This window comes from Tympanuchus pallidicinctus, unplaced genomic scaffold (assembly GCF_026119805.1).
Source record: "Tympanuchus pallidicinctus isolate F22 unplaced genomic scaffold, pur_lepc_1.0 scaffold14, whole genome shotgun sequence".
Taxonomy (NCBI): domain Eukaryota; kingdom Metazoa; phylum Chordata; class Aves; order Galliformes; family Phasianidae; genus Tympanuchus; species Tympanuchus pallidicinctus.
This window is the reverse complement of record NW_026294659.1, coordinates 5,009,066-6,095,000: the sequence shown is the minus strand read 5'-3', so window position 1 is coordinate 6,095,000 and position 1,085,935 is coordinate 5,009,066. Positions and strand designations below refer to the sequence as shown.

Here is a 1,085,935-nt window from a genome sequence, read left to right as displayed (position 1 = left end):
ATGCCCCAGCACATCCCTGGTCACCCCAGCCCTGCACATGTTAACAGCAGCATCACCAGCCCAACAGTGCTTTCCTTTCCCCAAAGAGCTTACCTGGCTCCTGGGGTCACTGCACACTGCACAGCCTCTGCAACCTGCAGCAGCTTCTCTGTCATCGCAGACTCTGCAAGAGATGCACAGAAGCATGCATGGAGGCACAACCTAGGTGGCAAAAGGGATCTCTGGAAGTCCCGACTCATGGTACTGACCATCAGAGCGTGCCAGAGCACCAAGCAGATCCAGGGCTGCCATGCATCCAGCCTCCCACTCATCGCCTATCTGTGATTGCAGAAACAGGACTGTTTGCTCTGGGCAGATTTGGACTGCAGGAAGGAAATCCTGCGTTGTATTAGTGAGCAACTAGTGCCCATTTGTGAGGTTAGAGAGTGATGCTTTGGGCATGGCACCAGCAAGCATCGCCCTATCTCCTCTCCTTACTCAGCAGCAGGATGCAGTGGGTCAGCTCTGCATTTTCAGTCTCGCTGTGCTGCTTGGTGTCATCAGAGAGCTGTGGGAACAAAGTCCATTTGAGAAAATCACATCAGCATTGAGGATGGAAAAGACACTGTGCTGCCATCTCCTGTCTCCCTTGGTACTCTCGGGAAGAAGAGATGTAGACAAAACCCAGCCTGCCCCACAGCATCCTGTGGGGCAGCCACGGGCATGCAGGAGCTGAGACTGAGCAGCCATCATAGGCTCAGAGCTTTGCAGTCCTCCTGAGACTTAGCCAAGAGGGAAACTGCTGTGCACACAAGGATAGGCTCCCCTTACTTGATAGAACACAGCACTGGGGATGGCCAGAAACTTGTCCTCTGGGATAACAGACTGAACTCCCTCTAAGGCCTCCAGGAAGATATTGAGGCTCTGCAAGAGACCGGGAGAGGAAGAAAGTACTGAAGCCACATCTAGCCGCTTGGGAGAGGAGAAACTGATTCCCAGTGTTTTTTCTGCTGGGAGAAGGTCCTGCACAGGTGTTCTTCTTTGTTATCCCCACCCCCCAGCAGCACCAAGAGAGTCTCTCTGCTCTCAGCTGAGCCCTGGGGCTTGGGCATCATTTGCAGGCATTTCCCACCCAGCAGCCCTCTTCTTCCCCATCAGATGCAAGAGCCCCATGGTGGTGGTGGTGAAGCCTCCCATCCCCAGGAGATGGGCACCAGTGACTCTTGGCTCCCTCTTGGCTCCTGTCCAGGCTGTTCCTTCATTCACTGAAGAGCTCAGGAAGCCTCAGACCTCCCTTGAACACCTGTTCCTTCTTTCTCCAAGAACTGCCCACCTCCTCTCTGCGTCCCCCTGACCCCTCGCGGCACTTGCATGGGCCCCACGTCCACACCAAGCCTTGCGCAACACCTCACCTTGTCCACTCTGCAGGTGTCTTGGATCTCTTGACATGGATGCATGAGCCAGAGGACCTGTTCCCAGACGGGTCCTTGGGGCAGCTCCTCTTGTAGGAGAACAGTCAATATGGCAGCCACAGCACCAGAGACGACCTGTTTGTCCTGGAGAGGGATGGCAGAAGCCCAGCTGCCATCCTGGGCTGGGAATGCAACCGTGCTCACCTCTTCCTCCTTGCAGTGCTGCCAGTTGCTCATCACAAAGAAGAGCTCATCAAGATTCTCATAGATTTGTTGTGAAAGTGGCTGTTATGTTATATCGTGTATGAGGCTGTTATGGAACAAGTGATACTGAGAGGACTCCCTGGGTTGTATTTTGGCTCACTGGAGAAACATTGCTGGTGAGCCAGGGGGAATATGAATAAGAAACCAGGAATATAAATAGAGTAATGAGACCAGTACCCTAATCATAAGATCAAGTGCTGGGTGTTTGTGGAAGTTGAAGAACTGTATTGATTTGAAGATTTTGAAGGGAGTGGGAGAAACTGTCTTGATGGTGTATGGAAGTGCAATTGATGGTACAAATAGTGGAATTGTGGAAAAACAAGCAAACAATAATAAACAGCAACAACAACAATAACAACAACAAAAAATGGCAAAAAGGTTAAGGAAAACAGTGAGTTAGGGATATTAGAGTTTGGGTTGGCACGAGAACACATTTCCCGCACTACCCCCTCCCCCCCACCGTGGTTCGTAAGAACAACTCGGAGTGAGAGAAAGAGCTGGGGGCCAGAGCCCATAGATGATTTTGTGATAGTTGTAGGAGCTACTGGCAAGAGAAGTTTACCTTTGGGGATCAATTAAATACAGGCTAGGAGAACGAGTAGGAATACATACTTTCTTGTACATGCCAGTTTCTCCAAAACCATTACTTGGGCATGAGGTATTAGAACAGTTGAATGTAGAGATTAAATTCAGTAAGGAAAATTGGAGCTAAGTGTCAAGCAAGACCAATTGACTGAAAATTTTATGTTTGGCTTTAACACAATCTGGGAAAAAGCAATGTTGTACCCCCAGAAGTTACATAAATCCTAAATCCTGCACAGGATTGCAGGCATTAGGAATGCCTGGGAGCCAAAAATGCAGCCCAATAAAAGTTAAGTTAAGGATAGGAGCCAGCCCAGCCAGGGTAAAGCAACGCACTTTGAGGATATGAGATTGAGGAGGATAAAAGAAATAATAAATAACATTTTGGATTATTAATTGGATAGAAATCCAAATACAACACCCCAGTCTTGCAAATGAAAAATTAGGAGGCAAGAGATATAGTTTGGTAAAAGATTTGAGGGCAATTAGTAGAAATGTTGAAGATATACAACCCATGGTGGTAAATCCGTGCACTTTATTAACCAAGTTAAGGAATAAGTAGGTGGTCTTGCCTTTCTGGATTTGAAGGACACCTTTTTCTGCCTGGTTTTGCCAAAAGGAAGTCTAAAATTATTTGCCTCTGAATAGGAAAACTCCAATACAGGGAGAGGGAAAAAAAATGATAATTAAAAATAAAATAAAACAAAAAAATTCAGTTAACCTGGACAGTGTTACCCAGGGTTGTGAGAACAGCCCAATTTTTGAGAACAGGTCAGCTCTTGAGCCTGAGATTTGGGTTCCTCCATCCCACAGTGGAACTTTACTGCAGTACGTGGATGCCACAGTAGCAAAGGAGGACTGTGTTCAAAGGACTGTGAATTTGCTGAATTTCTTGATTTAAATGGCTATCAAGTTTCTCCACAGAAAACACAACTGATCCAAGAGAAGGAAGCAATTTGCTGAACACCCTGAACACCACTGATTGATCACCTGAGGCAAGGACTGATTCAGCCATGGAAGCATAGGTGAACGCAATTCACCTGTGTGACCGGTAGGGGTGGAGACTGGCTGCACCTCTCCTAGACCCAATTATGGGCTGACTATCACTGGGGAAGGATCTCTTTCTGGAGATCCTTCCTTTTGGAGTTTTCTACTGTGAGCCTAGGACATGGTTGAGCATTTCATTTTTTATTATCTCTTTCCAATACAATAATCTAACCACACCATTCTTCTAACTGTACATTTGTTAATTGTACAGTGTGGCATCTTCTGAAAGTCAACAACCAGCATCAGAACATATTTCCAGCTGCAGTTCTAAATATTCTGCATAGATATAAATTGCATTTTGGTAAACGAGAACACTTTTCTAACCTCAAGTTTATACTATTTGATGTTAAATGCATATACATTTGAAATACCTCTTTGATTTTCTTTTTTAAAGGTAATCTTGACTTCTGTGGAACTTAAAACCTAGCGTGGTCAAAACACTTAGAGATGTCCTAGAGGGACTGTTCTTAAACTGTCAGTGTGGGTGGGTAAGCTCTGTGGATGGGTAATTTTCAGTGCCTAATTGCCTCAAGTCTATGAAATGCAGTGAATCACATCAGTTCATTACAGTATCAGCATGTGCTATTGTCTCAATGACCATTATTATGTTTTCCTGAGAGGAACAGGTTTCACTTAATGGTGGATTTTAATTCACTTCTTTAAACTGTCTTAAAAATGGAAAAGAAAGAAAAGGAGAAAAAGACCTGTGTGCTTGCATAACATAGCAGTTTTAGTGGAATTAGTATGCAGAGAATATGAAAGGAGAACAGCTAATCTCTTGTTTGCAACATGTCCAAAGAAGAATGTTTTTTATCAGAAGGAAAACACTATCATTACTGTATAGGTTTCACTTTACAAATAACACAGTTTTATACATCAGAGATTATGCCACAGAAGAGGAGAAAATAAAGTAAAATGATATAAAAAAAGGCAGGAAGATTTAAAGCAGCATATGATGACTTTTACTGAGCCTGGCAAAATCTGCAACACAGCAGGTCTGTGTCTGCTATGCCATACTCTGTCAATAGCAGCACCTAAATGTGGTGAAGGAAACATTAACATTTCTAATCCTGGAAACGTGCAATGGTGCCATCTCAGTTTCATCAAAAATCTGTAATAACGAGCACCCAGTACACTCTATCCCATGAGAGCTCAGTAAAACACAGATGTTGCAGTTTCATATTTTCCCTGAGACCATCAATGATTCCATTCACAGAGAGCCAGGTCTTCCCATCACTGCCTCTAGCAGCAGCCCAACATTTCCATCAGCATTTTACTCTGCAGAATCACTGGCGTCGTGCTTTTCTGCACACTAAACTGGTTAAAAATAAGGCAACAGTAAAATATCATTGCTATGGCTGGGGAAGAAAGCAGATACTGTTCATTTGTATCCTAAGCAGCAAGAAGAAAAAAAAAACCAAACTGTTGAAGCCTGTTTCAGAACTTCCTCACAGAAATGTAAAACAGCAGAACCCAGAAGTCAAGGGAATTACACTAATCAATATTCACCTTATGCCCATGAAAGAGGGACTGGGATCCATGCTGACATTATCAAAAGCTTTCTTTCCTTCTCCTGTACTTATCAATAGCAGGCTTATTTCTCCTCTCCCTTGAGACTGGAATAGCCAATTAAGGTTTTTAAAGGTTTATGGATTTTTCCAGTAATCTGCACAATGAATATTAATAATTTTCTCTGTCTTATAGTGCTGCTACATGGAAGTCAGCATTTTTTAGCTATTAAGTTTTGTGACATCCATCTGTTTTCCTTGAAATACAATTCTTTTTTTTTGTTTAATCTGTTACTGAAGTTTGTTTGTTTGTTTTTTTTTTCATTTAAGTATTTTACTTGGTCAAAATATTTTGCATATGAATGTTTGTATAGCACAGTATTTCCTGTTGAGCAATACTTTCCAGTATTATCCTATGGTCATGCATTCAGACAAAGCAAGTTCTCATTAGTGTACAACTTCACCATTTAGAAAAGCAATCCCTGCTTATACGTGCAATTGAGAATGTTAAACATACAAAGCATTATTTATACCTTGAAGAACTTTCTTCCATTTGTAACTCAACTCTTCCTGACCTGTCATAATCTAACACATAACTGACAGGATAGGATTAATATGCATTGTTGTATTTGAATGGTTTTAATGGGAAATTTAAAATATGCAAATTATGGTAGCCAGCACTGATTGAGGATCTCATGCTAATCAGTGGACTCCTGCGGTAGGCATTGCTTCCAACAGGTGAAATAAACCCGTCCTGTCAAAGTACAGAACTGCATTCAGGAAAGTAATCATCCCTATTGTAAGTTGTTAAAACTGATACTCATCCTATTAGAAGAAAATGCAAGAGCTGCTCCTTAATGAATGCCTCCTATTTTATTACATTGCCCCGCTATGTCAGGCAGATGGTTGTGATATGGCAGTAGGGGGTTGAACTTCCCGCCAATATCCTGACACCCCACCACAGAGCAAAGAACCTTTTACGAGAAAACAGTGGTTTATCATTATAAGACTGTAATGATCAGTGTAGTCAGTAGGTCAAGGGAGTTGATTCTCCCCCTTCACTCCACTGTTGTGAGACCACACCTGGAATACTGTGTTCAGCTCTGGGGGTACCCAGCATAAGAACATGAAACTGCTGGAGCAGATCCAGAGGAGGCCACAGGATGATCAGAGATCTGGTGCAACTCTCCTATGGAAATAGGAAATGAGAATTGGAGTTTTACAACCTAGAGAAGGCTCTGGGGAGACCTTATGGTGGCACTGCAGTGCTTACAGAGTGCTTACAGGAGGGATGAGGAGGGATTCTTCATCAAGGGTTGTAGTGATGGGACAGGCGCTAATGATTTTCAGCTAAAAGAGGATAGGTTTAAGTTAGGTATACAAAGTTGATGAGGTCCTGACATAGGCTACACAGAAAAGCTGTGGATGTCCTATCTCTGGAAGTGCTCAAGGCCAGCTTAGATGTGGCCCTGGTCAACTGGATCTAGTGGAAGGTGTCTGTGCTTATGGCAGCAGGGTGGGAACTAGAAGGTCTTTAAAACTGCATCCAATAAAAACAATTCAATGATTCTGTGATTCTAAATGAGGAGTAGGGCCAGACAAGTGCATTCAGTAGTGCTTGCTTAAATACAAATTAATCATTTTATTTCCTTGTGTCTCTGTTTCCCTCAGTTTTCCTTACCCAAATGACCTAAATCCTTCCTTTTTTTTCTCACCTACACCTGCCCCTAAACATCTTACAGTAAATCCTGTGCAATCCCAGACTGTCCTTCCCTGCATCCCATAATGCGTCCCATGCCAAGGCAGCAACTGTCTGAACTCCGAGTTGTTTCATAGAACTGCTCCCAGTGTCTCACAATGGTGAGTTTCACAACTGGATGCCAGGGCTCTGGATCTGCTGGCACAGCCCTGGGAGGGTCGCAGACAGGATGCCCCTTTCTGTGAGAGTTTGAGTCCCCCTGTCTGGCTTTGATGGGTCTTTGATGGGCTGGTGGCACCTGGGGCATGCATGGGAGTGGTTTGGCAGCGCTTCCCCCTCATTCTCTCTGAGGTTTGTTTGTAGATCTGCAGGCCAGCTTTTGTGTATATCGAGTTTGTCTTGTAACTACACGGAGCTAAAATTTAGTAAGACGGAAAAAAATAGCTCAGCTGCAAGAGAATAGAAAAGCCATCCCATCCTAAATACTTGCCTTCTGAGACAAATTTGATATCTGGTGTGATTTGGTTTTAAGTCTTATAGTAGTCTTAAGTCTTAAGTCTTAAGTATTATAGCTCTGGCTAGTCTATTACAGATATAATTTACATGTTAGGTCACTTCATGTCCTATCTGTCAGAACACACTATCATCACTACACAAAAGATGTTTTTCTGTTTCTTTGAGACAGTGCAGGATGACAACATCTCTTGAATAAATTTTGGTGGATGATAGATAATTTCATCACCAAAATTACATCAGTTATCATCCTGTCTACATTTGTTAGTTTTGGGGGCGAGTTAGAGAGGAAATGTGATGATGTTATGTCAGTGGGTGTAAAAGCAGCTTTCAATTCCTAAGTACTTCATAAAAATAATACTCTACCATGCATCTTCACAGGGTCATTCTTAAGTTCTTCATTATGTTTTGTACGACTCATTTTACCTGCAAATAACGTGAAGTTAAAAAAAAAATAATAAAAAATCAGTCATCCACTGTGTGATTTCAAAATGATGTCAGTAGGGTAGAAAATTTAGGACAACAAGAGACTCTTACTTAATATGCATTTGTGTAGCCCCACTGTTTTTTTCTACAGGCAGAAGTGACTTCAGCAAGCTTTGTCCCGGGGGTGACCAATATTTCACTAAACCATGTTGGCACATCACCTGCCTCCCATCCCCAAAGATACATCAGCATGGCTTATGAGCACCAAGCTCATCTTATAGCTTTTATGCACACTTATACTGTGATAGAAGTCAGCAAAAATCTCCTTTGTAGTTGGAGATCTTAACTGAATTTCTGGTAATGGAAGTAGATCTGAGATCCTTACATTGGATTGCAAAGTACTGTTAAAAGTGATGAGCAACACGTGCTGTCAATACCTGAAAAAACATATTTTCTACTATGTTTCAGAGTGACCCATAGTTGTTCTTGTTCAACATCACGTCTAGTGGATTATCAGCTGCTTTATATAAGAGTGAACTGTAAGTGACCTTATATTTGCCTATGTAATGTGCTAAAAGTATTCCCAGCTGCAGTGCAGCTTGAACTTGCAATTGAGATCTTCAAGTACAATTGAAGTCACAGTTCCAAAAATAAAGCTTGACTTGAACTACAAGACCTGAGAAAATTTGAAGAGATTATAGAGTTTATCCTAACAAGCAATCTCATAAGAGTTTCTCAACAGATAAATGTACATAGGTTGCTCCATAAGCAATGCTTCTTACTTATTTTCATAGAAACTGCAATGGATACAAAGAGCAAAACAACACTGTTTGATAGAGCAAATTCTCAGCTACAAAACAACATTTTTCAAAATAGTCACCACCATTAGCTATGCATTTTTGCCAGTGGTGAACAAGAGCCTGCATGCCATGCCCAGTGCCTCACTGTTTAGTCTCCATAAATGTTCAGCAAGCCGCAAGAACATCAGTGGGTGCAATTGCTTCCATATGGAGAGGCTCAATGACACACTCCTGCTTCATCTGCACTTTCACATCAGACACAATTGTATCAGACTGCCCGCTCCTGCTATCTGTTCTATGGCAACAAAATGGAATGGGATATTCCCAGTAAGGTTCAACTTCTACTGCCATATCACTAACATTTGCCTTTGATGTCATGGGCCAACATAAATTGGGAGGCATTACTTTTGGAGCAGTCTCATAAAATTGAACTTCTGCACTTCATCATTACTGTTTTTAACAGAATAAAGCCCCTTTTTACATAGATCGCCTTGACTAATGCTCTGCAAAAGGCAGTCATAACTGTGGACAGCAGTTTTAATTTGCTCCTTTTGAGAATGAAATGGGGAGAAGTCAACAGAATGTAATGCAACTGCTTGAATTGGGAGCTAGACATTGTATTAAGGTTCATACTGGAGAACTTATAGTAGGATTTTCAACTATTAAGAAGCTTGATCTTATCTCTTATCTTCAAAGGCAATACCTCTAGCAAGTTAGTGTTTCCTGCCATAGTGAAAGGCAAGGTTGTAAAGAGCAGACCTGAGGAAAGGCATGCTGCCTGGTGAGTTACCAACACCTACACACTGCAGCATTTAGATTTTTTTTGGAAGCTTCTCACCCAGATACTATCCATCCCCATCTGTGCTCAGCTTGAAAGCTCTGCTGTTAGCCAGAGCTCAAAGCTGCAGGCCAAATTGGCGATGCATGATCTGATCAAAATTTCCTTTTATCCTACCTCAAGAATAAGTGACTGAAATGAATTTCATCAGCTCTATACATTTGTAGAGGTGTCTCTGGTGCATTCAAGCTGATTGGCTTATTGCTGTAATGGTTTCAGGAATGTAGTGCGGTATAAATGCATGAGTTCTTTGCAGTAGCACATTGCAATCAAAATTCCTACACATCGACACCTGCTATTATTGAAATTGCTTACTGCAACTCCATTGAACATGGCACTTTATTACAATGGATGCTTAGCAAGAAAATCAAATAGGAGGGTCCAAAGGGATAAAATCTCAAGAAAATGAGAGCACGTAATCAAAGAAAAAATATATAACATTTTGGGATCTACACTTTTATCCTCACAATATTAAATCACTCTTTTCTAGTCTAGCAGGGCAGAATCTGAATCAGTCAGGAGCTAAATGCAAGTTTGCATTGCCAAAATAGGCACTAACATGTGAAATCATGACTACGTAAAAATCACCATCAAGCTTCCCAGCAAATTCAGCATGGCCAGGAATTCATTCCAAGTGACTAAAAGTGTCCAAAAATAATTCTTTGAGAGTTAAATACATTTTCTTACTCATAACTTACTCATAACTATTCAAGTCATACTCTGCCTCTAGAGAGGCAGAACACCGAAAAATATGCAATATTTTTTCAGGGCTACACAAAGTAAAATGTGTCTAAAGGGCCCATTCAACAATCCATCTGTATGAAATCTTCAACACAGAACTCTGACTTGAAGGATACCATCATTTTTTTCCTAATATTTAGGCCCTAGTAGCTATCTTTCCTAACATGGAACTCCTCAATCAGAAGAGCTAAATCCTCTGAGGATTTGCAGTTCTATCAGTATTAGAGTTCCAACAATTGTGTGCCTTTCATAGTAATTTTATTTGGAAATAAATGCTTTTGCTTTTCTTTAATACCCTGACATCCTTATCAGTGTCACTGAAACAAAATAAATCAATTTTTGTTTTTAAATTGCTTGTCTTGTTTAGATTTTATATTATAACTTTTATGAGCACCAATATGAAGCAGAAAGAAATAAGTTTGACTCACAGAAAGCCATATTCCCCTCCCCCCTCAATGAGCTGTCTTGCAAATTACATCAGAAAATGCTGGGTTTTGTTTCATTTCAAAATAAAGCCAATTTTGAGTTTCTCCATGAAACAGAATTTCCGTATTTTTCTACAGTTTTACCATTAGATTTCACTTTCACTGATGGCAGGTGGAATGTTTAGAAACATTTGGAATGCATTTCCCATTTGATTTTTCTTGGTTGATGATTTCTCCAGTCAGCCAACAAATTACCTCTCCTTGGCCTCTCTCAGGCATTCTGCTCTTGGAAGAGACTCCTCAAAGAGCCATGGCACAAGAATGTATTTAATTTAAAACTTGAGGTGATAAAGCTTCCAGTGACACATTAACACTTAGATAATAACAGCCATATCTATATGCCTCTTCATAGTCCAACTGACTGCGCTATTTTCCAGTTAATTACCCAGCTGATTTATACAAAAAGTTGTTAGTGACATCTAAATTCACTAAATATCTAATTTCAGCGCTCTCCTTACATGGACTAGCAGAAAGCTGCATGACTGTGTAATAGCCTGCTATTTGCATCTTTGCGTGCTATAATTGTCTCCCTCTTTTAGCAATCTGTGCATATTTTCAGATGCATAGCAGGAACATACCAGTTTCTTGGTATCTTTGTCACTATTACATTTCCATGCCATTTTCATCGCTGTTTTCCTTGAAGAGCTAGGGGCCAAAATCACTTTGCATGTGTATTAGCGTCTATAATTCCTAGGTTGGAGAGATCAGAAAGCTTAAGACTGTGCATATTAAGAAGAACATTCTATTCCTATTTGGATATTAAGAGCAAACAGCAGAATATGTCAGACTCTGTCTCCATTACAGTGTGAAATTCTTCTACAGCCGCAGACAAACTGCTCTCTATCTGAACTCTTTCTCTATAGGCAATCCATACGGTATTATTTTTCATGGCTGAAATTGCTGGCATTTATGTTTCAACTATGTTCAAATAATCACCCTGAAAACTGGAATATTTCTCAGTTTTAATGTAAGTCTCCCTCCAGGAGCTGAAGTTATGCTGAAGTTACATCACACAAGTTTCTCTATTGCCTCTGCTTTAAGTGAAGTCTTCACTGTACTTAGTCCTCCCCTCCCTGCCCCACTTTTATAAAGCACTTGTGGGCAGATCAAATGCTTGACAGCTGAATTGTTTAAGCTTTGCCATGAAAAAAAGGGATATTAGTACTTGAGCAAGTATACTTTGTGAGCAATAAAAGAGGGCTGTAACAGTGAGATCCATGAATTGCTGTATATCATTTGAATTATGCATGCAAACTTTATGGAATAACCTATCAACTGATCATCTCCTTCTTGTCATTTGATGCATATTAATTTTATGCTCTACTGCTTCAGCTGCTATTTCATTAGAATGTTTATTGCTGTTTAAGGTATATTACTTCACAGCAGAAATAAAAGTTGTTATACGCAAATATTCTTTTCCCCTTCAGCGTTGTAACCTGTGTAAAATATATTCTCTTCAAAATTAAATACAACGAGATAATGACTACAGTGTTGTAATTTTTGTGATTATGTAGGCACATCGTTTTCTTTTATTCTAAGTCTTCTTGAATAATTAAAAATCAACAATAGGGAAAAAAAATCCTCTGTCTTAGATTATAAGGTCATATAATCATAGAATGGCTTGGGTTGAAAGGGACCTCAGAGATCATCCAGTTCTGACCCCTCCTGTGGGCACGGTATGTTGTGATTTCTTTTTTTTTTTTCAGAAAGTGGTAGGTAATGGAAAATGCTGGGAACCAATGGAGTTGACTTGAGCTAAGCAGCATGTCAACTTGATGATAATTGGTTTGGTTAATCCTTTCCCAAACCTGTTTGGAAAGGCCACTTTTTTTGTGTACTCATTGGTCAGAGTGATTATTTCCAGCTACCAGCTCTGATTTCAATGCTGTACTAACAAACCTGCATGACCACAGGGAAATACAAAGTCCATATAGTTAGATGATACCTATAGTTCACTGTCACTGTAACTAAAAGAAATAACCAATCAGCTACAGAAAACACATAGGAAATACATGCAATCTGAAGAACAGGTATTTCTGGGGGAAGGAAGTGGAGAGTGTACAGCTGGCAGTAGCTGAGCAGCACTGGCTGTTGGGGCTGCAGGAGAGGTGCCTTGGGAAGCCCTGTTACCAGGGATGTGAGCTGGGCCTGCAGCTCACCTCAGGTTGGCAAATGGCTGAGTCTCAGGGACTATGTGCTGTCTGCTGATAGGCTCCCAGACCAAGGGAAAGTGCGTCGTGCTCTGATGCTAAATATCCTAAGAGAAATAATAAAAAATAATTGTAAAGATTGTTTTGTTCTATAGTTATGCATAAATCCAACACAAGGGGAATTTAACTTTTTATTCAGTTTCCTAATGCAGTATTTCATGACCACTTTTTCTTTTAATTCACTGGAGCACTAATGTTTGTGGAAGTCTGCCTTTTCCTTTCCATTTGAAATATTAGGCATTATGCATCACAGTCTGTTTAAAAAAAAATAAAAAATGAGCAAGAACCAGAGAGTTTTTTTCAGCAAATACTTTTTCTTTTCTAAAAATAAGATTTGTAGTGTTTTTAGTTTCTAAAGAATAAGGTGTCTGAATCTAAAACAAAAATCTTGAAAAATTCCTTTTTATTCCAATAATGCTAATGCAAATACGAAACAGAAAGACGTGGTGAATCAAACAGCATACATCAATTAGGAATACCTCAGTTTAAACTCTGTATCTTATAAAATTGCCCAAATGATCAAGCCTGATGAGAAAGAGTTCTTCTGCTATGGCTGCTTTTAAAATGGGGCAGGGAAGGTTTAGGTTGGATATTAGGAGATTGGTGTTACACTGGAACAGGTTGCCCAAGGAGGTTGTGGATGCCCCATCCCTGCAGGCATTCAAGACCAGGCTGGATGTGGCTCTAGGCAGCTTGGTCTGGTTGTTGGTGACCCTGCACATGGCAGGGGGGTTGATGATTCTATGATTCTATGAATACTCACTTTGTTAACTCAGTCTCCTACAGAGTATTGTTTATTACAGTGTATAGAAAGCACAGCTCTGGAATTTCAGTCAATTATTTCAAGATGAGCATTTATGTTTGGATATTTATTTTTAGAAATGCATGTATGTAATGCATTTGTATGAATATAACCATATTAATATGCATTTATATAAAGCTGTGTGTTTGCATATATTAAAATTTACATGGTGCTGTTGCAATTAGTTTTATTCCTGACTTGCTTTTGGTCTCTAATACTGTATCAGCAGTGACTATCAAAAGTAGTTAAGATAGCTGATCATCTTGTTCTGGCCTTTGCACCCTGGCCTAGTGCTGTGGCTGTGACCAGAAGGTCTGGCCACCCAGAGGGTGCAGCTGCTGCCTGCATCTTCATGCTCCTTCACACCTCTGCCAATTGCTGAGAATCCTCCAAATCTGTCCAGTCACTCTCTTTAAGGCCTCAGATGTCTGTTTCAACTGCCATGTCCCTGAGCACTTGCTTTGCAAGTGAAATGAGAAGATGGCTTATTTTAGGCTTTGGGAAATTGAAGCCACAGATTTTGTGCATCCATACCTGAAAATTTGATTCATGCCTTCTCCTGACTAAGGAGCTACCTTACACACCCAGCTGTATCCCACAAAAATATAGAAATGAGCTAACTGTGCACAGGTGTTTGCTGCTTAAATTTACCTGCACAGAGGAATAAACAAGGATTTTTAGCACAATCTTACCCTGTAATTCCAGTCAGGATCTGTTGAATCGCACCTCCCTGCAGACAAGCTGCCAAAGAGCAGAGCACCTGAGTGTGCGTGTGCGGGAAGGAGTTAGAAAAGGTGATTTGAAGATGTCTTTGAAATCTATGTCTAACTTGTCTGAGGACTCCTTCCTGTTCAGCATCCATTTATCATCATTATCAAAGTCTCCTTGACTGTGAGACACTGCACTCCTAAGACCCAGATTTAAATTCCATTGTTGTGCCCTCTTGCCAGACTGCAGGCACTAAAATACCACTAAGACTCTTTCAAGACACTAGTTTTCTTGTAAGCGCCCTGTTGCCTACTGACAATGTACAATGATCTTTGCTGCATTTGTAGTAAAGAAAATAAAAATGCATTAAGGTTGTGTCAGTGAAGTGAACAGATAACTGCTTTTGGGAAGCACAATTAAACAGCTTTCCTTCTTGTCTGCTTTGACACAGCAGATGTGAAATATGAAACTGACAAAATACAGTTTTTGTACTTTAGGCTGTGTTTTGAAGCCCTGGCAGGTGAAAGAGACAATAGAACACTGCTTGAATATTGAAATAGGAGGAAAAATGTGAGAGAATATCTGATATCAGCTTATGACTGCATGTGAAGGCATTGTGAAAGTTTCAACTGCTCATGAGTTGAGGTCAGAAAGAGAAAAATTAAAAAAGCAAAGGCTATGTGGAAACTTAGAGAAAATTATTTTCTGCTATCCACTAGTTAAAGTGAGAAGCAGAGCCTCAATGAGCACAGCAGTTGTTCACAAGGACAGATGTTTTCACAAGAACTCCCCCTTCTCTTTCCCCTTCCCCAGACTTTATTGCTGAGAGTGATGTGATATAGAATGGAGCATCCCTTTAGTCAGTTTAGGTCAGCTGCCCTGGTGATGTTCCCTTTCCACTTGTTGCCCACCTGCCAAACTGGGGGGACTCAGAGAGAATTTTGATGCTGAGCCAACACTTCTCAGCACTAGCAAAGCATTGGTATGATATTCGTGCAAGCATCTCTGTGTGTGCTGCTGCAGAGGAAGTGAATTCCATCACAGCCAAACATGCATAAGTACAAATTTGTGATCACAGAATCACACAGAATCACAGAATCACAGAATGACCCAGGTTGGAGGGGACCTCAAGGGTCATGAAGCTCCAACCCCCCTGCCACATGCAGGGCCACCAACCTCCCCATTTAATACTAGACCAGGCTGCCCAGGGCCCCATCCAATCTGGCCTTCCATACCTCCAGGGATGGGGCATCCACAACCTCTCTGGGCAGCCTGTTCCAGCACCTCACCACTCTCTCTGTAAAGAACTTCCCCCTGACATCCAACCTAAATCGTCCCTCCCTCAACAAAGCCATTTCCCCTTGTCCTGCAGTTATCTACCCTTTCAAAGAGTTGATTCCCTTCCTGTTCGTAGGCTCCCTTTAGGTACTGCAAGGCTGCAATCTTCTTTTTTCCAGGCTGAACAAGCCCAGCTTCCTCAGTCTGTCTTTGTAGGGGAGGTGCTCCAGCCCTCTGATCATCTTCATGGCTCTCCTCTGGACCCTCTCCAACAGCTCCCTGTCTTTCTTGTACTGCTCCAGACCTGGACACAGTACTTGAGATGGGGCCTCACACGAGCAGAGTAGATGGGGACAATCACCTCCCTGTCCCTGCTGGCCACCTCTCTTCTGACGGAGTCCAGGATACCATTTGCTTTCTGAGCTGCAAGATCACACTGCTGGCTCATGTTTAGTTTTTCATCCATCAGGACCCTCAGGTCCTTCTCTGCAGGGCTGCTCTCAAGGACTGCTCCTTCCAGTCTGTATAGATAATAAAGCATCAAGCAAACAAATATATCCTGAAATAAAGTTTATGGGGGACTGACAGGAAGTGGTCATTAGGATGTGCAAGTGATAATTTTGCAGATGTTGTAGCTGAAGTAAACAGTGTTATTCAAATATATATTTTATCCATCATCTGTCCTCCTCTATACCTTTTTCAGTGCTTTTTGCTTAGTAGAACAAAACTTCTATGCTCAGAAGGTTAAAAAACATCTCTTTGACTTCCTAGTCTTGAGACTTTAGGATATTATTTAGTATATACAAGATTATTCAAGTGCTATTATTTGTCAAGCATCAGTAAAATATTTCACGCGTCACAGGTAACTCTCAAGCATTTTTGCTCAGTAGTGGCTTTGATCTTTTAATCTTTTTTTTTTTTTTTTTTTTTCCCTAGGATAGATAGAACAATTTTTGCACTATATTAGCTTGCTAAATCCTCTCTCTTATTTATCTATCTATCTATCTATCTATCTATCTATCTATCTATCTACCTATCTATTTATCCATCTATTTATTTATTTATTTATTATAATTTCCTCTTAATTGGTCACACTCCTATTTTCTTTCCAGAGTTGTCTAAGAAATGGTAACTACAAATTATTATATTACCTTTTTTTTTTTTTTTTTTTTTTTTTTTTCCTTCCATATAATTTTATTAGGCTAGCTGATTTCTTTGATTATTTATCTTGGAGCCATTTTTTTTATACTAATGATCTCCCTCTGAGATAATATTTTTTCCATATCTACTATCTAAGCTTGTCATTTTATTTTTATATTAGCATCATGTGAACATAGAATCATTTAAGTTGGAAAAGATGTCCAAGCCCAACCTGACCTGCCAAGTCCCATTACTAAAAACTGTCCCTTAGTGCCACGTCCACATGTCTCTTAATTATCTCCAGGGGTGGTGATTCCATCACTTACCTGGGCAGTCTTTTCAAATGCTTGACCACCCTCTTCATAATAAAATTCTTCCTGATATCCAGTCTAAAACTCCCTTGGTGCAACTTGAGGCCATTGCCTTGTATGCTATCACTTGCCACCTGAGAAAAGATTGACCTCTCCTTGCTTCAACCTTCTTTCAGATAATTTAGAGAGTGATGAGGTCTTCCCTCAGCCTCCTTGTCTTCAGACTGAAAACACCAGTTCCTTTAGTTATGTTTAGTTACACTTGTTTTCTAGTCCCTTCACCAGCTTTGTTGATCTCTGTGTACTCTCAAGCAACTCCTTACCCTTCTTGTACGGCCCCAAACTGATTTCAGGTTGTAGTCTTACCAGTGTACAGCACATACAAGGGGACATTCACTTCCCTAGTTCTGCTGGCCATGCTTTTTTGCTGATGCAAGGCAGGGTGGATATTCTTGGCCTGTTGGCTCAAGTTCAACCAGTTGTTGACCAGCACTTCCAGGTCCTCTTCTGCCAGGCAACTTCCCAGCCCAATGACCCAGCTTACCTGCATATTTCTGCAGAGCCTTCTTTCAAGCAGATCAGTTATCCTGCCTAACTTAGTATTGCCTGTGAAATACAGAGAATGCACAGAATGCTCACATCCAGGTAACTGATAAAAATGCTAAACAAAACTGGCCCCAGTACTGAATCTTGGGGAATGTCAGTGGTGACCAGCTGCCGATTTCATTGAAGCCCGTTCACTGTAGCTCTCTGAGTCTGGACATCCAGTCAGTTCTTCACCCAGAGAACTGTGCACATGTGCAAGCCATGAGCAGCCAGTTTCTTCAGGAGAGTACTGTGTGAAACAGAATCAAATTCTTCAATAAAATCTAAGTAAACAACACCTGCAGACTTTTTTTTTTTTTTTTTTTTTTTTAATACAGGGAACAGAATTTGCACATACCAGGAACATTTTCACAATGCAGTAAGCATGCACTGCAGAGCAGTGAAGTAAAATGTCAAAATGTAATAGGAACTTAAAAATAGCTAACCATTTAGAAAGAAAGAGAAGCAGACCAACCTACAGCAATCACACAGGGCAATCACCTTGCTGACTGCCAGAGTTAAAAGGCACCAATAAGAAAAGCACGCTGGGAAAATCCCTGTCAGAATACAAAGCCATACTGAAATGCTCAGTGATACCTGCAGGGAGAACTAATAAAAGAGCTGCTACTGGGGCAGAGACAATCTAACTTTGACAAATTGAAAAAACTGAGATAATTAGGTCACTCTGCTTCTAGATGCAATTATGATTGTGTTATGATAAAATACAGATCATTTTTTAAAAGTTCTTGGTACTTAAAATTTAGTAGCACAATAATTCTCTTGCTTTAGCATATGAAGCTATAATTCAAACAAAACTGAACAAATCAACGTTCTTTCCTATTCCACAATATGCTCAAATATACTATGAAAGTACCTACTTTTATACTGCATTTATTCAAATACTCTATAAAATTTGGACTTGTCATTTCTCAAGAAAAGACATTTTTAATCCTTAGTTCTAAATAATTATAATCATGATTAAAACTATATATATATGCATACATTAATTTACTGTAATTAAGCAACTTAAAAAGCTATTTTCATCAACTGCAGCCATGATTCTGAGGTTCTATGCAGATGAGCCTAAAAATTTGGTAGCATATTTAAAAAAATATTGTGATGAACAAAGGAGACATATAAAAATGAATCTTGTCATAGCAAACTTATATTTTTCCCAGTATGAACAGAACTGTAAAGGAAATGATGGATTTCTTACACCATCTAAACTTTTAACTTATGTTCCTAACTATTTTACTACTTGCTCTCTTTATGGTAATTGGTTAGTTATGATCGTATTTTTTATGGACTATAGTATACAAATGTTTTTCAGTACCAATTAGTGCATATATTTAATTAGTTTCCATCTTTGGGGAACTGTAGAACCTCTGGATTTTCAGCTTTATAGAGCCAATATACTTTGGCAAATTACTGTCAAATATTTAATCTTCTGGAGAAAAACATAAATCTCTGCACTGTACGTGTTCTTACCACATCAAGGCTTCTATTTGACATGCTACCTGCTATGCAGGCTTAGAAGACTTGTTGGTAAATCTTTTGGATGTAGTAACTAAAAAAAAAAAAAGATACTGCCAACATATATTTATTGCAGACTGAGAAAGATGATAAACTTCAGCCAACTAAGCCATCCAGACCATCCAGAAAGGTTTCTGTGTAGGGATATGTAATTTAACAATAAAAATTTGACATAATAAAAATACATAGTATTAAAGGGAACTGCTACCTTTACAGTCTGTCCATTTTTACTTTTGTCTTCATTCAACTTTTTGCATACACCCCCTTGGTACATTCAAAAACTCACCACGACTGACAAAGGTTCATATTGCTGTCTGAGCTATAGTGGCCCAGCTTATAGCCCACGAACCACAATCATCCTATGAAACCACTGTGTTTAACCTTTCAGAGGCTCCAGCTTTTGAGAGGAATATTACTTTTGGCTCAGGGGGGCACCTAAAAACTGCTTTTGGAATAGCTTCCTTTGCTGAATTCTGTTAGTACAGGGCTGGGCTATGTGAGGCACAGCTGCATCCACATGAGAAGGATGTTCATCATATGATTGAAGACACATTCCCAAAATTGTCACCTAGTTCTTTCTAGGTGTAAATAAATGCTAATGAATAACACCAACTCTGGTATAACCCAGAATGCATAGTATGCTTCACAAAATTCATTCTTTCATATTTTCACATTTCCAGTTCAGAGGGTGAAATTCTGATGATGTTGAAGCTGAATATATGTATTTTACTTTTGCTTCAGGAGGTATTATTCTCCCTATTTTCCTTAGGAATAGAGCTACCTTCCTATCTGGAACCAAAGTGCAGACTTTCAGTTTAAGATAACATTTTAGATAGAACATGCATTCACCCACACACTCACAAACACCCACACAAAACTAGTGTATATTAAGCATGATTGCGGTGTCATTTATTTCTGGATAATAAAGAAGATTTTAAAGAGGGAGGTTTTCTGCTGTAAAAATGGAATTATAATAATGACAGGGGAATAGAAGTAAAAATTGATGACTAGTCGGGAACATGTTTGGGTGTGGTGAAAAAGATTTGACTGCCATTTATATCCAGGTTAAACTATTAAACGTTCGAATATGACTGCAAGTGACTCAACAGCATTATAGATGGATAGAAGCTATGCAATTAGAATATATTATATACCTACTGAGGCAGTCCATGAAGAATGATGCTAATAAACACGCCCAGATTAAGAGAAGGGACAGACTGACTAAAAATAAAGATTTATTACTATGTCAAACAGCATTTTTCTAAATACTTTATTAAGAAAAGCCATATTGGTTCTCCCAGCATAAAAGATTATATAAAATTCATGGCTTTAAGCTTCTATTCCTTGTTCTGACAAAGCACCTGACTCAATTACAGCAGCTAGCAAGGACAGAAATCAGGCCTCAAAAGCCTGATTTTAAATTGTCCTGCAGCACTCAATGTGATACTTCTCACACTCTTCCCCCACTCTTCCACTTGTTCTCAGGAAGGTTCAGAAGAAGGTTGTTTGAGGCTTCTTCAGCTGATTGTAGGCAGCTGCTGAGCACTCAGGTATGGCTTCCCTAAATGAAACCTGGTGCTGCCAAGGCTCAAAAGGGGCAGAATTGACTTCTACAGTTTCTTTCTTCAGAAAGCAGACTCAGTAGTGGTATCTGTAGTCTGAAAGAGAGTATAAAAAGAAAATATTTAGAAATAGATTAATTTGACTGGTCTTATCTTGTTGGAAAAGTGCAGCAGAAGAAATGTAGACTGAATATTTTCTGTTGATGTTTTTTTTCGTGAATTTTCCCTTCCCTTGCAGCCTATCATCTTGTATTTCAAGAGTACTAATTTTACGTAGAACAAAATAGTATTACATTTAATTTGGTGCAACAGGAAAGTCCCTTTCAAGTGAAGTATTCTTCTCAGAAAGTTTTCTCCTTGGAAAGTAGCATTATTTTATGAATACCAGAAACATACATTGAAGAATGAACAGTAAGTATGTATGCAGCAGACAACGCAATGCATCAGCTTAATTTATTACCACTTCCAGACCAGATATATAAATTTCACAATAGAAAGTATACCTTGCATTAAATTTCCATTTGTCTTAAAGTCCCTTGCAGGGACTAAATAGTAAGAGGAAAGGTTTACTGTGCTCTTTGCACTTGTCAGCTATAAAACTGCTACTTTGAATGACTACTTCTATGTGATCAATGATAATATTGAAGCAAACATGAACATTATCAGTAATGATGATAATGGGGAAGGGAAACAGGGTGGTATCTTACAAACAGTGTAAAACTACATTTCTACAACAGAAGAAGAATATTGGCATAACCCTTGTCCCAAAGTAGTAATCAGTTCTGCTAATGTCAAACTGAGATAAGGCAGTAAAATTAACATTCTTTTGATTAGGAGAACTCAGATTAACATTGGAAGCCCTCTTTGATTATATCTGAGAAGAGGGGAAGTAATATGAGAACTCTAGAGGGAACGTGACAGCCTTTAAATGAACGCATTTTAGATGGAAGCTAACGGGTCTCTCATTCCTTTGAAGGCAGAAAAAAAGAAGAGCGCCAGACTGGCACTGCGTGAATATCACGCAGCTTCTCTGATGCTCACTGTGCACTTCAGGACTGCTGCCATTCTAAAGGCCATAGCACAGTGCAGTGGTAAAATACGAAAAACACTGGAAATCCCTGATGGTGGGCAACATACCCATCTCTGTTCAGTATATGGAAAAATCCTGAACTGAATAAGAGGAAAATATACAGTCACTTACATGCTTATTTGTGATGATGTATTTTAGTGACACTGAGACTTTGTTTTAGTCCTCTGAATACAAGAATCCTCCCCACAGCTTTTAATGAGAGGGTCTATATTTCTGTCTCTTTAGTGATTAAGTCAATTACCAAAAACACACACAACCTTAAATAGTATTGCTAAATGTAGAAAGCCTTCTGTTTGGATTCTCAAAAAGAGGACAATACATTCATTAATGTAGTGTTCCTTTTGTCACTGTGCCTATATGCCCGTATTGTGTTTTTTGGTGGGTTGCTGTTTGTTTGTTTTTGTTTGTTTTTTTTTTTTTTTGTTTGTTTGTTTTAAGAGATGAGGGAACATGTAGTAAAATAAACTGGTTCTATTTCCACTGTAACAAGTGGAGAAAATCCCATCCTGTTATACTGCTTAATATTTGTTACGGCTTACTAGACCTATATTGGCTTTTTTGTTTTTGTTTCATAGGAAATTGTAATACACTATGATAAATGATTCCTGTAAGCATGTATGGTTGGTTTTTTCCTAGAAACATGTGTAATGGATCCATTAAGTCAAGAGAAAGCCCATTGCACTGATAGCATTCCCAGAGGAAATAAATGCAGATGTCAAGGGAATGAATGAATGGAAGAAGCAGTACATGAGATCTTGCAAAGGAGCTCAGAAATTTAGGGATTTCCTGCAAAAAGAAATCACATCCAGAGTATTCTTTCTAATAGCAACATCCATGCAGTGATTTACATCTTATCTGAGCCCACAGAACACAAACTCCACTGTAACCTCTGTCAGTAAGTTCCACAAATCAGCTGTATTTTTTGTTTTTTTTTTCATTATTTTTCATAATCACTGCTTTGGTGCCTTCTGGGAGCATTTTTTCTCCAGGTAGGAAATCATAGACAGTGTTACTGATTTTACATCTCACAACTGCAGATTTTTAAGGTGTTTTTTTTTCTTTCTTTTTTTTTTTTTTTAATTTATCTTTGTTGTGGAAATAATTGTTTTCCTTTCACCACTGAAGACTGTTGCTCTTAGAGCACTGTGTTGTCTTCAAAGATTCTGATCCAGAAATGCAAAATAAAATGCTGCTCCTCCTTCAGACAAACCCTGAGCTTGTAGGCATGCTAGAGACTGATTATACACAGAAGGAAAAGGGCAAAATGTAAAATGTGTTCAAAGCATCTGGAACGGGCGCTCCGATATATACTACAGAGTGGTTAGAGACACTATTTTAGTTACACATGACGGTTCATGGAGGGGTTGACCACGGCAACACGTTCAAGAAATGCAGGAACACGTCCTGCAGATGGCACTGCTCCCTCACTATTACACTTCTCAATCGAGCCGTGACGCACGATTTGTAGTAAAGATATTATTTTTTCTCCTAGGGACGTGTTTGGTTAGTCCATCCCGAGCTGCAAACAGGAAAATGAGCTCTCCTTCAATGTGATATTAGAAATGAAAATCCCGTTAAAGCTTTAAAGATCGGTTTGGGCCATGTTTCTCTTACCTTTTTCAACAGAATGCTCATACAGCTTTAATAAAATGTCTGTTCTTGGTTCAATGGACTAAAGATCTTTCTGTCTGTCCAATTTAGTGTGGAACTCCTTTGTTTCTGAAAAAAAAAAAAAAAAAAAAGAAAGAAAAAAGAAGGGTTGCAGGAGTTCACTTTACAAGCTTACAAACATCCACAAACATGAAGACTTCTGTGTTTCTTTAAGAAAAGTAAAATAACCCTCCAAGTGACGAGAAAATAGGTTAATTAACGAAGGAATAAATTTATACACACCCCAAAAAGACAGGTAGAGAAACATGCCCTACTTCAAGCAGCAACTCACGTTTGATCAGACTTTCACTGGAGACACAAGGCTAGCGAGTACACAGTAAGCTGGATGAGGAAAAGTTTTCTTCTCTATTATCTGTGTTGTGCTATCTCGGTAAAAGTGCTGGGTAAAATTTAGCATGAGATGGAGGCAAGGGAAACAGCACAGACAAAGCTAGACTTTGCTGGCAGCCTGTGCTCATTTTATTTACCATAAGTAGAGATAGCAGTAATGCTTGCAGTTAATGTTTCATAATGTGTGCAAGACTAAATTGAAATGAAGAGTTTGCCTGAGTCACAGCATCTCCCATTCTTCCTCTGAAGATCCCTACTGGCTTTGTTTTCCTTACAGTAGATTTCAATTCTAGCACAGGACTCGTCTTGAGGAGTGGCCATTACTTCTGCTTGATTAATTACACTGATTTGGCCAGCTATAGAGTCTTTCAAAAGCCATGTTCTTACATGCTTAGCAGAACTCTTTACAGACTTGTAAAAACCTTGCAGTATTCAATTTTCACTAGGTACACACTCAGCTGTACAGCAAACTCTACAAGTTATCTATCTCCATTTTACAAAGAGACATAACTAGAAAGGTGCCTACACTATTTGTGGCTGATGTGGGTAGTGCTCAGTGGTAAGGTTACAGCCACTGCACCATGCTGCTTTTTAATATGAGTTTGCTAAGTTCAGCCAAATCTGTTACTGTTTTTACTACTTCAGGCATCCAGAAGGTGAAATCACAGAATCACAGGATGACCCAGGTTGGAGGGGACCTCATGAAGCTCCAACCCCCCTGCCACATGCAGGGCCACCAACCTCCCCATTTAATACTAGACCAGGCTGCTCAGGGCCCCATCCAATCTGGCCTTGAGCACCTCCAGGGACGGGGCATCGACAGCCTCTCTGGGCAGCCTGTTCCAGCACCTCACCACTCTCTCTGTAAAGAACTTCCCCCTGACATCCAACCTAAATCGTCCCTCCCTCAACAAAGCCATTTCCCCTTGTCCTGCAGTTATCTACCCTTTCAAAGAGTTGATTCCCCTCCTGTTCGTAGGCTTCCTTAGGTACTGCAAGGCTGCAATCTTCTTTTTTCCGGGCTGAACAAGCCCAGCTTCCTCAGTCTGTCTTTGTATGGAAGGTGTTCCAGCCCTCTGATCATCTTCATGGCTCTCCTCTGGACCCTCTCCAACAGCTCCCTGTCTTTCTTGTACTGCTCCAGACCTGGACACAGTACTTGAGATGGGGCCTCACACGAGCAGAGTAGATGGGGACAATCATCTCCCTGTCCCTGCTGGCCACTCCTTTTCTGATGGAGCCCCAGGATACCATTTGCTTTCTGAGCTGCAAGAGCACACTGCTGGCTTCTGTTGAGTTTTTCATCCATCAGGACCCCCAGGTCCTTCTCTGCTGCTCTCAAGGACCGCTCCTTCCAGCCTGTATGGGTGCCTGGGATTCCTCTGGCCCAAGTGCAAAACCTTGCACTTTGCTGTGTTGAACCTCATCAGGCTCACTTGGTCCCACCTTTCAAGTTTGTCATCCCTTCCTTCCACCGTGTCGACCACACCACTCAGCTTGGTGTCATCAGCAAACTTGCTGAGAGTGCACTCGATTTCCTCATTGATGTCATTGATAAAGATGTTAAAGAGCACCGTTCCCAAGACAGACCCCTGGGGGACACAGCTTGTTACTGGGCTCCACCTGGACATAAAGCCATTGATAATCACCCTCTGTCTGCGGCCTTTCAACCAATTTCTTGTCCACCAAGTTGTCCACCCATCAAATCCACATCCCTCCAATTAGGATGTGGTGGGAGACCATATGGAAGGCCTTGCTCAAGTCCAGGTAAATGATATCGGTTGCCTTTCCCTTGTCCACCAATGCCGTCACTCCATCATAGAAGGCCACCAGATTGGTTAAACATGACCTTCCCCTGGTAAAGCCATGCTAGCTGTCTCAGGTCACATGCTCATTCCTCATGTGATCAAGGATGTCATCCAGGAGGATCTGTTCCATGATTTTCCCAGGCACAGAAGTGAGACCGGCCTGTAGTTCCCCGGGTCCTCCTTGCTCCCTTTCTTGTAAATGGGAGTGACATGACCCTTCCTCCAGTCATCTGGAACCTCATCTGACAGCCACAAGTTTTCAAATATGATGGAGAGCGGCTCGGCAACCACCTCAGCCAGCTCCTTCAGAACCCTGGGATGCACGCTGTCTGTCCCCATAGACTTGTACACATTCAGTCTCATGAGGTGGTCTCAGACTTGCTCTGCCCTTACTGTGGGGGGGAATTTACCACCCCAGTCCCCACCTAGAGGTTTAGGGATGCAGGGCTCAGGGGTGTGAGAAATACTGGAATCCTGGCCACAAGTGAAGACTGAGGCAAAGATCTCATTCAGTACATCAGCCTTCTCTTCATCCGTTGAAGCCAGTTCTCCTTTTATATTTACCAAAGGAGGTACACTTAGTGTGGCCCGTCTCTTGTACCTGTAGAATGTCTTCCTATTGCTTTTCATGTCCCTCACCAAGTTCAGTTCTGCTTGCGCCTTGGCTTTCCTGATCCCACATCTGCAGGTCTGGACAGCATCTCTGTATTCTTCCCAGGTAACATGCCCTTGTTTCCAGAAATGCAATCCCTGACTCCTGATTCCTCACATTTCTTTCATGTCCAGCAAATTGGAAACCACTGGCAAAATGGGAGATGTATCTCCTGTTATGGAGACACAGACACTGTAATGCTCACGTTGTCCAGACCCCTAGCTAACCAAGCCATCGCTGAAGTTAATTAGCAGGAAAAAAAAAAAAAAAACAAGAAACAAAAAAACTAAAAGAGTTTACTTATTTAAGATACTCTTACTGAATCTAAGACCTGAGGAGTGGCTGGATAATTCCATTCTTTGTCTTTTCTCCTCACACTCCTGCCACTCTTTTTCTTCCCCCTCCTTACTTTCCTTCCTCTTTGTGTTGCTTAATGATGACTGTCATTTCTCCTGTTCCTGCTCCTTATCACATGCAAACAAGCTTACAATTTGCTTTAATACTCCTGTTTGAATTTTTTTCGTGTAAATTCACCAGGAAGGTAGAAGTGTGTTATCTACCCCAGATGTGAGTCTTGCTGATTTCAATGTTCTAAAATGAATTTTAGATGATTCTTCTTTGTTCTATTGTCTCTACTGAATTCACTTTACTATCTTTGTTACCTTTGAAAGAAAAAAGATTAATATTCTGTGCATGAAATACTCTTGGAAAAACACAGCATCTCATGCATATCACAGGGAGATACTAATCCAAATGAAAATATGTCTATTAGACATAGGAAGACATTCTACACATTCCTCTTCGAAGAGCTTGTCCTGGTCTCCCCAGCCCACATTGTTTCCCTCTGGCTCATTTTAATCTGACTCTCTAAAGTTTCCTTGACTGTCCCTTACTACTCTCGGCTTTTCCATTTCATGCCTTTATATACAGCAGATGAACGCTTTCTTTTGTGCTCTGACAGCTTTTTTTAAAACCAGCCACTCCTGTGGTTTTTAACAGTGTTTATCTCTGGGCAAAATGACTTTTAACTGGATTATTTAAAAACAGAAAAACAATACAATTGCTGTTATGTTCCAGACTGAGCTTTTTAAGCAGGAAGCAAAAGGCAAACATTTAGCAGAGCTGAATGGTAAGCACTTCAGGTAACGAAATCTGATTGACAATCAGATTTTGTCAGTTGTGTATATAGGGTTGGCTTTAAGCATGAAGAAAATGGGCAGTAGAGTGGGCCAACATACTGAAAGTAGGAAAAAAGGAATGGCAAAATGGCCATGCCCCACTGGTTTCTCTGCCTTGGTCAAAATTCTGCAAGTCTGGAGGATATAAGATGTTTGATGTGGCCATGAAGAAGTAAAAGTCCTCTTGGAAGTATCAATTATTTCCATCTCTCCTTCTTCTGGTTGCAGAAGGATCCAGTTCTCCAGCACCCATTCAAATGTGACACTACCAGAAAAGAAGTTTTACTTCAGTCCTCCTCTGAGGCTGTCCTCAGGGCTCTGCCTGTTCTTCCTTCTTCTTTTGTTCCCCTGCCAAAACATCCCAGGCTTGGCTCTATCACCATCCAGACTCATAGCACTAATTTGGCTTGATTCAGGACCGAAATCTTTGCAACTGCTGTGAAAGCATTACACACTACATAGAAATAGATTTTCAAAACTAGCAAGAGAAGGGCTGTCTAATGACAAAGAGAAAATTAATGGCAATTGTTTGGACTTGAATCTTTCTGTTAGAAGCTCAGAGCTGTCTGCAGAACTAGTTTTGTTTCTCTCTCATCTCAGCTGCCACTGTGGTGATGTGAACACAGTAACTGCCTGGCATTGAAATATTACAGCACGGATAGCTACAGAGAACCAAGAGAGAAAATTAATAACACTTTTTTTTTTTTTTTTTCTCTCTGAGCAGGGTTTTATTAACATGCAGTAAATAAGGCACAAACCAATGTTAATCTGTGAAGATAAATATTTATCTTCATTTATCTTTAAGTACATACAAATAGGCACACAACACACCTAAATACATATATGTCTATAAAATAGATCAGTTACAGGATCAGCTACAAACCTTCAGAGTTCCTCTGCAGCTAGCAAGGTTGGGTTTCTGTGGGAAAAAAATAATAGCATGTGACATGTAAAAAAAAAAAGCAAAAAAAAGCATATCTGCAATATCCACAACCAGCAGAAACTAAAATCATACAGGGTACCCGGTTCTTACATCCCCCACTCTTAACAATCATTGCTTTTAGATTTCTGAGTTGAAATTGCTGTCTTAAAAAAAAAGAAAAAAAGAAAAATTATCATCTGACTGTTGCAGTCTGTATCTCTGCTCCAGGGACTGAGGCACTCTGAGCTGACAGAATTTTGGATACAGAAAAGCTATCTGCTCCTCAGCAGAGAAACACTCAGCTAGGGGCAAGATGAGTTGCAGCGGGTTTCACAGTTACCAGCTGATAGGAGAGAAATGCTAAAACAGGAGTCCCTGCTTTTTGTTCTGAGCTCTTGGCATATGTTTTGCTGGGTATCTACTGCTCTGCTTATTTTTGTCTAGCATAATCCCCTCTCCGGTGTCTTTTTAAAAATTTCCCTGCCCTGTACTGTCCCCTTCTTCATTGCTGGTGTTCCATTCTGGGGACAGCCTTTGCAGCTCCAGTTCCTGGACCCTAGGATACCTATTCCTGTCACCTCTTCCTTCACTGTTATGAATTAGCTCTTCCTCTTGCATTTTCTCTATCTTTTTTAGCCTTTTTTTCTTCTCAGACTGCCACTTTTTCCTTGCCCTTGCAGCAAGGAGACCTAATGGCTGGCATTAGATCTCTGACATCTCTTCAGCACCCGTCCTTAACTCTTGCCCTCCTGTGATGCATCCTTCTGCAAGCAGTGCTCACCTTCTCCCTGCTGCTTTGGGCTCCCTATTGTCCCACATATGGATGATCCCTCTGTGGTCCAGCATGAGATTGCTCCCTCCTTCCTATGTTAGACTATGTTACACTTGACTCTGACTTAATACTTCTCAGAAAACGAAAGGTTTAGGAAAAAAAAGCACATATTTTGGAATGGCATGTTTTAAATAAATATGATAAACAGAGAGAAGAGGATACATTTTCCACATGTATCCTCATTACCTGAGTTTTCCTTCTGTTACCTGAGTTTTATTGTCCACCGCTTTTTGTTCTCACAGTAGCAGAGAAATTCTAGGCTAAGCTTAGACTGAACCCTACTGGAAAATAAATAATAAATAACTTGCAAATGGAAATGAGTCTTTTGATGTGTGCCTGTGTAAAGACTTCATAAAAGTGAAAATGTATGTTTTTCCCACAAGAATATGTATGTCTTCAAAACGCTGTCATGGTTTTATATATTCTGCATTTAGTTATGTCCTCAATGTCTTAGGTCTTTCAGTCTTCTCTTTCAAAACATCATACCTTCCTGCATTAAATTATAGTATCAAAGCTAACTGTGTGGAATACCACCTAAGAGAATAATATTGCAAAATCATTGCAAATCAAATTGAAATCTGACGTTCATAGGATTTAACCCATCTGATTTCTGTATTTATCTACCTCTTCTTGAGCATGTCATACAAGTTAATATCTGAGTTCCAAGAAAAGCAGAGCATTTCTATAGTCTATTCAGTCACTTATACAATGTCCAATATTGAGATAAACATTTACTGCATTTCTGCATTGTCTGCAAATTACTTTCTTTGTTTTATCTCTAATAATACTATTACAGATAATGATACATAATATTTCTCTGAGAGAGGCTGAGACTGAGAATTATGTAGAGCATTATAAATTAGCCAAGTGAAAGGAACCACCCAGCTGACAAAAGTAATCATTGGTCCAAATGACCTTTGGTGTCTCAGTGCTTTTGACTGGAGAATTTGACAACAGCATGGGGTGGAATGCTAACATAATCTACGACTAATGCACATATTAAGATTCTGTAGGTAGACTATTTTTCACTGTAGAGACAATGTGTTTTAGAAGTCACTTAGTTGATATAAAGCCTGTTGGATTTAGTATGCTAGTAAAAGAAAGACGAATCAGTACTTCAGGTTTTTTTTAAATATATATTCTCCATTTCTACAGTAAAAATGTATTGCCAAGATTTTTTAGTATAGTTAAATATATTTTTGAGATCTGGCACAATGTTAAGCTTGTGTGATGGTAAATCCAAGCATGTGGTATCCAACTACAAAAGTGATACTTTGTAATAATGATAAATCAATTTTCATTAAAGTGAAATATCACATAGTTCCCGAAACAAAAATGGTGATGGCAGGAGCCGGCAGGAGCTTATAAGATGTACTCAGTCAAGATCATATGTGCATAGATGAAAGTGTATATGGATGATGTATGTAGGGGCTTCATAATGCTCAGAGATTTCCTTTTGATGAAATTTAATAATGATATAGGCAGTCTCTGGTTAAACAAGTGAAGAGATATAAAGTCAATTCTTAGTAAAATTGCACACCTACCCTAACAGGAAAGCTCCAGATAATATTATCATTACATTATACTGCAAGGACACTATCCATTTCACCTAACCGTGATCATTTACCTCTGTTTTTAATCAAAGGAATATGTGTTTCTGAAGCATGAATCAATGTTCTCTTCTTAGATGCACATTTGAGGCTGCACTGAACAGATTTCTAGTGGTTCATCTTTCAGTTTCCACTGCTCTAGAGACTAGATAAATTACCGAGATTAGCTACCTCACTTGGCATAAGTCTGATGAGTTGAATTCATTCACAAGTACATTGGTTCATGCATGTATATATGTGTATATACATGTGTTATACTTCATTGTTTGGACACAAGGCTGTGAACAATAGAGTTGACTCATCTCTTGTTTTCACTATGATGCATACAAACAGGTAGTATGTAGGAGTGCTAATTTTGCCAAAATGTCCTGAAAGAGTTTACAGGAATAGTACTGGGAAAGTGCTGGGGTATCCCTGTGGCTTCTATTACCACCAAAGCCATCTCAAACCACTATTAGGTGCTTCTCACTGGAGTTCAGTTTTGGATGGACAGCGTGCTTCTAAGATTAATCTTGTGACCTCCTACTATCTTTTTTTTCTTCTTTTTTTTTTTTTCTTTTTATATGTACTCTCAAAGAAGACTCATCACATGAACTGTATTCCTTTGGGAGGGAACTAAATGTGAAAATAAGCTCTGGGAATGCTCCTAATGTGCTCCAGCCATTACAGGGGAATTATTATACAAGACTGGAGCAGAGCTAGCCTGAAGTAGCACAGCAAAGCATGTGTGGTGGATGTCAGCCTTAGCACCAGCTGGTTTTGCTTTTGCTCTTATGAAGCTATTTCTGTGGGGCTGAGCCATGTGATAATGTTGGCATAGCCATTGTATACTGTAGATCATGCTTGTACAGGCTTGCCCATCCACAAAGTTCTACTCAGCACTGCACATGTCACTCAAGATTGTTTTATTGGAGGAAATGTGAGTAAGGAGGTTAGAGATCCAAAAAAAGCCAGTTAGTACTGCTGAAGCAGTCGCTTGCATGCATGATCCAGATTGCCTATAGGAACACACTTGATTGTTTCAATTTAATCCTGACATGTTCAGTGCTAGATTTTCATCTCACATATTTGTCATGTATTTCCTAATATTTCACCCAGTCGTCATTTGTTTAGCACTATGTTAAAATAGCATCATATAATTAGTCCTGTATATGCCATACCACTCTGAATGACACTCTTGGTTGTTCTCTGGTGTGGACTGGGTTGTTCTGTTTGGACTCTACTATTTCCATGGCTGAAAAAAGGTGTCCTTATGGGACAAGCATAGACTCAGTGGTTTGCTTCGGTCAATGCGTCCCATACTCTTTCACTCATCTGCAAGCTATTAACCACATATGAAACTTAAACATTTTGCAGCAGATGCGTAAATCTCAGTGCCTTGCTGCCAGTTTTATGTTAAATCACAACTGAGAGAGTAAAGTGACCTGGACTGCTGTAAATCTGCATATCTCACCTACTGTATTAAATAAGTGTCTTGGCTTATATGTTGCTACTGGCCTTTGTCTTCTAGACTGCATGATGAAATGCAGTGACATTGTAATCTGTAAGCATTGAAACATGAGAAAATGGTAATGTTTGTGTCAAGTGAGATAAAAAGTGCATCTAGCTTTGGTTTGGGCTGTGAGAAATAGGTTGCTGCAGTTCATATTCCAGCACCACCTCCTGTATAAAAGTAGTCTAGGAGTGAATGTACCTAAGTGTACATATAACTATATATACAGAATGTAACAGACTTAACCTCACATTTTTTAGGAATGCCTGACTGAAGAAATGCAGCTGAGCCTCATCCTTCCCTGACACAGCTTAGAAAACTTTCTGCTAAAATATAATTTGTTTTGAGGGAAGGGTGTATTTTTACTTTAAAGACTGTAGCAAACAATAACTTAAATCTTTGCATAGCATACTGATGGAATATATCATTGGAACATATCTCCAGAGGAAAACCTACTGCCACAGTTATATACTTTGTGTTGTCTGTGTTTTATTTTCCTCACGGATGTAGATATCATCTCAAGGCCAGCAGATTGAGAAGATATGCAATGCATGAAATATTGCCTACTAGTTTACAGCAAAAAGCAAGAATTCTTTTACTCTCTTTGCTACAGAAAGTCTTTAAGATTGGAAATGTAAATATTGTAATAGAGATTTCCTGATAAACAAGACATAGACTGTTTCTAAGGTCCTGACTATACCTCTAAATATAGAAGTGAGATGGTGTGTTGCAGATGTTTTCATAAATCATGGCTTGAGAAATTCTGATGTGTTTTAGAAATCAGAGAAACTGAAAATGCAGTGTACCCACTGTTGCTGCCCAACACTGTTATCTCCAATCCTCAGGAAATTGACCTATTTTGTAAGACTTATGCACTCATTTGCTACCAGGGATGACTCAGTGATCAAGAAATCTAAATGCCTGCTAGGTATTTAGATAATGGCAAAACATTTCAGTTTGTGTGAAGATGGTCTATTCAAAACTGTAACAGTTTCATTGATAGCACTGAATCCTGTGGCATAGCTGAGATAGATCAATGCTGTTAATCTAAGAAAGCTGTTTTTCTCTCCCAGCTCATACTGTCCAAGAGTTGTGGCCCTTTTTGTTGCCCAGCTAGCCTTACTCCTTTTTTCCCTTTTAGAAAAATCTTGAAATACTTTAAATTCATAGAGTTAGAAAAAGTCCCCTATTTCACTTACTGTAATTGCATTTCTGAATTCTGATTATTAGTTCCTTCTGTAACAAACAGATCCTCTTGAATCCACTGTTCAGATTTCTTTCAGAAATCGTGAGAAGGTTCTGCAGAACACTTGATTTTTTTTGCTGGTTAACCAAAGAAATATCTGGAATATTCTTCCTATTAAGAAAAGGATTGGAAAAGACTCCTAAGATCGTTAGTCCAGCAGTCCACCTACCACCAATACTGCCAACTAACCACGTCCCTCAGTGACACATCTGCATGTTTCCGGTACATCTCCAGGGTTGGTGACTCCACCACCTCCCTAAGCAGCCTCTTCCAATACTTCACCACTCCTCCTGTGAAGAAATTTTTGCCTAATTTCCAACTTCTCATTCAGAAGCACTCAAGTACACACCCTTTCTTTACCAAACAGGATTAACAAGAAAATGTCTGTTTTAGCACATGATTCTGGAAGATATGTTATCATCAAGTAAGGAATGAGTGCTGCATGCATTCAAAGTATCTACCTTGTGAAACAAGTGAAAGAACAGAAGGATAATTAGAATCTAAAGAAACTCACTATGCCTGTGTTATTTCAAACAGCAATATCTAATGAATGAGAACACAAAGGAATGCTGCAGTTGCCAGCTGAATACATGCCACAGTGCACAGCAGCCCTATAAATGCTTCTGAAAGATTTATGGACTTCTGTTTCTATCCTGGTATTCTGCGAGAGTATTTTATTTGGAGGATAATGCAGGGGGAGATAAGATAAAACTGAAAGAAAATGAGATCCCAAATTAGATCACAGATTAAGATGAGGAGTAAGGCTTCTCATGAATTATCATGGGCTTATAATGGAGTTACTGTATATCTCACACCCCTGAAAAACACTTAATGTGTTCCACTCAGTGACAGGATGCTTTTGGCTTAAAAATTAGATGGAATTCCAGCTTGGCTTAGCTAAATGACACATTCAGTAATTAATGCATATGGCTTTGTTACACTTGTGAAGATGTGCTGTTATTCTGGAAGCTCATGTACTAGGATCTACAAACATGATGCAGTACGCTCTCTCAAACACTGGAACAGGTGTCTGTGCAAGAAGCCTTATCTCTAGCATGATTAAGACATAACTATGACTGGAGTATATGGATCTGAAAGATGTATTTGCTTCTTCTGAATTTTGTTTCTTCTTATTTCTGTCTGGCATTCACTGTTGGGTTTCCATGCTTAGCTTTGTTAGTCTTGATTTCCCTACTAAGGCTTGCTGGGTGGAATTCAGCTTTAGAAATCATCCTTCAAAACTCGCTTATATCAGAGCTCAAGTTAGCTATGTGCATTTGCACTTTTTTTTTTTTTTTTTTATGGCACTGAAATAATAGCCTAGAAAAGGATGTCAGGATTTATCTAGTTTGCCACTCTGTACTAAAGCAGGATTTCATCTCCATATTAAATCTGTACATATTTTATCTAGTCTACTCTGGAGTGTTCCCAGTGATGTTTCCCCAATTACCCCTCTTGGCAAATTGTGTCATTGTCTAATTGTCCTTGTTTTTGGCACTTTTATTCCTTACTTCTAACCTAAATTAATTTTCCTTCTTCATGTTTCAGCCAATTACTCCTTATGATATTACTCTTAATGATATTAAGTAATTCCTCCCCATCTTTTTGTGTTACTTCTCCTGAAGTATTTAAATGTAGTTATTGTAAGCATTCTTTGCTATTTTCCTCTCAGCTGTACGTGTTAAATTCCTTTCCTGTCCCTTCAAAAATCATACCTACTAAATTATTAATCATTTTTTGCTACCCTTCCTTCCATTTTCTCTTATTTATTCACATATTTTTATATTTAGGAAAGCCTGAGTACAAAGGTAAATGGAACCTGTTAAACAAAGGAAAAGTGAATCTGAAATCTCTTTTTTTCCACAGCAATTCTAAGAAATTGTTTTGAAAGTTCATCAGGGTATTGCTTACTTAATTAGTTGGTTTTATGAGTACTGAATCACCATATTCTGTGGCAGCATAATTAACTTGCATTAATGAATCTAATAAGTAATCTGAATAATCAACGTTCTTAAAGTACATCCATCACTTCATATCACCTTTTAGTTCGGTGTCATTCAGAAACTAATTTAATCCCACAGATGTTACTAGTATTGTAATTACATTGAGTTATACAGATCTTAATGGAAAGAACAAGAAACTTCTGATGGAGAAGGCTATAGGTGACATTTAACAGGAAGTGAGCAAACTCATAGGTGACAAAAGTCAGCTGGTGGCAGTAAATGTAACTACACCTACAGCACTGAGGAAGCAGCCCTCATCACATGAGTGTCTTTCAACTTGAGAAAGAGTCATATGCCAGAAGTCTTGGTTCAAAAATAAATGCTATGTAAAAGTACAACTTCGATAATCTTATTTTATATAACCATATTTTGTCCTCAGGTAAGCAGTTTGAGAAATCATTCTTTTGTTCCAAAAATGGTGGTTGTGCTTTAGAACTGGACTAGAACTCTAGTCAACAAGATTTCTGATCTACATCAGTCTAGACAGAGAAGAATGGTTCTAGAAATGAGGTGTTTTTTACCAGTTTATTATACTCTTGAGTGCACTTGGGAAGGTTTGATCAAGAATGTGGCAGCTGTTAGAAACCCTTTTGTGTTGGTACTGAATGCTAACATCAAGGTACTCTCTTCACCATAGAGATTATAGTCCAAGACATTAAACAACACTCAGAGGAAGCAAATGAAGAAACTACTAGGTATTTTGCTTTCTTGCATTTCAGTATACACCATACTATGTCTCTGTGTTAGTGGAGAAAAGATAAGTGGATGCACATCTCTTCCTTACCTTTTAATCTTGGTTTCTACTTTCAGAGAGGAGTACTCATTGTTTTCTGGTGCTGGATCATAATGGAGCTCAGCCAGGACAGGTGGTTTGGCTGCCATCTGAAATGCCACTGTGCCATTTCCAAGAACACTTGCTAATTCTTCTCTTGATGGAAATCACAGTGAAGTTTGTAAAAGATACTTCAGGGATTTCCTTTTCTTGTATTTCAATAGCAAAAATGACAGGAAGAAGGAACCACAGCTTTATACCATACTTTGACGAATCTGTTGGCTGCAGATTTGTTCTTTGATCAGAAAGAAGGATTGCATTTTATACTTTACAGAAACAAAACGAGTGAGAAATAATAATCAGACCAAGTTTAATGAGTTTGAACATTTATAGAATATTTTGATAAAAACCATCATAATGAAGTTGTGTGTTGTTTCTTTTTTTTTTTTTGAGGGAGAGAAAGAGAGGGAGAGAACTAATGCAGATGGAGACTCTCACATTGTCTTTCCTTCAGTGGGACAATAGCATTTTCTAAAAGGCACCTTCAACAGGGTGGGACATCACATGTGCAGTCACTGAAGCATAAAATCACCAACATCGGAAAAGACTTCCAAGATCATCCATTCCGACCATCTGCCTACCAACATCATTTCCCCACTAAACCGTGTCCCTTTGTACATCTAAACATTTCTTGAACACCTCTGGTGATGATAATTCAATCACCTCCCTGGGCAGCCCAGTACCTCACTACTCTTTTGAAGAAGAAATTTTTTCTCATATCCAACCTGAACCTTCTAGTGCAACTTGAGGCCTTTCCCTCTTAATCTATTGCTAGTTACCTTGGAGAAGAGGCCACCTCCACCTTGCCACAGTATCAGTAGGGAGCTATAAGTCCTCCCCTGAGCCTTCTCTTCTCTAAACTGAACAATTCCCACAGCTGCTCCCCATAAGACTCGTGCTGCAGACACTTCACCAGCTTTGTTGCCCCACTCTGGACACATTCCAGGGCCTCAACATCTTTCCTGTATTGAAGGGCTCAAAACTGAGCACAGCACTCAAATGCGGCCTCACCAGAGCTGAGTACAGGAGGAATGATCACCTCCTTGCTCCTGCTTGCAACACTATTTCTGATATAAGCCAGGATGCCATTGGCCTTCTTGGCCACCTGAGTCTTGCAGTGCAAAGGGTTTGTATGACCTCATTAGAAAGTAAATTGCAGCTTTAATCTCAAGATCATTTAATATTACTTAAGTTACACTGCCCCACACTAGGAAGATGCTGACTGTATGTGATGCTATGTGATTCCTTGTCTGAAACTCAAACTGTCGTATTTGCAAATGCTGTGTATGACATTATAGCACACCAATCATTTCACTCTGACTGAAGCAATTCTTTTGGGGAACATGTGCCTGTCTGGCTGCTTACTGGAGTTGGCCTGCCCCAAAGCATATATTGTGTGGAGAAGGGAAGCAGGATGAGAATATGTGGGTGGGACACCAGACCAATTTTTTTTTCTCAGATTCTGGTTCTTCACAAAAACAGAGAGACCATTTCATCTAATCTAACGGCAATGTACCGTTCTGACAGTTTGCACTCATTTCAGAAAACACAGTTGTGAGAAATGAAAAATAAACAGATATTATTGTCCATTTGAAAGCAACTATAATTCTAACAGGGCTCAGCAAATGGATTGTTGTTATTTGGAATCTGGGGAGTGACTGTTTGCAGTGCAGAGCTGAGCTATACAGGCTGTTATTCCACAATAGTTGCTGCATTTTGCACCTGGCCATATCCAGATTCATATTAAAGAGTAATTCCATGTAAAATCACCAGTCTGATGCTTCTTGTACATATGCCATTAAGAAAAGCTTTTCATCATACTGGAAAACCTCCTGACACAACTCTCAGTAATGTCCCTGTTACACTTCTTACAGAGCAACAAGAATACTGATATTCAGCAAATAGCGTAACTGGAATTTTAATTCAGACTGAAGTCAAGCTTTATAGGGCTTCTGAAATTGAAGTTATGGCTACAACAAAATCTCTGTCATTACACTGTTTTGAACTGCTTCTGGATTCAAATCTGAGATAGCACAGAACACAGAGGAATCTGAAGGAAAAATCCATGGTGGAGAGGATGTGAACTTGGCATAAAATTCTGTTTAATTTTATTTACTCATTTTTTTTTCTTTTCTATGAAAATAACTTTGAATATTTTACATGAAAACAATGAAGATTTTTCAGGACATAATAAATAATAAATAAAATAATAAAATAATAAATCTTAGTAATATTTCATATGAAATAAGACAATATAAATTCACTTAGTTACTGAGAACAACCTGCTGAGGAGTTTTTTTTCCTGTGCTCTCACTCAAGAATACAGATAGGGTAAAAAAGAAACAATTTGAATGCTTCCTGACTTTGTTGATATTTCCACAATAAATGCTAAAATGTTCATTAGACTCAGAGTGAAATATCTCTTGTTTTCTTTTTCATGTTCCACAAACTTAAAAGCAACAATAAACAAAATCATATTTAGATATTAAGCTCTTTCTGAATCATGGTTATGATTTTGCTCTCATTTATGCTGCTATCAAGGCAAATTTATAAATGCAGATTTTACAGTATGCATTATTTCCAGCTTACATTACAGAGGAAAAATTATTATGATCATTTACAGTTTTTCTTTTCCAATGACATTACGTGGAATCCTTAATGATCTATTCTGCAGTAGCAACTGGAAGTCACAGTTCAACAGAGCAGTGTTGTGTTAGGTCCTCTACAAACATGGCTGGAAAAAGTCCAACTCTGAAAGATCTTTCACTCTTTGAAATGCTTGAGGAAGGAAAAAATAATGATTCACTTTTTTAGGTGCAGAAATGCATCACTGAAAGGTGATGTGATTTGCCCAGGGATGTACATGAAACCTCTGGCAAAGTTGGGATTTACACTTTCATCTCACTGCTGAGTGCCTTAATCAGAAAACCTTCATTCCTCTTACAGTCTGAAAGTGACCCAGCTCAACTGCAAAATATTTCTAATTCCTAAGAAATAGATTGTCTGGCCATTCTGAGTTCTAGTGTACCTTATGATCAGTTAGTACAAATTCTCAGTCTCAAAATACCCCTAGATGAATTGGGCAGAATTCAAATTTGAGGGTCAGTTTGTGGGATTCAGAACACACGTTACCGGGGAGTGAGATGCTTTAGCACAACAGTTTGAGTGTATTTTCAGCTGCCAATACATACAATAGCTGTAGGCACAGTCTGAGATCTCTCAATAAATTAGAAAAAGGAGCTGAGATTTTCAAAAGCATTTTTTTTTCTCCTTTTTTTTTTTTTTCCAATGTATTATATGGCTCTTACTCTATGTTCTTGGCAAGCTACCCTGTTCCTTTGTAATTAATAAGTTCGTATTATGCTGAATATAACAGCTGGATGGTGCTCTTGTTATTACAGTATTTCCATTGATTACCAGCCATCACTGTACAGTGGGGTTTGCTATCATAGTGGAGGTATTGGATTTCTCTTAGGTTGATGTGCTAGCAGCAAGGTGTGTAAGGGCAGATTTTTAAAACAGTGAGCAAAATGATTAACATGAGACTGAAGGGCAAAGTAATAAAACTTTAAAACCACTAACTAAGCCTGGAGGCCATGTAAGAACATTGTAGTAGAGACACGGATGGTGTGCATACAGATGAGCTGGAAGACTTAAAAGAGAGAGCAAAACTGTATGGCTAACTGGAGAATTATGTAACTTCACTGGGGCAAGAGAAGAATTATTTTCCAAAGCAAAAACCCACTATAGACAGCAAAGAGAAACACGTACAGAAAGCTACGGTAGGCTCACTGCCAAGAGAAAATTGAGGACTGAGGCCGTGGAAAGAACAAATAGCAAAATATGGAAAATAGTGAAACAGCAAAGGGTGATTTGGAGGCACGGAAAAGAGATATGCTCCCAGTTAGCACTATTGGGAGTCTCTGCCTATGATTTCAGAATCTCTGACTTCGGCTCTCAAGGCGTCTATACATGTTCACTTTGCCTGATTGTCTTGGCTGAATGCTGAACTTCTGTACACATCAGTCCAAGACCTCCTTTATTTTTATCTACTGAAGCTAGTGAGATTCCTGCTGTCTACCTTTGGCTCTGTACTATGCTTGCTGATCAAACTAATGGCACACACACTAATCACTTTGGAGATAAATTTCTAAAAGAGTCCTTCATTTTCTGCCCAAGTAAAGAAAGGATGACTCAATCCATGTAACCTTATAATAGTAACAAAATGTTCTTCTCTCCTATCTTCTATTAGTGAGTTCTTCTCTATTTTTTAAGGTGATAGCTCTTGCCACCTACAAAGCTAATGCAGTAGATAAAGATATAATTTTTCTGTCATTCCCCTGGAATACCTTACACTGAGTCTGAATTTTCGTTCTAAATTTCATGGATACCTGCAATGTTTGCTGCTGCTCTACTCACAGGTGATTTATTCTGAACCCATGCTGACAGAAAGTCCTGAGACTGAAAACGCGGCACCCTTTTCTACTTGGAAAGCTAAGGTCTGGGTAAGAACACCCCTCTGGAACTGTCAGCTGGATGTGGGAAGCAGAGCAAGAGAGAATCTCAAGCAGTCACAAAGGTTGCTGATTAAGCATTCTGCTTTTTTTTTTTTTTTTAAACACCTTCTGAAGCACCTTAAAAACCTTGACTAATCATTTAAACTAAATGATTACTGTCTCCAAAGAAAACCATCAAGAGATTCTAATTACTACTCTTGGGTTGCTACTACTTTATCTAAGCTGTCAATTGCACCACTTCACAGCAGTAAAAAATGATTTTCCTTAGAAAATGAGAAAGGATTCTCTGTCCTTCTGCACAACACCTTAGGTGAACTGTGTCTTGCTTTCCAATCATTCTTGGAGCTATCCTAGTCTGGGCACCAGGTGTGTTCAGATTCTCAAAGTCTGATCCCAACTTTCTTTCATTTTTCAGCTTATTGCTATTCTGCCAAAATGTAATCAATTCTTTTATCCTCATCTTTGCTGTTCAGTGCCTATGAATGTGGAGCTCTTTGTGCATCTTCAGTTTAGAAAATAATAAGCTTTAGCAATATCACCTCCTGTTCTCAACCTGACAGCTTCAGTACTCCTTGACCCTTGAGATCATCCTGAGTTTCACTGCTTTGCATCTGAACTCAGCATGAAAAAACTCTGAGCACCACGGGAAAAGGAAAGAAAGACAAAAATAATTCCATTTCATATTTGTCTAAATATTATACTGATAGTAATTAACCCATGCCCTTGCAGATGATGCACTTGGGATCTGCAATTGGCTTATTATCTAATAAAGATGACTCCTGTTTCATTATCCCTTAACTGTCTGTGTTTGCAAAACAATTGTCTAAATGTATGTGTGTAATAAACAGTACTGCTGAAAAGATGAAAAAACTTTAGAGATGTCATCACTGTTTGTTTTAATGGATATGTTTTCAGAAGAATTTTATTTGTATGTGTAACTTCAGATTTCACTGCATTTTAGAACGGATTAACAATGTTAGAAACATGGATGGAATATATTTAACAAGGCTATTTTGTGCCAAAACTAAATCTTTGATTCAGTGGCTGTAAGTTCTGCATTCCTTCTGTATTTTAGACAGGAAGAATAAAACACTGTACTATAATGAGGCTAGTGACATTTATTGAACTTTCTGCTATTTTGAAGCAATGTGATCTAAGTATAACCCCCGATCCCTGTGTTGTCAAAGTCCAGCTATCTGTAACCCTTTCTCTACCTTCTGTACATACTGACACAGTACACTGCATGGAGGAACAATACATTGCTGGATGTTGCTGGAGGTTGACAGCAAAACCAGGTACTCAGAACTACTGAAAGTCTCTTTCTTGCTGCTCTATTTCTTCCTTTGCAATGTATTCTTTCTGTCTGATCAGTCCATGATCAATCATGCTGATTCCTGAGGTGCTTTTGAGAAATCCTGAGTTGAACTGATTCCTGTATCCATTGCTGCACAGGAGTAGCTCTGGGTGGGTCCTGTTACCATCTCTGGCCCAGCTCCGCTCCTGATGGTGGGCCAAGGCTGCCTGCTCCAGCCCTGCTGTGTCCTGACTGGGGGCTTCTCACGGGTTGCAAATGGGATTCCAGAACTGATGCTGTTAGCTTGCAGTTTCTCACAGACCATGAGGCTTCTTTAACAGTGGAACAGAGTACTTTGTGAGACTGCCCGATAAACTTGCTTCATCTTATCCTCCCCTTCAGAATTTGTTCTTATGCTGACAATAATAGAAGCAGGCTAACAATCATAAGTGCCACAAAAGTACAGAGGGAATAGGTGCTAGTGGATACTAAGGATAAAGAAACTGCATTTTAGATTGGATTTTTTGCTTGATACATCAAGCTTATTCTTTTGTTTCCCTGCATCTTTCCCAAGAGCAGCTCAAAACTATCTGCAGCCCTGACAAACCTCTCTGCTGGCAGTGGCATCTCATTCTCTGCCTTTTATATTTCCTGGGGGCCTCATGATTGCTCTTGATCATATGACATACCGAGAGAGGTAGTCATAAAAGCAAGAGAAATAAAGAGCATTTAGTAAAATAAAAACTTGGAAGGAGCTGCTTTTGCCATTGCCAAAGCAATTATTCTGAGTCTTCCTGCTTTTCGTCTCTAAGTAGTTCCCAGAAGAGAGGGAAGATTGTAGCAGATCACATGAATTGCTCTGATGGCTGCAGTTCTTTTTCGGTTGTTCTCTTCTCTGGTACATCTCAGATGTAGGTGGGGATTAATAGCACTGTGAGTAGACTTTCATGCTGGTTATCTCTGGAACCTTATAATGGGTCCCTGCATACGAAGTTCTCCATGGAAATTGGTTGGTGCTTCTTTCAGGTGAAAATTGAGCACCATTTGCCTCTAGCAGTCCTAAAAACCAACTCCTGTTTGGATCACATCCCAAAGATACAGCCCAAGTTCAGCATTTTCTTAATTTGGGAGGGGTCTGCTAACTACATCCTGATGAACTTTTTAGCTGAAGAGGAACTGAAACCTACAATAATTATCTTCCATAAAGTTGCTTTTATTGCTTAACTTTTTTCTAAATAATTCTTGTTTCTTTTGAAATAATGTAGTAAATTCCCACTAATTTGCATTATTTTACTTTTATTGGTAAGTGGTGTAACCGTCACTTGGCTTTCATAAGTCCTTACTTGTTAGTATAAATGCTACTCAACATACTTAAATTAAGTGTAATTCAATAAAAGTGGTACCTTCCCAGTGTGTCTGTATCCACGCATCTTCTTATCTTGAAGTCAGATGTCTATTTGAATATTCCAAGATATTTCATAGTGATCTCATATTCCCTTTTTAAAGAGAAATTAATGAGCCAAATAATAATCATTCTAAAAACAGAAAGCATTGCAACTCAATAAAGGAATTTTTATGACTAGAGCTTTGCAAATAAAACTTCAACTGAAAAATGTTTGTGGATCAGAAAAAAAGGCATAAGGAATCATGTAGATTCTGAACTGAAGTGTGTTCACTTTTTGATTGGTCCAAATTATTTATGAGCTAACAAAACATAACAGGCCTGAAAATTCTAAATATTTGGCATTAGATAATATTATATTCTGCTGGACACAATTACCATTTTCAGCTGGTTCATGCCAAAACTACATAAATGTTCAATTTCTCATACCTTCATTTCTTCTCTAGCTGATCTTTTACTACAGTGAATAAATAGAGCTAATATTTCAAATATTTTATGGGCTAAATAAACAAATTATCATTGCTTATTTAATGCCTGCATACCTACATGTAAAGCTGTAAATGTTGGAAAAAAATGTGAGTAGTGGTGACAGGTGGTACAATTTGGAAAGCGCTTGACTTAAATTTCATAGGCAGTATTAATGAATTGCTTACCGAATGTTTCAATTGCCTGAATAGTCTGCAGCTGTAGAACAGAGTGAGGCCTGAGCCTCTGCAGTTTCTTGTGTTCCTTTGAACAGTAAATCCCAATTTAAAAGCTAAGATTTAGAGAAGGCAGAATAAAGTATTTGGTATAAAACATCTTGAAAAACATTGTTTTATTATAGCAACATTAAAAATCCCAATATTAAAGCAGATAGTTTCATCTCTTCATAATGAATTTATAGGTGAAAATAACCTTTTCATTTATGCTTTCAGTTCTGTCAATAAAAATCCAGTTTGTACTTCTTTTTTTTTTGTTTTTCTCCTGTGCATAATTTGTGTATATCTGTTGTTACAGGATACACACTGTATATCCAAATATTTGAAGACCTATTTTCATGTTTTATCTTCAACATTATTATCCTTATATTTATTTTCAATGCTTACCTGTCACTCTTTTTTTATTTTAAACTTTGGGGAATTCATAAACAAGGTTTGCTTTTCCCATACATTTATAAACATTACTGTTAATTTCATTAATGCAGTTCATAAAATCTTTAGCTTTTCACATAAAAGCGACTTTTTAAAATTAGTTCGGACAAATTCATAGTAGAATAATTTTCTTTGAATATTGTTGCAGAAATTCAAGCTCTGTTTCTAAGATGTTAATTATTGTTGTCTGAAATCTTTCATTATCTCTATATTTAAATCTTATAATTAGAAAAGACAAACCTGTCTCTCATTTCATAAACCAAAATATTACAATCTTCTATGCTTGTGATTATTTTGAAAAACATATCCACTTGTAAAAGATAAAGATAAAATAAAGCCACCTCAGGATTGTTGAAAAAATCAAAAAACTTGGAAACCTGTCAGTGGCAAAAATATCTCTTTTGTTAAGATGCATATCGTCTCTTAGCTGCAGAGAATCATCCCTTATATGAAGGTAATGGCTCTGTGGATTTTGGAGAAGGAGTGCTCCTGGGAGCAGCCCAGGGGCTGACTCAAAGCTGCCCCATCTGCGTGTACTGCTCTGCTCACAGCCTCCCAACCATGGATGAGTTCGGTGGGAGGTTAGAAACCCAGCCCAAAGCTGACCTGTTAGTGGGGAAGGTTTTCCCACAGCCATTTGAAGATGGAAAACTGTGCGATATAGTGGGTTACAGAATTAATAGGCTGGTATAGTTTCTGCTGATGCTTCCATTTGGGAATTGGGACTGTCACAGTGACGTAGCACACACACAGTTATTCGAGATGGTCTGCTACATGCAAGAATTTGTCAGGACTCCACCTGCCAGCTTCTGTGGCAGGAGCATGGCTGTCTAAGTGGGTGTATCAGGAAGAGTCATCAATTGGTAGTCATGACAAATTCATGTAGGAGGATCTGGTCTTTGTCTCCTTCAAAAGCGTGGGCCTCTTCAGGAAAGACTGTCTCTAGGGAATTATTTTGAGCAGATTTCCATAGGTCGAAGTCACAGCTTCTAGCACAGACCATTTACTTATCAATGAAAGATCTGGATAATGGTGGACACTTCTGATTAAGGATTTCAAATGCAAACAGACACTGACTGCAAAATAATGCCTTGTGTGGGTCTTATGATATCCTAAAGATGTGAATCTAGCCAGAACTATTTCTCTCCTGAGAAAGTTCATCTGCGCTCCAGGGTGAATCAGCTGCTGCTGTTTTTTCCTGTTCTTTTGTGGAACCAAAAGCAAATAAAATAACAGACTCTGTCCATCTTAATCACATTTTTTCAGAATAAATTTAATCACATGGCAACTGCTGATTTTATTTATGTTGCTTTATATCCAAAGTGGCTGTCCTATTAAAAACAAAAGTATACTCCACACTCTTTTTCATTTAAGCCTTGAATTACCAAAACAGAAGTTCAGCAATTAAGATTTCAGTGAATTATCACTGGGGTTTATCTGTGTTGTACTGAAAAAGTGATAATGAACTGACAAACATATATATACAGAAATACAAGCAAGGCCTGCTCCCTCAAAACCACTTACAAAGAACTGCAGAAGTAAGAGCAAATGAAACAAAGCAAAACCGTCATTATAACACTTCCAGTCTGAATACAAGCATAAAACCCAATCATCCTGCTTTTTAAATCTGTAGATTTTGGTACCCTGCCAAGATAATCAAGATAATTGCCAGCTCATTTTTTTCAAACATTAAAATAAAATTGTTCAGCAAGCTTCTTCAGAGTAATTAGGAACACCTCACATCTGCATTGTGAAAAGGACAATTTAAAAATATTTAGCTTAAAGCCACATGGCAAGAAAAATGGCATTCCATGCTTCACTCATCAAAAAAACAAGACATTTAACTGAAAAAAATGAGATCATCATATCAAGTAGGACAGCTGGCCATCTTACTCTAACATTTAAATTACCGATCTGCTTCTTATCTTCAATGTTAACAGGTAAAGATCATGAAAGTCTTCTTTTTATTTAGTTTTGGAAATGAGAACGCTTTGTCCCGACTTATGGGAGAAAATATTTCTTGATATTCTCTCTAGTGACTGCTTCAGGACACCATTTGCTTGTGAAAGGGTGAAGGCAGGGGCTGATTGATTTAACTGAAAGACCAAGAGTAAGCTTGTAAGATGAGAGCACCACCTCCAACTCAGGAGGAACCATACCCAGCTGAGAAGAAATTGGTAACTTTCTCCCAGCCTAAGGGGCATTACTTAGTGCTATCAGACATTGCCCCAGTTCTGTTTCTGAGATTGGAGAGGGATGCCTGGAATCTTGTGCTAATCCAAATCCCCTGACACTGAGGGATGCATGAAAGAACCTCCACTACAGAAAGGCTGTAGTGTCCCTTTGGTAGTTCTCCATGCTGTTCAAATGCTTAATTATTTCTTAGGTTTGTGAGGAATTCTCAACTAAACTACTCACTCCATATTCTGATAAACAAAATAACCTTTGTATGTGGAAGATCTGAGTTCAAATTTTTATTCCAGACCAAAAAGGGGGAGTCAGTCCTAGCCCCATTGTTTTACATGAATGAGTGAGAGATAATCATCAGACATGCTAGAGCTGCCTGAAGGCTTTTTAAACAAGTATCACATTTGTCAGTTTCTCTTAGGAAGTTATGGTTAATAGACATTTTTATGTCTAAAGGACTACCAGGGCTCAGTATACTCAGAGTGGGCAGTGGCAGGGCGATGGGACAGCAGAGCAGTGAAACATGGGCCTCCTAAGTGGCCTCATCCTACCATACCCAAAGGTGGTAAGAAGAGCTGAGCTGGGGATGGTGAGCGGGGCCCCAGTAGATCAGATAGGGGCAGGTGATGGATGGGGCTCGCAGTGACATGGCTCTTTACAGGACCTGGGGGCTTAGAGGTTGATGGGGTGAAGGTACATGACAGAGGCCAGAGGTAAAACTGGACAGAGCCATCAAGACCAATTTATGTATTCGGGTCCCTGCCAGTAAGCTTGGCTTAGAAATACTCATTAAAATCAGCACTAAACTAAACACTCATCTTATGTGAAAGAGTGAAGGTGGTAGGCAAAGGAGGACTGAAACCACAAATGCAATTTGGAATATGTACAAAAAGAAAGATGCACATTAATAAAACATGTCCTACTGAGATAATTCAGCATATTATCTCAGATCACCTATAGGAGAATGCAACTCTCAAACTGTCTTTTTCATTTTCATGTAAAATAAACAAATTAAAGTCTTTTCAGACCACTATGTAAATCAAAACCTAAACAAAATCATGCAATTGCTGACCATCTGCTTGCAGAGAATGTTTTTGACAGTCATAAGCTGTTTAATGATGTTGCCAATGTTAACAATGCCTATAAATTAGAGGAGTCATGTGCCTTGAAACCATTTGCTCTCACATGTATTTTTCTGAATACCTTTATTGCCATCTTTAGACCTTGCCACTGGAATTAATCCAAAGTAGAGTGCAATTAAAGCCGGCTGACAGCTCAGCTCTCAGAGTAGAATGTTGAGCATGGTCAAATGAATGCTGTTTCAAGTTCTGCCAATGACCAACTGATGTTTCAGAAAAAGGCAACATTTAAAGTAATATAAAGTACCTGGTCATATTTTGCAATGTTGACCATGGCTTAAAAACCTTTCTTTGAACCCATTATGATTTGTCTTCTGCCACATTGACTGTAATTATTGAGCTGATCATGTGTAACTGCAAAATTTGCTCATAAAATTATCTGCTTCTTCTTAAACTCAGCTGTGGGACATGAAGTCTTGAGCTCTTCCAGCAATGAGTAATGGAAAGATTATTTAACATTCGTGTTGTATTGACCTAAATATTAACACTTTTTGTTAAATGTTTAGCATGACTTAAATGATTAGAAAATATTTTGAGTTTTCTTTTTGAGACACATCATGAAATAAGGTGATATTTGTGTGAACTCATGCCAGCTGTTGAAGTGAGTCCTAGGCTCGGGGACCTAACTCCCTGAGAAAAAGAGGAATGTTGATTCCCAGCTTACGAACTTGTAGATAGTACATCCGATGAAATTGTCCAGATTTATCTCAAATCATCCCTGGATATTAAATTTGAATCTGCAAAAGTCAGATTAATGGGTTTTATGAAAAGGCTGGCTTCTTTACAATGTTGCTAACAAATAAGAAACAAAACAAAAATGAAGGATCCAGCAAAACTCTTCTCTAAAAGGTTTCCAACATTAACACCATCTCAAAGGTGCTATAGTGAAGTCCTGGTGTTAATTACTTACTTGGATTGCAGTAGAGTTGAACAAAATGTTCCCAGTAATACTCCAAATTATTTGAAATGTGCTTTTTTCTTAGGTTTCATTGCAAATGAAAACATGACAATAGTTTTGTTGAGATTCACAAAAACTTTTCAAATGAAAGTGAGTCTTTGTTGAGGAAAGAAGAATCAATTCTTATAGTAAAAGCACTGAAAAAAATCTACTCTTTGCCATTTGGATTTGAGAGACGGTAAAACTTGCTTGAGCTTTATTTTATATCCTCTGACAGTGAAGATGAAAATCAAGAGCTATAAACATAGGTGGAAAAATGAATTACAAGACTCTAAATAATAACTTATCACATTTCACCTTGCCATATTCCTACTTCTTGTAGCTAAATTAGTAAGAGAAGAGAATTAACTAATTAAAGGGGTAGAGATGATGCCTTCTAGAACTTGAAAAATCTCATTACTTGCATACAAGATAGCGTGGGCCTAATTTGCATTTATGGAAATCCAATGGAAGAAATGCAATTATACTAGCATAACTTAATGTGAAGATGAATCAAACTTTATGTCTTTCTTTATAGCTGTGGTGAAAAGTTTTGGTAAAAGCTGGGTTTCAAAAAAGGCCCTTTCAGGTGAAATATAGGGTCTATAATTGGTGGATTATTTCAAAATTTCTACCTTAGGAGAACACTTAAAAAAAAAAAAAAATTCCCCCTCTTCCCCCCCCCTTTTTTTTTCTTGGTAGTGAAGTATAGAATTTACTGAGAGTTAACTCCAGGTTGTGTGCATGTTACTATTTCATATCTTATATCTGAGCTATGTGGCCATGAAAGCTCAAGTTTTTTCGGCTACCAGGCAGATTCTGCTCTTCGCAGCTGGTTAAATCAGTCCCTCTAGGAAGGACTCAAAAATTCTTGCCCACCTGATATCCACCACATGGCATCAATCACCTCAAAGTCTGATCAGAGTCTGTACAGCACTGAAACCCATTCTCACAGCAGGGAACACAACAAAAGCTCTCCTCAGAAATTTTCTTTAGTTTAACTGAACAAAACATCACCTCTGAAGGGAAATAACCAGGACTTCATCCCACTTTTGGGCTGTAGGAATGCAGCCTTCTGTAGGGATGATACTGCCTGGAAGACAAAATGGTGTAATTCCTGCACAGGGATCCTGGAGCCTAAGTTTCCGGCTTGCACTCTGGGTGTTGCAGAGACTTTTCCTATGTTGTCCCATATCCTCCAGCAGATCATAAAAGCGAAGTAGGCAAGGCTTTTGGGAATTTGGAGAGACAGAAAGGAGGAGTAGATAGAAAGGGATTAGTGGATAGGTGCATATAGTTGCCTCACGCTGTCCCCATTTAAAGACTTGTGTGCTAGGATTAGGCAAAGATGGGTATATACTCAAATGCCGTTGATCCACCCCCAGCACTGCCTCGCTCCTTAAAGTCCTGTTTCTGCCCTTGTTCAGAACATCTCTGCTGAACTCTTTGAGCATCCTCCCTAAGCTCTTCACATTCTGCCCACTTGATGGTTGCTTTTCCTACCCTTCCCTGTTCACAGGAGTTGCTAGTGCTCTCATGGCCTGTTTCAGCGACTCACCCACGTTATACATCATCTCACAAGACAGGCCCTTCTATCCTGAGGGATATTTTAAAAGTCAGAACATGAGTATTTATGCAAATTCTTCACAAATAAGACAAAAAAAGAAAAAAAGTGCAGGATTCTCTCACCACTACTAGTGATTTTATCAGTGTGCAGGTGGATGATTTTTTGCACTAATAAGGATACTATAATGTATATGCTTAAAATAAAATAGTTAGAGCACAGTAATATTTGGATATGTCTCTTTCTTCCACAAATTGCCACTGCCAGGAACTAAGCCCAGAAAACTTTGGTCCCTGTATTCTGTTCTGAATTTTATAGAGGACTTATTTATTAAAAGAACTGTTCTTCAAGACTTTCATTGCTATTTTTTGCTTCCTGGATATTTTTCCAAGGCTGTTTTTACTTACAGTTCTATTGTTTTCTGAGGAATTTTTGATTTGAAGACAGAATCAGAAGACATATCACTCACTGAAGTGACACTTCAGAATCAGCAAAGAAGTGGTTATCTGGAGTTACATTACTTTCTGCATTTCAGACCAGATTTCTAAATCTTCATTTTGCAGAGCAACTATGTTATCACTCTATGTTAGAAGCAAATAATTCAGTAAGTAGGTTTAGCAGTAGAGTATTCTAGAAATAAGGGTCAGGAAAATGGTGCATTGTATATAAAAAACGTGTAGTACCTGGTTGCCTTTCATACAAATATAAAGAAATATTAAAATTTCTGTTTGGGTAATATATGTGTGTACATATATATTTACACACACTTAAGTATATACACACATCTATCAACGAAGATAAGATGGTGTGTGAAAACAGAATTAGTGTAGTCAGCTTTGTATTAATTTGTCCTGCAAACAAGACACAATCTAGACATAAGATACGGAGCATGAAGTTTGATTTCCTTAAGCTATGTGCTTCTGAAGATAAATTATTTGTATCACTTAGCTGTGTTTATGGCTAAACTGTCCCTTGGTGAGGGTGCAGTGTAGAGAGGTTCACTTGATTCAATGTATTAACCTATGAAATAGAAAACCCTATGGGTTTTCTTCCCAGTTAGCACAACACTGCAAAGACATCCTTGAAAGTACAGGAGAATCCAATTGGAGATTTCTAAATCAGACTGATTTTTAGCAAGAGAATTTTAGCATGCCATCAGTCAACGGATGGTGTACATTATGTTCATGATGTCAAAGCCATAATAATGTTTCTAAGCATAAGTAGAATAGTCATGTAATTTGTTGAATCTGAGAATTAAATGTGAATTAAGTTAAGAGATAGTACAAAAATCAACAAAAGAAGCGTGAAAAAGCGTGATCATAAATCACTTTTACTCCATTAACTTTCCACATTATCCATACTTTGAACATATATTAAATAACATATTTAATCAGTTACTCTAGATAAAAACTTTTGTCACCTTTGTATATCCTCTTAAATTCATTTACCACTCCAATATAGCAAACGTCTTTATTAAATTCTCACAGAAACTTTCTTGTACTGACTTAAACAAGGAAATAGTCTGTCTCTCCATTTTGACTTGTGAAATATGAAAATGCAATGTGGAAATCACTGTGGGAGAATAAATATAATATCCTGCAATATCATTTTTACTGCTACTTTTTATTACTGAGATTTAAAGATCCCCTGGTTTAGATTTGTGACAGAAAGACTGTTTTAAAAACAAAATTTCTTTCCTAAAGAAATTATTGGTTTCAGGCAATTTGCCTCTTGCTACCTTGCTGTCTGTACATGCATAATAACATGTGAATAAGGTAACCTGGGAAACCAGTATTAACAGATGTAAAGGTCTATCGCTTTCCACCTTTTCCCATTTTCTAATCTCTGGACCATTGATACGCACATAATGCCCTTCTTGCTGTTGAACCAACAGATGCAATGTTGTTAGAATACTCAGAGTAGAGGGGCAAAAAGGTTTCTTCTCTGTGGGTAAAGAGAAGATATTAAATAAATGGGCGGCTCAGAACACATGAATCTATGCAGTCATCTCAAGAATGAATAGAGGTGCTTTTGGAGTAGCTATAGCTTACCCTCAGCTATAGCTTACCCTCAGCAAGTTTGCTGATGATACGAAGTTGGGAGGATTGGCTGACATGCCTGAAGGCTGTGCTGCCATTCAGTGAGACCTGGATAGGCTGGAGAGCTGGGCAGTAAGAAACCGGATGAGGTTCAACAAAAGCAAGTGTAGAGTCTTGCATCTGGGGAGGAATAAAAGCATGCACCAATACAGGCTGGGGGATGAGCTGCTGGGGAGGAGCTCTGCAGAGAGAGACCTAGGTGTCCTGGTGGACGACAGGTTGGCCATGAGCCAGCAGTGTGCCCTTGTGGCCAAGAGGGCCAATGGCATCCTGGGGTGCATTAAAAAGAGCGTGGCCAGCAGGTCGAGGGAGGTGATCCTCCCCCTCTACTCTGCCCTGGTAGGACCTCATCTGGAGTACTGTGTCCAGTTCTGGGCTCCCCAGTACAAAAAAGACAGGGATCTCTTGGAAAGAGTCCAGCGGAGGGCCACGAAGATGGTGAAGGGCCTGGAGCATCTCTCCTATGAGGAAAGGCTGAGTGATCTGGGTCTGTTCAGCCTTGAGAAAAGGAGACTGAGAGGGGACCTGATTCAGGTTTATAAATATCTGAGGTGTGGGGGCCAAAGTGGTGAGGCCAGTCTCTTTTCAGTGGTACATGGAGACAGGACAAGGGGAAACGGACATAAGCTGCAGCATAGGAAGTTCCGCACGAATGTGCGTAAGAACTTCTTCATGGTGAGGGTGATGGAGCACTGGAACAGGCTGCCCAGGGAGGTGGTGGAGTCTCCTTCTCTGGAGATGTTCAAGACCTGCCTGGATGCCTGCCTGTGCGACCTGCTGTAGGGAACCTGCTTTGGCAGGGGGGTTGGACTCGATGATCTCTGGAGGTCCCTTCCAACCCCTACAATTCTATGATTCTGTGATTCTGTGATAGACAGTTTTTCAGCTACCACCAAAATGTTGGGAAATGAAATAGAAAAGAATTTAGTGTAGCTATACTACAATAAACTTGGGACAGTCTGATTAGGTTTACCGCTGCACATTAAAATTGCTCATGGATGAAAATATCTCCCTGTTGATGAAAAGACGAGGCTGGTGCCTAAGTTAAAAGCCGGATAGAACACTGTTTCAAAGACCAGTGCTCTCAAATAACTAATAAACTGCTGTGGTCCAAGGAACAACTTGGAGGTTTGATTGGGTGACCTCTTGCTTTTAAGGGGAGGTAGAAGGAAGTTAACAAATTTATTGTTTGATCCCTCACTCTTGGCAAAGGGAAGCTGGCAAATTTACTGTTTCCCCACTCCTAGCACAGTGAATTATTCATGAGTAGAATAGAGAGCTACCAGTTTCCTGATCTGTCCTCTTAGTGACAACATGTGCTTAGAAGATTTCACGTCCCACAGCGAGATTGATTGATTGATTGAAATGGCTACAGCCCCACAGCTATGTGCTGTCCAGTATCCTTGTGCTTCTGCTCACAGTAATAATTACCGTATAACCAAACATTGACAACTTAGAGCTCCATCACAAAAGCACTCTGGCCACTTTCTTTTGCAAACAGATATTGTTAATGGAATTGCTGTTCGTTTGTTTTTCTTTTCCTCTTAAGCAGCCTGTTCAGTCTTTGTTTTGAATGAGAGATAAGGGTGGCACATTAACTCGCATATTAATAAGCAGTAGATATTGGATCCAGCACTGCAACCAAATCTTAACACAAGTTAATTATAATAATGAAGGAAAGAAAATGGCATTGTTTGTAAGTAAATATTATTTTCAACGAATATCTGATGTCTATGGCATTGTTACAGCTTTCCCCTTCGTTGTTTGTTGTAGATTTGATTTCTCTTGAGTGAGTGTGCAAGAATTATATAGAACGTTATTGAATTATCCATTGTGACTGAAACATAGTTCTTGCTATACATTATTTCCTGGTGAAAAGAGTATATATTATTTACTGTCAAGGGAATAGGAAAAGATTCAGGTAGTCACCCTGTGACCAAAATTCTTTAGTAGATTTGATCTCTATGGAGTTTTTACAGGTTACAATCCCTACAGCCCTATCAACACCTTAGAGTCAAGCACTACTGAGGCCTAAACAAGTGCATTCCAGTGGAAGCTGCAGTCAGAGATCCCTTTTGCAACAAATAGGGTACAAACAAAATTTGAAACTGTTCAGGAAAGAGGTGAAATGAATACTGAATGGAGTTTTAGCTGCATGGTTACATGCTGAGTTTGAGGGATTTCTTTTCCATACTCTTTTAGGTATGTGCTTTTTTCACTGGTAGTAATTCACAGGGTTCTGCCATTAGCCCAGGTATGTGACTTTCCTAAATAAGTGTCAATTATGCATATTTATTCAATTTTATTAACCTCCATCCCTCAGTAACCTATTGTGCAGATGATTGAAAGACCTCTTATCTTTTCCATTTCTCCTAAAACCACATAATCTCATTTTTTTCTCCCTGCTACAACTTCAGCGTTCTCAGAAGGATGAAGCAAACATACCTGATGAAAACAAGGGAAAAATGGAGATGAAAAACACTAATTTGGTATAATTCATTGTCAACTTCAGTTATTTAGAAACTCATCAGTGGACAGCATATTGCTTAGGCAAAATTTAGCATAATTTTCAAACTGCATTAGCACAGCTAAGCCTCCTGAGTTATTCTTAATACCTCTAGCACCAGGAAGGACCCAGAAAATCTGAAGAATCTCCAGGTGGAGATCCTGTCTTAGTATTGACTGTACACTGAAATGTGAAACTTCATAAATTTTGGGTCCACTCTTAAGCCTGAAAACTGAGATGAAGGAAACCCACCAGAATACTGTTTGTCTCCTAGCAAAGATCTGAACTTTCCTTGCATCATACCAGGAAGCTTTACTCCAAAAGAAATGTATTTTTCTTTGTCTTAGGAGAATATGCTAGTCAAATACAGAGGGAAAACTGAGTTCATATAGCAGTAAAATAAAAAGTACTTTTGTCTTCAGTTTAAGAGTCGGAAACAAATATCTGCACTATATCTTTGGACTTTATAACAGAGATTTGTTTGATGAATTATAGATAGCATAAGCAGAAAAATACAGCACTCTTAGTACTCACTTCACAGGGAGAACATGTAGCATGTATTGGGGTATGTTGTTGCTGAGGAGTCTAAAATCCCGTTTGTTTATTTAAACTCCTCCATAAATACAGAAATCAAATACAGTACACTCATGGTCTGCAGAGTAGTGGAGAGTTTCTTTCCTTCTTTCCTTTTTGTTAAGTTAGGAACCAAGACATTAGATGCTGTTTGTGAATTTTACTGGATAATGTGAAAATAAATGCAGGAAAACCTAGGGAAATTGGGAAAACTTGTAATACAGTGCGGAAGAAAAGCAGGAACTAGCTTTGGACACCATTTAACAAACAAACAAACAAAAAAAACAATCTCTCCCCCCATTTCCATCCCCGCACAGAATCCCAACCACAGCACAATAAGAGGAGGCTGTGAGAGGAAAGAAAGATGTGGCTCATGAAAGAAATAAAAAGTAATTCATAAAGAACAGACTTCATATGTCACAGTAAAGATACCTCATATATCTTTGAGTAGCTCATTATAGAAGGGTGTAAAACGGATAATCCTTTTTTATCTGCTCTATACCACTGATTTATTAAACCAAATGACATTAAAACAGAAAGCTGAGAGGACAGTTGCTCTTCATGCAATTTGTGTTGTTAGGGTGTTGTTCTAAGCAGAAGTGGAACAGAAAGATAAAGGAAGAGAAAAAGAAGGGACCCGTAAAGGGTAAGGAATAGAAGGATGAAATGAAATAATGAGTTTGGATATAATAATAGAAGTGTATACAGGAAATGAATAGGGAGATTACATTACTGCCACCATCCTTTCACATACACACTTATATTCCAAAATAGGCCTTCTCTTTCCATATCCACTTTTACTTCTGGTTAAAAAAATACCTCAGGTTAAAGATACGCAACAAAGGATGTGGTATAGCACAATATGTCAATATATAAGCATTAAGTGTAACATTAGCCTGACATTTAAAGAGAAATGGCACTAATTTCTATCTGTATCTATCAAGCCCCTGTTATATGATCTGCAATTCTGTAGCAAATCAGAGATGAGCACTTTAGGTACCGTAAATGTTCTGGCTGCAGCATACGGTATGCATGCATTACACTTCCCAGTTCTCCTATCACAGAGATGACCTGATAGATACTTAGGAATATGCATGCTTTGTACTACTTTATATTCCTTTGCAATGCCAAGAGAATACAAAAAAAGCAAATAGGTTTTAGAGACCATGGCATCATGAATTTAAGCAAGTTCAGCAGCTTTTGGAAAAAGAAACAAACACAGAATAGAATGAAAAACACAAGCAGCTGCCTTTGAACCTTCTCATCTACTCCCAGTGCAAATGAAATATGAGGGCATTATAATAATATGGTCTGTGCTTCTACATGTTAGCTAAGCCATACAGTAGTTGTCATGATTTGGGTCCTAAATAGTAGATATTTATTCCTCTGGTTCTTTCTTGGGCACACAAGGGTTTGGACTCTTAATAACTTGGCCTGATTAGCTCTTGCACAGGGGAAAAATGCATGAGTGCCTTCTTCCAAGAAAAGAATGACCCACTCATGAGTAGATACAGGACTTCTCCCAATACTCTTGCTGTATGGTAGTCACTCCTGTCTTCATTTGCAATCACAGTAGCTGACACTATGAATAATGAATAAAAAATATATAAAAAAGGGAAAATTTGTGAAAAGAAAAGTCTAGAGCAAGGAAGAATGAGATATTGTACAGTTACATGACAATGTAACCATCGTGCACCGGACAAAGATGCATGATACAATGCCAATCTATCCCTATTATGAATATTATTAGCTAAATTACAAAGCTGACATGTTCCTGAAAGGGAGCATAGAACTTGCCTCTCATTTGAGGTGCGCATTTTGACATAATGCTGAGACTATTAAGGTGAGAGCCTCAGATACTGACTTCTGGAGAACCTCTCCTGTTTTTCAGCATCTCTGTCCCTATGCCTTTCTATGCATTCACCCTTGTAAAGGGAAAATCACTGGTCAGTTATTGAGAGAATAAGCAGCATATGAAGCAAGTGGTATCTTATGAACATAAAGCACTCATATTTGTAGTGCAGAGATTTGCTGTGCAGTTCATGTTAAACCACGTAGATCTCGGAGTGTCCTACAGTCTAACACTTCTAACTGCATTTGCTCTGCACTGATTCCTAGAATCTGAGAATAAGTAGTTGCTGAGAAATGGTGAATTCTATGTTATCCATGTGTAAATAACTGAAAGGATGTGACACAAATGAGAACAGGATCTCACAGCCAGCAATCTGGATTTGTGAGTCCTTTGAATCTCTACACACTGTGCATCTGCAGACTTAAGACAGACTTAGCAACGCCTAGATCTTAGCTTCCATTTTATTTTGACATTTCCCTTTCAACACTCCCTATTATCATTAGAGAATTTACTCAGTGACAGAAAGGCTCAAAAGAAACAAAATCACCCTAACATAAAAAAAAATAATAAAGTTCACACAATATGTAAACTTCTAATTTGCCCTGTATGTGTAGAGAAATAGTTTAAAATCAACCCCAACTGTGAATTCAAAGTGTTGCAGTTAAAAACAACATGGAAACTATTTTCAGAGTTGAAACATCATCAATTGGATTTACGCTAATTTATAGAATTTGAGATTACTGTATTTTGAATACTGAAGTTGGAAGTTATTGTATCTTAGAAGTCCTATCTTTATTCATTGAGATTATTCTTTTTTTTTTTTTTTCTAGTACTGCCTGAGTAACTACAGAATTTTTATTCAGTCCTTGCATAAGCAGTTTTATTTAACTTTTAACTAAATGAGTTACACGTGCTTCATGACTCTCAAGAGGAAAGAAGCTCTTCAGAAAGGAAAACATAATCTGTAGAGTTGCCTATGAATATGCCTTTTTGCTCCCTTCTATTTCTCCGTTCTTGTATCCATCAGAAAATGCAGACAAATTGACTCTTCCAGTTTATCCCATCTCTGGGGACTAGTGTTTAACAGGTGCATCCCATTCATCTTATTACAGACATAACTATGAACCTTTCTTATATACAACACTCTGTAAATTATTGTCTTCTGTTCTGACAGCTATTGACTTGATAAACATAGATATATTTATTGCTACAGCCGACAGGCAGGATCCAACTCTGCTGCAGCCCGAAGTGATGCGAGCCTGCTCCTTTCCCGTATCCCACCACATGAGTTAGGGCATGGCCCAGTAACTACACTTCTGAACAGAGCTAACTTGCATTCTTTTCATTTGGAGTGCTCTTTAAACTATCTTGAAACTGAATGCACATGCTTTTGGGGAAGGAGCTGCTTATGCGTCAGTGGCTCTTACTCATATGCGTGGCCTCCTGTCAGACAGATTATAGACTGCAGAGAGAAAGCTGAAGAGATCAAAGAGGCCACTGTGCTCAATTCTTCCCTGTCTCAGACTCTATGACAGTATCACTTTTACCTGAAAAAAAAAAGTAAAAAAAAAAAGTAGAAAGGAAGAAAAAAGTAGATCTGCTAGTCCAAAAAAGCTCAGATGCTTTGAGACATTCAGAAGAAAAAGAAAAAAGTATGCATTGGTATATCAATTTCTAAAAGAGTTCTTCTTTAAAATGTGCATTTCCTGTGGAAATGCTAGGAATTTTTAATGACTTTTGAAACCAAGGCACATAGTTATCCTATTAAAAACCTATGACATTCAGAAAAGTAATATGGAAAATGTGAGATAAATACCAAGGGCTTGATCCTGCCCTTTGCAACAATGGTTGAGCATCACTTCCAGTTGTTTAAAATCAGCTTCTGACAGCATATGCCCTCAAAATGTGGGAGGCAAAACAGATAGAACTCTTTTGGCTATGCATATCTCAGCACAAAAGGTGATGGCATCTATTTGGGAATTGCTGCAAGTGATTTTACCTTCCTTTGTTATGTGGAAATGTGATGTCCAATTTTATACACAGCAATAAAGCCATTAAAGCAAAAAGGTAAGAGAACAAGTGTTGTAAAGAAAACAAAACCAGCCAGCCAAGTGAAAAATAGCTACACAATAAAGTACCTCTCAAAACCACTGGAACTGTACTTATTTTCTCCCCTGCATTTTTTTTTTTTTTTTTCCAGAGATGTTGGTTTGGCTTCAGATTTCTCTTTTTCTTTTCTTCCTTTTTCAAACAGTGCTCATTTCTGACACTGAGTTTCACAGAGGTCCATATTTGCAGAAGAATATTTAAAAAATAGTTCATAAGCACAGTGTATATGTGACTTTTTCATATGACTGAAGCTTTCTTCTGTGTCTGGTTCTTTTCACCCAAAAAACCTCCAAAAAATTGTGTTTTTCCTACATGCAACCAGGAATCGATAATATCTATCTACTGCAAGAGAAGAAATATAGACAGAGGCAAGAGGAATGAATAAGAGAAGTGAAACAAGACAGTTTAAGACAGATTCAGGCAAATGTTACTGAAAAATAATTAAAGAAAACAAAGAGGAGATATATGAACATAATGTAAAGCAGAACAAATAATGTACTGAAACAAACTAAGCAATGGAGTTGAGAATCTGTTGAGGGAACAAGGATTACTGAAATAAATGCAAACAAACAAACAAAAAGAACAGCCAATAATTATTTTTAAAAACCCCAGAAGAGAAGCAGAAATTCAAGGGCCTCTTTCCTCTTGAGTAATACTGGCAGTACTTTTCCACTGTTTTTGAATAGGATGAGGCCCTTAAGTAAAAATAGAGAAATACAGTTTTATAGAAAATAAAAGTAAGATGAAAATTCTCCTGAAAACTAAAATGAACTCAGCATTTTGAAGATGAAGTGTACTCTAGACCAGACACATATTATTGTTGGGATTTGTAAAACTTACTGAAATTGGGAAACATAATGAAACACTTTGTTGTAACGATGTACAGCAGTGTCTCTTTCTGCCATAGGAAAAGGGCTCTCAGGAAGCTCTGGAGTCAAAGAACCACAACTTGTGGTTCTGTCTCTTAGAAAGTTTTTGCTTTTTGTCTCTTGTTTTTTTTGTATGTGTGTGATAAGAACCGCTTAAAATGGGTATCACTCTGAGGAATTTCAACATGGTATGGGGCTTCTTAATGTTTTAAAGTATGCTTAGAGGGTATGGGAGAAATACTTGCCAGTTAAAGATACTTCTCTGTATCAAATTTGGAAAAGAAGATTAGACCATGATACAACTCCTAGGCTGAAAATATTATTTTTATATTGCTTTTACTCTCCCTACCAGAGTGTGGCATGTAAATGTTATGAGGGAGAGGCACTTTGTTGATGCCAAGAATAGGCTGTGATGTTGTACTACTGCTTCAAGTCTTGATGATCCAAAGAGAAGAGTGAGTGAAAGATCAGAGAGGGAAACAGAAGAAACTGGAGAAGTTAAAGGATATACATAATTCAGTGCTGCAATGCAAAGCACACACTAGCTCAACTCTTCCACTGACTCATGAATGTCTTTTGTAATTGTATGATTGTATTTTTAAGTTTTATGTATTTATACTTGTATGATCTTATATGAAACTTTATGTTTCCCCTTCGCATTTATCTTCCTTCTCCATAATCTCAGTTTCCTGAAACTCATCCTCTGAGAAGATTTGCAGGATTGTCCTGGGAAGGGAGGAAAGCAATGGCCTCAGCTCAAAGGGCAGAACTGCAGAGGTGGTTGTGCATAAGCTGCGAGAAGAGATGGAGAAGACAAAGAGGAGTTTGGACCAAATCCTTTTGCTACGAGGAATGAATATGAGCCAAGTTTAATGACAACAGTATTAAGTATAGGAGCACATGTTTTGCTCTCAGGGGCAGAGAGAAATGACTGCATTTCTCAGGTATATAAGAAAGAGCAGGAGGATTTAATAGCAGTACTGAAGGGAAAAGAAATGAACAGAGAAGTTTAAAAAAAGCACTGACTTTGTGGTGCTAATAACTACAGGAGATGAGAGAGCTGCCACTGGTGACAAAAAAAAGGAGAGGATTTATATGAAAAAATGAGTAAGTCAACCTCCAGCAAAATGTGAAGTACCAGCAAAGACTGGGAAATAAAGTCTCTATTGGATGATTTATCTTTCTGAGAATCATCTAAATGTTGTCATAATTAACTTCAGAACTCCTCAGCTTCAAAACATCCTACATTCTTGTGTTTTACCTTTTCCCTGGTTAACCAACAAAACTGTAACTTGACTAATTTTGATTATGCCTGTGTGACTTTCTTGGATTTGAGCGAATTGATGAAAAGACAAAGACAGTATCACGTAAGATAGAAATTGAAAAAGTTCTGTGTAGTAGTAAAAGCAATAACTTTTTGATAACTCCCATTGTTTTCAGTGCATTTTAATCTAACTTTTCCCTAAAAGTCAGCCTCTAGTTAGTGATTCATTTTTTGCTGGGTTTCAAATGCTTCTTGTTGGCATCCAGCTTCCATTATTCCTGTATGAGCTGCTGTCTCATGATAGGAACGGAAAGTAATTATCCAGGAAAGGCTTAAAATGGCATCCACAAGAGAGAATTTTGCTAGTATTGGGTAGCTGGACTCTCATGTAACAGAGACCATGGATGTGATTGATGCTTTGGCTCTGGTACATTTCATAGCTTGCAGTGCTGGAGAGGTATGAAAGTGATCCGAAGTCCTTCCTGTAGAAGATTCCCTAGAGCAGAAAATGCAAAAATAGTCAGCTGCTCTGTGGAATCAGTTTTAATTGACTCCTTCTGCCTCAGATCACCATTTGAAAAAAATGAATGCTAATCATAGAATCATACAATGACCTGGGTTGAAAAGGGCCTCAAAGATCATCTAGTTTCAACCCCTCTGCCACAGGTAGGGTTGTCAGCCACTAGACCAGGCTGCCCAGAGAATTCACCAACACTTCAGAGATTCTATGGAAGGTGAATTATTTTGAGTTTGCAAACATGTTTTCTTTGCACTTTCTAAACAGTGCTATTTAGCTGGAATGAGAGCTTTAGTAAGCAACTGCAACCATGTGTTTACATTCATAATTGAAAGACATCTTTTGTTTAATAAATTCAACCTGAGAACATTTCTGTCAACTTTACTGTTTTTAAGTACCTTAATGAAGGCTCCAATCCAAAGATGCACCTTCATCACAGGGAAAGACCTTTCTCTCCTCATTGTTGGTCTCTTGTCTACACTGTAACTATAGTACTAGTAATACTACTAATAATAATAGTAGAGATAGTAATAATAATAAAGAAAAACGCTGGTTTTAATCCTCCCATTGATTTCTCTAGATGTTGTATCTAAGATTGAATCATCTAGATGTAAGTTCCTTAATTGGGTCACTGTATAAAACTTTGTGTAAAACTGTTGATGTCACTTGTAACAAGAATTCATACAGTACAGGTTTTGAAGTCTAATGACCTCCAAAGGTACCAAAAGCCATAGAGTCAATTGAGATACTAATTTTGTGGCACGCTGTGGTCTCCCCCAAGCCATCTCCTGATAACTCAGTGTTACTTGTTTAGTTACAGTTACTTATTTATTTCTCTTTTTGTCCCACAGGAGCTGATGACCTTATCATCCCTTTGTTTCCTCACAACCCCTTTTCCTGACTAATGTCATCCACACTTTTCTCTCAGATTGTCTAATTGAGTATCATAATTAAATTAAACTCAGAGCTGCTATGTCCAGACTAGAAAGGCTTTGAAAAATCTGCTGTTTTTTCAGATCTAAAAAATACCAGTTTTCCTTTTTTTTTTTTTCTTTTTTCTTTTTTCTTTTTTTTTTTCTACAGGTTTAATATGTGATATTTCAAAAGCTGTTTCCATCTTTCCTAAAAATCTCAAGTCACTGTCACCCTAAATTTATAAAGGAAGAAATAAAAAGGAGGGACAGAAGTAATATGTTTCCATATTTTAGACTGTGTTCTGAGTTTTGAAATATATTCTATATTTCCAGTTGTAGTCTGAGCCATATTATTCCACAGAAAACTGGGAAGATTCTGCTCTGTAAGTATTTAGAATTTATGTAAAGCTGACAAAAAAAAAAAAAAAAAAGGAAATGACTGGAGGTTGCCAAATCACTGCATCAGTTTAGGATGAAACCTTCCAAATTTTATATCTAAGTAGTGATTTTTTTTTTTTTTTCCTATAGAACAGTACATTTGTAGAATGAAGGAAATATTTAACATTTATCTAACACAAAAATGTAATCTCATTTTTAATCTTAATTAGCTCTTCTGATGGAAGTTTACATGCATAAAAGTGTCACCTTATTATGCTGTATTACTTTACACATTATGACCTGAATTTAACATCTGTGAAACCATGTACTCTGTCTCAGGGACTTTACCAAAAATGAGATCTGTTTTGTAAAGGAAGGTCGTATTTTATACTAAACAATTTACTTGTCTACTTTTCCTCCAAGTCACATGGCACTACATTTTTTCCTTTCTTTTTTTTTTTTTTTTTTTTTGTCATATATCAAGTTAAGTAAGTAAGTAAGTGATCTGTTTTTCAAGCTATGACCTTTACATTGTTTTTCTACTTTGTTTCCAGGTAATGTTCTTTCCATATTGTTTCTCAGGGAAGCTAAAGAGCACGAAACAAGAAACTGCTGTTACTCCAGAGCACAACCCCGCAGGCAGCGGAGAGAATTTAGCTTGAAGGAAACCAGTGAGAGCAGTCAGATGCCAGGGAAGGAATTGCCTAGGCAATACTTCTGCTCCATGGCTCGGTCATAGTTCACAGCAGCTTGGCAGTGCTGCCAACAAGGCAGTTCCTGCTGTCAGCAGATCTCTCAAGATCAAAATACAGCGCTGCGATTACTCTCATTATATCTATTATACTGGATCCGACCAGCTACACACAGGAATAGAAAAAAATGATGCTAATTGCTTCCTACATATGGCTGTTTTGGGATAGCAAATTCTTTCTATAAGAAGCCATAACACCAATGATGTTGAAAGTTTAAAAGAATATAAATAAAGCGCTGACTTCCCTAGCCAAAATTGTCTCATTCAGCTTTTTAAAAAGAAGATTTAGCAACAGCAGAGAATCTGCCGTATGTCTCTGCACGGCAACTTGATGTTTACGTTTTTCTAGCAACTGAATACCTACAATACCTACTAGCCCTGCTTCTCAAATATTGTTATTATTATTATTATTTTTATTTTGGGATAAGTCTGTAGACCAAAGACCTAATAATCATTTGTTCAGTGTACCATAATTGACGAGTATTGTATTGATAAGGCAGCAGGTAATTCAGATGCTGGTAAGCCCATGTGTGGCAGCTAGATTCCTTCCTTCGTTTCACTTTTGTTACTTTAGCATAAGAAAAAACTGTAGTGTAGAGGCATTAGCATGGGCAAAACATGATGTGGTGTACGAATTATTAATCTATAATAGTTGCCCTGGGCAACTCCTCTCTCATAATGCATTTGTAGATAGCAAAGGCTGTTCTTACTCAAAGGCAAGCAACTTAATGTGAATTTGTATTTACCAATAATTGTGCAAATTATCTGATCCTTTGTAAATTCACTCTTTAGCTGGCTTTGTTCATAATTTCATATAACTGACCACACAGTGGTCACATCCTCTTGTCCCTTACCAGTGCAAGAGGCTACTTGTGTTAATATGAGAAAGTGGGGAAGTCACATCATTATCAGTGACATTGACAATGGAATCAAGTGCACTCTCAGCAAGTTTGCTGATGACACCAAGTTGACATGGTGGAAGGAAGGGATGCCATTCATTCAGAAGGACCTCAACAGACTTGTAAGGTGGGCCCAGGTGAGCCTGATGAGGTTCAACACAGCAAAGTGCAAGGTTTTACAGTTGGGCCAGAGGAATCCCAGGCATCCATACAGACTGGAAGGAGCAGTCCTTGAGAGTAGCCCTGCAGAAAAGGACCTGGGGGTCCTGATGGATGAAAAACTCAACAGAAGCCAGCAGTGTGCTCTTGCAGCTCAGAAAGCAAATGGTATCCTGGGCTCCATCAGAAGAGAGGTGGCCAGCAGGGACAAGGAGGTGATTGTCCCTCTCTGCTCGTGTGAGGCCCCATCTCAAGTACTGTGTCCAGGTCTGGAGCCCCCAGTACAAGAAAGACAGGGAGCTGTTGGAGAGGGTCCAGAGGAGAGCCATGAAGATGATCAGGGGGCCGGAGCACCTCCCCTACACAGACAGGCTGAGGGAGATAGGCTTGTTCAGCCTGGAGAAAAGAAGGCTGCGTGGTAACAATTAGGTATTGCAAGAGCCCTGCAATACCTAAAGGGAGCCTACAAACAGGAGGGGAATCAACTCTTTGAAAGGGTAGATAACTGCAGGACAAGGGGAAATGGTTTTGTTGAGGGAAGGATGATTTAGGTTGGATGTCAGGGGAAAGCTCTTTACAAAGAGAGTGGTGAGGTGCTGGAACAGGCTGCCCAGAGAGGCTGTGGATGCCCCGTCCCTGGAGGTGCTCAAGGCCAGATTGGATGGGGCCCTGGGCAGCCTAGTCTAGTATTAAATGGGGAGGTTGGTGGCCCTGCATGTGGCAGGGGGGTTGGAGCTTCATGATCCTTGAGGTCCTTCTAACTCTGGCCATTCTGTGATTCTGTGATAGAAGTACTGGTACACTGGTATAACTATATTTGCACTCGAACTGTAGAATGAATATTACTAGTTCCTTTGTTGTTGCAAACATAGACGAATGCAAAGCCTGTACATAGACAAGATCTAATATATATGGTTTTGTATAATAGAAAGCTGTTCCTACTCTGCTTAATAAAATTGAATAGAATGCACACAGACAATCTCTCTAAGCAGAAAATCCATGTTTGGCTTTTGAGTGGCCTCGTGATTGTTGGAACAAAGATGCATTAGAGATGATTCACACTTTGTCATCTTTACAGAATTGACTTCCATTTTTCATGTGTTAATTTTTTTGTAGGTTGAAATACCAGCTAATTTCCTAGAAATTGATCCACATTATACTACAGTAAATGAACAAACAACAACTAATGAGCAAGTCATTTTTCCTCACTGAAAAGCAAACAAATAAAATATAAATTATTTTCTTTATTATTTGAAGGCTGACTAATGAACCACATTATTTGAAATGCAGTTTTTACACAATATGCTCCAAGAATCAGCAAGTTAATGGTAGCCACAGTCCTGTTTTCAGCTGTATTGTTTAGTCAGTATAGCAAAATGTTCTGAAATGAAGAATTATGACATTTTTGAGCATCGTGAAAAAATACGAGGAGCTGCAAAATGTTAGATAAAGTAACGTTTTTTCTATCTGCCTAACACCTTCTTATATAAAGAACAGTAGATGCTGCTATCATTGCTAGCTACAAATATTTATATAAAGGTAAATCAAGGATACTGTGAAGTGCTTTGAGTCGCTGCCTTTGGTATAGTTTCCACAGATCAGAGGAACAAGCAGTTACATCCACACTAAATAACTGCAGAGTTCTCAGTTATCTGCCCCGAGGAAGCTAATCTCCAGCCAACCCAGAGATCAGTCCAGAAGGAACTGCACTTCTGAGAAGCCTGAGTTGCTCTGGTATATCCAGTGTGTTCTGACACTCAAAAAAGCCAGGAGTGCATAGGAGAACACTGTTGATGGTAGTGGCAGGTACTAAGTTCCCTGGGCAATCAGTCCAGAAGACATTGAGCTTCTCTTATTCTTCTTAAAGGTGGATCATGTTAGACAGAGACAGAGACCTTTAATAGCTCAAAGCTCTTAGACGAACAGTTGTATTTTCTCACTGTTTCAATTCTATACTCACTCTTACTTTGCATTTCTGAGATATTTTCTAACTAAAACAGCAAAATAGCCAATCTTTCTTTCTAGGTGGTCTGTGTAATTTAATTGAAAGCTTTATTTCAGCTTTTATTGCCTTGCTTGTGCTTATTGGTAGCAGTTTCAGAAAAGAATAATTATTTTATCTTCAATCCTAGCATTCATATCCAGGTCAACAGCAAAAGTATGGGCCATTGGAGGAACAAGGAAAACTGAGATTACTTTCCAGCTCCAGTCGCTTGTATTTTGTCTTTAAATTGAGCCAAAATTATGTAAAAAGCTTCAGTATTTTGTGGTATATATTTAGATTTAGTGACAGAATCAAGTACATTAAAAATGATTTATTTACTTTTTTTTTTTTTTTTTTTTTACTGTGCTAGAAATTAAACCAATAATAGATGAATTAAGCAATACTTTTTGTTTTGTAATCAATTCAATGTCATCTAGATTTAGTCCTGGGCATCCTGCTCTTGGTGTCCCTGCTCGAGCAGAGAGTTTTCACAAGATGACCTCCAGGGTCCATTCCAACCTGAACCATTCTGTGACTTTGGAATTTTTAATGATTTAAAGGCAGCAGATGAAATGAAGATAACTTCTCAGCAATTCACATGGGCCTCTGCTGAACCTGCAGATGTCAGGAAGGAAATGGGGAAGGACAGTGGCAGCGCCACTGGCCTCGATGCGTTGTTCCCAGGGAAGTCCATGTGGGGACACTCTGATTCTATGAACACACAGATACTGATGATAAGCAGTAACAAACAAAGGCTGGTAATAACAATTATGATCTTATTCTGAACAATTTTGCTCAGGTGAAGTTGCTTTTCACTTCAGAAAACAATTACAAATTACTGTATTTAATTATGCAATTAAGAAAGAAATGAAAGACCCATTGCATGACATAAAGCCATGTTCTCTCTTCTGAGTGCTGCCTGCAATCACACAACAGCTCATTCTGAAACAAATCATAATGAGGAATCACTCCCACAACATCAGATATTTCTTACAGTGTTTGAAGAGACAGAAATGACTTCAGACATTGAAAAAACTGTTTTATTCCCTCCCTTTGCAGTATAATTTGCAGTATAATTTGTTATTCTCAGCATGTGATCAATCTAAAGGCTTGTTTGAATGCAAAAAGTTATGCCATTGCTCTGCATCAGGAAAGATTTCTTACTCTAGTATATTCCCCTTGCTACACCTCTCCCTGAAGGAAGAAGTGAATGGAGCAGCCTTCTTGCTTCTTCTTTCTCCTTCTCTTACCAATAATTTCCCATAAACCTGGCAGAAAAAATGTTCCGTCCTTCATTTGTTTTTGCTCTGGACTGTACTTAGTACCTGAATTATACAGGTACAAAGGATGGGGGACAAAACACATCCTATGCAATGGGGCTGCTTTGTACAGTGTCCTGGATCTACTCTCATCAGAGTGCAGAGCCTTTGCACAACATGTACTCCAAAAGGAAATTTGCTTCAGAAGTGGGAAACCATGTGAAAATGGTCCTTCACTAGAGCTAGTAAGCTCTACTGAACAAGGCAGTTTTTGTTATCTCATGGATATGCACTTTCTTTGGCAGTAAATGCTGACTGTGCTTGAGTATCGGCAAGGCTGTCTCTACAGGGGGTTTCCAGTGTAATCTGTGTTGGTACACAAATGTCTTTAGTGACCTAAATACACATGCAGCATGTGTATAAAATCACACACATCTGTAAGTACACTTACAAAAACATATATATGTATAAATCCACACATAATCGTACAGTGTGTGGATACAGTATCATATAGTGTATCATCATAAACTACCAGTCAGCTGTAGTGACACAAACAAATCCTCTTTTATGATCAGTGAGGCAGTGTTGTGGTTTAACCCAGCAGCAGTTCAGTACCACAGTTATTTGCTCAATCACTGCAATGGTGGAATCAGAAAAAAAAAAAAAAAAAAAAAAAAAAAAGAACTCATTAGTTGTGATAAAAACTATTTACTAAGACATAAGAGGAAGATATACATATATATATTTATATATATACACATACATGTGCAAAACAATTGCTGACCACCCCTCCACCAATGCCCAACCAGTCCCCCCTCAGTTTTGTAGATTTTTTTCACATGATGTCATATGGCATGGAATATTCCTTTGGTCAGTTTAGGTCAACTGTCCCAATTCTGTCCCATCTCAATTCCTTGTGCCATCTCAGCTCCCCTCACTGGCAGTCCAGCACAAGGATCTGAGAAACTGAAATGTCGTTGGCTGTGTGCAGCACTGCTCAGCAATGACAAAAACACTGGTATGTTACCAATATTGTTTTCCTTCATACAACAACATAGTATCATATTCCAACATAGCACTATACCAGGCACTATGAAGGCAATCAGCTTGGTCCCAGCTGAAACCAGGATAGACAGATTAAACACATATAAGCAGTGACATTTATCCCCTATCAAATGAAAACAAGAACAAAGGCAAATGTGCTGATTCAAGGAGACCATCTTGCTGCGCCTAGTGTATTAGGCATTTTGTTCCACCAACTCTTCTATAATACAGCTGAGTCTCTGATCGATTTGTACTTGGAAATGTCAGAGTTCATTTAAATAATTGTATAGAAGAGGGGAAAACTTTTCAGAGAGAGGATTTAAAAGATTTTATGGGATTGAATCAAAGATGATAGTGGGGAGAATCAGCTGCAAGGGAAAGTAATTTCGGTTCAAACAATACCTGCCATAATTGTGAAAGAGGATCATTTTACAGAGGGAAAGCATTTCTGCAGCCCAAAAAATGACTTTTAAAATTGAATCTAAGAAGTTAAGTGTTCCGGTCTGGGAAAGTTACATGCTAAAGTTTGAGATGTTTCCCTGACCTTTACTTGACAAAGGCGAAGTTTAGCTGGAATGAGCACCAATTGTGCAGGTATGCATCACCATACATTAGGAAATAAAAGCTTTCTTTCATGCTTTTATTTGTGTTTGTGAATTAAACATTTATGAAAAAGTATACCACTTGAACTCAGGTGTGATTTGTGCTTTGTTTCATGAAAGAGACTGCAGCTCGATTCATCCTCCATAAAGCTGCCAGATTTGTTAATAGAATCTGCAAATATAAGACCCTGGTACATACCAGTATATATTTTCTACAGTGCCACAGGAATTTCAGTGATAAATCCAAAATAAATCTTCCTGTCCTGTAGACTGAGTAGATATTACAAACAAGCTGCTTACATGTAAAGAGCTGTTTCTCCCAGGGGAACTGTCTCCAATCCCCATTGCTTGGTTCATTCTAGACATGATCAAAAAAACACTGTAAAAGTTTGCAAGATAGGAAACAAGTTGGCATGAAGCAGGGAACAGAATGCTGGACTGGATAAGCATTTCCAAATCTTAGATGAGTTGCCATGAAAAAGCTCCAGGAAAAATCACAACGTAATTAGCACTGAAGTATACTTATTCAAAAAGTTTTAGTGAAGAAAGAGGTGATAATGGAGTCATTAAATACTCCTTATTCTCTTAGACTGTGGATAGAAATTCAATGTAACAAATAACTATCTTCCTTAGATAAGAAGTACCTTTGAGAAGCATGGGGAAAACAAAAAGGGGTTTCAGATTCTGTCTTTGATTTGAGATTTCTAACTTGGGTTGCATCTAGTGACTATTGAAATAACAAATAACATTTTCATTCCACAATGTTTAATCATTCTGAAAGCTATACATAAAAGTTTCAATATTTTATACTTCAGGTTGCATATCCTATCACTTGATTTCTTTGGCAGTGACAGGTTTTTCCATTTAGCTTCCCACTGTGTTTCTTCTCCTCAGATTTCCCCTCTAGTTAACACGCTCAGACCAGAGTGGGGATGCTACTTTTGCTGCAGATCAACCTGTGACCCCATGCTGATTCCTCCTCCTGCTTCTGCCTCAGAAACGCATAACCCTATCCATATTAGAACCAGCATACCTTCTCTCAGGGTGCTTTCTGCATGCCCTGAGTGCAGTCACATCCTCATAGCAACAGATCTCTGCTCACACACTATTCTTGTCGCTTTCCCAGATCCCTTGCACCTTTCTGTCCCAAGTTCTTCATCCTCAGCTTGCCTTCTGCAGGTTTTGCCTGCATCATTCTGAAATCATAAAATCATAAAATGGTTTGGGTTGGAATAGACCTTGAAGATCATCCAGTCCCTACCTCCGCCATGGGCAGGGTTTCTCCCCACCAGCTCAGGCTGCCCTGGATCCTATCCAACCTGGCCTTGAGTGCCTTTAGGGATGGGGCACCACAGCTGTGCCAGTGCCTCACTGCTCTCTGAGTAAAGAATTTTCTCTTAATATCTAACCTAAATTTTTCCTCTTTCAGTTTAAAGTCATTGCCTCTTGTCCTGTCACGATCACACCACATAAAAGTGGGTCCCCCACTGTTTTACAAGCTCCCTTCAAACATGGGAAGATCACAGTGATGTCACCCTAGAGCCTTCACTTCTACAGGATGAATAAGCCCAGCTCTGTCAGCCTGCCTTTATAGGAGAGGTGCTCTAGCCCTCTGATCATCTCTCAACTCCCTCCAACAGTTTCTTATCTTTCTTGTGTTTGGGGTCCCAAGCCTGGACACAATACTCCAGGTGATGTCTAAATGCCCCTGAATGAAGCCTTCCAGAGCCCCATTGTTGCTTCAACCCCCCAGGCTCATTTCCATGTCCGGTAGGAGCTTCTGTCCTCTGTGTTTCCTTTGCCAGTCTAACAATCTATCTGGGCAATCTTCTCCACACCTGCCAGCCTGCCACCACAGCTCAGTGTGGCACAGGTGTCTTGTATATTTGATAACATGCATACCTACAGACATATTGGACATTACATATGGGATTAATTGGAGGCTGGAAAAGGGAATAAGACTGGGAAATGTAGTAAATATGCTAGCCCTGCTTTCGCTGATGCTACAGGCTGCAGATCAGACTCTTATTTCAGTATACTCAGCATAGTGGCATTTTATATTCTACTGTGCTTTTGAAAACTTTCATTCTTGAAGAATATTGATATACATTTCCAGATCTTCCTAGAGTGCAGTTAGATGGAAAGGAGGGAGAGGAGGAAAACTGTGAAGCATCAGATGCTCTCAGTCATCAGATAACATCTGACACAGCCCATTGGAGAGGGAAAGATACGTTATATCTCAGTGGACTCTCAGTAAATTTCTATCTACTTCCCAATGAACTGGCACAGTTCTGTACGAGCCCTGAAAAACTTAAATGACCTACTCATAGGAATTTTTCTTCACCATCCAAAGGAATTATCACATAAATTCTACTGTAATATAATAGGGCTGATATCTTTACATAGTAAGATGTTTTTTCATTGTGATTCGCCTGAGTCACTGTAAGTATGTTAAATATTTTATATTAATACTTTTCCCCAAAAAGCAAGCAAGCAAACAAACAAACAAACAAAAAACAAAAAACAAAAAACTTGTGTGAAAATAACTTTGCTTTCCTAAAAAGTATGATCAGAAAAATTTGGTCAAAACATGTAGGTAAGAAGACCTTTATTTATTTATTTATTTATTTATTTATTTATTTATTTGAATTAGCTTTTTCTCTGTTATATCTTTAATCTTTGTACTCCAGTCTTTCAATTATTTTCAAAGAAAAAAGGAAAATAAAGAAAATAAAGGTGGGAAATAAATAAACGTATTTTAAAAGCAGGGAATAATGAGTATTAAAAGTTCAAATTAAGTAGTGCTGAAATCTTCATTTGCTTCATTTAATAAGCTGACATAAAATCTTTGTGTTTGTTACAGTTTATTACAATTGGTAAAATTTTCAGCAAGTTTCAAAATTTATTTTCCAGCAAAAAAATTACTGATGGGAAAACTATGCCCAGTCTTTAACACTTAACTTGAATCACAAAACAAATTTTACATATAAGTGTTAAATAGTCTAGAACAAGGATTTTCTTTCATCAGCTTAGAATCTAAGACTATGCAATTCTGTAAACTGGAATAAAGAAGAGTTGTCCAAATTATTATTTTTTTATTACCCATATACTTTTTTACCTTGTTCATTTCCGTACAGCCAGCAGCCCTGGTATTTACAACCTCTTTTGTGTTTGTTTGTTTGTTTGTTTTGTTTATAAGAAATCTTATTACTTTTTGTTGAACAGTCTCAGTTTCTACAATGTTACATTTAGTTTGGATAACCAGAGCCAACTATCGTATTTAGTGTGCTGTGTTGCGATGTTACAGGAAGAGTTTATAGTTTCGGGATTATTTCTATACTACTTGCAGATTTGCATGTGGATACATGTGTTTTTACCATCACAGTCACAGCTGGACTCGGGTTTATTTTGAATGTAAAATGGTTCTTTACATTCAACTAGAAGTTTAGCTAGCTTAGATCTCACAAAATGCACTGGTGTCTACCCAATTATTGCTTTGCATTTATCAGTGCTAAAGTACAGCTGCCTCTGTGCTCCATAGGAGAGGCAGAGAACAGCTTAAAGTGTCCCTAGCCTAAATATAAGTGTCCCATCTGACTTGTACTATCTCCCTGTCTGGTCTCTTCCTCAGCATTGATACATGTGTTTGAGAATATTCCACCTTTATCCTCTTGCCCTGTTGAAAGCCGACTGCTTTGTTTTCTTTCTCCAGCTCTTCACAAACCCTGATGGTGCTTTGTCTTTCATATCTTGACAACTTACTTTCTTTAATAGCTTGTTGTAATGCACTTGTTCAGAAGCTTATGAGTAATATCTGATGAATCACATATTCAAACTACTGTGAACTTGCAGGCACTGGGAAACAAAAAGAGAGTCAAGAGATGAAAGTAATTTTGAATATGTCTTAAATCCTGAATTTTTTTCTAAAGTCTTTTTTTTCTAAACTTACAGATCTAGAAGTTTGTCTGATGGGCTGTGAAGAGCACATAAACAACATGGAAAACAGAAGGGAGGTTAAAAAAAGTTCCTGCACACTGTAAGGCTTAGCCCTTTAGGTGTAGAATCATAGAATCATTTAGGTTGGAGAAGATCTCTAAGATCATCTAGTCCAACCATTAGCCCATCCCCACCATGCTCACTAACCAAGTTTCTCAGTGCCACATCCACACAGTTCTTGAATACCCTCAGGGATGGTGACACCACCATCTCCCTAGGCAGCCTGTGCTACTGCCTCACCATTCTTTCTGAGAATAAATTTTTCCTCACATCCACATAAATTTCCTACATTTATGTTGCCTGAACCTCTCCTGGCACAACTTGAGGTCATTCCCTCTTGCCCTGTTGCTGTTACCTGGAAGAAGAGGCTAACCCCCACCTCACCACAACCTCCTTTCAGGCAGCTGTTGGATGTGATAATGTCTGCCCTTATCATCCCCTTCTTCAGACTGAACAATTCCAGTTCTCTCAGGTGCTCCTCATAAAACTCGTGCTCCATGTATAAGGAACTAAAACCCTTTGACATGAGAAAATTTGCAAAAAATATTAGGAAATAGAGTTACTGCTAAGGTCTTGCTGTACTTGACTGATCTGTGTAGAACTGCTATTATATACAGTATTGTAGTGCTTGAGGATATTGGTCAGAAGCCAAACCTGTGTTTCACTGTGTGCCTTTGTACTAATACAGAAAATGGGTGTCTGGAGGAACATTTCAACCACCTGAGATTTTGAGACACTTGTCATTTCCTTCATCACCTGGGTACAGAAATGGGAGCTCTGCACACTGTCAGGTTTAGGAGAAAGGTGAGGTCACCAGAGACCAGACTGACAAGTCATGCTGATGAAATGGTTCTTTCCTCCCTCTGTCCTCTTTACTCATGTGTCGGAAAAACTGCACGGCTTTCGTAAATGAACACTGAACAAATCCATGAGGAAGCAAAGTGCATTTTGCCATAAGGTGATATTATCTGAAATCTTTCAAGCCCATCTGTAGCTCATAGACTTGAAAACCGAGGTGTCTCTCCAGGGAGCAGTGAAGAATTAAGCTCTCTTTTTCAAATTCCACTGTAGTTTTCTTACTGTGATGGCCTCTAAACGGTTGCCAGCCCTGGAGTCCTCTGACCTGCATGAGTTCAGGAGCGGGAAATCCAGCCCACCAAGGAGCCCAGGCTTCAGAAAAGAACAGAACAGAAAGCATGTGCACAGCTCAGCAACCTTCCGGATTTAAAAGATGTATGGAATAGTGATAAATGACTGAAAACTTTCTGAATTTCAGCTTCACATAAAAAGGTCTGGACTTCTGAAGGAAAGGTGACTCCTTGAAAAACAGAAAAATATTCTAATAGAACTTCAAGATTTTCACCAAACCTGGGTTTAATGTTTTGTTCTTAACAATTCATTCTGGGAATACATTTGCCTTTCTTTTATTTATCCTTCAGGGCAATTTACAATTTCTTTTAAGCCCCCAAAATAGTATTCGTCTCTCTTCAACTATTCCTTTTATTTTTAATGTTTAATGCTTCAGCTCTCCTCCTACGTTTTTTTCCCCTTGTTTCCCTAGTATTCATCAACACAAACCAATATTTCACTATTATTTATCTACGAAAAACAAGAAAGATGCAGAAATTACTTTCAAAATAATGTGTTTGTATTGCAGAGACCATAGTAGCCGAATATTATGCAGACAGACCCTTAGTATATACAAGACTTGCAAGTTTGGGTGTCAGTAACAGCTGTTCCACTTACTTGGTGAGTTTTATAACCTCTGCAGAAACTTTTGCTGCTGCTGCAGCCTCACCCTTGCCCAGTGCTAAATTCATAGTGAATATTAAATTGGCTGGTGTGACAGCACTTCTAGGAGGTGCAACAGTGCCTTTGACCACGGTGTAGATATAACCGACAGCGAGTAAAGCTGTCTGTAAGTTATGAATACAGAGAGAAACTGTTCTCACCTGCAAATTTCTATTACAAGGATGAGAGCTTTTCTAAAACATAATTTTTTTGAAGGATGAAAAGACTGTGGTTCCCATGGTGATGAGAGGAAGAATGTTGGTATGAAAATATGGAGGTATCTTGAAATAAGCAGCAAACAAATGATTAGTTATGTTGATGAAATGGTGAATAAGCACAGAACTACAAAAATGTATAGTTGAATCAAAATAAAAGCACAAGATATGCACTTCTCTTAGGGGCAGGAGATGCCTCATGTTCTGTGGTAGTTAGGAACAGATGTATCTTCTGTGGAAAAGCTATGCTTGCCATAAAATAAAAAGTATAAACCTAGTTTTATTGCTAGATGTAGCTCTATATTTTTCCTTACAAATAGTTTTATGTTTAACTGTTTTTCTTTTAAAGAAAAGAATAATCTTAATTTTACATGAAAGTGATTTTTACATGGTGTTAACAATCTTTTTTAATAACCTCTCAGTGCTATATTTTCTTGAAAGGGATCTGATATATTGAGTTTGAATTTACGCATATAGGATTTCTGGAGAATATGAGTAGTGAATTACATTTAATATCAATCCTGAGTTCTTGAATCTACAAAGTTTTCAGTATACCACATTCAGGCTTAATGTCTATAAGCAGGAATGTTAGCAGAACATTTCCATAACACTTTTTTCCCCTGGGAGCCAGAGTATGTTAAATTGTATATATTTAGACTTTTTACCTATACAGGTGCAGTATGGTAAAACATAAGTTAGTCTTAAACATTTCAGACTTCTTCAGTCACCAGCTTTGAGGCATGATTAAAGAAAGACAGACGAATCTATGATTTTGCCAGAGAATCTGGCAAATCAAACCAGTTACAGAATAATTTGGTAAAAGAAAATTTGTCTTTATTGTTTTCCTCAGTAGATGGGAAAATAACAGAAAAATACTGAGCAAACCAAGTTCCCATATGTACACGTATAACAGTCAAAAATTTCATTAATGAACTCATTTTTTGACTCTATGAAAGCTGATTACTACAAGACACACATCCCTGTTTTGAGTCCCCAACAACCCTGAGAAAATAGCACAGAAATTTTGTGTAATGTGGCTGCTGTATTTGGCCTTTTAACTGAAGTTGGATCAAATTGCAGCCTCTTTAAAACAAAAGCAACACCCTGGCTTGCCTCATTGTTCTTCTTTTATGAAAAATCCACCCAACTTTGTCTTGGGGGCTGTCAGCTGCTGATGGAATTAGCCAGTGGCCTTATTCATTTTAGTTTGCTTTTCTGTTTTCCAGATTTTAGGATCTCATGCAATTCCTGGGAGAGAGCATTTAGAGTTAAATCTATCAAATGACCTCACACAGGAAATAATCCATTTTATTCTATTTCCTTTACCATGGATTTAGCTTGCAGACTATATACAGAATCCTCATTTTACTGTACTAAACAAGATCAAAGGTGACTCTGACTCTTCCAAATTCCTTTGAAAAGCTAATCTGCATCATTATGCTTCAGAGAGCATCTCTCCTAGGAGGCTTTCTTTAATGAACCATTATTCTATGTAACTCAGGATCTGCTCAACTAAAATGAGCCCTTAGAATTTTACAGCTGTTGCAATTAAAGATACATCATCAGGCCAAATTTTCTTAAGACCACGAGGCAGAGTATGTTTTTGTTAGATGTGTTACGTGCATATATATATATACATATACATATATACAACATATATATATGTTGTACATCTAGTAGGTCAGTTGAGAATGTTTACTGAAATATTTTAAATCAAAATGTTAATGTATGGTGAGTAGGGAATGTAATTCAATATTCATTATGACCAAAAGCCCTTTTGACTTCATTGCTTCATTCAAGTGGAATGCAAGAAATGATCTTTTGAAGTGATAGGGACTGATCCACTAGAATTGAATAAAATTTAAAAGCGAGTTGAAATCTCTAAGCCATTTACTTTTTAGCAGAGGATGTGGTGCTTGGTGGTAGCATTAAGAGAACCTGCTGGTCTTTTTTTTTCCTAAAAATTTATCTCTTTAGTTCACCAAACACGGTAGCTGTAGGTATTTAAACATTCAGAATATTGTCATGTAAATATTCACAAAACTAGTGCTTGAAAAGACAAGAATCCATTTTCTGTTAGAGAGGCGGATTCCATTATCTGATTTCCTTTAAGAAAATATGTGGGTAAGTTTTCATGTTTATTTATAGCTGCAGCTTTCATTATATCTTGCTTTCCTATGTGTCATTTCATGCATTATTCAGGAGAGAAAATGAAACAAGATACAGTGAAAATTTGGCTATAGAACAGCCTGGAATTACTCCAACTTCCATCTAGTGAAGGTGCCTTGTCTTTGGAAAAGGGCATATTTTCTCTGGTAGGTGAGAAAAGTGTGGGGTGAATCCAGCTGGTACCCAAGGCAGGCTAGAGGCAGAGGAGAAGGCCACCAGTGCTTTGGCTCCACAGCAATAGAGAACCATGTGTAATATGGCCATTGTTATGTGCAAAAGTGCAATGGATTTGATTCTCCAAGAGACTTTTAAGTATTACTGCATCTAATCTGATACAGAGAATTGTAGAGAACTGACAGGTATTCTTGGGAATACTGTCAGAATGAAGCCTTTGGTAGGATGCCTTTGGAGAAGAACAGCACTGGATAACAGACAAGAAACACCACACAACACTGACCACTCTTTCGTCCCCTCTAGAAGGTTATGGGCATGCTTTGTTTTTAGTATCTTTTAACGTACATTTTCCCCAACTTTTTTTTCTCTCTGCATTTTTAGAAAGTAATTTTTAGAAGCAAATACATTCACATACCTCATTCGAGTAATGATTTTCAGTGCTTTTTAATTTAGTTAGCCTTCTGCCATACAAAAGACAATGTTATTCTTTTAACATTTGGTTTCCCTGGTTTCCCTGGCCTTCTGCAACTTTTCTCTCAGCTGAGAAAACTCTGTAAGACATTTTATTACAGGTGTTAATATGACATCTAATTAATCCAGCCACCACTATAATTACAAAACCCTCGTTTAAGAAGATAATTACATTTCAATTTCTTTTGATTCAATTGTAATTGTATATTTCACTCGCATTTTAATTTTCCTTCTTAAATGAATAAATTGTGATAAGATGTTTTGATTTCTTTGCAAGTTTGGATATTTTTAAAGATTGCATTTGGTCCTAGCAGTTGGATAACAAACAGAAAAATATATAGCTGTATGTAGATAACTATACTGCTATTGATATTACTATTTCGGTGATTCATTACTTCCAGATTTTGGCCAAAATCCATATGTACAAATATAGAGCCCACCATAACATTAAGGGTGAGTTACTTTCTGCTACATGGAAACATGTGCTTTTGGAAGCAAGAGACAATGTTTGAGGATATGACAACCTTCAGCATAGACTCTGTGAATGGTGTGGGTCTAAGTGTTGATTTGAGCCACTTTCTGTTAAATTCAAGAACATTAGCATTAACATCTTAGCCTAAGCAAAGTGATACAGTTACAGAGAATGATCTACTGTCTCATCTTCAATTTATGTATTCCTGCCATGGTTACCTACATTGGGTAAAATAATAATGTACAAATAGTATATGCACGCACTGGAAATTTGGGCAGAGGCCTTAACATAACCCCCATGAAAAATGCCGTACAAGCATCCTGCACTTAAATCTCTCTCAAGACATTTCTGACCATGGTAAAGCTTTACAAGTCAGGGATCTCATGAGACCTAAATTTTTCTGTAGAATTCACAATATCAAGAATTATTTAAAGTAGCACAATAGCCAGATGATTGATGAAAATCAGGTTGTAAGCATCATCACACGTAAGTTAGATTTCTTTCACTTTCTTTCTTTTTTTTTTTTTTTTTTTTTTTAATTTATTATCTTGAAGCCCTTTCCTTTTTCCTTCTGCCTACACAATCATTTTTGTTAAAATCCTTCCACAGGGTGTTCTTGAAAAATATGAAATTTATGTCTTGGAGACATTATGGTCTCTAAATGTGCTCAGCATTAGAAACACAAGTACAGCACAGAAACAAAAGTACAAATATCAATGCACTGCCCTAGAAATGAAGTGTCAGTCCAACTCTGAAGTTTTATAAATCAAAGAAGTGTGAGATTGCTATCCACCCTGAGTTTGTCTCTCCAGGGTACCCAGAAGCATGCCAATTAGTGCCAGTTGTGCTGACAGCTATTCATTAAGTCTATCAAAAAACTGCTCTGAGACTTAGGGGTTTCGTTAATTCCTGTAAAAGCATCAGAGCTGGTGCTTTATCCATAGTGGGAAATCCAAATGCTCTCTTTTAGAATAGCTCATGTATGCTTCAATGTGGTCAACGATAATTTTGGTGAGGGTCAGAAATGAATGAATACACTCTTTGCTTTGCTCTGCACTTTCTTGCTGAAGCAAAGCAATGAGCACTTACTGGCACTCCTGACCCTGAAGGAGTGTTCTCTTTTTTTCTGCGCATCATAGCAGAACTTTGCTGTACCCATAATGCTCTCTAGAACAGTGTACCATCTGCAGTTTTCATGGATAAGCTCAGATCATGTGGGCAAGCAATCAAACGACACGAAGGAAATTTTCACTCTCAAGAGATATTTTATATATCAGAGAGAAGAAGCTGAGAATTTGAGACTTAAAAGGTCTCCTGGGTTTTTGAAACTTAAAAGATCTGCTAGGATTTCATGGTATTGATAAGAGTCAAGACCATTTGAATGAAGTTCCTTCTATTTCTACTTGAATGTACATCAGCATTATCAAAGATCAGGAGAACACATCTGAAATGAACCTCCCAATTGCTCACACTTCATGTATTCCCACTTGAATCATGGACTCACTGTGGAATGCTCTAGAAAGGCTGCTTTTTGAAGAATCACAGAACTGTAGAGATTGAAAGGGACCTCTGGAGATCAACTAGGCCAACACTCCTGCTAAAGCAATTTCCCTACAATAGATGGCATAGGAAAGCATCCAGGTGAGTTTTGAATATCTCCAGAGAAGGAGACTCCACAACCTCTCTGGGCAGCCTGTTCCAGTACTGTGGTGGACTCAAAGTAAAACAGGTTTTTCCTCGTGTTCAGATGGAATCTCCTGTGTTTCAGTTCGTGCCTGCTGCCTCGTGTCCCCTTGCTGGGTACCTCCCAGCCAGAGTGTGACCCCATCCTCTCAACACTTGCCCTGTAGGTATTTCTAAGCATTGATGAGATCCCCTCTCAGCCTTCTCTTCTCCAGGCTGAACTGTCCTGGTTCTCTCAGACTGTCATAAGAGAAAAGCTCCAGGCCTCTCATTGTCTCTGTGGCTCCTCTTTCTACAAGATCCCTGTCTGTCTTGAACTGAGGAATCCAGAATGAGACACAGCACTTCAGATGTGGCCTCACCAGGGTAGATTAGAGGGGGAGGATCACCTCCTTCGAGCTGCTGGCCATGCTCTTTTTAATGTGGCCCAGGATACTTTTGGCCTTCTTGGCTACAAGGGCACACTGCTGGCTCATGGCTAACCTACTGTCCACCTGGGACAACCAGGTCCGTCTCTGCAAAGCACCTTCCAGTAGGTCAGACCCTAACCTGTACTGAAGCATGCAGTTATTATTCCCCTTCAGGTGTAGGACTTTACACTTGCTCTTGTTGAACATAATCAGTTTCCTCCATGCCCAACTCTTCATTATGCCCAGGACTCGCTGAATGGTAGCTCAGCCTTCTGGCATATCAGCTGTTCCCCTCAGCTTTGTATAATCAACAAACTGAAGGTGCCCTCTATCCTCTTCATCCAGGTCATTGATGAAGATTTTAAACAAGATCAGGCCCAGTACCAAGCCCTGGTAAACATGGCTAGATGCAGGTCTCTGAGTAGAATCTTGGCACTGCTTGGTGTGAAAGGGAGCTGGAAGGTGTGCTCTAGGAACAGACAGAATGTCAAGCAGCTTCTCAGATGACCTGACTGAACCCACAACAGTCCTCCCTTACCAATCCCAAATGGTTGCTCTCAGCACAATCTGGGTCACCTTACCAAGCCTCTTCTCTCCTGAAGCACTATTTTCCGATGCTGACCTTGACTATTTTCTGTTCTGGGATTCAGCTGGCTTAACTCTCCCTAGCAACAGAAATTACTGTGGATGATTTTCTTCGTTAGTTTATGTCATGAAGGATGAGAGTTTAACACTTGGTGCTTTTTCCTGACTGACACAGTATGGATGTTATTATTATCCACGTAAAGCTCAAAGTTTTTTGTATGCAAGCTTTTTTGAGCTTTGTGTCCTAACGATAGCATTTTATGTTAGAAAGAAACTCTGAATACAGTATCCAATTTTTACTGAATAACTTGCCATTTTCATTACCACTTATTCTGTTTCGTGAAATATGTACGTTTTTTATGATATCTGCTATTTTATACACCTCTATCATTACATTTGCTTCATGTTTCTCTACTTGTCTCGTAAGCACATTATGCAGGCTTGGCTCTTGAAGTCCTATGTAAACGATTTCATTCTTTAAAAATATATTTTTTCCCTTTCTCTCTCACTACTTTTTTTTCTGTCCTATAACTTGAGGCAGGATGACAAAACTGAAAATAATATTGGTGCTAGAAAAACAACAATAATTGACCTAAGCAACAGATCTCGTCTCTATTTCTTTCAGTCTTTGCATTTACATGACATTAGAGATACGACTTGAGATAGAGAATAGAATTTGCCTCAATGCAAATAAGCTGCATGTAAAATTATTTTTTTCTTATCTAGCTTTTTTTTTTTTTTTTCTTTTTTAAGAGATAGCAAAAACAAATTTAGTTTATTCATTCAATTTAACCAATTTAGTTCTATTCATTCAAATCTTAGGAAGTAGGTATTAAAATTATTCCTTCATTGTGGATCTGAATTATTGTCTTTCACATGTTTCCAAATGGAATCAGTATAGCTATTATTAATAAGCTTAAATTCACAGCCTCCCCAGTTTTTACATTGCTGTGATCTTGCATTTCTGAAATGTGTGTATATATACAAACATGCACATATATGTGAATGCATTACTTGAAGTCAACAACTTAATGAAGGTGTTTCTGTTGTTTTTTTTTCTTCTGACAGCATTAAAATAAGAATGTACTTTGATATCATGGTTTCAAAAGTCGCTGTGTCACTCTTTGGAATGCATCATGAAATTTCTGTTTACACTGATTGGAGCAGAACTGGTTTCATGAACTGAACATTTCTGAAAATATGAAGACTTCATGTGTGCACGTGAAGACTTTAGGGAGTCTAGAAGGGACCCATATCTTCCATTTTTTATAATTTACTACCTGCTAAGTCATGAGATTGTCTTAATTAGGATTTTTTTTTCTCTTTCTTGATAAAAGGACAGATTTTTCATTGGACAGACATCTTTCTTGGACAGATTTTTCTATTACTTTTCCTCTGCTTTGACAAAATAAAAGACTTGAGAAAACTTGTTACTGATCATGAATGTGTAATTGATATTGGTATAACCTGGGTCTGTTCAGCCTGGGGAAAATAAGACTTCTTAGGGGATCTGCCAAACTATACATAGGTACAGCTGCCAAAATGTCTTTTACTTAAATGGAATTGAGCCTACATTTAATGATGGAAGTGCTTATGTGGGACAAAAAGAATTCCATAGTTGCACTGCCTTTCTGATCAACACTTCCCCATTACAAACCAAACTAATCACAAATAAGGAATTTTAACAACTTTGAAGTTATTAGAGAAAATAATATGTACAGCACTGTAAACCTTTAATCTTCTCCTAAAAGAGTTAAAAATTATGTTCAAAATACTAAAAGCTATAGTTTCTTAACTTTAGTTGAGAGTGGACACTTAAACATGACCAGGAAAAAAAAAAAAAAGGAAAAAGAAAAAAAGAGAGAAAAAGAAAGAAAAAGTGAAAGAAAAAGGAAAAGTGAGTCCCCACAGTAATTTGAGTTGTCAATCTTTTATCCACAACCTCGAATTATGTTATGTCCCGACACCCTCTTGTCCCAAATGGCTAAGAATCAAACAAAACTAGGTCTGCTAATAAGAGATTCTGAAAAAGGGGCACCTCATTCTGACTGTGATCCTTCATCTTGATGCAGGTCTGAGGTTATGAGCCTGTGTTGGCTCTGTCTTTTATAGAGGTGCATATCTCTTGAGATGTAAAGAAAGGTGGAGATTGGTAGAGGAATACCGAGTGTAGGCAATCATATCCTTGTGCTGCTTCACAAAACCATAGAATCCTTTAGGTTGGAAAAAAGTCACTAAGATCACCTAGTCCAGCCAACAACCCACCATGCCCACTAACCATGTCCTTTAGTACCACATCTATCTTTTTCTGCAACTCCTCCAGGGATGGTGAATCCACCACCTCCCTGGGCAGCCCATTCCAATGCATCATCACCTTTTTGCACAAGCATGGATCCTCTGCCTGTGTTCCTGTCTATGACTTAACATAACAATACCTGTAGTCTTTGCTCCTTATAGCCTACAGGAGTTTATGCACCGACTTTAATGGAAATGGATTTTTAGTCAGAACTAGGAAATCTTTTATACAAGCGCATGTATTGGATTGCAACATAGTTCCCCATAGGAAGTGTCAAATGCAATAATACTAATTCACTTCAAAAGCTTTTTCCGTTCAGTTTCTGTAATCCTATGAATATTTTTGTTTTCATTTCACTTACACTAATATATTTTTAACTCCAGCTTTGAGACTAAACAAGTACATTTACTACTTGCAGAGAGTTTTCCCTGCTAAATATCATATATGTCATCAGATTAAATTCAGCATCTTTTTGTTTAGTATGAGAATAATAAGAAAATTGGTAGTTTGCATGTTTAAATAAACCACTACTACACTGGAACTACAAGTTCCATTTATCAGTATCTGTCATTCAGATTCTAGGAACACTGGAAATCATTGCTGTTGTATGCTTCCTCTGTGAGTTACCCTACTCGTGGGAGCATGCTCATGAGATCTATAGGAGTACAGAACATTTCAAAGCAAGCTTTTGTCTGGCTTTCAGAATAGCAAAATGCACCTAAAAATATAAGAAATAAAATCAGAAATTTTCAGGACAGACTTGTGAAAGGTGTTATTTGGGTGTTTCATTTGTCCATTTCCTTCCTTGACTGATATGTTCTGGGCTCAGAATGTAGTGGTGGGGCAGCTACTTATGAAAGCCAGAGCACTAGCCCCAGCTGACAAGACAGTGTGGTATAAAGGAATCTAAATTATTGTATGAAGTCATTGTGAAATTTCTGGAGAGGCAATACTAAATGAAGGATTTTAATTTACACCAAAAGAAAAAAAAAAAGCACATTTTTCTGTAGGGGAAATAAAAGGTCCAATTTGACAAGTAGCACTACTTAAGAAAACTTCAGTCATGAAGACCATTAGTTCTGACCTCATTTACCAGCACAGAATTCACTTAAAGCTGATTATTGAAGCAACTTATCTGTCATGCTCTTTTTTAGTACAAAGGACAAGAAAAATTGAATCAGTGTAGTAATTATCCCAAAATTATCTTCATTTCTCATAATTTTCTATATGTTAACAAGAAAGAACAATGTAACCAATGAACTAATTACTTGTTTCTATCTGACTCCTATTTTTTGCAAGAAAAAATAGTCCTGAACTAATTATTCTAAAGCTTTTATTTTACTCTTCCTTATATTTTGCATCTTGGAGAGCAAAAATTGATGAACTAGTAAAATAATTAACCTAAATGCTCCCCTTTTTCTGAATATATTCATTTACTTGGCATCAAACAAATGAAACAAAAGCAAGTTGATGAATTTGCAACTGTAGAAAATGGAATCTTTCTATTCTTTCCCTCTTGGATGACATATGCAGACTGAAAGGAAATATGATTTGATGCCGTTTCCACAATGTTTTTAGAAGAGTTGCAGCTGAGCCTCTTTAGCAAGGCTTTGTATTCTGCTCCCTTCCTTCCTCCTGTGAGCTGGTGCTCTCTGAGCAGAGCAATACACTGCAGGGCTTAGACACTGATGTGGGGATCCGTGAATATACTGCTCAAGGCAAGTGCCCCTCTGAGCTCTCTGAGCTGGAGTGAACACAATTTTACAGGCTGTCACTAGTTTAAGCTAAGGCTAAAGGCAATGTTGCATTAGAAAAAAGGAGAGAAACCTGTCTCAGGAGAATGTGATATTCAAAGTAGAATGGAAGGTGCTGCTTGTGTTCACTGATTGTGGAACTGTGTTGTTCTGTTCTGCAGTGAACAGAAGTCTAGCTACAGCTAAAAGTGGCACCTTTTTAACTACATCTTCATATGTATATGCATGTCAGTATACAGCAATATAAGTCTGAACTGTAAACCATAATCTCCTATCCTTACAAATTTAGGAGGATAATGAAGAAATTGAAGCTCCTGAAATGCAAGCCAAATCTGGATGCCAAATACCATCCTTTGTTTACCTGTATCTCAGGAATACTTTCTGGCTCACAAATGCCCTTCAAACTGCGTGCCACACCAATACAGCTCAGCTTAAATTTGCAAGTCTTCTACCTTTGATCAAGAAGGAAGAACTTTTCCTCTCTGCCTTTAGATCAGAGATCATTATATTTCTTTTTACTAAATGTAAGCCTTTTTCTGACTGGAGCAATAATCCTAGGCATTCTGTCTTTTCTACCCTGAACCTTAAATTGAAGCTGAGCCATACTCCCTATCCGGAAATTGCTAGATATGCTTTAAGATTATTTGTAGTTTCCATCACTTCAGCCATAAGCATATAAGGTACTTTAAGCAGTTAATCTGTTTTACAGACATTACTACAAATCCCAACCCATATGCTTTGATGACAAGTGGTCTGTTCCTGGTCCAGAGACTAAATAAACTACTTATTCTTCTCAGCCAGAGACTTTGCCTCAGCCTTGTATAATTCAGTTTATTAACGTTTTTTATTTTGTCTGGATTTTATTCAAACCAGAAACCCCATTTAAATATTAACATAACCTAGTGACCTAAACACTCTGAAAATTTAAACCTAGCCTAATCCCAGAATCCCAGCCCAGAAGCAACTGCATATCTTAAACCAGCAAATGTCTTTCACTTCTATGAATGTTCTTTTCTATTTTGACAAGCAGGTGAGCATATTGTGAGAAAAGACAAGGTCTTATTGCTGAGATGGGCAAGGTTTGAATTAGAAGCAGAATATGCTTTACCGTTTATGATGGTGGGGATTGAGGGGGTCTGAACTTTAATGTATGAAGGTCCTAACTCTCAAGCTAACTAGTTTATGTGGCTATCAGCCAGCGATGGTTCAAATTGGCAAATTGCATAGGGGTGTATTTTTTATTGTGTGTCAAATAGAAAAATGATAAGTTTTTTTTTTCTTTTTCTTCTTCAGCTTTGTGACTATATTGCTGAGTTTATAGCTATATATATAAAAATATTATATATATATTTATATAATATATATATTTATATATATATAAATATTCAGCCAATGATATAAGTAAGGGGAAAACTAAAAACAAAAAAGTTTGAATAATTTACTAACTAGCTGTGCCTGAGTCTTGCTAAGGAGTAAGAATTTGTTAAACTTCTGCAAGAAAGAAAACCAGAGCAACCAAGGAGGAGCTGGTATTTAACTGGAGTTCTGAGATCATTTGGTAGACTGTGAGTTGACAGTCTAGAAAGTACTCTCTATTCATTAAATAAATATCTCTATTAAATAAAATTGGGCTTGATGAGCAGCATGTATCTCTCTTCAGAAACTGAAAAGATGAAAGTACATTTTGGATTCTAGTAAAATGTTTAATTACATAGTGCTAGTATGACCGTGTCCTGGCTAGCTGACAGCTGTGGCCAACATGAAGCCAGTAGAGTGCCCAACATGAAGATAGTTAGATAACTGGAGATGGTATTATTATGCTAGACTTTCATCAGGCTGATCTTGTGTTAAAGTTAATGATTAAAAATGATGCTCACAACTGTGGGGACAGGGATTATTTTTACCCTGTAAACTGCATCAACTAAGGAACTAGGCTAAGGAGTGGTCCTGTGGGAGTATAATACTACTGGGTAGCTTCAGGTATCTGCATAGGGAAGATGGCTTTTGATTATTTCACAGAATCACAGAATGTTAGGGATTGGAAGGGACTGTGAAAGGCAGATATTTGTGGAAGTGAGCTTCTGGCTATCTGGTGCCACTCTAGAGATTATGTTTACTTCAGAGATAAACCATTCAACATTTCAACTTGGTTAAGAAAAGGTTCTGTTCAATATTAATGGTTTCAGAACAGAAAGTTTTGCCACCTTCTGGCTCTTTTCGGTCCAGCAGTTATTCTGGTCCTTTCACCTCTTCTGAGAGGTCAGAGTTCCAGCCAGGCTCCTACTTAATCCCAACCACCCCAAAACTCTTTAACTACACAGAGCTAATTGAAAGGGTTATCCTTTCCTTATCTTAGACTTGGGCATACTTAGAGAGTTCAACAATAATTTTAAAAGTCTATCACTTGCTATTGTGTAGGTGTCCTTTAACTCCTAACCTGACTCTAGTTCAGCATCACAGGCAAAAGACAATTACTAGATCCAAAACTAGCCAAAACACCTTTGCCCTTGCTATGCTCAAAACTATAACTGCAGTTTACAAAATTTTGACTATTTTAATGTTAACTTGAATTCTAACTTGAAATCTAGCCTTCAAGTAAGAAAACATGAATTTGTTGAAGGACAACTAATAGGCCATCACTCTTCTTTCTATAACTGCTCCACAGATCTCCAGGGCTATGTACTGTGTTCAGAAACAAGGGATCTTCAAACTAAGTTCTGTTCTATATTGTAACCCAGTTCCTACTCTTAACTGTGGGTTAAATGCCAGTACCCATGTATCTTGGACTGTTCTTGAATCAGCTATAACTCCTCACATTAGTCCTTGTCTCCTAGTCTTTCACAATCCCTTGTAAAATTATATGGAAAACCCACGCTGTTCCATGGGTTTCAAGGCCTAATTTTAACTTCGCTCCCATATTTCATATCAAATCCAAAATGTCTCAGGTTGAGTAGGAAACCTGATCCCACAGGAACTGTTTCTCAAATTCAGAAGCTTAGTGAGCATGGTGGTGATGGGCTGGAGGTTGGACTAGAAAATCTTAGAGGCCTTTTCCAACCTTAATGATTCTATAATTCTATGGTTAAAATGTTTATCTCAGAATTAATATTAAGCCATTCATATTTCCTGGAAAATATAATTATATTCTGACTCTGTGAGCCTGGAATGTTAAGGAAGCACTTGTTTCTTCTAATCCTTCTACTTCTAGTCTTAACTCTAATGAAGTTATAGCACCATCACCTTTCAAATGCTAATAGTGTCTTAAAGCATAAATCCATGAAGAAGTCCTGTCCTAACCTTACAAGACAAGGCAACATATGTCCCAGTGCCTTGCTGCATCCCTGTTCCATAACTCTAGTCTTAATCTATCCACGACAGCATACAGCAGAATCTGTCACTAGTTCAAGAATTAACATTAAGCCACCCATTTTAGTACTGCGGCTGGCTGCTCTGAAATGGTCTGAGCAATTTTGTCAGGCAGGGAGCTAGCAGATGATACTTGCTAGTGTTAATGTTGCTGTAAGATTTAAAACAGCATAGCCAGCTGTATTTTTTGGTCCTGTCAAGATCAATAACAATTGTAGCTGACATGGGCAAATAGCTTAGGCTGTATTTGGAAGGAGGATGAATTACAATGTTTTTCATCATGTCTGGAGTCAGGTTTGTAACAATCCTGTGCTTTTGCCTGTAAATACTGCATGTCTAACTAAGGTGAGTGATCCCAAGGCAGAGATGAGAGAGAAAGAGCCCTGGAGAGTTTGGGATTCCTAGATCATCCCTGGAAGGGGAAAAAAGCCTGGCCTTTATCCTGTAGGGCACAGTGAGTTTTTATTTTAATATTTTTAACTCAGGGTTAGAACTAAAGACAGCAGAAGCAAAGGAATGAGATAAACTCCTGGATTATTACTACCAGACTCACCTGAGAGCACACAGATTATAATTGATTCTGAGACTATAAGTTGTGAGTTATTTACTGTAGTAAGGCTATATTTAGACTTGCAATCATGGTTTGGGACAGCTGATGTAGAAGAATTAATGTTAAGTGTGAATTATGTATAGCATACAGAGCTGGTCCTTATATTTTGTGATTAGGTATAGGTTAAATGGAGCTGGTACCCTATTAAGTTAAGTGATGCTTTGGCATTTGACATGATCAAGAGGAAAAAAAAGACAACTAAAATCATTGTCTTATTATCTTGCCAGTTTACTCTACCAAGACAGATGAATTGTTATTTTTGCCAAAAAGGAGGGTTGCTGGTTGAGTTAGTTTAAGGCAGGATTACATATGAGTCATAATTAATGCCAGTAATTTAGAAACCAGGGGTTGAATTTAATCGGGGGTTAGTATAATTGCTCGTCTGTATGAGAATAAGCTAACGTCAGGTAAAACACACGTTGTCTTAGTGTGACTGGAAATACTGAACAATGGTGAGGAATAGGTTCACAATTACTGGTGGAGTTAGTCAAGGACATTTTGGAGTATTATGTTTTTGTAGTAATGCCTGTAGTTTAGGATTAGCATCAGGTCTGGCTATGGTGGTTCATTGATGGCTCCTGTTAGGCCTGCAGAGCTAAGATGAAAGTCAGTATCAGCAGTGGCACTGGGCATTTTGTAGGTACTGGGACTGAGGAAGCTTACTACACATTTGTGTTAGGGCAAATATTTGAAACAGCAGAGCTGGGTTGATCAAATTCACAAGATTATCAGGACTGGGATGATGTTTTAAATAGGTCGTAATTACTTCAGAAACTAATAGGAGTTGTTGCTCTACTGTGTCAGGTATGTGTTTAGAAATTGTTTTGTCAAGGAATGAAGAGCTGAGGTCAGAAGACTGAAGAAAAAAGTTAGGCTTGTTAATTTCAAATGTGATATTTGGACATTGGGATACTTGAATAAGATAAATATGTAGATGTGACTGCATTTTTAAAATAATAATGGTGTTGGGATTGTACAGATGGTGGAAAAATTCAGATCACTTTTCATAGCATACCTTGACATTGGTTGCATAACATTATTTCTAGTCTATTGTACTTTATTAAGTTCAGGCTACCCTTAAACCCCTTTGCTTTAGTGCTGGGAATTCTGCCTAGCTCAAATGGAACGTAGCAAAACAGATTTATCCTGCTCAGGAGCAGCACTGAACACTGGCTAGCATTCTTTCCAAAAATCAGAGTATTGGACAGCTGTGGATGGCCATAGGCTGGCTCTGCACCCGAGGCAAATCAAGATCTATTATTTCAGACTTAGCTGAGATTGTCCTCAAATATTCATCTCTTGTTAAACAAAAGCTTCTGGTGAGCTCTAGTCAGGTTTCAGAGAAGAGAAATACCTACATGATACAAAATTTGGAAATTCATTTGCAAATTATTAATTAAAATACAAAAGCATTATTAAAAGAGTACACAGAGATGACTTCTATGTGTATGCATGCGTTTGAAAATAATAAAAAGAGGAATAAGTGATATTCAACATATTTTTACTGGAAATTTGACTTTTTATAAATAAAACAAATATTGCTGGTTACAAAGACAGCAGTGGCCACCTTCCTTTTAACATTAATAGTAGTACCCATAATACTGCAAGGAAATCAGTACAGAAGTGTAGGTCACTACTATGCACCACAAAATTACACTACAATAAAAGACACTGCTACTTGATAACTCACAAGTACAGAACATGTTCTTTTTTCACTGACTCTGGTCTCGTATGAGCATCAGAGAGCTCTGTGGAAGTGAGCATTTCCAAATGGCTCAGTCACAGTAAAACAGCACCAATAATGATATTTGGTTACTAAGACTTGATTTCACTCTAGTGGTAAATGATGAGAATGAAGAAAAGCCAATAGCTAATGACAAATAGTATTGAACGGAGCACAGAATTCTGACCAAATGTCCATTCACGTCTATGTGGGGATATTATATAAATTTATTCCTAATAAATGAAAAGAGATGAGAGAATTAGGTCTTGAAAAGAGAATATAGTACTGACAAAAAAAAATTATGATAATTTTATTATCTGACAAAAAACATAGTAGACATTGAGAATTGGAATTTTCTCATTGAACAGTAGTCTAGAATCTTAGGGTTATAAAGTGCTTTTGATTGGAAAGGATCTTAAAGTGATCTTTACACACAGAATCATAAAATCTTAGGGGTTGTGAGAGATCTCTGGAGATCATCTAGTACAACCCCCTTGTAAAAGCAGGTTCCCTAGAAAAGATTGCACAGGAAGCTATTCAGCTGAGTTCTCTGGAGAAGGAGACTCTACAATTTCTCTCAATTGGAAACAGGCAGCCTGTTCCAATGTTCTGTCACCTTTGCAATAAATATGCTTTTCTTCATGTTCAGACGGACCTGCCTGTGCTCCTTTTCGTGCCCATTGCCATTGATAAGAGCAGAGACACTTTCCATTAGAACAGGTTGCTTAAAGATTCATCCAACCTGGCCTTAAACATCTCCAGAAATTGGACATCCATAGCTTCTCTGGGAAACCTATGGCATGCCTCACCATTCTTGCAGTGAAGAATTTATTTGAATGTAATTTATATCTCCACTCTTTTAGTTTAAAGGTTGCTATAAAGTCTCCCTTGAGCCTTCTCTTCTCCAGGCTAAACAACAGTGGTTATCTATTTGGCACATACTGCAAATTATTCATCCTGTTCACCTAGAAAAGAGAGGCATTAAAAACAGTGATTAATTCTTCCTGCTTTAGCTATTGCCTTTATTTGTGATGAATTATCCTCTGAAGATACTTTAGCTTTCCAAGTTTGTTTAAAGTATTAACAGAATAGGGAAGGCAGTGTAAATGCTTTCACCTGGAATTACATTTGATTTTTGGAACTGAACCACAATGTTTCAGTTACAATTACTCCAATATTAGCATGACAACAAGTTTGAAGAACTTGCCTTAGTCCAACCACTCACCTCCAAAATATAAAAAAAATTTCCTTGCAACAGGAGATTGTTTTTATTCTGCACATAGAGTACCAGCTAAGTCTTCTTCAGAACACTTCATACCTCTTTCCCATAATTAGTGCGTTCATCATCTTGCAAGAGCATGCAAGTACTTTTAAGAATGTACTATGAGAGCTGATGGTGTCTACTCTGACTATGAAACCATTTTCTCTGACATTTAACAACACCTGCAACAAAAGTGGTCCCATGAGACTGTACTCGTTTAAATTAGGTCTGCATGTTTCTGTTGCTTTACAGTAAACCTACTTTTTTTTTTTTTTTTTTCCAGTTAGGAAATGCTTTTCTAAAAAAAGTAAATTGTTGGATAATCTTAACTGGTATAGTGCAACCTGTAGAAGTGGTAGCAATGGCTCTTCTCCAAATACATTTGTCTGATCTTATTCACTTAAGTGAAAAGTAACAAATGTATGTATCAGATAAAATCCTGATTTTTAAAAAATAATAGTTCCAACAGATGTTAGGACAACATGCAGCCTTGCTAATTTTATGGACACACATTTTCATTTAATTCCATTTACATTAGTGTAGAATGATTGACACCGATGTTTTCCAGAGTTCATGCTAGAACAGAGTATTTTACATCCATTAAAAAAAAAAAAAAAAAGCCACTTCGTAAATACAAAGAAGGCAAAGGAGAGTTACCACTATGTTCCCCTGTCAAGTATATCATTGTGAGCAGGCCTAGGGAGTAAAGCACCAGATGCAGAGTGCTCCTTGCTCCACATTACACACATTTTAGGCAAGAAGACCAAGTGGCTTTGGTCTAACTCTTGCCTGTGGTCTTACCTTCCACTTACTTCACTCATTTCAATTCAGTTGTGTTGAAAAAGAATCTAGATTCAGTACTCTAAGCCACCTTTGTGATGTGAACCAAAGGGTAACAAAAAGAGAACGTTGGAGGAACACTTTGAAAGAGTATTCCTGATCTGACTAAAACACTAATGCAGACACACAATGAGAATAGGCACAGAGTGAAAATCAGGAAACTCCTAATGGCAATAAAACAAACATTGTTTTCACCGACTTTCAATATTGGAGACATAAGTGTCAATTTACCGCTCACCGTCACCAGCTGGAAAGTGAGATGAAACAAATAAATTCCTTTCCTATTTACCTATAAACAACAAATTCTCTTAATTGTCTTCTTAAATTCTGCTCGCTTGTATTATCATGGGAGATTTTGAGACTTAGACTAACACATTTAGGCATCATCAGGCACGATGCCAAAACAAATCTAGACCTGGAAATACAGTCCTTGTTAGGTAAACAGCTGTAGAAATACTCATCTTCTTCTTGAACAGACTGCTGATGCAGAGAATCAGGCGATTCAAAGAAGATATCAACAGGAAAAGGGCTAAGAGTAGCATGGAACTTTTGGAAAAAACTGTTAGGCACTTACAGAAAGATTTTTTCTCTTGCGAACTGTTGAGAAACTAATGTCACTTATTCGGTTCTCACAAATCTTTGGCAATCTGATGGCAACTGAGGAAATACGCGATATAAAAGCATTTGAATATCATTTGAATTGGGTACATAACATCTATTCTGTGTGGGGGGTGGGGGGGGGAAGAGGAAATTAATTAATAATTTGAATGTGTGTTCAGCAAGAAACTTGTTTTTAATATTGTGTCATTGCATTTTCTTAAAGGTAAAATATCTTCAATTAACCACATACACCTGAACACACAAATGGATTTTGAAATGCTGCCATTCAGCAGGCCGGCCAATTAGTTTAAGTGCTCTCATTTATTTAATAGTGAGATGTTATAATTTAATCAATGCACAAAAGTAATTGTTACTATTTGTGATAGTTAATATTGCTTAATTCTGAGAACAAGTGACTTGGATAAAATGAAGAGTAAAAGGAGAATTCTAGCTTGTGAATAAGTCAAGTATCAGTTTCATGAAACTGCAAACTGTTCAGACAATAAAAGGCAGATGAAAATGTTACTTCAATCACTACAAATGCATCATTTCAAATGACAAGTATTTTTAAAGTATTGCAACAAGAACAAAGAATAATTAGAATAAAATCTGTGTTAGCCAGAGCAAAAACTGGGTTTTCATCAAAGTATAACAGTCTTCCAGAAGCTATGGGAATGTGCTTTAAAATGTGCAGATGATGTAATGAAATTTTCTGTTCTCCAAGACATTTATTTTAAAGGATTTCATGTGACTCACAAGTCAGACAGCCAGAAATTGCCCATCAAGAAGTTGGAAATATTAGCACTGATGTCAGTTAAAATTGTTGATAGAGCTGTGGGTTTTATCATAACCGTATGAATTTTTGTGTATTCTACTTTTGTGCCTCTTGAAGACATGCTGAATGAACTCTAGCCTCCAATAGAAAAGCAAATAACAATAATATTTTTATAGCTATTAAATCATACCTCGTATTCTTCCATGTCAACTTTTATTTTCTCTTCCACAGCCTATTGCATTTACCTATGCTTTACTATGAGCTCAGTTAGCTAGCAAACTAAATCTAATGTGATAACTTCCTGACTCTAGATTGTCATTGTAAATATCAGTCAGAAGTGTGCTATTTTTAATTTTAAAAGGATAAGACAAAAAAAGACAATTTTATCTTCTATAGGTCCATGAAAATATACAAACCAACCATTTTTTTGGTCTGAAATGCAGAGGAAAAGCATGAGATAAAATTGCGGTTAGTGAACTTCTGATACACATTATGGTTATGTTTTTCAGGAGCTAACAAACATGTACATTTTGCTGTTTTAGGTTCAAACTTTAGAAAAATAAATTCTGAGGAAACATAATCAAACACCAGAATGAACAGAATTCTCGTTTGCTTTCATCTTAATAAAGACATCAATATCTTACAGCAAGTGATCCGATGGAACTTCGCTTCTTGTTATGACAAAAAGATTTGTGGCACGGTACCAGGATTTGTTCTCAGTATCCTTGTTCATTTAGATTTTCTCCATGTCCTTTGTAATGTTAATGGTCAAAAATGTCCAGTTCCATTGGAAGCCATCAACCAGGCGAGATCAACAGCAGAGGAGAACAGATGGCTGTGTGTAACCAGGTCCTTGACTGTCAACCATTCTGAAGCATGTGGGGTTTCCTTCAGGGGTTACTTACCTAACAGGACTGGAAATAAGTACCCATGAAATTCATGTTCCATAAAACTAGGGCAGAATGCTTTCATTCATATCTGCCCTGAAGAATTGTCTATACTAAATCTTGTCATGAGAACATACTTTTTTCAAAGTCTTACATTGCATATCCGTCATCTGTTTGATCCTGTCACAGTTTTATCTCAGGAGGAAAAAGACAAACAATATGTCACAGACAGGGAGGATGTTCATGTTTTAAGTGATAACAACTTAAATTATTTTTAAAGTTGTTGTATGCTTTTACTATTAAACTAATAATCTTGAAATTTTAAGTTATACAAGATATTATGTTCTTAATAAAAGTGATTAAATGATTACATTTTAAGAAATAACATTTTAAACAAACATTAAACATGAAGTTTGCTGTTCTGCTAAAAGGGATTAGTGATAATTACTTAGGTCACATATGAGCTATAATTCGCCAACTGCTGCGAAATTACTTTGAAATACTGAATTAAAGATGTTCCAGAAACACAAAGTTCTCTTCATTCATGTGAACACAGCAGTGATCATAGGAGAAACTTACGTCTGTTTGTATTGCTTGTGAGAGTGCTGACTTAAGTTCTATTTTTTTGGTAGTCTAAGAATTACTCTCCTTCTGCCACCAAAATGGAATTTTTTTAACAGATGAGCATTGGCAGATATGGATTATGAGCAAGGAGATGGCAGACAGATCCATGTTATATAAAAAATAATGCAATTGAGAAAGAACAGGCTTCTCATAATAGTCTCTCCTGAATTACTTGTAAAATCTCATGAAATTTCATTCTGGCCATATTGATTGTCAGAATCCAACGCTCTTGAAAGGTGTATTCATGTTCATAGAATCATAGAATGGCCTGGGTTGAAAAGTACTACAGTGATCACTTAGTTTGAACCCCCCTGCTATGTGCAGGATCACCAAACACTGGACCAGGCTGCCCAGAGCCACATCCAGCCTGGCCTTGAATGCCTCCAGGGATGGGGCATCCACAACGTCCTTGGGCAACCTGTTCAGGTGCATAACCACCATCTGTGTGAAAAACTTCCTCCTAATCTCTAACCTAAACCTCCCCTGTCTCAGTTTAAAACCATTCTCCCTTGTCCTATGCTCATTACAGGTGAAGCAGGAACCATCATACACAGAGTGAATGTGGATGTTGAGACTGTGTACCATGAAAACTACAAAAAAAGTCATTGAAATGTGTGCACGTATATTTTAGAAATAATTTTGCCACTGACTGCAATTAGGTGTCTATACATAATATTACACAGATCAACTTTAGAGCTATTTTTATTATTCAATTATTTACCAAATGGTCACTTAATGTTTAGAGTGCTTTAAGTTGGTGCTGCATTTACTCAAATTAGAGCCTTTTAATTATTTTTTTGGACTTAATCTTTCCTTCTGTGAACATTTTGTATCTTTGCTACAATAAATTATTTCTTTGCAATAAATGGTATATACTCTACAAGCAATAGATTCCTGAAAGCTCTATCTGAAGAATGTTGTGCTTGGGTTATGCATTGGTGAAATCATTCTGCCTTATTCATTCTATGTAACTGTCAGATCTAAGCTTGCTTGATAGCACGGAGCTTAGGCAGAGCATGTTTACAAGGATGTGTGTATAAGATATGCAAAACCATATGCAAGAAACAGAAGTCTGAATTTACTTGATTTTCATTTCTCTACTTGTGAGACAATTACAGTAGTCATCATTAATGTTAACAGAATAGTATCCAAGAGAACAAGAAGCTAAGGATGGTAAAAAAACAAGGATTTTTTCTGAAGACAATTACTAAGTCAGAATCCTATTCTTGAAGTCCATGTGATTGTCTTTTTAATGCCTATGCCATGTGTCAGGATAAGCTTTAATAAGTTATGATTGTTGTGTTTTTCCTGTTATCTTAACCTAATAACAAAGAAAATCACATAAAAATATATATCTGACTCACAGTAAATTACAAATTATTATGTGCTCATCTTTACCCACTTTAATTTATCAATTCTTGCCTTTGTTTGTATGATTACTCCTGTCACAGTTATAAAGTGTTTGTTCTTGGTAGGCATATTTTTTGCCCTTTAACCTTTCAGAAAGTTCAGGAAGGGGAAAAAAAACAGCAATAAAATTAGCCCCCCTAACTTCTCCCCATGAAAAAAAACTACAAAGAGATTTTGAAGTATTAAAGGAAAAAAGGCATATATGTCAAGTGAGAGGAAAGCAGGAAAAGGTGTTTTATTATTGGGTGTGAAACATTCAATTGAGTTTTTACTTTAAAGCCTGAACAACTACATCATTTTTTCTCAACTGTAAGGTTGCAAATTAATAAATTGGTGCATTAGCTAGGACTTTAAGAAAACTCTCTGCTTCATCAAAACATTAAATAAATTAAATGGAGAAAAGCAAAATAAAATAGTTTGAACAAAGACTAGGAACACTAGGGAGAATGTAACCTTTAATATCAGCCGTAAGAAATAATTCCTGTTTAAGACAAATTCTCAGAGGTACTTTTCAAGAGGCAAAAAATCTCACTTTTTTTTCTGGATCCTCACTTCCAACTGAAATCTTTGCATGCTTAAGTGTCTCTTCCTTAGTATTAATCTTACAGTTTATCCTATTCAGACATGCTGCATAGTTGTACAATGAAGTCATGAGGGACTTCTGGAAACAACAGTATTTTGGTGTCAAATCATTAAAGAAATTGTATCTAGTATTCTTAAGCTCTAAACAAAAGCGAAAGTGATCCCCCTTCCTCTATAACAAAAGCAATAAACATGCAAACAAACAAACAAAAAACCCCACAAAGTAAAACATTACCAAAATCCATTTATGTGTATCGTCTTATAGAGCAAAAATTTGCTATTAGCGTTAGGAATTTACTTGCTTTTCAATAGTCCATATTTTCCCATTTAAAAAAAAAAAAAAAAAAAAAAAAAAAAAGAAAGAATACTGCAAAAAAAGTAACCATCTATAAAACAAAAGAAAAGCTAAATTTGCTAAAATTTAGTCATTATGACTGATAAAGTAATATGAATAGTGATTACCACTGACTAAAGCACAGTGCTGGAAGAATAGTATGATAGTCCTCACATAGAAACATCTACAGAGTTCAGGACAATTTGTAGATCTGGTGGTCAAAATCTCATGGAACATAGCAGTAAAATGCACTGTCCACTTCCTAATAGTCCCTTAAAGCATCATAATCTAAAATGCAAGTACTCAACAGCTTATTTTCTCTAAAGAAATTTATGAAATTCTATTATCAAAAATGTAGGTGATAGGGATCAGTTTTCCTCTCTGGCTGAGGCAAAGGAGGCAGATTCAAACCCTGAGCTAATCCTATGGGGCTCTGAATGTAGGGCATGAGATGTTCTGGAATCCAATGCTTTTATCTGTCCGAATGTATCTGTGAAAAAATAATGATTAATTGGCTGGAGAGTGAACCTGCAAAATTTGAGCAAAGTGGGACTCGAATGGGGCATTATCTGGAGAAGGTATATGAATTCAGACATCCTCTTCATAAACAAGCTACACACCCATAGGCTACAAAGTCATTATCTGTACAATCTCTTTGGACTACTGAATATTTAATTACAGTATGTGAAGTGGGACAGCTTTGACAGAAAAGATTTAAGATCCTACCTCAAAAATCCATACCTGACAATGATTAAATCAGTCCCCTTGCCCCAGGCTGGAGAATGATCAGCACAAAGCCTCCACAGCCCTTGAACCAGTCTGTGATGGAGCTTTCACAGTCACTGAACTCAGGGGTTGCACTTCTGTTGGGTACAGACAACCTATGCTGGCCTGCAGGGAAATGTCTAATTCAGAGAGAAAGGTACACTTTATTATATGTGTTTGTTCTCATTGTTTTGTGTCCTCTGGCTCAGATGTTCATTACTCTGTGTACTATTTTCTGTGATTCGCTTTCTTAAATATGAGGTTTTCTCCCTGAGCAGTGCAGAGAACATAAACCCTTAGGAAGAGCAGTGAATGTCACTAGGTAACTGTGTATCTCAAAGATGAGCAGTTTACATGAGAGTAACTTCGCCTAAGCAGTCTCAGATCCATCCATGAGAGTACACTGTACATCTGTGTTTTGGCAGGTGGCAATGAATTTGAGACTGAAGTATCCAGTGATGGACAGAGAGTGCTTACAAAATGGAGCTTTGTTTTTCTCTCTCCATCCAAAATGAGGTATCAGAGTCAGTCCTCTTCTGCCTCATTCTTTGTTATTTGTAGCAAATGTCCTCCAGGTCAGAGCACACCCCTGTGTACATTTTTTGCAACCCTGCCGATATTCCCATTCCCTTGCTTACAGCTGCGTAGTCACATTGCCATCATTTTATGTCAGATGTGACACCTGGGTGACCTGAGGACATTAGTAAATTGAGTCATTGTCTCAGATTGCTTTGGACTGCTGGCAGCCTTACCTTAGCTATTTCGATGGAGAAGACTCCACTTGCACTCAGCTGGAGATGGCTCTGCTGGACTGGTAGCAGCAGATGTGATAAAATCTTACATGTGCTAGCACGTTTACCAGATATTAGTCTGAGTATGTGTCAGGAGTGAGACTGTTTTGTAAGACAAAAGGACATAGGATAATTTTAATTTAAGAATTTGAGAGAGCCTCCTCCTTGCTCTCTGCCAAGCACATATTGAGAATGTGATTTAGGTTGGCAGAAGGTAAGAAGATTTAAAATAATGCCTGACACTTCATCCACAATCCTCACTATGGTGCCTGTTTCTTGTCCTCTTTTTATTTAATTTAATACAGTGACAGGTGGCAAGGACATGTTAGGCACCTTCATTTTAGATTTCCTGATTGTGTTAGACCACTTTGCATGTCATTGGCACACTTAATAAAAAGAAAGAGACTTCTTCAGTGTGGAAAGACAACAAACAGTCATGAAGAACACATAAATTACTTTTAATTTATGGGTATGATATTAAGGTAAGTAGGAAATTACATAATTGAAAGGTGCTTCCATCAGCATACCAAGACAGAGATGAATGATTTTGCAAGTGAAGCAGTGAAGAGTTAAAATTCATTTAAAATTAATTTACTGAATTTATATTTCTTTGGCTGTGATTATTTGGTCAATATAAAACATAAATAACCAGAATAGGAACACTTTATATTTTCCAGAGAACATCAATCATCTTTCAACCTAATGCTGACAAAATTTTAGCCGTTGAGACTCTACAAATTGACATTGTTTTCCTCAGCAGATATGCACAATGACAACTTACAAAAATAAAAAATTAAACCAAAACAGGCAAGCAAAAAAACAGGAAAGCTTCCACACAAATAACAAGATCTGATTTCAGATCACACGAATGAAATTATAAAGAAAACTCAAGATTATAAAGGAATATCTCCATAAGGAAAAGAAGTCTCCATGGCATTATAGATAGAGATACATGAAATAAAAGAATATTCAGAAATTCAGCAAATCCAATTGTAAGTGGAAGCAAATACCTTGACTGGTCTAGCATAAAAACTTGCTTTGAAAACCACTAGTGCTGATAACAGTTGCATGAAATAGAATTTCGGTAGCTTCACTGCAGAGTGAAGTTTTTTTCCTCAGGGAAAAAAACAACAAAGGAATCATTTCATTGTTTGGAAATTCTTTGAGTGTTAATCCAAATCAGGAACCATCTTAAGATATTCAGATTTCAACAGAAATCAAATAATGTGACTAGAGAAAGATTGTATTCTTATACAATGACTACCAGGAAGGGTAAATCACGTCCCAAAGAAGCTTATTGGATAGAACAACAACAGCAAAAAATACATGGACTGTTGTGTCAAAGACAAAGTGCAAGATGTAATAATAGATTTCATCTTAGCTGACCTAGAGAATCCCCTTTTCTGATGTATCACCAGTAATAACGAATCTTTATTTGACTCTGTGACTTGGCACACAATATATCTCATGATTCTTTTTTTGTTTATTTTTGTTTTTGTTTTGTTTTGTTTTGTTTTGAATGTTGTTGATGGCTGTTACAAATCTATGAAATGCACATTGCCAAATATTATTCATGTTGCTCTTTTCTTCCTTCAGTTAATGCATTAGCTTTCATTGTGTGATGTTTCACATAAGAGAATGATGCAGACTTTGAGAAGAACATGTGCTGATTCATGTCCTGCTCTGACAAAAGCTGAAGGTTGCAGTTAAATTAGGTGAGTGGTTGGAGTGAAAATGTAGAAGAAACACCTTACTTATTTCATAGACCTTGATGAATTATACTGATAATAAAATGAGAAGGAAGCAACAGAGTTCAGAATGTCATCTATGGAAAGTTTAGAGTGTAAGCAGCGGGTGATCATTTTTCTTTCTCTAGTGGTAAATTAAAAAAAAACCAAACAAACAACAGAAAAGCCTATTAAGGAAATCCTACTACTGAATTGAAGTATATAGGTAGCTACATTCTATATACTTTTGAATGAACATTAATTTTTCTCCCAGACAAGAAAATGTTCAAATATTAATATAGTATAATTTCAGGTCTTCCAAACAAGGAAAATGTCAAAGATCCTCTAGGCCATTCCAGACTCCTTTATTTGGAGGCAGAATATACAATGGCCTTTGTATTTAACTGTAAATACAAAAGCAGCTTAACTGCCTAAAAACTCATTAAAAAGAGCATGCAAGGTAAGCGCAGCTTAGCAAAGTTGAAGTTGTATGAGATCTGTTAGCCACAAATGATCTACATTTGTGACAGTCTGAAGTCTACAGTCTGAAGTGCTCGAAACTGAAAACCAGGACCCTCTTGTCAAATTCATGACATTTACTATTAAATAGGGAAATATTTCAGGTTTCTAAAACTTTATTTTGTTACTACTTAGTGTTTTCCAAATGATCTTTGAACTGTGAGGATTGGGCATCTTTTTCTAAAAAAGATGTAAAATTATCCAAAAATATTTCTTTATGAATGCTTAACTTTTAAGAATTACTTCCAGATGTGTGAAACTCATTAGAATTAACAACCTTCTGTCCTCTTTTACAGTGAACATGAAGAGCCAGGGAACACAGTGAGTCATCTGTACTAGTTAATTAAACATTGCCAGTGGTTCTCTATTACTCATATCTCATTCTTGCATTGTTAGAAGGATCTTTGGGATGATTTTTACTCCAGGTAACCAAGGGCTCTTCTATTTGGTTTCTGAGCAAGTTTGCATGACTTTTTGTAGTAGATAAATTATATTATACTTTTAGAGTATTGATGAAACTGTTGGCAGTAGGGTCAAAGAATAGATTGAGTAACTGCTGAATTTAATAATTCCAAGACAAACAATGTAAGGAAGACTTGTGAAAACGTAACTGGAAAAACTATTGGGAAGAGTGGCAGGCTCCATGGGTAAATATCTTCTTCAAATATAAGAAAACCAAAAATCTAAGTCTAAGGAACAGGAAAAAGGAAAAAGAAAAGTCACTGCACTCATGCTCCAGCCCTGTTACACAGTAAAGGTGTAGCAAAGGTTAAAGGTGAAATTGTCATGAACCCAAATGGAAGACTAAGCTTAGCCCCTTTTTCTGATGTGATTAATGAAGGTAATTAGCTTACAATCTCAAAAGATAATGGAAAAGACAGTATAAAAATTGAATTAGAAAATCAAGGACTGAAGTAAAAATCAATTTAGAGATTTCTATCCTGGAAGTCTAAAAAGCTACATATAAAATTTGGATTGAGTAGTAAGAACTATTAATACCTTTATCAGATACAGCTAAGGCATCTTTCCTTCTTGTTTAAAGATGCAGATTTCTAGAATCTACACTTTACAAATGGGGAAAAAATGATAATTCTGTACTTACTCTTTTCTCCGACTTTGACAGTATGCAGGTTTCTGTAATATTTTTTAGCAGAGACAACTAAAACTCATGAAGGCATATGAAAAGGGAGCTGAATAGCATGATTATGATCTATGCAACACTGTCCAGGTAAGATCTCCAGTTATCTAGAAATTTGAAGTGAAACATACCTAATTGATCCAGGTGTTAGCATTTAGTCATAAACTTTTAGTATGATGCCATAAGGAAAGCTATTAGTCAATAAATGGATTGCTTTTTAGTTGGATAAAAGATAGGATAAAGAAGTTTATACTGGATTATATAGAAAAGAAAATTTTGTGAATAAGATGGACTAGCAGTGGAGATCTCTTTCAATCAGCCTAGTGAATAATCAGTGCCTTTTCTCTTAGCTGGATTGTCCTAATGAAGAGTTCCAGCCCACAGCTTTGAGATGCACTGTCAGTAAATAAAGCTAAGAACAATACATACAAGCAACAAAAGATCTTAATACTTAACAAAAGGCTGAAAATTGATGGGAGATTATAACAATTGTCTCCAAAAAACAACAGCCAATAAATGATTTAGGTTTGAAAAAAGTGCTACTTTATATACCAACAGGGAAGGCTGGGCTTTACAGCTAGGAGAGTTAGTTTTGTACTTACAGGACAACCTTAATGTCTACTTACTGGCATCTTCTAAAAGCTATCTGAAGCAGACACTAAGTCTCTTTTGGACTTGCCTGAGCTACTTTCATGGTATGTCCTTTTTATACTGAATGGTATAAAAGGAAATCTATTTTTCTACTCCACAATTTCACAATGCATTTTCTACAGTGGCCACAACTCTCAAAGCTTTTTAAGACAGTAAGGATCTCAACAATGAAAATACTTCTCTGGAAATACTTTTCCAACTGAACAAAGGGAGAGAAAACTATTTCACACTCACCATAAATATGTTTATAGCTGTGGGAAGAATGAAGATCTCTTTTCTCCGGTTAAGTCACCTGCAAATAGGAGTGAGGAGGAATAACATATTCTATCATGCTGTTTTTGAGTGGATATCTTATTATAAAGACTAATATAAGGATGAACCATTGTATAAATTCATTATCTTTGAGCAGGATCTTTCAGCAAACATAGCTAGCTAATTGCTTTCTACATTAAAATAAAGCTATATAACACTACCTACCAGTCATGCTCCAGATTCTGCTGTTCCATAAAGCAGATTAGAAAGCAAATCTTACAGAACATCTACTTGAAGTTAATTCAGCTTAAAGCTACAGTACTTTTTGTAAACTGGTCCACATAAGTTTGAAGGCTGGACCTCATTTCTTAACCCCACTGGACAAGTTGTGAAGGGAAACTTCAGTAACTGCCATTTATTTTGTTTTAGCAATAAGAAACAAAAAATGAATAGCTCTCTCATTTTTAAGTCTGATAGCTTTTGTCACTTTCTGAAGCAAATCCTTCATGGTATTTAAATGTTTGTTTTAAATAATTTTCTCTTCTTCCTTTTTAATTAAAAATTATAAAATGTGATATTTACCCAGGAGATTAGATCAGAGCCATTCCACCCCATTTACAACAAAGACAGCCTGTAATAAGTCCTTGAAATCACTTCTAATCTGCAATATAAATATTTATCTTATCAGTTTAAAAATGCTAATTATTTACCAGAGGGAGTAAGGCAAAGCTACTATGGATGCATACATAGCTTTTGAGCTTTCAAAAATCTATAGACATACGTGACGTAGTTGATAGCTTGTAGCAGTTCCTTTACAAGATAGTCATATCTTTTTGGCAAATAAAGATGGAAGTTTATATTTTTTATTGTATTTCATATAACTATAAGAAGGGTTTTTTTCCCCAGGCATCTACTGATTACCTTACTTATTAAATGTCTGCTCAGAAGTGTTCATTCTGTGACTTCAATCACTAAAAAAGCCTGCATCTTTTCATAGGTTCTTACAACTTCAAACTAGATTCCGTTTTCATGACATCATGTTTATATACCCAAATAAACTTACACCCTTCAACTTCACAATAAATTTTCCATTACAAGATTATCCTCCAAGATATGGTAAAAGAGATAAGATTTCAAATACAAGAAGTATCTTCCCAGAAAACAACAAAATTATATGATGTATTGATGAAACATCATGAAATGCTGTGACTCTGTAGAGTGTATTATCAGTAGACACATTCATGAGAGACTTAGAAGACATGTATTGCAATAGGGACTGTAGAGAAGGCTGAGATAGCACTGCATGGAAGAATTCAAATGGTATGACTCAACATTTTCACTCTCATCTGTTTGGTGCCAGATTCTGGTACCCAGAAAGGCCAAGTGGAGGCATATCTTATTGGGATGAGATTTGAACCAACAGAGGAAGAATAGCTCTGTTCTTTCATTCTCTTTTAAGGTAAATTCCTCCCTTAGTGATTTTACACTCTTTCCAGTCAGACTAATACTTACGATGTTCCTACAGCGTGCAGAATTACAAATGCTGGAAACAAAATCTCTCAAACGTCTGTCGTTGTCTGCATACCCAGTGTTGTGGTAAGAGAAGCCATGGTATGTTCCCATGTCAAATATTTGGACTGTTTGCTTCTGACAGCTGTCACCATTGTAGCCAAAAGGGCAGATAATCTGTCCTAGTTTCACTTTGTTTGATGCATAATCTCCTATAATGTTAGTATGGAGAATATACTAAACTGGTTAAGTTCCATCGGTGATTATGACCTAGTAGAAGAGCAATTTGATTTTGTGGTGTGAATATCACTTTATGCTGAATGTAACTGGAATGTAAAGCAGTTCAGAAATCATAGTAGTAGAAAAGGAACGATTCTGCGATTTTGTCAGTCATGATATGTGTAGTCTCAGTTTGCCCCTTTCAGTGATGCAAGTCAGAAGTCTCCAAGCAAGCTTGCCAGAAGAACTCTAAGTATTTTCATTTGGAGCTCATTGTTTCTCTTTTTTCCTTTTCTGTTTGTCTTTTTACTCTGTATTTATTTACATTTTGGAATCAGAACTCGAGTGCCTTTCAAGAAATCTTGTTTACTTACTTTTTCCTTTGGTTGTCTCTCCTCAAGTATGCAGCATTATATGGCTTCCTCATTTACATATGTATAATTTTGGGAAAGAATACTAGAAATTAACATAATTCCTGCATTTGTATTCATCTCATAGTAAGTCCAAGAGCAGTAAGGAATGCAGAATAATGTAGTAAAGAATAGAATCCTCTATTATTTATTTTTTTATTAATGTCTGTTTAATAGCAATATTTTAAAAAATGTAACTAAATATACATAAATATTTTGAATTTACAGTGGATCCCATAGTTCTGTGCACTTGACATGCTGACAGTTGAGCAATTGTAATTCATACGATGTTTAACAGAATGCTAAATACATTTCTTTCCACCGTACCAGGCCAATGAATCACATCGATATTGGTTAAACTATGATTTTTTAACCAGATGGTCTTATTGATATTTCAAATGGCAAATATAAAAATTTCATGAGAAGTAGATGTAACAGGCAGCTTCAAATTACAAAAGGTGACTGTTGGCAGAAACAATATCTTGTAAAATAAGTCAGCTTGACTCCGGGCTCCAGACTCCAGCTGCAAAATAAAATGGTTTCATAAAAATGTGTTTAAATACATGTTGCTGCAGGTAAATTGATCCATTTGTCATGTCTTCAAAGTCTTCTGACACTCATGAACTGAAACCACATCAGCAGATCTATGGTCTGGGCCCCTGAATCAAGAAGAATGCTATCTCTTCTGCAAACTTAAGTTCTAGCTATGGCATATGTTCAGACTCTGTAAGAACTACTGTGATGTGCTGCCTATCCCTTACTGCAATGTTTAAAGTTCTTGAGTCACAGAGTTTCAAATATGGAGAAATCCTCTTGGAATCTGAAGGTTTATACAAATGAAAAAATCAAGTAAAACGTTTCTTACATCTTTCAGAAAGTTGAGGAGAAGAGGGTCTTGATGGAAAAGCTAATAAGACAATGATTCCATGTCAAGTGACTGTAAGATGAATCCTAACCCATTGCACTGGATAGTGATACTCCTGATTTATGCCACTGCAGTCAAGAAAAGAACCATGGACCTTATAGTTTATTAAGAAAATCAAGGATGGAATTTTTCCTGACTCAGGCATTCACCAAATTTAAAAAGGAAAAACAAGAATTCAGGTTTTCAATAATGCTTGTTTGGACATTTTCTTGTTAACTTTCATGTGTACAATGATAACACTGTGGTAATGAGCTGGTTCTATTTCTCTACAGTTCCATTATCACTCAGGCTCTCCCACTCTGTTCACAGCACACCACACAAGCACCAAAAAAACCTACTCACTGCCATATTTGTCTTTTCCTTGGCTACCCTGTGGTTCCAGAGGAGCTACAATGGTGGAAAAATGGAGGAATGCAGATATCCAATACAGACTTGCACTCAGTCTTTCCCTCAGAGAGTCGTGAGACTGTACTACTTGATTTATCATAAGCAAATCCATCACCCTTTGTGTTTTTAAGAAAATTATAGACATAGAATATATGCCTCATACACAGGAAACAAAGCAGTAGAACAAAAGGAAAACAAAAGGAAGGAAAATGTTAATGGAGGGACTTTTACTGTTGTATGTACTCTTACGCAAAAGGTCACGTTTCCTGCTGATGTAAGCCAGAGCAGTTCCACTGCATCTGGTTAAAGCTGTACCAACTTAACCCATGCATATTCTCTAGCCCACTATGTCATGCAAGTCAAACCATAGAACTGGAACCTTCCAAGCCTTTCCTATGATGTTGTTAAATTCATATTGCCATTAGAAAAAAAAAATCCTTTTAAAAAAGTTTGCATACGCAACTTACTCACATTGCTTTATTTTTTTGTTGGTTCACAAAAAAAAAAGAAAAAAAAAAAGTATTTCAAGTTGTCATAACCTTGCATTTAGCCAGTGAAAGAGTAATCTTGAAAGGAGAACATTTTTTTTTACAAACTGGACACATACCCTGTTTATTTTTCTCTAAAAGTTGCACACCATAAAGCAAGTAGGTTATATTTTTTGTTTCTTTTAAAACCTTCTTCAGATATTATAATACAAAAATATTCATATTCAAGTAATAAAGATATTTTTTAAACATCCAACTTTCTTAAACCTAAAGCAAAGTCACACAAAAAGTTTTTTTGTTGTTGTTTCTTTCTTTTTTTTTTAATCTAGACAAAGTACACCTTGTGCTTTAACAAACCTACAGCATCATGTGCTCCTATACTCTTCACAAGGATTCTACTAAGTATGTTCATGTGTCATTATTCATTAAATAATACAAAAAATTATATCTGATACAGAACTTGCCTACTTTTGTGGGTTTTATTTCCCTCAATTACGTTGTGTTTTTGTTTTTTTTCCCCCTACATATGTTAATTGTGTATATATGTGTGGAAAAGTTAAGGCAAGTGCAAAATTACAAAAATCAATATTTCTATTGCTAACATGTGCAGCATTCATATTTAGTGAGTGATATCATTTCTCCTGTAAGAATAAAAATTGAAGAAAATACAAGAAGTTTTAATGTCCTATACTTATTACAATGAGCTGTTTTGCTTTATATACCAGTCTTGTTGAATTTTCTGAAGATTTACTGTAAGATCAAACATGTTTCTTTTTAAAGTAATATACACTGAAACTAGACAACATTTTGATCACACCTTTCTTGCTTCTCAGCAATGTGTACACGATTACTACAAAAATGCAGTTGTTCTTAGCTATGACCCATCTATTTTTTTAAAAAATAAATATAAGTTGATCTCTTTAAGTAAAATATCTTAATATACAATATCCATAAATATAATTATTGATGTGCCCCTACTTTTGTGTTTCTGTTTTAACTTCAATGATTCTGCACAAAGTCTATGAAGTTTCCAGCTTTCCACCATACCTGCAGACTTAAAGAAAAGCTTGATATGTATGCATATGTTAATCTGTGGTTTACATAGCAGCAGTAATGGACATTTGGAAAAGGCAATGATTCCGAACTTGAAAATTAAATTGTGGAATAATCAGAAATCTATGTTTGTCAGCTCTGGGCTGGATTCTGCTCTTCTTCATTCTGATCAGACACTGTGTTAATACTCTTGACTTGTGTAGCATAATTTCTGACTTCTGTCAACCACAGAGCAAATTAAGAATGATCTCAAAGCTCAGGATGGTACTTGCTTTTTTCCATCAATGCAAAACTTTGTAAAGTTGGTGAATATAACTTTATACCTGTAATGTGCATACATGTACTTAGCAGGAGATACAGAGCACTTCATCTACTGTTCCTAGTATGTTGGAAGGCCAACTGAAAGCTTTTGGAATAAAGTGCTTTCCAGCTATTTGCTTCAAATAGTGCACTCTCAGGAAGAGACTGTTACATGAGTTCTGTGTTGCACTGTGCTTATGTAGAATCAGCTCCTCCAGAGCTAAATAAAATTAAGAAAGCTAAATCCACTGAACAAATTGTTTATAGCAAAAAGATGCTGCACTTACGCTATCAAGTATTTCTCTACAGATTTATCTTTCTTTATTTGTATTGCATTTGCAGCTGTTTGTAAAAGTGAAACTGCTGCAATATTTCTTTTACTATTGCAAGTAGGCACTTGTTCTTTCTTGTAAAGTTTTTGGTCATTTTGCTTTCTTATCTTCTGAAGAAAGTGCAGTTACAAGCACTGCTCTGAAGATAATGCCTCCTATTTTATGACTTTGGCTCACGACATTAGAGGTGGATGTTTGTGGTACAGCAGTAGAGGTTGAACTTTCCCACCAAGATCCTGTTATATATTGTTGCCATGAGAGAGATGGCAGCAGAGGGGCAGTCGGACACAATGGTGTCCAACACTGAAGTGAGGTGAAGCAAAGATGTGGCATTCAATTTCTCTATGTGGAAAAAATTGACACTCACCGATGCTTGCTGAATGTTTTTGGAGACAAAACAGTGTATGTCAGCATGGTGAGATGGAGGGGTGAAGAATTTAGGCATGCCATGAAAGACAAATCACATTCTGGACAGCTCTGTACAGCTGTCAGCTGTCATACCACAATATGAAGGTCTCCATCAGCTCATCTGCACTCATTGGTGGATTCCGACCAGGAATCTGTGTATGGAGCTGAATATTGGCTTCAGTGCATTGGAAATGATGGTAGCAGTGTTGGAACATCACAAAGTTCGCACCACGTGGGTCCCAGAAATGTTCACACAGGAACAGAAAGAACACCATATGAAAGCTTGTCAGGACCTACCAAATCACTACAAGGCTAAAGGCGGCAGTTTTCCTGGATCACATCGTTACTGGTAACAAGACATGGTGTCACCACTACAAGACAGAGTCAAAATGGCCATGGACTGATGACATGTGAATTCCCCATCAAAGAAAAAGTTCAAGACATAGCCCTTACTGGGTAAAGGCATGTGCATTGTCTTTTGACATGGAAAAGGGGCAATTCCTAAAGGATTTCCTGAAACCCGGACAAAGCATCAACTGCTACATCACAACGTGACTAAGCGTTGAACTTTCAGAGTCAACACAAAGAAAAAGATACCCTTTCTATTGCAACATGATAACACCAGAACTCCAAAACATCAGTTTGAAGACCATGGAGCACACTGGTACTCTTGGCTGGACTGTCCTACCACAGCAGTGGTACAGTCTGGATTTGGCACCTTCTGACTTTCATCTGTTTGGGCCGGTGAAGGATTGACTCCATGGGCAACACATATCTTAGCAAGAACACTGCCATAGCAGCCGTGAAACAGTGGGTCAGCTCTGCTGGTGCAAAAAATGCATAGCTGTTGGTGGTGACTGTTGAAAAACATTGTTTTGTAGCTGAGAATTTTCTCAGTCTTATAGTGTTATTGTTCTCTTTGAAATATTGTAGTTTCCGTGGAAATAAATAGGAGGCATTACTTTCAGAGTGATCTACATATGTACTATATATTAATAAAATGTTTACCTGTGAGATGGTTCATTTGCTTACATTTATTGTATTATTGTATTATGAATAGTAACATGACACTAGTAGCTGCACAGACTTAATACTGTGCTTTATTTGAAAAATTCATATGTGACTAAACATTGATTTAAGCTACATCTCTGGATTTAAGAAGTAATGTTGGGAGGAATGTTTAATTTTTTTTTTTTTTTTTTTTTTTTTTATGATCTAAGATTAATATTTTGTCTCTTAGTATCTTCAGGTCACTAACTACATTGGTTGTCACAGCACTGCCCAACATTGTGCAGTTGCCTACTTTAATATTATTTGCTTCTGGACAGGAATAAGATAAAAGCATTAATGAGTCAGCAAGTCTTCACAATGAAATCAAGATGTTATATATAATTATGTCTGTGCTTGCTGACTCAGTAAAAAGGCTAAATCAGATCTTCAATGGACATTTAGAATAAGTTATAAATGGTGATTATCTTGGGCACGAGGATAGGAAGGTGCAAATTAGTATTTTCTAGTCAGCTATTCAAAACAACCAGCGATGATACTATAGGTAATCATTTATTAACCTTGAGAGAAAACTGATTTTATCTGATTTTAACTGATTTATAACTGATTTTAGTCTTTGAGTCTGTGGAGAATCTTAGCAAGCCAAAAGATGGCAATCAGAACAAACTGAAAGCAAGAAAGTTCAGGTTTCTCACAGCATCTTAATCAAACTATGAGTGTGTAGCATCAAACTCACTGCGTTCGAGCCCATGCATTTTGGAGAGGAGCACCTGAAAGCACTATTTTCCCATTTGAAAATGTCTTTGTTGAGGTGTCTTTGAGGTGGAGAACTGACTAAAGTGGGAGCAGAGGAAATCCAGCAGCTCTCTGAACCAATTACCTATACACAGGTAGAAGACTTTCAGTTCTCTGGAGCTCACCTGCTTTCTTTTCAAGGTATTTATGCCCTCACTAGTCTAATGTATTGCAATGATACCTCCTCAGTCTTGCTGTCTATCTCCTTATGAAAAACAAACTAAATGAAACAAAAAATAGTATGGAGAGCAACAAGGAGTAAAAACATCTTTGCAAATAATACGTATAGATTGTTCAATCAGTCTGTCCCCAACCCCTTATTTTCTAGGCTGCTCTTTTCCAAGGTCCTAAAGAAGCATATCATGCTTAAGATGAAGGAACAAAGATATTTTCTCCAACATGTCATAAAGATCAAGTTGTCAAGAGTCTTTGCTGATGTTTATCTATCTTAAAAATATCAAACAGTAAAAAAAAAAAAAAAAAAGAAAAAAGAAAAAAGAACAAAAAACAGTAGAAATGCTCCTTCATATATAGCATTGACATGTATAGCATTGAATAGCTCGTCTTGTTTATGAGACGAGAATAGTGAAAATGTAAGTACAGAAAATAGGAGATAAACCCAATCAACACAAATTATTATATACCATGATAGGAACTCTGGCAGATATTCCTGTGATTCAGGTAGATCTTGTCATGTAGAAAGAACATTTTCTACCTCTAGCAAGATTATACAAATGACTTCAGATAGCACTCAAGATAGGAAGGAAGTACCTGAGAAATGTGAGTATTTAGTGTCCTACAGGCAAAGAATGTTTGTAATCACCCATGACAGCAGGACTGGTTGAGAGTTCATCACGTATCACCATGCCATGATCAGCAAAGGTCTGCACTGTGTTCCTCACACCGTCTGTCACCTCCAGCTACCCAACTGTATCACGGTGCTACTTAGCAATGATCTGATTAAAAGCTTGTCTTCATTTTGCAATATATGGAAGATATGGTCCTCCAGACAAACACAGATGTTTGGGGCTTCCTTCAATTTTTATGAAAAGGCTACTTATTTTATTTTGTTGCATTGTTCTATGATTAAACAATTACACATTTAAATACTTATGTGCAGGCAAAGAAAAGCATGAAATCTGTTTTGGGATGTAACAAATATTTGAGTGTGCCTAGTGCAACAATTTTTCCCAAGATGTCTTCATGATTTGCAATGATTCATGTGTTTAGCTGAGGTAGACATAGGTTGGTAATCTCAAAGAAAGAACCTGATGTCACTGAACAATTTGTTGAGATAGATGAAGAGATAGTTGTGTAGCTGTTTCCCTCTCTGCTTTGTATTTACATAATTGTTCCATTTTAAGTTGCCTAGGTTTTAAGAAGACAAATGTCCAACACTCTAATGTGATGCTGGAGTTATACACATAATACTAATTGTTTAAATTGTCTACTGAAATGTCCCTAAGAACTTAATTAGAGTTGCAGTGTTCACCTGAGAATACTAACTGCAGCAAACAATTTCTTCTAAGTCTGTATATTCATTGTCATTTGCATCTTAAACTTACAATGAAGGATGAGGCTTTCTAAAAAAAAAATAAGTATAATCTCCCTGTGATTTATCTGTCATGCAAGTAATGAAAAGAAAATTTAAAACTCTTTCCTACGAAACTGCAAGAAAAAACAGTCTGCTTTGGAAGAAGCAGCCCTGAATAATTGCTTGAAATAGGGCTTAGGAACTGAATTGCTATTTTGCTTTATTTGTTTATTTTTATTTATTTCTTTGAGTGTCTGTTCACACCCTGGAGCTATGTAGCAGAAGTGTGAGAATATTTTGAGCCCAAACTGACCTTCTAAAACCTTCTTTTCACTTCACAGGAAGTGTCAAGATATTACCTCAAACGTGCATTCTGTGGGGATGTAAAAAATGGTTTGTGAACTAAGAGCACATACACACAAATATACATAATGCTTTGCTCCTGCTTTGCTTTGCTCTCTTCACAGGAGAGAAGAAATGTACTTCCTGTGAAGACTTTTCACATGTACTCCAATCTGAGGGCTCACAGCAAACTTTGTACTTCTAATACACCCTACAAGGCAAGTGCAGAGAAAACAATGGGATGGGGTTGGATTGGATGGGAGCTGCTGTGAGGGAGTCCAGATTTGAGGTTATCTGATCCTCACAGCTGTTTCTTCTAACTGTCTTTTACTGGACTGCATCCTAACCAGATAAGACAATCTCTTTCTAGGCTCATCTTTGTTTTCACTCCTACAGCAGGAGAAATGTGGTGATGTATTGAGACTGTAGTTTCATTTATATCCTCCTGACTAAGCATGACAGCCAAATGACCCTGTGTGTGCTTCAGGTCTGCAGAGTTCCTCAACTGTGGTCATGTGCTGCAGCCCCTTCCACCATCTTGCACTTCCTTATCCACCACCAAATGTACTAGGGACTGAGGGCTTAGTAGGCATTTATTTTATCTGAATGACTGGAGAGGACAGAAAAGAGCTAACATTTGATTAAAAACAAAAAAAAAGAAGAAAAAAAAAGAAAAGAGAAAAATAATGTAGTAATGTTAAAAAAATATATCCATTTTATTTCTGGAGTAATTTTTGAGTTCATTCTGTCATGCCTTGGTTGGTAAGAGATACGTCTTAGTAAAATAATATAAAGAATATCCCTATCAAATTCTTGGCTCTGAAATTTAACTTCAGGTTCTTTTCCTAATACCAGAGTGACCAGGCAAAGAGGTGTTTGTACTTACTTTAAGCTCAATAATAGAAGATTACCTACTTCCTATACCACTGAGTTATTACTTAGAGAATCATATTATTCATACTCTATCAAATTATATATTTTTAACAACCGAATGCTTCTGAAATTATTTTATCTAGGGTATTGGTTTTTTAATGTAAGAATGCTCTTGAACTGAAGACAGTTGTAGTAATAAACAGAACACTTGTCTTCAACAGTTCTATAGCTCAGTGTGCTTAATTTTTAGTAATATGATCAGCTGCAGAATTTGTAAGTTTCAAACAAGTTATCAGGCCTGCTTTTGTAATTTATGCTTTGACTACTACATAGCTCAATTGACCTCCCATCTACAATGTTTATTGGTCCAGAGCAAAGATCAGAAATGTCACAAACAATATAAACAAACAAAAAGCATAGGAAAGCTCTTGATAGCAGAAACATTTAAATTAGCTTTACTTCCCAGAGCAACAATTCCTAGTTCTGGACCATCAAACAAAGGCCAGCTAGAGGAATACAAGGCTGCCAACACATTTTCTTTGAGGTTATAGCCAGAGTGAAAAGGAAATAGCCCAGCAAAATGACATCAGAAGTGGCAGTTTGGTACTAAGTCCAATATACAAACCCTGTAATGAATCTCAAATGACAGATCATGTCTCAAATGTCCATCATTCAATCTCCACTCTGTGGGCTATTTAGGATGTGAAGAGCTGCGACTGATAGGAAAAAAAAAGCAATCATTATACAAGCAGATTTATTGCTGTGAAAATGCTTAGATTTTTCTGTTTCTAGCCAAACCGATCTCTTGCTCATCTGAAAAATGGGTTATGAAGTGTTCTAATAACAGCAAATCAGATAGGGGGTGAGTTTGAAGGCATACATTTACAATGGATAATAAACTAAATCTTCCACAGAGATTGTTTTTAGCACTGTCAGGTTTCTGCCATCCTCTCTGTTATGACAATAGTGCATGCAACAGAAACTCTCTGTGCTAGACAACTGACAAGTGCAAATCATTCAGGAGTCTATTAGGCACATGGGGATACATTTGTGTTGCTCATCAATCTGGATGGGCCCCAAAAATACCAATTGCGTTATGTAGGTCAGCCAGAGTACAGCGCATTGCATGACAAAAAAAGCCACAATACAGTCAAGGAACAGGCAGGTACTTTGACCTTTATTCTCCACTGGCCTTTATCCTACTTTTTGGCTTACTTTACTGCTGTTATTTTTTATTTCTTTTCTGAATCTTAATTAAATTCTTCTTAGTCTTGCTAGCTTGACTGTTTTTAAGAATGAAAGAAGTCCATTTACTAGGCCAGTTTTGTACAATCTCACTGATCTATATATAATTTATATGTCATTAATGCACAATATTAAAGTAGATTTTTTTAAATTTTAATCAAAAGGATAAAACAGGCTTTCCAATTATTTTTAAATCGATTATCATTAATCACGTATCATACTTCTGATTTTCACAGCTGTATAACAATAGAAAAATCTTAGTTTGCATCTAAAGATAAGAGTATTTAGCTCTGAACCAGATCACATTGGAAGCTCTTGATGTTTGCAGCCGGGTGAGAACTGGGTCCATACTAAAATTCAGAAGACAATTTGCAACCACGGCTTGTAACAGCCTTCAAATGTGAATTCCTTTTCTTTTTGCCTTTCCAATTTTCTTTTCTCACACAAACTCAAATTATACTCATTCAGCTTTATTAGATCTATTCTCAGATTGTACTGCTGCAACTGAGAACAGAATCAGATGTCACAATGCACTTGGTCTTCAAAATAATTAGCTTCATCTTATACAGCTCTCCATTTATGTCAAGCTGCATGTGCTGCCAGGACTTATAAATTGATTAGGTTTATACGTTGTACATAGGTTATATAGCAGAGTCCTTTAGTTTTACAGCAAGGATTACCCTGATAATACAGAGCCTTATAAAGCGCCACATTTGTGTAAATAATGTGCATAGAATCCACGTATACAGACCCCAAATCCTTGACCAGCCAGAGTAAGTTTCTCCAATCATCACACTGTGCAGTTTTAAAAATAAAGTGCTATTTGTTTATGGCTAAATCTTAAATGTGTCTATTGCATGCACACTTCGGACTGTAGGGTCAAAACTGGAATACCTTCACCAATAAAGGATGGAGCCTAATCCCTAGGGCAGTGAAAGATTATATTTTTCCATTTTATTTTTTGTTCCAATAGAACTTTTGTCAAACACAGAGTATGTTGAACACACAGCAGTTTCCTTCACTGTTTCCCACACAGAGCTGAGCTGTTTATAGAGGAGGAATACCAAGAAGGAATGTTTTTGAAGTGATAGATAGCTTCTACATTTCTTTCTTTCTTCTTTTCTTTCCTTCTCTCTCTCTTTCTTTCCTTCCTTCTTCCTATTTTTTTTTAATATTATAATAAAAGTATTATAAAGAAAATCTCTTTTTTAAAAAAAGTACTGTGAATATCAAATTGTATCCATCAGTCCCTGAATCATGCTATTCAAAGTGCTTAAATTTGCATTAAAATAGAACAGAAAAGTATTCCCTGTGTGGCTAAGGAACAAACTACCTAACACTGCCTAAAAATGACTGTGGTTAGATAGATACATTCTACATTTATTCCACATCCCAGTCTTTTCTACAGGGCATGTAAGAGGGAAGGAAAATGAAGGAAAAAAGAAAAAAAAAAAAATTGTTTTTAGAGGGTACTGGTACATTTGGCATTCAGTTGAATGAAGAAAAATGCCATCAGTGCCTGACAGGTGTCTGTAAGAGTGAATAAATAATAGCTTTCTTACACTATGAAGAAAACAAAAGTGCAAAGCTCCTTTAGAATTTCATCTGGCCTGGCAGCTTCATTTCCATTTTGTGGACATTTGGCACATGTCCAGAGGGAGACACCATGATAGATTGTAGAAAAGGATTTGAGCAAATTGTCAGAGAAATGAACATTTTAAAGCAAGCAAAAATCAGTGCACATCCCAAAGCTCTATTGGCTTGTTATGCACATACTGAGACTTCTTGACTTTCACAACACGATCATAGTTACATCCTCCCACGCTGTCAGTTCTGGATTACTCCCACAAACGTCCCCCAAACTGCAGTTTACCTCTTCTTTACTCATTACTTCTCATTAAGAAGACCAAAATATTATAAGCTGTACTTTTCTCCTTGAGACAATTAAGATGAACAAACCCCACACATCCCTTATATTGGCTAATATCAGTCAGCTACCACAAAAATTCCTAAAGCTAATTAATTGCAGAAACAGACGATCAGGTTTGTCTGCCAGGCTACCAGCTACATTTTTGCCAGAGTCAATCAAACCCACGACTCTATGAGAGTATGCTGCAAGCAGCAATTCTGCCTCTGCTCTTCTGCTTCTGCTAGCAGAGACTGGCAGACAGCTTGGCCTGAATACCGTGTACAGCTACAACAGTGCTCTGTGCTCTTTCTCAAACCATAAAGGACTCTTCCTTTATTTAAAATGTAAGTTGCTTGGTTCATTTGTCTTAAAGATGCCCAGATATAAAGACAGTGGTTTTTTTCTTCCCTGGCAACCATGGTAAAGGCATTATCTGCAATTCCTCAAAGATAGAAACATACATAAAAAATAAAACTAATTTATTTATTCATTAAAGTGAATAAATTGTTTTTAATACTTCAAAGTCTTATTTAAATATTAATTTTGTATAAATAAAGTTTATTCTGAAAACAATTATATTTGTTGGTGTTCATGTTTCTTTTTTTTTCTTTTTTGCCTGAGTTCTTACTGAAATCATGTTAAAATTAAGCTTTACTTATTGTTACAAGCTAAAACCAAATTAAATAGTATTTTTTCATCTTGAATATATCATTTTAAAGCAAATACAATTTTGAACATTAAAATACAAGGGGACTCTGCAATCCACAGCAAAATAATGTTTTGCTCTTCCTTTTTCAGAAAATAACACTTTCTTTAATACATAATGGCAACCATCTAAGATACTGCCTTTTTATTCCCCTTTGGTTTGGAAATCATCACTGTAAATATCAGCAGGACTCACTGTACTTCAGTGCCTATTGCCTGACTTGTCTTGCTTTCCTAAAAATTGGAAATGATCTTATTTGCAGGGTTTTTAAAGGAGGGAAAGAAAAAAGTCAAATGCTTAAAAATAAAATCCACGACCACATTAATACTTTTCCAGGAAGTGTTAAAAATAGGGCTTGCTTTTATATTTATAAAAGGGGTACAATTGACTCATTCTTAAAACAAAAACAAAAAAATAAATCTCCCAAGAAAGCAAAAATCAAACCATCTCTATTTTCTACACATTCTGTAGTGACTACTGTGAAGCAACCGATACAGATTGGGTATAGTCTGTTTAACAAGTTTCTACCAAGTTAAATGTTAGATGATCAGACTGTAGTGTTACCCCAAATGGGGCCATTGTAAGAGCAGGGAGTGATGCACATTACAGGGGAAGAAATGAAACAAAGGCTCTCAGTGAGGGATGGGATCATTCTAAGAACAAATATTACCCAAAACAGGTGAATTGCAGCAGGCATGGCCTTCAGGAATCAGGCTAGGCAGGCCAACAAAATGGATGGCGCATCTGATATCAACATAGCTTTGTCCAAGCATTCCCAAGAGAGGTTAAAAACGAACCAAAAAAAAAGTCTAAAACTATACTAATGAAGCCAAAAAGTTTCCTATCTATACAGCAGTCTCTTCATTAAAAAAATGTAAATATACAAATTCCAATGACATATAAAACAAAGTCGAAAATGTGTATGGGAAGAGAACATGGGTAAAACAGGAAGACCGATGCTACAAAGAAATTGCAAAAAACGTATGTACAAGACCCTGTTTTTCCTCATATATTATCGATTGTAATGCATGTTTAACAGCAGCAGTCGAGGATGTAGTTCCAGGCACCGGACTGCAGACTCAGCTTCTACTCAAGGGGATGGATAGCCCCTTGCATTTCTGTCACCAAATGACACTTGATATACTGGTCTCCCGTGGCAAGAGGGGCAGTATCGCACTGTTTGTGTGAGCCTCTTCTGGATTCTGCTCCCTGTTAGTTTTTGTCTGTGGCCGCTGCCCGTTTATTAGTGTCATAGGGATGTTGCAGTAGGTATGCTGGTTACCTATTGAGGTAAGCGGCAGGGTGCCGGTAGGAGGTACATCATATTCATAGCTTCGATAATAGTGTTTCTGGCGCATCTGTGAATGATATGTGTTATGAAAGGTGGAGCGTAGATCTGGATGAGCAGTGGCAAGAGCAGTAGAGGTGGCAGCAGCCATTGAAATTGCAGAGACTGTCTGCAGTTCCCCAAAGGGCCCCTGCTCACTGACATCTAAAACCTGCTCGTGTGTGATGGGTTCAGTCCTCTTAAAAGGCATTTCGTACTGTAAACGTTTCCAGAATTTGGAATTCAACTTGTTGCATTTTGGTCCATGCCATTTAATGACAGTGAGGAGCTTGATGGTATGTTTCAGGGCCTCAACCTCCTGATAGTTCATAACTCCTCGCAGTTCACTGCATTCAATCAGTATCACTTTAATTTCTCCTGTGACTAACATGTTCCGAAGCCTTGTTTCCAGTTCAAAGATGCTCCAGCCTCTTCTTACCACATAATTTGGGGTCATGACGATGATCAGTCGCTTGCTTTGGTCTACACATCTTGCCACGTCTTCAATGTAGGCTACAAAATAAGACAATTGCTCAAAAATCAAGGCAAGAAAATATTTCATTCCCATAGGCTGGAGAGAAATAACAGAAGCAAACCCCCTTCTCCCAGAAAAGTTCTCTGAATGCTGCAAAAACATCACTTTCAAACATGTAAACTTTGCTTGCCAGGACAAGTTTTTTGGATAACCCGTTCTGGATGACCCTGCTTGAACAAGACAGCTGATGCAGATGACATCCAGAAGTTATTTCCAACCTCAAGCATTCTATGATTCAGTGAAATATTTACTTCCCATTGGGCTACGTTTTGGTAGTGTTTGTAAATGAACTGTCAATTTGTGCCTATATCTTTTCTGGAACAAGCGTGTCCATCATCATTTTATTCATCACCATTTTCTAAAAAGTCACCCAGACAGGCAACAGAGCAGAAGCTGTGTTTTATTGTCAGCCTAAAAAGCAAATGATATTCTAAGGTCTACTGATTCACTAGATTGTTGTTTTCCTTTCATGCATTCACAGAAACAGAGCTGTGTCCTGCAAATTAATGTTTAGGATACTGTAGATTTGAAAATATCCATGTGCTTATGATTAAGGTTGTGTTTTACTTATCCTTTCTTATAAATATGAATTCAATAAAATAGTTTGAACTTAGTAGTTTTATAAATGCCTACAACTGAAGTTACGAACTGCAACTTACAAATATTACTGAGCATAGGTTGGAATACCTCAAATATATATGAAAAAAATCTACTTATTTCAGTTGGAATCAATTCTCAGTTTCAGTCTCTGAAAATGATCCAGTGCCTCCACTACAGTTTATCTACCAGCAGTCTTTTATTTACTCTGCTGCAGATGTTTTCTCTCAGCTCTTGACTTAGACCAAAGACAACTGCTTTCTTCCTGTCTGAATCTCTGTATAGACGGATAGCGATAATTATTTAGTTGTTTTTATATTAGTGTGATGGATATATTTCCAAGGAAACACTTAGGAATAGAAAATAAAAACCTCTTTATTAATTCCTAGGTGTGGAGAATCTCAAATAATCTGTGAATAAATATTAATCTTATTAATTTCCATTACCTATGCATGCCCTGTCTGCACTGTCTCACCTTCAATGAATATAATACACTTAGTAAAATATAATCTTCTTATCTAGGAAATGTACATCAAGCATATTTGGTGACTTATCTTATTCCACAAGATGATAGAGTTAAGATGACATTGGAAAGGGACAAGCATAGAATTAATACTTAAATAATATATGCAACCACAGCATATGTCGTGTAGAAAATACACAAACATAAAGACATACTTACTTCCTGTGGGAATCAAATCTCTGTCTGGTATGAACAACTTGTATCCATAATGCTTTTCAAGCATATCTGGTAAGATCTCAAGAGCAAATCTTTCTTCTTCTCCAGTTTCTTGATTCCACTGATCAGGATCCACTTTGGTATAAGATAGATATGCATCATAGTCCTTGTTGTCTAAAAAAATACAAGGAAAAAAACGAAATTACATTATTTGCTGTTCTTGCATATTGCTTAGATGATTGCTCAGGAATTATTCCTCAAAGAATTTCTCAGGAATGGTAAATTGCTTAGATAAAATAGCAAACTTTTACCCATTCTCCAGTTATGAAGCCATTCATCTTTTATGTTCCACCTAGTGGAGTTAATCCTTAATTACATGGATACAAGACAGAAGGGATCCACACCCATACACTGAACTCAGTTTGTGCATAAATATTTGTGTGAGGCTCTGCATGAAGGAAATCCACTCAGCTGTCTGGTGGCAGCTTGTGAGCACAGAAAAAAAGTCACTGAAAGAATCCAAATTGTTTCCTAGCTTTAAAATAGAAAGGAAAAGCATGGAAATACCCATACAAATGAACAGTTCTTTCTCTTATATATAAAAATATTTATTTTTGTCAAATTTTCACTATAAATGTAAGGCTTAGAATGCTCTAAACATGTGCATACATTTACTTGTAAAATTCATTATTTTCCCAAGTCTGGGATTATTGCCAAACTTAGATCTTTGTAGCATCAGATCCCAATTATGCAGTTTAAATATCCTGAATTCTATGTGCTTAAATATGCTAATTTAATGATACATTAATTTTACATTTTACATAATTTTACATTTTAGTCTTTAACAGTGTATTATTTCATTTCAATTAAGTGAAATATTTGTGTCTGTATCTTAAATGTGCTTGGTGTGCTTACTTGAAAGACTGAATCAAAAAAGTCATCATTACTTTTCATTAAGAGGTCGATAATGCCAAGTGCTCTGGAACTAATTCAGTGGAATAAGAGGTCGCATTTTGAATTTTGTTGTGAAGAATGCAGAAAAAAATCAATGGCAAGATTAATGAAATGTTAACATCCTTCTAACCTTCTTGATGACATTATGCTCAGGCTGTGGAGAATATCAATTGCTTGTAAAAGAGATGTGACTGAATACTCTACCATGTGGTATAAGTGATGCTACACTCTTCAATGCTGACTTCCCTTTTTTTCTCAGCCAATGATTTTGCAATTTTTGTACTTTGGTTGCACTATTTGGAAAAGCCTGCTGAAAGTAGGAAGGGTGCAAAGTGTATGAGTAAAATTAAAGAGCAGGCACTAGTCTTGAGTTGTCTACTCTTCCTTCCAAAGAACCACTCATATTTTGTTCATTAAAATCTGCAGAAGACAAAATTAAAATGGTAAAACTTTTTTCAAAGTTTCAAAACCAATGAAACGACCGTGTGCTTGATTTTCTCTCCTACACAATTTATCTGAAATTATATGTTGAAGTGTTTGTTCTCAAAAAAATAATGAACAGCAAAAACCAATACTACCAACAAACGAGATAAATAATGCCTTCCTTTGATCCATTATTTCATTATTTCAGTACTTGTGAAACCATAATCCTTCAAGATAAAGAAGCACCTAATGCCTCTGATATTGCCACTGAATAGATCAAATGCAAACAAGTGGGAGATTACAGAATAAGTTCTGACACTACAATAGGATAGTCTTAACCCAGCAATAGTGTTAACACATAGAAAGGTCAGGATATATATGGGGAAGTCACCACAACTGACGTGATGATGCGGTCATGCCATTTTCTTTTCTTGCCTTAGTAATGGCCATAATGACATTACAGGCTTTAGAGAAGCATTAATCCATTGGAAACCTTTGAATAAATATGAAAATGTGTCATTTCTCAAAGGAATGAATCATAAAAAATAATGCAGCATTGAAACTGTTTTGAAGGCTTCAAGATATCGTCTGTGAAGACAGTTTGCACGTTCTTCATTTGAGGGAAACTTATTCACACTGTGCCAAAACTTTCTTGAGCACACAATTATGATTCTAATGCTTTTTTTTTTTTAATAAATATAAATTTTCGTAACATGAAGGATCCAGCATTCCTACTGACTATAGTTGTGTTATCTGTGATTGCAGGGAACATTTCTTTCAACCCTAGTTCCCTACTTTTAATAGTATTTGCAAGTGTAGGAGAGCCAAGATTTACAGTACACGTACACAGATGGGTTCAAGCAAACATGAATTTATTTAAACTCCAGTACAGCTAGATGTGTAGTCCAGTCTGGGAAACTGTTAGATGCTTTAGCACAGTGGTTTTCCTGAACTATCATACTCTCCATCTTTCAGTTATTTTTTAACTTTGATGAAAAGTAGAAAGCTCAATTTACAGCAGAATTACTTTATGCAGTAATTTTGTTATCCAATGGGCTGACATACTGGCATAAGCAGACAATTCTAAAAATGTGAGATGTCTGGTATACACAGGGTATGATCACATCACTCCCATCTTCAGGAAAGTATTTTAACACAGAGTAGGTGACCTCTCTGATCGTGGTTTGTGGAACTGATGTCAATATTCTAAATGTCTATGTCTGTATTCTGATCTTCACTCTTTTTTTTTTTTTTTTTTAATGTTCTGTCTCCATGGACTGAGAGAGAGCCAGAAGCCATAGGGCTCTTGTGGCTGAGTCAAAGCCTGGCAGCTGGGGCACATATCTTGCCAGTCTTTTGGCCATGTCATGTGGAAGCAAGAGGCTCTGCAAACCCTTTTCTGTTGGGTTCTATTCTACCTAGGCCTTCTTTTGCATAAAAGCACATCCGGGCGACCTCAGACTCAGAGCAAGTATGCAGTAAATACACCATAGCTTTCTGTTTTCTGAACTTCTCACTGGAACATACATTTTACACTTGAAAATATTTGGTTTCAGAATATCTTCCTTTTCCACAACAACCAACCAAACAAACAGAAACAAAGCAAACAAAATTTAATCAGAAATTTCCTAATCTTCTCCTAATTACAATCAAGTCACAAAGGACTTGATATTACTGTGTAATATGGTAATAACTAAATCCTTCCAGATTTTGGGTACATCATGTTGTCTGGAGCAAATATTTAGTTGTAGAATAGAAAGGCAAAAATCCAAAAGTGAAACAAATCTGGTAGCTTCCCATACTTAATTTTACAAAGAGAATTTCCTCATTTTCCCTTGTCAGCAAACAATGAAGTCTTCTATCCAAGTATTCTCAGAGTGAAAATGTGACTGACTGTTGCTGCACTTTCTTGTTCAAAGATTTATTGTTGTCAGGCTCCTGTGTATTAGCAATAAGCAGGAATATAGTTACACACTGCCTGTTTCCTCCCTCAGGAAGAAAAATACCTGCTAATTATCAAATGCATGGATTTTGATCATTTCATCTGAAACTTTTATTTTTCCTGTGGAGATTCAGAGCAATTTTCTACATACACTTTTGTACCTGAAAGCATTGTTCTTCCCTTCTCTGTTTCAGGATTCTTTTTTAAATAAACATCAGAATAAATTCTTCTAGCTTTATATCCAAGTACTTTGCAGAGCTGTTTCATGCAATAGCTGTCCTTTAATTCAGTAAACACATCTGAGTATGGCATACAGTACCGTACAATGGCAATACTTTTTGCTGTAGATGGGAAGAGGCTTTTTTTTACCTCTTCCCATTCCTTGTGAACAGACAAATAATCCTTTGCGGTTATGAGGTTTATAATTATTTTCTGCTGCTTACTAGGTGTCATACAACTAGGATGGAGCTCTTTATGGATGGAGGCTGGTAACAAGTGGTGTCCCCCAAGGGTCTGTCTTGGGACCGATGCTCTTTAACATCTTTATTAATGACATCGATGAGGGAATTGAGTGCACCCTCAGCAAGTTTGCTGACGACACCAAGCTGAGTGGTGCGGTTGATACGGTGGAAGGAAGGGATGCCATTCAGAGGGACCTCGACAGGCTTGAGGGCAGGGCTCGGGTGAACCTAATGAGGTTCAACACGGCAAAGTGCAAGGTTTTGCATTTGGGCCGGAAGAACCCCAGGCACCCGTACAGGCTGGGAGGAGTGGTCCTTGAGAGCAGCTCGGCAGAGAAGGACCTCGGGGTCCTGATGGACGAGAGACTGAACATGAGCCAGCAGTGCGCTCAGGCAGCTCGAAAGGCAAATGGGATCCTGGGCTCCATCAGGAGAGGGGTGGTCAGCAGGGACAGGGAGGTGATTGTCCCTCTCTACTGGGCTCTTGTGAGGCCCCATCTGGAGTACTGTGTCCAGGTGTGGAGCCCTCAGTACAAGAAAGACATTGAGATTTTGGAAAGGGTCCAGAGGAGGGCGACTAAGATGATCAGGGGGCTGGAGCACCTCCCCTATGAGGACAGGCTGAGGGAGTTGGGCTTGTTCAGCCTGGAGAAGAGAAGGCTGCGGGGTGACCTCATTGCAGCCTATCAATACCTGAAGGGAACCTACACCCAGGAGGGGAGTAAACTCTTCAAAAGGGCTGACAACAGCAGGACTAGGGGAAATGGATCCAAGTTGAAGGAGGGAAGATTTAGGTTGGATGTTAGGGGGAAATTCTTTACAAGGAGAGTGGTTAGGCCCTGGAACGGGCTGCCCAGGGAGGTTGTGGATGCCCCGTCCTTGGACGTGTTTAAGGCCAGGTTGGACAGGGTCCTGGGCAACCTGATCTGAATGTGTATGTTTGGTGGCCCTGCTAGGCAGGGGGGTTGGAACTACATGATCCTTGAGGTCCCTTCCAACCCGGGTGATTCTGTGATTCTGTGATTCTGTGATTCTTTAGCTCAACAGCCTCCATTAATTTAAAAGGCTGAAATGAAACATAAAACAGACATTGCACGGGCAAATTTAATGAAAAATAATAATAATTCATGGGTTCTTGTATGAGAATACATTGAAGCTCTGGATTAGTTTGGTACAGTGAGGTCAGGCATGGCCCATGCTACAGGTACAATGCACGTCAGTCAACCAAAGACCACTTGTACTTCAAGACTCTGGTTAAACAGGCTGGGAAGTACAAACTTTGCTGTGGCATTTTAATTGTTGTATGGAGTTGAAAGTAAAGACACTGACTAGCGGTCTTGGACTCAGCCAAAGGTCAGACAAAATTATTTGGATCAGTCTTAGGGGTGGACATTGAAGGTGAAATGCCAGATACATTAAAAACAAATGGAGACATGATTTCATTCAGTGGCTCAGGATTTTAGCCAAAACACCTGTTGCATCATTGCAACATGCATTCTTTAATGCTATCGATTTATTTCAGTGATCATCCAAATGTAGAAACGGTCATATTCCCTGCAACATTCTAGAGGGTTAATGCTGCAGAAGTGATATAAATTTTTAGAGGATGAAGTTGTAAATGCTGCTTGTTATTCTGAGGATGTGCTCAGCAGCAGTCTTTTAAAGGCTCAATGTAAGCATAAAATGAAACCCAGACTCCATATGCATCTACTTTCCTCTTCTACAGGGACCAGCAGACAGACTCAACTTTGAATTTTTATTATATATCTACATGTTTTCTAACAATTTGCATGTTGCCCTCCAAGGGGACAGTGGTTTGGACCTTTGAGGTTTCATTAACCTTAAGCATTGCAGCTATTTCTGCTAATGGAGTACAGAAAACCATATACAATGAAAAATTAAAAATAGAAAAGTACCTCCATAAAGTTATTTTTTTCTTATCAACCATGTTCAAGCAGATGACAAGTCTGGATTCCCAGCTGGCATGGTATGTTATAGCACAAGACAGATTGACTGATCAAAATAAAGAGAAACATACAACACAGTATTTCATAGCGTCGATAGATCTGAATCTTATTTTAATGAAGCTGTACACCAGTCAGCCCATACCTTTGTGCGTAGAGTCATTAACAGCGACTTCAGAAATAGTCAGTGCTCCAAAGGGAGCTGACAACACATGTGCTGCTCTGCAGCCAGGAGTAGCTGGAGACACTTCTGGCTTTCCCAGATCTTCCCCTTGTGAATCAATGGAAGATTGACAGCTGATGTTCCAGAACATGTGTCAGCACTGTAAAAACTCAGGTATTCATCTAGAAGCAATGCACTGATTTAATCAGGTGTTTCAAGTGGGGTCCATAGAAATGACAGGCAAGTACAGCAGGGAACTGCTGTGAGGCTTTCCTCTTTGAAAACACCGTGTTCAGCAAGAGTGTCAAAGGGGTAAGTTTTCAAAATTTCACACAGAATTCTGTACCTGTTTCATTATTCGTGGGGCCGCATTTAATGCTCACATTGCAATAGTGCTCATTACCCTCAAAACAGTGAAAAAGATAACCCAAATTCTTGGATGATTAAAAATACCAAATCATTATGAGTCTTTCAAAACACTTGTTTTTCCTCAGACTATTTACTGTTGATTGTGATGCTCACCTTATCATTTAATTTTTGTTCTTTAAATGCCAAGCTTTTTTTATTGTTAATAAAAACAAAAAACTGCCAACATCAGCTTTGTCACGGTGAAGTACCTGTTAAATGGAGTATTCCTAATGATAGTCTAGATTCTTGCCTGAAGGGGGAAATGGTGAACTGAAGGGAGATTATAAATGCAACACTGGTAAAAGGGTTAAAGAAGTATAATCAGTTCTAAAAAGGTTCTTGAGTATTCTCAGCACACCATAGACGAGGAAAAATAAGAATGCCTTTTGCCCATAAGTTTATAATGGTATGTAATGGTACTTTATGGTACGTTTATAAAAATACTAAAGCAGCAGGTATGCATTTTTTCCCCTTCCTCTTAATTTGTCAGCCACCTTTAAGGTGTATTTTTCCTTATTATCTATAATTACAACTAAAATTTCTTAACGATAGGTACATAAGATTACTACTTATTTAAACTGAATAACCTGTTATTAAAAGTGATTTTTCCTCATGTACTTACTCTGATTTCTTATTTGTAGCTAAATGAAGAGAAAAGCTTCAATGTTTCTAAGCCATTCTCATTAATATGGAAGTGAGTAACTAAATTAAATACTACTATTGAAGTAATTCTTCTTTTTATATATAAAAAGCTGGTGTAGCATTAATCTCAAAAATTGTTCTCAATGTGAAAATGCAGAAATTTTTATATACAATTATCAGAATGTTAAAATTTATGAAAACTAAAATATGATGATAGAAGGTATTCTCTTGGTTTGTATGAACTATTTGCTGGTCTAAGAAAAAAATTATTAGTGGTAGGTGGTGAAAGACTGAACAGTAACTACCTAGTAAGGAGTCATAGCATAGCACAGCATATGCTTGTGAAAGACAAGATCCTTTTTTTAAAGAGCAGAAAGTCAGCAGTTGTCATGTAGGATCTGAAAAGGAAGGGATATAATTTTTTCTGTACAAAATACGTACCCTAAACTGACAAAGTATAAAGTAGTGACTACTCCTTATTATCCTAATTCAACAAAACAGCTAATTACCTGTATAAAATACATGTTTATTTGCATGCTCCTTAGTCCAACTATCTATGATAGTACTTACATAATTGGGTTTTGTAGTGTGAAAAGTGGAGCTGAGATAGCCTTAGTGTAAGTAAACCAACCAACCAACCAAACAAACAAAACAAAACATCAAGAGAGAAATGGCTTGGAAAAAGGCTTTCAATCTAAAATTCTAGACATTGAATGCCAATGTACTGCATTCATCTTGCTTACCTTGGAAATCTATCCTTTGAAAACAACAATAAAAAAAACAACAACAGCAAATAAAAAGCCATCAACAGCAACAAAACCAGAAAAACAACTTCAAAGCTCAGAGTCGTTTGACAGAGCTGCTGGCTGAAGAACAGGAGGTATCTCAGTCTTCAGATGATAGACTTTTTTTCTAGCTTACTTTTTTTTAAAATGGTTCTATGTGCCATAAAATAGGGAGAGAGTAACATAAGGAAAGAGGAAAAAACATATTTTTTAATTTGAATTAGTAAGTTTCAAGGAAACTAGAAAATCTCATATTTATTGGAGACATAAACTGAGATTTCATTCCTTGAATTGCTTTTCAGATATAAATAAATAACACAAATGAAAAGAGTTAATAGTAAACGTAAGCAATTATCCAAAAATAAATTGTAATTAAATAAGGAAAATCCTTGTTTTGTAACTAGTGTTATTTAGAAAGATGAAGACTGAATTTTTTTCTAAAGGTGATTTTAACAGAAATGGAAATTGATATTCATAGGGTAGGATTTCTTATTGCTACAATTTGCCAGTGGCCATCAAGAATACATATACTGTGCTGAGACTGCTACTACAAACTTATTCCATGAGTCCCCAGAGAAGACTTTGTAATTGCAAAGTCACTAACTTCAGCAGTAATTTCAGTATAGCTGTACCTACATAGTGTGATCATCAACACAAGCAGTTTAGCAGGTGCCTAGGCCACTGAAAAAAGCTATACTTGAAAGTCAGCATCTGAAGCATTAACAATCTCAAAGCATTTTCTTTCTTGGCTTCACAAGAAGTTTACTGGGGTGAAACACAGGAAATCACAGAGAAGTGTGTTTTACCTCATCTTAATTTGTGCAGTGAATAAGGAATTTTTTTAGGCAATCCCATAGGTCCATAAGCCCTGAAAGTCTTTTGCTGCTATATAATGGTAAAGATGAAAATCACAACTACTTAAGGAGTCCCAGATGCAACAGAGATTTCAAGGCAGAAACCATTTTATCAATTTCCTAAATGAGAATTGATTTGCTTCCTCTCAGAAAACAACAAAACTCATTTTTAATAGAGTGCATCACTCTCAGCCCAGAAACAACCACTACAGCTGTCATATACTGAATCCAAGGAAGATTTCTTAAATTTAAAGAGCTTACAAATGACACTTCTCAACAATCTTAGGAACACTTCTAAAAAAAATAAATTAAAATAAAAAAGGAAACAAAAAAAGTGAAATCAGAGAAACTCCAGGGCCTTGATTCCCACGCATCAAGCCTGGCCATTTGTAGTCTGAGACCTCAGTCCCCCTGTTCACCAATGTTTCCTTTGTAAGGAAATTTGAGAATAGCGTGAAAGACATCATAGAGAGAGCCCTGTCCAACACTGTAGGAACTGTTGTGGGAATTAAAGGCACTGAGAGACATTTTGAAGGTTGTTGAATCAACTGTCAGACAAAGGTCTGTCTTTCTAGTTATCAGCTGAATATTTTTATTTTTGTTGTTATTGTTCATCACCCTCAAACTGCGCTTCTAGTCAGACTGATTGTGACAAGAAACATTTATGAATTTTTATTAAAGACCTGTGTTCACAGCACATTTGTTCAATCTTCTTTCTAATTTCTAAACGATTCTGTTCTTGTCAATTTTAATGTCAGCCTCTTCATGCAAAATTTCTTCTTTCTGATGATAGTGCTTATTTATTCCTTCACACAAAAACTTTAATCAGTTTAAGTGGTTACTAATGTATCCCAAAATGGCAGTGTCCAGGGCCTGCAGGCATTTTCTACTCATAAATGTGTTGTGTGCTCTTTTCTCTGAAATTGGAACCTGAAATATAAACACGCATATAAATTCATGATTTTGAGTAATTTTGCCCATCTGACCATGTCAAGTAATTTTCAGCCTAACTTCTTAACCTTCTGGATTTATTCTCATATACCTTAAGGCTAGAATTTGGATGTCTGAACATCCACTGAAAACTCTCATGTCTTGAAATAGCAAGAAAAATTTCAAAATAGAAATTTTGGTGAATTGGAGTCTCCTGGACACTTTAAGGCAGCATCAGAAAGGGTGCTTCTGGTCTGAGCCCCTTTTCTCCCCTTTTCCCCTTGTTGCTTGTCTTGGTGGCTGTCCTGGTTCGAGACTGATCCCTGCATGATTTCATGGGCAGAAACAATCTCTCAAAGGAGGAAGTTGTCCTGGGTAAAACCCTGGGAAAATTTCCATAGATATTAGGAGGCCTGGGTTTCACGTCTCTCGTAAACAAAGAGAGAATTTCTATACAGTGCTATATCTCCTCTGATATCAAAAAGCTTTTAAGATCAGAGAGTGTGAGAAGTTAGGGTGTATCTTGATCCAGAGTCATTACAAATGTTTTCTTGCATTTTTTTTTCTCTTCACTCTTACTTAAAATATAACACTTCGTTTATTAAGTTCATTTGAAACTGAGAAAGGCAGCAAAGTAGATCTATGGGAAAAAAAAATATGAAAATAATAACAGCTAAAACATCAGAGAATGAATATGGTATGAAACTGTAATGTAAGGGCTCTATGTACAATAAAACATAAGAATTCATCACTTCTTGAAGCAGTTTTCAATATAACATGCTAATACTTGAAGTACATTTTACAGACAAGACTTTTTAAAATAAACTTCTAAATTTAGAGTCTTAAACTCAGAAAGGATGCCTGCCTGCCATTTAACAATGACGAGCCCTCAGAAGTTCCCACTGAACACCTATTTCTGAAAATTTTGTTGTTTTCAGAGTATTATTGAACAGGGTATCATGTTCATTATGTATTCTGTCAGATCTTAAATTGATTTGCTGGTCAAACAGGTTTGGGGATTTCAGACTACTTCACTGATAGGGATGAGCTGTCTCTCTGAGAGGCATGGCCATGCCAAGCAACTTCATGTGGGAAAGTTGCTTTGCCATAGGTCAGAGAGCTTTGCCAGTGCTCCATTTTCCAGGGAGATATGTCAGACATTAGTGATGAAGTCCACTAACCAAACTCCAGAACACAGTGTTTATTTGAGTATGTTTTACTTGAGTAGAAAAGGGAGTTAACTGAGGGAAAAAAGAGGGCTTTCCCAGAAGACAAGGCTGAGCTGAAGTGTTTGCTGGAGAGAGAAAAAGAGGAAAACAGAGTCACTGAGATGAGAGAAAATGGGAAATTCCAGGATGCAAGTTAGGGAAATGAGGAATCGGTATCTGAGAATGCTTGTTTACTCTCCATCACTCTCAGAGAAAGTAATAAATTCAGTTTCGATGGTTAAATACTTTGTTTTCAACTATTTCTCAGAATTCCCATGCCTCCCACAGAAATATGCATGAGAAAAACTAGTTTCTAAGGAAAAGAAAGAGGAACTGTGATGAGATTCAACATCCTGAAAGCCTTGTTTAGAAATGAAGCACTGCATTTGATAACAATTTTTAAAGGAAAATTTCAATTGGATTTCACTTCTACAGTGTTTCAAATTCTCTCTGGATACACCACAGTGAACACAAAAAGCCTGTGCCATTTTGATGTTTGCTTATCTACGTGCTATTCTGAAGTATGCCAGCTCATGATGTAAATGATGAATAGCATGTAGGCGCTTGGCTGTGGCGCTGCAGGAGTTCAGGTCAGAAAAAGATTTTACAGTTCAGCATTTTGTGTCTGTCAGTAAGAGGCGAAGCCAAGGGAAAGGACCTGAATTTATGTCTGCAATTTATCTCTACACAATCCGTGGTTTGGCCTCCTTTGGGGCATTTTCTCTCCATCTTCTTAATTCTGCAAGAGCACAGGTGAGAGAGACAGAGCAGAAGTACAGCTGCAGTATCTTCGTTCTCATAGTAGGTTTTATCCATGTAGCTAGTATATATACTATACTGAGTACGGTAGAAGCTGCAGTATTCTGTTATTTGAATCTGCAAGTAGTATTCCTCCTGGTGTGTTACTTCAATTAAGCATTCAAACAATGCATCAGTATTGAGCGTGTAAGGAGAATCTAAGCTTTATCCTGTAAATTAAATTAAATTGGCTCAGTAAAACAAACTGATGTTATTTTTCTTTCTCTTGTATTCCAGAACAGTACCGTTTAAAAACTAAAATTTTGTTACATAAAATGGATGATTAAAGCATTTCCATCCCTAGGGCACTGATGTAAAGGGTAAGAGGAGAGAGAGACAGGTTCGTAACACTTGCTAAGAGTAAGTCTGCAAATTAATTGGAGAGATTTGAAGTAACAATAATTGACAGCTGTAAAAATAAGAATTACTGCAACAGAGAAAAAACATTAAATTGCAACTATTTAAATAATTACTAAACCAGATGTTTCTTCTTTCATCATATGATATGATTATTATTGAATTCATACATGCAAGTAAGCATGCTTCTATGAACCGTGGGTTGCATTTTGAATGAGGAGGATCTTGGCTTCTGAAAAAAAGTAGAGTCTGTCAAAATACTTCATGAATCATAGTCATGGGCCACAGTTTCCTCTTCTGTAAAATAAGTAACCTGTTGTGATTATTTTTTCCCCACTGAGTTGCACTAATATACATCCTTTTCGTCAGTCTAGTAGGATACAAAATGTTCTAATGTTCTGCAGCATTTTGTTGTTCTGAGCATTTTTTATTTTGAATTCTCATGCATTTTTAGATTGGAGGCAAAAATGGGTAATTCCCCATTGATCTTAATATGGAAGGCTTTCCCTTCCACAGAGACCTTTAATTTTGCTGCCACTCTCATCCTGTATCAGTGACAGATCTGGCCAGTGCAGTATCTATTTCTTAAAGTATGTCACATATAGATGCTATCCACAGGCTATTACCTTGAACCGTAATATAACTTTCAGCAGTATTTCAGTAAAAAGGAAGGTTCTGTCATCAAAGATGTAGCGGTAGCACAAAACATCAAGAACTCTGACCCAAGAAACCAAATCTAATTAATCAGAACCTGAAGCTCAACTGGGTTTGCTGTCCAGCAGCAGTTTTATTAGTGTGCAGAGAAAACCTTCTTTGTTTCTTAAAAACAGAAGAAAACACATGTATACATTTGACACAGTCCAGAGCATACACTGCAGACTACTTTTGTTAAAGCTGGCTTTCCTTGAACCACAAAACAGCATTAATGACCATTAGCCAATCTCCAAGTGATTAAGTAAATGAACTCAGGAAAATGGACTGTTGGGTGTGCTCCCAAACACTCAGCACAGTTTATTGAAACTGATCCATTTAAACAAGCAGTATTCTGTTCAACCTCTGCCTATCAGGGAAATACAATTACTGAGGACACTTCCATGCTTAAGAGGAGGTGAAGCTGGCTTTCAGCACTGACAAAAGGGAACAGCCTTGAAAGCCTCAGTGTTGGTAACTTTCATGTGGTGTTGGGAGCATGGAAGCATGGATCTAGAAGACACACGTGTCACCTTGAGAGCCAGAAGGCAGCACAAACACCAGCTGAATAGTCATTGCTGCTAATGTGCTGTATGAGGAATGTGTATTAAAGTCAGTGTCTAATGCAGTGGGAAATAAAAATTGCAGTTGTTAACACATCTTGAACTGAAATTAAATTTGGGTCTTAATGGAGAGAAATAGGCATATTTAGAAGGTAAGAAACATACTGAAAAGCTGCCTTACCTCCATCTAGTTCTTCAGCTCCAAAATGATTCCTGTAGAAGAGCATAATCTCTATCTTGTAACACTTGTAGATAGTCACTAAACAAACAAGCAGCAGCAGAATAGCACCAAGCCCACCAGCAAGCTCAACTGTATACATCAGCTCTGCAAAGAATTACAAAATACAATAATAGCCACATTCCAAAACAGAAAAGATTAACAGCAGACTTCATATTTAAGTTAATTACTAATATAAAATGAGTGATATTTTATTGTATTGTATTGTATTGTATTGTATTGTGTTGTATTGTGTTGTATTGTATTGTATTGTATTGTATTGCATTTTTAAATTTGAAGATCCTGTGGAAAAAAAATACCTAGGAATGTGTTTTCTTTATTAACATAATTTTTCCTTTGGTGCAGTATCTAAACTGCTCTTATGTAAAACAACAGATGCTGGAATATGTATGCAAGTATGCATACATACAAGAGAGATTTGATAACCCTCGTCCATCTCTCTCCCTGCAGATACACTACAATTCATTTTATGAACATAAACATTGACGTGCCATTTACAGTGAAAGCAGAAGTGAATTTCTTTTTTGGAGGGGGAGTGAGCAGGGCACGGCATAATGAAAACATATCCCCTCCCTTACTCCACACATAAATAAGAAAAAGCTCAGGTTTTGGATGAATTTCAGTCTACTGGCTAAGATCAAACTAGGGATTTTTTTTTTTTTTTTCCCAAAAGAAAAACAAGCAAACAAATAAACAGAAAACAAAGAGAAAAACAGCTTGAGGGATGTGAAGATAAATTATCCTAGGAAATCCAAAACCACACATCTCAGATATCTGCTAAAAGCTTTGACACAGTTTCCCAATGGTCTACAACTCATCTTTATTCTCTTCTCTTTCCACAAGCAGGGTTGGTTTACATTTAGTCATTTCAAATCATCCCAATTTGTCAGTTCTGACATCATCATTCAGAATATGGGCACCCCCAGTCCCTTTGCTGCACTCTGGGCTGGAGATTGACATGACTGAGATCATGCCATGTAGCTCTGTTCCTAAGGATGAGGACTCTGGTCAAATGTAGCCACATCTAACAGTAACCTCTTCAGTAGAGTCACTTATCAGGGAATAAGTAATGCATCACCTTCAATTCTTCCCGTCTAAACCATGGCATGCTCAAGGAAACTTAAACAGCTTCATGACATCCATTTTGTTTTTACTTTGGTTATCAATAGGAAACTGACAACTGGCAACAAACAAAAAGTGTGGGAATGTTGTTAGCAATGTTGTAATATGAACTAAGTAATAAATGGCATCTCTTACAACCTTACAATCTTGCAGTATTTTTCCAACACTGCTCAGTGCTATGGAATGCCAAGAAATCAAATCTTGGAAATCCAAGTCATACAGTTTTGCTTCAGCTCAGCTCCATGTTGGTTTCACACCATCCTCTTCCAGTGGGCAGCATCTGTCTGAACAAAGCACTATAGCCCTGATGTAACCAACTAACGGGTTTAATATTTATTTATTTATTTATTTATTTATTTATTTATTTATTTAGTGGTTATGTAGACTTGACACAATATGATTCAATTAGAGAAATAAAAGCTTATAGAAAAATGTGAGAATTCCATTTATTTTGACTACATCTATTGAGAATCACACACTTTTTTATTATTTTGAAGTGACTGTAAGAAGATTTCATTGCTCTCTAGAAGACTCTAAAAGTATAATAAAATAAAATAAAAGAGTATTTATGTCCTGTGTCATTCTTTCCAAAACTGTGCTGGAAACTCCTTTGTGTTAAATAATTTTTAATACTCTTCTGGTCCAGAGAGGGGAATGTTATTAAAAACAGCCAACAAAAAAATTGTTTGCACAGGCAAGTAATACAGTATTTTACAATATCAATGGAAATGGAAATTACTCAGGGCTTACTACAGTCTGTTTATCATTTTGTACTACAGGTGTTGCAGCTGTTCAGTAGGGACCAGGAGAAAGCGTTTTTAATGTGTTGGGTTGCTAGGTACCAAATACTCTCTTTATGTGCCTGCTGTTATGACTCACTGAAAGAGAGGGGAAACTTTACAGCTGGAAAACAGAAGTTTTTGCTAAATTAATGATTTTGAGATTAGATGAAAAAAATAACTGCAAGTAGTTACTCATTCTCTAACCCTGTGCATGAAATCAAATAAATGGACCGCATCCGTTTTGCTATAAGAGAGGCCCTCCCAGGTGCTTTTTTACCCATAAAATAATTCAAGACTATTCTGGTACATTTTCTTTGATAATCTGAACACAGATGAGCCTACCCTAAACCTGCTAGATAAGCAAGCATGAAACAAACTTCTCAATTCACCCTAAAAAGTTTCTAGAAATTTCCTTTTTATCTGCCGCCACCATAGTCATTGATGAGCACAAGAAGGATAAGAAGGGTCTTTCTTAAACAGATTTGTTTGCAAAGTCAGTTTCTTGCTATACTCTTTGTGCACAGAAAGCTGGTATTTTCATCCATGCTAAGCTATGTTTATCAGCACATCCTCACCCTCTGTCTCGAGTGATGTTTATCAGGCCCTGAGGCAGAGACACAGTAATTAGCCCAGCAGTCTGCTGTATTCTCACATCTCACTGTGCCAATGCCTAAGCCAGCCCCTAAAGGCCCAAAGCTGGTACAGCTCCATCTGCATGGCGCTGTGAAGAGCAGCACAGATTAGCCTGGGCACAGTGCTGCATGCAACTGTGTGCTTTCAAGCCTTGAGCTAGTGTTTCCCCCAGGTTGCTAAACTGTACAGGGAAGCTGGCTGTATACGTCAGGATTTTTTTGAAGAGCATCACTGTATGCTACTCGGAATTGAAGGTGTCAGAAGCAGCAGGCTCAGTACAGCCATTAGTGTTGGCCCCTCGGATGGCTGCCATCATTTCACCTTCCTGTGTCTTGGATTTCCTTGTGTGAAGTGGGAAGGAGTACCTGGACTCCTACCTGGGAGAGGTTATTCCTGAATGGTGCCTTGTGACGGTGATGTGCATGAGAGCAAGAGCGTAGTAAACATGTCATAGCAAGGACAGAGTGTGAGGCTGCCTTTGTAATAATATGATTTTTTTTGGTGCTGCCTTATTCTGTCTTTAGCTTTGCAATTTAAGTATGACTGCTACAGCAGGCACTTCACTGCCTTTGATCTGCTTTTCCTGCTTAAACGTAGGTTTCTCGTAGTGGATGGATGCTAAAAAGGTTCAGTTTCTTCTGTGCATCTTCTGTGGCACAATACCACATCAGAGGGGAGAGACAAAAAGAGCAAACCTTTTAAAACCCATTTAACCTCTGTGTTACGTTGCTCAAATTACAGACCTTGCCCTCCTTAAGGAGCCTGAATGTAGAAAGTAGTAGAGGAAAATTACTTGGCCAACTCTTAGGGGGACAAGCATTCTGTTAAACACAACAAACGAGTGAGCGCCAAGGAGCTATGTTCAGAAGCACAGCAATCATTTAGTTACAGGCAATTAACAACAGTCCTCTGGTAGCACGGAAACAGTTCTACTCCAAGGGAAAACACATTGATTACTGCTGCAGTTGTAGATTGGTTTCTGAATAAATAGCTTCAATTTAAAATGAGATTTGTTACAAGCAGTTTGACCAACGGCTACAATTTTTTTTCCTTATCAGGAGTCTTTGGCCTGGAAAGCCAAAGAAAGAAACAGCTAATTAAAATAAAGTACGTCCTCTCTAAACATCTGCATGATGCAATGGAAATAAACGTACTCATTTTATACTGATCCTATCCTAATTATCAAGCATATCTTTGATCTTCACCTGAACTTAATTTTTTATAAGCTTCCCTTCTCTCTGTCACATGTGTAATGCACTTATCTTAGTTTACAAGAAAGTAAATAAAAGGGTGCCTTCAATATTCATATATTGTGACTTATACAATGTGCTTCAGAGACCTTACATTTAATGATCTGTGATAATTTAAAATTAATCTTATTCTATTCATTAGTTTGTATACAGCTGAGCTACTAAGAAAAATAATTATATTTCAAGCATCCTTTTGGGTGATTTATAACTCTTAGAGGATGCGTGATTTATAGCTGTGTATTCAATTTCTGAAGCTTTTTCAAAATCCAATTACAGTCTATCTAAGGTTTCAATTTTGCAGTCACGCAGATTGCTTAACTTCACAGACTATAAGTAATCCTTCTGAAGTCAATGGGACTATTCACAGAGCTTCAGGTTATCCCACACTTAAATCTTTGTAACTTTGTGCCTAGACTCATTTTCCTTCTCTGCTTGTCTTGGACAATTTCACTTATAAAGCTAAATGCTTGCTTAGATTCAATCTTCAATTTATCTAGATATAGGTTCCAAGACTTCAGTTATTAAGTAAACATTGAGATAATGTATATAATTAGGAAGGGGAGCAGTAAAAGATGATGATTTCTAAAACTCTCAGCTATTGTTTTCTATGAGAGAATGGAAAAAAGGCAGATACTGGTAACCTGGAGAGATGCATCATAAGATGTAGTTTTGACTGCAGAAGTGTGTTTCCAATAAAGGAAGGAGAAGGCCAGCTGATTCATCTGAATCTCATTTCACACATCAGCAGTAAACAGTAGACAGATATGACGAAGAAAGAAACCATACTCACAGTTTGAGAATGGAGAAGTATGCTGTTTTTTTCCTTTTTTTAATGTACATATATACATGCATTTGTATTATTATATATATATATATTCAACTCCCAACATTTTGAGATTTTTCTTCATTTGTTTCAAAGTACCAAATAAATCTGTTTGTATTTAAGAAAGATTGCTTTATGGATAATGTTGCAAGTAACCAACTGACAAATGTAGGACAATAAACTTCTGAAGCCCATAGATTTGGAGTAGCAGACATGAAGTGTTCATTAGCTTGATCATGAAACCATCTCTTAACAAAAAGCATACGCTTACTGCCAGCAAAGGGTCACACAGGACAGTAGATGTCTGCAGAGTTCACTTAAGATGTGTAATTTAAGTTACAGGTAGTTTTGTGGTTGTTTTTTTTTTTTTTTTAATGTTTTTCAGTGCAGTAGCTTCATTTTATCTGTTAGAAATACTGAGTTATCTCACCCTATTTACTAGATCAAAATATAATATAAGCACTGGAATAGGCTCCCCAGGGAGGTGGTTGAGTCACCATCCCTGACTGTGTTTAAAAACCGTTTGGACGTGGTGCTCAGGGATGTGATTTAGCAGAGGGTTGTTAGGGTGGTGTGGTTAGGTTGTGGTTGGACTTGATGATCTTTAATGTCTTTTACACCCTGAGCAATTCTGTGATTCTATATACTCCCTATTCATACAGGTATGTATGTATTAGTACCAATCCAAGATTGGAATCGTGTCAACACATTCACTGGTACAACAGGCAGCATATCCAAGCTGCGGTTCCATTGAATTTCTCAGTGCTACCAAAATACAGAAAATCATGTATGATAATGGTTATTATATTCCTAGCGTTGACATTTTTATTCCTTCTGAGAAGTGTGAGATACATGTTCTCAACAGAAGAATAATTACAGTCTTGAGTATGTTATTCTAAGGAAAGACAAGATTGGAAAAGACATAGATGCTGCAATACCATTGAAGTACACTAGATTTATATACAGAACACTGCATTTTAAAGGCAGTTTATACTTCAAACTGAAGGAAAAAAAAATCATTGTGATGCTGAATTGAAATAATGTCTAGTTAGCTTACCAAGTAAGCAAATTGTGTATGACTTAAACATTACTGATTAGGACAGCTTCTATTTGCTTATTGCCATACAGAAATCAAACATCCCACACCATTACTTCTTTTAGATCTGCTGAAAGAAATGAATGTAAGAAACACTTGGAGGTGCTAAAATGTGAAGAAAATAGAGCACCAAGTTCTAAGGATGCAAAATCATAAAACATACTGTTTACATTTCTTCCTAAGGATAGCATTAATGAATAATTTACATCTGCATGGCTTATAAAGCAATCTGTGACATTTTACTTTAAAATATTTTCTTCCTTGTTAATCAAGGTTAGAATTGAAGTTATATATATAGACATTACATAAAAAGAACATATCTCAAAAGTGGAACAAAAGCTGTTTTGAAAAGGAATATCTTAAACAACCAATTTGCTTGACAGTTCTTCAGAGAAGAACTGGATTTAGGCTCATGCTTGGTAATCTGGCTAATCTTTTCACTGGAGAAGTCTTACTTCACAGAATCACAGAATCACACAGTCTTACTTCAGTTTTAAAAGGATGAGAAAAACCTTGCTGATGAAGAGTTTTATGAATACTATCTGTCCAATACCATTCAAGAGCACTTTGCTAATTTACTGATTTTAGATGAGATACTGAGTGTAAAAAGAGCAGTCATTTTTGGTTAGGCTTGAGGAAAGTAGGCAGGATGTTTTACACTTTTGGCCCAGCATCACGAACTTCTTGAGCGACTGTATCTTTGTACTGCTCAGTAGAAGACATCCTGTAGGTTTCTTCAATGGCCATAGGGGAGGAAATCAATTCCCATCAAATCAAATCAAATTTTGCTTTCAATTCTGAAACAGAGAGGAGCTCATAAGAGCTTTTCCTGCTGTGCAGAGTAAAAGCTGAATGCATTATATGCTGAAAGATACATATGTGTGAGGTCTTAACAAACCACGTGGATCTGAGTTTCAGAGTAGTTTTGATTCCACTGAGACTTAAGAGCTGTGCTCTTAAAATTCCTGCTTGATATTTTCAAGTAATTAAAGGCAATTAACAGAAGCTGCAATATGAAACTCCTTTCTCTCATATCTCATGTGATATGAGCCATTCAGAAATTTCAGAAGCACCATGAAGCATTATGGCAAAGGGAGCTGTAACACAAGGTTTCTTCACAGAGGTTGGAAGAGCTGGTTCTTTTAATTGTCACACATGACTACTACTGTGAGAAACTGTATCTAATGACTGAAATGCTCATGAGATCAAAAATTTACATTATTTCAAGATCTTAATTCATAAAACAAATTTACACTACGTTGTGAATGACACAGTAATTTAATGTGCTTTTCAACAATTCCATTACCATTAACAGCTGGAGGAAGAAAAGTCAGAGTTTCCTACTATTCAGAATTTGCTATTAAATTATAAAGGAAACACTAATGCCATGTTTCTATGAGCATAACTTGCTTCCATTTCAAACATGTATTTTCATGGGCAAATTCAAACAGAACAAATCTCTTCCTTGTAACAATTTATTTTGTTTAAATTCTTTGTTTCCACTGAAAAAAAGTAAAAAGCTGCTTCAACCATCCCTGAGTTACTCAACTGCTTAGTGAAAGAACGTCATAGATACTCAATGACAGAGGAAAATAAACCCAAAACAGCACTGAAAATTGCACTGAGAAAAAGAGAAGAAAGATAAGAAGACACTGACAAAATCGCATAAGATATATTACCTGTTCCCAGGTTTGTTAGCTCTTTGTTAGAGAAATTTAAGTATATTATTTAGCTTCTAAAAATATAACTAAAATAAACATTATGATAATATAGAATTTGAGATTATTTTTGCTTCAGAATTTTAGTTGCAAGTATGCAAACAAAATTTTTCAAAAAAGTAATCACAAAATAAAACAATAATCTGGATTTCCAGCTGAATTTATAATTAAATGAGACCAGAAGGGATTTCATCCAGCATAAAAGTCATACTTTGTAAGATATAATACTGTAGAAGAACATTCTTTCTCATTATGCATTACATTTTTATTCGTTACATGAGGGTTTGTCTTCTTGAATTAAAAGCCTGTGAAAAAATAGAATTACAGTGTATCACAGAATCATAGTATCTTTAGAGTTGGAAGGGACCTTTAAAGGTCATCTAGTCCAACTCCCCTGCAATGAACAGGGACGCCACAGCTAGATCATGTTGCCCAGGGACTCATTCAGCTTCACCTTCAAAGTCTCTGGGGACAGGGCATCAACCACGTCTTTGAGCAATTTATTCCAGTGTCTTGCCACCCTCATTATAAAATAATTTTTTCCTTGTATCCAACTTAAATCTCCACTCTTTTAGTTTGAAACAATTTCCCCCTCTCATATCAGGACAGCCTCTGCTAAAGTCTGTCCCCCTTTTTTTTTCTTGCAGCCTCCATTTAGATACTGAAAGGCCACTACCATATCATCTTGGAGCCTTCTCTGCTCTAGGCTGAACAGCCCCAGTTCTCTCAGTCTCATGAGAAGTGCTCCATCCATTGGATTATTTGTGTGATCCCCCTCTGGATGCACTCCAACAGGTCTATGTTTCTCCTGCAGCAATGGTTACACATCTCCACAGTACTCCAGAGGTGGAGTCCTCACTATAGGAGAGACATAGACCTATGATTCAGTCCTTACATCACTTGCACTATGTGGTCTGTCATTAATAAATTTGTACTTAGAAGCTGTCAGTATTATTCTCAAAATTAATTTCTGCTAGTTTTCTCTACCTTGTTGAAGATTGACCTGTAAATGCTCCATGATAGCTATCATCACAAAGTAATAAAATCAGTTTTGGGTCTCAATAAGTGGATTTTTCTGCTCACAAAAAAACAGAAAATAACTTGATTACTTTAAAGTTGATAGAAAGAAATTTGGTCAGCAGTTGCAGAAAGAGAATGAAAGTTAGATCTCATGGGTGTTGGTCCTTCTCTATTGACATTACTACGCTTAAAATGCTCTGCTTCCTCTCCTCCGGCTCTACGTTAAATGCTCCCTATGCACAGAATTTGAAGAAAGTCCAGTGTCTAAAACTGATTAGCCAGCTGCACAAAAACATTGATCATAGGTTTTATCCTGTGGCAGTCAGAATGTAATAGAAGATCAGGAGAAAAGCAGGGTTACACAGCCGGAGATGCAGAGTGCCAGTACCTGGGCTCAGAGAGCCCAGATCTCCTCTGGGGCCAGATTCCTAACCTGGGGTAGATTTTCCTGCACCTCTCTATGAGCTTTCTCTTAGAACATGAGAGGCTCAGAATTTTTATTCCAGGGTTGAATCAGGGAGAAAGTAGAAGCCCCCTCACTTGACTGCATGCTCTGGGTGCTGGTGTGTAAAGGGAACACCATGAGCTTGTGTGTTAGGTAAATGGCTCCCTGTTGGACTGACTGGCATGAATGGTAAGAAGGATTCAAGCAGGATGTTCCCGGGGATTTAGACTTTCAATCACTTGCCCTTTCAGGATGTGTAATTGTAGGCATATCCAAAAGCTCAAGCTGGAATTTCAAGGTTGTACAGAATCACAGAATTGTTTGAGTTGGAAGGGACCCTTAAAAGCCATCCAGTCCAACTTCCCTGCAATGAACAGGAATACCACAGCTAGATCATGTTGCTCAGAGCTATTGCAACAGACTCTGCTCAAGTCTGCCCCCTTCTTTCTTACAGCCCCCCCTTAGATACTGAAAAGCAGCTTCAGGTCTCCTCAGGACCTTCTCATCTCCGGGCTGAACAGCCTCAGCTCTCTCAGCTTGTCCTCATAGGAGAGTTGTTCCATCCCTTTGTTCAATTTGTGGCCACCAAGTCTGTGTCTCTCCTGCACTGAGAACTCTACATCTGGCTGCAGTACTCCAAGTGAGACCTCACCAGTGCAGAGTAGAGGGGCAGGATCACCTCCCTCAACCTAATGGCTGTGCTTCTTTTGATGCAGACCAGGATATGGTTGGCTTTCTGGGCTGTGAGGACAACTTGCTGGCTCATGTTCAGCTTGCCATCCATCATCACCCCCTGGTCCTTTTCTGTAGGGCTGTGCTCTACCTGTACATCTCCCAACATATACTGATGGTACTTGTACAGCCATCACCCAGGTGCAAGACCTTACAGTTGTATTTGTGGCAAAATAAAAGGCAGAAAGGCAGTTGAAAGGCTTAAATTTGGAACCTGAGTACCCACTGCAGAATTTAGCCTTAAATATCTCTTTTCACAAGATCACTCTTTGTTCAGTTACAAAGCTTCCTGCTTTCTTACTCCTATTGATCTGAGTTATAATGTGCCACATATGATATATGAATGACTATAAAATTTTTTCAGGTAAATAGTGAACATTTGAGATTTAGCATTTCTGTTTTCTTACACTGGTTTAATAAAAAAAAAAAAAAAGAAGCAAGATCTATAACTAGAAAACCATGCAAAACTAATAACTTGCTGTTTAGAAAGCCAGTTTGCCTTATTTCAGGCCTCCATTGTTCTATGTGAGTAAATAATCAGAAATTAATAAAAAGCTAACTCATTCCTAGCAGAGACTAAATGTGGATCTAAACAGGAAACCTAAAACAAAGTGTTGTCATGGTGATATGCAGGAGACTAAGCAAGCAGTACAAAGCTCCTCTTCCGAGGAAACCTGAGAGACGAGCTTGCATTTCTGTCTGTGATGGTTAATTTATCATTTCACCAAAACAGTTGTCAACATACAAATTATATTGAAGCCTTATAACAGGTGTCTTTTGTTTTTTATGGGCACAACAGATTTTGATTCTAAATCACAATTTCAGATTTAGCCTTACTTAATCTTTTTGAGGAGCTTTTGCTATTTTTACATTTTGCTATTTAAAAGGGCAATTAAATATTGAGATTACTTCCTCTTCAGTATGTCATTATGAGGCCACATACTGTAATGAGTTTCACATACTGATTTCTCTGAAAAGGGAATGAAGGAAAGTAGGACCCTTGCAAAATTTGTGCATGCACACTTTAGATTTAGATAGATTTAAAAGCTGGCGGTCACATAACAAAAATGGCTTATGTGCCATGTCACTCTTGGTGTTATTGCTTGTATGGAAGGGAAAATAGGAACTAAACATCAACAAATGACTTAATACGTGTCAGTTAGTTAATTATTGGTTTTAAAGTAATTAAAGCCTTAAAATTCTGTCTTCGGCACTTCATGTAATCACTTTGCTATTAAAGAAGTTACAACACATTTGATCTGAGTGGGTTTCTGTTTTATTTATTTTTAGATTTTTGCTCTGAAATAGGTGTCTGTGGCCACCAACTGGTATACTTTAAAGTTCCAATTACTTAAGTTAATTTTCCATTTCAGTCCATCTGAGAAAATATGCCAAATGCCTATCTAAGTGGAACATCTAGTAATTACACCCACATCTCCTGAGAATCATTGAGAAAAGTTCATAAAAATAGCCATGAATTATTTCTTTTCAGTTCACTGGGGGTACAGAAAAGTCCATCTGCTTAAACAAACGAATCACACCATCGTGGGTTTTGGCTTCCTGTTAAACTCTGACAGATTTTGTATGTTGCAGGGTTAGAAGTAAAGACATCATTGCTGTGATATAAATTGAGATGCCATAAGTATTTCAGTACCATAGTATGAACCTAGTGTGCTTACCTGTACAGCCTAAAAAAACCACGGTAATGAAAGCAAAGTATGGACACTCCTTGCTGTCTTAAACCAGTAGGATGAAGTGTGATGCATCAAGCATAGGCATGTGAAGCACCTTATGGGAAGTAAAGTGAAGAAATAGAATCTAGGAACCTTGCTTTGTGAGAGACCCTCCACCTCTCTGTAATTATCGTCATACAAGATCTTTGTGGACATCAGGCTGACATCATGGAATGTGAGCGGTGAGTAAAATTAGGAAGATCTTTAGGTATTTCCGTCTTCATTTCAGAAACACTGGTGCTATGCAAATGTTATAAGGAAAGGATCCACAGTCAGACTACTAGGTACTCTGACAGGCTGGACTGCAGACAGCAAAGTGGATTGAAAACTGACTAGGCACAGGGGTCAGTTGGTGCGAAGTCTAGTGAGAGACCAGTAACTAGTGGCATACCACAGGGGTCAATACTGGGTCCAGTCCTGTTTGACATCTTTTCTGAGGATAAAAGTGAAGGGGACAGAATGTTTCCACAGTAAGTTTGCAGAAGACAAAAAACTAGAAGGAGTGACTGATATGTCAGAAGGTTGTGCTTCTATCCAGAGGGAGCAGGAGAGGCTGGAGAAATGTGTTGACAGCAAACTGGAGGAACAAGTCTGGGGACTGGTACAAGCTGGGGGCCACCTTGTGTAAAAACATCTAAAGAAAAAATAATTTGGAGGTACTGATGGGCACCAGGTTGAACACGATGTAGCAATGCGCCCTTGCAGCAAAGATAGCTAATTGTGTTCTTGACTGTATTACACAAAGTACTGTCAACAGGTGGGGCAAAGTGATCTTTCCTTTCTACTCAGTGAAACTGTTCCAGTTCTAGGATCAAAAGTACAAGAGATATATTGGAGCATCCATTGCAAAGAGCCAGGGAAATGACGAAGGTTCTCTGGAGCATCCCTCCTGTGAGGAAAGACTGGGACTGTTCAGCCTGGAGGACATGAGGCTTAGCGGAACCAGCAATATGTATAAATACCTAATAGGGAAGGTGCAAAGAGGACAGAGCCAGACTCTTCTCAGTGGTGTCCAGAGACAGGACAAGAGGCAATTGGCTCAAAATGGAATGCAGGACACTCTGTCTGAACTTTAGAAAGTTTACTGTGCAGGTAACAGAGCCCTGGCACAGGCTGCCCAGGCAGGCTGTGCTTCCTGGAGATCTTCAGAAGACACTTAGGCATAGCCCTGGGCACTCTGCTTGGGTAGGGGTTGGGTTAGGTTACCTGAGGCCCATTCCAACCTCAACCACACTGGGATTCTATGAGGTGACTACATTGCTATGTATATTATTCCATCATGTGTCTGCATTGATAGAAATAGAATTTATTTGTCGCTGGCTTTTTTTTTTTGTTAATATTGGATTTTATTTCTTAGAGAAAATGATTCTGGTTTTATTAACTTTAACTTCCTACTATTTTTTTTCTCTATTGAGTCTTCATTAGTTTTAAAGTTCATGAATTATTAAATGCATCCGTGAAAGAAATATAATTAAAAGGTGTTATTGTGTTTATGCTAGTGACAGCCTGAATTAACAGCAACCTTTCTGTTTTATTTTGAAAGTTATATGAATGCCTAGGGAAAACAATCATTACCTATTAATATCTCAGGAAAACAAAATTAACATTTTTGTCAAAAGGAAGTTTTACACACACAGTCAAGTTTCCCCTACAATGTATCATTTAATGGGAAGAAGATGTATATTTACCCCTTTTATGTAGGAGAATACTGGCGTGCCGGCGTCCGTTTCCATTCTCAACATAGCATGAGTAATTGCCGAGGTCTCCTTCCTCCACAGAATTGAGAATCAATGAGATAGAAACTTCCTGTTCCCCAAGATGTTCCTTGAGAACCCTAATAAAAAAAAATAATGTCTGCTCTTCTGCTTGTGTCACAGTATAGGAATAGATAACAATGACATAATAGTGCTACTTACAATTCTTAGCTCTCAGGCTTCAAATTTAGCTATGGTTTTATGAAATCCTAATTAAATTATATCATGCCTTTTTCTCATTCACTTCTAATGAAGAGGTTTAGTTTTGTAAATATTAATGAGAGTTTCAGTTAATTGTATTTAAACATGATGATGCACACACTGATAACACATTATTGCACACTCTGATGGAGACCCTGATCAGTAGTTTGTAGAGTTTTGAAATGTTAGAACAGAAAAAGTGAATACAGTTATTTTCAGGTTTAGAGTGATGCTAGTAGTCTTGACCAACACACAGTTTGTATACTGAAAAGTATATTACTTCAATGTATTATAAAATTTAGTATTGTAAGTAAGTCAGTAAAATAAGCTAGAATGCCAGATGCCACTCATTCATACAGACAATAATGAAAAGCAAAGACCAGCATAACTTTCTACTTGTCTTCCTGTTGCTTTCCCCCTTATCAAGCCTAACAGCGGCTTTAGAAACCTGGAAAAGCAAATGAGAAACTTCTACACGCTTCTCCCTTACTTCACACCTGACAAAATATGTGGTAGCCAGTCTGCTGGGTCCTCAGTCCACAAAAGAAAAAAGTGGTAATGAGGTTTTTTGTCTTTTTTTGTTAGCTTTCAAAATGCCACATCTGCTTGAAAGGCTTATAAATATTTTTACATAAGAAATGCAGCTAATTAGTTGTCTTGTGCTATTTAGTGCATTGATCTTGAAATTTATAGAATAAAATTGACGTACACTGATGAAATATATCTCAATATACAAAAACAAAAGACCCTGAACATCTATGTGGCCTTCTTGAATTTGGTAAAGGAAGTTTCTTCCTTTAAACAGAAGTAGTCCAGGCCAAAGCTGAAAAAGAAAGTGATGTTTGTCTTTTCATGAAGTAATAAACTCTCATGTATGAGTTCAGGTAAAAATAAGCTCATAGTTCTATTACAGACAATTTTGGTGAATATAATACACCTGTGATTATTTAACTTCCTTGATAGTACACAATTAGATTTTCCAACATTTCTGTGTTTATCCATGATGTACAAACACAGTCATATGCACACACACAATTATAAATGAAAACAGAATCTCTTTAGATCCAAGTAATTACATTATATTGGAGTTGGGAAGCTATGTCAAGTATGTTATTCACTGTACAAACCCATTTTTTTTCTCAGTATCCAAATGAGATAACACTTTTAGAAACAGGAAAAGTACATGACGTGAATCACCAGATTCTTTCTATAACAAATATTTCAGCAACTATAACCAGCCCACATAACAGGAGGTTTAGATCTCACAGGCCAAATAACATCCCAGGAAACTCAGTTCTTTCTTTGAAGAAGAAAAGTCAAAATATTCAGAAAGAGAATTCAGACTTCAGCATTTATTTAAGAACTTGAATTTTAAAATACTTATTTTGACCTACTTTTCTTGGTATATTTACTTTTCTTTATTTTTTTTTCAGTAACTAATGGTAATGTTTAGTAACTTAGTGCTACTGGTTTTGGTAGTTTTCCACAGTTTGGAAAAATCTTTATGACACTAAATGAGCTTTTGCAGCTCTCTTTGCACCAGGTCTTGCTATATTTTTCCATTCTCTACAAATGAAATTGAAAAAATTTAAGTGAACATTGTAAAAAAGGGAACGAACCCCAAATGTTCCTGAATTAATCTATAGTAATTACTACATTAACTGTCAAAAAAGATATTGACTAAGAGACTATATATATGTATATATATATAAATTTATTTTTTTTACCTGATATCACTTTCCCAGACTCGACTATCATCCAAATCTTCAATAAACTTCTCCCCTTTCATCCAGTAGATTAAAGGACTGACATCTCCACTATATCCAAAGAAAGCTCGGCAGGTTAGATTAGCAGAACCCCCTGTTAAAAAGAAAGAAGGAAAATATGTTATTTCAGAATTTACAAAAAATATTCATATTTGAATCAGTAGCTGTTTTAAACAATGTACATTTGTAAACACCCTCAACTTCCAATCATTGTTGGAAATGTCCAAACATATCTACTTTACTTGCAGATGGTTTTCACTGTATTTCCTGAAAATAAAGACAATAAAATTGAGCTTAAATGTTGCATAAGAACAGGATTCAACTTTATATGCTTTCTCAAATCTCTTAAAATTTTTGAACTTTTTTTTTTTTTTTTAATATGGAAACAAATTCGGGATGCTGTATAACAGGAAGATGAGTAATTATTAAATATGTCTTATCTGAAATGATTTATGATTTTCAATGAAAGAATCTGACTCCTCTAACAGGCTTGAATTCTCATTTCCACGCCATAAACAGTGCAGAATTGCATTAGAAATTGAGCTGCTTTTAATCATTTTAATAAAGCTTACCTACAGTTGATACAACAATATGTCATTTGTCAGCAATGTCTACTAAGGAGACAGGAGTATGCCAGTACTTGAAAATAGGAGAAGGTCTCACTCATAATCAAAAAGTTTGAGCCCGCATCTCTGGTTAAGGAGACAATTTCATGTCATTCAGAGCAAAGAGAAAATAAGCTAAAGATCTTTAAAGAGAGGGCAAAAACTCTTTTAAATATATTTTCTGTGCTCCTTGGAGTAGTGCACAGGACTGTTCTTTGCAAAATCATCTTCTTACAACATCACCTCCTGAATGGTCAGTACACCTTCCTAGAAACCCATCTCCTTGATCACTATACAGGGAGAGCTCAGAAAGTGCCATCTGAAAGATGGATCTCACTGGAGAGATTTTGGCGATTCTGAAGCCATTTGCAGGGAATGAGATGATCATTATGACACCAATTAATGAGAGTCAAGGGCATGAAAAATGGGATGTGATAAACTTCCTGACTGTTCCCAGGACATTTGAGTAGATGCAAACTTGCTTTCTCGGAGCAAATGCACAATATATATAAACTAACTGTAACACACAAATATGTGGAAAGGAAAAAACAAAACCATGAGGGATTATGAATACATTGGCTACAGTCATCCAGGCTAGCATATGTTCAAGGCTGTGAAATGCCTAGTAATCACAGCTCATAGCAAGGTTCTGTGATAAATGGATAACCCCTATGCTGACACCACTGTCAGAAGGAAGAGCGCTAACTCATCACTGCCACTTCTTGGGTTTTTTCTGCAGCTTTCCTACCAAATCAGGGTATGGCTGAAAATTTTTGGCTCTTAGGAGCTGGTAAGATGACAGCTGTTGGAACTGTGGCTTCTGGACAATTTATCCAGCATTCACAGAGATTAGGCACCATGGGTTCTGAACCATCAAATCTCTTTGGGCTCTTGCAGCTAACAGGCACCCACTAAGCTGCTTTATACACTGTGGAGGCCTCTAAGACTAACAGGCAAATACTAACATACATATGTTGCATTTTTTTTTTTTTTTCTTTCTCTTAAAAAGCATATATATATATTGAGGGGAGAAATGTAAAAAAACCAAACCAAACCAAAACAACAAAACAACAAAACAATAAAAACAACAAAACAACCTCTGTAAGATAATAGACTTTCTTAAATTCTTAAAGAACTTTTCCCCCTAAATAAAATATTTGAACACCTTTTTAAACACAAAATCCAAAGTTTCCTTTCAACATGAAATATTTCACCTGAGAAATAGATTGGGAAGGATGTACTGCCTCTTAATAGCACTGTGTAAATTACAGTTGCTGAGAAAAGGCCATTAACGTGCCAGGTGTTCAGGTATAAATTACCTATACAGTCTACCTTGACCAATCTTCACACAAAGCCAGTGGGAAGTTCATTAGTAGGTCATCAAGAAAGATTCAGTGATCATCTAATGACCAGCTGTGACCATTAATGAGGAGGTCTGTACTCTTGAGCTTACAGCTCTTAGCAGAAGGCAGTGGAGCTTACTTGCTGGAGCAGAGATGCTTACAGCTGTGGGTGCATGTATTTAATAGATAAAGATTTCCTGAAGAGCAATATTATATGCAGATCTTGATCCCTACTCCAGGGCCATTCCCACATGAGTGCGAGTATGCTAAGGCTTCATTTCTCAGTAGAAGCACACCTTTGAAGTGAACAGTCAGAAGAAAAACAGTTTAGAATGTAAGTTTGACTGTTCTATATGGGCAGTCTGTTTTGAGAAGTCTGCAGATTTTTAGAAAGTGGTTAAAATTAAAGTAAATAAATACAATAGCTATTTTGTTTTGTGTTTAAGCTAGCGTACAAAACAACCTGTCAGCTGTTTTGTAGGTATCATTTACAATTTACACCAAGCAACTATTTTCCTCTGTGTTTTCCATGCTGAAAAAATCATAGGAATGTGCTGAGAACTGTAAATGCTCATTGAGTGGGTATGACTAAGTGGGTATTGAGTGGGTATGCTTTTTATGCCATTAATTTAAATTTTCCTGTAAATGCTGGATTATTACAGTTTTATAGTTCACCTCTGAAGGGATTTAAATGCAAGTTTTAAATGAACTACTGGGGAAATCCATATCTATCATCTTTGTGGTGAGATGCTGTAAAATCTTAAGAATGTTCTGCTTAATCTGGATCTTTGTTAAGTTTGTTATTATTTATTTAATTTTAACAGACTGAAGTCAAGAGTCATGAGATTGGAGTCGTTAGATGAAACTTAAATTCATTCATTTATTAAAACAGTCAAGAAAGGATAAATAGGAAAAGACACTTTGGAGCTTTTCAGCATAGCTCCATTGCTTTGACCTTGAAAGAGAACCATAAAGACATGTAAAATGACACCTAAAAAGTGAGCTTCAATTAAGTATTTCTCCATCATCCTTATTTCTGAAAATTTGAGTTGATTTTTGTAAAAACTGGAATAAACATCGCTAAATATTACTGCTGTTTCTTGTGATAAATTTGCACTGTCAACTCTAGCTTGATGAGTTCAAATTAAATTAACCCAAAGGTCTTTGCTATTTTAACTAGAAATAGTTTTTGTTGCACAGACTCCTTTTGAGTAGACTGAAGTGTGAGGAAGTACAACATGTACTTTCTTGCAGCAAACAAATGCAGACAGCAGATTAACATGCTGGTTTGTGCCCATTTTTGCTAATAGGCAACATCTGGGACACTTTGTAAACTTCTTTGGGAACCTCTGTCCAGGAGAGGGCACTGCCTAACTTCCAAACTTTTTTTTTTTTTTTTTTTTAATCAAAACAAATTCTTATTGTATAAGCTCTAATTAAAAACACTGGCTTGCTAAGAACCTGCTAGTTGTAATTAGCAAAAAGAGAATATTTTGTGGTTGGTGAAATGTCATCTGGTATGGGCAGTTTGAATTGCTCTCTTACTCATCGAGTTATCATACACTGTGATGACGCCAGTTCCAACTTCAGATTCAACAGATTCTTCATGGGAAATGCAACGATTTTGTGAGAAGCAGTGATAATTATCAGACACCTTCCTCAACCTCTTTCTAAATGAATTCTTAAAGATATGTTAAAAGAGTGAATTCAGAGCCATGAACAACATCTAGAAATGCTGAGGGCTGAGAGAGTGGAAATGTTGTGTGCTTAAATATGGGACTTCTTTTTATTGTACATTGTAAAGCAATTATAACACTTATGCATAGGCGATACCTACACACTTACAAGCATGCCATGTATTTGTAATATTGACTCTTCAAAATGAAATTGTAAATGGCCAAGGCAGATGGAATCAAAATCTCTCACACACAAATAAGATTCTTTTCATTCATTTCAGAGGAAAAAGTACTGATTAAGTATCTTCAGCCTTCCAGGTGGAGGGATGCAAAAATTACTAAATTCCTAGGTCTGATGGAGAAGCGAATACTTCTAACAAAGTCAATGACCCACTTAGATTGCCAGTGTTATCTGCCAAGCCCAGCAGGCAGGTAGGTAGGTAGAATATGTTCGTGTTTTCAAGGAAGTTTCACATCCTAAGGCAGTTTCTCAAAGCCTTGTTATAAACATGACTAAAAAGGAAATAGAAGAAAAATAACTGTACATACAGCTTTCAACCATGATACTTGATCATGTGGGACCTGTAAATCTTCCCTTAGAGCAAGGTGATCTGCAGGGATTCCTCTAGAGTCCTTCCTTGCCTACACAAATAATCACTTGCTGCTATGCTGCCCACTGGTTCACATGACTATTTTTGTATCTTGATAACTTGTACCCTTTTACCAGATTGTAACTGTCTTATTATATCTTTCACATAGTGGGTTAGGCCAAGTTTTAAAATAAAATAAAATATTGTTTTCTGAAATATAACTGCAAACTGGGAACTAGTAAATTCCAATCTTCTCACTGAGTGGTATGTTGTGACGTCTTTGGCAAGTCATCATGTCTTACATCTATACAATTGCAAAGACACAACGTGCAATTTTCCTCTACTTAGAATTCAGTGGATGTAGATTTGGAAAAGGCTGGGTATTATCATTGCACTAAATACTATTATACAAGTGTGATACAAACTGACTGAATGTGATTACAGAGCTATATCTCTTCATTAATAGACTTGTCTCTATTCTGCTATGCCACTAAGCAGAAAGTTGATTGCATGAGACTTACATATTGAATGAGTTCCTCAGGCCACAAATGTGTAAATTCGGAGTACACACAACCAGTCCTCCAAAATAAAATAAAAAATAAAAAGTCTGAAGGTTTGCAGCAAGATCAGAGAGAGACTGTAGCTTTTGAACCTTTTCTGAATTTGTAGATATCACTACTTATTAAAAAGGTTAAAAATTACTTCTAGAATTTCTGATTTTTAGCTTTTTAAAAAAGTTTTTGTCTTGCTCATTAGAGGTTTTTCTGTTTGTTTGTTTGCTTGGTTGCTTTTTTTTACATAGAAACTAGCTCTCATTCAGCAATAGGGCCAGACTAATTTGCCCATGTGCAGTCATTCACTGTCACATGAAAAGCCTTGTACTGCACAGGGCTTCCAGCTGCTGAATTACAGTTCAATAGTACAGAAATCAGTGTAGGTGTCTGTATGTCATTCCTTACATGTTGCCTGCCAGCCTTGAGCTGTTTGAGCCTGTAGTTAATAAGGTGCTATACTGAAATATACATGGTTAGATCTAAGATTAACCTTAAAGTATTAAACTTTTCTGATGGACTGCATCATAGTTTGTGAAGGAAAAGAAATTCAAATCCCTTTTGCTTGGAATGGAATCTTTAGCAGCAGGACTGCTATAGACAGTCAATGAGAATAGTGATTTCTACAGCAGACTGCAGAAAAATAAGTGATCTATGGGACTCTGGACTTAAAATGCACAGGACATTTCTCAGATATGTACATTGTCTCACTAACCTTCATTTCACATGAAGAAACAAAACCCCTGAACCAATAATCTTGATTTTCCTAGCAGCAGGCCTTCCCTTGTGATAGATGGTAACGTCAGACTGATAAATTAGCTGTTCAGTAAGAATTTTTCATAATTTTCTCTTCAGAAGTAGTGTGTGGAGTGGGAGACAACTATCACAAGCATAAAGCAAGAGTCACTAAAGATAAGCAAATTCACCAGAATTGTTTTGCAAGCTTAACTTTTACTCCAGACGCTCTTTCTCTCTTTCTTTCTTTTCTTTTCTTTTTTTTTTTTTTTTCTTTTTTTTTTTTTTAAGACAAATGCATTTCTCTAATTCTTTATTCTTGTGCTCTCTGTCAGATAAAATGACAATTTCTGTTTCAAAAGCTTAGCTGTTTCTAGATATGTCACAAGAAAATATCCTTTATAACAAAATATCTTCAATAAAAATATCAAAGAGGTGGCTTTAAATGTCGAACATCACTTGTTTTTCAGCTCTTACAGTCTTACAACTATTTATGTTTAAATCTGTCTATACTGTGCATAGCTTAGCATTCTTCAGTCTTTTGTTTCTTTATTCTTCATTGACCATATTGCTTTTGACTATAGTGCTATGGCTCTTGCATTTTAATGGTGCTACATGGCAAGAGCAAGCTTAGATGAAGATCCCTTTGCATACAGGAGTCCTATATGGGAAACAATACTCTGAATGGTCTCTACACCTTGTAGAGGTGAAAAGAGGCAGATAGTTCACAGGCCTATGAGTGCCACTGCCCTGCAGCAATTTCTGACTGTCAGGATGGCCTCTTGTGACCTTAGCTTTATTCCATATCAAAAGGGGGTCATGTTTTGGGGGACTCCTTGAACAGCAAAAAGGGTTTCCTATTTATTTTACATTTTAGAAAGATTAGATTAGGCAAAATTTGAAAATAATTTGATGTGCCTCCAGTTAAAAATACTTACTGATGAGAAATACATGAAGAGCTAGAAATTAAGAGTTCAGTATACGGCTTGGAGCTCCCAAGAAACTGTCAAACTGGGAGAATTACTCTACAACTCAAATAAGATATTTTCAAGCCATTACAACACTTGCATTTTCTTCATTCCCATCAAAAATCCAAAGTCAAAACAAGAGAATGAAATTAGACAGCTTCTTTGAGGCAGAACACCAGCATCACTAAACATGTTCTGTTAAGGAGCTACTGGTTCATAATGGGTAAATCTCAGTCCACCCACGAATCCTGAAATCACAATAACTTTGTAATATAATATGCTTGCAATGTTATAGTGTCCCTTCCATTTTGCTTTCTTTAACCCATGCAAACTGTAGAAATAACACTTTTTTTATTTTTATTTTTTTATTTTTTACTTTTTTATTTAATGACTTTTTTAACCTGAAGATTATTAGATTATTGACACAACAGATGAATCCATTTAAATCTCTTACCATGGAGGTTTTGCTATAAATCTTGTTCTTTCTGAACAGAATACACTGGTTTTGCTTTGGTCTCTCGAGGGTGTTAGTCCGTACCAAAAATCACTGAACATCAATCACGGCAGCCAGCTGCAGCACTAGCACCTTCCCTCAGCCTCTTGCTCAGGTGCACCATACAGTGCTTTCCATGTAAGGGAAAGGCAAACTCTGTCCTGGATTCTAGATAATGATAAATTGCTCACTTTTTTTTCCAAAAGAGTTTAACTCTGGGGAGCTGTAGCGAACAACTTACTGTGTCAGAACACACTTAAACAATATCAATAACCTTAAGGAACAGATCTGGCAATTCAGTTTACATACGAATTATCAGCTATTCAATATTGTGTGGCTGTTTTAGCCCTGGACTACACAGCGCTTAGCAAGCAATGACAGAAATGGAGCTTTACTCTGTGGTTTTACAATACCTGTTCCTTCTCTGCTTTGGAAAGAGAGATTGTAGTGTCTGTGTAATCATTAGATACATTAGAGTTCACATAGCAAATGCTCAGCTTTTGAGTCACATATATGTATGTTGCTCCAAAAGTAAAGCCTCTCATTTATTTCCACTGAGACTACAATCAATACAAAGAGCACAATAACACTGTTTGAAGAACAAATTCTTGCTGTGCATTTCTGCCCCACACAACAGCTTTTCCCTCTCGTTCCTTTTCATGGGAGCATCTGCTCCACACTGAAGCCTGCCTAATGCTCTCAGCCCCAGAAACACGCTTTTCCTACTCTTGTTTTCTGGATTGATGAAGGCCTGTGATCCTCAACCAGTGGTGCTATTTTTGCACCACATGTGACAGATGGGGGGAACTAATCTTGTTCTCTTGAATAAAACCTACTCAAGGTCTGGCTTTAGGTTGAATACCTCTCCTTGACAGAAAAATAGCCTAGCTGGATTAGGGACACAAAAGGAAGAAGCAAAGCCAGACATGCCCATCTATGTTTGAAGCAGGTGCAGTGCTGAGCATCATAAAACACTTTTTTTCAAAAATAATTTGCTCAATCAAGAGCAATTAATCATCAGATTGCTTTTGTTTCTTGTATATTTCTCTCAAGAGAGACCTGAATGCTGGAAAATCTGAGCAACTGCAAGACTTCCATAGTTTATCTTCTTGTAGCAGCCATGTGGGCCTGCAGCTCTCCTTCATCCTCCTTTACTTGCAGTTTCTACAGTTACACTGTGTAGGATCCTGCCAACAAAGATCCTGAGAGGTTTAGGGCTCCTGGATACAAAGCCAAATTCCTGAAGTCTGCTAGCAGGACATCAATCCTCATTACCGGCACAGCTGTGAGTTTCCTTATTGGTTTGTATGATGTATCCTTGTCTTGCTGCACGCCAACCAATACTATAATTTTTGTTTTACTTTGTTTACCTTTTGTTTACCCTGAGAAGTATGGGGAAGAAAGTGAAGCAAAATTTGACTTCGCTCCATCAAAGTCCTAGGAATGAAGAACACTGTGACTTTTACAAACAGGAGGGGAATCAACTCTTTGAAAGGGTAGATAACTGCAGGACAAGGAGAAATGGTTTTAAGTTGAAGGAGGAGAGATTTAGGTTGGATGTCAGGGGGAAGTTCTTTACAGAGAGAGTGGTGAGGTGCTGGAACAGGTTGCCCAGAGAGGCTGTGGATGCCCTGTCCCTGGAGGTGTTCAAGGCCAGGTTGTATGGGACCCTAGGCAGCCTGGTTGAATGTGGAGGTTGGTGGCCCTGGCCCTGCATGTGGCAGGGGGGTTGGAGATTCATGATCCTTGAGGTCCCTTCCAACCCTGGCCATTCTGTGATTCTGTGATTCTGTGATTTTAACTATTTTTGCATGCCTCAAAGTGAGGTATGAAAGCACCTATGAGTGTAGTAGTAATGTAAAGTACTGCTCACCCCACTGCTCATCCCATCCATGCCCCACCCACGGCTTCCAGAGTGGACAACTGTCCACGAAGGAGCTGTCAAATCCACTGTTACTTGTGACATGGAGCTGGAGTTTTAATCCAGATCTGCAGAAGAAGAGGCTTTGTTAACTCTTGCACTAGCATAACTCACATCTAAAGTGTACTGTTGCAGTTAAAGGCTTTGCCTTTTATTGCTGCAATAATCTGTGTGTGCTGTTACCTATTGCTGATTAATTAAGCAAAGATGCAATTTTAGAAAGTGTTTAGTATGATGTTTACTTTTAGTCCTTTGCATTCTAAATGTCATCCCTTTTAAAACGTGGTAATTACAGACATACAAAAATGAGTATTATTTATACAACAGACCAAAATGCATGGCCTTAGGCACAAAGTAATGCATAATTGCTTATTCAGCCAATTTCTTAAATGTATGATGTACGCTCTTTGCGGAGTTCGCACTTTGTTCAAAATGAAGTCCTATGGAGTAGCTGAAGTAAGATCAAGAGGAAAAATAAAGCCTTCAAAATTCCTTCCACTTTTGCAGAAAAATATTTTTTAAATTGGGATTCTTAGTCTTCAAATACAAAAAGTGGGAAGGAACAAAGCAGCTAGCCATACAGAACCAAAGCAAAAATCCCCATCCCAGCAGCTGTACCTGACTGTGCTCAATAGCAGAATGCCAACATCTAGATATCAGAACCACAGTCTCTGAAATTCTCTTGCTTTATGATGAAAATGTCAGCAGTCTCGGAACTACAGCAGTGCTAATAATTAGAAGGAGGGTCATATGGCTGACTGCTTTGGCAATTATCTGTCTGTTCTAGCAGGATGTACAGTATTGATTTTAAAATGTTCTGTCTGTATCCTCACATAGTACAATGAGGTGTTTTGGTAAAAGGTATTCCAGTTTTTAATGTTTAAATCAGTGTTGTGTGGGCAGGAGTTTTGTCACTGGGATTAGGATGTGACCTCTCCATGGATACCAGGAATCTGGATGGCAGTAATGAGGTGTCCTCTTAGAGGCAGGATGCTGGCACCTGCCAACCAACACAGCAGTAGCCAAGGAGAAGATTCCAGCAAAAGGTTGAGCTGCGGGGGAGAAGATATTGGTTTTTTTCTTCAAACCAAAAAACCTGAACATGCCTAGTGCTCTGTGTTTCCACTGTCGTCCTTTCACATCCCATGCCCTCCTCTCCATCCTAGAAATCTCCTTGTCTGGAGATGGCTGCAGGATGAACACTCCAGCATCCTGCTCAGGTGAGAGGCAACCTAAACTGTATTAAGACAGAGGTACATCTTACACCTCAATCTTGATATGACGGCTCTGATCTGGTAGGTCTCTTCAAGACCACTTGATATTTTGAAATTACATCATCTAAGGAGTCATGAAGAAAAGAAAGCAAAACACTGTAAAAAAGATGTGTGGGAATTGTCAGACAGCAGCTGCTTTTCTTCATTCTAAAGATGAACCTGATACAGCTTTAGGAGTAACGTTACAAATTAGAGCTAGCTAAGAGAAGCAGTGGCCATCCTGAATAAAATGATTCATTCCTAATATGATTAGTACATGTTACAGATTAGAATGAAACTGAAATTTAAGTTTGAAAAGAGCGTTTGTCAGCAAGGCAGAAGAAAAAGGTTGACGTGACATTTTCTGCATAAATGAACACTTTGAGGAAAAAAATCTGCTTTTAATGTTCATTTTCAAGATATTTCTATTGAGAAGTTATTGGTGACTCAAATGTCACTTAAAAAAAAAAATAATTCTATTGACATGGAAGATATTACAGATGAGCTGTTAGAAGAGCTGCAAGCCGCTAAGACATATAAAGAATGCAGAGCGCTTAGCACTTCCTTTGACTAAGAAGAATATTACTTAAAATTCCTATTGCAAATTATTGCTTATTGGTTAGTCAGAAACATAATATACACTCCTTTGTATCTCTTACAAAGATATAATTTTTACAGATTTATTAATAAACTGATCATAAAATGATCAATTATTGGAGTAGACACACTGAACTAGAATAGGATTAAATTTCTGTAGTTTAGCCAGTGGGATGGAGCAGAGGTGTTCAGGACACAGAATTTCTGATAAAAAATGGACTGCCATTCTGTTTTCCTGGATTTTTTTTGTTGTTGCTTGTTTGTTTGTTGTTGTTCTTTGTTTCTTTAGTTTGAATAGCCTCGTACCTCAGAGCTGTTAGCCCAAAATAGTCTCAAAAGAAGGCTGGGCTGTTAAGACAAGATGCTGGAATCTCTCCCAGGATTTGCACATCAGGAATTCAAGTACTGTAGGAGGAGGCTTGGAAAACCCTGTGCAACCTGGGTTAGTCTATACTTCTGGGAGCTTCAAAATTCTTCATAAGGGAGAGCAAAGTAGTTGAGAATCCCAAGGTTTTATGACTAACAAACTTTAAATTAGTGACCTTGGAAACCTTTTCATGGCTTCCTGATTGGGAAAATGGTCCTCGAAATCCAAGCATGAGTTTTGCAAAAGCACATCTTTCAGTATGATTTACCTCTTCACATCTTAATACCAGAGATTCAGCAAGATCACTGACTGACATACCAGTCATGTTGCACACCAAGGCTGCCTTTGAGATGAAAACTGTAACCCGACAAATTCAGACTTCCATCTTTACTGCAAAAAGTGTAAAGGGACTTGCATGATTGTCCATATGCAAGATGATGGCATTGCAAGCTTGGGGAACTCCACTGACTCCAAAACCAAATATGTCTGATCTACTAAAATTCTGAAAAGCCCACACGATCTGGGTGAAATAGTTTTTCACCAGAAATTTCTGACCTTGAAATTTAGATGCAGTTCCATCTCTGCTACACGTGTTGTGTATAATTTTGGGATAGTTACTAACATTTCCATCCTAATTTATCTGCCACCAGCTCTCAAAGCAATTTTGTCCTCTAGTCCTCTGTTTTGTTTGATTAAACTGCAAGGGCAGCAAGTCAATGAGATTCCACATTAGAGACTCCCCAGCATTAGTTGAATGAATGAGTAGTCTTGGGTACACTGAACAGTGAAACAATGTGCAGGCATAATAGCTAAAGTACAGAAAACAGTATAGCTACAAAAGGCTGTATGAGGTCAGCAGTATTTCTGCAATACCAGAGTTTAGTCATTCTGAACCAAATCACTGATATAACTGTAGGATGTGTTGCATAGTGTATTTCTATCCTTACTATATCTTGTATGCAAACCAACGCAGTGGATCCTCCTTCTGGTGAAAGCCAGTAAATGTCACTGTGATAGCAAGTATTACTAATTACATTTCTGATTGTTATTCCTTCATTCACTATTTCTTTGTATGTTTCTGGAAGAGGTTACTCATTTTGGCAAGCTACAAAATGAAGTGTGAAGAGTAGGGAAGATTTATTAATGCTTTTATGTAAAGGGTGTCAAGTTTAATTCAGTATAAGATGCAGGGCAAACTTACTTGCAACTTATTAGAAAAAGAATAAAAGCTTGAATGGTAACAGAACGTAGAGGTTTCTAAACAAATTGCTAGTGAAACCTTAGTGAAGAGGACCCTTGTTATCACTCCAGTCTAAGCTATGCTTCTGCAATGAGGAAACTGCATAACACTTCGTAAGCTACCAGATGACTCATATGCTCATATTAAGCATTTACATAACTGTTTATAGGCTGGAGGAATTGGATCATAAGCTACACGGGAGAAGAGAATAATTTCTCTCATGCTTATCACACATCTAAAATTTTTTTTTCTGTTTCAGAAATCTTCCTGCTTTTGGTAGAGATATCTTTGAAATTATTTTGTAGTTGTAATTTCCCTGATCTTTCCTTCCCTTTCCCTTTTCCCTTCCCTTCTCTGCTCTTTCTCGACTTGTAGTGACTACAGTGCTTTCTGCATGCTCTTGTAGGAAAAAAAAAAGGCACTTGCAAAATTAGAAAAGCTATTCAGTAAAGATAAAAATTAGGGAAAACATTTTCTAATCACATTCACTGCAATAAGGAAGCTCCAATATGTGGAAGATGCTGATGTGAAGAAATCAAAACATTCATTACAGAATTTGAATAAATATGTCTTCTGTCCATTTCTAATTAAAGTATTTATCACTTCCATGCTCTATGAACACTGTGTGCCCCATACATTCATTCATTTTTTTCAGTAATCTAGTGGGATAGATACATATCCCACTTATACTTTTCTTTTCACAAAATTATTCATTTTACCTCTACTTTCATGGATATTATCTTGTACTTCTGTACTGCCTTCCTCCTGAGCTTTTTACTGTATCCTAAAGTATTGGTACCACCATAGCATACCAACTTTTCAAAAACTACCAATTGGCTTTATTAATGTTCACGGTTGTTAGCATGATGAGAAACCAGTTGCTGAAGTACAATCCAGGTTGACAGAAAAATTCCCATCCTAGTCTGAGATTTCACCCACTATGATTTCACCTACAGTGCTGCCTTCAGAGCACTGTCGCATTTTACACAGTAATATGCCATCTGCTGATGGCTGGCAAAATAAGCCTCATCATTACCACTGCCCAACTCAACAGCTGTAGTAGCATAATGAAATACAAAATTATTTAAGGCTCCTACTGCTGCAAGACAAATGCATGAGGACAGCACATTTTACTCCTCGCATGCAAAGGTGTGTCACCTTGGAATGTTTTATTACATGTGAACAGTAAGCAAATGGAATTTGAATGCTTGTATGGATTAAAAAACAAAGTTTGGCCAATCTTTCATCCATGGATCACTGAACAATGTTCAGTGATCAAAACAATCACTGATGTGCTTCCTGCATTTTGGGCTTGCACCATCAAGAGAACCAACTCTAGTGAACACTGTCTGCCTTCCATCCTCAAATAAGTTTGAGATGACCACATATAAAAGGTGTATGGTAAACAGGAAGAAGTAATCAGAGAGTAATTAACTCCTCTGAGAGCTGAGATGAAAAGGTGAGTCTTAGTCAGCTGGAGAAAGTGACTATGAGAAAAGAAAAAGAAAGCCAACCCACACATTGCAAGAAAAGATTTTATTTCTGGAGTTAAGGGATCACAGAATCGTAGAATGGCCTGGGTTGAAAAGGACCACAGTGATCACCTAGGTACAACCCCCTTGCTATGTGCAGAATTGCCAACCACCAGACCAGGCTGCCCAGATCCACATCCAGCCTGGCCCTGAATGCCTCCAGGGATGGGGCATCCACAACCTCCTTGGGCAACCTGTTCCAGCGTGTCACCACACTCTGTGTGAAAAAACTTCCTCCTAATATCTAACCTAAACCTCAAATGGTTTAAAACCATTCCCCCTCATCCTATCACTGCTCACCCTCATAAAGCCATTCCCCCTCTTGTTTATATGCTCCCTTCAAGTACTGGAAGGCCACAGAGAGGTCTCCTGGAACCTTCTCTTTTCCAAGCTAACAATCCCAGTTCCCTCAACCTTTCCTCATAGGAGAGACGCTCCAGCCCGCTGATCCTCTTGGCCCTCCTCTGCACCTGCTCCAAGACTTCTGCATCTGTCTTGTGCTAGATAATGCAGAATTCTTACTGTTAATACAAAAGGTAGTCATGGAAATGAGGTAACTACAGCAGAGAACTTTCAGACCACTAAGTCAATGTCCTTAGTGTGGGATATAGTTTTCATTCTTCCAACCTACTTAATAGATATTAAACTCTTGTTTTACTGGAGCTCAGTCAGGAGACCAGAAACAAAGTTGCATAATTATGTGAGAGATTTGGATAGATGCCAAGACAAATGTGTTTGGATTAAATACTATATAATTAGTTTTTATTCACTGTAAAGCTTTATAAATCTCTGGAACGCATCCCCGTTATTGGTAGATTGAAATGTACTCCCCCTGGGAGAATTTTGAAGGAAATATTTACCCTCATGAAATAAATGCTTATTCTCATTCTCTTCTGAGCTGCCTGATAAAATAGTTATGGTAATGCTTTCTTTGCCTACTTTGCCAGTAATCTCCCTGGTTTGCTTAGATTCAAGCTGTATCTTCTTGGGGAGGTATGGATAACAATTCAGTTTAAATATTAATTCTTTCGCTCTTCTTCTGAATTCACATAAAGATTCTAAAAGTTACAGTGAGATAAGCCCATTAAAAAGGAAAAAAAAAAAAAAGAATAAATTGAGGACCATCCAGAGCCAATAACATCATGAGATTTGACCTATTTAGTAATACTTCTTTACTAATTCTTATCCTCCTAAGAAAACAATTTAAAGTGAATTAAAAGATTCATGTATATAAATTGCCTGGAATGATTCAAGGACGGGGACGGTGATAAAAATAGGATAAAATTTGGATTCTGTTGGCAGAGAGAGGAAATTCTTTACAGATCAGAGAGAGTAGAGTTAGCAGAAGGAGGAAATACCTACCGGTCATGTAAGATAAAAATACAGGGTCTTCCTGAATCAGAGACAGGCAGGGTCTTTCCAGTGGCTAAGTAGAGGGTATGAGCTCTCACTCAGCACAGTGACAGCACATCTGCATCCCTTCCAATTACTCAGGAAACTGCAAAGGACAAAATTCCCAATTGCCCTGGTCCCAGACTATGCAGACCACCACTATGGCTCCTCAGATTTGCACAGTGTTTTTACACCTTCCTCTTATGGACTCAAGTTGTGCCAGAGGAGATTCAGGTTGGATATTAGGAAAAACTTCTCTCAAAGAGTGGTTAGGCACTGGGACGGGCTGCCCAGGGAGTGGGTGAAGTCACTGCCCCTGGAGGTGTTCAAGAAATGTTTGATGTTTAGTGGGAAATATTGGTGGTAAGTGGACAGTTGGACTGGATGATCTTGGAGGTCGATTCCAACCTTGCTGATTCTATAAATCTATGATTCTTTACCTTGATCAGAGCCATGTTTTTCATGTCTTTTTTTTTTTTTTTTTTTTTTTCAGTGACTATCTAATTAGAAATTAGAGAAAGGCACATTATTTGTGAATTCAAACAGGATTTAGTTGAAAGACTAGAGAAAAGTAGAAAATATCAATACACCTCTTGACATTTTCCAATGAACTTTGTGAATGTTTCTGATTTTGTTTTGAGAACTGACCTATCTGACAAAGGAAATGTTCTTCAAAGGATGTTAAACATACTCAAAAGGAAATGTGACTTATTGCTTTTTGCTGAATGAAAAGAGTTGACTAATCCAAAATGAAATATTTTATTGCATCATTGTTGCACTAAATGTTCCTGAATAGCTTATTTCACTCCAACCCAAATTTTCACTCATTTCTTAACCCTTGACAGATTAAATTACAGTGCCTGAGCTTTGGTCATGAATGTGTGAACAGATTTCTTTACAGTATTAAGCTCCTCTGTAAAAATTTGTACTTTCATCATCCCCTAACATTTCAAACAAGTGACATTTGGTAGAGCAAGAGCGAAAGGGGAGTCTTTCCAGACATTTGAATTGAGTCAAGTGGTGAGAGATAAACACAACCTGTAGAACGCTGTGTGCCTAAAGGCTGTACAGAAACATGGAGAAAATATGCAGAACTTCACTGAAAAGTTTTTTGTTTTTTTTTTTTTCTGCCAGCTTTTTTATAACCAGATATCAGAGAACACAGACATATTACCAAGTGTTTTATTACCTACTACCGGTAATGCTCTCAGAAAACTCCAATCTCACAGTCATTGTGAATTCAGCAGAACAAAGATTTTATTGGTTAAACTATTGTATTTGGTTAAATTTCATTTAAATGTCGTGTGAGTGACTTGTAACAGATTACACGTTTCTGTGGTCACTGTCATTCTGCTGAGATGCAGAGCAGCTTGTGGACATGGAGACACACCAAGTCTAAGAAATCAGAGAAGCCTGTACATATTTTATTCTAAAAGCAAAAAAACTGAATCAAAGGACTTAGCAAGACAATATAGAAAGATGATTTCTGTAGGTTCTGATTTTTTCTGGGCAACATATCTCAAGAAAAGCAAGATTTTGACAATACTATAGGCCAGGAAAAATAACTTACAAAAAAAAAAAAGAAAAAAAAAGAGAAAACAGGTGTATCAAAATTGAAACGGGCTATGGAGTCTTGGAACAGTGTGTTTTAGCCTTGGAACAGTGTATATCATCACAATAGTGTTTTCTGTACAGACTGCAGTATCTTCACTGTCTCAAGCTGAGAATGATTTGATCTTTATTTTAGCACTTCTAACATAAAATCAGGAAGATTACTTGTGAATTTCAGAAGAATAGAGAAGTGTTAAAATCTCCTGAACCATTTTGTGTTCGGACTTTGACTTGCATTTCAGATACAATCTCCATTTTGTCCTATCCCATACACCTTTGTCATTCACAATTAACCTCCCAAGAATGCTATTAACTGGAATGAATAACACCTGCCATGTGGATAACATGTGAATAACACCTTTTTGTTTCCTCATACCCTATGTCCCCACATTGTACAAAAGAAATAGACTGATATTTAAAGTTTTGCTTAGGATTTTTTTCTATTAATATTCAGACTAATTTGGATTGATGTGCAGAATCTGCCTTTGGCACTTAGAAGATAATGCTGGGGATCCAGTGATTAACTAATATTTTTCACCACAAAATCAGGTTACACAGCAGTTATCAGCATAAGTGTAGAACTATTAAAATGCTCACAGAATGACATAATGTAATAATTTGTAAATCCAAATGTGTAGCCGATATTTCCTGATTCTGAGGTGCTAAAAGGATAATCTAGTGTTCTACCAGCTGTAACTGACCATAGGAAGTGCAATTACAAGGGTGTTCTGATGGCAATGTCTCTCATTTAATGATGTTGGCCCATGGCACCAGAAGTGGATGTTGGTGGTGTGTTAGTAGGGGTTCAAGTTTCCACCAATATCCATTCCATTTTGTTGCTGTATGACAGATAGCAGCAGAGGGGCAGTCTGACACAATGGTGTCTGACATGGAAGTGCAGATTAAACAAAAATCCATCACTGAATTCCTCAGTGTGGAAAAAAAATGGCACCCACTGATGTTCATCGATGCTTGCTTAATGTCTGTGGAGACCAGCAGTGGATGTGAGCATAGTGAGGTGGTGGGCAGTGCATTTCACCAATAGTGCCATCATAACGGCTGTGAAACAGTGGGTCACCTTTGCTAGTGCAGACCGTTACATGCTCTCGTTTGTTGTTGGTGAAAATGCATAGCTTGTGGTAGTGACTAGATTGAAAAATTGAAAAAGTGTTTTGTAGATGGGAATTTGCTCTATCAAATAGTCTTACTGTGCTCTTTCTATCTGTTGTAGCTTTCATAGAAATAAATAGGAATCACTACTTTCAGAATGACTGATGTGTATATACGTAGATGTCCAGAATGATTTGCCTCCCATTGACTGACACCTATCTAATAGTACAAATGCCTGCTGACCTATGCCTCATCAGCACTGCAAGGTCTCAGCCAATGCCCAGCAATCCTAGAAGAGCGGCTGCCACCTGCCAACTCCCCTCAGTGTTAAGGAGAAGGTACAGACTAAGCCTTGGCCTAATTCAGGCCAGTTGTCCTGGCTGTGCCCTGCCTCCTGCTGCCACTCCATAGAGACAGTGGCTTTCCCCACCTAGTGACCTGCTACTTCTATCACTCGACAAGAACGGATGCAGCAGCGTGCCATTAACACTGCCTTGGCTGAAACCACAATAATACCTAAGCAAATATGTGGTTCAGTAGCGTACAAAGAACATGCTTTACTTTAAACATCTCAGTTCCACCTATGCTGCATTTACTCAAATCAATTAGGCAACACAATTTTTATAAAGGTAACTGAGTATTAAGGGCTGAATTGAACTGACATCAAATGATCCAAGGGAAAAGATAATTTCAATCATCATGTTTCAGTACTGGTATAACAGACATTGTAGCAACACTGAAGAATTTTCTGAAATATATTTCACATTCCTGCACTTGCTTGTAATAGTTCTTATCACAGGTTTTAAAATCTAGATACAGATTATAGATGTACACAGATATGCATTTGCTTAACTTTAAGTATCCAGTGATCCCTACTGAATTATTCCACTTTTTCAGTTGAAGAAAATATTGTTTACTTGGGCAAGCATCTCACAGGACTGATTTTTGCTGATACAAATCCTCTATGATTAAAACTATACCAGGCCTTTTATTTTAATTGGTCTTAACTTTTGGAAAAAATCCTTCAATCCTTTTCTAAAAGTTTCTAAGAGTGGTCTCACTTTCATTCATGACAATGACCTAGTTAAGACTAATGGACTTAAAATATTAAGACTATTTCCAAAAGGAAATTATACTAGACAAAAATAAAGTATAGACTACTTCCAGCACCATGAGAAGTAAATACTGTTGTTTTTTTAAAAATAATTCTGAGAATTATTTATTCATGAAAATATTAACATTTTTTTCTTGTATTTTGAATTTAAATAGTGAGAACATAGCCGTGGGGAAAAAAATTAAGCATAATTTACCATGTTAGATACGTCTTATATCTGAGTATAGTAAAGCAGCACAATCTTTCAAAGAGGGTAAATATGATATGCTTGGCAAAATTATCATTTTAATGTTCACGCTATCAGAAAATCAAAATACATCAAATTAAGGAAGTAATCTAGTGTAAACCACACTGTTGTTTCATTAATTATATTTAAGTAGTGATTACTATGAAAATATAGATAAGTAGGATTAATATTGTAACTACATTATTGTTATTTACTACAGATTTTTATAGTAGCATGAAATTCCACTTGCCGATCACAGTTCCTCCAAACTACACCTACTAATCCTACTGTCTAGTGACATTCCTTTTCTTGAGTGTAGAGTAATTATTAATAAGAATATAATGTAACACAGTAAGACTGTAATCTTAAAGATTCCAGAGACTGGAACTTAGAAGTAAAAGGTCCAGCTCTGCCCACATTCATCCCTTTGGTTGGAAATAGAAGTTGCACGTAAAGAGAGAAAGACACAGACTGTTTACATGCAAGTTACTCTGAAATTTTTAATCTTTACACTTCTAAATTTCAGGGATTAAAGGCTAAACCTTCAAGTTATTAATATTCAAAGTGTCAATTATTAAAGAGTTATTCAAATGAATGACAAAGATATAAAAATACATTTAATTCTCCTCTATTTTTCCATAACATCCTGAGTCAGTTCAAATAAAATGTGCATATGGCACCATTCCTGAAAAGAGACAACATTAGGGTGGAGGGCCACCAGCATTGATCAAATTCAGAGTGGAATGTGATATGTATATTATAAAATGGAGATTTCAGGTAAGCAAATATGAAAATTTTCCATCACTTTAAAGTTATTGCTTTTGCTGTTGCTTTGTTATGTAATATATTTATTTATTTTAATGTACACAATCAGGAATGTCATTGATTTTAAATTGTTATTAAAACAGAAAGTTCAAAATAGATTGGCATACTACCATAGCTACTACCACGGTTCTGCTAGGACCATGCACTTGCAGGAATGGTTCTTTTGCTATTGTAATATGCCATAATCTGAACACCAGATAGAATTTGGGCAGGCATGATGTTACCTGCCCCTTCTACACAACACTGCAGTTTTTGAGGCCTGATCTGTTGCTTCTGAGCATTTCTGTAAGAGAGTTTCCTGGGAAATAAAGACTGCAAACAGAAGCCCAAAGTGGCAATAGAAATGACTTCATTTCTTTCATCAGACTCTAGATTATGAAATTATAACAGCAAAATAATGTGGTCAGACTGTATACCTCATGAAAATAATAAAAAATCTCATATTATGGAAACCAATTTTATTCAAATTATATACTGCATAGCCATGGCTGCAATTACCTTCATTAGAAGCGTTGCTAGTATGGATGCAGACTGGAGTAACTCTTTTCCACAGAAGTCTATACAACCATGGTCAACTGGAGAGACTCCATAATAATTTGAAATCAATTTACATTACAAGAGACATTGGACTTCACTTCGTCCTCATTTATCGCTGAGTAAAGAGAGCTAATATTCTGCCTTATCAGGTGTGCTACTTCAGTTATTTGAAATAAACTGCAAAACTTTTGCTATCTCTAGATTTTCTCTGATGTATGAGTTAGGAAGAATAGTAATTGTTAATACCCTGAGAAATGATTCTGTAAACACATAGCTCACAGAAACAAAAAATAAAAATTAAAAAAAAAAGCAGATTCCACAGATGATTAGCAGAGTAAAAAGGAAATTATATTAAAGACTTCACAAAAACAAAATAGCTCGACACTTTCAAAGAGTTGGACATTTAGACATATCCACAAAGCGAGAAGTCAAAAAGTAGAAGCACTGGGTAAAAATATGATTTGCTTTCTGTACCCTCTCAAGGGAAAACAAAGCATAAAATGTCCTTTAGCTGATGTCATTTGCTTTCATGTGACTGAAGGAAAGCAATTGTGGATCAGCTTCATCACCTTCTTGTGTCATGAATGCAGAATGTCTAAACCTGGCTATTTTATTTCATGGAAGTTATGACTATTTGTTCTTCCTGACATTTCTCACATCTGAAGATCCACAACACTTCATCTAATTTCTACAGCAGCCTTTTCTCTTACAGTCCTATAAAATGTTCTCACCTACTGACATAAAATCATGACTAGCTAAAGTAAACTTATTTGACTGTCAAAATCCTTTATATATCCACCTACAAGGCCATTCCAAACTCCTTATTCAATTAGTTTTCTAATATTTAAACAACGTGTCCTAAATTGCACCAATAAACAAAGGCCATCACAATCTTTTAATAAAGAAAGCATTAGTCAGGATCTTTTTTTTTTTCTGTTGTGAAAAATCAAAAAATCAGAAAATAAAATTAAAAACTGTCTTGAAAAGTTCTGATTGATTTCATTTAGCTCTTAGAAGCTGCTATGATTTTGATTTGCTATTCCAATTGAAAACTATCAGGAAAAAAAAAAAAAGTATTATAGAACACAAAAACTGCCTCTTAGCCAACTATGGCTTTTTGCATGGATACTGTATTTTAAGTGGATATGTACATTGCTACTTGATAGAAAGTGCTTTTACTACTTCCTTTTCAACTTAATCCTTTCTCTTTTCTACAGGCTTGGGGAGGAAGGGCTGGAAAGCTGCCTGCCGGAAAGGGACCTTATGGACAGTTGGCTGAACATGAGCCAGCAGTGTGCCCAGGTGGCCAAGAGGCTTGTATCAGCCTGGCTTGTATCAGGACTGGTGTGGTGAGCAGGACTAGGGAAGTCATCCTGCCCCTGTACTCGGCATTGATGAGGCCTCACCTCGAGTACTGTGCTCAGTTTTGGGCACCTCAGTACAGATGGAAAATTGAGGTGTTGGAGCAGGTCCAAAGAAGAGTAATAAGGCTTGCGAAGGGCTTGGAAAATATACCCTACATGGAAAAACTGAAGGAACTAGGGCTGTTCAGGTTGGGGAAAAGGAGGCTGAGGGGGGAGACCTTCTTGCTCTCTTCCAATATCTGAAAGGTGCTTACAGTGAGAGCAAGGCTAGTCTCTTCTCACAAGTGACAGGTGACAGGATGAGGGAAAAGGGTTAGGACAGTATGGTTAGGTTGTGGTTGGACTCAGTGATTCCAGCCTGAGTGATTCTATGATTCTATGATTTTATTCACCAAATTAGGACGGTTTACACTGTCAGAATATAAATGATTGATATATTACCATGGTTTCAACTGATACATCATAAAGGCTTAAAAATCTAGTTTGTAGCTTTAACTCCATCCCTCCTGCCTCGTACTATTGGTCTAAATATTTTTAGCAACAAGTAACTTGCATTTCTATTTAGAAACTTTCTCAGAGAGAGTTTAGATGTGATAAAGGTAAAAAAAAGTTCAACTTTTCAGTGAAGCAAAAGCTCTGCTGGAGATTTAGAAAAAAACAATTAGACACATTATTTCTTCTTAGCCTACTACTGAGCTTTAATCTTCATAAGCCAATGGATGACTGGATATAATTTTCTTCCATTTATTTATCTATGCAGGAGAAGTATTTCAGGATATTTTATTATCTTTGAAATTTGTTATGCTTATAAAAAATACTTTAAAATTAAAATAATCCTTTCTGTAAAGGTACGACAGTCAGAACTTATGCCATGAATGCAAAAGAACAGAGAGAAAGGCAACCTATTGCACAGAGCAGAAATGCAAAAGAGTTGCCAGTTTTAGGATTGCTCACTGAAATTCAATGTTCAGCTCCTGCTTGGATTATCCGTACTTTGTAGCTCATTTGCTAATGTCATATGAGGAAACAGATACACGGTCTTTGTTACTTACTGAGAATTTGCAATGGACTGTGGAACCTGACTACCATCAAGAGTTTTTTCAGAGTGTGTGCAGTAACTCAAGAATTAAGATAACATGATTGCACTGGAAATAACCAAGGAAAACCAGCAAAACCCAATTAACTTTGATGAGTTGAAATGCCACTTTTTTTCCAAATGGGATATTGTTAGTTTGCATGCACCTTTCAGTCTTTAGGTCACACTGGACACTTTGAAAATAAAAAAGTCGCTTCTTACCTGAATTCCTAATCTTTCAGACTCACAGAGGGATCCACTACACCATTTTTACATTCTTATTTTTCAAAGTGGAGCAGTGTTTTGAAGGTTTTCTTATGAACTGAACATTTGACATGTCAAGAAAAATTCAGGATAGCCCTCCTGCTGGAACATATTTATCCTTATCGCACAAAGTATTTGACTTCTCAGCATAGATGATATTTTTATATTTTACTTCAGAGAGTAGCTCTATTGGCCCAATATAGAGTTGAACTTACACAGGTATGTCATGCCTAAGAAAAATCTGATTCATTTATAGTAGTTTTAAAACTGCTTTAGTTATTCTGAAATAATGTTTTCTTCATAAAACTCACACAAAGCACATTAGTATTCACCCCCCCATCTTTTTTTTTTTTTTTTTTTTTTTTTGGAACACTGACTTGCAATTTGAATGAGATGCAAACAGCTACATCCTCAGAAAAAGAAGAAAACTAGATTGCCTTTATATTTTACAGCACAGGGTTGAAATTAAATGTGCCATTTTTCACCAAAATATTGTTTCCCATTACTGAAGAGAAGTGATGGGCCTGAGGGCCTCATGCATTACAAATCTCATGTGCTTTAAATTGCTAGTAAATCACTTGCATTTTTGCCTTTAGTAGTTTCTGCCGAGCTCAGCGTTTATTGCTTACAGCTGAATATAGCCACCTAAATCATCCATCAAATTTTTATAACCTACTGTAGCTTTCTATTTCATACACCAAGGAATTGGCATATTTTCAGAATGGAAATGGGTGAACACATTCCAAATACACCAAGTTCTACTATACGTGCATGTTGATGCTGTGATTTTTATAGCACAGGGAAGAACACTGGAGTTTCAGACATCAGGAGCTCAGGAAGTTTGCACTCACCCTTAACCTTAGAGATCCAGTGTTACACTTTCCAGGAGAAGTCTTCCCCACAGTGTTAAACTGTCAGCTTTAGTGCTTGCTAGCATTGCATTGCTTGCCCCGGATACTTAAACACTTTTCTCTCTCTGTGGCACCCCCCAAAAGAAATAAGACAAAGCTTCATCAAACAATGATGGAAACGCTAATGGACACTGCATACCAAACAATCATATTTGCATCTGTTTTGGATTCTGGACCAAGATTTGGCCTCGCTTAAACATTACATTATCTTGTCAATACTCAAACGTGAGCCAAAGTTGCTCACTAGATGTGAAGTTTCTTGTGGCTAGAGATAGCACAATGTCTATTGTTACGGTTTAAAGCCCAGAGAATGTAGCTTCTTTGAGAGAAATGAACAAATACAGAGCTGGATAAAATTCAGTCCTGTGAAAGAGGCTCACTTCTTTTTATTCATCCATGAATATGATCCAAATCATGAACTACATGGGAGTTGGGTGGTTTAGAGACTCTGGATTTCTGGAGCTTGATAGAGTGGTAAATAGCTAAAATTCAGAAATCTCAAAACCTGTGTTTTGCCAGGACCAAATTTGATGTAGTGCTCATAGATCTAATTTAGCTTCATCACTTGCTGTTGAAAGCTCTCTTGCAATATATTTTCTTGGGATCCAGCCAAGTTAACTTAAAACCATCTAGATTATAGGCTTATTACAATAGCATTTGATCCAGATTCCTAAATTTGATTCTTTTCATCCTCAAATTGCACATTACATTGCATAAAAGCAGTTGAGTTCAGAACTGCCTTTTGCCTTATTACTCCAACTCTGACTTTTTCAAAGAGCAAATCAGAGTGTAAATTTTTTCAGGAAACTTTTTTACAAACTCCATTTTAAAGCCTCATCTATTACATTCTTCATGAGTTGTCTTTTCATACTGTGTTAAAATGCTTTTTTTCCTAGGATGGGAAACTAAATGCATAGCTTAATGGAACTTTCCAGATTCTGTTTTAAAGCAGTGATTTTTGCAAGCACATTGCCTCTTTGTGTATATTTCCTTTCTCAACAGCAGAATTGTGTCCTGTTTGCTTTGAATTGATAAAAAAAATTCCAACAGAAATTACAGAGATTTTATATCCCCCAGAGCATTCTTTTTATTACTGTGAGAAGAAACTCAGGTCAAATCCTACTCGTTCAGTACTTGTAAATCACTGTTATGTTTACTGGAATGTCATATATGCAGAATAGAATTTGATTTCTCTTTACTGTAATGGTAGAATTTCAATCATTTTCCAAATGTATATTTCTTTAACATTTCTGCAGTTCTGTATAACATCCTTTAAAATTTAGAAATGCATAAGAAGATGACTCAGCCAGGAAAACCTTAAGTCACATGTTACAGTACATACAAGAAGTTAATACAGTTCTTATTCTATGACTTACATCACCTTCCATAAGTGCAGGACAGCATATTCGGTATTTAGCGAACTCCTGCTTCACTTATCCAAGAAAACAGCAGCCTTGTCAGGGAATGCTATGGTTTTCCATGATTTTTTTCCCCGCTTTTTTACATACCATAAGAGTGAAAAAATGTTTTGATTTCTAATTTACTCAAAGTATTGGTCAGGAAAGGGTTGGAAATCTGATGCTCTGAGTAATGCCATCTTCGAAGTTTCATGCAGTTCTTACTAAAAATATTCAATAATGAGACTCATACAAAGGACGGATACAATTTTACTTCATGTTATTTCATCTACCATACTCTATTCATTCTCTGTGAAAGGCAAAACACTCCTTCTGGACATCAAATATTAAAACAAAACAGAATAAAAAACAATTATCAAAAAATAGAGAAATTCAAAAGTAAAATATATGAACACTTTGGATTAAGGATCACACATTCTAACATTCCCCAGTGGCTTCTAGCCTTTAAAATTGCTTACACCAATCTATATTCCAGTGTAATCAAAGTATTAATGAATCATCATTTAGCAATTAATTGTTTACCCAATTATGAATGCAACTATACATTGACTGCTATTAACCATGTAATAGTTTATAATAAATTATTATTAACTACTTAAAACTAAAAAAGGTCTTTCTTCAGAAAGGAAGAGTTTTCATATTATTCAAAACTTATTTCACATTTATTTTCTTGTTATAATGTTAAGAAGGGAACCTCCACTCTCAATTATATTAGCTCTGATTTTTGGGTGCACAGTCTGGCTCAGTATTTCCCTGTCAAAAAAAAATCTCCTTACTTCTTCCAGACAAACCTCCAATAGACAGTAATACACTGGAAATAACGTACTAACTAACAAATTCTAAAACAAGGCACTAAGTCAGTACTTCAGTGTTTGAGAAAAGCCTTTGGCATACTCAAATAGCTGAGAATCACTTCACAAAATTCCAAGATATCTTCAGTCAAGGCCCTTCAGAATTCTTTTCTGATCTTCTGGCACACACTTTTAGCGTTATGATTCAGAGTATTGAAGAAATATCTACAGAAGTGATAATGGGATACCCAAGAACTAGGATCCCTTTTCGTCATACTGAGAGCTACCATCCAGAGGCAATCTGATGCTTAAATGACATTGCAAATCAGTTTGTGGAAAAGTGGAGAATATCTTTTCTTTCTATCTGTATCTATGTCTTTGCATGTGTATCCTAATGTATAGAAAAGTTATCAGGATGTACTATCTCATTTGCACTGGGCAAGATAAAAAAAAAAAAAATGTTAAGGGGCCACGCTGAGTGTTTGGATTATACCTTGTTTGAGGAAATCTAGGACTCTTCATCGAGAAGACTTGCTAAGGATAAATAGTACTATTTGTATAGGAAAATAAAGCTGAAAGTCATTACCATCTTTTAGTTCAAACTGCTTTTACTCAATAAGCTTATATCAGACAAGATGAAAACAAAAGAAAAATAAGACTTGGAAGTCTGGGACTTCAAAAGCCAACATAGTATTGAAAGTCACGAAATGTACGTCAGTGCCACACATTTGAATATGACTAACACAATTTCTTGTTACTGAAAAAATCTGAGTTAAAAAAACCCACAGAAGTGTAAATGATCTATTGATTTGGGAAACAAAACAAAACAAAATAAACTGACAAACAAGCAGTAAACAATGAGAAAATCACACACAAAAGAACTAAATTTTCTCAAAATAAATTCTCACTTTTAGCTGGTTTCCTACAGATGAAACAAACATTTAAATGATCCTGAACTGAATACGATAGGTAGTTAATGACACATGAAGCAACAGAGATCATCAAATCTCCAGTTAACTAATTTCTATTTTTACTTTGGGTCTTATCTTTTTCTTCAAGTAATAGAAATGCTACAGCTATTCTGGAACAGTTTTAGACTATGTTTCTTCATCTCCTCTTTAGATTATTGTAGCTCTTCTGGCTAAATCTTCATTCAAATACGTGAAAAAAATAGAAAAAAAAGCCCAACACAGAACAAATTAGCATGCCTGGTCCACAGATGGTATAAATCATGGCAGCTTCCTTGTCTTCAGCGGAATGACACCAATTTATAGCAGCTGAGGATTTGGCTCCTGGAGTCAAATTACGAGCCAGATGAGCACAATAGGATGCAAAAAGAAGGCATACTGTGGCCATAAATTTATTCAAAGGCTCTTCACGTTTCAATGATGGTCTCTATGTAGAATTCAATTAGCATTGCTGTTTCTACTCACAAAATATATGTCCTTCCTGAATAATTTTTCTTATTCTTTTACACTAATCCAGAGGCCAAATCTTACAGCTGCTACAGAGACTAAATTTGACTGATTTTACAATATGCCTTCAGTATATTTGGTATAGCATTTGAATATCTCTACTAAACAATGTGAACTTGGAGAACATTTTGGAAAGAATGGAGTGCAGAGTTCCTCAATCTCTTGCCGTAAGTTCAACTTACAGCGATGTCTTACTGCAGTAACCTTATTTTTACATTTTATCAGTTACATTTTATTTCATTTTACGTGCTGTTTTTCTGACGTTACACTAAAATGCACACTTGTGCTTGTCAAAAATATTCTATAAAGCAAGATATAAATAATACAAAGAAGAGTCAAGATCAGGTAGATATTAGCTGTGTCATAATACCGTCAAAAAGTGAAAGAAAGCTACAGAAACAGCTTTTTAAATTATTAGTTGTATAGTATGTAAGAATGTCATTAAAAATAACCAGTTTTTATTAGTATTCCATTTGCAAACATCACTGCGTTATTAAAATTCCAAAATAAAAGTGATGTTCAGAAGTAAGAGGCAAAACCAGCAATAGGTCATTATTTTTTCATGTATTTCTGTGCCGATTTAGTTTGAACCAATTGACTGAGTCAACAGCCTAAGTGACCAAACAATTGTCCCTTCACTGTCCTTGCCAGGCTGAAAAGTCATGGCAAATGCAAAGGTCATTTTGCTTTTCTTCCTAAAAACTACAATTAAATACACTATTTAGATGCTAAATCAAGACTCTGTTTACTGTCAATCATAGTGATATACGTATCCTGAAAATGTCTTTCTTTCTCTAAACTCTTCTATGTAACCAGAAAATATTGCAAAACTATACTGTAGAAAGTAGAGAAAACATCTGTTCCTCCTGCCTCTGAAGTATTCACTTTAGGGTACATTGCATTTTTAGCCTTTTTCCAATTACAGCTCAGTTTTCATCTTTACACTCTGCTTGTGCAATTTTTTTTCCATTCACTTTTTCCACACTGTTCTGAAGGCAATTTGTACCTGGGCTGTCCTCTCTCTTTTCAAGTACATATTCAACAGCCATTCCTAGACATCATCCACAAATTTTAGCCAGATGTAACAAAATTACCTAGAGATTGATATGGATAATATAAGTATTAAATTGGCAGAAGCCTCTGGATATGGACCTTACTTATGGCATTAGAAAGGAAGTTTTAGCAGCATTTTTATGTCAAATGTGTTCAATCACTGTCTATCTACTAAATTTTTAGGTTAGAAGCTGTGTCTGCATTTATGTTCTACAGAATGTGGGCCTGGTTGTGAATGGATAACCACAGTAAGCAATAACCAGTGCTCCAGTTTATAAGTCCTTGGGTTGGGAACATATAAAACTTAAGATTCCAAAAGATTTTTAGGACGTGACTCAAACTCCACAACACAGGTCATTTAACTGTTAAAGAGAGAATAGAGAACAAATGAAAAATATGAACAAAAAAAAATAATTATTAACTATCAAAGTCATAGGAAGCTTTAAGATGAACTCAATAAGTTTCTGTGCTTCATATTAGCTGATCAACAAAATCTACTCAGAAACAATTTAATCAATGAATATAAACTTTTAAAAAAATCTTGCTTTTGTGGTTTTTAATTTTTCATTATGTCTGATTTACATTTTTCATATCCAATCTTATAATCTTGCAGAGACAGCACAACCTTACAAAATTTGCATGCTAATTTATGCTAAACAAACATTCAAAGTGAACCACTGTTTTTGTTCCATGCTATTGACTTTGGAAATGGCCAGCCAACTCAGAATGAATTGCAGCAAGTGCTAGATGTTTTTCCCTGGTCTGAATTTCAATTTGCTTCATTAATCCTGTATCAGAAAAAGTATTTTTGTTCACGTTTCTGACAATAACTTTTACATATATGAGCAAAGAGCTACTTTATCAAACAAATTGGTGGTAAACATGTGTACCATGGACTTCATTTTTCATTGCCTGTGGCCATTTAATTCTGTACAAAATGAGCATGACAAAACTGCTTCATTTTGGCAGAACTTTATCCTGACACTGCTTGGCTGACAGTTTTCAAACAACGGAGATCTAAGCATGTTTTCCTCCCATCTGTTTCTTCATAAAGTGCTCAGGTGTCTTCAACAAATGCAGACATTTGTTCTATTATTTATTTATACATGTTATGTTAAACACTAAGAATAGAGGCTAAATTTTAGTTTCCACTTCTTCATATATCTTTTTTTTTTTTTGTAAATACTTTTTTTTTTTGCTCAAAAAATTGAAGCCAAAAATCCTTTACTTCAACTTACAACAACTAAAGCTTTAATCCCATTCCAACCTCTAAGTGAATTTATTCTACCAGCACTGCTTACAAACCTGGAAAGAAATCACAGGAGAACCTAAGGACTTTCTCTTCACTGGACAAAAAAAGGAAAAAAAAAATCTTTTTCTCTCAACTTGAACTTCCTTAGCAGTAATGTTTACCAGAAGAATGTTCAATGGTCCTATTTGATTTTTTTTTTTATCTGATATTACTAATTGTTATCTAAATTGCCTAAGGAGTTTGGAAAGACTAAAGCTGGAAAATGAATTATTTGCCAAAAACATTCATGACTTAAAGTCAGGGGAAGATCTGAGTTTTCTATTTTGCTGCAGGTTAACAAAAACTGTAAGTAGATCTCTGTTTTTTTTTGTTTTTTTTTTTTTTTTTAAGAATTAAAATAAGCAAGGAAATAAATATTATTTATTATTTATGAGCAGAGCCAAAAATAATATGTCAAATAATATGTAAGTATCACAAAATCAGTTTTCCTTAGGTCTGCTTTTTGATTATGTGGCAACTTTAAAACAAGAATTTTTTTTCACTTTACCAAGTTTCTTCCCATTTACTAAGTTATAAGTACATTGAATTCTGAAATGAAAATAAAGTGATCAGATATGAAGGATTCTGTCACAGAAATGTGGAAATAACCTCATTTCCTTTCCTCAGAAAGCCACTGGAGAAAACTGTCTTCTCTACTAAGCTTAAAAAAAAAAAAAAAAATTAACTTAAAATTTTATGTAACAATATGTAATCAATCATTGTTACATTAGATTTCCGTATTATGACTCATGAGATTTTTGCATTATGGCTTCTGTGGTATACACTGAAATGGATTAAAGATCTTTTAACGAAAGTATGTATAGACTGCTGTGCAGTTATTACAATCTGCCAGATATTAGAAAGAAGTCAACGAAAGCAAGAAATTAAAGCTGCTGAGAAACAGTTTCTGCTTAGTCATTTTTACTTCCTTATTATCAATGTGGCAACTCAGCCTCTCATCTGAAGGTAAAATTTTTGTTTTTCCCAAGATTCCAGCATTTGGAGAAGAATACAGATCTGAAAATGCCTTCTGAAGCTTACTCAAGTCCTTTGATACTCTGCAAGGCTCAGAAACAGGAGAAAATCCCTCTCTGGACATCAGAGCCCTTCCCTGGCAGCAATGAAATTAGAGCACCATGACAAACCCCTCAACAACAGAAAGTCTCTGAGATGTGCAGAGAATCAGTGTCCCCCTTCCCCACTTCTTCACCTGTGAGCCTGTAGAAAAGCTGGTATGTTCAACTCCTTGTCGCTAACTTATCTGTATCTATAGAATAGCTATAATATTATCAGTCTTGGTTACTTTCTGGTTGTTTGAGTGGCATTATTATGGAATACTTGAAAATATGCCTGATTTAATTTCTTCACATAGAAACGCTTTTGGTTAGCGATCTTCATTTTATTTATTTATTTGCTTGTTTGTTTATTTATTTATTTATTTCCAGCAGAAAGACTCTTGTACCTGAGGGATGCATCGTTCTGTATCATGTGAGATATGAAAGGAATATGCTGTAGGTCATGTACGTGCTTAAACACTTGTTAAAGAAGTAAAGAATATTGGCCAGTGCTTTGACTTTTAAACAGCTTACATGTTTCAAAAATGAAAGAGGAATTAAATGATAAATTGGAATATGGGAGTATTTGAGGTTCTTGCATTTTCCATAAGCAATAATTTCATGTAAATACGGATAATAACTAGACTATAGTTGGTTAAACTGCAAGAGACGATATTGGTAAACTACAAATTCTATGAGTTTACTAGTAACTGCTTTATGGAATTTTTCGTAATGTTCTCATATGTTGCGCTTCACGTTCTCATGTTCTCCTTGCATTTTTTTTATATCCAGTTCCACAAATGTTAATGCCAATGAGGCCAGTTAAATCAAGTGTTTAAGGCTTGTTAATATAAGTACTTTCCTTCATCAAATCACTTCACTTATTGCTGAAGTCAAAAAGCAGGAATACGTAATGCAGAAGCTTCTATGTCTGTGATATTTTGTACTTTTGTGTTTTTTCTTCCTCTTTTTTTTTTTTTTTTTTTTTTTTCTGCTGTTAATTGTAGACCTTTTTATGTATTCTGAGATCTGCAGTTGGAAAGATGCAGCTCAGTGACCAGTGACTATATCTTCTTGCCTTACTTTATACTGCAGAATTTTCTGAAGAACAGTAATATCTTTGTAATGTACTTGAAGGTTATCTAATACAATTGTCCTAGGGCACTAACATAACAGAGATACACAAATAAATAAACAACAGATATGCTATTTCAATTCTGTGTTGTTTGATGTGTTTCATATTTTTTTGAAATCTTGTAGATAATTGCAATTAATAATCAAGTTTTGCTTCAAAAATTCAGATAAACATTATTGTGCACTGAATTATTTATATATGTCATTTGTAATTCTTTTTTTTTTTTTTTATTTTTTTTTTCCCATTCTTGCCACTTATGTCATCCTGTCTTTACTGCTCAGAGAACTCATGATGATGAGAACACTTCATCTCGATCTCCACGTGTCACTATAATTATTTCCAGTCAATGAGTGCCACATAAACTGTCATCTTGCTGCACTGGATTCACCAATTCTTCAGCAACCCTGTACTCAAAATCTCTCTCAGAACAGCTGGTTTTGATGCATAGGCAACAGTTTTCAAACAGGCTTCAAATAAACTCTTTTTCATCTTTACCATTATATGACACTTCTAACCATAACTATTTTGTTTACTTAAAATATGCATGATATTCTAGCACTTCTTTTTAGCTACAGAAGTGGCATAAATTAAAAATCCATAGTTTTTTTAATTTTGTTTAATTTAACTTCTTGAAGGTAAAGTAGTAAGATAGAGCTATGATATTTAGGAATAGCCTTAAAGGAAATCAGTAACCTTGGTTTCTTTCATTATGCTGTCAGAATTTTCAGTTTCATGGACATGGATATTTGAAACCACGCTATTCTTGATGTGGAAGTGCTGGATCAATTTGTGTCTGTAATAAGGAAATACATTTTTAAGGAGGTATAGATACGTGATGCAGATTTATCTTTGATAAATGTTTATTACTATCCTACCTAGGGCTATTGATGGATCTTCAAGTAATGAAAGCATTTTAATCTTTACAGGAAGGACCACATGGTGAAGATGTAACAAGCTTTAGCAGGTGAAAATACATCTTTCTGACACATTCTCATTTACACAAGCTCCAATGGCCATGGAAGAAAAAAAAAAAATGTTAACAGGAAAGAAAATGCTGATGTTCAGTGAATAATCCATTTCTAACATTTATAATGTTTTTTTGGGGGGTCACTAGTAGTCCAGAGAAAAAAGACTACAAGTCCATCTAAAATGAGATGTTTCTTCTTGCCTAAAACCTTGCTTAGCTCTTGATAGGAATTCTGAGGTAGTGTATTCAGCATTTTGGAAATGCTTGATCTAAAAATACAAAAATACACCTGTGGGGCTGGAGCTGTGGCCTTTTGTAGGATGACACTGTATTCCTCTTTCTTAAGCAACAAACCTCTGCCCCATCGTTCCTGTGCAGCTGGGGAGCTGCAGTAACCCAACCCGATGTAGATAGGCCCTTTCTTCAGGGAGCGAAAAGAACACACTTGCATTTTACCACAATTTCAGAACTGCTAGTTCTATCTTGGAAGATGTCTACTTCGATCCATAAAATCTCTGGCTTTGGTAACAGAGATTTTAATTTCAGCTTTTATTGTGGAGGATTGGTAAGCAGAACATGAATGCAGAACAGAAGAATTACGGAGAAAAATACTGGAATGTGTAAAAGGTCTGAAGGGATTGACATACAAGAATAGATTAAACTTTTAATATGTGTAGAGTAGCTAAACAAAAGCTAAGAAGGCATTGATAGTCATGCAGGGAGTAAACACAATAAGTTGAGGCAACCGAAGGAAATTAATCAGAAAAAAAATTAGTCAGAGAAATATTAGAAAAAGTAGAATTGATTGATTTCCCAGAACAAAAGGAGAATTCCCAAAACTTCAAGTCTTAAATCCAGTATAGAAAAAAAGCAATAGAATGTTCTCCTGGCATAATTCCTGCATTGCAAATAGATCTTGCTTTCTCACCTACCAGGTGATTTTTATCACTAATTTGCCTGTGTATGTTATTTAATTACCTTTTGGAAGAATTGTGAGGAAAATATAACAGCATATCCATAGAATATTGTCCCTTTATTTTTATGAGTTCAGATCTGTGACATGCTCTGAGAATCTAGCGGTGATGCTGTGATTTTTAAGAAAATTATGGTAGACCACAGGCCAGGACGGAACCTTAATATTCAAATTAAATCATCTTTTTTTCCTTATTCTCCCTAAATTGCCACCTGTACATTGTAATGTCTGTTGCTCAAGGGGTTACCCAGAAATGAGCTTTGGCAATATACTGTCCCACAAGAAATGTAATTAATTACTATTGTTTCCCCCAAAGGATTTTGCTTTCAGATCATTTATTTTCTAGAGTCACTGATGAGCTGACTGGGAAAATGAAGCACTTGAGTTTAATTACCAGCTAAAATTACAGCTTTCTAAGCAGGTACTTCATCTCATATGCTTTTTATAATTGTCTCTTCTTATGCTATAATACACAGCTATATCTTCTGGCTTTCACATTGTTAACAATGCCTTACTATCTCTTTCAAGGCAAAATGAATATATGATGATTATAAGATGATTTAAGTGTGGCTTTAGAGTGCACTAAGCATAGAGCAGTTTAATCTCTCACAGGTGCTTACATATTTTCCCAACACGGGTGCAGAAATGAAGGAAATTAACAAGTAAATTCCCTGAAATGACATATTGACATTAAAAATTTCAGGCCTTTTCAAATTTAGTTTATAAAATCTAATGCAAAGGAGACAAATGAGTGTGAACTGTGTTATTAATTTTAGTGATATACTTAAGTAAGCACCAGCAGTTAAAGCCAGATGTGCAATGGAGAGACCGTACCCTCAGGAACTGAGCTTTGCTTTGCAGTGTGAGCGTCTTCAAGGTACAGATGTTTAAAACAGAACACATAACCCTACCATTAGCTGCAAAAATGATTTAAAATGCCAAGAAGAAATATTTATTCACTATAAGTTTTATAAGACCTGATTTTGTTCCTAAAAAGAGTAGTTTACTTCCTTGCTAGCCTGTTCTAGTATTTACAGAGACGTTATTATTTAAATTCCTTATGCTGGATGATTAAGTGGAGTTGCAGCTGATTAATTAGCTGAAACTCTAATTGATCTTCAGCATTTTGACCTCCATCTTCTTATCTTGCCATTCTGATATTCTCTGGTCATTGTAGCATTAATCCTCCTCCTAGAAAATGGGAGAGGAATTCCAGTGTAGGTGGAACTGTGAAAAAGTGATTTTGGAATGGTCAGCATCAAAAGCCCAGCTTAAAATGTAACATTTTTCTACTCCAAATAAGAAAATATTTACTGTTATGATCTATACTTGATGAATCACTGTAAATTATGATATGTATCTAACAGTACTTCAGGAATCTTAGCCAGTAATTTTATTTTATTTTACATTTACAGTTATGAATTAAAATTATTGAAGCTAAGTGAGCTAATGTGATGACTTATCATAAAGCTAATAACTGCATAAAGAAGATAAAGATTTTCAGGCATGAAAAAAAATATTCCTATTAATTTCACACGTGATTTAATGAGGCAAGTACTATGATTTGAAACCATGTTTTCAGTGGTGTTATGTGCTGCCTGAGGAAACTGATGACTGAGAGAAAGATGTATGACTATACGTAAGTCAATTTTCTGGATGTTGACAAACCATCAAAAAACTTGCAGCTTACTGAGCTCTAACACACACACACATAAATGAGAACTGAAGATCCCCAACACCAACATCAGTCATCTAAATGACTTTGAACAGCATTCATTCAAAATTACTTCCACAAATAAGAAAACTCTATGATACTTACTTGTTTGCTTATGTACCAATGGATACATATTTTATTTCTTTTCTCCATCAGTACTTAGTAGAAAAATTACATCTGTTTGATTCCAGTGTAATTCTTCATTTCTTTCACTCAGTTAAAACAACTGAAATTCACCAATGACAAACGTCTCTCCAACATAATGTCTTTAAATTGATTCACATTTCTTATTATCTTCCTTTTCTGGCTAATACACATGGTCACAGGCCTGCCTCAGCAACCTCTTGAGTTTTACTTTTGTTGGACTAGAGCTAATAGTGCTGGCTCGAAACTAATACAAGTGCTGGAATCAGCCACCCTCAACTCCATCTCCTCCTTTTCTGGATGTTTACTTCTTTAATTTAATGTTATAAAGTCATAATTATTTCTCACAGTTTTGTTTTGTTTTCTTTCTCAGAGAAGATGTTTCTTAAAGTTTTCACACATAATCTTTTCGTTTCATTACTTGTATTTAGTAGATTTGAGACAGCATAGTGGATATTCAAGTGAGCAAACACTAAGAACAGAAGATTTCTCATGGTGAATAAAGGATTTCCTGGGCGATTTTTTTCATAATCCCTCCTCCTGACCACAATATTCCATTAGATTTTTATCACGCTACTTATTTATAGGTTTATAAATGTTTTAAATGGCTTGAGTGCTAATAATTCTGGATAACTTTTTCATTAGCATTTAGTTTCACTTTCACAAGACAGGGTTAGACAACATTATCAAGAAGCTTAGTAAAATGTTAAGAATGCAGAGATCCAAATTAGGATGAGAAGAAGAAGCACATTGCATGTGAATGTATTTAATTGAACAGAACCCTCTGAAACACAAGGTCACAACATATGACCTGTATTATAGAATACCTATATTATAGAATACTGTGGAATAAGTAGGAATTAAAAGACTTGAGAGAAAACTCTACTTAGGTTTAGATCAGGAGTAATTTGTGAACAGAAGAATGAAAAGAAATATTTTAGGTCTCCAAATTTTCCTGTCTTGTGGGCAAATAATCAAATATCGAAAAGGCAAAATGTAACTGCTCTCTACATTGTATGTAACATGCCACTTATCCTACCTGTTTTCTCTGTGATGCATTATGCCAGCAGGCCTTGCATCATGCCTCTCCTCAACTCCTCAACTCTCAATATGTGACCAATTTCTTTGATTATAAAAAGCTAATTAAGTACATACGTTAAGTAGTGTTTTCTTCGTTTAGCAAATTCAGTTTGCCCAGTTTATATTATTATAGTTAAAGATGAGATTGACATGAAAAGCAGCTCTTACTTAACAAGAAACATGGCATTATGAAAAACAGCATGAATTATCACTGAGCAATGCATGATTATAAAATAAGTGCAACCAGAAAGACAGAACAGTTTAATGACAGAACAGTTCATTAATAATTTCATAAATTACACACTGAACTTCAGCAGAAGGAAATAATATCTAAAACCCTGTGGGGTTGGATTAAAAACTCCATTTGAAAATACAGAGTAACTCTGAACTAAGAGGCAGAAAAGAAAGAATTGGAAATGTACTTGCTATCTGTTACCAACTATAATAACAAACATTCTTGTTTCAAGCCTGTCCAAGCCAATATCCAGTGTTAGTTCAAAAACTCTTGATGTGTTTTATTCTTAGTCAGGAAATGTTCTAGATGGGAATCCAGCCAAACATACTATAAATATCTATCTATCTATATCTATATCTGTATCTATATTTATCTATATCTATATCTATATCATCTATATCTATATCTATATCTATCTATATCTATCTCTATCTCTATCTATCTCTATCTATATATATATCTATATCTATGTATGTGTATATATAACGAGAGTGTTCTTATATATATCTTACATACACACACACGTATATATATATATAAAGTATATTTGGCTGGATTCCTGTCTAGAACATGCATTATACATTAAATGATTTATATAATATAGAAAATAAAATACTAATATATATTAATATAAATACGTTGCATATTATTATTAAGTATAGGTATGTTTTTTTCTTGTTTACCCACTATAATGATGAAAACAGGGGGATATTAATTTCATCTTATTAATTTTACCTTGGTAACTATGCTATTTGACTGCCACTTTTTGTCAGTGCATAAAATCAGGACTAGACATATTCACTCTTTTACAATGTCTGCACTGAATGTCTTCTGAATTCAGAAGTTGCTAATTGGCAGTCACAAATCCAACAAGTTTCCCCTTTGAAATCATGGGTATTTCAAATGTTACGTAGGGGATTCTCTGGCAAAGCTTACACCTAACAAATCTTTCTTTTGCCTCCTGTTTTCCAAACACAAGCTTCCACCAGCTGCAATGTCTTTCTGACGTAACTCGTTTCCTACACAGCTCACAGAGGGTTGCATTTTCCTTATCCCAGCCTACCCCATTTGAATGTGCTGTTGGCATGATACTGTATCATCCTCATTAATAATTAATTGACTTGGAATGAGTTAGTGTTTGTTTCTTATTATATTTTCAGCTCGGATCTTGCCCTGCAGAGGCAGCTAGTGAGCCATCAAAGGCAGCAAGATGTTGTGAGACCTGTAAATGCCCCACAACTTTGATATGCAGTTCTCCCTGCCATCTCATTCACACAATAAATATTTTAGAAGGGAAGACAACAGATAAGTGAATAAGTGAATTACTTCATAGATCCTTATTTATGAAACGCTTTTTCCCAGAGTCTCTTAAAAAAAATAGCCTATTAGAGAAATGGAAATTTGCTTTCATGAAATTACCATCAGCCTCTCCCCATCACAGAACTGTTGCTGTGAGCAGCACACAGGCTGGAACACAATCTCTTCTTGAAGAGAGAATACTTTTCCCATGTCAGAGATTGAAAGCCCTCACTAAACTATTCCAGCCTCATCACACTATTTGTGTGAATAGATATATATGCCTCTCATCTAAAAATATTATAAGAAATGCAATTTATTTTATTTATGGCTTATATTCCTTTGTCTTTAATTAATGTGTAGAGGGTCAGAAATCTTGTTTATGCTTCAATCAAAGCTGCTTTACCCCTTTGAGATAGTTGGTCTCTTTCAACATGTTCTCTGAAAAACTTGGTTGCATTGAGAACATCCTCATGTGAAATATCTTTTTTTTTTTTTTCTTTCCCTGTGTCTCTGAGACTTCCCTCAGATGGAAGAATTTAATTCTGCAAAATGTTAAAGTTCTATTACAATTTATGATCTACTATAGAAACTGAATGCATTTCTATTTCTCAAAGTATTTACTAGTCAGACCTAACAAAAGATCCTCAAGAGAATTTGAGACTAACATAGTTTAAACCTTTTTGTGACACAAACTGAGTGGAACAGAATCTCCAAGGGCAGTTATACCCTAAAGCAATGAGTTATGTCTACATTGTGCTTTGTGAGAACATACTGCTGCTTCCAAATGAGAGGGCTTATCTTAATGCAATGGCTGTGCAAGAACACTCCTAGATGTTCCATAAGCATGCCAGTAGTTTGTACATGAAGTCTCCTACCATAAATGCAGCTGCTAATGGTGCCAGCAGATCTCGGTCTGGTTCAGACCTGTTTGTGCAGATGCTGAAACTCATGGTGCAGATTTGCTTAGAGAAATGCCATTCCAATCTGAGGTTATTTGCATTGGTAGCAAGTAGTATTATCGTAACAGACACATCTAAAACATGACAGATTTTTTTCTTGTCCTCCTTTGGCTGTTGTCTGTGCCCCATAACATCCTTCTATCATTTGTCTTATAGAGCCTCTTTTTCACTGACTTTTTTTTCCACCTTCTGTCGTTCTTGGGATACCATATCTCCCTTGCCTCTCACCACCTTCCCTTAATTTGCAATAAATGCGTTCTGCACACAATATGTTCTTTAGTCTTGAGAAACAAGTTTACTGATGGCACTTTCTCCCTTTGAGATCAGTACCTCATCAAAGAACCATGCTCCTTCATTTTCTCTCTCTCTGGCCCAGTACATATTATATTATTTCTTGAAAGTGGTACATAGTTCCTAGGAGCTTGTAACTAACATTCAGAAATCTTCAGGAGACAAAGGCAGATTTATGTCCAACCCAAAACAGAATGCCTGGACTCTAGCCTCACTTCTTCCAATGTGAAACAGAAAAGGAAAAATGGACTGACCAGCTGTCTATAAAAAGAAAGAACTGATCCTTCACTGAAGTGTTTTTTTTTTTGAGAGAGAGAGAGTGGCAAACTGTGGTGGAGCTTAGAGCCACGAGTCCCGGACTGACAGGAATCCCTCTCTGCAGCCCTGAGTTAAGTACCAAAATCTCAGAGAAGAGTAACATTTAAGTTAAAGCCTGCTCTTCAGTATTCATATGAGGTATGTAGCAGCTCTCTTCTGCTATGAAGACTATGGCAAACGCCTCAATTTCTTCAGACAGGGAGATTATGGGACTACATTTTCCACTTTGGATTCTAGTAACTAAAAAATAAGGCATGGTAATGTTTAGCTCTGCTGTTCTGAAGTTGTTTTTGAATTGTTTTTTTGAGTATTCATTACACTCTTTATATTGCAATCAATGTATTCACTGATCGGTGCCACAATGAACTGAAAAATCTCTATACTGAGTCTAACTGCTGCACCTCATTTTTCAAATCAAAATGCATAACAATAATCAGTTTGATTAATACAAATAATTAGCCAAAATAAACATCCACAGATCTCCCATTGACCTACTAATTAGGACCATATATTCTAAAAAGAATGAAAATGGAAGGCTAAGAGATAGATAATAAATTCAACAATTTTTTAGCTGTACTACAATTCATTTTTCTTTTTTTCTATATAAAACTGAAAACAGTAGATTAATTTCCCATTGACCTTTAACATTTTACAGCCACGTTGCTAAGTAGATACAGAAGCATTACTTCTGTGAGCATGAGTTTCAAATTAAAAGATTATATTTTGTGATATTGTGATCACAAGTACACACCACAGTAACTCTAACCCACAGGATACCCTAAGATATCTGACACTATAGTGTCTAGAATATATATAATATTTCTCTATAAACAAATGCACTGTGATCATCTATCCCTTCAATTCAGTGATTCATCTTTTGTAACAAGGTTTCCAAATACAAAAAAAAAAAAAAAAAAAAAAGTGAATGAAGATGCTAAAAGTGAAAAGCTAGCACTTGGGGATGGACATTCCAAAAGTTTGATTCATTTTGCAACTGGCTATTTCACCTGTCCATTGCATTTTATGAAGGAATAGAAGAACTTCTTAGCCTTTGTTCTTCCTTTTCAGTTCCAATTAGTTTCTTATGTGTATGTTGGTAGCACTGATGCTACCAGCTGAATGCTTGTTCATAATAGCCATCACTTCTTGATCAGCCAGCTACTTTTCATACTTCAACTGTAGCCATTTTCCTTCATGGAATACCTTCAGTTGTAACTAGAACACGTAGCTGGAACAGCTTTGGTATTGCACCACTGTTTTGGCTAATGCTGAACTGTGCTGGCTCAGCCTCAAGGCTGTCTTTGCAATATCTCTCCATATCCCAAAGACCAGGGACACAGCCAGGACAGCTGACCCAAAATGACCAAAGGGACATTCTGTACCATATGTCATTGTGCTCAACAATAAAAGCTGGAGGGGAAGGGGGAGAAGGGGGAACTCATTATGAAACTGTCTTTCCAAGGAAGCAATTACTACTCTTACTGAGGCCTTGCTTCTCAAGATGTGGCTGAACATCACTTGGTGTTCGGAAGTGGAGAATAATTGTTTGTTTTTTTTTACTGTTTCCTGATGGTCTTTGCTTTTTTGTTGCATTAAATGGCTCTTATCTAAAACTTGCATTTTTTGTTTTTATCTCCTTCCATCTCAGTTTCTCTCATTTCTGTCTTGTCAAGGAAGGGATTGGTAGAGCAGCTCTGTGGGTGTAGAGAGACAGTGCACTGTGGCACTGTATTTCCTAGTCGCGTGTTCTCTAGCAGTCCCACCTAAGTTATGATTCTCCAAGAGGAAGACACACGGAGATGTCCTACATTTCCCAAGGGCCTCCACATGATCTGTGATCCTGGGTGATGGGGGGAAGCTTCTTCCAGGTTCTGGCAGTGCTACAGGCAATCGCATGGTCGTAGACTTCGTGTCTTTCTCATTTGAGTTATTAACTCTCTTATTATTATCTCACATTCTTTTACCATTTATAGTAAATTTTTTCTCTCCCCTTATTTTAGTTGGGTCATTTTTCTTTTCTTCTCCCTGAAAGGGGAGAAAGAGATCCCCTTGCACTGTCATGCATGAAACCATGTATATCCGTGATCTCTTGGAATAATGCTGGTAAGATTTCTGATATCCTCTTCGTGGTGCTATGAGTCTTTCTTTCATATCCCATGGGATATAAGCTGGCATTATAAACTAAAAATAAAGCAGTCACTTGGATCATCTGGGCTGCAAAATGAAGTAGAAAGTGCTGTGCTCAGGTTGGACACAGATATTTGTTTCAGTGATATGCAAAGCTGGATATTTTAAGAAAGAGCAAATTATTTGTAGCCAGGTAAAATTACTTGACGTGAAAAGCAGTACTTATAGCTACTACAACCTAATAGAGAACGGCATCCACATTTTTGGTCATTTACAATTCCTTTTAACAACATATTGTTTAAGTGCATGTTGGTGAAATTGGATGGACACAATCCTAAGGACGTGGGTAGAAACTGTTGTGCTGTGCTGAATGGGAGCAGAGCAACAGCAAATTTAGCCCTCTTCTTCCTTCACATTTATAAGTTTCCACTTGAAACAGCAATGATAGTATCACAACATTTGCACAAAATTTTTAAGAAGTTCTGTAGTAACAAATTCACAATGCATAGTTACTACTATTGCAAAAAACCTCTACAAACTGGCTGTATTTTTAGTAGAAACTCTGAGTAATTTTAAAATAAATATCTGGAAAACCTTCTGCTTCCTTTTTTCTCTGGTACTACAAAGCAAAAAAAAAAACCCAAAACACCACAAAACAAACGAATCAGTGAGACACTGAGGTAAAAAATATAACCTGAAAGTGTATTACCAGTAATTAATACATCATTGTAAGTTCACTGCAATATTTCATTTGAAGCATTCTCCCATTTTTGAGGGCCAGTAATGACCCACTGTTGAAAAGCTATATGATTTTAGATGCAAAAATCTCACCCCAAACTAAATATAATGTGATTTATTTAGGGATACCAGCACGTATCACCCTATCAGCTTGCAGACTACTGTGCTGAGAAAAATAGGTGCAGCTTTCCATGTAGAGGTCTGCTTTAAGCCTGGTAATTAACAAGATAAAATGATACCTTAAAGAATGTACCTAAATCCTAACTATGAGCTGCTTAGAGCATTGATATTCTGAAGTGCTGAGCACTTGGCAATCTCTTTAAAGTCATATCTTGGTCAGGGTAAGATATATGTCTAGTGGTTTCTGTGTTATCCAGCTTTAGCTGCCTATACAAATAGGTGCTTTTGATATTTAGGCTACATGTATAGCTACTTAAATAACAACATTTCCTCCTTTTCATTAAGGTTGTTCTGCAGAGCTCTGTAGTCTACAAATTTGCTATCTCCAATTTCAATGCTGTCAGCTGGACTGGTCAGCTAAAAAAGCCCTGTTAAAAATGTTTGGATGAGAACTCGAGAAGTTTAATTAAATTGAAAACATGCAATAGATGCACAGTGGCTGCAATTTGTTTCACTTGTTGATCTAATGAGATTTGAGTTTGCTGATATTCACAATGTAAGTAGGTGTTTACATCTGCTTTCCCTAAGCAAGCTATAATATCTGTATAGTCTCCTTGGTGTTTATATAGGAAATTTTACAATCGTGTTGAAAGGCATTTTCTGAAAGAACTTGTAGTGACAGTTAACTCAGAAAACTAGGCAATACATGATGGGAAAAATGACAGCATTTCATGATAACAAGAAATGACTGGCTGAAGGAAGCTTGCCAGTGGCCTCTGAATGCTGGGAAAGAAAACCTGGAATGAGGAGAGTGAGCTAGAGGGAAGAAGAGCATGACAGGAAGTTGAGTCAAGAGAAGACAAAGCAAAGAGAGGAGGGACAGGGGTCACTGAAGGGAATGTGAAGAAGAAAATAGAAATAGAGATATTAATGAGATTACAAAGGCTTGTGCCATCAAAAATGAATAGCATTACCATGATACAATTAGTCAAGAAAGGGATTCAGAAAGGAGAATTAGGTGATCAGAGCAAGATAGATGGCTTTGGCAATGGCACTTACAAAGAGATTAAAATAGAAGAGACTGGTATGCAGTGAGGATAGATAACATACTCTAGAAGGCTCTGCTTGAGAAGAGGAGTTGGATCAGATGAAGTTCAAAGGTGACTTCTAACCTCAACCATGTTGTGATTCTGTGATTCTGAACTTCAGAGAATCAACACCTGCCATATGCATAACACTGATTTCATCAATGTGATGTTACAGAATCAGTGACTTTTAGAGATATTAGAGGCAAAGAAGTCACCTATTCTAAGTTTGTGAATATTTTTGTATTTTAAATATGCATTAAAAACATACCCTCTGTGGGTCTACACTTCAATGGAAGGCACATGTCTATTGTAGTGATAAATTTCTTCCAAGAACCCTGAATCAAGGACATACTACAGTCTGTCATACTGAACTCTACTCCTCGCTATCTTAATGGGTTTAAGTCAGATTGTTAAACACATGTAATACTGTTTGTTGCTCTAATGATATTTTCTTGGTTATAGGAGGAATAAACATGTTTGGCAGCATAGTAACAGTACTACTGACCATGGTAAGCGGATTTGGTGAGTGCTGAGTCTGTTTGACATGAGCCAGAGCAGCACAGCCACCCTATGACAAGTACTGCTCTTCAGCAAAGATGATAATAAGGAAGTTACACTCTGTTCAGTGGCGTGGAACCTCCTGCTAATTCTTTGAGACTGGATTAGGGAAGCTCTGGGAGAGCTGTAGTCTTTATCCACAAGAGGCAATGCTGCTGCTGCTACTGCTTTGTGCTCTTTGTGCTCCTGTGTGCTGAGTGAGCAAGTCCCAAGTAATTGGCCATTGTTCTTTACACCCCAGATGCCAACAGCATTGCATTGCTACTGTGGTGGGATTTACTACAATAAAAGTGGCACCAAGAGAATGAGGTTAATTGGGCATGGAATATAATATTACCAGGGATCGTAACTTCTGTCCCAAACAGTGAAGCAAGTGACATAATGAAAGTCAATGTAATGAGTTAAGTAGGATGGATTTTGACAGAGTGATCATATGAAGCATATAAAATTACCCTCCTTTCTTTTCTAAATATTAAAACAATTTTAACTAACTCTTAGTTTAATGTAAATCTTAGCAAATATAAATAAGTTTTCCCTCTCGTTTTTAATGTGTTTAAAAATCTTCTTCCCTTCACTTAAAAAAAAAGAAAAAAAGAAAAAAAAAAGAAAAAAAAAGAAAAAGCCACATGAAATAATTGAACAATGTTGCATAATAAGGTGTTTGGTTTAGAAAGACATTTTGCCTTTCTGTTCCTAAAGCAAATGAAGTCACTGTGAAGGAGGAATAATAGAATCTAGTGGTAATTCTTAGCTAATGGTACTGACTAGTTTTTGGAGATCAAGGAAAAAAAATGCAACAATACAAAGCACGTCACAAAACAAGTAGCAAAATTAACATTTGAGATTTACCAGTTGTGTTGAAAACAGAAAATAGTGTCAGGTGTATCAGGTAGCACTGGTTTATTTTGTAAGGGACTGAGCCTCAGCTGGATCCATGGAGAAGGAGACACAGTCACAGAAGAGATGTGAACTGAAACTCATACAACATTAAATAGTTCTCTGTCAGTGTGTGCCATCTCATGTAAGGCAAGTTGTTCCATATTTGATACACATCTTTCCTCTCAACGGAATGAGGATATGTCTGCAGGTGAAATGAAGATTGGCTTCTACATGCATCACTTGATAAAAAGCTGGGCTGTTGCTGCAGGGGCACAGTCCTATCACTTGGTGGCATGGACAGTTATATTCTAGTCAGCATTTTATGTTTGGGAAACCTCAGCCACTGAGTGTTGGCTCTTTTAGTACTGCTGATATCTACAGATATCTACTTATTTATGAATCATATTATATTGTATGTAACCTAACAATATGATTTAAATTTGGAGAATCTTTCCACCTCAGAAATGTCTCAGTCGCTTCTATAATTAATATTGTTATTCTAATACTCAGAAAAAGTCAATAAATTCTGTATCTACATTATTATTAATTACATTAAAACAGACTTTCTAATTTTTGAGAGCAACATTATCAAAGCAAAACAGCAAGGTAATATAGCTATCATAACCTGTCTCTCTACTGAAACAAATAAGTGGCCTGACCTTAGCATGAAGCTACAGAGGGAAGAAAGCATTTGGAATATCTGAGATAAAGTCAATTCAGCTACAATAAATGTATAAGACTGAAGTCTTGGGCAAATCTGTCCTTTGAACATTATCTTGGACAATTCAAGAAATCATAAAACTTACTCTGGCAAAGCACTGGTATGACATGACTGCTTCTGTTGTATTCAAACCCAAGTCAGGCTTCAAGGGTAAAACTGTATTTGTGTTTTCAAAGTTTTTTATCATAATTGGAAAGGTTAAATCTATGAATATTATAATATCTAACCTGAAAATTTCAAATTGGTTAAAAGACAATCTATCATAATCTTTAAAATGTGATGTTAACAGCTTTATAGTTAAATTAGGCCATGAAAAATGGCTAATGGTTGCCTATGAAAAAGCTTTCTTTTATGACAAAGATAATTGAACTCATTGAGAGGAAAAGTATAAGCTGAAAATGATTTAGAAAATCCATCATGTGTGTCATTATATTAATTTAGAGAGAAAATCTTTTTTATTATTATTTTTTTATTTACCTATCTGTAATGAATTCATCTTTCTCAGTTCAGGCTGGTTAAGAGAATGTCAAAATGTTAATGATGAACATGTCAAAAGTTAGACTCAACCTAGTCACATTCTGCATAAGCCTGTGCAGTTAAAAACTGTTTCTAACATGCTTGTAATGCAAGATTAGATGATTCTTTGTGAGTCTTTTTTTTTTTTTTTTTTTTAAGGATAAGAAAAAGAGTCTTTGGGAAAAATTGAATTCAATTGATTTGCTAGAATTGCTTTCTTCTTATTCATATCAAGATATTATGCAATGAGTGTTCTAAAAGCACCAAAACTTTAGCTTCAGCGTGCATCTAAAATGAAATCAACTATTCTCAATTAAAAAAAAAAAAAAAGGCACAAAAAACCCCAAAAAAACAGGCTGAAGACAGAACAGAATATGAAATTCTCAGTATTAGTTACAGTGCACATAGAAAAAATTTCCACTCTAACAATGTTCATCAAGTAATTTATAGTCAGTACTGTTAATTGACCCAGGAATACAATCAATGAGTATCCTCTAGAGCAAACTATAATGAAGCAGAACATCCAAAGTTTTAGATGATAACTAAGCTGTGCCAGATTCAGGAAACCATTACTTCTCTTTTAAATGAGTCTTCACATATAATTCAACTTTCCCTTAGATACTTTTCAAAACAAATCTTCATTTCAGTTTTTAATTTCCTTAGTGTTTGAAGACAAAACACCATTTAGTATATTTGTCTAGTTTGTGTATATATAATAACCTATATATATATATAACCTATGTATTTATAGACTGCAGAATTTTGTGAATAATCATAAGGAATAGCTATTTTCTTTTCATGTCACAAGGTTTTCATACAGTGAGTAGTAGCAATATCTCTCTCTATTTCCCCCCATATAACAAAATAGTTTACTGAACTTCTGGTATTCATCACTCATAAAATGACAAAATTATTATTATTTCTATATTACTGAAGTACTGCTTCAGTCAGAAAGCAATTCTCCTCCTGAAAATGTACTTGGTAGAATTCATCCTTGCACTGGTATTGTAAATATTAGTAAAAGAAGCAATATGTGTATCTGAGGGTTCTTAAAGTTGTCTATCTGAATAATTCCATAAGCACTGCAATGTATTAAGATGAACTGCTTATTCATAAGAGAAGAAAACTGGTGCTGTTTATTCTCTCATTTTCATTGGCTTATATTGTTATACACTGCTTAATTCTGCTTAATTGATCTTAGCTTAAACAAGTGTAAATAAATGTAAAAACCCAAGTATCCACCTGGGTTATCTTTTTCCCACTCCTACATGCATTCCTATACATTTCACCGTAACCAAATCACAGCTAAGAACCCATGATACTATATATGGTCAAAAGTTCAGGGTTGTAATGCTGTGTCCCTTCTTCCCACCTCTATTTGGGAATGAAAAGAACAGTCAAAAAACGTGTTCAAAAAATGACAATAGAATAAAATATGTTTTTCTGCCTATCATACTGTGGCAGTAACTGGGTGCAGTGTACAGGAATTACTGCAATGATTCTGTAATGTCTGTATTTCTTCACAGAGAGGAAATCAATAGCTTGACCAAACCAGGTATTAGGATAGCAGAGAACAAGTTACTAGTATTTTACTGGAAAACAAACTGTTGATCAAATTTGGCTCTAGGTGTGCATTGCATCACCTCGGGGGCTGTGTGTGTGTGGTGGGGAAGTGAAGATGTGTATAAAATGATATAGAAATAATAGAATATGTCTTCCATTGTACGGTGAATTTAATTCTATTGTTTCTCATTGGCATACTCAAAAATATAATTTTAAACAAATTATAGTTCATACAGAAAGAAGATATAGAACAGCACAAAAGAAAAACCCTGTAAAATACACTCAATACGAGAATTATTAGCTTGCTTATTTAAAATAGTTCAGTTAAAGACTAATTAATTACCATTTTTCATAGAAGATAAAACTAGCATAAATTGAGGGCCAGATAAGTAAAATATATTATCAAAATTATAATGTGGGAACAACTTTGATTTATTTTCATAACAAAGAGCCATGTAATAAAGATAGAAGATGTGTTGCACCTCATACTTTTAAATGACACTAGTTATAAGGGAGAGCTAGCTGCAGATGCTGAATCAATATTTCATTAGTTTATGAAGCTAAACTGTGAGTTAATACACTCAGAGACATATTTTTCAGTTATGTATATATACACAAGAAAACACACATTTAAAAATATTAATGATATTTATAATTTTCATATAGAAAACACATAGGACTTACAAAGCCAAACTGCATGTGAAGTACTAGTGAAAAAAAGCGTCTCGTCCCCCTAAACTTAAATTCACCCAGCATAGTTTACAGAGCAAGTGGCAAGCTGTCTAGCAGTCTACAGTAATTCTCTTACGTAAGTTGTTCCAGAGACATAGAATTCAGAATAGTTCAATCTGTTTTTAATTGTTTGGCTTTTTAATTAAGAAGTAAATAACCCTATTAGGATATTGTTCTTCAACAGTGCTTATTTGTTTTCTCCAAGAAACATAATCACTAAAGTTACATGAGTTACAGAGATCATTCCATCAATCAAGAAATGAAGGCAAGGTCAGCTTTTATATTTTGCATTAGCTATACTTTGTTAGTGTTGTTAAATTACTTTTCTGTAGATTAAATTCCTGTTAACCACTTGATTTTTGAGCTTCATTAACTCACATCATTATTAATGTCATGATAAGCACTCATAAAACACTGCTTCTTTCACTAATAAACTGTCATGGGGATGCTCTGATAGATCTTTTCATTGGCAATCCTCCTCTGAAGTAAGTCTGAGATGTAGAATAACCAAAACAAGACATGAACAAGCTAAAATAATTGGAACATGTCCCTTACACGTAATACTTCTGTCATCAAGATCAGTACATAAAAGAGCATGAAATCTCTAACTTTCTCTGCTCTTGTTCCTTCCTGGCTACGGTTTGCTGCTGACAGGCAGTGTTATGAAAAGCATTTAACTTGCATAGACAAAATAGCTGATCAACTAAAACTGGTTTTCTAAGTTAAAAAAAAGGCCAATGGTAAAACTAGTTGGTATTACTGTGAAGTTCAAAATGTGATGAAGATTTCTCTGGAGTTCACTGTGTTGTCTATATTTGTAACATAAAGGTTGGCACCTAGCTCACATTAAGACACCCACAGATAGGCATATTAATCTGCAAATTAAATAGTAGTAATCATACTGCAGTATCTGAATGAGTGGGACAACGTGCAGTTATTATAAACTCTGGCAGTACTCAGAAAATATGGTAGTAGGTATAGCCTTAGGACTTGAGCAGAGTAAAGCAGAGCATTTATTTCTCAGTCTATTAAATCCATTTTTTTGTTTGTTTGTTTGTTTGTGATTTTGTTTTGGTGGTTTTTTTTTCAGAAAAATCAAGTAAAGGCAATACATCTGAATACTCCCAACCTCCAGTCTGTTAACTGAACAAACTGAACATGGAATAAATTGTTCAATTTTCCCAGGAAGATAAACAGAGCTTGGGATAGCCCAAAACACTTATGGAAGAAATCACAACCTTTAGCACTTCAAAACTACTTATTTAGAAATACTACATGTTTCTTACAACTTCATTAGTGACAGAAAAGATAACAGCAACTCAGTGTAATAAATGCATATATAATCTATCTCTGTACAACTAACACAAACCTGTCTTTCAGAGAAAGCATTTGGACATATTATGAACAAAGACACCTAAAAACTCCCAGTTTCTTGAAACAGATAAGATTTCAAATTGGTATTTTTATGTTCCTTTATGTTATTATTACTATTATTATTATTATTGTTGTTATTGTTATTATTACTATTATTTGCTTTTTTTCCTTGATTCTTTTTCAGTTCCTCATTAGCCTGACAAGTCACAGGAACACAGGAAAGCTTAGTAATATGTAATACTCTAACTACAGTTATAGAACTTTCTCAAAGCACTTGTTATTCGAACTCTTTCACCGACAACTGAAACCATTGTAATCATAATTTTCTTAAGTGTATTGCTTTTTTTCCTTCTCAGATGTCATGCTGACAGTCTAGATAGCTGATGCACTCTGTAGCACTTATTGAAGCTTTTCTTCTGCTCTTATCTCCTACTGTTCCAAGGACAGCTTTACTACTTTTCCCCAGTAACACAAGTGATAATGCTTTTTCTGGCTTTATTTCAGGCATACAATTTTTTTCCAGACCTAGTAGATCTAATTTACTGTCTGCATTTCAGACCTTTGTGCCTGTCATTCTAATCAAAGAACAGTCACAAAGGTATTTATGCAACAAGTTTTAAAACACAAATCCTGCATCTATTTGGGATAGATTAAGAGGAATTACACTGAAGTACTACTGTGGAACTAGGCCAAAGTATTTTTGTTTTCCACTTGAGGTTTTAAGAACCTAGTTCTCTATATCAGTTTAAAGTAGGTACATCAGCAAAGACCAGGGTGAAGTTGCTCTGAGATGAAAATCAATTCCACAGAACAAGGGATTGAACACAAGTTTCCTTTAAATTGTATATTTCCTGCTCCTGCTAACATTCATGTAAACATCTGGGTAGTTTAATACTTTCTACATGTTATATTTAATCACGCATAACACAACAGACTCGTGTTCTCATCCTCCCTACTCTTTTCTTGCCCTCGCAACAACCCAAAGCTTTTAAAATAGTACAATTCTTTCTTATGAAGCTTGTGGGAAAAAAAATCTTTTCCAAATATTTTTTTTGCAAACTTACATGCTCCAACTAAACATGTTTAAGCAGTATATGCTTTACTGAATGGACAAGCAACATCTTTAGTCAAGTGATAATGACTTTAAGTAAGTGAATGCTCATACAGTTCTCCAAGCCAAAATACAAACTTATTTGGTGCATTTGGCTTGCATTATCTATCATTTTATATATTTAAGACAAAAATACTTAGGCTAAAATTCACATTAACACAAGTTTTTATTGAGAAAGTCTTTCCATTCTTGTGTTCACACAGTTCAGGCTTGCAAAGCATTGAGAGTGTAACATTGTCTGTGATTCTTGAATTACTATCTAAACATCTTCTGTGACTTGTATGACAGTTTGCTCTTTTTTCACATTTGTATTTTACTCATATTTCTACTTTTTAATCAGCACTTGACCTCAGCCTACATGTTTTATGATCACAAAGCAAGTTTAATTGAATAGCAAAGGAGATGAGCATTACACTTTACTGAAAAGAACTCGTACACAGAATTAGCATTCTTTTCAGTGTTGGATCATTTCATTACGGCACAAGGAAGTGACTGTGGATCAATATGGATGCATATGCATCGAGTGCTATTTCAGTTGAACATACTCCAGACACTCTGTGGATGGTGAAGTACTAGGGCCTGAACAATAGGCCTTGAACCAAAGTTGACCACTAAATGAATCCCACAACACAGCGTTATATATCATCAGTATCCGATCATAACTGAAACATTGTATGATCATTAGCAAAATATGTATCTTGGACGAAACATCTCATTAGCAAGAGATGTAGCTCAGATAAAGCTTTATGAGAATGTATCAATTTTTCCTTGTTTAGAAGCATAGTGACAAGGCCTACTAGTACACAAGCTTCATTGGTTCCCCCTTGAGCCCTGGCCAGGTTTGAAGTGGAATCCAAAAGGAGAATGAAACCAGATGTTTCTGCCTAATTGTCATGCAAACTTTTTTTATTGAACAATATAAAAACTGGATTCACTTGGAGCGAAGTTGGGGACCTCACCTACATGTGAATGCACTGCACAGGACCTCCTAATTGCCGAGAAGGGCTCTCCAAATCCTCACTGCAACTGATGCTCCTCAGCAACTGCAGATCTGGATGATGGTTAAAGTATTATGGCAATTGGTGACGTATCTTTCTTAATCACTATAGCTATCCTCATGTAGTAATGGTTAGGTGCATTGCCTTCTTCTGTGTTATTCTAGCTGTACCATTGCACTTATCATATCATCGCTTTAAACTTAAGTAAAGATAAACGTACTTCTTTGTCTTGGTGTCTGTTACCTTTGTGCTGACCCTGTCCTTCGGCAAAACAGATGGGTTGGTGTGACACAAGAGGTTTTGGAGACTTGTGCCCTTGCAGTTGGAGGACAGATGGGTCTGCTTCAAATTTAATAAAGATGACTGAATCTTCCTCTAACTAATTTATAGGATCAATAACCTTCAATTTCTTCTAAGTCAAAGTTATAATTTTAAACTGGTTCTTCCATTTCAACTGAAGTAATATTTTACTATTTTAAAAAATATGACTAGTGTCTAAATCTTCTAATGGAGGCTTTAAAACTCATCACCAAGGAAAAGGTTCTGCACAATAAACTACAGCATATTTTTTATCTTTTTCTTTGTTCATTACTGAGATACACAAACTAGAATATGCTGGAAAAGATACCAAACCACCTTTGGAGCTTTAGTCACCATATAAGCATGATGAAAAAAGAACAACACAGTATACTTGTCTTCCCTGTAAAGGACTATATCATCAGTGGAAAGCACAGGATACAAATTACAGACAGCTCATACTCTTAACAAACTTTGGCACTTCCGATGAATTTCCAGACTTACAAAGAGGCAACACTAGAGAGTTTTTCAGTGGTAACTCTGCTCAGATATAATCATTTTTAAAACAACTCTATAGGTTTTCTTGACTGACTAAGGCTGAGACTGTTCATGCTAGGTCAGGTCAAAGTTCTTTCTAGATGAGTACCCAGTCTCCACTGGGGATAAACAGATGGTATGGAGGTCAAAACCGAAGCAGAGACTGTACTTGTTCTGAGATTAGGAAGATGCTGCAGTGCATGTCAGGGCGTGTAGGTGCTTGGCTGACCCTGTTCCCTACTTAAATTGGTGAAAATCTCTTCCTCCCTTCACATTTAATCTTGGATACTCTGGTTTATCTCTCCCTCTCTTATTTATATTAGGATGAAGAAGTGAAAGATGGACTGTATTAATAAACCATAAATCTATAGCACATTAAAAAATTCTTTCTCAGGGTTTAAACAAGCTGTTCAGAATTGCAGTGCAGTTCAGCAGGTAGTTCTCTGCTTTGTTTTGTCTACTAATTACTGACAAATTTTGCAGAGAAGTCTTGGCGTGAACAAAACTTCTAAAGAGAGCCCGAAGTGTATCAAAATGACTCCATTTGGACACTTCTGAACCACTATGTGAAGAGGCCATGAAGTCTTGGGAAGTGGTCTAAAGTTAATCTGAAGCAAAGCCTGAACTGTAAATACCAGAAATTCAGGTCTCAACACAACCTACCTCAATACACTGGACTGCTGATACTGCGCCACATTGTAGTATGTGCAATATTGCACATTTGCAAAGGTAAACATATTCAGTGCTTCCGAACTTTCAGCTTGTGAGATCCAGTATGAAAGTGAATTCAAGCTTCTAAAATTACAAAAATCCACATGCTGAAATGAAAACATTAGGACTGTATATGTTGTATCTTTCAATTGTCAGTATTATTAAACCGTGCGGGAGCACAAACATACCTTTATACTGCAGACAAAAAAAAAATGCAGAGAAGTGGGACTCTTGATGGCAAGTCATGGCAATAAGAAACAAAAAGATGATTTATAAACTGAAGTCCTTCCCAGATTACTGAATTTGTTCTCCACTTTTTCAGCTTCAATTTAAACACAAAGCACAGTGTAATTGTGCTAGCAAAGTTTTACTGGAACAGATCATTAGGTACACATAAAAACATCTCTAATAGAAATTAGATAACACTAAAATTAATACAGAGTAGACATGGGAGCACTTGAGAGAAGCAAGAAAGCAGTTTAAAAGCCTACATGTGAAGTGATCTAAAATTTTTCAACAATATTTTGTCTGGAATGTGTAATATTCTTCCATGGGAAAGGATGGAAAATATAGTCATGTGAAATTATACCAGATGTCAAATCACTGGAGAAGACGATTATCCCCGCAGGAAAAAAAGCACTGGCAAGAAGACTGGATTACATGAGCTAATTCTTTTTTTCCTCTATTTTCTAATTTCTATAATTCTGTTATCAACGCATTGTTAAGAAAACAGCACTACCAGCTTGCTGAGAGACCTGATATATTTCAGTAAGAGCTATGATGCACTTTCCTTCATTAAATCAATTAAGCCTTCTTAGATCTAAAGTAATTTATTTCAGTAAAAGATGTTTGGTACCTTGTGAAATAAATCCATAGAGATGCTGAAGGAACCACAGTTGTGAACAATTATGTATAGTTTAAAATAAACTATCAATATTCTGTGGAAATTGTCTGACAGCAAGAAGAGGCTCATATTCTCATTGTTTTGGCTGATACTACTTCATGGGGCAACAGCGTGGGACACACTGCAAGAGGATGTTTGTATGCCAGAAGGAAAAAAAAGTCAGTGTAAAAGTGACAGAGCAAAAGGTCACCAAGTATTGACAGTTACAAAATGGCTTTTGAATCTCAAATAACAGCACGAAGGAGAAAAAACAGGCTGTTTTGGACCCTGCTCTCAGATTCCATCAGTAGCTGAGAAACAGGGAAGGCCAGTAAAACTCAAAAATGAACAGTGATTTTCTTGGCACCCATGAAGTTGACTGAAATGATATCGGTGTAAAGGTGTTTCCTTGTTTATTTTGTTTATGGTTTGGAGACGATGTTCAGAAATTCAGTCACATTAGCTCTCAGTTATGAATCATGAAGTATTAATTTCCATCTTTATATAAATGAAGTTTCCATGTATCATAGTTTTATATTTTATATTTTTACATAAAACTCAAAGTTCAATAAATCATAGAATCATATAGTAGATATAGTAAATATCTCTATTGCTATGGTTGGTCAGAAACAGCATTTTACTCTCAGCTCAATTATTTGCTAATTATTTAAGAAGAGAGAGAAGAAATCTGTACCTATCCTATCAAAAAGACAGTAGCACTTAAGATAAGAGGAACTGGCAGTCCATGAAGGAAACTGCTTCATGGTGAAGTGACTGCCAGTGTTTTCAAGGACAAGAAGAATGTTGAAATTAAATAAAAACATAAGTGATTGTATAAATATGCAAGTTAGCATTATCTTATCCAAAAAATATTTTTTAGTGAATGCAAATTGAAGATGTGTGGTTGGCAGGAAGAAGTTCTTGATCATGCAGGGCTAATCTTAGCCTTGAAGAGATTTGATCCTGAAATTACTGATATACTTTCTTTTCTAACCCTTCTTTGTAATGTTGTTGTTGGTGGTGGTGGTAGTGGTAGTGTTTTGTGTTTGTTTTTTTTTAATACTTTTTAACTGATTTGTTTTCCTAATGTCATGTCTTTTAATTGGTACGGTTTCAAGATATATGGGTGACATATACCTATGCAATGTAGTGATAACAATATATCCCAGGCTTTTTCTTTTCTTTTTTTTTTTTTTGGTAAACAGCTGTGCTGTTTACTTCAGAGAATTTACAGAATACCTTTGCAAATGTGAGTTTGAGAGACAGTAGCATGATATCTGAATGGATCAAACGAACTGACAAGTAAGTTTTTCAGCTAGGTAATTTCTCTGTTCTGAAGTAATTGCAGGGTACAATTAGCTTTTGATAGTTCTAATAAGGTTTATAATACAAATGTACAAAATTTAACTAAGAAATTCCATGCAGACATGAGGAAAAACTTTTTGAGAAAGAACTTCTTGTTATTGAGCAGGACACTTTCCTGCTCAATCTCCTATAGGGAACTGCTTTTAGTAGGAGGATTGAACTCAACGATCTCCAGACATCCCTTCCAGCCCCTATGATTCTGTGAACCTGTTATCCTGGTCCTATGACTCTAATTAAGTTTAGATGCTTAAAAATTGTTGAAGAGTCTCTAGCTAAGTCAGAGGAAAGAGAAGCCATACCTCTCAATTTATGCAGTTTCTTCTGTGTCTCCATTCATTGCTGAAATAAATAATAGCTACTCTTCAGTCATATAAATATTGAATTCACAAATGTTTTGTGATGTTTTCCTATGTACTTCAGTATTGTTAAGATGTTGTTAAACCTATAGTTCTGGCCATTTAAAAAAAAAAAAAAAAAAAAAAAAAGGGAAAGACAACAGTTACATTTCTACTGAGACATGCCAGCTAATCCACAGTATAAATCATCCTTCCATGGATAGCTGTGAATTAACTATGCCTCCTTGTTAGCACCACAGTTATCTCACTTTCTTTTATAATTAATATGATTTAAATCTGGGAAAAGAACAGTTTGGCATTGAGAAGATCTAAATTAAGCTGCACTGCTGATCTGTTTATGACTGTCTAATGCATAGAATGAGAGTGGGTTTATAACAGTCACTCAGAAAACGACTAAGAATTAAGTCTCTTCACCTAGGAAACACTGGAAACACTTTATATAGTGTGTCTATAGATGGTTTTAGGCTTCTGATGTTTGGTATATAGTCAAGTACTGAATGTATATGGGATGAGGCAGCAGATTTATTATGGTAAAAATTGATGTTTAAGAATAGTGGATAGTTGAATGCCTAAATATTTGGATATCTAACTTTATTCAGTTTCTCTACAGTGCATCTTGTCAGAACCTTCTGGAAAACAGCACTACCTTTCCATGAATTAGCTTTAGCAGCAATTCCTCAGTGTAAGCACACAACACACAAGTAGCTGATTTTGAATACCCAGGCCATAATCTCTATGAACTCTGAAGCATTAGAGTGATTGGGGATGAAAGCTTTAAAATTACTAAATTAATTCTATGAAACTAAACTTCCTCTTTCTTTTTTTTTTTTTTTCTTCAATTCTGTACTCCCAACCCCTCCTAACAGGGAGACACTAGAAAAAATAATAGGTCATTTTGAATCCTAAGGAAGGAAAGAAAGAAAAAAAAAAAAAGAAAGAAAAAAAAGAAACACATTCAAAATTTAGGGTCTTAAGAGAAAAAAAAAAAGCCTCAATAATTTAAATGTCATCTCATTACTTTGTATTACGTTAAGTCTCAGTAAAATTACCACTAGAAGGTAACACCACAGAATAACAAAATAATCTGAGGACAGAAATTTGGTTTAAGTCCTAGAACAAAGACCACTGTAAGAATCGGTGGCTCAGACAACAGAAATAATAATTACTATCAGCAGCAGGTTTCCCAGCAGCATCAGGTTTTAAAGCAGACAAATTTGGAAAAGAGACAGTAGTAAATGGCCTGCAAAAATGCTAGTGACAGGATGTCTTCCAGGCTGGTGTCCAAATGTTCGATGATGCCACATAAAAATCAGCCTTATGTATCAACTTCTATTTCAGAGATCTCCAACTTTTAAATTGTAATTCAAATTCTGTATATAACTAAATTTTACCCAATCTCATGTACCAGCACTGAGCCCACAATTTCTTGAGCATTTGTCATTGCTTGCCCTTTGTTGCTATATGTAATAAAGATGTGGGAAACATTCCACTTTCTATCCCCACAGCTGAGATCTGAGCCAAGTCCTGCAATGGAGAGCAGTTATCATCACCTCTTGATCCAATGTTTCAGTCTTTTAAAGCATCATTAAAAAGCAGTCTAAAACCATGTTTTATATGGAAAATACTGCTGTGAATCAAATCCATTCCAACCTTATATTTTTTGAGAAATGGTCAATAGGAAATACTGGAACCAGAACTACATTATTGCCTGGGAAGATCATGGAGTGATCTCTGGAAGAGATTATTAAGGAACACGGAAGATGAGATGGTGAGCTGAGTCAACCCACATGGTTTCATCAAGAGCAGATCATATCTGATCAATCTGATGACCCTTTAAGTTGGAATGATGACATCAGTGGACAAAGGAAGAGCAAATGTTGTCATCTGCTTGGACTTGTGCAAGGCCTTCGATATGATTGCACACTACACACTTATCTCTAAATTGGAAAGATATGGATTTGAAGGCTGGACTATTATTAGATAGATGAAGAATTTGTTGGATGGTCACAGCCAAAGGGTTGTTGTCAATGACTCGATGTCTCAGCAGAGGCTGGTCACCAGTACTGTCCCCTGGGTGTCCATCTTGGGATCAGTGGTTGTTAGCTTCTTGATCAGTGACACAGACAGTAATATCGAATATACCCTCAGCAAGTTTGCTGCTGACACCAAGTTGACACAACAGGAAGGATGGACACCATCCTGAGGGACCGAGACATGCCTGAGAAGTAGGCACATGAGAATCTAATGAGATTTAACAAGATCAACCACAGTGTTGCACTTGGATTGAGGCAATCCCTCGATCAAAGATAGAAGTACAGACTGAGAGAAAAACTCATTGAGAGCAGTTCCATGGAAAAAAACTTGAGAGTCCTGATAGATGAAAAGCTGGACATGAGCCAGCAGTGTGCTCTTGCAGTCCAGAGTATCAACAGTATCCCGGGCTGCATCAAAAGAGGAGTCGCCAGTATGGCAAGGGAGGGGATTGTCCCCCTCTACTACACTTTTGTGAGGCCTCATCTAGAGTAAGTGTCTGAGCCAGGGGCTCCAGTACAGAAAGGATGCAGAGCTGTTGTAGTAGGTCCAGAAGGGCCACAAGGATTATCAAAGGGCTGGAGGACTTCTCCTTTGAAGATAGGTTGAGGGAGTTGCAATTGTTTAGATTGGATGGAGCCCTGGGCAGCCTGAGCTGGTGGGGACAGCCCTGCCCACAGTGGGAGAATGGAACTGGGTGATCCTTAAGGTCCTTTCCAACCAAGGCCATTCTATGATTCTATGACTATACGTAGTATCAAGCTTAGTGCAGTGTCTATTCAGACAATAGTATAAATTCAGACATTAAATGTGTGCTATGATTTGTTCCATCCCAGTACCTAAATATCAGATATGTTTGCTTCTTTTATTTATTTATTCTTTTTTTTGAGAAAAAGAAGCTTAGAAGCAATCATAAAAACAGATTTCTCTTGTCTTTAAGAATAAAGACACTATAAAATATTTAGAAGTGAAATGAAATCACAATCAGTTAATTTCCAAAACAATTCTTTAGTTCTTTCGTTAATACATAGTTTGATTTAGCAGGCTGGTTAACTGTCTTTAAAAATCCCCCAGGTACAGGATCCAAAAAGTCTCCTCAGATGTTTACTTGAAAGTCTCCATGTGGGGAAGGAAGGAGGACAGACTCCTGTGTTTTTAAGTCATAATGCTTATGACTACTTTGTGAAAAATATACTCAAGTGGAGTAGGGAATATGGATTTCAATTCCTATAATAGCAAAGGAATAACTGGGATGGGATCTTATCATGGAATCATAGAATGGTTTAAGTTGAAAAGGACCTTTCAGATCATCTAGTTCCAATCCCCTGCTATAGGCAGGGACATCTCCCTATAGACCGGATTGCTCAAAGCCCTGTTGAGCCTGGTCTTGAATGCTTCCAAGGAGGGGTACTCATAACCCTCACAACCCCTCTGGGCAACCTGTTCCAGTGTGTCACCCCCCTCACAGTAAAGAATTTCTTCCTAATATCTAGTCTAAATCTACCCTCTTCCAGCTTAAAACCATTTCCCCTCATACTGTTGCTACATGCCCTTATAAAAGTTTCCTCCCCAGCTTTCTGGTAGGCCCTGTTCAGGTACAGAAAGGCTGGTATAAGGTCCCCCCCATAATCTTAATTTTTAACTATTGCAAAATGCATGTTTGCATTTTGAAGCTAGCTATTAGTGGAATTAAATAAAAAGGTGTAAGATGTTCAGAATCACCTGGTAAGACACCAGTAATAGTAACTCCAAAAGATCAGTAGGTCAAAAGAAAATATCTATGTTACAGATTTCTCTACTTGTTCAGGTGATTTCCTCACCTCTTTTGAAAGACTTGAATTCACTGTATAACAATGACAGTTTGGGGCAGATGAGGAAACAAGGATGTGACTACTAACTAAAACAATTGCTGAAGTATTCCTGGATAAGATATTAATGAACTGACACCTCTAAGACTGCAGTTATTTTTGTATAAAAAGCCCTGTACATCTCAGTGCCTTAATTCTTGAACCTGACTCTTTTGCAGGAAGCAGAACTTTTGTTCATTTGTTTATTAAACCATGTTTTCAGTCTTGGTAGAAGAAATAAACAGTACTAGGGAGAATAACACTTGGTAATGTGTTAACGCAGCTGAAATGTTCAGAATTAATGATTTGGTGCTTTCTCCATCCCAAGTTATATTCTGAGACTGCTTTGCAAACATGTTTTTGCGCTGCTACATCTACTTCTAAAAACCATGTTGCTTAGTTTTAATAGCTGACTGGAAGATCTATAAAAATCATTCAGCAACTGGTGAATTGCCTGTTATTGGGCAAAAAAAAATATCCATTTTTATTGTTTTAATTTTAATATATAATAAAAATTAGAAAATCATTTTTCCCACAGAGATAAGTATACTCTAAAATTGCCACTGCTAGAGTTTGCTGTAGACTGTAAAGAAGGCAGAGATGCCTCATTTGGTTTTAAAATGGATACACTGAATATAGCACATGTAGGGAAGAATTAACTAACTGAAGCAAAATGTTTTTCTCAACTGCTTCTCTCCCCTGGAAATCCCACTATCATACTTAAAAAAACTAAGTTAATGAGAAAGTCTCTTAGCCGGAAAAGCGCTACCTCTAATCATTTCCATCTCCGTTTAATATTCAATTTTATAAAACAGAGCAGCTTTCCTTATCCTAAATTTGTTTTGTTGCAGATTCTTAAAATGCACTGAGACCTACACTGGCATCCGACTGACAGTAAATCAGCTCTTGAAGCACCCAGGAGACAGCAGCCCAGTGAAAAAAATTAGAGGTAAGACATGGAGAATATGCAGAGATGTGAAAACAAGCAATATGTATGCCTGCAAAACATGGAATGCCGGTAACAGACAATGCAGAGATCATGTGGGTGTGCACAATAGCAGGATCTAACAGTTACAGGAAGTGAGAAATACTGCCAACTTCAATAGCAGTCCTATTTAGCCAAGAAAAGTTTCAGCCAGAGTCACACAGTACTCCAGTACTGCAGAAGTAATGGCCTTACCCTTTTACTTACGGCACAGTGTGGTGCTAGGGACAGGTAAAAACAACAGGAATTTCTGAGTATGATATTTTTATATATCATTTAAAAATGGAGTGTCCAGTTAGAAAAACCTAGGTTTCCCCTGTTATCACAAGTAAAAAATATCTGTTTCGCTCCTTCACAGGAACTTACCTTTTCCTAGGTGCACATAATCTACCTTTGGGTTATATCCCCCTACTGCCCAAACATATAAATCAATTTTAGATGTTTAAGATAGTCAAATTCAGGAAACTGAATTTTGTCAAATCTGGTGAGCAGGGAAGTAGAAGAAAGTACAGAGAAGGAATTTTCTCATTAATTTTTGTATACTTCTTCTCTAGTTCCCCATGCTCAACTAAGAAAGATTAATATTCATTTCTGCTAGTAGCACATACAGCACATGAAATAAAAAGTCTTCTTTGAGAAAATTAATAAATTTAAAAAAACCCAAACAACTCCAAACCCTCCAAACATATTGAGAAACATTAATATTCCAAAGTGATGATGAAATGGAGAATTTCTGCATGCCTAAAGAGTGTGGAAGTAGATCTACTTACTGAAAGTAAAAGCTACCAAAATCTGTTTCTGTTCTGCATACTTAGTTCCATGAAGCACAAAAAGGAGAAGGAAATTTCAAAGAGGTAGGTAAGATTTGTCAAGGGAATCCAACGTATTCTGCACCACCATGCTTTCCTGTTGCTCATTCCCAGTCAGATAACATGCCAGATATTGGCTGCTGTATCAGTATATGAAAAAAAAAATTACATGCAAAGGAGATCAACCTGATTATATGACAGGTAAGAAATTGTATGTAAATTGCTTCTAGAGTAAGTGAAGAGCAGACGTCTTGGCCTTCATCAACATGAAGGCATGAAGGATATACTGAAGGATATAGCTTTCCTTGCTTGATAGCTTATTCCTTTTTTTTTCCTTCTTTCCCCCCTCCCTCTCCACTCCCCCCCCCCAACAGTCAGTTTTACACTATATTGGAAGAAACTATATCATTGAATTGAATTATTTCATTATTGTGAAGGCTGGTAAAAATGTACTTTTCTCATAGTCTATATGCTGTTTGATTACCACTTTTGCAGTAGAGAAAGTTTATATACAAACACACTTTATGAAGTGCAATTTCCATTGTGGATGTAGCCAAGCCTTTGATGGATAGATCCTCTTAGGTACTTGTTTGGAGAGAATTAAATATCAGTTTATACAATTTAAAATAATTCTGTAAGAACATCCAGACCTGGGGGAATTACTATTGAATTTCACTCTTTGCACAACTAATGTTTAATAAGACCAGATCTTTATGCAACAATTTGAATATTCACATTTAGAAAATAAAGTAAGAAAACAATAAGTAAAAATAAAATTAAAATAGCGATTTATTTAATGGTAAAAAGATAACCTCTGTACCTATAACTATATTGTATATATATGATTTGAGTTATGCTGGTTTGAATATTACATGCAGCATTATAATGCAAACATAAAGCATATAGAAGCAAGTTAATAACATCTGCGCAATGTATTCTTTTAGGAAAAAGTATACGAGCTATTCCAAAAACACATTGGCAGTTTGCTAGTTATGGCTTCTGGAAATAGTCCCATAAAATGAGTGCAAGCTGCTCTCTAAATTATAATGCAATTTTTTTGTATGTTAGAGGAAGATAAGCATTTGGAATGCCATTTTGTTTATCATAAACGGGGAGCAACACTTTTGTTTGATGGAAAATTTTAAACATCTGTGAATAAAATTTAACCTTTTCTAGGAATTTATTTTAAATATTATACTATAGAATATTCTGATGTTGAATTGATGAAAATCAATTGATAATGAGCCATCCACAGAGCCGTCCTTGCTGCACATGTTAAGTTATGCACCGTATAAGAATCCTTCTAAAATCAACTCCATACACTGGAATTATTTGAGTCAGTGGCGTTCTAGACTACAAATAATAGAATCTTTGCACTAAAAGCATTAAGATTAAATAGATGTCTTGCATCTAGTTTTCCATGTTTTGTCTGGTGAAAGAAACAAGAGTTCTGCCATTTGCCTGGAGCTGGTTGCAACAATTAGAGGATTAAACCTACATGTATCTAAGATATGTTGGACATAATGTACTTGTACAGTATTGAATAATTATTATGAATAATACATAGCTAGTCAATACAAAGTATTTTCCAAGGACTACTTAATGAACATTCAGTGATGACCTTAACAGAGTACAGACAGCTACATATCACCCCGTTTATGCTGGAGAAACTCTGTGTTTTGTGTATGTTTAAACATAAAAACTAGGTTTTATATGTCTCAGCATAAAACCCTACATGTAGGCACTGTACTGTTCATATATGTACTCTAAAAGCAAAATATGGCAATACTATTTACAGAAAGTGAGTCACCATCCCAGTAGAATCATAGAATCATAGAATGGTTAGGGTTGGAAGGGACCTTTTAGATTATCTAGTTCCCATCCCCTGCTATAGGCAGGGACATCTCGTAGACCAGGTTGCTCAGAGCCCCATCCAGCCTGGCTTTGAAAGCCACCAGGGAGGGAGCATCCACAGCTTCTCTGGGCAACCTCTTCCAGTGTCTCACCACTCTCACAGTAAAGAGTTTCTTCCTAATACCTAGTCTAGGTCTACCTTCTTCCAGTTTAAAGCCATTTCCCGTTATCCTGTTGCTACATGCCTCTATAAAAAGTCCCTCCCCAGTTTTTCTGTAGACCCCCTTCAGGTACTGGAAAGCTGCTATAAGGTCACCCTGGAGCCTTCTCCAGGCAGAAGAGCCCAGATTTTGTCAGCCTGTCCCCATAGGGAAGGTGCTCCAGCCCACTGATCATCTTCATGACCCTCTTCCATATTCCAACAGCTCCATATCCTTCTTTATTCAGGGTCCTATAAATTATTCCTCCCTTTCCTGTTCCATTCCAGATTCCCTATATACCTAGTCATCTCAACAGCTTCAATGGAATATTAAAATACATTTTTTAATATATAATTACACCCAGATTATCATCTTTCACAAAACACATGACCATTTTAAGGAACAAAATGATTATGGGCTGTCATTTTACTGTCCATTTTAAGGGGACCACAAAAATTACCACCCTTCAGCTCTTGTAGCACCAAAGTCTGGAGGAAATGAATCTTATTCCTTGTGAAAGGAGTGGCTCCCTGGCTTCAGTGCACTCAGGGTCAATAAGCTCTCAAAGGACTTTCTTCTCAGTGAGCACTGGCCAAACATTATCCTGAAAAAAGGCATGCCAGAGTGTAATTTACATAAGCATATCATGAATTAACACTAAGTACAGTATAATAGATCTGTTGTAATCACAGTAAATGTGAGAACAAATTTTAATGTTATTTGTTTACTAATGCAAAAACACAATGATGCTGGAAAGCAGTATTCTTGCGAGCTAGAATCCGTTACTCATATTGGACATGTAGTGCCTCTGAATTCTAAAGAGAATAATTCCAAGGGAAGATAATCTTCAGGATGAGAAAGAAAAACAGATTAGAAACTTCAGAAATTTAGAGGTCTTTATCCAGAGGGAACCATCCCTGAAAATTTCAACCACTAATTTGTTTACTGAGCCCACAGTTTGAGTGTGTCTTATAAAAAGGCAGCTAATCTTAACTTAAAAGACTTAAATGAAGGAAAGAGCACGAGAAGCCTCTGCAAATTGTTTTGCAGTTTAATTACATTTTACTGTTGAAGATGTCTACCAAATTTTCACTCCTAATTTACTAAGTTTCTAATTGCAGCCACTGGGTCTTCATTCTCCTTATAAATGTAAGATTAAAAAGCCTTCCATTACCAAAAAAAACCTTTCTTCATGTAGGCAGCTGCAGACTACAAACAATTCACCTTTTACCCTTCTTTTTGTTTAGTTAAATGGAATAACTTTTTCGATCTTTCACAGTTAAGACATGTTTTTCAACCTAACATTATTCTTTGAGCTCTTTTGCAAATCATTTCTCAGCTGCTGACAACCCTTTTACACTCTTAAAATTAAAACTGTGCAAAGAATTTCAATAAAATCTTTTTAATATTGTGGATACCATCACCTACCTCACACCTCTCTCATGCTCTCTCATTTTTATAAAAATGAAGATTTTTTTGGCCACAGAATCATGCTGTGACCTCAGGTTCAGATGCCCAATGGCTTCCAACTAGAACAGATGAAGGTACTTTTGAAATTCATTGATATTTTTATTTGGACAGAGATGTTTTTGTGTTTTACTTAAAACTTTCAGAAATTACCATTTAAAAAAAAAAAAATATATATATATATATATATACATACACATATATGTATATCAAAATTTTAAGGCATGGAAAAAATGAATTGTTGTTATGCATGTATTATCAAAAGAAAAAAAAAAAATTCCTTAGCTGAATAGGCAATAATCTTATTGCAATATTTTTATTAATTATCAAAATTTGCTCAAACAATTAGAAAGCTCATCAAATGGTTATAAATAGTTGCTTACTAGACACAATATTTATTTGTGTAATATTAAGGTTAAAACTGGGAGGTTTATCTGAATTTCTTATGTACACAGCTCATAAAATACTCTGTGTTTCCTCAGTTAAGCACTAAGGTTCATTCTGAAGAGTTTTGATGAACAGAGGTGATAAACTACAAATGGTAGTGCAAGAAATCAGCCTATAATTTTAAATATATTTTTGATATCTAGAATATATCCACCTAGACTGAAAGCATTCCTTATTTTCCAAGAGAGTAAACAAACCAAAAGCAAAGCAGATGTTCTCAGATTTTCTCTTATAATATTTTTATTCCCCATATTCTGGTGCCAAAGTAGCAAGAGATACTACTTAGACTATTATTCACAGCAGGGTTAAAGCAGAATTTTGATGACTTATGCTACAAAATGACATGTTAATGGAGAATTAAAGTTTGAGTCATTGCCAGAATTGTTTTTGTTCCAATGACAGTGGTTTTGAAGATGATTTTTACAAATACTAGGATCAGGGGAAAAAATGACCAAAACAATCTAAACAACAGCAACAAACAAACAAACAAACAAACAAAAAGTCCATTGTTCTTCTACTGCAATGATTGTCCGTTTTCCAGAGGGCTAGACTGAATCTTTCCAAAGTATCATTTAGGGGTTTTCTTCCTCTATCATACTTTTCCCTAATTCAAACTTTTCACTCTGCTGTACATGTGTCTTATGGGGATGGACAAAGGCCAGTGGATAAACCTGTTACTGATTTGTGTCCTATAAGTTAGTCTCCCTCTGTTAAACCTTTACCTTTATCAACAACTGGTAAAGAGAGTGACCCACAAATGACCCACAGTATGAGAGCCACCACAATTATTATTCTTTCCTATTTCTACTTTCCTGTTATACAAATCCAGGAAGATCCTATAGGCTAAAGAAGTCAGACTTGCGCTGTTCCATCCCATGTTGTTGTATACTGGTCCTTAGAAACCAACTCTCAGCTGTTCAGCAGCTCATATTGATTCAATGTAATTGCTGGCATCTTGTTATTCTGATATAATCTTTTATTTTAACAAAGATGAGAGAATCTGCATCACATCCAAGGGAACTGTGACATTTGGTAACATTTCTTGTATTCTACTTATAAAGAAATGACTAGAATTTATTTAAATACCACAAAAATTAGCAACATTTTTCTTTCCTTCCCTGTGTATTTTGGCAAACATTTAGAAGTTATCTGCTGCTTCCTCAACAGTTTGTAGAGCTGTGTGAAACTGAATTTCTCACTTGCTGAAAGCGGTGTATTCTGTTTTCATTTGTTTGATTTTCTTCATCAGTGTTCTGCTTGTACCCTAATCTGTGAAGGATACATCATAAAAGACTCTAAACCTCAAACAAGATTGGCAAATTTCACTTTTTTTTTTGCATGTAAGAAATATGGAAAGCCCTGAATAGCTCATAAACATAAACGGAATCTTATTTTTCAGTTCATGGGCTCTGAAGAGGCAAATCTGGTTGAATTCCCAAGGTCTGCACAGCTGTCCAGATACCTGTAGCTTTTGTCAGGTGACAAAATTCAGACTTCTAGGTCTGAATTATGCTAAGAAGTAACCTTTTCAAAACAAATATAACATTTGCAACCCTGTGGAGCTTTAAAGAAACCCTGGTGCACCTATTTTGCAAATACTACATGCAGTCAAAAAAAGTCTTAATTAAAAGCGATGTTCTAATGGAAAAGATTTCTGTTAATAAATATTAAAAACTACTCAAGGAATTCCAAGTACAAATATTTCCATAGATTACTTATCAAAACATCGGGGTATTCTCATCTCTTTGGTATTTCCATAGCAGTATCTGAAACTGAATGCAAATGCTGCACTGCACTGTGTTTGGAAATATCATACTTATCAGGGTCATAATAAGCTTTTGCTAGCTACCTATTTTACATGATAGACTCACCTTATCAGCTGCTTATTATTAAGATGTCTGGAAGAAATTCTAGAAATGACTATATTTTGCTTGATATCTTTATATGATAATTTGTTATTTTGCTGGAAATGTATTTGTTCATGTTTTCCTCAGGTCAACATTTTTAGGCCAAATTTGTAATCTCTGTATTAATAATAAATTTCAATTACAAACAAGTAAGTATAATACATATTATTACTTCTTCGTAGTAATGCTAACGCTGTTATTCTTTCTCTATCCTATTTCACATATCATCAGTGAATACCATTTATGTGAGAATGATTCCGCCTCATGCAGCAAAAATTTAGGTATTAATTATGATGAATAATAAAATTCACTCCTGTAAAAAGCAATAAGATACCTCCAGTCAGCAAAATGCTGTTTATCCTGATGATTTGCGTAGCTGTCTTTTGAACATGAAATGATTTGTTGACATTTCCTGCACAGAATATTCCCCTTCATAGAAGTACCAATATCTTTTTTCAGGAAAAAGAAAAGGAAAGCATTTGTGAGAGTTATCACAATTACCTATTTATAGTTACTATGGAAACAAAGCAGAATTAAATAAGCACCAGAATATGTGTGATTATAGTTTTGTTCATTTGACAGTGTATTCAACCATAGGCCTGCTTTCAATCACATTTTCTTTCAAATATTAATACAATTTATTTTGATGAATATCACATTCAGGAATATCCCATTTAATGATAATAAATGAAGTGGTAGAATGGATTTAATTTTGCTAGATTACAAACACAAACAAAGTACAGTGTAAGAAATTTAACATATCTTACAAACAAAAACAAAACAGAAAAGGTGGTGAAATAGAAAATGGTAGTGTTTTTTTGCAAGATTTCCAAATAAAAATCTTGCTTTTTGACCTCATTGTTCAGAAAAGAAATTAAAAATAAAATTTGGTGGAGTTTTGGGGGCTGCATGGATTAACAATGTTACAAACGTGAAATTGTAATCTTCCCAAACTATGCTGGGTTTAGAATAATATTTTTTATGAATGAAATATCATAATCAGAATGCACTATCATTTCTGATCACATGGCAGACACTCATGAAATTAACTTCTTAGCTGTTAAGTAATAACATTAAAAAGTAGCATTTCTCTTAAGAAATACATATTCTCTAAAAATAGGATATACTAAAATTTACTTTTGGATTTTAAATGATTGTTTTTGCTTTGTCAAAACTTGCATTCTTTGTTTATACTATATTTCCATATAATATCATATATATTATGTCAGATTTAATTCTTTGGTCTGTAATCTGAGTTGACCATATTAAAAAAAAAATCTGGAAATGAAGTAACAGTGTGTGCCTAGGAAATCAATGAAAAGTCATCCAATATGTCACTCTCTCTAATATCACAGTCTGTCTCTGATCCCTCTTATCTCAGTTGACAGGGTGAGTATTTCAGTGATACATTTTTGGTAAATTGTACTTCTAGAATTGTGCAGGATACCCTTGAGATTTGTACACAACAACCTTCACTGCAGACTGCAGCAATTCTCATCTACCAGTGATATTAAGGATTAATAGTTTTAGTTTCTGCATGCAGTATATTCACTTTCAAAATTTTAGTTCTATCATTGTTTATCATGCAAAATTTTCATTCATGAAGAAGCTACCCTAGGTCATTTCAGGTTTGATTCTTGAAAGCTTTTGTGCTACATGACACCATATACTATGTTTGAATTGAAATGTTTTTTTTAATTGAAATATTTTTTGTTGAAATGAAATATTTTGCCCTACAATGTTTTCACAAACTCTTCAAGAAGGAATTTTACCTTCTAATACTTTTTTAATGTTTAGATAAACTATTTTATTCTAATTCCATCAAACTATGTCAAACATAGTCATGAATATCGTAAAAGTTTAATTTTGTTTTGACTATTTCTTCCTGTCTCAACAATGTGTAGATGCTTTATTACAGTGAAAGACTGAGAGTTCATATTTACAAAAAGTTAGAGCTTTTCTGTTGTTCCTTCTCCCCTCTTCTTCCCCAGAACAAAAGAAAACAACAAAAAATCCATATATAACTCTTGGGCAAGTTAAACCCACAGAGAAACAGAAAGCCCGGAATTAAAAAAAAAAAAAAAAAAAAAGCCAAAACCAATCAACCATAAGCAGCTGCTACCTATTGTAAATATTAGCTTAAGTCCTTGAATATGTCATTAACTTGAGATGGAACATGACCTATGTACAAAGAAAGAACATCTTAACATCAGCTTACAAAACAACTGCAGTTTGGACTTCAGTGGACTGAAAACATAATAATTTCTGACTTTTCAATTACAGCTGTTTTTTGCACTCAATAACTTTAATGTCAAAATTGTAAAATTATGTTATAGTTTAAGCTGAACATTGACAAAGGACCTGGGGAGGGAGATGGCAGATGCTTCCAGGGGTACAACTTGGAAAAAAACTAGCTTATGAGCTAATGTAGAACACACAGTAAAAGTATTACCAGTTACTCACAAATCCAGTATTTCTTACACAGTGTTATTCCCTGTCACTGACCAGGTCCACACAATTAGTTAATCTCCTAATTTGACCTGAAAAAGTATGTCCAGTTCTTGCAAAACTGGGACAGTGCCATTCTGTTTCCTTGTGCTCCAAAATAATTCTATTCATTTTGTGCACTATGCTTTTGCCAAATAGAATAAAATAATAATTAAAAAACAGCAATCGAACAAGCAAAACAAAAACAAAAACAAGAACCCACTGCATCAACTCTTTGGAAAAATGTAAATCCTTAAGCTTTGGGGATATGGCATAGCTGAAAGTATAATTTTACATATAGGATTGGTGTACCCAGACCTATGAAATCATTGAAGATGAATAAAGTGGTAGATTAAAAGAAGAGATACTTAGTGGCATATGTGACAACAAAATGATTGAGATGTATGATGAATATTATTTCACGTTGCCCTAAGTGACAGCTAACTTTAAATAAATGATTTGGAAATCATTTAAGTTTAAGGAAATTGAAATATTAAAAATATATTAGAGTAGGCTTACTGCCATTCATAGGCCTGGTACAACAGCATCCCTTACATTTGGCACATTTTCAGATGTAACACACCTATTTACTGTTCTCACTATTGTTGCCATTCATGGGCACTGCTAGGCAGTAACCTCTGGGAATTTCTATCATGAAATAGGACTTCACTGCAGCAGGCAACACCTTGCTTTGTCTCACGTAAATTGTCATCAGTCTGCTTTACTGAACCCTATTCCAGTATCTTAAGCATCTAATAGTATTTCTTCTTTTTAGTTTTTCTTACACTCTCAGAAGAAGTTGGATCTCTTCCCAGCACAGATAGAGAAGCATGAAGCACCAGGTTGCTACATTAGTGCTTCACTGCTTCTTCTTCAAAAGATTGCACTAATAAAAAGACATAGGTGAAATTTTTTAAATACATGCACAAAAGCAACAATGGAAGTCAGAACAGTAGCGTTATGTCAAGAAAAAAACCAAAGCTCTTTGTTCCTAGGGTCCTACTCGTTTCCACATCCAGAAAGATTCTGACTGTAACCTATTCTATGTGCAAATGTGAATGTATTGCAAATTACAGTGACGACAGTGGCATTCTAACTACAAGGTACTTGCATATATTAAGTTGATACTGATACAACTTTGGAAAGTGTCTTGTCTCATTTTCATTAAAAAAGGTGATAAAAAAAAACAGAGCTTAGATTTCTTTCCCTTTAGCACAGCTCCTGGTTCTAGCTCCTCAACTTGGTTTGTGATAAGGTCTGTATTTAAAGCAGTTTTTCTGTTCAGAAGGAAATTACTTCATGGATGACATCCTTGCTCAATTTCAGCAATATTCCTCTCCCACCATTAGAGCCAGAATTTCCTAATACAAGCTCAAATTAATTTAAAAATGATTAAGAAATGCAGCTTCCAGAGGTAGAATTTGTCTTTCCAAATTCTTTCAATGATGCTGCATAATTTTGAAGCACTTTCATGTAAATCTTTGTCCAGAAAAAAAAAAAAAAAAAGAGAATGAAACAGAAAAAAACCTCAATTTCCTATGCTGATAACAAATGAAGGGGAAAAATACGAATTTAAGAATAAAATCAATATAAGCATGTACCACAATCATTACAGCATGATTATCAAGCTGATGTCATCAGTGTGCAATGCTATTTCAGGAAAATGTCATGACTTTGTCTATGATATCTGTACACTCTGCTTTTCCAAATTTCAATATGTTGTCTTCCTTTTGAGTAGAATTGAAAATCCTGAATTTTCTCATGTTAGAATTTTGATACATCCCTGTGTGTACTTAGATAAGTTTCCAATGGGCAAATGCTTCCTGAAACTTATTCAAATTCTTATTTTGATCTGGAAACATATTTGTGTTAATAGTCGGCATCAATCATATCTGCGTGCAAATAAACTCTCCAACATTTTGGTAATATATCTACTTTGGAAATATTGTTAACACTTTAATAAATAAATCCTTTAATATCAGATTGTTAAAGCTTTTTTGTTTTGCTTTGTTTCGCTTTGTTTCCTTTCAGATTGGAGATGAGATGCACATAAAGTTTTGAAGGACTATGATTCAATAAAAAAAACTGCATCACTTAGACTCTCTTCCATGTCTTTTTCACATCTGGTTCACATTTTTTCTGCCATCTTTTGCCTATAATCTCTGACACCATCATGTTTTGGTGAAATTAACTGAGTCAGTAAGAAAGAATGTGTTGCAGACTTCTGTTTATAACTCATCATCTGACTGATTTGTAATATTAGAACCACTCATCAGCTATGCAAGGAAGTTTGTATTTGTTCACTGGATTCTTCATTTAAAACGTTTCTGGTTTTGTTGATAAAAATTATTATTCTTCCAAGTACTGTATCATCAAGGAAAGGAAAGAGAAATGTTTATCATCCTATTACAATTAAAAACAGGCTTTTGCTGCCAACAAATGTACATGTTTGCTTCTAAAGGCACAATCCTTATGAAAGAATTACAATAAATACATTTTGGTTGGTTTAAACAACAGATGGCTGACATGTTTTACACTTTCTTTTTTTTTCCAGTGATATTTTACCACCATCTGAAAATCTTGAATTGAAGCACTGCTTGCATTTTTTTGTTGATTTTGTGTTAGGAACCAATCTGGAAAGGAGTAATGACATCTCTGTGATGGGTAAATATTTTGCAGCAGTCTTCTGCATATAAAGTCTGAGACAGTAAAAGAGAATAGGTAATATGAAGGATTTGGCTTTGGTTCTGAAGCTCAGCTAGGGAGAGACTGAAGCAAAAAAAAACTATGTTGACAAGAGAAAACAGGAAATGTCAGTCTACCTCCATTCTCCTTATTGAAAAAATGCAAGATGTAAATGTCCATTTCTTATTGCTATGTGAAGACCTTTGACTTTAGAAGTAACTGACATTATAAAAGCTCCTTTTTGCCTCTCAGAAATTTAGAAAGCAGAATGTGATGGAAAGTGGAATACAGATAGAAAAACTTGAACAAAACAGGAGTGTTTGGTCTGACCTCAAATTTCTTATACCTGGATTCTCCAGTGAAAACATTCAGATCAGGATTTAGGTTTAGTGGGAGCTATTGAGAATAGGTGAACAGTTGGACTGGATGATCTTTTAGGTCTTTTCCAACCTTGGTGATTCTATGATTCTATGATTCTATTCTAGGATATGTAAAAATCTAAAACCTTTTCCTTATTAGCAAGCATTAGCAATATAAGCTTTCCTGTAAAAGGAAGGAAGTCATGCTACACTTTCATCTCATTTTTCCAGCCAGGTAGCACTGATCCCAAGTGAATTCCTAAGCAAGCAGAGGCGCCACGTGTCACCAGAAAACATGGGCAACAGTGACACACTGGGCTGGGCTGCACATGCAGGCAGAAGGCACACTGCCATCTTCATGTCCTCCTACAACATCTTCCTCTTGACACCTCCCACCTTCTCCTTCCTCTCGACACCACACTCAAAATGCCATACATGCTCCTCCAGGCTTAAAACTATCTCTGCCCCAGGTAATTCAGCCAGATCCTGGAGAAACTTGCATTGAGCAGACCATCAGCAAGAGCAGAATAGATTACTTTATATTGTAGTTAGCTAAATATTCTTGGCAAGCAAAATTTCAGCAAAATCTTGTTTTTCAAAAAGCTGAAAGGCTGCCCAGAGATTTTTCAGCTGATGGAGCATGAACTGTTAAATAAAGAATTGTGAAATGTGAGATAGAGACGGTATAAAATACAGACACCAGTGTACCCACATTCTCGCCCCATATGCTCATTCAGCATAATTCTGAGCCTTGAAAATGCTCAAAGGTTTTGTTTTACCTTGTAACAAGCCATTTCAAAAAGAAAAAAAAGAAAAAAAAGAAAAAAAAGAAAACACTATAAAAGTTGACACAAAACAGAACTGAGACTACTCATCTTTTGGACAACTGTAGTTTAAGGTAGGCATCCGAAAAGAAAAACATCAGACTTTTTTGTTCAGCTTTCAAAAATCCTTTAGTGGTTTGCCTGTAATGATATTAAGAGAAGTATTTGTGCTCAATTATGTCAGCCCTTAAAACTGCAGTTTGAGAGGAGAGCTTAATTATCGTATTTTCTTATGGTAAACAATGAAGACAAAAACATCCAAGAAGTACTTTTCTGCAAATGAAAATTAACAGAAGATTGTGTTAAATTGGAAAAGTGTGTAAGGAGTTAGGGTGAAATAATATTGTTCTTGAACACAGTGACATGTATCTGCTTTCTGTTCTTTTTTCCCTCTTCATTGAGCAGTGTTCCTTATCAAAGATATGTGATGTTATCTGAGCTGAAGAACAAACTGGAAAAGAGCTACATATATATCATACGATGTATGAGTTGTCAGCCTCGGGGGAAGGAAACAAGAAGATCGACGTACTGCAAAGTGCTTCAGTATCAAAAATATCCATATTGATTAAATGAAAAGATATGCTTGTAGTAACTATGGTAAGTAATCTGAATTTACAACTCAGTCAGCACAGGAAGAACTATATTGGATTTGAACTGCTCGTTTTTCCACTGCTCTTAGATGCACAGTGACATTTTGTAATGAAAACCAATTGGTTCTGAGGACACTGGATAAAGGAAAGTATACAGCAGAGCCAATACAGTGCATCAATGTCTGAGAGGCACAATTTTTTTGCAGAAGTGAGGGGAAAAAAAAAAGTCCTCATAAAAGCAGAAGTGAAAGCCTCTTCTTCACTCTTGTTCATTTTGCAGGATTTCTGCAAAGCCTAACTACTACAAGAGCTAGAAACCTGGCAGGAAGCAAGGTCGAGTTTCTACTGCCAGCCATAGCCAGAAGCAGAAAGGAAAAACATCTGTTTCATTCTCCCATCTGCTTCCTTCCCCAGGGTTTTTGAGGAAGAAGTCAGCTGTATATGTAGGAAAGGTAAAGAAAGGAACTGCCCAATGGGACCAAGAGACAAAGGCCTTTTACATAGATTTTAGGAATCAGGGCAAAATCTTGACTGCTCTATGCATGTATGTCATAATGCAGATCTACACTTTTTTTTTTTTTTTTTTTGGTCAGTGAGAATTCATGGTAGTTCCTAATGCTTATATCAGCAGCAAGGACTCATTCTGCATTAGGTTGGGGATTGTGTTAATTTCTGATAAGGATGCTGGCGTGCCTTCTTTCTTGTCAGAAATTAAAAAAATGAAACGGTAATGGATTTGGAAGGCATTTAGAGGTACAGCATGAGTGCGACCTGGAAGAGTGGGAAACCAAGACTGTATACCTAAATGATGACTTCAACTTTGCTTAAAAGGAGTAAAACAAAAAAGTCTGTGTTCTTATCAGATACACTGTACCTGCGTGAAGCAATCATCATAATGATTGAGGAATAAAACTGACTGGGACGCAGCCTCTCACTTTCTATGGATAAGAAACAGTCACCCAGAAGCAGCCCTGTCCTTAAGGACACCAACTGCTTCCCAAAAAAGAGATGGAGTTAGCAAGCCTTCAAAGATAAGTATGTGCCAGGAACTGAGTTTGATAGCTCTGTGCGTATGATGAACTGCATACAAAAACTGGCTTTTAATTAGCTGTTAGATTTGCAACTTATTCCGCTTTCCCAAAGCAAAGCACCCTTTGCCCATATATTTTAGAACAAAATCTTCAGCTTTTCTTTTTCACCCTGACTTTTCCTTAGGTCATATGAAAAGAGGATATAAGAAAAAGCGTGAGGCAGCATTCTGAAGACAGTACTTATTTCATATTTCATAAACTATTAAGTTAAAACATGAGTGCATTAGGTGTACAGTTTTCTTAATACTCAACACAGAGAACATATTTTGCAGACAGCTGAAAGCATGTCTGCTGGTACCTCTCACCTGATATCCTTCTGCTCAACTCTGGGAAAACACATATTGCCTTGCAGAATGTCGCCTTTCAGGTACAGCCCTGAGGTGTATTTGGCCCCACCACCATAAACCCAAACTTCTACCTCTGGTGTCAGCCTGCAGAATTTGTGCATGAAACTGAGACAGAATGTGTCATTTACAAAGCATTTTCCTTTCTTCTCATTCAAGCTCACAACTGTCCCTATTCTGTCCCTCATAAAAAGGCACTGGGTAGAAATTCATAATGCAAATTCATAATGCAAATTCATAATGCAAATGATCTCCACTGAGATAATAACAGGGAAACCTGTTCTTTAGCCATTTATTCATTCTCAGCTGCCATTCTTTTAAGTGTTTGTTTTAAAGTGTGGGAAATAAGGGAAAATTTTTTAAGATTAAGTGGCTGAGATAAAAATGTACAAATTAAAAAGACTTAAAAATTAGATACAATATAACAATAAGTAGCCATAATGGATATCAAGTGAAGGAATATTTTGATTTAGGATTTTACAAATGAACTAAATTTAGTATACAGAAGTTACTGAAATGATTAATAATAGCACACAACTGGTATCATAATTGTTTTAGAAATTATAAGAGGCACTATGCAAAGTTCTTTAATGTGAACGACATCATTTGCATGTGTGCTGTTAATTAATTTGATGCTTTGTGCAGGCAGAATGGTAGCACACCAGAAGAGTATATTTATTGCATTGGTAGTAAGAAATGTCATAAAATATATTCTTCTATATTTGGTGATGCCAGAAGCCTTGGTAACTTTGTTGAACAATGAATGCTGCCATTGCCCTTTCCTGACAACAGAGAAGAGCAATGCATTCTCTGTAGTGACTGACTTTAAATGGTGACAAGAGCCATTTATGTAGTTAGGAGAAAATAACCCACAGCACTTATTGCAAATGACATCAAGCAAACAAATATTAGGAACAGTGAACAGATACAGGCTGTTGAAATTCATACAAATAATATCCTCATGTTCCTCAAGTAACTAAGAATGAAATACAGAAAGTTCAATTACACAAAAAAGGTCCTTAAAGGCCTTTTGTTCTTGGGAAGAATTACATTGCCAGTAGGACGCAGTAGGGTTGGTATATTCAAGACATCCCTGCAGATGTAGGCTATGTACAGAGAACCATTTGAAAACCTCAAGGAGATGCACAAAAGCCTCATGCTGTCATTCAACTCTTTTCAAACTACTTTCAGTTTGGCAGAAAGCATGTTAACATTAAACATACATGCTTACTATTACTTTGAATAAGGAGTTCACTGTTATTGCATTTAATATTTTAATAAATTTCACGCAGTAAATGATGGAAAGAACACTACAGCAAGTTCATTGTTGTTAATTACTCCTGTTATAAATTATGTTAGTGACATTGCTTGGCTGCCTGGCAGCAGGTAATATGCCATTTCTGAATCCACATGTTAATAACTGTGGGTGATAATTTAAAAAAATGTTGATAGCAGAGATCATAATTACTGCTATTAACATTACACTTTAAAAACAACTGAGGACTAAGTTATATCTGTTAAAAGACAAAAAAGACAAAAAAAAAAAGAAATCCAGATGATCCAGATGATTATTACATGCATAATGAATACACAATAAAAACTCATACGGAAGACAAAGCAATGAAGAACAAATAAGAGTATTTCCATTTGTCTCACAATTATGTGGAATGAGGTCTGAGTACTGTAGTAAAGATTTTAATTAGCCCATGCTGCATACAAAATGAGGATGAGAGGCAACTGCCTTTTCCATAAATTCTGCTTTTCTGTTTGATTTGCTAATTCTCTAAGCTCATGAGTAGGCATGAACAAAACTTCTGTAACTGTGAAATATTTTGTTAATTCATCTTCAACAAAAAGAATACTTAGATTATAAAAGTATGTATTTATTTTATAATCAGAATATTAACATGTTTACAGAGCTACATTAATTTTTTTAATTGTTTTGATGTTTTTCCAATCTAGTTTTAAGAAATGCAAACAGAATTTATTAAAATTATCACACTTGAATACAATGATATCATTTCCTGCTTCATTTGATTTAAAAAAAAAAAAAAAAAAAAGCAAAAAAAAAAAAAAAAGCAGCTTTTAACTGTCAGTAAACTTATTACTTAAACTTATTTACATCTTAGAAACCCCAAGTTTTTAATCATGGTCAACTACAGACACAGTCACCTGCACCAGTTGCCAAACAGTAAGGTTTGCTAAAAAGAGTCACCATATATGATGAGAAGTGTTATTTTCCTCATGAATTGGCTGCAAGAAAACTTCCAGCAGTAACAGCAACTGCTTTTGGTTCTAAGACAATTGAATTCTAAGACAATAATTTCCATCGATCAAATAATTCACATGGTAATTAATTCTTGGTCATGGGGTGAATTAATCTTAGGTGCTTGGAAGATTTTATTTTTTCAATAGCTTTTCCTAGCTAAGATGAACTTTTCTATTTTTGTTTGCTGTGTTGTTTGTTTGTTTTTTTTTTCCTGTAGTCCATATAAGATGTACATGCTTTCTACTAGCACCCCAATCCCACTTTGGCTCACCCCCTCACAAAAGAAGCCACCATTCTTTCTGCATCACTCTAACGTCACCTGTATACAGGATTTCCTAATTGATTCTTACTATACCAACTATATTATTTTGACTCACATATTATTTATAATCTAAAGCTTCTGCCCCAACTTGTCTCACATTTTCTCAGTTGTCTCAAGCCACACAATGCACTATACTGCTTCTATTGGTAGGTAGATTCACCCATTCTACATGGACCACTGTAAACAACTACTGCATTTCACTCATCTCAGCAAGTCTTGTTCATACAGGTCTGCAGTTAGCTATGGGTCATAAAGCTATGTCAAGCCACCACATTAGATTCAATCTAAATATTTATGAATACTACTACTAAAGATATTCTGTCTGAAATGTTTTCAGAAATAGGGAGCCTAAGTCAAATTTCTCTGTGTTAAATTTTGTTGTTCTTACAATCTGACATCACATTCTGTTACTGTTAAAAATGTAGAGGAAGAAAATCTGTGCCTAACAGCTCCAAATGGAAGCACTTCAAGTAGAAATATATGAGAGTTGCTGTGAACACTTGCAGTACTGAAAGATCTGGTTATGGACTGATCTATGTGCAAACCAAGCCTGCTGACAGCAATGGCTTGCTTATTTATTTATTTATTTATTTATTTCCTTTTTGGCTGACCACAAAAGCATTATACACATAATTGGTGAGATGAAAGGTGATGCTGTCCTTTTCTAAATACACACCGTGCATGATACGGAACTACATGGTCTAGCAAATGAATGCAAAGTGGGGCATAGCAATGTGCTTATCAGTAAAACTGAACAGTGTGCACCATGGCTTCCACCTGGGAACCAGTGCTACAATCTACTGGATCTGTAGAGACTCAGAGTGGCTGCCTACAGCCCCTGGAAACGGATGAGGGAGTTGTTGAGGGATGCTTATAGCTGTACCTCGATAAGTAAATAATGTCCAACTAAACAGAAATATAAGAATAATAAAATACATATAATATCTCATTTGAGGACACTGATGGTATCTGGTACAGAATGACGATAACCCCCTCAATTTGGGGATTCCAACAATGATAATTTCCTGATGGAAATCATGCAAACTATACTGGGTTTATATGATAAGGTTTTCATAGTGTTGGAGCAGAGCTCAGGAGTGCACCATGTCAGAGGAAGAACTAAAAAGGGACCCACCACTGCCAGAGATGAGCCATGAGCAACGTTGGGTACGCTCTGGGAGAGCAGATTTAAGGGAAAACTGCTGCACTAGAACAGCTGAGAGAGAGAGTGAGAAATAAGAGGAAAGCAGACCTGTAGGCACCATGGTCAGTGCAGGAGGTGGTGCTCCAGGCACACAGCAGCAGCTCCCTACAGCCCAGGAGAGGCTTATGGAGGAGCAGCCCATGGGCACTGTATGGAGCAGATCTCCATGTGCAGCCATGGAAAAGCCCACAGTGCAGCAGTGGATGAGGCCTGAAGGTGGCACAGCCCATGGATACCCCCACAGGAGCAGCCCAGGCCAGAGCTGCACCCCCTGGAGAGCAGCCCACAGTGGGGCAGGAGGGCTGGGGGAGCTGCTGCCTTTGGGGGATCAATGTGGAACAGTGCCCGAAGGGTGGGCCCTGTATTACAGAGCTGTGCTGGGGCAGAGCTGGGAGAGAAGCAGCCTGTGGGAAGTCCATGTGGGATCAGTTCAGTAAGGACAGCACCCACGTGGAGCATGGGCAGAGTGACCATGGAAATGTGGCAGAGATGAAGTGTTAAAGACTGACAGTAGCTCTCACTTTTTTCCCCTGTACTGTTTGGGAAGAGGCAGAAGAGGGTCGGTGAAGAGGAAGGTGTTTTTACTTTGCTCTTATTTCTCTCTGTTCTAGACTATTATTAATATGCAATAAGCTATATTAATTTCCCTGTGCTAAGTTTTCTTTTCTTGTGATCTTAACTGTTGAGTGATCATGTCTTTGTCTCAACCCTTGAGCTCATTTCATAAAATCGCAGAATATCCTGAGAATTGGAAGTGACCTACAAGGATTATTGAGTCCAACTCCTTGCTCCATATAGGACCACCCAAAATTTACCAAATTTCTGAGATCACTGTCCATATGCTTCCATCATATTTTCTCCCCATCTTACTTTAAGGAGGGGGAGTGGTAAAAGGGCTGTAGTGGAATTTAACTATCCATTAGGGTGAATCCAACCTAAATATCAATGGCAGTGGCATAAGTCTTTTATTAGTTTTACCTTACTATTAGCATTACCTGACTTAATGGGCTTCTAAAAGCCATGTTTTTTTGGAAGACTTTATCTTAGCTTTTCCTTTAGATTCTTTCAGTTTGGTAAAATTAAAAACCCTTGGGAGTGGGCAAAAATGGCAAAGCAAATAACTTTTCCTGACTTCATTTCCATTGGTCTCTGCTATCAAATAACAAATAGCACCAAGGCATATGTATCAACAGTATGCTATCAAGCTTCATAGAGGTTTCAAATGAAATGGAAAAGAAAATCAGAGTAAATGCTACTAGTAAACTTTCTGTAACAAACATGATAGAACATCCCAAAAAGTGCTGTTTTCATGTTATCTTCCGCCAAGATTGAAAGGGATCATTAGAATGGAAGTATATATAACCCAGCATGTAAAGGACAGTTAGAAACCTCTGCAAACAGTGCATAATAAATCAGTGAACAAAATCCATGAAGACTCCACTGCTACAATTATTTTTTTTTAAACCCTACCACTACTGTGACAGATGTATCTGGGTGGTCTAGCTTGTAAAAAAAAGAGGAAAAGAAAAAAGAGAAAAGGTTTTTCCCAGCAGCTGAATCTCCTCATTATTTCAGAACTCAGATTTGAGGCTGGAAGAAGCAGCAGTAGGGTTATTATCCTCTCTGAGAGTCAGTCTCCTGTGACAAGTTTTTGACAAACTATAACAGGATAACAAGGTATGCAGGGCTGACACAGGAGGATGATAATACACTTGAGATTGACTTTTGAGTAATTATGTGATCCCAATTAAATTATTCTAGTTAAGAATGTCTTAAAAGGGAGGTCAAAACTTGGCATTCATTGTCCATCTTCCTCTAAGAGTTGAAGTCCTGCTTTGTACACGGCATAACTGCCATGAAAGTTGTGCTTACAGCCTCACTGTCAGCCTTCATTACTGAGCTTCCTTCCCCAAATACGCAGCTTATGTTGCTCCCCAGATTTCTTGCATTCAAATTCATGAAATTATGAAAATAAATGCCAGTTAAGACATGCATTAAGGTACTGTCACTCCGGAGTTAACTTCAATTCTAATTAAGCACTTGAAGTATCTCTAGAAAAAAAAGGTTACTTTTTAAGCTTGATCTTTCAATAATTTATCAATCTGGACTCTAAACAGCCAAATACACCTTCTGATCTTAATTAGAATGAGAATGAGAAAAGATATCCTTTGGTTAAAAAAGGAATTACTTTGCTAACTTCTCCTCAGAAGAGTTTTTACCTAGTATATGAAAGAAATAATCTTTCAAAGATCTTTCCTCTGCAGATGGACAGCTCTAGTGCAGCTACATTACACACTGAAGCAAGGAATCACCTCAGTAGGGAGGCAAATTCCTGCCAGCCAGAGCTGCCTGGTGCCATTGCCTTCTCCATGGCAGCAGTTCTGATGTGGCAGGGGGGAAGCCAGGAGTATCCCTCCCCACTCAGGAGAGCAGCTCACCTATTGGCTGCATTCCAGACAACAAATCTAGCCATGGTCTCCATTTGGAAGAAAGCTCTTGTCAGAAAGAATGGCTATCTAGATGGAGTGCCTGGCCAGAAATGCATCTGTTCAGGTATCTGGCTGCCAGAAGTGCTTAAGCCTGTTGTTGCCCCCACTGGATGGTGGTAGAAAAACCACTTATATGAAGAGGGGGATGATCTGCTGAGCTTGATGGCAGAACTCAAGGAGGAAGTGGAGAGAATCAGGAGCATCAAGGTGTGAGCAAGGGGTAGACTGGTGGAGCAACTCCCTGCCCTACAAGAAAGGCAACAGAGGGATGCACTCTAAACACTGGTGGAACCCCTGCCCTGTGTCCATCAGAGGAAAGGGACCTAAGAGATGGGGAGGAATGGAAACAGGTCCCTGTTCAGCATTGCTGCAAAATCCCATACCTATCTACCTCACCTTCCCAGGTGCCCATAACATAATAGGTTGGAGGCTCTGGAGCTTGAGGAAGAGTTGAAGATGCAGTGTAAGGTCCAACTAGGCAGTTGTCTAAGGCAAGGAGGTCAACCACAAGCCTCAAGACTGCCTCTGCCATAAAGGAAAGAAGGGTAATTGTTGTAGGTGACTCCCTTCTGAGGGGAACTGAGGGCCCCATATATTAGCAAGTCATAGCCTATACGGAAATATACTGCTTCCCTAGGGTCTGGGTCAGGGACATTACTAGGAGATACCATAGTTCACTCCTCTGATTATTATCCCTTACTGATAGCTCAGGCCAGCAGCAGTAAAATTTCTGAGAGAAGCCTGAGCATAATCAAAAAGGACTTCTGGAGACTGGGGAGGTTAGTGAACCAAGTGAGAGTACAGGTGGTGTTATCTTCTGTCCTTTCAGTGGCAGGGAAGAATACTGAGAAAACCAGACTTGATATATACAAGAGTATATACACCAGAGTCATAGGAGGAAAAGAATTATGTCCCAGAAATTGTCTGGGCTCATTGACGGGGATTTAAACTAGGTTTGAAGGGGATGGGGTGACAGTGAGCTTGCCCAGAACAAGGAATGGGATAGTATAGCTAAGTTAGAGGGACAAGGTGCTAGCGGGGGCCCTTGACATGCTGCATATGATGATATTAAAGGGAGACTAAAGGTAAATAGTTCAAAGGAATTAAGGATCTATCCTCCAGGAAGGTTACAAGACCAGATGCCCAGCTGGAGTGCCTCTACACCAATACATGCAGCTTAGGAAACAAACAGGAGGAGTTGGAAGCCACCGTGCTACTGTAAAACCACAATGTAGTTGCCATCATCAAAACCTGGTTGGATCATTCCCATGACTGGAATGCGGCTACTGATGGCCACAAGCTGTTCAGAAGGACAAACAAGGAAGGAGGGAACAAGGCATTGTCCTCTACATCAAGGGAGGAATAGAATTTGAAGAACTGTCCCTGAAGAATGGCCATGAGCAAGTCTAAAGTATATGAGTGAAAGTTAGGGTCTGAGGCAACAAAGGGAGCCTTGTGATTGGGGTCTACTACAGGCCACTTGATCAAGCAAAGCCTGTTGATGAAGACTTCTTCCTCCAGCTAGAGGAGACTGGAGGCTTTTGTCCGGCTGGAGGACTTCAACCACCCTGACATCTGCTGGAAAAGTAGCATGGCAAGTTGCTTGAGATTCAGGAGGCTCCTGGAATGTATCAAGGATAACTTCCTGAGCCAGGTAATAGACAGCCTTATGAGGGGGATGCAGTGCTGGACTTGTGTGCTCACCAACACAAGTGCACTGACTGGCTATATCAAGACTGGCAGCTGCCTGGGATGTAGTGACCATACAGTGATGGAATTCAAGCGGAAGGTCTTGCACCTTGGTCATAGCAACCCCCAACATCAGTACAAGCTGGGGAATGTAAGGTTGAAACATGGCCCTGCCAAAAAGGACCTGGAGGTACTGGTAGATGGCAAGCTGGACATGAGCTAGCAGTGTGCCCTCACAGCTCAGAAATCCAACCATATTCTAGGCTGCATTCAAAGAAGCATGGCCAGCAGGTCAAGGGAGGTGATTCTGCCCCTCTGCTCTGTTCTGATGAAGCCTCACCTGGAGTACTGTGTCCAGATGTGGAATTCTCAGTACAGGAGAGACATGGACCTGTTAGAGTGCATCGGAGGAGGGACACAAAAGTGATCCAAGGGATGGAACACCTTTTCTATAAGGATAGGCTGAAAGAACTGGGGCTGTTTAAACTGGAGAAGAGAAGGTTCTGGGAAGACTATAGCAGCCTTTCAGTATCTAAAAGGGAACTATAAGAAAGAAGGGGACAGACTAATTATCAGGATCTGTTGTAATAACAAGGTGAAATGGCTTCAAACTAAAAGAGAGGTGATTTAGTTTGGGCATAAGGAAGGAGTTTTATACAATAAAAGTGGTGAAGCACTGAGGGTGCCCAGAGATGGTGGATGCCCCATCCCTGGAGACGCTCAAGGTCAGGCTGGATGGGGCTTTGAGCAAGAAGTGATATATAGTGTAGCTGGAGGTGTCCCTGTTCATTGCAGGGGAGTTGGACTAGATGGCTTTTAATGGTCCTTTCCAACTCAAAAGATTCTCTGATTCTATGAAAGAAGCACATTTCATCACATAGGCATTCTTAATTACTTTTCTGCACAAAATACATAGATTATTTGTCCAAAAGGACTGCAAATGAAAGTACACTAGCTGTTTCATTTACTTTAAATGGAAGTATTAGCATTCAAAGTATCAGGGGATCTTTGACTCTCTTTTTACTGAGACAGTAGATCGTTTGAGTATATGAATAGCTGCTATGTGATTATTTTTATCAGTGAAAAGTAACTAATTCAGACCTACAAAAAATATAGGCCAGAGGTGGTCAGTTAATTTTTTTAATAATTAACTGTACTTCCCATGGTTCTATCCTTGTATTTAGCATCAGGTATATATATATAGTTTGTCATTCAAGTAGAAGAAATAGATCTTTTAAACTGCAATGCATTTTCAGATCAGATGTCAGAGAATTGAAATGGCTCCCAGCTATTCACTAGCAGACTGGATTCAACTCCCATTATGCATACATTGTCAAACTGATTAAGGCTCACAATCATTTTTTCATTTAAACAATGTCTTTCAATAATTTGAATTCAATATATCAAAAACTTCAGTATCCTGCCAATATAAATGACTTTGAATAATGTTTAGAGTTAAAAAAAACCTTCAAACCACATCCAGACTAACAGGAGAGAAGAAATATGGAAATATTACCGATAAAAATCTATAAGGGAAAAGCAGGAAGTATTGATTAAAATTTGCATTAAATCAGAACTTCATGAAGCTTGATGTTGATTCCTTCTCAAACACAAAATGTTGCAAAATTTTTTGCATATTACAAAAGCCTACCAGAAAACAATACCTCCTTTATTGGCTGAGATTGCTAATGTTGTCTTCTGGGAAGGAAGGCATGCTGAACCATTTTGTGAGTAATATTGTAAAGTTGACTATTTAAAAATATTACCTTCATATAAAATAGATCTCAACAATATCTTTTGTGTAAACATATGTATACATAGACTTATACAATAAAACATAATTTGGCAATGAGCTCTACTGTTTAAGCAATAGCTATCTATAAAGGATAACACTTTGTAAAAGGCTTTCATAGTCCCAAATATCCCATTAGACCAAGCAAAATAATCACAGCAGTGTTTAAGCAAAAGCTTTTCTGAACACCCATATCCAGAAAAAGGCTGCACAACTGGAAGATTATCTGAGATATAATAATATCTGAGATATAGAGACATAGAGAGAAAGGGCTCCAAGACTCTGAGTATGGCTCATTACCACCCCCGAAAATGAATTACCACTATTAATTTTACAATTTCTGTACAAGTTGAAATCCAGAAATGAAGCCAATGCATCATCTAACTTCAAAGCTGTTAACAGCTGGAACACCAAGTTTGGTAAGCTATTGCTGTTTACTTTAATAATTTTTCAGTTCTATTAAAATAAACACAATGCATCCTTTTGGGAGCATGTGGGCAGCTGGAATTTTGTGATGGAAAATGTATGGTATAACATTTGAGTAGATAGATTGGCCTTTCCCCAAGAGAAAATTATAGATTTTTCAACCAATCACAATGTAACACATAGTTTGCCAGGCTTAAAGTGCTTAGCCATATTCTTGGCAAGGGGTGATATATAATCATCTGTCAATTACACTACTGCTGTGTGAGAGAAAAAGAATTCATTCTGTCTGCATTAAAATCTGAGCTCCTTAATCCAGGCCTTGGTATTTTTGTTCTAGAGGAGTACATTCTTCTGTGCAACATAAAATACAGACTTTAAGCTATCCAGATTATTCCTAAGATGCACTACCTGAAAGAAAAATAAAATGTGAAGGGAATACTATTTCACACCCGGTTACAGTAAAGCAAACTGAGAAGTATACTTTGAATTTTCGGTCAATAGAAAAATACATCATGTTCAACATTTTAGTCTTAGCCTGGCCTAAATAAGGAAATAAAAATGATCCAAAATTTATGGGAATAAGCTGTTGTTCACACTACTGTTAAACACACAACAGAAATTTTTGTGCCACAACAGTAAAACACATTTATGCCAGAAAAGTAGCCTAGATGCTCTTAAAATTAAATAGTCTTTCTTTAATGTACTTTATGTCCCTTGGTAGCTATAGAAAGCATTGCGTTTTTCTGATTTTGTACCTAAATATGGTAAGCATTCTTATGTACTCATCTCTAATAAGCTAAACTTTTTTTTTAATGTACTTTATGCTTAATATTCTAGCAGTTAAAGAGCTTCTAATTCAGGCATATTGGGTGCGTGCTAAACTTCTGATACAACTTTTTGCAATGAAAAGTATGAATGTGTCCTCAATATAATGTCATTAAGGAATTGTGAACTCTCTTGAGCCTCCCTTTTTGAAGATTTAGATTGTCTCTTCTAATATAACATAGCAATCCTTGGAGTTTTAAATTTGGTTTCTTTAAACTTGTTGTCTCTTTTGTGATGTCTTCTCTCTTTTTTTCCTTGAGAATCATAAGCTCTCTGGAGCCCATAGTCTTAGTCAACTAATGTATTTCAATGATGAGAATCAAAGTGAAAAGGGCTTCTTGTCTCTTCTTTCTACCATGAAAGAGCAACAGCTTCAAGAACTGACATAGACTTTGTGCCTTGTTGCATTCTTCATTTGCTGGCTGCCTGAGCTTATCCATTTTCCTCTCACTATCAAATAATCCATTTCTTTAATTACTCGGAACATCATATTATAACAGAATGGTTTGGGCTTTTATGGAGCTTAAAGATCTGCAGGTTTCACTAGATCAGGTTACTCAGAGCCCTGTCTGCCTTGGCCTTGAACACTTCCAGGGATGGGGCATCTGCAGTTCCTCTGAGTAACCTAATCCACTGCCTCACCACCTTCACAGTGAAAGATTTCTTCCTAATATCTAATCCAAATCTACCCTCATTTAGCTTAAAATTGTTACTCATTATTCTAACACTACACTCCCTGATAAAGAACGCCTTCTCATATTTCTTTCAGGCCTCCTGTGATACTAGAAGGACTCTATAATGTCTCTCTGGGGCTGTTTCTTCTCCAATCTGAAAAGCCTCAACTCACTCTGCCTTTCTTGTTGCTCTTGATGTTCCTGGGAAGGTTTAATTTTATCAGGCTTTTTATTTTCTAGAATACTATTCGATATAAGGCTGAGTTCCTCTGATTATTTACATATTGTATGAAGTAGAACCTCTCACTTTAAATGTTTTGTATTTGAATTCCTTTTGGCTTTATTTTACTGAAAAGGGTTAATAGAATTTAGTCTCTTTCATTCATTATTTCATATGTCACATCATGTAAGATTTTGCTTTTCTTCCCACTGCAAATAGGATTAGAATGCATAATCTCAAAAAACAAAAGCTTTTGCTGCTCCTGCCTCCAGATATCTCTTTGCAGCATTTTCTTGCAATTTTCAATGTTGTTTATTTGTGAGATTAATTAAATTCAAACATACTTTTAAGCAAAACTTGTTGTATTTTAACTGTTCATCCTATCAGTTGCACAATATTTCTTAGTGCTATTTTAAGATGTTTGTTGGGGTGGGAGGGATATAAGATAAAAGTTTTGTGACATTTGTTTAACTGACCAGTTTGTAAGTCTAAATCCCATCACAAATTTGGTGAGATTTAAGTATTATTGAAATTGTGGCCTCAGATATTCCTTTCCTTTGTAGAACTCAAAGGAAGAAACAAACACTTTTTATTTGCCTCTTTCTTTAACCTGTTTAAAAGGTCTCTTTCTAATGGCACTTTGGTTTAATCTTTCCAACATAGTGTATCACTGATCCTTTCACCTGAATCTTATTTCTCACTCCCTAGCTCTGAAGAGGGTTCTGTCCCTTTCTTTTCTGTAAGCTTTCTTTTCTGACCTTCTCAAAAAGAGCACCTCATTGAACTCAGCTAAATTCTCACACCATGCAGGACTACTTACCACAGAGGACCTGCAGGATGCTCAGCTGTATTCAGTCACACATATGTGCAATTTCCAGACTCCGTGTATGAAAGTTGTTCTGAAAGTAATGCATTCTGTTTTATGACGCTGGCCTACAAAGTCAGATTTTGTGGATGTTGGTCATATGGCAGTAGAGGTTGAACCTTACCGTTAGTATTCCATTACACGTCATTAATTTGTGACAGTTGGCAGCAGGGGGCAGTCTGACACAATGGCTCTGATACAGAAGGGTGATGCAGCAAAGGTATGTCATAGAATTCCTCCATGCAGAAAAAATTGCACCCATTGACATTCATTGACCCTAGCTGAATATTTATGGAGACCAACCAGTAGATATGAGCACAGTGAGATGGTGGGCAGTGCTTTTCTGCAGCACTGACAGCAACAGTGGGTCACCTTTACTGGTACAGTTTTTTGCAATCGCAGCATGCAGGCCTTTGTTCATTGCTGGTGAAAATGCATAGCTAGTGATGGCAACTATGTTGAAAAAAACAGTGTTTTGCAGCTGCGAATATGCTCTATCAAATGGTGTTATTATCCTCTTTATTGTAGTTTCCATGGAAATAAATAGGAGGCATCATTTTTGGAGCAACTGACATAGTATCTGTGCACAAACAATGCACCAGTGAGACTGGCGCTAGCTCAGTATTCACTGCATCTGGTTCCACTTTTATGTTGGCCATTAAGATTTGGGAGACCTTGCACAGTTCCAGAAAACTGATTCCTACTCTTTATTAATACAATTTAAATCTGTTCTATGTAGCTGCCTACATCCAAAGAATAAATAGTAAATGATATAAAACAGGCAACACTAAAATATCAATAAAAAGAACGTAAGTAATATATTAAACAATCCATCTTTTCACAGACATGAACATAAAAATGCACAATGTACACTAAAAATCTTGGTTTTGTCTACAAGTAAAACCCCCATGAATTCTGCAGCTCAGATTGCTGCATAGTTGTCTGTATGTATTTACCCTATGCACTTTGTTGAAATATAATAAAAGCAATCATTATTTGGCTTTAACTAAGTCCCAAAAGCTGTTTATTGTTTCGTATTCTGTCATCTCTAATTTTATCCTTCAATTAATCCTCTGCCATAGTTATATGAGAAAAATATTTGTATGAAGTCATCTTTGTATAATTCATTTCATTTTCCAAGCTGAAACAGACCATCTGCGTGAACATGCTGAGAAAATGAAAGGAAAACTTCACATATTTAATTTTACAAATCGGAATTATTCATACGATTAAGCTTTTTTGAGTTTAAATAACAAGCTGATTTGACATGCCCCTGATCAATTTGCATAACTGTTATCTGAGTAAAGTAACTGAGATACAGGCTATCTGACCGTACAAGGAATTGAATACAGGAAGACACTCTGTAGGGGCCGAGGGAGAGAGAGGACCCTCCACATTTTCTCATGTCGAAGGATTTTTTTTCCCAAGGTGTGTGGTTGCCAGGAAACAGTAAATACAACTGAAGAAATGAATTCCTTTTGACGTGAATCCCACAAGCGGTGTGAGGGAGCAGAATACCATGCAGTGACTAAGCTGAGGATCAGTTCCAGAAATCCAGATTTGTTCAGGTGATTACTGAGCAAGCTACACATAGCAATTTATTTTCACATCCTTTCCTACCCTGTGTTCATCCCCTGCAAGAAAGGAAGACAAGTACAGAGCCAGCAGCCCCAAGGGGTTTGAGGACAGCTTTGCCAGGGTGCTGCCTGAGACCAAGTAAGCATTTCATCTGCTCTCCATTTGCAGGGAGCCTGGGGAAAAGAAGCTGGTGCCTGGATGTTTCCTGCATCCCCAGCTGCACTTACACTTCTCTCAGTGCTGTCCATCCAACTCTGCTCTTACCTCCTTTCTCCCCTAGAGACACTGAGTTAACATCACATTTGCTTCCAGTTCTGCTTACACAACATTCATTTGCTATGCATGCATTTCATCCCGACTGAAAGCTGTTGGATGCAAAGCCTGTATCCTCCCTGCTATATTTTTTTTGTCTGGTACAATCAAGCACTATTCTTGTTTGTTTCTATGCCTTATTGCTTCAACAAACATAAATATTAACAGTTTGTGCAAATTATCTCTGATTAACTGTTTCTGGTGTGAGATCATCAGTTCTTTTGGGTTTTCCCCTTGCATAAGAGGTCTGTAATCTTATCGCAATATTAAATCATTAAAACGATTCAGAAATGTTAAGGCAGAAAAACTTCAACGAGTGATGCTGAAATCTACAACTTAGAACTGCTCAGACATTTTTATGTAAAGATATTTTTCAAAAAACATCTTAATTGACAAATCTTGTAAACAAAGCTTTCAGATATTCTCCTCTGTTAATTATAAATATAATTACTTTAGAAGTTTTATGAACAACAGAATTAGAGCAATTAATTAAACTATAACTACGGGCATATGTGGAAATGTATAAGACAACATTCAAAAATATCCCACGTCTTAAATTTGTCTAGCTTTGAAGATGACGGTGAGAAATTCTTGTGTAATGATTCATATTTCTGATTTATCTTTGCTGCAACACTGTAATCATAGCATTCTAGAAAAAGACTTCTGAGTTGGGTGAAGTGTTATCTATCTATCTAAGTATCTAAAGATACAACTACTCTTGTTCCCACAGTTACCTCATTTTATTCAAAGACTAACAAAAATTTAGTTAGTAAATTTGACATAAGATAGATCAAATATCTTTTATTCAACAAATATCTTTAATTTCTTCAAGCCTGAGGACAAAGGGATCTTTCTGAGCTTAAAATATTTAATCTGAAAAGTATCAGGGTTTAGGGCAAGTAACAGTGATGATTTTCTCCACTTTAAAAGACAAGCTATATTAATTCTGTAAGAAACCACATTTTCCAGAGAAATTGGAAATTCAAATGTACAAAAATATTTTGCTCTGTGCAAATTTTTAACATCAGTGCCCCCGTTATTGCACATATTTCACAGACTGTGATACTTGGAAAGAAAGATCACATTTTACACAATCCACCAAAGGAAGAAAAAAAGTATAACTTCTGCTTAAGAGGTCTGCATAAGAGCTGGAGGAAGTCTTTGGTGTTTTATGGAGCTGAAAACAACACATTTCCCTGAAGAGGTGTCTGTCTTGCTACAGCAGTCTTGCTACCGAAATCTGGCACATGCTTACCCTGAGAGATGTGGATATCCACCAGAATAAAAAGATATCATAGATGTGTAACTTAAGACAAGTGACTTTCCTTATGCTAATATATATAGAACAACGAACAGAAAGCAAAATTTCCTCAGCTGCTGCTACATGTTCCTCCCCTCAAACTACATTGCCATGTTTACAGTATTTGCATTGAGATTTGCCATAAGGAATTGATATCAAGCCTAACAACTTTGACAGTATTATATCAATATAATTTTTTTTTCAAGTGATCTGGGCAACAGACTGATGTTTTTTACCATGTAAGAACATTTCTGGATCTTATTACAACAATCTTCTTCATTGCTTTACTGAAAACTTGGTAATGAAAGTAGAGCTGCCAGGGAACCATTTCCTGTACAAAAAGCTGGTTTTAGAAAAGTATTGTATTCATGCTATATTTCTGAGATAGGGGTATATATACATACATATGTTCCAATACATACTCAACAGACAAAACTAATTTTTACACAACACAAACAGGAGTGGAAAGAAAAATAAAGTTTCATAATATAGTTATAAATGTAGTTATAATGTGGAATATGATGAATGGATAAGCGTGGAACAGATGAGTGGACAGTGAACTGGCAGAATTCAGAGAGTTGTGATCAGTGGCACAGTGCCTTCTTGGAGGCATCTTCATCAGTGACCTGGATGAAAGGATAGAGTCCACCTTCAGCAGGTTTGTTGGCAGTACAAAGCTGGGAGGAGTGGCTGACACACCAGGAAGCTATGCTGCTATTCAGTGAGACCTAGCTGGGTTGGAGAGTTGAACAAAGAGGACCTGACAGAGTTCAACAAGAGGAAGTATAGAGTCCTGCATTTGGGGTTGATATAACTGCATGCATTTTTATAGGTTAGAGGCTGACCTGCTGGAGAGAAGCTCTGCAGAGGAGCTCGATGTCCTGGTGGACAGCAGTGTGCCCTTGTGGCCAAGAAGGCCAATGGTATCTCGGGGTATATTAAAAAGAACATGGCCAGCAGGGCAAGGGAGGTGATCCTTTGTCATACTTTGCCCTGGTAAGGCCACATCTGGAATACTAGGCTCTTCACTTCAAGGAAGACAACCTCTAGATGCAGGGTCTGGAGCATCTCCTGTACAAGGGAAGGCTGAGAGACCTGGAGTTGTTCAGCCCAGAGAAGAGAAGAACAAGAGCATCACTTGAAAATATCTAAAGAGCAAGTGTCAAGAAGACGGGGCAAGGCTTTTTTCAGTGGTGTCCAGCAACAGGACAAAGGCTAATGGGCACAAAGTGGAACACAGGAAGTTCATCTCTACATAAGGAAGAACTTTACTTTGAGGGTTACAGAGCACTGGGAATGACAGGCTGTGGAATCTCTAGTTCTGGCCACAATTTTCACGCTTTCTGAACTCAGTTTTTATTACTGAGCATGGTGTAATTTGGTGTAGAGTATCACCTTGTCCAGTTTGGGTCAGCTGTCACATATGCCTCCTCCCATGTAGTTATGTAAGTGCAAAAATGCAGTATCAGAAAGAGAAACTGTGATTATTGGTTACTGAAGAACTATTTTTCAACAAGGTTACATCTCCAAAATATAACATTTAGCAAATTCACCAGCAGTACCCAACTTATTAGAGTTTATTTGCTTTTAATGACTCACAAAATGAAAACAACAAAAAACCCAACAAAACATAATCAGGAAAGATACATTAATGTAAAAACAGCAGACACTGGGACTTTTCCAGTGTAGAACAGTTTTTTAAATTTCATTTTCTGTCACCTGAAAGAGATGTTGCAATACGAGCAAAACAAAGCTGAACTGATAAAATGTACAAAACCAAGTGAAAAGTAATTACAGCTAAGCTTATTACCTAAGAAACATCTAAATATTTCCTCTTGCAAAGCAAAGTGTTAACTCATTTTGCTTAGAGTATATAAAGAAACATCAAAAAGTAAAATACTTGTATGACCAATCTTTAACTCCAAAATCTTCAGTACATTTATTACTCCTAATCAGTGTGTTGCTATACTATCAGAACAGTAATTAACTTACACAAGATACAAGGAAATTTTGTAAATAAAATCACTGATTATGACAGTATGCATACTATAATCATTATAGGCAAGCTGCAAAAAAAAAATACAAAAGTTTCTTCAGCTTATGAAATGCATACTCACATGAGCCCAGTAAGGAGACATTCAAGCACATAACTAAGACAGACTATTGTTTAGTTTTGTTTTGTTTTCCTTCAGGCTTAGAAGATATTTTGTTTTCACTGTATTAAACCTTTGTTGTTTTTGTAATTGTATTAAGGATTGTATTAAGTGCTACCAACCAGTTGCAAAAATAATATGAATTATTCTTAATCATCTGGGATATGGCTTGAATTGAAACAGAATGGGAAAACATATGAATATTAACTTAATAACCACTGCTTGAAACCATAGGCAACTAAAAACTGACTCCAGTCTCCTTTCTTAATTTGAGAGTATGGAAATGCTCTCATGAATACACATAGAGCATTCTGACCCTTGCACCTAGGCTAACTTTTGCCATCAGTCTTTACAAGAGGGAGGAGGAGCATGGACCATGATGACTTCCCTTCTAGCCTCCTGTTTTTTCTTTCAGTCTCTATTTTGCTAACCTGAACAGTACAATAAAAAGCAACACATATGAGCAAGGTTTTTTCTACTAGAACAAACAAACAAAACCCAAACATTTTTATATCAGCAATTTTAGAACATTTCTGGATAATTAATTTACATTTATTTTCTGGTAATTTCTTGTTTCTAAAGAAAATGAATAATTCACCTCCACAATTACAGCTACAAAATAACACGAAAGTGAGTGGATCACATTTTTACAAACTGGAGCTAAAAATATTTCCTGAGATAGAGCCAGTGAAGAAATGCTTTACTGCCAGTAAAACATATGAAGTGTAACACCACATAGCTAAGATATTCCTTCTTAAGTAGGAAATTATTCATGGAATTGTGTTTACAATGATCTCATCAGTTTGTTGTTGTTGTTGTTCGTATTATTCTTAGAGCAAAAATATTCATTGGAATGTACAATGAAGAAATTATTGCATTGTGTGTATACACTGCTGTACATACCTAAGTCGGGAAAAATAGTCTGTAGTCACAAAAGCAAGAGAGAGTGGAGGAAATAATAGACAAAAAATAATCTATACTGTTTCTGTAATATTTTCCACAGTTATTCTCAAAGTGTTACATGGTCTGAGAAAACCTGCAAAAGTTGCAGACCAAGTGCAAATAGTCTGGTAAATCCCAAACCTTTCATTTCACAGACTATCAGTTGTCAAAGGTGTGGACTAGACTACCTTCCTACCTTTCTAGAAATCCTGAAAAGATTTTAATGGTTATATATGACAAAATAACTAAGATTAATTGTACTTGATTTTAAAGAGCAGACTTCTGAAAGATGTAATAAATGTTCTTCCATTTCACTTGTGGATAAACTAAATTCATTTTCATTCTACTAGGCTTCCTCCTGAAGTCTTGATGAGAATTAAGAGACAAGATTTAATTTAGAATTGAAAAAACCCACAAAACCAGCAGAGACTGTTCAGAGGCTACTCGTTCTCTTTCAGTGAAAGATGCAGCTCAACCACAGTCAGTTTAGATAAAATATGGAGAGCATGGTCTTCCTTTTTCCTTTTCTTAAAAATGGGAGTGATATTTCCCTTCTTCCAGTCACTGGGGACTTCAGCTGACAACCATGACTTTTCAGATATGATGGAGAGTGGTTTGGCCACCACAACAGCCAGTTCCTTCAGGACCCTGGGAGGCATGTCATTGGACTCCATAGACTTGAACACACTCAATCCCATGAAGCAGTCTCAGGTCGCTCTGCTCTTACACTATGAGGAATTTTGCTCAGTCCAATCTCTGCCCGTAGATTCAAGGACATGACAGACGAGGGAAGCAACTGCCAGTTAACATTGAGGCAAATAATTTGTTGAGTATCTCAGCCTTCTCCATGTCTGTTGAAGCCAATTCTCCCTTTTTATTTATCAAAGACATATGCTAGGACCTTTTCATCAGTACAGACCTTTGTTCTATATTCTGTTTATCTCTCTCACTAAAGCAAAGCAAGACAAAGTGAGCTAACTGATAGAGGCATCATGCGATCACTGTACTAGTTTTATATATTTTCTAAGTAAATAACTAAAAATTCCCTTTAATGGATCATTAAATTTCTGCTTTTGATAGAATTAGTAAAGAGTAAAATGAACTACTGTTTATATCTATAAAAGCATTTTCTCTCCTGTAATGTCATTAGATATTTTCCAAAATGAGAAGATTTTTATTTTTAAACTCAACAAAAACCCCAAATATTCAGCAATAAATTTCTTGTCTAGGTTAAATTTATGTGACATATAAACACCACAAAACAAAACAATTTTCAAAAAACCTCAATATATCAAAATGTTGGAAATTTTATAAAGGAAAGGGAAGCAGAATTGTTCTGACTGATAGGGAAGCATCTACTAAAAAAAGAGAGGAGAACATTTTAAATCTTCATACAGGATTTCCCAGTAGGGAATGAGTGTGCTGGAGTCCTGAATCTGCAAAACATCTGCTTCTCTGAAACTTAGAATACTGTAGAGGAGAAAGACATCTCCATGTCAGGAAGATTCAGATAGTAGCAGAGCATTCAATGATAACTAAGATTGTTAATTTAATTTGCAATAAAGCATTATACTTATCAGACACCTGAAACAGAAGTCACATAAGAGGATACTAAAGTGTTCAGGGGTTCAATTACAAAAACAAGAGTTTAGAATGTTTTGAGAGGCCATTTCAGATGATATAAACTATACTCCACTTCAAAACTTTCACTCAGTGGAAGAATGACAGTGTCTTTGTACTACATTGTCCAAGTCTTTGGAATACATGTGTGAATCCTCCTTTATTCTGTGGGACTCCTAGAAGTCTTCAGTTCTTTTAAAACATTAAGATTCTTAGGTAAGTAGGAAGATACTAGTGTAAAGCACTTCTTCCCTAACTAGGATAATGTGACAAATGTGCTACTCTTTAGAGTATTCTCCCAGTTTCAGCAAACTACAATAGGAGGTGAAAAGACACCCTGTTGTCCAACCTGTACATTTCAGTGATAGGCATCAGCACGATTTATTACAAGAGCTTGAACTGAGCCTTCAGCAAAAGAGCAGCAATTTCTGATCACTGGGGAGGTCTTGGCTGGGCTAACAGCTTCACCAAAGTCAATCACTCTTACACAAAGCGTCTGTCAGGACTCTGCTAGGAGACACTCATAGACTGGGTGGATTGTGACAAGTACACAATGCTCTGTTTCTACTTCTGTTTATTGATGGTTGGTTCTTTTGTTCTGTTTTGTTGTTTGTTTGTTTCCTGGCTGAAGTTAGTAAGTAGATTAATTGTATTCAGAACTCAGAATTGTATTCAGAATTTTTCACCATGTTATTCACCTATTTTAGGTGAATTCAGAATTTCTCACAGCATAGCCAAATTAATTCAAGTTCTCTGTGATTTTGCTTATGTAAAAGAACTAGGCAACAGTCTGCTTGGAATACACATACTGATCTTGTTTAAGGTACATTCACAGAAGTTTTTTTCTGTTGCCATCTCTGCTCAGTAAACTGATTTCAGTTTAACTCCTGAAGCCAAACTTTGCCATGGAGCTGGCTTCACACATCATGGCTGTGTGAGAAACTTAGTATATGGTACCAGTTACTTACTTCTCATTAAAACATATCAGCATTTTTCTCTCATTTGCCAAATCCTATGTGTTCATTCAGATTTTTTTTCTTGTTGTCTTGTTCTCTTAATAACTTCTGAATGTGATAAAATATAATTATACATAATGAGATACAAAGTACAGCACTACCACTTTATGAGGGCTGTCAAAATTGTACTTAGATAACAGTAAGGATGCCTATATGAATATGCTTATATTACTGTCCCAGAGAAATTGGCACTAAATTTTGCTTCTTATGCTTTAATGAAAAAGCAAGAGATCAGATATTGAAATAGAAATTGACATCCAAGTGTTTTTAAATAAAAGATGGGGAGTAGGCCAGAGAATTTCATGCCTATAGTTAAGAAACATGTCATTACACACTTGAAAAGTAGCCACACAAATATAATGAGGTTTAACAAGGCCAAGTGCTAGGTGCTGCACTTAGGTTGGAGTAATCCCAGATAAGAGTACAGTCTGGGAAAAGAACTAATTGAGAACAGCCCTGTGGAGAAGGACTTGGAGATTCTGACAGAGAAAAAGCTGGACATGAGCCAGCAGTGTCTCTTGCATCCCAGAAGACCAACAGTATCCTGGAATACAACAAAAGAGGGGTACAAGCAGGGTGAGGGGAGGGGACTGTCCCCCTCTGCCCTCACCAGACTCCATGTGGGCACTCCACTGGGACTCCTTTGGGACCCCAGTACAGAAAGAATGTGGAGCTGTTGGAGTGGGTCCAGAGGAAGACCACAAAGATAATCAAAGGATTGGAGAGTCTCCCCTATGACGAAAGGGGAATTGAGGGAATTAGGCTTGCTCAGCTTAGAGAAGAAAAGACTACAGAAAGACCTTACTGTGGCCTTTCAGTACTTGAAGGGAGCTTACAAGCAGGAAAGGGATCAACTTTTTATACAATCTGAGAGTGATAGGACAAGGTGGAATGACTTTAAACTAAGAGAAGGGAGATTTAGGTTAGATGTTTGGAAATTTTTCCTCAGAGGGTGGTGAAGCACTGGAACAGTGCTATAAATTGTGCTATACTTTCAGTATTTTACAGATTTCTTATGTTTATTTGAATGAAAAATCATAAGATAAGAATTAACAGGGCAATTCCATAATAATTGCAAATGTGCATATTTTATGATGCAAAGTGTCACATATTTGTCATGCCAAATGAGACATACATACTTTTACAAATTTTGAGTGTCATGATGAATATAATATTCTTGATGCTATAAATCAGTGATTTAAAAATTATTTCACCAACAAAAAGAGATTGCATTTCAAAAAAAAAAAAACATATATTTACCCTAGAATAAGTATTAAGAGGATTAATTTCTGTCATTCTCATACTGAGAAGTAAAAAAAACCAGAAAAACTATGTAAAAAGTGTTTTATATTATTGATGGATTCATGGATTCATAAATTGGTGTAAAAAAACAGATAAGTCTGAATCTGTCTGAATTACAGATTACAGCCCCATAGTTTCTTCAGCGAGGTTCACAGCAACCTTAACTCATTCTGACTATAAAGCAAGGGAAAAGACAACAATTGGTGGTCCTTATGCAACATTTGCCAAACATGAAATGTGCTCCTTGCCAAGAAATGCCTTTTCAGTTTTACCTCAAAATGTCACAATCTCTCTGTTTCCCAAGTTTCCTGATCACCCCTCTTGCCACTGAAGCCTGTTCACAGTAGAAGAATGGAAGGAGGAGATTTAGACTACAGCTAAATGATCCTAAGAATTAATATTCCGATAATGGTTTCAAAAGCTTAAATATTGTCTCGTTTACACCACTGTTTTAGTACCATGTTATGTTCAGCAGTGATCTTTTGGCCATTAAGCATAAAAACACTGAAACTAAAGATACATATATTTGCCAGAAAGTAAGATTGTGGAGTACATCTTAAGAGTAAGTCTTAAGTTTTGCTCAAGAGCTAAATGAAGGTTTAGAGGAATTTGTTCTCTAACTGGCAAAAGCACAAAGTGTGCACTAAAATGTCAAGAACAACATCCTGATGTCAGTTAAAGTATCACATTAGTTCAAGACAATTACCTAATTAACCTTCTTTCAGTGAAGCCCATTTGGCATGAAGTATTCATCCCAAATTAAGACACAGAGGAAAATAAGGATGATAAGCAACAATACTGTTTAAGGGTATGTTTTATTTATTTATTTATTTATTTATTTATTTATTTATTTATTTTCCCTTAGTAATGACACTTCTGGTAAAGCTTTAGTACACAGCTTATGTGGCAGTTAATCTTCCACGCTGACAGACTGAAAAAGTAAGAACTACAAGAGATGTGTTCTTAAGCATGACCCAGAAGTCGTTCTGCATAAGATCTTAATTAGCAATAAATAACAATTGATAGACATGGCAGCTGTTGAAACAGATTTTCTAAGTAATTCAACTTTACCATTATTAAACAGAGATAAAGCGTCGTATTCCTTCTGAAAAACAAATACAAGTCTTGGAATGAAAATAGCAGAATGAAAGTCTGCTATTTTAGAAAGAGTTTGTATGTTTTAAGTGTAACCTGAATGTCAATGCACAGTCATATGTTACCAATTTACGTTTCATATAGATAATTAGTTTTGTGTGATGGAGCCTAAGTCTATTTTTCTCTGTAGTGGAAAAATAAGCTGCAACTGAAAACACAAATTTCAATACATTTACAACATTTATAACAGCTATGAATATCTACTAGCTTTTATTAGACTTGCAATAGAAGAGCTTTCAGTATGTCTCCTTTAAGCTCGAACATGGGTCACCTTACATAGTAACACCTCTACTAAATCTTCTAAACTGATCACTTTTCATGGGGGATATATCATGTATATTTTTCCTAATTGGACATTTGTGGAATGAGCACAATACACCATGTGCCAATATTATTATTAGTGATAATAATTGTACCACCACTAATACGTATTTGTAAATCTGGAAGAACATAGTAAAGTTGTTGGACCACTAATGGAGGCCTGCCCAAATGTCCTAAATAGATAGTCTGTGGTTGTAGAGTGTGTTATTTCATCTAGCTCCCACCTTACCACCTGCGGTGTATGCTGGCTTTATGCTGGTATTGGTGATTACTACATACATAGTTTTTGTAGCAGTAGGGAAACAGCTCAAAGGGACATTTATTGTCTTTTTTTTTTTTTTTTTTACCACAGCTGTTCAATCCTAATACTCATGGATGCCATGTCCCAGTCATAGATTTGCTCTGCAGTCTGTAGGTAAGCATGGAACTTGACCTCTTCGAGCCTCTGTGAGAAGCTGAAATAATTTTTGGCTCAAAGGTTGTTCAGTAGCACCCATCCAAGATAGAACCTACTCAACAAGCTTTTGGAGTTAGTGGTTGTCATGAGCAAAACCGTAAGAGAAACATATGTATCTGCGTGACCAGGAGAAACCATTTTCAGCTACTGCTCCTTTTGGGCATTCAAGCTGACTTATTGGGGTCATCTTGGAGGAGAGGACCACCCTGCAGCAGTGCACATACCTAGCAGCCCACCAATCGAAAACCACATGATCAACTGCGAATTACCCAACAGAAGGTACACGTACTACAGACATGCTGTTGCCTCTGATGAACAAAACACAAGTAGCCCTGACAACTACTGTCACCTCTAACAAACAAAACATAAATGCTCCTGACAACTAAAGCAAGCCCTGGCAAACCAAACAGAAGTGCCCCTGACAACCAATTGCTGCCCCTGGCAACCAAAATGATACTATGAAGAGGATAAAAACCCAAAGAGTTCTGAGGTAGAATCCCGTCCACCAAACTATAGCTGTGTGGGTCAATGAGACATTGCTGACCAACTTGCTGCCTCCCTATAGACATCACATTGCTGGATCCCCAGTGGTTACATCTCTGCTTTATAAATCATTTGTGAGGATTTCTTTCTTTACTAACTTCCCCACTTTACCCGCATTCCTTAGTGCTTAGAATTTGTAATAAATCAATTGGACAGCATTCAGCCTCTTGCTGTTTTCCTCCAGGTATATATATATTTTGAGCCATCTCGTCCAATAATTGGAGCAAGACAGACATGTGCATAAGAACTTGAAGAGTTTATGTGTTGATTTACCGCATCCAGAAATGTGGCACACTGGCATCAGTCTACATGGACTTTGCACGGGTGAATTATCTCCATGAGATCACCCTTCACACTCTTCAATCTGCCTCTGATGCCAAGATAGACTCTTCAGTCCATTAGGAAGCTTTTTTTAGAAGGAAGTCCTTCTAGCTTTTTTTCCTATTAAAAATAATGTTATTGTTAAAAATAATTGTCTTCACAGTGCTGAAGGGGTTTAACTTTCATCATTTCATGCATTATTTTTTCCTTGTCCTTTCCTGCTTGGTAGTTCTTCTAAGTTCTCAGCTGGGTCTCGAAGTCTTCTGTGTATAGACCTCAGGAGGTGGTATCACCTCCAGCCATTAAATAAGCCTTCATTTAAAGCTATTAACAACCTGTCTGCGCTGGTGTACCTATAGCTTACTGCAATATTAACAGCAGGTCTAAATAAGTTAAAGCAAATGTATGCAAATCCAACATATTCCATTCCTTTTAGCTTAAAGACACAAAAAATATGATTGAAGATTAGCCACTTAAACCATGGCTCTTTCTCTGCCTCTGCCTGCAGGCAAAATTCACTTTTAGCCCTCAATCAGAAATAGTGACTTCCGAGCAAGAAAAACTATCGATAGTGATGCTTCATTAACTTTCCAGAGGTTTTCTTCCTCCTAATGAGTTTTGTGGATATATGCTGTTAAAGAAGTTCCTCTCCTTCTTTTGAAAACAGGACATCTGAATATAGAGCTAATCCTGGTCTCCAGGGGAAACTGAGGACCAGTTCTGTCCATGTGGATAGCAGAGAAAACAGAACACTCATATTATGAACAGAAAATCCTTGACTTCACTATCAAAGCACTATGTTACACTATATAGGGCTACAATTTGTAATATCAAATCAAGGATTGCACAATGGGATAGAAACAACAGGAAGATGCTAGACATTGCAAAGAAAGTCATCTGAGAGATGCCCGTGGATCTGACAGATGGCTTGGTCTAATATTAATGACAACTTATTTTCAATTCATTCTGATAAACTTTAAGTAATGGCTAGTAGTTTAAAGGAACAATTTTGTTCTCTGCAGAAGCATGTATTTTATAAATTGATGGGGAAAATGTTATAACAAGTATTTCCCTATTTCTGTTCAGAGTTACTTATTTTTCTTTGATCAGACTACTTATCAAAGTAAAAAATGAAATTTTCCTTCACATTGCATACCAATCAATTCTGAAGAGATTAGGTGCCTGAGGTTAAAAACGTGTACAAACATTCCCCTCTATATTCTAGGAAGCATCTTAAATCCACTTTAAAGAGCTGAGTACTTGGGCTGGGGATGCTGAGGTGGACATTTTACAGACTTCAGACTTTGCTTCCTTTAGGTTATGGATTTAAACTTGGAAACAATATTGAAGAATATGAAATACTTCCTCAAAACATTCCCCTCTATATTCTAGGAAGCATCTTAAATCCACTTTAAAGAGCTGAGTACTTGGGCTGGGGATGCTGAGGTGGACATTTTACAGACTTCAGACTTTGCTTCCTTTAGGTTATGGATTTAAACTTGGAAACAATATTGAAGAATATGAAATACTTCCTCAAAATCCTGCAGGAGAGGGAAAAAGAATGCACGGTCACTTAATTAGGACTCCTCACAATCACTGTCTAGGATATCTCAGCAGCTACTCCATGGCAAAGTTCAAAAGAAACTTTCTCATTCCTCTAGAAGGCAAAAAACAGTGGGAAAATTAGAGGAATTTATGACCTAGAGGAGGTACAACTATTTTCTTGCCTAATTCTGAGGCCATAATCATTTTTCCTCAGAGCAAGCTGTAGTGCTAGAACTTCTCCTAATACTTGTGTTTTGACGAAGCAGTAATGCAAGGACGCTTCTTGTTCTGGATAATGGCTATAAGAGGAATGCATATGCAGATACCATGCTAATTATGAAACTGAGCTTTCCCATGGAAAGAAAAAAGAAGGGTGGAGGTGTTTTATTTACAATTTTGATGTTTCAAAACTACTATTGTTTTCTGAAATAAAAGTACAGAAATTTCTTTGCTGACTATGAAACACTAACTAACTCCAAGTGCTTCAGGGAATGACCATATTATGCCTGTGAGAGATCATCTGCCATATAGCCCATTGTCCTGGTTTCAGCTGAGACAGAGTTAATTTTCTTCCTAGTAGGTGGTATAGTGCTGTTTTGAATTGAGAATAATGCTGATAACACACAGATGTTTTAGTTGTTTCTGAGCAGTGTTTGCACAGAGTCAATGACATCTCAACTTCTCATGCTGCTCTGCCAGAGAGGAGCTGGGTGTGCATGAGGATCTGTGGGTACATAAGGAGCTGGGAGGGACAGCTGACCCAAACTGCCCAAAGGGCTTGCCCAAAGCATATGGCATTATACTAAACTATAAAACTAGGAGGAGCTGGCTGGAGGGGATAGGCAGGAGGGGTAAGCATGACACAGACATTTGCTCACTTTCCTCCTGTTGGATGGGGGAGAGAATCAGTAAAAGGTAAAACTCATGGGTTGATATAATGACAGTTTAATAGGACAGAAAAGGAAGGGATAATAATAATAATAATAATAATAAAAGAATATGCAAAGTAAGTGATGAACAGTACAATTGCTCACTCTCTGACTGATGCCCAGCCAGTCCCTGAGCAGCAACCTCCTTTCTCAGCCACCTCCCCCAATTTTATAGTTAAGTATGACACCATATGGGATGGGAAATTCCTTTGGCCAGCCTGGGTCAGCTGTGCTGGTCCTGTCTCTCCCAGCTCCTTGTGGTCCCCAGCTCCTTTCTGGCAAGGCAGCCTGAGAAGCTGAAAAGTCCTTGGCTCTGCGTAAGCAGTGCTCAGCAACAACTAAAATATCACTATTACTAACATTATTCTCATCCTAAATCCAAAACACAGCACAATACTAGCGACTAGGAAGAAAGTTAACTCTATCTCAGTTGAAATCAGGACCCACACCTATTTATCTATTTTTTAATTGAATGTTTTGATATTAGATGCATAAGATCAACATCTTCATAGAATCATAGAATCACAGAATGGCTTGGGTTGAAAGGGACCTCAAGGGACATCAACCTCCAACCCCCCTGCAGCACACAGGGACACAACCATATCTAACACTAGACCAGGCTGCCTAGGGCCCTGGCCTTGAACATCTCCAAGGATGGGGCACTCACAACCTCTCTGGGCAGCCTGTTCCACCACCTCACCACTCTCTTGGTAAAGAACTTAGGCCTGATATCCCACCTAATCTTCCCTCTGTCAACTTAAAACTATTTCTCCTTGTCCTGCCATTACCTACCCTTGTAAAGAGTTGACTCCCCTCCTGTTTATAGGCTCCCTTTAGATACTGGAAAGTTGCAATGAGGTCACCTTCTCTTCTCCAGGCTCCAGCTTTCCTCAGCCTGTCTTCTTGTCTAAAACACATCTTTTCTAGAATTCATTTAACTATTGCAACTCTGGATATTTTATTTCAAAAACATTTGCTATTGCTTTTCAATTATAAAATGTTATTCTAATGCATACATTTTGATCAAATTAGATTTCAGGTGTTTTTTTTTTTTAATTTTCTCAACGGTTTGAGTTTTTTTTAATGACTTTATTTCACTGGTTTTGGACCTTACCTATTACCTAAATTGATAAATTTATATTTCTTTCACTGAACAGAGTAGCTAATTGATAAGTCATTCTTACACTAACAGATCCATTAAAGATATCTAAGCAGTAACTAAACAGCACATTATTTTTATCTGAAAGTGTGGAAACACCCTCACTGCAGGAAATGTGGCAAGCATCCTGACTGGATGGTGGGTGTAAATGTAAGAGATACCCTGGGGCTGAGAAGAGCACACTCCATGGTGCCATTCAGGGCACTGGCAGATCCAAGGAGCACGTCCAATATGCAGAAAAAGCAGAAATCAGCACTGCTAGGACTTACTTTCAAATGTGTAATTTCATGTGCAAATATATATTTCTAGGAGCTTCTAACATTTTCCTTACAATTTATAATTAAAAGCTAAAAGTTCTAATTTGATTACAGACCATAAGCATTATATTATAGTAAAAAAGAGAAAATGAAACAGACTTTAACCTGAACATTCATATCGATACTCTGTACATAAACATTTAAAATACATTTATATACAAAGCAAAGTTTGCAGATAACAAATATGAATAACATAAACTTAAGTTTATAACTGAACATGTGTTTATATGAGGTTTTTTGCTTGTTGTTTTGTTCTTAGTATTTACTGAAATCTGCTGGGAAGCCTCTAAAAACCTTTCAGATATATGAACAAAACCCAATACTTCTGATTAATTCACTCCTCCCAGGATTTTTTATACATCATTTAGATTTCTGTATAGAAGAACATTGCTGGAAGGTTTTCTGTAGTTCATTTTAAATTGAGAAATTTTCAAAATAAGCTGAAGCATTTCCTGACTGCTGTGCTAAAAAATTTATTGACTCGGGATATTACGCATTATCAATCTAAGTAATCATACAAACTGTAATAAATGAAAACTATTATGTTGTACTTATTAAATTAGGTTAATGTTGAATATTTTAATAAGGTTGAGTATATGTGATCCTGATACTTTCATTCTGAGGCCCTTTAAGTACTTTTCAAACATTAAAGTGTTATCACAACACTGTAACAGAGACAGCAAATTCTTCCTTTTATCATGGATCAAAAACATTAAGAAAACCAGATATGCTCCATTAGGAGACAGAAGCATTGTATTTTTGACTAATGGTTTCTTCAACAACAACAACAAAAATTATTTATTTGTGTGCTTGCTTGTTATTTATTTACCTATTTTTCACTTGGGGGGGTGGCATTCAGGCCAAATAAAACTCTGACACCTCATAGCAGCATGAACAGATTTATCTTGATTCTACTATCCCACTCACCAAGTCTGTTCTAAAGACATTTTATGATGAGTGAATTTTGTGTGTGTATATATATATATATATATATATATATATATATATATACATAAATTTTTTGTCTTTAAACAGAAACAGGAATTGGCCTCCACATCTCACACAAGTCTTGTAAGAATGAGGCATATGTGATGAGACATGATCTTTTCTTGTTACTGTCTTTACTAAAATGTTATAAATGGCATTTCTTTGCAATTGATGAAACATTAAAACATTTTATGAGACAGATTTCTCATTTTATATTTTCCCTTTTCAGCTATAAGTGTAGGGAAAAATTATTTTATCTCAACCCTGATAAATTTAAATCACTATCATTAATATAATGACTAACAATTCTAGTCATGCAGCAGAGCATTATCAAGACAAACATTTTACAACATTCAGCAATGATCTAGATTTGATTATCTTAAATCTATGTTCTGCAACTAATTTGGAAGGCAAGAGATTAATATTGGCAGATGTAAAAATGCAAGAAAAAAAAAGGCAATGGCATTAAAAATAGCAGGTTTGACATACTAGTAAATTATTTTCCTGATTACATTATGGTCTCACAGTAAAAAAGAGTTTTAGGATGAGTCTGAAATAAAATGGTAATAGCTTGTGGAAACTCCTAGTACCAAGACACCAGAAAGAAGGAAAGCAGAAAATGCTATCTGGATAACTTGCATTACGTAAGTGAAGCATTCAGTTGAAGGAAGAAGAAAAAACCTGAAGTTAAAGGAAAATGTAGACTAGCCTATAAGTTTAGATGGTGATAACTAGATGTAGATGAGCTGGAGAATGAGGCTTGCATAAGAAATCACAGTGAAAAGAAAGAAGTAATAGTGAGAATATAAAGAGTAGTACAATAGGATCAGCTTTTGACTGGGGAGAAAGAGGATCTGGTGCTCATCAGATCTGGTGCCCTACTCCGAAATCTGAAAATGAAGACTCCATTCCATCGGTCTTATCATTTCCTATATTTGAATACAGTATTATCAGGGATACTCACGTTGCTCTGCCAGATAAAAACCCAATCTGAATCAAAAGACAAAATATACTAGCTTACCCACTCATTATTCTAATTGCAGCTTCATTTTTGTCTAACTCGGCATTGAGACAGATAATGTAAGCATTCATTTAAATCATAGAGTCACAGAATCATAGAGTGGACTGGGTTGAAAAGGACCATAATGATCATCTAGTTTCAACCTCCCTGCTGTGAGCAGGGTATACTTCTTCTGAAAGGATCACATAAAGTACAAGAGTCCTGATTGTATAATGTCCAGAGTACGTTGCTTGTGGTGCAATTTGGAGCACAACATATATGAGGAAAGCTTACTACCAGTACCCAAACAAAAGAATATCCTTTTTTTGTTTTTTTTTTTTTTTTTTTTTTTCCTCTTCAATAGCACTAATAAATACATTTAATGTAAATATACGTAATGTAAACACTAATTGTACTTAGGGTAAATATGCTAAGTTAGAGGCAGTTTGCTCCCCTCTTTCACCCTTTGGTATTTATTCATTCAGCTACTTAGTTTGGCAATTTGCAGATTATTTTGAGTTCTCAGATATGACTGTGTGGATTGGAAGGACACGAAGGCAACCTTAGAGCATTATCTAGTGAAAGACCCACCATGGATCTCCAAGGAAGCAGGTCATTGTATTACATAAGCAGGTGTTGCCATAGAGCAATTTACAAACAAAAGACAACTTAGATAAATTTGCATATACTCTCAGAGAGAGATGGAGAAGAATACGTGCAGAGTTCTAACAGAATAAATCACATTAGATAACTCACAAGATATTAGCTTGCTTCGAATGCTTCTAGGGTGCTTTTCTTCTAATATAATAGCTTTACTGAGCAAAACAGAATTATACATACACAAGCACAGAGTAAGACACAAAGATAGCCTTTGAGGGTGCAGTGTTGACAGAATTTGTCTGCAGACTATTTATCTATCAGCATGTGCGAGAAGAGAGATACTCTGTCAACAGCACAATGTCCGTGTTTATATATATAACTTTTCTGACACTATGTAATTTGTAGTATGTTACTTAGTAGAAATACTGATCAAATTGGCCTACAGCAGAAAGCCTGAAATAAAGAGTAAAGAAATTTATAATTTATGATTTTCATCTCCAGTGAGATCCTAATTTACATTGGCATTTATATTTGTGATTTGAATTAAAAGAATCTTAATAAGACAAAGAAAATGATATATATATTTAATACTAAGCATACACAATACTGTTAATATTAAAAAGGCCACATTTACTCAAATATTTAACTAACTTCTGGTTTTGTTTGCTCTCCCTGAAAATTTTAATAGATGTTAAAGTACACATATGAATAACCTGTTAATTAACACTATGTACTCTGACTAATTAAGAGAACATTAAAAACGCCTCTGTTTATTGCATGCAGTTCCAATTGCATATCTAATACAGACAGGATTATGATACTCTAATAGGTCACAGATATCAAGAAATGTTTTCTTGATTGTTCTGTATTTAAATTGTTAATTAGAAAATGTTTGCAGAATTGAAGATTTTGATTCATTTGATTTGATTCATTTTGATTTGGTTTATGATTCTATGACTCCAATTTAATAGTTTTATACATAAAGAGTTAGGTTCTGAGTTAAAACATTTTCAGTCTTCAATGGAAGTATTTTGGTTTAGTGCACTTTAAAATCACATTACAGTTCATATAGAAGCTTTAGAGTATCTGGATATTTTGTAGACAGAGTACAAACACAGGTTCTTCTTTAAAATAACAAATTTGATTATTCAGTGCCCAAAGGAATCAAATGATGCCTTGCTGTGCATTGGAATGTCCTGTAAACATTACCTTATGTACTCATATAAATATGAGATTCTTCTTACATTTGAAATTATTAAGCAAGTTAAATACATTATCTTGCATCAGTGATGCCTTTCCAGCATTCAGGAAACGCCTGGAGCATTTCCTCATCTCCCATATGAGGGAGAGAACTGAGAGAACTGAGAAAAGTGAGAGACCTGGGGGTGTTCAGCTTGAAGAAGAGAAGAATGGGAGGGGATTTCATCAATGCTCATAAATATCCAAAGGGTGGGAGTTAAGTGAATGGGACCACTTAGCTCTTTTGAGCAGTTCCCAGTGAAAGAAAAAATTATTTGTTGTGAGAGTGACAGAGCACAGGAACAGATCGCCCAAGGAGGCTATGGGGTCTTCTTCTCTGGAGAGATTCAAAACCCACCAGGATGCTTTCCTGAGCAACCTACTATAAGGAACCTGCTTTTAGCAGGCTGCTGGATGAGATGATCTCCAGAGATCCATTCCAAGCCCTACAGTTCTGTGACTCTGTGAAATATATGAGATATACAGACTGAAGCCTGCAGGTGAAGTTGCAGAAATGATGTAAGAGTTCAAACGCATAATTTATGTGAACAGCTTGTTCTTGATATTTGTCATCCCACAAACTCCTACTAAGAAAGGGGGCTGGCTTTAAGCTTATCTTTTATCAGCAGTGTTCTGTATTCCTACATGCTGGATGTCTTCCATCTCCTTTTCTAGCATTTCAAAGCTGACACCAACCATTCTTGATAAAAGATGCTCTACTGTATTTTTACATATGCCTAATTTTCTACTCTTTTCCACCTTGCTTCTTATCTCCCTCATACAGCATGACACTGGTTTGAGCTCTTTTGTGAATTTTAAGTTAGTCCTTTCTAGAATAAAAGAATGGTAATCTTGCTTTAAGGCTTGTCTATAGACCACTACATTCCACTGTGAGAAAGTGTTAGCTTTTCTACATTGACTGTAGTACTGCTTTATTCATGCACCTCCAGAGCCAAATTTCAGTCCACAGTTTCTTAGTACACTATTTTCTTTCCTATTGCCACCTTGCCTCGTGTTTGCTTCACAACTCCAGTTGAAGAAGCAGATATGGCATCTGTGCAGCCTTTCTAGTGAAATCTGAACTGACCCTGGAGCTCTGTGCAAAGAGTGATGAATTCCCTCCAACAGGTTACTGGAGGAACAAGAGATAAAGAAACAGATATGCCTTCATCTCAGATCCCTGTCTATTTTGTGCAGGGTGGATAAGTAACGTGAGAAGGAGTAAATCTTCAGACTATTAATGTGGGATAAATAAGCTCTGTGATTCATGGATTTGATCTGTAAAGGATATGACATAGGAATATATGATCTATGAAAGATATTTCCAATGTGTGACTTACACTAAGAACTCAAAACGCTCTCAGCAGCTTTTTGAATATGCTTGGCTCTCAAGGGAGATGAGCTGCACAGAGCAGAGAAGTGCAGACATTCAAAATCCTTCTTAACTGAAGAAACAGTGAATAGCACACCCACGAGTGAGAGGAATGGGTGAAAAGATCACAAACCAAGTACTGGATAAAAGAATACCGAGTTTTCCTGACAATAACACCATTCACTACTGACTGAGAATAAACCATACACTTAGCTTCCCTGAGGACATGAATCTATACATTAAAAACAAAAAGTAGATATGCAGCTAGAGCTTGTGAGGTGCTTCATTTTCTGTGCTGATGTTTCTGGCTATTCTTCTGAACTGTGAAAGGAGAGATTGTCCTTCTTGCAGTGTCAGCATGTCTCATTATACTCATTAGCTTATGTTTTGGACATTAAGCTTGTATAAATTTAAATCCTAATCCAGCAGATTGATCTAAGTGCTAAAAAGTCACTTAAAAGAGCAGTTTCAATCACATGTCAATATATTGCATGCTGTCAGCAGTGAAATTATGTTATTTTCTAATCAATGAAATTAAAAAGTATATTTTTTGAGTGATGACAGAAATTTGTAAAGCAAGATCTCATAAAAGTAAGATTCAGATCTTAATTAACAGACAAAATGAAATCCAATATCTTTAATGGTTATATTATCAGAGTAATAAGCAGATATTCTTCTTTTGCAATTCCGTGGTATTGCAGGACAACACATTATTTAGCCTGGAGCTGAGAAGAAGACAACAACAAAGAGGTAAACTGGGTTTTATTGTGAATTCTACTCATCTGTACATCTCTTCTAGCTTCCTTCTTCGTTTACAGACTGCAAGACATTCTTATTCTTTCTCTCTGAGGCTTAAAAATGTAATTTTTTGATGGTATATCAATATACTTCCAAATATTTATGTCAGTCTTGCTGGACTCTGCAAAACTTGAAGGCTGCAGGTTTGTCAGCTCTTTCTAGTCTCTTTGCAGGAGACATAGAAAGGTTGATTGAAACATTTTGTTTCTGTTTTGGTTCTGTCAAAGGGAAAAAATGTCTTTAGCATTCCTAGACAGTACAGACATTCAAGCTGACACCGATCTTATTTTTTTACTATCCAGCTCTGATAACTCTGGATCAATCTAAGTTCCAAAGTGATTTGAACATACACTTTTGTTTATACCTTTCCATGCTGTAGCTTATGCAATAATGTATTCATGTAAGGCTAGAATCTGTCCACTGCAATCAACAGCAGTGTGTGAATCACTATGAAAATGGCCTATACCTAGTCCTGTCACTTAATTTTTGTTAGTTAAGAAGATCATAATCTGCTGAGTGACTCACAGAATAATAGAAACACAGAATCACAGAATAGGTTAGGCTGGAGGGGAACTTGAAAATCATTTAACTCCAGCCTCCTTGTGGTAGGCAGAGTTGGTTGGTAGTGCCAACCACCAGACCAAACTGCTCATGGCCCCATCCAATCTGACCTTGAATGCCTCCATGAATGAGGCATCCATAGTTTCTCTGGGCAGCCTGTGTCAGGGCCTCACCATCCTCTGAGCAAAGAATTTCTTTCTAACATCTAACATAAATCTCCCTCTGTCCTACCACTAGCTGTGTTATATATCAGTCCTTCTCCAGCTTGTAAATTCTCTTCAAGTACTGGAAGGCTGCAATGAGGTCTCCCTGGAGCCTTCCCTTCACAAAGCAAAACAAGCCCAGCTCCCTCAGCCAGTCTTCATAAGAGAGATGCTCCAGTTCTTTGATCATCCTCGTGAACCTCCTCTGGATCCACTCCAAATCTCCAAATCTTTCTTGTGTAGGGGGCCCCAAGACTGGTTGCAGCACTACAGAAGGGGCCTTACAAGGGCAGAGAAGAGGGGGGACAATCACCTCCTTCTCTCCCCTTTTGATGGAGCCGAGGATACTGTTGAACTTCCACTGCTGGCTCATTTCCAGGTTTTTGTCTATCAGGATCCTCAAGTCCTTCTCCAGACGGCTGTTCTCAATGAGTTTTTCTCCCAGTCTGTATGTACACCTGGGATTGCCCCAGCCCAAACTCAGTCTTGTTGAATCTCACTAGATTCCTGCATGCCCATTCCTCAAGCCTGCACTCTGGTCGACATCTCTTCCTTCTATTGTACTGACTGCCCCGCTCAGCTTAATCTGTTCACTGATACTATTATTGCTCAACTCAATACTCAATATTATTGCATGACATCTCCATTGGTACAAATCTCAAATTTGCAATTGGTGAAGTCCTCCCCAAAGGAATCTGCTGATGCTCTTTGCTTTTTAGTTGCCTCAGACTATTTATTTAACTCTAAAAGTATCAATGGGAAGCAACAGGAAGTAACATAACTTTTTGTGATTTTTTTTTTTTTTTAATTTCCCTGCACAAAATGCCATTTGCATCACTCCACATACATGGAGTTGGGTTTCTATTACCTTATCAGTCCCTTTTAACTCACAATATTCTATGATTCTCTGATCTGTTGTCATTTTTCCCCACGTTTAAAATCAAATGCATTGTAGAAAGAATATAGGGCTTGATATTGATTAAATAATTGTGGTTTGTTTTTTTGTTGTTTTTGTTTGTTTGTTTGTTTTTGTTTTTAAAGAAGAAAGAATAATTTAATTTCATTTTTATCTAGAGAGTAGTGAAATGAGCAATAAACCAAATACCAAATATCAAATGATTATATGTATAGTATATTGGTAGTATATATATATATATATATATATATATATAGTATGCAGTATATTGGCTTCATTTATCAGCAAAGCTTGATCTGGTGCTGTAGTTAATTCCCCAACATGTAAGTATGGTGGAAGGAAGTGGAATGTAGGTGATATATTAGCCAGAATTTAATGATGTCTTCTGAGATCATTTTCTATGGAATTTTATTCCAATAAGCACTTTATTTCTTACTTATAAACGGAACAATTTTATGTTTGTGAATGATCCCAATAACAACTTGCTAGCAACCTTGGCAACATCAGCCAGTATTTCAACTGTAAGACCAGTGAATTTAAACATTTATGCACAATGCTATTACTGGTATTACACACATGCTATTACTGGTAACTGAAGGTGGACTATTACAGCACAGGCAAGAGATAGGCATGGAATACAGATAACACTTATTTTAAAATAAGTCCTTTTTTGAATAGCAACAGCAAAAAATAAAAATAAAAAAACCCAAACAACCAAAAATAAAAGACAAACAAACAAACGAACAAAAAAACTCACCAACCCAAAACCAAAAACAAACCCAAAACCTCATATCTGCAAAACATCACCTAAATAAGCTACAATATAAAAATTATAATTTAATTTATACCTCTTTTTAAGAAATGAGTATCAGGTTATAAAAAAGTAGGATGAGGTGTTACATACCCTAAAAGATGCTGAAAATTGAATGTCTTATCATATCTCAGTAGCAAAGCAAACCAAAACAGGAAAATAACAAAGGGACAGACAACTGTGTTTTCAATAATGATTCTCCTATTTCAAGGATTCCCCAATGCTTCTGAAGAAAAAAATCCCATCTGAATTTATTTTGAAGCTCCTGAAATTTAGTATGTGAGCAGGAGATGAGGAATTCTAATCTCATGAGAATTTTCACAACTAAAATGAAGGTTTTTTTAAAACTTGTTTAATAGGGAGATTATTTTATCTGAATGATCAACAACTCAGTGAGGGAATTGTGACCATTTCATTATGGAAGGGAATTTTTAAGTGTGTACTTACATTATTTAAATTTGTACAGTAGTACATGCAAAAATTCACCTAGTAACTTCTCTGCCCATCCAGGACCGCACAGAACTGCAATGTTTTATATAAACACTGTGTCTCTTCATTTGGCTAACTGAGAAGGCTTTTTTTTTTGCCTCCTAGCTCTGATAAATGTATAGTCTTCAGACAGATTTCCCAAGAGGGACTGATGCTTTAAAAGCAGTTTTTCATAAGGTTAAAATCATGCGTCTTCAATCCAGATCAGAATCTGTACATTCACTAGAATGCTACTTTTTGGGATTTCAGTGAGTTGGGGTAAATCACAGGGCTTCCAGCCTTTCCTTGGAAAGGGCTGTTATCAACATTATTTCTTATTGAACTTCTTTCACAGAGGAATAAAGTAGGTCAAGGAAGAAAGGTGCACTCAGGACAAGGCCATGTCTGGCTGATCAGCAACGCCCATAAAGGTCTAAAATGCCACTGGGGTAAATTTATCCTGTACTTATATTGGCAACAGGGGATACCTCCTTCCCCACCCTTTGTTAGGTAATCACATTCTACCCAAACCATCTTCACAACCCAAATCTCGATTTATGTGCAGTACCTTCAGTTCTTTGCTAGTGAGCAGCACTGCTATGTATGGCAGCAAAGGGGAAAAAGCAAATCTTGGCACCTGGTGGGGATGAGAGGATTACTGTTGTAGTTCTAGGAGAAAAAAGAGACATACAGCAAGGCTAGCCTCTGGTATAGAGCATGGGACACAATTTTACTGGGACATAAGCTAGATTTTGTGATGAGAAAGTCTGGTATCCTTCAGGATAATGCAAATTGAAAATCACAATACCACCACATTATTGATTGATTGCTTGTCACCAGTTTAGCAGCTCTTCTAGACAAATCATAAAACAAATCATAAAACAACAAATTCAGAAGCAATAAAGCCAAAGTAATAGGAGAGAAAATAGGAGAAAACAATAAAGAAACTATTCCAGGATGGCGACAAAACACAGTGTGAACGATATATTAGAAGCATCTACACTTCATCTTTACTAAAAAGCTTGTATAAAAGGAACTTGTTGTTACAGCTTACTGTTCAAAGATGTTAGTAACTTTTTTGTTGGCTTATCTGTACCTGGTAGAATGGCACCCCATTCCTACACTTGTTGTTCCTGAATGGCCATGCTAGACTTTCAATCTATTGTAGGGAAAATGCTTTCAGGGTGATTGGTCTTGATGATCCCCAGAAGCTCCTTTCAATCCCTACAATTCTATGATTCTGCGACTTTCCTACCCCAGAACACTCTGACATTTGATGCTGCAGACAGATCCTCTGCCCCTCTGCTGAGTATGTGGATTCAATGGAGTAGATGGAAGCAATTTGCTAGTGTAAGAACACCAGGTTCAATGAGAGTGTCAGCAAGTAGGCTTCCATAGTTGGAGTGGTCAAACAGAATACTTCCACTACTCCAACATGTACAGATGCAGGCAGTAGCATGCTACGTGTGGTGTCTGAAAGTAAGATGTTGCATTAAAGAGGGTTTAAAACTCGTGTTTACCTGTTTGGATGGCAGCCTCAACTAAATGACAGAAACAATCAGAGTAATGTAGATTTATATGACTTTTTCCCCTCATGATTGCCTGCTAGTTTATTCCCTTCCTTAGTCTGGAAGTAGACATAGATCTCAAGAAAATATTTTTATTACAGAGTCTAAAAATATTTATAGATTTAAAGAAAATCCTCATACACAGAACACATGTAATGGATCCTTGAAATCAAAATGCTTTATTTAGGCTCTGCAGAGGAAATTTTACTAAAAGTTATTAGATTTTCAGCTTTTAGCAACCTTTGAAATCAGGAATCCAATATAAAAGAGTTATCTGTTCTAAACGAGTAGGTGAAAAAATGTTTTTAATGTTCCTGATTCAAGACACTGGAATTAGAGAATCCCTAAACTTTTCTTCTGGAAGGAAAATATCTTTATCAGTACATAAAGGGAAGCATCCTGAGGACAGAAGTGAATTGTGATTTGTTTTTCCATGAGGAGGCAGCATGCCCACAGCTTCTCTAATGAGTTTCCATGCTGTTTGCCTGTTTACCCAGCATGACAAGTGAGCTCTCTAACTTCTTCTGACTCAGGTTTTTATTGTGTCTAAAGCAGAATACATTTTTACATACTGCATTATTTAGGTGTGAATCAATAGAGGGAATATTATAGTCTTTTTTTTTCCTTCGAGAACATTTTAATTATTCATTCCTTATCCCCTGGAAATCATGAAAAATCATGAAAATATATCACATGAACAAACTAGCAGTTAGTTATTCTACCTGCACTCATTAACACGTACCCACAAAACCTATGGATTAAAAAACAAAATAATTTATAAGTACTGAATTTAAATTTCTTTTCTAATTGCTTTTCTAAATCAACTTTTTAATAAGGTCATCCTGAGTAAGTATGTACACTAAAATAACTCAGTGCATATGCATTCTACTTTTCTGCTGTTAGTCATTTATCCCCTTTAAAGATATTTTCTTGATAAAACAGTGATTAATGGAAAAGAGCTAGATAGCAAAACATAAAGCTTTTATGTCTTATGTTCACTTGACAGAGATCTGCAACATCCACACAGACTACAAAGGCCATAGAAATCTTGCATTTATAAAATCATTTTCAAAACACTTTAAGCAATTGAAATTGAATAAGCATACTAACAGTAGTATTATGTACAGATAAAAATGTCATTAAAGGCTAGAAATTCATTGTTTATCCACTTATATCTGGAAGACAGAGTGATACCAGCAATTATAATATGCCCAACACTGTCTGCTATAGCTCTTAAAGGTGGGAAAATTCCATTCAATCCAACCCTCGAGGCAGAAGATTAAATGATACATATCCGTGATTTTTGACTGTTCTGTTCTTTCCCACTCTTTCAAATTATATATTTTTATTAAAAAATACGTTTTTAGTGCAGGCACACCAGCATACTTAGGCACAACAGCATCAGCTTTCCTCCTTCTGATGTCTATCTGCTCTTGGGTGTCAGCAACCCACCACCACAGCCACTCTTAGTAATACATAGAATATTTTAATCTCCATTTTTCAAACCAGATTATTATAGACAGACTGAAGCAACTTCTCCCAACTAATGACAGCCCTAACCCTGAAGAAAAAACTATATGCTAGAGATTGAACTGTCATTAGTGATTTTGCAGTGGATCTTTCTATGGGCTCATCTAGGGTGAGACAGACAAGGGGATAGCTCTGAATTCTGAGGCACTTGCCTGGGGTTAGTCACCAGGCTTGCTGTGAAAAGTCTCCACAGCTCTTGATCCTGGCCCATCTCAGTAGGTGAAATTCATTTTCTGTAACTAATCTAAGCCTTTACCTTTCCATAAGCACTCTCAAATTAATGCTGATGGCTTTACTGATAGAGCCCTTGTAATAGCCTTCAGTTATTGCATCCCTGAGTTGGATTCATACCAGGAACTCCTAGGCAAAAATGTTATATGTCTCATCTGTTCCTGTCAGCTGAACCAAGCCTATAATGAAGAATTAGCTCCTGGAAATTCCAGGACTGAGGTTATCAAAGCTTTGCTAAAGTGAGGATTAACGTGACAAATTGCCTGACAAAATACCTCAGTATTTAAATCTGCTTTGGTATATCAGTGGATGAACACCACACATATAAAGAGGCATACTGAAGTACCAGAAACAGACTCTCGACCTGATTATTTTTTCAGAATTAATTCTGTTCTCTAAAGACATTCCTCTCCTGCATGTGATGATTACACAGATTTTGCTAGCAAACACAGATGTAAGTATAAGGAATACAGATAATCCATCAGAAACAATCACAGATGTATACAATACCAAACGCAATTCGCATGCTCAGTGTAGTTCACAGAGGTGCAAAGAAGGCAAGAGTACTCTTGTTAAAGCTAGCGCAGAGTTCTGGATAGCGTTTCCATCATTCTCCATAGATGATTTTAGTCATGAGTGGTCATTTCCACAAATCTTATATGACAGTAATCAGCTTAAAACTGAAAGTGAATAGATAACTTGAAAAGATATGGAAATGCTAGAGCTTCAAACACCAAATGAAGAGTGCCTTATCAACCATTCTTAAAAGACAGAACATTTACTGAGAAACATTTCAACTTTTTTCCATTTCTTTTTAATTTTCAGCCAGTTTTCAGTGCTTCATACTTTCTGATACTAATTAAAATCCAGTTTTATGTATAAATACCAACAGAAGTGCAACTGGATAATTATAACCCAGCATGGCTCAATATAATTAGAAAATAAATTTATTTCTTACAACAGGATTTGTTTACATTTCTTTCAGTTTTCATTTAACAAGCAGAAGGAATCAGTATTAGCCTTAAAGGCTAACATCAACTCAATTAGGATGTTATTAAAGAATCTCTCACTTGATGCCTATTGCAACCCCAACAGCATGAGCACACAGTTTGTTTCCTTATTCTCTTATGTCCATTCCAGACCATCTCAACATATCCACACAAAAGACATCATTCTTCTCTTCTGCATATGAGTGCTTCTTGTAGCACATGAGTTTTCTTCCCTCAGTGAGAGTTTGTGGGTTGCCCTTTCCTCTGTCACATGATGAGGAACACATGTTCAAATCATATTCTTCATAATGGACTGTGACCGTCTTTTACCCCATGATCCTTTTCTACTTTTCTTCTTCCCAATTTTTGCTCATTTACTCTCCAATCCCTGTTAGGATATTTTCCCATGGCAGAGGCTTTGTGTGGTTTCTGCAGTCTTACTATCTGATGCCTGAGCCTTTGGGTTTGAATTGCTATGATTTTTCATTCTGCTCACTGTTTATGCCCATTACACCTGGTCTCACAATCTCCTTGTTTCTTAAACTAATTACCATACACATAATTTCCACTTTCTCAGAGCCAGCTGTTTGGTTAGAGGTCTTTGAAGAGTACCTCAAATACCTTTAAAGTTTTTTTCCAAAGCTTTGGCTTTAATTGTAATTTAAGCACAACACCAGTCACAGTAAGATTTCAATTCCAAATATCATACATGTCAATAAAAACCAACATCTGATTACAGAGACAAAGAATACAAAAAGCACTCACAGTGAAAAAAGCTGCCATAAATATAGAACAGAGCAAAAGGTGCTGCGAGCATGTAAAAAGCTCTTTCATGTTTCATTAAACATTTCTACACAATGGTTCTTTCCATAACTATGTAAACTACTAATGAGGAAGTTTGTGCTTGATATCTCATAAGCTCATGCATGCATAGCTCATTAAGCCACAGAAACTATATTGCTGGTACAATGTGCTCCAACAAAAGGAAAGCAGGTACACTGAATTTGATAGCATGCATTTTAACATTTTGCATCAGGTTAGACCATGGCAGAAGAAAGGTAGTGCTGGAGATGGGAATACATTCTCTGAATTGCTGAAATATGAATAAGCTTTTCCTTCAAACAATGATCATTTGGGATCAGTGAGGTGGACAGTACAAACAAGCATTCTCTTGAAATCTGTAATTATTACACAGTTTTTACTGCATGCATGAATACAAAAAAATTTTCTTTACTTTTTACTTCCCATTAAAAATGGCAGTGAAGATAGATGGTGGATGCTCCCAGAAATATGGTCTGATTTTTTGCAAAGCTGATAAAATAGCAAATGGCAGCTGCACAGTGCAGGATATTTTTGGATCTTAGTGCAAGAACTCCTGACGGAGTTTTCAGTAGCCAGAAATATTAAATGAATGCTAGAAAAAATCACTGATGGATCCTATAATTGTAGAGTCTTTTGAGGTGTCTGGCAGCTGTTAAATGCTTTCAAATCAGAATGATACTGAATAGAATGTGTGGAGACTTTTTATTTATTTTCGGAGATATTTGTACTGTACGGAATACATTTTTCTTCTTTGGCTTTCTTTCTGCTCTTGACTGGGTATAGGGCATTGAAGGAAGAAGAATACAGTGCTGAACCTTTACTGAACTGAGACGTTTATAGGCTCATGGAGAGGTCAGCGTAGTGGAGAAGAAGGGACTGAGGAACAATAACTGAAATATATTTCCAAGGAAAGGGCAAAACAATAATTATTATTGTGATAGCAGCCCCTATGGCTAGGTATCAATAGTCAGGTATTGCTCTAGACATTCTGCATACACTAGAGTACTGTATATAGAATAGTATCTATGACAAAAGCTTGCACTTTTTGTTTCTAACAAAACGTATGGAAAATATATGTTGACTGAAAGTCAAAGAAGCTTTAAAAATTTCAGTTACAGTTTGATCTGACTTACAATCATAGATAAATCTATTCTGAAATAAATATCTGCCTTACCTATTTATGTCATGTGTAAATTGTTCATGAAACATTCAATCTGAGTGAATGTTAGAGGATTTTTTATGCTTCTATGTCAATAACTGCTCTTGTTCAGTGAATCTTCTGTGACTTTTATGAAGGATTCTGTAGTCTTCTACTCGCAGAAGTGTAGGTGAATATCAGGAAAGGAAGCCTTTTTCACTACAGGAACTACTACTTAAGACGGTTTTGCTGTTCCAAGAAAATGCTTTTTTCACATATATCTTTCTTTCTTTACTTCTAATGAGAAGTGTACATCCCAAAGACTAATGAGAAACTGAATACTTGTCCATTACACAGACAACTGAAGACATCTTCATCACTGGTAAGCAGTCTTGCTATGGAAAAGCTTGAATGCTAGAATTTCAGATAACCATTTGCAGAATGGTAGAGTCACTGAGGTCAGAAAAGACCACTAAGATCATCTACTCCAACAGTCAGCCCGTCTCCACCATGACCACTAAGCCATGTCCATGAGTATCACATCTACACATTTCTGGAACACCTCTAGGAACTGTAACTCTATCACCTCCCTGGGCAGTCTGTTCCTATGCATCACCACACTCACTGAGAAAATTTTTTTCCTAATATCCAGCTTGAACCTCTCCTGGTGCAACTTGAGGCCATTACTTCTTGTCCTATCACTGTTACGTGGGAGAAGAGGCCAACCTCCACCTAGCCACAACCTCGTTACAGGCAGTTATAGAGAGCAATGAAGTCTCCCCTGAGCCTCCTTTTCTCCATACTGAACAATCCGTGTTCCCTCAGCTGCTTCTCACAAGACTAGAATATCTCTCAGGAAATAATACTATTAAGACAAGGCAGAACCCCAGACAGAAAATTACCTTCATTGTTCATTACAAAAGAAAAGTATTTGTGATAAGCGTTGATATACATAATTTAAATAGAGGAAAACAGCTGTCTTCAATGAGAAATTTAAGAAACAGAACTGGAAATAGAGGGAAATTTAGCAACTTTGCCCTTTTTTTCTGGAAGGATATGTATGCCGGCAATATTGCTTATAAATGTCTCTATCTCCAGCTGCAGGGAAGATTACTGAAGAGGAAAGTGTACAACCCTCAAGAGGATAAAGCTTGAGAAGTAAACAACGGTCACTTTACATGTAGATATAATAAGAAGTTTAGAGTGCTTTATTTAGCTTTTTAAAGACTCAATTATATTTTATTTCCAATATAGGATTATCTTTTGTCATTAGGCTTCTAAATCATTTAAATACAAAGAAATGCAAAATTTTGAATTTCTATTAAACTTATGTTTATGAAAAGGCTTATGTTATGAAAAGGCTTTACATTGCAAAGATTTCTGAAGTTGATTGGCTAAAGAGAATCAGGGAAAATCTCAGAGAAACTCATAAAATTCTTTCAATGCAACATCTCTGAAATTACTTACATCATGTTAGACTTCCATATCACTGCTCTTTTATTACTCTAAGCAATATGTTACTAAAAAGTAAAGCTTTACAAAACATGTATATAACTTACGAATTTTTAATGAAATTATCTCCTAATTAAATTTCAGATTCTAAATCATGAATTGAGATTTTGCAGTTTCTTTTTCACCTATTACTGGACATCATTAGAAAAAGCTAAGAATACATAAAAAATTTCCTTCATTTACATTTTAAGAATTCTCCTCCAAACCACCTAATTCCAGTTTCTTTTGTCTTATGAAACACTGACTTGACAGTCTTGAATCACGAATCATTGATTTCCTTTCCCTCTCTAACATTCCCTCCCTGCCTTCCTCCCTCCCTTCCTTGGATTAGTGTTCTAAGTAGAACTCAGTAGCACAGGAGCATAATGAAAAATTAATCTTGTTGAAAAACTTTCTTTGATTTCTTTAGCCAGTGTAAGTTCCTATCACAACCTTCAAGTTTAACAGTAATTTATTTACTTTTATTTTTTCTTTTTTTAGCAGAAAACAGTCAATAGATAAAACTCAGCTTCTCCTTGTCTCATAAAACACTTTTTATGGATTCTCCTATTACTATTAAGACAATGATATAGGATGTGAGATTTCATCTGTGAGTAAGACAACATGGAATTTTTCAAGTGTTGATAGATATATATTTTCCTCTCAGCCTGCAATATCTATAATTACTATAAACTGGTTCTGCTTGTGTCTGTAATCTACAGATGCGGTGTGTTCATACCAGAATCAAACTTTCACCATTTAAAAAGCTACATCTAAAGAGAGATTGCTGGCTTTAAAACAATGTGTCATTCTACAAAAATTTTACCAACACAGTTTATTAGGGAATAAAACTGATGATACCTAACAAATAGGTTTTTCATTATTAAAGGTGTATGCTTTAAAATTTCTTCTAACAGAATCATAGAGTGGCCTGGGTTGAAAAAGTTCATAAGGATCATGTAGTTTCAACCCCCCTGCTATGTGCAGGGTCACCAACCACCAGACCAGGCTGCCCAGAGCCACATCCAGCCTGGCCTTGAACGCCTCCAGGGATGGGGCATCTACAACCTCCTTGGGCAACCTGATTCAGTGCCTCACCACCCTCTGTGTGAAAAACTTCCTCCTAATATCTAACCTAAACCTCCCCTGTCTCAGTTTAAAACCATTCCCTTGTCCTGTCATCCATCCTCATAAGCAGCCGTTCCCCCTCCTGTTTATATACTTCCTTCAAGTACTGGAAGTCCACAGTGAGATTTCCCTGGAACCTTCTCTTCTCCAAATAGAACTTCTTCAGAACAAGTTCTTTGTTCAAGAATATCTTGAATTGTAAAATTGTAACAAAAAAAAAAAAAAAAATTGGCTGTAACTCTGTTCAGATTTTGTTACTTTTGTTTTCTGACCTAGCTGAATGTATTGGAGTGCTTCAAAATGTTTTACAAAAACTCCTGGTAATAATTTTAGATGATTATGTTGGCCGGTTATTTTTCAAATTACTTCAAAAGTAAACTCTGAAGTTTATTCGAGTATAGTCTCATGCTTCACTTTCAAAAACAGAGTAAATTTATACATACATATTTACCTCTGTAATACATACTATAATGGGTCAAAATAAATTAAAAATGTTTCATTTATTGAAATGCACTCTTGTAATATGACACATAAATTATCATTCGATATTTGGAGGTCAGAAAAATGCACATAAACGGCCTCCTTTACTGAACATGTCTATTGGATAGAAGAACCTAATGGTATGATCCTGCTTTAAGGAAAACAAAACAAAACAAAACAAAACAAAACAAAACAAACAAACAAAAAAAAAAAAACAAACAAAAAAATAGGAATGGCATTTGCTAGAAATGGAATTGCTATACAACAAATTGGTGTACTGCTAGCAGGTAACAGGCATAAATAAGAAAAATACTTTTAGATTTCAAAGTAGGGTATGACTTTTGATGTACACAGCAGCATGTGTATGTCTGAAATGCAGCATGTGGTAGTGGAAATGTTCCGGTCATTTTTGTCATTAATTTATCACTAATAATCATAAAGGAGCTGCATTACGATACATTCTGAATAGCCAAAATATATATTAGAGACATAATTAAATGCAGATGCAGTAATGTTCTCTACCTCACAAATGTGTTATCAGAGTTTAAGGATTGGCAAAGCATTTGCTGAGTCACCCTGAGTGACGCTGAGTGCGTTGTTATCCACTTGAAAAGTAAATAACATTACATTATCTTAAACTTTAGCAATATTTTCCCTTGTATTTACAATGCACTAAATACACATTTTCATACTTGCTCCTTGTGGTCTATAACAAGGGTTCAGCTGATCCTGACATCCAAATTAAGTGATTTGGGGATAACCACCAATTATAAATATACTACGGTTTCTAACTTCAGTTATGTCTAACCAGTGAAGTCCTTTCAACTATGACTGGCAGCCTTTCTCTGTGTATGTGGGTTAAGGCACTATAGACGTTACATGTAACATATCAGGCCTCTGCTGAAATGGAATCAGTTCCATTCAGAAATTTATCTGCCTTATCTAAATCTACCTGAGACCTAGATTATCAGTCTCACACTAGCTAACTACCACTGCCAGAAATTTAGTTGTCAAGGCCCTTCTGCTTCCCTATTAAATTAGCCTGTAGTCTTTCTCAGCTTTAACCTGCTCTCTGTTCATCTGCCTGAAGCCTCTACTGTCCTGAGGATTTATACAACTCGTTGAAAAACTCAGACATGCTGAACACAGAACCGGAAATAGGCTACCTTAAGTTCTCTTATTTCCAAGAAGAGTTAGACACATTTCAACCCTAAAACACAGCTTTCCATCTTGAGGGTAAAACAACCTCCACATTAATATAGCCTTTATATAAGCCATGCTCTCAATCCAGTGGAGACTCCTCAATTTTGCCACACACAAACTCAGCAGTGAAATATCAGGAGAACCTCCCCGCAACGAGACTATCAAGTGCCTGCATAGATCTCTTCATCCATTAAAGTAATTTTGAAAGCATAGTGAATTTAGGACATAAAACCTGATGAATTGCATTTTATGCCTTGGGATATTATGACAGCTCAGAAAAATTGGTCCACACCCACACTTGTTAACAGATTGCCACAAATCAAAATGGGAGATAAGGCAGAAAGAGTGCATGGTATGTGGTAGATGTATCACTGACACTTTCTTGCAATTATAACACTTCTAAATGACGAGTAAAACTCAAAGGAGAAGGTACACAGCGTCTGGGAGATTGTGACTTCTTCTGATACAGACTTTTCTTTTGATCTACTTCAAGCTGGAACTCTACTTACTATTACATAAAAAAAAGCTTAAGCAAAATAAAGTTGGGAAAAAGGATACCTGAATGCATTTGCAGAGAGAGTGATAATTTAGTAGTTTGGCACATGTAGATGTGGATCACAGTAGTTCACAATAATTAATTACAAAAACAGTTGTCTTTCCATTTCAAAGAAAAGAAGAAAGTGTTTCAAGCATAAACTGATTTTATTTTAAAAATTACTTAGAACCATTTCCACTGATGATTGCTTATTACGTGGAGCCAGGCAACACAAAAATAAGAAATCCCACAATCTTTCGGTTAAACACTATAACTTTTCAGTGCATTTCATTGATAAAGTAAAGTCTACAACTTCACATGCGCAGATTGTATCAAGACTAATATTTTTTTTTTTCTGTAACAAAGCAACATATCAAAGGCGGGAAAAATCCCGATTATTTTTGTCATGTCAGTAAGAGGAAGAACTAAAAAAGTCTGAAAAATATATCTGCCATTACCATTTTAAAAGACTGATAATTTCAATTTAGTGAAAATATCATCTCCTAAAACGACAAGTCTTTGAAGTTTGTTGAGCTCTATGACTACAATCATCCCTTCAAAAATATTTGTTACGTTGTTCTCAGTATCACTATTTATCATGTATACTTCAAATGGAAAACAAGGATTATCAACTATGTTCTTTACTCACACGAATGAGTACAAAAGAGTTGAAGAAAGAAAAGCTAATAAACAAAATTAACTGAAAGTATAATTAAAGAGTTGATATGGCTTTTTGTTTTATCATGGTAAGATGTATTCCTCATTCTCAAGTTTCTATAACAGGATACCAGATAGCCACTTAACAGACTGAATCACACATAACTTTAAAGAACAACAGAACAATGATTAGTGATGGAATTACCTCTTGTATTTGATCATTAAAAACCACTAACACATCTTCAATTATGGAGTTTCATTTTGACTCATTTAACAGTCAAAAATACAAGTACAGTAGAAAATCTGGGCTACACATTTCTATGGCACATTGTATCAATGATATTTCTGGTTATAAAATTAATGATCTTAAATATAAAATGTTTTTGAAAGGCCTGTTTTAAATATTTTTGAAAGCATTCAGTTATGGTACATAGATACCATCAAGGAAGATATTACTCCAACTTCAACTACGCCATTCCAGATGCCTAAGCAAAAAGGCTGAACTAACTACCCAGTCAACAGAGTGAGTTATCAGTGTGCCAAAGTCCAACTAAAAGCCACCTTTACAGGAAGATGCTGGTAGCTGTAGAGCAGTTCTACTCTGACACAGTATGATAACGGTGCCTTTCTCTGTCTAGTGACCCTATATGTATTGCTGCTGTAGGAAGCCTTCTGTACTGACTCAGACTGTGGTTTCACTGATTTGAGGCAAAGAACCTTTTATGCTGCTTACTTGTCACTTCACTCCCTGGCCAGGGAGTATGCCCCTACCATATATTGGCAGAAAATTTTGTTGTATCTACATCACTGGTACTGCAGTGCATCATTTAGCTTAAATTGTTTTCCTTTCTTGGATTATTTCTCAGCCATCTCATGAATCCTTGTAAGCATGAACGGTGAAGCTGGCTTAAAGAAGAGGGGGTCCCAGGAGGCAGATGTCAGAGTTGCACAGATTTACACTGCATTAAAGCAATTGTGAAACATCACATCATTATTGGCTAACCTTTCCAGGTAAAACTGTGTGCCCTTGAGAGTCTCCACAAATTCAAAAACCTATTCAAGTCATATGTCTGTAGCTGAGTAAAGATAACACTCTTTGTAATAAACAGCAGAAAATCAAAGGTACTGAGAGCAACAGAAGTTATACTGCTGGATAATTCTGTGCATCTGGCTCTAAGCATCTTTTATATTTTGGTTATAAAAAACAGCAGAAAAAAATTGCCTCCTCTGTAGACTTCTCTGTCGAAGTAGAAGCTTGCATAGTACTTCCACTCTTAAATTGCTGATGCGCTGGCTCAGACTGCCGTCAGAACCAGCCTTCATTTTCAACCTATCCTATTCTCCTTACTTGAAGGAGGGACTGATATAAGGAACTCCTCAAATAAAATATCTCTGAAAAAAGAATGCAGTATTCATACAACTCAGCTGGCAGGCAGGGAATTGTGACAGGTAGCAATGCGTGCAGAAAAGTCTTTGAAGTAATGTGAGTTATTCTTCATATATGGCCCTCCATAAATACTAAAATAACATCTTAATTCTTAATATTTTGTTTAATTGGACTGTTACTGTTGGTAATGCACTAACAAATATATTCATCATAGTAGGTAAATTTGACAATAGCTTGGATAAACAGAAGATTGTTTGTTCCCCAGTAGTAAATCCAAATAATTTCAGTTTTGGACTTTACCCTTGTAAATGTTATTTCTTTTGGTCCTTCAAAGAAGAAAAGTCCTATGGATTTTAGTACTCACACAGCAAGAAGTACCAGTATGTATAAGCTTTTTTCTTAGAAATACCTGAATTTTACAAAGCAATGAGAAATAAAAAATTGTATCTTGCCTACTGTATTTTAAAAACTTATAAAAATCTGTTTTGACCTTAATTACCACTCAAGAAAGGAAAAAAAAAAAATGTTGCATTTCCACAACACTGGCTGCTCCACTTGTAACTCATCCCTCCTTACATTACAATGGTATCTCTATATTAGATGTTAAAAATGTCTTTCATCAAGAAATACTCTAACTTTTACTGCAGTGAAAGGAATATTCTGGTAAAAAAAAAAAATTAGCAAGAGATTAAAAATATGCATAACAAGACCACAAGTACTCTCTGTTAATATAACAAGCTATAATAAACCTGTAGGTGTTTATAGTACTATAAAAAATTTCATAAAGCCAGTGAGAAGAAGCTAGTTCTCCTGTGTCATTAATTTTGCCTACCCAAGCTTTTAGAAATCATATGAAAAATCAGACTCTGGATTAACTACTCAGAAACACAAGCAATTATTGCACCAAATGACCTGCCTGAAAGAGTTGTTAAAGAAACCAAACACACGGCTCTCTAGCCTTGCATCTCAAATCTGTTCATTACAGTAGTGTCATAAATAGAGGTCATTTTGTAATACTTGCTATAATTTTTTCTTAATACACTTCACTTAACGGAAGTGTTTCTGTAGTGAATACAAATTATGACTTGATGTGTTTAATTTCTTGATAAGTATGGCATTTTTCTAACACTGTTTTTCGTACACATATTTCTCCATTAATAAAAACTAGCTATTTGAAAAGGGCAGAACATTTATAGTATTAGTAACATTTCTCTTTAAATGATTCATCAAACAGCTGAAATGGCTGATAAACTAGAAGGTAACATTTACTGTAGTGCAGTCCAAGGTAGACATTTCCTACATGCCTTATGAATTACCAGATCCAGAGCAGTAAATTTAAATTCTGGATTTACTAAACTTGGATGCTTTCTCTGTTTTAACTTTCTAGCTCCACAGTTCTCAAGAGCTACTTCTGAATTCATTTAAACAATTGTTTCACTTGAGTTTATTTTTAGTCATCTTTGTACATTTTCAGATCAGTACAAAAACTAAGCACTTAATAAATCTTCTGCTTCAGAACATATTTTATATTTTTGTGTGGGAAAAAGAAAAAGGAACTAATTAATCCACTGTCAGAATTCTACCTTAGGCAAAAGGATGAGATGTAAAAAACAGGACAGTTCAAGCTTAGAATCATGTTCTGAACTGTAAGAATTTATTACAAACATTTAAGCCCATGAGCCCCTCAGGGCTGCTACATTTCCTACCGACATGTCAAATTCCTGATATTATGAAATTTTGCAAATTTAGATTGATTTTTTTTCTTCAGAATGAAACCTGTGTACTGCACTAAATCATAACACACAGTACATCTCAGACAAAAATGAAACAAAACAATTTTCAGTGCAGCTTCTTGAAAAACCACTCCTAATTTGGACTGCATGAGCATATGCTGACTTCACCAATAATATTGGAAAGACTGTTGCTAGAAAGCAGACTAAGTCCTGAGAGAAAAAAAACACGCTAGTGTTTGTAGTTCCACTGTTAGCCCATAGACATACTTAATGAGATTAGCTTTACATGTGATGATCGTTGTTGCTCACATGGGACCTTTTATCTCAAGAGCAGAATATACTGGAATAGTTCATTAATATTACCTATAAATCATAAGTACTTAGGACAAAACATTGATGTTTGATTTTGATATTTACTATTCAACATTTGTATGCTTTTGCTTAGTACCATTAAGTAATATTTTATATCTCTGTCTGCAAGGAGACACTCGTGCTTCTTTCAACATCTGATACAATTAAGTGCCTATACGTAAATTTGAAAACACAGAGCATAGCTTCAAACCAAATATCTGGTGAACAATATAACTCCTGATGTTTGAAATGTAAGCAACTACAATCTTTTTAAGACTAAAATTTCAAAGAGCACCAATACCGTACAGTATACATCTATTTCTAGGTTGTATATCTTGGTATACTGTATTTATATATTATATTTATGATATATATAAATATATATTATATTTATGATGATCTCAGTTTCAGTTTCCTGCTGTTTCCCACAGAGGATTCTTATAAACGTTTTGTTGCATCTGGCTATATTTTATTCTGCTAGTAAGACAGATCATTTCTGATTGTCCAAGAAAGTCTTACATAAGAAATCAAACTTCTCAATAATTATCCAACTGATATTGAAAATCCTTTGAGGTTTTACAGTCTTTCCCCAAATTATAAAAACAAATGTTATGATATATTTTTTAAAAGGAAACTTTTAAAAACTGCACAAAATTTGGAAAATAAAATTTTCATGTATTTAATCTGTACATAAAGAATAAAATGTACAAACTTGAAGAGCATCTGTGCAGACCCTTTTTGTTGCATTAAATCATGCTTAGATGCATCCCACTGAAAGCACCTTAGATAAATATAGCATTGTATAATCTCCAGAGAAGACATTTTTCAACACATTATATAACACAATATATATATAATATTATATTATATATATACATATTAAATTATATATATTATATATATATTATATTATAACACAAATAAAGTAATTTGATTATTCAGATTAATTCAAAACTTTCCCAGACAAATCATTAAAAAAGGAGATAATATATGAACAAATGCATTATCAGGTTTTATCTATGTGAATATGCATATATTCATATATAGATTGGATACACATGAATGCATATATATATTCTCAAATGTACACACACAGAAAAGAGAGAAAATAAATTAAATGCATTAATACGATTTTTCTAATTTCCTTATTTATAATCTTCTTATAACCTTTGATTAAATCAGAAAAAAAGAGCAGAAGGAGAATTAGCTGATGTGTTGTCACTGAGCTGTAATTGCAAACATATCCTTAATGCATTAGTGCAGTTAAATACTTCTGAAACATTTTCTATCTCTCTTTAACAAACTATGATTGGCCGTAAGTGGACAATAATTGGATTAATGCAATCTAAAAGATGAAATTCTATAGCAGAGGCTATAAGGTAACTAATAAAATTAAAAACACACACACATACAAACAAAGCAAAACAGAACATAACCAGAATAAACAAAAAAAAAAACAACCCTGATCCAGTGATCATAATATCACTTATTAACACATGTACTGTTTGGGTTCTTTTCTTCTCTAGATTCTTCTTTTTCTCTTAGTCAATACCTTTGGAAGTCTTGAATCCATTCATTTTCTTTGTAAACATATTTGTCTGCTACATTTCTCCATTTAGAAACAGAATGCTCAAATGAAAATGCCAAGAAATAGCTCGAAAATTGTTTTCATTCTTTTCAGTAGAATGTGTAAAACCATATATATAACAGTTTGTGCCTGATGAAACTAAAGGGCTATGTATGGAATAGCCTCGCTGTATGATATGTCCTGAACACTTTAAAAAGAATAAAGACATTCATAATGCATATAGTTACTATATTTACTTAAATTGACTGAAAAACCCCTTTCCTGTTACTGTTGATATTTCTGACACTCCATCTCCTCTGATACACCCTTCCCTGAGACAGGAATAGCAAAGCTTAAGCCAGTTGAGGTACCTAGATACTATGATTTATAAAAAAACAACAAAATGTATGTGTAAATATCATCTTGAGTAAGAGCTAGGTAAATATTTTATTGCACATTATCATAGAATCATAGGTTCATAGAATCCTTAGAGTTGGAAGGGACCTGTAAAGGCCATCTAGTCCAACTCCCCTGCAGTGAACAGGGATGCCACAACTAAATCAGGTTTCCCAGGGCCTGATCCAGCCTCCTCTTGAAAGTCTCCAGGGACAGATCACCCACCACATCTCTGGTCAACACATTCCAATGCCTCACCCACTCCCACTGTAGAAGATTTTTTCCTTATGTCTAACCTAAATCTCTTTAAGCTTGAAGCCATTTCCCCTTGTCATATCACCACAGACCCTGCTAAAGAGTCCATCCCCTTCTTTCCTGTAGCTTTCCTTTGGATACTGAAAGGCTGCTATCAGGTCACCTTGGAGCCCGCTCTTCTCCAGGCTGAACAGCCCCAGTTCTCTCAGCCTGTCCTCAAAGGAGAGGTGTTCCATCCCTTGGATCATTTTTGTGGCCTTCCTCTGAATGCATCCAACAGGTCCGTGTCCCTCCTGTACTGAAGACTCCACATTTGGACAGAATACTTCAGGTGAGGCCTCACCATTGCAAAGCAGGGGGACAGAATTACCTCCCTCAAAGTATTGGTCCCAGCACTGACCCCTGTGGGTCATCACTGATCTCCATCCAGACACTGAGCCAGTGACCACCACTCTCTGAACTTTATCCTGCAGCCAGTTCTTCATCCATTGAACAGTCTACCCATCAAATCCACATCTTTCCAACTTGAAGAGAAGGATGTGGTGGGGTAGCATATCAAAGGCCTTACTGAAGTCCAGACAGATGACATCACTGGCTCTTCCCCTGTCCATTGATACAGTGACACCATCACAAAACGCCACTAGGTCATTCAAGCAAGATTTGCCCTTGGTGAAGCCATGCTATCACCTTCCTATCTTCCATGTGCCTAAGCACTACCTCCAGGAGGATGTGCTCCTGTGCATTATCTTTCTCAGCACAGAGGTGAGAGGTGATAGGAAGGCAGTTCCTGGGGTCATCCTTAATTCTATTTTTAAAAATGGGTGTGATGTTGCCTTTTTTCCAGTCACCAGGGACTTCCCTTGATTGTCAAGATTTCACCTGATTGCCACCAATTTTTCTCCTAAGTGGCTATTTTACCTTTCATTTACATGTCTCTGAAGATAGAAATTATTAAAGACATATGTACATACACAGATTGAGATGCGGCTGAAAACACACTTATTCTTCATCCTCCTATACTAGATGTCAAATGCATGAGTTTTCATGAACTAGTCTTCAGTTAAATTAACTTTACAAGTGAGTCGTTCAGCAAAACATTTTACACCGAATGTCCTACTATTTGACTGAATAATTATACTAAATTGAAATTTAGTAGAAAAGTTAGCTGTCTTGTAGTATTTAGGGTGGTGAGGCTGTGGCACAGCTGCCCAGAGAAGCTGTGATGCCCTGGAGATGCTGAAAGACAGGTTGGATAGGGCCCTGGGCAGCCTGAGCTGGTGGGGGGCAGCCCTGCCCATGGGCCTTGGTGGCCTAGCTATATTTTATTCCTAAGCTCTTATCTTCCTATATTTCAACAGAATTCACACGGGTGAGTATTTAAAAGGAATGGAGATATCAGCCTCTCTTGAAGTAAAGATGCTCATGTCATTGTGAAGGATCCTGAGCACAACGGTCTGAAGATCCAGTTCACAGCACTAAGTCTCAGCAGCTGGGCTGAGATAGAAATCACACTACAGCTCCTTTCTGTGCACGGAACTAGTGAGGTGGCTGGGAGGTGGCACCATTTTCTTTGACTTTTGCTGGGCCAGTGTCTGTCCCAGAGTCTCCTTTCCACAGCCATGTTTGAGTTAGCAGAATGTGCAGCCACATGGAAGCACTGGGAAAGTGTTGAGGGTTTCTTCCTCAAAAATAGATCATTTTAGTGTAAAGAACACTGGAACAATTAAGTAGATCAATGTAACAATTCCTAACATCATGAAGATGTTGTTCCTTTTATGGAGTCAGTATGGCAGTTAGATTAATTGTGTACAGTTAAAAATGATTTTAGGCATTCTTACATTTTAATTATCATCTAGAAAGGAGACATATATTGCTAGTTATTTCACATCACTTTAGGTAATTTATTTATACAGCTACTGATTACGCTAGCTAAGGAGTGCTTTTATCATTAATAATGTCAATTTGTGTGGAAGATTTTTATGAAAATGTTGCTATAAATGAAGTAGTATCCCACTCTTCCTGAAGTATTCTCATCTCCTTCTGGAACTTTTTTATATTCTCATTTTAGAAAGAACACATTAATAGCCAGTTTAATCACTTTTTTCAAGAATATGTTTAGGACAAAGAGAAAGAAGCAAGTCCCTATTCACTAGAGAGTGGTCAATTTCATTTTATGGAAATAATGCTCTAAAAATAAATAAAAGACAAAACAACAAGTACAGTAACAACAACAACAAAACCACATTCAGTGCAGATTTAGTCACAAGAATAAATTTTGGCATTGGATGAAATTCATGAAAACTCACTTCATTCAAATCACAAAGTGCTTAGGTGCCTGCCTATGTTTTAGGCCCATTCATATGGTTCTGGGAGTCTTTATTCATTTTCTCCTTTGTCTAGATGAAAATAATTCAACTATTGCTTTATTTTTCTAGCTGAATTCTGGCATTTCAAATTATAGGCTTGTGCAGAATCAGAAAATATACTGAAAAAAATGGGGATGACATAATTTCTGAGCTGTTTAATATCATTATTGATTTATTGTGTTTTGTTTCATGTGCATGTGTTGCTGTGTTTTTGTTGTTGTTTGCTTTTTTTTTTTTTTAATTCTGATCCATTACAGTCTGTTATGGAGACACACCTGTCTTCTTTTGGTCCATAAATAGATCAAATGGTTAATAGAATGAGATTTTCAACAGGCAGACTAATAATATGCTGTTAGTTTCTTTGAGGGAGAAAATATGTTTTACATTGCTGGTGGGAATAACAACATTGCCTGAAAGACTGGTGAAACTGAAAAGCCTCAAAATGTACCAATACAGAAAAACAGAACATAATTGTTAAATGAACATGCATCTTATATGCATTTCTGCCAAATGTATAACATCTGCATGAATCTAAAATTTAAAAAAATAGAATTACTTCTATTTTAGGAGTTTCATATATCAGAAATAATATCAATCTGAACAATGTAATTTCTACTCAGGTCTGAACTAAAAGTTTATAGTTTTTGTTATTCTTAGAATTCTTTTCTACTGTTATTGTGCTTTTTGCTTGCTGATTTTGGTAGTGCGTTGAGGTAAGAAAAAAGAAATCATGGAATGCAGTTCATTGGGGCTGCACATGGTTCTTCATTACTTGTGCCTTGTCTCCCTATTCCCCAGCTGATGCTTATGCTTCCAGCCCACACAATAGCCTGGAGCTGAATGGCAAACACAACTCATCTTATAGCTCCAAGATTCTTGCAAAGCTGCACCCTTTTCAAGACTATGTTCAACACAGTATTTTATCTGAAGTCCTTGTTTCCAGACTAGAAGTCTATACTGAAGTCACCATAGCTACTTAGGAATCTCTTGTCAGGAGAAAAGCTCAAAAAGAAAACAGTATTTTTACCCTAGGAACAGAAGTAAATGATTGATCACAAAATTGGAAGTGAATATACAAATAAAAAGCATTAAATGCAGAGCAGGACAAGTTTGGAATGTATCTTTCTTTCCTCATCAAGGATTTATCTGCCTCATGCTTTGGCTGTCTTGTACTGTCTTTCAAGAAAAGCCTTTGAGAAACAAATTTCTCCTTCAATTTCTATGCTGTGCTTTTACTCAGGGATTTCCTGATTACTATTCAGTGTGATTAAGACATTTCAAAAGAGGTTTCAAGATTCCTGCACCTCTCTTAGGTTGCTCATTGCACTGTAGTCATGTTTTATAATCCTCCAAATATCTTCCCATTGGGTGTCCCAAGAGTGGGACACCTTTTCCATGACTGACTGATTAGATTACATTTAAACCATAGGAGCCTGTAAGTTCCAGATTTGAGAGCTGCAGATTCTCCACCTTTTTTTTGCTTCAAGCCAAATACTGTAACACTTCATCAGTCACTCAGAGAAACTCCTCCTTCAATGTGTAATCACCTTGTGGAATACAACAGCTCTGTAGTCACATGATGTTAATTTTAATTGCTGGTATATATATAAGAGAGCAATATATCTCAGCAATAACACTGAGGCTACGAGGAATTTTCTCCAAAGTATGTTCAGAACTGTTCTCAAAAAGCCTGCTAGTACTGGAAAATTTCGAGGTGAACTATCACTGTTAATGTTTCAGAAGAACTTGGGTGCCCATAGAAGCACAGGCGTCTCTGTACATAACGTATAGCCCAAGGACATGCGCAGACGTGTGCCTTGCCTTCATTCCTGCTCAGTGTGGAAGACTGTGAGATAAGGACAGAAACATGAGCAGAGGTAACTGTACAAGCTTTATGGTGCACCAGCTGGTGCCCTGCAGCATGAAGTCGCAGACTACCTGAGGCTCTTGCCTCCTTGCTCTTCTTTTTCTATGCCAATATTTCCATCAATATGTTTAATTTTCAAATACAAGTCGAACACACCGTCCTAAACACACTGTGGAGGACTATCATGTTTTCTGTCACTGCCTAGATCAGTCTGCAAGTTATGATTAGCCCAGGCCTCAGATCGGTGGGAGGCTGTTGCCTGAGGTAATTTTCTAAGGTTTGGCTAAGTAAACCTGAATATTATTTCAATGTTAAAATATTTTTCTTTTTATTTTTTTGCAAAATATGAACTGAAACGGTAGCTCTCCACAAAGAAAGTGAAATGTAACCCTTTCAAACATTACCCGAAGGGATCAAAGCATTAAATCTATGAGTGGAACAATATTTGAGCCAGAGAACTATTTTTTTTCTTTTTTCTTTTTTTCTCACTTGCTTGAGCTCTGATACAACTTTTCAGAAACTCTTAAACAACAAATTAATATTCTATCTATATAAGGTAAAGTACTTTTGTTTCATATTTTTTTACAGTCAATTTTTCCATCTTGTGTGAGTGACATTTTCAAGTTAACTCTTTCACATTCATCAACAGCTACTCAGTTGTCTGAAAAGTGTCTTATCCATAACCTAGCACATCTCAAATAATTCATTCTGTTTCTTAGAACTATGAGAAATTAAAGGTATTATTAATACTTAAAATCATAGGTTAAAAGCTTCTAGCTAGCCATTAATAGTTACACTCTTGAATTAACCTCGATAAGTACAACACATTAGGTGAAACACTGACAAAGCCTAAAAAGGATGTCAATTCTTTTCCATTAAAAATATCCCAGTAACCAACATCAGTCAGAAAGAAAAATTGGGCAGTCACTTTGCTTTACATTTCCTATGATTGTAGGTGAATGAAAAGATAAAATCATCATGAGTCATCAAACACAGAAATTATGTGTTCGGACTTCAAAAAAATTAGTTGTATTAGGGAATATAACCCCTTTCCTATATAATACTTTCAGAATATATGTGTATAGAACCTCATAAAATTATTTGAATAGCTTGAATTATAATGTAATTTTTATCAATACCAAAATGAAGATGAGTTAGCTACTATTAGCTACAGGCTGTCAAGCACCATAAGATTCTCTGTTGCTGACTCTCCAAACTCATTTGCAAGTATTCTGCTATTTCTTTTTGCTGATGTTGTTCTGAAGAATGTCCAGAGTTTGGTTATCTTTCTTTCATTTTATCTAATTTTAATTTTAAATTATTTTTATGTGATTAAAACAACCAGCATATTGTTTGCCTTTGTATCTTTAGTTAAAATGTTCAAAGATCTGTCAAATTATAAGTCCAAATTATAAGTCCAGTTTAACTTCCTGATGACTGCTTGTTTCTTAGAAGTTGCCACCTGTGAGTCCACAAAGGAGAAAAACTTCTATGTCCTGTAAGCCATAGTAATTCATTTACTTAATTTTGGATACTTAATTACATGTACGGCAGTAAGTGATCTAAGTGAGAAAATATATCCACCATCCACTAGTTTGGAAAAAAGTGAAAAAATGATTTTGTACATAAATTTCTCTCTATTCACACATAAATATCTGTAAATTTTAAATAATCAGACTGAATTACTTTAAGGTCTCACTGCTGAATAGTTTTAAACCAGTACTACATTTATACACACAGAAAGTATAAATACAGAGTACCAAGTAAGTCATGTAAACAGAATTTAAATGACAAAATCCCACTGAGGTTTTAATATATATGGGTATATTTAAATATACAGAAAAGGGAAACTTTAGAAAGAAAATCTCAGGCACACGCATAACAATGGGAAATGGAAAAAAAAAACAGTAAAAAATGCAGTAGTATTCAAGACTTTAGTACTGAGATTATTTTCTAATTTTTTTTTTTTTTTTTTTTTTTTTTGTGAACAAAACTCTTCTAGATGTTATATGATACACCTCCACCATGTCAACACAGTATGTTTAATGTATTTTTAATGAAAGTATTAATGACATCATATTATCACATTACCACTGTACATTAACACATCAAATATCTTCATACAATTTGAAGAGAAATTATGTGTTTACTACTTACCTAAATGGGTCTCCTGAATTGTTAGCTTACTTTCCAATGGGTGTAAAAGCTTTGGTGGTTTATCTGTTAGTGGCGCTAGAAAAGAAAGAAATTCACATATATAGTTTTCTGATAATTATTGTGTAGAAAAAAAAACTTGATACATTGGCTCAGAAATGTTTTTTCTTTGTTCATGCCTTAAGTAATGTTCATGCTTTACGCAGCCGTAAATGCTTTCACTTATAGAGTAAATACAGCACCACAATTAGATTATTAGATTAGATTTATATACTGAGGTACTGGAGACATTTGTTAAAAAAAAAATCTCTTCAGACTTTCACAAAAACCCTACAGCAACATCTTACAGTTTTGTGTTTTCGTAAACGTGTTTAATGAAGTATTTTATTGCTTATTATAATATTTAAATACATTCCTGCCAAATAGTCACTATCAGAGAAATAACATAGATAATCTAAGATTTGAAGGTGGATTAAAATAAAAGGGGTTCATTTTTAAAATTCAAGGGACAGATGCAGCGACGTAATGTTAAGACTCCTACTAAAATTACTTCCCTCTTCCCTTTTAATTTACTCTGAAATAATTATGGTAGAATAATGTAAACTGCAGAATAAGAGTTCTGTCATGGTCAAAAACATTCTGAAGGTGCTAATAGGAACTTTCTGAAGCCTGTTCAAAACGTGCTGCTGAAAAGTGCAGCTATTACCCAGATTCATCACCTTATGCATACTTAATTAATAGAAGTGACTATCTGATTATTGCTACTTTCATATTACTAACAACTACTGTTAGTAAGTCTGTTCTACTGATGTCTGACAGACAAGTGCATGATACATGAAAAGAACATTCACTTTTTTTCTTTAAATGATTAGTAAGTGTTCATGGGAAATCTCCAACTTTTAGCTCCCTGGAACATCTTGATATTTAGCTTTTCAACATTAATTCACATTTCAGTCTTTAACATAGATTATGGGCTGTCAGAGATTTAAAGTACTTTTGACATTTTGATATAACTGTGTAATATTTGTTCCCTCAAACTTGTCAAATCACTACTTCCTTTCTTACTGACACACATTCACATGTGTGTAGGTTTAATCTACTAAACACACTCATCTCCTGTCAGTTGAACTGAGGGAGAGGTTGAGCTGCTTTCTTTTTATTACACTCATTTTACTCTTTGATTAAATTATCAATGCCCTTTAATACCTACAGTACTAACACTAACATTGCATGCAACAAGTAGAGAATTAATCCATATTTTGCTGTTTCATAGATATTTTTCTTATTTGGCCAATGCATAAATCTCCCCAATTGTTATCACAGAATTATAGCATGGCTTGGGTTAGAAGGGATCTTAAAAATCATCTAGTTCCCTTTGCCATCACTGACAAACAGTAAATCAAGCACTAGATCAGGTCACTCAAGGCCTTAAACATCTTCAGATATGGGGCAAAACCTTATGTGTTGATCCATCAGTGCAAGGGATGAATCAAAATACCTCTTCAGGGAAAAGACCTAGATTTGGTGCACAAACACTCTTTCAGTTCATTTTTCTACTTTCTACAGGAAATTATTCTGTGTTCAGGACTTCAGAGACAGCCCACAGTTATTAAAGATTTTTACAGCATCTCTGGGTTGTTACTTCTCTTTACACTGATGTCCCTATCTCTCCTTCTATCTTTTTTTTTTTTTTCTTTTTTTTTCCTTATGAGCTAAAGTAGGTGGAAGGGAAAAGGATCCAAATTGTGTTTTTTCTTAAACTACAAAATTAGTCATTCCCAATCTTAACTTTTCCATCAAGACTCAGAATTTATCAGCACATTGCCATTTAAAAAAATCATCCACTTTGAATTTAAATTTAGTTTTGCAGTTCTGTCACTCTAAACTCAATTACCATTTATCAGATAGTGTTTTCTGAGTCACTGTTGTTCTAAATCTGTTTTGAGACTCTTCAAGAAAACAAGTTTCTCATTGTATTAAAGATATAACTAGTTCAACAAATTCAACGAGGCTAGAAAACAGTTTTTTTTGTTTTTTTTTTCTAATCAAAGCAAAGAAAGACATTACTTTTATGGTACTGTACTGAAGATCTCTAAGAAGCTTCCTACTATTAAATGAATTGGCATAAAATCATTATTAGCAATATATAAATAAATCACAATTGAAATGATGATGAAGTTATTACATAACTTATGCACAACACAATTTTCCTGTAACTTGTAATATTCAAGTCTTCCACAAAGAATTTCACAGAAGAAATATTGTTGAAAACAATTAATTAGATATATAACTGATATATTAGATTCACAGGAATATGTAGGCTGAAAAGACATTCTGGAGATCAAGAGGTTTAAACTCTTGCTGAAAATAAATTCAATAGATCAGTCAGTAGGTCAATACTTCATCCACTGAAGTTCTAAACACCTCTGTGGATGGAGAATTCACCATTTCAAGTATTTAATCCTCTAAGCGCTGGACTCAATCCAGCTTATGTCTTTTTCTACACTGAGGAACCAAAACTTTGACAGAGCATTCCCAGTGTGCTCTCATAGGTTCTAAATAGTTGTGTAGGAACACTTTCCTGTACCTGCTAGCTAAACATTTGAGAAAAAATGTGCAGTTGGCCCTTGCTGACTGAGGTTCAACTTATTTTATGCCTGGACTGATAGATATGCTGGGACTGATGGATCTGCAAAGCTTTTTTCTATTCAGTTAGACCATGCCCTAAACTACTGCTTATTCCAGAACTAGGGCAAGACTTTGCATTTGCCTTTGTCCAACTACATGGTCATCAGTCCCTGTCTTCAACTTGTCAAGATCTCTCAGCAGCTTTGATCTCCAGCACATAACCCAGTCTTCCACTTTTGCTGAAACTGAACTTTATTCTACCATCTAGCAGACATAATACATAAGCTCTCTAATCAAGATTAAAACACTATAATAATAATAACACACTATAGGTTTCCTGTGTTGTATTTTAAGGTGATATTTGCCAGTATTTTTGGCCAGGAAGAATGAGTAACTGTAGGCACATCTGATGGTTCAAGCAGTTATATATCCCAGGGCTAGCTCCTTCACCCACGTAGAAAACCAAAAGCATCCCTGAGCATACTGCATTTCAAAGTTTTAGCTATAGGGAAACATTGAAATAGAATGATACAGGGAAGGAAAATCACCTCACTATCTTGCTATACTTAAGAGTATCAAATTTTAGGGCAATTTGAAATGTACTCTCAATCAATCTACACTTTATTTGCATGTTATTTTATTTATTAACCTACAAATACATGAATGTTTTTCTGGCAATTAAGCCATGTGAACCAAAACAAATGTGAGAAGATTTCAGCTGCCCCTCTGCATTTCAGTTTTATGCTGTCTGCAGAAACCAACATTCATAGGCAGCACAGAGCTTCTGCAATCCTTGTTTAGTTTAGAAACTCTGAAGTAGACCTATTGTTTCCTATAAATAATTTCGAATCCTTCAGACTATGAGGTATCATATTCCTAACTAGAGCAACCTATCATATAACAGACTACTCACATAACAGACTATTCAAAATGAGCACATTTTTCAGGTTAGAGATGTTGAGGTACAGTTATTTAGAAAGTTCAACAACAACAACAAAAATTTCATCCTTTGTCTCTGACTTTTTACAAAATATAAAGAACTGGGAAAAAAAAAGAAAACCTACAAAAAAAAAAAAAACAAACCAAAAACAAACAAAAAAAAAAACAAACACAAAATCGCACAACTATAGCCTTCCTTAGCAAGCTAAGTACCCTTTATTTTTTTAAGAGCTTTACAAAGGCAACTATTTTCTGATCCTACAGAAATGTTAATGATTTCAAAGCACTTCCTGTACTGCATTGCAAGCAAACAACCAGAATTCTTTTCCCTGTTGCTAAATAATAGAGAAGGCCCTCTTCCCACTAGGTACTTATCCCATGATTGTCAGAAGGAACAGTGCTCAGATTCCTATTTCTGTTCTTACATAGAAGATTGTCAAGTTTCTTGGCAAGAATCTTAATTCCAGGACATCATTGTCTACTAATGCATGGATGCAGTATCTTTCCCTCTCTTTCCCCCACCCTCTCTCCTCTTTCCCTCTTCTTTCCCCCACTGCTTCTCTCTCTTTCTTCTGCAGCTTCTTCTCCCTCTTCACTTCTTCTTCTTCTCTTTCCCTCTCTATTTCCTTTTCCCCTTAAGAGTAAAGAATCTTATTCCAGATAAAGTTAACAAAAACTCCAAAACAAACAAACAAAAGCAAAACAACAACAACAACAAAAAGAAACCACAGGATTTTGTTAGGTCAGTTTCTCAGAAGTAAAAGCAGTTTGATCAAATCCACTTTACAGTCCATCTTTGATTTCCGAAACATAACTGTAGAATGGTTTGCAAAGAAATTAAAAGAAAACGAAAATAAAACAACAACAACAACAAAAATCATAAGTGAAATAACCTTTTCTGAAACTGTAAGTTTAAAATTAATATTTAATTTTAAACTTACAGTTCATGTGCAAACATAATGATTGTACTCAAAGAGAAAGCAACTAACTTCATATTCCTTATCTACTAGATTGGATGTACATTTAAAACGTATTGAAATATTTGCCTTGTGGTGAAAAAACAAAGGACTATAAACTAGCCAGAAGATAATACTTCCACATTGGCTGCTTATTTCTACATTTTTGTTTCTGAGCTAAATCTTTAACTTCAGATGCTCATGGTCACATAGTATATCCTTTTACTGCATGCAAACTTCTATTATTCGGGGAGACTAGCCACTTGACAGTTTCATATAACTAATGAAGAAAAGCTTAATCTGAACTGTACATCAAAATATGACTAATCCTGGGTACAAAAAAAAAATTACAATGACATAGCACACAAGCTTAATTATAATCATTAATATCATTGATAATAATTTTGAAGATCTATGCTTGTGTCTACTCACAAATTGCTCAGATTCTGCTATGGACATTGTGATGGTTACAAATAGTCTTTATTTCTTAGAGGCAGACATAACTATGAGGAGCTGTCTTCAACTTAGAAACATAATTTATTGTCTGGAAGGACAGGAAAATTCCTGCAAAGCAATAAGTTCACTAGAATGGTTGTGTTGCTTGGTCATTTGGAGTTATCTGTATTTTAGAACATTTCTTGTCTAAGTATTTTATTGAAGTACAACTTATTTTCTGAAGATAAAAAGCTTTCTGATCATTCTAAGATGTGATTTAATACAGTGAGATTAAGCCTCTTACGTTTATACATTCATCTTGTTTTTAGAAAAAAATGACTGACACATCCACGGAAGATATAATCATAGTACTGTTCAAAAAATTCCTCCACTTTTTTTTTATTGTCTCATTGAAATATACTTTCCTGCTTTCCTGCTGATTTTTCAGAGGTTTTTTGTTTTGTTTTGTTTTGTTTTGTTTTTTAACCCTTCTTGTGTCCACTTTTTGTTCTGTTAGGTGGCATAAACTAATGACTGTAGGGAGAAGACACCCCTGTAACCGCAATATATAATAAAATATAATAAAACTAAATATGTGCAGCCTGAACCTCCATATCCAGATATGTCACTAGATAAATTATTTGCTTTTATGAAATAAATATGTGGCAAGATCTTTTATAAGAAGTGAATTATTTATACTTGTTTGAGACTTCTAATAAATATGATGCCTCAGTTACAATCAGATTATCTATCATTCACAAAGGCATTATTTAAAATCACATACAACCTGAATTCCACAGCAGCTCTATAGAAACATTCTGTCTCACTGTGTGAACAAGCCTGATTATACCCTCAGTCAAACAGGTCAAACTGAGGGCAGATACAAATAAAGATCCATATAAAGCTACTAGGGATATGTGTATGAATAATAAGATCATAAATTAACTGTTTAATGTGACTTGGTTATAATAATGACTGACTGAAGATCAGATTTTATCTGTTGAATTGTTCCTATAAATCTTGAATTTTGAGACATAAATTTAGCTCTTCTTTCAGTGTATGCCTTTAGTGTTGCTTCCACTTATTACATATCATAAAAAAAGCCAACACTACTGATTTGGGCATACAAATAAAGTGTCTTTATTTCTTTCACCAAGTCCTTCCAAGTTGGTTTTTTTTCATCTTTTTTTAACATTTTTCTTTTTCATGAAATAACAATGTAATGCAGTAAATTACTTTATTGCACAGGAGGCACAGCACTTCCTGTGAGAAAATGCAGTAGATATGGAGATAAAGCAGTAACAAAGTTAATAAATATTCAATGCTCATTAATTTTTTATTATCATGCAAATAAAATGTCTTTTCTAGGCAAAAGTTCCTATGATGCATGTTGCGAAAGGAGGAAGCACTGAGGAAATAAAAATGGTGTCGTGATTTAACCCAGAAGGTGGCTTGGCACCACAGAGTTGCTCGCTCACTGCCTCTACTTCCCAGTGGCATGAGGGTGAAAACGGGGGAAAAAGAGGAGAACTCATAGATTGAGATAAAACTACTTATAAGACAAAAGAAAAGGAAAATAATAATAGTAATGACTATATATATGTGTATTTATATACATTCAATTTATATACATTTATATATAGAGATGTATATAACAAGTGCCGCACAAGCAATCTCACCACTCCCTGACTGACGCCCAACTGGGGGCAGTGAGAGGAAGAGAGCCAGATGAACTCCTACCACTTTCACAACTCCTTCTGCATGATGTCATATGGTATGGAATGATCCTCTGGTGAATATAAGTCATCTGTCCAAATTAACAAAGTTTAGTCACAGAGCTAGGTCCTCCTAGCCCTTACTGCCCTTCACTGAGAAGGGCCTTGGCTCTGTACAACACTGCTCAGCAGCAACTATAAACATCAGTGTGTTGTTATCAACTTTATTTTTCTCCTAGAACTAAAACATGGCATCAAACCACACATGCTGAAGAAAACAATTCTGTCCGAGCTGAAACCAAGACAGATGGGAAGAATATTTATTTCTAGTAAGACTTTTAAAATGTTTTAAGCTCGTGAGTCCCCGTGATGGAGAGGCGAAATAATGTAAGAGGAACAGATGCAGCCAGGTGTTGGGGTTTTCATTATATACTTATCTGTAACATTTGCACTCTCCTGTGACTTCAGGGTAGGTGTATATATTCCTCCTTTTATCTGTTAATTTTCTTAAACACAGTGGCTTTTCCCAACAGTCTCCAAGGAAAAAGTCCTAATCATCAAATTACTCTCATCATAGATGCTAATGCATCTATGAAATACAAAAGAAATACAAAAGAACAGTATATGTAGTTAAAAGCAATAAGTGACATATCAGCCTAATATTATGGCAATATCAGTTTCTTCCTGTTGCAGATTTAGAATTCTTATTTTGAATCACATGCTGAAGCATGGTCTGTCTGCATGGTCTGTTCAGTTTCTTCAGATCATCTCTAAGAAAGATGAACAATGAGAAAGAAATGAGAAATATTGAACATGATGGCTGTTGCTTTTGTTCTGTTAAACAAGCATGCGATACATTATCTGTGTGTTTAATTAAAAGTGGTCTTGCTAGCAGAAGAATGACACCACACATCCACTGCACTTCCATTAGGAGATTCACTGTTGTATAAGGCTTTGTGAGAATTTCACTCACCAGGAATTTTGTTTTGCTCTCCTAAAATTACTGGCTTGCATGAGTCCTTAAGGCCAAAATGACAATCTTTGCACCTGCTAGAGTGCTGTAAATGAATTCTTTCATTTAACTATCTTCATACCCCCATACCTCCCCACACCTGTTGCTCATCATGTGTTACAGGATGGTCTAATAGACAATGTCACTGGGATCTGGCATTGCAGTCTTACAACAGTTATATAAATGATAGCAACTGGATCAGCCTCAAACTTCTTCCAGTCCTTGCAGTGGCAACTAAAAGACAGTCGAAGACATAGAAGACCACTGCAATTGCTGTGTTTTAATATTCAAATACTGTGCTCCTGGTTTGAATTCTGTTCTCTCTACAATTTTATACACACATAGCTTTCTCTAAAGCACCATGTTGCTCTAGTATAGGGCCTGTCTCAGTCTTTATCACCTATAAAAAAAGGATTAAACAAATCCAGTTCACCTCAGTTAAGCTCTTTGTGCTGTTGGTTCTTATACTACTTCTATTCCAAGACAAATGAAAAGCTTTTGGATCTTGTTTTCTAGTTCTTTTCAAGGCTGGCGGCTCATATAAATGACTTTTAGAGGGATCTATATGAGCCATAATCTCTTACCGTAACTACTTTGGGGCAGCTTGAATCAATGAATGTATTTTTCTTTCCACAGCAAGTTGCCTTTGTTTATGATCAGCAATGTTGTGTGCTATATAAATCCTGTGTATGACTTGTGAAACAAACTGAAACATAAGCAATATCCTTAACAACTGAGCTACCTGAATAGTTTACATATTCGTGAAGAAAAAGAGTTATGTAAGACATGAGGTTTATGAAAAAATAAGAAAAGTTAGATTCATACATGTCACATCAAGAAAGCACCATGCAACACACATTATTAAAATTTATCTGCATATCATCACTCATCCCTATCACACAATTCCCTTTACTGTCTTCTGTCTTTTTTTTTTTTTTTTTTTTTTTATGTCTCCAGATTAAAGTATCTGGGAAAGAAAATTTGGAAAATCTCATAATATTATGTTCTCTATGACAAACCAAACACACATTTTCTTAGCAATTATTCTACTGTGCTTACTGGAAGGCTTACCAAAAGATCTTACTTTAGTAAACATTATGTTGTCCAATTATTCAGAGCCAGAACACTGGCTTTAGGAACTTTTCTTGCATTGCTTTTTATTACTGCCTCTTATTTTTTTTAGAGAAAGTTAAAGTAGACAGTTCTTGGAAATACTGTAACTCATAATCTTTGAACACAAATTCTGGATACTTTATGCTTTTTTTCCATAATTAAATCTTTCTGCTGATAAGGTTGACATTTCAGAATAAGATTTCTCAGTCTCTGAGGAGGCCTTGTGAAGGGAATAGGGCTTTATGCACTCCGACCATTTCCACCTTTTCAAAAAGCTGACATTTAAAGTCCTGACAATTAAAGTTTTTACTTATTGCATTGGCTTTTCTCCTTCAGAATTTGTAGTCAACCTTTTAATTTTGTTTCTCTATTTCATAATCATGTAATTTAAAATCCAACTTGTTCTCATTCTCTCTGTCCTGTCATGAATCTGTACATCTTTTTCATTTGTTCTCCAAGTCATTTCAGTGATTTAGGTTATCTAAATCTACCTTTGCTTGGCTAGAAATCTGGACATAATATGATTTCCAGTGGCCAAAAAATTAATTAAAAAAAAAAAATCCTTAATTTATAGTTTCGTAAATACTGCTTTTTTTTTTTGTTTGTTTTTTAAATTATGTTTAATTTTATTTTAGTACTTTGATTTGAGTGCACAATAAATTCTTTGTCCTCTCAGGCAGCTATTTTTATATCTACTCCATTAAAGCAGATTCTTTGTTTTTAAGCTGGGAAATTTTAAACTTTAGAGAAAGAACTGAGCTTCAAGAAAGACAAGGAGGAGTATTTGGGGAACACAGACTAGCTAACCTCACCTTTATCCCCAGGTGACTGAGCAAATAGTTCTGGAAACAATCTCCAAACACATAAGGGACAAGAAGATGACTGGAAGTAGTCAGGATGGATTTACAAAGGGGAGATTATGTTTAATCAGCCTGACAGCCTTCAGTGATGAGATGGCTGGCCTAGTGAATGAGAGAAGCAGATGTTGTTATTTTTGACTAAGCAAGGCTTTTGGCACTGTTTCCCATAACATTTTCATTACTACAATGATGACAATTGGTAAGTGAATAGTAAGGTGAGCTGAAAACTGGTCGAACTGCAAGGCTCAGAGGGTTGTAATACGCAGCATGCGTCCATCTGAAAGTACAACTAGTGTTGCACCCCAGGTATCAGTACTGGGGCCAGCACTGCTTAACTTCTCAATTAGTGACCTGGATGACAGGACAGAATGCACTTTCATCTTGCTTGCAGATGACACAACACCAGGAGGAGTGGTTGACACAGATGACGTTCAGTGTACTGACATTCACAGAGAACCTGACATGTTGAGAAATGGGCTCTTACTGGAAATCTTACAAAGTTCTATAAGGGGAAATGCAAAGTCTTATTTCTGGGTAAGAATAACCTCTGGCCTCAGTGGAGGCTGGTATCTGAACAGTTGGGAATCAGCTTGGTAGAGAAGGACCTAGTTGTCCTGGGGTATACATTAGACATGACCCAGCACTGTGTGGTGGGTGATCACTGTGAAGTGATGAAAGTCAAAAGTATTTTAGGATGCATTAGGCCAAGTGTTGCCAGCAGATCTAGGGAGGTGCTCTTCCCCTGCTATGGTCTGATAAGACATGTCTGGAGTGCCAGATCCTGTTCTCTCCAGTATGAGACTGTCATAGATGTACTGAGATAAGTACGATGATGGTTCACAATGATAATTAAAGGATAGGAGCATCTGACACATGAAAGAGAGGCTGAGAAAGATGGGACTGTTAAGCATAGAAAGCAGAAGGCTTAGGAGCTTCTTAGCCACTCATAAAAACACCTGGTGGAAGGAATAAGAAAGCAAGAGCAGAATTTTCTCAGTGGTGCCAAGTGACAGGATGAGAGTCAATGGGCATACACTGGATATACAACAAATATAGTAAATTTATACAGTATAGTTTGTGAAAATACAGGAAATGGTACTTAAATACAAATTTCTTCACTGTGGGTGTGGTTACTCACAGGATCAGAGAGTCTGTGGAGTCTCCATCCTTGAAGATGCTGAAATCCCGATGGGACACAGTGCTGAACAACCTGCCCTTGCTGAACCTGCTGAGCAGTGGGTTAGATCAGATAATCTCTAGATGCATTTTTTGGACTAAGCTGAATATCACTCTTGTGAGCTTACAAAATGATTATTTTTTATTGCTATTTTTACTTTTAGTAACTATTTGCACTCATAATCAGGTTAAAAAATCTTGGTGATTCCCAAGTTGTCCTGGGTAGTGACTATGTAGATGAGAGTCAAGGCAGGCTCCATGATGAATAAATTGCATGAAATATCTTTACAGCTTATACAAAGGATCTGCCTGGTTCTATACCGTTTCTATAGATACAACCATTATAATAGCAGATGTTCTGGCACAGAGGACTTCAGATTTCCTAATCTTTTCACAAATCTGCATGAAGTCTAAGCATGCAAGTTTCATAGACTTCAGTTTTGTAACGTGACTGTAGGATATTAGTGTCTACCTAAAAGCACAGAAGCAAAAAATTAGACAGTACCAGTAAAAGGGAGTAGAAGATGCCTGAGAACAGCTATATCTGGCACTTATTGTCTGACTGACGTGCCAAACTTTGAATAAAGCTTGCCAAACAAATCCATTATGGCAGATGTTATATTAACACATATCATATGGTCACTTGGCAGTCAAGAGAGATTAGACATCATAAGCATTTGAGCTGCAGAAATGTTACCAAATCTTGTGGTTACACAACAGTAACTTTCTACTTGTAAAAAATAAATGCACATATATTTATTAAATGTATGAAAAACAATACACCAAACCTGAAAACCTTATTGAAAATAACATTAAAACATAAAACAATCCAGAAACATAAAACAAGTCAAAAAATGTCCTCCTCTAATTATGAGCATGTTGTGAAAAAGGAACATTGCCAGCAGACAAAGAAGACCACACTGGATTATTTCTTTTTCAGATTCTGTACCAGAAACAATAACACTTCTCTCTCTTTAGTCAATATTTTCTTTAAAGAATCCTTCCACTATGTTTCTTTGGGAACAGAAAAAAGTGATTGGACAAAGTTGACTTTATGAAATAAGGAAATAATTACCTGTAATAATTTAATAAACTGTATTTCATCAGCTTAATAATCTGTGCTGTTGAGCTTCTGAAGAATACCCTGCAAACAGAGATGTTCTGCTTCTAAGGTATGAGCTAAGTGCTGATGTGTAATACCTCACTGTGATGTACTTTTAGTAATCCAAGTGTACTAACCCAGCTCCCAAAAAATGGTAGAAGTACTTAGAGGCCTAAATGTCATGCCAAGTCTCAAGATGTCATGAGTTGCTATGGATCTCATTTGTTTAACTTTTTGTGAATCTAGAAAGAGGAATCTAAATTCCTGGAAAGCAAATGACTTGCTTGAAAAGCATTCTTTGGCTGAAAACCCAATTTTCCAGCAAATTAGGCTCTTTCCCAGTGGAAAAATAAACCTGTTAATGTAGAGTGTCTGTATAAAGTATGAACATAACTCATTTTGCTTACAAATACTGTACTTCTGCTTCATATGGCAGACTTCATTTGCTAGTTCAAAGAAGCACATAAACTGTTACACTGGAGAGAACGTAAAGAAAAGGTATTAACCTTTAGTAGCAGCCACATCTTTGTGCAGTGTACTGGATAGGAATTGTAGACACAAAAGGCTAGCATCTCTATTTAATAATTTTAAACACTCAGCAATTAAGTTGGATCTATGTTACTATTAATACTTAGGGAGTAAACATAAGGACTCAGCATTTTCCCAGTCTGGACAGCAAGATATCACGTTTGCGGAAGAGGATTTTCTGAGACAAACAAACAGATTATTCTTTCTTCTTCTGCATACATTCCAAAACAAAGTCAAATAAACACAGAGAGAATGAAAGTAGGAGGTAAAAACAATTAGCTCAATTTTCCTTACATTTTATTGTTTTCCTTACTACTTGTATTATGATCCAGCTCATGTTTTTTACTATTATAAGTGATAATTGCTTAGATTTCAAAAGCTGTCTCAGGTACTTCTCACGACTGATTCATAATATATAATCCTGGGAAGATATACAGTATTAGTTAAAAGCCAAAAGTAACTGATTTTTCAAATCAACTGAAAAAGAAGTTAATCAGTAATATATTTTCACTAGTTTTCGAAACACGATGTTGATGGTGTTTCTCTCCTTCTTTTCACTCTACTCAGCTTTCCTTCAATCCTATACAAATCAATTCAAAAAAAAAAAAAAAAAAAAAAAAAAAAAAAAAAAAAAAGACAAGGAACTTCTATAGATAGTCCAGAGGAGGGCCACAGAGATGATGAGGGGCCTGGAGCATCTCCCATATGAAGAAAGGCTAGAGCCCAGTAGCTGTTCAGTCTGAAGAAAAGAAGGCTGAGAGGGGATCTCATCAAAGCTTATAAATGCCTAAAGGGCAAGAGCCAAATGGATGAGGCCATGCTCTTTTCAGTGGTAGCCAGAGATGGGACGGGGGCAATGAGAAGAGTCTGGAACATAGAAGTTCCATACAAACATGAGGAACATTACTGTAAGGGTGACAGAGCACTAGTACAGGCTGCTCAGAGAGGTGGTAGCATCTCCTTCTCTGGAGACATTCAACACCCATCTGGACAGATTCCTATGCAACTTCCTGTAGGGAACCTGCTTTTAGAAAGGGGTTGGACTCAGTGATCTCTAGAAGTTCCTTTCAACACCTACAATTCTGTGATTATGTGTGATTCAAAGTTGCAGCACGGTGTTTAGAGTCAATCAAGGGAGAAGAGAAAATAAGGACCTGGTTGTTCTGGTACACAACATGTTCTTTGCCCACGAGCCAGCAGTGTGTACTTGTGGCCAATGACGTCCTGGAGTGAATTAAAAAGAGCATGGCCAGCAGGTTGAGGGAGATGATCCCTCCCCTCTACTCTGTCCTGGTGAATACTATGTCCAGTTCTGGTCCCCATTTAAAAAAAGACAGGCATCTCCAAAAGCAGTCCAGCAGAGGGACACAAAGATGATAAAGGGCCCAGAATATCTCCCATACAAGGAAAGGCTGAAAAATCTGGGTCTGTTCAGCTTGGTGAAAAGAAGTCTGAAGGGAAGTGGGAGACAAATGGATGAGACCAGGCTCATCTTGGTGGTGCATAGTGATAACACAAGAAGCAATGGCCTAAAACTTGAACACAGAAAATTCCATTCAAACATGCATAAGAAATTCTCTGCAGTAACAGTGACGGAGCACTGGAATGGTTGTCCAGAGAGGATGAGGAGTCTCTTTCAATGGTGATGTTCAAGACCCATCAGGACGCCTACCTCTGTGACATATTGCAGGGAACCAGTTTTAGCAGGGGATTAAACTCATTGATCTCAAGGTCACTTCCAACTCTGCAATTCTGTGATGGTGGTGGCGTGACAAAAAGTGATGCGTCGGCTAGAGTAGTGACAGGCTTAATAGGTAAAAGTGAACAAACTTTGGTTAATCTCTGAGTGAACTAAGTAAAACTTGCAAATGTAGAGGACCACCACTGCAGAGGATCAAAATAAATTTTAAAAACACTTCAGAGAAAAGAAATTGTAAGAAAAATTTAACTTCTGCATCACAAATACGCGTAATTGGTAAGCATATTCAAAGAGGAAGAGAAAGATAAGCAAATCACTCCCAAACACACTTTACATTAGGAGCAGTGGAGGAAAGTATGATAACATCACAGATTTCTACTGACTTGCCTGCTTTGTGTTATATTTGTTGTATAAATGCAACACGTTGAATTACTGCACCACTTTTGAAGTTTTCTTCCCTAAACTTACTTTGCTAGTTACTTTGACAGAACCAAATGCTGCAGGGGTTTCATAAAAAAACAAAATTCCATAGGCATAAACATATTCTTCATATGTATATTTAAAAAGTATTCATTGATATGCTACAAATTTAGCATTGTTCAGCCAGACTAATTTTTTTTTTTTCTGATAAGTTTGAAATGAATGTATTTCATTTACGACTCTGACAGAAAAACATTAACATATAATGCAAGCAGTTCAAATAGTTTTTAAGAAAAATAACAAAACCAAATCACTTTTAAAAAAACTTAAAGATATAAGCTTTGTTGTATTAATAGCATATTACCTTGCTAATACTTTTGTTGTGATTCCTGTAATACAGATGCTTTGTATATAAAAAGGAGAGCTGTTTTATTGTTGCCCACCCCTCCTTAGCTCATGAAAAGTTCCTTGCAATGAAGTTCTGCCACAAGAACTCACACTAGAATAATATTCTTCCAAGGCTTTCTAGAACACTTTTTTTGACTGCTAGCCTTTTTTGAAAAGCAAATAATAGCCAATTTCTCCTCCAAGTGTTGTAATTTTTTTGAAAAACAAACAAACCAAAACATACTAAAAGCTGCTTGTGAATGATGGTCAGATTATTAACAGCTGAGCCTCGGCAGCTGTTGAAAATCTAAAAATACTTTCTTAATCTCAAGAATGAATTCTTACAATAAACTTCTATTTTACAAATTATCATGTGGAAATAGGTACTTCGAGCACAGTCAAATATGATCTGCACACATATTAAGCATTTTTATTATTGCACATGCATCTTAAATGCATTTACTATAAAGGATTTACATCATTAGTAGATATTTTCACCTTTATACTGTTCTCTATAATTTTTTTCTTCATAGGTCTGAATGTATTTCTTAGTTTCTCTTTTCCACGCCCTTCTCTATATATTTTTATTAGTTATAATGTGCATTTCTCTGGTGTTCATGGTTTAGAAATACGCAAATAGAAAAAGACAGGAGTTGGACACATAAAAGACTGTGCTATTGATAAGACAAAAAAAAAAAAAAGGGCAATTCTTACTCATATCTTTTATGGTTATCTTACTCATGTATTTTATTAAAGAGAGATTCAAAGAAATTAAATAGAGATGGAAAAAAGTACAGTTCATTGAAAAGTGAAAATTAAAATGTGCAAAATCCCCTTCACCCTATTTGCTGAAAAATATTTGCTTTTAACTGTACTCCTCTTTTTTTCTTAAAGATTTTCCTGCTGCTCAGGAAAAAAACACAGCACTTTTGTCTGTATTTCATATTCAACTCTAAATATTTAGAGCATTCCACGTTGAACTCCTCAGCATAAATAATTTCCACAAATTTATAAGTGGATCAATATTGCTGGACCTACATCTCTACCTGTGTCACCTTAATTAAGTAGATCTAGCAGTTATTGAAACAAGAACATCTACAACTTCATTACTGCCTCACCAGGAGCAAGCTGTGTTTCTGAGACCATTCTCATGAGATACCAGTGGCTGCAAACTCAGTGATCCAGTCTTTCTCTGCATTATCTGTAGGTCATAGGTCCTCTGAGTTAGCCAAATCTTCACCATGGAGTTCCTCTTAATCAAATTTTTTTTTCCTTTTACATTTCACTAAATATGGAAGTTTGACATCTCAGAACAGAACAAAAAAGGAAAATAAAATGTTAGGAAATATCAATATAAAAGAACTACAAAATGAGTGAAAAAAGAAATGCTTATCTGAAACTTGAAGTGAAAAAGAATATTAAGAGATAGGAATTTTCAAAAACTGAAAAATACTGGGTACGTAACTTCAAAAAATAGAATAAAAGAAAAAAAATCACAACTAATTTGAACTCAGCATTAATCTGTATTCCCACATTCCTTCTCTTCAAAATGTTCATCAACAACATAAACAATGGCATCAAGTGCACCCTCACCAAGTTTGTGGCTGACACCAAGCTAAGCAGTGCAGCTGATACATTGGAAGGAAAGGCAGCCATCCAGAGGGACCCGGACAAGATAGAGAAGTGGGCCCATGAAAACCTAATGAGGTTCAATATAGCCAAACGCAGGGTGCTTATACAAACTGGGAGAAGATCTCCTTGAGAGCAGCCCTGCAGAGAAGGACTTGCGAGTACTGGTGGACGAGAAGCTGGACATGAACCAGCAGGGTGCACTTGCAGCGCAGAAAGCCAACTGTGTTCTGGGCTGCATTAGAAAAGGGGTGGCCAGCAGGGAGAGGGAGGTGACTGTCCCCTTTACTTGTCTCTTGTGAGGCCCCATCTGGAGTACTGCATCCAGGCCTGGGGCCCCCACTACAAGAAGGACATGGAGCTCTTGGAGCAGGTCCAGAGGAGGGCCACTAAAATGATCACAGGGCTGAAGCACCTTTCCTATGAGGAAAAGTTGAGGGAACTGGAATTGTTTAGCTTGGAGAAGGCTCCAGGGAGCTTTTCAATGGTTGAAAGAAGCATATAAATAGCAGGGAGAATAGGGGAAGGCTGCTTATGAGGGTGGATGCATGTACAACGGGTTACGGTTTTAAAGCGAGACAAGGGAGGTTTAGGTTAGACATTAGGAGGAAGTTTTTCCCACGCAGAGGATGGTGATACACTGGAACAGGTTGCCCAAGGAGGTTGTGGATGCTCCATCCCTGGAGGCATTCAAGGCCAGGCTGGATGTGGCTCTGGGCAGCCTGGTCTGGTGGTTGGCAACCCTGCACATAGCAGGGGGGTTTGAAACTACATGATCATTACGATCCTTTTCAACCCAGGCCATTCTATGAAATAATTTGTGATATTTAGCTACACATTGGTGGATCTCTTTATTAGCAATTAATATGATTAAGTTTTCTTATCTGATTTAATTAGCTGTACTCAAACTTAACTATTCTATGTTGGACATCAAAGATACATGACATATTTTCAAATACATGGACAATTATTGTGAAAATGAATGTAATAGCAGCTTTCACTAGCCCAAGGCAATAACAATTATGGGAAGGGCTTGTTTGGTAAAAGGTCACCATTAGATGTCTTGAAATAGTCCAGCCACTGTACAAGTTCCAACAATAAAAGCTTATTTTTAACAACCATGATTTAGCAGTTTAACTTTAAAACTCATTCAAAGTGTTTCTGAATATTTAAACTGTAAATTTAAAATTACCATCTCAAAACAAATGATGGATTAAACTCTTAAATTTGTTTTTATTTTTGTACTCAGTTAATATTTTTACCTATGGGCATAAAGCTGAATAAAGTATGTCAATTTTATGAGCTATGATGATAATTTCTTAATGCCATGTGAATTGCTGAGAACTTTTTAAATGACCCTTTCAGAATTACATTAATTTACAAGTTTCTTCCCACCGGCTCCTGATTAATTCACTTGCATTTTGCTGGAGGCCAATTGCATGGAGTCTCTGCCTCCAGCCAAAAGGCCGGGGAAGATGCTTACAGTGTAGTTCACATCACATCAATCAAGCACAAGCATTCAACCCCTATCCCACCACTGTGTATTAGTGACCTGATTCCTGAAGCCAGGAGTCTTGCCAGAAACCTGTTTTCTAGTCTGCATTGTAACACATTACAGCTGCAGAAGATGTAACATCATTTGTCACTTCGACATTTGCTGCCAGCCAGTTGTCAAATAGCATTTGGGGAAAGAAGGGGAAAAGGAAGGGGAACAGTATACAAATTGAGAGAAACCTTAAAGGAGAAGATTATGAATATAGTTGTCTTTAAACATGATGTCTTAAGGAGGAAATCAATAGAATGAAAATGTAAACCAAATTGCCTCCTGTTTGAAAAACATTAAGAAAGTGACAATGCATAAAGTTCATGGTTCACATAATGAATTAACCACAACAAACAACCAAAGTATATTTTTTAGGAAAAAAAGAATATAATGATAAGATGATCTCAAATTGCTGAAGCACATCTACTGTGTAATTTCTAATAGGTTTTGCAAACTGTTGGAAACAAACTTCTTAGAAGGTGATGTAATTACTTGGGATTTTTACCCTTCGATCTATGAATAAGAAAACAAATGATATTCATAATTTAAAGATGTCTGTACAAGTTGCATAAAAATGCTGAGCTATAGATTTATACTGAAAAAGAATGGATTCTATTGTTGCCTACTCAGACAGATGAAATATATCGCTGTGTTTAAATGTGGCAGAGTATGTTATAGCAAAGTACAGATATTTGGAAAGATGAGTGCCTCAACAATTGCCTTTTTTTTTTTCCCCAATGATAATTTTCTCACAAAAGCAGCAGCTTTTGTGAGAAACAAATCCAATCTGGGATTTTACTTACATCTACACTTTATGAAACAGAATCAAAATATGTATTATTTGCTATTAAACTAATATATCTAGCTAATTTTCTATGTGAACAAAGTATTTATTGATTCACAGACATACACACTGTAACAAATACAAGGCTTTTACTTCCCTGTGTACTATCATAAATAAAAATAAGAGCAGGAAAAGTATACAATCTTCTCATAAACATAAATGGTAGTTGCATCTTAATGCTTTCTAACCCTCACAAAATAAATTATTTTTTCTACAAAACATATTAATCTGTGTAATGATGCATAATGTTTCATCTAGAAAATAGACTCAGTTTATGCATGTTTTATCAAACAATTTCTGTATTTTTAGGTTGGACACCCATGACAAATACTGAGTAGAGTCAATGTTCTTATAATTGTCACATGTATTATATGTATGACAATTATTATATGGCTACATAAATAAGGGCAAGTTTACAAGCAATATAGTAACAGTAGATAAAAATACATTAAGAAAGCTGTTCAGCATTGCCAGCAGACATCTAAACACTTGAGTTCAGCTGGAATTGCTGGAAGTAAAGCTATTCAAAATTTCATTTATTTGAATTAAAAAATAGTTGCCATTTGTTCACTTGAAAATTTTTCTTCTTGAATTGAAAAGAATGTAATTTAAGCTTACATATTCTAGTATTGAGAAAACAATTTCAAATTACATAATTAATTTGCATTACGCAATAGTGACATCTATGATTCTTGCATCTTCATCACGTATTTATTTTGAAGGCAAATTAATTCTCTACAAATGAAGTTTGAATACAAATACCACTTTCTTGGCAGTCAGTTTATGATCTTGAATGTGAGATTTCTTCTTTTGCTCAGATAAAAAAGATAAAGTTACCACTCAAGAGCTTTGTCTGTTCTTTGAGGAAAAAAAAAAACAAAACAACACAACAACAAAAGAGTAATTATGGTTCTTCAAAAGTTGAACTGACAAAACTCATCAGGGTGCTGCTTACTGGTATTAAATTGTAAAACTTATTTTCATAGGCATAACAGGTAGAAAAGTCAACTGTAAATGTAAATGCAAGTCAAGGCAAAAATAATAATAATAAAAAAAAAAGCAACAAAACATCAAATAGAGGGTCAAATTCTAACACACTTCCCATTTCACACAATATCCACTCATCATTTCAATTTTGAAAATTATAGTATCTGTGCTAGAAAACACAGTAAGCGCAGTACATACATATTCTTAGAGTACGTGGCAAACCTGGTCAAAAACATCTATGGATGTTTTCATCTCCTTACTAATAACCATGTGACTAATGAAAAGGGCTCATGAATCCTCAACAACTTTTCGATACTTCATTTATGTACTTGCCAGAATATTGAAAAAAGAGATATATACCAACATGTACTAACTTTTTGTACTATATATGTTGAGAGCTCTGTTGGCTAACTATTGATCACAGTTTTCTTTGGAGAGGTGCAAATACAGAAGAGAACAAAAAAAGACTTTAATACAAAAATGACACTTTTTGTGCAAATATTGGAATCACCCTTTCCCTGGAACAGTACGGAAATGAAAGCCAGAGGTCATCATTAAGCAAATACATAGGCACACATAACAGCTACTAAAACAGACACTTTAAGAGATAGATGTCACAAAAGGTTTACGAGCAGGCTCTGAAACATAGTTATATAAGTGATTGGAATGGTCCGTGGTAAGGATGACTTTTCCACCATAAAATACATAAATTCATACATATGTAGATATGCACATATATATATATATATATACATATATATATATATATGTTCACAACATAATGGAACTGCTCTGAATTATGTCCCAATCAAGGAATACTTCAAACTTCTGATATTCTGAGCGACAAAAAGCTCATTTTTAAAAAATAACTTCTCTTCCCAGACAAGATAAGCAAGGTAAAGTTATATACATACATGTATATAACTTATACACACACACACTATATATATACATATACACACACACACACACACACACACACACACACACACACACATTGTTGATAGAGTCTTGTGCCATCTGTTTCTTTACAAATTTTCCTTAGTACATCACCATCCCTTCAGATAAATATACTCCTAACTTATAAGCTTTCTTTTAGAAGTGAAATAACATCATCTTGTAATTTTGAAATAACATATTATATGAATCAGATGTAAACAGAGCAACAAGAGGAATCATGCTGTTAATAGTCTGAAATCATAAATACTAAAAGGATTAAGTGCTCTGATTCACCACAAGTAATTTAATCAGAAATATAAAGAAGTTGATTGAAATATTAAATATGCTACTATTTCACTGATGTCAGCCTCCAGTCAAAAAGCAAGCTGTTAATACTCTACCTCTATTCTATAACCATAAAATGGTTTCTGGGCTTCCATGCCACAAGTTTCCCTGTTAAAACATAACTGATGCTAAAGCAAGGCAGCTTAGATTCCTTCTCTACTTCCTAAACTGTGCCCAAATGTAAGACTAGCACTGGCTATATAACTTACTCTTTAAAGCCTGAGGAGTTATTTGTAACTTAGAAGTAACTAATCAATATACTGATGTGCACTTTGTTCCTCCAGGTGCAGCAATCTCTTAAATAATTCACTCCTCACAGGTCACTCAGAACAAACAGGAATTAGGTATAATCTGAGCTAAGGAACCTTGTCCCAGGTCTTATAGGATGACAACACCCAAAACAGTAAATGCTGCGATAGATGCCTGGTGGCTTATGGGCTGTATCCCACTGTTCTTTCTGTCCAGAGGCCATAGAATTTTCATGTACATCTGAAAAGGTCAGCTGCCTTTCCAGCTGTGAGCTGCTGAGAGATGCTGGCCACACATGCCCCAAGTGTCTAGTTGATCAGAATGAATTGTCAGTTCCTGTCTTACACACAAGACTGATCTGTAATCATAATCATACTATATTAAGCTTTCAAAAGGTTAAACAGATGAGCTTGAGTAGTTTTAACTTAATGATCTGAACAATGTCTCATCATGTCCTCATCAAAAAGCCAAGGACCATTATACTGTCATTCATTCATCAACAGGTTGGGCTGGAGAAAATAGCAAATGTCTTGAATACAATTTCCCAAAAAAGTCTATCAGCTCTAAGTAAGCTGTTTACTTTGTTTATATATAAATATGTATATATGAATATAAAACAGTTTAATGAGAAGCAGAGGGAAACTTGTTCTCAAAAGATTGGCACAGCCACGATGCAATAGTGTTTTAGAATATTTTCCAAAAAACACTCAATAGTTTAGATGCATATCAAATAAGAGTGCTATCTGATCTCTATGAAAAGCATCCTAGTCACAATTTCTAGATGTCCAATAACTTGTAACAGCAAGCTTTTTTTTTTTTCCCTTCAACACTGTCAATGACATTTCAAGAGTTTACGCAGGGAAATATCATTTAACTGCTCTGTTCTTGTCCTTCCAATTCATTTTGTATGAAAAAATAAGAGCTGTATCAATGAAGTGGTTTTGAACACTTACATGCATAATGAAATGCTGAAATATTACAGAATTATGACTTATTCAAAGAGTAATAAATTGAAATAAAAACTTCCTGCATGGCAATCACATCTAGGGATTTTTTGTGTAGTTTGCTTATAAAGAACTATTGCTGTGCCTATTAGTAGCCTAATATAAGGCTGCTAATATAGCTGCTCCTATCAATTATTCAGTATAACTGTGACTGCAGAGCTTGATGTCAGTAAGGCACCTTCTCCTCAACCCGTCTACTAAAGAGAAATTAAACAGTACTTAATATTAGCTCTCCCTCACGTCATTCAAGCAAAGCATTTTCAAGCAGGATAACTCAGAAAATAAAATGATTGAAAGAGGAAAGAAAAAGAGTTAATAGAAATCAAGCTGCCTTGAGTTTGGGGGAATACTACACTTACCCAGATGAACAAAAACATTTTAACAGAAATTGGATGAATATCAAAAGATGTATTCTAAAAGCAAAAACATTTAATTAAATGTACATTCTAAAATCAGTATATGTTTGCCAGAAAGCAAAGCATCTCAGAGTGCATTTGTGTAGTGTAACACTGTAAGGACTCCACTACTTAGCCAGTGATTGTGAAGTATTTGTAAGTGCTATGAAAGAGCCAATTAACAGTGTATATATATGTTATTATTGTAGTAATAATTTAGAATACACATGTATACAGGTTTTTGTTGTTGATAAAAGTTACCTAGTGGTTTAGTTTTCACAGAATCACCTGGGTTGGAAGGGACCTCAAGGATCATGTAGTTCCAACCCCCCTGCCTAGCAGGGCCACCAAACATCCACATTCAGTTTTAATGTTGTGATTTGAAATAGAATGACAAAAAGGTGAAGTTTCTGAAAATTGTGGAACACAGTTCTGCTCTGACAATTCAAACTCATCCCGATGATGCTCTCCTCTGTAAATCTGTTTAACCAGTCTATTGTAATCAATATATTTGAAGAGAAATTATAATCTTCTATACTATGTTCTATAAAAGGCTGAAAACCGTAACATATTTGAAATTTCATATGATAATAATGCTTACACTGAGAGTAAATTTACATCACTAAAGCTATTTGGAAAGTAATCTGTTTAATAACCAATTCTATATCTAGCAAGGGATTATAGACAATTAAACAGAGATAATTCAAGCTGTAAATGCTGTCCTACTAGAAGCAGATTTTTTATTTAAACCTTGAATAAGCATGACACCATGAGTTATTAATTACACTTCCCAATAAAACCCAAAATAATGGACTTCTATATACCTGTATCTTTACTTTTAGCAAAATATCATTGTTAATTAGACTACTGAAAGAGTAAAACCATCTTTGCACGCATGATTTAATGTATCTGAAATTATCCAAGTTGCTTGTGCTGAAATCTTTGAAGAATCATATATCTTACACTTACTGGGTTGCTACTATTAGATCTGCCAAACCTTGACCAGGAAAAAAGACTGCATAAGTATAGGCATTACATTCAAATATGTTCCAGTATATAGGTTGTATCCAATCCAAAGAAAACAGGAAATTTTCTGTCATCAGCTGCACCAAACAGCTGTAGTTGGTAAAGTCCTTGCCTCGATGATGATAAGTGAGTAAAGCTGGGATATATGAAATCCTCCCAAATCATACCCCTTCAACTCAGACCTACTTATACTATCAGTATGAAACCAGAACTTTAAAAAAAAAAAATTTTTTTTTTTTTTTAGTTCCAGACTTGTAGTAAATCATAAACTTCTTTTACCTCATGGCTATTCAATTTTCAACCTTTTTACAAAGCAGTTTTACTCACAAATGTTCTCTATCAAGAAGTCAGATGAACATTATGTGAACCAGTCTTGTTTTTAGAATTTTCACAAAAGTTATTAATCCACATTTCATGTTGCCTGAAAAAAAGCATCCTGCTTTTGAAAAGCATAAGAATTGGAAAGCTTGATGACATCACAATAAAGGCAATTCATATTTTATTTCACAACTCATTATTTAAGGAACTCTTCCCATACTGTCACAGTAATTGGTGGTTAGACAATGTCGTTAGCATATCATCATACCTTAGTTCTGAGCATCCCATAGCAGACCTTTTCTGTGTGTGCATGTGCACGTGCAATATTTGCTGAGGTAACTGAGCTGAGATTTCTCCTTCTTTCTATCAGGTTCTGAAGCACATGTGTAAAAATCAAACCAGCTCAAATGGTAGGAAAAGCATAGGATTTTCCTACTGTTTAAACCAGTTTGATATTACTTCCTTAAATTGCTCACCAGTGCTACAGAGAAAAAAAATAAAAAGTTAGTTTTTACATGCTAAAGGACAATTGGTTTATAAAGCAATCATCAGCCTCTCAGGATGAGCATTTGCAACAGCAACTCTTGTAGTTAGTCGTTTTCCTATCCTAAAGGTCAGGCAGTGTTCCTCTCCAAGTACTGAAAAAATTGTAATACAAGACTCAGCTATGTACTTGGATCTAAAACACAATTATTCAGTAATCCTCACTGCATTTGGAAAACTGGATATAAAGTATTTCTTAAGGGGGGAGGAGAGGTCATTCACTTTATGTATTTCATTATTCTTCTCCCATACCAAGAGCTTTGTAACATTTTGACAGCTTGAAGACATACATAAACTCTGTCCAGAAGAGAGAAACAGACTTTTCAAAAACTGTGAAAAGAAATGTTTTCTTTCAAAGAATAGATGTTTTTTTTTTCCTTTAATCTAAATAAAGCTTTAATGTAGGAAGGGAATTAAAAATAATATTGCCTACCCGGATGTTTTAGTTGTTTTATTAGAAGTATGTAATTTTCTGCTTCTTATTCACGTGATCAAATAACTTCCATGTAAAGAAAAGCCTTTCCTGAATGTTTGAGAGAGTTACTAAAATGGTATATTTTTCCTACACAGCTTCAAACTATTTAAGAAGCAGCAGTGCTCTGTGGAGAAGAGGAAGTTCAGGGGAGACCTTATCGACCTCTACAACTGCCAGAAAGGAGGTTGTGGCAAGATGGGGGGGTCAGTTTCTCCTCCCAGGTAACAGTGAGAGAACGAGAGGAAATGAACTCAAATTGCAACAGGGAAGGATATTAGGAGAAATGCCTTATCTGAAAGAATGGTTAGTCAGATGCTGGAATGGGCTGCCCAGAGCAATGCTGGAATCACCAACTTTGGAAGTGTTCTAGAAACATTTTGAAGTTACGCTAAGAGGCATAGTTTAGTGGGGAAATATCAGTGGTAGGTGGATAGTTGAATTAGATGATCTGGGAGTTTTTTTTCCCAACCTTGGTGATTCTACAATGATTTTATAGCATGTTTCATGAAATAAAATTACCCACATTTTCTCTCCAGTGCTCAGTACAAAATGTATGTTATAATTACAATCATTCTACTGCTGGGTTTACACTGAAGAAAACTGCATTAGAAAGACATTTTACTAAATACTTCTGCTTATTATTTCTATTACTTTCATTGAAAGAATTTAATTTTCTTAATTACTTAGGTTCATTTAGAAAAAAATCATAGAACGTTTTGCACAATGCTTTGAAATTAGGTCTAAGGTAAAGACTTTTGTACATTGTTGAATTTCTTTAGGTAAAATCAGTACTAAATAGGATATATAGCAAAGGTATGTCTCAAACCTCCCATGACAAATTCATCTGTGATTTATTACAGCTTAAAGTGACAATAGTTTATATCACAGATGACATATTTTGGTTGCTAAAACCTATATAACTTGCCGCTTCATGTCTCCTAGATGCAACTGTCTCCTATGCCAGATGCTCCATAAATCGCATGAAGCACTTTCAGAGTATAGCATTCAACCTTTGAAAGTTTTGTAGAAAATAAATAGTAGTTTCCAAATTGTATTTCTAGCTCTCTGATGCAAGCTCCATAGATTTCATACAGCTTTTCTTGTTTGCTTGGATTGGAGCTATTGATGACTACTGTGAATTAATGGAGTCTGGAGACAAGACAGCTGCTTGTAAAGTTCAATACTGATAGGTATTTCAATAGTACCAGCATCCTATTGGTAGTTCATCAGCTGTGGATATTCTTAAGTAAAAGCAACTCTGCAAGACCAGTTTAAATGTAGCAGAAGAAATTCTACACAGCATTTTTACTGATAAAAGAAATAATATTTGCCTGTCTGACAGACATAATGGCAATGTTACCTTTACCTGCCACATGTGCTTGAATTCATCTTTTTTTTTTTTTTTTATTCAAGAACTTGAAGACTGCTTATTGTTTGACTACTTATCTTAAACAAACTTAGAGAATTCCAGCCTTTCAATACCTGAAGACAAATTTAAAAAGAAAAACCAATACCATGCTTTACAATGAACCTATTTGTGAATAGCTGTTCAGACAATAACATAGACAAGATTATGTTGGCAATCTTCTTACTGTTACTCACTGTGAGTCACTGAGAATGGACAATAAAACAGAAATATAAAGGACTCCCCCTGACATCACAAAACCTAATGCTGCATAAGCTACGCTGCTGGTCTCAAATGAGTGCTGAAAAGATTAAAAATGAACAATAAGTAAATAGCCAAACACAGTGAGATGGTATAAATAGGTACAGTAATTCCTTAGAAAGGCTAGCTGGAAACAGAATGACTAAATCTGAATAATTCTACTATTTTTTCTTATGTTCCTAGCTGAGCTTCTAATGGACCTCACACTTTTCTTTCTGACCCACATATTTCACTGAGCAGAACAATTCAAAAAAAAAAAAAAAAAAACAAAGACACACTCAGCAACTAACAAAAAAATTATCATTATGTTTTCAAAGAATACACTATTATTTCAAAAATACGTTCCTGGAATTCTAGACCTGGAGTGTTTCTGTGACATTCTAAGCTTTCTTGAAACAGACCCATTTTCACAGGATAACCAGCACAGAGGAGAGACGTTTTAAGAGCTGTTTGATACATAAATCCTGCATTTTTGCTTGCATTAGCATTGGACTGTGTTTGCCATACCCAAAAGTCCAATTTGTAAACAAAAGCAGCTTGCACTTTGAACTCAATGACTTAAACACAGAAACATAAATGAGCAAATTTATCTGAGAATCTTTCCTTCAAGAACATACTTCGAATTCTTTGATTTTGAAGGGCTTCTACAATTGAGTCCTGTTTCTGAGTCATACAAAGGGTGCTCATTTTTGCCACAGTTGTAAAGACTCAAATCTCATTAATGCAGGTTTAGTACAGTCTCCTAATTTTAACTTGTGTGGTCCTATGGTCTTTGGACTGTGTTGCAACCTGTATTCAAGGCCTATACTATACTATACACAGGAAATAAATCAGGGGTGCGATTCCCCATTTTATTCAGTTCTTGTGACACATTTTTCAGAACATTGTGCATTTTACACAAAAGTCTGATACTGTAAGTAGATGACTTGTCATATTGCTATCATAGAGAATGCACTCCCTGCAGTGATGAGAGTGGTAGTTACAGAGATTAAGATGGTTCAAACTTCACACACAAAAAGATTATGTTTCCTCTCTCCCCTTTTCTCAAAATATCCAGAATAGATGTCTTTCTGGAGAAAAGTACTACACGCTTTTTTCCTCACTGTTTCCTCCGAGGTGGTGGTATGTTACTGGATTTTTGTTGGAATTGCCTATTAGAGACTGTAAAATCACAGTGCTGTAGAGCATGATAATTTAGCATATACAAGATATTCAGCTTGGGCATGATGCAATGTCAACATAAATATTTCTGTTTGAAAATTGAAAAGTGTAAAATTTTAAATCAAGAAACATTTACATTTCTGTGTTATCTATCAACTGTCCGATAGTCTTCTCTGTGGAAAACTTCATGAGCACATTATCTGAAAAAGTCATTCTTCTAAATCTTCTCATATAAGTACTCCAAATTTCTCTGTTCTTCCTACTGGTTTTCTTAAAGTTGATTTGACAAATTGTAACAGTTTAAAGAGTTAACCATGCAATATTCCCCCACCTCACGGAAGGCAGGGAAACAGAAAACAACTTGATTGAGATAAAGAGGGAACTAATTTATTAAAAATGGTAAATGAATGTGAGATAATGCAATATACAAGAAATTAGGAGTAATAAATCAAACAAATAGCAAACAAGAAAGTATTTGAACCCCTAGGGTGATTCAGCTGACCAGGGCAGAAGAGAAAGATCTTAATTTGCAGCATCACTTCTACATCTTCCTCCTGGACAGGAAATCACATGGGAAGTACTGAAGCCTTTTGGGAACTGCCATTCATCCTCCCCCAGTGCTGCTCTCAGAAACGAGAACCTGCATGGGAGCAGCTGGAATTGCTGGGATCCAGGAACTGTAGTATTCCCTGGTATTAACAGCTTACTATACAATATCATGGAATACCAATGAAAACTGTGACACAAATCAAACTGCTTTCCTGAAAGGTTTGAAAGAGCAATGAAATTTCACTATGACTTTTGAAGTTCTATAATTTGTTTTATGGGAAAAAAGCAACAATTTCGACTGTTACAAAAACAACTTATGTGAACTGGTAAATACATATTTTTCTGTCTCTTTATAGTTTTCAGCAATGCAATGAATACCAAACTTCTGAACTACACGCACTGTCTCATATCTCCATGACATACTAATGTTCACTGTGAGAACATAATGAGAATATGATATTATCTCAGTAATACTTTCTGTACATCCAAGCACAGAACCACCTATCTTCATACCCTGAGCACAGACATGCAAGCGTCCACTTCTCAGATCTCTGCAGAACATGGAAAACACACAGATTTAGTCTTTTCTTGGCTGACAATCCACAACTACTGAGATTCCCAATCAGATATCTACCAGAGTTATACTTCCTAGTTCTCATTTGGGAAAGATCATATTTACAGACACCATTGAAATTACTGATAGTCCTACTTAAATTATTACTGCAGAATGGTAAAAGCCATGGGGGGAAAATAAATAAATAAATGAATGAAATCTGCTTCTTTTTGAGTATCTATCCTTCGTAGAAGACAACTTGAAGATTCCAGCCAGCCAAAGTGCTCTCAAGCAATAGAAATTAATCTCAGTTTGATGGTTTGCCTACAGAATCAAGTGACATTTGGTCCTTTTGAACAGCCCTCTGTGAAATTTTAGACAAGATCTATTTGTAATAGTTATTTCTATTTTAAAGAAAATCTACACAACACCACACATATACTGAAATGACCAGTCTTCATACATTTCTTCATTTTGAGTCCCAGATCATGTAGTACCTGGATTTCCATTATTGCACGATTTCCCCAATTGTTTCTGTATTGACTCTTAAGTGATTGCCATCTAGATGATCTAGAAAGATATTAGGTATCAGAACTAGACTGCTGACTGAATGTCTCCTTCATATAATGTCTTCACAGAAATTTCATTTAATTCAAAAAAGACTGCTGACTGAATGTCTCCTTCATATAATGTCTTCACAGAAATTTCATTTAATTCAAAAAACGTAGTAGCTCTAACTACATTTTTTTTACCAACATTGTTTTGTTACCTTTGCAGAGCACTCTACTTCTGACAGAATTAGAAGTTATAGAAATTATGTCAAGAAAGCCTAAAATATTCACCATCAGAACAAAGATCTCACCTATAAATAAATTATGCTTTAGAAGAAATAGTGAAGTTGGAATAACAACTCCATATTTCAAACTAATACTTCATCAAATATGCATCTTTCGATGGTCAGTCTGGACATTGTATCATTTGATATGCAATCAGTTGGTAAGCTACCATATCTGATTGAGAGAATCAGGCCTTTACTGAGTAGATACTACTGCAGCACAAAGAGTATAAATGCTGTTAAAAGTTAAAAAGAAAGCTTTCTTAATGGAAGAAAACATACATTTTTCCTTTTATGAATTTCTATTAAATAGAACTCCACACTTTAACTACCATTACCTCCAAGTTAAAAATGTTATGTTTGTTTACTGTTTCTGTTGTTGTTGGTTTGTTGTTTTTTTTTTACTTAACCTCTTCTTTTTGTGCTTATGCTAGCTTCATTTTTTTTTTTTAAATGACCAGCACTGAAACTTATTCTCATCAGCCAAAACTGAATGTCACACACCTAGTCATGCACATCCAGTGGCCATTGCTCTTTTTATGGAGCAGCAAGAACATCAGTGCATCTAGGATACTGAGAAGTATTCTAAAAGCTTGAAGGCAGTTGAGTCTTCGTTTACAGAAATAACACTCCCACAGCCAATCTGTTTGAGATCTCTAAAAACCCTGGTAGCAAAACCATTGTGGGAGAGCCTGCTCTGCAGTACTAAGATTAAATTAGGTTCCCATCTCACACATTAGCCTGATCGGCTCCCTGCCTACACAGCGGAAGGAATGATGTTTGCATACTCTTTTCCTAAGCGTGGGAAAAGGAGCAGTGATTTTTGAGGACAGGGAATAACACCTAACATTCTCAATCATGAATTTTCTGGAGGCCTAGAAATGAGGTTTTGTCAGTGGTTATATTATGAGTGATTTAAAAAAAAAAAAAAAAAAAAAGCAAAGACAGAAACACGAAACACTAAAGGTTTTTAGATTAAGTACTTTCGGACAGGCTACATAAATATGTCAGGTTTCTGAGGATTCTGCAGCACAATTAATCACTTTTTTTTAAAGACTCTGATATTAGAGTAGAAAACATTTATTCCTTTGTTGTCTACTTAATTATCATTTCATTATTATTTCCAAACATATGGAAGAACTAATCAAATTTATTCAGCAGCTTTAGAGAAGAAACAGTAGATGTTTAAAAACAGAATCTCAAAAATAGTATCTTAAAAAAAATTCTTTAAAATTCTTCCCTAGAAAGGCTTTTTTACTTACATATTTTTTAAGGATGCAACTATAAACTATGGATTAAAGTAAATGAAAAAGATACAAAATAAAACCTTTTCTCAGGTTTTACGCTCAAATTTATCTTTTAAAAGTAAAGAGAGAAAACTCGTTTTTCTCCTTTCATACATATAGGCAAAAGCAAACAATGTCCAGCCCATCAGCTAATTAAGGCATTAAATAAGCATATCCTCCAAAGAAAAAGATCTCAGGTGACAAAAATAAAAACAACCAGAAGCTATAATCAAAAAATTTATCAGAGAGATTAGTGGGACTGGAAAGGCTTTTTATTTCCTTACTTTTAATTTAGATCTCTTTTTGTTGCTGTTGTTGTTGTTATTTTAAACAGAAGGAAAACATAGGTCAGACTTCATACAGAATACATGGAAAGAATCAAGAGTCAGATGTCATTTCTTAACTAAACGATTTATCTATTCTAACTTTTAAGGAAACAGGACATCAGAAGAAAAGAGTATATAAGAAATATGATCATTTTCTAAAAACAAATAATGTGTTTTTTTTTCTGTAAAATAGTGAATAACTTTGTTTCTAATTCCATTTTCAGTCTGTTATGGATATAAGTATCCATGAGAATCCAATAGGATTTTATACCATCCTGCACTGTTTTTCTTATCTCAATGCCAGCAATAAAAAGAATGAGCCTGACTCGAACTATTGTTACAGAAGCAACAGAAAGGAAATCCCACAAGTAAGGTGGCATATAAGAGCTGCAGTTAAAAGTAAACACACCTTGTTCACATCTCTATACACATATGCACGTGCCCTTTAGCCCCATGGACTCTAGATTTATTTTACTTGTTACAAAAACAAAACAAAATTCTACTTTAATTTTTGTTTGTAAATTCACTGTCATAGAAGTTGTTACTGAAGAAACTACGCAATGGAGTTTTATAAATGTTATCAGTTCTTTCTAGCATTTTTTTTTTCTACCTGTAGCCTGCACCTACAATTCTACAACGATGAAATCTTACCGGGGAGTCATGGGGAACAGAGTAAGTGATTTCAATAGAGTAAGTGATAAACAAAAGGTGACACACACAGTTTTATGCCTCTGTTACAGCTAAACAATAAAATTTTATGTTAGGAATTGATGGTTCTAGTATGAAAAAAGTTTACCACATAACAACCTGACTTTGATAGTAATTTTTCTATTGCAGTTTATCTATATAAAACTGTGCCCCAGCTCCTGAACCATAAAACAATCTTTTGTAAGCGAGGCAATACAGAATCCTCAAATAATCTGTTCTAGTGTTCAGATAAGATACATCCTTTTCAAGTTGCATTATCACATCATTAAAAAAAAATATCATGTTACCCTGTAATCAATCTTGCTATAATGAACTGCTATTAAACAAAGTTATTATGCTTGTATTGTTTGTTTCCAATTACACCATTTCGTCACTTAAATGCAGCTCACAGCTTTTCATTCGCATTGAAGTAGTTGCAAGACCTGAGTGTGACCAGAACAGAAATGGAGTATGGGAGAAAATATAATTTAGTGCGATTTCTCTGCTACAGTTAATGAAATTGCTATGAAAATATGTCAAGTTACACACAGCAGGTATTTTGAGTGCTTCTGGGGCATTTCAAAATCATTTTTTTCAGAATTTCATGGGCTTATTCTCTGTTTTCATAGATGCTGGGAGCTGAAGAAAATCTCCATCTGTACATTTCCAAGAGAGTCAAGCTTAAGCTACATATCTTTCCAGAATGTAGACATATGCTATATGATTGCCTGGAGGCATCAGCGCAAGTTACATGGTTTTGTGCTGTGTATTTTCTCTCTAAGGTAGGTGAAATGGCAAATGTCACATTAGCCATGATCTGGCTTTGACACGTAGGGCCAAAGTGGTACTGCACTGCAGTGTATGCAAGTCAATACCAGCAGTCTGATCTGTCTAGTAAGGGTGCTTCACTAAGGTGTTGATGGAATCTTAATGAGATAACGAATATGCAATCTATATAGCATAATCAATGACTACCTGTGTTAGCTTATGCTGTATTAATCAGTGAAGAAAGATGAGTCCAGAGCTGCAGCTCCTCTTCACAGTGGCAATAAGAAATTAATTCAGCTTTATTCACCAATAAATTCCATTGGAAGGAGCTATCCATGAAAATTAAAATAATCAAGCACTTATAAAACCTTCAGTGAAATTAGAAAGCTAATTAAGTATTATTACATTTTTTTTCCTTATAGAGGAAACAGAGAGAATAATGTACAGGTATTGATTTTTTTCTAGTTTTCAAGAACTGAGACGCCCCAAATTCTGCATGTTGCAAACACTTCAGTAAATAAATAAATCTTCATCTCAATAACATTATCCAAATACATTTGGATGATATATGAACTCATAGACAAAGCAATATGCCTTTGTTTCCACTTACACGATGCAGCTATGCATGCTTTGAACTCCCTGATGGTCTACATCAGCACGTATGTTACACAAGCATAAGACATAGCAAAAGAGACTGATAGCTGTATAACTTCCTTTCTGTGACTGCAAGATTAAATTAATAAGTAATTGTGATTAGTAAATAATTGCCCCAGATTCACTGAATTGATTTTTAATGGCAAGTTCGTTCATTTTCTTCTCTGATGGTGTCACTTCAGGGCAAAATTAAGATTTAATGTGTCTCCATTCCTTTACTTTAGGTCTTTCCCACTTAATAAAAGCAACGGATTTCTTCAATTTACAGTTAGAGTCCTACAAATATTTGCTTTATGGGATTTTATTTTAATAGATGAGCACTTCCATCCGTAATATGAAGAGGGAAATAGAAAAGGTTCTTATCTTTATTACACGCAACTCAACAGCAGTCATAAGGAATGCGAAAGAGAACTCCAGGCACCATGACTAGAACATAAAGTGTGAGCAGGAGCATATAAAAATCTCAGAACCTACCATGTTAGTAACTGGACGCTAGCTGTGATACTGTATCTGAGAGAGACTGAGACTAATTTCATTGAAAATAGGAGTTTTTGCCCCTCACTGCTGAGGAATTTGCTACTGGTAACTACCTTAATGTGCTTAGTAGTTCTAGATTTATATTTTTTAATTATTTCTAATATTTTCAGAATGTGTGATATTTAATACCATAAAAGCAATAATTGGGAGAAGGCTGTTAAAGGTATTATATTGAAGAATGTATTTATATTACCCAGTAACAACTATTGGAACATTAATAAGAAACTAGGAAAAGATTTTCCTAGACAATTTTTTTGCAGAATTGTTTTATTCCACATTCATGCTGCTTGTAAATTATTGATTTAAGTAGATACATGACTTTAAACAAAGCTTTGTCTTGACTACATTTTTTGTAAATATATTTAACATATTCCCAATCCACGTAAATGGAAACAAATGCTAAACTTCCCATCAGAAGACACTATGCACTCAAGTAATTTTTTATTCATGTGGGAGGGGCAAAGTGACAAGGCCAGATTCTTTTCAGCTGTGTGTGGCAATCGAACAAGGGGAAACAGCTGCAAACTTAAGCATGAGAAGTTCAGCACAAGTGTGTGTAAGAACTTCTATACAGTGTAAGGGTGACAGAGAGTTTGAACAGGCTGCTCAGTGAGGTTGTGGATTCTCCTCCTATAGAGATGTTCAAGACCCACCCGGACACCTACCTGTACAACCTGGTCAAGGGACCCTGCTTTAGCACTGAGGTTGGACACCATCTCTAAAGGTCCCTTTCAGTCCCTCCAGTTATGTGATTTATGAGCTCTCTGGTCATTAGTCAATTATTTTTAAATAGTTTAAACTTACATCAAAAGTTTCCTAGTCACTTTATTTTAGAAACCAGTTTCAAGCTATAACTGCTGTTGCATTTATGTTATATGACAAAATATGGAATTGCAATTTACCACTTGATAACTTAATTTTCAGGCTCAATAAAAAGTAACCTCCCATATCCAAGAATAATATAATATTTCACTATGAAAGTAATGAGACATCAGTTGCTATATTTTGCTTGTAATCGACCTAAAGTCTTCAGATTTTCGACACTTGTCAGCTGTTTACAACATAAAATAATAACTGAAAAATAATAACATTGAAATAGCCACATCAGTCCACGTGTGTCAGGACAAAGAGAAACGTGAAAATTGAAATAAAAGCTTCACAGTAGAGTTCTAAAACTCAGCAAATTCCTAGAGGAAATTCATCCAATGTTCAGAATTATATGGAAATCAAAATACAAAAGGTACTGACTGAGAGTAATGGATGCTACAGCAAAATTAAAAAAAAGCACATTTCTATTTGAGTATGAGCTGTGGACACAGAAAACATCTAGGTGTAGAAAATAAGAATACTAATTTACATTTCCTTGGACAAAGTAATGAAAATTCTGATCAAAGCCACCTTCTATTTGACATGACAACTTCACATATTTCAAGGAGACCTGGAGAAAGACAAATGAAAAAAATATCTGTATGTTCAGAACCACAAATAAACAGTAGCGTCTTTGAACTTTATATAAGTTGCCTCTGTTAGATAAATTGTTCTGACATTTCACTGTTCATTACCATCATTCAAGAGCTGGGATTACCACCCAAACCCCTCTATTCTTATAGCATTCATAAGAAGTCAGTCCTTACAGTAACTGGGAAAAAAAAAAAAAAAAATTACCACCTAGTTGTTCTGAGCCAAGAATATATGATATCAAGCACACTATTAGTAACAACAAAAAAAAACCAAACTGAAACAAACCAGTGTCAGGAAAACAACAACACTATCACCAAGCTTTCAAAGATGGCCATGGCCAACACACTTAAAGGATTATTCATCCTTTTGTAGATTCAAATAACAATATATCATCCTTATATTACCAAACTGCAGTAGTCAACTTAAATTGCAGAGCGCAACTTAAAAACGTTGCATGCAAATACAGACAAAACTGATTTAACAAGAAAACTGGCATATTACTTGTCTTAAGTTATTAAGCCCTTTCAACTTTTTAATTTATGTGAAAAAAATGTCTTCAAGCAGATGAGAAAGTATTAAATTAGAGAGAACAAAAATAATTTAATTCTTTATGAAAATTCATTCCAAATCAATTAAACCAAATCAAGATTGCCTCCTTTAATCATAGAGACTTTACTTAGACCTCATCAAAATGAAGGTACTACAACAGACAGAAAAAGAATGTTAAACATAATCAAAAGAAAAAGAAAACAGATTTGATGTACTAAACTTCCTCTTTTATCAAGATTTTTTTCCCATTGCAGGTGCTGCTGCCAAGAACATGACTTACCCATCACACAATGGGGCTGCTTAGAAGCCACAGCACACAACAGCTTTCTAAAATGAAAACAGGAAACCTGTGCCTTTAGATAGGGGTTATACTATGATGCCTATACATACATACCATGCACTGTTTCAACACTACAGTGAGCAGGATGATGCAGACCTTATTTGCACATAATTCACATTTATACTGTACAATCAGATATCCCTCTGCTGAATCACCCTACACTGCAGCACTCAGCATAAGAATAACCAGCAACAGGAAAGCATCAGCACTGGGACAATTCTGACCTACACTTTTCAGTATGTTTTACTACATATTTTCCAGAATGCACTGTTTCTTCTCCCATCTTTTACAAAGTACGTGGATTTTCTATCATATTTTCATAAACTGGAAAAGCATATTTTGCACAAAATGTGTTCACACTGGGAAATTTCGCTTTTTCTTCAGCCTACAATCACCACTGCTGTTAAAAGTTCCCTATATCTTAATGGATATCTACCAGAGAAGGTGGAAGGTGCTTTTACTCACTCATACATTGGTAATATACAAGAAACTAAAGAGAGATCATTAGTACATTCTTGCACAACAAAGACATTCAATCACTCTATGGAGATGAAAAATAGTTGAAAAATCAAGTCATGTGAAATTATAATAAAAGTAAAATATCAAAAACAGACCTTCCTCCTCTTTTTACCCTTCTCAAGTTACTAGACAATTGTAAGAACAAGGTTAAGATGAAGAATAAAACAATACTATTCACACTTGGACCCAGATTTAAGTAGACAGCAGTTTTGTTGAATCATCATTTAAATGCAGTTTGTTACCTGTAACAGCAATAACAGCAGAGCAACAAGGTCCTAGACAGCAGCAAATGAGGACTTGCTCAAATGCAACAAATGGGCAAAGAAATAAAGAAGCTGCATGCCTTCAGAAGGCCTCAGATACGCAGAGATCTCCAGCAGTATAACCTTATTTCCACTGCCAACCCTTATATGAGGTCTGGGAATGGGTGGATCCTGGCTCCAACCATTCAAGTCACTCAGGTGTATTGCATGCACCTGAGCTCTCCTAGGTTGGTCCTGCCTTCCTACCAGGTGCTCATTCACTGTTTCAAGCTATGACTTCACATTTCTACTACAGTTTCCAAACACATTTTCATAGGGAACATATAAACAGAGAGAAACTAGCAATAGAAACTAGCAATATGGGAATCCCGAGACTTCAATAATTAGATTTTTACCAACATAAAAGACTTTGCATATTATCTTTTGACCAAAAAAAAAAAAAAAAGAACAAAAAGCATAAAAGCAACAACCTCCACTTTATGTATAGACATCTTCATTATTTAATAGGAACATGAAGCATGATACCCTTAGAACTGGTACTGGGTTTAGAATGATATGGATACAATCAGATACAACTAATGATAAAGTCTGTCCATTATCAGATCACCATAGTATTTTCATGAATATAGATCTCATGAACCTAGTTCAAAATGGAAAAGAAACAAACTAAACAACTCACACGAATAGTACAAGGTGCTAACATGATCTCAGTGTCCAGAATGACCAAATATCTGCCTTGGAAGGATGGTGAAATCAATTCATGCTAAAGTACTCAATAAGTTAATCTGTCCTACTGCTTGATAATGATGAAGAAATTTTGCAGCTATGCAGCTTGTGATGTTGTGTAAAATAAAATCTGTCAACAAAGAACAAAAAATAAAATTAAATGCCATAATCTGGGCAATAAGAAATTCAAATTGCCCTTCAGAAAAGTTTTAGTTGCTTGCTTGTGTTATTTTTCTTTTCTCCTTCAATTTCATTTCATAAGTAATAATAAGCAACCTCATTTCTTAATTAAGTTTCTATTCTCCAGTTCAGTATTTGGATTTTGGACTCATCTCTTTGTGTTGATTCTATACTGTTTTTTTGCAACTGTGGTAATGCAGTTTAACCAAGGCATGCCTGAGCCATGAAACTTCTCTTGAGAATTCTCTCAGCTTTTCAAGGAAGGAAGCTAAGTCACTAAATTTAAACGTGTTTCAGCACTGTGTATTTTGCAGCATCTTGTCTCAGGAGAGACGTAAGACTAAATTGGCATGAAAACAGGATTGTCACTCAATAATATCTGGAATATGTCTGCTTCTCTTCTTTGAGCTGCAAACCCAGAATGGGATATTTTTGCCAATTTCACGCTTCAGTCTTTGAAAACAAAATTGTTTCAACACATAAGAAAGTCAGGGAAAAACAAAACAAAACAAAACAAAAACACCCTGAAGTTTTTGTCCATTCAAAGTTGCAAAAGGAAGACAGAAACGGAAGTCCAGACTTAAAGGAAGAACAGTAAGAAGTAACTCATAGGGATTAATTCCTTTCACTTCAAGTTTTATAGTAATTGAACATCTATTCTCCACAAATTCTAAAGTGAATCTTGTCCATAACACCTACAGGGTGTACGCTGAATAATGTTTTGTTTGGAAACATATGAAAGGGAAGTAGGATTTAAGGGAGTGTACCAGAAATATCCAAAAGTAAGATAGCCTGATAATTAAAGAAAATAGAAACATCACTGAAAGATTTTTACATTTTGAATAAGTGGCTTTTTTTCCAATATGTAATTCTCACACTTCTGTGACTTAAGCTATAATTTAAAAAAAAACTTTGTCTAACATATCCTGTGCTGATTATACACTACTCTGGTAAATAACAATCATTAAAGTCTTCCACAAGCTAATGACATTGCTATATCCTCAGTGCAAACACCTTCAAACACTTAAATTGGATACACCCTCCTGAAAATTTAGATACATACGTATAAATAACCATGGAAACAATGAACATGTTTATTCGGCTAAGATATCCAAAATTAGAAAACTGTCTTCGGGAGAGAAAATCTTTTCACTCAACCCACTAGCTTGATATTTTATAGAATTAGTTAATATACAACTGGAACACCATTTGCACATGCAGGCCTTACTTTATCAAAAGTGCAGCAGTAGAAGATACTAAACAACAACTGAAAACTATTTGATGCTCTCCCTGCATGAAGCGAGGAAAAAGAAAACAATGAAAGAAAAGAGAAGAAAATGTTCAATGTTATGTTTACAGCTTAGAGCTTTCAGAAATTACCTTTAAAACATTGACAGTACTTCCCCTCCCTTAGTCTCTTAATTTCTTTGTAATCGCACACATGGAACTAATGACTCACCTATCTTTCACATCTCTTATTGATTAAACAACATTAAACATCAACAAAAGCAACAAAAATCTACAAGTATAAGGTGAACCTCCATCCTTTACAGGATTTAGAGAAGAGCATGACCACTTAGGAAAGGCTGAGGTTCTCAATGCCTTCTTGGCACATTTAATAGTCAGACCAGTTATTGTTGGAATAGTCTACCCCCTGACCTGGCAGTCTGAGATGGGGAGCAGAATATGCTTCCCATGATTCACGTTGAATCAGTTAGAAACCTTCTACTACAGCTGGAAAGTCACAAATCTAGGGGGCCAAATGGGATTCACCCGAAGGTACTGAGATCGCTGGTGGAGGTGATAGCCAAACCATTTTCTACCATCTACCTGCACTCATGGTCAACCAAAGAGGTCACAGGGGATTGGAAGCTTGCCAGTGTAACTCCATATAGTTCTGGCCACAATTATTCTGCGATTCCATGATTCTGTTCTAGGACTATATGATGTTAAAGATAAGCATTTTTCACCCATAAGATGTGTTGAAGTATCATTGACATTTACAGGAACACAATTGACAACTTATGATTAGAATGAAACTAATAAAAAGTTTCACTATTGCTGTATTTACATGAAAAATGTAAAACATGAAAATACTGTACATAACTTAAATAATAACTACAGTGGGTTCATTAATTCAGGAAATATTTTCCCAAATAATTTGTCTGTGCAGTGTATGTTTAAAAGTATTTCTGGAGAGCTGACCTTGAAGGAAATGTACTTTTTTTTTTTTTCTCCATAAATGCAAATTTTAGATTGCACAAAGATGTACATATATCATTTCCATGCAAACAAATAAATAAATAGAAATTAAAAGTATTTAATATGAATAATATCACAGTCATATACTATTAAGGGACTGAAAGAGGACTGTTAAGCACAACAAGAATGAATCCTTCCCCTCATACTGTTTAGCTGAAGAAGACATTTCAGTTCTCAGAATATATAGATTCCTTTTATTGTTGAAGTACATTATGAGTGGTAGTGAAATAATTTCAGTGTTACGTTTTGTCATTAGATATTCCTCTGCCTTTTTACATAGAAATTATGAAAGTAAAAGTGGTCCCAGTAGTTTACAAACCTCCCATTATGAATAAAATGTGAGATGGCTGTTATTTCACATCTGTCAGAGGGTTCCATAAATTTTTGATGAAGTAACACCAAAATGATGTGCTTTCCACAGTTGCACAGTGCTTCAACATTCTTTTCTCCAATACGACATTGGAGGATAATAACAATCACTTGCTCACAAGCAATTATATCTCCCCATGCTTGGGAGCTGTGGAGGAGATTATACCAATTTCTTCTTCTTTTCATGGATGAAGCCACTGTTATTTCAGTGTTACTGTAGGTAAATAAAATTTTGGCCTTAAACAGAGAATTGGAATGGATTCTCAATAAGATCAAATTGAATGACTGTGAAGTACCATGAAAACACGGAGGAGCCTAGTTTTGGCCAGTTTGTTCAAAAGGTCTATCCTGCTTTTGAATATAAATCAAATATTAAACTACAGGATGCACCTTCCATTATTTCTGCTCTGCTTTTTTTTTTTTTTTTTTTTTTTTTTTTTTTTTTTAACAGTTATGCTTCATGAAATTACTTGAAAAATTTGCTTATGCTGATGACAAATACAACATAGCAGACATGATCATTTGGCTCAGTGTCATGGTTGTATTTACAAATAAATACTGTAATAAGGAATCACTGTGGGCAGAACTGCTTCTTTACAGATTTTAAATATTAGCAACACACTTGAGATATTCAAAATCTTAGGGAAAGTATAAAAGCAGTGCTTTCTCTACAGCCTGTCTAGCTGTAATCCTTGACCCCAAAATGCAAAGCACACAGTGAAAAGATGACATGAAGTGAATCTCCAAATACAGCCTTATTCTCATGGCACACCAGAGAAACTTCCTTTGATTGGAAGGCTCCACTTTAGACCTTCAGTGCTCTCAATGAGTGACACTCTTTTACACTACATGCTCAAGACAAAAGACATCACTGTGACAATTCTTATCCATGTAAATATTTCTAGGAACCAGAAAAGGAATGAGAAAATAATACCAAATTCAGAAAGATATGTTGCAACCTGTAGAAAGAGAAAAGGACAAATGAGGGAAAGGAATCCTCCTTGACTGAAGTGTCCTTCTCTCCTGTACTATCCATTTTAGAGTGAAGAAGTAAAAACTTAATAGGGATAAATAACAATTGTTGTTTTGACAAAACAAACAAACAAACAAATATCTCTCAGTACCTTATTCAAGGAAATTATTTCCTTTCACTCTCAGAAAAATTTAGATCTAAAAGTTATACATTGTTAAAGGTATCTCCATTTTAAGCAAGTTTCTACACAAGAGAAAATTTCTACTTAAAAGCGTTTACTTATGACTATTCACATTTTGCTTTCTCTTTCTTTTTTTTTTTCTTCTTTTTTCTCCAAGTGAAATAAACAAACAAGTAACCTAGATGAATCCCATGATGAGAATGAACTACTGGGGGACCAATCATCTATAAAGTATGAAATATCTACTCCTCTGGCTAAAAACAAAGCAACAACAAAACAATAATAATAAAGCCAAACACATGTACGCACACACACCAAAAAAAAACCCAACAAAAACAAAGACAATCACAACAAATCTCAAGATAATAATTTTCTTTGTTTAGCAGAGATTTGTATACTTAGTTTCAACTTAGTGGAATGTTCTTTCCTAGATAATTAACAACATGAGAGTAACAACAGGTAAACAGAGAGGAAAACAAAAATTCCTGTGTTTTACTTTCATCTGAGATGAAACTATTTTCTTCATAGTGTCTGGCATGATGCTGTTTAGGTTATAGGAGAAAAATACTCTGGACAACACACTGATGTTTATTGTTGCTGCTGAGCAGTGTTGTACAAAGGCCAGTCATATTGAAGAGGCTAAGGAGATGGGAAGGAACAGAATTAGGAAAGCTGAGTTAAACTGGCAAAGGGGATATTTTATATCATGTGACCTCATGAAAAAGGAGTTTTGAAGAGGGTGGGAGGTCATCTGGCTCTCTTCCTCCCACTGGGGGACTAGTTTGGCATTGGTTGGGAGATGGCGAGCAATTGCTTGTGCAGTACCTGTTATGTACAATTATAAATACAATCATAGTTGTCATCCTTTTTCTTTTCTCTATCTTAGTACATAGTTTTATCTCAACCCATGAATTCTAATCTTTTCCCCCAACTCCCACCCCCATCCCACTAGGAAGGGGGAAAGGGAGTGAAGCAATGTGTGGTGCTCAACCACCTTCTGGGTTAAATCATAACATCCTGTTAGTCCCAAGTCATATAAAGCATTAGTAGCTTTATGTTTATTTATGTTGCTGCATATAGAAGGGAGAGATACCCATGGCCCAAATTCCAAGCACAGGGCAGGGAGAACACTGTTTTTGCTCATGTACTCTGGCAACAAGAAGATCAATAGAAGGGCAGAAGCTGCATGAGACATCTGTGCAAGAATAAGGAGTTGGCAAGAAGGCAACAACAAAATGCCACCTATGTCCATGAAACTGGAGGGCAGAAGACTTATCCCTGTTTGTGGAGCAGTGTGAACAGTGCTGGCAGCCGGAATGGAATAGAATGAGAAGGCAACAATCAGGTGGTCAAAAGAACTGGGAGATACTGTGTAAAGGATGTTCAGAGGAGATAAAGGATGAAGGGAAGAGAACAAGAAGAAGAAAAAGCAGAGGCAGAGATAAGTCTTCTAAAAATGACCTTTCTGGTATATCAGTGAGTTTAATGCTGCTTGTATACTTTGCACAACAGCCATAGGTGAGCACAGGGTATTAGTATTTTCTCTATGCTGAACTTCAGTGCAGAGATATCATTGCAAGACTTTTAACCTAGCAGACTGAGAAAACAGACAATTGGATAATATTTCAAACAGAATCAAATATTAATTCTATCATATGCCCAGTGAACTTCATAACACCATATATTTATTCACTTATAATTCATGAGGTAAGAAATTCTCATTTTGTAAGTAAAGAGAAAAAGCTCAGAGACTTTATGCATTCAAGATGTTAAGGATGTCGAGTTCTGGAAACTGAGATATTTCACACTTTTAGCATAATGCCTTAACTACTAAACAAATATCCAGTACAGGAAATGTGCAAATTCAAGTAAGTGCTAACTAATCTACCTGTACTTTTTCCTGCACACTGTGGAGAGACAGTCTACTTCCTTCATTTAGGTCATAACATAATAGAAAGCACATGTAACCACGAATCTTTGATGCAGATTTGTCAAGTAGATTTAGTGGAAGAAAACAAAAAAACAGAGAGAGAGAAAAGAAAAAAAGGTATTTTCATGTGACAGGTATGAGACGTCTGTTGTACTTAAGATGATCTTATTGTACCTATTTTAAAAAAAATATCTATAACTAGGAATCTTATAATGAATGTGAAAACACTTTTCCTATAAAAAGCCTGGTAATAGGTTCAGCAGCCAGAAACAAGCAGAAATTTTGCACTAACCAAAGATATTACAGATTTACTAACACTGCAAAGAAACCGCCATCAGATTTTATCGAAAGAGAAATATTAAAAAAAGATCACACACTAGTGAAATTCAATGAAGACATTTGTATCCCTGCACTTTTGTCCCAGAAATGAGTGGAAGACTTCCCTATGACAAGAGGTTACACAGCTGCTTCCAGCTGCAAGGTCATATGTGTACAGTGCCACATATCTACGCAGCTCAGGAAACTGCTGCAAAGGAAAGGTGGACTGGGGATACAGAGTGATATCAGCAGGCAGAATAAAATGACAGAAGGAGAAAGATCTTACTGTCACATTGAATCAGGATTAAACCATGGCATATGGTAACAGCACATGAGATGTTATACCCTCTTGGCACAGACCCTCGATACATTGGGCCCTACTCTGGACTGGGAAAAGAGAACTGGACTAGAAAATTACTAGAAGTACTGAAACATACGCCTTAAATCATTCATCAGGAAAAAAAGAACTGTCCAAAAAACTCCCTATTTCTTTTTTACATCAAATCAGTAAGATTTTAAGTATCAGATTCTCCCAATCCATTTCATTTAAGATTAAACAAGGGAAGAAAAGAACAGGGGAAAAAAAAGGAAAAAAAAACTTGCTTTTCTCCCTCCTTCTCCCAGGGTACTGTCCAACTCAGCTCATGCAGGCTGAGAATCACCGCACCTGAGGCTCCTGAAATTAGGCACAGCTGGGTAACTGAAGCTAGCTTTCAAGAAGTACTGTTCAAGGAGTGCCTCCTTAGCCTGGGAGGGAAGGAACAAGTGAGATGAGAAGTGAACTAAGCCAAGGTTTCAATGGACAGCCTGTTACCTCCATCTGTTTTTCGCTTAGCCACTACTTTCATGTTCTCTTTGGCAGTTAGAGACATAAAAATACATTCCTTTAAGAAAGAACTCCACTGTGCTTACTGCTACAGAGTTTTCAGTAATCTTACTCTATTTCTACTGGTCTGTGTGGCCATGTCCAAGCATCATTTTAACCTAGGATATTGAAGATTTACCTTAACAAAATAATTTATTCAGAAAGATTAGAAAAATGCTGAAAAACTAATAAAAGACTTAGGAATGTAGAATGTCTGAAGATAAAAGGGATAAAAAAAGATAGAGAATGAATCACAGAATCGCTCAGGTTAGAAAAGATCTTAAAGATCATCGAGTCCAACCACAACCTGATCATACTGCCCTAACTCTAACTCCACTAAATCATGTCCCTGAGCACCACATCCAAACGGTTTTTAAACACAGCCAAGGATGGTGACTCAACCACCTGCATGGGGAGCCTATTCCAGCACTTAACAACCCTTTCTGTAAAAAAGTTTTTCCTGATATCCAACTTAAACTTACCCTGGCACAACTTGAGGCCATTTCCCCTCGTCCTGTCACCAGTGAGAAGAGACCAACCCCACTCTTACTGTAATCACCTTCCAAATATTGGAAGAGAGCAATAAGGTCTTCCCTGAGACCCCAGACTAAACTGCCCCGGTTACTTTAGTCACACCTTGTAGGTTGACTGACTTCTCCAAGCCTTGTTGCCATCCTTTGAAAACATAATTAGTAATGTGTGACATACCGTGTGATTGCTGTACTTGATCATTAGTAGTCATACAGCTTTGTCAGCTCACGTACAATAAAGATAACAGGATGCTTTTCTCTAACTGCAGCCACAAGGAATAGAGACTGAAGAAGTCTCTACAGAGGCAGAAATGTGAAACTATAAAAAACCATGAAAGTCCTTCTGGACACCAGAATGTCTGATAACACATGCACTTTTTCAGGGAGGAAAAAAAAGCAGTGCCCAGCACTGCATCAAGAATCTTGCTGCTGGTATTTAACACACTTTCCACTATGACATGAGCAAAAGCAGTTTAATGGACAAAGATATGAGATGTTACACAGCACATCTGTCTAGTTAACATTTTCAGCACCATTCTTTTTTAAAATTTTTTTCTTTCATGTGGATTTTGTTGTAGTGGTCATTTGACCCAGTGTTACAGAAAGATATAAATACACGGACCCTCACGGTAATACTGTATCTGTGAGAAGAGGGTGATTTTGAAGCCTCTCCTTAATGCTGTGAGGTGGGAAGACTAATTAAAGATTCTGTTCAACATTAGGTTGAAAGCAGCAAGGGGTACCTGAGGCTCAATAAGAGGAAGGGTGAAGAAATCCTAATAAAGAATTTGAGTAGGAGACCTTGAAAAGAGCAGTCTTTCTAAAGTAGAATGTAATTTACTTATTTATTTTCTAGGAATTCCAGCAGATATCATCCCACAACTGTTATATTTAATTTAAAGCTGCATTTAATTTCTGAAATGAATTATTGGCTATAAAAAAAACTTTGTAATAATTTTTTTTTTATTAATCCATCTTTAAGTAATAAGGCAAAAGTATTACTTTTATAGCATATGAAACATAATTCTCATTAGACTTCCAAAATAACTTCATCTTTGTATGAATAGTCTTTTCTTATGAACTAGAGCAGGAATGTAAGATTTTCTAACCAAGATACTTTTTCAACCCATTTTTAAAAGTACTTTCTTAGCAAAATGACTGCAGGTTAACAATATAGATTTTTTTTTAATTAAAAAAAAAAAAAAAAAAAAAAAAAAAAAAGAAAGAAAAGAAAAAAGAAAAAAAAGAAAAAAGAGAGTGAAAGAACACACCTTAAAGTACATTTAGGAGAAAACAATGATTGATTCCTTTTCTAAAACAGAACGAAATGAAAAAGGAAAACAAGGAACAAAAAAGAAAAAGGAGTTGTAAATCAATCAAATAAAAATCTTTATGTTTCCGTTTTGTTTCTTTAACACAGAAATAGATATGAAGAGTTACCTTCCTAAGCGCTAATGAGTGTTTTGGATTTTTTGGTAGAGACTTTTTGGGGAAAAATTCTAATGGCGGGGTTTGAGAAACTGGAGTGATGGAAGACATCTCTGTATATATGTTTTTGTTCTTTTACTTTCTAATGTCAAGAAAATGTCTTTACATTCAAATAACACTTGGTCATCTAAAATTATTTCTTAAGGATTTTGAATCTTTTCTTAATCTCATGTGTATTTCATCAGACTCGGCTCACTCCAGGTTAAGCTGTGATCTGAAAAGCTTACATAACACAAAATACATTTTGAAAACGTAACATTAGATTAAGCGTCCCTCAAAGAGTAGTTGAGAAAATAACACATATTGCTAATAACTTTGTAATCTTCATTTTTTTGTTTATACAGCTTTGAGTAGGAACACAAAACATATCCTAAGGAGTCTCAGATTTTTTGTTGAAGGTTCATTTCTAAGACTATAAGCATATTTGTACATATATCTATATCTACCTATATACACATCTATCTATTATAATCATAGATATAATATAGATACAATATATATGTATATCTATATATGTATATATCTACAGATAGATATTTAAATGGTCAGGGAAAAAGGAAGGAGCTCCCAGTACAAGAAAGATGCAGAACTGTTGGGATGAGTCCAGAAAAGGATCACTAAGATGATCACAGACTCACAGAATGGCCAGGGTTGGAAAGGACCTTAAGGATCATGAATCTCCAACACCCCTGCCACATGCAGGGCCACCAACCTCCCCATTTAATACTAGACCAGGCTGCCCAGGGCCCCATCCAACCTGGCCTTGAACACCTCCAGGGAAGGGGCATCTACAACCCTACATCTACAACAGGAGGGAGAATGGCTGTTTTATGAGGGTGGATAGTGATAAGACAAGGTTTTAAACTGAGATGGGAGGTTTAGGTTAGATATCAGGAGGAAGTTTTTCACTCACATGGTGATGATGCACTGGAACAGGTTGCCCAAGGAGGCTGTGGATGCCACATCCCTGGAGGCATTCAAGGCCAGGCTGGATGTGGCTCTGGACAGCCTGGTCTAGTGGCTGGCAATCCTGCACATAGCAGGGGGATGATACTAGATGACTTTTATGGACCTTTTCAACTTAGGCTATTCTATGATTCTATGAAAGAAAGTAGGGAGAGAGGTAGGCAGGCAATGAGATATAGTATGAGATAAAAACTCTACCTGGGAATAATAGCTTGTATAGCTGCCTACCCACTGGGAACCCTAACATAACAATTCTCCTTCTGCATATGTCTAACAAATCATATCAAGATCATATTAGTGGTGAAGGGAGAGCAAAGAGCAAATGAGGTAATCCAGGAAAACTTTGTATGGATTGCAAGACAAATACAGGAATACCTCTGAAATACCATTATTGAATGCCTATTCCTCTAAAGGACAAGTTTTAAAGCAATCAGTAATTTCCTCTAACAACTGAAAAATAAGAGATAAAATAAGAGGAAATACTTAAGTGTACCTTTAAAAATCAAGATTTTAAAATTAAAATCAAGATTAATAACTCTAGGCTCAAATTTGGCATCCAGATTCAACTCGATCTCTACTTCTTCCTGATTTTACTCTCGTAAATCAACTTACAGTGGTGGAATCAGAAATAGAAAGCACATGTCCACAACTAAATTAATGTATAAATTCCCTCTTAAGTGTCCACTGCTTCAGCTTATTTTTATGCATTTCCATGGTTAGAAGAGCTGAATGCATAAGTATGCATAGTTTTCAAAAATAGTGGAAATAATGAGGGCTTACTTAAAAAAAACAAAGTTGATTCAATGGTACATCTTATATCTGAAAACTTTACAAGTTATAGATGAAACAAAACAGAATAAATAATAAATAAATAACACAAGAATAATGGACGTCCTCTTATGTTCCATATTCAGCTTCTGGAATATTTTGTTTCAGAAGTTCAGACACTGTGGTTACATTTAGGTTGCATCTTCTAAATTAATTGTCTAAAAATCTGGATACTCTGAAAATACATACTTAATCTAAAAATATTTTTATATGACTATTCAACTTATATAAAATAGTGATTACTAGAATGTATGGTTTGATACTGAACAAAAAAGAATTGAAAGCAATGTTGATTAAACATTCATAATACTTGCTAATAGAGGGAAACTTTCAACTTAATTTTTAAATTGGTAATGAACAGGAAATAAAAACAGTGGTTTTGAGTATGCCATAGATTAAGCAAATTTAGCAGATACTTAAAGAATTTGAACTATTCTCCTAATTTGACCCTTCTCTGATCTGCCTTCATGGTATTACTTTTGTGATTGAAATAATTCACAATCAAGAAGATTACTTTTGTGCAACAAGGATTTAATCATGTCATTTCACTGAATTGAACAATGCTGGTTCAAAAAGATACATAGCATAGAGACAGCAGAAAGGCAGAATGGAAAAAAAGTCCTTTCCATGGAGACCGTAATTCCTAATACTGGGCTGATAAGCATTTAGAAAGGTCAGAATAACTTTTTATCAAACTTCACAGACATCCTCTAGTGATACAAAACCTGAAAACATAATTTTATATATTGTCTTTACAAGCGTCAACATTTACAAACTTTTAGAACCATTTAGAATAACGGGTCATGTCTGTGACAACCCAAGGCAGCTTCACTGAGCCTAATACTTTTAAAATTTAAAAAGGGGTCAAAATGAAATTTAATTATTTTTTACAGTTTGAACATTAAGAATGAAGATGTAGTAGGTAGAGAATTTAATGACGTCTAGTGGATTGTGTACAATAAAGAACCTCGTCATTCAGAGGAGCTACTTTATTCATTATCATTCAAAGTACTTCCAGGACATTGTTATGTTAGATACACCACATGGAAAGCTGCTTGATAAGGTCACTTCATGTTCCATAGTAATTTGAACCTGAAATACCTAACAAAGTCCCTGGACATTTTGTGGAACACTGGTTACTTTGAGTGACAATTTCAATTAAATGTACAAAAGCCCTAATTACAATAAGATAATTAACAACTGCTCAACAGACATCACAAACATCATTTGACAGGAGAGATGAGTAGGTCTGCCACAGGCTCTTTGCTCCATGTACTGAAAACTGCATTCATATAATTTTATTCTTTCAAAACTTCAACTTTCAAAATTATATGAAGCGTCATTTCAGCTCAGTTATTTACTTCAAAGGGATTTTTTTGTGTGTGTTTGTTTGCTTTTGTTGTAATATATCTTTCAATCAGTTAATTTTGCTTATGTTTTTGATTTTCCTATATTTTTCATTTTACTACAGTTTTTAGCATGAGAAAGCAAGCCCCTGCCCTGTATGAGTTTTCCTATGCTCTGGAATGGACTGAACTCTGCTTCAGAGAGAGGTGGAACTAGAGTAAAACAGGTGGGTGGACAACATATAGGTCTAAAAATGGTGGCCCAGAATTCACTATAAGCAGCAAAATTTGTCTTCTGAATTTGGTACAAAAATATAAAGAACAATTGGTCTTTTGCCTGAAGGAAAATTCCTAACTGTACATGGCTTCATCTTAGATGTCATATGTCTTACTGGGTTAGGAATTCATTTCAAGCAGACTATTCTAGGGTGTATGAGACCTCATTATGCCTGAAACCCTCGAACACTGAGTCATCTGTCCACCAGACCGAAACTCTTCTTGAAGTTATAGGATGTATGTACTTCATCAGAACTGTTGCATGAGGTAACAGTTATCTAGACTTGTCTTCACAGACATGTAAATACAGTTTTCTATGACCAAATATAGAATATTCTTAATAAACTTCTGACTGAATCAGTTTTTAGACCTAAAAATACAGTTAATCACTTTCTACTTTTGTGCAACTGACAGACCAAATATCACAATGATTAGCCATCACAGCATTAGATGTTCTAAAGTTCCAATTGCAATGTATGATTCAGCTGCTTTGACGTGGATGTTTTGCTGAAACAGCACAATTAGCTATCTTCAGAAAAGCATGCAATTGAAACAGCAAAGTCTTCTTTTGATCACCACTTTGAAAGCTTCATTAGCACAATTTTATTCAGAGCTGCAGCTGCTTCTCTTTGGTGGTAGAAACTAATCAATCAAACTGCAAACATAGTTCTGAAAGATTACGAAGCAGCATGCAAGCATCAGTATATTTTTGGTGTGGCTTTAAAAAAGACTAATAAGGAACAGCATAATTTCCTTTATAATTCTCTTTATACTAAGTACACCCACCATTCATGGGGATGACAGTTAATTAGCAAGTAAAACACAAAAGTAAATATTTGGCAAGATTACAACTTTTAGGAAAAAAAGTATCAACAAACTACGAGGGCAATAAGCGTATGTTTCCATATTTTGTACCCGACAGAAAGGTATCTTAAATGAGATTAGTGACTTAATCTTTAAATTATGATTTTTGTTTTCATTGAAGTAAAAAAGGATTACTAACTTCTCCCCTGTGCTAGAAGTCAATTTATTAACTGGAAGCTGCTCTACAGTTTGTTTTATTTTTAATCTTTTGTCTGCCTTATATTACAGGAATAATTCAGCCTGCCAAAAAAAAAAATAGGATTAACTTGAAAGAAGTAGTGAAGAAATTTGTCTGGTTTTCCATCAGATCATGTCTATAAATTAGCATGACCCAAAATTTCCAGTGTGTTCTTTGGATGGACTAAGTTGCCCTCCATCACATACAGGGAAAATTTCATACAACTTTGATGATGATTAATGAATTTATAGGAACTTCATATACTCCTTCCTATCAGAATATTAGACAACTGTGGTTAGCTTACTGCCACTGTGCAGATTTCAACTCTAATTATATAGTGATTAGTTCTCTGGTAGGCATGAGACAGGTGCAGTAGTTGCTATATGACCAAATAGTCCACAGTGAGAACACACTTGTTGCTAGATGAACAGTGCAAGAACTAGAAAGAGATCCTGCAGGACACAATATGCTCAAATATAGGCATTCTACATTATTTGTAGGGAAGTTACTTTAATCTTGGAAAAATTAAGAGGAATAAAATGAGCTTGCTCAAACAGGGTTCAGCTAACTTCTGCTGTGCACAATAAATATTAATAGAAAGTACAACATAGCAGCAAAGGCAATTTGGTGCCATACAGTTGCTGACTTGCACCTGACTGTGCTTCTAATAAGCTATGGTTGGCTTGCAGCAGTCCTGTAATTTAGGGTCCTGGGGTGAAAATGGCCTGCAGGGCTGGCCCCATTATGTCTTGCTTGGAATGCCACTGCTTTATACATACCCACTTCAGATGTATATCACAGTCTCTGTTACTTTATACAACTAAAATGGAAGCAATGAGAACAGCAACCAGAAACAGCACAGAATTTTGCAATGTTATGAGAGTATGAAACAGTGCATATAACTGGTGCAGAATCATTGTTGCATGAAAATTTAAGATAATACGTTTCCTTGTTTTTCATTACATGCTTTCAAAATAGGTACAGCAAGACAAGGCAGCAGAATCTGTATGCATGTCATATTCCTTTTTCTAAAACATCTGTAATGATACAAAAAAAAAAAAAAAAAAAAAAAAAAAAAAAAAAAAAAGGCAGGTACATAAATTCAGCATTTTTAGGCTGGTAACTGAAAAGTTGAAGTGATTTTAGCAAAATCTTTACCCGTCTCCAGCCTTTGAGCTAGTTAATAGTGTCAGTGCACTGTGAAATAATTAAACATAGCAATTAAGTCTTCTGTAGATCTGCAGGTCACAGTCCTCGCTTTTATTCTCTGAAAAATTATTTACTGAAGTGATTTCCTTTATGATGATTTTTCACTGTATGAAAACCATAAATTGGTGGTCAATCACCACATGCTTTTCACAGGTTCTATAAAGATACCATAATAAATCACCTCAACCTAAAAACTGTGGCTTGCGTGTTTTAGGAACTGAAAATAGTCTTTTAAAATGGACAACATGAAATATAAAAATACTTTCTTGGAAGACCTATGCAAGTCTATAGCAACAGTTCTGAAACATAGTTCAGCTAGCCCCTGAGAGAAATAGACACTCCAGGACTGAAGAAGAAAATTAGGTTCTCAAATCATTATTTTTATTTATATAGTATATAAATGAACCATGAGGTAACATCTCCCATTCTCTCTCCCCCTTTAAGCATTTTTTCAGTTATTTGGTTCTGTCATAGACAACCTAATAAAAGCAGACAAATATTTCTTCAGATATTATTACAGTAGCCTATATAATTTTTTAAAAGCAAATTGCAAGGGGCATTTTATTGTTTCAGAATTTTCACAGATGCCAAGCACTATAAAATAATGGGAATTGTTTCTCACAAACACAGGCTGTAGACAAATGGGCTTTTTAGAAATCCTGATCTCACTCTGTCATTCAGAGGAAACCTATTTTTCTAATAGGTGGGTATCTTCACTTTTAGCACACCTTCGTGCTAATTCAAACAAACAGCAAGAGGTCCAGCAGACTTTGACCCTTTTCACTGATATTCCATTGAGGATAACCTGAACAATGAATAAGGGGGATTTAATTTTAAAAAAATAAAAATAAAAATAAAAAAATAATAATAAAAAAAATAAAAATGAGAGAGAGAGAGCAGTTTCTGGTTATGCGTGATTAAGTTCACAGACCCATAAAGATTAACACTTAACATTTGCTTGTTTTAACAATGCTCTGTAGGCCTTTAGAACTGTGTAAGAACAGCAGTTTTTCCAGTAGGAGCTAATACTATTAGAACAGAGGATGTAGATGGATGCTGAAAATTGCTGGTATGTAGAGAGGATTTTTAGGTGAAAAATTATCAAGGGAATTAAAGCTCGTTCTAAGACTTTACTACATACCTTTTAGATCTATGGAGGCGGGGGACAGGCAGACACAGTAGAAAACAATAGAAGGCTTAGCATGTCATCCCTCCCATAATGTATCTCACCACATCCGTTTATAATTGTGTCAACAGGACTGACAGAACTATTTAACGTTGCCTATTTGTGTGGAATTCTTTGTACACGCTATTAGGGATTAAAAAATGCAAACCCCATTGTTTACATGTATACTCAGTATGCATATGATGCAGATAAGGGAAAAACTAGGTTGCCCTACTTCTTGTATCTATTGAGGAACATAGAAAACTCTGTGTGTTCAACTTCTACTACACAAATCAGACCTGGATAATTATTATTATTATTATTTTTTTTACTACATATCATACTTTCCTACACTACATAATAAAAAAGTGTAGAATAGACTCATAGAACCCATAGAGTTGGAAGGGATCTTTAAAAGTCATCTAGTCCAACTCCCCTGCAATGAACAGGGACACCTGCAGCTACACCAGGTTCCTCAGAGCCAGAATGTCTCCTGGATTACAAGTTCTGGGGAAAGCCAAAGTTATTGCCCTCAACCTTAAGAAAATCTTCTCTGTTTAAAAAAAAAACCAATTTTTCAAAAACTATTAATGCTCATAAATCACACTGTCTCTAAACAGACTCAAAAAGCTTTCTACATTGTGAAGAAGTCAGAAGAAAATAATGAACAACTGAAAAGGTTGTGATTCCACAGCTTCCACAGGAAATTTCAAAGTTCATGTGCAGCAATAATTTCAGAATATCCAACTCCTATAGGTAGCCACCTCTGAAAGTCTCTGCTGCTTCAGGTGAAAGAGAAGATCCTGCAACTCCAGACAAATATCTATCATTGTAAATAGGCTTTTCTGCAAGTTGATGAGTGCACTGCATTTTTCTTCAGATGTTCTGAAGCTGGATGTATAGATAGTTTACAGAAACGTTATATGCTTATGGATGGATTTTCCATGCTGGACTTTTAAATTTTACTACTCATTTTATAAATAAAATGAAGAACAAAATTTAAGCTAGTTATTTGGAGGAGTTCAGTTTTACATGAAGCCTTAACAGGATCACAATGTCTTTACTGTTGGGTTTGTTCTTTACTGTTACATCTTTTGAGCGAAAAGCTCTTCACATGAAACATGTATGACAAATATTTGTGTACTAAGAGCCTTCTTTCTTATAACCTCCTTCCAGGCTTTGCTTCCAATATCTTTAACAGTGATAATGCCATCAATATGATTGCAACATGATCTGTTGATTGTTCTTAATGTCATAAAGTCATTCTTAATAGTAAATTTTACAGTTTCCCTCCCTACAGTTTCCCTACATGTATGACAAATATTTGTGTACTAAGAGCCTTCTTTCTTATAACCTCCTTCCAGGCTTTGCTTCCAATATCTTTAACAGTGATAATGCCATCAATATGATTGCAACATGATCTGTTGATTGTTCTTAATGTCATAAAGTCATTCTTAATAGTAAATTTTACAGTTTCCCTCCCTACAGTTTCCCTACAGTTTTTTTAACCAGTGAAAAACGAGTCAATATGATGGTAGGTTTTGAAGAATTTTCATACACACACTGCATTACAGCAACACGACTGAATACCTCTTTCCACATAACCTCAGTGAAATAATGCCAGCCCAAGCAGGCTACACCATTTCATGTGAATGGAATAGCTTGTACCATTCATGCTGAATTTCATATTTTATCATATTAATATGATAAGACATGAATTTTAAACTCAGATTCTTCACGACTTCACAGAAAAAGTTTTGCCAATAATAATGAAATGTACTGCATTCTAATCAGTTGTGCTTGCTTACCTATCTGGTTAAATGAAATGTCATCCTAAACTTAACGCATTAGAAATTCATAATACCTCTGAGGTGCTACAGCTTTTTTGGTATTTTGTGATGACCATTAAATGGTAACATAGGAATGTATGTACACATTATTATATAAGAAATAGAGAAATTATTATATTAGAAACAGAGGAAAGTAATACATTTAACATTAATTTGCTTAAAAGTTCTCTACAGCACTGGCATGAAGAGGTTAATAAATATCATAGTTTAATCCTTAGGGAGATTTTCCCTAAGGGATGTTTACAAGAAACAGAAGTTTGGGGTTTGGTTTAGTACAGAAACACAAGAAGCAACAGAGTATAAATGTATTGGTTGGAACTAGAGAATTGCCTGCACATTTAACACAGTAAAATTCAGGGTTGAATGCAGAATTTGCACATTAAAAAAATATTTTAAAAACACATACACAGTTATTACACTAACTGTATAAAATCTCTATGCAAACATTATCAATTACCTACCAAAGTTCTGTGGGTTCCGTATCAGCCTTAAGCCATATCAAGAATTTGAAAGGAGTGATCAAATATGACGTGCTGTTATGTGGAGTACAAGTTTGACAAATTCCTACTAACAATAATAGCTGCAGCTAAAGAGCCCATGGAAACCCAATCGAATGCAGTGGTTGCAATTCAGAGAGCAATAGGCCCAAGTTCACCTGAAATAGAGTTCTCAGGAAACCAGGAAAGAGCTGGTCTCACCCTGATACAACAGCTAAGCAGACCTACCAGTGATATTTAGGGGAAGAACAGCATAAGTAGCCAGGCTAAAAATTGTTTTCCAAGAGGCTGGCAGGTGAAGTGCATTACCTGAATTATAATCAGCTAATGGAAGAAATCAAGCTTAAAGGAGACTTATCCTGTAAGTTTAAAGAGGACTCAAATACTTAAGATAATAATAAAGGAACATTTAACATGAATCATCCTGAATTTTATAGATGATCCCTTTTAGAGAGCCATAGAATTTCAGAATTGCAGGAGTTGAAAGGGAACTAGAGATATCAAATCCAACCCCTTTGCTAAACAGGTTCCCTAGAATAGATTGCACACATAGGCAACCAAATGGATCTTGAATATCTCCACAGAAGGGGAGTCCACTCTGGAAAAACTGTTTCAGTGTTCCCTGTGTTATAGTGTCACCCTCATTATAGAAAAGTTCTTCTCCATGTTAGTGCAGAAGTTCCTATGTTCAGATTTTAGGCCATTACTCCTTTCCTACTGCTACACACCACTGAGAAGAGCCTGGCCTCACCCATTTGCCTCCCACCTCCCTTTTAATATTTAGAAACATTTATCTGATTCCCCCTTCAGTCTTCTTTTCCCCAGACTGGACAGACAGAGGTCTCTCTGCCTTTCTTTGTAAGGTAGGTGCTCCGGGCCCTTTATCATCTTTGTGGCCCTCCACTGGACTCCTTCTAGGGATTCCAGTCTTTCTTGAACCAAGGAGCCCAGAACTGGACATAGAGGACTGGACTAGAGGCTGGACTCCAGATGTGGCCTCAGATGGTCAGAGTAGAGAGGGATGATCAGCTCCCTCGATCTACTGGCCACGCTCTTTTTAATTTGCGCCAGGATACCACTGGCCTTCCTGGGCTCAAGGACATAATGTTGGCTCAGAGTCATAAATAAGATATTTAACTGGTATTAAATATCTTATATAAACACACACAGACTGTTGTTGTGTATTTAACCACATTGTCTTTCACTGATTCACAAAGGCTCACAGATGAAATGTGGAAAAAAAATTCTGGCTAAACAAAAGAATAAAATCTATCTTGTGTGTTGAGAGAATGAAAGGAACTCCTGCATTCCAAACAAGCTGGAGTATAGAAGAGTTTCTACTTGAAAATAGAAGCTTTGTTTCCTCGTTGTAGACTTTAAAAAATAAAACCATATAAATACTACAAAGTTACTTGTCATTTAAACTTGTACAAAAGTAACAGCATTAAATTCAATGATGGAGCTATTTTCATTTCCTTCTGGATTGGGATGTACAACAGCCACAGAGTACTGTTAGCAAAATGCGCTGTCATTGGGAATATGTAAGATCTTTGAGTACAAACTTCTGAAGGCATAAGATCTTCATTAAACATTTGAAATCAACAGAACAAAAGCAAAATTCAACTACCAAATATTAATACTACTGAAATACATATTATTTCTGGAGGATATTTTTCTGTGGATTAATTTGAGAACAGTTTCTATGATGAGGAAAGATCGTTTGTTTATGTTTGGATGTATTTTACTCACTTACATATAGATTTTTATATATTCCACAAGATTTCACTTTTGGCTTGCACTGGAAATATTGAACGTGACAAGAAAAAAATGCTGTGAAAGAAAAGTCCCTGTACAGAAATGAAATAAGTTCCATTGTCTGCAATTTTTAACAACTGCAGTGGCAAAGCACACACAAAACCCAGACAACTAAAATAGTTCTTTTTAGAATCATAGAATCATAGAATCACCAAGGTTGGAAAAGACCTAAAAGATCACCCAGTCCAACCGTTCACCTATTCCCAATAGCTCCCACTAAACCATGTCCCTCAACACAACATCCAGCCTTTCCTTGAACACCCCCAGGCTCGGTGACTCCACCACCTCCCTGGGCAGTCCATTCCAGTGCCTGACCACCCTTTCTGAAAAGTAATACTTCCTGATGTCCAGCCTGAATCTCCCCTGCCGTAGCTTGAAGCCATTCCCTCTGGTCCTATCACTAATGACACGAATTACAGATGATTTTGACCTTGTATTCCTTTAAACAAATGTCTTCTGACTGAGAAAAAAAAAATAAATAAATCTGCTAGCTCAAGCAAATATTCAGAAAGTTGATTAGATCTTAGAACAAGCTGCCATGTCAGACTATGCACATCCCATATAGACTTGTATCCACTTGTATCACAAATTGTATCTTCAGCTTCCTCTCAGCTCCTAAGTAGGCTCTAGAAAATTAGAAACTAGGAAAGCACCAAAACTTCAGCAAACTGTGGTTGTATTGATGTAGAAAGACTAGGGAGCACCTCCTATGGTCACTGTGTATTGTTCTAAGATAGTTATGGCTACTCCTTCCTGTTGACACCTTCAAAATATGTTGAGGGTTTTGGTTCTCAGTTCTGCTCCAGTGAAGGCTATTTAGGTACCTGAAAGCAAAATAGCCCCAGCCTGGCCCAGAGCTCATGCAGTTTTGCGTCTCTAGGCTTGATTACTGCAGCTCTGTATGCTCAGGTAGGAAAGCACCCATCTAGAAGAAAAGCCACAATTAACATGCAAAAGGCCATCTGCTTAGCAACCATGAGAACACATTATCCCCCCTTCTGCACACTCTCTCCCAGATGAATTCAGAAATCAGCTCAATCTATCTGTTCTGCTATCTAAAGCCATCTGTGGTAGCTGCCATTCCCATGGCAGCTATCATATTTCCTCTTGTAACCTTCTGCTGCATTCCATCAGAATAATGAAACTGTTGACCCACATGAAGCCCTATGAGCACAGGGGCAACCTTTATATTTCATATGGAGCAGAGTGCAACATTTCTGTCAGTAAGAGAGCAAGAAGGACCCTGAGTATCACCATGTTCTGCACAAAAAAATCAGTATTTTCAAAATGCATCTGTTCTTTCAAAGTCTTTACATGGAGTAAAACCCAGCCTCATTCCAGACACTGAAGATCAAACAGTGTACTAACAAAGCTAATTTAATAGAGTATATATATTTCAATTAAAAACCGAGACAGCAGTATTTTCTGTAATGTAATTTGACCTCTTGCATAATACAGCCAGGAGACTTTGCTGTATCTTTTTCCATTTGAAAGAAAATGTATCTTCTGAATGTACTAAAAAAACAAATCCTCCATTCAATGGCATAATTACTATTCTTTCCAGTGGAAAATTCATACCTATTGCAAAAATTCAATATTTTGATTGAGTCTAGCTAGATTCACTTTATTCCTCATGGCACTACTTCTACATAAAATATGCTCTGCCAATTAAAATAAATATTAAAAAATGATTACTTGGTAAAATCAATTTTGTGTATGCTAAGATTCTAATTTACACCTCTCCCAAGCTGAAGGTTCAGAAAACATGCAGAAACTAGGTACTAAACTAAGCAAAGCTACTAAAAGAAACTAAACTAAATCGAATAGATAATAAGTTTACTTGTTTATCGTATAGAGGATATAATTTTAAATGAAATGTGCCAGTATACATATAATTATACAGACATTTATAATGAGGCACAATTAGCAAAACTGAAAACATTTTAGCTTCAAAACATCAAGGTGAGAATTATGTCTATACTAACCAAAGCATTAAGACAAGTTAAAAGTTTATAGTAGATACAAAGGACCAAAACTATGAAGCTTTCAAATAAAACCAAACAAAGCAGAAACATCTAAAAATCACTTTTAAATTTAAAAGAGCTACACTTTATTGAAGAAAGACTGGAAGTCTTGGCTTTTTTACAAACAGAAACTTAAAGCCATTAAAGAAGACAGAGCTGCAGCGAGCAAAGATTTTGTACCATTCCCTTCTTGACAGCGCTCTCTCTGCCATTTGGCCCAACAGACATCCCCATGTTTTTTTTCCCTTTTCTAGCACAAAGAATTTACTTCTAACATCTCATGGATGAGACTCATGTCCCTGGACCCTGGCAGTGCTGCTGACTGCCTGGGCTGTGGCTTTGCCTCTTTCTTTTTCCATGCCTACCATCACCCCGCCCCAGGATTCTTAGACACAACCATGCACCGCCATTTATAAGCTAAATAAAAATAATAAATAATGAATAAATAGTCTTCTATTCCTCATTTGTCTTTCAACACATCTGTTCTGAAATTGTACAATACTGAGAATTAAAACCAATCATCTTTCTTTTCTATTTTTATTTTTTTAATATTGCTACAAGATAAAGTTTATTAGATAAAATATATAAATAGGGACAAAGGTCATTTTGACCTATGAAGCTATTTATTAATTAAAATAATTATTACAATCTTAGTAAGTTTATTTATACTAATAGTGTTTTCTTGTCCAACAAAGATATTAAACACAAATGGGCCATATTATTAATGATTTGTCTATTACCCATCTTTTCATTTTGCAAAGTTTCATGAGTCATTAAGCCAACAGTGCACACAAAATAGAATGTCAAGTAAGACAAAATTACTTAAAAGAAATATCAGTTTGCTAATAACAAGAATAACAATGGAAATTACTAAATTACTATACATGTTATATTTGTCTACCTCATCTTAACCTTATGATATTAAATGCTTTCCTATGCACAGAATAGTCACTTATCCATGACAACATATGATGTGGTACATCTGATTGCTGTCTCATTTCCAGTCTGTCCTGTACTGTAATCACTTTTATCTAATGAGCAAATAATTTTAACACAAATACAGAAATACTGTGCAACAACCTAAGAATATTTTTAATTCCTTAGGAAATTGTGCAGTAAGTCTGTATAATAAGCTTCAATCTAAGTATTAGCAATTTGATGAAATATAAATACAAACTGCTTATATAAATGTAAAGCCTAGCTGCTGGCAGCATAATTATCTTTGCAATCAACTTTCATTCTTGGTTAATTTGGGAGAAGGAGTACAACTAATAATAATTTGAATTGCCATAAAAAATTTTGGAAGAAAATGCAAGAGCAAAAATATTCAACAATACACAGAAATTTCCGTGTATTAATTGTTGCAATTATTTCTTTTCCCACTAATTTTAGCAACATTTGGCATATAGCATGGCAGATAAAAGAACCCAGTATTTTGTTTCTTCAACTGCATATATATTTTAAATATAAATTTAAAATTTTAATATCTAAGTATTCAGAGCAATAAATTTCTATAGCAATAGTTAGTGCAAAACACCCCACTCTCAAAAATGTATTATACATTCTTTCGTATAATTACTAAAATAAAGAATATTTGCTCTACTATTATTATATATAATATTTGGGGGGCCTATCAACACTTACTGAAGGAGACATTAAAACCTCACTGTGATAATTCATTTTTTAAATGTAATTCATTTTTTTTCTATTTAAAAAACAAAACAAAACAAAGATTTGGCAAGCATGCCATTATGTGGAAATATAGAATGGATCACTCCTATAGTAATTTATGCAGAGGGATAAGCATTATTTGAGCATGGGAAAAAACATAATAACCACAGAGATATTCAGCAAAGAGTAAATTGTTGTTATATGTAAGGATGCGTTTATAATCATTAATGCAGTCTGGAAGAAGTGGGTGTTCAATAGACCCACAGAAGACCTACTTGTGTAAATTAGCTTAGGGAAAACATTCTGTATGCAGATGATGACATGGGAGAAAGTGCTGTGTATTTCCAGACTGATGCTGTGTCTGGAATTCTGAAAGGGGGATAAATGATATAATGGAACATAAAGTAAGTGCGTTTTCAAGGGCTCCCAATGAAAAAGTCAACAGCAAGAAAAAAAAAAGGATAAAATGAAGTGTTAGACAACTATTATGTGCAGCAGACAACTGATGTTAGGGTGAATCCATTTAGAACAGATAAATTCCTTTAAATAATGAGAGAGATTTGCATAGATCATGGCTTCTTGAAATCTTCTTTTTAATAAATAAATAAATGAATAAATAAATAAATAAATGCTTTTTTCTTTTAGAAAAATCTTTACTTACCTAGCTGTGATTACTAAATTAGCTGATATATGTCTGAGATATAACCTAATACTTAATAATCACAATCAGCTTGATCAGTGTGATCTATCTTTTGGCAGAGTAATAACAGCAATCAAAATCCTGTAGACTGCAGATGAAAGTTACCAATATACTTATTTCATTGTAAAAAAAAGGATACGTACTTTTCGTATCTTGAACAAAAATAACAGAGGCAGTCATCACATCTGTACTCCAACATATAGTATAGATAGACAGTAGAAGAGTTGTTAAATAAAACAGCCAGTGTTAAAGACCTGACATTGCTACATAATCATTTCAGAATTTTGTTTTGTATGTGTGGATAACTACCCTTTCAAAAACACAAAAAAACCCACCCTATTCTAAGTCCACAGATTGAATGACCATTCACAACTGTAGTGCATTAGTACATGCAATGCAAGGAGAGAACTGCTATTGTTTGAAAGTCTTTAGGTAAGATCAAAGACATATTTTCTTTCTTGGTCTTTCTCATCACTGTGACACTTAACTAAATAACATCATAATTGTTTTCCATCTTGTTTGGACTGAAGTATTTTGGAAAAATGAAAAAATAAATTTTGTTTTGATTCCACGATTCCCATACTTTTAAGATCTGTGCTTGATTCAACACCCATAGTGTACATACACCAATGTTAATATATCTTCAAATGGAGCACATCACAGTATCTGTGTTTATATGATACTAAAGTCTAAATACAGAAATCCATTTTGCATTTGCATTTACATAACACGTTCAGTTCAGTGCATACTCAGTAAATTATAATTGTGCATTTCTATTTATTATGTAAAAAAACAAGCAAACCATCTCACAGTGAAATACTTTTGGCTAGTTTTACATGTCACCAGAATCAAATAAATACTTTGAGATTACTTTGTTTATTGTGTAATAATATTGCTGGGATATACAATTGTGGGGTTTTTGCCAAGCAAATTACCAAACTTAAGAGTTGATTAAAAAAAAAAAAAAAAAAGTTGAGAATATGGGTATATTTATATAGAATTAAATGTAACAGAGTATATAATATTATTATATTACATACAGAATATTATATATAAATATATATATTAAACAATATAGAATAAATTGAATCAGAATCAGCTTTAGAAACTATTTAAATGTGAGATACTGACTGATACTTACAAATGAATGTAATGAATATAATTCTATAACACATATGAAACATAGTTAAGGAAGAGAATTACACTTAAGAACTCTTTGACTTATAACATATTTTGACTGTAGTCCTTATTAATTAATTACCCTCAGTACATTATAAAACTAACATTTTTAAATTGTAAAAAAGGTATGCATAGGTAAGTAAAATGGAAAGTTTTTGTAAGAAAAAAGTTATGTAAAATGATGGATGCTAATAATTCTACACCAAAACTGAAATAGAAAAGTGGTAATAATAGCTACAATAAAGCAAATAAGAAAACAAACAGTGCAACCTAAAGGATCAAATCTCTGTTTCAACAGATTACAACACACTACCTGTGGAATCAGAATAATTTAATATTATTTTGAAAATTTTGTACTATATCTATATTCATTATATGGTTTTGTTTTGTCTTATTTTTGCCCACTACTGGATAGCATGGGGAGACAGCAGAATGATAAATAATACTGATCTAAATGTCAGCACATAATAATTTAAATGACATCTTCTCCCTTCTTTCCAAAGAGACTATTTTAACATAGAGTCTAAATCTTCCCTATGTATCACATAAATCCCTTACTTTAATCCAGCACACAGTTATTTGGAAGCTGACTTTCTACCCTAAGTTTATAGATCTCTAATACTCCATTTTGTTGAAAAGAATGAAAAAGAAAGACTTCACAAATATGATATTTTGAAATGGCACTGATTGCTCTCATACTGAGCCTTGCCCTAAATGTATGAAAGATACACTGCATTCATAATATTAATTCCCTGAAAACAAATAGTTTTCTGAATACGAAAATTAGAACTACTGAACTGATGAAGACAAGAAAAAAAAAAAAGTCATCTTTCAGAAAAAAAGGCAAGAGCTTGCAAATATAAAGCACCTGAAAAACTTTGCTAACAAAGAGAATTACCCCCACTCTTAATTCTTCCCTGCTACTTCTAAAAGAAAGCAAATACAGTAATGCTTTTATGACCTGGCCATATTCTTGTGGTACTGAGAAAGCTATTCTAGCACCCATTAAATTTCCACTTCAGGTGTAGGGATTAAGCACACAGTTCCTTTCATTCTAACACATAGTGTTTCTGCTATTGCAAAGTAAATTGTTGTAAAGGTTTATAATTATATTTTATAATTATTACTATTTTACACTTCATAACAACAAAATCTATATAAATGATCATGGTTCTAAATGGATCAAGGTTCTAAGATGCCTAGTTTTAAACAAATTTGTAAATATCCTTTAAATCTTTTGGAGATGTAAAGGCTATAATAAAGTATAACTTTATTATAAAGGTTGATAAAATGCTGGGAGTACAAATTGATTACAATGATAGTTTGTTATATCAAATGTGTTTTGCTGTTGCCCCTTGCTAGCAGCTACCATGCTGACTCATCATTCTGACTGTGTGACTTTCACACCAGAGGAAGAAAAGAAAATTCTCAGCATCACATGTTGTTTGAGGTTCTTTCCAGAATAAATGTGTTATATTGCTGTAAGAATCTGTTAGAAGACCAGTGGGCTGCAGCTGGAGAGACAGGAAATTCACTGGAATTTTTTCTTAGTCAGAATCTTGTGTCTTTTTGAGAATGCTGATTGGAAAATAAGGTAAGTACACATTTTAGTCTTGACATATCAACAATTTTAAGATCCACATTTCATGACACAGGAGTCTCTTGTAAAACATTCGAATATGTTCTTTTCACTTGAACTTTTCAAAAATATGTCAAAGAATAAACACTATTACAGAATAGATGGCACTTCAGCCAGACCAAGTCAGGCAGAATTTCTCTGCTTACCAAATTGCATTTCAGAAAGATGATGGCCACTGTTAAGCTCATCCTCCCAGTTTTGATCAATGATTAGACAGAAAAAGACAGTTAAGAATAGCTAATGGCTTGATGCTTACCATGTTCCTCACAGATTTATGAGATTAAGGAATACTGCCTATATCAAGTCACAATTAAACTACTGCCATATAGTTATGCATATACTGCTACATACTGCATGATGTACTACCTAATGCTAGTCATGTCAATCAAAATCTCTCTTTTACTACATTTCTGCTAATTATCATCTAGAAAACACTATTTTTGTTTTAGGTTTTCGAATTGAAACTAGAAAACCAGCTCTGCTATATGCTGTAGCTTCTGTAACATCCAGCTCTGTAATACACATTTGTTTCTAAGCTACTGCTATCTTTTCTTTTTATTATTATTTATTTATTTATTATAAGTTTTCTCTTTTTTTTTTTTTTTTTTTTCCCTCTAGGAAGGATCACTAGATTTTTTTTGTGATTAAAAAAAAAAAAAGATCACCTAACATTACCACTCTCCTTAGTCAGTTTCCTTACCCTCTACTTCCCATTCACAAATGCACAACATCCCCAAATGGGCTGCAATCTTCAGGATCAATCTCATGACTCTGTACTAGCACATCCTAATTTTATTACTACTGAAATAGAAGTAGTGAATACATTTTCCATTTTTGACAACAGAAAAAAAAAAACCCTGCTCCTACTTTCAATAGGACTGTCAAGTATGTGAGTAAGATCAGATAGCTCATATCCCATTTGTTCATGTCTACCTGCCAATCAGAGCTTTCATGTTATGATGGTCTGCAAAACACTTTGACCAGTGACAAAGCATGACTCCTACTTTTTTGAAGAACTATAAAGATATATTCCTATTTGGGGCGTTTTTAACATTAGTGTGAGAAGTCACCCTATCCAACTTTCCCAAGAAATGAGCACAGTCTTATTATCACAGAAATGCTGCTGGAAGGGATTTTAGGAGGGTCACCTTATTCAATTCACTTAGATCAAGACCATCAACAACTAGTGCCAGCATTAGATCAGGCTGGCCACAGCCTTTGTATATGGCTGTTATACATGGTTGTATAGTTGTATAAGGCATATGAGGCACAGACAGATTTCATGAGACAGAACAAGAAAAGAAAGTTAAGCTATGACCTCAGATACCCTTGTTGAAGGGCATCTTGATGTGTTTCTATTTTCTGAATGCTGGTTTAAAAAAAAATATATATCTGTTAAGATGTGAGGAAGAGGATACCTATGCAAATTTGATTTATCTCTATAGTAGGGGGAGATAACATTAACAAATCAATTGGTATTTTCCCTCATACAATTTCCTGAGTTGTTTGTGAAACTTAAAATCTGTCCCTGTGGGATGGACCTTGGAGGCAGGAGGTATATCAAATTTAACATACAAATCTCTCAGTTTTCAGATAAACTGTAAAAACAAAACTGATGATTGATTACAAATGACTCCTTGCAACCTGCAGTTTGAAAACTCTTGGTAAATTAAAACGATAAGGATATCCCTTAATCCTTATTCCTGTTTATGGTTTTCATTGCACAAATAAATTAACTTTTATCCGCATCACAATTTGCTTTCACAGCTGGTCTTCTGACTTCTAGTCCTCAATTTGGCTCCTGAACAAAATACTCACTTCAGGTTTTAGACTTAATATTCAACCCCTTTCCCCAACCCCTATCAGAAATCAACTCCTGAAAAACTAGGGTTGGAAAGAACATAAAAGAGTATTTGAGTTGCTCATTAAAAGCCTCCTGTGCAATTTTTTTAAGTACCAGGAGACCAGAAAGAAAAGAAATGGATAGTTATATCCTCTTACATGAGCTTGTGGATTCACATATAGAACTACTGGGCAATCTTTGTAAGTCAGTTTTTAAAACCATTTGGCAACAATACAAACAATATACAAACAATAATTAAAAGGTTTTCTTTGTAAGTACTTCACTTATATAACTGCATTTTTCTCTGTCTTGATGGATTAACTTGGATACATTAATGAGACATGATGAAATGCTCTCCACAATATTTATGACCCTTTATATATGTTATTTAAGCAAAGAAAGATGCACAGTAGGTTTTCACATTTTTGTACTAAAGCTCATTTATCAATATTTATAAACAGTTACAATCTACTAATACCTATTTGTTAAAAGTCTCCTATGATATTCCAAAGAAAAATACTTCAGAATGAAATACAAAAAATCTTAATTTTAAACATACATTGTTAGAGGCAAAGAATCACTCACGAGTAGTAAAAGAATGATGTATATGAGATTAATGATTCACATACTTATTAAGTCTCCCTTCTAACTATATGCACTGTATAGCAGTAAAATACATACATAGAAGATATTATACAATCCCATTACTGAATTATAATATTCACTTTTGATAAGGCACATGAACTTCTGTGTTTTTCTTTGACATAATTTCTTAGGTCTTCATTTCCATCAGTAATTTTAAATATTGAACAATAATACATCATGTTACTCCACCCTATAGGAAATATATTCTTCTTTCAGATGACAAAGAAGTAAGTATGGGAGCTGAAACTCATTAATTGCAAAGAGACTGTGCTCTCCATTGTGATATTGAATATGTTGGCCCTTAATCAACCAAAAGAACTGTAGGGGCACATAAGTCAGTTTGAAGGGTGGAAAATAAAGTCACACATTATTCAGAGACATCTAGAACTTGAGGGTAAGGAAGACAGATTGCATGACAAAGTGGACAATTAAAAAAGACTTTCGTTCTGACACGGACGCAATAACTACAGAGAGGATGAGAAGTGTGGAATAAATGTGATGGAAACTGAAGACCTCTATTTATCAACCGAAACCACTGTAGTACAAGTTTCCTACCTTAGTGAGTTACTAGATAATATTGATCTGCAGATGCAACTGACCTGAGTGAATTCAAACTCAAGACCTGAAGGTCACAGACCATATATCTCACATCAATTTGGCTTTCGGAATTATTTTTTTTCTAAATAGATAAAAGCATAATGGTCTTTGCATATCACAAACAGGGGCCTCACAATATTTGTAAAAATATTCAATTTCAGCAGCTTTTGTTTTTGATAAAGGAAAATTAAGCAAATGGTTAAAAGTGATCATTTAACATAATTATTAGAGATTTACTCATGTGAATTATGATGACACAAGTTGAGAAGCATTCATAGATTTACCAGCTAAATTCCAATGATTTTACAATTGTAGAGTTACAATGATTGTACAATTACTCAGACATACATAAAATTTGTAATGAAAAAAATTACAAAAAAAGATATAGAATGCAAGCAGCCTCAGTCAAAAGCATCTTGAATCATTATTTGGCTGGCTCAAATATATACTTTTACTTGTCTTTAAGAAGGATTTATTAAAAAGTGATGGTTTCCCACCCCTCCTCTCCCATTGTCTCACCAACATATGTAGTTGTTTGACATTGTGGGCCAACATAATAATATAGGCAGCATTACTTTTGGAGCAGCCTTCACATGCACGTGAGCATGTGTGTACATATACGTATATATACATAAAGAATGTACTTATATATATATAAAATTAGCAAGTGTGTCTTTCCTGCTTCTCTCCACACACTTCCATTAGCGGGGCCTCATCATATATCTTTATGTAGATATATAAACAAGTTTTACAGGACCAGTTTTTCAGAAATAATGAACTATACATTCCCGACTCCTTGGTTATCATATAGTGTAGGAATTTATCCGTGCAAATAATGATTTCAGCGATATCCTGTATCCAGTTCACGGCTGCCCAGTTCTAAAAAGATAGGAACCTCCTAGAAGGAAGAGGCAGAGGGCCACAAAGATGATAAAAGGCCTGGAGCACCTCCCACATGAGGAAAGGCTGAGTCACTTGGGTTTGTTCAGCCTGGGAAAAAGACTGAGAGGGGATCTGTTAAATGTTTATAAATATCAAAAGGGAGATGGGAGGCAAATAGATGGGGCCAGACGCTTCTTAGTGGTGTCCACCAATAGGACACCGAGCAATGGCCTAAAACTTGAACACAGGAAGTTCTCTACAAACACAAGAAAGAACTTCTTTGTGGTAAGACAGAGCACTGGAACAGGCTGCCCAAAGAGGTTGCGGACTCTCCTTGTATGGAAATATTGACGATCCATTCAGAAGCCTACCTATGTGACTTAGGGGAACCTGCTTTAGCAGCAGGGTTGGACTCAATGATAATCTTGAGGTCCCTTCAACACCCATGATTATGTGATCCTGTGATTCAGAACTCCACGCTTTTACCTTCCTTCCATCATTACAGTTCATCATATTCTCTTCTTGTAGTGTCTTTGTAGAGTCTTCTCCCTTTATCAAATTTTAGTGTTTGACCTCCCACAATCTTGCCTATTTTTTTTCTTTGATGGGTTTAGATGAGGTGATCATTATCTTGCTGAGATTACACTGAATTAGCATATTTTAGTTGAGCAACTGCTCTAAAAATCCGGCTATTATATTCCTGCATCCAATTCCTTTAATTGGCTAAATTGCCACAAATTGACCTTTTCAGCCTCCAGAGAGCATTCAGTACTCACATGACTTAGTCTGATTTATGTGAAAAATTGATAGTACCAGCTGATTGGAGATCTTGGATCAGGTAGCTCATATTTACAACGAACAGAAAAATAAGTTTTGTTCAGGAAGACTTGCATGTACAACAAATAAGAATGACAGATATATCTGAATAACATAACCAGACAAATTGTGATGCCTTCCAGTATTTTTTTGCATAATTCACTCTTTTCATTTGCTCCCATAAACTGTCCTGGTAATTAACTGTTAATCTTACAATTTACAAAACTGTAGAAAAGCAAGCGTTCCCTTGTTGGGGTATGTGAGTGAAATCCTAACCTAAGATGATCCAAATGTTTCACTGTAATCTTTTGATACAGTACTGGTGAGAATAGTTCCAATATTTGTGTACACCTTTGCATTCAGCATGCATTTCATTGACAAACCAGTAAACTGTCTTTCATAAAATCATAATTCCTTGTAATCTCTTCAGCCAGTTTTCCAAGAACATCATCGTTGTAGCTTCACCAAAGCTCTGAAAATCCTTCAGTGTCCCTATAAGTATTTTCTGCTCTGCCTGTGCTTTATAAACACCCAGCACTCTTCTAATGCATCAAAAACAACTGCAAAATAAAACTTATAGACTCACTGCACTGACAGCACTTCTTTTTCTGGAGTCACTTCCTTCAGTATTAGGAGCATTTCATATAAGTTTAATAATGCTGCCACTAAAATAGATGCTCTGTAGTAGCAGAATACTTATCTTGCAGGACATCTTGCAGCTTGGAAAGTCTGAAATATTCTTATATTTGAATTTCCATTTATGTCAGTGTCACTTCTATCATTAGAATACAGAGTTAGAGATGACAATTTGAAAAAAAATGATTTCTCAAATAAAGTACCTTTAGATGACAAAGTGATGAGCATTCACAGAGTTCAGCCAAAGCTCAAAAACATTAATGTCCATTAAGTAAGTGGTGCTAAAATTAGAACCTGTTACACTCTCCCAATTCTTGGGAGATTTTTCATGAAATTAAGTTTCACATATATATGGAATATACCTGTGAATTCATTTCAAGGTTAAAATCTTTCTATAATTGCTCAAATAAAGAAAACAATTTAACCATTGTTTAAACCATGGTTTAAGCATTTAACCATGGTTTTACAAAACAGCAACAAAGAGGCTATAGCAAGAGAATACACATTCCTTAATATCGTCATTAATGAAAGGTCAAATGTAGTTTATGTCAGATTTCCTGCCTGAGTGGAACTGAATAAAGTGGGATATGTTTATCCATGTATTTTGGGTCCAGTATAATGTGTTTGTTTAAAAGATATACTCCATCTTTATATAAAAAAAAACCCAAGTGTTTCTTAAAAAAAAAAAAAAAAAAAAAAAAAAGACATTATATGATATTTCATTATATAGAGAAGCCTAGTCCAGAAAACATTAGTGGTATTAAATTCATCACTGCCTCCCTGTTATCTTTAAGCAGGAGGATTAAAGCAGAAGAAATATATATTTTTTTTCTGAGCCTTATCTGCAGGTTCACAGGGAGAGGACTATGGCAGACTTAATTACGTTCACAATGAACTCAGAGAAATGTGGTTCAAGAGGTGAAATTTTCATTAAAACAATTACCCATATCTCCATATGCTAACTCATACACAGATGCTGAGCGGTAGAATGGGAGTTTCTAAAATATGTATCAACAGTATTTGAGTGTTAATGAGCTTTCTGAATACTTGTCATAAGTAGTCATGTACTCAAAAATTTGATAAAGTGACAGAGAGACCCAATGAGACAGCAAACCTCCAAACTACAGTCAAAGCATGACATTTCCTCTGTGATCTATCCGAATTACCCATTAACCAGAGTAAGTGAAAACAATCTGACACTAAATGTCATCAGTAACGTGCATAAAGGTCATTAGTTTGTTAGTGTTATACGCTTTACCTGTGCAATATAGGATGCTATTACTTGCATTACATGCCACAAGAAGGGTGTTGTTGCTTTGTTGGCCTTTTTTTTTTTTATCAGTCACATTAGAATGGACTTGTATCACTAATCTTAGGGAAACTGGCCACGCCCAATGCAATCTCCTAGGATTATGGATTAACCCACGGCTGACAGCACCTTCATCTAACCATGTTCAAATGGACTCATATAACCACCCTGAAGGAGTTTGGCTGTGCACACTGAGAACTCCCAGGACTAGCTTATAGAATAGTGATCTTTATAGGATAAATAGATTACAAATTCTTTTGAATAGCTGTTGATAAATACACTATCTACAGAACACATATTAGTATCAATAATGTGAAGAATATGTGAGTAACTGCAAATACATTAAACTGTAGAACAATTCTGTTGATTTCTAAGATTCTGGGAGAAATGCTCAGTATAACTGAGTGTGTGAATCTTAACTAATAGGTGTCTCTATGAGGGGATAAGAGAGGCTCAGTCCATTGACTGGTCCTGAAAGTCAGTAGTGTTCTCCTGATTTATCTGTGATGGAATCTTCCCTCAGATTCCTTAACTCTTTAAGCCATTTATATATACATATATTTATTACTATGAAGTGGAGCTTGAGTGACTGTAGTCATATCTATCTTTGCTGCAATTTGTACAACAGAAAGTAGAAAATCTGATGACTCAGGGTGACTTCCCTGCAGTTTAACAGTTTCATAGTATCACCAAGTTTACATCACTGCAATCTATCTCATCACAGGTTTTGGCCATGGAGTTTTATACCTCACTCTACACTCTGAGCTGTATCTCCTAGAGTCAGCGGATCAGGCTCCCCTGGTGCAGCTAACAGTCTAAGGTTTGCAAGACTAATGTTGCTTCTTGCATATTCACCGCATTCCACTGAAGGTTTCTCCAATGCTTTTCTTCTTTTAAGAGGTAAATATTGCAATAAGTCATTTCTAATAATGACTCTACCATAATCCACGCCATGACTACAGTCACTCAAGTTTCACAATATTTAGAAGGAACTGGGGAGATTACATGCAGCCTTGTTATGAGAATTAGAGCTCAAGGAGCTCTCAGGCTGCTTACTATTTATGGGATGTAAGTCATTGAGTCATAGTGTTAGCATTCAGCAGAACAGTGTAATCAGTCCTAAGCAAGGCCTTGCACATAAAGGCCAGGATTAAGGAGAAGCAAGGGGGAGACCATCACAAGAGAATAGCATGTGAGTACTTAGAAGTAGAAAAGAGAATGAGAGTAACTGTCTTTTGTGTTCAAATTAAACATTTGTTAGTATTTTCTTCACTTGAACAGCATACTAGCATATACATGTCATATACAGGTCATTCTGAAATTAGTGACTCCTATTAATTTCTATGGAAATTACAACAGATACAAAGAGCACCACCATCCACCCCTGACTTCTTGAGCTAACATAATCAAATAGCAGGCATTACTTTCAGAACAGCTCTCGTATATTTTTATCACATTTGAAGATCAGGTATAACAATTTTTTCTCACTGACATGACTAGGACATTACAATGAGCATCTTCCTTCAAATCAAGTAATCCCTTCAGTCTGGTTGATAGCACAAAATCTGTTTCAGGCATTTTCTTTTTGGCGTGATAAATGGAATAAAGCCCTCTTGCATACTTACGCTTCACATGAAAGTGGAGAACATTTATAAATCTTGCTGAAATAAATAACTTTAATCTTAATTCTTAAGAATTGATATTAAAATCAATGCACATATTTTCACATTTTTGTTCAGATTAAAGATGCTTACAGAAGAACTGCAAAGGTCTGGATGAAACACCAAGGATTCCTGGTGTCCTCAGCTGTTTTTCTTTTAAAACAAAATAACAGCTTAGAAGTTTATTTCTTAAATAACCAGTTATTTCATCCTGGAATGAAACAGACTTCTAATACTCAACTCAATTTAAGCAAGTGTCTCAGTAATTATAGACTGTTGGTGAAGTTAGGCTTCTCAGTAACTTTGGGGATCTGAAACATGGTAAGCAAAGAAAACTAAGTGAAGTTTACAGTATCAATCAGAGCCAGTTATTTCTGACAAATTACAAAAAAGTTAAAATGTCACTAGGGATCTTAATAAGTACTGCTGTTTTTTTCCAGTGAAATCAGTATTTTTCATTTAAGGACTCTATTGTGAACTCTAACGGAGAAACTCAAGCCAAAACATGGGAGGAAGCACCCAGGCAAATTTCAGAACATATCTTCAGGCTCAAACTACATTTTCAATTTTTTTCTCAACTAATCTTCATCAGAAGTATGCAGTACGAACCGGCTTGAAGATACAGAGTATTTTTCCCCTCCAAACTTCTCTACATTCATCCCAGTGGTTGATTTATATGTTTTATCATCTGCTATTATGATTTAATGAATGAATGAAAAATGCATTTTGTCTGACACCTGTTTTGGTACACAGATGTTCTAGATACCTGTAGTATTGTTAAGGCTAGATTCATTAAAATATCAGTTTCATCAACTCAAAATTGAGAAATTTTGCTGCTGTAACTGTGACGCAGTTAAGGCATGCCTCTCAAATCATGGAATGTACTTGAAACATTGCCAGAGAGGAGAGGTATTAACTATTCTACTTGCCACTCTAAATCTCTTTGAAATGCGCAGAACAGCAATGAATCTGAAAAGGATTAAACTATGTATCATAAATATATGATAAGCAATATTTCAGTTTTTATTTAGCAATAGTTTGTAATAAAAGTAGCCAACTGCTTTAATAAGTGTGCACAAATGTATATCCAGAGAGATAGAAGAGGGAAAGGGAAGAAGAGGGTAAAAAATCATTTCCTTCTCTACTAAAACATAGCATTTTCTGGAATAAAATGAAATAATTAATAACAGTTCATAGAATTGCACAAAGCCAGAAGTGAATATTACAGCAAATTGAAAGCACAGGGGATAATTACATTCAGCAGATTGCAATTACGCATACTGGAATCTGTCCAGAGCAGAGGAGCCGCCGAGCAGCACAGTCAGTCTGAAAGCTGACTGCAAAGAGCAAATGCTCAGCGTGGCTATTCTGAATGCTGGCCTTCATCTCAGTAGTTATTTACTAAGGAGCTCAATGATAGACCTGTAAAAGCCTGGCCAACGAAGTTCAGTGATAAACCCATAAAAGCCTGGCCAATAAAGCCCATCACAGAGACGCTGCAGTACAAAAGAAATCATCAGCTTCCATCAGGCCTTGATAAAACCTCATCTCTTTCTCATTTTTTGTCAGCCCCGTACTTCCTTTTTGTGCATTGTCTGGCTAAATGATAGCTGTCACAATTAAAATGTGCTTCAGCTACTAAACATTCCAGCTGATGGATAATTTCAGTCCAGCTACAAAATGCTGTCTCTCACATAACCTTCTCTTTTTCCTACTGGTATCACCAAAGTTCAATGCGTTGTTATATTTGGATCCAATTTTAATCTGATATTTTTGGAATGCAGCTGTAAGCCATTTATTGTTTGTTAAGAAATTCAGGTTTTATTTTACCTTTGTATGACTACCTTATGACTATAGAATAGTTGTGAACTAAACAAGCGAAGATAGGTTCAGATATAATTTAAAGTCATGTACTTTTCTACCTTCATTTATGCATACTTTCACTTCACCTGATGCCGCAAAAATTCATTAAATCAATTTTTACAAAAAACATGTAGAAAGAAGCACAACACAGCAGGATTCTTGAACTGGCACTCTTCACCCACAGCTATTCATTTTGTCTCTTTTTTTCTTTCACTAAAAGATGTTCAAAGATTCACAGAACAATCAAGATAGGAATGCACATCTGCAGGTGTTCTGGTCCAAGCTAGGGAGGCCTGGTTGCTCAGAGCCATGTCCAGGGTTTTTTCTTATATCTCCAAGGATGGAGGCTCCAACAATATGCTCCAGTGTATGAATATCTCCATAAAGACAAACAAACAAACAAAAATATACTTGTATAAATGATCAGAGATATACATGGGATTTCAGTTTCAGTTTATGTTCATTGCCTCTTCTCCTGACATTGGGCACCACTGAGAAAAGTTTACCTCTAATGGTCTTCCACCATCAGGAAATTATACACAGGGACATAATCCCCTTAAGCCTTCTCTCCTCCTAGTTGAGCAGTTCCAGCTCTCTAAAGCCTCTCTCTGTATGACAGATGCTGGAAAAGGTGCTTCCCTTGACGCACTGCAGTAAGTTCATGAACCCCTTGTATTAGCAAGCCTAACACTGGTTTTATTTTCTAAGAATAAGAAACAAGGTTGATCCTGTAGAGTCAACTGAGAACTGTCTGCAACTCAATGTTACAGTCCGGAAACAGCAGCAATAGGCCTACAATAATGAAATTCCCTTGCAATGTCCATAAAAACATCAGAATATTTTGCTACAGCATAAAAACATTCTGTATATAACAGTTAGATCTGTACATTTCAATTTTCAATACACATCATAACTCATTCTGTTCTGAATTTTGTAACTTTGCTTCACTCTTTAATGAAAAAATACTGTTGGTACTGATGATTTTATATATATCAATATATGTATAATAAGTTATTTAAACTTCTCTGTTTTTCCATGTAAAACGTCTTCATAAAAGAAAGGACTTTTATGCTATTTGGTATATATAAATAATATACTGTGACAGTTTTATGAATTTTCTTCCATTTTTTTGCTGCAATAGAAGAATATTTTTAATGAAAAATGAATAGGATTGTCATCACAAAATATATTCATTAGATGATACCTGAGGGTTTATTCATGTGTCAAGATATTGCATTTACCAGGAAAAACATAAAATCAAAAAAGTACCTGTATAATTTTCTGTACTAAGTCCCAGTATTTGTTTTGCCTTTAGTCTCAGATGTTTCAGTGTTTCTACAAAAACAGATTTGGGGAGTAATGATAAAGGTAAAGGGATAGAAATGGTTTTTATAAGGTAGAAATACTGATGTGTTCTGAAGTATATGTAAGAACAATGTACACAGAATCATGTCTCAGTCATATCTCCTTTTCACAGAATCACAGAATGGCCAGGGTTGGAAGAAACCTCAAGGATCACGAATTCCCAACCCCCCTGCCACATGCAGGGCCACCAACCTCTCCATTTAATGCTAGACCAGGCTGCCCATGGCCCCATCCAATCTGGCCTTGAACACCTCCAGGGATGGGGCATCCACAACCTCTCTGGGCAGCCTGTTCCAGCACCTCAACACTCTCTCTATAAAGAATTTCCCCCAACATCCAACCTAAATCTCCCCTCTCTCAACTTAAAACCATTTCCTCTTGTCCTGCAGTCATTCACCCTTTCAAAGAGTTGATTCCCCTCCTGTTTGTAGGCTCCCTTTCGGTATATAAGGCTGCAATGAGGTCACCCCGCAGCCTTCTTTTCTCCAGGCTGAACAAGCCCAGCTCCTTCAGCCTGTCCTCATAGGGGAGGTGCACCAGTACCCTGATCCATCTTCGTGGCCCTCTTCTGGACCCTCTCCAACAGCTTCCTGTCTTTTCATCATGGTTATTCAAAAACCACTGGCAAAGGTAAATATAATAAAACTGTATAGTGCCCATAAGGAAATAAATATTTAATTAAATGAAATATGGGAAGCCTTTCTTTCCATGCCAGGAGACAGGATTTTCTTTGGGAAATACAGAAGGGACTAGGCTATGTGCTGCCCCATGTGAATCTATGGTAATGTATTTATGGTAAGATGAAGAGTTGTAGAACTATAGTAACAGTGTCCATTGCATGTTTTTCCTAACATCATTATTGGTATGACAAAGTGCAAGAAAAGACAGCCCCAGTGAAGGATTTCAGACATTTCCAATCATCTGCCTAACAAAGAAGTGCTGCAGACTGAACAGCCTCACTGTGAGGAGATTAAGTAGGAAAGATGAAAATAAAAGCAGGACAATAAATTAAAAATAATAATAATAATAAAGGGCAGGAGGAATAGATGATGAGTTTGTAAACTCTTCGTCTAGGCATTATTCTTAAGCATCAGGAATTTTGCTGCAAAATACATCTGTAGCAATTGTATAAAATTACTTGATTAAAGTAAAAAATATTTTACATGGCAAATTCAACAAGGATGACTCAAGAATATATGAAACGTTTCAGGATGCCATAGACTCAGTTAAAAATATGGCAGAGTGCTCTGGGTAGATTTCAGCTCTGCTGTGTTCATGACAATGTGGGAGCTGTTCCTAGTATTTATTGAGTTATTGTAACAATTACAGATGCTTACTGGAGACTGCATGCCCTCTGTAAGAACAGAAATGAAGTTATGCTTCTCTGTTTAAAGAAGACCACCTTTTTCTTCAGACAGTTCTAACACAGCTTCAAAAATGGTCACAACTTCCATCTAAAAATGCCACTATAAATAAAGTTATTAAGCAAGTATTACATTGGATGCATATAGTATTTCTGGTACAAACTCTATCGGACTCACTTTTTACTTCTCAAAAAATCACATACAATGTATTTAGTACTGCAAATTTAATGATATTTTCAGTCACCTGGTATTTATTTTTATTATTTCTCATAATAAATTAGCAAGTACGTAAACTATTATCATAATTATAAATCAATTACTAGAGAAAATATTTAATATGTATTTAAATAGTACTAACATAATGGAAATACCTCATAAATCATTGAACTTCAACTTAAATTTTAATTTCATAATTCAATTTGATTAATTAATGAGAGCATGGAATTTGTAATATTGGAACTTAAAGTGAAATATATTGTACATTGAGAAGAATAAAAAATATCTCTCAAGTCCTGTTTTCTTGTATTTCATACCAGAAAATGCTGTTCAACTCCAAAACTACTCCTGCTCTTCCATTTATTTTTCTTTTTTGATACTGATTACTTTGAAATCCTTTCCCAAGTACAGCATCAATAACTCAGATTATTTTGCAGATTTGGACATTCATTAATCTGAATCATTTCCTTTGAGAAAATTCCTGTTTACTTGGCTGTCCTATTTCTGGGTTGGCAACAAGGAAGCAAGGAGTGAAAGAAAGAAGTAGTATTAGGAGAGATACTGATGCTTTCCAAGAAAGTCATTTTATCTTAAATCCAGTATGATATAGGGAACATTGTCATTTAGTATTTATATTGCAGAATGCAATAGAGATCTCAAAAACACTTTTTTTTTTTTTTTTAAACAACAATCTAAAAAGATATACTTCTTGACAAGATGAGGAAAAGTAGTTGTGTCCTTTTTGTAAAGGAAAACAAAGGTACAAAGAAGGGAAATGTCAAAATATGTCAAAATCTCAAAAGCTTGAGAACACCTAAATTTCAGCCATGAGTTTGCTCTTTGAATGTATGAGTTTTAGTCATCTGAAAATGACTGATGATTTCTGCTTGTATACAATTTCACTAAATGCATTCATGTAAATTAAATACAGTCTCCCCAAACTGAGGTAAGAGAGAAATGAACACTTTGTTCTTTATTTTCAACAACATACATTAGAATATAAAGTCACTGATAATACTTATTAAAATATACTAAATTTCCTCTAAATTGCTTGTACTAATCATAAACACCAGCTTTAAACTGACATGCCTTCAAGAGTCTTAATCTTTGAGCAGTAAAATTGACCTGTCAAGATATTTGACTAGAAAGACTAGGCATTTATAGTCTCATGTACTATGTATACGCTTATTTTACTTTATCCTAAATGAGATAGAGGAATCTTTCAGGATAAGAAGAAAAAACAAGTTTTAAAAAAAAGTTTTAAATTTTCTGGATCAATTATTTTGATCTACACAAAACTTCAAATTAAGAAACACATCAGAAGCACAATTACTAAAGTTAAAAATAAACAAAGGAAATTATAATAAGGATGAAGGCAATATAAACATCTAGGAAAGAAAAGAAGTCACAAGCTATGGAAGAAATATAAAATCTCAAATAACGTTTGACCTTATTTAAAAAATAATTGCTTAAAATTTTTATACCTGAGTAATTTTTTACAAACATAAGATCTTATCGTTCTCTTCAACTTCAGAAGTAATGCTCTGATGTATGATATGATGCTCTGATGTGTAGATAATCTGGGACTAGTAGTTATAAGAGGGAGCTATCATAAAATCATGAGTGGCCAGAAAAGCTGTGAAGGACTACTAACTGGCTAGCTTTTTATGATACAGGATTGAAAACATGAAACAAAACTTGACAACTGTAGTGTATCAGCATAGACTACATAAATACTGTTGTATTTTTTTTCTCTCTTATAGCTAAACCTTATCTAAAATCACAACTAGTGCCCTGAGAGAGATCCTGCGGTTTTAAGTATACTATAATGTAGTAATTAATTTGAATGTTTGCATAGAAGCAGCCACCCATTTGTCACACTCGTGAGGTTCTGTTTGCCAGACCATTGTCCTACTACCTAAAACTGATTTTTCCTTCATAAAATGTGCTACTGATATATGATTATCTGAGAGACAATATGTTCAATTCATTTTTGTAGATCAAATGCCCCATTGACTTTCATCGCTTACTAAGAAAAGAACCATTACTTCTCAGCTACTGTGAAATAGTATTAAGAAACACCTGTTAAATAATCTTCAGTACCATCCTACTTTGTACTATGTTGTCAGCACAAATGCAATCTTTTTGTGTGTACAAGTAATATTATACTCTAAGACTCATTTCCTTTTTTCCCCCTCTATAGGCAACTATCAGTACTACTTTAATAAACTTCCTTGAAGTTTCAGTGGTAATGTACTTTTTTTTCTGGAAATGCTTATTTGGAAAACCTTAATGTTTCAGCAATTCTACAAACCACGTTATCACTTCTTACTTCCTTGCATTTGCATATGTCCCAATCTATGCAAGTGTCTGTGAATCTTTCACCAACAAATTAAAAATGTTCTAAACATATACTGCATTACAACAGTAGCAACAGGCAGGAGCTTTCTAGGTTAGACTGGTCAGTTTATGGTTTGGAGCCTTTTTTTTTCTTTTTTTCTTTAGTTTCACTGTTAATGAATTCAAACACTCAAAAGTTACAAAAAGGATGAAACCTTTCATGAGCAAAAGAAAGCACTTTTCATTTCCTAGTTATCTGCAACAGATGACAAAAAGATGCTATTTTTTTGTTTCTAAATTAAGCAACCTGTCTCATTCTGATTGCTGTCTGAGAACCCCATATCACAAAAAAACAAAACAAAACAAAACAAAACAAAACAAACAAAAAAAACAAAACAGCAATAACAAAAAAACCTGCTGCAGCCAGCACTAATTGGCACCCTCACTGCTAATCTCAGCAAAGAAAATGAGAGTTGAATAGCTTTGGTGGCTGAGATAACAGCCTCACTACTACAAAGGGTCCCAAATGTACATTAGTCATTTATAATATAGCCAAGGAGGGGTGGAGAAAACTTCTCTGCTTTTCAGTTTTGAAGATACATAAGGTACTTTAGTTCACAGTATGGTGACCCTTAACTATTTAGGATAAATTACTTCGTTTGAAATTAAATGGGCTGTTTTCTAAGCATTTTTCATTAGTTTGTTCGCATCTCAGGAAAAGTAACTTTTGAATGCCTAATTCAGATATGTATTAAAATTTTGTGTAGATTAAAGCTTATCAATCACTCAGAATGAAAGAAAATAGTTGCAGGATTCCCCAGTGTCAATGCAAGAAATTTCTTCAACTGTATTTTACAGCCACACATTTCAGAAGCTGACAGTAGGTTCAAGTTAGTAAACTAACTCTTAATAATATCCTGAAGGGATGACCAGCCTTTCTTATTTATACTTGAAATTCATAATTTCTGTATTAAGGATTCTAAACTTCATTGGGTATTCTCTGGAGGTTCTGTGAGCTGTTTCTTCACAAAGTAATTTTGCAGGATTAAAATTAAATATTAGACAGTTATTATGAAATAATTGTTGATGATAACATATTTAATTTCCTAAATTGATGAAACAGTCAACTCCTTTACTCAATTTTTATGTTTGCTTGTTTGTTTTTTTAACTGCTGCTTATAGGGCAGATTTAAATATTAGCATTCAGAAAGACAGTTTTACTTTGAACAAACAAACAGGGCAACTGCCAGTGTTGCCCTGTCTTGTTTATCCCAAAAATTAAGGGGAATATCTGTACTCTGCTGCTAGAGTTTTGCCCAAATCTAAAGCAATTGCCTTTGAATTCATGACAGCCTTGTATTTCAGCTGTTCCTATCTAATCAATGCTACTAGAAAACAGAATGCTGAGCTGGGACAGACAGGGAACCTTCCAAAAAGTTCAATTGTAGTATTCCTGTGCAGCACCCCATTTCTCTCGCTGCAGATTCTCAGGCTGCTCACAGGCCTACTCCTCAGAGACAAACTGTCTGAAATGTTTTCCAGTAGGACCCACTTGGTAATTCTTTCTCTATCTAAAGATGCCAGTGCTTTTAGATCAGGCAAACCTTACACTGTTGATATAACAAGTAAACTTCAAATAATGGCGTTGGCAGACAAGAGTAGATTGTTTCAAACAAGATTTTCACGTCACCTGTAGGGTTTTATCAAGACAGGCTGGATGTGACAGTGTTGGGCTAACCATTAACTTCACAGCAAAATGTAGATTTTTTTTTTTTTTCTGAAAGCTTTTCCAACTTTTCTTGTTACAGATACAGACCAGCAACATTTCTCTCTGCATTTGTTTGTCCAGTTACTCATTTTTTTCTGGTCAGATTCTGAGGGAAAGAAAATTCTTCAGCACATGACTTCAGACTGTGAATCCAGCTAGGCGCATAAATGTAATATGTTCCAAACAGCACATGGACATCCTCAGAACATGGCATCACCTTGAATGGTTTAGAGCTATAACATTTTTTAAAGTTAAGCAAACTATTTCAGAGAAATAAAGCATTTTGAATTAATATCATTTTTATCTTAACTGCTGCAGGCATACAAGAGGAAAGATATGAAGAGCTATGGGCTAGTTTATTACAACTTAATTTACTCAGTAGGTGTTGCATGAATACTAATGGAGGCTTAAGTTCCTTCCTTGATATCATCCTTCACAGAAAGCTCCTCAATGACCCCCAGACCATTTCTAGAATTACATCTTCTTCTTTTCACATGACACTGAAAAGGTTAGTCAAACTGCCCTTCTGCTTTCTGGTGTTGCAAAGGCATAAAAAATACTTCCATCTCTGCCCTTAAGTGCTACCTTGGGGCTAGAAAAAATGACCTTTGAAACAGGACCAAGATGTTGAAATCTAAGTCTGTAATTTTTTTTCTTCGTATTATACTTTCCTCACTGATTCTCATTTAAAAAGAAATATCTTTCACAGTGTTGTCCTTTGATGGAACCATTGTGTAAGTAACTGTGTTCTGTCACTCAGGAAAAATATTCTAGTTACTGACAAAGTAGTGGGATCTTTAATGAAATAGATCCTAATAATTAATCACTAGAGGTATTGCCAAGATTTTGTAAGCCTCATTTGCTCAGTATCTGCCATCTCTAGCATAGGATACATCACTTTCACACAAAGCTCTTTATTATTATAATATTTTTTTCATTTGCTCTGTTCATATTTCACTGACAATGCCGAATTGGCTCATGAACTAGACAACCTAAATAATTTTAGTTAATTTTTCCTGCTTTCTCAGAGAAAACTAAATGTCCTTGAAGGCAAGCAATACATTAACAAGCAATGTTATAAAGCCTCATTTATAATGTAAGCATTAACTTTCTTAAAGATGAAGTATGAAAAAAGATTATAAAAATTCTACTGCTTGTCTAATTGTTGAGTTGCTCCATTGTCACATTTACATGTTCTGAACCTTGCTGTCTAACCCCTATAACAATGCCTTGCAGAAGTACCAGACACATGCAATCAAGTTCAAAGGCCAGTTAAGATTATTTTTAAAAAATGTTATCCGTAGTTGCAAAAATACTACCTTACCTCTACTAATGAAAATAAAAAATGCTTCTCATTTAGCCTTGCTAAACTGCTGGACTTTTTTTTTTCTGTGTAGGAGTGGGAAGATGAAGGGATTAGAGGCTATGACAAGCTCTTTGTTTAATAGAGCCACACTAAACATGACTTTAATCTCTAAAAGAATAATCACAGCTCTGATATTACTTACATACTTAGATCACAATATTATTTAACATACAAACTTTGGGCAGTAAGCAAAAAAATGGAAGCATCATTTCAGTGAGATTTAGATAGGATACATTTTTCACCATCTGAGTGCATGAATGCATATCTCTGATAATTGTAGCATATTCATTTCACTTATATAGCTTTTTTAATTGAATGTCAATCATTATTTCACTTCTGAAGAACTCCATTGTACCATGGACTGCTTGAGTCGATTTCAGAAGCTGCTATTATAGTAAACATTCATGGTAGCAGACTTATCAATATTTGCATAAATGTGTTCCTGCCTTCTGACCGCCACAGTCTTTGGTATCAATAGATCAAGTGAAAATTGGTACAGAATCTACTTCTTTATGGGAAATATATATATATATATATATATTTTTATATATATATATATATATATATATATATATATATATATATAAACAATCATGATCTGATAATATTAGGATAAGGGTAAATGGTTTTAAGCTAAAAGATGGAATATCTAATAATTAGGAGGAAACTTTTCATTTAGAGAGGAGTGAGGCGCTGGCATAGCTGCCAAAGAAGCTGTGGTGCCCATCCCTGGAGGCACTCCAGGTCAGGTTGGATGGGGCCCTGGACAGCCTGAGCTGGTGGGGGGCAGCCCTGCCCATGGCAGAGGTTGGGGCAGCATCAGTTTTGATCTCCCTTCCAACCCAAACTATTCTGTGATTCTGTGACTCAATTATGTACCATTAAAATCTTTCTAAGCTACTGTTACATAGTAGAAATAAAGATGTTTGTCTCAAAGAAATACACTGTTCACTGACTGTCATTTTAGATTCACAGCTTTTCTTTTCCTGCAGCAAAACTAGCATCTTATTTAGGGAAAAGAGTTTGTGCATTACTATAGGCATGAAAACTTGGCATGTAAAACGGACTTTAAAAGTCACATGATCATTGTTTATACTTCAATATGTAAAAAAAAAAATCAAGTGCCTAGTAACTTAGATGAACACATGTATCAATTCCTGTCAAGTATTTTAACATGATAGCTCATGAGTGCAGTGTGAATGACTGAATGATTATTCTTTAATTTTTTTTTCTGAAGTCCTATATGGACTAAGATAAAATACAGACAATAAGAACATAAGCCCACCTTGATATACTGATTCTATGGCACACTTATTCCAATAGCATCCTATCTTCTGTTTTAATGTCAGAAATTGTAGGATACATTTTTTTCTATCCTATCCTGTAAAAAATGCTGAACAGCGTCTGACAGAATAAATACCCTTTTACACAATGAATAAACAATCCATATGTATGGGAACTATTGAATCATGGCCTGAACCTCTGATTGATCACCTCAGGCAAGCACTGAGTCACCAAGGGAGCACAGGTGAAGTCAACTCAGCTGTGTGACTGGAAGGGGTGGAGCCTGGCTGCATCTTTCCTAGACCCCATTTAAGGGCTGACTGTCACTGTAGAAGTATCTCTTTTTGGAGATTGTTCCTTTTAGATTTTTCCTTTGCCCAGGTTATGAGTGAGCATTTTTATTTATTTTTGATTATTCCTTTCCATTGTGATAATCTTTCTATTTATATGATCTGTACATATCATCCTAACCACTCTGTATATTTGTTGATTATACACCATATTCTTAGAGGCTTATCAGTATTTAAGTTAATTTAACTAGATGTTATCAACTGCCACAGCAAGAATTATGAAAGGAATTGAACCCACTGCATTTTAATTCTTGAGCAATGACTGCATTACCCCACTCCTTCAATTTATACTTCCATAACATAAAAGAGAAGGACTATAAGCAACTTCTGCACATCTATAACCATTTACTTATTAAAAATGTCTCCTTTCTGCTCACAAAATCCTCTTAGAATCCCAAGACTAATCACTGTTGTAGACTTTGGATAGTCTTTTTAATCAAGTTAATGCAAGTTTTCTGTCCTTTGATACCATGAAGTGCTCTGTTTAATAAGGAAACTGGGTCAGCTGGCATTTTTTTTTTTTTTTTTAAAGAATACTGTATTCAAAGAATATTTTCAAGTCACGAAAGTCTTTTAATTAGGTCTAGAAGCTTAAAAGTACCATTTATATCACTTTGATTTGTTTATTTTTGCTGAATTGAGTAACTTTTTCCACAGCTAAGTTTGAGTTTTAAAAAGACAGAAAAGGAAAATAGGAAGAAGGGAAAAAAAAAAAAAAAAAAAAAAAAAGAAAGCAAAAATAACAGGCCTGATAACTTCTTTTAAATGTCATGAAATTATGAAGTAATAGCAGTACCCTCAATCTGTATGTAAAAATATATTTTCTCCAACTTGCGTTAGCTCCAGCATAAAGAAATTTACAGTAGTTTATGCTTCCTGTTCAACCCATGGTATCTGTTTGTCTTCCTAAACAGAGTTTCTAAATCATAATTCCCACAGCTTTATGTGCATTTTATATCGGCTCTGACAGATCATGAGGATACTCATGAGCCACACAGACAAGAAAGCACCTAGAGCAGAACAGTACAGAATTAGGCATTTGAAGATATGAGATATAATCTGCCAACTAGCATTTATAATATATTAGTAGAGTTAGGCAGTACAGAGAACACACAAACACTTTGTGAAATGTCCTTGACTTTTCGTAAGTCAGAAAAGCTCTTCCAAATGTTTTTCTCCTTCAGTCTCTTGAGCCTGTTTTTGTCGGAATAGTAGCTGCGTGAGACTTTTCTTTCAAGAGTACAGTTTCTTATTTGTGCAAAACATTTGGGAAAGCCAAATGCTATTATTATGATCACATAATTTCCGATAAAACTGACATTATCCATATTTTGGAAGTGTCAGTTGTTCCCTGAACTCTGCTTCTACCATTTCATTCATCCTGAGAACCTATCATTACCAAAAAAGTAAAGTCTAAATATTGTTGGCTCTAAAAAAAAAAAAAAAGAAAAATGGTTCACCTAGACTGATTTTTCTTTTTTCTGAATGTGTAGAGTTAGCTCTTCAGAAAACTGAATTTGCTCATAAAAATCCAGATATAGCAAAAAATCAACAAATTTAAAAAAATGAACAACAAAAAACAGAAAACAAAACGAAAGCAACTACATGCACACAACACAAAAGAATGCCAATAGGATAAGGGGGGATGGTTTTAAACTGAGGCAAGGGAGGCTTAGGTTAGATATGAGGAGGAAATTTTTACTCAGAGGGTGGTGACACACTGAAACAGGTTGCCCAAGTCAGTTGTGGATGTCCCATCCCTGGAGGCTTTCAAGGCCAGGCTGGATGTGGCTCTGGGCAGCCTGGTGTGGTGGTTGGCGACCCTGCACAAAGCAGGGGGGTTGAAACTAGATGATCATTGTGGTCCTTTTCAACCCACGCCATTCTATGAATAAGCCTACTTCTATTTAAATTATCTTATCCCGATGCATTATCTGCCCTTCACAAAGTTATACGTGAATGAATTTTTGAATTCTGAATATCAGCTCAAAAATTCTGAAAGCCTAATGGGATTGTTTTGAAGGAAAAAAGAAATCTGAAAAATCAAAACAGAATTTCAGCAAGGCTTTGGTACCTCATGGAGATAATGCCCCTGGTGGGCGAGGGCTCCCTTTGGCCCCACAGAAGCAGCAGTTGGTACAGCCCCCATTGGTGGGAGCTTCCTACTGCCACCATCCATTGAGAGCATCACCAAAGAGCCAGCCTGTGCTTTCAAAGGGCTCATTTGGCAAAGTGAGAGAGGCCTATTTGGGTCATTTAAATCTCTAGTTGTGAAAGGTCTGGGAAGGTGTTAAGAGAAGTTCTCTATGGGATGCTCCAGGACTGCTAGTGCTTGGGCTACAGTACGGAACCCAGGGCTGCACAGGAAGCAGGAGGTGAGTGCCTGTCATGTGGTGTCTGAAATAGACCAGAAGCCAGAGGCTCCCGGCAGAAGTGTGCAACAACAAAATGAAAGTCTTTTCCCTCCTCAAGTGTTTCATAGAATCATAGAATCACTCAGGTTGGAAAAGACTTTAAAGATCACTGAGTCCAACTATGACCTAACCATACTACCCTAACTAACAACCCTCTGCTAAACCATATCCCTGAGCACAACATCCAAACGGATTTAAACACATCCAGGGATGGTGACTCAACCACCTCCCTGGATACATACACCCAGGATTCATACACACAGGCACTAATGCAGGTAGATATAATAAAATAATAAATAAATAATGCGCTGTTAGAAAATGCAGTTAAGCAGTGAACAAACATAGTAGTTTAAAATAAATGTACCATTATTTACACAGAAACAGTGTCTCTTGCCTACTTGTTAATAAAACATTTATTCTCTTTACTGCGGCTCCCAAATGAAAAACTTGGTTTTCAGGGAGGATTCATATTACATGATGCTTAATTCGAGTTCTGTTCAGAATAATAAAATATGAAAGGAAAGTTTTCAGTGGTTTTGGGAAAACAAGCATCACTTTAAAATAAAAACAGAATGGAAAAGGGCATACTCCATGTTACCTATGAAGCACAGTATATTCTAGATGCCGAAACAAATCAAATCAGTGATATTTAAATAAAAAAAGGAGTATATATATTTTGCACAATGCTTGAAGAAATTCGTGTTGTGATTCCATTCCAAGAAAACCTAAATACCATGAAAAACAGTAATAATAATGCTGCTGTAGACACGATGGCTTAGAAAAAACAAGGTAGAAGCAATATATTTTACTAGACCAGCTGGTACATTAAGCCCCCGAGGTCCGAAGACAGGCTTGTATAACCAGAAGCTCTTTTTCAGCTGTACACCTCAGTCTAAAAACAGATAAAACTTGTACTATAGATTTATTATTGTCTTCTTCAAAAAGCTATCATTAATTTTTGGAGTTGTTTGAATACAACAGAATACAATGTAAAGCCAGCTTGCCTTTTCCAAAGGTTATGAATATAACAACTCTAAAATTGTAAAGTAGAATTCACATCTGTATTATAATTCTACATTTGTGTTTGTCACCCAAAGCTCCTTTGATAGTCACAAGACAAAAGCAGGAATTTGTATAACTCAAATGATATTTTACACATTGACATTAGGAGGAGACAAGTCATGCCTTACAAGCGCTGTAAAGAGCCATCAGCTCATACATAGATAGCTATAAATATGAAAGCTAGGTGAGAGGAATCTTACCTGGAGAAAAAACTCAACAGATATGCACTCACCATAAATAAACCTCTCACTACTTGAATAAAATTATGCTGTGGAACTGTTGAATCCATAAAGGAGTTATTTAGGAAGGGGAATCATTCTTGTTCTCTGTGTGTCTGGAGAATTTGCATCCTGTTTAACATGGGAAGGATGCAGTGAAGAGAGAGAGAATGATTTAGAAAGAGAGAAAACTCACAGGCATTCTACTTTTCATTTATCCACTTTATATTAAAAAAAAAAAATGTAGTAAACCCAGTGATTTATATTACTCTTCAGAATTGTTTCTATGAACTTACAGTTCATATTTTTAAATTAATGCAGTTCTGGATGTGAATATAATACTCCAAAGTGAAAAGAAAAACTTACTTAAATAAATGAAAAAATGCCCTTTCTGGTTCCAGTTTCTTTCTCATATACAAACAATTACTGTGTATTATCAACTACTCACAGAAAATATATGATGGGAAAATTGTTTTCCTATATTAAGCTCTCACACAGATAAGTGAAACGTAAGTTAAATTATGTTATGTCAAAAATTATTTTGATTTATTCATTCCCATTCCTTTTCATTTATCACTCATTTGTAAAGAATTCAGGTACAGTTCCCTAGGGTATAATTTTATTCTTCTGACTGCTTTAAGTTTATTTTAGACCTTCACTTTCTAGTAAGCCAATAGGTGTATTAGCCATACTGATTCCAATAAAAAAAGGATCAGCCAGTTTACATCTGGGTAAATCACGGTGAATAATAGTTTCAGTTGGACACAAAATGCTGAACTCTATTTTAGAGTCAGTATATTAAAACTCTGAAACATGTAAAGAATGACCTTAAACAAAATCTCATATGCCAAAAAGAGCCAGTTAATTGTATTATAAATTCAATATACTATATTTTAATGTCATCCTTTATTTTAAAGCTGAATATTCATCTGGTGTACAGACTTTTTTTAAGGACATGTATAGACTGTTTTTAAGGATGGAGTTCCAGTTCCTTACATTATCATACTCCTACTCATTGTATTATAATTTATTAAAATATCATGCTAAAAGATTCTACAGTACGCATAAATTATCTAAAGCTTTCAAGAAATGCTATGGAAATGATAAATGCTAGGTTAGGACAATATTGCTGGATTTAACATACTCGAGGGTAACGTAAAAGTAAAATGAAATCTTCTGATTCCATAGCAATAATGTGAAACATTAACACTGAATGTAATTTAACTGCCATTTTAAAGGTTATTTAATAAGTATCTTGGGTGTCTTAAGAATGGATTTATTTAATTTTTGTAAAATCTTAATGAGCTAAGGGTTTATAGGACTTTTATGTTTTTAGGACTTGCCAACAATTAACGTTTTGTTGCATTTTTTTTCTTCTACGTTTTCCTTTTCTTTGTATAATGAAGTTCATCTAACAACTGCATCATACCAAACTGAAACAATGGGAAGCAACACCATGGTAACAACATCTGCTTCAAATGCTTGTATTTCAATATTCTGATATGACTAATGATGAAGAGGAAACTGACTCACACAAACAAACTTCCCTCACACCAAGAAATGGCATTTCCCCAAATTATTCTCAACTAATTTAAAAATAGGGTTTTTTGAGTTATTATTTTTGTATATTAGTTTTGAACCTTACAAAGCCACAAAAAATCCAAACATCTGAAACAAAGTAATTCAATATAAATTATTAAAAAGTCACCAGGTTTCTAATAATGACATAACCAACAGAAATAAGCAGAAATGGCATCATTGTAGCAATTGTATACACAGGAACACACTATACTTGTTAAATAGTAGCCAATTTTAATTAATTATTTGTTTTCATCGTCAAATAAGAAGAATTTATCAATGAATGCATGCTAAAAACTCCTCTCAACTTTCACTGATTTCAGTAGGGTATACATGACAGTAATGGAACAGAAGTCATGACTGCAGCATCAGTTAAATAGTGTCGTAGCAACTGTCTAAGCAAATATTACAAAGCTTAGATATGTTTTCCATTCATTAACACTATGAGATAAATGTAGGATCATGATGCACAAGAACGAGGACGGTTAAAATGAGCATCTTAAAGCTGAATCTTACTTTAATGTGGTAAAGACAAAGATTTCTACTACATATTAGAATTTTATAGCTACTGACCTATAGCTATACCATCAAAAATAAATAAAAAAGCCACAAGAGGTTGATCTTTTCTTCTGAAGATACCCTACCAGGCAGAAAAGAAGTCCTGGGTTACTGTAAGGGAAATACACATTAAAATAAACTTGTATAAGGAGAGCTAGCAATCCTAGCCATATCCTGAAGGAATTTTTTATTTTTATAAAAAGTTGAAAAATAAAGCTACAATGAAAAATGCTATAGAAGGTGTATTATGCATGAATTAGCTTTACCCATATAGCTTTCCTTGTTGCTGTTGTTAGTTAAGGATGGTTTTGAAATACCCACTAAACCCATTTACAATCAATAACTTCAATGAATGTTTACGGAGAATGTTTTAATCAAATATTCTGATTGTTATTACTCAAATGCACCCAGGTGATTAATTTAGAACCTTGTTTTTAGCCACACAAAAATGATTCCACTATAAAAGTAGATCACTCATTTCTAATTAAAAAACCCGACACCTAACCCACCCAATTTGTTAAGCCCAACAGGACTTTATGTATTATAAAAATGCATGGTCAGTATTTCAAACATGATGCTTTCATAATGAATCTGTTGTTTGCTTTATATTTTATATAGTCTTTGCACAGAATAATACTGATAAATAGAATTTCACCCTGAATATCTTCTAGAGTTGAATTAAATTTATGATGAACAAAAGGAATGAACATCAGCTCTGATAATTATTAGGATCAGCTCTAGCAAAGAGGGGCTCGGTGCATCCAAAATAGTTCTTCCCTATCATTAACTGCATAAAACCAGCAGAGTCTGTTCTCAAACTCTAAATGCTTGGAAAACAACCCTATTAGCTCTTTGCACTTAGCACCAGCTAAAAATAAAGAAGGAAAGGCTTATTACAGCACCTTTTCTTTATCTGAATGTTTTGAAGGAGAAAGTGCAACAGCACTGGAAACAATCAATACAAGCATTTTGCAATAAACATTTATCATCATTTAAGATTTTCTACTATGCTAAGAATAATTCTGTCAGAAAGCAAAAAAGGCAAAGCTTGTGCAACGAATCCCAAACATTAAGAAATCCTGTGAAGCAGACAGATAGCACTCCTTTGTCTAAAAGTCTAGAGAAGAAAGTTACAGATAGCAAATGGGAAAGAATTAACTAGCAATTGCAAGGTTGTTACAGAAATATTTAAACCAAATAGGCAGAATTTAAATAATAAAAAAAGATCATATCAACTCATACTAAATTTAGTGTTATTAGATTTTGAAGATGCTCTAACCTCTAAATCTAAATCTGTGCTCATTCCAGAAGGAGATATGTTGAAGAAGAGCAATCAATGAGCAAACACAGTAAGTGGTTTCTCTGAACAGGAACCTAATGATTAGCTCTGATTCCTTCTACAGGGTATAAGAACTTCTAATTTCTAACAGAATGAAAAAAAAAAGTTCAAATATTTATAACCAAAAAAGTTATGGATGAATTGAATAAGTAAGGCTGATGGGGTCAGAATGCTTTATCATATTCATCCAGAAGAGTATCACCATGTGATATTGCAATGAGGACACATACACTCTTAAACAAAGACCAGACGTCATTCCACCTGAATGAAAATGTACCAAAAATTTGTCCTTGTGAAGGTTTTAGCAGCATAAGTAACAAAAAAAAAAAAAATTAAAAAAAAAAAAAATCCAGTATTATTAGACATAGCGTTTAATGAAAATTAATCACTGTTGGAAATTATTTTTACCTATGTTTTTTTCAGTGTGACTAAATTAATACTGATATCATGCTGTTAAAATGTGATCCTGTCCCATAATTAAGAATGTCAGGTATGCTTTAATTAAAATTCCACATATAAAAGAAAAAAATTTTTCTTTTGGGCAATGTTGGGCAGTCTGCAGGTATAGATATCAACAAATGTTTTAGTGCATTTAGGATTTTTTAAAATATGTAATTACATAGCCATAATCCAAGAACCACCAATTATGCTGGTTCTTTGAATTTAGAATAATCAGTGCATAGTTTGTATTTTTTAAACTAGATATTTTCTAAATCAGGTAATAGCATAATAAGAAAATTAATTTAAATCATACAGATGATCATGTATTTTCAATATGAGATTCTGATTTTCAAAAGAATGAAAAGCAAAGAAAAAGGATTTATCCTAAAGCAAGCAAACAAACAAACAAAAAAGAATAATAACAAAAAAAAAAAATCTGAAAGATGCATATGATAAGAAGAAATCATATTTTGGAATGGAATTTAAGTGTATACTTTTGGTAAGGAACAGGTATGCAATGTTTGAAGATACTGTGTATTATTTATAAATGTTAGTGCAACATTACTGCCATTAACAAGTTTTCTTCTTTCTTCAATAAATTTTAAAATCCACTTATACTGTACACTCCTCAACGTATTTCCAGTGCAATTCAAATTGTATTTCAGCACAGAGACAAAGCATAAGGCAAGCATGTAAGACCTGAATCTCTTCTATAAAGTTACTTACTAAATTTTACTAAATCTGTACTACAGAGGAAAACCTACTATACAGTTCATCCCATAATATTATAAAAATGATATGAAGAACTACAATGCTATTTGAGTAGTTTACTTCTGTGGAGGTTGTCTTCAAATTTGCCAGGATTTGCATGATGGAAACTATATAATTCTCTCATTATGCATTCACTTATTTTTAACACATCGAAATCAGCCAAGTCTCTTTCTGTCTCTATCTAGTTAAACATTAATCACTGAAATCCTACCTACACCACAAGGCCTGAATTATTTTTTTGAAACTATTATTACAGATAGCAACATCTAGTTGCAATGCTTTTTTTTCCTCCATTTTCTCAGACTTAAGTCTGCTTGAAATACTGCTAGGCAGTGGAGCACCAATTGCAGAGGCAGAAGGTTAACTTGAAGACTGAAAAAATATGTACTCTTTTAGTCTACACATCATATATTGCAGAAGTAATTGACAACCTCATTCTGGTGTAAATCAAATTCTTGAGGACTCTATATGGATATGGATGTTTACCATGAGCTTAATCACTGAGCAGTAATTGCCTGTCTGTACTGACGAAATAAATCAATTCCATACAATGGAAAAATTATGAAGAGATCCTGGATACTGAACTTAAATAAACATGATTGATCACCAGAATTCTCTCAAAACAACATAAACAATATGATTTCCAGACTGATCTAATGGAAGAAAATTGCAAACCATAATTCACTTTAATTTCTGATATTGTAGAGTAAATGGGATACATCAAAACAAAGAGCAAACTTTTCACCACAAAAGCAAACTTTTTACCATACAAAGAAATTATTACATATCATAACTGTGATTACTAATTTAACTATTTAAATAGTCAACAATAGCCCATAAAATCCTTCTCTAAGATTTGTTTCCTGTTTTTTTTTTTTTTTTTTTTTTTTTTGATACTTCAAGCAAGTGCTTATATCTGCAAGCATCTTTGTGAACCACACAAATTTATTTCACATCCAGTTTCCCAGGCATATACATTTTCTGCCCTTTTTTCAGGGAAGATTCTATAGAACTTCACTATGCTGCATCGACTGTGATGTTTTCCTGTGTTCCAATACCATCCCATAATTCTAGAAGTTAATTCTCTACCTTACTTAAAAATACACATATACTCTTTCTCTGTTTGAAAAAATGAGGTTTGTGGTGTAGTAAGGAATTTAAAAGCTAATGTTCTTCATATAATTCTGTAGCTTCTATCTTCATATAATTCTGTAGTGCACATTACTACTATGATACATACATTGTTTTCAGCTACGAAGGATTTTACATATTGGTAAGGTAGTCTTAAATGGAGATAATATTAAATGCATCTCATTCAGTCGCTGCTTATGAGTTGACACAATTTATTTATGTTACATAATTACTGGAACTTGATACCTCGTAATAATTTTAAATCTGAGAATAAATAATTAAAAAAATAACTGGACTAATGGAAAATAAGTTAATTGACAACTGAGATCAGGAAGTCCTTGAATTATAAATCACAGAAAGCTGGGAAAGAACACCAGTGAAAAAATGCTACACCCACATTTATACTACCTTGCTGCACAGATCTTTCTGGGATATTGGTTTACACCTACAGCTCATGTCATGCCCCAAGGCAATCAGAGCTGCTGTAGTTGGGTTGGAGCTACAGAGATTCTTATGTGCTAAGGCTTTTAACCACAAGGAAAAGTATGATGACTTCAATGATCTTATTTTTTGGTTATCCTTATCCACATTTCCTACTCAAAAACATGACCTATTCAGAAGCTTTTGCAGTAGATCAAAACTCAGATTTAATCACATTGCACATACTACTGTGTTCAGGACAACTTTGATGTATCAGCCATTCACACACTCAGCAAAGTTTTGAACAAGAGTGGCTTATGTAGGTAGAATGATTCAAATACACACAACTCAAATTACAGAATCACAGAATGGTTAGGTTTGTTTAATCACAAAATTATACATTTTTTTCTACATATAAGATGTAGTAAGAGCCTGTGATTACCTGTAACTGTTAATTCCGTAGTTCTTCTGACAACAAAGATGCCATATTTTACCTCACAAGTGTAATTTCCAATGTCATCCTCTCTAACTTCCCGAATGACGAGAGTGTCCTTTATAAACCCAATACTTGATCTCCATGTCTTTGACTTGCATTCCTGTTTAAAGATAACATAACAATTCAGTGACTATGTTCTTACACTCAAACCACTGTTGATAATGCTGCTCAAAGAAAGGAAAGCCAGACAAGAAGTAGTTACGAACTTTACGTACATTAAATATCTCAAAATACAGTTCAGTTAAGTAAAATTTTATAAGAAAAAAAATACTGAAAATTTTATCAACTAACATGTTTTTCTCATTCTCAAAACAAAAAAGAAAAGGATTTTATTTATTTGGTAGTTTTGCTTTTATTTTTGATCGGGGGTCTCCTATTTCATTTAATTATTTGCCATTACGTTTATGTATGTAATCCATGACCATTATATCACAAGTAGCTAGAGATTGCAAAGAAAATTTTCTCCTTTTATTTAAACAAAATGAGAGTATGTTACAACTTGTTCATATAAATGCTGTAAATGACTTGTAAAAATCAAATATCTTTTGAGATATTTTTAGAACCCAGATACAGTTTTAAATTTGATACATCTTCAGGTATGTATTGTATTACACACATGGAATCCAAGATAAATATAAGTGAATAGTTGGTTACATACCTCTTAGATATGCTGCTAGTAAATTTAGCCAGAAACTTTCTAGATTACAAGTTTTTTTTTATTAGATAACACATGCTTGTGCACTATACTTAGTGAATTATCAGACTTTTAAAACATAGTTAGAATGCATATCAGCATATAGTGGTACGAGAACATTGTACTATACAGAGCATGCTACACAATATACATAACCTAATTTTCAGATTTACTAAACTGTTCAGTGGTGTTAAATTGTATGCATTATAGCACAAAGGCACTGAGTATTTCCTGCTAACTGCAAGAAATCCAGAACTCAAGAGACTGCTCTGCAAGGCTCTTGTGAGCCACCGACAGGCAACACCTTTCCTGGGACTTGACCCTTAAGTAACAATCTGATAATAAGAACACAATATTGAAATAAAGGTTTCGACGACCAAATCTCTGGTAATTCCAAGTAAACTCTAATGTATCAGATCAAATTTTTAAAAGTTTTGGGTTTTATGCTGCTAAATAACTCATTCATTCAGACAAATGTGCACATAGTTATTCAATTCCCATTTTTCTAAACAGATTTTATGTTGAAGTTTCCAGAAATATCCTTAAGTGCTTCTTCTAATACAGCACAATCAGTTGCTGTATATGCAGCTCATATGGCTTTTCTTTAACATCAAGCCAAACTGGATCTATAACACTTTTATTCTTTATCTCTTTTGTTACCAGATACTTGTTTGCAGACCTAAAATTTATCAAAGGAAGCAGCGGAGTCCCTCTTCATCTAAGAGGGACTAGCTCATTCTTTTGTATCTTTCATTCTGCCTGCTCTTAAGAAAGTCTAAAACAGTGAAAGTTTCACATAGTATTTAGATCATGAAAATCATTAGAATATTGACAGCATACTGGTGAAAGGCAAAAACTTTTTGAATTCCTTACCTTGTACCACAGAATCTCAGGCTCCCTAAATGGAAACAAAAAGTCCTCTATTTCAGGACATGAGATTTCCTTGCTTTTGCTAAGTTCAGCTTTTTCAAAATATTTCATCTTTGAATTGTAGCAGAGTCCAGTGTCATTTTCACCCACTGTCAGCGAAATGGACACTTTCATACAGTAAGTTGAGTTTCTGAAATGCAATAAAAATAGAAATAAAAGTCTGAAATGAAAAAAATGCCTATGTACATGCTATTGATTTTAAGTCATAATTTTCATCCCAAGCAACAGATAGAAAACCAAACACTGTATTTTCTACGTATTCTGCAGCTCATCATGGTAATTTTACCACTAACTACACAATTTTTAGAATGTGTCAGCCTTATTCTATGACTGAGGGTTTCTGTTTCCATTTTAAACTCCTTCTGACATTACTGCCCTAACTGGATATTTGAGACAACAGAAAAGAACATATGCAATAAAATCTCCAAGAATTCACCAGTGATAGCAGATAACAAATACGCTGACTGAAACCATTACAGCACTTTCTTGGGGATGAACAGATAATGCCATAGGACAAAAGGGAAACTTTTGCACAGCACCATGAGATGTCTGCTTGGCAGATTAGAGCATACGTTCAGGTGGAATAGGTAACTGTTTTTGCAACCTTTACTAAAATGAATCTTATGATCCTTCCAATTAGAGAATAAAGAGTGTTTTAAGCTAACAGACTGCTGAATTGTTTAGCTTATCCTGCATTCCTCACACTCCAAGGCCAAAATGTTACTCCTGCATTACCAGAAACTATCATCAGTTTGGGCTCCATCCTGAAATTCATTACCTCCCCTGCTGCTGACACATCAGACAGCTAGAAACTAGGGAAAATTTTTTGCTTCCCACATTTCATTATGCGCTTTAATTAGTCTCAAAGACAAAATTACATGAAAGGCTTTTTTTTTTTTTTTTTTTAATTTAATTTTAATTTAGTTTAGTTTAGTTTTTTCGCATTTGTGTTTCCAAGAGGGCAGCAAGTGGGTCTGTAAAGTTGATACTCCTCAGGAATACAGTAAAACAATGAAAAATTTATCTCTTGCTGTTTTGTAAATGCATTTGACCCCTGATCTGCTGAAAGAGGATCCTGCAGAGAGCAGTGAGAAAACACTCTTCTTATTTCCATTCTCAGACTCTGTGAGCTGACTGCTGACTTACAACAGTCTTTTGTGTCTCAGAAATGGCAGGATGTCAAAGATGGTGATTTTTTTTCTCATTTTCTTTAGATTCCTAATATGATTCCTTTTTCTTTTATAGGAGAGGTGACAGAAATGCTTAAGAACAGAGAATAAGAATGAAAAACTTCATTAGAAAAAACCTCTATAGTCCAATTTTCTAGAGAAAACACAGATGTAAGAAGAAAGATAAAAGTAACTAGGAAATTGTAAAATATTCTTAGAAATGTAAATTCTGGAATGAAATGACCTTAGATATCCAGCTAATTTATGGACAATCAAGAAAATTAAGAAAATCAATCACAAGCCTGCTTCTTTATAATAAAGTTATAATTCATTACTTCATTCAAGAACCCATCCGTTTAAACTGAATATTGTTTAAGCATGATGCAAAGCAAAGAATGTATCCATTGAATATGGATCACTCTTGCTAGTTTTAAGCTGCTCAAGAGCAAGTCACCACTTTTACCTGTACATGCAATTCAAAACCATCCAGTATGTCAATGAAAACATTTTTAGTACTGTACATTACATTATTCCAGAAAGATTCTCCTTGGAATATTTATCTGTGGCTTGAGAAACTCATTTAAAGTCACCTAAGTCAGTTTTTTTCCCAAATGATCTTTTTTCGTTGTCTTGAAAAATCTATCCCTTGGAAACAGGAAGAAAGTGTAAACTACCTATCAGTCTCTTGGTTGAGAAAAGAGTACACAATTGGATGACTGTGAGTAATACATAGGGAAGTTCTGACTAGCTAATTTCACATTCAAATACTGACATAAATATAATCACAAATAAATATTACCTCATGATTTTAGAATTTCTAGAAGGATCTTGGAAAACAATCAGGCAAACATTTAAGAGTAATTCCATTTCTCTAAAGAACCAAGCAAAAAAACCCAAATATATATTTATTGTTTTTCTTCACTATTCAGAGGAAAATGGCCTAATACTCTAATTTCTGTGGTTTGCTTAAATCACTTTTCTTCAATAATGGCAATAGTGGCTAGAGTCAGAAATCTTTCTGAGGAACATTCAAGTTTTCATTGCAACAGAATACCCTTTACTACATGTAATTTAGGATGCTGGTTCTATAAAAGAAGAATATCTCTGGCTGTTTAAAGTCGCTGTTCCCCCAAATGATGTTCCCCCAAATCCCTGTCAGGCTGTCAACATGCTGGGATGCCTCTAATAATTTCCAATTCTCTCTTCATTTCCACTGGGGAGGAGTGAGTGAACAGCTGTGTGGTACATAGCTGCTGCCTGGTTAAACAACAGCTTGTAAGTCTCAGTTCAGTCCCTGGGAATGTGATGGAGCAACAAGTCCTGGAAACAATTACCAGGCACATGAAGGATAAGAAAAAGACAGTGAGTAGTCAATGTGGATTCACCGAGGAGAAGTCATGTTTTACCAGCTTGATAATCTATGAAGGAAGACTGGCATGGGAGATGAGAGAAGCAGTAGATATTGTCTACTTAGATCTTAGTAAGGCTTTTGACACTGTCTCCTTGAAGATCTTTGATGAGAAGCTGTTGATGTAGGGGACAGATGAGCAAACAGTGAGGGGGACTGAAAACTGGCTGAATGGAAAGGACACAGAAGGTAGTAATCAGTGGCACAAAACCTGTTTGGAGGCCAGTAGGTAGAAGTGTACCCTAAGGATCAATTCTGGGTACAGTCCTACTTGACATCTTCATTAATGTTCTGGATGATAGGGTGAAGTGTACACTCAGCAAGTTTTAAGATAACATAGAACTGGGAAGAGTGGCAGATAAACCAGAGGGTTGTGCTGCTGTCCACAGGGACCTCAACAGGCTAGAGAAAAGAGTTTACAGGAACTTCATGAAGATAACAAGGAGAAATGTAAAGTCCTACACTGAGGAAGAAACAACTCCATGAATCAGTTATTCTGAGAGTGACTGAACACTGGCACAACTGCCCAGAGAGGTTGTGGAGTCCCTCTCCTTGGAGATTTTCAAAAGTTATCAGGACCTAGACTTGAGCAACTAGCTCTAGATGGTTCTGCATAAGAGATGCAGTTGAACAAGATGATCCACAGAGGCCCTTTCCGGCATCAGCCATTCTTTGATTTTGTTATCTTGTGAGGATGGTTTTATTTAATGACTTAATGAAGTGTGTGTTCGACGTACACCTGTCTCCTGTACACAGAAGCACAGAGTTGAACTTATGTACTCACCTGTCAGGTGTGTATGGTAGTGAAATAATTTGGAGGGATAGTTTGTAGCTAAATTCCCTAGCAGAATTTTCTCTCAATTGTCCAAAGTTATCATCCAAGGAACCTAACACTCTGCATGCCCCTAAGAGGCACAGAGTTTTCTTCAGAGGCTCTAAATACCAACTATTCTGTCAGAAACCAAAACTATTGGGATGAAATAGAACTCAAAAAGAGTGGTATGAAAGCCAGAATAACACAACAATATGAGCAAAGAAAATAAAGTTAATGGGTTCACATAACAGAAAAAGAGGGAAAACTGAAACAGTCCCTAGGTGGAAATTAAAAGGAGAAAGATGAGATGAGTTTGCTGATTACATCTGGAGTATAATGGATGCAGTACGTGTGAAGCCTTTCAGCTCTCAGAAACTGCAGCACACAGCAGATCCCTCTGGCAAGCACGCATACTGAAGAGGGTCAAAATGCTAGTGTGTTAGAGTTCAGGAAATTTTCTGTATGTCTCTTTCTAGAGGAACTACATTTAACAAGCAAATAAAAAATCCTATATCATGAGTTTAAGAAAATTTTATAAATCACTGGAAGCACTTTTACATTCCCTAATAAGAGCAAATGCTAGAACTATTTTCTTCCTTTCATTCTCCAGTGTGGTCCAATTTGTGAACCTTTAGCACCACTCAGCTACATTTCAAAACTTCTAATCTATATAACAACTGCTTAGATAAAATTCAGGCAATAAAAATCTCAGAAGTTATGAATACACTGCAGAGGGTATACTAGAACTGTATATATATCCTTGCTTTTGTCTACAAAACAAACTTCTTTATTATGAGTAAGAAGATATTCAGTCACCTACTTTACTGATGTACAAAACATATGTCATAAAATATGATAGAGATTTCTCCATAGTTTGACATGGATTTGTAAGGCCCTCTTTGCATTAAGTCAAAAGGTTTGGTTGTTTTTATAAAATATATTAATTCCAGATATATGTTTACATGTGTATTACTCTGTACTTAATCCGATGTGGTATCAGTTAATTCAATACAGAAATGCAACTACACAATGTGAAAATACAACAAATTTTTACATTAGGAAAGAAAAATAATACACACATTTTAATTCACACAACCACAGAATCATAGGGATTGGGAAGGACCTCTAGAGATCAAGTTCAACCCCTGAGAAAGCAGGTTCCTTCCAATATGTTGCATAGGAAAGCATCCAGACAAGTCTTGAATATTTCCATAGAAGGATAGTCCACAACCTCTCTGGGCAGCCTGTTCTGGTGCTCTGTCACTCTGACCATAAAGTTTTTTTGTTTGTTTGTTTGAATGGAACTTCCTGTGTTTCAGTTTCTGCCTGTTGCCCCTTGTTCTATACTGCATGGCACTAAAGAGTCTGCCCCCATTGACTTGACTCCTTCAGATGTTCACAATCATGATATTCCCATCTCATCCTTCTCTTCTTTAGTCTGAACAGTCTCAGGTCTCTCAGTCTTTCCTCATATGGAAGATGTTCCAGGCCTCACATCATCTTTGTGCCCCTGCATTGTACTCAATCCCTGCTGTTATATTCTATCTTGTAAACAACTATGTTATAATATGTTATAATACAGCAAATTAAATTAAAAGCCAATATAATTGCCACTGTAGAATGAAACTAAAGAAAAGCTGGAGGTAGTAGAAGTGCTGAAAGTCTCACAGATATAACAAGTTTGAATATTTCATTACTGCTAATATATGAGAGACAACCAGGTGGCTTGGAAAAAAAGAAAGAGCAATTAATCTAAATAGACCTTAGTTCATTATTGATACAGAAGAATAAAGAATACAATCATTGCAGAACACTAGCAGTTGCTAACATCCCTAAAAGGCTTTGTTCCAACAAGTACCTCTGACTAGTGATAGCTGTACCATATTAGCAAATGTGTTCACAGATTTAAAGCAGTAACAGCTCTATTTCATCTGAATTAAGTTCAAATGCTAGATTGTTACTAATAACTTTTCCACACACACAAAAATGTATACTGACTTTAATTCTCTTTTATGTGATATATTTCTGTAGGACCACAATATTTCAAGGAGCCTAAAGCAACATTGTGGACCATCTACTGATTTATGAATTTCTCTTGTAGCAGTCAAGTGCCTCTGGGATAGGAAAAGTCAGTTAGTATTGAGAAACAAATATTTTTCCATCATGTCTAATCTCAGATCAGTCTACTTGCTGATCACATGATACAGTCAGTTGTTTTTATTTTTTCTGAACGTAGTAATCAGAAGTGTTGATGACCTAGTCACAAATGTTCAAGAGAAGTGCAAAAACCACTTGTATCTGTTCCCATATATAAGTAAAGCTTTTCATTTACTTATTTCATCCAACAGATTCTCAAACACAGAAAAATTCAGATCTTACACATAATGCAGCAATAGGAAGCAAGATACAATGAGATTTTTCTTTAAGACAGCAAATCAATTTAAACCCAATTTCTCTGAACAAAATTAAATTAGTGGGTAAATTTTCAGAGAGAAAAAAAAAAGGAGGAGGAGGAATAGGAGACACAAGGGGAGAAACAGATAAGAGAACACACAGAATAATAGCTTGTCTAAATTTAAATTCGTAAAATATAGACATTGCATTTGAATGAACTGCCTAAAAGGTACTTACAGTCTGATTCCTTTGTAAAAAAAGAAATCTCTTAATATGTCTAGATGAGTTACTCTTATAAAACTGCTCTTCTTTCCAGCATTGGTTGTAAATACAAACAGGTAATTAGCAAAATTGCCTTCAGCCTCACTAGTTAGAACTCTGCTGTGAATCCATACAGTTTAGTGTTCCTCAGGGCAGCAGCTTTCATCACTTCTTTTTCTCACAGAAATTGGAAAACTGGGACTCTACCAGTTCATTGTCCACTCTGGTGTTTTAGCATGCATTCACTTCACCAGGAAGTCAGTTCAGGGGAGTATAGCTTATACAGAAAACCTACAGTTCTTGAGACTAGAAAAAACATGCTCTTTGGAAAGTTATCTCCACTTCCTCTCTAAATGTTAAGCCAGCTCTTATTTTGTTATGTTGTGAACAGTATAGCCACAAATTGCTTTCTATGTGAAGAATCAACTTCCATCTGAGGTATGTAGGATGACATTGTCTTCATTTAGTAAAAAATGGCAGCATTTGAAATAGCAGTTGAGAGGGAAAATAGACCTCTGTTGATCTTGACATTGATAATCTAGGGCTAAAACATCTTTCTGCAGCTCCAAGTGCTCCAAGAATCATAGAGTAATAAGAAAACCAATCAAATGCAGCAATGTCCACTAACTCTTTTCATATAAAACAACAGGCTACATTCTTTGTATATCATAGAATTGTAGAATAATAAAAAGGTTTGGGTTATGACCTTAAAGATCACTCAGTCCAAACCACCTGCTGTGGGCAGTGCTGCCCCCCACCAACTCAGGCTGCCCAGGGCTCCATCCAACCTGACCTTGAGTGCCTCCAGGGATGAGACACCATCTTCTCTGGGCAGCCTGTGCCACTGCTACCACCATCTTCTGAGTAAATAGTTACCTCTTGGTATTTAAATCTCCTCTTTTAGCTTAAAACCATTCACCTTTGTCTTATCACCACCTGCCTGTGTAAAAAGTTGGTCTCTCTCCTTTTCATAAGCTCCCTAAAAGGACTACTGGAAGGCCACAATGAGGTGACTCAGTGAGAAGAACCAGAAGAACCTTCTCTTTTCCAGACTGAACAAGCCCTTCTCCTTCAATCTCTCTTCACGGGAGAAGTGGTCCAGTCCTCTGGTATCCTCTGGATTTCTCCAACAGTTTCAAATCCTTCTTGTACTGGGAGACCTAGGCCTGGATGCTGTATGCCATCTGGGGCCTCATGAGGGCAGAACAGAGGGGGAAAGTCCCCTCCCTTTCACTTTCGACACCCCTCTTTTAATGCAGTGCAGGATACTGTTGGCCTTCTGGGTTGCAAGAGCTCACTCTGGCTCATGTTCAGCTTTTTGTCCATTGGGACGCCCAAGTCCTTCACAGCACAGCTGCTTGCAATGAGTTCATCTCCCAGTTTGTACTCAGATCTGGGATTGCCCTGACAATCCTTTGCATACCTTTTACTTTTCCTTCATTTGAAGGGAATGTTTATACTTGAGGTATGTACACAGCCTGCCATGATACTGGCTTACTGAAGAGTATATTAATTAAAATGACTTAACAGGAAATTAACTTGTTGCAGAACAGATATTTTCCTTCAACCTACACCATAACAGCAAATTCATTTTTTGCCCTGTCAATATCATTTTTAGAAAAATATCAAGCTCTGCATTAAGAAGTTAGTTATTTATACCAAGTTTAGTACAGTATTTTGCTATTTACCCAGGCAAAGAAACTGCAGAAAGCAAACAGGAACAAAAAAACCCCTCAACACTATCTCTTTATGTTTCCTCTAATCATGCAAGATATGTTGGGAATGTTATTTCCAACTTATTTCCAACTCTTCAAGAAATTTGCATTTAAAAAGAAGATCTTGAAATGTCTTTTCTTCACAGTAGTTTAAACTACATTATGTAAACCTGGCCACTTGTAACAATACCCACTTTTTATAAACGGTTGATTCCATTTAAGGGAAAACCTCCTGCCTTTAGACAGATGTGGGATTGTTTGAGGGTGTGCTTTAAGCCTTCGACCACATAGTAAGAGAGGAAGGCCAAGATATCATACTGCAGCCAGAACTTTTACCACCTAGTGATGTCCTCTCCACAGTGGAGTTTGATACCTTCAGCAGTTTGTGGCTTTCAAACCATTTTTCAGGAAAGCACTTCAAACTTTCTACACAAAGTTAAGGTTAATCTTTTTCTATTGTTGCTGATGTTTTTTGATCCAAGATCAGGAATGGCTGGCTCTCACTCTGTTAGCTGAAATCACAAATTGCAATTTTCACAAAGCTTCCAGAGCCAATAGACCTGGTTTAGTAGTAAGGGAGCAGAGAAAGAGAGAGGAAACGTGAAAGGAGACAGACAGCTGCCGTCTGAAATTTACTCTGCACCTTTGGAATTATCTCCAGTTTCCACAACCCAGAGGGCCAGCCCAGTTTGAAAACTGCTTTTGACCTCAATTGAATTACATATGCACTGATTTCTATACTCAAGGGTCTCTTAATTATGTGCTTGATATTATGAAATCAGTCAATTCACACAAGCTTCCAGGACTATTCGAATAACAATGCTCTGCAAGATATTTGTTTTAATATGTTCAAATTAGCCACAACAGGAAATATTGATCTTTCTTAGTGTCTTCTATCCTTGAAAGCATAAAGTTTATACGTTATAACTTCTAACATGTTTGGTACCATTCTGTATTTCCTTTTCCATCAAAATGTGGAAGTACGAAGTTGTTATTAATGTTTTCCTTATGCAAAAGAGAACTACTGACCGATGTTAAAGACCTTTTATTGATGTTCTTGATAATAAAAATGAAATAGAAATCAGTCTCTAGAAAGGGAATTTAATATTTTTATCCTAGTAATACCTTAAAGATTTTTTTTATGAGTGAGTTAGGAAAAAAATAAGCATATACACTTTTTTATTACTGAACATTCTGTATTATCCGACTATTTTAAAATCTAAGTGAAACATATCCCTTTCAATCTGGAATCAATTTGACACTGATTTCCACATTAAATTAATAAAACCTCATTTTGTTAATAAAATGCGTTTGAACAAAATTATGGCAATAACCTTAACCAGAAACTTTTACCAACAATTATATTGAAGGACAATTGTACAAAATTAACAGATCTCTCCATATAAATAAATAAATAAATAAATAAATAAATAAATAGAATCTTAATGTTAAAGCATACTTACAGATATATTTCTTCAAAATTTCAGACAAAGAATCTCATGCTCCTACAACTTAGGAATATTAAAATAGATATTCATGCACTGTATGTGTCTTTACATATATATATATATACCAGTAATATAGGAATAGTTGGGATTTCAGCAACTGTAAAACTAATCACAGAGAGTATGTGAATGTAATATAAGAAATATGTCATGCACAGTTACATGAAGCTTTTTATATAATACTGTACCTATGCGTTATAGGTATTGTGAGGAAAGCCCCATTATAAAAACAAGTTTCTAAGAACATATGTGATATGCGAAGTCCTTCAGGGAATAACACAACATTGGATTACATGTTGGATCTGGTTAAAAAGATCGAAGTCAATCAAAAAGACATTATAATTCATAGACTATATATGGTGATACAATATGGACCACTACTAGTCTGCATTTAATAGTATTCTGAATATTTTAATGCAGCTTACAAATGTAGTACTAAGTTAGCTACTCATTTCAGATTTCAGGATCATTAGAGAAGAAATTTTGGGCCAGTGAGTCAGAAAGTGCTAAAACAAAAAAGTGTCAAAATGACACTGAATGTTTTCTCTGTAGTAGATCGATATATTTTCCCAGAGGAAACAAGGAAACAAAATTATGAAGAGACGTATGAATATCATTTCTGGTTTCCATCAATTACAGTAGGATAATACCTTAGCACAAAACCCTATATATCACCTCATAATTCAGTCTTTTGTTGGAATCTATGTGATCATGAAAGAGAGTATAGTTAAAACCTTATTTGGCACCATAAGCCAGAATAGCAGAAATGTAATACTAATACTTCCTTAGGAACTGATGATTTCAAAGAGTTATTTTATTCCTCCCACTTGATCCATTTATAGAAACACAGAAACAAAGAATGGTTGAGGTTGAGAGTGACCTCTGGAGGTCATCTAGTCCAAATTCACTGCTCAAGCTGTAATGTCCACAGCCATTTTCCCGGGACCATGTCCAGGTGGCTTTGGAAGATCTCCAAGTGGAGTGATCCTACAACCTCTCTGAGTAACTGTGCCAGTGCTGTCAATCGCAGCATAAAAATTGTTTCTTGATGTTCAGATGAAACATCCTGTGTTCCAGTTTGTGCATACTGCCTCTTGTCCTAATGCTGAGTAACACTGAAAACTGCCTGGCTCCATCCTCTTTTTACTCTTACTTAAGGTATTTATATAAATTCAATGAGCTTTTTCTAAGCTGAACAGCACTAACTTTAGCAGCCTCTCATTATAAGGCAAGTGCTCCAGTCCCTTGGTTATCTTTATGACCCTTCACTTGAATCTTTCCAGTATGGCTGTGTCTCTTGTACTGGGGGCCCCAAAACTAGACACAGTCCAGAAGTGGCCCCACCAGTGCTGAGGAGAGGGGAAGGATTACTACGTTGACCTGCTGTCCATGCTTTGTTTCCTAGCTGTTGTTTTTTTGGTCTTGTTTTGTTGAATTCCTTATTTTTTATTTTATTTTCCCATGCAGGAGGTAGGCTGGGAACTGTAAAATAAAATACATTAAAAAAAAAAAAAAAAAAAAAAAAAAGGGGAAAAAAAACCCAAACCAAAAACAAACAAAAGAAAACCATGTAGAGCCAGAGGCTCTTAAAATGCTGGCTACCATTTTGGTGTATGAACTAGCAGCTGTGCCTATGCAATGTTCTGATGTCAGGAACAATTGGGTGTTACTACGTTCTGATGACTCAGAAGGTCATCAAATTCTGGAACATTTTTACCAGCAAATCATTCTTCTTGCAAATGCAATGCACCTTCTTTTATACTCCTAACCTGAAAGCTTTATTGGAAATAAAGAAGATGTTGAATGGCTTCTCCCTTGTTCCCTCTCTTTGCTTGATGAAAACAAGGACAGCTGCATACCTTTATTGCCGTCAAAAGCCATGTTTCCACCTTCACTGGCAGGCCCTAGTCAGAATTTGTGAAGTCAGCACAGCTTCAAGTTTCAGATTTATGAAACTGTATACTTTCATTTCATTTAATTATCAGCAACCAAAATAAACAACTCTGAGGTGAAAAGTAAAAAGGCTACAGTTTTCAGCTGTCCCAACAGACAGAGATGTATGAAGATAAAGCACAGAAAGGTGCCAGACACCACAACTATGTATTTTCATTTCTTGTTTTAGTTCTGAAGCTTGCTGCTACCTCTCAGACTCGGAAGCATGAATCATCCAAAATACCCAGACATGAAAATCCAAAGCCATGTGAATAGCAGCAATATGAATAAATGAAAGCATTTCTGCCCAGACGATTTTGAATAATTTTACGTAATTCAAGCTGTATGTAGAATGCATGTTTTTTTAGTTTGACAAAATAAATCCTGCTTTGTAGATTTTAATTCACAACTAAAATGTGAAAGATAAATGGAGCATGTATAAATAAATCTAATTAAATCTAAATATATTTCTGGTTATTTAAATTCACTTGCACTTCTTTTTCACTTGAACCATGGCCCAGTCTTTATATGTGTCTGTGTTGGTACAGTTTGGCAAGACATATGAGGTAGTAGTCAGCGAGAGAGCCTTATTTCTTGGTGGTCTCACAGAAAATTCAGCTTTATTTGTCAGAAAAGTAGAATGGCTTGTTTGGCTGCTCCATTCTGCAGCAAGGCAGTGTTTGTAATTGGTCTGATGCTGCCAGCTTAATCATTTGCTGTTACTTGTGACCTGACTTCATACCGAAGCTCCTCACTATCTAAACATAGGAACAGCAGCTCAATTCACTTCATAAAGTCTTCATGGCTCAGAACAATGCCATTAGTATCTATAGCTGGTAGAGAATTGAGTGAATATATAAACACCTGAATAGAAAATTTAACTTGTGTTGTCATTTATGCGCCAGTTTCTGTTACGTAACATTCTTTTTGCAGTCTATTTCAGTAACAACTTTTTTTTTCAAACTGGGGGAGAACAAAGGGAATCTGTAAATTTCTGTATCAATTATATATTTTGCCACATTTTTTCATGGATGAATTCTTATCTATTTGCAACTATTTAAATACTAAAACCATTAGAGTTAGATAGCTATTTTCTTTGCATTTGTTCAGATATATGGTATCTTCTCCCACTCTTAATGTCTTTGTTAGAGGCAGCTGAGCTCAGCACCGAGGCAAATGAAAGGCTGCTGCAGCTCTGTGCCTCATGTTCATCCAGCAGCCAGGATGAGCATGTGCATGTGAAAGATGAGCATGCATACACATCTTCACATTCACATCCATATGCACATCCAACCTCAAGGACAGACGCCTACATAAACGTATACTATTTGCATAAACTGCAGTTCTAGCTTGGGGCAGTTCACCTGCAACGGCTGATAACTCTGAGGTCTGCTAATGGAGTATCAATTCACACTGCAGGTAACTCTAGTCCAGGAGCTGTTCCCAGGTGCCCTACCCTCTCCAGCTGCTGGCACCCGAGCACACGAGGCTCACAGCCCCTTCAGTTGCTAGTGCTCAGGCTTAACCTACTCGCCAGCCAGAGAAGGTTCAGGTTCCCTCAAGTGCACTAGCACCCATTCAATGTAGACAACACAGCCACAGAGAAGACAGAAACAGCATACAAAAAGAAGATGGAACATACAGTTTCTCAGAACTGTTGTTGTGTTGCACAAAAAAAAAAAAAAAAAAAAAGACATAGGACTAGACAGATGAACTGTCGTTACTTTTTGACAACATTTGCATAAAAGGTCACCCTTTTATAGTGCCTCTTCTCTAGAAAGTAATACCTAAACACAGATCTTTGGAGTACAGAGTTGGATTTGAATAATGGAGGTTGGTACTCTCCCCCTTGTTGCAGCCCCCAGCATTAAGCTCAGCAGGCAGACATGCTGGAGGCAACAAGAGCCCAGAGGAATAGGGACTCAGGACTGTTCTGGTGGCTGAGTGGTGCATGCACTGAAACGGGGTGCATAGGGAAGCCCTGCCCATGCTTCTTGCACAGACTGATTGTTTACTTAGTATGAAGGAAGAGCTACATAAGACAGTGAGCAACTCTGGCTTGCAGTTTTCATGCAGTTTTCATTGCAGAACCAATTCAGAACCTGGTATTAGATTCAAATAACCATACTGAAACCCTTGGCTTTATCTTTGCTGAGTTCAAAGCAGTAGGGTCAGTGGTAATGTTGCATACTTAGTCCCACTGTCACTAAAATTAATGGAAATTTACTCTAATTTTCACCTGAGAAGATTTATACAAGCTACATATATAGAAGAGATACACCTGGAGCAGGCTTTTGCAGAAGACAGAGGTTGCTGTCTATATACTACGATAAACAGGTGAAATGAAGGAACAGAAAGAAGCACTCTGTTGGTAGGCTGCTTGGCCGCATCTGTGTTACTCAACTACAGATACACTGAGCACCCCTGGCTTTAGGTGTCCTGCAATGAGTATCCAATGCTCCACATTAAACAGCCCCATACAGCAGGGCTGAAAAGAAGTAAATAATCTTCTTGCTGATGGAATATCTAAGGCACAGGGTTTGCTTCTAGCTGGAAGAGGTTGTATTGCAATAATTTCAGGAATGTTGCTGGTTATGTAGAAAGGAAACATATGCAATATATCTTTAACATAATTTATAAAAGGAAGGAGAAGGAACGGGAACACTAGTGACTTTCTGAGACTGAGAAGAAAATTTAGGCTGAAAGGCAATTTTATGAGTCTTGTCCAAGTCCTTGATCAGCTTATACGTTGTGCTGGAAATCTGTGGGGAGGCCAGAGGAGCTCTCTGCTTGGAAGGGCTCAGGAACACAGCAGTAGAAAAGCAACTCCGTGCAGCCATTTTACGCTGCTGACCAAGGAGCCATGAGAACTCCAAAAAAGTTGGCTAACTCTCATTTGGCAAGTAACACGTTCATTTTTGGCAGACCACTTTGGCATTTTTCCTCCTGGGCCTCTTCCTCCTTTATTGGCTGGGCATAGCTCAGCACTGGTGTTACAGGAAGCAAGGGACTGAGAAATTAATGCTGACTTCCAGAGCAATACTTTAGCCTGTCAATCCCTGTACATAGGTAGATATTTGGCCCCAACTCTGCACTTACTCCATGTCATTTTACCATGATGCAGTGATTAGAAATGTATAGAACAAAATCCTCCGGGCTATTCAAGCTAAAAGCTGCTATACAGTAACCACATCATTTTCCTCTGAGTAACTAATGAGAATAGAATACAAATAATTACTGTACAGGGTGAAAAACATCTGTTGTGAATATGATATAGGAAAGATAAATAATTGCTAAGCTTGTAAGAACAATAAATATACTACATGTATTTAAGTTTGAAATCTGTTACCATGGTAGATACATTAGCTGCTGAGTGGAGAAAGGGCTCAAACATTTTTTTTCTGATTTTGGAGAGAACTCTGTTCTTTTAAAATAAATACACACCTCGATGCATTTGGCTGGCACAACTGTACATTCCCTAGGCTTTTTACAGCTCCCTCCTGTTTACCTGCCTGCTGCTCCCATGGGTGCCTGATGTAGTGTAAGACTTAATAATAAAAAAGATAAATATTCTCAATTCGGTTTTATGTTTCAAAAAACAAGAGCTTGTTCTTCCAGCTTTTGAAGAAAACAAAATATCTGTTTTTAAACTGCCCATTCAAGGAATGTGTCCTGAAAGTTGACTATATCAGATAACTGACTTCCAAATTTTAAAAAAAAAATTGTAAGGTAGCAGAATATAGCCAACAGAGGTTTGTGAAGGGAAAGTCCTGCTCAACTGATTTAATTCCATTTTACAACGAGGTTAACCATCTGATCTCTTCTCTCAGGTGACCAGTGATAGGACAAGAGGCAATGGCCTTAAGGTGCACCAGGTGATGTTCAGTTAGTATATGAGGAAAAAAAAAATCTCAGAAAGAGCGGTGATGTACTGAAATGGGCTTCCCAGTGAGGTGGTAGAGTCACCATCCCTGGGGGTGTTCAAGAACTGTGGAGATTGTGACATGGCTAGTGGGCATGGTGAGGACGAGTCGATGATTGGACTAGATGATGTTAAAGGTCTTACCAATCTTAATGATTCTATGATACTACAGGGCTCAGACAAGAGTACTCCTCACCAGACCGCATACTGGACAACTTTTATCTCCTCTTCCATCTATGCCTTTTCTTTTACCCTGTACTACCTCCTTTATTCCTACACTTCATCTTTTTCTCATCTTTGTTCTTCCTCTAAATGTTTTTCCCAGAAAACATAACACATCTCCTCCTTTTAACCGTACTTTTTAAAATAATCCAAAAATGCTTCCCTACTCCCTACAGCATCCCACAGTGAGTCCTTTAAATCCCCAAGCCTGAAGTACAAGGGCTGCTCAGAAAGTAATGCCTCCTGCTTTACTATGTTGCCTCATGATAACAGAGGCAGATGTTGGTGGCATGGCAGTAGACACTGAACCTTCCCATCCATATTCTGTTACATTTTGTTGCCATATGACAGATGGCAGCAAGGTGGCAGTCTGACAAAATGGCATCAGAAGTGGAAGAAGACACTTTTTTCTCTTGCAAGATACTAATGCCAGACCCTACACCAGTTTTAAGGCTGTGGAGCACATTATTAATCTTAGCTGGATTCTACTACCACACTGACTATATAGTATGGATTTGTTGCCTACTAAGTTCCTTCTGTTTGGGCTGATGAGAGATGGTCTGTGTGGGCAACACTTTCCTAGCAATGGTACCATCATAACAGCCTTGAAACAGTGGGTCATCTCTGCCAGTGCAGATTTTTGAGTGCAGCTTGCAGGCTTTTGTTTATTGATGGCAAAAATGCATAGTGAATGGTGATGACTATCTTCAAAAACAGTGTTTTGTAGCTGAGAATTTGCTCAATCAAATAGAATTATTGTGATTTTTGTATCTGTTGTAGTTTCTACGCAAATAAAAAAAAATACATTACTTTTGGAGCAGACTACATACCTATTTTATGACACAGAGACTCTTCAGATGACTACCCTGGGTGGCTTTTCACCCACAGCTCATGGTTGTGTCTTACCAATCAATGCTCCCTTGACCCTTAACAATGCTTCTATGATCACCTTTAGGCACTAAGCCGTCTAACTGTACCACACAAAGAGGAATAGGCAATGTACCAATAGATTTATTTTAAAACTGAAGATTTTCAACTAGTACTTAAGGATGGGGCACTCTGAAAAGGCCTCAGGTTTGTTCCAAGTCACCTTTATTTCCCACCTAGGTCTTTCCCTGCCTCTTCTTCTCCCTTGGTCCTTCCCTCTCCTGGACAATACTCACATCAATTTTCTCTGTGTTTTTCTATACAAGGTTAGTTGTCTTTTCTGTACTATTCAATCTGAAGACTTCAAAATCCATTCAAAGTGATTTTAAAAAATGACATCTTTTGATTAAATTGGCCATAATTTGTGAGCATGGTCATTACTAATTTTGAATCCATACTGCTCTGGTAGTACTGTTGTCTACTGATTTTTTACAGTTTTCAAAAAATTTCCAGTAAATATATACAAAATATATAATTAGCTTCTGCATATTCCTAAGCAACATAAAAATGTAACTTCTGTTTTAGTGAATATAGCTTAATGTTCAGTTTTGTGGTAATGTTTCTTCTGGACTTTTCTCTCAAATTTATGGTTCTCTTTGTACACACAGTTTAATGTATTTCAAAATGTATTTTCAGACATTACAGAATTCACTGTAGTATCAGTACAACTTCTTTATGTCTCAAAAATTTGCCAAACATTTCCTTTCATTGTGACCAAGAAAATAATAGAAATATTCATCTTCTAAGGTAACCAGTTTTGGAGCTATTACAAACAAAATACAAATAAAACACTAATTCAAATGCCAGGTGACATTGTGAGATACTGTAACTATAAATGCCACCAAAAAAAAAACCACAAAAAAAAGTACTGTGAGGAGAGACACAAAGAACATTATGAAACATTTCAGAAATAAATCTGAGGAGCTTTGTTGGGTTCTTTTGTTGTTTGTTTGCTTCTTTTTACCAATGATAGTTATAGGAAACCTTCCATCATAAGACAGAAGATTTCAAAGGAAGCATGGCCAGTCTCACCTGGAGTACTGCATCCAGATGTGGAGTCCACAGTACAGGAGAGACATAGACATGTTGGAGTGCATCTACAGAAGAGACACAAAAATGATCCATGGAATGGAGCACCTCTCCTACAAGAACAGGCTGAGAGAGCTGGGCTGGGGCTGTTCAGCCTGGAGAAGAGAAGGTTGCGACATGACCAGCTAGCAGCCTTTCAGTATCTAAAGGGGAGCTACATAAAAGAAGAAGACAGATTCTTTGGGTGAGTCTGTGGTGACAGAACAAGAGGAAATGATTTCAAGCTCATAGAGAGTAGGTTTCAGTTACATACATGTAAAAAATCTTTTACAGCAAGGGTGATGAAGCACTGGAACAGGTTGCTAAATGATATGCTTGATGCCCTGTCCCTGGAGACTTTCAAAGTGAGGCTGGATGAAGGCCCTCGGCAACCTGATATAGCTGTGGTTTCCTCTGTTCATTGCAGAAGAGTTGAACTAGGTGGCTGTCAGAGGTCCTTTCCAACACTAAGGACACTATGATTCTATGACAATTATGGAACAGCAACTGTTACTTCATAAAACTGAAACTTTCTGTACAATCCATTTCCCTTTCCTCTACTTTTTGGAACAGAAAAATAACTCATAAATATTTCAATTTCCAATTACTTAGAGATAGAGAGCAACACTGAAATGCTGAGATCTTGACTAAGCACAATTTGTATTACACCAAGAAAAGTATGCAAGGAAAGGGTTTTGCTGAATTGTGAAAACTAATGCAACACAAAGCTTTGGAGGAACATGATTTTGAAGTCTTCATATTATATTCCATTTGCTTCTTCTGTTGGTTGAAATTTATGAAAGAATCTTGATACTATTGAGATCAGTAGCAAAAGTCCTATGGGCTTCAATCTACAGAGGCACATTTTTCCTTTATAGATGTGAACGTTGGTGTTAGTGGCAAGAACATCATATTTACTATGCTTCTGTAAGACATGCTGATGACAGAAGTATTAGTCCCTTAAGTATTTATTTGCTTGTTCTGTATGGATCCCATAGAATTACAGATTTTTTTTTTCTGAAATTGTATTAAACATTTTCATTGTAGCTGTTTTTTGAATATTAGCCCTTCATATATAAATTAGTACAACATAGCTATTAAATGAAATACATAAATATATGTACATAGAAATTTTAATTGCCTCAGAAATAAAGAATATGGTACCTAAAGTGGAACAATGAATACTTTCTGTTTTATGTATGTTTGAATCTAGAAATGAATAAGTTGGTTAAGATAATTCCTCATAACAGTTAAAAAACCCGAAAAATGACTTTACAAAAGAAGGCTGGAACTGAAGGATATATTCAAATATACTGCGGTGTAAAAAAGAAACATCAATTGTAACATATGATAGCTCTGATAAACATCAGTATTACCCAAGAGTGCTTTAGCATGACAGCAATCCAGTCTATAATTACAAAAAGAAAACAGTTACAAAACCAAAGATGTTTTCACAGAATAAAAAACACTCTTAGGAAAACATACTATGATAATCGTGTTCCTGGCTTCATATGTATTTTTTAGTTTCTACTGCTTTTTTACTATAATTGTTAGTGATTTTACTCTTTCACAATAAACAAGGGAAATAACAACAACAAGAACAAAAGCACAACCAAGCAAACATGCAAATCAAAGCAAACTAAAGCAACAAGAAAAACACCTATAAGTGCTATTAGCATATGAGCATTAGTTGTTGCAGTAACACAGAGGCTCCATAGAAACAAAATATTTGATTATTACTTATTCCTGCTGCTTCACATTTCAGACTATGCAGCTAAACTATATTGCTAGGATGATCTAATAGCAGAAATTGTTGTTTTCTGAATTTGCTGTTGTCTATATTTGTCTTTCAGACCATACATATGTACAATTAATCAAACAAGATGCATGTTGGAAGGTAAGGCTTCACTTAGAAATACTTGAGATGACCTTGGACATTAGTATTTATTACCTAGACCCAGAAAGCTCTTGAATTTCAGGGGGATGCCCTTCCTTTTTAAAGTCGCTGTAAGCTATCAGTTCTAGAGCAGCAAGACTGAACACACACACACACACACACACACATACACAAATCTTACAGGGTATATTTTAGTTATTTGAGTAGCTTTTCTCAATTTTGTAGCAAGCTAACACAGCTTCACATAGAGAATTATGGATCTCCCTGCAGAGAACAGAACTGAAAATATTCTTTTGTGGGAAAAGATGTGTAAGAGAGTTCTGTTTTCCATATCAGTTCACTGACAACTCATCATTTCTTAGTGGCTGAAGGTTGTACTGAACACTTGGGAGTACTGGGTTTATTTTGTTGACAAAGCAGAATTTTACTGCAATCTGCTGAAATGCCTAAGCAGATTTACCACCTTTTCTAGTGCATAAGTTCCTGCAAGAAAACTTCCTGCTGGTAGTTTATGTGTAGTTACTCTTGTGGCTTTAGCACATACATCATCTACGTTGTTTCAGACTGCAAGGTGACATGTGAAATTCAGGAACAGACGAAGGGAATCCCTACACTGGCAAGAAGCATATGTATATTTATATATAGATATTGAATGTTTTAAAACTAGGATAATTTTACATAATTTACATAATTTTATTTTTAAAAGCATTGCCTTTGTTATAATGCTTTAGTGCAGAAATTCAATTATTCATGTACACCTTCATGTCTCTGTGTATATAGAGCGTGCAGAAGTTATGATTACAGAATCACGGAATTGTAGGTGTTGGAAGGGACCTCTGGAGAATATCTAGTCTGACCTCCTCCTGCTAAAGCAGGTTCCCTAGAGTAGTTACACAGGAAAGCGTTCAGGTGAGTTTTGAATAGCTCAATAGAAGGAGACCACATAACCTCCCTGGACAGCTTATTCCAAGGCTATATATAACCTTCAAAATAAAGAAGTTCTTTCTCTAGTTCAAGCAGAATTTGCTATGTTTCAGTTTGTGCCCATTGCGTCTTGTTTTGTCACTTGTCACTCCTGAAAAGAGCCATCCACTCGACTCCTTCCTTTAAGATAATGGTAAGCATTGGTAAGAGCCCCTCTTAGCCTCCTCTTCTCCTGGATGAACATTCCCAGGTCTCATATATCCTTCCTCATAAGGGAGATTACAGAATCATAAAATTGGAAAAGATCACTCAGATTCAACCATCAATTAATTGCCACCATGTCCATTAAATCACATCCCTCTGTGCCACATCTGCACATTTCTTGAAAAACTCCAGGGACAGTGACTCCACCATCTCCTCAGGCAGCCTTCTATGAATGTTCCAGACCTCTAATAATTTTTGAGGCCTACCTATCTTGCTCTGGGCTCTCTCTGTAAGTTCCCTGTCTGTCCTGAACTGAGGAACCCAGAACTGGACACAGCATACCAGATGTGGCCTCAACAGGACAGAGTAGAGAAGGAGGATCATCTCCTTTGACCTGCTGGCCATGCTCTTTTTAATTCACCCAAGGATACCACTGGCCTTCTTGGCCACAAGGGCACACTGCTGGCTCATGGTCAACACAGGGATCCCACAGGGATGCCCAGGTCCTTCTCTGCAGACCTCCTCTCCAGCAGGTCTGCCACCTAATGTCTGGACGCATGTGATTCTTCCTCTTGTAGATGGAAAGCTGTATGCTTGCTTTTGTTCAGCCTCTTCAGGTTCCTCTCTGCCCAACTCTTGAGTCTGTTCAGGTCTTTTTGAATGGTAGCACAGCCTTCTGGTGTGCCAACCACTCCTTCCAGTTCAGTATCATCAGCAAACTTGCTGAGGGTGCATTCTGTCCCTTCATCCAGGTTACTGATGAAGATGAACAAGCACTGATCCCCTGGGGAAGTTGCTGGCCTCCAAGTAGACTCTACCACTCTTGTAACCTTGATAACATCATAATTCTTTGAACTCTTCCAATCAATCTTTGGCTGCTTCACCACCAGTATCAAAGTTATGCACTAAGCACTGCAGGAACCTCCTGGACAGTGCATGCTTGACAGTGTTGTTTTTCCAGCAAATTTTGTTTTTCCAGTTAAGTCCCCCATGACAGCCAGTGTTTGGGTGTCTTTCAGCTGTCTACAGAAGGCCTCATTAACTTCCTCTCATGATCAGGCAGCCTGTAGTACATACCCTCAATGCTGTCACCCATACTAGCCTGCCCCTTAACTCTTAACACAAGCTCTCCACTGCTCATCATTCATCTCCTGGTGGAGCTTAATACATTCTAGTTGTTTTCTCATAAAGAACAACTGCACCACCTGGCCTGTCTTTCCTAAAATGTACATAGACATCCATGACAGCATTCCAGTCATGAGAGCAGCCTCATCATGTCTCTATGACTGTAATGAGATCATGTTCCTTCAACCACACACAGATCTCCAGTTCTTCCTGTTTATTCCCCATGCTGCATGTATTGGTATACAGGCACTACAGAGAAGAAGAGGGAGCAGAGGACACAGGTTTCCATAGAGAGATGCAAGAAGATACCCTATAGTTATACATGCCCTAGAGGCACCTGGCCAAGGAACATTTGCTACTCTTCTGATTGGCCTAGCTTATTTCTGAGTTTGCAATGGTGGGAACATTGCCATTTTGGACCCCACTTCTCAAGTTCTTCAGTTCAAAGACCACCTCATTAGGTAGGGTAGTCTGCTGCCAGATTGCCTTGCCTCTTCTGGACAGATGGATTACAACCCTTTCCTAACAGGTTACAATCCCCTTAGTAAGGCTCCTTGTTATAAAAAAACAGAACCCTCTTGACAGCACCAGCCATGTAGTCAGGATTTGATACACATTATACATATATTTCTGCCTTTTAACTTGGAGTCACGACTATAAGCAGCACGTGGCATTTCTTTTTATGATACCCACTGCAGACTGACACTAGAGTTTCCTGTATCAGACTTCTCTGCAGATTTCCCTATATGGGAACTTGTTTCAGTCCTCAGGTGAGAGCCTAGTACCATAGTGGTGGAGATCAAGAGCAATTCCCATACTTGTGAATCTGGAAGCAAGGTACAGTACCCTGCCTGCATGAAGTGCTGTTACAGAGTGTTGCTTCCAGAGGAGATAGAATGGGCTCTCGGTGCCCTGCCTGTGCAAACTGCCTAGTAAACTGAAGGCACTTTTCACTGAGAACTTAGTTCATTTACAGACAAGTGTAGATTAACCAAATGTTTAACAATTCAAACTATGTACCATTCTTTTTAACAATTTCTCTAAAAGATGATGCAAACAATAAACCTCATTGGACACAGTGGAGTTCTGAGATACGGCTATGAGCAACAAAATGGTCAGGCGCAAGGAATCCCTACCTATAACTTGTTGTAACAGGGGAAAAACAAAAAGGAAAGAAAAAGACAATAAGAAGACATTTCATGCTACATAAAAATCCAACTTATTCTCCAGAAAGTTCTTGGGGCTACTGAGGCCCCTCGCACCACAAGTTAAAGCACACGCATGGAGAAATCCTGTATATCAAGCGTAGATTGAAAGAAAACTAGTAGTTGAATAAGGCCTATACCCTCTCTCTGCAAAAATAATAATAATAAAAAAAATGTTTTAGTGGGCAGAATGACAGATATGACTGCAGCACCACTAAAATATCATTCTTTTATCACTTGCCCTCATTTCAGTTTTAATAAGCTCTCTTGGCTCTCTTATCTTTTTATGTTCACTCCACAGCAATTAAACAGAAATGCAAATGTCATACCCATTTTTTATAACGGCGCCTCTTATGAAACTGCAACAAAATCAGCAAAGGATGTTTGTTCAATTATCTATCATCTTTTTGTCAGTGAAATCTAGCCAATATTAGGATAAGGCTTACATAGGTAGTATATATGTGTGTTTGCATGTTGTATAAACATGAGAAGATTATTAGTCACAATCTAGCACAACTTCTGAGGAAGTCAGATTAGACTTGAAAGCTCAAATCAGCTAAATAAGACAGGAAGAGAGTTATGAATATTCAGTTTGGATTTCAAAACAGCTGTTCTATTTGACCATTAAAAAGAATTACCCCTTTTTTATTTATACTTTTATACTATGTGCAAACATTCAGGAAAGTGAGAATACGATCACACAGATATCTAGTAACTACTTTAATTCAGATATGTTTTCATACAACTCTCTTCCACCTTTAAAGGAAAGCCTCATCACAAAACAAATAAAATAAATGAGATATATCTTTCTCTGTTTGTTCTGAAACAATTCCAGTAATCCAATCAAGAAAAACAGGCTACAACACACAAAATAATTAACTAATCATCTGTCTTGAATAATGAACTTAGATGCTGTCATAGTGAGCAGCTGATCACCATCATCAGTAGAAAAGACCTTACCCAATGTAGGAGAGGTGCCCTTTGCTACTAGACATATTCTGACACACACAAAAAACTCACCCATCTCCAACCCAGGTATTTTCCTGTGACCTGAACCAAAGACAGCCAAGTGTTTAATACTCTGTAATACATTTGCCTCACAATCCATGAAGTATGAAAGCATTATTTTGTTGAGAAAGAACTAACGTGGAAATGCCACTCCTCCTAGAGAATAATATGGCTAAATATCACAAAAATAATTAAAACAGAATTCTAGATATCTACCTTCTATAACCAACACCTTTTCTGAATAAGCACATTACTAGATGAAGGATCATGATCTGGCAAGAGTAAAGGAAAAGAAATGCTATATTTCCGTTTCATTTTTAGCATATCAAGTCAATCAGTTCATATAACTATCATTTTCCCAACATTTGTTTGGACTTAGCAAAAGCTGTTCATACCAATGTGTACCATCAAATTCAGGGTGCAAACATCAGGATAATGTTAGAAGTGAAATTAAGACCAAAATAGCCCCAGTAGGGGGTGACTGAACCTTTGTTAAAGAGCAATACATCAGGGTACTGATTAGGAGAACCAGGTAAAATAAAGGTCTATACTGGGTTTAAACAAGAAGACTTCAAAAAGGAGGGATTAAAGGGGTGACCTCTGTGAGAAAAGGACAGGGCCACCCCAGGTCCAACACAGAAATTTCATCTGTCTCCAGTGGATACAAAGCTGTCTCAATGCTAGCCAAAGCTGAATCAATGGGAGATGTGGGTGGTGGTCCTGTGATAACTTATTTACAAAAGGCTAATAAATGCTACATGGCAGCTGTGAGGGAGAAAATGAGAAGCAGCCCTGGTATGCATCAGGATCAGTGCAGAAGGAGGAAAAGAGATGCTCCAGGCATTGAGCAGGAGCTCCCTGCAGCCCGGGAGAGAACCACAAAGGAGCAGGCTTTTTTCCTGCAGCCAGCAGGCACTGTACAGAGCAAATCTCCATATGCAGCCCTGGAGGAGCCCATGGGGCAGGAGCAGATAAGGTCTGCAGGAGGCACAGCCCATGGAGCAGGCCCTGTCTTTGTTTGTCACCATCCCATTCTATTTATTTAATTGCCAATAAGTCTGTTTTGCCAATGATGATAATTGTTTTCTATCTTATCTTCTCCCATACGCAGTTGAGGAGAAAGAGTATGAGAATGGTGTGGCAGCAGCTGTATAGCAAATAGCAAAGGCTAGCCCACAACCAGCTTGCCAGTGTCATTTCAGATCATTCTGAATCTCAAAGGTATGAGAAGAAAAAAACACTTTTAATTTTCAATACTGATCAGTCTCTAAAGAGTTTTTATTAGTCTCACTGTCCTTCTGGGCAGTATGCTCACAAATTAAAAAATGACTTTAAATAGGCTATCGTATATGAACTTCTTCAAAAAATAAGAGGGCTGCAACAAAAGTAATGCCTCCCATTTTGTTTTGTTGGCCCACAACATAAGAGGATCATGTTGGTGATACGGCAGTAGAGGTTGAACGCTCCCACCAATATTCCCTTATATGTTATTGCCATGTGACAGATGGCAAAAGAGGGACAGTCTGACACAATGGTGTCTGACATGGAAGTGAGGATGAAACACAAGTGTGGAACTGAAATTCTTTCCACATGGAGGAATTCACCCACTGACATTCATTGATACTTGCTGAATGTTTATGGACACCAGTGGATTTGAGCACAGAAAGGTGGTACATCTCAGCAGTGGGACAGTGACATGAAAAACAAGCCACATTTCAGGTGGTCATGCAGATTTTCACAGAATCACAGGATCATGGAAGTTGGAAGGGACCTCAAGACATCATCGAGACTAACTCATCTGCTAAAGCACTTCCCCTACAACAGGTCACACAGATAGGCTTCCAGACAGATTTTGAATATTTCCATAGAAAGAGACTCCACGGCCTCTTTGTGCAGCCTGAAGAAGTTCTTTCTTATGTTATACAGAACTTCCTATGTTCAAGTTATAGGCTATTACTGCTTGTCCTATCATTATGCACCACCAAGAAGAGCCTGGCTCATCTATTTCCCTTTTACCTCCCTTTATATATTATAAACACTTGTCTGAGCCTCCCTCCCTCAGTCTTTTCCCCAAGCTGAATAGACCCAGGTTATTAATGGAAGACATTCCAGACCTCCAATTTTCTTTGAGACCCTCCATTGGACTCCTCCCTGTCTTTTTTTGAAAAGGGGGGCCCAGAACTGGACATAGCATTCTAAATGTGGCTTCACCTCCCTCGCTTAGTTGGCCACATGTTTTTTTGCATTCCAGGATACCACTGGCCTTCTTGACCACACTGATGGCTCATGGCCAACCTGTTGTCCACTGGGACGCTCAGGTCCTTCTCCACAGAGATCCTCTCTAGCAGGTCATTCCCCAACCTGTACTGATGCATGCAGTTATTCCTCCCCAGGTGCAAGACTCTGTACTTGCTTTTGTTAAACCTTATCAGTTTCCTATCTCCCTAAATCTCCAGTCTGTCCAGGCCTTATTGAATGGTAGCACAATTTTCCAGTGTGTCAGCTGCTTCTCCCAGCGTAGTATCACCAGCAAACTTGCTATGGACAGGTTCTATCCCTTCAAGCAGGTTGTTGATAAGATATTAAACAGCACCAGACACTACCAGTAATAGGCTTCACTTTAATGGGAGTGCATAGGACAAGCAAGGGATGTGCAGCCCTTGTTCATCACTGGTAAAAATGTATAGTTAATGGTAGTGACTGTTGAAAAACATTATTACATTATTTTATAGCTAAGAATTTACTCTAACAAATAGTATTATTGTGGGTTTTTTTTTTTTTTAATGTATCTGCTGTAGTTTCTACAGAAATAAATAGGAGGCATTACTTTTGGAGTGACCTAAATTTATTCAATTAGACATGTCTTACATGATTTTCTATAGTGTTAAAGAAAAATAGAGGAGACAACCAGAACAAAGGTAAAATTGTAGGCAAGACTACTACTTTTTTAAACATCACTTTTGGAGACTAGACAAGATTATTTTGATGTCCATACATGTATCCTACTACAATTTTGAATACGAAATGGCAGAAAAAGACCATAAAATAAAGCCTAATTGGAAAGCTGGCTTCAAAAAAAGACTAGGATAACACTGGAGTGCTTCAAAAAAAGACTAGGATAACACTGGAGTGCGAGAGGAAATGCTTAAGTCAAATGCTGGACCACAATGGATTAAGAAATCACTCCAAAATACATCATTACCCACAGCTGGCTGAAGCCAGAGTTCTTTTCTCTACTGGAAATAATTCATTTCATATAGCCTCTTAAAGATGTGTTTGCCACATCTTGACTATGATTCAACATTTTCACTTTACTTTCTTTTCAACCTACATTGCATCGACAGTAAAAACATCTTGAATGTAATTCTCATCTAACGTGTAATATGATGATCAGAAAAATGAATGGAGAATGACATTTTTTCAGTAGTACCTTTCACAAGTTTTGCAAAATGCTGGTAGCACAAACACAAATGCTGATGGGGAAGTAGCACAAAGTACAAATCCAAGAATTGCAGTAAATGCCTCATCTAAAATAAATCAATTCTAACAATGGAGCTATGGAGCAACAAGAAACACTCTGTAGACAGGACCAGCACAGAACTGTCTTGGGTCCCAAGAAGTAGTGGTGTTACTCTGAATGCAAACAATCTAGACAGCTCCCTAGTTAGGAAAGCTGAATGGGACCTATAATTCAGCACTGAAACAAACAGTAAGAGTCATAAAGTTTGAACTAATGTTTTTGATGCTTTCAGAGTCTACCTAATTGAAGCACCTTGAACATGGCTGCTTTTCAATAAGCAGGCTGACCTTTGTGATCTAATCTTAAAATTGTAACACATTACTTTTATTCTAGCAGTGTCAAAATGCTTCAGTCCAAATGAATAGCTCCCTTTTTATGTTGCTGTGTGAAAACACAAAATAAGATGACTGAAAATCTTACATTAAGAAAGAACTTACAAAAAGAGGAGAAAGAGTGTTTAAGATACAAAGCCATATGGTTTTTCACTTATTTTTTCTAATATATATATATATTTTTTTTTCCAAAATGGTGAAGTAATTAAGAAAGAGTTTGCTTAGGCTGTAAGTGGAGACAGGTTGATCACTAAGAAAAAAATGAAAAAAGTGCTTGAAATTGTTCATTTCCTGAGGAGAAGCGGGAGGTAGGCAGGGTAGTCAGAAAGACTGTTAGGAAGGAAAGGCTGGAGAAAGCTAGACACCGTAATAAGTGATCTCTTAAGCATCACAGAAAAAGATTAAGGTCACTTTGTTCCTGGTCTAAAGTCAGCTGCAGTGAACAGGAATTTAGTTCAACAGATTTGGATCACGGTTGTTTTTTGGAAAGTTTCTTTCCTGAGAAAGAAGGAAAGATGGAATAAATTCTGTAAGAAGTCAGACAGTGTCTTCACAAGGGTTTAATAAGACTTCCACTGTCCTCAGCTGACCCTGCAAGAGCCAGAATCGGAAAGAGAAGCATAACATTTCCCTTTCCCAAGTCATCTCTGCAATTTGTCCTTTAGTTGCCAGAGCGTGGGTGCAGCCCTGCCAGCACTGCTCTAAGACAAGGCTCACATCATCACACACCCCAGGGATGGACCAGCACTGCAGCACACAAATGTGCCCTACGACTGCTCTTAGAGGCCATTTCTCAAATTGCTCATCTGGTGCTTCCAATATCCTGAGGAGAAATAAATCTTGTTAGAATTGCTGTGGTGTGTGGGAATCTGATTCTTAAGGAAACTATTTTTGCAGTCCAAGAATTTAGGAGAAGCCAATACAGAATATCCCTGTTTCCAACAGTATTTTTGTCTGAAAAGCTGAGGAAAGAAAAAAACTAAATACAAATAAAAATAAAAATCTTAAAGTTATATTAAATTGCTTTATAAAACAAATCCAAGTAAAGATGCTGCAGAGCATAAACATCTATATGCTACTTACATCTTCTAAGCAGATAGGATCAACTGCAACATGTCATGGACAGTGTGTTCCAGCAAACAGAAGGAAAATATATATTTGTATGGATGTTTGTTATAATTAAATCAGCATCTCATGAGACACAGGTTAAATAGAGATTTATACTTTTGAATAGTATATTTATAAAAGGAGAAAAAGAATACAGAAAAGGAACAGCAAAATAAATAAATAAATAAAATTCCAGGATAGCCAAGTTATGTGAAACATATTTTTAAATATCTTTCTGTATCACATTAGTAAAAATGCTGTGGCTATACAATTTCTTGTTTTCAGAGAAATGAAACAAAACAGCTTTGAAAGCAGAGAAAAAGAATCGCTTTGAGAATTATTGCCTGTGTCAGCAGCTGTTACTCAAATTTCTTACATATGGTGCCAGGAAAAAATATGCTTCTTCAGACATATTATAGTACATTGCATCATTATGTAATTTTGACAGTCTGAGAAACATTTATTTCTTCAATTCAGTAGAGTACCTATATATCAAAGCTGAGGAGAGTTTGAAGTTACATAAAACAAGCAAAGCTAACAGAGTAGAGACCCATATGCCAATATACAATTCCTCCCTACTCCATCTCCAAAAAGCAGTTGTGAAATCAGGCACAAAATTGCACAGGACATACTATAAAAAAACAGTCTTGAGGGACTGCAAACGTACTACCTTCCAAAGAAAACAAAGAAGTGAGCAAAAATAAAGTTTTGTTTTTCTTTTTTTTCATTAGCAGACCGATCCTATGTGCTTCAGAGTTACCTGTGTAAAGAACATTCCCACCATTTGCAGCTGAAGCTACCGCTTGTGGGGAAGGTGGATAATTTCAGTAAACTGTGATAAAAATACTAATGAGAACCATGATGTTCAGCCATGGAACTACTCAGAAATCAATAAAAATTGTGGAACAAAAATTGAAAGTACAAACAAGTAGGCCAATGGTACAGGAACCAGCATGCCTTCAGGAGATAAAATACAGACCCAAAGCTGTCCTGTGCCAATTTGCTTTACAGTTTTCCCAAGGATATACAGATAATACTACTGTTTATGTAAGCAAGGTCTGGTTGTATTTAAGCTTAATCTTCGAAAGATGTTCACAGAAATAAAAAATTTATGTAACAAATTCAAGTAGCATTACAGAATGGGTTATCCTGAAAGAAAAACAATTTACAACACTGCCAAATGCAGAAGGGTATGGAAACTTTTTAGCTTATGAAATACTTAATCAGCTAGGGACACAGTGTCTGTAGTGACAATAACTTTTTTTCAGAACTTAAATGCTCTTATTTGAAAAATAAAAATGCGCTTCGCCAAGCCTTAAGTACACTTGTTGAACATGATGAAAACTACATGTAAAAGACATTATTGGATATTAGAGGACTATTTTTCTTTGATATAGCTATGTAAAAAATCTACTGAAATACAATATTGATCATTAGTTAGAAATGTTTTAGTAGGGCTCTAGGGCTCACATACATACAACCCAAACTCTTTTTGAATTCCTGAGCCCAATGTTTCTCAAAGCCAGTTAAGAAATGGCTTTTAAATATATAGAGTTAGAGCAAATATGGTCTTACAGATCTCTTTGGGAATTCTAGAATTGTTTAGAGCTCTCAAATATGTTGGAGTCAGTGAAGGGGGGCAAAAAAAAAAAAAAAAAAAAAAAAAGAAAAAAAGATAATTCCTAATCAATTTCATAGATGAATTTGTTAAGTGTGCCTCAAGTTTACTGCTAAGTTTAACATTTTAAGAATCTTTTACAATTTTCATGCTGTTAAATAGTGTAGTGTTAGAAACTAATGATACAAAATACAAATCCTACATATCACTGCATTAATTATACTTTCCAAAAATAAAATCTTGAAAGGAAATTTTTTTTTTCCTTTTCCATTTTTCCATTTTTTATTATACAAAGCAAAGTAATTAATATTGGTGTCAATGCATCTTACCCCTTTCATAACAATTTTTTTCAAGAAACATATAGGAATGCAGTGCAAAAGCATAATGACACTTATGTAACATGACTAATAAACTTTAATGGATAGGAAAATAAAGCATAAACTTCAAAAAGTGGTACGGATACATATTTTGCATTATATGCTTTATGGCATCACTCTAGTTTATGGCATAAATAATAAATCATGTTTACATGCTGTTCACTAAAAAACTAGTTGTTTTTAAGTAAAACAGTAGCCTTTCTAAACTATAACCAGCCACTACCAATTATCCAGTCCTTGAACAAGCAGAATGCTGCCAACTGTACAAGCATCTACTTGAATAATAAAGGAGATCAAATAAACTCATTATTAAATAATACACTGTTGTAGGACTAAGGAATTCAGTAACTATTTTAAATTTGAACAAAGTGCTTTATAAATGTATTAGTATCTAAATACTTAAGGATTGTCATAGGATACATAAGGATTATTTTGCATATTCAGAAATCATGCTTCCTTCAAACACTGTTAAGTCAAAACAAACTATTTTATCTTTACAGGATATAAAATATAAATACATTGACATGAATGACAGATAATACAGAGTTTTACAGGTTTGAATGCTTAATTAAGCATAAATCATAGTTTTTACTTGTTCCAGTTCCAAATAATCCTCTCATGTTTATCTGTTCCAATGACAACCTAGGAAACGCTCGTAATGCCTTGGCAGAGGATTTTCTATGGCAACCCACTATCTTCATGTTACTCTCATTAATAACACCTATTTAGAAGATAAATACAGTTCTTCAAAGCATAAAATAAATGTAAAGGCTATTCAAATAGCACATCCTTATATTTCATTACCTAATTTCATAGAATCATAAAATCACAGAATGGCTTGGGTTGAAAAAGATGTCAAAAATCATGTAGTTTCAACCTCCCCGCTATGTGCAGGGTTGACAGCCACCACACCAGGTTGCCCAGAGCCACATCCAGCCTGGCCTTGAATGCCTTCAGGACGAGGCATCCACAACCTCCTTGGGCCTGTTCCAGTGTGTTACCACCGTCTGTGTGGAAAACTTCCCCCTAATACCTAACATAAACCCCTCCTGTCTCAGTTTAAGAAGCATTTCCTGTACTTTCATTTTATAACATAAAGTTCCTATCCGTAAGTTCCTATCTGAAAATTCTCTGCTCAACTCCAGCTTTGAAAATCTGCATCCTTTTACATGACAATGTAAAAATAGTCATAAAATATAAAGAACAAATGTCACTGCTCAGGGACTATTAAAAATATTGAAAGAAGTAAAATGCATACCTCATGAAAGCTATATCAAAAGCTGACTGTGAAAAAATTAAAATTGAAGTTGATATTTTGCATAAAGAGAGAAACTGATATTTTACAGGCGTAAAAATGCTATTGATGTCCACAGAAAACTATATATATGGTTTTTTGTTTTGTTTTGTTAAACTCAGTAAAATGATGACTGTGCATTTGAGATGACAGATTTGAGTAAGTTGACCCACTCAAGAAGAGTTTGATGCTGCTTTTTTGACCTTTTCAGAATATTTCTGAATGTCTTTTTTTCAAATTACAAATGAACTATTAAAGAAATACACTTTTTAACCATAAATCCTTATTCCCTTCCAAAAAATAAATCAAAGTAAAAGAGTGGCCTTTAAAGCAAAATGCTCACTCTTTTAAGGTCAGTAAAAGGGAAATCAAGTTCCTTTGAGCAGCTCTTTTACTGTTATCATAAGATGAAGAAAGTTCAGACATAGCTTCTAATTACAATCTTTCCTTCTCTTTTTCGTATTTCAGAAGAACTTTTGAAAAACATTTCTTCATTTTAAAAATGTTTAAATATTGTGAATGTCTCCGGAACAGAATTTCCAGCTTTGGTACTGGTTGAGTGCAGGCTTATGATTTCATATTGTTCAATCCAAATAACTAGAACCACCAAAACATACAATCAGCAATGTTGGAAAAGACTTCTAAGATCATCCAGTCCAACTGTCCAACTATCACTAATATTTTTTCACTAAACCATGTCCATTTGTAAAACATTTAAATGTTTCTTGAACTCCTCCAGGGATGGTGACTCCACCACCTCCCTGGGCAGCCTGTTCCAGTGCTTGGCCACTTTTTTGAAGATTTTTTTCCTAATATCCAACCAGAACTTCTCCTGGTGCAGAGGGTAGTCTCTAGTTACCTGGGAGAAGAGATCAACCCTCACTTTGCCACAACCTCCTCTCAGACAGTTGTAGCAAGCAATAACGCGTCCCCTGAGTCTTCCATTCTCCAGACTAAAAAGTCCCAATTCTCTCAGCTACTCCTCTAAAGACTTATGCTCCAAACATCTCATCACCTCCTTGCTTCTGCTGGCACTATTCCTGATACAAGCTAGAATGCCATTGGCCTTCTTGACTGCCTGGGCATGCTGCTGGCTTGTGTTCAGCCAAGTGTCAACATACATCCTCAGGTCCATTCTTCCACACAGTCTTTCAGCCACTCTGACTGAAGCCTGTAGCGTTGCCTGGAGTTGCTGCGGCCAAAGTGCAGGAGCCAGCACTTGGTGTTTCTGAACTTCATCCCACTGGCCTTAGCCCAGCAATCCAGCCTGTCCAGATCCCTCTGCAGGGCCTTCGTATCCCTAGACAGGTCAAATATTCCTCCCAGCTTGGTGTCATCTGCAAAGTTACTGAGGGTGCACTTAATCCCCTCTCAGAGGTCATCAATAAATATATAAAATAGAACAGCTCTAACACCAACCCCTTGGGAACATCACTTGTGACTAGGCACCAACTGGATTTAATACCATTCACTACTACTGTCTGGGCAAGGCCCTTCATCTAGTTTTATGCAGCAAAGAGTGTACCTATCCAAGCCACAGGCTGTCAGCTTTCACAGGAGAATGCTGTGGGAGACAGCGTCAAAGGCTTTGCTGAAGTTTATGTAGGCTATGTTAACATCCCTTCCTCCTGATGTGCTGAAGTCCTCCCTCTAGAAGTCTAAGGTAGTAGTTCTGCTGCCCCTCATCCTGACTTCACCAAGAATAGAGATGTCCACCATTTTGTGGTCAGGACACCCAAGACAGCTCCCAACTTCTTCATCTCCCATCAGTCCTTCTCTGTGAACAATGGCTCCAGCAGGGTATCTCCCCAGTAGGTTCTCTTACCAGCTGCATCAGGAAGTTATCTTCCACATACTCCAAAACCTCTTAGACTGCTGCTTTTCCATTCTATTTCCAGTACATATCAGGGAAGTTGAATTTCCCCATGAGAATAAGGGCTGGCAATTGTGCAAATTCTACCAGCTACTCATAGTATGCCTCATCTGTTTCTTCATCCTGTTTAGGTGATCTCCACCAGGATGACAGCCTTTTTGGCCCTCCCCCTCATCTTTACTCATAGGGACTCAAGCTTCTTGTTCCCAGTCTTGAGCTCAACAAAATCAAAACTCCCTCTAACACTGGGAGGCATGCCACCACCCCTCCATCCTCATCTAACTCTTCTGAAGAGCTTATAGCTACCCACTGCAGCACTCCAGTCATGGGAGTTATCCCACCATGCTTCAATAATGGCAACTAAGTCATAGTCTGATATACTATGTCTTCCAGCTCCTCTTGTTTGTTGCCAGTGCTGTGTGTATTGGTATCAATGCAGTTCATCTCAGCCCCTTGCCTCACAAAAATAGATCATTAAAGACTTACACTTGAAGAGTTTTAGCAAAAGAAACACTTTTTTTTTTTTTTTTTTTTTTTTTTTTTTTTTTAAGATGGAATGTTGCACTAGGAACCCCCAAAGGCACTTGAAACATATTCTTTACTCAGCTGTGAGTAATCTCTTGTAGAGGAAATTACCTTATACAGTATTTCACAGAATGATTGAGGTTGGAAGGGACCTCTGGAGGTCCAATCCCTGCTTCAGTAGGGATGCCCAGAGCAGGATGCTCAGGCCCACATCCAGGAGGCTTCTGAAAATCTCTAAGGAGGAGACTCAGCAGTCTCTATGGGCAGTCTGTGCTAGTCCTTCATCACCCGCACAGTAAAGAAGTGCTTCATGATGTTGTGACAGAATATTCTGTTATCATATTCTGATTTTTATTTTTTTTTTGTTGTTGTTGTTGTTTGGAGCTCCTTGTCATCCTTAGATTCAGCTGTCTAATCCACACCCAATTTGATGCAGTGCAACTGAGAGACTTTGGCTTAATTTTACCCAGAAAATTGTTTTAACATGTGAGAGAGTATGTCATTTAGAGTTATATCAGAAAACCAATTATAAATGCTGGGAAAATAATAGCTAACAATTTCAAGAGGAAGCGCACTACCATGAAAAGGTATAATATTTCTTAAAAGTCTGAAAACTAAATCTCCTCATGAAGACTTTTTGAGAGTGAGGAAAAAGTGAGGCTTTTTCAACTTCTGCTACCATATTTTTTCTCTATGATTTGAACTACTTCAGTCAGATACTTCTAAATGTGTAGGTATCCAGGGTACATACAAAAAAATAGGATTTAGGATTTAGCCAAAAGATTAGAAAAAGACTTAAATGTTACCTAACAATATTTCTCCAGCTCAACTTCATTGCACACATTATGCATTGTACTTTGAAATTTTCATGGTATTTAAAAATGGAGACCTGGAATCTCATCTCACTTTTCTCTAGGAAAATACAGAGACATTAACATATGTCTCTGCTTAACTCATTTTATCCATCTCATGCACAAGTGAATTATTCTCTGTGAAAATCTTGCAGATCCTCATCTGAAAATTGTTGTATAACACAAATTACTATTACTGATGACAATTGGTGCTGGCAGCATTAAGTAACCAGAACATTAAACAAAATTGTTGAGAAAGCTATGCTACAGCATTTTCAGAAACACTAAGAATTTGTTGTTTTCCAGTTCCTAAACAAAAAAATTAAAGCGGCAGTTCTGAGCAGTCTGATCACTCTGGTATTTATATATATTAATAAAAGCTCTTAAAGATTATTTGAATTGAGATGAGTTATTAATTATTAGTATTCACTTATGAAAACTAAAACTTTGGGAATATGTTATATTGCCTAGAATACCAAGCAACAAATCTATTAGTATATGAATAATTTCGTCCACTATATTTTTCTTTAATAGTTATAAAAACATATTGAGAGCTACAGACTGGTTCTACTCATTAGGACAGGTGAAAGTAACTATTAGAATCAATTAAAATTGTAAAAGATATCTTACAAAGCAACAGAATGTCACCAGCATTGGAAAAAGCTTTGTTGACTGGGCTGTTGCGTAATTTTGCAGAAGTCTGAGCTCCCCATATACATCAAACTGTGCTTTTGAGTATCAAGCTCAATGAAAATAATTTTTCTGTCATTATTCTTCCCTGAGCATACATTTGTGACTACAGCCCCTATTGATTTTCCCAGATAGGGACAGGATTCAGGCTGCATACAGAAGTATTAAATCATCTCCCCTCATTCCTCAAACACAGAAAGCGAAAGCAGCTTGTGGAAATCAAGCCCATGTAGAAGGCATTATATGTATATACATATATCCATATATGTATATACATACATACACAAAAATAAAAAAGGGATGCCTACAAATGTTACATGAGTACAGAATATTATCCCTAGGGATAGATTCCCATGGAATCTCCCCACTCTTATCCTCTTATCTTCTTCCTCTACTGGGCTACAGTGAGCCAGTTTTTTAATAGCAGGAAAAGATGCAAGAGATGATGGGCTTTCAAAGAGAAGTGAAAAATAAATAAAGAAGGAAAAAAAACAAACAAACATAGAAAAAACAAGATGTCTCAGAATTCAGCAAGGAATTATGAAACAAAGTACTCAATATATGTTTGCACCACAATATTCCTCTTACAACAGACTGGGCATCAGTCAGGAGACCCTGTGAGCGATACCAGCAGTTTACACCTACTGCTCCAAAAAGATTTTTTATTTTGTGCTCTTGAACTAACTAGCTAATTCCCTGAGTCACAGCATTCATGGGCAGAACAAATTTGCCCACTAATGGCGCTGTGTTTGGATGAGAGGGTCCCAGGAGTGAGAAAAATGGAGCCACACGTGCACGGAAGAGGCATTTCCTAATGACCGTTTGGGAGCTGACCCTACTGTTGTCAGGTCACTACTTGAAGAAGTTTATGTGCCCCATGGGCACGTGTGAGACATATTTTCCCCTGTAAATCACAGGTAGAGAGGTGGACTGAAAATTCAAGGAAGTCTCTATGTTTTGGCATATAGGGTGGGGGGATTTGGAAGCATCTTCAGTGATCACAATCTCTATGTTAAAAAAGGATGCCCTGCAGCTGCTTCTGGTCAGCTTGAGAAAAGAGATAAATATGGTCTCAAATTTTTATGGAAAATTAAGCATCACTTTATGCTTTTCTTGTCATTCATTCTTGTCTGATCCATTATGGATAAATAGGAAGGGAAAAGACAGATAGATCATTATGGTTCAAATTAATGATCTTGAATGTCTTTTTCCAATCCAAATGATTCTATGATTGTACGATGACAGATCAACCAATCGGTTGATTGTTGATAGGCATATCATTACCTACTAAGTCTTTTTAGGGCACCATCATCTTAGCTGGAAGTCTTCAGTGTTTAAGCAGTTTGAAAATGAACTGTTTTCTGCTCCATCTTTGATATGCTAAAATCATTTCTCTTCAGCCTTGCTCACAGTTTTCATCACAGGATAAATGGATTGTGAGTCATTTTGTAGCTAGCTCTTCCCAGTAATTTACATCACATAGTTGGGAAAATGAAAAACAAAGTTTACAGTAAGCATCCATGCAGAGCATAGATTCCTGGCTGGACTTAATTTATATCATGTATACCCCTAACCATGCATGTTTTTAGGTCAAGGTAAATGGCTTCATGTAGCAAATTAATTCAGGTCAAATCAAGCCTTGTGGGTTTTTTTAGTCTTTTTAACCAGATATTCGTAGTTCATCAGATTACCTATTAAATCTGTACTCCTAGACACAGGACTAGTGTCAAAAATACACTTGAATTTCAAGTTGCCAGATGACCATATTGCTCTTCTATCCAATCCACAATATGTGTTGTACGGGAACTGCTGAATCGCAGCCTGAACCTCTGATTGATCACCTAAGGCAAGCAATGGCTCAGCCCTGGGAGCACAGGTGAAAGCAATTCACCTGTGCTGCTGGAAGCCTGGCTCCACCTCCCCTAAACCCATTTAAGAGCTGACTACCAAGGGAAAGGATCTCTTCTGGAGATCCCTCCTCTAGAGTTTTGTAGCAAGCCCAGGATGCAGATAAGCGGTCTATCTGTTCTCTTTTTGTTATTATAACCTGCTTTGCCAAAACTCTCTTGTTTATTTCATAATTATAACATATGATTTCCATAACTAGAAACATTGATTAACTTTCAAAACATAAAAAGTATCTAATCTCTCTGCTGCTATATGGTTAAGTAGATAAAGATAAAATCTGACACGCAGGCAGTTCTAAAGCTAGTTGTTGCTGAAACAGGTATCACATTTCTATCATGCAATTACTTTTATGCAATACACTGAATGATAATAATTCAATAATATTTGAAACTCTGGGCACTAAGATGAAAAAAGAAATAAAAAATATTGGAGTCATCAGTAGTAGTAGTGATTAGTTGCAAAGTGGCTGAAAGATCCCAGAGATACAGGATCCTCAATATGTTGAGGGAAGTAACTGTCAAATCCTAAATTAAAATCCCATACAACAATGGCAAGAAGGAGTTAAGCCTGATTATGCGTCTAAATAAACAAATAAATTAATAAATACATTTTCACATTATGAGAAAAATAATTAAGGTATTAACTAGCTAAGGCCCTGTCAAAAAGTTTTTACTGAATGCGTCAGGAAAGAAAGACCTGGCCATCTATGACTTCAGAAACACGGGTTCCATCACTTCTTGAGAAAAGATACACAGTTAACTGTAGCCTTATAGGCTATGTACACACAGCTAAAGCAAAGACATTGCACCTCATCTAAATAATCCTTGAAAGAGCAGAGATTGCAAACTTGAAAAGAGGCATGTTCAAATGAAGGGAAAAACTAATATCTGTCACAGGATAATTCCCATTCATTTTTCAAAAACTCATAAAACTTCTCTTAATTTTCATGTTTTCTATATTGCTCTCAAGATCAATCAATTTCTTAAGGTTGCTTTATCAATTAAAGATTAAATTGCTGCTTTCTGATCCAAAATTATATAAACACACACCCCTTGCAAGTTAAGATACATGTAAGTGGTTATTACAAAATATGAAAAATGCAAAGAGAAGTCATCATAGTAACTTTACAGTTATTTGACCTAAATGTCTGCATTAATTATATGGACAATGTCATTGGAAAACTATGGGGACATTATTACTTGCTTTTTTTTCCATGTATCATTATGATGCAAAACACTTAAAATTCAGGGCTTCAGAGACCCAATGGCAATACTGTCACAGTGCAATTTTAGACAATTCAATTTAGGTGCAGCAGCTGCTTTTGAATGAAATTTTGATGTTTACCCAATTTTGCTGCTGGGTTAATTGAGTCATACTGAGGTCAAGTGGCTTGTATGCAATCACCCATATGCGGGCTCAGTGAGAATTACAACTCAGGACTATCACAGCTAGAAACCTTTGTTTCCTCCATAAGGGCAAAAATACAAACAAATAAAATAATCACTGGAACACTGCAAATCCAGCTGTAACAAGAAATTATTAAAAATGATAAATCTTACAGTGGCACACATAGATAATTTAAAAACATATTTTACCTATGAACATTACACTAATTTTACAAAACAGTATTTGAAAATGTTAAGTAAGCCTAGCTTGTCACTTATCTAGCCCTAATTAAGCCACAAGTTACAGTATGCATTACTACAGACATGAGTTTTGACTAGGTTTTGGAAAGAGAAAGGAAACTACGCAACTTTTGAATGAGAACGTTCCTTTGCACAAACACAGGTAAACAAGACCATCAGGGCAGAACTGATGACTCAGTAGCAAACCTGACAGATAAAACATGGTTAGAAAGTGCAGGGTCAGAGAAACAGAAGCAGTGTATTGCTTAGAAGAAGAAAAGATAAGTGAGTAGTGGTATAATTAGGACAGTGAACCAGCAGCTGTAGTGTGTCAGAAGGGTTTAAGGCAGATCAAACTGAAAACATCAAAATGTGGAAAAGGAGTCACAGATAAGAAAAGGAGAACAGCAGATCTACATTAGCATTTTAATTTGGAACAAGAGAGCTCTTTCAAAGATAATTTCTGGATCATCCATGTTGCAGCATAAGACTGTACAGACCAGACTATTTCAGAGAAAGCTAAACAGAAGGATTGCTTGAGGATGATTCTTAATGCACCCTGACAACCAACATAAGGTCAATCCAAGGTTCCAGACTATATACAGGCTACAAAAACTCATCAGAAATATGTGTAATGTAAAAGTCAGATACATTGCACTGGTTGCTCTGCTTTTCACATCAATCTCTATGGCACTACATTATGTCCAGTCAAATCTTCAGAATTTTTAGAGATACTTACAAAACTGTATCGGAAATGCGTGGCAAGGTTTTTGTAGCAGCAGTCTATAGGGGTGACCTGTGTAAGCAGAGCCCAGTACTGCCCCATGTCAAGCAGAGCCATCTTCAGTTGCTCCAAAGGGACTAGCTGCTGCCAGAGCTGAGGTGTTTTTATAGGTTGCTTTTAGTTTCTTACAGCTACAGTCTGTTGGTAATAGGCAATAAATTATATCAACTTCTCTATGCTAAGTCTGTTTTTGCTCAGGAGAGCAATTGGCAAACAATCTCTATGTCCTTATCTCAGCCTTTGAGTCCCTTTTCCTCATATTTTCTCTGCACTATTTCCTTTAAGGACATGGAGCCAGAGAGTGGTTGTAGTGGAGTTTAACAGACATTGGTTGAAACAATCATAGAAAACTGAAACTGAAAAATCTGAGAAACCAGAGAAAAGCAAGGCAAAATTCTTTGGAACTTGAAACAAACATCTTTGTTGAGAGGGTTGAACTCAATGATCTCCAGAGGTCCCTTCCAACCTCAATGATTCTGTGACTTATAAAAGAGCTGTTATACTTCTCTTATAGTTCTTTTAGAAAAGAGAAAAGACTATTGTGGTTATTTCATTCCATTAAAGTATTTTTCTCATAGATAATGTTTTTATTGAAAGCAACAAATTAGAATATGTCAGTACGTTCCCTTTTGTGCTTAGTTAAATAAAGAAATATTGTTTTGTGCTTAGTTACATAAAGAAATATTAATTTCTAGGAAGTACTATTCATACACTCATCAAATCTCATCTCTTGAAACAGTAGTAGAATCCTTTAATTTGAACTCAAATTTCCACATAGCAACCCAACAGATCAGTATTAATTTTCCCTCTATTTTTAATTATCAATGGTTGACCCCACTGGAAGTTGGTCAACTCAAAAAAAAAAAAAACAACAACAACAACAACAACAACAACTAAAATATACAGCTTAGCTCTTTGCTTTTGTAGTCATTTGACAACACTAACCTAAAGCTGATTTATGGCGTTACACCAGACAATGACTGAGTCATTTCCTGTATGACTAAATAATCTCCCAATCTTTTATACAGCAACTTGACAGACTTAAAATGTACAAATGTTATTTACTTTCTTAGTTCGAGTCTAGTATTAAAAGTGCTGGAACTGTTAATTTAGATTTCAGTCTTACTGTTGTGAGGAAAACATATTTTATGATATGTTCTCTCATTTTAAAGACACTCTCTCTACACAGTAATTCAGCTGGCTCACCATCTTATTTCTCTGGGGTTATTTTAAGCCAAAGACATCATGCAAGAACCTTTACTGTTCCTTAATTTCCCTAATAAAATTTAAGTGATGTTTTGTGATTACATTGAATGGCTATTTAGAAACTTAATAAATACTGGATTACAGTGTTGGTGCTAATTCTGAAATACTCTACTTAAAACAACCTGCTGGTTGCCATTAACTTTTTTGAACTGAAAAACAAATAGGAAGATGAGAGATAGATATGGTGAAATAAAATGATTTATTCTTCTCATATTAAGACTAAAGAGGAAATATAAGGATGACTAAAATTAATGAATCAGACACCAAAATACCACTAAAAAAGTAAATGTGTTTCACTTTCCACTGTTTAGAATAGTTTTACAATTGGAACACTCTTAATGCAGGTTTGGACACTTATAAGCATGGATAATAAAGACAAAAAAAAGTTTTCCTATATTATCTACCTTACTTTAGAAAGTACTTTAAAAGTTATTATAAATAATTATTTGATTGATATTTTGCACATGAAATTGTCAATAGAAACCAAGTTAAGTTATTTATAAATTGTAAGAAACAAACAAACAAAAAACAAGAAACAGAATAACAGAATTGTAGGAGTTGGAAGGGACCTCTGGACATCACCTAGTCCAATTCCCTGCTAAGGCAGACTCTCTACAATAGGTTTCACACAAAAACATCCAGGCGGGTTTTAAATGTCTTTACTGGAGACTACTTTTCTCTGGGCAACCTGTACCAGTGCTCTGTCACCCACAAAGTAAGGAAGTTCTTCCTCGTGTTCAGATGGAACTTCCTGTGTTCTAGTTTGCGCCCACTGCCTCTTGTTCTGTTGCTGGGTGCTGCTGAAAAGAGCCTGACCCCATCCTTGTGTCTCCTGATCATTAGGTAAGAACATATAAGATCAGCAAGAATAAAGAATCATTTACAAATTGTTGCTGAAATCTGATTTTAGCTAACTTACAACACTGAACAAATTGTTTTGTTTTAGAAACTGTAACTTGCAGAACTGTTAAAACTCTCAAGTGTTTCTATCATAGAAATAGATCTAATATCTCACAAATGACAGAATATCACTTTGTTTGACTGTATCATAACTGAACACACTGGGGATAAAAACCTTTTCTCCTACCCATTTGCATGTTGGTTAGCATTAGTTCTAGTGGTTACTATGTCATTTTAGAAGTTAGTTTTCTTAAAATCCCCAATATTATCCAAAGTAATCCTGAATTTTAGTGGCTTTCCTCTGAATATGTCTCTTCCTCATGTTTTCTACTTCTGTAACATTTTCCAAAAAAATTCACTGTAAGGTGATGAAAGCCCTTACTGGGAAACACAGCCCAAAGATCAGAGAGACAAGATCAGAGAAGATGCTGCAGTCTTGAGATCAGAGACCGAGGATGCAAACGCAGAATTATTAGCTCATGCTTGTTATTTTAGTAAAACTTTATGGTGCAAAACAAATAATATTTTTGAAATGATACAACCCTGCTTTATTTTTCAAAAGTGATTATTTGCACTTTCCAGTGATTTCTAGCTACTGAGAAAGCTAGAATTGTTATAAAAGTGAAGTACTTGCACATTAAAACCACGTGGATTGATAGGATGTGTTTAATTCATTCTTTCATGTGGAGTTAAGCTTTTATGAGAGAAGGAAAGAAGAGGATTAGAAAGAATAGAGCATTTTTGATTAACAAGTGAAGAAAATATTGAGAAACTGCAAGTTAAATTAAAAGGCGGGCATTAGAAGGATGATATTGTTTTAGTTATTTTGTTTAATGAATGATAAATCTGCAAACTAGCTTTATCCCATTAAAAACTCTACACAAAGCAAACATGCAAAGATTCATTTACTCTAGGCAAACTTACTAATTTAAGTGGAGATTCCAGCAAATTATTCTCACACACTTAAATTCTTAGTTCTGGTGTGTCACTTTTTTGTACGTTTAAAGTGTCCTAATGTTATTTTTCTATAATATGGACATAATTTTGTTTAAATCTTAGGTTTACATAATGATGCTTCATTTGATAGAAGAGGGAAGAGAAACAATCTCAAGTTTATTTTACCTAGAAAAGGTTTTGACATGGTGATTTACCAGTTTCTTAAAAATAAATCAAACTAAACCAAACAAACAACAACAAAAATAAACAAGAAATACAAAACAAACAAGAAAAACACCAAACCATAGTAACCCGATTCACATCAACTGTATGCTTTCTAATCTAAGCAAATGTTTAATACAACATAGGAAAAAACATGCTATCATTAAAGTCTGAGCTGCTAAATATTCTTTTAGGACTGACAGGAATACTTATCCAATGATAACAGAACTTTGCTCTTTATTTATTTATTAAATGCAATTGTAGCATTATAAGCTGGATATGAAACTACATCTGGACTCTAAAAACGTAGTTTCTATTTACCCTGCTCCATCTGCTCTTTTATTACATGGAAGTCGGTTTAATTTTGCTCCTAATGTTAACCTTTATCTCATTTTTTTTAATGTCCTGTGCTCTTGAGATCACAGCTATCATTGATTGAGGTTGGTGTACCCATTTGGTGTAACACATCAGCTGCTACAGTGTTTAGTTTTAGCAGAGTAGGATCTTTTCATTGTGAACAGAAACTGCTCAGTGTCAGCAGTTTGTAAGTACAACTGCAAGAGAAATGAAGTCTAACATTAATGGTTAGTTCTCGGCACATCACGCGTTAATGTCAATGATTCATGCTATATATCTTTTTTTAGAGAACTGTGGAACAGTTAAAAAGTTCAGTTATTCCAGATGAGGGAGGATAAGCTGCTATTTAATTTAATTTTTGCCTTGTATCTCACTTTACTGATGCTTCAATACTTGGATGTGCCCTGTGCCCTTTTACCATCAAAATTAATTCAATAATTACTGTGTCAGAAGAACCAGTTTAAACTAGCAAATGCAATTGATCACTAATTTTAAAAATGTAGTAAGAAATGGGATGGAAAACTGACCTCATAATAGAATCATGAAAATAATGTTCAAAAGGATCTCCCCATCTGGAAACTGTTACATAAAACACAGTCTGATTTTTGAGACTTTTTTTGAATTTAACTTTTTCACCTTTTCTAACTTTCTCAATGAGACAAGATAATAGTAGTAAAGAACCACTCATATGGAAAAAAAATATTAATTTCCTTATTGTGATAGTCCACAGACAAATGTATGTTCACACAAGCAACGAATATACTGACTGCAACGTGAGGTTTTTAGCTTGCTAAATATGGGAACTTTAGTATTTGTTTTGTCTGTTCTTTCAAGATGAAGCAATAATATTCATGTTGCTTGGGAATGGTGGGGAATAAATTGTTCTGGCAGTTGATTAAATACCAGACCAAACCCAAGACATTTAATCAATGCATAACACCTTTTATTCCCTGCACATTTCACTGTCATTAATGTAACTGTTACTATAACAAAAATAAGATATTTATGAACAGCATGCCTTGTAAGCACTCTTATTTTCAGAGCTTTAAACATGATGTCATAGTGACACAATTCATAATCCTTAATGTTCACAATTCAATTTAAAAAGAATCTATCTGAGCTCGTGAGACTTCCTTATCAATTCCATATTCTTTTAGTTCCTCACACATCATTTTTTCACAGAGCTTACTCTCATATGCAGTAAAAAACAACTTCAGACAAGTAATTAACCTCATTCTTTCCATTAACGTTATTTGTTTCATTGCAGAAATCCATAGGCTATCTTGGCAGCCTGTCATTAATGTCAATTAAGCATCTTGTTTAAATAACCTACACAGTTTTGTCTCTTCCTACATAAAGCAGATCACAAATAACAGACAATGCTAGATGTGTATAAATTCAGCACGTGGCAAATATTTGCAAGGATCTGCTTTAAAACTTCCGAGGTTGTTCAAATGATGTATGAACACATAAGCTATGTCTTGAAAATTCCTGAATTTTTCTCTATTTATAACATTTTTTCATCTTATGACCAAAATGCTCACTTTATATGTACACCACATCCTCCTACACTGCACTACATACATGTAGGGGAAAAAAAAAAGGCATGAAAGAACAATGAAGGATGAATGAGAAAGAATTAGTGATAATGGTCGCAATGAACGCTCATTTAACAAAAGAATGCAAGAGAATAACTATTTCAAAGCAGTATGCTGTTAACTTTCTTAATGTCTATCAAAATTCCTTTTTAACTTTCCTGGTAGGATTTATTTCACAATCATTAGAAGGGTTAGAAGGGACCTCAAGAAACATGAAGCTCCAGCTCCCCTTCCACATTTAATACTAGACCAGGCTGCCCAGGCCCCCATTCAATCTGGCCTTGAACATCTCCAGGAACATGGCATCCACAACCTCTCTGGGGAATATGGCATATTTTGCGAGGAACCAAACCTATTGTTCTATTGTCCAGAATTTTGTATGTTTTTTTCTTTAATTTTTATTTATTAAAAGAAATAAATAATTAACAATTCACCCAAACAGTAGGGGAGACTTCAAAGATAGCAGTGATAAATGTGCAACTTGCTCCTATCCTATAAGTAGTTTCTTTTCTACCTCAGAACTTATTCAGCATTCTACTGGACAACATTCTCCCTTCTTCTCTCACATATTTAGTGTAATAGCAGAAACAAAGCAGAAGCTCATGTTTGAGCATTATTTACAGAGATTCCAAAGACCTTTACAATTGCTGCGCTCCTAGGAAGAATTCTTTATCCTGTGTGACTCATGCTCAGTTCTGGAAGCGTTAATTAATTTATGATGGGATTAAATATTCACACTGTTGAATTGACTCTGCATTATGAGGCTTAAAATCACTATATACCACTATCTAATTCATAATTTGCCCAATGTCTCACTTGTATAAATCTTCCAGGAATAACTGTATTTTCTCTAGAAAATGGAAATCTGTGACTGATAGGGAAATGTTTAAGTGATAGCTTGCAGATACACAGTAGGGCTACATCTGACAGCTGTCTGTCTAGAAAGCTTCGAAGCCTCAGTCATCATGCTTTCCTGGATGAAAGCTGCTTATTAATTACTTCTGTCAAAGATTAGATAAATACTTCAAGACTACTCTTCCCCCATCCCACCTTCAAAAACTATAATTACTGAGATATATTGATATCATTTATAATTATCAAATATCTATGTATTTACAGTCTTGACTACATATATAAACTTCCTGAAAACTGAAATTTCAGCTCAGTTGAAAGAATCCTTATCTGCCAGTTTTTCAAGTTTATAATAATGGAGGCGATAGCAGTATCTGCACTACAGAGGATGGCAGAAAAAATTAGGATTACAGAAAGATAAAATAGTTTTTATATTACACTACTTTGAACTACTATTCTTCACTCCAGACAGCATCATATAAATGATCAGACTTCATTTATAACATTATATTACTAGATATTTTTGTTTTATATTCATTATTGAAAATAAAATGATCCTGAAGGCATGATTAAGAATGAATTATAGTATTTTTTTAATTCTAAAAATATATAAAAAAAATAATTCTAAAAATATAAAATTTTTTAATTCTAAAAATTCCTAAAGCATATTCAAAAGCATTACAGTTATACAAAGCAGTGATCTCTGAATTGTTTAAGTCACTTAACTCACTGCTTAAATCATCTTCTATATATTGTATGAATTTGCTCTAGAATGCACATGTTCTTAACGTGTATCCTCCTCTGCCTCCTTTTTTCCAGAGAATACTTTAAATTACTGTTGGAAGAGATTCCTCAATTGTCCAGCTGAAGATATTTATTACTAGCAATAAGCTATCCTGTCACATTTCGCAAAACCAGACTTGTGCATACTGCTGTTTTCAGAGTCACAACAGATCAAAAGGGGGAGGCACCACTTCAGTGGTCCCCAATTAGAAAATGCGTATATTTCAGCCTAGAAAGTCTACCACAAAGATACAGAGGGATACTTTACATCTCAGTAAAGATGGTTAACATTAATTGATATATATATTTTTTTTAATCTTTGGAATTTTGGCTCATTTTGACAAAAAGTGAAGATTACTTTTTTCTATCCACCACTTATCTAAATGCAGTAATTCATACAAAGTTTATGATCTAACCAGAATCACAAATACTGTAAATATGGAAAGACCTCTTTGTCACACAAGGCATGTCAAGTCTCCTGAATGTTTCTTAAATGAAGTGGTAACTTGCTAATTAATGAAGACTGAATGACTTAAAAAAATAAACCCTTCAGAACTTCAAATGAGAATAGGAAAATATAAAAAATCCAGACAGTGTTGTGCAGGATGAGTAAACCACCTACATTTAAACACAATATTGCAACGTCACTGGTGGCAAGGGACTAAAAAGCAAGTAGGCTGTTTTATATTACAGTTTGAATGAGACTAGGAGAAAGTGATAGCATTTCCTTAGTTTCCTCAGCTAGGGTTTTCATGACATAGTTGCTGTTCTGCTTTATGCAAGAAAGCTAAGCCTTTGGTCTTCTACAGAGCATTATCCACTTTGTTCACTTCCCATTCCACTGTCTTAGAAGAAAGATGCACATGCTGGACAGCTACTATAATACCCCACATATGACACTTGTCTTACCTAAATCACTTTTATGTCAAGTAGGAGACACAGCAGGGACCCCCTTGTCCAGAACATCTTGACTTATCAAGCAGTGCTGCAATGGTAGGACCAGCATCTAAAAAAAAGCTGACCTTAAGGCAAAGATATGTATATGCAATCACAATGATTTTGAGAGTCTGAAGAATGCCCCAGAAATATCTAGATTATAAATTATTATTTTGTACATGCAGTCGTATCTTTCATTCGGCAATGAAAGTATATCGCTCTCACAATTGATCTGATTGGCATTATTATTCTGAATATAAGCATCTTAGAAGAAGGAGGAAAAAATCAAACAAACAAAAATTCTGAACTCCTCGATTTTAGCTGTTTTTATTTCATTTGGCCTTTGCCAGCTTCCCTCATGCAGTGAAAACCCATAAGATTTAAAGATGTGTGGGAAGAATTTTCTCATAAAGAATGGGAAAGTACAGCTTAGAACTACCACTCTAGACAAACTGTACATTATTACGTACACTGATGGCTTATTGCTCTAATTAACAACTAGGTATTTTCTCTCTGGTGAACAATATGAGAGGGTAAGAGTCTGTATTTTTCATTCACTTCCTGCTGAAGACTCCCTGTGACCAAAAAGCCTGCTACTGGGACCTGTGCAGGTTTAGAATGAACCTCTAAAGTTAAAAAGACATTCTCTCAAAAATAAACAAAAATTTGCTTTGTTAAGGAAAATTGTTAATGGTGAAAAAACTGAATAAGTTTTCAAAAGCAAAGGACAGTGTTTCAGGCTAGACAACTGTTCTGGTGTAACACTCCTTAAATAATGAGCAGACTTGAGATGAGAAATTTCTTGGGCCCAGAAACAAACACACACTCTATTTTGGCTTCAGCACCTGAGAGTCAAACATAAAAAGCAGCAACTGCAATGAGCACAAGCGGACTATTTACTGACATAATCTTGTACATCTTATTCTTATCTGAGGCATTTTTTCCACTTTAAAGTGGCAAATGAATCAAACTAACATTGTTGTGAGTCAAAAAGGGACAGAATGCAAGGGTATTATAAAGGAAATATTACTGCAGAGGGTGAAGCAGCCAGCACTCTGCCAAGGGGAAATGTGATGCATCCTTAGTGTCACCATCATCTCGAACTGCCTGCCTGAGGGCACTGCCTCCACTGAGTCTTACAAGGTGGCTTAAGAAAGCAATACAACCCGGAAATCGGGAAGCTGAACGTATAACTATTACATTTCGTTACTGTTTCAGAAATGATTTTAAGAAGGATGATGATTCAATATTATTTGATGTAAACCTGAATCTGTACAATTTGTTAATGACTTTTCTACCTTGCATGCCATACAGCCTGGGGTAAAATATAAAAATATAAAATTCAGAGGACAGTAGAATCACAGATGACATATTAATTGTAATAGTATATATATGCCCCATTAAAATTAAAACCATATAATTCTAAAAAGCATCAAATTTGTAGATTTAAGGTACGGGGGAAAAAAAAATGTAACGCAAAGAAAAAAACAGAATTATTACAGTTTCCTTAATCCTGTCACCTTGCGTGCTTATATTACAATGTTATCCTTATATACCATGAGCACATTTCTTCGTTCCCAATGTTTCCTCCAATAAGCACGTTCCTCTTCTTAAATGGTACAATGGAGATATGATTGGTACAATCAATGTACAACTCCAGGAATATGCTCCGATCTGATCTCGTTTTACTTTCTATCTTACCACTCAGCATGCAGGTCCTGATTCCACTTACTCATATCCTGAATTGAATGCAAAGGATTTAATTTGCTTATAAGCTTGAATATAGTTTTATTAATGCCCTACCAAAGGTTTTAATTAACCTTTCACCTTTCAAACCACAATATTTGACTGCAATCACCCAGGGAAATTATTTTTCTTTTTTTTTTTTTCTATCCTTCTGCTCAAAACTTTAGACAAGCAATGAAGAACTGTTTGTTTTACTGAAGAGGTAACAGAAAAATTCTGTTTTCAGATTAACTGTTCTCAAATGTATCTTAATTAACTAAGTGGAACTGTCCTTTAAAAAGATATGCAGATGAAATAACCAGCTGAAACTCTTATCTTACTCCACATGGAACTTACATAAATTCAAGAACTGAGTTCAGTCGTTTGAATGTATTACGCAGTACCCTTCACTACAATCAAGTTAAGACTTTAACAAATACGTTTCCAAAAACACTCAAATTATACTTCAAATGAAAACACTTAAGTGTAGAAGAGAATCATAGAATCATAAAATATCCTGAGTTGAAAGGGACTTGTAGGGATCATCAAGTCAAACTCCTGGCTCCACACAGCACCGCCCAAAATTAAACCCAATGTCTGAGAGCGCTGTCCAGACGCTCCTTGAACTCCGGCACTCGGGGCCGTGCCCACAGCCCTGTGCATCCCGTTCCATGCCCACCACCTTCTGGTGCAGACCCTTTCCCTAACACCCAGCTGCCCTCCCCTGACACAGCCCTATGCTGTTCCCTCGGACCCTGTTGCTGTCACACAATCAGTGCTGCCCCTCACTCTTCCCTGCTCTACGCTGAACAAACCAGGGTTCTTCACTTGCTTTACATACATCTTGCCCTTCAGAGCCTTCCACACTTTGTAGCCCTCTTTTGGACACTCCGATTGTTTTATGTCCTTTTTATACTGTGGTGTCCTAAACTGCACACATTATACAAGGTGAGGCAGCACCAGTGTAAAGAAGGACAATCACTTCCCTCGACTATCTGGCAATGCCGTGTTTGATGCAGCCCAGGATATGGTTGGCCTTCCTGGCTGCTTGGACTGTTGATTCATGTTCAACTTGCTGTCAATCAAGACCCCCATAACCCATTCAGCTTGGGTGCTCTCCAGAGTCTCATACCCCAGTCCATAGATATAGCCAGGGTAGCCCCTTGTCAGCTGCAGAAACTGGCACTTCTTAAATTTCAGGCAGCGATTGCCCAGCTCTCTAATTTGTCTAGATGTCTCTGCAAGGCCTCTTCACCCTTGATGGAGTCAGAAGTTCTCCCCAATTCTGTATCATCAGCAAACTTGCTCAAAATACCTTTCTAGACTTACATCTACCTGTTTATGAAGACATTAAAGAGAACTGGCCATAAAATATAGCCCTGGGAAACCCCACCAGTGACTGGCCACCAGCCTGACGTAATCTCATTTACTATAACCCTTTGGGCCTGACCCATCAGCCAATTGCACATCCACTGCATTGTGTTTTTGTCTAGCCATATCCTGGACATTTTCTCCAGAAGGATACTGTGAGAAAAAAGAATTAAAAGCTTTACTGAAATCCAAAAGGATAACATCAGTTGGCTTCCCTTAGTCAACTAGATGAGTGACTTTGTCATAAAAGCAAATTAAGTTAGGTAAACAGGAAGAATATCTTCCTAGTGCTGAACAGTTGTGCAGTTTATTACAAAAGATAATAACTGCAAATTCAGGACTTGTTGGAATTATCAACTCATTCCCAGAGACCATAAATAATAATCTCAATCAAAACTCAGAAACTTTGAGAGTGAAGAGCTCTCTATGGAAAGGTATTTTCTGCACTTTGGTGATAGTTTTCGTTTACTGGAAAAAGAATTGTTCCTAAAGTATTTTTTTTTTTAAATTTATTTATTGTTGCAGCAATAGTTTAAATGAATAATCTCAAAATGTTATATTCAAGATCATCTGCGAGTAGTGGCACTGAAAAATCTAATGCCAGTCATTACTAGAATATTGTCTATCGAGTGCTGCTGTAGTAATTTGAGCACATATGAGTATTCAGAAGTTTCATTTTGAAACTTTTATATGAGTGTTATGCAGCAACATACAGCAGTACACTTCATGCTATGCGTCATTCATTTGCATTCCAGTAGGAAGACCTTGTGCTTACTGGGATTTACAATGCTCTGATCATATGCTGAATGGCTACAAAGCCTTGGGATCTAAGCACCTTATTATTCTTTTCCTTACCACTGAATGAAAAGGGTAACTGAAAGGACATTTTCATTAACAGATAAGGTTTTGTATTTGATTTTTCATTTATACTCACTGTGAAATAAATTGTTAAGTAAATACAGTTTATAAAAACATGTCTTTTTCTAAGAAATGACAAACAGAACAATACAAGCAAACTGCAGTTAAAAGCAAAGATGTCAGCAAAGCTATTTTTACTATGCAAGACGAATAATGATTATCCCTTTAAAAGCATTTAAGCAAATCTTTGGCATCAAAGTACTGTATTAACAATTCCTGAGCTTTAAGCAACACTGAAAGTAGAATGAATATGTGACGGCTACTCTGAAAGCAATGACTCACTATTTTATTATGTTGACCCATGACATCACAGTTGGTTGATGGTGTGGCAGTAGGGGTTGAACCTTCCCACCAATATCCCATTACATGCTATTAGCATGTGACAGATGGCAGCAGAGAGGCAGTCTGACACAATGGATCTGACGTGGAAGTGCAGATGAAGTGTATCACTGAATTCCTCCATACAGAAAAAAAGTATCTATACATATTGATATACATTAATGCTTGCTGAATGCTTGAGGAGACCAAACAGTGGATGTGAGCACAATGAGCGGTGGGTGGATTGTTTCAGCAGCGGTGACAGCAACAGTGACGTGCAGGACAAGCCAAGGCCGTTGCACAGTTTTCACACCATGAAATGAAAACTGTTTTCATCAGTTCATCTCCAAAAATCAGCTAATGGTGTTAGCTATGTTGAAAAATAGTGTTTTGTTGCTGAGAATTTGCTCTATCAATGATTTTGTGCTCTTTGTATCTGCTGTAGTTTCCATGGAAAAAATTGGAGGCATTACTTTTGGAGCAACCTGAGTATCTTCAAATACAAATACATACATACATACATACATACATCTATGCATGAAGGAGAAAGGTTCAGGTTACTAAGTAAATATTTAGAAGCATATTTTCTAGAAATTGTTGGAACATTTGTTCCAACAATTCTAGAAACTGTTCATTCCTGTTGCACCAAGAAAATAACAGTAACTCAATTCTGCTTTCTGAATAGGTAAACAGAGCCTTAAATACAAGACCACAGAATAACAAATGTATTAAGAATTTGAAAGGGGGTCAATGGAAGCTTTTATGTGCAACTGAAAAGCTTTAGTTTCTTGAATTTTCCCTTCTGATGTTCAAAACATTTATTTCTGAACAGACAAAAAAAAAAAATTGTTTCTTTCTAAATATCTATAAAATGCTATCTATAGCACCACTTATCACTCCTGCACAATCCCTCTGTTTTTTGCCTCAAGTCCTGATTAAGGCCTAGGTATAGAACAGAAATAATTTGTATTTTTCATAACAGCATGACTTGCAACATGTCTCCCTGCAGTGCTTCACATGCCTTTATCAAAGCATTGTCCCATCAATGATTCTGAATTTTTTTTAGGAAGTAAGACACAGCAAATCTAAGAGATACACTGTTGTCTTGTTTAATAGACATATTATATGTTGAAGTCTAGCTTCCTTGGGATTGAATATATAATCTTAAACCCCATTGTAATCATAATAGAAACCCCAAGGTGCCTGTCCTTGGTTTGAGTCTACGTGTTACAAAGTCCAAAACTTCTCAAAAATAACAGGAGAGTTAGTGTGAATACTGAGGCAAAAGTGTACCTGGGCCCAAACACTTAGCTGAGCTGCTCACAATTATGTCCAGTAAATATAAAATCCAGACAAGACACACACACATTTCAGGAAAGGAAAACAAAGAAAACAAACAAACAAACAAAACTACAAACTTGACCCCTCCTCCATAAAAGCATGTTACGAAAATACAATTGAAAATGCATTAGTTCTTACTCTCATTCAAGGAATGTCTGTCACTTTACTAGCCCTGGTTAAAAGTGACACACTTTTAATATGTACACTTTGGCCTTAGAAGCCTTCCAACTTAACCACATATACTCAGCATCACAGAAATAACTTTGTCTGAGTAGTTTATTATTCCCTGCTGTTGAATCTCAACAGTTCACCTTATTTTTGAGACAGAAAGATTTGTTAAGCAAAGAAAACATACACAACTGTCTAATATTTGTTCTTTTCACTACCTATTGTAAATAAATGAAAATTGAATATAAAAAATGTTTTCTGCTTGTCCTACAGCAGCCTAACATATCAAGCAAAAAAAAACCCCGCAATTGTTATAATTTTCCTTTTGAGACTACTTTTCAAAAACTTCATTCATTTACTTCTATATAAATCCTCTAATTAAATTTCATTATGCAAGTCCATTAAATGCTTCCCTTTGGGAGCATTTTAATGCTCTGGCAGCAGGTATATATATAAAACTGAATCCAAATAAAGCAGCTAGACCAAAAACAATCTTATCTCTTTATATGCTGCAAAGCATTTTAAATAGCTTATGTCAAGATTAGCATACAAGGATGAAAAAATAAATGCCAAAATAATGCAAAGGTCATGTTACAAAGATTTCCTGCAGACTGACAAATGTAATTCCCAGTTTTTATTATCAGGATATCATTGAAAAAGTTGAAAGTATGCCCTACAGATAACAAAGTTTAGCCCCAAAGCAAGTGGATAAAATCCACAGTGTAGCCACAGAAAGGCCAAACTGGCTCACATGACTTGGCTACATTCACACAAGAAGTCTGCCCTAGACAGCAATTAAACCCTTTTGTCAAGCTCATCTTCATCACAAATAACCAGACTATCCCTTCAGTCCTTTAATTCTCTTCCTTACACACTGTGTGCGTATCAATATGCTGGCATGTTTATCAATAATGCATATGTATTTATGGACATATTTACATGTGAACAGTAAACTTGCAATAAATGAAAATAGGAGCCCTCCTCACTGTTCAGTAATGATTAGCTTTCTAAGTGAAGTCTATATTTAGTACTCAAAGGTTATATCATAATCCTTCCCGCATCAAAAGGTTGAACTAAAACCATGGAGCAAATCTTGATGTCTGATCATCACCTTTTCACCCTTTGCAATTAAATACCTCCAGACCTGTTGGGTCAGTCACACCACCTATGAAACTAGCAAAGCCAGGATTAGAAGCCAGTGCTAATTTGACAGATGGCAGCACTAAATAAGCAACCAAGATGCAATTAGCATTAGTTTTTCTCTATAGAGAGATTTTCTGCATAACATTATTTTCAGTGTTACAAATAGTTTGACTTGCCAAATGGGCTTGTAAACATTATGCCTGGAAGATATAAAATATATATCTATATCTGTAACTCTACCAATTTAAGACTACATTCGCCATTGGAATTGGCCAAAAAATTCATTATGAAATAAAAGTCACCACAATATGCATCTTTATTTAGGTTATGTTTACATGTAAACACTCACTTTATCATAACAGAACAAGAAAGAGATACACTGTTTGGATACAAAGTATTTAGTGCTATTTTATTACTTTTATCAAGCCTAAAGCATCTTTGAGGTCTGGCTTGCCTGAAAGCAAGAGAAAGAAATCTAAAAACAATGTTTGGAAACAAAATAGTTTTGAAAGTATCCATAAGCTGTTTCAGTTATTTCCTTTGCCTTCTATTTTCTCAAGTGCCTGAAAGTACATGATTTACTACTGAATGAAGTATTTCATATAAGGAACTAACTGTATTTTTTCCCTTCACCACTGGTGAAATCATGGCTGTTAACTTTAAATTCTTCTGTTATATATATTTTTCTAGAACTGATATTTTGTTTATAGTCACTCTCATGTATCTGAACAGGACTTGTTCACTTATATGTGTTCGCTAATTATCTCAGCAATTATATTTGTAAACACCTAAAAACAAAAGCCTTTTACAAAGACTAGACTACAGAAAAGTAAATAAAATTATCCAACCAACTCCAACCACCATTATTAAGGACAGACAGAGGACAAAGGAGAATTATACTATTTAAGGACACAGTGTATAAGGTACAATACATTATGTTTAGAAGGAGAATTTCTAGTTATAAAATAAACCTTACTATAAAACATGATTTTATAAGGAACAAACGCACTAGTTACTAAGAGCATCTTCAACTTAAAAAGATACCTGAATTCCTACATACACTATAATGAGGTGGTAAACATGATTTCTAAGCATTATCTAACTGACATACCAATGCAAAACCCTATCTGAATGAATTTAAAAAACCTATTTCATGTTTTTGCAATAGAGATCACTGTAGTACTTTAATATAAATCTGTTGTCCTCCTTATTCTCAGGCTCCACTCACATCAGCTGTTATTATATTGGGACATTATTGGACATACTATTATAAAAGTTTCGAGACAGGGAAGAAAAATGAAAATTGTAAGATAATATCAATCTAACAGAATGATAGTATTTCAACTTTTTTTGCAGCACTGAAGGAGGTGAAGTTTGACAGAAACTAGTATGCACTGGCTCCTATGCCAGGTGTGTATGTGTATTTATATAAACAATTTCTGCATGCTGAAGTTCAATATATACTTTCTCTCTTTGTATGGCTCATCTAGTTTTGCTACAGCCCCTATACACAACAAGCAACTGTGTGATGTAATAACCACTGAAAGGCTTAATGCAGTGGTGCCTGAAACAAAGAACATTATTGTCTTTCTTTGAAGCACTATGTAAGCTCATACATTTTCTACCAGTTGCATTAGACCTTGTATTGACAGCTGCAAGCTGAAAGTTATTTCTGTCCTCACTTCTCCAGCTATGGGTATGCATCAGTTCCTTGGTAATAAGAACTCAGTCTTGATGTTCTGAATTTTCAGCTTCTGAATCAGCTTTTCATCAGAAGAAAAGTGGAGATAATAAATTAAAGATAAGAGTACTGCAAACAGTTGTAAATAAGGGTTAAAGTTGCTTCTTTGCTTCTGAAGTAAAAAGAGCTACTGCTATCTTAAGTCTAATTTTTCTAAAACTATCAACTCCCCTAGGCAATAAAATCTCATGTTTCAACTGCAATCTACTCATTGTAGAAACTAGTTTGGTCCACCAACGTTTTTTTAATATGTAGCTAGCTTTTTTTTTTTTTTTTTTTAAATACTTCCTTTGCAATTTCTTCTCCTTACTGTTGGCACAGGTAGCAGAGGCGCAGAACTGCAAAAGAAGGTGTTGCTGAGGGAAAAAAAAAAAGCAAAAAAAAAAGCAAGTACTGGAGTGTTTCACTTCTTTAAGCAGATCTGAAATGGAAACCAGGAATTATAGTGTGGTTTAGGTTGGAAGCAAAAGTAAAGCCCACCCAGCCCTAGTCCCTCCCATGGGCAGGTCTGCCCTCACCAGCTCAGGCTGCTCAGGCCCCCATCCAACCTGGTCTCGAGTGCCTCCAAGGATGGGGCACCACAGCTTCTTTGGGCAGCTGTGCCAAGGCCTTGTGGCCCTTCGAGTAAGAATCGAGAATTCGAGGAAGAACCATTTATTCAAAGCTCAGTTCTCCTTTTCACTGTTTGCTTTTTACTGCCTGTTACTACAGACAGTCTCTCGTTCCTGATCTATTCAAATTGTTGCAAGAATCACACTGAACATTGTTTTTTTACTTGGACTTTTAATTGAGCTTCTCAATTAAGTCTTCAAAACTAAATAGTTCATAATATCGTTTTGAAGGTATATAAAGCTCTCTTCATTAAAATAAGAAAAAAAAAAACTTCTAATGTGCAAAAAACAAACAAACAAAAAACAACTAAATCTCATCTCTGCCAGCTTCATCACAATCCCTGACAGCAATTACAGTTCTTGTTCTCTAATCCTTCTTTTTTTTTTTTTTTTTTTTTTTTTTTTTCTCCAGATAGTATATAGTGTAAGAATCTGAAGAAACAAATGAAGAAAAAGATTGCTGAGGAATTTATTTTACTTATTTCTGATAAAAATACTGAATATATGTTTATCTCAGGAACATAAATTATTCTGTTTTAAATTTGATTGTAAGTGGACATCCAAAACTATTTCAAAGTAATCTTTCACAGTAAGCATAAAACAATTTGAGATGAAGATGCTGTTTTCTACCAGTAACCACATTGATCATACAACTGAAAGGTTCCATGAAACAAATTTATATCTGAAACATTAATATAAAATAATAGGCAGAGACTTCTGTGTATTCTCCAACCTGCTTATACCAGTGGATCTACCCAAACTGATAAGACTTTTTATCTTATCATAAGAGTAATTCAGGATCACAAATTAATCATTATTATTTTTATAATCTCTCCTCTCTCAACACATCAGAGCACTGACAGTTGGAAATTAAGCACGTGCTACAAAAGCAGGATGCAGCTTAAAGTAGATTAGAAAAAGTTTCTATTAGTTTAAAAAAAATATGCTTAGATAAAACATTAACACAGGTTGAAACGATGAACAAATTTTAAAGAATGACTGATTATCAAAATGAAGCATTTATCTAATACTTTTACAAAGTTCAATATCAGATGTTTGAAGTTTTCTTTGTCTAAAGAGTGAGAGCTATGGAATAACTGACAAAAGTGTTGCCATCTTCATGGCTACTGTTATGCACTTCAAAACATTAATCTAAGCATAAATATTCCCCCTAAGTAGCGTAATGTGCAATATTTTCTTAAAGAGAAAGCCATCCTGATCAGAAGAAGAAACATACTGAAAACATTATTGAAGAAATGATGCAATACCAAGCCTCTCACAAATTATGCAAAGAGCTCAGAAACAAATGTTAAAAACCACGTCCAGTGAAAAAATCTTTCACCACGCACAATTCAGACAGTGTTGCCTTCCTGAACCCCCACAAAAGGAAGAGTAGTAGACAGTAAATATCACGGGCCTCTTCTGGTGCTTTCTCATTTTCCTTGTAACATAGAATAGTTTCATTATGCATTTCTTGTCTAGTCCTTCAGCTGCCTTATTCTTTCTTTTTTCTATGGTGTGTGAATAGCAACACTGCCTTATAGATAGGCTGAAAGAGTGGAACGCTGCTTCATCTGTTCACCTAAGTACAACCAAACATTTCAAACCCTCAAACAACAATTAGTAGCAACTCTTCTCTGTACCTGTGATTCTACTTTGTGTAATTTCAAATCAAGTTAAAACTTGTATAAATCTGCTAGAAAATAACAAATTGCCTAGATAATCTTTTTGAATTGAAGTGCTGGAAAAAATACCTCAGTGCAAAGCATTATAAAGGTAGAGAAAGAAGCTCTACATCTGTTTTAGAAAGCAGGAATTAGAATCTAGACTAAGGTATGGTGATAAGGCTTGATGCCTTGAACCTTAAATACCTTTGGAAGACATTTGGTATCAAGCCTCCATTATCAGGTTAAATCAGCTGTGATTAGGATATGTACATCCATAAAAATTTTTGAAACTTCTTCATAATTATACTCTATTTGAATTCATGCAAAGTCAAACTTCACATCAAATAGCACCTTTTTACAGAAAAAAAAAAGAAAAAAGAAAAAGAATTAAAAGAAACCAAAGAACAAAACTCATGTAAAAAGAAATCCAAATATGAAAAATGAACTTTTAACTCCAGAAAAAACATTTTAGGAATTAAACTAGAATCAGAAGCAGCAACATAAGACTTATACGTCCAGTTTTACCCACCTTATGAATGTTGGATATTGCAATAAATAAATTAATACAACTCCCTCCCCCCCTCCAAATATCCCAAACATTCAACTGTAATTTCTAATTAACATAAAAAATTTCAGGGAAGGAACAGCAAGAGAAGAAGAAAAAGCAAAAAATCAAAAAACATTTTTCTTTGCATAAAAGTCTTACTATTAAGAGCCATGACTGATATACATATATATATTATTTAAATGTAATATATTAAAATATAATACCTTATAACACATGCATAGAGTCCGCTGTCTTGTACCACTGTTGGTCGGAACCAAATAGAATCTTCTTCTTTGCTCATTCTAGTTCCATCAAAAGCTATAGGTTCCTCAAAATCTCCTGGCCCAGAGCTTTTGTACCACATCAAGCTGAGTCCAGCACTTTGGGCTAGGGAGTAATTAGCTCTAATGTATCCATAAAAGAGCGCACATTTTATACGAACAGGTTCTCCCACTAGAACTTGATATTTCTTGTAATCCACAGACCAGTCAGTGCATCCATCAGCTGAAAGAGAAGAGAAAATGAAAATAGATTACCAAAGGCTTCAGAGACTTCTCCTTATGTATTGTTTCATTCTGGGAGAGAACTGCCTTTAAAAAGGTCCACTGAGTAAACAGTTGTAGTCTTTTGATCGCTGAAAAATTAACCTCATTTTCACACCATTAATTTAATGTACTTTTCTAGGAAGAACAAAGAAATGCACTTGTGTTAAATGCTGGTAATTTCTGAGATAACTGAGCATTTATTTATTTATGTATTTATTTACTTTAAATTTTGTGCAACACAAGCATGAACAGTTGAGAAAAATAAGTAGAGAGGACAAACTATCAGATGCAGGGCTTGGCCAGACAAACACAGTGATTGACATCAATTTACACAGAAAACAAACTTTTTACACCTTTTCTTCTTCTCTTATCCTTCCTTTCCCCTGCAAAACATGGGTCTGCAGAACTCTACACTTTCTACACCCTCATAATCTGGTGCCCTTGGCTCACAATCCTACTGACTACAAGGAAAGAATGGAAAGAAAATTAGAGTGGCATGTTCTTAGGAAAGAGAATACTGTGAACGCTCAAATAGATGACAGCATGCATGTGCTGTAATGGGCACTTCCTACATATACTCTACATGGGACGCATAAAGCATTTTCTTCAGTCTAGAAAAGCTTGGATGTATGGTAAAAAAAAATTAAAATCTTGACTGCCTACTCATTTAGGAATGTAATTTTCAAAGACCCAAAGACAACTATGTTCAAAATACAGTCTACTTTCAGAGAAGTCTTTGGAATATTCTGTTGACATTGGTACCTTAAAAATATTATATATTCGCAGTTGGATATTAAACACTTCTGCTATTAGTCTCATAAGTAGGAAAAGACAAGACCAAAGGCTTAATATTTATCCAGATATGTTAATATTAAGTAAATTGAGGGATTTCTGTTAGGCTTTCTGTTCTAACAGTGGTCCATTTCAGTTTTGACTGGATTATCTTTCTTTTGGGGTATTTTCCAAAGAAAGTACTTAGGGTTTCCTTTTCAAATTATGGCTGCTACAAGTACATAACTAACAAAAAGGTGGCAAAAGAAGAACTTTAATTTAAACATAACTTTAAACATAAGTTGGTAATAGCTAAGGGTATAAAATATGATAGAGAAAGTGAACAAAGGATAATGCAGCAATGTAGCTAAGACTGTTGGGTTGGGAGGGGATTTCGGGGTCATAATCTCCTAGGAAAATAAACTTCCATTAATTGGCTGTTCATAGACAATCTTTATGGAAGATTATCACAAGATGCACAAGACTTTCTTTTCAAAATTATTCCACCATGACAGTTTTCACAATAATGTTTTACCATCAAAAATTACAAAATCTAAACTTGTACTCTGCTCTGAATTATCTCATTTCAACCTGGTTGTTTCTTTTTGCTTATATGAGCCAGCATTAAAAAGAAAAAAAAAAAAAAAACATTCCAGATGGGCACTGATAATTATCCTTAATATTACACTGTCTATACTTACTAAAATACTTGAGCCTATTTGCTATATGCAACATAACACATTTTATTCCGCTGTATGTTCTTTTTATGAAAAAAGCAAAGATTTACTATTTTCGGCTTATGCATCTTTTCATTTGCTATAAAAATAAATCCCAACATAAATGAAGTAACAGAGATAAAAATGTAGTGTGCATGGGGAGATGAGAAAGAAAAGTGTGGTCACTTCTATTCTTAGACCACTTAAATTTTGTACTTTCAACAAAGTACCAGTGTAAAATTGGAAGCATGAAAAAAATATGTATTTATCATTAGTAGTAAAGTTTTCAAATGACCACATAAAATATATTTTATACATGATTTCCTTTTTTCACTAAGACTGCTATTACAGATTTGCACATTACTATCTGGCACTTATGTCTGAGACAGCACTTCCCATTTGAAATCCCATTTTACATTCCATATAAAACTCTCAGAAATTACTTTGTAAGCTAAAAACTTAAATATTTTGATCTCTATCTAGAACTATGTGAGGGCTGGTATGAAGTGACGTCAACAAGGGAAAAGGGGGTTGCTGAAGGACATTTGAAGTCAATGTAAAAATTATTTTGAACCATATTGTCCATTAAATAAGTGAGGTCCTATAAGTTACAGTCTTCTCAGTCTCAGCTGAGAGAAGCACTAAACGTGGAAGACTTGTTATCTCACAAACCACAGCAAACTCATAAGTCCACAGAAAGAAAAATAATGGAGAAATAAACTCAAGGTTTGCCTTAAGTTAATTCATAATTCTCTAGGTTTTGGCTTCAGAATGCTACGTTAAGATTAAACGAAGTACATATACCCAGATACTGGATTATACAGACTCAGGATATCCTGTTGAAAGTTTTTATGTCATCCTTTTTTTATATTATTTTTAACCTACAATAGGCCAAATTAAATGATAACTTTTGTCTGAATTAATATAAATCCTCTATCACCATTAAATTGAAAATAAAAACAAAACAAAAAGTATACAAAAGCTATATTATGCAAGTCAGAGCAACCAAAAAAGAATGACTGTATGTTGAAGTAGTTCTTAAGAGCACTCTTCCCTGATGTCCATTCAGTCTCCCTCACTTCATTAAAGTGTTTTTGTAGTTCACCATGATATGTAAAATAGGAGACTTTGTAAATATACATTTAAGGGTAGCCTCACTTTTACTGACATGTCAGGTTGTGCTGGGTTGCCCCCTGTCAGCAGCCAACCACCCAAGCACCAAGTCACTCACTAAGCCCCATCTACAATGGCATAAAAGATAAGAAGAGAAAGTACAAAAAAATCTTGAAACAAGATAAAGATGGTTAAAAAAAAAAAAAAAAAAAAAAGTAAAATAAAACCCAATACTACTAATGCAAAAGCATTCACTTGCAACTGCTACAAGGAAACTAATACTCAGCCAGTCTCCAAGCAACAGCTACCACACAAGCCAAACTGTTGCTTTTTATTGCTTAGCATGATGGATTTGTTGTAGAATATTTCTTCAGCCAATTTGGGTTGACTGAGCAGGCTGTGTCTGCACACAATCTCTTAACCATCCCTTCCCACCAATCTTCTTTCCAGGGAGAGCGGAATCGGAGAAAGCCTTGATGCTGTGCAAGCACTGTTCAGCAAAAACCAAAACACTGATAGTGTTAGCAACACTGTTCTAGTCACAAATCCAAAACCTTACAATCTGCTAAGAACAAAATTAACTCCTAGTCAGATCCAGCAATCAGGTACCTATTTTTTTCTGTGTTTCTTTGTGCTCCCTTCTTCCAATAATTCATTTTTAATACAGAGACCTTCTGTACATTTACAGTACAAAGTTGGCAGCATATTACAATCAATAAACACAAAACACAATGATTAGTTTATTAGTACAATTTCTATTGATCTGATCGTTACCGCATTAATGATCAGTGTCCATCTAAAATGAATTTGCTTGTTCATTTTATTTACTATACACCTTTACTTGAGGTGTATTCTGCAGCCTTTGTTTCTTCTGTGACAGCACTAGAGTACCTGTGGTACTTTCTTAGACTTTAAGAATGCAAGCCTCTTCCCTGCCTGGTCCCCAAAAACAAGTTATGATTTACTTTGATAGAACTTCTCCCTAGTTCCACTGGCCTACAATTTCTACTGTTAACTACATAATTTAGAAATCTGAATCCTGATACTTATCGATCGTAGACATCCTGCTGGAATTGCAAATAAATGTAATACTACCTCAAACTGAAGAAAAATTACCACAACAAGTGCCTATGTTAATTTCTCAAAATTTAACAAATCAAGCTAGGATGGCTTTTGGAAAGATTTCCAAGAAAAGAGATTCCCTGAACTGTACTGGTGTATTGTTGTATAGCAGATGGCAAATTATTTAATTTTTCCCAGAAGCACTTCTTACTCTTGAAACTGCTTCTGAAAAATTCATTCTGTACTCCAGTAGCTTCACTTCAGAGATTATGAAGGAGATATCAAGTTTTTCTCCACATTGAAATTTCAGTAGCACTTGGATAACAGCTGCACATTTAAACTTTTTCTCCTACAAAAGAATTTAACTGCATAATCACGTTTTGGAATATCAGCTATATTGAAATAATTAAACATGTAAAGACTCCATGTCTTTCCACAAGAGAATCCAAAAGATTAGTTTGTAATACAAGAGGATTACAGTTGATCAAACTGTCATGTGTGTAGGAGAGTGCAAGCACCTTGCACTGCTGTGACTTAGCTACTGGATATTTCTTAAGCTGCAGTAGCACAACTGTTCGATTTGGGCTATGCAGAAAGGAGAAGATTCCTAGTGAGTGCTTCAGAGGATCTGAGACCCAAAGAAACATAATTTATTTCAACCAGACTTTGAATCAAAGGATAATTTTTGACTTTAAAAAGTTCAAAGATTGAAAGTTATAAGCATATAATTAACTATACATAGGCCATGAGTTGCCAGCAAAAACACGTATTAAAAACTCGTATTTCTATTTGGTAGTCTGTTCTACATTACTTTTAATCTTGAAATAAAAAGAGATAATTAATATATTAAAAACGGTGATCTTGGACTGACAATATTAGTATTACTTACCAAAGTGTATATGTATATATACACCGCATGCAACTCCTATAGATTTTGATGACAGTTTAGAGCTCAGAAGTAGTACTGCTAGAATCAAAACATAGGGATGGACTTACTGAAAGACATAGATCTGTCAGATAGACATTTGTATCTGTATCTGCAATTGCATAGTATTAAAATACAGCATGATATTTAATAGCATAGAACAGTTTTTGGAAGTTTTTTCTTTTTCTTTATTCATAAAACTACTCATTTCTCCAAAAAAAAAAAAAAAAAAAAAAAAAAAAAGAATTACTTTCAAAAAATTTCAGTACATCTAGCATCACTGCTTCAATTTGATTAACTGTATGTATTTTTACACACAAAAGAACTGAGCAAGTAATTAGAGTATTCTACATGGTTATGGCTGTTCCAGTTCCAACATATGACTGGAGATCAGTGCCACACTGGGAGCCAGAAGATTTTTCCACTGGATAAGTCAAGCCAGCATCTGCACTATCCTATCATCAGACTGCAGTAAATGAGTAAATAATTACTAATATAAAAACAAACAGCAAGAAACAACTCCAAAACAACATAAAGAAAGCAAACAAATAAACAGAAAAAATGTTCACTTTGGTATAACCATCCTTAGGGCAAAGCACACATTTACATTAAAAAATACTTGACAGTTTAAACAGATTAATCTATTCTATGTTGTCAGATTACAGAACAGTAGCAAAAAAAAGAGTCACATCTGTTAATAATGCTAGATTTTGAGTGCTTCGCTTTATGTAAATATAAGAAAGTGTGTTGAACTTAGAGAAGGACACAGTTTTCTTCACTTCAGCATTTGTTCTCATTCCCAAGGGCCCTTTAAATGTTTCTGTATGAATATCCCAGTGGCCAAAGGAATTTTTTAATATTACTCTGCAACTTACTACCAGGACACTATACAATGCTCAGCTGCATAACACTTAGAAAACACACACTTGCCAAAATAATTATCTTATTCATTGCAATTTGAGAAGTTTTTTTTTTTAATTAAAGTGCAACCCTTTTTGTATGAAAAGTACTTCCATTTATTGAAAGCAGGATATAAAAGGCTGCAGGAAAAAAAAAAAAACACAATTGTGTTTGCTCTATGAAACTGCAATGGAAATTTACATCTGTGTGCAATATAGGAATCTTTTAGCATTGAATTACTTTAAAAGAAACACATTTGCTGATGAAATAGAAATAATTTTTTAATTAAATAACTTTTTATGGTATACTTTCTTTTCTTGCAGATGCTATGAAGTCCAAAACATGATAGCTTAATGGTTGTCGGAAACTCACGAAGGACTTAGTAGGAAACAATAATATTAACTGAACTTTAAAGAGAAAATATTAACTACAGTAAATCTGCTCTCTGTGGATTATAAAAAGTCATTATAAATCTGTCTGTACACTTTTCCTTTTGTTTTAGAGGGACCCATCTTATTACAGCATCTGGCCTTTTCCTCTTCCCCACCCCCTCACCCCCAATATTAAGTTCAGAAGCTAAAGCTTAAGAAGATATTAAATTTTGTAAATCTTTGCTCCCTAGCTTGACATTTCCCCTCTTCCCAGATGCCACATGCCTGCCACAGTTGAGCCAGCTTACCAAAGAGGCCACTGGAGTAATATAGTAGTTCAATACTTTAATCTCATTAGATAACGGAAATAAAAATCATTACCGTTTGAATTTGAGGAGAAAACTTTCCTTCTTTTACTAAAGTTTACTTTTAAGCTTACCATGAATGCTTAGGTTGGAGTAAATCTAGAGAAACAAAATGGGTTTAATTGAGTTTGGAAACCAAATCTTGTGGGATTCAGAGAAAAAGCTCTCTCAGGTAACTTTCCAGATCAGATAAGTATGCTGAAGAGCACTGAATTTTGAAGGCAAAAATCACATCCGAGCATTTCTCTTCCACTGCTTATGCTATTCCCCAGACTACATCCAAAACAAAATTAAGACTTGTTAGACAAGGTAAACAAAACACATTCTTATATTCTAACATATTTTTGCAACCTTGACTCAATAAATACAACATACTTTCTCAAAGGAATGAAAGACTTAGATCTTTTTCAAGGTAAACCACCTATTCTCTTCAACTCAAAGTGGTTTTAATTTTTATATTTGGAAATAACATAGTTTAATTAACAGAATTATTTCATGGAACTATGTCTTTGAGATCAGGTCAGATGGCTAAGATTTGCCCTAACAGCCACAGTTCCTAGTAATAATGTCACACAAAATCCTTTCAGGTGTGAAAGGTGCAAATCAATTTATACATAGACATAGCATTTGTCATTAAAGTTCCAAGGGAGAAAGAGTCTGGACTTTGGACATTCAAATTGTAACTTCCAAAGCAGGAAAAATATGAAATTTCTTGATGATTTATTTCAAGAATTGCTCAATTCACGTCTACATGAAATGCCAAAAATTGGGTCAAATCAAAGTCAAAAGATGTTTCTACTTCTCTTCAGTGTAAGACTAGATAAATGTAGCAGATAAAATGCAATCTCATTAAATTACACTGAACATAATATATACATTATGCACAGTCTCACACACTTTTCACAGTTACAGCATATATAAAAAATCGGCAAAGTGCTTTTTGATATTTCTCAAGCCAGGAAGAGAAGAATTCAACTCAGCCACATTGTCAAACTTCATCTTTTTTCCTGCATATCTAACCTACACAATCTATGTCTGTACTATACTTATGTGCAATTCATTACATTGTTTACATTACATTTTAAATAAGATATTATCTTTCTGTTGTCGCATTTGTTCATGCTACAGAGCCTAGTTAACTTCACCAACAGGCAGCAAAAAATAAATCTTTGTGTTTTATTTGTTTCTGTCTGTCCTGAATCTTAAATTTTCCTTAAAAATGCTTCGCAATAGAAAAGCTACAATTTCAATGTTGAAAATCCTAATGTCTTGGTTCAAAGAAATTGAATCTCATGGCTCTCTGTCTTTCACGGGCTAGACAGATCTCTTTGCTGATCTGTAACTTTTTTCTAGAAAAGGTTAGTATTCCATCACTTAGTTGTTACGTGGATTCTTACAGAATATATTATCCAAAGAAGCCTAACACAAAATCAACAGGACTAGGAATTACAGCATTGAACAACACAGTGGTGATACCCTCACTCCTATCTCTTTTTTTTTCCTTTCCTTTCTTTTTTTTTTTTTTTTTTCCTTTCTTAAAAGGTTTTTCTTTCCTCTTTGAGATGCAAAATAGCCCCCAAAAACCGAAACTGCTTATAATAAACTATGCTTTCAGTCAAGCCTAGAACTCACATGTCTGCCCGAAGCCAAAGGTTTTGCTTTAACTCCAGAACAGCATTAGCCATGACAGCACTGGATAAAATGTCTTAAGAAATCTCTTACTCTCAGTGCTTTTAGTTAATTGTATATCAGATGGCCGCACTTCAGTTACATGAAAAATTGAATCAGTTTAAAACAAATAAATGTTCTTAACATGCTCAAAAATCAATTAGTGCAGAAAAGTAAATAGTTATGTCTGTATTTTAAACTAAAGAAAAGACCCACAAGCACACAGTACATTGCTGTGGTCACCAAAGGAATAAATAAGGAAATTCAGTGAAATTAGAAATGGTTGTAAGAGCACCTTGTAACCCAAATATTTCTCTGTCAATAACTTTTATTAAGTGATCCTTCACTCTGCTTGATCTCTGTGCCTACCTCAAATGCACCGAGGTAAAGAAAATGCTAGTGTATTTTTCAAGATAAGGTCACAGAGCTGAAATAGATTTTGATCTGTGGTTATTTAAATTTTCTTCAGGGATTGTTCAGTCTAGTAACCAATTCACCTTTTCTCCATACTCATTGTCCACCTGTGCACAGATACACACACTTACATGCACATTTTAATTAATAATGATGAATTTTGCTCCACAGTGTAAGGAATATTGAAGAGATGGAAATCTGAGCCCAGACTGGAGCTCTGCAACCCGAGGATCAGTGGTGTCACAGCCTGCTGCTAGTACTGAAGGCATTATGCTACACATGCAACGTGCAAACACAGGCTCCTGTCCAAAGGACAGGAGGCGTGGCTGAGGTAGATCAATAGATACCAATCCCATAATTTGTGCAGACAAAACTGAATATATGTTCATGTATCCAAATGAAGAGGAAAAAAAACTAGGGGCTTTTTCTGTCAGAAAAAGGAAACCTCTTTCCTCTTTCTTTTCTCCCAAACTAAGGGCAACAAAACTGAGGGGAATTAAGTGAGGGGAACAATAGGAAAAATAAATTGTATATAGGCATTAAAAGTAAATAAGAGTTTACAATCCTCAAAAGCAGAGGAAAACACAGATGAAAAGAAACATAGTTAATGAAAATTTGTGTGTTTTTATGAATGTCAGTGCACAAACATCTTGTTTTACTTTTTTTTTTTTTTTTTTTTTGCTTTCTCCCCACTCCTCCCCCCATGAATCCAAGTCTTTATAGTAAAATTTAGTAACAACAAAACCCGAGATCCTGCAAGAGTTCACATTACCTTCCCAATTGCTTTCCTCTAGTAAGTTATATACATATCAACTTACAAAGCACCACAATGCTATGTGTATGCATGGATATGTTCCATTAATGTATTATTGATTAGTTTAAGATCTCTGTCTTATTTGCTTTCTTAAGAGGAATACTTTCTGAAGAGGATTTTCTGGTAGAATGATGATGGAAGCAGAAGATAAAACTGCAACATTCATTTCCAAATTTCTAGCAATTTGAATATGGGGAGGAAATTTCTTCTGAATGCAAGATCCTTCATCAAGGTATTTCTCTTGCCTTGAATTCTTGCAGTATCTATACATTCAAGTGAAATTCACTGGGACGTTCTAGTTGCTTCAATGGTTGTTTAGCCATCAGGTTAACTGCCTGAAGTAGGAATACAGCAGGAGAGCCATACTCCACCAGGACTCAACTTCTCAAAAGTACCAGGAAAGACAATCAAGTGTATGAAAATATACACATATATTTTTGAATCATTGATTTTTTGTTTATTTGCGTCCTGTTGAAATATTCACATTTGTTCTGAGTGAAAAAAAGCAGCATATGTAGATTCAAAGTTGTCTCAGGTTAGCCTGGCCTGAACTGGACATAAATCGTCTCTAGTACAGAGTACACAAACTGTTTTCTTCTTCAGGCTGGGAGTAACTGTGCTAACGAAACCACACTACAGCTTCTAGTTTGGAGAGCTGCAAAGTTCGCAAATGTCAGTGCAGGCATCTCAAAGTGAGGTATGATTTCTATTTCCCTTTCCCCATCAGAAAAGTTATTTCAACCCCTCATTTATTTTTTCACACACTTCCCTCAGGGTTCTGCAACTGGTGGTATTCATTGTGCCATTTTACATTAATAAATTACTGTTATTCAGTAGCTCAAAATGGCTGTTTACATCTCATTTTTAGGCACATTAGCCAAACAGTAGGAGAAGTCATATGTGCCTCCAGTTTGAAAAACTGGAGTCCTATTTGACACTTGGAGTTGTAAACAGAGTAAGGAATAGTATTTTTTCTCACTGTAGTCTTCCTAACATCAAGGGAAAACTGTCTTTGATAGTGAAATCATCTCTAGCTGAACAACGTCTTCTATACTGCTAGGCAGCAGTCTGTAAGTAAACTAAGCTCCTATACGGGTTATGAGCAGTTTAATTACCACCTTTCTCTAAGGTATGCTCTTTAATGGCAATAAACATACCTGAGGAAAAGGTTTTGTCTATGGCTTAACCATAGCAAATAAATTCTTCCTACAGAAAGATTGTAGGTTTACTGAAAAGACCTGATTAATATGAATGACTACTGTGGAAGATATTGCTAGGAAACGCTTTCATTCAGCAAACAACTGAACGCAACTCCAAGATTTTTCTAAAGGTGTACTTTCATTTAAAAACAAACAAACAAACCAACAAAACATAGTTTGTTGCCCAGAGCTAAAAAGCACAAGAAATCTAAGAAACAGAAAATACAAGCTTATATGACCCCTGAAGTGGCAACTGCAAATCAGTTATTAGATGTGTCATAAACCAAGAAGAGTAGGCAAGAAAAACAAAAACAAGACAGAAACAAATGCAAAACCAAAACACATACAGTTGCAGTATGAGTGAATATTTAAAGAGATTAAGCTTAACTGATAATGATGTATTTTTTCATACCTGTAATTGAGTCAATAAACTGAATGAGGCACATAAATATGAATCCCAAGATTCTCACAGAGTTAGTCCTTAGGAGTTGCATCTTCTGTTTTCTCAGACGTAATGTTATACAATCACAGAATTGTTATTAAGTATAACTAGTCTAAACATTAACCCATCACCACCATACCCATTAACATTGTCCTCAGTGCCACATCTGCATGTTCCTTAAACACCTCCAGACACTCAACAACTTCCCTGGACAGCCCGTTCCAATAACTCACCATTCTTGCCAAGAGGAGATTAAAAATGATGATAGAAGACAGACATAAGGGCTATCGTTAATTGTAGGAATTTAATTATTGCAATTAAAATGCAGGTCTCAATTTATTTGGAGGAAGTTACATGATTACATGTACATTTTATAGGACTTGACTTTTTATAGTTATCTTAATGCTTAAAGCCACGTTGACATTTGGATTGAAAGTGCAGAGGAATAAATCCTTCAATTTCAAATTTAAGTGACCAAATTTATTCTCCAGACAAAAAACAAGAAATCTTCAGAAAAGATATGGTGTTTTTTGTTGTTGTTGTTGGTTTTAAAATCTGGAAAATAGCATCTTTTAGAGGAAAAAAAATAGAGTATTAAACTGATCTCTTCTGGATATCTACTTTACCTGATTTGTGGTCAGAAAAATTGTCTTTTGTGTTAGGTAAAAATCTCTCCCCTGCTGTTTTATATTTTGCTTCTGGTGTTGCTGGCAAATGTATAAAGAGATGCATTTGCCTAAGAGAGGAACCTACTCCAACTAAAAGCAGAAAAACTGGTAGAAGATATGTCCATGAGAGTCAGAGTAGGATTTTGCTTTGGCAAAAAGGTCATTACAAATATAATGTTCTCTTGTTGTCCTTTGAAATGTTTTCCAGGCATACTGGAAAGTTTCAGCTTGACAAGGAAATTAATTTATGTGAAAGGTTTTAACTTAATCTTTGACCTCTCCACTCTCTTTTCTAAACCATTCTGCAACTTGTTTTCTTCACCTTCCTCAAGGTATCCCACCTAACACTGTCGAGTTACTAAACATTGTAAGCAGTTAAAAAAAAAAAAAAAAAAAGGAAATCATAAGGATCTCAAAACATTCCAAGTAAATATGAAAAATAAATAATAATTTTAGAAATAACTAGCAGAACTTTGTGCTGCATAGTTTGTCTCCATCTTAAACGATCCTGAAAATCTATTGTGTTTAAAAGGCTTACTTGAATATCTGAACCCACCAACACAGGAAAACGTGAAATTACTAAGTCCCCTGTGAACTAAGCCCTGCTGTAAAGCAGACACACTAAACAATGTAACAGTAAATGAAGGAACTACTGCAGATAAAAGACATCAAAATTAAATTCTAAAACATTAGAAATAAAATCTTACATAGTAAACATACGGAGATACAAATAAAGAAAATAAATAAGAAACTAAACATTTAGTAAGATATTTTCCTTTTTTTTTCCCTTAAATTGCCAGTAGCTGCTTGTCTTTGAATTCAATCTGCATATATTATTTTCTTTAATCTTTTAGTAGCTACTTCTTGAGATCCTAAGATCTATTTCACTATTTATATAAGAAAGTGAAACTACTGCTGAACTTTATCAGGTATATCTTTTAAAACAAGAAATAATTCCCACTTTTTTCTTTCCTTATTAAAACAATCCACTGTTCAGCAGAACACAGATTAGTTAATGGTTCTAGTTGTCTGTGAGCTTCAAGCAGTGGAGGTACCAGCTTTAATATAATAATCTAAATCTTAATGCCACTTAAACTCTTTTTTTCCTGAAATTCCTATTGGAAATTGCTTCAACATTTTCTGCCTTCAGTTTTTTGAAACTATTCCAAACTATTTTAGAAATTTCCATTTCTAAACACTTTGATTTTAAAATTATCCAAATAACAATATTATTTGTACTATTTCGTAGTCCAGATATAATTTCTGCTGTACTAACTGTGGTCAGTTCACATCTATTTTCACGTGTGTGTGCGTATATGTATATACACACACATATACATACTTGAAAGTATATATATTTTCAAATATGAGATACATATACTGTGTATTTGTATATCATATGCAAGTGTATCACATTATATTTTCTTGACTGCGACTACTAATTTGTGAGAGCCCTGTAAATAATTTGTTTATCTCTTATGTCTACCTGAAATACAAAAGGGAGAAAAAAATAATTTGACCCATCAATATATACATTGATCTACATTTGGTAGAAGAAACAGTCTCCTTTGAACAGGGATATTTTGAAGAAGCATATTTGTAATATAATTATTCTGATAAAATACCAAAACAATATTTTGAACATACTTGAGAATCTTGGATCAAGTGCATTGTAAAGAAGAAATCATAAAACTGCAGCACTGAAAATAATTATTTCAGCTACTGATGCTACAAGTTGTCTTCTATCAGGTGGGTCTACATTTGTCTTCAGAAAAAAAAAAACTTTTAGTGATAATAAATCCTTAAGATTCTTTCTTTCTTGTTCTCCGTTACTACAGTCCAGACTATATTCTGTTATTTCCTATAAGGATTTCCACAACTTAAACTGTAAATTTTATTCCATGTCCATGTAGACCATAGAAAAATCATTATATATGTTATCATGTTTCCTTTGCTTAATTTTTCCCTTATGTTCCAAAAAGAATGGTTTCACAGCTTAGATTTACAGCTGAAAGCTTGATATCCTATTCAACAGAATTCAAGATCTCCTCAACAGAACAACCAGTTATACGGTTTTTATTTTCCGTTTGTTCATTATGATATGTAACTGACCTACAGGATCCAATTCAACATTTTTTAGCAAGATCTTGACCATATCAGAAACAAACCAACATTTTGTTTTTGTTAAAAAGAGAAAATCAGTTTCCCAGAGAAAGCAAATCTGTATTACAGGTTTTTACTTTTATGGTCCAGACATAGTTACTAACAACATACTTAACATACTTCCTTAACCCTTTCCCCAGAGAAAGGTCAAGCGCAGGACACACAGAATGGATAAAGGGAAAGAGACAAAACAAAGATGGTTTTGCTTCTAAGAACCAGTTGTTAAGCACGTTTCCTCTCTTTTCTAAAAAAAAAAAAAAAAAAAAAAAAAAAAAAAAAAACCAAACAAACAAAAAAAATCACTCTGTGAGTACAAGACACAGTGTCCCTAACCAGCTGTCAAGTGAGAATCAATTTAATCAGCCTGCATGAAGAAGTCTGGCAACTGAACCAATCCAGGGATGGGAGTCAACCTTCAGTGCTCTATAGATATTATGCTCAAAAACATTTCAAAATCCACAAAGAAACACATTACAGCAGATCTGTTTCACCCGGTGAGAAACAAATTAACATCTGTCTAGAAAATGATGCTCTGTTGTACACTTCGTCCTTCTCTTCAATTCCCACTCCTATTTTCATTCAGTTTTAATTCCTGCTCAGTTCCGTCTTTCTGAAGAGTGAACAACTCAGGGATTGCAACCCTGAACTGCATGTTTTCTAGCTAGTGGAGAATAAATGCATTTTAGTAGGTGTTCTTGCCAAGATAAACACAATGGAAAAACATAGCAATTTTCATTACTGAGCCTGCTTTGTCAGATATGGGATTTTCAGAATCCCTGAATTCAGGAGTAATATTATCTGCTATAAGAGATTAGGCAAACAAGTGCTAATTAAACTGCTGGACAACAGCCAAGCTATCACTGCTAAACAAGTGTTACCTGAACAGATGCATCTCAAACAAAGACAAGAGCTACTACTTTAAAACATCTGTTGTTTCACTTCTGTAAACCTTTCAGATAATGATATAGTCATGAAACTTGCACAGATATTGGATTTTGTCTCTTATGTCTGGAAACAACTAATGAAACAGTCAAATTTTTAATTAAAAAAAAAATACTCTGAATGGCACAAAACCTGCAACATAACTAATGCTTGATTTCTACAAACTCGCTAAGTTTTTGACAGAAAAACTAATACCCACTCTTTCAGCAGTAGGAAAAGTTTTGTTTCACAGCATGTAGATCAGTGTAGTATGGCTAGTCAGGGAATTGGGATGTTGCCTAAGTAATTCCAGTATCCACCAAAAAATATAAATATAGCAATACAGTAAATTAGAATAGAAACTACAGATTGGTGTAAGCAACCAATCATATATACACAGACATACAAAAGACCTCACAGTATTTCAGTGATGATTTTACTAGACTCATTAGATTCATTCCATGAATTCGGAATATGTAGAATTCTGGTTCGCCAGTGAAGACAAACAATCTGGAGGTTGGATGAGACCACAAGCTCAAAAGATACGGAATAATAGAATCATAGAACCTCCCAAGTTGGAGGGACCAATAAAGTTCATTAAGTCAAACTCCTGGCTCCATAAAGGATTGACTAAAAATCAGAGCTTATGAGTAAAGTTGCTGCTTCACATTGAAAAGCAGAAACAAGATTTGAGCAGTAAAATCATTTCCAGTCTTTTAAAGATATTTACAGTTCTGAAACAAATCTTTACTTCGATATCTAGATCAGTTCCCCACTTCTTACAGGATCATAATAAATACATTGCCGTGATTCCATAACAAAAGTAACATTGAAAGTGTGATATCCCCTTTCTCAGAGAAGTTTTTCTTTTAAATGGAGACATCGTTAAACATTCCCACAAACTCATCCATATTCAAAATATGGAACAACATTTAATGAAAACAAATTAGAAATACTAACTAGGTGGGTTTGAATACCTGTTCCAAAAGGAAAAATACAGATCAATAAAAAGGTTGGAAAAAAAGAAAGTAAAAAAAAAAACAAAAACAATCTATTTGTCATCTAGAAGTGCACCTCCCAACAGTTTACTTAATTATGGAAATAAGAAGTAATTGCAAATAAAGGAAAGCAGTATGATATTAGACCAGAACTGAACAGGAGGAAGGGGGAAAAGGGGTGCCAAAGTGAGCATTCTGCATTATCCTAAATGGTAGAAAAGTAGAAAGTTGACAAAATAAAAAAACATACAACAAGTACACAAAACAACAACAACAAAAAACACCCTCAAACTGCTTAATATTAACCAATAGTTCTTGAAAGTACTTCCAACTTCTATTCTACTTTGGAAATAAAAATTCCCTCCCTCCCCCTGGCCTTCATCAAAGTATGAACTAGTACATGGTTTTCTGTTACTTGGTATCTCAAAAGGACTCTGACAAATTAAAGCTTGCAGGGAAGTAGTATCTTGATTATCTCCTTTCCTACTGAATATAAATCCACCTCATGACATTCCCAACTACTAGGAACCCATGATACAACAAGTCCTTTACAAGAAGATTTGGAAAGAAAAATAAGATCACACATGAAGTCAACAGTGTTCGTAAGCTACAAATGAAATAAGATATTCTTATTGCTGGACATCATTTCCTCCTCTCCACTCACTGGAGAATGAAATATCTTAAGACGAGATATGGCACAATTTTGCATCTCAGACAAGAAAGATTTAAATGGAAATATTTTTTTCTGAAAACAAAAGCCTTCAAGATAGCAGTGTAGATGTGCAGCTTAGCAAATCACAAAACAATAGACCAGATGAAGCTAGAAGACACTTCTTGAGATCATGTAGTCCTGCCTCTTGTTCTGAGCAGGATTAGAAAGAACAAGATGCTCTGGGATTTGTTTTTGTCTTTCACTACTACTGAGTAGTCCCCTTTTTGCCCATAACAGACTGAGTATAAAAGAAAGGTTCTGAATATAAGAACAGCCTTTCCAAAGTAACTCATTCTAAAACTAATAAGTTATTAAAGCCTGGTGCATGCACTCTCACATTTATGTGACTTCAAAAGAGAATTTGTGATCTACTTTTTTTTTCTTGAGAAGCCACTGCACCATTGTTAGTTTCTAAGTTGCTAAGGAAGACATTACTTAGCATGAATAAAATACTTATGTGCTTAACGCTCAGCACTTCTCACAAAATAACTTGTTTTATCCTACAGATTTTACTTCTGTCATAAAGTCAAACCTCCTTGTTCATCACCTCCAGACACGTGCTCCAGTAACAATCAAATAAACCATTAGCCAAGAAAGAGAAATGTAAGATAGCCTTTGCAAAACAATGCCCCAACTTATGGGAATAGTGCAAAACTGCAATATGAGTACGCATATGGCAGATGAAGTAACTCAAAGGAGTGGCAACATCATAATATACTACTTACTTGACACAAAGTTTGAAATTTGCAGGCATAATATTTCAGGCAGACTAACAAAAGAAAGCCTTGTTATTTCTCCTTCTATCTACATTTACTTCATAATTCCATGTAATAACAGTGGGTTCAGAACTCCCTAAATTGAGTACTTCTAACCTTTCCATTTTGATATCTTTCTAAAGATAAATGTCCACCTACACCTTGTATAACTTACCTGTTTTTTAAACAACAAAAAATTAAGCGATTTAATCCAGCCTTTAACTGTATTGAATTCCCCCTTTAAACTGAAGTGATTAACATTTTCCTTAATTTCATATGACAAGCTGTCAAAACCTTGCTTTTCCCCTCCTATCTTGAAATATCTTGATTTATGTATTAAATTATTCAGAATTACTAACCAGAATACTTAGCGAGCTTAAAATAATAATAATAAAGGAAGAGAGGAAGGGAATCACAAAGATTGGAAAAGACCTCCAAGATCATGAAGTACAACCACCCACCTGTCAACAATAATTCCCCACATGTCCCTCAGTACAACATCTAAATGTTTCCTGAACACCTCCAGGGACGGTGACTCTGCCACCTTCCTAGGCAGCCCATTCCAGCATCTGACCACTCCTTTGAAGAAGAAATTTTTCCTAACATCCAATACGAATCTCCCCTGGCCGACTCGAGGCCATTCCATCTCATTGTATCGCTAGTTATGCAGGAGAAGTGCCTGATACCCACCTCAATATAGCCTCTTTTCAGGTAGTTTTAGAGAGCAATAAGGTCTCCCCTGAGCCTCCTCTTCTCCACACTAAACAATTCCAGTTTCTTCTGCCATTACTCTTAAGTTCTTTATTTGTAAATGCAGTGAAGCAAATTAATGAAACATTATTTCTTGAAAGAGGCTCGATTTTCACTTCTTTCCCACACATCCTTACAAGACATTTCAGATATTAAATGTTGCACTGTATAATACTGCACTGTATAATATACTTGTGTATGAAAAAAGCCTACTCCCATTATTATACTACTCTGTTAGATTTCAGAAGGCACACAACTTAATATCACAGAATAACAGCATTGCAGGAGTTGGAAGGGACATCAAGAGATCATTGATTCCAACCCCTTCGCTAAAGCAGGTTCCTTACAATAGGTCACACAGGTAGGTGTCCAGAAGGGTCTTGAATATCTCCAGAGGGAGACTCCGGGCAATCTGTTCCAGTGCTCCATTACTCTTACTCTAAAGAAGTTCTTTTGCATGTTAGTACGGAACTTCTTACGTTCAAGTTCTGGACCATCACTCCTTGCACTACTGCTGCATACTACAGAGATGAGCCTGGCCCCACATATTTTCCTCCCACCTCCCATTAGATTTCTAAAACATTAATCAGATCCCCTTTCGATCTTCTTTTCCCCAAACTGAACAGACTCAGGTTACTCAGCCTCTCCTCATACAGGAGATGCTCCAGGCCCTTGATCATCTCTGTAATATTAGTTTTTTTTACAGTCATGAAAAATGTGCAAGATTTTATATAGCCTTAGCAAACACTACCAAAAAGGAACAAAAACAAAAAGAAACAAACAAAAAAAAAACAAAAAAAACAAAACAAAGATTCACTGCATATCAAATGCTTGATTCATCTAATTTATCCAGCATCATTTGTCAAATATATTACAGAAGTATCAGTCACAAAACCACTGTTCATACTGTACTGAGATGTGCACTTAAAGCAAGATTAAAATTTTCCCATTTCATCCTTCGGTGATTAAAATTAGATTCCCAGTGATGTGGCAACTCCTCAAAAGATGACTACATTCTAAGCAATTTAAAGATGAAAAATTGAAAACAGTTCCCTTTTAAGTATTTTCTCCAAGATCCTTAATATGCTGGCACCACCTTAATACAAATGTGTTGAATTTTCACAAGTGTATCATAGTCTTAGAATGTTTCAAATTCAACATGGTTGTTAAGAAAGCGTTTAAATTTCATCACTGACTTTGTTTCTCTTTTTCTTACAAAAGTCTAAAAAGGCGACGTGCAACTCTTTCGGCTGTGCCTAGGCCAGTAAGCACTTCCAAGCTTATTTTGCACCAGGTCCTGGTCTTCTCATTAGTCCTGACTGTAGTTTTTTGTGGTTTTTTTTTTTGTTTTTGTGTTTGTTTTTTTTTTTATACTATAGCCTTTCTCTAGGATGGGTTATGAATAGAATACATTAATGTGAGAACTGAGAAATTCTGTATTAATTCCTGGGACGTTCCCAAACATTCTTTTAACTAGAAAATCCAGAGAATTCATACAACTCACTAAGCAAAGAAAAAGTGTCAAAATAACTAGATTTTAATTTAAATTACTAGGAATAGCATAATTTATTTTGCTTTCCGCAAGTACCCTTTCCTCACTTGGATCAGGGATGTTCTAAGACAGCTAAACACCTGCAAAGCAGGGCTAGGTTGTTGCCCAGCGAGATCTGCAGCCCTTACAAACCAAAACGACTGCAATCTAGCTCTTTCATCAGGTCATATACTTCCCATGAAGTAGCTATCATAATATCTTCAAGATCAGTTCTAACATGTTTTAAAAAACAAACAACTCAGATCCACTAAATTATAATAATATTCAAACTTTTAACTAGTTACAAGGTGACAACAACTTCTGTATTGTATAGAAGCTAAGAAAAAAGAGTTATGGATAAAAGCAAAGTTCTTATATTGGCGACACTCAAATGAATTGAAGGTACTGGATACATCACTGTAAATAACAGGAAAATTCATAGAATCATCACAGAATCTTCTAAAGTTGGAAGAGACCCTTAAAGGTCATCTAATCCAACTCCCCTGCAATGAACAGGGACATTCACAGCTAGATGACTGCACTCAGAGTCTCCTTCAGTCTGACTGTGACTGCCTCCAAGATACAAGCATTCACCATGTCTATGGGCAACCTATTGAGTACCTCACCAGCCTTACTGAAAAAAACGTCTTCCCTATGTCCAATCTAAATCTTCCCTCTTTCAGTCTGAAACCAATTCCCCGTCCTATCACAATAGACCTTGATACAGAGTCTGTCCCTCTCAGTCTTACAGCTCCCCTTCAGAAATTTTAAGACTACTCTCAAGTCTCCCTGGAGCCTACTTTCTCCTGGGCTGAACAGCCTCAGCTCTCAGCCTTTCCGCATAGGTGAGATGTTCCATATCTTGGATCATTTTTGTGGCTCTCCTCTGGACATACTCCAGCAGATCCATGTCTCTTCTGTACTGAGGACTACACAACTGGATGCAGTACTTCAGGTGATGTCTCACCAGTGCAGGATCACCTCCCTCAACCTGCTGGCCACACTGCTTTTAATGCAGGCCAGTTTAATAAATAACTAGAAATAATTCAAGGTATTTTAGAAAACATTTCTGTACACTGCAGCAGAAGTGTGGTTTTTTTTTTTCCCCTATAGAAAGATCTTACTAGTTTTATGAAATCACTGTGAAGCACATTTTAATGTAATTATAATCTCTATACAAGGATACCCAAATAATTCAAATTACACAACTATGGTTTTGAATTTATATTATCCTATATTATGAAGTCCCAAGGTATCTGCCGAAATCTTACTATATTTTAATATACATACCAAATTAACATATTCCTGCAAAATTGATGGGTTCTTACCCAGTTGAGTTACCAATGGTATCCTCAATGTAAATTGTGAGATGATGTTATGCAATTTGCAATTTTAATTTATTTAGTTACTTTTAAAAACTCACCACATGTATTACCTTGCTGAAATCTCAACAGGTTTCTCTCTGGACAGTGTGAATGAATACACATAAGAGTCTTCATGACATGCACCTTACTTTTGGATTCTTAGTAAAGAGTGCAACAAACTTCCTCCAATTTTAAAACCTTTTATGCTATCATTAAATCCCACTAAAAAAAAACCCTGGACTTTTTTTTTTTATTTTCTCATAAATTTTGTTCAGCTTGGATATACTGATGAATCAGGGCAGAATAAACTATTGCCTAATTATTAGCAGTAGGTAAGCAGCATTTTACAGAGAAAGACAGTGATCCCTATTCAGTAGAGGAAAAAACAACCGAAAGTTGTAAATTTCAGTTGCTGTATGAGAACTCCAGTTTCTCAGTAGTCAAGCTAAGTAAAGTGATGTCACAATAGAGTAAAACCATCAAAAAGATCACGAAAACTAACTGGTAAGCAACAGACTATAGTCAGATACTGTTTTGCACAAAGAGTCAAGTATTAGTTTCGGTCTTCTCACAGTGATCTTATAATTGCATCCCATAGAGAAATAGTTTTCATTCAAGAGCTTCTGAAGGAAAATTGTATAAACTGAGAGTGCTAAATTTGATTCCCTTTATTTAAATTGTAACTGATTTTTGACCTATAGAGGTAGTTGAACCATTTCTCTTTCTGGGAGAAGGTTCTTTGAATATAAGTGAGTTGAGAATCCTGCTATACTACTCTTTCCAAGTAGTTTTAACTTCTGTAGTTTTAACTTTTGCTCCCCGTACTAGTTCTGCTTATACTTTATATTATCCTATGGAAGCTAAAACATCTAGTTATATGCAACCTGACATCCAGAGAAATAAGGATGCACTTAATGTGATTGGTATCCCAAAGGGCCCCAGATCTTAAATGCCATACAGTGATTCTCCAATAATGACACCATCAGTTCTCTGATGATATCTTCTGGAAACTTTCCAGTATTCCAGTCTGTCTCCCAAACCATTTGAAAAACGCCAATTTTGTATATAGTGAAGAACTCCACTCTGAAATATTAAGAAAATTACAAAAGCACTTAGCCAATTAAAAAAAAAAACAACAACAAAAACAACTAAACAGTTTCTGGCTTTTTGTTGTTGTTTATTTTGCTGCATCCAGGTATTCACACTGTCAAAAAAACAAATGGCTCTGCTTGAAATCCTATAACATTCCATAGAGATGGCAGGCTTTTTTTTTTCATGTTTTACTTGGAGAGAAGTAACTGCAGAGGCTGCTCTGTTATCCAAAAATAGCCATCTGTGAAACAAATTACTTTTACATTTACATTTTATAGCTTCTTCACAGTGAAATATTTTTTCCTCAAAATACATGAGTTCAAGAAATGTAACATTATTATCAGTCATTCTTTCAAAAACACCAAACGTGCAATATATATTACCTAAAAGGCTCTGCTTTACTTTGCAGCATTAGTTTCTTCTGAAATGGTTTACATGAAATACATGAAAGAATTGTCAGCTTATTTTGGAGTTTATGTTATAAATAAGGTCACTGCATAATTCAGAGCATAAATACTTGTTTTCTGATGGGAAAAAAAAAAAAAAGATCAAGTCTTAGTGCCATACTAGGAGGATAATTGGGCCACTGGGAACAGATATTTCAGGTAAGCAGAAACCATGGATACCTTGCTACCATGTATAGACATCAGTCTCTAAATCTGTCTCTAAATGTATTGGTTTGGTTTCATTTTCTTTGTGACAAATCATTTAAATCATGCACAAAGATTCTCTCTAACTTATTTTATTCTAATAACAACACAATACACGAGACTTCAGCAAGGTGCTCATATACGGAGACAAATTTCTCAGACCTGTAAAAGGCCAAACTTGCACAGAATTGTGAAGAGCTATTTGTTGTTTTCTGGATCTATTCTTCTCAACAGTAATTGCTTAAATCATTCTTTGCTTTTAGTATGCCATAAGATAATTCCTGTAGCACGTTTATATGGTTATACACACTGAACATCAAAGCAGAAACACAAAGGTTACAACCAGACAAGCCTGAAGCAATTGCAACTCATTTATTAGTTTCAGTAATAATTATGTTCCACTTTAAGTAGAACTACTGATTTTTAGTCATATCTTTTGATAAAAAGCTGGAAATGTAGCAATAATCAACACAATCTAAGAAGAGAGATCTCTTAACCCTTACAAAGTGTGATTTATCCAAGCTCAACTCTCACTGACTAGGGCCAAACCTTACAATAATGACATCATCATATAACTTTGATGCATATTCAAATCAGAAATGCTAATTTAGGCTAAGTCCCTATTTGGAAAGCTTTATAGTTCTGAGCTCTACCTGCTGATCTGATCTTATCCTTAGCCAGCTTGCTTAACCTGTCATCGTTTACAAATAAGTAACTTCCTGAAGAAGGAAGAGAAACAAACTTTGTATTTTTCACAATGAAGCAGAGGACGGAAACAAAGATAGAGACCTTAGAAATCTTCTAAGGTAATAAGAAGGACAGTCTACACATGAGATTTTCTTCCAAAGAAATAACATAGGTCTTAGAGCTTTTGCCGAATTCTACCTGCAAGCAGTGTCAAAATAATATTTGTTCTATTCCTTTTTAAAAAAAAAAAAAAAAGCAAGCATTGATGTAAGTATTGATACAAGTACCTGTTCTGCATGCAGCATTTCTAGTGCTAATCGTTTCAAACAGAATTTCCAATTACATAATATTTTGAGGTACGACCTGGAATAAAACGAATGACTCTGAGAGTGAAAATAGTAAATCACATTTGAAAAGTTCAACCAGCTGGCAAAGTTTTGTCTCCTCAAAATGTGACACAAATTAAAAAGACAGTCTGTGTAATCGAACTTTGCACTTGCACGTGGATAGTTATTTAATAGAAAATATATCTGTCTCTGAATGCTCTTACGTGAAGACTTGTTTTTAAGCAAATGCAATTATAAATCTTCATAGCCACACAAATTTAAGAGGGAAGCAAAACATTGTAACAATGGATAAAAATTTAATTTGCACTCTTTTCCTCATACATGGGAAAGTCGCAAGTAACTTTAAACAAGACAGTCCTTTTCATATATGCGTACATATAGGAACAGTCTCTTAACATCTTTATAGCTTTTAGGTTGCCCCCGTCTTCCCCCTGTACCCTCAAATTATACCTTCCAATGGTAAGACTGGATTATCAGACAGTGAAGGTCTAGCTTTCTTCCTAGAATGGTCATGTGTAGGAAGAGGAACATTTGGAGTAATGGCATTTATCTTCCCAGGAAACTGCTACATGTGACAGAGCCCTGCTTTGTAGGCAGAATATCTATCTGCCTGCAAATGGGAAGCAAGAAATGAATTCCTTGTTTTGCTTTGCTTGTGAGCGCTGCTTTTGCCTTACGTTGCCATTATTTCAACAAATGAATATTCTGTTACTTCTCTGATTTTCTCCCACATCCCACTGTGAGGAAGCAAGCCATGAGGGGCTGAGCATCCAGACTTATTTATATAACAGCTGGATAAATGTTTTCATGTACCTCTGAATTTACGTGCATTATAAAAATAAAGATATCTCCCTCCAAAAATTATTCTGACAATACTAATCTGTTTGCATCTGTTACAAAGCATCCTATCACCAATCTAAGTGGATTATTCCTTTGCAATTTATTTTTTTTTTTCCCTTCTCCAGCCAGCTCACAATATTGGAAGATTGAGGCTTGCTCAGTCCCGAGCCTGGAAAATAGCAGAGGATCTCTTGTTCCTGCTGAGTCAGAAAAGGTTCTTCATATCACAGGGAGGAAGTAACTGACAGCTTTATAATAGCATTCACTACAGGAGGTAAACATAAAGCTGAGGAGTTACTTCGTGGTAGGTACACTGGTTTGCTGATTTTGATTATATAATGTTACTTGCATATAAAAGACAAAACTCAAAGGTGAAAGATAACCTTTCAAGATTACTGGAGAATATATCTGTGGAATGGATTCTCTGATTACTAAGCTACTTTCACATAAAGAAAATTTTCCATTAATCCCTTGCTGTGAGACTATATAAAATTAAATCATGGAACATCAAGTACCTGATGGTTAAGTCAAGAAGAAAATCTTTTCACATTTCATGTTAGATGGAAAGCAAAATGAGCAGAAGTACATATTTGTCTAATTACTCACTTATAATCAGAAGAGTCCAACAATTACAAGCTTATATTGCATCCTCTAGCAAACTCTGTCCTTCGTCAATTCTTCATAATGACATCCTTTTTCTCACAGCTTTGTTTTATTTTTTTCCACATTGATTTGATAGTTATCTAAGGTTAGGAAAGTGCTTTCTTGAGCATGTGCACAGTGCTAACCACTGCCAGATTGACTGTAATACTACGGTTATGACTTGCCACTCTTTTTTCATCCAAAATGACTTTAACTTTGCTTTTGGTATCCAATTATTTATTTTTTTTTTATTCCAACAGATGACATGCAAAGACACTTGTAATTTGCTAACAAGGTCTTGAAATTAAAAAAAAAAAAAAAAAAAGAAAAAAAAAAGAACTAAACCTCAGAAAGACATAATGAAATGCTATTTTGCAATTAAGAACACAACTAGTGAACTATGAGGAATGAAGCTCTCCTATTAAATCTCCCTCTCTATGATCTAAGGTTTGTTTTATTTTTTTTTCTTATTTAGCGTGCACAGCTATTAGTCTGAAGTGGATGGAACAACTATGAAATGGCATTTCTGTGAAAAGAAAGCCTATCTACAAAGAAATGTTACTTAAAGAAATGTTGCATAAAATATATATTTTTTAAAGCAAGATTAGCTTTATTACCTACTCCTTAATTTCCTGTAATGTATAAAAATCAGTCTAAAGGCTTCAGCAAAGTCAGCAGGGCTCATATATTTGACTTAGAACTGGTTTTTGGTGTTAAAATAATGTTGGATAAATGCCTTCTTATTGCTCTCTTCTAACCCACAGAGATTATCTGTTTCCAATCTCCAAGTGTTGAGAAATACATGCTGTTTTAAAAAACACATTCACTCATTCACGCTGTACTTTGTAAGTCAACAAGTGTTGTAATAATAAATAAAAAACACCTCCATTCACTATCATTTCAGCTTCTTTCATTTGCTTGAAATTAAAGAGGAAAAAAAACTAAATACTTACTGCCTATTTACTGTGCTCATTTGACATAATGCAAATACAAAAAGGAATGATTTGTGGAAATAAGAAGTGATATTTGCAATTTTCTGACTGAACTGCTTGAAAGTATATTTATTTTAAAAGTTAACCTTCAGGCTTTCTGGGATGAAAAAGAGCATTATAATGACATGGGATTATTCACTAGACCTGATCACGAAAGCTTCCTTTTAAGTTCTCTTTGCAGACCTATTTGGCTTCTTAGAGTAATGCAGTAAAGGAGTATTCATGACAGAATTGCCATAAAATCCCTATTTGTTAGAATTCCACTTCTCTTGTTAGAATCTAATCTGAGCATGACAGCTAACAGTACTTGTCTGCACCTTGATGCTTCAGTTCTGATACAGCAACTTTCTTCTTTCCCCTCACAACACTGCTGCAGCTTTTGTGTCTCTTTGTACCACATGGCAGTTGTGAGTGAAGCCACCTGAGTATTACAAAAGAGTCCTCAACAACTTTTTAACAGTGGTTTATAGCGTCCTTAGGTGGAATAAACTACAAATGGAAAAGTATTAACATTATATTCAGTTCTGCAATTTAACCCTGCAAGTGGCTGAGTACCATACAGTTCACTCACTTCCCTCCTTTCCAGTGGGATGGGAGAAGGACTTGGGAAGAAAATAAAATTAGAACTCATGAGTGAGAAAAAAAAAACAAAAAAACAACAAAACAACTATTTACTAAAACTATTTACTAAGATAAAAATAAAAGGATAATTACTACAACAAACATGCATACATGAATGCATATAACAAAGTGCAAGCAATTGCTTACCACCCCTCACTCAATGCCCAGATAGACCCTGAACATCAGAAGAGAGATCAACTCCCACCCTCTTCAAAACTCCTTTCCACATGATCTTATATGGTACTGAATATCCCTTCAGCCAGTTTAAGTCAGTTGCCTCAATTCTGTTCCCTGGCAGCAACTTGACGCCTTCACTGAGAATGGCCTTGGTTCTAACACTAACACTGCTAATCAGCAACAATAAACACTGATGTATTACCAATAGTGTTTTTCGCCTAGAAGAAAAACATAGCACCAACCCAGGTACTCTGAAGAGAACTCCTCCATCCCAGCTGAAACTAAAACATAGTGCCCCCCATACAAGTTATGGCAATTCTTAAACCATTTTAAAAAAATAGATTCTTACAATAATGGAAATGCACAGTTTCTGCACCACCTTTGCAAATAGATTTTGCTGCCATATAACTGTTACAAAGAGCATCAGTGCTGTACAAATTTCTATTTATCACAATACATATCTGTGAACTCTGACCTCATCCTCTGAGCCCCTGATTCACAGCTCTCATTTCCTTCAGCAGCAATTCTGTGCTTTCATTCACCAGGTCCTGATATGATATACCCTCCTGCCAGGTCCTGGCAGTCTGGTCTGTTGTAATTCTCAATTGAGCCATGAATCTTTTTCTAAATGAGTTTTTACTTTATTTTCTAAGTAGCTTTTGTTTGGCACATGTGCTTCTTCAAAAAGAGATAAATTAGACATTCTTAAATGTGTATTTTTTCTTTGTTTTTTCAAGTTGCAAACTTTTATAACAATTATAAAATCATTAGTATATCTTGACTGTAATCTGTATTAACAATCAGACTGTCTAGTGTCATCTACTTTTGTTGTTTGTTCTTTTCTTTGTTTGCTGTGCTGCTCTCATATTTTGGACTTTCAATCACGTTGCCATCCCCATCTCTTTGTTTATGCAGGAACTACTTGAAACTGTTGATTTTTGACATTCACACAATATAAATGTCAGGGTAACAATTTTTAATTCTGATCCTGATTCTGATCTAACTTATATACCTACATCTAGTAAGCAGATGGGTTTTAAAGCATTTATATAATGTATTATTATTATTATTATTATTATTTTTTATCACCAGCAGTTGTTCATAAGCATACTCAAAAGCACTGATAAAATAATAATTCAGCATTAGTAATCTTCTAGGAAGCTGATCTTAACTTCATTTAAAAAAGGGGAAAAAACCCTAATATCTACACCCCTCATATTTCCCCAAGAATCTCAACTTAAAGACAACAACAAAGCAGCTAATTTGTTTCTCCATAACTTGAAAGAAGCACTGACTTGAAGTGAAACTCCATAGGTTATTTTCAGAAAAGTTTGAAGGTGCCTAATCATTACACTTCTGAGTTGCTGATGCAGATCTGAGTACTCAAATCTCATTTTAAAGGCAAAGCCTTTTTCTGCTCCAAATTCATCTTATCAGCACAATTAAAGTCAAATGGAAACTGCTTTTCCTTCTTACATCTCAGACTGCCAGAAAACAATGCTTATAGTGCTTTCTCCATCTAAGCTAACTATAAAAGTCACACATTACAAATTCCTTATTTTTACCATAATGCTAACCCTGCAAACTGTGAAGTCACACAGCTCAGAAAATATCTGTTCTACAATACAGTGATGTACTACAACTCCCCAGATTGCCAGTTCTTCTTGCTACTCAAGGCTAAGAGGTAATGATACAATAAACTCTGTGTAACTTCTATCAGGCCCACTGGACTCAATAATCATTTCTCTTTTTATAAAAGAATGATATGTACTGGAGAGGAAAAAAAAGAGCAGGTTTAGGATTTTAGTAGCCTAGTTCTAACTTGTTACCTAGTTGTAAAGGATCCTTTCCAAATAAATAAGTTTGATAGTTTTATTCAAATCATGTATTCTGCTTTTTTTTCCTGATCATTTCTTGTTTCTTGGCTACTTTACCTTGCAATCTATCTACAATGCTGATTTTTTGCTTCTTCTCTGGATTCCTCTATCAAGGCAGAAACTATTTCTAATATGACTTACTATGCTACATCTTTTCTCAGCATCTTGACATCAACTTTTAAAATTAACACCCAGGAGAAGAAGAGATGGATGATACAAAGCCTATATTTGCAATAAAATATATGCACATACAGAAATACCTGCACAGTCCACTCTAGGCTTATCTATCACTTCATCAAAATTCCATTAAAAATTCATGGAGACAAAATTCCTGTCAGCCTTTTACATAAATCTTCATCTTCTGCTAATCTGTTTAAAGTTACAAAAATCTTGCATATGGACTAAGTCTAAATAATTGATTTTTCCATAATACGTTGGTTATTTAGATTACAGATATCTCTTTTAAAATATATATGTGGAAAATACAATTTTAGCATCTAAAACAAGGCTTTCTGTGCCATAATACTTGGGACCATAAGATACATGCCTGGAAATTATTCCGATTAACAATTGTTAGAAATTACTTTTTCATAGTATTGCGAATTATATGGAAGAATAAGTAAATATTCCTTACATAAACTTCTGGAAACATTTTGAAATAGACTTCTTAATCTCAAATCCAGTCTCAAAATCCAAATTGAATGACAAACCCTCTCACCTATGGATCTAAAAAAAATGATAACCAACTGATGAGACATCAATTGTAAGTAACTAAGTGGTTTCATCAAATAGCATTAGATTAAGTCTTATATTTCATAAAGAAAGTTAAGACAATGAAGTAGTCTTGTCAGATAAGAGAGAAAAAAAATCTACTACAGAATTAGAGAGCTTAATTTTTTCTTTTCCCTGGGGAAAAAAACGTCTTATTCTGCATACATAGAGGCATCCAAGAGGATGCTCACAAAAGAACTGTTAAAGAACAACTTGTCCTACAGAGCTAATAAAATAATATAAATAGCTTCTCACAGGGAGTCACAGCCAGCAGCACAGGCCAACATACATAGAATTAAAAGGTGCTACTGGAGCTATTATAATATCATATCTTCAAAGTATGGAATAATAATATACATATAAATACACATGGCCTCCTTAAATAGATTATATGGCCTTGTCCTTTGAAATAGAGAAAAAAATTAAAGTATCATCTGAAAATTTTCTTATGTCTTTTACACTGATACGCAAAGAAGCAGAACTGCTTCTTAACACCCAAATAAGTCTGGATACCTAAAAATTAGGCCTGGTGTTTTTAATATAATTGTGTAAAAACTTCCAGCCTTCATGCAGATGAAGACTTAGCTCAAGATCACTTTGGACAGTACTAGGACTTCGAAAAAAATATTTACACTATTCATATTTATTTATTTAACTATCTCAGGAAAGGAAAAGAAGCATTATCTTCACTCAGCTATGTTAGGCAAAGAGCAAATTACATTATTATCCATTGAAGGAAAAAACAAACATTAAAACAATTCACAGGCACACCTCTTTTTAAAAAGTGAAGATGGATAGAGTGATGTCCATGAGAACCCATCTAATGACAGCAGGATGGTCAGAAGTCTGTCAACTATGATAATGAAATAAAATTTCATGTAAGAGCATCAGTTTATATTTCAAGCTTATATGAACTAGTTTGGACATCATACTTATCCCTTACTGTAATCAAGAAAAGGACTTCAATGTTCAGAAATCTCCACATGATGGCACCATAAATACCTGAAAACACATTTCTTTGACTCTGAAATAAGGAAAACAGTATCAAAGGGTTGATAAACCATACCCATGTTCCACATCATTAAATCCAGCTACGGGTTAGTCCTCAACATTCTTAAATAGTTTTGAGTGTTTCTCCATATTCAAGAAGTAGAGCACATCTCATTTTTTGTTGGTTAGCCAAATGTTTTGATTAGCAAAAAAAATTAAAAAAAAAAGCAAAAAAAAAAAAACATTACAATTAATGTAATTTCAGTAGTTATTCTGTTTCTTTTTTTTCCTAATAGCTGTTATTAATTTCAAAGTATATCACAAAATGAACGAGACAGAATAGTTTATGGGTAATTTTAATATTTTAATAACAGGCAGTGATGACTCTGTCTTTTAAGATAGGATAGTTGCTAAAGACTTAATTTTCATCAGACCACTAAAGTATGCTATTAATTGTAATTATTCGTACTTATTTCAAGCAGTAAGAAGAACTAGTTATCCTTATCAATAGAATGTATAAGAGAATGGCATAGGTGGAAGAGTTAAAGATCATCTAGTAACAACTTCCAGACTTAGCAGGGCTGCCCCCCACCAGCTCAGGCCACCCAGGGCCCCATCCAACCTGGTCTTGAGCACCTCCAAGGAAGCAGCACCACAGCTTTTCCGGGCAGCTGTGCCAGCACCTCATTGCTCTCTGAGTAAAGGATTTCCTCCTAACATATCAACTAAATCTCCCCAGTTTTAATTTAAAGACATTTCTGCTAGCTTGAATTACTTCTGACAGCAAATTTATATAAGCAATTTATACGTCTGATTATTAAGCCTTTATCTGAAGCAAAAGTGTGTATTCAAAACTTTAACAGTTTCAATTTACGAAAAAGACAATGTTTCCCAAATAAAGCATGTAAGATTAATGTATGTATAGCATGCTTCAGATAACTTCTCAGATTCACTGGAATCAAAGAATTATAAAACATGCCCATACTGAGGTATGGTGGACATTTTTCATCATAAAATATGCCCATTCCAAGTGTTCAACCAATCTCTCAGTAAAGAACGTTTTCCTAATCCTTAACCTGACCCTCCCCTGGTACAGCTTCACGCTGTTCCCTCAGGATCTATCACTGTCACCAGAGACAGTGACGTCTTGAGGGAGTCCACATCTACTCCTAATTGAGTATCATCCACAAATTTCAACTCTTGTATCTAGATCACGTATAAAATCATTAATGAGAACTAGCCCTATCATGGATCCCCGGGGAACCCCACTAATGACTGTCTGCCTGCACGATATAATCACATTGACTATAGCCCTTTGACCCTGACTTGTATGCTATCATACTATGCTTTTGTCCAGCTGTATGTTGGACATTCTGCATAGGGTGCTGTGAGACAGAGAATCAAAAGCTTTGCTGACATCCAAAAAGATTACAACTACTGGCTTCCCTTGGTCGACTAGATGAGTAGTTTTCACATAAAAGGAAATTAAGTTGGACTTTCCCTTCATTAGCTCATGTTGGCAGTGAGCAAAGCATTATCTTCCAAGTGTTTTTCAGAAACTCCCAGGATAATCTTCATAATATTACCAAGCACTGAAGTAAGACTGACAAACCTGTAATTACTAAGGTCTTATTTCTTATCCTTCTTGAAAACTGGGACATTTGCCAGCTTCCAGTCAACTGGGACTTTTCTAGACCACTGAAAGATAATTGAAGGAAGAAGATAACTTTCACTAAAGTTAAACACTTCAAATTTCTTTCTGCTTCCAAAAACAGCCCATCTTTCACAAATACTTGAGAATACATTTTTTTTTAGATGACATCAGAAAAATGTCACCCATGGCTTAAAAGAATATATATCCTACTGTTAGAGGCTGCATGCATCAAAAACAAAGCACATATTTTGCTTCAATGAAATTAGAGAATGGTTGAAAAAAATATCCAGCAAGTTGTTTTAACTCAATTTACAGTTAGCATTTCATGCAACACTTCTCCTTCTATCATCTTTTTTTTGGTACCTTCATAGGGTTGTGTGAAATACCTTGTCTAAAAGACTGGTTTTATTTTTGGATTAGATTTAATTAGATTTGAAATAGGTAGCTATTATCCCACACTGACCATCATACAGTCCCTCAAGGTTGTGTGAGCTTCAAAATCAAATTTCTTTGCTCACCTCTACCAAGATCCAGAGCACAACTCTCCTACTGACCTTTAAATCTCAAATCTACTTTAGCTCCATTTTTTTGTTGAATTATGCATGTACTATAAGAGCATACCACAGAACAAAATACATTATCATCACTGATAACCGTATCAGAACTACGAGTTCTCTAAACATCCAGCTAGTTTTTAGAAACAAGCCTACAGTTATTTGCCTCAGAGGAACAGAGCTGTTGGAGAATATTCATGTGGTTAGATAGAGCGCTGCTTTTTTTTTTTTTTTAACAAATAATTTATGACATCACTCAGGGTCCTGTCAACAAAGCCTCAAAACATGATTCATTAGAATTTGTACTCTGAAGATATTCATACAGCTATGTAATTCTTAAGACAAACCACAGCCACAATTAAATGAAGATCTGACATTTATAGTTTTAAAGAACTGCAATGAACTCCCTGATCCCCACCAGAACAAGCACTAGCTCTACCTCTCTTAACAAGCTGAACATCTCCTACTGAGAACCATGTGTGAAAGGAGGAAAGACTTTTATACTGTTCCAACAAGTTACTCAATTGTTTTAATCCCTCCAGTGTGTCTGCAAGGCAGTGTTTAAATAACTCAATGATTGGGAATAGAAGAGGAAAAATCAAAATGGAAATAGGATATTCATTAACTTGTTAAGTATATCTAAATTAACATCAATTCAAAGGCACCTAACATATAGTTCTATAGCTAAATATATAAGGAACTATTACAATCTATCAGTACAGAAAATACAGTAACAACAAAGAAGTTAACATCAGTAATACCCAGTACAGTTTATTTTAAATTCATGAGCAATTCAGAACATGCATTTGAAAGAGTTTCTTTCAAATACAGTTGCTTACGTGACTTATTTTATTTTTGCTAATGGAACAACGTTAAGATGACATGGTGAGTTTTTTTTTTAAATCTGCTCTCATTTTGAGCCCGCATTCTAGTACAATTTCTCTCAGCTGATATATACTCTGACTAGAGTAATGAAAAGATGCACCCATTTGCAGGTGTTTACACTTTCTGCATGTGTTCCCAAGTACAGCAAGGTTGGTGCTGTGCCACAGGGAGAATAGAACGTACATCAGTACTGTAAACTCTGACTTGCTCTTATCATTACAGATTTCCTCTAGAGACATGGTAGCCCACCTTATCTTCACTGGGCCTGAAAAAGTAGATATAACATCCTCTCTTAACTAGAGACATGCTACTGTTCTCCTTGATAGAGGGTATATATAAAGATCACAAGCCATCAAAAATAGACAGGGTTAAAACAAGTGCTATTTTAATGTAAAATACAAACCTTTAATCATTCATACTAAAGTAAACTAGCATACTTCCAAACCCTTTTTTACTAAGGAAATAACTTTGATTTTATTTTGATTCATAGACTACTTTATTTATTAAGTGTTCATTCTGAAGTATGTCTCTTTCAAATGGCAAAAGGCAAATCTATATTGAAAAAAAGTTAATTTCATACACAATTTGATTCTACCCCACAAGAAGCTGCAGGAGTGAGAGAAACTGAGCTCTGAGTCAAGTGAAAGCATGGAGAAATCTTCGGCTTTATTCCACACTCTACAGGGCGTGTACACATCTTAATAGGATAGGCTGTAGAGTTTCTTATCAGATCAACACACCAAAGTGTCTTCTAAGACATTGTTCTGCCTCTCATAAGTGGGAACAATCCATGGCCTAGAAATACTGACTGCTGTCATTGCATCCAAGATAAATGCAAGACTGCAACATGTTGCTGACATATTAGTTTCTAGCATGTGTTCCAATGGAGTATTAATGTAAATAATATCATTCAAGTCACATTTCAGGCCTTTTTTGCAAATGCATTCAGCACTGCTCCAGTAGAAATCAATTCCTATATGAGAAATACTAAGTCTGAGAAGCCAAACACAATTCCTCTTTCATGATTAAAAGCCCCATCTCCTTTCTTTACAGCACAATGAAATTAGTTCAAAGAAAAGTTCGCTTTCCCTTTCATATCCTCAATGAAAATATTTTATTCTGGTAAATAAAGTGAAAGCAGAAATAGTGCTTTGGTGATGTTATTGTTACAGCTCATGGGATTTGCACTGGAGAAAAGTAACACTTGACAGAAGACAGTTACTTCCCAATACACTTCTTGATTTACAGTTAGTTAAAGGAGTTACACAGTGGATTCCCATACAAGAATAAAGCTTAACTGGTAAATTTTATTTGCTTACATATATATAAACATTCCTATCCCAATCAGTAAAACTTGCATTTGATTTTAGGAAGTTCAAGGCTTGTTTTGATTACTCACTTTTTTCTCTTTTTTTAAAAAAAAGTATGTCTACTTTTTTGTGAAATTATCATTGGATATTAAAAAAAAAAACACACAAATAGATCAACCACTTTTGGTTTGTGAAAAATAAACTTCACTGATTAGTTTTCCAGTCAATATACTTATGGCTTTCAGAAAAGGTTATAATCTTTTAAAAGTTTTCTCCTTTGAGACAGGAGAAATTCCTCACGTGGAAAGTTATCTTTTATTTGCAAATAAAAATCTTGACAAGGAAAGCATCACCTCTAACAACAGAAGTAATAGCAGTTCCACTGATGTTAGCAGTTCTTTCATCTTTCTTTCAATCTTTCATTATATCTAGTTGGACATATAATTTCAGTTATTGAAAAATTATCTTTAACCTAGATAAGTCAAATATCAAGGAAAAAGGCTTAAATGTTTCTATAGAGATTGACAGCAAGAATATGATATGATGTCACATTACTGTGAGCATGCAACGTTACTAATATGTTACCACCCTCCTTGAATACAGAAGACTGAATCAAAAGAAGAAAGGAACAAAAAAGCAAAACAGTGTCAAGGATAACATTTCCCACTCTCTTTTATGAAGGACATTTAAACAATTTTTAGCCTGACATCTATTCAAATAGTCAATTTTCCTTATCTTAGACAGAAATTCCATAGCCATTTTGGTCCAGAAAGGAAGTGAACAAGAGAAGCACACCAGTGCTGAGTTGCCAACAGCCTATTGCAAAGTCAACCTATCCAAAGAAGAGATTGAGATAATTGGGTTAGAACAAACTGTCAGCAGCGGAGAAAGAAGGCTTTCATTTTAGGGAAGACAATCACTTCCCTTTTCCTGCTGGCTTCACTGTTTCTGATACAAGCCCTCTCTGGCACTGTAATATCTCTTCTGTATTACCATTTATTTGTATTTTGCTCATTATAGCATTCATAATGAAATGAACCTTAAGAAGAAGAACCTTAAGAACCTAATGCCTAAACACAACTGATTTTGAGCTGAGTTTGAAGTCTGTCCAATTATAAATTTGACCAGGCTTATATGCAGAAAGGAATGCTATTTTCTTATATGGAAGTAAGAGTCATTTTTTCCTACAGAGAATATTCAATTAGAAAGATCATATGCAACTCAAACTGCACGCTAAAGCTACAACTGTAAGGGCAGCAATAAACACATCTTAAAACCTCTGCCTTTCACTAACATAAGGTGGGAATAAACTATCATACTTATGAGATAGAACGGAGCATACACTAATGAAGCACTTTATGAAGTAATGCTGATTACTGCAATGGGGCTAAATTGGTCAACTTTCTAAAGTGAATTCAAGTAGTATTTTATTTGCATATTTCCTTTCAATTGAAAATGACCAACAGGTTTTCTTAAAACTATGAATGCTTGCTGAACAGAAAATACATAGTTTGTGTTCAGATGTTATTTCCCAATGATAAATCTTTGTGGTCTTTTTTTTTTTTTTTTCCTTCTCTAGAATGAAGAATTATACCCTGAGTGGAAAACATTTTCCTCACAGACTGCCTTGGAGAAAGACACCATACTCTAAAAGATGGAAATGGGAATGTAGGTCTCTTAAATTCAGCACTTTTGCAGTAACATTTAGATAAATATTGTCATCGGTACCTTATACAAAAGCAAATAATAATTAAAAAATCTACTATGTTTTACAAACATCCTTCAACTGGAACATTTCAGAGAGTTTTCAAGTCATCTTTTATTACTTCAGTCCACTCATCTTCCTCTTTCGCTCCCCCAGAAACAGACTAGAAGTGGACTATAGAAAAAGTGAACCAAAGAAGATTTAAGTATCTGAAACCAATTTAGAGATGACTTGAGAATCTCACCTTGATCTAGAATATGTTACATTTTTAGACAAAACTGCAGAAGCACCAGATATATCTAGCATGTACAGCATTAGGGGATATGTACAAATGCTGTTTCAAAAACAAATATTGTTTTTAAAAATACATAGAGACCAAGCTTTTTGCTTAATTACACATATTTGAAATAATTTTCATATATTTTGAGCATCTCTTTTTTGGTCAGTTCCTATATACCACAGCATATGGATAACCACCTAATTTAGTCAGCAAACAGTTGTAGCTAACCTGGGGGGAAAAAGATAATCTGAAGATACAATGACTGTCAGAGAACGTGCAGTAAGAAAAGGGCTGCAAAAGGTTTTAGGATATTTATCACCCCTTAAGACTTTTAGTCAATAAAACAGCTTAGCAAGTCAGCCATTGGTACTGACAAAGTGCACTGATGTGAAAAGCTAAGAAAACACTCACTGAGCACCTAGATTTCATCTTCCTGTGAAAACGAAAACAAACAAAAAAAAGATAATATATGTACATGAACAGAAAGGATCAAAAAAGTACAGAAAGCACCCAAAATTTAAGCAGTGTTGAGATTTAATAATAAATCACAAGGTTATATATACATAATTATTATTACAGCACATTCTCTGTAAAACTAATAGAGGATTACCCAGCAATAATTACTGAATTACACTTACTAAATTTAGACATCTAATGGATGTAGAAGTTGACTGCAGAAAAGACCATGATAATTATCTTGTATTATAAGAATAAACTGTAATTCACATGATTCAGTCTAGTACAGAAATCCCAAACTGAAGCCATCACGAAGTATTCCAGGGATTTCCTAGCATTTGACTTGTTAGTAAATAAGCTGATTTACTGTGCTGATTAGTAAGTCATAGAAACCCAAAAGTCTTGCTAGTCAAGCTTCTTCACATTACTAAGTCTCAGAATATTTTTATAAGTTTTATTTGTAACACTGAAAATCTCCAAAATACTTTCTCTTCCTAATACATTCACCAGCTCAATTAGTGCTTTTAAGACATGCCATGTTCCTTCTGCTGTCAATTAATTAGTCTTTCAAAGCTTTGTGCACATACAAAGAACTCAAACTCTTAGTCTTTTGTGAAGTTTCACTAACCACTTCATCAAGAAGAAAGGATATATGCCAAATATATTTCAAGTTCTGAAGGTTTCCACTCTTTTTTTTTTTTTTTTGATTGTATTATTTTAATAAATATCTCACCACTTGATACACGCAAGTGAACAAATATACAGTCACTGGTGTTATTTTTACAAATTTTAATTTCTGTATTAAAGTAAGGGAAAGTTGTCTGGACCACTGCAGAGACATGAAGATTTGTCATCTAGGACTAAATAATACATAACATGCTTGATGTAGGTTACATTGTTCACAATCACAAACTGGTTGAGTTTAATAGGCACCTCTGGAGGTCTCCTGCTCCAAGCCCTCGCTCAAGAAAAACCCTTAGAACAGGTTGCCCAGGACCACATCCAGACATCCAGGTGGTTTTTGAATGTGCCCTAAGAGGAAGATTCAACCTCTCCAGGAAACCTACTCCAGTCTCAGTCACCAGTACAGCAAATAATTTCTTCCCAATAATCAAAGCAAACAGTTTTCTAGCTTGTGCTATTTCCCTCCCTATCCTATCACTGAGCATCACTGGAAAGAGCCTGCTTTGCAACCTCCTTTCAGGTATTTATAGACACTGATAAGAATCTTCCTGAGCCTCCCCTTCTACAAGAGGAACTGCACTTGCAGACTCATCCTAGGGGATAAGAAATTTCGTTCACCAATATCTGCTGGGACAGCAATATACCAGGCTGCAAACAATCCAGGCTCTCCGTCCTCTATGAGAAGTAATAAAGCACAGGAGACAGGAAGCCAGTACAATTGAGCAAGAACCTGATGATCAAATTGAGGCAAAAGACAAACAAACCATAGAGGCACAAAAGGGTGGCCTGGGAAGAACACAGGGATGTCATCCAGACTTGTAGTGATTGGATCAGGAAAGCCGAGGTACAGATGGAATTGAATTAGGCAAGAGATTTGAAAAATAACAAGAAGGGTTTCTACACATACATTGGTCAGAAGAAACAGAAAAAAGAGAATGTACCTCCTTTGCTAAATGAGAAGTGAGAACTGGCTAACATAAACAGTAAAAAGGCTGAGGTATTTAAAGTTCTTTGCCTCAGTCTTCAACATCAGTTAGGTTTCCCACAGCTCTCATGTCTCTGAACCTTAAGTCAGGGGTCAGGGAAATAAAATACTTTCTTTTCCACTGTAAGACCAGAGAAATTCAGAGACCACCTCTTAAGAAAGAAGATGTATAAGTCTTTGGGGTCAGATAGCATGTATGCCAGGGTCCTGAAGGAATGGGCTGTTAGGGTTGCCAAGCCACACTTGGGTCAGGATAATGTCAAATACACACACAGACTGAAAGAAAACTCACTGAGAGCAATTCTGTAGAGGACTTGGGTCCTGATGGACAAAAAGCTGGACATGAGCTAGCAGTGCAGGCTTGAAGCCTGAAGTCCAGTGGTGTCCTGGGCTGTATCAGAAGAGGGGTGGTCAACAGGGTGAAGGAAGCAATTGCCCCCTTCCACTATACTCCCATCTGCAATATTTGTGTCCAGATCTGGGACTCCCAGCATAAGAAGTGGAACTGTTGGAACAGACCCAGAGGAGGACAACAAAGATGAGCAAGGTGCTGCAGCCCTCTGCTAATGAAGAAAGGTTGAGGACAAAGCCTGGAGAAGGCTCTGGGGAAATCTCATTGTAGCCTCATAGTACTTGAAGGGAGCTTACAAGCAGGAGACTGACAGCCTGATAGTGATATGACAAGGAGAAATGGCTTTAAAACAGAAGAGCAGAGATTTAGATTAGTCATTAGACAAAAATTATTTACTCAAAGGGCCTTGAGGCACTGAGACTCCCCTTTCTTGTCTCTATCTTCCACTGCCATGTAAGAAACCGGGGAGGTTACTTTTCTTACACTTTTTTCCACTATGCACTCATATTAGAACTTCACAGTCACTCAAAATCTCACTCTTCTCCCTGCAAGTTAATTTTTACTCTTTCTACATTACATGTTTTAGTTAATTTCACTGCAAACTTCTGCAGCTAGAAAGATTCCCACCACCATACTGTTACTGTGACATTTTTTTTCCAACCCAAGTTTCTTTAAAAAAAAAAAAAAAAAAAAACCAACCTGCAAGCATACTAATAAAGAACTGAAAATATCCAAACAGAATCAAAGAAAAAATGTCCCACAGAATGCCATAACACCCAGGGCATTTACATGATAGTACGCAAGTCTTGACTTCTCTCTTCTGCTAAATTCTGCTAAATTTTTAAGTGAAAAACTTGTCTCATTACTGTTGCTGCTTATCATCATAATTATCAACATATCACTGACTCTAATTCAGCATCTATTTATAGGTGTAGTTCTTTACCACACTAGTTTAGAGACTCAAGGGATCTCATAAGTATTCAGTATGGATACACTCTTACACGTTCTTAGTTAGCTACAGATCTGGAACCATTGCCAGTACAATTCTTCAAAAACGTCAGAAAAAAATCTTCTTGCCTTATTAACAGTACTAACATAAATACCATCAACTTGGCTTCAAGTAAAATTCTACCCCAAACATGGTGGTTAGCAGGTTAAAAAGCAATGGCTTAAGTATCACTCAGCTCTGCGTCAGCAATGTGAAGGTCCAAAACAACTGCATGATCTGAAGTGAAACACTTTCACTATATGACACCAAAGTACAGTATTAGCACAATTAAGTCTCAAGTCTTCTATTGGTCTCAAATCACTCTTATTTGTGAAGGAAAAGAAATAAAATAAGCATACTGAAATTATATTGCCACAGAATGCATTTTAATCACCACAATATCATGATATCTAAGCAGTGGTTAATGCTGGTGCTTCAAAAATGGGGACATTGCTGTACATACCTTCCCTGAACCAGATTTAAAACCTGAAGTGACCACCCAGTCCTCAGCAAAGTCAGTAATGACAGCACAGTTTCTTAGGATGAAATTTGGTTTCTATTTCCATCCTTTTACAATGGAAAATAATACTGTATTTTGTTGTGGAGAAGTAGTTTACCATAGATGCAGCATTCAGTATAGAAAGAGTAGTTTATGGAAATTCACAGAGGAAAAACCATACTGATCAAACACTGTTTTTAACCAAACTGTATTTAATCTGCACAGAATGAAGAATATTCAAGATATGGGTGTTAAAACTACAATTATCTTGACTTGCCTTGAACATGTGCAACTGTGGTTTCAGAACGCATAATGAAACACTTCTATAAAGCAAAATAACCCAATTTCAAATTCTTTGTAAAAACAAAATAAGTGGAAGCAAAGGTTTTCCTGCTTTAATTGTTTGTCTGAAGATACAGGCAAGGACTAAAATTCACTGTAATGAAATGGAAAGCACAGCAGTGACATTAGAGTAGCAAGGTGCACTGCGGGCATCTGAGCTACCCTGGGAATGCAGGGCCAAATCACCAGGTGCTCAATCACTGGTTCAAGACATGGCTTTGCATTTCTGCTACACTATGTAACACAAATGTCTGCAAATAACTTCTCAAACTGTTGCATACACAAGTTCCTTTCAGCACTACTTAGGAAAGTAAATTAAAGAGCAGAATTCTAGAGAGATATCCAGTTACATATGCAACATAACTAACTTACCTTTCAAATTTTAGAATAAATAAGCAATTTAAGTAATGTTACAGAAATGATTACCAGAGGCATACAAACTCTGAACACTGTTAAAGCACTTATGCTAATAGATTATAACAGCATATATATGATAACTCTCACAGTGTGTAATACCACAACTCAACAGAGCAATAACTTTTCTTTTTGAGAAAAGCACAAACACTATTCCTCAAACCATACAGATCCTTAACTTCTTATGGTATGAAATATAACCATCAACACTTAACAGACGAAAAACAATGCTGACCGCCAAAAATCACCAGAAAATACAGCCACCACCACAGAAATCACATGACTCGGCCTTAGAATATATTACACAAACAGTGAAGTACCAAATGTGTTAATGTTAAATTACAAAGAGATACTTCAGTTATTTGTGAGAGAGCAAAGCTACCACTGAGGATTAACCCCAGTGGAAAATCAGTAATAATAACGCAAACCTCCCCTTTCTTCCTTTATTTTAAAGGAAAAAAGGCACGTAGCAACATAATTGTTTATGATCATTTTTAAGTTTCTGGATTTCTCACCAAACCTCTCAACTATGCTGTCTGTTCTTATATAAGCGAGAAAAGACATGAACTTTACAACTTTTCTTTTAATAACAAAGCTAGAGGTTACCTAAGATACTCAGGTTGGATATCAGGAAAAAAGCTATCTGAAAGACAGGTGAAGTATTGGAACAGATTGCCCAGGAAAAGGATGAAGAAATCCCTGGAAGCGTTCAAGAAACTTGCAGACATGGCACTGAGGGACATGGCTCAGTGGGTATAGGATGATGCACGGACCATTGGACTAGGTAATCTTGGAGGTCACTTCCAACTTTAATGATTCTATTACCATAATCTACAAAATAGTATTAGGCGTCTATGTTATGAAAATGATTCCAAACTAGAAGACAGTTGTTCATTTCCAGCTGTTACTGTTTAAGAGACAGCTGTTTACCAGCAGCTCATTACAACTTTGCAAATGCTCAGAATTGTTCTCCACAGGATACTAAAAACATGATTGACAAATCAAGGCTTCTGTTTGACATAGCAGAAAAAAAAAGATCACATGACTTGCTTGAATAGAAAATTCAAACACTTTTAATACCACTGCCAATCTAACAAAACACTTTTCCTGTAACTATCTCCTGAAAATGACATGCAGTTGGTCAACACATACAGGTTAAAAGGGTACTTCATCATTCCAGTGATTATTCAAGAAAAAGGGAGAGAACAACATTATAGGCATAACCCCCGATTGCTCATACAGACATTCATCCCATGAGAATGGAAAGTTCAAAACCCAACTCAGTTCTTTTTAGTTCTTGATAATCAAGGTCTCAGTTTATTGCCAAATGATTTTTGTCTATTGCTAATGTCAAGTTTATCACATAGAAAACTTGTCACACTGTGTACTAAAAATTTTTCTGCATTCTAAAAATTATTTCAAAAATTTCAGTTTTCAAGTAATATTTGAAGCATAGGGATTCAACCCAGATTTTAGATACATAACTGTGAAAACAATAATCCAAGTGTTAAGTGCTCCCAAAGCCAAAAATACCCACAGTAACCAGAATTATTACCTGTAGTGAAAGAAACCTGATGGAAATTATCTATAACGGAATCTAACTGCAGACCACATCAGTAAATTTTAAGGCAAATAATGTTTTATTATTTTTGTGTGCGCTTACACACACAACAATAATGATGCATTATTAACGAGTCTGAGAAACCTAGTAATTAAAATAGCTTGGTATTAGGAATATAATTATGCAATCAGTCCCTGAAAGTAATTTTACAAGTATCATTAAACAGGAACTTCTGACTGTCTAAAAGAGAACGGTTAGGTCTATCTGCAAAGTTACAAATAACATACTTTGAGAATACAATATTACACTCACACAGAAGAAAAAAAAAATTAATACAAATGAAAGAAAGTTATTAAATTGGTTATGTTATATTTCTTCCCTTTCTTTAATATGTCTTGCTTCTTATAGTAACGTAGTTTATGCTCCAAAATACAGACATACTCACAAGAATTGACAGTTACCTGTGAGATAATATTGGTTAACTTCTGGAAGAGCCTGACACTTATTTTATTGTTTTTTGTCCCAGTCAGATGTTCTGTGTCATCTAAAGAAAACAATTTGATCACAGTGAAACATTAGGAATGGCAAATAAGATAGATAACTTCCTCATTTATGGATATTTCAAAATGCAGCAAAGTCTTTCACGATTTCCTTTATTTTAATATTTGTCACTTCTATTTTCCTCTCCTTAGCTCTTTTTTCCTACCACATATTTCTTTAATAAGAAAAGGAAGAAAAAAAAACTATTTCTGCAAGATGAGGTTTTTTTTAATGTCAGTTGTACATTCTGCTTAATAGCAGTGGGCATGTGCTGGGGATTGATTTTCAAGAGAAAACATTTGCATATGCCAAATGCAGGTAGGAAAATTCCACCAAATTAATAATTCTCTGAAATGCCACCTCTATGAGTCAAGTATCGATTTTTTTAGACACTGCTCTAGTCCAGACATTTTATGAGAGATACTTGACAAAAGAAGTTTCAAGAAGCCATGATACTAGCCACATTTGTTAGCAGAAATACACTGCAGTCTGCTACTATTGAAAAGGCTGAGGATGTCAATTAAAATCTTAATTCTATTGAAGTTGCTATCACATTTCAATATTAAATGCTCTAACACACCTCATCACTAAAAATGCCAGAATAACTCTGGTGTAGCAAGGTACCATAAAAAGCAAGGTACTTAAAGAACAGAAGAGATGCACAACTGTTTTTAGCACCTTACTCCTTACTATTCAGTGAATAATTTTCTCTTTCAAAGTATAGAACTTTTTTGAAGTCTTTTCTTAGAAAACCAGAAGATATTTTACACAGTTATAATTCTGCAAGTGCACTGTAAGACACAACATAGCAGTCTGCACTGGTAGCCATGAGATCATGCAAAAAAAAAAAAAACAACACCTATATACATACAAACAACTAGCTGTAAGCCTTCTAGAAATAACAGATGATGAAAACAACCTTCACAAAAAGTGGCTTCACAATCTTGGCTTCAGATTTCCCAACAATGAAGAAAGCCAACAGTTCATAAATAAAACCTTAGAAAATTTTATTCTGAGAAGTACGTGCTACTGATTTGCCTTAATCAAATGATCTCCAAAGTTTATTATTTGCAAAGGTATCAGGTAAGGAAACAAACAGGAATTATATGTCATTACAGGCTGATTTCTCACACTACTTAAGACAGGCTTTCAGGTTGGATGAATAACATGATATGCACAGAACTCAGAGCAATCATGGTATCATTTACTCTGATGGGAACTAATACGTATGTGACATACAACGACCACACATCATGGAAACTTCACTGTGCATACACAGATCTTAACAACTAGCAAAATATTTTCTGCTACAGTGCATTCAGTATTACTGAAACTTGGATTTAGTATAATATGTCTGCATAGACTTCTGAAAATGATATATTTACAAAGTTTCTTAAATACTTAAGATATGAGTATAGTACAGATAATTTGTTTACCTATTTCCAAGCTATTTAAGGAAGTCTACTGCCCTCAAGCCTTCAACAATAGAGTATACAGATTTTTTCCACTCCTCACCATCATAGCTGAGGAAACATTAAGGCCAAGGAGAATAAATTTCATGCTACATTCTAGGTGCTTTTCCATTATGTCCTGCCACCACCACAATATATTGAGATGAAATATCTAGAGGACAGATATAAATGGAGGCTGAACACAGTGTGTTTCAGAAGCAAATCTGAAGTTTGATGTGGTAATATAGTAAAATACAATACAATAAAAAGGACATCTGAAACAGTACAAATAACCTAAAATACATTACATTGTCAGTCTACAAGAAAATGCAAAACTACTCCTCAAATGGTTCTACTTTCAGAGCACAATCATGACACTGGCTTCTGGCATTTTAACTTTATATCTGCTTTATAGCTGATAACCCTTGTTTTGAGCCAGCTGTGTGATAGTTATGATTCTTACTGATGAAGTAAATCTGAAGGTCAGACAGAAGAAAACCTCAAGAGTCAGTAAAAGGATAGAGAAAAATTACAAAATACTTCAAGTCTGGTTTAAATTCAGTATTTTTACACAGTAATGCTTCTCAGGAGACTGTTCGAAAACCTTTGTCAGTTCTAACAGATTTATGAACAGTTTATAACTGCTTGATCCTGTATCAGCATTGTGGTTTTTTTTGTTTTTTTTTTTTTTTTAAATTATGTCACTCCTGCTATTTTTAACTTGATTAATACAGATGCAATAGAAAGTACTAGCAAAAAGAAAATTTAATTATAGCAGGTGAAAGCTACACACTAATGCTTTAACTTTGAAAAAAGTAACTATGCTACAAAGATCATTATTAGTACATTCTACAAGTCTTTCTACTGATGGTCCTCCAGGAAAAGAAACAGGTATCATATGATTTTACAGCTAGAATTAAACTTCATCAAGATTTCACAGACCTAAGAAACAGGTGATTTTATTTTTTTTTTTATAAACATATCTAAGCATCAAACCATAATTGTCACTGATTACCCATGTTGTCATGAGCACTACTAGCTTTAAAAAGTAGGATAAACAAGAAAGCACCTAAATTTATGAAGGGTTTTGTACAAGACAAATCATATTCTTATCATTACCCCAAATCCAATATTGAGACACACGTCTCTAAAATCACCTCCAAAAGAAGAATGCAGAGAAAGTGCTTCAAAAATACAAATTTATTGTTACCTTCAATTTCATTGTCACGTTCAAAAATCCTTTGGATGCCATTCAAAATGGCTAAGCTTAACTCTGTCCTGCTGTAGATCTCTCATTAACTAAATGGAGATACTTTCTTCAATATATTGCTCACCAAATTTTGGAAACATATGTTCAAGAAAACCCATACAAATGTTAGCATTTTACTTACTATGTCTTGTTGAAGCTGAGACTTTCCCCAGTAACTGCTGAGCTACTACTGACATACTCTTAAATTTCTAGTTAACAAATATGCTTTTCTGACAGCTAAGAAAACACACTTTTTCTAGCTGTAAATAGATTTCTAATGTAAAGGAGCAGTCAGTTATTTTCAGCCCCCAGCAAGGCTGATATGTTATGCCACTATTAAAAACAAACAAGCCAAATAAAACCCTACATCTATTTCACTTCATAAACTTGTGGCTAAATCCAGTAGGTGGCTCAGCACCACACAGATGCTTGCTCCCTTCCCCACTGCCCACCTAATGAGGGGTGGGGGAGAACAGGAAACAAAAAGGAACTCACATGTATATATAAAAAATATTTACTAAAGCAGAAAAGGAAAACAGAAACAAAAATACACTAGTAACAATGTATAGGAATATATATTTATATACATTTATCTGCAATGCAACAGCTTACCACCAGCCAATGCCCAAACAGCAGCCAGCCCCGTGGCCAACTCTCCACAGCTTTATGACCTAGTGCCATGTGGTCTGGAATAATCCTTGGCCTAAATGAGCCCACCTGTGCTGGCCCTGCCCTGCCTGCAGCCATCATGGCAACAGGTCTGCTGAGCAGCCTGATCTCAGTCTCGCACCCACAACTAAGCCATAGCCAAAACACTGGTGTGCAGCTGAGGCCATTAGCAGTCTCAGCTGTAACCAGGACAAATTATAGAAAGGTTTACATAAAACTTAAAATTCTGACAGGTCAGGTTTCTATTTATTAGGATTTCTGGTTTCTTTTGTCACTCTTCTTAAAGTAAAGAAACATTTCACTTTCTCTAATAATAACTGTATATTGTGCTTATGTGAAAGTTTACGTTTCTTTTGAAAACAAACAACAAAAAAAAGTTGTTTATAAATGTATTCTAAGAAGAAAAAAAGTATTTCAATCAAACAAAGTAACAAAACTATTAGTTCTTGGTCTCTGTTAGAAGATTAGATGCTGCAAATCAAAATATTTTTGTTGGTACTCCCTAGCTTAAAGCCAATTGTTTATAATTCTGCTCTCTAAATCTCCCCACAGAACACAGATTGATCTATGGCCACTGGAGGTTTGTAATAAATATCAAATGAGTATAAATACACCATGCTGAGGTAAAACCATTCTGAGATGCCATTTTATATGCTTCAGTTTCTGCCAAGACGTGCAATGCAAAAGCAAACACAGTTCATGTGTTTTGTTCCAGAAAAGTGTTATTCTGTAATGAATCAAATTGCTTTCAGTCACTTCACAGAATCACAGAATCACAGAATTGTAGGGGTTGGAAGGGACCTCCAGAGATCATCGAGTCCAACCCCCAACTTCACAAATGTTATGGTAAGATTGTAAACTTTTCAACAAACAAGTTTAACAATGCTCATATGGTATAAGAGATCATCATGTGTAAATCATCTTCACAGTACTCCAGAGAGTTGTGTTTTTGTTTGTTTTAAATTGCGTAAAAGATTTGTTAACAATTTTTTTCAGGTTTTGTACATGTAAAGAAAATAGATGTTTTGTTATGAGTGGACTCACAGTCATCAATGAATACCAATTTATTGGTGTTCATCATTTTTTTGTCAAGGAACTAAATCAAAAACGTAAAATTATCCCCATTTCCAGTCTTAAAAAAAGTCATTTATTATAGGAATTGAAAACCTTTTGTGTATTTTGTTTCATTAGAACTTTATCAAACAGAACATTCTGTACATGCCTGTAGAAATGAATATCTCAGCTCTGTACCTCTGGGCAAAAGGATATACTTTAATGGTGCTACACAACCAGGACCTTTGCTAACAATGCTACCCAAGAACAAGTGGTCCACATTAGTTCAGTTTATATTTGTACCTGTGCTTCTGAACAATCTAGGGTAAACACTGCATCTATCTTTGTAAAAGGCTTGTTTGTACCTCCATATAACCCATTGTTTCACCTGTATTCATAGTCCTAATATTTCAGATATTGCAAGAATATGAAATACTTTATTTTCAGCAAGTGCCATAGAAGCATTTTGAACTTCATAAATCTCAAAGTGAGATTAAAAACATATCTTTGATTTGATAGATAGCTTTGAAGTATAAAATTCTGGATCCCCATATTTTGGAACAATCAATCCCCTCAGGAAATTCATGAATATAAGTACCTTTATAATAATAAGTAATATTATATATATATATATATATAATAAAATATGTATATTATATATAATATTTATATACTTATAAGAGTAAGTAATGCACATTATTAGGTATTGCTTCAAAAATCATGTTCCTCATTCTGAGTTATGTTAAAAGATGTGAAGGATTTTGTCTATATAGTGTTAAGAAAAAAGCTATCACTTAATTGTCAGTGAGATAGTATCTTTGTAACTCTAGCCTAGAACACAAACCTCAAGATCAACTGTTCTGTCATAGGTTATTCAATTACATCCTCACAAATACAGTATTTTCTGGAGCCAGCAAAATAAAACATTAACGTATGTGATGAAATGAAATATTTACTCTCACACATAAATTAAAGCTGGTATTTTTTACAAGAAAACCAAATAGAAGGTCAGCTGAATAAGAATACAGTTCTCCTACTGTACGTCTTTATATGCATGTGATTACTGCATAGGTAAGTTTCAGTAACAAAGATTTTGTAGAATGAATCTCACATCAGCTGTTCAAATGTCCCTAGGATGATTTTGTCAAATTCAGTTTTCACTGCTCAGGCCATGTGACTGTTTCTAAATTATTGAGAGTAAACCAGTAGGGAGGATTCTTTGTACCTAGCCTTTCAACTGCAAGAGTGAACAGACCCACAAGATACAGGAGGATGAGTTCTGGGATCTGCTGGTTATAAAGGAGAGCTAGGAAAAGGAGATTTGGCAAATTTCTGTAGGCACAAGCACTAGATTCACTTACAGATAAAAGGTGGTGTATACATAAGTGGTGAGTACAGCTATGTGTATCCTTATTAATTTACTTTGAGTGAGAAAAGATGTGATGATGCACCAGAAAGACATTTTTCAACTATCCTTTTATTGTCCTACTACATTCTGAATGAGATTAATTCAATTCATTAACTGAATTCATATGACTTATCATACATGTTAGCTACTCAGAACTTTCAGACTCTGAAAAGCAGATCTAAAAATCGTACTACGGGTGAGAGGTAGAGATGTGTAAGAAAAATGAGTATAAATTCATTAAAAATTAATAACTCATGAAGTGTTAACAACCAGTTTATATGCATGTGAATTCAGTGGAAGTTTCCTAATTAGTTTCAGTTTGGAGTAGATTGTAGAGTCAGGTATTTAAAGACTTGTGCTTCCAGATTGAGGATATGAACAGTAACAGTAACAGAAATATTCCATTTTTAAATTGTGCAATGGTTTCTACTTAAAATTGTCAACTGCCAGAAAATGAGACAAATGTGCCAAAATAGAAGCATTTGGATTTATCAACTCTCTCAACAGTTATCTCTAAATGACTATTTGCTAAATCAAAACCATATTTTCAATTGTGTAAGATTAGTTTTTCTCAGTACAAAACCAGGAGCAAGAAGGTTTTCTGCCAAACAGGTCTACTGAATTTAGCAGTCCTTGCATAATGGGACAATGCTCAAAAACTTAATGCTGAGATCCATCCCTGAATTACACAGATTTTGTTTTATTTTCAAACGAGCATAGGAATGCTTTCTTTACAACAGTTAAGAATACTGTTTAATTAGTCAATATTTAATTTAGAGTTTAGATTTCAAGAGTATTGCTAATAATATTACTTTAATGTGTGTATTAGTACTCACTTTAATAAGTAAAAATATGTCTAAAGACATTAGGACACATTTGCTGTGTGTGTTACATTAGGTAAAATTTATCTAGAAGTTTGAATGCTAAAATTCTGTTAACTAATAAGCATAACTACAGGTACTTCACTTACTCTGTAAGTACAAATAGTAACAGAAAACACATTAGATTGAAGTTCTGAGATTTTTTTTTTTCACCTGTCATCTTTTATATTGATTTATTTCTGCTGTATAAAGCTAACAGGATAAACATAAAAAATCAAATTTATTTTCCTGCTTACATTAATTATGTATCTGATGGTACTCACAAATATCTAAAAGTTATTTAAATTAAGTTGGTTTAAAAAAAATAATAATAAAACAGATATGTTTAAGCTGTAAAACAATACTACTCAATTTCTATCTCACAACCAAAGATGAGAGTGCATTTTGTTAGATTTTTCTAGTCAGGTTTTAAGCAACATGTGGTTTAAGTGCTAGTTTTTACCATAAGCTTTAAATGCGTTTTTAAAAAGTTGATACTGAATGAGTTTTATTTGCAGCAAAGTTGAATACTATTTTCATTTTCAAATGTGTTTCTTGAAAGTTCTTTACTCCCAAGATCTCAGTTACAAAAACTCCTTTCACTTCAGATCATTCTATACCCATAAGAAGATAATTAACATCAAACATGAAATGATGAACTTATTATAAACCAAAGGTTGCTACAGATTATTTCAAAGAAATCAGAGGCAACACTTTTGCAGTCATTTCCTCTGGAAGCTATCTTAAGTCACCAAGACTGAAAACAGCAATTGTTTCTGAATACGACCAAGCCATAAAATACAGAATGTGTTACGTGATAATGTAGTAAAGTGTCTTGATATAATTCCTTTCTGTCCTGAACTTGCCAGCTTTACAGAATTCCAATTGCTCTGTGAAGGCAAAAAATAAGCAGTCTTATAATCAGTCCTTCAATTTCACCTGTTTGGATAACCAAATGTGCTGTCACGTTTGAAGATTATGACTGTGAGCTGGTCAGCTTATATCCTCTCTTGTAATAGCTATTGTCACAGAGAACAACAAAAAAAAAGCCCTGTGTGTTGTTCCAACTCTTTCTGAATGCATCTTTTATTGGCTCAGGAAATACCATCAATTTTACTTAACTTAGTAAGATCATAAATTTTTTTTGAGCAACACCGAACCAGCAGCTAATTTCAGTATCAAACATGTAACACTTTCAACAGATATTTATACAGACACACATTCAAGCAGAGGAAATATACAACTTATTAAAGAGGGGAATGCAACTTCAGCCACATATATACAAAAGTATAGACACCCTTCTGCTTATATTTTATGGAGACTTTCTTCTATTAACCTGATGGAATTAACCAGCTTGATAGTAAATTGTTAAATACACATGTTAAACCAAAGCTTTAAAAGAAGTATCTAGGCAGTAATAAACATATTTCCATTTTTATGAAAATTTCCATTTTTATTGAAAATTGATGGGAATGAATAGCATAGCAAGATTACATTCAATTAAATTAATAACTTTGGAATGATAAAGATTTACTTCTTATAAAAACTTCAGTATTCACACTAGATATTTGGATTTCTCTTTCAGCTCTTGACATTGCAGTTAATACAATCGACAACTGCAAAAGTGAGTTCACAATATGAGGCAGTTATTTCAGTTGTTTCAGAAATAAAGACAAAGCCTAAAACTGACAACTGCTACTAAGGATAGAATTTTAAATTTAGGGCCATTAGAATGTTTCTTAGGCAAAATAATTTTATCCATATACAATTTCAGAGATTTTTTTGTTTGTTTGTCATGACTTACCATTTTCTCTATAAATTAAAACCACAAATTTTTGATTTTTTTTTTCTCTAGTGAATATTTATCCTATATCTAGCAGATCATTCCTCTTTTTTCCTTCTCTTTTTATCACTCATACAAACTGCAGGATTTTTAATTTTCTGATAGGAAAATTCATTCTGATATTCATAACTGTAGAAAGCTGCTAAAAATTATCTTACCAGTCTGGATTACCTGTTTTTTGTGGTTTTTTTTTGTTTTGTTTTTTTTTTTTTTGGTTTTTTTTGTTTGTTTGTTTGTTTTTTGTTTGTTTGTTTGTTTGTTTTTAATTTTACACATTCCAGTCTCCTAAAAAAAACCAGCAGTCTCTACTCTACTGATTTTCCTTACTTACCAAATTTTCTGCACTTTATGCCTACCAAGTTCCTTTCAAAATCAACCTTTTGAATAACGCAACTTTCAGTGTGATGAAAATCCTGCAGATTTCTAATTCCTCACTGAACTCCATTAACTTCCCAAGTTTGCAGTAGTTATATTGCAGAGTTTCTCTTAGTTAAGATGGCCTAATTGCAACAAAAATTAAAAAGAAAGATACTTCACTTTTTGAAGTGACTGTAAGGCATTTTAGCATGGAGCTGATATTTAACTGAAGTATTACTGATGAATTCAAGTATTTAAGCCCACCCAAACAGTTCAGGATGTTTTAGGCGCTTAACAACTAGATATAAGGTAGTTAATTCTCATAACCGTAATCCTTTTAAGAAAGCCCTTTAGCTAACATTGTTTCAGTTTAAGACTTTATGGAATCTGTTTTGATTTCAATTTAATGAGTCTGAAGAATTTAAAGTAGTTTATCTACTATTTTTCAGCTTCCAAGAATTCAAATTTGAGTTCCCTTAACAACAACCTATACAAATTGCAGAAAAAGCTCCAAATATATAGATCAAGTTTTATTAAGGTTGAAATTAAGCAAAAGAAAAATATATTTGCCCTGCCTCCATCATGATTAGATCTGATCTTTACCCACAAATGCCAAAATTACTGTTACCATGTACATCTGTGGAACAACGGAAACGCCTTCAGCAGCACTGCACAGGCACAAACTGCAAGCATAGAACTTCCTTAACCATGTTAAAATGAATGATGTTAAATCAATGTTAAAATTCAAAAGAATTTTTTTCTTACTGAGCTGAGCTAGGTCTATTGATTTGAATGATAATTACTATGATAACTAATTAAACGATAACTAATACCAACATTTGACTACTTTCTCAAAAAAAAAAAAAAAAAAAAAAAGATGATAAATAGTATATGAAGGGCAAATCTGATACTGTTTATGTAGGGGCTTCTTAATTAGGTTCTGGACTGTGCATCAGCTCAATTTAACACTGTGAAACTCAATTACGTTGCCTTAACTCAGCCAAGTCTTCGAACCAGTTTAAGTCCTTAAAATGGTTTACAATTTGCTTTAAAAATTTAATGAGTATGAGATAATGATTAAACTCTTCAAATGCATCTATTGACACTTGGTATTTTTCTTCTACATAGATATAAGAAATATAGAATCATCACATATCTTTTCACTTAATCAACTAAGCTAGTTTTACTTTTCATCCTATTTATTTCTGATGTTGCTGCACAGCTAATTTGCTGATGGGAACACCAGCTGGAACCTCTTGTTCTATGAAAGATAAGGCAAAACTGACCTCAGTTTCAACTGTGTAGGTTCACCAATATTAACAAGAGAGGCTGGAATACAGCTTGAGGACAAGTACTCTGCAGTTGAAACAGCATAGATAATTTGGATTGGATATCTATTGGATATTTCAGAATATCTTGTAGTTTTCCACTGAAAAGGAGCAATTTCACTATTATTTTTTGGAACAAAAAAAAAAAAAAAAAAAAAAAAAAAGGCAAAACCAAACCCACATCAACAAATAAAGCAAAAATAAGAAGCAAAAGGAAGCTCTTGGAGGAGAACACAAACTTGTTTGAACATAGAATGGTTGTCTTTATCTATAGGTAGACATTAAACATGGTAACAACAGACTTAAGTTTGTACAATGAAATGCATTGCAAAACAAGTCAACGCAACAAGATTTTACTTGGTTGTTTTGCAAGGAAAATAGTTTAAGAACTTCATAATATCAAGTGTGAATTCAAACAGCTTTGAGCTGAAAGTCAATGACATGCAGCAAATATGCAATCCCAAAAAATGCTGGTTTTGGAAACACTTTCAGATAAGAGCCACTTGTGAGCAGGAAATGCTGTCTTAGTAGCTAAAAAAAGTACAGTGTGCTTTCAAAATCATTAACTTTTTCAGAGGACCTAATAAAAGTTGAGACCACAGGACTGAAAGATATAATTCAAAATATCTATGCATAAAAAGACTGAATAGAATTTCCCCAGTCTTCACTTTTCTCCCCTGAAAGCTCAGAAGTAAAGTTTCTGATACTATTTTTTCCTTACTTTTTCCACTTAAAAACCTCACAAGTACCTTGTCTACTGTAGACAAGTTCATGCCTGGAAATACTACTAATCTTATGATAATTAAAGAATAAATTGTGCTGTCTCTGTTCCCCTCTCCTACTCTGTTTTTACTCAACTGAGAACTTTCAACCCAGCTGTGGAAAGACAGGATCACAGAATCACAGAATCACAGAATCACCCGGGTTGGAAGGGACCTCAAGGATCATGTAGTTCCAACCCCCCTGCCTAGCAGGGCCACCAAACGTACACATTCAGATCAGGTTGCCCAGGACCCCGTCCAACCTGGCCTTGAACACGTCCAAGGACGGGGCATCCACAACCTCCCTGGGCAGCCCGTTCCAGGGCCTAACTACTCTCCTTGTGAAGAACTTCCCCCTAACATCCAACCTAAATCTTCCCTCCTTCAACTTGGATCCATTAAGGATCCATAGGGAACTAATTGCAAGGATGTGCACAATATTTCTAGTCACATTAAGAAATTCCAGTGACAGCAGCAGATTGCATCCCTAGCTGAAGAAATGTAGCAGTTAAGATAACTCTGACAACATTGTTTCATTGTAGCACTGAGAAAAGTAGGTAACCTCTATAATCTGCCATACTATACAACCTGTTATATCAATCAGCCTCATGAAGGGCCATCATGCTTGTCTACATCTCTAGAGCTCAATATAGAATCACAGAATCACCAAAGTTAGAAAAGATCTCCAAGATCATCCAGTCCGACCATGCACCTACTACCAATAATCCCCCATCAAACCATGTTCCTCAGTACAACATCAAGTGTTCCTTAAATACCCCCAGGGATGGTGACACCACCACCACCCTGGGCAGCCTGACTACTCTTTGGGAGTTGTCAGGCAACCTGAATCTCCCCAGCACAACTTGTGGTCATAATGAAATAATGGTGTGGAATAGTAGGAAACATTTTTAGCTTTCTCCTTCCATTACATTTTAGGCAAGGAAACTTGTCGAGTTATCAGAGCTAAGGCTAAGAAAAATGAAGAGATAGGCTAAGAGTTCCAAACATTTTTGCCTTAGAAATCAGAAAGCTGCCAACCTGACCATGCTCAGGTCATACTTTGTTTTACTTTTTCACTACGTATCCTCTGGTATATGTGTGTGTCTAGCTGTCGTTACTGGAAAACTTGACTAGCATTCCAGCCCACCTCTTTGGTTATTTTTATCAAATATTGTCTGTATTTCCTTTCATTTAAACATATCTCAGAAATACACAGACTTTCAGGTCTTTCAGGTCATAAAAGCAGGTATTAGGCAAAAAGAACCCTAGTATACTAAAATAAATGTGAAATGCTTTCTGTAAAACAGTCATGACCTTAATTCAGAACACGTTTCCTTTCACAGAAATGTGCTCTAAATAATCACTTGTGATTTTTAGGCCAGATGAGCAAAGCAACATGGTGCAGAGATATTACTAAAAATTAAGTGTATTATGAAATATCATGGGTAAGAATTACAAAATAGTCACAATTGCCTTTATTCAACTATCCACCTTCCACTTCTTGCTCACTTCTTTCCCTTTGTGCCATTTGTGAGTCCTCCCTCAAAGCAGAAAAATTTCACCTGGAATCATAAATAGCATTTACACTGAGCTAAGATGTAGAAGAGAGAAAAGTCAAACTTCAAATGTCATACAAATACATATTTTTTTAAGTCTTAATAATACTTGCAGAAATCACTTTTTAAAGTGATGATCTGTTCTCTTCTAAGGAAACTAGCAAGTGCAATGTCTGGAATTGCAGTATTCCTTGATACTGACATGTGACTTCACATCACACTGATGTAGATTAAGAGGCTGAAATGTGTGGAGGTTTGGAGACCAATTCCAGATGTCTGTGGAAAGAGGAGGGAACCTCATCCAGCACTTACCTCTTGGTTTCTCAGTCCACTGCCTACTCCAACAAAAACTCTTGTTCTTTGTCCCATTAACCTCTTTGTCTGCTAATAAGATCATATGAGATCCCAAGGCACCTTTTTGCTCTTATTACTCACAATCGCTTATCTGACTTACTACTAAATCTCACCAGGATAAGTCTCTAGAAACAGTTCACTTTCTTCTTGAAAAGACTCGTGGTTTTTTATTTCCCTTCCCTCGTCAGATTTGAAGACAACGACTATAGCCAACATGTATATTAGCAGGAATTCTGCAAACTCCTCAGACACCAGAGGGAAAAAAAAATAACAGCATTTTAAAATTCAGAGTTATCTCATACTATGTGATATGTTACCTGAGCACAAAAAAAAAAAAAAAAAAAAAAAACACAAAAAAACAACAACAACAACAAAAAAAAAAACTCTTCAGATTGCATTTCAAAAATAGTTGAGAACTGAAAGATTTGACTCTTATTTGTTCTTCTATTCAGTCCTCTGTTTACGTTGCAATGAGGCATGAGAAAAGAATGGGGAAGTGGACTGATGCTGCCTACTAGAGAAAAAGTAATTGTATTATCTAGAAGACAGGTTTAAGAAAGATCTAAAACTGGGCAGTAAAACTACATTGTAGAAAGGGTAATTTGAAAAGGGTATTCATGATTTTGTATATAATTCTTCTTTTATAGTCATTGTACTATATTGTACAATATAGATGCTTAGATTGTACTAAGCATCTGCAGTTAACCAGGTCTGAAATATTTGCCACTTATTCATTCCTGAATTTCAAGCTTTAATTTATTCTAATCAAATTCCAAACTGACATGGTCTTCCTTTGCATACAAAAAGGCCCAAAACAAACAAGCAAACAAATAAACAACAACAAAATAGGGATACGCATTATCTTATATTATTAATTTCTATTTACAGGTTAACTAACTTACAAAAACTAGCTAATAAAGAAACAATCAAATTTTTTACAAAATAAATTCCAGTCCATTAAATCATATCCTTATAATTTAATGGGTGATAAAGAACACATTTTACTTTAGATGCTTGTCAGGAAGATGTTTATTTATATTATATTCATTGAACAGTAAATTCTAAAATGGTGGGACATATTGCCATAATTAATTGGATGAGCTTATGTTTATGACCCTCTTAAGGGCAGAAGATGAAAGCTAACATTTTAAGCTGGGAAACATATGATGAATCTGTTAAGTCTTTGAATAATATCTTTATGGTTTAAAAGTTACAGAATTTTGTGAATATTTCAGCATCGCTTTTTCACACCTTGCCTGTGCATTGTATGATTTGGGAAAAAAAAAAAAAAAAAAGAAAAAAAAAAAAGAATTTGTTCTCTATTTTGTCAGCATCAACACATGAGGCAAAGGAATGAACACGAATGGTCTGCTTCTATACTTGGATAAGGATATACTTGGATAAGGACTCCACAATACCTCTTCTTGGCAAGTTTTTAACATAGAAAACAAAAACAAACACCAAAACATATATCACTACTGCAAACAGGACAGTTACACAATTTAGTACACAATATTCCTTATAGTATCACTACAGGCATCCACCTTCAACATTCTTCCTCCAGAAAGTCCATATTGTTTCACTTACAGAATAACAGTATCACCAAATCACACAATTACAGGGCTGAAAGGGATGTCTAGAGATTATCGAGTCCAACCCCATTGTTCCCTATGGTAGGTTGCACAAGGAGATGTCTACATGGGTGGTGAATATCTCTACAGAAGGAGACTCTACAACCTATCTGGGCAGCCTGTTACAGTGCTCCATCACTTTTACCGTAAAGAATTACCTGCACATATTTGTTTAGAACTTCCTATGTTTCCCTTTTTGGCCACTGTTCCTTGTCCTATCACTACACACCATTAGAAAAAGTCCTGCCTTGTCCAATTGCCTCCTACTTTTCAGATATTTATAAGCATTGACGAGATCCCCTCTTCTCTTCTCCAGACTGAACAGTCCCAGGTCTCTCAGTCTTTCTTCATACTCCAGGCCCTTTATCATCTTTGTGGCCCTCTATGGGTACTCTCACTTGAAGTTCCCTGTCTATCTTGAACTGAGCAGCCCAGAACTGGATATTGTACACCAAGGGAGGCCTGACCAGGGCAGTTTAGAGGATGAGAGTTTCCTACCTCAATCTGCTGACCATGCTCTTTTTAATGGACCCCGGGATACCCACAAGGGCACACTTCTGGCTCATGGCCAGTCTGTTGCCACCAGGTCACTCTCTGCAGAGCTTGTCTCCAGCAGGTCAGCCCCTAACCTGTACTGATGAGTGTGGTTATTTCTCCCCAGGTGTAGACTCTACACTTGCTTTTCTAGAACCTTATCAAGTTCTTCTCTGCCAAACTCTCCAATTGGCAGAGGTCTTAATGAATGGCAGCACAGCCTTCCGGTGTGTCAGCCTCTCCTCTCAGCTTTGTATCATCAGTGATACCTTTTTGAGCTGTATGAACAAAATAGCACAGATATCTGCATTCAACTTATTAAAAAAAAAAAAAAAAAAAAAAAAAAAAAAAAAAAGGCAATTTCTGACTAATTAAAAGATCAAATCCTTTCATTAAGCTATGTGATAAAAAGTTCATCTCCACACACATCAAGGAGAAGAGAGGCACATAGGAAGCTGGGGGAACACTGTCCTGGCCCTTCCCAGGGATGTCATAGCAAGTAAGCAATCCCACTGTAAAGCGGCACCAAGAGAAGTGTGTATTTGTGCATGTGGGGCAACTGGAACTGAGATGAACCAGGGCCTACTACATTGCATTTCAGAGCAGTGCAGTGGGTTAGGATATTATATACTAATAATTATATGACAGGAACCTAATTTTATAGGATAAACGGTTTTCCACTGCTGCTTCACTACTTCTATAGCCTAATTTACTCACTTGTGAAATAGTCATCCAAAACAGACAAATGAAAAACACTATTTTTAGAAGCTGTAACAAAAAAAAAAAAAAAAAAAAAAAAAAGCCACTCTTGAAGCAATTAAGATATTTTGTCCGTTCTGGCATCTCTTCTATGGCTCCTGAGCTACACTTTTATTTAAAATGATCCAGAATGGCAGAATGTTGTGGAATTAAAGACATTTATGGAAAAGATGTTAGATCCTTCTGACGAACATCCAGTGCACTGAATCTCAGGTTACAAAAATTTGCCACAAAGAAATTGGTTCCATGAGGAAGAAAACATTTGGACTATCATGTTTCATGGTCAATCAGACTCATATTAAAATTTTCTGTGCTAGTGAAAGGGAGGACAATGATATGAGCAGAGTGAAAACCTCCAAGAAACCTGAACAAAGACTTCAATAAAAACATTAGTACTCCCTTCAGCTCCGCTCTTGAGTTGCTGAAGAAAAACGTGAGGATCAGTTACATCTTAAGGAGAGAAGAATACATGGTCTCACTCCTTCATCTGAGCCTATTAAATATTTCCAGGTTTCCAAATCTCTTACTAGACCAAATCAGATGATAACAGCACTCTCATCCATTTTTACTAACAAGCAAAGATTTATATTCCTTCTTGTTCAACATCTCCCCTGCCCCACATATCCTGCTTCCTGGCCATCCTTCACAATGGCTTTCTCATGCTGATGAGATATCCTCCACTACTTTTTTTTTCCTTTGCTGTGACAGTAAGCATCTGACAATGGAACAACTCAATATTCATAAGTAATAATAAGAACTTGGGTCTGACAAAACAAGTGTGCCTGTGTATACAACACAAAGATTTAAAAAGTGGAGCTATTTTTATTGTGAATTTATTCAAAAGGGCAAAGGAGATTAAAAAAATGAGGTGAATATTAAGTACATTTCAGACACCTCCTGTTACTAAAACAGTTGCATACAATGTAATGGTAGCATTCAAATCACAGATTCCTTTATAAATAAAATTGCATACTATCACAGTAATTTAAATCAGCCAGTTGTTTTGCATATCTCTTGAGAGTTTTTATTGTGTCTGTCTTGAATAGATACCATGTGCAGCTGGTTTTGAACTTCTTCTGTTTTATTTTATGCTATGCCACAACAAATCTACTCTGGCAACTTTTTATTTTTTCTCGAAAAACAGGGCCTTTAGACTGTATTTAAGGTTAATACTATTCTACATGATGAGAAAGGGTTATCAAATAATCTTGTTTATAAAATATTTACAGAGTATTTTTACTCTGATCTTTCCACAGATGTAAGTTCTTACTGTTCAGAAGTTACTAGTGTTCTGGTAGTAACAAATAAAATGACATTGTTTTTATTTCCTTAGCTTAATAAGGACCTGTTTAATGAAAGCCAAGAAGAGATTTAGACTGCTCTAAAAGGGAAAAATCATATAGAAAAGGACTAAGCAAAGAATGTGTGGGTTTTTTGTTTAATCACATCAGAGCCAACTATCAATGTGAGGCCTGCAACAGCAATGGTTGTTGAAAACTTCCCAGATGCAGAGGGTTCAGATCAAGTTAACTCTAGGAACGCTGTAATTCTGACTGGTTTACTTTTTAAAATCTAGAAGCAAATCATTTAAGAGGTAGCGTAAGTAATTACAGTGTTCTATCAGATCTAGGACGCAAAAGTTACAGTTTCTTACTAAAATCATCCTTGCAAAGACTTTCATCCTAACATTTTTCTCATACAAAATGCTACAAATTTTAATTTCTAGTCTTTTCCTTTTATTCCAGTAATAGTTAATCAGAAATTCTCAAATGGATTGTGATACTTCATCCAAGTATGTCATTCTCTAAAATGTCCCTGTAAGACTTATATTTGTGTGCATGCACAAGTGTATTTTACTGTGCACCTTTAACTTGGTCTAATGTATGGATCACTGCTATGTGTGGTGACACCTTCAAATGCCAGCCATCCCTCAATTGGCTACTGCCTCACAAATGGAAGTGGACCAGAAACAATTTTTCTAAATATGAATTAGAAGTTCTGTTGCTACTTGTAACCATCTTTATCACATCACACTAACTGCTTCACTGTGAGGGAAGAGAACAAATAACTTGCTTCTGCTGTTGTTACCATAGGCCTTTCCATTTGCAGAGATATTGTCAAGGGTCATGGCCTTCAATATCATCATGATCTGTGCTAGCACACTGTGAGTAAAAAGAAGTTGCATTTGTAACTGGACAGCAACTGCAGATGGCAGATGTGCACTTCTCAAAAAAGGCGTCTTAGAAATTATTTTATGGTTTGAATACAGATAGGTTTTACTGCTGTCCCAGTTGACTCGTTAGCATTTCCTATACTCATTTTTTATAAGCAAAAGAGAAAATCATTGTATGAAAAAATCTCAAAAATAGCCTACAAATTGAGTTTTATGAAATACAGTACATTTACCCACAAATATCTATATGATATGTACTTGCAACTGATGCTTGTTAGCATCATATACATACTCAGTGACTTGATTTACATGCATCAATAACTTTCCTGATGAGACCTAACTATGAAACAAGAGTGCTTCTATGAAGTTTCTTTTACCTAATATATATCTGTTTTTACGTTTTCAATCTTTCTGACAGCAGAAACTTCTTACAGAGATTTTATTCTTTATCTGGTCTACTAGTTGATCTCTGTGCAAAGCACTTTCACACAGATTTTGTATAAAGCAGGAAAATGTTCTTCTATCTTATAAGAGTTAGCAACATTCCTCTGTTCAATGAAACTTCCCATCAGAAAAAACAAACAAGCAAACAAACAACAACAAAAAAAGCCACTACCAAAAGCTGCATCATTATTGCTTAATTTTGTACGTACATTTCTGTTCTGGAGATATTTGCAAGCAACTGAATATTAATAGTTATCTGTGTAGTCATTACATTTATTATAAATGGTAATTTCCTAATCATACCTTTTTCTAAGTTCAACCATGAAAGAGGAGAAATAAAAATTAAAAAAAAAATCTGTGAAATTAAGATGGACAAATAATATTAGAGGAGCAAAAGCTTGTCTGTCCTCCAGTATGCCATACTCATTACACATCTACACTGCAGCTGTAGTGTAAAAGGTGTATAGTGACACCATTGACAAATTAGACCTGTCAACAGCTACAAAGAAAAGGAAATGGAGTGGATTTCACTACAGAATAAAACAATATACTTTCTTCTCTGAATCGAAATTACATAGAAACCTTGTGTGTGGTTCAAAGCAAACATATGTAAACAGAGTACAGAAACAGTCCTAAGAGAGAAACTCTTAATAACAATAGTGCAGTGAACAGAAAACTGTAGCTTCTGTACAAAAGCCAATCACTCTCTTCCTTTTCCTCCAGATCCACTGAAGCAGAATACCTCACTGCCTGTACAGTCTTTCCATTCTAGGCTAGGAAAAAAACATATACTACCTGACAGAGCACCAGATTCCCTAGTGCCAACCTTCAGTGTAATTATACAGACAAAAAGGAATCTGAAAAGACTGATGTGTCAGTAGCTATCAAGATCATTAAATCCAATCTCTATGAACAAAATGTTGAGTCATTCTCAGAAGGCTGAAATTGAATGGCTCCTAGTCTTTATAAAATTTATAAAATATTTTGAATCAGCACCCAGTCTAACTTTACTTATCATGTACAGAATCAGCTTTCATAAAAATTAGAGCTGAAGAAAGGGTTTGAGACCCTGGTAAAGAAAAGATTCTGGAGCTGCAGCCTACAAGCCAACTTGCTGGGTTTGCTCTATTTGCATCCCATGCTTAGATGAGTTCATTTGGTAGCAAGGCTCCCAGGTGTACATTACCCTGATTTCTGGACCTTGAGATGAACCTTATGCATCTTCTGAAATAAAGTCCGATTCTATTTCCTACTTTTCCAAAACTAATGTGAATCCGTTATTGATATAGACAAGGTCATGAAAACGTTCTGACACTTGAATCTAGTTTCACTTTGATATTAATCTAGTATATGGACTTTAAGAGTATTGGAATTATTTTTCTGATTTACAGATGCACATGTAAGGTTTCTGACCTTATTTTAAAAGTAAATTTAAGAGCAGAAAAAATATACTTTTTAATGCAAAAAATTTATTCAAAGGCATTCAAGAACCTACTAGCACTTAAGCATTGATCTATTCATATGCAACTGCAAATCTGAAAATACATAGGTGTTATGCAAGCAAAAAACAGAACATCTGAGTATCACAGGTCACTAAACTATTTATTTATTTCAAAAATTTCAAATACTTTTTCTACACATAGCTATGGCAGAATGCAGGTATATTTTCTTAAGTGTGACAAAGAAGGCGCTAATAATCAATTAAATTTTAAATATCACATCGTCTTACCACTTCTCACAGTTTTGTTGCAGTTTCCTTTCACAAGTTTGAAGGAGAATGACCCTGAATATATTTGAATGCATGGCCTCCTGTTACTCTAACCAAAATTTCATAGTTCTCAGCTTGAAATCTACAGACTTATATAAGTTTGCACCTAATTGGTAAAGAATATCTCAAGAAAGCCTGTAAAAGAATCTCAGAGTTGAGTAAGCATAATATAAGCAGTACACACAGATTTTATTTGAGGCTGCAAATGCTCTGGCTGATACACACCTCTATTCTAGCATGTGCAGACAATAACAGAAGGAAAAGACTATTATCAGATCTGTTTTTTTTTTTTTTTCTTCCTTTGATAAAAAAGAATAAGTGCAGTAACAAATAAACAACTGAAATGAACTCAAATGGAAGCTAGATTGCCTTTCTTTCCTGTGGTACACTTTTCCTTCATACAAGAAACTGAGATTCTAATAGAACCAGAGAAATTTCTTGGAAATTAATCTATGTATAAAAATAACAAAATTGACAGTTCCAAGTTTAAAAACAAACAAAGAAAAAAAAAAGCCAAAAAACATGGAATACATCTTACCTTTGCTATTTTTCTAATAAGTTTGTTTCTAAAACCTTTGATCTATTTAAACTTGCCATGAAATCAAGAGATGATTTTCCTAATTTACAAGCTCTAAGAAGCATAGAAAATATGACTGAGCTATGGAATTTAAGAGTTTCCAGCTATATTCAGATCCTACACTTGCATGAGCTGATGCTTTTCAACTTCCCAGTTAGAGAATGGTTTCTATGCAAAGGAAGCACAAATGTGTGCCTCAGACAGAAATCACAGAAGGCAAATGCAGATGCAGCTAAAGTTGCTAAATAGCCTCCTAAAAATGTCAAGAAGTGTTGAAAAAAGAAGTTGGTCATATGTAACCCATACTCAAGCTACATTTTCTGTTGTGAATGTAGAACAACTTGAGGAAAGTAGAAATTCTCCAGAATTAAAAATGTGCAAGAGCACAATTAACTTTGTTCCCAAAATAAATAATGTAAATACAGCTTTCATTTTAAATCCAGCCAGTTAAGCTTATTAACTGTGCCAATCTTTTTACCCGTACAAAGTAGCATTATGTATGTAAATTAGGTCAAGAAAGACTGGTCAAAATTCATATATTACAGGACATTACATTTTAGCAACGTATTTCTCTCTTAAACTTAATAACTTTTATATAGGTTTCTCCAGAAAGTAATTATCCTTCGTAAAGGAACTTGTCCTTACTTATTGCTGGAATTCGTTTGCTGCCAGCTTGTAGATTCTGACTCTTTCCATACCTTTCTACCTTAAATTCTCGCTCTCTCTGTCTATGTTTCTCTTCCTGAAAGGTTATTCTTATGGCAAACATTCATTTATTACTTTTTTTAGAAAATCAAAAAAATACTAGCCTCTCTCAATTGTATCTTCATTACATTTTTTGACCTCTTACATACGTTCGTTTATCCTCCAGTTTTCTAAATCCTTCAAACAACCTCATGACTGTAAATGTGGAACACGGGTGATACTGATGCACTGCAGAGACTGAGAACTGAAAGTACATCGAAAAGTTTTATTACCACTCAAAGTTGATTTTCAGACTGAGGCTGAAAATCTTATTTTAAAACTTTGTTCACCAGTGTTCTTAAATCCATGACTTATTATTGTTGTTGTTATACTATTCCACAGTGTAATCATATATATTTCAGAAGGCTATCATGTCAAGATTGCATCATGCAACATAATAGAATGGTAAAAATATTATTTTTCTTTAAAATTGTAAAATAATTCCCAGATGGTACAAATTCTCCACTTATTTCCTAGTTCAAATTTTATATAATTTTTGAATAATAAAACATTGTCACTTATCTGTCAATAATATACAAACGTGTTTAGGAGACTAAGATGTAAAAAAGTAGTTTTAATCATTCAAAAAAATAATTCAGGTTAACATAGGTATATTGACAACATCTGTTCCCCAATTTGTATATCTAGTATATCTCCTCCTTCAGGAAAGTATCAAGATGTCAGAACAATTACACACCCAGCTCCAGAAGCTAAATGCCTGGCATTTCATGTCAGTCTCTCCAAACCTTCTGTGAACTGCCTCCAAATGCTGCCTGGTCTTCACTTTTCCCCACAGGGAACCCTGACCAGTAAACCCTCTTTATATTTCTTAAAAGACTTGTAAAAATAAAGCAGATGTCTTTGAATTCACTATGGAAAAGATAACCCTGAATGCTGAATTTGAGTTCTACTCTCTGCCTATCTCACTTTTCCTCCTAGCTTTTCTCAATGGATGTGTGTCCTTCTGAATCTGAAATATTACACTCTGGCCCTACCTCCAAGTTTAAAAGAGAGCTTCATTATCGAATGCATTAATAACATGACAGGAGGCATTAGTGTATGCTTACTTAGAATTTGGGTATATATATGTTTCTTCTTATATATATATATATATATGTATATAAAATTGATACAAATAAGCACCATCAAGCAGCTAAATCTGTAAAGCTAAGTAAGATTAAAAGCAATAAATTTCTTACCATGTTGTAGAAGAAATACTGATATAGATATTACCATCTCTTGTAAATAAACAAAAAAAGCAGCACTGATCCTCCAAGGGCCTTACTCTTATCCATTTTTCATCACTCTGTAACATGTGTTATGTGCACTACTGCATAAGAAATATTCACTTACTGTTTCATGTTCTTTAAAAGTATCTTTTAAATCTAATGAATTAGCATTTTATCAAATAGGAACCTTACCACAAAATTTTCAAAAAACTGTTTTTCCTTATAGGTACAAAATTTATGCAAGAATTAAGCTTTTAAGTTTCTTAAAGGGGAAAAAAAAAAAGCAAAACGAAGGCCATTTCTGAAACAAAGTTTGAAATGAACATAATAAAGACTAAAGGTCAAGATTTTATTTCTATTTTCATAGTTATTTAAGACTATTTATTGCCACATGCTGTTTACATACCCTTGGGTAATCTTGCACAACCTGAACAGAACATTGCAGCTTCCTGTACTGTTGAAAACTTCTAATGACATTGTGGTACTGAATTTTATTCACTCTTTTAATCTTTCAGCTTAGTTATGGAGCTATTTGAACTTCCAAATACCTCCCTTTCCCAAACATGGATAAGGTAAAAAAAATAAAAGGTCTTTTTTGCGTGTATGTCTTTTATTTCTAATTCTAGCAAATAATTCTAGCAAAACCAACAATTTTAAAGCAAGTTTTTCTCTCATTGTTACACAAATATTCCACAATTCCCAGGGTTGATTATATGTCTTTAAATATATAACTTTATTGCAGCATATTTCCTATCAGAGATTCTAGCTAATTTAGTCTGTCATTCAAATTCCTCATGAGGCTTGATACAATTTACCCACATGGCAAATTACAGTGTGGTTCTGATTATGACAAATTCAGCATCTAACGAAATAACTTTCTATATACAAACTGTCTGCTTACAGCAAAAATATTCTGTCAAATACTTTGAGTGAATGAAGAATGAGAAATAATCTCTTCCTTCAGTAGCATGTGTTAGCAGGAAGCTCCTTCATGACTCCCAACACTTCCTTTGACCATATTCTTTTGGCTAACTTCCAAGTATATTATAGATTTATAACATCAATAAGTACATCCAAATCCATAACATCCATAACATCCTCTATAATTTCCATAAGCATTTATTTTCCCAAGGAGATGTGTCCCAGAGACGTGAGGGAATTGGCTGATGTAGTCACCAAGCCACTTCAATGATATTTGAAAAGTCATGGCAGTCAGGTATAGTCCTGCGTGAGTGTAAAAATGCAATAATGTGCTTACACCCATTTTTAAGAAAGCTAGAAATGATAACTGGCAGAACTACTGACCTTTTAGTCTCATCTCTGTGTCACAGAAGATCACAGAGCAGATACTCCTGGAAGCAACACTAAGGCACATGGAAAAGAAAGAGGTGATAGGGGATAACCAGTATGACCTCACCAAGGCCAAGTCCTGCCTGACCAACTCAGTAGTCTTTTATGATGGCATAACTGCATCAATGGACAAGAGATGAGGCACTGATGTCATCTACCTGGACTCATTAAGGCCTTTGAAACATTCCTCCATAACATCCTTCTCTCCAAATTGATAAAATAAGGATTTGACAGGTGGACACATCTAAGCAACAGGATGGCATCCAGAGACATCCAGACAGGCTTGAACAAGTGGGCCCAGCTGAACCTCATAAGATTAAGCAAATCCAAGTGTAAGATCTGGCACCTGGATCATGGAGATGCCTACTTTCAATAGAAGCTGGGGGATGCAAGGCCAGCAAGTTGAGGGAGGTGATCCTGCCCCTCTGTTCCAAGCTCTTAAGACCTCATCTGGAGTACTGTGTCCACTAGTGGAGTACTTCGTACAGAAGAGATACGGACCTGTTGGAGCACATTGAGAGGAGGGCCACAAAAATGATCCAAAGGATGAAACACCCTGCAAGGACAGGCTGAGAGAGTTTAGGCTGTTCAGCTTGGACAAGAGAAGGCTTGAGGGAGACCAAATTATGGCCTTTCAGTATCTTAAGGCAGCTGTGAGAAGAAAAAGGACAAACTCTCTAGGAAGGTCTGTGGTGATAGGAAATGGTTTCAAACTAAAAGACGGGAGATTTAGATTGGATATAAGAAAGATAATTTTTACAGTAAGAGTGGTGAGGCACTGGAACAGTTGCCCAGAGAGGTGCTGGAAGGAAGTCTCATTCCTGGAAACATTCAAGGTCTGATGGGGGCTCTGAGCTACCTGATATGGCATTTGGTATCCCTGTTCATTGCAGGGGAGTTGGAATAGATGGCCTTAAAGGTTCCTTCCAACTCAAATGATTCTTTGATTCTGATTCTTTATGAAACTATAGGGGTAGGTCACTCCCTGTGTTGTCACAGCAACCTATGAGTATTTCATAACTATCTTCAATACTGCTTCTTTCTGTCATTGCTCTTTTCTCTAATTTTCTCAACAAGCTTTATTTAGCTTAATGTACTTCTGTCTCCACAAAACTTTCCTTAGAGCTGAAGAAAAGAATACCACACATTATGTTGAGAAATGCCTGATTCTGGTGTTTGTTTTGCTCACATTATGTTTTCCTCTTGAAGGCTTTGTTTCTATCAAAGATTTTCATTCATTTCTCAACAGTGGGCCTTTTTTAACCATCTTATCTAAAAAGCCTCTTATCAGACAGAAGGGGTCAAATTTCAACAACAAATGGACACAGCTCTAATTTAAGATCGGAGTTCTGCTCACCCTCATTACTTTTTCTGATACAAACGCTTGGCTTTCCTTCATTCTCCTCTATCTGTTCCTTAATGTCAAAAGGAGGATGTCCTCTTATCTCTCTCATTAATCATCTCTGACACAGCTAGAAGCCTTATCCATGGCAATCTTTCTCTGGCATGCTATAAGCTGGGCTCACCTCATCAGAGAAGAGGACATGGAGTCTTTGACACTTTGCTCTTACACACATAGTCTAGGTGCACTCTTTTGCTCTTTCAGTGTTTTATAGGTGGAGTCCTCAGTAACTTGTCAACCTACATAGCCTCTGTGTGACAAGATTAAAGAACATCAACTTCGAGTGTGACAGACAGAAAAAGCATTCCCACTGCTGTATGATGACAATGACTGCTACAACTCCTATAATGAAATTTATCAAAGCTTTCCTCAGTCATTTCAGAAGAATTCTTATTGCATCTTTGAGTACTCTTGCATATATGTATATATATATATATTTCTTCTTACAGACAAGTAAATAATGTATGCTAAAAAAGTTATTAGATATCACTTATCCAGATGCTCATGTATATTTGAATACATATATGCATATATGAATCCATGCCACACTGTGAGCTACTGACATCTTCTTTCACCTTTATAAACATAAAATGATTTTCTGTGGGATGAAATGTTACACAATATCTGCTCATTAAAACATCACGCGTAATTAAAATTTGGGACAAAAGTTTTGGATTATCAAAAGAATACAGATATTCCTAACACATCTAATGAATAAAAATGTGATTAATCTATGAAATGTAGGGACATAAGTTAACTTGCAGCAAAGGATAAAATAGTTGTCTTAATATTATTTACTAAACTAAATACTGCATATTTACAATGTTAAATTGATTTTCTTCACCATTTTACTTTGTTCATGCTGCAGAAGGCTACAGAATTGGTTAATTGGTCTGAATGTCTGTAACTACAAAAGCATGATGTCCCTGAGTGGCATGAATGTTCTATTCATTGCAAAGCTACCAACAACGTTCATTATCTAACAATGCTTCATGGTTACTATTTATAGACTAAAAAAAGAAGCATATGGTACCACCTAGATGTCTTTCATATTACAGAAATGCTGTTGTTTCTTTAGTATCACTAACTGACTATTAAAACAAAACAGATTCTCAGACAATGTTGAAAAATAGTGGTTTTTTTTTCCCAAAACAGAGTTATGTTCACATTTATTCTTCCCAGAAAGAGGTATAACATCAGCAATGCTGATGACTTTTCCTGCTGTTCATCAAAAATAAATAAGGAAAATTATTTACACTTAAAGAAGTTCTATAGAAGTCACATCCAATATTTCAACATTAAGAAATAATAACATGAATGCACTCAAATTGTTTATAATCTTTATCAGCACTGTTGCTCCACTGTTTTTTTTACCAGAATTGACCACAGACCACAGTGTGTGAAATGCAATACAAAAACAAACAAACAAACAAAACACACACAGGCAAAGCAGTATCTTCTGAGAAGAGACTGAACTCTTGAAGGGAGAGCCAATATAAATCAGTGACGATCTTGGTGACTGAAAGTAATCTGCACCCAGCGTGTAAAGACACAAGGTCACTCTGTGTCAGCTAATCCTGAAAGATGACAAAGATGCAGATCTCTTCAGCTAGCTCTACTTGAAATACCCTGAGCCTGGAAGCCAGGTGGATCCATGCAGTACAGAACAAAAACTACCCCCAGATCTGCACTGCTTCCAGAGAGATACTGCCACGTCTACAAAAGGCTGTGCTGAGGGGTTTTACTGGCTCAGATTGCTCTTAGCAAAAGATCGGCAGCTATTTAAATGAATCTCTTGTGTACGCACTGGAGGGAAGTTGTGATGCTTACTCAATCCATTAATTAGCCTCCCCTGTGGCAATGGAATGGACTACAATCGGAAGTAACTTCTGGAAACAGCAATCCACTTTTGCATGGTTAGTAGAGAACTGCAAATTTGTAATTATTCCCAACAGGTGGAGGATGCATAGGGTCACCTGGCTTTGGCAGTCTTGAGTAAACACACCTGGACATTTAGAAAAAGATACTGCTCATATTTCCATAGCAGACTTCTAATGGAAAAATGAAAATACTGCTTCAATAAATCTATTGCTATGCACTGAAATAGGAAAAAATAATATTTTTATATATACTTAAATGTGAAGGTACAGTATTAGCAGTGTTCCTAAGAGTATAAATCATTGAAGTTTAAAGATTTCTTTCCATAAGTATATTTTTCAGGAAATATCTTTAGATTAGTTAACAGCTGGCTCAGTGTTCCTCATTTTAGTGTTTCAGGATATGAAAGACTGATGAAAATTGATATCAAATAACTATTAAATATGACATTTAGACATGCACATTGTCTATAAGGTGGAATACCTTTTTGGTGGATCTTAAAAAAGAACTTCTGTGTGTGTCTGTATGTGTGCGTAGTTCTTGTAGAATTTTGAAAGGAATAAATCCAGCCTTAAAAATTTCAGAAGAAAGAGTACAAGATATGAATCTTTCCATGATTACACAAGTCATATTGTTTCTGACGATAGTCGAAAAAGCCCAGAACCTTTAAATTAATATGACTAGGAGACCATACTTAAAACAAACAAAGAACAAGCAAACAAACAAGCAACAACAAAACACTTCTTGCTATTCTGTGTTGGCAAAGGAAGGTAAGGGTTGAGACTGTAACTCAAAGCAGAATTATGACTGTGTATTTCTAAAATATATCACACTGAAGGAATCAGAGAACTATATTTATCTCTTTGAAATAAAAAAGGAAGTACCGTATAACAAAAAGTTCTGAGTCATTATGGACCTATCAAAATGTCATTAGGAACTGCAATGTAAACAAAAAATATGGCCCATGAGTATTGCAGAAGAACTCCTCATGGACCATATTAAATGTAAAAATAATGCTGAACAGTTATACAGAATCTGAAACTCCAGTTTTCTACCAAAGACACGGCAAAAGAAATATATTTATGCTGCCTAAGCCCTACAAATCATGAGTCAATGCATTTCTGAAGTCTTCCTGTTTTCCCAAACTAACTGAAGTGCTGTCAGTTCCTAACTTATATTTCAGAACTAGCATCATTCAGGAAGCATGCAGTCATTTCGAAATGTAGTAACCTATGGCATACTGAATAATGAACATTTTGACCTTTGGTCTACTAAATAATACATCCTCTGTGTAATGCTTTTGGACAGTGTCTCCAAAAACAACGTATACAAAGGCATGAATTTAAGCCCAGAAAACAGAGAGACTCTTTTTAAAAAAAAGTTGTTATTATGTAATCTATCAAATAAGTAAGAAAATGAAGGGAACAAGGATCATGTAACATGGAAGAATCACTACAGACTTTATTGTCTATAATACAGCCGTATTCTAAGATACGATAAGCAATTTACCAAACTGAAACAGATAGGAATGAATGTGATACATTCATAACAAGAATAATACGTGATAGGAATATAAGATTCAGACTTCACTTTTGAACTATTGCAACATATGCCGCAGTTACAGAAACGAGTTCAAGAGTACTAAGTTTAAAAAGGTCAGACAAAACTTTCTGTTGAATTAATATTTTTGACAAAACAGCTTTTATTTGAATGATACTTTCTGGCAATAAAATCCTGTGCAACATTAGCAACATGCATTTAACAGTCTTGCAATAATTCAAACAATTCAGTTTTTCTCTGGAATGACACTCAGTCAGCTTGGTTCAACTGTGAGAATCACATACTCTCCTGCAGCACCATTCCCAAATGCTTCAGTCTTTCAGAAAGTGCTCTACAATCTGACAGAACCTTCAAATAGTTGTCACATCAAAAGCAGATGACTTAGATACTGCCCAGAAAATTGTTTCTATCAGGCTTATTTCAGGTGATCCCCTCAAGTGCCTGTGAGTATCCTGGTTTGCAGAGCCACACTCCCAGTTGGGGCTGCTCTCAGAAATTCTCCTACAGACAGGGTTTTACACAGTCTGACCCCTGGCTTTATCAATTTTGGTTTCATTAATTTCTCATGTGAAATAGCTGTACAGGAAAATTAATATGAAGTCCAAAGATATGACACAGTAGGATCAAGGAATTTTGCTTTCTGTGATTGAAAAACAGCATATACAATATTTCCTCTATATAACCGTGCAAATGGAATCCCAATCTTCCCTAATAGTAAAAAGGAGTCATACATAGTTGAAATACATTTTTGTCCCTTGTTTTCTTCAGTGCTACATTGATTTTGTTTCTTGAAATATTTAATTTTGATGTTTAGTAAGGTCAGTGTAAGAAGTTTACAACGCTATATTAATAATATCATAAGGATTGTGTTGTACACATCAGTAAGATTTCAGTACAGTATCAGAACTCTTTTAACAGGAATTATCTTTCTCAGGAAATGAAGGCAGGTAAAAAATTCATTTAATGCTTGAGTCATCTAAGCAAATTAACTTTTTTTTTCTGTATATGATACATTACTTACTTTAAGCCATAAATATCTCATTAGAAATACAATGAAGAGTCTAGAAACTGAAATGCAAACTCACATTTACAGATACCTCTGACACCCTACCCATTTCAGCAAACCAATTCTTCAATATCAAGGTCTGTCAGTGTAAAATAATTACTGCATGGAAATTTATTCTGAGTATTATGTAGCCAGTAGCTAATCGTTAATGTGATCAAGTCTGTTAACTTGGGAGAAATCAAAAAAACTGTGAAAAATACCTGTGCTTTTGTGTGAAAATATGATTCTGTAACAATAAAATTATGCTTGTACTAGATTTCCTGAGTTGTGAAACTACAAAGCGGTGCTAGGAAGACAAGCTTTTCATGTGAACAAGCCATGCAATGACAGGACACTGGGCACTATCAGTGGTAGGTGTCCAAAATTAAATTATTCCAGGATGTTATACCGTGCAGTCATAGAGCATGACAATTCTCCAGGCAAATAGAATTAAACTCAGATTACAAAAAGGGACACAAGAGAAAGCAGACCGGATCAGGATGACAGTAATATTTTTTTGTCTCATAGTCTCTGTACTGCTTCTTGTTTTCAAGTGCACCACTCAGGAGGGTGGAGAAGAACAGTAAGCATCTTGCACCATTGTGCCTTCTCCCCCTCAGCTAGCAGAGGTGGCAGATATGCCAGAAAAGTACACTGCAGCATGCTAAAAGACAAATGATGCTTACTGTGTACACTGAGTAGCTCAGGAACACTTTCTGTGGTTCCAAAAAGCAAAACTCCTGGTGAAACCACGAGACCTGCTCCACAGTAGCTTGATCCAGCAGGCACAACCTTGTGCCCAAACAGACAAGGGGCATTCAGAATCTGATACAAGCACTTTATTTAACTGAAAGTAATGTGAATACCTAATTCATAAAGAGATAAGAAGGTAAAAGAAAAAAGTCCTCAATTTTTGGAGTGAATGTTTCACTCCAAAATGTATTGTTATATTCTCTGTAAGCCAATCCACACCAGGGAAATGATGTCTGAATCCTGATGAAGAAATTGTATTTGAACAGCTTGATTGCTATCATGCACAAGCACTTGGAGTTTGGCTTTCAACGTTAGCAAAGTCTGGTGTGCTCTGCTTTATGCATATAAACAATTTCCTCATGAACACATTGTGCAAGCTGTAGATAGGGCATTCTGATATTCCGATATGGCAAGCTGTAGATACGGCACCTCCTTTCAGTGCTTAGTGCTTTCGAATGGTCCTCCTTTTTGGTGGAGTTTTGATACAAATCTTTCAAATGAATTGCTACTAAAGTTGTCATGGGTAGAGAACATCATAAAAAATGGATGATGAGAACTCAAAAAAATCCACTATCTTATTTCAACTTAACTAGAAATGAAACTGTTGATGAGGGGAACAAACGGGGAATAAACAGAGGGGAACAAACTGTAGGATCCAACACTTTTAAATAGCCTTGACATATGAGGACACTTGTACAGAAAGACTTTTCCCTTAGGAAAGAGCCAAAACTGTGTGCATGGAGTGCTGCTCAGCCTGTAGCATAAAAGCTTAAAGAGGTAGGAGATGCTGAAGAAACCAGCATTTCTTTCTTCTAGTCCTTCAAAGTCACTAAGTAATGCGAGACATCCTGATGCACATAATGGTCACAGAATTAAAATCAAAGGGACTGTTTTTAAGAGCTTACTGTCTCTGTTACTCTGTCACATGTTTCAGAAGCATTAGGTGATTTTTGTGTCAAAAGTTCTTCAGTATTATGGGACCACCCTGAGATTAAGGCAAGGAAAGCTATCCCCACTGGCACTGCCAAAGTATGTAGAGATGGTTCATAGTGCAAGAGTTTGATGGTGAGAATGCATATCAACAATTGTAGATGATTTTGAAGCAAGTGAGGAATGTAAATGTTTTTTCAACACCCCTAGTAAACATCTCAGCATTCTTGGATAAATATCTTGTGAAACCTGTATGTCTCCAGGGACAAAAACTATTTAAAAAAAAAAAAAAAAAAAAAAAGATAGAAAAAAGAACCCACAACCATTGCTAGCATCATTCTGCAATACTGTAGTCCTTCATGCTCCTGACATAAAGCATAGGCCTTCAGAGATTTGCCAGATAACTACAAACATTCTTCAAAAAGGCTGCATAAAAGGCTTACTTAAAAGATTCAAACAACCTGAAAACAAGATGCCTTTATTATTTGAGTTGTATGATCAATAATCCACTGTTACATACTGAACTCCTCGATCACTTTTCCTTTTTTCATGATTTTCATTTACTTATTTTTTAACTTCTTGCTTTCCTTGACTTCTGCTGCTTTCTCCTTTTATAAGATTTATTGCTGGGAGGGATTTAAACCAACCACTAGTCCATCCTGTTGGGTCAGTGTCAACTAGCCTACTGTGGAAAATACTTTTGTAATTTTCCTTTACTTATTTTCCTGAAAATTACTTCTTCCTTTTCTAGATTAACTGAATAGTTTTAGTGCTTCCTGAAATATCATATAACATTTCAACCCCTTACCTACATGTTATTAAAAAAAGCAAAAAACAAACAAACAAAAAAACCCAGCACTACAAGATTATCTTAACAAAAATTCAGTATAGGAAGACATACGTGACACCCTGTGTTTTATAAAACTGAGCAAACAAACCCTATGAAATAAATATCAATGTATTTAATTTATTTTGCACATATTCTTCAGAGAGAAAACAAATATTCATTAATATGTGCATCTCTGTGCTTTCTAAACAAATATCCTACAGGCACTACATAAAAAGATTTTGAATTTGCTAACACTATGTTGCCCCAGCATCTTCAAACAGCAAAATAATCAGTGATTTATGGACTGAGTCCGAAGAACTTCCACAGAATACACAGAAGAACAAACAATGGCACAAAAGGTTGACAATGATGTATCAGTCAAGACATTTTTTTTTCTCCGTAGACAAGGTACAACCATTTTTCTTGTAAATAGGGATTTCATCATATTTCTGGTCAATGTGGTGATATCACCCCAGTCTTGATAAAAAGTCTATAATATGCCTGAAGAATAAGTATCGAACACTAAATCAAAGTCCTTTTGTGGGAGCAGAAACATACTATAAGGCAATGAAACATTTCCCAATTTCTTTTCCTATTTCTAGTTCTTTGAAACAGAGTAGATTTGTGTCGTTTTGCTGGTTAAGATTTTAATCTATCTTTACACTGGTAAGTTTCCAGAAACTCAAAATAAGAACAAAATAAATTTTGTTCTGTATTTTGTATAAGTTTTAGGGAAAAAAAATGCAGAAAAAAAAAATAAAAATAAAAAAAATCAACTTTACTTATTAAAAATAATACTGAAGTAAACACCCACGTGTTGAAAATGTTAATGTTAGAATAAGCATTATGACAGATTAAAGTTGTGATTTATTAAGTTCCAGGTTTGGGAAATCATCTCAAATTTTCATACTCGTTAAAATTCCCTTTAACTTTTATATTAATCTTGGAATGAGAAACTGAAGTGACATATTTTTGCTCATTTCCCAATCAGCCCGAAACAGGACCTTTCATCAGCAACTTTTAGGTAAGGAAAATTGATTACATAAGGAAGGTTATAAAAAATACGAGAGAGACACGCCCATAGGAATTATGCTATCCAGAAAAATCGTGAGGAAAATAAAATAGGAATTTTCTGTCCTTTGAAGTTCTTGGAGAAATGCCCTAGTTATATAATTAGCAACAACTGATGTTCCTAATCTGTCTGTGTGCCAACAGTGGTCAGACTTAGCCTAAACAATCAGATGGACAATGCAAACACTCCTAGGAAGAGAAGACAAAACTAGTCTCTCTAGAAATTGCATGGCATTGCCATACACAGTAGTTCTGGAAAAAATGAAATGCTTCCCTATATATATATATTTCACTTTCATTGTGTATTAGCATTTTTGCTAGGTTAGATATACAACTATTAAAATGGTAATAAGCAGTTGATAAATAAAAAAGCATAATAGTTTTAGAAAATAATATGATACCAAATGTTATTACTTTTCAAAATATCAGTTATATAAAACCTGAAATCCAATTTTGCATTGGATTTAATTAAAATTTAATCAATTTCAAGTTGATGTACCACTAGAATGCATTAATTTGTTTTTGTGTTGAACATTATTCATACGCATTTAAAATTGGATGAGCTTTTCATCTACCTCGCAAAAATAAGTGAAAGCACATTCAGTGAAACTCTAGAATAGGATTAAGGTTAATAGGTGAAAACTGGTGATTTTTAAACATAATAAGGGAACTCTACATTTGAAGTAGGTCCACAAAATAAAATATATTCTGAACTAAACTTTTCGTTAGTTTTGATTAGGTCACTGGTAAAGGACAAAACCTTTCTGGTTTTGCTATACAGAAAATGACAATAGAGAATGCAGTGGCCCTAAAGGAAAAATGGCCCAGACGATTTCTGCTCAGTTCTTTATTTCCTCAGTACAAACAGAACTATAATTTAAGTGTCAAGTAAAATTATGCTATACAGGTTTTCCTTGTCCTTGTTTGTTCACATCAGAAAATTGGCTTTTTTTTTTTTTTTCCAGTTCAGCTGGAAAGAAACAAGCAACCTGAACTAAGGGACTCAGTTTGAAAGGATGACAGTAAATGAAAGAGAAGTCTGAGCAGTGCTTTTCTGCACTGTACTTAACTGCAAGTACCTTGAAAACAAACAAACAAACAACAAAAAATCTATTTAGGGATAAAGGACTACTTCAGATTGATCAATAACTGCAACCTGAATCTTTTCATGAGAGAAAACAAGACCTAAATTCTTTGACACTGCATGTTAAAAAAAAAAAAAAAAAAAGGCTATGGTATTTTATTTTTTATTCTGTCCCTTATTCCTACAGACTTACAGTAGAAACAGGATCAATAAAACATAGTTTCTCATCCCACACTGAAGCAATGAGTTTGGCAGAATTCTGAAACATTATAGTTTTGAGATGTTTCTTACAAAGAATTGAAGCTTTAATAAAGTGTCACTTAACTCTAAGATAATCTCTAAGATAAGCAACCGATATTTTTCCTTTGTCTAACAAATTCATTTTGACTCATTTTTTCAGAGCACTCTAGAAGGGAGTCTCCAGGACTGAAGGTACCCAACTAGCATAATTCAGCATCATCCCCTTGATGGATACTTCAGACTTAAGGGACCAATGGGAGATACAGCTAAAGGCATCTAGATATATGTAGAAATTAAACCAGGAGGGGTGGAAGTAAGGAAACCTAGGATTACAAAGTAGCATAAATTTCTACTGCCCATATCTCTATGAAAGGACCTTCTTGCCTCTTTTCTCTCCAGTAGCACACAAGCAATTTGAAATGAAAATTATCCTAAAAAAGCAGACACTGCCCATGTCCTTAAAAGAATGAATTTCTAATCGCTCTTCTCTGTAGTAAGCCTCAGAGAGAAAAAAATGCAACATTCAAGCGATACAACTTAGAAGATTCTGAATATGGATTCTGGATATGGAAATGGAACAACGAGCAGTCCTCTGGGGGATGAGCAGTTCTTCTCTTCTGGGACAGGTACTCGAAACTGAAGCATTAACTCCCAGTGCACTACATGCTGTTATGATATGGAATATCGATAATCAAAAATCATGACAAGTTTTTAGTAAGTACTTTAAAGTGAATAAATTCTACTTTCAAAAAGTTCTGTCTATTATTACCATCATTACTTTTGAACCCCTAAAGTCAGAATGCTACCACACATCTTTAAAAGATAAAATATTGCTACTCTGAAGATCAAAACTGCCATCTGCTTCTTCCCTGAAATCAATATCAGATAAAAATAAATTTATGAAAATATGTTTTGATGAAAATACTTTGCTTGACCTTTAGGGAAAGAATTGTGTTATTAATCATAAATACTCTGTGAAGAAGCAAAATTTTTTGCTTGACCAGTGCCTTTTGTTTGTTACTGTTCAAGAGTGACTTAGAATCACAGAATCATAGAATCATCAAGGTTGGAAAAGACCTTCAAGATCATCCAGTCCAACCGTTCACATATTCCCAATAGCTCCAGCTAAACCATGTCCCCCAACGCAACATCCACTTGGATCCTAGCTAAACCATTATCCGCAAAGGATGCTGAAGAATACTCCAGTAAGGAATACATTTCATTTGTAGACAACATTAGTTCACAGCCACATTAAGTCAAACAATATTTTTTATTATCTTTACATTAGTGAAGTGTCTGATTTATTTTTTCAATACAATACTGAAAACTATTAAATATTCTCACTCACAACATGATGTCTCCTGTATGAGGTCAAATCTGTTGTATAGAAACATCAATTTCCCCATATTTTTAATGGAAAAGCATCAGACTATCAAGAACAACTACCAGATCTTACATCAGCAAATATCTCTGTACCAATAACTTCAGAGAAAGGCTCTCTGCATTAGGCAGTTACAAACTAGCTGTGAGAGAACTTTCCTCTTAAATTTGCAAAACCACAAAAAGTCTGATTTATATCTTATAATTTGATCTACAGATTTCCACATTAACAGTGTTGCTCCTTAACACCAGATGGACTCCATTCCATTTAAATGATTATTCCTTTTTCAAATATGCCTGATTAGACACAGTGGACAATAACTGCATCTTCTGTGGGAAACATGCTTTAAAAATTCTTTTCCTTCAGTCAAAGAACATACTTTACCTTTCCATTCTACCTTCCCTCTCACTAATGTTAACTGCGTAGTCTTCCCTGTCTATATTTAATGTCTTTCTTTCTACTAACTTTAGTTTTCTTTCTCTGTCTCCTATTACTACATTTAAGTAAAGCATGTAATAACTACAAAATATTCAAAACTGTCTTATGTGAATGCTGACTTTTTTCCCCAGATTGTTCTGTGTGTCACTCACTTAATGTTTTTTCTGCATTATATTAATTGAATTCAATTCAGCGGGACAAAGGCTCTTTTCCCAGCATTTAATCAAACAGCATCTAGATGATGGGTAGATCACCTGTGCTTGATTCACAGATTCTCCCTTTCCCAAAATTACTATTAAGATGGAAGAGAAGCTCCTAAATATGTTTTTATAAAAAGGAAACAGAAATAATATTAAAGCAAGGAATAAGTAGATCTGCCATGAAATACAATATCAAAAAGACAGTTTTGTCATCTGGGGCTATGTGGATAGCAATGTGTACAGCACTGAGACAAACTGTACATATGAAAAGTGGAGTGGAAATGTTTTTCAGTTTGCTGCTGTTTCCAAAGCCCAAAAACATATATCAGTGTCTCTAAATTCCAACACAATATTGTATAAATTCTAATTTCATCTATAAGACCTGAAGCTCTTTCAACCAGCATCGCCAATTATTTAACAAATTAAAGCTATTGCGTCCAGGTATCTGGCATTATGAAGGGCATGGATAAATGTGTGACTTAAGGAAGGAAGGCCTGAGGCCTAATTATTGAGGATGTTGCTGCTCTGGGAGCAGTTTTGAGAGCCACTGTCCCTCTCATTCAATCCTGTAGGTCACAGTTCTTTTGCTTTTCCCAGCATTAAATTTTGATGACCAAATCTGAGTTCATCAGTGCAAAGCAGCTGTAAAGTGAACGAAAACCAAATATATAATTTATGTAAACCATTGAGGAAATATGCAAGGACAGGTCTGAGACACAGACCAGCTTACAATCTGGATGTCCAAACGCATCAGATATTAGTGAATGAAAGCAAAAGTCAAAATGTGGGTTCTAATTCATTCAATCAGACTTTCAGAGGCTTGCAATGAGGACTTCTGCATGTATCTTAACTGCCTGTAATTTATTTTCCCCATCTGTAAAATCAAGATAGCAGCAGATGCATCGTGGGCTAATTATAATTCAAATTCTTCTAAAGATCTTTTGGAGATCCTGAGGTAGAATGTGTTTTGTAACTGCAAGCATTATTATACTACAGCATAATTAGACATTCTAATATTATCTTTTTTTGCCACTATGATATTACCTTACTACAGCAGCATTTTCTTAATTAGCATATACCCTTTTGGGATCAGGAATACAGTGTTTGACCAATTGTCCTAATTACTGGGGACTCTAAAAATACATTCTGCTGGGATATTTTTTAAAATTATTTTAAAACAGGCATAGGTGATGGAACAAATATCTTCCTATATGTATGTCTGGTAACACTGCAGAAGAAAATCATGCCAAAAAACAAAGTCAGAATCTGTAACACGTATTAAAAACCTGGGCTAAATTATGTTTTATTTGACATTTCATGTAACAAGGAAAAACTGAACAAAAACAAAGGCTAACAAAGTAGAGTATCTATATGCAGAAAGTTAAGTATTGTACAAGGGTTGCTCTGAAAATAATGCCTTCTATTTTATGATGTTAGCCCATGACATCAGAAGCAGACGTTGATGGCATGGAAGCAGAGAATGAATCTTCTCACCAATATCCCATTACATGCTGTTGCTGTGTGACAGATGAAGCAACGGGGCATGCTGACATAATAGATCTGATGTGGTAGTGCAGACAAACCAAAGGGGTGGAACTGAATTCCTCCATGTAAAAAAAATGGAACTCACTGACATTCATTGACACTTGCTGAACATTTGTGGAGACCAAGCAGTGGATGTGAGCACAGTGATGTGATGAGTGGTGTGTTTCAGAAAGGGTGACAGCAACAGTGGATCACCTCTGCTGATGCAGATTGTTACAAGCGCACCATGCAGGCTCTTATTCATCAGTGATGAAAATGTTTAGCTAATGGAGGTAACTGTGCTGAAAAGCTATGTTCTGTAAGCTATGAATTTGCTCTACAAAATAGTATTTTGCTCTTTCCATCTCTTATCATTTCAATGGAAATAAATAGTAGGCATTACTTGCAGTGCAATCTATGTACATTTCATTAGCCTTCAAGATCACTGAATAAAATTGTGTGATTTCAGTTACACACCAAGTGAGATATGACATTTATATTCTTGCCTTTAGAAATGCACTACCTTGGCGTGTGGAGATACACAATGAACTGTTTACATTTTTTTCTGAGAGCAAAACTGTAAAATGTCTGCAGATGAAATTCCTTCTAAAGTCCTCCAGACTTCTGTTTTTGCATGCTTACAACAAAAAGCATTTAAGACTAGTTTCAATCCATATTTGGCCATTTAAGAGTGAGAAGGTTAATGTTAGTTTCTCAGGAAAAAAAGATTAAAAAAACCCTGATGCATACAGAAAATAAATAAGTAATCCTTTGATTAAAAATAGGACATGAAAATGATGAAGCTAAGCAATTAAAAAAAATCTACTGTTGCCTTTCAAAATACCCAAGAGCAAGAGTCCCTGGAGCTATGATACACTTGTACACTACCTAGCTGTAGACCCTATTTTCCCTTTATTTCATTTTTGCTTTCTTCTTCTTGTTGTAAATCTGAGTTTTATAGCTCAATTCCTCTCTGCCTAATGTATATAGTTGGAATTAAGCAGATCTTCCAAAAAGCTACATAAAATAATACTTTTTGATTAAGAATTATTTTAGTTATGTTTCTTCCATTCTAAACATTAGCTACAATATTCAACTAGTTGGTTAATTCTAATCTACTACTTCATATAGTTGATGAATTATTCATAGGTTCATGCAGCTGCTGAAGTACTGCGAAAGTTTAAATTTAGCACTCAGATGGCACACGTGGCAACTTGGCAATTATTATCTTTTGGAATACGGCTTTTAATTTAAATTCATATGTGATTGATGTGATATGACATGCTGAGAGTACAACAGACAGTTTAATCAACAAATGGCCCCTATGAATAATGTTGATGGTAAAAGTTCTATTCAATTTCATGTCACTCCTCATCCTAAAAATGAATTTCAGTTCTTGTTCAGCTCTTGACATTCAATGTGTTGTTTACTTTCATTACAAAACATCTTAAAACACTGAGGGAGGATGGACAGAAAGGCGAATAGGAAATAGATGATGATATTTATTCTCTGAGTTCCATTTTCATTTCTGTTTATTTATCTTTGTCAGCTTGGACTAGGTCCAACATTATCTGCTGTTTACAGAAGGGTTTCAGATCAGACCTAATGATTTATCTCTCTCTCTATATATATGAGATTTCCCTTATTGGCACATAATTTTATTTATCGTAAGAGGTTCTAGTAATGGCTAATAAGGTTCCTTAATATATAACAGTTGAAACAACATGAAAAGACAGGGAATTTGCTTTCATGACACTGGAGAAGGTTTTGCTGTCAACATATTATGAAGCAAGATTCTTAATAAGCAAGGTAGTGGAAAATTTCCACACTAAACTGTAAGCTCTTGTAAAAGTTAACACTACAATACCTATTTCACAGAAAACAAAACAAAATAAAACAACAACAACAATAAAAGCTGAAGATAAGCTGTAAGATAAAAAAACATCATTCTATCTTTAAGAAAACTAGAAACCCAGGTATTATCTTTATTTGTGATACTTGCTGGAGTAATATTGCAAAATATTTCTATGTGACATTAATTTTATAGCAAGACATAAAGAAAGTACAGAAACACACTGAACTCTATAGTTGCCTGACATGCTCTTTGGGAGGAGGCATGCATGTTCTCTCCCTCTCTTAGCAAAAATTTATATTCAAGAAATTAAAAAAAAAATGCTATGTCGTACTTTGCTAGATAAATTGTTTTTACTAGATAAATTCACACTTGAATAGGTTGAAGAATCTTCTGCATAGGGAATCTCAATGAGATGTAGAGACTCCTTCAATGCATGAGCAGACAGCATAATCTACACTTCAATGTAGGGACTGCATTCTTTACAGTGGAAACTCAATCTGTATTTGTTATGTTCAAAATCTTTCAACTGGCAAAAGGAAAAACCTTTTATGCAAAGTAAAGAGTTTGTTGGTAGTGTAATTGAAATGTCTATTCAAATAATTACCACTAGTCTTGAATTGCTTATTACAAAGAAATAGAACACTATGTCAGAGAAAAAACATCTCAGTAAGAATGTAAGTGTTGTGCAGAAAATTCTTAGTATGCATCTCTTTTTGTGGGGTTATTTCCAAATTGCCATTCCTTCTACAGGTACTACAGTCTGTAGCATCAGTCTAGGGTAAGAGGCTGCAGCAGGTCATCAATACCTATGCAGTGACCCCTAACGTGAATCATATCAATGTTGATAGATTCTCACTTGTTATTCCAGGATTAATTTTATATGTTTCTAACACATATTTTCCACCTTGATCTTTCTTTTTGCTCTGCAATCTCTGACTACATCTGAATTCACTGTTATGTCAAATAACTCAGGAGAAAATAAGTTTGAGATGAGTTGTTATTACCTTCCATAACCAGAGATAATAGTGAGGAGGCTGTCTGATTCTTTTCTCAAGTGTGATAGCACGAGTGAACGCTTTAAGTTGTGGCAGTGGAGGTTTACAGTGGAAGACCTTTTCCAAGGAAAGGGTAGTTTGGCAGTGAAACAGGCTTCCTGGGGCAGTGGTAGAGTCACCATCCCTGGAGATACTTCAGAAATTTGTGAAAGTGATGCTTAGGGACATGGTTTAGAAGTTTACTGTTTGGTGGATGGTTAAATTCAATTAACTTAAAGGTCTTTTCCAATCCTAAGTGATTCTATAACTCTATCTTACAAATGTTGGATTCTTGTTCTTTCTTCTTCCTATAACCTCTCAAACCTGCTTTCACTCATCTGTGAAAGCTAAACTTATTGATTTATATGTAATTGACCACTAATGAGTTGTTTACAGTCCTTGGACCTCCAGCATCAACCTGTGCCACCACTATTATCATCTCATGCACATACTCTCTACACTGTATGCTGTTTTCCCACTTCCAAGGACACTGCTTTACTTCCATGTTTTTATTCCATTACACTTCTTCATTATAGTAGGATCATAAATTTCACACAGAATAATTACTTCTTAGTACTTTCCATATAAAAATTATGGTTATGCTAAACAATCACACAAAGCTCAGCAAAAGTAAAAAAAATTAAGAAATAGCCATCTGGCCATTGGAATATTGTTGTCTCAGCTAAATGATCTGAAACAAAGCTGTGGGCAGGCCACAAGAAGTCCTGACAGCCTGAAAAGTCCAGAGGCTTTGCAGAATTACTGTGAGGCCTGACTTATTAGCAAGGTCAATACTTCATTTACTGAGAGAGAGGACAACATTTTTTGGACTGTTTCACATACAATCAGAATACTAAGACTTGTCTGGAACGTATGACTGATTTTTGTAGATTAATATAAATACATATTAATTGACTTGGCAATGTAAACTGAATAATATACAACAAATAATTACTGAAGGTTTACAATTTACGAGACGCTACTGAAGAAAGAAGGATAACTGAATGGCTTATCTACAGTATAAAATGTATAATTATAACTGCAATTTCTGCACCAGAAAATTATTTCGATTAGAGGCCAAACTTTGCCCTTAGTTACATATGCACAGCTGCTACCGATGTCAATTGCAGTTTGTGCATGTGTATCTGAGAGAAAAATATACTTCTGAAAATGGATGTAAACTGTATCATTATTTGCTTTCAATAAGTAATAGCATTCAGGAACTTTACATACTTCACATGTAACAGAATAAATCATTTGGTCAGATTAAAAGTCAATTGGAACAGATTCTATCACTTTTGTGCATCAGTATCGATCTTCTTATCCATGAATTCAGTAGAGTTATGTCTATATAAAAAAAGATTCAACATGAGAATCAGAAAAAAAGACAAAAACCTTATTTGCAATACATTTGCAATAAAACCAGTGTAATCCAAAAAAAGCAGACACCCCCTCAAATATAGACAAGATCTTAAACTTCATAGATTACCATCATAGCCATTTAAATCCAAGAGTTGTGGAAAATATAATTTCTATTTGGCTGCTCATACTGCCTTAATGAAAAACAATCGTTAATTACAGAATCACAGAATTGTAGGGGCTGTAAGGGACCTCTGGAGATCAGTCCAAAAACCCCACTAAAAGCAGGCTCCTTGCAGGAAACTGCAGGGAAGTGTCCTGGCAGGTTTTTAGTATTTTCAGAGAAGATTACACCACCACTTCTGTGGGAAGCCTGTTTCAGTGTTTTATCACCTTTGCAGTTCTTCCTCACGTCTATATGGAACTTGTTGCATTCGTTTGTGCCTATTGCCCTTGGACTTGTCACTGGGCACCACTGAAAAGAGCCTAACCTCATCCATTTTACTCTCACCCTTTAGGTATTTATAAGCATTGATGAGAGCCCATCTCAATCTCCTCTTGTCCAGGAAGAACAGTCCCAGAGCTCTCTGCCTTTCCTCATACGAAAGATGTCCCAGACCCCTCATCATCTTTGTGCCACTTCAATTAGGCACTGAGCATGAAGATGTACTTTAGAATTTAAAGATTTTATGTATAATTTTTCCTTTATTTTCTTTCTTCAATATCCTTACTCTTATTTTGTATTTCTACAATGGAACTGTGGAAATCTGAAGTTACTGTAACTTTTTGTGCACTGTGGAGTATAAATGTGCAGAGTAGGAAATAAAGATCAACAGTGCTTTACCAGCTTGCACAGTTGCATATATTCTCCTCATGCTTTTCCTACGTACATTGTAACAAATACATATGTAATAAATTGCTGTAGTCAAAAAACGAGATATAGTTTTACTTTGGTTTTAGGCCAGTTATGATAATGAAAAAGAGCTTTCTGTGCTCTCAGTCTAGACAGTCCTAGCGTTTGAACAGGAAAAGAATCTGGCTTCTGCTATACCTTTATTTTTCTGGGACTGTGATCAGAGATAGTTTAGGTCAGTTTTCTGGTATTTTCTCAATGTTTCACTGCAACCCCAAGTTATTTTTCCTCCTGTCTTTGAGTGAGAATTTCTTTACAGTAGAGTCACACTGCCAGAAATGAAGCAGCACTTTGCAAAACACTAGCAAAGACAGAAGGAGCAATGAGAGCACTTCTAGTGAGCCATTACAACAGTTCAGTGGCTTGTGGAGTTAGGGTTTTAGAGAGCAATATGTCATGGCTGACATGAAATCTGATGAAAACAATAAAAATGAAGAGTGCTTGTCAAGCTCATTCCAATGTTGTGGCTTTTATGTCTGATTGGACCTGCCATATTTAAGGCACTGAGACTTTTAAGTGTCATGGGAGTGCAAAGTCATTCATGTTAGCAACCACCTTTGTCTACCTTCCTAAAACTCTTGAATCAATAAACAACAACAAAAAAAAGAAACGTGACTTTAGATGAAATGCATTTTTCTATCGTTACAGTGAAAACTTTGATGGTCAGTGTGTGCTGATCATGGAGCAGGAGCGCACATTTGATATGTCACAGATACAGAGAGATCCAGATTGACAAGTACTTTTAAAAAACCAAAGCATGTTAACAAAAATCACTGAGAAGAGGTGTGGTAGGGGGTAGAGAAGGGCAAAGCTAAAAAGAACGTGCAAAACAAGTTTGTCATGTTATTATGGAAATATTGTTTCTATGGCAATACCTTGCTGAGCTGATCCACAGAACAAGATTTCAGAAGCAGCACATAGCCAAGGATGGGGTAGTTCATTATACTCAGTAATGGTTTGCTCTATCTTTATCTCCTCTAAGCTTTCAGACATGCCTTCACACAAAAACAATCTAAATAGTTTGCAACTTATCAACTGACCACACAAATGGAAGAAAATAGGCTTGAATTTTACAGACTGCCTCAGCTAAAGTTTCTATTAGCCTCTGCTGGTATAGTCTGTCTCTCAAAGCAGCACATCCATAAAAAAAAAGTGTCTAACTTTGCTAGATTTCTATTTCTTGTTTTGGCTGTCTACTATATTTGCCAGATGGAACACTCATGTTAAGATGATACCTCTATTTTGGAAAACAAACAAACAGACAAACAAACAAAAAAAGAAATTAGAAAAAGTTAATCTGTGATGCCTCTAGCTATTCAGAGAGAAAAAGGAGGCACTAGGTATGCAGTAATTTTTGAGATTAGCTACTAGCATCAATGTTTTGCACATGTGTATGCAAGCTGTGAATTTGGGAGCCATACAGCTCTCTACTGGCATGCCACTTTGCAAACAATTAATTTATTCTGGGTTTAATCAGACAATGCTAAAAAAATGGGTATTAGTGCTACATGGTCTACTTCATTAGGCTGATGGGAATGTTTCTTAATGTAAAGGACACAAATTTATGCAACAATAGAGAAAAAGCACTTTTTAATTGAGAACAAAAGCAGATTTTTTAAAAACAGAAGCTCGCCACCCAGAAGTAAGTCACTGGGCTGCTTCTGCTAATCTTCTAATATTAACTTGTCTCCTTGTTTAGCTCTATAGGAAGCTATGAAACAAAAAAAAGCAAAGCTCTGTAGTCTTTTTTGGTTTCCTTTCATTTCATTTTGAACTTGCCATATCTTCCTCTAGCTTTAAAGAAAATGCTTTTAAATCCAAAGTGTGATCCTTTATTTACTTCTGACGCTTTGAAGTAGAGACTGTAATGAGCTCACAGTAGAATATATGCGAACATTATAAAACAAACTACCAACTACTGCAACCCCTCCTCTCCCAAGCATTTCCATATAGATTTCTAAGACAAGCTAAAGCGAAAAAATGACTCTATTCTCTCAAAAAGAAAATTTAATAGAGATACTGACTTGTCATGTGGTAAATTGCATTTATTTATCTGATCCTGCGTGAGAAAGACTGAGAGTCTGCTCCCAAAAGCAAAAGTATACACCAGAAAATATTCACAGTAAAGTGATTGAACGGTTTGTTCTTATTGTTGTTGTTGTTTTTGTACACTGTTCAGAGTAAAGGATGCAAATAAAAATAAAAGATCTTAGGAAAACTCTGAAGTGAGTTGATAACATTTGGCTAAACAGTAGAGGATAATCAGGTTAACATTTCACTTGGTAGCAAGACATTTAGGAATATCAACAAATACATTTATCTTGTTAGGGAAATGGCCTTGAACAACTGCAATCTTGAGATACTGAGAACAAGCTCTCTGAACTAAGATACTTTCAGAGATCCAAGAGTCATCTAAACACATGCATATTTAAGTGAAGAGCAAATGAAGATGTATTGGATAAGCTTCTTGAGTACTTTGTAGTATAGCTTTAAAAAATGGATACTGAAGGATAAACAACAGCTGCTAGGTTTGAATGCTAAAATGCTCAAAGCAGAAGAGATAGAAATGCAATATACTGTTCTTTCTCAGCATTCGAGTTGGAAAAAGGAACTGTGTATCCAGGAGAAACTCCTGCTTCTCTAGGAGCAAAAAAGGAAAAATACCTACATTTCAGCACAGCACAGATCAGTCAACAAATGCAACAGGAAACTAAATTAGTAAAGCATTTTAAGAGGAATTGTAATTTAAAAAAATAAAAATAAAAATACTAAGTTAGCCTTTTTAATGCACAAATTCCACTACTGACATTACAAGCTAGAAAAAAAATGTAAAAGTGATAGAAGGTGACAGGAAAAAGGAAAGAAAGATGGGTAAAAAACAGCACTATTAATGGTTTATTTTGACAGAGCAGTAACAGCATGAAGTTTATCTCCCTTCATTCGCTGCATTTAGCCTCTATGTTTTTTTCTGCAGCCAGCTGGGTTTTGTTATGCTTGAACTGTCAAGATTTCCAGGACTTGAACAATTAGTAAAATTTTTAAAAGTCTTAAAATTCTAAAAATCAAGTAAATTAATAACTCTGTAAATAGTTTGACAGTTGTTTACCTTATCACTTTATTTTAATTAAAATATTAATAAATTCATATTTTTTCTAAATTCAGGCTTCCAAGACAAACCAATCAGCAGCTGCTAGAGAAAGTAGTCATTCTCTTGTTCCAAATTCTAAATTGTGGTTTCGTGTTGCTAAGTCCAATCAACTTAATATACATGTCTAGATATATATAACCTTTCTATTAGACATAATTCATTTTCAAATAGTTAGATAAAACAAGTTCTTTAAATTTTTAAACCCTTTAAATAAGATAATATGAAATAAACTTTCAGGTAAGACAAACAGAATCTATTTTCAAGGTACCAAATCAGAACATTCTCTGTTTATTATGCTTTTGTAGTCTTTAGCATCACTGAGCAAATCCTATACCAGGATTTTTTGCATTCAGAAAATGGTACAAATCTCTCTTTCCTTCACTGACAAGCAGATAAGGAGATACTGCTTCTATGTACTGCATGGATTAAGGATACTAGACTTCAGAAAATGACATGGAGAAATATGAAGGTGGTTTGTGTTAATACTGCAAGGTTTCTTTTGTCCTTAAAATTGTTTTCTAGAAAACAAGAACAAAAAAATTCTTCACCTAAAACAGGTTGTATAATAAGTTAGTTTCCATATGAAAAGCATATGCCTAACAGAGAAATATTGTGCCAAAAAGTGAACAAGTTCTTACCTCTGACAAATAACAAGAAAAAAAGAGAGAGAAAACATTTTGGAACCACTGTAATGTGAGCTCTGAAAATTCTCCACAAAAAGGAAAAAAAGTGAAAATTTCCTGAATAAGGGTTTGTACATCAGAGGCTCTTTGAACTTCCAGTGCCTTTGAAATATCCTGTATCTTAAGGATGACAAAGTTTGTTAGAAATATTGAAGAATGAGGATCAGAAATTTATACTGAATTTGGAAGTATAAAGATTCTTCCAGCCAGCTAATCATTACAATGATGTCAATTTTAATACATGGTCATGCTGATGTTCCTGCTTGGAAAGAGTGAATGTATCTAAGCCACCTCAACAATGCATAAAACTGGTTCAGGCCTCTACAGCATTTAGGCATAAATATCAAATGCTCAAGAGGACATACAACACACACACACAAAATCTTATCAATGTTTAAGAGACTTCACTACGATGAATATAGGATTAGGGACAAACAGAAAGACACATCACATTATCCTTACGGTTTCTGGCCATTGGTGCCTAAGTTTCTCTGTAGCTGGTCTACATGGAAAAATCATATAAAACACACACACACACACAAAAACAACAACAACAACAACAAAAAAAAAAACAACCAGAAACAGACATTTATTCTTATTATTTTCCCTTCTGTCTCTTCTTTTAGCTTTTACTTTTCATACAATTCAACTCTTTCAAAATGCTCTATCCTACGTAATCCTGTCCCACGCTGTGCCAAAATTAGATTTTATTTTTGTATTTGAAATTAAAATCAAAGTTATATGTTTGTTTTGTTTTTTAAATATACTTGGTTTACAAATACACTTTCTTGGTATTTGAAGCTCAAAAAGAGTATACTCCCAAAGCAGAAAGAGTTAAAGAAGTAAAAAGGTTGAATTTACAGCAGAACTATTTTAAATTAAAGGATATCTGGATATAAAATAAATTTCTGAAGACATGAGAAGGAACTGAAAGTTACAGGAAATTTTCTTAATTCTCTTAATATACATATTTTTTTTCTCTTTAGGCTTTATATACTTTCCAATTCTGGCAGGAGTCAGAAGAGCTGCAGTACTATAAAAAGCATTTTTATAGTGTTTCATACTTGACCCTAAGGAGGAAATACTATAGATCACCTGAGTTAATCTTCCTAACTTTTTCAAGCTAGTTTTGAAAAGTTACATTGAACTGGGAAGTTTGGAGATAATTAGTTGAACCTCCAAGACATGGATCAACAGTCTAAATTGTTATGGCCCTAAGATTTTTTAAAGCATTGTCTTAAAATATCATAAAACTCTGAAGTTCTTGGTGCATAATTTATCAAAACTACTTTCTGCAAGTCTTGATATGTACTACAGAATCATAGAATAGAACCATAGAATCATTAATGTTGAAAAAGACCTCTAAGACTATCTAGTCCAACGTCAGCCCATCCCCACCATGCTCCTCAGTGCCACATCTGTGTGCTTCTGGAACACCTCCAGGGACAGTGACTTCACCACCCCCCTGTGCAGTCTGTTCCAATATCTCACCACTATTTCTGAGAATTTTTTCTTTAGAGCCCAACTGATGAAAGTAGTAAGTCTTGTTGATCTTGACAACATTGCATGAGCCTTATTTTGACTTTACTGAGCTGCTGTAAAAGATATCTCAGAAGTATGAAGGTTTCTTCCAACTTTTTCTGAGTAAGAGAAGATGCTCACGATGAGCTTTAATTTTTGGTAGTAAGCCTCTCATGTATACTTTCTTACATATTTTAAAACTGAAATTCTTTGTTAAAGGCAAAGCAATTGCACTAGGAGAATAAAAAATTTAAGCGTTTTAAAGAGAAGAAACTTTCAGTCTGTTCTTTATTGATTCCCTTCCACTGTTTGCCTGCTTAGAAAATCAGAACTGCTGTTTGTAATTTAATTTTAATTGAAATAATCCCTCAGAAGAGACCATTTATTTTAGTTTGAATTAGGAAATCCAGGATTTTTTTGTTATTATGTTTGGTTGAAAGCGAAGGAAACAGGCAAGAATAATCACTACTGAGGTATATGAAGAATTTTATAAACAAACAATCTCTTACAGATTTTAAATTTTCTGAAATCCCTTTGTTCATTGTTAAGCACTTAAATACCCTCACTAACTAGTCTTAGGAGACTAAATTTTAGTTTAGAGGTAGACAGCCAAGTGCTCAAGCCCTATTTATAATGGGAAGTAGTCAACTCAATCTCTTACATGCTACTGAAAATACTGTGCTGATGAATAGCATTAAGAGGAATTTTCTCCTATGAGAACATTATTCAGAATTATCCACTATAATAAATGGATATAAAAGAGATTTTCTATTTCTTCAAAAGAATCACCTCTGATTCCTGTCCCAGTTTTTCAATCAGGTTCTACACTACTTGTACTTAGTGGTGAAAATATAAGAAATCATTTCTTATATTACAATAATTTATCTATGAAAATCAACAACTTATTGGATTACCTAGTACAACCTTTTCCCACATAACTTCAGTGTAGAACAGGCTACTCAGGGCTTTCTCCTGCCTTGAGCCTAGAGTAACTCCAGGAATAGAGATTTCACAAGATCTCTGGGAATCTATTTAAGTGTTTGATCATTCACAGTGGAGTTTTTTTTTTTGTTGTTGTTTTTGTTTTTGTTTCTGATACATATTTGGAAATTCTCTTCTTGCAGCATCTGGTTGTTCTTTCATGATGCACTTCTGAGAACAATCTGCCTCTCTGTTTTCCCTGTATGTAGTTAAAGAGTCTCCTCTCAACTAAGCAAACCCTTTTCTCTCCATCTGTTCCTGTCTGCTTGCTCCAGCCCTTGCTAGCCTTACTTCCGATTATCAATGTCTTGTACTGGGACCTCGCACAGGACACAGCACTCCAGATGTATTTCAATTGTGACAAACAGAGAGGAAAGTTTATCTCCTTCAGCTTGTTCGCTACAAGCCAGGATGCAGTTGGCCTGCAAGGGCAGGTTGCTGGTTCATGATCTTGTAGACTCCCAGGACTCAAAAGTAGTCTTTTGCAAAGCTGCTCCTGAGATGGTTGGCCCACAGCCCATGATAATGCCTGCAGTTTTTCCTCATTGGGTCAAAGAGGTGGCAAAACTTCCTTTTCTTGAACTTCATGAAGTTTCTCTCATACCATTTCTGCTGCTTTCTTAGCTGTCCCAAAGCTCACATAATTTTGGTTCCTATGTGTTGAGCTGACAAAGCAATAGGTGAAATAAACTCTGATTTTTGTTTTATTCACAGACAAAATAAACTGACAAAGTGTGGAAATAATAGACAGAAATGCTGGACATCAGAAAACAAAGAAAACACTAAATCTGATTAAGCTTTATGCTTCGCAAGGAGCTTTCATCTTTAGCTGAAGGCATCAAAAATTAATTACTAAATGATGTAGTTGAAGTAAGTACTGCTTTGTTTTGTCCTATCCTCAAAGATAGCAAATCCACCAGGACTACACAGACTAAAAAAAGAAGCATTTGTGTTCAAATACCTCCAGGTTTGGATATACATACAGGCACAAAATGTTCAACATTTAAATGACCTTTAATATTTTTTGAAAAGTCATGTAACAGAGAATTGTTTTAACTGAATATGAAGGAAAACACGCAGGCGACGGTGTGTGTCTTCTACAAAGACAAAACTATGGAAAAAAAGGGTTTAGTTCAGTGTCCCATGAAAACCTGCTTATCAGGTGATTCAAACTATCATACTATCAAACTATCAATAAAAAGTTTGTTTTGGACAAGTTACAAAAGAACCTTATAGAATGTACAGTAAAATAGAAAACTAAAAGATAATTCTTCTACCTTTGTTTTGTATTCCTAATTTCAATATTAGAAAGTTAGAACAAAATAGAAAATGCCAGAATGGCAGCAGACTATCCACTTTGATATCTAACATAGCAACAATTTACTTTAAATCACAAATTACAATTTCACAACAGTCAAGAAACACAGATAAGCCTAGAACTAATAGTTCCCTGAAACATATTCCTTTTTTTTTTTTTTTTTTTTTTTTTTTTTTCCCATTTAACTGTTTCCTAAGTGCTGCAGTATCAGCTCTGTAGATAAAGCATCTCCAGACTTTTTCATTCTTGAATTCCAGATTCAAGGGCACTTATTTAAACTACAGGAGAACTTATAAAAGCCTTAAGAAATAAGGACATTTTGTTCCCTATTAATTAATAGTAATTCCAGTTGCTAGCCATATTCTTATCATTTTAGTATTCACATCAGAAATTTCATATGCTCTTAATTGGACTGACAAGGGCCCATATTGTGTCATATATTTGCATGAAGAAAATAGAGTCAAATTTCTGTGCTTTTTACAGAAGAAGGTATTTTCTTCCTTCCAACAGTAATACCAGCAGAATACTGATGACATTGTTGTATATGAATCATGACAGTCAGAGATTACAGTTCTGTTGTATTTTGTCCTAAAGGACATTTTTATTTCACATTTTATTTTTACATCACTTTTCATAGTATTAGTTATAAAAGTGTTCGATACCAAGATGAATATTGCTAGTCCCATAGACATGATGTAAAGCAATTGGTACACATAGCTTATGGCATGATGCTGTGGTATGGAATACCAATAAAGACCATGACAGCCTTGTAAAAATCAGTAACTTCATTTCAAATTAGTTTACTGAGCTTGAATTATTTTGGATTGACAGAAACCAGATACACTTTTTTTTAAAAATATTTAGCTACAGATTATTTTTCACAATAGTAACAGGTGTGTAGCCTTACATATTTACTCTATGTTTACTGTAAGCCATGTGGTAGAGATTCAATTCTGTCTCTATTCAGTCTTTTTCATAAATGTGAAGAATGTCATTAAAAAAAAAAACAAACAAAATCACTCTCAATACAATTCTGCACATAACTAACATTGCTGTAATTATTTTGTGGTCTTTTCCCCTAAATTTCACACTATTTTCTGTTGAGTAATTTTAATACTTAGTGGAATATTCCTCAGTAATAAATCAGTGGAGTGAAGAAAAAGTCCAAGAAGAATGATTTTTCGTTTTTTTACCAGAGGATGGTAGTAAAGAAAAAAGACAGCTATAATGTTTTTTAATGTCTGGTGGTTTTAATGAAGCCTCGTAAACAGACATATCTGTGAAATTTCTCAGACTCCTTTCTTAAAGTTGAAAAAAAAAAAAAAAATCAGTTATTTATGATATATAAACAAGGAGAGACAGTAGAAACCACAGCTATCAATAGTTTTCAAGACTGGACCCCAAAGAAGCCCTTTCAGAAAGAAGGAATATCCTTATTCTAACGCTATAAAAGTAGAAAGTGAAGAAGGGTACCAGTGGTTGGAAAGGCATCCTCTCATATCTAAAGCTTTTTAAGAGAATTAGACTCTTTAACCAATTTTTGGCCCGTTGAGTAGACATGTTGCAGACTGCTACCATCTGTATGAATTCCTGAGCATTTATATTGCTGGTGGCACACACAGTTAGTTCCTGAGTTTCCTTAATACAGTTCTTTTACGCTGTGATAAAATAATTTTTAGGAAAAAAAAAAAAAAGTTCTGATACCTTACAGATGAAAACAGAAAGTAAAATGGCTGCAGAGCTAAAGATCAGCAGGGGTCTGCTGATCTTAACTGTCTTATTTGAGTATAAGATTTTAATAATTGCTGGTATTCTGAGCAAAAACATTCATAAAAGGTACAAAACTGAGGATCGTCCTCACACATCTTTTTTTTCTGTGCAGCTCATCTTTTCAGATCAGGGACTTAATTGTTAGCCTACGGGTCTGTTAAGAATTTGCATATAGAAATCTGTGTTAGCAATGATATTATTGCATCTGTGCTTCTCTATCTGCTTATATTACCCATGTGCAAATCTACTGGTACCTTACAGAGAAGGGCTGTAGGGGTTATTAAAGAAACAGAATATCCTCTTTAATGAAAGAAGGCTAACAAAGTGTCTAGAAGCCTAAACTGGCAGATTTGTAACTATCAAGTATATGAGAAACATGACAGCACAATCTCCTAATATTTTTGCTAGTTTAAACAGTTGGATTTCCACTGGCCATAAGGGATAAATACTGTAAAATAGCAATAATTTATATGCTTGAATAATACAGAGATGAAACAACAGTTTGTTTAAAAAGAGCTTACATGGACAGCACAAGGAGCAGTTCTTAACTGAAGCCTGTTGCTAAAACATTTTGTGATGCTGTACTGACATCATTTACAAATATACTTAATACTTGCTTTTATTTCTCTCCTCCCCCTTCTTGGCATTACCTTATTGCCTCAAACATTATCACCTTTGACCAAAAGAGATGTCATTGTTAATACCTGTTTTTCAAGTACACAATACGAACTAGAATAAGAAAAGTTATTTGCGAAGACCACAGTAGAATTTTAGTCTACTGCAAGAGCTGTACTAGGATAAGGAAGGAAACATAAGGAAGTTTTACTACTAAAACATTAAATTTCTGATTCTAGGTATGTATATTTGCTTCCTACATGTCAGAACAACTAATTATGATATAAGAAAGAGGAGTGTGAGATAAAGCATCTTGGTGCAAAGAAGCCTGACAACTATATAATCACCCAACATAACAATTCAGGAAAGATCAAACTGGCTCACTGTGTTTGGAAAAATACAGTACAATATTACTGATGCACATGTACAAATGGTTGGAAATAGTCTGCATTAGACAGCCAATTCAATGAAGTGTTAAATGTTCCCTCCTGGATCCTCAGGGAACCCATCACTTCTTGAGAATGTCTACAGAACTCTGCAGAACTGAGCAAACTAAATATAAAAACCTCCTGAACTAAAAATAGGGTAACAACTGAACTCTGAAAAGGACTAGCAATAAACTACTAAAACTCCTTATCATTTGACAACTGACTTCATTTAGATGACCATCAAGTGAAAACTCACTGACTAATGCATGCTACTAAATTAAATAGCTTCACAAAATTCAGCAAAGGGAAATCCCAAGTCCTAGCTATGAGAAGAAATAACTCTTTAGATATATTAACTTGCTGCATCTGGAAAGCATGTTTGGAGAGGGCCCTGGTGGTTCTAGTGAACATCACATTGACTTGAAGAAGCACTGAATCCCTGAGGCAGATAAGGCTGATGGCACCCTAGGTTGCACTGGTTAGAACATTGCCAGAAGCTTGAGAGCTGATATTTTCCCTCTGCTCAGACCTGATCATATGCAACTGTTCTGGGCTTCCCAGTACAGCAGAAATACAGACATAAGGAAGGAACCACAAAGATGATCAAAGGGTTGGAATGGAGGCTGAGAGGGCCAAGACTGCTCAGCCTGAAGAAAGTTCAGGGGGTTTTTATCTATGTGTATAAATATCTGACAGAGAGAGTAAGAAAGATTCTTCTTAGATGCAAACAGTGAAAGGAAGTAAATTAAATGCAACAGGAAATTTCACTTAAAGATTTTTTTTACTGTCAGGGTGGTTCCAGAATGGAGCAGTTCGTACAGAGCGGCTGTGAAGTCTGCATCCCTGGAGGTAATCCAAGACCAACTGGATACAGTCCTAAATAACTCACCCTTGCTGACTCTGCTTTGAGCAAAAAGCTGAAAGATGTTTTCTGAAGTTCTGCCTCAGCCTGTCTACAGTTTTGTGTTTTAGCGAAGAATTTATGCAACTCTTAAACCTCTTTTCCACAAGATTATCTTTATATTGCATCTCCTCCTTCATGATTCTCTCACATTAAACTTGTCAGCATGACAGATGATTTTATAGTCCTATTTTTTTTTTTTAACCTACCTAATGTGCACAGTACTGCATAAGTCCAGATATCCAATTCTGTCAAACAGTTCTAGCTCCACAGCTGCTACACTCTTCCTAATTTCTACCATAAAAAACTTATTTTGCAGCTACGATAAGCGAACTTTTTCACCTCTCTCTTCCTTATGTTTGGTGTTCCATTAGTTTGATTCTACATCCCAATTGATCATTGGCAGTGTATTTCTACATACTAGAGAGAGCACTCTGAAAACAGATATATACATGGTAAAAATATACATTACTCTGATCTTCCTCAGCTGATTTAGTTGTTGGAGTAATAAGAACACTGGATGAGTTATTGTCCCTATCATGTGTCACAAGAGAAACAAAGACTACAGAAGAGAAAAACTTACATTTCCAGAATTTTTTTTGAATATTTGAAAAATATTTTTTTCAACAAATTCAGAGATAGAGATAAGACAAATTAATACATATAAAATACATATATACAAACATATGTCTAAGATATATCAGAGTTAAGGCAAAGCACCTACAAGTGAAATTAGGAATTTGAGCACTGCAGCAGGTGGAATAGCTGTTGAAACAGAACTTTGAATTCTAACATCACATGGTGGTGCTTTTTCATTTGAATGCAGCGAGATTAAGAAAGTCTTAAATCTTGAATAAAATACAAGTTGTTTCATGTCCATCTGACTGCTAAGGATAGCCAGGATTCTGGTCTCAAGAGAAAGATTTTTACTGCCAAAGTTCAGAATTCAGCTTGATCTGATTAGGGACTCTGCTGGCTTGGTCAAGGGCAAGGTAGGTCTCATGTGGAAATGGTCCAAGTGTCAGATCAATGGGAACTATCTTGAGCATGCATCCACTGTAACATATTCAGCTTATCCTATGTCTGGAAAGAGCTGTCGCAAGGGAACAGGTCAGGTACAGATGCCTGTTTGTTGTCACAAGCTCTAAAAAGTAAAAAAGGAAAAAGACAACCTAACCACTGGGTATGAGGCAAACATAGAGACAAGTTGTGAGAAATCCAGGTTAGTCAGGACATGATGATTCCAACTAGTATGAAGCTGGTCATAAGATTACCTGATTGAAGAACTGCTCACAGCTTGTCAGAACTTCAGAGCTCTGCAACAGAATTGAAATGAATATGTAGCAGCTTTCATTATACAGAAGCAAAAATAATTGACATCGACCACCTGCTGAGAGAACATCAGCAGTAATGTAATGTACTTCAATTTGCAGAAGACAAAAATGCTTTGTCACAGTGATGAACAGATACTAATATACACTTGACATATGAAAGTGTCTTGAAAAGCTGGAGTCCTTGAAAAGAGCATAGAAAGTTATGCTCCATGATAATTTTACTAAGATAGCCACTCTGGAAGCTAAGGTCTTAATGTCTCTTTATATGCCTAAATATGTTATTATGCATATACATATCAGTCTATTCTAAATGTGTTATTATACATATATATATATATATAACTGTGTATACATATATATATATACATATGCATACACATATTTGAGAATATACACAGAAATATTTGTATATTCATACACAAAAGAATGTGGTCACAGTATATATTTATCTAGGAAGACAAGTAGGCAATCACAATTAAAGGTCAAGAAGAATAATCAGGAGTCCAAAGTTCCTAGAAAATGTTTGAAAAAGAGCTAAAAAAAATTCAAAATAGATTCATACAGTTATGTAAGTCTATGCAGAATCTCCAAGTGCATGAAAAGTTCCAATAATAAATGCTGAAAAAACTGGGTATACTCTGATAAAAGAAGAATTCAGAGGAAGAGTACATTCTGTACAGCTCTCTTAAACTGCCAAGCAAGTGCAAAACTAGCAAACCTACAAAGCATCCTTTGAAAGCTATTGATATAAATTACTCCAGAGCAAAACAGGTCACTGAATTCTTTATAACCCAGTCATTCCTTAAGACAATGGCAATTAGAAGAGAGAAGACGCTTCAATAATTGCCTTCAGAAATCTACTGACTGAATTCACTAAAACAGCAGATAATACTGATTAATAAATTTACATTACAGAATCACCACTTATAAAACGAATAAGAATTTGAACCAAAAATGCAGAAAATGGGGATGAAACAGGAGACAAGTACTTGTCAAAAAGTCTGTGATCTTTGAAAGTAATAGATTAAAGATTCATGTCTTTAACAGCATATTGTCATAAAAAAAAGCCTCTGAGCAGTTCTGACCCTGTGCAGTTCTGAGCAGTGGACCCTAGTGCAAGAAGTGTTTAAAGCCACCAGCACTCCAGTAAGCTCTTCTGAAAAAAAAAAAGAAGTTAGGAGTGAAACAGAATGCTAATCACTATTTCAACTAGCAAGATATCTTCCAGTGTATTTTTCCTTCACCTGACATGTGCCTTATTTAATAAGCAGCTGCACTGCTTATTCTACTCTTACCCATAGAAGCAACATCACTGAACAGACCTCTCTTCTACAAAATTTTCATACAGAAAGACATGTTCTATACTCGTACACATATGGGTAAGAGCAGAATTCTGATTTAATTCTTTTGTACCATTTTTAGTCTTCTGTGCACACTGTGTTTTGTCAACAAATGCTTGAGTCAGTTTTTGGTAGACTTTTTTTTTTTTACAGGAAGTTATATAAACAATATTGTTCTTAATATTCTTAATTCAATAAATATTTACCTGTACTTTACCAGATGCACATCTTTTCTTTTTTAGCATAGACATTCTTTTTATCTGCATCACTGTAGATGTCTAAGATTAGAGACATTCCAAATAATTTTATTTTATTCTGTCTCAAAGCCACTGTTATCCACTGTAAACATCTCATAGGGTACATTTGATATATGCAGTGCAGATTGTATAACATATAACTTAGATAATACTAAAAATGAACGAGAAGATTTTTCCATCACAAGAGATCAACTATGAAGGACACGGGTCAAAAATAAAGACTGAAGTTTTGCACATAAGTAGCTGTGAATACAATAAAGCAGTGTTAGAAGTCAACAGAGGAGCAAAGATCAATAGAAACATTTTGAATCTGTTTCATAATACATACAGGCTGTCAATATATATTGAAAATGTTTGCATGATCAATATTTCTCTTTTGAGGGAACTTCAGAAAAGAACAGTCAAGGATTTTGACTTAGAAAACTGTGCTGGAAACACAGCACGGGAAACAAAGAATCACAGAATGGTGGAGAAGGGAGAGGATCTCTGGAAGTGAGTTGGTCCAATCACTTAGGGCAGAACTGCTTGACACAGTTTTTGAAGATCTCCAAGGAGGAAATTCTACAGCCTCTTTGGGTAACTTGTGCTAGTGCTCTGTCATCCACACAGATCACTGATCTCAAATCTTTCATTAGATGATCACTGGTATTGTTAATGGCTTTAGTGCATTTCCAGCTAGTCACTGTGAGTTAGAGATCATCATCATCATCATTTTTAGTCAGCAGGTGGGTGCTAAATAATTTACTGCGGGTAGGGCAGTGATTTACTCAAGAGGAAGTAGGAAACTGAATTGTCCCAATTTTGGAAATATTCTTTGTCTACAAAAATAATTACTGTTTTCAGCTATGAGTGGTTTTAAATTATGGAAACACTGACAGGTAGCATACACATAAAACGTGATTTTAAAAGAGGTTATGATGAAGCATTCTGCAATTCTAGTCTGAATTTGTCTTCTCCAGTTAATACACAGTAAGGGTAAATATTTACAATAATAATTGTGACGTTTTTCTTAAGTGAAAACAAAGAAATAGCAAATATGTCTTCCAAAAGAAAAGAATACAAAGCTCACACCATGGGTATGAAGTTTAATATCTACATGAAGTATTACATGTCAGTTGGCTTTTTTATAGTCATTATTATACATTTTCAGCTGTAATTAAATTCTTATGTACTGTAGATAGAAAATGTTGTATGCACACTGGATCATCCAGACTTTTATATGAATTGCTGTACTGGAACAGATCTGTTCAGCACTCTTTTTTTAACGCTAGCCAGGGCTGTGTATTTCAGAGGAAGATGCAACATACCCATGGTAGAAAATGATGGAGTAATCTGACTCCTTCAAACATATCTTTGTGCTCTTGTCAGTTAAAGATTAACTCGTCCCTGGAGGAGCGATGGTTATGACTTTAAGGATGAAGGACTGAAGCTTCTTATTTCAAACTAGAAAGTGTAACAAATATAAAAAGAAATATGCCCTGCAAATGGGTTGTTGTGAATATGCCTGCTACAGTAGTTCTTTGAAATATATTATATTTGACAATATCAAAGAGAAAATACCAGACTGGAAGTCTGGTCTTGTCTGTTGCCTATTTCCCCTAAAATACAGAGAATTACAAACTATCTTTCAGCCATACACTGCACTGTTTTATAAGTATAAATGCAGCCAATGGTGAGGATTCATTTTTGGTAAAGAATTATCTTCTGGGAACCGGAGCAAAGATATGCTGTGTTGTTCTACTGACCATATTCAAAATACACCATGGCAGAGATAGAACAACAGCAAAGCAACTGACTATTTTTACATATTGAAATTCTGAAGCACAGATTTAAACCCCAAATGTAAATATTTATCTATTTATTTATTATTGGAGAACTACAGTCTTGAAAACAGTGTCAGAAGATGCAGTAGAATAATATGATAGTACTTGGTGACACCACATATAAACCAAAAACTTAAAATAATAAAATGATGAAAATGATGCACACTATAGAAAACAGTCTTGATTTTTATTTATTTATTTGTTTGTTTGTTTGTTTGTTTGTTTGTTTGTTTTTATTTATTTTCAGGACTGTTTAACCAACTATTAACCTTGGGACATTGGCAAAACTGTTTCAAGAGTCCTATGAAAATATTAGATAAACAGTAAGAAGAAAAGAAAGAAAGAAAGAAAGAAAGAAAGAAAGAAAGGAAAAAAAGGGTAAAAAATTAAACATGTTTAAAGATAATAAGGCAAAGAAAACAAAATAGTGCTGATCCTCACAGCACCAAAAGAATAATAATATTTAAAAAGAAAAAAGAAGTGCAGCAAGGACTGCCAAAGACATAAAAACTACTGTATGACAGCTAACTTTCAAATCTCAGACATGTCAGAGAAATCTCTAACACCACAGAGACCATGAAAAAGGCAGGTAAGGAATGTGTGTTCATTGTTTGTCATAAAATTAAAAAGGAATTAAACCATTTAAATAATCAAACTCAATGGTCCAAAGAGGAGGTATGCTAAGAATCTGATCATATTTAAACTCCGTATCTGCCAGCAAATGATGAAGTTTACAGAGACTTGAAGCATTTATCCTAACCCATGGGGAAAAAAAAAAAAAAAAAAAAAAAAAATCACAAACGAAACACAAGAAAACCAAATTCAGACAATTCCACGTTTCTAATGAGAAGTATGAGTACACCTGAAAAGTATAAGCATACAGTTGGCCCTGTTCTTGTCTCTTCCCTGTCTGCCTCTCAGCCACAGAAAAATGCAAAAGTTAAGATCCTGAATTAGATGTACTGTATTTTCTGACTGGTATGACTACTCTCACACAATATACATACAATCATAGAATGGCCTGGGTTGAAAAGGACCACAATCAATTAGTTTCAACTAGACCCTGCTATGTGCAGGGTCGCCAACCACAAGACTAGGCTGCTCAGAGCCACATCCAGCATTATTAAGAATAATATTGTATAATATTATTGTAAAGTCATTTTGGATTCAGTGGCAAAACATGACATGAATGTGAAGCAACATTTTCCCTTCTGGCAAAATATTACTGCTCCAAAATATACCTCAAATGTCAAGGAGACTCTTCTGCTTTCCATAGTAGAATTGCATCTAGATTGCAAAATATTATGTAGCAGAGTAGCATTTATGACTTTCCTGTTTTACAATACAGTTGTGTCAAGCATTGATACTCTAGGCCAATACTTTGAAAGAAACACATACTTTTTTACTGAACAAAAATACCTTTTTAAAGTAATCTTTAATTAAATGAAAGAAAATATACATTTAATATGCATACTCTATTGACTCAAGACTTCAAAACAAACTAAAATTTTTAGCAGGAACTTTTCTCTTACAGGTAGGAATTTCTGGCTTTGTCTATTGCTCTCTTGGAATAAGAGCCACCATCTCACACCTCTCTGTTCTTTTCTTAAAAAGAAAAAAAAGAAAAAGAAAAAAGAAACAATGCACAGCTTTAATCAGGAAATTCCATCATTTTCTTTTTTTAGTTTTTAATTATTATTATTTTTTTCAGTTTTTAAGTATATTTTAACAAGTATATGGCACTTGTAAAAGTTGTTCAATGCATCTCTCTACAACACTTTATTTGAAGGTAAGACTTCAATGTGTTTTTATTTCTGGCAATGCAAGACATTCTTTTCTTTACTGATTTTAGTTCTTCAAATTTACAATTTGAAGAAGTAGCAGAGATAGAGTGGGCTCCACCCTCCTTTTCAGTCACAGAACAGATCACACTACCAGGTAATAAGCTAATAATAATCAGAAAATAACAAAATAGAAAAGTATGTTACTTAACCTTCCAGAAGAATCTACAGGATTATGAAAAATGATATTAAAAGGGCTGTACAGAAACAGAAGCAAGATCTAGGTTGATAAACAGCTTAAGAGACTATACATTATTTCCACACATCACTAGAACAATATAGAATATCTTAAGAAGACGATAAACATTTTTCCCCTTCCCACTCCTCCCCCACAAATAATATAGTTATGTTAACCCAGAAGTAATAAAGCGTTATATGAGAATACTTTACTTCCACTACTGATAGTTTTGTTTTAGCTGATAGTAGATACTCCCACATCTATTTGTGTTGATTAAATTCAGATCTACTATTACCACAAATGCAACGTTTGAGGGAGAAAGAGGCCTGTTTATTTCAGTTGTTTACTAAAAATAAAAAAAAGAATCTGCAATTCTTCATTAAGGAATTTAGATAGAGGACATGTTTTCTATTTTCAGTAACAAGTGCATTATACTGTTTCAGTGTCTTGTGATAATTAAGCAGTTACATACAAATTTCATGGAGTTAAGGTCATAATGTTTTTGTGTAGGACAGCCAAGCATTTTTTGTCCCAGATCTAGTATTTTAAAAGAAAGGTTGGTGGCATTTTTAACATTTTTTTTTTCCTTGTGCCATTTTTGCTAGGAAATTTTCATATATCCTGAGAGTCGAAAAATAATTTTTTACTTCATTAGCTTCATAGTTTTATCATTCTACCAAAGACAGGAAATGAACTGACTTTAGATCATCCTAACTCTTTTTACATAACGTTTGAGCTGCATATTGCTGTTACACTTAGTACATAGTTCAGATATGTGTTCAGAATATCAAGCAAAAGAAAAACAGAGGATATGTTTGGGAGAAAGTACCTCATTTTCTAATGCAAATTGCTTTGTGTTTTATTTTGTTTTTCCAGTCAATGCAGATAGAATTAAATAGCAATGGAAGATACAAAGCTATGTTGCAGAAAATAAGGCATCATGAGAAGAAATACACAAAAAATTCTGCAACTAACAAAGTCAGTCCATAGTGGTGCTGAAGATGGCAGCTGAGATCTGCATGAAACAAACACGAAATTACTTATCATCAGCTACTGCATTCATCATTTGGCACAAGATCTTTCAAAGCTGAGGACAGAACCAGGACTTCCCTTGTTTTCTCTTGCTTGCTACCACAGACCCCTCAGGCATTCCAACCTGCTGCTGGGGCCATACATAGCAGGAGGATGATTCTATGAAAAGAAAAGACACTCCTTTTATTTTCTTGCTTTTCAGCATTTTTGACCAGAGACACAAGAATTAGATGCTTCTTCATTCCCCTCAGGATTTCCTGAGTCCAGACATGCAGTACTTCTGCCAAACTGCATTCTCTAAGATTACTGCTGTATATATAACAGTCATATTAAGGTGCTGAGAACCTGACACAGGCTGCCCAGAGCAGCTGTGGTGCCTCATCCCTGGAGGCGCTCAAGGCCAGGTTGGATGGGGCCCTGTGCAGCTGAGCTGGTGGGGGGCAGCTCTGCCCATGGCAGGGGTTGGGGCTGGATGGTCTTTGAGGTCCCTTCCAACCCAAGCCATTCTATGATTCTATGATTATTTTTGTTGTACTTTTCCAGCATTGTGTAATATCACATACATTCAAAAATGCATTATATTTTCACTCAGAAGCCCATCCTTAAAATCTCTACACCAAAACCCCAGCACAACTTGCTATCTTTTAACTAATACATTGTCAAAGAGTTGCAAAACCATCATTTTGGGAAAGAGCCACACTACTACACTTCAACTGACTTGAGAGCTTAACAATTCTATAGATAGAGAAGGAGAAGAAAAAAACAAAACATTAAAAATAAAAAAACCCCACTAAAATCAGGTGTTTCTTGCATCTGCCATTTTTGCTATCTTTTAAAATATATTTACATATTCTTTTCCTATCCTTGTACTTTCTACGCTAACTGAATTTCCCTCCTCCTGAATTTTGCATTCCTGCTTTATTTACTGCCCCAGTCTTTGTCTGTCTGTATTCTTCTTTTTCCAAGTCCCTTCTTTCTTGGTTTGCAGTTAATCTTAAAGATTTAAGACCAGCTCCTTCCCACTTTTTGTACCAACTTATGTTTTCTTCAACTACAAATATGCTTTGCACTTGACAGTGCTCTTTTCAATTTAACCCTGCCCCACATGCCTGTAGGCCCATTGGTTTATGAACTTCAATGTTTCCAAATCTGATTTTCATCACTATCTAAAGGTTAAATTTTCATTTGCTTTTACTGTTTAAGATAATTCAAAAATACCACTCTGAATTATGTGTCACCTTTTCCTTGTACCATTACATTCAGAGTTGCTATTTTGTTCTAAATACCGAAGCGGTGATACCTTTGCCCTTGCTTTTTGGCCTCAGATTATAAGCATTGGACAAAAACTCTCATATCCATCTTAAAATGACCTGTTCAGCATTCTGCTCTGTGTCATCAAATATTAAAACAGTACTTCAAACCTGGTCTGTGTTAATCCAAGAGGAATTGTTGACTGGCTGGGGAAGCAATTTTATTGTTTTGAATAGATTTTCAAATTAGACTGTCAGTAAAGGGAAATCAAACGTTTCTGGAACCATGTCCTATAGAATATTCTCCATTCTCTTTTTGACCTAGTATAGTGACACGATTATTTAAGACGTAACTTTCCTATGGTAGCCCTCTTATTACATGTACGTTATACATGTAATTATTCTCATAAGAGGTTAAGAAAGCAGAGATTGTAATTAAGTATGTAGCCTGTGATAAAATTTTACAGTTCCCATGCTGAAGTCATCATACAATAGCTCACACAGTGAAGTCTGCTGAGATGCCAACTTGTCAGAGACTAAATCAGGGATTATTTTGGTTATGTTTCTGTTTCTTTAAAGATTCTCCTGCTGCTTTGTCAAGTGGCTGTTTTGTTACATATTTATATATCTGTTGGTCTCTTCTAGAATACAGCGTGAAATTTGGAAGTCTATGATTTTCCCGTCTTTCCTTACACATTAGGGAAATCATAATTATATCTTTGTATAAGGTATGGAGCCTGTGCTTTACTGTTTGTACTTTATTTTAGTTGCTGTCATAAATGCTGCAGACTAGAACATGAATTTGTTATTCCTTTCCCATTTGCACACCAGGAATTTTAATTTGGCAGTGACAACTCCACTGCAGATTTTCAGAGCGTGCTTAAGATCAGTGCACACTGTGAGGATCAAGATTACCTTACACATGGTATCTCCTGGATGTGTAAAGAAATAGGTCTGCAAACGTAATAGCAGAAAACCATTTCTTTCTCAGAAGTACAAACCCATAACTCTAAGCCAGACAGGATCAATACTATATTGCTTATGTACTACATAGATTTTTCAATTGCACACAGATTCACATGGCACACCTCTATCAAAATCACAATCATGTGGATTTCAGTACTTTCTGGCTTGATTTATAATAGCCTTGCCAGTGAATCCATTGCTTTAGTAGACAAAATGTCTTCCAATACTGGTATGGTTTATATAATACCATACCAGCATATCTTTCTGAAGAGGAGATTGAAAGTTTTAACAGAGGTTTCAGAGGTTTTAACAATACATTGATTAAAATGTCTTTCAGATGGAAAAGGCATAACATATCAAAAATCACACTGATTTTTCACAAACCCTGATATCTCAGAAAAAGATATGTTTCTATTACTTCTTTTTCCTCCAGTGAGGAAGGAAGTGCTGAAAAAACACTGTGCTGTAAGTGATCAATAGACTATATTCATCCCAGTTAACCCTCATTTGCTGTCATAACAAGGCATATGCATAGTACTTAATAGACGACACAAAGACAGTAGAAAGAGGATGTTACTTGTATTTCAAAAGCAACAAAGGAATAACATCATGCTTAAAGGTGATAAGCAGAAATGGGGGAGGTTCAGATTGTATTTAAAATTAAAAAATTCCCCGTGAGTACAATGAAGGACTGGACAAAGATGGAAACAAAGTTGTGGAATATTCATACCAGTAAGTTTCCACAATTTGAGAAGACAAATCCTTGACTGAGTTGGTTTGAATTCAGTGGTTTGAGCAAGAGGTTGGACTCTTGAGGTTTTCTGTCCCGAGTAATTATTTGAACTGCCAGTAAAGTAAGGTGTTCACATCTTTATTCACATCACTGTACGGCAAGAAGTCATCAGTTCAGAATTGCATCAAACAAGAGTTACTCCAAGACTAGACAACAAGAAAGAAAGCTTTCACCAATCATAGCATTTTCACATTTCTTTGTTCTGCAATTGGAAATTTTTGTTCCATTTTTCTACTGCTTTGACTCTAGTCTCACTTCCATTCTTAAATTCAGTATGGTACACTCTTACTTGGGTATGTGCATATAACTTCCTAAGTCATAACATTTACGCCCACATTTTTAAAGCATTTTGTAAAAGTGTAAAAGAAAAGATGCTTAAAAAAAAAAAAAAAAAAAAAAAAACTTCAAAATATATAAAAAAAATACAATTTTGGTATTCTTATCTGGCATTATGCTTTTTGTAATGGTTTGGAATAAGTTCTGAAGATTACTGAGTTCTGAAGATCACATTTCTGCAAAGACTTTGATTTCTCTAGCACAGTTAGACACCGGGCTGTTTTCCAAAGTGCCTAGTTACTAAAATTTAACAAGAATTATTTCTTCACCCTATCACAGCTCTTCTGAAAAAACATGTATCTATCCACTTCATTTTAATGAATGTTTTTTCTATTTGAATTAGCCTGAAAGTAACTACTGTTTGAATTAAGGGCTTTAACTTTTCATTACAAATATAAAATACTTTCTAAAAGATCCAATTAAAAAAAATTAAAAAATCTGCTACTGTAAGCTACCTACTTTTGAAAAGACAAATCTTAGCTTTATAATTTGCATTAAATATACAAGTGACCAAGATTATTATTTATCAGCATGCTACTGTCTTCCACTAGACAGCATTTAGAATTTTTTAAAGGAGTAAAGTTTGTTATGCAGTCATCTTATATATCATCACAAATAAAAAAGATGAATCCACAGGGTGAAGCTCAGCTGCTGACGTACAAATTAAGCATGTCTGATATTGTTTATATTTGCTAAGTTAAATGACAGACGTGGCACTGTGGTAGAAGTATCTCATCCTCTGGACAGACAACTGGCACTGCTGAGTATCTCATACAATGTTAAACGCCTTTCATTGTTAAGGCCGCTCCTTAGTAGTCCTTCTTGCAAGAATAACACTTTAAATATAGCGTAAAATTAGTGGAACATCAGTTGACAGATCTTGTCTGGGACTTCAAAAATATTTTGCTTAAACAATGGAAAAAAGATTTGGCCTCTGATATAATCTATGTACATTAACTACAAAGCAAATAATATGATACTGTTATAAAATAATTCTAATGGGTTTGTATAATCTTACTGGTAAATTACTATTAAACAGAAGATAATGAGACTCTAGAACAAAGGTCATTAAATGATCCTCCAATTGATACTAGGCATTTCGCCTATTCACCCCCTTTAAATCACGTTGTATAGCTGAGAAATTTTGTATGTGATTGATTTGAAATGGTCTACCAAAGATCACATTTAGTTCAAAATTCCTTCGATTACAGAAAATTCTGTAACAGTCTACATGTGCTCCAAGGCACAGCTGCAATTACATCATTTTTACAGCTGATTTAATTCATAGAAACAAACACCAAATACAGCAAAACCATCCAGTATGGCTTCATCCAATGGATAACAACACAAATCAAGTGCCATTATTTCTGGGTTGGAAGATATAGAGCTTCTTCAGCTTGTACTGTATGAACAGAAGTGGATGATTTGTCATGTAGTCCCATTTGGAGAAACACAGTACATTTTTTCAGTATATATAACCAAATAATAGAGTATGTAAATATTTCACATACCCATTATGAGTTGCATATATCACACATTTTTGTAGGTCCATAACAGAGGACAGAATATCACAAAAATTGAATGTTACTTAATAAAGAATACAAATGTTGAGTAAGGTTTATTTTTCAAGCAAGCTCTCCAGGTATGCAATTTCCTTTGCAATTAAAAGAGATAATGAAAACCAGTTTGCAGCTCTGCTGAACTCCTGTAGCTTTCCATTCATGGGTAACATGACCTGTACTCTAGAAGTGCCTTCTTCTCTACCAACTATGTAGAGAGCACCAGATGGCTACATAATAAGCTTAAATTTGGAGCAAGTGAATCCTACAGACATGTTCCATGATACAAGGAAGATAAACAACTAAAAACCAAAACCAATGCTTTGTTATACCAGTATCAGGCATTTGACTTTATTGACTTGATTCATTAGTAGGTTATTGAAGTTTAATGTGTTAAATATGACATTAAAGCAGAAAGAAGATATCAGAGTAAACTAACTGGGAAATGAAGGCAGACTTCAATATTTGATTATCTTTTGCGCTTATCTTCAAGTTCTTGCTGTGGTTAAGCCTATTGGAATATACTACAGATAAGTTTTCATTATTTCAACTAGGTAGGAGGACTGATGGTGAAGAATAAAAAAAATTCTAGGCATTTGCACATAAAATCATAAAATCATCAAATTGCTCAGGTTGGAAAAGACCATAAAGATCATTGAGTCCAACCACAACCTAACCATACTACCCTAACTCTAACAACCCTCTGCCAAATCATGTCCCTGAGCACCACATCCAAATGGTTTTTAAACACATCCAGGGATGGTGACTCAACCACCTCCCTGGAGAGCCTATTCCACTGCTCAACAACCCTTTCTGTGAAGAAGTGTTTCCTGATATCCAACCTAAACTTACCCTGGTGCAACTTGAGGCCATTTCTGTCACTTGTCAAAAGTCAGAAGAGACCAACCCCGCTCTCACTGCAATCACCTTTCAGATATTGGAAGAGAGCAATAAGGTCTTCCCTCAGCCTCCTTTTCCCCAGACTAAACAGCCCCAGTTCCTTTCATCTCTCCTCATAGGCCATATTCCCCAAGCCCTTCACAAGCCTTTTTGTGCTTCTTTGGACCTCCTTCAGCACCTCCATGTCCTTTCTATACTGAGGTACCCAAAACTGAACACAGTACTTGAGCTGAGGCCTCATTAGTGCCGAGTACAGGGGCAGGATGACTTCCCTAGTCCTGCTCACCACACCATTCCTGATATAAGCCAGGATGCCATTGGCCCTGTTGGCCACCTGGTCACACTGCTGGCTCATATTCATCAGTACACCTAGGTCCCTTTCCATCAGGCAGCCTTCCAGCTCCTCCTCCCCAGGCCTGTAGGGTTGCCTGGGGTTGTTGCGACCAAAATGCAGAACCCAACAGCTGGACCTATTGAAACTCATACAGTTAACCTTGGTCCATTGACCCACTCTATCCAGGTCCCTCTGTACTGCCTTTCTCCCCTCAGGCACATTGTGTGCACATTCGTTAGAGTCTTAGAAATGTTTGCGTACCGACCTGATATTAGGTATATAGACAATGATGAAAAGGAAGTAAAAACATTTTCAAAAAAATCAAAGTTGTGTTACTTCACTTGCTATTGTTCTCTACGAGGTCTACTGAAACATCTCAAGACAAAAACATAAATTTTTAGTCTCTTTTGTGTTTCATGCTAAATGAAACACCAACAGAGAATAAATGAAGTTGTCAAAGGAAAATCCAATTCCTGCTATCTATATGGAAGATACAGCTCAATAAAGTTTTATCAGCTTAATAAAAAAAATTGTAACTAATGTCCTTCCAAATACAAATCAACAAAGGAAAATCCAAACTAACTGAAGACAATTCACCTAAGCATCTCTATCAAGATTCAGAAGTGTTGAGATTATCCTATATGGAAATACAATTAATTTTAATTATGAGGTATCTGCAAACTTTTTTTTTTTTTCCTACAGACGTTGTCTTTCTTCTAAATGTTGATATTTTGATTACATTCTGTAAGTAAGAGAAATATTGATATTTTTTTCCAGTGATGCCATTTTAAACCATATTTTAATCAATTTTACTTTGCTTTAAAAAATAAACTATATTCATTTCAAATTTAATTTATATGCAAAGCCATCTTAAAAAATAATAATTTTTAAAAAATGTGATTTTATCTTGGATGTCAGAGGCTTTATTCATGTTCACACTAAGTTCTAATTTTCAGTTTTCTTACTGCTGGAAGTTTCCTTGTAACAAAATGTCCAAAGCAAAGTTCCTAAGAAGAAAGGTGCACCCTTCACAAGAAGCTGGCCTTGAGAAATACAGCCTCCTGAATATTAATACTTACTGCTCAACAGAATGAAGTAAAATATATCTAGTGATCAGACTACCTCAAAACAAAACCCCCTAAACTTGACTACTTTAAACTCATGCCTTTGGATCTGAACATTTCATAACTGTTAGAGAAAATCTGCAAGTAAAATAAAAGGGGGGAAAAAAGTGTTAGTAAACATAACAAGGTAAAAGCAGAATTTCTGTATTTAGTACAGTACCAATTTTTTTCATGACTCCCCACCTACCTAATGAAATACATATGACAGTTAATGAATAAGGGTAGGAATGACAACATGCGTTTAAATACTAACAAAGCTTATACAGGTACAAATCTATTCAGCCACAGCTTATTAAGAAATAAATACTACATAAAAGGAAAAATGTTCACTGATTTCAATCACTTTTGATTGAAATTGAAAATAATTGAAAACCCCGTTGATTTGCTGGCTTCTATGTTATCCAGACTCATCACATCATTGTCCATAGTGACACAGAAAACATGCCAAAATAACTTCATTTTCAGGATACAAGCAGTAACTATTATAAAAGTAACTAAATACAGTTGTGTGCAGGCTCAAAGAACACCTTCACACCCAGATGTTGCCTCTGTGAGGAAGAACAACTTCTGCAGAGGTGACAGCAGAGGACTATTTTCCTATCTAAAGCACTGTAGATTCTCCTCTCCACAGAAAATTCAATAATGAGAAAATATTTTCCATAAGGTATTGCTGCTGTTGCTGTTATTTTTATTTAATTGCTCAAAGAGAGCTCCATGAAAGTAACAAGAAATTGATTTTTTGCTCCAGAAAGAATATCATTTGGAATTTTTACTTTCATATTTTTGAAGCAAGAGAAGAATGTAAAATTCTTTGACTAGTCACAAAGTGAAATCTAAAATAAATATTTCAAATGATCTTTGACAAATTCATTTTTTAACTACTTTATATATATAAATATATATATACAGTGCATGTATGTGACTGCTAATATTCATGCTCACTGTAGGGGACGCACTCAAATAAATAAATAAATAAGTGATTTTCCTTCATTTATTTTACAGAACCCCAGACGAAAGGGATTTGCTTTGGTTGTAGCATGCAAATTTGCCTCTGAACACCTCACTACTGGTTCTACCCCTGCTTTCTCAAAGCATGTAGCTCTTCCTGCCTTGAAAGGAAAACTGCAAAGTGTTTCTAAATTGTGTAAGCTGGTCACAAGACAAAGAGTTTCTAAGATGCACTGATGATAATAACAAGTCGATGAGTACAGAGAAACTGTTTTAATAGAGAAAAACTGATTCCTGAAGTTGTTTTGATGGAAGCAGATCTACATACATTCATCTGAGTTCCAACAGCCACTACAGAAAGCTGCACAGAACCTGCGAGTGATCATGCTGTACTCTATCTTCGCTGTTTTTTTTCAGAGAAATATGCTTTGCTAAAGCTAATTTAAAAGGAGTTCCAGCCCTTTTACTTAAGACAACAAATTAGACATGCTATACACAGATGATCACTCTGCACGCTGATCCTTTTCCAGCTGGGTAGATGCTACAGCAGAGGACAAATTAATTAACTTTAATTAACTCAGATAAAAGGAAAAACAAGAGAATAGTGAAAATCCAGTTCCTGCAAAGTCAATCAGGCTGTGCCTGCACAGATTATATGAGAAGTCTGGATAGTAGTTTGGGTGTGAATTCTATACATTGCATCATGAAGCACACCAGACTGGAAATAGTAAGACTTGCTGAAATGCATCTGGAAGTTGGAATGGAACACACATTTTCCACCTTGGTGGTGTTAAAAGCAGCAGAGTAGATGGAGGTAAATAGAAGGGAGTGATGTAGGGCAGGGGACAGAACTATAAATGAGGACTGGGGATGACTACAGCTGATAAAAGGAGCATTTGTAAACTCCTATCACATGAGCTGCTTCCACTGTTCATTTCTGTTCCACCATCTGCAATGGTTAGTCCCTGGGCAAACTGTCAACTTTTTAAGAGACTAAGCAAAAGGCATGCCCTGCTCCTCTGTTGGTATGAATACAAAAAGCACCATACAAGATACTGGGAATGTTTCCTGAACTACTACAGAAAACTAACTATTATTCAGTGGGGCAGAGGGAAGAAACAAAAAAAGAAGAGGAAAAAGAAATCAAGACCTACAAGGTGTAGAGTCTTTTTCATGAGTTACCAAAGAGAGATCAAGTGAATTGCATAAAAGAGCAAAGAGTAAATAAAACCACCAAGAAAGGAGGAAAAATAGCCACTGATCATTTGTTGTTCTTTTAGAGGAACTAGTAATAAGTCCTCCACAGCATCCTTCCATTCACATCACTGTGTGTGTTCATAATGCACAGTGCATATTTAGTATGCAGAAGTTTTTGGGAATGAAAGCTAATATAGATAAGATGATGCATCATTTTGTCCCCTTTGTAAAGTATTAAAGCTGCAATAACCCTGACAAAGGACGACATTTTCATGAATGTTTATTTTGATTGTGCTATTTTTTATTTTTATTTTTTTTTCAGTTTTATCACCAGGAGATGATTAGATAAGTTGGTATTTAACAGAATGAAGTTTATTAGAAGTAAATGCCCTTCTTTTAGATGAAAGCAATGAAAGCTATTTCAATCATCTGTGTTACTATGAAAAATAGCTATATATATATATATATATCCACAGAAATGTATTTTCCACCTTTGCTTCTGTCTCATTGTTATATAAGTTTTGATACTACAAAGCCAAAGCATGTAACTCCCTCTGTAAAGTTTAGAGGATATATATAAGATTCACTAATTGATACCAGAATTTCTACACACTGCCATTCATACACTTATGTTTCCAACAATGTAGTTGGAATAGCAGTAATAGAAGCATAATCTGTCTAGATATTTCCAATACTAAAAAAAGCAAAAATCCCTGTATGAAGAAATCCCCATCTGATAGCAGGCTTCCTATTCTGCAAGGTTTGGATCTAACATCTAAGAAACTTTTTTTATTTTTATTTTTTAATTCCAAGCAAATCCACTGAGACTTGATGAAGTAGTGCTTTTTTCACTGCCACGGATGGAGAAATCACACAAAGATTACATTACAAAGGAATATAGAAATAAAGATTATCAAGAAATGCTTTAATTTTAAGTGTTTTCCTTATGTAATATCAAGAGGTTTTTTTTGTTTGTTTTTATTTTTTAATCATTCTGAAGCAACTCTCCATGCTCAGATACTTAATTCCTCTTTCTGACTATATCTAGAGATGCTTTAGTGATATCAGTTAAGGTATTACAGAAGAAATTAAACCTCTAATAGCAAAGAAGCAAAGACTACAAGCTCTGAAAAGGTGGGTAGCTATTTGAAAAATAAACTATAGCAAGACTGTATTTTTCCTCTTTAGAAGCATGGTATCCATACTATTTCCTTTCTTCTTGTCTCCAGAAAACTTCACAGAGGAGGTTTAAAATAAAAATAAAAATAGAAGGCTCTATAAAAGTGATTACTGACAACTTGTAGGTTCTAATTTTAGACTCCTGAGATTAAAGATCTTTGGTCCCTTCTTCTATCTTAGTTCACTTATGCATGGAGTATTGATGTTTTTTTCTTGCACAAAATTATAGTGCTCTTTGCAGCAGCTGAAAAGTCTTTTCAGATTTGCTTACAGTGCTGAAGAAGTGCCAGTGTCTCTGATTCTAGCCACAAAGATGTGTTAAAGTTTCACACACTACGCTTTTAATAAACCAATATAATTCTTAAAGATGCTGGGAAGAAGTGTTTCTGCTCTGCAATGTTATATTAGAGTAGACACGTATAAATACCAAGATTGCTGTTGAGATGTAAGAAATAGCAGAGCACTGGAGCTGGCACATATCACACAAATAACTACAGAAATGTCTACAATGTCTGCCTACATTTTTCTATGATTCTCTGACTCTGTCCCCTTATGTTGAAAATCTGTCATTGCCAAGAAGGAGAACTGCCCCAAATGAAATTATCTTCTGATGGGCTACAATAAAGGCTCCATTTGAGAAATCTAATTCTCACTCTGATGAGAGGGCAATAGAGGACAGCGCAGATGCAGACCTGAGTGGTCAGTAAGGAGGTATCATAGTATTTACTTGTAGACTCAGCCAGTGAGGCTGAGAAAATAATGAAGTGACTACTTTAATTATCCGAGGCTGAGAAAATAATGAAATGACTACTTTAATTATCCAAAGGAGAACTCTCCCAAGGGGTTTCCTTGACCATTTTGTGTGAAACTGTTTGGTGAATGGAGAGGAGATACCAACCTCTTGGATTGCCACCTACCTGGAAAGTACTAGTACCTTTATACTAACTTGTATTTGAAATTGTATAACTTTATAACAAAAAGAAGTTTAGGAAAATGTTCACACTTTCTATGTGTTTTTTCTTGGTTCTCCCTCACAAACTCCTCAACCTGGTTTTTCTCTTCCCTTGCAGATTTGTTCTATGTATGACTTAAACAAGATGAATCACAGTATGAAGTAGATTCTGAGACATAGTTCAAAATTCCTGTAAGTCTTACAAAAAAAATAATGCATTTGTCATTGAAAATGTATTGCATTTTTACTTAAAAGGGAAAAAAAAATTAGCCATTCACCATTCATGAGAACTCTGGTCCGAATATGTTTCTAGGTAATTTTCAGTACCTGAACTCCCACATATGCAATAAAATTTTTCACACTGAAAGTATGAATACTTAAAGTATCTTCATAGCTATTCTTCCATAATCTCCCCTCTGCAGCCAAGCTATTTCTTAAGATACAGCCAAAGCCCTGATGACCAGTTTTGAACTCCAACATTCCTAGTTTCTTACCTGTTTTTTTATTTCTTGGTAAAAGTTTGCACCAATTTTTACTTTTGTTCATTAGATAAATTACTGTTTGAGATTATGGCACAAAATACAGCTCAGGAGAAAAATAATGTACAATAGAAATGACAGGATTTTGCAGAGACAAAAGGCCGGCACTCATTTGTATTTTTACAGACATATTTCTGAAGTATTTATTTTGTGGTGTAAAAGCTTTTATGAAAGACAACACCAAAATAGCAACATACAAACTTACCAAATCCATTTAACTGTATGTTCTCCCAATACATTTCATTGCATAAAGATACCTCAAAAAAAAAAAAACAAAAAAAAAAAACCTGGATTTTGCTTTTAGGTTATCCTCAATAAATACTCCAATCCACCATGGGAGAAAAAAATGAACAGTGTTACATTATTACCTCAAAGTCACCAGATCTAAGTTTCGCCACAGCAGAAGAGTAGATTTCTAAATCTAGGGAACCTGACAGACAAAAGCAAGTCAGCCTCTGAAAGGCAAATTAATATTATGTTACTCATAATTCATTTTGAGTGCAAAATTGAAATACTGATGAATTTATGCAGCAAGTAACACATTTTGCAGTAAAAGAAATTTCACTGTGTGGTTTTTGTTTTGTAGCACTTCAACTTACTTGTTCTAAAATATTTTTGGATGCATTATGGTTTCTACCATGATGGGCACCAGTCATTGACTTGTGACATTTGATAGCTATGAGAGGTGTTGGATGGCCAAGAGGTAAGACCCACAGATGTGTAGGCAATATAGTCCATCTCTGAAAAGACAGCAGTTAAATATTTTGTAGTGAATCGTTTCTGAAAAATGTCTCATAACCAAAACAATTTGTGGAGAAAGAGTGGTAGGGACACCTTTTCAAAGATTACTGGGAAAGGAAATGATTAAAATTCAATCAAGATGATTCCAATAGGGGTAGAAAAGACGATGAATTTGAAGTTAATTCATCGAAGGGAAAAAAAAACAAAAAACACTTATAATGAAAAATTTCTGGGCTCAGTTTAATATTGAATGAATGAAATGAACAGTTTGACCTGGCCAAAACATATTTTAAATTATGCATTTTATGATGCATACAGCATCCGTTAATATTTCTGTGATACACTTAAAACTTTTTTTTTTACTGAAATGTAGGTGTTTGTACTTTTTTTAAAAAGTTGGTAACGGTCTTTAGAAAGATACTTATTATAAAAGCTTGGGATTCCATAGGTCACAGCAGTGTGAAGCTGTACCAGCTCTCTTATTCTCTTTACTTCACAGTAGGAAAAAGGTAAAGCCATACAGCTTAATATAATGGTTGGAGGAATCTTGCAGCTAGACAGCACTGACAGTTGTTTCAGGAGTGTGGCACCACAGAAAAGGCCCAGCTGACCCATCAGAGCATGACTTTGGGCAATCCCTGTCCTTGGCAGACAGCGAGATGGCAGAAAGCAGATTCTCTCAGCTCAGACCTAGCCTTCCTTTTATTTTTTCAATCACTTTGAGTAAAAAAACCTCTTGATCATCCTAAGCCCACGGCTGTCAGAGCGCACATGGTAACACATCTTGTAAGATAGCCACATGGAGTGCCTGTGACAACATCTCAGACACCAATTTCATACCTGATAATTTTCTGATATTTCTTGAGTGTTCTTCTCCTACTCTGACTTTTTTGAGTCAGTGACTGAATTAGCCTATATCCACCCTAATTAGTAAAGATTAATCCACATTAAAATGGGGAAGTTGCATTCTTATTAATACAAATTATTTGGTTTCCTTAAGTTTGAATAAATTAAACAGAGAGACATATTGACCAGTAATTGAGTTAGGCAAAAACCAAAATGCACAGTAGAAATTCACTGGGAAATGAGGGGGAAAAAACAAACAAACAAACAAACAAAAAAAAACCAACTCACATACAGTCATCACATCATGTCTTTAATTTCAGTAGTTCTTCCTAAAACTAAAAGGTACATATTTCAGCAAAGATGAAAAGATTTCAATGATGAAAAAAACATGTATTTATGCACAACACAATGGAAAGCACAGCAATGACAACAAAACCCTAGACTGCAGCACTTGAGGACTTGCTCAAATGCCATAGACCCAGAAATAAAGGAAAGAAGCTGCTTACATCTGGAATGCCTCAGGCACACAGGGATATCCAGTGTGATATCCAGATACTCTCACCTCCAATGCAAACCCATAAATGAGGTCTGGGAAAGGGTGAATCCTGGCTACACCCCTTCTTGTCACTCAGGTGCACTGCATGCACATGAGCTCCCCTGGGTTGGCCCTGCCTTCCCACCAGGTGCTCCACCACTGTTTCAAGCTGTGACTTAGCATTTCTGCTACACTATGGACTGAAATTCCTCTCTGGTTGGTAAAGTACTTAAATGTGCATTTAATGTGCATATTTGAGGCATACAGAAGAACTTTGTGTACTTTTGTCGGTGGCTTATATGCTACTCACAGAAATAGTGATTACACGATAGCCAAATCTCACAATTCCCACTGATTTAGTCTCAGTTAAAGAAAGTCTAAGACTCAGGAAATGAGATATTTTACATGGGAGTATGTTTCCGTGCAGAGAAAACCCTTACCTGGTACAAGTCTAGTCATCACTATCCTTACATAATCAAAAAATATCTGACAAATAGCTACGTGACACATCCTATTTCTATTTCAAGAACTCAGTACAACCAGGAAACTACTGGGGCTTTATCTCCTTATTCTTTTAAGCACATAATGATATCTATTACTAAGACATAGGAAATATCAAGTTTTAACTCTGAAAAAAAATAATCAGATATTTTGATTTGGACAGTGCAGATTTTCCATCTTTCACTATCTGAAACCTGAGCTGTCACAAGTGCTCATTTTCAAAATGTTGTGTTTATGCCTCTTTGCCCAATTTTAACCCTGACTCGCAGCAATGCTGACATAATGTTTCTGGTTCTGCATTCCATATTCACCCTGAATATTTCTTTCACCCTTCCTTCCCCTGCAAGTTTAACCAGCAGCTTAGGAAATGATGCACCTAACCTTTCCAAAAGGGCAAGACTACGGCTTTGTTTATGCGACAGTTATCAAAGATCTCAGAAAAAACGTTAATGTATGTTTCAACACAACTAGAAACAAATAACTTGCAAACTTTATCAAAATTGTTCTCACAGCTAGCAATCAAACTACTACAATGTAACAGCAAACTCAGATCCTTTTCCTCCTCAGACAACACAATCTTCAAAAGTTACATTCTTCCAAAACACAAGAAACTGAACTTTTTCAACTAAATTCTAATCTGCAATTCTTCCTGTTATTTCTGCTATTTTCAGTTGTTCAAGAATTTGTTTCCATTGTATCTGCATGGATTTGTGGTTACAAAGTATGAGAATTTTAGAGCTTGTGCCCACATATTACAACAGGAATTTTAGTAAAAAAGCAATAATACTGTATGTAAGTCAGCACCTTCCCTTTGGTCTTCTTTACCCTGAAAGCTCCACAGTAAAATAACTGGTCATCACATGGAGTCTTCTCTATGTTGAAGGGGAAAACACAAGAGTTGAGAGACTTCCTTATTCTACTGGAATGTAAATGTGATGGGTTGTTCACATGAGCATATGGGTACACAAACGTGTCTACATGAATATGTGTCAACTGAGGAAATAAAACCCAATATATATTATGACAAAACTACACATACGCGAACAATGTTGAGGAGAGAGTCCACAGTGCTGATGAACTCTTGCAAACAGGATTTGTACAGTTTGCTATGACTAAATCATAGGATAATCCAGTGCTGCACAATTCAGCATTCCCAGTATGTGGGATTACTATGCTCTTTCTTGTAATGGCTCCGAAACACAGTATTTTAATTAATTCCTCATGGCATTGCTGTTCTTAGTGGGATCCATAAGGGACACTAGCAATATCTCAGTATAGCATCAAACCTTACCTCATAGGAGGAGAAGGAATAAAATTCAAGTAATAAGTAGGAAATGTGTGCATGTTTGGTGATGCATTACTAGCTCACACATGTGCCAAATGAGATCCATTCTGATATACTACATATATAGTGCATGAGGTTCAACAGGGCTAAGTGTTACTGCATTTTTGTCACAACAACCCCAGGCAACCCTAAAGCTGCCTGATGGAAAGGGACCTAGGTGTACTGATGAATATGAGCCAGCAGTGTGACCAGGTGGCCAACAGGGCCAATGGCATCCTGGCTTATATCAGGAATGGTGTGGTGAGCAGGACTAGGGAAGTCATCCTGCCCCTGTACTCGGCACTAATGAGGCCTCAGCTCAAGTACTGTGTTCAGTTTTGGGTACCTCAGTATAGAAAGGACATGGAGGTGCTGAAGGAGGTCCAAAGAAGCACAAAAAGGCTTGTGAAGGGCTTGGAGAATATGGCCTATGAGGAGAGATGAAAGGATCTGGGGCTGTTTAGTCTAGGGAAAAGGAGGCTGAGGGAAGACCTTATTGCTCTCTTCCAATATCTGAAAGGTGATTGCAGTGAGAGCAGGGTAGGTCTCTTCTGACTTTTGACAAGTGACAGAAATGGCCTCAAGTTGCACCAGGGTAAGTTTAGGTTGGATATCAGGAAACACTTCTTCACAGAAAGGGTTGTTGAGCAGTGGAATAGGCTCCCCAGGGAGGTGGTTGAGTCACCATCCCTGGATGTGTTTAAAAACCATTGGGGTGTGGTGCTCAGGGACATGATTAATGGAGGGTTGTTAGAGTTAGGGTAGTATGGTTAGGTTGTGGTTGGACTCAATGATCTTTATGGTCTTTTCCAACCTGTGTGATTCTATGATTCAATTATTCCATGTAACATAACTACAAATTATTTGAAAGTAAATAAATGAGAGATAGTAATGAATATATATTGTGAAACAATTGAAATTTGGCTAGTTCAGCTCAGCTAATCAGGTTTCCCAGAAGAGACTGTACTTCTATTTTAAAACTTATCGGATCACCTTTCAGCAGAAAGTACAGGACTTTGTAAGTCATACTATATTCTGTTAACTAAGGAAATGGGGCAATCAATATTGTCTGATGTAGATTAAGTAAAAGACAACTAAAATAGAATTGAAATAACATTGAATAAGATTAACGTTGGTTGGGGGCTGTGAGGTATGTCCGCAGGATGTGCTCAAGCTATTGCACAGGTGATAACTGAAATGAAGAAATTTCAAGAAAAAAAGGACATTCCATCCTACATCATCCCCAAAACATTTAAGTATATAGAGGTACTTTTATATTGAGACATAGTATATACTTCAATAAAGATTAGAACCTCATGACTCTTAAAATGTTTAAACTTGAAAGTAAAACATTTTCATGTTCATATAAAATAATATAATTTTAAAGCTTCAGGGAACTTTATTGTCTATCCAAAAGTCAGACAAATGGGAAAAAATGTTAACTAAATGTGACATCAAATCAGTTGGGGTTTTTTGGTCATGTGGTAAATAAATACATAAATATTGTTTTAGCCTTTATTTGCATGACTGGGGCACTTATAATACAATCACTGTTCTAAACTAGTTATTACAGGACAGATCTCAGTATATCTACAGTCTTTTAGGTCAGAACTGTAAAATAGGAAACAACATGACTACCTTACTTTTAGTAGACAGCATGCTATACACAAAACTGCATTTCACTTAAATGATTCTGAAGCCTATTGTAGATATATTAAAACTAGTAATCTTTACTTAAAAGGAAGTATTTGTCAATATATACTTAGGAACAGTGTACACACTTCCTTTAAGCTTGGATTAGCACAACTCATAAGCAATTACAAAAGATATTTAGAGAGATTAGCCCTATATAGACAGGTTCCAGATTGTGTTTCTCAGTGAAGTACAGCTAGGAATTTACACATACCTTGGCCTACACTGTCATGTTTTCTGGTGCATCCTCTCTTTGACATATGATATTTGAATTCTTGCCTTGAAAAAAAAGAAAAAATTACCCATCCTAAATGAATGAGCACCCTTACCTCAGAGAAACAAGTGCACTTTTTAAGCACTTCTAATGCAGATGGTGAAGTCCATATCTCCCACAGTGCAGGTTAATGTGATGGATATGAAAGCTTTCTGGTGCTGGCAGAAAGACAGCTCATTAAAGAAAAATTGTACTCATTGTGGTTTACAAGGAAAACTATCTCTGTTTCATTTTTTAAAGAAGAAACTTGGCTGTCTAAATAAAGACTAATAGTTAAACTGCGAATCCCAGCAACACAGGGTATTTCCGTACTCATAAATTCTATACAAAAGATCTTCGAAGAGCAAAAAGCATCAAGATGTAATCTGTATTTGACATTTCCTATTAACTATGCTGAAAATGTAGCATACAAACTGTTACAACTTCCTTTCTGAAATAATACTCCCTAGACTTCATATAAAAAGGAGACTAATTAATCCAACTGCTCGATAGCTGTGCATTCCAATATTTTCATGGAAACAGCCAGACCAAAAACTCCCAGAAGCCATATTGAGGAGTTATGAATTGTTAGTTGAATCTCTAGGGCAAGTGCAGGTCAGCTGTCCCAAAATTTTCAGCTCTCCCGCCACAATGAATGCTCTGGGTGCACACATACCTGCTTCTTTTCACTAGAAACAAAGTCAGGAAAAGAAAAGATTGCACGCAATTCAGTTTTGGTTGCATGGAGACAGGATGACACTTGGATATTGCTGTATGGGACGGAAGCTGACAACAGCTCCAATGTACACAGCTGAAACATAACCCTCCAGAATTATATTAAACATATACATATATGATTTCATAGATATGGCTTTATTCACAGGATGTGGTGAAATTTCAGCAATGAGAATTTCCAGGTGAAAATTCAGAATGTCAATTTGGCAGAAAATTTCTCTTATTCAGTTTATAGAGTTCTATAAATTCAAAGAATTTAAGGAAGGAAGGAAGAAAAGAAAAACTTGGGGCAGTCACACAATCAGTATGAAAACATGCTTTAACAATACCATGTCTGCAAATCTTTCTAGGCAATGACAAGCTCAGTAATTAGATATCTGATATTTCGTACTGCTCACATGATTGAGCACCGAGCTTCACAAATTAAAATTCCCTGTCATTTTCAGAGATCAGGTCATCCATATGTGCAGATGTGCAATATGCTAATCTTCTACCCAGGAATGGAATTTTCACTTCTTTCGCTTTTTTTTTTTTTTTTGGTCCATTTGTATATGAAAATATTCCCATTCTGCATTAAATGCCTCTGATTTTTGGCTAAAATTTACAATCATTCAGAATAAATTTATTCTTTTCATTACTTTATTGCAGCAAATTGCTGCATCAGAGAATATGAATTTGAGATTAATACAAAGTGTTACAAATTCACTATAAACGCTTCACATTTTTACTGTGTTAGCTATGCAGCATACAAAGTTTGCTTCTTTACATAATCTCTTAGCTACTAAGGAAGTGCTCTGTACAAACAGGTAATAATTCTGAAGAACAAAAATATTCAGAAAGTAGAAACTGCAATAACACATTTTCTATAAGTAACTATGTAAATATTAAGACATAATTATAGTAAGGAAATACAAGTGCAGAACACTTAAAATTGTGCTGAATACACGTCTTAGGATTTCCAAATGAAGGAAATGTTTTCAGCATTAAAAGCTACGTAGGGAATATATGTGGCAAACAAATGAGGAAGTTAAAAATAAACAGGAGGTTATAAATAAACTTGTGAACTATTTTGTTCTTATGCCTACACTTCTTACATCTTTGAATATTTTCCAGTTCAATTTCTCCATTTGAAGATGTACTGAGAACAGATTATCTTCATTTAAGTAATAGTATGTGTATAAATATATTGTTCAAGCTTTATTTTATTTATGTTTTTGTGTATTGTATGTAGTGCTACCTTGTTTAAAGTCTTCTGCATAGACCATTACTCATGTTGCCTCTGAAGACTAACGCTCCTATTAAAGGTAGTAGGAAGCTGAACGAGATTGATCCACACACAAAAGAATAATGCTTTCCTACATAGATTTTTACCTGGGAGGTTCATTATTCTTAGAAACCTAGTATCTCCGGAACCTTGAAACCTTTTATCTTTACCACTTCCATGACTCTTAACATTTAATCAGTATACTCCATGAAACACAAAATCACAGAACTGTAACTACAGAATTGTAGGGGTTGGAAGGGACCTCTAGAGATCATCAAGCTCAACCCCCAAAGTATATGAACAAGTTTATATTTTAGTAAGTTCATTAAATTCCTTTTAGGATTCTGTATGCATGCACACACACACCTTAACATCCCTTGTTTTCATGAACACTCATCAAAATCAATCAGAATTAACTTTTAAAATTGATCAGTTAAACTACATTAAACTTCTGCCTGGACACTCTCATGCAGAATTAAAGAGGCTTGCATTTGGTTTAATTTAATTTATTCAGGATGTGAATCCCCTAATCTACTTTAATTTTGATGCTCTGAATTCACAGCTTTAGTCAATTTGGGTTAACTTTCCTGATTGTCTTTCTGTAGACAAGTCCTAACACAATTTCATATCTAAACCAGGATTACCTTATAATCTATTTACATATTCTCACTGTACATCCAAAGCCTAATTTTATGACATCCTGAATGAATTTCATAGGCGTGTGCAGGTAGAATGGCCAAGATGCAAGATGTGGAGAAATCACAGTATTTCAAGTCCACCAAAAAAACAGTTAAAACCAACTGCATTGAGGTAAATGCTTGTTTCTGGAACTTGGGTGCGATGGATACAGTAACTATTAGGGTCTCTAGTTATCGTATAACACTTTTCACAGAACTAAAGGTGCTATTCATGAGATATCCAGTGTAATTGCCCTCTATCTTCACAATAATCCTTACAGTTCCAACTGGATGCAGTACTCTGCACAGCAGTGTGAGAAATAAATTAACACTATGCACTCCTCAGCAACTGCCATTTTGCATTTCAGTGGTGATCTTTACAGCCAACTCAGATATGGCATGCAACTCCTTTTGGATTAGTGAGGAAATTAAACAACAACAACAAAAAAAAACCCCACATATTTCCTTACTATATTTGTAATATTCCCTGAAATTAGGAGTGCTATGCATTGGCACTCAAATAATTGATTTGTCAGGGATTCTGGCCTCCTTCTTGTGTCAAAATTTTCATGTAAAACCTTAAGAAATTTATCTGCATACCTCCTATCGTTATCAAGCAACAAAGTGTGCACTTTTCTGTGACATTTAAAAAAAAAAAATGCCTTTTTATATGCTGTAGCATTATAAATCATGTGCAGTACAACACTTCTGTTTTGTTTCGTTTTTTTTTAAGTATTGTGATGAGATGGACATCATGGACATCACAGTATGCAGACATTTAGAAAACTGAGTAGGCAGAAGGAAAAGCTTTGATCTTCTAAAGGCCTTTTACAGGCACAACCTACCTTTGAAATTACCACTATGAATGCCTTTTCTTTATACATGCAGTGACGATGAATGCAATGCTTCCATCTATACAGCACATTTTAACCCAGAGATCTCAATATGCTGTACAACAATAGGTAAGTAATAGACAGTACTCTGTACTGAGTATCTAGTGCACAGAGGTATTTAAAACTTTCTCAGCAGTCACACTAAATGGCTTCTTCTTCATCACAGAATGGCTCAATTGGTGTAGCAGAACAAGACACACAATATTTTCTATACAAGGAAACTTCATTTTCTTATGTAAGTTTGTATAATTTATCTGTCAAATAAAGATGATACTGGGAAAAAAAATTCAAGTTCTAAAGTTTTAGAGTGCAAATATCTTTGCATTAAGAAATGTTTGTGTAGAAACTGCCCTACCAGCAAAAAAATCAGATTATTAGTGGTACCTCCTGATAGTGACATGAGAAATCCTAACTGTGTCCCTTGTGAGGGGTCAGGGTGAGAGCCCATGAACACAGTGCAGAGATAATAACTGAGAGTCTGTAATTGGACCACTGTGAAGTATGATAGATTTCTGAAAGTAGTGATTCAGATCTAGGGTCTCTCTGTACCCAAGAGATCTCATCACTGAAGATGCCAGCGAGAAATGACTAAGTTTAAGATCTGATATTTTGGGTCAAAATTCCCCAGATGGATGGTAATGGTCATATATATATTTTGAAACAGCAGGGGTTATTTTAAAATAACACTTTCTTGCCCTATTTACTGCTTATTTACCACTTCCTGTAACATCTGAAATGTTTACAATGAAATTCTTTCAAACACTTTTTTGTATGTCTGGAGTTTCTGCTTTATCTCTAGGCACTGCGTGGTGCTTGTTTAGTGATCTAAGTGTTCATAGCAAGACAAAATCCAAAGAATAGCTGTGACTATTATGCAGTGAGTAGGGGTTCTTAGGGATGGCAGGTGGGACTTTTCTGAACAACTTTTTTGACCTACTCCCTAGTCATAGATTTTAGGATACACAGAATTTATATGACATACCCCTTATTCTAATCACAGTTGCAAAGGACCTTGAACATAACAGGTCTGTAAAATCCCAAGGACAGGAACTATATTTTTTTTCCCCTTAGAAAAATAGTTAAGAATGAATTACCAAGACTTTACAGAATCTTTGGATGCCTCCATACAAATTATACACCTAAGCAACAACTACTGCAAGTAGCTAAATTAAAGCTAAGAAAGTAAACATACTGGTATTGAAAAATAATAATAATAATAATAATTTAGTTCCTGTTTTTCTGCTGGTTTACTTTGGGTATTTTACTTCTAAATTTTCATGGTATAAACCTGCTTTATCTGACAACATATTTACATTGGTTATAAGATATCCAAGTCAATTTAAACCACAAATGAGCAAAGACAGACATCTCACTTGGCAAGATGTCCTGATTTATCTTGTCAGGAAAGCTTGTATTTGTTCTTTTCTCCAGCTGTTTTAGGAGCTACTCTTCAAGGCAGGAAAGATCTTCAAAACATTCATACACAATATCATTTTAAAATATTGAACAATGGAAAATTCAAACTTCTAACTTCCAAGATATGAACTGGATGCCCTCTACAAGAATGCTGAATGATTATTTTTGTTGGCTTTGTGATTGTTTGGTAAGGATCAGAAATTGTTGGCAAGGTGAATATGCCCTAATGTGCAAGGAAAATAGTGAAATATATTTATTTAACAATCATATCATTGTGTTGACTCTCTGGATAATACACTGAAACTGTATGTCAAACTCATATATATGTATATACATACAGTAAAGTCAATCAACCTCTTTCCTAGAAACAGCAGTGATAACTCCGAAAATAAAAATTAAAGCCACTCAAGGTTATCTTTCTGTTCACTGAAACTACCAAGAAGCAGGGTGAACTGAGTTTGTTGAATCACTGCTTTGGATTTCTCAACAATATTGATAAAGTGTTAGTTCTAAAACAGTGCCATCAATTATCCTTTAGAAGTCTATGACTAAATCCCTCCCAGACTCAACACAAGGACTTCTCAGGATAAATATAATTTCACGTAGCTTTCATTTTTCATCAGCAGGCAGAAGGAACTGGTTGCTTAGCAATAGTAATATTGTCATATCTATACACACATATATATATACTATGTTGAAATTTGTATGATATTCACACTTATTTTATGAGAGAGATGCTTAATGGAAAAAAAAACAAAAAACAAAAAACAGAAGAAGCTTCAAAACTTAGCTTTTGAGAAGTCTCAGAATCAATTACTTTTTTTTTTTTTTTTTGTAAAATGGTTTTACCTACTCAACATCTTTATTCAACTTTATTCAAATGCTGTGCATTTGCTGTAGCCACTCATTCATTAAGCAGTGACTACAGAAAGCTAGACATAATGCTGCTGCTTAATCACGCGGGTTTTATAGAGATCTGTTAAATGTTTACCAGCTTGCTGTAGCAGGATCTGAAGATAGCAGACTTTAATGCTCTGTTACTTAAATTTGGAGCTGATTTTCAGGCATAATTAAGTCTGCAAACGATTTCTAGTTGCTCCCTTTTCACCTGGCCTGTACTGAATGCTTTGTTTTTTTCACTCTATGACGATGGGTACATGATCTTAAAACAATGACCAAAGAAGATCTTTTTGTAAAATAAACAGACAAAAAGCTTATCATCCATCTAATGAGTCACTGATTAGGCCTAGGAAATTATTTGAGATAAACTACTGCATTCTTCTAGTTCACCCAAACTTGCTGGTCAGTGGCCAGCTCGTTAGCAAAAGGGCTTCTAGATAAATCAGAAATCCCATATAATAATTGTCTAGGAGATTGCTGTACTACTATAAAGCATGTTTGAATAATTAGATGTTATTGGCCACTTTCCGTATCCTCTTCGTTAGCATTAAAAGACATGTTTCAAGTTGAGTACTATGACTACTGCATTTTTTCAGATTCAGGATTAAATGCCAATTCCTTTGTATAATAACCATCATCCAATTCAAATTAAAATTTACAGTCTATTCCAATAATGACTGCTCAAATTTGGGAATCATAGCTATTTTGGTTAATAAATCTTTATTCTTAATAGCAACATATTATTATTTAAAATTGTTAATTTTAGCAATTAATATTAATAATTATTATTATTAATCCATTCAGCCAAAGAATTTGTCTGCATTATTCTATCCTTCAACTTGTTTCTATTCACTATTCTATTGAAAAGTAGCTGAGATAACCTAAGCAAAAAGTTTATTTTTTTTCTTATATTTACTTTTCTAGTGTTCTATTTTATTTGCCTACAGTTTCTTGCAGGTGTCTTCTAAACAATAGCCAACAGTGACTGTAAAATGTTCCCATGACATACTGACACACTTATCCATGATAAAGAAGCAGCAGGAAGCTAACAAGCTTCTAATGACCTTATCTTGTAAAAAACAAAAATACTTTTAAAAATATTTTTCATTTGTCTCTATTATTACATTGTTTTTCTTCATCACTTCTAGAAATACACAGATTGTTGTTGTTGTTTTTTTTTTTAATCTTTGTAAGTAAACTTGTTTCTCTAGCATTCTTCATGAAAAATGACCAAGTTGAATCTTTTATTTTTAAAAATGCATAAATTTAGACAAATAATGACAATTTTAAAAGCATTTTCATTATTAGGGTGGGTGAATAGAGAGTACTACAAACAGGAGGGGAATCAACTCTTTGAAAGGGTTGTTAACTGCAGGACAAGGGGAAACGGTTTTAAGTTGAGGGAGGGGAGATTTAGGTTGGATGTCAGGGGGAAGTTCTTTACAGAGAAAGTGGTGAACAGGCTGCCCAGAGAGGCTCTGGATGCCCCATCTCTGGAGGTGTTCAAGGCCAAATTGGATGGGGCCCTGGGCAGCCTGGTCTAGTATTAAATATGGAGATTGATAACCCTGCCTGTGGCAGGGGGGTTGGAGCTTCATGATCCTTAAAGTCCCTTCCAACCTGGGCCATGCTGTGATTCTGTGATTCTGTGAACATCTCCTATGGAGGTCTTTATAGAGCTCATAAATTACATGAACAATTGATTATGAAATGGTATGATCAATTCAAATAGCAACTGAAATCTACTTCTCATTTTTTTCACTGACTGTAACTATTGCAGTAGTATATTTCATTTGCAAATTACATTTTTCCCAGAGTTACAGAGGCAGAACTGAAGGAACAGCCAAGGACTGCACAAGAACTTGCAAGAGCAGAAAAACAGTTTTATGCATTGTTGCTTTTGTATAACGTTTTATATTCAAACATTGATCAAAGTAAATTGAATGTTGAGTAATAAACCTTAATTATATATCCACATAGCTAATAATAAAGAGTAAAGTAAAACAAACTGTAATCCAATCACAAAGCATGCAAATGAAACAATCAGGTTAAAGATGCTGAATTGGCAGTGTTAACAAAGATCTATAGAGAAAGAACATCGTTTAGCATAGCAGAGAAAAAAAAAGAAAAAAAAAAAACTATTTGCAAATATAATTTCCCTGATGTACTTCCTTTTTGGTGCATGCTAATTCTTTTAATAACAGATCTCCAATGGTTCTGCATTGAATATTCAAAGGAACTGAATCAATATTAGGGAATCGTATTATAACCTGCCAGAAAGGAAAGAATTCATTAGAGCCACTGAGAATTTCTTTTAACATCTGAAAACAAAAATTGTTAGGACACTGCACCAAATGATACTGCATCCAAGTGCTTGAGAACTGTAACAGTTATTCCTAAATCCAGGCTACATTCTGCTCAATCTGGAAGCAGTCTGACTTACTGATTGTGTCCCTTTATATGTAGATTTTATGCTTTTTTGTATATACTCAAATATAATGTTAGAAATTATAGTAAAGATTTCTCTGTACAGTAAATCCAATATATCAATAAAGTACATGTTAAATTCTAATAAATAAAGAACTACCTTTGTTCTGTTGTCCTTGGGGAAGTACTGTGCTACACTTCTGATTAAGTCCGCAATGATGACTTAAATGACTGAAAAATGACATCCCTATCTCTTGAAATAAGTAAACTAAAGCTGTTTGTTGAAAAAAGTCTGATTGATTGATTGTTTTCATGCACAAAGAAGATGAAGTTAAGTTCACTTTAGTATTTAGCAAAATATAGATGTAAGAATTCAGTAAACACCTATGGACTATCCATATTTTAGAATATCTGGCTGAAAATGTTATCTTTGTCCATGTCTCTAAGACCAGACTTTGACACAGTACACATAAAAAACTAAATAACAGGAACAAGCATGGAACAGAGGCAATCTGGTTTACAATTGGCAAGAAAGACTGGGCAATGGTGAGCACTTACATTCTACAGTAATGTCTTATTTCCACACATTGCACTATGTTTCTCACAGTTGATGATTTCTAGCTGAAATAAGCACTAATTACATTCTCAGAAGGTTTCTCATACAGCTGCTGGGATTCTCCCCTACAAAGCAATACATAGAGTCTACAGCTTCAAAAACACCAGTTAGTTTTAGGCAGTTAAGGACTCTGCTCCATCAAGTGCTGGTATTTTGAGGTCTTAGCTCACAACCAGGACTGACTTACAGAATATAATTTCCAAATGTCATTTATGTCACAGTTACACAGGCAATATGATTTTAGCTAGAATACAAGTGCTTGAATATGAAAGAAAAACTGGCTTAGAGCTGACACGTATCTGTAAGCATTTAATCTTCCTGAAGGGCCAGAAATCATACTAGCTTTTCACATCATATCCAGTGCTGCCAGACTACGGTTGTTGCAGAAAACCTCAGTTCCTTGCCCCACATGGGCTTCTGCTCACTACCTCATCACTCCAATGCATTTTCTCCTTTTGTCTCTTCCTACACATACATAACAGAGCACCCACTTAGTGCTTAATGACTATGGAAAGGATCACCTGAGTATTTGAAGGCACAAATGATAATTTTTATGTCTCTCATAAAGTGAGATGTGTCCATCTGCAAATTTAGCTACAGAGCCACATCCAGTCTGGCCTTGAATGCCTCCAGGGATGGGGCATCCACAACCTCCTTGGGCAACCTGTTCCAGTGCGTCACCACCTTCTATGTGGAAAACTTCCCCCTGATATCTAACCTAAACCTCTCCTGTCTCAGTTTAAAACCATTCCCCCTTGTCCTATCACTATCCACCCTCATAAACAGCCATTCCCCCTCCTGTTTATAAGCTCCTTTCAAGTACTGGAAGGCCACAATGAGCTCTCACTAGAACCTTCACTTCTCCAAGCTAAACAAGCCCAGTTCCCTCAACCTTCCCTCATAGGAGACGTGCTCCAGCCCTCTGATCATCTTAGCAGCCCTGCTCTGGACTCATTCCAAGAAGTCTGAGACAAGAAGTCTGAGTCTCTTTTTTGCTGTGGGCCCCAGGTCTGGACACAGTATTTTTATTTTTATTTTTTCCATGTAAACACTAAAACAGTACTTTGGCTTAAAGCTTGGATAGAAAATTTCAGCATTCGGATTTTACCAAAAAATGACAAAAACCACTCAAATAACATAATCTTCCACTCTTAGGTACTGTTTCCTTTGCATTAAACAAAATACTAAGTTGTTGTGGGTTTTTTTTTTTTTCATATTCAGACAAAATTTACATTTCATAAGAAGAAAGGAAAAAAATTTCTGACAGTAGTCTACTTTAATGAATTCAAAATTGCAGACAGAGGCTTTGCACTTTGACAAACATAGCTGTCTTAAAAGATTTTGGGGGATTTTTCATACCTCTACTTTTATCGTGTCCACAGTCTTAGCTCCTGGAAGTCATTTTATTGCTATCACTATGCACTTGCATGAATGCCTGCATGTGCTTTCCGTTTTTCTTTCCTGGTGGGAGAGATGAAGCTTCTATGTTATGACATATCAAGTACTTACAGTCATCGTGAAATCATACAGAGAAACACTGCACATCAGTGGCATGAACATTCATCTCTAGTAACCACTGAGTTGATAAAATCAGAGCAGTACTGTGAAATCACAGAGGGAGAGGATCTATGCAAAATAAGCTATTCTGACACAAAGGTCATTTTTCTTACTGCTAGAATAGTGAATATATTTATTCAAAGGTGGCACACCTTAATTATCAAAATGCATTTTTAAAAGCCCCATGAGCGCATAGGGATTTTAAAAACACCAGTCACATGAACCTGTTCACTACTGCAAGTTTCACTATAAGCATATTTTAGACAAGCCAAACCGGGTTCTTAGTTCCCAAAATTTAATGATCTGCTGCATATTTATCTGGGCAATCAACACGTTTTAATAACTTGAGCTTCTGTACTTCATAGATGTAAATATTCTACAAAAGTGTAGTGAACTGGTAAGGGTGTACTTCATGGAAATATTCAATATTTCTACAAATAGAGATTAATTTCCAAGATAATGCATTCTTTGCAATGTGTTCAGTGTGCTTTGGTAATTAGTATTGTAGTGCTGTAACATGTAGTTCTACATACTGCTTCAATACAAGATAATAAACAAAATAGAAATTGTTTCCTAAGAGATTGACCATAAATTCATAAATAAAACTCCACCTCTATCAACGAAGTAGCCTGCAATAGAATTAGTTCTCCATCACTGAGTACGTACAAAAACCTCTCTGGAGTTGGAACAAGCCTTGGAAGCATACGTGCTCCAGATAGTTAGGAAAAGATCATGCAGATGCAATTTCATCTGTGCATTGGAGGCAACAGTAGACTAACTGTACGACAGATTTCAAGCCACTTAATTTCAAGGCAAATCAAAGCGGAGAGGAATAATTTGCTGCCTCTTTGACATGGATACAGTCAATGAACAGAGCACAGTCAGATTCCGCCTGGAAAGTGTAACAGCTGCAGCAAACATATGGAGCTGCCATAGAAGAAAAGCTGTTCGGTTTGTGGAGTGAGACCCTAATCAAAGTGATTGATGCTGGATATGATACAGAAATGTGGCAGATATCCCTTTCGAAGGAAGAAACTTGAGAGAAATACAAAGTGCTCTAATAAATGGGACAGGCTGGAATGCCGGCAATACTCACAGGATAAATGTTAAAATCACTTAGAGTTGCATTAGCAATTAATCAATTTCACTTACACAAAATATAGAAAACTTAAAATGAATACGCTAACCACAACACCTAGACTGCAGTCATCCTGAATTCCTACTGTGCATACCTGTTACACTGCTACTTTATCCTTCTGTGGTTGTTGGAAGTGATATATTACATATCAGAAAAAAAGGTGTGACAGAGGCAGGATGTACTCAGTGATCTGATGTTGAAGGTCAGGTTCTAGAAAACCAGCTTGCACTGAACAATGTCATCAAAGAGTAAAAATATCAAAGCCACTGGACTTTTGCCATTAACTTAAGGGAACCACTCTTTTTTAGATCTTCGAGCAGAAGAGAAAAAGCAAAATTTCCTTTTTCAAAAATTTTTATTGATACGTTTTTGTCTCCTCGAACAGTTCTGACTGTCTTTCATGCTGCTTCTGCCCTACATCTTTATTTTATTGTATAATAAAAATCAGAATTAAACTTTGTTAAATATTGGACAGGATTCTATTTAAAACAATACTTGGGAAATTCATATCAGTCAACAATATTTATTAGTTTCAAATGTTATTTTAAATAGTAATAAACTACTATATCAGAGCCTAACTAATAAGAAAATGATAACAATTGAGGTACACAATTAAATAAACTCCCGATGCTCTATTTCTCTGTTTCCTTTTTAACTTCTGATCCTGGCTTTGTTGCAATATAATATTAAAACAAAATTCTAGAAAGTTTTCTAAAAATCTCCTCAAGCTTTATTCACACGCATTAGACCATGAATATGCACTGAGCCATAAAATACAACAGGTAGATAAGTACAAATATAAAGTGGTAATTATGGAACTTTTAAAGTACACATTCTTGATAAAAATTCTGTGAACGAGTGGATTTTTCAGTGTAAAAAGTTCAAGTGAATTTCCCACAGTCAGTACAGTCTGTATTAGACAGAAAAGTAAACGTGCAGACTTCAGTAAACGTATAATAAATCTTCCAGTCTGATGAGTTTTATTACCTTTTAATGATCATTTTAGTGTATTCTAGGTTTCAAATTAAAATAGTCAATCATTTTAGCTACCACAGATAAGACGACTTCTGGTAAACACGAATGCCTTCTTGCTGCTAATTTTTCTGACTACATTGATTTTCTTCAATTACAGACTTAATTGGATTACCTGTAAAGGGGAAGACCCCTTTTATAAATCTGATTTTAACCTGTATGACTGCTGTAGAAGCCAACAAAGAAGTCCATATAGGTAGAATGGGAAAAAACAACCAATCTTATTCAGAATTAATCAACTTTCAGGATAACTTAGATGAATTCACTTCATCTAACTTTGACTATTTTGTTAAGCATTTATTATGACTTGTTTTTTTTCGAAATATTCCCATTGCCTAATGGGGAGAAAAAAAGCTAATAGGAATTATCTAAAATGAGTTAAGTGAATGTGCCTTCTGGACATTCTGGTATCTCTCTGACATCTCATCTGTAGATGTCTACGCAACTAACCTAGAAAAGAAAAAATTCCAAATACCTCCTTTTAGGGCAGATAATTGCAAGAGTCTTTAGCTTTCTTCTTGGAGATTCCTCTGTGGATGAACTTATTTTCTTTCAAAATACTCCAGCTGGTAAAGTGATCAACAATAAAGTTTAGCTCTGGAGCAGCAGATCTTTTCCATATGTTTATGGCATCTAGTCAATACACTCCTCTTTGTACCTTGAGTTCATTTACTCTCATTGAAATAACTGAAAGCCAGCAAATCTCGGTATCAGTACAGTCAGGATTGGTAACTGTAATGCTCTGTAATTTCTTTTTTAGTTAAATTCTGTCTTTTGTAAGCAAGATTTACCATATTAAACAGAAATTGTATTTCATAAATATTCCAATCACATAGCAAACTTACTGATATCAAGCAGAGCAGCAAAGGCTTTTAGTCAATTGGCAAAGATTCCAGATTTTCCTTGCAATACCATTACTGTACGTCCAAGCAATTACATACAATTTAACACACATTACATTCTGAAAAGAAAATCAATAGTTTTCCTATCTTCTGAACCTTTAAAACCTGATGAAAAATATCCATGATACTGTCTACAATTTGGAAAACCATATGTTTAGTGACAAGACTACAAAAAGGAGTATATCATATTTTTCTTCCATCACATTTCCCTAAAGAGAATGGATTATTTATTATATCCAGTCCTGATGCTCTTTCATAAAGAGATAGGCAAAAGTGAACTAGCAAATTGCATTTTGTCTTCTGATTCACTAAGGTGGGGTGGGGAGGGGAGGGGTAAGGAGAGAGAAAGAGAAAGAATAAAGCCCCATTGCAACAAGGGTACTTTTCCGAAGTTACTCTCTCCTACATCCTACAAGTATATTCTCCTTTATTTAAGATAATGCTTTACTCAGTGTTCATGTAATCCTATCTACAGAACAGATTTATGCCGTGGGATGGGGACTGCCTCTTGGATCACTGGATCTCAAGTTATTTATTAATATCATGGAAACTGATCATTCAAAAGAAACCCTGCTGACAATGCTGTTTATGATACAAACCAGGATGCCATCAGCCTTCTTGGCCACCTTGGCATCAATCAAATCCCCCAGGTCTGTTACCTCTATAGTTTTCCAGCCACTCTGCCACAAGCCTGTAGTATTGCCTGGAGTTGTTGCGGCCAAAGTGCAGGACATGGCACTTGGTCTTGTTGAACTTCACCCCATTAGCTCAGCCATCCAGCCTGTCCAGATTCCTCTGTACCCTTGCTTATCAAAGAAAAAAGATAGTGCTATCTCAGAGAATCTTCGACAAGATGCTACTCAAAAAAAAGGTAGCTATTTTTTTATACAGTTCAGATTTTAGAGAGCACATGTGCATGAACTAAAAGCAACTAAATACTGGTACGAGTGCTTGTATTAGCAGCAAGCATAGTAGACGACTGACATTCTTTCTACAAAATATAAATATTCATAATACAAGGTAAGAACATCTTGTGTTCACAGACTTCCTTTTCAAATAAATGTTTTGCATTTTTTTTGTCTTTTTCATACAGGTAGCAGGCTACTAAACCCCCTTTTCTCAGCAGTCTTCTTTTCACTATCTGAGTATCATATTAACTAATTCACAAAAGCCCCCAAATCCTTTGGCAGGCAGAGATTATAATTTTGGCTCTATCTAGAATCTAATCTCTTCCTAAATCAGTTCCTCCTCTTCCTTCTATTTGTTTTTCAGAGTCTTATACAAACTTCTGTAGCTTGCATTGTATTGATTTCTTAGGTTTCTTACAGTCTAGCAGTACAGATTTTTTTTTTTCCAAATTCCGAGTGGTTTACAATTTTGACTGGTCCCTACCGCTCTCCAAACTTTATTCTTTAACTTCTTTAACAAGTTTCCTATCTTCAGTCAGATTTTCTGCTTCTTCAGACTTCATCTACCTTTGTCTGTTAAATATTATTTACCCTCACAAATCAAAATGAGAAAAAAAAAAAAAAAAAAAAAAAAAAAGATGATCTCTTCCCTGTAGGGTCAATTCTTTCTCACTTCATCATGACTATTCATTTGGATAATTTTAGCATGAGGTTTTATGAAATTTAAATACAAATATACTTGGTTTTACAGAACTCTGAAATACTACAGTCAACTAAAAACTATTATTTAAAAAATATTTTTACTGACATATGTTAAATGTAATTTACAGATAAGTGTCACAATATTTTGGTGCTAAAAATCCCAGTGATATATTAACGATGTAGGCTGACTGAAGGACAGTTGAATATGGCTGACATTTCTGAATCTCTGATTCTGCTTTATTGTTTACCTATGAGAAATGGAAGTTCCCAGAAAAGTCTAAACTTATTATTAGTCTCTCTCTCTTCTTTTTAAGTACATCTTTCAGCAGCTTCTTTTTGAATCTTTCTCTTCAATACTTACGTATGTATTTTTTGTTAAGTAGGATTTTAAAAAGTGAATGGTTCAAATGTCATACACAACTGCACCTTCAAATTAGCATACGTTGCCTCCCAGTACTCACTCAGTTTCTAGAAAACTAGAAGGCCTATGCATTATAGAAAGTACTGAACTGCATTATGTTTGGCTAGAGAATAATATATTCTTACCATACGCTAGTTTTTATATATGTGCTATATATGTTACATACCTAAAAAGTGAAGTTACATACATTTATATATATAAATTGCAATAATTTCATGCTTGTACTACTGTAAAAAACAGAAATTATTATTTAATTTTCAAGACAGTTATCATTAACAGAATAAAGGGATATGAAATTCATGCCCAGCAAATTAAACAAGTTGATATTAACTTCAGCAGGAGTAAAGATGGACCTCAGTTAAATGAACAAGACTTTACACAGGAGCATTAAGGTTGAGCGTCCTACATACTAAAATAGCCACACACAGATTTAGGATTCCGAACACAAAAGTGAGAGGATAATCAGTTAATAGAGAATCAGATATATTTATTTGTCTCTACAGATTTTGTACAAATGAGATTTTGCATTTATAACATTCCTTAAAATGTGCTATCTATACTGTGAAACTACACAGATCATTAGCATTCAGTTTTAGCCACAAACAAAAGTCATACTTCTCAGTATTTCAAAGCCTATTAATTAGTAACGCTGGCAGTTGTGTGATATCTTATTGTCATTCATCTAACAGCTTTATTTTGGTTTAAAATGATATAACTAAAGGGCTTTTTTCCTCTGTCATTCTTCATTTGCAATCTCAAGTAGGGATAAGCCCACACAGCCACAAACCCACACATAATATGGCCTTATTAACTGAAAGCGAATGCATCTGTAACAAACAATCTCTGCTTATAAAACAATGTTTTAGCCATTTTTGACAACACACTAGACAAACTGTTAATCCAGCAATGCCAGATGATGTACAACCTAGAAATAAGTGACTTTAGCTGATGACATTGTAAATCCTAGATTTATTTTAAAGTAACAGTTTCATAAGTTCTTATTATCTGTATATAAACCCAGGTAGTATATTCTGAGTGGTTACTGTAAAAGAATCAGACGCTTCCTTCTGCATCCATTAGGAAAAGTTTCCATGTGTTTTATTTACTTGGCTTCATTAGCAATTCATCTTATTGCATTTTCAAAACAGAAAGAGAAATCAAAGTACAAATTCTTTTAAAGTCAAATGACTCAGTGGCTGTCAAAGAAGAAAACCCAGATATGCTGTAAACTCAGTCCCTCAGTTTTAACATGAAGTTAAGGATCTAAAACAATATAAACATAAGTAACTAACATTTATGCATGCAGTATGTGCTTCTCCTAAGAACTCAACTCATGCTGAAGTCACAAACCTCAAATCTTGTTTAACTGAAACAGTAGAAGCTTTTCCACAAAATAGACACATTCCTTCAAGCATATATTTGGTAGAAATGTTGCACTGTGTTGGTAGTAAGGAAATCCTTAATAGTAATTTGATTACATGTTTTTGAGAGTGTAATTTAACTGTCCATGCAAATTTATCTATTGCCACATTCAGTGTTTCCCTTCCTGACATCAGCAGTTGCTCCCAGAGAGGTTCAAGTCTCTGCAGGCTCTGTTACATGACAGCACTGGGACGTCTTCAATACTCCTCCTGCTGCATGGGTAACCCACTCTTAGTTCATACAGGTATAATTATGACATCTTCAGCAAGAAATGAGTTATTGTCTAAAGACACCAATTTCATTGATCAGGTCTACATTAATAGGGAAATTTTGAATGTGTGACAGAAATGCAGTTGCCTATGCAGTAGACAACTGAAGTCAGGTACCTCACTTTTGAATGTCATCCTGGTCTCCTTAAACAGCATTTCAGTAGACTATTTGGAGTCCACAAAACAAACACAAACACCAGTCAATAAGTCTTAAATGCAGTAAAAGTTAATGAACTGTTCATGAAGAGGTATCAAAAATTGAAGTGAAAATGTTTAAAATGGAAGTTCTGTAACACTCAATATGAGCACAAAATGAACAGAAAATAAAATCTTCCAGAAGAATGAATGACTTCCACATTATAGAAGAAAAACTTGCTGAAAATTGCAGATGTAGTAGCTGACTTATGAAGGACCCGGGAAAGATTAATCTCTCAAGAGGCAGAGAAAGAAGTGTTATATTTTTTTTTATTTACCTTCAGCAGTCTTTCAGAAAGTAAGCTTTTACTTTGAAAGGTCAAAGCGAGTTCCCTGGTGTCTGTTTCTCCCTCATGACAGAGAAGACAACACTTTCATTCATCATTTTAAGTCTAAAGAACAAAATCTTGAAATATCACAGTAGAAGTTCATTGGAGAAGCTAGATTTCAGAAAGCTGGCTCCAGTATATCAATAAAATTTCTTGAAAATATCTTTAAAAAAAAGGAAGTAGTATTTAATGAATAGTAGCACATAAACTACCTATAATTTTCATGTTGGATTTTGGCTAAACATCTTCATTTTTTTCAAACAAAACTACAAATCATGTGATGAGAAAGTACCAACACCTAAAACAGGCATCTCAGTATTGACGGTTTGTAAAAGCCCTCCTTCTGTAGTGCTAAGGAAAAGAATAATGTTACAAAATGCCTTGTGCTAAAAATTAAGTATCTGTGCTTATCCAGTGGTTTGAAGAATTCAGAAGAAAAAGCATCACATTGTTCATATATGTATACTTATGGCACAAGGGCCCTGCTCCTATTCATTTGTACTCTGTGAACTGCATAATACTTCAGCAATTACCACACTAATATTTGGTATTTCAAAATGAAATCTATGTTTTGGGTTTTTTGTGTTTTTTTCTCATATGGCTGTTATATTTTGCAAAATTAAATAGATTAACTAATTAACTCCTCATGTATCTCTATCTGCCTACATTTGGCACAGCCACTTTCAACAGGGCATATGCCCTGTTAAAGGTCACACACAGTTTGGAAGATCTGAAAACATATTTGCCATGACAAGGATTGCCTGTGGGCTGTGAAGTACCCCACTTTCTGCTTAAGCTTTGTCACTGCCGGCAATATTTAATATTTGACTGGGAGCTGTCATAGACAAAGATCGAATGCCTGATCCTGTACACTGGCATTATACTGTCTTATTTTTGAAGATGAATATCTTGAATCTTATTTAAAATGAGATGGTGTTCTGTGGCAATATATAACAGCCACTCCACTGGACAGGTGTAGGAAAACAAAGACATCTATCACAAAGAGATCCAACTGTTTCAAGAGATAAAGGAAGGGCAGCACTGATACACGGATTTATGTTCACTGGTCCAGAAGAAGCAGCGCTTTTCTTCAAGTCAGAGAACTTGACTTATTCCTAAAATGAAACAATGATGTTGAATCATGATCCACTTCTCTCTAAGCCTAAAGCACTCCACTGCTCCCCAAAAATCTGCATTTTCTCAGGAATTGCTCTACTGTATTTGTCTTTTTATTTTTGAGAGAGGAGATACTATAGAAAAAGAGAGGAGGGGAGAAGATATCATTTTTACAAGCCTTAATCTATTTGAAAACATTTTAGTTAACTGAAATTATGAAAATTCAAAATGGGCAGACTGAGGCTATTCTGCTGTAGCTGTGTAGAGTAAAAAACCTAGTGAAGAGGAGGAGAAGCACTGTCACGATACACCATAGCATGAATTCAGAATTTATTTTCTTTAGGTGCTGGACAAGAGCACATTTTTATACAAAGCTCTGTTCATGTCCCATAGCTATTAAGGGCCTGTAGGAGGAAATGTTGACAGTGTCTTTCTTAAGCCCTCTTGTAGCTAATACTGTAGCCACTGCCAACTTGGCATTGATAGGATTCTATTGGACTCTGTGTGGGATTTGTAAAGCCTAACAAATCAACAAAAATTTGCCTTATTGCAAAAACAGGATTTTGTCTTAGGAATTAAGTATAATGAAAGAGAGGTTACTTTAATGAAAAAAAACTTGCTAGAATTTAGATGATCCAAATAAAAATCTATACATCCTTGTGTTGGAAAAATCAATTTCATACCTTATAGTATCTCTGCAGGGAAAATATAAAACTGAAAAGTTGTAAGATTTGGGGAGACTCACAAACAAGAAGAAGAAGCAAGTACCACTTACTGATGCTACATTATATATTGTTTTTCTTAAATTCACAGTTAGCATAGTACAGTTCATCGAGGTTTAATTTTTTCAATTTTCAGCAATACTACTTAAATGGTCCCTTGAGATCAACTAGATAATTCCAGATCATTTTAGATGTTTTAGATACTCAGCGATAGGAGAAATACAATTTACAAATATTATTAGTGCAAGCAGGTTTGCAGCACACATAGTTGAGCTCCAGAATGGTCAAGTACTATGCATCTTGAATAAGCAGAATGTTCACAAAGAAAAAGAAACTAGGGAGAAATTACAGATATTTTTCATGCAGAACTTTATCAGGAACGGGACTTTTTGTTTTATTTTTTCCAATCAAGAATGCTGGTATTTCAGGGTTTTCTTAAGCATCATGTCAGATACAGATTAAAAATCTGCTCATTCTTAACACACTTTTTGAAAGTACAGAAGAACACAGAAATGGTTACACTGAGTCATATCAAAAGCTCATGGAGACCGTAAAACCGAGTCTCCTTCCCACACCGGACAACAGCAGATGTCTAAATAAGAAAAAAAAAAAGCCTAATAGCATGGTTACGTGCCAGCACTCTTCCAGCCTCTATCTCCTCTCTTCTGCAAATAAACCTTTGGTTCAGGTTAACACCAATAAGTGATAAGAACACTGTAAAAGGGAAGGAAAATAGGGTAAAAACTGATTCTTGACTATGAATGCTAAAGCCATGTTATGGCTGTAGACTTTGAAAAAGACTGTACAGAAACTACAGCATTGTAGGGAGGAGAAAATTGGAGCCGGTGGCTCTCAGGGTGCTGCATGTTTATTCATGTGAACATTTAATGCAATACCATACTCCTGCTGTCATACCTTAGAACGGACATAAATCAAGTCACTGAACGTTGTGGCATATGGTTAGGCTGCTGATTCCTCCCAGTATTTCAGTCAATACTAGGTTACAAATCTAATCTCATGCTGCATTTTCAACTACAAAACTGTTACTTTAAAGTAATGGTCTATTGCCATTCAGAGCAGAAAGCTATTTTTTGAAACGCTTACCACTTCAGAGAAATGTTTTTGAGTTACACCGTATTCAAAGACATGTCAAATCATTAGATCCTGAGCTCTTGCTTCTCATAGTAGCACCTTTTTTTCTTCATTTTGGTAAAGTTGCTGCTGTTATGAAAATGAGATCAAATCATTAGGGACCCTGGGACCTGAATTTCCTGCAGAAAAACCAGCTGAAGCTTTTACATGCCCTTGTCTCTCACTTTAGAGTGAACGCTATTCATGGCAAGGATTTGCCTTTGTATGCACCTCTATTTCCTCTGCAACACAGTTGTTTAAACATTTAAATAGTGATAATTTGGGAACAGCAACAACAACAAAAAGTGGAATTAATGGTAACAAAAATATCTTCTCCATAACATCTCTAACCATTACTGGTTCTCTATGTATCTTCTGTAAACTTCCAGGTGTTAGATGAATGTTTCACACCATTTGAGGAGGTGGGAAGGGGGAAGGAATAAGACAGCTTATCATCACCCTAAACTTAGCATCTGAATGAAGAGCCTAAGTAAGTAGTCTGAATCATCCGCTGAGAAGTGATTCTCTTTTTCCATTCTCTACACAAAGATCGAAGCGACAATAGATTGCAATTCAGGTATCAGGAGTTGGGTACTCTAAGTATTTAACCGGCATAAAAATGCATAGACAATCATGATGATACTGAATAGATCCTGTAAATTCCTTGCATGTAAAATCCTATTAATATTTCAAGGCATTGAATAAAGTTGCTCAGTTTACATAATACTTGTTTACAGATTATTATATCCATAAAAAATTTGAAGGAGAGCTTCAGTTCTGCAGTGTTCTAAACTGGAAGGCACAACTCTATTTACATAGTGCATCTGAAAAAATTCTCCAGTGAAACAGTTATTTCACTGTATCTAGTCAGCTTTCATGTGAAATCTGTTCTTCAAAGACTGCATTTATATTATGGGAGGTTTGCTTCCTCACTTTGGCTATTAAAAAAAAATAATTTAAGAATTTTGTAAGTTCCAAACACCTTGCAGACTGTTAATTGTACATCAGAGACTTTCCTGAACAGTATCTACCTAATGCAATTTATTCCTTTAGTGTCTGTGAAGGCAGGGAAAGATTTAATTGCAAATGTGCAAAAGATACAGCTCTTTGCAAATTGCTAATTTTATTTCATAAATAAAAATAATAAGAAGATTAGACAAAACACCCTTGAAATCACTGAGCTTTGGCTTCTTAACACCACAACAAATACACGTGTAACAGAAATTGACGCAGTGTTGAGCATCTGACATCTATGCTGTACATGTTTTCCCAGGATTTAGTTTAGATTGGTAAAGTGGGGAAAATATTCACAGATGTGTTCCCGAAATTGACTAAAACTTGTAAACCAGCATAACATACGCTGCATTTATTTCTAGCTTAGCACTACTATAAAATTTACTGGCCTTACAAAGTTATTTCATTTTGTTTGGGTATGTATTTAATGAACGGGGAATTATTCTAACCAAGTAGATCCATAGTACTTGGTTAAACAACTCGTGGATATTTACACAACTTTGAATGTGATACTCATATTACAAGAGCAAAAGCTCAAGGCCACAATACCTGAGTAAACATCATCTACTTTAAGAAAAAGTAAGACTTATGCTGTATAAACCTGGAATGTTCGAAGGCTCACAAATGTGATAGGCGGAGTAGAGGGGGAACATAAACATTTTGGAAAAAAAATGGTGTATTTTACTTGTAGTTCAGTCTTCTGCCAGTAAGCACCAATTCTTTAACGTGACAATAAAGATAGACAGTGAATGAAAAGACAAATTTTTGACTCCTCAGCTAAAAAAATAAATTTTAATACTCCAAAAGCAATTTCTGAAAACAAGTTATAAAACAAATTACTTATCTCCTGAAAATTGCACTGAATTTTCTGGAATAGAATGTATTTCCTAAGGCCTAGAGAATGTTCCCATGATGCACCTTCCCAAAAAGTGCACTGAGTCAGGGTGCAATTAGTTTTGTATTCGTTTCTTTTTTTGTTGTGTTTTCTTTTGCACATATGTCATTACAATTGGAAGAATAATTATAGGCACCCACACATGCAAACAATCAAAGCCAAAAAAAAAAAAAAAAGTATCTGTAATAAGCAAAAGAGGTATGGCTTTTTTTAGGCTGAAAAAAGTAATATTAATATCCTGTTGAATAGGAAAAAAAAAAATTAACGTCCAAAATGTTAGTGGATACACAATCACATTTTCTTCTCTGAATCCTAACTCACATCAAACAATGAAGTTACTTACACTTGTCATTTCTACAGATGTTAGCATATGGACTTAATTTAATTAATTTAATTAATTTAATTTGCTGTATTCACCAAAAAGCCAGCTAATACTCAAGATGAGTATAGGAGAGGAACTGCTACTTTCCTTAAGACATCGTACTGGCCTTTACAATACTTGGCTATTTGAGATATTAGTTTTGAAAGAGGTAACTGCCATAATGCCTACTCCTGCCTTTAAACTCAATCATGTAACATACAGCAAGTGATATTTTAGTAATGCTGTTCCATTCTAGTCAGTAGAATTATTGTTAGCGACTTGAATTGGAAATGGATTGAATAACAAATAAAATGACACAGAAAAAGACTTTCCATGTTCCAATGAAACTTACATAATGTTCTACTCCCAGACAACTGTTAATACAGAAGTTTTCTAGAAATTAAAATCCAGTGATTTATGACACATTTTAAAAATTGATATAGATAATTCAACAAACAAGCAAACAATTTCCAGTTCATTTTTATTTAAGGTGTATAATATAAAAATCCTACATGATCTCCCTCTGTTTATACATCTTGTATTCTGTTCTCATACCTAATAAAAATAATGCTGCTTTGAAGATGTTAAATGAAGACATTCAGTACTTCAATTTTTATTTGTGTAGAAAGAATTAAGAGCTTCATGCTCTATTTCTGGCCATTTGCAGATGCATAAAGCAGTCACTTTAGAAAATGAACTCTTTCAAATTTATAGCTGGTTTGTTCTCATTTAGTTTAATCTCTGCTGGGTCAGCAAACATGCTGTATTTATACAGTGCCTACCAGTAAATGCACCCTAACAAATTCTGTAGTGACTGCAGAATTAAAAAAAAAATACTCCCTTTAACTGTTAGTACATTTTATACTAAAATAATGGTGTAATATTTGCCTAATGAAAATGTTATAATAAATATAACAAGGACGCAACATATTTTGAAAAAGTCATTAAGGAAGCAGATAATATACTGTCAATTATCTGTTATTCTCAGATAAAATAAACTGCAATTAAATATCATCTTTAATATTTGGGAACTCATTTATTAGTTCCACACTGCATCTTCATGAGTTGATTTAACTATCTATATGCTCGATGGCACTGGCTATTTTGGAAAAGTTCTTTCAGACTGAAAATATCAGTGTTTACAGACTAAATGGCTTTAAATGGTAGGTACTGAACACTTCGAAAAACTTTTGTATTTTATATAATTTTGCACATTGGAACACTCACCTTGCCAGAATGCATGTTCTAATAAACTTGTTAGGCAGCAATGACATTTCAAAATAATGTCACTGTTTGGATCAAAAGCAGATATTAGTACAAATGTCCTTAAATCGCTGTTGCATGGAGATAAAAAGCTCAGCCAATGTTAAAATGCAATTGGCTTGAACTTCAAAGTTTTTTGACTGTATGTTTCAGGCTGTACAACTAAGAACTTCTATGCCTCCAAATCCCTTTTCATACAAAATGTTGCTATGAGCATCCTGGACTGAAGCACCTACTAAAATTATATTTTCTTCGTTAAGACCTAACCACACTGAACAGTATTGGAGTCTTCCTCCATGAATAAAACTTCTAAGATCTGACTGTGACAGGTCAGATGAACAGACAAGGTTCAAATTTCTTATCAGTAATGAAAATGTAGTTTGGAAGAAAATTTGGCTTCTAGTATGAGAATAGTTTATTTATTTCGGTGTTAATAAACTTACTTAAAGTTCTGATGATTCACTTGCATGAATCAGAAAATACAGTTCGACTTCATTGTTTTCTTTGTAATAAAAAAATAAAAAAGATTATATTCTTGATTACACACGTGGGTAGAATAAAAAGTTAAGTTTATTTATCTGAATAGATCATAGCTATTAAAAGAACAGAAAAGAAAATGAAGGATTCATTCTCACATTCTTTATGATTGCTGGTCTAGAATGTAACCATGGTATTCTAGGGATGAAGTTCAGTTAAGCAAGTTCTCATCGAGAACTTCACCTAAAGGATATTTCCCTTTCTCTTTCTTAAAAAAAAAATCTACAAGATCAGAGCAAAACTCACCTTTCTGCAGTATAGAATTTTAGCTTTTGAACAGAAAGTGTCCTCAAACATGCTTTCCCATTATTTTCCACAATTCCATGTCTGCCCTCCATACTAAAACCTGATACATTTTTGTAATCTTATGGAAGGGCTGCTTAACTGGGAACAGGAAATTCTAATATTCAAAATATACCAATGATAGCAATCTAGTATAGCAAGTATATGCTTTAATTTCTGTTTCGAACTTGTCTAACGTACAAGATAGGCTGAAGCATATGCTACTCAATTTAGAGATCAAAGAATTGGCCTCATTAATAGAATCTGCCATTGAAGACTCAGGTGTGGATTTTTTCCCATTGGTAGTAGACTAAGAGAGGTTTTGTAGGAAAGAAAAAAAAATGTAAATACAATGGGGCCTTTAAAAGGGCATCAATAAATATAAGCAGTATTAGAAACAGACATATATTTCTGCCACCACATTAAAATATCACTTAAGTCTGATGGAAAGCTTGGGTCCAACTTAAAAGATTAGATGATTCTTACAGTCTGATTGTAAAATTCATCCTTGGAATCCAAATTTCTGAGAAGTGATTTGTTTGGGACTGTGAACAGTGATCTCAATATCAATATTTTATTCTAATTCTACCTGTTTAAGATAGCTATTATTTGGAGAAAATTATTCAGTATCCATAAGCTAGCTTTACTAATTGCATCTGTAACTATTATTGCAAAAGCTTTCACTACCTAAATCTTATTCATCTTTAATTTCTTTTAGAAGTCATTACTTAAACAGAAGTTAATACACAGCATTACATTTAGAATTTTGCAGTAATACACAAGAGTCTTTTCTCCTGGAACATCTTGTTTTCTCAAGCCTCTTCAGGCTTGCAAATAGCCATATGAGGTGGAATGGTTACAGAAGAGGGAGAGGTGATGGAATTTAAGGCATTAGCCAAACCCTTCTACAGTTCTGCTCTGTGACAGCACCTTCCCTAAGCAGGTGTAAAAGAAACAAACAACTAGAAACTGAACAAGATGATTTATGAATCCAGGATGTTATGGCTCTTCAAGGCCATAACAAGGTATTAGGCAGCTCTGGCATCGCTGCAGGGGTCACAAATGACTTCTATCATTGCTCATCTTAGAAGATTTTCTCACTGTATGTAAGTTTACAGACATTGAATGCTTTAGAATATGTTGCATGAATACAGTTTATACTAGTTTATAAATGTTAAAATTTTGGGTATCCCACAGTTAGTTTAAGGTATATGGATATTAGACCTCAGGGAGTCTTCCAACAAATGCAGAATGAATTTTATATTTAATAATAGAGTTTCTAGAAAGTTACTTTGTTCTCAAGCAAATGTCATAGCAACATAATTTCTGAAAACCTGGGGCTAGAATATAAGTAGAAATATGGGAAGAAGAACGTCTTTGTGTTACCAACGAATCAAAGTTGGACAACTCAATCTAAATTAAGTATGAATCCATTGATGGGAACTTCACTGATAATCTTAAATATTTAAGTAAAAAATGATTTTACACTTTGATAAAAGAAATTAAATGAATCATTTTCAATAGCAGAAGAATGAATACCTGTCAGCTCTTTAACAAAAGAACTTTTTAAAAAGTATTTAAATATTTCATGTGATAGACATGGAACCTGAATTCTGGAAGAAAAAAAAATAGTAATGTAAATGTTATTACTTTTGATTCTTAGTTGCACTGGACAATATCTCAATTGCACTGTATAATGAAATTTAGAAGAAAAAAAAACAAACAAAAACTAACAACTGGTCTGTAAAGATGATGCTGAAACACAGGAAACGTGATTTTTTAGAACTGAATAGCAGATCAATAGCAGGATCTCAGACTCACAGCAACTACCAAACTTGGCAGCTTTTTCCCACTACCTCCTAATTTTAGCACTGTAGATGAAAAAAAAAAAAAAAAAAGGCTAAAATATATCAAAACCAAATAATAAATGAATGAGTAAAAAAAGATGTTACTTGATTGAAGACATCCTGTGTTTACCATACGTAAACTTGTTTCACCCTATCACAAAAATGCTCAATCTGAAGTTCTGAAACTATGAGGAATTCCTGTTGTTTGAAAAGTACAACGTAAAGACAGAAAGCATCTTGGTAAACTAACCAAATAAATTAGATGTGTAAAGTGAGCCAAATGGAAGAAATCTCAAGATACTTAAAAGAGTTATTTTGATTCTGGAAAAAATGGAACTACAAAAAAACTTGACATGTTTATGTCTTATTGGAGAATTCTAATAAGCACATAGATTTTGGACAGTTCTTGGTATCCTACACTTTTAGGATCCTACTTCAAAATACTCATCCATTTCTTTGCAATGTGTGGCACAGTTCTCTAAAACACACCTCTGCATTCTGTTCTAATGACAGTAAATGTAATATTACTACTATTCAAGAATGCAGAACCCTTAATGGATGCAACAGTAATTATTCTTATACCAAATGATATCACATTATGTCTTATGGAAACAACAGCACTCCAACACTTCTGATGCTTCAGTTAATAATCTTTTGAATGCCCCAGCCAGGTAGGATAGTAGGCCATCCTATTACTTTTGGCTGGAGGAAAGAGAGACAGCAAACCCAAGAGCTGTGTGTTGCACCTAAAATTTAGCACCGTACTTGTTTTATTCTAAGCTGGGATATGGCCTTCTCACTGAACAATCTGGACTTCACAGTACTATGCTAAAGGATGATGATGTTCCTTCTGAAGACACTGATTCATTCATTCTTAAAAAATAAAATTAAATTAAAAAAAAAAAAATTGTCCATATGACTATTCATGCATAATAGACAGAAATACACTAAATATTAAAAATCTAAGTTACTTCTATTATTTACTTATTTAGTGTATTAAAAAGCTGAGGCATTCCTATGCGTGCAAGCATAAAAGCATGCATTCATTAGAAGACTGTGATTTTCTTTTTGAGTCTTAATGCTGTTTTAACCTAATTTAGGTGCTTTGAAGTCAATTCCCAAGTTTAAAGCATTCTGTTAAAGGTGCCTGGATGCTGCAAGATTTGACTTCCACACTGTAAATCTTTACAGTACAGAACACTCCATGTTTCTTACACAACATAAATGATACATCATGGTCATTAACCTTCCCCTTAGTTGCTGATAAAGTAAAATAGGCCCATTCTTTACAGTAGCAGTAATTAATCTGTTCAGACAAATATTACTCTTGCTGCAATAAAATGCAGTATTTTACAGCTGCATACCATCTTTGCAAACTATAAAGTGGTAATTAAAACTGAGCCTGAACAGAATGCTAAGTGAATCTTTGAAAGTAAAGGGGATGAAAGAGATTTCCACAAACCTCCCTCAGCAAAAAAACTGAAGCATAACATGTAAGTAAAGGAATGTTTGTTCGTTTGACTTTTTAATCCACAGCAAAGTTATTACATTAAATGAATTCCTGATAACATCTTTAGTGAAGGTTGTTAATTTGATCTAGTTAAATATCTAACGTATATGCCTGGTATATGTTTTATTGTATGTAAGTTAGCTAAACAGGAAGCTACAACTGAACAACTCGTATAACTAAGAATTTAAGTAGCTATTCTGTAATTATATAAACATAATTACTAATAATATTAAGAATGTAATGAAATGTAGTACGATTTTAAAATTCGGGAGACATGAGTGAGCCCAAGTAGACGCTATAATGAGGAGACATGGAGGATTTACATTGAGTAGTAGCATTAATACTCCTGAAAAATATCCATCCATGGATCTCATCATATAATCTAATAGTCACATAAAGTATCTGCTGGATAAGACATGAAAACAGCAACACTACTTGTTTCCTTCCAGTGTATTTTCCTCGTGACTAATACTGACAGACTTATGATTTAAACTGAATGTTAAAAGAGATTCTGGAAAAGAAAATAATAACTTCAGAAATAAATTAGTATAAGGACACATACCAGTTTGTGCAACTGCTGGGAAATAAACATTCAAATATTGTTTTCAGATAATTTTCTATCTGTAAATGTCACAGTCAGCATTATTTGGATCTCACATACCAAAATCTACTTCAATCAGACAGAAGATTTTTCAAAACATTAGCAACATAGATTATGTGATCAACAAAATAAGAAGACAAATTCTTTTTTTTTCTGTTTTTGTCTCTCTTGCTGCCCACCATACAGGGCCACAGACCACATAGGATCTCATAGCAAAGTATTTCACCCAAATGCATGAATCTAAAGAAATTCATAGGATTAGAGAAAAGTTAGACTGGTTTGGAAAAGAACTGTGGTAACTATAGAAATAAATTATTTCTCAGGCATTTCTCTCTAATTGTGCGAACATGAGATGCTAGCATTAAATAGAAGGCACAGGAGCAAAAGAATGAATGTTGTCAGTTTGCCATATTCTTGGTTTCCAAGGTTATAATATAAATTAAATTTCTGCACATGTTCATGTGTTTCAGCAAAGTTGTGAATTTATAATTCAAAAGGAAGTAAAAGTGGAACAATTTTCTTCCCTCTTGCCTTCTCAAAAAATTTAATTTCTTATTCTAAAGGAAAAACAACACAAAGTGAATGAGCTATACGCAGACCAGTATTCAGGGGAAGTGGCCACAAGTTGCGCCAGGGAAGGGTTACACTGGATATCAGGAAGCATTTCTTTACAAAAAGGATGATAAAGCAATGAAATAGGCTTCCCAGGGAGGTGGTTGAGTCACCATCCCTGGATGTGTTTAAAAACTGTTTGGATGTGGCGCTCAGGGACATGATTTAGCAGAGGGTTGTTAGGGTAGTATGGTTAGGTTGTGGTTGGACTTAGTGATCTTTAAGGTCTTTTCCAACCTGAGCAATTCTATGATTGACTAATTCAGTGCCAAACAAAAAAAAACAAAAAAAAAAAAAGAAGAAAATGTATATCTTTGCCATTCAAAGCTATTTCAACTACTAGTACCAGATAGTACCAGATGAAGTAAACGCAAGTAATACAACAATTTTCCCAGTCCTCCAGAATCCTAAACATGAAGATGATGTATACCAGAATTAAAATTATCATTATTATGATACTGGCATTATTAATTATTCAAGTAGTACATATTTGAGTGCAATAAGTTACCATTTTCCCTACAACAGTACATTGATTTTTTAGGCTTACAACTACTAAATACATATTAAAGTATACTTTAGTCAAATGCCACCTTTTGAAGTAATGCAGTTGAATGAATAAACTAACTTAATAAATAATAAGAATTGTATCTGAAGGTAGACTAAAGTCTGATATGCACAGAGACATGAACTGTGAAATAAACATTATGCAAGCATTTTTTTGTAATCAGATAGTATAAACATATACACACACAGGAAAATTTCAGGACCGGATGTACAGTTTAGTAAAAAACATTGAACTTCCAGACACTATTCTAGACAGTGTTCACAAGCAGATCTTGAAATACACCAAGTGCTTGAAGTACTTAGTTATTGTTTCACCCATGATCTTTACATATTTTTTCTCTATTGCTGTGCTTTCCTTCTCTATTTTAACCATAACATGTAATTTCATATTAACAAAATAATATAAAGACCTAATATTTTCTTAGAAAATATAATTGTAAAAATTGCATACAATAACAATTGTTGCAATTAAATTCCTACAGTATAAATTGAGCTCCTTATAGGGAATATATACCCACGTCTCCGACTACCTGAGTTTCTCACCATGCTTTAACAGTTTCTGACTATCCTACATTATGCACAAGTACCATGAGAACAACTTGGGCTGTCCTTTTGCTACTGAATGACCAGGGACAACTAATCTGGTATCATTTCAGTGCTAAGGGAACAAAGACATTATAGGTTATTTTAGATCTACATTAATTCCACAATAAACTTTTTTGAAATCAACACGATAAAAATAGTTATAAGAACCTGTGAAATTTTCAAGTTTACCATAGTCAGTTTTAAATATGTAACAACATAGCCACAGTTAATTCAGTTAATTCACAGTTAATTCACATAATTCTCAAGGTGGAAAGAGAACTGAAGTGAAATCTATTTTTAAAGTTCGATCCGTTTTGAACCTTCACTTCCTACAGGAAAACACTTGCAACTAGGCAATACCTTTACTACTAGTGATTAATTTTACATGTTATCAAAAGACAATTTAGGAAAAACAGTTGGGAAGAATCTTAGTTTATAAAGCTAACGACTGCAGTTTAGATGTCTCGTGGTAAAATGATATTGAATGATAGATGATAGTTTAAAATCTGAATTAAATGTCTTGTCACTATCATTCATTCACTAATTTCACAACATTGTTAGGCAATACTCATAATCTTTTAACTGATGGGACATTTACTCATTTCCCTCTTTCAAGAAGATCATTTTCTACACTTCAAAACTAAATAAACAAAACCCAAATACATAAGCCTCATCATCCTACTTTATTCTTTTTACCAGTACATAGAAATCTCCTAACATTTTAAAATGTTTTGGAAGCATTACTAAGACTACGCAACAGTAAGTCTGAACAGAGTAGAGAGAAAAGGCTACTGACTGAATGCTGAATAGTTACCTAGTGAAAGAGCTGTATTGTGCAAATCTGTTCAAGAAAAGCAAAGGTTTTCATTTATCAAAGTCCACATTGGATTTGCAGAAAACAGAATAATAGAATACTAGATGATCTATCTGGCATCGTTTCATTATTGTACTGAACCACCTCTTCAATCCCATCACTTAAGAAATTTTAAATTTAAATCAGTAATATTAACCTTCCCACGAAGAGCTTTATATATACATAAATCTTCATACTGTTTGCTACTACTATATTCACTTCCTTTATTATATATGTATTGATTTGTATTTATCTTGCAAAATATCTTTGATTCTGACTGCATCTCTGTAGAGATAATGAATTTTAGTGAACACTAAACATAAAAGCAAACAATAGGTCATAGTTGGGAATATATCTTTCTCCCAAGTGATTTTTCTATTGCTGTAATCACCATTTCTCCCTTTTGAAAGCGTTCTGAGGTTTATTTCTGATGACAAAATTCTGATTCTAGAAATTAGAATTATTCTGATCAATAATGACAGCTATGTCCTTCAGTTTTTGCTGTTTTCTCCTCTACTGCTTCAGATACTGGCTGAAAAATGGGTTGTTCAGCAGAAGTTTATTCTCTCAGATATAAAAATCTGTTTCATGACTGTCAGTTTACTTTGTTCCATGAAATAAGGAATGGCACAGCTGTTTCATGAGTTTCCACTTTGAAGGCAAAAAAAAAAACAAAAAAAGTATTTTCCTCACACTGATTGCTGGTAGTAGTGTTCACTAAGAAAGCAAACAGAAAACTAAAACAGCTGTAGTGCACAGTATATTACAAAACCAATGGGACACAAATAATGAACTACAAGACATGAGAGTTTGCTCCAAGTGATTTCTGGTATGGAGCCCTGTATATTCAATGTGATTCTAACAAATTATTCTTCAAAGAGAAGCTATAATTCTGAAGAAATAATATGGTTTAAATAACATTTTTTTCTGTGCGATGACAAATAAGGAAGACATTTAGGACATGTGGGGATTTTTTAATAAAAGAAAGCAAGTATTTTCAAAGATATGACATTCTAATACAGAAATCAGAAGTAACTGTAGGGAAGGCTCAATTTCATGTCTAGCAGAAAAGAGCAGTCATTTACATAATGCTGGGAGAAATCTAGAACTGGTTTTATACAGTCAAGAACAGTAGATGAACAGACCTGAAGGATTAATTAGCTGAGCTGATGCATTACCCAATAAGATTCTCAGGACAGTGTCACTGCAAAGCAGAAGGCACAGTTTGCCATTTGTAAACCTTGAATGATAAATGAATAATGTACACCGTATTGTTTTGAATTCTTAGAATGATTTCAATTTGCTAGAAACACAAAATTGTAGGTTGTTAAGAATAACATACAGAGATTGAAAATAAAATAAAAAAAAAACAGATTTGAATGTTATCACCATAGAAAAGTAAAAATACTTAGAGGAGCAACTTCCTAAACAATTTCTGAATAATGGGAACATTTGCATTATATTTATTGTCACTGCGTGCCTTTATCACTTTCATTGTTGTGCTGCAGTATAGCCCTTTGAAGGTCTGCCAAACCACTGCGGCTTGCTAAAATGCAGCGCTGAATTTTAATTAAGCTCAGCAAAATACTCATTGAATTTACTGGGCCAGATTAGGCCAGTCAACCTGATAGACATTCAGAGGGCATCTTGCTTACTTGTGTTAATAACTGACAGAACTGATTAATAGATTTTTGGGAAATAGTTATAATGTGAAAAAAAGAGGCTGTCATCACCTCTTCTCTCTGAGAATCTCAGCTTTTCTGTTACTTAATAGAGCCGCAAAAGATTTTTTTTGAAGAGAATTTATTAGGCATTGAAGAGTAATTCAGTATTAATATTTGTGAAAGGTACCTCACAAAGATAATGAATTTTGTTTTACTGAAGTGTTTATCAAACTGTATCACAATCCAGAGAAAAGGATCCTCACTTCTTTTCTCTGTGACAGCGAGAATTAAAGAAGTTTAGAAGCCAGATGGGTTTTGACACAGTTGCAATGTCCTTAGGATACTGCTTAGGATTATTTGTTCAGTTGTTTTCTCCTACCTACTCCTGCAGTAAATTGAAGAAGGAAAAATAATAATAATAATAATAACGTTATATAAAAAAGGTAAAGAATATGCATAAGTTTTATAAGTGACAGTAAGAAACGTTAAAACCTAATTAAGGTTAATAAGTTACTCAAGGGTCCTAACTTTTGTATCACACACAAGACAATATATAATGATTAATTTAACTCATTATTGTTGTGGACAAAAAGTGGATGAAATTAAAAGACAGAATTTGCATTTGTTTCTCGGAGTCGGGATTCATGGTATTAATAAGTAAAATTTTAACTAATTAAAATAATAAAAATTTATTTATTTTTTTTTTAAAAAAAAAACCAGAAAATTTCTTATTTGGTGACTGAACTTTAATGACCAAATAACAGAGAAATCAGGAGTGACTTTCAGCAGAGGCAACAGTAGTAAAGAAATTACTACAAAACTCAACATTAAAGACATTGATAGGAGAGTTATTCTCTCCCTAACTGAAAAGTTGAGAAAAACAGACATGGGAAAAATGTACAGTTAAAAGAAGGACATTAAATTAATGTTGGAAAGTCCTTTAGTTTGTCACTGAAAACAGAATTGAATGGGGCTAATGCTCAGTGGCCTTTTGCAGTTTTTTGGTGTGCAAATTTGATGCAGGGGGTACAAAAAAATAGGAGAGTATTTCAGAAGAAAGTTTCCATGTAGGGATTTGCCTATGGACAGAAAACATAGGAACAAGGTTTAATTAAAATATTGTTTAGCACACCGTATTCCCCCCTCTCTTGTAGTTAAACTTCTCTATTATTAATCATATTAAGAAGACATATATCTAAGCTGTCCTTACTATTATATTATTAATTAGAATGTTTGTGTTTCTAAGCAAAGGATTTTGAGTAAGCATTTCATAATTGGACAAAAACAGAAGGAGAAAAAAAGAAAAAAAACAAAAACAGGTTAAAAACAAAACAAAGGAAAACAACAAGAAGAACAACATTTTACTGATTACTTATTCTATTAAGAGAAGTGGTATGTCAAAGGATGATGTAAATTATACAGAAATTTCCATAACATTAGCTGATAGAAAATTTTGCTTGGAGGAAAGTATTTAAACTTAATTTTTCTGCAGTTCAGTGACCACATAAAAGAGGAAAAGAACACTTAGAAGTACTGTCTCCATCATGTTTGCTCCAGCTATTCACGGCATCTTCACTTTCTCACACTTACAAGGGTCAATCTTATCCCCAGGGTGGTGTCTTAATTGGGTGAAATGTTTACTGTTCAAAAGACTGATGAAGTGTAGAAAATAATAATCATATTCCAAACTTCTACTTTACTGTGTTGTTTACAAGAATCTCCCTTTGAGAGCTATATCAATGATATGCAAATTCGTTTCTGTGTTCCTGCTTCACTAATATCAATCTAAACTTATAAAGTAAAACCCACCGTTGTTTTTGTTTTTTTTTTTAATTATTATTAAGATATATAAGGTTCATCAAGCTTAATACAGCTCATTATTTCAATATTTCACCTCACATCTCCTTCCACAGACATATTATGTACTTTTCTATTTTAAAAATCTACACAATGAAGATAAATACTACATTACATCTTTCAATAGCAGATCAAGGTCACACAGTAAGGAAAGTAGAAGTAACATTTACTCCCCCACGAGGCTTCACATAGACAGCAGTTGTTTAATCTTTTGATTATTATTATTATTATTTTTTTTAAACAGACTGAAAAATACTAGCTTTTTGGACTATGAGGGAATTATCCAACCTGTTTAGGAATCATTCATTAAAAAATTGCTTGATATAGCTGTGACAGAAAGTCACAGATATCGTTGCATTACATTTTGTTTCTTCACAATTACAAATAAGTATTTTTTCAAGAGATGTTGTAAACAGAGTTAGCACTTTTTCTTCTAATATCAAAATAACAATTTTTCTAAAACAGTATTGCTTATTACAATTTTTGTGATTAGGGTTTGGCAGCTAAAAGGATATTTTCTCACATAGGTCCCTTCCTATCATCCCCAGTATAATTTTGGCAGGTTTCCAAAACAGTTACCCTCCATCTGCTATTGTCTGATAGAAATGGTACCTTGAGGCCCAGTTGACCTAAGACCCCTTGAACTCTCCAGCAGTTTAACAATTTTTCCTCAGTCGATTAAGTGGACAGGAAATGTTGTATGAAAACAACTCTGGTTTTACACTTTATTATACCCCGCAGCACAGTCCCCTAATCCTGCAGTTTCCAGCATTTTTATACTGAGACAACTTTCAAGTCAGTCTTTTCAGACTCTCCCTTGTGGTAACCAACAGCAGAAAACCTCAACAAGAGAAGGTGCTGAAGCTTTCCAAGAACCCTAAAAAATGAAGTATTCTAAAGCCTGGGGCTTACAATGAGGGAATGTGGCTCTCTAATGAGGGAATGTGGAACTGCTGCAAACTCAGCTGGAGGTTTAGGGCTCCCAGGATTCCTACTTTACATCCAGAGGCTTTCTCCGATTCCTAATGTTTAACAGAGCATCATCAAAATTAACTTTTATTTAAAAAAAAAAAGATAAAAATTGTAACTGATACATACCAAGAGATTTAAGATATGACACTACAGAAGATGTGCTGTTACTGTTCTAATAGTAAAATGCATAAGGATTCTGCATGTTTTCTTGATACAGATATTTTCTCAATACAATTTATGTGTATCATTCCAAAAATAACACCTCCTACTTATTTCCATGGAAACAGCAAATACAAAGAGCACAATAACAATACTTGATACAGCAAATTTCAGCTACAAAACAGTTTTTCAACAGTCACCACCATGAGCTATGCACTCTCACCTGTGATGAACAAGAGCCTGCATGCACTCTTGTAAAAATCTGCACCAGAGAAGGTGACCCACTGTTTCACAGCTGATATGAGTAAGACAGCATTAAACGTGGAGGTTGGTGACCCTGCATGTGGCAGGGGGGTTGGAGATTCATGATCCTTGAGGGCCCTTCCAACCCTGGCCATTCTGTGATTCTTTGATTCTGTGATCACAGTGTAGCAGTCTGAGTTGATGGTTTGTCTGGGTTTCAGGAAATCCTGAAGGATTACATCCTAGCCCAGAGGACAGTGCACATCCCTTAACCTGGTGAGGACTGCATCTTGAACTTTTTCTGCAATGGGCAATTCATATGTTGCCACTCCATGGACTGCACTTCGACTCTGTCTCTTAGTGATGACAACACGTCTCCTCATCAGTAATGATGCAGTCCAGGAAACTGTCACCTTCAGTCTCCTATTGCTTCTATAAGTCCTGAGACACTTCCATATGGTATTCTTTCTGTTCCCGTGTGGGCACTTGTGGGACCCATCCGGCAGAAATTGTGCACTGCTCCAGCATTGCCGCTGCTGTTTCCAACACACTGAAGTTGATATTCAGCTCTATACGCAGTTCCCTGGCTGTAATTCACCAATTTGTGCAGATGAGCTGATCAAGACACTCTCAGTGTGTGGCAGCTGTGCAACAGCCTTCCAGAATGTGGCTTGTCTTTAATCTCACTATCACCAGTGCTAAAATGCACAACCCAGCCACTCACTGTGCTCACATCCACTGTCTGATCTCATCAACATTCAGCAAGCATCAATGGATGTGAATGGATGCAATCTTTTCTTCATGGAGGAATTCAATTATTCTCCTTTGCTTCATGTGCACTTCCATGTGAGACGCCAAATTGTCAGACTGTCCCCCCACAGCAACAAAATGTAATGGAATATTGGTGGAAGGTTCAAACTTTACTGCCATACCACCAACATCTGCCTCTGGCAATGTGGACTAATGTAATAAAATAAGAGGCATTACTTTTGGAGAAGCTTTCATATTTTGTGTTTATACAAAACATAGTTTCCGTAGATGAATATACACTGCAGAACTCCTTTGATTTTCAGAGGAATCATCATGTCACATGTTCAATAACGCTTTCACTTCTGAGGTCCCTATGTTAGATTTCTGATTTGTTGGCAACTGCCAATTATTTGATCGTGGCAACATCCATCATTTGTCAAAGACTCTAAATTGTCTGGTTACCTAATGAGCCTATTTGAGAAAAATACTATGAAGAGAAAGAACATAGTAGGAAGAAAAGTTGGCTATTTCATTCTTGTCTTCTCTCTGCTAAACCCTTAAGGCTCAGAAAACAAGTTAGATCAGAAAGTGAATATAAAGGAAAGGGAAAGGAGAGAAAACATGAGAAATTCAAAATTAACTAAATGTTTCATCTTATTTGAAAAATATTGTACATTCCCACGATTAGAGACAGGTTCTTAAATAGCTAGAACATTTTTCAGCATGTCTACTTTTTGTCTTGAGAGTATCTGATGTACTGTAGTTCCAATTATATTAATGAGAAGAGAAGCAGTCACTGACATCCTGATGCAGCTCAATATCATCAGCCATCTTGGCAAACAAGCAGAGTATAATTATTTTATAGTAGCAAAAAACTTTAAGAAGGGAAAGGTTCACACAAAGATGCACACACTGATTATCAACGATCAGAAATTATAATAACAGACTCTGTTTCACAAGTACTTAATGCACATCTTCATTCCAGAATACATTATCTACAGCCAATTATTCTGAAATGGGAGACATAAAGCTATGAAATGAACCTTTTCTTGAAGTCACTCTTCTTATGAGGTCAAGTGGAAAGTTTAAATAACTTAAGTATCATTTTAAAGTGTTTTTTTGCTTAGACCAAAATATTTATTACTTATAAAATAACATATATGAGTCAAGCTGAAGTACAATTAATAAACAAAAGCCAGGGTGAAGTTGATATGACAGTATTTTGAACAGTATGTTTTTTTAGATGTATTTGTATGGTTGTGCATGTCTCTATGCACAGAGAAAAAATATGCCACAGAAGAAGCTCATTCTGATGAGAGAGGTAGGAAATCACTGTTTTGATTGCAGAAGACATATATGAAATGCATGTGGGTCAACAAAGGATGTTCCCAAGTCTAACCTAATCAAAACCTAGTCTACTTTTCTAATACATTATTTTTCTTTTTCTTTTTTTTTTTTTTTTAATACTAATTATGAATACTGTGATTTCAAAAGTTTAAATGACAGAGCAATAAAAGTTATAATTTTGTTTTATTTTCAAACTATAGAGGAGCTCTATTCAAAAGAGTTTCATTCTTGTAACTCATACCAAAGTCCTTTTACTTTAGCTGTTCTATCTAAATGCCTTGTTGATCTAGTCCTGTAAGCAAAAGTTACGGTATGCAATTTCATTCAATATGTTTGATTGCTTTTGGGCTTTATAAACACAAGCTCCTGAGATGAAATTGTGTTCATGTCCAAGTCAACTGCAAAATGTTATGCAGCTACCTTGTCACCTGCACCTTGTAACAAGACCCTTTCCTAAAAACATATGTAATGAAGATAATGCTCAAAAAAGCAAAGCAGTTATTTAACAAACATACATTCCTCAATTTGCCATGCAGGAAAGTTACAGCACATACGATTTTATTAGGTAAGTGTTCCTGGACAAGACAAAGCGTAAGAACATAGATAGACTCAGAGGAGAAAAAACATTTCTAGACTAATAGAAACCTACGTTAGTCTTTGTAAAAAGCTTAAACGGTATACAGCAAAGGCTTGTTCATGATATCTTCACAGAGCAAAGCATATCTGTGGGAAGGCATCAAACAATCCTATCTTATTGGAAAGCCTATGGTAAACAGTCTGATCCTTGTTATTAGATTGAAAAACAAGCGATCAAAATCCACGGTAATGTTAAAGTGTCACTGTAGAAACACTTTCTTAAAATTCTTCTAAGCTACTATAAATACTGTTCAGTTACATACTGGATGAAACAATCAGATCATAGAATCATAAAATATCCCAAATTGCAAGAGACCCACGAGGACCATCAAGTCCAAATGAAGCCTAAATATTATTTATACTGAAATTGGATGGCATGGATATAAATCATAGAATCATAGAATCACCAAGGTTGGAACAGATCTTCAAGATCATCCAGTCCAACCACACACCTATTGCCAATATTTCTCACTAAATCATGTCCCTCAGTACAACATCTAAATGGTGTATCACTATAGCTTTACTCCCTTCTAATTCTAAACTTTTACTCTGATTTTTCTTCTGCTTACATAATAGTTTAAATATAAAATAATCAAATGATAAAGGAATCATGGTTATGACTAAATTGGAAGAATAATGTTGATTCATTTTAAATAAACGCTCCTGGTTTCTCTTTAACCTACCTGGATAAAATGTTTCAGTTACAGGAAGTTTTTTACAAAGAATTTTTTTTTAATTACTCTGAAAGAAGAATTTTCAGGAAAATATTTGTGCTTACAAAGAACATTAAAAAAGAACCTTTCAAAGTTCATAGTCTCCCATAATTCAAAACCTCAGGCACCCTAACATAAATGAGAGACTAAACTTCCTAAATTCTCATTTTTCTAATCTAAACGTTATCAATTTTTGAAACAAGAAACTTAACAATATGTCTCTAACCTGATTTCTAACCATATATGTATTTCATCTTGTATTTATCTTATGGCAACTGCTGTCATAAAATGTCACGTATGGTATTCATACGAGAAGGAGAGTCTTCTAGCCAGGAGAGAGAATCACAAAACCATGACACTTCCTATACGTATCAACTATGGTAGACCCTTTCTAACAATTTCAGCACTACCGTTTTGAAATACTACTGTTATCTCTTATTACAGCTCCCAAAAAACATTGCAAATACCATTACAGGGTAACTAATAGCAAATGCTGACATTTGCTACAAAAACAGATGAAATTAAGGCCAGAATGGATAAGCTACTACTTCTGTATCCTGGAAACAAATTTCATTCCTATGATATATTAATAAAGTTAATGCCTTTCATAAAAGTAAAAAACAAAACAAAACAAAACCAGAGTATTTTCAGTTAGGATAAATATTTTTAATAGTAATTCCTAAGACTTTATTCATTACCAATATACTAGAATGAAGACATACTGGAAGAGTAACTAGAGAAAGGGAAGAACATGAAAACATGAAGAGGACAAAGAACAAGTTCCAAGTAAAGAAGCTTGATCAAGCGTGCTGAGGGTACAGGAATGATGAGACTGAAGGTACTTTTATCTGCTGAGGCCATCTTAATGAATTACCAGGAACAGAAGATGGACTAGAGAAGGACTGGAAAAGGATGAGAGAGGAGCTCCAAGCATCCATGAAAAACAATATTCCACAAATTTGAAAGATGAAAATTATATAAGTGATGGTACAAACACTGAAGAGATAAGTCAGGTCAAGTATGCTTCCTTTTCTGACAAGGAAATTAGGAAGGTTACTTTGCAAGAGAAGATAACAAAGACAAATTTTAATGAAAAAAATAAGAGGAAGGGAAGAGAAGGCACAAGACAGAGGAGCATGAAGTAAAAGGCCCAGCAACTGTGTCCATGGAAGAAGGGAAAGAGAGGCTAGCAGTCCGTTACTGAAAGAAAATAAGAAGTCTGCAACACTGTCATGTGGGAAACAAACAAACAAACAAACAAACAAACAAACAATGACAGGTAAAGCTACTGATTCAAACAGTTTCAATTTCACCTAATGTTTACATTTGCTTTTCAGCCCTAAGCCTTCAAAGGAACTTAGTGAAGAAAACAAAGTCATGTGAAACATGGAATTCAGAGTGTGTAGCAAGCTGCTGACCGGACTGCCAATAGGATGATAAGAAGTCATATCAGATTAGGCTACCAGAAAGTAAGTAGCCAAAGCATAAGAGTGAAATGAGCATTATCAAAAAAGGAAAGAAATACAGATTCTCTGATTCAGTCTTAAAATGTATATTATACAAATTTATTTTAAAAATATACACACAAGTCAAACTGTTGAAAATTCAATTTGATTTTAGTTTCTTACATGTCTTACAATGGAGGTTATCCAGGAAAAAAAAAGCTCCCTATCTGTATTCTAAAGTAATACAGAGATACAGATAGCAATAGCAGTGGCTTTTAATTGAATTAGAAATTATTAAAAGTGGAAACGTTAAATTTTTTAAAAAATCAATTTTTATCTAAATTATCCAACATGCAGTCTTATTCACTTAACATATAAAATGTAATCCTGGTCTCTGTGTTTTCACATTGTGAAAGTAATAAGAAAATGAATTACGTGGAGTGAAATCCTGGTACTAGTAACATAATGCAAGTTTCACATGGATGTCAATGGAACCAGGATTTATAAGTCAGGTATTAGTGGTTCCCTCCGTTACAAATACATTTGTTTAGTTGTATACTGTGACAAAATCAATTTTTCTTCTTCTGGGCACAAATCATGAATAAACTCATATTTACTAGAGATAAAATAACTGTTCTCGAAGAACATTCACAGTACTGCAAAACTAAATCTTGCTTAAACATTCAAATCCTTCTGCATATACATCTTTATTGACATGGTAATAATGTATTCTTCCCATAGAACCCCTGCTGCATTCAGTTATAAAATGAACAGTACTTATTTAATAAGAATTACTTAACACTCTCATTCATCCTCACTGTTAGATCCTTCTAATCATTGTCTGAAAACAAACATCATCATCTCATTAGATTCTTTGACTCTTCATAGTTATCAATAAATCAATTTCTGCACCACTATGAGACCAGAGTACATTGTTATCCTGTTCTAGAGAAGAGACATAAAAGCACAGATGAAAAATCAGAAGTAACTTCTAAATTCAGGTGTTTAAAATTACAACAAGTAGTCAATATTTTCAGTGATCTTACTAACAGTTGCAAATCAGACTTCAAGATCTGAAATCTAAACCTTGAAAATAATGCATCAATCATTAACAAATAGCAAAGAATTTTTTTCTAGGAAAACAGTAATGTACTCTCTGGAGTAGATGGGCTAAATTTAGTTCTTCAGGGCAACATTTCATTTTCTTAACTGTCACACTTTCATTTATTTATTTATTTTTAATAGAAATAACCAGGAAACACCCACAGATTAGAATCTATCTTCACACTATTTTTAGATGAAGAATTATTTAATGACATGTTCTTAAACAATCATTCCAGTCACATGCTTACAAAATGCCTCCTCCAAATTTCTTTTTCTTGCTCTTAAAACCAGATCCAGCTGACCAACAATCTACAGTGTTTATAGGACTGGTTAATAATAAATATGAAAAAAGGGCAGAACCAAAACTTGTTACCTTTCTAATGATTTCAGATATTTCTGCAATAATATTGATTAAAAGAAAATAAAATCTATTGTTCAAATACATTTTGTATACTTCATGTTTCTAATAACATTAAGCTAATAAATACAAATTAATCATGGCTAAATATATACAATATTCATAGGTTTCTGAATTAGAGTAACTGGTAAGAGTAACAAGTTACTGTCTACAATACACTGTGACATACCATGCTTGAAAAAAAGACTGTCCAGAAAGCTTTGATCCATGTTCACTTGGCTTTGCTTTCCCAAAACTGGCTCCTGCCCACAACTTTCCTCCTGCGCACTACTCATGTCTCTATGCTAACTTTGGTTTCAGTCCCTTCGGTCTCTGTTCAATTTGGGCTGCCCACAAACCCATCTTCTTGGATGCTTTCTTCACCTCTCCTTTTTGCTAAAGTTTCACTCAGCTTTTCCCCTGGGGTTTCAAAGGCATTCAAAGACACCACAACTCCAACTCCCCTCCCATCTAAAAGACTGCTTCCTGAGCTTTTCAGTGCCTTAAAACACTGTTCATTTCTTCACGCAACCTCAGAATGCACCAGGGTGGGCTATTCATAGAATCATAGAATCACAGAATGATAGAATGGATTTGGTTGGAAGGGACCTCAAGGTTCATCAAGCTCCAACCCCCACACCACAGGCAGAGCCACCAAATTCCACATTTAATACTAGATCAGGCTGCCCAGGACAGTCTTCCTTTCACTCACTCACATTCCCAGCCACATCTCAAAGAGAAGGATCATTAGAACCTGAGAGGAGAAGAGGAAGGACTCTATACTGGAAAAGCATGTTAGCATAGCTTTGGAGTAAACAAACAGGGAGGCCAGGCAGCAAAAATACAGGCATACTGAGATAAGTGAGTACAGCAAGAATTGCTGAATATTGCAATCAGCAATATTTTATTACTAACTGTGTCAATAGCCAATCAATCTAACATCATCAGTATTATGTATCCTCAGTGAGGATACAGATACACTGTGTAACACACTACTCAAGACAGGAGGCTCCTATTAAGAGAACAGAGACAGTGTCTCCTCCTTATGCCTGCTCCTGGTTCTAGTCCCAACTCAGGTGACTTGCAGAAGCCTGAACTTGCTGCCAGCAGCTAAGCATGGCCACACTGAGGGTACTGCAGGATTCCCACTGCAACTACCACCCATGCACAGCTCACACTTTTGTCAAACTGGCTGCAAAATCTGGGGAAAGATAAGAGTGAATGCTGCATGCAAAATTCTGAAATCCAAGTCTCTCTTCTGTAGAGTATGCTAGCTGCTAGAACTATTATTTTTAAGTGGGTAAAGCTGTGTATTTTTCTCTGCTATTTGTCTTGAAATCTGCTCTCCCGTTTGGACCAAAATGAGCCAGAAGCGCCTTAAGGCAGATTAGCAGTTGAGTACTAATGCTTGTGCCATACATTCTGCAAACTGACTGAGAAGGCAAGGAGAAATCTTTCTGCTTTATACTTCTGAGCCAATTTCATCCTCCTTGGGTATTTATTTACTCTATACACAACGTTTGTAGACCTGTAAAAGTTATGCATCCTTTCCAACAGTAGTGATGTGATAACGAATTAAAAAACTGGAAACTAAAGAGTTTTGGGAGGTTTGATTCTAACCAGCTTTAAGTAAAGACACAGTGGTAATTTTTTTTTCTTTCTTGTTACATTTTTCTCATCTTTAAAGGGGTGTTTAGATTATCCTGCAGTAAATGAGAAATTCCATGGATTTTACTTTCTGTGCTAGTGTGAGAATAATTAAATAGAAAAACATATTCTCCCCAAGCCTAACAGACTGCTGTCAGCGCTCACAACATTAATATTTTTAATTCTCCCCATAGCGTTCCCTATTCTCAACTATTGAGTGCATGCTATTTGCTGAAGCGTTTGTTGTTGTTTTTTTTTTTCCATAATCACAGTGCTGATTTATGTCTAAAGTTTTGGTACATTTTCCTCAGTCAAACAAAAATGAAACTCTCATAATAACCCTGCTACAGATGTTTCGTTTACCTACATGCTCACGAAAAATGGAACCAGAAATTTTCAGATATTTCAATTTTAGTCAGTACTTTAAAAGTTGCCTTAGAAAAAGAAGCAAGTTTACTCTCCATCCCACAATTATTTTAAGGTAATAGCCTACTATTTTTTTATTTTCAAATTGAATAATTTAAAATAGGTGTGCTCTATGACTCACAAATCGCTAGCAAGTCAGAAATCAGTGATGATTAATGACTGAATGTAGCTACATTTCAATTAGAAAAAAAAGTATTAAAACATGACTGATATGTGTTCCCTATATAACTTAAACAATGGCTTACATGCAAACCCAGCAGTGATGAATATACCTTCTCCCAAGGAAGTGTCAGGTATCACCTCACAGTGTAGATGTCTGCAGTTACAATAAATTTTTTGTTAAAATGTTTATGCCTCAGGGTCACACAGGCAGTCAAGAAGGCATTGCAGTTTGCTTTAGAAGATTTTGGTTGAATTTTGATTAGGTTTGCTTCAAAGCCAGAGGTTGAAAATATCATGGTAACACATCAGTTTTTATTGAGGTACTTCCAGTAAGGTTAAGTCTCGTTAAGCTTTAGTGTTTGGGGCTTTTCTTCTGACTGTATGAAGTTTATGTCTTACTTTGTGATGACTACTAGCATCATTTAGAGAGACTACAGAAAATTTAGATATAGAAAAAATGCAAATAACAGAAATGAAAAAGGATAAAGAACATAAAATATATGAGGAAAACTGATATATAAAGAAATAGCATTCATCTAGAAAAACTGAAAACTCCAAGGTTTGGATCATACCTTAAAGGTAACAGAAGCAAGGATAGAATTACCTTATCCCATTTCTGAAATACTGTAACAAAGAGCAGTCAACCACAGGAAAAAAAAAAATAACAGTGTAGACAAGCAAATTAAAAAGTGAGAAAATCATAAATGGATGTGACTGGGAAGCACTATGCAAAAATATTTGCACACAATATGGATGTAATCACTTAACAGACAATACTAGTTTTCCTGCAGTGGCCATGAACACAGACGATAGACTTTCTTTCTTACATTGTGGAGTCAATAGACTCCAGACTCTATGGCCATGATAACCTCCATTAAAGCTCTCACAGAAAACAACAGCTTCTCTGGGGAATGAGGTGCTACTGCTGAGTCTGAAACACTTTCTTGGTTCATGAATCAACCCAAACAGGAAAAAGAAGTAAACCAAAATATATATTATAAAAATATATTGACACTTGATGATTTCATAAATAATTTTATCTAAAAGCACATTAATGTAACTAATTAAGCTGTGGTATCTTTCATAGGCTACTGCAAAATTGATATAATGATACTATCTTAATCATATAGTCTAAAATTTTTGGAAGATGAATTACTTTTCTAAAGACAGTTAGATGTCTACATACTTCTCTTATTTCATCATTATGTGTTTATAATGTAATGTTTCAACGGAACTGATACACAAAATGTTCTATTATAGACTTCATGCTCATTTATCATCATGTCAGTATTTATACTATATGGGCTACGGGGGATAAAAATAAACAAAACCAATTTTGCCATGCCTATCTTTTCTAGACCAGATTTTTCACAGACTGATGCCTGTATTGAAAGCTCTTTTCTGAAAAACGATTTTAAAAATTCCTGAAATAACAGATCTGTTTACATTTTTCATTAACTAATTTTCTCATTTTCCTACAGAAAAGATATTGAGATTTTTCAGATTGTTAAATTAATTAAATTAAATTACAAAGAAGTAATGTACCTCTCCTTAGAAAAAATAAAGTTCCAAATTAACAAGTCGTGCCCGTGTAAATACTTCTGCCATCTCATATCAAGGCATCTCACCTTGACATCCTGAGGTGTCCTTATGAATAAAAAATGAAATGAAAGGGAAGGGAAGGGAATCCCAAGTTAAACTAGGCAAAGGCAGTCCGAAGTCACTGAGATAGAAAGCTATGTACCCATAATTTTATGTCTACAAGTTCAATTGTCAAACCATATCTTTATTTTGATTTGAAACAGAAGCTATGAAACATATAAAGATCTGGGATCCCACAGAAACAAATTATCTGATTAAGCTTAGATAGAGAAGTATTCCCAGAAGAAGTATTAAAGGAGACTTGGGTGAATATTCAAAAATTACCTTCAGCTTAATTTACAGCTAATTGATAGTTATCTGTCAGGAAACAGAAAAGAATGGATTACAGCCTCACAACAATCTGCCGTGGTGGGTTGGAACCCACAGCAGAGCTGTGCAGGCAGCACACTGAAGAATGAAACCTGAAGCAGACTGAGAGCTTTGATGCATTTCTTACAGCTCCCTGTGCATCCACACCAGCACCATTACCTCTGCTGATAGATATGAGATATTTATTATGCAAAGTTTAACTGCACAGCTGCTGCTCACTCTGTTGACTAATAAACTACAGCATTCAAAAGTCACTTTAGTTCTGAATGAGATGGTCTGCAGATGTTTAAATGTACTTAAATTTATGTATGTTCATTTCATATCTTAGGTGATTAGAATTATTTTATTAAGCTTATTGACTTAATCCACAAAGGTGATTCAACCGATTTCTCTCAATCTTGGTGTTAATAAGATTAAGCAATGAAGTGAGTTTATGTTTACTCTCTTCTAGAGAACAAATGTTCTTCATCAGATAATCCCATAATTACCGTAACAGGTGATGTTGCAAACTCTAAAGACTTGATCTGAAGAATGGTCATGACACAAGGTTAAAAACAGTCAATTTATGGAAAGTACAGAGCCAAATTTTCAAGATCAAGTATGCATACACACTGAGGGGAATACTTCATGCCCTAAAAATCTTGTTACTAAGGAAAAAAAAAATCCTCCCCAGTGTTTGAAATAGGTTGTCTATTATGACATGTTAAAACTGCAGTTTCTGTCAGTTACACTAATGAAAACAGTATATTCGTTGTTTTGGGATTAAACTAATATAATTTTCTATTACTTTATTTGGAAATATTCTACAAATAATATGAAACATAAAAGATTTCACACTGTATTGACTATTTAGATAAAACTATGCATTCAATAAATAGACTAGCATCAGGAGAGAGAGTCATTTTATTTTGGCTTAAGAATTCCTATGACAATACATCCAAGATCATAGAATTCAGTGCAGATGTTCTCATTTCATTTTCTTTTGAAAGTATAATGGTTATACGTCAAAGTAACATCTCAAAAAACTCTTCTATAGACTACTAATAACTTCTTTAACAGCAGAAAACAAATTTCATTATTATTGTCAGGTGTCTGAATAAACTAACATTCCAACAACAGCAATAGCAGAAAAATTGATCCACTGAGCTAGCTTCTGAGTCCATCCTGCTAATGACCACACCAAAAAATTACTGTGTTACGACTCTCAATCTATTCACATTCATATCACTTCACAGCATTTCAGGAGTTGGAAAGGATCTCAATAGGTCAACCAAAGAATCATAGAATGGCTTGAGTTGGAAGGGACCTCAAGAATCATCAAGTTCCAAACCCCCTGCCACAGGCAAGGTTCCCAACTGCTAGATGAAGTACTAAATCAGATTGTTCAGGGCCCAATCAAACCTGGCTTTAAAGACCTCCAGAAGATGTGTATCCACAGCCTCTCTCAGTTCCAGCACCTCACCTCATTCTCAGTAAAAAAAACTTCCCCCGACATCTAATTTAAATCTCCCTTCCTTTAGTTTAAAACCATTCTCCTTTGTACTATCATTATCTACCCATATAAAAAGTTTTTCCCCATATTCCTCATCCTTGCAATCTCCCTTTAAAAACTAGAAGACTGCAATGAAGTCTCCTCACAACCTTCTCTTTTCCAAGCTGAACAAGCCCAGTTCCTTCAGCCTGTCTTCAAATCAAAGATGCTCCAGCCCTTGGATCATCCTCATGGTCTTCCTCTGAACCCTATCCAAAAGCTCCACATCTTTTCTGTGCTGGAGGCCCAACTTGGATGCAGTACCCCAGCTTGGCCCTCATGAGAGCAGAACAGAAGGGGACAATCAGCTCCCTCTCCCTGCTGGCTATCCCTCTTTGACAGAATCCAGGATACCAGTGGTACACCTGCTGGTTCATGTTCAGTTTTTCATTAACCAGAACCCTTACGTCATTCTCTGCAGGGCTACTCTAGTTTGTATACCTATCTGCAATTACCTCGACTCAAGTGCAATACCTTGCACTAAACACTTTGTTGAACCTCATACAGTTCAGAAAAAAGCTCTCTTTTTGAGTTTATCAAGGTTCCTGCAAGGTTCCTCTGGAACCTTCCTTCCTTCTATTGTATCAACCGCACTGTTCAGTTTGGTGTCAACAGATCTTCTGTCAGTCTTCTTTTCCTCAGACACAACAGACCCAGGTTACTCAACCTTTCCTCGTGTGGGAGATGCTTCAGGCCCTTTATCATCTTTGCAGCCCTCCACTGGACTCCTACCAGGAGTCATTCTATTCCTTAGTCTCACTCTGTCCTTGTTTTATTTAAATTACAAAATTCCATTTTGGTCCTAAGAAATGCTCTCAAGAATCCAAATAAATGAATCTATATAGATATGTTTTTTGATAAAATTAAAGTTTGGGAAATTCCTTAAATAAATCTTAATTTTATAGTTCTGTTTCCAATCTCAAATAGTGTACCATAACAATTTAGTAAGGCTTAAATGCCATAAATAAATGCAAAAGAAATAGATTATTTCTCAAAGAGTATACAGTATAATGATTTCTACATAATATATATCATATGCATAGGGCTTATATAAAATTTATAATTTGCAAATGTTCTGTTATAACAGCTGTAGAGGAGTTTTTTCTGTAGCAGGAGTTTTTGCCAGAACAAATAGAGTGTAAGAAATGAAGATTAAGAACTGCTGAAAAAAAGAAAAGGAATAAGTTATAAGTGATTGTGACATTTCATTTCGCACTGGAAATCACACATGAACATAAAGATCAGACAAAGGTTAGATTATATATCTCCACAATTTTCACTATCTGACTTTCAGTTATTGATGCCTGAATACCATCAGGACAAAGTTTTTGAAGCATACAACTGAAAGAAAAAAGGTAGAGGTTGTGCTTTGTAATTTTTTTTACATATCATACACCTTTTAAGGTAATACTGGTTCCAATCTGAGATGCTGAAATGTCTACAGTTTGTATAATGAGCTCTTTCAGGTCCTCTGGAACGAAACATTTCTTTAAGGATTTGCAAGCCATGTTGGACTAAATGATAGGAACATTTTATTTATTTTCTAAGCAGCACAGAATGTTAGCAATAAATGTCATAAAAATGTATCAACTGATCTTTTCTTTAACATCAATTTTAATTTAAAATATTATTTGTATACTATTTGCTGACATTTTGATCCATTTATTAGAAATAACAATATTTTAATTAGTAAGGGATTTTTATATAATGAGATCTTCATGTTGGATGATGTATACATATACTAATTTTGTAACATTTGCACTGCAACTCATTTAGCTTGTGCAAAACACTTCCTTTCATATATTTCTCCTTTGTAATTTGCCCCGTAGCCAGCCATCAGCAGCAGGAAGAAAGAACAACTCATTTCACAGTTGCACACTGGTAATAAAATGTTCCAAGGAATTTCCCTCAAGGTTTTGTATTTCTTATAAATCTTGCCCTTGATCTTACTCTTAAAAATAATTCCACAATTACTGGAATTTTTCTACTCTGTGTACCACAGCTTTTTTTTTTTTTATTTCAACTACTTGAGTTTTCTGAATGTTGCTCCATTAATGACATTTTATTCCATGCATTATCTTCTGAAATACTCATCACCATAGCATTTGAATAAGCTTTTTTAAACCAAACAGCTTCTTCACTCAAAATGATGAACAGCTAAGGAAGAAAGTTTTACAGAATATACATTTGATCATACTCTGATATGGAAATTCACCTTCTGGGGAGCAAAGATATAACACTTTATATCCTGATTTTTTCAAAATGAAGCTTTGGCTTATTTTGGTTAAAATCCCAAACATGTTCAAAGTTCTTTTAGATTTTCTATTGGTGTCTACAGATTAAAAAACACATTAGTACATGTCCCACAGCAGACAGTCTAAAGGAATAAATATTTGGGTAGAACTCTTAGCAGCTATCCTTATTTTTGCCACAGTTCTACTCTTTGGCCTTAGGCAGGTAAAATGTAAGTTTTGAATTCAACAAGACAAGAAATTTTTGTCCTGTTTTGTTGTTGTTGTTGTTGTTTTGGTTTTTTTTTTTTTGTTTGTTTTTAATTTATTTAGAATTACCTGCTTTTTTAATTAAATGATCTATTTCAGTTAATAGTCAATAGAGTCTTCCTGTTTTACACTGTACATGGTGGTATAATACATAAGCAGTTCTAGCTTATGTCTTTCAAGAGGTTTCAAAAATATGACTTTTGTTTTATTTTGTTTTTTCTTTTTAACAAAGACAGAAATCTTCCCAGGATCCTGAAGGAACTGGTTGATGTTGCAAAGCCACTCTCCATCATATTTGAAAAGTCATGGCTGTCATGTGAAGTCCACAGTGACCAAAAAAAGGGAAACATCAGTCCCATTTTTAAGAAAGAGAGAAAGGAACATCAGGGAACTACATATCAGTGAGCCTCATGCCTTTGCCGAGGAAGATCCTCCTGGAAGCTATGTTATATAAGTTCTATATATGTTCTATATATGTTATATAAGTTCTATAAGTTCTGTAAGTTACAAGTTATATAAGACTATATTATATAAGAGACATAAGATACATAAGATGAGATCTTATAGATTTAAGATACATAATATGAGACAACAAGCATGTCCTCACTGAGGGCAGACTGTCCTGACCAATCTGATGATCTTCTACGATGGAGTGACGGCGCCAGTGGACAAAGAAAGGGCAACTGAAGTAATCTACTTGGATTTGTATAAGCCCTTTGACATGGTCCCACACCATATCCTTATCTCGGGAGAAATATGGATTAGAAGGGTAAAGTATTAGGTGGATGAATAATTGGTTGGATGGTTGCAGCCAGAAAATTGTGGTCGTCTATGTTCACATGGACACTGGTGATGAGTGGTGTCCTCCAGGAGTTGATCTTGAGATTGTCGCTCTTTAATGTCTTCAAGAACATAGCAGACAGTGGGATCAAATGTACATCAGCAAGTTTCCTGATGACAACGAGTAGACAATCTTGAAAAGTTGTTCTGCAAGACCCTAATAGGATTCTACAACATCAAGTGCAAGCTGTTGAGCTTGGGTCAGGGCAGTCCCAGATATGCCTACAGACTGGGAGAAGAATTAACTGAGAGCAGCCCTATGGAGAAAAACTTAAGGGTTCTAATGGATGAGAAGCTGAGAATAAGCCAGCAGTGTGCTCTTGCGGCCAGGAAGGAAGACAACTATATCCTGAGTATCCATCATGTATTACCATAACTTCAGTAACTACAAATCCTATCACTGATTATCAAGGGTAGATTTAATTATAATTTATGCATTTGACCATTACTTTCTGTGTATGGTTCACGGTTTTATGATTTTTGTTATCACCATTCCACATCATAACATTACATAGTGCACTGGGAGTTAAAGAGTTAATGCTCCAGTTCCATGAATTGTCAATATTTCTGAGTATCTAGTTCTTAGAAGAGAAGAAGAAGCACATATTCCCCAGAGGACTTTGCATTTCCATTCAGAGGGAAAGATAAAACTGTTCACAGGTCACGAGATGTCCCTCTTTTCCCTTTCTGCTCCTCTCTCAGAAGCATGTGCTCTCTAGCTGTCTCACCTTCAGCATTAGAGTAAGGCCTTCAGTTTTTAGACAATCTTTCTCTCATTTTATTTGATTAGCTTCAATTTCAATTATATTTTATTACCCAGCCCGTAAACTGTTGACAGTTATACCAAGGCAAGCGCAAGCTTTCAAAAAAATCACTCATAAAATATGGCACGGCAATATATAAAGCAGTAACTGCCAAAATCAAGTCCTACCAATGTACATAACAGTGTTCTATATATTGTGGTATCTTCTTAGTTTCACTGTGGCAATTGAGATTTATAACTTGAAGATAAGCAACTGACAAACTTCAAGAGGACAGAGGAATATGCATGGATCTCAGTTTCACAGAAAATGAACATCCTTAAATAAGACATACTTCCTAAAGCGATTTTTTTTTCCTACATGCAGAACGGTTCAAGTATTTAAGATGTAAGCTGAATTTCAAATTATACAGTAAGTCTGATATTATTCACTTCTAAGCTTATTTCTTAGTTGAACATGGAGGTACTACCATAGTGCGCTTACATATAACTCTTCTTAATTTCTTAGTTACTGTTATTTATTTATATGTACCAAGACTTCCTCCTGAAGATAAAATTTCTAGAACTTCATATTTCATTACAAGCTGTACCACACTGAAAAAAAAAGAAAGCATGTGTCTAGATTAAACATGATTTTTTATTTAAATGCATTATGTACTGACTGGAGGTAAGAAAATGGAGTGCTTTTTAATGTCATTTCTACATTAAATATTTACTGTCTATGTAATAGACACTGAACATACTCATAAAGTAAGAGGAACAATAAGGTTTTTAGTGGCTCTGAAACTGAAACAAAAGCTTGAAGGGTGTGTTTGTTTGCTAAAAGCTTTTATTTTATAGTACTTCTTTTTGCCTAGTGATAGCAAGTACACAATGTAAGAAAAACACCACACAACATAACTTATCACAACATAACTTATTCTAATGTATTTTACTCCTAAGTTTTCCTCTCTTATTTAATTTTTAACTTTTCTACCTCAAGGTTGATTTCTTTTTATTATGTTTGTTGAGCACCCATCCATGCTCATATTTGTTTCTTTTTATATTTTAAGTATACCCATGCATGCTCATATTTGTTTCTATATGTTGGCTCTAAACTGCCTACAGGCTTTAAATTTACTTTCTGTCTGACCTCATGCCTATATTGTTAATTTGCTTTCCTTCAGGGACTTTCATCTGCTTTTATTTCTTGTTTATCCTAAACTAATTGAAATGTAAAGTACATCAAGATGAAGACTGGAAAAAAAAGTTACTACCTTAATAATACTTTCATGTGCTATGTCTCATCTGTGCATAATGAACAGCAAAAATTATGAAAAGAAGCATGTCTCCCATCTGCTTACTTACATAAAAAAACTTCAATTTAAAGAGAGTCTAGAAAGACAAACCAGAAGGAGCATAAGAGGAAAAATATTCATAAAACAAATGTATTTCTGCCAATAACTACCTGAACCACTGAATACTGAGATTATTCTCAAAACTTCAGATCTTCTTCACTGTACAAAAAAATAAGTGATTCAGAAACAGGAAATTTATGAAAAGAAGTAACACAGAGCATGTTGTACCAGATAAGATAGAAACTGTTATTCTTGAGTTGTCTTCTTGTACAACAGTAGGACCCCTACCAGTACCTGAGCGCGGCCTACAGGAAAGCTGGGATGGAATTTCTTATTAGGGCACGTAGCAATAGAATGAGGTGAAATGGCTTTAAACTCTTAAGAAGGCAGATTTAGACTAGATATCAGGAAGAAATTCTTTACTGTGAGAGTGGTGAGACACTGGAACAGGTTGCTCAGTGAGGTTGTAGATGTCCCCTCCCAGGAAGCATTCAAGGCCAGGCTGGATGGGGCTTTGAGCAACCTGGTCTAGAGGGAGGTATCCCTGCCTATAGCAGGAGTGTTGGAACTAGAAGATCTTAAAGGTGTCTTCCAACCCAAACATTTGATGATTCTATGATTATAACTGAATCTCACAAAAAGTCTCTGAAATAAATTAATGAATTATCAGTAAATAATCAGATAAAGTTTTATAGATGAGCTTTTTGAGAAAAACAAATCACATTCAGAACAGCTCTTATATTTGGTGTTTTGTGCTCTGATACATTTTCAAATTTTTTAGAATTCAAAACTAAGCATAAAGTTTTCAGTTGAATTACAAAAAGCACAGCTCAAGAATCTGCCTGTGATGTAGGAAGCAACATGAACAAATACTTTCATGTTTGGAAAAGCATGCAAATGCTGCATGCAGTTAAACATTTTTGCAACGGTTTGCACGCTTCAGCAAATTCTGTGTGTCACTGATAAAAAGGATGACAATAGGATTTTCAGGGTAAATACTTCTTCAAAGAAAGAATGGGAAGCTCTTTAGAAAACATACACACACACCCCACCATGGAACAGGTTAGAGATGCTATATATTTTAAGTGTATATATCATAAGAGTATAGTGATATTAACGCTGAGAAAACATACACAAAGACAACTGGGTTAAAAATGTACAGGGATTCAAATAGTGACAATGCAGAGAGGAACTGCAAATTGCAAGTATACATAATATGATCATTGTGGAGGGAAAATGATGTCTCATTTTTGCTTCAGTAAAAGGATGCTTTCCCTGTGTAATGCATTTATATGGCAGGAATAAGCAGTCTCACAAAAGACTGTAAGACAAAAGACCAGAAGAGCAAATTTTAGAGCTACATTTTGGACACTTACAGCACAAAGGGAAAAATAAAATCTCTGTGGTTTGACTGTTATTGCCTGTAACAACAGTTAGGAGGAAACTGAAGAAAGTAATCAGAGACAGAAGTAAAAAATGTCTGGGATGTTGTATTCTCAATCGTTTTATCAATTTAATGGAGAGAGAGCAAAATATAAGATTTTACTTAAAGGCACCATGCTATTGATTCTTGCTCTCTTTCTTCTGGCCATGGTCTTTTATTATTAAGCTGTCTCCCAGATAACAAACAATTTAAAGAATTCATTGTAGGTACGATTCTCAAGGATTTGTAGAGCTTCTAGACTCTGCAAGTTTCAGTTTCCTACTTTTTTTAAATACTGTTAATACAAGGTGAGCCTTTGAAAAGACAAATATTACTTAAGGTAAAACCTTCTATGAAAGTCAGACACCTGCAGTTTATAAGTTAGAAACGTCCCTCACATCCAATTTTAAATCTATCTGAGTACTTAAAATGTGCGATGTACAATATACAATAAATCTCTATATAGAGTATCTATAATAAAAATGTGAAAACAACAGCTTTTATCCATGAAATATTCTAATCTACTAGTGAATACTGTAGGACTCAAAACTGATAACTTAAAATTAAAAAATATACATATGAATTAGTATGGCAAGAAAGAAAGCTAGACAGATCTAAGATTACCGTTTGAGGTATGTAATTATTTGCTACCAAAAAGGAAAAAAAGAAATGCTGTGGAATAATAATAAAAAAAAAAACAACTGTACAATCTTCACCAGAAACAGTGAGGGGTTTTTTTGTTTGTTTTGTTTGTTTGTTTTTGTAAGGATTTCCATGTTAACTTATATCTTACGAAGACCAATAATTATTACTAAACTAACCTCTGTTTATCTCTTGTAAAACCTAAATTAAAACCCAAGACTGGTGGAGACACCTGAATGTACTTGAACTTTTGGTGCTGCGATGATCAGAACTACGATGAAGAAAATCCAGACTAAATATTCACATATTATGATCATTAAAAAAAAAAAAAAGTCTCCTTCCCATCCATTAAGTACACAGTATATTTGAGAGATTATCCTGGCTAGATCGTACTACTATTTTCTTACGACCTTATCTGTTTGTGACTGTAGCACTGATCAACCTCTGTTGAAACTTCCAGAATAAAGAAATGAGTGGAAGGCAAAATGTATTTTCTTCTCACAATCTTGGCTTAAGTAGAACTGATGATTATATTCCTGAAGAGACAAAAATTAAACTTTACAATGCCAACAAGGCAAAGATAAAGGCAAAACAAACTTTTTTAGCCCTACGACCTGGTAACAACAGCTTTTGTTCTTGCATGCCTGGTATTCCTCCTCTATCAGCCCCAAATACACAAATCAAACGCTTCCTTTCATTTCTCATATATTCTACAGTACATAAACTAATTTCACACTAGTTTATGCATACAATTACCCCTCTAAATCCCAAAGGGGAAAAGGAAGTCTGACCTATTGTTTCAAATCCAAAGTAATTCCAAATCCATGTCAAGAATAAATGATTATCATAATACTCTCTACTGAGTGATTGGTGATTACATCATGTAGTGAGTACAGATGCTTTGTCTGAGTTATAATGGAAGTAAAAATTAAGATCCCCAGTTGCTACAAATCATCAGAGTCTCAATAACCAGGGAGAGAACTACCTGTAAGTGACTAAGAGTTGTGCTTTTCTTGCTCCTGGTAAGACCATAGGTGCAAGGGCTCAACAGACAGAGCATGCTGTTTCCATCACTGGTCACTGCAGCAAACAGTATGAGAACAGTCATATTCAACACAACTGCAGTTAACCTTTCCAGTTCCAGCAAGGACTCAAAAGTCCTGCAAAGTAAGTACTAATACTACCTGTTTTTAATATCCCCTAATGTATTACCTTTCCATGCACCTAGCTTCTTATGCCCAGGCAAACTTTAACACTCTGTGATGAAATGCCTCCTGTACCTCTGTTGCATAATATCAGATCTTTGAGAATGGCAATGTGGGTCTTAAAGAAAGCAAAGAGGAGCATATTTTGTGGTCAACGATCTAAACACAACTTTAGAAATGGAGAAAAAAAAAAAACAACAAAAAGGACTGTGGCATCAAATTCAATCATTACTAAGTAGTGACACGTTAGTAGTACTATTTCAGTTTCAAACAGCTGCAATTTCTATAATGACAGTTACACAAAAAATAATGTGGGAAGGAACTGTATGCATATAAAAGTACTGACCATGCTACAAGACAATTCTTGCAGTGTCCATCAGTATAGAAAACTAATCTTAAATATTTTTCAATTAAAAAATAATTCAGAATATGTCAATAGTTTCTAGTTGACATTTTGTCAACAGGAAGTGATTGTACTCCTCCAACTCCTCCAAACTTGGCGATTTTGATTACTAGGATTTCTTAAGTAAGATTTGACATGAGCAATAAGACATAGCAATATGAATTTTAAAAACTGTCTAACATTTCAGGATCCATTAATGAAATTTACTTCTTTAAATCTTTTAGCACATAATGCCACATATAACTTTGAACATATTAAATCACGTGCAAAGGAAAGATTTGATTTCAATCTTTGTCTCCAAAGGCAGATAAATCAATGTACGTAAGAAGTTAAAGGTAAGGTGAAAAATGAAATAATGCAAAATACAGTCTGAATTTGAATCTTATCACTAAATGACTTCTATGCCTATGATGGCACTGCTTGAGGACAGATGCTTTGCATTAAAAATAAACAACTTCTGTTTTAAGCTGTTACTTTGCAGAAATTCATCAAAGATAACTGGAAGAACGTAAGTATTTTGTAATTTTCAGAGTGCACATCAGTGGTATTGTTCTAACTGCTAAATATTAATAATGCGACTGTAGAAAAACATTGTTTCTACAGGGTTTTTTTTGTCTTCTCATGGATTATTATCTTTGTAAACTGAGCTATTACAGACTCCACTAATAAAGATTATATATTTAGACTAAGTTTTGCTAACAAAATACTATGTTATTATCTACATTCTCAACAAAAGTCCTTCTGAAGAAATACAAGGAACTGTAACTGAGGTCCCTCAAACTACAAGTACAAGATGCAAAGCTTTGAACCTGAAAACACAAGTCTCTAGGACTATAAATATAAATGGTTAATTTCTGGTCAATAAAGGACCTCAAGATTCTTAGTAAAGATGCTTTTAGGGGTAAATGTTAAAGAAAGACCAAGCAAGCAGACTGTAGTATCAAAAGTAGAAACACAATCCTAAGCAAATCAGTAATGGTTCACACCCATGTCACGCTCCTCAAGGGTGGGAAACACAAAATTTGGATTATGTACCTACTACTAACTATTGAGCATTTTTCTACTGCTTGGAGATCCTACCTCTCCCTGGAGATGGTTACTGCCACTCAGACCCAGATGAGCAGGAAAATGGAGAGCACAACAACAACAGAGAAAGGATTATGAGAAAGTTTGTGCATATCAGTTTTCACAGTCTCGCTATTTGGAATAAATAATATTAATTGGACATGCCAAATAGTGTTGGTTTCATTGAAACTCGTTGCTTCAGAAACAGTTTGGTCTCCATCTGCTTTCTAATAAGGCCTGTGGCCTGGAGTCATTTAGATAAAATAAACTGCACACAGAAGCACATTTCCATTGCCTAACAATTCAAATCTGTTCCTATTTGGTGGTAATCATCAGCAGAATGCAAGAAATCACATAATCAATCAAGAAGCACTGAAAACAAAACATTTCAGAACAAGGCAAAGCAGGAAATAAAGGAATAATAAAACCTGGACTGAAATGAAACCTTATCTATACATCAATGTGCGCTGCTCAAAATGTACCGAGTCTCACACAGCTCCTAAGGATCTACTGATTTTGAACTGAAAGCACAACAAGATCTGAAAAATCAGAAAAACAATGCATTGTATGTGGCTATGTCTCATTTTTTTTCCTTTGGGACCCAAGAATAAAGAGCATCTTCACATTGTAAGAACCTGGTCTGTGCTAACTAGTACAGCTTAGCACAATATGTACTAATAGAAATTCTTCGATTAGAACAATATTATATCTTTGATTTTGCATAGATGGGCTGATAAATCTGAAAGCAAGTCGAAACCACACTACAAAATTGCAGTACCCTGCACTCCTCTAATGATACTGATTCAGATTAGTGTCTGGATCTTAATTTAAAAACCACTTGTAATCTTGGAAAATATTTTCTTCAATAAATACGTCCTACATCGATATTATTGGATAAAAATTGGAAATACATGTGAAATAACATTATTGAATTCAAGACTGAATACAACTATTGTAGATGCAGATAAAGAATTTAAAGAGAAAAAATGCCTTTCTACTTATTAACAGTACTGTATCTTTGTGTCCTTTCATTCTCAAGACAACAAATATGTTTTTTTTAGCAAAGATAATAGAGGAAATTGTAATTCAAAAATTTGAGGCAACTTAAAATAGGAGTGTTTGGTGCAATTTATGGATATACTGTAGACACTGGCCATATGTTAGGTATTCTGCATTTGAAAATTTTCCAAGTAAATATATGACATGAGCCCCAGTGTACCAAAGATTTGAAAACTGCTTAAGAATAACCTATTCATAAAACACAAATACATCAGATGTGTTATTATTGTGTTCATTTTTTTTTAGTTAGGAAAAACAGTACTTCCACTGTAACTCAAGGCTAGCTTCATGAATTAAATTATATGTATTTTATTACATATATTTTATAAGAAAATATTTTTTCAATACCTTTCAGATTCAGACGTGTACATGGATATGAACTTCACTGCAGGTTTCAGCAATCAATTTACATATCAACTACAATACACAATATATTTTATTTTACATTTCCCATTTCTCCTCTGAGTTATACATTTCACACAAACCTAAGAGAAGAACATGAGAGAGGAAGTAAAAAGTACATTCCAGTAACACCTATTTTTCCCAAACTGTATATTAAAGAATATGGGAATTTTATTCTTTAGGATCGAGTTTGTCTGTGTTTTCTCAAACAACTGCAACGACAGAGAATTGATAAAACAAGAATTGTTTTAATAATAGAACCATTTCCCCTTTTAAAGAAAATGTATTTTGGTATTTCTTAGTCTGAAATTGACTAACTTGAATTGTATTTCTTTAATTAATTAATAATTCAACGACAGAGACAGCAGTCCAGGTAGGAGTTGCAGGGTAGGTTACCTCATATTCACATCAAAGCTGATGTTTCTGGCAAACTGAATTAGTTGGATAGAGCTTTCTTGTTCTTTTCGAAGTTTTTCATTTTATTAAATTTCTCTAATGAAAATTCTTGATACACAGAACTATGTAAGAAAACTAAACTCAACATTTCCAACAAAATCTATTGTACCACTCAGACACTCACAGGAGAGATTCTCAATGTACACTGTTTTCTCACCTGCCACCAATGAGAACAACACAAAGGAAGAGAAAGACAGGACTATTTATATCATTTAAACACAAACAGCAGAACCAAAAATAGCAACAACAAAAAAATTGGGGGCAAGCAAATTCAAAAGGCAAATTTATTACTCATACTTTGCCAGATTCCTCATGGACAATGAGAAATGGCAATTATGACATCTAATTACAGCTTGGGCTTAGCTATTTTATTATGTGAAGTATTGCATCATTAAATTGTGTTTTATATACATTTAAAGATCATTAACTAATTATATCTAATGTGAAACATGGAAGTTAAGCTTTCATTAATGACATATAATTTGACGTTATTAAAAAGTGATAATTTTATTCTACTTAATTTTAACGTAGGAATGAAGTGCACTATAGTTTAATTACAGTTATGTAAATATTTATATAAAACAAGAATTGTTCTAATAATAGAACCATTTCCCCTTTTAAAGGAAAATCTATTTTGGTATTTCTTAGTCTGAAACTGACTAACTTGAATTGTATTTCTTTAATTAATGAATAATTCAAGAAGTCACACTGGAAGCAGTACAGAAAGTAGTGGAGAAAAAGAGTTCTGATATGATGTACTGCTTTAAGCATTTCCACTGAACAAAATCGCTCTCTTCAGTTATTTGGAAAAAGAGTATTTCAAGCCACTCTCCAACTCTTAGGCAAAAAAAAAAACATGAATGTATAACACAGATAACATAATACAGTGTAGAGAGGAGTTTCTACACTGACCATAGCTTAATCCAGATGACCACTGTGGTCCTTTTCAACCCAGGCCATTCTATGATCCTGTGATGTGATTTGCACACTGCTGAAAAATTTTGTAATTCTTAACATTTCAAGAAGCTCAAAAAGTATAAAATAATATGTGACGTGTTTTTAATTGGCTTTGCAATAGGTATTTGATTAGTATTTCTGCTGTTCTGACCATGTGGGGGCAATAGACAGGTAATAATTGCCTAAAAAAATCACTTGTCAATTTCCTAACAAAGCATGCTAAACATAGGTTTAAAAGGATGTGCATTATACCTACATTTGTTCACTTTTACTCAGAATCTATTAATTTGCCAAATGGTGTATTTAGCAGCCATTTTTTTCTGCATCAAAGTAAGATGTTAAATGTTTTATGGCAAAATCTTAAATACAGATAAAAGTAGAAGAAAGAAAAATGTATGATTCAAAACATTAGAACATATATATATTTTTAAAGAAGTGTTATTACTTATATATTCAATATATTCTATATTTTAAATGCAGCCTAAGACGATTCCTCTTCATTCAGCATAGCCCCAGCAAGTCAAGAGGTTTGACATCCATGCCTGAGACGATCAAATGAAGAAGAAATTAATATCCTTACTTTGGCTAACTACACCTATACTCACATGTAACAGGACCTGTTAAATCTACTTCCTGGGTATTTATCCACAGGGATTCTATAAAAAACAGTCTTACACAAAAAGTGTCATTTCATATTATAGTGAATATACACAATCACTGAGTTCCGTCAAGGTGGCCTACGTAATATGACAAGTTCCATAACAGGCACGTATCATAAAGTCTCACAGTGTCCCATATTTGTCCCATTAAATTTAAATTTTTGAATAAAAATTTATAAGTTAATAAAAATTTATAAGTTAATAATATGTTATTAATTTTATATTAATAAACTTATTAAGTCAAACACTAATATAATTAACATTCTAGTAACAAAGAATCTCATTTTTGATGAAGTGATTAATTACTGGTTAGCAATCATGGATGAATGTTCAATAATCTGACTAAAACAAAAATATATATATTTTAACGTGATGCATACTCAAGCATCCATGTGTGATTTCCCCCTCTGTCAAATGCATCTCACTGTTTTTTCTTGTTTTGAATTTCAGTTCACTCATCCAAAGAGCTTTAGTGCTTTCAGAAACAGTCTTGATAAACAGGAATTTGATTTCGTGTCAAACTTTCAGATATTACTGAAAATAATTAGTATTTACTACAACTATGGAAGGTTGAAAACAATTTGCAACATATGACAGCTGCAGTTCAAAATCCTCTCTCATTAATCAGAATCCATCTACAGTGAAAAGAGGTTATTCATTCAGCAGTGTTTTAATCCAAGACTTTGGCTAAAGATTTTAGTTCTACTACGGATGCTGCAGAAAAGAAACTCCTAATGAAGGCGACTGTAAAAAGCTTATTCTTTTCAATGTTAAATAGGTACAAGAGATTCCTATTCTTCTGTACATTTTCAACGATAAAGCAAAACTATTTCCAAGGAAAACACCTTAACCAACAGCTGATAATGAGATAGTTCATAAAAGTATTGTTTTAATTGTTAAAGTGAGAAATAAAATGTATATTTACTAACACATAGAACAAAGGATCCAGCATTCACCATCTCAGAAATTTTTTTTACAAGTTCATTATCATTTACAGACTTACAGCACTTATTAAATATTTGATTTCGTAACAATCATTTTTTTCTATTTCTTCAATTCCCTTTGAGCATTTTCTGATAATACAATTCAGTAACAGAAAATGTTGTCCTTCCAAAATGAAAATGATCAGACTGGAAGCAGAAGGAGAAGAATCCTTTTTCTCCTTGAATCAGTGAGAGTAGTTCTTACATTTTCAGTGTTCAGGGCCAGTGGGCTGCAGTTTCTTATTTCATAATGCAACTTGAACATCTAATTATTTTCAGCCTGACAGCCTGAAACCTTGAACTGTACACTAAGTCAGCTGAAGCATGGTGAACAGCAGTATTGCCAACTTATCAAAAAATCAACTGTGAAGTGTCCTCCATGCAAAGAACTTGTTGCTGTGACAGCTGAAACTGCTGAATTAACTTTATACTGTTACAACCATATTATATTGAAACATTTTATAAACTGGAAATATATTCAGTTTCTCAAAATTTAATTTCCAATGTAGTCATGGCTTAGTAAATTTTGCAATTTAAAAAAAAAATCCCACCTACTATGAAAGCAGTAAAATTTTCAGGCACAAGAAAGCACTGGGAGAAATGTGTATGCTGGATATATAGCAGGTCTTAATGACTTAACTACTTAATTCATCTTGGGATCAACACGTCTTTAGTTCATGGCATTAATGAAGTTAGATTGATTTGGATTATAACATGCAATGCAAAATTAATCCTACAGTAACTACTGAGGCCGTACTACTATTTCAAATGTACAGATTACATTTTGGTAAATTGATTTTATTAATCAAACTTATGGGCACATTTTATAGCAGATATTTTGCAGATATCTGTAGATAAATTACAGGCAAGAAAATGTTACCTTCATAAGGAATTTGTACTTCATCTTTCTCTACAGAACTCAATTCGGTCTACTATGTGATCATCAGGAGACAAGTCAGGAAATAATATAATGTCCATGTTCATATTTCTCTTTTTTTGTGAAGGAAAACAGAAGTCAGTACTGGGTTTTGGTATACAAATATGGGAGGTGCAGCTTATGAACCTGTTTATAAAGCTTTTTCATTTTGTTACAATATATATATATTTACAGTCATTATCAGTTTTTAATCTATGTTTATAAAACAAATTTTAAATAATTAAGAATACAGTAATGTTTTTACCATGCCACTGTAGTCATTTATACAGTCTTCATTTTGACTTAGTAAGTTAGATGAGAAACTCTTTAACATAATAATATGGAAACTAGATTTGTTACAGTAAGTGCAAGACTTTCTAAAGTGAATTATGCAGTCAAGTAATGTACTGCAGAAAGTCACTCGAGAGATGGAGCTCATGACTGAAAGCATAAATATGAAACTTAAGGTTACATGTTAAAATATTTTTGTCCTCAAACTGATAGAAGAATCATATACTTCTACAATAAATCTTAGAATCTGACAATGTCCTGGGTTGAGAAGGACCACAATGATCATCTAGTTTCAATCCCTTGCTACGCGCAGGGTCGCCAACCACCAGACCAGGCTGCCCCGAGCCACATCCAGCCTGGTCTTGAATGCCTCCAGGGATGGGGCATCCACAACTTCCTCGGGCAACCAGTTCCAGTGCATCACCATCCTCTGTGTGAAAAACTTTCTCCTAATATCTAACTTAAACCTCCCCTGACTAAGTTTAAAACCGCTCCCCTTTGTCCTATCCATATCCACCTTCATAAACAGCCATTCCTGCTTCTGTTTTTATGCTACTTTCAAGTATTGGAAGGCCACAATGAGGTCTCCTAGAGCCTTCCCTTTTCCAGTTCCCTCAGCCTCTCCCCACAGGAGAGGTGCTCCAGCCCTGTGATCATTTTAGTGGCCCTCCTCTGGACCCGCTCCAAGAGCTCTACATCCTTCCTGAACTGGGGGCCCCAGGCTTGGATGCAGTACTCCAGATGAGGCCTCACAAAAGCCGAGTAGAGGGGGCAATCGCCTCCCTCTCCCTGCTGGCCACTTATTTTTTAATGCAGCCCAGAACACAGCTGGCCTTCTGGGCTGCAAGCACACACTGCTGGTTCATGTCCAGCTTCTCATCCACCAGGTCTCGCAAGTCCTTCTCTGCAGGGCTGCTCTCAAGGAGATCTTCCAGTTTGTATAAATATTTAGGATTGCCCTGACTCAAGTGCAGCACCTTGCACTTGGCCTTACTTTAGCTCGTTAGGTTTTCATGGGTCCGCTTCTCCAGCCTGACCAGGTCCCTCTGGATGGCTTCCCTTCCTTCCAAAATATCAATTGCACTGCTCTGCTTAGTGTTAGCAAGTACAAACTTGCTGAGAGTGCACTTGATCCATGCATGCTTATTTAATTACTGTAGATATCAACAAATGCTTCCTTCCAAGTCATTGTAACTGTTCTTTCACTGTATAGAGTCTGAAGGATCAAGAGCAAGACTGACAAAAATATTTAGGCATTTAATGATGCAGTTCACCCACTGATGGAATTTCGAAAGTATGAAAGTCATATTCTACATACAGATGCCTGCAGGGAATGGTTACCAAAGAGATCACAGTATTTTTTACCATTTTCATGTGAAGCTTCAGGTATCTAAAACCTCCCGCAAATACACAACACAAAAAAAGTTTGGTAATTTTAAGTGCCTAAGTTTTTGATTTTGTTTTTGGAGTTAAACTGTTTTCAGTTTGAAGCACAAAATCAAAGTTATTTTGAGGAAATACTAGATGCAGTGTTGTATGCTGATTCAGGATTAAATGACAGAACCAATAAGAGACAATGAAGAAGCAAGAAACACAGTGATATAAAATATAACATAAAATACTATCAGTGCTGCACTGTCTATAAAACTTAAAGTGAACCTTATAATTACATGAGTACATTTTTTGTTTCTCATACTAAAAAACTGGATAATTCAATGTTCCTCAGAATGGCCAACAAACTTAGTAACATTATAAGATAACTTCAAAACAACTAAAAATTACAAAATTGGTAAACCAATGAGATTATGAAATAATACTTTGATTTACATTTTATTCTGAGAATGAAATGGACTAATTAGTTATTAAGAAGTATTTTCAGTATAAGCACATCCATTGTAAAACAGATGCTATAAAAATGCCTGTAACAGTGACTATACATATTTGTTCATGCATCAATACTTCTACAGCTTTCCTCTACATTATTTCGTTCTGATCAAGTAAAATTTCAGCTACGTGGACAAAATATAACTGTGTTCATCTGTCAGGAATATTCAGCTATCACTAATATATTACATTCTTCCTTAAATTATCTTTCCAGCTGGAGTGCTGGTCTGCATTACTGATGGGAATTTTCCATTTTCCAAGAAGGATAAAATTTTATTTTCACTTCAGATATTTTCAAGGCCTGAAAATGGCAAAGGATACAGAGAGACTTTTTAAAGTTATTGTTAAAGTTATTGTTCTTTGAGATGCTAATAAATGATACATCAGCAAGGCCGCACACTGACAGTCCTTGGCCCTGACAGAAGAACTTAATTAATCCATCTAATTTATTGATCAATTTAGATGTAAAATACCATCAGAGCTAAATTTAGCCTTTCAGTCACTCTGAGTTATGAAGCACAATTTATTACATAACTTCCCTGAGAGGGAAATTAAAAAAATATATACTATCAGTCATCTAAGAGGTGCTACCAAGACTGATAAATTGGATTCTAAAAGCAACACTGGACACTGACATTTGCTGTAGTTTCTATCTCATGTCAACCTGTAATGGAAAAAGAAATGGCTAAATTAATCTACTTTCTATAATTTCTGAATGATATAGGCAATAGGCAGCAGAACTTTTTTACCCATGTTGGTTTTGGTTAGGAAGTTATAGAACTTTCATAAAGAAGGAAAAAAACTTTGAATTATATAATGCTTTGTTATGCACAATGACAGAAATGTCTACGTCACTCTGGCATCCCCCCAAAAATCTCAGGAGAAACAGTGAAGCCACATGGTCTAATACACCTTGACACTTAAATCAGAGTTCATAGCTTAAAACAATTTGAATCCAACCAGTATTATGTACAGCTGAGTCAAATAAATTGTTAGGTCATGGCTTTTTAGTGAAAATAAGGCATTTTCAAAAGATATCGCAAACATTTCCAAAGATATATTCAAAAGATATACCAAACATTTATCTATGATTCAGTTCAGAAATCTGCTCCACCAGAATATCTTAAACTATCATAAGCAATCTTAATTATATATGAGTATGTAATGTATATACATACTACACGTGTATACATATTTACGTATTAGGTTAGATGACCAGAGAGCACTGCAGGCCTTTTTAATTTTTTTGTTTGTTTGCCTGCTTTTGTTTTAAATGATAGCAACACTTTAAATTTTTGCATGTCTCTAGCATGAACTTTGTCTTAGTTTCTTGATGTTTTTCTGTGTTGAAATAGAATCATAGATCAACAGAATCATAGAATCAGTATCCTCAGATGAAAGGGATCCTCAAGGACAGTTGCGTCCAGCTCCTGGTTCCACACAGTACCACCCACGCTATGTCTGAGAACTCTGACATGAGCTCCTTGAACTCAGACACCAGGGTCCGTGCCACAGCCCTATGCATCCCGTTCCATGCCCTCCACCCTGTGGTGCAGCCCCTTTCCCTGACCCCAGCCGCCCTCCCCTGACACAGCTCCTCCGTGCCGTTCCCTCGGGCCCTGCTGCTGTCACACAGAGCAGAGCTCAGCGCTGCCCCTCCGCTCACTGTGAAGAGCTGCAGACCATCATAAGGCCTCCCCCCAGCTCCTCTGCTCTGAATTAAACAAATCCAAGGACCTCAGTCACTCCTCCCACATCTAGCCCTCTGCAGTCTACACCATCTTCATCAACTTCTTTGAACTTCATGTTATTAATTTCCCACACAAGTATTCTCTAAAAGATTTGCAAATACTTTAAGCATGAATTTATCCTGTGTCAAGACATGACTTCAGCACTATTAATGATTCAGCCCTATAACATACAGCTCATAGGGCTCCCACAGCAAGAATGTTGTTTTAAAGTACTTTGACATTACAGTCAGGCTCATTATAGAAGTTCAGAACTCTATATACATTATTCTCTATTTTATGTGAACCATCATTAGTATTTCTTTGATAACAGCAGACTAACCATCTTGAAGACTGTGTCAAAACTGTAAAGTAGTATAGAAAAATCAATAAGTCAACCCAAAGTAAAAGACTGGTAGCATAGCACTTTCCAGAACGGAAGAAAATTCAAGCCAACAAAATGTCTGATTTCATCAGAACTGTCTACAGCATTTAACATCTGTGAACATTGTTACACAGAACAATGTAGAATTACGAAAGGATTCACTGAAATTATGTATCAGAGAACTATATTGATATATGCATATATTTTCCCAGCATTTGCATTTAAAGCAGATGGGTTAGACATTACTTAATTCCTCCAAGCCAATTGAATGACAAAAACCTGACAATCAAGAAAGGTTATTACTTACGGGGTCCACATACGAACAAGGTGACCTCTCTCATTTCAGAACAACAGACTAGAGTCCTTTTGTATTTCATTTTATGTCATTTTCATTAAGGAGACTGAAGTAAGGGGGCAATTATGTTCACTTGATGAGATAACAGAAGTTGGAGACAATCATGTGTGCAGACTGAGCTCAAGTTTGACTTTGCATTAATTTAAAGCATCTTTAAGTTTTCAGAAAAATTGATTTCCCTGCCTTACAATCACCTGCATTTGGAAAGCAGGGAAGTGGGAAGGACAGGGCTACGTAATGTTTTAATTAAGTATATCATTTACGTAAATGAAGATAAAGTAGAGAACCAAATCATAAGCTATTCTCTCAGGCCTTACTTTTTTTCTTTTTTTTTTTTTTTTTTTTTTCATGGCCCATCTCAAATAATCATCTGGATTTATTTAACATTCAAAATTACAAAGAAAAGCATTTTTCACTTTTTCTAATAACCATTCTTACACTGAATTTCATTTAAAGCAATACAAGCAACACCTTTGATACATTACTTAGCACTCTTCAGATAACAAGTAAAGATCCCTTTGGCACTCTGAAGGTTGTAAAAGGATTTCCTCAGAACTAGAAAAGATGCACTTACATGACAATAAGTAAAAGTGAGGGTAGTTTTCAAAGGCATACCTAAAAGAATAAGGTGACAAGATCTTTTTTTGTTGTTGTTTTGCTTCTATTTACATAATAAGTTTACTTCATGGTCTTGAGCAAATGAGACTGAACAACTCCCTGCCTTGTTTCACGCATTTTCCATCCCAGAACTGTTAATCATGAAGCTAGTAAGAAACTGTGTCTCCTTCTGAAGGGGCACGCACAATAGAAAGAGGGAAGTTTAACATCTGGAAAATGACAAGCCAGTCAGCGTCATCTCCATTCCTGGAAAGGTGATGGAACAATTTGGGTCCAGCCTTGTTCAGTATTTTCAACCACGATCTGGATGGAGGGACAGAGCCTATCCTCAGCAAGTTTGCTGAAGATACAAAACTGGGTGGAGTGGCTGACATAGCAGGGGGCTCTGCCGCCATTCAACAATATCTGAACAGACTGGACAGATGGGCAGAGAGCAACCTGATGAGATCTAACAAGAACAAGTGTAGAGTCTTACACCTAGGGAGGAATAACCACATGCACCAGTACAGGCTGGGGGACAACCTGCTGGAGAGGAGCCCTGTGAGAGGGACCTGAGTGTTCTGGTGAACAACAGGCTGGTCTTGAGCCAGCAGTGTGCCTTTCTGGTCAAAAAGGCTGTGGTATCCTGGAGTGAAATAAAATGGCATCATCAAGGGAGGTGATCCTCCCCCTCTGGTGAGGACCCCCCCCACACACTGCCCTGGTGAGGTCACATTAAGCATACTGTGTCCAGTTCTGGGCTCCCCAGTTCAATAAAGAGAGATTTCCTAGGAGTCCAGCAGAGGGCCACAAACATGATAAAGGGCCTAAGGCATCTCCCATAAGTGGAAAGGCTGAGTAACCTGGGTCTGTACAGTTTAGGAAAAAGGAGACTGAGAGGGGAACTGATTAATTTTTCTATGGAGGGAGGTGGGAGGCAAATGGATGAGACCAGGCTCTTCTCAGTGGCATGCATCAATAGGACAAGGAGTAATAGCCTAAAACTTGTACATATAAAGTTTTCCATACAAACACAAGGAAGAACTTGTTTACTTGTTGTAAGGGTGATGGAGCACTGGAACAGCTTGCTCAGAGAGGTTGAATATCACCATAGAAGACTCCACAAGACTCATCTGGACATCTACCTGTGTGACCTATGGTAAGGTACCTGCTTTGGCAGGGGAGGTGGACTCAGTGGTCTCTTGAGGTTCCATCCAACCCATGCAATTCTGTATGAGGTGATTACATTCTGAAGGAGTGTCCTGCCCAGAGCACAGCTAGAGAAGGAATGCCTCTATGGCTCTATGCAGTCAGATCTCAGCTATTTTTGATGTGCTTGAAGATTTCCTGGACCTGCATCATCCTCCAGAACAGCCTTGGCAGTGCCGCTGCATAACAATGGTTTTTAGTTACAAGTAATCAACTGCTGATAGCTTAAATGCCCATGTCAGCAAAAGCTACTGGCACTGTAGGGGGGAAAAACCTGGTGTGGAACATCAGATGCTGAGATTTAGCTATGTTTAATGTCAGGCAAATGAAGATGTACATCTGAAACCACAAGTGAATCTACTAATCACTTATCTGTTCTAATACAGGGTTTTTTTTTCTTCCTATTCTTTCCTTTATGTTGTTTTCTTCTTTCTCAAACCCTCTGTCTCCAAATATTGCCAAATACTTCTTCAAATGGAAGCATTTCTATAAGAAGTATCACAAAAAAACAGAACACGTCTGCAGAAGTCAGCCAGTAAAAACACATTCTGGATTGATTAGTGAAACACAATAAGAAAAGCTACAAGGTGGCTGAATGGAATGTCATACATATGTCATACATAGCTGCATGGAATGTCATTTAGCTGTTGAAGTTGTTTGAGACAGAAAAAAACTAGCCTTATATATATAATACTACAGTAAAAGCCTGCTAAAATATGATCTTGGATTCTATGGTAAGAGATGGATGAAAAAAAAAATCTCAATCTTAGACTTCATATATTCAAACAATGAATACACTTTATCTCAAATAGAATTAGTATGCTCTGAACTAGTCACTATGTTAATAAAAGTAAGCAGTAGATTAATGAAGTTCTAGAATTAAAACATATTATTCTAATAAATGCACTGATGGTGTCTTAGAAACTTCCATAAAGTACATAACATTTAAATTAGAATATTTTATTCTTTGAGAACAATAGAGTGCTATTTTGCAGACAAGCATTTGTCAGAATAAAGTGTTCACAGAAATGCTAGATGAGTGTCTTCCAGAATGCAATGATTCACAATTCTAATCACTTTTGATCTTTTCCTTGGTATAACAATGAAGAAAAAGGAGGAGGAGTCACAGAAAAATGAGCAAAGGGCAGGGAGAAATTAAGATCCCATTTTGTATTTAGAACTATTCGTGGATTTCATCTTCTCTAAACAACACTAATCACAATTATCTACAACCTACTATTATCGTTAACATATTACAAGTCAAAGTCAAAATATATGACTTATTTTTTCCAATCAGCTTAGGAATATCTTAAGATGTAGGAGAAATCCTAGTACCCTGGTCATGCTTACCAAAATGAAAAAACTGGATAAAAAAAAGATACTGCAAGATATTTAATTTAGATGGTCCAATAGAAATTCTTCTTGATGTGAAGAAAGAAGCAATTTAAGTTTTAAATGAAAAGCTTATGAGAAGAATGGGAGTTGAACATATCTTACAGAAAAAACCTCTTAGTAATATTAAAAACATTTTTTTCAAGTGACAAATAGTGTAGTAGATTGAATATTATGCTAAGCTCCTCCCCACTTTAAAGAAAATGCAGTTAAGGAATACTGAAGATAAACAAATGCTTCCATTTATGATGGCAGACATCCACACCTACCTACACATCATGATGAAAACAGTTATCCTTGGAGAACTGAGCTGACAGTTATCAACAACACTGCAGAAAGTGATAAGACTTCTGTTGGGTACACAGAAATTTAAGAGAAAAGAAAAATGAAAAAAGAAAGAGGTGAAAAAAAATTTGTTTTCTATATCATTTTTGGTATGTTTCAGTTACCACGATGGAATCTTCTCTCACAGGGCATTACATAACATGCATACATATATAAATAAATGTGTCAGGATAGAATGCATATATATAACGCATATATATATGACATACATTTACATTAAAAGTATATTATATATTATATACATACATATTTTCCTCAGTATTAGTTTACTCCTATTACATATCTCAGCATCTAAACTGCAATATTTCTAATAATTAGGTACAAACCTTTGTTAAAAAAAAATTTAGTGATTTTGGTTTTAAGAAAATATAGAATTCATTACCAGTCTATGAAAATAACTGAAAAAAAAGAAAAAAAAAGAAAAAACAAAAAAAAAAAACAAAAAAAAACAAGATTAAGTATGTAACTGCTTCTAATTTAGATAAAATGAAATCATAATTTCCACTTGTGTGTTAAAAGAAAAATAAAATGCAAAGAGAGAAAGTAAGAATACTTAGGTATCTGTAAATTACCCTTAAGATAACAAGAAAAGTACTATAAACCCATCTCTAGATAAAGTTATTCTGCAAGAAAAGTGATAATTCCATTATGTTTTCCTTTGCCATGTGGAGTCCTTTTCAAGACAGGTTTAATTTCATTAATATTAAACATAAGTTGCATGAAAGAGTTTGCTCCACTGCTATCAACAAAAAAAAAACTAATCAAAATATTCCGAATAGTGCTAACCCATAATTACCATTTGGGGGCCTTTGCTCTTGAGTCTTTCTGTACATTCAATCTTGTCAAAGTCCAATTATCAGATTAGATTATGTTAGATATTCCAAATGTGAAGTATATGATGTTTCCTATCAAATTTACTTATTGGTAAATAAATATAAAAAACACATGCTAGATTAGATTAAAGAGACTATTAAATTAATGAAAATGTAAAATAACGCAAAGAAGACTGCCTGCTTTTGTAGAACAAGAAATTATCTGAGTCCGTGCTATGTAAAACTGAAATGGAACACGCAAGTACAAATGAGTGAAAATATATTCACTTTCTATATGGTGAAGGAAAACTAGCAAGCCTCCTATAGCCTATTTTTCATTAAAATATGATGTAAGAATTTACTATACCATGAGCTTGATATACGAGAGTAGCAAACTTTGAAGTTTCTCCTTTTCTACTCAAGTACTAATCGAAATGACCAAGTCATACAAAAAAAAACAAAAATTGGTATTAGCAAGTAAATTGAATTTTAGCTCCAGAAATATTCAAATAGATATTTCTTAATCTGCTAAGCTATTCCAAATAAAAGGGACTAGGTTGCTATGACCCATCTTCTGCACAGATGTCTCACCAAGCACTTTTCTAATGTACTGCTGTCATTGCAGGTGATTACTGTAGATCATCATCACTAACATTTCTGAAAGGCTTCTGTTGAGAGTGCATGAATCAAAACGAATAGCAGAACTGCAAGTGATAATGTACATTTATTTGTCACTGAAGAGGGGCACACTTTGTTCTCGTTCTTTACTGGCTGGTAGAAACACAACTTAAAAGGGGAGAAAATTATACATAAATAACTTGGTGAAAAATAGAATTCATCGTCAACATGCTATTTATTTATTTCTTCCTTTGTAGTATTAATGAATAAACCAAGATGTCAGACGCACCAACTAGCCTAGTGCAAAACTGCAAAGAAGGCTGCAATTCAGATTCTATCGTTTAATTAGTATAGTATAAGAGAGAATTATTGTTTGACAGGCATGCTCTCAACCATATGGTTTACATTAGATATTCTCCTGTCGGTGCATCTGAATCCATAGCTGCCAGAATATTAATATCATCTGGATGGAACAACAACAGTGACGGGATCCCAGAGCTCTGATTCTTGAATGAAGAGTCACCCATTACTCTAAACAGCCTAAGCTGAATTCAGAGAAGAGAACTCTACACCAAAAGAGTGTACCACTGCACCACTGCACACTCCTGTTCTCTTCACAATCTCACCCTCTAAATTCCTGTTATTTATACTAATATTCACCTCAAATAGAATTTATTCCTCTGCAGATAATTTCTGTCAGCATGACTGCAGATACACAGTAATAGGATTAATTTTTTACTTTATGTATGTAGCACACTACAGTAACTCTAAGAAAGTATTTTTCTGATTCTTATATCATGAGAGCACAGTAAAATCAAAGCAAAATTGGACAATACAATAACAAATGTTTTATTTGTTTCTAAAAAAAAAAAAAAAAATTGTATCTATTTGAACAATGATCACATAACTTTCCTCCAATATTACTCCCCCAAAATCAGAATATATTTAAAGTAATATTTAATAACTGAGGAAAAGTACTATTTTCTTCTTACCGATCTGGAGTCCTTAATCAGCAACTGTAGATGCTTGCATACAAGTATTAGAATGGTTCCAATGCAAAGCTTTGCAGTTTGAGATCACACTCAGAGTATCTTAAAGTCATGATTAAACACATCATAAAATTGAGAGAACATGATAAAGTATGAGCTTAAAAAATATTTAAATATGTTTTCTTTGGCCATGATAAAGCTATACTTAGAAAATGATAGATTGGGCTTACGTCAAGCACATCTAAGTAGCAAAGACTGTCATAATTACTTATCTGCTACATATCCAATTTTCAGAATTTCAGTGCTATAAGAACCAAAAGACAGACTGGCCTATTAAAAATCATTTGGAAATCCCTTACCCCTTACCCTCTTAGCTTACTGCCTCTTCCCCCCCGTTGCCCTCCCCTCCCCGGCCCTCAGCTGCAGGAGAATCCTTTTACTTCATTCACAGAAGAAAAATACTTCAGATGATTAAATATATGAATTGGAACTGATGCAAACCAGACCAGAAGGGGAGTTGAAATAATACTGAAGACAAACCATCAGAAAAACAATATATTATCATAGGGAAGCTTACACTAACAGTTATGACCTTTCTTTTCATGCTGGGCTACATCAGAATATCGTAATGTATTATTCTAGGTTTGTACTTTTATTATCTTCTTTCTCATACTAAGGCAATTTATTTGTTCTGGAAGTAATGTATCACAGTTGGAATTGTGCATTCAGCTAGCTTCTATTGAGCCTTGCCCCACATCTCTGGAATTTTCTTCTGGTATTGTCCCACTTATGAAATGAGTAAAAGTTTGAATGAAAGAATGTTGGCTACGGATGTTGGCTACTGATGCCAGTAGGAAAGAAAGAAAACCAAAAGGTTTATCAGTGGGGAAGAAAGTAAAGGCAGAATAAAGACAAAAACAGAATGGCAGGACCTAGTGTTATGTGAGGTCACTCTAGAAAAACAAAACATGGAAGAAATGCTTATAAATTATCCCATATTTAACATTAAGATGAATATAGACTGCCATTATAAAGTAGTGCAGGAGAATAAGGAAAAGATATTTCCTGCCCCAAAGACTATTGAATATGTAGAACTGAGTATTTCAATTAACAAATGAGCCTAAACATCACACAAAATTTTGAATTATCTATTGAGTGGCTTAACAATGGTTCTGCAAAAAGGCTTTGACATAGAAATCAGAAATTGCTTTTATAAAACACAGACTCTCTAACCACTGAAAGAATATGAGGATGAACAGAGCTTTCTGGTTTGCTAGCTTGTTTTTTTTATGACATTTGGGGTCTAGTAGGAAAACCTAGTAAAAGAGATTCCTTGCCATAAGGGAAATTATATGGACATTAATGAAATCCCAAGCTCATGCGCTATATACACATTTGTACAAAGTACTGATCTGCTATCAGCCCACACACACACTCTTCACACAAGCTTTTCAGCAAGACAGTGATTAATCCAGTGTTCCTATTAGCATTGGACTGCTAACTTCTCTCTGACTCACGTTGGCAGGTGTGCATCTATTGCTGAAGGCAACTGTGATAAAGACAGGGAGATCCAGAAGGGATCATTGAAACAGCCAGGTGTGAGACTGAAACTGGAGATTCGTAATCTGCTACTTCAGTTTTGAAGAAAAACAAATCCAAAGATGTGACCATGAACACGTGCACCAATTGTAGCTCTTACGGTATGAGAAAGTAAACCACTGAGTTCAGTGTTTTCATACACATGCACTGTGAAGCTTTATCATGGGTTTCAATAGTGTTAGGACTGAGACTTCATAGTGCTCTGCCCCAGAAGCATCTCTCAAAAGCCCTCCTGTCTCAGCTTTGAGCAATTGAGTGCTCCTGGCAGTCGGAAATGATCACTAGTGCTGGTGATGATTCTTTGCCATATAGATCAGTTCTTTAGATCAATGATGAAAACTTGAAGGAATTAACTGCTTTCTCTAGGACCCTCTTTATGTCTAGCTGTACAAACTGTATATCTAAGGAAAAATGGATAAAAATTAATCCAGATATGCAAATGAAAAGCAGAAATACAGTAACTTTGAACATAAAGAATGAAATCATTTTAAGCAACAGATCATTCACTGACAAATCATGATGTATAAGCCATTCATACTGTTCTACTCTTAGAGACTTCTGATGTACACGGAAGATGATATCTCTTTGAATTATTCAAACTGGTCTTTTAAATGCAAAGACCACACACAGTTGCCTGAGCTGATTGCAGGAAGCACTGTTTAGTTACAAGGAAGACCAATGACATGAACAACAGCTGGAATGTGCATAGGATATTAATCCCACAAATAGTAACATGCATCACACTGTTGTGTTTTCCTTGTAAGATACAGCAGATTGTTGGCAAAGCAGATACGGATGGTCACACCTCTTTTGCAAGCTCAAGCTGTGCCTCTCAAGCCATATTGCCGTTTCATGCTGAAAAAATCAACCAATGTTATCAAGTGCTGTATGTATAGCAAAAGAAGGGAATGACAGCGCCTTCTAATGGGGTAAGAACACTAAGGAGCAATCGCAGGGAAACAAGAAGAAAATCAGCTCAACTCTTCTGATGATCAGAGACAGCTCAAGAGGAGTGCAATCTCTATTCTGCTCCTTCGGCTGCTAGTCCTTAAATGAGGGTGAGGAAGGGTGGAACAAAACTTCACATCTTCCAGTCACTCAGGTGCACTCCCTGGGTTAGCCATGCCCTCTCACCTGGAGCTCAATCATTGGTTCAGGCTGTGCCCTGGCAATTCCACTGCGACTGTGCGAATACATTAATTATTGCTCTTCTATTTCTGAAATTTAAATTTTACATGGGAATATGCAATATTTAGGACTATGTTTGCTTAGATATCTGAGGCAGTGCCGTTGTGTATTTAGAAATGTTAATTCAGAAGCTACAAACATCAGAAGACTAAAACCTGTGAAAGCCAAGTATGCACACACAGTATACAGTTTGCATTCATGCAAAAAATACAGAAGTCCAGCAAATTCATGTGAAAAAAATGTCCGAATTAGAAAGACTCACAGTCAAAATACATTGTTGGTATGCCACTACAGCCTTACAGTCCTCAGGACTTAATGAGGACTTATGTTCAACAGTAACTATTTTTACTCTCATAGAAATAAATTGTAGTTAAATCATATCAAGTCTAGAAATCCTTGTTTCTTCTTAATTACTGGTAATTTAAATATCTATAAATTGTAACCTAACAAACTTTTTAAATAGCAATAGATTAATTATTTTCTGTTCTTTCTTTTTTAGTTGTGGGTTTTTTTTGTTTGCTTTTTGTTTTTGTTTTTTATTATATACACGTAAGGAGGATGTGTGTGCAAACTTCTTTTCCTTCTTTTCTCTCTCTCTTTCTCTCTCTCTCTCTCTCTCTCTCTCTCTCTCTTCTTTTCTTTCTTCCTCTTTTTCTTTCTTTCCTGTCCTTGCCCAAAGACAAAGAAATAATTAGGAGCACTGGCTGGATAGACTTCCATTTAGAACCATCAAATAAGAGCCACTAGCACTTGCTTAAAGGCTTGAAAGACACGTTTGGGATTAGCACTTTTTAAAATTCTTCTGGCTTAACCAACAAATGGCTGTTTATATATATATATAATATGTAAGCTCCTATTCCTCATATGCATAAATACTCTCACTCAAATAAAAGGTACATGCTTTGTCATTACATATCCATCAGCACATTTACAAAGCAAGTAGTTGTTAAAAAAGCAGGAAAGAAGAAACACTGTATTTCAGGCTTGCAGATGCTGCACAAGTCTGAGGTTAGAGTTAGAGTCCCAAAATATCTTTTTATTTCGTCCACATATTCATTGCTTGTTCTAGTTTGGCATTAAAACTTATTTTCACTGTTCTCTGCAACATAACAAAGCACAATGGAAAGAAAAAAAAGTGGAAGTTATCAATATTAATCAAAAGGATATCCTGCACCTCGACTACCTGAAGTTAAATGACCTGGAAAGAAACTGACCTGGAAAACTGTGCAGAGGGAAAAAAAAAAAGAAAAAAAAAAAAAATCAGGAGCCAAAAGTGTGCCCAGGTGTCTTAGAAAGTCAATGGCATCCTGACTTTTATCAGAAATAGTGTAGTCAGCAGTAGAAGGGAGGTGATCATCACCCTGCACTCAGCCCTAGTAAGACCACATCTTGAGTACTGTGTTCAGTTCTGGTGCCTCATTCCACGAAAGACATTGAGGCCCTGGAGGAGGTCCAGAGAATGGAAACAAAGCTGGTGAGGAGTCTGGAGCAAGGTCTTACGAGGAGCAACTGAGAGAACTGGGATTGTCTAGTCTGGAGAAGAGGAGGCTCGAGGGAGACCTAATTTGCTCTCTATAACTGCCTGAAAGGAGGATATGGTGAGGTTACAGTCAGCTTCTTTTCCCACATAACTAATAATAGGATAAGAGGAAGTAACCTCAAGTTACAGCAGGGGAGAATCAGGTTAGATATCAGGAAAAGCTACTTCTCTGAAAGAGTGGTCAGGCACAGGAATAGGCTGCCCAGGAAGGTGGTTGAGTCACTGTCCCTGGAGGTATTCAAGCAACTTGTAAATGTTGTATTAAAGAACATATTTTAGTGGGCAACACTGGTGGGAGGTGGATGGTTGGACGAGCTGATCTTACAAATCTTTTCCAACCTTAATGGATCCATGATTCTATGAAAAGGAAGAGAAAAACATGACAACTCTAATTTGGCTGTGATGGAGACAGAAGTAGATAGTGATGAAGAGGATGAGCCCAAGTCACTTGCATTTGGAAATATGTTGGAATAGTTGAAGATGAAAATGGAGAGATTAAACAAAACCAGTCAAAAATAAAAAAGAAAAATGCAGACTTGTTTTAAGCATAATGTTTCTAATCAGGACTTCAATTTCCAGAAGTCTGTAAGATCTTTGCAAAAATTCTAAAGGCCCATCAATGCACGTTGAGTACACATTTTCAAGATTCACAGACTGAATCGTGAAAGTAAAAAATAAAGATACATTACAAATAGAAATGTTTAAATTACATTAAAAAACAAAACAAAACAAAACCCCCATTTTGTCTCATCTGTGGAAACTCTTGCATGTATTTTGGGCAGGAGAGACAAATCAATGTTACACTTAATCTACCTTTTTAAAAACTAACATAAGGAATCTAGGGATTAAGCTATCCAGGAAGAAATCTGTGAATATAATAAAACTGGTTGGTTTTATCTCCACCCTAAAGCTGTCAAAGTGTGTTTTTCTGCAATGGTCAACAGTTTATAAATCCTGAAACAAAAGAAGGACCATTAATATGTCAACATATACATAAATCTAGCTTTTCTCTAATAATTGTACTGGAAAACATTTTTAGGAGAAAAATATTCCCTGTGGTTAGTTTTCATTGTCTCTATTAAAAAAGAGAATCCGTCACAATAATTCTTCCAGCGGTTAAACACTCATGTAATATAAAAGTGTTATTTTGCTCATACCCAATCTGTTTTTCTGCCTTCACTTTCAGTCATGTTCAGTCTTTCAGTATTCAAGATTCTCAATACTATATCATGGATATTTGTATTACTAAATGCTAGGCTATATTAGAAAGAATGATGCTTTTAAACGTTCATTTTCATAAATTCATTTGATATTCACTGCAGTAACACCAGTCGGAAGACATTTGTTTTATATTAATGTGAATGTCATATCCATTTTCAAATAAACTTTGTTCCAATCTAGTATTATTATGCTTTTAAAATTAGGTGCCACTGAATACTTCAATAAAGATTTATGACACAGACGTGTCACATAAGCAAATCATTGTCTGATTATTAGTTAAAAATGATAACACTGGGCTGTATAAACCCTCTCAAAATTTACCATCAGAAAGGTTTAACTGATTAAATTCTGGAATAATTTCCTAAAATAAAAAAATACTATAGGCAATCCACAGCACTGAAAATTCCACTTGAATGCTAAGCTTCTGCCTAACAAATCTGTACATCTACAAAACTTACATATAGAACTATCAGCCCGTCAGCTTTGAAATCCTAAAGTGCAATGCAACATCTGCCCCTTCCTCTGAGACAGTAATGAACTCCAAAATCTCTCCTCTCAATTATCACATCCCACTTTATAAAGAAGGTACTGCTTTGCCACACACACATTTTCTTAATACAACAAAAGAAGCGACTGACCAAAACCTCAATTTGTTTAAAACAAAATGTTAATGAAAATGAGAGAATGAAGATAATTAAAACTCTTGTTTTAAATAACATTGAAAAGTGATGACAGATTGTTGAGATGTGTTTTTGGAGACTTTTCAGTCTTGAAATTTCTCCCAGTACTTCTTCCACATATTTTTTTGAAACTTTGTCACTTAAAAAAAAAAAAAAAAAAGAAAAATTAAATACTAAGAGAATAAAAGGCTTTCTTTTTTTTTAATTATCAGCTCTGCAGAATGATTTAAATGTCAATGTCATGCTCGTTTTAACTAAATCTTACACTATCACAGAGTCACTAAAGTAGAAATGAAGTTGAAACATAAATGATGAAAAAAATAAATGCCCTCTACCAGCTGTTTCAGTGATTCACTGATTACAGTTTTGTGTTTTGTTTTGTTTTGTTTTTCAAGAACACAACAGAATTTCATGCCAGACTGCTCAGGTTAACTAGTTTTTCTGAAGAGTCAGAGAATAACCAGAGTGACAACATTTAGCAGGATGATTTATCTCTTCACCACAGTAATCATTAGGCTGAACAAACATACAAATCTTATGCATGATGAAGGCTGATAAGAAGTGACAATACTTACAAAAACGACCAATTATGTTAGCATGTCAATGGAACAAGCAGTACAGTAATATAAAGCATAATGTACTTTGGTGACCTGAACAATTACTCAAATTAGAGTATTGGAAGTAGTGGAAGGAATGGAGTAACAACAACAAAAGCCTTCTCAAATTTCATTGAATAAGTAAATGTTTACAGTGTTGAGGTTACGAGGTAATGTATCTGACTTCATGGAAGATTTCCAAATATCAGGACATCACCATTGAGCAGGAAAGCTCCTACAACAGGCTGAAACCACATTACTGAACAGCCTCCAGAAAGCCTTATAGAACCAAAGACAAAGCATGATAAATGATAAAATAAGATGATCGGTTCCATGATCATGGCAGATTACTGTCAATCTACCAGAAAGACCCGTTTCAATATAAATACATGCTGTTTGCAAGATCTAGGGATCTTCAGTCACAACCGATTTCCTTTTAAAGGTGAATCAAATTAAAAATTAGAGGCTTTGATTTCTTCTTTTTTTATTATTATTTTTTTTATTTTTAACAAGCACAAAGCAGTACAAGGGGAAAGCATCTTCACAGAGTACAGATCTAAAGCTAAAGTTATAAGAGATGGGAACTTAAAGGATCTGAACAGGACACATCCCAAAAGATTTTTAAAACCTTTAAGGTTTTAAAAAATCAAAAGATTTTTAAAACCTAGTTTATTTCTGCAAAATGAAAAATAGTAACAAATTAAAATAGTATTTGGTATTGGATTTCCTACTTTCAAGAAGTCTGGAAAATGAGAGAAGCACATTCTGGAATGGTTCTTGCAAAATATTGAAAGCACATGAAGTTTACTAATAGGCAAGATAATAAACAGTGCAAATTTATAAACAAATTGAAGGCAAATGCTTTCTTGCTGCAATTTATTTTTATGAGAAGAGAATCTAGCTAATATGCATTGTATCTCAGATCTCTAGTAGATCTCTAAATTACATAGTTTCCATTGAATCTACTGAAGCATAATAGACGTGAACAGAGCAGATCGCTGTCTTTTGCCATTTCTCTGAAGAAGGTCAGAGTCAATTCCATGTATGTTTGTTTGTTTGTTTGTTTCCCCAAAGGAAAATAAACCAACAAAAGATGCAACATAAAGCTAGCATATTCAGATTTCACTCTTTTTGAAGGTAATCTTAATGCTAAAGTAAACTGGAGATTTTGAATGAAAAGATGTTTGCTTAAAGAACAAAGTACTGTTTGAGAAAAAAGACTTATATGACACATTCTGTAGTATCTTACAAGGATGTAATTGGGGCTGCATAAGCCTCAAACTCATAAACATGCTTGCAATCTGAAAGCCTTCTGCTTATATATCAATAATCAATAACGGTACTATCTCTTCGCCAGAATGAGTGAAGAAGTTTCAGCACATATAAATGAAACGAGATTATATGTCAAACCTTGATGCATTTGTTAGAGGCAGTGTATGACTGGCTTCCTAACTGACAGATCCCATAGCAATATGGAAAAAAATGAAGGAAAAGATCAAATGTTGGAATCTAAGTATATTTTCTCATTGCATTCTGCTTTGCTTTCTCAGAATGTTCCACTTGATAAAAAACAACTTTCTCTTTCAAGGGAATGAGTAAATTATAAAAATGCTGAGTGGTTTCTGTTGCAAGGTGAGATGCCTAGAAATATTTCTTTAGTGTATTTGCACCTTATATTTTTAGCTCTGCAGAAGCTGCTCTACTTCCAATCAGTTGTTTTGTTGTTAGTGGCAGTGGTAGTGTTATGTTTTCTTAAAATGTATTTTCAACATATCAGTGATGGGAAAAGAAAAAATTAAGGGGTGTGCTGGAAGGGGAAACTGTACTTCTGTTTAGGATTTCCTACTTAAGTTTCAAGAAGTCTGGAAAATGAGAGAAGCACATTCTGGAGTGGTTAGCACTGTTAAAAGAACCAGAGAAGCTTTGGGCTTTTTACTCTTCTGACAGGTGAACAAGGATACACAAGGGAAATCTGGGACATGGGAGCAAAGAAACTTCCTTTGGAGAAGAATGCATGTCAAAACAAATATGAAGGTGTTTTGCATTTATCAGACAGTATTGGATGATGTAATTTTAGAGAACAATAGGTGATGAAATCAGATGTAACCTACCAACTAGATACTGAGAAAGTCTAATTAAATGTAAAATGTGAATCAACAAAAGAATATGAACAGTAGTACAAATCCAGAGGGCAAAATATGTGATTATGACCAATCAGATAATATATCAGCAATTAGCCCTCCTACCAACTTCCTAGATTGGTCCCACAGTGTTTAGCATGAGTTGCATTGATAGGTACTTACAGAGACCAAGAAGCCTGTAATGACACTGAAAGGTTGCCTTTTTGAAAACGTTAACATAATTGCACTTATTTTCTCTGAAGAGCTATACTGCTATCACAGTTACAGAATCAGTTGAATACTGAATAGATTTTAATACATTTCAGATGAAAGAATGTTTCTCTATGGTTTGGCCCCGTTTTGAGCACAAATCCTCAATGTAAGTTGTCATTGCATAAATAAGCTCCAAGCAATCACTGATCAGATCTAGGTTAACCAAAATGTCTGACTACTTAACAGATTTGACTTTGTTCTCAGTTCTGAACACAGCTTTAGAGAACCAGCTGAAATATTGTTCATTTTGTATGCCTGCATGACCAAGGAATAAGGTTCAATAGACCACAGTTAGGGGACTGGGTCAGGGATGGGTGAAAGGGAAATTCTATTCTGCTACAATTTATATTCAGGCAACTAACACTGTGGGTTGATGCAGTGAATACGCCCTGAGGATTTGCCAGTTTTCTCATAACAAGGATTCAGAAGTCAGCTTTGTCAGAAAGCTGAGGAAGTCAGAAGCCGAGAATTTTAGTCTAGCTAAGACACTTATTTCTTTCCAATACTTAATCTTACAGTAAAGAGAAGAAAATGTTCACATGAATATGCAGGAACTGTGTCACTTATATTTTCTATCAAGGTGTTCAATTATTTTATTCATTATTTCTGAAAGAACCTATACACCTGATCCATAACAGCATATGAAAGCAAATACAACACTAACAGAAAAAAAGGGGTGCAGTATTTCCAGTAGCATGTGAATGACTGTAAAAGGGATCCTAGGTGAGAGTCCATCTCAACTAATTAAACTACAAATTGTGAATCTTAACTTTCTTCCAGATTTTCTAGAAAGGAGAAAAAAAAAAAAAAAAAAAAATCCCTTTCACAAAGAATCAATGATCTAATCACTAAATTTACAGCACTATTTTACATTTCACTGTAATTACATTAGTTGCAACCTCATAATCTGTTGAAAGACCAAAGGTTTGGATAGGACTTAATCAGCAGCGCAGATACCTCTAGAATCACCTTCTTCGCATTTCAAACTCTATCAACAGGTAATGGTACAAAATTAGCAGTTTTATAGAGGCACAAATTATCTTGAAAAACCTAATGAGATAAGCAACACAGAAAATACCAGGAAAAAAAGGCTAACTTTACAAATTTCTATGTGACTGAATTTCTACTGTAAGTAGCTATTGGAAACAAGGGTTATTTCACTGTTTAGCAAAAGCAATTTTTTGGCCCATTGGCTCTGTATACTTTAATTTATAGTTCACAACTAAAGAACATAATTTTTTCCTCCTTCACAAGCTGCCTTAATTTAATATTTTGCCTTTTTTATGTCTAAGTAAAATGGCTTGTTAATTATTAGTAATAGAAAAAATAATTATATGTTTGCAACTGCTTCAGTGAATAAATTGTGATCATTGAGCCTTCTGTGACAACACAGTGGTCACTGAGTTCTATAAATATTAAGTAATATCATGCACTCTTAAACACATGATTGTAATTCTTATTGAACAAGTAAAGGGAAGTGTTGACTGGATAATCTTATTTTATTATGGTATATACCTTATATTTACCGATGAAGGAAAGCTCGCTTTCCTTATGCTTAGTACTATAAATTATAAACATTTACTGCAGTCCTTAAGGACCGTGAAATTATATCAACTGCAGATGCATTCTAGCCTTTTTTAAAGACTGATTTAGTATGTAATAAGTAGAAGAATTTAGAAAATTTAGTAATACAATTTAAAGATTTGAATATATACCAGATTGTGAGAAAATAGCAATGAAAACATTTAAAAATAAATGAAATGATGATATTTATAGACTTTTTTATTTGAACTATAATGTAGTAAAACATGGGCAACATTTTAAGAATTTAACTTTTCTGTCAAAAGTTTTCCTTTGAACTGCCAGATTTGAAGAAACCAGTTTCTTTTGTTCCCTACAATCTCCTCCCTTCTAAAAGACTTTCTAAATCAGGAACCCTGTTCTGTTTCCATTCTAAAAAGTAGCAAAAAAGAATCATCATGATGTCTTCTATTACCACCTCGGAAATAGTACTTGAGTAAGTTACTTTAAAGTGTGCTTGGATAATGCAAAGGAGGAAAACAGACAGACCTAGGTTTAATAAAAAGCAAAACCTTCATTAAATGTTTAAAGGATGAGAAACTTTCTGCTGTGTTAAGAACAAGGCTGTAGTCAAATTACAGCTATGCATTGTAAGCAGCTTAATATTCATACAGGATGTGATTTTTTATCTTTATCATAGAGAAGCCCTAAAATCAAAACATTTAGATTATGTGCCTATTCAACCTGGCAATTCTGTTTTAGCAGCTCTTTCTCCTCTTCCTGTGACCTCTTTGCATTCTTCAGAATGGGAAAAAATGCAGGAAATGGCAAACCTGATCTCTAGAAAAACTTCACCATATTGAAAGCATAGTTAGTGTTGGTAACAGATATATTCACATAGCAGGCTGAAAAGGCATGACTTATGTCAAGCTGGCTGAGATACATCTTTGAAGCTTACTTCTTCAGTGCAACATATTATTAAACTACATTTTCATGACATACGTTCAATTACTTTAACTGTTTTCTGTGAGACACTTTCCACGTTAAGCACATACTCAACTACACTTTTCATGAGCTGTCATCTCAGAGAAAATCCTGAAAAGTAGTGTTCTAAGTGTAATGTTCTGAATATAAAAGTCCATTGTTAGATTTTGAAATCAGATCCTGTATGCTGTTTTGATGTGACAAAGACGAGTACACATACATACATACACACCTCAATGAAAGAAAAAAACTCAGTCAGAAGACAGGGAAGAGAGACTTCAGAAAATAAATAACTAACATGAGTCAAGAAGTAATGAAAAATGAACACAAAACTACTCCTATTATCAGTGAATTTTACCCATTCAGTTATTGCAATTCATGCTGAATGGAGTATTGTTGCCACCTAGATGAATTCACCAAATGATTACAAAGACTGTAAGTAATACTGAATTTTCTTGGAAGAAGAAAAGACTTAGTTCACAGCCTTCTGCTAGTCCAGAAACAAATGAAATGGAAAATATTACTTCTTTCTCCACATCTTTTTCTAATGTCATTCTTTCATGCTTCTTCTTCTACTACGTTTTCCTTGTTGATTTGATAACTTTCCCAAAGAATTGTGTTATTTGTTTTATCGACATCATTGATTATTCAAGAATATTTTCTTTCGGTATTTTATAACCTGTTTCATTCAGTTATTTACAAAATTACATGGACAGTATACAGCTTCTTATGTTCTCTTTGCCTGAAATAAAAGATGGATTTTGCCCATTTTCAGAGGATATATGCATACTGCACCAGGAACTAATCGCTCATACCAGCATTGTAGATAACACATCAAGTAGATACTGATACAATAAAAAATATCTGTGATGGTGAAAGCCTTTTTGCTTCCAAAAATATCTGTCACTATAGGCCTGTCATTCCTTTATCTTTCTTATTATTGAGAACAAAGTAGAAATATATGGGAAAAAAAAAATCTACACAAGTATGGATACTAGTGATAGCTAAAGGGTAAAATTCATGGAGAAGTTGGTAATTCTAAGATGAATCACAAGTCTAAGATCTCTACGCCCTCTGAATTTACAATGCTATGTATTTTATAAGAGATTTGCAAATATTAAGACACAACACACAGCAAACCTCCCTTTTCTTTTTTTTCTTTTTTTTTTTCCCAGGCAGTATGCTACAAGTCTCTTTTTAGCTTCAGAACTGCAATGACTGAAGTCTTTACAGCATTTTTGCATAAAATAGTGTGATAAAAAATATATAGAAGTCATCTTTCTTCTTTGATCAGTATGGGAAGGAAAGGAGAATAGAGAAACATTTCATCATTTCATCAAATTAAATAAAACCAAAGTGACAGTAGTGGCTGATTTTATGACTTTTGAAAAAGTCAGCAAAATTACACAGATCAAACTCTAAAACACAAAATGCAAAACCTCCACATAACAGATGAACCATCTACACATTAGATAATGCTGAATTTCATCTCACTGACATCCCATTGAATAGGAACACTGACCTGCTTTATTAGTTTGATCTACATTTATTGCATAAGTATTGATTTTAAGGTTGAGGTTGGACACCAGAAATGAAGCTAGTTTATCCTGTCTGCTGCCCCTTCGCTTCAGTGGAACACTTCTAGGGGAAAAGGAGTGCTCTCAAAAGAAGTAATTTCTGAATGCAGTTGCAAACCATACACTACAAGACAGTCTGCACTGGCTCTACTGATACCGTGGTGACAGACTGACACTCTACTGACACCAAGAGTGTCCTGTGAGTAGCAAGGGAAAAATAACAGTCTCAGAAGTGTCAAAGATAATGTAAATCATATGATTTTCCTACGAATCCAGGAGAGACTACAAAGTTTTTGTAACCCAAAAAGATCCCATTTCTGATGATTAGTACCTTCCACAGTGTTTCTGGCCTCCACACTTCATAGAAAAGATGGCCATTTCAAAACGTCGTAATTCATGACTCTACCATCTGTCAGTATCAGTAGGGTAAGAACTTTCTTCATGAAGTAGACAATCGTAACTGTTAACAAGTGGTCCCACTGCTATAAAATGCCTTTCTCAAACAAGGGCACTGGGAGAAGTGGTAGAATCTGATTACTCTGGAAGAATCTCTTGAAACCAGGAGCTGCAACAGAAACTATGTATGGAAATGCACTTGATCAAATTATTGATACATAATATAGTAGCAAACACAGTGGTCTGGACTGGAAGATCCTGAGAAAAACAATATGAACAGGAAAACCCTTTGCAGGCACCACTCTCATGGCCAGTTATATCCTTCAAACTGGAATCCAAGCACAGTGATAAACCTCAGGTTGAATTTTCCTTGCGGTTTGCTTGCAACTCGTATAAGAAAACATCTACCACCAGGATCTCTCTCTTTCCCCTTTGGTTGGCACTCCTATTTTGCCAGCCAAACCTGTATTTTTCCATCTATTTATCCGCTCCAAACCAGGTCTGTAAGCTGCACAGGAAAAGAGACAGGCACTATGCAATGGTCTGCCTCACTCTAAAAGCAAGGAAATCTCTTTCTCTGAATGAAAATGTCTCTCTCCAGATTTCAGAAAGGAAGCTGGAACGTTCATTCATAGCAGTCATACTTCAGAAGAATACAAGCATCAGTGCATTCGATAAAAGATCCCTAGCTCCTTACAGAAGCTTTTTCAGTATGTTTATTTGCTGGAAACTGGGTCTTACTAACACATCACTGGCCCAGGCGTATGTCCGAGGTTCAATTTTTCTGTGAAATATGTAATCTGCAATTATAATATTTAAGTAAACTAGAAATACATTTCTCAGTATTACTTCTCAGACTTCCGGAAAGGGGAAAAAAAAAAAATCTTTTGAGCATTATTACATGCATTTCACTGATACAGTGAAACCTATTAGGAAATAAATATTCATAGCTTAACTCCCACATGCTCTTTCTGCCAAGAGAGTGAGAAAAAAATATATCTACATTACTGACACAACAGTAGGCTTTTTTGAGCAGTGAGTCATGGATGAATGAAGAAGAAAATGTAAGATACCCAAAAATGGCAGCACATAATGAGCTAGGACAAGACCTCAAGCACTATTATCTTATTATCTTTCTATTATACATACAATGTCCTTACATATTTCCTAGTCGAAAATGAGTATAAATTCCCTTACAGTCTTATGGTGACATACAGAAATAATCTAAATATTAATGTGTGCTACTGAAAAACTGAGCAGTTTGCTTTATTTTCACTTTTTGGACATGTATACGTTTGATCTTAGAGTGCATTTGTTTCATACCCGCTGTATAAAAATTCAGTACAGCATACATCATTTACACGTGTCCTTTCGGGTACTTAGCTGTGATGAATAACGACTCAAGCCACACTTAATGCTCATAATATTAAATGAACGGTTTGTGACAAATAAAATGAAACGAACGACATTTTATAGTTCAGGCAGGACAGACTAACACAAGTAGGTATTTATTCACTCATACTGCCAGAAGTCCCTTCATCAAAAAGGAGCATTGCTGTTTCTTTTATCCCTCCAACCGTTTTACTTACTTCATTGCTCTTCTTATACTTTCGAGACAGTAAAATAATATAAAATGCAACATGTTTCCCTTTAAAAATCATTTTGGCACAAGAAAATACACTTGCTAAATGCAGACTGTGAAGTGGCAATATATATTTATAAAGGGGTATAAAAATATTACATTTATGCATCAACTGAAAAATAAGAAGCTCAGCATACCATGGTTATCCTTAAGTATGTAAATACATAACCACATGGTGGTGAAATTGCAGGCAATATCAGCATCTTTTGAAAAATACTGTATTTTCATCAATGCTTATGAAGACACCACAGTCTTTGACAGTCATTCTTAATTACTCGAAGTATGAAACATCCAAGTCTCTTTAAACACTAGAAATCTAGCAACAGGTTTCTCTAAATTTTTGGTTTCACATTCTTAAAGGATTCTTTGGCACAAGGATTGCAAACTACAAATATCCAACTGATGAAAGCAAAGGAAAAGTAGATTAAGTACTTTCTAAAAAAAAAAAAATCAAAACCCACCCACCCACCCAACTAACAACAACAACAAAAATACCGAAATGAACAATAACAAAACAAAACAAAAAATAAAGAAGCAAATCTGCAGGAAAAGAACTCTCAAGTATTTTAATGAATACATTCTGAAGGACTTCATTTAGCAGGCAAAACTGAATCTTAAATTATCTCTAAGTACTCATGTCAACCATAATAATTTTGCATAAATCAATGCGCAAAGGTAAAAGTAAGATGCCACGCTCTCTCTTTTAACTGCTGGTACACCAATCAGTGCCTGTTACCTTTTTTTTTTTTTTTTTTTTTTTCCTTCTCCTGTTTGTATATTAATTTTTAATACTTCTTTCTAGCATTGATAACACCGGGGTATTTTCAATGAGTGAAATCAATTAAAAAAAAAAAAACGGTTATTTATTTGACAGATGTCTATGAAGACAAATAATGAAAGAAAATTTATTTTACTTGAGGCCTTTTCACTGAGATAACTGCTTCCCACTTTTACCTTAAGATGTCACAGTTGATTTGAAGGGCCTGACCTTGCATCCACTGAAGGGCACTACATTGATTTTCAACAGACTTTAGTTTAGCCGCTAGGAAATTGAGGAATTTTACTCACCAAGCAATATATTTAGCCATACAATATTTTTTTTCTAGAAGTATTTATTACTTCAGCAGCATTTACTCTTGGTATTTATTACCTTTCTCTTCTCAACATTTCCACCTATTCTACAACCATCCTAACCCTTCACAAAAATATATGCTTAGTGTCAGAAAGCATAATTTTCAGAATAAATTTGGCAAACTGAAATTTGCTTCCACGGTTAATCTAAATGCCCCTCAAAATAATGAAAACAGTAACAAGACAGATTATAAGAATTTATTGAAACCTTTGAAGTATCCTTGTATTTTACTGGGAGAAATTTATCTTCCAAGAAAGAATACAAATGCTTATATATGAAAATTAATTTGGAAAAAAAAACCAGAGAAAAATTGATAGCAGTTACTGTTCAATAGTAGCTATGAATATCTTAAAATCTTTCACTTGCTACTGTATTAAAACAGAAAACTTGAGAACTGAAGAATGATATATTTTTCTCATAATAAATTAACTTAAAAGCACCATGCTGCACTTTTCCACTTAGTAAAGTACTTGCTTTTCAATAACGTTCAACGAGCCCTTTCAGGTGGAAAAAGCATCAAGGCTGAACATAATTTTTAGTGTCAAATTGGGTTTACTAAAAACCTAGACTGAATTCTTTCCAAAGTTAAGATCTTCATTATTACTTCAAGAACGTGAATTTTATCATGGGATACTACCTCAGTGAAGCCTATGAACATCTTTTTATTGACCTCAGAGAGCAATGAAACAAATATTTATTGTAGACTGACTTTAGTGTATGACTTCAAACATTCATGTCAATATCAAAATATACTCATCATGCAGTGCATACAATTTGATCAAAGCTAATTCAAAAGCTCTTCTAAGGTCAGGTAGCAGTCATGTTTATGTTGGACAGTAGACAAACATAACCATGAATGCTACAAGGTGTAGCACTTCCTGCATTTGACTGGAGAGAAATGACTGACTTGAACAAGAATGAGCCTCCCCTGGGGAACACCACCTGGTGGTTAGAACAACAGACTGAGCTCTATACATATAATGTGAAGACAGGACCAAAATCAATATAATTCAACTGTTCTTTGAAGGATAAACAAATAAATAAACAAATTCATAAAACTTGAAGGAACTGAAGGCAGCTCACTGATATATTCATACCCTAATGGATACTGCAAACACTGACAGTAGTAGAAAGATATGATAAAACAGCTTCTAGACAGCCTTTGAATACTTGAAATTAACATCATAAGCTATGCTAGAGAAAAAAGTTCCATGTTCAGCATTGCCACTGAAAGATATATCAGATGCTAGTGTCTGTGATATTTCTGATAGAAAATTGTACTGTTCAGCTTTTACAGAAATGCCATCTACTGCAAAAAACTCAACAAGTCTTTTTCTTTGCCTCAGCTTTGAATTTTAATCTGACTGATTCTTTCTTTGTTATTAAAGTAAAAAGTTACTTCTTGAGGCTGATATTTTTCATTGATTCCTCTGGCAGAAATGCTTTTGTTGTTCTTCTCTTTACTTAAGCCACATTGCACTCCATGAAACCAAAGAATTGTGTTTAGAAAACAGAGTAAAAGCATAACAATTTGAAGGACACAACACCTTAAGAGGAAAGAGAAAAAAAAAAAGTGAGAAAGCAGCAGCAGCAGCAGCGACAAAGGACTATATTTCAAATGCTTGTGTGAAGCTATGTTGGAAGGTAAAAATCCTGCTCAATTAAAGCAATAGAGTTAGCCTCTTCAGTACCATGCTGGAATCCTCAGTGATACTACTTTTGATAGTGCATTATCCAATATTATAATTTAAAATAAAAAATATTTTGCACTTCCACTATACAACACTGCATATAATTGTACTCCATCACCAATCAGTTCACTTCTACCCATTTCAGATCACAGAGCAACATAAAATCATAAAGTTGGAAACTAGTTCCAAGATCATCCAGTCCAATCATCCACCTACCACCAACACTGCCCACTAACCATGTCCCTCAGTGCCACATCTCCACATTTCTTGAACACCTCCACAGACAGAGATTCTACCACCTCCCTGGGCAGCCTATAGCTGTAATATCATAACTCCCTCTGAGAAGAAATTTTTCCTAATATTCAATCTGAACAACATCTGATTCAACTTGAGCCCTTCACCTCTTATCCTATCTCTGTAATGTGGGAGAAGAGGCTGACTACCACCTCATCACAACCTCCTTTTAGGGAACTGTAGAAGGCAATAAGATCTCCCCTGAGCCTCCTCTTCTCCAGACTGAACAACTCCAATTCCCTCAGCTGTTCCAACTACTTATTTCCAGTTCTGTAACGTGCCTAAAATCTTTAGACTTGTAGGTGTGCCCCCTAGACTATACTGAACTTCCTTTATGTTGGCATTTGAGATCTTCCATCCATTTAAGTACTTCAGGGCAGCACGGTGACTTTACCTTTCTTGTTTTACTGTTCTCTACAGAGTTTAATACATAAGTCAAAAGCTCTAGCTCACAGTTCCACATCAGCATTAGAGAGAATTGTTTGCCTTTTAAAGTTTTTGTCTGCAATGTTAAAGGCAGGCTACATTTTTAAAACAAGGGAAGAGGAACTAGGTTTTCCCTGAAAAAAAATATTAGAGTATGAAAGATACAAAAGCCTGGAAATATCACATAATATCATACGTCATATTTTCTTTTTAACTATCAGAACTTTAGAAGGAAATAGCTTGTTCAGCCCCAAAATGTGGAGGCGATCTCTGTCCATTTATGACCAGTCACAGCCTTTACTATGGAAGGTACTAGAAGAAATTGATGCAGATTGAAAATTCTTCGGGTAACTTAAGTAAACTATCAAAAGAATAAGCAGGAATAGAAGTTAAACAGTTCATCAATCATGTGAGATCAGTCCTGAATCAATTGGGATAGATTGACAGAAGTTCCTACATATTTGGGAAACAAAACTATAGGTTTTACTTAAATTCCTTTATCTTGCAAATATGAAGCATCTTCTTTATCTTACAAAGAAGATGCTTCATCTCTTGTTTATTATACTCTTGTGAAACTCTTAATAATATTTATTCAAAACATTAATTAGACACTTTAATGTTGACTCTCATAAGTAATAGAATGAATATACAGCATGTGTTTTGGTTCAGAAATTAAAGTACTCAGATGCATTTATTAAGGAATTGAGATTGTACAAGAAGTGTATTAAAATATTCTATTTCTACTAAAAGGTTTCAATTAAATTATTGATTTCTGTTTCTGTTAAAATATTCTATTATATGAACACTATATTCTAATACAGAATCACAGAATCCTTAGAGTTGGAAGGGACCTTTAAAGGTCATCTAGTCCAACTCCCCTGCAATGAACAGGACATGCATAGCTAAATCAGGTCTCCAGAGGAGAAGACTCCAGGGGCAAGGCACTAATCACACATCTTGGCAACCTGTTTCAGTGCCTCACCACCCTCACTGGAAAATACTTTTCCTTATTTCAAACCTAAATCTACCCTCTTTAAGCTTGAAGCCACTTTCCCTTGTTCTATCACCAGAGAATCTTGTTCTATCACTAAAGAGTCTGTCCCCTTCTTTCCTGTAGCTCTGCTTTAGATTCTGAAAGGCTGCTATCTGGTCACCTTGCACCTGACATTAGAAACAACAATGCATCTGACATTACGTAGCTTGCTATTCATGCAATACTCTCTTAATAATTTTTTTGAATTTTATTTTCCTTTGTTGTTTTAAACAACTTTTCAGAAAATCTTTCACATCATAAATTAAATTATGGCAGCCTCCCCTTCCTGATCAATGTAAAAAAAAGTCCCTCACTTCCAAGGGACATTCACTCTGCACAATGCCAGAGAGAATGGCAACTCCAGACATTTTTCAATAAACAGCTAAATCATCATGATCACTGTATTGCAACTAGTCTATAAAATAACACACAGATATACAGTGCAAGCACTTTAAAAATACATTAAAAATTAGAAATTAATTTCTAAGCACTAAAAAAAGTCTTCTAAAAAGTATAAACAGATATATTAACAACCTTTGATTCATCAAACACTGAATAGTAGTTTAAATATGTGAAGCTACAAATTAATTACCAGAAATGATAAGGATGCTGGGATTACACTCAACATATCAAATTTTGTAACTGTTTCAGATTTTCCTCTGCTTCTCTTGGCTTTTCCCTATCTTTGCGTTTTTTTCTTCAGTTTGCATGTAGCTGACGTTCTTCTTTTCTTGTTCAATCTCTTCATTTTCTTAAAATCATTTTAGAGCTGAGAAAATGGTATCACAAGCAATCTGACTGGTTTTAGGGTCTGTCACGGGCCCTAAATAACACAAGTTCTTAAATACAACTTCCCTTAAAAGAACTCACTGCTTCCGTTTCTTGCAGTAAAAAAAAATTGTCAAACATTCAGTCATCTGTAAGGATATTGCCAAAAAAAAACAAAAACACCAGTATTCAGGTTTTTGTTTAGCAAATACATTTTGTGTACTTGTTTGTTTTCATTTTTCTACTTACATATACTGCTACCACTAACTGGACGAAAGTAACAATTCTGCTTCAGAAAAAAAATATCAAGAGTTACCAAATGTTACCAATCTACCTTACTACATTGACTTACATATTCACATTCAGGTATCAGATTAAGGTCAAGGGGGAGAACTTGTGAGTTCTGCACTTCTATGCGTTGTTTATGACTGCAGATCTCTTTCTCAGCAAAGGGAGGCAGGAAGGCAATAGTACACCAAAGGTAATCAATCCTGCTATGCAGGCCAGCACTGCTGTTGAATTTGCTGGGCAAAACATGGGAAAAAAAACGTGCCAAGGTGATCATATGGGAGTGGTAATTCTATGATAATCAGATATTAAAAATATTGCAATCAACACAAGGTGCTTAAATAGGAAAAAAATCACTACTGGGATAAAGGTAAAACACCAAGAGAAACTCATTCCACTGCCTCTGAGGAAAAGCCCTATAGACTTACATAAATTAATATAAGACAGGCAACTATTTACAGCTATGAAGAATGCTACTGCTCTGTTGAATAAAATTCTCAGTATTTAATATATCAAGGCAAAAACGACAGCAACTAAAACTCTATTGTTGTCAATTAGGGCAGGGATTACAGGATTAAATGTATTCACTCATCCATCCAGATGTGTCAGAATCCTGGAGATAACTTTCTTTATCTTTAATAGAATTTTTATTAAAGTAACTTATCCTCAGTGCAAGAGGCTTGAAGAGCTCAACTCTGACTACAAAGAGATTATCCTGCAGACTCAATCTACCAGCAGTCAGTACATTTGTATCCACTTTATCTGGGACAGTTTAGGGCAATGCTATGTGGAGATTCCTCATTTCCTACTTTCTCTCATTCTCCCCTACTTACTCAGAACAAGTATATATATGATGGTTCAGTTACTGAATGTGCATTTTGCATAAAACCTGCATATATGACTTGTTTTACTTCATGGAGTGTGATAATGATTGCAGAACTGCATTTTACTGTGTGACCTTCAGTCATTTCCTGATATGCAGTATGTTCATTAGGGCTAAGAATACACAGTGAAATTATAATACACACTTTCATATTGACTACAAAATAAATTCATCTTCTTCTATACTTATGTTTATGTTATGGATCACAGTCACACAGATACAGTTACATGTAATAGAAGTATTTAAAAATACTTATTAAAATTAAAAATTGCTAAAAATACAGGTGAACAACCAACAATTTACAGATACTATGTAGGATTATAAGAAAGAAAGAGGAATATTTTCCAGTGGATCTAGACTGAGTGGTCTACCCAGAAAGAAAGGAAAGAATTACCAAAAAAAAAAAAAAAAAAGAAAAAGAAAAGTAATGAAAGGAAAAATAAAGACAAGGAGTCAAAATGGAGGCAACAGAAAACAGAAATGAAGAAATACAAAACATAAATGAGAGATCAATGAATAAGTCAAGAGGGAGCACAGTGTGTATAAAAGAGGTGGCGATTTCAGTTAGGTTCCCAGCAGAGTTTGACCATTTGATGTACAACCAAAAGAGGAACTGAAGTAATGTACAAATATTACTTGAAAGGATCTACAGCCATAGAAGTCTAGCAGAAAATATTTTTACCACAGTACTTTAGAAACCTGGGAATCTGATTAGGATAAAAAAATGCAAATTTATCCAAAAAGACTGTTTAATTACTAATCCAAATGCCATAACACAACTAAAAGCCCTGTGTAAAAGCTACTAACGATTTTTAAAGACAAGAAGGGATACCCAGTGCATAGGTACACTATGAAGCTTCCTTGACAGTAGTCTGGTTACAGTGTTGATGTAAAGTATCCAGTAAGAAAAGTATGAGTATCTGCAGTAGAGTACATGTGGTATAGTTTATGATTTCACCATGTTTGAATCTTGCTGTATGGTCACAGGTTCCACCTGGGGGACCTCATCTAAAAGACCATTTGTTAAAATCACAATCTAATGAGTAGCAAGCCATTCTTAGAACTTAAGATACTATAGCAGTCAGTATTTTCGTTTATTTTTTAAACCATGTTCAAGATGCTTCTCTGCTTCGTCCACAAGAGACTTAAGAGTTCATCTCCATTCTTTTCAGGTCAATAGCGTTACAAGAAGGTGAAAGAGATAAAGCAGAAAACACTGACTTTACAAGAGATAATGGTGTACTCCTCCAAAATAAGCCACTCCTCTGTTGTAAGCAGTTTCTCCTGCCCCTTTCAAATCACAAAACAAACAGTTCTTCCACCACGTTATTTCAAAGTCTCAGCATACTCCAAGGGGTAGAAAAAAAACAAACTGAAATCTGAAAAAATTAAATTAAATTAAAACTTGAAACTGCAATGGATGGGACTACACAGAACTGATGAACCTACAAAGCTACCAGGCTTCTCTGATAAGGAGTTTCAACAAAAAACCAACAACAGTGAGCTCAATGGGACAAGAAAGACTGGTCAATAATGAAAACTTTTCATTTTTAAAAGATGTGCTAAACTAATCACATATGTATAGTACACTGAATTAATCATTCATATGGTATTTGATCAGAGGTTAGTGTTTAAATAGCTAGGTTTCTTGTCTTCTTAAACATACTTGGAAGCTTACATGAAGTTCAAACTTTTTCACACCTGTAGGACAAATTATTTCAATTTTTGCACCTTTTTAAATATTAAAGCTGGCAAAACACTTTGCCGGGTGACTTTTAACTGATTACAAATTTTGGCAGAAAATATTTGCTTTTCACCACCAGCCTCAAAATGATTCCAATTTATTTGCTTTGTAAATAATTAGTGATGTCTCTTTTTTTTATAGGAGTGAGAATACTAACTTTTACCTCCTGGACATGTTCCAATTAATTATATTATCCTCCTTATCTTCTTTTTCGGACAATTTGTCCAGTTATTAAGAAGTTCTTCAGGGAAATTAGCCTGAGAGCTTACAGAACACACTTAAAATTCTGCCATTAAACCACAAATCATCCAATTGATAATTTACCCAATGTACTTAACATAGTTTTTTAAATGTAGAAATGTTGTTTGTTTGAAGTGAATTTGAAGCTCATTTTCAGTAAATATGTAAATTCTGAACTATTTATTTCAATTGCTTAAGGTAAACAACGAATAAAATTATTTTGGTGCTTTTTTTAAATTAAAAATCATAATAATTATCTTTGAGAAGAATTCTACATCCATTTCACTTTGGAATCTGTCATATTTCCTGTATTGATATTGACCATCACAGCTAATCAAATACAAATCCTTCTAAAATCCGCTACATCTATTTTCTTTCCAAAACTAAGACTGAAAAGAACCATACACCAATACACAACAGGGCTTTTAAGGTGAATTGCCTGTCTTTTGAAAATTGTTTTATTAATTGATGACAATTATTTGTTTCAGAAAGATGTTTAAAATTAATAGAATTTATATTTTAGTCTGTCATATGAACTGAAAACATAATAATACTGCTTACCTATCACCCCAGATTCTCAAGCTTCAGCTTCAGAACCTCTACCTATTTGGAGGAAAATAAACTCTGTCTCGTGATTTCTGTAATATCCTTTTACCTTACCTCTCTCCTCATCTCCTCTCTGTGATTTTGAACAAATCCTATCTTGAAGACAACAAGAAAAGTATGTTGTTTTTTTTTGGTTTTTTTTTGTTTTTTTTTTTGTTTTTAATATTGTAAAAGAAACTCTATGTCAGCAACTGTTTAGCTTATCGTTTCAATCATTTTACGTAACATTCCTGAAAGGAACAACTGGATCTAAGATTTCAGTGTTAAGATATATATATCTTATATATATCTTATATATATTTATATAAATAAATATATTTATTTATACATATACTTATATATTTATATAATATAATATATATTATATATAATATATAATAATATAATATTATATTATAATATAAATTATATAATATATAATATATATATTTATATACTTATATAAATATTATATATTATTTATTTATTTATTTTTTGCTGGGTTCAAGGCTGTGACTCAAGTTTCAAAATTTTTATACAAAAAAGCCTTTTTCCTTTCTTTCATCATCATGAGAATGGCCTTGAATTCTTCATTGCCAACATGATTACAGGTAAAAATGAGTAATCAAGAATAAAGAGAAGATAATTGTAAAATTGAAAATTAAATCTCAGATGCTCTGATTATACTAGAATAACCTGTGGCCATTAGTCTAGAATTCTCTACTTTTAAAGGAAATTGCTTTCTCAACTTTTTTGGCCACTACGAAAGATTTCTGTTAGAAACTTAACAAAAATATTTTCACGCAAATTGTAAATCACACAATGTACTTCACAGTCAAATGGAAAGTTCCAACCATTCCATGGAAGATTAAGCAACTTTATTATATGACTTTAAATAACTAGTAGAAGCTTTAAATGAAATGAGAATTATTTTTATGCACTATTTTTAGGATCTTAACCTCTAAAACCAACACCTCCAGAAGAACCCTAGAGAAAATTATAGATATTAAATACTAAAGGCTAATACTAATACTAATAGCTTTCTAAAGTGTACAATTGCCACCGCTGTACTTCACTGCTTGTCACTGATATGGTTTTGTAATATGCTCAATTTAAATCAGAAGATACAATGTTAGAAAGTAGGCATTTTACTCATATGCTAAAGAAATGAAAACAAAAATGGAAGGTCTTTATAGTTTGCTAGCAGAGCTTGCCAGCCATGTTTACCACTTACTGGGCTACCAGTGTTGCTGAACAGTAAGAAGCCATACACATGCTATTCAAATTCCAAGATGGACCTTAACACATAAAAGAAAATCTTCAGCAGGGAAAAATTTATTTCCTTTCAGGAAGGATAGTCCAGTTGAAGTTAAACTGCAGTTAGGTTGGATGTTCAGGAAAAGAAAAAACAAAAAAAAAACAAAACAAAAAAAAAAAAACAATGTAGGATTTGGGATTATCCTAGAGACCTATAACCTAAAGGAAAAGAAAAAGATTAAAGAACAAACCTATTAGTTTTAAATGATTTCTTCAATCATATTCAAAAGAACCATGAAGCTTTAATGCCTGCAGATATTTCACAGGAAAAAAAAAAAAAAATTAAAACAAGATAATTCCAGACCTCATATAAAATTCATATCCTTCTATTTCCTGCTTTTCCTTGTAAAGTTTAAAGCACCTAGAAAATCCTTCACCAGAAGACCACAAAAAGCCAGAAGAATTTGTATATCAGATATGCCACCAAAGTTAACAAAGACTGCATTCTCGTGTCACTCAGCTAAAGATTAGAAATTTTCCTATAATCATTACTTCTTTAATTCATTTCTTTCTCTGAAACCATATAGTATTTCCTTTCCTCCTGGAGTCAAAGCAAGAGGAATATATCACTACCTAGTTTCCATAGCAATAGGGAACCCACGTGGAAGCGCTCAGAGTGCCCTTCTCTTATTTCCAGCATTTTACAAATTCTTCTCTATTTGAATAGTATGCTTACAATTTAAATATTATATGCAAATTACAAGTTAGTAAAAGGGGAAAACAAACTTGTCCACTAATTAGCCAGTTCCAAGATCTCTCTGGTTATTCATTTCAAAAGCAACTTGATTTTTATTGTTCCGTTCCCTTCTTATTTTCCTACTCAAGAAGGGGTAACAGGAAAAAAAGAAATTGCAGGGGCATCAACTATGCATATATATGTAAATTCTCACTCTCCTCAGAAATATTTGTAAATGAAAACAATGTGGAATGTGAAAACATGTAAAGTCCAAGTCCATAATATTTGCTAGAAATTTTTAGGCCAGAATTACTGATCAAGACTAACAACAAATGTTAAAATATTTTCTCATAAATGAAGCAATCTGAACTGTCACGGTACAGAATTTGAAAACATTCTCTCTGCAGAAATCACACACTGAGAAACCAAAAGCCAGTATGTTTGTAAAAACTACTGGCATACTAAGAGATATAAAAAAGAAAAATCAACCTTATTTGAACTCAACCTGCTTACACTCAAAACTGGAGTTTCAGCCATAATTTCAAAGAGTTCTCGTTCATACCACTGAATGAGATCACGTTATCATATATCATTTATTTGTTCCATTACTGTTTACAGAGTTGATTCAAATTCAATAATTTATTTACAGTAATATTGCAGTGTGATAAGTTATGATGTTTTCTGTCCTTGCTGAAACAAAATAAATGCACATAAATATGAATGATCATTTAATGTGATCCTAATCAGTTGTTAGATAGCATATCGGTGTTGCTTCATTTATATTCATTCTTGCTGACCTAAGCCAACACAGGAATACCAAATAGGACTGACAGAACAGTGATTTTGACAGATGGACCTTTTGTTTAATAATTCAGTTTGTTTTTAAATATCAGGTAGGTTAAGTCATGTAGAAGTTGGAACTTTAACATTCCACACAAAACATGCAGAGAATATCAAGGTAGTAACAATGAATACCAGTAATGTATTATAATCACAGGATGTTGGAAGGAACCTGAAGAGATCAAAAAGTCCATCCTCCTGCTAAATCAGTTTCCCTACAGCAGGTTAAGCAGGAAAGCATTCAGACAGGTTTTGAAAATCTCCAAAGAAGGAGACTCCACTGCCTCTCTGAGAACCCTGTTCTAGTGCTTTATCACCTTCAAAATAAGTAAGTTTTGCTTTGAGTTCATACGGAACTTCCCACATTCCAGTTTGTGCCCATTTCCTCTCGTCCCACTTCTGGCCTCCACTGAAAAGAGCCTGGTCTCATCCATTTGACTCCAGTCTTTTAGGTACTCATATGCATTGATGAGATCCCCTCAGCCTTTTCTTCTCCAGGCTCAACAACCCCAGTGCCCTCTGCTGACCCTCGTACAGGAAGCACTTCAAGCCCCTCATCATTTTTGTGGTCCTATGGTTACAAATATCATATTTATTGTATTTCAAATAATTCCAATTAAACCACCAGAAAGGATGCAACTAAAATGACTGAACAAGTGGCAGAATTTTTAAGCTTTTATTATTATTATTTATTTAATTTTGTTTGCTTTAGATTGGAAATCTAGTAAAAATAATAGTTTGTAGCGGCATTATTAATGAATCACCAAGGAAAAAACATTCAAACTCTTTCTGACTTGGAGAAAGACTTTCAGGACTTGTCATTTTATTCCTTGCATTATTCCTGTTAGTATCCACTGATGCTGCAGCTTATCAATGTGTACAGCAGTGATAATTTACCTGAACTTAAAATTTCAATCATTACTAATTGTTTTGTTGAGTAGATTTGTAAAAGAATTCATACACTAAAAGAATATTTAGTCAACAATAAAGATGTCTGACTAAGAATAAATCACTGTATCGAGTCAGCAGCTCTATCACCCTGAGGTAAACTGCAAGTAAAAATTGTATAATGCAGCCATCAGTAATCTATGGCTCTGAAATGCCTTTTCAAAATGCATAATTTTTTTTTATTTTATTTTTTTTTTCTAATTTTAGTGCCTGCATGGTACCTCCCAGTGAAAACTCCACATTTTGTCAGTAAAATTACTGATTGTAGATTGGCATTCTCTGAGGTAATTCATGCTTGCTTTACATTTTCATTATTTCTTCAAGCTTCCTTTAATGACTGTGGTTTCAGGCAGATTGTGAGTTTTTCAATATGGATAGTACATTTTTTTTCCTAAATTAACCGAGTTTCACAACAGTTTCATCTAATTGTGGAAAATAACTATTTATCGAATACCTTTACCTTTTCAGACCTTCACTGAAAATAAATGACAGCAAAAATCGCATGGGTCAGCAACAAGAAATAGAGGAGAGATCCTCATCTGATAGCACTTGGCTAAAGCAGTATTACATGCTACATCACTGCAGGCTCACATCCAGAAATGAAGCTAGATCCTCATTTTAACTACACATATCCATGAGACAGAGCGTGGCTTTAGTTGAGCTTTCACTATCTGCTACATCTTACAGCCATAGTCAATGATCAGAAAGAGAAAGTAAATGCTATATTACATCCCTTCATTCTCTCAAACTCCCAATCATCTTGAAAGTGAAGGCTTGGCCACTTTCATTTTCTCTTCACTCTCTTCAAATCAATGGCTTGGGCACCTCAGATCAGCCTCTGAGGCAGGGAGAAACAAAGGCCAGAATTTTCTCCTGCAAATAATTCTTTTGCTAGTGAAGCATAAGGGAAGAAAGTGTATTAGGGACATGTTTGAAGAATGAAGCATTTACGCCTCTGTATAGCAGGATTGCACATAGTGATCCTTTTATCCTTGAACATTTTCAGGACATATTTGCATGAACACATTCACGGCTAATTTTGAATAATATATTGTCCAAGAGAAAGGAATTTTATTCCAAGGACAGCGACTATCTTTTTTCTCCACAGAAATAAATTGGACAAAAAATGTGTAATTGGGAGGGGAAAAAAAATTGTAGGAAGAAAACTAATGGCCAATTCTTACTCAAGATTAGAGGTATCAAGATTAGAATTGTACTCCAAATTTTGATCTACTGTCACAAACATTTGTTACCATGTTGGTTCTTATCAACCTCAAGATGCCCCTGCAAACCAATTAGTTAACTTCAGCAAGTTGGAGATACAGACGGAGTCAAAAATCGTCTGCAGCTCATAGTAGCAATGATACTGATGTCATGAGCTACACTGCTGGATGGAAATTCAGTCACAGAGCAAAGAAAACTAAGCACTCAGTGGATTTCTAACATTAATTAAGTATGATTTAAGACATAAGACAAGAGAACGTATGGATTTGAGAGTCAATGAAACTCACATTTTTCCAAAACAATGGAACACTAATCTTGGCCTTTCTTTTCTGTTTAATGAAGATATAATCATAGGCTCATACAGAAGACTGTGAGAGAGTATATAGAACGCGTTATAAAGCTCACTGGCAAACCAGTCTTGTTTTAGTTTAGGTCATAGATGTAATTCTAAAGTAGGATCAAAATATCAGCTTCTCATTTATCAACTCACAAATTAGGATGTAATAATAATGGAAAACATATCACCACTCAGCAAGCCTTAATATTGCAGTACGAAAATAGTATTTTATTGCATTTTTTAATTTGTTCTCAAGGTAACATATATTTAGTTTTTAAAACCTACAATACAATAAAGTAGTTATAAAGCCTTCAGTTTCTGAACTTCATAAAATGCTCACGGGTGAATGCAGCAGCTGTTAACATGTCTGCTCTGCAGTCTATTGGAATATTAAGAATCATAGCAGATTTTGATATAATAGATATTGAAAAAGACATCTGGGGGAAAAAATAATACAGAAAAAGTATTGCTTAGAAGCTTGATGCAGGTAGCCACTTTCTTTTCAATTGCATTGAAAAGTTATCCTCCCACTAAATATCTCTGATAATTTGGTGTATTAGAGGTCACATAATAAACCCAATGGAAATAGAAAATGATAGAAGAATATGACAGCATATGTAATAAGACAACACGCTTGAAATACACAGCCTCTTTCAAACAAACTGCATTATTAACATACATAGTCAAAAGAATCACATTTGTTAGCATGTGTATGCAGAATTTTATCTAACTCATCAATATTCCTTTTCATAATGGCAGCATCCCTGTCAGATAAGCGGTGACTATGAATACATCATCCATAGAGGGCTTCTTTGCCACAGAAGAATAATTTTTTTTAATTTTTACTATTTGAATGAAGCATTGCAAATTCTACTTCTGCTTTCTATTTTTAAATGTCTTATTGCTCCTCTTTTATTAAAATTGCAATTTTACTCATTTATTAAACAGTAGATTTCTTTTGCAGTGAAAGAAGTAGTTATTTCAAGTAACGTGTTGTACCAAGACTCTTCTGGCTACTTCTTCTTTGACCTTGGGAAGCCAGAAATACTCAGAACAGAATTTCATTAATTATCTATTAATAAAGTTTCTAATCCCCTTCCCACTAATTTCCTAGTTATTTACTTAAGAAGCAAGTATCTTGACAAACTATCGAAGCTATAGTGTCTGTTTTTTGTAGTATTTCTAGTTTAATGCATTTCAGGCAGTCATATATTTGTTGCTCCATTCTTCTATTTTGTACTACAAAGTCTCCTGAGTAATCTGCTTTTACTTCCTTTGTGGATACTGGATACATATAACTCTCCATTTTGAGGAAAGATGATTATGTTCAGAGTAAAAGATAGGGCCTAGATGAATATGATAAATATTGAAATACAGATCCTATAAACTACCCAACATCCAAGAGGACTTTTTTTTTAAGCTTTGACTGCCACTTTCTAGCGGAGGACCATTTAAACACAAATGTCCATATACCTACAGATGAATAAGTAGTTTAGTAGAAACCTAGATCTGAGAAACTTTACTTAGTGACATGTAGTTTAAATTTAAAAAAAAAATAAAATAAAATCTGATATATAGAACTAATCAGAAAATAAATACTTTCTATCCTTTCATCCAGGGAGAAGATGTTAAACAAAATCAGACCTAGTACTGACCCCAGGGGATCACTGCTCATTGCAATCCAGGTAGTGTCTTTAATTCATAATCAACATAACAGAAGTTTCTTTTTTTGAAATGGCATTTGCAAAAAGGCAGACAGAGACTACAGAAGTTCACGTACCTAACATTTTTCTTGTGCAGTTCCACATACTTCTAATCCACTTATGAGGATCTACGTTCAAGCATTAATAAACTGAAAGAAATGAGACTGTGAGGGAAGAGCAATGGATTATTCTCTTTTGATTCACCTCTTCCTGCTGTCCTCCACAACAGTGTCTTTATCACTTCATATTTTTAAAGACCATTACATCTTTAATAATTCCTTCAACATTGCTTTTAATAATTTATGGATGTTGTGTACTTCTGTTTTAAATTCAATGTGTTAAATTTGAATTTTAAATCCATAGGGAATAGTAGTCTCGAAAAACTTTCCTCATTGCTTTAAATCACAAAGCATAGCACTTCAGTGAAAAGATTGTCTTCCTTCTTGTGTTTAATATACAACAGAAGTTCGCTAAGGGAACCAGATGTACCAGCAAACTAGACTAGAATGATGTTACCTAGATGATGTTTGATGATGGCAATGTACGTAAGGTTTAAAAGGCCAAGAGTGCATGGCAAGACCCTACAATTTTACTAAAAAATATTTTGTAGAAGCCTAGAACACCTAGGTTATTACTATATTAGTTATTTGGCAAATCTGTTCCGATTTAAGTGTTGTACGTCCAAAGTAACCACAATAAGGCTTAGTCCTAGGCTAAGAGGTTACATAAATGAATGACACAAAGCTCTATCCTTGACAGAAAAGATGAAAAGGCAAACTCTTTGTTATTTTTGTTGTTGCATCTAGACTTTTCATTAATGGAAAATGTCACAACTCCTACGTTCCCAACTTTTAACCTTTCAGCTTTTAAACTCCTATTTAACTTTTGGAAATATGGATGCAGTATCTGCAACTCAGAGTGTATTTAAACCTACTTCTGTTTCACAGAAAAATATAATAACTGCTTTGATCTGAAGAAGTGTGTTTCTGAGATGTGCCAATCTCTGATCTTATAATTCCTGTCATTTAACTGTTGACTCTAGTGTTCAAATAAACTGAGATGTACAAACATAAAAATGTATGAAGTAACATGTAAAAACACCATCCTCATAGAGTATATCAGGTCCTTGAAAATACTTTTTGTTTCCATGCATCCTGGGATGTAGTTTCACAAATTGCTTAGTATGGTCTACCTATGAGTTTTCTTCTTTCTATTCCCAGACTTGGACGTGAATCCACATCTGTCCCTAATTTATCCTTTTTTTTCCTCATCCTATCAGATCAGTCATCCTGTGTGACCCTCTGCAAAACATCTAGTAGTAAAATAATGGTTTCGAAATATAAGTCTCCTTAATAGAAGTGCACATTAATGTTCCATTCTCCATACTTTGGTACTTCTTCACCTACATATAATGCTTCAGAAGTTTGTCAAATACTTATATTTAATATCCAAATTCTATATTTTAACTATTCATTATCTCCATTGGAAGTGCAAATGCACACCTCTACATTCATTGCAGTACGCTATTCAGTCTATGCACAATAGGAGTTAGATTTGATGGGTCCCTTCCACCTTGGGATATTTTATGATTCTTCTTAAATACTAGTAAGTATGAATATACACAAGTACTAACAGGAACACCAAATAAGAGAAAATACCAGCATGTGACATGGGAAAGAGGATACACACTAGAAGAAAGTTTTACAACATTTCTCCCCTTTGGCATATGCCCTGTAAGTCTTACTAATGACTAAACTTAATCTGTTGCCTTCAACACATGTACATGAGAGCTACATTCAGCTTCCTGGATTCTTTCAGATCAACTGGAAAACAACTGCTTTGAACACCACTGCTTTTTAAGACATCTAAAGGTCTTGAAAGCCTTCTTAATCTCAAAATACACATGCTTATAGATGTTCCTCTCCAACTAGCATTTCTGGGAGGCTATTTATTTCAGACTTTTCCTAAAAATTCCTCTGCTTATAGGAGCATCACTGCAATTTTTATCTTCTCCTATCACATACTACTCCAAATAAGGTTGTGAAAGGTGAAGGAAAATGCCTCAAATATCTAAGCAGAGACTTAATAAATTAAACCACACAAAACTCATCTTTTTACTTAAAGCTTTTCAGAGAGCATTATTGGTCACTGTTGCCCTGAAACAGCTCCAAATCCCACAGGATTTTTTTTTTATGAATCTAAAGAGCTCAACAGATAACAGGAATGAGCTATCAAAGAAAAAAAATATTGAAAAGCAGGAAAATGTACATAGTATAGAATCTGCATAGATATAAGTTTTATCAAAGTATGCTATTTGACACAACTATTGATGTGAGAGAGAGATTTCTGAAACATCTGACTCAGCAACCTCAGTAGTTTTTTTCCAACTGCAATGCAGAGAATTATACATACATACATTTTAAAGAGAATTTCGCTGACTGAAGCTAATATTTATGGAGAAATATCAGTCTTCAATTTGTTTTATTTTTATTCTAAATACAAAGCAGAGCACATCTATGCATTTTTTTGGTTAAAATCACGACTGTTCCTCCTGCTGCTCCCCATACTACTGAAAATAATCTCTAAATGTACATGCTGTCTATATAAATTCATCAAAAAACCAAAGCCCAAAATTCTTGAAGGAGATTTAATAAGCATGGCAATTCTTTTTATTCCTCAAGAACATTAGAAAGCATGTTTTATTTATAGAATCTTATCTATGTTGACCTATAGAAAGAAATATTGTCATCAAGAATCATCAAACAGTTAGGGGGAAAAAATACATAAAAGCAGATGACAACATGTACAGGATTCGTGGACAGAATTTCCAGGACTACCTGTTCTGCTACATCCAAAAAAGGTTTCAGAAAATGCTTCCTTTAATAGCAGCAGTCAGTGACTGTCTAATTGTTTTATTTCACAGAATCACAGAATGGCCCAGGTTGGAAGGGACCTCAAGGATCATGAATCTCCAACTCCCTTGCTACATGCAGGGCCACCAACCTCCACGTTTAATGCTAAACCATGCTGCCCAGGGCCCCATCCAACCTGGCCTTGAACACCTCCAAGGACGGGGCATCCACAACCTCTCTGGGCAGCCTGTTCCAGTACCTTACCACTCTCTGGGTAAAGAATCCCCCTGACGTCCGACCTAAATCTCCCCTCCCTCAACTTGAAACCAGTTCCCCTTGTCCTGCAGTTATCAACCCTTTCACAGAGTTGATTCCCCTCCCCTCTGTAGGCTCCCTTTAGGTATTGAAAGGCTGCAATGAGGTCACCCCGCAGCCTTCTCCAGGCTGAACAAGCCCAGCTCCCTCAGCCTGTCCTCATAGAGGAGGTTTTTTTGCTTGTTGCTTTCACAAGCATGTGTCTTTTGGTCTCCCCGAGATGGCTAACCATTCTCCTGTTTAGCTCTCCAATTCCTCTCAGCTCTGCTGACTCCTGCCTGTGGAACTCCACAGCTCTCATCTCAGGGCTTCCTCATACAAGAGCAGCTTCAGGACTGCCATTTAACAGTCAACCAAAGGGAATCATGGAATTATAGAATCATAGAATGGTATGGATTGGAAGGGAACACAAAAATCACCAGGTTCCAACACTTCTGCCACAGGCAGTGTTGCAAAACACTTGATCTAGTCTAAAACAGTAGATCAAGGTTGCCCAGGATCACAACCCACCTGACCTTAAACACCTCCAGGGATGAGGCATCCACAATCTTTTTGGACAGCCTGTTTCAGCACCTCACAATCCTCTCAGTGAAAAACTTCCCCTAGACGTCAAATTTAAATCTCCCTTCCTTGAATTTAAAACCATTCACCCTTGTCCTAATGCTATCTACCCACATAAAAAGTTTATTTTCATTATGTTTATAAACTCCCTTTAAGTGATGGAAGAACACAACGAGGTCTCCCTGTAGACTTCTCTTCATCAGACCAGCACCTTCATCCGGTCTTTATAGGAGAGGTGCCCTAGACCTCTGATCATCTTCATGGACCTCCTCCAAATCCTCTCCAAAAGCTTAACACCCCCTTCTTCTGTCATATCAACCTCACCACTCAGCTCTGTGTCATCAGCAAAGTTGCTGAGGGTGCACTGGATTCCATCATTTATGTCATAAGAAGCATGAGGCTGAATATCACTCAGCACGGTGTTTTGGTAAAATACTGGTAAATTTTGTGAACATAAGAAAGAAACAAAAATAATGTTTCCATCTCTCCCTATACCTTTGTATACTACACTGTAACATTGTCTTATCTTTACCAGTATAGATAAACCTATTGGTGGAGATTAATTTTATTGTATGGCCTAAGTTTGCATCCTTTCCTGAAATGCTCACATTTTTATTCCTCTTTATGATAATGACAACCTTCTAGATAGAATTTTCCACAAGACATGTTACCAAACATTCACAAGAAACCAGAACCTTCTGAAGGATAAAATTCTAATTTGACCATGATGATCCTAAAACATCTTTATAAATATCATAAATCCTTTAGGCACAATACGCATAATCCAAATTAAAATATATTTAAATATAGTTAGTAAGACAACATCTGCTAAAGCAATTTTTTTTTTTCCTTTTTTTTTTTTTTTTGTTTAAGTTCACAAATATTAAGTAGCCTATCTTATACTTTCTGGTTTAAGTAAAACACTGTAATCATCTAGGATGTTTGGTTTTATGATTAAAAAAAATATATATGTATTACTTCCTGAGACAACTAAGGCCAGAGAAAACATCAGTTGTTAATGAAAATAATTATTTGTACAACTTGTGTCTAAAGAAAACTCAGTCTGCACTCTTTCACAAAAAAACATGTACTCTCTGTCCCCATTCATGGCTGTGTCAATAGTATCACAGCTTATCACTCCACAAAGCTATTATAAAAATAACTCATTACAATCTTAACAAGTGAAGTAATGCATGTTTCAGAAAAATGAGTACATAAATTAAACAAGATCAGTTACACTGTCTAATTTAACTCAAATCAAAATATCACCATATGGCAAATCTAAAAAGTTTTGGAAGTAGAAAACAGAGGACATCCCACAGCTTCCATGCACCGCCAAAAGTGTGATTATGCTATAGAAAACACTCAGCTAAAGTATATTCAATCCCTTATTTTCAGCAGTTCTCTCAAAAACATTTAGCAGGAGCTGGGAAGAGAACAATTCAGAATTGGACACGAAGCACATTAAAACAGTGAAGGAAAATATGAATCCCCTATTGCACGTTAGGCAAACAGAAAGACAGAACTGACTAAGCAGACTCATTAATTACTCTAAAATAAAATTCAAATATTGATATATTTTAAAGATATAACTTCTTTTCCATGTTCTGCACCTGCAAGAGCATACTACCTTATCTTACTTCAAAAAAACCCTGTGGTTATCTGAGGCATTTTGTGGCCTCATATATATATTGGAAGAAGGAAGGCATCTGTACTTCCATAGTGAAAATGATTATGTAGGAAAATTTGTTACATAATAGAAACCAGGTTCTATTGAAGTATTTTATAAAAATAAAGAAAAATGAAATCAAAGCAACTGGAAGAGGCAATTTAACTCATTGCTTTTATCCAAATCAAGATACATTTTTGCAATACTGAACAGCATTTAAAAAACAGTATAACTCAATTAAAAAATATCTTTTTTTCTTTATGGACATTCAACACGAACAGAGCATTCAAATATTTGTGCAGCTTAATAAAAAGTATATAGGTGTCTTCGCATTCTTGGATCTTTAATTGAAATCTTGAGCTTTTCCATTTAATAAGACTTCAGCTCCCGTAGACTTTTATGCAGTCTAAGAATACAATAGTAGTCAAATAGCATAGGGGAAGAGATAAATTAACATCACCTGTTACATGAAATGCATGAAACATACTGTACTAATCTAGTAATTCTCTTATGTTCCTCAAGGAGAAAAAAAAAGACATCCTAAGTTTATAGCACTTTCTGAGAAATACAGAAAATCTTGTTTGTTAAGGCAAATCCAAGCCAGAATGCAGCTTAATGGCCTCAGAAAGAAAAACTTACTACTAATTAGTATCTGACACATCATAATGCAGTTTGATGGCACAGCGTGCCCTGTGGCCAAGAAGGCCAATGGTATCCTGGAGTGCATTAAAGAGCGTAGCCAGCTGGTCAAGGGAGACGATCCTCCCCCTCTACTCTGCCCTGGTAAGGCTACATTTAGAATACTGCATCAAGTTCTGTGCTTTCCAGTTCAAAAAAGACAGGGATGTCATAGAAGGAATGCAATGGAGGGCCACAAAAATGATAAAGGGCCTGGAGCACCTCCCATATAAGGAAAGTATGAATAACTTGGGTCTGTTCAGCCTAGGGAAATAAAGATTGAGAAGAGACCTTTTTACTGTTTATAAATATCTAAAGGGAGGTGAGAGGTAAATGGATGAGGCCAGGTTCTTCCCAGTGGTGTATAGCAACAGGACAAAGAGTAATGGCCTAAAACTTGAACATAGGAAATTGCATACAAACACAAGGAAGAACTCCTTTAAAGTAAGGGTAATGGAGCATTGGAACACGTTGCTCAGAGAGGTTGTGGAGTTATCTCCTTCTGTGGAGATATTAAAGACCTTTTCTGGACACCTTCCTGTGTGTCCTGCTGTAGAGTATGTACTTCAGCTGGGAGGTTGGATTCAATGATCTCATAAGTTCCTTTACAATCACTGCAATTCTGTGATTTTGTGATGACAAAGCAAGACTTCTATATAGCGAAAATAAATGTTTTGAGTAAGAAAGACAAAGTTGCGCCTGTTCCTTAAATGGGACAGATCTACGGTATTTCAAGAACTGACTGGTTGCTTTATTGTAAAATATCTACTGAGAACAGTTTTTTGATAACTGAAAAAAATTGAACGAAATAAGGTGTAAGGAAAGCATGGGCCTATTGATGAATAGATGGAAGACCTGACGACAGACACACAGAAAATGACACTTTTCTCAAAGCTTTCTTTGCCTTGGTTTGGTTAAGACTAGCCTTAAGCAATCCCAGGCTCTGACATTAGAAGGGCAGACTAGAGCAAAAAAGACTTACCCTTGTTTTGAGGATCAGGTTAGGAAATATTTAAACAAGCTTGAGATACACAAGTCTATCAGACCATATGGGACACAACCATAAGAACATGTAGAGTGAATTAACTCTATGCACGAGTACACACCAGGGGCCAACTGACTGAAAAGCAGCTTTCCAGAAAAGGCCCTAATCAATCTGGTGGACAACAAGTTGGACATGAGTCATTAACTACAGCAAAGACAAGAGTAGTATGGGTGTGCATCAACTGAAGGTCAATGGGAGTGACTCATATCCTCCAGCGTGGCCTCTTGGGACACCTGGAGTTCAAGGTCAAAGTCAGAGCTTTCCAGAATAAAAGACATGGATGAAAGCTAAGGGACTAGAACATTTGCTATGTGAGGAGAGGTGGAGGGAGTTGGGACTGTACATTCTGGAGGAAAAAGAGTTCGGGGTGCCCTTATCATGGTTACTTGTAGTTCTCCTCCATAGCACAAGGGAGTACAGAATGAGATGCAACAGGCATCAAACTGAGATATTCAGAACTCAGTGGGACATGGACCTGACAACTTGCTCTCACTGACTCTGCTCTGAGGATTCAACAGATGATCTCCAGAGGTAACTTCTAGACTCTGCTTTTCTGGAAATAATGAATGAAATTTCATTTCCAGAAGTATTTTAATGGCTTCAAAGCAAAATCATATTGTACATCATTAGAAACAAAACCATCCATATATAGAATTTAATTAACCAGCTTTGACAGTTAGTCACAGCACAAATCACAACAAAGCATGAAAAAAGCTGTGCAAATACTGTGACAACTGGTTAATACAGTGCCATTAAACTGCATCTTTTACAGCATCCAGCTTATCTGCCTTAAGCAAAAACTTACTTAAGACACAACTGTGGAAAAAAACTTATGTGACCTCCCACCAAAATAAACAGAAAATATTTGTTAATGCTTTGGACTTTTTTTTTTTTCTTTATTCTTTGTAGGGCATTACAAGATTAAGAAAAGGAGCATACTTTCTTAGCCCCTTGAGTCAGGAGTTCATTGGCTTTCCTTTTATTAGAGCCCAGAAATTTTATACACTTATGCTATTGTCTTTTCTTTTTTCTAATGAGGAAAAAAAAAAAAAAAAAACAACTTGCGTGATTATAGAGAATATCTTGAAAATTGCAGTCTGAAAATTCAGAACCAAAGGAAGACAAAACAATCACTGTAATTCTGGAAAATATATCTCATTACACAAGTATGCAGTTGAGTACAGAACTCATTACAGTTTCACAGTTTTATAGTTTGAATCATAAAAGATGAAATAATCTAATACGACCCCTTCAGGTTTTACTTGCACAGATTTTACTAAAAGAAATCTTTTAATTTAAAAAATGATTTTTAAAAAATGAGTCTCACGATTGTCACAGGAACATCATGCAACTATCCAGAAGAAGTTATTTTTCTACTGTTTCATATATAGCTTTTATTATTAAAAGCAAAGTATCAGCAAAGGATTCTGTTCTTCAAGAGAAAAAAATAAGTTTGTCTGAATCCATTTCCTCTGCATCACTGGATGAAATAAGCAAAGATAAATGTATTTTGATCATCACACAAGATGACAGCAGTCTAACTAGGAGAATCAGATAGGGAAAGATGACTCCACAAGAATATTTTTCTACATGCAAGAAGAAAAAAAATAAATCTATGGTCACTACCACTTAATGAATTTTTAATTACTGAATCTGACAAACATTACTTAAAATGTGCTACTTTTAATTACATTAAAAAATAAATAAAGAGAGAAGGTACACAGAAATGCTAATGCTATTTAATATTTGAAGAAATTATATAGTCTGTATTGTAATTACATCCCTAACTTTATCCTGACTTCACTTACCAATAAGTTTTTTCAATACTACTGATGGGAAGATTTATTAAAATATATGTATTGCTACAGCATGATATGAATTGTATTCAAAAGTCTTGCCAGTAAATGTGAAATCATGGGATTTTTTTTTCCAGGTTTCAGGGAAACAACAAAGGTAGATGGAAACCATATTTCTATTTTTTATATAAACAGATGCTTGAACAAGCTAATTAAGTCATGAAAACTCAGTGTACATAAAATCCTCATACAGAGCACTTAAAATCTAAATAGTATTTAATTACTAATCATGTGTAGTCAATTTTATATTGCAGTGGTAAAAGGACAGGAAAGGCTAATTTAGTACTGAATAGATCTCATGCAAACTAAGATATTTACCAGATTAACAAACTTGGAAGTCAGTCTTATTGATAGAACTCTATCAGACATATAATTTGTAAATAGTTTTGAGGCATATACCATCATTTTTTTCTATCCTACCATGAAAATTTCAAACACTGCTTTTGAGTCTTGCACGCTGAAAAAATGCTGATTCTTGGGAAGAGAGAGTCCAAAGTGAATATTAAAAAATGCAAAATGTTATAAGATTCCATTTATACAGGGATAAATTTCTACGCAACTCTATTGTGATTCGGTCATCAAGTACTTCTGGACAAGCTTGTTTATCTCCTCCACAGTTGAATATTGCTTAGTTTTAAAATATATTTAAGATTCTGGATTTATACAAGCATTCACTGCAACTTAGTTCATTTATAAACTAGCTCAGGGTATCAGGCCTGATACAGGAAAATTTTTCAGATCATGCATAAATGTACTGGTAGAACTATAGGAACAATTTTACCCAAAACTTGACCTTCTTGCAAATCTTGCTGAGTTACCTGTTTTCCAATGGAGCTAAAACATTGTCTATATTCTGATAAAACTAACAGCTTTTTAAAGCAGTAACATTTCCTAGTGCATACTCCTGAAATTCTTTTAAATCTCAGGAGAGGTTAGGAGGATCACACAGCCATATAGAACTGACTGCGCATCACTTCAGATACTGCTGATGAGGGTCTGAATTTTAAATTTGCTGAGATTTTCTTCTAAATTTCCCCACTATTGTCAAATTACATTTATAATTACTTATATGCTATTTCTTAATTATAAGCATAAAATATTTTAAAATATGACCAAATATCAACTCCCTATTTTTTCTACCACTGAACATAACTAGGAATATCTGAAATATTTCTACTACCAGAAAAGTGTGTACAAGCTAATTTGACAAAGCAATACTTTCAATAGCATCTATAAAATAAAGACTATAGTTAAATTAATCTATTTATTTTCCTGATTAGCCAGAAAAGATTATACCAATCAGTACCAGTAAGAATTTTCTGTATGATCCGAGAGTGACCAGAGTCCTAATGAAAATAAACCCTTTAGTGACCCTTCTGAACTACAAAATAGAATTGCTACAACAAACTTATACTGTACTTTTTCTTTCCTTGCATTAAATGTTAGGATCAATACTTAATAGCAGCAGTTCACACTAGCAGTCCTAAAGCTGATAGCAAACCCATGCCATTTCCACGAAATGATTTCCAGGTTACTTGTGCTTATTATTCTCCATAAACTACAGCCATAAAAAGTGATGCACCTGAATTATTTAAAAATGTAGAATAATACCATAAATCCAACAAGACTATACAGACCATAAATTTTTTATTGAAGACCTCCAGTGCTTCCTTTGGAGTTTGAGGATACTTTAGGAAATGTCTTATTTTGCTACAACTGCATTTTCACTGTGATTTACTGTGAACTGATGAAAATTTATAAAGCATGTGAAAAAATATATCCTCCACTTAATTTTCTACAGTCTGACTTTACTGGCTTCATAGAAAGAGCAGACACAAATGTAATGCAACTCAGAGAACCAAGCTTGTATCTTTACACTGTCCTCAAGGCAAAGGAACAGGAGAGGAGGAAGTACGCAAAGTGAAGAATTTTGTTTCTATTTAAAAATTGTGTAAGCAAAGCTGATACGTATGTCATCATAAACAAAGATTTGAAAATAGTGTTAATCATGACAACTGTGAATGGAATTTGGAAATCAAAAGGCCCACATAACATTTTTTATATATATCATACAGCCTGGTGAGGTGCTTGGTTTTTTTTTTTTTTTCTATTCATCTCAGCATTCATGCATGTTAGCAGTTTTTTTGACCACAAATGTTCTCTGAAATCTTTCAAGGGCTAACATATATAGAATTATCTTCCCCTCCCACCCCTGCCTCCAATTAATCCTTCCCATCTTCTGAAATAGAATATTCCAAGACAGCCTGGCAGTGAAAATCCAGTTTGAAAAATCAGGAACGGACATAACTATTTTAGACAATCATATCTGGCAACATAATTCTGTAATGCTTAGGAAGAGCTTTATCTTCCTTATTTTCTCCTTTTCAAAACTGAGCAGCCGTATAAGACAATATTCAATTTCCTGTTGTGTATTTCAGTGGCCCATTTAGGGCGCTTTCTTCATCTCCAAGCCTCTACTCAGCAATTTCCTCATCTCTTTTAAATTTAAGAAGCAAACACCTATGTCTAAACAAAAGGCTTTGTTCTGTGCTCGTGCACAGTCAGCAGTAAAAGTTCATAGCCTGTTCCCAGAGCTATGCAGACAGCAATATTAGCAGGGAGTAAAAGAGGGAAAAAATCAATTCTAAGTGACTGCCAATTTGTGTTCCAGAAAAAAAATGAGATGAAAAATATGTATGGAAACACAATATTGAAAATAATAATAATAATAACATTTCTTAAGAAGTTTGCAAGAACGTACTATCAATAAAATAGTACAAATACAATTAAAATCTTTAAAATCATGTCATGGTATTTTCACTTTTCCTACAAATGTTATGAGCAAAGATTGTTACTCTCTGTGGTTTTTCTTAGGATGTTAAATAGCCCCTTAATCTTTCAGAATGTGGAAGTCACTAGTATCGTATCAAACAGCAAAGAATTTGGAGGCTGTAAAGACTACAGAAAAAAATGTTCCTATTATACTCAACTGACAAAGACACGTGACTGACAAGAACCTGAGAAGAATGCACACCATGTTTGAGTTGCTGCAGTGAAATATTTCCATTTAAACTTCAAGAAAAGAAAATTCCTTTATGATAAATGGCTAATGTTTTAACTTGTTATCTAAATAGTTTTCAGCTGAGAAAATGGGGTTTAAACCTTTGATTTTACTATAAGAAGGGAAGTCATACAAAGGATACTTTTTGAAAAGAGCACAGACTTCCTGTTTTAAGTACAGAATACTTATAGTATGCAAAATAGAATATGGGGAGCATTGTGTTGGAAGTACCATCAATTTTAAAGTCAGCGTGAGACAATAGAGTCAAAAAGGACAGAGAATCATACATGCAGAAAAGCACATGCAGAAGGAGAAAGCAAATACAAACACCATGGGAGGACAAATACAAATTCATACATACAATAAACTATTATAAATTAAATCCCTTCCTACAATTCACCGAGCGGTATGAATATTCATTATTATAAACTCTGAACGTTGGGTTCTCAGGAAAATATGTATTTTTTTTATTCAATATAGTTCATGTGTAAATATTAGTATACAAATGCTGTTACTGAATTGCAATGATTATGTAATTTTTTCTTAGACAATATCAAATTGTCTAAGAAAATATCTAATTGTCTGCGTGAGTCTTATTATTTGAATACATTAAGTTTAACAATGATAATAAGTTATTTTGGCTTTTTAAAAAAAAGTCTCCCAGCCTAACAGTACACGTTCACAGATTTAGGAGTATATATCAAATCAAAGGAAAATAAACAAACTATTCAGTGTAGTTACCACAAAACTGTTACAAGATATCCCAGAGATTACAACTAATGAATAGAAAAACAAGAACACTAGAAGTGCAATGGTAGTGTAGAATCATAAAGCCACATAATCACAGAATTAGTGTTAAACACAAACTACCTTGAGCATTAATCAACCATAAGCCATTCCAATTCATTTAGAAACCCTAAAGGTTCAGGTTAGACCTTCAGAACTGGTATCACTGTAATTTTCATTGTCATGTCTCTAGTACTTATTAGGATAGATAATATAACGATTTAGTTTCTTAGTAGCATTGCTTTATAATATGTTTGTCTTACAGTCTGACTCCACAGTAATCATCTGATAACTCTAGGAGAGTCAAAAAGACCTTGTTAAAATCATGCAAATGAGGAGAATCAGAAACTACACCTTTTAAATTGGACTTTTAAAATACCTCCCAGTTCATTAATTTGTTTGCTTTTATAAACTTTCTAAAGCTCAAAGGAAATTAAAAATTAGAAGACTAAATCTGGCTTCCACTATTGCTTAATTGTCATGAAAAATCTCCATGTATTGAGAAGAAAGAACAATAAGAAAATAAGAATTGGCAGAGAAAGTAAAAAGCAGAAATGATTGAAACCTTCTGAAATATATTTAAATTTGTAAGTGACCTGTGTAATTGGAAAACAAAGAGCTCTCTTGCTTTCAGTGAATCTCCTTAATTGAAAGAATATGTTAAAGCTGCCTGAATCCAAAACATAGATTCAAATAGTGCTGCATATAGAAAAAGACATAATACAAAGTTAAATTCTATTTGCATGACATCTACATAGTTAAGGAAGAAAAATTAAATCCAAAGGAATCATAAGCCTATGATCAGTGGGAGAGTTGTGCATCATCCTCCCAAACACTGGTTTTACAGTATTTATATTTCCGAGAAGACTAAAAGGATGATAACAGGGTTAATTTATTGATTAACAGATGAACCAAGAAGCTTCTTGCTTTTTACTGTCTATTAGCAAATGAATGCCCAATTGTAAAAAAAGATCACCAAAGGGACATCTCAAATAAACACTGGTCTTGAGAGGAAGATAAATTGGCCAAAGATATACATAAATAATATAATCGGACTCGGAAGTAGTCATTGAAAATTATAGTGTGGTTTCCTCCATTCAACAGTGGTAACTGAATGGGAGTATTCTATGGAAAGTGTGACATGCATGTTGTAACTGAATCAATCATAACTTCTTTACTTATGACCAAAATCATATGTCAAACAGTTCTCTGATTAATCCATATTACATTTTAAATATTTATTGTACACAAGCACACAGACCTTTTTTTTTTTTTTTCTGGTGACCTGGCTCCAATTAGAACCTTTCAAAAGTTTCTTCCACAAAACTTCTGTGAGAGTTCAACTGCGTTTTCTTTATTCACAGATTAAACACCCAACAACCTTATCGAGAATAATCTTGCTGTTTTCACTCATATACATGGAGGTAATATTCACACACAGGTCTGTTCTTCTATAAACTTTAAGGTACACATCTACCTATAGCCACATTTACCCACAGTTCAAAAACAAAGTTTCTAGAATATGGCATTTTACTACACTGAGCTGTCACTGAAGTTCATATTGGGAAAAATAAACTTCCTACACTAGGAGGACTTCAGGGAAGAAGAAAAATAGAAGGAGAAGTAAAGATGGATCAGTAAAAGTCTTTTTCTATTCTCTGTTCTACTACAGAACTGGATTCAAGACATACTATTTCTTCCAAAAGCAGTGAGAGATGACTGGACGGATCAGAATACACAGAAATGAATAAATGCTGTGAAGCAACATGCTAAGGATGCACAAGTAACATAGATCTGGACTGTTTTTAAACCTATTGTAATTTTATACATGGTAGAACATTACAAATAGAGTTACACTGCTCAGACATTTATAAATACAAGTACTGATCTTTCAAAAAAAAAAAAAAAAAGAACATTTTTTGCAGAGGTGGTTTATTTTCTATTTTTCAAAACCAGGATTTAAATACTTATGTTCACAGAAAAAATTTGCTGTTAATGACAGTTCTGTAGACATGCTTACTTCAAAGATGAGCAAGTAACCAAAGGAAAATGAAACTGTTGACTTAACTTCTCAATCTTTTGAAGAGAATATGGATTTTAAAAATTTAAAGTCAACTTCTGAGGCTTTGAAAAATTGATAACTAAAATGAAATATTTGCAGTGATTTTGATCTTCCCTCCACTTTGTGAATACTTCATTTAAGTAAGCAGGAATGGATGTAGCTTATTACATAATTACAGTCCAGACAAATATTTTATCATATATTCATAGCAAGCAAACTCAGAGAACTGTAACTGAATGAAACCACAAATGTATTTAACAGCCTATTCCTGCCTGGGGAAAAGAATCAGGAAGGAACATACAATGCAGTCCAAAGGTTGGAGTAAAGAAAGAACATAATTTTTTCTTGGAAGGCCGAGATGAAGCATTGCAACATATTACCCAGAAAAAAACATCACCATCATTAGAAGTTTCATAAATGCAGTGAAACAGATGTTACATGCTTTTTAAAAAATGCTAGTCACGTTTCTACTGGTCACGTTTCTGATGAAAAATGAAAAGTAAGCCTGAATTAACAGGATTGGTTTCTGCTCTACTCCTACTTCACAGAAGAAGAAATGCATTGTCTTTGCCAACAATCAAATGGTTTCATAAACCAGCTAAATCTTGGAGTGTAGAAGAGCCTCCATTTATGAAATCTTTAACACTGGCACTGATAAAGGTTGGATTTGTTGTGGCATGCTTGGAAAAAGTTTATAGCTTGAGATGCTCTGCAATGTTCCCTGTTGAGCTAGAAATCTATTGCAAGGTTTCTCCTAGCCTTTGTAGAATTGAACTGGTCTAAACTGTCCTACACTGTTGATGGTAAAGTCATGAACCTCCAAAAAGCTTTCACTGCTTGGTCTCCACAGACTTCTGTCTCTTGGTTTTAGCAAACTCACAGCATTTCAGTTTCATAAGTCATGTTAACTGTAGTAGTCACAGCAATTTTTATAAAACCATGTGTTTAGCACCAAATCTATGTTCCAATCTTTCTCATCTTTTCTTCCCTCTTCTGCTGAATACAAAGTTTAAATTGACTGGCACCTTTATTATTAGAAATTACTGTAAGGCAATTTCTTAGCTGGTGCTAATTTTATCTCCATATTACGAGCTCCCACATAAAAAAAAAAAAATCAAATATTTGAGAGGAATATTCTATCACAGCTATTTAAACTGATTCAACTCCAAAATACTAATTAACATGTAACTTTCGATATTATTAGTTTAGCCTCCAAGTATTTTGTAGAGCCTGCTTTCAGCTTAAGGATGATTGTGTAAATCCACTCCTTAATAATACAAAACTGCACAGTAACAATTTGGAATTTTGGTATACTTAAAGTAAAATATCAGAAAATAACCCCTGTGATTTTAACATCCATTTGAAACTTGAGTCCTATTTAATGAGACTTAAGATGATAATGTTCTTAATTAAACACTATGATTTTGTGTTAAACCCAAACATTCCTTATAGTCTGCTTGATTGCTGGCCTGCAAGTCCCCTCTACTGCCAATCTGACAAGTTATTCCATTTTTGAACTACTAACATATTTTAGACAAAAAGGCACAGATATGTTGGAAAAAAAAGTCAGAAGAAATAAATGTGATCCCATATAATAGAATCTCTCTCCAAAAACAAACAAAGAAAAAAAAAACAATAACATTACAGGAAAAAAATCTCAGCATATCAGGGATATGTAGTACAACACAGCAAAATAAATGAAGAGGTATACATCCATGCACAGAGAAACAAAAAGGATCGAAAGAGATTTTGGAAGTCAAATTGACACTTTCCATCTAAAATGGCATTTTGCATTTAAAGCAGTGAACTGGACCTAGTTCAAAGCGCCACTGATTTAATGCTGTACATGTTGGTTTAGTAAACACAGAATGAAACTTAGTCTCTCTCTCTCTCTAGAGATTAGAAACTGCCTTTAAACATAGAAAAATTGTGGAAGCATTCACTCACGATCTATCCGAACTGCAGGGAAAACCTATTCAGCTCTAATATCACCACTTTGCCATTTTTTAATGTGGATATTTAAGTGTCTAAACACAGTAGAGCTCCTACTGGAAAAAGTTTAAAAGTGATGGCTTCAATCGTTACTGAACAAGGCATTTTCACAAGATTAAACTCCCCTCAAACCTTGTGCAGTCTGCTGAAAGTTTGGATCAGGGAGCATTTCCCAGCCAAAGAATTGAAGTGGTAATGACAGGAAGAGATGGTAGAGACTGGAAATTTTGTGCTAGTAAAATTGGGCCAGCAGCAAATTATCACTCTCCTTGCCCAAAGCAACAGTGACACAGGAGCTGTGACTCAGCTGCATATCTGAATTTCTATGCCCTTAGGACATTTCACGAAATAACAGAGTTCAACCATTGCACTTTCTGTGCTTAATAAAGGCAATACAATGCTAAAATCAATTATTGAGGAAAGCAGATAAAAGTTCCAGCTATTTTGAAATATATGGATGATTTCTAAAGACTAAAATTGTGGAGCCATGTGCCATTTTCTTTCTTCCTCTGATGCAAAGGAATAAAGAGGCAAAAAGAAAAAAAAAAGAAAAAAAAGAAATCTACTATAGTTCTTCATTTTGAAGAGATTTATAACTGTTGAGAACATATACATACAGTAAAGATTACTGGAGAATCTGATTGTCAACAGTGGTGATCTTGAAAAACTGTTAGAGGAAGGAGAGGAAGGACAGTCTGCTCATGCAGACTGTCAAGTTGAGAAGTTTACTAACACCTCAAAAGCAGAGAGGGAAATTTGCTAGAAGAGCTGGGTTGTTGGATAGAAACATTGCTGGATAGAAACAAGTGAATACCCAGAAAGGAGTCTGGAGTAGATCTGAAAAGGTATAGATTATTAATATTCAATTAAAAACTAAGTAATTATCATGACAAACTGGAAACACGAGTTTGAAGTTTGTTTGTTTGTTTTTAATACGTATTCTTTCTGGAAGTACTTAACTTGGCAAGTTAACATTCTCCATACCAAATTTTTTGTATAGGAATGTATTCGCTGTGCTTAACAATACTAAAGATAATAGGTAAATTACATTTTCTATGTTGTTTGAGATAAGTAATAATGTTTCCTAGATCTTGCAGCATCTGAAATAAACTCTTACTAGCAGCTGATTTCAACTAAAGGGTAACTAGGCTGTTACAATCAACCAATTCCAAGTAATTTTATTAGATCTCTTCAGACTAAGGCTTCATCTTTGAGTCTTTCCATAGGATGACTGCTTTGCAGGGTGGTTGGATTCAATGATCTTTGGAGGTCCCTTCCAACCCCTACAATTCTGTGATTCTACAAAGCTGCAGCCAGTTCCATGCCTAGTCCCCTCTTTTATGAAGAGAAGCAGGCCACTGACGCTTCTAGATCAAAAAATACAAACTGCAGCCAAGGACAGTTTTGAACAAATATTTTAATGCTTACCATAAAAAAATAAATCACTTGACCTTTTCATCAAATAGACAAAAGATATATTGAAAAAATATTTTTAAAGGAAAGCATCAATTTAGGTTTGGGGCTATTTTATTTTTGTTTTGAATTTTATTGCAGATTAATTTTATTAATCAAGCTTATTATCAAAAACAAAAGCAGTACTAGTTATAGCTATATAACTTTTCAGTCTGTAATGCTAAAAATTGTAAACTTTTCCACAGACAAGAACCTTATTGTATTTTTCTTTTCTATTTCTTCTTATGCAAACATATTCATAATTACAATTGCAGTCTTTCCACATACTGAAAGATGTTGCAAGAAACATTCAGCTTTGACTGAATGTTGGAAATAGAAATGCACTGAATGCAAAAAAAAAAAAAAAAAAAAGTATCAGTGTAGTTTTCAATGTATTCTAAACAAAAAATTCTGACAGTCAAAATATGGACATCTTGCTTAAGGTAAGTAATTAGCAATAAATATTTTTACTAAATTAAATTACACTGAAAGCATTACCAAACGTTTACAGAGAAATCAGATTTCTTGCTGAAAATAAGATATCAGAAAAAAAGGGTTAATGATAATCAAATGAGTCTGTACCACTGAAATAAAAAGCTAGATGACAGATGTGAGAAAAATGGTAATTGATAATCTGTAGGAAAAAAAAAAAAAGCAACATAAGAATGCAACAAAAATCCAAAGCAAAACAATCAAAAAGCAAATCAATAACATGAAGGAGCAATGACTGCAAAATTAAAACGACAGTACTTCCTGAACTGTTTCTCAGAATACTTTCTGTTTGATTGACTTATTTTTCCAACCTTAATCTTGTTGTTACATGCTTTTTTCCTATTGACAACTTCAGGTTCAGGACTGAAAACCATACAGTATGAACAACTTACCAATAGGAAAGATAGGACTGTTCTTTGTATTCTCAATTGAAAAAGTACCCTGAAGAGAAACTAAACATCACTAAGCTACAATGCATTTTAAAAAAAAAAAAAAAAAAAAAAGCCAGATTAGGAAGACCTTGTCATTCTACTGTTTTAAGTAGAAGTTATAAAACTAAAAAAAAAAAAAAAAGCTAGTTAAATAATTTGTGATAGATTCAGCACTTTCTTCAGCTTAACTTACTGAAATGGAAATTAACTTACAATTTTTTTCACATACAAGGACAACTTTAATAGTTCATTTTAAAAAGTTAATGTTTCTCTAATTCAAAAAGCTAATCATTCATCAGATTTAACTTCCCTCAAAATGTATTGACTCCAAAATAGTCAACAAATATAAAGTCTAGTAAGAAATAAATAGGTCTTCAAGATAGGAAAAAAAAACAACACAACAACAACATATTCACCTTTCCTCTGATAAAATAAACAGAAATGACACCCAAACACAACTTATTGTTGAGAATTCACCACAGCAATGAAGGACTGTGAAGGAAGCATACACAGCGTACTCATCTGTTCTCCAGCATGAGATAGAAGTTGATGCCTGACCTTTACTGTAAGAGAAAGATTCACAGGCTTCATACTAAATTCGGCCTAAAAATTAAGATCTAGTAAATGGGACAGAAAATAAAGAGCAATTTTCAATGAAACTATTAATGATATCAACTCAGTAAAGCAAAAATTAAATTAATTACTTGGAATTTATTACAAGCAGAAAAAGAAATAGATTTTAAAACTTTTTGAGATTAACAAATCACAAGCAAGAAAATAGAGAATTGGATCCTTTCAAAACTATCTGGCACAACAGGAGTTGCTATATATTACTAATACTTGCAACTATGTATCAGAAATTAGCTTAACCTGATTTTCATTTTAAATAAAATTACCATTCTGCTCTACTGGATTCAGCACTTAAGCACAAAACCTCCAATAATGTTTAGATAGAGGAACAGTTGCTGCATTGCCTAGAGTCATGCAGGAAATTATGTGTGTGAGACAGCTGCCTCCCTCTATTGATCACAATTGCCAATATCTGGAAAACCAGCTTTCAAGCCCTTGCTCAAGTTTTTCAGCACCAGGACATATAACAATTTGCTGCGCAGTGATGGGCAACCTTATTGCATCTTTAACCTTGTGTTTCTATATGGAAGAATGAGATTGGAAAAAGTCTTGGAGTACAATGAAAAGCACTTCTTTATTTCAGCTAGCTTTTAGTGAAAGAGCAAAAACAGAAATAAGAAATGAAACCTTTCCCCTAATTTATTAACTCCAGAGACTTGATACACGGCTTCAGTATTTTCTTTGAATCTCATGCCTAGGCTTATCAGAACGTGAAGTTTTAGGTATTTTAAACATACAATATATTAACAGTAAGAAAAGATCTCTAAAGAATGGTATTGTTCAAGAAGAGTTGGAAATAGAATTATTACCCCAGAAAGAAACAGTGGTTTTTAATGTATTAAGTATCAGAAAACCTAGGTGCAGCACCTACTCTAGAGTTGGTATCAACTAGGAAGTATTTTAGCATAACTTTCTTCAGTACTGAATATACACAAAACACTCTCCTCCTATGCCTATGAAAATTGCATGACCTACTTTGAAATGCAGGTACATTACACAAATATTACTTAATACTGGCAAAATGATACAACACAGAGAGTGAGCTTGTTAAATAAGACTAAAGTTTCAATTACTTCAATTTTGTCCTGCATTTCAGATGGCATGACATTAGTTAGATGACAGCAAGGATAGTTGCTTTTTAGCTGAATCTTACTCTGAAGGAGACCTTACAACTTCTCTAGGCACTGGAGGAGTGCAATCACACTGGAATTCAGTCACTGCTCTACCATCTGGAAATTGCCTTCTTCTCATAGCAGCTTATGTCTTTTTTTGTTTGTTTGTCTGCAGTGGAGGGGAAGCGCTGACCTTTTGCATGTTGATGTGCTGTCGTAGCAAACTCTTACACTGAAATATCTATAGGTTGCTAAATGACACCGTAATAAAAAAATAAAAAAATAATAATAAAAAAAAACTAATGTCTGTTAAATCACCTCATACAGTTTATCCTATTGCACAGACATCTGATAATTTAATTCAAAAGTACAAAAAAGTAATAATCAGTAACAGAAACAACTGTGGCTCTTTCAAGGTAATCAATAAAATTTACTAACAGTTAGCAGTGTTTGTCATGAATCAGCTTTCTTTACAAATCTGAGAAAGAGAAAACCTGCTTTTTGCTATCTCAGATCTCTCCCTTCTACTGTTCACAGATAAATAATTTTCAAATGCTTTTATGGAACGCATATAATCAAATAACAGAAAAATATTGCTATGATATATAAAAAAAATATCAGCCATTCTATGCTATCATTCCCAATAACCAAAAGAGACTATTTTCCTTAGAGCTCTTTTGAGCTCTGTACAATCAACGAACATACAGATGTTATAGATACCAAAGAGCTCGGCTATGTAGTTATTACAACAAAACAAGAAGATAGGATGCTTACCCATATCCTGGGGTCACTTATGAAACTCCAGCAGAGTGGATCTCCAGAAGAGATCCTTCCCTACTGGTAGTCAGCTCATAAATGGGTCTAGGAGAGATGGAGCCAGGCTCCACCCCTTCCAGCAGCACAGGTGAATTGACTTCACCTGTGCTCCCATGACTGACTCATTGCTCACCTCAGGTGATCAATCACCTTACGACAACTGTTCTGTGTGATGTTGCACTTCAGTGCCCAATACAGCAACATACTAATGGACTATTAGTATTACTATTCTCTAAACTTCTGTTCCAGCCTCATCAAATCTGAATTCTGATAATTAATCTACCCAGCAAAAGTCTAAGTAATTCTAAGCAGTGTGTTAATTTAAGTGCATAGAACTCATAGAACTCATCTGTTAAGACTCTCTAGACTGCAGATGAGGTCCACGTTTGTAAAGTAGTTTACACATAAAATAGCCTTTTTTCTCCATAGGCTCTTACAAGTTTTTGTTACATTCATATTTTGATCTGTGACTAAGCATTTGGGAACTATACAAGAGCTGGAAAAGAGTGCTTACATGAACTTGAGGTGCTCAGAAGTAAAGACAGTAGATTAAGGTGTTAAATGATGGCACAGAAAAAAATCTCACTGCAAGTCTGTCAAGAAACTTAATTCATTTAAGTTTAATGTTCTATGTTTGAATGCATTAAGTTATGGGCAATATTTTGGCTTAGTTGTTTCACAGTTTGCTCCTTTTCTCTTTTTCTCTCCAAGACAGCTACTTTTCCCAGGGAAGAAAAAAAAAAAAAAAAAGTATTTTTGACAAACAAGATTTGCCACAATTTCTTCCAAGACTTGTAGTCTTTGTTGTAAATTTCTTACAACTTCATCAGTCTCATTCTTCAACAGTCTTCAACAGTCTCATTCTGCTAACTCCACAGCTAGTAGTAAAATATAAAATGAATGCATGCATATTTGTAAAATAAATAACACAAACATTTTTCTGCTGAATAATTGTCTCAGAAATGTTACTGATCCTTACTCAATTTCCTAGAAATTGAATGCTTGAAGTTTGATTATAAAAAATGTGAAGTATATATATAGTAGACTGCCAAGGGCAAAAATAAATCCACAGTGCAAAAATAAAACCAAAATGCAAAAATGCAACTGTTGAAAAGTGCACAGAGTGGTCTTATTTAGTCAGTGGAATGACAATACAATAACAGACAGTATGGAATACCAGAAGGCCCCTTCCAAAATTCACTCCCAGAAAAAGCAGTTGGACTCCTTATCAAATATGGCTCAGGCCATTTGACTACAAAGTGCCCAGAGATTTCAGCAACAGAACAAGGGGCAACAGACAGAAAGCAGAACAGACAAGAGATCCCTAGAAAAAAAATAAGCCTTTCTTCATAGCACAGAAACATATGTAGATAAACAGGTAGCTAGGTAGAATTTGCATTCTTCCTTGCCTATCTCTTTGTTTTGCCTTCAGCATTCACTCTGAATCATAGTCATGGACATCTGGGTGAAGATTTGCCTTCAGACAAGCCAACCCCGTACCTTAAAAAAATTACAGCTTTCCTTCAGGCTGCAGTCTCCTGATCTGGACAACCAAAGAATGTTGCTATTTTTCCTGCAAGCTGTTGATGCTAAGATCTAATATTTCATTTCTAATATCCAAGTCATTGTCTTTATTCTACATAATACCACAAACAGAACTGAAGAATTGATCATAGTGAACATATAGTGAAAACATAAAGATGCACGAAGATAGCATGCTAAACAGTAGAAATTGTTCCCACAAGGAAATACAGTTTCTTATATCATCAAGAGTTAAATATAGTTAAAAATGAAGTTACAGGACAACAGTAAATCATGCAAATATAGACACCCATTATTCCATGTAGCTTAACATGACTTGTTTATTGGCTTAAGTTTAAACAGAATATGAGTATTTTTAATTTTTAAGAATTAATCTGATTGGGAAAATAAATGAACCTGAACAGGTAACCAAGCAATCTTAACTAGCACTGCTGTCAGGTAAGTCAAATTTTAAAACATGACAAGAACTCTAGGTATATCCTTTCCAACTCTACATTAGAACAACTCAGAAGTATCATCCTTAACACGCGATTTCCACTGGAAAACAGATAAGGCAAATCACTACAAAAGATAAAACTTATGCCAGATTGAGTTGGTAAATTGAGGGCCATGGACTGCACTGCAGGACACGTAGATATAGTCTCCAAAAGGCTCACCTCAACTCCCTTAGAAAAGAAAGTGCTTAAAAAACAGTCTTGAAGTAACTTAACTGGACACAGTGCTGAGCAAGCTGCTCCAACTGACATTGCTTGCATCAGCAGGGTTGGACTAGATGATCTTAAGTCCCTTCCAATCCAAGTGACCGTATAATTAAAATTGGAATTATCAGTTGGAATTATTTCAAATAGAATTGAAATTGATTCAAAAGACTGGAAAAATCAGTCCTTTTTGCCAAGGATGAAAAAGTCATCTGTGGAAGTGAGCAACTCCACATGAATTTGCAGATTGCAGATTGCTTCAACACAATTGGCTGCTTTGCATCTGTACACCTGACAGTTTCCTGAAATTAGTTGGGTGTTCAATCTCCTTATTCTCCACAGTCATTATTCTGCAAAATAGTGACAGCGTAATCTTCAAATAAATAAATCTTCTGATCAAAGGTCACTTGTTCTTTTACATCTTCTAGGCCACTTGCCAACAGCTGCCAATCTGCAAAACTACTGCTAACAATTACCTACAGTCAACAGGAACCATGGAAGAAGAGTCATTCTAAATAGCTACTAAAACTCAGTGAACAAACTATGTAAGAATATCTATTGCTGTCCTCTTGGCTTCAGTTTTTGTCTCCTTTACTATTATTATTCATTTCTAAATATCCATGGCACACTATAAAACACTGACCATTTGATTCTACACAGTCTTTTCACATACCATTATACTATTCACCATCTCTCAGGACTCTGGAAAGTACCAGTATGGATCCCAGCAACAATAAAAGGTCATATAACTATTCTTAAAATGTCAGCCATCCTGTTCATAAATGCTAAAAGGACAAGTAACAGTTACAGTATTCAGTCTCCAAAATAATAAATGCGTCACAAAGGGTCTGTGCAGGTGATGTAGTCATTTCTTATCATCTAGATCCTCTAGTGGCTCAGAATGATGTTGGCTTGTTCCTTAATAATACAGCTCCCAACTCCCCTTCGGTCAACAAACTGCATCATTGCTGCTCATCTTGACATACTGGCAGTGTCCTTTTCACAGAACATTTGGATGAAGTCTAGTAGAGCCGGACTGCTCCATGGCAAACATTTGTTCAAGCTCACTAACAAAACCACTGGTTTTTCCAACAAGATTATTCCTCAGTTTTGAAATATATATGTTGAAAATCATGAAAAACTACGACACATGCAGCATTCTGTAGCAAAAGAAACATTCCTTTAAAGAAAATGCACTTATATAGTTGGCATAAACACAGAGATAAGTTTAGAGCTATACACTAATATTACTATATACGTTAATCATTAACAACTTCTTTCCCCACTGATGCACAGAGGACAAAAAGCACGGACATTTTCTCAGCAAGGATCATATCAAACCTGGAGTAAACAGCATTGCCCATTTTGGCTGAAGAATGGGAAGGGAGATACTTCTGCTGCCTATATAAGGTGCTCCTTCATCTTTCTCTCCCATCTGCCTCAAAAAGAAAAGTGGTTCACTGTTTCCTCCATTCAGTTTCACATATAGAATAAGTGAGGTTGCGCATTACGATACCAATTCAAAGCAAGTATTTTGAAACAGTCCTCAGATAAAATAGCATTCACTTCCTCACAAGGTAATGGCACAAATAAGATTGCCCTCCTCTATCCCCTAAATCCAAGCAGGTACATTCATCTTTGCTTAAGACTTAAACATACTGTCTCTCTGCTTTTTGTCACTAAACAGAGAAAAAAGAATTTTCATAGCAGTAATAGTAGTATGAATTGCTCAACTGCAGAAAACACTTCACTCATAGAAGTTAATCTTAGCACACAGACTTAGCTTCTGTGTGACCACACAAAAGGCCACAAGACCCATCAACTAATAATGGAAAACTAACATTCTGTAACAGAGTAAACAACAGCTAGAGACCATTAATATTAATTGACAAAAACTCCTGTGCTTCACAAGAAACTTGTCCTTTAATCATTCTGAATGTTTTGCTCCAACTTCAGTGTGCTGGGAGTACCATGCATGAGTCTATAAATTGTACAGAAAAAAAAGCAAGGAAGATGCCTCCTCATTTAATTTTTGAACCATCTGATTACTGTTCAGTGAATATCAGATCCAATATGACATTCATCAACTAATTTCCTTTTGACAAAAGAAAATGCTTATGCAAACAAAACACAGCCAGAATGAAAAAGAGAATGACACCACTGATGGAAAGATGCTCAGAAGAATAGAGTGGCAGTTATATAGTAATACGCAGTTGGGTTACCAAGTCTCATAAAAAAAAAATACATAAGATATACAGATACTCAAATAATGGGTATCAGATTCCTGTTCTGGCTCAGTATTTGACTGCATACAATTTCTCAAGAAAAAGAAAAGCCAGATAACCTAGATTATAGATTTTTTTTTTTTTATTGTTATAACCAGCTTTATTGTATAATGGAGACAATTCAGTTGCTAGGTAGAAATGTAACACATATTTTTCCTTTTAGAGCATTCTCAAAGCTGTATTGCATGTCATAGATAAATTCATTATATATAGCTAAGGTGAAGAATTTTTATTTTATCCATTCATATATTACTTATTATAAGTTGTTGAATACACATTATGGCATTTGTCACAAGGTAAAAAAAAATCTTGGCTTTCTTGATGCTAAGGACAACAATGCTAAAATCATTTATTCTGTTCCAACTAAAGGAAATGTTTTAGAGAAAGAAAGCAAGTGCCTCATTTGTACAGAGATATTCACAATATAACTAATATTATGGTCTAAAATAGATGTAAATAAGAAATCATTTGTAAAAATTCAGAGGGCCATAATTTAGTAAAATGTCTACTATAGGTTGTTAAAGTGTACAAAATCAGACAAGCAAAATAATTACTTGATTTTTTTCAATATATATTTCCATTCTGTTCCTTGGAATTTCACTAGTTCTAGAACAAAAATGCACCTTGAATTGCATTTATCTATTTAAAATTATCTAGTAAAAATGGCTCCTACAAGGCAAACTAAAATTGAGAAACATCAACAGGGGCTGCAATGTCAAAATTTGACTTCTCATTTTCATGAAGTTCATAATGCTCTATATAAGCATGACTACAACCACCCATACTCATTACTTGTAACTCAGACAAAAAGATACTATACATTAGAAAGATAATCATTTTTTCCTACATGAATAATACATTTGCAGACTTTAATCTCACAACAATGATGTGAAGGACCTTGTACATCTCCTGATAAGCCATCATGCAAGAGATTGTCCGCTCAGTTAAATTTGATTTCTTTCACAGAATAAATATTACAAAGAGAAGATTTTCTTTCACACAGGTGAGCACAGAAGATAGCTCCTTCAAGAACTCCACACGATGCAATCAGTAGAAAAACAGTGGAACACAGAAAATAAGAATTCTCAACTTCTTTTGATACAAGATGACATCAAATTATTATTAGTGTCTAAAATGTCAATACTCTAATTGTCTAATTATACAATGAAGTTACAGTATCTTATGCATTAAAAAAAAAAAAAAAACTTTTTCCCCCACTCCTCCCATCCAGTTTGAAGATTATTTAACACCAAAAAAATCCTCTCTGTTCAGTAACCTTGGTAAAAAATAATAATCATAATTAAAAAAAAAAAAAAAAAAACACAAGATGGAATGGTATGTTCTAGTATTTTATTTAGCCTAGTGTTTGGAATGGCAAAGCTTAAGACGAAGGGTCTTCTCTTCCTTGTCTGACAAGGCATTGAAACTTACAGGAGTTGTGCATTCAAATAAAATTGACAGGAAAAGTTTAGGGGTTTAAATCTTATTTACTGGCACACTTGGATATACAGGAATATGTTCATTGCATAATTTTTACATATTAATGAAATTGTTTCTCAAACTGCTTGCACAGACATTTTTATGTAATAGCACAGTTACTAAGTACTCAAGATGTAAAAATAAATCCTTTTTATGTTAGAGCCATTTGAAATCATTCACTGCCTTACAGAAATGTATTTTCTGGAATTTTTTAAAATACTTGATAGAAGCAAAATCAAATACAAAGTTGAAGTGTTACACAAGTACGTCACACAGCTATGAGCCAGCTAATTTAAAATTAGCTGAGAATATTAATGCAACAACTCCTTAACTCCTAATAAATTGCTTTGATTCATAACAGCAAAAAGCAATGTATCTTTAAAAAAAATATATATATGCTACTAATATGGAGATATTTACATCAATATGAAAATATACTATCATAGAAAAGGGTAGAAGAGGTTGGCAGGACACCATTAAGAGCAAATATTCAGTTACTATGAAAAAAACATTCTTCTAAAAAGGCATGTAAAAGATTTTATTTTGATGCTTCTACTTCTTCAATTAAAAATAACATTTACAACACGCTTCAATTTTAATTTAGTCTTGATTCATTACACTTCCAAAATTGAGACACAATAAATTCCAAATGAAAGGTTCAGTTCTGTTTTCTTGTTTTCATTCAAAAATTGCCTATATTAAAGTAGTTGTATAATACAGTTTTCTATGTTGCTCTGATATTCAATCTTTATGAAAGAAATAGGAGAAGGACAGTTGCATTCAACTCTGAAATAAAATCACACTTCAGGCATATACAATGAGATTCCTAGAGACACAGTAATGAATACAAAGTAAGCCACAGCCAAACTTTTGACCCAGGTGTCAGAATGCAATGCACACAACTGAACATATACAAACCTCACCATTTGCTGCCTCTGATTAACATGCTCATATAAAATTACACTTCTTTTTCCTTACATATATCTATAACTATAGATAACTTGCTTATAACTACAAATTGATTAGCTTCAGGAAGAAGAAGAAATATTTTCACTGTATACATAAATCAATCTTATTTTCTAAAACTTCCTTTAAAAAACAAAAAACAAAAAAAACAAAACAAAACAAAACAAAAAACCACATTTTCTTCATAGAAACAATTCAGGATTGAAAAATATTCCTCCCAAATCAGCCAAGGAAAAAAATTTAAAAAAAGAAAAAAGAAAAATTAAGCTAAGCATTATCATCTACTCATTACATTCCACCTACTTTTATAGAAGTTCACCACATGTGAAGTCACTAAATGGCATGAAGAAAGACAGTAAAAGCTGAAATTTCAGTAGAACTTGGCTTCTTCTTTTGCACCATACACTATGACAAAACAGTCTTCTCTGCAATGTAGCTGATAAACTAAATACTATAAAAGCAGATTTCATGCAAAACGATAAAAAAAGACCCATGTTGTAGTAAGATTTAAAGACTTCCATTAAAGCTTTTCCTTTTTTGCTGCACAGGATGAGAAAATATTCAGTACAGCTGAAAAAGCCTTTTTTTTCTTTGCCTGGACATCAATTACATAACTTTCCCAAACAGAAATTAACATGAATATTTAACACTTTTCCTTCAATTGGTTAATCTCAGAAAGATGATACAAGCATGAACAATGAAGTAAAAGGCAAAGAAAACTTGACTTCTTATTATTGTCACATTGAAGTGGGAAGTATTTTATAACTGGCTGCTTTTTTGTTTCCTTTTAAAATGTTTGTCACAGTAAAAATTACTTCAAGAGGATTGATACTGTTTATACTACATTTGGATTAAGGGACCTCAACTAAAAGCTCACAAACGCTCAACTGTGATCAAAAAGAACAACCTCACCCAGACAAGTTCAAATGATTTCTGTCTAGGCAGACGTCATGTTGCAAATACATCATCTCATCACCAACTCCTTTGTTCTGCACATAGTGAACAGAATCCAGTTTTCCTGAGCTTAAATATATCACAGTCTCAAGTCCTGACTGAGAAATATTTTAAGATATTAGAGTAATACTCCTTATTTTCTTTCCCACGGTCATTAAAACGTTGAAGACAGAACTAGTTTCATATGTTCCGAGTAGGATCTATTAAAAATACAAATGTTATTTAAACTGTTGCCCAAAATGTGCAAAGATCTCCCTAAGCATCTCTTTACTACTACAAGCATTGCTAGCAGCCAATTCCAGCTGGAAACAGATAAAACGAAAAGAAAATAAATAAATAAACAAATCAAGTCCAGACTTCTAGAACAGTACAACAAAAGCCACCCAGAGCAATCAAATGACAAAAGAAATTAACTAGTTACAACAAAAATAATTAATCCTATCAACACAGGATCAAATCCTCCATCAAGGATTTAGTTTCCTTACACCCGCAGATCAATGTAAGAGTTTGCAGAAATATTATCCTGCAATTTTCCCATTATCCAATGAAAAGGAATAGAAGGGGAAGTTAGAATCTCGGGATGAAAAAACACAACCATTGTCTCAGTATCAAAGTTCTTTTTTTTTTTCTTTTAAACATACAAACAGTAACACATGAAAGATGATGGGCAAATATATCACCCTCTGCTGGATTCCTGAAAAGCCATCTATATTTTCCTTGCTGCACAAATCTTTCACAACATATGCGATAGTCCCTTCAAAAATGCATTTTCTTATTCACTTTTCATCGTTATTAAATTTATTAAATTTAATGTGCCTGATCTTTTTTTATTATTATTATAAAAAACGGTCTAAGCCAAAGCTACATGCAAATCCAAGAGATTCCTCACCATAAAGAAGATAGTCAAACAGATAAACTGTTCACATTGAAGTACAGTAGCTCAGTGACTGCTATCAAGTCTTTAAGTAAGCTAAACAATTCTGGGGATACATTGGAGGAAAAAAAAAAGATATTCTCCTTTAGCAGATGAACTGTTATTTTGATTTTCCATCAAGTTCACACCATAGAATAGAGTCTAAAATAATACAGAAGTTACTAAATTGGTTTGCTGCAGAATTCTAATTCCTTCTAATTATTCTTCAAACAACTATAACAACATCATAAAGTATATTTATAAATTTTAAGGATTTCTTCTTTCAAAACATATTGTAAGAGCAGAGAAAGATTTACTTACCTGATCCTCTTTTGGTCACAACCTTCAAGCTCTGAGTTAGAGTAGCATACAAGAGAATCAAGTTTGGAATAGGAACTTTCATCTTCTCTCTTTCCACAGCTGCTCCCTAGAGTACCATAAAGGAAAAAAAAAGAAAACATTAGCTTTATGTTGGTATTTAAACAACTGTGTAGTAATTAATCATAATACTGGCTTTGAAGAAACGTTAAATACAGTTCTCTTTTAGCAACTTAATGCACCAAAATGATTCCTTTTTACTGAAAAGGATATGTAAACTGAAATCACCTAAAGGAAAACACGTACACACACTGCATTTAAATCTAGAGCTGTAGTTCTAATTTTGTAGATACACTGAAAATTCACCATGTCCCTGTTAAAACCTTCTAACAGATCTCCTGAAACACTTTTGATGAATTTGTTATATGAAAAATGGTGTTTTCACTAAGCTTCTGAAAAGAAGGAAAGAAAGAAAATAATACCCTTCTGCACTGGTTTCCTTCCATTTATTCATTCTACAGACTGAGCACAAAATTCACAATGAAAAGAGCCATTAATTACAAACAAATTTGGTCATCGTCTTAGGAACAGGGAACCATAATAGCCCACCAGAGACTCTTCTAAGTTCCTTTTATATGAACTGAAAGCATATATGCAAGATTAAACACATTCACTGCAGCTAACAAGAACATTATTAGGATGGGAGAGAAGAATCAGGTTGTGGTTCAGCCTTCACCTCTTCAGATGTAAACAAAGATTTCCATTTCTACTCCTAGAATCACAAATACCTCTAAGATCACTTAATCCAACTGTCAACCCATACTTGTGATCACTCTAGACCATGTCCTCAGCACATAAACGTTTCTACTTCTACTGCTCACATTCTCAGGAGTAAATAGTATGAGCAGCAGGTGAAAATGGAGAGCACACATTTTGTTAATTCAGAGAATGTAGTGATGTAATCTAGTCATAATATTCTTCCAGCTTTGTTCTGAAACAGCTGCTAGGACTAACAACCTACATTTTAATATTTTAATTTGTGAAGGGAGCTAAGCTTTCTGGCTAATTCGTCTAGAAGGTATAGTGTATCTATACTCATGATAGCATGTATTTTATGTAAAGTCTTATATAACAAAAGAAAAGGCTGTGATCAATGGTTCTTGAAATTTCTAAGAAAGACTCAGATGAAACCAACATAGTTTTGATATTGACCTCTGCTGATCACAGTGCTGTACAGCATTTGAAAACATTCTCAAAAGGAACCACACAGTTCAAGGATTGATTTAAAATGAGATCATGCATCTTTTGCACTTTCGTTGGCAGTCATGTTACTGAGTACCTAAGACGTTTCTGAAAGCAGTATCTTAAAATAGCTTTATTTTAGAAGAGAACAGGTTGGAAATAAAAAATAGTGGAGGCGTTGAAGAACACATTATGGGAAGAATTACTTAAACAATGATGACTCCTAAAGAATCTATCTTCAGAAGTGTTAGATTTCAAGCTATTTGAGAAGTGCAAACCTAATGCATTCATTATCATGGCTTTATCAAAGATGAGTGAGAAAACAGTTTGAAAACAGCAGATTTTGATACCTAATTTTTGATAATGTTATTTATAAACAAAGAGATAAAAAGTAATAGTAATATATTTGCTCATTCACTGGCTGTGAACTAACACTAGCACTTTGGCACTGCAGGTTAAGGACTAAAATTTATCTATATTCATATACCTTAGAAAAGTTAGACAATAAATTGCCTATCAGCAAAGGAATTAAATGTCACAGATGGAATTTCTCCAAGTTAAATTTGGAGCAATATGAACATTTTTAGTCAAGATTATTTAAATAAATAATGTGACCACAGACATAATAAATGACATAGAAACTTTGCATTTTGAAAGCCAGAAACAAAGGTTAATTTTCCAGGAAACAATGAATAGATATCACAAAGCGTTATGCAACATTTTACTGCAGACTTGACTCAGGCATTTATAAAATCAAAATCCCATTTCTCTCTGCACTAACTGATACCGCAGGAAATCCTGAAGCTGTTATCTTCAGCCTCAAGGGTACTAGTGAGAGTCAGCACCTTGCTCTGTGTGAGCCTAATAAATACTGTCTAAAGAACAGCAGTAGCTTATTATACATTTACAAATTCAGTAAATAGCTTCTGACTGGGAAAGTAGATCCAAAAACATTTTTACTGACCAACCATAAAATATATATATATTGCTGATAGCTTTGAAATAAACATAAATAAGCATACCTACACACATATACGTTTGTATTTCTGTATACATATATTTGTAAAAGAAGCACGAAGCAAAAGCTATAAAACTTGAAGCTAGCAAAGAAAGCCTTTGTAATATAAGAATATCAATGAGAAATGGCTCTTTCAACTAAATTCTTGTTGTGGTCCATTTATATTTCAGTCATTTATGTTGACAAGTCTGCTTAAAAAAAAAAAAAAAAAAAAAAATTGTCTTTATAACAAATTAATTGCATTTAAAATATCGTTCCACTGTAGAATCCATTCCCATTTACATTTATTCTCAAAGATTAAGGTCTAACTTAAAGGCATAAGCAAGATAGGCTGCAGGCAACTTTGCTTGTAGTAAATCCCCAGAAAGTAAGATCTGCTGTTGTCTATGAGATACCAGAAAGTAGTTTCCACTAAAGGGTGTGAAGGAAGAAAATGGCTTCCAGCACTACCCTTTACCTCCACAGAGCACTACGAGCACTAAAGCAGATCATATCCCCTTCTCCCCAAGGGTCTTTCAACCCTTCTGTTTCCACTACCCTTCCTGCAGCAGAATTTATTGGCTGGCCTTTTCTTCATTTTAAAAATCAAAAACACAAGCAAGCTAAAGATTGCTGGATTGCTATAGTGGAGTTGGTGCTTTATACCTTTGAACGTCATTAAGGAAGCTGTGGAATCTGGCTCACATCATTCTCATGACTGATTCAAAGCAGGTGCTTAACATCACTTGTCTCCTGTTCCAGGTGAATGCCTCAGCAACTGACTAGTCTAGAAAATGTCACCTTGTTGAAACTGCTTGCAAAGATAAAATAAGCAAGTCAAAGGAAATTAAAAAGAAACATCCCAAGGGAGATCTTATAATGCACTGAAAATTCTTTTGCTACCGTAATGAGCACATCTGAGGACTGTATTCTGTAATGCATTGCTAGGTTTTAAACTGAAAAACAAAAGGCATAATTCTATGAAATCCAATTCTTAACACTAACTTTAAGTGATACGTAATCATTGGAAACAGCCTTTTTTCAGCAATTAGTTTTTACTAGTTGTTTACGAGTAAACAGGCAGGAATTTATTAATTAAAAAAATATATATCTGATTTAAAATGGAAATAGCAGAAGTTTGCTGTTTTTGGAAGCAGTAGGCAGATACACAGATGATACATGCACATACAAAAGGCTTTCTTACCTTTTTTTTTTTGGTTAATTCTTCCAGAAAATTAAGACAACATATGGTAGTTACAAACTTCATTGCTGCTTCTGAAGTTCTCAAGTATGAACACCAGTATATCATACAAACTCTCTAGTTATAAGACTGCTTGACTCTGGGTGAATAGTAGACTAACACTGCATTTTAGAATGAGGGATTTTTCCTTGCACTTCTTTATACAATTGCTCTGTGTAGTATTCACCATTTCAGAAGTGCAGCACTGGGTTATTTGTTTGCATGAAGCACAATATGAAATCCTGTTGAATATTTGTGAATAAAGGTGTTCCAAACAAATTTTAACTTGGCATGTTATTCATTTTAAAAATTATTTTTGGTAGAAAGTGTCATTGCTTAAAACAAAAATGATATAGGAAGCCTCTAGCATCTGTATTGCTGAGTATCTCAGTTTCCAGTTGAGTCAGAAACAGAAATACAGCTGTGTCTCAACACTAACGTTCCTTGGGGTAATGCCAAGCATGATTTTTTTTCTTAAGTTGTCATAAATACTCACTGTGAGGAGAATGCATAGCCTTACACACGTGCTCCCAAAAACAGCTCAGCAGAAATTAAATTAACCACAGTAAAGCAATTCCTGATAAGGAAACAAAATGGGGGGAAATATATATATATCTTCTCCTAATTTTACTTATGTTCATTTTGGGTCCTTCCCAAAACCTAAATTATACTTACTTGATATAGGAAATTTTCTACTGGCTCAGTCTCTAACTGTAAATTTACAGTTTTGTTTTTCAGCTTTAGTCTATGAATGCTAGCTACTGTCCATCAGCTAATTATCTGAAAATCATTTTCTTCCTGCGCTGCCTTTTTAACTTGGAAGGATATTCTTTTATACATGTTCCAAACTGCTTCATTATCTTCCATCCTATCCCCTTCATAGAAGAAAAAAGGACTCGTGATCCCTGAAAAATACTTCACAACTGTTCTGTAACAATGGGTTTTAGAGAAGACTTATCAAACTATCTAGAATTGTGAAATTGTTTCTCACTGGTCTGTCCAGCCATACATGTTTTGACACGTATTTTCATTGTAAGCATGGGAAAAAGGCCTCTTACTTCAGGCACTATACCTGTCCCAAATATTGAACTATAGGGTTCATTTGTCATGAATGTGACAATGAAAGTGCTATATTAGTTAATAAGATTAGTTTGCTAATGATACGGACTCTGTCCAACATGCAAGATACTGCAGAAATGATGATTTGACTAGAATTAACTTCATTCTGTAACTCTCCTATGCATGAAAACATAATCTGCTATTCCCAAAATTTTAGACAAACAAACCTGCTTTGTTTTAAAAATAGAAAGTAGTTAAAGGATTTTATAAGGAACAAACCTACTTTCAAAACTAGACAATTGTCTGGCCTACTATTTGTTTTCCATTTTCGAGTGAAACAATGTCATTGCAGCATTTGCACTTAAGGTAATGGACCAGCAAACATACTTTGCACGCAATTTGCGTTGTTTAACGTGTTCCCAATGATGTTATTAAGTGACCTTCTGTGCGGTACATAGTGGTCAAGATTTCTGGATATTGCTTTGTCTGTTAAGAAAGGAACAAATGGTAGCAGATTGCAGATAACTGAAATGTCATACACCATAAACTTGAGCATCCGCTACTGAATAAACAATTGAATTGATTTCCATAACTTAAAACAGCTGAAAACTATCTGACACATACGTTGGGGAACCACTGATGAGAAGAGAAAGAACAACTGCAGGAGAGGAATAAAAAATACAGTAACTTTCCGGTGGTCTCACATTGCCTTGCAGGATACAGGTCAGCAGGGCACCCTCTTCGGTCCCACAGAACTCACGAAGGTTGGCTCTATCAGTCAAAAGCATCTCTGCCTACACAGCTGTGATGTGTCCTGAGACATTTATGTTCTTTGAATAGCAAGTGTTCCTGCTATGAGATACATCTGTCTCTTAGAGACAAAAGTTGGCCACTGTGTTTTAAACATCTTGCCCAACCATGACAGAAGTATCCTTTAGTTCTGCTAGTCTAGATCAGTGAAGAACTAAGGGCAACACACTATCTTATCTGAAAGCAAGACAAGTAGCAAGGCCCTAATTCCCACATAGAAGAGCCTACACAAATAATGTGTTTAGCTGAACTGAATCAAACTCCCCATGTCTACTTCTCCTTTTACAACTGAGTGACCTGAGAGAGAGTGAGAAGACTCTAGTATTTCATTCTGCCACCACTGGTGCAATAGGGGCAGGAAAAGAAAAAGAAAGCCAGAAAAGCATGCTAATGTGTTATTCACTCAGGGATAGAGGAACAATGGATAAACAAGAGCTTGTTTTCATTCCAAGAAGATTTTAGATGAGAAAAAAACATGTATTAGCATAAGTTTAAAAGATTAGAAAGTTCAGTACAAGTAGATGCCTACTTTATAACAGAATATTCTATTTACTTTGATTGGCGATGACACTTTTGGGAACAATTTAATTCTAAAACATTTTCTAAATAATATCACCCATCTAATTCATTAATGACAGAGACGTTCTGCCTCAACAACTGGCGACTGTTGGTTGTACTGGATGATCTTGTAGGTCTTTTCCAACCTTGGTGATTCTATATTGTAAGTACAGAAACTCCACTGTACATATTCTGACAGAACATTTATGTGCAGGATGATAAAATCATAGTATCATTTGAATTGGAAGGGACCTACAAAGGACATGGAGTCCAAATCCCCTGTAATGAACAGGGACACCTACAGCTAGATCAGGTGGTTCACAGACCCACCGAGCCTGACCTTGTATGTCTCCAAGGATGTGCTATCCGCCACTTCTCTGCGCGACCTCTTCCAGTGCTTCACTACCTTATTCTAAGAAACTTTTTTCTTATATCCACTCAAAATTTCCCTTCTTTTAGTTTGAAACCACCTCCCCTTGTCCTATCACAACAGACCTTGATAAAGAGTCCATTCCCTTCTTTCTTATAGTCTCCCTTTAGATATTGAAACGCTGAACAGCTCCAGCTCTCTCAGACTGTCCTCATAGAGTAGGTGTTCCATTCTTTGGATCATTTTTATGGCCCTCCTCTGGATGAGATCCAGCAGTTTCACGTCTCTCCTGTACTCAAGTCTCAACATTTGGATGCACTACTCCAGGTGAGGCCTCACCAGTGCAAAGTGGATGGGCAGGATCACCTCCCTCAATCTGCTGGCCACGCTTCTTTTGATGCAATCCAGCATACATACATAATTTTTCTGGGCTGCAAGGGCACAGTGCTGATTTATGTCCAACTTGCCATCCACCAGTGCGCACCCCCATGTTCTTTTTGTCAAGGCTGTGCTCCATTCTTACGTACCCCAGCTTGTACTGTTAGTAGGGGTTGAAACAACCCAGATGCAACACCTTGCACTTGGATTTGTTGAACCTCACAAAGTCTCACTGACCCCAGTGTTTGAGCCCGTCTAGGTCTCTCTAGGTAGTATCCACTCTCTCAAGCATGTTGATGACATCACACAGCTCAACTTGCAGAGGGTGTACTCAATCTCACTCTCAATGTCATTGCTAAAGATATTAAAGAGCTCTGGTCGCAGTATTGACCCCTGAGGGACACCACTCATCACTCGTCTTCCATCCAGACACTGAACCATTGGCCAACAGTTTCTGGGTACAAATAATTGAAACAGTAAAACTTCTTCACCATCACCTAAGATTTCTGGTTTACACAACATTAACATTAATAGTTTTCTTTTATGTTATACACAGCAGGCTACATACTTGCATTTTTCTCATAGTTGATCCTTATTATATAACCTTATTAACGCAGTGTAATGTTGGACCTTGGAATACAATCTGTTTCCAATTTAATTCTTACTCAATTGACACATTAGAAGTTAGAAAAGTGGTCTCTAGTTTACATTACGTTTCTTACATTTGAGCTCACTTTGTATCTTCAGGGCTGTGAAAAGGTGGAAGCATTTTCATTTATTCCTTCTCTTTCATAGGCCAACTACCAAATCCTTCATTCTTCTCCAAGTCAAGTTCTGGTAATCCACTACCTCACCTGAGCACGCCCAGCCCTGACCAGCTTCCTCTTAAGCATCCCTCATCCCTTAGCTGAGCTCCATGTCATATGGGCAAAGGCACAAGCTGTGCTGTGACTGCCCCTAGCTCATGGCTTCCAATGGAAGAAGGCAGCCAGACCTTGCTGCAGGAAGGCACCTGCTCTCCACAGGGTCTGGAGTCCCAGAATAACTGTATTCACCAGGGCCTGCTTGCTTCCAGCAGGACAATGGTCACAGAATCACAAAATGGCCAGGGTTGGAAGGGACCTCAAGGATCATGAATCTCCAACCCCCTAACATCCAAGCTAAATCTCCCCTCCCTCAACTTAAAACCATTTCTGTCCTGCAGTTATCAACCCTTTCAAAGAGTTGATTCCCCTCCCCTCTGTAGGCTCCCTTTAGGTACTGAAAGGCTGCAATGAGATCACCCCACAGCCTTCTTTTCTCCAGGCTGAAAAAGCCCAGCTCCCTCAGCCTGTCCTCATAGGGGTGATGCTCCAGTCCCCTGATCATCTTTGTGGCCCTCCTCTGGACCCTCTCCAACAGCTCTGTCTTTTTTGTACTGGGGGCTCCAGACCTGGACACAGTACTCCAGATGGGGCCTCACAAGAGCAGAGTAGAGGGGGACAATCACCTCCTTGTCCCTGCTGGCCACCCCTCTTTTGATGGATACCATTTGTCTTCCAAGCCGCAAGGGCACACTGCTGGCTCATGTTAAGTTTCTCATCTATCAAAACCACCAGGTCCTTCTCTGCAGGGCTGCTCTCAAGGACCGCTCCTTCCAGCCTGTATGGATGCCTGGGATTCCTCCGGCCCAAGTGCAAAACTCTGCACTTTGCCGTGTTGAACCTCATCAGGTTCACCCGGGCCCACCTTTCTAGCCTCTTGAGGTCCCTCTGAACGGCATCCCTTCCTTCAACCGCGTCGACTGCACCACTTAGCTTGGTGTCGTCAGCAAATTTGCTGAGAGTGCACTCGATTCCCTCATCGATGTCATCGATAAAGATGTGTGTGTGTGAAAGAGCACCAGTCCAAGACAGACCCTTGAGGGACGCAGCTCGTTACTGGCTTCCACCTGGACACAGAACCATTGATGACCACCCTCTGTCTGCGGCCTTTCTACCAGTTTCTTATCCATCGAGTGATCCACCCATCAAATCCACATTCCTCCAATTTGGAGATAAGGATGTGGTGGGGGACCATGTCAAAGGCCTTGCTCAAGTCCAGGTAAATGACATCAGTCGCCTTTCCCTTGTCCACCAATGCCACAATGTCACTCCATTATAAAAGGCCACCAGATTGGTCAAGCATGACCTTCCTTTGGTGAAGCCATGCTGGCTGTCACAGATCACAAGCCCATTCCTCATGTGATCAAGGATGTCATCCAGGAGGATCTGTTCCATGATCTTCCCAGGCACAGAGGTGAGACTCACCACCCTGTAGTTCCCGGGGTCCTCCTTGCTCCCTTTCTTGTAAATGGGAGTGACATGACCCTTCCTCCAGTCATGTGGGAACCTCACCTGACAGCCACAACTTTTCAAATATGATGGAGAGCGGCTCGACAACCACCTCAGCCAGCTCCTTCAGAACCCTGGGATGCACGCCATCCATCCCCATAGACTTGTACACATTCAGTCTCACGAGCTGGTCTTGGACCTGCTCTGTCCTTACAGTGGGGGGGGATTTACCACCCCATTCCCCACCTAGAGTTTGAGCAATGCAGGGCTCAGGGATGTGAGAAGTACAGGAATCCTGGCTGCCAGTGAAGACTGAGGCAAAGAACTCATTCAGTACCTCAGTCTTCTCTTCGTTTGTTGAAGCCAGTTCTCCTTCAACGGTCATGGCATTTTAACGCTATAAGCAGCCTGGGAAGAAAGTAACTGTTTCTCCCTAAAAATATAAGGATTGTAATTAAGTTTGTGTGAACAATAAGTAATATAAAGTTTTAGAAGTTCACAGTACTGCCAATTTCTTTATCCATTATAAAATTATGTTTAGGTAAGCGAATCTCATATAAAAGCACTTGGGTAGCAAAAATTCAATTTCTGTACAGGATTACATAGGCAATCTACTACTTCATTAAGACAGAAAAAAATCATGTACCATTCATACAACAGAAAACACCTGAAGAGAAATATTTATAAAAAAAGCAAATCTGCCTTAGCATTCAGATACAGGACCTGATGGATAGCTATTAAAAAAGAAAAAAAAAAAAAAAAGAAAAAAAGAAAAAAAAAACCTACAAGGATTACTGTCATTAAATTGGTTTCTAAAGGAATGAAGTACTAATGATCTTTATGAAAACACATACATCTGAAGTTTATTAAAATTGTAGAAGGAAAACTTCAAAATTGGATATGACTAATGTTTGTTATACCTATATAACAATACTTCATGACAAGTAGGACTACCCAATAGCACAAAGACAGGAGACTTATGACTATAAAACTATAGTGAGATCCAAGGTCAGAAAAGGGGCGTTTCTGGCCTAATCCAATCAGAACTTTTAAGTGCTGATGAACAGTACTGCTTATTAATAACTTTTCATACATTTGTTGCTAAAAGAAAGAGGACAGTTTCTTAAGAGACAGAGCTTCCCATACTAATAATGTATTATGAGTGTTTAGCCATGAAATAAATGATATTCAGCCTTAAAACTGCAATAGCCTGATGGATAACAATGGTTATTCCAAAGCTGCCTAACATTAATTTCAGATTATAACAATGGAAAACATAAATTATGTAAAGATTCACAGATATTTAGGTCACAGGCTGAGTATTAATTACACAGTAATTGCAGTACATTCCATATGCTTCTTGCAATTTTCATGGCTTATGACTGTATTCGTTAAAATCTTGGTTTCACAATAATGACTAAAAATAAAATACTCTCTTCAAAAAATCTCCACTTCCCTCTGGATTTAGGAGCACCATAGCAGGAATGCCTCTACCACGTCAAAGTTGGGATTTAAAATATTTTTTATCTGTAGGAGACAGAGAAATAGAATGGTCTCAGCTGTGGTGGATCAGATGTGGGATTCCAAGCCCTTAATTCAAAGCTTTTGATCTTAAAACAGACGAGATGTAGCACAGAAATAATATAGAAGGGGCTGGAATCCTGGAACTCTTCCTTTCCTGAAGAAGCACTGTAAATATGAAGCCACAATTTGTCTTCTGTTGCTACTTTTTCCAGGCCCCAAAATTTAGCATGCAGAGATGCACAGAGCCTTGTTTTACCCAGAAATGATAGAGGTCATAGTAATCAAAATAACTGGATAAGGGATTTGGGAGAAGTGGGTTCAAATTCTTCAAACCAAGAAGATTTAGAAAATAAAATTCCCATTTACTGAGCACGTGCTCTAACTTCATAATACATATACACACTGTGTGCTTTCAAAGGAGTAGTTTGCACTGAGTAAGATGTTATCATATAAAATAAATGCAGCAAGTGTTTATGGGTGGCTCATTCAAAACCATTCAGTTAATTTGCATCCTGTTGTATAGGGTAGAATGATTCTCATCATATTGACTATACATAAAAGTAAAGCATTCCATAAAACTTTATCAGCTCCTATTGTGAAAGCCCTCAGGAAGCTTTAAAAGCTCAGTAGAAATGCATCTCGTTTCCACAGAATTCAAAACTGAACATAAATGAATTTGTCCATGAATCCATGCTGTAACTACTACTGTGACAGATGAATAACGTACAGAAAATCTGTATCAGAATACTGCTGCTAATGTTTTGTCTCTTTGAAAAATAAATGTTTGCAGGCACAGTCTGAAAGTAAGTACACTGATAGTCCATGTACATTCCCATGCACACTCAGGAGGAGTGTGATCTCCCACTCTATCATAGCAACCACCCCAGCCTCAGACAATGAACTGGCAAGGCACTACTGTCTGGTTGGAGCAGCATAAGCAGCAGATGACTCATATGCAGCAAGTCACCTGTCTGCTCATCTCTTGATTGTTCATGGCTATTGTGTTCACATGTTCACGGAGGGTATCTGAGACTGGTAAGAAGTGTGCCAAATCAACATGAGGCAATCAGCATCACTTTGTGGACAATTTCACATCTGAAAGCACTTCTCTGGAGAGGTTTGCCTTTGAAAAGGAAAGCTCAGAAGTGTTTACTGGCTGAAAACTTGGCCTGTGAGCAAATAACTCCAGCTTGGTACAAGGGACTGGGAGGTGATACCACTGTATCCTGTGAAGACAGGACACAAGCTGGCATCTTTCTGCTTCCTCTTACCTGATGGCTTAAATTTAGAAAGCCTGGAAGATAGGAACAAAGGAGTTCCTGCTGAGATCCCAAAGCCAGAATCTATCACTCCAGAAGAGCTGACCGACCACTTCGGACTATAAATAAGAGTTTGTATGGTCATTGTTAGTCATCTTCAACTGAACAACACAACCTCCAATGACCCATCTCTACTAAAGATCCGCACCTGATACCAAAACACGGATCTAGGAGTGGTGAACTGCTTTGCTTTGCTATGTTTATAAATCTGTCTCTTTTTCCCTGTTTTCTATCTTTTATCTTTATCTTCTTTTATTCTTTTACTCTTCGTAGTAGCCCTTCTAAAACTGTCTTACCTGTAACGCCTATTAATCGTAATTAGCCAGTTAGCCAAGTTTACCTCTAAGTAATTGCTGTTAGTTGTTAAGAAAGCTCTCAATAAATTAATGTGTATTATTCCTCCGAGTCTTGGATGACTCCATCGCAGTAGTGACCCCTTGCTGACTAGGGGAGGTGTGACTCAGGAGATAGAAAAAGATTCACCTCCCTCAAAACTCACTAAGTGGGATGAGACAGAGGAAACAAAAGTGGATGCATTTGCAATATTAATTTCTTCCACATGCAGTGAAATAGAAATTGTACAAAAGTTACTTTATTGGTTATAACACTGGGGTAATCACAGGAGCTTTTACAGGTATTAGAGAGAGAGAGAGAAAAGAAAGTCTTATGACCATCTACTTGAAATGCTTCCACAGTAACTTTCATTCAGGAAAGAAAATAGGAAGAATAGAATTCAGAGTCCAGATCTGCATTAGATCCACTTTAAGCAACAGATATGAGTGTAACACCCTTGTACCTTCTTAAATTAAATACTGCAGCTTGATACTTGCATCTAGTAGCGGTCTGTTGTTCATTGCCCCATGTGTCCTGCTCACAGTTTTACACAATTTATACTATGCAATACCTAATAACTGCAATCATTATGTAAAAATGGACCAAGCTAAAAAAAGCCAAAAGAGTGCCTACTTTTGTACAATTAGGAAATTATAGAAAATTATTTTCTGTTTAATAAGCATGTATTGTTCATAACTGTATGCAAATGAACTGTCAAAGGAAACAAGTGTAATAAGAGAATACTGAAGTAAACAAAGGTTTAAGTGCAGAATATTAGCACAGTTCTAACGTAACTCATTACAAATGTACCAAGACTTTAGCTATACTATATATAAGCCATTAGATACAGTTGAGGTTTCAGCTATCATCTTGGATCAATTAATTAACCTGAACTTCAATTGTTAAAACAAATTCAGTCTCATATGAAACACTTCATTTGTTTTCAGAGCAGAGGAAATAATAAGAGTTTAACACTCTCTTATATACTTTGTATTCTGCATCTGCTGCCAGATAATCATTAAAACTTCATTTCTATATGGGATATTCTCAGCACATACAGTATTTGAAATGTTTGATAAACTCTACAGTATTTAAAACACATTAATCTGCCAAAAGGTTAATTTTGTCTGTGATCTATATATGTTTGGACAGGAAAGGAACTCCTTTTAGTCCCACATCTTTTACAAGTTTTAGGTTTTCTTGCATGCTTTCTCATAGAATCAAAAAACCTTGTCAAAATGCTTTGCTGAAACACATACTAGCATGAGCAGAGGACAATTCCCAAAGAGAGAATCTATCCTTGTAACAAAAACCTCTGTTGGAAAATTTTTTTTGAAGTATCTATCAGTTCTAGGCATGTTCAGTGTTACCTAGGTCAAATTTTAGGATTTTAAGTACTAGTTACTTTGTCCTGAGAGTCCAGTAGTAGATGAGGAAAGCATGCCTCCTACTTACCAAGAGCTGATGGCTTAAGTTGGGCGTAACTATTCTCATGCCCACACAGCTGCATGGCAGCAACTTAATCTACTATGATTTTTCTTTTTTTCTTTTTATTTTTTTTCCCCCAGGGGTCTCAATTGATTATATTGCGTATCAAGCATTTAATAAAAAAGGCTGTTTCATGCACAAATACCTCCTGTAATTTTGCATAAAGGACCACTTTTTACTTCTTTTTTCTCCAGAAAACTTAGTCAAGACAGCACTAAGCTGTGCTCTCCGGTGACAGCAACAGGGTCGGAGGGAATGGCATGGAGCAGCATTAGGGGTCAGGTGGGGGTTAGGATAAGCTCTTCACCACAGGGTGGTGGACATTGAAAGGGATCCTCAGGGCATTGGGCATGGCCCCAAGCTGCCAGAGCTTGGGCAGCACTGGGATAAAACCCAAACATTGGGTTTGGATTTTGGGTGGTGCTGTATGGAGCCTATGATCTTTGTGGGTCTCTTCCTACTCAGAATATTCTATGATCCTATGATCTATGAAGGTAGTACTAACACAAGGCAATGCTATGATTTCAGTGAGGAAGCAAGCACCCTGCTTTTGTCAAGACAAAAATCCATTTTCTCCTTCTCAATCTAAAGGAACATATACAGCACAAGGTATGCAGCCTAAAGGCAAGTATACTATATATATTAAATGGATACGGAACATCAAAACAACCTTAAAAACAGCAAGCAAATTGTGTAGAACAATATCTTCTGTTTTGACTGAGCAGACTTACATGTCAGGGTACCACGAGGGCAGCCACTCTCTGGAACCAGGAACATGGTGTGGGGGTCCACATTTGAGGACCTTAGGACAGGGCCTGGCAGTCAGGGCCCATCCCACTGTTCCATCCAGGAGCAGGCAGCTGGGGGCACTCAGATAATCCCAGGCCCCAGCACCCCTCTGGTGACAGGGATAGAACAAGGCTGGGACAGGACGCTTACGCCCTCCTCAATGGCTGGGCTGAGGCAGCAGGGGCAGGAACTGCAATAGGGACCCATCTGGAAATGACTCTCACTGACCAGGCTTCAGCCTGCCCTCAGCACGTCTGTGATGTCTGGGGACCTGTCTCCACCAAGAAGAAGGGGCCATCTCTGGCTGTGTTTGGGGCCCAACTGCCAGGAGTACTGGTGGTCAGCGAGAATGATCGCATAGCCAGTGGACAAGAAAATGAATCCGAGTCTGCTGGTAGATGTCTGCACGAATCCGGACAAATGTCACTATGCAAACCTGCCTGTAGAGTATATATACCTGTATTAAGGATTTTTAGAGTAATATGTTATAAGTCCAGAATTCACCATTCTACAAGAGTTAGTATTTTCAAAACACACTAAAACTTCATTTTACGCAGACTTTTAGACAATTATCCACTATAAACCATAGATGGGTGTGCTCACTGAGAAATATCGACTTTGAAAGTTATGTTCGATTAAATGAATTAATATGATCCTTGTTTCTCAGGCAATTTCTATTTTGTCCTTAGTTAAGCTCCAAGAGATAGGAGTTGTACCAACAGCATTTTAAAGGATTAGTCTGACAGTGGTGTAGATATATCCTTATACTGATGAGTTAAAGTGCTGCCTAGAAGAATAGAAGTGGTGAGCACATTCCATCATTCTATACAAGACATTTTTTCCAATCTGTCTGCAAGTATGCTTCAAAGTACAGCATTCCTCTAAAGCAGAATTTAAAACTCGTCTTTTGAACTAAAGGACATTCTCCCTCCTCCCACAAATACAGAACCTGTGAAGGCTAAGAGAAGGGATACTAGCAGATTCAGAGGAGGTACAGATATGGGCTCAAGGCACAGCTGCAGAGACTGAAGAATTAAGCAAGAAGTGTCTTGCTCCATCATCCCTGCCTCTGGTTCCCTTGTGTATACATATTTTGTGCTAGTTAAGAAGTTCTAAACACTCGAAAACATGTCTTCACTACTATCCTGGTACTTCCTAAAAGACATGACTAATCTCCATCAGACACAAAAGAGATAAACGTGGTGGTATGTGGTAGGTAATAAAGGTTTGCAAAAATGGCTAAAGAGAGAGTGGAAAGTAGCAAGGCCAGGTAGCAACCACACCCTTCACTTGAAGTGGCTTACCTCTGACAGAATGCATGGCAGAAGCCAATACAAGAAACACCACTCATTCATCAAGTTCAAAGCATAGCAACTTAACATGATGAAACTGTACAGCAGTTTGACAGCTATGTATTGAAAGAAATTTCACTTAGCTTGCCACAGGTAGATTAAAAGATTGATTTGTTAGAGTAAAACAAGTCAGATCCAACATCAAGATTATAGTGTAGGTATATCCTTATGTTTACTTTATTAGACGTCTGTCTTTCAAACATATTGGTGAGGGGGCCCAAAGCTTCTGTTCTACTTCTTAAATTTTTCCTCACTTGATTCTGCAGTTTAGTAGTTCTAATACAATTTTTGCCCCCTCCATGGTTTGTGCCAGTATTTAACATACATTTCATCAAGCTGTGTTCAAGCACTATTGTTTTTTGCTGCAAACAGGAAATCTGCAAAGAAAGATCAGATGGTACAAGACGGTGAAGACGAGATGAAAGTATGTAGTATAGCTACAGTCAGCACTTAGGTCTGAGTAGATTGTCACTGAATACCTGGCTTAACTCACCTGTATCTTATGATGCCATTCTTACATACCATTGACTAATCTTACTGGAATGTCTGAGTGCAGCTTTGAGTGAGAAAAGTAGGTAAGATTAGTGTGCAATGCATTTGTTAATTCTGGAACACTGTGACTAGCCTGTGATACCAGGCAGCAATTAACTATCTGTATAGTCCATAAACATGACACTATTGAATCTCAACCAAATAGTTTGGAACAGAACCATTTTTTCATTATTGAGAGTCAGACTTTCTACATAGAAAGAGGTCACCCCAAACCTGCAGTTTTGTTTTGTGAAATGCTGCTTTCTGAAATGCTGTTTCTCAAATGAAATAATTTGGACCAAATGCACAAAGTAATTTTAGCATGGATTTAAGGGTATCCTTAATCAGTCAATTTTTAAGCAAACTAAATGATCTTAGTTCTAAAGATCTATAGTTTTTTTAACTAGGTGAGACAAAGTATTTTTTCAATAGATAGTGGCTTGAAGACATTTTATAGTGGTATTGAATGAGAATCCAGTTAGAATGACTCTCAAAGTCTGATTTTCTCATTGATTTCTTGCTTTTAAATAAAATATTCAGTTTGAGTGGTTTCAGTAAGATGTTTAACAATTTCTGCCTGCTTATCACATGAACATATTTGGATTGACATTTTGTGAAGTATCTGAAGTTGTTATTTTGAGAAGCGTTCTAATAGTATTGCAGACTCTCTTAAGTAGCCAATAAATTACAAAAACTTTACTGAAACAATTTAATGAAATAATTTTGCTGCTACAATCATTACTCCTGAAGCATCATGATTGATATGTTAAATATATGTATGTAAAAGCATGCAAGATTTTTGTTATATTAAGGAGCATTCATGAATCACTTTCTCTAAACTCCCCACATGAAATGGAAGATTTCCAAATGATAAGGAAACTGAGCATATGCACCTTGCACCCTAAGGACATCTAGTTCAATATGCCAGTTCAATAATAGCTAAAATCAGCATTGCATGCTTTATCCTGGAGCTTTCTCCCACTGTAAGCTTGTTATCAGTAAAGGTTAGTTCTGATTTTTGTGAACGATAAACTCAGATCAACTCATTTCTGTGGTTTATCATTGACACCAATTTACTACTCATTTTTTCTTTCCTCTGTGAAAATGTCAGTATTGCAGCCAAGCAAATTTTCCTTTTTACTGTTGATAGTTCACGTGATTTGCTGTCCAATGTCCTCAGCAAGCATAATTGTCTTTTCTTTCAGAATAAGTCTAATTGTTATTGGGAGTTTTATGGATAAAATAAATTACTTCCCCTTGTTCTACTCTCTGTTCATCCCAGTTAGCTGAAATTTCAGACTGGAAAAGAGTAGGCTTCAGCTCTAATTTAAATTCATTAATACTGTTATGGAAACATTTAGCTGGTTTTATGTATAATGGCAGATGCTAGTGTAGCTTAAAATAAAATGGGAAGGGACCATTCTGTTTTCAACTGAACAGTCTTTACAGACTCAGATGTGGCAAAGACATCATGCTATCATTTGCTGACTGTTCTCTGGATGAATATCTCCCTAACAACAGATGATACTTATATAATAATGTCTGAAACAAAAGAGCTTCAATTTGTAATCTTGCTCTAGCACAGTTTGATTACTAAAACAGGCAAGACGAGGCTCCAGATTACTGGAGTGTCACCCTCTCAGTCCCCTCACCAAAAACCTGAGTTTATTAGTCAAATAATATTTTACTTTCACCATGTCACTTGTTGAAAGGTTTCAGCTTAAGGACTAACAGATCTCTTTATTCTTTTCTCTTACTCTTTTTTTTTTAATTATTATTATTTTTTTAAGCCATATTGCTTCCAAGATGACAACTCCTGTATCCCATAATCTTCATGCTTAAAAGTCTCTGAAGACAATTATCTGCATAAAACTCAGTAGAAAATAGTCACCTTGAAACTTTGGTGCAAGCATTGAAGTAAATTGATTTAATGACCAAAAATTCTTCCGATTTTATTGAAATGATCACCTTTTGGAATTAAGATCACAGAATCACAGAACTGTAGGGGCTAGAAGGGACCTCTAGAAATCATCGAGTCCAACCCCCCTGCAAAGCAAGCCCCCTACAGCAGGCTGCACAGGTAGGCATCCAGTTGGGTCTTGAATAATGTCAAATACAGCTCTTTTCCAGATTTTTTTACCCTTTCTTTAAATTAGCATTCTAATAAGTAAACACAATTTCAAAAATATCAACTGTATGAACTGTTTTTCCGAAAAATATAGACATTCTTCACTATGATTCATGCATATGCAAAGATCTACCCTCAGGCCACTAGCTCATGGTTTTGCTGCTGAATAATGCTCCCAAAAAATATAACAATATCCATGTTTAGAATTTAATATTTAAAAAATGAACTTTTCATTCCTATAGAAGTTTTACACCATCTTATTTATTAGGGTAACCTCTATCCAAAACACTAACAGCAGACTTGAGAAGAGCATGGAACTACTGTTGGACAGCTCAGATAAAAAATGGTAAATGGAGAAATAAATAATAAAATTTGTCAGCTTCATGTTTATTCAAAACTTGAAACATAAAGCAAAGCTCAACTGACTTTATTCCGAATGACAGTCCTTCTGAAAGAGTGAAATATGTTCAGAAGACTTAATAATTAATCTTCACAGAGGGTGCATACCATGCCAGAAAATACTTTTCCTATGCACTATCACATGCCTTCAGAATTTTAAGCAAAAAAGTCAATGAGGTAAAGATTTCTTTAAGAGCCTACTCAGACATCCAGTTTTAATAAAAAAATACACTTGCTAAAACCCATCACTAACTCTTCAGCAAACAACATTATGTTATTTAGGACTCTAAATTAGAAAAGATTAGAAATAACAAAACCTTTACAAGCTATCAGAGGCGTATACGACTTCAGTGACTATAAACACAGATCTTTAATAATTCTGCTATAAAGCTGTTTGGAACAATCCCTAACCTTTCAACCAAATCAAATATTTATGAAAGAAAGAAAAAAATCTAGCTACTTATTTTACAATTGCATCACTATTTTCAGATTCTGGAATGGACATGATTTTAGTGTTTAATGCTAGCCTAATAAATACTGAGTGCTACAGAAGAGCGAGGGAATATATTCTCTGAAGTTTTCATTAAATACTAGCATATTTGAAGACTGCAAAAGTACTTTGATAAATTAATGGCTACAAAACAAAACAAAAAAATCAATTATAAAATCTTGCTTCGATTTTAGAAATACAGTGTATGTGTGTGGAAGGAAAAGAAATTAAATAATTAAAGAATGTCATCTGTCTGATCTATTAGAGACATAAGGGGAAGGATGTGCTGAGCCTTGCAGGGAATATCCATTATAGCGCATCATTCCCTGCAGGCTGTGCTATCATATCTCAAAGAATGCACTCTGAACTTCCTTTTTATACCTAACGTAGCTTTGAGTACACATTCTCTTCTACAGATGGAAGATGATTTTTAGATCCATGTTAAATTACCAAACTCTGACCTCCCTTTTACATTTAGAATAATAAAGTTAGTTTCTTATCCAACTTTTTATTCTCTGTTACTGCTTGCTCAAATTAAAATTAAAAAAAAAAAAAAGGTGAAATCAGTTTCACATATAGGATCACAAAGGATTTAGTTTTAATTTCTTGTTAAACTTACTTGTAACTCTTCAGTTATTAATTTTTGCATGGGTTGTCTTTTTTTTTCCCCCTTAATGTTTCTTTCTGTCTTTAAAAAGTTCTCCCGCTTTAAGATTTGCTATCCATTTCTTTAACTGTGAGGAAGCTGTATTTTGATCTGTTCTATACAGGCAATATTTTTCTGAAGGTAAATATGATGGAGGTTTAAATAATAATGTAAGTGTAAAAAAAGAAACAAAATAAATGCTAGAGTCTCTCCTGAGCTGATACTAAGTGATAAAACACACAAACTGAAGCAGAAACTGGAGTGAACAAAGAAAATCTGAAGTCACGGTTGACCGGATGTAGTAGGGCAACCATGTCATTTTTCTCTGCTCCTTAACAATTACTAAGGGCAGCGTGGTGAATCTGGCAAAGTGTATTTGTCAACTCACTCCTCATGGGAGTTAAGAATGACCTCCACAGCATGCCTTATTCCTGGATAGTCTCCACTAAATTGAAATAATTTTATGCTATTTTAACAATCATCGCATTCTGGATTTCTTTTTGTACACAGGGATAAAAAGAATACAAAAATCACCAAGGCAAGCTTTCAGAAAATCACCAATGACCTACTTAATGAAAGAATACTATCTCTTTGTCTTGAAATGATTGCTCAACTTAGAAGTTGGAATAACTGCAGCAATTTTTGTAAGGAACTGAACCCACTGAGTAGCCAGTAATCATTAAAAGGTGTTCCAGTTTAATGGCGTTATTTATCTTCATGCTGTGATCTGTACTTGGCAGCACATTTCTGATGCTTAAAAGATACACAACTTCTCATAAAAAGGAGAAAATCTTCTAACATAGGAATTGTCTAACATTTATACTGGCAGCTATATAGCCTTTCAAGACTGTTAGCAGAAAGACCGAAGAAATTTAATAACAAGAGCAAGAGATACCAGTCAGAATTGTGACATTCCGTAGACTAATTTAAAATGCTTTTTTCCCCACAATATTATATACAGAAGAATACCATATAGAGAGGAAATGCTAGTCTTTTTAAGGTATAATTTCTATGGCAGCACTAACAATAGCTGTTCATTTCAAGCAATAAAAAGGTTCCAGACAAATCTGGTTTTGTTCACTCCTTTTTCCAAAGACAACCATTATATCCTTATCTCCCTCAGCAGAATAAAAACAGTCAAAACTACCCTCTGCATATACTAAAGTAGGTATGAGGTAGCACAGTCAGACAACAGTCTGGTAGAGAGGTTGGGATGTCCCAGCAACATCTCCTCTTTGGTGACTGACCTCCAAGTACTGGGTTCTGCTGGATCAGGTACAAATCTCTATTTATTCTGCTGCAGAAATCAACACAGCAAATTGCTTGAGTGCACTCCCTTTTCTTTCATATACATAGGAATCTTCCCAGAAAAAAAAATTGTTTTCCTCTGTGCCTACTGTCTTAGGGAAACAAAAAACAACAAACAAACAAACAAACAAACAAAAAGAAGTTGATATAGTCAGACCTCCTTCCCTCACCTTTAAAAAAACAAAACTTCTTGATGGAGGTTGGTATTTTTAATGGCCAGTACAGTTTGAGGTTCTCCAATAACTTACACTGTCCCTAACCTAAAGAACTGAACTGTAAACATGTTTCCATTATACGCTGTAAATGAAAAGCTGCTTCCCAGCTCCTACGCTAGCAGTTTGCTTCCTGATTTTCTGGCCACATTACCTGGAAGCTGCTTTTATAAAATGGAATTGTTCCAAGTAAGTAGAAGCAGACAAAAGGGTAAGATCTTGTCAAAAGTAACATGGGTAATACAGGTAGGCTTGGAAACTGTAAGTATTTTTTCTCTAGTACACAAGCAAGAAGCTCTGCATCAGGAAATATGGAACCAAGTATTTAAGCTTCTTCTACAGCCCTATTCCCAGTGCCCTATGCTTATGCACTACATTAAATGCTTACCTGTTGTTTAACATTCTGTATGTAATTGGAGCATATATCCAGCCAGCAAAGCATAGTATTTGTATCCCACTGACTCCTCACTGAATATGCTGATATAAACATAAGTATATAAAGAATATTTTCTTGCTCTTTTTTTCTCAGTAGAAACTTGATAAAATGACATTCTCAGCACTGGCTCCCTTATATCCATTCCTCTTTCAAGCACTGAGAGGAAGGACCACAACATCAAATGGAGTACGTTGAATACAAAATTCAGTGCAGTATGCACTAGCCTTAGGAGAAGAGGTTGAACCTGTTCACCAATATCCTGTTACATGTTGTTGCTTTGCATCAGATGGAAGCAGAGGGGCAGTTTGACACAACGGTGTCAGACATAGAAGTGAAGATGAAGCAAAGGTATGTCACTGAATTCTTCCATGTGGAAAAATTGCACCCACTGACATTCATCAACACTTCCTGAAGACTTAAGAGTGGATGTTAGCACAGTGAGGTGGTGGATGATGCTGTATCAGTTGTGGTGACAGCAGTGTGAGAGATAAGCCACATTCCAGGTATGCATGCACAGGTATCATGCCATGAAGAGCATCTTTACTGGATCATCTGTGCTAATCATTGGTGAATATGCTGGGAAAATCACACACACAGAATCACACAGAATTGTAGGGGTTGGAAGGGACCTCCAGAGATCATCGAGTCCAACCCCCCTGCCAAAGCAGGTTCCCTACAGCAGGTCGCACAGGTAGGCATCCAGGCAGGTCTTGAACACCTCCAGAGAAGGAGACTCCACCACCTCCCTGGGCAGCCTGTTCCAGTGCTCCGTCACCTCACTGTAAAGAAGTTCTTGCGCACATTGGTGCAGAACTTCCTATGCTGCAGTTTCCTGCCATTTCCCCTTGTCCTGTCTCCACTCACCACTGAAAAGAGTCTGGCCTCGCCATTCTGCCCCCCACACCTTAGATATTCAAAGACCTGGAATAGGTGCCCTCTCAGTCTTCTTTTCTCAAGGCTGAACAGACCCAGTTCACTCAGCCTTTCTTCACAGGACAGATGCTCCAGGCCCTTCACCATCTTTGTGGCCCTCCGCTGGACTCTTTCCAAGAGATCCACCAGGACACCCAGGTCCCTCTCCAGCAGCTCATCCCCCAACCTGTACTGGTGCATGGAATTATTCCTCCCCAGATGCAAGACTCTACATTTGCTTTTGTTAAACCTCATCCGTTTTTTTTCTGCCCAGCTCTCCAGCCTGTCCAGGTCTCCCTGAATGGCAGCACAGCCTTCAGGCATGTCAGTCAATCCTCCCAACTTCATATAGATGCTTTGTAGATGAGAACATCACTGTGCTATTTATTTCTGTTGTTGTTTCCACAGAAATAAATAGGAGGCAGTACTTTTGGAGTGACCTACATATTCTTAAGTATTCAAAAAAATATCATCCTTTATTAAGCATTCCTACATTATGTTTTCCTTTCACACTTCAAAGACTGCAGGTACACTCCACAAGTGCTCAGATTTGAAATTATGACCTTTTAACTTCTATGTAGCTTAATATTAACATTCAGTAGACACATCTGACTTCTTAAAAAGAAAAATAGAGAATGAAGAAGGGATCAGGTGGAAATAATCTCCTTCAAATGATTTTTGCAGGTCTACGATATTTACTGAAGCTTTAGAGGCCAAAAGAGGTCAATATCCCATCCATTAAAACGATAAGAGTGTTACTTAGGTGCAGTGAGATGGCTGATAGTCATTAAAAAATATGCTAAGACTGCTTAAGTAATACTGCTAGTCACAGAGCTCTGCAAATCACATTTTACAAGCTACCCTGTGCAGATGATCCAGGAAAAGCTATATCGAGACATTTTCTAATACACATAAAGGACTAGTATTGAACAAACAATAAATGAATACAAGTGAATGAGACCTGATGTATATAAACAGTGTAGTTCAACTGTTCACACACAGTATTTCTTTCCTATGTTTTAATCAATTTTCTGATAATAAATTCTTCATGAAGTAAATGAACTGCTAGAAGCTTTCACTCCCACGTCAAATTAAAAAGTGCTTAAAACAGTAAAACTCAAAGTTCTGCACTACAGAGCACAATACAATGCAACTTAATTCAAGAGAGCTTTATCATATCAAGAAAAGTGGGTGGAAAAGCAAGAGCAGGGAGCAAGAGAAGAGTAATAGTGCTGCATGCACATGGAGTGGTAGGGTGCCATTTCTCACCATTGCCATTATTTGTAAAATGTCAATTTGATGTTAGAAAGGTTGTTTTTGATGTGTATCAGTAAAAGATAAGAATAACACAAAGCTTGCTTCCATGTTTAGCACTTACACAAACAGACACACAAAAAAGGTATTTCAACAGAAATCAGTAGTACAGCAATTCCACTTAAACCAGCAAGGATAGTTCATAATGAGTGAAAAAGTGAAACAATGACATGTAAAAAAAAATTTACACTTGTCTGAATAATACAACTCAGGGATCACAATAATCACTGCCAAAAAAACTTCCTTATTTTCCAGTAGAAAGGAAAGGGAATAAGGGAACAAGAAGTTATCACCTTAGTACAGGAATGAAATGTGCAGCAGTAATTGCTAAACAGATACGTGGGCTAAACAGCAGAAACCACATTTATCCAGCCAATATTCATAATCCTCAGCAAATCTAATGAGGTGACACAGCAGTTTAAGAAATAATCAGGTCACAGGGTTGTTGGTATACATTTGCACTATTTTGCTGACTTGCAGAGGACTGCAGAAATTTCTATGAGATAGTACATGAGCTGAGGTAGATGTTCATTTTGCTGTGAAGTAATATATATTTGATTAAAAGAACCATGTAAAGATAACAGATGCCTATACAAAATTTATTGAACATAGAAAGTAAAACAATTAAATCTATTTCCATAAAATTTGGTCCAATATACTTCTACGTAATTCCTTTCAGACTGACAAACCAGGAATGTTGTTCAGATATTTCCCATCATCCTTGCAAGGTAAGGACCTAATATTTTTTCCATCAGCAGTGCATCTCTATCTAATACCATAATCCCATATGCTCTTTACTAGTTCCTGCCAGAAATCCCACTGTTGCTGTGGAGAGATAGCCAGCACAGAGAACTGAAGTTACCAAAAGACAGCGCTTATTACAATAATACTCAGAGGGAAATGCTTCTGAGGTTTGGCATGTAGCACTGGATATTTGCAGGAAAACCAGTTATCAACTCAGTTTGCTCAAACAACAAAGACGCCCCCAGTCTTAGCATCACTTCCTCTCTGTCTCACACATATGTGCTCACTCAACTCACACACAACTGTGTTCCAAAGACTTATTGACTTCATAGCTTTCTAAAAATCATTTAATTATACTCAGCAGAAGATGAGTACATGGGTAACGTTAAGTAATTGAAAGGAAACTCCAATTCTTCTTCAGTTGGCAGCTTTGCCTGAAAGTAAAATTGCGTATGTAAAGCACATCAAAGAGCCAGATTATATAATTAGCTAATAGCCACTATTGACATATCTAATTTATGACAGCTATCTTAAGAAAGCCAAGGCAATTTAATGCAAGAGAATGTGCTCTTAAAATTTAATCATTCCTAACATCTTAGAATATATTATGCATATACACCCACTATGCATACAATGTGCACCCAGAACTCATGACACAGTATAACCTAGAGCAGAACGCAGTCAGCCTACATATTGTTTTTAAGACACTAAAAAAAATTATTTTTGCCATTGCTCTTTTGCAAATATTTGTCTCCATTTCTGAAAGCAGAATTCTTTGGTAAAATCTATGCTGCGATAGAGCAATGTTGCAGAACAGTTTGGGGCTAAGTGCCAAATACGACATCAATTCTTGCTCTAACAACAAAGGTCATTGTGAAGGCAATATTAAGAATGTTCACATTTTCTTTTTGCCTTCTCCTACCATCAGCAAGAAATCTTATAATAAGCCATGTATTCTTGGAGAAGAAAAGCTGTGAAGTGAAGTAAACAACAAAGTTCTCGAACAGTGAAAAAATGGAAATAATATTAAAAACAAACTAGATCTGCTTTTTCATTAAAAAAAATTGTTTGCCAGTTTATAATTGGCACTCTGCTTCTTAAGACTTCAAAACATATATTCACATCAGGGATGCATTCAGCTGGAAAGTTTCATCAGATGAAACTCAAGCTTGCCTTTAGCTGGGGGGCAGAATACGATTGTCAAGATCCATGCAACCTTAAAGCATGTGAGTAATTGCATTGTATCTGGGAGTTTTAACTTCAACAGCATTGCTTGTGCAAGTAGAGATTTTACAAGTGAATAAGCATTGGTAAAGTCAGTCCCAGTATGCCTATTTTTCAAGTGTACACTTCTCTAGAATAGAATTGGGAACCTCTCTGCATGCAGAAAGATAGTATAGGTTCTTATTTTGTAACACTGAAGATACACTAAAGCCAATGATTTTACATGAAAATGCTATGTTATCAGACACAGTATCAGCTATTTTTTCAAACATCTTAAAAATACTCTCTAGTGCTTCATTGTTACAAATAGAAAAAGTAATTGGGACAAATGTTCTACTAGTATTATATCTGCAATTCCACCTTGAAATAGGTGAGACAGCAGAGAACATAAACCAGCACAAAATGTGTTTTTTTTTCATTCAATAGGCATGAAATGATAATATCTAAGAGACAGGAATAAAGTTTTTAAGAGCAATTAGGGGAAACAGACATATATCTGCTTTGTAAGTTACGAATCTTTATGAGACTGCTAACACTGAATGAACACTGAGTAACCCACTTAATTTTCTGTGGACATTGATTTTATTCAGCTCTCAGATTAGTGTTGATAACAAAGCAGAAGATTTCAATGAAAACTGAGCTAAAGATACAGTATTCCTTTAGTGTAGAATAGAGTACATAAATGGAACAAGTTTCTTTTCCAGTACACTGGAAAAAGATACATACCATTCAACATAAAGTAACTTCCTCACCTTGAAACAGCAACTCAAGGTGAATACACAGAAAGGTAAGTAAGAATTGATACAGTCAGGAGAATTAGAACAATAATTTAATGAAAAACTAGTATTCGTTGCAGTACTCATCTTTTTTTCACAGTTTTCCACAAGCTCTTATTTTCCCTTGCCTGCTGAGAAATAAACTTTGCCTATATTTTTTTCTTTTTTTCCTCAAGATTAACACTGAAACAATTTGCATTCCTTTCTCAGAGGATAAATATTTCTTCATGAAGCATTTCTACAGAGGCTAACTGAACAAATATTTGTCTACAGGTGACAGATGTTCTTCCTGTGACCAGGAGTATATCAAAGGACAAAAGCATTTACTCTGGCTCTCTCTAATATGAACAAAAGACAAATAGAAAAATATTTCCTTAATGAATTCTTACAAGTTCTAGATATATTCTATTTCCAAACTCTAAGAAGTTCTAAATTACAGTTATCTCAGTTTATAATTTAATGTATGATCCATCATTTTTCCAGATGCTCTCAAAACTCCATTGTGATACTTATTTTTTAAACTCTTTGGCACCATCTATTCCAGTTTGGCACAGCAGAATAGCAGAAAAGCCCACAGTGTCTTGGTGCCTCCCTTAGTCTGGCAGCTCCTGTGGGTGCAGGGAATGCACTTCTAGCTCCTTCTGCTCCCTCAACTTCTCTGGAACTATGACAGGCTGAGAAAATCAGTACTGTCTAATTATGCTTTTTTGCATCATAAGGACAGGAATGACATAGAGCTTGTCAGGTCACTCACAGATAACCATCCACATAATAAATATAATTTATCAACACAAGCTCTTAAAAAAATTGGAAATAAAAGCAGAAGAAAGCATACACCTTGGAATATATATATTTATTTTCAAACTAACCTTGCTGCTTCAGCATCGCGGTTTGCAGCTACCTGGCCTCCCTGCAGTGCCTCTCACACTCCCTCCAGGGAACCCCTGAAAGCACTCCCTTCAAAGCTCTCAAAGCAACAAAGTAAACTGGAATCACTGTACAAACTGTCGTCTTTACGTCAATGGCTTGACTCTCCAAGACCATGTAAATGGAGCTCGTAAAAAAAAAGTCTAGATATTATCTAAAAACTGTTTGGAATAATGTAATGAAAGCTTTTCTTCATAATTGGTATTACTAGATATAACTGAAAATACTAGTTACAAATGAAGTAGCCCTATTGCTAGTCACATGGGAAGAGTGGCAGACCCCCACCTCACCACAACCTTCCTTCAGGCAGTTGTAGAGAGCAATAATGTCAACTCTGAGACTCCTCCAGACTGAACAATACTAGTTCCCTCAGCTGCTCCTCAGAATTCTCATCTTTGTTGCCCTTCTTTGGGCACACCACAGGGCCTCAATATCTTTCTGATAGTGATGGGCACAAAACTGAACACAGCACAAGAGGTGCGACCTCACCAGAGCTGAATACAGAGGGATGATTGTTTCCCTGCTCCTGCTGGCTACACCCCAATACAATCGAGGGTGCTACTGGCCTACATGGCCACCTGGGCACACTGCTGTCTTACGTTTAGCCGAACACCAATCAACACCCTGATCCATTTATTCCACAGTCTTCAAGCCACTCTGCCCCTAACCTGTAGCACTGCTTGGGGTTGCTGTGACTGAAGTGCAGGACCCAGAACTTCATCTCATTGGTCTCAGCCCAGCAATCCAGCCTGTCCACATCCCTCTGTAGGGACTCCTCCTACCTCCAGGCAGATCAACACTTCCTTCCAGCTTGATGTCATCAGCAAACTTACTGAGAGCAGCTTTACATCAGAAGTGCAGTTAGAGATAGTAGTATAAAGCTGTTAACTTCATCGATATCTTCTATTGCATTGACAACATGAATGTTGCTAGCATATAAGCCAGCACTTTACTAGACCTATTCACAACTTATAAGTCTTCAGGACCTGCAAGTATGAGTACTTCATTATTTATAAGAAGCTTTTCTGCAGTTTTCTTCTACTCTAACCTTTCCTTACATCCCAAGCTCCTGCTTAATCTGTCACTTGTATTTCTTTGTCTTCTGCACTTCTGTTCATAATCCCAGAAACACCTGCTACTGATATCATTTCTACACCTAATGTACTCTTATTTCTTCGCTTCCTTCTGCAACTATACAGACCTGTGTATGTGTGTGTGTGTGTGTGTGCATGCATGTGAGAGACCATGATATTCATGTCTAGATCTTAAAGCAATGCAAAACCTCCTGGGAGGTAGATCTAGCAACTGAAACAACCAAAAGAAAGAGCTGTTCAACCCCTACATACAAACCTTCATACAAATGGACTAAAAAGATGAAGTTTGAGTAGATTTTTTCAGAGGCTGCACAACAGAAGTCTGTGCAACTATGCAGAGTACACAGGCTGATTAAACACAGTAAGCACATTCACATACTGCATGCTGTATATGAAGAAACTGCACTTGAAAATTTCAGGTTCCTCTTCCAAAGCATGGCAGAACTAGAACATTTAAAATCACATGCAGTTTATAACTTTTCTTTTTTTAATATTCAAGGTAACACAGTCTTACTAAAGGAGATTTTCATTGTCAAGACAGCGTAAGCATAATTTAGTTTGTAACTATTTGCACCTAGACTCTCAGATGTGACTGTAGAATAAACTGGAGACAAAAGTCATATTAACAAAGCAGCCATATCCAGAGATGACATTAATTAATTTATTAATGTTTCCCATTGTCCTGTTTCTAAATTTCCAATAAAGCTGTAAAGAATTTCTTTTCCTATGAAAACATGCAGGAATAGAGAGATCAAAGCAATACAAATCATCATGATTTCATTCAGCTTCTAGAAGCAAAACTGATTTTTATATGTTTCATGTAGGACATTTGCTTTAGAATATTGCATGTTGTAACTCCAAATCAGAAACCTGCAATCTTAAACTGTCAAACTGCAGTGGCTGATGATGGATAAGGAAAAAAAAAAAAAAAAAAATTAACTGCTCTCCCTATGAAAAGTCATCCACAAACTGATTGTTCTTGTTCTAAGGATGACTTTATTGAACAGCATATGAATGCTTTAGTTTTCACAACTTATGGCTTAAGAGTTAATATCAGATATATCAGATTTTCATAAGTACTTTGGCATCCATACAGATACACAAAACTTGGCCTTTCATGAATGATACAAAAAAAAAAAAAAAAAGCCCTCAGCCTTTTGCAATCTCTCTCCTCTCCATACTGCCTTCACACTTTCTGAGCTTCACAGCATTTCAGAAGCCCCAAGTGCAACCAAAGCTAATTCAGCCTGCTCTAAAATCTTCAAAATATAGATTTTTAGACTGTATTTGAATTTCCTTCTAATTCTTTCATGGAGGTGGAAGACAAGTAGGAGGCAGAAGAAGGAGGAAGGCTGAGGATTTAAACGTAATGCCTTTTTTCCAGGTCAGTTACCATACATTGTCTTTCTCAGTCATCAGCTCATGATTCACTGATGATTTTCTAGCCAGCTTTTTTCCCTGAAGGGAAGCACATTGTCTCCTTATCTTTGCCATTACTTTCATGCTTTCTTTATGCTAAAAAAAAAAAAAAAAAAAAAAAAAGGCTTTTTCTTCTAGCTAAGCCTGAAGGTTATTGCAATCTGCCATACCCATCACTGACAACTAAAGGGACTCAGGCCAGCCATAAGGCTTGCCATAAGGATTTTTGCATGATTTAATAACCTGCATAGGTGTTTGCAAATGGCTGGATAGATATGCAAGTTTCACTCTTAAGGATAAGGCCTGTTTAAAACAATTTATTCTTCTTCATATTTTTCTGCCGCACTGTAGAACCCTTTTTTCTCATTTGAGTGACTTAGACTAACAGAGCTTTATCTTAAACTGCAGCAGCTCAGTACACACTGCAGAAGAATGAATACTGGCAAGGATCAGTAGACAGTAATAAGAGCTGTGCAGTCCTCATTCATTACAAAAGCCATTCCTGTGATACAATACAAAATGGCTAAGAGAGGGGAAGCTTACATGCATGCCAAAGAATGAAGTTCTTCAGAACAACACAGAATACCCAACAGCAGCACTAAAGGCAATAAAGGACAGGCCTTGTTATAATCTGTTCGGTTTTTTTCACTCAACAAATATTCACAGAGATGAGAGATCACTTCATTCCTTCCTCTAACTCCAAAAGCCCAAGTCATTGTACTTCCTACGCCATTTTCTTTTCAGGTAACTTCTCCCTCTCTTGAGAAGTTCTGCCTTTGTTTCTGAGGTTCTGGAGGGAAAGAAGAGCAGGAACCACTTAAGTCTTTAGATTTATTAACATAATACATAGACAACATGGCATACAAATGTATTTCATTTTGCACTGAATCCCTACTTTTCTGAAGTACTCTCTCACAACACGAGACACTCGTGCCAATAAGAGCATAAGAAATTAAGGTCCACAGAGTTCTCCAAAACTTGTCAGAATTTCACAGGGGAACCTGGTAAAACAAAACAAAACAAAAAACAGTGCAGTCTGCCTCCAGACCTAGACACTCTGAGAAAAGCTTAGCTGTACCTGTGCAGTGCCACAGGCAGTGTGTTAGGTCAGGCAAGATGTAAACACAAGGAAGTTTGATTTCGAGGTGGTACATCAATCAGTGTTGTAAACACTTATCCACAGTGAATTGAACTGGGCATGCAAACTGGGCATGTAATCTAGATCAGGTAATTCTGGTAACAAGCTGATTGCTTACAGTCCACTGTATGGGCATCGCATAATTCAGTGTATTGAAACAGAACTGTTTCAGAATATTGAAAACAGCAGGACAGCAGAAATCCGGCTGGGGGACTTGCTCCTAGTTGCATTGCTCCAGCACTGTAAAGGACAGCTTGCCTCCCTGGGAAAAAAAAATTCAAGACTGTACATCCTTCCTTAGGAAACACAATAAGCAGATGCCCTTTATAATAGGTAAAGTAAATCCATGCTTTCCTACACCCAACGCTACTTGTCTGGACTGGAACTTACAGGAATACACTTCTGAATGAAATGAAATATTATATGCAAGAGGAAGACTAGAGCAAGTTATAGAGTTGATGGAAAGAAGAGATGATCCCTATAAAGCTGGAGGCACAGCATGGCATTTATGGAAAGCAGAAATTCACTGCAAGTTTTCAAAGACTGAAGGGAATGGATATTCCTTGCCATGACAAAGCTGACATGAGCAAGATTGGCCTTCAAATATGCTATTATACATACAGAAGGAGAAAGTAGTTCTTTACTACTTTGCCTACTCACTCACGATTTTGAAGTTCAATAGGCAGAACAAAACCATTGCTGTGAGCATCTCCGTCACTGTTATTTAAATAACAGTACCAGAAGAAATTGTTCTCTCATTCACTTACAAGTTCAAACTCGGCAAAGAACTGAAAAAATAAGAATAATACTGTATTTTACTTCCCAGAGGCTGAAAAACCAATGATTTAATTAAGGAATTGGCAGATTTACTTCTAGTGACAAATGAGAAACAAAAAATCTGTGTCTTTGTTAATAGTAAGAAAGCATTGCTCATTGCAGTCTTGATTGTAAACAGAGAAAACATGGTAAGCTTTTTTTTTTTTTTTTTTTTTTTTCCAGTTTAAATTCCAACTGTTTCTGCTTATAGTTTTGGAGAGAAAAAGAAAGAACATTTAGAAGTCTACTGCACTCCTTGTCACTCCAAAGCACAGTTCTGCAACAGTAAATGCATTGTTTTAGTTCAGCTAGCAAAAGGAGACGAATAAATTCGTAATTAATTCATAGTCACAAGGCAGTTAATATAATGTTAAATGCTTCCCCAAAAAAGCATGACATCTGTGAAACATAATAAAAGGAACGCAGTGTTTTCACACTATTTTATACACCAGTATTATGTACAATTGTATAAAAAAGTTACCCGGTTAATCAATCATTTTTGCAGCTAGACTGTAAATATCATGCCAAAAGGGAAAATAAGGTAAACAGTTAGATTGAAGAAACCAAGGTAAACATGGTGCTATCCATGTATTCAGTAAACTGTGTATTTTGTTCATTCATTGATCATGTTCCACTAGGTTTTTTAGTCATAATTAATGGGCAATTACAGTTCACTGCTTCATCTTTCTACCTTTTAAATAGAGCTGCAGATGATGGCTTTTTTATTATTATTTATTTTAACTTCAAGTGGTTTAAGCAGCCTTAGTAACCACCATGCAGCAAAGCCAGTGCAGGAGATGAGAATTTATGAGTCAGTGTTCCAGGGTCAATCTCATCGGGTTGCATTGCTCTAGACAGCATTCTCAGGTCTGGTCTGTTCAAGACAATTTACAGCTGGCTATACAGTACTCGTCACATACCAGCCCTCAGCTCAGTTATACAGGTGCTGGGAAAGAACAATGCTTTTTGGGGGACTGTTTGTTTCTTGTTTCATTTTTGCATTTATGAACTATTTAAAATTAGATGACTAGTGAAACAAACAACTTCACATAACAGCAGCGTTAATGTACCCCTTTAAAATGTTCCAATAAGGATTGTGAAGTCATAAAAACTGTAGCCAAACACACAGCTTACCTAAAGTAAGAGGTAAAAATAAGAAACTTGGGTTTTTTTTTTACATTTCATTAACTATATTTCCAGTTATTGCATATATCAGTTACACAACAACATATAAAATGATATTTGGATTCAGTTTATTATCTTTTAATAATTATTAAAAATGTTCCTATAGGCACAGTAGATCATAATATACCCTAAAAGATCAAAACTTCATACAAATTACAAACTGAATTCCAATTTACTACCTACTTAGTAGTAGTACATCTGTCATAAGCAAATATGATTGCTTGAAATCAAAATGTTATTATTATTGTTGTAAGGTTATTATGTCATAATTACTGATTTGGGGCTCCTGTAGTATCTTTTTCCATAAATTTATCTGGCAAGAACAGAATATTTTTGAGGAGAGGAAAGGAAGAAACAAACACAGCAGACAAGAAAGAGGCATTCAAAAGGGATGACAGCCTCACCTCAGACCAAACATACCTAAATTGTATCTTTTATGTGATAAACATCTATGTCCACTACTATGCATTTCCATTATCAGCCAAAGATTTATACACCCATACAGCACCAATGCACTCAATGGAAAAAAAAAAATTAAGAAAAAGTTAACAGACTGAAATATTCTACCTTCAATAATCACCATGTTTGAATGTGAAAATATCTTTAGAGACCATTATATTTATTAATCATATCTGAGATAGGGGCACAAAGTATCACCCCTCTTATCTTGATTTTTAGTCCCTGTTTCCTCTCTCCTACTTTTCTTCCTAGGTAACCATAATACTCAAATCTTTACAATTCATTCATGCAGAATACATTACACCCTCCTTACTGAAAGATACTGACTGCTTGAAAGCACCTGCACAGAGACAGTGATGCTGTGAATAGCGTTATCAGTATATGACACATGTAGACTGAGTATTCACAAAGGCAGAACTGATTAATCCATATTTGCAGATGCTTTCAAATGTGCTAGTGTTATTCTCTATTGCTATAGGAAAACAAACAAGAAAACTTGTCCATCTTTGAGCTAGAACACAAATCAGGCCACATTCCGATAGGCACCTTCATATCTTGACTAATGTACCATTAATACTGAATGCTCAGAACATCTCCAAAATTAGCTTTATATCCTTATACATTCAGGCAGTGCTATATATCACAGAAACTAATGGAAAAATCAGAAGTATTGGGAAATTTTGGTTTAAAATGTAAGGCATTCTCCAAGTAGCATACTGAAAATCCAGACACATTATTCAGGTTCCACATTAACCCACTAGTATCTGGTGTTTCATGACTGTACACAACTGTTAAAATACTTTATGATCTGTATCTTATCTCAAAGGCAAAGAACTACAAGGACGCTGAGTGCTATGAGCTCAACGAAAAATACAAGGGAGTTGATGGCAGGAAGTCAGTTGTGGCATTCGACATTTTAATTGTCTTCTAATAACATGTTTTGAGCTATTAGTAGGCTTTTTATTCCTATTTATTCCTATGTAATTTTTTTAATTTTTCCACCAGCAGAAGATATGCAAGCATCAAGCTTTTCTCCTTTTCCACATATCTATCTTCCTATAAGAATTGATTAAAATTGTTTACTATTTGATTTTTTTATTTAAAAAATAAAAATAAAAACCAATTTTGCTTTCATTTGAAACTAGTTCCAATGCTCATAAATGCCAGTCATCTTTTCCAGCAAAACTGTATGCTTTTCAGAACACTGATTTTAATCCTTCCCTCTCTCCCCATGAAGATGATTTGTTATATTAATTATTCTTGAACATCTAAAATTCAGATGTCTCTGCAGCCATGTAGCTGCCCACCAATATACTTCTCTCCTTTCTTTCACTTCCATACACTACCTTTTCAAACAATATATGACAAAAAACTGTTCCTGTACTGTATGGATGACTTCATCCATATTCATTGCTGTGTGATGAGAAAGGCAATCTATAGATAACAGTTTGTAATGGCAAGAAAATTTGGCTTATTTTTCATAATCCAATGAAGACATCCGCATAGTTAAAAAGTTTAAATTATACTCAAACCCCAGAATAGGCACACTAATCCTTTTTAAGAATTACACAAAGACCAGTCCTTTCTGTTAGTTGCAACCCCACTGAGGACAACCTAAAGCCCAGAAGAGAGCTTTTCATGTAAGAGTTGTGAACCTAACTAAATCTAACCTGCATTTCAGTTACAAACCATCCTTGTCTACTTACTCTAATGTACAAGCATTTTCTTGCTGAGTGGTGCATCTGTTGTTACCTTTCTTCTGACAAGCAAATCTTTTTCTTTTCTTTTTTTTTTTTTTAATGTCTCACAGTTCATTTGTATTTTTCTGCATTTTTTTTTTTCAACATTACAAATATTAAATTACTTTAATGGAGACATATTAATCTTGATGCAGTAGCGTGTAACAGTACATTCTTGATGCATTACCAACAGGCCTGGCACAAAAGCTTTTTTTGCAGTATTGTATTAGTACTTTTCACAGTCTATCTGTACCGTTCCTTTGTTCCCTTCTCACCCAGACATGCACACACAAACAACAGCTTTAAAAATATGAGTCCCTCTGTTCAATTTGTACCTATTCACTTTAATATCCTACCTCTGGAAGTTGGGGGTAGACTGCAGAATACTGTGGTCCCTAAATATTTCTTCATTTTCTTCCATTGTGTTGCAATTAAAGATTTTGTGTGTGCGAACTGCTTCTTTCCAGTGAAATGTCATACCTACTGGTAGCTCCTGAAGACTGTCATCGAGTCCTACTCCCCTGTAATGAACATTAACATCTATAGCTAGATCAAGGTGCTCGGAGCCTCATCCTTCCTCACCTTGAATTTCTCTAGGGACAGAGAATACACCAACCTCTTCCAGTAATTGGCTACCCATATTGAAAAAGACATTTTTCCTGATATCCAGTCAAAATCTCCTCTCTTTCAGTTTAAAACCATCTCCACAAGTCCTACCACAACAGACCCTGCTAAAGAGTCCATCTCACTCATTCTTATAACTCTCGTAGGAGCCTTCTCTTTTTCAGGCTGAACAACCCCAGCTCTCTGAGCCTGTCCTCACAAGAGAGACGTTCCATCCCATGGATAATTTCTGTGGTCCTCATCTGGACACACTCTGACAGGTCCACGCCTCTCCTACACTGAGGACTCCATATCTGAACATACTACTCCAGATGAGGTCTCACCAGAGCAGAGAAGAAGGGCAGGATCACCTCTCTTAGCCTGCTGAACACACTTCTCTGGATGCAGCCCAGTAAACAGCTGGCTTTCTGGTCTGCAAGAGCACACTGCTGGTTCACATCCAGCTTGCCATCCACCAGTACCCCTAAGTCTTATTCATCTCAGCTTGTATAGCTAGTAGGGATTGCCACAACATAGGTCTAACACATTGCACTAGGATTTACTAAACCTCACAAAGTTCTGCTGGGCTTAGTGTTTGAGCTTGTCTAGGTCTAGGCACTCTGGTTAGCATCCACGGTCTCAGACACGTTGACCATATCACACAGCTTGGTGTCAGGCACAAATTTGCTGAGAATTTACTTGATTCCTCTGTCTACATTACTGATGAAGATGTTAAAGAGCACTGGTCCCAGTACTGACCCCCTGAGGGACAACACTTATCACTAATCTCCATCCAGACATTGAGCCATTGACCACTACTCTCTGGATATGATTGTGCAACCAGTTCTTAATCTACTGAATAGTCTACCTATCAATTCCATAGCTTTCCAATTTGGAGAAAAGAATGTCACAGGTGACTGTGCCAAAGGCCATACTGAATTCCAGACATTACATCAGTGGCTCTTCCCTTGTCCACTGATGCAATTATGTCATCACAGAAAGTGACAAGGTTGATTAGGCAACACCTGTCCTTGGTGAAGCCATACTGGATATCCTCTATCACCTCCCTGTCTTCCACTTGCCTTAGCATAGCTCCTGGAATAATCTGCTCCATGACCTTCCTGAAACCTGAAGTCAGACTAACAGGTCAGTAGTTCTCAGGGTCATTCTTTCTACCCTTCCTAAAATGGATGCTTATCTTCTTTTATCTGTCATCAGGGACATTTGACCACAGTGACTTTTTAAATCATTGGTAGTGGCAAAATGATTACATTTGCCAATTCCCTCAAAAACCTGGAATGTATCTCATTGGGACCCATACACTCCTGGATGCTCAGGTTTCTCAGGAGGTCACAAACCTGATCTTTGCTTACAGTGAGAGGGACATCACTTGTCCAGTTCCCACTTTCCAAACCATCCACTCAAGAGCTATGTGTAGAGCATTACTAGTGAAGACTGTGGCAAAAAAGTTTAGTATCTTAGCCTTCTCCTTGCCCCTTGTTACTAGCTTGCCTGTGCTGCTCACTAGGGGGAATACGCTCCCCTAGACTTCCCTTTTTTGGTTGATGTACCTATAGAAGACTTTCTTATCCTTCTTTGTGCTCTTTGCAAAGTTCACACCCAGCTAAGCCTTGTCCTTTCCTGATTCTAACTCCACACAGCATCCACATACTTCTCCCAGCTTACCTGTCCCTACTTCCACTGCCTGTACAATTTTTTCTTGCTCTCCAGCTTGACTAGCATGTCCCAGTTCAGCCATGCTGATCTCTTGCCTTTCTTTTCTGACTTCCTATACCTGCAGATGGGAGGTTATTGTGTCCTAAGGAAAGTTTTCTTAAAGATCTGCCAGATCTGCTCTGTACTCTTATCCCCAGAAACACATCCCATTGAGTTCTGTTGATAAACTTCCTGAATACCTGGAAGTTGACTTTCCTAAAATTAATCTTTCTTACTTTACTCTTTGCCTGCCTGATATCTTTTAAGAGGCTGAGGTCCACCGTGGCATGGTCACTACGGCCCAGGCAGCCTCCAATCCCCAGCCACCAACCAGAACACTTGTGTTGGAAAACAGGTCCAGCACAGCACCCCCTGGTGGAGCTGTCTACTATCTGGCTCAGGAAGTGATCCTTGAACCATTCCAGGAACCTCCTGGATCACTTACAGCTTGCCATGCTGTTTTTCCAGCAGATGTCAGAATGGTTAAAGTCCCCCAGTAGGATGAGAGCCTGCAATTACAACACCTCTTATAGCTGGAGGGAGAAGGTTTCATCAGCAGGGTCTGCTTGATCAGGCAGCCTGCAGTAGACCCAACCACAAGGGCCCTTCTCTTGCCTCAGTCTCTCTCACCCATAGGCTTTCAACTTGCTTGTTCAATCATTCTTCAAGGACAGCTCCTCACACTCTATTCCCTCCTTGACATGGAGGGCAACTCCTCCTTTCCTTGCTTGTTCCTTCTGAAAAGCTTGTAGCTATCAACAGCTACATTCCAGTCATAGGAATCATCCCACCAAGTTTTAGTGATAGCAACTAAATCATGGTTTTATAGTATCACACCAGCTTCCAACTCTTCCTGTTTGTTTCCCAAGCTGTGCATGCTGATGATGTAGAGGCACTTCAGCTAGGCAGCTGGCCTTCTCACTTTCTTGGAGGATAACTCCTTAATTCCTTTTAACTATTTACCCAGCATATGTCAAAGCCAGGCACTGAGTCGAAAAACTACAATTACCTCGATGACACCAGTCTCTTCCCTCAGATTTTTCTCAGATTTGTTTTCCTAGTCTTCTCAGTACCCCTCCCAGCCACTGAAGACATAAAGGAAAACACCACCCACTACATCCCATGAAGTCCATTTTGATAGCACTCAGACTTCTCCCGGTAACTCTGTCACTGCTGGCCTGAACTATCAGTCTCCTAGTGATGTCCCTGACCCAGGCCCCAGTGATGCAGCATGCTTCCCTACAGGTTGGGGCTGGCATACATATAGGTATGGATATTCTCAGTTCCTCTCAGAAGAGAGTCACCCACAATTACCCTTCTTTCCTTTACAGCAGAGGTGTGGAGTTGACCTCCTTGCCCTAGACAACTGCCTAGGTGGACCTTACACTGCATCCTCAACTCTTCCCCAAGTTTCAACCTATTATGTAGAGGCACCTGGAAAGGTAAGGTAGATAGAGATGGGGTTCTCCAGTAATGCTGAGAAGGGACATGCTTCCATTCCTCACCATCTCTTAGGTTCCCTCCCTCTGCCTGATGGTGACAGGCAGGAAGTTCAATACTGTTCGGAGCATATCACACCAGTGCCTCTCTCATAGGTATATCAGGGAGTTGCTCCACCAGTCTAACCTCTGCTCACACTGCCTGACACTCCTCATTCTCTTCATCTTCTCCTCGAGCTCTGCCATCAAGCTCAGCAGATCGTTCCCCTCTTCACACAAGTGGTATCTCTACCACCATCCTGCGCAGAAGGAACAAGCTCGGGCACACCGTGCAGCCAGAGACCAGCTGCATTTCTGGGCAGGCACTCTGTCTGGATAGGTGTCTTCTTTCTGGAGAGAGCTTTCTGCCTAGTGGAGATCGTGGCTAGATTTGTCGTCTGGAAGGCAGCCAACAGATGAGCTGCTCACTTAAGTGGGGAAGGGATATTCAGCCCTGCCACACCATGTCCTTCTGACACACATCCCACTGTTTACCGTACTCCTGGAGCTGTGCTCCCTGGGAACAGCCTTTATATACATGGGAGTTTGGCTGCCTGCTCTGTTCCCATCGTGTCAGAGCTACCTAAGTTAGGGCTCTGCTCTTTCTGCTCACAGCGCAGAGGGCTCCCTCACTCTCACAGCATCCCTTTTTTCCACTTTTATTATTATTATTATTATTTCTGCCAAGGGTCCCTCACTATGAGCCTCTGTTCCAAAGTTGATCTGCTCAAGGTTAATTTTTATCAAGTCAGAAAAATTAACTAAATGATTGCACCTTGGAGACCATTTAGCAAGGCTGAATGTCATCAACAGCATGAATAGGACCTTATCTGAAAAATGCCTTGAGAAGTCCAGTGGCCAGGACCAACTAGCCTTTTCCTCATTAACCCTGAACATAATTTCTGTCAGGAGCCCCACTGGCTTACCACAAGATAAGCCATAAAACTGGGATGTTTCTAAATTATTGATCCCTGATCTGAATGTGTACGTTTGGTGGCCCTGCTAGGCAGGGGGGTTGGAACTTGAGGTCCCTTCCAACCCGGGTGATTCTGTGATATTGCAGCTGACTATCTTTTTCTGAACATGATTGGTTAAATGCATACTGAACACCTACTACACACCTCTTACTTTGAGTTTCAATTAAAATATTTGCCCTTCCCTCTCTTGCATGGGAATCCAAGTGATGGTATAGCTGGCTTGGACTTGTAAAATGAAGTTCAAATATTTCATATTAAGGTATTTATAGTATACTGTGACTGAAATGTAAATTACTAGACATATCTATCAGGAGGCCACACCTCCTACACTGCCTATTTATTCACAAGGCCCTATTCTTATTTAACAGCTATAAAAGGCTTGGCCTTCTGGTCAGTACAGCCTTCAAAACCACAGGCTACAGAGTGGAAGCATGTCATGAACCCACCAGAACACACTCTTACTTGCTTAATCTCTTTATTTTTCTAAATAGCTGCCTATTCCTGTCATTATACAAAAGGATATTTTCTTCATATCTCCTCACTAAAACTCACTAAGTTTTAGTTTCAGGATATCCACTCAAATAATAACACATTCAGTCTACACGTGGTTATCTTTCAAAGCATGGCAACTGATGACCTCAATTTTCATGACAAGAATAGCAGTCATTTTGCTATTTTTGCATTTATTTTACTTGAAAGCAAAACATCTTATTGTGATCCTCTAAACACTTGTGTCAGTTTCATGCTGCTCTAAAAGGAGGATGAATCTGAGATCATCTTCCCTCAATCATCTCCTCATTCAGAGATCAAAATAAGCCATTTTTCCTGTACACACTGACCCAGAAAACTAGTTCTGCATTATAGCATTACACCTTAAACGTAGAATTCAAATTATTTCATTATTTTTATTTCTTTATTAGATTTCATCACTTGGACCTGCTAGAGAATTTCTACACACCAAATTTCAAAGCAATTTGAAGTCCAACAATGCAAAACTGCAAATATGAGAGAAACAAATACATAGGCATCTAATGTTGAATTTTAGTCCACCATTACAAAGAATTTACATCAGCAGTTGGGAAACAGAGTAATTTACCATTTACAAAAAAAACATTAAAAAAATCTTAATAACTTGTAAGTTATTACAGGTAACTTGTAAGAGGCAGTACAGATCAACTTGCATTCTCTCACTAAAAACATCCTCCAATTTGATACGTTCTATCTTGAATATCAGAGCTGTGGTGTGGTGATATAATTACTTCATCTGTTAACCTTTACCTCTCTGAAACACACTACTGAGACAGGTTTGCTTTCAACTACACATTTATTCTTCATTGAAAATGGCAACATTTTCTCTGTTTCCATCCATTCAGTATTCCTTTCTTCTGAAAGTCTATAAAAATCTGTAATTTTACATACCAAGTTCTATAACTACACTTAGTGAGAATTAAACTTCATCCCCTGGATGTATAAAGCATATACTAAGCATTTATTAAAATCTTAATGTGCAGAGCTGGAGAAGCCAAGCAAAACTGTTTACCTCATCATTTGGAATTATTACAAATCTTCCTCGGTTTATCAGGACATAAAGTAGGCACACTGACACCCTGATTAACTGTTATTAAGTTTGAAAATTAGCATCATCATTGAATATTTGCATTGATGATTTCTGTCATGTTAGAACAACTGCTTAATTCATATTCAGTCTAGTGAGAAATAGGTATCCATATGAAGCTGTGCATTAGAGGACACTTTGCTCTCTGTTCTTACACGTACTCCACTTGTTGGCATTCCCAACTGTCTATTCTACAAGGAAAAAAATATGGCACAATGCTTAAGGCTAAGCAGATGACATGTAATAACAACCTAAAATTATAACTTCGTTTCACACTTCCCAAATTGATATACATTAATATATAAATGTTTTGATAACGATTTTCAATGTATTAAAATCTGACTTTGTTTATTTAACCTTTTTTTTCTTTAAATTGATGATAAAAAATATTTCTCCTCTCCAGAACTTTCCTAAGCATGAGTTGATTAGGCAGAACAAACACTGCATTTGCTCTTAAAGGAGATTTCGATGCATTGTCTTCAAAACCTCATCCTTAAGAATGTTAAGATTAGAAAAGACCTAAAAGACTCACCCATTCATTTACCCATCTCCAACCATGCCCACTAAACCTTGTCCCTCAGTGTTACTATCAGTTCTACAAACACCTCCAGGCACAGCGACTCCACCGCCTCCCTGGGCAACCTATTCCAGTCGCTACTTCACAACTTCTTCTCAGAAGAGCTTTTTAATAATATCCTAGCCAAACCTCAAGTTGAGACGGGGATGTTATTATCTCTTCTACTATCATTGCAACTTGGGAGAAGAGGCCAATTCCCACCCCACCACAATCTCATTTTAGGAGTTGTAGAGAATAAGGTTTCATCTGAGCCTCCTCTTCTCCAGATCAAACAATTCAAGTTTCCTCAGCTGTGCCTCATAAGACATATGCTCCAGATCCCTCACAGCTTCACTGCCCTTCTCTGGACACACTCTAGGGCTTCAATGTCTTCCTTGTAGTAAGGGAACTGAAAACTGAACGCAGCACTTGAGATGCAGCCTCTGCAGGGCTAAGGACAACAGGACAATCACCTCTCTGCTCCTGCTGGCCATGCTATTTCTGATACAAACCAGAATGGCAATGCCATTCTTGACCACCTGGGCATACAGCTGACTCCTGTTCAGCCAGTTCTTACCTAACACCCTCAAATCCTTTTCCTCAGCAGTTTTCCAACCACTCTGCCTCAAGCCTGTAGCAATGCGTGGGGCTTTTGTTACTAAAGTGCAAGACTCAGCACTTGGTCTTTTTTAAAGTTTATCCCATTGGCCTCAGCCCAACAATCCAGCCTGTCCTCTGCAGGGCCTTCCTACCCTCAAGGCAGATAGACACTTCCTCCCAACTTGGTGTCACCTGGGCTTCCAGCCTGTTCCAGAACCTCACCACTCCCTCTGAGAATGTTTTTCCAAGCATTCAACCTATGCCTCCCCTGGCACAATTTGCAGCCCGTTCCTCCAGTCCTACTGCTTGTTGAGTGGACAAGAGACCAACCCCCACCTTGCTACAACCTCCTTTGGGATAGTTGTAGAAAGCAGTAACATCACCAGTAATGCTTCAAGTTATACAGAAATAACAAATCCATATGACAGTTATTTCATGATTAATGTGAGATTTCCCTTTCTACATCTGTTTTTTCCAGAAACTAATCATTAAAAATAACAAGAATCTCAACTACTTTAAACTTGCCATTTTCAGCAGACCTATATGAAACAATTAATGGCTTTAATGAATTGAGATATTGTGCAGTAAGTGCCAAACTATTCCAAATGGGATATTTGACAGCGAAGGGTGCTCCTTTTTCTTTACAATCTAGTAATTCTGAGTATCCTTAGTTGATTTGGAAATTAATGTACAAGCTTGTGTATAATAGTCTCTATTAAAAAAATAAGTTTAGCTCTTAATTTAAATCACTTCACTTTTGCTTCCTTTCCATGTACTTCCTTTCAAAAGACTACTGCACAGTGTGACTCGGCTTAATTCTTCTGGCACTATCTCTTCAACAGGGGTTCAGTGTTGAGAAACTTGCAGGTGAGGGCTGACGTATACTGGTGGAACACTACAAGCATTAGTGTTTGCATTTTATCAAGAAAAAGTTCACTGCTTTTCCAACTTGTATACTCTTCCAATAATTAACTTCATAATGACCTTTCTTTGCTTAATGGTTCTTTCTGGACCCAATTCCAAAAATTGCTATCATTAAACTTTAGCCCACATTCCAGATTAGCACATAAAAGACTTTCTTCAGCTTACTGTTTTAACCAGCCAAACATTATTTTTGCTGTTAACTAGCTTTTTTAGCCTAGAAATCTGCCAACTGTATCTACCTACTCAAAGTGGTCACATGTAAATATGCATGCACAAATGCAAATGCATTTGAATGTCTCACTTCTGTAGTAAAGTGGCTTTGGACACTTCAGCTACAATTGAGGGTCACTTTGAGAGCACATTCTTATGTGATGGGGATACAAGTGAAAATCCAGCAAGTCACTTTTCACAGCTTTCTCATTTTTACTTTTTCTGACATGTGCCTAAAGGACTAATCACAATACAAATGTCTCTTTGAGGAGCACAACAGTAATATGACACAAGTGAGAAGAGGCAAAAAGAAACATCAAATATTCATCAGATAAAAGCTGAAAAGTCACACAGACTCAAGTAGCACAAAGCAGCATTAGAACATGCTCACCCTACAATGAAATAAAACGAGCTTCAATACAACAGTAACAGCACATGGAGTAATGAAAGTTTGCACAGTAATGGTTTTATGATTTCCTTTCAACTACTTTCAGGGACAGGAGACTGGCTCTCCAGCTTTTCAAAACTGAGCAGTCTGCATCATCAAGCTTGACTTTCTTTCCTAAAAAATTCATCTGTTTTCTCATTCTGAAGCATACTCTTAGCCAAAACTTGTATTTTTTTTAAGCATTTTTTTTAGTTCTCTTCACATCATGCCTTATTTTTTTTCCATCTGACTATGATGTTGAAATTCATCTTCTTGCCTAAATGCTCTAAAAAAAAAAAAAAAAAAAAAAATGCATGCCAGTAGATATACAAAAATCTAGTTCAAATTATTGAATATTACTATGTTCTCCATAAATTGGAGACCATCACATTTAGTACTTTGATCCTTTTCCACATATTAATCTACTATCTGGGCTTGTTTTCATGATTTCCTGTGTTGGCCTTTTTTTTTTTTTTTTTTTTGGAAGCATTATCACAAACAATGTCAACATGCAAAGGCTTTCATTTACATACCGCATGACATCTGTAAGCTCTTTCACAGTGAGGCAGCAAGGCCACAACACGAAGAATAATACATGGCCTAAAATACACGTTTACCACAGATGAAGCAATCCATCTGATTTCCCTACAGACTCATAACTGCTGGGAGTCAGTATAGTGAACACATATATGAGAAACCACAGCACTGGGCTTTTGTAGCTCTGCCTCCCTTCAGTGAGAATTTGCTTTTCTAGATGTCAGCAGGTACACAGCAGTATTTATCATTCTCAATGGCACACCACTACTACCACTCTAGATATCTATATTTCTAAAGCAAATACATTATACACATCTTGTTTTTTTTAATGTATTGAATTTAATAAATTCTATAGACTCAATGCCTCTATCCATAATGTGCTTATGCAAACTGTTTTCATGAAAATTCAGGTTCTCTCAAAAATATTTATAACTGTGTGCTAATTATAGAATCATAGCATCAACTATTTTGAAAAAGACTTAAAGATCATAAAGTCCAGTCACCAACTTGACCTAGTGAGTCTCACTGCTACACCATGTCCCTGAGTGCCATGTCCAAACGTCTCTTAAATACATTCCGAGATGAGGAACTCCAACAATTCCTTGTGCAGTCAGTTCCAATGGGCTAAAATGTAATGCCCTGAAAGTAATGCTTCACAAGAAAGAACCTAAAAGGACCTCTGTATGATAACTGAAGGTGAAGGCAACAAAATTGAAGGTATATTTTGACAAAAGAAACTTCAGATTGTGGATATACCTACATAGACAGTGCTGCTAGAGAACACATCAGCAACTGCAGTATGAAAGCAAAAATATTATGCACAATTAGTTTTAATGACAATAAAACATCAACGAAATTTTAAAACATACATTCCTTAGAAAAAAAAGCACAAAAGCCCACCAAACCACAGAAAAGAAAAAACAGTTAGTTCCTTGAAATTCTAGTTCAGTAGAATCTTTTGCTCATTTAGCATGCGTGTAGATTTACTTCATTTATTTAAGGTTTACTGTATACTTTCTTTTATGTTCAATCAATTGTCTTCCAGCATAGAGACCAAGAGGTGAGAGAAGCACAGGGAGAAGATTCTTCACAATCACTCTGATAGTAACAGTAAGCTTAAATCAAGCTAGCACTCATGTAAGTGGGTAAAAATATGATAGATCTAATGCTTGAGCTGTGAAAATAAATCAAAAGCAGCTAGGTACAAAAAGAGTAATGTTCTTTCTTTTATACTCAAGAGATTCATTTCAGAAACAAGCCCCCAAAGACTACAATTGTAACAGTACTTACTGTAGTTTTTAATACTATACCTTGTCAAATAGACAAGGTAAAGCCCACTTTCTTGAGTATAAAGTCCTGCTTACAAGGATCTTCATAAGAAATTAGAGCCTTAATTTGTATACAAACAGTTTGCCATTGTAATCTTCTGACAGACGGACAATTTGGAGGTGGTGGTCCCCTGCCACTTTCTATTTGCATGTGCTCAAGATTTGTTGGTTTCAGGATGTTTAAAATGTTTGTGAAGTTTGCACAGTCTGGGGCACTTGATATTTTAAGTACTTCACTGAAACTCATTCCGCATCCCTCAAAGGCCTGAAGGACAATATGCAGTTCTAGTTTATTATACTTAAATGTTAAAATAGCTCCTACTTCCACTATATGTTCCCACAAACTGACTTAAAAGATAATGACTTAAAAGATGATTTGCATATAAAGATTTTATAGACAATAATAGGAAGATTTTCATCTGGGTAAGAAGGCCATATTTAGTGCTAATTATTCAGCATGTTTAGTTATGTTCTGATTTTTATTTATATGTAGTCAGCATGTACTAGCACTGGGTTTTCAATATTTCAATATTATGTGGTTGCAATGGAAAGCCATGATGCACACATCAAGTGTTAACCATTCAAAAACCAGACAGATAAAGAGTCTAGATACATCTGTATTGTGAATCTTTCTGGTAGGCGTGGATCTCTCTCAACATCATCTTGGATTTTACATATTTCACTTTGAATGCCTAAGGGACTTTTTTCAATATGTAAATATGTATAATAAGGAAAAACACCAAATCCACATTTTAGTATGACCTGATTTAAGTCTACATGAGCATTACCTCAGACACTCACAAGCCGAATGACAGAATCTAAGGTGTGAATATACTGCAGCCTGCAATTTTATGAACACACATAGTCAAGCAGTTATATGCCTATAGCATACCTGAAGTACTGCATCCAGTTCTAGACTCCATAGTACAACAGACCTGGAAAATGATGAGGGTTCTGTCATCCTATAAGAGAGATATAGCTGTGATCTGATCAGTCCCAATGAAGCCATACAACTTAATCACTGATTTAAAGAGAAAGATTGCAAGTCCTTTTTCAAGTCAGTCCCATCTACAAAGATATCCCTGCTATCAAATGGAGAAAAATATTTCTAACTCTCTTGGTTACTGACAGCCTTTTATCTCATTCTCCTGTATAAATTTAGAGTTCAGCATAACCTGAAATTCCACTGAAGTCTTCACACTGAAATTTGACCATTATTTTTATTACGCAAAATACTGTGTAATAATGAGAATACTGTTTAGACTAAGGAGGGACTCCACATTTCCTTGTCATCCTTCATAGCTCTGGTCACATTGAGTTGACAACATATCCCCTGTACAAGAGTTGTAGCTAGTAATCTGCACAGAGTACCTTAGTGAGGTGACACTACAAGGAAAATGCCCTAGTTTGCGGTGTCTGTCAGTTTCTTAACTGCTTTCCACTCTGAAAACTGGTTAATTCACATCATGAGGGAGGTGGGATTTGCTCAGTGGTCAGTACAACCCTTGTTCCTGCACATTTGACTCTGCGCTGATTCATCAAGGTCTTCATGATCATGTTAGACCACTCTGTAGGAATCAGATCAAAGACCTAGTGCGGCACTTCATCAGGATCCCAGATCCTGCCTGTAACAGCAGCCAAGGCAGTAAATGAGTAATATGCTTTATGCAATCAGTGCTATCATTTACTGAAGCTTTGTAGAGGTACAGAATGGATGCAGGCTCCTCAGCAGTGTCATTCTGAAAACCAGAGCTTTGTAACTATAAATCTTGAACAATTTCCCTCCCCACAGATACCTCTCCCAGTACTTAATCTATGTACTACTGTTTTTACCACTTTCACTGACTGCAAATTTCTAAGTGTAACTGTGTTTCTAACTGACTTCTTCATATGGTACTGTATAAAACACCATGCATTTATTAGTGCCTTGTCCCCATTCCAATTTTTGACTTCCTGCTTATTGCAGTGACTACTACATGGCATACAGTTACGTTTCACCTTGGGGAGAAATAATTTAAATCCCTTACAAATATCAATCACAGTAAAATCTGAAAACATGGGGGAGGAACATTCAGTTCATCATAAGCCACCTGAGTTTAGCATTACTGTTAATAGAAATTGAGAAAGTCATATCTAAAATGCCATCAGGAGAACGTTATTATAGTATTCCTATCAACTAAATATCAATTGTTCTACTCACCAAGTCAGAAAGACTTGTGAGTCTTGCTCTTCAAGTCTTACAACAAGCATCACATGAGATGATAATACCAATTATCTTGACCTCCATGTTCCTCATGGAACATTCCTTGTGTCAGCTATTTTGACAGGGCTGACGCTGGCATTAACCACAGTGACATACAGCCCCATACTAGCAGTTTGCTTATCCTTACAAAAGTATCACCACAGAGGGTTACATCTGTAAACACTCCTGAAAAAGTAAGAAGCAGTAGTAGCCATGCAGCAAACATATGGCATCTCAGAGCAGCTGGGAAACACCGTGCTCCAGCTTTCTTGATGGAAAGCCCTTTTCTTCTGCCAACTGCATTTTGTAAAACAGTTCAAAGCCTTTTACCAGCTTTCAGGGAGCTGCTTGCCACAGGGAAATGCTTGTGAAAGGAGTGGGCAGAAAGCACCCAAACAGCAGAAGTCATAAGATACCTAGCTACACTTCCTTATCTTTGAGGTTCTTCACAGACTGCTAGGAATAACTGCCAAAAATGAAAATTATTTCCATACAATTAAACCCTCAAGAAAGGTCAAGTCAAGTCATACCTCCAGATAAATTGAGCATCAGTCTTACAAATATTATGTGGGAAAGTTATTACTAAGTCAGCCACTTTCTGCCATCATCTCTATTTTGACCCCTGAATTCCCCTTTCTTATTGGACCACCTATCCTCTCTATGGTCAAACACCTCCAATGACCATTACAGTCTGTAATAGTTGATACCATCAACTTCAGGTCAATCATTTAAGCAAATAAAACTCTTTGACAAGCCCAGAAGATCCACTGATTAAAACCTAGGACTCCCACTTAACCTCTTCTTCCCAGAAGGCCCACCCAACTTTTGTTTCTCTGCTATACCAAATCCTGCAACAGAACTTCAAGTAATGACACCAGCTGTCCAATTTCTTGTCCTCGTTATCATACTTCATCTTCAGAGTAAGAAATGAACATTACAAATATCAAGTCTGTCAGCAGAAGTAATCAAACCTGAATCATGTTTGAAATATTTTCTTTAGTCTATTCAATGCAAAAATCTCTCATGTGGCAGCCACGCTTTACCAACTCATAACAACACACATGACAACTGCTCCCTTAAAGCCTGGAATAATAGAAAGAAATACAGGACCCAGTCTATAAGTTTAAATTCAAGATGAGGAACTGTAATATACACTCTGAATCCTTGCTGAACATCCCAGTCTTACATGCAAGGAAAATAAAGCATCACTGTAAAACATTAGGCATACCGACATACTTATTGAAGAACTGATTACAACTCCTCTATCAAAATACTGAAGGATAAAAAAGGAAAAGATATAGCTGAGTTCCACATATCACGATGTTCCCAATAGATCAGAGGACAAATTTCTGAGAAGACAAAAAATTCCCCATAACCTCCAATTAGTAATGATAATTAAAAAAAAAAAAAAAATCCCACACAAATTTTTCCTTTCTTAAGGTTGGAAATTAACTTCAGCTGTGCCAGCAACACATGATTAGCTTTGAAACTGGTCTCTAAATCATAAAGATTTCCACAGGTCAAGACCAGCATCTTAACCTCTATCCAAAATCTAATCAGCAGTCAGTGAAGGCTGCACAGCATTATACGAAGTAGACCTTAGAAACTTGCCTTCTGTATTCCAGGGAATGCCACGATATTATCTAAGCTCTTTGTAAAAAGAGGCTAGAAAGGCACTACAAGTAATTACAACTGAATTCTTACAGTATGAGAACAGCTATTTTCACCCAACGCCTCACAGACCACAGAGTGTATATTAATGCATTTACTTAAAAAAAAAAAAAAAAAAAAAAATTAATCTTCCACTTAGAAACTGGGGTCAGAAGATCAAGTGATACCCTTTCTTGCTTGAGTAACAAGTAACATCTACTAGAAGTAGAAAGTCTGACCCCGCTCCTACGTTTACTCACTTCGTCATAATCCTCCTCTAATGAATGTGAATATGGGGGGAAAAAAGTGCTGCGAGTTACTTAATAGAAACCGTGTAAGAGAAGGAACAGTATATCACTTCTAACAGTACTGATTCTGTAAAATTATTTAGACTGTATATTATATATAACCACAAAATAATTTCAAATTAAACTAAATGAGGATTTACCTTTCTAATCCATGTTTTAGGAAAAAAGTACTCTTTGAAGACGCACTATGTCAGTGCTCACAGAAGAAGAGAAGTGAGTGCATAGTGAACCTCATTCTCTCTTTAGCGCTATTAGGAGTCATAATTTAGATAGGCTATGGAACGATTAGCATAAAGGAATGAGGCAAATCTGCAAAGGCTTTTTTTCCATGGATGAGCATCCTAGATAGGCACATTTAGCCTTTGAGTGCTGCATGCTGCAAGGAGAGCTAAATTGAGAGATACATAAGAGCCATTCTGGAAACTTGATTATGCTGTATACTGACATTTCATGAATTTTCTGATCTGTTTATCCATTCTTCCATTGGGCCATAACTTTTCCCAGTACCCATCACAGCAATAAAATGCATGTTTCTTGTGTCTTTTATTACTGAAAAAAATATATGAAAAGTAAAATCATGTATAAATTATTTTGCAAAAACAATTGATGTTAAATCTGCTATTTAAAATGTGAATCAACAAAAACAACATTGTGGTAAAAATGTGACATATAAGTTGCAATGCTGAATCACACAAAAGATAGACATGTTTTCAATTCTGTTTCCATGGTTCCTATTTTTCTTCTCAACTCCTTTATCAAAAGCACATTCTACGTATTCACAATTCTTCAATATAAATGTAAAAGAATAAAAATATATGTATATATATACATACACATACAGATATAAACAAAATTAAAATATAATAAAAGTATTTCTTCATTTGTACATTGAGGGAGGGAGAATAGAAATACAACATATTGCCAATGAAATGTTTTTATGAAGCAAAGATTTTTCATTAATGACTACAAATATGATTAACTAAATTACTGAGTGTTGAAAATAAGCATCCCAGCTTTGGAAAGAGAAACACATGTGATTCAGTACAAAAGAGATGAGCAGATAGAAGACTGCAGAACTTAAGTGATAACATTTCAAAGATTTATGAATGCACTTCTTCACCTATAAGAACACACATATACTGGCACTGAAGATACTAAAGACTGGCGTGCCAGATTTGGCCTTCCCAGATATCCTGCCTTCATACTTACACTGTCTTTTACATCTTGGTTTTGTTTTGTTTTATAATAAGCATAAACAATTTATCAAGTGTTTGGGACTATGAAAGAACCTAATTTTCTCTTAGAAACCAGAAGCAGCATTTATTATCTTCTAAGATGTCAGATCACTTACTTTGAGGTTAATAACCTTTTTGCTTGCTTTTTGCTGAAGAAAGGCCAAACAAGGTTGTAGAACTTTTATACAGACAAAAAAATAATTTGCTTTTTAATCTTCTCACTTTAGGATTCCATGATAAAACAGACAGTAAATAGTCTTGTGAATACAATGTCGCAATGTCAGAGGACATATATGTGCTTAAATTAATGGCAGTAACTGCATTGAGAAAATGCCATTGTTTCAAAAAGCACTTAAACTCTCCAGATTTTGAAAGAGGAAAGATACTGAGTTGACATAACTGAAGAATCAAAAGCCAATAGAATATCATTTCCTGTAACAGAAAATTACTAGGGTAAGCACTGTTCTTCTAAATCAGCCTATACAACTCACTTGAAGGCACCTCTTTATTCTAAGGTCCTTCCCAAAGACAACAGCATTCAGAAGCAACTTAAGATGAGATTTTTGTACTGAAAACATTCAAAGGAAAGACTGCCACCTACTGAATATTTCCGTCCCTTTTCCACCAAAGTCCTAACAACATTTCCCATCCTTTAAGTACTGGGAAGTACCTTTTCACTGCTGAACTTAAACATCTGATAATGTCACCGAAAGAAAAAGAAATCATTATTTTTATTGTACTGAAACTTCTATACAGGCTGCAAAATTAAACATTGGATGAGATCTTGGTTCTTCAAAGTTTCTCTCTCACAATTAAAATAATACAGACACAGGGTACAGATACATTACATGCTAAATACTATAAATACTACTACAAGTCTGATTACCTGAAGCAAAAAAAAAAAAAAGTCTTCCAAAAACCACTGCACTTTTAGAGTACTTTACAAAAGAATCCATCTGTATTTTTTCTATATGTTTTCCTTAATTTAGTTTTCAAAATCAGCCCAAAGCCATTTTTCCACACAGAGGTCTGGCATATCCTGCATTTCACATGCTAAAGAAAACACAACAAAAAACATTTCCTATAGATATTACTATAACATGGCTCCTTAACAGTAAAGACAATAGAGCAAGATTTCAGAAAAGTAAAAACCATCACCAGACTGGCTTCCATGATTCCATATAAGATGTTTACCAAGAGAAATTAAAACTAAAATACAAAGTACAGTAAATGTTTGTGTTAGAAAGAGGACTTACTCTCAGCCTAGATATTACAGCTCATTTCTCAGTATTATTGATTCAGTTATAGGTAGTGTCCAAGGCTGCTACTGGGTTCAAGAAATAGACCTTGACCTATTGAATTGGTACGTTCTTGCTAAAAGAGATTGAGATAGGCTCAAATACTCAAATCCCTGTGAATTACAGTTACATATTCATTATCTAACATAAAACCCAATAACAACAAAATTGCTTCAGACTGCTACACATCAAATTCTACAAAAAACATTTGCATGGAAGAGACACTATTTGTCCCAAAATATTTGTATTCTAAGCTATTTCCACCCCCTATTTTACCTCTCTGATATAGCCATATTCAGAGGAAAAAAATGTTTCTTACATGGTTTAAACTCCACTGAAGTATCAAGAAGCTTTCCTTATCATCTTTCATTTGTTTCTACTAGCACCTAGACAATCTGGATTATTTTAAATAAATTAAAGCACCATCTTCAGCCAAAGCAAATTAAATAGCCTTTTTTTCTACCTTTTTCACCTTGCACTCATGCCCTCATCAACACATAGCTCCTTTACTTAAATCCAGACTACATGATACACTGTTGATGCAGAATAAAAGCCATAATCTTTTCCTATGGTCACTGCATCTCACATACTCAGTTGATAAAGCCAATTTCACATTTGTGATTATGACATATTTCTCTTTAAAATATTAAATGGTGGCAAGGAAAGGGTAGGATAATTCTGATCCTGAAAAAGGTTGAAAGATTAGGGAGGGCAATCCTCTGCAGAATTCCTGGTCAGCAACAGCATATCAGCATTTCTAGTTGGTAGCATTTAGAAGAGAAAACCTTTAAATAATAATTGCTCTTTTGGTGAGGAAAATTGACAAACTAAAGAAACTCAGTGGATGTTTAATAAAGATATTACTTGATAGATTTAATCTGGTATTTAGGTACTGCTTCTGATAATCTATGAAATTCTTCCAAGTCATTTATTCCTGGAAACTACGCCTTCAGAGTCAGCAAAAGATAAAGCTTTTTAAGAGGCAATCAGATAAGATACCGTAATGTGTTCCTTTATTGTGTTTCCATAAGATACACTGGGAGCAAGAACTCAGTTCTAAAAGTACTATCTTGTAAAGGGATGTTGTATGGGAACTGATGAATCACAGCCTGAACCTCTGATTGATCACCTAAGCAGAGCAATGCATCAGCCCAGGGAGCACAGGTGAAGGCAATTCACCTGTGCTGCTGGAAGGGATGGAGCCTGGCTCCACCTCTCCAAGACCCATTTAAGAGATGACTACCAGTAGGGAAGGATCTTTTTCTGGAGATCCCTTCTTTTGGAGTTTTTTTTAGCAAGTCCAGGACAAGGGTAAGCCCTCTATCTATTCTTTTGGGTATAATAACCTGCTTAGCCAAACTCTTGCATATTTCTAAATTATAATACCTGTATATTCATTAACTATACAGATGTATATGAAAAGGAAAGAATCCATCAGCTCCAAAACTGGGAAGTAAAACTCTAATAGTATTTCAGTATAATGTTTTTCCCCTCATAGTCCTATACATCTTAAATACATTATTCTTCTTTCTTGTGCAGAACTCAGGTGGACGTCAGTAGCTTTCTCTTTATTTTAGAGCTACTACCTTCAAGAGAATCCCAATCCATCAAGAAACTTTGAAAACATCAAAATTTAAAAAAAAATCTGAATATTCTGGCAGAAACAGACTATCAAGATCTTCAGTTTGATTTTTCCTACAGGGGAAAACATCCACTGAGTTTCTGCTTTATCACTGACACACACACTGTAGAATACAGATGTTAGGTCACTTTGAACTGAAGTACAACACTATAGTTTTGTTACTACTCAACTGTATTAAAAGGCCCACCTTCTCCAGATCCCTGACCAGGTATCACGCCTTATGCAGTAGAAAATCATTTTGTGATTCACACATCTTACTTTCTTTGCTTAGCAAACTTTCTCTTCTCATCAGTCACTTTTTTTCCTGTCACTCCCTTTATAGGACCATTCTTGAACTTCATGTCAGTTGCAGATTGGTGCTCAGCTAACCCTGAAGGAGGCACTTCCATCTGAGCAAGAACTTAGACTCTAGTAGGCACCTACTGTGATGATTACATAATTTCTAATTATAGACTTTCCACTTACGTATACCTGAAGCTGAATCCCACATGTACCTTCTTTAATGAAGTTGGCTTTTATCAGCTTACTGACAGACAAAGGAAAGAGAAGGGTTCAGACTAACAAGCTTTTAAACACAATGAAATCACTAGACTTGTTTTCAAAAATCCTGCATATTGGGACATATCCTACCATAACAGTGTATATCAAATAATTTGAAAATGCTAAAACAGAGCACAGTAAGCATCAGGTGTCCCTAAAATTTGACTTCATGGTTGTACAATCAATGAATGTAAAGATGTTATAATTATGAAATAAACAAGAGAATTTGGCTAAGCAGGTTATAATAACACAAAGAGAACAGACAGAATGCTTACCCTTGTCCTGGACTCACTGCAAAACTCCAGAGGAGGGATCTCCTGAAGACATCCTTTCGCACTGGTAGTCAGCAAATGGGTCTAGGTCTTCACCTGTGCTCCCAGGGCTGACTCATTTGCTTGCCTCAGGTGATCGATTAGAGGTTCAAGCCATGATTCAGCAGGTCCCATAAATGGTATTACAAAAAAAATCAATTAATAGCATGACATTATTTACATCAGTACATTTCTATATCATCAACATTGTACAACTCCAGCAACTCTGACATGAAGACCATGATGTATGGGAACTGCTGAATCAGGCCAGGTTTTAATATATGGGAAGTGTTTCAGCACCATACACTCAAAAAAAGGCGAAGGGAGGATCATACAAGGTCCCTACCAATTACTGACATCTGTGATTGCGATCATCTTCAGACAGTGACATACCAAAAGAAGAACCAAATCGAACAGGAAGGCCAAAGATGCAAAGTAACCAGAAACCACAATGTTTTGAAGCCTGTTGCCTAGCAGAGTTTGCATACCTGACTTAAATGAGGTTCCTTATTAATTGCAGGGGGATTTTTAAGGACTGCATGCAGAAAAAGGCAAGGGGAAAGGAGCACGTTTAATCCCCTTTTGTATTTAGGGGTCATAAACAAGGTAAGATATTAAAGATGAAAGATAACCTACAGTTAAACCCCAGAGAGAACTAGGTTGAGGTCCCAATCCTGCTTAACCCAAACTATAAATTTTGAGTTTACATCACTCTCCTGCCTGATTTGTGGTTTAACCACCAAGCTGTTACTGTATTCTCATCACTTTTTCTTAAAGTATTCTCATATCATTTAGCATTCAATATTTGATCCACTAGTCCTACCAGATAGTAAAAGTAATCATTTTCTAGTTGTACATACAGAACTCCTGAAATTCAGTTCTTGCTAAAAGCAACACATTTTATTCTACAGAGATTAAATTTCACAGATAATGGTAAGGAATTATCTAGAATATCCTATTCTACAGGCAACCACTTAGAATGTCACTAACCAAATTCAGCCACTTGTTCTATAGCACACAATCTTTTGCCCACATCTTGTGGTTCAACCTAGCAGCAGCTCAGCACTGCACAGCCTTCAGCACTCTCCCCCAGTACAGGATAAGGGAAAGAATTAGAAAAAAAATAGAATTTGCAGGGTAAGATAAAAGCTAGTAAGATAGAAAAGGAAAACAAAAAACACAGTGATAACTACATATAAAACATATATAAATCTACAACACAATTATTCACCACACACCAACCAACCAACCAACCAACCAACCAGCAGTCCTCCCCAGACAACAGCAGAAGGCCTCCAGGCAACTTCCCACAGCTTTATGACCTTTCACCTGGTGTTACATGCTATGGAACAGCCCCCCAATTCAGGCCACCTGTGCTGGCCCTGCCTTGCCCCCTGCTGCCTTCCATCATGGCAGCAGCTCTGCCTCAGGTGTATGCCTATTGTTCAGGAACAACCCAGATGTCTGTGTGCTATTAGCAGTCCCAGCTGAAACCAGGATAACATGCAGAAGGGATATGAAATGTTCTTTCTGTAAGAGTGCCTAAAGCATGAAGGTGTTCATCATCTACATTTCCTGAATGTCTGGGGTGAGTCACACTCACAGTGAGCAGAAAATAAAACAGAGGAAGTTCTTTGCAAACATAAGGAAAAGCTTTTTACCTGCACAGGTGGTGGAATGCTAGCATGATTGCTTAGAGGTTGTAAAGCCTCCTCTTTAGAGATCTTCAGAAGCCACTTAGCCATCTTCTTTGGGTGTTCCTGTGTGGGCAGAGGTTGGATCTGATGGACACAGAAGTTTTCAACCTCGGCCATCCTGGGATTCTGGCATTCATTACTACTGAATTTGCCATCTCTATAGTAAACAGACTCTCTACTTGGGTTTCTAGTTTCTTCTAAGTTGTTTTATTTTTCTTACTTCCAAGTTGCCTTGCTACTTCTAAGCCATCATACCTATATTTATGTTATAAAAAGCAAAGAAGCATGCAGTGTTGCACTGAGGGGAATAATGTGACCATAATCTGTACAAATCATAGTGGATTTATGAAAAAATGAATGATAATATTTGTTAGACACTAGAAATATTTATTAGACTTCAGTATTCACACAGAAATGTAAAAGAGCTAGAGAAATATAGGAGAAATGGAAGCTTAGCTTCAAGGATACTTTCTGAAGTAAAATACAAAACACAGTGACAATTAAAAATATTAGTGGTCAAAGTAGCAGTACCTCCATTGTATTTTTCTGTACTTTGTCATGATCTGCTCAGTCCAGAGGATGTTTGTGCATGATGACTGTGCTACTGACAGTATATACAGACATTTCCCTATTAGAAAATACCTGAACTTTACAGGGGAAATTTACAATGAGTTTTCAAATCAAACTATTGCAAGAAATGGGGTTATTGTTGTTTTAATAGTTCCCCAGACAGTTCTTCTCATTTTTAGGGTCATGAAAGGCTGCTGCAGACCTGACTATCTTCCTTCCTCTAGTAGCTTTTCACTGTCACAGAAATCCCATCCTATACTGGCAGGATCTGGAATTACCCAGAACTGAATGTAATTGTGTGCTGTTGTTTTCTGTCCCCCTTGCATTAAAAGACACACAAATTATGTCTTGAGGATACACGGCATCTTGACATGAGTGCCAGAGACTGACAGTGTCATTGCTACTCAATGTTCCAACAATTGCTTTACATGCTGAAGCTTCATTCCTTTCCTTGCTTGTTTGCCTGCCTTCCCTCCTTTGTCTCTTCCCTTTTTTTTTCTTTCCATCTGTCTTCCTTTCTCTCTGTACACCTTGATTACCTAAAATATATGCAAAATCACTGCACTGAGCACTTAACAATTCATGAAAAAGAAATGGGAATATACTTGCCCTCTGTGTGGTGCTATGCAATCACTGCTCTGCTACTAGGCACTGCTTCATACATATATCTGCATCAGGTACAAGCAGGAAAAAGCCAGAGCCCTCAAATTTCAAGTAGAAAAAAAATAATTTTAACTGTTTTCTCATCTCTCACAAGCAGTCAAAACACTGGAGTATAAGACAAAAAATGCCCTTAGCATTTGTGGTAAGGGACTACATAAACCCAGAAGATCCTTCTTGCTGGTTAAGAAGGCAGAGCTCTTTTCTACCGCCTAGTTAAACATTCTGAAAGGTATTTTTCATGCTGCTATTCTGAACTTGCCTCTATTTCCAACAATGCTACATCACACTCGCTTGCTTACAAGCTTAATAGTGATAAGAGCAAATGGTTTAGCTAGTTTGCGAAACTGGAGCTGTTAAAACATTCCTCAGCTGTTGCACTCATCCATAGCTGGCTGATCTGTTTGATGAATAAAGATCAGAAAAAAAACCTTTTTTTTTTTTTTTTTTTAAATGCCATCACTGTACCAACATTCAGTAGTCTGACAATTCTGACTACAGTCAGTACTATATAACTACATAGTACTACAGCTCGAACAACTTCTACAAATTCTCTAACAGATGTGGAAATCTAGCTTTGTCCCTGTCTATATGTGATGGAATTTCTCATGCTAAGAAAACTGAATTTAATCCAGAACAGTAAGAACCATGAGTAAGCATTTAAAAGCTTAATGTGACAAAGTAAAAATGTTCTAGTAAATGGAAAAGTGGAATAGGAACTTAAAATTTTCTCATTTGTCTCAACCAATGCCTTTTAAAATCTATGTGTTTATTTGCTTTTCAGTATTCACCAAGACACAATTTGCTTTTAAAAGTATGCTCATTCTGTGCTTCTTGCTTTATCTACAACCAGAAGAACAAAATACCAGAGGTGTATATTTCTCAACTGGCTGGACTATAAAGCTTTTTATAAATTCTGGCAATGGGCTTCTAAAGATGTGAATGAAGAAACACAACCATCAGAAGTTCAGTTACATCTCAAGTATGCAACATCCATTACATATACTTGACAAATTAACAGTCAGTTTGTAACAAACACTTAGTGAAATGGAATAATATATCTGTGGGAAAAAGAACACTCTTTGTTTCCCTATGTAAACATAGGGAAAGCACAAAAAGAACCTGTCTGGGATGGTACTCATGCACTTGGTGTGATTTGTGCCCATAGTGGGAGAGATGAAAAATAGTGAGTGCAACTGTCATCTCTTCCAGGAAGAAAGAATAACAACAATTAGATACTATATTTTTTTAATGGTGAGATAAAAAGGTTTCTTGGTTTGTTTGTTTGTTTTCCCCTAAGAATCACGTCTTAAAACAAGTGCTTAAAGTTCAGTACATACATAAAGAATGTGTTTGTGGAGCATAGCTTATATTTCCTCAGCTCTTGTCAGGAATTTCTTTGAACATTTAAGAGCATCCATTTCTGGAACTGCAACTACACTGGAAAATCCTTTTGGGAGAGAAAACAATGGTCCATAGAGCTCCTCTTGCTATCTGAAAATAAAAGCATCTGCTAGGATAATGAGTGTCTTGTTGAATCAGTGCAGTTGATCATCTCTGTTCTCACAAGCACATGCACTCCAATCAATGAAAATTACTCCAGGAAGTATCCGAAGATGCAAAGGTAATTTGTCCACTCTAAAGCTCTATTTTATTCAGTAAAGGCTGAAGTTATAAGAAAATATTAGAGCCCTAGCCAGCAAGTGTGAAATATTTTATACCTCGCAAGGAACCTATTGTGTTTAAAATAAGTTAGGAAGGGGGAATAATAGATGTCTTTGCAACCTGCCTCTATTGACAGGAAACTGACAAGTTGAGTTTTAAATGTTTTAAAAATAAGTTGATGAATGGAAAAGCAAAAGAATTAAGAATATAAATCAGAAGAGTCACCAGGACTCCAAACTTCTACATATAAAGGAAGAGCTGTGTAATTAAATATCCCTATCACTTTAGATGTAGTTTATGTTTTCCTTCTAATTTCATGTAATTAGGTCATAGTGACTTGTATTTGAAAATTTAATACCTCCTTAGTCTGAAAAGTGATGAAAATCACGTTATAATGCGTCTTATCGAATTGCTATCCCTGAATATAAATTCCTGAATTTGAGAACCAAGCTGATCCTTTCCTCCTCAGCACCTAACCTATATTTTTCCCTTCCCTATTTACTATCTTCTGCATGTTTTGTAATAGCATCTTACTCAGGCGATAATTTTAGAGGAATAGAACCCATAGTTTTTCACTGCACTGCACTGAATCCATAGCGCAAATAGATACCATGAAAAAATTACCATGAATATCCAAGAATGGGAATGATAGAGATATTTCTCATAAAAATCAACTAGTATTTTTGAAAAGCTTGTGGGATATTATACCTTAATTCCATTTGTAAAGTATCTTTTAAAAGCCACATGATCGTGTGCCTTTTTAAGAAAAGTCTAAAGCATCCTGTTGCCTAAGAAACACTACGGAGGTTTTAAATCAGTTGCTAAATATTGATCGTATTTTATGTGAACTGCAAGAAAGGATAAATGCACATATTTCTGGACAGAAAACACTGTTAAGCAGCAGTATAATGAAGTCGGAACCAATGAAGCGTCATGATTCATTATTATTTTTGTGTATGTTACTATAATTTCTCTGCTATAACATAGATATTTGACCTGTTCTGCTTTTTGGCTACATATTTTAATTGATAAATCAACCACAAGCATATGCTGTAGAGTACAAACACTGCAAAATACTGTTAAGAGTCCTTGCATTTTTCTTGTTCGAGTTTCTAAATAAGTATACTTCAATGTTTGAGCTTCTTAAATATTAAAAGCAATTTTTTACATTTTCCTATTTTCAATAACTGCCAGTGAGATAACAGTAATATAAAAAGATACAGGAAAAAAAAGACTCTGTCAACTATTATTTTCTGCATTGTTAGTGCATATAGTTATTCTCTGCCATGATAGGTTCTGTGCAAATTGTCCATATCTTCAAGTGTTTTTCCCTCTTAGCATTACAACTTTAGGGTTTAATAGAAGAAACCAACACTCCAATGAATTTTAAACGTTTGGAAATCCAGCCTACAATTAAAAAAAAATAACAATAATCTTAAAACTCAGCCACTCGGTTGCACTGATGTTTGCAGCCCAGTTAAAACAAAGAATTAGAAGAAAGGAACAGCTATCTTACTTTTTTCCTTCTTTTTGCCTTTTTATGATATAGATGCAAGTTGAACAGAAGCTCAATGAATACGAAAGCTGAATGTTGTACTCCTATTAATTTGTGTTGCCTGAAAATAAAAAGACAATTTTGTATTTATTAAATGTCATCAATTATAAAATATCTTCAGCTACAGTACTTACATAACTGTTAAAACACTTAAACTGGAGGTATTGAGTCTGTTAGTCCTGCCAGCTCTTCTCTTCAGGAAGGTCTTGGATGTTTGTAAAAATACTAAGCCTTGGTCCTATACCCTCTTATCCACGTGAATAACCTCCCTTACATAGAGAACTTGATGTAATTGGCAACTTCATTAAAAAAAAAACCTCTTAAAACTGGCTCTGTGCCAGCACACAAAAGTCAAGCTGATATTCATATGTTAGTTGTAATAGCCTTCACTGTTTTCCAAAGACATCAAATAGGAAGATGAACATATTTTTCTGAACTAAAAATAGACGACATGTAACAGATACTGTCTGCTATTTTAATTAGTATCTATCTTTTCCTAAAATCACTCATGACTCTAAAAAGAAGATGTCTGTGCTGCAGTAGGAGGAGAAGTGAGTTTGGTGCTCCTGCAACTCAGGCAGCTGCATTGTTTATGGTCACCACTTCCACTACCTGATAGGACTCTTCGTCCAACAGTCCTATGGCTCCTGAATTCCTTCCCTCCCACTTCGCTTTCTATTACTTTGCTTCAGTGCCTCATTATCTCTCTGTCCAGAAATGAATCTACACAGAAAGTGCAATCGCAAGTATAGACACATGTAAGATGAATATTTATTGCAAACTGTATTGCAGTGCAGAGATGCTAAAAACCAGAATGAAGAATGAAATGCAGGTGTCTTTAAAGATTCTGATACTGCTCAAATACTATGATATGCAACTACAAATAAACTTTCTACCATAGGAAGTAAATAAAAATGCCAATTTTGTTTAAATAAAGGCTTATGTCTCTAAGGATACAGATCAAAGTAGATTATCTGAAGGGCCCAGAAGAGGTAAAATGAAATTATTTTCCCTATCTGCAAAGGTAACATGGACTATTCACAATTGAGGAATTTTCAAAAAAAGCAGAAGTTATAGGATTTGTTAATGCACAACCACTATCACCTTAGCAAGCATTCAGAGGTAACTCATAGACTTTACAAAAGCACAGGAGGCATGCCCAGGCTCTCTTTTTCATCTAAAAACTTCGGACACAGTTTAAATGAAGGCAGATTATGCCAGAAGAATACAATCTAACATAGTCATTTCTGTAGAACTGACTAAAACACTAGAAGCTGCTCTTTGACGTTAGACATTGTTTCTTTGCCATGTGAACCATCCCAGTGTCTAATGCAATTAAACAAAAACGAAGGTTTAAAGAAATCAGCTTTAAAAAATGATCAAGCAAAAATTCAAAAAGTATCGACATATCAATAATTTCATTGTCTGTGAAAACAGCCACACAAGCATTCATTTACTCCATTCTCAAATAGTCAATCCTGAAAATCATTTCATTGTTCATTATCTACATGAAGAAATAACTAGGCTTGTAAAACGGCATATATTGAAACATTTTCAGCAAAAGACTACAGATAGACTGAAGCATCTTCAGCCTAAAATATATCATGAGTAGTGAATGCAAGCACTTAAAAAAAGCACCTCGTATAAGGTGTTTCCAAACTGAAAACCACCAAAGAAGTGTTCTCCAGAATTAGATATTGCAAGTTATTTGCTTTCTTTTGTGATAGAAACCATGAACCACCAAGCATGTGCCCATCCTTGACTAATTGAATTCAAAGCAGATAAAGTTTTTCTGTCAAGCAGCCCAAGGCAGTAAAATAAACGAAACAAGCTTACTCTTGCATGCTAACTTTATGAAAAAATATGTTAGGGCTTTATTTCTTCACAACTTTATTCATAGCTTTACCAAGCAAAATTCTTCATCTTTTAAACTCCCACAACACAGACGGCCTGAAAGCTTGAGGGAAGCCTTTCAAAGTCTGAGGCATGTGCTTTGTTGCATGCAAGTTAGAGCACTTGTAGAATCAATCTTTCACATTTAAGAACAATAGCAACAAAATTCCCTGTTCTGCTCAATAGTTAGAATCAATCTCAGTTAAAAAAAAAAAAAAAAAAAACAGTTAATCAGATATTCTTAACCAAGACACGCTGGCAAAGTGCAGAGCACTACAATATTATCTTCTGCTTCACGACTGCAACCCCTTCATCACCTCTTTCTAGACTGGTCTTTTTCAAGCACAATGAATATTCATTACCCTTCAAGAATATTGATCAAGTCTGCAAAGCTTTCACTGAATAGACTTTAAATATGTAAGCACAGCTTGTTTATTTTTCGCTTGTGAAACAGACCAAAGAAATTATTCATGGGAACAATTCTGAATATTTTGTGTAGCTCTCTAATGTGTTTTCACTCTTACACTACAAAAATTACAACCAGTTCATCTTTCCCCCCTCCCTTTTTTTTTTAATACTCATTAAAAACAACTTTTCTGTTATATTACAATGAATCAGCACTCCTCATCTCATTAGAATGGTTGTTGGGGCTACCTTCCCAGCTGGAAATGCACCATACTGGAGATGCAAATACTCTGACACTACCAAAACATCTGACCAACACAATACAAAAAGTCTCAAGACCTTATGAACCTGGTAATGGTACATATTTTTCCCAAGGTAAATACAATATAGCTAATTCAAAACTTTCCTTAGAGAACAGACAGAAATACACAGAGTCATTCTCACAGATTTTTTTAGTTAGAGGAGGTAAGTGCAAATCAGATTTCCAGCAAGAGGCACAGGGGGCTGCAGTGGTAAACTCCAGCCTGCTCAGACAAGCTCCTGACTGTTCCTGCAATGTGCTGAGTGTACTCCTCTGCTGCTGACCTGCATGGGAATGAAGGCTGCTCAGTATCAGCAGGATTGGGCCCCACTGTCTGGTTGTTTTTTGTTGGGGATTTTTTTTTTTTTTTTTGGAAGACTTTTACAGTAGTTGCTTAGGAATTTGTTCTGTAAGACTGCAGTGTGGCTGGAAAGTAACGAAAAATGGGCCAGAGAAATCAAGTATAACTGAGCAGACCACTTAACGGGAGAATCGGATGTTCCATGCACGCAGGGTACGAGGTGCCAAGAAGCTACTATGTACTCAGGGCTCAATAGCTTTTATTAAGGCAATAATAAAGTAAGCCTTGTTTGTCTCTGCAGCTGGCGAAGTCTCTCCAAGTCGTAGTTTCTACTCGAACCTCTCTTCTCCCAGCTTCCCTTCAGTAAAGGAATGACCGTTAACTAACCTTACTTAGACAAATGGCATTTTAGTCCTCAGTAATGAACTGAATCTATGTCAATAAATTTTTACACATAAAATACCATTAATGACACTGTCTGCTTATGACATTCAATACAGCAATTACTGCAAGAAACAACAGTGAAAACTGCCATTTGAAAAAAGCATATATGTAATATGCATTTACAAAAGGAAAGTTAAATTTTAATACATGCATTATACTTTGACTATTAAGACATATGCTGTTAATATAGCATTGACTACTGACTACCTTGGAATTAATCCACAGACCAATTTAGGACTTAGGTTTAAGTACAGATATGAAATGAATAATGCAAAGAAATGCAACCTTATTATAAACCACATGTGCACCTCCAGAATTTTGTAGGAATCTGCAGATTCTAGTAAGTGATGCTAATTGCAAAACAGTAAGAAATGCCATTTTGAAAGTAACATATTAATTGCAAATATTCTAGTTCATCTGTACTCAGTTTACAGCAGCCCAAATCTGTTTTGTTTGTAGTGCTGTTGTTCTGATGTTGCAGGTCAAAACCAGCACACAGCTGTTTAATATCTGAGGATTTTACTAAGTCATACAAGACTACACAAACAATGGGATATGTACTGAACCAGCCTCAAACAAATGACAAAAAAGGAAAACAATTACTTTTAATCCTGTTACAGATTAAGGGGCCATATTAAATAGTGAATTTCATAAGGAACATGACAAAATAGTGCTATGAAATATGCAAATCTACTATTCCAATTTTGGTTTTTTTTTTTTTATTCTTATGCTAAAGCATGGCTTCAGCTGTTTTAAAAGTATTTGCAAAACTGAATCAAATTCAATGGATAGTTTCTGCTTGTCAGATTTACAAGCCAGCTGAAGAAGTAAAAATCTCCTTTAACCTAAGAGAGAAGGATGGAGAGGATGGAACACACATGCACAGAGTTTATGAAGGAGATCTAGAAATAAACTTCAGGCTAAACACTAGCACTTTAAAAAGACTAGCCCACACGGCAGCACTGTTAAAGTTTTATTTAATATGTTCACAGATGGTTTTGCAGAGTTATGTAAACGGTAAAAGCACTTATTAATTATTACTCCTTTTCATCTTTTAATAGGAACCTAATTTCTTCCAGAGAGGCAATGATGGTTCTTCATTCAACTCACCTCACTTTATTTTACCAGTCCACAGGATACTCATCATGTAGTTGCCACAATCCCCATAAATTTCCTTCTTTTGGATCAGTGGGTTATTCCCAATTCTCACAGTAAATGTTAAAATATTTCCATTTTATTGGCTAATTTATTGCAATATGAGCAGAACTATAATTAGATCAAGTCATGAGGTATGGAAACCCTAATTTCTATACTCCACGCCATTGATGCATCTCAGAAAAGGTAATATCTAATTTGTGGATGTTCAGAGGCCCAAGCCATGGATTTCAATCCATCTGTATCTGATAGAGACCAGACCTCTCCTTGTGCAGAAGCAGAGAGGGGAAGCACTGGTGCTCCATCCTGCAAATGAACTTGTTTGCATGCCCAAGAAGCCAAACCATGGAAGTGGGAAGAGAAATGGATTTGCCCTTAGACCAAAATACAGATGTACATAGAGCTCGAAGTAACTGGCATAACCGAGATGTTCAGCAGTAATTATGAGGGCTGATCCAAAAGTACTACCTCCTGTTTTATGGTATCAGCCCATGACATTAGAGGTGGATGCTGGTGGTATGGCAGTAGAGGTTGAACCTTCCCATAAGTACTCCATTACATTTTGTTGCCATGAGACAGAAGGCAGAAGAGGGGCAGTCTATCACAATGGCATCTGACATGAAAGTGTGTATGAAGCACAGGCATGGAAATGAATTCTTCCATGATGAAGAAATGGCACCCCTTGACATTCACTGATGTTTGCTCAACACTGATGGAGACCAAATAGTGGATGTAAGTACAGTGAGTCGGTAAGCAGTATTTTTCAGCAGTGGTGACAGTGGATCATCTCAACTGGTGCAGATGTATTTGAGTGCAGCACACAGGCTCTTGTTCATTGCCGGTGAAAATGTACAAATAATCACAGTGGTGACCATGTTGAGAGTATTGTTTCATAGCTGAGAATTTCATCTATGAAATTGTTATTACGTTCTTTGTATCTGCTGTAGTTTCCACAGAAATAAACAGGAGGCATTACTTTTGAAGCAATCTACATACTGCTCAGCTACATTCATCCTGACCCACCACATGCACACACAGGTTGTTTGGGATTTTTTTTGTTTCTTATTATTGATTCTTCAGGTCACTCCAGTCTTTATTTTTATGAATTCCACAGAAGTGATTTCTGAGAGAGTCATGCAATAATTCTCTTGAGAATCTCATGCAAAAAAAAAAAACAAACATTGCACTTCATATCTGTGATACAAGTTAATTTTGTATTGTGTACAAACACGGTTTAAACTTCACTTCCTTGAGCAATATAGATCCTCACATCTTTGCAAACTAGAAAAGAAATACTGCGAAATTACACTCAATATTCTACATTATGTGTAGTTTGTTTCCTCCAGTGATATGAAAATGCGGAAGTTGTGTACCATAAAAATAGTCAAAATTGTGTGTACATGTCATTAATATAATAACTTTTATTAAATTAGTCAAATTAGGATAAAATTTAATAAACCTTCTTCTATACTTGTGTAACTTTTTTTCAGGTAGTGTCTGGGGCCGTACACATGGATATTAGTAGCAAGTGACAAATTATTTGTATCCAGAGGGAGGGAGAGAAGTCTTAAGCCTGAAAAACTACTGGTCTTCAATTTCTGGAAATGCTATTTCACCCCTGGCTGGCTTCTCCACACTCCTGCAATAGCAACCTGAGCACAAGCCTTCTTTCCCACTCTGCTTCCTCAGGCAATTATTACGGCTTGTGCCAGAATTAATATACCTTTGACTAGTTGATTAAATATGCATGAAATTAAAAAGAACAGGTTTTTTCTATATGCCCAGAATTGAGACAGGAAGGTTTGAAGGGTCTGTGAAGGTGCTTTCAGTTTAGATGCATCTAATTTAGCTCTCTGTCTGATGTGGATAAGATCATACTTTTTCTGGATTGCTTTTTTCCTGTATGTGCTTTTCCATCTTTCACATCAACAAAGAAAAATTGCACTACTTTAATGCAAAATGGGACTTGTTCCTATATTTTTAGTAATTTCTTCTTTAAAACTTTCTAATTTACTTCAATAAAGAATGCTACGTCAGTGCTCTCACTGCTGCACCATATACATACTAGGACAACCTTTCTGCTACTCTCTTTCTGTGGCAGATTGTAATTTGGGGGGTTTTTAATTCTAATTAATTATAGGATGTTAGGAGTAACTAGCTTGAAGCTTGTGACTTATAAATGGGGTAGAGCTGGTGATCTGTATTGCTTTTTAAACTAAATGTACATTATATCTTTGCATTCAGATACAGCCAGCTAGACTCCCTGACTGCACTAGCATGTAATACAATAAAGGCAGGTGGAAAGCTTGAGCACTGCATCTGCAGCCATCCTCATTGCTTTCCTAGCAGTACACTCCTCACCATGGAGTTGCTTTGGGTAAGCTTAGGCTCCTGGTGCCAATACTCAGGCGTGGTGCATGAGGCAGCAGCAGGTGGGTGGCAGAAAGGCTAGGAGAGCACATGATTGCACGCCCTCTGCCCTACAGACTCCCCAGCCAGTCAGCCAGTGTCCCACGTGGCCTGGCACACCAATATCCCCACACGTCATCCTGTTACACAACAAAACACTTTCATTTCTGCTGTGAGAACTCCAGTCTGGCAAGCCATAGCAATGCACTCACATGATGCCCAAAAAAAAAAAAAAAAACAACCCACAAAACCCAATAATAATGTCTTAGGCAACAGGAGTCTCACAGGATTCCCCCTTGGGGCTGCCTAATACAGCCAAGCCAGGGCATCTGCCCTCATGGCCAGGGAATGGTCCATGGCTCTGTTTCACTTGGCAACAAAGGCATGGGCATGTCTCTGGATGGCTTCTGACATCTTCCTAAAAAACAAAATTATCTGTTTTACTCCCACTCTTATTCCTGCACTTAAAAGCCCAACAATAAGAGCCTAACATAACTGGAAAATTTTAAATGCTGGTTTTGCCAATTGGAGACGCTGCAATCAAGGTGAGGTGAGGGGATCCTAAAGTAAGCACACTCTTGTCTAAATGATGCCACTGTCACTGACGATCCTACTTCACAATGGCTATGCTCTATTTTTACATCTTCAGTAATGGTTAATTGTATTTTAAGATGGAGAAGTTTTTAACTGACAACACAGTTTATGCTGAGGCCATGAGGCTGAAGAACCATGAATGAAATTAGGCTACTAAACATAATTTTCTTCACAAATACCTTATAAAAGCTAATTTTCATTATTACTAACTAACATTAGCCAAAACCTCATTTTCATACTTAAAATCAGTCTGATATTAAGCTCCACCATTCCATTATTTTTCTAGAATCACTTATTTCCAAAGTTAATACTCCTCCTATGCCAGCTGCATTATCACTGCATTTCTTCACCTTTTAATAATGAGCTATCAGAGCATTGGCTGTCCTACGCATGTCATGTGGTTTCAAGTCTGAAAGCAAATATCAAATTTTTCTTAGCTGCATTTGCAACTTGCGTTGGAATGCCAGATTTCCTGGCACAGTTTTACAGCTGAGAGGAGGGGGGTTTTAAATAGTATCTGATAACTATAGGAACCAATGAGGAATAGCCTCATTATGGTGGGATAAGACACGATCTACAAGGCTTTTGCTTTACACATCACTCTTTCTGGTGATAGTGGAATGTGCTCACATTCAGCAAGCAAACCTGACCTGCTCATTTTTACATACCTATGTATGAGTAGCTACCATGACATCCTGTATAATACATCTAGGAAACAGCACTGGAACCTTAGCCCTTCTGGTACCAGGATGAATTTTTAAGCAGGCTTAAGCTATGGACAATTAATGGAAAAAGAAAGACCACTGTTAAAAACCTTTACAAGAACAGAGAGAGCAACATTTTTGGCTACTGTTCAAACTCCAGACGGATTCTAAGCATTAAAGACATACTTAATTTAGAGTGATAAAGTGATATAGATTGGTCAGGGCAGTCACAGGCACCCTGTAAAGCTGAATGCTGCAATATGCCGGATGTTAGGAATGAGCATGGAATATGTGCAGTCTTCAGAATGACGTATCACTGAAGAGCTGCAAATTCAGCATCTGGATTTTTAGAAAAATATGTGGAAGAGCTCTGCATAAGGCATCTAGGGAGAGACCTATGCCAGCATAATACTGAGGACTTTGGCCAGTAACAGGCCTAGGCTCCAAAGGTTAAATCACAGCAAGTATAAAGAAGACTGCTTAGAGGCATATAAGGACTAGGAGGTGTAGCTAGACTGCAAAATTGTAGCTTGGTTACAGTGACAAACATCAGACAGGTTATGCCTAAGTACCTGTGAAGAAATTAACATGCATAAGAAAAGTCATTTCAATGAAAAGGCACTAAATCTGAGCTGTCCAAAAATAGTTTTGGTCATGGAAACAGAAAGCAGCATAGGAGAAGCCCAAAAGAAAACCGTTTTCAGAGAGAGTAATGACTGCATAACAGTAAGCACATAAATTCAGAACTGGAATACATACTGATGATGTTACATGAAACAATGCACAAAGTTTATGAAACTCTGTAAAATGGATCTTTAAAAAAAAAAAAAAAAAAAAAAGGAAAGAAAGAAAGAAGATTATTTGTTCCATGAATCATTCTTCTGCTGAACAATTTTACTACATTTTATGTAAAAATTAATATGGCACCAGGAATGTATATCTATAAATTCACGTGGTGGTTAGCATATGTTCCATCAGTGTCCTATCTCACACGGAAGTAACTAGGCAGAAAAAAGAAGTTAAATATACCTCATATGTGATTTATGTTAATTCATACTAGGAAAAGAAAACTGTAAAATCTTTTTTAAGATTTATAATTTATTTTTTTTTTAAGACTTTGAATAGCCTTTTTCTGACTCAGCTTTACTATGCAAACACCCATCATTCAGAAGACATCTTTTTACAAATTTCTTTCAGTACCTCCTGTCTAGTTTGAGTCTGGCTGTTGGAGGACAATTTATAGGTCAATGCATTTTTCAGAAGTAGACACGATGATCTATGAGCAATACTTCTAACTCAATTCATTTTTTCAGACTGATATAGGTATTAATGGTGATATACTCAGACTGTCATAAGGTGTTCCATTTGATACGACATGATCTTCTAATTATTAAGAAAGTAAAATGACACAAAGCCTCAATTAAAAACGAAAATTCTTCAATTCAAAATGATTAAAACTTATTTAAAAGTGCTTCTTAAAAAAGTGCTAAAAGTCTAATTCAAACTTAGCACTCATTTTATTTAAATACCCTGAATACTGTGTAATTATGTTCCCTCAGTGACAGTTTATTTTTCTGTTTTCTGAAGTTAAAATGCTGGAATTTCATTGATGGGCAAAAGATCTAGTTCACAGAATTCTGAAAGGTGCACAGAAATTTGTGCAGAAATTTCCACATCTGTTCAGAGCTGGTGTGACTTGGAGCAAGTTGGTGTTGGCAACCTCCACTATCAATACAAGCTGGGGAACGTAAGGATGAAGCACAGCCCTGTGAAAAGGACCTGGGGGTACTGGTGGATGGGAAGCTGGACATGAGCCAGCAATGTGCTCTCGCAGCCCAAAAAGCCAACTATATGCTGGGCTGCATCAAAAGAAGCATGGACACCAGGTTAAGGGAGGTGATCCTGACCCTCTACTCTGTGCTGGTGAGGCCTCATCTGGAGTATTGCATCTAGGTGTGGAGTACAGGAGAGACATGGACCTGTGGAGTGCATCCAGAGGAAGACCACAAAAGTGATCCAAGGAATGGAACACCTCTCCTACAAGGACAGGCTGAGAGAGCTGGGGCTGTTCAACCCACAGAAGAGAAGGCTGCAAGGTGACCTGAGTGGCTTTTCAGAGTCTGCTGTGATAGGATAAGAGGAAATGGTTTCCAACTAAAAGAAGGGAGACTCAGACCGCGTATCAGGGAAATGTTTTTTAAGATAAGGGTAGTAAAGGATAGGAACAAGTTGCCTAGGTATGTAGTTGATGCCCCATCTCTGGAGACTTTCAAGGCGAGGCTGAATCAGGCCTCTGGCAATCTGATCTAGCTGTGCACATCCCTGTTCAATGCAAGAGGGACCAGGTGGCCTTTACAGGTCCCTTCCAACTCAAACAATACTATCATTCAGTGATTTTATGAAGTTATCTATCGGGATAGCCAAATCAAAACCAGACTGCTGTTTCCTTTCTCTTAGATGGCTTCTGCAAGTGGTCTAGCATCATGGAAGCTTATGCTTTTCAAGCAGAATGACCTTACCATTTTTGAGAATTGGCTGGTATGAGATTAAGCCTGAGTTGCCTTTATATAGCCTTCCTCAATCATCCAAGCAGACTAAAAGGCAGTGAACTCCAACCCCTCTTTATTCAAATCCCCTTTCTGCTGTGACACCTATGAGAAAATTGAGAAGGAAGTGGTTGCTGACAACTGCTGTCAACAGTTTTGCCAAGATGGTTTTGTTACTGAATGTTCTCCCCAGCTGTTTCCATGCAATTTCTGTCTCCTGTAAGATGTATATAAAGGTCTTGAGTACGTGCAGTGCAGAGGGAATGGGCAACCATTCTGTTATGGGCAATCCTGTAATAGAAAGAAATAATAATTCCTCCAATGACATGAAAATCCCTATTCCCATCCAAACACTAACCACAATGCCTACCTCTTCCCACAGAGACACAGACGCTAATTCTAACAGGACGTGTTACAAGCTTTTTTTTTTTTCCCCACAACACCACCATAAAAGATGTCTAAGGATATCAGCAGATACCTTTTGTCCATGTAAAGTCACTACATGGAGTTACGTTTCCAGAGCATATAAAAACAACTCTCATGGAGAAAGTCCAGCTTGGCCTTTAAAGGCAATAACACTCTTACTTGAAATCTGCTGAACAAAGTGCTAAATACATTTCAGTTTTCCTGGAAATGGGAAATATGGCCATGGCAAATTTTGTTTTCCACTCAAATTGTTTCAACAAACCTTTGTTTCTCTGGCCCTTATTGGGCAGGACAATTTGTGGGAAAGAGTGTACAGGACCAAGGAGGCTTGTAGACCATTCCCGAAGCACAGCTGCCCCAGAGGGATGTCTCAGACAAGAGCTGGGCTAGAGGCACATCTGCCTCTCCTATTCCAGTGGTGAGCACAGAGGCAAAGGGAGCCCTGAGAGCTTTGCTTTGTCCTGACCTGTCTCCACAACACCCTATTGACAGGTGTTTGGATTCTAGGGCTTTCCAAAGGACAATAACACCAGAGGTATGAGCATTTTCTGAACACAGGAAGAGCCTGACTTAGATCCCAGCTGCAAGGCTAGCAGACAGCTAATGCACTCTGAGGAGTTAAATAACTGTTTATAAACATGCATTTCTTATTCAATCAGATTACCCCTCTCCATTTCACTCTTCCCTTTCACGTGTGCATGAATTCTACAATGTAATAATTAGAAAGCACCATCTGCATAACAAAATCCCCAGGAACAACTGCAGAGCCTATGATTATTAGCTCAAATTCCCAAGGAGTATAACACACAGTAATGTTTTCCTGAACGAAACCCATCCATCTTCTCATATAGAAGTCTGTCTTGTGCTCTCCTCATATCACAAAACAGTCTCCTATCGTATCTTAACATTTCACAGTCTTTAATGCATTTATTCCCCTAGGAGACCTGTAAGGTGTAAAGTGCTGTCACCCCATTATGCTCACAGGAGCCGAAGCCAGGTAACATGCTTGTATAGTCAAGCAGGAATCACTCAAGGCAGCTTCCTCCTATTGTTTCCAGACCACGTACACTGCCCAGTATTAGCTCAGCATTGGCTTCTGGTAGGTAATGAGGCTATGAGCTACTTGGCCATGATCTGCTCTCCAACTACCGTTAGACCTTAGAGCAGGCCAACACATCATCCCCCTTCTCAGCCAGCTCACCCCCAAAAACTGCCATGTAGAAACAGCCCCCCTAGCCAAGCCCATTGTTCATTTGGCAAATGTTACACCAAGGCTTAACTCTGGCCTAGAAGTCAGATGTGTATTCCTATAGGTGCTATCATGCAACCCGAAGTCACAACAGAGGCCACTGGACACCCAGATTTCTCAGATCCACAATCATTAAAAGCCTTTCAATATCCATCCAAGCATAGCTCTCCCCATGGCAGCTAGCTATTACACATATATGTGGTACCTGAAGACAATGGGGAGGCAGCACTCCTTGACCACAGGGAACCTGTGGCTTTCCAAGCACCCATACTCAACATGCCACTTGGCTATGTGTAGGGGCACCTGGTGCTCCCCTGCCAGCCTGGCACTGACTGTGCTTAATCAGCCTCTGGAATAAGGCTGAGCTTCATCAAAGCCAACCTCCTGATCTAACTGCAGAGCTACACTTACTTCATCTGGATGGGATACAGCTAATTTTCTGTCTGGTTAATGAAAGAGCAGAAACAATACATGACTTTACAACTGTATCTCTGAATAATGAAAACAATCATTGCTAGTGACCAATGTCAGTGACAGTGCCTCCACTGACAAGAGTTAAATTCCACACAGCTAAACATAACTGATGTATTTCCATATCTCAGCACTTGAAATATGGGATTGTTTGAAGGTGTGTACTCCACTATAACTTTGTTTTCACGTTTAGTGGTCACTGTAACTGAGGTGCAGGAGGCCACAGAAAGTGAAGGCCCCATTTGATCATGAAACTGATGAAACAGTTCTTGTTTCATTCATGCGCTCTGGACAGTGGTCACCTTAGAAGCTGTCCGCTATACATGCCACATAACACCAGTAGGCTATTTTACCAAACACCAACAAAACCTGCTGAAAATCATGACTAGCGTCAAACACCAACAACCGAACGTGACTTCAGCTTCTACATACCAAACTTCCACTTGGGTCCAGCAAACCAAATTTTATGGAACCCCAGAGAATTTACACAATTTTGGTAATGAATACAGTAAAGGTAGCCTCTTTCATGGGGGAAAAATATGTTACTGGAACACAGAGTTACTCTACTATTTTTTCTCTATTCTGAAATCTCCTAAGAAGAAAAAAAAAAAAAAAAAAAAAAAACAAGAAAAAAAACCTTCCTCTTTAAGCTAAAAATATCATGCCAATTTGGTAGAAAAAGGAATACAAGACAGTGCTATAGGAAATTGCCTCTAGTTGCAAATTCAGATATCCTCATTCATCACAATAAAGCATAAGCATAGAAGTTTATTTGAAAGCAGTGTGAAAATTTAAAATCACAGAACCAAAAGTAATAAAAGTACTGAAGACCTACAATTCCCGTAAAACAAACAATAAATTCATTTCTATGTTTCAAATTGCACTGATACAGCCCGACATATTCTGTAGTATATTATATTTACTCTTAAGCTTTTGCATTGAGATTTTGTTACTAGATAAACTGCATTGGTTTTCACAGTCTTTCTCAATGTGGTACTAAGCACAACAAAATATGTGGTAAAATCTTGACTCCTACTGTAACTTAAGCCTATCAACACAGCAAGTAGTTCTTGGCAATCTCTAAGATATACTGTCCACAGAGTCCTCTGTTTTACAGAACAGAATCTCTCTGTACTATTAACTGAGGACTAATACAAAGCCAACAGCCTATGCTGCACATGTCAAGATACTATAATTCAGATGACTGGTAGCCTCTAGACTGCTAGAAGTTTTGAACCAGCTCATGTAGTAATGCACGAAGGCTCTTGGATGGAAAAAAAATGTCTGAACCAGGTACACACACAAGACTTTGTGCAGAAGGTCTTGATATCGCAATGTCCGGTTCAGGGCTCTTGAATGCCGTGAATACACGTGGTTAAATACTGTAACTAAACACCTTTCCACAGTGTAAATACTGACAAAAATAATGGTAAAGGTCATGAGAAAATGGCGTTATGGTTGTTTTATCCAATATTGAAATGCTTTAATAATAAAAGATATGCATGTTTATGTATATACCTGTTTATATAGTTGCATGTATATAAACATCAGTATTATTTGAAAGACATCAAAATAATTATAGACTAAAACTATAAGATTCATTTTAATGGTAGGCAATTAAGATGGCTGGCAAGCTTTATTTACACATTTCCTGTTCTTTTATATACTTAAAGAAACATCAAAGGTCTTTAACAAGAAAATTATATTCTCCCAGCCATAAAGTATACTCTTCTGATTGCATTACAGTGGCTATAGAATACAACTTCTTTGCTTGCTGACAATGGGTTTTGCTATGTTAATTAAATAAGTAATGCGTCTGTGATCTTTGTTCATCAAAATTAATGCAATAATATCTATGCTGAAGGCTCACATTGGACTCGATCTGGAAAGCCAAATGAAACAGCTTCACTAGAGTTACCCTGAACTTACTCTTGATACAACACAGAGCTCTGACAGGAATTTCTGTGTGAAATCAGTTTACCCTTGCGTCGCTAGTTATTATTCCTCATCAGCAAACACAAGTGTCTTCAGAGGAGAGAGCCATGCTCCATATTAGACTACACTACAGAGAACAAGTTGTAAGGTACCGGAGCCTGTGGGTGATGGAGAACACGCAGAGGCATTACCACTGCACTCTTGGGCTTGGCCAGGAGCACAAACCATCGGCTGAAAGCAGGCCAAAAAACTGGCACTGAGTACAGCTTATCATATCTGGTAGCAGGACTTAAACCAAATGATAGAGATTTGCTGTGTAAAAGATCTGCCAGCCTCTGGGATTATCTCCTTCAGATGTGGCAACTGACCTGCTCCAGCGTTCCCTCCTCAAGAGTTCATCTGTACAAACATCATACTGTAAGTTTACAGAATCCTGCAGGCAAATGCACTGCAAGAACAGCAAGAAACTTGCTGCTATAGTTTCAAGATTGCCCAGTCAAATTTAGCGTACACTGCTGCCAAAAGCAGTCTGTCTTGCAAATCCCTGAGCATTGGATAAGGAATTCATGAGCAGGAGCAAACAGCAGAAAGATCTGTGATTATTAATATTATTGTTCTTTTAACAAGGTGGGATACAGATGAAACATGGGAAGAAGGAAAACCACAAGCTACCTTTGATTTATTAATATAGCCATGCTCTACACAGAATTAATTTAGGCAATATGAAAAAAAAAAAAAAAAAAGATGATGAATACTGAGGTAACCTTAAATTAAAAAGACTGAGTGGTATTTAGGAAACAGGCAAATGACCCAGCCATCCCCAGCAGTATGACTCATAGTACTATTTTCATATTTGTATTATTTATCTAAAGACCTTAGCTGAGTCCTTTTTTGCAAAGAACTTGCATTAAGTACTCAGAAATTATCTTCTCTTTCCTAATTTATTTTCTTCAGAAAAGATGTCTTCATTAAAATCTTATATGTAAAATGCCATCTTTTAATTCAATATAACCCTCCCAAAATTTAAGTATTTAATATGAAAAATATTGAAAGAAATTACATTAAAATAAACTAGCAACATGGAAATTGCTTTGGGGGATGGGGGAATGGAGCGAAGAGAACACATACTTTTCATTATTTTTAAGGAGTGGCAGAAAAGTGAATTTCCATTGGTGTGGGGGAAGAAAATGACATTATCTTTCTCTCTAACCCTACTCCACATACTCTAAAACAGAAATCTTAAATAAAGATTATAAACAGCTGAAACAGTTAAAAAGGCAAGAGGATAGGCGTTTTTATCTTCCAGATGTTAGAGACAGGAAACTGAGACAAGAGCAAATGCTTACAGAGAAGTAATACTTGGAAGTGATGTGGAATGCTTTCAGGCCTTTGAGGTCCAAAATAAACCTTATTAAATAGCAGCAGACCTGGAAAATTCATAAAGTAAAGCAGTAACTGAAATTAGATGTTATTCATCTCTAATTTTATTTGTATTTGTCATATGCTGAATTATTTAATATTCACTGCTAAGGACTTGTTCTTTGTCTTCCTATAGAAAGCTCTCAGAAAGGAAAAAAATAATTGTAGACACATCTAAGATCCGTAAGTTAGCTTCCTACTCTAAGTCACTTCTGGAGGCAAATATCCTTGAAAAAGGCCTCAAGTTATGTCAGCCTTTGTGAAAACCCTTTAACTACCTAACCTAATTATTTCTACTATTTTTGAATGAAATCTGGCAAAACTCATTTTAGGTTGCCCAAGAAATAAAGGCCATACATAACATTTGTTATTATGGAAGTTTTAGGTACTAAGTACTATTATAGAAGGACACAATCCAGACAATATACTAATTAAAGAGGTCCCTTGAAAGTGAATAGCTAGAAATAGATGTATGGTATCTGTCCATTGAGCCATGTGATTGTCCTTTAATAGAGCATAAAAAGCATAAAGAAATAATACAAAGGAGGATATATTAATCTAACTAAAGATTAAAACATATTTGTAATTTTATTAATCCACTGAATTTTTGTAGCAAACTAGCTCATGTTATATACTCCATATAGTTTAGCAACTATTTTTTAAATGTTTTATAGAATCATAGAATCACCAGGGTTGGAAAAGACCTCCAAGATCATCCAGTCCAACCATTTACCTATCACCACTATTTCCCACTAAACCATGTATCTCAATACACCTAAATGTTTCGTGAACTCCAGGGTCAGTGACTCCACCACCTCCCTCAGTCCATTCCAGCATCTGACCCCTCTCTTGGAGAAGAAGTATTTCCTAACATCCAACCTGAATCTCCCATGGCACAACTTGAGGCCCCTCCAGTCCTACTGCTAGTAACATGAGCTGACCCCCACCTCACCACAACCTCTTTTTAAATAGTTGTAGAGGCCACCTGATTTTTACCGTCAAAGTAATTGAAAACATCAGAGATAAGAGATAACCTTTCAGCTTTACAGAATCCAGACATTAATTTCTACAACAAATTAAAGATATATGAAGGTTGCATATTTTTCAATGATGGAAATTGATGAGACTGGCAATGCTGTCAATAATGTTTATTGATTTCTGTTCAAGTTTACAATATTTCCTTTTAATTGTATTGGCCATCAGAAAAACAACATGTAAGAGAACTCTAGGTATCTTTCAATAACCTTCAGATTTATTTACTGCGTGCTTTGTTCTCCCATATCATGTTTTGCTTATTTTTCTGAATAATAAAAAACTTCCATTTCTTTCCTTAAGAGCTTACTGGATTAGGAGCGACCAAAAGTAGACACATTATTCATATTGAATATGAGATTTATCAGTGAAGTGTTATGCAAGAAATACTAAATAATGATTTACATTTTTTTTATAATACAGTTTTCTTCTGATATGAACTGAGCAAATATTCTGGTTAAGATTTTCTATAATATCGGGCAGGAGATTTTCAATAGTAACCACTGCTCAGTTGGAAACACACTAGAAACCTTCAGATTTTAACTTCCAAAGAGTTGTCATGTATTTTTACAAAATTACAAAAGATGCCATATAGCCCCTCACTGGTGATCTCTGATAATTCTTTTAAACTGTATTTCAGTTTTGGCATTCCAAAATATGCCTGTGTTGTCTTCAAGTAAGCTACACTCACAGATCACATAAAAATATATTTATATTGAAACAACCCATGAAAACAGCTATCATCTCATGTTACATTTGAATCATGATATGTTTTCTACATCAGCATAAAAAATAACTGGAATACCTTCTCCTTGTGGCTTGCTGTGTATGCATGTGAGTAAATGCATATGTATGAATATGCAGTCATACACAGGTGCATGCATTTATTTGTACCTAACTAAATATTCTGTATACGCACCATACGAACCTGACAAACTGGAGTAAGAATACCAACTTCAGCAATGGGACCCCACAAACAACACTTTATAGAAAGTTGACAGTCAAACCTTCTCTGTTTTGTACATGTAATAAACGTGTAGATCTTACTGACAGATATGTAGACTTGCAAAAAGAAAATGCCATGCATTTCCAGTTATGTCATTTTTAAACTGAGCAAAGGTAAGATTTTCTGCAAAAAAAAAAAAAAAAAGAAAAGAAAAAATCTTAATAAGCCCAAACTTGAGAGGAAACAGCCAGAAAGCACTGAAGAGAAGTTGAAGATGCAGGAATGCCAAGGTGCTATACGGTAACAGCTGTGCTCTGCTCCCATCCTGAAATTCTGTGCACTGAACTGTAACCTGACAGATACAGGGCTAAAACTGTTGCCAGGGATCAGTGCCACACGAAAGCATCCTGGCCAAACACATCCTCTTCTGACACAGTGGCTCCGTCCCAAGGTTTTCATCATACTGAGAGATCTTAGTGTAGAAATTATCCTTGAGGCATATGATCCACTGAGCTCAGAGTCAAATCCAGCACTGACGCACTGCCAAATGGATGGTGGCATGGACAAAGGCAGGCACAGACACCTTACAGCATTTAGGCATCGCAATTCACAGTCTGAGGCAATTGGTCTGGGAATCCAGACAGGTCACTAGCATATAAACTCATTCCTAACCTCACCAGAAGCCTTTCCATGTGCGTTATAATGATGTACGTTACTATGACCTCACTTTCCTTGAAGCAGTCTAAACTTTTGCTGGGACTGAGTTTGCTGCAATTGTCACTAATAGTCCAAGCACACATATTAAGAGGACCTTAACAAGAGAAAAGAGATACTGAGGTTTTACTAACTTTTATATTAAGAGTGTTGTGATTTTTTCCGCAGGAAACTGGAGTGATTTGTGCTTTGTCAGAAGAAAAATTTGGTGCATGTAAAATATCTGTCTTTTCTAAAACGGCCAATAGGAAATTTTCTCTTTCTTGGTCTTTCTACTTCTCTTTCTCTTTATTATTTTAAAGAGAACTACCTCAGTTTACCTCAAGCGAGAAATCAGGATCTCATCACACAACTAAAATAATGCATGAAAGAAAAGACGATGGACCTTATATTGAAGAGAGTATTACCAAACAATTAGAAAGAATAGTGGGAGTCAGGAACTGAAATAACTTTGAGCCTCTCAGCCTCATTAGTGAAGAAAGGACAAATATATATATCTCATCTCTTCAAAGACAGGAGCTACACAGTGACAACATACTTATACATTTTCCTGCCCCTTGATTATACCTTTCTGTTAGTTTCTATCTTCCTCCTCTTTTATAACTCAACATTCATTGAGGCTCAATGGAGGTCCTAGACCATGATAGACTAGGGAACAGAAAAATTTCCTAATAGCACCAGCCATCCAGTCACCAAGTATCACTACCCCTCGTTTGCCTGCTGGTTGTACAGACTGTATAGGTCTTCCTGATGCATAAATTAGATTTCTGTGTTTCTTTTTAGAACTTACACTGAGCACTTCCTAAATTACACCCAAAACCAAAAATTATGTAGGAATATTTACTATACAGGCAGAAATTTTTTTTTCATTTTCTCCTTTCATCCACTTACATGCCCAATCAAAAACCCAGATGAAGAATTACTGAAGTTGGTGTCATGACCATTAAAGGACTATTGTATGCCTGTGTGCTGTTCTTATAAACATGAAAATCCTAAGCGCAGAAGATTGTAAGACTGATGTCCTTGGCTCATTTTTCAGACCTAGTTATTCAGGCATAAATAGCGTGCTATAAAGCACCATGAAATGACCTAGGAATACCTTTAACACACAGGTACAGTGAGACCTAGAAAAAGAAGAGTACCCAACAAGGAACCAGATTTCCTCAGTCTTGCATAGACTTGGCAAATAGAACAAGATTTTCCCCTTTTGCAATACAATGGAGTTCCACATGTGAATCCCTTAAGCCAACATGGCAAGTTTGAATATTATAATTAATAAAACACAATCTTTCATCCTCCCCATCCCCCAAAAAAGAAGCTTTCGTCCAAGTGGGAATTAATTTTAAGCTATCACAAATAAAACTCATTGCTGCATTTGAGCTGTTTTTCTTTAAAGAATATGAAAACAGAATAAAAGTATATGATAAATGACAGGCTAAATGATGCCACCTGGTCCATCACAGAATCACAGAATCACAGAATCACCCGGGTTGGAAGGGACCTCAAGGATCATGTAGTTCCAACCCCCCTGCCTAGCAGGGCCACCAAACATACACATTCAGATCAGGTTGCCCAGGACCCCGTCCAACCTGGCCTTGAACACGTCCATCAACTCATATATACCTATATTTAAAAATAAAACAAGCATACACTTGAATTGATAGAGCACAATGGCTGCTTTGGTGCTTCTGAAAGTGCACATGTAAGAACTTAAAGAAACGCAAGGATTACTGACCCATCAGGCCATACCCATAACCCAAAACAGCCAATACGGGCTTTACTGTAAATTCTTCTTATTTTATGCAGTCTTGACACTACGGATGGAACAGATAGAGGTTTATAATAGAAATGCTGATACAACCTTATCTATAGCTGTGCAAATTGTGCTGCTATAATTAAACTTAACAACTTGAACGTCACTAGATACGTTGGTAGTTTTTTAATCATATTAATCAGAGCTTCAATGTTTCAATTGCCATATATTATCATGTAGTGTGCACTATAAAAACAAGAAGACTCCTAACCCCTACAGGTTTTTGCTGTTGCAAAACATCAAGGTATATCTAAACACTTCTTTGTACATGCAAAAACACCAAATGAGAATCTGTTATCAATTTTTTTTTTTTGCTTTGCTTCCCAGAACATGAGTTTGATGTAATGGCCACAGAACATATGCTGAATCCTTTACAAGAATATCACTGGAAAGGAAAAGGAGCTTCATTAACATCTGCCCCATGTGCTTCAGTTTTTCATATCAGCAGAAAAACAAGTCTACTGCCTTCAGTGACAGCAGCAGGCAGAAGCCCCCTCTTTCAGAGGGAGGCAATGGAATGATCTTCAAAAGGTGACTTCCCAGAGCTACCAAGGAGTGCGCAGCCAAACTCTCACTGCTTTTGGTGGTCTGAGATTTGGAATTTGGGAATGACTTCTGTAAATATTTTTTGATTTATCTGAGGGATTTACAGTTTTACTTCAGTAATGAGAAGTTTCCTCTTGAAGAAGCTATACTGAATGCAAATTGAATGGATACTGCAACCTTTTATTTTTACTAACTCTTGCTAACTACAATGATGAAATTAATCTATAGATAAAACTTGGTTGCTTACCACTCTCCATCACCCTAGATTGGTAATTCTTGCATCCAGCACATCAGATCATACAAACATATCTGATTATATATTCCCACACTGTTAATGCCTCCTTTTTTGCATCCCAGGTTTTCCAGACAACTGGGCTGTCCTTAAGAAGAGCAGCACAGGCACGTAGCACATCTACCACAACAAGGCCTGTCAGGAATTAATGGGAAAGAGCGTTCCTGTAACCATGTGTGACAGAGCAGGGTGTGCTATGGACATTTCTGAAAATTACAAGAGATGTAGCAATGCATAGGAGTTGCCAACACCATAGTGTTATTCTGACCCCTGAAGGATGGAAACAGAGTTAGCTTCATAGCCATTTTTTCCAATTTACTCACTACACTCTATGGACGTCAAACTCTAAACACCATTAGCTGGATTTATTAGTGCTTGCCCAGACTTATCCTCAAGAAATATGAAAATAGACATAAACTATTGCTAACGCAACTTTAAAATACTGATGTTTTCAGGGAAGCTCTGGGAAAAAAAATGATTTTTCAGGCTACTGCCATGGTAAAATTACTGCAAGTTTGATAGTGCATTAGATGTGATAAAGAATAGGTATGTAGAGATCATGTTTATCAAGAGATGCAAAATCCACTCTGCCCTCACCTCTTTGTAAGTGAAAAGATGTTTAGAGAAATTTTGCTAGAACGAATCCAGAGTGAAGTGGGAAGGACATAGGCCAGCGATGATAAGAACACTTATTTCAGCTGTGTTAAGATTTCATCAGGCTTACATTTTTCAGAAAATGCATCCACAGGGCCTCAGCAGTGCTTTTGCAAGCTTATCTGTCCTCAAGGAGTACTTTTTTTTTCCCCCCCAGAACAGATGAACAGATAGAAATAGCGACGCATGATTCTAAAATGGATATTAAAATAAAGGCTATCCTGATACTGCTCTCTTTGTGAATAATTCACTCACAAAGCCCACCCGAGTTATACCAATGGGATTCTCACAGCACCTCTGCTTTTCACCTTCTTACTCCTGAGATGCCCACGTTCCCGGATGCCCATTCTCCAGCTCTAACCCAAGGACCACCCTTCAGGTTATAATGTCAGTGTAACAGGTAGGTTAGGCTCTTACACCTGCCAACACTTCCCAAAGCCGGTCGCCCAGCAGCACCTTGCTGCTGATGCTGCGCCCCGAGCGAGCCGAGGTCCCTACTGCGCACCTGCCCACAGGGAAGCAGCACGGCTCTGCCTTGCGGAGCCTACGGAGGTGGGTGAGGGGGAAGGGAGAGGAAGCTCAGCTGGATTTCGGCTACCTTCCTCTCCCCCTCTGCTGTCGCCGCGCTCCGGAGGCGCTGCTGTGACCTTGCGGTGAGCGGGCGGCGGGCTCCGTCCCGCGGGGTTCCCCGGGATCCCGAGGAGGCGGCGGAGAGCTCCGCCCGGCACGGCACGGCCGGCAGCGAGCGGGGATCTCCCCTGCTCCGCCGGGTCCCCGCCACAAAGTTCCTCCAAGTGATCGATTGGCGGTGCGAGCACCTCCTCGCACTATCGGCGACTGACGCCACTGATGTAATCAAGTTACATAATCACCGTCTTTTTTTCTTTCTCTCTTTTTTTTTTTTTTTTTTTTCCTCCACAAACCCATCCATCTTCCTACGGGAAGATCTGCATATCTTCGCCCATCCATTATGCATGAAGCCACGGGCAGCACAGAAGGGTATAGATCTCCGCGCACACTATGGAACTTTGGCGCTGCGGTGCCTTGCACTGTGCAGCGCCATCGCTACCCTTTCCTTCAGCCTTCCCCCATCCCCTCTTTCAGAACCGATTTTGCAGAGAACGAGCGAGGTGCGTCGCTTTATGTCCTTACAGGCTGAAGTGCTTCCCTTGTGCTCTCAGCCGCTTGTTCCTCTCCTTTCCTCGCTCACACCACAGCCAACAGAGGAATGACTCCCACGCAGCCCCCAGCACAGATGCACGAAGCACCGCAGATAGCATCTCTGTTTGCAAATCTGCAACTCCCGTGCACGTGGTCTGAGGTTCCCGCAGGTGAGTTATTGGGTGGAAAAAAAAAAAAAAAAACACCGTACAGGAGCAGGTGGAAGGGAGATTTCCAGCCTAGTGACACTTAGGACGAGGTTGTTGTGTTGTTGCTGTGGTTTTTTTTTCCCCTCATCGCCTCCTAGTTCACAGTTTCCTTGCAGGATGCACGAGAGCGATGGCAATCCCCCACCACCGCCAGTGCCATTAACCCCCTTAGCACCACAGCAGCGAGCCGCGGATCACAGCGATCGCCACCTTAAAGTTTAACAACTTGAGAGCCGGGATTCGCTGCCTCCATTGCAGCAGAATGCCGGAGTTGGAGACACTTGTTTTAAGCGGCGGGTGGGAGCCGGCTCAGGATTTAATGCATTCCGCCACCGAGAGCTTCGTTACAATTACATCCCCTCCTCAGTCAAAAATATTAAAGGGGGGGTGGGGGGAAAGAAAGAAAAAAAAAAAAAAAAAAAGGGAAAAATTGAAGCCCAGAAGGTGAGGGAAGGAAGGCAGAAGGGGATTTTTCCCATATCTGATTGATGGCAAAAAGCTCTCCCCGGAATCCCGCTGCAGTCATTGCCGCCGTTAGCCGAATCCCCCCGCCCCGGGCTAATGCAGCACGCACTGAAGTGCCCACCGCAGCCCCACGCCGCCAAGTTCAGCATTGCCGCGCTCTCTTAATGACCTTACCCGCAGGAGACCTCCTCGCTGTCCCTCCGGTGCGATCCGGTCACAACGCTGCGCTCCCGGCCGGAGAAGCCCCGCGTTCAGTCCCGGGGCTGCGCTCGCCACGAGTGCCGGGGACACGGCGCCCGGCCATCCGCCGTCGCCAGTTCCGCCGCGGGCGCAGGTAATTCCATACAGACTCCGGCGCCCCCCTCCCGCCCTCCCCCCCGAGTCGCCCCTTCCTTCCTACTTCACAAAGTGCCCGCGCCTCCGGCGGGAGGTACCATCCAGGTGCGGCGGGGGGAGGAGGGGCGGCCGGCCTGGGGGCAGCTCCGCGTCCGAGGGCCGGGGCCGAGCTGCGCGCACCGAGTACCGGGAGAGGCGGCCCGACGGGGCTTCCTGCTGCGGGGGGTGCCGGGGGAGGGCGCTTCCCGGATCCTCACCGCCGTGCCAACGGGGGAGGGGGAGTGGAGGGAAAAGAAAAATCTCCAGAGGGAAAAGAAGAAAGGAAAAAATCGGTTGTCCTCTTGCCCCGAACGATCTCAATCCCCGGCGGAGGTCCCAAGTGATCAGCAGTGCGAGGAGGAGATCCCGATGGGTAGCCACAATCCACCCAAAAATATCCTAAGGAGCAGAAAAGGAAGAGAGGGAGAAAGGCGAGAGAAACTGCAGTGCACGAACGATCCCAGTGCTTCTACACGAGCGCCGCGTTGGATTGAATGCGCTCCGTTGCGAGCCGGGAAGGAGGGACTGCTGCTGCCACCCCATGGCCGCTCCGACACTCGCCGCGCCTCCAGCAGCACTTTGGGAGGCCGATTTCTTTCTTCTTTCTTTCTTTCTTTCTTTCTTTCTTTTTTTAAATTTTTAAATTATTTTTTTTTTCTTTCTGGGAGGTGGGTGGCGAAGGAGGGTCCTTCCGAGGGCTCACGAGAAACTCCCGGCAGCGGCCCCGCACCTCCCCCCGGGCTGCGGGCGCTGCACTTTCCCCTCTAGCGGGTGGCCCCCGGCCCCGCGCGGGCAGCGGGACAGCCGCGGCTCCCTCCCCCGCCCGTCGGCTTCCGAAGCGAAGTGTTGTTTCGGAGGAGATGATACATTATCTATTCTTGGATATTTTTTTTTTTTTTTACTTTTTTTTTTTTTTTACTTTTTTTTTTTTTTTTTTAAGGCAAACTGTGGGCCTCGCTGTTGCCATGGGATCTTCTTTGTGCGAACTCTCTGAACTGTGTGGGAACAGTTTTATTTCCTTCCCTTCAGATTCCTCTTTTTTTTTTTTTTTTTTCCTTCTTCTCCGCCGTAACTCTTCTGAAGATATGCATCAAAATGTAACTGCGTTGTTGCCAATTAACAGCAGCTGCAAGGTGCATCTAATTAGGGATGTTAATTACTTCACAAAATAAATAGTGATTTGCAGATGTTTATAGCACTAAACAAGTGCACTATAGAACATAACTCTGTGTAATACTGTTGTTCCCCCAATAAATCTGACCAAATTTCTGCACCATCCTGCTGGGAATTAGGCGTTCCCTTTTCCATAACACTAACCCTGCAAGTGCACGCTCACAGGAAGAGATGCGCAGAGCTGCCCAAATGGAGATACATCATAGGATCATAGAATCATAGAACAACTCAAGTTGGAAGAGACCTCAAAGCCCACCCCTCCCCAAACCCTGCCGTGGACAGGGCTGCCCCCCACCAGCTCATGCTGCCCAGGCCCCCCTCCAACCTGGCCTTGAGCTCTCCAGGGATGGGACACCCACGACTTTTCCAGGCAGCCCCTGCCAGTGCCTCACCACCCTCTCAGTGAAAAACTTCCTTCTGACATCTAACCTAAATCTCCCCTCTTTTCATTTAAAACCATTCCCCTTTGTCCTATCACTGTTAACCCATCTTAAAAGTTGATTTCTCTACTGTTTATAAGCTTACTTTAAATACTGGAAGGCTGCAATGAGGTCTCCCCAGAGCCTTCTCTTCTCCAAGCTGAACAAGCTCAGCTTCCTCATCCTCTCTTTAGAAGAAATGTGCTACAGCTCTCTGATCATCTTTGTGCCTCTCCCCTGGATGCATTCCAAAAGCTCCACTTCTTTTCCAAGGTGCAGGATCCAGACCTGGACTCACTACTCTAGATGGGTCCTCTCTAGGGCAGCATAGAAGGGATCAATCACCCTCCTCACACTGCCAGGCTCAGATGGTTTGGTCAGGGGCATTTCATCTTCCTTCAACCCACTATGTATGCTGGGAGGGTGGATTAGCAGGAAATACCTGAGGTAAACATGTACACATACATCTTTAAGTGCTAGTTTCCAAAGCGTGGACAAAGGGATGAGGGATGATTCTGTTATCAGAGAGTCAAACACTTACGCCACAGGGAAAAATCCAAAATACTATACTTTTTAAACCTCCAATATCCTACAAGACAAGAGAGAAAAAGAAGAAAAGCAACATGTGGGAAACCGAATTTATTATTTCTCATGATAAGGGATAGAGGATTATCAATAGGCAGATAATGCTCTGGGGAGAGTCAGTGGATTGCCAGAGAGGTGGGAGTTGTTGTAGAACTAGTGGAGATCATGTACGCCTCCACCTCACCTCTCTTTATTACAACAGAATGGCATTCTTAATTTGGGTAAGCAGAAAAAAAGCAGAAAAAATCCTAGAAATGAATGCAAAAAACAGTACTTAAGATTCAATTTTCAAGCACAGAAATTAACGTGACTGGTTCAACCAGGCATTTAGATAGCACTGTGATGAGTGATCCATATGTGTGGGTAGTTAAATGAGACATGGAAAACTTTATGGGATTCTCTTTGTGGATGAGTACAGGGCATTTTAAGTCAGCTAAATGACTCATACTGTCTACTTTAGAAAGCTGGTTTGGGTGCGCGATTTAGAAGCCCAAGCATCCGCGCTTGTGAGGAAGAGAGAGGGAAAGGAAGAGAGGTGCTCCCAACTTTGTTTCTCAGAATCTTCCTTTGAGAGAGAGTTTTTCTGTTATCACTGACAAGTGACCCCAGGCTCTCAGCACAGGCACTTCCATTAGATGACACCAAGAATCTCTTTCACGCCCAGCCAAAATGATGAGTGCCCTAGGTTGTCTGGTAGTGCGTAGGAAGGGTAGACTTGAGGTTAAACATTGGGCAGGCGCTCTGAACATTTGGGCTTAGTTTCTGATTTTTTTCAGATTTCATTTCCATTGACAGGCAAGTCTTTTTCTTGCTCTGTGCTTTTGTTTCTTCTTCTTATAATGTGAGTTAACACTCTTCTGTTTTGCAAGGGTAAAGTTAAAAAGGCATTAGTGTTTGTGAGGTGTTTATATACTATGGTCATGGTAAGTTCCCAAAGAGGCTGATTAAGGGACTGGCAGGAGAAAGGGAAAATGAAAATAATAGAAGCCAAAGGATGTGAATAAAACAAAAGGTAATTGCTAAAATCACTGGAACCAGACTAATAGAAAAGCTGTAGACTGTTCACATATGCAGAATACTTGAATTCTTGGGTCAACTTTATCTCTGGGTTAAGGAATCACAGAATCACAGAATCTCAGAATCACAGAATTTCAGTTTGGGTTAGAAGGGACCTTAAATATCATCTATCTATATCATTCCCTCTCTCATAGATGGGAAAACTGAATTGGTTCATTTCTCTGGAACTGAACTGCTGAATTGCTGAGTAACAATGTAGTTGTATAGATGCACATAAAAGATTTTAGACTTTTTTTTTTTTTTTTTTTTTTCTGTTTTTTTCTTAGCCACATACTGTACTTGGATTTGGCCTCCCTTTAGTAAGCATGGCACATAAATAAAGTAGGGAATCTCCTTTGTCTTCATCATGACCCAAGCATTTTCCAGGTGTTACACGTAACTGAGGAGCAAAATCTTACCAGTTTTCTAAACTTTAATTCCATGGCATTCAATACATACTGAGCTACTGATCGAGTAGTGTAACCTGCACCTGCACTGTGTGCATCATCTTGAGGCACTGTGTCCCTTGAAGAAAGACGGGGGGCACAAAAATCATGCAGAATGTTTAAGTTGAGTAAATTCAGTCTACTCAAATGGGAGGTACCCAAGAGCTAATAGTGTCTCCTAGGTATATGATGTCCTTCAGTACTTTCTGGCCTCACACTCACCTTGCTAGCAAGTCTGTTCAGGGAGTCTGAAGACCGGTGGAGCTTAATTTCTCACACCTTATCTGTAGATCTCAGGTATTAAATTATATTCCCATCTTCATATTTATTTCCCATTTGCTTTAATGAATGCATTGGGAGAATGTTTCACAAAACAACAGCATATTCACATTCTCTTGCTTAGCATTTATAAATGGTAGTGATATGGCATAATATCTAACAATAACAAGCATAGAAGTTTTCAGATGAAAAAAATAATGATTTTTTTTTTTTTTTTTTTTCTGAAATAAACTTTCTCTCTCAACCAAGGACACCGAACAGAAGCCCCAGTCATGCAAAAATCTATACCTGAATCTCATAAACTGCAGCTGCAATCTAATTACTAAATGCTTCCAGTAAAGCAAAAAGACCTGCATTTTATCTTTCTTTTTTTCTCTTTTCCCCATTTCAAAGCACAGTTCCACTGATCTTATTTAAAAAAATAGAAGCTTTCATTTCTTCCTATTTGTCCATTTTTTGAATGATTACGTAGATCGCTGTAGAGAGAAAAATGTAAACATTGAAAACTGTTATCTGATTAACTTTGCTGATTCTCCTTGAATTCTAGTTTGCTTTTATATTATATGGATTGTCTTTTATTTATGCTGTGTGTAGTATATTTTCTGTATTATTTATTACACATTTTTAAATAATCCAAGCAAGAGTGTTCAATAGAGCAGATATTTTCAAATGACTAATCCACACTGTGTGAAAAAAACATTTTCTTTACAGAAGAGCCTTATTCTAAAGAGTACATATCTACTCAGGGTACAATACTAATTTCATAACTAAGGCATTTCATCAACAAAAAAAAAAAAATTGTGTTTATAATCTTAGCTGTAAAATTTTCTCTGTCTAAACTATGAATATATTTCTATAACTGTAGGCATACTGTACGCACTGCTGAGCTGTGGTGTCCCAGATACTACAATTTTACACTGCTTTTCTTGATGGTACCATTTTTATGTGAGTAATTCAGCACCTTTGTGAAGAGTGTGTCAGACAGCTCAGGCTATTTGTTATACAGCTTTGCTGGGGCCCTGCTAACTATATTTGCATCTGAGACAAACCCTTACTGAGTGTTAGGCATCAGTTGTAGGTGGCCTGAACAAAGCACTATGGCACCTATAGATGGAAAGTGACATTACATAAAAGCGAAGTATCTTGTTACTACTTGAGTGGGAGGATACTTTCATTCAGAAAGCCATTCCTTCAAAACATGCATTTTAATGATTCTTAACATTTAAAGAAGATGGACTATGTATATATATTCCATTATATTCCATATATATATATATATATTAATCTTTGTTGTCTTGCAGTTTACTCCTTTAATTTAGCAAAGGGTAATGTCAAGATTATTAAATGCTCGTCACTGACATGTTTTTAATTTTGTTAAAATAAATGGTCATTTTTCATTCTTCTTCTCTCTCATTCGGTTATAGCAAATGAAGGTAATATCCATGCCTAAACTACTTAGAACATATAACATGCCTCATCTATTTAATTAAATACTCAAGACAAGAAGAATAAAAAGAATACAAGATGGGGTGTATTCATTTATTAAAAAAAAAATGATATGCTTCATTTGAGAATTGAATTTTTTTATTTTCCTTCTTAACAGAAGGTAGCAATGAGGAATTGTTTTTCCTGTGAGGATTCGTTTACATTTTTACTTTTATTCAGCAATATAAATCTCATTCAGTATCTATAAAGTCAATATAAAGGTTCCTATTGCTGCAGTAGGAGCTACAACGGGACTTGAACTACTGTTATCCATTGAAAGACCACAAATTGCATATTTTAAATGTAAGCATAATTGGAAAACAGTTTCATAAGAGCGATGGACCTGAATTAGAGCCATAATCCATCAGGTTCAGTAGTGGATTACCTAAAAAGGCTGGAGATGAGTAAAAGAGAGTAAGAAAGAAGGAGCAAATGAAAAGCAAGGATTGACACTTCCATAATAAACCTCCTGACCAAAAATACGGAGAAATTTAGCCTCCATGGAGTCTCCCACTTGAGAGAATAATATGTATCTTTCACTGTAACTCTGGCTTGTTACACAGCTCCCTTGGTGGCCCAGCAGTGGCTGTGGGCCAGGTAGCTACAGGGTAGGCCAGGATGGGCCTGGTGCTACCCTCCAGGCTTGTTAGCCTAGCTGCCTGAATATACGCAGTATAGGATACTATACACAGTTCAGAAAATGTTCATTTAACTATCCTGGGCATCTATAAAAAAACTGGCTGTTATCGTCCTAGATGCAATACTGGCATTGTTTATATGAATGAGGTTCAGGTGCTCATGATATAGTGAATGTACCATAATACAAATTTTATTTCTTTGGCAAGAAAATTCACTTAGCACTTAAATAAATTCTACAGATTCAGTGAAGGTAGAGAAACCAAAATATGAAGTCATGTAGGTTAGTGTAGAAGGAGGTCTATCAAGCAGGATAATAAGTTGTTGACTCAGAGACAGAATATAATAGTACAACTGTACTATGGATCACCTATCCAAGATGTTGATAAAAGCTATAAGAGAGACTAGAAAAATGATGAAGCCAAGACAATCACAAAACCGCAGTTATTGTATATCAAGTAGGTAAATGTTTCAATGGAACATAGCAATCAAAGTTTAGGACATAAATAGTAGGTCCTTGGAACAACTAAGGAGAAAACTCAGGAGAAGCAGCACTTCAGTTTTCAACAGTACACAGGACTCAGTTCAAAAGATTTTTGGTTTGAAAAAGAAAATATGACAGGAAATACAGATAAGGTCTGTAAAGTTACAAGAAGTGTAGTGTTTTCATTATGCAAGAATGATGAGGCAGACAGTGAAACTACAATGTAGAATGTTCAAAACAGATACATAACAAAACAGAGAATTGTGTAACTCACTTGTTGCCTTGGGATGTTTTGAATGCTGAAGTATAGATCAGTTCTGAAAGATTTAAATACATTCAAGGAGATGTTCCTTTCTTGTATTAAAAACAATCTGGTTAAACCTTCCAAATCAAGGTAGAAGTATATATCAGAGAAAGTTCTCCATCTACTTTATCTGTTTTGTACAATTTTTATTGAGTCATCTTTTACTAGTTGTTGTCAGAGGCAAGACAGTGGACTTGCTGGAACTTTGTGCTGACTCCCATGTTTTTGCTTTTATGGTGTATGGGATGTGAAGTTTTGCATTATTGAAAGGGTTAATGCACAACATGCAGGGTTAATGCTACACAGAATCAGGAAACAAATGTCAGGGAATGTAGCTTACCTAGGTTTACTGTACAGTAATTTTGTTTTCCATTGACATTTACTTCTACCTAAAATAGAAATGAAAATTGTTACCAGGTGAGAATCCCAGCATTGATTTGATACCTATTTTTACAAGTGTAAATATATGGTATGAAGATAATAGGAAAAAAAAAAAAGAAACATGGGGAAACAAAACAAAATAAAACAAAAAGAAAAATTAAAAAAAAAAAAAAAAGGGAAGTTGAAGCGGAATTTCAGTTCTGCATGTCACATATTGTTAATGAATATTGTGAGCTAAATTAGACATAGCAGTCAGTTCAAAATAGTACAAGTTACAATTTTACATGATTTTTTTTTATCAGTTTAGGGCTACTCTTCATTCTGCAACCTTATTAGCAGTACTGCCAGTGTTTCAGGAATGTTAAAAATGCAGTTAGTATGATGGCTTCCTAACATTCCCTCCAGTTCAAAGTGACTAAAAAATGCATTTTTGAGTGATAGCAGTGTGTTGGAGGTGATGTGGTTATCTGCACAGAAAGGGTTAAAGAACACTGTTTTTCACATGTCTGTGGGGGGTTTTCTTTGCTGTCTGGATCTTTCTTCAAGCCTATACAGAAACATGAGAGCCTTAGTGGGAGAGTATTGTATATTGCTGAAATGCTGTGAGGCTACAGGACAACTTTACAGCATAAACAAATTTGAGGCTTCACACAGCTTAATAAAGATGCCAGCTTTTCCTGATGTGAATCTATAAGCAATTTTGTGATTGTTTTGCTATCCATGTTCTGAAATTCTAATTTCTTAGACCCAGTATTTTCTTTCTTCCATCTTTATTTCTTATATTAAATATTCTCTTGAGAAAAGCAGCAGTGTAAGGCACTGCTACAATTTTAATGTGATTGTTAAAGACCTGTGACAATGCAGAAAGCAAGCTGCAGATGGTGAGACATGGAGAGTCAGCAATTGCTAAGATGTACAAGAACACTCCTATATAACTTAGTTATATGTACACAGAAGAAACTGAACTTCAACTTGAATGTGTAGTTTTGCCTTCCTTTATCTTAAAAATGCCAATTGGTTTCAAATGTCAGAGTTCTTTCTTCATACAGAGGGCACCAAGCTGTTCCTTACAAGAGCAACTTTGTCAGTGTAGCATTTCATAAAAGAAGTGAGCTCACTGTCAATGCAAAGGAGAGAGAGTTTTGTTTTCAGCTATGGAGAGAGATAAATCAGAACAAGGAACGAAATAGGAAGAAGAAGAAAGGCAGAGGAGAGTGGCGGGATCAGAAATGAAGGGAATATGGTCAGAATTTTGATGAAGAGCCATTGACAAGATGAAAGATCTCTGCTGTGCTTTTTCCTTCTTATTTCCAGTATGTAAAATCTGTCCTGTTGACACACTTTTGCTCTCTTTTCATATCACAACACTGGAACAAACAGGATTCACAGTCAGTGGTGACAGTCCCTTTGACAGACACTTGCTGGAAGGAGGGGCTCAGCAGCTGCCTTTGGTTCTGCCTCACTTTTCAAGACACTCCAGTTCACGGAACAGTACCTTATCCAAATTTTAGAATTATGCTCTGTATAATTTAAGCTGATTATAAATAAGGGATGTCTACGATGTTATTTATTAACAATTTACATCTCTTTTTCTAAGGAACATATTGTTATTTGAAAAATATTAGGTGTTTTACTTAGATGTTATTTATGTTTTAGATATTCATTCTCAAAGGAAAGGCTATTTTGGAGAGAGAAAAAAAAAGCGAGCGTCATATTGGAAAATAACAGCTTGCTAATCTTTGAAAAATGTAAAGCAGCTTTGGGGTAGGTACCTGGAGAACTACTGAAGTTCTTTCTTCAACACATGTTGCCACATCAGGGAAAATGTCACCTTCCAGACATTCAGCCACTGGCTTTGACAGAAACTCCTTTCAAAGAATCAGTCTTCTAGATGAGCATGACTGTTGCTCAGAACAGTATAAATGCACCCAGTAAGTTGTTGGTTTGGGTTTTTTTCCCACGATATATGTCCAAATATAGTGACATGACAGTTTGGGGGTGACATGAACTTAAACGTGTTGTCTTTCTAGGTGCAAAATATACACACTACAAAATTTTATAGTATTGATCTTTAGTTTTTCTCTACTGTACAGCTACAATGAAACTGGGATTTTGCTAGAATTAGTCATGAAAATCACATGAAAATAAAGGAAATCAAGGTGCTATTTTAAATCCTGCATTCCTTTTTAAAAGATGTATTCACAATTTGCCAAAAAGATGAAGAGCAGAACTTATGTTATACATTTATCCATGTGACATCTAGGAATCATGAGGCTTAAATGGTCAGTACTTGTATAAATTTTCATAAAATTAAAATACAATTGTTACATATTAGCATTAAGAAGTAGGTAGAATACCTTAGTTTTGGGTTTGTTTTTTTTTTGTTTCCAAAGTGATTTATGATAGATACCCCCAAAATTCAATGGGTCTTCGATACAGTAATGTGTGATTTACTAAGATGCTTTTATAAATGCAATTAAATTGACTTTGATAAGTATATTTTTACCTTGATATATATATGTGTGTGTGTGTGTGTGTGTAAACTGTAATTTCAGCATATTAAAAAAACTTGCTTGAAGTGTAATTTCAGAAGTAAATATGACTGCTATGGATATAAAATTGCAAAATTGCTAGGATATTCCAAACTAAATTGTCAGCTGGTAGGCAGTTGCCTGGAGCATCAGACTTCAGGGTACTATTAAATAGCTGCAGCCTTGCTTCTCTTTTGCCACATTAGAGCCTTGGAAAGTCAGGATTGCTTCTGATATAGTGTGATATGGTGGGTGTCTGGAAGTGCTTTGAGTATGGATCTCTCATCTTTTGCAGAATAAAATTCAATATTGAATATTTCACTGAAAAGCACAAATTTGTAATTGGAGAAACTATAGTGGCGTGATTCCTCCACTTTTGTCCTTTTCACAGTTAAAGTCAATGTGATTCAGTAGCATAAGCCCAGACTCTTAACCAAGTCAGACCTTAACTGGGTTACACTTGTGCTGACTAAACACTACGAATTATAAAAGGATCTCTTATTATCAATACAACCCTTATTCTGCTAGGATAATCTTTATTATTGATTGTGTTTTGAAGACAGGAGGAAAAAAGGAAAAAAAAGAGAAAAAAGAAAGAGAAGAAGAGAGACATGGAAGGAGGATACACAGAGATACAATGGAAGGATTTAGCTTTACAGTGAAAGAATATAAGGGCTAAATTTTTTCATGCCCTTTGTTACCTTTCTCCTCTTTCATGGCCCTGCATCTCTTTCTTGCAATGCCTTAACTTTCACATATTTATTTTGCATGGTATGAGGTTACATTAAAAGTACAACCACTGAAAAAAACAAAGAAGATTTTACTGCCAGCTTTTTCTCAATCTGTGACATAAGGTTGGCCAGATCTTCATGAATTTTTAAAACAGAATTATTTATATTAAAGCTGCAGAAACAAACAAGCAAACAAACAAATAACAACAAAAAGATTTCTACCACAAACCAAAATCTGTCTTTATGCATATATTAGCAATGACAAATACAAATTCAGGTGTTTCCACAAGAGCTTATGGTGTAATCCATATATGTATAAGTAAATTCTAAGGCTGTTTTTAAGGGAAAATCTAAAATGTTCTTAAACCAATCCTTAGTTTTAACAAGTAGGGGCTTAACAATGAGAATTTTAAGTTTCTTGATCAGAAAACCACATACTGAATAGTTATTTAAATTAGTTTTAAAAGAAAAAAAATTGTCAAAATTAATACCAAGATGCTTTTGCTACGTATTCTAGTAAATTAATTCAAATTCTATACCACTGCCATTTGTGATGCTAGTTCTAGTAATTCAGGCAGAATAAATCTTATGGAACTTTAGACTCTCAGAGGATCGTCATCATTCTGAACTCATAACCCAGACTACCTTTGTAGACACAGGGGGAAAATAGAAGATTTTAAAAAATGATGTAGGTCACTTTAGCATATACATCTTAAGTGAACTTCACCTTTGAAAGAAAGGAATCTGGATGAAAATTCCTGCTTGCACACAGTCTGATCAAAAGCAATCTTCTGCATTACTTAGCCAATCACCACTTGTACATGCAGATTTTTCAGTGGAACTCCAGTTGTGTCACACATACAATGCATCTGAGATACTTCAGAGACAGGAGAAAAACAACAGCAACAAAGTAATTGAAAAAAAATACTGGTAAAATTATGGATCTTAATAAAATGAATAAAGAAAGAATTTCTCCTATATTTAGGACATGCAATGTGTTGTTCTATTGGATTCTGTGGTATCCAAATTTCCAGGAGCCATGAGAGTGCTAACATTTTTTATTCATAATCCTAAGGATAAACAATATAATTTATGTGCTGTTCAGAAACTCCCAGTGCAGACAGAATATACAGCTCTCTCCAACACCACCATGGTGAGTACTGAGTCTGTTTCTGATAGTACTGAATCTGTAAGAAACAGCTTTTCAGTCTCTTCTCCATATTGAAAGGTAATTTATGACTTCAGTTCTGGAAATAGCACCCTCAATATGCTCATGAGAATTTGCTCACTGTCTATCTCTGTTTTAAAAGAGCATTGGGAAAATTGGAAACTATGCTTAATTCAGTGCCAGAGCAAAGAGAAAGAGGAAGACCACTTACACAGTGGGCATGAGATATTTCAGAATCCCAGGATACAGCCTGTGATCATGCTTAATCCATCAGGGTAGGTGGCAGTGAAGCACCTTTTTTAGAAAAGAAGGAAGGCAAGCAGTGGCTGCTAGCCACTTGGCACATTCCAAGGTTGGCATGGATACTATGGTGTTCGGAGTGTTGTTCCTGACCACCTCTAACCACCTCTCTCACCCAGGAGAAAAGTGAGCATGAAACACTATGGTAACGATTCATCTTTACCCAGTACAAGGATTGCAAGCTCTGCTTGGGCAAGCCCATGGTATTGTTTCAAACCTCTTGACTCTGCCTGTTCTTTTGCAATTTCCCAAATCACAGTGCTTTAGAAAAAGAACGTGCAACAAATACCTGTGACCGGCAAATTTTAACTGAATGAATATCTGGGACTAGGAATGGACCTAAAGTGTAAGTGGGCTTATGGTGTATGTGCTTATTGGGCTTCCTGATAGAGCCACAATAGTTTAGTACATATTATATTATGTATTGCAACAAGAGTGGCTATGCCTACAGAGTTTTGCAACTACTGAGTGAATGGTAATACTAATGCAAATGGAAAGGGACAACCGTTACTGTCTTTGGGAATGACTTCATTTCCATATTCAGCTTTCTATATCTAAAACAGAGCTGAGATATCAGAGACTTCTTATGGTTCATGGCTTTTATTTACAACCCTGAGAGCTTCTGAATAGTACAGAGGCTGGGGACCCACATTAGTATCCCTTTCTGAACACCCAAGAAGATAGAAGAATTTGATGGCAGCTAGATGGAGACAAATACTTTCCATGTCAGCTAAACCTCGACTAGGCAATCTTTGTTTACAAGAAAAAGACTCAGCCATATCATTGTCACTCTCCAGCATTCACAATGTGAATCAAGATGTTCTAAGTCTAGCTAAGAAGTCATGCTTGCCCTGTGTCGGTGGGAAGGCTGAAGCCAGAACAGGTCTTCTCATTTTTAAAATATCTTTAAAAATATGAATTTTGAACAGATGGTCTGTAGCATTTGATAGAAGGCCACATTTGAACTACTGCATAGCAAAGGCCTGTTAATCCTTTTTCTCCTCTTTTTTTTTTTTTTTTTTTTATCCCCTTGGAAATTTTAGTTGGGAACACACAACAAAGAGAGGATATAAAGCATCCTCCAACTTCTCTGTAAAGCAGCAAGGTTGCAAAAAACTTATGCTCAATCCACTTCCAAATGATCCTCAGCAGAGCAGTTTTATTATCACCTACCCCTGAGGAAAATGTAGCTGAGAGGTAGCTGCTATGTAGCTCTTCCTCCCTCAAGGTGTCTTTAGAAATTTCTCTCTTAAGGGAACTAGGCCTGTGTGACCAGGGGATCAAGACAAAATGCATGACTTCTTTTGGCTCCATGCTTTGGATCTTCATAGCCTCAGGATTTCTTCCACAGCAATTTAAATTAACATAGCATTAAAATATGACTGGATTATGTTCTGTGGACTCATTAACACATTCCTCTGGTGCAATGGGAGAGAAGGAGCTCTTGAACATTCAACCACCCGAGGCATGTATTAATGTGACTGACACCCCCTGTAATGTCTCAATACATTAAAATACGACTCCTGTTGAATATGACTTTAAAATTTACATGCAATTTTTCAAATATATTGTACAAGTATTTATCTTTTTTGCTCCACCAGGTAATTCTTAGTTTCATAATGGGGGAAAAAGCAGTTTTCTCTATGAATCTATTCTTAGAATGTAGTTTTTTCCTCATGAATACACCTCACCATTCTGCCATAATTTTCTTGCCTAATTCCCATGAATTTAGCAAAGTAAACTGCGATACTTCAGGATTTCCATTTCTTTTCCCTTGGTACCTTTGCCTGGCTGCTTCTTTCAACAGCATTACAAAAGACAGACTAAGATGCTTTTAAGCTTGTTTGCAGTTAAGAAGTTAAATGAAAAGCTGATCACTTTTTCCCATTCTGCTTTTAAATACAAACAGCTCTGTGCTTTTTTTTGTAAATACAAATAACTGTGAAATCAGCTTGCTGCCTCTGGATTTCTATTTAGCCTACAAGCAATGGAGGATGCGAAAACTTGCAGAAACCAAAAGATACGAGCTGTAACCTGCACTTACCTACAGATCATTTGGTGGCACTCTTCCCTCTGGCTTAGTACTGAATCCAGAATGGTAGAAAATGCAGAATAGTTTTGAAGCAGTCTTGTTATAAAAATTGCAAGGTATAATCTAGAGATACATTAAGGCACAAGGTCCTTACAGATGTTGAAGTGTTCATTAAAAAAAATAAAGTTGTTGGGCACAGTATCTTAGCCACATTCTTGTAGAATGTTCTATGCTTGGACATGACATTTTGATTTCATCTCCTGTGGATTCTCTTACAGGTGATCATGCAACAAGGAGTCAGTTTCAATCAGTTTCTAGCAAAGCTGGGAGTTGAAGGAGGTCTACCTATCCAGATCTCTCCTAATTTGTTACTCTTTACAACCAGAAAGCCTAGGAGAGTCCTCTGTAAGGTTAACACCAAGTAGAACTTGATACTGTGAGGACTTTAAGCCTGTGTTGGAACCCCGGGGTACCTGCTAAACTGTTTAATCCAAGACACAGAAGGGGAGATATCTTGTGGTCTTTTATTGTTAATGTTATTATTTACAACTGTGCCTAAGATTTATCAGTGAAAGCTGGGAAATGTTGATGTCAGACTAAATAATTTCGTGCATCATTACTTGTGATTACAAAAGGTAAGGGACCTTGATCCTTCTGGTAAATCCTGGAAAAAAAGTTTTCCAACACATTAGCCTTCTGTAATAATTTTTTTTTACTGATCTGGTACATGATCTACTTGTATCTAGAATAGTGCATGGCAGAAAACATCATGTGTTGGTCAGTCTTTGGATTCACTTAGATCTTTATTTTGTGGGACCATAAGTTATACTGGGTGGCTCGTGTGATGTGGACTGTTGCCTGATAGAAGCAAGATATCTGGAATTTCTTATGGCAACACTGTCAGAAAGCTGACGCAGCTTCATGGAGGGAAATTAAATAGTAATAATGAATTGGGTCCTACAGACTCAATGAATGAAGTAAAAAGTGAGGGATGTTCCAAGTAGGTAAAATGTTTTGCTTCATCTCAGTTGTTCAAATTTATTACAACTACTACAAGTGCATAAGGAAGCTGTTTAGGATAAAATTAATGCCTTAGTCTGATTCTGTCTTTTCCTTTATTCTTCCATAAGCGTATTTTCTTTTAAAAACACAGCCATTGATGTTAGTCAGTGCTTTATGTCAAAAAGATGTGACACTGCTTGGAAGCTTCAGCCTAACTTGGAGCTTAAGATTTTCAGCTCTCATTCCATGCTGAAGATTTTTAAACATTTCTTTCTACATTTTGAAACAATTAAGGTAAGAACCTACCTTCTTGCTATTAAGAGGTGCTCATTTTTACAAAGATGTTTCAGTTAAAGGTTTTTAAATCCATAGACCTAATCTTCATCAGCTGTAATGAGGGAAGGGTAACATGAGCAGTCTGTAAATTCATTTGCACAAAGTCAGCCAGCTGAGTTTATATACCAAAGACTAATTTGTCTGATTTTGTCTGGCAAAAGATTTTATCTAGTAAAGGCATGTATTTTCTAGTGAATGGTGTAAACAAGCAGAAATGATATCTTCATTCAGCTGTGCTGTATCTTCAAGATATTTTTTGCAAAATTACACATCCTATGCTACAATTTATGTTATTCTAAAATAGGAAAGTAACAACTTATCTTGCCTGAAAATTAAAATTTTCCTTTCACGGATGAGATATTAAGTGTATATTAAGAAATGTGAATAACTCATTCCATATGAAATTCTAGGAGAAGTACTTTGCTTACCTTCTGATTCACTGCTCCATACAGTCCTTAAAGTTTTTATTTTATTTCTAGCAGGGAATTTCCATTAATTTTAAAATTAAACTAATCTAAGTAAGCCTTTGCGTAACAGTGAAAAGTTAGAAAACTCATGCCAGCACATTATTTCAGTGGATTTTTCTTTGATAGCCTCCAGCAAATTTATGAAAATAAACTTTTTAAAGCAAAGCCACGTCAGTAAAAGAAAGCAAACTTTAGTTTGCTGCTTGTTACTTCTAAATTTCTAAATTGTGGCGCTTTTTTCAATATTCTAGCAGTTATCCTCTAAAATTATCTGATATCTGTAATCACAGGGATTATCAAGGGTATATATAATAATTTTATGGCTATGGCTACAGTTTATGCATTTGAATTCTAATTACAATTATTTATTTTGGTGGGTTATTTTGAGGTTTTCTGTGGAATGGAAACCTTGGAGCAGAGGCTGAATCTTTAATGAAGTTGGTGACAAAAGATCAAAGTGTGTCTACCTTCTAGGGTAATACATAGGTAGATTTATTTATAGGCAAATAAAACATTGATTCCTTATACTATTGTGTATTATACAATTATACATTGAAGGGTTGTATTACAGTAATATCCAGGGACAAAATCACTCTTTGGTTCTCATTCTTGAAAACAAGTGACATAAACATGCCAAAAGACTGAATAAAGTCTGAAAAGCATAAGAGAGGAAAAAGTGTGCATGCTACAAAATGTATTTTCTTTTTCTTTTGCATGTATTTTCTTTTTACTTTGTCTGCTTATAGTCTTCAAGTCATTATGCCTAAATTCAATCATTCAGTGATTTGGAAATCAGTTGCATGTTCTATTAGCAACATAAAACAATAAGCAGAAAATATTTTTTCCAATCAGTTAAATTATTTAGAATTAACTGGATTAAAATGTCTTTTTGGCATCACAGATGCATACACAGCTAGTACAGTTCAATTCTGGGAATTGGTACATCATGCATGTGCTTCCTTTTAGATTTCGGTAACATAAGACCCTCATCTCTCAATGCATACCAGCACTTCTACTGGGATTCCCTTTGGAAGATGTGAGTTTATTTGTGAAGAACCAAATGAAGTTGAAGAAAAGAACTGTGTTGGGGGAAAACTACTCATGTTGTGTTTTGTCTTCTGCAAATCACAAGTGCTTATAGAATCCATAAAAATTAACAACTGATGAATTATTCCCTGTGTACAACCCCACCAAAATTGAAATAATTTCATCAAAGAAACTGACTGTTTCAACAGCTCTTTCTTAACTGTTAAGCTATCGTCCTAAATAGGAATAAAGAATAGTCACAATGAAAAGAAAATCTGTATCATACAAAGCATAGTCATGCTTTTTTATACCTTCCGTTATTTCAGTAAACAAACACATACTCATAGGTTACCCACATATGTAAGCATCAGATTTAATACTCATTCCAAGTTTTTTTGGAGGGAATGGGAAAGAGAGGCCAAAAAAAATTCCCATTGGAACATATGGTAAATGTATCACATCATATATTTTTGTTGTTTTCTATTTTAAATAGCATATTAAAATATATTTGTAAGTAACCATTCAAAGTAAGCTTTGAATGGTTAAAAAAAAAAGTTCATTTTTGAGCTGAACATTTATTAAACAGAAATTGGCCCAAATTTTTTAATTTTAATTAAGCTATGTGGATTTTCATCAAATATATCCCCTTGCAAACAAAGATTTTTGGTAATGAATCAGCAATGTCTTTCTAGTAGCTATTTGTCTTGGTATGTCATTACTTTTAAAGATATTTTGCAAAATATTTAGAGTATAAAAATGAAAGTTTCCCCATTCTGTTTCAATGCAAATATTGATCTTTGAAGAGTTAATCATGTGACAACCTTCCTTCCCCATGGGAGAAGGGGAAAGAATAGGAAAAAAACAAGTTGATAGAGATAAGAGAATAAATTTATTACTAGGAATGTGAGCTAATACTGAATAATTCAGAATAATAAATCAAATGAACCAAAAATGGGAGGAGAGAGAGGTAGTCTGAGTCCATATTAGCAGGCAACCATGGCTAGCTTCTTGGAAGGGCAGAGAGCTCTCCCTCATTAACTGGAATCAGAAATCACGTGAGGATTACTGGAGCCTTCTGGGAATTGTAGTCTATCTCTTCTTAGCTTATTTTTATCTCAGAGGGCTGGAGTTCACATTAGAGTAGCTAAATCTGCTAGAGGCACAGTACCCATTGGTCCTTTTCAACCCAGGCCATTCTATGACAATCCTATGATTCTATGTTCCCAAGAACCTTTACCAAGGTTCATTTCTGCCTTCATGAATTTTCATTTCTTTGTTTCATGGGAAGTTGTTACAATAAATGAATGTAAGAACTAGTTATATAATTTTAGAGCGCTTGCAAAATTGGTTGCCCTACCTGAGCAATTCCAGAGGTTTTAGAAAAAATGTTATGGTGGACACTCTGTATCTATTTGTACTTTTTTTGTGAAGGTGATCATTTTTCCATAAAACACTTTGCCTTCATCATTTTTCTTCCTGGTTTTATAATGACTGCTCTCCCATTTTTCTCCAAAGACAAATGGATAGACTTCAGTATGAAGGAATTTCTGCATGGAAAGAAGTAAAAAATGTTCTGGTACAGAATTCCATCTTCTAGTTTGGACTTGTTTCACTGTGTATCCATCCCTAACTTCAATAAGTTAGATATGCAAATTTCAAATTTTTGAACTTTACTTAAAAAAAGCAAATTGGTTAAATACGTAGATAACTCCAGAGCAAACCTGGCACCATGTCCACATGGCTTTGAAGATCTCCAAGGAGGAGACTCCAAAACCTCTACGGGCAACACGTACCAGTGCTCTATCACCCTCAAGGTGACAGGCTGAATACTAATTGTCTATTAGTTGAATGCTGAATGTTTGATTATAAGTAATTAATAAAAATACGTAGTCTGAAATAATAAGAAAGGACATGTCAATCCAGAAAAGTACTTTAATAAATTAAGGTTTATTCAAGAGAAATTGTTCTTAGGGCCACAGAAGATTATTACATGTCATAAATAGCACTTCAGAAAAATAAATACTTTTATCTTCATAATTTTCATAATCTAAGAAAAAAAAATCATAGAAATAACAAAAGCCGGAACTTATAATCACGTTACTGCAATCTCTTTGTATATATCTCCAGAGAGACTATTTACATAAGCCTGCTTCACTGTCAGATTTAGTAGACTATAATTTAAATCAAAACATAAGGAAATAAAGCAATTTTCAAATATCTAGTTCGAACATCTTTCAGCTGAGAAATCTTTTGGCCTATCTGAAGTGACCTGAAAACCCTATAATCTGTGATCAGTCTCACTCAATTGTATAAAGCCATTAACAGTGAATAAACTGAGGTTAAAAAAAAAAATCTGACAAGGAATTGTCTGAAGATGATAGAAGGGGAGCAAATAAATAATTTCAAATTAAATTCTCACCACTTCTTTCTTTTCAACTAACTTCATTTCATACACCTTATCCAGGAGTACAAAATGTAAAGTTATCTGTTGTTTGAAACATTAAAATTTTCTCTATCAACATTTCTAGTATCTAGTTCAGTATTATAAGCAATTAAAACAACAACAGTGTTATGGAAGTGCACTGCAGCCTCATTCTAAACAGCACCATTGAAACCCCCACTGCTCTGAACTAGAAAGCTGCTTCCCCTTGATCTCAAAGTACAGCTTTTTTTATCCTCTCTTCTTTTATCTCCTGCGTTGTTTCTTGCTGACCAGTGAATACGATGAGCTTTGATAAATGTAGTAGGGTATAAAGTAGGGAAACTCTTCATTGAATTCAGAGTTTTCATAGACTCTTCCCAGCTGGTTAATCTTTGCAGAGGGAGAAAGAAGGGTGCATTTCTTCACTTCTTTCATACTTGTCTAGATTCCAAATTAGTGTGGTTTTTTTTGTTTGTTTGTTTGTTTGTTTGTTTTTTGCTCTCTTGTTAGCTGGGACCTTTGTAGGGGTTAACACCTTTTTAGCAGCTTTTTAGCATATTTCCATTTTAAAAAAAGTAGTAAAAGTATAGTAAAAAGATCTGAGAAAAAGAGGGAAAATAGCATTATCTTTAGTTTTTATTAGATCCCCTGCATGTGAATGAATGCACAGTTTGCTTCATGATGTTCTAGCTGATTTTTAATAGTCATTGTGCTTACAGGGTTTTCAGGGTATTCTCACAGGTGAAAAGAATGAAAGAAGATAAACTGTTTCATAGCCATTTCTTACTCTCCAGACTTCAGTAGAAGCTGAAAATCTATTTCCAACTGGTCCAAACTTTCTCGCTTCTATATGGAGTCTTTTATCTTCAGGTAAAGAAGTCTCCTTGAAATTTGAAGAAGATGCAAGACTTACATCTATTTTTCCTTTGCTGAACCTGAATTTCAGTTTGTGCTAACATTGTGTATGTATTAAACAAACAAACCAAATAAAACAATTTTACTTATTTATTTATTTATTTATTGTAGAAGCATTGGACTTCTCATCCTAACAATCAAGATATTTCAAATCCCTCAATCATGCTAACTTTTCTTGAAGATGTTTCATATAATCAATCCCTTTAGTTTTAGACAGAGAGTTTAAATATGCTACTGAGTAGGATATTTTGAGTAAGAGAAATAATATATTGTTAATAATTTCAAAAAGCATTACGATTGTACCAATTCTACTTACCTTTGCAATAGCATATTGAAAAATTTTGAAAGTGACAGGAAGGACAGTGGAATAATATTAAAAAAAATAAATTAGAAAAAACACTGGAACAACATTGAACTGTATTACTAATAGTAGAGTTTTCAAACTTAATATGAAATAATTTTTTAATGAGAGAAGCAAATAAGACTGATGGAGTTCAAAAAAGTAAGGGACTTGATTATGGTATACTAAAAATAAACTTGCATATTGAAAAAAGAGTGAGAATCGACTAACACCAAGTAATTCCAGTATTGAAAAAGACATGCAGACATGTTCAAACAATTCGAATAAATGGCCTTCTGACCAAGAGGCTTGGTGAGTTTGTGTGTTTGAATGTTTGTTTTCCAGTTATCTTAGCTGATCTTTTAAAATAGCTTACGCCTTTACCAACATTTCATTAGATAGTTCTTTTATTCCCCTGGCATTACGGCTAGTTAATCAGTGTGAGAGCATGCTTAAATATTTGCTAGATGATGATCAAATAAGCAAGTAATGGGTCAGCATAAAAAACATTTTCAAATGCGTTTAAAAGAGCCATTTCAAATTCTCTTCAGGTGAACTGAAATGCCCAATACAGGGAGGTGAACAATTAACATGAAAAAAAAAAAAAAAAAAAAAAAAAAAATCCTTTAAATAAATCACTTTCCTCTCTCTGATGTCACTGTAGATCTGCAATTATTACATTCATCAGAAAATTTCTTTGCTTTTCCAGTTTAGCAGTGAATATTCTATCAATTTGGAGAACAAGTCTTTTCAAAACCATCTTCTACTTATATTTCAAAATATAATGGTAATTTGTGATCACGTATCTGAGACTGGTAAAGACTGTCTCTAATCAGCATGAGGCAATCGGCATCACTTTGTGGACAATGTTATGTTTGAAAGTCTTTCTTTGGAGCTGTTTGCCTTTGAAAGGGAGTGCTCAAGAGTGTTTAATGGCTGAAAACTCGAATTTGCAAGACTTAGAAGATGAGAACAAAGGAATTCCTGCTGAGATCCCAAAGCCAGAAGTTGTCACTCTAAAGGCACCTGACTCTACCACTTTCGACTATAAATAAGAGTTTGTACGGTCGTTCTTAGTCCTCTTCAGCTGACCAATACAACCTCCGACGACCCATCTCTACTAAAGATCCTCACCTTACGTCAAGTCATGGCTGGATCTAGGAGTGATGAACCGCTTTGCTTTGCTATGTTTATAGATCCGTCTGTCTTCCTGTTTTCTGTCTTTATCTTCTTTTATTCTTGTACTCTTCGTAGTAGCCCTTCTAAAATTGTCTTACCTGTAACTCTTATTAACCTTAATTAGCTAGTTAGCCAAGTTTACCTCCAAGTAATTGCTGCTAGTTGTTAAGAAAGCTCTCAATAAATTAATGTGTATTATTCCTCAGAGTCTTGGATGACTCCATCACAGTAGTGACCCCTTGCTGACTAGGGGAGGTGCGACTCAGGAGATAGAAAAAGATTCACCTCCCTCAAAACCCTCTGCGGGGGATGAGACGTCATTAATGAGAAAGACGATAAATGCTTATTTCTGGATGCAACAGGATGTTATTACTAATATTAATATGTCTGTTTGAATGTATTGCTATTACCATGTATTTATGCTACGAAAGCCACACATCAAAACTTGAAATAATTTGATTGTAATTAATCACTTATCATATAGAACTTTCATTCATGAAATAATTGTGTTAATGTAGGTAATTTTCATAAGACAGTTTGGAAAATAATCTATTTGATTTGAGACATATTGTGTTTCAATTTCATGTAGAACAAATTCAAACATATGAAGGATAGTTTTTAGAGAAATTGCAAGTAAGTAATTTAACCTGTTAATTTTAATTGAAATATTTTATCCTGTGAAACTATGGCAGGATATGTTCATAGATTCAGAGTACTGTATCTCTGCTGAACTGTATGCCCAGGCTTAACAGTGACAGCAAATGTGTTACACATCCGCTAGAAGCAAACGAAGTTGGGTAGACATTTACTGTTGCTGTTGGAGGTGAAGTCATTTGAGAACCACATTAATTCCATTTGAGAACCACATTAATTCCATTTTGTGTGATCAGTTCTTTTGAGCTAAATTTAGATCTCTTATTAAATAAGACACTCTCCAAATTCAGTTTATTTATCCTTACATGGAGAAGTCTGTCTATATTTCATGGTTTCTCTCACCTACTTTTGTGTGACTTAACCAGCTTGTGGAAATATAAACATGTCCAAATTGAGTAACTTGAGACAAGGTGCATGAAATACTTCTGGGCATTAAATGTCTTACTGATGCTGAACCTTTGAACTTCAAAGGAAGATCAAATTGTCTTCTAGAAACAAATACAACCAAATACACAGAGGTTTGTTCCTGTAAGATTAAAGAAAAAAAGGAAAGGTTAATTTTGTTTAATTTTCTATGGAGTCAAAAGTCTTGGGTAAAGCATTTTTAAAGTAGTTTGCAGGCAAGTAAGAAAGACACACATGCCTCAATTTCTTCAACTAAGAACCAATTTTGACTGCATTAATTCTAAATGCCATAAACCTAAACATTCTTACAGTATTGAATTATGAATTTTGCTATTTGATTTCTACATTCATGCTAAAAGCAGCAGATAAATGTATTGCTTCACACTGTGGAAATACAAGGAATGCAGAGGCTAACATTTCGAAGAATAGTCCAAGCCCAGAATAAGCATCAGTTACCAGAAAGTACAGATGAAAAAAAATTTTGCCACAGATCACCTTCATGTTTGGACCAGTAATCCTGCTCCAAAACATCCATTCAGTTCTATGAAGAAAGAATGTCTTGAATTGAAAGAGTTCTAGCTTCTCACCACTTCAATGATCTATCTAATAACACTTAATTACTGTCTCTTAATAAGTTTTCACTTGGTGGGAACATGAGATACAGCTCTGTCCTGTGGCTGTCACTGAAGACTCTATTTTATCTATTATAGTCTTACCTACTTAGATCCTAGGAAAGGTTTGAATTTTAGAATGGCTCCATTTCCCAGAGATGTCCCCTGAATATTGCTACACTCACAGGCATAGGTTTTCTCTTCTCCCTCTACCATCATCTTTGCTTAATGAATGCTTGACTCGTACCAACTTTCACAAATGGTAATCAGAAGTGCACATCCATTTCTTTACTGCTGTGTCATGACCTTTCATTCTCTGGACATTTTCAATGCAAATACATAAACCTCTCCCTGATGTGCTCTTTCTATAACAGATAAAGGGATCATTCTTTACCAACTACATATGTAGATTCTGATCACTTTATTATTATGTTTGTATTTGCAATTCTGGACACAAAGTGAAAAGAGATAGCCATCCTGATTATAGCTTGTATGATATTTAAAAAAAAAATAGAACAAATGAAGAAGAAAAAGTAGTTTAACATGAGGAGTTTTACAACTGCATTTGAGTCAGTGTGGACTGCAGTGACTGCCTGCACTAGCACACTCAGTGGCAAATGGAAGACACTACATGATAAATAGGTTTTGGGTTAATATGAACGATCACTGAAGTCTAGACTATAGTTGATTTAGTGAAACTGCCTCATTTTTATTTTAAAGACACCTCTTCCTTTGTTCCCAAACATGCATAATGTGGTCTGTAGTTCTTTTTAGAAAGCAATCATTTGCAATTTAAGATCTGCATTTAGCTTTTAGTGTTTCTGAAACACTATTTTCACAATTTTTTTTTTTAATTCTAAGACTTTAAGGAAGAATTTTCATTAGAATATTAAAAATAATTGACCCAATTATAACTAAAAACTCATTTTAGTTAATAGACCATAAAACGAACTTTTGAAGTCCTTACAATATCTAATTTTAATAATATAATTTCTGAAAAGAGTTTGGCTCTGTACCAATGTGGTCATTGAAACACTAAACCATAAAACAATCTGTTGGACATAGAAATTAAGGAAGTATCTTTTTTCCATGTTATAGTTAATTCTCAAAACGCACTGTTCATTTTGTGTGATTCAGTTCATGAAGTGCTATGGTTCAATTGTTTACTGTACAAATTTGCTTCCTGAAAAATAAATTTCTCCAATATTTCATGGATATAGTGGCAAAGAAATTTCAGAACACTTATGCCTGAGTTTCTTTAAGTTTCAGTTCCTATCTGGGTCCCATAAAGTGGGATGGAGCAGCAAGGTCAGAGAATCTTTCCTTATGGCTCCTTTTACAGTCTTATAAATTAAAAGCTTAAGTACAGAGTAGTTTTGTACAAGAACGGCAATACTGAATGCATTTTGTGTCCTGGATCAAAGAAGTAAATATCAGGCCCAGATATTTACTATATATCTATAGTCTAACTCTCATAAATGTGAATGGAAAGCTTCCACTTTATTTCAGGAGGTGTTTCATGCCCATACTGCTTATTTCACTTTAGCCTACAGAAACATTTTCCTGAAAGTTAGCTCTGGGCACTGCAGAGCTCTATCACGTTAACGAAGGAGCTCAGAGACTTGGATAAGCACATCCTTATCCATTTGACACAGTTAAATTTATGATTACTCTCATGCAGAAAATAGCTTATCTGTAGGCCTTAGAGACCCAAATTCTTCAGCAACACTTCAGGGTTATATCCCTTGGCAGGGAAATTTACTCCTCTTGTCCTCAGCATTTGTTACCTCTTTGTCACAGGTTTACCTCAATTTTTATCTATTCTTCATGTATATTTCTGAATTTGTCCATATGTCATTTTTGATGATTAAATACTGGAAGCTCAGCTGCCAGCTTTTATCACAAGAGGTCTCTTATATGTATTTTTGTATCCTGTATCAAAGAATTTCACTTCAACATCACAGTAGAATGTGTTTACTTATTTTTCTCTATCTTCATCAGTCAAGGAAGTATTCCACACACCTTTCTGAAATCAAAACAAAACAAAATATGGCCCTATTTGACAAAGCCAAACACACATCCATATAAAATTGTCTACTACTTTAAGAATATCAGTGAGGGTAAGTCATGCTAAGTCTTTACCACTGAGCAGGTATTAATGGTACAGAAGTCCAAAAGATGAAGAAAAAAGGCTCTTAAATTACTTATGATTTTCAGTGCTTTATATTAAAGGTGTAGAAAAAGAATCTAAAGAAACTTTAAAAAAAAAAAAAAAAAAGGATCCCTCCCACAAGCACTACATCAAAGGAAATACATCTTCAAAAATTACATGATTATATCTCCTTTTAGTCTAATCTTCACTCTTGTCACTCAGTTTATAATAATAATTTTATCACCTGATTTAACCTGCTGAGAACCAGGGAAAAATTAGGACCATCTGTCAGCACAAAATGATTTTGACCAAAGTTTAAAAGATTTACTCAAAAAGGAAAAAAAAAAAAAAAAAAAAAAAAAAAAAAAACCAAAGAAAACCCCATATATTGTTACAGGAAAAGGTTTCCTGTAACAATACCCTCCGTTCCTCTCTCACATCAGTAGTTCTGTCATTAATATACAAAATAAGACTTTTCCTTTATGTGGAAGATATAAAAAACATAAAAATTCCCGGGTTTCAGTGAACTTTTTGTCTAATATGTACTTACATCAAACCAACCAGGACACATCATCACTACTTTATTTCTTATATTTCGAGCAATCATCTTGGGTTGTTTTCCTCTTTCAGCTGATAAAATTCAGGTAAGCCATAGCTGTTACCAATTAGGAGATCAAATGAAGCTAAACTACCAAATGAAGGTAAAAGACACACTTTTGCTTTTTTGGTTTTGTAGAAGAAACGGGCAGAAGAATCCTCATGAACTGATCTCTAGAGGGGCTGCAGAGGAAAAACTAATTTAGCAAACCCAAAATGAATCGAGAATGAGCTAGACAGATCAGCATTTGTGAAAACTGAATCATGTTGCTGGGCTTAAGCAGAAGCAGAAATTGAGGTGTCTGGATATTTTGCAGAAAACACGAACATGTCAAGATGACTCGTCAAAGTCTCTTCCTGCTCCATGATAGAATTCACCACGTGTCATCCTTGAGGCCTGCTGGTGTCACAGATGGTCTGTTTCAGTTTTCCAAGTTCAAAGTGTCTATAAACTTGGCCTAAAATGAAGGTACAAAATTTTTTAATCGCTGCTATCAACAGAGCAATTAATTCCTATTGGCATAGTCTAGCCAAATCTGTCCTTTTGCAAGTAAAAAGAAACAGTTTGAGTCCAATGTATTTTGCCTTCTGGGTGATTACTTTGGTAATATGGGCTGTCCCAGACTGCCTCATTAGAGTTTGGATTAAGTCAATTAATCATTTAAAGGAAGAAAGACTTGAGTTCTGTCTGTGCTCAACAGGAACTCTTGTTGATTTACAGAAGAGATGCTATAAACTGTACCTACCACGCTCTAGTCTTTATGTCTTGCACTTCTGTTTAAAAAGAAAAGAAAAAAAATGAAGTTTACTTTTCTGCATTAGTTTTTGCCATTATGATTGGCTTCCTTACTTATGCAAAGCACAGTGAGATCACCTGATTAAATAATCAATCTAAATAAGACTGTGTGAATAAGTCTAGTTGCCTGAGAAACAGATGAAGTTAGTCTTTTTGTCAAAACTACAACCAAATATCTATTTTGTCTGACTCAAAGAATCATGAGTACATATTGAAATTTCTAAAATATTCATTGCTTTAGGCAGCCTTTATTCCATGCCAACAAAATGCATTAATGTGTTCATCTATGATATGGAAGAGTTATATTGTCTTTTAATTTTTGCTTAATTATTCATGTGTGTTCTCCTATTGAGCAGGAATAACTGCAGACCACTGTGTAAAAGACTATGGCACAACAGAGCTCTTCATTGCTAGCTGTTTTGCTTTGTACAGATTAAAAGTGTTTATTGAAGAGATGTGTTTTCTGTTGTCAGCATGCATAGCATAATGTAATTAAACTGGGAATTCAAGAGGAGAATTCCTTATGTCCCAGAGTTTTGAAAGCTTAATCTCAGCATAATTTTTCAACTGAATATTCTTGACCTTTGAAGCAAAATTTAGTAATATATTCCAGAGAAACAAATTATTACTTCTTTTTAATAGCAGAAAGTAGGAAATGAACTACTTGATATATGTGTAGGTGCATGTTTCTTATACATATAAGTGCTTGCATACATACATGACTCCTGAATAATTTAAGTAAATGTGATGTTTGGACACGTCTTTATTGCACTAATATTACAAAAGAGAAAAGGAAAAAGAGGAAAGGAAAAAAATGGGAAAAAATAGGAAAATGGAAAAATCTTTTGTCATTCTTGTTGGCTCATTAAACATTCTCAAAACAATGCAGCACTAAAGACAAAAAGTTCCTTTTAGCAGCTTGTATCTGGAGGATGTATAGCCTCTTAAGAGTGAAATTGGCAGCTGCATCTAATGTAAAATGGTTGAATTTAACTATTTCATGAACAGTAACTGAAGTCTTTGAAGCTTCCAACTGTGAAAAATTGATCGGGGGGATTCTGTACTTTTTGTTATAACAAAAGTCTAAACCCTACTTCTTGTTGTGTTACTAGATATGGAAATTGGAATTTATGAGGTGTTAGAATCTCTCACTTCTATAAAGCTCTGATTGAACAAACCAGTATTATTAACTTTTAATAGAAAAGTTTAGTCACGTGACCTGTTTAGTCAACAAAGCAATATAAATGTCCAAAAATAAAGCATATTTTTTTGCTTGTATAACCTGTTAAATGAATAATCAAAACAAATGCAGGCTGAACTTGTACACAGGTACAAACATGCATATTACTTGAAAAAAGGGATGAATTATGAGTTAATATTCATAACATCATTTTTATTTTCTGCTAACATTTTAGTGCAAAAAAGAATTTCATTCTGGGATAGGTTGTCACAATTTAAAATGGGTCTTGGTAAGAACAAGTCAGTTGCTTCCAGTGCTGCCCATGAAGCTGTGAATTTTAAGGCAGGTGAAAACCTAGCCCTTGAATGAATGAACACTTTAAGATTTCAAAGGTGATCATGGTACTTCAATACTACCAACTTCGAAGTAGCATTAATGATAGAAGATTTATCAGACAGCTTGACACTGCACTGTCAACTGTTCCTCATCTCTGACATTTAATGGTGTTACTGCTGATGTTTCTTTAGTAGCTTTCAGCAGTTCTGCATATTTCCAAAGCTGCCAAAGATTCTGTGGTCTTAATTTCTCAAATGATTTCCTGTTACATTACCAAGGAGAATATATACAGGAGAAAATAGTACTCAATAAGAGCCATCAGTGCAATAGAGAATGCCATTAGTGCTATAGTCCATGGCTTTCAGGTTGTATTTAGAAAGAGCTTCTCTACTGAATTCTCTATAGAATTAAAAGTGGAGGCTTAAAAAGACCTAGCCTTGTTTTATCTTATCTAGTAAAAAGGTCCTTTTCTATCACAAAACATGCATTTTCAACTACTGCCCTTAGAGACTGGTATAGATGGTTCTTTTGTAAGTAGCAATGTGTTTCTGCTACTATTTCAAAAGTAAAAAATAAGGTATGCTTTCTGTTCTCTACTGAAGATCATCAAATACATGCATACACATGCAAAAGATGCATATTAATAACTCACCAATTTATGTTTCCCCCGCCCCCACCATAGTTGTCTGTACTAGTAATACTTTCCAAATACATTTATCTTCAGTCTAGGTCAGTGAGAATTGCATTGATTCATTTTCTACCATTCCAGCTTCGGCTAGCAGACTGCTGGCTTAAAAAACATCCTTTTTTTTTTTTTCTTGGAGCAAAATTTATTAGTTTTTCTTGACATCCTTAAATTATCAACAGACATTACTGCAGGGATTAACATAACTTTTCTTCAAAGGTGACATTAATCTCTAGCTTAAATTCTTTCTAATGTTCAGAAGGGGTGTTCACAATATGTATATCCAGATTGGAAGTAATTGGGAGATTTAACTGATATCAAGTAGGACAAAAAATGGATGACTACATGCAAGACTAATGACTACTAATTTACCAGGGTACTTTCAGTGTATTACTTTTTGCCTATAATATTAATAGTTTCTTTAATATTTTTATATTTTCAGTGAAAACTTCTACTACAGGAGTTTGCCATTGTAGACTAGGAGTAATTATACTTGCGTTATTGTCTCTGTTGCCTAACATAGGTTCTTAAAACCCTTCATATATTCAGTGGAGAACAAAATACTCCTCCACTACAGAGGGCCAAGCATGAATACCACCTAAACAAAGCATCAGCTCTTTCTGTTGACTCTATAAGATAACTACGAAATTACAACTAAAATGCCTAGGTGAAGTTAGGAAGTGCAAATGTTTGCACCTATGATACAAAACTGCTTCTACCATTGTTTGGGGACTGCTGAATCACGGCCTGAACCTCTGACTGATCACCTGAGGCGAGCAATGAGTCAGCTTGAAGGGGTGGAGCCTGGCTCCATCTCTCCTAGACCCCATTTAAGAGCTGACTACCAGTGGAAATGGATTTTTTCTGGAGATTCCTCTTCTGAAGTTTTGCAACGAGCTCAGGCTACAGGTAAGCATTCTATCTATTCTCTTATTGTTATTATAACTTGCTTAGTCAAACTCTCTGGTTTATTTTATAATTATAGCATCTTTATATTCATTGATTATACAACCATTAACCCCACAGGTAAAGTAAAGGTAAAGGAAGCTATGGCAGCAAAGACCATAACTGCTATCTAGTGAAGTCAGATATGCAAATCAGACAGAGACCTAGCAAGGATCGGGGAAGAAGGGGTAGGTGGGGGAGCTCTAGTAACCTCATCAGTGAAAATCTGATCAATGAAAATTGCAGAACACTGAGTCAATGCTCCTAAAGCTATCATAGGAGAAGGATTGGGCTGCTGACCCTAGTATGAAACACGCAAATATGAATCAGTGGCCATGTATGCTAACAGGTTATTGCTTAAAGAGATACAGAATTTATGGAAGGCTGGATTGAAAAGTATTTTGGGATTATGTACAACTTATTATGGCTTGTTTAAAAGAAACTATTTAAAGTCAGGATCAGAGTGGCTATAAAGAAGAAACAGACATGGGTAAATGAATAGCAGTTAAGACAGGTTGGTGATGCACAGACACGGTATCAGTAAGTGTGCTTGTCTGACTGACCCATTTTCTTCATAACTTGTCCTATCCTCTCACTAAATCCCTTTTCTAACTGTGCTACAGGTCTGTGTGCATAAACACTGCTGAACATGAAGCCAACCTAGTGGCGAGGTGGGAGAGAATGTTCATTTCTGCCCCTGAATTGAGGTGTGGGAGACAGCTGTGGGGCTCAGGCCAGCATCTGGAGACACCTGGGTTTGGAGTCAGCTACTAGGCATGCTGCATGTTCAAAATCAGAGTTATATGCTGTGCATGTGTGTTTATGTTGTGGTTTCCTGCTCAACCTCACTGTTACAAGGACCTGGGCAATTTAATGTGAATTAAAAAGCTTGAAACATTCCTGTAAATCTAAGTGTAACAGTTAAATACGTTATTCTACATTAGATGCTGCTACCAAGCTCATTCTTAAGAGGCTATACATCTCCCAAATAAAAACTGCTAAAAATAGTCTTTTCTCTCTGAATCTTAAATGAGCTATCAGATGGGGACAGGAAACATCCTTTGCATCTTGACTGAGTTTGGGTAACTAACATCCTACTCAGTTACTTCAAGGGTGACACTGGGGAAAAACTGAATCAACTGACCTTCTTTTGACTTGAACTGTTACCCAGGTTTTTTTGTATTTCTTTTTAAAGTGTCAAACTACAAATCCTGAAAGACTAGGTAAGACCAAAGATCTAGCATTCAGACAACATAATATGTCTAAAAAGAAGATAGGAATTTAATAAAATACCTACTACAGTTGACTGAGAACACATCAGTCATTAGTGTTATTTAAATTGCTTAAATATTTTTACTACAATTTTTTACTTTTGCCTTCAGGCTTCCAGTTGAACTCAAGTGCCATCAATGTAATTATTCTGATTAAGGCATAAATTCATCACTGTACTTAAATATACTGTAAAAATTAGGCAAAGGTTAAACTGTGATGTGTTTTGAGGAAGAAACTATATATATAGTGTATATATATAAATATATATATTTATTATATATATAGTATATATATATATATATATATATATATATTTCTTTGGATAAATATTTAGTTAGGTTACAACCAAACAGCCTCAAGTGGAGTACCTATCCTTCTTCATGGTGTTAAATCTGACATATTATTTACATAGTAGTGGTCTGTTCATTATATGAAAAAAAGAGTGAATTGCATCTTAGTAAATTTTAGGCACTACAGTTAAAACATCTGAACCAGATCTCAGTGGTAAGATATTTTGTCTGAAATAAGATTTGTATCATTTTGGGGGGGACTGGATCTAAAGTGTAGGTAGTATCTCTATCCAAAATATGAAACACTTTAGCAAACATTGTTGTGTCCTCTTTTTGAACCGCAAAGGTTGACTGCAATGTTCTCATTTTTCTCCTGCTCAACCTGTCTACAGTCATACATGCACAAACATGCATCCGTAATCGGACTGTTATTAAATATAGCCTCATAAAATTTCAGCATATATTTCTGTAATATACTTACATTTCTATACTTCATGTGTAGACTCTGTACCTATTTTACAAGGATGCTCTGTAATTTTACAATAAATTAACAAATAGACATAGCTTGAAGCACATACCAATGAAGAACATCTTGTATGCTGATCATGAGGTTCATTGTCATTAAGAGGTAGAAGACATACACAGGAGTAGACTGATTAAAACCAAATGATAAAATAGTTCTAAGACATAATTACTTTCAATTAATATTTCAAAATGAGCAGGAGTCAGTAGAGTTGACCACCTATTGGAAACAATCCTGTGTTCTAGAGATTAGCCATAATTAAATGTTTTTATTCAATGTTTTGTCCTACATGGCAGGAGTAAAACCAGACATTGCTTCTTATTTGACTTCAAATGATTTTATCTGCATTTAATCAGTAGCAACAGAATTTTTTAATTTGTGATTACAAATGGCCATTTTAAGTTACCTTGTTCGTTTGTTTTTTCAGACAGGATGAATACTTGCTATTCATTTTTATACAGTGTTTCAGAAAAGGAAAATAAAAACAGAAAAAAAAATATCAAATGGCATAATCTCTTGATTAAGCAATCAAACAAATGCATAGACTTTTTTTTTGGTCAGTTTAGAAATAGTTTATTAGTGTAGTTTGGGCAGTGAAACTTGGGGCACTTACCTAAGACAGTTCTTAGCTGATGGATTGTGGGAATGCTCTAAGTCCAACAAAAACAGTAATAAAAGAAATCCATCTGCAAAAAGGCAGATCTTATGGGAGTTCTTCTGACAGTTTATGTTGCTACTTTCTACTCCTTCTGTTAAAGAGGAGAGGAAACACCCAGAATCCTCTGACTTCAAAGAAGCATGATTTCAAGGGCAAAACAAAGCTAGGCTATCTATTCTCTTGTACTCTGTCATTTCATACCATATAACTGTTTACAGAGGAAAAAGCAGGATGGAGACGTTTAAATGTTTCAGTGCAGAACAAGGAAAATAGTAGCCAAGGAGTTAAGTTTATCTTATTCACTAAAATTGTAAGTTGACAGATGCATAATTCAGTAAAAATTTCCAAAGTGAAGGCTTTAACAAAGTATGATTTAACCACTGAGGAGGAATGAAGCAGGCACTGCCAGTGTTCCGCTCACAAAGTACTGCTCTGTTTTGAGCTTGACTGTTAATACAGAAATAAATAGCTCATGTTTCCTTTTGCTTCATTTTTCTTCACAGAAAAAAAAAAATGATTACGTACAATGTCAAGTTTAGATAGCAAGCCTGTGGAAAATCTGCATTTTGACCACATTCTCTGCTTTTGTCTTGTTGGAAATTTGTGGATGATTCTTCTTACTCTCCTATGAATTGTGGAGAAATAGTTTTCTTTCTTAGCAGGAGGCATTAAGCAGATGCATGTATATGAAGTAACTTCTCTTCCTGGCATCTAAACACATCTTAAGCATTGTCAGTCCTGTTTGTCCTTGTAGTGAGACACAGGCAACGTGTGAAAATACTCAGCACTGTTTCACGTGTAGTAACAAAGTGTCTGCTGAAGTGTCTGTAAAGAAACTTGGGTATGTGAGTTGGGCTAAGCCTGGTTCAGCCAGGTCTGTACTGCCCAATGGCATAGTGGATTAACTCCTCCAGCATGTACATCTTCCTCCACCATAAGAAGCTGCTGGTGCAGCCTTAAGAATAGACAAAGCAAACATGTATATACGTATTATGCTTGACTAAGACAGCAGTAATGCAAGTGGTTTGAAAAGTCTAGCACACTTGACTCTATCTAAATACTCTATCCCTGAAAGGTACAAACTATATTACATCTCTAGATAGGCAGGTAATTTGTACATAAAACCATGTTATCTCTGCTTACATAGAGAGTCTCCAAATCTTTAGTATGTTTAGTACAATTCTCAGAGGTTCAGGTATGTCTTAGATCCTAGAAATAATTTTGAAGTTGGAGACTGCCTTGACATTGAAAGCAATCTTTGACCCATAGATCAAAGTTGACTTTAAATTATCTCTTCCCTTGGCCTTAGCTTTTTCTGTATGTATGAATGTTAAAGGTCAAAGCTTCATTTGTGATCTTGATAAATTTCAGGTGATTCTGATGTTTATTCTGTGAAACACAGAACTCCTAAATTATATATCACTTTATTTCAAAGATTTACATGGTAATTGGCATTGTATAATGCATGAAAAATCAGTTCACTAAGCTAAAATCTAGTTTTCTGTACGGCTCTGGCGTGTTTTATTATTAAAATGATTTTAAATTGCCCTTTGTGTATTTATGTAACAGCTATAGTCACAGAGGCAATCTGAGCTTCTTCACTGAAAAGGAAATTACGTTGTTATGGCATCTTGCATGACTTTTTCCCCTTGTCCTCATCTTTTCTTGTGATGGCACTTTTCCAGTACAACAGAGGAGATACAGAGCAAGATTTGAACACTGCATAACACAGACTGTTGCTGTCCCTAAAGGCCATTCCCTTCAGAACTGAATATAGAAGAACTATACAATGTCTGAATATTGAATGCAGTGCATGAATGACTGACTTTTCTTCGTATTGGGAAATGAATGATGGAATACAGTGACATGGGTATAATTTCAGGATTCTGCAATGTTTTTTATATTTTAAAACTGAGTCACTGCTTAGAAAACATTAAAGAAGAACGGTCTTGAATATTGGTCAGTGACAGGAAGTAGTATTTCTGCACCTTTCCTTGTTACTGCTAACTGTGCTGGAAGGAAGAGGTACCTGACTCTTTTATGTCTGCCTTGCTGAATATCAAGCTTTCTCATGTTGTGGAGCAGTGTTACTGCCCTTCATTTGGAAATATTTTGAAATGCATTGCTGATATATCAGAGTGTTGGATCAAATATGAGATTCCAGGCTCAGGAAAGAATTCTCTAAAATTGAAATGCTTTCAGTGCTTTTTTTAAAAAATGTATTTATTTATTTATGCTTTCTTCCTACTCTTCACAAAGGATATCCCAAGTTATTTAGGAGTAGGAATTGAACTGAAAATTTGCAATCCTGGTAAAAGCTGTTGGATTTTCATAAGACTGAAATACAGGATCTTTGTATGCATGTGTAGAACAGTAAGTAGTTCCTCTGGCACCATTCCTAGGTATGAGCTTTGTTTTTCTAAACCTTTATGAAAATGAGACTTTTGAGCTGATTCCTAGGGCCTTTGAGGAGCACGCTGACTCACTTGTCCCAGCTTAGTGTAGCTAACGGTGTTCACGTAAATTCACTTCAGCAGTTCCAGCCAGAAGGATATGCTGGACTAACAGTTTAGGAAAAGGTTCACAACTTTCCCATTTTTACCTCTACAGATAGCTGTAAGAGAAAAGAAATTTTATCTCTGAATCAATGGCTGAAATTACTTGTTTCTGAGCTCAAATGGCAGAAGCTGATGCATATCCGCACTATTTAACATTCAACTGTAATTCGGAGCCCCAGGTCCTGCACCAGGGCCCTAAGTGTATAGCTTTTGGGTATAGCTTTTTCAGACCAAAGAATCTTCAACTATATTTCAGGTTAGGAGAGTGATGCCTTGTTGAATGACATGAAAGACACAATAGGAAGGCATGCAGAGTGTGGCAAGGTGCCAGGGTGCTGTTAGAGGACTGTACACAAGAGCCAATCCTGATGCATGCTTGTCCAGTGTGGATAGTGAGAACTGGTATCCCATTCACTGACCTCCCATTCACTGGAGCACATTCTTCTGTGAATAATAGCCAGGCACCATTCAGCGGAGAGAGAAGTTACTTCAAACATGCATGTGATTAATAAATGTGTTAGTAATTAAACTGTAAGGATGATCTGTCCCCCAGCATTCAGCATGTTTCTGATTTACCCATCACCTGCCTTTGTGCTGCAGCATCTTCTTTTGATGGTAGCTGCTTTCTCAGATGTCTGTCACTGTGTGCCACAGCTCATTCTGGGTTTCACAGTGCCCTGCTGATAGCTAGTCTTGGCTGCTGCATGCCAAGGGGAAGGGTGGAGTTTCCTTATTTGGAAACCAGAAGGCAAAGGTAGAAGGCAAGGTGTTAGGCTCACTCCTTGCCATGTGGGCAGAGGTATGCCCCTAGAATTAACAACTTAAAGAAACATCCAAGCCCCAAAAGTGTAAATCCTGTCACTGTTAATAAGCATGAACCTGCGTAGACTTCTGTCTTGCCAAAAGCTTTCTGTCTTACTCTGTCAACCCCTTGGGTTTATGTTCTATTATGAGTGTTAGTCCTCTTGCTTTGCTTTTGTGTGTTTTATTTTCCCAGGAAAGGAAAAACACAGGAACAGAATCTCCTAGATTAATCTGAGTCATTACTCCAAGGTGTTCATACTGAACAATGTTGCATTATTCTGTCTGACAGATAAATGACACACCTGTGACACACAGACAGACAACTCCTTGATATCTTCCACATTGTCATATTGTTTATAACATCAGCAAATCACTATGAACTGCTAATACCTGGGTTACTCAAAGCATTCAAGTTCCACAAATCAGCAGTTTTATTTTCCAGATTTATACTGGATGCTTTGTGCTCCACAGTGTGCTAGAGAAGTCTTGGCAGGATAAATCACTTCTTCCATTTCCTCTAATAATTATTAAAATTAAAATATTGAAAAAATCCACTTCAAAATTCATTCCTGGATTTTTAACATGTGCCCATGTTTCTCTCTCGTTTGTTCAAATCATTGCTTTGTTTTTCTAGAGCAGCAAATGGGCATGGTTCAGTGTTCCCCTGTCAACTTGTACGCCACTGAGAAGTGACCCTCCCAGGGATGCATTCTTGTGGGAAGCCCCTTCCTGAGACCACGGCATGCAGTCTGGTGTATTGTCATCACTGATTAGCTGCAGGTGGATATTTCTTTAAAAAAGAAAACTCTCAACGGGGCTCATTTACTGAATTGTTGATTGTTTTGAACATTGCAATTTCTCTACCATTTCATTCCAAAAAAAAGAAAAGTCAGTTTAAACGTACTTTCTGATTGTCCAAGAACTGTAAAGGAAATTACGCTTGAACAACATTCTGTCTTTTTCAACACAAAGTATGCTGTTGTTGCACTTCTTGTCCTCTCCAGGCAAGGGTTTGTCTTCAGTGTCTGGGGAATTTTCTGTGAAGAATGTTTTTGGACTGAGTGAGCACAGTCTTTGCTTCTGAAGTCCCAGGATGCCTGTCATTTCCTGCTAACATAAGCCTCTGTACCTCTCTAAAGATTAAAATGATATTCATGCAATATGAGAAACTCTAAAGAAATAAAAAAGCATCCTAACAATGTTTATTGATAATTAGTAAAAAAAAATATATTTTCTGGAGTTGTATACTTTATTTTTATCAGAATGAGGATTTTTCCCTAGAAATAATTTTCTCTATTACAAGAAAATCAGCAACTACAGCAGCAGTAGCAGTAAGAAGTCTTGAGAGTAAACAGTGGAGGATATTCCATAAAATATATTCTTGGTTGAAGAGTTCCCTTTCACTTGATATCTTCAAAAACAGTACCTAAATGAGTAATTTTAAGTATTCTTTTTTTTTTTTTTTTTTTTTTCTGTTTGTCTCACATTTCCGTGCTAAATTTTGTTGTACAATTACTAAACTCAAAGTGATGTTTGACTGGCTGTATGTCCACACAAAAAAGTTTCCACTGTCTGACATACTTGATTAAAAATGGTCCAAATGTAGAGTTACATAATCCAGAAGGTTACTGGAGTTTTGGTTAACTTGGTAAATCAAGAACATGGCAGTAGTAACTCCTGTCTAGCCTGATGAAAAGTTGCAATTTTTGAAGTAAACTCTGGCTATTGTGTACACTACTCTTAAATTAATTGCCCAGCACTTACATCTTGTAGTTAGCAAAACCTTGTGAAAATCTTTGTCTGAGAGACCCAGTAAAGTGAGACAGTAATAGATTAAACAATTAAATGAAACTTGTGAAATTTACTACAGTTAAGTGAACAGGAAAGAATGATGAGGAGAAGCCAGAAGCAGAACTGTATAGTTTTGGCTTTGCCAAAATTTGTCATTCCTAAAACATTTCTCAGTGTAGTTTTATCAGCACTGGAGTTGTTTTGAGGAAATGTTCAGATTAAAACAAACAAACAAACAAACAAAAAAAAAAAAAAATGGAAGAATACACAGAAAGTCAGTGAAGATTGCACTGAAAGGAAGTGTGAGAACCTGAAAGATTTTAATGCCTGAAATTTTCATGGGAAGAAATTAAGAGTGTTGAATATGAAGCTACTGTACATATAAAAACTGCTTACAAAGTTGTAGTTTTCTGCTTTTCAGGAAAAAGAAAAATTAAAGATTAAGAAGGCATTAAAGCCTTTGGAGCAAGAAGATAGTGACTTCCAATCTTGATGAATTTGAAGAGACCAGATTACTTTGGTTTTAGGTTCCTAGTTCATGTATGTTGGACTACATTTTAGCTGGCGTTTTTCATATGCCAGACATTGTCAAACAATGACCTTGGCCTTTAAAGGGCTCAGAATTTCAACTGTTGAAAGATAGGTGCAAATAACTACTGAAAGAAGTCAGTGTTGGCTGCACAGCAGCCTGTGGGTATAGGCTGAACCACATAATGTCCAGAGGTCTGTTAATCATTCTGTTATTCTGTGAACTGGAAGAAACAATGGCACTGTATTTTTGGAGTTCTCTATTAATTCAATGTTTTATGATCCATTTCCTATAAAAAAATAAACAAACCATTTTTGTGAAGTAGGCTAGTTATTAGAACAATGCTCTTACTGGTTACAGATAGCAATTTTATGTGTAAACCCTATTGTCAATCTGTTTTCTTTGTTGTTAATCTACTACCATATTTTATTAAAAAAATGCATTGCATAGATCTAAAATTCTTCCGAAATACTTTGGCATCTTCGGATGCTTCCATGCTTTTTCTTAAAATTTACCATATAACTGTTTAACTGCAAATAGTTTTTTGATTGCAAATTTTTTATCACTAGTGTGCTTCTTTTGTATAGATGTAACTGGTCATGCTTGATTTCTGTTCTTTGTTTTAGTAAGTAGATATCAAATGGGAAGGATCTGGTACATCTGAAGGAAGAGTCATCATGCAGGGAGACAGGAAAATCTGCAAATAATGCAAATGCATCATATCTAAAAAAGAATAATATGAAGTCCTATCTCTGGGAAGGCATAATTCCAAGCAACAGTATTGTCTCGGGACTCAGTGCACGGAAAATAGGTCTGCTGGAAAAGACCTTAGGGGTTCCTGAAAGAGTGCAAGCTGAACATAAATCAGCTGTGTGACCTTGCAGCGATGAAAGCTAACTGCATGTTCAGCTGTGTGTATCACTTAGCCTATGGCCAGCAGATGAAAAAATGTGATTATTTAGGACACGCATGCAACAGAAGGTCTGGTTTTGTTTCTCCCTATGTTTGAGAGAGATAAAAATTGGACAGGGTGCAGCAGAGGGCCACCAAGGTGGCTGGAGAACGAGATATATGGGGAAAGGCTGAGAACACTGTGACTGTTAAGTCTAGAAAAGTGAGTGCTCAGGGTGATCTAATCACACTGTATTTATTAAAAGTAGCTACGAAGATGGAGAAGACAATTGCCGTATATGGATGCATAGAACAAGAGGCAATAGGCACAAGTTTCTTCAGGAGAAATTCAGCCTGGATACATAAAGCAAATTCTTCAAGGTGACTATGATTAAATTATTGAATAAGTTGCTCAGAGAAGTGGAGGAATCTTCTTCATTAGAATCATTTGATACTTGGCTTGACAAAGCCACAGGTAGCTTAATGTAGTAGCCTGCTTTTAATGAACGACCTGACCAAGTGCTCTTCAGAGGTCTCCAAGTGCTGTGGGCTGTTCTGTGATAGTGGGGCTCAAAGTAAAGCTCAGGCATAAAAAGGAGAGTTTGAAGATTTCTCTTGAGTTTGTATCTCCCAGAGAATGTATCAGACAATCAAGAGTAATGACTATTTAAAATGCTTGGAAACTTTTCCAGTCTGAATTACACAGGCCTTCCCTAAGGCACCAGTCCTGAAGAAAATGATATTATGTTTATTGGGTAATTTTCTCTGTCACACTGGCATAAAATAATTGCTTTCACATTCTCTGGTTGCAAAAGGTTCAGTAGCATTATTGCCTGGCTCATTTATTTCATGCTGTACTAATTCTTTGGAAATGACAACAGGACCACATCCTCAATATGTACAGTATGTAAAATATTTCTTTTCCATACAATGGGTGATATACCAGGAGAGTTTCCTTAGTTAGACTGCCTTTATCACAATCACTGATCCAGCATAACTGCATGAGAGTTTGAGGCCTCAGTTATTTTGAATGTAGATCACTACTTGCCCAGTTTAGTCAACTCTGTTAATTGTCTAGTGAGTAATTGAGGAAAAATGTCCCCTTCTGTATCAAGCAAGACATGATACATCCCATGTGAGTCCAAATAAAAAACACGAACCAAACTACCAAACCAGTGCTTTTTGATTCTTTTTATGTATTCTGATGTCTACAGATTTGAAAATGTGTCTACAATTTGAGAAATTAAGAGAAAATGTAAGACAAAACTCAGTGATAACCGGTGATATTTAACAATGTTTGTTAGTAATTGTTATGCCATTTTTTGGCTGGGTAAGACTTTCATAAATATATCACAGGGTCAGTAAAAAATTATTCTATAAATATTTTCCAATTGTAAGCAAATCAAGAATTCATTTAAATCAGGCATTTTCAGAGAGGCAACTATGTTATTTTAGGAAAAATAATTAAAAAAACAACAGTCTGACTTGAAAAATCATATCAAAATCTCTTTCGTGTAGCAAGGCTCTTTTCCTATCCTATCGAAGAGTAAATATTTTGGAAAGAAGCCTATGTTTTCCATGTCAAAATTGCCTTTTTTGTTTGCTTGTTTTCTAATTTCAGTTTTTTCCTTTTGCCATCAATTCTACTTCTCAACTTTTATTCCAAATTAAAAAAACTGAAAAATAAGAAGGAAGAAATAAGAAAATCACATCCGATCTGATCACATCCTTAACCAATGGAAACATTGAAACTTCTCTGTTTTTCCTTGCTTTTACATTTAAAAGAACTTTTATATTTTTTAAGAAACTCAATAACAAAAAAGAGATGAAGAGATCCGTCCTGCTGAACACCTCTGTCAGCAACTGCATGCACTTATAAAGGCTGTATTGGACACCAAAGGGGAAGCAAGAGAGACAACTGATGTGTTCAAGAGCAGGTCTGCAACTGAGAAAGAACAAGTCAGAGAAATCTACAAACCTAGCAGATGGACATGGACAGATGCCGAGTTCCATCCCCAAAAGAAAGACCCCTTAGCAGCTATGGGCTTGGGTTGAGAGTCTGGAGAGCAGGTTCATGAAAAAGACCCTGGAGTACTGCTGGCAGCAGTGTGCCTTCAAAGCAAGGGCAGCCAGTGGCATCCTCAACTAGTTTAGCTATAGCACTGAGGTTGTGCAGTCTCTGTCCTTAGGGGTCTTTCAAGAAAAAAACTCCAAGCAGTCTACTCTGATCTCATACCTAACCACTTTGAACACAAGGATGGACTATAGATGTCCTTAGGTCTCTTTCCATCTGAATCATCCTCTAATTTCGAGATTTACAGAGAAAAGCAGCCATGTTAAAACATGGAAAACAGAGAGAGAGAAGTGAGTTTAAAACATGAACATATTCCCTTGAGTTACAAAAGAAATATAATTTCTTTTTGGCTGTAAACTTAAACATATGTACATATATGCTAATAAAAATAAAGCAAAATTTTCCATTACAACATTGTGCTTTAAATGAAAACAGTTCGTGAAGAGAAAAAAGAAATTGCTGTTCACTTCTAATTACTAAACTAATGAAAAACCTATTCACTGCTAGTCTTGTAGTTAGACTAATCTTATATGATCATGAATAATCAGTTACAGCATCCGACTTTCACAATTTGCTGCCTTTCCATGTTCTTGCTGTGCTCCTTTTCTTAAAACTGTGAATAGCTTCCTTGAGGATTTATACTGCACTACATGGATCTACGCCAAATTAAAATCTGAACTTTTGAATCTTTTTGAGAGCAGTTGTATTTGTAAAAATCATTACTGTGTTTTAAAGTGGCTAAATATTATTAGCAGTGTAACTAACCCCATCTTTTTAAAAATAAACATCATAGAGTGAAGTGTATGTTCTTCTCTTATTTTGTTTTGTTTTGCTTAGTTTAGTTTTGCTTTGCTTTGTTTTGTTTATTTGCTTCTTTGAATGATATTATTCACCTACCCAGTGGAAAATGATGACATTTCATAGCCAACTTTTGAAAAACATCAAAAAATCAAATGAAACAAAAGGTAAAGAAAACAGACTCATTTAAACAATTCACTTGAGCTCATTCCACTGTAGAATGCATCAAGTATTGGAAAGTTACACAGATGGCATTGAAATTATATCTTGATGATATCAAGATATCATTTCACACACTTCTCACAACTTTTTTTTAGATATTTCAAGATTTATTTACTTTTTTAATAGAACGTGATTTCTATGGAAACTTCCATTACCAAGTCATTCACAAGCATATTATTTCATTCTTATAAGAAAAGCATGATATTCCAATGACAATTACCAGAATATGTGATATTCCTTTCAGTTTCTGTGGGCATTTCACACAGGTTTCTATAGATATATGAGCTCTTTCTTTCTTCTTTCATGTGAAAATGCCTTCCTCTACTTTCTGTCATTTGCAAACAAAACTCTCCTAAAATCACTACATACACTCAAAAGCTAGAGAAAATGGAATAAAAATGAATTTCCTGGTAGATTTCCTTAGATGAGTGATTTCATATTGTTACAATTTGTCATAGGAAGTCTTAGCATAAGATTTCAGAGGATGATATAAAATAATACTGGATTACAGAATCACAGAATCACAGAATTGTAGGGGTTGGAAGAGACCTCCAGAGATCATCGAGTCCAATCCCCCTGCCAAAGCAGGTTCCCTACAGCAGGTCGCACAGGTAGGCATCCAGGCAGGTCTTGAACACCTCCAGAGAAGGAGACTCCACCACCTCCCTGGGCAGCCTGTTCCAGTGCTCCGTCACCTCACTGTAAAGAAGTTCTTGCGCACATTTGTGCAGAACTTCCTATGCTGCAGTTTCCTGCCATTTCCCCTTGTCCTGTCTCCACTCACCACTGAAAACAGTCTGGCCTCGCCATTCTGCCCCCCACACCTTAGACATTTATAGACCTGGATCAGGTCCCTTCTCAGTCTTCTTTTCTCAAGGATGAACAGACCCAGCTCACTTAGCCTTTCTTCATAGGAGAGATGCTCCAGGCCCTTCACCAGCTTCATGGCCCTCCGCTGGACTCTTTCCAACAGATCCCTGTTACATTTAGTAAGAGCCAATTTAGAGAGAAGATGTCCTGAGACTTCTTGTAAACTCACATTCAGTCCTACAAGCATTGTAATTTATGTTTTCACTCTCTAAAAAGTTTGAAAGAAGTGATATAATCTTTTGTGACCACAGAATTCCAGCTTAACTTCTATTTCTATCATTTGCATTATGGAGGAACTTAAACAAATGCATAAAATAAAATATTGGTATCTTTTAATACAGCACACTTAGAATTGTGTCTGTGTGTAAATATGTATCTTTGCCAAAATTTGATAGTTTATTACCTTTTACATTCACAGATCAATATCTTTCAAGAAAATACCTGAAAAACCTTTAGAGATAAAGCAGTAGAAAACTGTCTTTTAATTTCTACTGTATATGTATTTTTCTTCATTATTTTCTTGATACTCAGTGTTAGCATGAATAATGTGATCTAAAGTAATATTTGATTGTGCCATTAAGATTGTCTTGTTCAAATCTCTGTATTCTGTAGATTTCCATCTGGCTATTAGTGATTTAATAATTTCTAACAGTTGCATGGAAAAATTGCTTATTTCACATAGAGTAAATAAGATTAGGATAAAATCAGTTTGTTGAATTCTTAAAAACATAAAATTAATTTAATTTGAAACTAGAATTTTCATCTCTTTGTCTGCATTTGGGACAGACATTTCCAGAATAGATAGGTCCACCACAGAAAGGACGAATGAAGATGGAGTCTGGAGTACACAGTGGGCCCTTACCACTGGGTTGCTTCTGGTAGGCTAACCATGTAAACATGTCCATATCATTTTCTTTCTGATCCTAACTTTAACTCTGTCATCACACAAAAATCACTTTTGAAAATCCTTGTGGTTATCTCCATGCTGAGAACTGAGCAGTCAAGCAGATATTGCATTTGACTAGAAGATACTGACTTTCCAAAAAACTTCATCAGGTCTTCAAAATACAGTGTAATGACTCACCAGTTCCTTTCTAGCACACATCAAACACTATTTAAAGTTCATTTCAATGTACATTGCTAAAGTGAGAGGCTTTCCAGCAGTTTCTTAAAATAATGTTCTACTGTCTAAAAGGTCTTCTTAAGATTATTTTCTTCATGTTTAGCTTAAATTTGCCACTGCATTTTACCCTTAAATCACAGTTAAATTTCCTCCACCACCTATATATTCCCAAAATATCACTGCATTTTTCCCCCTTGAAATTTCTAGGGATGTTGGAGGTATAACATCAAAACTAACACATTTATCTAAAGGATTTTGTAATTTAACCTGAATCAAGCCTGCAGGTGAACCAGTGCTTATATTACTACAGTTTACGATGTGTCTCATATTTGCCATGGTAGGGAGACCATTTCTCTAAAGGTTTTTTCTATTTTATTCTAGACCCCCCTCCCAGTTTTAAAGTAAAAGCCAGAGCTAGTTAGATATGAAAGCTAGAGTCTTTCGCCTTTCTGACACGCTCCTCTTTCATTTTTCCAGAACCAGTTTTCATTCCTTTTCATCAGGGTAGCTAGGTTCTAAACACCTTTCTATTACTGAGGCCTAAAACTCATAAAGTCAACTATTCCTCATGGAGATAAGGAACAAATGATCCACAATATAAACCCCAATAAGATTGATCCCAGTGTCCCAAAGAGTGAAACACTAATGTACAAATAAGATTTGTTCAAATGCTGTCAAATCTGAAACCACAGGGGACTTGTTGAAACACCACTTGAGGGCTGCTGCACCTGCTACTTGCTATACAAATTGCTGAATACTGTGATGTTTTATTTTCTCTGGAAGTTTCATAGCAGCTAACTTTATCCTCAAGAGTGCTAGGGCGCTTCTATATCTTCCTCAAATGTGTATTGATCCCATAATAGAACATGCCTCCCCCCTCACACTTCCTTTCGTTTCTGTCTTCCTATAGCTTCAATGAATATGCAAGTTCCTCTGAATATGCTAATTCCTCTGCTTGGCTGGACCAAAAAAATGGAGAAAGTGGAGGCAGAAGCCAAAGTCTGTGAAGGGACACTTGGATCACAATGTCCATTCAGACAGTGCCAGAGCCATCACACTCACCCTGTGGTGAGGAAGGCTATCACCATCCTGAGAGAGCATCATCAGAAGATCAAAGGGGAACAGAAATAATTAAGGGACTGAAGCATCAATCACATGAGTAGTATCTGAGAGAGAATGGAAATGACCAGCCTGGAGAAGAATCAGGTTTATCTTAAATATGTGCATAAATACCCCATGGTAGAAGTAAAGACAGCAGAGTCAAACTCTTCTCAGTAGTATCAAGTGATAGGATGAGAGGCAACGGGCACAAACCTAACAGTAAGAAATTCCACCTAAACATAAGGGGAAAAAAAAATAAAATTGGTCATAAAAGACTGCAAAAGGCTGCACAGAGAGACTGTGAAACCTACATCCCTGGAGGTGGACATGGCACTGAGAAACTTGCTCTCATTCACTGTGCTGGTTTAAACATTTGTTTAAAGAATAGGGAAGAACATTGGTTAATATAAATGAATATCCGTCTATGAATTTGAATGTCTCATTTTATACACAAAGGATATATGTTAGAAAAATATTTGATAAAAACTAGTGTAATCAAGCCTTTCCTTAGAATTTATGACTCCATATCTTAGTAAACTACATACACAGAGAATTGAATTTCTCATAAACAACAAATACCATTGGATAAATTTAAAAAAAAAAAAAAAATTGGCTAAAATACAAGTGGGATATTTGAGACATCGAAACTTGCAGTAGAAATATGACCACATGATTAACTGGATTTTTGAAGAAAAAAATCTCACTGCTTCTGCACTGCTTCATCTTTTCTACAAAGATGGGGTTTTCTGTCGTTTGCATGCATTAAATCTCATGCATCTTACAGTTATTATATTTTCTAAAGATATTTTATCATCTCCACATATCTTTGCATGTTCTTTTCAAAAGATAATATTTATAAAAATCCTAAAGAATTTATTTTTCTTCTACATAAAGGAAATTTTAAGAGCACCAGTCCCATTCCATTTATTTTATGCAGAAAAGCAAATCTTCATATCACACAAGCATGGCCAGATTATAGCTTTAAATTGGTGGACTATAGCCCAGTCACAAAAACCCTGTGGTAAAACAATTACGTGAAACAGACTTGCTGCTGTTTCATTGCTCCTCTCCTATTTGCATTAATTTAATCAAAGTGGAAAAGCTATTTTGTTGGACCTACCAAAGAAATTAAACAAGCCAGTGAAAGTTATAGAACAAATAGTTACGTGGTGATAGAGGTTAATCCACCCAGCTTGGTCTCATTTTTACATGGAAAAAGTAGAAATTGCACTTTACATCTTTCTCTTTCCTTCTTTCTCTTTTTTTCCTTTCTTTGCTCTCCTTTCTTTCCTTCTCTCTTTCTCACTTTTTTCTTAACTTAGTAAGGATTTTTACTGTTATTTTTTTGCAGAGAATGAGTTTGTAGAGGTGGTCCTCTGGACATCCCACATTGTTATCGAGATTCTCCAGTTACAAGGATTGGATATATGAAATACATGACCATACATGGATTTCCAAGAAATTGCATGGATCTCACACAGCTTTTGGTGAGGATGGTTTAGAAAGACGATGTCATAACAGGTTCGCAGCATTTCTTAATGTTAAGTCACTAAGATTTAGATCAATGGTGTAGGGAATTTAGTAGATGCAAGCACTCAGAAAATATGAACATTTTGGAGATAGATTTAATATTTTCACTGATTCCTTTATAAATGCATGCTACATTTTCCCATAGTAAGTGAATATTTTATCTGCCATGAATGTGCTTTCAAGGTGTCCTAGTAAATGTCAGCTTGTGCAAGAGCGTCTCATATGATCCCTGTGGACAAATGATGGCTTCTCTCTCTCTCTTTTTCATTTCCTTTGTGCTTACTCTCAAAAGGAATTGCAGAACTTGACCAAATATGAAACAGTAATTTAAAAAGAATGACTCCCCCGTATGTAAAATGAAGGACAGTTTGATCTGGTGTATGCTTCTCATTTCTCTTCCAGGAAGAAGACAAATATTAAGATGTTTTCCACTGTTTCTTCTTTAACATGTCATCAATTACGTCATCAATTATTGACTGTCAAGGTTAAATGCATTTACTCAATACTTTCTACTCTTTTTTATATTTTTTCCAGATTTTATGTAGATAGGAATATGGAGACAAATTTCACTTGTCCATTTCTCGTCAGGAACACAGTTGAATCATTTTTCTTTTATAAATTCCATCTTCTGTTCACTGGTTTTCTTTTGCTGGTCCCCAGTTTTATTTCACTTAGTAGAAAGGCAGAAGAATAAATGAACTGAGAAACAACAATCATGCAATGCTGCATTTTTTCTTTTTCCCTACTGATTAGACACGCACTCTTATCTTGAAAGTTTAGGATAAAATTAAGGATAAAGAAATCACTTATGTTAACTATTCATATTCACTGTGCTCTGTGAATTCACCTCCAAAGCGACAAATTCTAGTGTTATGCACAGAAGGGTTCAGATTCCTGCAGTCCACACTGAGCTCACCATTTCTTTTTAAATGAGTCTGGAAAAATTCCTATCTTATCTATGCCTGCTTTTCTAACCCATACACCAGAGAGCTAAGCTGGCTTCATATATTTGCTGAGAATTAACTTCTCTCAGTTCCTCTGTCCTTCTTTCCCAATGAAACATCTGCACATGATTTCTAGTTGTCACTTGGTAAAAGGAAACTGCAATACCTCTGTGACATTCACTGACAGTTTGTGCGATCTATGTGTAAAAAGCACTATGTGACATCTGTTTTCCACTAAGGACCAAAACTAGATTATCAATATTATCTAGGTATGCAGCTGGCATGGTAATCAATCATTGCAGAAGTTACAAATAACTACACCAAATCTCTTCAGTTTATACGTAAGTATTTCAGGGTTTTAATTTCTTTAAAGAAGAAAGTATGTAACAAGAGATGTAGAAAGGGGGAAAAAAAATCTGATAAAGGGTAGCATTCACGAGAAACTAATTTATAAGTATTCATTCATGAGCTCATTTTAAGCTAAAACACTGATGGTCATGAAGTAGGAGTAGTTCAAAATAAAGTCATGTTTATGAGAAACAAAGCTCAGGTGCTAATATTTGTTTTGCCTAATGGTAAGGCAAACAATTAGCATAAGGATTGAATTTTCATGACAATGGGCTTCATTTTACTGTCTGTAAACTCATGCTTATGGGATGCAGTGACTACAGATATTTTTTGGGGTGAAGCTCACTAAAGACAGCATGGGTAAGGATAATCTACAAAAAATTGGAATGAGCAGGATGTTTCTCACAGAATGTCATTAAATGAGGAAAATGCTGTAAGGGCCTGCATTGGGTTTAAAAGTTTTGTAATCAATATCTATGAATAATGATAATAATAATAAAAAAGGGAGTAGAAGGATTTTAGAGTCATTACTAAATTATGTAGTGTGAGAATTTGAACTGAAATGTGGTGATGAAATTGGGAAAGTGTTGAAGAATGCGGGTATGAAGGTCAGAGTAGAGAAGCTAGAACAGTTTACAGAAGGGAAGCATTGTTGGAGTGGATGATGATAAAATAGCTTACTCCAGTGACAAGGCTGCATAGCCTATCATTACTGGTTCTTCTCTGTCTGGTATGTTGGTACAAATCCATAATAAAAGCAATAATGCATTGTCCTAAGATATTTTATCTCTGAAATAAATATTAATCTTTCTTGCAACTTAGGTGATAGTAATTATTCTACCCAAAAAGATTGCACTGACGTCAATTCTCAGAAGACAGAGAAATGATCATAATTTTATTTCCTGACTAATGCTATGGGAAAAGCTTGTGAGTGGCACAAATAATGATAGTACTATACACAGCACTGAAAACTGACTGAGCCTTAGTCAGTTCATTTTCTAACTGGATGGTTCTAAGCCTTTAAAATTACCCTGCTAAAAGAGAATGAGCAAAAGTAAATTATATGCAATTTAGACTGTATTAATCTGGACTAGGTTCTTTCTCATCAGTTCTTGTACATCCTTAATTTTAGGTTGCTTGAAAATCTAGATGTTTTAACCATTTGCTCCATAGATGGTGCTTTCTAAGACTTTAATCCTTAATGTAATCTATTTTCCATAATTTGTTAATATGAACTGTCAGAATTCAGATTCAAATACATTAACTTTCAGATACAATTATATTGCTCTGATTTATGTATGCTGCATTTGAAACTTCTTTAAAAATCTTAAACTTTAGAATACTGATTTAGTATGTGAGTCTATAAATCTTACCGTTAAATGTTCAGTTTAATTTGTATATAATAGATTTCATGCTATGTATGAACCATAATGTTAAAATCCTAATTTAATACTGTAGTTACTGTAAGAAGCATTTGTACATTAAAATATGCAACAGTTAAGTGTTTGAGATGAAAGTAATCAACAGTTTCTGCAGACTGCACCTCTGGCCCACCCTTAGCTGGCGTAAATCAAAATAACATCACTTTAGGAAGTTTCTCTGGCTCACAGCATTTATGAAACTTGCTTTTTACTCATAATATGAAAATATAATTAGAAGCATTACACTTGGAATGGCTTAATAAAAGGAGATGTCATATGACAGAAATATGCTTTCTCTTTGATCTCATCTCTTTATGATCTTAATTTGCTAGTCATAAAAGAAAATATGCCCATCAGACACTTGCTGTTACAGATGCTCTTATGAATTTTCTGATAAATTATATTTCATTTCAGATAAACTAGATGTTTGGATAGTCACTATTTTTTCTTCTTCTTTTTTTTTTTTTTTTAAATGATAATGATATTCTATGCCATAATTCACTGCTACATTCAGTTCATGCAAGATTTTTCTAATCTTTCTACACAGTATAGCATAATGCAATAAACTATTACTTTTGGTTTTAATATGAGTTAGCCAAGTCATAAAAAAAATAAAAATCAACTTTCTATGCAAGAAAGGATACTAGGAGAATTCAGGCTGAAAAATTGCTAAGAATTATTTCCCCACAAACAGTTGCATGTTTTCACAAATCTGTTTCACAGCCCAAAAGCCCAAATAGCTGAGCATGGCAGCTGTGAGCCCCCTGGGCTAGAGGAACTGTCCTCTATTGGTAGTTTGCTCAGAGACTGATGTAGAAGCAAAGTATCTCCCATTCCCAAATGAACTATGCCTAATATGAAATGGTAGAGGAAAACTAAGCTGTATTTCTTCTGAAAGCTGTGTTCACATGTTCACAAATGATGATAACATCAGCTTATTCCTACATTTTGTGCATGAGAGGTCTAAAATACTTTCTTGTCTACAAACACCAATTCTACAAAGCATAATTTCCATTTGCAAATACTCAGGTTTCCCTGTAACTGAAAATCGGTCAGCAGGGAGCTGACCTGAGCTTACTCAAAGAGAAATGGAAAAAAAAAATTTCTTCTGCATACCACTGATTCACAGAATACTGTTAAAAAGGTTTCAACAAATGAACACTTCAGAGACAAGGAAAGTTGATATGGCAATTTATACTATTTCTCTTAATTTGCATAGTTTAATTGAAGTAAAGAGGGCCAGAGCACATTATTTAGCTCCTATTTTCCATTATACTGCATTTTGTGCTTACAGACTTTATTTGGATTCCATGTAAACTTCCTAGATACATATACTTTCCTATGTAGTCTTTAGGCAGTTGGACTGCTTTGTATGTTTCAAACCCTTGGGACAGATCATCTGTCAGGGATTTCTCTAATTACTATGCTCCTATCTGCATAAATAGGTGCTGGGGGAGTTGTATACTTCCTGCAACGACCCAGCACAACAGTTCCTCCTCTTCATGAGAGGAAATCACAGTGACAGAAAATCTTTAAGTATGGCTGTGTATGTACTGCACACTCAGTTGTTAGGGCCTGACATCATGAAGACTTATCTGTTGGACTAAATTTTAGGTCCTGGAGAAACACTTTGAAAGACCAAGTAGTCCTAAAATGCATGTGTTTTTCTCATAGAGTTTTAATCAACAAAGATAACTAGAACAGTCTTTTTACCTATTAAATCTTTGCTCTGAATAACCCATCTGAAATGAAAGATGGTAACTAAGGGTGCACTTATGAGTAAAAATATAATGGGGGAAGGGTAGTGAAACATTTTACCAAGTTCCTTGCTTTTATCCGACTAGGCAGTCTTTAAATCCTCTTCTGCTTTATAAACCTGAATGTCTCCTGCATCAAATTTAGAACTTCATGTAACTACAGAAACATAAAAGTGACAACCGTGAATTGTATGATAATGGTGTTTTGCTTAGAGGTTTGGTGACACCGCACCTCAAGTACTGTGTTCAGTTTGGGGCCTCTCACTACAAGGAAGACACTGAGGCCCTGGAGTGTGACCAGAGAAGGACAACAAAACTGGTGAGGGTCTGTAGTGTAAGTCATATGAGAAGAGGCTGAAGGAGCTGGGATTAGTCAGAAGAAAAGGAGGCTCAGGGGTGACGTTATTGCTCTTTACAACTACCTAAGGGAGGTTGTTGTGAGGTGGGACTCAGCATCTTCTCTCATGTGACTCTAGTGATAGGACATTAGGAAATACTTCTCGAAGAGAATAGTCGGACACTGGAATGGGGTGCTCAGGGAGGTAATGGAGTCAGTCCCTGGAGGTGTTCGAGAAACGTTTCGGCATTGTGCTGAGGGACATGGGTTAGTGGGAAATACTGGTGATATGTGGATGGTTGGACTGGATGATCTTGGAGGTCTTTTCCAACCTTAGTGATTCTATGATTCTATGAGCTTATAATAAAAATAATAGAAAACTTAAGCAGAAAATATAATTTCCAAGAAATGTGTATCTATAACATAGAACTAGGAGATTCCAGTTATAATCCAGTCCTATCAACGTTTTTATAGACTTGGACTGCGTGAATGCACATGTGTGCACATGTGCATGATTATGCATAACTAAATCCTAAAATCAGATACTAGTGATTGCTATGAAAGTTAGTTTTAGAAAGACAGCACTCTTTTTTTTTTTAGAGCTCATTTTTAGCAGAGGTTTTCTTAACTCAGAATTGTAGACTTCAGGAAAGCCAAGTGTCAGAAATTCAGCATGAATGACCATGGCACATCTGGATTCTTTAATATACAGACTGTAATCAAGCCAGGAGTTCCTTCCAAATTTCAGTCAGTCATTTAGAAACTGCTGGGTCATATAAATCCAAGCACTGGTCATATCCAGTCAGCATTTACAGTGATGAGTGGGAATAGACAAAATAAGGACTGGAGAGTGAAGAATATGGATGGAAAAGAAAGCAATGCATTTGGCCATGAAAAGAATTAAGAGTAGGAGAGCTTTCAGAAGAAGACGAACTGAAGGGTAAGAGAGATAGATAACTGGGGGAGAGGGAGAGAAAAAAGAAAAAAAGAAAAGGAAATTAACAATTTCCAAATAATTTGCAAATTTTCAAATTACCTCAGGAATTTTGTGAAGAGTATGACCACTTTTAACATCATGGAAAATTGACCATTTAACTTCTAAATATTGTTAGGGGAACAGGTATAGTGTTTGTAGTATTTGTCATATTTCAGTCACCACAAAGAAAATTCAACCAAATAACACACGTGTATTTTGAATTTTTGTTGAACTTAAGTTCTTTTCATGCTGAATAATACAATTTTAGTATACCAATACAATTATTAGGATTTCTATTATTTTCTTACTAAACATTTTTGATGAAAGATCAAATTTTCTCTAGAGAAAAGTTATTCTTGAATAATGATCAGTGATAATAATGGTTTTATCAACTTTAGAAAGTTTTTGTTGAAAATTTGGGTAAGTGAATACAGAGAGACAGTAGAGATTTAATGAGGAAAAACAAGAAGACAGGAAAATTTGCATTGCCCATTTTACATGTTTAGCACCATGACTTCAATTTTGCAGCGGTGGTTACATTTGTAACTTGTTGGACAAGTAGACTAATGATAGTAGCATATACTCTATAATTTTGTATGAGAACTGTGTAATGAGTCATAATATCCTTAAACGGTATCTTTGCCTGTATTGTATATTTTTAGAACTTTAGTAGACTCTAACAAGAAATCAAAAACATTGGTTTGAGATTGAGTTAATGATAGCACTGAAAGTCTATTTTTTTTCCTGAAATATAATGAAAATTGCCCAGAATTAAATGTGAGGTAGATCAGAGTTGCAGAACAGTAAATTTTAAGTGAGACAAATAAAAACTAGAGTTTTAAAATACTTTTGAGCAAAATGTCCAAATCTTTGTAACTTTAGGTTGAGAGAAATCCAGAGCTGGGCAACAGGGGAGCGCTGGCTTGCAGCCATTTAACTAAATGCATGACAGAATGCTGCTATTGTGTTATTTTAGTGCCAATTATTTTCTGTACTGAACCCATAAATCAATGTATTTTGCTCTTCTTGAAGAATAATATGAACTGGAGAGACCTAGAAATTTTCTGAAATTTGGAACAAAACCTATGGTATCTAATGTTTCATCTCTGAAATTTACAGGGATTTCTCTACAGAGTAACTTTGTTCCATAGTGGATCCATGTTTTTTAGAAGACTGGCAATACCCTTCAATTTCATAATGTGAATATGTTTGAGTAGTCTTTCAGTGACCTGTTCTTTGTTATATTCGATTTCATGATAGCATTTGGCACAAATATTGTAAGCAGCTTGTGATAGCCAGCAGGTTCTAAGTTTCCCCTGGTTGTCCAGTTTGGTTTACTTTGGCTCTAAGCATCACATAAGTTACTTATGGGGGCTTAGGGTTACAACGTAAGTACAAGTCTTTGCAGCTTTACTGAGCATAGACACAAGAGTGTTACAGGGTATTGCCTGATCTGCATCTAGTGCATTTATGGTGTCCTTCTCAATCAGATTAGACATCCACAGCTCTCACTGATATTTCTCAATGAATCCCTACATCTAATCCCTGGCAGTTTCTCTGCCTCATAGGGTCATGAAGTGTCAGTATGAACACTGACTTGCCAAAGGACTTGAGCTAACTTGTTTTGGACAAGCTCAAAGGTGAGGTAGAGGCTGCTTCTACTTCCAACAATTTCCAGAACTTACCCCAGAATAATAGAAGCAAGAAAAAATTTACAGTGAATTGTGCTCATCTGGATTATCTTTAATATATCATCTCAGAGTTAAATTTAAAGCTATTACAACCTGAAATCCAGAAGAAAACTATATTTGATCATTCCTATTTCTAGTCCAATAATGAGCATAATCATTCTTGATTATTTTTTTAATGAAATAACTTTCTGAAGTGTTCAATTTCCTTATTTCTTATGTGGAATACAAATTGTACCTTACTTATGTACAGTTTAATAATACCTAAGTATAAAGAAATATTTAAAAATTTCTTACAGTAAAAGTTTTTGTTGTTGTTTTTTTTTTTTTTTTTTTTTTTTTTTTTTTTTTTTTTTTTTTTTCCCAGTACAGAAACTATGTTGTTTCCCAGTCTATGGAATTTATATGTTTTTCTTAAGCTAAATGTCTTAATATTTAAACATAAACACTAAAGAATATTGGGATAGGAAATTAAATCATTTCATGAGTTATTCAGCTAATTCACTCACATGACTTATTCAGTGAAGTTACAAGGAACAGAAGTGTCCAAATTAAAAACAAACAATGTTGACCAAAATATTTTTTGACCTTGAGAACCTATCAGTTCGATTTTAATCTATCTGAACAGGGGAAGAAAGTTGGCAAAAAAAATTTCTATTTAATTTGAACAAAATCTCAGTGAAGCTTAAAATATGCTGCTTCTACTTCTGACAGAAGTTCCATCTCCTCTTCTTTGGATGAAAAAAATACAGTTGATTTCCTCATAGATCATTGGTTTTAGATTCTACAGCAAGTAAGCCATGTTGAATGATTACCAGTGCCCATTTTTTTGTGTGTGTACTCAATCCAGAAAATCAATAACATGCTGATAGGTAGTCATATTTGAATGCAGACATGTATTTCAACTAAAATCCAGTTTTTATTCTAGAGTCATAGGAGTCATAAGCTTGCTGCTTGGTTGTTTGTTTGGATATTGTGATGTACTATTCTGTTGATTTTACTGTTAATCCTTAGATTGATTACATTGTGAAAGTGATATTGTTATGAAACTGACACAAAATAAATACTTCTAGTATTGATGGCATATGTCAACAATTTATAACATTCCTCACCTTAGACAACTAGTTGGGCGTGGGGGCAGATCATCGTATTAAACAGCACTGAATATCTAGTAAAAATACATGTATGTTTTTTATTTTTCCCTCCATAACTTATGGAATCTATGTATGAAATAGTTCATTCCACAGTTGAAAGGAGCTTTGTCTATAATTAAGGAAACAAAAATCAGAGATCTGAATGACGCACTTGCAAAATATGCAGTGCAGATTTTGAATTTTGATTTTGAGTTTTCTATTCCCTAGCAACTGTAAGTCACAACATTACACCAAAGAGAAAAACAAAAAGCTCTATACACATTATATGTGTACGGACTGACATGATTGTATCATAGCCTTGTTGCCAAAAATATTTTGAATTTTTTCCTAATACTTTGGTCAAAGGCAAGGGCAGAAAGAATGGCTTTTGAAAGTATGCACAGAAATGTTTTATCTTGGCTCTCCAGATAAAGATCTAAGGTAGTTTCAGGAAATCTTCAGGAAATTCTTTATATGGAGCACAAATAAAATTTGTGTGGGTTTTTTTTTTTGACTGCCTGAACTATGTTTTCAGAGTTGATTGTTATGTATACTAAGAATACTGACTACAGACTGTATTCCATATCTGTATTACTATACTTGGTAAGTAGAAAATGTTTTCCATAATGCAGCAGTAAAAAATTCTGTGAGAGTTCTGAATGGAGCAGTCTGGTAATTCAGGTCCAGTTTGATCTGAGATTTTTTGTGTATACATACACGCATATATATATTAAAATATTTTAACAAGCACACATAATACTGAGTAACAATACTTATGTCAGCAAAAGAGAACTTACATCATGTAAGCATACATTAATCTGGTAAAAATAAATTGTAGATATACATTCAAAGATACTACTTATATTAATAGTAGCAGTGGCAAAAGTAGCAGTTCCAGTTTTACTTTCTGGCCCTTTTTCCTCTCTTTTTCTAGTTTTCAGTTGTTTTATTTTTTTACCATATCTAGCCATATGATGATCACACTCTATCTCTGGTCTGTTTCCTCTTTACATTCATTGTAACAGATCCATTCTGCCTCAGTCCTTTTCTTCTGTGTATTTTTATGATACACATTTCTTTCAAGAAAGTTACATGAAATTTAATGTTGCAATTAAATATAGATTATACTACATCAAAAAAATGCAAGGGAACATCGACAAACCATTTTCCCAAAGCACTTCAAGTCTCGGTCCCCAGATTTTCAATTATTTCCTCAAAAGCTATCAGAAAATGAGAACAAGCAGGAAAAGAATATTAAATGTGTACAGTGAACTTTCTTCTCCTTTTGATCTGCATTGGTCAAAATATGCTCTAGTTAAAGTTTTAAATGCTGTTGATAGCTCGCTTACTGTGGGGATTTGTATTGTTTTTCCTTTCCAGTTTGGGCAAAAATTATTAGAGGAGCAATTACATGATACCCCATTTTTGTTGTAGCTATACAAGCTGTACAGCAGTATCTTATCATAAGGTAATGCTTATTATGATGGTGGAGACTTAAAGACTAATATCTTAATTAAGAAGATGCAGTGCCAAATATTCTCTAAGGATTTTGAAGTTCATTAGCATTATTTATTTTCACACAGTTTTATTTCCCTTTCCACAAATTCTTCTCCAATAGTAAGAGTTGACACCATTCTTACTGATGATACTTAATAATTACATTTTTCTGAGTAGAAAAATGAGTAGTCTGCTGAAAATAAGTTACAAGTTCATGAGACTAGCATAACACTTAGGAAACTTACTAAACATTGCTTTCAGTAGTTGTTTCATGTTCTAAATACCCATACCTCAAAAATCCAAACTAATTGAATATGACTCTCAAAAGCACCAAATAATTATAAAAATCCATGTTAACTTTATGGTACACATAGTATGGCAGTCTTCCGTAGATAATACACCTTTAGGCAAAAGGATTTAGATCTCATCTTTTCAAAAGCATCAAATGTACTGCAGTATATGTATGTAATCAAATAATAGGAAGAGAATAAGAGTCATTTTCCCACTATGTTAAGAAAAAAATATCACCTTAGAAGTATTGTGCCAAAACTCTAATTAAGTTAAGCTCTATTAAATTATTATCTAATTAAATAAACTCTAATTAAATACAAACTAAAACAACAGGTAAGGTACTGAAGAACTTTTGGAAATCTCATTATCATCAATTTTTCAGGCATATGAAATACTCTTTTTTTTTGTTAATTTATTAAAAATAGAAGAACTGCTGTCAAAAGATCTGCTAATGTTTATGCGATATTGTGTTACTTAGAGCTCTTGTACCCTGAACAGAATTTTTTTATGAAAATAGAGATTTTTTTTTGATGGTGAAAAATAGACTGTGTCACAGAAGGTCAAGTATAAAGAATGTCAGATTTGAATTCATGTCAGTTTTTCTTAATTATGATGTATATCTACTATGTCCTTTTAGGAGCATTCATATATATATTAAAGCAACAAATTAGTCAGTTCTGAAAGGTATCAATTTGAAAACACATTTTTTGAATAAAACTTTAAGAAGAAGAAAAAAAAATCACCCCTCCAAAAAAAGCCTAAGAATTTTATTGCACTGTATGCATGATGAAACAGAGCCATTAAAACTGTTAGAATAATACAAAGAGAAGAAAAAAGCAAAAATCCTTACTAAATTGAGATTAGTGTCTCTTTGTATCTAAGTATACAGAGAAATGCCTAGTGTTGTTTACAAAAATTATCTCCTATCAAAGGTATACGGACAGTCTATAAGTGAATTGTTTGGCTCTGGATTGAGAAATTTGTTTAAATTCTTGCTCTGTTGATAGTTTATTGGGTGATGCTGAGTAGGTTTGGAATCAAAAGAGTACTTAGGTAACTATGAGAATAATTATTTAAAACACAATTAAGAGGGAAGTAATTGTCTTTTAACAAGTGGAAAATTGTAACCTCAAAGTCAGGTACTTTGTAATAAATTCACAATCTAGACTTATATTAATCACTGATTATAATTTTCTAATTGTAACCAGTAGTCCAATGCAAGTCATGTCACCATGCGACCATTGTTTCATCACATACTGGTTTTGCTTCTTGACATTTTTGTGTAGATCAGTATCAGTATTGAACCAATATCCGTAGTCAACAACAACAACAAAAAATTAAAAGCCAGTGATATTGTCTGTGTGTTGTCCTCATTAATGTATATTTATTAGCACAAAAATCTAAGTATAATCCTTTAATAAATGAAGATGTTATGCAGTGATGATAAATGAAAATAGGCAGTGATGTAGCAGGTGGAAGTGTAAAATACAACTCACAGGGCATGTGTCTGCTGTTCTTTTCCTAAGTGCTACTAAATCAAGATTAACTGTTATGTAGATAGTTATGTAAATAACTCCATAAATCCTTGAAATTTCATACATGCTGAAGCTAACTTTGAAACATCACCTGGTTTTCACAAAACATTTTTTCAACTCTCAATGAAGTATTCTGAAAAAAAAACTTCACTCAAAGACAAATATTGAAATGGATTTGTGGTCCTGATTGCTATTTTGAGGCTTATAGAAATGTAACACTTGGTCTATCTCTAAAAATAGATTTTTATAATGAAAACTGAGAGAAAAATTCTCATCACAGTTGACCACCTTAACTATAGCACTTAATGATTTATCTCCCCAAAGCTATCTATGGGTACTTCTACAAGAGAAGGAAAGAGATTTTTGTAAAAGAAGAAGGGTAACTACATCTCTGTGGTGTTTTGGGAGGCCTTTTACCTACAAGTGTAAACTTTCAAATTGTTACTTAGATCAAATCAATCTGAACAAGCAATATAATTTTCAGAGCAGTAACTCAGAAAGTACCAGGAATTCTTAGGGTAGAGAACTCTACATATTGAAAACAAAATATTTAAATTTGCTGCAGAGCATTTGTCTTCCATGCTAACATGATCTTCACAGCATTGAAAACTGCAGCCACTTTTGTTTAATTTATGCACAAAAGTAACTTATGTGATGCTTAGAGGACTGAGGAAGTAGGAGAAATCATATGAAAACTATTTCAGAATAGTAACAGCAAAGTCCATATTTATGTTTGTCTCAATTAGTCAGCTATCATACTTCTTTTTTTCAGTTCATAATTAACGTTTTTAGTATTGATAGAAAATGTGGCATAATAAAGTGCTCTTTGGAATATCACATGTTGTGCTGCACTGCATGTTGATTTGGTCTAGCCCAATCCTCTATTTTTGATAGTGATCTGTAGTAAATGCATGAGCAAAAAAAGCAAAAACTAACTCTGCAGTGGCCAGTAATGGAATATAATTTGCCAAGAGGTGAACTTCAACCTAATCCCTATCAGTTAATAGAATTTATGACATTTAAATTCCTTCTAAAAGAAGAAAATTATTCTTTGTGAAATAACTATGAATATACTTATTATCCACACGTGTCTAATCTTTCACTGAATCTTGCTAAGCTGTTGGCCTCAATTATATCTCAAGACAGTAAGTCTTCAAAGTAGTAGTCTTCAAAGTATTACCTTCTGTTTTCATTTAATTTCTTTTTGTCATTATATCATAAGAAAGGTTAAATGAACTTAAGATTTACCTATCATTTTTTTCACCCCTGCATCTTTATAGACCTATATGCATTAACAATTTGGAACCAGGTAATAATGACTTTGAACAGAATTTCACAATTACCTTTATTTTCTTCATTTGCTCTGCAGAGTACGTTTGCAGAAAAGCTTTACACTGTGGCATGTATTCCCTTGTGAAGAAACTAAACCAGAATCTCAACATAAAAAAAGCATAAGCTGGTTCTCTGCTGAGTGGTAGAAGCCAGAAGCAGCAGAATTTTCTAGGAAAGTGGTCCCTGTCTTGAATGTAGATGCAAACTCTGGAAAACTGAAGTGAGAATGCCTGGCTCATGCTAAGGGACACTGACTTTTCCCTGACTACCAGAAATCTCTGTACCAACTAAAGGTTATCTACTGGACCAATAGGTAAATCACTGATAAAGAGAATCTAGCAACTACTGCTTTATTTCTCAGACTAGCTAGGCATAATAGGGCTGTCATAAAATAACTTGGTGTACTGCTCAATTCGCTGCAGCCAAAGGATGTAAGCTCCTTTCCGATACTTTTCTTGGGAAGCTGAAAAAAACAAACAAGTTGCTTTGTCCAACAGCCATCATACATTCTAATTTCGGAATATCAGTTAGCAACAGCAAGATACATTTTTAGTTCTAAAGGCAATATTAATGTGGTGGTAGGAAAAGAGTTATACTGATGCTCTGGCCACCCATGCAAAACAGTTGAAAAGAATGTGCTCTGAGTATGTCAGGAAGTTTTTACAGCCAAATAAACAAAGGTCTGCAGGAGAAACTTCTCTCCAAGAACTTCAAAACAGGTGTGTAAAGAAGCATTTGGCCCTTCATATAATCTCATGTAAACTATAAGAACTACACATAATAGAAACAGAGAAAGAACCACCAAACCTACTGCTTTTCTTTATTGGTCTACTTATGTATTTATACAATTAAATCATTAAAAAAAAAAACAACAGCAGTTAATGATCATACCAACATAGCCTGCATTATCATTTATTTCTGTCTCTGTTGCAAACATCTTATGCATGTCTGGAGACATTTGAAATTGTGTCAAGGCTCTAAAACATTTTACATGTCTTCTATTGCATTTTGTAAAAAAGAGGGATCAGAGCCAATCCATCCACTTTAGACGTAGATATCTCAGAACAGACCAATGAGTACCATATTATCATTATTATGTGACTACTATTGTCTATCTTATCTGTTATGAAATCAACCTCTCTCATTTTTTGTTAGATGCAATTTTAAGAATTATGGAATAATGCCCAAATCTCTTTTCTCCAATTTCTGTTAGTTTACAACTTACAAATTTCTTTCTTGCATACCTATACACACATTTGCCATAATGATATTCACTCATTTCATTAAATAACTCCCTAAGAAACCAGTCCCATTTGCCTCTTTCTTTCATTTCATTGACTGTGCCACTGTCACTCCTTTTCCAGACCACTGACAAATGACAGAAACAGGATATGTAAACAACATCCTTACCACCATGGAAAAAAAAGTTATGTTTCCTTTTCAAACTTTGATTTTTTTTAATCTGCTATGGTTACATCTAATACCTCATATTAGACTTCATTATTTCTTAGTTAACTTAATATACTCTTCTACTTTTCCTCTAAGTCAGAAAAAAGTCATCAATGAATTGTCATCTTTTCTGAGAATACTCAAGTGATTTATCAAATACTACTGCAACAGACTCTCCTTTCACTTTTCTATAAAATACTTACTTTCTGCTTTATAGCAATTTTTCTTTTCAGGTTAAAGTCTCCCTGAAATAGAAGCTGAAGAGCACTGTCAAGATACTTCAGATGCAACCACAAGGCTTCTCTTGTCTTCTCCCGTTATCAACCTCTTTACTGAAGTGTAACTAATATATCTTCAGCTGGCCTGCAATAATGTACAAATCTGAGTATGATAAAGTGTGGATCCAACATCAACATCATATGACCACAAAGTTTAAAGTGTAATTGAAGAGGTATTTTTAAATTTTCTGCTTATGAAATAAATACATGTAAATATTAAAAGTGCTATGTCTTAAGTTACACATTATTATGCTGGCAATAAGGTATTCAGTTACGAGATACAAATTATAAAGTTTTCTCAAAGAACAATCATCAATCCAAATTACAGGTGCTAATGTTGAGAGCAAAATTAGAAATCGATTGTCAAGAGACAAAAGAAATAATCATTAGGAAAGAAAATAAAGAAAATTAAGCCCAGCGCATAGCTATAAAACTAATCTATCTGTAGTAGTCATAGATTATTATTTTGGCTATTGGGTTTAGGGAGTTTTTTCATAATAAAAACTGAATATTTACCAAGAAATGTAATGGCTACGTGTTTACTCTATAGTTCTATATTTAACCAGGAAGCTTGAGAAAACAGGCAAAGTGGAAAAGGAAAATGAATAGCTAATGGATATTACTTTTTATCAAGCTCTTCAGGTGTTTCCAAAAACAGTGGTAGGCACACTGCTTTTAATGGAAAAAGGAGAAATAGAAAAGTAGAGGTGTGCAGCGTCTGAGGCACACACTCAGATGTGAACAATACAAATCATTTGTTGCAGGTTCTGACATCCCTTCTGTACATTCACAAGTACCCTTCTGTACCTTTCCCACCCACATTTGCATGTCAACAAAACATTCCACAAACACTCTTTAACCATGCATGCAAGCGCTTATCCAATCAGCATCATGAGTTATTCCTAGGCACATGCTCTTCCTCCAATCAGGGTTGTTATCACACAGCCATCATGCAGCTTACTTGACTTTGTTTTTCTCTTCTGGATGTGTTCTTGGTTCTCAGCATTGCTTTCTCATGTGATTTATCTTGCTCCAAAGCTTCTACTCTGAATATTCTTTTATTCCTAGAGAAGATAACGTCTCCATATATTTTCTCCAACCAAATGTGAAAACGGAGCTATACTTTAAATGGAAAAGTTTTGAAATCCAGGGCAAATAATGGAAGGGATAATTAAAGCTGACTCTGGTAAGAATAAGGCAACAACAGTTTTGCAGACTTAAACTACTGTCTGCGAAGGCTCTCAAATTCCACAGAAAAATGATAGATATTAAATATGAGATTAAATATAAACATTAAATGAATCTATTGCTCTTATTTCACAGAATCACAGAATTGTAGGAGTTGGAAGGGACCTCCAGAGATCATCGAGTCCAACCCCCCTATTATTTCAAAATGTCTTTCATGTTACTATTTTGTTTCTGTCTACAGAATCACACAATTCCAGAGATTGCAAGGGATCTCAAGAGATGATTTTGTACAACCTGCTAAACCAGGTTCCCTACAACAGGTCACACAGGTAGTCGTCCAGAAAGGGTCTTGAATATCTCCATAGGAGACTCCATAACCTCTCTAGGCAACATGTTCCAGTGCTCCATCACCCTTATCATAAAGTTCTTCCTTGTGACTGGATGGAACTTCCTATGTCCAAGTTTTAGGCCATTACTCCTTGTCTTATTGCTACGCACCACTGAGAAGAGCCTGTTCTCATTCATTTGCCTCCCATCTCCCTTACAGCTATTTATGAACATTTAATATCCCCCCTCAGTCTTCTTTTCCCCAGGCTGAGCAGACTTAGTTTCTTCAGCCTTTTCTCATACAGAAGATGCTCCAGACCCTTTATAATCTCTGTGGCCCTCCTTCTAACAGATACTTGTCTTTCTTGAAATCCCTGTCTTGTTGGATTGTGGCAAAGCCTTCCAGTGTGTCAGCTACTCCTCCCAGCTTTGTGTCATCAGCAAACTTGGACTCTACGTATAGTTTCAACAAAAATGTATGCTTAGTGATTGTCTTTCTATTCCCAAAATATTAGCAAAGATTATTTTCTTGAACCTTTTGAGACCTGTAGATTAATACAGACACATCAACATATACACATATGGGAGCAAAACACTGAGTAAAATGTGACAGTCCATCCTTGGGAATAGACACGCTAATCATATATTCTTCAGCGTGAATGTTCAATTGTAATGAAGATGAGGTTTTCTTTCATTTCCCTGTATTTCTATCATTTCTTACAGAAAAAAATAAAATAACTCTGCTTTTCACAAACATAGAAATAAATATGCACGCATATGGAAGTCTGTAGTGGTAGTTGTTTAATGACGTGTGTTCTCATTCTATTTGGATTTCTAAGTAGCATACTGACTGCCTACTTGGTGGTTGTACTATAGTAAAATCAATCTGATTTTTCAAAAGGGATGTGTAAACTTATGACTTTTAAAAACTGAGAACATTATCTGTACTGTTTTAAGTAAATATCTATTAAGTACCTGAATTATTTTATAAATGTCAATCTATATGTACAATTAGCATTTATTCAGTGCACTAATGTTTGTATGGCTTGTTTAGCATTGGCTTCAAGAAACTTTGAAGCAAAAAGAATAATTAGGAAAAAAGTGGCAGAATAGAATTTTAGAGTATCTGCAGTTTACCTCAGTTGTGATAATGTCACTTTTTAATTCTGTCAGTTTTACACAGTGAGAAAAGTGAAATGTTTTGTTTTTTCACTACTAGAAAAAGTTGAGTAGTATTTATAAATTTAAAAACTCTTTAAAATTAAATATGAAAGAAACTATACATCTGATTTTAGATATTGTGTCTTTGGTAAGAGCTCTTCATTAAACAATTATTCATACAGTAACCTTATTTCTTGTGATCTATGTAAAACTGAATAGCTGTATAGTGATGTAGCTTGGTAGAACCTGCAGTGTTATTCAACTAACCAAAGTGATTTCCATCCTTTCCCATAATATAAAACAAGTCTCTAGTGCAGCCTTAAGATATTAAAAGGTTTCTAAAGAGCACAACAAGATATCATTTACAAAAAGCAACAACAAAAGATAATTTAAGACAAACATCAAAATTAAACAGATTACCCAAAAAGTTCAAGTCAAAGATCCCTCAATCACATTGTTGAATCTTCTCATTGACAATGCCATGATATTCACATCTCTGGAGTATCAGTCACATCACTGATACCACTTTTCCACTAAGTTTTCTAAATGTCAGTATGGAGTTCTTTTCAATAAATTCGTTAAATGTTTCAAATCTCTTTTCTATCACTAAATCACTAAATACCTAACCAATTGAATCCAATTAAACCACTAACTAAATCACTAACCAATTAAATCACTAACTGAGATGCATAAAACTTAGATCTAGGTTAATCTTTTTAGTGAATAGTTTCATTTGCACTCTAGGAATGGCTTAGTCTCATATACATCATAAGACACTAGTATTTAGTTGTTTTCTTGGCCTTTCCAGTGCATAGACTTACCTTTTCTGTTTGACAAAGTCGAACACAAATGAGATATATTCCTGAAAATACTTCAGTTAAACTGGCAGTGGCATACTGCTTCTACAAGTATCTTGTTTCATTACTGTAAAAAATAGTTGGTTACCTCATCTAATCTCTGGCCATTACATATGACCACATCTCGCTTATCTATGCACACATAGCATGCAGAGACATTTAAGAGTACTAAATGCTAAGACCATTATGAAAGAATGCGACAAAATCTGCTGTATTTTCATTTGATCATTTTATTTTTGATCTGTTAAACAGAAAAAAAATAGTAATATTCACTTGCTATTATAATTTGGTTACATAATTTAAGCACGTGTGTTTTAGATACCTTTTCCAATCAAATTTGAAAGTGGCTTCCATTCTGCTACATATAGTTAGTATTTGTTCTGCAAAGCATGTGAGAAGGCAAGAACAGATATTATCTTCAGCATGGCTGTGAAACAGAAGTGACTACTTAAAGGTGATATAAGGATAGAGACAGTAAAAGGAAGTTACAAAATTCAGGTTCTATGATTGTTCAGTTTAAAAAGTAGTCATTAAAGTGTTTGTCACCTGGAGAAAGTATGTTTATCTGACAGATGATTGGGAGATGATCACCTATAATTGGAAGATTGGAATATTAGGTAGTGGCTATTGGTGCAATCCATGAGAAAAAAGATAGTGGTTTTACAAAGTATAATGGCAGCTAAAACTTGTAGCCTGCTGTGTAGCCTAACATCCTCTACTAAACCAGCAGACAAAACAATTTCAGGTGTGTAGGAATTTTCTGAAAATGATCTGTTTCCACACCACATGGTGAATGCAAATTATTTCTAAATTTTTAAATTGAGTTGAAAGAAGGGAAAATTTTAAGCACATAGTGAATTGAATTGACAGAACTTTTAGACATTTATACAATTCACAGTGGCATCTCTTCCAAGACAACACTCATAATTATGTGCTTCAAAATAACTAACAAGATTCACACAGCAAATCTGATCTGACAATAAAATCTACACTAGTATTATTGTTTCAGGGTAGGTAAGTACTGTTAAAGCTAAATAGTTGCTCAGTATCCCCTTAAGAGATTAATTCAGCAGTACTTATCATTACTGCTCTGGAAGTAATGCCTGCTATTTCATTATGTTGGCCCACAACCTCAAATGCGGATATTGGTGGTATGGCAGTAGAGGTTGAACCTTTCCTCTAATATCCTATTCCATTGTGTTGCCATGTGACAGCCAGCAGCAAAGGAACAGTCTCACAAACGAACACTCAACATGAAAGAGTGGATGAAGCAATTGCTGGAGACCAAATAGTGGATGGGAGCATGGTGAGTGGTGTGTTTCAGAAGTGGTGACAACAGCATTGGTCAGTTCCTCTGGTGCAGAATATTACAAGTGCAGCATGCAGACTCTTCCTCATCACTGGCAAAAATACATAGCTCACGGTGGTGATTATGTTGAAAACCAGAGCAAATTCTCAGCTACAAAACTACTATCACACTCTTTGCAACTGATGTAATTTCCATGGAATCTCACCCTTAGCTGTCTACCTTCCTTTTTAAAACATGAACAACTAACAATTTTCTTCAGAGGTACTATCTCTAATGTATTAAATCCAATTCTAGAGTTATTATATTTTTTTCCTTGTAACTTTTTTCTTGTCCTTGAAGCAATGCATTAATCCAATTTCTCTCATTCTACAGTTTGGTAATATAACATGTATGTAAGTTAACTGATACTATTATACTACTATCAAAATAGTACTATCGAAATGAGTAAACACTATTTAATTGTTTGACACTACATAATAGTTGTGTAAACTGGAGCTGTCTTTCTGACCTTAAGTGTGGAACTTGTGAAATGAGTTCACTAATTTTTGGTGATTTTTATTCCAGTAGTCTGAGTACTAGTTCTGACGTACCTAACTTCCATTCATTTTTATTTGTATCTAGAAACAGCACCTTGGACTGCTAAGCATGGAATTTAGCTTTCTATTTAGAGTGCAAAATATGAGTTAGGAAAAAAAGGAAAATTGGTAATTTTAATCTCCAAACTAAATTTCTTCAAATCTTATCAAAACAAGTTTAATTTTTTTAAAATAGAAAATTAGAAATAACTCTTAATTATACACAATATTGAAAATGAAAATATTTTTATAAAGTGTTTCAACTTTAACCACAAAATAAAGGGACAGGAATATTTCAAATAAGAATTAAATGAAGACTGACAAGATGAAATGATGTTATGGGCATGTAAATATAGTTACAATCTCCATTTTGGATTTTATGTAGAATACTGTACTTTAGGACAAAAAGTTCCATGTAAATGATGCCATGAAAAAAACCTTTTTTTTTCTCTGTTGTTTGGATGTCATTTGAAATGAATTCTTGTGCTATTTCCTGCACAAACATTCTGGAAGCAGGAAGAGCTGAGGTAGAAGAAGATGATCATCTGATTGATAACTGTAAAAGAAAGTAAGCTAGAAAATAATAACCAAAACAAATATGCTTTCTCTCCATTAATGTGATATTCACAAAGCTCCCAATATGATAATGTTAAAGTGAAACAAAGCACACAAACTATATTCATAGAGCTTCATCAGTATGTAAGTATTATATATAAGGGATCAACCACTTCACTTAATTGACTTTCGGTCCTCTTGTTTCTTCCCATTGTTGCTTGCATACCACAGGATATAAAGACCAAATGTCAATCCCAACCTCACTGAAGTTTAAGGAAGTCTTAATTCTGCTGACAGCTACTTTTGCACTTATTTAATGAGAAGAACAATGTGGTTAAATATTTGAAATCCAGCTGTTGATTCCAATTTAATCTTATAAGATAAGACCTGTTACAAAAAAAAACACCAAACAACCTGAGAAAGGCTTCTCAAAAGACATTGCAATATATTTAATCCTGCCACTGCCTTTCTGGAGATGAAGAATGGTTTTTAAATACAGCCCAAGAAGTGCCTGTGGACATGGAACAACTTGTAAGTCAAAGCTGTATTAAGAAATCGTGTGTTTTCTCATATACTTTCTTAAATAATCAAGAATGCAGCTAAAAATAGATTGTATACGTTGAAAGGAAAAATGAAATATTTGCAATTGTAATAATCAGAAACCAGAAAAAATGTTTAAGTATATTCAATTTTGAGTCACCATGAATTTTACCATCTTCTGTCATTCACATGCTTCTAAACTATGTTTTAACTATGTTTTGTATACATTACCTTTATTTTTTTTTCCTTCCTTTTTTTCTCATAAGGAGGCATTTGGCAATGGCTATTTATTTAGCTTTCACTCCACAAAGCCCTCACAAATATCAACAAGTATTTTGTTCTTGTTTCTTAGATACAGACCTGTAATACAGTTACTTTTTCAAACTCATATATTTCTTAACTGTTTCTTCAATTATCAGAACCATATTTCCCAGAACCTCTAACAGATTCTTATTAATACCAGGCACAGTATTCACAGGGGGAAAAGGAGAAAGAAGAGAAAGGGGAAAAGGGAAAGGAGAAGGAGAAAGATAAACTGGAAGGAAAGAAAGAAGAGGGAGGGAGAGAGAAAGGGAAGATTTCTTTAAAGGAAAAGTTAATTGTAGGAAATTTGATTTGGTAACATTAGGGTTATTTTATGTGGCTACTGAGTGAGTATTATAAATATGAGAGGTATTTAACCAGGAAGCCAGGAAAGTTCTTTGTAAATGTATCAGGTTAAATTTAAAGATAGTATTCCTTTCTTCACCTTTATTTTTTCAAACTGACTCAGGAAAAAATGTGTATAGCTGGATGTTATTAGATGAGTGGTGTTGTTCTTGTTGTGTATTCAGCAATATAGCATTATAAAATTTAATTTCTTCAGTGTTCTGTATGATTAGGGAAAAAAATTGACTTCAAATAGGAATAAAGAGAAAAAAATAACAAAAAAGGAGATAAGATGTTTAGTAAGATAGGAGGAGAAACAAGACATAAAATATGATGAGAGAAAACTGGGAAAATTTAAAATGGTTTAAATATTAAGGTTTTTTTTTTTTTTTTTTTTTAATAAAACATAAGGTATTCTTACAAAATAGTTGTAGGGCTTTATATTTTTGTATATTTGTGTGCAGTAGGGGACACTAAAATGGCAAAGAAGGCCTGATGTACAATATTGGATTTGCAAAAGCCAGTCCAAGAATCTTGATGATTGTCTGCATTAGACAGCAGCAGTGTTTCCATGAAGGCAGCAGGCACACTCCATCTGGATGTCTAGTAGGATTATTTCACTCTTTAAGGACTAGGAACTTAATTCAGACCATTTCTAGTTAATGAAAGAAGGCATGGTGACTCATTATGATAGCAGTAAGATGACTTGCCTTGAGATTCATTGATATATATTTTCCTAACAACAATAGGGAGAGTAAAAATCAACCTCCTAACAAGCACATTCTGTACATGCTATGTTTCTAAGGGAATTGTCTAGACTCCTGGCTCAAAAAAAAATTTATCATGCTTCTGTGCAGCCATCAATCTACTATAAGTGTTTGTCTGTCAATATCTAGAAAATTGCGAACCAGAAAAAATAGAAATAAAACAGAATAATGCACACATAAAAGTTTAAAAAGTTCTTCAAGGCAAAAAATGAATGAAATAGTATTGCAGCAAAAAATAAATGAAGGGAGGAAGAAAGAACTATATAGAATGATAAAAAGAAAAGAGTAGAGAAAGCAGTAAGAGGTGAAAATGATGCTCTGAAGCATGATTAAATATGAGATAGGATGTCAATAATTCATATACAGAAATGGCTACTTAATAATGCAAACTGTAGCTCCACTTAGAGCCAAGAGTCAGTATACAGGTATGACAGGAGGTCTGAGATATGTCAGTAATCAACAAGCATTTTATAATAATTTTTTTCAAAAAGAGCTTGAATAACTTAAAGTTTCATTTTCTTTTTAAGAAGTGAACATGCTACCTGGAAGAAGCTTTGATGATGAACTTATGTCCATAAGAATGACACCCAGAATTATGATAAGTTGACTCATAAGGCTACTTGCCAATAGCATAGATGTATGTATTTGTAACTATACTGGGAGATAAGAAGATGAAAATATATTTCACAAAATCACAGAATCACAGAATGGCCAGGGTTGGAAGAGACCTCAAGGATCATGAATCTCCAACCCCCCTGCCACATGCAAGGCCACCAACCTCCACATTCCATACTACACCAATATTTCCACATCTACTGTGAATAAAGCAGAGCACAAAAGTTAACAAGAAAAATGTTGACAGTGTGCTGTTGCTGTTGTAAGAATATGTTACCAATGCTAAATTCAGAGCTTCTCTAAACCCTCAAATTCCCAATTTCTTCACTTAACCTTTCTCTCTACATCAGATAACTGGATAGGGTCTTCTCAGAAAAGCAAAGAGGAGTGATTTGCTATTTAGAATAGTAATGGAGTAACCATACTTCAGAATCTAAAGCTAAGAGAACACAGTCAGTTTGGATGCCAGTGTATAGTAAATGTATGTATGTGTGTGATATATGGTAAATCTAGCTGTGCTCCATATAGACTAAAAATAGATAATTTCATATACAGGAAAAAGAAGTAGTATGTGGGCTGCTCTTAAAGTAATGCCTTCTATTTTATTATGTTGGCCCACAACACCAGAGGAAGATGGCGGTGGTACGACAGTAGGGTGTTTAACCTTTCTGCTAATATCCCTTTACATTTGGTTGCTGTGAGACAGATAGCAGCAGAGAGGCAGTCTGACAAAATGGTGTCTGAAATGAAAGTACAGATGAAGCAAAGGTGTGGGACCAAACTTCTCCACACAGAAAATGTTGCACACACTGGCTTTCATCACTAGTGGAGTGTTTCAGCAATGGTGATGGCAATATGAAAGACAAAAGACATTCCAGATGATCAATGCACAGCCATCAGAACACAAAATGAAGAGCGTCTTAATCAATTAATCTGCACAAACTGCAAATTACGTCCAGGGAACCATGTTTGGATCTGAGTATAGTCTTCAGTGCATTGGAAACAATGGTGGTAGCATTGGAATATAGCAAAGTTTGCACTAAGTACAATAATTGCTCACATAGGATCAGGAAGAACACCATATTTGCAGAGGCTGAAGGTGATGGGATGAACACAGGTACATTCTCACACTGACTCTTGGATTGCAATAAGGACAGCATTTAATAATGAAGGACTATAGCAGTTGTATAGTGGAAAAATACACCTCTGTGCAAGCATGCACAGAGTTTAAGTTCATGTGCAATATTAGTCATACATTTAAATATCTTTCTGATTAAGAAAATCTCAATAAACAATGTCTGCAAGTATCTAGTCACCTCTTCCCTCCCCTTCGTGGCAGAAAATTACAACTGTGAAACGAATATTGAATTATTATTCTTAATTTGATAGTGAAGATCCAGAATGGGAGAAAAAGTACTGGTTTTAATTTTTATTGCTATAAATATCTTATAAACAGATAAGGTAGCTGTAGAGGAAAAAAGTGTGAACATTATGAATATAAACATTTGGCATTTTATGTGCTTTGCCTAATTAAAGGGAGATATTTTTAAAGATTCGTTTTTTATCATTTCTTTTTTTGTAGATGACGAAACAATTATTCTAAACTGACAATTTGGAAATGGAGTCAGAGCATGCATGTTAACATAATAAATAAATTAATGATTGTATTGCATATATTTCTGCTAAAATTTTCTGTACTTTCTTATTTTTGATGTTATATTAGCAATTTCACAGCGCATCCCCAAGTAGCAGTTTTGCAGGTGTCTTTGTTGTTGTTTTTTTTTCCAGTATTTCTTTTGGTTATCATATGTAAAACAAGTGAAGAATACCAAGAAGTATTAGGAATTTTTGAAAAGTGGTCATATCAGAATAGTCCCTGTCTTGCCCTCTGTTTTTGCCCCCTACTCTTCTCTTCGTCAAGCTAAGCAGAATATAAATGTTTCATGTTCCAAATACTAAAGAATGTGACAATAGTACTCAAAAAATTCATTTCAATAGCTTCTTAAATGAGAATAATAATGACTCTTATCTCTCCAAGTTACATTCAGAATTTTCTTATTTAGGCGCTGTTTTGAATCAACTAACAAATTTCAAGCCAACCCTCCCAAAGCTCTAAACTACAATCTCTGGTTTTATTTCTGTTATGAAACATTACTTTTAGTTCTACTGTGTATTTAAATACATTATGACACAAATATCATGAATTACGTACATGTTTACTGTGTGGTGAGGCTGACATCTGATTAACGGGATGCCTTTCAGAGAGACCTAGACAGACTTGAGAAGTGGGCTTGGGTGAACCCCTTCAGATTCCATAAATCCAAGTGGAAGGTCTTGCACCTGGCTTGTTGCAACCCCCATTTATCAGTACAAGCTGTGGGATGTGAGTATAGAACACAGCCCTGTCAAAAAGGACCAGAGGTTACAGGTAGATGGCAAGCTGGACATGCACCAGCAGTGTGCCCTTGCAGCCACGAAAGCCACTTGGCTTTCTTGGCTGCATTAAGAGAAGTATGCTGGGCTGCATTAAGAGAATTGTGGCCAGCAGTTTGTGGGAAGTGATTCTGCCCCTCTACCCTGCACTGGTGAGGCCTCACATGGAGTACTGTATTCAAATGTGGAGTCTGAGTACAGGAGAGATATAGTCCTGTTGGAGTATGTCCAGAGGAGGGCTGCAAAAATGATCCAAGGGATAAAACAAATTCCCTACAAAGGTTGAGAGAGCTGGGGCTATTCAGATTGGAGATTCTTCTCCAAGCCTCTCCTCAGCAAGACTTCATTGTGACCTTTCAGTAAAGGGATGCTGTAAGAAGGAAGGACTAGGGTCTTTACCAGAGTCTGTTGTGATAGGACAAGAAGAAATGGTTTCAAACTACAAATGGAGAAATTTAAATTGGACATAAAAAATAAGATTTTTTCAATAATGGTGGAACAGATTGCCTAGAGATGTTGTGGATGATCCATCCCTGGAGATATTTAAGGTCAGGCTCGATGGGGCTTTGAGCAATCTGATGTGGCTGTAGGTTTCCCTGTTCACTGCAGAGGAGTTGGACTAGATGATATTTACAGGTCCTTTTTGATTCTACAGTTCTTAATTTCTTCCATCACTACTCCAAGGAGTCTTAATGCCAGATGACTAGATCGAATTCTGTCACCTCCTGAGGCATAGTTGTTTTGAGGTAATTAACAATTAAAATAAACAAAACAGGAGAACAGCATGCAGCAGAAGTGCAAGGTTCTTAATATGTGAGTTATTATTTCAGTTTTGTTTCTGATTTTTAATGTCCTCAGTAGCTGCCTGCAAAATTTTGCTTTTGATCAGATTTATCAGTCACCTTCAGAGAGGTACACTAGGAGTTATACATCTTTAAAGGACTTTGAATTCTTGCTCTCCTTAGTCTTCGCATACTACCTTTCTTTTTTTCACTACTATCTATGTAAACATTTTCTGACAAGCTTAACTTCTAAGCACATCACTGATTTTACTGGCTTCAAAGTTAGGCAAGTACTTAAATGTTATGCACAGTGTAAAAACTTCTGTTTCACTAAAAATGGGAAATAACTTCCATTATGTTTCCACAATGTATATAATCATTTGCCTTTCCTCCTTGCACATTCCTAACCTCTAGTAGGAGGTTACTTGAAAGATGAAAGTTTAATAAAAAAACACAGTCAGTCCATTAGCAGAATTGAATTCATTCATCATAAAATCCAGTAGCTTCACATTTGCTATTTAGCTGAACTAAAGCCTAGAACAAATTGCCTTGACATCTGACTATTTTCTGTTAGTCACTTTTGTCCTCAGAGCATTGCAGTTTGTTTAGAACTCAGACTAGCTTTTAAATTCATGGTTTCTCCCTTTCTTTCAGGAGTCACATTTTTTCAAAACTGGGATCAAGATGACTGCACAAGTATTATTGGAGTTACAGTCATGGTTATGCTGACTTCAGGCACTAACAACATGAGATATATTTGAAACCTTTTTTACATAAGAGGGAATGTATTTTATTGATTATTCTTGGAGTCAGTAAAATGTCTTAGAACAAAACTTTTATAAGATAATTTGAAAGTTGAATTATCTAAAAATATTCACATCTTATTAGGATATATTTTTCATGTTCTGTTTACAGCATTAATCTAATAACCCATCAAATATTAAAGAAAATATTCAAAATATGGAACAACATATTTAATACAGTATTAGAGCTTAATATCAATAAATAATATTTAAGAACAATTATCAATACAAGCGTCTTTAAGAATGTTGAAAAACATATAGACTTCTGACATTAGATACATAGAATTGTAAGCTCCTAGAAGCAAATAACATCAAAATGATTTTAAATTTTTGGGTAATTTCTCTGGTTTGAACATGGCTAAGGATTGAAAAGAGACATTATGTCCCATAGACTCATTCTTTGAGATATTAAAGCTGTTGTGACTTGTGCTATTGAATACATACAAGATGAGTCCTATGACATCACTGGAACTGCACTCCCAAAGACTTAGGAAATAGAAATTCAAATTTATTTGAACAGACTAGGGAAATCCTGTCTTCCTACATTTCTGATTGCCGATTAGACAACTGTAGTTCTAATTTCCATTTAATTTTCATCCACGTAACTTTAAAATGGTATTTCTTTTAATCTAACAAGTTTGCTGGTAACTGAGTTCTAGTTGTTTAAAAACGGATTCCAGTGCAATTATTAAAGAAATGTTTGATTGCCTAAGATAGATAGAAATAATTTTCTAGACTATATAATGAAGTTATCATTGATCTGCTTGACATTCCATGTGTATCTATGTAAATGTGCATATATATATTATACATATAATTCAAATCTTGTTTAATAGCTGAGGATAATTAGAATTATTTCTGATCATGATGATTCATGATACACGGCAGGTTTTAGTAGAAACTGGCACATTAGTAAGCCAAGAACTTGCTATTATAATATTATAATTGCTATTATAAATGTACACATACAGACAACAGAGTCCTTTTTTAAAGTAGAAGCAAACTGGAGGTTTCAGTCTTGTTTGTTGCTTCTTTATTGTACTTTGGAAATATCTTTGATTTTTGATGTTGTAGTAGCATGTTGATATAAAGTCTTATAATAATAAACCATTCTTCTGTGCTATAAGAAAATTATAAGAATTTTCTTATAATTACAGTCATAGGTGAGAGCTCTCTTCATGTATATCGCATTCATTATTGTAGACAAATCTTAACTTACCATAATTTAATGTAATGGTCTGAACTGATTTTTTTTTTGTCATCTGAATGGGTGGAATTGTAGAATTTTTCAGTGGGAAAATACATAAAGCTGAGCTATAAATAGTATTTATGTGTATTCTTCTAGCCATTAATGTAACAAATGAAAAATCACTTTATTTGAGATAACGTATTTACAGATTTTGTCTTATATTTATTCTGAATTCAGCTCAAAGCTCTTGTCTTCTCTTCTTTCAAGAACAAACTGTTCATTAGAACTGTTCATTAGAACTGTTCAACAGAACATAGCTGTTCATTATACAATATGTATATACATAAATTTGTGAAGGTCAACTCCGGTAAAGGACTGTTAGAACATGATTATTTCAACAATTTTCTGTTCTGCAGGCCCATCTTTCTGCTCTCTGTAAAGCACTTTGAAACTTGGAGCCAAAAGGGACTTGACTTTAGCTGAGTCTTCAACATATTCATCACTTGTGTTCACATTACCAACTTAATGAAATAATGGGAAGAAAAAATGGCTAAATTATTAGATTTAAAGGTTATTATCAACAGAGGTACAGTGAACAACTGGCAACAATATTAATGATCAGTACTGCAAAAAAATACGGTTTATTTGCAACTAGGATGTTATGCATCCTGTACCAACTGAAGCTGAAATGGGGGAACTGATTGCTGAAGTTAAACAGTGGTAAATGCGAAGTTATATATGGGAGACAAAATAATCCCTTTCAGCTGTACAAGCCAAGGCAGACTGACTAGGAAACAGATTTTCCTAAAAAGTCCTCTGTGTCCAACTGAACATCAAGCTTGTCATGGACCAACAGTGTGACCCTGCAGCAAAGAGAAACAATTGCCTCCCAGGCTGTATTAGAAATTGAACCAGCAGGATCAAGGAGGTGATTCTTTCCCTTTATCTAGCACCTACAAGACATTTTGGATGACTTGGTAGAAGAAAGACTTTTCGTTTTGAAACGACCCCAAAGCAGGCCACTAGGATCATTTGGTCCCAGAGCAATTGAAACATGAGGAGAGCTTAAGAAGAGGATTAACAGAGGTCTTTCTATTTAGCTATCTAAAGGATGGTCGATAGAGAAGGCAGTCTTCTAAAAGGAGAAACTAATAGGACAAGAGAGAACAGATGAACAAGGTAACAATTGTAAATAGGTAAATTCTGATTATATTTTCAGAAAAAAGAAAATCACGTTAGTTAAATCTCATCTCCTAGTGTGGTGTAAGAGACTGTTCTTTTATATCATTGCCTCAAAACTTGCTGATAAGTCCAAGCAAGTCCTTGACCACTGTTGAGAAATCCTTTCTCTGAAGGACACAGATTGAACAAGTCCAAGCAAGTCCTGGGCAAGGGTTGTGAAATTGTTGTCTGAGGGACACAGACGGACAAGCCCAAAGGCAGTGAGAGAGAGAGAAGCCACAACTTAATGGCTGTGAAGCAGTGTGGGCTTATCTCAAGGAAGATGGCCATCTCAGTGGGTGCTTCACATGATTCTTACCTAAGCACTCAGGAATGCCACTGGCAGAAGAAGGATAAAAAGAGGACCTACAACCATGGTTAGGTTTCTGGCAACAGATTCCTCATGAAGAAAAAAGAGTTTTTCGGACATGAGAAGCCTCATGTCCTGCCCCTCTCCCTCCTGCACCTACTCTGTCTCTGCACCTTCTTGCTGCCTAAGACTGACCATGCTGCTGCTGCTCTCTCCGGAAAGGTTTCTGACAACAGATTCCTCACAGTGATGCCTGCATACTGAAGAAGACAGAATTCCTGCATGCTGATGGACTCTCCTGGGCCTGCTGCCTGAGTCCTGCTGCTTCCTCCTGGACTTACCCTGCAACTTCTTCCTGCTACTTGCTTGCTGCCCAAGGCTGGCCACGCTGCTGCTGCTTTCCCCCTGCTGCTATTGCCTTGGACCATCGGAATGGCGTGCAACGGGACCGCTGCTGGATCCTGGTGATGAATATCCGTGGTGACTACACAATTCTTGCTTCTTTCCTATCTTTTCTATTGCCCGCATTCCCTTCCCCATCACCTAATATGTAATTGTGTCCGTCTTCCCCTTCCCCTGATTAAGATTTATAATAAACTGTCTGGACCAACATTTGAACTATTGTTTCTTAATCTCACACTGGGTATACATATAGCAAAGAACCTCCTCTCTCTCCTATAAATTGGAGCGAGACAGGTGGTTCTGGGGTTATTGCAGATACTTACATGAACGATCTGTTCTAACTGGACATGCTTTCAGCAGGAGATTTTGCTTTGTGGCCTCGGATTGTCTTCTCTTCCAATCTACATGATCATGTCATTCTTCAGTATAAAGGACGAAAATTGTCTGGGACTGGAGTGAAAGCCAGATCCATGAAGTGTTAATGCTCCCAGCTTAACATATAAAGGGTGTCATGGTTCTATGTTTTTTTTGGTTTTGGGTTTCAGTATTCCACATCAAAACATCATGTAGTGTACGGGGTTTTAAAGTGTCACTGTCCCAATCCCAGCTACCTATCCCTGTACATTTCAGAAGTCACGGGATCTGGCCCTTCCAGGTGGGGGCACGCTCTTTGCTGCCTTACAGTGGGTGCTGGAGGGTGCTTTCCTAGCCGTTCCAAGCTTTTCAGGTTTGAATCGGTCCCGGGAACTCTCTCTCTCTCATCTTGTCTGATTTATTAATCTCAATTTCAATTAAATCGTATATATTGTGTTATTTTGTATTCCGATATTATAGTAAAGTAAGTTTTCCTCCATAGATTGTTGCCGCTGCTCTTTTCCTCCCTTCCTTCCTTCCCATTTTTTGTGGGACTGGGGTGGGGGGGGAGGGCAGAGGCCTGTCGCCCCTGTCACGGACATAGGTTGATCTAGTCAACTCCATGACAAGGGATGTAGATGCTGTGTAGAAAACTGTGTTCTGAGATTTTTAGGGTTAGCCATCCCCTACCACAGAAATCACTTGAACAAAGCAAAGGAAATCTCTCAGTCCACATTACAGATCATGACAGTAACTTTGGTGTTACAAGACTAAAAGAATCAGTGAGAGCTCATTCATAACTATTCAGTCTTTGTGATGTTGTTTAGCATTTATTTCACTCAGTTCAAAGCTGGGTATAACACCTTTAGTTAACCTACTGTGATTAGAGAAATAAATAATTTGAATTTTCACTGTTAAAGAAAATGAAAAAGCAAAATTGATTGCTGAGCTATCTGGATGTCTTGACTAGAAAAGCAGTATATGAAATTCACTGAGTGTACACAGATAAAATTATCATAGATTTGTAGATTCTTGACAGATTTACTAAATCCTTTCTTTTTTTATTCCAAAAATATGTTGTGCATCTTACTGAAGTATATAACTGAAAAAAATATGGAATTTTCTAGGAGATGTTATCTGCTAGTTATAGAAAATAACATTGGCACAGCAATGCCTAAAATATCTAACGCAGACTGCAATGTAAGACTTATGTAAAGACAAATATTGAAAGGAAAATATAAAGACAATTCTTAGTTAGAATTTTTACTGATAATGGAAACCTACAGCAGCTCTTGATCTATATATATTTTAATTTTAGGGTCTGCTACTTTTATTGATTTTTTTAATATCATTTACCTTTTATTGAAAAAAATAATAATTTCAGTGCATTACCTTGGACTTGAGTGTACACTGACTGAAATTAATTGAGAAGTCTTTTGCTTTATTCTAGTTATGATTTTTCTGTTCTTGTGGAACTATTTACACAATTTTGTTCATCCAAGAATTTTTATTATTTTCTGTAAACTCACACTCAACAACGTTTTATAACCTTATGGTTAGAGAAGGCATGGAACTACATTCTAATTATAGAAATGTAAAGTTTAAAATTCAGAATCAGTGAAAACTGTAGGAATGGCTTTACTGTACAGTCTCAGACGTAACAAAAATAGCTAGCTTGTGTACAAGCAGCAGTCTTGTAGGCCTGCCTGGCATGGATCTGTGTAAGCTAGTTTATTCTGCTACAGAATATATTCAAAGGCACTTAGAGACATATACAAACATTAAGGGACTCTAGAGAGTCCTGAGGGTCGTTGAAAGTGTTCTGAGATTTAGCCTGAGTTCAAGAACTTTGGCCATGAAAATAGCCAGAACAGAATTCTCAATTTTACATTAAGCAACCACTTGTAATAATGGCTAATACTGCAATTACACTCCTAATGGAATTACAAGGTCAGAAGAAGAGTCTAACACAATCTTCTCCAGCTTTCTTTTATCCCCATCCATTAATTTTGATTACAAATTTTTTTTTGCATATTAATTGCATACAATTTTGCATGGAGTTTGTGTGGGCAGGATAACAGTAGAGCATTTTTCAAAGGTTAGGTTTCTGATTATTAGCTGACAATCTTTTCTTATACAACCCTTTGATATAGTTTTGTGATATCAAAATAATATATTTTATGAGACTATTTTTCTGTGCTCTTGATTTTTTTCAAAATGCTTTGAGTATGAATATGTGGTAAATACATTTAGGTCTCCATAAGTAGCCACTTTGATTATGTAAACTCCTGTCTTAAGGTATTTATAAGGGTTTCCATAAATAGAATAGAAATTGCTTCTGAGAAGAAAACATTTTTTGTTAGCCCCTGGAATTCTGTAGTTGAATGTTGTCTTGACTGTCTCCCCATATACCTAGGTTTCACTTCTCAATATCTGAAAAATATGTAAATTATATGAGCCAGAACTAATAAACTTTAAGGATATCTCTTTATTTATGAAAAGAGAACAACATATTTGTGCCAGAAGTTGGCGCAACTAAATGGCCAGAGAAAAGACTTCTCAAAATCTGCTAGGAGATATTCTACTGCAGGAACCTACAGTTTTGCAAACACGTTCAGTGTATATATCTTTTATCCAGAATAACACAGAAGTTTCCTTTGTGGTGCTGACCTTTTCATTTAATGAGAAACTCTGTAAAACTCCAATCCAGTTATTGCATCACTTATAAAGATGCAAGTCTATTGCTACAAAATCAAAAATATACACTTAGCAAATTAACAAATGAAATCAGAATTAGTACCAAAATGCCCCCAAAATAAGAATTCTATGAAAACCCACATTCAAATTTCAATCAAAACATTGAAAAAACAATCGTAATTATATCTGTCCTGTGAAAAATTACTCTATTTGCCTCTTTACATTTTGCAGGATAATAAAGCAAAATAGAATGTCTAAATTACCAGAACAAAATATGAGGTCTATTTTTCAGCTTCGCTGTTCACAGTGAGGAGGTTGGGCACTGGTACAGGCTCCCCAGGGCAGTGGTCATGGCACTGAGCCTGCTGGAATTCAAGAGATATATGAAACAACACTCTAAAAAATATGGTTTGAGTATTGAATAGTCCTGTGTGAACTCAGAAATTGGACTCAATGATTCTTCTGGGTCCCTTTCAACTTGGGTTGCTCTATAACTCTATGATTATTTTAGTACTGAAGGAAAAAAAACTTCCATTGATGTTGGGTAACTTTATTTTTTCTTGTCATCTGACTCCCTCGTATTTTGCATATTTGCTGAAATGAAAATTTTTATGTAAACTTTCCTTTATCAATATCTATCCCTAGGTAGTGATGGAACAAGGGTTTGGATTTAGCACTTCTATCATCATCTGAATAATTCTCATCTGCACTGAAAAGTCCCTCGCTGTCTGTACTATTCCCAATAATTTATTCAGGCAATACATATATTTATTTCCAGAAAGGGTATTTTTAAAAAATACACAGGACTTTTCTCTCATAGGACCTAATTCAGCAAAACTTCAGATCTATAAGTAAAATTATTTTTTCATCAAACTGATCAACTGAGGTGGAACTCTCTTAATTTCTTTTATGGAAGGTTTCTCTTTAGGATGAATCTGGCTAGATCTTCAGTGTGATAGAAATTTTCTAGTCCTTATCCAAGAGGATTCTTCTTTTGACCAACAGACCATATACTTGGTCCATGCTGCTGGTGTTTATGCAGCATTTAAGTATCAAGACTAATCAGAGAAAGGAAGATTATGATCTAAGGATCACCAGTGTGTACATATACTGAAATTTCAGCATTAGAAACAATGCCAGTGTTCCTTTCCAACTGAACCCTTGCCCACCCTAAGATTAAACAAATATCAAGTTCAGGAATAACCTTAGATACTAGGCATTACTAGAAGGCTAATAAAATAATTCTTGTACTCCTAGAAGTGTTCTTATAAAAACATGGATAAATATTATCAGACAGTGAATGAATCCTGTTACTTAACCAGTGTAAGAAGAGAAGACAAATACATACATAAGCACCATATAAAAATAAAGGTAAATAAAATAAGGGAATGGGAATTTATATAGCCAGAAGTGTTTGAATTTTCCAATCATGGGAATCTGGACTCAGACACATGGTCTTTCCTGGGACTGCACTAGGTCCTCATCATTCACACTTGCTGGCACCTCACTCAAGCTGTGTGGCCACAGTTCCACACCAGTTGCTGCAGAAGATCCTTTCACACAGAACAGTGTGGCTGATGCACATGCATACACCAAATGTAGACTAAATACTGATCCCACTGCAGATGGCCTTTGGCACCCGTTAGGTGACCCTTCAAGCCTTTTATTTCTAATTGCCTCTTCAGACACACTCACAAAAATGGGTCTCTCACCCTGCCTTTGTCTCTCTAGTAGATGACTTGGTTCCCCTGATCTCTCAGATAGGCTACCTAGCCCTGCCATATGCATGCTGGTACCCTGGGGGCTCCCAGGTCAATTGAAATTCTATTAACACAGTTAGCTTGATGCTTACTGTTGATAGACATTGATACATGTATCTTCATGAGTTCCAGCAGTAACCTCCAGGCACATGGCCCATGCTGTCCTTAGTCCCACTTCACCTGTTTGACTCAGACACTCCTACAACCATGAGCACACAGAGATTTCCACACCCAATAAAAGGTTTAGAAATTGAGTTTAATGAGAAGACAGGATAGACCATGCTGATCAGATGCCGGACACATCAAAACCAGCATGAACCCCACTATAGAGCAGTTTATTGATCCCATTTTTAAAATTGTCAGCTATCATTTACAAATTTGTCATTACTGGTTTTTGCATAAAAACACAAAAATGGGATGTTTTTTTTATTTTTATATATATTTATAAATATATTAAATATTTATATTATTTTTATTTATATAAAATATATAAATATTTTATAAAAATATTTATTTATATTAATATATATATAAACTATATATATATATATATATCAAAAAGTGTATGGAATGTAGGCACATTCTTTTGAGTAGTTAGATATGCCTGACTTTTATTGAACCAGATACCAGCTTTTTATTACCTCTCACAGTGCGTTGGTTTCCCTTTTACAGGAAATGCTTTGTGAAGAAGCATTTAATTGTTAATATGTGCACATTCAGAAATAAAAGAAAGCTCATTCCTACATTAGCAACCTCATTTCCAAAGAGGATTACTCTTATATGCAAAGATCAATGAAAGTATTATTAACTTTCCCAGCCCTTTAGCTTTCCTGTAGAAAGCTGATATTGCCAATTATTTTAAAGATGTCCCAGTTTAATTTTAGGGGTATATTTTTGGCATGAATTAGAGGAATGGTGAATATTTTACATTACGCTGGTCTCATAAGGACTTCTAAACTATTTAATATCTTATAAGAAGCCATTGGGTTAAAAGGAATCACGTTAGTAACAATCCATCTCACAATCAATTTTGTGAACAAAATGGACATTTTGGACATCTAAATATTTTCTCCAACAAAGAATTTCCTTCTTTTCTTATTAAACAAGGAATACACTGACCCCAGATAAGTAATATTTCTGCACTTATTCTAATTCTGGAGCATCTGAATAATTTATCTCTTATCACAGATAGAGCCTCATATTTTTTTCTTCTACTACTCTGAAAATAATTACTTTTGTCTAATTCACTTGAACAAATGTATTGAAATACTTACTAAACCAGAATGTGTTTTGTTTGCTTTGAAGAGCATACTCATTGTCATGTTAACTAACATGCTCAAAACTTGTAATCTGTTAACTGGTTAGAATGAAATACATCCCAAACAGGTAACTGAATTTGGGCTCAAATATATTACGCAGACATGATTCATCTGCACTTCCAAAACACTAGTTACTCTGTCTTGACACAAAAGTCTCATGACAAGAATCTAGTTGGGCAACAAGTTTCAAGAAAAGGTGTTCTACTGTGAATGAAAGTAAGTTAGTTTAGGCTAGTGAAGCATGGATTTGACATATAGCTAGTCAAAAGACAACATGGGTAGGATTAATATATCCACATTTGGACATCTACATAAAAGCTACCAATTTGACTCATCTTGCTTTTCATGGAGACTTTCTTGGTCTCTCTAGTAGATGACTTGGTTCCCCTGATCTCTCAGATAGGCCACCTAGCCCTGCCATATGCGTGCCCATACCTTGGGGGCTCCCGGATTTCCAACCACCTATTTTACTTACCCATGTATTATAATCATCAATAAGCACTTCACAGAATCACGGAATCGTAGGGTTTGGAAGGGACCTCTGGAGATCACTGACTCCAAATCCCTAATAAAAAAAGTTCCCTGCAGTAGACTAAACAGGAAAGCATCCAGGCAATTTTTGAATATCCCTGGTGAAGGAGAAGCCACAAATTCTCTGGGCACCTTGTTGCAGTGTTCTGTAAACCTCAAAGTTAAGAAGATTTTCCTCATGTTTACATGGAACTTCCTATTTCACTTCATGTCTATTGCCCCTTGTCCTGTCAGTGGGTTCTGTTGAAAGGAGCCTGGCCCCATTCACTTGATACCAGCTCTTTAGATATTAATAAGTGTTGATAAGATTCTCCCTTCAGTCTTCTCCAGGATGAACAGCCACAGGTATCTCAGTCTTTCCTCATACTGGAGGTGCTCCAAGACTCTCAACACCTCTGTGGCTCTCTGCTGGACTGTCTCTAGATGTTTCCTATCTTTCTTGAACCCAGGAATCCAGAACTGGACACAGCGCTCCAGGCAGAGTAGAGGAGATGATCCTCAGATCATCTTCCTTGAGCTGCTGGCCACACTCTCTTTAATGCACCTCAGTATGCCACCAGCCTTCTTGGCCATAAGGGCACATTGCTAGCTCATGGCCAACCTGTTGTCTACCAGAACAATCAGGTCCTTCTTTACAGAGCTCCTTTCCAGCCAGTCAGCCCCAGCGTGTACTGATGCATGCACTTGTTTACTGTATGGGTGACTGAATAATGCAATAGTTTGCTTAGAGAAGTTGTGCAGTCTTTCTCTTTGGAAATGTTCTAAAGCCCTTTGAGAGCAGTCCTTGGCATTCTGCTCTAGGTGTTTCTGCTTGAGAGGGGGGGGGCGGATCATCTCCAGAAGTCCTTTCCAACCTAATTCCTCTCATTAACCAAAAATACGTCTATAGAAAACAATCTCAAATGCACATTAGACTAAAATACAAATGATCTTATGTTATTACTCCTAAATGTGTACTTTCACATTGCCCCTGGAAATATCTCAAGCACTCCCTGCACTTATTACATATTGGATAACAGTGAAGGCTTTTTACACCTCTAGCACACCTTTCATTTGTTCTTTTATACTTTTTTCTTTATCTTTTTAATAATATCTAATTCTATACTTTTAAGAGAGTTCCACACATTACCACATCATGGCAATCACTGAACATTCCAATGGAAAATATTTAAATAACCATTTCATATGGGGCATTTTCTGAATATAAGCACGTTATGAAAGTAATTTTACAGATGTCGGTGAAATATCTGATACAAAATGGTATTTGAATGTAAGAAGTTAAGAGAGCAGCTTTAATGAAATGTATCCAAAATTAATAGTAGCCTATAAACATAGAGATTTAGAACTTTGCAGATACCCATATCTTGAGTGTGAAAGTTAGGAAGAGTCAAAGAAGCAAGTAATCAACATTTAGCTCTCTAGCTCAGAAAAACAAACAAACAAACACATGAAACAATCAACAACAATAATCACAACAAAATATGGATTTTGACAATTATACTTTCATCGTATTTTCCTGATGATACTCTACTATATCTCCTCTCAATTTATTTAATCTGGCATAGCAAAATATACTGGATGGTCCATAAAATTGATAATCCTTTCCCCCAGGAAAGTTAACATTTTCACCATTCCAGGACTGCATTTTTTATGAACATTTCCCAGGGCTTGTATCTACTGAAACAACTGTCCAGAAGCATAAATGCTTATAAAAATGGCTGTACTTAGCTCAAGTCAGTAATTGCTCAATTAGATTTTAGAATACAGATGATTCTTTCAATGAAACAGAATAAGTTTGCCAAGTGAAAATAGACACAGTGATGAATGGATGACACCCATCTTGACTTATTGCATTCATCCTAAAAAGATGTTTCTTTAACATAGTACCAACTCCATTCAATTTTTGTTAGTTGGGAGTTTGTAATATGAGAAGCTCTGCAGGAGAAGAAATCAAAGTATAATAGATCATCTGAGCATCACAAATAAAGAAAAAGAAACAACCAAATGAAGTTGGTTCTACCATTTGATTCTTAAGCTAAACACAAAAATATATAATTTAACTACTAATTCAAGCTACTACATGAGCTCTTTGGGTTATGTATTTCATCATAATTATTCTCCTGTAACTAAAGAAGAAAGATGAAGAAGAAATAAAATAAAATATGATCGTACTGGTGAACATTTTTTTATCTTTTAAGAAATTATATCACTCCAAATTTAGCAAGTTCATTTAATTCATGGTTTAAATCAGGTTGTCATGAGATAACCTTTTAATTCCATTGATCTTTTCTATCCAGCAACTCTTAGTCAACACACACTAAGATCAAAGATAAAATAGGTTTTGCCCTGCTAAGCCTGCAATGAGTTTTTAAAAAGAGCCTTTCAAGAGATGAAAATTGATCTACTTCAAAAGTAAATTTTACTGACAGGGGAGTTGGATTTTAGTAGTATATAAAAATGTATATATTGAAATATATTATACACCATTTTTTGTATGATCTTTGCTGAAATGATTGCTTCTGGATTTGCCCCTTTCTCTGCTTTTCAAAGGGATTCTGTCATGGGAGACGAAAGTCATTAGTTGACTGGATAACTGAACTACCATCTAGGTTGCATCCCATCTCTAATGAGAAAGTAGGCATCAACACTGAAGGATAACAAAAAGTATTTTCATACTTATTAAACAAAGCTTTTCAGTATAATGTATTAAAGGAATATTGAATTGAATAATGTTAAGTTCAAGAATATGCTTCCTCTGTTTTAAGATACCTGTAGCAAATTTATTCAAAATTGTGTGAGACATGTAAAATTCCATGCTTTCATTTCACTTAATTTACTAGGAATCTGAATGCCAGTTTAGTTTGTCTTACTTATTAAGAATTTAATAATGTGCTCTAAATATAAATTTAAGCTGATATTCTGCAACAGACAAATATTGCCGGGAATAATTAGGTGTTAGAGAATAGAAGAACAAAATGAAATCATGGCTGAGGCAGGAAAGTGCCTCTAGAGAACAATCAGTTCAACCTGCTGCTCAGAGAAGAGACAGGGCAGGTTCCAGCGTGTGTGTTTGCCACCCAGCAGATCAAGCTGTCCAGAGCCCCAACCAAGCTGGTCTTGAATGCCACTAAGGATGGGACATCCACATCTTCTCTGGGCAACATGTGCTGGTGCCTCACCATCCTCTCAGTGAAATACTTCCCCTTGAATTCTGATCTAAATTGTACTCCTTTTAGTTTAAAACCACTCCCCTTTGTCCTGCCATTATCAGATTGTGTAAAGTCACTCTATCTTTTTAATAAGCTTCCTTAAATACTGGAAGTCTGCAAGGATGTATCTCTGGAAACTCTTGTTTTTCAGGCTGAACAACCCCAATTCTCGGCTTTTTTCATAGAAGAGATACTGCAGTCTTTTGACCATGTTTATGACCCTTGTCTGGATCTGCTCTAACACTCCACATCTTTTTTGTGTTGGTAGCCCCAGACCAGGATGCAGTACCCTAGGTGAGATCTCATGAAGGCAGAAAGAGACAGTCACCTTTATTACCCTGCTGGCCACCCCTCTTCTGATGGAGCCCAGTTGTCTTTCTGGTCTGCAAGCACACACTGTTGGCTCGTACCAAGCTTTTTGTCTATCAGAACCCTAAAAAACTTCTTCCTAATATCTAACCTAAACCTCTCCTGTCTCCATTGGTATGATCTTTGCTGAAATGATTGCTTCTGGATTTGCCCCTTTAATCCATTTTTAAATCCATTCTCCCTTGTCCTATCACTATCCACCCTCATAAGCAGCCATTCCCCTCCTGTTTATGCTCCGTTCAAGTATTGGAAGGCCATAATGCCTGTGCACCTGTAGAAACTTTTCTTGTTATTTCTCACATCCTGTACTAAGTTCAGCTCCATCTGTGCCTTGACATATTTCTGACTATTGATTAAAATAATTGTCTGTGAGGTAGTCCCTGAATTATGTACGAAAGAATCAAAATAAATATCCTTATTAATCTCCATATAGTTGCATTTCTATTGCAGCTATAAGGAAAGAGCTGTTTCTGATATTGAGCATAAATTCAAAGGAAGTATCAGAAATATTTTTAATAAAAGTCATAGCAGAATACAGAGCTTGCCTTACTAGACAAATTAACTTTTGAAGCTGAGCTCTTCTACTGCAGTTATATAAACAGCAAAAAATCTATCAGGAAATTAGAAAACTTTATAATGCTAACCAAGACTTAAAGAAGATTAGAGCTTAGAAAGAAGGATTTTATTTATTTATTTATTTATTTATTTATTTATTTTGCAGAAAGAAGAGATCAATTTCTCTGGAGTTTATATGAAGCAGAAGGAAATAAAATGTACAGACAAAGGTTTTTTTATTTTGGATCTTATTATTGGTGTACCACTTAATTTCAAGGATCATTGGCTTTGGAACCATTCATAAACCATAGTTTTTTGGCTTTATTATTTTCTTTAAGAGATGGTAAGCTGTACCTTTTTTAAATTTCTTTAATCTAGACTGAAATCCATGAGACAGGAAGACTTATGATTTCAAATACAACATATATATTACGTATATGTAGATCTGTACTGTATTGTATATATTTCTTTGCAGCATTCCTTTTTTTTCTTTTCTTTCATAGAGCTTACATGTCATCTAGAAGCACAGCAAGTGTTTATATAGTCTGAAAAGTTTACATATTTCTTTTATGCATGAATACTGCAGCCCATGCTCTGGTGTATCCTATCCTCTTTACTCCTAGAGGAATGTTGGCAGAATAAATAAGAAAAACTCCAGGAACTTTTATACTACAGAGGCTCACCATGCTGGATGTGTCCAGATGTCTGCAATGCAGATTCATGGATTTGAATTAACCAAGATTATTTTTTTTCCCAGCTTAAAACCTGAAACTAATCTGATATTTTATTATGGTAGCTGTATGAATGTATTCATGTTTTCTTTCACTCTTGAGTAGCTAAAAGGAAAAGTATTATTCCAAAATAGTGTAATTGTCTGCCATTTAAAGCACAGCACAAAGTCCTTATGCTCACTAATGATTGTAGAATCAAGACTTCAATTTCACAGACTCAAAGAACAGAAAAGTAGTTGAGATTGAAAAGGGACCTCTGGAGGTCGTCTGTTCAATCACAACTGTTCAAGAAGGAAAACTAGAGCTGACCCCCTGCAATAAACTGTTACTGGCCTCCAACTAGGCTTTGGTTCACTGTTCATCAGACACTGGACTTCACCTTATAGACAATTTTCAGCTCATCTCACTGTCTGATCACCTAGCTCCTACATCAACAGTTTGTCCATGCCTTGAAATGGTTTCTAGGATTTGCTATTATATCTTCATTCCCAAGCACCAAGATGAAGCTAACCAGCTTGTAGGTCCCTACAACCTCCTTAGAATAATAAAAACTCAGGTTGGAAAAGACTTTAAAGATCATCAATTCTATATACTATACAATACTACCCTAACTCTAACAACCCTCCACTAAATCATATCCCTGAGCATCACATCCAAAGAATTTTTAAACACGTTCATGGATGGTGAGTCAACCACCTTCCTGGGGAGCCTATTCCAGTGCTTCACAAACCTTTCTGTAAAGTGTTTCCTGATATCCAGCCTAAACTTATCCTGGCACAACTTGAGGCCGTTTCCCCTCGTCCTGTCACCTGTCACCAGTGAGAAGACACCAACCTTGCTCTCACTGTAATCACCTTTCAGATATTGGAAGAGAGCAATAAGGTCTCCCCTCAGCCTCCTTTTCCCCAGACTAAACAGCCCCAGTTCCTTCAGTCTCTCCGTGTGGGCACATTCTCCAAGCCCTTCACAAGCCTTGTTGCCCTTCTTTGGATCTGCTCCAGCACCTCAATGTCCTTTCTGTACTGAGGTGCCCAAAACTGAACACAGTACTTGAGCTGAGGCCTCACCAATGCCAAGTACAGGGGCAGGATTACTTCCTTATTCCTGCTCACCACACCATTCCTGATACAAGCCAGGATGCCATTGGCTCTCTTGGCCACCTGGGCACATTGCTGGCTCATATTTAGCTAACTGTCCATCAGTACACCAAGGTTCTTCTGCTATTATGCAATATTAGAATTTTAGATTTCCTCCATTGTTTTTTCACTTCTCTCAGTCACCATAAGAAAACAAGGATTAGTGAAAGTGGCCTTCAGTGACATATGCCACCTTCTTAAGCGCTTTTGGGTGTATTCCATCAGAATTTCCCTTAAAGCTCTTAAACTGGATCCAGTCATGTTTTTTTGCTTTTTGAATTGTCTGTTCTCTTCACAGACTTCCCTAGAAAGTATTTTCTGTTTCCTGCAGGACAGGAGAACACAAAGTATTGTCCTAAATCTTGGATTGTACTAGAAGGTGTTTTGAGCAAGTGTGCAGATCATACTAAACTGGGAGGAGCTGTTGACTCCATTGAGGGTGGAGAGGCCTTGAACAGATACCTAAGCAAATTAGGGAGCTGGTCAGTCACCAGCTAAATTAAGTTTAACATGAGAAAGTGCTAGGAAGGGCAATCCTGGCTATACATAAAGACCGGGGGATGCAATGCTGAACAGCAGCCCTGTTAAGAGGGGTTAAGGGGTCTTAGTTGACAATAAATTGAACAGGAGTCAACAGCGTGCCCAGGCAACCAAACCCTGGAGTGCATCAAGTATGACATTGTCAGCTGTTTGAGAGGATTGTTCCACTTTACACTGCACTGGTGCAGCTTCACTTTGAGTACTATGTGCAATTTTGGGCTCCACAGTGCAAAACGGGCATCAAACTATTAAGAAAGTGCCCAAAAGAAGGCTACAAAAATGGTGAGGGGTCTAAAGATACAGATATATGAAGAGTGGCTGTCTCTTGTTTTGTTCAGCCCAGAAAAGAGGAGCCTGAGGGAAGAGATAAATGTTACAGTTGACAAAAAAAAAAAGCCTAGATAGATCCATAGTATTGTTCCAGTTTCTATCTCCAGAGCTCAGACTGTGCTTAATAAGTCATCTGCTGTCAGTTGCAATTATGCTCCTAGAGAACTGCATCAGTGAGTGCAAAACTCAGAGAAATCAGAATATTGGGAAAGTAGGTCTATTTTGTCTAGAAAATGCTTGAAAACACATGTACATATATATTTTGCATGAAGTTCCATCAGAATATAACAAGTTGTTACAGTTGCTTACTAGAAGAGCATTTACACAACTTTTATGTTGATTTCTTATAAAAATTGAAGGAAACAGTTCTTCATTTTATCCAAGACTATTTGTGTTCTCTTGAGGAAAAAAAAAAAAATTGCAAAAAGAAGTGGTCGTGTAATCACTGCAGATTTCATTTTTTGGTAGATTTCAGAAAAATAAACCCAATAATAGAAAGAATGGATAACCAAGATATCATTATATATATATATATATATATATATATCTTCAAAAAGTCTTCAACTATATTACTGAAAAGAAGAAAATAACAGCATGCCATGGCTATATAGAAAGGAAATCAGCACTTATGAAGGATATCTTGTTTTTGTGGATAGAACATGGACATTTAGGATGAGATTCAGTTGCTTGAATGTAGACCTTACAGTCTTTAATCCGGTCCTGAAGTGTCTAAGATATTTGCACAGAAGTAATAGAGTAGCTGGAATATCAACAGTTGTTTCACACATTTCTGGAGTGGCATATGGTAATGAGGAGAGACTCTAAGGCATCTAGATAAGTGTTAAGGAGAAATAAAAACCACAAATGAAAGTATCTATATGTATTTCTATGAAGGAGTTGCATTCAGGATTCTGCTGTCAATTTACATAATTCTCCTCACTTCACCTGCCACCACAGAACATAAGAGGTCTCCTAAAAGTCCTATGTCACATTTGTTAAGGTCACGTTGAGGGCTTCGGCTCCCATGGGTATTTTAGATGGCAATAAATGTCTTTCTTTAGGCACCTAAACTGTAGCCTGTGTGCATTCAAGTGGTCTGATTGTTATTGTGTTCAATGGAGTATATAGCTGATACTGTATACAGATTCCTTTTTTTTTGTATTCAACTGACGAAGCTTAGTTAGGGTGAACTGAACCATGCTATGGACTCCAAATTCTCAGAGTAGAGCCTCATTGACTATGATGAGAGCTCAGGCATGTGAAAGCACATAGACATCTACTCTGAGATCTAAAAGTTTTTGCCAAATCCATATGCATTTATAAAATGTTGACCTTGTTGACAATAACAGTTCAAAAATAATAATAATTAAAAAAAAAAAAAAAAGAAAATAGAAACAAAACCGCCCAAACACCAAATTAGTAGGATAATGAACTGGGGAGTATTGGTAACAAAGAATGAAGAAAACATCAGAATCAGAGTCATCAAGGTTAAGACCTCTAAGATCATCCAATCCAACAACCTATCTACCACCAATATTTCCCCACTAAACTATGCCCCTTAGTAAAACATCTAAACATTTTTTTAGCACCTCCAGGGACAGTGATTCAGCCATCTCTCTGGTCTGCCTATTTCAGTGTCTGACCACACTTTCAGAGAAGAATTTTTTTCCTGGTATCCAACCTGAACATCCTCTGGCATAACTTGAGGCCATTCCCAAGTAATATAACCAATGTAGAGACACACACAATTTTGAGTTAGATAGTGCTGCAATTGAAATATTAAAATGATGTGTCAATGGCAGAGCTAAGTTCAATTCGGATTGAAGAAGAACATCAAAATTAGCTGTTATTAATGTAAATATATTTTAAATACTAAAATGTTTTTTCATGTGGTGACATCAAGTTAGTCTCTTTTCTGCTTTGTTGTCATTTTATGACATCTTTTACATCTTGCATATTTCAGCTTCAGGCTACTTGCAACTGTGAAATACAGTTAATCATGGCATAACCTGAGTGCTGCTGTTGAATCCACAGATCACTTACGATGAACTTCTTGAATTTACATGGGGCACAATGGTACTTTGCAAGGAAAATTATTTTCAATTAGGCAATGAGCTGTCAGCAGTAATGTTGGGAATAAATGCATTTTATCTGCATTTACACAGGCACCCTACTAGGTAGCAGGCAGAGAAGTGTATTTCTTTGTGCTAAAAATAACTTCTTTCTTCCACTTTCAAATTCAAGATTTTTTTTTTGAGAACTACTGGTGACAATGCTGCATTTATTTTGACTCTAAGCACAGTTGTAATGACTTTAATAGAATGAAATTTTGCAAGCAAAATGGTTCCACATATAGAAAACAATGTGTATAAGTTCATTTTTGAAAATGTACATTTGACTATTTTGGAAAATACGAATTTCGAACTTTTTTTGGAAAAATTATTTTATATATATGTATATAAACAATACTTTTGTATGCAAATATGTAATACCTTATGGTTATACTTTTTGTCCCACACTTGACTCCAGCACAAATAATATAAATAAAATAATTACTTTTTTTTAAGTGAGAAAAAATTAAATACAGAAGTGAAGAATACTTTTATTTATTGTTTCTTCTAAAACTTGATTGTATACTGCTGTAACATCTGAAGATTAAATAATGAAGTCATAACACAAATGATACTGAAATTCTGTAAAACTTATGTTTGTATGTATTTGTTTTTGAAAATGCCCATTACTTTATTAGATGCTATATCTACAGGAGTACTACATTGAATTTTTTATGTATAAATTATCTGTTTTATAAACAGACACTAGAGAGCAAAGCTGACATCAAACATTCAGCCTCAGTTCAGCAATTTAGGTATGTGAATATTTAGTCATATTACTATATCATGCTTTACTTTATGTTATTTTATTTTATCTAAATTTAGTCATTAGTTCACTCCCCAGAATTTCAGTGTTCGGTGTCTAATAATTTCTGTAATTTTCTCAGAGCATGTGGGAAATAAAGTCATATAGATTATAGAAAAAGAATCAAGTAACTATTCATTGTCTCCTCTTGTGAGAATGCTTATTAAATGTGTTGATTATTGTTCCTGACCTGTGTTTCAATTATGGTACCAGATTTCTTGCATGAAGACTAGGATGCTCCTAAGTAGAGTGATAAATTGCAATATTTATATGAAAAATGGACAGCTCTTAATTTTTAAATAATATAATTAACATGGAAATGAAGATAACATGATGACTATTTAGATGAATACTAGCAAATCTGTGTAATGCTATTATAAGGATCATGTAAGATGTAAAATGACTGTAAGCATAAATAAAGATATTTAAATTACTAGCAACTGAAAAAATATCGGTGAACATAATAATTGGTGTAAAAATGTAAATTTATATTGTTGCTGTTTTGAAGCCTTGTAAAAATGATGAAGTACTTTGCCTAACCAACCAAAGAACAAGAACTCCTTCCCATAATCATCTATCTTATTTTCCTTTCTGAAGTACATGTCATATTTTTATTGATTTAGATGATAAATTGCATAATCCATTAATTGATCCTTAAATTACTACTCCTAGAAGCTGAAAATGAGAATGTGTGAAAGAAAGTTGAGAAACACAGAGCGTGTATCTAACTTTTTTTCATTTATTTTAAAGAGTTTTTCTGAAGAGTACATCAAGTGATCATAGTGGGGATTCTTCTGAGTGAATGGAGATACATCTGAAACACAGGTAAAGAAAATGTCAAGTAGGTCCTTTATTTTCTTTCCTTTATAACAATCTCCTAGCATTAGGGGGAAAAGTAAGAAGAGCTATTACATTTAGTATAATAGTGAAGTACACAACAGGTTTATTGCAGGTCTGTGCTGGTTCTGACTAAAGTGGAATTAACTTTCCCCTCTGCAGTACATATAGTGTTGTGCTTTGTTTATTGCTGAGCAGTGCTGGCACAGCATCAAGATTCTCTCCAACCTACTCCACAGCAAGAAACGAATCTCACCAGAGCAGTTGATCTAAACTAACCAAAGGGATGTTCCATACCACATGACATCACACTCAGCAGCAAAACCTGGAAAGAGGAAGGAAGAGAGATAGGACTCTTGCTGTTAAAACCTATGTCCTCAAAACCAAGCATTATGCATATTGAGGCCTTGCTTCCCAAGACACAACCAAACAACTTTTACTGATGGGAAGTAGAGATTATTTTCCTATTTCTTTATCTCCACATGGCTCTTGCTTGATTCCATTTCTCTTTTATTTATTCTTCAATGAAATTCTCATTTTCTCAAGATATTAGTACTTTATTTTTTAATTTTTTTTAAGCCATTATATTTTATCTCCACTCCTCTTCCTTAGAGGAGGGTGAGTGAGAGATTAGTCTGGTGGAGTTCAGTTGGCCATCACTGTGAAAACACTGCAAGATCTTGGTTTATTCTGTTCACTTTTAGTAGGAAAATGTGCTATAGTCTAGAGTGAATATGTATTCTGATGTAATTGTGTAATTGTGGAATAGTTCTTAAATATTAACCTGAAGTTGGGATGTTGGAATTACCCTACTCTACACATACTTCATCAAGGCAGCTCAGCTGCAATGCAGTCTGCCCAGTTTACCAGACACTGCATTTACAATAGGGTTGCTCCCGAGAGATAATAGCTATGCGTTCCTGTACTGCAGATGCCTCTTCAGGGAACCCTTAGTATTAAGGTGATAACATATATAACATATATAACGTATAACATATAACAATAAATACTGGCTATTTTGTGAATATATGCTTTATCTAAATCAAACTATGTTACTTATATCTAAAACAAAAAGAAAGCAAAGCCCCCCAAGTGATCCCATAAACTCAAAGGCAGGAGAAAAAGAATCAAATAGGCAAGATTGCAAGTATGTAAATGATGTATTCTATATAAGCCAAATCATCAATCTACCTGCAAAGAAAAAAGTTAAAGATGAATAAAAATCTGGGAGAGAACAGAAAAAATATTTTAAAATCTATCCATCATGATTCATGAAGGAAGTTAATTAGATTGAATAAAAATAGACAAGTATTCAAAGAAACACAGTAACAAAAGTGAATATGGAAAATACAAAAGTGTCCTTTTTTTAGTCAGGCTTGAAGAAGGTGATGCAGCAGATAAGCAGTAGTATCAATGAGGTATAGCATCCTGAGTGGGCTGGCAGCATGATATAGGACCAGTTCCTTGTTTCTCTTTTGTTTCCACACTCATAGATTTGGTTGTATTTTGTATTCTTTCCTTTCTGCTCTCAGTACATTAAAAAAAGCATAGCCAGCAGGTTGAGGGAAGTGATCCTCACCCTCTACTCCACTCTGACAAGGACACATTCAGAATACTGTGTCCTGTTCTGGGCTTCCAGTTCAAGACAGGCAAGGGATCCCTAGAAGAAGTCCAGCAGGGGGCCAGAAAAATGATAAAGGGCATCTCCCCATATTAAGAAAGTCTGAGTAATCTGGGTGTGCTCAGCCTGCAGAAAAGAAGACTGAAGGGGATCTGATAAGCATTTATAAATACCTAAAGGAAGATGGGAGGCAAATGAATAAGGCCAGGTTCTTCTCGGTGGTGCATAGTGATAGGACAAAGAATAATGGTCTAAACTTGAGCGTAGTAAGTTCTGTGCAAACATGCAGATGATCTTGTTTACAGTACGGGTGACGGAGCACTGGAACAGATTGCCTAAAGAGGCTGTGGAGTCTACTTCTATGGAGATATTCAAGACTGAGCTGGCTGGCTGCCTATGCAACCTGTTGTTGGATTCCTGCTTTAGCAGGGGAGTTAGGGGACCTCTCAAGGTCCCTTCTAACCCCTGTGATTCTGTTATCATATACTCTTTTGTATGTTAGTTGTTACTGTTGCTGATTTTTACTAAATTTCTATACCCTTTTTTTTTTTTCCCTTCTTTCTCAGATGCCTTGAATGAAGGTCTCCCTTGGGGCTAAAATCTGTTAGTTATCAGGTATTGATAATTTGTGATTTGCATTCATAGCCTCAGGATCTGTTGTGTGTCAGTACTTTCAAGAACTTGGATATCAAGTTATGTTCATACTCTTGGAGGCCACTGCTGCAGTATTCAATGGAGAAAAATGATGAACAAATACTAAATAATATGGTGCTGTATGTACATGAATATTTCAACTAAAATAGAGAAATACTAGCTAGACTAGCTAAATAGAATAATGAGCCAATTGCATTAAGACACATTAAGATTAAGCTTGTGAGACTGTAAAATACTCAGAAAATTTATTTTATTGTCAGGTTGATTCATGTTGTTCGTGAATTATGTTCACTCCACTGTTTTACAGAAATTTTTTCTTAAATGATCTCATCTTAAAAGAGTAATTTTAAAATATAAAGATATGTATAAGAAATAACTGAAAGAACTGAAAGAATGAAATTGCAAGATACAATTTTTTCTTGAGACTTATAACTGTATGCCAATTTTAGTCTAAAAGCGTATTATTTATGCTCAGGGAGGCCACTGGATTCAAAGAAGCCTTATCTAAGTAGGAAAATTAAATACAAATAAAAAATGCTGCGAATGAAATTGTAAATTATGTAAGTCTTTGTGAAACATGTAGGAATGATGTAGGATAATCTAGGAAAATATTTAAACCTCTTATTATGTCTTCAAACATTCAAGAAACAAGACAACTTCAGAATATTCTTTATAACCAAAGATGTCATTAGGATTATCTTTGGGTAAATTGTGGCCAAGTGGGACAAAAACAAAAACAATTAATTTCAAGTGCTCAGAAGAGAAATAAATTATTTATTTATTTTTGTAACAGAAGTCAATGCTTATGAACTGTCTCAAATAGCATATTAGCAAAAAGAGTTTTCAAACAAACTGAAAAAATGAATAGCAGCAAAATTCCAGGAACAGATAGTATTCACACTGAATTCTAAAGAAACGAAATATGAAAGTGCTGATCTGTTAACTACAGTGCGCAACTTATATTAACTTAGGACTGAACTTGTACCAGAGGAATTGAAAATGGCAAATGTGATATTTTTTTTTTCTAAAAGGGCTTTAGAGGACTATAAAATGAAAAGCCTGCATCTCACTCAACAGACTGTTGTGCCTATGATTGAGAATAAATGGGTTTAAATATGGTATAGCAGGAGGTCAACACAGGTTCTGTAGGGAAGCATAATTCTGCATAAACAAGATGATAAACAAAGATAACTGACATTGGTTTGAAACTCTTGCAAATCACTTAGTTTTGCAGAATAGTTTTGAGAAGGCCTCTCTATAAAGTAGGTTGTTACAAAACAACAGGGAAAAAAAATCTTCCCATAACTCCTATTAAATGGTTGAAGAAAATGGTTGGAAAATATAGTTACTTTTACTGTTACTGAGATATACATGGGAATCTGTTATTCATAAATAATTTGGAAATAGATGCGATGGTACCCAGTTTCTTGACACAATTTCTTTCACGGATAGTGACAACAATAACTCTTAGTGTAACAGAGATTCTTGCTTGCAATATTACCTGCCAAGAAATTTGCTTTAAGCCACTTATTGGCAATCTAATCTAAAGCAACAGTGTATTGAATCTGTTGACCATGTTGACCATGGAAGGCAGTGCTTCTTCTTCGCTTTGAGTCTAATTTCTCCTCCATTCAATCCTGGTAGACAGGATTGTTAGGGCTCCCTCCTAACAGCAATATAGCAAAATAACAGGAATTAAAATCATGAAAAATAAGCCATGTGTTTTGGAAATCACAGAACTGTGTGGGTTGGAAAGGACCTCTGGACATCACTGAGTCCAACACCCCTGCTAAAAGCAGGTTCTCTACAGTAAATTATACAGAAAAGCATTAGACGGGTCTTGAATCATTCCACAGAAGGAGGCTCCACAATCTCTCTGAACAGCCTTTTCTAGTGCTCTGCCATCCTCATAGTAAACGAGCTTCTTCCTCATGATTGTACGGAACTTCCTGTGTTGCACTTTTTGTGCGTTGCCCCTTATTCTGCTACTGAAATGGATAATACTACTGAAAATGGCTCGGCTCCATCCATTTGGCTCTCTCATTTTAGATATTTACTAACAGTGGTGAGATCCCCTCTCTGTCTTTTTTTTTTTTTTCTCCTCTGCTGTGGGGTGAACAGCCTCAGCTAAAGGTACAGAACAACAAACAGCATCTTGTGTAATCAAATACATGGATGTTATAGTTAAGAAATATACAGGAAAGTTACGCTAAACAGGTTAGCAGACTAAAGAAGAATGGATGGAAAGCCTACTCTTGTTCTGGGCTCACTGAGAAGACTCCAAGAGGAGCAATCTCCAAAAGAGATCCTTCCCCATGGCTAGACAGCTCTTAAACGGGGTCTAGAAGAGATGGAGTCAAGCTTGGAGAATTGTCTTCACCTGTGCTCCTGAGGCTGACTCATTGCTTCTCTGGCCAGTCTTCTCTGGCCTGACTCTGAAAGATCAAGTTGACTTCAGCTTAGTTAGCATCACAGTGTAGTTGACAAATTGATGATTTGTCCAGGTTGCAAGATATCCAGAAGAATAAGCCCTTTCATATCCCAAAAGACCGTGCACATCCCTTTAAATGCTGAAAGCTGAGTCTTAAGCTTTTTCTTTGTTTGGGAATTCACATGTTGTAACTCTGCACACTGTGATTTTGACTCCAGCTTGTAGTAGTGACACCATGTCTCATCACTGATAATAACATAATTCAGGAAGCAATCACTTTCAGCCTCATATCAGTTCAATAGGTCCTGACAAACTTGCATATGTTGTTCTTTCTTATCCTGTGTAAGCATTTGTGGGATGCACCGGGTACAAAATTTGTGATAATCCAATACTGCACCATTGTTTCCAACTCACTGAAAAAAAAATGCAGCTTTGTACACCATTCCCTAGTTGTAATCTGCTGATTTGCATGGATGCAAATCTAAATGTTCTTCATTTTGTTGTATAATTGCTAAGCATGGCTGTCCATAATATGGCTTATCTTTCATATTGCTGTCACCACTGCTGAAGCATACCGCTCACCACCTCACTGTACTAACATCCACTGTCTGATCTGCACAGACTTTCAGCAAGCATCAATGCATGTCAGTGGGTGCCATTTTTTTCTGCGCAGAGGAATTCAGTGACACACCTTTGCTTCATCCACATTTCCATTTCCAGATGCCATTGTGTCAGACTGCCTCTCTGCTGCCCTCTGTTGAATGACATCAAAATGTAATAGAATAATGGTAGGAAGGTTCAACCACGTAGCCATATCACCAACATCTGCCTTTGGTGTTGTGGGCCAACACAACAGACTGATCTCACTGTCTTTATCTTAACCCATGAGTCTTTTTTTCATCATTTTTTCTCCCTATTCTGTTGAGAAGGAGGAGTAAGAAGGCAGTGTGGTGGAGCTGTTCTTCCTTCATCTGTAAAGTCACCACATGGGTGCTCAGCAGAGACACACTTACCCAGGTTTTAAGCAGAACCTCCTGTGTTTCAGTTTGCGTCCATTGCCTCTTGTTCTGTCACAGTACACAGTGAAAACTGGATATAATTAATTGCAAAGGACTATAGTTCCATCATATAGCATATGCATAAAGCAGCAACATAAGAGAAGGCACATTTTAATTTTTCAGCTTCAAGTGGTGCCAAAATCAAATGTAGTGTGTTAGAGCTCTAAAATGGATGTGATTCACCACCTTCTAAGACTATCAAAAATAAAAACCCAGGAAATCTAAATGTTTATGTTCTTTCTCAACAATACATCAGGATAATACTATAAAGATTTCTACTACAGATTTCCCAAAATCCAGTGTAAATGTGCTCCATATTTTTTAATTTATATAACTTATTAAAATGACAAACACAATAAAAAGAAAAAAAGCCTTCAACTCAGAAATGTAATGAGATACTGAAGTTCAAATAATCCAGTTCCAGCAGTTATTTTATTCTGAAAATTTCAATTTTTGGCAAAATGCCACGGCAGTCAAAAAGCTGTGGAAAAAAAAAAATGGAGAAAAAGGCATTTTAAGGATAAACTTAAATAAGCCCTGATGAAATTGAAGTGCATGTGATTACAAAGCTTCTTCCTAACAACAAAAGAAAGAAAACCTTTACAAAAATTTAAGCATATTTTGAAATCATTATTTTCTGTTGAGTGCTTCAAGACAATGCTGATTAAAGAAAGCACAGAAAATTATGGAGGAAATGCTGATTTTGATAGAGGAATAGGATGGAAATCTTTCTGATACTCATTATTTAATGACATTATTTGTTAATGACATTATTTTATAATTTCTATAATTCTTTCATTGGGAGAAAATGCCTAATGTAAGAATAAACATTACTAGTGTTCTATCTTCTACAAGTGAATTAGCATCTTATTACCTAACTAAATGCATCTAATTGCTATTGATTTCCTGTGTAAGTATTAGCAGATTGGTGTTCTGTCATTACTGAGAAATAAATTCTTTTCCTGCGTATCTCATCATATGAACCATTTTGCAATCCTATTTCAAATTAGATTAAAAGCTTTTATACAGCAGCTATTAACATTAACATTAACTTGGTAGGTTCTCAGCACTGGAATAAATTGTGTTCATAAATATGGAAACACAAGGAAAAAGATGAAGTGATAAAATAGAGTCAAAATGATGTGTTTTGGTTATTTCTGCTGTTTGTCTTATATTTTTCATGTATATATTCAACAGTAAGAATAGCTTAAGTATGTTCTACTTAATACAGGAATCATAAGCTAAGATAAAAGAAGCCAATATATAACAAGAGGCTATAAAATGCACAAGTGCAATAGAAAATGTGAAAAATCAAGCAATTCCACTGTCCTACTTACCACTACTGAAATGGACATCCAGGACAAACAAGGAAGTGGGCGATCCTTTATGCTCAAAGGGCGGAGAAAGACCTCATCTCTGTCTGGAGTGTGAAAGGTGAAAAGAAATCATTTTGACTCTACAAATCCGTTTGTAGTTTCAAAATAAAGTTTATCTGCTGAATATGAGAAGCCTAATGAGAATTTAACCCTTTTAGAAGCATCTCTCCAGCAGCATTTATAAATGTAGTCAATTGTGAGTATCTGAGAAGAGACAAGTGAAAAAATGAAAACAGAAATCTCACTGTGGATCAAGAAATAGAATATAACTATCCTTCACCAGAAAGCAACTAATGAACAGTTTATCAATTAGACATTGCATATGCAATGGTAACAATGTAACGTGTAATTAAGTTTCTCTCTTTTTTTTTTTTAAACATTGGTGTTTTAATGAACACATAATTTAAAATGAATAACCAAGGTTATGAAAATTTTGCATGTAGCATATATTCTCAGGACAGAAGGAAAGACTACGTATTACATACAGCAAAAGGCAGACAGCACGTGTACCTATCAGACAAGACTGTGCTTATATCAATCATTAAAAATCTGTTAAAAATCATTAAGAATCTGTTGCACTTCAGTCGAGCCGTGGAGAAAAAAAGTAGTTACAATCTATATTAACTTCAGAGTCTGGAGAAAACCTGTTTCTATCATCTGCTAATATCTCATATTCTGTCTGGTATGTCTAGCACTTCTTTTTCCACTCTGACTGCCTAAAATCAGCTGAGATTGCTTCTGAATGTTTTTCTTGGGTGGCTAATCACCTAAAATTATAAACTGTGAATTAAATGGACTTCACAGTCAATTCTGGAAATAACTTAGCTAGTGGGAGAGACAAATTTTAAATAGAGAAGTCTGAAGAATATAGTACTCAGAACCTCACAGGAATCTTTAGGAGATTCAGGAATTATCAGCATTCCCATTAACATCTTTGGAATTATCTTTGACTTGCATAAGGAAGATGCAAATCAGACCTTTAATACTTGTCAAAATTTTTGCTGTTCTCTTCAGAAAACTGAATTAGTTTAAAACTAAACTTCGAATTTTCATTTCAACGTAAATTGTGAGTTAATTTTTTCTTCAAATTTTGAAAATTTTTTTGAGAGGAGGAGAAATGCATGGTGCAGAATGGGTGAGAGAAAATAGAACAGGCTTTTTTATAATTAATTCCTTAATATAATTTGTTCAGAGGTTTCTCCTTAACATCTTAATATCATATTTTTTCCCTGACTCACTCCGAAACAGAGTTTTACTAAGTTGCATTAATTGTATCTAGACATTAAGTAATAATATGAAAAAAATAAGGGCATATTTTTGAAATCTAAGCTCTGTTGTAAAATTTATTCTCAGTGTTAGCAGCTAGACATATCACTGGGAGTTAACTGCTGTAAACTTGAGAGACAGTGCAATTTAATAGAAACAGGTACAGTGCCTATTAGAATGGCCTGAATATTTTTTCTGACCTTGGATATCGCAAGATATTTCTTATTGATTTCAATTTAGAAAACGTACCAGACTTTACATTCTGACTTTTTGGATGTTCAAGAATGCTAGCAATAAACAGCACTTGCATAGAATTTAAAAATATTTGCTCTTTTAAAATGTGTATTGAATTAATCACATAAAATATGAAAGACCTACAGCAGCAAGTACTGGTCATACCCATATGGTTTATTTTAACTGCATGGGTAATTTCCCTGTACTTTTCTAAGGTAACAAAAAAATCAAACTTTTTTTTTCTATACGTAGGAGAAAAATAAATTGGAAGCACTTAGTATAAAACATAGTAAACATTATTCCAGAGAAAGACAAAGGAGTTTTCCATGAGTAGATTATCTTCACACACATTTACTGGCATAAATATATCAAATGCACTGACTGTCATTTGCAACTCTTATATTTTCAGAGTATGTTCAGAATATGTCTAAACTGAACCATTTATACAAGCTGTGCTTTGGCTAGTGATCATCTCAGGCAGAACAGAATTATTTAGACATGGACAGTTCTGAAATTAAAATAATGTGGTCCAGCAGCATGAGAAAATGAAATACTGTAAAGAAACGAAAGTACACTGTTACAGTCTAGAATTCTTAGGAAAATAAAACAGACTATATCTGGAGGTCAAATCCTGTAGGAAACTGAGCTTCATTATCCACTCCCTCCTTACGTCAGCTACACGTCTAAATGTGCTTACATCTCAAGAAACATGGAAAAATTAGTGTAATTTTTTTTTTTTTTAATGTTATATGAATAAATACTTCAATATATAACACAATATAGCAAGAAGAAAATTAGGAATACCTGGACTTTTGTCTTCAGGATGCATCATGCAATAAATCTCAAAATACAGTCCTTTCTAAGTCACGCAAACACTTTTTTTTTTTTTTATTATCCACAGATCTGATCCTTTCATGTTACAAACAGAAAAAATAAGTTATTTAGTCTTCCCACTCCTATTAGAAATGTAGAAGCATAACAGCTCTCACATCGTAATCGAGTCTCTGTCTGACTCATTTGTCAGTAACAGTTACTAAACGATGAAAACAGCCTCAACTTCAACTTACTTGTCTGTGTTGCAACAAAGAGCAGAATTTCATAGATTCATAGAATCACAGAATCATAGAACAACCTGGGTTGAAAAGGACCTCAAAGATCATCTAGTTTCATGGGCAGGGTCACCATCTGCTAGACCAGGCTGCCCAGAGCCACATCCAGCCTGGCCTTGAATGCATCCAGGAACGGGACAACCTCCTTGGGCAACCTGTTCTAGTGATTTGGAAAGGTTATGCACAGACCATAGGGAAATGTCAGCACTAAAACTGTCTTACAGTATTGAATAAGGTAGAAGGATCTACTGAGACTTTGGTTTGTATATAGAAATACTTGAGAAGAACTTTTAACTTGTGATACAGGTAAAACTGAAGGCAACAGGATTGTATTTATCTTTATACCAACCAGTACAGATTTTATTGACAAATTAGACTGCTTGAACATCAAGAAGCAAGGTAGAAAGGAAATCTATTTTTGTTTTAATGTTTGACCTAGATCATCATTATATAATTGCATTCACTCGGACTATGCTAAATCTATGGTAACAGATATTTTTTATTACCTTCTTACAGAATCATGGAATCATAGAATCACTAAGGTTGGAAAAGACCTACAATGTCATCAAACTGCGCACCTATAACCAATAGTTATCACTAGAGGATGTCCCTCAACACAAAATCCAAACGTTCCTTGAACACCTCCAGGGTCAGTGACTCCACCACCTCCCTGGGCAGCCCATTCTAGTGCACGACATCTCTTTCAGAGTAGTATTTCCTAACATCTAGCCTGAATCTCCCATGGCACAACCTGAACAGAAAAAAAAAACACCAGATCTTTAAAAAAATGTATGTCTCCTGTATGAACAGAAGTTCTTTCTTGTACTTGACTATGCTTTTCTACTATATAATATATGTAACAGAATTGATTACAAACAATTGCATTACAGATAATGATTACAAACTCTCATAAAGCTTAGTATGGCGTAAAATTAGAAATATTTAATTTGAACTTTTCCCAAGGAAGGAAGGTAATTTTCATCCTTAATTTCAGGAACTTATAAACAGAATTTTCTAAAATTAAATATACTCCATCTGAAGATTTTTATTCTGATTTATTATTTCTGCATATTTTTAGTCTTCAGATTACACATTCATTAATACTTCAAATATATTTGTGTACAGTATATTGTGTCAAAATTTTTGAAAATAGAATCAGGGATTATTATGGAGTCTGGTGAAAAATTATTCATAGTGAAAATACGAAGTTTTTTACGTAGTTCTTAAAGAGTTTCCATGTGTCATATCAAACTTCACCAGGAGCATTAAAAACAAGCAAGAAAAATCAAAAATCAACTTATTAAAAAGACTGGTGAGAGTTCAATGCTTTAAATTCTGACATTTTTGTCAATTTTTCCCTAACAAGCAGCATGTTTCAATTACATTTTATCAACAATATGTTCTCCTAAACCTATAACTTTTCATCATCTATGGGTTCATTTATCAGAAATTTCATTTCACGAAGGAAAAACAACTGCTGTAACCAGTATGAAGAAACAGAAGAACTGGAAAGAAAATAAAATCTACTTTTCCTGCATGACATATGATTCTCAAACCAAAGCAAAACAAAGTCAAACCCAGACACTTCTGGCAAGTAATTCTGAACTACTTAGCATATGTGAATTTTTCTGGGCTTATTTCCTATTGTGTATCAGCCGTAACAATGAATATCAATGAAACTGTTGGCAGAAATTGTGTGACAATAAATGGAAAGAGAAACTAGAATAGATGAGAAAGCATCTGATGAACATTATGCACTTCTTGCTTACGTAAAAGTGTTTTTGAGTTTTGGCAGAGTGACAAATGGGCTCAGAGGAGATATCAAATACTTCAGGATTCAAGGTATGATAATAAATATTGCTGAACTTTTTAAAAGGTAACACAGGCTTCTTATGTCCAGGTTTGAGTGCAAGTTCATAATGACTCATTTATCTGCAGGAAAAATGGGAGCAGACAACTATATTTCCCCAGTTTTGTCTGAGTTATGCTTCACTGGTGTCACAGACTTATTCCTAGATCTAAGTCCAGTTGTATTCTACTACTTGCACAGAGCAAGACAGAGGGATTAGTTTTACTAATAGCAGCCCTATTTCCCTCTGTGTTAGAGAGGGTAATCTGTGTTAGACTGTTTTCTAACACAGATTTTGACTTCAGCTAAAGTGTCAAACCATTCATTTTGTGTTTTGCCTCATCTTCATTTCTCTTATCATGTTAGTAAGTAGTTTGTATATCTCCCACTTTAATCTGAAATGTAGCTGGCAGTGATGGAAAAAGATTATATTTTCCATCCCTTATCTCACTATATATGCATGTGGAGGGGACTAAAGTATCGTCTTCAACAGAGAATTCAATCTAATGTTACTATTCACTTACGTACAGCATTTTTACAGAAGACAAGATCTCAATAGGGTCTCTGAAATTCATTTTGTAGTGAATAAGAAGACAGGACGCTAATTTTCAAGGGATTTGATCCTCTAGAAATTCATGCTTCCAATTATTAGTTATTTTTTGTTTTTAAATCTGTTATCAGTTGATTTTAATTTCCCATTTATACAAAGCTGTTTCTTGTTTCAATTCCTTTTACTTGTTTTTCTCCTCAAAACCTAATTGTAAAATATAATTCAAATTGTATCATAACAATATTTTATTTACGTCATTTATTTAATTTCTGGACTTTTGGGAGTTTGGAGATGATGGCTACATTTTTTCCTATTTGTCTGAGTTATGTTTCAGAATCGTACTCCAACTAACTCTTCCTCTCCCAACTCAGAAGATCTTTACTGTCAGAGAGAGTGAAGGAGAAATCAAAGACATACAATAACAACTTCAAAAGTTATTATAGAAAAAAATAATTTTCACTCTCCATTCACCCTCTGTTACAATGAAATAACTGAATGGTAAGAGAGAAAGCATGTTGATTGCACTGTTTTCAAAGTACTGACAAAAAATATTATTTATTTATATATTAATACAGAAAATATTATTTATTTCTAAGAAATACAAATGACCATTTGATATTTAAACAGGTTTCTAAAATTTAAATAATGCATCAATTTTTGACTTTTAAAATATTCTTTATAACAACATATCCAGTTTTACCAATTGTTCTTTTTCCTGTGTTCTATAGAAACTGCACATGGACCAGGACACTTACTAATAAACTAATAGATGCAAATTATTTGCTTTTCCTTTAATTTTTTTTTAATTTTTTATTTTTTTTACATCTTTGTCATTTTTATTGCACTATAGATGTATAATAATAAATCAAAGAGAAAAACAAGAAAAAAAAACAAACAATTTCAGGGAATAATTATATAATGATAACACTTCATTCTGTAATATTGCAATAGCAAAGGTGTGATTTCCTTAGTTCTACCTCATTCTAAAATGTCTGGTCTTTAAGAATTCATTAAAAAGAAAATAAAAAATGGTACAGAGTGCCAGGGAGATTACAGAAAAAATAAGAAAGTCCACTCTGTCTGTCTTGTCTGTTCTGGCCAGTGCATCAGAATAAACTTGTAGCGGAGCTATCAACATGTGGAAGCGAAATTGATAGATGTGAAGAATAATGAGAAAATGAAGATATTATACACTGAAGTCTGAAAAACTTATGGACATTGTAGTGCTAGGACAAAGAAGAAGATAAGGGTGTCAGAGGACAATAGAAGTATTAAGGGAACCATCTGGGAAAACGAGAAAACTGACAGAAGTAATGTGGGACGCAAATCTGTGGAAGACCAGATCTTTCCTCATGAGCATGCATTTAATTTCAACCTCTTTATTTGCATTTCTGCTGCCTAATCACTTAAATCACTTGTAACATATAGTGAATCTTTCAGATGTGCATCATAACCTTTAAATACTATGTTATATCGTAACACTAATATAATCAAGGGAAAATTCCCTACTTTGTTGACATTCTTGGCAGTTCGAATAAAAGAAAATACGCAAGTGGTCTGCATTTTCAAAGTCTGAGATTAGATGAACTGTGTACTTCCCAAAGAAAAATTTCAAACAGAAATATTAATGTAAATGAAACAAATACTTTGAATAATTAAATATAAATTCTAGCTTTTTTTTTTTTTTTAAATGGAAAAGACCTTCTTTTTACAAACCGTTTTTCATTTCACAGTATTGGCATGGACAAATTCAGTTTGAATGGACTTGGATTGAACCTTTCAGTCAAACATCTAAAATCTAAAACAGATTTTACATGTTTACCTTTTACATGTGAGTGCCTGTTTTTATTTTAATTCCACTATGTTACAGGTATTTTATCTGACATTTCTGGGTGCATGTAACTATATTTGCCACAAAAAATAATGATAAAAAACCAGAATACTACAGATTATCCCAAAGGTGATTCTCTGACTCTTCGTTATTTAAAATGACCGGATAAGTAACTGATTCTGGAGCAGTGAGAAAAGGTAAATAAAGTCTGGATCCAGGAACAAGACTAACAGAAGACTGAAAAATAAGTATAACTAGAAGGAAATTCTGATTTTTTCCTATTGCAAAATGTTGTGAATATGAGAAGAAAAGATAGAAACTAAGTGAAATTAATACTCATATGCACGTACCTGCATATTCTTGCTTATACATAAAATGTGTGCATATGTAAGCAGATATGTTTATATTTACATATGCACTAAAATACAAGAGTTCAAAAAATTAACCAGAGAATGGTGCAGAAGGAATTCATGTTTTGTATTGGAGAAAAAAAAAAAATCCCAATTGAGGTTATTCTAAATGTAAGAGAGTAGGTAATGTGTGTGGGTAACCTGAACCATTGAAAATCAGAACAGGAAATTATAATCTTCTCAAAGAACTGTAGAAGTTCAGAGACCTTATATTCAGGTGACTGTACCGTGAAGGATGTCTTTACAATCAAACTCTGAAATAATTCTTGCTTTGCAGACACCTTTGGAATTGTAGAGAGTACTACACTTAAAGGTATTGACCTTTAAGGAACTTGCAATTGCTAACAGGTCTATCAAGCATATAATTACCACAAAAAATCCTAGAAGAATAAATTGCATGAGTGTCAAAATAAATCATTAGTTTCTTATCTTAGCTTTTTTTTTTTTTTTTTTTTGCTTTGATAGGGATTTTTTTTTTTTTAATATGATGACACAACAAAATGCAAAGAAAAAAAACAGAAAAGATAAAGATACTCCTTACATAGAAAGATTACAAGCTGTGCAATAAAATGCTATTTTAGCAAAATATCAGACTGATTAAAAATACCAGAGGAACAGAACATTGTTTCATAAGGGCCTTTTTTCCATGTGGATTGTTAGTGTGGGAGAAAATCCTTGTAATTCTTTGCACTGCTCCCACATATACACCTACACATATCATCACTTGACTTTCAAACTAACAATAGAAGCATCGGTAGAGCTATCACCATCTGCAGAATGAACTGTGCATTTTTAAGGCTGCAATAGTCTGAGACACTGCGCAGCCATCATTGTATAAAGGTAAAATGAGGAACCACTGAGAAGTCAGTTAAAATATGTTTCTGAAGATTTTCCCAGTAAGTCACAAATGTTATTTGCTCCACATAAATACGAACATACAGTATTGGTGAGTGCAAGGAAGTACACCACTGCAGAAATCTCTACGCTCGCACAGGGGATGAAAATTTCAGTTCTGTAAAGTATTACTGTATTGTTTATGGTTTTTTTTTTTTTTTTTTTTTTTTTTTTTTTTTTTTTTTTTTTAATTAGTAATTCTGACCAATCTACTGTCTGCTGTACTCAAAATGAAGACTACACATTTAATTCTTTCTCTAAAGAGCCATGTCCTGCAGTTGTTTTGGGAAAAAATGTACATATTCACAGTTTGAATTTTCTAACTGTGTACAAAATTATTGTCCAGAAGGATTAAAGCTCTACTAAGCAGAACGCAAGATTACTGATGTAGTAACATAGGCTACTTTTTTCCTTTCTATATTGAAACCATCAAGAAATCCTCAGAGGAAATAAATGTTGTCAAAATTTTGGAATCATGCACAAAAAGTTATGCTTTGAAGATTATGAAGGAGTTTGCATGGGAAAAATGTCAAAAAGCAGCATAAGAAGGACAAGAATCAAGACACAAAGTAACAAAGCTGGGACGCAGACTCATTTCCTGCATTCTGAAGGTGCCCGAAAGATCAGCAGCAGAACTGAACGGCAACAGCAGTACGATACAGGGAAAGGGAGGGGTGGGTAGGACAGTTAGGTCTGTGCTTCCAGCTTCTTTCTCTAGCAACTACTTCTTGTGTCATTTAAGATATAACATTTAGGCGCAGACTTGAAGAACAGTTGCATAGTTTCTTTTCAGTGACCTGAGATTTCAGTCCATGTAACATATGTCATGAATAAACATGACACGGTCTTTTAGGACTGTGTAATCTGTAAAGCATTATCCCAGAATCCTATTTAGTAAATAATTAGAAAATTTGGGGCGCTAGAGGTAATGGCCTCAAGTTGAGCCACGGGAAATTTGATGTAAGGAAATACTTTTCCAAGAGAGTGGTCAGGCAATGGAATGGGCTGCCCAGGGAGGTGATGGAGTCACTCTCCTTGGAAGTGTTAAAGAAATGCTTAGATATTGTATTGAGGGACATGGTTTAGTGGGAAATATTGGTGACGTGCAGGTGGTTGGACTGGATGATCTTGGAGGTCTTTGCAAACCTTGGAGATTCCATGATTTTATATATAAATATATATATATGAGTGGTTGCAACTGTTCTAACTCATATCATCCTGTGATTCTGATTTAATATTTTCAGATATTAATATTTGCCATCCCTCTGTAAGAATACTGAAAATATACCAGGTAAAGATGTGTCAATTTTCATTACATTTGTTCTCACTAGTTTGATTATTTTTAATAAAATATATTCACCACATATATTTGTGTGAGTGTTCCCTTTGCAAGAGTAAAAGTACCAAAGTGCTAGGTTTGTTTACATGACAGTAATATTTAATAATAATTTGTATGAAAGACTAACAAATAGGATTATAGATAGATATATAGATAGATTATACATATATATATATATACATATGTATATTATACACTCCTGAACAGATGTAATCATCCAGGGAGAACAAAATTAACTAAGCTGTTCATCATTAAGTTTGTAAGCATATAACCCTAAACTACTTTATGAATATATATTGGCCCAAACTCCTTGATAGATCACTGTCATTTTCCAAGACAGTTTAGATTCCTGAAATGTAAACTGAAGATTTACCACAGTTGAAGTAATTCATTTAAATGTAAATCAGCTATATGTATTCATTTGAATGGAACATACATACGGGAATGAATTACCCAGACTGTAAAGTTAAGTACTGTTATGTATTAAAGTATAAAAGCAATTCATATTTCTTTCTGGAAAAAAAAAACATTGATTCTGAAAAATGTGAAATATTGTTCATTTGATCAGTGTACACATGTGAAAATAATTTTAGTTTCTTAAACATTAAATGAGATATTGATAATTATTTAAAATAATTTACTTTCCATTGCAAGTAACAAAATAGTATATAATGTGCCTTAAAACAAATGTTATAAATGAAATTTTGTTTTTAAAATGTATCTATAAAGTCACTAAAAATCTGAAGTATCACCCAATTCATCATAATTATTGGACATATTAATACATAAAATCTGTGCATCTTTTGACAATCTGAAGTGGAAGGCTTTGTCTGGGTTCATGCTTCATGATGTCTTTCATCTCTAGATGCGAAAAGCTAGATTTGGGTGTTATCAGTGTGTCTATAAGTTGAGACTGTCTTTATACCTATGTTGTAAGTGAAGTTCTCAATTAAGCCAAAATGTCATTTTGCTGAACAGCTATTAGGTAGGTAGCTGTACAGATAGAATACCTGTAAATAGCTGATTCTATCTCTCTATAGGCTCTAATCACAGCTATGGCTGGACTCCACCAAATATGAGAAAAGTTTAGGTACACAGCTGCATGCAGAAACCTAAGTTTAAGGTACAGAATCTAAGGGGAATGGACCAGAGATTTGGAAATGAGAATAAAATTCTTTCAGGCCCCTCAACTGTAACTTTGCAATATTCATTAAAAACAAACAAACAAACAAACAAAACAACAAAATGTGGAAACAGACAAACAAGCAAAAAAAAAAAAAAACTCCTAACAAATAACCAGGTAAAAAACCAAACAACAACAACAACAACAAAAAACAGAAAGCAAATATGTGATTAACTACTTATGTCTAAAAGTCTTCCATTGTGAGTACTTATTAGTGGGAGCCCTAGTTGCTGGTTTTAAGACAATCAGTGAATAACTCCTCACCTGGAAAAGGTAGATGTTTCTTCAGTTAAATTACATTTCATTTCAGTGATTGCATAATGCCTCAAAATGGAATTTAAGGAACAGAGATCTGGCTTATATTTCATAAAAATATTTGTTTGAATAGGTTTTTTTGTTTTGTTTTGTTTTGTTTAAATTTTCTTTGTACTGTAAGTTTAATTTGCTTATCAGCATATTTATAATTTAATATTGAGCTAGAGGAGGAACTGCTGTTAGCAACGTGTGCTTTTAATGCTGTGTATTTGACCTGCTTTTTCAATCCTTGTTCATGTGAACAAGAAATTCAGATACATAGAAGAATGCATAATTTTGTTACTTTATTACTAGACAACTACAAATCTATGTATACCAGATCCTAATTTTCAAGCACCTTCTTTTGGGCAATAATCAGACATTGAAGTAAGATCAATAAGCCAGCATTAACTTAAACAAATGTATGCTGTTTTATGGCTGTTTATTCAGTTCATAAATTACCTAATATAAAACAAACAACAAAAACAAAAGCAGCAACAAATAAAGACCTCGTTACTTAGTGTCTTTATGTTAAACAATAAGCTTTATATGTGTACTGATTGCTTAGTCTTTCCACTTACTCTTGCCAGGAACACTAAGTGATAAGAAATTTCCACAAGTACAAGTGACTATGCACAGTACTGGACAGAATAAAGTAAAGCTCATTATGCCTGCTAGGTAATCCGAGTTCCAGAATTCATTATTGTCTTCCATAAGTTAATTTCATCCTAATGAAGTATACTGATGGAAGTTTTTCTCTGTGTTTGGAAAAGCCTCTTATCATTTGGAAAAGCCTCTGTTGTCATGTAAGACTCTTGATATTTTAATCTGGGTGATTTTTTTTCTGTCCCATAATCTTTTCCTGTAGAAAAGAAAATGTGACTGATTCAACTGTAGCAATCATTTGGAAGGTAAGTGTAAGTAAGTAAGCTTCATCATCTTGGCAAATGCTTTTGTGTTTGTATGGTTGAAATATTGGAAAGTGCTCTTGAATTTTTCTCAGTTTTTCAAACTCAGTTTGCAAAGATAGAATTCATCATGCCTTCTTTCACTTAGCAAGTATTGCGAGATGGTATATTCGGAATACCATGAGAAAATGGGCAGGTAGGACTGTTTTAGGAATTTAAGCATGTATATTTAGAAATTTGTTATAAAGAACCCAAACATTCTGGCATATCTCTGTAAAATCCCATTAATAAGTCACGTCATTGGCCTAACACTGACCTAACACTGGCCTAACAGCATCTTTGAAGACACTGTGAGGTACCATGAGACTGCATAAATTTTAGGAATAACTTTTAAGACAATGCTTAAATGACTACATCTCTCCTCATGAAAGGGGTTACCTGGACATAGACATTATAAGAGTCATTTGGGATACGCAAGTCTGTTTTTCTTGAATTAATGGCTAAAAATAAGTGAATCAAGTGTTTTTATTTTCTCATCTGCAAAGGGAACTCATACATTGCCTACTTTTTATTAGGCTGCAATTTTGAAATGTGGAAATGACTATCAGACCTGCATATACTAAATCATTTACAAATAGAGCAGTAGAGATGATGTATATCTACGAATCACTGTCATGTTAAAATTTCCATTTTAATATTTAACCAACATACTTACAAACAAACTTAAGCGATCAACAGACACAGTAAGTACTGTAGATTTGGCCTGTGGTTTCTCTGAAATTCTTGTGTGGTTTTGTAGCCCAGTCCACATTGGAACAGTCATTAAATTTCATTATTAGCTGTTCAGGCTTTTGTATAACACAAAGGTTAATAGAGAAACTACCTTGTCAGGTAGGATAAAACTGTTGGATAGTCAGCTGCATTTTCTAAATAGCTGACAGAGCCAAAGGCACCTATTTAGTTCAAGGCTGTGTTGATTATATATATATATATATATATATATATATTTTTTTTTTTTTTTTTTTTTTTTTTTGCCAGGAAAACGTTGAGCAAGCAGAAAAGTGCATGCTACAGTAAGTCTTACAAACACTATGCCAAAATATTAAGAAAAGCAAAACAAAAACAAAACAAAAACAAAAAAGCAATACAACATGGGCTTGAAAGAGAAATAAAGGGGAGAAAATTATTCTCTCAATATTTTTTTGATGAACTACTTACATTCTGACATTTTGAGTGACACTAACCTATGAGACATACTGATGATACAGTAAGTTTTATTACAAAGGAATATGAAAGATTCTTTGAACAAAGATTTTGTCCTTTACTTCTTACAGGTAAAATGCAAAAATAGGGTCAAAATAAGGTTCACAACACAAAACAACACAACACAAAATCAAAAATCACAAACGTTGATTTTTCATAAGGAAATATCTCACACACTCCAGTTCTCTCTCCTGTTTCTTTTCTGTTGCTGAATGTTCTCTGACATTGTCAGATGAAGCTTCCATCCCACATTAGCATATCCTCAGAATAACTTATAAATTAGCAATTGTAAAGAAAACAATATTTTTAATTTAATTCAACAGAATTAAATAAAATGTAAATAAGATAGCGGATATGCAAGATAGTTACTATAAACTTCAACAGTTTTCATTCCCAACCCTTCCTATATTATGGATAGGATATAGTCAAAAGTTATGTTACTGGGCAATGAGACGTACTGGTATAAAGAATACAGTACCTCAGTTTATGGTCACATATGAAATGGATTCACAGTATGAAACAGATTCCTAATAGCTCCTTAAATCGTAGTCTGGGGATATTTTGAATTTTCTGATGGTCATGTAACCCATTTGTATCATTTAATTTTTGTTTTTAGAATTTACTTATTACATTCTAAAATTGGTAGAAACAACACATTATAGTAATATTTTATTGCAGTTATTTTGTTTTTGCTAACAAAGTTCAAAAGGATAAATATTTCACCAGGCAATACACTAATACTTTGTGGTTTCAAATATTTATTATGATGGAAATAGCAAGGATATGATAAGGAGCATGGCATTTGTTTCAAAATATCTGAATCGTTTTGCAATTTGAAAAAGAAAATAAATCACAAATAACGAGTTGTGTGATCCATATTAAGAGAAAAAAAAATTGAAATTCACTGAGTAATTGCTCTTTGACTGTCAAAACTGTTCCAAATGACTGTGAAACTCGGAATCTGCAAGCCTGTGTTTACTATCAGGCATTCCATTCTTGATTTTGACTCTGTGTTCTTTATCCCATAAAAATGATCACTAACAATGAATGCTATAGCTTTCAAAATGAAAGCTGTAAGGCCAGATAAGAGATTTTAACTAGGTCAGTCACCTAAAAGGAAATGTAGAAATGAGGTCTCCATGTGCTAGCTTTCATAAAGAATAATGTTTAGAAATCTGGGAAAGCATAATAAACTAATATAAGCGTGGAACTCTTTCTCTTATATATTAAAATGGATATGATTTATTCTTTTTGTTTTCTTCAAATCTAGTAAATTAATCACTGCTAAAAGTTTCTATCAATTATTCTAAAAGAATGTATGCAGAAGACCTGTAGCAGGGAATAAAAGGAAATATTTGAAGCTTAGCTGGTGGGAAATGTCTAAAGACAAAATACAAGGTGATTTTTTTTATCTGAAAATATTTAACCTTTAAATATGAATTCTGCATTTCAACTTTCTTCTCTAAGCTCCTCTTTCTCTTCCTATCTGAGGAATAAATATTTATATTACTTCAAATGGTTTGTCTTCCCCTGACAGTACAAGGCATGACCAAAACTAATGTCAGGTGTCAAGGATGAAGAATGCTGAAATGTTACTCAACAGTGAATAAACATATTTCAGGAAGACATGTCATAAATCATTGGAAAAGCATGTATGGCTTTCACTTCATGAGCATACTGTTAAGAATAACAGAAGTATTTTTCCTGAGATCAGCATTCACAAATAAAAACTGATTAGTGAAAATTTTCCTGTGTTTCCTTTTTAAAAAATTCCTGCTTTCATTATGCTTCTCTCTGCAGTGGGAAAGGGAAAAATAACCTGAACTCTCCTCTTCAACATAGATGGGAAATGATTGTTGGTTGATTATTTTGAAGCCCTTTTTATTTTACTTTTTTTCTTTTTAGAATCTGTTTCAGTAATCTGAGGGTTGAAAATATGTGGTATTAATGTAGTGTAAGAGTTATACATGGATAAAGCAGTTTATTAAAAAAGTAAAGATGAAGGCCACATTTCTGGTGGTAGAACAGAAAAATAAGAATACCGGTCTTCCCAAGTTCAAATATTTAGATTACCACTTACCAGTAGAAGGCAAACATTAATTATAATTTTGCTGTACATTTGTGAGGAAATAAATACCTCTGTAATAAAAGCTGAAGAGAGGCAAATGCATAGTACTTAAAAAAAAATCACTTTATGTAGCATGGTGGAAAATGTACATTTACTTCAACACAGGAATAATAAAGTTAATTCATTTTACACTACTAACTGAGTGAAAGCCAAGAACAGAGTTGTCTGTAGTTATGAACTGAAACTTAACCTGCTTGAAAATTCTCCTTACATGTAAGGAATGAAAACCATAAGAGCAGGAAACTGGACTCTTTTGAATAGTAGTAATTCTCTCTTCAAGTTATGTCTTTTCTCTACAACATCTGCAAGTTTTCGTGATTGCTTGAAAACCCATGATCTGTAGCCTAATGTATATCTCTGTGTTTAAAGTTAAAGAAGATTTAGATGAGATATTAACAAGAAATTCTATGCTCAAAGAGTGATGAGGCACTGGAACAGGTTGTCCCGAGAAGCCATGGATTTCCTGTTCTTGGAGGTGTTCAAGGCCAGGTTGGATGTGGCCCTGGGCAGCCTGAGATAGTGAGGGGAAGTTCTGCCCATGGCTGGGATTGAAACTGAATGGACTTCAAGGTCTGTCTAACACAAGCCATTCTATTATTCTGTAACAGTAACAAATCTAAGTAAATAGTCAAAAGGAGTTATTAATGATACCTCATATATTAAACCTTAGTATCTTCCATTTGGGACCACTTAATATTTTAAAAATTTATGCTCTATTTCCAATACATTTATATAATTTGACCATATTATTATTATTTGAGAAGATCTTTTCCCTGGAATCTATTTTTGTTCAGCTGATACATATACCATCTAATAAAACTATTATGTAAGGAAATATATTAAGCTTCATGTTAACTGCATACTTAAGAAATAAAAGTACTAAAACTAACATGACGATGAAAGAAAAATTTAAAAACGTTTTTACATTTTAAAAGAAATCACTAACAAACATGCATACAAGGTATATAAATACATGTTCTAAATAAATAATGAATATTGTATTGCAATTAACACTGTCAGAATATGGGAAACACATCTATAAAAAGAAGGCAATTCTTACAAAAATAATATATGTATGGCATCTGGTAGTACAAAGGACTGAAGAAATATATAGAACAGGCTGTTCAGATATTGTGTCAGTGTGGGCAAGTGGGATTTCTTATTCATAGCTTGCGAAATTGCCAACTTTTAGCAAATTTCACTGCTGCATATCACAAACTATGACCTTAGGAAATCCTGTGCCTTGTCCATATGTTCCCCCAAACTTCTTCATTGTGCTAGAGTACTCAGTCATGTCCACATTGCAAAAGGCTTTCCCACTGTCCTAGTTAAATATAACAACAACAACAAAATGGAATGTGTGGAAAATGTGTTGTTGCTGAGCTAAAGGGTTTCTTCAGAGAAGCTTGTAGCAGTGCTAAGGAGTCCGTCTTGCACTATCTACTTCTTCATTATGCCTTTGACTCTGTTGTGCATCATTTCGTATGGGATCATATCCAACACTGTCTTTGAAAAGCACTACAAGGCTGAGCAAGGAAAAATAAGGACAAAGGAAACTCTAGAGAAGAAAGTAAAATTGATAAATAGCTGTACTTATCCTTGGTATCCCCTCAAGTAGTTCATACACCTCCTCAGTTACTACAATTGAATTAATTGTTGGTCATATGAAAGACAGTTGCTGATTCCCACTGTCATAAGCTGTGAAGCCCATACTATTAAGCATAGTGTGTTTCATCTGTGTTTGCATTTAATTTTACAGTTCTCCATGGACTAACTAAATCCTGTTTCCCTTTGCATCATATTGACAAAATATGTCAATTCATCGCTGTGGATACACATTGCAGTGTCTGGGATGTTCCCAGAATAATTTGCTTATACCTTGAGTAGAGTGGAGCAGTACATCTAAAGAGACATACTTGGCTTGCAAATTTCCTTACATATCTTCATGTTCAGCAAATGTGTCCAGGCTTCATCCGTATACTGAGTATTCATTTTTTGGTCAAGGAGATAAATAGGAGAACTGTACCATCGTCTAGTAAACAGATGACAATAAAATTATTCATTTGTTCTTATGTTTTCCAAGTCATTTCCCCTTTTTACTTCCTTCTATTATTAATTTTTGCATTTTTTACTGTTACATACAGGCATCCTGTGGAGCTCCAAAATCTGCAAGTTTTGTTTCCACAATCTACCAGTACAGAGTCAAGAGACGCAAATTTGTAGTCTTGAAAATGCTATTGATTTATGCAATGATTCTACATTGGAAGCTGTTGATCATTTGGAAGATTTTTATATAGCTGACATTTATGACATAGGAGACCTACAGAAGACTTGCTCCTTTGTGAAATAGTACATGAAAATCAAGTGGGATCCCACAGAACATCTAAAATGGCATTAGGTGACTGTAATTAGGCAACTGTAACAAATTCCAGACTCTAACAGAAAATGACAGCAGCAATACACAATCAGCCGCACTTATTCCTGCTGTAAGATGAATTTTTTGTCACTCTAGACAGACACAAGGAATGGCATAATAGGAATAATTTGAAGTGAGAGGGGGTAAAGTAGACTCTATATTTTCTCTTCCGCTGTAGAAAATTTTGTTTTCAGGACAAACATTCAAATTTAGTTAAAATAATAATAAGAGCTGCTCTGAAAGTAATGCCTCCTATTTTGTTATATCGGTCTGCAACACCAGAGGTGGATGTTAGTGGTATGGCAATAGAGGCTGAACATTTCCACCAGTATTCCATTATATTTTGTTGCTGTGCAACAGAGGGCAGCAGAGGAGCAGTCTGACAATATGGTGTTAGACCTGGAAGTGCGGATGAAACAAAGGTGTCCAGAAAAAATGGCTCTCAGTGACATTCATCATTGCTTGTTGAATATTTATGGAGACCAAACAGTGTATGTGAACACAATGAGATTGTTGGTGGTACGCTTCAGCAGTGGTGACAGCGATAAGAAATACAAGTCATGTTCCAGGTGGCCACGAACAGCTATTACACCACAAAATGAAGAGCATTTTGATCAGCTCATCCACATAAATAAGTTAATTGTGAGCTGAAAAATAGTGTTATGTAGCTGAGAATTTTGTCTATCAAGCAGTGTTATTGTGCTCTTTGTATCTGTTGCAGCTTCCATGGAAATAAATTGAAGACATTTTTTTTCAGAGCAACCTATTTATAAAAAAGAATTGCTGATCTGGGAAGACATGAGTCACATCAAACATCACAAAAAAGGTTTCAAAAGCTAAATTAGTATAGATGAGTTACAATTTTGAAAATGCTTTTGTATGGAAATTGTTAAGTGTAAAGCTTAACAAAAAAAAAGAATTTGTAATAAAAATTCTTGAAAGCAGCAGATATAAAAAACTAATTTTGCAAACTGGAAACTTGAGGGATGCTGTATACAAAGGCAATGGAATGACGTCTGTGAAGATTTGTCTAGGCGAGTTCTGTAAAAACAGCACATCTTTCTCCACTGTGTAATCATTTAGCACACTAAAAAATGGAGAGTTAAAAGGAGTGCTGATGACAATAAAAAAAAATGAGTATATATTAGTTGATCATTGAAAACATTTTATTTGTTTATGAGGAAAGTCACTTTGTGTATTGGACAGGATTGTGATGGCTTAACATTCATCTCCATTCCAGCTACTCTCTCACATAAAGTGCAACTCAGTCCACTCTTCCTAAAGAACTGAATCCCTATACAGAATCATTCCAGCAAGATAAGCAGTTGCACTAGTTCTCTGCAATTCTCTAAAGATCACAGGTATGCAACTGTGCACAGATCATTGGTTGTTCAAGTTCATTTCACATGCTGCATGCATGACTATAGATGCTACTGTAGCATGCTGATTTTGCAGAAAGGGATTGGATGACAAAGACAGGGCCGGAGGGAATGGCATGGAGCTGTGTCAGAGGAGGTGCAGCTGGTGGTTAGGGAAAGGGTCTGCACCAGAGGGCGGGGGACATGGAACAGGCTGCCCAGGGCACTGGGAATGGCCTCAAGCTGCAGGAGTTCAAGGAGCATTTGGGCTATACTTTCAGACATACTTTTGGGTGTTCCTATTTGGAGGCAAGAGTGGATCATCCTTATGTTTCCCCTCCAACACTGTATATTCTTTTGTTCCATAATTCTATAGTCTTTGCCAAAACTATCTGAAATATAAGCACCATGGTTGGAATATAGGGTTTTGTCAAAGACTTCAGCCTTGGTAGAATATTTGAATGTTCTTGAATGAGATAAAGATACTCATGTTTTGAATCTTCCCATTTCAGCCAATGACCTATGAGTATATGGCAAAATATAGTGTTCAAGCAGTAGCAAGTATTAATATTTGACAGTCAAGCAGAGCTACTTAGTTGTGATTTATATGTACCTTTTTTAACCTTCATAGAAATTAGCCAGAAATACTGTAGTTTATTAACTAACTTATCTCTAAACTAAAGTTTAACAGAAATATAACTTGTAAGGAATGTTTTTTATATGAAGAAGAGATCACCCCTATAGCTTTAATGTCCACATGAATATCTTATTTTTCCACTTTTTTTAAGCTTTTGTCAATTGTTATTACCTTATGTAGTCTTACATATAGATTTCCATATTCTCCTTTAAATTTCCTGACTAGCTTTTTATTTCTTATCTTGAATATTTCAAGGTAGTTGATCATGAAGGATATAAATAAAATTATCCCTCTACTCTTTCTACATTTATTTTCCTTGCATATTATGCTTCCCCTGCATTTTTTAGTTCTTCTAATTCTCAAGAGTTTTCTACTAATTTTCGTCTTTCAGATTCAGACCTTTGCTTATGTTCTGGTAATACTTTTGCTTCTATCCTTGGAATAGTCTTCTTTTCGCCGAAGAAATATTTTCACAAATAACTTTACTTCACACACATGAATAGCTGTACAGTATGTTCTCTTTTTCTGATCTGTCCTTTCTATTTTAGATTAAGGTTCTGAAGATTCAATCTATGTATTATGGAAATGTATGACATGAGTAATAAATCAATCATACAAATGATAACCACAGTTCTTTCTCACCTTCTGAATACTATCCATTTCAGTGAATAATTTGCCATGTTTGTAATAAGTGTGGAATATATTATCTTAAAAGACAAGTCTACTGCTTTACTAAATTCTATAATGAGTAAGGTAGTTTATGTATTTTGTAGTGGTACAGAATATAATATATATAAAAAGAGTGAAAATTAAGTACTGTTAATTCATAGCAAAAAATAGAAATATTGTTCTTTTTTGTTTTGTATGTGTTCAGGTCCTCAGTAAATAGAACAGAAAAAAGAATGATAGCCAACTATAAGCAAAACAAAAACATAGTCACACATAACTAAGATGAAGAGTATAAAACCGTCTGTTAACTGTTGTTTTTCACACTTTCTATGGAACAATGCTTTTTCTATATGACAAGTAATAAACGGAAGAATTTATGTTCTGTTATGAAGTTATGTTTACACTGCTAAAATAAAAAAATGTTGAAAATCTTAGAGATGTACTCCTGCATCTGGTTGAGTCAGTGTAGTTTTGTGTTGATGGCAGTATCCAAAGCAAGGGGAACTTTTGTGTTTCTTATCATATCTGGGTACAAAACGGAATAGAGCTAAAACAGAGTATATTTTTTCCTATGGTAAATAAAACTATATTAAATATCATTTCAGGAAAACTGTAAAAAATGCTTTAAAATATTTATTTTATTAGAAGAAAAGCATTAGATAAATTATTTTTGCACTGAGTTTTATCCTCAGTACATCTCAATCAGTCAATATTCAATCAGTCCTAACGGAGAAAAATCTCGGCTGGAAGCCAGATTCACTCTAAATATTTTTTGTTCTCTTTCCATAATATATCTTAACTACCTTTAAAAGAAGACATTAAAATTCCAAAACTTTCCTAATGTTTTAAAAATTGTTTGCATTGCATGTCCATTCTGAGCAAAACACCTTGCTGCTTTTTATTTATAGAAATCCCAGTAAGCAGTTATTTTGAAGAAACCGTCATTTCTGAAAATGACTTTTAGTAAATCTTTGGTAGACTATATTTTCTAATTTTTTTCTTTAAATCAATGTAGTGGTAGGGTGAAAAAACTGTTTTACATATCTCTGAGGCCTGATTAATTTACCATTCTCATTTTGTGCTTACATACTGTTATTATGCAACAGTATCTGCTTGGAGTTAATATAGTTAGGTAAGTCTGGGCAATGTTCCAAAAGGAACCATTTTTCTTTATGATAAAGAAATCCCTATTCAACAGGATGCTAAAATCATCCACCTGGAATGTATTTATGACTTCTCAATCCTTTTTTTTTTTTTTTCTGTCATGGTTTCAACAGCTATTTTCAACATCAATTGCAATTTGTAATTACAAACTGTATGACATTATTTGAAACTATAAAACTGTGGGGAGCTGGCTGGTGGGGGCAGCCACTGCTTGGGTAGTGACTGGGCATTAGTTGGCAGGTGATGAGCAACTGTGTTATTACCACAGTAGTGTTTTTGCACTTTTCCTCTTCTATCTTGGAAAATTATTTTTATGTCAGTCTATGAGTTCTACTTCTTTTTTCTTTTTTTCTGAGTTTCTTCCTCATCCTACAATAAAGAGATGAGAGTGAGACAATAGAGCTGTTTGGCACTAAGGTGCCTGTCGTGTTAAACCACTGTGTAACATCATGGCTTTTGTAAGGATTTCTGTGCTCTCAATCTTTATTAAATAAATCATTATAAGGAAAGGAGTTGTGATGTTTTTGTTTTGTTTTGTTTTGTTTTGCTTTTTCCTCGAACATGATTTGGCACTAGATTCTCTTACAAGCCCCTTCCAAAGAAAATGAGAATTTACCCAAGGAGTTTTTATTTAGTGTACTTTTGAAAAATTGACATTCCTTAACTTTATAAAAGAGTAGTTCAAGCTCTATTACACAAAATGCCTATCAGCCACTGAAGAGTATCAAGCAGTATGAGGACATGAAGTTTCTCATGATGCAGGTAGACCAGGCCTTTGAATTTAGATTACTCAATGCAAAAAGTTGTAAGATGGTATCATAGGGTAAATGCATGTTTTACTGGTCTTATGTTTGCAAGAATGGCACTTCTCAATTTCAGGTAAACTGATTAATGTCCTAAGAGTCACCATCCAAACACAAATCCCAGTCTCAGAACAAAAGACATTCATGTAATGAATGTAATGAAGAATATATCTACAGTACTAAAAAATTAACAATTTTTTTTTTAAAGAGGAGAAAGCTGGAACATTGATTGTGTTATGTAACTAGAAGATACAGTGAATAAATTATTTCTAAGTACTTTATATTTTATCAAATTAGATTGGCAGCATACCTGAATGAGATTATTCAATTTTTTGACTGATTGTGTCATTGTAACCCTCAGTAAATATCAGTTAATATAGAAATTAAGACATGTCTAATCTGTTGATATCCAAAGAAGTAAAAAAATTAGCCTTAAAAGCTTTATATTTTCTGAGACTTAGGATGCAGTTCCTCTGGGGCTGGTTTTATGTCAATTTTTAACAGCTCTAATTGTCTAATTAGCTGCTCCACTGCAAAGGCAAAGTGTTTCTCAACATTCACTATTAATTTTCCTATTAGTATAAAATATCATAATTTGGAAATTCTTCTTATGCTGGATTCCTAGAACACTTATGAAAATGTACTCCTCCCTTGTTTTTTATTTACACAAAGACTAAAAATTCCTGTGGGTCTTCAGTGACATCAAGATCATCTGTCATTAAATTGATTACATATTCCTAAATGATTATTATTAATAGAGTTAGTCATTATCTTAACTCTTTCATATTTGAACAACACAGACATTCTAACTCCACTTTGTTATTTCAAATATCCATGAAAGCTAATGGAGATGCAGCAGCACAGGTTTTTCCACTGAAATTTTCTTATTCAGCACTACAGCTACACTGAGAAAAGTATAAATAAATGAAGCAATTTTCTTGTAATCACTCAGTGAATACTAAAATAAAAGGAATAGAATCCCAGAGGCCAAGTATCAGATAAAACTCTTCGTTAATGTTTTATTTCAGTAGCTATCATTACTAATTGTTATACATCCAATATAAAGGAATCATGAAATAACTTGTTATACATTCAGCTTTTTAAAATTGGATTGTGAGTTAATATTATTCTTAGTCTTTTTATCTCTTTGGACCGGAATTTAAACAGCCTTGTCTAGTATTTAAAGAAGAGGATTTTGACAAATATATTGCTGAATATTAACAAGAACACTTGATTCAATTTGAATTTATTGGCATAGTATTTTTATATTCTGAAGAGATCAAAAAAAGACATTCAGAAACAAAATTCTATCTGGAAAACAAAGGAAATATGCAGAACATGTTTCTGAGTGGCAGTGCAAGCTTGTAAATGAATAATGATATTTCTGACTGAGAATATCCCTACGGAACCAATCCAATCATGCATTATGATTTAAAAGCAATAAGGATCTTAAAGGAAACTTAAGGATATGTACCCAGTTTCCTTATATTCATTTTCTATGCGTATCAGGAAATTAAATCACGTAATTTGAAGTTTTTCTTAAGTTTTAGCTAAATGAAAGTGACTTCATTTGTAATTTTCCATTACTTTGAAGGTTAAAAAAATCTTCACTAAAGATGTTGCTACCATGAAGCGTTTTATTTCTAAAACGTTACAGAAATTAATCTTAAAAAAAATCTTTAAAAAAAAAAAATAAATAAAAAATCACACTTATCTATGTGAAAAAATAGCTGCAATTTATTTTCTAAGTTTCTAAGACATCATCAAAACCTCAGAGAATGGTATGAACATGAGTGCTAAAGAATGCTATCCCTGGAGTCTGTTGTTCTTGGAGACTGATTATACTCCATAAACATATTATTTGAATTTGCGGCTCTAAATTGACAGAAGAATATAGATTTCCTTCAAAGACGAGGAACTTGTGCAGAGAATCCTAAAAGAAGAGATATCAAGTTGCTCAGTTATTCTCCATATACTTATTGAATTCTGGCAGTGTTGGTGCTGTGACAGCTTCCAAAAGCAGCTCTGCAGAAAAGGATCTAGGAATCCTGATAGGCACCAAGTTGAACATAATACAGAAATGTGTCATTGCTGCAAAGAAGACTAACAATATTCTTGGGTGCATGTGGCAAAGTATAACCAGCAAGTCAGGTGAGGTGATCCTTCCCCTCTACTCAGCACTGATGAGGTCACAACTGGAATAATGTGTCCAGTTATATCCCCTTTCCCCCACCTCCCCTTCCACCCTCCAGTACGAGAGAGACCTAGACATACCAAAGATGGCCGAACAAAAGATTACAAAGATGACTATGGGACTAGAGCATTTCACTTAAGAGGAAATGCTGAGAGAGCTAGGACTGTCTAGACTGCAGAAGAAAGGACTCACAGGGGATCACGTCAATGTCCATCAATACCTGAAGGAAAAGTGCAAAGAGAACAGACTCTTCACTGGTGCTGACTTCCAAGACAAGAAGCAATGGACACAAGATGGAACACAACATATTCCCTCTGAACATCAGGAAGCACTTGGCTGTGCAGGTGACAGTGTACTGGCAAAGGCTGCCAAGAGGGATCCTAGAGTCTATGTCCTTGGAGATCCTTAAAAACTGTGTGGATGTGCTTCTGGGCAGCCTATTTTGAGTGTCCCTGCTCTTAGCTTAAACCTCTCAATCTTGGTAATCTCTGGTGATTTTGGAACAGACTACTTGCAAATAATGGGAATAATGAAGACAATGTGTTCACATACCACTGTGCCTAAGTTTTGGAATTTCAGAAGAAATGTCTTTCTTTTTAAAGGAGCCAAGTGTAAAGATTTTGTTACAATGAAAGTATATAACCCATGGTGTGAAGGGTAGGCAAATGTCTGAATATCTGTGCCCCGAGAGAATGGATCAAAAGAACACTGTGATTTCCAGGAAGCCTGACATTATTTTGATATTGGTCAGGTAGAGGACTCAAGATTAACTGACTATTTAATTGTACTATCACTGAAATATTTAAGGATAAAATATTTGTTTCTTCGGAGAGGAACACAATCTTCTGATTCTTTTTAACATGATATACAAGAAAGCCCTTTCTGAAGTGTCTGAAGATAGTACATATTTTGCCTAACAGCTGAAGGTATATAAGTGATCTAAAGCATTTCAAAATCTTAGACAACTGCAGTGTGTTAAACTGAGGAGGTAAAACCTGTGCACTGCTCTGAAGTTGTTCCAGCCATCAAATCTGTGGCTTGATTTTCAGTGGTGTTAGGATTTTGGCACATATTGTGTCACAGAGTTGTGCCACAACTCCCTGTGCTTCTCCCGCACAGTCAGCTTCATCTGTGTACATCCACAAAGAGTCTTATTCACTTCATTCCAATATTTGCAGAGCAGATGGCAGGACTTCATAGTGAACAGCAGGGATCAAACCTGAAGTTCTCCAGTTTTATCCATCTCCACATTCATAGTCAGACTGGCACTTGGATGCAATATGGCTTCACAAGATGTGTATAATTCTGCTTTTATTTTTTTTTTAACATTCAGTTATTTTGATCCAGATGATATATTCTCTGAGAAAGCAGGTCTATTCACTGCTGTGAAACAATCGTAAATGTCTTTCAATAAACTCATTTACTTTATCACATAAATAGTTAAATTTATGCTTGATTCCATTGATTTCCTTTCTATTCAACAGAGAATGCTTCACAGAGTTGCTTCAGAATGGAAAATTGAAGATAAGAAAATGATTTACTATTCACCATATGAACATTCACAGTCAAGTATTTGAAATCAACACAGTATGTAGAATGTGTAGGAATAACAATAAAAAAAACCCAACACCTACCTTTCAACTGCATGTTAAATTTAAATAAAATACATTTAAAAAATTTAAACTTTAAAAAAGCAATAAAAAAATCTTAGATTAACCTTAATAAAAATAAAACTTACTATATTAAGGAAAAAATTGATGAAAGTTGCTGTAAAAAGAAATCATAAAAAGTAAAATTTTCATTCACCCTTTCTCAACATTTCAATAGAAAAACTGAAGTAGCCAAATATAATGCAGGCTATGCAACTGCTTAAGCATGTAATTCATATTCTTTTTTAGCAAGTTGACTATTAATTTCTAGATAATGAGACTCAGACAAGTTAAGAAGATTTAATAGTGGGAACTGCTGTATCCTACTTCTTCCTGAACTGGGAAATTGCATTCATAAAACCAATTTTCTCCTACCAAATAGTTCTCCCCACTTTCCAGAATCACCTAATTCTGTTTACGTTTAAATTCAATTCTAATGTAAGAGAGATTTTTTTAAGAGACAGTGTATCTAAAATAGATACAATTGTTGAGCTCTGGAACTGCAGTAGTCGGTAAACAGGTAATTATATTAACAGCTGGGATAGGCAGATGATCTTCTGTGTGTTTGAAATTTCTTGCATATTTGCTCAGCTTCATTAGGAGAGGAGGAATGCTACCTGAGAAGAAAGACTTGATGGCTTGATTAGCTTTCAGAGATGACAAAGATAGGAGCTCATTTCCTGAAGATTAATAAAATCTGAAATCTTGTCTCAAATCTAAAATAGTCATTGAATTATTTTGTCAAAAACAGCCACCAAAGTTCCTGCTGTTAAGTAGGCTATCTCAGAAGACAGAGAACACATCTGAAATCAATGGTCTTTTGAAACATACTACTCCTTTTTATATTCTGACTGATAAAGTTAGCAGCTTTATTTCAGACTGTGTGATCCATTGTGGCCTTCATTCAGTTAACTGCTTACACAAGGGGTGCTCTGAAAGTAATGCCTCTCATTTTTTATGTTTGCCCAAGAAGTCAGAAGTGGATGTTGATGGCATAGCAATAGAGGTTGAGACTTCCTACCAATATTCCATTATATTTTGTTGCTGTGCAACAGATGGCAGCAGAGGGACAATCTGTCAATAAGCTCATCTGTGTGAATCTATGGATTGTAAACAAGAAACTATGTATGTAACTGAATTTCAGTTTCAATGTGTTGGGAACTATGGTGGTAATATTGGAGTAGCAGAATGAATGTTCACAGAGGAACAGAAATAATACTGTATGCAAGTACATCAGGGCTGAAGATGACAGTTTCCTGGATTACATCATTACCAGAGTCAAATTACTAGTCCATGGAGTGATGACATGTGAATTATCCACCAAAGAAAAAGTTTGAGATGCAGCAGATAAAGTGATGTGCCTTTTTTTTTTTTTTTTTTTTTTTTTTTCATAATGCATTATGATAAAATTCTGGATTTCTTGGAACCCAGACAAGCCTTCACCTCTGACCACTACATCAGTAAGTGCTCAGTAAGCTGAAGGTTTGAACTTCCAGGGGCAGACAGGGAAGATAACCTCTCTCTTGCAACACAATAACACCAGCCCCATACCCGCTTGAAGACCACTAAACATATTGTCAGGCTTGGCTGGACTGTCATACCACAACCTACTACACCACTACAGTTCAGATTTGTCACATTTTGACTTACCTCTGTTCATACCTATGAAAGATGGACTGTGTCAGCAACGTCCCCTAGCAACGACACCATTATAATAGCTGCAAAACAGTGGATAACCTCCACCGGTGCAAACTTACAAGCAAGCATGCAAGCTCTTATTCACAGCTAGTGAAAATGCATAGCTAAGTATGGTGACGGTGTTGCAAAAATAATGTTTTGTAGCCAAAAATTTGCTCTATCAAAGCACTGTTATGCTTTGTATCTGTTGTACTTTCCATGGAAATAAACTAGAGGTACTACTTTCAGAGCAACCTGTGTATACGTAGAGGAGAGCATGAAATCACGAATTATACAAAACTACAAAGAAGTCCTCCTGCCAAGATTTGAAATTTCAGAGATATGATAACAATGTTTGGCATCCGATTTAGAAAGGCACTGCATTCCACCAGAAACAGACAATGTTTATCATTTACTTTCAAGAGGACTGAGTAGATTTTTTTGCACGGAGAAAGTGTTAAAGGAAAAGAGGTAAAAAATTTTGCCATTACTAACAAAAAACTCAGAATTTTTTGATGATTGGTAGTCTCATAGAGAGTATCTTTGTTCTAAAGCTATTACTTTTCCCCTATGATTTTTTATTCGTTATCTCACCAGTTATCATCTAAGATTACTGGAAACTTTCGATATTTTTTTTTATAAAAAACAAAACTTTTAAATATCATTAAAGAAACAAAAGTTGCAGTTTCTATTTTCATAGTGCATGAGTGGGATTTCAATCAAATGTATTGACTGCAAATGAATTGTCTTCTAGTGCTGGTTTAGTGTAGAGTATAACAGGCCAAGAAGAACAAAAACTTAGGTATAAAACAAGACATTAATGCACCTTCTTTGTATTTCCAATACAAGCAAGCATACTTTGATTTTGGGCTACCATGGGATGTTCTCTTTAATGCTATTATAAGTTTAATAGCATACACCGAATTTTCTTTCTGTATTAAAAATATTTCCCTGCATTGTCCATCTTGCATTACAAAAATAGCACTGCAAAGATTTCCACTAGTGTAAAAAATTTTAAACATTTTATTGATTTAAAATGTCTTGTAGTTTAAGTCCCAGATGTAGAAACTGTCAAATTTTTTAAAATTCTGAAGGGTTCTTAACTTTTGGAAGTAATTCAATAATCATAATTTGTTCTGAATTTTTATAATCTTTTCCTTTATTAAATATGTTGTGTGGGAAATTGAACCTGGCTTTAGCAATAAACCTTCAAGATATGAAGTCCTCTGAATGCAGTAAATGACTTTTTCTCATCTTTCAGATTTAGACATACAGGAAGAACCATTCTGAAAGAAGCTTAGACATAAACAGAAGATGACAAATCTGTCTCACTGAGGCTGTATGGACAGGAAATCAGAGGGGGGGCTGGGGTTTGAGGTGTACTTTGTTGATGAGTCTATGGAAAAATTTATAAGTTATCTTTTTCGTTAAGAATACATTCTCTTTTCTTCCTTTCCTTTTAGTCTTACCAGCTGTACTACAAAAGAATTCATAATAGTAGAAGAGGATATAAATAACATTTAAAATCCTATCTCTGTTGGTTAAGCTCATGTTAGTCAGAACAAAACTTGCTGATGAATAAAAAAAAGTCAAGAAACTGACTATGTTAATCGGGATAAAGGGAAAGAGACAATGTTCATGACAAAGCAAAAGAGAAAAAAACCCTATTTAAATTACTTTTTTTTCATTCTTAACACTCAAATACAAACTTGTTTAAAACGTGTTCATGGAATGTAATAGTTTGCAGATTTTGTTGGTACTGTTTTATCTGGTTTACATTTCAAATGTGAGGACAAGAAGGTCTGCTTCTCAGAGAAGTCAGGATGGGTAGTAAGAGGCTTATTCCTGCCCATTTTTTTTTTTTTTCCAATGATATGCCTTTTAAATATTAATTTATTGGTCAGAAATATAATACAAGATGCAAGTTAAAGTACTGACATACTCTTCCAACTCCTTTTCTTCCTTCTCCTTTTACTCCTCCTCTTTTTTCCGGAGCATTATCAAATTTATTTGTGGTACCTAATATTCCAGCTTTTCACAAGGTTTTCACAACCTTTCCTGGGTCTGAGCTTGCTTCCTTTTTCAATTTCATGGGCACAGATTATAGGCATTGATTTATTACATTTATTACATTTAGAACATGAGCCGACAGTGTGCCCAGGTGGCCAAGAAGGCCAATGGCATCCTGGCTTGCATCAGAAACAGTGTTGCAAGCAGGAGCAGAGAGGTGATTGTTCCCCTGTATTCAGCACTGGTGAGGCCGCACCTCGAGTACTGTGTCCAGTTTTGGGCCCCTCACTGCAAGAAAGATATTGAGGCCCTGGAACGTGTTCAAAGGAGGGCAACAAAGCTGGTGAGGGGTCTGGAACACAGGCCATATGAGGAGAGGCTGAAGGAGCTGGGAATGTTCAGCCTGGAGAAGAGGAGGCTCAGGGGAGACCTCATTGCTCTCTATAACTTCCTGAAGGGAGGTTGTAGTGAGCTGGGGGTCGGCCTCTTCTCTCGTGTCATTAGTGATAGGACCAGGGGGAATGGCTTCAAGCTACGGCAGGGGAGATTCAGGCTGGACATTAGGAAGTATTACTTTTCAGAAAGGGTGGTCAGGCACTGGAACGGACTGCCCAGGGAGGTGGTGGAGTCACCGACCCTGGGGGTGTTCAAGGAAAGACTGGATGTTGTATTGAGGGACATGGTTTAGTAGGAGCTATTGGGAATAGGTGAACGGTTGGACTGGATGATCTTTTAGGTCTTTTCCAACCTTGGTGATTCTATGATTCTATGATTCTATGATTAACTCCTCTTAATGGCAGAGAGACACTGAGCTAACTCCTCCTCTAGGCCTGCAAAGATTGCCACTAGCAGCCTCATGTCGTTTTCAGCCAAATCCTGAAGTTTCACACATAGCTTGTAGTCTGTTTCTGCAAACTCGCATCTTACATGTGAAGCAAGGAGATGAAAATTTTTGAAGATTTTTGAAAGCTACAACAACAGTCACTCTGCAAATTCGGCAATACAAACACTATCGTGACTTTGACAAAGTGAGAAGGATCTGTACATGTAACCTCGTCTAGACATTTTTTTCTTTTTTCCACCAATTTTGACACCTTGTGGGACTAAACCATTTCTTTGGGATTCGCATTTCCAAGTCAAGATTTTCCTCACAACAATTAAGGAATCTCCACACTAGCCATCTCTTCCCCACCACTAAAGGAGATGTTTTCTTTTCAAGACTATAAAAAATTTGCATAATTCTAATTATAGTACTTTTGATGTTGTTTCCTTTATGGTTAAATTCTATTCATCCAGTTTCCTCCCCTACATGTAAACTTGGCTGAAAATTGCTTTCCTTACCTCTTAATCTTTAATTATCCAAAATTGTATCAGTTTGGAAAGCCATAAGTGACTTAATTGTTGATCATACACTCATAACTCCGTGGTTTACAGCAGAGTACTCCTCTGTAGATCTGATGTGATGTCTTCCAAGTCTCCAGTATTTTCTGCCAACCTGAGTGGGAGATGGATCAAAACCCATGAAGACGTCTTACTGAATCAATAAGCACTGCAAAATAGCCAAGACTAACTAATTGCACTGAGCTATTTACTGAGCTATTTACTGAATTTACTGTAACAAAATAAGATGCATGAACCTAGCATCTATGTTATACAGAGTACCAGGATAGAGCCTGTGATCAGCAGCTGCTGAAGTGCTCTTGTGCTTCAGTGGCTGCTTAGCACAAGCTCTATCCTTATTCTGTCCCATTAGCAGCTGGGAGATGATATAATGGTAGAAAGAATTGCTGATATTCTTGAGGGTATGGAGGCTCTGTAGAGGGATTTGGATAGGCTGAATCAATTGGCCACATTCAGTTTCATGACATTCAACAATGCTAAGCACCAGGTTCTGTGCATCAGTCTTAACAAGCCCATGCAGTGGTACAGGCCTGGGGAAGAGTGACTGGAAAGGTGCATGGTGGCAAAATATGTGGGTATCTGTGCTGGCAGCCAGCTGATCATGAGCCAGTAGTGTGCCCAGGTGGCAAATAAGGCCAATGGCAATTAGGCCTTTGTAAGCTGAACTGGTGTGAACATGCCATGAATACTGGTTTGTTTTGAGCCCCTCACTACAAGAAGATTATTGAGTTGCTCAAGCATGTGTAAAGAAGAGCAAGAAAACTGGTGAAAAGACTAGAAAACAAGCATTAGGAATGACTCATAACTGAACTGAGGTTGTTCAGTACGGAAAAAAGGAAGCTGAGGGGAGAACTCATCTTTCTAAAAGGAGATTGAAGCAAGGAGGGAGTTGGTCTCTTTTCTCAGATGATAAGTGATAGAACTGAGACACTGAGAAGGTTTAGATTGGACATCAGGAAGTATTTCTTCACAAAGAATGTGGTAAAGTATTGAAATAGGATGACCAGGGCAATAATGGAGGTATTTAAGAGATATGTAGATGTAGCCCTAAGGCACATGTCTGAACGATGGGACTCAGCAGGCCAGCTTGACAGTGGGATTTATTGATCCTGTAGGTCTTTTCCAACTTAAATGTTTCTATAATTCTATGTTAAAAGACAGTGAAGACACACAGATCATCAAAAAAAGAAAACTGGAATTAACTGGATTATTATAACGCTTCTTATTATCCCAAGAGTTATCCATCTTCAGTAGAATCATAGAATCATCAAGGTTGGATATAACGTCCAAGATCATCTAGTTCCATCATCCATCTACAACCAGTATTTCCCCACTAAACCATTTTCCTTAGTAAAACATCTAAACATTTCTTTCACATCTCCAGGGACAGTTGAACAACACTGGGGCTGGAGACTTATCGGGGGAGCATTTGTCTGTAACCATATAGAATTGCAAATGACACTTTGTTGTAGTGCAATACAGCATTGTAGAAAAAAAAACCTTAGTTGGAATGTATGTAAAACTAAGTGCCACATCATTCACAGTTAATTCAAGATTCTTTCTATGCTGTTACTTCAATTACCTTGACACATCTTAATTTCTGCAAAGCTTTGAACATCCAGTGATTTTCATTATATTATGTAAAACAAGTTTGTATTTAATGTATGAAAAATAGTGTGATATAACCTTGTTAATATAAGTAAATTTGAAATTTATCTTGGTTAGATTGTAGAAAACTAGCTTTGGACTAATAAGCTAATAGAACTTCAATTTGTATAATAATATAATTAACGCTTGATTGTGTTTCAACTACCAAAATACACAGTGCAAGTAAAACTAGTACAGATTGAAGTATTTCTGATGAAAACAACCCAACTCTGAATTTTTTTTTGTAATAGCAGAAAGATTTTAAATTTAAATGGTAGAGAGACAAAGAAATTAAAAAAAGAAATCTTTTCCTCCTTTTAAATAAGATCATTAAACACTTTTGTAACTTGTTTTCTTGATATTTGTTAAAATATACATTTAAATGTATTTAAATGTATGAATTTAGTTCTAATGCTATAGGGCATTAAAACTATCAAAATTTTAAAATTAAAAATTGTGGTAATTAAAAATACTTATGGACAAAACAATGAGAAATCCTTTGGTGTATGACTAGCATCTAACATATAAAGCAAGAGAAGTGTATATATATGGGTTTGCATGAGCATATTTTTACTTTTCCTTTCTGACACTGCACTACCAAAATTAAAAATGTCTTGAATATATTAAGAACACTTCTATTTCTCTTGTTGTTGACAAGTGTATTTGTTCCTATTCAAAATCAAAGTTCTCTTCAAACCATGTTAGTAATAATTTCACTGCTTACTAATGCAAAATTAAGGCACGTGAGTTCAATGATCAGAGGTTTAATCTTTGCTTTGACTTCAGATTTTGCAGTTCAATAACTGACCATTTTACTTCTGATGCTGGAATTAAATGATCCGATAATATGTGGAGGTTTTTATGCCCTCTTTTTTATGCCCCAGAGGAATATTTAGGTGATGATTTAGAGGGAAGTGATTTAATCAATCTGACTGCTGTGCCAAAGTATTTATTGAAGTAATTGTGTGTTCTTTAAAAGGTGCACATTTACAAGCTTGTAAGAGTAAAGTTATTTAAAGAAATATTTCTAACCGCATAATTCGTGGCTGAAAACTAAAGCTAAAGAGTACTTTCCTCTCATCTCCTCCTTACTCAGGCATAATTCTGCTTTCACTAAGACATAACAAATTATCTTAAATGTTGACAAATAATGCCTCTTGTAAATAAAGAAGTTGGTCAAATGTTAAATATGTATTATTTTTCAAATAAACTACTTTTTAGGATTTCAAATCAGATCTGGTCTAAAAATATTTAAGAGATTATTTTAGCTTGCTTCTTTTTGCTAATTCCCTCAACAATCATTTATTACAACTTGCATTCCTTACAAAATATATAAGTTAAATTTTTCTTCATTAATATTGTAGTCGTAGTAAACTGTTTACCAGTACTTTGACCTCTTGTTTGCAAAACTTTTCATGTCTGTTACAGTGTAACAGAAAATTGATTGCCTATGTTGTAGAAATGTAAATTAAACTATAGAATTTGAGCAGCAGATTGAAGCAGTTATGGAGTTATAAGAAGGCAATTTTAACAAAGAAAAACAGTCTATGACATAATTGTTATTTCTATGTTACAGCAGTATTGCTGCACAATTTCAAAAAGAGGACATAGCAAATATGTTATAATTTACTTGGAAAGAAAAGAAGCCAACAGATTAGCAAATAAATTAAGTTTTATGGCGAAAAATAATTACAATGAACTGTTACAACAACCTGCTGCAACAGAAAAATTGGAACATGTTAAGTAGGCAGTTGGCATCATCAGCTCCCCTTAAGCTCTGAACTTGCAAACACTTACCTATTGAGCAGAAGGTCCATTTGGTTCTGTGTCATGTCCTAAGAACAAAATTCATCATCTATCTCAGAGCTCTTTCTTCTCTCTGGGGTTCTCATTCTGGCTTGGGAATCCATGCAGCTAAAGAGGTGGACCAAACCATCCAAAACACAGAACAAGCTTGGAGTTTTTGAATAGTACATATGAGTTTCCTTATAACTGTAACAGGAAAAGCGTTAAAGAAAATAGTGTTATATCAGTCCTTTCTAACTGTCTTTGAAAATATGTGCCATGTTACAATGAAAACAGCTCACCAGCTGTTTATATAAAAATTATTTGAAGAAAAACAAGAATGACCATATGGCAATCTAGCAGACAGTGAGAGCATGAAGAATAATTTTTGTAGACTGTAGTAGTAAATGGTCATTCTAAGTAGGGTGTCAAATACTGATGACTCATTGCATTAATAGCTAATGTCTTTTATTCTCAAAAAGTTTGAATTTTTTTCCAATCTGTATTTTGGAAATGACTTATTAATCCATTCTGATGGAAAATTCATTTGGAATGACAAAACTGGAATTTGTTTGTAATGACAAAATACAGAATGTAATGCATACATTCCAAATATTCTCTAATTAAAATATATTTTAAAAACATTATACATTATTTGATTAGAAATGTAATTTCAGAGTAAAAAATATTGCCCTTAGAGATACAAAGCAGTTTTATTTCTCTCTTTTTTTTCCTTCTCTTTAAAAGATAAAGAAATTACTCTGAGTGCTTAATAACTAGACGTAACTTTCACCATGAACAGAAGGAAACACAAAATTTCTCTTTGGAAATTCAGGATAACTCAGCTAAAATCCAGCCTGCTTCCTCTTGTTTGAAGATGAAGAGCCCTTCTCCAACTCTCCTTCTATAGTGACATCTTTTGACAATTTTAGAATGATATATGATGTATTAAGGGGGGAACTGAGTGGTTAGTTCTTTGGCTTTCCATCACATTCACAGAAATAGTTGTACAAGACAGCTGATTACTCTCCCAAAATGCACAAGCACATCTGTCATATAAATAACACAGAATCAGATATATGTATGTATACATGCACAGAGGGAATTGCATTCCCACTTGGAAACTAAATATTTACTCACAGGAAAAAAAAATAATTGAATTTATTCTTGATTAAAAGGGCCTCAGTGTGAAAACCAGAGTTGTCAATATGGAGGTTCTGCAAAGATTTGTCAAATCTAAATGTATGCATCAAATATATTTATAAGGTAAAGTCCTAGCTAGGCCACAGCCACCAGATAAAGGGCTAAAATTGAGAAGAAAAAGAACAGGTTGGCAAGAGATTGCGCTATCTTGCCAAGTTAGAGGGAGAACTACAACAGGGGGATCAAGACATGCAAATTAATGAGAAGCACTTTTTAACTGCTTGTTTGTGTGTATTTCTAATTGCAGACAGGAACTTGCTTTCCTTCAGTTCAGTATTGTGTACTTGTAAATATTGATTCAGACTGAATTCTTTATTTTCTGGACTTTCCCCAGGGAAGACTTATTGACTTATTCACCGGATACAGATCTATATTAATTTATGTGCATGTACCCTACAATCATATCACGAGAATTTTTGTGATGTGCCTTTATTCTGGCATAATAAACTGCCTTTATTCTGGCATGATAAACTCCTCATATTCTAGCTCTGGTTCTTAAAGTTTCCTAAGTTTCCACAGAATCCAATACATAATAATGTGGGTTTTTTTCCCTTTCATTTTGTCAGAAATTCTGAATATTCGTTTTCCACACATTACAAAATAGGGTTCTTTCAATGCTGTGAATCATATCTATAAATGGAATAAAACAGAATATTATATATGTTGGCACAGAAGGAACACAACAATATGTAAAAATATAATATCAACTAACCTTAAAGGATTTTAATGGAACCTTATAAAATAATCTGAATTTAAGTAATCTTAGATGAGGAATTGATTTCTGAATCCTCAGTCTTCACCTGAGGTGTAGAATAATTGGAGATAGAATAATTGACTCACAGACCAGGACATTCTGCTTTCTCCAAAGAGTAACTCTAATTATGATTACTATATCCATCTGCTAAATGGTTCTGTCTTTGATCGCTGAATAAAAGAATGTTTCAAACTGTATTCAGATAATAGCTTCTACTTTTCTTCAGAAAAGGATTCCAAAAGCAAAGGTCCTTTACAGAGAATGCCAAAAACATTCTCCATCACTTCTTCAGTGCAGGTAGTAAACTAACTATTCCAATTCATGAACAATACAGATGAGTAAGAGACATATATGAAGAAAAAAACTACAAAGGACCCTTCTAAACTTGATATATATTTTATAGTTGTTTGCCATTACCAAGAATTGGTGTCTGTAATCAAGGGGTTCTCCTGGTCTCTGTGTCCTGATTTATTGAATTACATATTCTATCCATGTGCTGTGATTGGAAGCATGCATTAGATCTAATGTTTCATCATGATAGCCATGTTTGAATGCAAATCAGATATCTTTGAGTTTCATCATTGCATCTACTTTTTAAATCACATTATTTTCTAATGCCGTGCACATTGATTTTGTTAAATTCTATTCCAACAAGAATATCTTGCAGCACTAATCAAAAAGACTTATCTCAAACTTCTGTCTCTGCATTTAGAACCAGAACTGAGTTCAATTACCTGGAACTTAAGATAGCTATCACAGTACAAGTTTGTCTGAAGTCACTAATATAGCAGTCTCCACAAGACATTTCTTCCATACTGCTTTGTGTTACTCTTGTGGGCAATAAATATGATTCAGTTGCTTTTCAGCTAACTGCTTGTATCTAGAAAGCACTGGACATCTGTATGCAGAAGTAGAGAGCAATCTGTCCACTGGCAGAAGTGAGTCTCTGCTATGCCATCTTCTCCTTGAGCTTTCATATTAACACACAAAGAGCTCTCCAAAAAAGCTTCAGATGTTGACAAATCCATTCTACTTATATTCTATGAGGCAGAATATCACATGCTCATCTTCCACCTGAATGAGTATAGTGCTTTTTATTGTGTGAGCAACTGCACAAGTAACCAGGCAGCATCAACGGCATCCTCTTTTTAGATCACATCTATACCAATACTCCTGAGTTTGAAGGTTAGTTCATTAACTCTCTGATCCTTTTTCACTACTTTCATTTATGTGTTTACAGAATTGCAGAGGTTGGAAGGCATTTTTTGAGATCACCTGGTCCAACCACCTACCCAGGTTGAGTAAGCCCCAGCTGGCTCTCAGGGACCATGTTTATACGTCCAGATACAGAACTGTTAGCAATAAACAACTACAAAAACATAGAAAGTGTCACTTTGCATATACACAGTGAAAATCCAAGGTCTTGGTGAAAAAGGTGAACGAAAATTCCCATCCAAAATAAATACATTTGTTCCTTTATTTTACAAACAGTATTTTTACAAACAATTCTGAAGAAGTAGCACAGTTGTTTATTACTAACTACAGATGTGTACTGATTTCTTTCCATTATTTTTCTAAAATCTTCAGCAAATGAATCTTATTTAAGGAAAAGGTCACATTATCAAGACTTTTTCTAGTATTTCTTCAGTTGATTTTAGGTGTGCTCATTTTTACTATTGTACCAGCTCCTGACATTTATTTTTACTAAAACCTTGTTCATGCCACAGATAAAGACTTCAGAGAATTCCAGCTTTTAGACCACATTAACATTCTCTCACACATTCTATTGTTATCCTGAGGTCTCCTAACGTTTAAAGAAAAGAACTGATGTCTTTGTTATGCTCAAGAAGCTTTATTTATGTTCCCAGTGCCTCTGATTGTATGAAGCTTTTGTCAGAACTCCTAGATTTTGTTAAACCAGATAAGGGTGTCGTCCTTTATAGAGGCTGCCCATTTAGGAGGAAGGTGTTGCTTAGGTGAGTTGGTAGATAATTCTGAATCATTACATACTATTAACAAGAATCTTCTGGCTTTCAGCAAGATGAAAATCTCCTGAGGTCACTATTAATATGTATGTTTGGGATTCAAATGTAGGGCAAAAAGTAAAGCAGATGTAAAAGTTCTACCTTTGAAATACGGATTGCTGAGAACAATAAATATCCACAGTATTTTTGTGTGTCACTGGTCTGCTAACCTATAACATGATTATTTGATTTGTTAAAAAATAAATACATCTCAAAGCAAGAAGATACTTCCATACTTCCTTACCATTTATTGAGTCCCTTGCCTCCAAAAAATTCACATGAAAAATAATGTTCTTTAAAACTATTATGAATCATTTGGCAGAAAAAAAAATCATTGAAAAAACAATAATCAATACATGGAAATATGCAAAAGCAGAAAAGATACAGATTAACTAATAAAGTTCCATGTCTTATATAAATAAAGTTCCAAATGTCTTTAATTGATAGAAGATGTTTCCTTTTTATTTTGTGTTTGTTAACTATTTTTTCAAATTTTCAAAGGGTTTTGATCAAAGGACAGTTCTTTTTTTTTTCAAGTTTTAGTAAACAAAGAAATAAATAAATAGATGGCCCTGCTAAACAAATTTTTCACAAGATCTCATTTATCTTTGCAGCTATTCATAATACATAATTATTATCCAGCATGTTTCCATCTGCTTTTATTAGTTTAAGAGTCAAAATAAACTCTAAAAGAAAGGGTGCCAGAGTATCAGAGTACTGAATGGTACTCAATATGCCAGTTGCAGTGAGAAAAGATTCCATTTACTACAGGTGCTTTGAGGAAACAAATGAACCACGACTCTTTAAAAAGTGGAGTTCTACACTGCAAGATTTTGGAATTCATAAAATTCTGAAAAAGGAAACAGTGTTGTGGTATGCTAGTGCTAGACTGAGTTTGTCTATACAGATAGCACATTACATTATCTTTTAAAGAGAAAGAGATTAAAACCAAGTTCTAGCCACTAAATACAATACATTACTCAGGACAAAATGGTACCTGATAGCCCCAACATAAGGATATCAAAATCTTTATACGGTTAAATTTACTATCCAAGAAATATTCCAGTGTAAGAAACTTCTGGCGCCGCCTCTCGACCACTGTTCTTCCAAATTGGTAATACAAATTCCCACCTGTCAGCAAAATCATTCTAGTTTAATGAAAGTAAATTTCCATGTGATCCTCCTGGAAAGCCACTGACTTCTCAAGAGACTAAAACAATACTTTCCTCCAAATCTCAATTCCCCACAGCTGTGACTGCATGCAAAAATGTAATCTATTGAGAGGTCAAAGTTTCTCAGACTGATGCTTGTATGGAAGCCAAGAAAGGACTAGGGCAATTTAGTGCATCCTGATATTCAAGAACTCACCATGTCATGTATTGTAAACAACTATCTCATTAAATGATTTGTTTTGTTCATCTTACCATTATTCTCATCAAGGAGTACAAGCTGAAAACATGCAAGGAAACATTTTGAACTCTTGTCATTTAGCGTAACTGAAACCAACATGATTTTTTCGTTGCAAAGTTAGGTAAATAATTGTGGAAAATTACCATTTAGTTAAATTGATTAGTCTCACTATTTCTGTTCTGTTGCAGATTAATATCTTTGCTTTCATAGCCATATTTTCGCAGTTATGTTGTCCAAAGCTCATGATCCTCTCCTAAATCAGAGGAAAGTAATACAGTAAACACTATTTTTACTGTCAGCGCTGTCAGATAAAACAATATTTAATGTGCTCCTGCTATGGGTGATAAGTATCTCTGAAGCACCTACTCTGCCGTGTGGAAGATAGTCCATTCTTTGTTGTTTACTAGAAGAGGCAAAAAAATGATGAAGCTGGTATTGCTCCTGCTAGAGCACTTAGAGTATTAGTAGCACCTTATAGTCATTGATATCAAAATTACTTGATAGATCAATCCAAATCCTCACCTACAGTTATTTTGAGGTAAATCATAAGTCAGCAAAGTGCTTTTGGGTCAGCTTAGACAGACAAAATACAAGGAAACTGGAATCATTCCAGAAGAAATTTTGTTTTCGTACTATTTGTACTGCTTGTACTATTTTGTTAGCAATCTTACTCAGAAATAGAAACCTTTCTCAGATGTCAGGCATGTCAGGCAGTAAATTGGTCAGAATATTCAGGTCAAATTATTTGTTTCCTTTCTAAGACTGTGCTAGCATATTTCTAACCAGCAGGCTCCCTGAGCACTTGAAAATCAGCACCTGTTTCTAACAGTGCATTTGTATTAATGAGCTCACTACTTACATGTTTAACTGAATAGAGAGAATTAGCATCTAGAAATCACAATCCAAGTAACATTGGCCAGTAAGGTTTTTCCTTTGAAAATAATAATGAGATGAAATTATAAGATGAAAACAACACTGTATTTCCTTGAAAAGAAAACTCAAGCACAGTCTCCGGAAGAGAACGTCTGTGTTGCATTGACCGATTGCTATACGAAATGAAAAATAATTTCACATTCAAGCAGGATTAACCAATATACAAAGTATGAAGAATCTGATGGCATCAACTTTCAGATTTCTCAAAAGAGCTCCACCTAGTCAAACTGCTGCTTCCATTCATTTGGAAAAATAAGACCATTTAAAACTACAGGCAGCAGAGGATGAAAAAGGGAAAGGAAGCCCTAAGATAAAATATAAAACTACATTTAATATCGTAGTTATTTGAGCTGAAAGCAAACCGTAAAAAGTGTCAAGATTTCAATGGAATGTGCACATATGGCAAGCCCTACACCTCATGTATGTCTGAAAATTCATCTGAATGCTGCCATGTGAATTTCAAAGCCATATGAAATGTGCATACGCCCTCAAGATAATTTTGGACCAATACACTGTTAAACAAGTAGGTTTACTGTACATCACAACTCTATACAATTGTGTGAACTTTTATTATATGGACAAAATAGAATTAGTGAGAAATAAATTAAAAACAATAATTTAGATATCATATTAATAAAAATCATATTAGCATTTGCTGGTTTTTGTAGCAATGGAATTAAATAATCTGTTGCAAAATTTTGAACTTCAGTTAATTCCATCTTTATAATAGTTTAACAGTTTCAAGAAACACTTTAATACTTAAGATTTACCACTAAATTTGCATGCTGTGAAGTTTAAAGTTTGTTTATTTTTCACATTAATTTATTCTGAAGTAAGTTTTCATCTTACATCAGTGAGAAATGATGTTTAAAAAAAAATTTAGTTGAAAGAATTTGCTTAATCAATGGATTTTTTTTCATACACTTAATTTCAATAGGAGTAACTTTTAATGCTTATATTACTGGTGCCATAAAACAACCTTAGGATGCTGTGCTCCACAGTGCAGACATTCTAAAGCAAGAAGTCTGTAGAAACTGGAGAAATAAACAACGTAAGTGATGTTGTTCAGGAAGTTCTGCTATTAGGCAGCGCAGTTTTTATCACAGAACAACTTCTGCAATTTGTAAAAACAAATAGAAACATGATATCTTAAAACATTATTTTTTAAGATGAGATGGAAATTAAAGGAAGAATAGAATTAATAAACAATTAATGATAATAACAAACAATAGATGATGAAATATGTTGTCTTTTTAAATATTCATTAGATTTTGAAACTATTTTCAAATATTTTCACTGTGATAAATACAGAACTTCCAAAAAGAACTTCCAAAAAGACTTCCAAAAAGGCAACCTTTACATTGCAGGAAAGCCACACCTTTTGCAATTTCAATTTTCAATTTTATAGTTCATAGTTTGAAGCTTGAGAAATATTTCATTTAGAAGCAAGGAAAATTGAGGTACTTTTTATTTAGGACTATCTTCATCACTGCTCTTCCAAATTAATTCTTATTGCAAGAAGGCAGTATGTGAGACTGCTATAAGAATAAGTACGTATTAGAAATGTTACAAAGACTTCAGGGCAATTTTCAGTTGCACTATGGGCAATTACACACCCACCTTTTATTAAAAGTCAGTGGAGCTGAGTGACTAAGTGCCATGCTTGAATTTCATAATGTAATGTAATTGTTAGAAGAATGAATTAAAAATAACTAGATGGGAGACTAAATTTCAGTCAAAAGAAACATGTTTCTGGGAGACTGAAATGCTCAGACTGAAAAGTATTACTATACTGTAAGACAGATCAAGAGAAGGTCATTGTTATTCAGAATAAAGCAGAAAATAAATGAAGCTGTTGAAGTGTCTGATTAGAAATCTGTTACTGAGGAGCAGATTGTGCTTGGATACTCATGTGAACAGTAAAATAATAATGTTTGAGCCTAAAATAATAATGTTTGAGCCGCTTCTTGTGCCCTTTCTGTTCAAAAAAAAAAAAAAAGTATAACATGGCGTTTTGGGTTTTTATGAGAAAACTGGCTTTGTGAGATAATGGAGCTCCAAACAGCAGGAAGTACTGTGTAGAGTATATGATCAAATAGGTGGAGAGATTCTGATGTCAGGAGCTGTGCAGCCCATCCCAGGAAGGGTGACTATCAGCTCACAGTATCACCTCCCTCCTTCCTTTGTGACCTTCACGCCACACCTTACCTTCACCACAAGTTTGAGTGCTATTACAGTCAGACAGGAGAAAACCTGTATCAGTGCAAATTCGGTTTAATCTGTTGTGGGTACTTTAACAGGCTAAAATAAAAAGGGGAAGCTAAATATAGACAGAGTAGTATATTCAATTTCAGCAACTGCTGATAAGTACAAATACAAGTGTGCATATATTCTTTGAATCTGTTTCATGTAGCTTTAAGAAATTAATATCTAACTAACTTAGAAAGACTTTGGAAAAAATGTTGGGAATGTTTAGTATAGATCATATTATGTCTTTGAGTGTACTTTGCGGTGCTAAAAAATAACATTGCTGAAGGTGCTAGGAATCACAGAAAATAGGCTGGAAAGGACCTCAAGGGATCACTTCAAGCTTCCTTCTGCCCTAAGGCAAGATAAATTTTAACAAAATCATTCCTGACAGTTTTGTCAGAGCTGTTCTTAAATAGCTCCAGTGACTGGAACTCCTCTGCTCTATTGACAGTCAACTGATTTAAATGGTCCTTAGTTATACTTTATCTTAGACCTCTTTAGTCAATGTAATATTGGCCTCTCTACAAGGAAAATGTTAAGATACACAAAATAGAAAAAATCTACTGGTAAATAACTTAGCAATACATGGTCTCAATATTGTTATTTTTCTACTTGAATGAACAAAATTCTTAGGGTTGAAGAAGAGGAATAATGTATGATAACATATTAGTCATTTCATAAATACCATAAAATAGAATAGAATAAAATAAAATAGAATGAAAAGAAATAAAATAAAGTGAAATAAATGAAATATGCTTTTGATGGATGTAATAGTCTGATAAAAGTTCACGTGTTAATTTCTGTTTAGATTCTAGAATACATATAAATATACTTATAAAGCTATATTGTTGTCACTGAGAGCTGAAGAATAAAAAAACGGTAGCCAATTTACCTGATTAATGGCAGTTCTTTTTCTTGTGGTAAATTTGTCATGTTTCTTTTTTTATCAAGTATTAAATTATTTCCTAATTAAACATTTCCTTTGAATATTCAGAATTCTTTGGATGAATTCATATCATTTCCATAGGTTGTTATGCAACAATTTATTAACTACGGCTGCTAAGACAATATTAAACCATATGAAAAATGTAACGTTTATCTTAAAAATCCAGCTCTGCTTACATTTATACCTATTTACGCAGAAAAGTTTTAAAGTCCTTTTGTTTTCTCTTCTGAAACACGGCATAGAAGGCTACATATCTGCCTTATAGGTTTTACACCTGAGTTTGTGTCATTGCTATGTGTGGGAAAATAGCATACACCTAGTGATAACACACATCTGAGTGCGGCTTCATTGCCTGCTGAAGTGACCATCTGATACTGAACTGAGATGGGATTACTGACAGAATATTCAGGCTGTTGATCTCTTGGCAGCTTCTGAACTTAAAGCACATACAGGGGAAACATCTATGAGCCAAGATGGAAGTTAGTTCTTTCAAAATACATTCTGGCTTACAACTCAGCCTTCTGGCTTCAGTATTTTTCAGTGATTTTAACAAGACTTGAAAACATATAGAGATGGGGGGAAACACAGAAATAGGGAAAACAATTATATAACAAGAGTGAGCATCATTTACAGGGTTAAAGTTTCCAATGTCTTATTGAATAGAATATCCAGAACTGTACAATCACTGTAGGCTCAGTAGATTTCTTAAAGACTTGAGAGTGAAATAGCATTCATGAGACTCTTGTATCTGATTTTTCATGGTTGGGCCTTCAATGCTTCAGCATTTCCTCACATAATGCTGACATATTTATAAGAGGTCCAAGACAAAACTGAAAATGCAAGTGTATGGTGCAGCTCTTCATAATGTCTTCACTTAGTTGTTGAGTTGGAACTTTTACATAGGAGTTGGATAGATAAAGATGTATAACAATGTTGTGGTTTAACTTCAGCAAACAGCACAGCACCACAAAGTGCTTTGCTTTCTTTGCCCAGGTGGAATGGAGGAGAGAATCAGAAAGGTAAAAGGAACCTGTGGGTCAAAATAAGAGAAGTTTAATGTGTAAAGAAAAAGCTGTATGCAGAGGCAAAGCAAAATCAGGAATTCATTTGTTACTTTCTATCAGCAGATGTTCAGCCATTTGCAGCAAACCAAGGCTCATCACACATAACAGTTATTTGAGAAAGCAAATGTCATCACTCTGAAGGTTCCCCGCTTCTCCTTCTTTTCACTCCAATTTCAGAGTTGAGAATTATGTCATATGCTATAAGACATAGTTTTGGTCAAATGGCATCCGTTTGTTCAGTCTGTGTATACTCACAGCCTTCATGCTGGTATGGCAGCACAAAACTCTAACAAGTCCTTGACTTAGAGCACGCACCATTGATCAGCACCTAAAACATCTGTGTGTTATCAACACTGTTTTCATCACAAATCCAAACCTAGTGCTATACAAGCTATGAGAACTTCTCCAAAAACGTCTCCTATTTTCTTGCATTGTCTCACAATGTTAGAGGTGGATGTCAGTGTAATGGCAGTACAGGTTGAACCTTCCCAGCAATATTCTGCTGTGTATCTTTGCTGTGTGACAAATGGCAGCAGAGGAGAAATTTGACACAATGGTGTCTGACATGGAAGTGTGGATGAAGCAAAGGGCTGTCATTGAATTCCTCCACACCGAAAAAAAATGCACCCACTGATATTCATCAATGTTTGCTGAATGTTCATGGAGACCAGCCAGTGGATGCGAGCAGTGAGGCAGTGGATGGTGTGTTTCAGCAGTGGTGACAGCAATCAATGAATGGTGGGAATTAGCTCTATCAAATAGTGTTACCACGGACTTTGTTATAGTTTCCATGGAAATAAATAGGATGCATTACTTTTGGAGCAAGCTATGTATATATTGCATGGAATGAGATTAAAAGTTTTTTGAAAAATGTTAAAAGTATGGCAGATACCAAAGCACCCTACACCTGATTTACACAATGCAGAATACAAGGTTGTAAATAAGTGATGGGTTATAAATGTATCTTTTTTTTCTCCCAGACTATAGTTCTGCAGTAAACAAGTATCCAAGGAAACAGAAAAAGAATTAAATGCTCTGAAAATAAGTACAACTTTACATGACTTTTAAGTAGACTACATAACTCAGTGTGCTACTGAAGTCAGCAGCTTACAAGAAATTCAGATAGCACACAAACATGAGTAATTTATTTCCTCATAACTATTTAGAAGTAAAAAAAATAAGAGTTATGATCAGGAGAATAAATCAGTAATTTAGTAATTTTCTCCAGCTAAGAAGAGGCTTCATGTATACGTAAGTTTTCCCATTGATGTTCTCTCTTTTTTTGAAGTGCATTCTTTATAGTTACTACTTTAAGGACAGGACAGGAGGAAGACTGTACTGCTGTATCTGATTTGGAAATAAAATTGCCATAGGAAATGAAGAAGAAATATTATATTACTTCTTTAGATAACATCTTGAAATGTCTTCTACATTTACTATTTCCTTATTCTAATTTCAAAAAGGAGATCCAGCGTCCTTTAACTTTCTTAGTACTATATAAATGAGCTTTGTCAGCCTTGAATTACTTAATCATCTTTCCCTGTCTACTTTTAGGAAACATTGTTAATACTGTACTCACTGCAACATTCTGCTGATTTCCCAATTTAAAAACTCGGAATGCTTCTAAAATAGCACTGAAGATATTCACTGTTTTCTCCTTTTTTATGCAGTGGCAGAGGTTTGTTTTATAAATAACAGGAAATGCTCTGTGCAGGTGCATTTGCAGGATATTAGGAGCAAATTATAACTCCTCTAAAAAAAAAAAAAAAAACCCAACAAGAAACGAACAAGAGATTAGTATATGGCAACATTTGGATTTTAGGAGATTGTTGATTGCAGAAGATATATTTACCTTTGAACATTAATCAGTAATAGATTAAAAAAAATCTGTGCTTGTTTGTTTTGTTTTGTTTTAATTTGGAGAAGAGTGGAAGGCAATCGAGACTTACTAAACCACTTTCATCTGGACACATAAGTACCAGTGTGCATAATCAGTGAACGTACCTATTTAGCATGGAAGAGTTCTACCCTTTGAAGAATAGTAGGCTTCTAGTATGCCTTGACATTTTAGGAGATAGATAGCTAAAGAATCACAGAATCATGTTGCTCTTTCCTTGCTTAAAATAAATTATGTGGTATTACTGACTTGCAGAATCTAGACTAAAGTGATTATAACTGCTGTATTCCAGCTATTATTTCTTTCCTCTCTTGCATATCACCCCTCCTTTCCCAGAATACAGTATGTTTCAAAGTAGCGAATTTATATATATATAATTAACATTTTCTATATATACCATACACCTACAGTGCTTCCCATAAAAATCCCTACAAACTACTTATGCTTTAGGCACATTGAATAAAACAAAAAGAAATCCACTTTAACAAGGATTTTCTCTCAAGATATGCTCAATCTTGAACATAATAAAATGAGTATGATTTAAAAAGCTCTTTGCAATTTTGTCAAGTTCTTCTGGATTTTGCAGTTTATGTGATCTATACGCAAAGACAGTCTCACAGGTATCATATTATATTTGATTGAAGAAAGGATAATTAAAAGATAATTGTAGAGAATCAGTAGTATGTTTTGCATATTTGGGTGTCTTGCACAACTGAAAATTATTAATGACAATTGTTTGCTTAGTGACGGAAAAATGTGGGAATTATCTTGACTGTACTGGTGGCTGGCAAACACAGTCTTATGTTAATGACAATATTGTTCTGTATATAAATCTACAAAATATTATTCGTCTTTTCCCATATGTTACTGGTTAAGATTATGCTTACACTACTAAGAGGCTAAAAACATCTTAAAATTATTTCCATATTCTTTTAAAAAATCTGCTTGGTCTCTCTTGCAGGAGGATAAATGGCAAGAGTAGAATGCTAGTTCCATTCTATTCATTTCAGTATTGTTGCTGATACAACATTTGGTAGAAACCCACACAGTTATTTTTATGGAGTTGCTTAGCATCATGATAGATATTTAATGCTGTGCTTGTGCATTCAGTAGATGACTGAAAGTCAAACTTGATATTAATTTATCTTTATGGTTAAATAATGCTAATTTGAGAGCTTTAGCATACCCACGTCAAAGGATAATAAACAGCAAATAGATAGGCAGCCCAAGATCATCGTTTATAGACAGGAGTCAGTACAGTAAAAATGCACAGTAATGGTAAATAAAATTATTCACTGTTTAATCACTGGAGATGGTTATACACAAAGGCTTTTGAAGATCTAACCTTGCAGCTTTTAAAACGCGGCTCAGCAAAGACTTGAGAAATTGAGTTTGAAGTTAATACTGCTTGCATTATGAGAACCTGAGCTATAAGATATCCAAAGATTTTTTTATCTATATTTCACAATTTCCCTGTAATACTCCTTTGATTTTGTAAAAAAGAAACAAAAAACTAGCTAGTGGGGCAGAAGGAACATTTTGTTTTATTTCAGTTGCATTTTTGAACCTACAAAATGAGATTTAACTCATGCACATTTAGTTAGTCATGTTGTCCCAGGAGAAAAAAAAAAAATCAGATTAGAAATGTAATTTATTCTATATCAAAAAACAAATCAAATAAAAAATGTGTTTAACAAAGTTCTCTAAACACTATCTATTTTTCATTCATTTCATATGAAGAAAGTAGGACAGGAGTAGGGTCTGTGTTCTAGCTGTCTATGTTTGGCCTATATTCAGTGAAAATATTCAGCAAGAATGATATTCCAATACTTTACATGAATAACTTTTTTTCTAAAATAATTTTGAATAATTCATCTGAATAAAAAATGAAACAAAGCAAATCAAAGAGGAACATACTCACTAGATTCAAACTCCACAAAATCTAGAAACACTCCTTGTTTCTACAGAAAGCTCATCTTCATGGGTACCTTTTAGCAACTGTCAGTAAAACAAAAATCTTGTATATTGCCTTTTCCAAGCTTGGAACTAATTTTATTTGAAAGCAGGTCAAAACATATGCTTCAATGACTTTGTATCCGTCCTATTTGGAAAGAATGTTGATATATCCATAAAAAGAAATCAGTCAATATATAAAACCCAAAGCCAAATGAGTTCTGAAAACAAATATATTCGTGGAGAGGATTTTTTATTTTGAGTCGAGTCTGTTGGATCTAAAACACTTGAGTCAGGCTGGGATGAAATTAATTTTCTTCATAGCAACCTATATCATGCTATATTTTGACTTTATGCTTCAGTGTTGGTAACATACCAGTAGTTTGGCTGTTGCTGAACATCCTTGCTTCACGTAAAAATTTTAACTTTTCCTTCCCATTCTGCCATCTCCACCCACTCTACCCAGAAAGTCAGTCAGGAAGTGAGTAAAAAGCTGGGAAAAGTCTGGCCAAAAAGAATTTTCCATACTGTATGATGTTATGTTCAGCAATACAAATTGAGTTACAGGAGGAATAACAGGTCATTTTGACTTTCAATGCAACTATGTCCTGAAGACAGGCTACACGTTGGTCTGCTTGTAGAGGGTGGTAAGGGATTACTGACTGAAAAAGCACTGGAATCATGACGTTCTATTGAAGTCAAGGATTGAGTATTAAATAAACATTTTATTTCAGGTAACTTAAATGTCAGAAAAAATAATGGGATCTACATGAGATATAACCACTTATTTGTGGGATTGCCAGTTCAAGATACTTCTGAACAAAATACTTTTTCTCAGAGAGCATCTTCATCCCGTATTTGATAACTAAAAAAGCAATAATGTAATTCTTCCTAATTATGAAGGATGCTCCAAAAGTAAATCCTCCTATTTTATTGTATTGGCCCATAACATGAGAGACAAAGGTTGTTGGTATGGTGACAACAGCGGTGTGAAAGACAAGTCAGATTCCAGATGACCATGCACTGCTGCCATACCACAAAATAAAGAGCATCTTGGTCAGCTCATCCATGTGAACCAGTGAATTACAATCAGGGAACTGAGTACAGTGCTGAATAACAGCTTCAATGCACAGAAAACTACTGCCAGGCCTCATAGCAACTTGAAGACTGTGAAGCACATTGCTGATCTTGGCTGGATTGTCTTATCACACTCACTACATAGTTTGGATTTGATGCTTTCTGACTTCCATCTATTTGAATTGATACAAAATGGACTGCTTGGGCAATGTTTTCCTAGTAAGGACATCATCATAGCAACTATGAAACAATTGGTAACTTCCACTGGCTCATAGATTGTTATTAGTACAACTCTAAAGCTCTTGTGGCTTGCCAGTAAAAATGCATATCTAGTGTTGGTGACTAGTAGTTGAAAAATAGTGTTTTGTAAGTGAGAATTTTCTGTATTAAAAAGTGTTACTGTGTTTTTTGTATTTGATTTAGTTTCTATGGAAATCAATAGAAGGTATTACTTTCAGTGTGATCTTTGTAGTTCAAGATTCGGTTGCCAATTATTTCAATAGAAGCAAAATCTGGTCTGTTTTTAAATGCTAAACTTTCTTGATTATATAACTCACAGGCAAGTGAGGCAAAAAGACATTGTGTGACTTTGGTAGGCCACCATTCCAATGCTTTTTTTTTTTCAGAACAACATCTTTTAACAGAAAATATTTTGATTTTCAATGTTTAATAAATAAGAAAGTTGACTTGTCAAGCTGGAATTGTAGATTGGTACTCCCTGTATGGTTAGAAGGCACTGCCTGAATAGTTAAGAAGAAAGGTGAAAGTTCTCAGTACTGCAGATAAAGCAAATCCTCTTCCTGCAAGTGCTTTCAGCTATTGAAGTTATAATCTCTGCAGATATCTCATTCTTCTTCCAGATATTTTTTTTCCAATACTAACTATAAGAACATATATATCTGTATTAAAATGACTACATTCCAAAAATGTAAAATGTAATATCATTAAAAACATGTGAAGGCCTGCTGTTATTCCCCAGACAAAAACATTTATTATGTACCACTTCAGCAGCATAGTCTGGTGTACTGTAGTAAAGTATCCATCATATTCATATCATCACTCTACAATTATAGATTACTTATATGTGTGGTTTTACAAAGCTTTCAACAGTATTCTGAGCACTTCCCATAAGTCATGCATTAAGTAATGCAGTACAGTTTAATACATATTTGTGATAGAAAGAGCAAAGAGGATATTTAAAACAGCATACTTAGGTTTCACAGTCCTTCAGTGTTCACTGTTCCCTAGCAATAGCTAACAGGAAGGCAAGCATTCATAAGCATTAGGAAAAGGTATTGACTGTTCACACATGGCTATAAATCCAGAATGTATACAGTGAAATTGCTCTTGCATTGAGATAAGGATATGTCCTACAGGCTATTAAAAAAGAAAAACTAAATTTGAACAGTAATCTGCACCAGAATCTGCAGAATCTGCCACCGATATTTCAGTGCATCCTGAGTGGATGCTCCACACTGTTTGTATTTCCTGATATCCAACAGCCCTGCAGACATTCTGCTATCTGTTGATTTCCAATGTCTTCCACAAACCCATATCCTTTACCTTGTGTCTCGCTCCAATTTATAGGAGGGAGAGGAGGTTCTTTTATTATCTATATACCCGGCGTGAGATCAAGAAGCAACGGTTCAAATGTTGGTCCGACCAGTTTATTACAAATCTTAATCAGGGAAATGGGGAAGGGGAGGACAGACGCTATTACGAATTAGGGTAATGGGGAAGGGAAGGAGGGCGATGGAAAAGATAGAAAAGAAGAAGCAAGGAGTCTTTATAGCAAGAGGGACATAGTCACCACCATGGATCCAGCAAGGTTCGTAGTTCAGTCTTTGATCTTCAGTAGCTGTGGGTCGTCAGGCAGAGTTGTCCTGTTGACAATGACGACGACGAAGGACGAAGGATGATGACGACCGTGGTGATGATGGTTGTGGTGGTGATGAACCTTTTCAATAGTTTCAAAGTGGTTGAGTCAGCTGTCTTTGCAGTGACAGCTCAAATCCAAAGTGGTCGAGTCAGCTCTCCTTTGAGTGACAGCTCAAATCCAAGGTGGTTGAGTCAGTTCTCCTTGAGGTGGCAGCTTCTGGCTCTGGGATCCCAGCAGGAACTTCCTTTGTTCTTATCTTTCTGGCCTTGCTAGCAGATAAGAGGAAGCAGGGAGGCACCAACTTGTAGCTTGCTTTCTCAGGATACAATGGTATCATCCCCCAGCCTTCCATAGCAAACAGGAGTTATTTGGTCTCAGGCTAGATCTTCTGCCAGTAAACAGTTCTGAGCACTATCTTCCAAAGGCAAACAGCTCCAAAGATGTGAAATTGTCCACACAGCAATGTTGATTGCCACACAACATCCATCACTTGCCTCCTCAACAAAATACCTAAGGAAGCAAGCTTTGAGCCAAAAAAAAAAAAAAACAAAGAGGGATTCTCACACCTTGTTGCCATTTTACATGTTCTTATACCCAAACTCTTGGAATTTGAGTCATGGCAAATTTCAATAGCTTGAAGGTCTTCCTGAGTCTGCTTAGTTGGTCACAGTTCTCAGGAAGCAAATGTTCTTAGTATTTCAACCATCCTTAACCCTTTAGACAATAAGTGGAAAAGAATAACAGAAATGCAGCTCTATCAGGAAAGACTTAATCGCACAAAGTTTAATGGCTTAAAGAATATGGGAAAAACTTAGTAGTGCTCTAAAAACTACTGTTCTAATAATGTGGAGGACTGTATGAGCTAATGCACTTGCTGACACTAAGCACTAAAATTTCAGTATTCAAATGGTAATTGCAATTAACAATTTGTTTAGAACGTCCTTTGAAATCCGTTTTCTACTGCTTTGATTTTACAGCTCATTATTAATTTTCTGTCTCTATTACCACTTTTCCTGAATTGGAGGTGTTAGGAGTAAAAGTAAAAGGAAAGGATGTGGTGGTACTTTGCTGCCAAAATCCACACTAAGAAGGCCAGTTTAAAAGCTGTTACCTTGCCAAGTAACTGTACATAACAAACCGATATCTCCGATATCTCTTGATGCATTTGATAACAGATACTCACAAACAGTTCCTTGAGCACTTTTCTTCAATGTCTGAGAAACATATCAGACAGCCTCTGGAATATATTGCGAGGTGGAAGCATAAACAGCTTATGGCAATATTTTCATATCTCAATAATACTTTATGGAGATGATCTCAGAATCTTTAGCAAAATAATATGCCTGTATACTGTCTTTTTATCATTAACTTGTACAATAAACTGTAGCCACATAAAGATACTTCAATGAATTGTTGTTAATGGTAATATACTGCAATGACTACCCCGTCTTAGTTATAGGAAGGCAACATTTCAGATCAGTCAGTAAAATCTGACTAAAGAGTGTACTAGAAAAATACATACCATTTGAATCCACAAAGAAAATATATCTACCGACATTTATTAATAAGAATTAGATGCACACATTTTCACTACCAAGTTTTAGATACTTACATAGAATGTGTAATTGAGAAATGCATAACATAACTTCATTTCAGCATCATCAGTTTTCTTTCAGAGTATACACCCTTTCTTTGCATCATTTTGCACCAAAATAGCAAAATAGAAGCATACACATTAGAATGCTAACAATACCATAATGTGTTAAAATCTTACTATTTGCATTATTGTTGTATGTTCTTTAGCCTTTTGAAATGTCTGAGTATAAAAGCAGGAAAGAAATAGCAGCAATTTTTGATATGTAAGGACTAATAACATGCTGCCAACGTTGAACAGTTTTAAGGTCTCAAAGATGTTACAAGCCACTGCTTTAAAGATCCGTTAGAAATTATTCTCTGAGATATGGAATGAATGTGTTTACCTGTTTTTGCTAAAGGTGATGACCTAATTAAAGACATTTTTATTACCTTTGATGATGAGTTTGTAGCGTGTACACAGCATCCGTAGACAAGTTCCCCACTGAATTTATTTTGAGATTACTAGTGGAGAAAACAGAAGCCTACTTTTTTTTTCCTGTTTTTCCTAGCAGAGATTTAGACAATGTCACAATATGGAATGGGAATGACTGACAATTTTCCAGCAGCTTTTACCACAATGTAATCAACAATGCAATAACAAATTGCTACTTTTGCTATTTTTCATAAAATTTGCTACAGCACAGACATGCTGAATGCTTGGAACTGTGTTTTACATATCCATAAGTGCACATCTAATGAGGAAAATATTAATGCAGGACTTCAGTATTTCGCTGTATATCCCATTCACTATAAAGATTAAAGACAGAAAGCTTCATTATATTTAAGTAATATTTAATTGTGACTTTTTTAAAACTAAACAGATCAATTTGATCATTATCCACAAATGTTTCAGAGGGGAACAATAGAGTTAAGATTTATATAAATATCATTCTGATTTTATGATACTTATCTTACTGCTCTAGGGGTGATTAGTCAAAAATATCAAAATGCAGAATGTATTCTAACACAGAAAGGTCTAAAAAAATTATATTACGTTTTAATTTTTTTTTTTGCTATTTCTGCTATCTAACAAGAAATTATTTTCAAAGCCCCAATTTACCAAGGAAAAGAAGGAACTATTAGAGCAAGATTGTTAAGAAGTTTCCAAATATTCTCCAAACATTTAAGAGATAATTGTTTTGAGAGGAAGAATTTGAAGAATTATGAGATTGTATATAGAATTCTGGCAATGATTCAACGAAGTAGTTAGGCAGGTAATTTATGGCTATTTGGAATCACTTAAAAACAAGTATATGACTTGTGCCTTTTAATTTCTATCCATGCAGATGACACTGTGGTGTAGGTATATGATTGCAGTTGTTCCTTTCCATCAAATGTTCCAGCATTTTGATGGTTTACTATGTTATGTAAGATAATATTCTGTCTAATAAACAATTTTAACAAATGTACGGTTTAATTGTCACGTATTGTAATATTCCTTACAAAATCCTTATCATTCTAAGCTTGATATTTTTTTAGATGAAAATTAGAAAAAAATACCTTTGTATGTATATTATTGTAGATTCCTAAAATATGTTGTTTTAATCTGTTTGGCCCTGGGAAAGTTCAAAGAAAGGGCTGTCGAAAAACAAACAAGCAAAAAAATCATCCATATTCTTTTATTTTTAAAGTTAAGACACCAATATGTATCTGAGCAAAGTTTTATAGAGGAATTGACTGCACAGCATGGTGTGCGTGTAATTAAGATAGGCAGCTTCCAGTATACATCCAGTATTGCCAGATGGTGGCATAGTTAATGAGGAAACATAGAAAATCAATGTTGAGGAATTCTACTACTATTAAGAGGGAGCATAGTAGTGGTAGGCAGAAAAAATTCTTATTCACAAAAGAAAATGTTGCATTCCTGGAAGAACTGTAACAGGCCTGCAGATATTGAAGACACACTAGTATGTATTAGATATTAACTAAAATGAGCTATATAAAATTCCTTGTATTTTGTCTCTTATCTTTAGCAGATTGAAACATTAAAGCCACATTTTTTCTTTTTTGAGCATTACTGTTCTGTTCTTAACTCAAAACCTCTTACAGCATTAAATTGGAAGTGGTACAAATTAAAAAACATTATCATGCCTAAAATTTTTAGCCTGAATATACTAACTCAGTCAGTTGTACTCTTAGGCAAATTCTGACAGTAAGAAAAATAGTATCCTGGTAAACCTTTAGATAACTGTGAGAGATTACAGTAAAAGGTGATTCCTTCTATTCTTCGGTATCTTCTGATGCCTCATAAGCAAGTTCTCCAATCTAGAGAAACTGCAGAGGGCTATATCAAGATATCTGCCAACACCAAAAATGGGTCCACATTTTAACTATTAGTCCAAATAATGAATAACAGTAGCTTTTATCTCCAAAGATAAACTTTGAAAATCTTGTGCAGAAGACCCTTGCTGACAAAATATAGCACTATATACAGTAGTTATTCGAGTCAGCATATTAGCTTTCTATGGTATTATCTTTGCACTGTAACATATCAGTTATAACATGGTAAGCATCTGCAATGGAATTGCCAGGACATGGCCTGAACCAGTGTATGAGCACTAGGTGAGAAGGCATGACTAACCAATGCTGCATAGATGCAAGAATTATTCCTGAGTGACTGGAAGAAGTCAAGCTGAGGTCTACCCCCTAACACCCTCATTTAAGGGTTAGAAGCCAAGAGAGCAGTATCTTTCTGGGTAGAGATCGTGCTTCTCGTTGGAAGAGGTAAGCTAATATTTTCCTCTTTGTCATCTTTTATTGCTCTATAGCACTTGGATCCCAGTAGAAGGCACTGTCATCATCTTCTTTTGCTGCACAGCAGCACTGAACTCTAGTGGTAAAAAACATTCAGCAGAAATGTTGTTACGGCCAGTTCTCACCTCAGATACTGCTGGTCAAACACCAGACTAGTTCAAGTTGTCTAAAGGTTCTTCTGAGTTATTTTAATGAACAGTGGAAAAAGCAGTGACACTAACATCATAGCTATCATTATCAGGCGTCAACTCTCTGTTGTTTTCTCTGGCACAAATCTTTCACAGTTTCCAGTGAGTTAAGGATCTCTGTGCACTTTCACTAGAAAATGGAGCCTTTATCGCAGGATAATTAAATCTGTGAATATGTTCTTTTTGAGGTTTGCTTTTTATACACTTTTATTGGACACTTTCTTACTGTTACTCTAAGCTGTTACTGTATTACTGAAGAGGTATAAATTTGAAGGGTAGACAACTTAGTGAAAAAGGAACTGGCTGGATGGCTGCAGCTCCAGTTGCAATCAGTGGTTCTATGTCCACATGGAGGCTGGTGATGAGTAGTATCCCACAGCAGTTCATCTTGGAACTGTTGTTTAATATATATATTAACGACACAGTGGGATCAAAAGCATCCTCAGTAAGTTTACAGACAACACCACATTGATACAGCAGAAAAAAGAGATGCTATCCAGAGGGATCTGGACAAACTTGAGAAGTAGGCTCACAGTATGATAATGAGGTTCAAGGCTAAATCATAGAATCATCAAAGATCATTAAGTCTAGATGTCAACCTATCATCACCCTGTCCTGAAGTGTCCCGTCTATATATTTCTTGAACATCTCCAGGGACAGTGACTCCACCACCTCCCTGGGCACCCTTTTTCAGTGCCTTGCTATTCTTTCTGATTAAATTTTTCCTAATATCCAACCTGCATCTACCCTGGCACAGCTTGAAGCCATTTTCTCTTGTCCTACAAGTGTTACCTGGGAGTAGATGCTGATTTCCCACCTCATCCCTTTGATCAAGTCTATTCAGATCCTTCTGTAGGGCCTTGGGCAGATTCTCTCAGCTTGGTGTCACCTGCAAACTTATGGAGGCTGCATTCAGTCCCCTTGATCAGATCATTAATGAAGATATTAAACAGTGTGTTCCCCAGTACTAACCTCTGAGCAGCACCTCTTATTTCTCTCTTCTTAATGGTGGTATACTTTTGAAAAAATAGATGAAAATAAATGAAAATCTATTTTACATTCATTTTGAAAACTAGGGAAGCATACTGACAAAACAAAACAAAACAGAATAAAAAATAACCTGTGAAATAATTTGGCATTTTTTGCTTGTATTAAGAGAACTGTAGACTTGGAATTCTCCAAAGAATAAGACAAAGAATTTTAATATTAATGTAAAAAAACTCAAAAAAATGTACACAGTATTCAGAGAGACATTTTTCATAAGATTTGTTAGATGAGAGCAATAAGCAGCAAGAGAAAAGGAGAGAGATAAGTGACTTCTGAAAACTGCAGCTTATTTAATTCAATAAATGCAAAAGAGCACCAAGAGGGTCATTTTGAAGTGTCCAGACAGTCATGTAGTGAGTGTCCAGCAGGGGGAGATTTACCACAGTTGTGTGACACCTTCTTTAATTAAACCTCCATAATTGCTACTAAATGCCTTTTTTAAAAAAAAACAAATGATGTATTTGTTTATGTGCATATGTTAGGATGCCCTTGAATTCAGTCAGCTGTGCAAAGTTTTTCAAGATTCAGCCATCTGTGAATGCCAAATTGCCTCCTCTCCTGTGGAGTTATACCCATTCTCAGTTTGGAATGCCACCATATACTTAGTACAGTATAAGACAGTTTCTGCTGGAATTCCTGTCAAGTTTTATTGCAGAAAGAGGAAAATTGTGTGAAGAATATGAATCAGATATCAGTGATGAAGAGCATGAGATATAGCATATTATGACGTTCAGAAAGTGTTAATACTTATTGTTTTGGAAAGAAAACATTTCCCTTTCTGAGAAGATAATTTAAAACTGTTAAAAATAATTAAATATTTTTCCATATGCACAGTAAATTGTGAATATCAGTGATTACATGTAGAAATTGAGGACACTTGCCAAACTCCTGCTCTTCTGAGTGGTGAAAAATTTACCTGAAAAAAAAACCCACACCAATTCTTTTCTTTCTTATAATTTCCTTGTTACACTTCCTATGTGAATACTTCTGTGGGAACAGAGAGTGATTTTAAAAAGATTGATATGCACAGAAATATATTTTAATAAATGTATGCATTAATTAAAAGCTGAAAAACACTTTTATTGTCTTGGTTAATGGATTTGTAAAAGAGAAATTTACAAATGAAAACTACAATTCTACTTAATTTGTTCTGAAGTAGAATTTCTTTGTCTGAAGCCTTAATAAAGTGGAAAGATGCGCTTTCATGAAAGTAATTCTCAAGGCTTCCTACAAAAAAGAACAAAAACACATTTTGCCTAATAACATCAAGAGATGCCTTTCTTCACTTCAGAAAATAAATCTAGATGCATAGTAGCAACTTAGCAGAATATAAGCACCTTGACTTCTTGTTAGGACTGTATCAAGGTTCTCTTTTTCTTAGGACAACAGCAATTTTTCTTCACCTGAGAAAGCATTCCAGAGCAAGTTGCTTGCACTCTTTGCTGTAGATTCACTATTTGTCCCAACTGAGGTGTATTTGGCTGTCATTTCTCCTCAACTACTTTGTTCATCCACCTGAATAGCTAGGTCTTTCAATAGTAGCTAAATCTGAAAAAATAACTTCTTCTAAAGAAATTTTTTAACTTTTTAGTCTTTGCACATGACAAATTTAAAAACACAGTGACCCATTAAAAATTGCAATTAAACAGCTTAAGGCACTATTCCTGCTTGAAGCTTTTGTATGACCTACTGCTCTAAAATGTTGATGAGTAAGCATGAAAAGAGACTGAAGGTTAAAGAATGACAATGCTTAGCAGTCTGCTCTGAAAAATACTGTAATCCTTTGTCCACCATTCAGCATTCATCTGTAGTGTTGAAGCCAATGTCAGAACATCTGTACATGCTGAGCTGTACAGAAAATTATGCAAAATAGACATACAGCATTTAGAAAGGCTAGCAGTGGGTTAAAGAAAAGATCATGGGATTTGGGACTAGAGTCCAGTGGTGCACTGCTTTTGCTGATTAAACTGATAAATAATGAGCTCAAAAAGTTTTAAGCAGCAGTTAGTGTCAGAGATCAGATTAATCTTCAACATGAAAGAGAGAAGGTATCTGAGTTTATAGCACGCCAGAGCAGGCAAGAGCCCCAAAAGATTACCCCTGCAAATGTTCTCAAACTGCAATATGGTTTGCTCTGTTTTGTTTTGTTTTTGATTACCAGACTGTCCACAAATTAGATTTCAAAAACATGTTAAATATTCATAGACATTTGCTGAATATCTTGAATAAATACTTTTGAGAGAATGCTGTTGCTCATAATTTACTTGCTTCAATTTAATGTCTGCTGTTTGTGCTGTATGCTTGGCCAAATAGATAATAATTAAACATGAGATCAGCTGCACATTTGTAGAATATAAAAACAGACTTCTGACCTCAGGTTGCTTATTGGGGAACCAATCTGTTAAATACAATAAAGGTACTTGCCCAACTGTCACCATTGTCAATAACGTGATACACTACTGAGCAGTGATGGAAGTAAGCATCTTTAAGAGAAAATCTGAATGATACCATTGTTTTAAATCACTTGTTAATCCTTCCGTTATTTTGTTTTGCACTTGTATGTAGATCACTTTTATGAAAAACATCATTTGCATGTCTCTGTTGGTCAGTCAGTACTATTCTAATTTATAAGTCATGTGTTGTAACCTTGGTCTCCATGCTGCTATTGAAAATGTTGCATAAATTTGTGTGGAAGAGAAAGTTGTCATTAGGGGCAAACATTTTTTTCTGAGTATAGGCTCTAACACCTTGTATGAGCTGTTGAAGTCCTAGTGATCCCAATCCAATTGAGATTATTCTGTGGGACAGCAGAAGTAAGGCATTGGGATGACATGATGGTGTATCTCAAACTGTTTATAGCTGGATTAGGATGAATAGAAACAGAAATGTGGAAGAGAATGGAGACAAAAATTAGCATACAGGCTTTTATTTTCAATAGTAGTTTTCTTCAAAAGATCTACTTCTGCTAATATTTGCTGACATCTTTTAAAGGCCTACAATATTTATTCTTTGTCTTTGAATTTTATATAGATCTCTAGTCATACACCTGTAATATGAGAAAACTAAAATGAACATTTATTGTGCTGAAGGGACGCAGTTTACATGTATATATGCAGATTGCAAGAGCCATATTCAAGTATCAGGTCGCATAATCTCAATAGCCTGTCCTATGATATAACAAAACCAAATATTTTATAACAATAAAGTAGGAAAAATATCACATAAAACTGCTCATATTAGAAGAACAAACGACCCTTTCTTTTGATCTGCAAACTCTATCATTAAACATATGCGTATGTTTGCTATAGTTTGCTGTAATTTTCCGGAAGACTCTATGACTACTTTGATTATATGAATTAATTCTAAGTATTGATACATATTTGATGAATTCTGATATGATGCATAAAATAACATGGTATTGTTTTTTGCCTAATTTTTGATCAATAATTATTTTGAAAAATCAGGTTTCTAGCAGCAATATGTTGTGAATTTGATTTTTATTTTTCTTGGGACTTTTCTGTTGCTAAAATGCAAATATTTTTCCAACAAGTTTCAGGCAAAATAATTTTAGATAATTCTCAGAGCATAACATCTCTGGCTGTATTTATTACAGCAAAGAGAGCTTTCTCTATTCAAGTATCTCTAAAGCTCATCTACAAGATGTATCTTTAGCCAAGTTAGAGTGGAACATGTTCTGATGTGTATGTTGATACAAGGAATTAATGTAATGCATTAGCTATTTTAAGCAAAAGTCCCTGAGTTCTGGCAGAAGCATCTGCTTACTGGTTTAACAGAAATGCAGAGATTTTTGCTGCAAAGCTATATGAAATATCAGGAGTTTGGGTGGATATTTTTTCCTTTATTATCTGTATGATCTGATTTTCAGAGCAGAGGTAAGTGGATTATCTTTAAACTGAAACAAACTTCTAAGCTGCCAAGAATTTATAAAATGATTTCTGTGCTTCTTCATCAAGAACAGGACTGAAAAATCAACAGAGAAGTTAACACTGACAAATAGGTAGCCACCAGAAAGCAATACTGATCCAAGAACCAGGCCAGTTAACAGTTAAAAACCTTGCTGTGAGATGAGGTACTTTCTGCATTTGCCGTCTTATTAAAATAAAACAAACAATATAAAATAAATTTTAAAAACATAAAATGAAATAATTAAACAAATGAAATGAAACAGATCTGATTACTTATTGAAACAATGAACAAAAGTAAATTGTCCAGGTTATTATGATAATTACTGAGTATTGTTTTAAGGCTTGCATTTTTCTGAAGATGTTTTTAATACATGATTTTTTCTTATCTCAGAAAGCATGGATTTCCAGCATCTATTATCCAAATATCTAGACTACTCTCAATAGATATCCCTTGATTTATATGAAGGGGATGAAGATCTGATGCAAATAAAGTAGATGCCTGTAGGCCATTACAAATTTCCTAATCCATTCAATGATTTGTGATTGAGCTGTTTTTTCCTTGTACTCATTTCGGAAAAGCCTCCACTAAACTGTTATTTTTAATATTTGGAATACATATAAAATTGACTACAAACTGTAATTAACAATAAATTTCTATTAATTCAATTTTTAAATTAAAGAGATGATTTATTTTCCTCAAAATATAGTGTGTATCCAAGAACAAGGAAGATCTAGGGAAAATCATAAATTCCTTAATCTAGCCCGATGTTGGGTGCTTCTCAGGCAAGAACTGATTGACCACAGTTGTATGAATACTGTCCTCTTAAGGGCTTTAGAGTATATTTTTTTCACAAAATATTACTCAGTAAAAATCTGAACAGATCTAGGCTATATCTTATTTTCTGAGTCAAGCTTTATATGAGGACAGTGGAAGAAAACACGAAATCATGGAAATGCTTTTTATTTCTTTTTCCTAACTACTTACAGTTCTGTATCAAATCATATAAAAGGGAAAAAAAAAAAAGCTAAAAAATGCTTTGTATGTATTGTATAATGTATTTTTCTCCTATTGTTCTTCAGTGATCACTATTAATGAATGAATTAATTATTGATGAAGGTATTTTGAAAATTCTATTTTGAGGAATACTGGCTACTTTTGCAGGATTTGAATAAAAATCTTCAGCTGTTGTAGATGAAAGGCTTTTGACTTCAATGAATTATGAAAGTTGACAGAGGCATTTTTTATGTTTGACCCACTGATTATGGAAGTTAAAGGTATTATGCAATATTTTATTTCGTTTTAGATATACCTTCTAAGGCATAGCATATCAAATAAAAAATGGCTTCCAATCAGCTTATCACTACAGTGAGAGGTGTATCAATCTTCACAAAATGCTGATTTTTATTACTGTGATATAGTAGTATATGTACTATATCTGAACTACAGTAACCCAAAATTTTATGAAAGAAATTATATATAAGCAATGCAAACAATTAGAGAATTTCTTGTTCTTCTAACATAGATATGTATGTTTGGAAATTGAGTAGTCAAATACAGTTATATGCATCATATTTTGTCACTAACTATGAAACGACATATTCTAAAATTAAATAAAATGGCTTCCTAAGCGAAACATATGGTAGACTGAGGTTATATAAGTAAAAATCCTATTTCTACTTAGATTTGGGTTATAAATGGCTCATAGTTTTTAGCAAGCAGATATAGAACTGTATGCTGAATCAGACTATGCGTATAAATTTACAACAATGAAGCTTTACAAAACTTCATAGTGAATAAGATATTGTAAGATGGTCTTACAGAAAAAAAAAGCCAGAACTGAGTCACCAGAAGGACATGGAGTTGGCAGAGGAGGGGGCCATGAAAATGATCAGGAGGCTAAAGCACCTCCTCTATGAGGACAGGCTGAGAGAGCTGGGGCTTTTCAGCCTGGAGCAGAGAAGGCTTAGAGAAGACCTTATAGTAGCCTTCCAGTGCTTGAAGGGGGCCTAGAGGAAAGCTGGGGAGGGACTTTTTGTAAGGGCATGTAGTGAAAGGATGAGCTGAAATAACTTGTAACGTGAAGAGGGAAGATTTAGACTAGATATGAGGAAGAAATCCTTCACTGTGAGGGTGGTGAGGCACTAGAACAGGCTGGCTGATGAGGTTGTGGATGCCCCTACCCTAGAGCCGTTCAAGGCTAGGCTGGGTGGGTCTTTGAGCAACCTGATCTAGTGGGAAGTGTCCTTGCCTACAGCAGGGGAGTGGAACTAGATGATCTTAAAGGTCTCTTCCAACCCAAACCATTCTTTGATTAACTGGCTTTTAATTTACTTTTTATGAAGTCTCTGGAAGAATTGCAGAATGGAAACTTTTATTCTCCTTTCTCATTTTTCCTCAAGAATTTTTGTAAGAGAAAAAAGAAACAATTCCAGCCTCTGTTCACTAGAAGTAATAGAACCGATCAAAATCCAAAGTGTGTCTATACTCAACCAATTTTCCCTGACCTCACACTAGTTAGAAAGGAAATATATGATGCTGCAATTGTGGTTGGCATAGCTTTGCCTCATATGCTAGAGATCAGACTGGAGGAACATGAGGAATCAGGACACAATAAGGAGGATATAAATCCCTCAGAATATGCATCCAATTTAAATACATGAATTTTATGCTCATTAATTACTTAGTTTACCACTAAGAAATTTGTGAGAAAACCTTCTTAGAGTTTGTGAACATCACACCACCTTTATTATGCTGCTCCTGAAGCAGTAGTGTGGAAGAACTGATGCAGAGGAAATATGTACATAATCAGAATATCATGTTAATAATATTATGCACTAGATGGGGGTGGATGAATTACAGGTGAAAACACATACTCCACTGACTTTGATTGAATGTCTTTGAGATCATTCCAAAGGAAATACAGAAATACATCATTAGAGCATGAGAATAGGAACTGTTTCCTAGACTAAGAGGTAGTGAATTCTACAGAATGCTCATCAAAACAATGGATGCTTTTATAAAATAAGGGAGAGAGAGGCTTATATACCCAAATATTTTTAAAGAGTCAAAATATCAAAAAGAATGTGAAAAAGTATGTCATAGACGAACTTCTATTTTACATCACACTAGCATAAAAATAAAATAATCATTATTTTTTATTACAATAAAAAGTACTGAAATATAAAAGAATAGAAACAAAGTTAATGTTTGTAGTCATTCATTTGTCAGACACCAAAATAAACCTTAAGAAGGAACGTGAAGCATATGCAATGACTGGCTGCTGTATATTTAATTGGGGTACAGATACCTGAAAGAAGAATAGGAAACAGTGGGACACAATCTCTCGGTGCACAGTTTTTCACATCACTTACCTGAACTTAGTTCTGAAATAGTCACAGAATCTGTGCTGCTGTTAAGCAGCTGCCCAAGATGCATCTGTTCCTCTCAGGTATACCTGCATTTTTAAAATAATTTTGACAGTCTTCTTCAATGATGTTTTGATGACAGGATGGTGAAAATCCATTTTTATGGATTCAGTTCAAGATTCAGTGCACACAAGCAGTAATTTATTATAAATCACTAAATTTTAGTTCTCCTAACCTTATCATAATGATTTACTGTGACAATGCTCTACATGTATATGTATATTAAGTATGCCTCTACCTTAAGGCATTTTATATTCTTGATACCTTGAAGTTATTCTTAGATATAAGTAAATCCTATGTGATATGGTCCAATCTTGCATATGGACTGCAATAAAATCACCAGTGTGCTTCCCTTTTTAAAATATTAAAGAACTAATTTGTAAAACAAATTCATGTTGTTCTTATAGAAATCTGCCAGAGAAGTGAAAGCAAGCAGCTTGCACTGGGAGATGGATACCTGCAAATAGGAACTTTCTAATTTAATGTTTACTGAATTCCAGCAAAAGAAAGATGCGACACGGGAAATTCTCACTGCAGTTCTTGTAGTATTTGCAAATTGATTTCAGGAGAGATAAATGCCTTGACGTACCAAGTAAAAAAAATTGTTATTTGTTCAATTATTTTGCATTTAAGCTTTCAATGGTCTTACATTTCCAAACACATTTCCTATAAATATTTGTAGCTCCTCTAACCTGGGAAAGGTTATGGAAGAAACTCCATAGTTAATATTCTACTTTTTTTTTTTTTTTTTTTTTTTCACTGATTCCTGTTTTCTAATGAATGTTCACTGCACATGGTTTCTATCTACAGGAAAAATTAGTTCCTGCTTCGAAGATAGCAGGACATGATGCCTTGACCATGCTTAACATTTTTTACTATAAGCACTTTTTCCTTGCTAATTTTCAGTATCAAATTCATTAATGAAAACGCACACATTTATATAATTTTTGTCTCAGAGATGTCTATATTCTCTTTCATACTTATTAACACTGGTAACTATGAGACACGCACACCTGAGAAAAAAAAAAAGGCTAGAAGGCTTCTATTAGATATCACTGTGACACATGAAAAAGATGAGAAGTTGAATTGATTAGAGAATGCATTTATGTTTTTAAATACGATTTTGTAAATAAAGTAGTATTTTAATTTTGTATAAAATATCATTGAACTCCTATGGAAGTTTTATCTGAATAGTTCTATACCTCTTTGAAAATCTCTTTGAAACTCTAAGTCTCTTTGAAACTTTATGTGGTGGATCTCAGATCTAAAATTCTACCTTCCTTGCATGACTATCTGTACATCAAAGAGAAGGAGAAATGGTATCATGCTCATATTCTGCTACTATGAAGGACAAAAATTTGTCTGATGGTAGAACAGTAGGAAGAAAAGTGCCAGTGACACCTCAGTTTGAAAAAGGGAAGGCTACAAGAAAGCGTATTCACAGTTTCAGCTTTCACTCCATTATGGCATAATTGTCATGAATATCTTTCATAATAGTCACTAGAGAAAAGGTATTAAAGTGGTATACAAGAACCTGTGTAGAAATGGAATTTGCAGAATCTCTTACTTCATCAAGCAAAATCAATTTTCATGGGACAATTCAAAGGCACTTCTCAATGAAGTTCAACTTTCTGCTTTCTTTTCTGTTTTGGCATATAATTCATTTAAAAACTGGAGTGAGAAGAAAACAAAAACCAATAACATGTACTTACAGGATTTCATCCTCTATAACTAAAATAATTTTAAGAAGAAATACAGAAGCTGAGCTCATTGTTAGAAAACACTAAAAATAAAGAAAATAATAAAGTAAAAGAAAAAATAAAAAGGCTTTGGAATTCTGTGTCTGTCAAATGAGGTTTATTTTCAGACTTGCAATATCTTTGGTGTTTATGCAATTTTTTTACTCTTGTCAACATGAAGTCAATAGGACCTTATTATAGCGGCATGTCAACGGTTTTTGGGCTGGTTTGGCCTGGCTCCATGACTAGTGGGGCAGAGGAACCCACAGATCCGTTCCCTGGAAAGGAATTAGGGGAAAAAGGGATGTCAGGTGACCTACCAAGGCCTTTTATCTGTTCCCCCTGAGTGGAAATGATAACAGAACAATGAACAGTCCTCTGGGGAATGTAGTAGTTCTTCTCTTCTGGACAGGTATCTGGACCTGAAGCATTAACTCTTTAACTCCCAGTGCACTACACAATGTTATGATGTGGAATACTGATAACCCAAAATCATAAAACCATGACAAGGCAATAAGCTGAAAAGCAATTACTACTGTATTAATAGAAACACTATACCATATTTTTCTTTTCAGGGTTGTTTACAAAATTTTAGAATTCTTTACATGGATTTTTATTTGCTTATGTTGGACATGGTGCAAAGGGACTTCAACATTTTTCACCAGCTAGTGATAAGCATGTTCTGAATTTTTGGCAAATTCCTCTAACTCTAGATACTTTGGCATTTTGCATTAATTGTATTCTTCATTTTGAAAGTTATCTGTGATAGTCATACTACTGTTATTCACTTTGCTTACCCCAGTGAATTGTATGCCTAATATACAAATGACTTCTTAACATGCATTTGAATTGCATGGCATGTAAGAGTATCTTTTCTGAGCATACTGACTCGTTTTTGTGGATAGCACTTTGATACAACATTTCTAAATACAGACTGATAATGTTAAAAGACAATAAAACTCTTCACTGAAAAGTTTAAGATGTCTGTGAATGTCATGAAACTATTTCAATTATCCAAATCTATCAAATTTATTATTTTTTAACATCCATCTTGAAATGAGATTCCAAGGAATAGGAGCAGATGGCTAGCAATATGGAGCAATCAGAATTTATTAACTGGAGGATATCTAATTCAAATGAAAGCATCCTGCAACAGGAGCTAAAAATTCCAACTATCCTTCCTCTAAGATGAACTTATATTTAAGCAGCGGGACTTCTTATGAGGCTTGAAGTCATTATGAAAAGTCACCTGAAAGTTGGTTGATAGAGGAAATTAAAGGAGAAAAAATTTTCAAAATAGGTCCTATCTCATATCAAATTAACATTTCAGTGGATACAGCACCATATGTATGGCTGCATGAAGACATCTGACAAGTCCTATAAAATCTGCATAAAGATATTATATTGAATGTTGTTGGTGAACATTGTTTTCTTATTGTTAATAGGGAGTGGAAATCTTGAAATACATCTGTAAATCTCTCAGCTCCATTTAAGTGAGGAAATGAGAGGGAATATAAGATGAAGTATGAGGGAGAGTCCACAGTTTAAATATGTGAGTATGAGAAAAAGCAGAAAACCAAAACCTGAAAAGGTCAGGAAAACTAGGCACTCATTCTGGAGCTAGAGGATAGGATTTGGGTGCCCTACATATGGATTCCAGTGTAAGATTTTGTTTTTTTCCATGTGTTTCTGGAAGCTCAGAATCACAGGAATTGTCCAAATTCAGGAAATGTTCTCTAGTTTAACAAGTTTGTACAAGGTAGTAACAAATCATGTTTTCTTGTTAGTGTGTGCTTACTGTAGATGTTATAGGAAATTATACCTCATGCTTTCTTTTCCTGAAAATCATTTTTATGCCACAGTTGCAGTGAAAAAAAATAAAATCCCTAACTATTGTGAAGGTAAAACTTCCAGAATTCAGCTACTTCTAAAGTGAATCATTACAGTAATTGAACACTGGAAATGAAAAAAGACTCTTGTCAGCTAGACATTCTACTGAACATGAAAATCTTGTCAATATGAATGTCAGAAAGTACCACTGGTGCACAAGAGTGGCACATCGGATTAAACAGGTAGTGTCATTACATTGCATTTCTATGTAATAATAACTCAAGCACATTTGGAACTGGAAGAATGATGAGACATCAGAATAGTCCATCAAACCTTCACAAACTCATTGACAGGTGAGGAGAATCTCACAGGATATAGTAGGTTCCTTGGGAACAGAAACCAACTCACTTGATAAAGGAAAATGCTAATTTCAAAAAAACAAAAACAACATAAAAAAATGTCAGTGCTTTTTTATTGACAAAGTTACATAAGCTGATACTAATTGCTGTAATGTAACTGCACTCGGGTCATAACTAGCTGGCACAGCACCATGGGAAGAGTAGCTAGAAAGTTACCTGGCAGAAAATTGCCTGGGGGTGCTGTTCAGTGTTCAATTGAACACGAGTGTGTCCAGGTGGGCAAGAAAGCCAGTGGTATCTTCTCCTCTAACAGAAATTTTGTGGCCAGCAGGATGAAGAAAGCGACTGATCCCTTCTACATGGTGCTGGTGAGACCATGACATGAATATTGTTCCATTTTTATTCCCTCATTACGTGAAGGATGTTGAGTTGCTGGAATGCACAGAAGAATATTGATACCAGTGAAGGGACCAGAAAAGAAATTATATGAGGAGTGAATGAGGAAACTGGATGTTTTTTAGTTTGGAAAAATGGAAGCTGAGAGAAGACATCATTACTCTGTACAGCTACCAGAAAGGAGGCTACAGAGAGGAGGATGCTGGTCTCTTTGCTCAGGTGCAAGGATACAGCCTCTCAAATTGTTCCAGAGAATATTTAAGTTGGATATTAAGAATAATATCTTAAAGAAAAGGATGATTATGTATCGGATCAGGCTGACTAGGGAACTGGTGGACTGATGGAAACTACTTTACTGAAGGTATTTAAGAATTGTGTGGATGTTGTACTTAGGGACATGATCTATTTGTTGGTAGTCTCTAGTGTTATGCTGATGATTGGACTTGATGCTTCTAAGAGTATTTTCCAATCTAAATGATTAAACAACTCTATGAAGTGAACAGAGATGCTATTCAGATTATGCATCTCTTCAAACTGCTGGGGATAGATTTTCCCAATCATAATCCATTCTATTTTTTTTTTTACAATATATTTTTGTTCCCTGGGTGACTGGCAGAGTTGGGAAAGCTGAGTAAAACAGTGTTCAGTCCTTCAAAGTCTAGTAGATGAATTGAAAGAAAACACATTTAGATATAAGAAGCAACTTGCTTCATTCTATTCTAAGTTTAAACTTATTATGCATTACAAAATCTTTCACTAAAACTGTAATTTCTGCCTGACCACATTGTGTTCATTCACATTGCCTTAAATTCATCCACACTAGAATGAGAAAGTTTAAATATTGGCCTAAGTGTAAACCTTCTAGAATGTATGTAGAAGACATAAGGCGATGAGTGTCACATTTCATTAAATTACGATAAAAGATTAAGGAGAAATGTTAGAAGTGATTTTGGTAGGTCTGGTAACAATAGTTCAGTGAAACACCATACCACTTCTTGAGGAATATTTCACAGTTCAGAACTCTCATATTCTTGTGTATGAGTATGAAATCTCCCAAAATAACAATTCTAAGGGGATGGTTTGAATCTTTCTTTACACATTATTTGTACTCTGATTCCCCAGGAAATGTGAACCAAGTATTTATTAATTCTATGTAATTACTGGACCGCTCCCATGATGGTAAGGAAAACACTGTTCAATAGGCAATAAATCTGGCTGTATTTAGCAGCTAGTTTTTCATACTCACTTCCAATCTGGCTAGCAAAAATGAGGGAGAGAGGAGGAGAGAGAGAAAGAGAAAGACAATAACAGTTGTAACAATACACAATGAATTGTTATGCAATTCATAGGTAATATTGAAAAGATTTAATGAAGAGAAAGGAATACTCAGCAGATATTCAGGTGCAGTTTCTACAACCTTTGTTCCTTAAGAAGAGAGATACAGAAAAAAACATGAACTAGCAGAGAAAGCAAGGAGTATATGAGATTGTTAAAGGTAACAAAAAGATAAATGAGCAACAGACTAGTAGGGTGTCTATGGGTGAAAATGCAGAATTAAAGGTAATCCTAAGGGTGAGAGCCTTAATTATGAAAATTACAACTATAAGTACAGTTGAATTTATTTAAAAAAAAAAAAAAAAAAAAAAAAAAAAAGGAACAAAGACATCTGCTAAGATATTCTGAAAAAAAAAATAGAATTGTCATAAACTATAATTCTGCAAATGTGAAGACAAGCACAGGGGACTTACACAGTTGTTCATTCTGCAATGAACAAGCAATGCATGAAAGTAAAAAAGTAAAAGAGAAGGTAATCAGAAGGAAGCATTGTATCTGAGAGTAGTTCTCTTTGAAGAGCTATATGTTCATTTGCTTTTTTAACAATTTTCAGTTAATTCAGGTAGAAGAGAATAACTTTAATACTGCCTTACAGAAATGTGAAATTCTGCAACCAACATTTAAATGCAAAGAACAGTTTTTCAGAAAATACGTATTAGGGAAAATGAAAGCACTAGAAGGTAAGTTTTGCAGCAGGTCTATTGCGGCTGAGATCATACTTATAACAAATCCCCCAAAGTGTCAAGAACTTGTGACACATGCTTTAACAAAGAATGGAATTTGACAAGCAAATGCACAACATATTGGGATATGCTATGGGTGGGTAGTGTTCAGACTCTCTCAACACAGTGAATAGTCTAAATGCTTTAAAAGATGATGCAGCAGAAAGGTGACAGCCTGCCCTGAAAAAGTGGTATAATGTACTACATACATTAACACTAATTAGATGGAAGTTAGAATTATGCTAAATTGAATTGCTATTTGTACACTAGAAATAAAGATCTGCAGTATAGCCACTAGCTCTAAAGATTCTTCATAAAACTAATGGAAAATATCATGATCATACTAACTGATTCTTAGTTTGAAGAAAGAAAAATATTTTAGCTCTGTTTCTACTTAGTTTGAAGTTGAACAAAGTTATGCAGACTAGAGTAATTCTATACACAAAGATATTTGACCTGAAGGGAGAGGTAGGAAGCAATAGGCGTGTTTATACATTCATTTCTATGAATTCATATATGTAAAAATATTGAATTTCACTGTAGTGAATTTACATACAGTAAGCATGTATTTGATGCAACATATGAATGAGTGAACAGTTCAGAAGAAAAATAAAAGTTCTGCCAGAATTGTTTTCAAATATGTTTTGATCTCTGCCAAGAAAGTATAAAATCTGAGGAAAAGACAATAAATATCTCATATCTGCTTCTGAAGATTAGTTTCCCTGTAGAAGATGCTCAGACTGGTGAGTGCATACAAAAGAAAATCAATATTGAAAAATATGTTGTTGACAGAATGGAAAAATTGGGTTCTCTTGGAGCAAAAGGAAACTAATAACATTGATTAGAAGAATATACTATATTTGGATGTTGAATACCAAAAGTTGTGCATTTAACAGTGCCTATCAAGTCTATTCTCACTGGACATTTCACATCTCCCACAGAAACTTCTAGAAGTGGCCTGTTGTTTAATGGGAATTCAGTTTAGAAACTGGCTGTGACATGTGAGTCATCCCCTGATATAATATCCTTTTTTTTTTTTTTTTTTTTTTTTTTACTGAAAAGGGGTGTCAAAATAATTAGAGAGGAGTAAGTGCAATGAAATGTAGATATCAACTTGCAGAAGCCAACATCTCAGTTCCCTTTGTAGTCAAGGGAAAGGAAAGAACTATCAAACATGATTCATCTCATTCTTAAGTAGATATCTAGATAGGTCAGATGAATCATACTCTCAAAAGGCCTTTTCTGTCTGGTAACTATAAAGGGAATCCAAAGTGACTAATTCAGATGTAGACGACTAAACTAAAAAAGTCCAAAGTTAGCTGCAGTGAATCCTACACAGAATGAATTGTACCTTACTAGAGTACTGAAAATGCAGGATAGTCAGTTCCTTTTCCTCAGCTGGCTCAGTTACATTTTACATTTTACATAGTCACAGACAAAGCCTGATTTCTTCCACGCTGACGTTTTGTCCACCAGGAAGCTGAAACAAAAATTCTTTGAGCTGTAGAAACTGTAACTTTCTTGGAAACTTGCAAATACTAAAAGCTAAATAAAGCTCAAAGTATAATTAAAGACTCACAGGAAGTATCATAGTTTCTCAGAAATGTTACTGTGAAAGTACTACTATTTGCAGTGAAATAGCAACTAAACAGAAGAAGAAAGAATAGAGAAAATGGTAACTGAAAAGATGTATAGATGGAGTAGCTGCATTAAAAAGTAAGCTAGTAAGGGATGGGAAGCTGGCTCCAGGTACAGCCATCAACATGTGTTCTTGCAGCCCATCTCCATCTGCCATGGCCAGAGGCAGAATCCAGGGCATCATCACCTTCTGGTCCAACCCAGTGGGACATGTCATTTTTTCTTACAGACAATAGCTTACTCATACAAACTGATCAGATCATTTCACTCCTGGTGGGCAAATATTTGGAAGGCATGAACAAAACTTCCTCTAAATCTCAGAAAGAAGAGTTACTGATGATACAGATCAGTCCATTTCTGAGTAACAGGCAGCAGGAACAGCTCGAAATGACTGAGCCTCAAGACACAATATACCAGAACAAATTAATCTAGTTCCATCTAAAAACTGAGTTGATAGACGGAGACTATCAGCACCTTGAAAACTACCTGAATCATGTTAGTCTCCTGAGTAAATCACCCGAGTAAAGTGTTTCACAATTCTGTGCAATTGTAAATGTTGGTTAGTAATTTTTATAATGCTGCTGGGGAAAGGAAAGTTGTAATGGCTCAGCCCTTTGTCCCATGGAAGTTTTCATTGTATTTTGTCCTCTATAGCCAGCAAATGGGGCTTCACTGAAGTTTTTCATCAAATTACATGACACTGAAACATTAGTCCTCAACAAAACTTTTCTTCAGTTAAAGCTTTCTAACTTGACATAGATCCAATATATGAGACCTGCTCTGAAAGTAATGCCTCCTATTTTATTATGTTGGTATTATTATGATATCAGAGGCAGATGTTGGTAGTAGAGAAGTAGAGAATGAACTTTCCCACTGACATTCCATTACCTTTTGTTGCTGTGTGATAGAAGGCAGCAGCAGAAGAGCAGTCAGACAAAGAGACATGTGACATGGAAGTGCATGTAAAGCAAAGGGATGGAAAAGAATTCGTCCATATGGAAAAAATTGCACTCACTGACATTCATTGATGTTTGCTGAATGTTTATGGAGACCAAACAGTGAATATGAGCACAGTGAGATCATGGGAAATGAATTTCAGCAGTTGCAACAGTGACACTGGGTCACCTCTGCTGGTGTAGACTTTTGTGAGTACGGCATTCAGGATCATGGCTGGTATCTGTTGTAGTTTCCATGAAATAAAAAATAGGCATCAATTTCAGATCAACCTACCTATCTTGTGTTTAAGACAGACGTTGCCTGGAGTCCTTGTGTTTACAAAGGGATTGAGACAGCTACTTTCTGAAGAAATGAGAAGTGTTGAGTGTATAGATATATATTAATATGTCAACTCAGTATGCATACTCTGCTGAAATACTCAGTACCTTTCCAGTGAAATCTTCCAAGTATGACTCAGAAATTTGTAAGTCTATGGTTTTCTCTGGAAAATCACATCTATTTCACTGATAATTATTGATTTAAGTACTCTTTAATAAGTAGAGATACATTATTGTACACACCTTCATAAGTTAAGCCATTAGGTGATTGTCTTTCAAATGAAACAGGATACAAGAATTGGCAACTACAGAAAAGGAAGAATAAAATAAATGTTCACAAAGAGAATAAATGATTTTTTGTGGAAATATCTGTTTTATTTCTATGTCAGTTTGCCCTTCAACTTATCTGTTCACTCTACATTAGCATTCAGATAGCAGTATTGCCATTCCTGGTGATTCACTGAGGTATCATGAATATGCAAAAATATCAGGAGCTTTTTATGTCCATGATTTTTCTTTCTTAGACATTCAAAAGAATAATCGAAACCAATCAGCTCCTCATAACCTGCATACAGATAAATTCTGTTATCGAAGAATAAAAAATATTTTGATAATTCTCACAGCATACCTAATGGTTGATTTCAATCAGGTTTCTAAAAACAGTAGGTCATGTAAATGTTTTTCATACTATACCACTGATTGATTTATAGGTTAGTATGTCATATTATTTTTTTCTCCATGTATTATTTTTAGGCCACACTGAAGAAATATTTACTCAGTGGAGTATTTGATGTTAGCGTTTTCTCACTCTTCTTTTTTTATCATTTATGTCCTTCTGAATTAAAACACATACATTTTTGTAAATAAATGTTAAAATCCACAGTGAATCCAATTATATTAATGTGTTTTTGTAAACCCAGGAAAAGCAGGTGAGAATTCCAACACCTGAACTAAATTCCTTTTCATAGGCAATTTATAAGCAAAATTTGTACTTTAATGTCTGACAAAGAGGAATTATATAACTAAAAGAGTGAGAGGTTTTCAGGATTGTTTTCTATGTTTTATTGTTTGAGAACAATAATTATCAAGAACGGATAAAATGATGAGAAATAAATTATCTTTGAAAAGTTTTTAAGTTCTTTTAAATGTCAGTATCAAGGTCAAATAATTAAAACAAATGACGTAGTTATTATAATTAACACTTAATTATAACATGGTTAATACTGGTTAAATTTATTACGTAGTAACTGTGGCACTATATCTTGTTTGGGGGTTCATTCATTTAGTTTGGTCATTTGAATTTACTTCTGTAAGTATGTATCAAAAACCCTGATAACTGCAAGCAAGCAGGATATGTACTATATCAACTATAGCAACAAAAGTCCGATTCACCAATACCACTGCTCCTAATGGCTGCATAATGCAATACTATTTGCAGAAGAAAAGACAAATTTGTTCAAATCCTCTGCAGTGTATTCAGTGAGTGAAAACAACGTCACCTTACATTACTATGTGTTCTAGATCTAACATAAGGTTTACAAAACATTTTCCTTTGCACTTCTAAAATGAATATACAACAAGTTAACAGCATTTGAATAGTGATGCTTTTGGTTTATGAGGAGTTTTGTTTTGTTTTAACAGATCCTTGGTTTTTTAGAGTAACTTCACACACACACCTATTTTGTATAAGGACTCTATTAAACAGCCATCTGAGGTTACTTGTCTGCCTCTATTCTTAAGTGAGGTTATGGCTTCCAATGATTTGTTTTTTCACTTAATTGTTTGTCCTGGTATATATACCATAAAACCATGGTGTAAATATCATAGTATAGGAATCTATAATTTGTCTATAATAGTATTTTTCATATTATTGTCTCTCTGGACTGTTATGAATTGTAAAACAGAAGACTTTTTTATGCAAATAGAATTAGATGTGTAAGACATAGTCTGTGGTCCAGTGTATTTCATATGGTGCTGGAAAATAACATTTATATTTAGAATTTATCATAAAAATACTGTCAAATTTAGATGTACAAAACGTTTATTTTTGTTGTTGTTGTTTGGTATTTTTAAGAGCAAAGCAGGCAGTCGTGCTTATCACTTGATGTATTGCCCCTTATGTAGAATATAGTATGCTCATTCTGGCCATTATCCTTCATATGCACTTCACTTAACCCACTGCATTTCTTTGCAAAGGCTGCTATGGCGACCACATTCCACTTTCTGTATGCATCATGCCCAAAACTGTGAACTCGTTTAACAGCTGCCTACCCTGAAACCACATCTATGCTTCCTGTCCTCCTAGCTCTTCTTTGCCTTTCTACCATGAGCTTTCAGTCTTGATCCTTGGAGATCAGAGAGCAGCATCCGTACTCCAAACTAAGACCTGATAAGATCCTGTGGGGTTCCCTGTTCATGACTGCTCTTGTGCCAGGTGCAGTCCTTGGAAGATCTTTATTTTCTTTTGGTGTGATCCAGAAGAAGCCTGCAGCATTTACTCCACAATTTTCAGTTTCTCTTTTAAACATTACTGCTATCTAGGTCTTAGTTTATCACAGACACATAGAAAATCCTAGGTTGTAAGGGAAATCAAGGGAGATCATCTGGTTCAATTTTTAATGCGAAACCAGAGCCTAGATAAGATTATCAGATTATAACAGGTTCTCTAGCTGAACCTTAAAAGTCCCAAGTGCTGGAAAATACACCAAATCCTTAGGGCAGTTATTCTATTTATTGATTGGTCTAACAATAAAAAAAAATAGTTTCCCTTTATCCTTTAAAATTTCTCTGCGAGAGAGAAGTTGAACAGCTTTTCAGTATCGGAAGAAATTATTCCATAATCTTTTCTCTGCCTGCAGGTGTCTTCCTTTTGAAATTCTAATCTCTTATTCCAGCCTCTTCTTTCAGAACGAGAGAAGCTTACACAGAATCAGAACTGAGGTCTCTATTTACCTCTTTAAGTAGCATTCCTTTGCTTTTTCTCTGGAGATATGTAGGCAGCAGGGTAATTTTTAGAACAAATTCAGAAATGACTCTAATTCTGTCAGCAGCAATTGAATTCAGTAGACAGAGCTGCACAAACTTTGCAGTTTCAAGAAAATGCCAAGTTTGAAGGAGCAATGAAATAAAAATCTGTATTTTGTTTAGGTGGAAATTTATGTTCTCTGTAGCTTATCATAATGAAGATCAGACCAAAAGAATGAACTAATCATATAATGCAGTCAGATAATTATGGTATTTAAAGTGGCTGAAGGAAAGAATAGCATGTAGGTTAAAATAGTGCTTATGTTAGACAATGACATAAGGAGAAGTCTTTCTGCTTCTGGGAATCACTCCAGTGAGACTCAGTTCATGATCCTAAATCCAGAAGAATGGAGCAAGAGAGCAAATCGTCCTTGTGCATCTGGGCAGCACCGTCAGAGTGAAAGACAGTGTATTTAAGTCTGTGTTGGATAAGGTAACAGCTGGAAGAGTAAAATAAATGCCTCATACAGAGGGTGTAGAGTATGCTTAACTTCTAACTGGCCAGAGAAATTTTTGCAATATGCACACAAGAGAATGTTGCAGCTTTATTTTGAGATACCTGAGATAAATGCCAATGTATCTGTCATAGGCAGAGCTATTAAACTATCTTCATAAGTCCAGAAAAGTTCCCCTGTTTACAAGCATGAAAACAAACTTAAGTCTTTAAAGCACTTAAGTATTGATCAATGCATGACATACTGCTACTTTGAAAGAGCACCGGTTCCTGAGTTTTACTGTTGATAGAAGAGTAAACACAGCAAACATATTGAATCCATGTCCTTTGTAGCTCAGGTAGACACAAAATATCACTGCTGTGTTACTCCAAATATGTAATTTTTTTTGTTTTTTTTTTTTTGCTTCCTTTTTAAAAATTTCTATATTTTAGTGATTTGCTATAGTCTTAAATAAACAACAATTGCATTTTAATAACAATAATAAATAATAGAGGTTCAACTATTATCCATTTTTCAATATTCAGTAAGAGAGAGTGTTCAGACAAAATATTTTCATAGAATCTTAGAATCACAAAATATTCTAAGTTGGAAGTGACACACAAAGATCATCAAGTTCACACAGAATCACCCCAAATCAGACCAAATGTCTGAGAGCATTGTCCAAGCATTCCTTGAACTACTCCAGCACTTGGGGCCATTGTAGGCATTACTTTTGGAGCTAAAAATGACTGAAAAGTTTACGTATTTTATTTCAAATTTCTCCTACAATTGATAATTCCTTATAAGTAAAACTCTGGGCTTAGAGGAGAATTTATTTAATAAGTCTGTTAAACAGATTGCAACATTGGCCAAGTTACTTTAATGTAATCCAAGATGTTATTATGTACTAAAATCCACTCTACTTTCAAAATTAGAATTTGCACTCATTTTTTTTCTTATATTCTAAAAAGGGAAGGAACAACAAGAAAAATACAAACATTGCCTACTGAAAGCAACATCGGCTTGTGGTTGTCTTTCAGCATATGTATGCAATTTAAGGCCTAAATTGGCTTGAAGATATTCTTTTGTAATAGTAATAAAATAAAATAGTAATAAAACTTCACAGCCCCACTGTGAAGGGCTGAGGGAAAGGAAAATCGTTATTTCAGTTTGGAGTTTGTAAGACTGATAACGTGGGAAAAGGAGTTCACAGTAGAGACATAGTGAAATATTTAATATAAGTTTTGCAGTTAAAATATATTACTTATTATGTCATCATCAGGTTTTATTTCACTAGTTCAACTCACAGTGAACATCTTAACAAAAAAAAAAAAAGAAAAAAAAAAAAAGAAAAAAACATAGAGAAATGCTCATCTTTCTGGAAATACCATATAATTAAACTGGTTGTTGATCTTTACCTAAGGCTTTAACAACTTAGGAATCAGGAATCAGCTGGCTCAGTTTAACTTTGGGTCAGCAAAGATGCCAAGAAGGATTTGTCCCTGTCTGGTATGACTTCTATTAAGAGACTTTGGGAGGAATCTAAGTTTTATGAAGATTTTATGAAGAAGTAATCAGCCATGGGAGGGAAATTTAAAAAGTTTGAGAAATATCTATGCACATCCTTCTGTCATTCTAAAGGCTGCTATAAAGCAGTATCATTTCACCTACATAAGAAAGGACATGATTATTAAAACATATTTGGAGTGTGTTATTTTACAATGATATAATTTATCTTGGAAGTTGGAAGTTCACATTTTATCCTTTCTGCCCAGCTTGGGCAAAGTCATTTTGATAGATCTGATTTGGTTGAAATGATGTTCATGTTCCATAAAACATTACGCAATTAGAAGAGTTGCTTAATTTGTAATGTAATATTCTCCTCTGATCTCCGTGACAGTTGGTCTGTTCAGAGTTAATTAGCAAAAGACTGGAATGAGGCGATGCATGGAAGTTTTTATAAGAATCATGGTGATAAGAAGAGAAAGAAAGAGAAAATGTGAAAACATCAGTCAGAGGATAAAAAAGAAAGAAAGAATGAATGAATGAAAGAAAGAAAAAGAAAGAAAAACCTATCCAGTTTACAATTTGCTACTTACAAACTCCATAACGTAATTCATCATTCAATAATGAGTGCTTACTCTCTTTCCCTATTTTGAGTAAAAAGAAAGCTGTTAAATCATCATTTGTTAGAATTTTGAAGAAACTACACTACTGGAAGCAGTATACTTTCTTCTTCTGTTCTTATGTTTTCTAAGTATCTACAGTTGAAAGCTGTTAGGGACAGGGTACAAATAAAGATCAGCTTTGAGTCTGACATTGTCTCAGATCTTTTATTCTTAGTCTTAGAAAGAGAAAGAATGAATGAAATAGACTTTGGATTGCAACACCAGATGTTGCAAATGCAGGTGTTTTTTTGTTTGTTTGTTTGTTTTATTCCCCACTTCATTCCTATTTCCAAATACTTGCTTTCCTTTCCCTATTTTCTTTTTTTTTTCCCCACGTTCTTTCTAATCCTGCTCTCAACTATATTTCGTCTCTATCACAGTTCTTCCTATAGAAAACCACTACATAAGACTTTTACTGTGGGGGAAGATGTAACTGTGAGTGAGTCACCAAAGAGCTTATCAGACTCCTTGATGGACACAGTGATACACTGTGAAACCTTGGGAGGCTGCAGTGTAAGACAGAAAGCAAAGGGCATCTGTTTGCGTCTAAGGGTAAAGAGAATGTTCTTATTGTACTCGTTGTTAATCTTGTTACACTTAAGAAACCTTCCATCCTTTATCACTATTCTTTGAGAGAAGCTAGGGCCAATTAACCGATTAGAGGAACTGTTAGAGGAACAGGAACTTCTTGTTTGTAAGTGAATGGTATGTAAGATGTATGCAGTACACAATAAAGGAGAACTATTCTGATGCTATGAGAAACTGTGAGAGCTCTCTAACTCGACTGAGCACCGCCAGTTTATAATTCATAGTTGACAGGGAATATGTTATAAAGTGTTTATATAATTAATACAACTCTACATGAAATCATATTACAACTTGCATGAAAAACAAACTTGGAAATAGCATTTATGTTTAAGGTTTTGTAACATCTCCAGTATTAAATATCATTTTTTTCCATAAATACGCCAAAATTTACCACATCACCTGGAATGTTTTACATTCAGTAATTATCTATGTCAGAGTTATTTTAAATGGATTTATCAAAGCCTATGCATTCTTTCTAAGAAAGAGACAGAATGGCTGATGAATTTTTCAAAAAAGTATTCCTGCTTAGCTGACAAATTCTAGCATTCCTGCTTTATGGCAATGGCTTTAAATTCATCAGAGATTAGAGATATGTCTGGAATGAATCAAAATCTGAAAGGAGTTGAAGAGCTGCATAATGCACCTAGCTACAGCTTCATGTTGAGTTATGAGATATGCAGAGTGAATGCTTGGACAAACGCTAGTCTGGGAGCACCTGACATCATCCTGCAGAGTATGTCTTTTGTTGTCCTCAGGTTTTCCTGATTTTCTCTCTTCCAGTAATTGCTTTATAAATGTTTCAAAGAAAATGTAGAGGTCTGCTAAATTTTGGCAGTGGACTTGTCTGCTTTTCATAGTAGACTCATGCCAAGGACTTTGCTTCCAAATGCCAATCTAGCTTTCAACTGCATGATAGTAAATAACATTTGTGAAGAGAGATAGGAGAGCACCTGTGCTTTCATTGATCAATATATCTATTCAATGGGGAAGAAGAGAATGGTAGACACAGGAAAGCTATTCATCGTGGAAAAGATGAATAAAACAGCCTGTTACTTGGGGAACAAGGTCTGGAGGAGAAGTAGCAAGGATGTACCATAGGTAAGGAGGGAGAGCCAGAAGAGAAGAGAGGCTGGAAAAAGATGAAGAGTACAGCAAAGGTGATTGGATAGGTTGAGAGGATACAGAGAAAAATGAATTGAGTGCAGCCTGGAAAGTCTATAGCTGAAGGCAAACTGATATTTTGGTAATACCAGATATGCTGACGATGAAACCTACTGAAAAATCAATAAATATATCAATTATAATGTTTTCAGTGCGAAATTCACATGGCTCAAGGTAAATAAATCCTACAGCCACACAATAAATGATGTAGGAAAAGAGAAATACTGCAAAATTGTTTGAAGTATAAGCAATCACTTAGTGTGTGCTGAGTCAGGCAGGCATCCTGTGGAAAAACCAAAGATTATGTGAAAAAAATAAATGTGAAAAAAGAAAAAAGTACTGTAACATTTGCTCATAAGGGACAGCACACTAAGTTTGCCCAGACGGTCTTAATTCTGTCATTTCCTAAATGTGAATGCTTACTTTGCAATAGTATGTTTTTCCTAGCAGTAAATCAGAAAATGGCTAGGATTAAACATGGAAAAAAATGAAACCTTAGTGACAAATGTACTTATTTCCTAGATGGCTTAATCCTATTGGGTATACCTAGCTGAGTCAAAATAAAAGGTATTTCTTTTCTACTTAAATGTAAAACAGTGATACTGTAAAAATAAGCACAACATCAGATATTCTACTGAACTTCTAATTAGACTCTGAAGTTTTAAATGTCTTGCGGAGTCTCACATTTCTATGCTGTAACTCAATAATTTCTTTCACTGCCTTCAGAAATCTGTATTTCATGCTGCAGAGTTAAACTTGCAATTAGTTTCACATCAAATTAATGTACTTCATCTGACATTCTTTCTTCATGCACCTTCCCTGTTTCAAGTGTTTGTACTTCTCCATGATCTTTTTCTATAAGATAATTCTGCTTTTACGGATTGTTTCTTACAGCTTTCCATATAGTTTATTTCAATCATTTAATTAGTGGTTTCATAGGAGAAATTAGTTAAAATTCCACCTTATTGCCAGGTTCTTTTCAAAACATACCTCTTCCTCAGAAGAGTGATGAAAAACATCTTCAACAACAATTTGCAAGAACCTCCAAGACATTACTTTCTCTTAAGTTTATGCTGTAACTAAATTTATGTGGTAAATAAACAGGGAACTCTGTTGTTTGTTTGCTTGTTTTTGTTTGTTTTTAACTGCTACAACAGTGAATTACTGAAGGCAAAAAATAGAGTCCTAGAATAATATGATTTCAAAATTTCTTCACCTTGAGATAAGAGAAGCAACTAGATAGATTTATAGATGAAGAACTTCCCATGTTATTTCTTAAATCTCATTTAAGTTTCAAAGTTATTCCCTAAATGAGCCTATAAACCAACTTGCAAAAAACATATTCATGAAACATATTTTCTCTCTACATGTTACTGTAGTAAATTTTCCAGTATGCATTATTTAATGTAGTGTGAATATTTTACCACATTTTCAAAATTGACTGCTCTCTCCCAAGAAGTAATAGAACTCCTTGTAATTTAAAGTCTTTAATGCTAAAATGCCCTTTCATCTTTGTTAAGTGAACTACATACTTGAAAATATAACTCTGCAGTCCATTTGTATCGCCTCTGAGAAATCTGGTTCTTTGACTCAACTTTGAGTTTTAATCCTCCATCTGCAAAAAGAGACATGAATTGGAGGGACATGAGATGGATATGTCTTTTTCATAATGAATTACCTAATATACTTCTATGGCCAAGGAGACATTTTGATGTAAATATTTAATAGGAATTCCCTTAGGCTTTGTGGGGGAGGCGGGAGGTGGAAGGGGGGAGAGGGGGGAGGTGCGGGGGAACTGGATAAAAGAGAGAAACAAGCAAAAAAATTGAATATATTGAAAATGAAAATATTTTTAGTAATTAACTGTTATGTATCAGTCAATTAACTGGAGTGAAATGAAAATGCTTACTTAAAGAATTTCAAAATAAAATGCATAACCAATGCACACAGGAAAATATTATGATAAGACAGTCACCACTACAAATATTAAGAAGAGTAAGAATGGTTTCAAAAAAGTAGCTCAGTTTGTAAAGTAATTTTCATTGAAATATTGGTCTCCTATAACAGAGTTGATCACTGATGTAATTTCATGTTTGCACAGCTTGTAGTTTGATGAATGTTTAGTGAACGAAAACTGCTGCGTAGCCCACTGCTGTGGGCTAACAGGATGAAATTAAATCCTGGTGGATGTGGGAGCATGTAGAAACTAAATTTTCTGCTGGACATACAATTAAACAGATAAACAAAAACGCTGAAAAGTGAAAAACGTACTTGAAAAATTCTCCCTTTTTCTTTATTTTAAACAAGATATATCCTAAAGTCCTAAAAAAATTGGGACAGGAGAAAGAAACATGAAGGAATTTCACAGCCAGGTAGGTGCAGATTTTTCTTGCTCAATTCAGAAACACTAATATAGTTTTCTGACTGCTTTCCCAAGGAAGTCAGCTGTATAAACCACTGATGTATATACGGAATGGAAGAGGTGGAAACATAAATATCTACTGAATTACACAGGTACAACATGTAAGTCTACTTTATCTGCATATTTAATTGAATTGTGGTATTCTTGAATTGATTTTACTCTGCTGTTTGAATGCTGTATAGTGTGCCAATTCCCTAGGGCAATCATAGTAATATTTTTTCATGACACTACACAGAAGCAAAACAAGAAAACAGAGACACAAAGGCAGGCATCTTTTTTGAGGTCCCATCTTCCCCTGTAGTGCAGAGAAAGAAAATGAATCTTCAAGTGTATGCAGTACTGATTAAAAATAGGTACACACAATTATTCCCTTCAAAAATATCCATGAAGGTGAGTGCAAAACTATCAGTTTGCACAAAAGAGTGCATTGAAATGATAAAAGGCAGGTGTTTGTTGACTGAACTGCTGAAAAAGGGTGTTACTAAGTATCATTAAATGATATAATAAAGTCTCCGCGACATTTTCGGTAATGAGTTTAAAAAGTAAATGAAATCAGAGCTAGCTTTGATTATACAGTGCAATGTGTCTGAGACATGTTTTGAAGACAAGAGACGAGATATTATGTTCGGAAGTGTAACGGTGTGCCTTCTTGCCTTAAATCTACTCCTTGACAGTAGGTTATTGCTCTATATTCAACAACATGTTCAGTGTAGCAGGAATTATATGACTTGTGAGATGTAAAAATATAAATAATATTTTATCTACATGTATAACTAGTATAGCTGAGCAACAGGCTTCTTTCTGTATGAACATCCAGCTCATGAAGTCATTCATTCCTTCGGTGATCCAGGAATGTTCCAACAAGTGTTTGCATAGACGTGACAATGGATTTGTTTGAAACAGTGGACAGATCTGAAACCGAGTAACTGGCTGAACTCCAAACCACAAAGAAGTAACATATTTAACTGATTGTTAACAGAAGGCCAGCAGCTGAGAACTTATGTGATCTCTAGGGAATCCTACTGTTATTGGTCAATCTGTATGTTTAAATTCACTGACTAGCATCCTGAGTAGAAAATCTGGCCATTCCTTCCAAGAATTCTCCTCTATATTTTCTACTTTAAAACTGATCTAACTGTATGTAAGTATGATCTATCTAATAAATAAAGGTAAGGAAATGGTCCCATCCTTTTGAGACAATTAAGGTGCACTTAATACAGGCTTTGCATGTTGTTAGGGTAATCAATAATCATGAATCATGCATGTGCTGAAGTAGTTGTGTAGGACTATTAGCCAGCTGAACTACAACAATGGAACAGACGGGGAGTCTCACCCAGACTTAAATGAAGATCTCACTGCAAGAATCCTTCTGCAACTCCTGCAACTATTCTGTTAAAGAATTTTCTTTCTTTTAAAAGACTTGTGTTTCTGAATTGTCTGCACAACAACAGCGTGAAACATGTAGAATTTTCAAAAGTACAGTTTCATCACTGCTTAATTAAACTGCAAGGCCTCTTCAACACTATTGTTGAGTGTTTTCCAGTCACAGGAATGATCTTCCTCAGCCTTGTTGCTCTAGGGTTTTCCTATCTCAGCAAATCTGTTTTAACACTGCTGAATAACAAGAGGCTAACACTAAAATAACATTATTTTAAAATATCCCTACTCAGATGACAAAGAGTTGCAACAATTTCAGAAGGATTATGCCAGCATAAGAACACCTTGAAAAACTTTTTGCATGAAACCTACATCCTGTACCAACACCTAAATATTAGATATTGAAATATCTGATGATCAGTCATAGAAAGAATAACAAAAAAATTATCTTGTTTGGGAGCTAAATACAGCAGGTTAGTAGGTAAGGAATCATTTATAAATCACAGAATCACAGAATCACAAGGTTGGAAATGACCTGCAAGATCATCTAGTCCAACCACCCTCCCATTCCTATTAGTACCACAAGCACTAAACCATATCTAAATGCACAGTTTCATTTTCATCGTTTACTATTTATTTTGAGTGGTCTTAATCATCTAAACTTTTCAAATTCCTTTACATCTACAGGTTTTTTGGAATGTTAACTTTCCATCCTTTAGGTTTAGTTACAAACAGTAGTTTTATGAACTTCACAAGTAAGAAAATATTACATATACAAATTTAGCCACCACACCTCATCTACCCCATAGGTAGATGATACCAATACTGACACTGAAGTACTGATTAAAAACAAACAAACAAACAAACAAACAACAAAAACTTTCACTTTCTTTTTAAGTTTTTTTTTTCCTTGTCACCTTGCAGAAAAATGTCTTTCTTATCTGTACTGAATGAGAAGTTCTGAATCAGTCATCTGTCCAACCATTATTATCCACATCATTGCTCACTACTTTTCATAGCGTTATAGAAAAATAAGACTAGAAAGAATCTTACAAGGTCTTCTGGTCTATTCTCCTTGCTCATAAGGATCAACTGAATGGAACCAGATTCCTGCAGAACTATATCAAACTGAAAAATCTGCAGTGATTAACACCCCACCACCTCCTCAGAAACCTGTTCTTGCATACAGCTCACTTATATCTCTAATATTACTTCTCTAATGCCAAATCTACGTTTACCTCTGTAGAATTTGAACATATTATTTTATGCTCTACCTACAAGAGAAGAGAACAGTTTATTTCCCTGAAGAATTTTTTCATACACAGTTAGTGATGTACTTAGGATAAAGGGTGACATACCATAATAACATCTCACCTTCATAAATATTTCCTGTTCCTACAGAAACACTTGACATTGTGTTCAGTGATTTCACTCATCTAATTTAAATGGTGCATAGTTGACTTTGGTGAAGAGTATCTAAGAAAAAAGGACAACCAAGCTTACATAAAGGATATGATTTTAATCCAACACTGTCTCATAATTACTCTCAAGTGGTTTGTAAATTAGATGTTTTTCTGTGTAGCTCAGTAGAAAAGTTCAGAATTTATCCAATTAGGACAAAAATCATACAGTCATAAATAGAAAAGAAATGTCAGACAACATCCTATATTTTGTTAAGTGGAGGGCTTAATTCTAGATGACTCAGAAAAATTATTGATCTTCTGAGGTGTGGGTCCCTTTCACTTCGCAATTCCATGATAAATTTAAAAACAAAATTTTATCCTCCACCCTTCCTTTTTGAGCAATATCATCTTGCATAGAGTAATCATGTATCTTCATAGCAAGTACAGAAAATTCTCTCTGCTTTATTACAAGTCCTAAACACTAAGCTGTAGAATTACCTCCCAATATACAGACCCCTTTCTCCTTCCTCTGTCCTGTTGGATGTTGGTTACATATTTAAATTAAGTAACTCCCACTTGTGTGTCTGACAATAAAAAAAACCAAACCAAAATTAATAATCCAGTAAGGGCAGGCTACTGAAAGTAGGAAACTGAGATAGAATCCTGTCTCTGAGGCTGATATAAGATACGTATACCTAGGTTTTTCCCTTAAAAAGATACAGCTGCAATTAGAAAGGAAAATGAAAGCCACACTCATTTTATTTTCTCTTTAAAAAGACAAGAAAGGCTATCATGTTCAGCTCTCAAAAAGCTTTTCAGACATTTTCATACAAAATCTTTCACAGCTTTCTATTGCTTAAAATGCTTTTAAAAGTCAACAAAATTAGAAATGAAAGAATTAATCATTTCTTCAATATTACCTGTGAGAGAACTTAATATTAAGACAATGAGTAGTAAACATTGTCCCTGAACCTCTAGGTGGGGGCTGGGGAAACAAAATCCCTCTCACTTTAACAGAAGAGCATGTTAAGAGAAGAGATCACCTAATAGGTACAAGGCTATGGGGCCTGATGATATGTTTATCAGGATTTTGAAGGAAATGACTGATGTAGCTGCCAAAACACTCTCTATCATATTTGAAAAGCCATGACCATCAGGTTAGGTTCCTAGTGACAGGAAAAAAGGAAACATCATTCTCATTTTTAAGAAGGGTAGAAAAGAAGACACAGAAAACTAAAGACTTAGGATCCTCATCTCTGTGCCTTGGAGGATCATGAAATAAATGCTCCTGGAAGATATATTAAGGCACGTGCAAGGCAAAGAAATGATCTAACATGAATTCTTCAGCACAAGAAAGATGTGGAGCTGTTGGAGAAGGTCCAGAGGAGAGCCACAAAGATGATCAGAGGACTGGAGCACCTCTCTGATGAAGAAAGTGAAATGAGTGATCTGGACTTGATCCATTTGGAGGAAATAGGATCTAGTTTGGATATTAGGAAGAAATCCTTTACTCCGAGAGTGGTGAGGTGCTGGCACAGGCTGCCTGGAGAAGCTGTGGGTGCCCCATCCCTGGAGGTGCCCAAGGCCAGGTTGGTTGGGACCCTGGGCAGTCTGAGATGATGAGGGGAAGCCCTGCCAACCCTCCAACAGCAGGGATTGGAACTAGGCAATCTTTAAGAACCTTTCCAACCCAAGCCATTTTGTAATTCTATGATTCTAAGAACATGAAGTGAGACAGGAAATCCTCAAGCAAAGTAATGAGAGAATGATTTATTCCTACCATCATACTTTTTGGAATGGCTTGTTTGACACTAATGCTAAGTCACTGGGTATTCTAGAAGAATGAAGTTACATTGTTTTGTTTTTTTTTTCTAAGATCTGACATTCCCTAGGAGTTCAGGTCCAACCATGTCATCACTATCATTATATATAGAGAAGCACTCTGTGAAAAAAAATCACAATTTTTCACGAGACATTGAGTACAACAATGACTTACAGTGGCAAGGGCAGAATGGCAATAGCTACTGATACTTCAAATTGAATATTTTTCTCCCATTTAAGGAAGTAGGAGAAGTAGAGCATGAATGTAAGTACTTCAGGCAGAGTTGGCTAAATTCAGACAGACATTGTATCAATTATGACAATCAGGCATATTTAATAAATAAATGTATGTCAGGATTCATCAACACAGAGAAAAAAGACTACGAAGAATGGAGCCACAAATCCATAAGGAAACATGAAAATCTCTGGAATTTTTTCACTATCATTTAAATTTTATTTTTAGTTTCTACAGGGCCTGAAGTGAGATCAGATACAATTTCAGAAAATCGCTGAAGTGCCAGTGGGTCATTACTTACATTTGTGAGGAAATAGAAAGTTGATTTTTCTAAACTACAAATACATTGAGCCACTAAGATGAATGTTGGAAGCTTACCCCCTCTTGGCTCTATTGATCTCAGTGTAGTTCAGTCATATTCCACATTGTTAAAGCTACCTTTCCTCTGGATGGATAAATAAATAAATACATAAATAAATAAATCTCTTCTTAACAGCACAAAAATACAGACTATGGTTCTTAGAAGTAATGAGTGACTCAAGTTAAAAGATGCTTGTTTTTCAGACAGTAAATATACATCATGTTCCATAAGGCAGGCATGTAACGTTTTCTGTTCCCTACTCTACATGTACTTATTCTCACTGTTATTTGTTTTTCAAGACAGCTGCATACTTGCTTTGCAATTAGATTTTAGAAGGACACTGATATTAAGGCCTGGAATGCCAACTGTGTTCTGGGCTGCATTAAAAAGGGATAGCCAGCAGGGAGAGGGAGGTGATTGTCCCCCTCTACTCAGCTCTTGTGAGGCTCCATCTGGAGTACTCTGTCCAGGTCTGGGTCCAGAGGAAGGCCACTAAGGGGACCAGAAGACTGGAGCACCTCTCCTATGAGGAAAGATTGAGGAAACTGGGCTTGTTTAGCATGGAGAAGGCTCCGGGGAGACCTCACTGTGGCCTTCCAGTACTTGAAGGGAGCATATGAACAGAGGAGGGGAAACAGCTGTTTATCAGGGAGGATAGTGATAGAACAAGGAGGAATGTTTTCAAGCTGAGACAGGGGAGGTTTAGGTTAGACATTAGGAGGAAGTTTTTCACACAGAGGGTGGTGACACACTGAAACAGGTTGCCCAAAGAAGTTGTGCATGCCCCATCCCTGGAGGCATTTAGGGCCAGGCTGGATGTGGCTCTGGGCAGCCTGGTCTGGTGGTTGGCCACTGTGCACATTGCAGGGGGGTTGAAACTAGATGACCTTTGAGGTTCTTTTCAACCCAGGCCATTCTATGATTCTATGATTAAGGTTGTCTTTTAAAGATGAAGTGAGAGAATTCTACGCCAATCATAACAAAGGTATATATGAGTCACTCCAGTTTCACCTGGAAAATAAGAAATAGAATGAAAATGGTTAGAGAGAGAGGGAATTTTTTGGAAGATACCATCACAGACAAGCCAGGAGGACATCACTGTTTTCTGAGACCAGTCAACAGGCTGAGCTTCTCTTCTCTCTCTACAGAACAGCTCTTAGGTAAGATTTACACATTCATTTATACCAAGTTATACCTTGCTGTGAATCCAAAGTTATTTAAGCCAAAACTACAAGGTCAATGCTAGTTATTTATGACAGAGACCTAAGTGCTAAGGGCTATATCCTCTGTGAGGAAAGAGGATGTTTCTAATGAAAGCTTACCACAACTGATATTGCACAGAGTGCCAAAAAATATCTGATGGATACAAAACATCAGAATTATTTGTTAGCATCCTCTTGGAAAAACACCTCACCAGAATTAGTTCTGCCTTTATTTAGTTACTTAGTAGAAATTCCAGGTGAATTATATTTCTTTATAGCAAAACATATTCATTAACATTATAACTTTATATATAAATTTTAACATAAAGTTTAAGTATTAGGTAGTGGTATATATAATATATTGTTTTAAATATACATATATCTGTACATAACTGTATAAAATGTATATTTATAAATTGTTCTTTCCATGTTCTTTAAGTTGTGTCTCCTTTCAGTGAGCTTGATTTTCATAGATAAATACGTAGAAATTGACCATGTGTAATGAGGGAATGATCGAGCTATAAAATGTGCTGCTTCTGCTGCCCTAGTTAGAAAAACAAAGAAACAAACAGACAACAACAAAAAAACAGTTCTCTGCTTGCTTTGTCTGAGCTTATTGGAACTAACCCAGGAAAACTATTTCTCTTGTATTTTTAAGTGTTGCACAGATTCTCTCTAAATTGAATGCAATACATGTCAAAGTATGTAACACGAGTTAATGCAGTGAATTATACTGTTCTGCCACCTACAGCCACATGTATATATTTCTGACAGAAACTGTATTCATTGAAAATAATTGCACAAGAAGTGGTCAAATATAAATTTGCAGTGTCTTCTCTTGTGTACGTTCTGCATTTTTCAAACAAAAACAATGCTACTGACATCATACTGATCTCTCAATGTATTGTAAAGGAAAAAAAATGTTTTTTTGATTACTTTTTGATCAAAAAGATCTTGTGAAAAATTGTTAAATACAAAAAATATCAGTAGTATATTGTCTCTATGCAATGAATAATATTTTAAGACTTTCAGGTTGTAATTTTAAAATTGATTATCTTTCCAGTTGTTATTTATCTGATATATGTTTTATAGAAATAACATATTTGAAACTACAAATTTGTATGCCATGCTCACTTTAAATGAACTTATGATGCCTAACTAAAGATTTGAAGTATCTACTTAATCTGTGGTTTTTACATCTAACATCTTCTCCCTATTGGATATAACATTAAGTGTTATTTAAATGATTTAGTGTAGCAATTTTACAGTGGACTACTTTTAAGACATCTTCTGCTCTTAAAATATAATTACCTGAAGGAAATTGCAGTTCATAAAAATGTAAACTAAAGGTAATGTTCCTTAAATTTTCACAGAGATGGTCAATCTTTGCCTAGCAACAAGGCAGGGTTCTAACCAGCCTAGCATTACTGCCTGTTGTGATTCCCGTGAGCTGTTGCTAGTGCAGCAGTTTCTTTTCCTCAAATGCCCTGCAAAACAACCTCAGGCTTCAAAGTACAGTTCCTAAAAAAACCATTGATTTCCTTTTACAGAAACTGTGCTTCTGAATATGAAATGTTTAAAATTTTTTCAAGTAGTGGGATTTACAGGAGAACAATTTTTTTGGCTGGAATAGACTCTATTTACAGTACAGTGAAGATGCAACCCTCCACTGAAGTGGAGTTTGATGTTTCTGATTCTCATTTTGTAAAAAGCGTGAGGGTGTTTTTTCATAGCGCACTGTAAAAATACCAAATTCTCTCCTTTCTCCCTCTCTCTCACTTTCTTACTCTATCATTTGTGTTATACTTACAAGTACATGGAAATATTGTAATAATCAAATTGACAAAGGGCTAACTTTTTAACTCAATAATGTGGATCGTAAGAAAATTGTTGACATAACCTAAATTCACAGGGGAGTGAAGCACTGCACACTTCATTCATAAGAGGAAGGCAGAAAAAGACAGATATAATATGGTAATTAAAACAACGGTAACAGTGACTTAACAAGATTCAAAATGGTTAGATATCCTTGATTATTGTCATGGTTAATCAGTTGAGACACTTGCTCCATCAGTTTTGATATAGCAGCCACGGCAGCATGAATTGGGGGTGTGACTTCATTCAGGCCACGGTAGTCCACTGTCAGCCTCCATTCTCCACTGGCTTTACGCACTGGCCATATGGGGCTGTTAAAAGGTGAGTGAGTTTTGCTGATCACTCCCTGGCTCTCTAAGAGCAGAGAGAAAAAGAGATTCGTTCTAAAAGCTAAAAAGCAGTGATCCCACGTTGGGGGCCAAAAATCTGTCACAGAGTTGACCAGATCAATCTATGCCCGTGACAGGGGCAACAGCCCTCTGCCCTCCCCCCCACCCCAGTCCCACAAAAAATGGGAAGGAAGGAAGGGAGGAAAAAAGCAGCGGCAACAATCTATGGAGGAAAACTTATTTTACTATAATATTGGAATACAAGATAACACAATATGTACAATTTAATTGAAATTTAGATGAATAAATCAGACAAGATGAGAGAGAGAGAGTTCCCGGGACCGAGTCAAACCTGAAAAGCTTGGAATGGCTAGGAAAGCACCCTCCAGCACCCACTGCAAGGCAGCAAGAGAGCGCCCCCCCCACCCGGAAGGGCCAGATCCCGTGACTGCTGTAATGTACAGGGATAGGTACCTGGGATTGGGGCAGTGACACTTTAATACCTCGTACACTACATGATGTCTTGATGTGGAATACTGAAACCCAAAACCAAAAAAAACAAAAACAAAAAAACCATAGAACCATGACAATTATTTGTACACAGATTGTGGGGAGTGCATAATGAATCGAAGCTCAAATCTTAGAGAGGCTAGTATAACTCAAAAGCAATAAATCAATTATCTAGAATCAGTTTTCAAGGCATCATCACAACCCCGATGAGTATCTGTGCAGGCATTAAGTAACCTCAAGAGGTGTTCCTGCTCGAGGGAAGAATCCAGTGTGCAGCCAACTGCTTCTAAGAACTCTCTAAGGGGATCTTAGGCTGCTTCCCTTTTATGGAAGGTGATGATTTGACTCACAGTTGTATAACTTAGAATTCGGTCTATTGAAACAGGTGTTTGTTATCAAGTGTTTGAGCACTGATGATGAAACCTCCGTTGTTATTAGTCCCAAGGAAAAGGTCTTTTGCACTTCATTGCTTGCACTAGGCCAGGCACATCCAACATGCAGCTTGCAGGCCTTATGCAGCCTAGCACCACTCACAGTGCAACCAGTGCCCCTGCTGCAACATCATCATTACAGAACCTCTCCCACCAAGAGGCCCAATCATCATCAAATCTACAAAATTCTTAAAGTCCAAGGAACTGAATCATCACCAATTCTAGGAGTTCATTAAAAGTATGGATGCTGACTATCAGGTCATAATTTACTTTTCTGAAGAAACGTGGCTAAGTCGGGTAAAATGCTAAAAAGACTGCAAAATAAGATTAAGTCTTTTATTGAATCGAAAGGAAAATTTGTGCTGGAACACGAAGATTAAAAATGGCTCACAGACTTATAATATTTGGTGGATTTGACTGCTCATCTGAAAGACTTAAATATGTGTCTTCAAGGTGAAAATTAACTTATTTATGCTATGTTTCAGACAATAGCAGCATTTGAAATGAAATTTAAATTATGGCAAAGTCGAGTTATAGCAAGTAATTTCATGCATTTTGATACACTGACTGTATGGGAACTGCTGAGTCACGGTCTGAACCTCTGATTGACCACCTGAGGTGAGCAATGAGTCAGCCCTGGGGGCACAGGTGAAGGCAATTTCCCAAGCCTGGCTCCACCTAACCTAGACTCCATTTAAGAGCTTTTTTTTTTTCTTTTATAAGCGATGGTAATTCCTGCTTGCTCCAGGGAAGTGAGAAGGTTGGACAGGCATGCACTAGTCCTTGGGTGTAACAACCAGGCTGAGGATGGGAGGAAGAAGTGCAATGTCACATTGACCTAGACTTTAGCAAAGCCTTTGACACTGTCTCCCACAGTATATTCCTGGGGAAGCCGGCAGCTGTACACTCATTGCTGGGTAAAGAACTGGTCAGCGATCTGAGCCCAGCAAGTGGTGGTGAATGGCATTAAATCCAGCTGGTGACTGGTCATGAGTGGTGTTCTCCAGAGTATTGTGATCCATCCTGCTTAACACCTTTACTGGTGATCTGGATCAGGAGGTTGAGTACAGCCTCAGTAAGTTTGCAGATGGCACCAAGTTGGGAGGAAGTGTTGATCTGCCCAAGGGTTAAAAGGCACAACAGAAAGATGTGGACAGTTTGGATTGCTGGGCTGAGGCCAGTGGGAAGAAGTTCAGCAAAACATGTTTGAATGCATCCAGAATGGGTTTACAAATGGTAGATCCTGCCTGACAAACCTGATTTCATTCTATAACAAGTGACCTGTTTAGTGGATGAAGGTAAGGCTGTCAGTATGGACTACCTGGACTTGCGTAAGGCCTTTGACACTGTCCTCCACAACATCCTCATGGAGAAGCTGGCTGTCCATGGTTTGGATAGGTGTATCCCCTGCTAGGTGAAACTGACTGGATGGCCAGGCCCAAGAGTTGTGGTCAATGGAGTTAAATCCAGTTGGCTGCCGGTCATGAGCGGTGTCCCCCAGAGGTCAGTACTGGGGCCGTTTCTATTTAACATCTTTATTAATGGTCTTGATGAGGGGATTGAGTGCACTCTCAGTAAGTTTGCAGGTGACACCAAGTTGGGAGGGACTGTTGATCTGCCAGAGGGGAGAAGGGCACTACAGAGGGACCTGAATAGACTGGGTTGATGGCCATATTGAAAATCATACAGTTAACCTTGGCCCAAGTGTCGGGTCCTGCTTTTGGTCACAACAATCCTAGGCAACCCTACAGGCATGGGGAGGAGGGGCTGGAAAACTTCCTGACAGATAGGGAACTGATGGACAGTTAGCTGAATATGAGCCAGCAATGTGCCCTGGTGGCCAAGAGGGCCAAAGACATCCTGGCTTGTATCGGGAATGGTGTGGTGAGCAGGACTAAGGAAGTAATCCTGCCCCTGTACTTGGCATTGGTGAGGCCTCAGCTCTAGTACTGTGTCCAGTTTTGGGCTCCTCGGTACAGAAAGGACATTGAGGTGCTGGAGCAGGCCCGAAGAAGGGCAACAAAGCTTGTGAAGGGCTTGGAGAATACGCCCACGAGGAGAGACTGAAGGAACTGGGGCTGTTCAGGCTGGGGAAAAGAAGATTGAGAGGAGACCTTCTTGCTCTCTTCCAATATCTGAAAGGTGCTTACAGCGAGAGCACGGTTGGTCTCTTCTCACTGGTGATAGGATGAGGGGAAATGGCCTCAAGTTGTGTCAGAGTAAGTTTAGGTTGGATATCAGGAAAAACTTCTTTACAGAAAGGGTTGTGAAGCACTGGAATAGGCTCTCCAGAGAGGTGGTTGAGTCTCCAACCCTGAATGTGTTTAAAAACTGTTTGGATGTGGTGCTCAAGGACATGATTTAGTGGAGGACTGTTAGATTTAGGGCAGTATGGTTAGGTTGTGGTTGGACTCAAGGATTTTTAAGGTCTTTTCCAACTTGAGTGATCCTATGATTCTAAGACCAAGGGCTAAATCCTGTACTTTGTCCACAGCAACCCCAGGCAACAGTTCAGGTTTGGGGCAGAGGGACTGGAAAACTGTTTAGAGAAAATGGTCCTGGAGGTCTTCGTTGACAGTTGAATCAGTAGTGTGCCCAGGCGGCCAAAAAGGCCAATGGCATCCTGGCTTTTATCAGGAATTATGTAGTCAGCAAGAGTAGAGAGGAGATTGTCCCCCTGTACTCACCTCCAGTGAAGCCACACCTCAAGTTCTGTGTTCAGTTTTGGAACCCTCACTACAAGAAAGATGTGTAGAGAAGGGTGATGAAGCTAGTGAGGAGACTGAAACACAGGTCTTAAGAAGAGCAGCTGAAGAAACTGGGATTGTTTAGTCTGGGGAAGAGAAAGATTAGGGGAGATCTTATTGCTCTCTACCACTTCCTGAAAGGATGTTGTGATAAGGTAGGGGTCTTCTCCTGGTTAGCTAGTGATAAGACGAGTGGGAATGACTTCAAGTTGCTCAAGGAGAATTTCAGGTTAGGTATTAGGAAAAAAACTTCTCCAAAAGAGTGATCAGGTGCTGGTATGGGCTTTCCAGGAAAGTGATTGAGTCACTGTCCCTGGAGGTGTTCAAGAAAATTGTAGCTGTGAACACAGCTTAGTGGGCAATATTGGTAATAGGTAGACAGTTGAGCTAGATGACCTCAGGGGTCTTTTACAGTGTTCATGATTCTATGATTCTATTAAAATTTTTAACTCTTCTTACAATAGAGAATGAGAAGAAAATCATGAATCTGAACATTAAAGACAAAGGAGTGTTACCTTTAGGGAAACATCAGAGTGCTATTTGTGTGCTAAAAAGACAGTACACTACCAGGCTTGTTTCTAAGGTCTGGTTCAGCTTTAAGACAAGATGGGTCTGGTAAATGGCTGTCACTAAAGTTCAAAGATACAACTGGACAAAAGTCAAATGTCAATGCTACTAGGACTGTGCTGAGCAGAGCAGATGTAGAAGTACAATTTGAGTACGTTTAAGCTGTGTTGTGGTAAGTGTAAAAACAGTGTGCAGAGTTATTTTCTTATCACTTTGGTTCTTCCAACTGAATAAAAAATTTCTGGGAATGTTTAACGACTTTTGTTTTCTTTGTCTTCTGTTTATAGAAATTCAGAGTTTGGCTGGAGCTGAAGCATGGAAAACTTTGCATTATATATGTTTCAAGAATAGGGAAAGAGTTAGGTATGCATGTTCCTGTAAGATCCAACTATTTTCTCAAAGATATTTGAAAACTTGCAGCTGATACTGCATATTTGGAAACTTTTCAACGAACACAGAAATATGCTGTCTTCCAAGTGTGAAAAGTTATTCTATGGAAATAGAAGAGAAGACAGAAGATTGCAAAGACAGGAATACAGGTAGGTTCCTTGTCAAACACCTTTAAGGAAATGGAACTGAAGCAAACATGGGTGAAGACATACAAATCTTGGCACTTCCTATATCAGATGACATAGGTGCTCTTGACACATTTTGTTTAAGGTACACTGAAAAATATAAATGTTTTCCAGTGAAGGAAATTAGCAGCTAGGGAAAAACTTATTGAACAAACTGGATGGCTAAAAAAATCCTGCTTGAATATTCAGGCTCAGAGGGAAGAGGTTAAAAGGACGTACTGTGCCTTAGAGTGAGTAGTGAGGCTCAGTCCCAAGGTTTGTCCTGCTGAAAATAAATAAATAATACTGACCTAGAGGCAAGAATTCAAGAGTTTTGCAGACAACATGAAATTAGAAGAACTGATTGAAATACCTGAAGGCATGGCTGACATTCAGTCTTAGTCAAGCATTGGGAATGGGCCAATGAACCTTTGCAGTTCAACAGGGGCAAGAGTAAAGACTGCCAGGCAGTGCTGCAGGATGAGAATTGAGGGGCCAGAGGGCAACTCTGCAGAAAGGGCTCTGGGCCATAAGAGTCCTGGCAGCAAGGATGACTACAATAAGCAGCAGGACATCAAGCAGATCAAAGAAGTGATTTTCCCTCACTAGCCAGCATCCATGAGGCCAAATCTGGATATTGTATCTGACTTTGGGATTTAAGTACAAGAAAAACAGTGATAAATTGGACTGAATTCTGTGGACACCACAAAGACTGACAGGAACTGTAAGACTTGCACATTGTTTACATCCTGATAACTGAACAACAAAAAATAACCAGGGATTAGACTCTTTTTGATCAGATAGAGTTATATGTTATGCTATATTTACTGATCTCAGTCTTTGCAGGAGATTGGCAAGCAAGTCATTCAGAAGCACCAATAAAGATTTTTTTTCCTGGCATTTGGGTTTTTAGATAATGAAAAGCCTGGAATATGAAGTTCAAATAAAGGCTCACAGCTGCCTCCTTAGACTTGAAAAAAGGATGCTCAACTTTCAAGAGCATCTTTTGATTAAAAAAAATAGTTGTATTTCAGGCTTATTAAGACAAAATGTTTTTCCTCCAAAGTGTGTGTGTGTATATATATATATTTGCAATTCAGAATTGATTAACCAGTCTAGTTGCTTTTTAAAAATCCTTCTATAGGAGACAATTTTAGGAAAATGATGGAGACTGTCTATGGAATAACATTTATAGCAAGGTTAGAAACAGCAAATGATTATAAATTTTACTCCAGTGGAATTAAATTATATATGATAGTATTGTTTTTTCTCATTATGTTTCCTCTTTTCTTTGGCTTAAATCATACTTTTTGGCTGCCTACAAGTAAACCTGAAAACTCTTAAGCACTGTTTAAGTTTTTCTTTTTTTTCTTCCCACCTCATATTAGGGAGCAAACACATAGGCTAACATTCCTATTACAAAACATTTGGCTGTCTTCAGTGTCTTTCATAAATGTCTCTCGGGAAAAATTCAGAAACAATATTCTGCTCTCATTTTTCTTGATTTATTAGCTGAGTTGACCTTGAGCCCATGAGTCATATTTTGTTTTTAATTTTGTCTTCTTTGAGCTCCTATGTTTCTATCCTGTTCTAACTCTGCTAATTCTTCAAATGCTACACAAGTAGCCCCAGAATTTTTGTAGTACATCAGTAAGATTCCTTTCTAGAACCCTGGATTACTTTTCATCTTAATTTTCACTTGTACAAACCCATCTAGCCCCCATCCTTCTACGGCACAGTCTCTTGATGTGTCAGCTAAAATTTCTAATCAAAGTCAGTTCAAAATTCATGAACTTCATTCTAATAAGAATCCCTCATATTAGAGATACAGTGAACAACAATACCAAAATAGCTGTCAGAGGATATTATCATAGAATCATAGAACTGTAGAATAGTTTGGGTTGGAAGGGACCTTTAAGATCAGCTAGTTCCAACCCCCCTGCTACAGGCAGGGACACCTTCCACTAGGTTGCTCAAAGCCCCATCGAGCCTAGCCTTGTACACCTCTAGGGTAGGGTCATCCACAACTTTGCTGGGCAGCCTGTTTCAGTGTCTCGCCATCCTCACAGTAAATAATTTCTTCCTAATATGTTGTCTAAATCTACCCTGTTCCAGTTTTAAGTCATTTCCACTCATTCTGTCACTACATATCCTCATACAGAGTTCCTCCCTAACTTTCCTGTAGGCCTCCTTCATATATTTTCTCATCCTGTCCTCACTGGGGAGATGCTCCAGACCTGTGATCAAATTCCTGACCCTCCTCTGGACCTGCTCTAACAGCTCCATTTCCTTCTTGAGTTGGGGGCCCAAGAACCAGTACTGGTGGTCTCATGAGAGCAGAGTAGAGGGGCAGGATCACCTCCCTGGCTCTGCTGGTCACACTATTCTTGATGCAAACCAGAATTTATGGTTGGCTTTATTACAATTAATGATACTCTTAGGGTCTCAGGTAAATCTTTACAGAACAAATCATTTTTATTAAATGTTATTATGTTGTAGTTTTACCTTATAAGAGATTAGTGCATGCTCTTTTCTTACTATACCAGAGAGTGAAAAAGAGTTAGCTACACTTACCACAAGAAAAATAGAAAAATATAGAAAATGCAGAAAAAATAAATGAAGAAATAGATGTGGAAAAGGAAAAGAGGATACTAGACTAAGAGGAAAAAGAGGATGAGAAATGATCTTTTTTGACAACATATTAGTGTTCAAGACACTGGAAACTGCAGATGGCATTGGAATTGATTACACTGTTAATTCTGAGAAGACACTGAACTCAAAAGCAGAACATAAGTAATACTATCTCAATATTTTTTTTCCTAAACTTCAGGTTCGTAGTATCAAATCACATTTTTTTTTTTTCCATTTGTGCTCCATTTTTCCAGCTCTTAAGAAAGTAACGATGCTCCTTTAGAATGAGCAACACATTATATTGAATTAAAAATTCAATGTTCTGATTTCTGAGTGAAACACAAATTACATTTTTTTCTTTCCAGCTCTTCTGGGTCAATCTGAATATGGGTGCTTTCTAATGATATCTACTGAGAAGGATTTCCTTCCTTCTTTTCTGTCCTTGACTTTAGGGATGGTCTTCCTTTCCTTATCCATCTTCAGTTGTTTTACACTAATTCTGGAAATTCTGAGAATATTTGCTGCTTGACTTAGCCTGAAGTTTACTTTAATAAAGGTGGAATTATGCCTCTTAATATGCTTCACTGGGCTCACAATAACTGAGTAGGTCTTCTATTGTCCAGGCTTTTCTCCTCAGGTGAAGTATTTTGATACATATTAAAATTAATTGTTTCACCACAAGAAATATCTAGGGAATGAAACTGAAGAGGAACTCAGTAATAAAGGCTTCTCTGAAACTAAAAAACCCATCTATTGGATGTCCTTCAGGGTTAGAACAAGGAATTTATGCTCTCCTAGTGTGTATATGAATTTACTGAATGGTATTACAGTATTATATACCTACATAGATTATCTATTTAAATAAGGATAAAATGAGGGGACAAAAAAAAAAAAAAAATTATCTTCAGACAGAGAACTCACTTCAACCATAGTGATATCACGAGAGGCAGATCTGTTGATTTGGACCATGAATTGGTAATTTCCCTGTCTGTTGAAACATTAGGCTCATTTCCAGTGGGGAAATGAATGTCTCTTCTTCTCCCCTGTATGCCACTAGCAGTTACAGAGTGACGATATCAAACCATGAAGAAAATTTATGTCCTGTGTTTTTCTAAAGAAAGAGTATGTACAGATCTCTCAGTTGTACTGAGAGAGTCTCAGGTGTGCTTTGTTGAAGTGGGAAAATGGGGACATGACCAGGATTACATAAAAATCCTCATAGGGGTAATGTTAATTCTGGTGAAGCAGAAGAGTATGGAATTCTCATAGGAAGTACCAAAATATTACAGAGCTCTTTGCACAGTGCTTTCCAAGAGACAGATGTGGATAGATGCATTGTCATGTCTGTTCATAGAATGAAAGATTCAAAAGAGTGCAGCCAGAGAAGGAAGGGAGGTCGAAATTTTTCCTCCTTGGTGACACACTTCTATCCAGTGCTAGAAAGAATACAGTAAGGTGTGAAGTGGTGTTAAGCTTTTTGTGTTGGCATGGGATCATTCTGGTACTAGGAAATAAATAGACCTCTCTTATAAGAGCATTAAATGATTTCAGTATCTGTCCTTTTTAAACTCAGGTTATATAGAAAGTTAGGATGTTCACAGGAAATTGCAAGAAATTATGCCATACTTCCAAGAGCAATTTCTTATTTCTCACATATGTAAGGAATTTTGGTTTTTATATTTTATATTTAAATTTATATTTCTTACATCTGTAGGAATTTCAGCTTAAAAAAAAAAAAAAAAAAAGGATGAAAGAGAGCCTTAAAGATGTGTACGTGACTTTCATAGGGTGTTTAGACTATTTTGAAAATGGGGAAATTAAATCCACTTACCTTTTGCAAAGGAAAGCTGTTATGGGAGATATTTAAGGTGGCTTAAATCATCTGGCTTTTATGTGGCTGTCAACAACAAAGGCATTAAGACTTCATTTGCAAGCTTTATCTTTAATGTAAAATGGCAGCAATTGACATTTAGAACTGTCTAGTAAAATACACTCTGTGATACAGGCAGAAGCCACAGGAATTTGTATAGGATGAAAGCTTACTTATTTCTTTAAGCTGCCCAAAACTGAAATGAGTCTTGGTATAAGAAAGGAGTTGCTCAGGGGCTAGGAATTTTGTATTTTTTGGTCGTGTTTTGTGAGTTTAGCCCCTCAAAAATGGGAACTGATCACAGGGTAAGATTAGTTTTCCTTCTTTAGATAATCATTTCTGGATGCTGTCTGTCGCAGTTTATGATTCAAATAGGACATTACTTACAGATTGCTTTTAGCAAAAAGTAATGAAAAGTTCCCAAATTGCTCATGATTAATAAGTTTATTTTCATTTGTATTCTTAGATTTGAATCTATACAGTTTCCAGTGCAATCTGTCAGCTGAGTCAAAGAAAATTTGTCCAGTTTGGATTTATGTTATTTTTATTATTTTTACTTTTATTTAAGCTTAAGCTGATATTGATCATATTTTTGGTTAATACTTAACAAGTACAAGAAAATATTCATCAGTAATCACACTTCCTTTAAAATGAAATAGAGACAGTAAAGCTGTCCACGTAATTTTTTCCACACAATATAGACAAAAATGTACCTGAAAATTCTCATTGTTCCTTTTCTGTTTGACTTGTGAATTCACCTCTTCAAATTATTGTTTTATCCTTATATTTCATGATTACTTGTGCACGTTTATTGTTGCATGAACTACATTTATTTTACCTATTTGAAACACAAAAATGACAGCAGCAGTGGCTCAAAGAGAGAACTCCACTGTGTAAATTAATGTTCTATGTTTAAAAACAAATTCACATCCTCCACAGCAGTCCTGTAACAAAATAATTAGTTTGATTCAAATGCTAAATTAAGTATGGCAAAGAGCTTTTGGATTAAAGTTAACGAGGAAATAGACTACAGTCTTGGAAAGCCTAGAGCATGTTTTGCACTGCACCTTGAAACAAACAGCTTTGACTAAAGAGTGAGTTAGTCTCTCTCTTTGATGACTGCATTACCAAGTCAGAGTCTTCAGGGCCTCCAGAGGTTTCAATGACAGAGAATATTGTAGTAGCTAGATGTAGGACACATAGAATTCAGACTTTTTGATCAAGTCGTAATAAACAGCTTTAATTAACTGGGCTTCCCAAAGGGGATTAAGAGAAATTAAGAACTCCTGCTTTATTATTTAGGATTCAAACTATTGCCCCCATTAGGCATATTAGGAGTTTATAGATAGGATTCTTATGGGTTCACTGCAGTGGAGACTTCACATTTGGTATACCTTACATGTTTCCCTTCTCTACTAAAGAACCTTCAGATCCCATCTGTGTTTTGGAACAGCTATTAAGCAGGCTTGCTCTTATTTCCATTCAGACACAGATTGTTGACTCATAAGTAAAGGAAAGAGACAAAGAATGAGAAAAATCAGAAATCTGTACTGATAATGTACTGTATGCTCATTTTGGTATCTCATTTAACTTGAATCTTCCTTCTACTGGTTAACTATGAATGGCTACATTTGTAGTGTAGGAGAGATCACAGTGGGAGGAGTTCTGATAATTATTTGAAACTTAAAAGCACTTGTATCTCCCATACAATTCTTTATCAGAAATGGTTTGCCTCATACAATCCAGTTCTACATCCTATGTTACTAGAGTACCTAATATTGGACAAAGACACCACAGGAGTCTGATTAGAAATCACTCCATGAGTTATGAGAGCAAACAAAATCCATCACTCTCTCATCTGAATCTGTGAAAAGAAAATGCAGTTGCTGTCTCTCTAGTTAAATGGAATTCAAAACAGCATTGCTTAGATTACTCCTAGGGGCTTAGCTCTCTGACTTATTATTTCACTCCGCAAGTATCAGGTACTTAATTTTGCATACATATAGAAAATTAAATAACTATGCTCCTGTAAAGCAGGAGCTTTATGGATCTAACACTTGACCTGTGTAGTGAAAAGCAAACAAACATAACCAAATCTCTGACTAATTTTAATAGATAAATAATTGAAAGTAGGGCTGTTTAAAAAGAGTTTTCTTCTCTATGTTGAAACTTGAAATTTACTAATAAGTGCAATGAAATATGGCTTGACACAAAGGAGTCCAACGTAGGTCAGCTGTTATCAAGCCAGTGTTTCTAGACACTCTCAAAGTTTCCTTCAATTTATTTTCAGTAAAACAAAATGCATTGTGGTAATTTCTGGCTCTTTAGATTAAGAGAAGTTTTCAGCAAATAGTAAAAACCCTCAGTGGAAAAATAAGTAAGTAAAATAAAAGGAAAGGTATTACAAACCTATATCATTTCAATATTCTTTAAAGACTTAAATCTAGTGTGAAACATGAAAAAATAGAGAACCATTAATCCTATGGAAATAGCCAAAATTCTATTGAGATATAATTTCCTGCAGGTTTAAATCATATAAACACAACAACAGAAAGACAACATTGGAAAGTGATGAAAAAAAAATTCAAGTTGAGGAGACAGAAAGACATTAGATAACCCATATGTGATTAGTAACCCCACATAAGAAATAAATAACATTCCAAGAGCACGTGTAGCTTAGAAAATAGAGGAAAGTGGAAAACAGATGAAGCGATCAGCTCAGAGTCTTGGTGCAAGTAGTTACAGCTGAGAAATAAGGATGTCTGCTAACAATATGTTCTTCTCATACCTGAAATCATAGAGACTGCACTTACCCATGTGTTGGAAAATGGGAATACCATAAACATGTCAAGATGAGTCTCGAAAGAGGAGGCTAGAAGGATGAAATATCACTGATCAAAGAAACAGTGTTCAGAGTAGACAGAAAAATTGTTGTAGAGTGATGTAAAACTAGCTTGCAAAAGAGAAGCAGTGAAAAGTCAACTCTGCCTAAATTATTAAATATTAAGCTGAGAATTCAGAAGTCTTTTTCAGTGAAATTATCTTGAATTTACAGGGTATGAATATGATTACCACATAGAATTAGAATTTCTACTTTTTTTTTTTTAATTGCAATTATATATAAGGCTATAAAAGATAAATGTAATGATCAAAGAATATCTCTAGACAACAGTGTAAGAAGAAATTAGTGTATAATATAAACAGAAATGTATTTTTTAAAATATACTCCTGTTTCATTTTGAATAGAGAAGAAATTTATTAAATATACTGTATATTGAAGAAAAGTCAGACAGAAGAGAAATTTTATTATAGTTCAAAGTACATAGAGTGATTTATAATTTAAGGAAAATAATAATCACAACAATGTCTTAGGGAATTAATGCAAAAGAATAAGAGTTGTCATATTGATCAAGAGGAAGAAATATATTACTGGAAAAGTGGAAAATGGAAAACCATCCAATTTTTTTTATGGGGAGAATAAGCTGGGAAATCCAAAGTCAAAAAGACAATGAAGTAAATAAAAGCAAAAACTTTCTGCCACAGTAACTTCTTTCCCTGAGACTGTTTGCATCAGAAAGAATTATGTTTTGCAGTAAAGATGGGAATGAACTATCAATAGTAAATATTCATTTCACCAAAGATCTTCTCTGAGATCTTAGGAAAGTGGTTTAGTTTCTTTTAGTTTGACTGCCGTTAAGTAAGGATGCTCTTTTTTCCTATCTCACAAAGATATAATTCGTAGTATAACAGGAAGTGGTGGTAGATGATCTTAGAAAAGAAAAAAAAAAAGCTTGTTTCTATGTGAAGAGTTTAAGGATCCAGCTCTCTCACGATACACTGTTTTTATCTCTTCATAGAACTTCCGTCCCCTTTTATCTCAGAAGAACTTATCTCCTTTGGGAAGGTAATTGTCTTAAAGATAAACTAATTTTTTTCACCCTTGTAGAAGATCAATATTAGAATGAAAGTAGGAGTCCTTATAAATATAAATAAATAACTGTAATGGAAAAATATTATTTCATGACAATCATTTTTCCAAATATAAGTTAAAAAGTCTAATGGTACTAAATAATAGGGGAGGAAAATGTAATTTGCTGTAACAATACAATTTTGGGAATAATAAATAAATTAGTAATTTCTTATTTCATTTCAAAAATGGTTTGCCTGACCTTGCAGTCACATAATATACCTGGGATTAATGCTGTCACTTTGTTTGTCTTAGGACATAAAAGGAAAGATTTCTTCACCAGAGGGCAATGGGTATGGAACTGACTCCTCAGGGCAGTGAGCATGGCCCTGAGCTGCTAGAGTCATGGGAGCATCTGGATAATGCTTGCATATATATGGTCTGATTTTGGGGTGGTCCTCTGTGGAGCCAAGAGTTGGATTTGATGATCCTCATGAGTCCCTTTCAACTCAGGATATTTTATGATTCTGATTCTATGATTCTAAGATAACTTTCTGTTATCTAATCTGTCTGACAATGTATCGATTTACATTCTTGCTGACTGGTAGGAGAAAATGAGGAAGGGAAGGGCTCCCACAGGTGGCAGACCCTGGGAGATATTCTCCAGGGACACTGAGCTGTTCTGAATATGGACATGCTCTCCAGACATGAGTTGCCATGTCTCTTTCCCTGCTCCCCTCATCTCTCACAGAATCCCAAGGCCTTTTCCACGTAGCACCTATGTGGAATCAGTGCTTATGCATCTTAGGTGATAGGTTTTGAAGAAGAGCTGCAACAAAGTCTGTGGAGTTAGGCAGTAAAAGAAAGGGAGAGCAGAAGAGAGATGTCAGACTGTTGAAAAGAGGACAGTCATCAAGCCAAGTATTCAAAAGGAAAATACTAGCATAAAATTTGTAGCACCTAAGAAATAAAACAGGTATCTGAAAGATTGCACTGAGGATCAGCATACTCCTTGATGATGCTGGTGCTTCCCTGAGTGCCGACTGCCTGGAGAGCAAACATGTTTTGAGTGCTACAACACACTTAGTGAACTATGTCAGTGGTTAGTCTAGTAGTTCATTCTCCCTCAAAATCTAAAGTGTGTATGTAGCCAATAAGTAAGTGATTCATACTTTGAAGCTGGATGTCTCCTGCCTGCAAAATTTGTTTGTCCCTACTAAAAGCTTTCTGAGTGAAATTTCCCAGGCAGAAGTGTGTGCCTCCTACTTATCCCTACTACAGACCTGTGTGGGAACTTATTGCTATTATTATCATTTGTTGTCTGGCCCCTACTCTTCAGCAGCAAATTGTTCCTAATGCAGAGAAGCTGCAGGGCTACACTGGAAATGAAAATTATATCTACACTACAGGCTAACAGAAATGGCTAAATTTCCCTTTACCCTTCTCCCTGCAGATCCATGCCTAGGGATGCTTTCAGCCTAAAATTTATGTTCACTCTTCCAGTTATACAGAAAGCAACCTTAAATGCTTTGTCTTCAGGATAGTTGGTTCTCAAATACACTAGTATGAATACAGGAAAACGTTATTTGTCATAAAGTAGTTACAATTACATAAGAGTAGCAAAGATAAGAAACTTATTACTCATATCTTATGATAAGAGTACTAAGTTTCTCCTCCTTACTGTCCAGGCACACGTTTTGCACCAGGAGATTCTGGTCCATAATGATCCAATAAGAAATGCACTCAGACTTAATACAGTATAGTTTAGCATGCTATCTATTAGAGCTAACACTGTAAACTAAGTATACACAATCTCAGATCCCTTTAGCTGCTGCAAATATTGAGTGCTGTTGCACCAAATGGCCCTCCACTCCACATGCGTCATGCTGTGCATACTTCATCCTCTGATGTGGTTAACACATTTTGGTCATTTCAGCTACTGTAGGATTTATTGCAGGAAAAATTCATCTTCCCCACTGTTAGGAAGAAAAGATGTTCACACAAGAACTTTTCCCCTTATTGCAGAAGGCAATGTAGGCAGTAAGATCATCAGTACTAAGTGGGAGCTGCCGACAGATATTTCTTCTACAACGTGCTGGATGAATTTGTCCTGCAGCCCAGACGTTTGTGTGATACAGCATAGGTTTGAAAACCAAACTGTAAGTGAAGCACAGCATGTCTTTGTGTACGTGGGTTAACTGCTACGTAGATTGCTAACTCCTCATTTTACAGTGTTCTTCTGGTTTGGTTCACTACAGTATTCAACATCCATGGCTTCTGATGGTCAGAAAATGAAATGCCACTAAGGACTACTGAAACATCTGGTATTTAGTTAGAAAAACATCAGGAAACCATTTATCCCATGTCTTGCACAGGACTAATTTTGCTGTCCTTTTGAATAAGGGTTGTATTTACTATGTGTTTAGTTTGTAACCAGAATTTGAAACGCTACTGCGGCTGAGGTTTCTACATTGTACTACTGAGAAAATTACGAATGTGTAGTTGGATGTTCATTGCTCCCTTATAAGATATCTATGAACACTGAAGAAATACTGAAGTTGGATACAGATATCAACCAACCACCAGAACTCACTAAATTAACTTGTTTGACATTGGGACTCCACTTGAGCGTTGCAAACATATTTCAGTGGCAGTGCATATCACAGAACCACAGGATCACAAAACCACAGAATAACAGAATGGCTGAGGTTGGAAGAAACCTCTAGCTCACCTGTCCTGAACCCTGCCTAAGCAGGAACACCCAGAGCAGGTACCCAGGACCACATCCAAGCAGCCTCTGCAGATCTGCACAGCACAGAAGTGCTGCCTGGTGCTCAGAGGGAAGGAACCTTCTATGTTCCGGTTCATGCCCATTGCCTCTTCTCAGAAGGATTGACCCGCTCCAGCAAAATGATTTTCATGGTACCCACACCAGTGTTGTGAACATACATAGAAAATAAATATACTTTCTGGCATGGAATCCAGAAAGGATATGGATCCAAGTTGAAGGAGGGAAGATTTAGGTTGGATGTTAGGGGGAAGTTCTTCACAAGGAGAGTAGTTAGGCCCTGGAACGGGCTGCCCAGGGAGGTTGTGGATGCCCCGTCCTTGGACGTGTTCAAGGCCAGGTTGGACGGAGTCCTGGGCAACCTGATCTGAATGTGTACGTTTGGTGGCCCTGCTAGGCAGGGGGGTTGGAACTACATGATCCTTGAGGTCCCTTCCAACCCGGGTGATTCTGTGATTCTGTGTGATTCTGTGATTTCTGATCCATCTTAGCTACTGAACGACTGTGAAAAAAAATTTAATTTACTGCATGCATTTTAGAGCAGCACATATAGTTCAAGATTCTCTGTACTGCTACTGAATCCAACTGACAAAAGAATTGTTACAGTCTTTAAAAAAATTATTACTTAGAAATGAGATAAGAAAGCACCAATATTTATAGAGGAAAAGAAGGAAACCCTTGCATAGCCACATGAGGGAAAAGTCAATACCAGGGTAAAAGAGATACAGTGTTATCAATATGTAAGCACATCATAAAGTGAAACAAAATTAAAAAAAGAAAAAAAGAAAAAAAGAAAAAAAGAAAAAAAGAAAAAAAAGAAAAAAAGAAAAAAAAAAAAAAGAAAAAGGATTTCTGCATACTTTGATCAATACATTTTCCTCTTGAAACATAAACACTCTCTTCTACATAACAAAAGATATCAGGATAAATCTCTGTTAATAAAAGGAAAAAGAAATTTGGTTTGAATATAATGAAAAATCTTTTTAAAATATTTACTTCACCAGTTCTCTCCACTCAGATGCTAGGGTAGTTCAGCATATATTAAACAGCAATTTCAGGCAAAATAATACCTAGCAGTCAATAATTTCCTTAAATACTCCTTTCAGAATAATGTTTTTCCAAAGGTATTAAGGGGAGTTTCAAACAAATTGGTGAATGTGCATATATATTAGAATTTAAAAATGTTTCAAGGGTAAATAAGTAAGTTCCTCTGAAAGTAATGCCTCCTATTTATTTCCATGGAAACTACAACAAAGAGTATGCTAATGCTATTTGATGGAGCAAATTTTCATCTACAAAACACTGTTTTTCCAACATAGTCACCACCATTAGCTATCCGTTTTCCCCAACATGGACAAGAGCCTGCAGAACACACATGTGCTATGCTATGAAGATGTTAGCACATCCACTGTTTGGTCTCATTGAATGTTCAGAAAGTGTTGATGAATGTCAGTAAGTGAAATTCTTTTCTGCATGGAGGAATTCAATGAAACATCTTTGCTTCATATGTATCTGTGCATCAGATGCCATTGTGTCAGACTGCCTCTTCACTGCCATCTGTTGCATTGCAACAAAATGTGATGGGATATTGGTGGGAATGTTCATCTTCTACTGCCATACCACTAACATCCACCTCTGACATTGTGGGACAACATAAGAAAATAGGAGGCATTACTTTCTGAGCAACCCTCAGACTATACTGATAACTCTAAAGAAAATATTAGAACATATAATTGGTTTGTATCCAAACTGGCATATTCACTGATTGTGTCACATAAATTCAGTACAATTCTTAGTAATTTTCAAATATGACTGATAATTGGACATTGAATTTAGTAATCTCTAAGGTTCTGAGTGACTTGGAAAAAAAAAGAGAAAGATATTAAATATTATATATTGTAATAATATTAAATTTAAGATCATACAGCAGATCATTCTACTCGTGTATGAAATGCAAATAGACTTTGAAGATAATGCAAATAATGTTATGAATCATAAACAACATTGCTTAGGATCATGAAACATTCTGTGCGAAATTCTCAGCCCAACAAAATATAGTGGTAACACTGTATGAGAATAGGAGTCCACAAAAGTGTTTTTGTTTTTTTTTTTTCCTTCTAAATGTGTCCAAGAAGAAAAAAATATTTTCCTTCTGATTTTATCTTCCTTTCTGTTGGAGAAATTATACTATAATTTTATGGGTGGCAAAAGGATTTATCAGAAAAGACTGGGCTTTTCTTATATTTTAGAAATGATTTATTTTAAAATATATACTATGCTTACAATATCTCTAAACATACATTTTTTCTTTATGATTATGATTTCCTAGTCAAAATACGTTATGAAAATAGTTTTAACTGTTTTTCTATTATTATATATATATTAATGCTATGCCACTACTAGAAATTTAAATTGTGTAGAAACACAAGTTAAATAAATTAATCTTCTATTTAGTGATGCAACTCTACACAAGAGGAAATTACAGCATTAGATAAGAAGTTACAATCTGTTATTTCACAGCCATGCAAAGGTACTGCTGAAAAAAAAACCAACTGTATGTAGATCTATTTATGGTTAAGATTGGTTCAAATTATATTTTCTAAAGTAATCCATAAGTTCTAAATCTACCATTATCAGCCCTGACCTCCCAATAAATATTGTTCAAGCCCCTATAAGAGTGGAAGAATGCATATTTTCTTTAAGGAAGGAATTTCTGAAAAAATGTTGGTGTGTGGAGAGTGACCATTTTTTTAAACTACTCCAATCTAATTAAAGTCTGAAACTGACCTACCTGTACTTGCAAATTGGTTACATCTGACAGTGATTTCTAATAAATGTAACTGTGTCATATTTCAAAATCACGTGCCTTTCTAAATTAGCAAATGAAGACTAAACTAAAGAATTTTTGTCAGTAAGGATAAGAACACATTCATGGAAAAAATAATAAAAATCATATTTATTCTAGTTAATCTACAGCCTGGAAAAGGAACCAGTGTTAAATTAACATATCCAGCCACTTACTGTTCGCTTCTTTTCAGACTTAAAGAGGTTTAGATCTTCTCTTTTTACTCACATGTCTAGTGAGTAAACTCTAGGGACACTAGACACAATGGAATGAATTAAATTTTTATGCACACTGCTCTATTGTATTTATTTTTGTTTTAAAGAGACAGGGTTTGGAAAGTCATGGTGACAATACTATGATGGATGACAGTAGGAGAAAGGCGCTGAGGAGAGCAGTGAGAATGGCAATGACAGTGAATATGTTTTTAGAAGAGAAAATAAAGGGTATAAATTACTCAAGGGAAACAGAAAAGGCTAATATGAGTGACAGTAATAGTGGTAAGACAAGTGATCCAGCAAAGACAGCTGAGCAACGGAGCTTCCTGAGTCTCTACTTGATTCTCTGTTCTCTTCAATACCCACTCTTACCTCCCACTTTGTCTTTTAGCCCTGTAGCCAATAATATTCTTCTCGTTTCTTCACCGTTTTTGGCACACTGAGATAAATGGAACAAACCTAATAAATCTATTAGGTTCTTATAAATGAGGTAGTGCAATGTTTTCTTTAGATGCTCAGTATCTTCCTATAAAATTCAAATGTGCCTTTCCTACTTTCGCTATGAATGAAGACAATTATAGCAGCTAAACCCAAAAGCAGATATCATAGAATCATAGAATCACGAGGTTGGAAACGACCTGTAAGACCATCTAGTCCAACTGTCTTCTCATTACCACTGCTACCACAAACTAAACCATATCTCGTAGCTCTTCATCCAGGCTCCTCTTGAACACTGCCAGGGACGGCGACTCCACCACCTCCCTGTACAGCCACTCCAGTGCCTGACCACTCTCTGAGAGAAAAAGTTCTTCCTTATGTCTAACCTAAACTTCCTCTGGTACAACTTGTGGCCATTTTCCCGGGTCTTTTTTGTTGCCTGGGAGAAGAGGCCAAACCCCTCCTTACCACAACCTCCCTTCAGGAAGTTGTACAGTGCAATGAGGTCTCCCCTTATCTTCCTCTTCTCCAGACTAAACAATCCCAGCTCCCTCAGCCGCTCCTCATAAGACTTGTGCTCCAGATCCCTCACCAGTTTTGTTAACCTTCTCTGGACACGTTCCAGGGCCTCAATGTCCGTCTTGTAGCGAGGGGCCCAAAACTGAACACAATACTCGAGGTGCAGCCTCACCAGTGCTGAGTAGAGGGGGATGATCACCTCCCTGCTCCTGCTGGCCACACCATTTCTAATGCATGCCAGGATGCCGCTGGCCCTCTTGGCCACCTGGGCACACTGTCGGTTCATGTTCAGTCGAGCATCAACCAACACCCCCAGGTCCCTTTCTTCTTCACACTCATCCAACCACTCGTCCCCAAGCCTATAACACTGCATGGGGTTGTTGTGACCAAAGTGCAGGACCGGATATTTGGCCTTGCTGAACCTCATCCCATTCACCTCAGCCCAGCAATCCAGCTTATCTAAATCCTTCCAAAGGGCCGCCCTACCCTCAGGCAGATCGACACCACCTCCCAACTTGGTGTCATCTGCAAACTTATTAAGGGTACACTCAATCCCCTCATCTAGGTCATCAATAGAGATATTAAACAAGATGGGCCCCAGTACTGACCCCTTGGGGATACCACTTGATATATACTCTATGCATAGCAAAGAGTTATTCTTATCTACTTGAATGAAATACAGCTGAATCTGAGCTTTTCTCTGCCCAGGTGGTAGGTGCCCATGCAAAAGTTCAGTTATCCATCCTTTGCTTCAGATACAGAGTTCAGCATTTGAGAACACTCATCAAGACTGAGAAAAGTGGTGCTCACAGAGGAAAGATGTCAGTGAAAGAGAATGGTTCAGGACATTTGACTTTATGTACTGCCAGAGTACCTAGCTGCAGGATCGCACTGTGATCTAGGCAGCATTTAGCTGAGATGATAACTGGTAGAGTGTTAGGCCTTTAGGAAGCCTTCAGGTAATGAAAGGAAAACCTTATTTTGATTCCAAATACAGGGAATAAACAAGCATGAAAGTTTGGGACTCTGTTGTTGAAACTCGCTGAAAACCCGCCTAAGTTGTATTTTTCTTACTTACATCTGTTTGAAAGCCTTTTGCCCTCTTTTTATGAAATTGTTCCTGCTTTTAAATGCATTTAAAGGCTTATACTTTAACGGTGTCTTACACATGAATGCTTATTAAGTTTTTTCTCAGCAAAGAATAAAAAACATGAGTATCAGCTTCTAAAAACATCTTCTGCAATAGCTAAAATGTTATGGAATAGTGAAAACAAGACACTGCATTTCAGTTGACTGGCAGCAGGCCTTGAAAGTATGCAGTTGTTTATAGTTTCACACACTAACAATTTATCCCTGTAGGGAACATTAAAATAATACATAATCAACTACTGTTGTTATTTTTTGTTGTTGTTTGGCTGATGCATTTTCCTGAAGTATTTCTAAAGTAAATAATTTTAATTACGTCCAGATGAAGCTTGTAGATAAGCAAATGGGCACAAGAGATCAGACTTCCTTGGCTGCACATTAAGTCTAATAGAGTCCTGCTACTTCATACTTCTCTGACGCTTTGACAAATTTATCCAGAAAATTTCAATGACATCAAATTTGAATAAAATATTTGGAATAGGCTCAAAAAGATTTTTGTGATTAGTTTAAAATCAGACAAACAGTATGGAAGCTCTGCTTCACTGTTTTTAGTATCTATTGTGTTTATTAAAATTTGCATTTGCTTAAACAAATTTAACTCCATATTTTTAGCTGTTAATTGAAAATTAACTTAATGGCTTCTTTTTTTCATCTGAAATATTCAGAAAATAAATCTTAAAGACCTTATTTTTCTTTTAATGAAAAAGTACTTCAGTTTGAAAGCAAATTATTTTGATTAATTAAAACTGGCATTTATTTCTACTTTATTATATAATCAATTAATTTCAATCAGCTTGCTTGTTTAATCTTTTTTTTCTCAATCTGAGGAATAATATATACTGAATAATCACACAGAAAGCCAGTTGATGAGAGGAATCTTTGTCAAAATCTTAGTAAATAAAGAACATAATGCTTTTATCATTATCAGGTATCCTAAAGGGGAATAGAAACACCCCTGGAGAGATATGTAGAAAGGGTGGGGAGAAGAGTTTTTAATCCTTATTCTTATGATTACTATACTTTGTGCTTTTAGATTATAAAAGGAAATAGTATCTCTTCAAAAGAGTTTTCAAGGTACTTAGTAGAATACAAGATGCACAATTTTGCTATAATTTCACTTATTTTGAAACAACTGTAAGCCTTATTACTTACAGGATTGGAAGCCTTCATTAACATGTAGAGTTGGAAGCATCCGGGACCTACATTTTTAGAAGCAGAATATCTCCACATCATGATGCTGCTGAATCTTTAAAAACTTATTCCAGATAAGTGTGTTGGCTGAGAAGGAACTGGAATTTTCCAGGGTAAGAACAAGGAGTGCAAGAAAATGAAAATGTATTTGAATGGCAGGAGATTTCTTGTGATACAGTAGGTGTGTCTTGACTCAAATGTCATTCAAAAGAGGGAAATAAACATCGAAACATATGAAAATATCTGTTCTATTTTTTTTTATTACTTATGCCATCTTCAGAGATGCTCACTTCAGCATCCATACGAAATGCATCCTAGAAAGATAAAATGTAAACTCAGATTGTCTTTATGAAGGTACTACAAAATGTCTCACTGTTCGTGTATGTATCTGTGTTTCTGATCTATGCAAGTCATAAAGCTTTAACATGGGACAATGAAGCCCATTTCCATTATGTCATTACTAGTAGTGATGATATCATAGAATCATAGAATGGCCTGGGTTGAAAAGGTCCTCAAGGATCATCTAGTTTCAACCCCCCTGCAATGTGCAGAGTGGCCAACCACCAGACCAGGCTGCCCAGAGCCACATCCAGCCTGGCCTTGAATGCCTCTGGGGATGGGGCATCCGCAATCTCCTTGGGCAACCTGTTCCAGTGTGTCATCACTCCGAATACAAAACTTCCTCCTAATATTTAACTAAAAACCTCCACTGCCTCAGTTTAAAACCCTTTCCCATTATCCTGTTTCTATCCACCTATGTAAACAGTCATTCCCCCTCCCGTTTATAAGCTTCCTTCAAGTACTGGAAGGAAGTACTCCCAAGAAAGACAACAAAAAGAAAGTAAGAAAGAACTGTGGCTTAATTCAGCCCTAGAAAAGCTTTCAGAGATATAAATACAAGGAGACCTATCTACAGCCATGTATTAAAGCCACTTAAGGAGCTTTTTCATATACCCTATCCTACACATAACGCTGAACAAATAACACTTGCAACCAAGCTATATTTTCCGTGCACCATCAAGAATTTTAATGCTGTTTCAAAAGCTAGGAAAATTCTCCAATGAAGCTGCTGTTTCCAGTGACAGATACTTAAAAAAAAAAAAAAAAAAAAAAAAAAAATTTGTTGTAGAAAAAAATGAAGAGGTTTCTGTTAAGGAAAAACAGAATTTGTACCGAACTATGTTGCAAGAAATTTTTTCTAAGAAGATAATTTTAACCTCGTATTATTATCATTATTTTAAATAAGGTTTTAAGCATCCGAAGATATTTTCAGAGAACATGCTCAGGAACTGAAAATATAACTACTATTATGTAGACATTGAAAAGAGTTATTTCCTCACATTACTGCTGCATTCAGATATTTTGTTCTGTTGTTTCTTGTTCTTTAAGATGAGTAATGGTATAGAGTTGCAGTTTGGCCCTCTCAAAACCCATATAGAAGCTGCATTACTTTTTCCTGTTTGCAGCCAATAGTATAGAGATCGAAATCATGACCTAGCTTATGAATAATTCATAGAATGACAGTGAATTGCAATCTTTTTCTAATGAAGATATCTTTTCACAATTAAAATTCAGATATCACTCACTTTGAGGAAACCAGTGCAACCAGGATGAAACTTTGGCTCTAACCTCCAATGACAAAATATTAAATCTAATAATTTTCTCCCTTTTTATAATGTTCAAAGCACTACTGTAGCAAAGCGTGCATGTAGAAGGGTGGACTGAGAGAAATAAGGTAACATGCCAGCCACTTCCATCCTTTCTTTACATTCATAAACATGGTCCATAGGTTTGAGAGATATTTCACATTCAGTGTCAATGTAATTGCCTGTCTGTACTCATAACAGAGACATAACTGTGTGCTTAAGGATGGGCTGCCTTTACCAGCAACCCAGAGATTTCTTTTTCAGAACTGTTCCCCAGTCAGGTTGCTTTCTCAGCTGATGCCCACACTATCCTCAGCACTTTCTCCTGTTGCTGTGTTTCTGCATTTGCTGTTGGAAAAACAGAAATATTCTTAATGAATGTGGTAACAGTGTATTTTCTTCACATTTGTGCATTGCAAGTATTCTTTTTTTCTTTGGTAGAGCCACTCCTAATGTACCTCACAGGCCTAGTGAGAAGTAATAACCTAACTGCTATACTGTCATTAAAATTATTAAAAGCTTAAATTGCAGATATACAGATTTTTACTTTTACAAAAAAAAAAAAAAGAAAGAAAGAATAAAAGAACAGTAGAATAATAGAATAAAACCATATGTACAAACAAGTAATTTTGTAATATTTATGATTCTTTTTAAGCTGAACTATGCTTTGTACGTTGAGACAGTAAAACAAACAAGCATAAAACAACAGAAGAAATAGCCCCAAAAAGCCAAATATACTGAGCTCATCAAGGGAATTCAGTTTACAGTGTTTGCTATTTTACTCCACAGACCCATCTGAGAAATAGAACTGGGCTGAAATGCAGAAAAAGAAGTCAAAGCCTTGCACATCCAGAGCTCTGAGCCATAGAAGACTTCACTTCTTTTGAACCCCAAAGTTTGTGTTGTTCCTGTCCTAAAATAATCTCCAACGTGCAGTTAGTCTAATCTTCCATGTTGTTTTTCCCTTTCCTCTCCCCTCTAATGTATGCTGTAGAAGGGTTTATGTAAGTATGTATCATAAGATTTCTACATGATAATGATGAACAGAAATCTCTTAGTCAAAAATCCAATTAATTCAGAGGAAACTTGACCCACTTGACATCTTTGATTTGAGAGCAGATTGGAAAACAAGAATACATCTCAGAAGTAGTGGGTTTTTTCTTCTTAGAACAGTTTATAAGCACTTTTATGTCAGTAAAAGAAAAAAACAGCCCTAGTTCAAACTGTATTTAAAATATCTGTAATGACTGTTATTCTAGACAAACATACAGTTTTTGTGAATACGAATAATATTTCAGAATTAGAGAAATATTGAGCAATTTCAAAAAAATGAAAATGACATTTTTGGCTGAAAAGATTTTTTACAGAAGTAATTTTGTGAAAGTAAAAAAATATGTATGTTAAAAGATGTGCCAGTTTGTAAATGGTAGGGAAATAATGTTGTTGAGATTGTGCAGATTATCATTTTATCTTTGTCAAGATAAAGCTTATGATTTGGCTGGGCTTCGATCATGTGTATTTGAAAAGAACAGAAAAACACAAAACAAACTTAAAATTTTTCATTTTTCATTGGTGTTTCCTTGTAAAGTTAAGATAAATCCTTAGTTTGATGGGTTCTGAGATTTGACCAAGTACATAAAGGAATGCTGAGAAATAATGGGATAAAATTATTTCACATTTAACAAGCACTCAGATAACAGAGAACTTTGTCTAAATGCGGTGTCCATATCAGTATATTAATCAGTGTAGATTTGTAGTGCTGGAGTCACTTGTAGATGCAAAGTTCAGTCTGAAAAAGAAGATGTATAGTCTTAAACATGCCTATGTAAAATGATCAGACTCCAATGGCAAATTTTTAATAGTACTTTCAAATCACCTGGCATTTGTATAAAGGAATTGAAAAAGTTATGAAAAATCATGTGTTGCATCAAGAGAAGTGTGACCAGCAGGTTAAGGGAAATGATTCTGCCCCTCTGCTCTGCTCACATGAGACCCTACTTGGAGTACTGTATCCGGTTTTGTGGCCTTCAACACAAGAAAGGCATGAAGCTGTTGGAGAGGATCCAGAGGAGGGCCATGAAGATGATCAGAGGGCTAAAGCACTTCTCATATCAGGACAGGCTGAAAGAACTGGGGCTCTTCAGTCTGGAAAAGAGAGGAGTCGAGGGGGACATTATAACAGTCTTTCAGTACCTGAAGGGAGTTTACAGGAAAGCTGGGGAGGGACATTTTATCAGGGCAAGTAGAAACAGGGCAAGAGGAAATGGCTCTAAACTGGAAGAGGGTAGATTTAGATGAGATATTAGGAAGAAATTCTTTACCGTGGGGGTGCTGAGACACTGGAAAAGGTTGTCCAGTGAGGTTGTGAATGCCTTTTCCTTGGAAGCATTCAAGGCCAGGCTGGACTTTGCTTTGAGCAACCTGGTCTAGAGGGAGGTGTCCCTGCCTATAGCAGGGGGGTTGGAACTAGATGATAGTAAAGGTCCCTTCCAACCCAAACCATTATATGATTGTATGATATGTTTTTGAATATATAAAATATTTAAAATACTAGTTAAAAATGCTTCCTTCTCCAAAAATAGCTCTAGTAAGAGTAATTCTGTGAAAAATAAGAATATGAACACATTGAACAATACTATTTCCTAGGCAATAGTGCCCAGAAAGTTCAAGATCTTATTTATTTAAAAGTATTACTGCATTAAAACTGCTTTGCTAGGACAGTCAGTCCCCAGAGAACATCTTATGGGAGGAATGAAACAACCTCAACCCATATATGACTGAAGATTCCTATTTAAACACATGCACAGTGTGCTATGCCTAACAAAATGATTCCTACTGACTCCAATAGTCCACGCTATGTGAATGTTGCTGCCTCTGGACCCTTTCTTGCATAGCTCTTGGTGGAAAATGATGCTGAATCCGAAGAAGTCATAGCAAGACTTGTGTTTTACCCAGAGATATCTGATTATTTTTTTTTTTGCTTTGCCAACACATTACATTTTTTGATTTTTTTAAAGGTTTCTGTCTTCTTCTTTATTGTGTTCAGCTGATCAGATTAATTTGATTTTGTTTTCTTTTACTTACTCTGTAAAATTCTATCAAAAGAGCTTTTTGTGTCTCTTGTTCAATTTTTATTTCTAGTATTTGATTAGATGCATTATTAGTGCACCTATCGGAAAGATATCCCTATCCAAGTCCAAATCCTTGCATTTTTCATCTGTGCTATTTACTCCATCATACACTGTTCCTTCCTTACTCTTCGACCCTCACTGTCTTATTCCTTGCACATAAAGAATTATAGCTGGCAGAGTTAAATATCTTCCTTTATTTTCTTTGTAGCTTCTTAACAGTATGATTAGTGCTACTTAAAAAAATGCTGTAATTAAATGCTGTAATAAAAAAATGCTGTAAATGACACAATAAGCAGAAGGAGGACTGAAGAAGTGTTAAGGATTTTTAATCTTTTTGTAGTACGTCAGATTTCCTAAAAGGCAGATAGTGATTTATGTCAAATTTATACATTGCAATATAAATCATCCGTAATTCAATTCCTTTGTGCTATCACAGTAAGAAATATTCTACCATAAATTGATTTTCCTTGCATATATATATATTTTTTTAATCTCATGAAAGCAAAATAACAACTAATGTCTGGATAAAATTCAACACCAAACATCACATGGCATTTTGAAGGCCTTCAAAAAATATTTCAAAATATTTGTGATCAATATAAAGTGGAGAGGCATGATTCCCACTCCCTCCCCCATAGATAGATTTTGCCTTAGGCTGTTCCAGACAGACTATATTCATTCTTGTCTGATGGTGAAAGCTGACATTTTGTAAAGACTTAGGTGGTAGACCAGCTGAGAATACTGATACCACAGATGTTAAAAGTACAGTCTTCATGCAGTATTATGCTGTCTCTATCTGATCTGGATTGTTCCTTCCTACCTTATGCTTTCCTTAAGTTAGCAGCAAGAAAAACAACACAGCATTTAATAATGACAGGAAAAGGAATGAGTAAGGGCAAAAAGAAACATAAATAATATTTTTCTGGAGGTTAATGGAGTTAAACATAATCCAAAAACATTTATGTAAAACTACATACTGTGTTACAAAAATCATTAAAAGTGTTTTCTTAGCATTATTCGGAATCAAAACTACAGTTTTTCCCTTTAACTTAATACTAAATGAAATGTGAAATTACTCCATTTTAAATTAAAGTAGATAATGCTTAAAACTAAAACAGCAATAATTTCAAATCCCATTCTTTGTTTAATGAAGAAAAAGTGAAGGATGTTACATAAAAAAATCTGTATGTGTTTCATCTATCCTTAAGTTAAATAAAACAATTTGTCAATAACACAGAATCAGTGAAAATAGTTAAGACAGCATGCTGTACAAATTTTATTTCATATTGGAAATTATTCATGAATTTTGGCACTGCAGAAGTTCACACAAAGCAGTAGATTTACTTTCTTCACCCAACTGACATACTCAAGTAGAAAAAAATACTGAGATGCCAAAGCTTTTCAGCCAAGGTTTCTGAACTTGTTTCTTCCATATAATTTCCATAAAATGAGTGTCATTAGCAGTATTTCTGACCTCCTTCATGGGATATGACTCATGCTTCATCAAGACCCAAATTCATCCTGTGAAGCTACTTATTAGATTTGAAAATAGTCCACCTCTGATTTGAAGTACAATGGGTGGAGAAAGACCTCCTCTTCTGCCTGCAGCTGTGCTAACTTTCACTCTCCTCCTTGCCCTCTCACTCTCTGCTGATTTTACCCACCTCCCTGACTGAAGTAATCGTCTCTTCCCTTCCAATCTGTCAGATGATTTCTCCCTTCTCTATTTCCAACAAAATTAGCTGGGGGTTGATCAAACTCTTTTAATAGTAAATTTCCTTTGACAACCCTCATTTGGACAGAAGCAGGATAGAAAACAAAAAAGAGCAGCTGAGAAGAGTAGTAGACTTGGAGATGGATGTCTCTCTGCTGCAGGACTGTGACTGCAGTAGAATGTCTTCCCAGTGTATATCGGAGATGGCAGAAATGAGAGGTATTGTCATGTACATTCAATTGTGACACACTTGGCTTGGGTAGTCCCCCACCCTACATATTCTTACCTCATCAAGTGCCCTTTATCACCCCCTTGCTGTGGAAGTGCACTGATTTCTGGACTGATAGCTAAATATCTTCTGAGGATAGTGTAAGTAGAATTTCCTCAAGCGTACATTAGTCTTGAGCTTGCTGCAGGATCTGAAAAAGCAGTAGATCTTTCCTGTTTAGACTTTGCAATACTGACGAGTACTCAGTCAGCTATTGGATGAGCCAACTAATCTGATGGACTGCAATTAAAAAAAAATAAATCTCTTTCTCTCTGTCTGTTCCACTCTCCCCCTCAGCACAGCAATTTCATAGAGCTTATCCTACACACTGAATGTTGCTTTGGAGAACATTCACAGATTAAAAACATGTGGCAGGGATGAAAGAAAAGAGTTCCTTTCAGTCACAGACTGATCTGTGATCTGCTTATATTGGCTGCGTTAATACACTCCAGTTGAGTATTTGAAGGGTTATGAGTAACGCAGCTCATTTAATGTGGTAATAAAGGTTTTGAAAGCCCTGCTCTTTGACTCAGTCCTGCAAAAGCAGTCACCATTAAGATCTTAAAAAAGTTCTGCTGGAAGCTTTCTTGCCCATAATAATAATAAAAAAGGTTTGATCAGGACCAAGCACAGAAACACAAATTTCAATAGAGACCTGCTGTGTGAATGATTCAGAAGAGTAAAGTGAAACATTCTCAGACCTTAAGCAGATATGCTAGGCAGAGAACTCTAATGTGAAAGGCAGAACAAATTTGTATGACAAAGGACATCCTCTAAGCAGAATGCAAGAGCATCTGCATTTAGTAGAAAAGCGTTTGTAATGGTAGTGATTATCCATGTTCAAAATGCCTGAATGTGTGTAAGATAAGTGACACTAACAGTAATTCTCATTTGTATTAAAATCAGTGGCAGATCTTGTTCAGATGCATCTTACTCAAATGACTGCAATTATAAGACAGTTGTCATATTTGTGGCACACTGATTTGTAGTACTGATTATCATTACTACTGGTCCTTCAAGAATCCAGCCAGCAGGTCTCATTATCAATCAGCTTCTTAAGCTGCATTTCTGAGTTTCATGAAATTATACTGGTAAGTTTTTTATTAAAATATAGAAAAGATATATTTTTGAAAATACAGATGACTGATCAGATGAGATATATTTCCAGTACAGCTGTTTATACATTGCAGTGTATGAAGGCATCTGGGAATGCTGTAAGGTTGACAAGGGGAGGAAAAATGTTTCTTCCAGTGATTTTCGTGCCATGAATCTGAACCATGTACACATGTATATAAAATGGAAATCTGCATAATATCTGTGCTTGAAAGAATACTTTGAATAAATGGGAGTTTTAGTTTTCAGTATTTTCCCTCAGTGACTCAAATAACAATGCAAGTCTGACATGAATCATGCTGTATCACATTGGAGTAACCATGGCATAAAACCATTTAAACATGAGAATATTTTAGAGTAAAAATATACTAGCACACCTTCAACTTTATCCCTTACTTTTAAAAGTAATGTGATTATTTTTAGTTGCAAATCAAATTTGCTTACTGATACAGTGCAGAAATTTTTGAACTATCTTGAATATGTTTTTTTCCATAAATCCTGCAAAGAGATAGGAAATAATTTTCTATATGTGTTTGTTTCATGCAATCTATGCAGAGTTTATACATATATTTTATACATATTTATGCCATTTCATACACATTTGTACAATCATGTATTACTAACAATATTGAGAATCTAATGTCACTTTATATTTACAAGGGGAGAAAGTCTTATAGCCTGCAAGTAAACTTTCTAAATTAGACCACTTGAGTCACAGAGTCATCAGATCAGAGATCAACACAATGATTTTATAAAACTTAAGTAAATGAAAACAGTTTAATAATAAATTCTGTGCTGATAAGAAACAACAGTTAAAGAATTTTTAAAATTAATATATGACATGAATTTAAGAAACAAATGGTCTTTGATACAGCTTTTGTATGATATCTGAGTCTGAGATGTTTAGAATAGTTCAAGCTATACCATGAAAAATGGAATGTTTTACTAAAGTGTTTTACTAAAGTGACCCAAAGAATGGATGTGAAAATGAATACCTGAAGCATCAGTATCTCTTCTCTGCATTTATTCTTACAATATACTGTCACATATAGGTACATAATTTGTGCACATTAAACTAGATTATCTTAATGATTTATCCACGGGTGAAGTAATATTCAGGGAATTTCTCCAGTCAACAAGTATTTGGAAATTCTATGAACACCATGCACTGTAAATCAGATATCTAAAAATACGCATTATGACAGTATATATTTTTTACTTCACTAGACATAAAAAGATTGTATTTTGCATTATAAGCAAGGATTTTATAAACAAAATAATGTTGTCTTTTCATATCTCTTCAGATGTAGATGTCAGAATAAGACTGACGACAAAACTGGAAGATAAATCTCTTTTTTTCACAATAAAATGTAAATATGGAATATACGTTGTAGCAAAAATGAACAAACAAACAAAAAAAACCCCTGCAAATTGGCAAATGATCATTGACATAAGAGGGAAACCTTCTTAAGGCATTACTTCTATCTTCTGTGCCCCTCCTCACTTCCAAAATTTCTGTGAAAACCATTGCCATTTTCTAATGATGTGTTCTGGTTTAACTTTGTCAGGCAGAACAGCCACTTTCTCCAAGTGGGATGGGGAAGAGAATAAGAAAGGTAGAAGTGTGAGAAAGCATAGATCGAGATAAACACAGTTTAATAGGTAAAGCAAAAGCTGTGTACACACACAAAGCAAAAGTAGACATTCATTCCCTACTTCCCATCAGCAGGTGGGTGTCCAGACGATTCCAACCCAGGTCCCATTATAAGTAATCTGTTTCTTGGGAAGACAAATGACATAGTTCTGAATGTTCTGAAGGGAAGTTCCCTTCCCTTCCCTTCCCTTTCCTCACATCAGGTTTTCTAGCTAAACGTGATGTCATATAGTATGGGACATCTCTACAGTCAATTGAAGTCAGCTGTCTCATCTTTGTATCCTCCTCAATTTTTGTAAAGATTCTTCATTAGCAGGGCAGCACAAGAAGTAGACTGTGTAAGCACTGTTTTACAACAACTAAAACCATCAGTGTGCTATCACCACATTTTCATCAAAAAATCTGAAACACAGCATCATACAAATCCTTATGAAGAAGACAAAACCGTGACAGGACGCTGACATTTACACAGTGTCTTTTCTTTTATACTATGACATTATACTTTAATGAAAGTTTATTTTTCAAATTTTTTCATAATCTCAGCTTCAAAGCTTAGAGTGAAAGATGTTGTGTCAGCTCTTTGATGTTTAGTACACTTCTTTGTAAATGAAATTGTCAGCTTTCAAGTGATAGCTTCTTGAATTTTAATGTCATCATCAAATTAAAATAAAGAAAAATGCAATGCAGGTAAGACAATTTGGAACAGTTATGTGCTCAGCAACTTTGCATCAAACACACAATAAAGGCTATCATGAAACTAAAGCTGTTATCTTCTGGTAATGAGACCTTGCATTTGACCTGGGTTCCACCTGTCATTAAAAGCCGTGAACAGAATGTTAATAAAGGGAATATAATGGCAACTTTTCTAATAAAGTCTGATGGAGGTAAGAGTTTGCCTAATTTCATTGGAAAGAACTATTCTGTACTCACAATTTGTGAACCTTCTATAAGTTAAGAAAGGAAGCAAAACTTCATGCTACTTGAACTTCTATTTCAGTGTTCCTAATATTAATGCACAAGAAGACTAAACAAGTGAAATATCTGAAAGCAAAGTGAGTGCTTACAGATCATTCCTTTTATTGATTCTCATGATCAATTCTCGTGATATTTTCCCAAAGTGTCATCTGCTCATAATTAACTTATTGTCTCTGTTTTCATTAAAACTGAAACAAGTAATAAAAGTCTCTCTGGTTTTGTCATTAGAATATTTGGAGTAGTCACGAGGTTAAGATGTGTAAAAGCTAAAAGAAAAGAGATGGTAAATGGAAAGAACAGAATATTGTTTTATCTTTGAAAATATATGATAATTAAAAAGAAGTATACCACACACAAGAATAGAGAAAGAAAATTGGGAATATACAAATTATGTTTCCATTCATTTTAATTTTATAGCTGGCAGTGTTACACTGATACAGTGATACATGAACACACATGCATCTTCTATTTAAAAAACAAGTGATATGTACTATATATATTTGCTAAGACTTCATCCTAAGCCACTGGCATGAATTTGATGTCTTTTTAAACACTTGAGTTTGTTCATATCAGGATACATTTTCTCCCTGTGAATAAGTACATCAGGTCTACCTGTGCTTTTTCCTCTCTTCTATGTTCACCTAGTATTTTCCTTTAATCCATACTGAATTAGGCAAAAGAATTAAATGTAAGAAATTTTTTAATGCAGCATGTAGGATGAGCCATCATAAAGAACGTATTTGCTGACTGATCAACAGTCTAGTTAAGTAGCAGCTGTATAAAGAATCTTGAAATCTCTATAAAGGTGATGAGATAGGGAAAGCCAACAATTTCAAAATTACTGCATCTTGAAGAGCTCTCCCATGTGAGAAGGTGTTAGTCATGTAGAAAATCATCCCTGGAACTGGCATAATTCTGAATATCCCAAAGGAGAATATAAAATTATATTTGGAGGTAATTTTGCTTACACAATAGAGGTAAGAGCTGAATCACTGTTGTTTCAAACACATTATGAACTCTGCTGGTTAATTCACTTCTTGAAGAAATAGAAACAACACTACTCAGCTGCTTCTCCTGAACAATAGCTAAGCATTTGTGTGATTATTTTTCTATATTCACCCTTACAAATTTAAATTGGCAATATGAATAAAAGTTCTAGTTCAAATTCAATGCAAGCTTATTTTGAAAACATCAAGTTTCTCAAAAATATTCTACTTCATGAATCTATCTAAATTCATAACCAACCTCCATGGGTTTTTTTAGAGCATTACAAATACTTTTCCTTCCTTCCTTCCTTCCTTCCTTCCTTCCTTCCTTCCTTCCTTCCTTCCTTCCTTCCTTCCTTCCTTCCTTCCTTCCTTCCTTCCTTCCTTCCTTCCTTCCTTCCTTCCTTCCTTCCTTCCTTCCTCCCTCCCTCCCTCCCTCCCTCCCTCCCTCCCTTCCTCCCTTCCTCCCTTCCTCCCTTCCTCCCATCCTGCCTCCCTCCCTCCCTCCCTCTAGCAGAATATTTTCATTATGGGTTTATAATTACTGGATTATCAGGCTTTTATTTTTTATTTTTAAAATTGTTTGTTTGTTTGCTTGTTTTGACTGTGCAATTGTAGCATTATTTTCATTTATTTTTATTTAATTTCTGTCCTAAACCTTAATATAACTAATACATTTTCTTTTTTTTTTTTTCTAGTTGAGGCAAAGAGAGGTCAGGGTACAGGGTGCTCTGTGTCTTATGCAAGACATACAAATACACTTTTTACAGCATTTTTGGTGAGAAATCCTAGTGCATCTGTTTGAATCTCTGCCAAAACAATATAAATAAATAATTTATCAGTTTAAAGAAGTAAAATACTAGGATGTGGAGTTATTTTAATGGAAAACTCTAGTAAAAATAAAACTTTATGGTTATGGATACTCAATCAAATGCCTTTCTTTGATGATAAGGAAGTGGTAACTCGTATTAATGGAATACCAATTTGGTGCTGCATCTTCATGTAGTCATTCTCACCTCCTACCTTCTGTCATCCTCTTTTAATGGCACATTCAAGGAAAAGATTATATAAAAGAAGTTTATTATAAAATGAGATAGAGTGAGTCACCAAAGGATACTTAAAACCACCCTGCCCAAGACAGTGATGATGTATTCCTACTTAATTTGCCTGTTTATGAATTATATGTCTATGCTGTTGAAAGGACAGGCATAATACAGTTTCAGCTTTATGTAAGTGAGCCAATCTGTACTTGCTCTGCACACAAATATGCAGATAACTTTGGATGCTCACAATAGGTTTATAGCTGTTTTATACGATTAAGGCTTTAAAAATAATGGTTCAGAAACAGTATTTGCACTCTAGCAAAGCTGAAATTTGTCTTTGGAAATGACTGAAATATTTCAAGTTAGGAATACCCCAAGCACTTTTTTTAGATCAAGGTCTCCATCAAGGAATAACTTCTGCCAGTACTTGACATTACTTTTTTTTTTTTTTTCCTCCCCCCCCTCCACAGGTCATTTCTCTTTTATAAGTACAAACTGTGCAATAAAAATAAAAATGAAGTATGACACTTGCTTCATACACAGTATGCAAAATTAACTTCATACAAGTTATATGTGGGAAAGGAATGCCAGCTAGGAACCAAGTGATGATATCTGTTTAAGAGATCAGTTTTTCTGGAATAAAGGACATAATGTGCCTGCCTAGAACTAAGGCAAATACTCTTCACTGGAAAGAAGAAATCGTATGCAGCTGACATGCAATTAAAATTTTATAAGCACTAAAATATACTTGCAATAAGTCAGAGAAACAGCTGATATGTCTTTCAGTTACTCTGATAGTTCTCTAACACTTGATTCTTGCTATATACGATTTTGTTAGGAAAAAATTCACCCCAGCACTATGCTAGCCCAGATTCCAATTTTAGAAAGGTTAAAATGTGATTGTTCACTACATTATAAATAATTTACAGTTAGACATATTGTGGTATGTATACTTGGTTATAGGTATATCCTGTTATTCTTCATAGTTCTTGCTTTTGCTATCCACTCATATCAAGTCAAGTAAGAGAATATTGTAAAGCAAGTCATAAATAGCACATTTTTAGAAATTGCCTTCACTGCTATGAACAACTTATATAGGTATTAAAATTTAAGCACAGAGGCACACTGTTACCCAAAGGGTTGTGCTGCTCTGAGAAAGGGTCCACATCTCAAATATGAATGTTACCAGAACCTGTACAGAAAACATTTAGCCATAGAAAACTGATAAAATGCAATGTCATTTATATAGGCTGGCATTTATGAAAATAATGTCTGCATGAATGATATTCATGCATATTTTAAACTGCACTTCTATTGTCATTCTAAGTTATTTTCTTTCTCTACAGTAGCTCTTAAAAATATCCTCTGTTCTCAGGTCCTGTGAAAGAAAACAGGCTCCAAGATATCAAAGGCCAGCTCTGAATACATTGGGGAAGCTGTTTTTTTCCTTTGGATAACTTTCAGATACAAGAATAAAGCTACTCCAGACTAACATACTTTGATCTGAATTTCTGAAAATCTAAGAGGAACCGAAACACTTCGAAGTTTTCTTTTTTCCTTTGTTTTATTTTGGTCAAACACAGTAGCAGTATCCAAATATGTGCATTCTATGACAGAAAACAGCTGCTATAACCAGCAGAAAACTTATGCCTCTTTATTTTGCCTCGCTCCCCCAGAACTTAGATGATCAAATACCACGATCAAGTGCCATCTGGTGTTTGAGGATGCCACAATCTGTACTCGATACACTTTTCACTCATAAAGGTTTCCAGGGTGCCTTAAGATTTGTATTTTGATATAGTTACAGAAGTGTTTGGCATGACAATTTACCACATGAAATCTTTAAGACATTCAAACTAGGCATCTCCCATTTCACCTCAGATCCCAAATTTTACCATACAAATCACAAAATTAGACTTGAGGCAAAAATAAACAAATACAGAAACAATAACAGCACTGCACAAATAAAATAAAACCTTGCAGTTAGATAATGCAGTAGATAATTTTCTTCTTATCAAATGGAATGCAGGAAATTAGGTTAATTTATCTACTGCGATGGATGGAATTTGATCCCTTCATCTTAATGTCAACGGTTTGGCTCAGTTCTATGACTGGCAGGGCAGAGGGATCCACAGATTCGCGTCTCCAGAAAGGGGAAACAGGAGACCCCAAATAATTAAAAACAGTGGCAACGCTGTGAGGAGAAAGAAACTAATTTACTAAATAAGATATTGGAATACAAGATAACACACTCTAATACAATATAATACGATGTAATTAAAATTGGAGATAATAAATCAAATATAATGAGAGAGTGTCTGAAAAAACTGAAAGTGTTACATTAATGGTGTGCAGTCAGGATGAGCAGCAGCGAGAGCCTGACGATCGAAATGAGGGATATCAGGTGACTTACTGAGGCTTTATGTGCTCAGTGTTCCCCCTGAGCAGGGATGATAATAGAACAGCAAACAGTCTTCTAGGGAATGTAGTTCTTCTCTTCTGGACAGGTGCCTAGAACTGGAGCACTAACTCTTTGACTTCTAGTGCACTACATGAAGTTATGATGTGGAATACCAATAACCAAAAACCATAAAACCATAATATCTTAAAAAACAGGCAAATGCTCTACATTATATTTCTGAGCACTTTATATAATAAGTTCCTCAGTCTTTTACATTGCAATTTTCCCATTTTACGTAATAAATGAGCACTGTTTAGAAGAGACAGAAGAAGAAACCTCACATAAAAATGACTAAGTCTCATTCATTTCTTCTTTAATTGATGAAAAGTGCTGATGAGTGCGCTTTGAAATGGAGGGATGCATAAAATGGTAAATCTTAATGATAGATCTTAGTAGCTCTCCAAAAGACGCATGTATAGTATTACAGTGTTATTTAAATCTCAGGAAAGAAAGGCATTGCCAAAAAGAGTTTGCAGAATAAAGTTTCTATGTAAGGAATCTATCTGTGTTATAAAATAATCTTTTGGGGAAACTCAAATTTGTTGTATGGAAAATATATCCACAAGTTACAATTAAGTATCTACAATACTTAATTTTCACTGATGTGCTTACACCAGCTTACTGTTTACTCATAGAGACTACATAAAAGAAGATAAAAAGCTACATTTTAATAAAGATATACAATGTATTATGTGCTCAAGAAAAAATTATCGAGACCATTCTAGGCTACAATTTATTTGAGAAGTACAGTAACTTTATTCAGAATTTAGAGGAAAGGTTTTTTGTTACAGAAATACTTAAGAAACAGAAAATTCAGAAACTAAATCTTCCTTTTCATAATTTAGAAGTGTAATTAAGTTATTCCTTTTTTGTTATTCTCCTCTCACTAAAATATGGTACTGGACAGAGACCAATTACTATGCCTGTCCTATCAGATACAGCAAGTAGAAAGCAATACTAAAGATAGACAAAAATTAATAAAAACCAAAATCAAGTTGTAATAGCAAACACTTTGTTTAGGAAGTTAAAAGATTTTAAAATTGAGACAATTTAGTTACAATAAACAAACTGAAGATTTTTGTGTTAAAATATAAAAAAATGGAGAAGTAAATACAGCAGGTTTTGATTTTTGTCCATTAGTTAAAAAATACGTAGCATCTTAGATCTCTCAATCACTGCTGTGATTGCTGCTAATTGCTGCTTTCCAAGTAAGCTTTCACTTTGTTTTCATTTATATTTTTGATTACCTAACCCTGCAATATCAGCTGGGCTTAACTGCTGATGCATCAAGGATGCCAGTGTTTCTAAATGACAAAGGAAAGAGTGATGCTTGGTGCTAAATAAATCAATTATTTCCAAAGCACTCATTCAATTTTTGTGACATTTTAGAGAAAATTAAAACTGTCTATAAATGATAAGTGCACTACTGTATGATATGGCTATCTAAAATGTCAAATTCTCTAGATGCTCCCTGTTACAGTTCTACTAACATTTTTTCAAATTAATAATTTTTCAAAATATGTATTTCTGCCAATTTGTTTCTCAAGTTGCCTGCTGACAGGCTTAGGTGGTCTGTTGTAATCCAGACAGGGTACATGAGGATGTAGAAACAGACTGTAGAGTTTCTGATCTATAAGCTAACAGGTTGTGATGGATTTTAGTGGTCTGAGGAGACAGCAGAATAGTCTGGAAAACATCATTAAGTAAAAGCCATAGTAAGGGATAACACAGAGCTGTACCACTTTTAAAAATAATACAAATAGAATGGTAAGATCACTTTGCATTCCATTCAGACTGATTCTTTTGTTTCTCCCTTTTCCTTCCTTTTCTTTTTCCTTACCCTTTTCCTTTTTAGACTTCTTCCTTTTCCTAACTTCTCTTTCTTTTTCTATTGTTTTTTTTTTTATTATTATTATTTTCTGTTTTCCTTTTTCTTTTCATTTCCACTTTCATTTCATTTTCATTCTCTACTTCTATTTTTATTTCTCTTCATATTTCAGTTATCCTTCTGCTTTTCTTTGTCTTTCTTCTTTTTCTTTTCTTTTTGAGTGAATGATCCTTTCCATACAGGCAGAACAAGGACAAACCAATTTTAAATGGCATCAAGAATATTCTAAGAGTCTACATTATTTCTTTGAAAAGCTACCCAAATCTGCACAAGTGCCAGTAATTATTCCTATCATGTATTTATTAGCTTAATTTTAATTGTTTTATCTCAGAGTATTTTTTCCAAATATACTTTTCCTTTCCTGGATCCAGCCAAAGAATATTGACCCCAAAAGTTATCAGTGTTTGAGTAGGTCCAAAATTAATTTTGTTGCATTCTTTCAACTCATTTAATATATTATTGCAATCATTCACAGAAAAATGATTCATAAACAGTACTACTACGATTATAAATAATTGAAAGTGGTGAATATTCTGCATACTTTTGTAGGAAATATTGCAACTGCTTTTTATAGCTAACCCTTTGAAAATGAAAATTTCCCTTTTTAACCAAGTGGACCAATACTGAGACATGAGACACTGCTAACAATGTTTGCAACATATTAATCAAATGGATCACATAGGAGGCAAAGAGAGAGTGTCTTTATGGGAAAACTTACTAAAACATAGAGTGTAAAGCATAGAAAAATATTTATCATTAATTTTTTTGTCCACAAAATAGATATTTAAATCAGCCCTATCGAAATATTGAATTTAGCAAAATTTTCTGATGGTAAACAGAAAAATCAAATAGGATCTGGGAAGTCTGCATGACTTTTAGCAATTCTAGGAATAATTATGGAATTTGCAAGAACCCTAAAACTGTAATTACAGGTAGTGTGTGCAGAAAAGAAAATAACATGTAAGAAAAAATTTATAGAAAAATATTGAGGGGGGGGGAGGGATGGGCAGGAAATGAGAGAATAAAATTGGCCTGAACTCTCCACTAAGGATCCTGTAAGTGCCTCCCCAGGAGACTTTCTTGCAGGATATGGAAAAGTAATTTAAAATAAGGAACTAGAATGATATGAAGTTCAAGTTCATCTCAGTCATGAAATATGCAAGAGCAAGAATTTGGAAATATAATACATTATTGGACATACTCAAATTAAAGAGGTAGAAGATTTAATCTGTTTACTTAATTTATACTCTCTGTTTTGAATAACCTAAGATGACAAGTATATCTAAGAACAGGAAATTAAAAAAATAAAGGAAGAATAAAATTTATGATAATAATCTATCATACTGGATCATTTATCAATGAAGTGATTTTACTACGGCACTTTTATAATTCAGGTTTGTTTTTTTTTTTTTAAATAAGCCAAAAAACAAACAAACAAAACATCCCAAATGTACATATGAGCTGTAAGTCTGAAATAAGTCTGCATGATAGATGCATGTCCAGGGCTGTTCTGCAGGGAGGAGCTGCCACCTTTACAGCACAGATTGGCAGTGGGCCACTGCCTGAGCTAGTCCAACCCTGCTGCTAAAGCAGATTCCCTGTTGCACAGGGAAACCTCCAGGCAGATACAAAATATCTCCAGATAAGGAGACACTACAACCGCTCTGGGCAGCCTGCACCACTATTCTGCCACCCTCAATTTTTTCTCATTTTCATATGGAACTTCCCATGTTCTAGTATCCCCCTCATTCTGTTGCTAGACACCACTGAAAAGAGCCTGGCCCCATCCACTTGACTCCTGCCTTTCAGGAATTTACAAGCATTTGTAAGATCCTTTCTCAGTCTTCTACAAGCTAAACAGGTTTCTCATCCTTTCCTCATATGGGAGATGCTTCAGGCCCATGATCATCTCTGTAGCCTTCCACTGGATTCTTTCCAGTCACAATGGAGTGAGCATTGCCACTTTGGACTGTGCCCCTCAGCTCCTTAAGTTTAAAGGCTACCCTTCTAAGTTAGCCTGTCTGTCGGCAAAGATTGCCTTGCTTCTTCCTGACAGTTGGATCCCATCCTTCCTTAACAGGTTGTAATTTTCATCAAAAGTCCCATTGTCATAAAACCCCAAACCCCCTGACACCAGCTATGTGACCAGGAGCTGATATACATTATACATCTACCTCTGCATTATACATCTATTTTGCAGCCAAGAGCTGGACTTGATGATCCTTATGGGTCTCTTCCAACTCAGAATGTTCTGTGATTCTGGCTTCTCTCTTTCCTCCAGCTGGTAAAAATGAGGGGAAGATAATTTGGGAAAAAGTGTTCTTCACTTGCTTTTCCAGGGCTTTATGGCCTTCTTCGATTCTGTTGTTCTGGCTTCAGGTGACATTCACTCCTACATGAAAGAACAAGAGCAGCTATTAGCAATGTATGCTCTAGGCAGGCTGTAGCACCCTCTCTCTGCACATTCTTAACCCTGGCTCTCAGGAGATGGCAAACCTCTCAAGAATTCCTGTCAGACCTCAGAGCCTTTTAACACAGAGTCATCCTCTACAAGCACACAGCATTTCTTTTCACAGTACTCACCACAGGCTGCCTGTACAGCTTCATTTTTCAAATCTTGGTCATGGGTATCTATAACTCTTAAGAGCTCCGTTCTTGTTTTTGTAGTGAAGCTGGAGCATGAGTGTTGAAGTGGCATGCTGCTTTTGCGGATCATCAGGGAACAGGGTGCATCCTTCTCAGCGTTGTCTGCTGCTAGAATATGATTATTGAACAGCTTATCTATCACTCTCTCTCAGCACCTCTAGTGCTATGCAGCCTTTTAACTGCTTCTTGCAGCTCAGCCACTTGTTGGAAAAGATCATCTGCCTGTGCTCATCCTGTGCAGACATTACCTTATCACTAGGAGAAAGTTTAGGGCTCTCAGTGCAATCAACTGCCTGAAGTCTCCTTTGTTACCTTTTCTGTCTGGGGGTATGAATCAGCAATCTCTGGGGATTTCCCTGCAGCAGAACTGGTTTTGGTCCTCAGGTGAGCACCCAGAACCATAGTGGAGCAGATCAGGAGTGCTTATCCTAGCTGTCATCTTATAAGCAAGGTACAATACTCTGCCTGCACAGACTACTGTGACAGTGTGCTGCAACCAGCAAAGATAAGTGGGCCATCTGCTGCCATCCTTGACACCCTACTGTACAGACTTCTGCTCCAATTGCCATGCCATGCCCTCATTGCTGCACCATGCCCTTACTGACTGTAACTAGCACATTGAATTTAAAGGATATATATTCTTATTTGTTTCATAAATTCCCATTCCACATTTGACACAATCAGTTATAATTATGACTTCATTTTCTCACAACACCAAAGTGCTTGGAATACTATAGTATTATATATAATATGTTTAATAGTAGAACAAAGCAGAATAAAAACAAACTTGCACATTGTAAGATAATTGTTCTGTACTCTCGGGTTTTCTTGTAGGCAAATGGTAATGCAGAGGACATTAATTTGCCTCCATGTTCTCTTGATTCACTTAGCTTCTTTAGTAAGAATCCTTACAGGTTTACTCTATTTTAACATTGAAATTTGCATTTAAAACTATAGAAATAAAATGAAAATAGCCAGTGGAAAGCTTACTTTGTTAAGGACTTCAATAACTGTAAGGCATCAAGCAACGGCTCCTGTTATTAGATATGTCAGGCTCAATAAATTTCATCTGTTTGCATAGGCCCTGAAATTGCTATCAGTATTCAGTTGCTGCCATTGAATTCTGTCACTGCAGGCTGAATCTCTATGACTAGAAATCTTCAATATAGACCTGAAGATCTGAGGAAGACAGATAATACATAACCAGCCATACTAAACACATGTTTTTACAACATCATTTACAATAATCAATAAAATAATTGTTTAACTTGCTGTGTTGAGGAGTGTGCTATATTGTACTGTCCTCCCAGATAATGGATGTCCTTTCCACTCTCTTGTTAGCGGACTAAAGAATAATTCACCTCAGATTCTCTTATTATTAGATTTACAGTGGAACTGTGGATGGAGTCTTAGCAGTTATGGATGGTCTGAGAGATTTGTAAATACAACTACTTAATGGGCTGCTGTGAGCCCAATAAATTTACTGTGAAATCTTAATTTTGCTGTGGAAAAGAACATGACTACCATCTTTGGAGAAATGCAATTAAAAAATTTGGTTACAGGACTTCAGCAAAATGAAACAAAAGCTTTTATTACCAGTGGTACCTTGTAGGAAGTAAGAAAAAAAATTCATGTGACTAGAATTCTATTGACAGTCAGACAAAGTTGAACAACTAGCACTTATTTGCATTTATTAAAATGTCCTGAGAGAATTGAATTTCATGTTAAGGAGGCCAGAAGTTAATCTGTATGTAGTTTTCTTACAGGAATTGCTCATTTCACTTCTTAAAATGATCTTTGGGTGGATCAAAGCAAAGGGACAATGAGATTGAGTAATCTGGAATCCAACAACTGTGCAAAATTTGTTATACAGCTATGAATGTGTAGATATGAAAGTAGCTCTCTATGCAGAGAGTTCAAGCTATATGCATTATCAACAGAAAAGGTCTGAGAGATAAAGCATGATCAGTATGTCTTAGTATGTGAAGCTGGGTGGGCCTTTGAGCAACCTGGTCTAGTGAGAGGTGTCCCTGCTTATAGAAGAGGCTGGAACTAGATGATCTTGAAGGTCCCTTCAAACCCAAACAACTCTATGATTCTACATCCCTATCTCTCTTGTACTGAGAAGCTTATACTTAAAGTAGATGTGGACCTCATTCACTATAAGGAAAGGTGTCTGTAAGTTATTTAATCTCAAAGTACATTCATTCACATGTTGGGTTTACAATTTACATTTTTCTCCCTCTCGTACATGGTCTATTAGCTGACAAACTATAATGTGTTTTAGTCTAATCTGAAATTGATAATACATGCTACAAGAAATGTAGCATTGGGCAAAGGTTCCATTTAAAAAAGATAAAAGTTTTTCCAGACAAATACAATATTTTTGAGAACAGCCAAGACACAACTACCTCCCCTGGAAATACCAAGTACCACAATTTGCTATACTACAAAAGAAAGATTTACAGGAATTTTTTTCAGAAACTAGAACTTCATAATAGACTATTAATGCTGTAAACATTAATGGTCCTTGAAAGATACCTGAAATAGTTTGCCCCCGTGATAGCTTGTACTGCATGAAGTTTAAGGTGGATACGTGATCCAGTGCTTTCAGTATCCGGGTATGTGTGGATCTTCCTGTTGTCCTTGTTTGTGTAACGCAAGTTTAAGAACAGTCATCTGTAAAACCATGTATGAAGCCTGGTGTTATGTGTTTAAAGGTTCTCTATGTCTGTAGAGTTTTGAGAACTAGGCATTGTATTAAGCAGCAATTCTGTCACAATTATGGTACTTTTGAGGACGGAGCTGTATTTTTTGAGCTTGGTTAAAAAAGGAATAGCTTGAGTTTCAGATTATTTTTCCATTTGTATGTCTTCTGTTGTCCATTCTTGCTGTGCATGTTTTTAATCTCTCTTCTTCAGAATGCCTTTATAAATAACAAAAGATCCAAAAATTAGAATAGAAATTATCTGTTAAGAATCCAAACTTCATTTCAGGAATTTTCTCCTGATCTTGAATTATGACGAACTTACGGACTCCCTTAACAGCTCCTCTTTCCTTTCTCCTCTTTTTTTTCCTCTTCCCCCCCCCCTAGTGTGGGACCAGTAGATCTACCCAGAACTACACCAACTAGAAACCTTTCTCACATATGTATATTTATGCATAAATTTTCCCTTATACAAAGATGCACACATTACTTTGTACCGTACTGCAAGATGAATGGAGATATGGGAGTTCTTTTTCATTTAAAAATGTTTCAGTCATTGCCCAAGATGATAAAAAGAGAAGCTATGTTCTATGAAACCCCTAGAAAGCTATGCAGGTTATTAAAGGAAAACACACTCAGTATAATTTTCTTCCAGGCTGTGAATCTCAAGCTGTGTGTGCTGTTCTGCTGATGGCTGCTGTTGTATATAGGGGGACATCCTTCAGGTGTTCTTGCAGAATGCCCTAGCCATCAAACTTTTTTTCACCTGCTGTATCAAATGTAGTTGAAAATCAAGTTTGTTTAGCCTTCATGTACTCGACTGAAAATTACAGTGATTCAGGAATTACTTTATGACTATTCAGTCCTCACTGTCTAAAACTTCCATTACATAGGTTTGTTGTGTATCTCAAGGCAGAGGCTTGCTTCCTTGCTTTTAATAAATGTGCTTTTCCCAGGAACACTTCTGGACATGATGTGGGCAGGGGTGGTGTCTCAGGCAGGGCTATTTCCTCCATGAGAGCTGAGGAGAAAACCCTTTTCAGGTCCCACAGCAAAAGCCAGGAATATTGCTCGTAGATGAAGCCTCATTTGGTTTCAGGCCTCCTCCCAGAAGCTTTTAAAGGTTTTGTTTGTTTATTTAATTTTACACTACCTTGTACACTTACAGTCATTAAAATAAAGCTGTTCTAAGCTTTTATAAAACTGCTACTGAGAAACTGTACTCCTGCCTATGCTGTAAGCAACTCCGGAGTCAGGTCCAGCTGGGCTGGACAAGGCAGTGCAGGGTTGTGAAGAGCTGGAGCATGACCCTACTGCAGTCTGATCACCCCAGAGTCTGACAATAGGGTCCTGGACCTTGGAAAGTGGGGAGCTTCAAGGGGCTGGCAAATGCCCCCTGGACCTAAAACTGGTGTTTTTCTCTTGCAGCTAAATACTCTCCATAATTTTGTGACTAGGGTATTTTAACAGCCATAGTAACGTGCTAAGGTATTTATTTTTCCCTCAAAAAAGAATGGAGATGAGCTGATGAGGAAAGAAGTTTAGCATGTTGTATGGGAACTGTTGATCACGGCCCTCTGATTGATCACCTGAGGCAAGCAATGAGTCAGCCACGGGAGCACAGGTGAAGGCAATCCAGCTGTGCTACCAGGAAGGGGTAGAGCCTAGCTCCACCTCTCTTAGACCCCACTAAGGAAGGATCTCTCTCTGGAGATTCCTCCTTGTGTAGTTTACTGTGAGCCTATAATACTGGTAAATATTTTCATTTATTTTTATTATCTTTCTACTGTGGTAATTTTATTAAGCCTCAAATCTGTGTTCTTATTGATCTCACATCTTACCAAGCCTTACCTCTGTATACTTATTGACCTCACACACGTATATTTAGATCATCTGTCTTTTTTATATCACAGCAATTTTTTTTTCATTCACGGTCTACCACTTTGAGGCAAATCAGAGACTTAAAATTAGTGGTTCTCGTTTCTGGACAGATGCACCCAGATCTCCTTTTTATTTGGTCAAAAATAAGAGAAGGAGAGAAAAGAAGGGAGGAAAGAAAGGCCAAGTATTCCCACTTTGTTTTCACACAGACGCATTCCTGTTAGCTCTGCAGTTCCATTCCACAAATAATGAAGGAATAATAAAACCTGCAGTTAAAGAATCATCTGAGAAGACAACTCAGACCATCTGTAGTATAGAAGCTCAATGTTTGTATGATGACTTGAGATCTAGCCTCGTATTCCTTCCATCCTTGCTGTAGCCCTTGCTTCACGCACTTAAGTAAATGAACACAAAAGAACAATTTCATTAGATGAGAACATACTGGGCCTAATGGGTGTATTAAGCTAATTTCAGCTCTGTAGCTTCTCTCTGGACTCCATCTTGGTTATTAACATCAAGTAAAAAAATAATTAAAGTAGTGAAAAATCTGTCTTTTTTGCAATCTGCAGTGAGAAATTGTTATTACCGTTTCCACTTCACATACAGATTTTCACAGAAATATGTGTTAGTAGACTTGCGTGTGTGATGTATTTTATTCAATAGTTTTAGTGCAGGTGCAATGTCCTTAAATAATTACTATTCCTTTGAGCTACAGCACTTGCAATTCATCAAATGTATTTATTTACTGAATATCTATTAGATTGACGGATGTGTAAATTGCTTTAATTGACTCATCTACATACCTGTGAGGCATGATTTCTTTCCTGTGATAGCTTCATCAAAGCTGTGACAGTGTTACTGGTATATTTTCTATACAAAATATTTTTCTTTACATTTTTTATGTATATATCAGAGTTCCATGTCTTGAATGAATAGATGGTCAAGAAAGAAATGACGAATTGGATGAGCAAGTAATATAACCAGACCAGTAATCCAGACTCTTTTCAGCAGTGTGTGGAGAAAGGACAAGGGGAAATGGCCAGAAATTGCAGCATAGGAGATTTCGCACAAATGTGCGCAAGAACTTCTTTACGGGGAGGGTGGTGGAGCACTGGAACAGGCTGCCCAGCAGGGTTGTGGAGTCTCCTTCTCTGGAGATGTTCAAGATCCTCCTGGACATCTACTTGTGAGATCTGGTGTAGGAACCTGCTTTGGCAGGCGGTTTGGACCTGATGATCTCTGGATCATCCAACCCTTACGATTCTGTGATTCTGTGAATATCAGGTAAGATTAAGTCATGAAGGTTAATGAATGAATGAATGAAATTAGTAGGTAACAAGGGGTTTGTTTTATTTTTTAACACAATGGATAATTATGAAGGAATAACTATGAAATGCATATTATATAATACACCTACATTAATATAAAGATGTATGTATGCATATGTACAATACAAACTAGAAGAAATATGAATTAAGAAATCATTTATAACTTCTATTTCCTTTCAGTAAATTTTATTCCTAAACAGAATAGCAAATAGTGAATCCCCTGATCACTATGTATAGAAGTGTTACACTTTTTTTTTTTTTCCTGGTCTATCCCATATCTTTGTGTGTAAGAAAATGAGCTGCTGATTTCTGCCAATTAATTTTGTCTAAAAGAAAAGAACACAATAAAAAAGCTCAGTAAATCCTTGCTTCTGTTATTACAAGAAAATTGTTCATTACTGTGGAAATGAAAACATTTTGGCATCTCTTACAGGTTTGTACAATAAATTACTATAGAGGAAATGTTATTGCTCTTCATATCATATTAAAGGTATCATCTGTCACATTTCAATAAAATTCTCTAACAGAACTAGGTGTAATACATGCCAATCTCTAACTGCAGCAGTTCTTTTCAGACTTCAGAACAAGTTTAAGGATGACAAAAGGAATAGCTCTTAAGAAAACATAACAAAGAATGTCATTAGATAGCAGCATTATTTAATATAATATTATTTGAAATATGATTTCATTTAATGAAAATTTTATAGACTGAAATTGTAATAAAAGTTGCACGAACATTTGGAAGAAATGAGATTGACTTATGAGGCCTGTTTTACATAGAATTTCTACTGCATGAATAACTTGAAACATCTGCTTTACCCCACTGAAACCATATGAACTGGAGAATAATTTTAAGTATGTGTTTAAGAGCCATAATAAATATATATAAGCATATATAAATTTATTAGTATTTTCTGAACTTAGGACTGCAATATAGTGATTTTAGTTAGCTGTTGATTTATAGAAATTCCAGTAAGAGATTGGCCATTTTCTTTTAATATCTTGCTAGTAACATAAAACAGTGGTCATATCTCAAATAATATTACTTTTGCCTGAGCAGCTGGTGAAGTGTTTAGCAACTCTAATTGCTCAATTTACAGTCACATGGCTAGAAATAGTGTGTGAAATCAAGAAAACGGATATTTTGAGTGAATTCCAAGTGGAAACTTCAACAGTAAATATCAAAACTTTGCTACATAATAGGGTAGAAAATCCATCACTTTGAATCTCTAAAGTTTGTAGCTTTTATTACATACTTTTAAAGCATTTAACCATATTTTTCTTTTTCATTTTCCTATAAAACTTCTCCTCCTTTTAAATTTAGGTATTTTATTAGAAACACTATGAAGCCCTCCTGGTTCTAAATTGCAAGAACATAAATAGGACATAAATTCTTTTATAATTTCCACTTCACTTGGAAATGAGTATTATGTTTTTAAAAACACCCATATTTGCTGAAATATTAATATATTTTTCCTCATTAAATAGATGAGAATGTAAGCAGATTAATCTAAAAAATTATTACAAGCAAGTTTATTAATTATTTAATGAAAATATACTTACAAAGATACTCTTTTTATCTATTTGTTAGATAGTTATATCTCATGAATGGAAAACTAACATCCTGTAGTTTCTGTAAATATCCAGTATATTACCTAGAAGACTTTGTTCTGATGTAGAATTCTAAATAATTTAGTATTAAAGAAACAAAACCCCATAGGAAATATAGCATGTAATTTATATTTTTAAGCTCTCTCACAAATAAGTTTTCTTTTGATTTATATTTCTGAGACTCTTCCAAAATGGCAACTGCTAATTAAGACACTACATATGTCACTTTGTAATCTAAGTCACTAAACCATTACACTTTTCTGTTTCTGTAAACAGAAGTAGCTTAATTCCATTGAGAGTGCATTAATACCAGTACTTGTATGCAGAAACCATTATGTTTCCTTAGTCCTTATTTCAATACTTTCTTAAATAACAAGGAATGGGTGGAGGCAAGCATTGTTCAAATGTAATGGTTGTGTGCTTAATCAGTTTAGTAACATCAAAATATAGTGAGAAAAAATAAAAAAATGTATTTGCTCCAAATTTAGAACTGTCACTCCATTTTTAGTGCTATTCTGTGTTCTATTGGATTTTATTTTATACCAGTTAGAGAAGCAATAACTTCAGTAAAGCAAATAGCTTATCTAGAAACTGGATAAGCAAACCTACATGAATTGGTCTTAAACTGGTGTGACATCTTGGAAAAATGCCTACTTTCATGGGAGATGAGTTTAATTAATATACATCAACATACCAAATTCCTGATCACGGTGTTACTTCTAAGGCACATTCTAGTATTATACATTACAGAAAAATCTAACATGAGGTTTATTTCCTGTGAGGAAAGTTAAATTGCTTCATAGTGTCAAAGTGAATCACAACTACTTACTACAGTTTATTTGTTTTATTTTCCTTTGGAAGCTTTGGAAGTCAGAAGTTGTGTAACTTAGGAAAATAAAAAAAGTCTTTCATTGCCAGACAGAATGATGTTACAGTGCTTAGAAATGCAGCTCCTTCTTTCTTTTCCATGCAGTTTTACAGGTTTATTTTACAGCATTTGTGAAAATTCTAGTTAATTTAGTTTCTATTCTGGACAAGTCGTACACTGTATATAATTTTTAAGATCATCTTCAGTGTTCTGAAGGTTGCATATGTATTAAGTTCTCATAGTTTATGTGATGGCTAGTGCAAATTTACACTCTTGAAATACAGTTCTTCTAAAACCTGACCTATCCATACAAAGTCATCTCACTGATTTTGTTTTAGACCCAGGACTAATATGTTTTTGCCAACATATCTTATTATTTTTTAAGCAAACACTGGAAAAAGACCTAAAATCTTTAGTAGGTTATTCTTCTGAAGTTCATACACTGTTTTGAAATCTTTCATTGTTTGTGACGTATTCAAAATTGTTATACTCTGAATGTCTTCATTAATGTTCTGGATTTGATAAAGACAGTACCACCATAGAATGGATGAGACTAGACTCACAAATTATCAAAAGGAGGACTTGTATAGCATATCAATATTTGGGACATTCTGCTTCACTTTAGGATGTTGCATTCTAAAAAGATCCATTTACAGTTAGGTGTATTTTATAGCACATTCAGAAGTGATTTGTATTCTAATAGTTTATTAGTTGTTCCCCAAGTATGCTTACGTTTACTTTTGACTTGTGCGAAAAATTGGATGACTTGCTTTTTTGTTCTCAGCCATCCTCAAATATTCTGACAATTGTCTTACTGAATGACTGACAGCAAAAGGGAGGTATCTCAAATACTGTATGATGAACTGATGTAAATCCCAGGATTCATGATACCATTTACTTCTAACATATGTCCTCCAGAAAAGTTTAAAGCACTAGTATTGTCATTAAATTCAAATGAAGAGATAAATGCCAGTGGCTTTAATTGTCGTTGCCTCAGAAAAACAGAAGAGCTCTTTCAACTGTGAAAATTAATTTTCCCACACTTAAAATTAATTAATGCGCATTTCTCATCATCTACCTACATTTTTTTTCACAGCACTGAGTACCGTGATTCTTTTTGCTATCTTTTCTGATCATAAAGTTCTGCTTGAGTGAGGTAGAGAGGAGAGTTTGGGGTCAAATTAGCATTGTAAATTCAGAAAAGATAAAAGATCATTGTTTTTGCAAAGGATGTCGTTAGGAAACTTGACAACTGCCCTCAAGTGTTTCTTTTATGTGAACTATGATATTACTATATATATAGTAATATATACTATATATATTGATATTATATATATATATACTACATTGGGATTTTAAAAAGTGAAGCAGTATCCTGGTTTCAGCTAAGACAGTGTTGATAGCACATCAATATTTTAGAATCATAGAATGGTTTGGGTTGGAAAGGACCTTTAATATAATCTCCCCAGAACCTTCTCTTCTCCAAGCTGAATAAATCCAGCTCATTAAGCCTGTCCTCGTAGGTGAGGTGCTCCAGCCCTCTGATCATCTTTATGGCTCTTCTCTGGACCCACTCTATCAGCTTCACATCTTTCTTGTGCTGGAGACCCTGGGTCTAAATACAGTACTTCAAATAGGGCTTAATGAGTATTATGGTTTTATGATTTTTGGTTATCGGTATTCATATCATCATGTAGTACACTGGGAGTTAAAGAGTTAATGCTCCAGGTCCAGGTACCTGCCTAGGCAGAGAAGAACTACTACATTCCCCAGAAGGAGTCTTCACTGTTCTGTTATCATTTCTGCTCAGGGGGAACAGATATAAGACCTTGGTAGGTCACTTGATGTCCCTTTTTGATTGACTGGCTGTCCTCCCTTCTGCTCATCTCAACTGCACTTCTCGCATTAGAGTAAGGCTTTTGGTTTTCAGATACTCTCTCTCATTATATTTGATTTATTAGCTCCAATTCTAATTATATTGTATTATAGTGTGTTATATTGCATTCTGATATCTTATTTAGTAAATTAGCTTGTTTCTCCTTAGATCACTGTCGCTGTTATTTTTGGACCCACCCCTCCTTCCCTTTATTTTCCTGTTTCTATGCACCCGTGAGTTCCTCTGCGTCACTAGTCATGGAACCGGGCCAAATCAGCCCATAAACTGTTGACAGTGATGGCAAAGTAGAGGGGAACATTCACCTTCCTTGCCCTTCTGGCCACCTCTTTTTCTGATGTAGCCCAGGATGCAGTTGGGCTACTGAGGTGCAAGTACATGCTATTGGCTCACATCAAGTTTCTCATTCATCAGAACCCCCAGGCACTTCTCAGCAGGGCAGATATCAATGAGTTCTTCGCCCAGTCTGTAGTCATGTCCTGTATCCAAGTGCATGGGACCATAAAAAAAAAAATGGGACCATATTGGAGGTATTGCAGAAGTCCAGGTAAATGGCATCAGTTACTCTTCCTTTGTCTACTAATACCATCACTCCATCAAAGAAGGCCACCAGACTGGTCAGGTACAATCTGCCCTTGGTGAAGCTGTGTTAGAAAACCCAGTCATACTTGGAACACTAAAAGCTAGCTGAACATCTCATATAAGCTTAAGATTATCTAATGTGAGGATGCTTGGTAATGCTTTAGTTTTCTAATTGTCTTACATTTCCTGAGGCATTGCATTTTGTTGAAAAAGACCTGAGAGAGGGTCATAATCTATGTTGTGGGTGTATGTAAGATCATTTTTATATTAACTCTTCTGTAGAAGTTATAAAGCTGTAGACAGAGAGTGTTCTTACTGTTAAATACCGAAAACCCTCAAACACATCACAATCCTACTATTTTCTTCTCAGTAAACTCTGAAGTTCAACTTTACACACAGCATGAAATCTTTTCAGATACTAGAATAATGTAAACATGTATTATGTGACTATCAAAATCTGGTCATAGGCATATAATTTGAAGAAGATCCTACGGGTACTATCTTGGCCAATAAAATATTTGTAACCAACATATAAATTGAATAGATTAGCCTCAAAGTGGTTGTGATTTTGCAGGTCATCTTGAATAACATTATTCAAGTTAAACAAATAGTGAAGACTTGTGACTCGTTTTTCCTGTAATTGAAATGTTTTATTCATAAATACAGCACCATATGTTGTCTGATATCAAGTAAGCCTCTTCTATACAAAATCAACATAATATGGGAATTTTTTATGTAAACATCTTCCCATTGCTTCTCTGATGTTTTAGATAAGGAATTCCAACAAACCCTTGAGTTGAAAAATGTGTGATTAGACTTTATCTATTAATATATTTATCTGTTGGAGGAACAGGTTTATTTTCAGATAAGGTAGTCCGGATTTCTGCTTTAATAACTTTGTTCACAAAAATTATTGCGTTCTTAAAATCAATGAAGCTCCTTGTCTCTCTTATAGCTACTAAATAGATCTTTAGGACTGGATTTAATGGTCCAAGAAAACAAATTAGTTCACATTTACACTCTTTCAGATTTCTGTTTTAAGTGCTAGCTATTTCAATCAATTCAAATACATGGTCATTTTTCTAGTAGTACCATAGCATTTCTTGCCAAGGTAAAAATTTGCAATGTCCAAACATTTTCTTTAAAGTCTAAGCTGTGAATGTTGTCCCTTATTTCCCCTTAGAATCTCAAAAACAAAAGCAAACACAGCTTAATTCTTATCAGACTTGAATGAAGTCCATGAAAAAATATAAACAAATATTAAATGGTAATTAAAGACCCTTTGAGGAGCATAGTGGTGAGAAAAACTCAATGTCATAATATATGCTTCTGTTGCAGGTAGATTGAGAACAATTGAAGTAAGAAACTAGTCAAAGACTCTAATAATACAACATCATGACTTGGAACAGATAATTTTCTTTCAGTAACCCTTCGAGACTGACTTAGATGCTCCTATGGCCTTTTTAATCTGATAATACTGTGCAAGGTTTACAGATAAATAAAGCATATTATGTATTGTACATTTCGATATCTTTGATTTTGTGACTTGCAAGCTCAAGAGAAAATTGTAGTACTAGCTTATTTAACAGTGGGGATGCTCAGTATTCAAGAATTTGGAAAATGAGAGAGAAAACTTATTGTTCTAAAGTAAAAATAGAATAAAGATATTAGAACTTTTATGAAACCAAGCTATGGAGAAGGGATCTGAGCAAGAATCTGAACCTAGATCACGACCAGAATGTATATTCAAACTGGGTTCCTTTGAAACACAGATGCTACCACTATTTCTTAAAATTAATCACACATGGAGAAATTGTATTTTTAATCTCCTCATATCCCTCCAAATACAAGCCTTTTCTTCTTTATTTTTTTTTCATCCCACCCATTCATCTTATAATGGTATGATAGTCACCATTTGTTTGGCTACGATTCCTCTCTTCGTGTATGATACCAAAACATTCTGTGATGGTCTCTCATCGTGTTCTGGTAATACCTACAACTTCCTAATAGCACATGATCAGATAGATATAATCTAGCTTAGAAGTATGCAAAGCAGATCTGCCCTTTCATTGCAGTCATTAAGATTATGGCTTTGGTAAGAAAGTATAGCAGTGTCTAGAGCAGTTAGCTTCTCACTGACAACAGTGAACTCAGGTGAGAATAAAGGCAAACATCTTTCTATCTTCTTGAAATACAGTATAGGCCGCTGACTCACCAAGCTGTTTTTCATTTATCTCTTTAGAATCTCATGCTTTGATTTTTATGTTCTTCTGCAATAATCAGTATGTTCTGAGCAGACAGCAAACTATTTTTGAAGAGGGGCAAAAACCCCACACAAAACACACACACACACACACACACACAAACCCCATATGCTTCTCAGAAGAAGGAAAGCACAGTTATTTAGTCATAGGTTAGCATTGTGGTGATTCTTTCAAACTGTAAGGCATTTTTTTTAATTCCAAACTTGTATTTATATGGATATTGTTTGTTGTAAAAGAAGCGTTTGCAATTTGTTGCTGGGGAAGGAGAAACTGTCGATGTTTTATGCTTGCTTCATTTTTTGTGGGGGAAGGGGACAGGGTATGAAGTATGGGTTATTTGAAAACAAGGTTTGCCTATTTATAAAAATGTGAGCCGTAGAACTTGAAAATGGCATACAGAAAATAAACACAAGAAAAACAAACTTTCAAACTACTGCTTTGGTGAAAAAAATTTCATTACTGATGCCAACAATTATCCTTTTTTGCTAATAACTATAAAGGGCCACTTTTTTGTTTCCATGTTGTTTTTTTGCCAAATTGATCTCTGTTTTAGTGAATGCCGGAGTGCAGATTTATTAGTGTCTCAATGTTGGAGGAGAAAACAACATAGCCAGATCTGCCCAGAGAAAAATTGTTTTTTTTTTTATTATTATTATTTTTTGTTACTACAAAGTTAAGACATTGAACTGACAACCAGGCTGAAATGATTATTGCTGAGGGCATGGACACTGCAATAACAAGATCAGAGCTCAACATTATTGGTACAAGACATTTCCTTAATGCCTGATTCACCTAAAACTATTTGATGAACTGAAGGACACGACACCACACCACACCAGAAGCATCAAAATGTAGCAGTTGTATGAACTGAGTTTTGTATAAATTGAATAAATGCCATGTAAAAACGTAAAAAAGAGAGACCAATAGTGACAGTACAAATACAGCCATATGTTTCATTTAGCTCAAATGTCACAAACTGACAAGAAAATCCAGCCTTTCTATTAAAATGCAGATTATAGAAGTGGCATTAGGAAGGCACTATATTAATATAAAAGTAGTGAAGATGTTGATATGTTCTTCCCTTTTTATTTTTTTTCCTCTCACCAGACCTAAGTACTACCACAGTCACTTAATGCTTTGAGAAGATTTAATTACCATAATTATATTTAATTTTACATTGATTAATATTGCTCAAAGAAATATGTTAATATAGAATGCTTAATGTCCAGACAATGTATGCAAAAATACACATATAATTCAGTGCTTTGTGAGGTGTGCTTCTTATCTCTAAAGCTGGGAGGAAATCTTGAAGAAAATCTTACCAGTCTTGGATTTCAATCCAATCTGACAGAACACTTCCAAATTATTCTTATATTATTACTTTTTTAAGAAAATAAGGGAGGCCACGAAGACAATCAGATGTTTGGAGCACATCCCCTATGAAGACAAGCCGAGGAAGCTGGGCTTGTTCAGCCTGCAGAAGAAAAGTCTGCGAAGAGACCTCAATTGCAGCCTTCCAGTATTTAAAAAGGGATTATAAACAAGAGGGGAATCAACTGTTTACAAGGGTAAACAGTGATTGAACAAGAGGGAATGATTTTAAGCTCAAGGAGGGAAGGTTTTAGATTGGATGTCAGGGGAAAGTTCTTTACAGAGAGAGTAGTGAGATGCTGGAACAGGTTGTCCAGAGAAGCTGTGGGTGCTCTGTCCTTGGAGATGTCCAAGACCAGGTTTAATGGGGCCTTGGGCAGCTTGGTCTAGTACCAGATCTGGAGATTGTTGTCCCTGCCTATAGAAGGGTGATTGGAACTTGATGATCCTTGGGGTTCCTTCCAAGTCATTCTATGATTCTATGACTAAAAATTAAGTTAAAAATATGAGCTACATTAAAGTCTTTTTCATACTTCTGACACATAAGCATATTTTCAATATAAGCATATTAATATGAATATTTTTAATGAATATTCATTCACTGCTTAAAGGTCTAACTGGAACCACTGTTTAGGATTCTGTATCATTGAAAAAGAGACAGCTCTGTCCATATCAGAACACATAAAGAATATGAGAAGTTCCCAGCTGACTGCTGATTGGGAAATGAACCTGTGATCTGGAAGGGCAGAAAGGAGGATCCAGAGAAGAATATGTCTGTCGTTCAGACCTCAGTGTTAGGAAATGTCCTGGAGCAGGTCTTCTTGAGTGTCATCACACAGCATGTACAGGGCAACCGGGCGTTTAGAACTAGTCAGCCTGGATTTATGAAAGGCAGGTCCTGAATGACTAAACCTGATCTCTTTCTATGAAAAGATTACCCATTTATTGAATGAAGAAGAGATTGTAGATGCTGTTTAATTAAACTTTAGAAAAGCACTTGGTACTCTTTTCCACAGCCTTTTCTTGAAGAAACTGTCTTCTCATGGTTTGAACTTTTTTAAAAACTGTCAGGATGGCTGGGCTGGAAGACTTATTTTGAATAGAATAAAACCCAGTTGACAGCCAGAGCTCAGTAGTTGGGCAAGTTTCGTTTAACATTTTTATCAACAATCTTGATGAGGGAATTGACTTTGCAGATGACACTGATTTAGGTGGGAGTGTTGATGTGTTTATGGGCTGGAAGGCTCTGCAAAGGGATCTGGATTGTCTAGACCAGTTGACACATCCGGTCACATGACACTCAACAAGGCTAAGTGCTGGGTTTTGTATTTGGGTCATAACATAATCATCCATTGATATAGACTTGGGGAAGAGTGGCTGGCAAATTTCTCTGTAGAAAATAACCTCAGGACAGTTTGACATCCTGCTGAATATGAGGCAGCAGTGTGCTCAGATGACAGATAAGACCAGTGGCATCTTGATCTACATCAGAAAGAGCGTGGCTTGCAGGAGCAGTGTCCTAGTTTCAGCTGGGATAGAGTTAACTGTCTTCCTAATAGCTGATATGGTAGTGTGTTTTGGATTTAGGATGAGAATAATATTGATAACACACTGATGTCTTAGTTGTTGTTGCACCATGATTAACAATAAGCCAATAAATTTTAACTTCACATGCTGCCCTGCCAGTGTGGAAGCTGTGAGTGTGCAAGAAGCTGGGAGAAGACATAGACGGGACAGCTGACCCCAAATGGCCAGGGAATATTCCATATCATTTAACATCATGTGGAAAAGTAAAACTGGAGGGAGTTGACCAGGGAGAACTGCTGCTGTTTGGGAACTGGATGGCCACTGGTCACTGGGTGGTGAGCAATTGCGTTGTGCATCACTCTATTTAATTTTTAATAATTAACACTATACTATTTAATCATTATTTTTATTGCTTTTTCCCCCTTCTATTTTTTCTGTTCTATTAAATTGTCTTCATCTCAGCCCACAAGTTTTAACTTTTTTCTGATTCTCTCCTGTGTCGCACTGAGGGAGGAGAGTGAGTGAACAAATTATGGTGGTGTGTAGCTGACTAACAGATTGTACCACAACAACCACAGAAGTGATTGTCCCTCTGTATTTGGCAAGAGTGGGACCACACTATGAACACTATAGACCCCTTGCTACAAGGATATTGAGTTGCTCAGGTGTATGCAAAGATGAGCAACAAATCTATTGAAGAAACTAGAAAACAAGAGTTAGGAGTAAGTCAAAACTCAACTGGAGTTGTTTAGATGCTGAAAGGAGACTTTACCACTTTGTAAACTACCCAAAAGGAGGCTACAGCTAGGAGGATGTCAGCCACTTTACTCAGGTGACAAGTGATAGGATGTGAGACAATGGCTTCAAATTGTGCCAGGAGAAGTTTAAATTGGGTATCTGCAAGAATTTAGTCACAGAAAGGGTGGTTAGGCATTGGAGCAGGCTTCCTAGGCAGGAGGTGGAGTCACTACCCCTGAAAGTATTTGAGACATGTGGATGTAGTGCCTAGAGACATAGCTTAGCAGTGGACTTGTAGTATGAAGTGGAGTTGACGATCTTGGAAGTCCTTTCCAAAATAAATGATTCTACAATTTTATGATTCTATGAAATGTTGTTTTATATCCAGCACACAAATATACTGAGTTTTCTGCTAGATCTTATGTGAGACTCAAAAAAATCCCAGTATGCTCCTTGCCTTTGGGCCTGTGTGATCATCCTTGAATTCAAATTTCTTGAATTATGCCCCAAACATCTATTCTCAACAAATGTAGATGTACTTCCAGTACCTAGAGACTTGCATACTGATGCATGATCCACAACATTTGACTACCTTTCCCACAAGATTATATATTCTTTGGGAAGTGGAAGAAGGGACAATACACAATTGAGTAACTGATTGCATCAGCATATGATGCAATGTGAATGCAATATTATGATAAGTTAGGCAACTATTTCAACCATTAAAATGCCTGAAGCCATGAACATTTCAGGTCTGCAGAAGTATTTTGTTTCCTACTGAAAAACACCTGGTGAGATTAGTAAGAGTACTTAGGTGCTTAACATAAATTTCCATAAAATAAATGATGGAAATAACTTCAAAAGATTTTCCTTGGGTGCTACTTTTAAATATTCAGCCAATGATCTTGTTAGATTAGACTTCCACGAACTCTAAACTCACTTGTGAAAGTTATTTTAGTTGCAAAAATGGACAAAGTAGCAGTGATCTACAAGATATGCAACCTCTCTAGAAAACACAATCTAAAAGCATTCTTTTAGAAATTCAGAGCCAAAAAAGAAGTTGGATGTGTTCATTAAGACATTAAGGAGTTTGCGAGAAATAAATGAATGTACATAGTATGACCTCATTCAGCTTTAAAAAGAAGTTTCTAGTTTAAATTAGGTTCTCAGAGACTTGATTAGGGAAAGGACCAACAACTACTAAAAAATTGAAGATTATGCTCTACTTATATGGTTACTTTTTTTTTTAATATGGTGAAAAAGAAATATGTGTCTCCATTTAAATTTTACTTTGCTTCAGTATCTTTCTATAATTATCGAAGAAAATAAGTAAGAAAGTTAAGATAATCTTCTGGTAGGAAAATTAAAACAGAATTGATGTTCTGCCAGTATGTGTGCACTCCAAAATGTTTTGAAAGAATTCTGAAAATATTTATTAAACTCTACGAAATAATTATTCTTATCTTCTGCAAATACCTCAATCTATTCAGTTATATTTGGGAAAGAGTTACCGGTTTGGAGTTCACACCAACATTAGTTATACTTCAAAAAGAAAAAAAAAAGTACGACTTGCTACTACACATGTTGATATGAGTAGACAGTATTTGAAATGCCTGTTATTATTAATCCCTCAGGTTTGAGCTATGGCGTTGTTATCATGATGAACAGACACTGTTAATATAATTGAAACTTACAGTACATCATCTAGGGAATCATTCATATAATAGAAAGTTTGACTTTAATCTAATCAGTGAACACATTGAAAAAATACAAACTGTTTCATAACATTGAATTATTTGAGTGATTTACTCCCAGGTGGTATTCATACATTCAGGTTCTACATTTCTTTCAAGGTGAAAATCAAAAGTAAACATATAAAAAAATCAGTTCTTTCGTTTTTATTAGGATTCTGTTGAATACTTTAGATCCAGTCTCTTCAAACCATTAACTGTTTCCCTTAATAGAAATAATTCTGAAATCACAAAAGATATCATAACGTCTCATTTGAAAAGCTCAAAATAGGAAATGTCTCATATTTTCCTTAAATATATAGCTTTGTGTAGAGAGTAGGAACACTTTATAGTCACCTCACTATATCATAAGTCTTTTAAAGAAAAGGATTTTTCAGGAGGTACTTTATTTCAGCTGGACTTCAAACACAGCATATTCACTGAGCTTACACAGTGTTGAATGTTTTTTTGTTGCTTTTGTTTGTTTGTTTTCTTCTTAATATTTGGCTCACAATTACTTTGGGGAAGAAAAAAGAATAAAAAGGTATTTAAATGTTGGAAACTTTAACTGTACTTGCTATTTTCTAAGATAGTATGAATAAACTTTTGGAATTCTTCAGACTTTGTAATAACTTCACATGGAGAAATCTGAAAAATTATCTAAGAGGTACTTGCATCATTTTTAATATGAAATTAAAACAGATATAGAATCATAGAATCACTCAGGTTGGAAAAGACATCAAGTCCAACCACAACCTAACCATACTACCCTAAATCTAACAGCTCTCCACTAAATCATGTCCCTGAGCACCACATCCAAACGGTTTTTAAACACATCCAGGGATGGTGACTCAACCACTTCCCTGAGGAGCCTATTCCAGTGCTTAACAACCCTATCTGTAAATAAGTTTTTCCTGATATCCAAGTTAAACTTACCCTGGCACAACTTAAGACTGTTTCCCCTCATCCTGTCACCTGTCACCAGAGAGAAGAGATCGATCCTGATGTTGCTGTAAGATAGTGGAAGACAGCAATAAGCTCTCCCCTCAGCTTCTTTTCCCCAGCCTGAACAGCCCCAGTTCCTTCAGTCTCTCCTCGTGGGCATATTCTCCAAGTCCTTCACAAGCCTTATTGCCCTTCATTGAACCTGCTCCAGCACCTCAATGTCCTTTCTGTACTGAGATGCCCAAAACTGAACACAGTACTTGAGCTGAGGCCAAACCAGTGCTGAGTACGGGGCAGGATTACTTCCCTAGTCCCACTCACCACACCATTCCTGATACAAGCCAGGATGCCATTGGCCCTCTTAGCCACCTGGGCACACTGCTGACTCATATTTAGCCGACTGTCCATCAGTATGCCAAGGTCCCTATCTGTCAGGCCGTTTTCCAGCCCCTCCTCCACACGCCTGTAGGGCTGCCTGGGGTTGTTGTGACCAAAAGCAGGACCTGATACTTGGCGCTATTGAAACTCATACAGTTAACCTTGGCCCATCGACCCAGTCTATCCAGGTCCCTCTGTAGTGTCCTTCTCCCCTTAGGCAGATCAACACTCCCTCCCAACTTGGTGTCGCCTGCAAACTTACTGAAAGTGCACTCAATCCCCTCATCAAGACCATTAATAAAGATGTTAAGTTGAAGCGGCTCCAGTACTGATGCCTGGGGGACACTGCTCGTGACCAGCAGCCAACTGGATTTAAGTCCACTGACCACAGCTCTTTGGGCCCAGCCACCCAGCCAGTGTTTCACCTAGCAGAGCATACGCCCATCCAAATCTTGGGCAGCCAGCTTCTCCACAAGAATGTTGTGGGGGGCAGCATCAAAGGCTTTATTGAAGTCTATGTAGACCATATCAATTAAGAGGATTCATTATACAATGAAGATTAACTTAAACTCTCAAAAAATTCAAGATCTGAAGTTGAATCTTTATGTATCAATATCTCAAGTAGAAAAAGAGCATCCTTGAAAAGGCAAAATAATCACAAAAAAATAGCATCACTGTCTCTTCTCCATCCATTTTGCAATTGTACCTTGTACTTTAGATATGTCATGTGTTGGGATTTTTTTAGCCTTCTGTCTCTGTGATGGATCAAGATTAGTTTAAAACATACATAGTAAATACCCCAGTGAGATAATGAGATTAATCATGATGGTAAACAAAAAATTCTATTTCTAGTCAAACACTTGAATAATAATAATAATTATATATTTTGTTGTATAACACACGACATCACTTTCATAAGCAAAGGTAATTGGATTATTTTATGAAGAAAAATTGCATATGTAGATAACCAAAATGAGTTGCAATTCCTGTGGAGACAACTTTCTTATCCATTGTATCTTCTTTTGTTTCCCTTCTCTGCATAACAATAAAGATTTTATAGAAATGCAGTAAGTTGCTACCCATTTGGAAAGATCAACTTTTGATTGAGGCAAACTGAATGATTATGTAGGCAATAATGTTGGAAGTCAAGAATGACAAGATTTTGGTTGATTAGCTATAATCAGTATAGCTACATGTATGAGCTCATATCTTGATGACTGCTTCAGAAAGTTTGGCAGCTGTTACATGTGGATTTGCAATTTTGGCCATAAATTTTCTAACAGAACAATTTTCTTCTGATTCATAGGAACAACATTTCAAATATTTTCAAATGGAAGTTTCAAAACATAAAATTCTAGCAAATGTCAAAATGCTGTATTTCAACACCCTCATTCTTGAAATTGAAATATTACAGTAAGATTTGAAGGATTTTTTTTTTTTTAATCTGCTGAAAAGCTCCAAGATTTTGACTCTTCTTCTCTTCTAATTCTAGAAATTAAATGCTGAAATCTTAGCTACAGTTCCTTAATTTCAACTACACCTAGTTGCGAATGAAGAAATCTTGGATGTTTTGCGGTGATTGAGCCAAATAATGGAAGACAACAGAGAGAAAGAATTAAAAAGCACATACGCATGTTTGAGCATACCACTAAGTATTAAAGAATACTAAAAAGGAAATCAGGACTTTATTTATCTGTAGCTAGGACATGCTATTGGAATTTAAAAATTAGTTGAGAATCTAAGTTTCATCCTTGAAATATATATTTTTATAGATGACCAAGGCTACCTCCTCAAAATTCATTATGGTTTTCCGCACTGCACCAGATAAAAATAAAGAGTTGTGCTTTGTTTTGTTTTGGTTGGCTTGTTTTGGATTGGATTGTTTTTTGGATGGCTTGTCCCATCTCAAGAACAATCAGATCCATGACTTTAAGGGAATGACTCATGATTTCTGAATGCTTTCAGCCAGATGTTATTTGAATTTCAATACTGATAGTTGGCTAAGTAATGTTAGCAAATAAAAGGTTGAGTGAAACCCTCCACTTTTCATTTGCTTATATTCCTGGGAGAAGAAAGGTTGATTTACTATCTTGCTTACTTGATGATATACAGACTATGGAAAATTGGATTAGAAACCAGGATAGCAGAAATTTATGCATTGGTAATTTATGCATGGTTTTGGTTTTACATAATTTTTTCTTTATTCAATTAAAATGAAAAAAAAAACCACAGTTGCCATAGAAACTGTTACAACATAGGATTTGTATTACAATGAAGAGGCAGGGCATTTTTAATAAACAAATAAACACAGAGACAAATAAATCAAATGCTAATGACCATCTTGCATGTTCTTCAGACAATGGACACAGAGTTTCTCACTCCTGTTGAAGGTGCAGATGATTAAGACCATGACTGTTGCATTGACAATCTCAAATATAATGTGCAAAGATGTATTGAAGCTGTGTTACTTCCCGTTCCCAGTGACTGCACTCTTGAATAACTGTTTTCAACAGTTTCTTTTTAAACACAGAAGTATACGCAAACAAGACTTTTTATTCTCTTGGAATTTACTGAAACTTATTGCCCCCTTCATCATCCAGCAGTGTGAAAGATATGAGTAAATGGAAGACACAGAAATCTTTAGCACGTCAGCAGATTTACAGGAAAGAAGAAAACTGTGCTAAATGTATGTATAGAATGGAAGGAATACATTAGTTTTATTTTATCTACTGTTATTTCATTTTTGCTTTTCTTTATATCTTGCTTCTCGATTTTGTCCCCCTTTTGAAAATTCTTTGCTTTTCATTTCTAATTAAAAATAATTTCAATTCTCTTTCTATGCACTGACACAACACTTTCAATTTCATAATCACATCTATTAAAACCCATCTCCATTGCTGTGTGAATTTTCTCTGCATTTTTGTGCTGATAAGCTTACACATCACTACATGGTGGTTCAGGGTACCTGAACAGTTTAAGAAAAATATTTGTTATTTAATAAGAATGCTGAGACAACATTAAACCTGATTAGCCTTGATGTTTTCCTTTCAAAGCTTTAAGATGTATTAGTCAAAAACAGAAGCACAATTCACAGAACTTCTTGGTCACTAATGATTTTTTGTACCAAAAGAGCAAGAAATATCAGGAAATACTATTTTACGAAGAAAAATGTAAAAAAAAATATTTATGCAATCTGTGCAACTCACTGTGAAAATAAAAGGTTATGCAGACATAAACACATACATTCACAGCTTGACATTCTCTTCCCAAATAAAAATTACATAATTCTTTAGAAAATATACAAGTATTTTATTATTACAATTTCATTTTTAAATGAAAAACAATTTCAGATATGCAGTTTAGTTTTTATTCCGTCAAGGCAGAATAATTTTTTTCTCAAAGAAAAAACTTCAAAAATTAAAAAAGCTCTTTATTTTCAGAAAACAAAAACAAAAACAAAACATTAGTAGCAATAGTATTCACTTTCCAAAGTGTATTTTGTTGAAAATTTCTTCTTAGCTCCATAAATTAGCACATCTTTGGCAATGTAGCTCAGAGAAAAGGGCTGTGAACACTCAAGAATGTCTTATTTACATTTTTCCTATTATTCATCTAATTGATTCAGTGTTACCTGGGGACAGCAGAAACAGTACTACTGCAGTAAACAGAAGCTAACACTTTTAATTTTGTGAATTTGCTGCACTGAGATAACTTCTGATCTGCCTTAACCAGCTTCTAGTTTGGAAACTCATGACATCCTCAGTTCTTCATCCCGTTAACATTCCACACATCAAGCTACATCTCTACCTGCTGCTGTTACAGTTTGCTACTTAGGCATAACTTTCCTTAAGTTGTGCCTAAAATGGCAGCATAAATGCCTTCCCTGTCCACCTTGGTGATTCTATGACACAGCATCAGGAGAACAACCTATGAGCTATGCCAACAGAGGCAGAAATTGAGAGATTGGCGAGTGACCTCAACCACAACCACCTAAACAGCAAAACAGCACTTTACTTGCAACCCAACCTTTGCAGCATTAGATACATCTACTAAAGATTGCAAGCATAATGTCCTAAAGTGGTCCTAAAGGAAGAACGAAGCCAGCTTTTTTCTTTTTCTTTTTTTCTTTTTCTTTTTTTTTCTTTTCTTTTTTTTTTTTTTCAGAAGGTCATGTCATTTGGACACCTTAGAGAAGGTTCTGTTCTCTCTCCTCTGTCACACAGCATTAAAACATAATGGAATACTGCCAGACCACCAACACCCATCTCTGATGTCATGAGCCAATGTAATAAAATAGGAGGCATTACTTTTGGAGCAGGCCTCATATTAATGAAGAAGCATGTGTGTGTAAGTTAATTAGTGCTTTATATAACTTTTATCCCTAAACATGATTACCCACTAACTTCACTGTAGTTAAATGTCCAAATCTAAGAAATTACATCAATTCTTTTAAAACTACCATCTGATTAATGTCAAATGTTTACTATAGTTAAATTACATATGACAAATGATGGAAAAAATGTTTTTGCCCTAAATTAAATGGGGATAAAAACACCATTAGCTCAATAAAACTCACATTAGCTCAAAAATTTCATTCATTATATAAGTCTTAGTAGACACCAAACTTAAATTACACGACATATCACTCCAGAAGGGCCAGGTTGTTGAACAGCAACTTCTCTATCTGTTCTTAGCTGAAGTGAAGTCTTAGCTGCTCAAGAAGAACTTTAGGTTCTGACAAGGTAGAAGTTTGTAGCACTATTTGTTTTAAATAGGTAGACACAATAATGCCTCTGATTTTAGCTACGCAAGTAAAGAAGGGGGTTTTGAAACAGAATTGAATGAGTTTTCTCCAAAATATGTTTTTTTAATCACAAAATTTCAACTAATCATAACTTGTAGGTTTTTGCTTCTGGTACTTTGCTGACTGCAGTATAATGTACACCTCATGCAAATTCAGATAGATCCACTGCTAACAGCAGCCTCAGAGCAACTGAAAATGTAGTATGATCTTCTGTGGCTGTAGTACAGGTGTATCCCAACAGCCCAGCACTCATGTGAGACATGAGACATATCATAAAATCATAGACTATCTTGGGTTGGAAGGAAACATAAGGACAATCTAGTTCCATCCCCACTTGCATGGATAGCCTCTGGAGTAGAGCTCCATCCAACCTCTAGGAATGGAGTATCCGCACCTTCTCTGGACTATGTATTCCAATGCCTTTATACTCTCCTAATACATAATTTCTAACATCTAATACAACTTTCTCTCTTTAGTTTAAAACCATTCTCCCTATATCGTATCACTATTTGTCTGTGTAATCTTTATAAGCCCCTTTTAGGTAATGAATGTAGAATTACCAATTCAAATACAGAGGATTATGCAGATATCTGACCATCACACATGGTTATCATTTTCAGTCAATAGCTATTTTATAACCATTATTAATTCCTCTGTAAATTTTTAAAGCACCAAAACCAACCAAACAAGAACAATAAGAAAACAACTTTTTGTTTTTAAACGAAGTTCTTGTTTTCTAAGGAAGCCCCCATATAGCATTACCTCATGTTTCTTCTACACCTATGTGCTCTCCTACTGAAGACAGATTAAAGACAGAAGCTTTTTAAATGACTTTGATATAAAACATTTGAAACAGCCTCACTGATGAAGATGGTAAATATATGTCTAAAATGTGGAGCAGCTCATAGGCAAAAAACGACATGACAGCATTTGACAATAGGCTTCAGTCACATTCTGTTTTACAGATGCTGTAGTTCATTCTCCCAACATCCGTAATCATTGCTCAAGAAATTTAAATATTGGTGCAAAATAGGGATACCTCCACTGACACAGGAACACAAAGGAATAGTTTCTCCAAGGCAAGTTTATCCCTGATTATTTTGCCTTACACTTATTGACAGGGTTTTGGCAGTACATTGACATACATCTGAAACACTGATTCTGACTGTCATAAAACATTCCTATGCAGACCTATGTAGGTTGCCCCAAAAGTAATGTCTCCTGTTATTTCCATGGGATCAGATACAAAGAGCAAATTCTCAACTAAAAAATATTATTTTCCAATGTAGTCACTACCACTGGCTATACGTTTTCACCAGAACTAAAAAGAGAACCAGCAGATATGATCCACTGTTTCACAGCTGCTATGATGGCATCATTGCTAGGAAAATATTTCTCACAAAGTCCATCTCTCATTGACCAGAAATCAAAAGGCACTAAATCTGTACAGTGGGAGTGGTAGTACAGTCCAGCCAACATTGGCAATGTGTTCCAAGGTCTTCAGACAGGTATGAGGCCTGGCATTATCATGTTACAACAGAAAGATTGTCTTCTCTGGCCTGACTTTGGAAATTTGAGCCTTCAGCATTGCTACATAGTGGTCATAGTTGATGGTTTGTGCAGGTTGCTGGAAATCCAGAAGGGTCACACATTTCCTATTCCAAAAGTACGTATCAGTATGCATGCTGTGACTACATCTTGAACTTTTTCTTCAATGGGAAATTCACACATTGATGCTTGATGGATACTTTTGATGAATATTTTGACTTGGCTTGTAGTGGTGACACCACATCTTGTCACCAGTAATGATACAATCCAGGAAACCATCCCCTTCAGCCTTGTATTATGTCAGTAGGTCCTGGGAAACTTGTATACAGTGTTCTTTCTATTCCCGTGTGAGCATTCATGGGACCTACCTGGAACAAACTTAGCAATATTCCAATGTTGCCACCGTTGTTTCCAAAGCATTGAAATCTATATTCAACTCCATAGGCAGTTCCCTGGTTTTAAGCTGCTGATTGAGATGCTGTTCATATTGTAGTGTGACAGCTACTCATGACTATCCAGAACATGGCTTATCTTTCACATATAAAGTTGTAATGTTTATCATAAAGCTGTCATTTTCAATGTCATGGATAGAAAATTCCTCTCTTGGAAAATGTTCATAATGTTTTTCTTTCTATTAGTGAAAATTCAACAAGTCCAGGAGGCTAGAGACAACAAAATGGAAATTGGGATATATTTATTGAAAAAGTTTATTTAGTATAAAAATGATGTTAAATGAGAGCATTTTTTCTAGAATTATTTGCAAATAAAAGAAGGTTAGAAGATTGATGTAAGTGTGAAGTATGGGATTAAAAAAAGAGAGAGAGAGAGAGAGAGAGAGAAAGAGAAAAAAATTGCTTTGGGATTACTATCATAGTTGTTCCTATGGTAACCAGTTATTTGTGCTGCATACATCATCATTTATATTTCAGGAACTGGAGTGCTGGAAGAAAGGGAGGTAAAAAGAGCACGTGTTACACTAAATTAACTCCAAAGACAAACCCATATTAAAATACTTGACCCCCTGAGTAAAAGGCAAAATACTTTATGTGACTTCACATACTTGACACTTGAAAGAGCATTTCTCAGAAAAAGAGCTCTGAAAAACCAGCAAATGCGTACTGATCTTCCCATTTTGTTCTGAATCATATCTCTAATTCACTGCCAAATAGCAGTTTCAGTCTTGTCTGTGCTGAACAGCTGAGGTAGTGAAGGGAGAAAGTGTCTGGCTGCTTTCAAGACCTTGGCCTGACCGCAGGCAGTAGAAAAGTATTGATAGCTGTTTGAACTAGTCTGGCTATTACAGAAAGGCAAGATATACAGACAGAGAGAAGTGTGTTATACTACAGTCATTTTCTTGACAATGTCCATCAGCTTCAGTTGGATTCAGTCTTTTGGACAAGGTAAAATATGTTTCTCTCTAAACTTTCTTTTGCTGTTGCACAGTCAGACTTTGATGTGAAGTCTCCAAATGCTGAACTACCTAATGATGTGCAGAAAGATTCAGCAGCTTTTTGGAGACAGAAAGATATAAAACAAACTATTGCTTATTAAAAAGTTCTTTACCCTGTAACCTGAAAATATAAAATCCCATATTAATGAGGGAATTTAAACCTAAAACTTTTCAAAACACAGTAATTTATTAGTAAGAAACAGTTATTTATGTTTAAACAACTATGAAAGAAAAAAAATAATAAAAGTAAAAAAAAAAAAAAAAAAAAAAAGCCAAAAGGAGTAAGCTTAAGTATCCTAACCCTATACATCACAGAATCATAGAATGCCTTTGTTGGGAAGAGGCCTTAAAGCCCACCCAGTTCCAACTCCCTGACATGGGCAGGGTTGCCCCCCACCAGCTCTGGCAGCCCAGAGCCCCATCCAACCTGTTCTTGAGTGCCTCCAGGGACACCACAGCTTCTCTGAGCAGCTGTACCATCATCATCAGACTAAAAATTTTTTCCTAACATGTAATCTACATCTCACCTTTTAAGTTTAAAACTATTCACTCCTTGTCCTATGTATGGGAACTGCTGAGTCACAGCCTGAACCTCTGATTGATCACCTGACGTGAGCACTGAGTCATCCAGAGGAGCACAGGTGAAGGCAATTCACCTGTGCTGCTGGAAGGGATGGAGCCTGGCTCCACCCCTCCTAGACCCATTTAAGAGCTGGCTACCAGTGGGGAAGGATGTCTTCTGGAAATGTGCTCTGCTGGAGTTTTGCAAGTGAGCATAGGATAGGGGTAAGTTTTCTATCTATTCTCTTTTTGCTATCATTATCTGCTTTACTAAGCTATCTTGTTTATTTTGTAATTATAGCATCTTAATATTCTTTGATTATACACCCTGTTACCACATCTCCCAGATAAAGTCCTGTAGGATCCCTCAAGCACTGGAAAGCCATGACATGATCTCCTCAGAGCCTTCTCTTCTCCATGCTCAACAATTCTAGCTTCCTTAGTCAGCCTTCATAGGATAGGTGCTTAAGCCTTCTGATCATCTTCATGGCTTCCTCTGGAGCTCCTCCAATAGCTCCACATCTTTCTTGTGTTTCAGGCACCCAGAACTGAATGCAGTACTTGAAGTGAGGCCTCCCAAGAGAAGGTTAGAGGGAAAGTATCAGTTGCCTTGGTAAGAAGAAGCTGCACTTCTTATGATGATAGCTCATATTCAGTATTTCATCTACCAATACCCCCAAGGCCTTCTTCACAGAGTTGTCACTTTACTCATCATCCAAACTGAATTAATGGTTGAGATTGCTTTGGCCCAGATGCAGGACCTTGCACTGGGCTTTGTTGAACTTCACGAGATTTGTCTGGGCCTACCTCTCAAGCCTGTCAAGGTCTCTCTGGATTGCATCCATTCCTTTCTGTGCATCAACTGTGCCACTCAGCTTGGTATACTCTCCAAACTTTCCAAGAGTGCACTCAATGTCACTGTCCATGTTACCAATAATGCTGCTAAGTAGTGCCAGTTCTGATGCAAAACCTCAAGAAACACCATTAATTATTGGAATTCCTCTGCACATTGGGGAATCGCAATCTTTAACTGCAACCATCCAGCCAATTCCTTATCCACTGAGTGGTCCATCCATCAAATTTATGTCTCCCCAATTTAGAGACATGTAAGACAGGCAGATGATATTTGTTACTCTTCTGTTACAAAACTAATGCTGTTACCCTATCATAGAAGGTACCAGGTACAATTTCCTGTTAGTGAAATCACTTGGGCTGTCGCTACTCCCCTCTCTGTTTTCGGAGTGCTTTAGCATATTTTCTAGGAGGCTTTGTTTTGTGATCTTGCCCAGAACAGAACTAAATTGCTCCAAAATTAATGCCTTCTATTTACTTCCATGGAAACTACAACAGATCCAAAGAACATAATAACTCTATTTGATAGAGCAAATGCTCAACTACAAAATGATATTTTTCAGCAGTTTCCACCAGTAGCCATGCATCTTCATGAGCAAAGAACAAGATCCTGAATCCACATTCGTAAGTGGGAATGACCTGCTGTTGCCATTGCTGAAATGCACCACTCACCACCTTATTGTGCTCACATCCATTGTTTGGTCTCCACAGATGTTCAGCAAGCATCGATCAGTGTTAATGGGTGCCATTTTTTCTGCAAGGAGGAATTTAGTTGCACACCTTTGTTCCATACACACTTCCATGTCAGACGCTACTGTGTCACCCTGCCCTCTGCAGCCATCTGTTGCACAGTAATGAAACGTAACAGGATATTGGCAGGAAAGTTCAGCCTCTACTTTTGTACCATTAATATCTACCACTGATACTGTGGGCCAACAGCATGAAATAGAAGGCGTTCTTGGCCTGAGCACACTGCTGGTGAGCATCAAGTAACACCCCCAGATATGTTACATTTACAGTCTTCCAGCCACTTTGCCCCAAGCTAGCAGTGTTGCTTAGGGTTGTTGTGGCCAAAGTGCAGGACCTGGCAGTTCAGCCCAATGGCCTCAACCCAGTGATCCAGTTTGTTCAGTTCTCTCTGTGGCACCTTTCTTCCCTTAGCCACTTCCTTCCGACTCGATGTCATATGCAGACCTACTGAGGATGCACTCAGTACCCTCATCCCATTCATCAATAAAGATATTGAACAGGACAGACATCAATACCAATTCCCTCATGGCTGGTCACCAGCTGAATTTAACTCCATTCACAGAATGATAGAAGAACACAATCACAGAATCACTCATGTTGGAAAGAACCTTGAAGATCATCGAGTTCAACCACAACCTAACTATGCTACCCTAACAACCCTTTGCTAAATCATGTCCCTGAGCACTACGTCCAAATGCTATTTAAGACATCCAGGGATGGTGACTCAACCACCTACCTGGGGAGCCTATTCCAGTGCTTAACAACCTTATCTGTTAAAAAGTTTTTCCTGATGCCCAAACTCCATTCACCACCACTCTCTGGGCCCAGTCATATGGCCATTTCTTCACCCAGCAAAGAGTGTACCTGTCTAAGCCACGGGCTGCCAAATTCTCCAGGAAAATACTCTGGGAGGCAACATCATTGACTTTGCTGAAGTCTAGGTAGACTATGTCAACTCATCCACGAGGCAGGTTATTCTATCACAGTAGATGAGGTTAGTTAGGCAATACTTGCCTTTAATGAACCCATTCTGTCTAGGCCTGGTCCCCCAGTTGTCCCACACATGCCACGTGATCTCATTCAAGGTGATCTGCTCCATCAACCTACCTGGCAGCAAGGTCAGGATGATGGGCCTGTACTTCTCCAGATCCTTCTTTCAACCCTTTTTTTAGATTGGTTCACATTGGCATCCTGCAGTCCTCTGGGACTTCTCCTACTGACCTGGAACGCTGATAGATGATGGAAAATGGCTTGGCTATCAACTCTGCCAGCACCCTCAGTGCCCTCGCTTGGATACCATTTAGCCTCATAGATTTGTGACAGTCCAAGTGGAGTAGTAAGTCTCTGTTTCCATCTGAATCATGGGGAATTTATTCTGCATCTCATCTGAGACTTCCAGATCAGGGACTAGAGTACCCGAGGAATAACCAATCTGACTTTTAACAACAGATATAAAGAAGACATTGAAAAGCTCAGCCTTTTCCTTATCCTCAGTGCTCACGTTCCCAGCTGCATCCAGTAAAGAATGAATATTCTCCTTAGAACTCCTCTTATTGTTAATATATTTGTAAAATAGATTTTTGTTTTCTTTTACCCCAACAGCCAAACGGAGTTCAACCTGGGCTTTTGTCATTCTAATTTTCTCCCTGCACATCCTAACAACTTCTTTGTACCCTCCTATATGCGTATACATCACAGTTCCAACTGAAATCATGGATATCAGGAGTTAAAGCTCCCAGTGAGATATTACACTTTTGAACACTTCTGCAGATCTCATTTTTACTTATGTAAAATAGGAAATGGAATTTGTTGGCCTGGTTCAAAAGTATGTAAGATAACATTACACTTCACACAGTGTCTTGAGTTCATTCTCTGTGCCTGTGCGAAAGTACTGAAAAAGTCTTTCTCTATGTCCTGTAGTGGCCCGTTACGAGTTTAAGAATTTGGCATTCTTCTGCTCGAGCATCCTGAGAAGCCCACTATGGTAAGTGATCTATGAGACATTCAAATGCATTCAGGCCTATAAAATGAAGCTGTAATTGCTTTTTCTTTTTTTCCTAAAAGGCTGTCGCAGTGCCACTGTCTATCTTTTATGTAATATCTGAGAGAATTTATCTAAGAGTAGGAGTTCAGTTCAATCAAAAATCTAACAGGGATCCAACCTACATATCTCTCAAAAGCACCCTATCATCAATATATAGACTGTACTGAAGTTCTCCAAACTGTGCTGCTGTGTGAGAGTAGATCTGATGTTGCAGAGTGTATAGAGACAAAAGTAATATTTGACTTTTTCACTGCCTGTGAAAGGCAATTCTGATACTTGTTTCTAAAGCTCTTAAATTATTCAATTTTTTTGAGTAAAATTCAACCTTATGAGCAGAAACTATGGTTATAATTGTGCCCTCCTATCTGAATGCCTCAAGTGCTAGATTGAAAAATCAGTTTCATTTCTGTGTAGTTTTTCTCAACAATGTTTGAATGATTTTCATCACAGTGTTATGTGAACATATATACAGGGAAAGCATGCCCCTCTGCAATCCACCAGATTAATGTGTAGCCTAAGATTTTTTGGCTTTTCATAAGAAACTATGTATGATCTTGAACAAAGAATCATAGCTCTCACTTCTTGAGGAAGTTTCCTGAAATGTAGAGAATTGAATTATCTTCTCTTCACCTTAATAACGCATACCATCAAAGATAGGATGGGTCCTTGGAAAAGGCGCCAGCTGAAATGCAAGGATGAGGAACTGGGACAGGGCTTGCATTTGGGAAAGTAGTTTGGGCTGGCATGGTGGTGGTAGTGCAGTAGAAACGTGAGGACAAGATAAAGCACAAGGTTAGGATCCTGTTTTAGGGAATTGAGATGTGCTTTGAGAAAACAAAGATGAACATCTTGTGATCTGCTATGACTTGACATGGAGCTAGAACTCTCATCACCTTAACAGTTATCCCATTAGTTGCCTCATGTACTTGTAACTACTAACACATTGCAATTGCTACCGAGGGTTACATATGGCTATTCCGAGTTTGAAAACCTAGATTGTTCTTGTGGGCTGGAGCCCCAGTTCTAGTGCTCTTCTTGACGCAGTTGAAAAGAGCTGTTAAATATCGTTTAAAATGCTTTTCCATTCTTCCATTCTTCTATTTTGAAAACTGTAACATCTTCTCTGAGCTAGAATTACATGAATTATTACCAGACCAAAAAGACTTATCCAGGTCTTTGCACTCACAAGAAAAAATACTCTTCTTAATTCAGCTGCTAATTAATTGCATAACTTCAACTATTTTGCCACATTATAGCAACTCTAAATACCTTAAAATGCAAATGGTGTACTGTCTTTTCAAATTATTTTGTCTTGATAGTGATAGTGTGTCTCACTCCACATGTTCTTTATGGAGATTTGAATAGCAGCATATCTTATTCTCTGAAGCACCCTTAGTGATCCATCTTTTCTGTATATTAAAGAGAAAAAAAAAATCGTCAGTGAACAAAAAATATTTAAAAAATCTTGTGAAGCCAAAATAGTCAGGAAACATGAATAATAATGTGTCATTATTTTTTAGTTAAGATTTAGAGGACTCGTGAGCTGTGAAGTCTTAATTTAACTCTGGGCTTTACAATCTTTTATTTTCCTTCAGTGGATATTGCAAAACTCTTTTCTGAATCCCAGTATATTAAAAATCAGACGTGAAAATAAATGGAGTCACACTCACTATTTTTAATCTCATCTGTAGAACTTCTGATTTTTTAAATTTACTTTATAGTATATGTATTTATTAGATTCTGACATAAATAATATGCCTAAATACCATTTAAAACTGGCATACTGATAGCAATTTCTACTGTTCCTATTTTGAACATGTGATACATTCTGAAGTATTCAGAGCATTCCCCAAGTTCTGGAAAACATTTTAACATGCTACACCAGGAAGAAAAAGAAAAGAATATTTAATGGTTTAAATTGGAGAAGTGCTTTTAAAGGGAAATCTGAATATTTTTATAAAGTTGCTTTTGATGTTTCTGCATCTGGAATGCATTATCAAAATTATGGTCCTCTTGCAACAGACACATGCGTAGGCTTATGTTGAAAAAAAAAAAAAGAGTGAAGTGACTCTAGAACAGGTAGCTGTAAAAACTCAATTTGAACAAAAAAAAAGCAATTGTCTGTTCAACTGCATTTTGTATTCCTATGAAGCTTTTCAACTGTTGGGATATTGAACCTTTTGAAATTCAGTATGTCAAGATACCACTTCAAAAAATGACAGTTCTGTAATTTCTTCTGCTCACTGAAATCACAAATATCTCATTGTAAATGGGAACTATTTTTTCAATTTTTGAATTAAAGTTACATATAAACTGAAAACAAATACATTGTAAATATGTTTTTGATCCTTCAATGTTTCTTTCCCTTCCAGTGGGAACAGAGCTATCATCCTAATGTCAGCATGGAATGAATCTGTAGCTTATTTCAAAATGAATAAGAGAAAAGGTAACAGGGTTGTGTTCTTCTCTAGACTTATCATATTTATTCGAAATTAAGTTGTTTGATATAGAAGTAGAAAATGCTTTTTGTCTCTAAAAGTACTCAGACTTTTCTCTACCAGTCTAGCCAAATTCAAATTTTATTTTACCTTGGCAGCTCTAATGAATAGCACACCTACATATACCAAGGGAAATCATCTACCTAAGCTATTACAATTGACATTCTATCAAAAAATAACAAAATTTACTACATACTAAAAGCACATCAAGCAATTTGTTTCCAATCATGTTTTAATAACGCTAAATCTAGATGGAACCATTTAAAATATGTAAGCTCAATTTTACACCTTTCTAAAAAGAGTGCTGCATAATCTCTTGCACAATACTTGAGCTCGTAAGGAGTGTTAACCCTGAAGCAATATGAAGGCAACATGAGGAAGAAACTGCCCTGTGTTTTCAGGCTGAAGCAATTTTGCTTGCAGTCTTCACTTAAATATCATTTTAGCTTATTGCTTAAATAAGCTTTAAAAATGTACTGTTATTTGTTTTGGTGCTTAAGAGTTTTTAAACTACTTTTGTAAATTGTTCATTTTTTCACTACTGTGTTGCAATTTACAGTTCACCCTTCAGCTTAAGCTGTTGCTTTGTTTACACCTCATCAAATTTCCTTAATTCTTTTCATCTCCTTCTCTGTTGATAAAGTCATTTGTCTTTTTCCCCACTGACTTGAAAAAAACATCAATGGAAAGTAGCATTTCTCTTTCAAAACTTAATAATGAGAGCAAAAATGATCTTGTAGTTTGATATTCAGCTTCATGTAAAATAAAAGGACTTCCAGCAGAGTTCCATCCAACCTTGTTTCCTCTTTAGAAAGAAATTTGCCTCAAATGCTGATGTTGTTAGAAATCTTGTAATTACCATTCTCCTAACGGTGATATGTCAGAGCAGGATTCTCATTACAGCTATTACGTGAAAAGAAAACTTTCATTTAGTTCAGCTCACAGCAAAAAATCTTAATCACTTGGTAGAACTTGTTAGACAATGGCATTATAAAAATCTCTTTCTAGATAAACTGGCTTGTGAAAGAAAAAACAATAGTTCTGTCAACTGAAAGACTGACCTGTTTCTGTTGTGTGAAATGGAAATATTCCAGATGAGATCAAAGTGAAGGGAATAACTCAGTGACTAGATTTTAAAGTCTGAACAGCAATACTGCAAGCATTCTGTAATGCACAGCAGATTTAACTTTGGTTTGAAGACAACGTGAAAAGCCTGGCTCTTGTAAATGGAAAACCACTGATGTCTGGAAGTATATTGCCATGAACTATGGTCTTATTTTCTCAGCTTTTGAAAGACTGTGGCTGGGGAGAAATGTAGAAGGATGCTGTTTGTCCTGTGCTGAGTGCTTCTCCTTGGAAGGAATGGCAAGAATAGCAAGAGCCTTCCCTGGGCAAAGCTGAACATATACCAGACCTGAAAACCTTGATAGAGCAGAAATGGAAGAGACGGTGAGAAAAGGGAACTGAACATGAATGCTAGCATTGAGTCAAGAGCCAAACAAGGAAGGAAAGTTCCCTGGAGCAGTGAGATCCTCCAACTCCAACCATGCCTTTAGGCAATGCATTCTTTTCAGGATCATAAACTGGACTGTACAGAGTTAGCATTTCTCTTGAATCCTATTGACTAAGTTCTAATTCTCTGTTGTCTGAAAGTTTTCTACAGATACTAATGTCAAAGATTACAGCAGCTCAGTGTTGCATCACAAAATGAAAGAAATGCCTATAAATGCACAAGAATTAAAAGAATTTTACTACAGTGGAAAGGACTGTTTCTCTTACTGGTGCTGATCTTTAATTCAGCTATACTGGTCACAAAGACAAAATTTATTACATTTTTGTTCTTTAAAGATGGGTCATACAAAAAATGACTGAATCTATCTGAGTCGTTAACAGAAGACAAAGATATTCTGGGTAGTAATGGGGTAGTTAAATTTAAAAATCCATTTTGCTGTTTTGTGTCTCTAACTATGGGGAAAAAAAAACAAGTACTCATATAAATGTTGCTGGGATCTGTGAACACAAGTTCTGTTTTTTGAAAATAAGTGCAACAAGGCTGATAATGCTTGTTTTGTCTTCCCCCCCCTTCCCTCACCCCTTATGTAGTTCAATATATTAAAGAAATAGGATATGAAAATCTGAGCATATATTATGCAGGTGAATCATAATGTCAAACACTTAACAGGTCACTGTAAGTTTAAACATGCCGTTATAGCAGCTCATCTCTGGATCTGCAATTCTTAACAGCTTTACTGAAAGCAAGGAGATTCAAAGATTAAAAAAAAAAATAAAATAACTACAGGTATGGAATAAACAAAAAAGATCTATCTAGATTCAGAATAATATTAGATACATGGATTTTAAGTGTATCACCACTTGCATTATATAGGATTTATTATGCACTCAAAATTCCAATCTTGGGGCAGCTACTAACTGTTGATGTTATTTTGCCACTTGGCTCGATGTTCCATGACTAAGTATTGTGTCTAAGAGAAGTCTAAATGTTGTTTGGAGGGGAGGATATTTTTGTCCTGTCCTCCATTACCCATTGTCATGATGAATCTGGATGCAGTACATAAAGACATCTTTAGTCTTTGTATTTGCACCATTTTCCTTTGCATTTCATTGTTCCTCAGCAATGTGGCGTGAGATTTTTGCATCTCAATTACAAGCTGACATAAGTAAAGGAGCTGGTTCAGTGTCTGAAAAAGCCAATCCTCTCTTAATCTTTCTCTAGTTTTCCTCAGTTCCTAGTTAAATGTTTGTTTCTTAGCTGTTATCCTCATTGATATTACAGGTATAAGTGGAAAAATAATACAGAACTTCAGCTTACAGAACTCACTAGCTCATATTAAAAATTCTTATAGTTTGCTAGAGAAAAAAGTTGTCCATTGCGCTAATATGTATAAACACATACACATACAGCCTGAAAGGACATTTCTAAAATCTATTCAGTAATAAGCATTAAATTTTTCTTATTTCTGATACATTTATAGCCATTATTCCTCGTTGTTTCTATGCCTCTTGCTAGCTTTAAGTCATTTCACTCTCTACTTTTTCTAATTATACCTTTTTAAATTTGTTCTTTTACACGGTTATTCTTAGACACTTGCCAGTTTCCGGTAATTCTTTTCTGATGTAGGAGTGTTTCAACACTGCTACCTTTCTCCAGCATTAGGTTAGTTTAGTAATGCTTTTTGAACAGGCTTGTTAAATATATATGTTATTTGATAATAATGTACTGTAGTATGTTCTCTAGCTTATGTTCCGTGCCTGACTTTACAGAAGACTGTTTTAAGGAGCATATCCTCCTTACAATGCTTTTGTCGCACTTTCCCCTCACCTGATATTTCACAGTGACTTTCATTCAAACTACAGTCCACACTTCGGTCTCAGCCAGATCTTACCTGGCAAAAAGATCCTCAGAAGTAAAAATAGGTTCTTGAATAGTTTTCCCTTTCTGAATCAAAACACAATCCTCACTGTTCCATTTTCACATTAACTATAATAATTTTTTCCCTCCCCTTCATTTTCTTTCTTTTTTTCTTTTTTTTTCTTTTATTCTCCATTTTCTATGATGAAACAAAATGATGAAAAGAACATGAGTGGCTCTGAATTCAAAAGCTTTTTTTTCTGGAAGTTAGAAATAAAACTGTAGCCTCTATACTCTGAGATACGAAACTGAGCAATATATGGAAATAAAATTATATTTTAAAAAATCAATTCTTTATTTTCTCAAAATTTATTACAGCTCCATTCACAGATTTTTTTCTTGTGTAATCTGCATTCTGTTCCACATTCTTATATTACTCTTGTTTACCAGGATGCATTTAACTTTACTGTAAACATAATCGATATCATATTGGTGTATCTTGAACAGAATCCTTTGTCTTTTTATCTCTTAATGTTATAAACAAATGATACATTTGAAACACGTGAAAATACCATATAAGCTTGAAGAGTGGTTATATCTCCAGTATAAAACAATGAAAAGTAGCAAGGTTCTGTTAACTAGAATATGCATCTACCTGATAGAACCACAGTATTGTATTTTTGTGAAGTCAACTAAATCACAGAATAATAGAATCATAAAATAGAATCATAAAATCACATAATGGCTTGGGCTGAAAGGGACCTAAGGACCATTCAGTTCTAATCCTCTGCCATGAACAGGGCTACCACCCACCAGCTCAGGCTGCCCAGGGCCCCACGCAACCTGGACTTGAGTGCCTCCAGGGATGGGGCACCCACAGAATCCTTGGGCAACCTGTTCCGTGCCTCACTGCTCTTATTGTGACAAATTTCTTATGTATGTGTAACCTAAATCTACTCTCTTTTGGTTTGAAACTCTTATCATATATCCTGTCACTACGCTCCTTGATAAAGAGCGCTGTCCCTCGTAGACCCCCTTTAAATATTCAAAGGCTGCTATATGGTCTCCCTGGGGCCTTCCCTTCTCTACCTAAATAACTCCTATTTTCTCAGCTTTCCTTTATAGGAGAGGTGCTCCAGCCCTTTGATCATTTTCATGACCCTCTGTTGAACCACATCTTTCTTGTACTGGAGGCCCCAGGCTTGGACACCATGTTCCAGGTGGGAGCATACTGTACAGGAGCAGAATACAGGAGGAGGATAATCCTCTCCACCCTGCTGGCTACCCCTCTTTTGATGCAGCCCAGGATACAAGTGGGCTGCAAGTACACACCACTGGCTCGTGTCCACCTTTTTTCTACCAGGACCTTCAACTCCTCCACAGGACTGCTCTCAACGGGTTCTTCTCCCAGTCTGTATGCATATTTGGGTGCGCCCTGACCCAGCTGTAGCACCTTGCACTTGGCCTTGTTGAGTCTCATTAGATTCATATGAGGTCTGTCTGGATGGTATCTCTTCATTATTTTATATCTGTCTCGCTCCAATTTATAGGAGGGAGATGAGGTTCTTTAATATCTGTATACCCGGTGTGAGATTAAGAAACAACGGTTCATATGTTGTTCCATCCAATTTATTACTAAGACGGGAAGGGAGACGGGGAAGGGAAGGAGTGCGATAGAAAAGATGGAAAAGAAGCAGGAGTTGCGTAAAGCGGGGATAGTCACCAGCAGGATCCAGCAGCGGTCCCGTTGCACGGTGTTTGAAGGTCCCGGGCAGAACGCAGCAGAAGACGGGGAGCAGCAGCGTGGCCGGCACTGGGCAGCAGGCAGGTAGACGAGGAAGTCGAGGAGCCAATTCTTGAAGCAGCAACAGCGGTCAGGCAGCAGGCTCAGGAGAGTTCAACAGTAGGCAGGAATCACCCCAATCTTCAGGAATCCTTCTATCTTCAGGAATTCCTCTCTCTCAGTTCTTCTTCATGAGGAATCTGTTGTCAGAAACCTCCATTCTTCTTGAGGAATCTGTTGTCAGAAAACCTCCATTCTTCTTGAGGAATCTGTTGTCAGAAAACCTATCCTCGTGGTTTTCAGTTCCTCTTTTATCCTCCTTGTTCTCCTGCCTACGTGACAAGGATGGGCCTTGAGCAAGAGTCATTGAGTACCCCCTGAGATGGCCATCATCCAGAGATAGGTCCACACAAAGGAGCACTTCACAGCTATTTAGCTGCAGCTCATCTCGCTCTCGTTGCCCCTGGCCTTGTCCATCTGCATTCCCCCAGACAAAGGATTTCACAAGCCTTGCTCGGAACTTGTCTGGACTTGAACAAGTCCATCTGTGTCCCCAGCAAGCTTTGAGACACAGAAGTTAACAGAATAATAACTTACAGAGTAGTATCTTACAATATCATCTGGACCAGTTAGCTTGGTGTTGTCTGTAAATTTTTTGAGCGTGCACTCAATCCCGCTGTCAATGCTATGGATAAAGAAGTTCACCACAAAAATACATAATTTGGTTGTGTTTTCTACCTGTTACGTATTAGAATGACAATTCTAAATTAGGATCGAGTACAACCATATTCAATTTATTTATTCTTTTGTTTGATATGAAGCATAAATTACAGAAACATATCAGAACTATAATTTTTCACCTTTCTTGTTGCTTGATGCCAGATTGAGTACCTGCAGAAAGGATTGTGTGATTGGATGTCTCCTCAAAGGAATGTTAAAATTTAAAAGATATCTTCTACTGACAGATCATTGCAAAAGAAAATTTTGAGCTCACTCTACTTATGGTCCCATTGCACAGTGTTACATAATTGCACATGGCCTTTCAATTAGTGCTTGCATTGTTGTCATGACTCTAAGTTTCCCTGCTTGCTTTGAACATCCTAAATTATCTGTGAAATTAAATCTGTAATGATCATTCAGAATTTATTGAATGCACTTAGACTGTGGGCCAAGTCATTTCCTTCTTTTCTACAGATGGTTCTTTATAATGAAATATTGTGTTGATTTTTAAATTTTCATTTATAGACTCTAAGAGAAAGTACACTAGAAAAAAATCCTAGAACTTCTATTTATTCCTAAAGCGTATAAAAGTAGTGCTGTCTACTTCCAGTACATGTTTACAATTAACTGTTTAAACTCTGTACCTGTGTATATCAAGTATTTAAAATTTTTCTCTTGACTTGACTGAACTTTTCAGAGTTCAGGATCATGACCTTCTCAGAAGAATTTGGGCTCTTATAATAGATCATAAATACTGTCATTGGTTACTCTTTTCAAATATTTCAAATAACTGAAATGGGAAACAAAGAAAAATGTGAGTGGGAAACTCAAAGCAAACAAACAAATAAATGGAAAAACACAAAATAAACCATGATATTACTGAAGAGAAGATGAAAGAAAGAATAAAGCACTCACAAGCTTTAAGTATATTGTTTAATTAGCTCTCTCAGGTACATAAAATTTGTACAAGCTAAAAGAGAATCTTCGTGTAGTATCCTTACCTAAAATTATTGCTGATATTCTAGTTGTAGATAATGTTATAAGGGAACTGTCATATGCATAAATAAAATCTCCAAAAGTTTCAGTATGAAATATTTGTCTAAAAGCAAAGACTCTATTTTATATTATGTGTTGAATATATGTCCTTTTTTTTCCTTCTGACAGCCTGTTTTACTACCTTCAAGACATATGTCTTGTCCAGAAAAGCTGCTCGTGGTCTCATTGAAGGAGTATCACCATGAGTCCCGCAAAATGCAGTCTAAAGCTGTTGATTTTGACTCTCAGTTTTTTTTGGTGGAACAGTGATTTAGATGAAAAGCCAAGACCTTGCAGGTGATATAGGAATATGATGGCGTTTGGGAAAAAGAGAGGAGAGGAAAACAAATAGAACAGAAGTGCAGAAAGCAGAAAAGAGGTATTAATTAAGAAAAGGGTTCTGCTTTGTACTTTCCTTATCCTTGCATGGACACTGAGTAGTGTAAAGAATTTAGAGAGGGAATCACAAGCTGAGAGCATCCAATTCAGCACTTTCACATTTTTTTGATGTATCTATATATATACACATAGACATAGATATATGAACACTCTGAAAGTAATGCCTCCTATTTAATTGCATGGAAACTGCAGCAGATATAAAGAGCAGAGTAAAACTGTTTGATAGAAGAAATTCTCAGATACAAAACACTGTTTCTCAGCATAGATAATGTAATTAGTTAAATCATGCAAATGAGCTGATCCAGATTCTCTTCATTTTGTGCTGTGACACCTATGCATGCCTGTCACATTTCACATTGCTATTGCCACTGCTGAAATGCACCACACACCATCTCAATGTGCTTACATCCAACGTTTGGTCTCTATAAACACTCAGTGTCAATGAGCATCAGTGGGTGAAATTTTTTCTGCAACTTTTTTTCATATGCACTTTCATGTCAGATGACAATATGTCAGACTGTCTCTGTCCTGTCATCTATCACGTGGCAATAAAACAGAATACTGGTGGGAAGGTTCAACTTCTACTTACATAGCATCAAGATCTACCTCTAGCACTGTGGGCCAACTTAATAAAATATGTGGCAAGTATTTTGGACCAGCCATTGTACATATCCACAGCTATTTAAGAGGGAGGTATAGAGAAGCTGAAGCCACACTGTTCAGAGATATGCAGTGGAAAAACAAGAGGTAATTGACACATGTTGAAAGTTGGGAAATCCTGCTCTGATACAAAAACGTTTTCCATCCTGTAAATAGTCAAATACTGTAAAAGGTGCCCAGAGAGACTGTGCCTATTCATCCTCCAGAGATATTCAAATCTCAGGTTGCCCTGAGCAACCTGTTCTAATGACCTGCTTTGAATAGGTCTTGGGAACTGTCACACAAACTTGTGACTTTATGTATGTTTTGACTGATTTGAGAAAAAAATGTTTCTGGGTTAAAAATTCATTTTCTGACTTCTATGACCTTCTTCTTTCTTATCCAGAAAAAGGTTAAGCTTTGGCAATTTATAGAATGTTTGGGCTTTTTCAGTATAGAGTCTGAAATCAATTATGGCTTAGCAAAATTGCCTTACGTTCATTTTTAATTTTTGTAATTTAAACCTATTGAGAACTCTGTGGCATAGAAGCAGGAATATGCCAGAGATAAGTTTACTAACAATGAAGACATCCTCGTCATCCCTCTTCTAGCCTCTTCCCCTTTGTTCAAATATTCATTTTCAATATTTTTAGGAACATCATGCTTCCAGCGATCTGAATACTGTCTCAAGATTGAATATCCAAATGAGCACTACTGTGTTCTGGGCAATCTGTGACAACATGACCCATTGCAATGGCTTTTTAATATGGTTTATATAACCTTTGGGATTTCCAATAGTTTTGTCATTTCAATTTGAGCATGTTTCATTTGATTTTATATAATTTATGGATGCATTTTTTTCTCTGTTTTCTATTCAGAAATCCCATGGGAAGCCCATGCTGGATCAGTTAATGATAGACTGCATGCCATGGGAAGGACTCCATCCTGCAGCAGGGGAAGAGCATAACAAGAAAGAAGATGAAGAGACAGTCATATGAACAGAAAACCTTGGTCCTCATGCCCCATCACTTTGTAGGGAGAAGGAAGAAGTTGGGAGTGAAAAAGTGAAGCCTGAGAAGTAGATCTGTGTGGGAGGAAGGCATTTTGAATTTTGCCTTTGTTTCTCACTGTGTTATTCCGTACTTAAAGGGCAGTAAGTTAAATTTTATTGTTCAAGAGGAACATCAAGAAGTGGGTAAATATGTTATTCAGTTTCAATACTCTCAAGTTCCCTCTGATATGAAATTAAAAATGCAGGATGGCCATAATGCAGAATTACCTTTTCAAATATATAAGACCTCTTCAATCTATAGTTAAATAATTTCTGTAGAATTGCATAATTCCTATCTGTTTATCTCTGAAAGAAGAAATACCAGTGATTGAAAATATCAACTACATTGGTCTTTGCTAATAACTTTTATGCCAGTAATTTCAGATGCTGTAAAAAAAGAATATGAAAAACTACAGGATGCACAAATCAGCTACATTTGCTATAAAACCCATCTCTAGATACACTAGCTAATGAGTTCCCAAAGGAGTCAGCTAGAGTAGAGGTCATAAGTTTAGCCAGACCTAAGACTGTGTAGTAAAGTAACATGGGGATTTGGTTCATTGATTAACATAATCATATAAGACCTTACTGTAAAAAAATATGCATACTAAAATCAATATCTAAGTAACAGTACAAGAACGGTATTCATAGCTTCTTCTGGGAATCAGTGAGATACAGATTGAACATTTTAACTTTCAAAATTTCTAAGACATTAGCTAATTGAAGCCAAAGAGAAGTAACTGAAAACAAACAAACAAGCAACAAACAAACAAAAAAACAAACCAACCCAAAACACCATAAAATATACTTCGAGCTTGATAGTCCTATAGTTTGATAGTCATCTGAGATTAACTTTACTCCACTAAAACATGATAGGGTTAAAGTTTACACTAAAACTATCTAACAAAGGCCTTAAAAAAATCTTATTCAAAAACCTTTTACTAGTGTAGATAAGGAAATCTTCAGATATAACAACAACCAAACCATGTAAAAGCCTAACAGCCATCTTAACAAGAGTTAAAAATCTAGATATATGACTGTCTGTCTTTCTGCCCCCAACATTTTTTACCTCTCTTTACATTCTCTCCTGTACTTTCCCATTTGGTCTACATTAAATAGAAAGCTTGAAATCAGTTCCTATCTTAACATGTTTAATTTGAACTACTGATAGTACTTATTATTCTTTATTTCTTCCGTAATCATTCTCAAATTCTATTTGCCATTTTGCTTTCTGCTAATCATGGAGCTGATGTTTTCAGAAACTTACTTACCTACTGTTTTATTTTTATGTTTTCCTGGTATAGGGAAAACCTCAGAGACTGTATTCCAAATACTTCTTATTTTTCTTACATAGTAGTCAAAAGGCAATTGCAATGTTTTACTTATGCCTGTATCAACCTTAAATTTTGCCTACCGCTTTTCTCATAGATGCTGCATTATTAAGTTTTGTTCTTCAGGGTCTACTTTTTCAGAATAACTTCCTACCATCAGCAAACTTTTTCATTTCACTTTCTGGATTTCTCCAAAACAATGTAAAAATGTGCTCCTTACATCATGACAGATGCTTACTTTCTGCAAGTTAGCTGTTGATACCCACATCTTCTCTCATAGCATTCAGTAGATTATAAATCCACAAAGGATCATTAAGAATATAAGAAAATTCTTTCAAGAATTCCAGTCAATTTTGAAGCTTTTTTTGTTTGTTTGTTTATTTTGTAACAGTTCTTCTAATTCTTCCCAAATAGGTAAGATTCCTATGAGTTTAGGTTTTTTTTCTTATTCTTCCAACACATAGATCTGACTTACTAGTTTTCTTAGTACCAAGGTGCACCTTCCCTAGCAGCACTACAAAGAAACAAACAAAGAAAAGCAACAAAAACAAACAAAACCCAGTCATTAGCCTCTTTCTAGTAAGTGGGAGATGTTAAGAGATGACATATACACCATAATCCATAGTTCAGCATATTGCACAGTAATATATACATATATATTACCCCTACTACTGTAGTGGGCAACTCTAGAAGGCATTGCAAAATAGAGACCATGATTACAAGCAGAATCCAGGCAAAGTTTAACCACAGACCTGGTCTATATAGCCACATCAGCCTGAGTAGCCAAACTACATAATCTGAGCAAATCTCATGGCAATAGAAAAGATTGCCTTTGAAAATATCACCTGAGAGTATTTCTCATAAGAACTCTTCCCTGTAGATGTATGTGAGCCTAATATTCCCAACAAACCTTAATTTTTCTATTATTTCCATCCTTTACAACCGACTTTGAATGCCAATGTCTTCTTCGTGACATGTCATAAGAAATGATATTTTCTCAGTGCAAAACACTGATAAAAGGGCACAGGCTGTGAGTTGACATGAGAATAAGGACTGCAGGACTTTTCTGAGCTTGTGTACACTTGAGACTATTTTAACTGTTTTTTTGAGTATAATTGCTCTCTTTTCCACAGTGCTTTGTCCACTGTGCATCCTTGTTTTGTACTTTTTTTTAATTATTATTTCATAACATACTTCTATATATGTTTATCATATATTGTCATATGTTTGACATTTAAAACACTGCAGTCTAAAGCAGGTTTTCTGATGTGTCACCAACCAAAAAATCTCTACATCGAGTACTCTTTCATGAAGAACACTATACAAAAACATTCCACTATTTGTCTACAATACATCTGTATAAGATTTCTTTAATTATCATCTATTGGCCCTATTGACTTTTTGGTATAAGTTTTGATTCTGACATGTTTGACACATGCTTTTTAAAACACATTTATGATGTTTACAAGATGACCCTTAAAATTCATTTTCATTTATTTTTTCCATCACATCTTTATGAATTTTTCTATTTTTCTCCCTTGAACAGAAAGAAGATTTTCTGAAAGCTTTGCTGACCTCCTTTACCCTTGTCTGACTCCTTTTGGACTTTGCCAGGTCTTTGTTTGATAGGTGGTATGTATTCAACTTGAACATCCAGAACAGTGTCAGTAAGTAGTCTCTGTTGTGCCTGTAGAGATTTTACTCTTTTAGCTTCTTTTAGCTGTCTTTCTTTTGGAAAACAAAACTCCTGTGTAGTTCAGGTTGTTTGTTTTTTTTTTTTTTTTTTCCATTTCTGTTTTATAACATGACAGCTTAGTTTCTTTAAGAGCCTTTAGGAAATGACCTTGTTGAAAGCCTTTTGAAAAAGAACTCTATATGAACAGAATCCACAGCACATTATATTTATCCATATATTTATTACTTACAGGCTTTATTCTATCTCTTGACATATTTTTTCTGGTACAGAGGTCAAATTTACTTGGATTCAATTCTTAAAATTCTCTTAAAAAACCTGATAAAGAGCAATTCTGCTCCCTCCAGAGCTAAATTTTACAGATGACTTCTGTCTGGAGTAGCATTCAATCTAGACTTTAAAAGGGAATAAAGCCATCTTATCTATTCCCGTTGGCTCACAGTCATTATATACCAGTCACAGAGCTTTTTGCTAGTTTTACTCAATCAAAGAATCACAGAATGGCTGAGGTTGACAGGGACTTCTGAAGACTACTCTGTCCAAACCTTGCTCATGCAGGGATGCCCAGAGCAAACTGCCCAGGACCACACTCAGGTGGCTTTTGAAGATCTCCATAAAGGGGGATATGACAACCACTCTGGTCAACCTATGCCAATGCTCTGTCACCTGCACAGTAAACACGTGCTTACTGCTATTTAGAGGGAACTGCCACGGATAGGTTTTGTCTATTGATGCCTCTCTTGGCACTGTACACCATAGAATAGAGCCCAGATTTATGTTCTATCTTCAGTATTAATTTTTCTTACTGAACTATGCCTTGTACAGTCTACATTCATCATAATTTCACTTTATTAATCTCTAGTCACTTAAACTCAATAACTTTTAGTGTTTCAGTGAATAATGTACGTAAACTACCATATTTGCATTCTTCCAGATTGGAAAACAGAGTGTATACATTTTTATTGCTAAGTTTTTGTTCATCAAAATGGTATATTTGCATAATTTTACTAAAATACAACTGTAATTTGCAACTCCTATACTTTTTTTTACATTAAGATATAAGGACCTTTGGCATTTCTCTAGACCAGTCTTTTATTTAAACCAGAGATAGCTCTGCACTCACAACAAGCTGCTCAGGTGTATGACTGTCTTGAAAACCTCCAGATATAAAGATTTCACCACCTTTTTGAACCAATAGCTAGTTATCATGATATTATTCTGTTGCTGTTATTATTTTTCCTGTGGTCAGAAGTTCCATTTCCACTAATGACTGTTGTTTCTGGGCTTCCCATTTTACTCCTCAGTAAAAAAGCCTAGCTCAGTCTTCTTGATAAATCCCTCACAGGCACTGGCAAATAGCTGTTAGAACACCCACTCCCTGCTGTCGAAAGTCATGCCTTAACTTGACTATGCAAAGCCAGGCTCAACCAGCCTCCCTTCACAGTGCAAATGCTTCAGCTTCTGACCATCTTTTTGGTCCTCTCTTGAACTAACTCAAATTCATTATCACTCTTACAAGACTTAAAATTGCACACAATATTCTAGATATGATCTAAGAAGCACCAAGAGGGATAATCAGTTCCCTCACTGAATACATTCCTGTTGCCCAACATGCTGTTAGTCTTCATCACTAAAAAAAGCTTGTGACCAATGACTTATTCATAGCCTATCATCCATGAGGACTATCAAGTTCTTTCCATCAGTGTAGCTACCTAGCCCCCTGATCTGTTCCATTGAGGGGGGTTAATCTAGTTAAGTTAAAGACTATATGGTTTTCCACACTGTATTTCATGAGGTTCATATTGGTCTTTCCCTCCGGATCTCTGAGTCCCCCTGGATGGCAGCCTTGCCTTTAACTACAACACACGTCAATAATTCTAATTTTCAGAGAACACATTTACTCTAGAAAAGTAATGGCAATATAGACATACATATAATCAAATTAACTTCTCATAGTAACAGGAATTATTTCTGCAAGTGAGCATTCTGCACAGAGTTTCCAAAACCTAGGTTGGGAGAAGATATTAATACTGCTGTTGCATGTAACATGGCTATTTATAAAGTAATTTAAAATCTGTTCTTAATTTCAATCCAGTTTTGTTAACAGTGGACAAACACACTGATAAGTTTATAAATAATGTATCTCTAGAAGTCATTTTAGTGATTTGTACATTACAAATTATGTTACCGATTTAAATATTATTTATTTCCATAAAGAAAAATATGTATGATTATATATGGTATTACACTTCTGTCAGATGTGATGCAACTGTATTTCAGTTTATCCAATAGATATTATATTATTATATTATTACTTATTACATTTACCTTCCTCTAAGTGATTGCACTATTCTTCTTTATTCCAAAAGAACTATTTTTTTTTTGTATATGTCAACCTTACATTGCAATTTTTTTTTTCATTATTTCATTAGCTTCATTCCTTTCTCTTTCTCATTCTGTTATTCTTTTTTTTTCTCTCTCTCTTCCTTTTTTTCCTTTTTTTTTTTTTTTTTTTTTTTAAAATAACTCTCCAAGCATATTTTGAAGATAATCTGAACTCATTACTTTCCTGGATATTAATCAACTACTGATCTGTCAGTCAAAATTTATCCAAATTCCTTCACCTGTTTAACAATTTATTAAATGTTATGTCATTGTATTGGGAATCAAAACGTACTCTGTTATTCTAATAATAAATTTTAATGGCTTTAACAGTAAGAAAAAATGTGTAAAATAATACATTTCTGTTCCTTACCAATACTTCAGTTTTGTGCAAGTGTGTGAGTGCAGATATGTATTTTAGAAAACTTCTTGTTTATTTTTGAAAGAAAATGGAAAGACCTTTTAACACCATGATATAAGACCTTTAAACAAAATACACAGTTTTGGAACAACTTACCTATCAAGAATTTTGAAAGCTTTGATAATACCATTCGTTTTATTGAGCAAACGCATTGCCAAACATACATGCATTTGAGGGTTCAGTGCAAGATTTGTAATTTCTTGAAAAAGAAACTTAAAATTAGCCTTATTAAGTATTCTAGTTACTAGGTGACCTAAATATCTGTGTTTATTTTTTATCATTATCTTTTAATAATAGTGTTCATACCTTCCTAATCTTCCAAAAATTACATAAAATATGGAGAGCTAGTAATGTCTTCTCTGGCATTACACCTGGTTTTCTTTGAACTCAATGCCTGACAGTATGAGGCAAATATTTAAAATGCAAGCAATCTGTGAGAGAATGAACCTGAATACACAGAACTGTGGTATTGTTCAAAATCTTACAGGGTTTTTTTATTTTATTCTGAAATAAAAGCTAACGAAGCACACTTCAGTGTAAGTTTTAATTGTATCATATTTACACAAGCCTTTACTTGTGTTCAAAACGAACAAAAATAATTGTATTAATATAAAGAATTTACAAATGAACTTAATTTGTAAAACTCCACCAAAATATGCCATCCGAATATTGAATAAAGTTCTATGCCAACCACACTGATCACATCTTTGAAAAGCTTTTGCTTTATGGCTTGAAAGCATCCCTGAGGGGGATTTGAGGGTGTCAGTCAATGAAAGATTGAATGTGAGCCAGCAATGAACACTTGCAACCCAGAAGGCCAACTACATCCTGAGTTGCATCAAAAAAAGTGTGACCAGCAGGTCAAGGGAGGTGATTCTGCCCCTTTACTCTGCTCTTATGAGACCCCACCTGGTGTAATGAGTCCAGTTCTGGAGCCCCCAACAGAACAAGGATATCAAGCTGTTGAAGCAGGTCCAGAGAAAGTCCATGAAGATGAGCAGAGGGATGGAGCACCTCTCCTATGAGGACAGGCTGAGTTGGGGCTACTCAGCCTGGAGAAGACTCCAGGAAGACCTTATAGTGGCCCTCCAGTACCTGAAGCTGGCGGCCCTCTAGAAAGCTGAGGAGGGACTTTTTATAAGAACATGCAGCAAAAAGATGAGGGGAAATGGCTTTAAACTGAAAGAGGGTAGATTTAGACTAAATATTGGGAAGAAATTCTTCACTGTGAGAGTGGTGAGACAATGGAACATGTTGCCCTGAAAAGTTGTGGTTAGCAGCCATATTTACTATAGTATCATATATGTTAGCCTTCAGTGCATAGTCTTGAGTATGTTCTCAAAATCTGGTGCTGATATAATTCACAATAGGTCAAGAGACATCTTGATCTTGACTGTGAAGTAGGAGTACTAAACAAACATAATACAGAAATGCCTTAGATCATGAGATGCTTCTTAGATGTTTTGATCTAGGGAAGAAAAAGATGTCAGAGGTGCAATGACTTTGGATATGAATTGCATATCCAACCAAAAGATTCTCCTCAAAGTAATAGAGGTCAAACAGGAATACTAACTGGGATTACATATGGGATAAGTATAGTGATTTGTCGAAGTCTGCGTTACAACCAAAATGTTTCTTTCTCTGGTAATGGACCTGACCTGGCAATCATAATACCAAGAAAATACACTAAGTGAACTGGTATTTTATTTGTGTAAGTATTCTAAGATAATATACCAGACTTTCTTGGAGAAGAAAATTATAGCTATGTTAGTAATAATCTGTTATCTCAAATGTTTCTTTCTCATTCCCAGCAATTCTTGTTGTTGAAATAACACAGTAGATTGTTTTCTAGTTAGATGAGCTGCCCTCTATGCACGCTGGTATTGCAATCTTAAATGAAACATTTCTAATGGCTAGCTTGCATGCAGATTCTTTCGTTTTCACGATATGAACCTTCCTCCTCAAATTTTTGAAAATGCCTGGTTATGTATTTCTATCTCCTTCTGAATGTCAGGTCCAACTAAGGAAGAAAGTTGTTGAACTGATGAAGGTCAATATGAATCAAAGAATGGTTCACTTAAGCAGTGTCTTATTGTTTAAGCTTGCCATTTCAAATTTTTTTAGATTATAGCCTATGGGTATATCTATAATACAGTAGGGAGTGATCTACATCTGTCCAAACAGGCAGCAGCCTGGTCATACTGGTGCTCAAGGACAAAGAAGAAATGCTTTGTCCACAAGTAGTAAAGCCATATTAGTACAGTGGAGCATCCAAGGCAATGTATATTACTTTTGCTTTCAGCACTACTTCACTACTTTAAGCTACAACTCAGGTGTTTGTTTGTTTGTTTGTTTCTGTATCTTTCTTGCAGAGACGTGACCTGAAATGTAGCTGTTGAAGGTATCAAGAAGGAATAAATAATTTTTTTTCTTAAGTGATTATTTGATGTGAAATTCTTTTTTTTTTTCCAGAAATTTTCTTAGTGTTTTAGAATTGCTAAGCATAACCATTTTAAACCATCTAAATGTGCCTGTACTTTGCATTAGATGTAGTACTACACTTATTGCCGTGACTGAATGGGAAGATGTTGGAACTTTTCTCAGTTCCTTTGGGTACTTACCACTCTGGTGACACTCAGGGCAGCATTGAAATGCTGAATATCTGTCCTTGCCCCAAGAAATGTGATGATTTCTACCTCAAGGCACAGTGTTCCAGTAATTTTCCTGACTGAGCAAAGTCTGAAGCTGGGTTTGTAAAGCAAACTGTGGGCTGCTGCAGTCCTAAAGATCTGTGCCAGTTTTATTCCAACTGAATTCACATCCTTTAGAAATGACTGTGGATTCCAACTCTTCTAAAGCCTCACTGTTTTAAAATTTGTTGTGTTTTTCACACCATTAATTGCTAAAACCTTATCAGAACTTGTCACACAGCACAAAGGCAGAAAGGTAAATGGATTTTTAATAACAGAACATCCTTTTTTTGTAGTTTTGCTTTACTACAACTGTCATTAAATGCAAGATTTTTTGGAAATTCGGCATGGATGATTTAGGGATTTGACATGGCTAGGAGACATGCTTTCACTGAATCAGACAATCAATACTTGTGCTGCTGTGTCCTAAGAAGGATAGGAAGGAAAATTTGAAGGCCATACAATAAGACTTCAAGTATTTGTTTGTCTTTTTAATAACATTCAAAAACAGTTTATAAAAAAATAAAGTCAGAGAAAAGTGATATCGATGAAAGTGTAAAATGCTCAAAAAATAAAAACAAAGCTGTTAGGTTGATGGATATATTAATTAATTAAGAACTTGATCTAGTCTATCAAATCCTCCTCTTGGTATTGTGGAAA

At 35.8% G+C, this 1,085,935-nt stretch overlaps 1 protein-coding gene and 2 long non-coding RNA genes across 4 annotated transcripts; 2 read left to right on the top strand and 1 right to left on the bottom strand.

Moving 5' to 3' along the window:
- Nucleotides 1-111,339: 111,339 nt before the first annotated feature.
- On the bottom strand, nucleotides 111,340-796,610 carry IL1RAPL1 (interleukin 1 receptor accessory protein like 1). Its single transcript, XM_052674171.1, has 11 exons — nucleotides 796,435-796,610; nucleotides 710,168-710,273; nucleotides 448,231-448,510; nucleotides 388,346-388,532; nucleotides 386,725-386,878; nucleotides 290,599-290,673; nucleotides 150,910-151,042; nucleotides 148,916-149,061; nucleotides 135,817-135,960; nucleotides 122,497-122,667; nucleotides 111,340-121,195 (listed from the first exon to the last, which is right to left on the bottom strand). Exons 2-11 carry the CDS (start codon nucleotides 710,247-710,249, stop codon nucleotides 120,477-120,479), a joined length of 2,091 nt encoding a protein of 696 aa, XP_052530131.1. The 5' UTR covers nucleotides 710,250-710,273; nucleotides 796,435-796,610; the 3' UTR covers nucleotides 111,340-120,476.
- Nucleotides 796,611-831,777: 35,167 nt separating this feature from the next.
- On the top strand, nucleotides 831,778-834,863 carry LOC128076473 (uncharacterized). The gene is made up of 2 exons (XR_008204394.1): nucleotides 831,778-831,809; nucleotides 833,433-834,863. It is a non-coding gene; the product is annotated as an uncharacterized LOC128076473 (long non-coding RNA).
- A 226,937-nt stretch (nucleotides 834,864-1,061,800) lies between these two features.
- Nucleotides 1,061,801-1,062,726, top strand: LOC128076472 (uncharacterized). 2 transcript variants are annotated; one of them, XR_008204392.1, is made up of 3 exons: nucleotides 1,061,801-1,061,842; nucleotides 1,061,979-1,062,078; nucleotides 1,062,156-1,062,726. It is a non-coding gene; the product is annotated as an uncharacterized LOC128076472 (long non-coding RNA). The 2 variants fall into 2 exon arrangements; XR_008204393.1 differs by having other exon boundaries at nucleotides 1,061,807-1,061,825.
- The last annotated feature ends 23,209 nt before the right edge of the window (nucleotides 1,062,727-1,085,935 follow it).

What these genes read in the sequence shown, in the direction of transcription:
- IL1RAPL1 (XM_052674171.1), bottom strand. Translation starts at nt 710,249, where the DNA reads ATGAAAGTTCCTATTCCAAACTTGATTCTCTTGTATGCTACTCTAACT. An exon ending in CTGAGATTCTGTGGTACAAG is followed by an intron (nt 386,879 to 388,345) that starts GTAAGGAATTCA and finishes ATCTTTAAACAG; the next exon opens with GAATGCAAGTCAAAGACATG. An exon ending in AATTCAGGAGACCCATTTAG is followed by an intron (nt 151,043 to 290,598) that starts GTAAGTAGTAAA and finishes TCTTTTTAACAG; the next exon opens with GGGGTTCTGCTAATCTAACC.